The following is a 1153433-nucleotide window of genomic DNA, read 5'->3' on the forward strand; positions in this document are numbered from 1 at the left end:
CAGGGGAAAAAAAATTAATAAACAGTAGAAAGCAAACATAGTTAGAAGCCATGAACAATCATTTGTGTACTTTTGCATGGCTCCTTTGTGATACTTACTTATGTGAATATGATTTTGTCATTTATAAAACTTCATAAAAGCTTAGTAACTTACCATAGTTGAAATATATCAAATCAGATGTGTTTACTTGAGCTTTTAAATGAAGATAATGGAGTGCCAGAGATTTTTACAATTTTCCATGTTGCGGTCTATAATTTCCCTCTTGACTTAAAGCTTAGATGACACATCTTTTAATTTGCATAAAACATTGGGAGGATTCTCTAGGCTGGCTACTCTCCGGTCTTGCAAAACAAAGGGCACTTGCCTCCAAAGGGAGGGTGTATGAATAAGTGTTGGAGTTAAGCATGCCTCTTACATTGATCAGCCTGTGTGCTCTGGTCTTCCTGAATTTGAAAGTGCTGGTTTACTATAAATTCTTAGCCATATCTACAATGAAGGGGAGACGAGATATTAAAGCAGATTAAAAATTCTTCAGTGATTTATTCATTTATCTGTCAAATATTGATCAAGCAACCAGTATTTGGAAAGCATAGTGCTAGTGGTAATCTTCAGGCTAGTATTGCAAAACTGAATTATCCCCATCTATATCATACATGATTTACCTATGTTGAAAGAGTCAGAATCAAGTAAAATACTTAACCTTAAAAACAAATGCTAAGAGCTTTGCCCAGCCTTACTTGGTAAAAGAAGAAAAGGACGGTATTATTTGAGGGGCACTAATAGTTATTGAGGGTCTACTTTGGACTGAGATCTTTACTTAATTTTTAGACACTGTTGAATGTGCAGACAGTGGGAGGTAAGTGTGCTGTATGATGAGCACTGGTGGAACAAAGATGATGACCAAGCCACTGCCCTTGTCCTCGAAGCATTTACAACTGTAGCGGGGAGTGGACAAGGAAAGTTATAACATGATCTAAATCCCACAAGAATATTAGTCCATGCTGTCTTAGTCTTTTCAGGATGCTATAACAAAATACCATAAACTGGGTAGATTTTGAACAACAAATTTTACAGTTGTGGAGGCTGGAAAGTCCAAGATCAAGGCACTGGCAGAGTTGGTGTCTGGTGAGGGCCCATTTCATGGTTCATAGAAGGTGCCTTCTCCCTCTGTCCTCACATGGTAAAAAGGACAGAGAAGCTGTGGGGAGTCTCTTTTATAAGGGCACTAATTCCATTAATGAGGGCTCTGCCCTCTTGATCTAATCACCTCCCAAAGGCCCCACCTCCTAATACCATCACTTTAGTGATCAGGTTTTCAACATAAGAATTTTGTTGGGATACACATATTCAGACCATAGCACATACCTATAGATATATAAAGCGAAGGTCACATGCAAAACACACCTGGCTCTCAATCAGGCTTAGTCAGGCACAATCTATTTCAACAGAATAGATGTGTGTGGGACTAAATAACTTGTGCAAAATCAGTGTCTCAAGGGATATTCTGCTATTTGGATTCTGGACAATGAGAAACTGGTGGGAACAAGTGCAGGTTCATTATTTGACATCTACAGAAGGTCCGAAGATGTGGTCTGGGTCAGCCAGGTGGGTGCCCAGTAGATGTGAAACAATGACAAATTTGGGACACATTCCCAATGCAGTGGGAGTCAGGGTTGTAATGGATTATCTACCTGTCAGGTGATTTTAGATTCAAAACTAATAGACACCCCTCTGACACAGAGATGAAGTGACTTGCCAGAGATTACACAACCAGTAAGGGCCAGAACCACTATGATGTAATTAACCATTCTATTAAACTGTCGATTTAGTCACCAGAGAAATCCAGGACCCATTTTACAGAAAATGACTTTTAGAGATATTAAGTAGCTTGCTCAGGGTGGTGCAGTTCTGAAGTGTTAGATCCAGCTGGGCTTAATTCTGTATTGATTTTGCTCCAACGCCATAGCTTACTTTGGCTAATTATTGTCAGGGAAAATGCTTGTTGTTTCAATTATGCCAAGTGTAGGTTATTGTTTCTGGCATAAATTGTCCAAATTTCACTTGTACAGGATTAAATAATTATTTTCAACAGTGCAGCTGGGAAAACAACTTGAGTGTAGCTTTTGGGGTTAATTTATTCTGGCAGGCTCTTCAAGAGGTGGTATTGCATGCTAGAGGAGTGATAATAAAGGATATTAACATTTTACAGGCCAAGAAAATGTTTTCTTGTGTTCTCTGATAGACAACTATGCCGTCTTGGGGTTAAGTACTAGTCCCATCACTGGAGTGATTCAAACTTTTATTTCCTTAGAAAAATTTTGGACTTTTCTCCCAAGGTATCTCTGCTACCTTTTGAAGGCTGAAATAATCTTCTATCTGGTTATGGAACCTTCCACTGGGGGATGGATCAAGCCTCACAGTTTTGCTGTGAAACATCTATTTGCCACTTCCTTCTCTCATTTCTGAAGGGTTCACTCTCCTCTCAATGGACAGTGTCATGCTTGTACTTTGGGCACTCACTCTAAATGAAATCCTGAATTGACTGCTGGGTAAGTTCCTATGAAATAAATATGAAGTTCACAGGACGTGAGGCAGGATTGACTATATAATTTGCAGGGCCCAGTGCAAAATGAAGACCCTGAGCATTTTGTTAAAAATGTATTAACCATTCAAGGTGGTGACCACAGAGTGTTAAACCCCAAGCGAGAGGCCTTCTGAGTGCAGGGCCCTGTGAAACTGCACAGGTCACTCAGCCGTGAATCTGATGCTGACTTCAGCAAAATTGTCAAAGGTGGTGATTTTCAAATAGTTGTGTTTTAGTGCTATTCTGTGGCAAATCTTTCATCGTTTATGGCAAATAGGGAAAAAAATGTAATGTTCTCAACATATGTTTCATTAAACCTACTAAAGAACTAACGCTTTAAGTTAATGTGCTATTTTTTTTTTTTTTTTTTTTTAGTTGAGGTTTTGCTCTTGTTGCCCAGGCTGAAGTGCAATGGTGCAATTTCGGCTCTCTGAAACCTCCGCCTCCTGGGTTCAAGCGATTCTCTTGCCTCAGACTCCCAAGTAGCTGGGATAACAGGCATGCGCCACCATGCCTGGCTAATTTTGTATTTTTAGTAGAGATGGGGTTTTACCATGTTGGTCAGGCAGTCTCAAACTCCTAACCTCAAGTGATCCATCTGCCTCAGCCTCCCAAAGTGCTGGGATTACAGACATGAGCCACTGCACCTGGCCTATTTCCACCTTTTTTACTAATCAAGATAGTCTTTCCTTTTGAAGGGATCATGATGATAGATGTTAAAAATAGCCTTATTTGACAAAAGTGACACTTGGCCACCTCTTGTCCTTGTGTTGTCTTCTCTCTCCTACCTTCAGTTTTACTCATTAGAAATTCTTGATGTATTGGAACCACAGGTCTAAGATACGTGATGAGAATCTGTTCCATTGATTTCTTTCTCAAGTCGTATCTTCAGGGAGTGTTTAAGCTTCATGAAATTATTTATTGTATCCTTTGTGTTTATCAAAGACTGTTATAAGAAATGGTCATACAAAGATACTTTTGCTCTCTCATATTCAAAGGATACTTTTCATCCCATTTTCAGCATTCTTCTAACATGAAAGGACCTACAAGATACATTATTCGTAGGATTTAATGCCAGCAAAATCTGCCTCTCAAATGAGCTTGCTTGCAGACAAAGAGAACTGTAAAATACATCACAAAATGTAGCTGAGTGCTAAATTTGATCTTCAATTGCAGAATTGTTTTACACCATTTTCCTAGGATCTCTCTTCCCTTCCTCTAAATGCCTTCTGATCTTTCTTAGAAAATTTGTATTTTAACTGCTTTTACTGTTTTAAATGTTCTTACTGTAAAACTTTTCAAATCTATTCTTTTTTTAAGTAGTAGGTTGACTACATTTTGTAAATAGTCAAAAATGCTAGATACTGAGTGACAAGATCTGTATGTGTAGAGAAACATTTTGATGAGCTTGTAGAGTTTTATCACCTGAAAGTGGTAATACTCAAATTAAAGTTATGCACTTTTTCCCCTTGATACCTTGTATATCTGCCTCATTTGTATTTTTCTCATATGACCATGCCAATTGGTAGTAATAGAACCAAGATGAGGATGACTTAATTTCTTGATGGACATGCCATTTCTAGGTTCTGTGACTTTGACAATGAGGCTGTCATTTTTTTCCCTCAGATTTGTAGTCAGTGAGAGTATTATTTCTTTTCTCTGGAACATAAGCTTCTTCTCAAAGTTGTAATTTCAAACATGAAAAGTAATCCTGAGTGCAGCCTGGAGATGTTTGGGCAAAAATTGACATGTCTTTGGAATACTACAGAAGAGAGTCACCAGTTAGCTTGTGTTACCTCACCTACCTGCATCTTAAACATAGCTTTATGAATGCTTTCTTTCATTTACTGAATGATATATAGTTAAATAGATCAAAATTCTGGAATCAGTGCTCTGTATTTTTATTATTTTCATGATGCATTGCCATGTGATATCCATTAGGAAATGCTGTGGAATGGCAGTTACACATACCAAAAACGGTTGAACAATTTTCATTGAGCAGCCTACTACATGTCAAGAATTGCCCACACATTATTGTATTTTATTTCAATAATAGCTTCGTGAAACAATATTTATTTTCCCTATTTTAAAGAATATATTAGGAAAATGAGGCTTAGAGAAGTAAATTTCTCAGTAGGACAATAGTAGTTTGCAGAATCGGGATATGACTGTAGATCCGTCTGATTCTGAAGGTTATGCCCTTTTGCTTCACCATCTTGAACTGGATACCAAAGGTCTTTGGGGAACTTACAAGAAAGGCACTTGGAAGATCATAATGTTGGCTATTGTATTATCAATCTTATCACCATGCTATACTTGCTGTACAAAAATTTCCCTACCAGAGTCATCTTTTTAGAATGTTCAGAGTTCATTGGGAACAATAGTTGTCATCTCTGACAAAAACAAAGTTTGGATGCCTCAGATTTGAGAGAAGGCCCTTTTCTGCGTCCAATGGCCTATAGCTGTAACATCCCATTTATTCATTCATTTGACCAAAAATAAATCTTACTATGTGTAGAGTACTGTGTCACTGTAGGGATACTGTACTATAAATAAACAAGAAGCACACAGTCTCATTTTTCATGGAGTTCACTGTTTACTCTATAGTTAGCTAGTCACACAATTAATTTGTTCATTAAAATTCTATTACATACTTCAATGGAGAAGTACAGAGTATTATGAGTGTTTGAAAAAGGAGAACTAACTGGTCTGAGGCTGAGGAGTGGTCAGCTAAATGAAGGGGATGGGATGCACCAAACATTCCAGACAGAGGGTCAAGATAGGTTGTAGAATAATCACAGGAAAGTAAGCAACACATAGGTTGGGTACAGTAGAAGTGAGCAGGGGACAATGATTACCTGGGGCCCTCAGACACTTTCAGTCAATACTGTGGTAACTCTGAATCCCCTCCTTACCCAAAGCAGTTTTGTAACATATAGCACAAAGTTAGCACAGCATGTATATGTATGTGTATATATGTATATGTATATCTGTATATGTATATATGTATGTATATATGTATATGTATATGCATATATGTATATGTATATATGTATATGTATATATGTATATGTATATATGTATACATGTATATGTGTGTATATATATATATATATGACCCCATGTGTTTTTCCTGAATCTTCAAGTTATCTTTTGCTGTGTAACAAACTATCCCCATTGTTACTGACAAATCATCAACTTATTATTTCTCATGGTTCTATGAGTTGACTAGGCTCAGCTGGTTGGTTCCAAGAGGCCAAATAGAAGCAAGGATTTTTATAATCTAGTCTTGTAAACCTGAGAATTTCACTTCTGCCATATTCTATTTGTCAAAAAAATATTGAAGTCAGCCCAAATACAAGAGGAAGAGAATTAGACTTCATCTTTGGCAAACACCTCTGCTATGCTGAATAAAGGAATTGGATGTTAGTCAGGATTCAGATACACTTTGGAAGACTACTTCATTTTCCTTATGTCTCAAGCTTCTGATTTGGTTCATATTTTAAGAGCTGCCAAGATTAGATATATCTTCCTTCTCTTAATCAGACCTTACTCTTATTCATTTAATTTCTATGAGATAGCATTACATAATACATCATTGCCAAATAGTTTTGGTCAACTTATCTTATTTCTCTAAGCCTCAGTTTAAAAAAGTCTAAAAATATAGACTGTAAAAGCTGCCTTATCTGCTACATTAGGTTGGTGTAAGATTGCCAGTGAATCATTCATTTATGCAACAAACAACAATAGTATGACAGTAACACTTAGGATACTTAGCATGTACCTAAAACTATTCCACTATTCTAAAGAACTATATGTTAAATCTTGATAACAGAACAAGGGCCAGCTTTTTGTCGGATAGCATGCTATAATATGTTCTGGGGATATAAATACTAATAGTGTTACCCTCAGGAATTTCTAGCATAAAGGAGGGATTCGCCATTAATCAAATAATCACACAAATATGAAATTAAACTTTGGATACAAAACATGTAATGGGGAGAACAACATGTTAGTTGAACAAAGATATACAAGTACCTACTTTGTGCCAGGCATGGGGTGATTTAAATCCATAGATGATAGTTCCCACTGTGGGTGATGTGTAAATATCATTACTTATGTGAGTGGTTTGGGAGTTTTGGAGTGACCTGAATAATTGTAAGCATCTGGCTAAGTAAAAAGAAGCTGAAATACAGATTTGATGATGATGAAGTTTCTTCAAGTGGTTTTGAAGAGTTTGCTCCTCGTGGTTTTAATTTGAATGGACAGATGTAATGGAAGAACTATTGAAATTGCTTAAAAATAGTAATTCTTAGAAAATTCTGACTTTTTTTTCTGACAAAACAGCCCACTTTCTCCTCCTAGAGAATAAAATAAACATAAAGTTGTCCTTCTGGTTTCATAAGTTAGAGAGGAATGTTCCCATCCCATAAAAGTAATAAGAAAAGACACTTATTTAATCTTTTTGCTAAAAATACTTACAAATATTTCCCAAAAGTCACTTGAAGACATTTATGCAGCCACCAGACACATGAAAAAATGTTCACCATCACTGGCCATCAGAGAAATGCAAATCAAAACCACAATGAGATACCATCTCACACCAGTTAGAATGGCGATCATTAAAAAGTCAGGAAACAACAAGTGCTGGAAAGGATGTGGAGAAATAGGAACACTTTTACACTGTTGGTGGGACTGTAAACTAGTTCAACCATTGTGGAAGACAATGTGGCGATTCCTCAAGGATCTAGAACAAGAAATACCATTTGGCCCAGCCATCCCATTACTGGGTATATACCCAAAGGATTATAAATCATGCTACTATAAAGACACATGCACACGTATGTTCATTGTGGCACTATTCACAATAGCAAAGACTTGGAACCAACCCAAATGTCCATCGATGATAGACTGGATTAAGAAAATATGACACATATACACCATGGAATACTATGCAGCCATAAAAAATGATGAGTTCATGTCCTTTGTAGGGACATGGATGAAGCTGGAAACCATCATTCTCAGCAAACTATCGCAAGGACAAAAAAACCAAACACTGCATGTTCTCCCTCATAGGTGAGAATTGAACAATGAGAACACTTGGACACAGGATAGGGAACATCACACATCGGGGCCTGTTATGGGGTGGGGGGAGGGGGGAGGGATAGCATTAGGAGATATACCTAAAGTAAATGACGAGTTAATGGGTGCAGCACACCAACATGGCGCATGTATACATATGTAACAAACCTGCACGTTGCACACATGTACCCTAGAACTTAAAGCATAATAATAATTAAAAAAAAAAAAAGTCACTGTGGTGCAGTTTAGAAAACCAAAACCTGGCCGGGAGCAGTGGCTCATACCTGTAATCCCAGCACTTTGGGAGGCCGAGGCGGGTGGATCATGAGGTCAGGAGATCGAGACCATCCTGGCTAACATGGTGAAACCCCGTCTCTACTAAAAATACAAAAAATTAGCCGGGCGTGGTGGTGGGCGCCTGTAGTCCCAGCTACTCAGGAGGCTGAGGCAGGAGAATGGCGTGAACCCGGGAGGCAGAGCTTGCAGTGAGCTGAGATGGCACCACTGCACTCCAGTCTGGGCGACAGAGCAAGACTCCGTCTCAAAAAAAAAAGAAAAAAAAAAAAAACAAAACCTTTATATTTGGAGTAAGATCTGACTTTGAATTTCATTTCTACCCTTTAACCAATCATCATTGATTGAGTTATTTGTACTTCTAAGCCTTAACTTCTACATCTGTAAAGTTAAGGAAGTGATCTCTTCTTGATACATCAACTGTAAGACATTACAGAAAGCATTATAATTTTACCTTGCAATTATAGTTTAATAGTATTTGGCATGAATTAGGATTGTAGAATCTTATGCTTCCAGCTTAGACAAAAGCCTTTGTTTCTCATATATATCCAATTTAGATCAATACTTGATTTCAAAATAATATTGGTCCTTGAGATCAGTTTTTATTTGGGCTGGTGGCTATTTTGTATATGTATCTTTTATGTGGTACTTTGAGTAATTTACTACTTTGATCATTTATGATTTTAATGACTAACCAGGTTATTCTGCTCCATGATAACAATTTTAGAATAATATTAATACATGGAGAATCCTTGTTACCCACTTATAAAGTTGTGTAGGGAGCAAAAATTTTTGTAACATGAAGCTATTTACTGATATTCACCTGAGAAAGTAGGCTCCATTCAAATATTTCTTATGCTTAATGATGTCATCTTCTCCTAGATGTGGTATTAGTGTCCACAATGGGCATTTGCTTGCTGAAATATAATACAAATACAGTGTAAACCATTGGAAAATGAAATGATCTCATTTTGAGTGAATCAGAAGTGAAATGAAAAATGTCTTAAAATGTTTTCATGAAATTTTGTCAGAAAAATAATGCCTCAAATTTATATTTGACCCCTTTTTAAGTTCATTTAAAAATGATGACAAAATAACATTTTCTTTATTTGTAGTTTTTGTTTTCAAGGAGTGCTATTAATCCAGTTTTTCTCAATCATTTATTACGAGATTACAGTTTCATTTTATGTATTTGTTTTTTAAGCAAAATAGGAAATTTATTAACCTACATAAGTTAGAAGTCCAAGAGCAGAATGAGCACTGGGCATGCTGGATATTGGGGCTTAAGCCAGATTTCAAGGACTCAGTCTTGCCCTTTTCATAGCTCAGCTGTGTTTTCTTTTGTGATTGCCACATTTCCAGGCAAAATCTCCTCTTCTATTGGAATAATGATTGCCAGCAATTCCAGGATTACATCGTTTTCTCTCGGCAACTTCAGCAGAAGGAGAGATTCTTTGTACAGTCCCATTTTAATTGGCTGCTTTTTGGTATCAACTATCCTATAGCACACTGTACCCATTGTGCATTAAATTAGAGGCTGAGATCAGTTTAGCAGAAAATTTGCTGAAGAAATGATAGAGATCAAGAAAATACATTTTGAAATCTAAGTTTATTTTTAGGAATTGAAAATGGATTTCCATTTTTTACTTGTTTATGTGTACTTAAAAAGGTCAGTTTCTTAAAGATAGCTACTAGCTTAATATAAACGATTGTTCGTGAATTTAGATTGTTATTCAGTAATCTGTATTTTTCGATCATGACTTGGAATTAAAAGAAGTAATGATAATTTGAAGATCCAGGGAGGAGTGGATAGAATATAACCTTTAGTTTTTCTTCTAATTAATTCTACTTTCTTATATCTTTCTCTGGTCCCAAACCTTGTAGTTAAAATTGCACCTTGATTTCTGTTCACTCTTGTTAATGGTTCACAAAAGAATTTTGTAAGGTTTAGAATCACCTAGAGTACTTTGTAAAAGTACTGATACTCAGGCTCAGTCTGACTTCAATTAAATCAGCATCTCTGCAGTGGAGGGCTCAGGACTGCCTAGGTTTAAAGCATGCCAAATGACTCTAACATATGGCCAAGGTTGAAAAGCACCGGCTCAGATCCTCACATAGCAGTCACTCAAAGGTGGACATGGGATGGCAATTCGCATTCCTTCATCTCCTGAAACCCATTGATTCAAATATGTAGGCAGCGGTATTCTCTTCTCCATTCTTAGCTTTTCTTCCCATTGTGCCCACATAGGAGATATACGTATCATTATTTAGAGCACAACTGGGCCCAGGATGCAGTTTTAGCAAGATTCCAGCTTGGCTGCCACTGTGGACTAGAATTGTTTTCTATAGAGCCAAGCCATTTTTCTCTCAAACAACTTTGAACTTAATATCATCATAGACTGGCAAGAGTGAACCAGCTGTCTAATTTTTCTCTATACCCTCAGACTCTGGTGAAGCTTTTAGCTATTTTATATATAGCCCTTGAAATGGACCAATACGAGGTCATGTTGGGAATTTTGCTGATTTTACATCAAGGAGCCTCCCAGACAGGCTGTGAAGTAAGGAGACCCAGCTGCTGAGAATGATAAGGCTGCCAGGAACAGCTTTGGTGCTGAAGCGTGGAACCTTGTCTGCCGTGTTCACTGCTGGATCCCTGGCTCCTAGAATAGTATCAACCACAGAGTGGGCATATGATGAAAACTTGTTGAATTAAGGCATAGAGCATGAAAACCGTAAGTGCTGAATGGCTTGGAAAAGGCTTTTAAATATCAATGTGCTCTCCTTCCTCACACAACTGAATGATTACAAGAGTTTATAGAGTGCTTACTTATATCTCAGACATTGCACTAAGATTGCATACACACAGTCATATATACATGCACATGCACACAGAAATACAAACATATTCTTTTCTGTTTAAAATGTAACAGCTTTATTAAGCAAGTACTACTACCCTCATGTTACAACTGCAGAAACTGAGGCTTAGAGAGGTGAAGTAACATTTCCAAAGTGGCACAACCAATTAATAGCAGGATTGGCATAAAAGATTAGGTCTTCCAATTGCAAGCCTTCATGATAAAACCATTATATGATATTAATACCTCTTTCTATGTCTCTAGCTTCAGGTTCCTTAAACATGCTAGTCATGACCAGCAGTTATCACTTTGAGAAGTTATGTTATTCCTGAATTTTTTACTTTCCTGCCTCTCTCTATTAGAATATAAATTCCATGAGATTAGGGGCATTCGTTTTGTTCACATCATTCACATTTGTTCACGTGGTTGTTCTCTAACATTAGCACTTACAGAATGGTTAGGAACATGGTAAGTAATTGTTAGATGAATGAATAAATGAGCCCACTCTTCTGGGTTCATTTATCCATTCAAGGTGCCCAGTCTTATGGGCTCATTTATTCATTCAAGGTTATTCCTTGTTTGAATGATTAGCTCACCATCCAATTTCTCAATTGAGATATTGGACATTATCTTTGATTCATGGTTCAACCTCACTCACCACCCATAATTGATCATGTTGTATTTACCTCTCAAATGTCACTCAGATCCATTTTTTCTTCTATTTCCTGGGCTCCTGCATTAGTTCAGGCGTTGTTAACTTCACTTTTTTGCAGTAGCATCCTAAACCATCTCCCTGCTTTGAGTTTTACCCTCCTCTGATTCACAAAACTTCTAGTGCAGTGGTTTTCAATTGGGAGAAATTTTGTCTGCCAGGTGAAATTTACCAATGTCCGAAGGAGACATTTTTGGTTAGCACAAGTGAGCATTACTACTGGCATCCTGTTGGGGGAAGCTAGGGATGCTGTTAAACATCCAAAATGCATAGGGTGACCCCCAACAACAAAGAATTACCTGGTCAAAATGTCAACAGTGCTGGTGTTGAAAAACACTGTTCTAGAGAAAGCTTCCTATAATCTCATTATAATTTACATGTAGTCAAACCCTCCCAAGGCTGCCCTCTGCCAATAGTGTAAAATACAAAGGTCATAGTGTAACATGGGGAATACATAATAACTTGCCTCCTCCTTACCATTTTAGCTGAATCTCCTCCTCCTTTCAAGTGTTTATGAAATTTCAGGCATTTTGAGAAATTTGCATGTACTCAAAAGTCTTGTTACGTTCCATTGTTCACTTGTTTAAACTCTTACACAATCTTCTGAGATGTCCTCTCAGACTATCCTAGATAGAGTCATTCAATAAATACTTACTGAGCCCGTTTTATTTGTGGGTGCTGTGTTAGGTCCTGAGGATACAGCAGGAAATAAAATAAACATGGTCCTTCCTTTCTTGGAGCTACCCATCTTCATGTACTGTAGTTAGATCTTCCCCCTTTAGAACATGTGGAGCTATCACTTTGTCATTATTAGGCCACCAAATACATAATCGCAATTCAATTATCACTTCAAAGAAAATGAGGAATACTTAAGGTCATTCTCAGTTCATATTCAAATTCACCTTTACTTGATTTTCTAAAAAAAAAACAAACAAACAAACACACACAAAAAACAAAATCCTGTTCTAAACAGTTGGTTTCTTCAAATCAGCTTCCAAACAAGATCCATTCCTAGTATTTGGTTACCTCTTGCCTCTTGGGTTCTTTTTAATCTAAGAGCCACCTCCTTCCCTCCCTCCTTTACCCTCCAACCGTCCTCCATCCTTTCTTTCTCCCATTCCTCTTTTTTTCTTCCACCCCTTCTTCCTATCTCCCATTCCATTGACTTGTAGAAACAGTAGGTAATTGTCCTGTAGATAATCCCATATTTCAGAGTTTAGAGTTTTCTGATCGTTCCTTCGAGGTATTTAACTAATTCCCCTATTTCCCCATTTAGACTAGAAGTTAGATAGAAAATCTTAATTAGATGTATGTGTATTTTTTTGCAAGACTAATTCCTGAGTGATGTTATATATTTCACATTTCACAACATTGGTGGTAAACAATATCTTTGACTTAGAATTGCTGAGATGAAGTTCAGATGGTGTCAGGTGACAGCCTGGTCTCTTAATTGTAAACTTTTCTAACAACTTTGCATATAGTGGTTTTGCCACTCATTGATGACTGCTTGAATTAGTTATTTTATTAGATGTTGGAAAATAGTAGCGGTCTAATTCTTTCATTCTGTCTCTATTTACTAGATGAATTCTTCTATATAGGACTCATCTCATGGTTGCTGTGAAATATAGTTCAAATTGGAACAGAAGCATACATCTCATTTTTTTCTCTTTAATAATCAATTTTCATTAAAATAAGTTGGTGCTTTAACACTCTCCAATGTTCATACCACTCTCCAATGGTCTCCAATTAGTTTTACTTTTTTTCCTTTATCCTTTTTTAGCTCCCCTCTCCCTGTATTATTAAAAACTAATGGCCCTTTTATGCCTACTCACTCTTTTAAATGCAAGAGACTCTAGTATTTAGTGTGGACCTTTTTATACAAGCAATAGATGTTTGTAGTTTATTTTCTAATTATTAAAACAGATCTGTGTTTTAGAATTTGGGGAAAAGTCTATTACAGAATGCAACGGAGTAGGTGTTGTATAAGACTATATGTCTTATTGTACCTGTTTTCCTGCCTCCCTCCAACAGACACTTGTTGAGCACCTATTGTGTGTCAGGTACCAGGCTAGAGAGTATCTTTCTCACAGACTTCCTTTTGCTCATAATATCTATGAGTTATCTAGAATCAGGTACCATTGGAGCATGGAACTTACTGGATAACTCAGAGATGTCTCAGAAACCTCACCTTTTACAGGACACCTGGGTAGAATCACGGGTCACCAAGAAGTCTCTCTAACATGTAGACAGACCCTTGTGTGAACATGTGTAAAAAGTTCTTGGACAGAGGCATTTTCTAGACACGCCAATTAGAAAGGACTTAGGTAAGTTACAACAAGACTGCGAGCTTGAAGTATTAACAGTTATTTCAACTTTTTGTTTTGCAATTAATTTCTTAGACTTTCTTGATCAGATTTTTCAACCCCCAATTTTCCCAATTGCTCCACTTTAACAAATAATGTGTATGCCAATCTGCTTACTTTTCCAAGGTATGGTTAGGTTAATGAGTGTCATACAGAATGCATAAGTTAAAACTGAATCTTCGGTATCCTATTCCTGTGTATGTCTTGCTGCCTTATAATTTAACCTGGCTGATCCACACTTAGAGCTTTCCTGTGCTGTCAGTGGATGCTTATGTAGTTTATTACAGCTTAAATTATCATTTACTATTGGAAATTGGATCACAAGGAAAAATCTAGCCTTTTTAATTATGTCAATTTTAAAAATTATTATGAAGACAGTAGTTACATGAACTGGCAGTAATGATGGAATTTCTGAATGGTGCTAGTCTTTGTCTAATCACTTATCCCAGCAAAATTCTCTTTTGTATCTTTTAATTTCTTGTTGATTGTGATTAACTATATATTTGGGTTATCTGCTTTAGAACATTTTTACAATGTATAAAATCATTTTAATACTATAACACTTTCATGTATTGATTACTTGCTATGTTCTGGGTTCTAGGACACTCTACTAAGTTCTTCAATATCTTATTTGATTTTTAAAACATCCTAATGGGCATCGAGAAGAAAATTGGGTTTTATAGAGGTTGAATAATTAGCCTGGTGTATATCATGAGAAGTAAAGTTGGGACTAACTGAACTCTGCCTGACTCCAAAGATTATGCTCTTAACTATAAACTACAGTTAATCTCTTAAAAACACGTGCACACACACACATAAATTCTTTTTCCATAAGGAGCTATTAAGTAATCTTTTCTAATCATGATAAATGTTTATTTATATAAGTGAGCATATATTTGTAAATATGCACATATGTGCTTTTAATAACCTAGAAACCCATTAGTGTGAATCAGAGGAGTATGCAAGAAGCAAAGTTTGTACGCCCAAATAATTAAAAATATATATTCTATTATTAACTTAGTCTGATCTTCAACAGACATTAAAAGAACTTAAATATGTACCTTACAATCACCATTTATTAAACTTTCCTTTTCTCTTTAATTCACAGCTCTTCTTGTTTCAAATTCATTCCCTTAATTCCTTCTTCACAATCTGCCTTTTAAAAATATAACTTTCTCCCTTTTTCAGTTCCTTAAATTTAAGAAAGAATTCTTCCCATTTAGGAAGGAAGTAAAGGAAAATCAAATTTGTAGTTTTAGTATGGCTTTCAAACTTCCTTGAACCATCACTTATAGAAAGAAACACATTATACTTTTCAATTCAGAGAAATATACATAGAAGTGAAAAGAGATGAAAAAAATATTGCAGTGGACCGTAACATTTTCACTATATCCTCTTGCACTTAAAAAAATTTTGGTTATGACTCATCCAGTTGATTTTATTATCCATTAATGGGTCATGGGTAGCAATAAGAAACTCTGAATTATACAACTTTCTATAATGGGTTGGAAAAAGAGGGAAGTATGTTAATATGGCTAGATTAATAATTTTGTTCTCATCACATATAAATGCTTGTTCCATTAATTTCCAGTAATTAGTGGGAGTTTATATTATGAATACTCATATTAAAGTAATAATAAGGAAAGAAAGGGTAGTAATTAGGTCAGAGGGGAATGAGTAAAACTCTTTGAAAATAATAGATTAAAATGGATTATGGATTTAGTACAATGTAGGCTGTATAGCTTTTAGTATACTTTGTCTTATTAAAAATTTGTTTAATTGTTTTGTGGAGTAACTTGACAACGTAAGAATTTCACTTGGAAAGGGGAAGGGAACACATGGTGTCTCTCTCTCTCTCTGTCTCTCTCTCTACATGTCTGTCTTTCATTCTTCTCCTGAATCTCTTAAAAGAAGAGGCAATATTTACTTCCTCTGTTTCCATCTGCCGTTTTCCCTTAATCAGTTTTACTCTGACTTCTGTCATTGTCTCTCTATTGAAACTGTTTATGTCAGCAATGAACTCTAATTTTCAAATCGAATGTACTCTTTCTCCTATTGGAGTTTGGCAGTAGCTAATATACAATATACCTTTAATAAATATTAGTTAATTAAATGTTGAAGGAACTCTGAATACTCAGTTAAATATTAGATATATAAAAACACTTTTCACAGTACAGTACTTCCTTAATTTGTTTCATTTGTTGTAACTAATGATGTCTTCCTTTCTGTACTACCCACTTATGCATCTGAATGGGGCAGGAATGTCTGGTATTGTTACACAATGGAATAGCTTTTTCAACGCATATCTGACTACTATCTGATTTTAATTAGTTCTACATTATTAATTTTAGTGACTAGCTTATAGCCTGTTTGTTCAGGCTGTGACCCTCTTTTCTTCAACCACAGTGCCTCTTTCCACTGTACCCTTCGGGTCCCCAAAAGCAAATTTGCATCTGGTCCGGGCAATAGAAAATTGGATGAAGAGGCATTGTCTACTTGTTCTCTTTTCTGAGAAAGATCAGTTGGGCTCCAGAACTTAAAAAACGAGGGAGTAGTGCTCCTTGCCGGTCATCTAATGAAGGTAAAGAAAGGTCACAAAGTCAGAAAAAGTAACCAGCCATAATGGTTGAAGGTTTTGAAGCAATATAAATTTCTTGCTGGTCAACCTTTAACTTGAGAAATCTTTCCCCAGCCCTGAATCCAGACCCACAGAGAAGACTTCTGCATCTTTATATCAGGCTAAGGTGCTTTTCCCAATGGAGTTCAAGCCATGTTTGTGGGTTCCAGAGGGTCTGCTCAGTGGTTAACTTCGTTTCTTCTCTCATAATTATATCTTCACTTAAACTCATTTTATTTCTGGGCACATTGTAGAGAGCAGAGGTATAGTATGTCCCCCAATGGAGAGAGGCGCCTAGCTCTCAGCTCAGTGTTGTCATCATTTGGCTGTGCCCAAAATAATATTAATAGCATTAATAATATTAATAGTAACAGTGACAGGATCAGCGACCATTTTTTGAGCACTTCCCATGTGCTTCTGAAGCCATGAAGGCATTTTGCAAACCTTTTGAAGTCAGGAGCCATGTTTCTCTTATTCACTGCTGTATACCCTGCCCTTGGCAGAGTCAGTGCCACATAGAAGGCAGTTAAGAAGTGTTTATTCAGTGAATGTGTTGTTCTAATCTTCAGTTAAGTAGTGTTTATTCAGTGAATGTGTTGTTCTAATCTTCAGTTAAGAAGTGTTTATTCAGTGAATGTGTTGTTCTAATCTTCAGTTAAGAAGTGTCTATTAAGTGAATGTGTTGTTCTAGTCTTCAGTTAAGAAGTGTCTATTAAGTGAATGTGTTGTTCTAATCTTCAGAACAATCCTAAACTGATCAATTATTATTTCTCTTCTATTGAAACTGATGTTTTCAATTAACTAATTAGTACAAGGTCGTTCAATTGGTACTTGGTAGAGTCAAATTTGAGTTGAGTTGTATGTTCAAATTTGAGCTTCACTATATACTCGAGCCTTTCAGCTTGACAGGCAGAAATGTTCCCACTGTATCATGATGGTGAGTAGGTAGATGGGTAAATTAATAAAAGAATGAATAGATGAATGAATTGCTCTAGCCCTATCTACTTTTATTTATTACCAGCCATTTCTAGTCTACTTTGCTTATGACATTGTTCCTTTAGATAGAAGAATAGGATTGCACTTGCCACCAGAAAAATTAGGATTCTGATGGTTTTGAATTCTGTTGTCCTCTTCTCAAGATGCATCTGTGAAGGTCATGAAAATCCCATGATACCTTTGGATTCTAGGTTCCCAGATGTTTTCACACTGTGGAGGCCAGCCTGCTTGGGTAGCTGCAGGTCACCAAGCTTTCCTCTTTGTGAGGCATGAGAGCTTGTCCAAAGGTGCTTAGGTGTATTTTGTCACCAAGGACAGGGGAACATAGTGAATGATCGTTCTGTCAGGCGGTCGCCTCATTCTTTGGACCTCATGAATGAGTTCAGATTCTAAATACATTGTACTCATTTAATTCTGCTCTGTGTTTCATCTGGACCAGAAATCTGGTTAGCTATTCAAACATGGGGAGCTCAAAAATCAAAACAATTTCCAAGAAGAGTGGCCCATCTAAGTTCAATTCCAGGAAAGTGGTGAAATCAGAGGGAGGTCCGTAATAGGGCAACTCAGAGCAAAAGACTGAGATGGGCAGGCACAAGGGGGAAGGCATTTCAGGCAACGAAAATAATAAGTTTACTAACACACCTGGGTGACTTCAGTTTTTGACTCTTGTACTTTCCCTTTCTACCTTTCTCCTAGAAATTGCTAAAGAAATTGACCAGAAAGTATGGAGAAGGGAAAATGTCATAAATGATCTAAATTTAATAATTCATATTGGAGTTTGCAAATTTTCTTGAGATATTGGAGAGATGGATTACAATATGGAAACAAACTAAAGCACCCAACAAAACCCTCAGAGTGCTTTTGAGTTACTTAGCAAAAAGCAGGCTTTTGTATTTTCCGGAGTGTTGCAGATTTCCAGCCAAAGAGAATTCTGGTGCTAACAAGGTATATTACTACCTGTTTTTTTAGAGAGTTGTCATTGTTTAGCTGGAAATATAGTACTTTAGTTGCCAGGCAAAAGATGTCTATCATAAGCAATAATTCTTTTACATAAATTTATCTGAGATTTTGAGAAATTCAGCTGATCCTCATTTACATCTATAATGCTTTCCTTTTGACTGCGCTGATTCTAAAACATTGGTTATGACTGTGTTATATTGTTAATTTATACAGTAGCACACTTGTTTATACACAATTGGTTCAGCTGCCATGTGGGGCAGTTTGAAGACGACCATACTGCTACACTTTCCATAAATTCTTGTTTAAAACAGTAAAATATTTTTAGATTGCTGAGGTAGTAGGACTTTTTCAAGATGATTGAATATACCTTATTTTGTGTTAAATCATTGGTGTTTTGTTTTTGTTTTGTTTTGTTTTTGAGGCAGAGTCTTACTCTGTCACTCAGGCTGGAGTACAGTGGCATGATCTCGGCTCACTGCCTCCCAGGTTCAACCTCCGCCTCCCGGGTTCAAGCGATTCTCCTGCCTCAGCCTCCCAAGTAGCTGGGATTGTAGACACGCACCACCTTGCCCAGCTAACTCTTGTATTTTTCATAGAGATGAGGTTTTACTATGTTGCCCAGGCTGGTCTCAAACTCCTGACCTCAAGTGATCCACCCGCCTCAGCCTCCCAAAGTGCTGGGATTACAGGCATGGGCCACTGTACCCACCCTCATTGGTGTTTTTATGTCTTTCTTCATATACAATCACACTTAAGTAAAAAGTATTTTCCCGAATTTTGTTTTACATCACTTTATGTCTATTCAGCTTAACTTCATATAAATGAAATAAAGCTATTTATTTTATGGGCACAGTTAATACTTCATTAATGATGTTTAATACTTCATTAATGATGTTTTGGTAGTAGTTAAAAGTGGGTCCTGAAGATTGACTTCCAGGATTCCCATCTTACCTTTGCCATTTACTAGCTGTATAATTTTAAGCAACTTGTAAACAGTTTTGTGCCTTACATTTTCAACTTTAAATGGAGATTATATTAATATCTACCTGCTAGCCTTATTCTGAATATTAAATTAGATCCCTCTGATGAAGTTCATAGTTAAAACAATTTCTGGGACATAGGACACTTGATTTTTATTATAATTTCTGTCCTTGATGTTTGATAATTTCTGTATAGTTTTGATTGGTAACTACATTTCTAGTAATAAGAGTATTTGAATTAGTCTAATTCTTGATGAGGCAGGTTTCCATTTACTGTGTTTATTTTGGGCTCTTATTAGCAATTTGTAAAGAATATGGTTTCAAAGAATCTAAAGGTATTGTACATGTGAATCATGTGTGTGTGTGTTTGTGTGTTTGTGTGTGTGTTAGCACTTAGCATTTTTGTATTTGAAATGTTGGAGTGTTTCAACCTGTTTCCTATTTGGGAGATTGTCAAGTTAAAGTGCTCTACTATTTTGGAAAATTGTGTTAAAACTCTATGCTGTTCTATTTTCTTATATTCCTAGTTTATCTAAGTCATGCTTTCAATAGGTGGACACTTCACAATTATAAAATCACTGAATTAGAACCACGAATCTTTCATTATGGTAATTTGTGTTTTCATATTTGTGTCTAGTATTTAGGATAATGTTCCAAACTTTATAGAGCATATTTTTTGTTTTATTCTAATAAGACATGAAGCACAAAACTCAGAGATATGGTAATACCTTGGTTTTTCTGACATGTTGTCAGAAAATGATGCATTCCAATAAACACAATTTTTAGGTGATTTTTTTCCTATAGTTTTTGTCTCCCATCTTTGTGTTCTGAAGAAGTGCAGAGTAAATATAATATAAACTCTTTATGATAAAGGGCCACCATTAGAGATATGTATTAATTTACTGCCCCGTGAGTGACACAACACTGTCCTCAAGGTATATTAGAATATGTAGCCCCACTCTACTATGTACTAAATGGATCCAGACAGCTGTCTTTTTTTGAATTCTCATTTCTACTCTTATTCCTTACTGCTGGCAATGTGCCTACTTCTAGAAAGCTAATCTTTATTTGCTGATTCTGACGGTAAGCCATGCATGCCAGAATTGTGTCTAAATAACACCAGGATAGTGCTTGAGTGAGGACTTGATATTTTCCCAAGCGCAGTTCATGAGATGAGGGAGGTGTTATTGTATATAGTTAGGCTACTGGCTGTAGGAACTATTTTTGACTTTTGGTACACTATTCTAATATACAGTCAAAGGACTTATATATTTAATATTTTTTTTTTTTTTTTTTTTTTTTTTTTTTTGAGACGGAGTCTCGCTCTGTCGCCCAGGCTGGAGTGCAGTGGCGGGATCTCGGCTCACTGCAAGCTCCGCCTCCCGGGTTCACGCCATTCTCCTGCCTCAGCCTCCCAAGTAGCTGGGACTACAGGCGCCCGCCACTACGCCCGGCTAATTTTTTTGTATTTTTAGTAGAGACGGGGTTTCACCGTTTTAGCCGGGATGGCCTCGATCTCCTGACCTCGTGATCCGCCCGCCTCGGCCTCCCAAAGTGCTGGGATTACAGGCGTGAGCCACCGCGCCCGGCCATATTTAATATTTTTAATGTATGCCTAAATGAAGGACTTGAGTGCAAATGTAAACATTACACAGATATTACTGGGTAGATCTGCTAAATCCTTAAAAAGGAGGAATAGAATTCTGAATTTATAAATTAGGCATCTTAAATATAACAATGATTTTCATAGGAACAGGATATAAAGCAGGTCATGGTGGATCCCTATCCCTGGAGATACTTCACAACAAAACTGAAAAAACGACTGTCAACTTTTTGGTAGTGAAGATTTCATGGGCTAGGTAACCATTTGAAAACTCTCTGGGACCTGCTTCTGTTCTCTACTTCAGATATAAACATTGATAGATTGAGTCATTGAGCAATCATTTCTGAATTTATCTACTAAGTCGGAGGCACTGTGGGAGGTTCTGGGGAGGTGAATAAAATAGACATTCGCCTTGTTCCCCTGGAAAGACAGGAATAAAATAATCACACAAATAAATATGTATTCATCAATTATGATATCTTATGAAAGAAAAGTACTGGGTGCTGTGAGCAGTTATTGACAAGAGGAGGTGATTTAAACTGATAATTCAGAGAGGAATTGATAGTCAAGTTGAAATCTAAAGAATGAAGATAAGCTGGAATAAAAGAATCCTCTCTATCAGAGTAAACAGTTCAGGAGAATTTTTGGAGAAATGGAAAATCTTGGCATATTGCCGAAACCAGAAGACGACCAGGGTAACTGGATTGCATTGAGCAAGGTAGAATGTGTTGTAAGATAAAAATGAAGAGAGATGTAAGTGCAGGGTCATGAAGGACCTTGGAAGCCATTGTGAGGATTTGGGGTATTTTTTTTCCAGTGTGAAAACATTCAGAGTTTTAAGTAAGAGATGGGCATAATCACAGTTGAGATTGTAAAAATATTATTTTCTCTGCTATTTATTGATTAATGAAAGCTAGAGAAGAAGTCAGGTGGAAGTGTAGAGATGGGCTATGAGGCTATTGAAGAAATACAGCTAAGGGTGACTAGGAAGCAATGGATAGAAGTGGACAGATTGAAGACATCTTGACCAGTCCTTCAGTTTCATTATCTGTAAACTGGGGATCATTGCTGTGTTTGATATAGGGTTGATATCAGTAAATGTTGGCTATGATTATTTATGTTACCTAATGAAATTTGTACTAGTTGGTTGGTTAATTGAAAAACTTGTTAAAGAAGGGAAATACTGATTAATATACACTTATCTTAAATATTTCATCTCAACTTAAAGCATATAAATACTTATTGTCAATCTTTTGATGCAGAGTTGGGACCATTTGTTGAACGTGAATATATGAGTTGAAGTTCTGAATTGATTTTTTTTTGGTTTCATTTTGTATGAACCATACCCATAGTTACATCCTCTATGATTTTTAGTTTTAATTCTGTTGAAGAGAAGCGAGAATTTAAAAGACATCTGTAAAGGTTTTTATGACACAAGGATGAGGTTGAGAGCCCAGAAATTTCTATTTAAATATTTTTTTCCAATTTTGCACATATGTGATTTAAAAATAACTCATTTAGCAATTTTTCTTTGTGGTTTTCCAAAATATTCTACCTAGTTTTTCTAGAACCAAACTTTTTAAAGTGCAAATTATACCAGTTTATGTAATGTTTCATGGAAATACATAATTTCAATAATAAGTACAACTGGTGTAAGCAGGTTTGGAAACAAATACAACTGACTTCTGATAAGGATATCATTTGACTGGAAGAAGTGAAAATGTAGATAGGATAATACTAGAAATTAATTTCATATTAGCTGCAAGCACTCAGAGTGCCATGGTCCTGAGTCAATGTGCTCTTCTAGAGGAAATGGAGAGTATTGGTTAATGTAGCAGCTAGGTAACTGGAGAATGCTTTTACTAGTTTTTGGAGATAGGATTGACAGACCTTGATGCGGGGCAAGGAAAGGGAGAATCCCAAGGATAAGCAACTATGAGAAGAAGGAACCATTGATCAAGATGGGTGGGAAGATGCAGATGGGATCCAAATGTAATTTTAAGTTTAAGATGCCTGGAAGACATTCAAGTGGCAATGTTAAATGGGCCATTGACCCTGTTGCCCTAAAACTTGGAGTGGTCTTAGCTAGGCTTTGCCTGACAAGTTGGAATGTGATGAGGGCTTGAATCAAGAGGAGGGTGGTCCAGGTGCCCAGCTGGAGTTTGTAGAACATGGAGTCCTGGGGATTGAAGGCCATGTGGTGAGAGGGAAGGTCTGAGTTACGCTTGAGTAAGGAAGTAGAGTGATATAGCTGGAGAAATGGTGCTGATTGTCAGGGGCGAGTGTCAAGATGGAGCTCTTAGTGCAAAATTAGAAAATCACAAGTGTACGGAATTAGGAAATTATAAAGTATGGCAAAATTAAGGTAAATGCTTCAACAGTAAGACTGAAAAATGCCAGGGTGTTAGAATACTATTTATATGCAGTGCTGACTGAATAGTATGTGGGCCAACACGAGAGCTACTGATACAGTCGCCCGGGTATAAACACTAATTTGATTTTCTAGAAATGTCAATGGGCTTTTCATAATGCAGCCTTGATGCAAGGACGTCCTCATAATCAGCGATACACATTTATGAATGTATTGGCCTCTGTTAGGCTGAAGAAAGCAATTTTACCTTCTCTAGAAAGGAACTAAGCTCTTGATCTTGGCCTTATTAATGATACTCTGTAACAAAATAAGCTAACTCTGATCCTACCAATTTATCAACTGCATGGACAACAATACAGATGTTTGATATCACCAGTGCCCTAGACTTGTATTGATATGTGAATTATCCAATTGTGATGGAATTCTTAATGAAAACACAGCATGTTCAGACACTGTTGGAAATTGTAATTAGATCTGAAAATATTTTGTCAATCAAAATGAATATTGTGTTGTTTCAGCTAAGTGGGAAATTGTGGCAAGGAAGGAAGTGTTTATTTTTAGTTGATGAGTATAGCAAATCTGGCCTTTCAATGTAGGTGTGTTATATTGTGATATGAGGGATAATTTGGCTGGCTGGCCATGTGATGGCTTGCTAAGTAATTTCAAACTCAGGAGACTGAAGATTTCCATTTCCTTAAAGACTAAACAGCTGAGTCTTGGTGTCTTTTCTTTTGAAGAGGCAGTCTCTTAAAGGATAGGTTCTTCCTTCTGATGGGAGTATTTATATATTGAATATAAAAGCTAGAAATAGCAACCATTGATTATTTTTGGCCTTACTGCTTTCCTGCAAGGTGAATTTCTTAATGCTTTCATCTTTAATGTACAAATATGCTTGCTTTTTATTAATGTTTTTCTTTAAACACCTATTTTTTAAAACATCCCTGAAGAGATATTCTCATATGAGAAATTAGTTTCTCATGCTTATAATATAATTTTTTAAAATTTTATATTTATAGGGAGCCAAACATTTTATTGTGATTTACCATATTCTCTCACTAGCTGGTCTTTTTGGTTCTCTTTGTCAAAGGTTGATGCCACCATTCAATCACTTGCCCAAGAATGAAACTGGGCTTCCTTTTTGATATCCACTGTTTCTTACTGTTTAATGTGTTCTAAAATCTGTTTAGTACTCTTCATCTCTATAGCCACTACTAAGCCCACTAACTGTCTGCCCTAGATTGTTCTAATAATGGCTTTCTGCTTTGTCTCTACTACCTCTTAACCCATTCTTCCTACTTTGTCAATGTAATATTGCTAAGCTTAACATATAATGCTACCTCCCTGCTTAAAACATCTTGGTCTTGCCATTAGGATAAAAAACAAATTACTTGGTGTGTGTTATATAAATTGTTTCAAGTCCTGATTTCCTATTTATTTAAGAATCTAAAGATTTAAGAATCTTTCTTTCCTTGCATTCTAGGCTCCAGGAATATAGAAACTTAATTTATGTTCTCAAATATTACATGAGTGTGTGACCCCCAAGCCTTCCTACATGACCTTCCTTTGGTTTAGAACATCCTCTCCCTTCCTGTTAGCCTTCAATTGAGATGTTATTATTCAGAGGAAAACGTCTCAGCACTGCAGATAAGGTTAGATGCTCCTACCCATTGTGGCCACTTCAACCATATTGTGACTCTTTTAATTATTTATTGCTATTGCATATTTACTCATCTATACCTCCCTATAGACTGTAAATTTCATTAGGCATGAGACCACATCTCTTCTGATAATCTATTGCTATGTATTTTGGGTTTGTTATGGCAACACCCACTACCAGAAACCAAAGTCTGTTCCAATTGCTGTTTTTCAAAAAAACACCTCAAAACGTAGTGGTATAAAACTACCAATATTTTGTATGCTCATGGATTACATGTGTTAGGAATTTGGACAGGGCATAGTCCAAATGTAGGCATACATTGCCTCTGTCCCATGGTATCTAAGGCATTACCCAGAAAACCGAGAAGGGGAGAGGGCTATTTTAATGGCTAGGGGATAAAATCCTCTGAAGGCTTCTTTATGCACATGTCTAATGCCTAGGCTGGGATAACTTGAAGTCTTAACTGGGGCTTCCAACCAGAGTGCCTACACATGGGCTCTCTCTGGGGTCTGCAGTTATCCAGAGTGTGGTAAAATTGGAATGTTTAGATTTTTTACTTGGCTATCTCAGGACTCCAAGAGCAAGTCAGAAGAAAGTAGAAGCTAAACAGCTTTTTATGGCCCAGTATAGGAAGTCACCTAGCATCACTTCTACTGTACTCTATTGGTCAAAGTCATTGCGTTAGTTTCCTATCATTGCCATTACAAATTAGCAGAAACTTAGTGGCTTAACAAAATGCAAATTTATTTTCTTACAGTTGTAGAGGCCAGAAATCCAAATAGGTCTCAAGGAGCTCAAATCAAGATATAAGCAAGGCTGTGTTCCTTTTGGAGGGTCTAGCAGATAATCTTTTTCCTTGTCTTTTATAACTTCTAAAGATCACCTGTATTCTTTGGCTCATGGCCCCTTCTTCCATCTTCAAAGCCAGCATCATAGCATCTCCAAATCTCTGACTTCCCTGCCTTCCTGTTTGACTTTAGGGACCCTTGCTATTACGTGGCCCACAGAGTTAATCCAGGATAACGCACCTATCACAAGATCAGTTGATTAACAACCTTAACCACCTAGACTCTTAATTCCCTCTTGCCATGTAACAAAACATATTCACAGGTTTCAGTGATTAGAACTTGAACATCTTTGGGGACCACTGAGGTCAATCTCATCCAGATTGAAGGTGACTCTTAGGAGCAGGGATTAGATTCTGAGACTTGGCCCTTGCACAGAAGGCCCTCACATGCAAGGACACAAACTCGTTGCTCATACAGAGAAAAAATGACCACTATGAAGAGACCAGAGCTCCAGACTGGATCCTTTCTCCACTGAACAAGGCAAGGGGATATAGACTCTACTTCTTGATGGGAAGAGAGTCACATAATTTACAAACATATATTAAAACCACCATGTATATTTTGCTCACATTACTGTACATTTCTGGCACGTTGACAAATAGACAATTCATGATTTTAATGCACTTAATATCTGTGTAATGATAGAATTGAATAATGCTAAATATTCTACAGGAAAACCAGAAAAAAATAATGTGAAAACTAACAGTATAGGAGATACTAAAATGAAGTGTGTACATTTTAATAATTCTAGATTTTTTTTGGTTGCTAGCTCTCTATTTAAACAAGTATACTCAGTGATTACTAATGAGAAGCAGTGATGTGTCAATGTTAGTATTGTGAACACCCTAGGGAGGCATACTTATGTATATGTTGTGATATCTCTGGGCTATAAAAAGCTGAAGAAAATAAGAAGTAGAAGGGAATGTGTAATGAATATAACAAATGATAAAAAGAGAGAGGAACCAGAGTGGCAGTAAACACAATGAAGGCTTCAAAATAAGTGTGAGTTACGGAGCGAATTGTGTCCCCGAAATACATATATTGAAGCTATAAATTCTCAATGTGACTATATTTGGAGTTAATGCTTTTAGGAAAATAATTAAGGTTAAATGAGGCCTTAAGGGTGGTGCCCTAATCACATTGTACTGACATCCTCATGACAAGAAAAAGATATACCCGAGATGGATTTCTAAGTGTGCACAGAGTAAAGGCCATGTGAGGACACAGCGAGAAGGCAGTCATCTACAGGCCAGGAAGAGTGGCCTCATCAGAAACCAGCCCTGATGCCATCTTGAACATCAATGCCTAGCCTCCAGTACTATCAGAAAGTAAATTTCTGTTGTTTAAGCTGCCCCATCTGTGATATTTTGTTATGGCAGCCTGAGCAGACTAATACAGTGTGCTTAAAAAGTAGATGAATGGTTTGAGTTAAACTTTCCATAGTATTAGTCAATGTCGAGGGCTTCATTAACTGATGATCATACACACAGTTCCTACATGGCAGTGCTTGCTTCTTGTTTTTGGGAGTACATGGGAAATATGACCCTCAGAAGTGAGGAACTTTGCATCATGAATGCCACTGATTAGTCACCCAGCAACAGGTCACTTCATCCAGTTAATGTGGTAGTTCCCATATGTTTGGGCAGGAAAAAAAATCTCATAACTCATTGTTTTTCTTACTTTTGAATTAAAAACTCATGTGAAAATCCAGTTCTTTTTCTGGTTTTGGCATCTTCTACTAATTAATATTAACTTGAAAAGTGCTTGGAAAACAGCTTGGCTAACTTCAGTCAAAAGCATGTAAGGAATGTATTCATGGACAGAGATCTGTGGAAGTAGTGGGGTGGTGTCTTCCAGGCAAGAAGACAAGTTATGATAATATTAATGATGTTAAAATCCACCTGCTAAAACAAGCCCATTAAATCAAGCAATTATGTAATTTGTATTGATCCAACTATTTAACAGACAGAAAGCTGTTTATTTTTCATTCAAGGAGAAATCATATTAGAAAACAAAATAAAAATCTTTAGTAATATCTTTGGAACTGATGATATAAGTGAGGATTTTTTTTTTCAAGCATGAAATACTGTGGATACTTTAAGCAAATACATGAATTTGAAGCTTATGGTGTAGTTCCCAGGATGAAAGGAATTCTATAAACAAAGCTTCCAATAGACAGGAACCAGGAATATCTATGTCGCTCTTGGGAGTAAAATCATTTTAATCATCTCTTTCCTGGCAACTTTATGGAGATAAATGAAGTGAAATGGTTTATTCTGCCCTTGCATCACCCTGCTTGAATTTCTAAGAGCCAATATTTCAAGTTGCCCCTGCATATTACCTGTATATGAATGGCAAGAGAAAAGAACCTAGAGGAAACCTTCAGGAACCCCTTGGGTAGTGGAAGGGTAGAGTATCTTGATTTACTGTTCCACCAAGATATTACATAGGGAGGGAAAGTGATTTCCTAAAATGAAACTGCATGTTATTAGCAAATCAAATGCCTATCAGGCAGCTCCAAGGCAAGATCTATCTACTACATGCATTGTTCTATCTTCATGAATTTAAGGGCTTAAAAGCAGTCTAATTTTGCATAATTAGTCCAGTTATTGCGCACAGATTATCTTCCAATGAGTGAACAACTGTAAGTAAAGCTTGTAACAAACTGAATGTGTGCATTAAAACTGCCTTCATAGTGTTATGATATGCTTAGCAAAATACCTAGCAAATAAAGATTAGATCTTAAAAAATCATTATCTTTGAAATGAAAATCATTTTGGAATTGGTACCAGCTTAACAGAATTTGGAGTGAGAACCACAAGAAACTCTTATAAAGATAAACTACATTAAAAAATATCTAATAATAGAAAAATTAGAAAATTTGGTTGCAATCTCAACAGATACTATGTTTGCCTTTAAGAAGACATAGAGTGTTCAAAAATGATAGTAAGCCAATTCAGTGGTGAAAAAATACTATTCAACAAGTGGGGCTGGGACAACTAGACAGTCACATGCAAGAGAATGAATTTAGAACCTACTTCATGCAGAAATTATGAAATATACAGAAGTTAACTCAAAATATAGATCTAAATGTAAAACTTAAAACTACTAAAAGCTTAGAAGAAAACAGGAGTAGATTTTCACAATCTTGGATTAGACAATGGTTTCTTAGGTATGACACCACAAGCACAAACAACAAAAGGGGAAAGAGATAAATCGGACTTTATCAAAATTAAAAACTGTGGTGTTCAAAAGGATACTGTCAAGAAAGTGAGCCAACAAACCACAGAATGAGAGAAAATATTTGCAGTTTATGCATCTCATAAGGGACTTGTACAGGTTATATAAAGAACTCTTATAACTCAATGAAAGGATAAGTAACCCAATTAAAGAATAGACATGAGGCTGGCAAGATGGCTGAATAGGAACAGCTCTGGTCTGCAGCTCCCAGTGAGATCAATGCAGAAGGTGGATGATTTCTACATTTCCAAATAGGGTCCCGGTTCATCTCATTGGGACTAGTTGGACAGTGGGTGCAGCCCATGGAGGGCAAGCCAAAGCAGGGTGAGGCATCACCTCACCCAGGAAGCTCTTGGGATTGGGGAATTTTCTCCACTACCCAAGGGAAGCCGTGACACAACTGAGCCTGAAGAACTCTGGCACAGATACTGAGCTTGCCCCATGGTTTTCGCAACCTGCAAACGAAGAGATTCCCTCCATTGCCTACCCCACCCGGGCCCTGGGTTTCAAGCACAAAACTGGGCGGCCATCTGGGCAGACACCGAACTAGCCACAGGAGTTCTTTTTTTCCATACCCCAGTGGCACCTGGAATGCCAGTGAGACAGAACTGTTCACTCCCCTGGAAAGGGGTGCTGAAGCCAGGGAGCCAAGTGATCTGGCTCGGCAGATCCCACCCCCACAGAGCCCAGCAAGCTAAGATCTACTGGCTTGAAATTCTCGCTGCCAACATAGCAGCAGTCTGAGATTGACCTGGGACTCTCAAACTTGGCCGGGGGTGGGGCGTCTGCCATTGCTGAGGCTTGAGTAGGTGGTTTTACACTTACAGGGTAAACAAAGCTGCTGGGAACTTCTAACTGGGCAGAGCCCACTGCAGCTCAGCAAGGCTGCTGTGGCCAGACTGCCAGATTTCCCTTCTCTGGGCAGGGCGTCTCTGAAAAAAAGGCAGCAGCCCCAGTCAGGGACTTATAGATAAAACCCTCATCTCCCTGGGACAGAGTACCTGGGGAAAGGGGTGGCTGTGGGCACAGCTTCAGCAAACTTAAACGTCCCTGCCTGAAGACTCTGAAGAGTGCAGTGGACCTCCCAGCACAGCGTTCGAGTTCTGCTTAGGGTCAGACTGCCTCCTCAAGTGGGTCCCTGACCCCGGTGTATCTTGACTGGGAGACACCTCCCAGTAGGGGCCAACAGACACCGCATACAGGAAAGCTCTGGCTGGCATTTGTCAGTTGCCCCTCTGGGACAAAGCTTCCAGAGGAAAGATTAGGCAGCAATCCTTGCTATTCTGCAGCCTCCACCAGTGATACCCAGGCAAACAGGGTTAAGAGTGGACCTTCAGCAAACTCCAGCAGACTGGCAGCAGAGGGGCCTCACTGTCAAAAGGACAACTAACAAACAGGAATAGCATGCCCACTCAAAGACCCTATTAGAAGGTCACCAACATCAAAGACCAAAGGTAGACACATCCACAAAGATGGGGAGAAATCAGCACAAAAAGGCTGAAAATTCCAAAAACCAGAATGCCTTCTTCTCCCAAGGATCACAACTCCTTGCCAGCAAGGGAAAAACACTGGACGGAGAATGAGTTTGATGAATTGACAGAAGTAGGCTTCAAAAGGTGCGTAACAGCAAACTCCTCTGAGCTAAAGGAGCATGTTCTAGCCCAATGCAAGGAAGCTAAGCACATTAAAAAAAGGTTAGACAAATTGCTAACTAGGATAACCAGTGTAGAGAAGAACATAAATGACCTGATGGAACTGAAAAACACAACACAAGAACTTCGCGAAGCATATGCAAGTTTCAATAGCTGAACTGATCAAGCAGAAGAAAGGATATCAGTGATTGAATATCAACTTAATGAAATAGAGAGAGAAGGCAAGATTAGAGGAAAAAGAATAAAAAGGAATGAACAAAGCCTCCAAGAAATATGGGACTATGTGAAAAGACCAAATCTACGTTTGATTGGTGTACCTGAAAGTGACAAGGAGAATGGAACCAAGTTGGAAAACACTCTTCAGGATATTATCCAGGAGAACTCCCCCAACCTAGCAAGACAGGCCGACATTCAAATTCAGGAAATACAGAGAACACCACAAAGATACTCCTCAAGAAGAGCAACCCCAAGACACACAATCTTCAGATTCACCAAGGTTGAAATGAAAGAAAAAATGTTAAGGACAGCCAGAGAGAAAGGTTGGGTTACCCACAAAAGCAAGCCCATCAGCCTAACAGTGTATTTCTCTGCAGAAACCCTATAAGCCAGAAGAGAGTGGGGGCCAATATTCAATATTCATAAAGAAACCCAGAATTTCATATCCAGCCAAACTAAGCTTCATAAGCGAAGGAGAAATAAAATCCTTTACAGACAAGCAAATGCTGAGGGATTTTGTCACCACCAGGCCTGTCTTACAAGAGCTCCTGAAGGAAGCACTAAACATGGAAAGGAACAATTGGTACCAGCCACTGCAAAAACATTGACACTATGAAGAAACTGCATCAACTAATGGGCAACATAACCAGCTAGCATCATAATGACAGGATCAAACTCACACATAAAAATATTAACCTTAAGTGTAAATGAGCTAAATGACCCAAGTAAAAGACACAGACTGGCAAATTGGATAAAGAGTCAAGACTCATCAGTTGCTCTGTTCATTCAGGAGACCCATCTCATGTGCAAAGACGCACATAGGCTAAAATAAAGGAATGGAGGAATATTTACCAAGCAAATGGAAAGCAAAAAAAAAAAAAAAAAAAAAAAAAAGCAAGAGTTACAATCCTAATCTCTGATAAAACAGACTTTAAACCAACAAAGATCAAAAGAGACAAAAAAGGCATTACATAATGGTAAAGGGATCAATGCAGTAAGAAGAGCTAACTATTCTAAATATATATGCACCCAATACAGGAGCACCCAGATTCATAAGCAAGTTCTTAGAGACCTACAAAGAGACTTAGATTCCCACATAATAATAGTGGGAAACTTTAACACCTCACTGTCAATATTTGACAGATCAATGAGACAGAAAATTAACAAGGATATTCAGGACTTGAACTCAGCTCTGGACCAAGTGGACCTAATAGACATCTAAAGAAATCTCCACCCCAAATCAACAGAATGTACATTCTTCTCAGCACCTCATCACACTTATTCTAAAATTAACCACATAATTGGAAGTAAAACACTCCTCAGCAAATGCAAAAGAACGGAAATTATAACAAACAGTCTCTCAGACCACAGTGCAATCAAACTAGAACTCAGGATTAAGAAACTCATTCAAAACCCCACAACTACATGGAAACTGAACAACCTGCTCCTAAATGACTGCTGGGTAAATAACGAAATGAAGGCAGAAATAAATATGTTCTTTGAAACCAATGAGAATGAAGACACAACATACCAGAATCTCTGGGACACATTTAAAGCAGTGTGTAGAGGGAAATTTATAGCACTAAATGCCCACAAGAGAAAGCAGAAAAGATCTAAAATTGATGCCTTAACATCAACATTAAAAGAACTAGAGAAGCAAGAGCAAACAAATTCAAAAGCTAGCAGAAGACAAGAATAACTAAGATCAGAGCAGAACTGAAGGAGATAGAGACGCAAAAAACCCTTCAAAAAGTCAGTGAGTGCAGGAGCTGGTTTTTTGAAAAGATCAACAAAATCGACTGCTAGTCAGACTAATAAAGAAGAAAAGAGAGAAGAATCAAATAGATGCAATAAAAACTGTTATAGTGGATATCACCACTGATCCCATAGAAATACAAACTACCATCAGAGAATACTATAAACACCTCTATGCAAATAAACTAGAAAATCTAGAAGAAATGGATAATTTCCTGGACATTTACACCCTCCCAAGTCTAAACCAGGAAGAAGTCAAATGCCTGAATAAACCAATAACAAGTTCTGAAATTGAGGCAGTAATTAATAGCCTACCCACCAAAAAAGTCCAGGACCACACGGATTCACAGCTGAATTCCACCAGTGGTACAAAGAGGAGCTGGTACCATTTCTTCTGGAACTATTCCAAACAATAGAAAAAGAGGGAATCCTCCCTAACTCATTTTATGAGGCCAGCGTCATCCTGATCTCAAAACCTGGCAGAGACACACAAAAAAAGACAATTTCTGGCCAATATCCCTGTTGAACATCGATGCGAAAATCCTCAATAAAATACTTGCAAACCGAATATAGCAGAATATCAAAAAGCTTATCCACCACAATCAAGTTGGCTTCATCCCTGGGATGTGAGACTGCTTCAACATATGCAAATCAATAAACGTAATTCATCACATAAACAGAACCAATGACAAAAACCACATGATTATCTCAGCAGATGCAGAAAAGGCCTTCAACAAAATTCAACACCCCTTTATGCTAAAAACTCTTAATAAACTGGGTATCGATGGAACGTATCTCAAAATAATAAGAGTTATTTATGAAAAACCCAAAGGCAATATCATACTGAATGGACAAAAACTGGAAGCATTCCCTTTGAAAACCAGCACAAGACAAGGATGCCCCCCCTCACCACTCCTATTCAACATAATATTGGAAGTTCTGGCCAGGGCAATCAGGCAAGAGAAAGAAATAAAGGGTATTCGATTAGGAAGAGAGGAAGTCGAATTGTTCCTGTTTGCAGATGACATGATTGTATATTTAGAAAACCCCATCGTCTCTGCCCTCCTTAAGCTGATAAGGAACTTCAGCAAAGTCTCAGGATACAAAATCTATGTGCAAAAATCACAGCATTCTTATACACCAATAACAGACAGAGAGCCAAATCATGAGTGAACTCCCATTCACAGTTGCTTCAAAGAGAATAAAATACTTAGGAATCCAAATTACAAGGGATGTGAAGGACCTCTTCAAGGAGAACTACAAACCACTGCTCAACGAAATAAAAGAGGATACAAACAAATGGAAGAACATTCCATGCTCATGGATAGGAAGAATCAATATCGTGAAAATGGCCATACTGCCCAAGGTAATTTATAGATTCAATGCCATCCCCATCAAGCTACCAATGACTTTCCTCATAGAATTGGAAAAAACTACTTTAAAGTTCATATGGAACCAAAAAAGAGCCCACATTGCCAAGTCAATCCTAAGCCAAAAGAACAAACCTGGAGGCATCATGCTACCTGACTTCAAACTATACTACAAGGCTACAGTAACCAAAACAGCATGGTACTGGTACCAAAACAGAGCTATAGACCAATGGAACAGAACAGAGGCCTCAGAAATAACACCACACATCTACAACCATCTGATCTGCAACAAACCTAACACACACAAGCAATGGGGAAAAGACTCACTATTTAATAAATGTTGTTGGGAAAACTGGCTAGCCATATGCAGAAAACTGAAACTGGATCCGTTCCTTACACCTTATACAAAAATCAACTCAAGATGGATCAAAGACTTAAACGTAAGACCTAGGACCATAAAAATCCTAGAAGAAAACCTGGGCAATACCATTCAGGACATAGGCATGAGCAAAGAGTTCATGTCTAAAACACCAAAGGAAATGGCAACAAAAGCCAAAATAGACAAATGAGATCTAATTAAACTAAAGAGTTTCTGCACAGCAAAAGAAACTATCATCAGAGTGAACAGGCAATCTACAAAATGGGAGAAAATTTTTGCAATCTATCCATCTGGCAAAGGGCTAATATCGAGAATCTACAAATAACTTAAACAAATTTACAAGAAAAAAACAACCCCATCAATAAGTGGGCAAAGGACATGAACAGACACTTCTCAAAAGAAGATATTTATGCAGGCAACAGACATAAGAAAAAATGCTTCATCACTGGTCATCAGAGAAATGAAAATCAAAAACAAAATGAGATACCATCTCACGCCAGTTAGAATGGCGATCATTAAAAAGTCAGGAAACAACAGATGCTGGAGAGGATGTAGAGAAATAGCAATGCTTTGACACTATTGGTGGGCACGTAAATTAGTTCAACCATTGTGGAAGAGAGTGTGGCAATTTCTTAAGGATCTGGAACTAGAAATACCATTTGACCCAGCAATCCCATTACTGGGTATATACCCAAAGATTTTAGATCATTCTACTATAAAGATGCATGCACACATATGTTTATTGCGGCACTATTCACAAGAGCAAAGACTTGGAACCAACTGAAATATCCATCAATAATAGACTGGATAAAGAAAATGTGGCACATATACACTATGGAATATTATGCAGCCATAAAAAAGGATGAGTTCATGTCCTTTGCAGGGACATGGATGAAGCTGGAAACCATCATTCTCAGCAAACTACCACAAGAACAGAAAACCAAACACCTCATGTTCTCACCCATAAGTGGGAGTTGAGTCCCACTTATGAGAACACATGGACATAGGGAGGGGCACATCACACACTGGGGCCTATTGGGGGCTGGGGGGCCAGGGAAGGAATAACATTAGGAGAAATGCCTCATTTAGGTGACAGGTTCATGGATGCAGCAAAACACCATGGCATGTGTATACCTATGTAACAAAACTGCACATTCTGTACATGTACCCCAGAACTTAAAATGTAATAAAAGTATATACACATATATGTAATTTTTAAAAATAGGCACAATATTTCAATAGATGTTTCTGTAGAGAAGGTATACAAATGTCCAGTAACCACCTGAGAGCAATATTAGTAATTAGAGAAAAGCAGGTCACAACAATAATGAGATACTACTGCACATCTCCTAGGATGGCTAAAATAAGGACAATAACAAGTGTTGTGAGGAGGTAGAAATGTTAGAACACTCATACATCACTGGTGGGATTGTGGAATGGTACAGTCATTTTGGGAAACAGATTGGTAGTTTTTTCAAAATGTTAAACATAGACTTACCATATGACAAAGAAATTCCATTCCTAAGATAAATGCCCAAGAGAAATGATAACCTATGTCCACACAAAAATCTGTATGTGAATGTTTATAGTAGTTTTATTCAAGTAGCCAAAAAGTAAAAAAAGCCCAATTATGTATCAGCTGATAAATGGATAACAAAATGTGATATATCCATACAATAGATTATTTGACAATTAAAAATGAAATACTGATATATTTTACATTATGGATGAACCCAGAAAACACGGTAAGTGAAAGAAACTAGTCACAAAAGATCACAGAATATATGATTACTTAATCATAAGTAATCTTGGATTAGACACCCTTGGCCTTGCTTTTTTTTTTTTTTCTTTTTTAGAGACAGGATCTCACTCTGTTGCCCAGGCTAATGTGCACTGGTACAACCTCAGCTCACTGCAGCCTCGACCTCTCAGGCTCAAGCCATCCTTTCACATCAGCCTCCTGAGTAGCTGAACTTACGGGTGTGTGCCACCATGTCCAGCTATTTTGTTTTTTAATTTTTTTTGGTAGAACTGAGGTCTCACTGTGTTGCCCAGGCTGGTCTCAAACTCCTGGGCTCACAAGATTCTCTTGGCTGGGCATGGTGGCTAATGCCTGTAATCTGAGCACTTTGGGAGGCCGAGGTGGGTGGATCACCTGAGGTCAGGAGTTTGAGACCAGCCTAATCAACATGGTGAAACCCCGTCCCTACTAAAAACACAAAAATTAGCCAGGCATGGCGGCACGCATCTGTAGTCCCAGATCTCAGGAGGCTGAGGCAGGGGAATCGCTTGAACCTGGGAGGCAGAGGCTGCAGTGAGCTGAGAGTGCACCACTCACTCCAGCCTAGGCGACAGAGCAAGAAAAAAAAAAAAAAATTCCTGCCTCAGAGTCCCAAAGTGCTGGGATTACAGGTGTGGGATTACAAGACGCCTGGCTGGCTTTGATTTTTAAAAGTGAATGTGGTGGTACCTAGGGTGATTTCTGCCTTGTGCTGGCTCTGGCTGCTGTGTATGGAAGATCTAGGCCTTCCTTCTCGTTCTAGAGTCATGACAAAAGGTAGTACAAAATATTATGTAATAAGTATCTGCTATGGTGGCGGGTGTCTGTAATCCTAGCTACTCAGGAGGCTGAGGGAGGAGGCAGGAGAATCACTTGAACCTGTGAGGCGGAGGTTGCAATGAGCCGAGATCGGGCCATTGCACTCCAGCCTGGGTTACAGAGTGAGACTCAGTCTCAAAAACAAAACAAAACAAAACAAAACAAAACAAAACAAAACAAAACAAAAAAAGCTGCCGTGCTTCAAGTCAACAGTGTTTATTGAGTACCTGCTAGTGTGATGGCTTGCGTGCTAGACAAAAATACAAAGATGGCTGTGAGGCATTTTCGTTATTCAAAAACTCATTTGCTTATAGTCTTAGTTATCACTCTGCTGACAAAATTGCTAAAGGATAGAGAACAGGAGGGATTCTCTCTATTCTGAATTTTAATGTAGATACTATACTATATAAAAATTAATGGGAAGCTATTAATTTCTGTATTAAGAATAATTTTAGCCTGGGTGTTGGCTCATGCCTATAATCCCAGCAATTTTAGAGGCCGAGTTGGGAGGATTACTTGAGGACAAGAGTTTGAGACCAGCCTGGGCAACATAGTGAGACCTCATTTCTTCAAAAAACTTTTTTAAAAAATTAGCTAGGCACTGTGCTGCACACCTTTACTCTCAGTTATTTGGGAGGCTGGGAGGATTGTTTGAGGCAGGGGTTGGAGGTTACAGTGAGCTGTGATCATGCTACTACACTCCAGCCTGGGTGACAGAATGAGACCTTGTCCTGGTCTCTAAAAAACAAAAATAATACAAGGATCTTTATTCACTTAATTTGATTATTTAATGCTGTAGCAAATTAGCTATATAATTAAATATATTAAATTAATTAAATAGCAAATATATTAAATATTAAATAGCAAATTAGCTATCTAGAGAAATGTGACTGATAATAATAAATGAGAATTTTTGGCCTACTTTATTTTGTATATTATATTTGCTAATAGTAGAAATAATCTGCCTCTAGATATCAAAATGTTAAAAGTTATGATCTGTTTTCAACAGATATGCTCAAAATATTTCAAAAGTAATTCTGCATTTGCAATAAAATAACATTCTGTGATATTTTACTTTGGAGTAATTAACATCATCATGCATTGTAACTTAATTCAGCTAAAGGCAAAAAATCTATTTTGTGTGGATGTTTCCTTCCCATTGTCATATTTCCCTTTTGGGAAAAAATGTATGCACTGTTCTCAATATAACAAGATATTAAAAGAATGAGATAAGAGTAGTTTATTTCAACACATGTATTCAGTATATAAAATACGGTTGTCAAGGAAGGGAGTAAAAGCAAGCAGTGTAAATGAGTTCAGGACAAATAGGAAGAGTGAGTTAAGATAAATGAAAAGAACAGATTTTGGGGGCCCTTTGATATATTTCCATGTCCTTGGTTCCTTTCAGTCGCTATTTCTGCTGATGAAATTTTGTAACTTTGAATTGTATGGATCTGTGCTACTCAATAATGTTTCCGGTAAAGGTTAAAAAATGAAATATGCTCTCTTTAATGTGTTTTAATGAAAACTGTGTAAGTATATACATATTACTCTTGTCATAGATAGTTTTATTTAAAAATATATGAAAACTCCAGAATAATTCCATTATTTAATATAACTGCATGTCTAATTCTATTGGCAAAAAGGAAAAAGTTGATCACTTATTACAGATAAATGATTCTTCCAGGTAGCTAGACTGTTTTATTTATCATAATAATTTGATTGACTAAAAATATAAACATGCCAAAAGATGACACATTTACTTCTTTTCTATGGTTATCCTAATCTGGCTTATATTAATATAACAATGGATTACATTTTCATCTTTATTATGAGGCATAAGATCCCTTTGAAGTCATTTGTCAAAAGTAAAAGGAAGACCTCAGTATTATTTCACCACCCATGTGATGTGATTTTTAAAAATACATTGAGTGTCTACAACTCCATAATTTAAAGCAAATGTTATGAAACACATATATAACAGATTTCCAGTTCTAGATAATTTGACAATTATCACATATTTATTACACAGGCAAAAACATTCTTGAAAATTTTGTTCTGTTTTTTATATTGTGGCATTTCCTTGGCACACTTCTTAATGACAAAAAGTGAATTTAACCAGTAATAGAGTCCCCAAACTTAAAAGTCTATTCAAGGATGGTTTAAGGGCAGATATATGTGAACATTTTGAGAAGGATGCAAATGTCATTCTATATTTTTAATTGATGTGTTAAATAATTTCTTGGATTCTGATCATGGCAATAAAATATCACAAAATATTTTATAGAAAATAGGATCAGAAGTATATTTCATGTTTTTCAACATTACATGAATATGATTTGATGGGAAGAAGAGACAGAGACAGAGAAGGAGAGGGAAAAAGAGAAAGGAGGAGAGAGATTTTACTACTCTGCGTTTTAGAGTTTAATACATGGTTATTCAACCTGAGGCTATAACGCTTGATGTATCTTAAAAAACATTATTTTTTATATAATGGTTAGTATAAGCCCTGCAAAATTTAGTCTAACCAGCTATATTCTGGAATATATATGTTCAGTGATACCATTTTTAAAAAATGAGGATGCTAGTATAGTCATATTTTTACTTTATTAATAAATTGGGAGATTTTTGATAGAGAAAGGAAGGCACAATGTGACCTGTTTTATTGCATGATATAAAGAAAAATCTTATTATACTATTACTCAATATATGTCTCTACCACAAATTTGCATGATAATTTCAGCTAGAAACATCAGTATTGTAAAATTTCTGATCAGTCAACAGTATATTACTAAATTGCCACTTACACACTCAAGATTTATTAAATATGCAAAAGAACTGGAAACAGAATTTTGAGATGTTTGTTTACCTATGTTTGGTGCAGCATTATCCACAATAGGCAAGATATAGAAGCAACCTAAATGTCCATCAACAGATAAAGAAAATGTGGTAAATATACATCACTGAATATTATTCAGCACTAAAAAGGAAGTTTGTCACATGGTGAAATAAGTGAAATAAGCCAGTCATAAAAAAAACTTCTTCATGATGCTAGATGATTCTACTTATATATCTGGAGTAGCAAACTCAAAGAAACAGAAAATAGAATGTGGTTGCCAGGGGCTAGGGAATTGTCACTATGTATAGAGTTTTAGTTTTGAAAGATAAAAAATTTCTAGAGATCTGTTGTAAGATAATATGCATATAGTTAACAATAATGTACTATACACTTAAAAATGACTAAGATTGTAAATTTTGTTACATATTTTTATCACAAACTCCTCCCACCCCAGCACTCCAAATATACATACACAAATCCACACATATGCTTGGGGCATACAGAAGTAGTGTGACATAGTATTTAGATCCAGCCATTATCCCAGAGATGGATAGAGGTGATACTAGAGAAATTTTCTTCAGAAACTTTGGTAAAATTGGGTATTTTAAAGGTCAGCAGTAACAACAACGTGTGAATCAAACTTTATTATAACAATTTAGAACTGCAAATTTTGAACTGGAAAATTTTTACTTGACAGAGTAATGACCAAAAAGCAGAAACTGTTATGCAGTTTTATTTCTCCAGGAAAATTTTCCATGATCAAAATCTGATGAACAAATAATATCTCTATTTAAAAAATTATCAGATATCGACAGATAGGAAGAATTCCCTGACCTCATCTTGCATAACATAGGGAGTGGAAGACAGATGTCTAAATGAATCCTGGTGATTGCAGCTTCTGCAGGGAATGCTTAGCTAGAGATGTACTGCTGGAGCTCAGGGGAATGAGTGACTGACTCTGCCCAAGGCTTGCGAAGGAGATTTTATGGAGGAGCAAGGATTTAAAGGATGAGCAGTTGCTTCCAAAGTGGAGAAGAATAAATGCTTCTAGGTTAAAAAAAATAAAAGCACAAATAGAGTCCTAGACTTGTGAGCGTGGAGCATACCTTGAGGATGATGAAAGGCACAGCATGTCTAGAGTTCAGGGTGCATAGGTGAGAATATTAGGAGCCAAATTATGGTTCCCTTTGATGGGAAATCTTATACATTTTGGACCTTATTTTTAAGGTGTTGAGCAGTTGTACTAACAGTGATATAATAATAGCAACCACTTATTGGGGACTAACCATGAGGAAATAATTGCTTATTTGCATATATTATTTTATTCTCATTTGGTAAACATGAAAACCGAGGCTAACAGAGGTTAAATATAATAACTTAACTAAGGTCACATAGCAAATGACTTGAGCTAGATTTAGAACCAGACACTGTCAGATTCCAAAGCTTCTGCTCTTAAACAATATAGTACTCTGTTGGCCTTTATGGCATTTTTTAAAGAGGGAAAATATAAATTGATATGAGATGTGTTTTAGGGAAGGTATGATAGTGATAATGTGGTAGAAGATCCTGGACATAAGGTAGATTATGGCAATAATGCAGGTGGAAAATCATGAGTCTGAGTAAAAAGCATTAGTGGGAAGTTGTTGAATCTGAAACTGTTCGGATCTAAGATGTCAGTCTTCTGGGAAACTAACAAGCCACAGTCATGTGTGTATATACACTACTAGAAACACAATACTTCTGGATCAGAGAACAGAAAGTTTCTTCACAGAGCGTCTTTGCAGCACTGGTTCCCCATGTTCCATTCCCCATGAGACAGTGTGTTGAGGGCCAGATATGTTTATGCATACTGGGGTTGCAACAAAGGAGAGGGCCTCCAAAATTATGAAACTGAGAGCTTATGTAGGGCAGCATGGCTGTCTGCATGTCCTCCCCCACTGTGAGAGACAAATCCTGTTTGAGGAAAGGAGGGGAAGGTCCCTAGATTTTTATTACCCTTATAATGTAAGCAAATACTTCTGAATAAGAGTTTAAATATCTGGAAAACTTCCTTATCTCTAACTTTGAATGTTTGATTATCCCTCAATCATCCTCTGACCCAAGCTTGTCCAACCCATGGTCTGTGGGCCACGTGCAGCCTAGGACAGGTTTGAATGTGGCCCAACACAAATTTGTAACCTTTTTTTTTTTTTTTGTAGCTCATTAGCTATCATTATTGTTAGTGTATTTTATATGTGGCCCAAAGCAATTCTTCTTCCAGTGTGACCCAGGGAAGCCAAAAACTTGGACACCCCTGCTCTAATTCCAGTTACCAGTAACTTTTGCCTAAAAAGTCCTGACTGTGGAAATATGAAAATATGATGGAATGTTGTTTCCTAACAGTGGTATGAACAACTGATAGAAAGCAGATAGAATTGTCATACCTTTTAAAAGATGTTGAAATCAGCCTATCATAAGCTTAGAATGCCTACATATGTAAATTGAATAGGACTGTTGTTGAGGTCAAATTACCTGTAGAAATACATTTTCAATGGTAGTCATTAAATCCTCTGGATTACGCAAGTGATAATCTTAGTATGTACTGTCTTAGTATGAGTGCCAATAAATTTGGTTGGAAAAGAATCTTGCTTCTTCCGTATTTTGAGATATTCTAAGAAGTACTGATTAGTGATCAACAGAGAGCCAAGGAACCTTGCTTGTATTCAGAAACCCAGGAATTATTACAATTTTTGGAATATAGCAGCATAATTCTAGAATAAATTCCGTAGAATAAAAATTGCATTGGGTATGAAATTTTTAAAACTATTTTAAAATTTTAGCTGATAATGTATAAGTTTATCCCAAAAACATATAATGGGACTCAGTCCTGTTTTCCTAAAAGAAAAAGAAAAAAGTGAGAACAAATTCCTTTTATGTGTTTCACAGAGATTGTCTAGGCACGTACCAAAAAGAAGGAATCTAATAACAGCATTAAATCAAGAGCATATTGAACCTAGCTGAATCTGACATTTTGAGAGTTCAAAAAATGGTTACCAGTTTCCAGAATAATACAATGTCATTTATTTCCAACACTTTTTCTTTTGTTGGTGTGTGGGTGTTGGTTGAGGGATGATACAGGGGACACAGGGAGAACAGGAAATAGGGAGGAACCATCCAAGGATCTTCCAGTGCTGGCATTTGACATTGAGTAAATATTTTCAACATGTAACATACAAAATGAAGCTGTTAGAGCTTTGTTGTTACATTTCTCCCCACTTCTGTCATTCTCAGAGATATTAGCCTTGATTCTATCCATCACATACCAGAGAGAAGAAGGATATCAATACAAATCATCAAGAAGTGCAACTAGAATATATATACTTCAATATATAGATCTTTTTACTTTTTACATTTTTAATTGAAATGTGATAATATCAATAAAAAGTTGTTTTAAAAGGTTTCATTGTTCTGCCACCATAACACAGCAGTTTGCTTCTTTATATTACCTTCTATCTCACACTCACATATACATAGAAACATTTTTTTGCAAAGCTCTGGTACATATTAGGTACTTAATACATCTTTCCTATTAGCATTATATTTGTTTATTTACTCAACTAGTGGAAAAGAACAAACCAAAAGACTAAAAGTGAGTCAGGTGCAGTGAATCTGTAAGCTCGCCAGAACTACCCTAGGCTGACATTTGTCCTGCTAGTGACAAGACTGAAGGAGTAAGATGATCTCTTCTCATAGCTGTTAGGCAAGATGCAGTTCTAATTTCACATATTTATGTTGATTGCCTCATATCAGCAATTTCACAAGTCCCTTTTGAAAGCTTGATTGTTGCCTCATCAGAATTATTCAGTTTACAATTTAACACATCAATTATTATTGAATGTATATTCCTACATCCTTAATAATCATTTTAAATAAAATGATTTTGCTGCATAAGTCAAAAGGTCTTAGAACTGTTGAGAGCACTCATATATCAGTATGTATTAAGTGAAGTCTCAAATTCTATTGTATACCTGAAGATGCTGCTTCAAATGGAGGTTCTTACTCATCCCTGAAGAGTCTGGTTTAGTAGTCTGGATGTGAGTCTATTAAATTTGTATTTTAAACCATGCCCCAGGTTATTTTGGTGCATATGGTTGTTGGACCGCATTAGAAACTAGTCTGGTTCAAGCACTTATTTAATAGATGAGTGAACTGTGGACCAGGCAAAGTAAATGACTATCAGGGAGGCTGCAGGTAACAAAAATACAGCTCATACTGTGCGGGATAATAAATTTTACTGGCTCACACAGGAGAAAATCCAGCAGCAAGGTGGGCTACAGGTGTGATTCAGTTTGGGCCCAGCTCTAACTCTTTTTGGTCACTGGGCTCTTTCCTTCTCTTTGTTTGGCATGTCACATGATTGCTTTCATGCAGTAGCAAAATGGTTGCAATGGCCATTGGAATTGCCTGCTCCTCGTTCATATTCAGCAGCCACTTCCTATGACTCTCTTAACCCTTCCTGAAGCTTCTCAACTCATTGGCCAGAGTTGAGTCACAGATGCATCTCTAAAGTAATTACTGGCAGAGAAAATAGAATGGCCATGATTGATACAGACTAATTCTTTCTTATTCTTGGAGCTGAGGTTAAATCTATGATTTGCCTTGCTACTTAAGGTGGAATAAATGTAGAATTTGAAAGCTACAATGCCTCATTTTAAAAAAGGAAGAATTATGTTGAATTAAATTTTTGAATGAAAGTATGCAAATAGAAGTTGTCTCTTCTGCAAACTCTTTTTGGTATCATTTTTCATTCCTTTTCCAAACATTATGCTTAGTAATCTTATTCTAGAATAACACTGTAAATTCTATACTTAAAAGCATGTTTAATACATAAGAAAGCACAAACAAGGAATCTTTAATATTATTTAATGAAGTTTCTATTAGGACATTTAATTAACTGTGTCACATTCATGCACACTCAACTTGCTATTTTCAGCAAGGTTCATTATTAATTATACACTGCTTATGTCAGAGACCATATCAGTGCTAAGAAAATGGTGTTGAACCCACATAGACAAGTCTTCGTGCCTGTGAAGTATTTCCAGTTGTGGATTTTGACATGTATGCTGGTAATTACAATATTGCTTTAGTCAGTTTGGGCTGCTATGACAAATGCCATAGACTAGGTGGCTTAAATAACACATATTTCTGCTCTGGAGGCTGGAAGTCCAAGACTAGGGTACCAATATGGTAGAGTTCTTAGTGATGGCTCTCTTCCTGGTTATGTCCTCACATGGCCAGCCTTTGGTGCATGCAAGCAGAAAGAGATCTTGTGTCTTGTCCTTTTTTTTTTTTTTTGTAATGGCATTAATCCCATCATGGAGCTCCACCTTTATGACCTTATCGAAACCTAATTACTCCCCAAAGCTTATCCTTCAAATACTATCACATTATGGGTTAGGGTTTAACATGAACTGGGGAGTGGGACTCATAAACACACAGTCCATAGCGAATATAGTGTGGTCAGTGCTGTGATAGGAATGCCAGAAAGATACAGTGGAAACTGGGTTAGAAGGACTGCTTAACCAATAGTGGGAGGACAGTGTGAAGAACCTGGAGAAAGTAATATTTAAGCTGAAGCCTGAACTTGGAGCAGAAATTAGGTTAAAAGAATGGAAAAGAAAGTTTCCCAAAAAAATGAAGCAGTAACATTACCTTTATTAAACCCTCGGGAGTGCCTTACTTTCTGTTGCTTGGTTTGGGAACTTGGCATTCGGCATTTCAGTGCACTTGGAGCACATGTGGTAGGTGGATGCTTGGTTCAGACTTTTAAGGGACTTTTTAAATTATACTAAAGAGTTGCAAGTGAATGCTCTTTGAGGAGGGAAGTGACATTATGGAATCTATATTTTCAAAGGGTGACTCTCCTCTGTAAATAGTATATTGTAGAAATGTAAGACAGGGAAGGTAAAACCATTTGAAAAGTTCTTGGTGATCCAGTTAGGAATGAAGGCAGCCTGAAGTTAGGCTGAAGGTAGCAGAACTATAAAGAAGTCAGGTTGAAGAGGAATTTAGAAGATTGAATCAGCAGGGATTTGTAATTAAGTGAATGTGGTAGGTTAGGAAGAGGGAGAACTTTAGGGTTAATGCATAAGTTTTTGACTTGAGAAACTGACCAGTTGGTGGTGCTAGCCACTGGGTTGGCCATAAATTGAATGATGCCTATGAACCCTTCTCAATCAAATAGCACCTCTGTGACATAAAGATAAACATATGTGAGTCTGACAAAGTGATACATTTTACATTGTCAACTCTTTTACTCCTAAGTTTTACGTTTTGTCAATGCTGCTAATGTATTTAAACGTTTTTAAAAAGTGTTCATATCTTGTCAACTTTCTCTTGAAGCCCAGCTGACTCCATTACTATTTAAATTATTGACTATCACTTTGACACTTAAACACAGATTAGCGCAGTTACATCATTTTTGAATTGCATAGGGATTTTGCTTATATTTTCGTGTGTCTTTGGTTTTTGTTTTTTATTACTGTGATTATAAACACATGAGAATGCCTTACTATCTATTACTTCTGTATTTATTAATATATCTGAGTGTGTTGATTTAATATAATTTGATTAAAATATATGTAATATAGTCAAAAGATGGCTCACTAGATGCAGCTGGGATGCACATCTTCTCTGGAGAGGAACCAAAATGTCAAGTAAATCTTTACACTTTGAACAGATATTTCAAGAGAAAACACTGAAATTTGATAGAGAGGTGTTTAAAAAAAATACCATGGTTAGAGAGGGAGGGAGTAGGGCTGCCTGCTCAGTGTCACTGGGTGCCGGGACTGGTTCCTAGACTGGATCCAAAGATATGATGAGTGAAGGAACCCCAGTGTGCCACATTACCACCATAGACCTCTGAGATCATAGCTACAGGAGTTCCCACAACCCTCACAGACCTTTAGGCTGGCAGGGGGAGCTGCCTGGAGAACACATAGAGACACTGCTTAAACGTATGTGGAGCCCAAAAAGCTTCAGTGTGCTGGGCAGCTGCAGCAAAACACCACTCTGGGTGCCTACTCCCCAAGGCTCTGTGTCCTGCATTTAGCAGCTGCAGATCCAGTGGTTTGCAAACAAAGTAGCCATTTTTACAACCATTAAAACAGACTTCAAACCAGCAACAGTAAAATAAAGGACATTATATAATGATAAAGGGTTCAATACAATAAGAAAATTTAACTATCCTAAATATATGTGTATCCAACATCAGAGAACCCAGATTCATAAAACAAGTACTATTAGATAAAGAAAATAGATTGACAGCAATTCAAGAATGGTGGGGGAGTTCAGCACTCCACTGAAAACATTAGGCATGTCATCAAGGCAGAAAGTCAATAAAAAAACTGTGAACTTAAACTGGGCTCTACACCGAATGGAACTAATAGACATTTGCAGAACATTCTACCCAACAACCACAGAAGATACATTTTCCTTATCTGTGCACAAAACATTCTCAAAAATTGACCATATACTTATTCATAAAGCAAACTTCGACAAATTCAAAAAATGAAATCATATCAAGTATATTTTCAGACCACAATGTAATAAAATCAGAAATCAATAACAAAAGCAACTCTCAAAACTATACAAGTACATGGAAATGAAACAACTTGCTCCTGAATGACTTTCAGGTAAACAATGAAATTAAGCCAAAAATAAAAAAAAATTCAAACAAAGAAAAATAGAGATACAATATACCAAAACCTCTAGTGTACAGCAAAAGCAGTGCTAAGAGGAAAGTTTATAGTGTTAAATGCCTATTTCAAAAAGATGGAAATCTCTCAAAATAACAACCTGATGTTAGACCTCAAGGAATTAAAAAAACAAAACAAAAACAAACAAAAAAACAAGACAAATCAAACAGAAACCCATCAGAAGAGAAGAAATAACAAAGATCAGAGCAGAATTAAATGAGATTGAGACCAAAAAAAACAAAAACAAAGGATCAATGAAACAAAAAAGTTGGTTCTTTGAAAAGATAAACAAAATTGACAGACTGCTGGCTAATTTAACGACCAAAAAAAATTCAAATAAGCACAATCAGAAATGATAAAGTGACAGACAGCTGATGTCACAGAAATACAAACATCATCAGAGATTACTATAGATATCTATATGTGCCCAAATTAGAAAACATAGTGGAAATAATAAATTACTAGAAAAATACAACTTCCCAAGATTGAACCAGGAGGATACAGAAGTCCTGGACAGACCAACAATGAGTAGTAAAATTGAGTCAGTAATTTAAAAAATCTTCCAACAACAACAAAAAAGCCAAGGACCAGATGGATTCACAACTGAATTTTACCAGATGTACACAGTAGATCTGGTAACAGTCTTACTGAAACTGTTCAAAAAAATTGAGGAGGAGGGATTCCTCCCTAACTAATTCTGTGAAACCAGTATCACCCTGATACAAAAATCAGGCAAGGACACACAACAAAAAAATACTACAGGCCAGTATCCCTGATGAACATAGATGCAAAAGTCTCCAATACATGCTAGCAAATTGAATCCAAGAGCACATCAAAAATAATTCACCATGATCAAGTCGGTTTTATTCCAAGGTGCAAGGATGGTTCAATGTTTGCAAATCATTAAATGTGATTCACCACATATACAGAATTAAAACCCAAAAACATATGATCATCTCAATATGTGCAGAAAAAAATTCAATAAAATTCAACATCCCTTCATGATAAAAACCCTCAACAAACTAAGAATAAAAAAAAAATACCTCAAAATAATGAGTCATCTATGACAGACCCACAGCCAACATAATATTCAATGGGGAAAAGTTGAAAGCATTCTTTCTAAGAACTGGTAAAAGACGAGGATGCCTACTCTCACCACTTCTATTCAATATAGTATTTGAAGTCATAGCCAGAGAAATCAGGCAAGAGAAAGAAATAAAAGGCATCCACATTGGAAAAGAGGAAGTCAAATTATCTCTGTTCACTCATGACAGGATCTTATACCTAGAAAACCCTGAAGACTTCTCCAAAAGACTCCTTGACTTGATAAATAACTTCAGTAAATTTTCACAATACAAAATCAATGTAAAAAATTAGTAGAATTTCCATATAATAACATTCAAGCTGAGAATCAAATTAAGCACTCAATCTCATTTACAATAGCCACAAAAATAAACTACCTACAAATACATTTAACCAAGGAGGTGAAATATTTCTACAAGAAGAACTGCCAAATGCTAATGAAAAAAAATCATAGTGACACAAACAAATGGAAAGACATCTCTTGCTCATGGATTGGAAGACTCAGTATGATTAAAATGGCCTCACTATCCAAAGCAATCTACAGAGCCAACATAATGTCTATCAAATTACCAATGTAATTTTTTACAGAATTAGAGAAAAACAATCCTAACATTCATATGGAACCGAAAAAGGGCCCAAATAGTGAAAACAATCCTAAGCAAACAAACAAACAAACAAACAACAACAAAAAAAAAAGAGCCAGAGGCATAACATTACTTGACTTCAATATGACTGCAAGTCTACAGTAATGAAAACAGCATGCATGGTACTGGTTCAAAAATAGAAACATAGTTTAATGAAACAGAATAGAGAACTCAGAAATAAAGCCACATACCTATGACCAACTAATCTTTGACAAAGCTGACAAAAATAAATGATGAGGATAGGACACTCTATTCAATAAATGGTGTTGGGAAAACTGGCTATCCATATGCAAAAGTATGAAACTGGAACTGTATCTCTTACCATATTCAAAAATCAACTCAAGGTAGATTAAAGACTTAAATGTAAGACCTGAAACTATAAAAGTCCTAGAAGAAAACCTAGGAAAACCTCTTCTGGACATTGATCTAGGCAAAGAATTTAAGACTGAGGCCCCAAAAACAAATGCAACAAAGACAAAAATAGACAAATGAGACTTAATTAAATGAAAAATCTTCAGAACAGCAAAAGAAACTATCAACAGAGTAAATACATAATCTACAGAATGGAAGAAAATATTTGCAAATTATGCCTCCAACAGAGAACTAATTTCCAGAATCTATGAGGAACTCAAAGAATTCAAAAAGGAAGTAACAACCCCCATTAAAAAATGGACAAAGGACGTGGATGAACAGTTTTTAGAAGACACACAAGTGACCAACAAACATATGAAAAATTATTCAACATCACTAATCATCTGAGAAATGCAAATTAAAACTACAATGAGATACTATCTTACACCAGTCAGAACAACTATTACTATAAAGTCAAAAACAGCAGATGTTGGCATGGATGTGGAGAAATGGAAATTGTTACACACTGTTGGTGGGAATGTAAATTAGTACCTCTATGAAAAACAGTATGGAGATTTCTCAAGGGACTAAAAATATAAATACTATTCAACCCAAAAATCCCACTCCTGGGCATCTACCCAAGGGAAGTCATTATGTAAGAAAGAAACCTGCATTTATATGTTTATGCAGCACTATTCAAAACAGTGACTTTATGGAGTCAACCTAAGTGTCTATCGGTGATCAAGTGGATAAAGAAAACGTGGAATATATACACCATGGAATACTATGCAGTTATGAAAAAGGATAATACATCCTTTGCAGCAGCATGGATGGAACTGGAGGCCATCATCCTAAGTGAAATAAATCAGAAACAAAATAAATATGGCCTGTTCTCACATATAAGTGGGAGCTCAACGATGGGTATGCACGGACATAAAGATGGAAATAATAGGTACTGGGGGCTGCTTGAGTGGGGAGGGTAGAGGGTGAGGATTAAAAAGTTACCTATTGGGTACAACGTTCACTATTTGGGTAATAGGTACACTATAAGCCCTAACCTCACCATTATACAATATATCCATGTAATAAACCTGTACATGTACCCCCTGAATCTAAAATTTAATATATATATGTGTAACATAGAATGTAAATGTGGATGATAGCAAGGATGAATGTTATATAAAGTTAAAACAGCAAACATATAGTTCAGGCCTAGAAGGTTAAATATGCTGGAAGCTATTTCTATTCTCATCATTAATTTGTAAAGAAGTAATCATGAAATTACTATAGTTATAATTTTTGTTATATGTCAACTATATGCAGAGGACCAATATGTGAAGAGAGTATTTGTTGATAAAAAGCTTTTGCATGGTAATTATTTTCTCATTACAGCAACAGATAGAACTTTCTGAAATAAAACATAATCAAGTCTCTATCAATAAATCCATACCAATCAGATTCCTCTCATTCAACTGTTTCCTATTTCTGATGGTGAGCTTGAAATTCTTCCCAGCTGCACAAATATTTTGCTGTAGCATGAAGAAAACTATATTAAAATGAAACGTATGATAATTTCTTCAGTTTTCTTAGTTGGGCATAAATGTTGACAGAGCTGACAGTCTCATATACACAAACTCTTACATGCAAACATGTCTGATTTAGTCAAACACTCGAGTAGTTTTATGCTCTCAAGTTTTACAATCACTTTTCCTTAAAGGGTCTCTTTTTTTGTATTTTTATAGAGTACCTGGGATTCCACTTTAATTTATAGTCTAAGGTGTTTTATAAAATTAATCAATAGGAAAAATTTCTTGCTTTCCTATACATTCAGTTTATATTTAATTTTTAGAAAAACTTGCTTTATGGATACAGATTGGCTCAGTATTTAAAATTTTGAACTATAAGATAATACTTGACATCCTATTTATTTCTTATATTTTATAATGTATTAGCTTAAAATAAATGTCTATGTCCTGACTTTCTTATTGTTTTTCTTATCTTTTTTTTTTTTTTTTTTGCCTGTATTGTTACTGGGATTCTTTAACCCTATTCAGCACAATTATAATCTTTCTATTAATTTTAACTTGCATGTGCTGAGTCTTTTCATGCAGGTCATTATTTAACTCTGATTTTTAAATATATGAGGTCATATTTATTTGTCTTAGTCTCATCAAGGAAATACTTCTCATTCATATTGAAAAATCAATAATTTCTAATTTTTATCGTCAACTCTTATTCTAGTCAACTTTATATTTTTCCTTTCTATTTTTGGAAAGCCCATCAAAGTTGATCTGTAATTTCCACTTTGAATTTTATACTTATTATTTACCATCTCTAATATTTTAAATTTCACCATACCTTTATAAATGATCTGTCATTCTTTTATATAACCCCTTGGTATGTTATTTTGACACACCAGCACTTGTACTAATCAGAACGGAGTAGCCTATGCTGCAGGAATAAACAATTGTGCAGGAAAAGTGTTCATATTTTTTTTTCCCATACTCACAATACTTCTGACACCAGGTGCATGGGGATTTCCCCTATGTCAACCAATTCTTTAATCCTTTGCAGACATCAACTAGGTGTCCTACAATTCGATTCAGTTCTGATAATACCTACGTGGTGTTTGCACAGACCCCACAGGTTAAGGGATCTGTCCCACAAGACTGGCTCCACTTCCAGTGCCAATCGCAAGTAGTGCGTGCCCAGATTACCTACAACTTCTGTCTAACTTAGTGACAAATTAGATATTTCCACAACACAATTCTGAGATAAGATCATTTGCTAGAATGGCTCACAGAACTCAGGAAAATACATATACCCATTTATTGTAAATGATGTTACAAAGGATACAGTTGAACAGCCAGATGGAGAGGTACATAGGGTGAGGTTCTGAAGGTCCCAAGCACAGAAGCTTCTGTTCCCATGGAGTTGGGGTATACTACACTCTGAGCACGTGGATGTGTTCACCAGTCCAGAAGCTCTCTGGTCCCCCGTACTCAAGGATTTTTATGGAGGCTTCACAACATAAGCTTGATAGATTACTAACTTAATTTCCAGTCCCTCTCTTCCCTGGAGGATGGGGGAGGGGCTGAAAGTCCCAGGCTTCTAATTATGGCTTGGTCTTTCTGGTAACCACCAGCCCCCATCCTAAAGCTATCCAGGAGGCCACCAGGAACTGCCTCGTCAGAAAAAAAGACACTTCTGTCTCCCAAGAAATTACAAGGGTTTTAGCAGCTCTGGACAAGGGACTGGGAGCAGAAACCAAATATACGGTTTGTATTATGTCACAACTGCTAACCCTGAAATCTTTAGCTCAATGAAACAGAAGTGTATTTATTTTCATGTTACATATTCAACTTGAGCTGATAAGAGTACACTGCTCCACATAGCCACTTGGTGATCCAGGCTAATGGAGCCCCACACTCTTTTAAACACGTCGTCTGTGATATGTCACATATTTAGTCACAGCATTGCAACTTCATACTTCTGCTGATCGGCTACAAGTATTCACTTTGCCCACCAAATGTATGTGCCTGAAAGCAGAGGAGAACCAGACATGTGGTAAGCACTAGAAATTTCTACTAGAATGTTTCTGAAGTCAATAGCTGTATTTTAAAACGATTTTGAGTGTGTAAAGAAGAAACTTTCTACAGTGGCAAAACTTTTTTAGAGGTACGATTGTTCACTTCCTTTGCGGAATCTAGAATTCAGAACATCAAGATATTATGCTTTAATTATAATCAATGTATTATACTAAAATAAGATTTATATCATGCAAAACATTGGCTGACATCTTAAATTGTTTTCCCCAGATTGAATATTAACCAGTTGCCCCATACCACTTATTGAATGCTTCTCATAACTTATTTGAATTATCATCTTTGTATTCTAAATTCTGATGTCTTTTAGGAAGCTGGTAGAACAAGTTACTATCTTTTTTCTGTACTTTCCTTATTATTCATATATGTTTTTTAGCCTTCAAGTAAATTTTAGAATCATTTTATTGGTCTAAATTAAGATTTGTGAAAGGATGTATAAAGTGGCTTCACCTTATCAGTATTTTGCATATTAGTAGAAACTCTTAGAATTATTCTTCGTGAAGACAAATTCCTAGCTTCCAGTTTCAGCTTTGCTACTTAATAGTGGTGTGACCTTAGGAAACTACTAGGCTGTCAATTGTGTCTCATTTCCTTCATCTGTAAAATAAGGATAGTAATGGCAGGTACTTTATAAGGTTACTATGAATGTGAGATAATATTAATGCTCTGGGTACAATGCCTGATATGTACTAAGTTTTGTATTCATGTTTTTAAAATACAAAATAATTTAAAAATAGAATTCCAGAACACAATAGAAATGTGAGGTTTTTGAGAATACTATACAAAAAATCAGTTGTTCACAGCGGAAAAATGCATCATATGTGAATGTAGGTAGAATCATTTTTTCTAGTGTTGACCTTCAAGGTGGATGTCCCATCAGTGTACCTGATGTGATGTGTGAGGTCATCTAGGATGCAAACTTTTGCTATTCTTGAAGAAACATTAAAATTCTTGTCAGGGAACCAGTATCCAACTCCCATCAGGAAAAGCTACCTAGCCTCTGTCCCCAAAGCATTGTTCTTCATAGAAAAGCTCAACTCTAAAAGTCTTTACAAAGACTCATCTTTGGCAAAAATAAACTTGTAGGTTGTGAATGTTTTTAGCCAAATATAGCAATTTATTAAAAACAAATTAGTGTGTGCAAGCAGTCACAAACTAATATTCTGAATGTTCTATATTTATGACTATTAGAATATGCTAGAAATTTTATTTTGTAATGCTGTTTGAATGTAGGGCTTTTAAATAATTAGACTTAATATTTGAAGAGTAATGAGATCTGCAAAGGAATAGCAAGATCTGACTAATTTCCTCTATAAAGTAATATTAAGACATGAAAATGTATGAACTGAAATGTGAGCATTCTATTTACACTGCTAGCTGCAGCATCACATGAATCATTTTCATTTTAAAGTGTGAAGAATCCCTTGCCTTCCACTGAAATAGCAAGTAGAGGAGATGAACTATTATTGCAGTACTAGCATAGAGTGATGCACCTTTTTTATTACAGAATCAGGGAATAATCCTCTGAGATTCTTTTTTGAAATAGAATGGAGTGAGTTTTTATTGATTCGTTATTTCATTTGAGACATGATTTTGCCCTCTTACTCTCTTGTAGTATGAATGTTCAATAAATAATACATTCTCTCTTCTACATGTTGCCACCTAAGAAATTGTTTGGCTCAAAAATAAGCCAGGTGCTTCCACAGCACACTGTTTGGCTTCTCTGTTGTTTTGCATAACAGCTGTAAGGATTGGTCTTCCTAATTGTTTTATGTGATGTGAATTCAGGTTGTAATATCAACAATGGTATGTGGTTCCCAGCTGATTGCCTGTTACCCTGTTGCCATGTTATGGACATCTGTGCCTCATTTTGTCCCTAGTTGATGATGGTGTCTGACCTCTGCCTTTTTTGTGTGCTTAGCAACTAATTGATCAAATCCACCTGTGAACGGTGATCAGTAGTCAGGCCGGTGAGGCTGACAACAGCTAAATGCAATAGCAACACTGCAAGTTAGATGCTCAGTTCATGGACAGATGCAGCAGGGAGTATGGTTGTGACACAGTCCTTATTTTCATAATCAGGAAGACAAATGACAAGAAAAAAGTCTTTCCAGACAGGGTTTATTTATAGCTTTCATCACTGGTTCTTTTGGTTTTAATTAGAAATACTAGCAACATCACTTTTAGATTATTCTAGTGGGCCTAATAAGGCAGTGTGCACAATTTTAAAATGGCACATAATAGGATTTCCGTGGGTATTTAATTAAACTCAGGATTAAATCAGAAAGCATCTTTGCTTATTTCCTGAAGCTCATTCCTCTCTTAAACTGCTGTCCTCTATAGTGGAACTGCCTGGATAGAAATAAATTGAAATGAGAAGTGTCACTACTTTCTCCTGTTGGCTCTCACAGTCCCCCCATATCAAGCCTGCCTTCAGGTAAAGAGTGTTGATTATGGAGAAGAGGTTGTGATTGGCATTACACTGACTGCATCAAGCTAGAGGTTATATTTTTGTTGTCAGCTAACAACATTTTGGAGAGAACATATTCATTTATATTCTTTGTATCACACTTGGTCTTTCCTTACCAACAACACCATTTACTATACTCTGTACTTGATCCCTAACACACATTGGCCCAAGCCAGAAGAATGTGATTGAGTATGTGTGAATGTAAGTGAATGATATATGAATGAAAGTGAACGTACATTCTTTTAATGACACATTTGTAATGAGGGGCCTGACAGTCTACTTATCACAGATTACCCTTTGTTTCCCAACAGGTAGCCACGGTTGGATTCAGGTAGTAGCTTTAGATAAAAGCTCATTTTACTCTATATTTCATGTCTCAAAATTAACATAAGGCTTAAAGGGGCATGGCATTATATCTTTTGAAAAAATATTTATTTCAACCCCCAAATAGCACTTTTGAATGAAACATATATTTTGAAACTACATAGTGAATTGCAGATAATTCTCAGTAGGTTTTAAATAAACAAATACCTTAGATCATGACTGCCTCAACATTTGAATTTTTTTTTTGATTGCTCAAAGGAGGTATAAACAGATCCTAAAACATGCAGACACTGCTAATGTGAAGCAGAGAGGGCAGAAGGAAAATATACATCCATGTATAAAGGAAGAAGTATTTCATAAGTATCTATATTTCCTATGTTCCTTAGCACAATTCAAAGCTCTGCACATCTTTCCAAATTGTGAACATATAAAGAGGTATAAAGATAATCGAAATAGAAAATTTTAATAAAAAGTCTCCAATGCCAAGGCAATAAGTATTATAATAATGAGCCATATTCTTTATTAAATTATAATTTTTATTTAGCCTTTAATAGCCTCTTGGTCCTGCTTTGGATTTCATAATTTTGTTTGATAGCATTCACATTTTTTTCTAATGTAAAGTAAGTATTCATATGGAAAACATCAGAAAATATGTAAAGTAAAAAAGTAATAAAATGCATTTGTAATGAAATATGATAGGATTTGATTAAAAATAGTTTCTAATGGGAGAGGAGGTGGGGTCTAGATGAAACTATATTGACTGTGATAAGGATTGAAACTGGGTGAACAGAGATTCATTATGCTGTTCTCTTTACTTCTATATACTTCTGAAATTTTCTGTTAGAAAAAGGAAAAAAAACACTTGTCATACTTCTCCGAGACAACTAATTCTTCTCTACATATACATATGCAGAGAAATACACTTACACAAACCTACATTTTTAAATTTAAAGACAGTTGAGCTATCCCACAGTTGTTAAATAGAGACCTAAGTTGCTCTTCTAAAATGCCCTGGATAGGCTCATGTACAGAGCGTCCATTGGAGATTATTGACTCTTTATTAGATGTTTAGGTTTGGTGAATAAAAAAGGTACTGTGTACTCAATTATTGGGTTTCAAAACACAACTGATCTGTATACTGATGCTAAACTATGACAAACATTTAGGATACACTTGTTTTTTGTGCTGTGTTTAGACACAGCTTGAGTATCTTCTATAGGAAGAGATGTGGGGGAAAACTAGAAAAGATATAAGAAGCTATCTCATTCTCATATGTACTTCGTACTATTTATTCTCCTTTCATTTATCCTCCCCTCCGTATTCTCCCTGACAGTAGAAATGGAGAGAAAACTGAACAGAACTTAGAGTGGTTTCATTCAGAGAATGAGGCAAAAGAACTGGACTGCCTTTTGCTTCTCTTTTCCCTAGCCTCCTCTCCATAAGCTCAAGCATATGTCAATTTGAGATAAGCTCAAGCATATGTCAATTTCATATGTACATGTTTCTTTCCATTTCCCAGGCTGATAACAAAATTTTTTTTTTTCTAAAAATAAAACTTCCAGGACAGATCCTTTGGTGACGTGGTTTAAGGGATCCTCCAGGTGCTAATAAACTTTCTAAAAGATAATTCCTATACAGACATTTATTACAAATATCTAAAATTCTTTTAACTTAGGTCTTTGACAGAAATACACATGATTCCAACTTTGTAGGAATGAGTTTATTTCCTACAAGTGTGGGAGAAGCATTCTTGGTCAGTTGGCCCTTATCACTTCTACACTGACCTTCAGAAAACTAGAGGAAGATACAGGTTTAGGCATGGAAAACAGCAATCACATTGATTATGCGAAATACATCTAGATTTATGAATCAATTGCCTGTGTAATTTTAAAGTATTTTTCTCAGTATAATCCATGTCCCTGAGTGCTGACCTCCTTTGCACAGTCATTCTTGATTATTTCTTCCAGGACAATAGAGAGATACAAAGTTCTCAACACTCATAGTATACTTTTCCACATAACTCTGCATTCTCTTAATGCCCATTTATTTTAAACATTTATTCCCTGTTAACATTTGAGTGTTTTTTTAATTTTTCCTACCCTGTGATAATAATAAATCTTGATACAGCACCTGTAAAGCAGTTCTGAGCAAGACACACAAAAGAAGGGAATTATGATACTAAACAAAAACATTTTACTCTGCAAAAGTGTCAGTGAGTTCTGTTGTAGAAGCTTGGAGCAAACACATTTGTGCATGTTCTTAAACTCAGTGACCAATGTTGGTTCACTGATATAGGGGCAGGAACTTAGAATATCTTAATAGAATATTTCAAAGTCTAACCTGGTTTTTAGAAAGCCAGGCATTTTAAAATTTAGGTTTATCGCAAATTATACTATCAAGTTAGTTGCCAGTTTGGTTTTGTTTGGATAGAAATGTTAAATGATATCACTGGGCAGACATAGTATGTGACTAATGATATTTTCATTAATGCCTACTTTAAAACTTGTACTTAGTTGTCTACAACTAAGTGGTGTTTAGTTCTTAGTATTTTTATATTGTGTCATATTCTATACTGACTTTTGCTATAATTCCAGAAATATTTTTCCAATAGGATATATCTCAACATTTATTAAAAATCTTAATGTTTCTTCCAATTGTTTGATGTTATCATTGTTTTGTCTAATTACATTTTAATTATCCACCTTAAAGCCTGTAAGAAATTAGTAAACCATTGTGCACTTTAAGTTTTTATTTGCTATATAATAAGTAAATTTCTGTTGAAAATTTTTACTGATTACTGGACTCATTTCTAAACTGTTAATAATTTAAAAAGTACTGCCAAACCAAAGTAAAACACTCATTAGCCAGCTCCTATTAGGTCCACAGACCTGGACTACTCTCAACATTAAGTTGGTAGCTTTCTAAAAATAAATGTTTGCTTGAAATTCTCATTGGAAAATAGGAATTCCTATTATTTCAAAGGAGTGGATTTTTAATCAAAGTCAGATTCTAAACCACCTTTGGAGGATTCTGTACTTCATTTCCATAGGTTAGATTTCTCAGACCTAGTTCCTTTAAAAATATTTCTTCTTTCTGAATTTGATTTTTCTTTACAAGGGGAAACACATTTCTTTCTAGTATTAAAGGTTATTCTGGAAACCAGAATGATAAAGGAATAAATATTTCTATTCCTCCAACATGGCCAAGAAAATGCCTTTATTTTCTAATCTTTGTGTCAATAAGGTATTTTTTTGCTTTCATAGAAAGTGGAACATTCTCACTTACTGAGGAGTCACTTCTTTTTAACTTTCTCAGGCCAGGTCCTGGTAAGAGATCTTTTCTGGGATGCAAAAGGCATACTGTTTTTTCTTAAAATTGCCTTCAGTTTCCTTGGAAATGGAGGAATTTGTGGAGTATTTTAGTTATTCCCTTTCTGGCTGTGGCAACAGAAGGGCAGATCCATTTAACTATTTATCTGCCCTCTCAACATATCTTCTAGTTATATTTGTTTTGTAGGCTTCAAACCTGTGAAGAGCCTTGACTGAGGGTTCTCATTTCTCCTTTACTTCTCCACCCTGTCCTCCACCCCATCTGCCTCTCTCCCCTGGTCTCTCCAAATCCTTGCTCTGTTTTCTCTTTCCACTTTTCTTTCCCTGCTCTCTCTGGCCATCTTGCATTTCCTCCATCTCCTTCCGCTCTACCTCTTTCTTTCCCCTCTGTACTAGAAAGTGCAATACCATGACAACAATGACTAGCAAAGTCAAAGCAAAACTGTAGATCATTAGATGCCATGGCCACTTAAACTTAACTGCAAAGAGCTGACAAATGCTGAAACTACAAACATGAAAATGAAACTGCCAAGAGTCTACCTTACTTCTCTTACTGTAGCAATTTTCTTTTGTGGTTGTAATGTATTTATATATGCACTAGGGAAAGAGGTTCAGTGGAAAAAGGAGTAGGGAAAATGTGAGATCCTAAGGCCTAGAAAGATGAGGCAAACTTCTTTTTTTGAGGAAGACTGTGAGAGCATCACAGCCATATTGAAGCTGGGACATTGCTGAGAGTAAGTACACATCCAGCCAGCATGACCCAAGAGAGATTGAGGATAGTGAGACAGAATATAAGGCCAAATCAGGATTCTAAACTGAGGCATGAAAACAGATTTATCCAAGAAAAACTAGGAAAGAGAAATGTGGTTAAACTTTCTGGAAGTTGGGGGTAGTGAGAGTAGAATGAACCCTAATCCAAAATAGGACAGGACAGTCACTGGAATACTCTTAGGGTGATGTCACATGGAGTAAGGATGAGTATCAGTTAAGGTACAGTCCAGGTTGCTGTTATAAGTAATCTTGCCCACCTCCCAAAGAGATAAGTGTTTTGGTTTGTGTGATTCATTCTTATGTTGTAGTCCAAAGACAGTCCAGGGCTGGTAGTGTATTACCACTCACATAGCCACCCAGGGACTCAGACTCACTCAGTCTCATTGGTATGTCCTTCTTAACATGCAGCTTTCATGTCATGGTCCACAATGGCTGCTCTGGTTCCTCCTGTAGCATTTATACTCTAGCTAGTGGGAAGGGAAAGTTCAGGTGAGCATATATCCGTTTCATCTACAAGCAGTGGCACAAATGAATTCCGCCTAGATCCCACTAATGAAAAATGTGTCATATGGTCATCCTTAGTTGCAAGGGACACTGGGAAGAGTCTCTAGCAAGACAGTTCTTTGTCTTTTTAATTTGCAACTTTTAATTTGGGGTATCCACAACTAAAGGAAGAAGGGAATGATGGATGGTGTATATTCATGAAAAAACCAGTGGTGTCTGTCAGAGATATCTGGTACACTAACCCAAAAAATGCACTGGATGAGCCCAAGCTTCTGGTTCTCATACTCATTAGGCCTGAGTAATGTTATTTACCACATGCTAAAATGCGGTCTCTCCATATGCACAGGAGGAAAAAATGATGTGCAGAATATGCAGCACAGTCTCTTCTAAAACTGTGAATAGTAAAGTATAAAAATACTCCGCTGTATCAAGAAGAAAAGATACGCAAGGCAGGATTTGTATGGGACATAAAATACTACTCACTGTTTTCTAAAGGCCTTCGCCCCTCCCCATCCTTTTACAAATTGTATTACGTAAAGGAATGACTCTACTGAGGGCTGGTTTTTCTTTGATCTCCCTCTCCAAAATATACCATTGGTTTCTCTAGTAGAAAATTTCTACAGTTTTATATGCTGGCTAGGTTTCTTATTCTCTACTTAATTTGGAATTTTTGATATTGGATAAATAGCATTTGCTTCTTTATTGGTGTTGGACTAGTGCTGAAAGGTTGGCTATAATAGGAAGTAAAATGTAGACCGCTGGGTTATAAATGGTAGCAAATCATGGCTTATGATTATCTGAAATCAAGGAAGGATGAGAACATCTCTTAACAAGGGGAATGTGCTTCTCCACAGAGTATCTGTAGGTTGCAGCACACTAATCAAGGTAATGAAAGGCTTTGGCTAAGAAAGTGGCAAAAATTAGGAAGCAATGTATAAAATCTTAGAATATTAAAACTGTAAGGATTCTTAAAATTGTATAACCCTTTTATTGGAAAATTAATAAATTGAATTGAAACCATGATGAGTCACATATAGAAGTTTTTAAAGCTTCTAATTCAAAACTTATGAAGTCCAAATTGTTTCTTTTGATATGTCATCAGATTTTTTTTTTTCAGTATTTATTAGGTTTGCTTCAATAATGTTACCTAACCTGGCTTGATCACCTATTTTGTTGCTATTGCAATAAGAAACAGCCATGTGTTTGGGGAAAAGAAAGAAAATTGTAATTTCCTTTTGAAATTATGTCATCTGAAAGTGGCATGTGCATTCTATTGGCTACAGCATCATCAAATGGCCAGATCTTGCAAAGAGGGAAACTGGGAACATAGTCTCCCATTTTGAGACCCTATGTGCAGCTGAAACCTTGAGGATAAATGGAGAATGGATCTTGGGTGAAAATTAGTAGTCTCTTCTATCAGGAGAGTTTAAACAGATGATATATAGGGTGAGGTCCTGAGCATGGGTAGAAAAGGTGAGAAAGGCTCTCTTCTCCCAAGAGAGAACTATGTATTATTGATAACACTTGAGCAAGGAGACTAGAAATCAATTTTTGTTTTTAATTTTGAAAAACTTTACTTAGTGTATTTACTTTTATGACTACCTAGATAAAATGATTGTCTATTTAATGTTGCAATAAGAAACAGCCATGTGTTTCAAATCTTGCTTATGAGAGCCTGTATTCTCTAAATAACCAAGTTCATATACAAGACTAAATGTAAGAACCTGATCAAATAATAGGTTTGATTAAATTACATAATAAGGCAATGCATGTTTGCAGGCATACATCATAGTATTATCCACATAATGTGTGCCATATCACCTGGGTTGTGACCTGGGTTATTGGAAATATTGTGTGTGTGTGTGTTTCCTTCTCTTCTGAGCATAGAAACTCCATTTAAGAACTATTACTGAAGATCGAATTGATGTCAACCAGGAAACTAATTTCCTGTCACTTGGCCTTGAATTACTACATTGACTTTTCAGGAAATAAACAAATTTAGCTGAAAGATGCAAGCTTTTTTCTACTTATCATTAGTACCTAAGAATATAGATGCATTATACTGTTCAATCTCCATTACACATACAATTATTGTCTCAAAATGATATTCAACCTTCCTTGCATCCCTTTATCTTGAAGTAATGAAGTCCAAACTTCATGCTGAAAACCAGTGTATGTTCTTTTAAATGTGGCTGCAGAGCCAATTTATCTGATAAAGGCAAATAGCCTACCATTTGCAGGCTACAGAAATGAGGCAGAGCAGCCATGTTGCAAGGAACATAGTGTTTTCCCCTGCTGTTTTTATTTCTCCTGTGTATCACAAGTGGGAAAGATGGAATTTTGCAAGAACTTAGTTTATAAAGCACGATGCAAGGCAGTTTTAAAAAATACCTTTTATGAATACTTATTATACAAGAGAAAAGCTTGTTTTGTCTTATATTACAATTACAGTTTTCTGAAAACTCACCCACAAAATTATATTGCATTAGTGTTTACTTTCTGGTTGTCTGATTCTTCATGATACCAAAAAAAGGAATACATTTGTGTGGAGGGGCATTTATATGGCAACCAATGGCACTGAGACTTTGTTTGATTGTGTGCATCTGAATCAGGTGGCAATAAAGATTTTCTGGGGTTGACTTCATGGAGCCCAACACTTTAGCTGAGAGGGTGAGGTAGGAATTCAGCTTACGGGGTGGGTACTGGGGCAGAGCCTTATGCATCTTTCTCTTCCTGATCCAAGAACAACCTCTGACACATAGGAGGCTCTGGGGAAAGTAATGTTATTAAAGAAAGGATCCCGAGAAATAAGCCATCTTCTCATGGTGAGGGGCTTGAGATAAGTCTGTCGTCAGGTCAAGTATGTTCTGAGGCAGATTGATGTGGTGGCTGTGTCTGTCAATAGGAGATCTGTGGGCAATTTTTATTGGTCCTGGATTGTACCAATGCATTGCAAGACATTTATCATCTCCCTACCCCAGTAAATGCCAGCAATACTCTCCAGTACAATGAAAAAGAGAGTCCTCCAGCACATTGCCAAATGCAACATGAAGAGATCTTATCCCTGTTGAAAACCACATGTTATAGTCTAATGGTTGGTTGGTTGGTTGACTTATTTATTAAAAATAATTTTGCATTCTATAACTTTTCTTAACATTTATGGGGAGCTATTTTAGGTGTTAAGAAAAACAGAGTGAATAATAATGATTAACTTTCATGTACTCAACATCTAGCTTTGCCATATTTTAACATTTTGCTTCAGAATTTTTTTAAAGATATAAAATAGTGCAATTCCTAAATGGAATACTGGAATTACTAAATGCTCCTGTTGTAACTCTTTTTTTATTTCCATGTTCTCATTCCAGAAAAGAACTGCAATCCTGATTTAGGATTTGTCATTTCTAACACATTTTTAATGCTTTTACCATATCTGTATTTTTATCCAAATGGTATTTATTACTGTTTTACATGTTTCTAAATTTTTAAGTGACATCATTCTCTATTCTTGTGCAACTTGTTTGATGCATGATTATATTAAGATTTGTTGGTGTGGGTAGGTTGAAGTTTAATACATAAATTTTAAATATTATAAAACATTCCATTATACAGATACATGTCATAATTTACTGATCTAGATACCTGATAATGAATATTTAGAATATTTCAAATGTTTTACCAATGCCAAAGAGGCTACAATGAACATTCTCATTCATGTCTTTTAGTGTATGTATTTCTCCCGAGAAATTCAATGGACACATGATAAGGTGTGTTGACATTAAATTTTACTGGATTTTGCCACATAACTCACTAAAAGTATTTGCATCAGTTACATACTCACTGGCAATTTATGGAAGTTTTAGTATTAGCCCATGTTTGCCAACAGTTGATATTGGTAACATTTAAACTTTTTAAATACTCTTTTAGATGGGACTCTGCTAGTATCTTTTTTAAAAAAAAGATGTATAATTTGTCAATTACTACTTTTCATGTGCTTATTGGCCATCTGTATTAATCCTTTCTCACACTGTTGTAAAGAAACACCTGAGACTGGGTAATTTTTGAAGAAAAGAGGTTTAATTGACTCACAGTTCTGCAGGCTTAACAGGAAGCATGGCTTGGGAGGCCTCAGGAAACTTACAGTCACGGCAGAAGGTGAAGGGGAAGCAAGTTCATTTTCACATTGTGGAGCAGCAGAGAGAGAAGTGCCACATACTTGTAGACCGTCAGGTCTCATGAGAACTTATCCACTATCAGGAGAATAGTGAGGGGGAAATGTGCCCCCATAATCCAATCACCTTCCACCAGGCCACTCCTCCAACATGTGGAGATTACGATTCAAGATAAAATGCGGATGGGGACACAGAGCCAAACTGTATCACCATCCATATTTGTTCTTGTGTGAATTGCTTCATCATATATGTGTATATACTCCGCTTCTTTTTCTACTAGGTCACTTGTCTTCTTTGTTTTTAGTTACTTTGTAAGAATTCTATTTTTAGTGCGTACACACATATATATGATGGCAGTGGCAGCCCGTCTAGAACGGCCACTGTGAAGACTTGGGCTGCAGCTGGGAAGGCGTGTCTGGGGCTGCGTGCCCCATGGGGAGGGGGATGGGGAGCAGGAGTGGGGGATCCATCCCCTTCTAAGTTGGCGGGTCAGGGTCTGTCTGCTCACCAGGCACAGATGCAGCTGCCCTGTTGCAGTTCCAGACCCAGGCATCCTTGTACTCTCGGGCCAGGAAGCCCCTCTTCCCCCACAGTCTCAGAAGTGTCTGTCCCCGTGGACTGGCCTCTCCTCTCTCCCAGTGCCTGCTCTGATTTTGGAGCAAAGTTGAGGCTGAGCCCAGGCAGGCACTGTCGCAACCTGGCTGGGTGTATGCTTGCTCAGGGCAGTGCTGACACATCAGCCCCCTGCCTCCTCAGCCCCCTCCGGACTTTGGGCGCTGAGGAGCATGGTGGGGGGCACAGGGTGGGTGAGGGTGGCTTGACATGCGCTCCACTTGAACAGCCTGGGTGGATGCTGTGGATGACATGATTGATGGCAGCAGGAAGCAGACAGGCTCCTGGGCAGAAAGGGGTGAGTGAAGCCCCATCTTCAAGCCAGGGATGGCCTGAAGCATGGGGCCCAGGCTGCCAGTTGCAGGTGGAATCTGTGCCAAGAGCGAGAACTTACGGTGCTTTTTAGGGCCCACCCATGGTTACCCATAGACCAATCAGCATGCACCTCCTCCCTTCTGAAGCCCACAAAAACCCCTGGACTCAGCCAGACTCACAGAGACACTGGGACTACCAGCTGTGAGAAGGTGCTACCCACTTCAAGTTTTCTCAGCTCACCTGCATGACCTGCCTGTGGAAAGGAGCTACCCACTCTGGGTCTCCTCTCCGCTGAGAACTGGACTCTTGTCTGGATGACCTGCCTGCAGAAAGGAGCTACCCACTTTGGGTATCCTGAGAGCTGTTCTTTCTCTCAATGAAGCTCCTCTCTGCCTTGTTTCCCCTCCAGTTGTCTGCATGCTTCCTTCTTCCTTGAAATAGGACAAGAACTTGGGACCTGCCGAGTGGCAGGACTGAAAGCTGTAACACAAACAGGGTTGAAACATGCCCCCCTGCTCACCATGTTGCAGGCGAAGAGAAGGAGAGAAGAGCTGTAGCCCTTTGGGGATCCCAGAACTAGGGGCTCCCCAGGCCAGGCTGTGACACCCTCTTTGGGGTTCTGCGGTTCCTGGCATGTCCAAGCTTCCAGGTACCACTGTGTTCCCTGGCCCCCTCTGTGGAAACTGCTTTCTGAATGCCTGGTTCACCTGCAGCCTTGCATGGAGCCGAGCATCTTTGTGGGTGCCTGGAGCTGCCTGCCCTGCCATAGCCAGCAATCCTGGTTGTGTGCACTGTGGCCAGACCTTGTGCTCACTCACACACCCCTCACTGCTGCACTTCTGGCTCGCCCTTGGCAGGCATGGGATCCGACCAGTAGTAGGAGCCCATCCCAGCCTGCTGGGCCAAGTGAGTAGAAGGAGCCCATAGGCCCAAGTAAAACTCAGGGAAAGGCAATACCAGCAACAGAGGTTTCCGCGTGGTAAAGCGACACCCTAAGGATCCTGTGACACATATACTATATTTTTCCAGTCTCTAGTTTTTCTATTTTATATGCTGACACTTTGTGGTACACGTGGATATAGTCAGTTTTATCAGTCTTTTTCATTAGGGTTTGTATTTTTTTATGTCTCATTTAAGAATTATTTTTTGTTAGTCTTATTTTCCCATGTGTTTAACTAATTGTCTCAGAAACATTTTTTAATTGTCAATTTTTTCTCATTGGACTGCATATTAATAATCTCTGTGTACTGTGTTTCTGTTTCTGAGCAATATAGCCTATTCTAATAATTTATTTGCCTTTCCCTTTGGCCAATTCCTCCCCAGTCTTAAATATCATTGTTTTTTATAAATCTTGATATCTTGAAAATCTCGAAAGCATGCATTTTTCAAAACGGTCTTGCCTATTCTTATTCCTTTGCTCTTACATATAAATTTCATAATCAGCTTTTTAAGTTACATTAAAAAGTTACATATGGAGATTTGTATTGGAATTGAACTTAGGGAATTATAAAAGACCACTGGCACCTTTATAATATTGAATCCTCCTATTCATAAACATGGTATATCTCTCCATTTATATAAATACAGTTCATATCTTTCAATGAAAACAAAAAGATGCTTCTTGTAAAGGTCATATATTGTTCTAGTCTTATCTCTAAGGACATAATTTTTGTTTCTCTTACTAATAGAATTTGTTCTAAAATTGCATTTTATTTTACTGTTTTTATCGTTGCTGATACAAATGTATATTTTGTTGGTGTATCATAAAAGATAACCTTGTTTATTCTAAACAATTTGTTTATTAATTTTCCTGTATTGTCTGTAGTCAATAATACATACAAATTTTTTTCTACCTTTTCTATTCTTATATTTTGTATTGATTTCTCTTTGTCTTGACATGGTGATAAGCACCTATAACATGGTGGTTTATTTAAATGGTAGTGTTAAGCATCTTTATTTATTTTTGACTTTTAAATAATTTATCATTGCATACATGTTTTTCTACTTTTACTACATTTGTATGTATTTACACACAATATTTAGTAATGATTTTTAAACTTTATATAAATGGTATCATACTCTGCATATTCTTTTGATAGTTTACTAGTAACTACAATATTTTCTGCTGTAGCTATTTGACTTTCTTTTATTCCTGTTTCTATGTTTTTTGCTTTTTAAAATATTTAAATCATAAATAGATGTTGATGTTTAAATAACCTTTTAAAATAATCCCTTTAAAATATTTTTAATTTTTTTTAAAAAATATATTTTTGAACAGTCATATTATTCCGTTAGGCTTCTAATATTTTTACTGTGGGTAGAGTACTTTGTTATGTGTAACAATGAGTCTTGGATCTGGGGCATGGTAGGAGGCCAAGTGGAACCTCTGACCCAAGGCCCTGGGTCTGCTAGAACAGCTTCTCAACCCTCCCCATTTGGGCTTGGATCCTTTGCACTTTAGACATGCTGATTTAGCCACATAAAGATGAAGCAACAACTCAATATGAGAATTTAAAGAGTAAATAATGACCATATCACCTCTGACTAATAGTTAAAATTCCTAAATAAATTTTCAGTCTTTTTTTAATAGTTTCTGGATTTGAGATTTGTTACTCTGTTAACGGTCTGGTAACAGGAACTGTTAATTTCTTGTATTCTCTTGACTTGAATAGAGGTCACAGAGCCTGGGAAAAAATAGGTTAAGTAAAATGAACTTCTTTGTTTTCTTCATGAAGAGTCCAGAAAGCCTGAATTAGGATACAGAATTCAGGATGATTAAAAATTCCAGTTTAATTGAGCATTATTTTGGTCAATTACATGAATTGGGACATATGAGCACAACCTTCTCCTCCATAAAGGAATAAAAAAGAGTGAGCTACTGCTACTTGTAACAACACAGACACAACTTCCAGATTTAATGTTGAGAAAAGAAAAGAGGAGAAACAAATGAGTACATACTGAAGGCACTGTAGTATTCGTTATATTGAAGTTTCAGGAACAGGGAAAATTCGCTGATAAAACTCAGAGTAGTGGATACCTTTAGGGCTATTATGTGAAAGAGTAAATAAGGAAGTCTTCTGGAATTTGGGAAATGTTCTATATCTTGATATGCATGGTTGTTAACTCAGTAGATGAATGTGTCATAGACTGTGTACTAAAGATTTTTGTACTTTTTTGTATGCATGTACTATCTCAAAGAGAATATAGCTAAAATAATAAGTTCAGAAGGGGCCTATGCCCTCTCTCTCTCTCTCTCTCTCTCTCTCTCTCTCTCTCTCTCTCTCCTTCTTTCTCTCTGTCTCTCTTTGTTTGAGATGGAGTCTCACTTTGTTATCCAGGCTGGAGTGCGGTGGTGTGATGTTGGCTCGCTGCAACCTCCGCCTCCTGGGTTCAAGCAATTCTCCTGCTTCAGCCTCCCAAGTACAAGTGTGCGCCAGCACGCCCAGCTAATTTTTTGTATTTTTAGTAGGGACGGGGCTTCACTGTGTTAGCCAGGATGGTCTTGATCTCCTGACCTTGTGATCTGCCCCTCTCAGCCTCCCAAGGTGCTGGGATTACAGGTGTGACCCACTGCACCCGACCTATGGCCTTTCTAAACTATAAATGTATTTTTGCTAGAATGAGACAATTTTGGCATAACCTTTTCAGCCTTATAGGCAATGATTGGTGTGCGTGTGTGTGTGTGTATGCTTGTAGAACATGGGGATAAAAAGGCCTAACTTGTCTGGTTGAGTGGGGATACAACGTGAAGCCTTCAGAGAGGAAATGAGTTGAGGAGACTTTTTAAGCATGAAGTAGGAAATTTCCAAGTGGATTGTGTGGCATACATGGATCTATAAATGTCCAAGATGTGAAATGACAAGTTATATTTAGGTATTATAACTTGTTTTGTATAGCTACAATAAAATAGCAGCTGGGAAGTTAAAAAAATAGAATGGGTAGAGTGTTGAATATCATGCTAAGAAATTTTGATTTTTGTTTTCTTTTGGGCTCCAGGTATTAGAGAACCATTGATGAATTTTAATTAAGTGGTATGATTAAGTTTGCTACGTGGATAGGATTAAGAGCTAGTTTTGAAAATAGTACCTAAGGCAATTTGAGTCTTTTCAAGAGGCCTGTCTTTGGTACTTTTCTCAACCCATGTAACTTCTATGCATGATCTCCTTTTGAGACTGATGACTCACAAATCTAAATCTCTACTCCAAACTTCTTTCCTGTTTCTTTAAACTTCTTCAGAGAATTAATTGCTTCTCTATCCATGGATGTGAATTTGGATCATACAATTGTGTTTCATTCACTTTTACATAGTGTAAGATTTATGATTGGCTGGGCCCGGTGGCTCACGTCTGTAATCCCAGCTCTTTGGGAGGCTGAGGTGGGCGGATCACGAGGTCAGGAGATCGAGACCATCTGGCTAACAGGGTGAAACCCCGTGTCTGCTAAAAATACAGAAAATTAGCCGGGAGTGGTGGCGGGCGCCTGTAGTCCCGGCTACTCTGGAGGCTGAGGCAGAAGAATGGCGTGAACCCAGGAGGCGGAGCTTGCAGTGAGCCGCGATTGCACTACTGCAATCCAGCATGGGAGACAGAGCGAGACTCCATCTCAAAAAAAAAAAAAGATTTATGATTACTGTCTCACTGTCGGTCACAAAACAGGTTTCAATTCAGAATTTGAACATTTTTTTCAATATATCTGTAAACACATCTTTATTCAAAAACTTCTTCCTCTTTACACAAACCAAGACCAAAGACTAATGCCCTTTGCTACCACACTTCTGCTATTTGGAAAGGTCTTTCTCCTTTCACCTCCTCCCCACTCAATAGGGCGTTTGCAGGGTAGGTGAGGAAAAGAGGAGAGGTAAGAAAGTCTTAATGTTGTAAGATGGCTCATTGACTGTAGGCCAGGGAGATGTTTAAAACTGACTTTCCTGGTTATCTGTCTGAGAATTTTGAAAACTTACTGCTAGACCTCCCTCACTTCATCTCCCTTGAACTGGATAGTAGCCTCTCTTTAAGCCAAATATTCTGGATGTCTCCTCAGCTCCTCCTTCCAGCTATAGTTCCCACAGCTTCCTCCTTCAGGAGTTCCCTTACCCTGGCTAATTACCCTTTTGAGCAGGATCGCTTTTACTAAATGAGTTCAGGAAAATATTTTTACCACACATTCTTTATCAGGTCCCTAAGATGTGCACATTTTGATTCACGATCAGAGAAGACTGCAAGTTACTTCTCAGGTGTGTCATTGCCCTGTGGCCACAGGCCACTTCACCTTGCCTGGGTACTAGGTTTCTGTGTCCCCTCAACTGCAGAAAATATCCATCAATCTGTCTGAGTGGTCCCTGTAAAATCCCTGTCAGAGACTGAAGATCACTCTGTAAGTAATCTTCACAAATCCTTTCAAAATCTCACTGAAAACATTTATCCTTTATCTGATGAGAGACTCCTGGGTGAGTCTGAGCAGTATGGAAACATTCTTTTAAGCTATAAAAACATGAAACTATTTATACTTATACATAAAGTCACTGGATTTCCCTACCAAACCCAACCACTGTATTATATTGAATAAAAGTGGTAGACAATTAATACTACGTATTGACAATTACCTTCGTGTGAGCGAACAACTTTTCAATATCTTCATGTACATTCCAGCAGCTTTGTAGTTTTATCATAAATCATTTTTATTCTGCAAAAATAAGGATAAGTCATCTTAAATTATTAATTTAAAATGAATTGAAATCATATTGAAATTAATTTTTATGTGCATAATTGTCCATAATTTATTCTGTCCACATGAAATTGCCTTTTATCATTGGTGTAAACTCATTTGTATTCTAAGGTTTTGATATTTGACAGAGTGAAAAAGAATATGCTGGTGCTCCTTTGTTTTCATTACATCTGACTCCCTGCTGGACTGTAAACTGTATAAAGACAAGGATGAGTATTTAAAATCTGATGATTTGGGGCCTGCACTGTGCTGCACACACATTAGGCACACAGTGCTTTTTGTCTTCCATACGTATTTTTCTACTATGAGGAAGGTATTAGGTAAGGTAGATAAATTTGAATAATTTAGAACATTAGTAATGCTTTTGGAAAAATTATTTCATGCTAATATAAAATAATGTGTATGGAAAATATGGTTGACAGACTGTAATGCCTTACTACTATAAAGAGAGAGGGAGGCCAGGCGCGGTGGCTCACGCCTGTAATCCCAGCACTTTGGGAGGCCGAGGCGGGCAGATCACAAGGTCAGGAGATCGAGACCATGGTGAAACCCCGTCTCTACTAAAAATACAAAAAATTAGCCGGGCTCAGTGGCGGGCGCCTGTAGTCCCAGCTACTTGGGAGGCTGAGGCAGGAGAATGGTGTGAACCTGGGAGGCGGAGCTTGCAGTGAGCCGAGATCGTGCCACTGCACTCCAGGCTGGGTGACAGAGCGAGACTCTGTCTCAAAAAAAAAAAAAAAAAAAAATTGGGGGAGATATTTTGAAAGTTAGGAGATAAATACATTTTCTGATATTTAATAAACCATGCTATTGGTAAGCTTGACATTGTGCTATGGCAAAATTCTATGCCGTAATGAAACAGCTGGTCCATAACCTTAAAAAATAAGAATGACACCCAATAATAACAAGTTTAATCAGTCTAACTTTTTTTTTATTGTTGCTTATTGGAGAGACCATTTATGGGAACACTAAACACATAGACGTGTCTAAGTTTTTTCTTAGCTTTTTTCTAATCATGAAGCATACTTTACATAGAGAAAACCATACGAAATTTTAATTTACAGCTCAGTGAACTGTTACAAGGCCAATATTAATGTATCGCCCACCCAAATAAAAAAAATGAACATGGGTAACACTGTAATCAAATTGCAATTAAAACATCATTCCCTCCCACTCACCGAAGGTCACCAGTATCCTGACTTCTAACACCATTGGGTTTTGCCAGTTTTTGGAACTTCACATAAATGGAATCATGTAGTATATATATTTCTTTTGCTTTGGTTTTGGCTTCCTTAATATTTGCAAGATTCATACATATTGGTGAGTGTCCATAGTTTGTTAATATTAATTAATGTACAATTGTCTGTTGCATAAGCGTACCATAAGTTATTTATCTATTCTAATGTTGGTGAACTTTGTTTCCAGATTGTTTTGAATTTTTTTATGGTTATGTTGAAAGTACTTTGCTGTTGTGTCTCTTGATGCACATATGCATATATTTCTGAAGAGTACATACCTAGGAATATTATTGCTGGGTTATAAAGTATGTGTATCTTTAAACTTAATAGGTAATACTAAACATTTTCCCAAAATAGTTATACTAATTTACATTTTGACCAGCAGTGTTCTTGTTGTTTTATGTCTTTGCTAACAGTTGATAGTGTCATTCTTTTTATTAACTTAGGTAGATGAGATGTTATATCTCATGTAGTTTTGATTAGCATTGTACTGATTACTAATAAGAGTATTCATTTTTTTTATTTTTGAGACGGAGTCTCGCTCTGTAGCCCAGGCTGGAGTGCAGTGGCACGATCTCCACTCACTGCAAGCTCGCCTCCCGGGTTCACGCCATTCTCCTGCCTCAGCCTCCCAAGTAGCTGGGACTACCGGCGCCCGCTACTACACCCGGCTAATTTTTGTATTTTTAGTAGAGACGGGGTTTCACCGTGTTAGCCAGGATGGTCTCGATCTCCTGACCTAGTGATCCGCCTGCCTCAGCCTCCCAAAGTGCTGGGATTACAGGCGTGAGCCACCGCGCCCAGACAAGAGTATTCATTTTTACATGTATCTATGGGCCATTTGTCCATCCTTTTTTAACTTTTCATGTTTAAATTATTTAAATCATTTTAGAGTCACAGGAAGTGTCAAGATAAGCCAAAAAAGGACAGGGAAGTTCTGTGTACCCATTACTTAGTTTACTACAGCGTTAGCATCTTGCATAACTATAGTATAAGATAAAAACTAGGAAGTTGGCATTGGTACAGTCCACAGAGTGAGCAGATTCATATTTCACCAGTTTTATAGATACTGAATTGTATATGTGTATTGTCTATGCAACTTAATCACATAAGTAGACTCATGTAACCACCCTTACAATCAAGATACAATGCTGTTCCGTACCATAAGGCTCCTATTTCCTGCCTCTTTTGGACACATCTCACCCTCATCCCTAAGCCATGGCAACCATTAATCTGTTTTTCATCTATATTATTATTTTTGGAAACATCTATTCAGATATTTTTGTCTATTGTATTTTTATTATTGACTTTTAGATGTTTTTATATGTAATTATATATATAACAAGTGACTTTTCCTAGTCCATGAGTTGAATTATATTTTCTTATTGGTGTTTTATGATTAATAAAAGTTTTTGATATTGATATAGTTATTATTTTTCTTCGTGTTCAGTGCTTTTGAACTCTTGAGAAATTTTCCCCTACCCTCAGTTAATGAAGGCATTTTCCAAGAAGCTTTATTTTTTGTCAGATTTATATCAGCAGTCCACCTGAAATTGTTAGTATGAAGTAAAAGTCGGGTTTAACTTTTTTCTATATGGCTATCCAACTGACCTGGCATTCTTTTTTGAAACTACTTTTTCTCCGTGGTTTTGCAGTTCAACCTTTATGTCAAATAAAGTGGTCATATCTGTTAAAGCCTGGTTCGGGGATTTCTATGTTCCACTGGTTGATTTTTCTACCCTTGTTATTATCATTTTATTTACTGTTGATTTAAAATATGCCTTAACATCCAGTAGAGCAAATAGTTTCAACTTGTTCTTCTTCATCAGTGTCTTGGATTTTCTTGATTGTTTGCATTTCCATATACCTTTTAGACCTTTTAGAAGCATCTTCTAAAGTTATAAAGAAAAACTGGGGATTTTGATTAGGTATTGCATTGAATGCAATAAATATTTTAGGTATGAGTTGTTTCTACATTATTGAGTCTTATTTCTGAATTTCTGAATATGGCACAGCCCTCTATTTATTTAAATCTCTATTTTCTTTTGATGCTGTTTTATTGCTTTATCATAAAGTTTTTACAGTCTCTTGTGAGATTTATTCCAGGGCATTTGATATTTTTAATGCTATTATAAATAGTATATTTTCAATCTTTCATTTTCTAAATGTTTGTTGATATTATAAAGAAATATAAAGGATTTTTATATATTGACTTTGTATACAGAAACTTACTAAACTCACTTATTGATCCTAGTAATTTATCTCTTGATTCTTTAATATATTCTGTATATATTACCATAACATTTTCAAATAACAATTTTATTTCTTTCTTTTTAGTGTTTATACTGCTTGTTTGCTCTCCCCATCTCCCTCCTCTCCCTCCCTTGTCTCATATTTTCTTGTCTTACTGCATGGTTAGACTTTAAGTACAGTGTTAAATAGAAGTCATATTAGTAGCCACTTGTGTGTTGTTTTTGATCATATGAAAAGTTTTTAACTTTTCACCAATATGTTTAATGTTTGCAGTAGTTGTTTTTTGGTGAATACACTTTATCAGATAAAGGAAGATTATGAAAGTCCCCTTCTACTCCTCATTTGCCAAGATAAATTTTAGGTCATGAGTCAGTGTTTAATTTATCAAATTATATGTCTACACCCATAGAGATGGGCATATAATTTTTCTTGTTTTGTAAATGTGGTGAGTTACACTGATTTATTTTTAAATCTTAAGCCAACCTTTATTCCTGGGATAGTATCAACTTGGAATTGATGTATAATTCATTTTATACATTCCTGGATTCAGTTTGCTAATGTTTAGGATTTTTGCATCTATGAACATCAGTGAGATTATCTTATAATGTCCTGGACTTTAGCAAGCATTTTTTGTTTTACCATGTCTTTCTTCTTCTCTTGTTCAAAGTGTGTCTCTCATGAGTTTGCTGTGTTAGGTAATGTTCCTGCACCCTTAAACCACACACTCAAACTCATTTTCAGTCAATTACCATTTCTGTCAACTCTGCCTCTTACATGATATATCACTCAGTTTTGTCATTCTTCCCACCTCGTCGGCTCCTACACTAGTTCAGGATGCTATTGTATGTTTCTCGGATTGCTCTAACAATGCCTATAAGGTTTTTCTGGCACAAGTTTGGCTCCCTTCTATTTTCTGTATGACAGTTCAGGTGAACTGTTAAAATCACAAACCCTATTATAGTGCATGCCTTCTTACAATTTTGCAGTGACTCCTCATTGGATTTCTTTCAGCTCCTCAAATTGATCATGTTCTCTTATGCCAAAGCCCTTGTCCATGTTGTTTACTGTGCTGAAAACTTTCACAGTAGTGCACAAACTAAAATATCTGCATGACAGAGCAGCGTTGTTGAAGACAGAACAGGGATTGGCAAAATGATGCCAGATAAGAAAAAAAAAAAACGTATAGAGAAGTGCAAAGGGCAATTTAGAAGCTGATTTTTCATACTCACTAACATTTAATTTACTGTTGACTTAAAGTATGTTTATCAGTTGTTTTATGCTTATCATGGCATGTGTTGAGGGACCTGGAGGCGAATTCTTAAAGGGAGCAAGTTGTGCTTGACCCCTGTGCTCAGTGCTGGACAGCACAGTTTATGGGCCTCATACAAAGTGCAACCTCTTCTGAAGGAAGTAATCATGGTGGTAAGGAATTTTTGGGGTGCTAGGGATGGTTAACCTGGCTAAGGAGATATTGAAGAACTGTCATATAAAACAAACATATTTTGTGCACATTGATGACTATGAAGATTATGAATAATTACAAATGGACAGAAGTATAGAAATACAGATTTTGTCTCCAAATTAACAAGAACTATCTAAAGATTAAAACTGCCTCAATATGAAAAGGGCTGCCTCCTGAGATGATAGGTTTCTTCAGGAAGTAGTTGGTCAATTATAAAGGGAATTTATATATTGAGGCAGTGGTGCCAAAGCACAGTATCTGGGGCTTCCAGTAGTTTTGGAAGCCTCCTATGTGAGTCTAATGTGCAGAAAAGTTTAGGAAGTCCTGCATTAAGGGGAGATTTCAACAGTGGTTTTTCTATATCACAAGTATCTAAAAGAGATGAAAAGAATACAGATGTCCAAGCACTTCTCTATAGCTTCTAAATTAGCAGAGATAAGGGCGCACCCCAGGAATCTATATGTTTATGATTATTCTCAGGTGATTCTATTATCTAGCTGGCCTTGGAAACCACTGGATTATATGATCCCTTTAAGAAGAAGTACTGTGCATAGTGTATCTGTAACCCAGTAAGGCACTTGACAGATTTGTTTATGTTATCCTTGTGGGACAAAATACGTAATATGAGTCAAGAAGAGTACAACTAGGAGAAATAATGGGTTTTGACGTCAAAGCAATCTGAATTCTAATTCTAGTTCTGTTACTTATGAGACTTACGAAAATTTACCCTCTCAATCTTAATTATGTCATCTTAAAATGGAATGATAATAACCATTTTACAGATCTTTTTTGAAGTCTAAATAAAATTATCTATGAAAGTTATCAAACTACAACATAATATCTGGCCATATTGGTCCCTCTTCTAAAATTCTGTGGTTCTATAAATGCAGAAATTCAAGAGTGGAACAGTAAAGCATACATACATGTTTGATGAGTAGTTGTGTCTTCTTTGTTACTTTTTAGCTTGGTGTTTTAAAGGCCATAAGGGTGAAGAATAATGCCATTATTTTTAAGTCAAATATTGTTTATGCCTAAAATATTTTGAAATTTTCAAATAATAATTTATTTTACTAATTGTAACAAAAAATGGTGAAAGAGAATTAACTATGTGCTTATTTTTTTAAATCACAGGTTTACAGGAAATCTGTCATTTTTTATTAAAATGGAAAACTGTGAAGAAAGAAAAAGATAGCAGTTGAAGTCAAAATTCTCGGATGACTATTTTGCTTTTGAGGAGTCAGCATTTAAAAACGATATGCTGATTTGGAAGGTCCTGGGAGTAAACTGCAAACTTTATTTTTTCCATTCAATCAATGGATTTTTTAATCATTCCTTGGAGTCGATGAAGTTCGGAAACGGTGTGTGATGGGGAACGTGGCGGGCCAGTGTGTTCCTAGAAATTGCATCTTGGATTAGTTTGCTGCTTTTTTGAAGAGATTCCATTTTGAAGGGCAAGAACCTAATGTGATGGATTTATCTTCAGAAATGAACAGACATGGGAAGAATCCAGTGAGTCACAAGCTAGAAGATCAGAAGAAGGTAAAAGAAATTTCTCTTTGCTTGGTCCTTTTTGTTTACACTTAAAGAGAATTTTTGAAATTGAAAATGAATGCACCTTTTGAGATAAAATAACATACTGTTTCACGGAAATCAACCCTGCTGTATGGCAATGTGTTTCTGTGGGTCTGGATTTCATTACCAGTTGGTAATTTTGTTTCTAAAATCCTCTGAATTTATCTATCCAGTGGGTTGGCAAGGATTCTACTGTGTTCTCTCACTCTTGACTTCATACTAGTGACCTGTTGAACTGACCTCGTAGGAACAGTTCTCTGAGACCCAGGGTGAGGCATGAGTCACAGGCACCTCTGGAGTAATGGAGCAGGCTAGAGCTCTCCTTAAATAGAACACCTGCCTTATTGCCATTAGAAAGCATAAGTGGCATTTTAAATTCTCTAATTTCATATCCTTGGGACACATCAACTTAGGCCTTCTGAATTATACAGCTGGCCTGGAAAGAAAGTTGTGAGACAACTGCGAGCTTTGTTTTGATTCTACATGATGTCAAAAGAACTGATGGAAAAAAGAACTGTGCTAACTTTATTTTAAAAGAAAGCGTTTAGCGAGCTTTTTAGTAAGAAGTGGGGATTGAATACTAAGGGATGTACTTCACCTTCATTTTTCTAGCTTTTTAGAAACTCTTACCTGCTGAATTGCTCCACTGGAGTGAGAACCACCTAAAGAACACTTATCAGAAGGGTTAGAGATGGCGTCTAGGAGAGAGAGCCCCACTCGTACTGAAATGTATCATCTTTTGCAGTGCTCTTATGGACTCTGCTAGTACAGGATAGGTGTGTGGGGACCCAGTAGCGATGGTGCTGGCAAGAAATGGGAGAAAAGGAAGGAAATTTTTAGTTAGATGTGGATCTAAGGGCCATAATTAAGCTTTGTTTTTACATCAGTCTTAGAAATTTTGTTTACTGTTCACTTCTCACATCCTGAAAAACAACTAGTTAGGTCTTTCACAGTGGTGGAGGTAAGTTTAGAAGAGGCTGTGCTGAGTCAATGGCTTATTAATTTTGTTTTGCCAATATAATTAATGCAACTGGCATGGGGCTACAGTAATCCTTTTGTCATTAATAGAGGCAGAAATGCATAGATTGTTTATTCCCAGTTTGGTTCATTTTTTGTGCAGTGTCAGTAAATCTCAGAAAATACTAAATACTATAAAATTCAAGGTGCCTGAAATCAATTTTTGCTTTAATGTGGATATAAATTTCTACACAAATACTTGTGTTACAAATAAGTTTGTTGGTGTTACCAAATGTTCAGCCTGCTTTTCTTCCCGCTGGCACTGGAGTGTTTACCCAGAGGAGATGTCACAGTAAATTTCAATCTAAAGCATTCTCTGCAATTTAACTACTAAGAAGCCATTTAATCATCTTTTCCTATCTACATTTTTATAACGTCCTTAACTCTGATGGTAATTTGGGTACTATATTGGGTGGGTAAAGAGGGAGGGAGGTAATAGGTAAGTGATTAATTACAGGGTTATAATTTCTGATGGAGATGCTGCTTTTATGACAAAAAAGATGAGTACCTCTGCAGGTGCTGCCTTTTCATTCCCTGGCTAAGGGAGATTTTCTGCAAACACCAAAGGAATTAAAGTTGAAGAATGGAACGAATTCTTAGAGTCATCCTCTGAGTTCTTTGTGTGGAACTGTAAACAATGGTTTGTAATGACACTTCGTTTACTAGGCCAACTCACACAAAACTGCTCAGCTCATACATAACATACTAATAGTAATAGAATTTAGACAAACCATGGAGAACCATAATTCTGCAAGAAGTGTAAAAATACTACCTTGGTGATGTGGCACAGGAAGACCCCCATCTCACTATAGCCTCGCCTTCTCATCGGTAAAGGAATGGAAGAGGAATGAATGTTTTCAATGAGCAGTATCAAGAGTGGAAAATGGAGTTCTAATGACCTCTTGGCTCCTTCGCTGGTGTGGGCACCTAAAAAGTAGCCTTGATATGTAAGATCTGCAAATAAACCAGAAACTTGGTATGTATAGATAAAGGTTTAAGATTCAAAATTTTTGAATCTGAAATGTCAGCAGGAACACCTAGTCTCAATGACACAATGAGTCACAGTGAGTTTAAATTAAAGAAAAATTGAAAGGTAACATCATAAATCTTTGTAGATGAAGTGCTGGCCATGGCCCTGCCACCAAGTAATCGCTAATAGAGATTAGAAGGTCATTTATTTAATTACTTCAAGTGTTTATAGTCCTTCATGATGAATTAATTTAGCAGGTATAGGTGAAACAGAACGCATTTAGCCTACTCCTGCTTCATTGAGAGGTGAAGCATTTTTTAATATTACTGAAAAAGTGTCATCTTCTCATGGTGTTTGGCATATTGTACACATTCAAAGCAAGGTACATTGAAATGGATTGGATAAGCACCTATTCTAAGCACTACACAACCGATCTCTTATTCAGCTTACAATAAATCACTAGCTTTTGTTAATTTAAGATGTGTAGATTTGTACTTATTATATTCTACTTCTAAGTACAAACTCTTAGGATCCTGTTTATATGAGTCTGTGAGTATGTGTTCTACTGAATGAGGAGGTGAATGTCAGGGATGAGGTTGGTCATTCATAGGGTGCTTATCATATGTCAGGAACATGCATGATACCTTTTGCTTTATTAAGATAGTATCTTCCTACAACAATAAAAGCTGCTTTTATCTCCTTAAGAGTTTGGGTCTTGTAAATATAATTATCTATTCCTTAAATATATATATATAATATTTACATATTTTATATATAAATATGTATTTAAAATATATATGCTATTATTCAAAATTAAAGCTTCAAAAGTGTTTGACTTTATTGGTTTCTTTTAAATAATGCCTCATCCCCTTACTAAATCTGAACAGAGGATCACATACTTGAAAGTTACAAGCTATATCCACAAATTCTATCTGAAGTACTCTTCATTACTGATAAACTACAGATGTGTATCTTATAGGACTTAAAGAGAATACTTCTAATAATCTTATAGAAGTTGAAGAAAATACTTTTAAGGATCTCAAGTCAACTTGGATTAGTGTAGGACTGGGTGAAATTTAATGGCTTTTTTTGAGTCTTGTGATTTATTTTTTCAGTAGAACTTTCAGCTGGTATTGGGCCATAACCCAGCTCTTGGCATTCAGATTCTGGAAAATTATCGTGGCATCTCAAACCACCTGAATGCCCATAATGGAGTGTTTTATTTTTGATAACATGACTTTTTGACCTTTGTTTGCACAATCAAATCCAGTGAGGTTTGCATATTGCTGCCAGCTAATTTTATTGCTTTGTGGGATTATTTCTGCAAAACAAACCCAGAACAGTGAAAGCTCAATAGTTACAAATGATACTGCTATGTAATTAATCGTGACCTTGAACTGAAAAGCAGAGCATGGTAAATTTTACTGTCAGTCTAATTGCAGCAGTTTGCAATTCAGACAACCCTGGAACACTGTTTTATTGCTCCATGAATATTTTGTGTATTAAACCAAAGCATTTGTCATAGTCAATATTTTACTAGGTAGTGATAAAAAGATAGTAGGATACACACTTCAGAATCATGGCACAAAGGTGCAAAAAGTATTTGGTGATCTGTTGGATGTATTTTGTTGCTGTATTCCGTAAACCGGAAAGACATGAGCAATATTATTGTGTATGTTTAGAGGTATTTTTCTTTTATGGAAATGTTTTAAGATTGGTACAATCTCAGTTTTTCACTTCCCCAAATCACGTATTTTACATATTCAGTTTGCCAGAGTTATTTTCACCTTGCCATGAAAAAGCTCACGATAAATTCCAACACATCACATCTGTCCTTCCGTCCTTCTATGAGACTTCAGATTACTTCAGAAGTGACATATTCTGGGTATAGTGTTTGAGATGTGAAGAGTTATGTAAAATGAGAGAAATTATTGTATTAATTGATAGGAATAATACTGATATAGAAAAAGCCTATTATTTTAGGCTCCTGTGATTTTTTTTTTGGACTGAAAATCAAGTTTAAGCGGAGGGTTAGAGAAAGCATCACCTTCAAGTAACAATGAGTGCTTCATCAATGTCAATTCACATGGACCTGTTTTATTCTTTCTCTTTCAACTGACATCAAACAGAAGCGTGGTCTGGGCTTGGTGTCTGCATGTGACTGTGTTAGGTTACTTTAATAATTTTCCTGGAAACATCACCCACTTACGATTGCCAGAGCTCTACAGAGTAGAAGTACTTTGTCAATTTAAAGCTAGCCTAGTTCTTATTTTGCTATTTATTTCATTTAGTGTGCTGATTCTTTTCATTTTATTTTTGCATTTTCTTGCAGTGATGATAAAATAACATCATATACAAGTCAAAAAGTGTTCTTCAGATTATTCTTGCAGGTGTAGACTACTTAAGATTGTTTATGTTGGAAACTAATTAAAAATCTGTTTTCTTTAAAGAAAATATGAGCATAAATCAATAAAAAAAGAAAGTTTAGTGAGGATAGGTCTAGCCCTTATATTTGTTGATTTTCTTAAAGAATGGCCTCATTAAATGAGGCCATTTAATTATTTTTATAAATCTACCTGACTTCCTTTTTTAATGTATATTACATAAGTTATAGGGAGCATGAGGGATGATGAGGTTTCTGAAACAACATCGTATCATTTATTATCAGCCAATCCTGAAGCACGGCTCTAGTAAGAATGAATTGTAGTGTCAGTTTCAACAAAAGTGGTTAGTCATTCAACTGTTGATTATCTAAACTTCTCATTTTTGAAACATAGCCATTTTATAATGTTACTATATAAATCTGGAATTAATGTGTAGACATAAACATGAACATCAAGTTCCCAAAGAAACTCGTGCTGTGATTGTAGCATACTCGGATGCAGATTAAGACTATCCCTAATTTCTACCTCTGCTTCATACTTCTATAAGATGATTCCACAAACAGCTGTCTCCCAGTTATTTTATCTGGCATCCTCTAAGGATGAATTAGATAAAGTGACTCTTTTTCCACTCAGAAGTGATTCTAGAAACTTCTTTCTCAGATTTGAACTTGGATAGAACCTCCTTTCATTTTTTCTCCACCATATCATAGAAATCTAAAAATTCATATGGCGGCCTTTTTGCACCTGGCAGCACACATTTTTGAAGTATTTGGACTTGGTATAACAGAAAAAACTGGAAATGGATAAAAGTGAATGGGACATATGCATACTTTATGGTTCCACCATTTTGTTCTAGACTAGACTATGTGCTTTCTCCTGATTGGTGGATTTAAGACGTCAATAGATATAGTGAGCCTATATCTTCATATAAATGGATAAAATATACAGTCCCAAGATATATAACACTCAATATATTTTGAACATTTTGAAGGCAGAATTATATGAAAATCTCTGAGTATTAGTTGCCATTAATTATGACTGTAATTATAATGATACTAATTATTATTAACATATAAAGTTTTCTCAGTTTTAATTCTGATTTTTCTTAAATCTTTTCCTCTGTCTTGATACTAACATGTGAGTTCTGGCTTTTATCATTTCATAAAGGAAAGAATATACTAAGACTAACATTTTTCTTCTAAAATATGTCCCATTTGTTTCTCTGGATAGCAGGCTGCCTGCTAGTGAGCTGGGCCATCTGATTTAATAGCAATAAGACAGGGTGGATAAAAATTTTTGTGGTTTTCTTACAGAGGGACTGACTAATTGTCTCCAAAATTGATTCTAGTTCAGGAATATGCAATGCCTGGGATAAGAATTAAATGAAACTAAGCCGATTTAAAGATATGTTACAAAAGTGGTAGACATAAGGAATTCTGCCTATTTTGCATATAATTTTTTACAGTATGACTGCAAAGTTGAAAAAATCAACATATTTGATTTTCTGAGTATATTCTGAGGACCAACAGCATCACTGTCATCTGGGAGCTTATAAGAAATACAAAATCTCAGGACCTACACTAAACCTATTGAATGGGAATGTGCATTTTAAGATCCCCCGGTGACTCTAATGCACAGCAATATTTGAGAACCCTTGCCCTACAGACAGTTTCTGAGAGCACCCCAGGAGGATTAAGTTTTAGTTACTCACCATTGTGATGTGTTCAATGAAGTGGCCTTTAGTTTCTATCTTCTGGTTTCTGTCTCCCTAACTCCCTTCCCAGTATTTCCTGGAATCATCAGCCAAATAAATTACTTGCACTTGGATCATTGTTTTGGGGTCTGCTCTCAGGAAACCTAAACTATGACACTCTATATCTACAGTTCTGGTATTCATATTTGTTTCAGTCAGCTAATGTTGGACTCTGTTAGCACAGCTGTTTGGAATTTAAACTTTTCAAGAATTCTTTCATCCTTATTATTCATTCCTGTTTTATTCTTGGATATCCTAAGTGCATACCCAGACTAATGATAATATCAACACTTGTTCAGTATGGTTGGTCATTTTTAAAAATAAACAGGCAATTTATGGGTGACCCACACAAAGAACAGCTGCTGCCATCACTCACGCCCTCTCCATTGTTGATGGCCTCTGCAACTGACATTGTCCCAAGCAGCTGCCGACAGAGCTGCCAGTACCTGTTTCCACGTCCAACCTTTATTCTATTCGTTAAAAAAAAAAAAGACACAATTAGGAGACATTTATTGAATCAGATATTTGGTGCTTGGAATCTGGAGTGGGTTTTCAGGCAAAATTTTTCTATTCATTCCCCTCTTCTTCTTAGAGTTCCCTGTGAGGAAGCTATATATACATGAAACAGTGACTAAATGGGAAAAAATGACTGGCATTATAAACAGAGTATGTGTATGAATGTCTCTACTCTCCTAAAAGTGGATCATTTCTAAAAAGCTTTAGTACTTTAGGTCCAAAAGCCAAATCTGGGTTTTTGAGTCCCTCAAAGCTGGAATCACCACTTCACTGAGCAAACCAAATACTAACCAAATTAGTTGTGTGGCTGAAGATGGACAGAGCTTGCCCAAAGATGGGAACCCTGTTAGTTGAGCTTATCACAAATGAGCAATACATTGAAAAGAAGTGGTGGTGCCCATGACTCTACCTTACTTCATTTTGTGCTGCAATAACAGACTGGGTAATCTATAAGAAATAGAAATTCCTTGGCTCACAGATCTGGATGCTGGCAAGTCCAGTGCTGAGGTGCTGGCACCTGGTGAGGGCCTCTTGCTGCATCATCACAGAAGAAGCAAGAGAGAGCTAGAAAGAGCAAGTGGTGGCTGAAATCACTCTTTTACAGCAGCACCAACCCAACCATGAGGGTGGAGCCCTCAGTACATAATTACCTCTTAAAAGTCCCACCTCTTAATACTGTAATAATGGCAATTAAATTTCAACAGGAGTTTTGGAGGAGGCTAACATACAAACCATAGTACTACCTTTAGCAGAAACAACCACTGCCTCCTAATACAACATGGCTTACTATTTCACTCAAGACCTGATGAAACTAGCAATGTCTTTGGGAAGATCCAGTAAAACATAGTACAGCAAAGAGTTAAAAGCACAGAATCTACAATAAGACCACTTGATTTTGGTTCTCGAATCCGACACTTTGTCAAATTACTCAACTTCTGTCTTCCTCCAGTTTTCTCATTTGTGTTACTTCTTAAAATGATAGTTACAGCAGTTGAAACAGTGCTTCACATGTGAAAAACAATAACTGGTAGCTATTGGAGGTGGGCTAAGGAGTTGGTTGTGTTCTGTCTTCTGGGGGCAGACTCATTACTCCTTTCTCATCACTGACTTACTATGGGGCCCCAGCAGTGCTAGTGTTGAATGGCTTCCTAGTTTGCTCAAATCACGGCACTCCATTTTAGATTTCCCTCTCCAAACTGCATATAACAAATGATTTAAGCACTTTTAATACCAGGCTCCCCTAAAAGTGAAGACTTTCTTTATTTGGGGGTAGGGTGGGAACACACACACACACACACACACACACACACACACACACACACAAAGATGGAAGTATAACTAATAAATCAATCCTTGATTCTCCACCCTAGCCCCAGGACAGAATTTCCCTGTGGGTCTGGTCATTCTTCCTGGCTTCTACTGAGCTGCATCTTAGTGGTTCATTTAGGCCATGACACCGTCTGCTGGTTCCCTGGAGAGAGTCAGAGGGAGAATTAGTGCTTATGATATTTCATCCTAATATATGGATACAACATCAATCACCTGTAACTAGAACTCAACCCTAGAGCTAGTCAGAAGAGAAGTCTATGTTCAAAGACTTTATTTCCCTTAGGATGACACATTTGTTAAATCAAAATACTTTATGGCCATGGCATATTGACAAGAGCAAGGTTACCCTTAATTCATGGTACATTTTAATAGTGTTTACTGTCTAAACCCTAAATATTAGAGTTTTGTTTCTATTTTCAAGAGGAGAAAAAGAACATTGAACATGGGAAAAATTCTCAATACATGAACTGACTCATCTTTTATCTTTACCATTTCCAAAGTGAGATAAGGAATGTAAAAACTACGTGATAAAGCAAACATAATAAAATGTTAATTATAGACTCTAGTGGCAGTCATGGAGATGTTCACTGTAAAATTCTTTCAACTTTTCTGTATATTTGATAATATTTATAAATCCACAGGGGGAATATGTTAGTAAGATGTAATACTTGTTTTCAAGGTATTTAGTAGCATAGCTATAGTTCCCCTGCCATACTTCTCCAAACTTGATTCTCCCTAACAATGTAACTTGGGGATCAAGAGGGCTTAGAGGATTTTTGAGAAGTTAAGGGAGGCTGGCCCAGGACTGCTATTACTTGCCTTTAAGCTGTACTATGTACTCTTTTCAGTTGTACTGGAATGCTAACCAGCATTTGTTGCATGATCTACATGGAAAATTTACTATGAATTTTCAACAACTTAGAAACCAATTTTAGGACTCCATCCCACATCTATTGCTTTTTTTCCTTAAGTATTTTATATATTCAATCATTTGTACATTCCATAGAATACTTTTATTGTGCTCTGATTTAAATCTGGGAATGTCAGTTCCAAGCATTAAACAAATAAAAAGAAATGACTTTTTATAGTTAGTAATTCTTCATGATCAATTTTTCATCTTTCATGGGATGAACTATCCTTTATAAATGTTTCCTGCCACATATTACACTGAATAGTGTAGTTGGTTAAAAATCAATTCAAAATGTGATGTTATATTGCTTATTTAGAATCAATTTCTTATGTGTATATTTGTATAATGGTAAAGTAGTTCTTTAGTGCACAGTAGGTATAGCTCTTTGCTAAGAATGTTCTCCAGTATATTCAGACATTTCTACATATTAGCTTGCTAGTTTCCAGTAAACTCGCCAGGTTTTGTTAAGTAATTGTCTCAGAACTTGAGATAGTTTTGATCCACTCAAATTAGTAATCCTGCTCTTATAATGTGTTTTATATATTGGATTTTAACATAATATTTTGTTTGAAGAAGGAAATCAAAATAATTGCACACAGATTTAAATGATACAATATTTTGGCTGAACTTAATGTGTTTTCTGCATTTATGGGGTACCTACTTATGCTCTGTGGTAGGTAATAGTAAAACTACCATGTTAACTGCATTACTAATGGGTTTATTCATTTATACTCATCACTTGTCCTTTGCATAACAGTGTGGGTTAGGCTTCTAGGTAATATGTGAATAGCAACATACAATTACAAAGCACTTTTCCTTGCATTTTCTTCCATTCTTACACTTTACAACTCTGTAAAACTATAGATCAGGTAATCTTTACGTCCACATGAGGGACAGGGACTTTCCCAAGATCATACAACTCACCAGGTTGCATCTTTTTATTTTGCTTAGTGGTTTCTTTAAATCCACTTGTATTTAGCACACTTTCTATGTGCATTGAAATTACATATCAAATTATTCCTTCCTTAATAACATCTAATTTACTAATGTGTTGTTAGAAGTATGTTTAAAGGACATTAATCTACAAAGCCTTTCTAGTGTTTCTATTAAATTTGTATGCCACATGCGTTGGCATATAGTATACTTTCTTTGTGCAAATGTTTTTCAAGAGCTACTCCCCAAATGACTTTGAAAAGGTGTGAAAAATAGTCCAGATTTGGGAAACCACAGTTCTTTGATGACATTAAACCGGTTTGATCATATTACACTTGTGATACCTGAGAATTTAGATTTAAGTTTCTCCTTCTATCTTATTAGAGCTGACAGATTTTGGAAAATTACATTAGGAAGTTTTATTAATTGTTAGGAAAATGTATTGTAGAAACCCAGGTTATATTTAAATTTGATAAGCTACACAAAGAAAATTCATCAACAGTCCACACAGGTAGGGCCATGAGTTTTTGCCAGCCCATCAGCCACCAGATAACCCACAAGGCTTGGCTCCCTGGTCTCTTAGTGGTGCCAGTGACACATGTGAGTACACGCATGTATGTGAGCCACCTTGCTCTCCTGTAGTGAAGCAGGATGTTCTATTGGACCAAGTTCACATTTGGTATTTGTTCACCATGGTGGAAATGAATGGGAACCGGGGCCTGTCACAGAGGTGAGACTGCTAGCCAATTCAAGGCATATCCACACCATTTTTGAGGAAATATTAAATAAAATACATATGTGACCATTTAAGTGCCTAATTTACAGCACTTGATTTGTCTGACACACAATGAGGGTAAGAATAGTGTTCTATATAAATGGCTCCTTCGTTTTTCCACTTTGATAAACATTCTTAAAAAGAGCTTCATTTACAAACATTACACTTTCCTAACATTTGTGTTTTTGCAAATGCTTAGAGTTGTAGAGTACTCCTCAGAATGTATACATTCAGTTCCAAGATGAGGCTGCCTCTTAAGAATGTCACCAAACCACATCAATAATTCTGCCTGCTTTTCAAATTTTGCTGCTGGTAATTAATTTCTACTTAATATTTTTCATTAAAATTAGATGTTCTCCTTTAAACTCTTACCAGCTGCTTGATTAGACAATATTGTTAGGTACGATGTAGCAGTTTTACCTCATACTATCTCAGTAAGTAAGGCCTCCATCTTTTAACAGTTGCTGGTATTGGCAAATTATAATGTTTGTAAATGACAGATAAGTAACACCTTGTATGTACATGTTATTTTCTAATTAACATTGGAAAATGATCTGGGGTTATACTTTTAAAACAATGTGAACTTTGTAATTAATGTGTTAATCTGCTTTGCTCTGTAAAATATTTTTAGGTAATTATGAATTAATGTAGCATACCATGTTGTTTTGGGGGAAAACTACAAAATGAGGATAAATAAAGATGTACCCAGACATTTCCGAAGCACTTACCATTTTATGAATTTCTTCCATATCCATCATCAGGTTCTAAATTAGTGGTTTGACTAAATATATGATACTAAGAGTATATGTGGATATAGCAATGACCTTTTAAATGCCCGGCACATCCAGATTTATCACTCACTTTCCTAAAACTCTGATGACTTTTTAGCACAATCTGAGCTCTTTAACATGGCCCATGGGACCCGACATAATCTCATCCCATTCCCCCTCCAACCTGTCTCCTGCCATTCTTTCTTCAATTCATTCTCTTCCAGACATATTGACAACCCATCTCTAAGTTCCTTGAACAATGCAAGTACAGTACTACCTATCTTCTTACCTTTAGGCCTTTGTACTGACTACCCCTTCTGCCTGGAATACTCATTGCTCTATTTTTTACATGGGTGGCTGTTGCTTCATCATTCATGTATCCAGTATTACTGTAATTTCCTCAAGAAAGTGCTTTCCCACCACTCCATCATTATGTTCTATAATAGCACACTGTTGTCTGCCTTCTTAAGAATGATTGTTTGTATTTTTACTCATGTATTGTTTGTTTGCAGTCAGCCTCTACCAGGTCAGGGACATTGCTTGTCTCATTCATCCTCGTATTGATGCCTTGCATATGATACGTACTCAGGAACTATTGCTATGGCACAAAGAAGAAAAGCCTATGTGGGTACATAAAATACCATTAATTCAGCAAATGTCTTATGAGGACTTAACAAATTGGGTTGTGATTTTTTTAATAAAAGGTAAACAAAAAAGATAAGCTAAACACTGAGCTTGCTCCAAAGCAGCTCTCACATAGTATACCAAAAAAAAAATTTTTTTTTTAATGAAAATCTTAAAGCAGAGTCTGTTTGGTTAGATTAAATGCTTATGGGTATGCTGTCTTTACATACCCATGTACCTTTATTTCTTCCTATGAGGGAAGGGCAGAACTTTCAAAGGGCAAAGCTATCAAAGCAGCCTCCTGCATTTTCCATTGACTCTCCATATCCTTCTGACTCTTACAAGTGAGAAAAATGACAGGTTTAAATGTTTTATAATTTCCATTACAAATTACCTAGCTGTTTAATTATAAATTCATCCATGATATTTTATAGGCAGAAGTGATGGCATACTTAGGATTTAGAATTTTGGATACAGACAGTATGTGCTACTTGGACTCTCAATCTATATATGGCTTGTATAAAAAATTAAAGGCTAAAGTTATTTAACATTTAGTATTTGATTTCCCCCCTCAAAAAAATGTAGGGTAAAAGGATTGTCAAATTCTGTTTAAGTTTTGTAATAATTATGCATGCCTCCAGCTACCATGTTAGCACAGAGTCTGGTATCTAATTCTTGAGTGGCATTGAAGAATGCCTGACGGATGATACAACTGAAAGTAGGGAGGGGCAGCCTCAGTCCTGCTACACATCCAAGACAAGATAAACCCCGTTCTCACATGTCTATGCCATTGTTTTTTGCTGGCAGATGGTGCTGGCAGGTGTTTCTGCATTGCCTGACTGGTGATGCCTGTCTATTGCTGGTCCAGGATGGTCTCAGAGAGAAGATGATCCTGCTTCCTAGGGCTAAGCTGGATGGTACTTCAGCAACTGTAGCTGCAGTGCTCAGCGCTCATCCTCTTCAGGTCACATAACCACCTCCAAGGTATCAGCTGGCACCAGAGATCCTGCATTAGACCTGTTTCCAGGGTCTTCACTCCTAAACGTCAGCAACCATTTTTCTTTTCTACTCTCAAACACAGCGTGTTTGATTCTATCTCTTTTACCTGGGTAGCAGCCTTCTAGGAAAATTTCCTAGGACCCTGGACAGAGTTGGTTTCAATAACTCCAAGATAAATTCCCAGAAAATTTCTTGTTAAGAAAGGAAAAAGACAAAAAATGAAAACACATTATTCTCTGATAGGACGGGGGAAGGGTATCGATGGTTTAGGGATGAAACTGTTCTACCTCAGATTATCAGACATTAGATTCTCATAAGGAGCTCAGAACGTAGATCCCTTGCATGTATAGTTCACAGTAGGGTTCGTACTCACTCCTACGAGAACCTAACACCTTGGCTGATCCTACAGGAGGTGATCGGGCAGTAATGCTCCTCGCCTGTCACTCAGCTCCTGCTGTGTGGCCCAGTTCCTAACAGGCCACAAGCCAGTACTGGTCCAGCCTGGGGGTTGGGCACCCTTGATATAAAGTATATGATGTCAATAGGCTTTTCTGTCTCTTTACCTCTGAAATATTTAAATGTCTATTCTTAAAAATTTGCTAGCTGGGCGCGGTGGCACATGCCTGTAATCCCAGCACTTTGGGAGGCCGAGGCAGAAGGATCACGAGGTCAGGAGATCGAGACCATCCTGGCGAACATGGTGAGACCCCATCTCTACTAAAAATACAAAAAATTAGCCGGGCGTGGTGGCGGGTGCCTGTAGTCCCAGGTACTCGGGAGGCTGAGGCAGGAGAATGGCGTGAACCCGGGAGGCGGAGCTTGCAGTGAGCCGAGATCGCGCCACTGCACTCCAGCCTGGGCGACGGAGCGAGACTCCATCTCAAAAAAAGAAAAAAAAAATTGCTGTAAGATTATAATTTACACTGATTAATTGCTCCTGGTACTCTATTCTGTATCTTCTTATCATTGACCAATATTAAGATTTTTCCCTGGAAGAGAAACTTTATTTTTGATGCTTGGGAAAGCACTTTCCCAGATAAGAAAATGAATATTATAATCAGCTTTTTATATGCTTCTTTTACATGGTAAGATTCTTTCCAAAATTCAGAAAGACTAGGGTTTCATTAGCACACACTGTTGTTTTATTTTCACTCAAAGATAATGGGCTTTTCATATACTTGTTTACAAACATAATTAAAAATGGGCTTTTGTAGAGAGGAATTCAATTCTAATAGAATGTTGATTAACTGAAGTGTTATTTGTTTTTTTCTTAAAGTCTTAGAGAGCATCTACTAGAAGTTTAGGATTTTTGCCTAAGAGAAAGTAAATCTAGAGCAACTAACTATTGCAAAATAGGAACAGGAGCTTGGCAAAGATTTGAAAGATCTTTTCGTGCTGACTGATACAGTATCCACTCGTCACGTGTGGCTATTTAGATTTAAATTAATCAAAATTAAATTAAAAATTCAGTTCTTCAGTTGCACTAGCTGTTTCAAGTGTTCAATCATCATATGTGACTAGTGGCTGTTATGTTGGACAGCACACATATAGAACATTTTCATCCGTGCGGAAAGTTCAATAGGCTGCTGAAATGTTCTGGTGAGAATACAATGTAGAATGGGAAGTTAGGAGAATGAGAATCAGAGTTTGATCAATGAAAGCCAGAGGAACAAGAACAGTTATGGAGTGTTTGAAAGGATTTTAGAGGTGAGTTAGACCCATTACTAAATTAGTAAATGAATTATTTATATTGCTTATTTTTCCTTATGTGAAAGTAACCAGAAGCTCCCAAACTTAAGAAGTATATACACAAGCAATGAATGAGATAATCAGTTTTGCATCATCTATGTAAAAAATTGTATTATCATAAATTATTATCTATAATAAATTATTTGATAATAAATTTTCACTGTTGAACTAATGTGCAGACTTTCCAAAAATGCTTTCCATGATCTCATGGGGGATGAAATGCTGTTTCAACTTTTCAAATACAATAAGATCAGCCAATAAATTAGTATCAGGACAAAAGTATTGAGGTAAAAAGAAACCATAAAATACTTACAAAAATACATGCATAATATTTTCCATCATTTTAGCAAATGATTTAAAATTGTGATTATATCCATTTATATGATAGTGCAATTCATCTGTCACATATACTTATTGTTTTCTTGCCAAATGATAAGATCCACAGAGCCATATGTTTCGTAAGCTCTTTTTGGAGAGAAATTTTGCTAAAGCTAGAACAAGTAAAATGTTAATCAGCAAAGGAATCATTAGTTACGTTTATATTCCAAGCAGTGTTCTTCAAAAATATATATTATAGAAGTTCATTTTCATTGAGTTAGACAACTTTAGTTACAAAATGTAAAATTAAAGGAGTCACAGAAAAGCTTGGTGAAACTATTACATTCATTAAGAATGAAAGATTAGCATGCAGTTTAATGATACAAATAAGATGCATGAATAGTTAATTTGCCAGGAATGTTAAGATTTGGTAGACTGAAGTAGAAGCATTCCATGTAATAGTTACAGAATTTTAAAGCCAATGAAAACCTTAGAGATTACATAGATCACTCTGAAAATGAGGAATCTGGGGCCCAGAGTGGCTATGTAACTTTCCCGAGGTTAACTGCTGGATAATGTTAGAGTTGTGATCAAAGACACATATATAATAGTTTCCAGTCCATCAAGTAGGTTCTATTATTTTTAAATCAGGCTAATATAATGTTTAACATCTTACAATTTCCATATGTATTTTAAACATTTATTTGTGCACATCCATCATTCCCAAATTTAACATACTTAGAAAAGATAGCCATAATGTCATGGGTCAGTAAAAATATCTATTTTGTTGAGATGAGGTCTCATTCTGTCACCTAGGCTGAAGTGCAGTGGTGTGATCACAGCACACTGCAGCCTTGACTTCATGGGCTCAAGTAATCTGCCTCAGTCTCCTGAGTAGCTGGGACTACAGGTGCACACCACCATATCCAGCTGATTTTTTTATTTTTTTTTTGGTAGAGAAAGGGTCCCACTACGTTGCCCAGGCTGGTCTTGAACTCCTGAGCTCAAGTGATCATCCTGCCTTGGCCTCCTAAAGTGCTGGGATTACAGGTGTGAGCAACCACACCCAACCAATAAGTATTTACTGTTATATTTGACCAGTAATAGGTTAGGAATAACCCCGTGGGGCACTTAAATTGAGCTTCTTTTGCCTTCTTGGTGCTTTCTCATACTGGTGTTCACACCACACCTGATGTTGCATTTTTCATGGATACCTTTTGTTTCTAATCACAAGGTTTCAGGCACCTTAAGTCCCAGGCCCTAAGCATCCCTGCGTCCCCAGTACCTAGCCTAGGGCCTAGTGCAGACTATCTACTGTGTGTGTTGAATGAATGAGTGATTATAATCTCCTTATAATAGGGACCTTAATTTGGCAAGTACTTATAAAGAAAGTAATTCACATGAAAAGTACAGGTATGAATTGTGAAAATACATTTTTAAGGAAAAAATTATAATTTTGACAAAATATTTTTATTTGAGAGGAACAAAATTCTACAACTTTGATTCTGTTTGTAAAATGTGAAATCCCTTTTGGTCTAGAGTTTTAGTGGGCTCTCTGCATACTGAGCACTAGGGAATGAAGGCAGTGGTCTGAATGTTAGGACTGGACACAGCAGAGCTATACCTGGGAATGAGTACTAAGAGTCCTGTACCCTGGACTGAGCTTTTAAAGTGTTATAGAAGCTTCAATCTCCATCAAAGCCAAAGCAACGTGGACTCACAGAGGATACAGATAAAGGATCTAGGTACTAAGACAAAAATTACTCCAGGAAGGAAACATTTTATAATTTTTCTCCCGTAGGAAGACCTTGGCAGCATGAAATAATAGGAAAAACACTTTGGGAAGAGGAAGACAATAGTTCAGATCCTGGCTCTGTGGATTTTGTTCAGTGAGTTAATCACATTGAACCTCAACTTCAGACCTCCTGTCTTCTTCTGAGCCCTCCAAACTGTTCTATCCTCTGTCTGTTACCCAGTTCCAAAGTCACTTCCACATTTTCAAGTATCTTTATAGTAGCAGCCCCCCTCTGTGGTACCAATTTACTGTATTAGCCGTCTGTTCTCCCTCTGCTATAAGGACATACCTAAAACTGGATAATTTATGAAGGAAAGAGGTTTAATTTGACCTACAATTCAACAGGGCTGGGGAGGCCTCAGGAAACTTATGATCGTGGCAGAAGGGGAAGCAAACACATCCTTCTTCACATGGGGGCAGGAAGGAGAAGAATGAGAATGAGTGAAGGGGGAATTCCCTTATAAAACCATCAGATCTCATGAGAATTTACTCACTATTGTCAGAATACCATGGGGTAAACCACCCCCATGATTCAATCACCCTCCACCAGTTCCCTCCCACCACATGTGGGGATTATGGGAGCTACAGTTCAAGATGAGATCTGTGTGGGGACACAGCCAAACCATATCAGACATCTTAAATTGACTCTGAATTTGATTGTCCACCAAGTATATTTTCCAGAGTAGAGGTGAAGAGAACAGGCTTTGGCGTTAGCCTGGATTTGGACACCATTTCTGCTCTTCCCTAGCTGTATCAACTTGATCAATTTGCTTAATCACATTTCTCTGTAAAATTGAGACAGTAACAGTCTTTTCCCATAGGGTTTTTTGAGAACATTAAGAGAGATAACTTATGTAAGCTTGGAACAGAGTAAGCCTCCATTAAAGATTAGTTTTATTGGCTACTGTAACTCCTGCATGGTACAACTAAAACATAACCTTAAACCTCTAAAAGGAAGAAAAAGTTGTCTATGTATAGATTAGAGTCATCTTTCCATATCATAAATGGCAAAGGAACCCCAGTAGAGGCTGTGCACTTAAATTTGCACTCAGCACTTTTGGTCAGGATTTAGGATGACAGAACTTGGATGGGTGGAGGACAGAGCTATGGATGATTCATCAATGATGGACTAAGCTCCTGGCCTGCCTTTGGCTTCAACAAAAGTCCGATAAAGTGAGATGGCTTAACAGCAAATTCTCCAGCAGAAGGAATGAAGTTAAGATCCCCACACCAAAGTTGGAGGCCATTACCCTTAGCAAACTAACACAGGAACATAAAACCAAATACCACATGTTCTCACTTGTAAGTGGAGCTAAATGATAAGAACCCTTGAACACACAGAGGGGAACAACACACACTGGGGTTATCAGAGGGTGGAGGGTAGGAGGAGGGAGGGGATGGGGAAAAATAACTAACGGGTACTAGGCTTAATACCTGAGTGATGAAGTAATCCGTACAACAAATCCCCATGACATAAGTTTACCTGTGTAACAAACCTGCACTTGTACCTCTAAACTTAAAGACCCGCACACTTGTGGTGGTTATTATTCACACAAATATGCTCATTCATGGAGATTATAATCAAGAGTTTATATATAAAAGCTTAAAAATAATTTGTGTATAGACACAGGTTTTTATAGTTATTAAGAAAGCAGGTTGTAGCGTCCTACAGATCTGGGTATGAGTGCAAAGATTACTCCTTTTTCTTGTGGTTGTAGTTCTTTTAGCTTCAGTTTATTCATTTGAAAGATGGGAATAATAATACTTGACATCATTAGGTGGTTGTGATAACAAAGGTGATAAACCATGTGAAGACTCTTGTATAGTACCTGCTGTGTAAGAATGGCTCAGGAAATAGAGAAGGAGGAAATACAGTTTTCAGACAGACAACTCGTCTTCTCACCAAATTAGTTTCCCTGAATGCTGCTAATAGTCATTCAACTGGAAAATGTTGGGAGAAAATAAAATATATGAGATAAAAACTGCTTCCTTTTGTGTATTTTGCATAAGCTTACTGCTCATTAAAATTTGTCTTCTTAATAAATTCCCTCAATGAATCATTTTCCATTTGAAACCTTATTTCTAAAAAAAGGTAGTGATTTGTTGGAAAAATCTGTTACTTCTATCTGTCTCAAATATGTTAACATATTCATCTGTTTTATTTACTTCTATGATTGATAGGATGAATCTTCACTGCTGTAGTTCCTTTTCAGGTTTTTAGGATTATTCCCTATGGGGAAATTTATAGTATGAGAAATATTTGTGATGTTCGTTATTTAATTGTTTTACACAAACTCCAAAGTTGGAGACATTTCTAGAAAGTGTATAAAATATACAGTTCATAGTGTTATCTCTACACAGAAGGAAGAAGCTTGTAGTTGGAGAATAACTGATTTCTTGAGTCTATAGAACCAACCAATACAGATAAATTGAGGAACCTGGAAACATTATCCATAACAATTTGATCAGCCATATTCAAGTGTGTCAATTGATTTCAAAACCATTTAAACATATAACATGTTATTCTAGATGTGCATGTTTAAAAATGTGTGTATCCAAGAGGCAATCCCATATAAATATAAAGATGTATGCCCATGTATTTATATTAAGATTGAATTTATGTATGTGTATGTTTGTATACTTATATATGTATGTGTATCTATCTATATCCTAATGTATACATATATGTTTAAGTCCATATGTCATATTAACTTTACTACTGATTAATTAGAAAGTCTACCTGATTTTTGGTAAAATTAAATGTTACAAATTTCTGAGATGATTTGTAAATTGTAAACTATATTTTTCATTCTGATGAAGCAAGGCATGTTAAATAGAATTCAATGGTAGGTTGCTTCATTGTTGTTAGAAACTAGAAATTCTGGGCCACTTAATGGGCAGGCACCACAGGAGCTTCGTTCGCACAGTGTCTGACTCCAAAACCAGCTTTGGATTCTGCCTAGCTCATTCGGCTTCCCTCCCAGGTTTCCAGATCAGAGAATTGAAGGCCAGCTGCTGCCTGTCATTAGGAAGCTTAGTGAAAGTCAACATGGGGCTGGAGACTGGCTGGCTGGGGCTGAAAGTGCACTGTCTGCACTCTGGCTAAAGAGCCACCTAGAGAGGGCTTTGCTAAGGCTGCCTAGGACTAGGTACGTATGTTCCTAATCTAAAGCAGAGAAGAAATATCAGTTTCAGGATGTTATATATTTTTTGATACATGTCAAAGCTGGGGACATTTGGAACAAAGTTCAGAATAGGAGAATGGTCATTCTTTGGTTTCACCTAAGCCTTTTTATGGCTCAAGCGAGGGGCTCTTTTTGTGTCACTCTGAAGCGATAATCAAAGTAGCTCCCTGCCCTTTACTTTTCCTACAGACATCCAATCGTGCTCACACAATCCTTTTTATAATATTGTAAAGCCTCAAGGGGTGATTTATTTTTTAGCCTCCCTTAATGGAGATAATCATATTATGTCCTGCAGCTTAGCAGTTGTTACTAGTCATTTGGTGTGATATCTTGGTCAGTGCTCCTGCATGTGTTGTACTTTTTCACGTACGCTAAATTGCTAAATTCTCCTAAATTCCTCCAAATGTTTTGGCTGGATGATTTCTTCTGGCAGTCGATTACCCAGGTTGTCTGTATATTGGGCATTCTGAATTTGTCCTACATTTATCAGATCATTTCATACAGTGGCGTATTTTTGTTTAGCAAAGCCTATAGAATAAAAAGAAAAGGCTGACATTTAAATGGAAAGGCCAGAGGCTTTAGAAAATACCAGAGGAATTCTACAAATATCTTTTCTCAGTGGCCTAGACAATTGGGATCTAATTCTTCTTGTGCAGCAGATGGAGGTGGTGAAAACTGAGCTTCTAAATGGCATGAGTCTCTAAGTTAAAGGGCTTGGTGCTGTGCCACGCAAACAACCCTGCTTTTTTCCAGCCTGTAACGAGCATACAAGCCAGCTTTCAGGGAAGAGTGGGCCTCTCAGAGAAGAGAAACCCAAATCAACCCATGGGTGTCTAAAAATGATTATAGTTTAAAAAATAATGAATCTGCTTAAAAGAAATGCTACTGTTACACCAAGATTATTAACACATTAATTCTATGGTATATATATGTATGAGTGTGTGTATGTGTGTCTGTGTGTGTGTGTGTGTGTGTGTATTCCTTAGGGTTTAAACAGTATAAAGCTGATTACAACTTATTTTTAACACATTTGCCTCTTCTCTCTCCCCTTGTTCTCTCCCTGTCTTTCTCTCTTCCAAACAGCCAAAGTGGTGTTCTCCCTTGTGTTTTTTTAATTATTATTATTTATTTTATTTATTTTTTAGACAGAGACTCACTCTGTTGCCAGGCTAGAGTGCAGTGGCGCGATCTCGGCTCACTGCAATCTCCACCTCCCGGGTTCAAGCGATTCTCCTGCCTTGGCCTCCCCAGTAGCTGGGATTACAGGTGCGTGCCACCATGCCCAGCACCTGTAATCCCAGCTACTTTTTTTTTTTTTTTTGTATTTTTAGTAGAGATGGGGTTTCACCATGTTGGCCAGGGTGGTATAGATCTCCTGACCTCGTGATCTGCCTGCCTTGGCCTCCCAAAGTGCTGGGATTAGAGGCGTGAGCCACCACGCCCAGCCTCTCCCTTGTGATTTTTAGAGGAGGAGAGATTTATTTTAGATGAAAGGAAGAGAAATTAACTGTGTAGAGCTTATTAGTTTGTCAAACGTCTTAATGTTCATTTCTCAATATTTTTCTCTAAAGTCACATGATTCTTCTACCTTTGCGATCCTAAACACGTGAAATTTACATATATACTGGCCCAGCTTCTGTCACATGGTGTTTACTACTAACTTTTGAACTTAATTTTACTTAATATATATTCGTTCTCATTTTCGCAGGTCTACTTAATGCCAATGACTAAAAAATTTATAAAATGAAAATCTAAGTCCTCATGCTTCTTGTAACAACAACAAAAAACCCTAATAAATTTCACATCTTTTAGCAGAGGAATTATGGATATTATCTCACATATTTACAATTGTAGGCACTTTATTTAATTATTCCTATTACCCATGGGGGATGTTGAGGTGGGGAGGAAGTATCTGGTCTTCTGTATTGAAAGTATTATCACAGAGAAAAGAAGATTCACTCAAATTTTCATAGTTATCTATCTGTGCTAGAAAAAAAAAAAGATCAGTTTAGCCCTCCTTCCAGGGCTTAAGTAAATGTGCCCAATTATTTCAACCAGTTTCCACTGACCTGTCAAAAATCCTTGTGTATAATAATGGTCTGCCAGCAGCAAGAGTGGACAGAAATACTGTACACTAATTGATTTTGTTGAACATCTGGCAGAACAGCCTGGATATTTACTTGGAAGGAATGTTCCCCAACTGGACTAAGTTTGCTATTGGGTTTTAGGGCATTAACATGCCAGATTAGGGTTCTCTGGGCATAAAACACATAGATGACAACAGGCGAGTGAGTCATAAAAGAAAATGAAAAAGAGATGAGACACTTTTCACATATGCACCGAAGTTAGAAGACCGTTTTTTCCCCCCAGGATCTCCTTACTGGAGTTCAAAATGGAAACCAAGCAACATACAGTAGAATAATCATTTTACTTCATAGAATTTGTAAATAGCCATTCTTTTTCTTAAATGGAGTTTTGTTTTAATAAATTTCAGTAGGTAAATCTCCATTATGAGAATAAAATAATTCATTACCAATAACTGTAATACTTTTAAATTGCTTCTGTGGTAGAAGATCCTGTCGATTGGAATGCAGTACTGAGAAAAGGGATAATGTTCTTACATTGTTGGTGCGCATATAAATTAGTGGCCATTATGGAAAAAAAGTATGGAGGTTTCTCAAAAAATTAAAAATAGAATTATCATATGATCTAGCAATCCCTCTTCTAGGTATATGCCTAAGGAAAATGAAATCAGTACCTCAAAGAGATATCTGCACTCCCATGTTGATTACAGAATTATTCACAATAGCCAAGATATGGAAATAACCCAAGTGTTCATTGATGGGTTAACGGATAAAGACATTGTAGTATGTATATATTATGGAATATTGTTCAGCTTTAAAAAAAAAGAAAGAAGATTTGGGACAACCTGGATGAACATTATGCTAAGTGCAATAAGCCAAACAGAGAAAGACAAATACTGCATGATCTCACATATATGTGGAATCTTATAAAATACATAGAGGCAGACAGCAGAAAATTGATTACCATGGTTGGGAAGGTGGGAGAAATGGGGAGATGTTGATAAGAGGGTAGAGAGTTGAAGTTATCTGGAATGAGTAAGCCTAGAGACCAAATGTAAGCATAATGACTATAAATAATCGTATTGTATACTCAAGATTTGCCAAGAGAGTAGATTTCAGTTCTTCTCATCACACATATAAAAAATAACTGGGAGAAGATGGATATATTAATTAGCTTGACTGTAGTAATCATTTTACTATGTATATGAATATCAAAACATCATGTCATAAGCCCTAAATATATATAATTTTCATTACAAAAAAGAACATATCTTACCAATTTTTATCTTCTAGTCTAGTTACTTAAATATAGTAGATTTTAAATGACTATTGAGCAAATACCTTCATAATTTATACTTATTTTGCCACAGTTTATAGTGTCATGCAAAAATTTATAAAGAAATAAACCAGAATATAAAAATATGAAGTATATTTGCTTTGCCATGTGTATGTTTAACTTGAATATTTATGTTCACATTGTTCTAATTAAATCTATGACTGATGCATTTGCCTAGACATAAATATTATGAAAGAAGAATTTTAAATTGTGTTAAGTAGGAAGACAATTACCTTAAATTAAGAACATTGTGGATTGACTGGACTTATACTTGTCATTCAATTATCTGGTCCATTCTAGCAATCTGTGAGCAATGTGTCATTTTAGTCAGATAACTAGTAGTGACAATGAGGCTGGGCTCTGGGACCAAGCAAATCTGGGTCCATATCACAGCTCTGGTACTTTCCTCGCTGTTTGACCTTGCATAAGAGGCTTGATCTCTCTGAGTCTCTTGTATTCAATGAGGATAACAATTACACCAGTTGCTGAGGAGATAAATGAGGCAATGTGTTACATTTTTTGTAAGAACTGAAAAATGGTAGTTTTTGATTATTTGAGATCACATTAACTGCTTTTATTTTTTTACAGACACTTGTTTAATCAAAGTGTAGCCTTTTATCAAATGCATCTTAATATTTATTTCTAGATATATTAGAACATAAATATTTTGCTCATTAACAGTGACACAAATACTTAAGGTATATAAAACATGGCTCACATTTCTAAAATATCGAGTAAAATTGCATAAAATTTTATTCTCAGATTTATTTTTGATAATCACATGTTGAAATAGTTTTATACAGGGTATATCAGAATATTTTAGCATATATTTTTATTTTAAAATAAAGGTTAGCACAAATCCATTAATGAAATAATAATGACACTTTCTCAGCTTGCAAGGCACTCAAAGAACAAGAGAGAAAAACATTTTAATAGTTTTAATACAGAGTAATCAATTAAATGAAAGAAGTTTCTATAATGTACAGAGATAACATAGAGGAAGTAGTCATTAACTATCGAAGGAGTGGGCTTGGGTGACTTTTTGCGGGAAAAAAGTCATGGTTGTGTTTAAAGATGCAGAAACCTGAACTGGGTTGGCATTTTGGGGCATCCATGTGCAGTCTGGCTTTGTCAGAAAGTAAAGTAAATTGGTATGGTGGAGAGGGGTACAATAAAAGTTGTTGGTAATAGTGAAAACATGAAAAGTCTTATAGTCAAGGCTTGAGTACTTCTATGTGCATCCATCGAGTCCATCCTTTGCCAAGCCAAGAGAATGGAATAATAATCACTTTCTTTAACTCAAAGAGCAGTATTCTGATAGAGATCCAAGTACATTATTACTCAAAATTGATGCACATTTGCTGGGTTTTAGGTATATAGTGATGTCTCACATGCAATGTTGAAGACCTCATTTGAGGTGGGAGTCCTGAACTAAAGTAACAGTCCCTTTCTTCAGCCTGTTTTCTCTTTGTTGCTATAAGCGTGGCACCACCAACAAGATACCGTATGTTGTTGCTCACTTGTCTGTATTCCAGTATCACATTGCAGTGGCCTCTAATCAGTATTACTCATATGATGTGAAATGACTTGCTTCTAGGCCTGTCTCTTCCAGTAAGCCATGGAGCCTTGATATCCTCAGTGCAGATGGCAGGTACTCAATAAATATTCAAACTCTTTATCTTCTAGGGCATAGACGAGGCTTAGTAATTTTCAGTGACGCTAAGAAAAATATCACTATTTTATCAATTGAATAAGATTTTTGCTAGCATATTAAGTATGTAGGTGTTTATAATTCAAACGATCTTGAGTTATTGTATTTTCAAGGAGGAATTTTAATAGACTTTTATTCAAAATTCATTGACCAAATATTGGGTGTTGGGCATTTTCCTGGGTGCAGGAGATTTAACCATGAAAATGCATGCTTTCTGATATTAAATAGCTTCCAGTTTTTGCTCTCTAGTATATGCAAACAATTGAAATGGAATAAGAAAACAGAAGGATGTACAAAGTGCAATAAGATAAAGCAGCACCCAAGTCAACTTCAGATGATTTAAAAACTGACAGAGGAAGTAACATTTTACCTGTAGCAAGATACTACTTTTCAGGTAAGCATACAGTTTTATGGTGGAGACAGTCTTAAAAAGGAGAAAGCAAGCCTCCCTATATCTCTGACCAGGTGGAAGAAGTAAAACGGGGAATGGAAGAAACAAGACAGGTGCAGATGGAATACATTTGTGGAAAAGGCTCTGAACACTGAAAAAAATACATCCCTAGTAATCACTCTATTTCAATTGTATAACAATGTATGCCACTATCCTAGGAATAGTTTAAAATTGTAAAAATAGATACCCATATACATTTACTGTAGCTAGAACATTGTTTTGAGAATGTTATCTTTGAATAAATTTATATGTACATTTTCAGCAAATTTGTGATCTTAAGTGCTATTTTGTCACTGGAAATTCTCATTTCATGAGAAAGTATCCGTATTTAAAATAAATATTAGTTTACAAGATCATTTGAAATGGCTGAATAATCTTTGTATGGATGTATCCCAATCTATTGACCATTTCATTATTGTTGAGAATTAAATTGTTTCTATTTTTATTTGGTCCAGTAATGTATCATACCATTGACAATCTTAATAACTCAACAGTTGCTAAATCCTTCTATATATGCTTAATTTTTTAGGATACATTAGCGGAAGTGGAATTGTTAGATGACAGTACATTCATACATTTGAAGCTTTTTGTAGTAGGGTCTGATTGTCCTTCAGAAATCCTGTAACAATTTTAGCTTGATTGACTTTATTTGTTTTCACCTGGCTTTATTGAAGTATAATTGATATGCAAAAATCTGCATATCTTTAATGTGTATAATTTGGAGAATTTGGTCATATGGATACACCCGGGAAACCATTACCAGAATCAAGGTAATAAAAGTACACATTTTGTCTGGTGTACCTACCTGTAAAGTGACTTACAAGAGTAGTGCTCATTTTGATTTTATTTGTAAAAATATAATTTGCATACCATATAATTGTCCATCACCTCTAAAAGTTTACCCATGTCCCTTTGGGTTTTTGTTTATTTTTGTGATAAGAATATTTAACATAAGATATACCTTCTTAACAATTGTTTAAAATTGCACAATATGGTATTGTTAACTGTAGGTACTACATTGTACAACAAATCTCTAGAACATATTCACCTTGCATAACTGAATGTTTGTATACATTGATTAGCAGCTCTCCATGCCATCCCTCCAAGTCCCCATATCCCACCTACCCTACTAAGCCCCTGGCAACCAACATTCTACTCTCTGCTTCTATGAGTGTAATTTAGATACCTCATGTGAGTGGAATCAAGTAATATCTGTCCTTCCATAACTGGCTTGTTTCCCTCAGCATTATATCCACCAGATTTATCCATGTCATCACATGTGGCAGGATTTTCTTCGTTTTTAATGCTGCACAATATTCAATATTCCATTGATACTATCTATATTATATTTACTATGTATGTGATTATAATTCAGATGATCTTGAATTATTCAATTGTATCTTCAAGGAGGAAATTTAGTAGACTTTTATTCAAAATTAATTGAAGAAATATTGGGTGTTGCGCATTGTCCTGGGTGCAGGGAATATAACCATAAAAATTATGCTTTTCAAAAGTATCACTTTTGAATATTGTACTTTGTGACCTTTTATCTGGTATACTTACCAGTACAGTGACTTCTGAGAGTAATGCTGATTCTGTTTGTTAAAATATAATTTTAATACCATGATCTCACTGGTTTAAGATAAAACAAAATTTTGTAGGCTGAAAACCATTCCAAGATAGATTTCTAAATTTGGGGTTAGTAGAGATATATATATGTGTGATATATATGTGTTCAAGTATTTTCAAACCCTTTTTTTTATCATCAGTTATCATAGGTTCCTTAACAATGATAATTTATAAGGTTTCAATAATTAAGTCATCTTATTTTTTAAAAATGCATTACTATTATTAAAATCAGGTTTTCTTCTATTATAAAATACTGTGAGACATATTTGAGACACTGTAAATTTTTAATCCAGCTTATTTTTCAGTTTATGGGAAGTCAAACACAAACAAATACTAAGAAATATTGTACAGGAAGGCCTGTTAATGATTACCCAGTTTTTAGTCCAATCCTCTCACACTGTGAATAGAAAGTCAATTTGCAGAAATATTTTGCCATTAGGCCAGTATAGCAGCTTTTTAATTATTAATGAAGCCTGTCAGATCTTTGAAGAACTGCACAACATCACAGATTTTCTTCTCCTTTGTAGCTGTGCTTGCTGTCAGAATATATTTAGAAACATTGATGCTTAAGCAAATGTGTAAAACATGTGGTGAAAGTAATGCAGCATAAATGTAAGTTTACCTCAGGGAATGCAAAACCAGAGTTTTGATGTTTATGCTTAAATATTTAGTACCTGGACCAGCTCTAGGCAGAATTGGTACAGCATATCTTTGGCATTCTCATCTTATTTTAGCTCCTTTCTATATAGAACCACTGATGTGCTAGGCTTAGGTCTGTGATCTTATACTGACTACTGACTGGCCCAGGACATCTCAACTCTCTCTCTTACTAAAGTTTCTAACCCAGGCCCTTTTGTCTTCCTTGACTGTAACTTCTCTCCAACTCATCATTTGTCACCTTCAAGTCTTCCCCAAGCTTTAGTTCCTCTGATGCAGGAAGTAGGTAAGATAATTGCATATAGGCTGTTCTCACCATGGGGAAAAGCCACATTGTATATATGGTCTTGAGATCAGACCAGGAGAGAAGAGAACTCATCAGAAACACACTTGGCAAGTGCATTATTTCAGAAGGGGAAAAGTGCATGTCATAAATCAGGGAATGAGTGTGTCTCGCAAGGATCTAAAGGAAAAGCATGTGTTTTAGATGGCAAAGCTAGAGAGAAATGAATAGAAACATGGTCAGAGAGGGTACAGCAGATTCATCCCAGGACAAATGATAATGGATGACCTTTAGATAGGGGTGAAGGGTCCAACTCAAGGCCAATCTAGCAGACATTGGGCTCTGGCTCCTAGTATCTTTTCAGGCAAATTTATGGGTATTTTTACACATTCTGAGCCTTAAAGTGGCAGGCTTCTGCTTAAAATCTAGTACATAATCTACATAATAATTAGTTGGTTTTAGAAATGTATCTGTATTAGATAATGATGAAAGAAGATACAAATTATCAGCTATCTCTACTGATCACTCAAATCTTCCAGGACCCTCCTGAGCCTTTCTTGTACCATTTCCTTACTGAAATTGTAATAATAGCTAATGCTTATTTAGTGCTTAGTATGGCAGTGCTTGATTTAAGTGCTTTATATGTATTAACTCATTTTATCCGCACAAATACCCTCTGATGTAGGGATGTAGGGATAATTATTATCTGCATTTCAGGTGAGATAACTGAAGCTTAGACAGGGGAAGTGACATGCCCAGGGTCATCAGCTGATGAGTGGCAGAGTTAGGATTTGAAACTAAGTACTGTGGTTTCAAAGCTCATGTACTTTACAATTGCTAAGCTACAGTCTGAACTAATGCTTCTCCCTTTTATAACCAAAAGAAAGTATATATGATGGGGGAAATCCAGACTGAATATAAGGGAAGGTTATAACCATTTTTTATTTTCACACTGGCAGGACGCTTTCTTACAAGCACTAAAGCAAACCTTGTAGGCCTCCTTGAACTTTTGAAGAGACTCTGTGAGCAAAGGCATCATATCATAAAGGCTGAGATCATTTCAGAAGTAATGGGACTTCAATGTAGTAGGAGCATGTGGTGCATAGTAAGGAGTGGTAAGAAGTAAGAAGGATTTCAAACATGTACCTATGTCAAGCTGAGGGATTTGTATTGTACTTGGTAGATAGTAGGAAACTTTCAGAAGTTTTGATGCAGAGGAGTCAAAAGACATGTTTTATAGAAGATTATACCTTAGGCTCCTGAAGAATAGACTGTGTCTTGAGGGGCATTGCTTATGAGACATAGAAAATTCTAAGCCAGGGACTTTGGGAGCTAGGGCTTAAGCAGTATCCATGCAATTGGACAAAAGAAATGGATTTGAGAGCTTTTTCTCAGGTAGAATTGACAAGATTAATAAGTGATTGAAGGTAGGGGATGAAGTTTTGTGAGGAACAATGCCTTTGAAATTCTGGCTTTTTTAGCTGCTGTACCAAAGATCCAATTTAACTGTCATATTTTAAATAGTCTAGTTTAAACAAGGCAGAAGTTTATTTCTCTGTCAGCCAAACACTGCAGGTTTAGCAAACTATGGATAATAGGGAGTTCTGCAGTGTTGCAGAGAGGAAGGAGCAAATGTGAGAAGAAACATGATCTGGTAGTTTTTGCTCACATTCTATTGGCTACAATTTAGTCACATAGCCATTTCTAGGAGTAGGACAGTCTGGGAATTATAGTCTCCAGTCTGGATGGCAATGTACCCAGCTAAAACTTGGAAATTGAATTATTAAAGAGAGGGCAAATGAATATCAAGGTAGCAGTTCAGCTACAGACTGTCTGATGACCACACTAACAGAGATCTGAGATGGAGGAGGTAGAACAGATTTAGAGACATGGTGATATAATGAGTTCCATTTTAGATATATTAAATTTGAAGTTTTTGTCAGACCACTTGATAGCTATGTCCAATAGGTTGTTTGAAAAAGGATTTTGGTTGTGATAGAGAAATAGATTTGACAGCCATCAGCAATTTGAAGCTATGTCCAATGAACTAAAGAGGGGATTAATAGCAGAGATCTAAAGGATAACATTGGGAGGAATGCTAGGAAATAGGTGCAGAGAGCCAATAAAAAATGTTGTAAAGAGAGCAGAGGGGGAGATGGGCAGACAGATAGGGGGGAATGTGTTAGGATTCTCCTTCTAAGTTTTGGACCCGATTTCACTACTCTACTCCCATAATAGCAGTCTTTAACTTCATGGCATAAATTACCATGCCCATAAAAGTGAGTCCACTCTCAGCCTCCTACCTGTCAGAAGACAACTTCCCAATTCCCCAAGGGTCTAATCACAATAACCTTCAAATATATCTTTGATCTACAGCTCACTTTATTCATGGGAATCAAAGACCCCATGCAACAGGGAATTCCAAGAAATTGTGAAGCTCTTGCCCTTAATTCAGAGAATTGAATGATATACTCTCCCTCAGTTTCTTGCTGTAATTCACCACTTAGCATCTCTAAACACAGCCAACCCTGGCAGGGAGTATAAGCATGCTATCTTGACATTACCTTTTGTTATTCTTCTCTCTAGTCGTTCTTATTAAGGGAATGGTAAAAACAATGTTGGGTGCACCCTGAACCTTCTGATGATGTCCATGTTGACTTTCAAGGATGGAGACTTTAGAATTGACTCAGAGGTGTGCCCTTAGGTTTACCCATAAGCACGACAATTCATGCTCTTTGGTATGTGGAAACTAAGAAGTGAGTGTTCAGAAGTAATAAGTAATAAAGAGAGAGCAAATAAGGTAATAACTAAGATTAGGGGCTGCAGTATGACATGAATGAACTCTTTGGTGATCTCATCAAAAGACATTTTAATACACTGGTATAAGTAGGAGCCAGAGGATCATAACTTGTGGAATAATACACCTTGATCTATGGATTAATAAAAATTGAGTAAGTGAAGTCAGAAAATGTAGATCTGCTTTCAAATAAGGTAATAACTAAGATTAGGGCCTGCAGTATGACATGAGTGAACTCTTTGGTGATCTCATCAAAAGACATTTTAGTACACTGGTATAAGTAGAAGCCAGAGGATCATAATTTGTGGAATAATGCACCTTGATCTATGGATTAATAAAAATTGAGTAAGTGAAGTCAGAAGATGTAGATCTGCTTTCAGGTACTTTGATGAGCAGAAGCTGGATGGATCGTCATGATGAAGGGAGAGGCAGGATTGAACCTTGAATTGTGGGTGGATCGATAATGAATTATATTCTTCCTCCTTCTCTCATTCTTCCTTCCCTCCTCTCTCCTTTCCTTCCTTTAAATATGCTTATAGGCTGAGGGAAAGAAGCCGGTACAAAGGGAGATGCTTAAGTTATAGGAGGGAGATATGTAATGACGAAGTCCTCATACAAAATTGACGAAGTCCTCATACAAAAGCTAGAAGCAAAGGGTATAAGTAAAGAGTCTGTATTGGATAAATTTAGAGGTGGAGTTTGCAGAGACAGGTTTGGAGAGTTCTTGGTTGATATTCTATTTTTATTTCTGAATCAGAAAGCTGATGTATCAACTGAGAATAATGTGATCAGTGGAGTGAAGGACTTAAGAGTGACAGGCTGCAAAGAGAAACATGAAAAGAAACTCACTAAGGATAAATATGATGAGGGCAGAGCAGTGCCAAGACCCAGATGGAGTCAGAAACCATCAATCATACCACCAATCTGCATAGACAATTTTCTTCAACAATTGCAGTTTCAAGCATTCAGGACAGACTGGATACTTTTTTTTCTAGGGTGAAAGGATCAGTGAGTGTAGCAGAAAGACAAAAGAAAATTGAATCAAGAATGCTGGAAGAATTGATCTAGGAAAGTAAGTGTAGTTGTAATGAAAATGAAAAAGTAATAGGAACAAAAAGAGGATTAACATTCTCAGAAAGATGAAGAACATTTAAAATCATGTATAGAGATACCTTAATAAAACTATGACACAGAACCTAGACCAGGGTCTGGCACAGAGCAGCCATAAATATTTTATATATAAGTAATTATTATTTTCCTGCTAGGAACCATAAATTAAATCTTATGTAGTTTTTTTTTTGGGAGGGTGCATTTGGGAAAAAATATTTCTTTAGAATGCAGTTGAGATACAAATTGGGCACTGAACTGTAGGTTTCTTTTTTGTGATGACTTTCCTTCCTTTGAGTGTCTAGAAAGCTGTTTATGTCAGCTGGTGCTCGTATAATGCTCAGTTCATTTCTGTTTCTTGTGCCCTTATTTAGATAGCGAAATTTAAATGGTGCTTTTTCGTAAAGTTCCAATTAGGTTGGGGATATTTAGGTAGCTTAAGATTTAATCACTGTCTGCATAGAACTGTACTTTTGTGTTAACACTACATTGTTTGAAAAAACTAAACTTCCTTCCATTAAACTCTAAACAAAAACAAATGGAACACTGCAAAATGGTTTGCTTTAGACTACATGTTGCCATTCTTCATTCAACACTTACTGAGAGTCTAGTATTTAAATCAAGCTTAAATTATGAAGGATGGACTGAGGATTCAATACCAAGGGGACAGGAGAAAAGGGGCTATATCTTGATTCATGATGAGTCATTCCAAAAGCACTTGAATTGTCTATGCTGTAGAAATGTCCCTTAGCTACAGCAATTCTAAATAATATAAGATAAAATAAAATCATGCCTTGCAAAATGCCCTGCAATCATTCATTCAATCATCTCAATAAAGCTTCTATACTCTCAGTTTACTCTTCTGTAAAATGGAAAAATCATCCCCACAAAGTATTATAGGTATTATAATTATGAGAATCAATAGCACCTGCCCGATCATAATCTCCTCTAATTACCTATAAATATAAGGTCCTTTGCCCACTTTTCTTTATATGAGAAGGTTCAACCAATTGGTTATCATTATATTTTTTTCTCAATGACTAAAAGTTGGGGAACAAAGCTCCAGGCCATTTAGTTGTATTTGTTCAAACCCAAGTAAGAAGAAATATAACAGTTCTTTATTTCAACACATTAATGTGTGTTGGAACTTCTTTAACCTGTTATTTTGCTCTTTAAGATTAAAGATAACTTGTATTGAGAATTCTTTAATGTGTTCATTTTGTCCTGTAAGATTAAAGATATAATCTTTTCTTAGAGGGAAGTGCACAAAATAATCATACTTCTTGGATCTTTGATTGTAGTAAAAGAGTACATCCTATGTGGTGGCACATGCCTGTAATCCCGGCTACTTGAGAGGCTGAGGCAGGAGAATCACTTGAACCCAGAGGCAGAGGTTGCAGTGAGCTGAGATTGGGGCATTGCACTCCAGCCTCGGCAACAAGAGGGAAACTCCGTCTCAAGAAAAAAAAAAAAGCACACCCTAGAATAATGGCATTAACTGGCATTTGTCTTAAGTTCTTTATAATCTTTGCCTTGCCTTGCTTTCATATTCTTTATTGCATGCGATTCCACAGGGAACATTTTGCATATACAGGAATATATTTTAACATACAACCACTATTTTACTACCTTGGTTTTTTAAGACAGCAGTTAATTTTTCCCTCCCAGAATTTGTTGAGTTTCAGGTCTCTAGAGATACCGTCTGAAAAACCTCATAGGTAAAAATGAGCACTTGGTAATGGCTTAAGAGTTAATATTTTGTGTTTTGTCTAATGGAAAGTCTTTATCGTGACACACAAGAAATGACAATTCTTGTTTCAAGAATAAGTTGGTTATTTCAATCAAGTGGCTCAATGCTGGGTGAGAATATTAGTGTTTGCCATTTAAGCCACAGTCATTTAATGCTGAATGCGAAGGAACAAACCATGCTATTAACTGGCCAATGGTTATATATAAAATAATGGTGTAGCTTAGCCTCACTTGTTATAGTTTTTTAAACTTGTTTTTGTTGTGCTGATTTAGGTGCCACTATTTCATCATGTCTCATTATCCTCTGTTTATCCTTCTTAGTTAATTATCACACTATATTGATTTAGTCTGTTAGCTTTTTTAACTTTTCTGCTACAATGTGAGTAACTTCAGGACAGAAATTATGACTCACTCTGCTGCAGTCCTAGAACCTTGCACATAGTATGAGCTCAATAAATATTTACTGAGTTCATCTGTTATATGTATATGTATGTTAGTTTCAGGTAGAGGAAAACCCCATGAGAAATGTCTTCAACAATAAAAGAATTTGATGCAATCATTTAGGCTTGCTTTGATGAAGACTCCCATCATATTTTCTACAGTGCATTTAGTTCTTTACATCACATGTCAAAACTTCAACCTTATGCTGGCTTCCCTTAAGGGAGCAAAATGGCTGTAATCCGTTAGAGCAAGAGAATCTATGTCCCAAACTTCTAGGAACAGTCTTGAAACCCACTTCGATTGCATTCCTTTAGGTCATAAGCCCTTCTTGAACATTAGTGGTCAAGGTATAGAATATGTTGATTGACTTTGCTGAGATTATGTGTTCTACTCCTGAAAACTGATTGGATTCAGGAGACAAATAAATTCGAGGAAGCAATGAAAAACATTCACTATAATTAATGAATGGAATTCTGAGCCTCTAGTACATTTTAATAAAGTGTATGTATAGAAATGAGACTACATTCTTTCAAAGTTTTCTTAAAGACGTCTGAAAAATACTGCCCTTTAATAGTTCAAAAATACTCTCACACATTTATGTAAGAATTTTCAAATCTGTTGGTAATAACACTGGCTGTGTACAATTAGCCAAAGTTCAAGAGTTACCTATGGAAAAGTTATAATGGGCAGTTTTATCTACGCTATAATTTAGGAAGAATCTTCTACTACCCTAGACCCTACCGGGCTATCCCCTTAACTCAATGAGGAATTTTAGTCTCAACAAGGGATGCACTTTCTTTTGATAATGGGAAGATGACTGAACAACTGGATAAGGAAAAGCAAACATGGAAAAGACAAAATAAAGGGAATCAAAATTTTCAGATCCAAAATTTTTGCCTAGAGCTATCCCTGATGTTTTTGACATCTTTAAAACTTGAATTTTTGTGTGTGCATTTACATTTTGAAAGGAGATGGACGTTTCTTAAATTGCCTAAGAGAGGGGATTGTAGCCAGGTAGCCAAAACCAGTATGGTGGGGTGGTGCTGATTGTGTATAAAACTCAAGTTATCTTGTAGAATGTCTAATTATCAAGCATTCAATCCCAATTGCAACCTTATTTTCTTCTGTCTTAACCCCATACCATTTCTATTGTCTGATCCATTCTCCTCTTAATCCCAGACTGCCTTGCAAAATCATTTAACTGTTTTCATTTGCATGTCTTGTCTCCTTACACAGAATGTAAACATTTTGAGAACAAGAACTGTGTCTTATCTTCCTTTGGAATTAGCCCCAGCATTTTGTAAAGTTGCCCCGTAAATAATTGGTGCCGAATAAATGTTTATGGGGATTAAATCAAATGATCTATTATTTCACAGTGATTTGTACAAAGGTGGTTGAACTATAATGATGTGAAAGTGTAACTTCTTTTTGCTGAGAAACATATTAAAACTTAAATATTGACAAGCAAAGTAAAAGATCCAATAAGAAATGAGACTTGAAAGACTTTCAAAGGGAATAGAACCATTTGAAAGGTTTTCACTGCTTTTCTAATGCCAGATTTCTAATGATTTCCAAATACATGTAAGGAAGAAACTTTATGGGTATGTCACTGCATTTATATTACTTCCATAAAATCCATAAAATTGTCAAGATATGGACATACTGTAATGTTATTCAAACATTCTTCTTAAACAGATCCAGGAAAATGAGGAAAGATGTGCAATCTCATTATTGTTCCCATATTTGTTGTTGTAAACAATGAAGTCCTTGTCTTTTGTGAACTGTCAGCTTAGAATGTTCTGCCAAAAACCTTCTAAAGCAAGTCCTTAGTAGAATTAATCACAAGTGTCAGTTGAGACAGTATTATCCTCTGCATGTAATTTAAGCAGACTGTTATATCCTATGTGCAAAATATTTGCTTTATTTTAGATATGGAGTTGGGCCATAACAAGATGCTAATAAGAGAATGAGAATCTTCTGGTCTTACTGAGGCTCAAAATGCTAAGCAGCTGAGGTCACACCTTCTTATATGCAGTAAAAATATTTTCTAGGTCTATAGCCTAATTTGTCCAAGCTGGTAGCAATATTTCCTCAGCTGCATAGATCCAAGGATTTTAGAATGAACTGGGAGTTCTCTATTTTAAGTCTCTTCATCTGGTCATTTGTCAAGTCCCATCAATCCTCCCTTTGAAAATCTTGGCTGTATTTTTTTCTGGCATGCAGTGTGACACAGGAGAACTACCCCTAGACTGGGAGTCAGAGAGTCTGGCTTTCGTTTAGCTTTTTCTCCAGGCATTTGTATGACCTCCATCAAGTCACCTAACATTTATTGGCCTCAGTTTCCCCATTTTCAAGGTTCTTCCAGATCACATTCTGTGATTTTTCCTGAAAACATATTTTTAATATACATACATAGAAGTGGTAATCACATTTTTATTTGGTGTCCCTACCTGATTCTCTGCCTTCTAATACAGGACCTCTGACCACTGGCATATAAATATTTTGGAAACATTGCTTTATCTGCTTCCAAATCTTGCAATACTATTTATGTTCTGGTAATCCTTTGAGTTTCACACAGATGATTTGTGTACAATTCTATGCATGGGTGTCATGCTTCAATTAAAGAATCAAAACCAAAACCAAAAAACTCTTAAATGCTTTCAGTGGCCTCCCGCTGAAATCTGATACATCAGACTTGCATTTAAGGCCCCCTCAACAACCTGGCATCACTTTAAATTCCCATTTAAGCTCCTACAACTCCAGTAGTTCCAGAGCCTGGCTACAAAGCAATATTACCTGGAGAATTTTTTTCTATGGATTAAGAGACATCAAATGTGGAACGGAAAATTTCTTTTATTCCTTCTAGTTGATTCTGATGCTGCTAATCCACTGTTAAATGTTTGAAGAGCATTGTATCTACCTCAGTATGTCTTTATGACAGTGATGCTTAAACTTCTGTCCACATGATAATGACCCAGAAGGATTATTAAAAGTTAGCTTATAGGGCCCGATCCCTGAGTTGCTGATTTAATAAGTTAGAGATGGGGCCTGAGAATTTGCATTTTGAACAACTTCCCAGGTGATGTTGATGCTGTTGGTCTGCAGAACACACTTTGGGAACCACTAGTTTATGCCAGTATCTTTCCCTGAGTGACAAGTTGTAATCATCTTTACCTACCAACATGTGAACCATCATTCAGATACTGCCTTCACAAGGCAATCCTCAAGGTCTCAGGAGCTCTCTGCTCAGGATGCTGCTTGACACTTTATTTAGGCCTTTCTTATCATATTATCACATACTTTAAACAAAGTTAGATTTGTAAGCTCCTTGAGCCCTTATTTCATTTCCCATACAATATCATATCCCCACTTCTGTGGGCCAATGATTAGTACAATCATTGGGGAAGTTCAATATACATTTTTGAATGAACGTCAACCACAGGAAAATTTATTCTTTCCTAGTCTTTTTGATATTTTACTCATGGCCTTACATTTCCTTTTTCAATGTATTTTTGTTTAATCTCACAAGGCGTTCTTGAATAGTCATTGTTTAAAATTTTAGAAGGCTGCCAAATACTATTTTCAGGAGGATAAATGATGCTATTGAACTATTGGTTTCTGAGATATGCTAATACTTGCCTACCTTCTTTGAAAAATGCTCTTTTCTTAGTCACTCTTAATTAACCTCAAGTGCTGTCATGTAGAAAACATTTGTCGAAGTTATCTTCCTGCCGTGTCTCTGATATATATACATTTAAGTACACCTTTTACTTAATCTTTATGTCCTCTTTGTCAGGTATCTGTGTGGATAAGTGCCTTTGGTAGTATATGGCATTTTGTTCAATTTGTTTGCTAATGGGCAAATAAATAGAAAGCAGCTACTCTGGTTCCCTCAGAACCAGAACTGCAATGTTGAAAGAGATGTGTCAGTTTGTGGAATTCATCCCATTTCTCATTTATAGATACGTAGACAAGCCATGTACATTCAGACTTGTGCTGGTTGCACACAGATAGACGTGGTCACAGAGCTGTAATTCTGTGGTTAAGATCTAATTCTAGAGACCTGGAATCAGCTGGACTCCATTTATTGACACTCAGAATTTCAAAGAACATTTCATATGTGACTGAACTATGAGGCTTTCTGTGTCCCCACAGCACTGAAAGAAGCAAAGTTCTGCTGAGTAGGCTGCAAATGAAAGTGAGCCTGGTCTCCATGTACAAAGAGAAGCAAAGCAGCTCTTTTTTTGCCTTTTTATTTGCAAAGAGATATTTTAAGAGTCCGTGTATGTTTGATGAAGATGTGTGTGATTGATAAACTTTGAGAAATAAAATAGACAAGAAAATAGAGTAAGAGAGAAGTAAAAACTAAACCTTTGGGAATACAGGATGTCCAATCTTCAGATAATATTGAAAACCTCCATTAGAAAAAAAAAAAACCTATTAGAAAAAAAAACTGTTTAGCTCTGCTTAATAGTTACATTTATGTTTGCTAATTTTGAGTGTTTAATAATATATATTTTATTCATTTGAAATGCCAATGTAAAAAAAGATGAGTTTAGTTTTATATCTAATAAGCCACATCAGAGAGTAAAAACAAAATTATGTTAACTAGGGCACTCTGTAAGTCAGTGCTTCCTAGCAAAATCTCCATCCTGACAAGCAATTTTGTTTTCTAATTTTCTATTTATTTTACTGGACCATTTTGTTTATCTTTTCTTGTTGTCAGAAAGCTTTTCCTTGAGTTGGAAAAAAATTAGTTGCAAGGCCTAGATTTTTATGTCTTCACTTTCTGGAAAAAAAGAAATTATAATTTCAAGTGAGTTTGGTGAGGACAGGCGAAATATTGATACATTAAATGTAAATACTAGCTATTTTTTCTCCTATAAAATATTTTCTTAAAATATTTTAAAACCAATTTTTATTTCAAAAGAAATATGTGCACACAGTAGAAAATTCAAATGCATAAAAAATATAAAATGAAGTCTTTCAGAAATTTCTTCTCAATCACCAGTTCTACTCCCTAGAAGCAACTATAGTTAACAGGCCCTTATGTATCCTTAAATAATTATAATCTATTTATATATATCAGAAATAGAATCATGCTATATATATATAACACAGTCTTAATTTTTCCTGAAGTATTTTAAAAGCGCATACTTTACAATGATGAGCAAAAAGTGCTTTAATAAAAGTAAATAATTGAGTATGGGTTATTAAGTATAATTTTTTTTACTTGAACAAATTAACAGTGCTCTGCCCATTGGGAGAAAAGGGACCAAGCTTCTCTTCATGCTTTAATATATTGATTGAATAAGCTAGTATTCATTTATTCAAAGATGTTTGCTACTATTCATTGCTTTTTGTTGTCCCGTATAATGTTGAGCTCAACAGATAATGATCCTGCAAATATTGTGCCAGATATCTGGGGAAGTATTTATTCTTATGATTTCATTGTACATGTCTAGTTTCGTTGCTTAATGAACTGTTAGAAAAAAATGCTTTTAGGTTATTTTTCAGAAAAGACTAGACTGCATGAGTTCATAATCCTAGAGTAGAAAGTGTGAACAGACTTTTTAAAGTATGGCATAATTGTTGGATAAATTATATTATAATATTATTTTAAATACACTGTACTATGTGACTTGCATGGAAATACAGCTATTATTTGACCCTACTTGTGGAAGAATCAGTTCTCATAAATGTCTCCAATCATTATGTGCACTTGTAGATAATACACAATTTTGAATTTTTATAAAGTGGAGATTAAATATTTGATCCATTGCTGGATAAATCTGTAATTTCCAGGCAGAGGTACTTGAAGGCAAATGATGTGTTCTCACAGAAAGAGGATTTGTCAACTTGCTTTGCACTTTTCAGTCTTTTGTCCTCAGAATTAGTGTTTCCTTACACACCCTGGAGGTGAGAGGCAGCAGGAGAGACCAGGTTTCCCTTTGGTAGTATCTGCATTGCTTTCCCCATATAATTTGGCTTAATGGGTATGTGCCTTTATCTAAACTGAACACTACACCTTGTAGATTCATAAGGCACCACAACAGATTTTAGAACAAGAAGATATTTTTCCCTAGCATTGCTTTATTTTATAGAATTACAATTTTCCAGAAGGATTCTCATAAACTGTTATTTCTTCTCAATTTTAAAATGCCAACCCCTTCAGTAAGAAAAGTGATATGATTTGGCTGTGTCCCCACCCAAATCTCATCTTGAATTGTAGTTACCATAATCCCCATGTGTTGTGGGAGGGACTTGGTGGGAGATATTTGAATCATGGGGACGGTTCCTCCATGCTGTTCTCATGACAGTGAGTGTGTTCTCATGAGATCTGATGGTTTTATAAGGGGCTTTTCCCCCTTTTGCTCAGCACTTCCTCTTGCTGCCTCCATGTGAAGAAGGATGTATTTACTTCCCCTTCCGCCGTGATTGTAAGTTTCCTGAGCCTCCCCAACCATGCTGAACTGTGAGTCAATTAAATCTCTTTCCTTTATAAATTACCCAGTCTTAGGTTTGTCTTTATTAGCAGCATGAGAACGAAATGAAACAAAAATAGTCTGCCTTAGCAGCAATTATCAATCTCATTAACCTATAGACATGTTTGTTGGATAGTTGTTGGCAGAGTTTGCTCAGAATAGAATTCTAAACAGTACAATGAGTGCATTTTATGCACATATGATTCTTCTACTTTTCAAATGTGTTCTTTTTTTAAAACAGAACTCAACAACTTTTATTTCACTTGACCAGCGTTGCTGGTGTCTAAATCAGTCGAACACAGTGGTGCATAGTTTGAGGGCATTGGGAGCATTGCAGTGAAGAAAGAGGTATGGGAAATGAAGAGTTAGCAGCAGGGCCAGTGTCAGTGAAGGGTAAACAGCCTTTTTACATGAAAATCATGTTTCAAAGACTCAGGGTGTCCTCTGTCCTTGAAGTCTGCCTTCTTGTTTCCTATTATTCTTTCTTGTCATTATTTGATGTTTGCTTTACAGAGTACAGCGAAGGGAAATTCTTGGTATTCAAGGCAGCCAGTATTCTTCTAGCACTCCTGCCCGTAAGTTAGAAAAGCATATTGTTCTCAGTGTTTGTGGGTGAGGCTGGAAGGGTAGTGTGTGAAGAAAAATGGCCTTTTCATAGTATAAACCCCCACACACTGCCATTTGTTTTTCTGTTTCCTTTGGCAATTTACTGAAGTTTTGTAACTTCCCTTTGGGGTTACCGTTTTGTCCGTTAGGAACTTCCAAGTTTTTCTCTGAAACACCATTTATTTAACCACAAACCAAGTCTACCTGACGGCCCTTGTTTGATCTGATCCATGCGATGATGAACCCGTGATTCTAGTTTTCTCTTCTGCCTGCTGGGCTTCCCCCTATAACATGAAGTGTATGATTACGTAAAAGTGGGAATTGTCTTTCAACACATATGGATGTGGGCCTTGCTACTGGACCTGTGATTCTAGCAACGCCTCTTTGACTTTGCCTTTCTTTTCTTTCTCTCTTTTTTTTTTTTTTTTTTTTTTTTTTTAACACAGGGTCTCCCTCCTTCACCCAGGCTGGGGTGCAGTGGCGCTATTCAATGCCTTATGTGGGATACTTACTCTTAGCAGCATCTCTGGCCACTACCCACCAGATGTTAGTAGCACAACCCTCCCGGTAGTGACAACCAAAAATGGACCCAGACATTGCCAAATGTCCTCTGGGGAGTGAAATTGTCCTTGGTTGATAATCACTGCTCTTTAAGGAAAGGAAGCCTGGGCACAGACAACCTCTTCAACAGACAGCTTTTTGTAATGAAAGTGTCACCCTTTCAATGTGGATGTTAGTAGCCCTGTATTTTCTAGGCCCCTTTTGTCCTCAGCCTGACTATCCTTGCAAAAAGAAATTTTAAAAAATATATTAAATATTTATCACTAGTATGTAATATATTTTAAATCGTTTATTCTTTGAAAAATGGAATTGAGTTCCTATGTTGAGCAGGCACTGTCCTATGCAATCAGTATTCAAAAACAAATCATATGAGGTAGTGTTCACTTAGCATTTAAGACCACGAGTTGTAGAGTCAGACTGCCTGAGTTCAAAGCCTGGCTCTGGCCCTTCTGGCTGTGTGACCTTCCACAGTGAGTGCCTCAGTTTTAACCTATGTAAATGGTAGTAGTAAAACTATGTGCTTTCACATACTTGTTAGGATTGAACACAATCATAGATATAAAGTACTTAGCCCAGCGATTGGTGCATAGTAAGTACTTTAAGAAAGTTCGTTGCATTATAGTGGATGTCATCATTATCTTTATCAATAGTATTATCATCAAGGATGTGCTCCTTCAGGAGAGCAGCTACTAATCCTGAATGGAGAGGTGGTAGCAACATCTGGAGACTTATTGGAAAATATGAGCTCTAAGCTGAGCCCTGGATGAGAAGGTCAGCCAAAAGATAGCTAGGTGATGAAGTATGGCAAGGACATCACATGCAGATGTTGCTTTTTCTTTGTATGTATAATGTGAGATATAGGAGCAAGTAAATATTTCTTGGGTTTTTTGAAATATTTTAAAATGCAATCAATTTTCTTCAACTTGGATTTCTGAAGCCACAACTCTATAATTTATAAAAGTTTATTTTGTAATTAGAAAAATTTCATGAAGGATTATTTATACCATTTTAATGAAGTATTTATTTTATTTATTTATTTTTTTGGGTTCGGGAGTACATGTACAGGTTTGTTACATGGGTAAACTGTGTGTCACTGAAGCTTGGTGTAAAAATGACCTCATTACCAAGATAGTGATCATGATAGTACCTGATCTATGGATCAGTGTTTACAGTGTCTATTGTTCCCATCTTTGTGTCCCTGTGTTTTCAGCATTTAGCTCCCACTTACAAGTGTAGGCATGCAGCATTTGTTTTTCTGTTCCTGTGTTAGTTTGCATAGGATAATGATCTCCAGCTGCATCCTTGCTCCTGTAGGGGGCATGATTTCATTCCTTTTATGGTTGCATAGTATCCCATTGTGTATATATGTACCACATTCTCCTGATAAAGTCCACCGTTGATGGGCATCTTTATTGATTCCATTATTCGCTATTGTGAATGCTGCTGTGATGAACATATGAATTCATGTGCCTTTTTAGTAGAATGATTTATTTTCCTTTGGGTATATACCAGTTGAGATGTTTATAGTGTGGACTCTTGTTTGTGCTGTTAATTGTCAGTCTTCTTCAATTAGGGCACAGACAAATTTAATTTTTTCTTCTCCAATTGGTATAGTTCCCTCTCTCTGCTGCTGTGGCATTTCATTTCAACATCATCTCTTCCCTTGTTTAAATGAGTTATCCATTTGTACACTAACTTGCGGGGCAGAGGGGGACATTATCCTCATAAACTTTGTATAAAGCATCAGTGATTTCACTATTCTTTCACCCAAGCTTCACCATAAAATTCATATTAGTTCTTCCATTTTAGCAGAATTCATGTTGGAGTGTTTTTTCTAACTGATGTTTTATCCTTCTTAGTGCCTCAAACTATATCGTATTCAGACATAAGAAGTTAGTATGAGGCCAGGCATGGTGGCTCACTCCTGTAATCCCAGCACTTTGGAGGCCAAGGTGGGTAGATTACCTGAGGTCAGGAGTTCGAGACTAGACTGGCCAACGTGGTGAAACCCCGTCTCTACTAAAAATACAAAAATTAGCCAGGCATGGTGGTGGGCACCTGTAATCCCAGCTACTCGGGAGGCTGAGGCAGAAGAATCACTTGAATAGGGAGGCAGAGGTTGCAGTGAGCCGAGATCACACCACTGTACTTCCAGCCTGGGCAATAAAATAAGTTAGTATGGGTATTTTGGTGCAAAAATTTTAAATCCCTGCATAGTTTTTTCACAATATGCATTTTTCTTGAACTTTTTGAAGACCCTTTGTATATATAATGTGGTACAATCACCAACATATACATAGGCTTCTGTGACTCACAGATAACCAGTGAGGTAGGGGGGACCAGTTTACAGGTGAGGAAATTGGGCTCAGAAATGTTAAGTTACTTGCCTAAGTTGACTCAGTAAATATCAGAACTGAGCTGGGAGACTAGATCTTCCTACCTCCAAAGCTTGCTATTTGTACTACATGCACACACAAAACCTGCTATTTGTGCTACACACAGGCGCGCACACACACACACACACACACACGATTATGTATTAAAATATGCTCCATGCAATTAGTCACCTCCTCTTTAAAAACTTATTGCTAGCTGTGTAGGTGGAATGATATTCTGCAGAAAATCTCAACAACTTTTCTACATTTCTTTTATATTTTATAATCCTAAGAGACTGCTAATAGACTTGAATTACTGATTATTTTAACTTGTCACTGGTTTCAAAATTTTTTGCAGCTCTAAAAGAACATAATAGAATTCGCTATAGCATTGACATGATACTAAATAGTCACTTATCTTTTCTATTCTTGTGAGTTTCCCGAGCACATCTTTTGTGACTTTCTCTTTAATACATTTCACAGTTTTTCTCATTGAGTTTCACATGTATTGGAAGCTCTTTGGACGGCTGAATATTGTTTTGCTAGGGTATACTGGACAATTTTTAAATTTTTAAATTTTGGTAAATTATTGAAATGTGAATTTTGATATTTTTAAAGTTTTGATAACTGTAGTAGCCAGTCCCCAGATGTTCCCCAGTGATCCCCACCATCTGGTGTTCTTGCCTTTGACATGCCTTCCTAAATGGAGTACAGCTGACTTGTGTAATGAATGGGAAGTTGCCAGAAAGATGGAATGTGACTTCAGGGATGGTTATAAAACTCATTGAGGCCCCTGTCTTGTTCCTTTGGATTACTTGTCCTGGGGAGATTCCTGCTGCCATCTTATGAGGTGACTTAAACAGCACTATGGAGAGAGGCATATGATAAAAAACTGAGACTTCCTTGTATAGAACCACCAGGTTTGTATGCCCACTATGCAGTAACATACCAATATACTAAGACAGCAGGGTTTGCAGCAGAGAAGCAGTCTAATGATTTCAGGGCGGCCAAGCAAGGAGACAGGAGGGATCCTCCAATCCACTTCCCTGAGGAATTCTGCGTTGGGGCTTTTAAGGGTATGGTGGAGAGTGAGGGGCTGGAAAATTGGATCTATTGATTGGTGTGGGTAAGATAGATGAAATTAACAGATGTGAAAACTGCATTCTTTGTTCAGCTCCTAGTGGGTTCCTTCAGACCAGCTGGTGTCAGTAATCTTACCTCAGTAGTTTCACCAGTATGCAAGACCTGAAATAATATCTCAAATGGAAAACTTAAATTTTACAATTTTCAAGTCATTATCTACAGAGCAGTTAAGGGAAACTATAATCTTGTGACAGTGTCTATGTGATTCTGAGGCAATAGTTAGCAAACAACCATGAGAAAGCAGGCCAGAAGCAAGCTGACCTAATGATTAATGCTGAGTGTGCAACAAGTTTGGTTTGGTTTTGTCTCTCCGCTTCTTGCCTGATTAGTAGTATAGAATTTTTGGAGTTGGTTTCACTCCTATCTAGATCAGGTGAGTAAACCATCTAGGCAATGGATTCCCCAGCCCCAGTTGAGCCTTCAGATGACTGTAACCTCAGCTGACATCTTAACTGCAGCCTCCTTAGAGATACTAAGCCAGAATCATTTAGCTAAGCTACTAACAAATTCATGACCCATAGAAACTACAAAATAAATGTTTACTACTTTAAGCCATTAAGTTTTGGAATAATTAGTTACCCTGAGCAATAGTCAACTATACAGTACTTCATTGGAATGATTTTAAATTTATAGATAGGCACTACTAAAACACAAGCAAAATATTAATTACTCTTCATAATGTTTTGTCTACTAGAAATGGCATACATTTTTTGTTCATGGACATGCAATATTCGATTGAAAAATAATTATATTAGTTGATACTATTGTTAGTATTTTAAGTTTAAAATAAATGAGATATGTGGAAAGTATCAAATTAAAATGTTGTATAACTAAATACTATCAAATTTATTTCTAAAATTTTGCAGTGTGTTTAACACGTATATATATAATTTCTCATAATATCAACAAAATAGCTTGAATAGATTCTACTTTAATAAAAATGGTAGTAATCCTTGAATATTACTTTTATGTCAGTATTTTATAGAATGTATTCATTGATTTTTGTAATGCTCCAGAGAAATAGAGAAAGAAGGAAGAAGATAGGAAGGAAGACAAGGCTGTACTTTGTTAGCACTCATCGTCTACAAATTAAGAATTAAAAGCACACAGAATCTAAATAAATGGATTGTCAGTAGCCTACTTGAGATTTCTTCTAATATCCAAAGGGCTTATGTTTCTTTCAGTTTCATTGTCAGCATAAGCTTTGTGTTATGCAACCAGAAAATATAGCTTTGAAATCTAAAGGACATAAGAATTGCCTTAGGAGATTTGCTTCCAAAATAAGAATCTTCTTGTCATAATCATTGAAAAGAATATATTTTTATAACCCAGGTTAGTACTATATTGGACACTTAGCATAATATTCTTCTTTCATAAAAGCATTTATTATAGTTTGTCATATTTTGAAAAGTGGTTTCTTACATTGGCATATTATCACTGCCAACCGTGATTCTTTGTGCTTCTTCAGAAAATAGAGCTCTCTCGTCAACCCCCCTTAGGTTTATTAATGCTATCGGAAGCCATGAAGCTTCCTGAAATATTTAAAAAATAACTTATGTCCATCAATAGTATTTTTTAGCTTCCTTTAGCTTCTGCTGCTTAAGGCCATGAATGATGTCAGGCAGATCAAGAAATCAGACTAAATCTTTTCTACTGTCCCTTTGTTCTGACCAGAACAATTGCATTTCATTTTTCCATTTGCGTTGACAATTTTCTCTATTGGTAAAGTAAATAAAACATATGTGTTAAAAATCTAGCTGTGACTCTCAGCACACTTTCTTGTCTTTGAGCTTTGATTGCAGGTGTGCTTGGCCTTCTAAGCAGGCATTGCATGGGTGCTGCAGATGGTGTGTCCTGTCAGTCTGATTCACACATGATGTATGGCATTAATTGTTTTTGGACTATTGAAGGGATAAATGCCTTTGCTATCACAGGGGACACGTGGGAAAGAAAAATGAATAAGTAGAGTTGTCATGGTGTGAATTACTTTCTGTAAATCACCATTTATCTTCACATGTGTCTCACGTTTTTTTTTTAAAGCAACATGAGATATTCCATTCTCAAAATGACTTTGGAGTGAAAGTAATTATTTTAGGGAGAGGGAAATTGCACGTTAATGTGACAAAAAGTCTCTCTCTCTCACACACACACACACACACAGACAGTCTTTGGAAATTTTCAAATGTTTAAATGTTCTATTTTAGTAAAGGAGATATTAAAGGATATGAAAGGTAGATCATTATGAATTTACTTCTATTGACCAAATTGCAAACAAACAGATTTTCTTCATTGTAAAATTAAGGAGTCTTTTCATTTGGAGAGGACTTTTTAGAACAAGTAATAAAAATAAGTATAATTTTTGGAAAGACTACAAATGATGTAGTCATACTTCTGAGATTCAGCTTTTACCTCCTCCTGTCCCTAACTTTGCCACTGATTAACTAGCTGTGAAACCTTGGGCAACTTGTCTCCTCGAGCCTCAGTTTCCTGATCTTTATAATAGGGTTTTATGAACATTATAAAATGATGAAAACTGCTTATCACATGCTACTTCATATATAGTAGTTGCTCAATAAATGTAATAGTTTTTGATAATCATGACGATGCTGGACATAGTTGCTGAGGAAAAAATGCAGTTATCCCAGTGGAATTCATTCATGTAAAAACTCCTTACTTATGCTTGTGTCAAGTCTTCAAATTAACACTTTTGATTTATGATTTGAACATTTTTTTTTTTTTGAGACTAAGTCTCACTCTGTTGCCTAGGCTGGAGTGCAGTGGTGCGATCTCGGCTCACTGCAATCTCCACCTCCTTATTCAAGTGATTCTCTTGCCTCAGCTTCCTGAGTAGCTGGGATTACAGGAGCATGCCAACATGCCTGGTTAATTTTTGTATTTTTAGTAGAGATGCGGTTTCACCATGTTGTCCAGGCTGGTCTTGAACGCCTGACCTCAGGTGATCCACCCCCCTCAGCCTCCCAAAGTGCTGGGATTGCAGGCATGAGCCATTGTGTCTGGCTATTCTTGTGCTGCTAGGAAAAAGGAACCAAGATAGCTGGCTGCTGAAAGAGTACAAAAAGACAATATTTTGGCATTTATACAAAAAAGTTAAATGCGAAGTTGAAAATTTGGCAAGTTACAAAAACTAATAGACATAAAGTATTTGGAATTAATTAAAAGAGCTCAGAAACATCGGTGACATTGTGGTAAAAATTTGAAACAATGAGCAGATGTGGTGGCACAAGTGTTAAAGAAGTTGGACAAACTGAGAAGGGGTGAAAAAGTAGCTCAAATGTTTAATGCATCAGATAAGATATTCTTGAAGAAGGTTTGAGTTTGTGATTTGTTTGAGTTCATCCTGAGGCTCAAGATTTCTGTGATATGCATTAAAATGATAAACAAACAACTCTGTTTATCTTCTACAGGTTTACCATTTATAAAATTATTTCTCCTATATTTTCTAGATCAAGCACTGTTAAATCCCATGGGATAGTTAACACTAGAAGCTCTCCTGTAGCTGCTAGGCCCTATTTTGTTGCTGTGATTACAGACTCTAACATATGTAGAAGCAATGCCCTCCTACCCATCAAAGTTCTCGACATCCATCAGCTCTGAGAAATGAACCACTGTGACCTCTGAGTAAAATCTGACACTCACTTTGTTGAACTTCTGAAGAAGAATCTAGAAGCTAATACAATAATAGCCAGTGAACTCTACCTCTTTTTTTTCTCTTCTCTTTTTTTTTTTTTTTTGCTTTGAGATGGAGTCTCACTCTGTTGCCCAGGCTGGAATACAGTGGTGTGATCTCGGCACACTGCAACCTCCACCTCCCGTGTCAAGCGATTCTCCTGCCTCAGCCTCCCAAGTAGCTGTGGCAACAGGCACAAGCCACCACGCCCAGCTAATTTTTGTATTTTTATTAGAGACGGGGTTTCACCATGTTGGCCAGAATGGTCTTGATCTCTTGACCTTGCGATCCGCCCACCTCGGCCTCCCAAAGTGCTGGGATTACAGGCATGAGCCACTGCACCCGGCCTGAACTCTACCTCTTAACCACATAGATTGATTACATACCCTCCTTGATCTCAAGAAGTCCCAGCAAAGGAAAATGATACTACAATGACAATCATATAATTAATATTTCACTACCCGATATTTTATCATTTGATATCTTAGAATCAGAGGAATAATAAGTCTTGGGTTAATATAGTATATGAGCATCTATGATGAGGACTGGGGATGGTAGACATATTTAAATTTATGTTTTATGGTTTTCTGAGGAGAATGTTCTGCCTTTCTTATCTTTCTAGCAAAGTACTTGCCCCAGTTATTTGTATTATTTCATTATACTGATGAGAAAATTGAATAGAAAAGGCAGGAAACTCATAGCCTCTGATACCAAGCTGTCTGTTTTTCTGTTTTCTTTTTTCTTTTTTGAGACAGAGTCTCACCCTGTCTCCCAGGCTGCAGTGCAGTGGCGCAATCTCGGCTCACTGCAAGCTCCGCCTCCTGGGTTCATGCCGTTCTCCTGCCTCAGCCTCCCGAGTAGCTGGGACTACAGGTGCCCGCCACCACACCCGGATAATTTTTTGTATTTTTAGTAGAGACAGGGTTTCACCGTGTTAGCCAGGATGGTCTCGATCTCCTGACCTTGTGATCTGCCCGCCTCAGCCTTCCAAAGTGCTGGGATTACAGGCTTGAGACACCGCACCCGGCCCCCAAGCTGTCTGGTTTTCTACACCACCACATTGATCAAGGTCCCTAGTGCTCTGCAGCGTGTTCATCCATATGGATTTTTTTTTTTTTTTTTTTTTTTTTTACTGGAAGTTGAAAGAGAATGATTATGTAAGTATCCAAAAGACAAAAGACAGGAGACTTAAGCTAGTTGTACTTGCTCCAAAATATGTAGAAAAGCAATAAAATCCTCATATCATAATTCCCGGTTTTGACACATTATATTAATCACTGTGAACCACTGTGACCTCTGAGTAAAATTGTGTTCCATTTATTAATTTTGATATAGAGAATTTATGAAACATAAAGTTGGATGACATATATAAATGTATATCTATAACTTATATAGTTTAAAAGCTTTCTAGTAAGGACATTATCTGGTGTCTAAAACACTATTGAGACTAGATGCAGAGGTACCAATTCTGTTGTCATCTAGATTGGTGCATAAAATGCATATTTGTATGTGTCCAGAGAAGGTGGTTTTCACAGTGACTTTCAGTCAGTAATACCTGTAATACAATCTTTTGTTAGACAGTGTCACATTAGAAAGTGATGGATACCAAACCATGTTGACAGAAGTGTGACTTGCTAAACATCAAGTGATAGAAGTGAATCATCAGTGTCTGTTTTGGATGTCTTGGTATAGGATGGACTGTAAACTAGAACACATTTGTAAGAGCATGAATATGTCCTTTGCAAATTAAAATATAATATTTTTCTGTAACTGAAAAAAAATTGATTTTTTATATTAAAATTAGATAAGATCAAAAATAAAATAACAAAATTAGTTTAAAAATAAGAAAGGCCTGTTTTTACCCAGTGTTTCTTAAGGCACCAGAGAGCCATGGGAGCATCTTGATTAGAGATATACTTCTGATTTTGAATTGGCAACTCTGGTTTTGAATTGGTTTTGAATTTGTAGAATATCTTTGGTTTTGAATTGGTAGAAGTCAGGAAAATGAAGCCTCCTGCACTGTGACAGTTCTCCTGTACAACAGAGAATTTCCTTTCCAAAGTGCCCACACAGCTCTTGCACAAATTTTGTAACAAAATCAGTAAGAGTTTAGATGCATATTATCTAAGAGGCAGCATAATTAGAGATAAAAAAATATTCACAGAAATCTATTTTACCGCTGCTCAGCATTATTTGGGTCTAGCCTGTTCTCTGAGGGAAAGGTATCTTTATACACTTGTTGTCTCGAAGAATACTAAAATGCCAGGATTTTCCTTGAGTTTTCTCTTGAAAACAATGAGAGAGATAAGCCTTATCAGTATGATAAAGACGAACATTTCAACCTTTAAATCGAGAGCATTTCCCAGGGGAGAATTATAGATGAAAGAATCTGTAAAAAACTGCAGAGCATGAATTTAAGAATCAATCTCCTTAAAGAAAATAAGATTACAAAGAGCTAGATTCATTTCTTACCACACTAGTAAAATGATTATAGGAAGTAATTCTGTATCTAAACTCATCCATTCTTTCAACAAATGCTTTTTAAGTATCCATTGTGTGTCATGCACTGCTCTAGGAATCAGGCATACAATAATGTCAAGGGAACCTACATAATAAAAGGAAGATGGGGAGAAAAAAGTGTCAGATAGCTCAGTAAGCACCAGAAAAGCAGGATGAGTGGGTTGAAAATTACAGAATACGTTATTTTAGAAGGGCTAACCAGGAAAGGATTGTCTGAAGAGGTGACGTTTTGAAAAGTAGAAATGAAATAAAGGGTAGATACAAGCATGTGAATATCTGGAAGGAAATCAATTCAGTAGAGCAATCACTCAGTGCAAAAGCTGTAAGCATAATCGTTCATGTGAGAAACAGTAGGGGATGAGAGAACTAGCGGAAAGTTGCAAGAAATAAAGGTGGAGAGGTAGCCCAAGTGCCAAACACGTGGGAACTCTGTGGTAACCCATAGAAGCAGCTTTTACTCAGAGTCACCTCAGAAGCCACTGGAAGATCCTAAGTATAAAAAGGATCCAGTCTGATGTTTCAAAAGGAACACTCTGTACTCTATATTAAAAAGCCTGTGGTCTGGAAAGAGTGAAAGCAGGTAGGCTAGTACCATAGTCTATGAATGATGAGGTTGGACTTGGACCAAGCAGTGGACATACAGAAGGTATGAAGTGGCTGTTGAAGGTGGAGTTTACAGGATATGCTGCTGGATGAAATGCAGGCTGAGAGAGAGAGAGAAGAATGACTCCAAAGTTTATACATTTTCTTCAATTTATGGGATGTTCATTTGAGAAAGTAACATTTATCCCAAAATTAAAATTGACATTAACCATCAGATTTAACCTCTTCGAGCCCTTTCAAATACTGTAGTATAATTCAAGGCAGCCATCCCTAATTCTTAGTATTTCAGTGGCTTATTTTAGATTGTATATTTTTCCAGCCTTTGATTTTGCCTTCCATAGGTTTATAGTAAAAAAGTCAACACATACAGTGAGGTTTAAAAATATGTATTTAGCTAATGGATACTGGGCTTAATGCCTGGGTGATAAAATAATCTGTGCAGCAAACAACTATGGCACATGTTTACCTGTGTAACAAAGCACACATCATGCACATGTACCCAGAACTTAAAAGGTGGAAAAAAATTTTTTTAAGAAATTTAAAACTTTTAAAATGGTAAAAATATTTGCATTAATATCTTCAATAAAAGTAATTACTTAAGTCTTCAATAAAACTAATATATATGTATAAAATAAATGAGGTTCAGTATCTCTACATATGTTTAATGGTCACTTTTATTTTCTCTTCAGAGAATAACATGTTATATGTTTATTATTCTACTGAGTTTTTAATTATTTTTACTCATTTCTAGGAGTACTTTATGAACCCTGAATATGAACCATATGCATTTAATAACTAATTGCTTTTAGTTTTTAAAATATATATGAAAATACTTTGTGGAAGAAAGAATTATAGTGGAAAGTATCTGTGAGAAACCCCAGGGTGTGGATTTAAGGCTCGAGCTCCTTAAAGAAAATAAGACTATAAAAAAACTAGACTTGTTTCTTATTATACTCGTGAAATGATTATAGGAAGAAATTTTGTGTCTTAACTCATCCACATCTGGCCCACTGCCATTACCACTAATGCCCAAGGAATGATCCACCTCATTTCCCAGTACCCAGCAAAGCCTCGTCACAGCCTTCACTAACTACTGCAGCCTAAGCTACTGAGAAACAAACAGACACCACTGGTGCTGATTACAGCAGAAGAAATCATATGGAGAATACACTATTGCACCCATCCCTAATCAAAGCCAAAGTATCCTACTCAACCAACACTATAGATAAATCTGTAGGAAAAAGTTTTTCCCTGTGAAATCCAATCCTTAAAATTGAAAGATGCAACTGTTACAGCAAGTGCTTATATATCAACATAAGGACACAAGAAACATGAAAAAGCAGTGAAACATGAGACCTCAAAAGGAACACAATGATTTTCCAATAATGAGTAAACACACACAAAAATCTATAAAATGCCTGAAAAATAATTCAAAATAATGAAAATAAATTAACTAATGAGATACAGGAGAACACAGATAAATAATGCAAAGAAATCAGAAAAACAACTCGTGATCTAAATGAAAAATCAACAAAGAGATAGATATCATAAAAAGAAGCAAACAGAAATCCCAGAACTGAAGAATTCAATGGTAAAAGTAACAAATACAACTGAGAGCTTCAGGAAGGATGAGATTAAGTAGAAGAGAAAAATTTCTGAACTTGAAGACAGGTGTTTTGAAATAATCTAGTCAGACCAGAAAAAAAAAAGGTAAAAGAGTATGAAAAAACAGGACATGATATATGACATATGGGCCTATGGGACACCATAAAGTGACCAATTATATGAATTTTGGGAATTCCAGAAAGAAGAGAGAAGGGCATAGAAAACCTATTTACAAAATAATAGCTGACAAACCTTTAAGTTTTGCAAGAGATATAAACATCCAAATACAGGAAGTTCAAAGATTCCGAAATAGTCTCAATCCAAAAAGGTCTTTATAGCACAACATAGTCAAACTGTCAAAAGTCAGGGAGAATTCTAAAAACAGCAAGAAAAAAAGCATCCAGTCACATATAAGGGCATCTCCATCAGACCAACATGGATTTTTCAACAGAAACTACACAGGCCAGGAGTGAATAGTATGATATATTCAAAGTGCTGCATAAAGAAGAAAAAAAACCTGCTAGCCAATAATACTATTCCCAGCAATGCTATCCTTCCAAAATGAAAACTGTATAAATAAAGTCTTCCCCAGACAAGGAAAAACAGGGAACTCATCTCCATTAGACCAGTCATTAGGACTTAAATGCTTAAGGGAGTCATTAGGACTTCTGGGTAAAAACATGATATCTAATATAATGAAAACATACAAAAGTATAAAACTCACTAGTAGAACTGATACACAAATGAAAGAGAAGGGAGTCAAAAGATATCACTACATAAACATACCAAATGGTAAAGCCAAACAATAAAAGAAAAAGGGACAAAGGATATACAAGACAAAACAATTAACAAAATGACAGAAGTAGCCCTCACCTATCAGTAACATCCTAGAATGTAAATGGTTGAAATTTCTCAATTAAAAGATATGGACTGGCTGAATAGATTTATAAAAACAACAACAACAACTATATGCTGCCTATAAGAAATACACTTCCCCTGCAAAGATACACATTGACTGAAAGTGAAGGGATGAAATAAAAAGTTTCACACAAATGGAAAACAAAAGCGTGCAGGAACAACTATAGTTACATCAGACAAAATAGACTTTAAGTAAAAAATATATGAACACATATGTCCCACTATATGAAATAGTGACTAAAAATCAATACAATCATTAAACAAAATACTTTTTATAAAGATGAAATTGATAAACTACTAGCTAGACTAACCATGACAAAGAAGACTCAAAGTAGAAAATGTAAAAGGACGTATTACAATTGATAGTACAGAAATACAAAGATCGCTGGAGACTATTACAGGCAACTATACCCTAACAAGTTGGAAAAAGAGCAAATGGATACATTCCTGGACACATACAACCTTCCAAGACTGAACCAGGAAGAAATAGAAAAACTAAACAGACCAATACTAAGTAATGAGGATGAGTTAGTAAACAATGTGAAGGTTTCTCCGAACTCTAAAATTAAAGTAAAATATGATCCAGCAATTCCACTACTGGATATTTATCCAAAGGAAAGGAAATCAGCATATCAAAGGGATACCTGCACCTCCATGTCTATTGCAGCACTATTAACAATAGCCAAAATATGGAATCAACCTAAGTATCCATTAATGGATGAAGGGATAAAGAAAATGTGGTATATATATACAATGGTAAACCGTTAAGCCATTAAAAGTCTTTTGCAGCAACATGGTGGAAATTGAAGGTTATTATGTTAAGTGAAATAAGCCAAGAGCAGAAACGAAAATATCACATGTTCTCACTCATATGAAGGAGCTTAGAAAGTTGATGTCATGGAGGTAGAAAGTGGAATAATGGCTACCAAAGGCTGGGAAAGGTAGGAGGTGGTGAAGAGTGATTAGTTATTGGGTAAAAACAAACAGGAGGAGTAAGTTCTAGTGTTTGATAACACAGTAGGGTGACTATAGTTAACAGTATTTTGTTATATATTTCAAAATAGCTAGAAGACTTACAATGTTCCCAACACAAATAAATGATAAATGTTTGAGGTGATGGATATCTTAAATCCTCTGATGTGATCATTACATATTGTATGCAGGTATTAAAATATCACATGTACTCCATAAATATGTACAATTATTATGTATCAATAAAAATATTTTAACACCCCAAAATATGAGGAAAGAGATGGTTTCAGAAGCAAGAGGCTTCAATAACCCATGAACTAAAGAAGTCAAAATGAGTAACTGGAAATAAGGTATACTTAAAATTCATGATTACAAAGTTAAAAATAGATTACTGTTGCTTAACAACATGATTTAGATTTGTAACCTGAGAGAAGAAACACAATTATCAGTAAAATATGTGAATTTTTCAATAGTAATTTTTATAAACTATTAATTACGTTATCTATTTTCTTTTCTTTCCTATTTGCAAATTGCTTTTCAAGAATCCAAAATCTGTCCAGGTGTGGTGGCTCTTGCCTGTAATTCCAGCACTTTGGGAGGTCAAGGCAGGCGAATTGTTTGAGCCCAGGAGTTGGAGATCAGCCTGGGCAACATGGTGAAACCCTATCTCTACTAAAAAAAAAAATACAAAAAATTAGCCGGGCACGGTGGAGCATGCTTGTGGTCCCAGCTACTGGGGAGGCTGAGATGGGAGAATCCCCTGAGCCCAGGAACTCAAGGCAGCAGTGAGCCATGATCTCATCACCACTGCAGTCCACAGTCCAGCCTGGGCGATGGGAGTGAGACCCTGTCTCCAAAAAAAAAAAAAAAGAATCCAAAATCAAAATGTATCCTCTGCATTTTACAGAATTACAAATTTCTTAATGCATTCTCAAATCCATTGGAGATACTAAATTTAATGTGCTTAGTAGGTAAACCTTAATTGCTCATACAATTAAAATAATTTTATGTTGCAAAATATTAAGAATGTCTAGAACAGTTTTTCAAATGTTGTCTAATATCTGTAATACTTCATAACAATTTATCCTGGCATGAAAGCAATAAAGTTGTAAAAAATGAGAGTTGATTTATTTTTAAGCCCATAAATATTGTCTTTCTTTACAGTGTAGTAACAAGATCCCAACTGGCTTGGACATAAGTATTCAATAAATATTTGCAGCATGATTTATCTCTAATTATAAATTTTATGTGCTAAATGAAGTGAAATAGAAATTTTGAGAATGCTGAATTAATTATACAAACAGAGCAGAAAATAATGTGGCTTTTAAAGTGTAATTGTGATAACTGGCCTTTCATTTGACATTTTTAAGCTGACCTGGCAATGCTGAGATCATCCACAAATATTTATTCAGTGCCCATTATTTAATCTGCATTGTGATTGGAGCTTAAAAATTTCACTTGTAAAGTTTTGGGTAATATAGCTCTTTTCTATCTGGTTCTCTTTATCTCTTGCTTAGACTAGACTATTGCAATAACTTTTCACTCTAATTTTTCCCTAAAATAAAGTCCAAAACATTAAATGTTCTCTGCAATGTGGCACCAACCTACCTAAGAATAATGTTTTATGTAGTAATATCCTATATTACTCTCATGATGTACTATATTTCTTAAATATATGCCATGTAAACTTTTGTACATTAGTTAAAAACTCTCCCCTCTGCTGAAAATGACATTCTGCTTGCTACTTCTGCCTTTTGGATAAGCTCAGAGTGCCTACCACGTTGAAAATTGGAACAAAGCAGGCTTGGGAGAAGATAGGTTGGACGAATCCATAAAAAGATGAGTCCTTGATAGGGTACTGCAAACAAATACTACTACCAACACCAGCATCCTCAAAATTTCTATTATGGCATAACCAGGGTCTTTTCAGAGGAGTCTGTGTTGGGGTCAATGAATGGCAACAATTGTTACAGAGTAGTTTTTGAAAGCAGTCCCATGGATTTAACTTATGAGGCTAATGAAAGCAACATCACAGAAAAACAGTTAGGATCTGGACAATGGACTCCAGGAGTCAACTGACTAGGGTTAAAGTAAGATAGGGAAGCTACAGCTAGATTCTCTTCCAGAAATTCTGGGGAGGAGGAGTGTGAACAGCAGGCCACATCATTTTCAAATTCCTCTCGTTGGTGGTGAGGAACCTCCTAATTCAGTGTCCATACCGTCTTGCTGGTTGAGTTAAGGGGGAGACTGTGCCTGTAGATTAGCAACTTTTTATGAACTATTCCTATAGATTAGCAAATTATTACTTCTAACCACTATGAGCACCTGTCTGCCAGGAGTTGCACCATCCTTCAAGGATTTCAACTGAAAACTATTTCCTTTAGTTTCCTGGGTTTAATCTGCTTATCTTCTGTACTCTCCATAGAATGTATTGCTGTAACTCTTTTTTGTCACCTGATATGGTCAGCTTTGTAACAGAATAAATCATGTGCCTTCAGATCAGCTTCTCCTCCTCCCCAGTACCTTGCCCGTACATGTCTTTTAAGTATAACTGGCTGTGTGAAATGCATTAAAGACGTGAAGGAAGAATAGGGTAGTTTTCTTTTTTTCTTGGCGGTATTTTCCTATTACCTTGATGGCTTATATTTAAGGCTTTAGGCTCCAGTATGTCTTCCATCCTTGCTAAGATAGATGGGAGAAAGACAAATCTTTTATTGCTTTATTTCAATAAAATTTGCAGATTCACACCTGAGGATTTACTCTTCTATTTTTAGGCTTCTTTCACCCTCTGAATGCTAGGTGAACAACTTGCTGCTCATTAAACAGATTGTACATTAAAAACTATAGAGTACAAGAGCAGAAATATCATACATTTGGTGATAATTAGTAGTGTTCATTTCCTCACTAAGTACTAGGGCATACCACACTGTTTCCATAGCAACTTCTATTCTGTTCAATTAACTGCCTAATGTGAATATATGAATAAGTTTCTGTGTTTAAGGAGAAACCCCCAAACAACAGGGTGATTTAAGAGTTTGCAGTTACAGATGTAAGCATGTCAAGTTTACCTTATTTTCTACTTTATTTTTGGAAATACATTTTTGATGTTTTTAGGTTCTGGACATAACTATTGGTGAAGCTGAATAAATTTTAATGAATTTCTAAATGGCCTACTGAACCAGATTCTCCCAGTCCCTCAGCTACTCCCTGGTTGTAAATTATGCAAATGTACAAGCTGCCTTAACTCTTTCAGGACACCAGGGTACCATTTGGCAAGTAGCTACTCCAGGGAACAAATCCATCATGGAAAAAGAAAAAAAGAAAGAAAAGAAACAAAGACCATTTTATAGCGATTAAATCAGTGTTGCTTTAATTTGTAAAATGTCCCTGGAAAGCAAAATTGGCATTATGTTAATCTTTTGGAAAAAAAAAAAAAAGCTTAGATCTCATTAGCAGAGTCTCAGAAACTGTGGCTGACAACATGCTATAGAGGAGACAGCAATGCCTTTGGAGTCAGAGATCCAAGTTCAAATCAAAGCCACTCCACAAAGAAGCTGAGACTGAAAACACCAGTTTCCCCTTCTGTGGGAATGATAATAATATTGACATTGACATTCTCACTCTGTGCCACCCCTTCACATGGATTATGTCAGAGGCAAAAAACCTTATTAAATTGTCAGCATTCAACCATTTTTAACCTTAAAAATAGTAATCTAATACAATTCAGCTTCATAGAAGGGAGAGACACTGGGGCACAGAGAGGTCAAGCAAGAGATCTAATGTCACAAGATCCATCAGTGGTATACCAGGGCCTATTCCACTTTCCTAAACCACCAAAATGTACTGTTTGCCTAAATAACCCATGTTGCCTGGCACATTGCAGGCACCCGGAAATCATTAGTACCTTTTCCTTTTCCAGTCATTGACTGGGTAGTGGTAGAATATACACGTGAACAGAGTTATGGGCAGCTGCCCTGGTATTTATTGCTTTTTCAATTCAGAGCTTCATGGAAGGATTGAGTTGAGGTGGGTTCATATTCAGAAAATTGTTTTATATCCTACTCTTTCCATTGAGAGACATAACTTGGATGCTTAATCATGCTATTCTTCTGCTTATCTAGCTACAATCAGAATGGTGATGTTTGCATGTTTTTCCCAAGGGGTTGTGAGAAAAAATGAAGCATGCTTTTGATGTTCTTTGTAAAAAAGTTTAATATTAATATATATATCACCAATCTGTATTAGCCCGTTTTCACACTGGTGGTAAACACATACCCAAGACTGGGAAGAAAAAGAGGTTTAATGGACTCAGAGTTCCACGTGGCTGGGAAGGCCTCTCAATCATGGCGGATGGCAAGGAGGAACAAGTGATGTCATACGTGGATGGCGGCAGGCAAAGATAGATAGCTTGTGCAGGAGAACTCCTCTTTATAAAACCATCAGATCTAGTGAGACTTATCACTGTCACAAGAACATCAGGGCAAAGACCCACCCCCATGATTCATTTACCTCCCATTCGGTCCCTCCCACGACACGTGGGAATTGTGGGAGCTACAATTCAAGATGAGATTTGAGAGGGGACACAGCCAAACCATATCACTGTCAAATGTTTATTATTGTTACTATCTTTACTGGGTAAGTCAAGGACACAGTTCTGAAATCTGTCTCTTATACTACTATAATAGTAATGAGACTTTTAAAAGTAATACACCAATTTTTGTCTTTTTTCTTATTCTATCAATTTATATGTATATTGATTTTTAAATAAGGCAGGTATAAGCGTTTTTAGATAATTATATAGTGGATGTGGCAAATACAGAGATATATCATAATTTAAAATCTTTACTAATGTTTAGCCTTGTGCCTGATAGGTACCTAGAAATGTTAACTATTATTGCAACTGGTCTTCTCTTTCATATAACACTGACTTGAACAAAATTATTTTTCAAGATATTTGCAATTTTGATTTAGGGGTTCATATTCAGAGATAAATGAAAAAATGTTTCTATTAGAGTATACTCAGTTATTAGGTGAATTTTAATGATTTTTAGATAATATGCTAGGTAGAACATTGAATACTTTACAAGTATTATCTAATTATATTCTCACAATATTCCTAAAAGTTGTGTGTTCTATTATCTCCATTTAGTAACTTAAGTTAGATTGCAACTATAATACTCCTGTAAATCCGTAAATATTTGACTATATTTTTCACTTAAGCAGAATCGTTTCAAAGATTAATCATCATTACCATAATTAGACTCTTAAACACTTAGTGTTTTCATAATACTCATTGTTAAAGCAAATATATACCTAATGTAAAATAACGTTATTTTCCTGAAGCTAATCTATAATTGTATATCAAGTGTTATTCTTGATGGATACATTAAATGAATAGCTAAAACGGGCATTTTTCCCTTAAAATGAACATTCCAATGAGATTCATAAAGTTATTTATTAAAGAACTGTATATTGTATTGACACTTGTGCCAGAAATACGGTCTAAAAGATCTCAGACAGTTTCAAAATATTAAATAGTTCACTTAAAATATTTAAGGAAAAAACAAAACCAACTTAAATCCAAAAAAATACTATTTTATGTTAGCAGTGAAGTTGGTAATAGTAAATAATTGTTAGCAATGAGTTATTTTTAAAGTATTAGATAATTCTTCTTGTAAATATGAAGTTCAAAGTCGAGACATTTCAACCATACACTACAATATTACTGATCGAGTTTGGGAAGAGTGTTAAAATATACTCACTTTATTTGGAAAACGTATTATTAGAATGCTAATTAAAATTGCATCGAATTCATGTATTTATTTTGGACAATGTAACATTTTCGTGTTAAATTCTCCAATGTTAGAATATAAAATGTGTTTCTAATTGTTCAGATCTTATTTTATATTCTTCAAAACATTTTGGTGTTTTATTTCTTGAATCCTACCTTCTCTCATTAAATTTATCAGTAAGTGTTTAATAAATTTATTGCTAAAGTAAATGGAATATTTCTATTTCCATTTTTTATATTTTTGTGTGTATTTTAATCTTGTTTCCAACCACCTTGGCAAATCTCCCATTTTTTTTTTTACCAGAGTCCTTTGGGATTTTGAGAACATTAAAATGAAGACACTGTTAAATAGCTTAACTGGTCCCTGACATAAAGCAGGTGCTCAGTAAACAGTGGCTCTTTTAATAACTTCTGATTGTACTTTCAGACTGCGTTGTCCTTATCTATGGATCATCCTCACCAGCATTCATTGCAGGCTTTGCTACTTTATGATTTAAGCAGTTCATCTTAATTTTTCTGCAATTATATTAGTTGATTTTACATAGAAGGTAATTTTTGATAATATTTTGAAGTAGCCTATGTAATAATTTCTTTGTTTTAAATGGTGTCATATCATAAACATTACTACAAGGGACCAACTGCAGGTTAATCTTAGTTTGGGACCACAGTCAGTTGTAAGCAAGATGGTTATAAAAAATGTTGAAAAAGAGACATTCTTCCTTTTGTAGCATCTTGCAAGAACATTTATATTTTAATATGTAAAACATGAAACTTCATAGTGTAAAATTTTAGAACAGGTGTCGCCTATTTCCATTTTGAAATTTCCTTAAAAATATATCTGTGCATATTAATGATGGGAGTTCTATGTTCTAGTCTTATGTATTAAAAAAATTCAGTGGTAATTTTTTTAATTCTTATTTTTAACAGTAATTTTTTAAAAATGTATTATCTATATGACTGATAAATTTAATAAGATGAAAGTCTAAAAGGAAAACAATGAGAAAATATATCATTTATATTTAAGGATTTATGAATAGTGAGCTTCATATTGTAACTCTAGCAAGTGTTATTTATTTATTTATTTATTTTTTAAGAAATAGGGTCTTGTGGCTGGGCCTGGTGGCTCATGCCTGTAATCCTGGCACTTTGGGATGCCAAGGTGGGCAGTTCACCTGAGGTCAGGAGTTCGAGACCAGCCTGGCCAACATGGTGAAACCCTGTCTCTACTAAGAACACAAAAACTAGCCAGGCGTAGTGATGTGTGCCTGTAAACCAGCTACCTGGGAGGCTAAGGCAGGAGAATTGCTGGAACCTGGGAGGCAGAGGCTGCAGTGAGCCAAGATCACACCATTGCACTCCACCCTTGGTGACAGAGCAAGATTCTGTCTCAAAAAAAAAAAAGAGAGAAATGTGGTCTTGCTATATTGCCTAGGTTGGCCTCATACTCCTGTGCTCAAGCAATCTCCCTATCTCAGTCTCTTGAGTAGCTGGGACTACAAACATGTGCCACAGTACCCAGCTTCTAGCAAATATTATTTGAAGGACAAATTTGCCTTCTAAAAGAAGGGAATGTTTTATGTAAGATGAGAAATGTAATAAGTTGGGTAAATATATGTAGATAAACTTTTCTCCTGAAATCTTTATATGTTTTTAAAGGTATATTCTATGTTTTGTGTCAACAGCAATATATGATTAAAATATAAAATACGGGGGATGTTTTCAGATGTCTTAAGTCTTCATAACAATGAGCTTTACTTGGAACTTCCTGATAAATTGGGACTGATTAATTTATCTGGCTTACTGAAGAGGCACCTTAAAAATTAATTAAAGAGCATTTTACTGTAAAAACTAATAATAACAGCTAACATTTATTGAGCACTTACTATGGTCTAGACTCTGCTATAAATATTATCCTTAAATTACTTCATTTAATCTTCTAAAAAAAACCGCTGTGAGGTAGGAACAATTAGAATTCCTATTTTGAAGATGAGAAAATTAAAGCTCTGTGAAACAAAATAAACTTCCCAAAGTAACAGAGTTAATATAAAGCAAGTACAATACTTGAATCTTAGTTGAATTCCAAAGTCAGCCTCTTACTCTCCATATTATAAAAAAAGTAGCAGAATTAATTTTTCTTTAAAAACATTCAACCAGTTTATAAGCATACAGGAATGACTTAATTGCTTTAATAAGTAAAGTAAATCCAAAAGAAGACATTTATGCGACCAGCAAACATATTATAAAAAGCTCATCATCACTGGTCATTAGAGAAATGCAAATCAAAACCACAATGAGATACCATCTCACGCCAGTTAGAATGGCGATCATTAAAAAGTCAGGAAACAGGCCAGGCACGGTGGCTCATGCCTGTAATCACAGCACTTTGGCAGGCCAAGGCTCCCAGGATCATGAGGTCAGGAGATCGAGACCATCCTGGCTAACATAGCAAAACCCTGGCTCTACCAAAAATACAAAAAATTAGCCAGGCGTGGTGGTGGGCGCCTGTAGTCCCAGCTACTCAGGAGGCTGAGGCAGGAGAATGACGTCTACCTGGAGGCAGAGGTTGCAGTGAGCCGAGATTGCACCACTGCACTCTGGCCTGGGCAGCAGTGCCAGACACCGTCTCAAAAAAAAAAAAAAAAAAAAGTTAGGAAACAACAGATACTGAAGAGGATGTGGAGAAATAAGAATGCTTTTACACTGTTGGTGGGAGTGTAAATTAGTTCAACCATTGTGGAAGACAGTGGGGCGATTCCTCAAGGATCTAGAACTAGAAATACCATTTGACCCAGCAATCCCATTACTGGGTATATACCCAAAGGATTATAAATCATTCTACTATAAAGACACATGGACACATATGTTTTTTGCAGCATTCACAATAGCAAAGACTTGGAACCAACCCAAATGTCCATTAATGATAGACTGGATAAAGAAAATGTGGCACATATACATAGAGTACTATGCAGCCATGAAAAAGAATGAGTTGCTGTCCTTTGCAGGGACATGGATGAGGCTGAAAACCATCATTCTCAGCAAACTAACACAAGAACAGAAAACCAAACACCGTATGTGCTCACTCATAAGTGGGAGTCAAACCATGAGAACACATGGACACAGGGAGGGGAACATCACACACTGGGGCCTGTTGGGGGGTGGGGTCTTAGGAGAGGGATAGCATTAGGAGAAATACCTAATATAGATGATGGGTTGATGGTTGCAGCAAACCACCATGGCACATGTATACCTGTGTAACAAACCTGCACATTCTACACATGTATCCCAGAACTTAAAGTATAATAAAAAAAGGAAAAATAAATAAATAAGTCTAATAAATGTTTGACTTTGGGAGATTATTAATGCTTGTGACAAAAAAAAAATGACCATAGCAATTTGCTATGGTCCACAGCAAAAAATTGACCATAGAATTTGCAAACCATCACTGAGGTGTAAAAATTATTTATGAAACTTTACTTGCAATTTTAAAGATTAAGTGTTTATTATAGTATTAGGGGAAAATATCCCCATGATCAGGAAAATTGCAGAAATTCTATACTTCTTTGTCTTCAGGGCTAAACTGAACATAATTTCTAATACTGAAACATAATATAAATGTTTCAAAGATACGTATTTTTAAAGTTATTTTTATCATATAGATATATAAGCAGCTACTATGTGCAAGTAATTGTCCTAAACACGTTATAAATATTAGCTTATTTAATCCTCATATTCACCCCATGGAGTAGGCATTATTATTATCCCCATTTTACAGAAGTGGAAATGAGGCATAAAAATTAGCTCCTATTTAAATAGCTAGCAAGTACAGCTTTTGAATTTACATCTAAGCTAATTCCAGAGTCTATGCTAAATGCTGCCTCTCACAAATATCTTCTAAATGCCTAATTTAATAGTTCAGTCAGTATTCTTATTTTAAATGTATTACATTATGTTTCATAATGTTATGTGTTCTATTAAGAAACTGATGTATGCTAGCCATAATTCCAAAGAAGGTAATTACTTTGTAAATGGTACTGTGATATGGCAGTCATGGCTTTTAAATAGTGTTTCCTTATTTGACTAGTGTCTTAGAAAATTTCTGAATTGACATTTTAATTAACAAGTCAAAGGTTCTCAACAGGCACTATTTGATGCATCATAAAGCAACCTTTGTGATGTGCTTTGATGGCATTTGCCATCTTATTTGTGCACTAGAGCATAGAACATAATGTTTCTTGTCTATAGGGATTTCTTTAGCAATTGATCATTAATTGAGAAACATAGTGTAGCTAAGTCTTATGAGGAAAATTAATGTCTTGTTCCAATTAGATGCATTAATTAAAAACTAGAATCTTTGAATAAATTTTTTCGAATTGTCAAACTTCACTTCATAATGCAGTCTCATTCTGGGAATTAGGAGGGAATGGTTACCCCTGCTTTGAAAACAAAGGACAAAATATTGGGATTTCTCTTCATAGATCTTACCACCCTGAAGAAAGATAGGCTTTGCTTTACTTCATCATTATTTTTGTTGAAGACTAGAAATTCATGCAGTGTGCTTATTGTCAGTTTACTACTTTCTCATACCTGTTCTATTCTTTACATCTCATCTGCCTTGATGCCTCATCCAGCAAAGCAGTGCTGCATCTGCTTTCTATGAGAAGTCACACTCTGATGTCTGTAGTTAAGTATGCACAGTCTTTCAGAAAATCCTACAGACTTACTGCACGAAGTGCAATTCTCTCATCTACTAAGCACCTAATCTGAATATTGGGGTGATTGGAGAATGGAGCAACTTAAGAGGATTCATATACTATTTTTGAATTTGTGACAGTTTATATAATAATTATTTTGTCATTGTACTTGAATAGATTAAAATTCTCCAAACAATAAAATCAGTAATATTTATAGTGTCATCACCATAGTGATACTGCATTGTCTGCCATGGCCAGGTCATAGATATATCATATGAATTTGTTAATTCTTTACATGAAGTCACTATTAGAATGGAACTATTTGCCTTAAATGTGCTTTCTAATGCACTTAGGAGACAATGTTTAAACATTCTGTAGGAAGGATGCAGTATTTATTTGGAACCATGGTATGTTTTTTACCTCCACTCTATTCCGCAGAGCATGGTCAAGGTTCTATTTAAAGATCATAGGGGTAATGGTGTGTATATATGGCCAAAATATTTTACACGTTGACAATTAGAGATGGGCACAGAGCATACTCATTTTGAACTACAGAGTTAGATGCAGGCAAAATGCCTGTTGAGATTATGTTTGGGGTAGCTGGACTATCTCCATTTGGATTTGGATTCCCAATAAATCTAGAATCTGTAAACAGATTTAAAAAAATTTTTTTTATCCTCATCTTGTATGTTTTAAGGACTACATGAATGTCCTTCATTCATTAACTTAGCCAACAATTTAGTCAGGTGTACTTGTCTAAGTGCTAGTGATTCAGAAATGAACAAAATAGACCCACTCTCTGCTTTTATGTAATTCATAATCTATAGTGGAACAATGAAGCAGAAACTTCATTAATTTATTGAGCACATTTTATTTTTCTCTATAGCACTCATTATGATCTGAGACATTATATACTCACTGGTTTATTTATCAGCCATCTCGTCTAACCAGAATGTAAATTGTATGAGAACAGAGATTTTTCTACTTTGTTCATTAAAATTGACGCCACTCCCATGTTAGAACAGTGGTTGGCTCATGCTGCAAAGTTGATGTGAAGGAGAATAATTAAGGTACACACATTTATTATTTGTCTTTTAAGTATGAGGGTGCTCAGTGTTGGCTATAGAAAGACAAAGGAACCACAGGCAAAGGGAAGCTGGTGTAAGAACATACAGTCTACTGAGAGGTGGTTACAGGCAATGGCAGAGACAGACATTAGGTGCCTGGAGAAGCACAAAGGAGAAATAATAACCTTGTGCTTCAAATATGAGGAATAAAGTTGCTTACACAGAAATGTGGCACATGCACAGTTGCTCTGATGGCACAGAAGAGGCAGAGACTCAAGTCTGACTGGAGGCCTAAAAAGATTTTGACAAGGAGAAACATTCAGCCTGAGCTGTCAAAAGGGGGGCACTAGTTTTAGAGAAGAGTTTAGAGCAATCTCCATGGTGTAGGGAATGACCCCAGACAAAGATACTTGTATGTTGTCTTTCTGACCATCATCCAAATTCTTAGATCCAGATCTTAGAGATTAAGGCTTGTTGATGATTCTTATATCAGACATCTCCTCTGTTATACACATGTAGTTTGTTTGTTCCCTTTAACAAAATTATGGTATTAAACTTCTAGAAAAGTAGAAGATTGTAATTGCAAAGTGTACTGTAAAAAAGAAATGATGCAGTTAGAAATCTAATCACAGAGACATACAGCAGAGAGAGAGAGGGAGAGAGAGAGTGTGTGTAAGTTGTGGTGCAACACACAGGAAGAAGCAATTTCTTGGTGAATTAAGGAAGAGTAATCATTTTGCAGAGAAGAACTAAATAAAGCAAAACTTTCTTTAAATACTCATTTAGACAAAACATAAATTGATATCTTTTCACCTACTTCTCTCCATTTCCATCCCTTCCCCATCCCTGGTAACCATCATGCTACTCTGTGTTCCTATGTATTTGACATTTTTAAAGGATTATGCATATAAGTGATATCATACAGTATTTTTCTCTCTGTATTTTTGCTTACTTAGCATAATATCTGCCAGTTTAATCCATGTTGTCCCAAATGGTAGTTCAATAAAAGAAATAAGTCTAGAATCTAAAATACAGCATGAATACATAAGTTAATAATACTGTATACTGAAAATTTGCTGAGAAAGTAGATTTTATGTGCTCTTATCACACATATAAAATGTAGCTATGAAAGGTTATAGATATGCTAACTTATTTAAATGCCTCAACCTAAAGGAAGAAGCTGAGACACAAAATATAATTTAAAAGAGTTTACTGGAGCCGAAATGAGGGCAGCTACTCTTAAGACTCACACCCAAGTAAACATGGATATGAGCTCCATGCAATTTTTGTTAAAAGCAGGTTTTTAAATGCAAAGAGAGGTATGAGAAGTGGGCTGATACAAAGTTGTTTGTCAGAAATTCTCATTGGTTTGTGGAAATGACATTGACTAGTGATTGACTATACAAGACTTTACATAGCAAGCAGCTTCTAGAGAGGATTACTTATTTCAAGGGTGGGGAGTAGGATGTGATTGCTGTCTCATTCCTATGCCTCTCTGGGCCTGATAATTTAGAGGAAGTTTACATTCCTCAGATCAAAAGTTTTTTTTCTTTCTCATTTCCCCTTTTTGATCAAAATCTTTTTTTCTCAAAAGCATTTATAGGCAAAGTCTGAGTATCAAGTTGCCACCATCTCTGGGAAGGCTCATTCTTGGATGGTCTTGTCCTATGTTGGTGGGGAGAAGGAGACATCTCAGTGAGAAATTTTAAGAGTGCCCCAAAGCCGAGTTGGGATGACATCACAGAGCGGCAGAAATAAGACCTCAGTCAAGACATTAATTTACAAGGCTACTGTTACTTGTTGAATCATCTCTAGTTTTCAGAATACTGTGATTTTAGTTTTCTCAGAAGAAGTAAAACAATGAAAGATATACAGTTTTAATAATTGAAATAGTAGAAATAAAATGTATAAAAAATTATAATAAAAAGGAATTTGTATGCTAGAACAAAAAATAACCTTTTCCATTAGGGAGCCAACTAAAAACATTATGAAGAAAATTATATCCCAGTTCTTCTTTAGAAGCTTGTAACAAAGTGGCTTCTTTTCTAATTTTTCCTGGCTTCTATTTCATGGGAAGTATTTATGAATACATAACAAGAGGTATTTTCCATTATACATACACCTCCTTCTTCAACACATATATGATCTATAGCAATGCAATTGTCTGTACAACCTTAACCAGGGAACCCACAGCTGTTTGTTGAGCTGCAGTTGAGGCAAGCTGTTTCATTAGCTATATCCTACATTTATAGGAATATTTCCAAGTATATGCTCGGGGAAAGCAACACCCAACCAAGGCAAAAGCATTCTCCCAATGAAATGCATGGAGCTATCTTGTTAGGCAGAATTACGGGCAGGCAGATACTTAGCAGGTTCCCCCAAATAGAATCTCAGTCTTAAATAGATCGGCAGCCAGGCCTAGAGAAAAATTTGAGGGAAATAGTTTAGTGTTGGATTTCTTCAGAGCTATGTATAGATAGAGGAATGACCAAATATCCTATGAGACACTGCCCTTCAGTTTAGTGTCACAAAGATTGGTCAACAGTACCTGATATGGCCCCCTTCCAATGGGGTTGGAAGGAATCTTTTATTTGATGGTGTTTCCAGTAAACAAAATCTCCAGGTTGGAAGCCATGATCTGTGATGTCTTTGTCTCCCAAGAGCTCAGTGTTTTAAAAATCTTTAATTATTATTTTTTTCATTAACAGCTTGATATGGCCTTGGCAATAATGAAGAATATTGCCTTTCAGGAGCGTTGGTTTGTAGACTCCTTCAATCAGCCACATGGGCTTTCCTGTTATTATTTTAAAGGGAGAATGCAGATGTTTCCAAAATGGGATAGAAGGTAAATTACGCAATTCTAATGGAAGAAACCTCAGCCAGGGAAGGTTAAAACTTTCTATAAGCTTTGTTAATTGATTTTTCATTACCCCTTTTGTGTGTTCCCACAGTCTGGAAGACTGAGGGTAGTATGCGCTATGGGAATGCTTAAAAATCAGTCACATATTACAAATAGATTGAATTACATGACCTGGAAATGGGTTCCTTGGTTGCTGTGCAGTTTAAAAGAAACTCCTCCAGAAGGAATAGGACAAGACATAAAATGGCAATGACTAAAGATGCAGTTGACAAAGAAATTTGATCATTTTTTTTCTTTTGTAGTTTACTCAAAAAGTGAAAAAAAGTCTTTGGTTATATCTTATTAATACTTCATGAAAATCTTACTTCAGAAAGAAAACCAAGTTTTACTCTTATACTAGTTTATTATTAATATGAAAGCTAATTTTAATAAAACCTTATAAACATATCCATCTAATCGCAATCAGCTTTGACCCAACAGGATAGGATTTTCATAAATCTTTTATAACCTCTTGTAATTTTTCCTATTATCTTTCTTTTCCAAACTTTCTATATCCATTAAGTTTCATGTCACTTTTTTCTCTTCTTTCATTTGTTCTGGACAATCTTCAAATAATCTGTAATCTAGACAAAATCACTCTTTTTCTCAACAAAAACATATTCTCATACTCTATAACCTCCTTGATAAAACATGTCTTAAATTCCTCGTATGTTCTGTATACAGAATTGTTTTACTTCTTATGTCTAGCTTTAGTCTCGTATATTAGTTAGAATTGTAACTTTTAATAACCTAAATTCATATAGAAAACCTAAGAAGCAAGCAGTGTTTAACTCTTAGTCACATACTTTATGAGTTTATAAATACATATTTTATAAATTTTAGAAATGAAAGCTTTCTAATGGAACAATTTTTCAATGTGGAGCAGGACATATTTACTAACAGATCTAAATATCTTTTGTTTCTCTGAAATAAGAAGCTAAAAGTATATAAACTTAAACTCATATTTAGTAATTACTGTCTTAGCATCATATCTTATTTGGAAATGACTTAGATGTTCAATGAATATCATTCATTTAAATTAGTTTAGCAAAATTCTAATGGTATAGTTACCAAAAGATTTGGGAAACCTTATTTGCCAAAACAAAGATTTGAGAAACCTTTAAAGTAGACATATTATAAAATCTAATTATTAAAAGTTCATTTATAAATTTTTATCCTATTTACATTTACTTAATTTATTCATTCTTAACAATTATATTTGGAAAATTTCATGAGTTATTAGATAAACTTAACCATTGTCCCAAGTTACATTTCCTATTAATCATTTTTATGTTATTGCATATTAGGCAAGTATCATAAAAGCAAGAACCTTAAATTTAAATACATGTGTATTTTGCTAATAACTCAGATACATAGTTGTTTTTATTAAATCAGCAATATTAAACTAGTCTTCCTTGCCAAAAGATTTATTCAAGTCACATGAACTTGAAAAATATTTGAGCTTACTTATTACTTTTATGAGCACTAATTTATCTTTAAGTTAATTTGGTACCATGTAGACAATACATAAACACATGTGTAGACATATGCATACATATAGAGACAACATATACACATGTAGGCATGTATTCATCTAAAAGCTGGAGATCAAGGGGTTCAATGTAAAAGAAAGTAGAACTTTAGACCTGAGAGGCACCTGTCCACCCACAATTCTTGGGGCTCCATGAGGTCGAACAGAGGTCCCCCCAAAAAAGAGGAAAGTCTGTGGAACCTTTTCTGTTTTCTTTAAGAGGTTCCCGAGATGTTAGAAGATTTCTTTATGTCCCCTCATGTGGTATCTAAGGTGGCAAGAGGAAGGAGGGACAGATAGAAGTAAATGAAACAACAAGTCTTGGAGAAGCCTGTTTGAGATTTTGTCTTCTGAAAAACCAATAAAGTTTTACATTATTCTTGGTAAAAATCATATCCAGAGGAGGAGCAAACAGAAGGAGTGCACAGAATTATCAGGGGCTTAAGAAGAAAGGAATTCCTAGTAGACTGAGAAGCTTCCATAGAACAGAGGCCTCAAAAATATATATGTACATACACAGCCTAAATGTCAGCTTTTAATTGTTGACTTTTGACGATAAAGCTCTTAAAAAATATTTTTTTATCAGGTTTTAACTGGGCAAATAACAAGCATTACTGTGTCTTGGCTTTTCCTGTCTGAAATTTACACCAAGAAGGAATTTTTGACGTGGGGCATGTTTGTTTATTAGAGGTCTATGGTAATCATTGTTTAAAGCCATTTGTCTCTAAAATTTTTCTTTTAATAAACTGGGTCCTTTCTTTCTGAGTATACGGATTTATTTAGCTTAGAAGAGTAGGCTAAACAAACAAAGCAACAAAAAAGTTTCTATCACATTCTAAATATAAACCAAAATTTTAAGTCAAAGGCATACCTGAATAAATGACTAAAAACCAGCACAAGTAAGCATATATAATACCAAAACGATTAAGTTCGTTATGGCTTTACCCAAGGTCTCTAAAAAGGGAGCAAAAATTTGCAGTGCTTGCAAGATCCTGACCCCTCCCAAAAACAGCTTAAAAAAAGGGAAAGTTTTGTTCACTACAAGTTGGGTGAAACCCACGTCTGTTAGGCCATGTTTTCTGGGATCTCAGCTTCTCAGCTGGCCATCTACCCACAAAGGCCAGATGGAAGATTAAAAGAGATGGTAAAACAGCAAAATAAAAGCTGCTGATGGGGGTAGGAAGGGTTACAAAAGGTTGAGAGTCACACAAATAATTCAAAATGAATAATTTAAATCTTATGATTTTTTTTTTCTTCTGAGCTAAAGGTATCCATTGAGAAATGGAATTTTGTGGTAGGTCCAAATAACTTTAACTCTGTTTCAAATTATACCTCAGCTGGAATTCTGCTTAGTTAATTCCCTGGATGTTACTACTTCAAAGACAGTGTAAGAGGGTGAGATTTACATCTCTAAGGGACTGAAAAAGACCTGGGGAAGCCTTTAAGTCAAGTAGGCAGTTTGAGCATTTAAGGGCTTTCTTGGGGAATTCATGGAGAGCTCTCTCTCTCTAAAAAAAAAAAAAAAAAAAAAAAACTTTCAAATCTCTAATTTTCAGGTATTAGCCAGGACAAACAGAAAGCAGTCCTCCCATCCCATTATGTTCTAAACCTGCTTTTTCTATTTCTGTTTGCAAATATATTAATTTTGGAATTTCAAAAGACCCTTATTCTTGGTTATTGCATTTTGTGGTCATATCAAGTAATGTCTCATTTACCTAGGTTATTTGCAAGACGGAAGCTCCATAGGTGTTATACATAAAACCAGCTAATGTTTCCAAGAGAGGGTTGTACCTTAAGGGAAAGCTCAGTTTTGAGGAGGAGTTTCTCATAAATTTTAGAATTTCCTTTTCAAAAAGTGACCAAGGCTAGGACACTGTATCAGGCAAAGTGATGCTTTGTGGGCATGTTGGAGTAACATTTTAGGAGTGGAATTGAGGGGTGACCTTAGGATTACTAGATTTTATCAAACTAATCTCCAAAATGGTTTTGCCCTATATGTATTTAAATTTATTTTGTATTTACTTAAGGTATACAACATGGTGTTTTGATACGAGCTTCATGGACAAACGTCTTGGCATTGCTGGATAGTCTCTAGTCACTTACAGCATCTGAATGGGCCAGAGGGAGCAAATGCCTCTTAATTTCAGAATGAGAGAACTCACTCTCATTCATCTTTCTGTTTGAAACTAACAAGAATTGGTCACTAATTAAAAGACAAGTCCAAATTAAAAGCAATAGGAAGCAGCTGCAATTTCTAAAGCACGCTATATAATTTTAGGTGAAAAGAGTGAAACCTGTGGTGCTTTACTGCCAGCACTGTAATCCAGCCTTCCTGCTGTGAGACAGAGGCAGAGAAAGCGGAAGTTTTCTGTTGAGCCCTTTGTGTGACTGTGACCCAAACCTCCTGTCCTGAAGCAGAGGTGAAGAAGGCGTTCTTCTCTCTCTCTTTCTTTCCCTTAAACCCAAATCTCCTGCAGGTAGGCAGAGACAGACACCTCTGTTCTATAAAGGGAGGATTGGAAAGAAGAGCTTGAACAAAGTCTAGGCCTTACCAAAAAGTAGAAAGGTCCAAATTCAGGTAGACTTGCCCCTTACACTCGACAATACTCTCAGAGGTGGAAGAACACCAAGGGTTTGGTTGTCCAGGTGCGAGTCTGGGAGGAGTGCAAGATGTTGGGGTTGGGGGTGTGCAGGATAGGAGGGTCACTTTGAAGCCTGCTCAACTGTAGTAATCATTTCACTATGTATATCAAAAGATCATGTTGTATACCTTAAATAAATACAATAAAAATAAATTTAAAATGTGTATGTAAATGGCAAAATCATTTTGGAGATTAATTTGGAAAAACCCAGTAATCTTGAAGTGGCCCATCAATTCCACTTCTAAGTACTAGTTTGAACCATCCGAGCTTGCTGATACTTGACTTTTACAGTTTTCGTTTTTGACCTATAAAAATGGCAGTTTCAAAAGGTTTAAAATATATATACATGGACATACACACACACATATATACATGGTGTATGTGTGAACATATATATATACACACACACACACACACACGTATATGTACCTTAGAGAGATTTGTCGATGTGTACAAAAGGTAACGACGGTAGCAGCAAAACTTTGGAAATATCTCAGTGCCATTAATAAGAGAATGGATGAATAAGTTATGACATATTTATGCAATGAAAATAGTCAAAAAGCTAAGCATGTAACTTATTTACAGTTAGAAAAACATAGAGGAGTAACATTTCTTGGTAAAAGGAGAGCAATTCCCCATGTAATAGAAAGACTTTAAACGCCTTAGCTGGTACACCAAATTACATTTTATCTTGTTTCTGCATCAGCTAAAATCCCAATCATCTCAAGTAATTCATCTTCTGAAACAGCTCTGTGCTACAACCAGCTGCAGATTTGTAGCATGCTTTTTTTTTGTTTTGTTTTTGTTTTTTTTTGCCCAAACTAGATGAATTTTTTTTTAATTTCAGAAATTTGAGATTAGGACTTGAGATATTATGTCTATTTTAGCCTCCTTGTATCATTCTAGAAACACTTGAAAAGACCAGTGAACAAAATCAAGTCACTGTTTAGTGCTGTTTTGATCATATTCTACTTCATATAAAATAAAGTGATTTATTAACATTTTACAGTTAGTACTGTTGTTATGCTATATCAACTCTCTCTAATGTATGGAACAATGTATTATAGATGTACCATTTTTTCCCATTGACACTACTCCTATATTATGTTTTACTGTGTTACCTCAGAAAAATAAAGCCTGCCACTCAGGAAATTACTTGATTTTAAAGCACAGATCTACCATTCCTATAACATATAAAATAAAAATGTGGTTTTCTGTACTTTAATTTGCAGTGTACATCTCTACTTCTCCTTAAACAGATGGGAAAATTCAATAATATTACATTTTGGGCCCTTCAGACCAAGGAAGAACCTGGCAGCAGTTCAAAAATAATGACACAACAAAGAGAAGAAAACAGGTTCTGATACTTCCCTGATGTTGGACTCCCTATCAATGGCCAAACAGATTTTGGTCTGTTTGAAAAATCATGCCTATTTGGAAAGTCATGCAAAATAAAATTGAATATTTCAACTTTGTCCAGTAAAAGTAAAGGCCTCGTTTCAAAAAAATTTCTTTAGGGGAGTATAAGAGCCAAGAACCTGCTGGAATTTATTGTCAAACAGTCTGATCCTGAATTGTGCTATAATTCTGCTATAGTTAGAGACCTGATCTTTATTATCTTTTCAGAAGCACACATACTCGTACACACACACAGAGACACCCTTAATTTTGCTTAATTAGTTGGGCTCTTGGTTGGAGACTTTAAGTCATGTATGGTGTTTTATGTCAAAAATATCAAAGGTAGTTAACATTGCACACCAGTAGTTTAATAGCAGTATTTATATCTCTCAAATTACAGAGTCTTAGAATAAATTACTGACTGGTTATTAAATGGTACTAGTTGAACCAGGGCCAAACTGATTATTCAAGTATTTCTGCTTCCTGCTTATGGCACAACACTCAGTGGAAGAGCTATCCTGAACTCCATATTGCTCATTCAGTTATGAAGGAAACTACGAAGATATCTGTAACCAGTGGGTCCTCTAATATCTGCCATTGTAAAAAGTTGGTGACAATTTATTTTATTTGCTTGACTTTTGCCTCATGTGAAAGAGTAGGGCTCAAGAGGTCTTTTAAGATTGTTTTTAATGGTAATTTCTATGATTTCAGCATCCTGAATTTTCTCCTTTTGCCAGAAGATTTCACTGGTCAGGGTGCCTATTGAGTAAATATGGGATTTCTTCTGGAGCTGATTAGAAATGCTCTGATTGTAACATGTATTGTTTCTGACATAATTCATTCTTCTGGCAAGTCATAGAGTGAGTCATTGGGAAATAGGACAGTATGAGGAAGGTGGTCCAGATAGAATCAGTCTTAGGAGATCTGCTGTAATCATAGATTATTCTCAGTAGCTGGGCTTCTTCAGTGTTCTATTTTTAATTTCCTAAATAAAATGTTATAATATAGTTGGAATATAAACTATATTCTTGGACTTTGTTTAAGCCAACAGCTTTACAGAGAGACCACACTGCTCACAGATGGACCCAGATTAGAAATGAAATATTCATTCACTTATTCAACCAATGAATATTTCTTGAGCTTCTACTATATGGTAGACATACCGCTAAGCATTGAGGATAATTTACTGAGTATTACATAGGTGGTCATTTGATCTGCGGCTGTTCACAGTCTTATAGTATTTGCGTATTTCTATTTCTATATAGATTTTTAGTAATAAGAGAGGTAATTGGTTAAATGTAAACCCTGTATGGTAATACATCATACACTATATTATTTTTTATTCCATTCGTTCCATTGGTATTTCAAGTCTTAATTTATCTTGTTTAATTAAAAGGCATAAATTAGCACATCATGCTGTTTGCATCTAATTATACAGCTGAGTTCTTGGATTATCTTTGATTCTAAAAGTACAACTCAACATACTAATAAGAAGAGTAAATCAGAAATAGAAAGATAGTCTTTAAATTTTAAAATAAAAGAATGAAATTCATGTTTACTGTAACATTATTGTGACCTTCATATTTTAATCTTATTTAAAACTGATTTTGTAATAATAGACTAAATTTGAGCAGTTAGTCTTGACAAATATAAGATCATTTTGCCTGTATCACTTCCTTTCTGCTATATTTTTTATGACAAAAGATTTTGAAATATGCCTTTGAAAGTAAATGATTTAATCGATTTTTTTAAGTGACAATCTCTACTTTTGTTTATACTTTGCAATAGTTTTATTTTCTTTACCAAGAAGACCTTGAGTTGCTATTTTATTTTGGTTAGGGTTCCTTCATGAATCATTTAGCCAGAATAAGCTGAAACAGCAATCTTTTTGTTCACATACAGTGAGATATGTTGTCTCATTTCAGTGGTATGGCCCCGGTGTCCTTTCTCCCTGTGTTCTTTTTGTCTTAAGTTTGCCTTCCCTAGATTTGACCCATGTCATACCTTCTATTGCTCCCTCCTGTTTTAGATTAGTATTTCCTAAGTGCCTCCGAGGTGCCAGGCTTTGTGCTGGCTTCTTCAGATGTAGCCATAAAGCAGTCAGTTGGATTCCCATGAAACTTGTAATAAAAATGTTCCTTACGCAAATAATCACACACAGAGTAGTTTAATTTCTTGTTTTAATATCTTTAAAGAAGAAGCATGGGATGTTTTTGAGAGGTGCAATCGGGGAAGTTAACCCTCTACTGTGGAGGAGAGGGTGAATCAAGAAAGTCTTCCCTAAAGATCAGTATTTAAGCCGAATCTTGGTAAATAGTTGGAGAGACCAACAACCAACCTGAGAAAAATCTCTGATTGCCACTTCTCTGCTGTCATGAGGTAGTTTCATTTGATGTTGAGTTTCAAGGAGGTACAGTTGGAAGCTTTGATTTTAAATATATTTAATTAGCCCAATGCAGGATTTTAAAAGATTTAAATGTAAAAATCTGATGCAGAAAAGAATATTTTACATGTATTATGAACCATTATACTATTTCTATATGTGCTTGACTTTAGTTATTTAGTGTGGTTTATTACTTCAATTTAAAAACTATGTATATTATAAAATTCATTTTTGTAAATAGATTTTTGTTTCATGGATGTTATAAACCTGAAAGTGTCTTGGAGCCTGATATCAGTTGCATGTAAACATTAGTTAATGACTTAAATTTCCTTTTTATGGTATTGTCTAAAACAGACTTATGAAGATCATAGAGAAAGTCTTATTAATATCTATTATTAGTTCAGTGACAGACTTAATAAAAATGAAGATACTGATAATGATAGGAACAGCTTCAAAGCTCTCTACCTTGCTTTTAAGACATTGATCTGATTGAGCACGGAGGATAAAAATTCCATTTTTTATAAATATATAGTAACTATTTTAAATCTAGGTAAATTAATCCTTATAATGACTCAGTTATTAAAACTGGCTGGTCAGTATTTTAAACTCATCAAAGTACAACTATATCGCACATTGCTGATACATCATCATGAAAAATGTGTGAGACTATACCTTTCTTTTGACTCAGGTTAATTATAAAAAAAAAATTCTACTTTTCAGTCTAGCTGCTTGCATAATTGCTTTTTTGGCAAACATTACTTCATCAATTCCTTAGAAAATTTTGGCCTTTAAAACCCAAGAGAACATCCTACCCTGTTTATACTGACTTTAAAAAGATTGAAGTAACATTTCAAATGCTTTTTCTCTGTGAGCCCTTAATCCTTTCAGACTTATTCTGACTGATCTATTCTTGTGTTTTATCCATTTTGTTGTTGATTTAGCTTGTTACTCCCCAAATATTTTCCCGTGCCTTTTTTTTCTTCAACAGCTCTTACTGCTTATATGAATGATGATTGGAATAGATCATTTAATAGCCACAGGGATATTGAAATACTTTAAGTCAAAACAAAACAAAACCTCTTAAACCTTGTATGTTATTGGTACAGTGCTTGCCTCTGCCCTTAACTGCCTGAGACCATGTTTGTGAGGCTGCTTCATCAGAAAGCCAATGATCTTTCCATATTTTAAGGTTTCATGGGCTAGAATTGGAATTTTAGCCAAGCTGGTGGTTATTATTTTTTAGTCTACGTCAGTTGTATACAACAGAGTAAAATGTGACCATTCATGGAAAAATTAAATTTACTAACTCATGTCATTAAATTGGTAACTCATGTAATAGAAGTACAGCTGAAGATCCAGGCTTTAGAAAAGAAAGAGTCAGAGGTGCTGGGCTGGGTGTAGCAACAACTGGTGTCCTGGGCTTGCGAATCTAATTTCAGAGAAAATCTGGTCAGCTTGTGTTTGGTCAATTCTCCAACTGTGTCTAGGGAAAGGAAGGGTACTAGTGGGAAAAGCGGAGCTTTCAAAGTAATAGTGGTGGGGATGTGATGACCAGAAAAATGTAGAAAAATGCAGGGAAGGCAAAAAATAGCAGCTTTCTACTCTGCTTTTTGGGATTTAACATCACTCTACTGTCCTTACCTATAAAATTGTAATACTACTACCACCTATTTCATAGGTTGCTAACAGCAGTGAAACTGGAAGTACTCAGAACAGTATTTAACAAATAGCAAATTCCCAATATCATAAATATCTCCATTTTACAGATGAGAAATTGTGGTTCTGAGAGGTTTAAATACCCCGCCCAAGGTCACACTGATAGGGATTGGTTAAGCTGGCAGTCAGACACTTTCATTATAGATTCATTCTAAAACACTATGCCGTGTTGCTTCAAAGTCCATAGAGCCTACTCCCTAAAGTTCACCTTTCTCTTTATTGTACTACTTCTGTCTTCCTAGTACCTAATATCTGTCATTTTAAAGAAACATTTTAATTCTACTCCTTCACTTTTTACAATCTCAAACATTCTCTCTTTTCAAAGCAATAAAGATGTAAACAACTGACAGGAACAATCAAAAGCCAAACTAGAATACTAAAAAGATGTATGCCTGTAATACCAAGAAAAAAATCATACATTTATCAAAATGTACCCAAATTCATATGTCCAGATTCATTGCCATTAAAGACTTAACTAAATACCTGAGACACAAGTATAATAATCCTTGATTTTGGAAAAGGACAAAGGATAGACCTAAGGGATAGTAAAAATTAAGTAGATCCATCTTTAGTAAAATAATGATTTTTAAAATTATAGATTGTTCAAGATAACTCCCATACTTCAGCACTGGCTGGAAAAATAGTAGAGCCCATTATCAAGCAATCAGTGTTTGTCAGTTTACAAATACTGTAATCAGCATGTGTCTGTGAAGTGAAAGCAATGCTAGATATGTCTGTTTTTCTGTTATAAAAGAGTTATTGATTTTATACAGGGAATTTACAAAGCTTTTAGTATTTTTCAAAGTGTGTTCAATGGATGTTAATAGGGTTATGTGGCTGAAAAATATTACCTAGTCAAATAAATTTAAGAAACTGGAATACAGAAGATAAAACAGATTTCTTTACTGTAAAACGGGTCAGAGCCTTTAATATTGCTGATTTTCAAGAAGGGTTACAGAATGCAACATAGCAAAAGCTGATTCTATGATGAATCTTGAGAATGGTATGTTCTAAGCTGCCAAAATGCTCAGGTAGACTTACGTAAGCACCTGCTTTGGCTGTTCAAGAGCAGAACCTGTCCCTGTTCCCCTTTCTATCACTGGTACCTAGCAGAGTGCCTGATACTGACAGGTGCTAATTGAGTATTTGTTGACTGACTGAATGAATAAATAAATATTCAGTAGAACCCTAAAGAAAAAGATAGACTAATATCTTGATTACATGATCATACATGTATTTGAAAAGAGGAGGCTGTCTCAAATCTGACTTAAAATTATGCATATATTTTAATTGTTCTTTTTGACTTCAGAAAGGGAAGTTCATAGTTCTAATTGGATTTGAAAATCAAATTTAAATTAACTGAGAATTAATGAATTCCTTGATATTATCGTGTGTTGGAAAAATTTTACAGAACACATTTTTTATAGCCATATAACACTATTGATTTGTGCAAAACAAAGTATTGGATCATTTTCTTGAGTTTCTTCTTGAAATGGGATGTTGCTGGGAGGAGTTTCCAGAAGATGCTATATTGCCAATGTATAGTGCAGTACTTCTGGGTGAATACAACATAATGCTCTATCTTTATATTTATACATCAATGGAAATATATTCTTACATATAAACACATATAATATACACAAATGCATTATAGCTCTGTACACATACACACATATTTGTTTTCATGTTTGAACATGTATATATGCATATATGTGGGACAAGTAATGAAAAAAATTCTAGTTTTCTTAACCAAGAAAAAGCATGCAGATACCCCCTGAAGTAAAGAATATGAGATAGTTGGGGGAGGAGCCAAGATGGCCGGATAGGAACAGCTCTGGTCTACAGCTCCCAGCATGAGCCACGCAGAAGACGGGTGATTTCTGCATTTCCATCTGAGGTACCGGGTTCATCTCACTAGGGAGTGCCAGACAGTGGGCGCAGGTCAGTGGGTGCACGCACCGTGCGTGAGCCGAAGCAGGGCGAGGCATTGCCTCACTCGGGACGTGCAAGGGGTCAGGGAGTTCCCTTTCCTAGTCAAAGAAAGGGGTGACAGACGGCACCTGGAAAATCGGGTCACTCCCACCCAAATACTGCGCTTTTCCGACGGGCTTAAAAAATGGCGCGCCACGAGATTATATCCTGCACCTGGCTCGGAGGGTCCTACGCCTACGGAGTCTCGCTGATTGCTAGTACAGCAGTCTGAGATCAAACTGCAAGGCGGCAGCGAGGCTGGGGGAGGGGTGCCCACCATTGCCCAGGCTCTCTTAGGTAAACAAAGCAGTCAGGAAGCTCCAACTGGGTGGAGCCCACCACAGCTCATGGAGGCCTGCCTGCCTCTGTAGGCTCCACCTCTGGGTGTCGGGCACAGACAAACAAAAAGACAGCAGTAACCTCTGCAGACTTAAATGTCCCTGTCTGACAGCTTTGAGGAGAGCAGTGGTTCTCCCAGCACGCAGCTGGAGATCTGAGAACGGGCAGACTGCCTCCTCAGGTGGGTCCCTGACCCCTGACCCCTGAGCAGCCTAACTGGGAGGAACCCCCCAGTAGGGGCAGACTGACACCTCACATGGCCGGGTACTCCTCTGAGACAAAACTTCCAGAGGAACGATCAGACAGCAGCATATTCGCGGTTCATGAAAAACCACTGTTCTGCAGACACCACTGCTAATACCCAGGCAAACAGGGTCTGGAGTGGACCTCTAGCAAACTCCAACAGACCTGCAGCTGAGGGTCCTGTCTGTTAGGAGGAAAACTAACAAACAGAAAGGACATCCACACCAAAAACCCATCTGTACATCACCATCATCAAAGACCAAAAGTAGATAAAACCACAAAGATGGGGAAAAAACAGAGCAGAAAAACTGGAAACTCTAAAAAGCAGAGCACCTCTCCTCCTCCAAAGGATCGCACTTCCTCACCAGCAATGGAACAAAGCTGGACGGAGAATGACTTTGAGTTGAGAGAAGAAGGCTTCAGATGATCAAACTACTCCGAGCTACAGGAGGAAATTCAAACCAAAGGCAAAGAAGATAAAAACTTTGAAAAAAATTTAGACGAATGTATAACTAGAATAACCAATACAGAGAAGTGCTTAAAGGAGCTGATGGAGCTGAAAGCCAAGGCTCGAGAACTACGTGAAGAATGCAGAAGCCTTAGGAGCCGATGCAATCAACTGGAAGAAAGGGTATCAGTGATGGAAGATGAAATGAATGAAGTGAAGCGAGAAGGGAAGTTTAGAGAAAAAAGAATAAAAAGAAACGAACAAAGCCTCCAAGAAATATGTGACTATGTGAAAAGACCAAATCTACGTCTGATTGGTGTACCTGAAAGTGACGGGGAGAATGGAACCAAGTTGGAAAACAATGTGCAGGATATTATCCAGGAGAACTTCCCCAATCTAGCAAGGCAGGCCAACATTCAGATTCAGGAAATACAGAGAACGCCACAAAGATACTCCTCGAGAAGAGCAACTCCAAGACACATAATTGTCAGATTCACCAAAGTTGAAATGAAGGAAAAAATGTTAAGGGTAGCCAGAGAGAAAGGTCGGGTTACCCACAAAAGGGAAGCCCATCAGACTAACAGCAGATCTGTTGGCAGAAACTCTATAAGCCAGAAGAGAGTGGGGGCCAATATTCAACATTCTTAAAGAAAAGAATTTTCAACCCAGAATTTCATATCCAGCCAAACTAAGCTTCATAAGTGAAGGAGAAATAAAATTCTTTGCAGACAAGCAAATGCTGAGAGATTTTGTCACCACCAGGCCTGCCCTAAAAGAGCTCCTGAAGGAAGCACTGAACATGGAAAGGAACAAACAGTACCAGCTGCTGCAAAATCATGCCAAAATGTAAAGACCATCGAGACTAGGAAGAAACTGCATCAACTAACGAGCAGAATAACCAGCTTACATCATAATGAGAGGTTCAAATTCACACATAACAATATTAACTTTAAATGTAAATGGACTAAATGCTCCAATTAAAAGACACAGACTGGCAAATTGGATAAAGAGTCAAGACGCATCAGTGTGTTGTATTCAGGAAACCCATCTCACGTGCAGAGACACACATAGGCTCAAAATAAAAGGATGGAGGAAGATCTACCAAGCCAATGGAAAACAAAAAAAGGCAGGGGTTGCAATCCTAGTCTCTGATAAAACAGACTTTAAACCAACAAAGATCAAAAGAGACAAAGAAGGCCATTACATAATGGTAAAGGGATCAATTCAACAAGAGGAGCTAACTATCCTAAATATATATGCACCCAATACAGGAGCACCCAGATTCATAAAGCAAGTCCTGAGTGACCTACAAAGAGACTTAGACTCCCACACATTAATAATGGGAGACTTTAACACCCCACTGTCAACATTAGACAGATCAACAAGACAGAAAGTCAACAAGGATACCCAGGAATTGAACTCAGCTCTGCACCAAGCGGACCTAATAGACATCTACAGAACTCTCCACCCCAAATCAACAGAATATACATTTTTTTCAGCACCCCACCACACCTATTCCAAAATTGACCACATAGTTGGAAGTAAAGCTCTCCTCAGCAAATGTAAAAGAACAGAAATTATAACAAACTATCTCTCAGACCACAGTGCGATCAAACTAGAACTCAGGATTAAGAAACTCACTCAAAACCGCTCAACTACATGGAAACTGAACAACCTGCTCCTGAATGACTACTGGGTACATAACAAAATGAAGGCAGAAATAAAGATGTTCTTTGAAACCAACAAGAACAAAGACACAACATACCAGAATCTCTGGGACACATTCAAAGCAGTGTGTAGAGGGAAATTTATAGCACTAAATGCCCAAAAGAGAAAGCAGGAAAGATCCAAAATTGACACCCTAGCATCACAATTAAAAGAACTAGAAAAGCAAGAGCAAACACATTCAAAAGCTAGCAGGGGCAGAAATAACTAAAATCAGAGCAGAACTGAAGGAAATAGAGACACAAAAAACCCTTCACAAAATTAATGAATCCAGGAGCTGGTTTTTTGAAAGGATCAACAAAATAGATAGACCACTAGCAAGACTAATAAAGAAAAAAAGAGAGAAGAATCAACTAGACGCAATAAAAAATGCTAAAGGGGATATCACCACCGATCCCACAGAAATACAAACTACCATCAGAGAATACTACAAACACCTCTACACAAATAAGCTAGAAAATCTAGAAGAAATGGATAAATTCCTCGACACATACACTCTCCCAAGACTAAACCAGGAAGAAGTTGAATCTCTGAATAGACCAATAACAGGAGCTGAAATTGTGGCAATAATCAATAGCTTACCCACCAAAAAGAGTCCAGGACCAGATGGATTCACAGCCGAATTCTACCAGAGGTACAAGGAGGAACTGGTACCATTCCTTCTGAAACTATTACAATCAATAGAAAAAGAGGGAATCCTCCCTAACTCATTTTATGAGGCCAGCATCATCCTGATACCAAAGCCGGGCAGAGATACAACCAAAAAAGAGAATTTTAGACCAATATCCTTGATGAACATTGATGCAAAAATCCTCAATAAAATACTGGCAAACTGAATCCAGCAGCACATCCAAAAGCTTATCCACCATGATCAAGTGGGCTTCATCCCTGGGATGCAAGGCTGGTTCAATATATGCAAATCAATAAATGTAATCCAGCATATAAACAGAACCAAAGACAAAAACCACATGATTATCTCACTAGATGCAGAAAAGGCCTTTGACAAAATTCAACAACCCTTCATGCTAAAAACTCTCAATAAATTAGGTATTGATGGGATGTATCTCAAAATAATAAGAACTATCTATGACAAACCCACAGCCAATATCATACTGAATGGGCAAAAACTGGAAGCATTCCCTTTGAAAACTGGCACAAGACAGGGATGCCCTCTCTCACCACTCCTATTCAACATAGTGTTGGAAGTTCTGGCCAGGGCAATTAGGCAGGAGAAAGAAATAAAGGGTATTCAATTAGGAAAAGAGGAAGTCAAATTTTCCCTGTTTGCAGACGACATGATTGTATATCTAGAAAACCCCATTGTCTCAGCCCAAAATCTCCTTAAGCTGATAAGCAACTTCAGCAAAGTCTCAGGATACAAACTCAATGTACAAAAATCACAAGCATTCTTATACACCAATAACAGACAAACAGAGAGCCAAATCATGAGTGAACTCCCATTCACAATTGCTTCAAAGAGAATAAAATACCTAGGAATCCACCTTACAAGGGACGTGAAGGACCTCTTCAAGGAGAACTACAAACCACTGCTCAATGAAATAAAAGAGGATAGAAACAAATGGAAGAACATTCCATGCTCATGGGTAGGAAGAATCAATATCGTGAAAATGGCCATACTGCCCAAGGTAATGTATAGATTCAATGCCATCCCCATCAAGCTACCAATGACTTTCTTCACAGAATTGGAAAAAACTACTTTAAAGTTCATATGGAACCAAAAAGGAGCCCGCATTGCCAAGTCAATCCTAAGCCAAAAGAACAAAGCTGGAGGCATCACGCTACCTGACTTCAAACTATACTACAAGGCTACAGTAACCAAAACAGCATGGTACTGGTAGCAAAACAGAGATATAGATCAATGGAACAGAACAGAGCCCTCAGAAATAACGCCGCATATCTACAACTATCTGATCTTTGACAAACCTGAGAAAAACAAGCAATGGGGAAAGGATTCCCTATTTAATAAATGGGGCTGGGAAAACTGGCTATCCATATGTAGAAAGCTGAAACTGGATCTGTTCCTTACACCTTATACAAAAATCAATTCAAGATGGATTAAAGACTTAAACGTTAGACCTAAAACCATAAAAACCCTAGAAGAAAACCTAGGCATTACCATTCAGGACATAGGCATGGGCAAGGACTTCATGTCGAAAACACCAAAAGCAATGGCAACAAAAGCCAAAATTGACAAATGGGATCTAATTAAACTAAAGAGCTTCTGCACAGCAAAAGAAACTACCATCAGAGTGAACAGGCAACCCACAAAATGGGAGAAAATTTTCGCAACCTACTCGTCTGACAAAGGGCTAATATCCAGAATCTACAATGAATTCAAAGAAATTTACAAGAAAAAAACAAACAACCCCATGAAAAAGTGGGTGAAGGACATGAACAGACCCTTCTCAAAAGAAGACATTTATGCAGCCAAAAAACACATGAAAAAATGCTCACCATCACTGGCCATCAGAGAAATGCAAATCAAAATCACAATGAGATATCATCTCACACCAGTTAGAATGGTGATCATTAAAAAGTCAAGAAACAACAGGTGCTGGAGAGGATGTGGAGAAATAGGAACACTTTTACACTGTTGTTGGGACTGTAAACTAGTTCAACCATTGTGGAAGTCAGTGTGGCGATTCCTCAGGGATCTAGAACTAGAAATACTATTTGACCCAGCCATCCCATTACTGGGTATATACCCAAAGGACTATAAATCATACTGCTATAAAGACACATGCACATGTATGTTTATTGCGGCACTATTCACAATAGCAAAGACTTGGAACCAATCCAAATGTCCAACAATGTTAGACTGGATTAAGAAAATGTGGCACATATACACCATGGAATACTATGCAGCCATAAAAAATGATGAGTTCATGTCCTTTGTAGGGACATGGATGAAACTGGAAAGCATCATTCTCAGTAAACTATCGCAAGGACAAAAACCAAACACAGCATGTTCTCACTCATAGGTGGGAATTGAACAATGAGAACACATGGACACAGGAAGGGGAACATCACACTCTGGGGACTGTTGTGGGGTAGGGGGAGGGGGGAGGGATAGCACTGGGAGATATACCTAATGCTAGATGACGAGTTAGTGGGTGCAGTGCACCAGCATGTCACATGTATACATATGTAACTAACCTGCACATTGTGCACATGTACCCTAAAAGTTAAAGTATCATAATAATAAAAAAAAAAGAATATGAGATAGTCATCTTATTTTATGGTGATTAAATATATAAAATTAATGTATCAGAAATTACTTATAGTGGGTGGAGAAAAGTTTAACTGAAGTTCTTTAATTCAGCTACTACCATCAGTTTAAATATATGGTTTGTTAAATGGAACACAAAAATTTTACCAAGCAGGTCTTGTTCCTATTTTCCCATTTTGAATCAAATTTGTTTTATCTCAGAATTTAAGTCAAATATTGTAGTATCATAAACTAAATTATTAAGCTGGGAATTTGGCAAAGAAATCGGGAGATTCACTTTTATGAACCAATTGTGTGTCTTCCAATGGATTAGACATACTTCTTCATTTTTATATTCCAAGTGTTTCTAGACAAATTATCTAAAGGTATCCATTTTATTTTAAATAGTTTTTTACAGTTTATAAACCACAAAATTCACTATTATTAGTTTACAAGTTAATAATTTTGAGGAAACAGGTATGATTGTATGCATATATATGTATGTATATTATATACGTGCATATATACAGACATGTTTAGGTATAAGTATGTATATATGTATACCATTACTTTAGTCTAATTTTAGAATGTATCCACCTTCACCAAAAGTTTCTCTGTGCCTGTTTGAGAGTCATTTATTGTTTCCATCCCAACCAACCATGGAACTAGCTTTGTCTCTATAGTTTTGCCTTTCCTATAAATATTGTAAAATGAAATCATACAATACACAGTTTTTTGCATGACTTGTTACGCTCAGTGTAATATTATAAAGCCTCATCCATGTTGTTGCATGAGCCGTAGTTCATTTCTTTTTATTGCTGAATAGTATTCCATTGTCTGGATATACCATTTTGTTTATCCATTCACCAGCTGATGGTCATTTGAAATGTTTCCAGTTTAAAGCTCTTATGAATAATGCTGCCATAAATACTCACCTTCAAGGCTTTAAATGTGTCTAAAATATATGTTTTAATTTTTTCTGGAGAGAGATTGTTGACTAGAATGCTAAGTTTGTATTTAACTTTTTGAATAACTGGAAAACTGTTTTTCATTGTGGACGTACCGTTTTACATTCCCGCCAGCCATGTCTGAGAGTTCTAATTTTGCATACCCTCAACAGCTTCAGTTTGTCAGTCTCTTTATTTTAGTCATTCTAGTGTGTGTAGTGGTATCTTAATTTTGGTTTTAATTTATATTTCATAATGACTAATGATGTTGAAAATGTTTTTTTGCACTAGTCATTTATATACTGTCTTCAATAAGATATATGCTCAGATATTTTGCCATTTTGAATTGAGTTGAAAGAGTTATTGATATATTGTAGACAGAAGAGCTTTATTAGATATATGAGTTGCCAGTGTTTTCACTCACTCTGTGGCTTGTCTTTTCACTTTCTTAATGGCATTTAGACATAGGTTTATAATTTTGCTGAAGTTCAGTTTAACCATTTGTTTCTTTGATGGATCATGCCTTTGGTATAATATCTAAGAAATCTTTGCTTAATGCCAGGCCCCCCAAATTTTCTCCTATTTCTTCTGGATGTTTATAATCTTAGCTTTTACCTTTAGAAATATAATCTATTTTGAAGTTCTTTTTTGGTACATGGTGTGAGACTACATTCTAAGTGCTTTTTTCATACAGCTATCCAATCATCCCAATATTATTTATTGAAAAGGCATTCCTTGTTCTCATTGAGTTGCCTTGCACCTTTATAAAAAACAGTTTATAAAATGTGAATATATTTCTAGATTTTGTATTTTGTTGTACATGTACATAGAACAAAATTATAAAAATTGCACATTGTCTTTATAAAAATTGCACATTGTTACTTGATTACTGTAACTTTATATTAAATTTTAAAATCCTCCACCTTTGACTTTCTTTTTCAAAATTATTTTAACTATTCTAGGTTTTTGTCATTCCATATAAAATTTAGAATTAGCTTATTAATTTTTACAATAATTTTTGCTGGGATTTTGACAGAGATTCTGTTGAATTTGTAGATCAACCTGAGGAGAATGACATCTTAACGATATTGAGTCTTGAATCGATTAAAATCCATGAAAATGGCATATCTCACCTTATTATATATCTTCATATCTATCTGTCTATCTATCTATCTATCTATCTATCTATCTATCTATATCTCACCTTATTTTAGATCTTTACTTTCTCTCAGCAGTGCTTTATAATTTTCGGTTTATGCGTCTTACACTTCTGTTAAATTTATTCTGAACTATTTTACCCTTTTAAATTATAAGTTGTTTCTTAATTACATTCTCAGATTATTCAAAGTATATAGAAATACAATTCATTTTTGTATATTGATCTTGTAAACTTGCTGTATTTATTAGTAACTTTTTTGTAAATCCCATAGGACTAAAAAAAAAGTCTAATTCTGAAATTCTCCCAGAAACAGACTATATGCTACTGGGAAACAGATACCTGTGCCTAGTACTTGTTTAATAAATGCTTGTTGGGTGAGAGAATGGATTTTTGCGTAAATTTCTCCAGAGTATTATGCTTTTCCTAACTATGATTAATATGTATTTTAACTTTATAAAAATGAGACTTTACACATAGGTTTGATGATTATATATTTACATTTCCTGAGGACTAAAATTGTAAATGTTTCATGCTTTAAATACCATTCCTAGGCTACTTAGACAATGTGCAGAAAAAAAAGAACACAGAAATTGACAATTAAATATTAATAGATTTGTTTTATCCAAGAGCATGTTGATGATAAAATTCACCTTTTCCGTTTTTTCCCCAGAGGATGAGTATTTAAGTGAGTATGTGATCAATGCTAAGTGCATTAAGGATGCATTTCTTACTGTCAGGCTTTGATTTCATTAAAGAAAAATGCTTATGCCTTATTATGTTTATTGCATAATTTGTAATTTACAACAATAATACATCTATTTAATTTTCACTTAAATGTTGTAAATTACAGTCTTTAAGAATACATTAAGCACAAATCTTTTTTATTATCGTTTTTGTGAAACTAACAATCAGAGTCATTTTAGACATCTCACACTTAACTAGGAGAATATTTTTTCTTAAATAATTTTTGAATTAAGATTTTTAACTACATAAAATACAAATGCCTGTTTTCCCCACAGTAATAACTGATATAGTGATAAACATACATCATATTCTGACTACTATGTGAGGTATATGAAAACATCCCTCGCTTTTTAAGTCAAAAACAGGTTTATGGAGTTTTCAATTTGTCAGTTCTGACACTGAGTGCCTCAGTTGGAAACTAAGGACACAAAGAAAAAAATATTCACAAAAGAAACATACAAACAAAAAGATATAACCTGCAAAGCTAACTTTTTCGACTATGAGTGAGGCTTATACTACATATAAAGCAGTATTTCTTTCTTCTTCTTCTTCTTTTTTTTTTTTTTTTGAGACAGAGTTTTGCTCTTGTTGCCCAGGCTGGAGCGCAATGGCGCGATCTCGGCTCACTGCAGCCTTGGCCTCTCAAGTTCAAGCAATTCTTCTGCCTCAGCCTCCCAAGTAGCTGGAATTACAGGCCTGCACCACCATGCCCAGCTAATTTTGTATTTTTAGTAGAGACCAGTTTTCTCCATGTTGGTCAGGCTGGTCTCGAACTCCTGATCTCAGGTAATTCGCCCGCCTTGGCCTTTCAAAGTGCTGGGATTACAGGCGTGAGCCACCACTCCCAGCCAGCAGTATTTCTTTTAAGTGAGCATGAGTGAGCCAATATATGTGTCTGTATATCTATGTATATAGTTATATGTAGATATATATGTGTACATATTGTTTTGAACAATAGTCCCTGGCGTATAATAAGCAATCAATATATTTTTACCATTATTATTAAACCTGATTGAAAAGTCCTGGTGTAGTCTTTGTCATAGTCAATGTCATGTAAAACATTTCTACATATTAACCCTTTAGCATGGTACAGTTTGGTGACCATAACACGATGGTAAACATGACATTAACCAAAATTAAAAATTATGAAATTATTCAGGTTTTGGCATGTGCCAATGGTGAAATACTTACATGAAATAGCTAATAATATTATTAATATTTAATGGAGATGTTTGGATCTAAATTATTTTAGCAATACAATAAGAACTGAAAATAATTCCTTTAAATATCCATGAAAATCTTCCTACTTATATATCAGAACAGTTTTCTAGTCCTGCACCAAATAATTGTGATATTCAATGAAGAATGAGGTACTGCTTAATGTATTATTAATTTTATTTCCTGGAAGAGTTGGCTAAATATTCAATAGGTTGGTATCCAGTGCTGCCTCACAATGCTTAAGGATATTTAAATACTTTTTCTTTTTGACACTTTTAATGTGCACTTGTAATTATGTTAAAGTAGTCGATAATTTGACAGTATCATTAATAATGACAAACATGTTCTAGGGAAAATATATTATTTTAATAGTACTCTGCTAAAGTCACAGATGATAAGGTTTACACTTACAGTTCTATTATAACTCCTAAGTCATGAATTCTGTTGAACTTCAAAAGTTAAGTGCTGTATTAGTCAATAAATCTTTGTTCAAACTTGTCAGTTAAAATGTAGTATCTTAACCCCACTTTGATTTATTTATATTTGTTCAGATTAAAAAATGAAAGAAACCAAGAAAACCTGACCTTCAATTTATTCATATTTGTTCAGATTAAAAAACAAAAAAGAGAAAACACTCTAAAATCTTAATCTGCATGTAATAGATTCTTCTGTGACAACACATTATTTTTGTACAGTAAACACAGATTTTTATTTTACTTATTTGTTTATTTATTTTCTAAGAGACAAGGTCTTGTGATGTTGTCCAGGCTGGAGTTGCAGTGGCTATTCCTGCCTCAGCCTCCCAAGTAGCTGGGACTGCAGGTGCACACCCCCTCGCCTGGCTAAAAATAAATATTGATGAAAGTTATGTAAACAAGTTTGTGCTACTTCATTGTTCCTCACTAAAGAGTTGTAATTTATATCAACACTTTTGGAGTGGGGATACTTGACCTTTTGTAGTTTATAAACCCCTGGAACTTTTCATCTGAAAAAAGCATGTAGGTGCATATGCAAATAAAATTGTGTTTACAGTTTGACTGAATTACTTGATCCCCTAAGCTCAGTCAAGGACATATCTATATTATTAAACTCACTTCTTTAGGAAACCCAATTCTAATACTTCCATGTAAACCAAGGAAAATTATAAAAACTCCATAATTATATTTAGCCAGCATCACAGAATTCTTATTTCCTTTTCTCTTTCACATGAGGGCCTTATGGTTTTATTTCATGTTAATTTTTGTATAAGAATTAATACTTTTTAAAAAGTTATGCTTTCCAAAAAATATTTTTATGTGAAGATAATATTTATTCTCTTTTGTTAGAAAGTTGTGAGAAAGTCTCTTTTATCAGTAAAAACTTCCCGTATCTTGGGAAGATAAGGACTGAGGAGATCTCATAATGTCTTTAAAATCTGATATGATTTTTTTGAGTTATAAATATAAACTATTAAACATCTACTTTATACCAGGCTTAAAGCATCATTTCATTCATTCTCATAAAAACACTAGAAGTATACATGATTATTTCTAATTCCTATTTATAGTTGAAGCAACTGAGGCTCAGTCAGTAATTACTCAAAGAGGGCACACTGTGATCCCTGTCAGTCTCTCTGAATTTATAGCTGCTGATCCTAACCATTCCACTTCAAGTTAATATAGTTTGCCTGGAATCACAAAAGAAATGTTATTTTGGTAATTTTTCAAATGAGGAAAAAGTACACATTGTGTGACATCTCAAAATCTTTACACATTTCGCTTTAATTCATTTACTCAAAATTATCTAGTGCCTAGGATAAACTCTTTTTGACAGATTGCAAAAATGAGAAACCTATGTAATTATGACTTTAATTAGTTTATTATCTGTTAATCATAATTTATATGTAAAATTTCTTCTAATCTCTTCTGTTTTTATAAAATTCCATCTTCCACTCTTTCAGGTATACTCATGTAGACATACCCTAATTGCTTCCAATAGCAACATGTTTACAGTTTTTTTTTTTTTTTTTTTGTCTAGTCAGGGGTCTCTCTACTGAGTCTTTCAAATCACTCATTAATAATATCTCTTCTAATTATTGGCCAAACAGTAGATCTTGATTTCATTAACTTGTGTTTCAGTAACTTCTCATTTTGAAACCAAATGCCTTGTACATAGTAGACATGCAACAGATACTCATAGAATGAATGAATGAATTTATAATGGCTAGACTACAAACAAAAATCAGATTACTTGAATCATATGAAGAGAGACGCTATTTAATCTAATGTCTATTAAATAAAAAGCCAAATGTTGCAAAGTTTATCTATTAGAAAAAAAAAGAATACTCCACAAGAAAATGGCAGATTTAATTTAACGCATTCTGAGAATAAATTCAAAGATTGTAAAGCAATTGGCTTGTGCTAAGTAAGTCTAAATATTCTGCTCAAGGTATTAAATTGAATTAGGAATTAAATCCTCTTATTTAAAGGGATGTATTGTGCTTCTTTGAGATTTACACTATCCAGATTAGCATTTTATTTAATCTAGAATTTTTCTTTGATATTCACATCAGATAGGAGGAGAAAATTTGTTTCAAAGTTTTTCTTTTAAGGTTGATTTGATTAATCATACTTCTATTGAGTATTTTCTATCTGCTGCTTGTCGTGTTGGGTAACAATGGCTTTCTTTTGGAAGTAGATTTTATGGATGTTTCATATTTAATTTCATAACTAAGTCAAAACATTTAATGGCTACCTTAAAATAAGGCTATCTTATAAATGAGACATTTGTTACAAATTTTATGAACTAAAATGGAGTGTGTGTATGTGTATACTTTTTTTAGATTTATCAGTCCCATGTCCAAATCCGAAGAATACATTTCTAATTGTACATTCCTAATTATGCAGAACGTAAAGTCTGAATGCAAAAACTTTTGCAGGAGATGGAGTTGTAGAGATTAAGATGGCGAGTAGGAGGCAGGACTAGCTTGCAGCTCCTGCTCAGACAGACAGAGTAGCATGTGAAGACTCACATCATGAACTTTTGCTCCAAGAAATACCGCAGGAACATACCAGGAAAGGCGAGAGAATCCACAGACCCTTTGAAGGAACTGGATTGCTGCCGCAGGCTCCCTGAGATGCCAAAAAACTGAGTCAGCTTGCTTTCTCAGGTGGTGGTCTGGGGCAAGTTCTCAGCCCTGGTCACAGGCTGCCTGGAAATAGACTCCATGCTGTTGGTCGGGCATGGCGGGAGTAAGACCAGCCTTTATGACTGCTGGCTGTATGGAAGTGGGGTGAGGCCTGTGACTTGTGGCTTCCCCCCACTTCCCTGGGGACCTGTATGACTCAGCAGAGGCAGCCATAATACCACTGGGAACATAAGTCCATTGGCTTGGGAACCACAATCCCATCCCCCACAGTAGTCACACGGCAAGCCTCACCCAGGGAGACTCTGAGCTCAGACATACCCATCCCTGCCCCAACCTGGTAGTCTTTCTCTACCCACTCTGGTAGCTGAAGACAAAGGATATAATCTCTTGGTAGCTCTATGGCCCTGTCCACCACTTGAGAAACCTGAATACTAAACCAGGCACCCCTAGGGCAAATCTGCATCCTCCCTGTACAACCACAGCTGATGCACTCTTGAAAGCACCACCTTCTGTCTGGAGGCCAACCAACACAAAACTGGTGCACTAAACAGAAATACAACCAAGACTCACAGAGTCTTCTTCACTCCCCTGCTACCTCCACCAGAGCAGGTGCTGGTATCCATGGCTGAAAGACCTGAAGACAGATCACATCACAGCGTTCTTTGCAGACACTCCCCAGTACCACCTGGTAGCTCCACTGGGTGGCTAGACCCAGAGAGCAAAAACAGTTGCTGCAGTTTGGCTCTCAGGAAGCCCTATTTCTAGGGGAAAGGGGAGACCACCACATCAAGGGAGCATCCCATGGGACAAAAGAATCTGAACAGCAGCCCTTGAGTTCTGGATCTGACCTAGTCTACCCAAATGAGATGGACCCAGAAAAACATTCTAGTAATATGACCAAACAAAGTTCTTGATTACCCCCAAAAGATCACATCAGCTTATCAGCAACGGATCCAAACCAAGATGAAATCTCTGAATTGCCAGAAAAAGAATTCAGATGGTCGACTATTAAGCTAATCAAGGAGGCACCAGAGAAACGTGAAGTCCAACTTAAAAAAAATTAAAAACATAATACAGGATATGAAAGGAAAAATCTTCAGTGAAATAAATAGCATAAATAAAAAATGTTCACAACTTCTAGAAATCAAGGACACACTTAGAGAAATGCAAAATGCACTGAAAAGTCTCAGCAATAGAATTGAACAACAAGAAGAAAGAACTTTGGAGCTCAAAGACAAGGCTTTTGAATTAACCCAATCCATCAAAGACAAAGAAAAAAGAATAAAGAATAATAATAAAAGATGAGTAAAGCCTCCAAGAAGTATAGGACTATATTATTGTCCAAACCTAAGAATAATTGGTGTTCTTGAAGAAAAAGAGAAATCTAAAACTTTGGAAAACATATTTTAGAGAATAATGGAGGAAAACGTCGTCCTTGGCCTTGCTAGAGATCTAGATGTCCAGTACAAGAAGCTCAAAGAACCACCTGGGAAATTCATTACAAAAAGATCATTGCCTACACACATAGTCATCAGGTTATCTAAAGTCAAGATGAAGGAAAGAATCTTAAGAGGTGTGAGGCAAAAGTATCAGGTAACCTATAAAGGAAAACCCATCAGATTAACAGCAGATTTCTCAAAAGAAACCCTACAAGCTAGAAGGGAATGGGGTCCTATTTTTATCCTCCTTAAACGAAACAATTATCAGCCAAGAATTTTGTATCCAGCAAATCTAAGTTTCGTAAATGAAGAAAAGATACCGTGTTTCCCAAATGAAGGAAAATTACAGTCTTTTCCAAATGAAGGGAAAGATAGTCTTTTCCAAAACAAATGCTGAAAGAATTTGCCATTACCAAGACAGCACTACAAGAACTGCTAAAAGGAGCTCTAAATCTTGAAACAAATCCTCAAAATACACCAAAATCGGACCTCCTTAAAGCATAAATCTCACAGGGCCTAAGTAACAACACAATGAAGAAAAAAACAACGTATTCAGGCAACAAATAGCACGATGAATAGAATAGTACCTCACATCTCCATACTAACATTGAATGTAAGTGGCTTAAATGCTCCACTTAAAAGATACAGAAAGACAGAGTGGATAAGAATTCAACAACCAAGTTTCTGCTGTCTTCAGGAGACTCACCTGACACATCAGGACTCACATAAACTTAAGGTAAAGGGGCAGAAAAAGGTATTCCATGCAAATGGACACCAAATGCAAGCAGGAATAGCTATTCTTATATCAGACAAAACAAACTTTAAAGGAACAGCAGTTAAAAAAGACAAAGAGGGATGTTTTATAATGATAAAAGACTAGTACAACAGGAAAATATCACAATCCTAAATATATATGCACCTAACACTAGAGCTCCCAACTGTATAAAACAATTACTACTAGACCTAAGAAGTAAGATAAATGGCAAACAATAATAGTAGGGGACTTTAATACTCTATTGACAGCAGTAGACATGTCATCCAGACAGAAAGTCAACAAAGAAACAGTGGACTTAAACTATACAACAAATGGACTTAACAAATATTTAATGAACATTCTACCCAACAACTGCAGAATATACATTCTATTCAAGAACAATCCAAACCCAAAGCCAGCAGAAGAAAAGAACGAAGATCAGAGCAGAATTAAATGAAATTGAAACAAACAAAAAAAATACAAAAGATAAATGAAACAAAAAGCTGGTTCTTTCAAAAGGTAAATAAAATTGATAGACCATTCTTGAGGTTAAACAGGAAGAGAGAATATCCAAATAAGCTCAATGGGAAACAAAACGGGAGATATTACAATTGATACCACAGAAATACAAAAGATTATTCAAGGCTATTGTGAACACCTTTACATGCATAACCTAGAAAACCTAGAGGAGATGAATAAATTCCTGGATGTATACCATCCTCCAAGGTTAAACCAGAAAGATATAGAAACTCTGAACAGACCAATAACAAGCACCAAGATTGAAATGGTAATTAAAAAATTACCAACCAAAAAAGCCCAGAACTAGATGGATTTACAGCTGAATTCTATCAGACATTCAAAGGAGACTGGTTCCAATCCTATTGACACTATTCCACAAGATAAAGTGGGAATCCTCCCTACATCATTTTATGAAGCCAGTATCACTCTAGTACCAAAACTAGGGAAAGACAGCAAAAAAAGAAAACTGCAAACCAATATTCCCTATGAACATAGATGCAAAAATCCTCAACAAAATACTAGCAAACCAAATCTAACAGCATATCAAAAGGATAATCCACCATGATCAACTGGGTTTCATACTAGGGATGCAGGGATGTTTTAACATACATAAGTCAATAAATGTGATACACCGCTTAAGCAGAATTAAAAACAAAAATCAGACGATCTTCTCAATAGATGCAGAAAAAGCATTTGACAAAATCCAGCATCCCATTATGATTAAAACCATCAGCAAAATTGGCATAGAAGGGGCAAACCTTAGGGTAATAAATGCCATCCGTGACAAACCCACAGACAACATTATACTGAATGGGAAAAAGTTGAAAGCATTCTCCCTAAGAAGTGGAACAAGACGAGGATGGGTACTTTCACCACTTGTATTCAACACAGTACTGGAAGTCCTAGCCAGAGCAATCAGATAAGAGAAAGAAATAAAGGACATCCAGATAAGTAAAGAGGAAGTCAAACTGTTGCCATTTGCTGATGATATGATCATATACCTGGAAAACTCTAAAGACTCATCCAGAAAGCTCCCAGAACCGGTAAATGAATTCAGCAAAGTTTCAGGATACAAAATTCATGTATACAAATCATAGCTCCACTATACACCAACAGTGACCAAACTGAGAATCAAATAAGGAACTCAACACCTTTTACAAGGGCTGCAAACAAACAAAAAACAAGAAACAAAAACAAAAACAAAATACTTAGGACTATACCTAACAAAGGAGGTGAAAGACCTCTACAAGGAAAACCCTGCTGGAAGAACTCATAGATGACACAAACAAATTGAAAATGGCCATATTGCCAAAAGCAATCTACAAATTCAATGCAATTCCCATCAAAATACCACCATCATTCTTTAAGAAACTAGAAAAAAATGATCCTAAAATTCATATGGAACCTAAAAGGAGTTTTCATAGCCAAAGCAAGACTAAGCAAAAATAATAAATCTGGAGGCATCATATTACCTGACTTCAAACTATACTATAATGCCGTGGTCACCAAAACAGCATGATACTGGTATAAAAATAGGCACCTAGACTAAGGGAACAGAGTAGCGATTCCAGAAATAAAACCAAATACTTACAGCCAACTGATCTTTGATAAAGCAAACAAAAACGCAGAGTGGGGAAAGGACACCCTATTCGACAAATGATGGGATAATTGGCAAGCCACATGTAGAGAATGATACTGGATTTTCATCTCTCAGCTTATACAAAAATTGACTCAAGATGGATCAGACTTAAATCTAAGGCATGAAATCATAAAAATTCTGGAAGATAACGTCAGAAAAACCCTTCTAGATACTGGCTTAGGCAAAGACTTAATGACCCAAGAACCCAAAAGCAAATGCAACAAAAACAAAGATAAATAGATAGAACTTAAACTAAAAAGCTTCTGCACAGCAAAATAAACAATCAGTAGAGTTAACAGACAACCCACAGAGTGGGAGAAAATCTTCACAATCTATGCCTCCGACAAAAGACCAATATCCAGAAGCTACAAAGAACTCAAACAAATCAGCAAGAAACAAACAAGCAATCCCATCAAAAAATGGGCTAAGGACATGAATAGACAATTCTTAAAAGAAGATATACAAATGGCCAACAAGCATATGAAAAATGCTCAACATCACTAACGATCAGGGAAATGCAAATCAAAACCACACTGCGGCCTGCAAGCATGGTCATAAGCAAAAAATAATAAAAAAATAGATGTTTGCATGGATGTGGTGAAAAGAGAACACTTTTACACCGTTGGAGGGAATGGAAACTAGTAAAACCATTACGGAAAATAGTGTGGAGATTCCTTAAATAACTAAAAGTAGATCTACCATTTGGTCCAACAATCCCACTACTAGGTAGATATCTACCCAGAGGAAAATAAGTCACTATATGAAAAGGATACTTGCACACGCATGCTTACAGCAGCACAACTTGCAATTACAAGAATGTGAAACCAACCCAAATGCCCATCCATCAACGAGTGGATAAAGAAAAGGTGATAAGTGTGTGTGTATGTGTGTGTGTGTGTATATATGGCTGAGTAGTATTCCATGGTGCGTACACATATACATATGTATGTATATGTATAAGCTATGAGGACACACAAGCATAAGAATGATACATTGGACTTTGAGGACTCAGGGGAAAGGGTGGGAGTGGGGTGAGGGATAAATGACTATACATTGGGTATAGTGTACACTGTTCAGGTGACAGGTGCACCAAAATCTCAGAAATCACGACTAAAGAACCTGTTCCCTAAAAACTTATTGAAATAAAAAAGAAATTAAAAAAAATAAAATTGTGGGAAAGGAGCTACTAGTTTTAGTTAGTGTAAAATTGATTTTAAAACTATATGACTATTTTGAAGGATAGTAAGAGATGAGGAAAATAACAACTAAGGGCTTCCAAAGGAAATGTTTGCCTTTTGTTCTTTTTGTTATTTTTCTCCACTTTTTTCGTGATATGTATTTGTACATTCAGAATTCTTAGTGTTGTAGAAAGTAGTTATTACTTGTATGTCTGTTCATATTTAGAGGTAATCAAGTGTATTTTGCTATATACATTTTTACTTTTTAAAAATGTTCACACCTAAACATTACACCAGGGATATAAACTTGTGGAAATATCAGCCTTTTTTGCTCATCTTTTTTTGCTGAGTGTTTCTCTCAAAACTCCATTAACAATGAATTTGGCTTTACTATTCACACATATGTTACATTTAAAATGTCCTCTTTTATGATCAGGTTGCATTGCAAGAGATTCATACTCAGCGTCTCACATGAATGATTCAACAGAGATTAATGAACATAATAGCAATTTCTTATTATAGTATATATAGTAATTTCTTCTTATTCACTGAAAGGAGAAACATTAATAAAAACTAGTAATAACTGTTAAGGTTTTCTTTTAATATTATATCTAAGGTATAACTCACATTTTCAACTTCCTACATTTATTTTAAAGCAACAAATCTTCCTTGAGCCATTGAAGACATTTATTTTGATAAATATGAAAGATGCAATAATTTTTTGAACACTCCTCCAAGTAATCTGATACACAATGACATCAAGTTCATTTGAAAGCAAATACCTATTCCTGAACTTTTGTATGGTGTTTGATATCAAACCTTTCCTAAGATTTACCCATTTAAAAAAAGAAATAGGTGAGGAGGAAGTTACATACCCTTCTCTTATGGGAAGAATTTTCTATAGAAAATATTTCATTTTATAAACTGTAAAATACCTATAATAATCATAAGTTCTATTGCATATCTATTTTTCTTTTACTGTGTTGTGATCAACACACAATGAACTCTTGCTTTTTAAAGTGGTAATTGATATTTAGATTCAACTTTTTTTTAAACCAAATGAACAAGAATTTGGTTAGCCTTCAGAGTCTTAATACACTGCATATGTTTTTGTTAAAAATATTAACTCCCTGAATTCTCATTACCTAATTTTAACTTTCAAACTAATATCCCAGGTCATGAAATGAACCATCATTTCCAAAGGAGTCTTAAAATACTATTAAGAATATTATAAAATGTTGTGCCATTTTGCTGTCTTACAGAGCCATAATATCAATGTTTCTTTATAAATGTAAAAATAGCAAACCATTTTATTAGGTTTTCTTCATACAACTCTGGCTTTGGGCTATCTTTAGCTCATGTGGTTTGGGTCATCTTAACTAAAAAGAAGTTTGTAATATTCAGTGGGCTGACTACATAGGCAAATCTAAATGACATTTGGATTTCTTGCCCCTTAATTACACATTCTGAATTCTACCCACATGTTCTTTGGAAGATATAGCTAAAGTTCAACTAACACCAAATGGAGATATTTTCAAATTATACTTTTTTTTTTTTTTGAGATAAGGTCTCACTCTGTTGCCCTTGAAGTGCATTGGCACGATCATGGCTCACTGTAGCCTCAACCTCCCAGGCTCAGGTGATCCTCCCACCTCAGCCTCCCACGTAGCAAGTAGCTGGCACTACAGGCATGCACCACCACACGTGGCTCATTTTTATATTTTTTATACAGATGGAGTTTCACCACATTGCCCAGGGTGACCTCAAACTCCTGAGCCCATGCAATCCACCCACCTCAGCCTCCCAAAGTGCTGAATTATAGACATTAGCCACCATGCCCAGTCTATACTCCAATTTTAAACTCAGTGGTTTTTGTTAAGTTGCACATGCATTTATATCCATGCATTCATTCAATTATTATTCATTGAATACTTACTATATGTTCTAGGCTTGATAGTGAAGATATATTGGTGACCAAATCAGACCTGACTTCTGTCTTCATGGAGCTTAAACTCTGGAGGAAAAGAAAGTTGAGTGCCAAACAAATATTCTGTATTTGTATTTGAACTGTACTAAGTGCCACAAGAGAGAACAAATGTCATGTCTTTAACAGCAGGATCTGAATTGACAGATGGGTGGTCAAAGAAGGTATTCTCAAGGAAGTAGATTTTTAGGTGAGAACTGAAAGGATAGAGCATACGGTAAGTGCATTTCAGGCAAAGACAGGGACCATGAATGACGTCCTTGAGGTACACAGGGCTTATTTACACATACTAAATAACTCATGCAACAAATCAGAAGTAAAGAAAAATGTAGCATTTTACATTGTTTGTTATTAATTCAGTCTTCTTTGTGAATATTCAGTTGTAGCAGTCAGGTTTCAACCAGAAAAACAGAACTGTTAGGAGATATATATTAAGAGATTTATTGCAAGGAATTGGCTTACATGATTGTGGGGACGGGCTAGGCAAGTCAACAGTTCTTAGAGTACATTTTCAAGGATAGGCTGGAACTCTCCAGCAGGAGCTGAAGCTGCTATTCAAAGGCAGAATTTCCTTCAGCTCTGCTTTTAAGACCTTTCAACTAAAAGGCCCACCCGGAATAGCAAGGATAGTCTCTCTTACTTAAAGCCTACTGATTATGGATTTTAATCATATTCATAAAATACCTTCACAGCAACACCTAGATTAGATTCCCATTTGACTGAATAGCTGGAGACTGCACCTAGAAAGATTGTCATGTAAAACTGACCATCACACCAATGCAATTTAAATTTTTCCAATTTGAACATTTAGGCAATCCTCTTAGGTAAACATCAGCCTCTCATTTAGATAAAAATGTGCTCCTCAGACCACCTTCCTCTCAACCACCTTCCCCTGCTGTGATGGTGTCCAGTTGTCAGTGGGTGAGTGTTCTGGGAAGGTTGTGCCTTGTGAGATCTGAGGTCCTGGGAGGGCCTCAGGCTTCTTCCTGTGCTGGTCCTTGTGTGTTTGTGGACTATAGGTTTCTGGCCCTGATCTACCTGGTTGACACATGGCCTTCTGTCCTGGACTTTGATCCTGGCCAGTACTGTCAGTCTCCCCTCCGTGGTCAATGATGTTGACCTCTGGATTTCTGCTCTCTACTGCATTTGGCCCTGCCTGGGAATTTCCACAGTTCCTCACCCACCAGAAGGGCTGTCATCACATCATCCACTTCACATGGGAAGCAAGCAGCTTTGGAGTGCTAGCTTTTTTTTTTAAATTTTTTTTTATTTTAAGTTCTAGGATACATGTGCTGAACGTGCAGGTTTGTTAAATAGGTATACATGTGCCATAGTGGTTTGCTGCACTTATCAACCCATCATCTAGGTTTTAAGCTCCGCATGCTTTGGGTATTTGTCCTAATGCTCTCCCTTCCCTTGCCCCCCACCCACCAACAGGCCCCATTGTGCTAGCTTTAAGGCTACTCTCTCTTCCTGAAAGGAGTGCTCCACCTTGATATTGCCACTCCCTAGATCCAGAGGGTGGCTTACAAGGTGGTGTCCTCCATGGCCTCTTCCAGGCAGATGATGGACTGTCCTTAGCACTGCTGGCACAGCTGACAAGCATGTCTTATAGTGGTTTTTATCTTTTATTTTCCTTCCACCAATCTCCCAGGGTTAGAAACAAGTGGGCTTTCTTTTCTTTTTGCAGAACTCGTCCTGTGTGGCTGGTAAGCCTACCCCTTTAAAGCCTTTTTTTTTTTTTAAATTTTTTAAAAAATTTTACTTTAAGTTCTGGATACATGTGCAGAATGTGCAGGTTTGTTACATAGGCATACATGTGCCAGGGTGATTTGCTGCACCTATCAACCTGTCATCTAGGCAAGGGGGAGGGAGAGCTTTAGGACAAATACCTAATGCATGTGGAGCTTAAAACCTTTAAAGTCTTTTGAAAAGCACAGTTTAAATATCAATCATGTTGTCCTTCACCAGGCATGGATTGAGGAGAAAAGGCCCCCTCCCCTCCAAAAAAAACCCTATTTATGAGGGAAAGTTAAGGACCTAGGGTTAGGGTAAGGGTGAGGTGTATGAGGAGGAAGGGGAAGTGAGCACAACATTCTTTAAGCTTTGCTTAGATCCCCAGAATTGAAATGTTGACTCTAGATAGACATGATAATTAGATTTTAAAATGGTTCTCACACTCATTAAAACTCCTAAACCAGCACAAAGGAACATGAAGTGTATCTACCAGTAGTGGGGATTGATTCCTCATGATCCATTTATCTCTTCTTAACCCATCCCCACATTTAACCAGAGGTATTTTCAACATGAAGTATTGAAGAGATAGTTTCAGTTTGAGGCTAAGAAGTAATTCACTTATGCAACAAATATTGATTTAGTATATCTAGGCACAGCCTATAATATGAAATACTGAATGAATGCATGAATAATATGAAATGGTCTCAGTTTATAATTGGCTATTTATCCATTACAAAAACTTATTCTTTTAAAAAGATAACTTAAATAGATGAAAAAATGGAATGTCACACATTCTGTGCCCTGATGGTAGGGATGGCTCCATGGATATGCTTAGAAGGGCCCTGCACTTGGTTTAATGCCCGGTTGTTGTTGCCATCTTAAAATTCTTAATTTTTAAACAAGGGTCCCAACACATATTCATTTTGTGCCAGCCCAGCAAATTATGTATCTTGTCCTCAACAGAATAATTTGACTTCCAATCCTGACTTCACTTACTAGCTCTTAAGCAAGTTATTCAACTACTCTAAACTTCATTGTCTTATCTGTAAAATGGACATGTACCAGTGCCTGAAAGGGATTGCTGAGAAGATAAAATGAGATGTGTGAATGGAGTAATTAGCGCATTGCTTTGTAATTAGCAAGCGTGCAGTGAATGTTGGCAGCTGCTGCTGCTGTTACTACTACATAAATAAATGTGTTTTGGAACCAAACTATTTTTTTAGGTCTAAACAACCTACTAATGTAACAAATACATTGCGCTGTTCAAAAATAAAAGCTACATAAAGTCATTTTTAAAAATTCAAGACATTGCTGAGACTGCCTGCTTTATTTTTCTAGTCACTGGTTAGTTTTCTTATAGTAAATAGATTTTTTTTCACAGATTTATTAAAATTGAAATAATTTTTTTCTTACAACTTTAAGACTCTTAAATAGTATGATTTTCTAAAGGACAGATAGCAGGCTCTGATGTTACGCCTTGTTAGCACTGATTTGCTCTTAGGAGTTTGACAATTTAGCTTCTATTTTAAGGCATTAATATTTAATATAGATTTATAAATAAATGAAGTACACACAAATTCCACTAAGTAAAACCAGATGAAGCACATGGACAAATGGAAGTGGTACATTAGGAGGAAGCAATATATATAATACAGTAATGTTATATTTTAAAAATGTATAACCAATCTTATTTGATAAAGGATTGGAGCAGAATATTTTACCTATTCAGCATCACCAGAAGAATGGATTGACTGTTGTTTTTTTTAAATAACTGAAGCTTAAGCACTTAAACTTTTAACGTTTACTAACGTATTTTAATGGAAATTATTGTTTCTATGGAAATCTTAGATTTTGCAGGCATCTGATTCCAAAAATAGAATGTATTAAGCATAATTTTTTATTAATGACTCAAGGTCGTCATTCTATCATATCTTTATAGTATTTTCTCTTTGGGGACTTGAAGGGATCACAGGAATCCCCTACTTCCTTTACAGGAATTTCCTCAACTTTCTGCGGAATGCTAGCTGGTGCTTACTTGTTCCATTTGCTGGCATAGCTTCAAATTTCTAATGACCAGCTCAATTGTAGGAAGGCTGTTTCTGCTGTTTACCCCTTTCTCAAGATTTTTAAAATATATTTGATTCTTGTCAGTCTCTTTATGTGGTTAGAATTAATAGATCTGTAAAAACTCAGGAGCATTATCTCAGCCATCTTATACCATATGGTACCCTAAGAAGTAGAGAAATCTAATCCCAGAGCGATCAGAAGGAAGACAGAAGGACAGAGAGGAAAGAGAGGAGAAATTAAGGGAGTGTGCCCAGTTCCTGAAAGCTTTCTGGCTTCTGTTTATCTAGAAACTTTATGATTAAGTATCTCATTATCCTTTGAAAGTCTTTAAGTATTCCATTATCTTTTAAGTAACTCCAAAACTTTCAAAAATGTAGTTTGAATTTGTGTTATTTTACTTGTGAACAAAAGCATCTTAAGTACGACTGTGTCTACTTTAGGCATAGTCTACATTAGTTACTATGCAATGTTAACTCATTTTGAATTTGCAGGTTACTAACTCTGGATTTTTTTTAACCTCGATTCAGGACTTTATATTAAAGCTCTGTTAAGTTGCAATATACCTTTGAATATGATACCTTTGAATATCATAATAGTGCAAGAGGCACTGAAGGCCTCTACTAGGGCACTAACAGGTTATCGGGGAAACAACACGAAGGATAGGAAGACATTATGAGAAGGTTTAAAAGGATGTGGTGCTGACTGGATGGAGGGAGATGGATAAGAGATTGAATCCTTAAGATAACTTACAAATGAATGGGTAGAGTTTGATGCCATTCACGGAAATGGAACATATAGAAAGGGATGAAAGGGAAGATGAGTTGTTCCCTTCTCGTCATGTTGAGTTTGCTTCACTTGTAGCAGGGGTACATACATAAGTCTGGATCTCAAAAGAGAGGCCCAGAGGACAGTTAAAAAAAAAAATCAATGAGTTGTTTATTAAGTGATAGTTTACTCCAGGATGCTGAAAGGGCCTACTCAGCAAGGATGCAGAGTATGAAAAGGGAAGGCTGGAGATGGGACTGGGGAGCACCAACTAGTGGAAGAAGAGAATGAACTCTGAGAAAATTGAGAAACAGCAGCCTGAGAGGCGAGAAGTAGTGGGAAAAGACAGCGTCAGAAAAGACAAGATGCATTTGAGAAGCAAGAGCGATCAACAGTGTCAAGTGACCCAGAAAAATCAAGTTGGATTAGGAGTGCCGTATGCCCATAATCTTGGATGACTCAGAGGCAACTGCTGACTTTAGACAGAGTATTGTCAGTGGATCAGTGGGTAGGAAGAAGGCCAGCTTACCATCGAACCAGAAGTAATGGGCAGTGTGGAGGTACGCGTCATGTCCTTGCCTTTCATAAGCTGAACTGAGTGAGAACGAAAAGAGAGGATTTATAGAAATAAGAGGATGCACAAGTGAAAGGGAAACTTTTGAACAATAGAGATTGCATGGTGTTATACTGAGGGAGGAAGAAAGTTAGAAGGCACAGGGAAAGGGGGTATTGACTGATGGAGGGACAGACAGAAGAATAGGATCCAGAGTTCCAGTGTCTGAATTTGCTTCTGATAAAATTTCAGAACAGACACTTTTATGCCTGTGGGGAGTGATGTGGGCATGGGCAGGAGGGTAAGGGACTGGGAATTGAGGTGTACTTTTTTCCCAACCTAATGCTGATTTTTTTCCTCCCTTGAAGAAAGAATATCTATTAGGGTAATGCTGTTTGCATCTTTCCACCTCACCCACACTTCGCCTAGGGGAAGAGGGAGGCATCATTTACTTAACTGTGGATTCATGGGCTACCTTTTCTCCTTTCTCCCTATCAGGAATTCTCTATTTCTCTGTTAGAGTTGTGAATGGGTTAGTAAGACTGTCTAGCTTTCGTTTTCAATATTAGGAGACTTATTCAGCTTTCACACTTAAGCCCAGTCGCCAATGTTAGCATTCACAATAAGAAAGATGGTATTTTGTACTTCATTGCCAAATTCTTTTATCCTGTTTCTCTGTTGGCCCAGAATTCAAGCAAGGAAGAAGAATGCTGTCTTCTTTGTGCCCTTTATTGATTTTCAGGAAACTTTTCTTCTATAGTATGTGCAAAGTAGGTGCACAATATAAGAAAAATATCTCTATACACACGAGAATGGAAAGTTAAAAGAGAGTCTTGGTTTCATATAGGAGACAAGAACCAATGCCAGGAGTCGAAAGTGGAGTAGAAGCTGAAGGAAGAGTCACATATGGACACCAAGAAAGAGTACTCAATAGCATTTTTTATCCAGTGGAGATGAGAATCTATTAAAATAGTTTTCCCTTTTATTCCTCAATAAAGTTGACTGTGATGATGAGATCCGATTTTGGGGGGAGGGGCGGAAGTCATTCTTTGTTAGATTTCTGGCCCTGGGATCTTATCTTTAACTTTTTCTGAAGTCATTGGTACATACTTAAATTTGCCTAGTATTTTTTTATCTTTAGGGTTAGCAGCTTGAAGATAGCTTGATCACTTCTCCGATAAGCTCTTTAACCTATTACATCTTTTAATTTTGAAAAGATTTCAGTCCAGAATTTCAGTAAGTTCTCCAACTTACTTCATCTCCCTTGTGAGCAATAAAATTAAAAGTCATGTTAAGAACATTCAGTTCAGAAAACATGATTTGGATACCTACTTGATGAAAGGCAAACAAGTAATAGGTAATTATATTGGTGATGTTAAATATGCCAAATCTTTTGTGTGTAGTAATTCTCCAATATTCCCAGGAAGTCTTTTTTAATATTCCTTTTGTTTCCTGTGAGTTCATGGTAAAAGAGCATCAAAGCCGAATGACAGTAGTCACTAGGTATTTTCAGTAAGGTGAAGGTTACTCTATTACAAAAATGACTGTTTTCAGATTTAATTTAAAAGAGAATCACACCTAGTTGAAACATCTCCATGTCAGCAACATTTGAAGTTTGAGAGAAAGGAACCACAAACCGTGCAGTGTTAATAATCAACTGTTTTTTTCAATAAATTTCTGGCACAAGGTGTTCTGTGATGGCTGATTTTCCCTCCCTTTTTCAGGTATAATTTCCAAAAGCAAGACTCACAAATCTTAAGTGTATGCTTTGATGAGTTTTTATAAAAGTATTAAACTCATGTAACTAACATCAACCAGGATTTCTCTTTCCAATTTATACCTCTCTCTCCCAGAGGAAATTACTCCTTTAATTTCTGGCTTTATAGAATGTTATCATTTGTTCCTTTTTTAAATTGACAAGTAAAAATGGTATACATTTATGGTACAAAATGATGTTTTGATATATTTGCCTATTGTGCAATGGCATCGTCAAGCTATTTACACATGCATTATCTTGCATGTTAATTTTTTGTGGTGAGGACACTTAAAATCTGCTCTGGTAGCAATTTTCAACGATGGAATTCATTGTTATTAACTGCAGTCACCATGATGATAGATCCCTTGAGCTTATTCCTCCTAACCAAAATTTTGTGTTCTTTGACCAACCCACACCCTGGTCCCCTGCCACCCCCCACCTCGCCCCTGGCCACCACAATCCCCAGCCTCTGGTAGCCACCATTTTACTCTCTGTTTCTATAAGCTCAACTCTTTTAGATTCTACATATGAATGAGATCATGTGGTATTTATCTTTCTGTGGCTGGCTTATTCCACTTAATATAATATCCTCCAGATTCACCTACTTTGTCACAAATGACAGAATTTCCTTCTTTTCAAAGGCTAAATAGTATCCCATTGTGTATAGGTATTACATTTTCTTTATTTGTTTATATGTTGATGGATACTTAGGTTGATTCCATATCTTGGTTTTTAGGAATAATGCTGCAATGGACATGGGAGGACAGATATCTCTTCCACATACTGATTTCATTTCCTTTGGGTATATATCCAGTAATAGAAATGCTGGATCATATAGTAGTTCTATTTTTAGTTTTTTGAGGAACCTATATACTGTTTCCATAGAGGCTGTACTAATGTACATTCACACCAACCATGTGCAAAGGTTCTCTTTTCTCCACATTCTTGCCAGTACTTGTTATCATTTGCCTTTTTTGATAATAGTCATTCTAATAGTAGTGAAGTGATACTTCACTGTGGTTTAGATTTGCAATTTCCTAATCATTAGTGATACTGAGTATTTTTTTCAAATGTCTGTTGGCCATTTGTATGTCTTATTTGGAAAACTGTGTACTCAGGTCCTTCACACATTTTTTTAATTGTATTATTTGTTTTGTTGCTGTTGAGGTGTTTGAGTTTCTATTTATATAATATATTTTGGATGTTAATCTGTTATCAAGTCTATGACCTGCAAATATATTCTTCCATTTTGCAGATTGTCTCTTTACTTTGCTGATTGTTTCAATTGCTATACTGAGGCTTTTAGTTTGATATAATCCCATTTGTGTAATTTTGCTTTTGTTGCCTGTGCTTTTGGGGTGATATCCAAAAAATATTGTCAAGACCAATGTCATAGAGCTTTTCTTCTATGTTTTCTTCCAATAATTTTATAGTTTCAGATCTTATATTTGAGTTCTTTAATCCAGTTTGAGTTGATATTTTTGTATGGTATAAGGTGAGGGTCTAATTTCATTCTTTTGCATGTGGTTTTCTAGTTTTCCAAGCACCATTTATTAAAGATACTGTCTTTTTCCATTGAGTATTCTTGGCATCTTTCAAAAATTAATTGATCATAAATGTATAGTTTTATCTCTGGATACCGTACTTTGTTCCATTGGTCTTTGTATGTGTTTTTTTTTGCCAGTACCATGCTGTTTTGATTACTCAAGCTCTGTAGTAGATTTTGAAAACTGGTAGTCAGGTAATATGATGGCTCCAGCTTTGATCTTTTTGCTTAGGATTGCTTCAGCTATTTGGGATCTTTTGTGATTCCGTATGAATTTTAGGATTGGTTTTTATATTTCCGTGAAAAATGTCATTGGAATTTTGATAGAGATTGCACTGAATCTGTAGATCGCTTTGGGTAATATGGGCATTTTAACAATATTATTTTAAACAATATTTTTAATTATTATTTGTTCTTAAACATTGCAAAAATGGGTTACACAGTAGGTGTGCTTTTATGTCTGGCTTAGTCTGCTAAGCATAATGTTTTTGAGATTCTTTTGTTTACTGTGCATCAGAAATTCATTTCTTTTTATTTCTTGAATATTGTTCCATTGTATGCATATGTTACAGTTGTATATCCCCCTCCTGCTGATGGACATTTGAGTTTTTTTCAGTTTTAGATTATTATGAATAAAGTTACTCCATACATTTGTGTATAATATTTTGGGGGACATATGTTTTATTATTTCTTTTCAGTAAATATGTAGGAGTAGAATTGCTGGGTCATAAGGTAAGTATAATTTTAAAAGAAACTGCTTAATGATTTTCTACAGATGTTGAACAATTTTACACTCCCACTAGCAATATCTGAGTGATCCCAGTGATCTGCATTCAGACCTGCATTAGGCATTATTACTGTTTAATTTTAGCCATTCTAATGAGTGTGAAGTGATAATCTTATTGTGGATTTAATCTGCATTTTCCTGATGACTATGTTAAGCATGTTTTTATGTGTTTATTGGCATTCACATATACTCTTCTGAAGGGTTTGCCCAAGTCTTTTGCCCATTTTTAACTATTATTATTATTTATTGTTGTTATTTAGATAATATGGATACAAGTATGATTTATGTATTATAAATATTTTCTCAGTTTGTGGGGCTTGCCTCTTTCTTCATTTCTCTCTGTCTCTCTCTCTTTCTTTCTTGTTTTTTGACAGTGTTTTACTCTCTTGTCCAGGCTAGAGTCCAGTGGCAAGCAGTGTCCAAATCCTGGGCTCAAGTGAACCTCCTATCTTTTTTATTTTTTTATAGAGACAGGGTCTTACTGTGTTGCCCAGGCAGTTCTTGAACTCCTGGCCTCAAGAGATTCTCATGCCTCAGCCCCTCAAATTGCTAGGATTACAGGCATAAGCCACCATGCCCAGCCTACTTTTAATTTTCTTAATGATGTGTTTTAATGAGCAGAATTACTACATTTGAAGAAGTCAGATTTATTATAATTTTTTTCTGATGATTCCTTTTTTTTGTTCTAAAAATCTTATATAACTCATTGCCAAGATATTCTTTTTATGTTTTCTTCACTGAACTTTATATTTTGGCCAAGGTCTGTAATCTACCCTGAGTTAAATTTTTGCATATGGCCTGAGGTATAAATCATGGTTCCGTTTTTTTCCATACAGATATATATTTAACCCAGCAAAATATTTTGAAAAAATTTTCCTTTCACTATTGAATTCCCTGTTGCTGACACCTTCGTCAGAATCATTACGGACTGTGTAACCTGTTCCATTGGTCTATTCATGTATCCTAATACCAATGTCACACTGTCGTGATTATTTTATGTTTATACTATATCTTAATGTCAGATTGCTCCTCTAATTTCATTCTTCCTTTTTAAGATTCTGAAGCTGAAACTTTTAATGAGTTGCTTTGAGTACTTACATGAAACCTACTATTGTTCCTATGTTCTCATAGAAAAATATTTTTATGAATGGGTTATTGAAAAAAATCAAACAGATAAATATGCATAAATCTTTTAACCAGGCTTCCTGTAAGCGGTGTGTAACATGCCACGAAATTTGCTAAGCGCCTTGGAGCAATTCTTTTGTGCAGTGAAACAAGTTTCCTGACATGTGCGCCATCTGCTGATCGACATTTCCAATGGCATCATATCATGGTGAAGAACTCTGAACTTCATTTCTCTCTTTGTTCATTCACTGTCTTCAATGACAGATTCTCCAGCTCAAATCTTTAAGATACTCCCAACGCATACACATGCACACACACACACACACACACACACACACACACATACCCACACGCACACCATTGGTTTTATATTCCATTTATATCTTTTTGCTTCCTATCCACTTTTATCTTTCATATCTAATTACCAATTTTCCCGTTTTCAAGAGCTTCTTGAAATGAATAGCCCGGAAGATTCTCATCTCCACCCAGCAAGCCTCAGAGAACTGTAAGAATGGCTGTTTGTCAGGTCATTGCCAACCCATTTCAAACCTCATTAAAAATAATTAGTTTTAGTATTTATTAAACTACCCTGTGTAGTGTCTAAGCCTAATGGGTTCCATTAACAGCTTTCAATGTTGTGCTTACATATGATAATTTATAAATAGAAAAATTTAAACACAATGAATACATTTTGCCTCACTATGCCGTTGCCATTTAGAGTGTTTAGAAATTTTGACAAAGCATTGAATGCATATGCTGTAGGCACAGAGCTATTCTTAGCCAGTATAGTAGTGTCTCTTTAACATTGTCAACAGAAGTGTCTAGTTTTTGAAAGCTGATGTTTTACTGGAATAAAATGGATGGATTTGACTCTCTAGATGTGGAATTCCTCCTCTCCCATCATGCCTGATTTTAACTGTCCTGATATATTCAGAGCCTAGATATAGTGATTATTAAGGGATGGATTTATGTATGTATGTATGTATTTTGCAATCTCAGTTCACTGCAACCACTGCCTCCTGGGTTTAAGCAATTCTCCTGCCTCAGCCTCTTGAGTAGCTGGGATTACAGGCCTAGGCCACCACACCTGGCTAGTTTTCGTATTTTTGGTAGAGACGGGGTTTCACCATGTTGACCAGGCCGGTCTTGAACTCCTGACCTCAGGTGATCTGCTTGCATCAGCCTCCCAGAATGCTAGGATTACAGACGTGAGCCACCGTGCCCCACCGGATTTTTTCTTTTCTTTTCTTTCTTTCTTTCTTTTTTTTTTTTTTTTTTTTTTTAAAAACAGAGGCTTTGTTCTAAAGTTGGTTTCGTAGTTTGGCTCTGTTTAAAAAATTGTTTTATACTTTTCCTATATATGTAATATTTGACTTATCAGACTTCGATTTGTCAGGATATTTTAAGCCTCAATCAATGATGCATCCATGACACACAGCATCCATAGGTGCTCAGTACTTTTCATGTATTATTTCATTTCATTATTATGCCCATTTATAGATGAGGGAACTGAGCACAAATGGCCGAAGTAACTTATTCAGATCATAAGCATATGGTGAGTGAAGCCACGAGTTTACCTAGGTTCATCTGACTTTACAGTACGAGGTCTTAACATACACCACTGCCTGTTTCTCTATTTTAACACCTTTCCAAATCAAAGCTCTGAGGAAGCTTTAAATTAATAGTTTCTTTTTTCTAATTAAAATTTGTATTGTAATATGCAAACAGAGTTGTAGAAGAATTTTTTAAAAAAACAAAACAAGCCTAAACATGTGTGCATGTCCATGACTCAATGCTGCCTCTCGGTGGGGTCTTTTTTCCATAACAATCTTTACATCTTCACTATCCCATTAGCTTCTGGGCAAGTTATATTAACTAAATCTGTAATTTCCTGCAAGTATTACCATATGCATATTTCTCCCTGTTTACAAGGTTTGATTTTTCTTACTAACATTTTCTAATGTCTTATCCCTGGTCTATCTAGTTTACTACTTCTTTTATACTATCAGCCCGGAAAACTGTGAGTGGCTGTTGTGCAGCATTCTCTCCTTTTGTATGAAAGATAACCATTTATAAAACAGAAAGTAGCCTGGCACATTTTATTGCCTGAGATCTGATACCTTGTTTTTATTAGGAGTATTATTTCATTATTTGGACACACTATGTGTGCATGTATAAGAATGCTTGTTGTGGGGTGGTAGGAGGGCATAAGAAAGCCGTATTAGAGCCCATATTCATCAGTGAGTCCTTAAGTATACACTTGATTTTTCCTCCTCTGGGTCCATCCCAAACTCATTTCTGAGATTCCAAGATCTAAAATGCCTGAATCTGTGGACAATCCAGAGTTTGGCAATGAACCCAAGAAATGCCTGGAGATAATGCAAGAAACTTAATTAATCAAGCTTATATCTGCCAGAGTTTTAAACGCACTATTGAGTTGCTCAATAACAGATCAAATTTGAGCAAAAAGAACAGCATATGGAAGCGTTCTAGCCTAATAAAAAGAGAAACTCATGAGAAAAAACTGGACTATTAGACTAAGTTCACAAGTAATATAAACTTAGATCGGTTCCATAAGCCTCTCTCTACCAAAGAAATGGCAATGCCTCTCTTGAATATAAGCCATTTGAGGATCAGGATAGAATCTTGCACATTGTATTACGGCTTAATAGCAAATTTTAAATCAATATATCATATAGGGATTTTAACCTTTTTGACAGAATAGTCCTTCAAAATACTTTTATAGACAATTTAATCCATGTCTTGTTTTCAATGTGTACCATAAAGATAAAATTGTTAGCATTTTGTATATATTAGTTGTATGTAAAGACATTATATCACACTTTTTACTGTATCCAACAGAATATAAATATCATAGCCAATTAAGACCCACAGATTTCCTTTTAAATAGTGTAAGTACAAGCTCAATTTTAACACATGGAAATGTTAAATTATTCTGTTTGGTTTTTGAATCTTTCATTTCAGTTCATTACCCATTAATATTAGTACCGAAAAGTTAAAAAAAAATTTAAAATTTGTATCATAGCTAAAAGTTTATCTGAAGCATAATTCTTAATAAGATAAAGAGATGGCTCAAATGGTGTTTGATAAAGGGGACACAGACACTTCAAAAAGACTACCCCTGACCCCCTAGATTAGGTTAGACATGCTTACTATATGTACACATTCTACCCTATGCCACTTCTTTCTTAATATTTTGATTACTTTTTTATTGTCTACTTTCCTCACTAGGCTGTAAGTACCATGAGGATGAGGATAAGGATCTTGTTATCTTATTGTTTCATTTCCAAGGCCTAGTCTAGGGACAAAATAATAGTAGGTGCACAATGAATATTTGTTCAACTGATTTTGGTTGAGGAATCAGTAAGTGAAGGAGACAGAGTATGAGGTGACAGAAATATGACTAAGAGGGTGGAATAGTTCAAATACCAGTGATCAAAGTACAGTTATTAGAAATAATTTATTGCAGTTGCATTGGTGATGGGCAGGCTATTTATGACTTTTGAGAATAAAGTTTTAATAGAATAGTGTAAATGAGAGTTAGATTGTAGAGTATCTTAAAGACGGATAGATAATGAAGGAGAGGCTCTAAAAAACGAGAAATTCAATGGATTAGAGATATACAGGTGTAGGGAAAAGGAAGGTTATGTCTAAGTTCTCTGAACAGTGTGCCGCATGATTTATAAGGGGTAAATAAAAGGATTACTAAGAAGTGATAAGCCAACTGAAATTGGAAAACCTGAATTTTCAGATGGCCAAATTTACATAGTTTTATAACTTTCTCTGAAACAAATCAGCTGAAACCAGGATAATAGGAAGTGGGTAATGGAGGCAGTCCAGGATTTAGGACTGCATAAGCAGAAGGGTTAAGGAAGTGATGGGGTTGAGTGTACTATTAAAGATTTTATCAATAGGACCAAATATGAAAGATCTCAACACACTCAGCAGATATTTCCAAGCATTAACAAGTCTAAAAACATTTCCTGCTGAAATTGCCTCTTTTCCAGAGCAAAATATGTTATTCTCATGTCTTGAACATCTGCTGCTAGGGGAAAGAAAAGTCTCAGAAAGCTCAACATTATATGCCAGTGTTCAAGTCAAAGTAGCACTAAAATCACTGAATGAATCAAGATGAGCTCATCCAAGATTCCATTTTAGAACATATCTTGTCTTCTACCAGTGGTTGAAGTGCAATGAAAATTGTAACTAAAAATATCAGCCTCTTTTGATGCCATATACTACCATCCAGTCTGAGATTAAAACCAATGCAAGAGAACCCAAATTTCTCTAGGCAGTGGCTTTTATGTTGGATGTTTCAGGAAGGTGTGTTAAGATCTCTGTGAACTCAAAACTTTTAAAGGAGTAGCAGATGGTGGTTACCTTAGCAACTGTTGCAGTGCACTATACTTAGATGTTTTTCTCTGAAAGCTGATTGTAGAAATACTATTCTAGTGTTCAGATGTAGTGAAAAGAAAAAATTATAAGGAACCTAAACTGAGGTAAAGGTTTATCATAAAGGTGACATCATCAAATCACCATTACTAAATTGAAGTTTCATTTTTAGGTATTTTTATTTAAGGCAATAATTAAAATGGGAAGTAAACATTTTACATAATGCATATATTTAGTACTACTAGAATTTCATAAACTTTAATATTTTAATATTTTTAGAAATCATACTGGAAGTAATTATTGCAAAGTCAGCAGTTAATGATAGCATGTTAAATATTTGTTACAGTACCCATCTGTAAAAATAATGATCATATGAAAAATAAATATAATCACAAGGAGTTTTTTCCATTTTTCATTCTGGAATGAAATGGAATAATTACCAACATTAAGCTATTTTTTCCCTCTCATAGGTAAGTGGTTCTGTTACTTTAGTGTATAATGACATTCAGCTTTAACAGGTTCATCAGGTCATCTGTATCAGAGTAATCTACGGTGCCTGAAAAAATGCAGATTTTCAGTTCATGTTCTCAAACATCCTGATTAACTGGGGCTGAATATTTTCAGTTTTACAAGTTGTTCTGATGCATATGGTTCCTACAAAATACTGAAGAAACGAACTGTCTCAGCATGATACACCAGGGAAGTCTTGGGTCACTTTGACAAATGAGAGACTCCAAAGGATACAGATAAATTTAGTAGTGATTGTGTGAATTTGGAACATTAAAAGGCTACTAACATTTTCTAGAAAATTCATTGTTTAGAAAGGATAATGTCATTACTAACAAAGTAGTTAAAGTCGTATTAATCATTTAAAATGTTTTGGCACTTTGTAAGCATCATTAAAATATGTTTTAAATTTCTAACACTTAATATTTTTACTTCTTCTTACTGTCAAAGGCATATTTATCCCATCTCTACTGTAAATGGGGCAATATAATGAAATGAAAAGAATTAGGTTTTTGCGGCCAGAAATCTGTGCATTCCAAGCTCAACTCTGTCATATAATAAGATCATAGGAAGTTATTAATGATTTTCTAGAGCCTCAGTTTTCTCCTCCATTAAAGTGGGGATTATTCTAAACTACAACCATGGATGATTGTAAATGATTTTATATATGTATTTATTTATATATATGTATATATAATATATATATAGTGTCTAGAATAATATTCACTCAAAAACTGCCTCTTTTCTCTCTCTTCCTAATATAAAAAGGAGCACTTATTCAGTGTTAACAATTTTCTAAGTTTCTGATTCTTTAGTTTTGATTGCTAAAGTTAAAACTAAGGTCTTCAAAATGCCTCAAGATTAGCAATAAATTGTGCTCTTAATTTTTCTTCTTTATATTTTTATGGCATCTTTTATTTCTGCTTGATTTATTTGAAACTGTGTCTTTAACAGTTTAGGTGTCAAATGGCAGTTCTGATGACAGGATCTGACATCACTGTATGGAAGGTTGAATATTGCTGTTTTACAAGAGGAGGTAACTACGAAAATTATAAGATGGGATGTTGTTTCACAAAAAAACTAAGTAATTCCATCTCATAAATATAATTGAAACATTTTGTGAGTCTATGGTTTGGAATTTTTTACATACATTTCTGGGAATTTTCTGATATCAAATTTTTATAATGAATTAATCTAGAAAAGTTGTGGTAGAGGAATCTATATAGTCATATATAAGTATTTGTGTATGTGTGTATATATATATATATATACATATCCATTCTTGTACTTTTTCTGCTCAAACATAAATTTTATTTCTTAACCAGAAATTATTATTTACTAAGTGTTAAGTCTCAGTGTTCTGGCCAATCTTCTCTATCATAAAAGATGACTTTTTTCCTTGCCATTTCTTGCAAGTAATCCTTATTATAGTTATTCAATATTATGCTTTATTTCCATAATGAAAGAATGATATGAACTTCATAGTATAGACAGATTAAAAAATACTTGATATGAATGACCAGACATTAATGACAATGACCCTTTTTAACAAATGTTTTTTCTTCGTTGAATTTTCACAAATGGTGTACCTTTATTAAGGTGTATCTTATTGTTTTCATTTTTGAGTTATTGCTTTATATTAGATATGCTTTAAAGTTGATTTCCTCATATCATAATTTATATGTAATGATATACTATTTACATATTGAGGCTCAGAAATTAACTTGTCCAACGTTACACAGCTAGTAAATGGAGGATTTGGGATTTGAACTCAGATCTGTCAGAAATCAAAGCACTTAGGTTGTTACCCACATCACTTTCCTATGTTATATAGGAATTATATAGATATTCCTCTTTATTAAAAGGAGAGAATATTTAAAGGTAGAGACTATACTTTTAACCCTATGGCATCACCATTAGCAATGACATTATATGTTTATCCGTGGATGCCAGATGATACCCTGTATTTGTATAAAGGTTTCTCTAGTGATTCTAGTGTACAACCAAGCTGGGAAGTTCCTATGTTTATAATCGTTGTGCAATAAACATTGATACATATAAATGGGAGACAAAAAGAAGAAGTACTAGGAGTACTAAGCATGAAATATATCTGTTTATACAGTGAATATATTATTTCATATAGGAATACAATGACTATATTTTAATGTTCCATGAGGAATCCATAATAAAATATTTTACATTTATGATTTTACTATACAAGAGTTTATTTTATAATAGCATTTTGAAGGGGAAATAGACCAGGACCCAAACACCTTGGGTCAAAGGCACTGTTCTACCATTTAATAGCTTTATTCCATTAAGGAAATCATTTCCTTTCTAGCCCTCAGTTTGTCAATCTGTAAGATGGCAATGATGTCACCAATAGGCTGTACTAATGACTAATTTAATTTGTCAAAGTGCTTTACTAAGCATGGGGTATGATACAGTAAACCTCGCTCTATGCACTAATCATGATGAATATAAAATCTCCTTGTCTTTACCATCTAGCACCATTACTTAATAAAGGTGCTGAGCTGCTACCAATGCCTAGAGTAAAGAAGCATGTTTAGCTATTTAAATAAAGGTATAGTAATTATGTTTCATTGTTCAGTCATTTATTTTTTGTTCTTGAGTGCTGTTAGTTTACAAAAGAAATAATAGTGTGCAAAAATACCTTTTTTAAAAAAAATATGTTTCTGCCCTTATAAAGCTTAATAGTCCATTGAGAGAAAAAGATACACACCAAAGAAGCCCAGAAATTATAACTACAATAAAGCTGTGGAATAGAATAATATAATACTAGAAACATAACATCAGGGAGACCTGACCCAATATGGGAGATCAGTGAAAGCTTCCCTAAACAAGTTATGTCTGAGTTAAAATCCGAAGAATAGGAGTTAACCAAGCAAATGTGGTGGATAAAGACGGGAACATTCCTATTAGGGAAGCAGCGTGTATAAAAGCCCTCCAAAAAATAGAAAGAAAGCCAAAGTGTCCAGAGCACAGAGAAACGAGAGAAAAGGGGTAGTCAGTGCCAGTCCATGCAGAATCCTGACTTCTGCATGACTATCTAAGAAAAGAAGCATGTTTAGCTATTTAAATAAAGTTATAGTAATTATGTTTCACTGTTCATTCAGTCAGTTATTTTTTGTTCTTGAGTGCTGTTATTTTACAAAAGAAATAATAGTGTGCAACTTCTAGATACCTGTAGCCCATGACCAAATACCACCATATCAGTATCTCAACCCAGTAACCCCACACTAGGCCATGATAAAACCTCATAGTCCTTGCTATGTACAATATTCTGCACTGTATAATCCAGTCTATAACCTAGAAATCATTTGCTCCAACATCCCTATCTAGTATCAGTTGAATGACTACTTTGTGAAGCTCCATTCATGCCAACCATGGAATTGCTCCTAGATTGAGGTTTATTTTATTGACAACTTGCTACTCATTATAGCTTCTTGTTACTTGCAAAGGACTCTGAGAACTTTATTACAGTTAGACTTTCATATTGTTGTGGTGAAATCTTGGGGCTAAACAAATTATTCCACCAGTTCTTCTGACATGAGGCAACCCCTGTTACCATTTGCTATGCCTGATTGGCCTTGAGGGTGCCAAGTTCACAGCCTGCTTGTGCTGGTAGTTAATGTTAATAAAAGACCCCTTTTTTCCTCTGCTCTGGACTTTCACTCTTCTCTCAAGTCATCGTGCTGCATAACTTTCTGGACTACCAAACTCAGTTTATTTTCTTTTTTTTGTGTGCCATTTTTAATGTTCTTCATATACAAAGACATCTGCCTGTGTTTACAATCTTTAATCCCAACTGACACAATGATCTGATAGGATATAAAATAAATACTTATGATCTCACGTCCCTTATTAACAGAATCACTGGGACACCTTGCATATTCCTGGGGGTTTTGCTACAGTAATGCAATCCCCTATTCCATCCTTAATATCAATCTTTATGAAACCTGTGATCTCTATTCCTATATATCTCTATTTTCTCTTCTATAATCCTAGAGTTCATGATGTTTGTATATCATCATGGCCAATAATTTCTATCCTAGGGTGATTATAAAAGAAGTCTCTTTGGCCGGGCATGGTGGCTCATGCCTGTAATCCCAGCACTTTGGGAGGCCGAGGTGGGTGGATCTTGAGGTCAGGAGATGGAGACCATCCTGGCTAACATGGTGAAACCCCATCTCTACTAAAAAAAAAAAATACAAAAAATCAGCCAGGCATGGTGGCACACACCTGTAGTCCCAGCTACTCAGGAGGCTGAGGCAGGAGAATCACTTGAACCTGGGAGGTGGAGGTTGCAGTGAGCTGAGATCACACCACTGCACTCCAGCCTGGGCTACAGAGCAAACTCCATCTCAATTAAAAAAAAAAAAAAAGGCAGTCTCTTCTTCCTTTGAAGCTATAACATTTAATGCACACAAACCTTAACAACCAAGTTCAGTGTCCAGACCGTGTATAACAGATGACAGCCTACTACCAATCTACACTTAACATGACTAGTATCTCCTTGAGTTATCTCCAGTCTTTGTGGCCCTTCTAGATACTTAATATTGTCAAAAAAGTATTCTGACATTTGTTAACATAGTAGAGAAGGCTTTGTTTGGACCTATTGTGAACAATGTCAAGACTATCACAATAGAGAAGAGAGATTGGGTCACTTGTGAACACAACAAGGATACCAGGCAAATCTACCTTTCTAGGCTTTGTCCATAATTATGCCAAGACATTTTGGAGATGTTTTGAGTGTCAGATCCATGAGATAACATGTTGCCTGCACATGGAAAGAGACTAAGATATAGGAACTCAGGGACACAGCAAGGTTCTTTCCAATGGAAGTTGTATTACACCACTGGGTGGAGGATAATCCTTACACTAACAACAATGGCTGGCATTCACTGAGTACATAAGTGCCAGAAGCTGCTCTAAGAACTTTATAAGCCATGCTAAAACATTCTCAAAAAATCCTTTGTTAATCTCATTCTGTGGGTTGTCTTTTCACTTTTTTGATTATATCCTTTGCTGTGCAGAAGCTTTTTAACTAATATGATCCCATTTGTCCATTTTTCTTTGGTTGCCTGTGCTTGTGGGGTATGGCTCAAGCAATTTTTTTCCCGACCAATGTCATGGAGGTTTCCCCAATGTTTTCTGTAGTAGTTTCATGGTTAGAGGTCTTAGATTTAAATCTTTAATCAATTTTGATTTGATTTTTGTATATGGCAAGAGACAGTGGTCTAGTTTCATTCTTCTGCATACGAATATCCAGTTTTTCCAGCACCATTTATTGAAGAGACTGTCTTTTCCCCAGTGTATATTCTTGGCACCTTTGTCAACAGTGAGTTCACTTTAGGTGTGTGAATTTGTTTCTGGGTTTTCCATTCTGTTCCATGGGTCTATGTGTCTGTTTTTATGCCACTACCATGCTGTTTTGGTTACTGTAGCTCTTTAGGCCAGGACTTGTTTAAAACTTGGCCGGATGACTATTCTTTGTTCACCTGTATGGTACAAAATACGATGAATAATTACTGAGTATGGTTCCTAATTTATCATGTACAAAACTCTAAATGCCCCTCTCCTCCATTCCCCATCCCATATATATTGCAAGATGTTGAAGGGAAGTATAAAGCTGTGTAAAGTTTTTATGAGACTTTCTCTCTGACCAGAAATTATACACATACTCCCTTTTAATATATTAAAGGGAGAACTTTTAAAAAATCCTACCCTCAGTGCCTCAAATAAAGAAAGGTGAGAATTTTGTGATCAGATGTCACCATGGCCCATATTTTCTACCCCAGAGAAGATTATGAAAGTTCTTTCTCCTTATTTTGAAGTTATAATTTGTCATGTCCTTGGTTCAAGGTATGCAAAAATCCTTTTGTGTCCATCCTTATCTTTAGAGGTAGGAATAACACTACATCAGTCCAAGAAGAGAGAATAAAAAGTACAGTAGAAAGATTAGCTACTAAATCTTACCTAATTCAATCACACTGAGATGCCCCAAACTACATGTGGCAAGCAGTCTCTAAAAGGATCCCAATAATTTTTCCTCTTGATACCTATGCCCTTATGTAATCCCCTTTCCTTGAGTGTATGCTGTCCTAGTGATTTGCTTATAACCAATAGAATATGGCAAAGGGGACAGTATGCTATTTCTATGATTAGGTTACATAAGACTGTGACTTCCGTCTTGCTAGTAGAGTCTCTTCCTCATTGGCTTTGATGAAACAAGCTGCTATGTTGGAGAGACTCATGTGGTGAGAAAGTAAAAGAGACCTCTGGACAACAGCCAGGAAGGAACAAGGCCCTCAGTCTAACAGCCTACAAATAACTGAATTTTGCCAATAACCATATGCGTTCTGAAGCAGATTTCTCCCTAGATAATTCCTCAGATAAGACCAAAGCCATGTCTAGCACTTTGGAGAGACCATGAAGCAGAGGATGAGGTTCATTTGGGCCTGGTCTCTTGTTCCACAGGAATTATGAGATGATAAACATGGGTTACTCTAAGTTACTAAGCTTATGGCAATTTGTTAAGCTGCCACATATAACTAATATACCAGACTAGCCCTTGGGAAAATTGGGAGGTTAAATAAATAGAACAGAGTTGCATTTGCTGAATAAGTCAATAATGACAAGGCTTCTTACATGCATAGGCTTCCTACTCTCATTGTTCACCTGTTTATAATCTAATGCTTGAATATAAGCATACTAGAAGTGATTGTGCTTCCTCAATAACTTCTACTTGGTTAAAGAGTTTGACTCATGTACATTTACTAATTATTTCCATCTACTGCCAGTTCAAAATCTTACGCTTCTATAGCAGTACCTGTTTAGTTCATTAGCTTCATCTTTGGTGATATAGTTGAAAACCTTCTCTTGCTGGCATGTTCCTTCTGGCAGCTGGATGCTTCACCTTATTATAGAGCTGTGTTTCTCTGTTTCTGACCCAGTTTCCTTCTCCCAGAGAAGTCAGCACATCTTGGTATCCTGTGTAAATTCTCCTGGACTGGAGGAGCCTGGGATGTCTAACTAACTCCTTCAGCCCTGTTACTTTCCAGTCACCTTTCTCTTCAGGCTTCCCTGAGTCCATTTCTCTCCCAGCCCTACCTTGGCCTGTAGATGCACTATCACCATGTAGTCATCCACCCCCCTCTTCCTTCTCTCTACAACTATCCTCAGGCTTGTAGTGGGGCATCTGCCAACAGTGATGGGCAGGTCAAAATGGCTTCAACTAACTGCCTAAGCACAGTGGCTGAAAGCACAGATGTTAGAGTAAGACAGTCCTAGATGTAATTCCTGATTCATTATGAGCTATAACCATAAGCAAGTTGCTTAATCTCTCTTTCTCAATTTTTAAATCTATAAAATGAGTATGTTAATGCGCTGTTTGTGTGAGCTTTTTTGCCCCAATCTTTATTTCTCATATTAAACTTCCAGAAATATCTTTTTAATTTTACATTTTCATCATTTCAGAATTGTATAGACTCATGGCTCTGAATTTCACTCTGGCTCATTTTATTAATCACTCATGCATTAAGATTTTAGTAAGTGGTTATATATAGCAGATTGTATAACAAACACCCTGAATTAAAAGAAAAATGAAATTTTATTCCTGACCTCAATGTGCTTATAGCTAGAATGGAAGGAATACAATTATAAATAATGCCATTAGTTAAGAAATAAAATATGTGCCAAGAGCTTGAGAAAATAGATGTGTGAACGATTAGCTTGGAATCCAGGGATTCCCAGAAGAAGTGACACTTGAACTGAAACTTGAAATATGAGTAGGAATTTATAAGTTAAAAAGCAGTGGAGATGATAGTGTAGAGAAAACAGAATCTGTAAAAGTCACAGCATTATGCAAGAACATGGCAAGTTAGAATGTTAGGTAAAGAATTGAGAAGATAATTTTTTTTCATGCAGGAAGGGGATAAAGGGATGACAAAATAAACTGTCATCAGATTGAGAATGATCCAGAATGTGGTATCTAAAGGCGATAGAGAAGTGGAGGATGACTAAAGTTTTTAGCTTAAACAACTGGCAGCTGGTTTCTTGATTTACCTGCCTGTCATTCAGCTGCATGTTACTCCATCTCATCCTGTTCCATTCTTCTATGAGATCAACCACAGCGTTAATATCTTGGCTAGCTTTTTTGGCTTTGGGAGGCCCAGTTGAGTATATCTTTCTGTCAGCTGGCTTGCCTGCGAATCATTTCTCCATTTATTTTTCTAGGGCTCAACTATTATTCCAATTATATCACCCATCACTGGAAGAAGAATGACTGATAGTGTCAATGCAAATAGAGCATCCAGGTGGAACAGATTGTGGGCTGAGGAAGAGTGTAGATAGAAAACAAGCTATGATTTTGTTGAATTTGGCTATAGGGGTCCAGTGGATCTCTAACCAAATGTGTCAGCCAAGCAACTGGAGATCAAAGCCAAGAGTTGATGAGAAATGCCTGAGATTATTTGTAGATTAAGTAGATTCAAAGTGGGAATGCTATTAGTTGAAGCTGTGAGAATGGGTATGGTCACCCAGAATATGTAGAAAGTGAGACCATGGAAGGATTAGAGACACAACCCTCAAGATAATTACTATTTAATGGATGAGAATACGGTTGAGGTATCCTCCTGAAGGCTGGTAAAATTCTCTATGTGAATGGCATGGCTATTGATGTTCAAGCCCTAACAGCTGGAATTTACATATGCTAGTAAATAATTTTAAAATGATTCACCTATCCATCAACCCTATCAGGTGAGGTTGGAATAGCAGGGGTTTGGTTTTTTATTGTTTACTGTTTGTCCTAGAATACTTGTGCACAATTTCTTCCAAGTGCTTCATGTTAGAATGTTTCATCTCCACATAGTCTGAATATTCTAAATTAAATCATAAACCTAACTATGTAGCAAACATATATACTCTAGATTCAGGATACCCTGTTAGTTCTTAGAGGTTATATATTTGATTTAGTGTTTTATCCACTTTTATTTGATATATTTCACTGGCATGGAATATAGAATTATTCATTTCATGCCTAAGAATCTTGCAGGACATGAAGCAATAGAAGACACGCTGGCTGTCTAGGGAGATAACTAACAGGGTTGTCTGGCCTTGAACTCATATTCTATCCTGGGTATTTTTTGCCTGAATGAGGAACAGACGTTTGTGCGTTATTCTCAATGCCCTGGTTCTCACAAGTGCCTATTCCTACTGTAGTATTCTAATATGATTCCCCAATGAAATCTTGTAGTTGTCAAATATTCTAATATCAATTGCTGCAAAACAAACCACCTGAAATGTAACAGAGTAAAACAATGACTATTTTATTACGTCCTTGGATTCTGTAATCAGGAATTTGGACACAGCATGGTAGGGATGTCTTGTCTCTATGATATCTGGGGCCTAAGCTGAAAAGACTTGAAAGGCAGGAGTTTACTTGAATGGCTGGGGGAAGGAATCATCTAGAGCTTCGAGCTTCCTTGTTTCTAAGTCTGGTACAGGTCTGGTATGACTTTCAGGCTGGGCTCATCTGGAACTCAACCAGAGCACTTACATGTGGCTTCTATATGTGACCTGGGCTTTATCACAGCTAAGTGGCTTCAGGGTAGTTGAACTTCCCTGGTGGCTCAAGGTACCAAGAGTGAATGTCCCAGTGAGCAAGGCCATGTCTGCATGACCTTTTTTTTTTTTTTTAAATGAACAAGCCTCTGAAATCAGTCACCTCTACAGCACTCCATAGATTGAAGGAGTCTACCCAAATTCAGGGAGGAGGGATATAGAACCCACTTGTAGATGGAACAAATGTTGAAGAAATTGCAGCTATGTTTTAAAATCAGATGGTATGAGAGCTCATGAAATTCTGACCCAGCCAGTTTTGTTTTGGCACAGGCCTATAGTCTAATCTATGGATGTAAACTGCCACATTACTTGGATACCTCATTCTTTTCTTTCTGAAATTCTGTAACTTGATTTCTGTGCTTCGATACAAACCTAATGAGATCAAGACCTTAACTCCTATGTTATAGCTAATTTGTATTGAAATGATTGATTAACACTCAGTCATCTTTGAAGAAAGAGTGAGAGGTGGGCAAACTCTGGCTTTTAGATAGTGTAGGATTAACATACAAAAATCTCATCCTTGAAATGACCTTGGAGTTGGAAGGGATCTGCACCATGTGCTGTATTCACAAAATAGAGGATATCAATGCTAAGCAGAAATGGGAGCATGAAGGAGAGTTTGTGAGCAGTTGGGAGAGACAAATAAGCAATTTGATAGAGAGAAAATAAATTAAAATTAAAGTTGTGTATGTGTTTCACCCTAAAATTTTCCATAAAAACAATCACGTTATTTGAGAATACAGACAGTTTAAATTCTTTCTGTCTAGTCTTCATGATTTTAAAGTTTATTCTTCCTGTATCACTGTACTGGTGAAGATATCTATTATAATGTTGAATAGAAATAGTGAGAACAGATATTCTTGTCACATTTGTTATATTAGGGAAAAACACTTAGTCTTTTACCACTGAGTATGATTTGTACTCTTTTACTATTGAGTATGATTTGTACCTATAGGTTTTTAATGAATGTTCTTTCTCAGATTGAGGAAATTCCTTTCTGTTCTTATTGAGAGTTTTTATTATTTATTATGAATGGGTATTTAATTGTGTCACATGCCTTCATATGTCTATGGAAATGACCATATGACTTTTTATTCTATTAATATAGTTAATTGCATTTATTGGCTTTCAAATACAACCTTGTATTCCTGTAATAAACCCAATTTAGTCATTATGTACTATGAACTCTTTTATATTATATATTATAAACTCTTTTATATTTAACTTTCTAATATTTCATTAAACAATTTTATATTAATAATGATGAGGTTTATTGTCCAAAATATTTTCTTGTAATTATTTTTTGCATGTGAGGTTTGGTATCAGGATTATATTGGCCTGTTAAATGAGTTGGGAGTATTTCCTGCTTCTCTGTTTCTAAAAGATTGTGTAAGACTGATATTGTTTCTTTCTTTGTCTTGATGGAATTCACCACTGGAAACATTTGGAAATGGAGTTTTCTTTGTAGAATATTTGAGTACAAATTTATTTTCTTTAATGATACAAAGCTATTTAGTTTTTATCTTTGTATTGTATTATCATTTTGGTAGTTGTATTTTCAGGGAATTTGATGATGTAATCAAAGTTGTCAAATTTATTAGCAGAATGTTAGCCATACTATTCTCTGTAAGCTCCCATGAACATATTTGGCAGTGTTTCTTCTTTTATTCCTGATACTTGTGATATGTATTTTCTCTTTCTTCTTGATCAGTCTTGCTAGAGGTTTATTAATTATATTAATGTTTTCAAGGAAACAACTTTTGACTGTTGTTTTCATTTTTATTATTTTTTCATACTCTTCATTTTAAGCTGCTCATTCTTTTAGATTCTTAAGTTAGAAACTTCAGTTAGAATTATCTTAGTTAATTTTTCTAATATAAGCATTTGAATGTATAAATTTTCCATAAACGCTATTTGAACTGCACCTCACTAATTTTGATATGTTGTGTTTTCATTATCCTTGAGTTCAAAATATTTTCCAGTATCCATTGTAATTTCGTCTTTGACTCATAGGTTGTTTTAGTAGCATGTTCATTCCAAATCTGGGTGGCTTTGCTTTATATTTTCTTTATTTCTAAAATTTCATTATTTTAGTGGTCAGAGAACATGTTTTGTAAGAGTTAATTTTTTTGAAATTTAGTAAGACCTATTTTATAGCCCAGCCTATGGTTTACCTTAATGAATGCACCATGTGTACCAGGAGCAAGATATGCACTCTATTGCTATTGGGCATAGTGTTCTAAAGCATCAGTTGTCAAATTGGTTCATTCTTTCTTATAGCTTTATTGATTTTTCTAGTTGTGTTATAAATTACCGAGAGAAGGATATTAATATCTCCAATGATAATTGTGAAGTTATTAATGTTTCCCTTTATTTATCAGATTTTGCTTTGTGTATTTTGAAATTCTGTCATTAAGTGCATACACACGTGGGATTTTTCTGTCTCCCTGATAAATTGACTCTATCATTAGTGCAAAAGGTCCTTCCTTATCTCTTGTAGTACTTTCTGCCTTGAAATTTATTTTGACATCAGTATAGCCACACCTGCATTCTTATGCTTGCTGGCTGCATGGTGTATCTTGTTATCTTTTTATTCTCTACCTTTCTGTCCTTTTCTATTTAAAGTCTATCTCGCAGAGGATATAGTTGGGTGTTGTTCTTTATTGTATCTGACAATTTCTGCCGTTTTATTTGGAGTATATTAAAATATTTACATTGTATTTATTCTTACTCTGGAAATAAGTTTACCATCTTGCTATTAGTTTTGTATTTGTCTTGTGTATTTTTTGTGCGTCTTTTCTTTCCTGCTTTCTTTCATAAAAACAGATTTGAATTTTTTATTATTCCTTTGTTTACTTTTTGTTTTTTGCTCTAGGTGTTACAATATTCATTCTAAGCTCTCACACTCTGCTTATGGTTAATATTATATCACTTCACATGAAATGTAAGAAACAAAGTATTTTTCTACTTACCCCTGTTCTTTGTGCTATTGTTATATTTTAGTTTTATACACATTAGAAATTCCACTATACAATATTATTATCATTACTTTAAATAGACAAGAGTCTTTCAAATAAGTTAATAGAAGAAAAATAGATAGTATTTTGTATTTGCCTCTATATGAAATATTTTCATTTCTCTCTATTCCTTCTGTAAATCTGATTTTTCCTCTGGTATCAATTCCCTTTAGTCTGAAGAACTACCTTTAATAATTCTTGTACTGTGATGGTCTGCTGCTGACCAATTGCCTCCATTTTTCTTTATTTGGTTAATGTCTTTATTTTTTTAAATAATTTTTAATGCCAGGTTTATTGAGGCTTAATGTACATTCATAAAAGTCACTTATTTTATCATGTCGTTTGATAAGTTTTATAAATCTGTCCTGCTCCACCACAACAATCTGGATATAGAACATTTCTTTATCTCAGAGTTTTCTCAGACATCTTTGAAGCCAGACCCCTTTTCCCTTTCTACTCCTGGCAAAAGCTGATCTGTTTTCTGTCCCTAAAGTTTCTCTTATTCCACAATTTGATGTAAATGGGATCATATAGTACATGATCGTGTGTCTGTCTCCTTTCACATAGCATAATACTTGTGAGATTCATCCATCTTATTACATGTATCAGCACTTCATTTATTATATTGAGTGGTATTCCATTGTATAGATTAACCACAATTCATTTATCCATTCTTCAGGTGTGAGGCATTCAAGTTGTTCCTGGCTTTTGGCTATTCTGAATAAAGCTATTATGAACATTTGCATACAGATTATTTTGTTGATAGATGTTTACATTATCATGATAAATGTCTAGGAATACGCTTACTGAGTAATATGAGAAGTTATATGTAACCTTCTAAGAAACTGCCTAAATTTTACAAAATAGTTATAACATTTTCCATTTTCACAAACAAACTATGAGGGTTCAAATTCCCTCCCAAGGGAACCAGTCCAATTGGCCTGGCCATATGTGCACACCTTGGTCAGGAGAAAGTAAAATTTCTTTTTGACAATTCCACAAAATTAAATTCTGTGAGAAGGTAGTCATTTTCAAAATGAAAATAAGATCCTGTCAGTAGAAGAATGACTGTGGAGCAGATAAAAACAGAGATATCTTTTGCAACTTAAGTTAGTTAAAATGCTGCAGAAGTGAGAAGATGGTTGGACCACTGATTGTGTTTTTAATATGACTCCTGGCTTACCAATAATCATTTCATGACCTTCTATACCGCATTTGACTTCTCAATATAACATTGTTCTCACTTGTAACGCTAGCGCAAAGAAATGGATATCTTGTTGAGGTCACTGCCATCTTGAGCTTCTGTGATTAATCTGAGCCATAGAATATTAATTAAACATATATTGAGTAAACACATTTAAAAGGCTGAGGAGCCTAAGGCCTTTTCTATTCTATTTTAATGCCTTTTGTTTACTGCCATTTCTAAATTAGATAAAAAGCTTTCTACTCCATTAGTTTTAATAATAGTTAAAGTTATTAAAATGCCTTAGGATTACAAATATGCTTTTGTCTGTGTATGGGTGTGTGAGTGCGTGCATGTGTGTGTGGCATTTATAAATAATTGGCAAGTGATTTACATAGATCACATTTGTAGCAGAAGTGCCAATCTGAAGTTTTTAAGATATTATTAACAGAAATTACATTTTGAAGAACAAATGAAAGCTGCCGTATCCCAAATGCTACTCAGTCAAGCAGCCCTGATTCCTACTTGCTTGATATCCAAAATAGTATTGTGTACGTATGGTCTAGAAATCTTATGACAATCCAGCAATTGTTGCAGATTTAATTACCTCATATAAAGCAAAACACATAATCTTTTTTTTCTGGTGAAAATGTTCCTATTAATGAGTCTTCAGATTTTCCATAGTCCTTAATTGCTAAGGGAAATAATAATTTAAAAAGCCAACATTCAATCATTGCTAAAGTGGAGTGAAATGGACTCCACTTTAAGAGACTGGGCATTAGTAAATTAGAGTGGTTAAAAGATATGTTACAAAACATAATCTAAGTAGATCAGAGAAGGCATATAAATGGTTTACTTCTCACATTTTGAATATTTATTCATATTTCTCTTCTCTCTGTCTTGTCCAATTACTTCAAAGGCCCTTAGCATATGTGCTAGCTTCCCACTTCACTGTGGGTTTCCCCTAGGATATTGGAATTTCAAATCTAGTTTATAGTTGTGAAATAAAAGATTTTATGATACTATTTTAGAAACTCTGTGTTATAGGAAATAGTAAGTCATTTTTTAAGATGCAAGAGACAGAGAGAAGCAGGATGGAGTAGTCTCATTTTAGCTCTGAGAGAATATGTCTTTGTAACATTCATGTATTGTATTAATCAAGACCCTCTTTTAAGAGTAAAACAAAACAAAACAAAAAACAATCTCAAGTTGGGTGCAGTGGCTCATGCCTGTAATCCCAGCACTTTGGGAGGCCAAGGTAGGTGGATCACCTGAGGTCAGGAGTTCGAGACCAGCATGGCCAACATAGCGAAACCCTGTCTCTACTAAAAATACAAAAAATCAGCTGGGTGTGGTAGTGGACACTTGTAATTCTAACTATTTGGGAGGCTGAGGCACAAGAATCGCTTGAATCCAGGAGGTGGAGATTGCACCACTACACTTCAGCCTGGGTGACAGCACGAGACTCTGTCTCAAAAAAACAAACAAACAAAACTATCTCAGACTACCCTGAAATTAAAAGGGGATTTTATGGGCTAAAAAAATAGGGGATCTTAAAATTATGAAATGGCTTTCGACCTTGTCCCCAAAGTTATACTCTTAGGATACTGTCTCTCCATTTTTTGGCATTGCCTTCCAGTGCATGGCTACATCAGGCACACTTTCGAGAAAAGGACAAAATAAATATGACCATCAGCAGCTCTAGCCAGATGTGGCATATTAGTTGATTTCGCCTGGATTGTTTGTTCCCCCGGGGGTCAAAGATGAATTCAGCCCCTCCAAAGTCACTTGAGCTTTCTAACGGCTGGTAATTATATAGTACAAGTTTATGCCATCAAGGGGGTTTTGTCCTGACCACAGATTGAGGTATCACTCTCTGTTATTATTAATGAAAAGTTATTATGGCTGGATTACAGGTGATTTTTTTTCTTTGTCTTATGTTTTCAGATATTTTATAATAAGTATCTTATTTCTGATTGCAAGTTGCATATTTTTAAATGTATTTCTTTCTTAAATTAGAATAAACATTTGATGTGTTCATCCATTGTAGTTGTGTTTTTCCCTTCACAGCTATTGTAATAGATGGTGATCATATAGTCCATGATATCTAAAGTTGAGGAAATACAGTTCTTTTGTAAAGAGAGGAAAGTTATTAAACAAACTCTAACTTTTATGATGCATACTTCAAATTAAAAAAAGATTTTTGGTAGCTAGGAGATATGAATTAATAAAAAGTTAATGAAATTCAGGTATACTTATCACCATGCAAACTACTCCAAAGAGCCTAGTTAATCATTTGGGGAAACTAAATTAACATTAATAGATCTCCCTTATGAATGCTGAAAAAATAATGCTATAATGTTAGTGAGTAAATTAAACTTCTAGGAGTACATACTATATTTCTCAATAGTTATTCAAAGACTATGAGATACTTGTCTCTTTTCCACATAAAAAGACTTTCTTCAAATTAGGGATCCATTCAATACATTGCTCTATGCCTTCAATCCACTATTGAGACCTACGTTGAAACTCTACTTTTCATGTGTACACTCTAATGTCTGCCAGTTGGTAAGTTATGATTATCTTGGCTGATCGTTATCAATAATCCCACGGTGAAATTCAGAATATATGAGAGACCCATAATTAAAATATCTGGGAAAGGCTGGGTGCGGTGGCTCATGCCGGTAATCCAGCACTTTGGGAGGCTGAGGCGGGCGGATCACGAGGTCAGGAGATCGAGACCATCCTGGCTAACACGGTGAAACCCCGTCTCTAATAAAAATACAAAAAAATTAGCAGGGCGTGGTGGCGGGCGCCTGTAGTCCCAGCTACTCGGGAGGCTGAGGCAGGAGAATGGCATGAGCCCGGGAGGCGGAGCTTGCAGTGAGCCGAGATAGTGCCACTGCACTCCAGCCTGGGCAACAGAGTGAGACTCTGTTTCAAAAAAAAAAAAAAAAAAAAAAACCAAAAAAAAAAAAACTAGGAAAAAAAGCATGCCCTCTTGACATACTGATATTAAACAAGTCCGTGCATATTTCACCTGCTTGGGCTGTTTTCCTTTCTCTTGTCTACCTACGAAATTCCTACTTCCTCTTCAAGACCCAGCTTGAATTGCTACCTTTTTTTTCTTTCTTTCTTTCTTTCTTTTTTTTTAATTATACTTTAAGTTCTAGGGTACTGCAGGTTTGTTACATATGTATACATGTGCCATGTTGGTGTGCTGCACCCATTAACTCGTCATTTACATTAGGTACATCTCCTAATGCTATCCCTTCCCCCTCCCCCCACCCCACAACAAGCCCTGGTGTGTGATGTTCCCCATCCTGTGTCCAAGTGTTCTCATTGTTCAATTCCCATCTATGAGTGAGAACATGTGGTGTTTGGTTTTTTGTCCTTGGGATAGTTTGCTGAGAATGATGGTTTCCAGCTTCATCCATGTCCCTACAAAGGACATGAACTCATCCTTTTTTCTGGCTGCAGAGTATTCATTCCATGGTGTATATGTGCCACATTTTCTTAATCCAGTCTATGATTGATGGACATTTGGTTGGTTTCAAGTCTTTGCTATTGTGAATAGTGCCACAATGAATATATGTGTGCATGTGTCTTTATAGCAGCATGATTTATAATCCTTTGGGTATATGCCCAGTAATGGGATGGCTGGGTCAAATGGTATTTCTAGTTCTAGATGCTTGAGGAATCACCACACTGTCTTCCACAATGGTTGAACTAGTTTACAGTCCCACCAACAGTGTAAAAGTGTTCCTAATTCTCCACATCCTCTCCAGCACCGGTTGTTTCCTGACTTTTTAATGATCACCATTTTAACTGGTGTGAGATGGTATCTCATTGTGGTTTTGATTTGCATTTCTCCGATGGCCAGTGAAGGTGAGCATTTTTTCATGTGTCTGTTGGCTGCATAAATGACTTCTTTTGAGACGTGTCTGTTCATACCCTTTGCTCACTTTTTGATGGAGTTGTTTTTTTCTTGTAAATTTGTTTGAGTTCTTTGTAGATTTTGGATATTAGCCCTTTGTCAGATGAGTAGATTGCAAAAATTTTCTCCCATTCTGTAGGTTGCCTGTTCACTCTGATGGTAGTTTCTTTTGCTGTGCAGAAGCTCTTTAGTTTAATTAGATCCCATTTCTCAATTTTGGCTTTTGTTGCCATTGCTTTTGGTGTTTCAGACATGAAGTCCTTGCCCATGACTATGTCCTGAATGGTATTGCCTAAGTTTTCTTCTAGGGTTTTTATGGTTTAGGTCTAACATTTAAGTCTTTAATCCATCTTGAATTAATTTTTGTATAAGATATAAGGAAGGGATCCAGTTTCAGCTTTCTACATATGGCTAGCCAGTTTTCCCAGTACCATTTATTAAATAGGGAATCCTTTCCCCATTTCTTGTTTTTGTCAGGTTTGTCAAAGATCAGATGGTTGTAGATGTGTGGTATTATTTCTGAGGGCTCTGTTCTGTTCCATTGATCTATATCTCTGTTTTTGTACCAGTACCATGCTGTTTTGGTTACTGTAGCCTTGTAGTATAGTTTGAAGTCAGGTAGCGTGATGCCTCCAGCTTTGTTCTTTTGGCTTAGGATTGTCTTGGCAATGTGGGCTCTTTTTTGGTTCCATATGAACTTTAAAGTAGTTTTTTTTCCAATTCTGTGAAGAAGGTCATTGGTAGCTTGATGGGGATGGCATTGAATCTATAAATTACCTTGGGCAGTATGGCCATTTTCACGATACTGATTCTTCCTATCCATGAGCATGGAATGTTCTTCCATTTGTTTGTGTCCTCTTTTATGTTGTTGAGCAGTGGTTTGTAGTTCTCCTTGAAGAGGTCCTTCACATCCCTTGTAAGTTGGATTCTTAGGTATTTTATTCTCTTTGAAGCAATTGTGAATGGGAGTTCACTCATGATTTGGCTCTCTGTTTGTCTGTTATTGGTGTATAAGAATGCTTGTGATTTTTGCACATTGACTTTGTATCCTGAGACTTTGCTGAAGTTGCTTATCAGCTTAAGGAGATTTGGGGCTGAGACGATGGGGTTTTCTAAATATACAATCATGTCATCTGCAAACAGGGACAATTTGACTTCCTCTTTTCCTAAGTGAATACCCTTTGTTTCTTTCTCCTGCCTGATTGCCCTGGCCAGAACATCAAAAAACTTATCCACCATGATCAAGTGGGCTTCATCCCTGGGATGCAAGGCTGGTTCAACATATGCAAATCAATAAATGTAATCCAGCATATAAACAGAACCAAAGACAAAAACCACATGATTATCTCAACAGACACAGAAAAGACCTTTGACAAAATTCAGCAGCCCTTTATGCTAAAAACTCTCAATAAATTAGGTATTGATGGGACGTATCTCAAAATAATAAGAGCTATTTATGACAAACCCACAGCCAATATCATACTGAATGGGCAAAAACTGGAAGCATTCCCTTTGAAAACTGGCACAAGACAGGGATGCCCTCTCTCACCACTCCTATTCAACATAGTGTTGGAAGTGCTGCCTTTTTCTTTAACAGACTTGTAGTAGAGTAAAAGGAAAACATTCTGTAAATAAATTTAATAAACTATTATGGGTGCCATGAAGATGCTTTCTAGATATATGAAGGAATCATATCAAACAGTGTTTTAAATTATAAAATTTCCCTAAGTATAAAATCTTTCCTTACAAAATGACGAGTTAAGTATATTCCCATTTGACAACTTAAAAACTAAAGTATTGAGAAATTACATAACATGCCCATCATCATAGTCTGGCAAACAGCTTTTGGATACAAGCACTCCTTATTTGCTGTCTTCTGTCTCCCTCATCAAATTGCAACCTTGGTAATATTGATTTGTATTTCCAGCAATTAACATTGTGCCTGGCATAGAGTAGATACTTAGTTAAAAGGTTTATTTTCTCTTCCATATGTAGTTTCAAACTATCTTTTAAGCTATCTCTGTGCAGTCCGCCAGCACTGAAGACTGAGCCAAACCCTGCAGACCCAGTTATACAACATGAACCCAAATGAGCTATTATGGAATCATAAACTCTTCTAAAGTGGGTCTAATATGAGCATCAGCAGAGAAAAATGTCAGCTTGCATTAGCTTTAAAACTATAGTAATCTGTGTCTTAGAAATCCACATTTTGAAAGCCAGTATTTAATAGATTCTAATAAAAAAAGCCAATGATTATTCTTATTAGGGCGTGCACTTTTTTCTTTTAAATACCCAGCTGTATTCCAAACATAACAAACTTCAAATCATTAAAAGGTTCTGCTCTTTCCAGATCACTTAAAATTATTTCAGAAACAAAAGGATTTTGCATGGATTCTCTCAATTATGAAGCAAAATTATGAATCCTAATGTAGGCTTAGATTGTTAATCTAAAACTGTTGAGTTTTCCTGGACTTGACTCTGGGCAACTATTACCTGTGTGGAGCTCTTCCAGATAACTATTATTTTGGATGCTCTACAGATTGCTGCCTCAGCAGATTAAAATAAAAATAAAAAACTGAGTTCAAATTTGAATCTACCAATGTTCTTGTGATGTTGAAACTCACTTGTATTTTTTATACCAGTTTTTTAATTGGGAAAATGAATGTTAATTTGATTTATGCACGTTCTCCCCAAAGATGTCAGTAGAAATTACTTAAAAGTGCTTAGAAATATAATATATGGCATAATCATTATTTAATTAGCATATCAATAAAAATGATGTGACTTTTTGAGAACTAAGTCATGGAAGAGTATCTCAGACATGCACACAGAAATGGACTTGAGTACTTTGTTTCTGCTGTCTTGAATTTGTATATAATTCTGACATAATAGAAAAATGGCACTTTATATTATTTGTATTTCTAGAAAAAAATTTAAGTCCTCTTTTTGATCTAGCTCTTGGCAATAGATTAAATGAACTAATCTATTTGGCAAAATTTATTTGAGCTTTTTTTGGCAGCTACTTTTTAACATAATTTTAAAAAATTGTTTTACAAATTTTAAAGTTATTTAATTTTTGTTGGTCAGAACTTTTGTACCATGATATTTCTTGATCTCATCCCAAATCAATGACCTTATAAAACAAGCTGAATTAAAACACTCTTTAAGTATTATGTCACTTTGCACTTCTCAAATAAATGACGCAACCGGAAATTATGTATGTTGGAAATAATTGCCAATTGAATCAACTCAGTACACAGCAAAATTATTTGAGTGCTTTGAATTTTGTGAAATATCAGACCCACTTAGATTTTCCCAATGATCTGTAGTCTTTTTCTTACTTTGCGTCAGAATTACCAGGGTGATCCTCAAAGACTCATGTGATCTTCAGTCTTGTTAATGTGGCCTAACCCCACATTTGTGGATTGAAGTGGAGGCTTTTTCTGCTTATGGCCCCTGCCCCACCTTTTGCTGTCTGTGCATCTCTAGTCCCATAGGAAATTCCCAGTCTTTGTTATTCCTGTTATGATGTCCTTTCCCTGACTTCAGGGGAATTGGTCAAAGCTGAGAGAATGTTGTGCTAATTTTCTTTTTAATCTCTTTATTGCTGAAAATGGGAAAAGGGTCAAGAACTTTGCACTGGTCTCAAAATTATCACTTAAAAACTGGAAGAAATTACAAACAGGATCTGGTCCTTTTTTGGCCATGGTATGGAATGCGGTGTCAGGAGCAGCTAAAGGGCAGGTGCCCTGATGTCCTGTCAGTCCTATTCAGCTGCCCTGAGCAAGATTAGGCAGGGTGTCTGTGGAACAGGGGATCTCTGAGGGAGGTGGGCACCCACAGACTGGAAGATTTTGACTGGAAGCTTTTACTGGTATCCCACTAGGAACTAAGCAGCCATTAAGTCTGCTTTTAGGAAATTTTCTGCTTTGTGTTTGACTACCAAGCCCCTATCATGACCCATAGAGTTGAGGTTGTTTCCCATTTGTCTTGATCTTCCTGCATCCTATTTGTGTCTCCTGTATTTGGTTTTATGATTTCTCTGGTGGGCTGTTTCTATAGCCCTCTACTTCCAATGAACTCACTATGCTTTTTCTCTTCTTTTTCTCAAAACCCACAACTTCATAAAAAGCTTAGCTCTTTTGAATTAAGTCTGTGCATGTCTGTCCTTTAAACCCCAGGTCATTTAAACCACCTGCAACTTGAGCATGTTAAAAGACAACAGGAGTTTTAGCTGTTTTGTATGATTTTTCATTATTGCATATTATATTGTCTAACTTTGGTCCACTCCTTAAGCCACAATCTCCCTTTCAGAGCGAAAGGGTTATATTTTTGTGAACATAATCAACAGAAATTAAGGGGAAGCAGAGAGAGACAGCAAAAACAAAATCACTGGACCAATGAAAGATTCTACCATTTACATAGAGGGAGGATATCATTCTATATTTATTGTATATTATTTTTCCTTCATAAATTTATTCTCCTTGTGAGAATATACACTGTTTCCAGAAAGCACCAGTTTAATGCACATGGGCTCTCTCTATGGTGAAATCTATTGGAGACCCTATCCTTAAATCAAAGCTTGTGAAACAAAAAGAGGCCAGTCTTTAATGAGTTAGAGACCAAAGTATTTGGGGTAAAAAAGTGGAATCATTATCATTAGAAATGAGATTTCAATAAGATAAATGTTAGCCTGATATCCTAACCAGAACATGTTTATAGTGACCATAGTGACCCAATGGTTCTTATAGTCTCTTGTTTTGCCTGTTGGATTCTTAGCAACTGATAACTGCAGTAAGTCCCCAACTATTGATTTTTCTTTACAAATGGGGTTTATTTTAATGAATATAAAATGCCAACAAATTCACTTCTCTCAGAGATAGCAATCATTGCCTCAGAGTTCTGTAAACCAGATTTTGTGTAGAAACAAAAGAAATTCATACAAACAAATGACTCTTATTGACATATAGGCGAGCAAGTTAGTGGAGATCACTTAAGATTACATATGCTCACATTTTACAGATCACACTCCAAGGCTAATAGCTGGTTTTCTCAGCAAGGTGAGCAAGTGACTCAGTTCTTTGTGGGTGTCTGTGATGACTGCAGCACTCACAGCCACTGTCTGATGTTGACCCCCTCTGATACTAGGGTCACCACAAAAGCTAGCTTAGGCCCAGACCTCTGCAGCTAGCATAACTCAGTTTCTACCAACCGAGAGATTGCCAGGCCCAAGAAATGGCTTTTTCAATTGATCACACTTCACTTAAGGGCCACACCTGTGCACGCCTGCTCTGTGCGTTTGCACATTTATTTAGGTGTGAAAAATATCAACAAGTAATTTATCTTATTATAGAGAGAGTTTGATGTATATGTGTACTGGCTTCTGATTTTTTAAGTATTTGTGTTTCTCTCCATTTATAAAATACCGTTTTCTTCAGTGGCTAAAGTATGGTGTAAGCAGAAATTATCTGACTATGCTATACAACTGTACCTACATATTGCCTTATTAATAGAGTTTTCAAATTTGGTTTTATACTGTGTATTCAGTTTTATATACTGTTTGTGACTTACATAATGAATACTTTTCTTATAATGAAACTTGATTTTGATAATGTATCCATTCTTAATTATACATTTAAGTGAAAGTGAATGAATTCAGAAGTAGAAATGGTGTTTAATGAGATCTGTAGAATATATGAAGCTTGTTAAATGTTGAGCAGAAGTACTACTGCTTATTCTGTTTATGTTTTCAAGCTTCCTTTTATGATCTTCCTTAAACTTTTTGTGTATGACCTTTGATGTCTTTGTTTCCCCTATTGCACCCTTGCATTTTATCTCTCTCTGGTCTAAGATCAGTTATAAAAATGTACCAGCAAGAACTGAAAATAAAACAAATGTGTATAATATCTAGTAGTGGCTAAGGTCATAGACACTGTGCATCTGAATCCTACCGCTACACTTACCAGTTTCTTGGTTATTGTGGGCTAGGTAATTAACCATTTAGATTCATTTTTATCATTTCTGAAATTAGGAAGATATTATTTCCTGGCAAAATTATGTGCCCAATAAACATTAGTTGCTAATATTATTGTCATCATTACTTTGTATAATATTATTACATTGAAGATACATTTTCTGCATAGTAGAAAATATACATTTTTTTGCAGATCTATATATTTTCTTAGCTTCTTCTGGGAATATAGAATAATATTATACCTAGAGGGCATGACTTGTGACTGGAATTTTGGAGAAATTGTAAATAAATTAATGTTATAGGCTCTGTTTCTCAAAATCTTCCTCAGAGGTTGGGGATATAAGGCACAGAGATGTCAGATCTCAGTAACTTAGAAATTTGGGAAGTGAAGCTGTGAAGAAATATCCAAAATAGCTGCATGAATGGGTAAGAAAGAGAGTTCAAAGCAACTCTATCCTATACAAAAATTTACCCTACAAAATTCCTCAGTTCAGGCTATTTTTTTATTGTTGTTGTTTCTAGCTTGCTAATTATGTGCGGAACTGTGCTGAGCCCTGTACAGAATCATAGGTTAATAGATCTGGTTCCTGATCTGTCTGACTTTATCCAACTTTGTGTCCTACAGCCCATCAAATCTTTTTAGAATTGAAGGTACAGCCTTGCTCGAGGTTTGGTTTCATTCTTGTCTTACTCCGCCAGTAATTAATTCCTTTAGAGATTTCTGTAATAGGACCTCTCGTAAAAGGCATGTGCCCATTAAATATTGAAAAATTGTTAAAATGTATTAGACTTCATACGATTTACCTACAGTTTTGCTTATAATCAAATGTCTACTAAACATCTATGAATTTCATTTTTAATTTTGGCATTAAAAGGTTTTGTTTCTAATCTTATGTCTTTCCTGGAAGGAAATTTGCAAAGACATTTAATCTATTCCTTTTATACAGTATCTCTAACAATTTGGGAATCTTTGCCATTTCAAATAGATTATAGAAAAAAGTACATAAGTATTATTAAAAGTCTTACTTGGCATAAAGAGTTAAACATTTAAAAATACATAACATAATTTTTAGATTCACGAAGTACCTTTACTTAAAAATATGATATTTACTTTTCATGATTTATTTAACTCACAAATATTTAATTTAGCTTAAAGTTAGGGTATTAGGTACCCTGTAAGTGTAGATGAATGGCAGGTTAAATTTGGTATTGATTTGGTTCTCCCATTGAAGTTGTAAAAGCAAGAACTATAAAAACTTAGTTATAATACTTTGTGTCCATATATTTGTCTTGGTAATCCAGAAACTGTGATATTAAATCCATACAGCAAAGAAGAAATATTTAGTAGAAAGCATAATTTGACAATGAAATTTAAATAAAATGGACCCAATCTTTAGTATAACGTTGAAAATGACACCTTTAGTTAGTTAATATATTGTTGGTATACAATGGAATCAAATCTTAAGTAAAATTGTACACATTTTAGGTATTAAAATTATCTTTAAAACTATGCTTTCTATGTCTTTTTTGTATTATATCTCTCTTATTTGCATTGCTTTTTCAACATGAATGTCTAATATTTTTAAAGTTGTCTAAAACAACAAATGTTTATTTATATATACATACACATTTACATACATTAATAAATTATTACAATATAATTTTCAAAATTCATAGTGGATAAAATATAATTTTTACCAAAAAATAAATAGGGTTATTAAATTACTAGGATAAAGATATTATCAGTGAAATGAAATATATAATTACTGAGGACACTGTTTTTAGATATATTAAACTAAACCATTTATAATTTTTGAAGCAGAGTTCTTTTTTCAATGTCTTTTGTAGCTGTGCCACAGGGTGTGTCATTACGAAACAGGCACATACAGGCTGAGTATCAAACCTCTGCTGATTTGGTCATTTTTTTACTTCATGTTGTATATTTTTCTGCACACTGTGCTATTTTGCTGAGAGTAAAAAAAAGTTATTGTAGCTTTCAATCATTGATGCAGAATGCCATTTATGTACATCATGAGAGCATGGGGTCTTTATAAAATTATCCCTCAGGTACATTGCAGGTACTGCTTCATACCTAGAACAAAATTTTCAGTGCTATATAGAGTTGGGACCATTATCAAGATTTAAAGGCAAAAGGAAAGTCATTTACTTCTCTTGTAACATGTATCTATGTGTTAGATTTACAATTGTGCAAAATCTATAACTGTAACTTTGAATCTCTTAGAATTTGTCATACTCCTAAGATGAAATTTAAACAGTCTCATTTTCAAGTTTCTTTCCTATCTATGTAAATCTTAAGGTCATAAATATTTTTTCTAAATAAGAGTTTAAATTAAATGTCATGATATCTTAAGTGTTTATGTTTTATAAGTTTTGGACTTCAAGAAATCTAATTACATGTCCAGAAAAGTAATAGCAAGTTTTTTTTTTTCCTTTGGTATTTTTGGAAATTATTTGTTACACTGCACTTGTGCTAGATATAAAAAGAATGAATAAGGAATGTACCATGTTCTCAAGAAACTCACAGAGTTTTAAGAGAAAAATTATTAAAAATAAATGGTACAAGTGGCATAATATTGTTCAGAGTATATTGTACAAAAATCATAATAGGTAATTTCATGTTTTATGAAAAAAATTTTCATAATTTTTCTAAAGGATTGTAATAAACATATTTTTATATTTTTAATCCTTATATAACTCCTTGACTTTATATATTTTGCTTAAATTTTTTGCACTATAAATATAGAAGTATAAATGAAGTTATTTTCTTGCCCAGGATCTCCTAGTAATAACTCAGATTACAAATGATCAAAATTCCCAATTATTCTCTTGGATTATAATTCTGGATAGTATTCTAGGTGTTAGAGTTTGACATATCTAATTTCAGCCTAAATCATACCATTTATTCTCTCTTAATATTTTTATGCCTTATTTTCTTACCTATAAAAAGGGTTCTGCAAGTCCCACCATACTAAGCTATCATGAATATTAAATGTGATATGCATGAAGCAAAAGCTGTCTGGGAAGCAAATTAGACAGCTTCTGTTGAGAGCAGAAATCCGATAGGACAAAGCTTTCAGGAAATTTCCTGTAATGTTTTTTATAGGAGAGCATCATGATTAAAAGAAAAGATGTAAACCAATCATGCTTTGCAGCTTGCTAAAAATTAAACATATGTCTGTGCCTGGGCTTGTGAGTGTGTGTGTAGGTGTATGTGGAGAATTATCGAGCATCTCTGACTTTTTATACTTATTTTTCTATTGGGGTAAAAACCATATAACATAAAATTACCCTGTTGACAAATGTTTAACTGTATGATGCAGTACTATTAACTATATGCATATTATTGTACCGCAGAAATCTAGAACTTTTTCTTCCTGCATGACCAAAACTCTATACCCATTGAACAACTCCCTATTTTCCTCTCTCCTCAGCTGCTAGAAATCAGTATTCTACTTTCTCCTTCTATGAGTTTGACTACATTAAATACCTTATATAAGTGGAATCATGCAGTATTTGTCCTTAAGCAACTGGCTTATTTCACTTATCATGATGTCCTCAAGTTTCATCCATGTTATAGCATATTATAGAATTTCCTTCTTTATTAAAGTTCAGTAATATTCCATTGTGTGCATATACTACATTTTCTTTATCCACTCATTCATCAGTGGACATTTATGTTGTTTACATATCTTGGCTAGTATGACTAATGTTGCAATGCTGCAAAATATTCATAATTATTTTGAATAAATATCCAGCAGTGGGATTGCTGCATCATATGGTATTTTTATTTTTATTTTTAAAGGAACTTTCATACTGTTTTCCATACTGGCTGCATTATTTTACATTCCCACCAAGAGCACACAAGAATCTCAATTTTCTACATCCTTACCAATAAGTGTTATCTTTTAACTTTTTGATAACACCTACCCAAACAAGTGTGAGGCACTGTCTCAGTTGGTTTTGATTTGCATGTCCTTGATTTCTAGCGATGTTGAATAACTTTCATACACCTGTTGACCCTTTTGTCTATTGAAACCCTTTGCCCATTTTTAAATTGAATTATTAGGTATTTTGTCACTGAGTTGTAGGAGTTCTTTATATATTTTTGATATTAACCCTGTATCAGATATGTGAATTGCAAACATTCCCTCCCATTCCACAGTTTGCCTTTTTACTCTGTTGATTGTTTTCCTTGCTATGCAAAAGCTTGTTGGTTAGATATAGTGACAGTTGTTTTATTTTGCTTTTGTATCTTATGCTTTTTGTGTCATAATCCATGAAATCAGTACCAAGACCAAATTTAGGAAGATTTCCTCCATTTTCTTTGAGAGGTTTTATGGTTTCAGTTCTATGTTCACATCTTTAATCCATTTTGAGTTAATTTTTTGTACTGTGTACAATAAGGCTCAAATTTTATTTTTTTGCATGCGGATTTTCCACTTTTCCCATCACCATTTGTTTAAGAGACTGTTGTTTCACCATTATGTAGCCTTGAGACCCTTGTCAAAGATCATTTGACCAATTTATGCATGGATTTATTTCTGGCCTCTCTATTCTGCTCCATTGGTTTATATACTGGTCCTTATGTCAGTGCCACATCATTTTGATTACTGTAACTTTGTAATATGTTTGGAGGTTAGGCAGTGTGAGGCCTTTAGCTTTGTTTTTCTTGCTCTATATTGTTTTGGCTATTTGGGGTCCTTTGTGGTTCCATAAACATTATTTCTATTTCTACAAAAAAGCCATTTGGATTTTGATGGAGATTTATTTGAATATCCAATTCATGTATATAGGATGTCTTTTCTTTTTTTTCGAGACAGAGTTTTGCTTTTGGTGCCCAGGCTGAAGTGGGATGGCATGATCTCGGCTCACTGCAACCTCCGCCTCCTGGGTTCAAGTGATTCTCCTGCCTCAGCCTCCCAAGTAGCTGGGATTACAGGCATGCACCACCATGCCTAAAAATTTTGTATTTTTAGTAGAGATAGGGTTTCTGCATGTTGGTCAGGTGGTCTCAAACTCCTGACCTCAGGTGATCTGCCCACCTCAGCCTCCCAAAGTGCTGGGATTACAGGCATGAGCCACTGCACCTGGTCAGGATGTCTTTCCACTTATTTATTCCTTCGCTGATTTCTTTCAGCAATGTTTTGCAGTTTTCATGTACAAGTCTTTTCTTCCTTAGTTAAGTTTATTCATAAGTATTTTATTCTTTTTGGTACTATTGTAAATGGTGTTGCTTTCTTAGTTTCCATTTTGGATTGCTCATTGTTAGTGTATGGAAATGCAACTAATTTTTGCATGCTGACTCTGTAGTTTGCAACTTTACTAAATTTGTTTTTTCTAACATTTTTTGAAATCTTTAGGGCTTTTTACATTTATGAGTATATCATCTGCAAAAACAGATAGTTTTACTTTTCCTTTATGACTTGGATGCCTTTTCTCTCCTTCTTGCCTAATTGCTTTATGAAAACTTCCTGTACTATGTTGAATAGAAATTGTGAGAGTAGGAATCTTTGCCCTTTTTCTAAGGCAAATCTTTCAGAGTTTTTTTTTTTTTGACAGTTGAGTATGATTTTAGCTGTGGGTTTTTATATTGCTGTTTATTATTTTGAGGTAATTATCTTATACACCTAGTACACTGAGTGTTTTTATGAAAGGGTGTTGAATTTTGTCAAATGATTTTTCTGCCCCTGTTGACATAATCATATGACTTATTTTTTGTTCTGTTAAATAACATTGATTGAGTTACATATGTTCAACCCACCTTGTATCCCAGAGATAAATTTCCCTTGGCCATGGTGTATGATCCTTTTAATATGTTGTTAAATTCAGTTTGCTAGCATTTTGTTGAGGATTTTTGGATTGATATTATTCAGTGATAATGACCTGTAGTATTCTTTTCTTGTAATGTCTTTGTCTAGCCTTGGTATCAGGGTAATACTGGCTTCCTAAAATGAGTTTGGAAGTGTTTCCTCCTTTTAAAGTTTTTGAAAGAATTTGGGAAGAATTTTCATTTTATTTAATGTTTGGTAGAATTCTTCAGTGAAGCCATCTTGTTCTCGGCTTTTCTTTGCTGAGATTTTTTAATTTATTTTCTTTTATTACTGATTCAATGTCTTAACTAGTTACAGATGTTTGGATTTTCTATTTCTTTCTTGTTCAGTATTCATAGGTTGTGTGTTTTTATGAGTTCATCCATTTCTCCTAGGTTATCCAACTTATTGGCACATAGTTGTTCATAAGAGCCTCTTGTTATCTTTTGTATTTCTGGCATCAGTTTCTTACTTTACTTGAGTTTCTCTCTCTCTCTCTCTCTCTCTCTTTAACCTGGCTAATGGTTTATCAATTTTTTTTCTTTGGTTGAGTTATGTTTTCCTGTTTCTTTATGTGCCTTGTAACTTTCTATTACGATCTACACATTTGAAAAAACAGTCACTTTTCCCAGGCTGTTCACAGAGGAAGGCCTTTACCCATCAGCTGGCTAGTGATTCTGGGGGCCACTCAAGCGTTTTTCTGTGGGTGTCTTCTCAGGAAGTGTGCACATAAATTTCCAATTAGAAGGATTTACTGGCTTCTTTTTGCAGGAAACTGTACTCTCTTTCTTCCTCTTGTGTCTGTTTGAAGTACTACAGGTTCTCTGCAGCTGCCATATGCTGCTCAGCTCTCCATTCTTTTCAGCAACTCCCTGGCTTCTAGAGTATGCCAGTCCCATCAGCACTCCAAAATAGAATAACCAGACCCTTGGGCAGCATCCTCAAAAACCAGAATGTTAGATGCAAACTCCAATTCTTTCCCTCTCTAGGAAGAAGCTGAGAGTTTTTCCCACTTGTTCCATGTGGAGCCAGTAAGCAACTATGGCCAGGGAGTACAACACGTTTTTCTGCCAGCTTTGATGCAGTGGTTTCATGCTCACTGAGGTGTAGGAGCCTCTTAACTGGTTTCTGGATTTCTCACAAAGGGAGTGTGTCCATGTACTATTGTCCATGGAGGGAAGGAGGGTCTGGGACTTTCTCTTCTGTCATGTTGATAATATCACTTCTGCCTATGATTCTTAAAATGTTAATTAACAGAGATATTCTGCACATCAGTTTTTATTCTTCAGGGCCATAGATATAAGCTCAGCAGTGTGGTCTGAGTCTGCTCTAGAATGGTTTGTGTTTTTTATTTGTTTGCTTATTTTTGTTTCTGGTAATCGGAGGAGCATGTGCTATTGAGTGAGAGGACCACAGTCCATATCTGGACCCAGTGGACCCACGGTAAGCTGAGAAGCTAGGACTATTCATTTCACAGCTCCGAAACTCTATTCTTTCATTTATGAAGTGTGGATATTGTCGAATATTCATCTGGACCTTTGTAAGTGCATTGTAAATCTGTAAAACAACAAATTAAGGTTATTTATTATATATAATAACTACAGGACAGATCCAAAAGATGTAGATGTTGTTTTTTACCAACCTAATTCGTACAGCTGGTTCATTTTGACTGGTTACTACTTTTTCCTAAGTATAATGAGCACAGCAAAAAAAAAGCGTATTGAAAAATCTGGGTAATTAACCTTTTTGTTTTAGCTCTTCTTTGTATTTGGCTTACTTCTCTCATATATCTGAATGTGTTTATAGCCATTTAAGATATGCTGAGAACCTGAAAATTCAATTACTTATATAAATGTTTTACACTTAAATTAGTTCTAGATATTTGGTAGGAACATGGGTATAAAAACATGAAATATAATCAAAGGTGAAAAGAATAGCCTCAGTTATTTATCTTATAAACTAGTGATTTTCATAATTTATTTTTTATGTTGAGATAACTAAGACAATAATTCAAGGTCTGTAATGCTGAGAGTCATATAAGCTTCTAAACAGCCATTTTTGGAAAGTACTCTATGGGAATGTAGCAATTTACATGGCACATTTTCCCAAGGAATTTAGAGCAGTTCGTGGCCCTTACGTAATTTGTGGGAGGTAAAATACATGTGTCATTATTTGAAATCCCAAAGTCTATGAATTGAATCAAGAAGCCTCTTTATAGGCTTTTCTGATTCAGGACAGCCAACCCTAACCAGACCTGGAACACACAATACTACTCATAGTTTTTGTCAGAAGGAAATTCAAAAATAGCACACCTAGAAGAATTGTCATTTTACACTGAGCCAACTGTCATAAACTGTGTGCTCCATGTGTTTCAATGGAACTGAAAACCCCAACTCAATTTTCTGCTGAACAAATGTTTAAACTGAAAAAAGCAACGAAGCCCACAAACAACCCTTTTACTTGATGCATATTTTTCTTTATCCTCTTGTTGGGTTGTTAGAATGGGAATTCTATGTAGAAGGAAAGGTATAAAAATGAATTCAATCGTGTTTGGTAGTATTTTCTACACTGTGTACTGGGCTGTGACTAACATACTTTATTTGATAGGGATTATAATCATCCTTTTTTCAGGAAAAGATGAATTCAGGGTTTTCTATAATTAATATACTCATACTCTTTCAGGAAAACTACATGCTGTGTATTTATACGTTAAAGCAACAGGTACTATAAAAATCTTGTTGATATTGTGTGTGGTAGTTTTCAGCTTTTTGATACTTAAGCCTTTGCTTTTACAAAGCATTATGCTGGTATAGCTGTTTAGCAATAACTTTTGATTATTATGGGCCTAGTTGTGGTAATTTTACAAAATGGGCAGTATTCAGATTGCATGTAAATTGCAGTGATAGAAAAAAATAAAAAATATTCTTCTACAGTCTGGGAGAAATTTTGTTAAATCATGTTATTATATGGGTTGTTAAGTTCTTTGGAGTCTTTTGAAGAGTGTCCAGGCTGTTTCCATGCTTTGTTTATATAGGGAAATGATTGGAATAAAAGCATGAACTGAACTATTCTTGAATTAATCCAAATGTTTATATTATGGCATTATTGATAGAAATTTTGTCTTGTTACTTGGATATCATGCAGTGTTTATGAGGATAGCAGTTTTCTAGCCAAAATCTCACTCATGAAGTTCAGCTCTCCAATTTTAGAAATGATTTTTCTTTTTCTTCATGCATACATACTTGGCACAAACCTCAGTAAAGTTAGGCTCAGGTGAATGTTTACAGATTATCATTCTGAATATGATTTTTTGAGGGGCATGATTGTAGCTTTTGTGTTATCAGCTATAGTAATTTTTGCAAGTTTTTTTTGCCTTTTGGGTTTTTACTAAATGTTTTTCTACTATGTTATTAATTTTCTGTAAAATATGTTTATAGTGTCTCTATTCAGAGAGACAGAGACATAGAGAAAGAGAGCACATGCTCTCTCCATGTAGAAGTGACAATGGTACTGGGAGATGGTGTGATATACCAAACATTTCCTCAGTCCTCTTTCCTTTACTAAGCCCTACATTTTACAGAAGTGACTGCGAATAAAGTAAACCAAGGAGAAGATCTCTGTATGCCTTAACAACTTTTCAGTTTTGCAAAACTATAATAATTAATTCTTACAATAATGTTATTGAAAAGTTTTTTTTTTTAAATTTGATTTATGGAGGGATTATGATGAGCCTCCTTAAAGAGGTTGGCATGCTGCTTAGACTACATGGAGCCACTGAGCAGATACTAGTCAAGCTATGTGAACAGCACTCTGCTGGCTATTAAGAAGCCAATGATAAACAAAATAAATAGGATCTCTGCCCAGATACAAATACATTTCAAGTTATGACATGCTGTGAAAGGCTTGAATCTTCTGGTTCACACACCTTCTCCCTGCCAGAAATCTGGGTGCAGAGCCAACCTTGTTTGCTTACTGGTCATGAAAATAAAGGAGGGTCAATTGGAAGATCCTGATCCATAGTTAGTTGATGCCCTTTCTGAGTCTCCACACAGATTTCGAGGAGTTTCTTCTTGGCAATCTTGACTTTTTTTTTTTTTTTTTTTTTTTACATATATCTCTATTATAATAGGTCCCATTAATTAGAATTGTTCTATTTCAACCTTCTGCAACTTAAACAGTAAGTCCTTGCAGGATAGTGAAAAGCCTTTTTCATGTTGAATTGCTTCATACATATGAGATTTAAAGTGATGAATATGCGTGTTCATTCGTTTGTTCTTGAAAATATGAAAGTACATTTGAGTTTTTGTATTTTTCTATTCATTAATTTTAAATGCCAAATAAATTATTACTTTTCTACATCCATTAAATGGGGATAACTCTTATCTCATTAGTTTACTGTGTAAATAAATGAGATAAAGTATATAACATATTCTAGATGCACATGTAAAGTATCAAGACATGTTAGATATTACTAATACTAAATAATACCACATTCTCTATTACAAATTTCTATAAAAATTGCATTTTTCATATAAAATTTTGGCTGTGACCATATATGTGGGCACTTATGTATTTGTTTACAGACCTATCAGTTGATTATGCTTTTTCTGTATTTTTTTCTGAGAATAGAAATGTTAAAAAACTTTCATTCAATGCCTGCAAATAAATTAACTCAAAGATGTTCAATTCTAGAAGGAAACTTACAAATTATCTTGCCTGATATGCTCATATTATGAATATATAACTGGAGGAACAAAAAAATTAAAAAACATATTTAGGCCACTTTGGGGGGATTCAGTTTATTAAATAATATCTCAAGTGCTCAATAATATTTGCGATATCCTTCCTTTCAGTGCTAGAGTATTCAGCAATATACTGTGTTTGCCACCAGAAGGTGCTACAGGGAAATAAAACCAGCCTGTTTGAATGCTTTGTACTAGTATTTTTCCATTTGCTCTTGGTGGTGTCCTCTCTAGATCATTTCCTCCATTCAGTAATAGGTTTTCATATGGTATCAATATCCTATCTATGAAATTTCAAGGAGCTGACCATGGGCAAAAAAAGCAGGAAATAGAGAAGTCTTTAGAAATAGCATTATATGAAATATTTGAGAACATAATATTCATGTAATTGAAGATACTGTATAAATTAAGCTTTGCAATTTCTGTTAAAGTCAACTTCATAAAGAAAGTTTATGTTCTGTGCTAATTCAGATGTCAAATCTTTCAAAAGTGAATTTACACTCCCTTTAAAATATGGTAGAACTGAGAATGCTATTGTGGAATGCATAATTCTAGAGTGAGTACATTTTATAATCTTGTCAGTAAATTCACTAACCTTAAAAGGTTTATTGTCTTTAAGCTTTCCTAAGTAAAAAATATCACCAGGTGTCTGTGTGTATTTTCTTCACATAGTTTATTTCAAGATAATTTAAGCATCTAGGCGATACTGGTATTAAACTTTTTTCCATTGAGGATTTCCCTTTTCTTTTCCATTTGGGAAATACAACATGCTTCCCAGATTCCAAATTTCACTGCTTATTTTTATGACTACTATAAAAGGATAAGAAGAGGATAAAATAGTAAAAGGGTAATAATATTATCCTGGGAGCTATTTCTGTATCTCAGTGCTAAAAGCCATCAAACTATGTAGACATTTTTAAAAGTTCTTTTGTAATATTCATATAACTGACGAAAATGTGTTCATTTATCATTTCAGCAGGAAAAAGTATAAAATTTCTCTGGATATTTTTCTGGACATTTGCTGTGTACATTTTCATTTAACATGCCTTTGCAAGTTAGATAGTTTCCCCAGATTTTTTTTTCTTTTAATTTCATGTGCTCAGTAAAAATGTGGCAGTCTTAAGCCCAATGCTGCAAACTATACTGGTAAAATAGGGTGGAAATCAGAGAAAGTGGTAGTTGTAGAGAGCTTGCTCGCAAACCATTCAAAATTTGGAAAGGAAAAAAAAAAAGTGAACTCTTCTATACTCATGTAAACTATTGTATTAGTTTCCTGTTGTTGCTATAACAAAATATCACAAACTTGATGGCTGGCGACCACAAAAATGTTTATCTTACTGTTCTGGAATTCAGAAGTCCAAAATGGGCCTCACTGGGTTAAATTTAGGTCTCTACAGGGCTGCATTCCTTCTGGAAGATCTGTGGGCGAATCCATTTCATTGCTGTTTCTAGCCCTAAAGGCTGCCCTGTCTCTTGGCTGTGTTTCCCTTCTATCTTCAAAGCCTTCAATGGCTGACTGAATTTTTTTCATGCTGCATCACTCTGAATCTGACCCTTCTGCCTCATTCTCCACACCGAAAGAACACTTTTAATTACATTGGGCCTAACCGGATAATCCAGGACAAACTCCTTACTTTGAGGTCAACCGATTAGCAATCTTAATTTTCCCTTTCCATCTCATATATTCACAGGTTTCAAGGATTAGAATGTGGAAATCTTTGGAGAGGGGATTATTTTTCTGCCTTCCACATCTACCTTCTGTGCATTTTTCCAGAGTTGAAATACTATGTGTGTAATTTGTTTAGCATTTTTCACTTACACTTGTGGTTTGGATTTTCTCGTGTTAGTGCTTTTCAGTGAATATCTTTTTCACAGCCACAGAACACTACAAGGAAAGAATTTACCATCATTTTCCTACCCATTCACCTAACATTGGCCACTTAACTTATTTAAAAATATTTATTGTATATCAGTTGTGTGACAGGTGCCCTGCAAATAAATGGGATTTTAGTCATTTATAAGACAAAGTTTCTGCCTTTAGGGGAACTAATGGGAAAGAGAGGAGGAAAGAAAGTAAGGGATTAGTCAGAGTATGAATTTATTAAAATTCTGATGTGGGCATGACAGTGGAGACAGGGTACCATAAAAATGGAAAGAATGAAAAAAAATGGAAAGAATATTTCTTCAATGGAGAGTCAGGCATGGTTTCCTAATAAAGTGACATGTTTGCTGGGTCTGGAGGGTGGAGATATTTATCCACTTTAGAAGCTAGGGAAAGAGTGTTTGAGGCAAAACAACAAAAAACAACAATAGCAACAAAAAGGACTTGAGTAAAACAACAATAACAACAAAAAGAGCACTAGTAAAGACCCCAAGTCAGGAAGCTGCTTGGCACAGTGGATGATTGTGAAGTGGGACAAACTGGCAGGGGTTTGGTGATAAGAAAAATGGCTTGGGATGAAGACGGAGAGGTGAGAAAAGCCATTTCATGTAAGACTTCGTATGCCAAGGTAATAATATGGGATTTCATGTTAAAAACAAGGAAAGCTATAGAACAGTTTTAATCGAAGGAGAAACACAATATGCTTCTATTCAAAATGATCCCTCTGGCTACAGCACTCATCATGAATGAAGATAGCAGAAGGAGACATGAGGAGGTGGGGACCATATTGAGGAATATCCACAGATTTGTCGATAGAGATGGTCAGGATGGTAGGAGCCACTGAAAGGTTGGTGATGCCATGATTCCATTTACTAGGACTGGTGTAGGCTGAGAGAAAGCTGTTATAGTGGGAGGACTGAGTTCAATTTTGGAAGCATTGTATTTGAGAGGTTTTTGGGTCATAAACATGGAGGTTCCAGTGAGAAGTTTACGAGTGTAGTCAAGGCCTGATAGTTTGTTGTGGGCTGGAGCTTTATCTGTGGAAGCTTTGTAGACAGCAACCATAGGCATGGGAGAAAAGTAAACAGGAAAAAGGGAAAAGGTTGCTTCTTATTTCAGCTCTTAAGAGGAACAATTTTTTTTTTTAATTGCATGAATCATTGACCCCTTTTTGTATCATTTAGAATATTACCAAGTCAAGGGTATAAATATTTTAATGTTGAAATGAAACGTAAGTGAAAAACAGGCAGACAGATTTAAGGAAGCGTATTCCAGGGAGACAGAATAACATGGGCAATGGCCAAGAGGCATGGAGCTGCACATTGTTCAGTAGAGTTTAGAAGTGTGATATGACAGGGCCCAGGTTCTAAAAATTCTGTTCTAAAAATTTTACACTTATTAAATCAACGAGTCTGTGAGGTAATTACTATCATTACCTCATTTTATGTATGAGACAACTTAGGCACTAAGAAGATAAGTAACTTTTCCCAGTTATACTGTTAGGAAATTGTGCTAGAATTCAAGCCCAGGCAGTCTGTATTACATAATGGACAACTGCTATTGCCAAGTACTCTTCTAATTACTCTCATTTAGGGGTGGCTATTTCGCTTTTCATCCTAATGAAGTCTGCCAATATTATCCATCCCCACTGGCTATAGGAGTGGGAAAAACACCCAAATTGGCCTCATCAGTATTTTTTTTTTAGATGTTTTAAAATTGGAAGTAAAGAACAAAATATTTCTGCTCCTCTGATAGCAAAGCTAGTGAAATGTGTACTCCAAACTGCAAATGGCTACGATTCCATCCTAGTAGACATAGCCATGGTGAGTTTATAAAAAGATGAGATCCAGTGAGCCTCCTGGTGGTACTTAAATCCCCAGCTCACTCCAGTCCTGTTAGGGCAAGACTTCCTTTTCAGCAATTTGGTCATGTGAATCACAAAATGCCTAAGCTTGTCTGAGTTGGTTACGATGATTTGTGGTCAAAAGTGTTTTGAGTAATATATTGCTGATTTATTACAGTTAAAACAGCAAATGGCATGGGTAGACTTGTGTTTAAGAAAGGTCACACTTGCAAGAGTGTGAAAAGTGCAAAACTAGAGACAGAAAGAATAATTGGACTATTTCTGTAACTCCAGTGAATACTGAAGAAGTGGGCTAAAGCATCAGCACTGAGGAAGCTTTAGTTTACTTCTTCAATATTTAGTCCACTTCTTCATTTTCTACACTGAGGAAATGGACAAAATGATATAAAACACATCAATAGGGTAATACCGATTGAATTTTGTTATTGGATGGAAAGGGTAAGAGTGAGGGAGGAAATGCACAGGTTTATGGCTGGAGAAGTACAGTAGACAGAGTATCATTTAGGCAGTAATAGTTTGAGGGTGGTAGAGGAAATGATGAATCCAATTTTGTAAGTGATGTCCAGAACACACTTACATATAGTTGACCCTGGAATAGCATGGGTTTGAACTACACGGGTCCACTTATACCTAGATCTTTTTCAACAAAAGTTATACCAAGTGTACCTGCCTCTTCTCCTGGCTCCCCTTCTACCCGCTTCACTTCTGCCTCTGCTACCCCTGAGACAGCAAGACCAATCCCTACTCATCCTCCTCCTCAGCCTACTCAGCATGAAGACAATGGGGATGAAGACCTTTATGATAGTCTGCTTCCACTTAACCAATAGTAAATATATTTTTCTATTTCTTCTGACTTTCTTGATATTTTATTTGTATTGTAAGAATATAGTATATAATACATGTAACATGCAAAATATATGTTAATTGGCTATGTTATCAGTAAGGCTTCCAGTCAACAGTAGATTATTAGTTGATAAGTTCTGGGGGAAGTGAAAAGTTATATGTGGATTTTTGACTGTGTAGGGGGTTGGCACCCCAATCCCTGTGTTGTTCAAGGATCAAGTGTATATTGATGTGAAGAGAGACCTAGGCTTGGTATATATAGGTTTGGCAATCATCAGTGTGTTGGTCTTAGAATGTGGACTGTCATTACTGATCCTTCCTAAAGTAGTTTTAATGGCAAGGAAGGCATAGAAGCCTGATTTCATACTTGAAGAGTGAAGGGAAATCTACTTAGACATAGAAGACTGAGTTCATATATGTGTGTTTACTTCCTCTCAAACCCCACTAAAATATTAGTGAAGAATTAAAACCTACAAGAAAAAGGCATGGGAAAAGGAGGAAAAAAGTAAGGTCTATGACATTTGGAAAGTGAAATGTAAGATAAACATGGTGATCAGAGCATAGGAAGCTTATAACTAACTGAAGAAGAAAGGTCCTGCAAGAAATAAACAACGTTTTACCTCTGGGCCCTGGAATTGGAGGCAACAAAAATCACTGAAACAAGGAAGAAGAGAGAAGGCTGAAATTCTGCAGCAGCAATTCATCTTTCAGATTTCCTCCACAGCCAAATGACAACTCCTCCTAAATCCTGATATAAGGCAGGAGACTTACCTATTGGTAAAATTAAATCAGAAATATTCTAGACTTCAGGATATCAGACACAATAGAGGGCCTGAAAACAAGATAATTGATGAAAAATCTAGATACCAAGTAGAGAAGCCATCAACTCCTTCTTTACCCAGGATGCTATATCCAAGATTTAGCTCTCTAGGCAGGAGCATAATAGATTCCTATTTCAAGGAAGAGGTGTGTATATGGGAATGAGGGGTATAGAATTAATTTCTAGATATTGACATTTGAAGCTTGTTGAAAACATTCAGGCTCTACCCAATTATTCTAAGACCTGTGAACAAGTAAACTCTACTTAGTAACACAAACCTCACTCTCTACTTTTTAAGCCTCACTTTAACATATAGATTGCTAAGTATCCCAGGGAATTTGAGAAATTCCTTTAATGTAAGACAAAGGAAAATGGGAAAATCAGGAATAATAACTCAGAAGAAATTGAAACATTCACAATACAGTTAGCAAAAGAAAAACTTTTTAAAAAGCAATAACTGATATGCTCAGAGGAAAAATAAAAGACACAGGAAAGATGAATAGGATGAAATTTAAAAAGACATTTAGTGAACAAAAAGATTTTTAGAAATGAAAACACGTGATTCCGGAAACTAAAAAAAACAATAATGTAAGGATTGGAAATTAAAAGTGAGAAAAAGTTAGAAACAGCTAAAAAGAAAACAAAGGAGAATCATAATAGGTAAGAAAATTGAGGAAAGTAAACCAAGTAGTCTAGTATTCTAATTTATATATCCAATAAATGTTTATTGAGCATTGTTATGTGTCTTGCATTGTTCTAGGTGCTGAGGATATCAGAGCAGAATAAAATAAAATCCTATGATCAGGAGTTCCAATAATACAGAATTGAGCAAATGGAAGTGAAATAATTAGGAGTGAAATAATGCCAAAAGATAAAACAAGACTCTCTGAATTACTAAGTTTCCAGATTAAAAGTGCCCATTGAATGGGATGGCATAGTGCTTTTTTCTTTTTTTTTTTTTTAAAGAAGACAAAAAAGCACATAATCATGACATTTTTAAATACTTGGGATAAAGAGAAAATCTTAACAGCTTTCACAAGTAAAGGGCACATTTGAAGCTGAATATTCTTAATAGAAGTACTAGAAGCTAGAATAAAAACAGAATAATGCCTCAAATACTCAAAAGGAAAATGATTGCCAACCTAGAATTTGTATTCAGCTAATTTCTGAATGACATAAGGATTAAAAAACAAAGATAAATAAAAGTATTTCAAAAAACACACGGTTTCAAAATTCTTCCACTCATACAACTTGTGGTTCATCAAACTAAGGGAATAAATCAAGAATGAAGATAGCATGAGATTCAGAAATTGGAGGATTCAGTGCAGAAGAGAGGCAAAGGTAATCCCAGAACAATGAAGTTGAAGAAAGGGATAACACCTGAATACCAGTCCCATACAGCAGCCAGTCCTGAGTTTTGGAGGAGAAGGGAGGATTCCAGGGGAAGGTCTTTCAGAGAAAAAAGATAAGTTGCAATAATGGATTATCCTATATGTTCTATTGTAGAGAGTTATAGAAGAATTAATGACAAGAACACAGAAAATTGTGCAGTTTTCTTGAAGAGGTGCTCAATTATACAAAAAGAAAAAGTTGCTCACTAATGTAAATGATTTTATGATACGATATATAACCCAGCAGGAAACATATTTACCTAGTTAGTATAACATAAACACTGAATGTTAATTACTATCCAAATTGTGATTGGCAAATTCTAGCCAGGGTATAAAAACTAAGACTAAGAGAGAGAGGAATCTTCATTTTCCATATACGAATTCAAGAGATTGTTGAGCTTTTAATGGGAAACAGCATGGATATCATTTATCAACTTGAGAAAAATTCAAGAAGACGGAGCTAAAAGAGTTAAAATGGTGGCCTTTCAGGAATGAAACCTGATGGTGACACAGAGTAGTGCTGTTCTTATTAAAAATCTTTCCAAAAGTATTCAACTTTTAAAATGTTTATGTGTAGAATTTTCAATATAAAATTATATTTTAATTAAAAAAATAGTGGTTAGGTGCTGAAGAAGCGGAGATTGCAAATGTAGCACAATTGCAGCAAGACTTAAGTTACCAGGGGCAGAGGAAAGACAATTGAGGAACTGTTACTACATTTAGCATTGAGGGGAAGGACAGTTTTCATATGGGAGGAGCTCGAATAGGTTTATAGGCTACAGAGAACGAGTCGGTAGAAAGGAAGAGTTTGAAAATAAGGCAAAAACAAAACAAAACAAAAAAACTTACAAGATAAAACATGTATTTGGAATCACTGGAAAAGACTGAGGTTGCTGCTAATTTATGTTCTTTTTCTTCATCAAGGATTCCTAGTGCCTTTTCCTCCTCAAATTTAATGGCCTACTCAGCAGCCCATGTGCAGAAGTTATGAAGTGGGGCTGTTTATCTGTTGGTGAAGAGTTTTCAGAGAAGATCATGGTGTTGGGTTGCTGATATGGAATGAATAAGAACAGATGAGGAGGGACTTAAGAAGGGAGGTAGACATTACTGAACGTAGAAGAATTTGATACACACAGGGAAAATTCCTATACAGAGGGAGATTTGAAGAGGGCTCTTCTCACTGCTTTATGAGGTGCTTCCGTGGGTGGGTGATTCCAAGCTATAGGACATCAGCAGTGCGTGTGAGCTGCTTAATTTTTTTGTGAAACACTCCCAAAAACAGATAGAATTAAGTACTTCCTATAGACATTTATTACTTATAGTTCTGGTAATCATTGCTAACATTTACTGAGAGGTTATTGCTGACCCTAATTTAATTGTGAAATATGGATTGTCTCACCTGAGACTCACTACAACCCTGCGTGGCACAAATTGTTTTCATTCCCATTTTGCAAATGGTAACAATGAGGCACATATAGTTTAACTGGCAAAGGTCACTGAGCAAGTGAGCAGTGAAGCTGATATTTGCACCTAAGTAACCTGACTACTAAGCCTATGTAGATTAGTCATTATCCTATATCTGCAGTAACTACACTGTAGATGATGGAATAGCTAATGCACATGGCATTTGTTGAAAAAGCAGAGGAATTGAGAGTAGCTAAGTAAGGCTGGAGCATAGATGTATGATGCACATTTAAAGAGTACATGTGGGGAATTGGTGGAGGAAGAGTGTGAAGACATAAGAGAAACTGGTTCATGAAGAGCCTTGTCATAGTGAAGACCTTTGGGCTTTAGCCTGACAGCTAGAAGAAGACATTGAAGGATTTTAACTGGGAAAATAATATGATTGATTTTTTTTCCAGAAAGCACCTTCTTGCAATATTATGGAAAATTAATTGGAAATATCAGAGGAGGGGATATAGCAATGAGAACATTTATGAGACTGGCATTGGTTGAGGCAAAGTGTGCTAGTAGGCACAGAGAGGAGGGAACAAATATGAGAGGCATTAAGGAGGTACGTTTAATAAGATTTAGTGAAAGATTGGAATAGGGCATGACGAGTATTTGTGGCTTGGATAATTAGATGAAAAACCATTTATCAATAAGAGAAAAACAGGAAGAAGAGCATTTGGGAGATAAGAAAAATATGAATATACTTTGAGATAGATATTATTTGTGTGATCTGGAGAAATAAAAATGTGCACTAGGTACTTGGTTCAAAGCCAGAGAAAGAGAGAGAGAGAATATGTGTGACCTTTATTGATCTGGCTTTGGGTTTCACCATATAAATCACCTGTATAAATTGGAAATGGTTGCAACCATCTCAGAGAGATACAGCAGAGTTCCAGAACATCATCTGTGATCACTTGACAAATGTAAGCTAAATGTTGAAGCAGAATGTGGTTATGATTTCGGGGAAAAAGTTACACTTAAATGGTGGCTAGAAACAAAGACCACAGAGAAGACTGAAGAGGGGCCAGATTTCTGAGGGAAACCAACAAAGCATGGCTTCATGAAAGCAAAGGATACTGTGAGTAGTTTCAAGGAGAAAGTGATCAAATTTCACTAATAGGCCACTCAACTGTTTGATAATTAGCAAGCCCTAATTGACTTGGTTTAGATTTTTTTTTTTTTTTTTTTTTTTGCAAGAGGTTGATTTAAGAGCTTGTTTTCAGTTTTCTAAATAAATGAGAGGTGAGGGAGTAAACTCAATTGGTGGAGAAACTAGATATTTAAGATGTTAGGAGACAAAGCAAGGAAAGGTAAGTCAAGATTTTTGTTTGTTTGTTTGTTTCAGGATCAGAGAGACTTAAGGGAAAGAATTAGAAAAGAGAGACAAAAAGAGAAGACCCTGAATAAAAAAGAAATAATGGAGGAACATTTCAATGGGATAGCATCCAGAGTACAGACTGAGCCGTTTGAAGTGAGAATATCATTGTTCACTTATGCTATGAGGATAAAAGTATAGGTTGGTGCCGAAAATCTAGCAATCCATCAACTTTGTGGACTCTGCTTTTGTTACATTCTATTTTCGATGAACCAGTCATTTCTTTTTTTTTTTCTCCAATGCTTGTTGTATTCATGGTCTTTTTCATTTGCACACTTTTAAATCTTTATGACAACTGTGAAGCTGAAATCATAGACCTTGCCTGTTTGTCTTTCTAATTTCCAGGTTCTGTGTGTATGTTAGCCACATGAAAATCTTTGAAGAAAATTTTGCAGATAGCTCAAACTATACATGATTAATACCCGGTCTAGAATGAAACTAAATTTTGAAGCATTGGCTGATGACCCTTATAGAAGTTAGACAAATCACAACAACTAACTTTGAGGTTTTAAAGATGCGTATTTTGTTGTAATTTTACAGCCTGAGCAGATGATCTACAACCTGGCCTCAAAATCTGCATGCAATAAATTGCAAAATGTGCCTCATTTATTTATTTATTTTTTTAAACCTCCAAATGTGGAAGGGATGAGTCAGCCTATCTGAGATTTTAAACTGCCAGTTCCAGGGACACTGCACAACCCCAAGCCATTGCTTCCAGCAAATTACTATTAAAAATATTTTCTGCTAGGCAGGACTGCCTAATGTGTTAACCTTGACCAGTTTCTTTTAAGTGAAAGTAAATACTAGAACGCAAAAACAACAGAATTACTACTGAAGGGCAGGAGCAAGGTTATTTCCTTCATTTGCTTTTGAAAATCTGTTTGTTTTAATAGCCTTGATGTTTTACAAGAAGAGTCAGATATAATTCATTTCACCAAGGACAAGATGAAGTTGAATCAATTTTCTCTCTAAAAAAAGCTAATAATATGCGAATTGATATATAAATGTCAGTGAATATACTGTGTATAGGCTCTTACATAGTATTGTGTTTGTACAGATATCAAGGACATGATATTGCTCACATAATTGTAAGTATTTATGTACAGTAGAATGAAGAGGATATTTAAAACTATAGGAAAGCATGAAAATCTTGACAGGATATTTTAAAGTCTTCTAAGATACATATTGAAAATGAGTCCACTGATCATTTATTTATATATCATTTCAGTAATGAGAGTACTAGAAAATATTTGCCTCTGAGTATAAACATTTGGTTTAATAATTCTTAATTAGAATTTGAATTGCAATACAAATGGCTATGTGTAAAGAATATCATTAATGAATTAGTTAACATAAAGAGGAATGTAGGTCACTGCTCACACTAGGAGCTCAGAAATGGTTAGCTAGATTTGAACAACTTAAAGATAAGAAGAAAAAGGTTTTAAGCCCTCCTATAAACAAAAGTTACTCCCTGACAGGAGCACATTCTTCCTTTTAGTTTGATTAAAAGATCTTCCTAGGCTTTGGGGTAGTTGCTTTTCCTTCTTTAAATTTTTCAATATTCCTTCAATTTTCTGCATTATTAGATATTATTTTATCACTATGATCATAAAAAAATGATTTTGGAAAGACATATTGTAAAAATTTACTTCTTTACATGGGATTTTACTTTAAAATTGGATTTTGCAAGGAGCATAGAAATGCCCATTGCTTGAATCTATCTATTGTTATATCTCCAAACACTTCCCTTAATAGAATGAATGGAATGCCACATGCAATACATAAATGCGCAACACACCATGAGCTTAAAAATAAAACATATATTTAGAAAGAGTTACTAAAATTACAATAGAACATTTTTAATGCTACCATTCATGGGTTTAGTCTCCCTGCATCTTTCTGATGTCTGCATTTCCCCTCTGCTGTCTGAAAACAGGTTCTAAACTGCATTTATCAAACTTGTTAACATGTCAAATAACTTATATTGTCTTTCAGTGTATCTTTACTACACTTTGTAAAAACTTGTAAAAATATCTGTAATTGTTGACCACTGTTACACACTTTGTGAGATATAGACAAGTAAACATATTTTAGGCCATATGCATTAGGAGTTATTTCTTTAAAAGCCAACCTTATTTGTTCTGTCTTATCAAATACTCAGTCAAGTTCTATTAAACCAATTTTATTCTAGCGAAGGTCAATGTATACACACACTTATATGGGCAATAGATACAAAAACCCTTTCCGGAGCCAGAAGCAAACTGTTTCAGTTTTCTATTATTTCTTAACAAACACCTCAAGAGAGAATTTTCAAAACAGTATCATTTTATTTGCTCATGATTCTGCAACTTTGGCTGGGCTCAGCTGAATGGTTCTTATGTCGGTCTTGCTGGTGGTAACTTATGTGGTTGTACCAGTTGAAAGATTAACTAGGGGTCTGGGATCCACTGGCCCTTGAGACAGCATGGCTTCTCTCTTTGCCCTGCGATGTAATCCCAAAGCCTCTTCTTTCCATGTGGCCACTCCAAAGGGGATAGATATATTTCTTACATGGTAATTTAGGGCTCACAGGGGTGCAAAAATTTAGACTTGGCACTGGTTATGGTTAAAGTGAAGTGCAGATTCATGGGGAAAGAACTATACAAGGCCATGAATACTGGAAGCTGTGATTTCACTGGAGGATGCCAAAGAAATTAAGTTCAAGCTACAGTGTGCATTCTCACTGCCCTTAGGGGGCACTATATGTCACCACAGGAATGTTGGTTATGCCCAACAAAGTGGATGAACCCATTGCATGAATTTAGATAAGTGAGTGAAATGGTCAGGTAGGACTCTTGGGCAGCACTGTGGAGAATGGATTTCAGAACAAGACGAGAGACAATGAGATCAATTCAACAGTAGTGCCGTAATTGAGATGAGAAATGATTTGAGCCTAAATCTAGGTTACTATTTTCCCCCTAAACTTTCCTTTGGCCTCCTTCTAACTTGAAGAGGGTAAAGAAATAAGGATATAGGGGAAAAGAAAAATTTAGCACAATTCTGTGGCTAGTAACACTATTCACTCAGATGAGGGAGGCAGAGGGGAAACATTTAAAAAAAAAATCTATTAAAGTTGATGTTTCTGTTGGTGTTCAGGTAGAACTATGTAGGAGTCAGATGGTTATGTGGGTTTGGATCAAGAGAAGGATCTAGGATGCAGGTGAAGACTGAGGGGTCATTAGTCTTTGAGGCCTTTGGAAATGCTGCGTTCACCCAAAAAATGCATAGAACAGTGTTTCTTAAAAAGGAGGGTGGCATGTATCAGGGTCCAGTAGGGAAAATTGCCAACTCTAAGTTCTAATACTCTCCCAGGCCCCCAACATTGCAAGGGTAGGGTAGGAAGCAAGCGTACTTGGAACAAGCTCCTAGGTGCTGCTTTACTTTTTTCTTCCAGGGGATATAGGCGTTGACACAATTTTAAAAGCTCCCCAGGAGATTCTGCTGTACACCGAGGATTAAGAGTCACTAAAGGAAAGTGAGGAGGGAGTAAGGGTGAGCATTTCATCCAGGGCAACAAAAGTCAAAAGAGCAAGACCAAACCTGATAATGTAATATTTAGATGGCAGCTACAACTATTTAAATAAAACAAAACAAAAACCTGTCACAGATTAAAGGACAAATTTTGTATATGTAATTTCTGGTAAGGTCTCATGGCCATTCATTGGGCTTTTCAACAGTTGGTCTACCTTCCACCATGTAAGAATTCAACAGCCACTGTTGTTCTAGACATATGTGTGTTTTCGGTATTTCGCATTTGTCTAGTGATGGAATATGATCATATCCTGGAGTGGTTCAAACATGCTTTTTTTGTGTTTCTTTAGTTTCCTTTTTGGTGACAAATTTACCATTTTTCAATCATGCAGCATTTACTGTTCTTGCTCCTTTCTCTTTTCCTCCCTTGACATCCCACCCCATCCTTCTGAATTTGCGCATCCTTCAAGAATATTTCCTGTCTTCAGGTCGTTTTCCTCCTCAGGTTTCTAGATGTCTACTTTAACTTTAGCTTCTTTCTGTTTGTTTAATAGTGAATCACTTACTATATGCATCCTGTCCGGGTCTAATTGGATTCTGGATGGCAAGTTAAATTTAAAAGGATAATGGCAGAATTCTTTCTTGGGTTTTTAAGATTGCTCCTAATAACCTTCCATCTTATCATCTCTTTTTACTTCACAAATTTAATTAATCAGTTAGTGGAGTGAAAATGCCAAATCCTATGGATTTCTCCTTAACCTCTCTGTGCTTCAGTTCTTCATCTGTAAAATGGAGACAATTTCAGCATCTTCTTCACAGGGTTATAGGAGACACTAGATGTAAAGCACACAGAACAATAGCAGCCAGTTAGTGAGTGCTCAATAAATATTTGTTATTATCATGACTTCTTAAGTATAACTCTGCTTCTTCCAAAGTTTAATTCATTTTTCTAAATAAATTGACCAGTGTATAATTAACAGAAGGAAGTGTTCAAGCACATACACACTCTCACATATACTCACATACACACACGTTGATTTGAATGATGATTACACAGGCATATGCATTTTGTGTACTCACAATTTATGCTTTCTATATGGAAATCATACTTCAATAAGTTACTTGGGAAAAAATGTAATTAGAGGCAGAATAGGAGAGTGGTTAAGACTACAGGTTCTGGGCTGGGCGCGTGGCTCACGCCTGTAATGCCAGGACTTTGGGAGGCCGAGGTAGGCGGATCACGAGGTCAGGAGATCGAGACCATCCTGGCTAACACGGTGAAACCCCGTCTCTACTAAAAAATACAAAAAAATTAGCCGGGCTTGGGGGCGGGCGCCTGTAGTCCCAGCTACTCAGGAGGCTCAGGCAGGAGAATGGCGTGAACCTGGGAGGCGGAGCTTGCAGTGAGCCGAGATCGCGCTACTGCACTCCAGCATGGGCGACAGAGCGAGACTCCGTCTCAAAAAAAAAAAAAAAAAAAAAAAAAAAGACTACAGGTTCTGGAACTAGACTTCTGTTCAAATCCTGGCTCTAGCCCTAACTAGTTGTGTGATTTGAGGCAAGGAATTAGCCTTCGTTATCCCAATTTCCACAGTAGTTAAATCTGGATAAAAGCATGTATCTCAAAGAGTTGTTGTGAGTATTAAAAGATATGATTTAAAATACTGCCTACTACATCTTATATAGTATATAAATGTCAGCTGTTGTTTATATCATTCTGTATCCTGATAAACTGCAACATTAGTTTGACAAATGTATCAATGCTTTAAAAAAGATAGTATATATTTTCTTAAAATAAAGGCATTATACATTTCTGGGTTATGTATCCTTTGCTGTGTATAGCGCATATCTATACTTAGTTAGTATGTTTCTTCTTGAAGAGAATAAGATTTATACCTTTTTGTTAATTCTGTGTATCTCTAGCATTTAATCTGATGCCACATTTAATAAGAGCAAAATTAACATTCATTGACTCTGACTGAACATTAATGTCATATCAGATAACAAGAAAACAGTTTTTATTAGAAAAACTGATTAAATTGAGTATTCACAACTAGTAGTGAAAATTGTACCTTACTGATTTAAATCACATCCACCTAAAGCATAACTATTCCTTTAGCAGCAAATTTTAAAATTTTATGAAAATAAGTTTGTGAGAAGTAAACAGATTTCATTTTAACCTCAACTATTCTACTCAACTCTTCAGATCCCAGAAAATTACAGTAATACTAAATTGGAATAATGTCAGATGATGGAAAATTCAGATCCACATGGATAATTGTCTCATAAATAGAGAGTGGCTATGATTCTGGAGCTTTAAATATTCAAATCTAAAAGACAAGTGTCCCAGTGTTTTATAATGACTCACACAGTAATTTTTTCGCTATAAATTTAAATTATTTAAATTGAATTATAATACAAAGTGCAAAATCAGATTTAACAGTTATTTATGTGAATTAGAATAATTTCTTCAGTGCTTTAAAAGAAAATGTACAAGCTTTGATATTCTTCAATTAAGTTATCAAATAACAATGTTGGCAATTCTTTCAATTGTAATATTAGCTGTAAAATAAAGGGTGAAAGAATGCCACTTTACTTCCAGTTTTGGGACTGAGAACTGAACATGACCATTATACCCTTACCATTTATTACATGCCATTACTATTTCTTATGCATACCAACTACTTTTCAGTTCCTATATTTGGAATGTGTGGAAATTTTCTTCTTTAATTTGACATTTCTAATGTGGGGTAAACTGGTATGGAGTATCAGAATGCTATAGAAACAGCCATCTAGAAAGTGATAAGATGATATGCAACAGAGAAAAGGGCAATTTTAGACATCAAAAAGCTTTTTCTTGGCTATTGATTGAAGGAAACCTGATTTTGAAAAAAAAAAATCCATAGGAAAAAATGTGTGGTGTTTGTGGGGTGGTGGTGGGCCAGTTACTCCAGTACAAGTTATTTTTGAGACAGTATTGTAAACATTATAGTTCACAAAAAGAATAACAATGGAATTAGAGCTCATCAAACACTAATAAAGATATGTTTCCTAGTAAAGGATGTATTTCACTCATGGTACTGTAATGATAAATCCCATTTTCAGGTTAAGACTGCATCTGGAGTATTGAAACTTGGAGCCACTTTCTAAGAGGGTAAATAGGAGGATAAGAAGTCTTTAACCATTTCTATTGAGGATAGGCTGCTGTAATTACTGTGGAAAAGAGAAGGCTTACTGGGGGGCTATGAGAAGGCAGAAGTAGAACATTTGTTCTACTTGGGTGATGAATTAGAAGTGGAAAAAGATGAGAGGCAAAGACAAAGACAGCTCCTAGAATTGAAGCCTCTTACACCAAGCATGGTGTAAGTTGCCGTGCAAAGAAGTGAGTTCCCAAACGCTGTGAGTACTTTAGCAGAGGTGGCTCCATACCAGGGACTAAGGATTCCTGCTTGGGATAAAAGAGTAGAAGACTCTTGAGCAACTTTCTGATGGATAATTTGTGGGGAAAGTATTCCTTGATATATTCTTTCTAACTAGGTATAAAGAATTGGAGCCACTATTTGTTGATTTTAGAAATAGTCAAAGAAAAAAAAAAGACAAAAAAAAAAAAAAAAAAGAAAAGAAAGAAAAAGAAAAAGAAAATCCAGTTGGCAAAGATAGAGAAGGAAGCGGGGGGAAGGAGAAACCGAAAAAAAAGAGAATCCTTATAAAGTTTTAATCCCCTCACACATTTTTAAAAAACTTATTCTCATCAATTTATCCACTACATGTTATTATTATAAATATGATAGTCTGAGGATTGGTATTTAGATTGTTACTAAGTTATTTTTTACATACATTTTACATACACACACACATATACTGGTCACACACACATTCATTTTTGTGTTTGTGTGTTGCTGTCAGTTTTCTGTTTTTGTATTTGATATCTTGACAACAGTTAGACCAGTTCATTTAACTAGTTTTTAGTCTCACTGCCAGTATTCTATGCCCCTACTTCCTTATTCAAGACTTGTCAGTTTTGATTCATTACTCAACCACATGGAGTGTATTTTCAAATAGTTTGTCTGATAAATAGAAGATTTGCATTATTGAAAATGTCTTTTTCTTACCTTTATATTTGAATAAAAGGGTGGCGCAATATAAACAATTATTGTTTGTCCAGTTATTTTCCCCTTAAAATTGTAGACACTGCTCAATATTTTCTTAGGAATGTAGTTTTACAAATGAGTGTGATGACAAATTCATGTTGTTTTATCACTGCTCACTAATTCCTTTTCCTGTCTTAATGCTTTTTGGCATTAATTGATGCTTATACAAAAGAAAATCTAAGATGTCCATGGGTATATAATCTCATTTAATGAGAATCTTATGTAATTAGAATCTTATTTATTTAATTTGTATTCCTTTAACATGACAACAATCTCTTTTGACCTTCATATACAGCTTCACAAAGTTTTCTTTGATTATTAGCATTTTCTTTAATTATTACCGTGTACTCAATTAATATTCATAATATCTTATTGCTTATTTTTATGGTTTCTTCACTAGTATACCTAAAAATCTTTGATTAGTGATCCATTTTTCATCCTCTATACAAGTTGTCCTATTGCATAATTCTTAGGTTTGCTTTTTTTTCTGTTAACTTTGGGAGAGTTTTTCAAGTTTGATGTATATGTTAGGGTTTTATCCACAGGATAAGTTGTGCTTCTTTTTCATCTGGTACAACTTTAGTTTCCTTGCAGTCCTTCCTCACTGAATTCATCCCAGCATATTGTCTTTGCTGGTGGCAATGTAAAGTGTTGCAACATCTTTAGATTTGATCCTTGAACAACACAGCTTTGAACTGTGCAGGTCCACTTTTACACAGATTGTTTTGACAAATACATTGGAAATTTTTTGGAGATTTGTGACAGTTTGAAAAAATTGCAGATGAACCACATAGATTAGAAATATCAAAAAAAATAAGAAAGAGTTAGGGATGTCATAAATGTATAAAATATATGTAGATACTAGTCTATTTTATCATTTACTACCATAAAACACAAAAAAATTTATTATAAACAGTTAAAATGTATCAAAACTTGTGCACACAAACACAAATTGTACATGGCACTATTGGGAGTCCAGAGAAAAATAAACAAATATAAAGATGCAGTATTAAATTAAAACTGCATAAAATTAACTGTAGTACATACTGTACTTGTATAATAATTTTGTAGTTACCTTCTGTTGCTATTGGGATTAGCTCAAATGTTGCAAGTATTTGCTTAAAACATCACGTGACCCTGAGCCATTCATCTCTCCAGTCAATTGCAAATAAAAAAAAGTAAAAAGTGATCTCTCATGGTTCTCATGTATTTGTCATCATGTTTAGTGCAATACTGTAAACCTGAATAATACCATGGGATCCAAAGTGCCACTAGTGATGCTGGAAGTGCTCCCAAGAAGCAGAGAAAAGTTATACAAGAAAAAGTTGAATTGCTTGATACTTACCATAGATTGAGATTTTTGCAGTTCGGGTTGCTTGCCATTTCAGACGGATGATTCATCTTGTAAACAGACAATATAAACTTACAGTATCAATAAGTATAGTACTGTAAATGTATTTTCCCTTCCTTGTGATTTATAATATTTTCTTTTCTCTAGCTTACCTTAGCATAAGAATACAATATATAATGCATATAACATACGAAATATGTGTTGAATGACGGTTTATATTATTGGTAAGTTTCTAGTCAACAGTAGGCTAATATTAGTTAATTTTCTGAGAAGTCAAAAGTTATATGAGGATTTTTTCGACTAGGGGTTGGTATCCCTAAACTCCATGTTGTTCAAGAGTCAACTGTACAAGTTAAACATATACCTACATATGACACAGCCAATTTACTCCTTGGTATTCACCCAAGGAGATATAAAAACATATGTCCACACTAAGAGTTGTACTCAAATATTCATAGATACATCATTCAGAATTTTCAGAAACTAGAAAGAGCATAAATGAATGTTCATTCATAAGTGAGTGGATGAACAATTTGTGATGTATTCATAAAATGAAATACTACTCATAAATAAAAAAGGAATAAACTGCTGATATCCATAGCAAAATAAATAGATCTGAGAAATATACTGAATGAAAGAAACAAGACACCAAATAGTACATCTATATGATTCCATATGTATATTATAATAAAGCTTATTAATAAGCTTTCATATCTTATAAATAAGAATAGGATGCAATAAAAGTTAAAATAATGACCATATCTCCATAATCATTTGCTGTGGAAACAAGAAGTATATTTCTAATACACTGTTTGGCATCATCAGTATAATACAAGAAGAAGAGGTAGAAACTGTAAGGAGACATCAGTAGAGATAAAAGGATGGTATTACTTAATGACACATGTTCATGGACTGTCAGACTTAATATTATTAAGTTGTCATTTTTAACTGAAATGATCTCTAGAGCTAAAACAATACCAATAAAGATTCTATGTTATTTTCTTTTTGTAAAAATCAACAAAAATTATTTGGAAATGCAAATCACTTAGGATAACCAAATCATTTTATTTTTCAAAATAAGAAAGAAAGCTATTTCCATACATTATCTGATTGAGTTACTATAAAGCTACAGTTATTAAAACAGTGTGATATGATGAAAGGATAGATATGTAGATCAATGGAAGAGAGCAGAGAATGCGGAAGTAGACCCACACAGATATGGTACATTGATTTTTGACAATGATGCCAAGGCAATTCTATGAGACAAGGAAAGATTTTTCAACAAATGGTTCTCTAACAATTGAAAAGCTTTTATTTATTTTTTAATAGAGACTATTACTCCCAGAATGCATACACATTTGTTTCCCATCTTTATTTTCTGCTTGGACTTTGACTACAAATGGAATATGAAAGACTGGAGTGAAGGGTAGTTGGTAAAGGAAGACATTACAGGTATCTACCCGATGGAAAATTGTTGTGTAGTTCTAGTTTTTCAAGGCTTTGATTTTCTGAACAGGAAGTAGAGGGGTAAACTAGAAAACTCATGTTTTACAAACTTCTTTCAAGGAAACAACTTCTGTTTAATCAGTGGACGCATATATAGAACACTGAATGCTTTTTTGCAACCGAATTTTAAGGAGATTATAGAGTATCAAACCTCCCGTAATGTTCTAGATAGGTTCTTTGCCATAGTCTTTTAATGTGGTTTGATTTTTTTTTTTAATTTTCATTGATTTAAATGATATGCTAATAAAAAGCTGAGGGAAGATGTGTCATAAAACTAATAACAATAATGTTTAGTATATTTATGTGTTTTATTTAAAAATCAGAAGTTGTAGTGAACTTTTTTTGAAGATGTAAACTTAAAAGAGTACAGTGGTCCTAAAATACATCATAAGAGTGTTGTTTGGTACTAGATAACTCTATCTTTCTGTGAAATATTTGCATTTCAAAGGGTAAGCCATCACCTTATCTGTGTGTCTCATTTTGGACAGTGAGGTGCTGCTACATAAGTGTGATAAGGAACACTAATGTCGCCTCATGTTATCTTAAAAATTAATGATCTAGAATGGAAGTGTTGTCTTTTGGTTTAAACCTAAGGGTTGCAGTAATTTTTGCTGGTTTTAATATCTGAGTATCAAATTAGTCATTAAAACCAATACTTTGTTAATGGTAAGTATTGTATCATTCTTTCTGCATGCAACTGAGGTTTTCTTTTGTCATCTTATATAGCAGTTTGGACCACTTAGCCAGGTGGCATTCATTGGTTCTTGTAAAAACTGGGAATATTTGAGTCAGTTTGGTGACTGAAAGAGACAATGATGAAGGAGCAAAGACCAATTGATAGGACAGATTGCCTAGGGGAAGACTGGGGGTAAGCAATGAACACAGATAAAACATATTGCCTTAGAAAATGTGGTTGAATGTAAGGACACATGGATATGAAGATAACCAGATATTCAGGGGGAGAGAAAGGAGATAGTAAGACATCATGCCCGGGACCATAATCTCTGGAAATTAAGAAGCAGGACCATCTGCTTAGTAAATACTCCTTGATGAGTTGAAGGCATCTTGGGAGGGAAGGAAAACTGAGGACATTTTATGACAGTAAGAGAGCTTGGGGTCAATTGTGGTGAAGAATGCAATAAGGAGTCAATTAGGACTGAATCAAAGGCTTGTGAGCAACAGTGAGGTCTCGTTGAGGTTACATGTGTATTCTGAATCAATCAGCATGACTTTGTAACCCTCTGGTAGTCCTTGACAGAGAGGGACAAAGAAGAATACACTTCCAAAATAAATGGAATAACAGTGAACTCTCAAGTGCATAGGAGACCAGGGATTTATCTGGGTAAATGGCACAGGGGTCAAGAAAGCTCAGCTATAAAAACAGACTAGAAATCCAGGCAGACCCACAAAATTGGTTAAAGACTTAAGGTAAAAAAAAAAAAAAAAAAGGAACATGTCTATCCTATAATCCAGTAGTAAATTATGGTAACCTGATGCACAGTCAGCAAGCTGATAATAATAACTGTATTAAAATAGCAGTCGAAAGAAAAAAAAAATCTCTAGTATGGTTTCTACCATTGGCTGATGGCTACTCTGAGCTGTGTACTTTACCTACATCAGGAGTTGGCAAACATTTTCTCACGGGGATAGATAGTAAATATATTTGGCTTAGCAAACCATATGGTCTCTGTCACAATTACTCCTCAGTACTCTGTGAAAACAGCCTTAGACAATACACAAATGTATTAACATGAAAACCACAAGTGGTTGCCTAGAAACACTAGTGGGAAATCCCCATCAGAAGTCAACACAGACAAGCTGCACCTGTTTCGTATAAACAGTGATGAGGGCATTGTAAAAATGGGTTTCCTGGCCTACTGGGATGTTAAGGAGCTGTTTTCAATCTACCTACAAGTACATCTATATGTGTGCATATATGTATGTGTATACTATATTACATAACTAATACTGTGTTGGGCCCTATGAGAATTATGTAGAAATTAAATAAATAATCTTTGTCTTCTGAGAAATGTCATTCTATTTGGAGGAAGAGATGGAGAAAGGAGGATTGAGGGAATGGAAGTAATTATAACATTTGATATAGCTGAACAGTGGATTTACTGATAAAAAGTGACACAATGACTTTGAATACAGAAAGCTAGTACATTAGGAAGGAATATTTCTCTGCCCTTGAAGTTGAGGTGATTCAAAGAAGTAGCCAACTGGGAACTCTCTTCTTACATATATCATTTCAGCTACTCTCTTTCTTTGGAGAGATGAAACAATGGCTTATTTTTCCTGTGTTACTATTTCTACTTCTTAGTTCTGCTGCATGTCATATAGTCTCAATAGTTATTAAAATGCAAAGAAAAATGAAAAATTAGAGGGACACTTGTCAAACTCAATTGCACTTTGACAGGTATGATTTTGGTCTCCTAAAATGTTTTAGGCCTTGAAAATAGTATCTTGCTACATTTGATATGGACTCTTTTTCTTCTTAACTTTAAGTAAACATTTTATTGAATTATAATGTACATTTACGTAACAATAGATATCTTGAGTCTGTTGTTTATGTTTTGTGAAATTTGTCTAAAAAATAGTGTAGTAGATAAATTTTACTGTTTGCCAGATTAAAACATTGATTTTTTCATGTCTTTTGGCTGCATAAATGTCTTCTTTTGAGAAGTGTCTGTTCATATCCTTCATCCACTTGTTGATGGGGTTGTTTGTTTTTCACTGACCATCAGAGAAATGCAAATCAAAACCACAATGAGATACCATCTCACACCAGTTAGAATGGTGATCATTAAAAAGTCAGGAAACAACAGGTGCTGGAGAGGATGTGGAGAAATAGGTACACTTTTACACTGTTGGTGGGACTGTAAACTAGTTCAACCATTGTGGAAGTCAGTGTGGTGATTCCTCAGGGATGTAGAACTAGAAATACCATTTGACCCAGCCATCCCATTACTGGGTATACACCCAAAGGACTATAAATCATGCTGCTATAAAGACACATGCACATGCATGTTTATTGTGGCACTATTCACAATAGCAAAGACTTGGAACCAACCCAAATGTCCATCAATGATAGACTGGATTAAGGAAATGTGGCACATATACACCATGGAATACTAAGCAGCCATAAAAAATGATGAGTTCATGTCCTTTGTGGGGACATGGATGAAGCTGGAAACCATCATTCTCAGCAAACTATTGCAAAGACAAAAAACCAAACACTGCATGTTCTCACTCATAGGTGGGAATTGAACAATGAGAACACATGGACACAGGAAGGGGAACATCACACTCTGGGGCCTGTTGTGGGGTTGGGGGATGGGGGAGGGATAGCGTTAGGAGATATACCTAATGTTACATGACGAGATAATGGGTGCAGCACACCAACATGGCACCTGTATACATATGTAACAAACCTGCACGTTGTGCACGTGTACCCTAAAACTTAAAGTATAATAAAAAATAAAAATAAAAAAAATTGATTTTAAGTCTTAATAATTATGTTTCAAAAGTAATCAGAAAGTAGCATGTGAATATAACAATGGTATATATGTGCTTCATTTTGATATCATAGAAGAGCATTCTGGAAGGGTCCAGTGCTATCTCCTGCTACTGGTGATTTTATAATAAAATACAATCTGTGATTTTTGGTGGAAAATTATATCAGTCATTCAGTGTCATGGTGGTTCCTCTATAAAGCTGCTAGAGCAATTTGGTTGCCACATTCATTGTGCATGTTCCATCTGTGGTTTGATTTACTTGCTGTCAAATCCAAGATTTACATTATTCTATATGACAAAAATAAATGTATACATCAAGCTTTCAAGATTATGGATAAGATTCAAATTGCCCTTTTAAATTACATTATACTTTTAAATTAAGATGAATGCTGGCAAGACATGAAAACAACCTCAGTGTCTGTTGATGGATGAATGGATAAAGAAAATGTGGTGGACATGTATACAATGGAATATTATTCAGCCATGAATAAGAAAATCCTAACATTTGTGACAGCATAAATGAAACTGAGGACATGATGCTAAGTGAAATAAATCAGGCAGGAAAAGACAAACACTGAATAATCTCACTTAGATGTGGGGTCTACAAGAGTCCAACTTAAAGAGTAGGATAGTGGTTACCAGGGCCTAGGGCTTGGGGGAGATGGGGAGATGTTGGTCAAAGGGTACACACTTTCTGTTATAAATAAGTTCTAGAGATCTACTGTACAGCATGGTGACTCTAGTCAGTGATATTGTATTGTGTGTTTGAAACTTGCTAAGAGAAAAGAGCTTAAATGTTCTCACCACAAAATAAAAGTAAAATTGACAACTAGGTGAGGTGATGTCTAACTGTATAATCATTTCACAATATATATGTGAATTAAATCGTTACATTACACATGTTAAATGTATACAATTTTATTTGTCAATTATACTTCTGCAAAGCGGGAGAAAAAAAGGTAAGTGTGATGTACAAACTCATACTAGAAACCATCCACGTTGTTGGAAATGAGCTATGCATGCCACCAAGTGAAGTGAGAAAGATTCTCCCACCTTAGTTTTACCCAGAACTACTGGAAAGATGTGTTATTGTTCAACAGTGACAGACATGATAAAGGACTACTTCATATGAACTACATTTCTAATGAGAACAGAGTCCAATGAACAGAAAAAGAAATATCATTATATATGGAAGGGCAATGTCACATTTCTAACGATTCTGTTACGTTGAGATATTCAGGGATCAAACCTAGTAGGGTTCAGCCCTGTAATGGGGCTTAACATTTAGAACAATTTAAAAATATTAAAACTTAGATGAAGTTATAAAAGATGTTACAGATGAGAAAAAGATGAAAATGAGTATTAATATGATGGATGGGAAAGGCCATACACAAAGTTAATCTGCTGAGTTGATGGGTTGCATCAAAATTATGGGACTGAATTTAAATGTAAATATGTTTTAAAATCTATTTAGACAATTTAAGATAGTGAAGATATAGCTTGATAACAAATATTTTTTGAAAAGGTTCAGCTAGGCTTTTTTTAATGTCTATAAGTTTAATATGAGCCAGAAATATGAAGTGCCTGCTAAAAATAAAAATAAAAACCTTAGGCATAATAGCAATACAGTAAAGATCAAAAGAAGTCATGCACTTGTTGCATTCTGTGATATTTAGACCACATCCAGCAGGTTGTGCTGCTGTCTTTGGGCCATATTTTAAGAGAGTGCTCGCTGTATATATCAGAGTGGGTCTAAAAGAGGCTGACCAGGTGTTTTCTAAAATATTTGATTTACCAATGTAACAGATGCTAGAGTTCTTTTCTTTCAAGTTAAAGCTTTAAGGAGTAGACTTGAGTCCCCTGGGAAGTCATGGGCAGCTGCTGCTAGAGAGATATATTTCAGGTGATTCTGCAGTTCAATAAAGTCAAAGATGCCAAGTTATTTTAATACAGTATAAATGAAAATTATGGGAAGGAGTAAAGATAACCTCTGTTGGCTAGGTGCGGTGGCTTACGCCTGTAATCCCAGCACTTTGGGAGGCCAAGGCAGGTGGATCACAAGGTCAGGAGATCAAGACCATCCTGGCTAATATGGTGAAACCCCATCTCTACTAAAAATACAAAAAATTAGCCAGGCATGGTGGTGGGTGCCTGTAGTCCCAGCTACTCCGGAGGCTGATGCAGGAGAATCTTTTGAACCTGGGAGGCAGAGGTTGCAGTGAGCTGAGATCACGCCACTGCACTCCAGCCTGGGTGACAGAGCAAGACTCCATCTCAAAACAACAACAACAAAAATACAAGAACAGAACATAACCTCTGTTGGCTTGCACTTGTAGTCCTAGCTGCTTGGAAGGCTGAGGTAGGAGGATTGTTTGAGGTCAGGAGTTTGAGTCTGCAGTGCGCTCTAATCATGCCTGGGAATAGCCATTGCACTCCAACCTGAGCAATAGAGTGAGACCCTGTCTCTAAAAAAAAAAAAGTAAAAAGAAAGAAATATGAAAGATAACCCTGGGTAAGTACAGAGCTGGGAGGGATATAGGACATGACTGTCTTGTTTGGCTTTCTGGGCCTTGTAAAGCAAATGGATCTCAGGGCTCCATTTAAAGTCTGAAGTGGATTTTAATAATTGTGGTATACAGTGACAAGTGATACAATAGCATATGGCAAGTCATGCTGTTAGCATTAAAAAGGGAAAGATAAATACTTTCATATAGATTTTATTCCAAATCTGGCAAAAAATAATTTAAGAAAGGCAGAATGTAGCACTCACAGCAAGTGATAATCAATTTTCAAAGTTTTTAGGAACTAACAGAATGGCAGTTTTTAAAACTATAATTTGCTTAGAATTGAAAATGAGGGTGCCTCTGGCTACAAGACTTATTCTTATTTGCTATAGATTCCTGCAGTCTCACAACTAACTGTGAGAATTTTCTTTTTCTCTTTTTGTTTTGTTTATTAACGAGTTGGGCTAAAGGGTTTTGTTATGTATAGTTTCACAAACACATAGATCTTAGTTTGAATGAACTGGTCCTATTTCTTTAGAATCCTTTAGGCATATGAAAGTTGAGTTTGGTGTTGGTCAGGACAAGGTAAACATACGCTGGATAATAAAAGGCACAAAAAAGTTGACTAATGGGTTATACTCTTATGAGCTTTTCTACTTCAAAAATACTAGCCTCTTTGTAGCCTCTTTTCGTAGAGCTATCTTTGAAAGGACTTCTTTTTCTCCTCAAATCCAGTATCTACCCCTGCCTAGGCATATCTACCTATACACATTGATATGGTTTGGCTGTGTCCCTGCCCAAATCTCATTTGAATTGTAGTTCTCGTAACTACATTTGGGAGAGATCTGGTGGGAGGTAATTGAATAATGGGGGCGGTTACCCTCATGCTGTTCTCATGATAGTGAGTTCTCACAATATCTGATGTTTTTATAAGGGACTTTTCCCCCTTTTACTCACTCACTTTCCTTCCTTCCACCATGTGAAGAAGGACGTGTTTGCTTCCCTTTCTACCATGATGGTAAATTTCCTGAGGCCCCCCCAGCCATGCCTAACTGTGAATCAATTAAACCTCTTTCCTTTATAAATTAACCAGTCTCAGTTATGTCTTTATTAGCAGCATGAGAATGGACTAATACATACATTGTTCCTTTATAATCTAGAAGCATTATATCAATGTGAGCATATACATTTTGTATTCTTAAATTACACAATACAATTTACACATTGTTCAATTGAAGTTTTTTTCTTTCATAACCGAGCTTATACGCAGTTGTTCTGTGACATTAACACATTGAAGTTATTCTTGGTTTGTTATTTAAGAAAATATTGGAAATATTAGATGTCTTCAGGGAGATATTTTTTAAAACATATTACCAGATGGGTGAATATTTCTCCTTTCCAAGAATATAAAATTGGTGACTCATTTTTATCTTTGGTTTTCCACTGTAAAGAATGGGTGTCAGCTTCCTATGTAATTTTGATTTGTTTATCCAGCAGTTTTGTTTGTCTGTGCGCTTTTCTGTGTGCCAATTGTGGTCAATATTTGGTTTCCATAAAAGGTATGAGTTTTCTTTGAGGCTATCTTTTCTTACCATTGCCAAACCCACAACTGATGCACCATTACTTTGACTTTTGTTCTTAATTTAAACTTGGCACGGATCCTGTCTTTGGTGTAAAACATAAAACATACTCTGTTTTGACATGGAAGCTGGGAAGGAAACTATTTGTTTGACATTTTCTAAAGGGATCTATAGACAGGATGTTTGTGTCGCTTTTATAGGGACGCAACTACTACCTGAATGTACAAATACCCACGAGTTCAGGGTTGGCACGGCTATTAACAAATAAAAGTAGCCGAGAGTCCATTTTTCTTAGTTTATAGATAAAAACAGATGAAGACACATCAAAATCACTCAGTTTAATGGAACGCTGGAATGCAGAGCAATCAGGACAGATACTAGTCTCAAGTCCAATGGCTTTTCACTGCTGCAATTCTACCGAACTGACTCCTTACTGTATAGACCAGACCACCTGAGTCTGAATCCTGGCCCTACCACTCATATGTCTAGGCAGGTTATTTAGCCTCACTGAGCCTTTTTTTCCTCAACTGTAAAATGAGATATTAATAGTCTCTACTTTATAGAGCTCTTATAATAATTAAATAAGGCAAGCGACTGAATACAGTGACTGACAGAGTATCATGCTCCTCTTCCTCCTCCTCATCTCTCAAAATTGAATGCACAAAAAATACAACTACGTGACAATAAAATTGAATGCACAGGTTACATCCCTTTTTGGTGAGACTGTCAGGTTAGGGTTCTTTAAAGAGCAGGCTTTGGGCATTCTGGGTTCATTACCATATAGTTCTAACTTACTAAGCCAAAGATACAGTCTTAGACTTTTTATAAGGTAAACTGAACAGGAACTCCATGACCTGAAGGTGCTACTAAACCTCTAAGCTGTGAAACTTCAGTCATATTTTATGAATAATTTAGGTTTTGTAAGCTCAGTTCATCCATATTTTGGAAGCTTTTCAGACCATCTTCTGTAAAAATTGTACAGCAAGAAACTGACAACACATAGAAAGTAAAAAAGAATTCCTACAAACTTTACCTGCCAAATCAATCCATGTATTCATATTTATTGAGTGTCTAGAATCTACGCAGTGAAGAAAACTACTTACCATTCTCATGAGCACCCTGTCTTGCACATTGTAGGCACCTAATGCATTTTTTTTCAATTGAAATTTATGACTGTGTTTTTCACAGTAAATGTTCCCTTTAAAATATCCTCTAAATCACTTCTTTTAAAGTAGATAACCAGTCAAAAGTGGGGCAGTAGCAACTGTTGAACTTAGCAGTAGCCAAAAGCCACCTTCATCCCGAAATCTAATGACAGCTTCTTGGATGCAGCACATGTGTGTTCTATCTCCATCTCTCTTCTTAAAGACAATCCCTAGGTCTACATCTACTGCTGATTTTGCAGTTTTTACTAGTTAGGTCATATTGAGAATGATGATAGCATTAAAAATGAGGTGTTTTATTCTCTCTTATCCCTTGCCACAGTCAGTAGAAAAAGGAGGGGGAAGTAGGGAAGCCCATCACTATTGTTCCACAGCACTGAAATCATTGCTTTTTAAGAAATGGCACACAAGTGGTACCATTTATCAAGTGGTACTATTTATGTCTCTGTAAGAAAAATTCCTGTCTAATGCAAAATTGTTTTACAAATGAAGATTATTGGTACTTACTGAGGAAAGGATAAGTTGAAATACGTTCAAAAATATTGAATGAAAGATGTTTTGTCATTCTACTCATGGTTTACTAAGAAAGATTTAAATTTCTTCACATTAATCAGACTGCTACCTTTAGTGCAATTAAATGTCACATAATTGACTGTTATCTTGAGTCTTGTCATATAGAAAAAGGTAGGCTAGGTATGCCCAAGTTTGTTTCAGAAATAATTAATACTTTTAAATTATGAATTAGGTGTATTACTGATGTTATTTTATACGTATTTTTGAATAGCCTCTCCAAAGAAATCACAGGCATCTCATAATTTCATATAATAATGAGCGAACCTTTCTTCCAGCTCATCCATTTAGAGCTCCGATTTTGGCCATTTACTCTCAGGTGCTCCACTCTCCTCAAGCTGATATTGGCATGAGATTAGGGAATACCAACGCCCCAGTCACATGGAGCCAGTGTTGATGAGACTAATTGGATTACTCACTGGCTTAATTCCCCTTGTATGCTAAGGTGGGAAAGGGATAACAATGTATGTGAAAGTCCAAAGTCCCCTTCAAGCTACACTCCAACACAAGCTATGGCTATTACCATTTCCCCACATTGGCTTATTATGGTGACCTTCATTGCTCCTGAAGGACTGCTTTACTTAGTCTTCCCTTTTCATGTTATCAATTCACAGCATAGAATTATAGTTCTCTATTTCTGTATAGCCCAGAATTTGAGTTTAGTTGAATTTCTCATTCTTACCCGTTAAAACTTGGACAGCTGCAGAAAACATGTTTCTTAATACAATTTTGTGTTTCTTGCTGCTACTAAAGCAGAAAGAATGGCAGCCCCATTGACTAGTATTAGTGAAACTTTGTGAAAATCTTACGAAGATGTTAATGTTCCTTTTGGCTGTGCTTCCAGTGGCTTAGCTGTTTATGCGAAACTTTGCCTGGATGTCTTACAAGACCAGTGATTCTATCAGGTTTTGTTTTCCTCTGCCTTGGGATAGATGTGTTGCCAGAGTCATATTCCTTATAATACTGTTATTTGGCTCCAGTTTTATACTAAAACCAAGGACATAGTCAGGTAATGATTTGTGAAAGAAGAAAATAAACTTATAATTGCTGGCAAGAATAGAAAATCTTTTATCAAAATATTTAAATATGATATTCTGAATAATTTTTATCAATATCGGGAAAAGTTTTTTTGCTGAATTAAAAACAATTCCAAACCTGAATAATTTAATTTTCCTTCTTTTCTCAGTTAGTGATGAAGCTCAGCCTACAGGTGGACATTTTCATATACATATGAATCTCACCATCTTCATATTTCTAGTCTTTTCATTTGTTCCTGAAACCACTTATGCTTACTGTTTTTTTAATCTCAACAAAGACTATTTCTGAAATTTATACAGATCACAGGTCTCTTAAATCACAATTAATAATTTCTAGTTTATAGCTTTCTAATATGGCTCTTGTAAGATATGAATGAAATACATGACTTTAATTTAATAGAGGCCACATATATTTTGACCTCTTTGCTCATTCATACCTACTCTGTACCAACTGTGTGCTGGGGATACCAGGGAGCACAAAGCCCTCTGCTTACGTTGATGGGATCTTCTTTTCTTTTCTTTTCTTTTTTCTTTTCCTTCCTTCCTCCCTTCCTCCCTTTCTCTTTCCCTCCCTCCCTGTGCCTTTCCTTTCCTTTCCTTTCCTTTCCTTTCCTTTCCTTTCCTTTCCTTTCCTTTCCTTTCCTTTCCTTTCCTCCCTCCCTCCCTCCCTCCCTCCCTCCCTCCTTCCTTCCTTCCTTCCTTCCTTCCTTCCTTCCTTCCTTCCTTCCACTCTCTCTCTTTCTTTCTCTCTTTCTTCCTTTATTTTCTTTCCTTTTTCTTTATTTTCTTTCTCTCTTTCTTTCTTTTCCTTTTTCTTTTCTTCGTCAGGGTCTTGCCTTGTCACTCAGGGTGGAGTGCAGTGGCGTGAACACAGCTCACTGCAGCCTCAACCTGACAGGCTCAAGTGATCCTACCACCTCAACCTTCCAAGTAGCTGAGACTATGGTTAAAATAATGTCGAATTCAAAATAATTTTAAGAAATATTTGAAGATAAGATGTCACTTTAAATATCTTATTGTCCTGTAGGAAAGCACAGAAAAAGTTCTAAAATACTAACTTAGCATGGTCTTTGAAATAGATCAACTTTTGAATCCTCACACTTCACTTATTTGGCACAAATTACACTTATCTTTTTGTACTCATTTTGTTCTCTTTAAAAAATAAAGATAATAAAAGTATCATCCTTCTAGAAGTGAGTGAGGACTATATGATATAATATATACAAAGACCGCCACCAGGTAGTTTTTTAATGCTTGTGCCTTTTTTTAGTATCATTATTAATGTTATCATTATTGTTATTAAAAGCAAGTGTTTATAGAAATAGGGTTATGAAAATTTGAAAATCATAGGCATAAATAAGCTTTAGCCTATGGCTCAGATGGCATTTGCAGTTTATGCATATCATGCTGATTTAACTGACACTTTTTTTTTCCAAATTTTAATTCCTTCTCCTATTTTCAGTGAGATGTATTTTTATTTTTCTACTCAGTTTGTTGTCCTACTCATTATTGTGAACATAGGAATGAAGGGGTGCTTGGAAATGTCTAGATTATCTTGGCCATTCTCTTGTTATATTCAGTGATGTCAGTAAGACATGCTCCTTTAGGAACTGTGTGGTTTATGAGCCTGGAATGTCATATGCAAAAGAAATATTCCTAACTCTATATTTTATGGCTAAAGGTTATAGAAAGATTATTAGTTGACTTTCTTTTGAGATGGAATATTTTAGTCATGCTTTAAAAATGAGATTCTAAATTATTTTTAATTTTCTTATTTGAAAGTAAATAGTTTCTAATAACTAAAGTATGAAATTACTTTGTAATTCTGAGATATGCAATATCCATATCCACCTATATTTAGTTCATATATTTCAGCTGGGTTATTTATTGAACTATTCCTTGCCATTAAAAAATTATATATAGTAGATTTTATCTTTATGCTAAACAGATTCTTCTTAGTCATTCAACTTGCTAGAATCCCCCAATCTCACCCATAGCAAAAGATTTTAGTTACTACTCCCATAAGAAGAAAACCTTCCCATTTTCAATTTATTCAGTTTTCACCTTTTACCTCTATTAGGTGGCACTTGCTAGGTATAACAGTAACAACCCCATCAAAGCAAAGTTTTATTTCTTGCTCATGTTAAATATTATTCAAGGATCCTCTTAAAGTCTTTTTCATCCTGAGACTCAAATTGAGGAATAATCCTTAACTGGGGCTTGCCAAGATAATGGCAGATGGAAAGAGAGAAGTTGTGAGACTGCACATCGGTTCTTACACCTTCTGCTCAGGGGAGGCACATGTTTCATGTCTCTCCTACTCACATTTCATTAGCCAAAGTTAGTCACATAGTCAAGCCTGAAGATAACTTTATGGGAAAGTATAATTTTCCTGTAGCAATGGGCCTGTGGGAGGGGTGGCACTAAAATATTTAGACAAAACTAGTTTACCACACTACCTTCATATTGCTGTCTTTGCACGTTGAAATGTGCCTTCTTCTCTCTAATTCTACAATATCACCTGTTCATTCCTTAAACATATATTGAGTATATATTACAGGTGCCACATAATTAGTAATTGTGTAAACTTTAATATCAAGGGTTGTAACCTGAAAGAAATATCTACTAACATTCTTAACTCTTCTCCTGGTATGTCTATGCATAGTGAATAATTTTTATAATGTTTTCCCTGAAAGTTTCACCTCACTCCCCTTTTATGATTCCAAATTTCAGAGATGATTTGGACTTTTTAAGTAAGAGAGATATGATTGGGATTCTAACTCTGTGATTTATTAGCTATGTGATCTTGGTCAAATTATTAATTTTCTTGGATGTTTAGTTTCCTCAAAGGAATGTGGAACTATTATAACCTCAGACATTAAATTGCATAGAATATGTGAATCACCTGGCTCAGTGCTTGATGCATTATAAAGCCTTATGCAATTCATATCTTGTCTCACTTCCATCAGAACCTTCTGAGACCCCATTTCACTCAGAATTAAGTAGAAGTTCTCTTTGTATCCTACAAACTTCAAAGTGATCTGACCCCGTGACTCTTTTCCTTGCTTACTTTGCTTCAACTACCTTGGACTTCTTCATGATCCAAAATGCACAAAGCACACTCCAGGCTTGGTGTCTTGGCCACTGCTGTTCCCAGTAGAATATTTTTTCTTAAGTGTCTGAGTTTGGTTTATCATTTTATTCTGAATAAATTGCATTTCGTCAGAGATGCCTGTGACCATTCTACTTAAGATATAAATCTTTTCATCACTCTCTATCCTTTTACCTGGATATACTTTTTTCCTGTTTTGATTTCTTATCACCTGACACGCATATTTGTTGTTTACTGATTTATGCATTGTCTTCCCTCTAGAATTTAAACTCCAAAAAAGAAAAAAAAACAGAGACTATTTTGTTCATTGTACAGCCTAGTACCTACAATGTTAGTTGGCCCTTAAGTGGGTGGTTAATAAATGATAAGTAAATACATGAAATATATAATCTGTCACTCAAGAAAATCAACAACATGTTTGGCCAGAGGAAACAAGCACAGGGGCCCCATATCTTCTTTTTATCACTGCATACCCCAAGTTTGTCTTTGGAAAGTTCCTTAATACATAATTTTTGTATTTATACTTTTATTACCCAAGTAACCAGTTATACGCAGTCTAAATAGCTAGAAATTGCTGATAATACAAAGAGCCGTACAAAATATGTGTTATAATACTTTTTCAAAAAAGTCTTTGAAATGTTCTTTGTTATAGGCAGAAATTGGTCTGTTTAAAATATAAAATACACTTAGGCAAATGAGCTAGAGATAGGGGAGAAATTACCTGTTTTTGGAAATAAATGAGAGAAAATATCAAACTTTGAAGTAAGAGCAATGAATTCAATAGTAAAGAAGTGAAATAATTTTGCAACATTTGAAAAGTTTGAGAATTTAAGGTTTTTTATTTAAGAGGCTAGGATTTTTCATTTAAGCCAAAGCATCATTTCAATATGTTCTTAATCTCAAAATTGTTAATGAAATCATTTACATCTTTTCATAATTATTCTTTCAAAGCTGATGTGGTCTCAATTTGGGCTGGCCCCATTCTGAGTGCTCAGTTGCGTTTGTGGCTAGCAGCTGCCACATTGGACAGCACAGTCCCACTGCACCCTGCCACGCCAGTCTATATGAATGCTTCCTCATGACATCCTTAATCCCTATATTGGTTATTGATTTTTTCTATGTTTAATACACAAAACAATGTTTCATTGTTTTTAATTTACATTTTTTATTATTACAAAGATTTTTCATAACTGTTATTTATTGAGAGTCACCTGTATACTAGAACTGTAGTAGTTGCCTTACAAATATTATTTAGCTCTTCATAAAAGACAAAAAGATGTTAAAGGGAAAATGGGGTACAGAAGTATTACAAAGCTTGCCTAAATTCACATGGATTAAAAGGTGGAGCTGGTATTCAATCTCAGGTCTTTCTTTTTGACTGACTTAGGAATTGGTGTAGGGCTAGTAGGCCTGAGATTCCAGGAAACTATAAATTGAACTTTATCTGATAATGAAACTATGTTAATTGAAATACATGTAAAGCTTTAAATATTGTCCTCCGATGCCTAGATAACTTATCAAATAATTGTCACTACCAAAGGTAGCTGAAGTTAACCTGAGAAGTGTGCTCTATATGGATTAAATTTCATTAATATAGTTACCTGTTATGTTAGTTCAGTGAAACAAATATTGACCACCATGGTGTGGGTAGTCAGCACTCTACTAACAAATGTGCAAGTGTTAAATAAAGTTGCTCATTGGTGAAGACGGTCTGATTTTTATTTTTTTTTAACATTTCTGGATCATATTCCAGTTTGATTCCAAAAGAACTAATGACTTTTTCCTAGTAAATTAGTTGACCTGCCCCTTATTGCTGTTTTCTGGATTCTGAAGATCTGTATCATAACTTTGGTTGAAGTTATGATTCAATATGCACTGGGTTTCTGCTTGCAGCAGATACCCAAAGAGTGGAATTAAAGTAGCCTCTTTGTATATTAATACGTGTTTTCTTTCTAGGATCAGTTATAAATCTGAGGGAATTGGAATCTTCTCAATGGTGATTTGACTATTCGAGACTTTTGAACATTGTGAGCACCAGAATGTCTCTGGTGTTAGAATATGCTTGATATTTTGAATCTCATTTTGAACCAATATTAAATCCAGATATGGCAGGAAATATCCATGTGTATAAAGCAAGTAGTGTTTTTACAGTCACTGAGTAGCCATGTAAAAACTTCCAAATAATTTTTCAATTGTCAGGATTTTAGTTTCACATCCAGGTGGAGATCAATTTTATGCTGAGGCAATATCTTGGCCTTGGTACCACTGTCCTAAGTGGAGTAGGAATGGGAAGATTGAGTTCTGGAGAACCACAGAGCAGCATGCAAGTTTGTTTTGGAGACAGAGTTTCTTGCCATACATGTGAATTTCGAAGGAGAACGCTAAGCTGCATTAGCATCTCTAAGCCTTCACTGTTGATTTTGGCTATTGTTTAGTGTCACTTGTACTAGTAGCAGTTGGAGAGTTTGAAAAGGCATCTGTAGCCTTGTTTTTAATATTAGTCTAGCTGTCCGTAAGTAGAACGTCAAAGCCATCATTGTGAAGAAGTTGCATTGAAAATGAACTCCATTTTGGATGAAATTCTTGGTATAAATTAAAGAAACATTATCAGTCATATGAGGCTTCGTATGTGACTTTTTTCAGTGTTGAGTTACAGGGTAGGCTTTAGTGTCTGTTTGGAACAACACACAGCATACAAAGAGGGGGAAGAAGGTAGAAAATCAAAGCTGTCAGCCACAATGTTTCAAAACTTTTATCAAGCTCAAGTGTGAGTCAGGCAATTACGAGTACTAGGAGGCAGGACCATCATGAGTTTTGAGTGATAGCATTTTGCACAGAGAACTGAATTTCTAGAAAATAAAATTAATGTGAAGCAATCCCTGACCACTTTAAAAGCAAAAGAAACCCCACCCTATTTCTGCTGTCTCTCCACTTCGGGAATTCCACTGTCTCTCACTGAAAGAGGAGAGATTTAAGGCCATTCAGCAGCATCTTATTTTATTTTATTAATTGATTTACTAATTTTTATTTTTTGAGATGGAGTCTCATGCCATCATCCAGGCTGGAGTGTTAGTGGTGCTATCTCGGCTCACTGCAACCTCCGCCTCCCACGTTCAAGCGATTCTCCTGCCTCAGCCTCCCGAGTAGCTGGGATTCCAGGTGCCCACCACCGTGTCTGGCTAATTTTTAAAATATTTTTAGTAGAGATGGTGTTTCACCATGTTGGCCAGGCTGGTGGCCTCAAGTGTTCCACCCACTTCAGCCTTCTAAAGTGCTTGGATTACAGGTGTGAGCCACCATGTCCAGCCAGTATTTTAAAGATCATCTATGTCAAACTGCCACACAGTTCAGCTGCTATCTCCCAACATTGTTTATATTTAATCAGCATTGCTTAAATTCTCTTATCATGGAAAATGTTTAAAACATGACTATTCCAAGTGAACAGGCAATCTACAGAGTGGGAGAAAATTTTCGCAATCTATCCATCTGACAAAGGATAATATCCAGAATCTGCAGGGAACTTAAACAAATTTACAAGAAAAAAACAAACAACCCCATCAAAAAGTGAGTGAAGGATATGAACAGACACTTCTCAAAAAAAGACATTTATGCGGCCAAGAAACATATGAAAAAAAGCTCATCATCACTGGTCATTAGAGAAATGCAAATCAAAACCACAAGGAGATACCATCTCATGCCAGTTAGAATGGCAATCATTAAAAAGTCAGAAAACAACAGATGCTGGAAAGGTTGTGGAGAAATAGGAATGCTTTTACACTGTTTGTAGGAGTGTAAATTAGTTTAACCATTGTGAAAGACAGGATGGTGATTCCTCAAGGATCTAGAACCAGAAATACCATTTGACCCAGCCATCCCATTGCTGGGTATATACCCAAAGGATCACAAATCATTCTACTATAGAGACACATGCACACATATGTTTTTTCACAGCACTATTCACAGTAGCAAAGACTTGGAACCCACCCAAATGCCCATCAGTGATAAACTGGATAAAGAAAATGTGGCCCATGTACACCATGGCAGACTATGCAGCCATAAAAAAGGATGAGTTCATGTCCTTCGCAGAGACATGGATGAAGCTGGAAACCATCATTCTCAACAAACTAACACAGGAACAGAAAACCAAACACCACATGTTCTCACTCATAAGTATGAGTTGAACAATGAGAACACATGGACACAGTGAGGGGAACATCACACATCGGGGCCTGTCGGTGGGTGGGGAGCTAGGGGAGGGATAGCATTAGGAGAAATACCTAATATAGATGACAGGTGGATGGGTGCAGCAAACAATTATGACACTTGTCTACCTATGTAACAAACCTGCACATTCTGCACATGTATCCCAGAACTTAAAGTACAATAAAAAATAAAAAAATACAAAAAAAAATTAGCCAGGCATGTTGGTGTGCACCTGTAGTCCCAGCTACTCAGGAGGCTGTGGCAGGGGAATCGCTTGAACCCGGGAGGCGGAGGTTGTAGTGAGCTGAGATTGTGCCATTGCACTCCAGCCTGGCAACAGAGTGAGACTCCGCCTCAAAAAAGAAAAAAAAAAATTAAAAAGATGACTATTTCACTTTCAAACAGGGATCGTTGTTATAAAGTTGTATTTAGTCCATTGAACTCCTTCTCAAATTTCCACCCAGGCTTCATGGGTTTTTTGTTGTTGTTGTTGTTGTTGTTGTTGTTGTTGTTAAATGTGTAGTTTCTGGCTGATGGTTTTCCATTGTGAGAAAAAGGTAGTAATGTTGTTACTACTCTAGACAATACTACTCTTCAGAGCCTATTTATATTGAAGCAATATGGACTTTACCTCTCCAGTAAAGGCTTCCAGTGGCTCTCTGAGAGGTTGTTCCTGCACACAATTGTAATCACACATGGATAACTTACACAGAGTATGGAGGGAAATGTGAACCTTAATTTGTTTCTAGTCATGTTGCATTTCCCATTCAGAATTTTAGAGCATGAACATAGAATAACACATTTTCCAACCATATCTTGAACTTTTTTGTGCTGTAATATCTGCCTTCATGGAATGGGATGTCTGTAAATATAGACTGTACCCCTGCCTTCTACATACTGCCTCCAGGAGAGAAGAGGTGACTGGTCCTTGGGTGGAGAGAGAAGAGTGGTCTCATTTATGCAAGGAATATTGGTCCCTTAACCATACAGATTATAGAAGGTAGGAGAGGGCATTGATCAAAAGGGCCATTAGCGTTAAAGAAAAAATGATCTTTAAAGGCCTCTGAGGAGTAGGTAAATATGGTCATCACCAGAGAACTTCCTCACTGTTAGCACAGAACCTGCTAAACAGGAGAGGTTTCAGCTTTGGTTTTTGTGGGTCAGGGGCTCACAGGATAAAGAATGCCTGCTGCAACCCTTGCTGCCCTCAACTTCTGTAGACCAGCATCATCATCATTGTTAGGATATGGGCAGGTGAGAGCTGAGGTGTGAACTCATGAGGCTCAAACCCTAATACGAGTAATGCACCATTGGTTGTGCAGAGGTCTGAACTCATCCTCTGTCCAACCTGAATGAACATCAGTCAAAATTAATTATGTATGCTTCATTTTTGCAGCCTAATTTTGTGTAGTTCTCTGAAGGAAATATTACACTGCCCTGTGGGAGGGACCCCTTGCCAGGATGCTCTCTTGGAACTAGGACAAGGTCACCAAATCCTGAGATAAGTGTGTCATTAAGCTCCTTGGAGCATCTGGTTGACCTCATACTTGGGATAAAGTGTTGGAGAGAGCTCTAGACATAATTAGGAATGGGTCCCACACAGTTCCAGTCTGAATTTAAAACACCCCATCCAGATAGTACTACAGATTTTGGCTGGTCCAGCTATCAGAGAGGGACAGTGAATATATCAAGTAAGGCACTCAAAGCATGGAATACTCCGAGGCCTGGGATCCAGGAGAGGGGCCTCGTTTTCCTGGTTGTGAAGGGGACACTCCTGCTACAGATGTTCAATTATGTGGAAACAGTTTTCTTCTCTGCCCTAAGTCATCTTTTCTTTCCACTAAATTTGTCCTTCTCAACTTCTTTATTCCCACAAGTGGATGAATGCCTTCTGAAGTACAGCAACATTTTTAGATGCAGTTCTCTTATATGTGTTACCATCTGTGCACAGGCAGTGTCTTTTCTAATTATGTTGTACATTGTATCATCTGCATTGTTTATGTGTTTATTTGGTATTCATATACTGAGTAATAGAATCTGTTCAAAATCAATAAAATCACCCTGCTTGCCACTTGTCAAATGCAAATGTTACCACATAGGCAATCATAGTCATTTTGTTGCATGTTTTAAGGGTCATTTACAGAACCCTGGCCATCTTGTAATTGGTACCAGTCATTGGTGATGTTGAAAGGAATATGAAAATAAACTAGGTTTGAACAATTTTGATTTAGGGATTTAAAGACAAATTTAATTTAGAAACCTTTCAAGATCACTTTAATCAAGTTCCAAAATAGAATTCAACTACATTTAAATTGATATATCATTTATTTGAAGAGGAAATTAATTTTCTATATTACTTCATAGGATTTTTCAAAAGAGAGCCTCGTTTAATAAATTAGTTCTACAGTGTTTTTAAAGCCAATAGAATGTTTCATTATTGTTAGCTTCACTGAATTTTATTATTCCTTAACTATTTTACTCTCTTGTAGGAGATCTATGCTTGTGAATTAGCTAAGAGATCTGGAGTAGCTAATTACATAAATTTTTATGTATATTCATGTCAGTGTATAGGTGACATTTGCGACAGCAAGTCTAGGTCATTGTTTTGGAAACTATCCCAGTTCGTGTAACATATATCCATCCCATTCAGGAAGCATCTGGGTATGTAGCTGCATGGCAGCCCTCTCCATGCCCTCTTGTAAAAATCCCTTAATGGTGCATTATCAGTTGTGTTATAGAAACCTGCTTAAAAGGTTTCATGAATCATAAAACATTATGAAGGCTATTAAATTTTTAAAATAGTATTTGGAAAGGGGAAGTCCCCAGAAATCCTGATCTTTTCAACTTCCTTCTCTACTAAAATCTTTTTGAAAGAACATAATGTTTTCATAACCTGGGCTGAAGGAGACTTCTGACTTAGTTTTGCTACCAGATCTGAATTCCTCATGCTCCAAGATTCTCTGATCTCTTTGAGACCCTTTTGCCAGCCACTTTGGCCTCAGTTCTGTTCTCTATTGCCTCTCAAAATATCACTGTCTGCTGTTTGCTCCATAACTCCAAATTTGTTCACTGATCAAAACCTAATTGTGAAAGGATCCCCTGAAATCTAGGTACCATGCCAGTTACATATGCTATGGAGATGAATGATCAGTTTCAATGAGGTGCCTTTGAAGCACACATGCTACTGGAAGAGAAGTCCGTTACAAAAGAATATGGTAGGTGATGCAGAGACTCACAAGAGCACAAAAGCAGCAGCAGATGACTATCCGAGCCACTCAGTTAAGGTGATTTTTAAGCTATTTATCAGGAAGCCAAAGATGAAAGGGGCAATCCAAATGAAAGAAAGAACATGAACAAAGACATGCAGTCCTGAAGGAACAGGAAGTATTAGAGAACAACTATGACTAGAGCCTAGAGTTCATGTGGGGGATGGTGAGAACTGAGAATGGAAAAGTAGAGAAGGTAAAAAGTTGAAGAAAAGGAAATGAAAGATCACTCAAGTTAGGCATGCAGACTGGGAATAGAAGTCAGAAAAAGAAGCCCTGAAGAATCCAACTAGATATGAAAAGAATACTGAGATTAAAATTAGAGAAGAGGGACAAGCAAGATAAAATTATAACACAAAAACAAGAAGAAAAAATATATAATAAAAGAGGAGGGAGTCGGTGGTGAAATTTGCACGAGGGACATGAAACCAAGTGAGAAATGTGAAATTATTGTTGAATTTCAGACCAAGATCTGTGTCAGTGGATGGGCATGAGGGAGAGGCAGAAATTGCCATCAGTTAAGAAATTTAAGGGATATGAGCAAGAGGAGATATTGAATGGTCAAATTTCTTGACGGAGAAGAGAGAAAGGAAATGGCAAATGAAGACTTATCCAGGCTGTCTATTTTTTCCCCTCCCAGCTAATAAAAATAAACTTAGCTCACGTTTATCACACTAGGGAAAAGAAGGAGCTGGAGGAAAAGGAAGACAGTGAGGAAACAGGAAATAGAAGAAATTATAATTACTTTAAAAGAAGGTGTGAAAAATCTTTCAGTTCCTTTCACACATGAACACCACCTTTTTCTCTCTCTTCATTTCCTCTCAAAGGAAAACTTAACTCCCACTTTGGTACAACTCTAAGTCACCAACAAAGCTATTCTTTTTATCTTAGTCTCAGAACTTGGCTCACACTTTCTCTAGTGGCTGGCCAATTTTATTTCCCAATTATCTTGGCCTAAATACACATTCATCAACTTGCTGTCTAATGTGGATAATGGCCAAGGGAATGTTTTTAATATTAGGAGAGGATAATTTTAGCATTTAAAATGTATTGATAGATTTGTATTGAAGAAAAATAAAAGGATAGTTACAGGGCATCTGACAAGTCACTTAAATTCTCAACTTCAGTCTCTTTCTATTTTTTAAAATGGTAATCTTGACCAAATCATATCTAGGGTTTGGTCCAACTTAAAAATTCTAGGATTCTAAAAAACAGGCAATTAAGTTTTTTTTTTTTTTTTTTTTTTTTTTTTTTTTTTTTGAGACGGAGTCTCGCTCTGTCACCCAGGCTGGAGTATAGTGGCGTGATCTCGGCTCACTGAAACCTCCACCTCCTGGGTTCCAGCAATTCTTCCTGCCTCATCCTCCTGAGTAGCTGGGATTACGGGCACCCACCACCACACCCAGCTAATTTTTATATTTTAGTAGAGACAGGGTTTCACAGTGTTGGCCAGACTAGTCTCAAACTCCTGACCTCAGGTGATCAGCCCGCCTTGGCCTCCCAGTGCTGAGATTACAGGCATGAGCCACTGTGCCCAGCCAAGAATTTTTTTACAAGGGAAAAATGACTATTAAGAAGCGCGATGGAAAGTCAGAGAGTCAGAGAGGTAGGCCCAAACCTTGTCTACTTGTATGATAGTTTTGTATCCTTATTTAAGTTACTTGAACTCACTAAGTCTTAACTTTGATCTTTCATAATGGACAGACTTAGGATTTCCTAAAGGATTGTTGGGAAAATCATATGAGATAATATTTGTAAAACAGGCAGTTCAAATGTGATGTATGATGGATTCCTAATGATGTCATAGGATCCTTAGGGTGTCGCTTTTCCAGCTGGAAACCTCTGTGGCCAGTGTTGCCTCAGCCTGAGTTTTACTAGGGCCCACAGGGCTTATTCTACCCACTTGGCCTGGTAGTCTGCACTTGGCCTGGTAGTCTGCACTTGGCTAGCACTACCAGCCCAGATCCCATGCCTCTGAAGACACTGGAGCCAGGGATGGAGTGGCAAGGGATGTGTGAGTAGGTGAGTGTGGGGTCCGGCCACTGCATACAGCCAAGCACACTAGCCACTGTGGTGGGGCGGGCAGCTCCAGGTGCCAGCACAGACACCGGCTCCATGTAAGCCTGCAGCTAAATCACATGCATGACAAGTGGCTTCAGCTGTGGGCACCTGCCTCTAGAGGAGGGGAACACAGTGGCGCCCAGGAGCTTGGAGACACCAGAAACTGCAGAGCCCCAAAGAGGGGGTCATAGCCCTGGTTTGGGGAGCACCTAGGTCTGAGATCCCCAAAGGGCTGCAACTCTTTTTTCCTTCCCATTGCCTGCAATGCAGTGAGCAAAGGAGGTGTGTGACAGCCCTGTTTCTGTTACAGCTCTTTCAGTTCCACCATTTGGCAGGTCCCAAGTTTTGTCCCACATCCAGGAAGAACAAGGTATGCAGACAACTGGAGGGTGAGCAAGGTGAAGAAGTGCTTTATTGAGCAACAGTACAGCTCTCAGGAGACCTGAAGTGGGTAGCTCCTTTTGACAGGCAGGTTGTTCCAACAAGTGTGCAGCCCTCAGTGGAGAGGAGTCCAGTAGAACCTATCCACAGGTAGGTCATCCCATCATCTGCCCGAATCTGGCTGAGTCTGGGGTTTTTATGGGCTTCAGAGGGAAGGAAGTACATGCTGATTTGTTCATGGGTGGCCATGGGCAGCCTGGAAAAAGCACCATAAGTTCTCACTCCAGGCCCTGGACTCCATCTGGAACTGAGTGCCAGGCTACCAGGCTTCAGGCTGTCCCTGGCTTGAAGGTGGGGTTTCACCAGGCACCTGACCCTTTCTGCCCAGGAGCCTGTCTGCCTCCTGCCACCATTTACATGTCATCCAGGGTGCCCAGGCTGTTTGTGCCAGAGGATGCCTTCAGGCCTGCACCAAGCTGCCCTTAGTGCCCCCTCGGCCTCCCTTCTGTGCTTAGCATCACCCAAAGACTGGAGGGGGCTGAGGCAGCAGGGGGCTAGTGAGTCAGCAGCACCCCAAGCACATGCACATCCAGCTGGAATGAACACAACAGCACCTGGGCTTGGCCTCAACTTTGCTCTGAAATCAGAACAGGTGCTGGGAGTGGGGAGCTGCCAGGCAGAGGGAGCAGGCACTTCTGAACCTGTGGGGGCAGGGGGACTTCTGGGCCAGGAGTACAGTTGCCTAGATCCATAGCTACAGCTGGAGAGCTGAAGCTATGCCTGGGAGGGCGGGCTCCTGCCCTGCAATCTCAGAATGAGGTAGGCAGGGCTCCTGCCTGTTCCTGGTTCCTGCCAGCTCCATGGAGTGTGCAACCCTGGCAGCACCTCCCCTACTGCAGCCAGTGTCTTTTCAGCAGCTGCTCCAGATGAGCCACTGCAGCCATCAATGACTATTTATTACTCTCTTCTTCCTTAAATTAATTTTACTCATCAACATTGCCCTTCCTCAAAAAATAATAGCACTTAGTGAATCTTTACAGTGAGTCATACATTAATCCTTTACATGAATTGATATATATTTAATCCTTGTAAAAAATCAAGGAGGCAGGTATTTTTTCATTGCCATTTTAAAATTGGGAAAACTGAGGCATGGAAAGGTTCAGTAATTTGCTCAAGGTAACTTATATGGTAAATAGCTGAGTCCAAATTTAAATCAAGGCAGGTCATTTCCAGGGTGTGTTTTTAAGTACTACAATATAGTTGCTGCATGTTTATGAAACAATTCTTAGTCAAGACTGTGTTTGATATAAATTACATTTGATATAAAGCTCAGCCAAATATGACTTCCAACCTTTCAAATATAATTTCTAGTATAACCTTAGACATATGTAAAATGCCCATTTTATCAGTAATAGCTAACAGAACAGTACAGCTCCCAGAGTGGTCATGCAATCTGTCAGAAGCATTTTCTGATAGCACAATAGTGACTGTATTTGAAAAGAGGAATGTTGATCTGTTTTGTAAAGTTGGCCCAATAAATACTTAGACATTGTAAGCTTTCTCTATACATTTTTTTATTCTAAAAGAGTAAATAGTATCAAACAAAGTCATAGGAATGTTTGAAGATACAATTCTGTGTAACACAAGTTGTTACAGACTTATAAATTAGTAAACTTGAGTCATTAAAATAATTCAGTAATTATCTCAAGTGGATTACTTTTGTAATTTAATTAATGTCTTTGATGCCAAGGTATGAAATAAACTGCCATTATGGAAAGTCGGATTTGTCAACAAGGAAGTGAACAGTTACAGTCTTTATTATTAGACAGTACTTGAGCAGATCCTGTATTGATATCTTTTAGTTAACTAGGCAGTGAATATTATTAATTTTAAAAATTCATCACTTTCTATTATGAGAAAGTGATGTATTATAAATAAGTATGTTTAGTGAAATGAATGTTTGACCAGGTAACTAGGATATTTTTTTTCTTTTTCAAATACACAAAATGTATGTTAAATTTATAGGTCAGACATTTCTGTTTACAGAGTTAGAGAAATAAGTAAGATGAAAGGAATATCTTTTTAGAAAAAATGGTGGCTTTGTATTTGGGTATGTTGTATTTGAGATACCAGTAGGCATATGAAAATGTAAGGCTAGAGCTCAACAGAGTGCTTGGGGCTAGAGATCCAATTTTTTTTTTCCCCCAGTGCTGTTAAAATCCTAGGGGGAGTTGTTCTTTACTTTATGAGAAGGAATAATGACACTGAGGAGAATATTTGTAGGAGTGATGGGTGAAATCCCAAATGAGGAAGCTAAGGTACCTGTGGCAGGATAGTAGATTGTGAACTTGCAATCTTAGAGGTATAGCACTTCTGGATGAACAGACGGCTGAGTTAGAGACCTCCCAGAGGTTTGCTGCTGAAGTAGCCTTGGAGATGGATGTCATTGAGTTTGGGCATGTCATGAAATCAGGCCAGTAAAAAATCTGGCCTTCCAAGCAGCCAGAAGAATATTATGAAGTAGGGATTTTTGCCTAAACTTCTTTAGAGCTCTTAAGAAATAGACTCAGAAAGCTGAATGTGCCTTAGAGGCAGCTTGCCCCAGTGGTTGCCAAGAAAATCAGCTCTGAATAGTTTATGATAGACTAGCAATTGCACACCTACACCACAGCGTTTAGAGCTTATCCAGCTGTTCCCTGCTTTTATATGAAGTCTAAAATGTAACCATTTGGGTGCTGGGAAAACTGGCTAGCCATATGTAGAAAGCTGAAACTGGATCCCTTCCTTACACCTTATACAAAAATTAATTCAAGATGGATTAAAGACTTAAACGTTAGACCTAAAACCATAAAACCCCTAGAAGAAAACCTAGGCAATACCATTCAGGAAATAAGCATGGGCAAGGACTTCATGTCTAAAACACCAAAAGCAATGGCAACAAAAGCCAAAATTGACAAATGGGATCTAATTAAACTAAAGAGCTTCTGCACAGCAAAAGAAACTACCATCAGCGTGAACAGGCAACCTACAAAATGGGAGAAAATTTTCACAACCTGCTCATCTGACAAAGGGCTAATATCCAGAATCTACAATGAACTGAAACAAATTTACAAGAAAAAAACAAACAACCCCATCAAAAAGTGGGCGAAGGATATGAACAGACACTTCTCAAAAGAAGACATTTATGCAGCCAAAAAACACATGAAAAAATGCTCATCATCACTAGCCATCAGAGAAATGCAAATCAAAACCACAATGAGATACCATCTCACACCAGTTAGAATGGCGATCATTAAAAAGTCAGGAAACAACAGGTGCTGGAGAGGATGTGGAGAAACAGGAACACTTTTACACTGTTGGTGGGACTATAAACTAGTTCAACCATTGTGGAAGTCAGTGTGGCGATTCCTCAGGGATCTAGAACTGGAAATACCATTTGACCCAGCCATCCCATTACTGGGTATATACCCAAAGGACTATAAATCATGCTGCTATAAAGACACATGCACATGCATGTTTATTGCAGCACTATTCACAATAGCAAAGACTTGGAACCAACCCAAATGTCCCACAATGATAGACTAGATTAAGAAAATGTGGCACATATACACCATGGAATACTATGCAGCCATAAAAATGATGAGTTCATGTCCTTTGTAGGGACATGGATGAAACTGGAAACCATCATTCTAAGCAAACTATCACAAGGACAAAAAACCAAACACTGCATGTTCTCACTCATAGGTGGGAATTGAACAATGAGAACACATGGACACAGGAAGGGGAACATCACAATCCGGGGCTGTTGTGGGGTTGGGGGAGAGGGGAGGGATAGCATTAGGAGATATACCTAATGTTAAATGACAAGTTAATGGGTGCAGCACACCGACATGGCACATGTATACATATGTAACAAACCTGCACATTGTGCACATGTACCCTAAAACTTAAAGTGTAATAATAATAAAAAAATTAAAAAAAAATGTAACCATTTGGATTTAGGTTATTTCAAAATATGACCAAGTATGAAAAATTAATAATATTTGATATTGGTATCTACTAATAACAGCTAATATTTATCATCCTTTTGTAATGTACTAAACATGGTGCAAAGGATTTCAGTTAGACTTTACCTCAACTACAAATTTGATAACATTATTAACTCCATTTATAGATGAGGGTACTGGGGCTTAGAAGGGTTGTGTAGCTTGGTCCAGGTAACAGTGCTAATGAGGGACAACGCTAGTATTCAAACTTAGACCTGGCTGATTTCTATGGCACACTGATTCTGTCAAGGCATATCAAGAACTTTGCATGCTTTGTATGCTCTGAGCAACAAATAATAAAACATAAAGATTATTTCAAATAAACAATAAAGGAAAATTAAATTTGAAATATTTTAGTTAATTAGGAAAAAGCAATGACTTGCCATCAAATTAAATATTTTATTAATAAACTTCAACTCTACTGGTCACTTTTTTATGAATATATATCTTTTTATAAGGATAAAAAATTCATGCTCAGAATTAAATTCATGCTAAGACTTATGATAAATAGTGCTACCACTGACACTGACTTCACTGAGCAAAACTAGCAAGGAGATGCTAGTTAGCAGGTAAGGATTTTTATATTTTTATATTATTTTGAAGCCAAACTTAATTTTTAGTTTGGTTATCCTTTTACTTTAAATTTCAAATTCTCCTTGGTTGGTTTGAGAGGTTCTATTTCTGTGGGTAAACTCATGGTCACACGAGAACCTGTTTTAAAAAGAAATTCCTTGATGGCTCGAGCAGTTGGAATCTGTGTTGAATTTTTACTGCGGTTTAGAATGACCGTCAATGGCCAAAATGTGCTTTTGGGACATGTATGTTACATGATATCACTCAGACCTGACTTAACGCACTAAACAGATTGCTAGTCTTTCCTACCAGCTGTTCCTCTCTCCTTTCATTGTTGGCATTATGACTTGTCATGAATAACAGATAAATCTGGACATTTCAGTAGCATATATATTATGTGAATAAATCATCATAGTGAAAAAGTAGCTTAGGTTCTGAGATTCTATCATCCCAATTTTTTAATCATCATAAATGACAGAAACAGATGGGTGCTCTCATTGACTACAAGAACATCCAGTAACATATTCATGACATCATTCTGTGAGATTTATTTGGTTGGCATGCCCTTCAGTAATAAACAATCAGACATTTTGTTTTTCACCAAAAGTGTTGATCATTACTGAATCATCTTTTCAGAACTCCCTTTGCTAAAAGCATTGTTTTTTTTTTGGTTGGTCTAGTGATAATTGTCACAGATAAAAAATGTATCGAAATGATTGTAGACAAAAGCAAAAGGGCTAGGACTGTTGGTACTAAAATCTCAAAAGAAAAGCAATATCAACAATAACATCTTCCATTGGAAAAACTCTAATGTCCCTATTATTTGTGACTGTTATACATTTTAAGGAAAATCAACTGCAAATGATTTGCCGGTATTTACCGAGTACTTACTAAATGGTAGGAACATTTATATATGCTGGAGATATACAACCTCTGGCTCAACATAGTAGAAAAAGAATTCTTGTCCTGATGGAATTTAAAATTTAGTGATGGACTCAGTAAAAACTAAGAGAAATAAGGAAGATACATAGTATATTAGATAATGATAGGACCTATGAATAAATATAAAGCAGGAAAGGCAAAAAAAGAATGCTATTGAGGAGTATGGGGATTACAATTTTAATAATGTACATCTCATTGAGTAACCCGCAAATATGTATTTTGACAACTTTATATGCAGTTTTCCCAGTATACATAATATATAGTTTTGATGTATTCATCCACTTAATTGTGTAATTACACTATTTCCTACTTTTTTAGGTCAGCTAATCCCTGTGTTCATTTAATGGATAAAAAAGCAGTAGGATTTCTTGCATTCATAGGCTACCCTTCTGTATCAGGAGCTGCTGGACATTAGTATGATTACTTTAGTATTAATCACTATTATACTTTTTATTATGTGCCAAAAAATTATTTTTTTATACTGACCTTGCCTGATGAACTCATAATCAGAAATTACACAAGCTAAGAATGATTGTGTTTATATTTTTTTACATTAATACTACTGAGATAATATGAATGAAATGGTTTCCTTTGAGGATTAAGTATCAGTTTATAGTTGTGAATTTTATGCCCATATAAACAGCATATGTAAGTTGCCCAGCTGTTGAGACTAGAAAGAATAAACATGCCATCTTCAGATATTCAGTTGGTTATACTCTCCCAAATTAGGAAAGGCCCAATAGGAAGTAAAGTGCCTTCCATTATTCAGTCCTTGCCTTCCTTTGATCCGCTTCCATGAAGCAGTAGGATGGACTATTTTAGCCTTCACAAGTTGATGCTGATCATATCCCTGCCTACTTTTCTGTATAATCACTACTCAGTCAGCAATATACAATAGCTACATTCAAGGCACTTCTCGGAGGACATTATTTTGAAGTCACTTTTCCAAAATGTTCACAAAAAGCTGAAATGAGACAGGGTATACATGGAGGATTCCTTGAAAGAGAGGCAGGGTACATACCCCTCTAGATTGGGGATTATGATCTTAAAGGACTAGAGAGGTGTAGAAAATAATAAAATTGAATTAAGGCAATTATGTGGCCTGTGGCATACTGGAGAGCAAGTACTTATGTAGGGGACTGTCATCCCTCAGCTCTGCAAAATACTCCTGCAGGTCAATTCCTGAAAGCAGATGAGCACTTTGCCACCCCGCATTTAAATACATTATAATCTCCCTCTGATTAACATGGGCTGGCGAAAGACTATATACCCAAAACATGTTATTCTAATCTCTCTTAAAATACAGTTTTTTGAATTGTAATTGTACTGTGAATTCAACAGTCTGTATAGAAGAAATTAGGAGACAAAGACTTATAAAGCCAAGGCTTCCATTTAGTATATTTCTGTATCATAGTGTCGTCCCATGAGGACCCATTGGATGAATGCCTGGTCATAGTATGAGGAAGTTGTGCTTCCACTGTGAACAAATGGCTGACTTGTATTAAGGATAAAATAAGTAGGCATGGACGTTACCATTTTATATCAGGAGCTAGTTGCTTTAGACATGGATATTCCACTTAAAAGTGTGTCATTTTGGCTGGGTGCGGTGGCTCATACCTGTAATCCCAGCACTTTCGGAGGCCAAAGTGGGCAGATCACCTGAGTTTGGGAGTTCGAGACCAGCCTGACTAACACGGAGAAACCCCGTCTCCACTAAAAATAGAAAAATTAGCCAGGCATGGTGGTTCATGCCTGTATTTCCAGCTACTCGGGAGGCTGAGGCACGAAAATTGCTTGAACCTGGAGGCGGAGGTTTGCAGTGAGCCGAGATTGCACCATTGTACTCCAGCATGGGCAACAGGAGCAAAAGTCCATCTTGAAAAAAAAAAAAAGAAAAAAGTGTGTCATTTTTTGGCTCTTTAAGCTGTATCTTGCAAAACTTAATCTCAATTTATGACCAAGATCTAGCCAATGGAGCTCACCTTACAATATATATTCTGTCTTCAATTTATTTCTGGTGTTATCTTATCCTTTCCTCATTCATTTGTTTTAAATCTTATAATAGCCTGTTACTTTATCTTGTTTCATTATATATAAGTATGTATACCACGTTAGAACTTTTGGGAACAGGTGAGATTAAAAATAAATAGAAAAACAACTTCCAAAACCTGTAGTGATCACAATTGTTCTTCTCACAATGACGTTGCACATTAGTGTACTATGAGGTAAGTCACAAATGACAATCCTTTTTGTCACTAAATATAATAAAGCACGATTCTTACAATGAGATCTAAATGGGACCATTGTTCACTTTCTTGAGTGTGATAAAGGTAAATTTACATCTGAAGCTGGGAGTAGCATGTAAATAGAAGTTTATCCTTTGTGTACATGCATGATTGGCATGAGCCTTTGCAGTATCTTTTCATGAATTAAGAAAGAACATTTTATCTTCCCAAGGGATATAGTCCAAGATCAGCGTTCATGCCTTTGTCCTCAGAGCATGGCAAGGATTCTAGCCCCTATCTCCCTCAGGCCAAGAATTGTTAAGTATTGGGGAAGGCACAACCTGCTGGACCATTCATAGAAGCCCAATTAATGTGTTACTTATAAAATTCATCTGTCACATGTGCCTGACCAAGAAAAGCAACATTGAGAGCCAATGGAATAAATTCTAGGTGTTTATTTACCTGATTTTATATTTGAAAAATGTAAAACATTTTAAAAACATGTAAATAAAAATAATCAGCTTTAATTTTACATAAAAGGAAGACAAGACCATATAAGATAGATATATCCCACATGAAAACTTAAATTTTTTGTATACATGTTGAAATCTTTCTGTATTTAACAGCTCCATACATTTTGATTGGTCACAGACCAATTGAGAACGTAACGAAGGCTGTAGTCCCTCTATAGGAAAACACATAAAGGCATAAGCAAACCTTTTTTTATAGAGTTTCTGTCAAGTTATTCAATTTTAGGTAACAAATTCCAGCTATTAACTGTAGAGAGCTCATTTATTCATTCAACTTTTTGTTCAGTAGAAGGACGATCTTATGAAGATCTGCACTCTCTTGCCCTGTACCTCAAAACACAGTACTATCTAGGCTCACTAAAAGCATGCTCTGTCATTGTACCACTGACAAACATGGTTTCTGACCAAATCTAAACAAATTAGAGAGTTTTACACTACTCAAACCATGATTAATAGGAACGAATATGCAGGGAGGCCGAGGTGGGCGGGTCACCAGAGGTTGGGAGTTTGAGACCAGCCTGACCAACATGGAGAAACCCCGTCTCTACTAAAAATACAAAAATTAGCCCGGTCTGGTGGAGTATGACTGTAATCCCAGCTACTTGGGAGGCTGTAACATCTTTATCTATCCAGCCCAGTAGTTGAGATTTTGCTTAGTATATTCTGATGCTTAAGCATACGTTTAATAGGAAAGCAAGAATTGAGTAAACCATTACTCATTTATTCAGTGAAATATTGTATAGTAACTTAAAATGATGTTTCAAAAAATTAGTAATCACCTAGAAAAAAATGCTTGCTTATAAACTAGTCTCGCTTTATCTGTGGGGACTTGTTCCAAGGCCCCTAGTGGAAATATAAAACTGCAGATAGCACCAAACCCTATATATTTGCTTTTTGTTTTCCTACACATACATACCTTTGATAAAGTTTAATTTATAACATAGGCATACTAGGAGATTAACAATAATAACAAAATAGAACAATTATAACAATATAATGAAATATATATACAATATAATGAAAGTTATGTGAATATGATCATTCTCTGTCAAAATATCTTATTATACTATGCTCACCCTTCCTTGTGATGATGTGAAATAGAATGCCTACATCATGAGATGAAGTGAATGGAGTAGGCATTGTGACATGTTAGGCTACTATTGACCTATCAGGTGTATAGCATCTACAGTGTGGATACACTGGACAAAAGGATGACTAACATCCTGAGTTAGACACAGCAGGGTGGGCCAAGACTTTATCATGTTACTCAGAATGGAGTGCAATTTAAAACTCATGAATTGTTTATTTTTGTAATTTTCTGTTTAAGATTTTTGAGCTGAGATTGACCATGGATAACTGTCCCACAGAAACTGAAACAGTGGATAAGGGGTACTACTATATCGTTAGGATAATAAAGTAGACTACAAAATAGTTCCATCAGTATAACTGCAACTTAAACAAATACTACACAGAGAGGGGAGAAAAGACTAGAAGGTACCTCACCAAAAATGTTAGTAATTTTCTTTACTTTTTTTTTCTTTTTTCTTTTTTTTTTGAGACGGAGTCTTGCTCTGTCACCAGGCTGGAGTGCAGTGGCACGATGTCAGCTCACTGCAACCTCCGCCTCCCAGGTTCAAGCGATTCTCCTGCCTCAGCCTCCCAAGTAACTGGGACTACAGGTACGCACCACAATAATGGGCTAATTTTTTGTATCTTAGTAGAGACAGGGTTTCACCATGTTGGTCAGGCTGGTTTCAAACTCCCGACCTTAGGTGATCCATCCACCTCGGCCTCCCAAAGAAATGTTAGTAATTTTCTTTGGCAAAATTGTAAGTTTCCTCCTTCCTTTCCTTCTTTCCTCCCTTCCTTCCCCCTCCCCTCCCCTCCCCTCCCCTCCCCTCCTCTGCCCTCTCCTCCTCTCCTCTCCCCTCCTCTCCCCTCTCCTTTCCTCTCCTCTCCTTTCTTCTTTCCTCCCCCCCGCCCCCCGTCCTTGCTTCCTTTCCTCTTTCTTTCCTTTCCCCTATTTTGTTTTCCAAATTTCGTAATGAGAATGCATTTATAGGCCGGGCGCGGTGGCTCACTCCTGTAATCCCAGCACTCTGGGAGGCCAAGGCAGGTGGATCACGAGGTCAGGAGGTCGAGACAATCCTGGCTAACACGGTGAAACCCCGTCTCTACTAAAAATACAAAAAATTAGCCAGGCATGGTGGCGGGTGCCTGTATTCCCAGCTACTCGGGAGGCTGAGGCAGGAGAATGGCGTGAACTCAGGAGACAGAGCTTGCAGTGAACTGAGATCGCGCCACTGCACTCCAGCCTGGGCAACAGAGCGAGACTCCGTCTCAGAAAAAAAAAAAAAAAAAAGAAAATGCATTTATATTAACAATGGGAAAGAGACTTTATTTTTTTAATAAAGCAAGAGCTTTGCTGGAGAACAAATTTTATCTATTAGTCAAATGGAAAATTGTCTTTAAGGGAAGAGTTGTCAATCCTCACTAATAAATGTTCACATAATTATAAAACATCAAGTATTCTCTTTGGTAAAAGGCAGAATATTTATGCAATTTGAAAAATCAGAGGATAAGTATTGTCTTTGGGACAAAAAGAAGCTGAATCCGTTTGTTTAGTGATTATTGAGATTGAATGTCTCAAATGACTAAGTTGTGGTATGTAATGTGTGTGTTGGAATTTGTAATTTTCTCAAGTTATTAAGGAAAACACATTAATGGAATTTGAAAATATAAATTTAAAAAAGTTTTACTTGCAAGCCTTGTGCGACTCTGTAAATGTGAAAATAAATTATTGGCATCCATACTTAAATTTTGTTTTGTAATGACACTTTTGTGGCAATCTGTCATATTTCTTGTTTCCGCTACAAATATTGGTTTGGGATAGATATTATGAAACCACTGAGATTTGTGGTTTGGATTTGAAATTTTGTAACAACACTCAAAAATCTCACCCAAAGGATATAAATCAAAATTTTGGCTTCTGCACATCGGTTGGGTGAAACCAGCACTGAAATAACATCTCAAAGGGTGTAAAACCAACCATTCCAGTAAAATGGACTTATTCCAAAACCGAGTTCTATATAGCTTACATATATTCAGGTCATCTAGGACCGCTGAAGAAGAGAAATTGCAACTCCTTTAAACTGTTAGTAAGAACTAATACGTACAGGTAGGCCACCATGTTGTACAACTCCATGAAGTTCAATGTGAATAAAGTATGAATGGTTCCCTCATGGAACTGAGCAAACACATGGGGCTATGCATCATAATTTTCCTTTTTCTTTTTTTCAGGTTTTATAACTTATTTATATAATTTAAAAATTGTACATTCCAATAATTGAAATAAGTTAAACACCAAAAAATGGCACTCTGATTAAACTGTATTTTTATATCCTTCAGGACACCTTGGGCCAGCTTGGTTGTAATTCTAGATTTTACTGTCATCCCACCCAGCTTCTTCCTTCATCAACATGCGAGTTCTTTTCTTTCTCTGTCAGCCAAATAAGCAGATAGGAGAAGCAGGAGAGGCCTGGGTTGTCAGTGGTTTTCAATTATTTGATATGAAAGGGGCAGCGTGGTTGTTTAAACTTGATCCAGCCTCTTTGCATCTTAAACAGTTGAATAGCTACAAGAAGCAATGCTTGTGGAAGGCACAGTGCATGTTATTGGTACATGTCCCATTACGACATGCCCGCTTGCTTCTCCTGTTGGATAGTTTCTTTGGAATGCAGTGTTTTAGTTTTTTATTTTGTGTATCTTTTTTCTTTTTCTTTTTTCTATCTTATTTCAGTTTCTACTTAGTGAATTTCTAGATTTCAGCCATATAGGGTTTGTCAGACAAAGTTGCAGAGGAAGTGGAGCGAGGCGCACGGGTGAGCAGAATATATTTGTGCAGTAGACACTACCTAGTCATTGAGATTTTCTGTGGCACTCTCCCTGGTCTTAATCAAAGCCAGTAATCCCGAGGACAAGTGGAGCACTTTTGTACCCCTTTATCTAGAGCCCTCACAGGTTAGGCAAGAGCCATTGTATTTCCCCCTATTGAACCCTCATTTTAAGAACCTCAATATGTTAAAATCTTCTTATAAATCAACTTCCCATTATTTTGACTATTTCAAATTTCAAAATACTCAACAAGCGAGACAGATTTTATTCAAAATGATTGCAATAAGGGTCAAGACTTATTGCAATAAAGGTCAAGATTATACAACAGAATAGATTGTTTCAACCCCACTGAAACAAAAGGCAGGAGAGGTTTTAAGCTCAGATGAGCTAGTGGAAAAGTCCTTAAGCAAGTTTGTGCGAAGATTGGTCAGTGTGTTTGCTATGAGGCGAGTTATTGAAGTTAGGCTCCTGGGTCCCCAACCCCCAACAGGGACTGTGATAGGGGCCTTATCTTTCCTGATGATTGCCTTACAAAAAGATGGTTCCCAGGCCCTTCACAAAGGTTCCTGGGTTGTAAAACTGGCAAGTGATCAGTAAAAGCTTTACATCGCAAAGGAGTAAGTTTTCTTAAGTAAGTTCTCTAAGAAAAGGGAGGTCAGAGGCCTGTAGGGGAAGAAACCTGTGTAAAATTTAGCCAAGCTGAGGGAAGGTTTAAGGCTGTTTTGGTTACAATTCTTTTCCTGGGAGGCAGCATGGAAATTGAGAATTGTATCCATGAGGAGTGGTTGTATCCTTGGCTCTGGCTTAAGTATACTTCCTAGGTGTTGGTTCCCTATTATTAGTTTTCTGTGCTGCATAACAATAACCACACATTTATTGGCTTAAAACAACACAGGTTTATTTGTTTCATGGTTTCTGTGGGTTAGAAGTCTGCTAAGGATCTCACAAGGCTGCAATGAAGGTGTTGACCAGGACCAAGGTTTCATTCCGTAAACCCGAAATAAGATTCTGAGGCCTCCCAACCATCTGAATGGACCTCTTTTCTCAGCCAAGGGCATTCCAAAGTTAGCCTGAAAAGAGTAATTCAGGCCATGATGAGAATAGGGGATGGAACATGCCTCTTTTTACCCTCCTCCCTTTTGGAATTCTGGATAAAACACTCTTTAAGTCTGATAAGAAACATTACAAACTATTCTCCCTGAAGACTGCTACCTGGATGCTTCATCTGCATGATAAAACCTTATAACCCTTTATCAGAACCCAGACATTCCTTTCTATAGACAATAACTCTTTCAACCAATTGCCAAGCAGAAAGTCTTTAAATCTACCTATGACCTGGAACCTCCCCACCCCCTGCTTTGAGTTGTCCTGCCTTTCCAGACAGAACCAATATACACTTACATTTATTGACAAATGTCTCATGTCTCCCTAAAATGTATAAAACCAAGATGTACCCGACCACCTTGGGCACATGTCATCAGGACCTCCTGAGGCTGTGTCATGGGCATGTCCTTAACCTTAGCAAAATACACTTCCTAAATTGATTGAGGCCTGTCCCAGATACTTTTGGTTTACAATCTGGAAGTTCAATTAGGGAAGCAACTTTGTGCCCACAAGCATGGTTCTTGGCAATATTTAGTGAATTCATGGCATCTGCTTCTTCAAAGAGAGAAAGAGAAGAGAGAATGACTAGGGCAAGTGTTTGGCTAGCAAGAACAAGTTTTCTGTAATATAAAATAATCATGAGAGTGACACTGCATCACTTTTGCTATGGTCTATTGATTAGAAACAAGTCCCATGTCCCATGCACACTGAATGAGAGCATTTACATGAAGATATAAATAGCAGGAGGAGATCACTTGAAGCCACTATAAAAATATATGTGCCACATTCTTCATTTGCCAAACTAAAGCAATATTATTAGTAATAATTTTCTTAGATTCCTAAAAGTCTCCTAACAAGAGTCACATCTGGAGCAGTTTGTTGATTGAAGTAGGCATTCTCATGTTCAAGAGCTCTGGGTCCCTATCTCAACTTCAGCCTAAGCAGCACATTGAGATTCCTCATGAAATTCCTCCCCTCTCCCCGCCTCCAACTCCCCCTTGCCTCCCTTCCCGTCCCCTCCCCTCCCCTTCCCTTCCTTTCCCTTTCCTTCCTTCTTTTCTTCTCCCCTCCCTCCCTCCATTTCTTCCTTCTTTTCTTTCTTTTGATGTAGGTCTTCCATTTCTTTTAAAAAATTAAAAATGGATTAGACCACATAATAACCATGATCACATTAGTTAGAAAAGCTTATGATTCAAATAAAAATTTAAAATTAAAAACTTGCTTCATGAATTAATGCTTAACTTCATGAATTTGACCAGTTATAGTCATGATGCGACTTGTCCTGGGGAGAACTTGGATTCCCTATTTGAGCAAACAGCCTGTACACTGGTAGCTTACTTTGCACAGAGGCACATAGAGAACAATTCAAACCTTTTTACACAGTTTTCATCCTCTGCATACCCTTAAGTCTTTCATAGCTGTATCTTTTCCAAAGGGATCATCACACTTGTAATGGGAAAGTCTAAGAAAATCCTAGTGAGCTTAAAGTAGTATCCATATGTAATGGGAAAAAAATATCATGTTGCTATTATACTAGAATATTTACTGCTTATTTGGGATTTCCACATTTGAAAGAATACTTTAATTTTTTTTCTCTTTTCCTTTGCAAAGTTATCTTTCCCTTCCTCTTAGTGTGAAAATTGAACATATGCTGATGCAATGTCACAGGCTGTGTTTACAGGCTCTCTGGGGCGTGAGGTGAAGGTGGGAGGGAGCTTGGGAAGAAACAGTTCCTTAGCAATTGTTTTTCTCATTATGTTGTTTGGCATCTCATCACAAGCATCTTGAAACATATTTTTAAAATTCATTTGTACCATCAACTGTATATATGATTGCTTTTTTTTTTTCCATTTGTAGTATTAAGAAAGCCATTTAAAAGGTGCTGATTAACACCAGTACTGGCTATAGATTCCAGTTGCTGTTTGATGTTTTGCTTATTAGAACTGCGAGCATTCTCCTTTGTATTTGTAAAATGTAAGCATATGACCTTTCCAGATCCAGCAAGGAGCCTCCCAGATGGAGTACATGGAGACCATGACTGTGAAAGATGAGGATCAAGTGCAGATTTGGTGGCCTCTGATTGCCAGTATCTGGCAGCCACATTCTCTTCCCACAAGATGTGCTGGAAATATGACCAAGCAGAAGTTCACTTAAGTGAATCCAACAGTTAAACCTACCATGGAAGGGTGTGGTGCACAGAGGGCATGTGGAGAAGAGAAGACCACAGTGGGAACCTCCAAGGAACTAACATCTAGCTGGGGATGAGGGGGGATTTGGCTATGTAGAGAGTAAATAAAGTGATATGAGAATTAAAGTAAGGGGCCAGTTATTTCCAAATGGGGAAATGGGGCAGGCTTCATGGAGAAGGGAACGTTTAATCTGGGTCACATGGAATGAATAGGACTGGAAATGGAGTTTATAAGAGCGAGAATATTTTACTTAGAGGAAACTACATTTAAAGAAAGGATGGCTGTGTAGGTGTATTGCTTCTTTGCAGATACATACAATTTAATATGCCTGGAGTGCAGATTCTATGTGACTGAGGTGAGTAGGGACAAAGGGAGAGATGATTCAGAGAGGCAGATAGAGGAAAATCATGCAGGGCTTAATTTCTAGGATAAAAGTTGGTGACTTTTTCATGGGTGTGTGTGTCAGGGAAGAGGGTAAAATTATAGTGAGTAAAAGCACAGACTTTGGGATCAAAGTAATGGGTTTCCATCATGACTCTGCTTCTCCCTGGTGATATCAACTTGTGTGAATATGTAATGACTCTGACCTTCAGTTTTTTCATCAATAAATGATAAGCAATAATACTAATTTAATAGAGACTTTCTGAGGAACAAATAAGACTATGTACCCAAAGGACTTAGATTAGGACCTGCCACTCAGTAACAACACTCAGTAGATGTGATCATGCTATAGAGGACAGAAATTCCTCTAATCCCAACACAGACACTCTCTTTAGCTGCAAATATGATGTCCCCTCTCCCCTAGATAAGGCAAACTGATCCTGCTGGGCCTAGCTGGTTGCCAGATGGATTAGAACACTGGACTCAGAACAGACTTCCATGATATCTTTAAGAAAAACTCACATCAAAGTCATGTAGAATGTACAATAGAATTATCAATGAGGAAGGGAGAATCTGGAAAGAAGGCAACCAAAAGCCAAAGGGAAACTAAAGGAGATTGAAAGACTGTGAAATTGAGCCTAGAATAAGTTCATTGAAGTGGCAAATCTGGGAGAGATATTTTAGAAGTCTGTTGCTTTGGGTAGGGCAGGGAAAAATCTATTGGGACACTTCACTGGCTTGGACAGAGAAGAAGGATAGTTCTTCACCTCTCCTATAAATCTGTGATTGTCATTCTGAATAACAGCACATCATGACTGGAGGATCAGATTATACCCTCATTAAAGCCAGGATCTGAAAATATGGTCGCTGATCAGATATAAGTATTAGAAGTGAGGCCATTCAGGGAACACAAAACCAGGACAATACATCTAAAGGAAGGACAATATAACTAATATTTTGTCACAGAAAGCAGGTAGTTATCTGCTAAGGGCATGACAAGGATATAGGTATAGGTAAGAGTCAGTAGTAGAACTCAGTCCACACCAGATTCAGCCCTTTGGTTACTGAAGCAGTTCTGTGAATTAGAATTTTGTGTTTTCTAAGGTTCTTGTATGGCTGGATAAGCAATAAATTGGAAGGATGAATTTGGGTACAGTTGACATTGGGAGAAGTATCAGTCAGGAATCTTAGCATTAAGCCGCAGAAGCTGACTCACAAAAGCAAAATGAGAATTAATAGAAATAATGCAGGTCAGTGAATCCATGGAAAGCTGGAGGTTCAGACTTGGAAAATAGACAGGAACCACAGGCACACAACAGGGCAACTACAGCAAACATCTTGTAGTCCTTATGCCTCCATGCTGTGCTCCAAATATTAAGCATGATATCACTTGTTCAGCATTTGAAAAGACTCTCAGAGAGCCTCTGAGACTCTGGACTCTGCCCATGTGTTTCCTCTGTCTGTCCTGTACAGGGTAATAAAGATATTACCCCTTTGGCTTCCTTCCTGGGAGACACTATTTCCCATGACAATGTACAGTGCCAGGAGGTCTCCTAAACAGAGATTGGGATCCTAATTGTAAAAGAGCTTGGATGTTAGGCAGACAGATGTCTTCCTAAGAGGCATTAAGGTGAAGAAGTAGGAGGAGGGAGGGGACAAAAGAAGGCAAAGGGACAAACAAAAAAGTAACCTTCCAGGAGATTAATTCCAGTACTGATAACAAATTGCTGTATTAGGGATAGGTTCAAGGAGAAAGCAGAAACTGAACTGATTTTCGAGGGTCAAGAGAGAACAAACAAGAACATTGCAGATATCAGGACAAGTATGAGTAGAAGCACAAAGTCTCATGATAATTGCTACCTTGTTTGTAAGCATTAATATTCTCGGAGTGGTGGTAGGCGTGGGCTGCCTGCTTCATGGTCTTTCTCATGAAAGGAATAATGTGGGCTACCGTATTAATTTCAATATGGCTTTTATGAGAAACAATTTGCAAATGACATGCTTTGGAAACCCAAGAAACCTGTGGTCATCCCTCCTTCAATTTTACTTCTTGTTACAAATTTCTTAGTAACAGAGCCTATGTATGTGAGATGAGGAGATGTTTGTTACATTCAACCTTAAACAAGTTATGGCTTAGCAGGAGCTGAGTGATCTTATTTGATGAGTGTAGATTTATAAGAATTTTGGCTTGGGGTTTGGGATCAAATTCTCTCACCTAAGCTGTGGGGAGCCCATGAAGTCTTTCCAGTAAAAATCCTTGCAGTTAAGATTTTTGCCAAATAGCGCCTCTTAAAAAAATCCCTATTTAAGTCATTTCTCCAGGGTAATTGAAAGTGTCTATTATATTATGCCCCTAACTGCTATGTGGTACTATTTATTTCTTTTAGAGAAGTATGGCAGAGAATAAGATAATTCTGATTACAGTGAAATAAGAGAACACTGATATTATTTGTTTTTTTTCCTAAAACTTGATGTTTTTGAATTGTTCATCATACACCCCTTTGCTTGCTATCATTTCCAAATGGTGACTGTTACACATATATTTTAATATTTTTCATATGTCATTTTAATATTGTTCATATGTTAAAACTGAAGTGACTCTTTTTTGTCTTTGTAACACTAGGATAATTTAAAGGGAATGTTTTTGAAACATCATTCTATTTCAAGGTAAAGTGAGCCAAATAAAATATTTTTGTTCATTTGGGCAGCATGTCAACAGCCATGTTAACTCAAGCAATAAGCATAATTTCTTTTAACATTTTGAAACAGTTCAGATGGAGGTAGATAGGAGCTGGACACTTGAAAAAGGTATTCTTAAAATTGATGTTGAGAGTGAGAGTGACGGAAGGATTATGTGGAAGGAATTCCTGAAGTTTTAAATCGCCCTCTTTTCTACTCCTATATCCAGGTAGTCACCAGCTTTTTTCATTTCTGACTACTTGGAATCTCTCTTTCCCAGTCCCACCACCATGAGAATTAAGGCCTTGAAGCCCACATTGTTCTTCAACAGGATGTCCTGACCTTTAGTCTCGATGTACCTCATCCCCAGTGCTGTCATGCCTTTCCTCTGCTCGGATTCCACCCATTGTTTCCCATTACTTAACACTATCCAAGAAAAAGAGCCTTGTTGTTTAATAATTATTAATTACTATAAGTTCGTTGAAAAGTACTCCCTTTAACCCCCTATCTGCTTGAACCTCTGATCTGATATCCTGAGGTTGAAGAGAGGATAAATGCCATGACAGCTGGGAAGAAGCAGAGAAGTTCTTATGTGGCTCACCTGTCCCACTTGTCCTTTAAGACCAGCAGCTATTGCTTAGATGTCTAGAGAGTCATTTATATAAAAACACTGATGTGACCAACATATTTTACTGGTATTGCATACTTCATGATATATTCATTTTTGAATGGTTCTGATTTCATAAGCTTCCACCTACTAACAATTCCTTGAACAAAGTTAAATAGTTTTTAAAAGCAGCCTTCTTTATTATTTAGAAATTGTGGGGTGTATTAGTCTGTTCTCATGCCGCTAATAAAGACATATCCGAAACTGGGTAATTTATAAAGGAAAGAGGTTTAATTGACTCTCAGTTCAGCATGGCTGGGGAGACCTCAGGAAACTTACAATCATGATGGAAAGAGAAGCAAACACATCCTTCTTCACATGGTGGCGGGAAGAGAAGTGAGTGCTGAACAAAGGGGGATGCCCCTTAGAAAACCGTCAGATTTCATGAGAACTCACTATTAAGAGAACTCACTATCATGAGAACTCACTATCATGAGAACAGCAGCGAGGGGGAAGCTGCCCCCGTGATTCAGTTATCTCCACCTGATCCCTCCCATGCCACTAGGATTATGGGAACTACAATTCAACATGAGATTTGGATGGGGACACAGCCAAACCATATCATGGGGAAAACTGTTTATTTTATGTAAATGTGACTTACCTAGTTTGCTTTGCAGATCATCAAAAAGTTAACATGGGTATAAAGTCTGATAAATCTGTAAATATGTACATTTCAAAATTATTCACAGACTTATGACAATTATTAGGTCTAGATTTAAATGGCAGCATATTTAAAAATATTTTCACTATTATTACAATGTTTTATTAGTCCTGTTATTTGGAAACAAACAAAAAAGGTGATTAAGAGACGGTGTAGTATAGTGGTAAAAAATCCAGTCTCTGGTGCTGGATTACCAGTGTTGGGGTCTTGACTCCACAAGTTATTAATTCTGTCACCATGAGTAAGACATTTATCATCTCTGTGCCTTTGTGTCTTCATGTATAAAATATAAATCATCGTCATGGAATTGTACTGAATATCAATAGACCCAAATAACATCTTTATGGTGGACTTGATTGAAGTATATAACATGTATACCTAAATTTTTCTTTCCTTTGTGAGAGATTATTCAGAATGATGTTGAGATGTTTATAGTAAAATTAGAGATCCTGAATGCAGTGCAACAGGTTTAAATGCGGCATTTACTTCTCATCTGTGGCAGTGTTCGCCTTAAGTCAGTGCTAAGTGTGGCCAGTAGATGCAACACCAAAGCCCGCTGGGACAACAATCCTGTGATGGGCTCCCTTGTGTGATCTTGGCCAAGTTTCTTAACCTCTCTGCACTCCTGTGGCCTCATCCATAAAAGGCTAACTTGGATTACATGATCTCTACGGTGTCTTTCAGCTCTGAAAGTCTGTGAATCTGTCAGTATACTTTGACTTAATGAGTTTTACACATGGAATACTCTTAAAAGCATTTGGTGCTTTTTTTTTTTTTTCTAAAAAAAGACTTTTTCAGGTGTTTCCTCCTCCTCCTTCCCACCCCCCTTTTCTTCCTTCTTCCTTCTATTATGTAGAATTTGTAGAGATTCCAGGCATGAGTACTGCGGTCATGTTGGATAAATAATAGGATTTCCATTTCTAAGACACAGTAATTGAGATTCCAAAAGATTAAGTACTTGTACTAGGTTAAAACAAGACAAAATAAAAACAGAAAGGAAGTTTAATTCTGCCTCCTAACTGAATTATCTTCTCCATTCCCTAGCTCCCCAAACTTATTTCTTCATGACCAGTTTCTCCTCTCCTCCATCTCCCCCAGCAAGAGCTCTGAAAACCAACCGAGATGCTTTCCTCTTATCTCCTACCCTACTCATAGTAATTCATTAACAAAGTCAGCCTACTTAGTTAACAAAGACTCTTCTACGTTCCTAACATATCTAATCCTTCATCCTCTACTTTCCATTCAATTGCTTCTGCCTTAGTTCAGGCTTTAATCATTATTTTGCTTGGATTATTCTAACTAAACAATTTCCCTTAATCAGATCCAAAATCCCTCCAGTAAATTCTCTACTTCTTTGCCAGAGTGAGATTTCCTTGAATGCATGTCTGATTGTTTTGTCCAAGTTCTTACCAACCTTTTAACAGCTGCCTCCTCCCTGCATCACTTGGTTTATTAATCTTTAGCCCTTCCTTCCCTTACCAATGACACTCCAGCTACTACTGAACTTCTTTCTTTTCCCCAAAACTCCTTGCTATTACCTGCTGCCTGGTTTATCCTCTTGTTTCCACTGTCTAGGACAGGGGTGTCCAATTTTTTTACTTTCCTGGCCACATTGGAAGAATAATTGTATAAAATACACTAACACTAATGATCGCTAATGAGCTAAAAAAAAAAAAAAAGTCAACTGGGCGCAGTGGCTCATGCCTGTAATCCCAGCAACTTTGGGAGGCGGAGGCGGGTGGATCACCTGAGGTCAGGAGTTCAAGACCAGCCTGGCCAACATGATGAAGCCCCGTCTCTACTAAAAATACAAAAAGCAGCCGGGTGTGGTGGTGGGTGCCTGTAATCTCAGCTACTTGGGAGACTGAGGCAGGAGAATCACTTGAACCTGGGAGGCGGACGTTGCAGTGAGCTGAGATCGTGCCATTGCACTGCAGCCTGGGCAACAAGAGCAAAACTTCGTCTCGAAAAGAAAAAAAAAAAAAAAAAAAAGAGAACAAGAGAAAAGAAAAAAAAAATTCACAAAAAAAGTCTCATAACATTTTAAGAGAGCTTACGAATTTGTGTTGTGCCACATTCAAAGCTGTCCTGGGCCGAATGTGGGTGGCAGGTTGGAAAACCCTGGTCTAGAATATATTTTCCTCATCTACCTAGTGACTACCTGGTGAGCACCCAGTAACCTTTTGAGACGTGGCAAGTCTGTTTGGCAGATTCCACCCCTGTGAAACTTCTCTTACCACCACAGCAGCTTACACTACCAGTAATAAGCCTCTTACACTACCAGTGATAAGCCTCTCAGTGCCCCTACTGTCATTTCTAATACAAATAACAATTTTAAAAAGCAACAAATTTATTCATACTACAACTGAGATGCACAGTGGGCATATGCCATATTAAACTAAACTGGTTTTCTTCACAAAACTTCACATCTTTTGACTCACCAGAAAAAAAATAGTTACGATATGTTCAACTAGCTCTTTAGGTGGTACTCAGTATGTCTAAGAGAAGACATTCAATCTCTGATTTTGAAGTCATCTGCCCTCATTTTAGTCTTCTTTCCTAGATTGTTCTGGGTATAAGGTATCATGGAGTGAGTAATTTTCATGATCTTGTCATGAAAGAATTAGTTTTGGATACAGAAGCACCTGTTTCCTCTGATCTCCAGGATGATGATCCTTGTCCAGCTTGTTGCTGATCTTTGCAGGTGAGATCAATGGCTTGTGTAATTTGCAATCTGGCTTCATGGTTTGATCAGGGCCCACCTTTGTACCCTAGTTTACTAGGACTTCTCTTAACTCTTGCTTATGTTGGAGGCTTGCTAGACTTTCAGACTCTGCAACATCTGTCTGGCTCTGAGAACCTGGCCATTTACCTAAACCTATGGGATTCATAATCAAGAGGGCACTTCAGCAGGCCCAGTGACTCTCAACTCAGTGTCTAGGTAATATAAGAACATTCAGGAGTGCAAACCAGAGCCTCTCCTCTCTCACCTGACCACTTCACTCAGGGCGACCTTTGCTGACTGAGGTCTGTGTATCTTCATGCTTTCCTCTGCTGATGGTTTTAAGGGCGTCCCTCTTACTACTCTCTCCTCCCTACTCTGCATATGCCCTTTTAGTGTTTTCCCTCAAAGGAGAAGGAAAACGAAACAACAACAACAAAGCAGGAAGCTTGATCTCAAGTTGGTGCTTTCTTTGTTCCTGTAGGACAATAAAAATATTTTCCATTTGGCCGGGCGCGGTGGCTCATGCCTGTAGTCCCAGCACTTTGGGAGGCCAAGGTGGGTGGATCACAAGGTCAGGAGTTTGAGACCAGCCTGGCCAATATGGTGAAACCCCGTCTCTACTAAAAATACAAAAATTAGCCAGGCATGGTGATCGGTGCCTGTAATCCCAACTACTCAGGAGGCTTAGGTAGAAGAATTGCTTGAACCCGGGAGGTGGAGGTTGCAGTGAGCCAAGATCGCACCATTGCACTCCAGCCTGGGTGACAAGAGCAAAACTCCATCTCAAAAAAAAAAAAAAAAAAATTCCCTTTTATTTCATTATTATTTTCTTCTTCACTCAATCTTATGGATAGGCCCTAATGATAAAATAGGGCATTTTCCTGGCTTTATTAAACAAGACCCGTGATAAGATCCAACAGGCTTAGCTCTTAGAAATGTATATTGGTGGTTTGAGTATATTGTCTCATTTAAACCATATAACTCCCCTGTGGCATAGGTGCTATCTTTTTTCCTATTTTACAGAAGAGGAACTGAGGCTCTGCAAAGGGTAATCACTATCCCATTGTTGACTTCAGGCATGTGGCAGGGCCTAACACTCCTTACATCTCTATATATAGTGAGCCCTCCATATCCAAGGACTCCCCATTCGTAGATTCAAACAATCATGGATAAAAATATAGTTACGCCTATGATGGCTGCATCTGTACTGAACATTCACAGACTATTTCTTGTTCATTCCCCAAACAATACAATATAGCAAGTATTTGCATAGCACTCACATTCTGTGACTTATTATAAGTAATCTAGAGATGATTTAAAGTATGCCTGTAAGGATATGCATAGGTTATATGTTAATACTACATCATTTTATATCAGAGACTTGAGCATCCATGGCTTTGGTATTTGGGGGAGTTCCAGAACCAATCCCCTGTGGATATTGAGTGACAACTGTACTTCTATTCTAAAAGCCTGTTAAATACAAGGCATCTTTAAGTCTTTCATCATTATCTGTGATTATTCCCTTCCTCACTCTGTATGCTGCAACTGGACTTATTTTCTTCCAATTCCTCCAAACTGTCTTTTTTAAAAAACTCTCTGGATTTTTTTAAAAAGCATTTCACTCTGTTTGGAATGCTGTATCCTCCTACATGTAGCAAGTATAAAGTTCAGTTCACAAACTCAGGTGGGCAAGAAATAAAACAACCTTTGCTTTATAAGTCATTTTATTTTCTGTTTTAACCCACATTCTGTCAGGTTGGTGGAGAATTAATCCTAAGCCTTTTTAAAGGTTCCTTTATGTGCCCACCTACCATGGTGCCCAAATATCAGGTAGTTCTAAGGCATTGGATGTCAGTCATGGTGGCCATGAGTATGTGTCACTCAGACCACAAGCTACAGGGAGCATCATACAAGGAACCTGCTGCCCTGCTCTGAAATCCATTGCCACATTTACACATGCTTTCCAGGGGCTGCTCCCAGCCATATCAAGCATGGCTAAGGGATACCACGAGAAGTCTGTTTCTGGAAGACACAGGATTCCTTCGATGGGCAATTTTGGTTCAAGTACTCCCGGAAAATTTTGCAGAACTTTCCCTAGATTACACAGTAGCCTGAGACACATTCATTTCAGCCTTCTTTCCTGCTCTGTTCCTTTGGGATCAGACTTGTATTACAATCTGAAGGCACTCTCTATATTTTCTCTTATGGGTGTTTCCCTTAAAATCTTTGTACACTTAATCTCATCTTGATGTCTGCCTCTAAGAAGCCCACACTAATAGATGGGAGATTTGGCCAGTAAATAATCTGATCCCCCAATTACTACTGAAAAGCATGTCTCTCAGTGGACATGTTACTATGGCCCTTCAAGTGTGCTGGGTCATGGCTAATTCATTGCATGATTTCAGTGCGGGATATTCTGAGAGGCTTCCCATGGTCCCACGTGCTTAGTTATCCCAGGAAGCTAAAAGCTTTCTTCTTGCAAATACCAAATTTCTCCCACCCACACAGCAAATAAAAATACATACAGAGCATGCACTGTAGTTGAAAAAATATGAACAATAATGGCATGTGTGAATGAGTAAATAAAAAATATTATAGCTATTAACCTTAGAAGAAAAAAGCAGTATAGTTATAAAAAATTGGGCAATGTTACATTGAGATCAGGAAGATTTCATTGAAAAGGTGGTATTTTGCTTAAGATTTGAAAAAGAAGTGGTAAGTATTTCTCTATTTTAATTTTTTTATTTTACTTTATGTTTTGGGATACATGTGCAGAACTTGCAGGTTTGTTACATAGGTAACAAATACATGTGCCATGGTGGTTTGCTGCACCCATCAACCTGTCATCTAGGTTTTAAGCCCCACATGCATTAGGTATTTGTCCTAATGCTTTCCCTCCACTTGCCCCCCACACCCTGACAGGCCCTCTTGTTTGTGATGTTCCCTCCCTGTGTCCATGTGTTTTCACTGTGCAGCTCCCACTTATGAGTGAGATCCTGCAGTGTTTGGTTTTCTGTTCCTGTGTTAGTTTTCTGAGAATGATGGTTTCCAGCTTCATCCATGTCCCTGCAAAGGATATGTACTCATTCTTTTTTATGGCTGCATAGTATTCCATAGTGTATATGTGCCACATTTTCTTTATCCAGTCTATCATTGTTGGGCATTTGGGTTGGTTCCAAGTATTTGCTATTGTGAATAGTGCTGCAATAAACATACATGTGCATGTGTCTTTATAGTAGAATGATTTATAATCCTTTAGGTATATACCCAGTAATGGGATCGCTGGGTCAAATGGTATTTCTGGTTCTAGATCTTTGGGGAATCACCACAATGTCTTCCATAATGGTTGAACTGATTTACACTCCCACCAACAGTGTAAAGCATTCCTATTTCCCCACAGCCTCACCAGCATCTGTTGTTTCCTGTCTTTTTTAATGATCACCTTTCCAACTGGCATGAGATGGATCTCATTGTGGTTTTGATTTGCATTTCTCCAATGACCAGTGATGATGAGCTTTTTTTCATATGTTTCTTGGCCATGTAAATGTCTTCTTTTGAGAAATGTCTGTTCATATACTTCACCCACTTTTTGCTGGGGATGTTTGTTTCTTGTCTTGTAAATTTTTTAAAGTTCCTTGTAGATTATATCATCTATTTAAGGTATAGATATGTTATAGTTTCCAATGTATTATATTAGGGAAGAAAAGCACTGAATTTGAGGTCAGAAATCTGTTCATAGCCTTCTTGTTTTCTAGCTGTCAGTAACATATTGATCAAATAAGTAAACTTTTTAGGGTCTTCTTTTGCTTATTGCACTTATACTAAGTCATTTTCAAGATCCCTACACCCTTACCAGTCTCTAGTCAAGATCCCAGTCAACTGGCGGTTGATCTAGAAGATTAATCTAGCCAGTTATGTATCTAAATTCATGTTATTTTAACACCAACTTTAATATTTTTCAAAGCACAATGCGGCAGAGCCAGAGATACAGGCATACTTCCTTGTGTTGTGCTTTGGTTTATTGTGCTTCACAAACGTTGCATTTTTTAAAAAAACTAATTGAAGGTTTGTGGCAACCCTGCATCCAGCAAATCTATGGGTGCCATTTTTCAACAGCATGTGCTCACTTTTGTCTCTATATGAGATGTTGGTGATACTCATGATATTTCCAATTTTTTAATTATTATTGTATTTGGTATGGTGATCTGTGATCAGTATCTTTTGATGTTATGTTGTAATTGTTTTGGGGCAGCACAAATCGTGCTCATAAAAAATGGCAAACTTAATTGATAGATGCTGTGTGTTTCTGACAGCTCCACCAATCGGCCATTTCCCCATCTCTGTCCCTCTCCCTGGGCCTTACTATTCTCTGAGACACAACCGTATTGAAATTAGGTCAATTAATAACTTTCCAGTGGCCTCTAAGTGTTCAAGCGAGAGGACAAGTCACATGCCTCTCACTTGAAATCAAAAGCTGGAAAAGATTAAGCTTATTGAAGAAGGCACATTGAAAGCCAAGATAGACTGAAAGCTAGGCTTAATGAGCCAGTTAGCCAAGTAGCAAATGCAAAGGAAAATTAAAGTAATTAAGTAGCAATTAAAAATGCTACTCCATGAATAAGAAAGCAAAACTGCCTTATTACTGATTTGAAGAAAACTTTGCTGGTCTAGATAGATCAAACCAGCCATAACATTCCCTTAACCCAAAGCCTAATCCAAAGCAAAGCCCTAACTGTCTTCGATTGTAACAAGGCTGAAAAAGGTGAGGAAGCTGTAGATGAATTTTGAAGCTAGCAGAGATTGGTTCATGAGGTATAAGGAATGAAGCAAACTCCACCACATAAAAGTGCAAGGTGAAGCAGCAAGCGATGATGTGCAATCTGTAGCAAGTTATCCAGAAGATCTGATGAAGATGGCTACACTAAACAACAGACTTTCAATGTACAGTAAATGAAATTTACTGTACATTATTATGTACACATATATGCAGTATAACTATATGTATGTGCAGTATAGTTATACTGCATATAAGTACATTGAAATAGTCTTATATGGAAGTATATGTCATCTAAGGCTTTCATAACGAAAAAGTCAATGCTTGGCTTCAAATCTTCAAAGGGTAGGCTGACTCTAACGTTAAGGGCTGATGTAGCTGATGAGTTTAAGTTGAAGTCAATGCTCATTGACCATTCTGAAGATCCTAACTCCCTTAAGAATTATGCTAAATCTACTCTGCCTGTGCTCTATAAATAGAACAACAAAGCCTGGATGGCAGCACATCTGTTTACAGCATGGTTTACTGAATATTTTAAGCCTACTTTGGGGACCTACTGCTTGGAAAGAAAAGAACATTTTCAAAATATTATGACTCATTGACAATCCACTCAGTAATTCCGCAGCTCTGAAAGAGATGTGCAAGAAAATTTGTGCTGTTTCCGTGCATGGTAACACAGAATCCTGTCAAGATCAAGTAGTAATTTTGACTTTCAAGTTTTATTGTTTAAGAAATACATTTCATAAGGATATAGCTGCTATGGATAGAGATTCCTCTGATGGATCTAAGCAAAGTAAATAAAAAACCTTCTGGAAAAAAATTGCCATTCTAGATGCCATTGAGAACATTTATGATTCATGGGAGGAGGTTAAAATATCAACATTAATGAGAGTTTGAAAAATGTTTATTTCAATCCTTACAGATGACTTTGGGGGTTTCAAGACTTCAGCAGAGTAAATAACTGCAGTTGTGGTGGAAAAAGCACAAGAACTAGAATTAGAAGTAGAGCCTGAAGGTGTGACTGAATTGCTGCAATCTCATGATAAAACATAAACAGATAAGGAGTTGCTACTTACAGATGAGGAAAGAAATTTGTTTCTTGAAACACAGTCTATTCTGGGTGAAGATGTTGTGAACATTCTTGAAATGACAACAAAGGATTCAGAATATTACAAAAACTTAGATGATAAGGCAGTGGCTGGGTTCAAGAGGACTGAGTCCCATTTTGAAAGTTCTACTGTAGATAAAATGCTATCAATTAGCATTGCATGCTACAGAGAAATTGTCATGAAAGGAAGAGTTAATCAATGCAGCAAACTTTATTGGTATCTTATATTAAGAGATTACCACAGCCACCCCAACCTTTAGCAATCACCACCTTTGCTGATCAGTCAGTGGCAGTCAATACTGAGGCACGACTTTATACCAGCAAAAAGATTAGAACTTGCTGAAGGCTCATATGACTGTTAAGACTTTTAGCAATAAAGTATTTTTAATTAAGGTTTTTTTTTTTAAATATAATGCTATTGAACACTTAATAGACTACAGTGTAAAAATGACTTTTACATGTACTGGGAAACCAACAAGTTTGTGTGACTCACTATCATAATATTTACTTTATTGTGGTGGACTTGAAATGAATTCTCAAAATCTCTGAGGTATGCCTATATCTGGATTTGAGCAGTGTCTTGCTTTTGTCTAAGATGTGTAGCCTTGGTAAAAATTATAGTCCACTTTCATGCTATTTGTGAGAATGGAGATAATGGGTGTACAATGCCTACCACAAACGAACTAAATGGTAGATAAACAGTAAATCTTATTGTTTTTTATTCATTTGCTCCTCACAAAATTGTCACTGAATATGCATTATTGTCTCCATTTTACTAATTAGTAAACTGAAGCAAAGAGCTCAAATTGCCCAGCTACCCAGTAGCAGAAATAGTAAGAGTATTACTCAAGTTCTCAGGCTCTCATTTGTTTTTCCTAAAATTTACTTTCTACATATGGTTTTATATAAAACAGCCCATTTGTGACTTTCAATATATTCATTATGTATATATTAAACTTAATAAAAGTTTGTTATTATAGATTTTATTATATATTTTGGGCAAATTGGTAAACACATTAGTTTCCTTATTTACTCTTCTTTACCTAAGTCTTAAACGTAGAATCTTTAAAAAGTTTTTTTTTTTTTTTTTTTTTTTTTAAAGTAGCTTAGGCCGGGCGTGGTGGCTCAGGCCTGTAATCCCAGCACTTTGGGAGGCCGAGGTGGGCGGATCACAAGGTCAGCAGTTTGAGACCAGCCTGGCCAATATGGTGAAACCCCGTCTCTACTACAAATACAACAATTAGCCAGGGGTGGTGGTGCGTGCCTGTAATCCCAGCCACTCAAGAGACTGAGGGAGGAGAATTGCTTGAACGTGAGGCAGAGGTTGCAGTGAGCAAAGATTGTGCCACTGCACTCCAGCCTGGGTGACAAAGCAAGGCTCTGTCTCAAAAAAAAAAAAGTACCTTAAAGATCATTTATTCAAATAGCTTTGTTTTACCCGGTACAGTGGCTCATGCCTGTAATCCCAGTACTTTGGGAGGCCAAGGCAAGCAGATCCCTTGAGGCCAGGAGTTTGAGACCAGCCTGGGTAACGTGGTGAAACCCTGTCTCTACTAAAATTACAAAAATTAGTGGTGGCACATGCCTGTAATCCCAGCTACTAGGGAAGCTGAGGCAGGAGAATTGCTTGAACCGGGGATGTGGAGGTTGTAGCTCACCGAGATTATGCCACTGCACTCCCTCCTGGGCCACAGAGTGAGACCGTGTCTCAAAAACAAACAAACAAACAAACAAACAGCAACAACAACAACAAAAAAACCCCAAAAACAAATGACTTTGTTTGATGAGTGAGAAAGAAGCTTGATTCAGAGCAGGTAACACCAACTGGATATTTAACTAAATTTATTTGAGTAAAGGCAAGCTGAAATTAAGCATTTCCACTAATATTTTTTGAAACTCATTGTTATTAAGATATATAAATAAATTTGCTAAGTATAATTTAATATAATTTTACACTTATAAACTTACTGGAATGCAAAAATATAAAATATAAAGTTGTAAAACTTTATAGCAATTATGAAGAGTATTTGATTTAATAGCTGTATAATGTTAGACAAATTATTTAATCCTTGAGCCTCACTTTCCTCACATGAGGAAAGAGAATAATAGTAAAACTTCTTTTATGGGCTGTTGTGAGGACTAAATGAAATAATGTATGAAGCCTTAATATATAAATGTTAGTTTTTAAATTATTTTTATTTAAATTATAACAAATGCTATAATTATTGTTGGAGGAAACTTCCTGTTGTCTGACCTCACATTACTATGAGGAGGTTCTTGAGGCCAAAATTCACATAGGATTAGGCTTTGTTTGTTACTGTGTTTATTACCTCTGTTGATGTGACATAAATATGTACCAATGAAGGCATTAATAAAATGGAACTACTGTTTCACCCAAATGAGTAATTTAGAAATTACGTATTTGGAGGAGAAATACTGTGTTAGCTTTGCTGCAGAACAAAACACCCCCAAACCATTTATTAGGAAATAGTTCTGTGGCTTGGCTGGGATGGCTTTTCTCTGCTCCATGTATTTTGATTGCACTTCTGCATTTGCAGTCAGCCGCTGGTCTCTGATAACCTTGCTCACATGTATGGCAGTTGGTACTAGCTCTCAGTTGGGCCACATGTCTATAGCAGCCTATCTTGAACCTGAGCCGCAAGAGAGAGGGAATACCCCAAAGTTCAGGCACCATGAAGGTATCTTTGTATAGTATTTGCTGATTTTCTATTGGCCAAAGCAAGTGTGGAAGAAGTCACTGTGAAAAGAGACAACACATGGATGTAGATGATAGGAGAAAATACTTATTGGGGTTCTTTATTGTAATCATCTACCACAAATACAACTTTTGAGCCTCCCTCGCTTTAGTGAAATTTTAATTTATGTGAAATGCTTTCATTAATATTCATGCTCATGAAATGGGCATATAATGGTACCTGATTTTAAAGCTTTAATCAACATACTTCCTTATTTAGAATTATTGCCCAATTTTAACTTTTATGTCAGAATGTGAATGAGCCAAATATTAGTAGCTATGATTGGTGATAAATATTAAGAAGGTTTATTCCTCCCTTGACAATGATGATTATGCTAATGATGGTGATTACACCTAATTTTAAAGGAGCCCTCAATGTGTGTCACACACTGTGCTGAATTCTTTACATACTACCTTATTTCGTTCCTGCCATAGCCCTTTTATTTTTTAAATTCAAATTGGAAAATGAAATACCAAGAGGCAAATGAACTTCCCTGGGTTGTGTACAAGCAGATGGTGGTGATAGTTCATATCTGTTGTTTTGATGCCAGAACACATACTTTTGACCACTATACTGTACCATATCACAAATGTTACATATGTGGATGTGAATGTATATATCTTTACATATGTATATATATAAAATATTCAATAACGATATGTAGTTATAATCTTTTATATTATCTTATTAGTTATAATGCTACTGTAGTTTTTGATTCCCCAGAATCTCAACAGTAAGTTCAGTGAATACTGGGAGTTGATGTCACAAAAACTTATACAATTAGATCAATGTCCTAAAATGTATCATTTTCACCATAGCATCTACTTGCTTTCATAAAGATATAACTTAGTGAAAACATTCAAATTATCAGTGAATAATAGCTTAATAATAATAGTCTCATCCTGTCATGGAACATCAGTGGTAGCATTAAGAAATGGCTCTTGAGCCTTGAACTTGGCAGCCACTTTTAAGATTCCATTTGGCTTGCTAAGCATAGTAAAGGCCAAAAGGGAAAAGGGGAGAGCAGGAAAGGACTTTGTATTTATGGGTGGGCTTTAGAAATGAAAGTGTTCCTAATGCAGAAATGGAACATAAAACTCATTTTCCAAAGCTAAAGATCTGAGGGTTTTTAAACCTACAAATCACACCAACTTCAGTCAGGCTGTCATTGTAGGAAAGTGTTTTTTCCTATAGTGTAAAGTTAATGGATCCTAGCGATTGTACAATGGTTCAATGTTCTTGGTGCTCACATTCTTCCTGGGGAATGTGGATTTTTTGATAGTTACTAAATATTTGTAACTTCATTAGAGTCTTAGTTTTTTAATACTTACAAACGAAAGAAAATAGACATTTTGTTCTTATGGATTTTAAGTACAGTAGAAGCTACTATAGTTTACAAGTTTACTGTTTAAAGTTTACTGTTCTACTTAGAATTGATTGTGTAACTGCATCTTTACGACACACTGGAATCTGTAGAATTGGCCCATATATGTAAGCTTATACCAGAATGAGTTGTGATGATTTAGTAGGGGGATTATTTTTAAGATCTGCTTTTTAGGAGATACAGTTTTGTAAGATAAAACACACAAACAGAAAACTCCTCATTTCTTTCTATGCTTTTTTTTGAAAGATAAATGCTAGCAATTATTAGATTTTTCTTTACTTTCAAGTCCTTTATTCATCTAGGACACTCTTCATCACTTTTAAGAACATTAGAACTCTTCAGAGAAGATTATAAGATTTTATTAAAGAAGTAATTAGGGAAAAATATCACAACCATATTTTCTCCTAGAACTGATATCTATTTCTTTGATTTGTGTACCTGAGATTGAGAGTCTAAAAAATTATTTTCTAATTCAGATTCTAATCCAGATAGACCTCAGGTACAATACTTAATCTCACAGTTCCCACAACAAAAACCTTATATGATAATGATAAGCTGTATCAAAGTGTGGTGGTGAGGGTTCAATGAAATAAATATAGGACAGCAACCTGGCAGAGTGGGTATCTCATAGAAATTGCTCAATTAATATTAGTTTCTTTTTCTATTTACATTATTCCACAGCATAGATTAAATATACTGTCTTTTATAGCAAAATTAAACTTTAACTGACAGTAGTTTTAGGTATGTGCTGGGTTTAAAAAATAATTATTACATGAATTTTGATTTCCTCTTCTATTTTTAAAATTCATATTTTTAACATTTATGTGCATCTCTCTCACACTATACATGCTGAGAAAGAGGGGAGTTTTTGTTTTTTTCCATTATTTCAGGATTTCTGGAAATTTCTGTTTAGATAGTATGTTATTACAGTACAAATTTTCAGAGATGTGCAAAGTAATAATATGTCTTTTCATTCTTTCTCTGGTGAATAAAAATGGAACTTGGGATATATTTTATTACACTATGACCCTAAGGAAGTAGTATGTCCCATCCAAATTGGAAAACTTGGTATATAAAACTTAAAATATTTTTCTTGAGTTTTGTTCCAATACAGAAGCCTGAATTTTTTTATGTAACTCGACCTGCAATGCCCAGTTTATTGCCTGGAAAAATTAAGATCTATTCCTGATGTCCTAGCTACCCCATTCCCTAACTCTCTGCCTGTAACTGACTTGGTACATCAGAGACATTCATCTTTATTTTTTAATGATTTCTAAACAAAATGGTTCTTGTCTTAGCCTCCCTTTCAGTTACTAAGCTGATGAGTGAGAAACACCATGTATTACATCTCTCTACTCTTCATAGTATTTTTGCTTATAGTTGCTGCTGACTAAATATTTGATGAATGAACGAATAAATGAATGATCATGTAGTCTCTTAGGGGCCCCATTTTGAACATCTTTGGATTATACATATAGATACAAAAATGGATTACATCATGATTTAAAAGAAGCTATCTTCTAGAAGGAGCCTTTGGCCTAAAGTATTTACATAAATAAAAGAATGTAAGAAATAATTACAGCCCAGAAAATTTGGTATATATTTCTGTTTATATTTTGGTATATATTGTATATATCACCTTTTTCTGCCATTCTCTCCTTTTACAACTTAGCTTAGATGTTCAGGTGTTACTGGACAGGAACTGGCAAAAGAGACACGAGTAACTTTCTAAAGCAATATAATTTGTCTTTCAACTATAGTTGATTCTAGGAGACACAAGCATGAAGTTATTTGAGAATTTAGATGTATCATGAATTTCATATTAGGTTAATTGTGTGGTTTACATTTGTAGCTTAATCAAGGTCATCTGTGACTTTTAGGAAGGAAAGACAGACAATGAAGAAATGTGTTTGCTGTTACTCCTAAATAGTTACGAAAAACAGAAGTCCTTCCAGAGAGATTCGAGTAATTATTCTCTAGCAATAAATTCTAGAGTAATGTAAGCCTGTTTCAGGTAAACTATATACACAAAGCCAAAAACAGCTTTAAAAACAACACTCTTCTTTTCCACCTAGCTTTTTTTCTTTTTTTTTGAGATGGAGTCTCTGTTGCCCAGGCTGGAGTGTAGTGGCTTGATCTCGGCTCACTGCAAGCCCCGCCTCCTGGGTTCACACCATTCTCCTGCCTCAGCCTCCCAAGTAGCTGGAACTACAGGTGCCCACCACCATGCCTGGCTAATTTTGTTTTTTGTATTTTTAGTAGAGATGGGGTTTCACCATGTTAGCCAGGATGGTCTCGATCTCCTGACCTCACGATCCACCTGCCTTGGCCTCCCAAAGTGCTGGGATTACAGGTGTGAGCCACCACACCTGGCCTTGCACCTAGTATTTTGAAGACACTTTAGGATAGTTTAAAAGGGAACATCTATTATATGACATTCTATATTCAATGACATTTCAATAAAAACACAACACACAGCTTTCCCCTTTGCTGTATTTTTAACATTTTTTATTATACTTTATATTCTGGGATACATGTGCAGAACGTGCATGTTTGTTACATAGGTATTCACATGCTATGGTGGTTTGCTGCACCCATCAACCCATCATCTACATTAGGTATTTCTCCTACACCCATCAACCCATCATTTACATTAGGTATTTCTCCTAATGCTATCCCTCTCCTAGCCCCCCATCCCCCAACAGGCCCTGGTGTATGATGTTTCCCTCCCTGTGTCCATGTGTTCTCATTGTTCAACTCCCATGTATGAGTGAGAACATGTGGTGTTTGGTTTCCTGTTCCTGTATTAGCTTGCTGAGAATAATGGTTTCCAGCTTCATCCATGTCCCTGCATGGGACATGAACTCATCCTTTTTTATGGCTGCATAGTATTCCATGGTGTATATGGGCCACATTTTCTTTATCCAGTCTGTCATTGACAGGTATTTGGGTTGGTTCCAAGTCTTCGCTATTGTGAATAGTGCTGTAATAAACATATGTGTGCCTGTGTCTTTGTAGTAGAATGATTTAAAATCCTTTGGGTATATGCCCAGTAATGGGATTGCTGGGTCAAATGGTATTTCTGGTTCTAGACACTTAAGGAATCGCCACTCAGTCTTCCACAGTGGTTGAACTAATTTACACTCCCACCAACAGTGTAAAAGCGTTTATATTTCTAGACATCCTCTCCAGCATCTGTTGTTTCCTGACTTTTTCATGATCGCCATTCTAACTGGCCTGAGATGGTATCTCATTGTGGTTTTGATTTGCATTTCTTTAATGACCACTGATGATGAGCTTCTTTTCATATGTTTTTTGGCCACATAAATGTCTTCTTTAGAGAAGTGTTTGTTCATATCCTTCACCCACGTTTTGATGGAGTTGTTTTTTTCTTTCTTGTAAATTTGTTTAAGTTCCTTGTAGATTCTGGATATTAGCCCTTTGTCAGATGGATAAATTGCAAAAATTTTCTCCCGTTCTGTAGGTTGCCTGTTCACTCTGATGATAGTTTTTTGTTTTGTTTTGTTTGTTTGTTTGTTTTGCTGTGCAGAAGCACTTTAATTGGGTCCCATTTGTCAATTTTGGCTTTTGTTGCCATTGCTTTTGATGTTTTAGTCATGAAGGCTTTGTCCATGCCTATGTTCTGAATGGTATTGCCTAGGTTTTCTTCTAGGGTTTTTATCGTTTTAGGTCTTATGTTTAAGTCTTTAATCCATCTTGAGTTAATTTTGTATAAGGTGTAAGTTTATATATTTGTATAAGGTGTATAAGGGGTACAGTTTCAGTTTTCTGCATATGGCTAGCCAGTTTTCCCAAAACCATTTATTAAATAAGGAATCATTTCCCCATTGCTTGTTTTTGTCAGGTTTATCGAAGATCAGATGGTTGTAGATGGGTTGCATTATTTCTGAGACCTCTGTTCTGTTCCATTGCTCTATATATCCGTTTTGGTACCAGTACCATGCAGTTTTGGTTACTGTAGCCTTGTAGTATAGTTTGAAGTCACATAGTATGGTGCCTCCAGCTTTGTTCTTTTTCCTTAGGATTGTCTTGGATATACGGGCACTTTTTTGGTTTCATATGAAATTTGAAGTGTTTTTTTTTTAATTCTGTGAATAAAGTCAGTGGTAGCTTGATGGGGATAGCATTTAATCTCTAAATTACTTTGGGCAGTATGGCCATTTTCACGATATTGATTCTTCCTGTCCATGAGCGTGGAATGTTTTTCCATTTGTTTGTGTTCTCTCTTATTTCCTTGAACAGTGGTTTATTGTACTCCTTGAAGAGGTCCTTCACATCCCTTGTAAGTTATATTCCTAGGTATTTTATTCTCTTTGTGAATTGTGAATAGGATTCACTCATGATTTGGCTCTCTGTTTTTCTATTATTGGTGTATAGAAACGCTTCTGATTTTTGTACATTGGTTATGTGTCTTGAGACTACTGAAGTTGCTTATTAACTTAAGGAGATTTTGGGCTGAGACAATGGGGTTTTCTAAATATACAGTCATGTCATCTGCAAACAGAGACAATTTGACTTCCTCTTTTCCTACTTGAATACCCTTTATTTCTTTCTCTTGCCTGATTGTCCTGCCAGAACTTCCAATACTATTTTGAATAGGAGTGGTGAGAGAGGGCGTCCTTTTCTTGTGCAGGTTTTCAAAGGAAATGCTTCCAGCTTTTGCCCTTTCAGTATGATATTGGCTGTGGGTTTGTCATAAACAGCTTTTATTAGTTTGAGATATGTTCCATCAATACCTAGTTTATTGAGAGTTTTTAGCATGAAGGAGTGTTGAATTTTATCAAAGGTCTTTTCTGCATCTATTGAGATAATCATGTGGTTTTTGTCATTGGTTCTGTTTATCTGATGGATTACATTTATTGATTTGCATATGTTGAACCAGCCTTGCATCCCAGGGATGAAACCGACTTGATCGTGGTGAATAAGCTTTTTGATGTGCTGCTGGATTGGGTTTGCCAGTATTTTATTGAGTATTTTTGCATCAGTGTTCTTCAGGGATATTGGGCTGAAATTTTCTTTTTTGTTGTTTCTCTGCCAGGTTTTAGTATCAGGATGATGTTGGCCTCATAAGATGAGTTAGGGAGGAGTCCCTCTTTTTCTATTGATTGGAATAGTTTCATAAGGAATGGTACCAGCTCCTCTTTGTACCTCTGGTAGAACTTGGCTGTGAATCCTTCTGGTCCTGGGGTTTTTTTGGTTGGTAGGTTATTAATTACTGCCTCAATTTCAGAACTTGTTATTGGTCTATTCAGGGATTTGACTTCTTCCTGGTTTAGTCTTGGCAGGGTGTATGTGTCAAGGAATTTATCCATTTCTTCTAGATTTTCTAGTTTATTTGTGTAGAGGTTTTTATTGTATTCTCTGATGGTAGTTTGTATTTCTGTGGGATCAGTTGTGGTATCCCCTTTATCATTTTTTATTGTGTCTATTTGATTCTTCTCTCTTTTCATCTTTATTAGTCTGGCTAGCTGTCTATCTATTTTGTTGATCTTTTCAAAAAACCAGCTCCTGGGTTCATTGATTTTTTGAAGGGTTTTTGTGTCTCTATCTCCTTCAGTTCTGCTCTGATCTTCGTTATTTCTTGCCTTCTGCTAGCTTTTGAATTTGTTTGCTCTTGCTTCTCTAGTTCTTTTAATTGTGATGTTAGGATGTTGATTTTAGATCTTTCCTGCTTTCTCCTGGGTGCATTTAGTGCTATAAATTCCCCTCTAAACACTGCTTTAGCTATGTCCCAGAGATTCTAGTACATTGTGTCTTTGTTCTCATTGGTTTCAAAGAACTTATTTATTTCTGCCTTCATTTTGTTATTTACCCAGTAGTCATTCAGGAGCAGGTTGTTCAGTTTCCACATATTTGTGCAGTTTTGAGTGAGTTTCTTAATCCTGAGTTCTAATTTGATTGCACTGTTGTCTGAGAGACTGTTTGTTTTGATTTCCATTATTTTGCATTTGCTGAAGAGTGTTTTACTTCCCATTATGTGGTCGATTTTAGAATAATTGCTATGTGGTGCTGAGAAGAATGTGTATTCTGTTGATTTGGGGTGGAGAGTTCTGTAGGTGTCTATTAGGTCTTCTTGGTCCAGAGCTGAGTTCAAGTCCTGAATATCCTTGTTAATTTTCTGTCTCGTTGATCTGTCTCATATTGACAGTGGGTTGTTAAATTCTCCCACTATTATTGTGTGGTAGTCTAAGTCTCTTTGTACATCTCTAAGAACTTACTTTATGAATCTGGGTGCTCCTGTATTGGATGCATATATATTTAGGATAGTTAGCTCTTCTTGTTGCATTGATCCCTTTACCAGTATGTAATGTCCTTCTTTGTCTTTTTTGATCTTTGTTGGTCTCTGATAAAAAGTCTGGTTTATCAGAGTCTAGTATTGCAACCCCTGCTTTTTTTTGGCTTTCTATTATTTGCTTGATAAACATTCCTCCATCCATTTGTTTTGAGCCTATGTGTGTCTTTGCACATGAGGTGGCTCTCCTGAATATAGCACACCTATGGGTCTTGACTCTATCCAATTTGCCAGTCTGTGTCTGTTAATTGGTGCATTTAACCCATGTACATTTAACGTTAATATCGACATGTGTGAATTTGATCCTGTCATTATGATGCTAACTGGTTATTTTGCCAATTAGTTGATGCAGTTTCTTCATAGTGTCGATTGTCTCTACAATGTGGTATGTTTTTGCAGTGGCTGGTACTGGTTTTTCCTTTCCATATTTAGTGCTTCCTTCAGGAGCTCTTGTAAGACAGGCCTGGTGGTGACAAAATCTTTCAGCATTTGCTTGTCTGTAAAGGATTTCATTTCTCCTTTGCTTATGAAGCTTAGTTTGGCTGGATATGAAATACTGGGTTGAAAATTCTTTTCTGTAAGAATATTGAATATTGATCCCTACTCTCTTCTGGCTTGAAGGGTTTCTGCCGAGAGATCAGCTGTTAGTCTGATGGGCTTCCCTTTGTGGGTAACCCAACCTTTCTCTCTGGCTGCCCATAATATTTTTTTCCTCTATTTCAACCTTGATGAATCTGACGATTACGTGCCTTGGTGTTGCTCTTCTTCAGGAGTATCTTTGTGGTGTTCTCTGTGTTTCCTGAATTTGAATGTTGGCCTGTCTTGCTAGGTTGGGGAAGTTCTCCTGGATAATATCCTGAAGAGTTTCCAAATTGGTTCCATTTTCCCCGTCACTTTCACGTACACCAATCAAATGTAGATTTGGTCTTTTCACATAGTCCCATATTTCTTGGAGGCTTTGTTGGTTCCTTTTCATTCTTTTTTCTCTAATCTTGTCTTCATGTTTTATTTCACTCAGTTGATCTTCAATCTCTGATAACTTTTCTTCCGCTTGATGGATTCAGCTATTGATACATGTATATGCTTCAGGAAGTTCTCATGCTGCATTTTTCAGCTCCATCAGGTCATTTATGTTCTTCTCTCAACTGGTTATTCTAGTTAGCAATTCTTCTAACCTTTTTGCAAGGTTCTTAGCTTCCTTGCATTGGGCTAGAACATGCCCTTTAGCTTGGAGGAGTTTGTTATTACCCACCTTCTGAAGCCTAGTTCTGTCAATTCATCAAACTCATTCTCTGTCCAGTTTTGTTCCCTTGCTGGTGAGGAGTTGTGATCCTTTGGAGGAGAAGAAGCGTTCTGGTTTTTGGAATTTTCTGCCTTTTTGTGCTGATTTTTCCTGATTTTCGTGGATTTATCTACCTTCACTCTTTGATGTTGGTGACCTTCGGATGGGGTTTTTGTGTGGACATCCTTTTTGTTGGTTTTGTTGCTATTCCTTTCTGTTTGTTAGTTTTCCTGCTAACAGGCCCCTCTGCTGCCTGTCTGCTGTAGTTTGCTGGAGGTCCACTGCAGACCCTGTTTGCCTGGGTATCACCAGCAGAGGATGCAGTACAGCAAAGATTGCTGCCTGTTCCTTCCTCTGGAAGCTTCGTTCCAGAGGGGCACCGGCCAGATGCCAGCCAGAGCTCTCCTGTATGAGGTGTCTATCGACCCCTGCTGGGAGGTGTCTCCCAGTCAGGAGGCGCAGGGATCAGGGACCCACTTGAGGAGGCAGTGTATTCCTTAGCAGAGCTCCAGCACTCTGCTGGGAGACCTGCTGCTCTCTTCAGAGACGGCAAGCAGGAATGTTTAAGTCTGCTGAAGTTGTGCCCATAGCCCCCGCTTCCACCAGGTGCTCTTTCCCAGGGAGATGGGAGTTTTATCTATAAGCTCCTGACTGGGGCTGCTGCCTTTCTTTCAGATATGCCGTCTCAGAGAGGAGGAATCTAGGGAGGCAGTCTGGCTACAGTGGCCTTGCGGAGCTGCGGTGGGCTCCGCCCAGTTCGAATTTTCCGGTGGCTTTTTTTACACTGTGAGGGGAAAACCACCTACTCAAGCCTCAGTAATGGCAGACCTCCCTTCCCCCAAGATCAAGCATCGCAGGTCGACTTCAGAATGCTGTGCTGGCAGTGAGAATTTCAAGCCAGTGGATCTTACCTTGCTGGGCTCTGTGCGGGATGGGATCTGCTGAGCTAGACCACTTTGCTCCCTGGCTTCAGCCCCCTTTCCAGGGGATTGAACTGTTCTGTCTTTCTGGCTTTCCAGGTGTCACTGGGTTATGAAAAAGAAATTGCAGCTAGCTCGGCGTCTGCCCAAACAGCCACCCAGTTTTGTACTTGAAACCCAGGGTCGTGGTGGTGTAGGCACCTGAGGAAATCTCCTGGTCTGTGGGTTGCAAAGACCATGGGAAAAGCGTAGTATCTGGGCTGGAATGCACCTTTCCTCACAGCACAGTCCCTCATGGCTTCCCTTGGCTAGGGGAGGGAGTTCCTCAACCCCTTGTGCTTCCCGGGTGAGGTGACGCCCCACCCAGCTTTGGTTCGCCCTCCATGGGCTGTACCCACTGTGCGTCCAGTCCCAATGAGATGAGTCAGGTACCTCAGTTTTAACTGCAGAAATCACCGGCCTTCTGCATTGATCTCGCTAGGAGCTGCAGACCAGAGGTGTTCCTATTCAGCCATCTTGCCAGCTACTTGATCTGTATTTTTAACATTTTACCCAGTGAACCTGAGGATGAGTTAGTCTTTTTTGTTTTCTCACTTATGAAAATAATTCAAAATAAAACATACGTCATTGTATGTTGTTTATTTCTTATATTTGAATTCTGCCCTTTAAATTGAGTTAAATTGCTAATTTCCGCTTTATAGCAAAACCACTGTTGTATGGCTTTTTTCATGGCAAATTACAAATCAGTTTGACCTTAGTGTTTGTCAGATACATACTTGGTTAATATATCAAATCTACCTTTGGTTGGGTTCGTAGTTGTTCCAGTACAGAAAAAAATTGAATTGTAAAATATTTTTATTGGTTTGTCACCTTTGATGTTGTAAAAATAATAAATTAAGTATATATTACAACCAGATTCTCAAATACCTGACTATTCAAACTATTCTTTTGTTTTCAGTTTAATTTCAAATTCTATGGGTAGATTTCTAATCTTCTAAGTAAGTTTAGAAATTTACTTAGTTTACACATTTTTTTGTACAAGACCCATTATATGTTTGTTTGTTTGTGTGTTTGTTTGTTTTTGAGACGGAGTCTCGCTCTGTCCCCCAGGCTGGAGTGCAGTGGTGCCATCTCCACTCACTGCAAGCTCCGCCTCCCGGGTTCACGCCATTCTCCTGCCTCAGCCTCCCGAGTAGCTGGGACTACAGGCGCCCGCCACCACGCCGGGCTAATTTTTTGTATTTTTAGTAGACATGGGGTTTCACTGTGTTAGCCAGGATGGTCTCGATCTCCTGACCTCATGATCCGCCCACCTCGGCCTCCCAAAGTGCTGGGATTACAGTCGTGAGCCACAGCGCCTGACCCCCATTATATGTTTTTATATCAATAATCTGATCTTTTATTACTTAGTGAATAATTGAATGGTTTAAATTGACACATTATTCCATTTGTAGACTGATAACTTTTAGAATCAAAAAATATTTTAAAACTCAGTGACTTTGCAGACCAAGGATTGAACAGAATTTTCTTTCTAGGATTAGGTATTAGGTAGTTTTCGAAAATGCTAATTAAAATAGAACTAAGATATTTTAGTTAAAATACTAGCAAATGTATTCCTTATTAAGCCTCTTCATTCAATACTAGTTTTTTTCAATCTTTAACAAATATTTCTGCCTAACCACTTTAAATAAAAGTAAGCAAATATACAAATTAAGTTGGTTTCTTAAGTTATCACTTAAAGGTTTCCTTTTTGTCAAATCAGTTTTATTGTTTTCTTATTTAAATGCAAAAATACTTGCTTATTTCAAAACTTGTAGGGTGACGAAAGCAAAAGAAGAAGCCCTGTAATCAGATCCCCTGATGTGACTACTGGTAACAAATATACAAGGCAATTTGATTTCTGAAATAAAGAAATTTAACTTTTAAAATTTAAAACATTTCCTCAAACAATGACAAAATAAACACACAGAAGGATTGTTAAAACTATAAGAATAAAAGCTAATACTAAAATACAAATTCTAAAACTTAGTTGTATTATAGTTACAGGTAGTAGTGCCACTTTCTCTATATTCAATTCTTCATCATCTACTCCTATTGTATGTGAATATCTACTCATTCTTCATCCATACTTTCATTGTTTCAGTATCACTTAAGAGCATGATAATTTACATAGTTTCTGACCAGGTTTTGTAGCATACAAAAGCCCCTGCCCTCCAGAACCCTAAAATCTAGTTGGAATGACTAATTATAGGACTTAATAGTTAAGAGAGTATATTATAAAGCATGTATTAAGGGAAGCCTTTCTTCACCTCCACCACCATCAAGTCTCCGTCAAATTATTTGGTTGTACATTTTCAAGGAATATTTCTTTTTATCAAAGCACTTTTTCAAGTTTGATACTAGGCCTTGTTAGTTTGATTATATACCTAATTTATTTAATCTTCCACATTTGTCAGAAGGGGCTCACCTAAGCTTTCCCAGCACCTAACATAATGCACAACACATAGTGAGTGTTTAATAACCACTTGTTGACTGAATGACTGAATGAATACAAAATACAACATAAGCATTCAAATAAGTTAACTTGGGGTTGGAATTGTCAAGGAAGGTCTTAAGACAATGGCATTAAATTGACACTAAACAAAGGGAAAGAAGTGGATAGGTGGAAAGAAGGAAGAGAAGCATTTTCTGAGAGTAGGGTAAAATAAGACAGCATAACACAAAACTAAGCATTTTAAAGTGAACAATTCAGTGACATTAATACATTCACAATATTGTGAATTTGCCAACTCAAACTAGTTCCCATTTTTATCACCTTAAAAGGTAACCTGCTATCGCCAGCCATGATTCCATCATCACTATATTTTTATTTACCTTCACCCTTGACACTTCTTCATCGTATTCAGCAAATGAATAAATATAAGCATAGATAATTTTATTCTATTCTTCTTGGATTTCTTTACTCAGTGAGATGTGCTCTATTTTTTACTGTGTTCCTTTACTTGCCTCTACTTTGAAACAACAGCCCATATCCTGTTGCTAAACTCCATGCTGTTCAGATTATTTAATTGAGACAAACTTTAGCTTCTATTCCTTCAACTGACCTTATGCCCTCCTTGGACTGAAAGCATTTAGAAAACCCCCTCTGATGGAAACCCAATTAATGAGTGAAACAAATAAATAACTTAAAAAATAGTGTTTATTAAATGACTTTCATTTCCCTCCTCTAAACTTTCATTATCATTTCAGAGATCAAAGATTTAATCCCAATGAAAAACTGAGGAATTTCATTTCTTTCTTTTTTTTTTTAACTTTTATTTTTTTGAGACAGTCTCACTCTGTTGCCCAGGCTGGAGTGCAGTGTGGCACTATCTCGGGGCTCACTGCAGCCTCCACCTTCTGGGTTCAAGCAATTCTCCTGTCTCAGCCTTCCAAGTAGCTGGGATTACAGGCACCTACCACTATGCCCGGCTAATTTTTGTCTCGTTAGTAGAGATGAGGTTTCACCACACTGGCCAGGCTGGTCTCGAACTCCTGACCTAGGTGATCTGCTCACCTAGGGCGCTCCCGCCTGGCCTCCCAAAGTGCTAGGATTACAAGTGAGAGCCACTGCACCTGGTCAGGAATTTAATTTCTAATGTGATAACAGTCACACTTGATCATTGAGCAAATCTCAGGGATTGACACAGATATTGTTTATAAATAAAAAGTCACCAAATTAATTAATTAATTAGTTTAGAGACAGAGTCTCACTCTGTCACCCAGGCTGGAGTACAGTGGCATGATCTTGGCTCACTGCAACCTCTGCCTCCCAGGTTCAAATGATTCTCATGCCTCAGCCTCCTAAGTAGCTGGGATTACAGGCATGCATCACCATGCCTAGCTTTTATGTTTTTAGTAGACACGGGGTTTTACCATGTTGGCCAGGCTGGTTTTGAACTCCTGGCCTCAAGTGATCCACCTGCCTCAGCCTCCCAAAGTGCTGAGATTACAGGTGTAAGCCATCATGCCTGGCCTAAAAGACACCAAATTCTTATAGGTAATAGGATTACTCTTAGCCCATCAGTGCCTGGTTAGAGTTTACATACAAGCAAGGAACCTATGTGTAGGGGACACAATGTGATTTTCTCAGCTCAACATTGATTACTCATTCATTTGCTGATTGTACACTCATTTTACTTTGGAGAACCAGCCATTCTGCAATTGATTACTGTCTTGGTGGAACTATATATCAGGGTTCTCTGCCTTTCCAGGTTGTTGGGTAGGGATGTGAACCAAGTTTCAAGAGTCAAATTGCTTTTCCAGGAATGTTAAGTTTGAGAAGAGTAGCAAATCTGGAATTGATCTTAGAAGACCCTGAAGAAATTGCCTATTAGTTCCTGTCATTCAGATCACCAGATATCATTGATTTAACTTATCCTGCAGTTCTCTGTGCAATTCTGCATCACCTCCCAGTAGCTATATTTATACTTGGAGGGCCTATCCCAAATCCTAAAGCTATCTCATTGATAATAACCTGAGAGAAAGAAAAACCCATCAAAATAAAAGGGCTTAGGGCAAACAGAATAAATGTGTATCTAAGAAAAAGTTGTTCATAAGGAAGCAAAAAGATAGGATGGGTCAGAAACCACACAGTCGGCATTAGATTCCTTCATATGACTAATAGCAAGTACTCAAAAGATTAGAGCCTGTCACTGATCTAAAATATTTTAGTGAAGAGTGGCACACTCTAATACTTTAATGCCCTCATTTATTTCAGTATGGTTTTCTTGCATCTAATGTAAATACATCTCAGCGATTTTTAAAAGTAAACCTCTTTCTTGCTCTTCTCCTTGTAGCTCACTACAAAACTGATACACAGAGTAGTGTCCCCATGTCATCATTAGTAGCAGCATTTAGGAACTTGTTAGAAAAGCAGATCCTCAGGCTGCACCTCACATCTACTGTTTCAGAGGCTCTGGGGTGCGGAGCCCAGCATCTGTGTTTCGGCAAGCCCTCTAAGTGATCCTGAGATTCACTAAGAGTAAAGGACCACTGATCGAATATTCTGCCAGAGTTCCTCAGGCACTCACAAGCCTAATTTCCTAAAGGAGGAAATGTATCATTGCCCAGGAAGACTCATGTCCCTTCGTATGTGGAGAAAAAAAAAAACTCTAATGTTGATACAACATCCCAACATCTCCTAACATTTTCTGCCCTATGACAAATTTCACAAGAATCATTCGAGAAGATGTGGCCTCCAAATCAAATATTCTGCTTTTCTGCCGTGGTTTGACATTGAACTCTAATTCTACCAAACTCTATACCATGCAAATTAAAAGAGAAATAAATAAAGCCATGGAGATCTTTATTTGAAATGTTACACCAAGAAAACAACAATAAGGAGAGGAGGTTGAATTCAAAGGGAATGGCTGGGTTAGAGCCAATTAAAACAGCTGATGTGTGGTAAGCAGAGGCAGTTAAAGAAGGGCACAATAAACATCCCTTGGGAGGGACAGTGGAGAAGCAGCTTGTCAACTGAGAAAGTAGGCCTTAATAGCACAGGCCTACTTTCGTCCTTAATTAGACTGAAATTGCCCATCAGTGGCACTCACCTGTGATTAAAAACCAACAACAAGCAAAAAGTAAAATACTGGATGTGCCAACTTTAAACCAAGTTCAGACTGTGTCTAAGCTTTTCACCTCGTCCATGGTTTTAAGACACTAATTAATACACTGCTGTTAATCAGTGAGGTTGGGGACTTCAAGATCTTCTTGAGTGTGCAGCCCCAGTTTCAGGAGAGGAAGAGATATTTTTTTCTTTTTTCTAAGAGTGGAAATATATGCTGCTAGACATGCTGACTTTACCATCACTTACATTGGCACTGTTCATGGAGGAATCTTGGAAAACTGTCAGGAAATGAAACTATCTTGATCATCAGAGTAAAGAAGTATGATAGCAGCGAGTGAGCCCCAGTGGCAGAAGGGTTACACAGTCCTTGAATTTTAGTTCTGGCTCTATTCACTACAAGTCAGACATTCTTCATTATTCCCCAGTAAAATTTTTAGGCTGAATAAATAGGTAAAGCAAAAAGCAAATAACTTGCAGATAGTAATTTTGGTCATGACAAACTATTTAACTTAGTATAGTCTTAATGATGGGATTACAGTCACTTATACTGTTTATATTGAAGCACATGAGGGTCTGTCTTGATCAGGAGGCTACTGGAGTGAGCAGTGTTGCAATTACTTTAGAAATCCTCTTGGTGAAATTTGAATATCTTGCCCTGTGAAGTTACTGTTATGGTATTATGCTACTGTTTTCTCTCATTACTAGAATTACAGCATATAGATTTTCAGGAGCACACAGTAAATATTGACTTTTTTTTCTAAATATTTTTGCAGGCTAAGGGTCTCTACTATGATTAAACAAATTAAATATAATGCATTTAAAAATCCTGATATAGCTCCTGATGAATGCATTTCCAAATTATCATGTGTATCATCTCCAATAAGTTGAAGCTTTTAAAATTACATCATAGTCCATATAATGACCACTTTATATTAGACCATCACAGTTGTAATATAAAATGTGGTCATGGCTTACTGAGATGTCATAATTCATCAAATCTTTTTTTTCCCGACATCGCATCTCCACATCCTTTCTGAACAGTACACTGTAATTTTTAGATTGCCAAGTATGATCTATCAAAATGAGAACTTGGGTGTGGTACTTAGCAACTTTTAGATATACCAATAAAACAACAACCTAATGCCTAAAGAAAACTGGGTAATTTTATATTAATATTTTATGGTATTTTTGGAACCTCATATGAGTATGCACCAGAGGAGGGTTAGAAGTTGAAATGCATTATTATATGTCAAGCTGGTATCATATATCAAATGATTTTAGAGGACAGGGAGCTAAGAACAGGAGTACTGGGAAATACAAGATAGAATTTCAAAGGCAGGAAGAAGCCTGATGGGAAAAAAATTAAGGGTGAATTGGTGGAAATTCATGGATAATTGCAAGGAATGCTCAAGGGAGATAAACTTTATATTCATTGGAAAGGGTTAAGAATGAAGACTGTTACAAATACTAGACACAGAAGGTCTGGAAACATAGACCATGATTTTATGATGGATTAATCCATAGTTTCAGACTTGTTCAACATCCTGCAGATATGATCAATGTGTAAATAAGTGTTTTAACTCAGTAACAGCAGAAGGTGCATTTTTAGAGAGAGGAACACTTGACAGCCTCCAGTAAAGTGAAAATGGGAAGTCACTGCTTTCAGTTTGAATAGGATTGGTATTGGAACAGTAGTGTCAGATAGTCTCTGAGATGAAGTCATTTGACTCTCTTTCCTTTGAGTTAATTATTAAGTACTATCCAGAAGTTCTTTATCCAATGCAAGCACAAATTACCAGGCAAAGCACAGGTAAAGCCACCAGGTAGCTTCTGAAAAGTGTTGTTATCTGCAGCCTTCTTGCATGGTGCTTGGTTGTGAACTCCACATGTGCTCGGCTATCATCTGCGGCCACCTCTATGCAGCTAATAGGCTTTGGACATCACTTATGGATTCAATGTGTTGTGCCATTTACCTCCATGTTTACTCTTTTTTATCATCTGTCACTCCTTTACCTCTGCTTCCCTAAACCAGAGAGAAAAAAAATCGTATATCAATATGCAGAAATGCAAAAGTTACTTGAAATAAATAGTGTTGGTTTAGGACTTTATGTTTTAGCTCAATTCTAAACATCCTTGTGATTCCTAAACTATGGCAGGATAAGCTTTCCAGGGAACATTTAAAGCTTGCCGTTCAGAGAGAACAGTAAAGTGCCATGTATATGTTAACTCTAAGAATTCTTCCTTATTGACAAATTGAATTGGGCAAAGGTGTGGCTGCACGGCTGGTATTTTATCTGCAACTGTCAAACTCTGGTAGTTCTTTTTCATTTTGACTTTTTATTCTATTTTCCAATCTATTATCCTCTTTCTATCTTCTGGTGGATATCTGTTGACCTTTAATCCTTACTTACTGCATACACTTTGGTGATCACTTTATGGAAGGATCCTTGCTAGGGCTCAGATGCTGAGGAAGAAATGGCATCAATAAAATATAAATGGGAAAGAGAAAATGAGAGCAAGCAAGCTTTAAGGCTTATCTAAATGGAGCAGACAGTTTTAGGTTTGGAATTGCCACACCCTCTGTAAGATTCACTTGTAATTTTATACTTCTATTGAATATTCTGCAGAATAATAAGCCCTGCTCTTTGCCAGAGATGCTTTGTTTAAATCAAATCCTCTGGAGAAAATCTCAAAAGAAATAGCTGCTGAGTTTACTTAATATAAGAAGTTTTTTTTTAATTTAAAGTTTCCTTGACAGAGTCGTTTGTTGATTAAAATGCTCTGCCAAGTTCTTCTAGTGATTCCGTCAAGACCAAACTATGCTTTTTTTTTTAAACTGCAGATGCAAATGTTAACTTCACCTGAGGTTTCTCTAGCAAAGCATTTTCTTCTTTTCAGAAGCTCTTAACACTGCCAGATGTGTAATTAAATGGTCATTTCACTTTTATTATAATTTTGTGGCTTTTTAAAATTATTTTTCTTGTTTATGTACACTGTAGCAGTTATGGTCACCATATGCTCGTTATGTAAGATAGCTCTTAACACCCAGCTGATAGATGCAAGCTGTTGGGGAAAAATCCCCACTGGTCTCCTATTTATCTAATTTTAATCCTCAAAGGTAAATTCAGCTGGATAAATGTGTTCCTAAGCATCTTTCACCTGTCAGAAAATATTTTTATGTAGTTCCTCTAACAACATGAAGGAAAATGTCTGCCTCTCTAGAACTTGATTTTGCCACTAGTTACTTTGTGCTATTGAGATAGTACTTTTGAGATAAAAGATACAATAAGCCAATAAAGTAGAAGCTAAAGTGTGATGATATAAATATATGTATAAACTAGCTTTTTGGAGGGATAGGTGGGATAGGTGGAAGAGAGGAGGAAAGGATTTCTTCCTGATGAATATAAACAAAAACAATTTAAGGAAAATGCAAGTTTAATAATTTAACCAATACTTAGTAAGCCATGCAACTGAACTTATTTTCCCTAAAGTTATTATCCTATAAATCACAAATATTTTATTTCATAAGAATCTGAGGTCTGTACCGTTGAGAGTGCAAATATACCATTATTATAGAAAGAGTTTGCAGAAATAAAACTCCTAGAATGTACATGCATTAAGTCATGATTTTTAAAACTGTCCTATGAAAATGATATAGTCTCTAATGAGCAATTTTAATGTTTAGTAAGAAACAGGGAAATTGTTTTTATGGGAGAAGAATCCATCCCATCACGTTAGAATTACAAAACTTTCCATTTATGTTTGCTCAAAGTTTTCTGTTTTGTTTGGTTTGGTTTGGTTTGCCTGTTTTTGACAGAAAGTGTGGAAAGTTGGCAGTGTCTTTGCAGGGATGAGGGGTATGTGATTGCTAACATACTTTGCTTTCAATGACCTCATGTAAATGTTAGGGAAGTCTGGAGGAAATCAATGCATTTACAATAATCCAGGTTAGTATCTGATGGTCTCCATTAGAAAAGTGTTTAGAGGGGAGGAAACGCATAACAAATTACCGCTCATCGTTCACATTTAATATTGCGTCGATTCTGCATTTGAGGAAATCAATTTTTGTTCTTTCTATTCCAGAAATATATGTGAGAGATTTTCTTTTACTTATATAAAGAATATGAAAATAAATGTATTAATTAGTATTCCAAGTTTAATTAATGACCAAGTCAGATTCTTTTAAAAGTAAACAAATAGCTCATTTCCCGGATTGTATATATTACACATTTATATGTAATATTAATTATGCTAGTTGTTGATAGATTTCAGCCCATCCCATTTTCAGCAAATCTGATGAACTTTATTCCTTTTAATTTTGGCTATGCAAACTTCTTTCTTTAATAATATTAAAATGCATTACATGCATTTCCAATGACTAAAAATATATCTATCAGTGAGAAGGAAACTGCTGGATTTTAAATCTTCTCACAGCTATTGTAGAAATTAGGAAGAAGAGGACTCATGCGTGCAATAGGTGTTACTGGGAACGTTTTATGAGAACAATAGGAACTTTATAAGATTTTTCACGTTTACCCTTCACTCATCCCCTTTTTCTTCACGTCTCAACTGAATATTAACATAACTATAATATAAGTATGCTAAACATTCTGAAAGTACAAGCATTGACTAATAATGAGGATTTTAAGCTGAGGTCCCTCAGGGTACAAACTTCTTTAGGTGAAAATCTAGTATGTCACTAATTACTTAAAGGTTATCTACAAATTTTCCTTTATTCTCATTTCTTTGAAGTTTGTGAAACTTCTTCAATTCACTAAAATGTAGCTAGTGAATAAAGTAAAATAAGAGTTAAGTTTTAGATGCCAAATTTAGTTGTCCATTTTTTTCTACTCTCACCGTTGCTCTATACCCTAAATCTTACAAATACAGTGGGAAAGCATTGAGGAGGGGATTAAAAATGAAATGTTTTATGAAAATATTTAGCAAGACAATATGGACACAGGAAAAGTGAAGAAGTTCCTCATATATATCTTATGTTGATAATGATACAAAATTTTACATGAAAAATCATATTTACAGAAATCTATTCTGCTTTTTCAACATTATGCTTTATTACTCACCAATTCTCATGGTCCACACATTTAAAACAGGAACGAGAAAGATATTTTAGGGCAACATATGTGTGGTTCGTAAAACCAATAAGCAGGGTATATGCAAGAAAGAGCTCGGCAACTACTTCTGTTGCTGTCAGAAATCATTGTGAAATTTCATGAAAAGGAACTCTTGAGACTATGATAATATGGAAGTAAAGGGGAATGCATATATGGAAATTAACATTCTTCTAAGAAAAATGATTGGCTAAAGAAAATGGACAGTGAGGTCAGTAGAGAATAAAATGTCAATAAATTGAAGTGTGTGTGTGTGTGTGTGTGCACACGCACTATTCTGGTAAGAAGCAGATAAAAAAGGAAAGGAAAACTTTGAAGGGTTTACGTAGACTTTTTGATCACTTTGCATCTTTTATAGTAGGTTTCTATATATTTCTGAATCTAATGTATTAGATGCCTGTCTTAGTCCATTAGTGCTGTTATAACAGAGTACCACAGACTGGTAATTTCTATAAGAACAGGAATTTATATCCCATAGTTCTAGAGCCTAGGAAATCCTAGATCAAGGCACTGACATCTGGTGAGGGTCTTCTGGCTGCATCTTCATATGTTAGAAGGTGGAAAGGCAAGAGAGGGGCGACCTCCCTCCATCAAGTCTTTTTATAAAGGCACCTAATCCCATTCATGAGGGCAGAGCCCTCACGATTCAATCACTTTCCAAAGGCCACAACCGCCAATATTGTTGCATTGAGGATTAAGTTTCAACATGAAATTTGAAGGTGACAAAAACATTCAAACCATTGCAATGTCTGACAGAGAGATGTGGTTTTCCAGTTAATGGTCTCATTTTATGTCTGGGCTATTAAAAACATGACCATTGCATATAGCTGGGAAGATCGCACACTCTACCAGTGTGTGTGTGACAAGCACTACAACCTCAAGTGGTTGTTGACTCTGCATCACTGGTTTTGTTCAGTGGAATAAGCAGATATTAATAATGTATATGTAATTTTATGTTGCTGCCTTTTTAAATGGTGCCATAAGATTTCCTTAAAGTGACTATATTTTATTTATACTTACTAAATATAGACCCAGCACTGAATAAATTACACAAAATAATAGAAGAGTCATAATCAGATCTTATGTTTTCATTATCATACTTTCTAATTTCCTATTCTTTTTTATGACTTCAGGTAGGTTGAAAAAGAGGTATCTAGCTGAATCTCTCAATATTCCTCTCTCTCTTTCTTATTATCTGTCTCTGCCCATCACACACACACATGTACACACACACATGTTCGCACAAACACACACACACACACACACAGCTGTTTTGAAATATCCTCAGAGTTCCTAGTAAAATGCTGCATGATCTGAAAAAGACAAATTTTTGAAGCTATTGATGGGGTAGCTTTTCTGGGTGGTTCCTAGAAAGGATCTGGATGTTAGTTAGATCTGAAGTTTAGAACCTGTACTGGAACTGGGAACTGGAACTGATTACAGGCAGCAATTACTTTAACTCATTACTTAGATTAAAATCATAGGCTAATTATAGTGTTACCCTGTGTTAAAATATAAGAATAAAGTTTAAATGTTTAAGAAAAGATTTACTCTCAATCCCTGAACGAAACCTAATGCATCCTTAGAATATCTGCAATAAAGCAGGAGATGGTTAACATGTGGATTCTGAAGGGGTAAGAGCAATGGTTACATGGTGCTTGGGATGTGAAAATGTGCAGTATTCCAAGTGATCCTATAAATCTTTCACAATTACAAGTTACAACCATTGCAAATGACATTTTTATGATACCTTTTGAATGGCTTGGCTTTGGTGTGCCACTCTTTTATGTTTTAGCCAATTTTATTTGTATATAAGCTTCAAAAATATGTGAAAATAAGAAAATTGGAAAGGAAGCAGTAGTGAAAATGATACCTTTATAAAACACTGTTATTATACATTGTTACATCTCAACATTTTTGGCCGCATTTCCCAGGACCAAACTGTTAAAACTTGTTTGAGATGTCTTCATCTTTTTATAACACAGTATATTTGTGTACCCATATTCCAACAAGAATAGTTCTTTCAAGCATAACTGTTTTTTTAGGTTGCATTTTTTTAGCATTCATTTGGATTTTTAAGGGTCTGCTGTCTTACTGGAACACTGAAATTTATCTGGCAAGAATATCCAATGATTTTGTTTTAATGGAATAGTTGTCCTTTTTCCAGATGTGTATTTTTTTTCACTCGGGGAGCTGATATCCTGGAAGCAAGGGTATTAACATGCAATGCCATTCCAAAGCTGACTACATTTGCTTTTCATTATACTTTATGGTTAAGAGACCCTCTGAATTTGATAAATTTTATTTGCTCAACTAACTCTATCAGTAGCATGTTGTAAAGAAGCCTGTAGGGTAGTAAATGCATGTCATAGAGCATATATAAACAATTTCCACCTCTCCTGAGAAGTTCCTCGTTTTAGGTGGACATTGTGTGCATTCTTTAAAAATCCGTTAGCTGTCTTACTATTTAATCCCTTGTACTCATCACCTGCTTTTATGTTTTAGCCAGCTAGTTTACCTTTCTTTTGACTGATTCAATACCACAATAAAGACACATCTTGGCATATTGCCCCTTGTGCCCACAAATACACTGTATGAGCAGAGTATACCTAATACTTCTTTATGCATCCATTTTTTTCTGAGATATCTGAAAAAATGATTTCAGTGGGAATACTGGTAAGAAAAATTCTAAAACAGATCTTAGTGTCTTATGTGTTAGAAGCCAGGTCTGGAGAATAGTTTTAACTTCATGCTCAGTATATCTTATCTTATTTTTTATTCTTTAAATTTCCTCAGTGAAGCCAGGCCTGGATAATAAACTTCATGCTCAGTATATCATATCTTATTTTTTATTATTTAAATTTCCTCATTAGTCCTGAAGACAATCTATTCAAATCATTCAAACATTTTGCAACTTGTTAGTACGAGTCATTTATTCTCTGGGGTTTAAGGGAAGTTCTTACCTGGATGAAGGATAATTTTAAAAAATGAAGGTTCTTAAGGTCGAATGTGAAAGTGATAATGCACAATACAATTTCAGAATGGATTGGAAAAAAAAGAACAGTTAATAATTTGACTCTTTACTTCTGCTTCTATTATAGACTAACAGGGATCATATTTACTTCCCTCCACCTTAAGTATAAACTGAACAAAAGCATATAAAGCAATATTATTCAGCCACTGGACAATAGACAATACAGGACAATGGTTCCTGAAAGAAGGGTAATCAAAGGGGAAAGCTTACAACTGTGCTAGTTGACTTCCTGGAGGCAATATCCAGACCACAGAGTAGAGATGGAGAACCCAAATAGAGTTCAGAAGTTTTGCTGACCCTTAGAAATAGAGATCAAAGTTTAGGAAAGCCTCAAGGGCTAAAATTTTGGAGCCAAAGTACCAGAAAAGAAGGAACTGCAGAGAGAGAGAGAGAAAGATAAAATGAGATAGATAAACAGACAGAGAGACACAGAGAGAGATACAAAGAGATAGGAGAGAATGAGGATGAGCACTGGAGACTTACAGAGATGTTTCTTCTAATCTTTGACAGAGGACTTATAGAGGAAACAAGCAAATGCCAGAGAAAGGACCAGCAGAAAGAAGTATGAGAAATAATTGCTAGCACTCACACAAGGTTGGGAATAGTTGACGTTTTCCCCAGCCAGAGTGAAAAGACCACAAGGTGTGTGTTAGATTCACAAAATTGTATTTCTTTACAAATGGTGCAAAATTAGCTCTAGGCAATCAGATCTGTACCTTCTTTAACAATTTATTTAAAATGCTCAAAAGCTACTTAACTATGTGCCATTACAAAATCAAATCCTACTTGAAATCCAGTATACAAGTGTACAATTCAAAATGTCTACCATCTAGTAAAATATTACCAGGCATGTTAAAAAGCAATGTGACATGACTCATATCCAGGAGGGAAAAAAATCCATTAATGGAAACATACTTAAGAAATGGCAGAGGTGATGGAATTAGCAGACAAGTTGTTGTTAAAACAACTATTATAAATATGCTCCATATGTTCAAGAAGGTAGAAAAACAAATGTGATAAGGAGAGACATGGAAGAAAGAAAAGACACCCAAATGGAACTCCTAGAGATGAAAAAGTATAGTGTGTGAATTAAAAATACATGAGACAGGATTACAACAGATTAAATAATATAGAGGTAAAGATTAATGAACTTGGAAACAGTAATAGAAGTTATGTGAATGCAAAATGAAGCACAGAGAGTAAATTTTTTTTTAGACAGAGTCTCACTCTGTCACCAGGCTGGAGTATAGTGGCACAATCTTGGCTGACTGCAACCTCCGCCTCTCGGGTTCAAGTGATTCTCCTGTCTCAGCCTCCCGAGTAGCTGGGACTGCAGGCGCATGCCACCACGCCCAACTAAATTTTTTTTTTTTTTTTTTTTTTTGTATTTTTAGTAGAGACAGGGTTTCACCATGTTGCCCAGGCTGGTCTCAAACTCCTGAGCTCAGGCAATCCATCCGCCTTGGCCTCCCAAAGTGCTGGGATTACAGGCATGCGCCACTGCGCCCGGCCGAGAGTAAGATTTTTAAAGCCTTGAAAAATTAATTGCATTAGTAACCGTGGCATGAAAGCAGGTGGTCCAACATACATAATTGGAGCCCTAGAAGGAAGAGGGAGGTAGAAAATAAGTTTAGAAGAAACTAAAAAGTTTCCAAAATTTGATATAAACTATAAAAAGGTCCAATGAACATAACACAACCTGAACAAAACATTAAAAAAATAAAATTGCTGGCCAGGTGCAGTGGCTAACACCTGTAATCCCAGCACTTTGGGAGGCCGAGGAAGGTGGATTACCTGAAGTCAGGAGTTTGAGACCAGCCTGGCCAATATGGTAAAACCCTGTATCTACTAAAAACACAAAAATTAGCTGGGTGTGGTGGTGTGTGCCTGTAATCCAAGCTACTTGGGAGGCTGAGGCAGCAAAATGGCTTGAACCCAGGAGGCAGGGATTCCCGTGAGCCAAGATTGCACCACTGCACTCCAGCCTGGTGAGAGAACAAGACTCCGTCTCAAAAACAACAACAACAACAACAACAACAACAACAAAGAAAATCAAATAGCTAAAATTAGTGATAAAGAATATCTTATCAGAAGTTGGATAATACAGTCAGGATACATAGAAAGGAACAAAGATCAGACATGTGATGGACTTCTTAGAAACTATGCAAGGGAAAATACAATGGTGTGGCATCTTTACTGAAGAAGAAAAATTGTTAACTAAGAATTTTGTACCCAGAAAATAATTCTTTCAAAAACGGAGGCAAAGCAAACTCTTTTTTAGCCAAACAAAAGCTGAGACAGTTAATTGCCAGCAAATCTGCAATTTGAAAAATGTTATAAAAGGTTGTTTATAAAAGGAAAATGATACCAGATAAAAATTTGCATCTAAGCAAAGGAAAGAAGAGCACCAGAAATGGAAATTATGTGGATAAATATAAAGATTATTCAGTTTTTAATTTTTAAAACAGAATTGATAATAGAACAAAATAATGTGCTATGTTAATATATGTAGAAGAAAACGTATGCTAACAGTAGCACAAGAAAGTGAACAGGAATGTAAAATTAAATACTGTGAGGTTTGTAAATTATATCTAAAGTGGCATAATGTAATTTGAAGGCATATTCTAATAAGTTAATGGTTTATATAGTAAATCCTAGAGGAAACAGAAGAATAAAATGAAATATGTGTCACCTACTAAGAATCCACTTTATAAAGATACAGATAAAGTTGAAAGAACGGAAAGATGACACTAGACACTAATCAAAATCCTTGAAAAAGTAGTTTAGCACAAAGGGACATTTAGGACCCCCACTCACAAGACTGCAAAAGTTTGAGAGATATATGGAGAATCATCTTCTAACAAAAAGCAAGCTGAAGACTAGGACAAAATCTATTCAAATATATATCTAAGATAGGACCTATACCGAAATATATAAATAATTGTTGATAAAACTCAGTAATAATGAGACAAACAAAAAGTGGGCAAGAGTTTTTGACAGATATTTCACCAAAGATGATATATGAATGACAAGCACACACATGAAAAGATAATCAACATCAATAAATTATTAGAAAAATTCAAATTAAAACTGCAATGATACACCCCTACTCCTGAGTAGAATGGCTAAAATGAAAGACTGAAGATATGAAGTATAGAGTATGTGGAGCAACTGGACCTCTCATACATTGCTAGTGGGAGTTCAGAATGGTATGTTTTGGAAAATAGTGTGGCACATGCTTACACAAATATATAGTTATCAAATGACTCAGAGATACCCTTTGAGTTATTTGTCCATGAGAAAATAAAATAAATATCAACATAAGACAGATATAAATATTTATAGGGACAGGCAATGTAGCTCAAGTCTGTAATCCCAGTACGTTGGGAGGCCAAGGCAGGTGGATCACTTGAGGTCAGGAGTTCGAGACCAGCCTAGCCAATATGGTGAAACCCTGTCTCTACTAAAAATACAGATGGTGCACATCTGTAGTCCAAGCTACGCAGGAGGCTGAGGCACGAGAATTGCTAGAACCCAGGAGGCTGAAGTTGTAGTGAGCCGAGATCACACCACTGCACTCCAGCCTGGGTGACAGAGCGTGACTCTGTCCCCCTCCCCCCAAAAAATTATAGAACTTTCCCACACTGGAAACAAATCAAGGGTCCTTTACCAGATAAATGCATAAACGAATTGTGCCATATTCAAACAATGGAATGCATTTGAGCCATAGAAAAGAAAGAACTAATGTTACATATAACACATGGATAAATCTCAAAAGCATTATGCTAAGTGAAAACAGCCAAAAACGAAAATACTGAATGATTTCATTTCTATGAAATTCTAGAAAAGGCAAAACTAGCGTTAGAAGTCACTTCAGACATTGCCTGTGTTGAGAGTGAGACATTATCTACGGTAGGCATGAGAGAACATTTTGAATGAAGGGAATATTCTACATCTTGATAGTGGTACTGGCCACATTGAATTATTTCCTTATATTTGTTGAATTTTTACTTATATGTAAATTCCACTTCAATCAAGCTGTTAAAAATAGGAATGTGAGACCAGGCACAGTGGTTCACGCTTGTAATCCCAGCACTTTGGGAGGCCAAGGCGGGCAGATCACCTGAGATCAGGAGTTCGAGACCAGTCTGGCCAACATGGCGAAACCCTGGCGAAAAGCTGTCGCTACTAAAAATACAAAAATTAGCCAGGCGTAGTGGCAGGCGCCTGTAATCCCAGCTGCTTGGGAGGCTGAGGCATGAGAATCGCTTGAACCCGGGAGGCAGAGGTTGCAGTGAACTGAGATCATGAAATATAGTTACTCCAGCTTAGGGGATAGAGCAAGACTCTGTCTCCAAAAAAAAAAAAAAAAAAAAAAAAAGTAATGTGGCTTTTCTACAATTTTAGCAAATATCAGAGTTGACTATCAAATCATATTTTTCCTTTCAGCAAGCATGATTTTGTGTTGACAGTTGAATATTTTTTCTCTTACTCTTTCTTAAAAATCGTGGTTTGCAAGTTGCCATTTTATGAGATTTTATTACTTATTTTTTTAAATTACTGATATTAAAATTTAGCCAGGTTGGAACTCTCTTATTGCCTAAAACTCCAGCTTAGCTTTAGAAGGTATTTCAAAGGTCATTGCCACTTTTCCTGTTAAATTTGATAGGAATAAAATGACAACCAATTTATTTCATTTTAATTTTCAGGATTTTTTCCTGAGTTCAGTCCTATTAATCCTTATGATCATGACCATATTAGGCTTCATGACTTTATCTTTCTAATTCTCATGACTGTATTTCCTGTAACATTTAGAGCTAACATTTATTGAACACTTACTATGTGGAAAACTATCTTAACAACATCATACATTTACTTCCTTTAATTCTCACAGCACCCCTGTGAAGGAAGAATAATTATTTTTTTACTCCATTTTATAGATGATGAAACTGAGACACAGCAACTTCCAAATTCATATAACTAGGAAGTAAGGAAGCAGAGATTTGCTTTTAAGCAGTCCCACTTTACAGCCCATTGTCTGAACTATCAAACTACAAATCCTATAATTTACAGATCTTAAATTCTAGTTTTTAGAAGAATCAATTCGCTTAAATATGACTCTCAGACCTTTCCCTCTCCCTCGTGATGGTTTCAACATGAGTTTTGCATCCCCTCCAAAAACTCATGTTGAAATTTAGTTGGCATTGTGAATGGTATTAAGAGATGGAGACATTAAAAGGTGAGTAGGCCATGAGAACACTAACTTCATACATGGATTAATGTTATTGTGGAAGTGGGATTATCATGAGAGTATAATCCGTTATAAAAGCGAGCTTGGCCCTTTCTGTCTCTCTTATATGAGTGCTCTCTTGCTCTTCTGCCTTCCACCATGGGTAGATGCAGCAAGAAGACCCTCACCACATATGGGCCCCTCACTCTTATGCTTCCCAGCCTCCAGAACTGTAAGAAGCAAATCTGTTGTTATTTATAAATTACCCAGTTTTAGATATTCTGTTATAGTAGCACAAATGGACTAACACAGTGGGTTCGAGATGAATACAATCATCTATATTTTAGTAAGCACTCAGGTCACCATCACATCTGGTTTGTTGAACTCAGTTTGTAAAACCTCATTTTGAACTTCATCTACAAGGTATCAGTGACCGTAAGCTAATTTTTTACTTTCTCGGTGCCTTTGTCTCCTAGGTCTCAAAACGGTGTGGTTCTTTTAAGATAAATTGAGATGACAACTCCTGGCACAAAGCACATTTTTTATAGTAAGTTAGTTTGGTTTTGTTGCTTTTGGTGGTAGATATTACTGCAAAAAATTAGTTGACAGTGGCTACTAATACCATCTTATATTTCAGTCAGAGTGAAAGATATTGCCTAATATGCAAAAGGTATTTCAAAGTGAAAAGACATCTTATTGAATGTGAATCCTTTTTTTTCAATCTAATTGTTCCAGGAATTACGATACATTCTCCTCCAATGCATGTTTCCAAAATACCAATGAGCTCATTTGTAATTGGCAAACAGGAATTTTGTACTAGTATAATGCAGAAGTTGTGTAGCTTTATATACAATTTATTCTAGGCAAAGGGAAGCAGAATAGTCAGCGTAGAATTATAACCTTGGGTGGGCAAAGAAGCCCTCAGTTTGAATGTTGTATAGTCAGCAGGAGCCCTTTTGGCTCAGTTTTAAGAAAACTAAAAACAAAAACAAAAATGAATGCCTGCATCTGGGGCTTCCTCTTCAAAGGGGCATGCCCCTGGCCTTGTGCAGCTCTTAAATATTTGCAGTTGCCCTGACCCTGTACCCATTTCAATGGCAAGCCTACTGGCTTGGAGTTTGCCTTCCAACCGGATTTCTTCCACCAATTCTGGTTAAAGTGTTGCCAGCATTTATACCCAATTATTTTTTTATGTAATTCTGAGTCACTTCCTTGAGTGGTCCAAATTATTTTCTGAGGTGCCAATATTATTTTTGCTAGCAATATACTCCCAAAGTTGCATATGTTTTGAGTGAACTTCCTAGAATCAATTTTTCCCACAAGTTCTATTATTTAGGTGCTGTTTTGTTTTGCATTGTGAGGATTACAAGTTGCATATGTCTTATTATGAACTAAACCTCATTTTACGAACATGAACCTCTCCAACTCTGTATTACCTTATAGTTTCTGAAAGTTATAATGTGTTGAATGGTTTGCAAATTGCAAAATAACTTACTTCCTCAGAGAGATTATTTCATTTCTTTGATACCACTAGTGTTGTATTTGTTTTGTATTACCCCGCTGTGTAAAGCCCACTTGGGTTACTATTTTTAAAGCCTGCAAGACTTCTAACTTACATTTCCTGTCTTCTATGCTGCATCAGCAGAACATATACTTTTAGTTATTGGCTCTTTCATCTATAAATTACTGCTTCTTAGATAAAAGTACGTAGTGATTTAAAGACCTGGAAACAGTAGGCCAAAGATGACCATTTCTTCACTAAAGAAAGACATTTTCTATAAAAAATGGTTACGATTTAATAATTTCCATGATTCATTGTGTCTATACTAAGTGTCCACCACTCATTTTTCTAAGACCTTTGGTTGCATTATTACTAATTTTTATATTTGGTGTATATAATTGCTCTCTGTATCCATTTTCTGAGTGCAATCAGTTTCAGAACAATAATGCATGGTACATTAGATGTTTTCTTAAAAGTTTACCCCTTGTTTATTTAAAGTTCCTGACATGCTTTAACCAGAAATAGAACATGCTATGATTATATTAAAATAATTCTATGGATGGAAGCATCATCATTCATTCTCACTGAGTATCTGTTTGGACAGTTTTTAGAAGCTTGGGATTTTAAGTTGGACGTCATAAGCTTGAATAACAGTGTTATTTTCAACCATTTTAAAAGACAGGTTTACAAACTAAAATCATACATTCTTTCCCCCTTTCTAGCTTCATCATTTTAGTCAATTTTTTCAGTGTCTCCAAGTCATAGCTGTTCTTTCTATAAAGTGAAGAAAATAAATATGCCTATACTTTGAGTCATTCCAATGATTAAATGTGATAATGCATAAAATGCTTAGCTCCATAACTGCTTTGTAATACATTCCACATAAGTGTTAGCTTTGAATGTTTTTATAATCATGACTTATTAAATTTGGGAACAATGATTACTACATATTTAGTGCCCTGCTTCCTGTGTTTACTCTATTTTCATAACCTAGGCAGCTATGGTCCGATGAATGATTTAACTGCTTTAGCTAGTTGCACTATTGCATGATTTTAGCCTGATTTCATGGGATGCAACAGAATGAACATCGTGGCTCATGGCTGTCAGTAGTGAAAAATAGCTGGAAATCAGACAAACAACTTTATTGCTGAGATTGTTTCCGGGCTAAAAGTTCTTCCAACAGCTGTTTGTTTTGGCCATTAACATGTCCATTCTTTTTATTTTTTCTGAGCTGGGGGAAATACAATTTTCTTTAAAAAGAGAATGCAGGCTGGCTATTTCTGAAATCAGGAAGAACCCCTGTCCTTCCACTGTTGTGGTCTTTTGGCTGCTCTGACAGTTGGACTGAAGGGCTTTTCCTTTTGATTTTTTCCTCTTTTTCAATCTCAAAGTTCAGACTCAGACTGCTTTAGTGAGAAAAAAAAATAAGCAAAACTAAGAGCTCTTTAATCCTAAGAAGGAGCTTTGTAGCAGTTACCTTGAAGAAGAGTTTACTCCCCAAAGGAGTATTTAGTATTACTTAGATACTGAGTCACTGAACAGAGAGAGAGAGAGAGACAGAGAGAGAGAGAGAGAGAGAGAGACAGAGAGAGAGAGAGAGAGAGAGAAAGAGAGAGAGAGAGAGAATGAGAATGAATATGAATCCCAGCCAGCAAGAAAGAAAAGATACTTAACTAAAGATGCAGGGAAGTTTTGCCTCTTCCTGAAAATTATATTATTAGCTTTTTAAAAATCAGGATGACTGCTAGTTTTGTTTAAAGTATTTGTTCTGGAAATACTAAAGTTGGAGTCTACCAGACTGAGGTTAGAAGCATTTTCTTTGGCAGCAAGAAGATAATTTTATAGAAGCCATGCCTGTTCTTGGGGTTGCCTCAAAACTGAGGCAGCCAGCTGTTGGGTCAAAGCCTGTGCATACTGCTCTTCCGATACCAAATCTTGGCACTACTGGGTCACAGCACTGTTCTTCAAGACCTTTGGAACTTACTGAAACAGAGAGCTCCATGCTTTCTTGTCAGCTTGCGTTAAAATCAACCTGTGAATTTGGAGAGAAGAAACCCCTCCAAGGAAAAGCCAAGGAGAAAGAAGACAGCAAGGTTAGTTGCTGAAGTTACCTGCAGACTTGTGTAGCTAAAATGCACATTTCTCTTTAAGTGCACTATAAAACATGTTATGAAATGGGGAGTAGTAGAGGAATACCAGTGTAAGGATGTAAGTAGTTATAATGGCTGAAAAGCTGAATATTTAGCTTATGTAAACACTGTATTCTTAGTTTAGAGTTGTAAAAGTCATGATCAAAATTTTCTGAATATGCATCTATTGTAATCATTTAATACTACTTATTGATGAATGCCTAGTTAGTTCTAGATATTGCTCTATTACTAATAATCATAATCAGTCACAAATGTGAGAAAAAGAGAACCTATTGTCATCCATACTGCAATGTATGAAAATAGGTACTTTCAAAAAGACATTTATTTGTAATAATTCATATAGACACCATCACTTTTCTCTAAATGTCATTTGCATTTCAAAGAATTTCTGCTTGAAAATTTGTATCATAGGCTGCTTAATTCATTGCAGTATGAAGGAAAATGACATACTATTTTCCTTGATACTGCACATTTATATGGACTTTCCCTTGTAAACTGAAACGCTACTCTTTTACTTATTACTGACATCTTTTTCAGTCATTTAATTTATGATATTTTGTGAGTAGTTGCTCATAGCCCTTGGTTTCTAAAGCATACTACAACCGTTTTCTCCAGTCACGCATGCTAGAATGGCACTGAAGCTGCTGAACTTCATGCGGATTCATTTGTACCTTGATAAGCGTCACTTTTGTTTTGTGCATTTTTACTTTTATTGGTACATATTAGGTGTATATATTTATGGGTACATATTGGTGTATATATTTATGTGGTTCATGAGAGATTCTGATACAGGCATACAATGTGTAATAATCATATCAGGGTAAATGGAGTATCTGTTGCCTTAAGCATTTATCATGTCTTTGTGTTGCAAACATTATATATTCTTTTAGTTATTTAAAAATATAGAATAAGTTATTGTTGACAGTAATCATCCTATAGTGCTATCAAATACTAGATCTTATTCATTCTATCTAAATGTATTTTTGTACTCATTAACGATCCACACTCCCCCTACCCCTCGCCACTACCCTTTCCAGCCTCTGGTAACCATCATTCTACTCAGCATCACTTTTTAATGCAGCATTAACTATGATGTCAAGCTTTCCAAAGTCACAGCCTCGTCTCTGGCTTCTTAGGAAATATTTTCATTTTACTCTGCTATCCAAATGTTAGTTTAAAATAATTTAAGGAAAAAACCTTTATACAAAAATCAACTCTAGAAGTGAAAAAGAAAGCCACTCCTTTTTCTACAATGCCCATCCCACCTTCACCTGTTCAGATCCTTTAAGCTTTATCCCAGATCCAACTTTATTCATAAAGTCTTTGCTAGCTATCCCTTCCCCACCATTCCTCCTTCCCAATTCTTTTTCTGTAGAAATGCTTGTGTATTTTAATTATCTGGATAATTTCTTTTAATTATCTGGATAATTTATTTGTATCTCCACTAAGTTGAAAACATATAGAAGGCAGGTCTCGTATCTTATCCTGTGTTCCAGCTCTCTCCCTGTACAATGCTTTATGCATGATAAGAATTAAATAGTAGTTGGATGAATGAATACAGCAATTAATGAATCAATGAATGAATAAATAGTTATTCCGAGAAGGATTCAGTTAAGTTTGTTCATCTTTTGGAATCATTTCGAAACAGGAAATGTTTCCTTGTCCCCCTCACAGGGCATGTGACAGCAGGAGTGGCTTACGTCTTCAATGCCCCGCTGCTGAAACCTCTAGAGGGATCATGCAGATGGGCAGGGTGTGGAGCTTCGACCCTACAGCAGCATCTAGGGTTGAGTATTTACAGCTCCTGAAGCTCCAGTGGGCGTGTGTTACAGTGTGTTCTTTTAGTTTTGCAGTATGAAGGTGGCTTGTGTTAATCAGCTCAGTTAGACCCTCTGCCTTATTGCAAGGGCAGAGGGCTTTCTGTATTCTGGGTTCTCGCCTTGGTTCCGGAAAAATCGAGTCACATGTGGGCTTGGAGGATGAGTGCAAGGTTCTTTTGAATGTTGGAAGTACCTCTCAGCAGATGGATGGGGAGCCATAAGGCGGAAAGGTGATTTTCCTCTGGAGTTGGGCCGCCCAGCAGCCAGACTCTCCTCTGACCTCCCTGGCTAGATTCCCCTCGGGTCCATGTCGTTCTGCAGTCGATGGCCTGCCGGTGTCTGCAGGTGCCTGTCGGTGTCCTCTTCTGCTGGTGTGTTCCTTTCGACGTCCAGCCGCTTATGTGTTCCTTTCGACGTCCAGCCGCTTGTGTGTTCTTCCGCCAGTGTGTTCCTCTCGATGTCCAGCCATTTTTGTCTCTGCCTGCTAAGGTCTCGGGGTTTTTATAGGCACAGAATGGGGAGGTGGTGGGCCAGGGTGGTCTTAGACAATGCAACATTTGGGCATGAAAACATAAATGCCTGTCCTCACTAGGTCCATGGGCACAGGCCCAGGGGTGGAGCCCTAGCCAGGGACCCCATCTTTCTCTACACAGCACTTCCCTGCCCCCTTCCTGTATCAATTTTATGTATAAAACAAGGGGTTGGGAATGGATGATTTGTGGAGTTCTATGTCTAACATAGCATTGTCCATGTGAGAAAAATCAGTTAAAATAAAATATTTTTTATGGGTTTATAGTTCTCAGTTCAAAGTGAACAATTCAGAGTAAAAAGCAGGGAAACATAAATTATCAACAAAATACTAAAAATATTTATCTTTTTGCAAATAATTAAAAGAAATGCCATAAAATTCCATTCTAATCTTCTGTGTATCCACAAGTCTGTATGGATTCAATGGCAAGAATAGAGAGAGACACTGTCTCTGCTGACCATGGCTATCTTTTCTGTAGGTTTAGTGAAACTTCCACTTTGCTAAATGACCTTGGCCTAGGATTTGAGCACTATAAGCACTGTTTTCAATATAATTTTGGTTGATCTCTTTGGTTAGCAAACATATTAATCAAACATCTGATATCCCAATAAGCCTCTGTGGTAAGCAAAGTTGTATTTATAGGGATGTTTTCACCATGCCACTTATCAGATTAAAAATGTTTTCAAACAAATGTAAAGAATGCCTGGTCAGCAGTTCAGAATATTTCTAAATGTTAAAAAGAAGTATATGTAGAGTTATTTTAGCTTTTGGGAAAAAAAAAAAAACCCAGAACTGAAGTAAATAGCAAAATCGAACAAGGTAGTTATATTAGAGAGAATTAGACTTGGCTGCAAAAGCAGAAAAGTCAACATAACAATAGCATAAAGAAGATAGACGTTTATTTCATTTTCATGTAAAGGAAATCTGGAGTTGAGCAGTCCATGTATGGCTGGTAGGGAGACTTCAGGAAGTTGTCAGGGAACCAGGCTCTATTTTGGTTGCCATCATCGATTTGTGGCTCACACCTCATAGTCTTGAGTAGATAATTGCACTCCACTTAATTAAAAAGATACACCCTGTTTTATTAAATATTCTTCCACACTGGCCTCGTTATAGTTCCAAGGCCTTACCTTGCTCCAATGGAGACTGAAAAATGTAGTATTTGTTCTAGGCAGCCATGTGCTCAGCTAAGAATTATGGGTTCAATTTCTAGGAAAAGATACTATTGATAGTACCCACAATAGACGACTGTCATTAAGAAACATTTATGTGGGGTACTCTGCTAGTCCTTGTACCAAACAGTTTTATGATCTGGTTTGAGAGAACAAATTTACATATGACAGTGTCAGAAATGTGTGTTCAGTTGTCACTCCCTTCACCTGTTGTTTCAATTAGTGCAAATGCCATCATTCCAGTCATCTAATCCCGAATTCCTAGACTAATATCTGGTAAAGTACATCACCATTTCACATCCCATAACTTGCCAGAAGTTGAGAATTTTACTTCAGTATTATAGCTTGGGTTTATCTTCTTCTGCAATTGCTCATCCTTTGATGGCCTTTAAAGTTTCCTATCAATTATTTCAGTGATTCCAAATTGGTATCGTCTCCTCCTGTGTCTCTCTACCCACATCCATGCAGCATATTCACCATCCTGCTTAAGAAGAAAACTTTATTTGCTTCTCATATCTTATAATGTCTTCATTCAGGCATTCTTGTCTCCCAGTTGTCACTTTCTCTATTTCCGTCATAGCTCCATCTAGCTGCTACATCCCAGATGTCTTCTTCCTGGGTGTCCCAATTTCTTCAGAATGTTTAGTCCCACTGTCCTTTAACAAATAAATAATACTAGTTCCAGACTCTATGTCATATGCAGTTGGAAAATCCTCCACAATATTTCAAGGGCTTATGTTTTCCTTAGCTATATCTTGTTCTGATTTCTTTCTTATCTCAAATTTTCTAATCTCTCTCATATGGATTTGTTTTTCCATTCTTCCTGGGCATACACCCAAATGAAGAACAGAGTCACTTTGCCTTGGAACCTTTACTTAACATTCTGGAAGTTAAGGTTAAGAAAGAGTGTTCTATTTTGTCACAGCTCAGCAAACAACATCCAATTAAGCATTAAACATCCCTGTTCATGAAAGTTTCTTGGCCATACTTACTGTGGAGCACTTCCTGGCTTTTACATCTCAATCCCCAGTCTCCTTCCAACTTGGTCTGCCACCTTTCTTTTACTCCTATTTTCATTTCCAACTTCTTTCCAGTCTTGGGCTCACTCATTCCTTCCCTCTCAGATTACTTGTGCAAACTCAAGATTCTGTTTTACATTATTATGGAAAGCAATTATTTTTTGTGGACAAGCCTTGTATTTTATAGAAAATTTTTTACTTTATTCTTAAAACATTTCAAAGAAAGTATTATAATCTACATTTACAGAGAAATAAACAGAGAGAGTAGGAGTCATACATAGGATCACACAGTTAACTAGTAACAAAATCCAAAATTTGAATTAAAGTTTGTTCAAAGGAAGACTTTTTTCTATGTTATTTTATTTATACTTTCTCTTAATGATGTAACAGCAATATTTTTTCTGGGTTTACCCTATCATCCAAATCTTACCCACTATTTAAGATTATTTCAAAGGTCAAATAAAAGTATAGACAAATTGGTGTGGATGCTATAAGGGAGGAGAGATTACATCCGCTTGGGGCAATCCAAAGAAATTTATTCAAAGAGTAGAGGCGTTTATGTCCATGGTAGAATGTATGCTTATTTAATTCCTATTCACTCTGCTAGTTAAGGGCAACCATGGTAAGAATTATTTCTTGCTGTTGTGTTCACACAGAGCTGGCACTAATGCTTTGAAAACAGAAAATACACAAAAACAGTAGTTAAAATAAATATTTAAAATAAGCATAAATAATATTGTCATGCAAATGTATTGTATAAATAGTATTGCTAATGTGGACAATTCTTTTGCAGAATGTTAGGGCTGAGAGAAATTGTATATGAATGGAGCATTCAGAAAAGACCGAATTTTTGAAATTTAATGAGCAGATAGGACTCAGATATATAGAGTAAAAACATTCTTTTGAGGAAAAGTTATGTAAACTTTTAAAGTTTAAACTTTAAACTTTAAAAGTTTACATAACTTTTCCTCAAAAGGGAAGTAAACAACTATAAATGAAGCATAATATTTATGGAAAACAGCAGGTAGACAATGGAGAAAGATCTTATGTAAGAATGAGACCAAATGACACTGGTAATGATATTTAGGAGAAATCATTGCAGACAGGTCTAATATTAACCAATGGTTAGAGAATGGCTGTATGTCAGGTACTGGGCCAAACACTTCATAGAGTATTCCATTCAGTCCTCACAATAGCCTTATGGCATAGGAATTATTATTCTTCCCGTTTTACAGATGGAGAAACTGCAGCTTAGAGAGGTTAAATTACTTGCCAATATCTCAATGCGAGAATGTGGTAGAATAGAGATTCAGACTAAGGCTGTATGGTTACAGAAGACATTATTCTTAACCAAGAAACTACACTGCAGCAATAAATACTTCTTTCGGGGTTAGGGAAAGGGAAGGAGGACTACTGATTGACTTAATTAATAGTAGGGTTTGTTTTAGGTATTAAATTAGCATTGTTGGTGAATTGTAAATCAATCAGTGGTTGTGTGAAGTGCCTAGAATTATCAGGAGAAGACAATTAAGTTGACACATGGTCTCTACTGCATTGTTTGAGTAACAGAAATAAATAAAAGGAACCCCATGTTAGAAATATAGCAGCAGATGTCAATAAAGTAGATCACTGGCTCTGGCCTCCAGCTGTTTCCTTCTTGGAGAAGTTGCCTGATTGCTGAGGACTGTCAATGCTCCTGTTGGCTTGCTCACATGGTAGCATTTCCAGAGCTGGCCAGGCCTACAGCTGCATAGGTCAGCTCTTGGGTCCCCAGACGATTCTGCTTTTCTTGCCTGTTTCTGCTGTGCTTGCACATTTAGTTATTTGTATTTAAAGAAACATGATTATTTCTTTTTCTAGTTATAACTCTCCAGGTTTCACAGTTAAACTGTCGTGGTCATTTTAATTGTTTTTGCTTTTGTGGTAACAATGGTCGGAGAATGTTGAAATAATGCTGGAATTTTAACATTTTCTCTACTGGCAGAAGGCTCAGCTTTTCATTATTGTACATTTATTGCTCTTGAGTAACAATTGGTAGAAATGTGGCCATCAGTATTATTGTCTATTATTTTAGTTCATGCTTTACAGTGTCTTTAAAGGCTTATATTTCATGCTTTGAACTGGAAATTATTAAAATTGTTGATGCTAATTACATGATTAAATGTTGCTGAAAATTTCATACAACTTTTTAATTTTTTTGAAAGTTTCAGTATTTTGTGTGTTTTTGATGCCAATTTGCCGAACACATTCTTCTCAGTTTCTTTTTTTCTTGTGTCGTAGACATCTTTCTTTCCTTTAATAAAAACTAAGACTCTAAATATATTGTTTATAGAAACATAAAGCCAATAGATATGTCATTAATTTTCAGGCAAAATAATTGCTACGTGTTTGATATTTATGCTATCAAATCACCAACAATTATCCATATCCAATTTTGAACTTGAAAGATTAAGTGGTATAATTAAAAGAATATTGTATTAGGAGCTCAAATTTTGAATTAAACTTATGCTAGATCCTAAAAGTGTAAATCATTTAAACTCTCTGGACTTCAATCTCTGTATTTGTTAAAAAATGAAATGAAATGAGGATAATAGTTGCTTATAAAACTTTTCTAAGAGTAACATTTTTATCTCCTCCCTTTCTCTTTCTTCCTGATTTTGTTCCATTAGTGATCCCATTTCTCATATTGTCAATGTCTTCATCCCCAATGCATCATTGGACCAAGATGTTTCAGCCTTGGCACCAGCGACATTTAGAACTGATAACTCTGTATTAGGCATAGGGATAGAGTCTGTTATGAGCAGCGTAGGATATTTGGCAGCATGTCTATCTCTATCCACCATGTACCCTCCAGGTTTCACAATTAAACTGTTATGTACCAGTGGCATCCTTTGTATTTGAGAAAGGCAAAATCAAATACAGTTGAGAAATGCTGCTTTAGAATCAGCTTCCAATAATGCTTTGGTCTTTACTAACTTAAATCATAGTAATAACAACAACAATAATAATTTTCTTCACCATATATCAATTGCTCCATATTTCCTATTTCACAGAGACATTTCTTGAAAGCACAGTTTATGTTCATGGTCACTGTCAAGCTTTGCATTTGCTTCACTTTTTTTGATCTCTGACTTTTGGAAAACTCTGACTTTTGGAATACTCCAATATTTACTAGCAAAATGACTTTGGCAAGGCAGTTAATACTTAAGTCTCAGTTTCTTCATCTTTAAAATGAGGATAATCATGTAAATGAGCACAGAATTTTTGTGAAGATTAGAAGAGATATTGCTTATAAACTATATGTCAAAAGAGGGCCTAATACATAGTTGGTGGTCAACACTTATTACCTACTAGTATTATAATATTATAAAAGTATCTGATACTTTCACATAAAAGTGCATAAAATTAATAATTGGTAGTGGAATAGAGGAAGCAGTGATTAATTCTCTATAGATGGGAAAAGTAACATTTCAACCAGGTCTTGAAGGTTAAGCATGGTGGCTCACACCTGTAATCCCAGCACTTTGGGAGGCCAAGGAAAGTGGATCACCTGAGGTCAGGAGTTCATCTAGACCAGCCTGGCCAACATGGTGAAAACCCATCTCTACTAAAAATATAAAAATTAGCCAGGCGTGGTGGCAAGTGCTTGCCATCTCAGCTACTCAGGAGGCTGAGGTATGAGAATCACTTGAACCCAGGAGGTGGAGGTTGTAGTGAGCCGAGATCGCGCCACTGTACTCCAGCCTGGGGGATAGAGTAAGAATCTGTCTAAAAAATAAAAAAATAAAAATAAAGAATGAATTTGATTTAGTCAAGTAAATATGGGAAAAAAGAACATTTTATATGGAATAGCATTTACCAGGCTATGAAATAGTGTGTTGTGTTTATAAACCTACAGGTTACTCACCAATCTTAGGATGTAGGATGCAACCAAGAGAGATGAGGCTTATTCAAGTCAGTGGGAAGATGGGCATTAAATGCCATTGTAAAGAGTTTGGACTTACTCTGTACAGAATGGAAGAAGTATGCTAAATGTCAAAGTGACATGATTAAGTTCATATTTTGAAAGCTGACAACAAAATAAAATATATAAAGAGCCAGTAAATGGGTGGGGGACATTTCCAAAATACAGATGAGGAGAATATGATGGAGCAAGGTTTTCACTAAAGTACCAAGCTCAAGAGCAATGGAAGAGGGACAAATCTAGTAAAACAGGCTATAGATGTTTGGATTAAGCTATTAATCATCAGCAATCCAAAAATTCTATATCTTGGAGGATAAATACATTTTCTTCACTCAGAAATGTACAGTTTAGTTGGAAGTGATAATTTGTGTGAACTGGGTAGCAAGTAGTAGTTAAAATTAAGGATTATTACTAACACTTTTTGAGTGCCTCCCACATGCTGGAAGTTATACCCAAGCTATAACTCTGGTCAAACAGCCGTAGCAACTGATCTCAGAGAGATGCTAGGGCAGAGCTGGAATTCCAACCTAGGTCTATTTGACTTCCCTGTCCTTACTCTCTGAGTCTCCCTCTCTGATGTTTCCTCACAACAATGTATAGACAATCAGCAGTCAAAATCAATGTTATTCTTTACTGTCTTTGTGGATACTGAGTCACATAATAAGAAAACAAAGAAAATAATAAATTCTTACCAGGAGCACTGAATTAATCTTTGACAAATTTCACTTTGGACTCTTCTGTCTCTGCAAATCCCACTGTTACTTCATTTTTCTGTAAGAACTGTTTTACTTTGGATTACTAGTTACTGGGTCCAATACAGAAATTTGATATCTGTGGTAGAGTTCATTAATTGGTTACATGGAGGACCTCCCCTCTGCAAATCATAGAATTATTTGTTAAAATGTGTTGCAATTCTGCCTGGAAAAAAAGTCACTAGATGAAAGAGTCATGTAAAAATGTAACATTTTCCCAGTATAACAACGTGATGCCACCTCCATAAACGAAAAGCAAAAACAAATAAATAAAAACTATGGGCTATCTCTTCTTTTTGCTGTATTTTGATATTGTAAGTAACTTTTCTGTAAAACTGAAAACCTGGAGTGGGCAGGTTCAAAATTTTTCATAATGAAATGTGACCAAGCAAATTTTATATGCAATCAAAATGGCATTGCACTAGTTAAGGTAATGCTAACTTCTATAACAGATAAAACCTAGGTCTCAGTGGCTTAACACAATAGAAATTTATTCTCCACTTTTTTAATGCTCTCATATAGTTAGGGGTTAACAAACTATGACCCAAAGGCCAAATTTGGCCTGGTGCCCAGTTTCCTAAAGTCAAATCTTGTTGGAACACAGCCCTGATGCTGGTTTATGCATTTCCTGTGGCTGCTTTTATCCTATAATGGCAGAGATGAGTAGTCACAATAGAGACTATGTGGCTTGCAAAGACTAACATATATACTAACTGGCCATTTATAGAAAATGGTTGCTGACACATATATATGGTAACAAAGAAACTAGGTTCCCTCCAGTATATGGTTTCATCATCTCACCTCTAGCCAGCCATCAGTGAAAGAGAGAAAATGGAGGATTGCATAAGAGGCTGGGAATTCCACATATCACTTCCACTCTATTTCATTGGTCAGAACTCAGTGAGATGATAATACCTAATTTCAAGAGAGACTAGGAAATATCATGTATCTGTGTACCCAGAAATTACGGGAAATAGTTTGGTAAACTATTAGCCAGCATATAGTTAGCTAGAAACTGGCTATTTAGTCAGATGTTCAAGATTAAGCAAAAATTCACCATTTAAAAAATAGTCTAAGGTGCTCAGATTGTCAATAAGTTGTCCAGAATTACAGGGATATATCTTTTAAAGCAAAACACTGAATAAGAGAAGAACCATAATGACACTCAAGTTACTAAATAAAGATCTTGCAGTTAACCCAGCTTTTAAAAGTAGACCAGGTCCAGATATACACAAATACCATATAAAAAGCTCACTGTGGTCTGTTTCCCACCTTAGGATCTTTCTAGCTATTTTTAATTTCTTCTGTTCCAACCTGCTCATCCAGTCTCACATCCTGAAAGCAGGTCTCTCTCTTGGTCCTGCACCCTTGCTTCAACTTGCTTCAATACCTGTTATTAGCATTATTTTCTTGCTGGACCTGGAAACTCTCTGTCAGAGCTGGGAACCAGAAAGGCCAAGACTGTGTACGATCTGAATTGTAGAAGAGAAGTTTAACAAATCGGGTGAAGTCAAGTATCCAGCAAGAAGGAGGCATTGGCGGGATACTAGATGATGCCAAATAGGTGACTGCATTGTTGTGTAAGGAGGTGTCCTCTCTCTTGGCTTGGAGGTATTGTGAAACTTCTGTCAGCTCATTGCAAAGTGGTTCCAAGGGTCACCGAGTGGGAATGTGTGAATGGATCACTGGAAAACTCAGCATCAAAAGAAGAAGCTCATATTACAATCCTTTCAGACCATGATAAGCACATATAAAGAATATTACACCGAACAATCTCTTTTTAAATGCAAGGTGAATTTCTAAGGTAATTTGTCTGTAGATTTAGTTGTGGTATAAGACTATTTGTATCCAGGTTTCTCCTTCTCTTCAGCAGTGTTCATTGTTTAGCTTCAGCTTGGATCAAGTTAAATTGCTCACTTTTTAGGCTTAAAAAATGTACAGATTATATATTTCTCTTTATTGTCCCTGAATGCTCACATCTTTCATATAAACTTGCTGTACCTTTTTTTTGGACAATTTATTGAATTTCTACAGGGTGATATTTTTGCCAGAACTTTTTATGTTATTATTTTGACTCATATATTATTTGGATTCTGTTTCACATTTCTTTTCTCCTCAAAGCACCTGCTTTTTATACTATTTCTTCCTTCCTTTGGCTGGCTTTTTGATATCCACACTTGTGTGTTGCCTTCCTCCATTGAATACAAGGTTTACTATTATCTCCAACAATATGTTCTCTCAGCTATTGTCTTCTGATTCCAGCTAGACCTATTGTATTACAAAAAAAAAGACTATTTCGGTAAATGTAAACCCTTTCAGTTACCACTTCCAGGTCTGCACTGTGGACCCCAGGTAACTTTCCTTGTTTTTGTTAATCATTTGTGTGTGTGTGTGTGTGTGTGTTTGTGTGTGTATCTTATAGGCATTATAGAAAATATACTTAGAAAAACAGATTGAATATAGATTCCTAAAAAGAACCTGGGGTTCTTTGAATATTAAATTCCTATTTTTTTTTTTTAGGAATCTATAGTCATTTTAGGTGTCTTTTTAGGTTCTTTTTAGGAATCTATATTCATTTTTTCAATATTAAATTCCTATTCAATATTACCTAGAAGCCACAGAAATGATTATAATGCAGATTTTAAACAATCATAGCTTTTACTGTAGGTCTGGATGTAATTGTTTTATTTAGAACAGGTTTGCCGTCTCTAATTGTGACGATCAAAAATATATCCAGACAATGCCAATGCCAAACATCTCACAAAGGGCGGGGGGCATTGCCCCAGTTTACAACCAATTTAGACCCTGTCTTGTTTAAAAAAAAAAAAGATTTAGTAGAATTAAAAACATACAAAATATATAAAATTTCAAAACATATGCAAATAAAATGGGATTATATGAAGAAAAGAACACTAGAAAAGGATAAAGCTAGAGGAAAGGCCGATACATAAAATTTTTGCTGTGCAATTCTGTACAGTGGCTAGGGGTCGTCCACACATTTGGATCTGAGCTGTTGAGCTGTTAAGATTAAGTGAGTAATGTTGCTTTAATCAGTGCATTTGTGCTGCTATGACAAAATACTACAGACTGGGTAATTTATGAACAACAGAAATTTATTTCTTACAGTTCTGGAGCCTGGGATGTCTAAGATCGAGGTGACGGCAGGTTTGGTGTCTGGTAAGGGCTAACTCTGCTTCCAAAATGGCACATTGTTTCTGCATCGTCCACAGGGGAGGGATGCCATGTCTTCACACAGCAGAAGGCCAAAAGAGAATGAACCCACTCTTTCAAGCCCTTTTATAGGGGCCTTATTCCCATCTATGAGGGCTCCATCCTCATGACTTAATCATCATTTAAAGGCCCAACCTGTAAAGCTATCACATTGGTGATTAAGTTTCAACATATGAATTTGAAGGTCACATTCAGACCATAGCAATGCCCAAAGCATGAGCTAATATTTGGTCAGGAGAGTCACAACTTTACTTGCTTCTAGGTGTGCAATAAATTTTTTTGAGTTGTGTTTATAGGGATAATACAATGTAGTTTAAATAAAAAATTTCTCACTAACATTTTTATTCCAGATTTTAATTATTATTTTCTCCCCTTATCCCTCCATTCTATATGGACTTGTTTTAAATTTTTATTTTAATGGTTCTATTAAATATTTTTTCGTTGGGCAGAAAGAATATAGTCATATACATATACCTACATATGATACATGGGCATACTTATTCATCCTGTAGTCTAAATATGTAGAGTATATGTTGCATACAGCATTACAGCAGCAGTAGTTAATATGAAATCACTAAACTTCTAGTCAGGTGGCCTGAATTGGAGTCCTTTACTCCAACTGTGTCATCTTGCATGTTTTTACTCAATTTTCTCGACTTTGGGATTAGGACAAGAATAGCAACCTCACTTAATTGTAGCCAGAAATAAAAGCGTACTGTTATAGCATCATAATAACGTTAAGACATTACCTATCATTTTTGGAAGCAAATGAGACCTACAAACACACAATTTTTAGCACAGGCTATTCTTTTTTTAGAATATCAATAAGCATAGAACTAACGAGAAAAATTTACACACAGTTTTGTATAAATATGTATATGTGTGTATATATATATATGATATTCAATAGCTCCTGGATCCATCTATTTTAATAAAAGGAATCTTGTGGAATACAAATACACTTCCCAAATTCAGGCAGTCTTGTTTTGAAGAAAAACAATCTTAGTAGTGATTTATGGGATAGAGCTCAGATGGGTTTGTGCTTAGATTGGGGCTCAGTGCAGTCTGGCACTGCCTTTAGAAGAGAGGACCATGTGCTCTTGGACTTTGACTAAGAACCTATAACATCCTAATATTGAATGACTTTATTTCAGATTTTTGCTACAACACTTAAAAGAACCCAAGTACTTTATTTATTTTATTGCAGAAAGAAGCATATCTACAAATCATCACGCTTTACTTCACCATTGTTGAATGTTTTTTCCTCCTATGTTTAAGTCAATTAAAAAACCAATGTGGAATAGACAGAAATTTTCTCATCTATTGAAGTTTTGGATATTAGTGATATCTTTTAGAGGTTTTCTATTTTTTCATATTTTCATTAAGTTTGATTAGGCTAATACTTTTTTTTTTTTTTTTTTTGAGATGGAGTTTCACTCTTGTTGCCCAGACTGGAGTGCAATGTCACGATCTTGGCTCCCTGCAACATCCGCCTCCTGGGTTCAAGTGATTCTCCTGCCTCAGCCTCCCAAGTAGCGGGGATTACAGGCACATGCCACCATGCCCAGCTAATTTTGTAGTTTTAGTAGAGACGGGGTGTCTCCATGTTGCTCAGGCTGGTCTCGAACCCCTGACATCAGGTGATCTGCCCACCTCAACCTCCCAAAGTGCTGGGATTACAGGCTTGAGCCACTGGGCCTGGCTGATTAGTTTAATTCTTTAAACATTAAGTGTACCAAAATACTAGCTTTACAATGCAGTGCACTCCAAAAAGCACATAAAGATTACTGATCTCTGAGTCATATCTCCAATTCCGGATGAACGAAGATTGGAGAGGAAAGGGATAGGCTTATGTAGCTGAGAAATGAATTCACTCAAGAGTTGATAAGCACCAAAACCAAAAACACATCCAATACTAAATGACAAAGTGTCTGTAATTTCAGATCCTCCTCCATTAAAATCTATTAATAGAGATTCAGATTTTGTGTTTATTGCTTTAGGTATGAACTATCTGAGAATCCACTGTCAGGAGTTTATTCTCTAAAAGTTAATTCATTTTGTGTTTGCATAATGAATGAATGCAATGTATTTAGAAATAGTGAGGATAATATATGCAGGAAGATAATTCTAATAGAAAAATCTCTTGAAGGATAAATACGAAAATGTTGGAAGAATAAATGAGTTATCACATAGGCTGACCAACTGTACTGGTTATCTTCAGACTGTGCTGATTTTAGTGCGCAGTGTCTTGTTTTGGAGATTCTTCAGTCCCAGGCAAACTGGGATGATTGGTTACTCGAGTTATGAGTCCAATTTCCTTGATTTTCTCCTTGATTTCATTCTAGTTTTCTATAATAGTCTAATTATTAGTTCTAATTTTATAGTAGTTGGAGATCTCATATTTATCAATTTTTAAATATATTATTGCCTTGTTAAATTAAGGATTCGTTGTTAGATGCTGTCAATTATCTATTTCAGATTTAATGGGAAATGTCCTTTCTTTAACAGGAATTTTTCAAATTAGAAGTAGCTTCTTCAGAGGTTTTATTCAAAGGAGAATGATTTTTTTTCAATGAGGTTCAAATATATACATTTGCTCTTCATCCCTTTTTCCTACCATTTTTAACCAGTGTTGGCAATGAAAATAATACACTTTCCTTTTATGAAAAAAGCTTTGATTTGTCAATAAAACAAACATGTCTTAGTTCCATGAGTTCATCATCAGGAAATTTCCAACCTAAATCTTACGGGCCCTGAGTTGAATATAATGATATCTTGAGGTACTGCAGTGAATTTGTTTTTTCTATACCTTCAGAGACTACACACAGATATCAAGACTTTCTTTTCACTTCAACAGTATGCTTCTCCTCTGTAAGACAGACAGGATGTGGTCTAGGAGAAAGTCCACACTTTAACAATAGGCCATTGACAGAATGTGTGGGGAGTACAAAGAGGAAGAGAGCATCTGTCTACACCCAAAATTATCAGAGGCATTTCTGTGTGTGAGAATCTTCGATTTCAAAAATATGTTTTTAAAGGTCACCCGTTTTCCTTCTCTGTTTTTATTGGATGAGGAAAATTGCCTTCAAGATAACAAAACATTTTAAATTCAGGGGAGGAATTGCATCACATTTTGTCTAGTTATCCCAGGCAGAAAATGAATTCCCTCAGGCACTAAACACATTTTCTTTAGCTCTTATGTATGATCTATGTGAATCAAGCTGAGAAAATGAAAAGGGTGGGAAGATGAAATCCAACTGAAAGCAACAGGGCAGAGGATCCAACAGGCAAGAAGTCCTTCTAGGAAGAATAAATGGAGAGTGCCCCAGGTGCTGACTTTATCTACAATTAATTCTGTATAACATTTTCTCATTCATTCTGCATGAGCAAAGATGCTACACAAAGTATTACAAACACCACTATTTTTCTTTCTCTTCTGTAGCCTTGATCAAATGGTAGTTAAATTTTAATTAAATTTCATATTTCAAGGACTTGCAAGAAAGTCTCTGATGTCTTAGCCCCGTGTTTGTTCTCTGCATGTGTAGCTTGTTTTAGCCTTCAGAGGAAAGTTCCCATATATAGCACTCTATCACGATGTTGACCTGTATGAACATCCAGCTGGTGCAGCTGCCAGGAGGCTGAAAGGAGAGTTAGAATGAGTTCCTATGTCTGTCTTGTCTTTTACTTTCTTCTTTTGAATGCTGTTGTGTAAACCTTTTGTTCAAATGTCTTGCCACCTGGATTCTCTTGTGGATGTGTTGCTACTCTCTCCAAAAGACTTGGCAGAGGGTGCTTCCTGTTGTACAGCAGACTTTTATTTACAGAACACCTATAAAACCACAACAAGAATAGTCAGAATATAAAAGATGGCCTTCTAATGAACGTAGTAAAACTTCAGAGCACATTCTTTAGCCAGGAGAAAGTGCTGCAAAGATGTGATTTAGGATGAGTAAGACATAAGTCAAGGTGTGGATCTTTCAGTTTCCACTAGAAAACAACACTTGGATTTCCTGGCAATGTATTTTTGTAATGACTGTGGTTTCTTTTTGTAAACTGTGTCTCAGACAGGGAGGAAGAATGAACCAACTGGATTGTGTAACTTTATAAATAGAAACAGCCATGTTAAAATAACAAGACTGCTCTGGGTTAAGGCAATGAATTTTGCTACTAGCTGTAAAGCTAGGCCACTGAATGAATATAAGATCCATCCTGCAGAGTAACTTCTAAGGCTTGCCCAAAAATGCTTAATGGGAAAAATCTATGAGAAGTCCTTGCTCCCTTCTATTGTATTCCAAGTGTTTTACTCCAAATAAATCAAAACCTTTTCTCTGCTGGATATAGTCAAGTTGGAGACACACAGGAACTTTATCCTCCACTACAAATATTGAATAATGTGCTCATATCATTTTTAATACAGCACATAGTTTACTAAACTTTGGAACAGTTTATCCATCCTGGCAGTGGCATACAGGATAAAGAGTTAACTGCCTTATTATCTGTTGAACAAGATATATGCTACATTTGCCATAGGAACTGGAACACTGAATGATTTAAATTTCATGATTGCTCTTTATTTTTGGAGGAAGAAACCCAGGTGAAAGCAGAGAAATCTCCTAATGAGGATTAAAAAAAATCAATATTTTCAATATGATTCCATGCAATTTCATATGTACTTGAAAGAGATATGTGCTGTGTTTACCAGTCAGTCAAAGTTTATAGTTCATAGCTTTTGAGTCTTTTGGGAATTACTGCATAATAGTGATGTTTTCTTTTATTTTGGTGGCTAATCCTTCATAGACATTGTTGGCAAACTAATCTTCCTGAGCATAGCCATAATCTTGGCAATCATTCAAGCTTCCCCCAATGTAATTAAAATTAAATTTATTTAAACTCTAATTAAATTTCTTTAAACTTTCTTTAATGAGAAACCGATTTGATTCATGTTTATATCTCTTGAGCTTCCCAAACACAATGTGTTGTATGTAATAGTGATTTAAACATATGTGTTGAATAAAAAATAATTATTTTTATGATTGTATTACTTTGACTCATGATTTACTTCATGTCTATATCGCAAAAAGAGCCATCCTAGAGACTGTTCATGATTTATTGGATAGAAATGCCAGCTATGCTATTTCTATGCAGGTTGAGTATTTATAATCCAAAAATTCAAAATCTGAAATTCTCCAAAATCTGAAACTTTTTGGGTGCCAACATGACACCACACATGGAAAATTCCATACCTGATTTCAGGTGATGGGTTGTAGTCAAAACACAGTCAAAACTTTGTTTCATGCACAAAATTATTTGCTGAAAAAATTACCTTTAGGCTAAACGTAGAGTGTATATGAAACATAAATTTCTTGTTTAGACTTAGTTTCCATCCCCAAGATACCTCATTATGTATATGCAAAGATTCTAAAATCTGAAAAGAAAACTCAAAATTAGAAGCACTTCTGGTCCCAAGAATTTTAGATAAGAAATGCTCAATCTATATATCAGTGATCCAAAGTCCAAACCTTAATAATTTTGGCCTTAGCAGAGTATACTAAGTCTACCTTGAGCGATGCTACCCCAATCCAATGGTGGTCACGTGTGTCTCCAAACCTATCTCATCAAATATAGACTTTTGAATGTGGAAGAAAGAGTGGAGGATCTTCTAAGACAAGTGTCTCCTTTTTGTACCTGATTAAAATTAAGACTCGGCAGATTGAAGTGGGTTATCTCAAAGCCATGGCATTTTAAAAAGTGGCTATAAAATTCTACGCCCGTGTCCTAAGCGTCCCATTTATTGATAATTATTGCTTAGGTTACTCTAATAAACCTGCTTAGAAAAATAAATATGTCTTTAACATAAAATTCAAGACTCATAATATTATGGAAAGCCAGCCATAGCCTTGTGCTAGAAAATCAGTAAGGAGGTGGAACATGTTTGAGTCATCCTCCAACACTTACAAGTGTTTTTGGCATTCTTTGATTTCCTTGTCAGAACGTAACTAGTGAAATTCCTCTGTTCAATAACAATATCCATACTCTATTGCCAGGGTAGGTTTATGGATGTTAATAGAGTTTTCCTTGTCAAGGGTGATGTATGATATGGATCTTCCTCTAAGTAATCATAAGTCCGTTGCAGTATAGTAAATCAGCCAAGTGCATTGTAATTTATATGTTTTACTTACAGGGATTTCAGACAGGATACTTATCAAATGTACAAGAAAATGTAACTCAGTATTTTCTGTAACATATTCTTCTTGCTTTCTTTCAAATCTCCTTTCCTGCTGCTGGTGGTTGCAAAGGAGGTTGGTGATGATGGGGGAAACCTAAATTAAGCTATTTTCTTTTGGTTTGAGAAAGCCTCATTAGAGTAAAAGATTAGTAAATTTCAAGGTCAAATTTCTTTTCAGCACCTTTTTTTCCTTTTCTATGAAGTTTCTCTCTTTCTTTCTCATTTTTAAAATGGCTTCTTCAGATGGATGGATACAGTGTGTGTAGGGAAGCTTTTGTGTCCTCAGGGTAATGGCAGATGAAGGGAGAAAAAAGTCTCTGGTTTTCTTGCTACTCTTTGGGTCCTTGCTGGTCTCTGCAGAGTTGGCCCCATCCAGCCTGGTCACTGGACATGTGCTGTGAGACTTGGGCTATGTGGACACCCTCTGTTGGCAACTATTGCTCATATTCTGCACCTGTCCTGATGCCAGCTCTCTTAGAATACTAGTCCTCAGAGCATTCCTGCATAGCACCACTGGGACACATAAGAACTTTTGGATTCATAGACATCGGATACGCTGTCTCAAGCCATATCTACCTAACTGTGTCTTATCATTTTTCCTCTGCTGTGGCTATTCCATATTGGCAAGGAGCACCCCTGCATTCTGATCCCCCCAGCTATCAAATGAGAAGTGGGGCACAAATTCTTTCAACCTTCACCCTGCTCTTTGACCTATCTTGAATTTTTTTTATGTAACTGTTAATCTTGTGCCTAGTCCCAAGGGTATGGAGGCACCAGCTTCTTTCTCAGGAATTCAAATTGTATCTTATCTTTAGAAATACCCCTTCTGAATCCCCTTGCTTCCTTACTGCTATTTGAACCTTTATTTACCCTCACTGTCACAGGTTCTCTGAAATATATCTTGCACCCTATGCATTGTGGTTAATAGTGCCACTGTATGCTGTGGTAACCAAGATTTTGTATTTGATAGATAAAGAAAAGTTCTTGAATTTGGAAAACACTTTTGTGCTCAATGAAATCTAACTTTTGAGACTATTTTGTCACAATGAACTTAAAAATATTTTCAATAATATTAAGCAATCAATTATTTGTTACAGACTGAATTCTGTCTTCTTGTAATAATGATTGTCGTTATTTTAATGATTAGGGAAACTTTAGATCAACTAAGAAACAGGAACAAAAAATGCTATGCTATTATCTCAAAAATGCATACTCCTTCCTACTTAAGAATAATAAATTTATATATTATGATATGGTAAAATTCACAACTAATTGTATTTTTCCCTAGAATGTTTAAAGCATTATCTAATACCAGCTTCAGTGTCTATATTACTGTAACTTCATGAAAGACTACTAACAATACTGGCTATCATTTATTAATATTAAGTAGTACTTGCCAGATGCCGTTAGAGGTGCTTTAAATGCATTCTCATTTAGTCTTCGTGTGTACTACCGTTATCTTCACTTTTTAGATAAGGAGACTAAAGTATAACTAGAGCTAAGAAACATGAGAAAGACGACCTAGCTACTGCCTATTTTGTAATTCCCATGGACTAAGCTTGGAGAAGTAAGAACTATTACTACAATAGCAGAAATTGAACAACAGCTTCATTTAGGAAATCACAGCAAAAGTATAAATAAAATGATGACTCTTAGGAAATAAAAAGCAGTTTTTGAGAGTAGGGATAGATGTGGCCTGCTCATTATAAAGTTCACGTGTGGTAATGGATAACTGATTTTCAAAATAACAGTTTAAACTCTGAAAATTCTGTTATTCTGACTGGGTGCAGTGGCTCACGCCTGCAATCCCAACACTTTGGGAGGCTAAGGCAGGGGGATAACCTGCAGTCAGGAATTTGAGACCAGCCTGGCCAACATGGTGAAACCCCATCTCTACTAAAAATACAAAACTTAACCGAGCGTAGTGGCACATGTCTGTAATCCCAGCTACTTGAAAGGGAGGCTGAGGTGGTAGAATTACTTGAACCCAGGAGGTGGAGGTTGTAGCGAGCTGAGATCGCACCACTGCACTCCAGCCTGGGCAACAGAACGAGACTCCCTCTCATAAATAAATAAATAAATAAATAAATAAATAAATAAATAATGTTATACTTATGAAGAATAACAAAACATATGCATTATAAGTTTGTGAAAACGGCCTAGTAAAATATTTTAAAATTGTTATTGATGTATAATAGACACATACCAATAAAGTACACATACCATAAATATGTTTCATGAATTTGTAGAAAATGAACACATTTTTCCAGCTAGTAGAGAATAGGAAACAGACATTTACAATTGCTGTCTGACATTTACAATTACAATTTAGATTCCTTATTCTCGTAGATTTATATTATTCCAGTACGTGAATTCTCCCACAATTTATTTTTTATTCTGCTTTTAATGTGGGCATTTGGATAGTTTATAGCTTGGGGATTTATGAATAATGACACTGTGAACATTCCTGCACATGTCTTTTTGCGAACATAAGAAGCGATGTCTGTTGGGTAGATCCCTAGGGGTGAAACTTCTAGGTAATAGGCAAGACATATACTCAGCTTTCATGAGTACGATTACTGCCACCATTTCTAAAGTGGTTGTACCAGATTGCTTTCTTACTAACCTGAATGCATCTTCAGTTGCTCCACATCTCTGCCCTCTGGTATCACCATTGTTATGAGGCCACAGGTCCTTAGCATTTTCTATGTAGTGTGATTTTGTTGTAGTTTTAAGCTTCCATACACTTATGACTGATGGAATTGATTATCTTTTCTGTATTTAACTGGCCATTTGGATATCTTCCGTTGTGTTCATTCAGGTTTTCTGCTTACTTTTCTAATAAGTAGTGAGCCTCTTTCCTTAATGGTAGATAGAAATTTTTTAAACATTTTCTGCACATGAGTCCTTTGTCAAATATGCATATTGTGAATATCTTTTCCCATTCCATGGGTTGTGTTTTCCCTCCCTTAATAATGTCTTTTGGGAAACATAAATTCTTAATTTTAGTGTAATCCAATGTATCAATTTTTATCTTGTTTAAGAAACTCTACTGTTCAAAAATTTCAAAACTATTCTATGCAAAAAGCACTATTTGAGATGAAAATTGAATATGTGCAATACTTCTGATAGCAACATTTCAACATACACAATAAAACAGGCAGAATTGGTCATTGTACAGAATAGAGATAATCTTATCTCTATTTAAAAAAAAGCCACATTTTGTGTCAGATGATTTCTGAATCCAGTAAAACTCTTAACGTATGCATACCTTTTATAGTCAGTTTGGCAGACTTCTAAAAATCAGGAGTTAATATTTCATAAGGTATAAATTTTTCTTATACTGAGGTGAAAATTCTCTCTCTGTTAGTTCCACTTATTGGTTCTAGTTTACTAATATAGTCTTTTGTTCACTTATCTATTCAACACATATTATATGAATCCTATGACTTCTAAGTCTTGGAAAGGTTTCAGGGATAATTGAGGAACTCAGAATTGACTTTGGGAAGCAGTCTGTTAGCAGGTGTACATTTTTAGAGCTCATAGTCATACCAGTTGGTAGGAAAATGAAAAAGCCTCACCTTTTTGTCCTCTTCTTTGAGTAAAGGCTTTCAACTATTCCACACACAATATGAATTTCAGATGCCTTATCATCATGGTTATTCGTTTTCAGACATAGCCTAATTAGTTACTGATATATTTAACATTAAGATTAAAAATTAATAGAAAGCAATAGCCTACATGATGTTTCATCAGCAATATGGCTCCATTAGTTTCTAGAACTGGAAGGCAGCCTGTTTCTGTTGATTCAGCTTAGAGCAGCTCTATCATATTTTTGGCAGTACCTCATACCATGTTCACATACTAAACTTGAATTTGAATAAATCTGCATAAATCCCCTAAATCGTACTTTTATGATTATTATCAAACAAGTGTCCTCCAACTTTTTCAGTTAATTTACGAATGTACAAAACTTGCTGATCATTAGAAACCTTGTTTTCCGAGAACATTTTATGATATAGGACTATGTTTTCTTTTTGATGTAAAAGTAACTGAAGAAGGTAGGAAATAAAGCTATGTAATCATGATAAGCCAATTGTGTGTATGTGTGTATGTGTGTGTGTGTGTGTGTTTGTGTGTGTGTGTTAAAATTATTGGAAATAAATGTGCCAGAATATTTGTGGCACTTATCCTAGAAAACAACATATAATTTCAAATCATTTATGCTAATTCCAAGTTCATTTCCTTATCAATCATGCCGCCTCTTTCTACTATCTTTTCTAAATCTACAAATGAGATCATATACCGTCTAAATATTTTAAGTGTAAGCATTTATTACTTAGAAATGCTGACTAACATCTGGCCGGGTGCAGTGGCTCACGCCTGTAATCCCAGCACTTTGGGAGGCCGAGGTGGGTGGAGGCAGGCAGATCACGAGGTCAGGAGATTGAGACCATCCTGGCTAACACGATGAAACCCCGTCTCTACTAAAAATACAAAAAATTAGCTGGGCGTGGTGGCGGGCGCCTGTAGTCCCAGCTACTCGGGAGGCTGAGGCAGGAGAATGGCCTGAACCCAGGAGGCGGAGCTTGCAGTGAGCTGAGATCGCGCCACTGCCCTCCAGCCTGGGTGACAGAGCGAGACTCCATCTCCAAAAATAAAAATAAAAAATATATGCTGACTAACATCCTTTTGCATGTGTCCTAAAGAATTCAGGTGGAGAATGATCTTTTAATCAACATTTAAAAATTATAATTGTCTAAATATTTATACAGTTATCCAACTGTTCGGTATAGCCTAAATTTCAATATATTTTTGCCAAAAATAGTAAAATAATCATCAAATATTGTCTGAAATCAAAATTCTAAGCTTTTGTTATTTTTTTGGCTTCCCACTTAACATTGTTACAAAATGAAAGAAGGTCAGTTTGACAGAATCTATTCTTAGTGAATCTGTGATATCCCTAAAGGGTATCACAATATTTTTCTATTTTCTCAAAAGGTCTCTGTTCAATGACATTGTGATATATTATAAGAATTCTATAATACTTTGCAGCTCCTCCCATCAAGGTGGGGTACAGAAGTGTATTCACATCCATCTTGAATCTGGACTGGCCTTGGAATTTACTTTGAGCAATAGAATGCAGTTGAAGAGACACTGTGAGAATTCTGAGCCCAGACTAAAGAGGCCCAGAGCTTTCCCACTTGCTGCTCGTGGGCACTCTATATAAATAAGCATGAGCTAGTCCACTGGATATTGAGTGACAATCGATGCAGGGCCCTAGCCGACAGCTAGCTAATGCCAGATGTATGAGTGAGTCGTTGACTGCCAGCACATTGCAGATACGTGAGTGAGCCCAGCCAAACTCAGAAGAAGGAACTCCTAGCTGACCTTAGCCCAAATTGTCACCCTACAGTATCATGAGCTAAAAAGTCATTGTTGTTTTAATTCCTTAAATTTTTGGTGGTGTATTTTATATAGCAAGTGCTAACTGATACAGATTCGTACTGCATTTTCATAATAAATGCTATAATGTTTATTTCCATGTAAGTCTGTTATTAGAATTTACTGTTTATATAGGCTGTAGAGTATTATTATCTTCACTTCAATATAATTTTTAAGAAACGTTCTTTATTGTACATATGTTGTGGAGAGAAGATGAGCACTATATAACTGGTAATTCTTTTTACCAATGGATATATATAAGAGCTTTCATTTCCTGCTGTTTGTTCTGTTTCAGGAGAAGTAGGACTTGCAGCTCTTGGCTGTCTATGAAGTAGAGTATTATTATTATTTGTTCTTGTGACATGTAGCTATCTAAGTCTTAGAATAAATAATGCTTTATGAAATGATAATGACAAGGTGAAAATTAGGAGGAAATACTGATAACTTGCTCACAAATTGTGCACATTGGCTGTTGGGCCCCAAGGAGTGTTTTCTTACACAGGAGGTCCACCCAAGATTTGTTTCCTATGTTCTAAGGTGTAAAAACATACATGAGAAATATGTATTTATTTGAATAAGACTATATTTGGTTTAACTCAATCTTTGAATTTAAAATCTTACCTCCAGAAATAATTTTAAAATATTATATTTTAGAAAATTTTCCAGTGGAAACAATGCCACAGAGTTTTGAAATGATGTAATTAAAAAGTAAAATAATAAAATAACATTCTTAATATTAAATTATTTTACAATGGTTGTGAATGCATAACATTAAAATGTTAACTTGAAAGGAGGAATAATACAGTTAATTATCCACATTTCTAAACAATGTTTGAGTATTATGAAATGGCTTTTTAAAAACATTTTTACCCAGACATTTAGAATTATGCACTTTAAAATTTGAATGGTTTCAATTCAAAATAAGCAGTTATACTTTCTGAAAATAAGCTTTCCAGATCTTGAGTGGATCTAAATTTTTAGACTTTGGACAACGGAAGGCTAGGAATGATAAAATGCTAATTTTTTAGATTTCATTTAGCAGTATCAAATATCTAAAACTATTTTATGGCTTTGCATTGAATAAATCTGTTACTTTTAACATCAAATGCATTTATTTGGCTGATCTAAAAAATGAGACGCTAGTCAAGGGAAATTCAAATCTACATATTTCTGATAAATTTGGAGGGGAATTCAAGCATGAAAGTTGGAATCCAACTGTTTTACATGCAAATTCTAGCCCTCTCTTTTAATGAGGGAGTACACTTGAATATGTTACTTAATCTCTCTGAGCTCCAGCTTCTTTGTCTCTAAAATGAAGATCATAATATGAACTTCCTAGAGTTTTTATAAGAGTTAGACATGGCTTTTCAGTGCCTGGAATAGCATGCATCTTTAATAAATGATAGCTATCATATATTCCAAGATTTTGGTTTTAATTTTTTTGAAATTATGTGATAATTGTAATTTTTCTTTGGTGTTTAGTGTTAACGGTTGCATTGAATAAGAAGTTTGAATCTTTTAAATTATTAAAAAAATCTCATTAACTTAGGAAAAGTAGGGTTTTTCCTAACTAAAATAAAAATGTAATGAATTCCATTTCTTTCAAGTATTCAGCAACATTTATATTGATAAATATTTAAATATTATCATTTTGGTTGCTAACAGTTCCTTTTGTCTGAATTTTAAACCATTATCTGTAATTATATATATATATGACATTACTTTAGTGTGAAAAAAAGACTTTAGAAAAAGTTTGCCTTGAGCAATCTTTTCCTCAAAAGAATTAATGATATTTTAATATTCTTGTAAAAAACTAATTAAATATCCATATATAAAATAATGTCTGAAAACTAGGGATAGTAAAAATATGCATTATACAGATTAAAATGGGTGAAAACTGAACCCCCCCAAACACATTTATATTTACAATGCCATGGAATTTGTTATGTTTTTATGACACAGAGTTGATGAGTTTTATTGTTTTGTTTGCATATTTGTTACTGGTATGTTTGTAAGGGCACACATTACATGGATAAGAAGGAAATTCATTTCGAGTACCAAATGCTATCCATGCAATTTGCCAAGAAAAAAATATACTTTTTGCATTTGAGACAAAATACAATCCATATTTATTTCATGAGCTTAGGAATTTTAAGGGGTCACTTCTATAGGAGAGTTCCAAGGGAGTTAGGAATCTGGCCTGTGAGTTTTACTTTTGGCAGTGGCTTCTGAAATAAAACACAATCGCTTATAATATTTCAAAAAGTTATCCATCATCCACAATGTAAAGTACAATATTTAAAACTCTGGAGTATGGCTTGAAAAATTCACTGTTCATGGGAGGTGGAAAACATGAAAAGAAAATGAAAATGGGAAACAGGGGGTTTAAGCGGAATTGGGTTCCATGTGGATAAGGAATTTGACTCAAAATACAAATGTTCCAGGAAATGTTTGGTGAGGACTGTGTAGTTAATTAAGATTTCCAGAAGTTCAACAATGCCTCAGGTTCTCAGGAGGTAGAATGCATATAACCACCAACTTAAAGTTAATATCTAAGACCAGCTATTTACATACAATAGTTTAATAGAGATTTACCAGAAGAATTGGTGAGAAAACAGTTCTGTTGAAGATAGATTGGGAACTCACAGCCATATTTTATTACACTATCTCATTGTGGTTTTTCACACTGTGGGAATTGGACTTCCAGAACTAGGGGAGCCTCTCCACTTTCATTTTAGTCTGACCACTTTTCTTCAGGGAAGGCAAAGGTTCACAAATCAAGTTTGTTCATGTTAAACCCCAGGAAGAGATTTAAAAAGAAAATCTTGCTACATAAGCATCCACAATGTAAAGTACAATATTTTATATGTTATATCCATATAACAATAACTGTTCTACCAAAAGCCCAAGCCAAACAAAATCTAACAAAGTCTCATTAAGTATTCAACTGGATATGCAGTGCTTAGCAGAGAAGTTGCCTTAAATAATTCTGCTATGATTTCCTACTGAGGGAGATGCAAAGTTCTTTACCCTGACCTAAGTTCATAAACCTTTTGTGTTGACTGACTGGCATTGCAGGTTGGCAGGATATTTCTTCTAATTTACTTTCACTGCAGTTATAAAAAGTATAGATCCTCACTCTTATTTTTAAATGAACAAGTGTATGTCATTCACAATAAAATAATATCAGTCAGCCCAGCAAAGAATGAGAAGTCAGTTTCACAAGTAATTGAGATCTCTTTTCAGTCTTTTAGAGAGGGGAGAATAAAATTTCAGTGCAATTGTAATTTCCTTTAATTCATGCAAATCTTAGCATATTTTATCATATTCATAAACTTTCCTTGGGATTCAGTTAATTCCTAAGTTGCCACCTTAGATACTATATTGTAAGGCCCTGGAAACTACTACTGTAAACGTGTTTCAGAAACAATCTAACACATAACTCCTACTTTAAAATTATTCAGTTTTGTCTAAGAGAAATATATAGTCCTTTGAGATATGGCTTTTGGCCTCCAGGGCAAAGGTTTTATGACAGTAATTTTTTAGGCTTAAGGAAATCAGATGTGGCTTTCTTAGAACAACAGTGTTTTGGGTGATGAAAAGACGAGTTAGTGGGTGCAGCGCACCAGCATGGCACATGTATATGTATGTTACTAACCTGCACAATGTGCACATGTACCCTAAAACTTAAAGTGTAATAAAAAAAAAAATCAAAGTGAAAAAAAAAAAATCAAAGTCCTTTGGAGCCCAATTCCTTCTTTGTGAATTATGTAATACATGCATAGGAATGGAATCCTAGCATGAGCAGTAAAACAAGCATTTCCCATGCTTTCAAATGCAAAAAAAAAAAAAAAAAAAAAAGACTAAATTGATAATCTTTTTGCTATATCTTTCTAATTTTCAAGAAATTATTTAAAATGATAATTTTGCCCTGAATTTGAACCCTGGCATGCCTCATAATTCTCATTTTTTAATTTTCTCCTTATCACACCATCACAATTTTGATTATCTTTTGTTCCTTAGTTCCATCACAAGTTGCATCAACTTCTGGTAGTAAGTAAAGCACAATTAAAATATTTCCCTGTATGTTAAAAAGAATGTGGTAGCTATATATGAACTGATAATGAAATAGCCTCAAGATTTATTAAGTGGAAAAAGCAAAGGGAAGAATATTGTAAGTAGCATGCTTCTACTTTTGTAGCCAAACGCGTAAAATATATATTTGTATGTATGTGTGCACATATGCACTATTTATGCATAAATCATCTTTGGTAGGATACATAAGAAAATGATAACAGTGATTGTCTCCAGGAAAGAAAGGACAACTAAGAAACTTAAGGATCAAGGGTAGAGATGGGCTTCCTTTACTTTTATATATAATATATACATATATATACATTTTATGTTTGTATTTTATTTATAATTTTATATGCTATATGCACATATATACATTATGTATACAAAAGTGAAGTATATATATAAATATACAACACATATATATTCACTTTCTATTGTTTTATATTGTTTAGGCTTTTTATAATGTATATTATTAAAAATTAGCAAACCTCTATTAAAATGTTGCTGAGGTTTAAATAATAACTGTTACACCCTTTTCATATTTGATTTAGAAATAGCCATCTCTAAAGTAGTGCTACACCAAAGCAGATAGTCATAAGTATCCAAACAATTAATGCTTATATTTATTTTTTTATTTTTGCTAAACAAGATTGCTAGATAATATTTCCTTTTTGTTTAATGTTTTCTGGGTATAGATGCAGATGTGAATGCCTAAAGTCAGTTTTAAAATTTTAAATAGAGCTCTGCATGATTTTAAAGCCAAATGGGCAGGGTTGCTGGCAGTTTCTCATATGATTTTGAGTGGCAATGAACGTAGCATTCCAGTAATTCTTAATCAAGCTCTTTTAATTGTCCTAAAAGGGAAATAAAGGACTTGAGGATCAAAACTATCCTTCATAGAGTGGGCAGACTTGATCAATTTGGCCTGAATTACTTGGCTGTACCCTACAATATTCATATGGTGTATGTCTGTCTGTGGAAACATGCAGAAGAGTCACTTAAAAGCATAACATTGCAAAATTCCATTAATTCCTTTCTTTATCACAGAGAAATTTGTCCCGAGCATTCATTTGCTTCAGCTGAGAGATTCAGCTTGAAGCCATAACCATGATTGTCTCCTATGTAGTAGAGAAAATTAGCACGTGGTTGCAAAATCATATAGCTCTGTGGTATTTACATGGTTATAATTGATTAAAATCTTTCCCAGATTAAAAAAAGGAACCGTGTATCTTTCTTCTTTTTTTTCCTATTTGTACAGATGATTATATGCACCCATCTACATGACCCTCTCTTGCTTAGCCAAACTTGACCAGAAGTTTTGTGAGTTTTTGTCTAGTCTTCTCTATTATCATATGGCATCTGTCATGAAGACACTATTTTATGAGTTAAATTAATGCCATTTATATTCTGGTCAAATGCTAAGAAATCTGGAATGGTTGAACTAATAAAATCAGCTTATACATCTCTCTTAAGAGCAAATTATTTAAGCAATGTTTCAACATTGCAAGTAGACTGTCATGTTGTATTGTGAAAAAATGAAGCAGAGACAGTTAAATAACAAATGAAATATGACCTCTGCTGAATTCCCTGGACATTTACAATCTGCTACATAAGCAATAGGATGCATAATTTAGAGTTGCTATTACCTTCTGTCCAGATATTCATGAAAGCCTATTTGGTTTTAAATTGTTGGGGCTGGGAAGGGGGTAGATTATTGAAAAAACAGAAATCTTAGGGGAGGCTATAAAGAAACTTCCTGAAATCTTAAGTAATTTTCATGAAGGTTTATTTACTATTCTATATTTTATCATTTTCTATGTTTAGAGTCCACAATTGTAAAAATTAAGCTTTCTTTTGAGCAACTAGAAGAATAGTCCCTACTCCGCAATGCTAAAATCAATGTGAATACATATTAGGTAGGATTTCAACCATTTTTTCAATTGATATAGCTTTTTTGTCTAAAATACCTTTAAAATAAATACTATCGAAAGTCAAGAAGGTATTCCACACACACATGAATATACTTTTCTACTTTCTCATTTCTGTCATGTTTTCTAATTTTTCCAATAGATAATATTGTGATAGTTACTTTAAATCACAGGCAAATGCAGTTCTGAGATTTCTACAGATGTGGGACACACATTAAAATGAATTTTTTTTTTTTGGTCATGGGTCTTTGAAGAGTGCTGAATAATGTAATAGTCCTCTAATTTCATGTTCTATATCATTAAAATAATGGTTTTTAATGTTTTTAAGTTAAATATATAGAAGAGAGCAGTTAATCAGCTAATTCAAGGGAAGTTTGGTGTGACGTTTTAATTATCTAAAGTTTAATGACAAAGATGATGAGCTATCTTGCCTTTCTTGAATCAGTTCTGCTTGTCAACAAGATGAATTTGTTTTGAGTTTTGTAATGACAGAAGAGTTTTGGGGGAGGTGAAGGGAAAGTTGGAGGATCATCTATAACTGATGCTGAATCCACTGCGGCCAGGCTGCAGAATCAGTTGAATAATTTGAAAGTGTTTATTTTGGCTTGATGTTTTGTTCTGAGATGGAATGAAAGGAGAAAACGTTTATTAAGTTAATAATCCTTTCTGTAACCCTTCCCAGCAAGGTCTAATGGGTGTGCCAAGCAAATGATAACAAAAAATTATAAAAAAGGGAGCATCATTGTTCTCTTTCTGTTTGAATTTATCAATAAATGAAAGCCTGAAGGGAAAGTATCATTTCATCGGTGGTGATATGTGACCTTCTTCTTAAAACATTATTTTGATTAAACAATAGCTTATCTAATGTTTCCATATTAATCAGGCAGAAGTTTCTTGGATGAAGCAACTGTTTATTTTAGGACCTGAATAGGGAAAGGATGAAGGAGGATACTGTCATATTCAATTTTGGAAGGTCATGTAAGCTTCATCTTTTTTCACTCATCTTGAAAAAAAAATGGAATAAAGTGTTCCATTTCGTTATTTCTATACTATTAAACACTGCTAGTTACATTCTGAGTTCCCATTCTTCTTGGTTAATAAAAACTTTTTGTCCATGACTTGATGAACTGTATGCATATATTTAAGGAATTTTGATGTCTTAAAAATCTTTGTTAAATTATTTGCAGCTGCTCAGACCAATCCAACAAGTTTATATTTAAAATGAAAGGGCTGGGGATGCCAACTGTCCAAATATTACAGAAAGGAAATGCAAAGTGTAAACAAACAATTCTGCCATAGATATGCGGATCAGAATACATATTTGTATGAAAAGGTTAATTTTTAACTTATCTCAAGATTGTTACAATAAACCGTCTATATTTGAAATTGTAGAAGTTCAAGTCCCTTCAGCAGATGTTAGGCGAATATTTTCTGACTACTAGTTTAACTTTACAGACCACCAGATATTTTTGGTCACTTAGTATTTCCATCTTTATAGTCACTATTTGATGGACAAATTTTTGAAGTCTTCATAATTATTTCAGCTATTATTTCCTATAATATAAATAAAAAAACAAATAAAATTCTCCTATATTTTCTTGTACCATAAGTCATTCCACAGGACATTTTTGCAAGATAATTTTAAAATTTATTGGACTGAGTCTTGACACATCTAACTGCAATTTTCTCTTTGCTATGATTTCTTGATTCATTGACAGAAATGTTTACGGAATTCATCCAGTTAGCAATATTTCTGTAATCTCTAAGTCCTTTTAAGTGAAGTTTGAATTTCTTACAATGAAAAAAAAAATGGAAATCTATATAACCACAAAGAGGCTTGTTTTAAGGCTACTCTGAGAATAAGATAATCCTTTGAAAGGTAGGGAAATCTAGAGTTAAGACAAAAATAGCTACTTAAAGACAGTTTACTCAAATTATTTTCATTCTTTGTTTTTATAATAGGGTTATAAAATCAGAAAATGAAAGTTATTTGAGGGAGTCATACAGGGCAATCAAGTTAATAGTAAGACATCTCCAATTTCTCAAACACTATATTTTATCTCAGCTGCAACTGTAAAAATACAACTTTTATGGCAGAGATTATAATATAAATGGGGAAAGACTGGTGCACAGTTTTGGTACATCACACACAATAAAAGCCTAAACATGAAGATTCATTTAAATCCTGTGATCAGGACACCCCCAATTTGGTTTGTACTTTCACCATTCTATAGCTTCTTCCTTCACCCCTTATTTATATTTTCTTTCTTTTTCTTTCCATTTTCAGTCTTTTCCTGCATTCTGCCAACTTGTATTTTTCCTAACCTGTAAGTCCCTCATCTTCTCAGCAGTAGGGCCCAATGATTCACAAATGCATTTAACTATGATAGTAAAATTTGTTAAAACATACCTTGTTATGATATGGCTTTGGGTGCATTTCATGTCAAATAATTCTGATTTAAACCCCCTTTAAAAGTATCACATGTACACTAGCATATATCCACTGCAATAATTTCCCTGGTGCAATAGGATGTAGGGCCTTGCCTTCCCAATGTCACCCTACATAGTAAATAAATATTTATGGAGCTTTGATGCAAGGAGGCATAGTTTCTGAGATGACTGAGAAGCAAAGATTATGTAAATTCTTGAGGCTAACTTGACTAGAAATAGACTTCTCTCAGGAATATATTCCAATAAAGTCTCTGCTCAATTTTTAAGCAAACTTTTTTCCTATTTGAAGTCCCCTCTGTCCATCTACCATGCATCATATTGCCCAGTTAAAATTTCCTCATCATAGGTACATTAATCTGTAGTTCTCCTATTAATTTATTTGTTGTTTTTGTTGTCCTTGTTGTTGTTGTTTTTTCCTTTAAAGAATGTATGCTTGATGAGGGAAGAAGTGTTACCTGCCTTGTTCTTTTTGATTCTTGATACTAGAATGTTTGGAGTAGTGTCTTGCACAAAGTTAATAGTCAGTAAATACCTATTCAAATAATGAATTAATGAGTGAGCTGACCCAGAAGTATCTCCACAAAGGTACAGAGCATTTACTCTTCTCTAGGATTAGCCTCCTGGAATTGGGCATATTTTATGTTTTATTCTAATCACTTATGGGCATTAAATGTAACCTTGTAAGATCTATGAGAAAAGCATTTGTATTGGCAATAAATGAGGAATTCAGGTAAAATATAAATAGTGGGTGAGGGAATCTAAGGTATGTTTATTACGTTAGCTTCATCTGTAAAAATAGATAGTTTTACTAAAATTTATTCATTCTACATTTCAGAACTCTTGTAGTTTATGTAGATGTGTCTGTATATTATTATACTTTTATTTTACTTTAAAGCGAGAGAAAAGACTGATATGTGAAAGGTTTCTATTGAATAAGAAAGAAAAACAGATGATTTCCTTTACCCTCATAATGTCTATAAGGTACCACATATTTCAAGCCCTCTTCTAAACACACATAATGGAACTTGTTTTTATTGCCTAGTCATCTGTTATTACAAATATATTTTCAAAGGGAGAATTTGAGGTTCTTTTAAACTATAGCTGTCTTTGAAATATAAGAACATATCCTCATTAATTAATGTTTAACCCCTTTGAAATCTATGTGGTTACTGCTGTTTGCAGTAATTAAAAAATTAATTTTGTTTGAGTTTTCTACTTATTATAATTTAAGACAATATTGTTAAGAATAATATTTAGGGTATTTAGACGTTCTAACATAATGTATTTAACAACAAACAAATGAACAAAATTTCTATATAACTCCCTATAATATAAAACAATTCGTTGCTTCTCTCTCTCTCTCTACATATATATATGCATATACACATATACTACATATATATGCATATACACGTATATATGCGTGTGTGTGTGTGTGTGGTCGTTCTAATTTTTTTAGTGGCTACTCTGAAACAAACTTTGCCATTTCCTGTTTTTCCTAAGATTTGTGATTATTTTGAACATAGTGGGTAATCAACATACTTTTAAAAAAATGCATGACAAAAGAGCCTGCTGCTCTTATAATGTTACCCATTGACCTCACATTATAAGTTTTTTTTCAACCAGCCACCAAAACAATATGAGATGGCATTTTTCCAATATTAGTTTACCAAATATACTTTGCAAAGAGTAATTAATAAAATTTCTAAGCACATAGTTCAAAAGCAGAAAATAACTTTACAAAAAGCAAAAATCCCAATCTACAACAGAAAAATAATTCTTGAATGCATCTATACTATTTTTAAATGATTATTCAAAATTGATAAAATATAAATAGTGGTAGAGGAATTGAGTGGGTGTTCGAATATTTTCTTTTTACATTCTATTGAAGAATTGAAAGTGAATACATTAGTCTTAAGGTTTAATTTGAATGAGTTTGAAAGTTCATACAATGTTAGTGGATACAAGAATGCAGTTTTTAAAAAGAACTTACTACATCACAAATGTGTTAACTTGAGTGCCTGCTGGCTCATGTAGACTCCAGAGGCCCCCTGGTCTATGCAGCCGCAGAGGTAACTTTGATTTGAATCAGAAGACTCACATGATCCAGCCACCAAACATTTCCTCCTATCCCACATCAAGACTAAACCAAACATTTCCTCCTATCCCACATCAAGACTAATAAATAAGATTTTATAGTTTAATTACAATCACACATGAATTTTAAGAAGTGACTTGTGACAAATTTACTCTGCTAATGTTACAAGAAGTGTGCCCTTTGATTAGGATTTAAAACCTCATATGTTTGAAGCATGAATGAATGGTATATCGTAACTGTATATTGTTCTTGTATAACTTCATGAATAACTTGAATAACATTCAAATGGAAATAAATCCTCTTATCATCCAATCAAAGCTTAGATCTATAGTCAAATTCTTCCATGAAATAACATGAAACATCCAACCCTAATGAAAATAAATTTTTGAAAACCTCTCAAATATACTTACATATACTTACTTTCATCTTTAATGTAATTAGATTCAGGCTTGTAGAATATTCTAGAGTATTAGAATGAACTGTGAAAGGCTCCAAGCATGACAAGGAGGCCATCTCTAGAGTTGTGACACTAAACACTTTGGTAGACCCAATGGTGAATAAAAGCTAAAACACTCAAGTAACTAGTCTGAGTTACTGTAGTTGATATGTTTGGCTGTGTCCTTACCCAAATCTCATCTTGAATTGTAGCTTTCATAATTCCCATGTGTTATGGGAGGGACCCGGTGGGAGATAATTGAATCATGGGGGCAGTTTCCACCATAGTGTTCTTGTGGTTGTTAATAAGTCTCATGAGATCCGATGGTTTTATAAGGGAGTTCCATTTTCGCTTGCTCTCATTCTCTCTTTCCTGTCACCATCTAAGTCGTGCCTTTCGCCTTCTGCCATGATTGTGAGGCCTCCCCAGCCACGTGGAACTGTGAGTCTATTAAACCTCTTTTTCTTTATAAATTACCCAGTCTCAGGTATGTTTTTGTTGTTGTTGTTGTTGTTGTTGTTTGTTTTTGAGACGGAGTCTCGCTCTGTCACACAGGCTGGAGTGCAGTGGCGCGATCTCAGCTCACTGCCAGCTCCGCCTCCCAGGTTCATGCCATTCTCCTGCCTCAGCCTCCCAAGTAGCTGGGACTACAAGCGCCCGCCACCACGCCCGGCTAATTTTTTTGCATTTTTACTAGAGACGGGGTTTCACTGTGTTAGCCAGGATGGTCTCGATCTCCTGACCTTGTCATCCACCAGCCTCGGCCTCCCAAAGTGCTGGGATTACAGGCGTGAACCACCGCACCTGGCCTCAGGTATGTCTTTATCAGCAGCATGAGAACAGACTAATACAGTAGTATAGCAAAAAATTACTTTCATTGTGTTAGAGTGGACCAGAAAGTAATAATGTGACCCTATGCCTCAGGCTCCAAACCGTGTACAAAGTAAGAAACCTGCAGTTCTGGACTGCACTGACCTAGTAGATTGCTGGGCAAGGGCCCCTCAAGTATGGACAAATCTGAGTAAATCACTAGGGAGGATTAGAAAGGGAAGTGGACTTACACCAGATACTGTCCCACATCTCAGGCACATGGTCTGAATTGTAGATTTGGTGGTTCTATTATAAACCAAAGTGGAAGTGATCTTAGCCAAGTTTGAATCATTTTCTTCCAGTCAAACCTTGCTGTTTGTTCTAACTTCAGCTATTAAAATTAGGAAGAAGTTGAGAATACAGGAGCAGCTTACTAGGCTTCAAGTGTGAAGAGAAATAATCAGGGCATATGTTCCTGTATATAAAAATGGGCCCTCCTAAAACAACAACAACAACAACAACAAAAACCCTTCCATGAAACTTGGTTAAATAATTGTATGAGTGCCTTAAATGTTACTTAATATATATTAATATTGTTAATATAATAACGTATGTTATTCTATTTTATCTTATTTTATTTTACTTTGAACTAAGAGGAAAAAACTGATGTGTGAAAAGTTTCTCTTGAATAAGAAAGAAAAATAGATGATTCCCTTTAATAGATTTGAAAACTGTCATTGCAGACCAGTGCAAGCCAAATGTATTATGGCTCGCACCTGCAATCCCAGCACTTTGGGAGTCTGAGGCAGGTGGATCACCTGAGGTCAGGAGTTGCAGACCAGCCTGGCCAACATGGTGAAACCCCATCTCTACTAAAAGTACAAAAATAAGCAGGGCATGGTGGCACACACCTGTAGTCCCAGCTCCTCAGGTGGCTGAGGCGGGAGGATTGCTAGAACCTGGGAAATGGAGGTTGCAGTGAGCTGAGATTGGGCCACTGCACTCCAGCCTGGGTGACAGAGTGAGACTCCATCTCAAAAAAAAAAAAAAAAGAAAAAAAAACTTAGAGGCTGGGCATGGTGGCTCACTCCTTTAATCCTAGTACTTTGGGAGGCCAAGGCGAGCGGATTGCCTGAGCTCAGGAGTTCGAGACCAGCCTGGGCAACACAGTGAAACCCCGTCTCTACTAAAAATACAAAAAAATTAGCTGGGTGTAGCAGCATGCACCTGTAGTCCCAGCTACTTGGGAGGCTGAGACAGAAGAATCACTTGAACCTGGGAGGTGGAGGTTGCAGTGAACCGAGATCGAGGTAAAAAACAAACAAACAAACAAACAAACAAACAAACAAAACTTTAGAATGCTCTGCTCTACTAGCTGAGGACGCGAGGATTAATATGGGGGAAACAAGGTCAAATGGAAAGAAAGCTGGGCTATAGGCAGGGCTGATTCAGTTCTTAGATTTACCTCTTAGCCCTGTGACCTAGGATGAATTGCCTAACCTAAGCCTTGATTCCCCAACTATTATGAGGGTTCGATCAAATAATAATATAAAGTTCTCGAGAGATAGTAAGTAAATATTCTATTGGGGGCAAGGTTTTTGAGTCATTAATAAATATTAAGTAAAAACAATTTTGAATTGAAAAATGTGTTATGGAAGTAATAATTTTTACAAAACAAGGCATTCAATGCAATCAATCTTATTGCCCACTATAATTGCGCATAATATATCATTAAGTAAATGAAAATTTGTCTTAATGCATATGACCCTACTCATGTCAACTATTTGGAACATGACATGTCTGTTCTCTTCTCAAGAATTTTTGGAAATTCCATTTCTGCAGTTTCCTTCCATTACTCTTAACCTCGTTAACTCTTACTAACTTCCAGACCTCAGTTCAAGCTTTACTTTCTCAGGGCCAGCTTCCATGACTCCTTGTCCCCACCCCCAATTCTAGATCCGTTTCTTTTGCTTTATGCTCACTTGTAATATCATGTTCCTTTCATTCAGAGCCCTTATTCAATTTTTAATAATATATTTATTGTTTTAATTATCTGTTGAATATCTTTCTTCTCCTTTAGACAATATGCTTTATGCAGAGAAAACCTGGTTTGACCCACTAGTGTATTTCTAATGTGTAACACATACAAGGCATGCAATAACTATGTCATGAATGAATGAATTAATGCATGACGCATATGTTCAATTCTGTTTTACCTATCATTTTTGCATTGGATTATGAGATAAACACATGCTCTTTTGTTGTTACTCAACTCAAATTTTATGTCTACAAAATTTACCAAGGAATTATCTAAATGTTACTGCAATATAAAAATGCAAAAGTAGTTGTATAAAAGTTTCTAATAAGCCGGGCGCGGTGGCTCACTCCTGTAATCCCAGCACTTAGGGAGGCTGAGGCTGGTGGATCATGAGGCCAAGAGATCGAGACCATCCTGGGCAACATGGTGAAACCCCGTCTCAACTAAAAATACAAAAATTACCTCAGTATGTTGGCGCGCGCCTGTAGTCCCAGCTACTTGGGAGGCTGAGGCAAGAGTATTGCTTGAAACCAGGAGGCAGAGGTTGCATTGAGCTGAGATCATGCCACTACACTCCATCTTGGTAACAGAGTGAGACTCCATCTCAAAAAAAAAAAAAAAAAGAAAAGTTTCTAATAATTGCTACATCTCTAAAATTTCAAGCAAGAATATATAGGGGACAAATTGGTATGCTTTAAGAGATTGACGTATCCAGAATAAAGCCTAGAAAATTTGAACATTTTGTTTTTTATTAGTTAGACATTTAGGAATCGGGATAAAAGAGAAATACTGGGGTTAAAATGAGATTTTAACAACTCAGAAAATCAATTATTCTTGCTGCTTCTGTTACAGATGCTGGAGAATGTGTGGATGAGAATCTACCACACACTGGGGAAAGAAAAGGAAGTGAACAGAGTGGGAAAAAGAGACATGTTCAAGGAGAATTGGGAAGAGGAAGAAAGACAGTGGGAAATCTGACTAGAAGAATCTAATCCATGAGGATCATATAAACTGAGAAAGGGGGAGGGTTTAAATTGAATTGTGAAAAGCACAGGTTATTTGCATGAAATCCAAGAGCAGTCATCATCCACAACGTAGAAGCAAAGTGAAAGCCTAAGTAAACATTTGTTCATTTTAACACCAAGGACTTGTTCTATCCTTAAAGTTTTCCTGGAGACAACAGGGAGGTAAAGAGATTAAAAAATTGTACACATGCATGCACAGGCATGTACACACTCACACGCAAGACAGAGATACATGAAGAATGAAATAAGCACATGAAAGTAACCGGCCCATCATAGGAGGCCCACTTATTTCAGCTCTTGAATCTAAGCATTTACAAGGGAACATGTCTGTGCTTAACTTTACTCCCTAGTGGCTTATACTTAATTTAAGAAAGCAAAATTTACATGAAATACATTCCAATAGAGATCTAAAAGGATAAATTTCATGTGAGAAATAACTTCTCTAAGTCAGCATATAAGAAGAAGAAAAAAATTAGTAAAAGATTGCTTTTGAAATTTTCTATTTTTAAAATTTTATTTATTATACTTTAAGTTCTGGGATACATGTGCAGAATGTGCAGGTTTGTTATATAGGTAGACACGTGCCATAATTATTTGCTGCACCCATCAATCCATCATCTACATTAGGTATTTCTCTTAATGTTATCCCTCCCCTAATCCCCATCCCCCAACAGGCCCAGGTGTGCAATGTTCCCCTCCCTGTGTCCATTTGTTCTCATTGTTCAACTCTCACTTATGAGTGAGAACATGCAGTGTTTGGTTTTCTGTTCCTGTGTTAGTTTGCTGAGAATGATAGTTTCTAGCTTTATCTATGTCCCTGCAAAGGACATGAACTCATCCTTTTTTATGGCTGCATAGTATTCCATGGTGTATATGTGCCACATTTTCTTTGTCCAGTCTATCATTGATGGGCATTTGGGTTGGTTCCAAGTCTTTGCTATTGTGAACAGTGCTGCAGTAAACATACATGTGCATGTGTCTTTATAGTAGATTGATTGATAATCCATTGGGTACGTACCCAGTAATGGCATTGCTGGGTCAAATGGTATTTCTGGTTCTAGATCCTTGAGGAATTGCCCCACTGTCTTCCACAATGGTTGAACTAATTTACACTCCCACCAACAGTGTAAAAGCATTCTTATTTCTCCACATCCTCTCCAGCATCTGTACTTTCCTGACTTTTTAGTGACCGCCATTCTAACTGGCATGAGATGGTATCTAATTGTGGTTTTGATTTGGGTTTCTCTAATGACCGGTGATGATGAGCTTTTTTTCATATGTTCGTCGGCTGCACAAATGTCTTCTTTTGAGAAGTGTCTGTTCATATACTTCACCCACTTTTTGATGGGGTTGTGTTTTTTTTCTTGTAAATTTGTTTAAGTTCTTTGTAACAAATTTACTTGAAATTTTCTTAAATTAAGAACCACACACATGGTATTCTTGTATACTATATTAACTTGCAACTTATTGGTCAAGTTTCTTCTCTAGCATGGGAACAGGTTGCCATTTCTTTAACTGAACATTGAAATAAAGTAGGCTTGTGTGTAAGACCAGCTAATACGGAAAAAAAAACATTAATGTCATCTAACTCCACTTGAAGTGCTATGCTTCTGAAAAACAAAAGCATTCAGAGAAAGAAGGGACTGGTATAGGTAGTAGTTGGTGGAAATGCAAGAGTTAGAACTAAAAGTGAACCTTGAAGGGTTGGTGTTTGGGGAAGGCCATGGTCTTGGGCAGGAGACTTTATGCTTGGGGAAGTTCTGGTTGGAGAGTCCAGGATCCAAGGTCTAGGTTTAGGACAGAACCACTAGTTCATGGCAATCCCAGGGAATCAAGGAAATGTCTAAGAGAGGCCCAAGTACTGAGAAAAATGCATTAAGGCTTTTGGCATCACATTATTTTATTTAAATCATGTTTACCAAGATTTTAATATCCCTCCTTTGTGAACTTTTACATTTCGGAACTCTATATGACTGTTGCTTTGCTTTTAACCAATGAGGAGCTGTTTATTTATGTCATTTTTTTCATATTCTATTGTGTTGAATAAATGCAATGTATGCTCTTTAGAGAATTTGAAAAATATAGAAAAAAGTTTTTACAAACCTTTATCCCTGATATGGTTTGGCTGTGTCCCCACCCAAATCTCATCTTGATTGTAGCTCCCATAATCCCCACATGTCATGGGCGGGACCCCGCAGGAGGTAATTGATCATGGGGTGGGGATTTTCCCATGCTATTCTCATGATAGTTAGTAAGTCTCACGAGATCTGATGGTTTTATAAAGGGCATTTCCCAACACACATGCTCTTGGCTGCCACCATTATATTTCTTTATTTATATTTATACACTTTATTCCTTCTTCACCTTCCACCATGATTGTGAGGCCTCTCCAGCCATGTGGAACTTGAGTCCCTTATACTTCTTTTTCTAAATAAATTACCCCATCTTGGGTATTTCTTCATAGCAGTATGAAAATGGATTAATACAATACCCATTTCTCAGATTTACTTTTTAGTATATTAGTATATGTATGTCCAGTTTTAATATATGTGAAGATAAACAATTGATACAGATCTTATTGTTACTTTGTAACAAATGATGTAACAAATGTGACAAATCGTTACTTTATAATGAAATGATATTTCTTAAATATTTTTCTATGTCCACATATATTTTGATGAACTTAATTTTTAATGATTGAAGTTATAAATCATAATTTGACTATTTTAATACATTTCTAATATTTAGCATTTCTGTTATATGTAACTTTTTTTGCAGTTTTTATAATGTCTTAGCAAAGGACTTTACTATTTCTTTTCCTAGATGATTTGCTTGTCTAAATATTTCCCCTAAGGAAAAGAAATAGTATTTTTATATATATACATGATTTGTATGTGTATATATATATATATATATATATATATATACATGATTTGCTTATCTAAATACATATGTGTGTGTGTATATATATATATATATATATATGTATATAACAGCATATGCATTATGTGAAATTTCTAGATATATTGTGTCAATTTGTTTTTTCAAGAACAATATGTAAGAATGTGCATTTCTCCATAACCTAGCCCAGGGGTCCCCAACCCCTGGGCCATGGACTGGTACCGGTCTGTGGCCTGTTTAGGAACCAGATTGCACAACCAGAGGTGAGCAGCAGGCTAGTGAGTTCTAGCTCCTGTCAGATCAGCAGTGGCATTAGATTGTCATAGGAGAATGAATCCTATTGTGAACTGCGATGTGAGGGATCTAGGCTGTGCACTCTTTATGAGAATTTAAGGCAGAACAGTTTCTTCTCAAACCCCCACCCACCCTAGTCTGTGAAAAAATTGTCTTCAGTGAAACTGGTCCCTGGTGCCAAAAAAAGTTGGGGACTGCTGACCTAGCCAACACTAGGTGTTGGTATTCTTTCTATTTATTTTTATTTATTTGTTTATTTTGAGATGAGTCTCACTGTGTTGCCCAGGTTGGAGTGCAGTGCTGCAATCACGGATCACTGCAGCATCAACCTTGCAGGCTCAAGCAATCCTCCAGCCTCAGCCTCCCAAGTAGCCAGGACTATAGGCACACACCACCATCCTCAGCTAATTTTTTTTAAATTTTTTATAGAGATGTGTTGCCCAGGCTGGCTTGAACTTCTGGGCTCAAGCAGTCCTTCCTGCCTCAGCCTCTCAAAGTACTGGGATTACAGGCATGATTCAGTATGCTCAGCCAGCATTCTTTTTAATCTTTGCAAATGAGATTCATAGATTTAAAAAAAATCTAAACTTACTTGCATTGCTTTATTACTAGTAAACAATTTCTTGTGGTTAGTAAAAAAAAAAATCTAATTTCACTCTATATTGTCTTATTAGTGAATGTGTGTAAAGTGTAAGAACAGCTCAGAATGGGTTTATATATTTTAATTACCACTAGGGAGCTTTTGTGGACCAAATTTCACAGGTCTGTGATGCACTAGATTACCATCTTTCAAATGAGGTTAATAATACCATCCTTACTATGTTATTATAATGAATCAATGAATTAAGCATCAGAGACACCTGGATCAATAAAATATTATTTTATTCTGTATTTTTTTTATAGATTTGTTACTCTGAAGTTTACATCTTTCATGAAACGTGTACAGAAGTATACATTAGAGGAAATGAAATAAAGTGGCACAACTAATCTATATTTCATTGTAGGAAGAATGCATTTATTTGAGCTTATGAGTACAAACCAATTAACAAGATTAAAGTTTTGTGTGGCAAGACATTAACTGCTATGAGTAGAAGCCAAATGGAGGTCTTTCTGAACATTTACTTGCTTTTATGCAAAAGAAAATATTTTAAAAATATTTTTATTAGAAAATATTTTTGAGAAAGTCCTTTACCTTCAAACTTCCAGCAAGTTATAAATGTTTAAATTGTTATTCTAGAATACCTCATATATGGTGTCCTCAGGGCCTTTGCACTTATTGTTTTTCTACCTAACATTCCTTATTCCTAGGTATCCACAAGGGTCATCCCTGTATATTATACTGCTTTCTGTCTAATGACAACTCTTCAAAAAGGTCTTCTCTTACCACACTTCTCAAAAGAGCACCTCCTCACTTCTTACTCATTATCTTGCTTCAATGTTCTTTATTGTATTTAATGCTTTATAATTATCAATTAATTTATCAATTAGAATATTAGTTCCGTGAGAACAAGGACTTTGTTTCATTCACTACTGTGTTCTCGGTTCCTGAAATACTGCCTGGCATATAGAACACAAACAATAAATATTTGTTAAATTAATGAATTTATGAATGTATGAATACATTGAGTCAAGTAATGAGGAAAACAATTATAATTTGATTATCTAAAGAGATAGCATTTTTATTGTATTCCTGCTCATATGATTTATATATTTAATTGACTGTATTTAGCCTATGTGTAAATAGAATGCTAGGTTATACATTTCAAATATATTAACAATAATTAGTCTCTAATGTGCTTTTATGTCTCCACTCGTGTTCTTGTTTAAATATGTAATTAATAAGTAGTCTATACTTTCTATTCATGTGTTCATCTATCAATAGGCAATACTTAAGAGGATCCATAATCATTTCTTCCTTGCTCTTGTAGTCTCCTGAAGAAAAATACAGCATTTTCAGGGAGTAACTTTGTGGCTCAGGTCCTCAGCCCTTTTCCAAGGCATAGGATAGATAGAATGACACTGAAATTTGTTATTGTTCTTATTTCCATCTAAATACCAAAATAATTAATGTAAATATGAAAATAAAGTTGAAAATATAATTAATTTATGCTTCTCTCAGTATTTTATAGCCATGATTTTATGTATTACATCATTATATTGTATCATAAATGATTTTATAGTCGATCGTTTTGGATATGAAATTTACACCTGATCACCAAAGTTGAAGTGAACATTCCCTCCATATTTGATGATTATATGAACTGGGCATTCATTGTCTTCCCACTTCTCCAATACTGAAAAGATGAGAGAAAGCTAATGTGCAATAAGACTTCTATATAGCTCTAACTTTTGACAGAGTTTAATGCACTCAAGGCACTTGAGCAGGAATATAGGAAGTAGGAGGAACAAGGATAATAATTTGAGATTGTTCATTAAATAGATGAAGAGGCTGTTTCTTCACGAATCAGTTCTTTTTGCTAGTTTCCTAACTGATTTAAAAATAGTTTATCATGGTAGTCAATACTGCATACACATGTGCATTTAATTTAGTTGACAGGACTCTGTCACTAAGTATGATGAATTGTATTTGTAACATCATTTAGATGTAAAGAGGAAGGTGCTTTTGCAATTAGTGGAATCTATAGACAGTAGAAAAACCAAACCCCTATATTTTGAAACAAATGCTTCATTCATATTTCCTATGATAAAGTATAAGAAATATTGATGATGTACAAGCCACTTTTTGAGTCTTTCAGTTTACTGTGAAAGTTAAATTTGCTAATCAAGCCCAGTCAAGGCTTTTTATTAGGATTTAGGATTAAAATTTGGCTTAAGATTGGGCTGCTTACTTTAAATTTTTTTCTGCTTTTTATGTTTCTAATGAAAAGTTATTTTTCCTCCCTCAGCTCTCTGTCAAAATGAGTGTGAATTATCGGTATATATTTGAAAGTTATGAGACTGGACACCTTTGTGCTGTTAATTACAGTACTTAAGAATTGTCTTAATTTTAAGTGTAAGAATCATACCACAAAACATTGTATATGTTCCTTAAACATTTACATCCCTTAAAGCTATGCAGAAAATTCACTAACAATTCTTAGGTAATATTTTAAAGTTACTTATTGTAAAAATCTTGATTTGCTACATTTTAAGTTTTACAAGAAATGTCAAAATACATTAGGCTGTAAAAAGTTCAAAAATTCCATAAAAACAAAAAAAGAGAATATTTCCCATTTGTTTCTTCCCTATCTTGCTGATTCCATCTCTACATTGGTGTAATCTGAGATTTTAGTCCCAGTTATTTTATTATTAAAATAATAGAAGTTTTAAATTAATAATTTCAATGGGCTTTGCTTACCAGTATTTCTTTCAACTATTTTAATAGATTTATTTTTAAAATCTAAGATCAATTCTTTACCAATTATTTCTAGTATGCTTTTCTGTCAGTATATTTTGAGACCTTTCATGTCAAAAATTCATTTTATATTGCATTTATAGGTAACAAATAGCTTGACTGGATATAAAAAAGTAGGTTTATAGATATTTTTCTCAGAGCTTTGTTGGCAACACTTCTGGAGCAAAAAAGTGGACTATCTAAATAGAAGCAAGAAACTGGCTGGTGTCAAGTTTCCCATTAGGAAATAAATAAATGGGGATAATAGACCAATCCCCCATGCATAAGAATTCCAAATAAGTGATGAAAATTCTCCACCTGAAGGAGGGGAGCATAATAACTCCCTACTCCTTAAGTGTGGGCTATACATAGAGACTGTCTTCCGAAGCGTGCAGTATCATATTGGAAGTGACTGTGGTGTGGGGGTGGGAAGGAGGAGGGAGAGGCGAAAAATAACTTTACAGTGGAGAAACTTGACAAACACTGTGCCAGCCAGGTAAACAAGATCAATATCATCATTTGGATAGTATTTACCTCTAATATGATGTGAGGAAAGACACTTTATCTCTGGTCTTTTTCCCAAAAGCTTATAACCCCAGTAAAATCATGAGAAAAGTATGAGGCAAATTCCAATAAATGAGCATTCTACAAAATATCTAACCAATGCTCCCCAAAGCTGTCAAGGTCATCAAAAACAAGGGGAGTCTAAGAAACTGGTAGGAAAAAGAGCCTAAGGGGATATGCCAACTAAATGTAATGTGGTACCTGAATGAGAACATGGGAAGAGAAAGGACATGAGGTAAAAATCTCAGGAAATCTGAATGAGATACGGAATTAGTTAGTAATTTTGTTTTTGTTTTGTTTTGTTTTTTTGAGATGGTGTCTTGCTCTGTTGCCCAGGCTGGAGTGCACTGGCAGATCTCAGTTCACTGCAACCTCCACCTCCCTGGTTCAAGCAATTTTACAGCCTCAGCCTCCCAAGTAGCTAGGATTACAGGCATGTGCCACCATGCCTGGCTAATTTTGGGGGTATTTTTAGTAGAGACAGGGTTTCACCATGTTGGTCAGGCTTGTTTCAAACTCCTGACCTCAACTGATCTGCCCATCTCGGCCTCCCAAAGTGCTGGGGTTACAGGCGTGAACCACCACACCCAGCCAGTAATGTATTAACATCAGTATTAACTATAATATACACACCATAGTTACATAAGATAGATATGTAATAATAGAAGACACTGGGTACTGAGCATATGGAAACTGTATTATCTTCTCAATCTTTTGTAATGCTTAAACTTCTAAAAAAAAAAAAAACAAGGTCTTTTTTTAAAGAAAGTTAATGTGATCTGATTGTGAAGTCTCTGGTGCCAGGTGAGCTTAGACATGTTGATTACATTTGCTCCATTTTAATTCTATCATTTTTTTTTTTAGCGTTCCCATCGTATTTACTCTTTCCTCTTGAAATAGTCTTTGGCAGTGAAATTTGGACTTGAATTATTTTCTCAGAATAGCTGAAATAAACTAATCTTCGTACCAACCTCATTACATTCCAGTAAGATGTTTATAGGAAGGAGAACCAAATTTGCAAATTTTTAGTTCCCAGTTGAGCATATTTGTGTCTGCTGCCTATACACACTTTGTCCCAGATGGTCATTTCTTTATTTTTACTGACCCTTGCAGAGGAGAAGCAGCTCTAAATATAGGGAACCCACAGTGGAGGTTTGTAGCCCTATGCCACCAAATACAGCTGCTGCTGCAAGAACTATTTATGAGTAAGGGAGAGTTGCGAACCCGCTTGGATAGCTACCCTGCAAATTTCCCAGGCTCAAAAATGTCTCCTGTACATCTGCATTGAACCATGCGATTTTAGAGCAGCAAGTTGTTTAGTAGATATATAAATAAACTCTTTACACACTACAAGATTTATGTACACAGAATTTATATTAAATGGGAATTAAAATATTTGATCAACAGGGCTATATAGGCTGAATTATATCATGCATATGAAAATTATTTCAGGCTGGGTGCAGTGCTCACACCTGTATTCCTAAGACTTTGGGAGGTCCAGGCAGGTGGATCACTTGAGCGCAGGAGTTCGAGACCAGCCTGGCACATGGCCAACTTGGAGAAATCCTGTCTCTACTAAAAATATAAAAATTAGCTGGGTGTGGTGGTGGACACCTATAATCCCAGCTACTCAGGAGGCTGAGGCAAGAGAATTGCTTGAACCTGGGGCGGGGAGGTGGAGGTTGCAGTGAGCCAAGATCGAGCCACTTCACTATAGCCTTGGCGAAAGAGCGAAGTGAAACTCCATCTCAAAAAAAAAAAAAAAAAAAAAAAGGAAATTATTTCACAGCTATAAAACTATCTACAAGTACTATTTGTTGTTATTAGAGTTCACTACCACCAAATTAATCTATTTTAATGTTGGCTAGCTATAACTTTTCAAAAAGTGTTATCTCATGTTAAGCCAAAGTCATGTTTTCTATAATTTTGTAGTACACAGCAGGTGATAATGAAGTCCTAGAGATGTGCGTTCAAATGCTTGTGCTTCCAGGACATTGGTTAAATGACTTAAATTCTCTACTCTCATTTTCCTTATTCATGCATAATCCTGATAATCCCTGCCTTACAGGAATGTTGTTAGTGTGATCATATCTGTAAAAATGTACCTGGCTTCAGTGTTTAATAATTGGCAGTAGTGATGATTAATGAGTTTACCTTTCATGCTTCAACAATAGGTGACAATGAATAGGGGCCCAAGCCTTCTCAGCTTCCAAATGGCATGTGATAAAAATATATCTGAACCTCCATTTTCAAGTAATAAAGAAGTCATGAGTCGCACAATTCTGTTTCTCTTATTTTATTTTTCATTTGGGGAAGATACCAGCAGGAAGCCTGAGGAAGAAAACCTTTCTTTGGCAAATAGCTGTCTTTTAGTGAAATCACATCATATAAAATGTGATTTTCAGGAAAATGGACAATTTTGTTAGCATACAGTAACTTCATAGAGGCTCTATTTGGGGTAGAAGATGGATAAAACCTGCAAGTAAGCAGAAATCCTTTGAACTACTCCATCCAGAGCCTCAATGTTGTATTGCTCAGACTAATCACTGGACGCCATCAGGAGATAATGAAAAGTGAGTGACGCCTTCTGGAGTTATGTGGTTCATTGATGCTGTTTCCACCTACTCTGCCAATTATGACCAGAGATATTATAATTGCAGTAAGGTACTGCACAGTGATATTTCCATCAAAGATATGCCGCATATATGATTGTGGTACCATAAGATTATAATACTGTACTTTATTTTTATTGTGTCTTTTCTACGTTCAGATATGTTTGGATACACAAAGCTTCCCATGTATAACAATTGCCTATGCTATTTAGTCACATGCTTTACAGGTTTCTAACATAAGAACGATAGCACATGTCACAGAGCCTCGGTGTGTAGTGGGCTGTTCCATCTAGATTTGTGTAACTACACTCTATGATGTTCACAAAATGATGAAATCACCTAAGAAGGCGTTTCTTAGAACATAGCCCCATCATGAAGTGACACATTGCTTTATCTTTATATTTCATTTATTTATTTATTTTTGAATTGAGGTCTTGCTATTGCTACATTGCCCAGGCTAGAAGGCACAGCTATTCACAAGAACCATCATAGTGCATTACAGCCTCAAACTCCTCAGTCTCCTGAGTAGCTAGCCCAGCATGACTGTGTCTGTAAGGCAGAATGCCTAGATATGTGTACTTTCTTCTTTCCTGTCACCTTTCCTTTACTTAGTGGATCTCAAACTTGAGTGTGCATGATATAAGAATTTATTATGGATATAACACTTTTTAGTGGAATTTTTACTGTAATGTCTTAGACCTTAGGAACTGTTTTAAGATTGGTCTGTCTCTCTAGCCCACTCTAATACTTGGCTTTCTGTATTTAGAGGTGAAATCCTAGGTCACTATAGTGTTTGCAAATGGCCAGTAGCTCAGCTGAACTTTTCCTTGAACTGTATATCAGGATCAGATTTGATAATCTCTCAGCATTCATAGAAAATAACAGTCAACCTTTTACAGCTTTCCCACTGTGTCACCAAAATTATTTTAAATTATACTTGGTTAAAAAGCTATTCTTCTTGAAAACTGGAACAAGACAAGGATGCCCACTCTCACCACTCCTATTCAGCATATTATTGGAAGTCCTAGTCAGAGCAATTAGTGAACAGAAAGAAATAACAGGCATTCAAATAGGAAAATAAGTCAAACTGTCTTTCTTCCCTGACGATAAGATTTTCTACCTAGAAAACCCTAAGACTCTTCCAAAAGACTCCTAGAACTGGTAAGTGACTTTAGTAAAGTTCAGGATAGAAAGTCAATGTACAAAAATCAGTAGCATTTCTATACACCAATAGCATCCAGGCAGAGAGTCAAATCAAGCACACAATGCCACTTACAATAGCTGTAAAGAAAATGAAATACCTAAGAATACAGCTAACCAAGGTGGTGAACGACTTCTACAAGGATAACTACAAAACACTGCTGAAAGAAATCAGAGATGACACAAATAATTGGGAAAAGATTCCATGCTCATGGATTGGAAGAATCAATAATGTTAAGCTGGCCATACTGCCCAAAGCATTTTAAAGATGCAATGCTATTCCTATCAGACTACGAATGGAATTTTTCATAGAATTAGAAAACAAACTATTCTAAAATTCACATGGAACAAAAAAGTGTCCGGACAGCCAAAGCGATCTCACACGAAAAGAACAAAGCAGAAGGCATCACACTACATGACTTCAAACTACACTCTATGGATACAGTAACCAAAACAGCATGATACTGGTACAATACCAGTTGACAAATAGAGCAATGCAACATAATAGAAAACTCAGAAATAATACTGCATACCTACAACCATGTGATTATCCACAAGGCTGACAAAAACAAGCAGTGGGGAAAGGACTCTCTATTTCAATAAATGGTGCTGGGGTAACTGGCTAGCCATATGCAGAAGAATGAAACAGGACCTTTACCTTTCACCATATACAAAAATTAACTCAAAATGGATTAACGACTTAAATGTAAGGCCTTAAACTATACAAACCCTACAAGAAAACCTAGGAAATACCCTTCCTGACATCAGGCTTTATAAGAATTTCTGGCTAAGTCCCCAAAAGCAATCGCAATAAAAACAAAAATTGACAAGTTGGACCTAATTAAACTAAAGACCTTCTGCACATTGAAAGAAACTATCAACAGAGTAAACAGACAACCTTAGAGCATAGGAGAAAATATTCACAAACTATGTATTCAATGAAGTTCTAATATTTAAAATCTATAAGGAATTTAAACAATTCAACAAACAAAAACAAGTAACTCTATTAAAAATGAGCAAAGGATGTGAACAGATACTTCTCAAAATAAGACATACACTCAACCAATGAACATATGAAAAAATGCTCATCATTGCTCATCATCAGAGAAATGCAAATCAAAAACCCTATGAGACACCCTTTCACATCAGTCAGAATGGCTATTATTAAAAAGTCAAAAAACCACAGGTGCTAGGCTAGTGAGGCAGCAGAGAAAAGGAAATGCTTATACACTGTTGGTAGGAATGTAAATTAGGTCAGCCTCTGTGGAAAGCAGTTTGGAGATTTCTCAAAGAACTTAAAACAGAGCAACCATTTTGACCCAGCAATTCTATTGCTGGTTATACACTCAAAGGAAAATAAATTATTCTACCAAAAAGACACATGCACTCATAAGTTCATCCCCATGCTGTTCACAATAGGAAAGACATAGAGGGAACCTAAGAACACAGAATGTCCATAAACAGTGGATTGGTTAAAGAAAGTACAAATATACACTGTGGAATACTATGCTGCTATAAAAAGAACAAAATCATGTCCTTTGCAGCAACATGTATGCAACTGAAGGCCATTATCCCAAGCAAATTAACACAAGAATGGAAAAGCAAATACCGCATGTTCTCTCTAACTGAGAGCTAAACGTTGAGCACACATGGAGATAACCATGGGAACAATAGACCCTGCTAGACTACTAGATAGGTTAGACAAAGAGGAGGGCAAGGGCTGAAAAACCACACATTGGGTACTATGCTCACTACATGAGTGATGGGTCCATACACAAACCTCAGCATTATGGAATATACACATGTAACAAACCTGCACATGTACTCTCTGTATCTAAAATAAAAGTTGAATTTTTTGAAAAGAAAAAGCCATTTTCTTCTAACGTATTTACTAAATGAGAGAGAGAAAGAGTATGGGAGTGAGAGAGACAGAGTGAGGTGAGAACATGCATACTAACTAGTTATTTCATGATAAAGAGAGTTTTTTCCTCTTTTATCTTGAAGATGGTCTTGTTCCATTGGGTTTTTGCTATCACCAGTTGTTACTCTATTGGTTTTTCTGTTTTTCTTTTATCTTTCAGTTTACCACAGGGAAATTGGAAGTCAGGTGTCCAGATGGAAATCTTTCCTAGAAAAAATGTGATTGTATTTTCCTGACATTATTTTATAAACAAGGCATGAAATGAACTGTATTTGGCCACATGAAATATTTGTTTATATTATCCTGTTATAATTTAAAATAAAGCCACCAATAACCTCTTTGTGAGGTATAGCACCCAACTATAGCTTTGATAGGTGTTTCATTCATTCAAGTAAAGGAAGAAAACCTGGCTCCTAAGTCCTGTTAGTTTATTTAATAACTGGATGATCTTTAGAACGGTGCCTAGAAGCAGTGTCAATTCTTGAAAAATGGTTGTGTTTTAGTTGGGATTCTCCAAAAAGAACCAGTAGAATTGATGGATGGACGGAGGGAAGGAGGGAGGGAATGATGGATGGTTGGATGGATAGACAGATTAGATGATGATTGATTGATTGACAGATAGATTGATAGATAGAAAAGAGGGGATATATCCTGGGAATTCTCTCATGCAAATTATGGAGTCTAAATCCCACAGTAGGATGTCTACAAGCTGGAGGCTCAAAGATACTGGTAGTGTGGCTCAGTCCAAGTCCAAAGGCTCCAGAACCAGGGAAGCTGATGGTGTAGCTTCAGTCTGAAACTAAAGGCCTGAGAATCTGGGGTGCCCTGTTGTAATTCCCTGGAGCCCAAAAGCTGGAGAACCTGGAGTTCTGGTGCCCAATGGCAGAAAAAGGGTGTCCCAGCTACAGCACAGAGAGAGCAAATTTACCCTTCCTTTGCCTTTTGTGTTCTCTCATCCAAACAGGATCTCAGCTGTTGGGATGATGTCCACTTACATTGATGGCGGATCTTCCTTATTCGGTCCCTTAATTCAAAAACCAGTCTCTCCAGAAACATCTTCTCAGACATACCCAGAAAGAATGCTTTTACCAGTTCTCTAGGTATTCCTTAATCCACTCAACTTAACACCTAAAATTCCATCCCAGGTACTCCTGATTATTTCATTGTTTCAGTAATTCTGATGTTCACCGTTAATTTAGTATCACTTAAGAGGAAGGAAAAGAAAGATTGACAATTCCAAATTATTAATGAATTTCTCCCATTTTCAGAAATATTATGAAAATATGTCTTAGAGTAATTTTTGTTAATAATGATGTCAATGATGGATGGAGCATTTCTGGAATCTCATCTTTATTGTTGGAAGAGTCTACATTCATGGAACACAACATCTATCAGGGCTAGTATATAATGTCAAACTTTATGTTACTTGCTTTAAGGTTAATCAGTCTCATCATTTTTTAATCATTTATCTTGAAAGCGAAATTATTCCTATATGGGTTAAGCAATTAAAATGTTAAACTTTTTAGGAGTTAATAAGTATTTTAATACACTGAAATGTGATTGAGTGTCTCTATTTATGTCACAGAGTCACAGAGATGGAAACACTCTTAAAATGTAATGATCTAATTATATGAATTATTAATCTGAAGTCTAAGGAAGCTAAATAGCTTGCCAAAGGTTGTACTGCTGCTTTTTTTCTGCTACTAGTTTTGTATATATGTCTCTTATTTTCAGAAAAAGATAACGATAGCAGTTTCCAATAGTACCTTACGCAGAATAAGTACTCAATAAATGCATGTTGGTTTGTTGCAATAAACACCCACATAAAAATAAAAGTTGTATTGGCCATATATGAAGTTTCTTTGCTTTTTACAGGTTGTATCTGCCCTAAAGGAGTATTTTTGTGAATCAAAAATTTTAAGAAAATGTTCTGATCTTAAATTGGAAGTGACTTCCAGTATTCTTCTAAATTTCTTTACCTATGCCCATTTCCTTCTCTTAGTTTCTCTGTTGAGTAGTTAATGATCTGTTAAGATGCACTTCAATACATTAGAGTGTCCACATTCTTAAAAGAACATTGCTTGAGCAAAATAACCCATTTGAAATTTGAATTATTCGCTGTCTTGCTGCTTAAGATGAGTTTAAATACAACCGGAGACATACCTTCAGTTCTACCATTCTTCTCACCTTTCTTGATAATGGTAGTAACTAAATCTTTCTAATAAGAATAATTTTATTTAAATAAATACAACCTTTTTAGGCAATTCCTCCTCTCCATTAAAAGAAACATAATTTATCTATTTATTTAAGCCAAACAACAAATCTTCAGTTCTCCCCTTGTCTACCTCTATTACCACTGCCCTAGTGTCAATTATTATCATCTCTCTCTAAAGGCACCTTGTTGGTAGTCGATAGTCTCAATCCAGGCTTACTGTCTCCTAACCAATCTTTCAACTGCTGCCTGAGAAATGTAAATCTGACCATTCTGCACCCATATGAATGCTCTCTATAGCCGCAGGGTTAAGCACTACATGGCATATAAAACTACCATGACCTGGTCCTGCATTCAATTACAGCCTCATTTCTCCGCTCTAGTAACATTCAAGGGCTTCTCTTTATACAGCCTGCTGTTTAGTGGTTAAATTATTTCCCTCCAGCTCATTTGAACTCCCATACATTCCCCACTGTCACCACAATGTATGTGTCAGTCTGTATGCTAAACTTAACATGCTAAACAGAATGTACATATGGGTCTAACATGTTGGAATCTAAATCCCTCAAGGATAGGGGCTATCTTGTCTTCATATATGTTCAATAGTTGTAGATTATTTCAATTTAAAATTATAGCAAATTGGTCTTGAATGTCACTTAAGCATTTTGTTGTTTCCACCCCTGGACAACTCATTGTTGAACTCATCTTTCTCAAGGATGTAGATAGAGCCCCCATTTTTTTCCTGATATTCTTGCATTTAACTACCATAGCTTACTGAATAAAAGCAGCTGAATTTGATCCATGTTTAATGTCATTTTCTTAATCTTTCTGGACTTGGATATGCTTTTTAGAAAAATTCTTTTTTTCTTACATAAATATCTAGAACAGTGCCTATCAATAAATAATCATTGAGCTGAAATAAGCTATAATATTGTGGTTCCAATCGGATATTGGTTTATACCCCTCGATTTTAATCATCATAGTCAACTTAAAATGCCTTTGTATGAGATTTTTCAATTGTTTTCATTTAATGTAGTGTGGATTCCAAGCTATATGGGAATGGAACATTCTTTTCCAGGTTAATGGGACTTTGACAACAGTTTTTCATGTTCACTAAACAAACATGAATTAGGTTCCAGGTATAATGTTAGTAGCTAATGATACAAATATTGACCTTGCGTTAGAGAAGAACCCATTCTGGAGAAATAGAGGAACCTCTCACAGTGGCTTTTCAGCATAGGTGCATTTAATTAGGAAATTCAGTGATAGGAGCTGGTAAGAAAGGGAGAGAGTGAGGGTAGACTTAAAGAGAAAATAATATAAATGCTATGAAAAAATTCTGCCCACCATTCCATATAGTTTTGCTCTTTGGTAATCATGAGATGGAAGACTTAGATCCCTTAGTTGGCTTCAATTTCTACACAACTATATAGGGTTGAATCCTTAAAACTACATATCTTCTGCTTCAGTGGGAACTTAGAATTTTCAAGGGAAAATTCAAGTATGAGTACTTATTGCCTTATGTGGTAACTTCAAAACCAGTATCCAGGGAAAGATCGTGACAATATGATTAGGGCTGGGGTTAAGTTTTATTGAAATTCATATTTATTTTTGTGATTATGTGACACTTGTTTTTCTCCACTAGATTATAAACTACATGATAACAAAGGCAATATCTACTTTGTTTATTCTTATGTGATTAGCATTTTGCAAAAGCCCCAAGATTTAATAGAAAATAAATATTTGTTGGATGAGTGGAGTTATTCCACGTTAATCTCCTTTTTCCACTTTGAGAGACTTATTTAGAGAGTGCTAATACTTTTGTGAAATATTTTTAGAGTTTTAAACTAATTCAATATATAAAAATTAATTTAAAAGTAAGTAGTAAACTGTAAAATAACTAAACCTCATTTCATCCACAAAATTCAGTGAAGCTTATAACAAGGTTTTTTAAGATATGAAACATTATCCAACAAAGCAATAAAATTGATGTTATCAGAAATTTTTAAATCATGTTATTGTAATTATGCATTTAATTATTTCAGTTTTTAGATATCTAAGAGGGAAAAAAGAGATAATGGGAATAGATCGAATGTTACAGTGGCAAACAATAAAGCGTATCTAAAGACACAAAAGTTGTTGAGTTTTTTTTTTCTGGAATGAATTCCTTAAGTGCTTTCTGGTCATGGTTCCTTAAATGAGGAATATGCGGTAAAATATGATGATTTTAACCATGGGTTTGCAAAAGATTTAGGAAGGTTATTTAAATGTACATTTTAAACCCATACTCTAACTAAAGTGGTTATCATTGTATACAATTATCCAAATAGGCCAAGCATGGTGGCTCATGCCTGTAATCCCAAGGAGGTAGAGGCAGGGGGATTACTTGAGACCAGGAGTTTGAGACTCAACTGAGACCCCCATCTCTACAAAGAAATAAATAAAAATTAGCCTGACATAGTAGCATGTGACTATAGTCCCAGCTACTGGGGAGGTTGAAGCAGGAGGATTGTTTTGGCCTAGGAGGTCAAGACTGCAGTGAGCCGCGATCATGTCACTGCACTCCAGCCTGGACAGCACAGCAAGACCCTGTTTTAAAAATTAACCAATTAAATAATTAAATAATTTCTGCAGTGAGCTTAATGGCTGATTTTGTTTTTGAAATACTTTATCTTAATACAGTAAGACAAAGTAATGAAGAGAAGCATAAGTTAATAGCCTCATTAAGTTTTGCCCTCAAATGTTATGTCCCAAGTAAGTCTTTGGGTTGGAGTCAATTCCTGGTTGAATTATCTAATATGTATCCAAAGATCCTATAGTTTATGCTGATTAAGAATGACCTGTATGTATTAAGCATTGTGTATGTGGGATGTGGAATTGGCATGAGTCACTGAATGTTCTAAGTCTTCAAATGTTTTTATCTTTGTTTTCTCAGAGAGGTGAGTCATATGTGTGTGACTGTGGATAGGACCGGTGTTCTTCTGCTCAATAACATACATACTCAGGGGGAACTCCATCTTGTTCTATATAATATGGACAAGTGATTTCTTGAAAAAAATTTTAGGACAGATTTGGTCAATTGAGTGTTTTAATCTCAGAATAACCTCAATGCCCTCCAAACCTGCATCTGCTGGGCCCAGCATGATGGTTAGCATCCACCTTTTGTGTGGTGCAATGGTTTATTTTATGTGTCAACTTGACTGGACAATGGAGTGCCAAGACTTTTGGTCAAACATTATTTTGGGTGTGTATATGAAGGCGTCTGGATGAGATTAACATTTAAATCAGTAGACTGAATAAAGCAGATTGCCCTCCCTATTATTGGTGGGCCTCATCCAATCAATTGAAGATCCAAGTAAAACAAAAATGCTGATTAAGAGGGAACTTTACCTGCCTGACTACTTGAGCTGAGACATCAGTCTTCTGTCCTGGGACTGCAGCTTGCACCATCAGCTCTCCTGCTTCTCATGCTCTCAGACTTGGACTGGAACTACACCACCATCTTTCCTGAGTCTCTAGCTTGCTGGCTACAGATCTTGGGCCTTTTCAGCCTTCATAATTAGTTCTGTTTCTCTCGCAAACCATGAGTAATATAGGTAGACATATCTATGGCTGAAATACTGGACAATTAATGGAAATGTGACTATTTTAACTACTCTAAGTTAATTCAATAATAACTCAGTAAATATTATTTTACTTTGCAATGATTCATGTTATACTGAACTCTATAAGTTGTTATGTTGAACATAAAATAAAGTACTTTATCATTCATATTCATGACTTTTCTGTTTAGGATTAATGGTATTAAATAGTTGAAACAGTTGTTAGTAGAGATGTAAATTAATTAATAACTTTAGGTTTTTCTCAATATCACTCTGAAGTACAATTTATATGTATAGTGTGAAAGAAGATACTAGTTGAAGACTAGCATATTTTAGCATAAGAAAATATGTCCAATGGTTATGATGTTCTTATGCATCTGGTATATTTTTCAGGGTATACATAGATCAGCCGTTATAAGTTTGAACTCTGTATAAGTACATACAGTAGTTATCATTCTTGGCCTATAGCTATCTGAAGTCCAACTGGAATAACCAGTCAAAACTGACACCAAAACCAGTAGGTGAGGGAAATAACACAAAAACCAGTAGGTGAGGGAAACCTAAGAAGCTGAACTGAATTCTCGAATTATATCTTATGTTAGTCTCATAAAGCTTTATTTTATAAATTATTCTTATAAACAAACTATAATTCAAATTGAATCAAGTCTCAGTTCTCAGTTGATCACTGCAAACTCCGCTCCACAGCTCAAGCAGTCTTTCTACCTCAGCCTCCCAAGTAGCTGAGACGACAGGTGCCTGCCTGTCACTATGTCTGGCTTTTTATTTTTATTTTTATTTATTTTTTGTATTTTTAGTAGAGATGGGGTTTCACCCTGTTGCCCAGGCTGGTCTCAAACTCCTTAGCTCAAGCAATCCCCTCACCTCTGCCTCCCAAAGTGCTGGGATTACAGGCATGAACCACTGTACCAGCCTCAGTTGAATTTTTTGATGAATGCATTTCCTGAGGACTCTGCTATTAGCAACATATTTTCATTTCTTTAATTGTAAATGAATTATGAAATAAATATGATAAATACAATATTTATATGTTAGCTTGTATTTGCTTCCTACATGGTTATCAATAGTTGTTTCCATGTCTATTTCTTACCTTTCTTTAAAAATGTAGTGAGAACCTCTGTTTTTACTTTGATATTTTTACGATTCTTCATCGAGTAAATGCCTGCTCTATATTGACTCAGAAAAATATCCAGAAATTACAATATAACAACTATAAAATTAGAATTTAAAGTATGTAGATGGCTTCTTACACAAAGTAGTTACTTCACAATAAGTATTCATTGAATATGTGTAAACATCTCACACAGCTATCTGTAAACTCTGCAGGAAAGCTGCACGAGTTCTCCTGAAAGTAAATTCAAGTTACAGCAACATCTGAAATGCCTATAATGTTGCAGAAACTAGTTCAAAGAGAGGAATCATACACAATGTTCTAATATGATAAATGATTTCATAATTTAGACAAAAGGTAATTCTCCAAAGCAGACTGTGATTAGTCAAATATTTTCCATCCTTTTTTTTTAAGTAAGATTATCCCATTTCATAAATAGGACTCCCTGTTAATTTAGCATTCATGATGAAATATTAGAAGTTTTTCTTGGTATTCCTGTCTTAAATGTTGACAAATAAAACAAACTCAAATAACAAAATAATTTAAATTAAATATAATTTTCCCAGTAATTTAGGTAGGGCCTTTTGTATCTATGCTGTGATTTAATATCAATTTATAAAGATAAATTTATAAAGATAAATACATTTATAAAGATAAATTTATAAAGATAATATAATTTAATATAAATTTATAAAGATAAATTTATAAAGATAATATAATTTAATATAAATTTATAAAGATTACTTCAATACTAACTCAGTAAATGTTTCTATGGTGAGCATCTTTTTCATATTATGTTGAACCCAAAATATCCTCAAAAGTGCCTTGTCTTTATATCTCTTTGTTTATATCTTCTGCAGATAAATATATGTAGTCTTTTTGGACAGGTGGCCATTTCACTTATTCTCAAATCCAGATTTTTTTTCAGTACTTTTAAATAACGTTCCAGTCCTATTATTTATGACTTGATACATGTTTTTGAACAGCAACAACCTAAGTTAAAGTGACTTTAAAAAATGTACTCGGTCATAGAAATCACAGACAGGGCTAATAACTTAACAAACACTGTTTAGTGAAACTGAAGCTTAGAGAGTTTAAGGACTTGTACATGACCCCAAAGCCAGCAGCTGCAGAGACGGCTTTAAAGTCTTGCTTTCCAGTGTAATGCTTTTCTGTGTTACACTCTGCTGCCTTCCAGAGAAGAACCACTCATCTTAAGTGCTGGCTCCCTTGTCCATTTATTTTATCCTACCTGGAAGGTGTCATTGAACCCTTCATTCTCTCCCTTCTTTGCCCCAGGACCAACAGCCTTGCAGGTGTGGTTCCTCAGCCACTGGTCTAGTAGAAGCCTGTGGGGAGGGAAGTCATTTCTGTACTCTTTGTCAGTTTCATGGGTTTAGAGAAATTGACCTACACAGAAATTTTTCAAACTTATTTGACATGGAACACTTTTTATAATTATTTTTGTCAGATTCTCATATTGAAAAGATACTCACAGGTAATCTGTGGAAATAATTCAAACTGACATTAAAATAGAAAGCAAATGCACTCATAAATTTATTAATTGCTGAAATAAATGATCAAAGATTGACTTATGTTTATTGTGCAATAAAGATGTTGAAGTTGTAAGACAGGGTCCATGATATAGTTGTAATCATTGAGTAGAAACATTCAATGCAAAAGTGAATTGGCAAATGTTGTCTATATTTTCTTGCTGATGGAAAATTATTTATTTGTGCATTAGGTGATCACCAAGGGTTTCCTCAAATTCATAGAGGGGGCAAGCCCTAAAATTAGACCATTTGAATTTTTTTTTTTTTTTTAGACAGAATCTTGCTCTGTCACCCATACTGGAGTGCAGTGGCATGATCTCAGCTCACTGCAGTCTCCGCCTCCTGTGTTCAAGCAATTCTCCTGCCTCAGCCTCCTGAGTAGCTGGGACTACAGGTGCATGGCACAACACCTGGCTAATTTTTTGTATTTTTAGTCAAGATGGGGTTTCACGGTGTTAGCCGGGATGGTCTCAATCTCCTGACCTTGTGATCCACCCACCTTGGCCTCTCAACGTGCTGGGATTACAGGCGTGAGCCACTGCGCCCGGCCCAACTATCTGAATTTTATTTCAGCATTTCCATTTACTGGCTGTAGATTTTGAGAAAATTATTTGAACCTATTAAACGTCATTTCCTTGATCTCAAAATTATAATGATGAGGATAAAATATACGCAAAGTGCTTAGTGTGGTACCTGGTAAAAAGTGATAAATTTATGTTGGCTATTAAAAGGGAAAAGAAAATAGAAGCCATAATTGTTGGTGGGTAACTAATTTTGATATTAGTTAAGTGAAGTAGCATTACTATAAATTACGAGTTTCATGAGATTCCTTCTGTGCCATTGAGTGACACCTGTTAACATCTCACTGGATGTTAGGTTTCTGAAGAACATGGGTTTGGATGGACTGAATTAGTTATAAGAATTTCCTCTATCTCTAATTGTAGGATTTTTACTTGCATAGCATGTAAAGGATCTTTATAAATATAAAATAGGATGCAAAGAAACAAAAAGGAATCAAAGAAGGAAAATTTGAATTTTTAACAACCTCAGGAATGAGGTAGATAACCAACTACAGTTACATTATGCTGTAAATTTTCTAATCACAAAGTTTATAGAGGGCACATTCTATCAAAGCAAACCATTTCTTTGAAGTTTACTGGTAAGTCAGTAACAGTAACTGACCAATATGCTATGCTGACTAATATGAAGTTTTTTCTCAAGCATAAAACTGAGAGAAGGGATTGAGATTGTTAAACAAAAGACACAGTTGAAGCTTATAATACTAATGTATTGATATTAGAGTTGAAATGCATAGAATATTTATATTGACATTGTCATGTCTGTATATTGATACATGGCATCTTATTAAAAATGAATTGATTAAAAAGAAAGTTTATTAATGAAAAAACTCAGATAGCCAAACTAAAAAAAAAAAAGAAAACTTGGGGGGATTGTAATTGTACGCCAGCTTATTCTGACTTTCAAGGATGAGTTTTACTCAAAGACAAAAATCAAGAATAGTAAGTAGAATTAGTTGGCAAGAATAATACCTTACTCGAATGAGGCTTTGGAACAGTGACTACAGCAACTTCCATGTAGAATTTTTCCAGTGGTGGTTAAATCAAAGGAAGGCAAGAGCCAGAGAAATATCTTCAAGTTGCTCTAAGAATTTTTGTTTAATTGTTGATGTTAAAACTACAAGTGTACTACTTATATATTGCTCTCCTCTATCGAGTTACACTAACTTATTCCAAGAAAACTAAAGCCCAAAGTGTATTCATTTTCAGCAGAAAATACCAAGGATGACACAGGACAAGTTATTTTTGCCTTTCAGTGAGGTTACCTTCCTCTAATTTACTCCTTGACCCTTACCTGGTTTCCTCTTTCAAATGCATAGTTTGATCTACTGAATTCCAGAACTTCAGCTTCCTCCTTACCTCCTGACTTCCAGAAACTACAGCAGATGGACTTTGGTTTGTTGATGTTGGAACTTTGCCCAGCACTTGCCCAGATCTTTTGCCAATTGACTAACAAGATAGTGTTGTTGTCACCACCCCCCACCCCAGCATGACAATTATGAACATAACCTAGAGAGATTTCTATCCCCAAAATAAGATTACAAATAAAGTTTATAACCCAAGATAAAGGTTAGAGAAAATGTACATCTGTTATTATAGTCTTTAAATCTTGGTCAAAGTGATATTTCATGTTAATATAAACATTTTAATAATTTAGATTTGCAAAATGTAATAATTTAGATTTGCAAAATAAGCCAGAAATCTGGAATTTTATGTAAAAGTTTCGAGTTTAAAAAACAACAATAAGCTACCCATAATAACAACATGAGAGAGAAACTTGATTAATAGAAAGAACCAAATTATCGAGATTTGATTACTTTAACCAACCCTCACTAGGCCACCAGCAAAATTAGAAAGAACTAGCCAGTAGCTACCACAGAAGTTGCAAACTCAAATAAATGTCTATGAAGATAAGACAAGATCCCTATTTTGAATAAGAGTAAATGAGTGAAAAGCGCTGAGTAGAAGCAACAGAATGTGGTAGGGAGAGTTGGGTAACTGAAGAGTACAGGCTCTGTATGAAAGGGAAAGCTCCCGCTCATTGCTGACATGCAAGAATGTGGACTCAGTGTAGACAGATCTCATTTCTCAAAATAAGCCAGAAACCTGGAATTTTATGTAAAAGTTTCAAGTTTAAAAAACTGGCTAAAATCTTTTTGAAACACTGTGCTTGCCAAATACAGCATCTTTGGAGAGCTTCATCCAGTTCACTACTGTGCTCTAGCAGATATTCCTCCGGTATCCCTATTTTCTTGACTTCAAATGCCCCCATCTGCAGAGGAGTAACTTATTAAAATATTAGTAACTTAAAGCACATTCAAAAGAGATGTGTGATGATGAGATCTGAAAGAAGAAAGAGAGATAGAAAAAGGACAGGAGTGTTTCTTGAAAAAAAAAATTCTCACAGATTCACCTAACATAGACTTTGCATTCCTATGACCCTACTGACAGAAATGCAGATATTCAATATGAATAGAGTAATCAACAAAGGAAGATAGAAGGTCAACAGAAAATTAATTGCTATTCTGTCAAAGGACATTTTAATTTTAAAATAGGTTTAGAATGATTGTGTGTGTGTGTGTGTGTGTGTGTGTGTTTATTTTGTGGGGAGGAGGAAGGTGGAGAATAGCAGATTGTGGGTGATATAATTTGTAAAACTTGCTGGCCAGCCATCTCATGGTAAACAAGAAAGGAAACATTATTTGAGTTTTGGGCATGCAGCAAGATATAAAACTTAGAATCTACTCTCCAAATAAAAGCTAAGTGTGATGATTAGAACCTGCCTTTTTATTATTTTTGCTTTGATTTTATGTTAATATTCTCAGTAGTTCTCTAATTGGAAACTTTTACCCCTGAGCTATGTATAAAACATGCTAAGTTTTGTATTTTCTTAAATATTTAAAAGTATCTGCATTAAATAGTTATCATGACTGTTTCAAATCTGTTTTCCTTCAATGCTACCCCATCCTCTACTACCACATATATGTACCCTCTTGTTTTTTTTTTTTTTTTAATCCTGTCTGGAAACATTTACCCAAATGTTCCTTTTTAAACAAAATACACAGATCTGATAAAAGGTGTCATGTTTCCCAGTCCTTTTCAAAGAACTCATATAAAAGTATAAATTATAATTTATAACCACTGACAGGGGGATCTAATTATATTCTAGCCTTTTATGGCCATTTAGACTGCCTTTTGATCTCAATTTCCAGTAAAAAAAAAAAAAAAAAAAAAAAAGAGGAACTCTTTTATGCTATTTTTAAGACAGTGAAAATCTTTTACAAAAATGAGAAAGTGCCAATGTTAGAAAATTAATGAATTAAACAATATAGTAAGGATGTATTTTTAATTTAATCACATCTAATACCACTAACCACAATCATTTTCAAGAGACAGATCGCTACTACCTTATCCTCTGGTTTAATTGTCAGGCCACAGAATTAACCTAAAGATTAACAGTGAACTCTGAAGTTCACTGTAAGTCGATATAGTAAGATAGCTCATGGGTCTGCCTGCACATCATAACCAGTTTCATAGTGAAAATATTAATGTAACAAAACAGGATACCACAAAAGGATCCCAAACTAGGGCTCTTAATTCTGATCCTCTGTTTTCCTTAGATGTGTTTTACATTAGAGATTCAAATTCACAGTATTATATCTCAGACTTTGTCTTAGGTACTAGAAATTGAGAGGTGGATAAGACCAGGTGTTACAAAGTCAAAAATTTAAAGAGTATTGGCAGGTAAATATAAATAATTGATGTGGAAAAAAGTATAGAATATGATCCAACTTGGTCTATATTTGTTCCTTCTTAATTTTGACAAAGACATGGGGGAATATGGAAAAATATTTCTCTACTAAACAAATGAACATAACAATTGCATTATGAATAGCAAATGGTCTCTGCCTCTATCAGGGATTTACTTAGCAGTGAAGGTGGCTATGGAGAAGTGGAGGGAACACGCTTCCTCTAAAGGGGTAACTCTCACTCAGCTCCAGTTGATGGTTGCCAGGTAGAACTTCAAGCTGCTCAATGCCAGCTGTCCTAAGTATTTTAGGAGAGCCAGGAAACCCAATTTTGATGTGAAACCCTTGCTTTTTCCATGTAGACTTTAAACTGTCTGGGCCAAACAGAGCAAAGCTTTAGGTCATGGCCTGTGGGAGGTAGATGAACAGCCACAAAAGATCTACATCAGACTCTTCAATCCCTCACCCTTCTGTACCTCCCTGATCAAAGTGTGGTCTGTTGACCAGAGGCATGGGCATCACCTGAGAGCTTGTTAAAAATATCGAATCTCAGATCCTGCTCCAGACCTGGTGAAACACAATCTGCATTTGAACAAGCCCACACATGATTTGTAGTCTCATAATATATTTGACAAGCACCAGTCTAGGAAGGCATCTAGAGGAAGAAATTGATTTTTCTCCAAAGACCATGACTTTTAAATCTTCCCTGGTGATTTTCTATTGTGATTTCCCATGTCCACTGTTGACTATATCGTGAATACTTGGTCCGTTTTGGAAATCAGCAAATCTTAATTCTCATGGAAGTAAATCTTTGGTACCTGCTACCAGCAGTTTCAGTAAATGATTAGTGCACACTAGCACACATATCACATGCCTCCTTTCATGCGATAGCTTTGAATATTGACTGGCATTTTCCATGTAATCCTAGAACTCTGACCCCATTCTCTTTTGCCCTTTCACCTCATCTCTGCTTTTTGATATTTCCTATATCCATGAACAAAGAGGTCTTTTCCTTGCCAGACCTTGGTTGTACTTCTGTTGGCTTCAGTTTCAAGTAACTTCACAGCAGTTTGAATTGCAAGCTGGTAAGCTGTCCTAGGCTTCATACTTATCTGGCTCCTGTGGCTCCCTCTTTGACTTATTTCTCCATGAGTTGTACCTATAGTCTCTATTGGCCAATCCTGGGCTCCTATTTTGTCTTTTTTTTTTTTCTTTTTCTTTTAGGGGTGGGGATTGTTGGCAGATGTTTGTGGGAGTATATATCTGTAATATGTCTTTATTCATTGGCATGCTTGCTACCCAAAGCATTGTGAGAATTGCTACCACACTAAAGAAGCCTCAAGAGTGTGTATCTTTGTATTTACCATGGATTCTACTCTTGTTAAATGCAACTTCCAATCTCATAGTCTTTTGTTTCTTCACAGCTCTGCCTCCGAGTGGTTGGCCTCCCAGCTAAACTCACGCTGGATGACTTTAGGTCACAAGGAGTTTTCCTTTTAAGCACCTATATTTGTTTGATGATTTGCTGCTTTTTTATTTTCACTTCATTTGTTTCTTATAACCATTACAGATTATTTTTATTCACATTTTATAGAAGAAAATGAGATGATTATGGAAATTAACTACCTAGACGAATATCACACACACTTGAACAAACACTAGATTTTTGGCATTTGGTATTTTTTATATTATATCATGATTTCCGTCCCAACCATCAGAAAGCCTCTAATAATACATTTGCATTTCATTTCGTTTTAAATATCATCGAACTTGTCAAACATTATAAGTTTTTATCACAGACTTAAGTATATTTAAAACATATTTCAAATTGGCAAAAATGTAGTATATAATACATGATCCTACTATATTTACAATAAGAGAAAATGAATAAATTTTGGAGTGAATATATAGACGCAAACAAATTGAAATAAGGTATTGAACATTTTTCAGAAAAAAATAAACTTGATGAAGATGTAGGCCACTTTAATTTAAGTAAATAATTGAAAGAATTAAAAAGTGTTCGTATTCATTCAGCAACTATTGATTGTGTCCCTTCAGTATTATTCACTGTTTTAGGCAAAGTATGTGATCAGTGGAAGATGATAAACATAGGCCTCCTGACATCATGGGTTGAGGAACACAGATAAAATCAACATAATTTCCTGTCAAAATGGTTGTCCGTTCTATAAGTAATAATCATTATAATTTTCTAAAACGTGGACAAATATAGATGAGCTTACTATAGCTTTCAAGACTTTCAACTCTCACTCTAAGAAATACATTTCATAAGTCTAGAGCTGCCATAGTGATTCCTCTGATGGATCTGAGCAGAGTAAATTGAAAACCTTCTGGAAAGGATTCACCATTATAGATGTCAAAGGGCATTCGTGATTCATGAAAGGATGTCAAAATGTTAATATTAACAGGAGTTTGGAAGAAGTTGTTTCTAACTATTATGGATGACTTGAAGGGGCTCATGACCCACCATGGGAAGTAACTGCTGATGTGGTAGGAATAGCAAGAGCAAGAGAACTGAAATCAGAAGTGGAGCCTGAAGATATGACTGACCTGCTGCAACCTCATGATAACACTTGAACAGATGAGGAGTTGCTTCTTATGGAGGAACAAAGAAAGTGGTTTCTATTCTTGAGATAGAATCTACTTTTGGTAAAGATGCTGTAAACATTGTTGAAATGACAAAAAGGATTTACAGTATTATATAACTTAGTTGATAAAGCAGCAGCAGAGTTTGAAAGGATTGGGTCTAATTTTCAAAGAAGTTCTATTGTGGGTAAAATGCTATCCAACAGCATTGCATGCTGCAGAGAACTCTTTCATGAAAGTCAGTTGATGCAGCAAATTTCACTGTCATCTTACTTAAATTGCCACAGTCACCCCAATTTCATCAACCACCACCCTGATCAATCGGCAGCTGTTGACCTTGAGAAAAGACTTCCAACCAGCAAGAAGATTACAATTCCCTGAAGCCTCAGATGATTGTTAGCACTGTTAAGCAATAAGGTATTTGTAATTAAGGTATGCACATTACATTTTTAGACGTAATACTCATGCACACTTAATAGACTACAGTATAGTACAAACATAACTTTTACATGAGGTAGAAAACTAAAAATTGTGTGACTTGCTTTATTGCACTATTTGGTTTAATGTAGTGTTCTGGAATGGAACGTGCAATATCTCCAAGGTGTTCCTGTATCTAAATAATAAAATGAGGCATATTTTACATGTCCGGAATTTAAAAGTTTGTATGCCTTTTTCAAAAAATAAAGCGTTAATTCACTAGCTATGAGAAACCCATCATTTAACCAACTTAATATCTATTAGTAATACATATTTCTTTTTTCCTTAATGCGCTAGCACTTTATTTATTAATCGTTTTAATTTTAGATTCAGGAGGTACATGTGCACGCTTGTTACATGGGTATATTGTGTGAGGCTGAGGTTTGGGGCACCAATGATCCTGTCCCCCAGACAGTGAGAATAGTATCCAACAGGAAATTTTTCATCTCTTGCCCCTGTCCCTCTCTCCTCTCTCTAGTGGTCCTCAGTGTCATTGTTCTCAATTTTTTTTTTTTTTTTTTTGAGTTGGAGTCTCACTCTTTCGCCCAGGCTGGAGTGCAGTGGCACGATCTCGGCTCACTGCAACCTCCGCCTTCTGGGTTCACGCCATTCTCCTGCCTCAGCCTCCCGAGTAGCTGGGACTACAGGCGCCCGCCACCACGCCCAGCTAATTTTTTGTATTTTTAGTAGAGACAGGGTTTCACCATGTTAGCCAGGATGGTCTCGATCTCCTGACCTCATGATCTGCCCGCCTTGGCCTCCCAAAGTGCTGGGATTACTGGCATGAGCTACCACACCTGGCCTGTTCTCATCTTTGTATCCATGTGTACTCAGTGCTTAGCTCCCACTCATAAGGAGGACATGCAGTCTTTTTCTGTTCCTGCATTAATTCACTTAGGATAATGGCCTCCAGATGCATCCATGTTACAACTAAGTAGATGATTTCATTATTTTTTATGGCTGCATAGTATTCCATGGCGTGTGCACATGCACACGCGTATGTGTGTGTGTGTGTGTATTATATTTTCTTTATCCAGTCTACCATTTATGGTCTTCTAAGTTGATTCCATGTCTGTTATTGTGAATAGTGCTGCGATTAACATACAAGAGCATATGTCTTTTGGTTGAATAATTTATGTTCCTTTGGTTATATAACCAGTAATGAGATTGCTGGGTCAAATAAATGGTAGTTCTCTTTTAAGTTCTTTGAGAAATCTCCAAACTGCTTTCCACGGGGTCACCCACCAAGAGTGTATAAGCATTTATATTCTTACCAAGAATGTATAAGCATTCCCTTTTCTCTGCAGCCTTGCTAGCATCTGTAGTTTGTTGACTTTTTCATAATAGCCATTCTGGCTGGTTTGAGATGGTATCTTATAGTGGCCTTGATTTACATTTCTCTGATGATTAGTGAGGTGGAACATTTTTTCATGTTTGTTGGCCCCTTGTATGTCCATTTTGCGAAGTATCTGTTCATGTCCTTTGCCAACTTTTTAATGAGGTTATTTGTTGTTTGCTTTGATTAAGTTCCTTACAGATTCTGGATATTAGGCCTTTGTTGGATGCACAGTTTGAGAATATTTTCTCCCATTTTATAGATTGCGTATTTACTCTATTGATAGTTTCTTCTGCTCTGCAGAAGCTCTTTAGTTTAAGTAGGTCCCACTTGTCAATTTTTGTTTTTGTTGCAATTGCTTTTGAGGACTTAGTCATAAATTATTTCCCAAGGCCAATATCAAAAACTGTATTTCCTAAATTTTCTTCTAGGATTCTTAGAGTTTGAGTTCTTACAAGTATATCTTTAATCCACCTTGAGTTGATTTTTGTATACGGTGAAAGGTAGGCACAGGTTTCAGGCCAGGTGTGGTGGCTCACGCCTGGAATCCCAGCACTTTGAGAGGCTGAGGCGGGTGGATCACCTGAGGTTACGAGTTTGAGACCAGCCTGGCCAACATGGTGAAACCCCATCGCTACTAAAAATACAAAAATTAACCAGGCGTGGTGACAGGTGCCTGTAATCCCAGCCACTTGGGAGGCTGAGGCACGAGAATCACTTGAACGCAGGAGGCAGAGATTGCAGTGAACTGAGATCGCACCACCGCCAGCCTGGGCAACAGGGTGAGACTCTGTTTCAAAAAAAGAAAAAAAGAAAAGAAAGGTAAGGGTCCAGTTTCATTCTTCTTCGTATGGCCCATGGCTGCCTGTTGATACCAGTCTCAGCTGAGCTACTTTGGCTCCTCAAAGAGGAGGCATCTCTTCCTCATTAGTTTCTGTTTGGAGTCCCCAAATTTGCTTGGATATGCAGCTCTGAGATGCCCCAGTACTGTTTTTCCGGGTAACATGTTAGGGGTGACCTTTGGATGTAACAATAGTTGTCCACCATATGTATATGCTTAATAGTACTTGGGGAAGAAGATATAGGAATTTAATAAGTGATTTTCTCAAAATTGTCTCTACCTTTACCTCTGAAACTAGTGATATATATACATAATTTTCATATCTGACATTAAATTTTAATTATAATATGTTGTTTGCAAAAATTATCTCCTGAAACTTTAGTTGTCGAGTTATTTTATTGGTAGTGGAACATCTCTTAATTATCTCTCTTACTTAATCATCTGTAATCAGGATGCTACTTTGCCGGAAATTGGTTTCTAGACTCATTGTTTTCACTCTGTGAATTGTTCAGTTCCATCAAAGCAGGGGTTTGACTGGCTGACCAGCCATTTCATAGAAAGAACTATTTTGTTTTTTAATGTTGTGTAAACAGACCATGATTTTGAAACTGAGCCTATGAAAAATACAGTAAAGAGATACATCCCATCAATACCTAATTTATTGAGAGTTTTCAGCATGAAGTGTTGTTGAATTTTGTCAAAGGCCTTTTCTGCATCTATTGAGACAATCATGCGGTTTTTGTCATTGGTTCTGTTTATATGCTGGATTAACCCACAGCCAATATCATACTGAATGGGCAAAAACTGGAAGCATTCCCTTTGAAAACTGGCACAAGACAGGGATGCCCTCTCTCACCACTCCTATTCAACATAGTGTTGGAAGTTCTGGCCAGGGCAATCAGGCAGGAGAAGGAAATAAAGGGTATTCAATTAGGAAAAGAGGAAGTCAAATTGTCCCTGTTTGCAGATGACATGATTGTATATCTAGAAAACCCCATCGTCTCAGCCCAAAATCTCCTTAAGCTGATAGACAACTTCAGCAAAATCTCAGGATACAAAATCAATGTGCAAAAATCACAAGCATTCTTATACACCAATAGCAGACAAACAGAGAGCCAAATCATGAGTGAACTCCCATTCACAATTGCTTCAAAGAGAATAAAATACCTAGGAATCCAACTTTCAAGGGATGTGAAGGAACTCTTCAAGGAGAACTATAAACCACTGCCCAATGAAATAAAAGAGGATACAAACAAATGGAAGCACATTCCATGCTCATGGGTAGGAAGAATCAATATCGTGAAAATGGCCATACTGCCCCAGGTAATTTATAGATTCAATGCCATCCCCATCAAGCTACCAATGACTTTCTTCACAGAATTGGAAAAAACTACTTTAAAGTTCATATGGAACCAAAACAGAGCCCGCATCGCCAAGACAATCCTAAGCCAAAAGAACAAAGCTGGAGGCATCACGCTACCTGACTACAAACTATATTACAAGGCTACAGTAACCAAAACAGCATGGTACTAGTACAAAAACAGAGATATAGACCAATGGAACAGAACAGAGCCCTCAGAAATAATGCCGCATATCTACAACCATCTGATCTTTGACAAACCTGTCAAAAACAAGCAATGGGGAAAGGATTCCCTATTTGATAAATGGTGCCGGGAAAACTGGCTAGCCATATGTAGAAAGCTGAAACTGGATCCCTTCCTTACACCTTATACAAAAATTAATTCAAGATGGATTAAAGACTTAAATGTTAGACCTAAAACCATAAAAACTCTAGAAGAAAACCTAGGCAACACCATTCAGGACATAGGCATGGACAAGGACTTCATGTCTAAAACACCAAAAGCAATGGCAACAAAAGCCAAAATTGACAAATGGGACCTAATTAAACTAAAGAGCTTCTGCACAGCAAAAGAAACTACCATCAGAGTGAAAAGGCAACCTACAGAATGGGAGAAAATTTTTGCAACCTACTCATCTGACAAAGGGCTAATATCTAGAATCTACAATAAACTCAAACAAATTTACAAGAAAGAAACAAACAACCCCATCAAAAAGTGGGTGAAGGATATGAACAGGCACTTCTCAAAAGAAGACATTTATGCAGCCAAAAGACACATGAAAAAATGCTCATCATCACTGGCCATCAGAGAAATGCAAATCAAAACCACAATGAGATACCATCTCACACCACCTAGAATGGCGATCATTAAAAAGTCAGGAAACAACAGGTGCTGGAGAGGATGTGGAGAAATAGGAACACTTTTACACTGTTGGTGGGACTGTAAACTAGTTCAACCATTGTGGAAGTCAGTGTGGCTATTCCTCAGGGATCTAGAACTAGAATTACCATTTGACCCAGCCATCCCATTACTGGGTATATATCCAAAGATTATAAATCATGCTGCTATAAAGACACATGCACACATATGTTTATTGTGGCACTATTCACAATAGCACAGACTTGGAACCAAGCCAAATGTCCAACAATGATAGACTGGATTAAGAAAATGTGGCACATATACACCATGGAATACTATGCAGCCATAAAAAATGATGAGTTCATGTCCTTTGTAGGGACATGGATGAAGCTGGAAACCATCATTCTCAGCAAACTATCGCAAGGACAAAAAACCAAACACCGCATGTTCTCACTCATAGTTGGGAATTGAACAATGAGAACACATGGACACAGGAAGGGGAACATCACACACTGGGGCCTGTCATGGGGTTGGTGGAGGGGGAGAGATAACATTAGGAGATATACCTAATGCTAAATGACGAGTTAATGGGTGCAGCACACCAACATGGCACATGTATACATATGTAACAAACCTGCACGTTGTGCACATGTACCCTAAAACTTAAAGTATAATTTTTTAAAAAAAAGAAAAATGTGGTAAAGATTATTCCAAAAGGTAGGTGGTCGTGAAAACCAAGCTAACAGGGAACAGAAGGACACAGCAGTATTTATTAAATTTACTTCAGAACTACTGCCAGATTCACTTTAATTCTATCCTATCTTATTTTGGACTTAAGACCAAAAGTTGTTTTCATGACTTTTTCATTACACTTATGTCTACTGTAATTTTTCTTCTATACTTTATCTGTGTCAGAGTTGGTGTTTGCTTTCTGAAGTGCTGGTTGTACCATATGGTTGCTTTAATTTGAGGAAGTATCTTATTTAAAAAAAAAAAGTAAGAAAGCGATTTGAAATGAGTATGTATTCAATGCAGAAATCAGTTATTCTCATATTTAATGCTTTGTGATAGAGAAGTCAGTATATTCTCCCCGTGGTCTCCAAATGCATTTGAATTCATCTCAAATTATTTCATTGAAAGTTCACCTTTTGTCATACAAAAATGGTAACAATGTCTTCAGGGATCTGGGGCTTTTCTAATACCAAAATCTTGGATTTTGAGATTCAAGATGAATAGATGTATTAAAATTTATAGAATTGCTTTGGGGGAAACACAAAATATATTGCCTCTGTATTTATTACTAGCAGTATTTAAGTGGGAAAAATGCTTTTTCTTTCCTATGCATTCTTTATATCATCAGTGATTCATTTTGTTTGAAAGGAATTCTCTTTAGATTTTAGATCATTACCTTAACTTCTCTTTATAGGGAAAAAATTACTATAAAATTTTAAAAATAGAGAGGATCTTCAAAATACATGAGTCCAGTGACCCTCACTTATAGGACTGTTGAGAATCCAGAGACTTAGTGTGATTTGTCTAAGAGTATGAATCTTTGGTGCCATAACTTACTGTATTTTTTTCCTTTTTCACATTTACTTTCAAATATATTCTGTTTATGTTTTCTTTCTACATATTAAGTTACATATTTATATCTTCTGTATTTTATGTCTAAATTTAATGCATTTCTTACTCTTGGAAGTTTTTGGAGTAAATGACAATACAACCCACAATCCAGGAATAGTATGTTTAGCTTTTGTAATAGTAATTATCTTATTGTTTACTAAAACGTGTATTAAATATGGCTGACCAGACCCATAACAATATGAGCACAAAAATTACTACAATAATTTACTTTTGTACATTGAGTACAGTGGAAACATTTTGAGCTAACTAGAACATTTAGATTGCTGTTAACTACTGGACATGACATGATGGCCTGCCAACTCCCATCACTTTCGTGAGTACCGTTCCCACGATCTACTGGGTAGTTAACTGTCACTAGACCTTGCTCCCTCTGGTCACTTCTGATTAGACAAAAGGTGAACTTCTGATCTAAGCTATACCAATTCCATTTCTTCTCCCTGAAAATTGTGGAGCATGCAGGAAAGGTAGAGAGCTATAGGCACTGGATTGATTAACTCAGATATATAGGAGCTGAATTTGCCGCAAACTTGCAAAGAAAACCAATTTCTGTACAATGAGAGAAGAATAAAGCAGGGAAAAGCAGGGTTGAAATACATTAGAGATAAACACAGACAGACAGACACACATCCACACACAGAAAGGCAGAGAGACAGAGAGACAAAGAAAAATGAGAGAAAGCAAACAAGCTTTTGTTCCCCAATGCTTTCCAATTAATTTCCAATTAACAGCTTATTGGAAAGAGCCAGCAGATCGCCCTTAGGAAAGACGAACCTCTGAATCTTTATAATAAATTCCATTTTCACCTAAATTTTCTTTGCATGAGTTTATGTTTATTGCAATCAGTATAAAAAACACACTGCATTTTATATTTGAATGATATATTGAGACAATCATTAATACTGCCAGTAAAGAAAAAAAAATATTGGTGGCAATGGACTAGGTTGAGGGATTAGGAAATAATGTCCAGGTATTTTAGCAGACTATTAAAACTCCGACTGAGCCACACAATCTGAGTTCAAATCTCAGTGGCACCAGACACTAGTTATGTGATTTGGACATGTTTCTTGATCTCCCTTCCTTAGTAAAATGGAAATAATAATAGTATCCACATTACAGGGATGTTGTGATAACTTAATGATTTAATTCATATAAGAGTTTGGATGAATGTCTGGCACATAGTAAATCTGTATAAGTGTTAAATATTGAACTACTAACATTTATATTGACCAGGAGTAAAACTGCTAACCCTATATAATTTTGAAGAAAATAAATATTTTACCTATATGAAATACAGTTGCCAACTTCTGTCATTACTTAATAGTTACATCTTTTGTTTTTCACTTATTTGCCACCATCCTGGTCTATCTATATGGCTTCAGTGCCCTTCAAGCAGCCCTCCCAGACTCCATTATCTCTACTTTCTAAGAAGCTATGCTGATTGTCACTCATCCGTCAAAAACTCTAAAATCTGATTTCAAATCTGACATCCTTTGTCCAGCTTGAATTTCCTGTGTGACAGGCTCATGCTAGCTACTCAATAAACAAAGGTAAATCAAAGTCTCTTACATAATGGAGTTCCAGGGTGGTGGCGAAAGCCATGTGTGAAGGAAGAGCGTGTACAAGGGCCTAGCATCAGGAGAGATGATAGCTCATTCAGGTAACATGTATGTATTCCCAAGTCTGTGTCTTTGCCAATTTTATTCATCTATGTGGAAAGCCATTGCTTTTTGTCTTTCTACAGGTTGAACTTTGGTTGAAGTAGTTTCTAGTTGCCTCCAGGTGAGAGTTTTTGGTAACCTTCTCATGTCTCAAGATCGAGCTCAATTTCATCTCTTTTATAAAACTTACCCACTTCAGACTTCCTGATTATTTCCTTGTAATAATTAGTAACAGGTATCACTAGCTATCTCTATCACATGAATGGAAAAATGCATGAACACTTTTAGGGCAGTGATGTGCCATTTCAACCAAACGTTAACTTTAGAATAACTAAGTAGCAATGTGTTTGTGGAAGGAGAAAAGACTTTTATACAATCTTCAATATTGTATTTATCTGTTTTATATGTAGGAGTCCTCATAACAACCCTATAGAAGAGGTATCATTACACCTGATTTTTAGTTAAGAAAGCTAAGACTCCAGTACCATTTTCTAAGACTAAACACCTAAGAGCAAGCTAATTTGTCAATATATTCCACACATATGTGATACTGAGCCGGTGAACAGGCTCAGTAAATGTTAACTCACTGCACTATTTCTTGTCTACATAACGTTACATGTGTATCACATACTTGTAAGGATGTGTGGATGTTTATCAACTTTTCTTTCTCAGAGTAAATGGCTGAATAAAATTGATGACATGCATATTAAACACAAAGTGATTGCCACAGAATTTCCTTCCATAATATTTTTGAAAGCTGGAACTAAACCACTCCCATGTAGATACTATAGAGTTGTGGTTTACAGTGGTTTTTAGCATATTTACTATATTTTATTATTTTAAAACATAATGAGCTGTTGTATGTAAGTAGCAATCACAAATTATACGTTTATTTGTCAGCATGATGTTCCAAAACAACTTATATTCAAAACTGTTTATTTTCACATAGACTACTAATTACATATTGGAAAATAAACATAAATATTAAACTCACTGTATTGTAAATATAATATGAAGCCAAAAACATATGCCTCAAGAAAGTATTGGAGCTGACATATGGTTTATAACTTCTTGTGGGCTAAATACATTGTCCTTCACTGAAAAGCTTGGAAGTCTTTTATTCACTTATTTAAGGAATATAAAATGGTTTCCAAATGGGCATCACTTACCAAAATGCACATAAATGTGCTTTCTAGAAGGAGAAAAAACAATGATACAGGTATTTTTAAGATAAGGTAAAGCAATTTAAAAAGAATATATCCCTGTTATTCTTTAGCTTCCAGTGTCTAGTTTTTTATGATTGTATTGATTTTGTTTTATAGTAGTGTTTGAATTTTGTACTTTTTTTCCCAAAAATATTACTCATCTAAAAAGCACATTGCTTTCTTTGATAACTGGCTTAGAGATCATTAAAATATCTGATTAATGAGTAGATTTTTTTCACTGCTTTACTATTTTCAATATGTCAGAGAAACATTCAACCCTTCTAAGAAATTTTTCTGCTTTGCATAATTTATAGATCAGATTGTTCCTTCTCTATAATAATGGCACTTAATTTTTGCCTATGAAAATAGATTGTATAGTTTGTATTTAAAGAAGTTAAAAGTCTAAGTAGTGTAATTAAAATCAAGCTATAGATTTCATAGTTCAGTAAAAGTAACATAGATGTGGAAATGGGCTGACTGGATCCAAATCATGACCCTTTCATTTGTCGTTTCACCCTGCTCATGCTACTTAATTTCTCTCAGCCTCAGTTTCTTCATCTGTACAGTGGGGATAATAACGTTTGCTGATAGTTTTGTGGAAGGATTAAATTAGATACTGAATATAAAGCCCCTTATATATGTCCTAGATGTTACAAGTACTCAAAATGTGGCTACCGTTTTTGCTAGATTAACATTATTGGGTATAGGATTTTATAATAGTTTGATAATTAAAGATGATAATTTTTTCAACAGGAAATAAAAGTCACTATCTGTATCTTAACATATGTAGTAGAGAAACTTTCAGGAACATTTTTCTTCTCTGATCTTACTAAAACATCAGTTCAATTTGGGGAGAGCTTTGTCCATCCGGGTAACAACTGTTCCACCCTGATCAAGGGTGATCATAGTGAATACTGATAGGAAGAAGAAGCATAAGAAATACCAACTTAAAATCTTTAATTCCAAAAAAAAAGGGAAGAAAGAAAAGAAACAGTATGTTATTAGACAATTGTGGCACTGCATGCTGGTACCACATGGAAAAAAGGCAGATTAGCTTGTTATTTATCTTTCAGGTAGAACAAGTTCTTTACTAAAATATTAGCTGATGCAACATACTTTTGTCTTTTAAAATAAGCTACTGGATGAAGTTCAGCCACCTTTCAAATACATTGCCCATTATCTTATAAGATCCAATGGAAATAGAGAATTTAATTTATGACTTTCTTGTATAAATGCTTCTTCATGGATGCTTTATATAAAATATAATAATATCAATTTTTATGACTATTAAAGATTTTATTGAAATAGACTAGCATCAGAGTCTATAGTTAGAACATAAAATCTTAATGGTATCACAATTTACTTTAGACACACAAAATGAATGTCTAAAAATGGGTTTCATATAAATTTTTCATGGTGGGATAGATATTAGAGAACTAAGATATGTCATTATATATATGCAATCACTTAAATGCCTTTGTTGTTTTCATGTTTGAGACATCTTTACAATGTTCCTAATATTTCGATGTTAAGATTTTTAACAGAATAGCACGATTTTACTCTCAAGGCATACTTAAAATATGTCTCATAGGGAGTTTAATTAGATAGGAAATTTGGGTATTCTTATGTCTATTATTTCATTTTACATTGTTATGAAGGGTTATTTGAGACCGGGTAATTTATAAAGAAAAGAGGTTTATTTTGGCTCACAGTTCTGTAGACTGTACAGGAAGCACAGTGCCAGCATCTGCTTCTGATGAGCACCTCAGGAAGCTTCCAATCATGGTGGAAGGTGAAGGGGGAGCAGGCAGGTCACATGAGGAAAGAGGGAGCAAGAGAGAGAGGGGAGGAGGTGTCAGACTGTTTAAACAACCAATTCTTCCTTGAACTAACAGAGTTAGAATTCACTGATTACCATAGGGAGGGCACCAAGCCGTTCAGTAGGGATATGTCCCCGTGACCCAAACACTTCCCATTAGGCCCTACTTCCAGTATTGGAGATCACATTTCAACATGAGATTTGGAGGGGACAAACACTTATATTTAATAGATTGCTGAAAAGGTATCATTACTTAAAAATGATCTTTTGCCTATGTCTAAGTTTAATTTTGACCTGAACTTCAGCAATTGACTAGTGTCTGACCACCAGAAGCATTCCTGATCTCTGAGGAGCTGCAGTTCCAGCAACTCACTCTGTACCTAAGATTGGTGACAAAGAAAGCCCAGGCATCCAAACAAGTCAGCCCTTGAGGAAAAATAGGGCTGAAAGCACACAGGCTGCACCTTATATTCTGTGTTCAGGAGATTCCCCTAGAGACAGAGAAATAAGGTACACCCTAATAGGTTGGTGGTGTGCCACCAAAGTCATTTTGCTTGAAAGCTGAAGCATGAAAGAAAAGAGGTGAAACAGTAACCTAAAACATGAAGATACTGTGAGATACTGAAGTAGTATGGACACTTATCAGTAGAGACAAACAACAATGGACATGCAGAGGGAAAACTTTTTAAACTTTTGTATTTGAGAGAGAAGTGAATGGCTATCTTTTTATACCTCAACCGGCCAGGATGGTACTCTACCTGGGAAGTACTGTGTTTACTATAGAGATCGTGTATGAATGGAAGAATGAATACCCTTAAGGCAGTGCTGTGCCATTTCAACCCAACATTAGCTTTAGAATAACTAAGTCACAGTGTGTTTGGGGAGGGAGTAAAGAGCCAACTCCAGGTAAAAAGTGATCAAATGCTTCTGGACTTTTTGATAAAAGGCAGCCAGAAACAGATGATCTGTCCTAGTCTTTGGAAATTCCAGAATTCCCTTAAAGAACTGGATTAGAATCTGCCATTAACAAAATTAATCTAACCTGTTGGCCAGCATAACATTTTTCCACCAAGTAAATTTATAATGCACTTGATCCACCATGCCAGAAATGTTCAAGGTTTTCAATCTCAATCTTATGTCTGTGCTTCTGTTAAAAGATCAACTAATAAGTACACATAATGGAGTATTTTGGTTTATTGTCAATGCAAGAATCAGAATTGCATCCTATGTTGGACTTTTCCCACAATATCTTGGTAAATGATCATCTACTCTATATGCAAAAACATCAATTATTCTGGCAATGCTTCTTTAATTTTTTAACTTAAAAATACCTACAGATGGATGGAGTGAAAAATTACTCATAAGAGTTTACCAAAACTCAGTCTTCTGAACTTGAAAAAATGTATTCGAAGGATCAATTATTTATAGTACCCTATGTGAATTTTTCATTTTATGACCAAATGTGTTTATTTTAGTCTAAAATTAATGTTTTAAATCATTGTCATTAAACTAATTTTCAAGCAAGTTGAGCCACGCTAATTAGAAATATTCTTATACCACTGATCATATATTTTTTTTAACTCCAGGGTGTTCAGACCCCAGTTTCAGAAACACAGTCTTTATTATCAAACAGTTCTATGTTTAAATCAAGCCTTTACCTCACATTTGCTGTGTCATTCTGGAAAAGTAGCTTAACCTTAGCAAGATTTGTTTTTCACCAAGTTAAAAAGGAATGATACCTACTGCATTGAGTTTATGGCAAGCATTCCTTGAGGCAAGGTAATGTAAATTTCCTGGCATATAATACTGTTTGGGGTGGAATTGTGCCTACCAAAAAAGATGTGTTGAAATTCTAACTCCATCACCACCTGTGAATGTGACCTTATTTGGAAATGGGTCTTTGCAGGTGTATTTAAAGATCATACAGAATTAGAATGGACTATAATACAATGACTAGTGTCCTCATGAGAAGACAGAAGTTTAGACATACACACACAGAGAAAATGACATGTAACTATTGAGGCAGAGAATGAAGCCATGTGTCTACAGGCCAAGAAAGGCCTAATAATCTGACAACAAAATATGGTATTCCTTTGAGTTGACTTGTTCCCAGTGAACAAGGTCTGGCTGCTAAAATTATCTTTTAATGTGAAAATGCTCACAGATGAATTACTCAGTAATTTATGCTAGAATATTTCCATAAATTAACATCAAGACAGTGATCTACATATACACATTTGTCCTAGTTTTAAAAATTGTAACAATCTCTACTTTTAAAACATACTATTATTACAGTAGTATTATTATCTTTGTAGTTTTGTGGGGGTTTTTTGTTTGTTTGTTTTCATTTTTTGAGACAGAGTTTCACTCTTGTGGCCCAGGCTAGAGTGCAATGGTGCGATCTCAGCTGACTGCAAATTCTGCCTCCCGGGTTCAAGCATTTCTCCTGCCTCAGCCTCCCAAGTAGCTGGGATTACAAAATTAATTTTGTATTTTTACTAGAGATGGGGTTTCACCATATTGCTCAGGCTGGTCTCGAACTCCTGACCTCACGTGATCCACCTGCCTTGGCCTCCCAAAGTGCTGGGATTACAGATGTGAGCCATGCCGTTTTACATGCATTTTTCAAGAACTGAGAAATAAGTAATATGTACATTTAAGTGTTTTCATAATTATTTTTATTGTCTTTTATCTTCAGTTATTTCAGTGACCCTTAATAATTTTCAGTTTATATTTGAGACACAGTTTTGTTTGAGTAGCTTCCAAAGTCAACTTGTGACATGAAAAAAATGCATGGTGAAAAAATTCTTAATGTAGCATACTTGGCCCCAAAACATGGTCTATATGGTTTTGTGTTACATATACGTGTACTTTTACTCCATATCTCATGTACACAGCAATTCTTTTGCTAAGAGGAAAGTCACTTAGCTAGACTAAAAGAAGGAATAATGCCTAGTACATGGTTAAATATTAGATAAATGTTAGCTATGATCATATAATACCTTTATTCTTATTATGAATATATTAAACTTATAGTAGTTTATGAAAAAGAGTAAATGTTAGAACTGTTTAGAATTTCCTACTCCATAATCCAGTCATCATAGCTAACATTTATCTAATATTTAACCATAAACTAGGCGTTATTCTTTTCTTTATTTGACACAGTCTCACTCTGTCACCCAAGCTGGAGTGCAGTGGCGCAATCTCGATTCACTGCAACCTCCCGTACTAGGCATTACTCTAAGAGTTGCATTACATACTATATTAACATAGTTTGATTTTTTAAATTCATTCAGGAAATTTTGACCTAGAGAAGTTATGGTTTCTTGGAAGATTGGACCCAAAATTCAGGGAGTGTGTGTGTGTGAATGATAAAAACTCTGCTATACTATCCTTGGTTGAGAGGCTGGAAGCAAAATAAGAGTTGAGTATTTTTACAGTCTCTCACTTAAGCTCTATCTTCACAATATAACTAATTAAAATGTTTACATAATTCTTAGCTTGTGCTAAGCTTCAGACAGAGAATTTAAAAGTATGTTTCCTTAATTATGTTTCCCTTCTTTCTGATGATTGTGCTTGATACTTTTTCAGTCTGATCTGGATTTAGAATTTGTCATGTAAGTTTTTAAAAGCGCTGTGATGAGTGTAAAATATAGTTTCATTGAATGTTGACTGTCCTTTTTTTTTTCTTTATTCTTTGTGGATCTTAATCATATCCACAGCAGAAGTTCCCCCTCACCTCTGAGCCATGAGATTTTAAGGAAGCCAAGTGGAGGTTTTATGAGATGCTCTGCTTTTAATTGAATGAAAATTTCAGCAGATGTTTAGCTGGTTAATGCTTCCCATAAATTTATGTTTTGTACCAGTGCCAATTTTTAAACTGCCTTAAGAGAGAATCATCTCACAATCTCTTTTGCAGACTAATACTATTGGTCTTACTGGCACTTAAAGTGGTCATGCCTTTGATTCACTGTCAAAGGCTTCATTCATTTATTCACACGTCAGGCAGTCCATCGGTCAATCATTTGAGAATGTGCAAGATGTTTTTTGGAGGTACCCAGATGATTTATACTGCTTGTGCTTCAGCTGTCCTCTGAGTTTAGTAGTTACTTTGATATCTTAGTGAGGGATGCTCTCTAGTGTTTTCCTACAGATGTTTCCATGTCATGAAATGGCAAGATAAATGATTTTGCTTTTATCTAAAAATCACATTTGAAGGGCAACATTTTGTTTTGGAGATTCCATTAAAATAAATTATGGTCAGAGGCATGGACTAAATTCCCTCAAAGGGTTTGCTAGTGCTCTTTGGGATAACCTTTACTTCTTGCTTTTTCACCCCCTTTCATGATTATGGAGTGACAATACATGTAGTTTTGTCTAGTCTATTGGTTTTGTCTAGTCTATTGTGGAGTAAAGTTAATATTGAATAGCTTGTAAAAATCAATTTTCAGATTTCTGTTTTGATTCAGTAAACAGATATCTTAAGCTCAAAACAATAAACACAAACCTTTTACCAGGTTAAGAAATGCAGAGATTCTTTGTCTTTTTTTTTTTTTTAATTATCTGATGTTTTGAGCTTTATGCCTAATGCCTGTGTTTTGGTATGCATATTATTTACAAAATCAGTTATTTAAATGGTTTTAAAAAATCCAAGCCAAATGCAGCTCCATTAATTTCTAAAGATCTTTTTGTTTAGTTACAAAATACATATTTAAGTGATATGTTGCATCTTTTGGATTCTAGTTGTCAGATCCTTGAAAACACGTTAACAAAATCTGAATGTCTTCCTTCATGCCTTAGGATCTTCTTCTCTTCCTTCTCTGCAAAAATTTCTCCACCCTGGATTTACTTCCTGACCAGCTGCACATTTTCTTTGGCTTTTGCCTCCTCCAAGATTCAAATGGCTTAATTTTAGTGTGTAATTAATGCTTATTTTTTAATACAATAGTGGACAAATCACAAATTTCACATCACATGCTATGCAAGAGAATGCATCAGTAGGCATTATGTGAATGATTAAATTAAACCTAACATTTATATAATGGTAAAAATTCTTCCTGGCATTGCAAAGAGCTGTGGAGTTTGTTTAGGGTTTCTCTGAAATTTCTTCTTGTATAGCCCTCCAGAGATCTGTCAAATAAATAACAGATGTAGAGATTATCAATTATTGTTGAACGTTTGACAAAAACAGGCAAGCCAGGGATTTCCCACTGGATCTCTTCATGTTAAAAGAAAAAAAAAGATCTTCTAGCCAGAATCAAGTAATTAATCTAGATAGTATATTATTAGCATATTTTTAATGTAATTTTGCTATGTTATACCTGCAAAATTTTGTCAGGATGAGGAGGGTACATTTTCTATATCCCTGAAGATAGTTATTTCATCTCTATGAAATAATTAAATTCACTGCATTATTATGGTCTCTAGTAGAGCTGTAAAGACAAAAAAGTTGCAAAATTGGTAAGGTCTTTGATATGTGTATTTTGTGGCTTCCTGAATTCCCCATTCATTCATTTAGTCCCATCAATGTTTATTGATCATTTCCTGTGACCTAGACCCTGTCCCCACCACTGGCCATAGAGCAGTGAGCAAGACAGAGTGCTGAATGACATGAAGCTTACCTTCCAATGAGATGAGTGAAAGTAATCAGGAGACAAAGTTATGGTGTTTTAGGTGATGATAAGCACTTGAAGAAAATAAAGCAATGTAATGGGTTAGACAGTGATGGAATTGCAATGGGAAGAGGCTGTTTTATCAAGAAATTTAAGACAGGCCACTCTGAGATGGTGATATTTGATCAGAGACATGACTTAAATGAGTAAGTAAGCTATTTGGATACTGGTGAAAGAGCATTATGAGTAAAGGGAACAGAGAAAGCAAAGCCCTGAAATTGGACTGGAGTTATTTAGGATTTAGATTGCACCATAATGTTTTAAATAACAAAACAAAAGGAACTATTTATTATTTGAAAGACATTGGAAAATATGGACAACTGCTCCAATATTTATTTCAGAGAGGAGGAAAGAATAAATCCAGGGACCGTTTTGAAAGGAAAGACTAAACATAAGTCTCTTTTTGGTTGTACTACATGTAGTCCATACCCTTCAACTAAAAGGAACAGAAACAAAGAGGAAGGAATGATTAATCCTATCAAGAGAAGAAAAGATGTGAAGAGACAGAGGAAAGGCTATTAGGCATGTGTTGACATGTGGGGAGGGGAGTGGCACGTTTTTCATTGATTTTACTGTACATTTTCAACAAACTCTAAAGCACAAGATCTAACTAATGTCTTCTTTTTTTCCTGTAGTAAAAGGTATTTTAACCTATGAATGGAATTCTACATACAATACTCAAAGAAAAGGCATTTGCAAAGACACATTTGATTAAATGCACGTTTTTCGTCAGACTTTTGAGTTGACTCAGAAGAGGTGCTGATTTTCATTATGATCAGACAACAGAAATTACTGAAAATCAAAATACAATTGTTGATCTCATTTCAATGCTCAGGACACCACTGTTTTATGATTACAATTAGTGTTAAAAAATATCTTTTCAGACTGATGAAGTTTTTAATGTGAAATATTAAAAAAATACCAAATACATAGAAGATAGAATTCAATACCAGGAGACATAAAAAACAAAATTCAGTTTCTTCTCTGGCAATATCACATCAATAGGATATTTACTGTTAATTTAGTGTTAAATTAACTAGTCTTATAAACTAGTCTTATAAACATAGCATTATTATATAAAAATCATAATGAAAAAGAAAACTAGCAATGTAAAAATCTGACATATTATAAAGTTTATGTAACTTGTATTTCAGTACATAAAAGCTAATAATATAACTAAAATCTATTGTTGGTCTATTCCAAACCAGATGCTGTGGAAGAGGTTTGCCTGCATTAGTACTTTAACCTTCCTTATAACTAAATGGCACATATAGTATTATTATCTGTGACTTAATTATCAAATTTACCCAAGATTATAAAGGTATGAATTACCAGAACCAGGATTGCAGCCTAAGTAAGCTGTCTCCAGAGTCCCTTCTCTTCATTATTATTTTAAATATTAGTTTTAAACTACTATTGATAACCTTTTCAGAACTTTTAAAAAACACCATGTAAAAAAGCAAGAAATGGATGAAATACACATCTTTTATATCATCAGTTTTGTTCAATTATTTATGTATCGAGGGTTATTTCTCTGCTTAAGATTATATAGCAATATGTCTAATGTTTTGCATGTGTAACGGTCCTATTTTCTACTATTGTCTTACTTGAAGTGCCTGGGTATTGCCTGTTTGCCCTCCTTGCATTCACCGACCTTCTCTTGAAAGCTATATTTTAATTTGCCCATGTGTGGAGCTATGAATGGAACTAATGGAAGGTTAAAGGGCAGGAAGCAGAGAAAGGCCAGAGTGTTTCTTTTTCAGGTGATGGTGGCTTCTTATTCTTGCTGAAATCTGGATTATTTAAACATTAACTGTTTGTTTGAAGACAAACGTTTCAGCCCATAGCCCCAAATTAAATACTTTCTATTTAAAATACCTAGAAAGGTTTCTATATTCTTGACTAGACGCTGACTCATACAGTGACTTTTTGCATTCAAAGGCAGTGACCAAAAGGATCCTTATAATTGATAACTTCTCTTCTTAAAGGTAGAAAAATGGAATGGCATTTTAAAAAACTTGAATTCACCTGCAGAGAGTCAGCAGCATTGTTTGCCAGCAGTAGTGTCAACAAATTTAAAAAAGTCCAAATTGAATTAATCAAAATAAATTGTTAAGACTTGAGTTTATACCTAAAGAACAATATTTTGGCGTCTTTCCTTCCATATGGAATGGTTAACTGTGATATTACACTCTTCCCTCTGGACGCTGAGGATTCTTCTGGCTGTCATTACTAAAGCTCTTCCTAAATAAAATACATTTAACACTGTTTTGTGACCCTCCATTTGGACAAGTTTCCATGGTCAGGGCTATTTTGTTTTAGAAACTGTATTAACTTGCATAATTGCAAATACATTCTGTTAGACCCATAAAGAAAAACCGCTTGGCTGAGTATCATTATAGCTAATATTAGAGGGACCTTTTTAGGTCAGGCAGTCTAGAACTGTTAGCTACTGATTTTCTTAGCACACCCACACCTAGCATAGTTATTGGAAAATGTATCAGGTAGCTTTTGCTAGAATACAAACCCAAAACTCCATGTCTTAAGACAAAAACCATTTATTCACAATTTTGTGGGTTATCTATTTGGGCTGAGTTCATCAGGGAAGTTCATTGCTGCTCTACGGGCTTACTCAAGTTTGTGGCCGGCTGCCCATCAGCTAGGTGATAGTTTCTGGGGGGTGATATGGCTCTCAGCAAGCTGGTTTATGATAGTCTCATTTGGTACAGCTGGAATGACTGGAGCTTGCCTCCATATGGTCATCATCCAGTAGGATATCTCAGGTTTGTTCATATGTCAGCTCAGAGTTCCAAGAGCAGCAAATAAGCCAAAGCCATCGTACAAGTGATTTTCCAGGGTCTGCTTGTATCATGTTTGCTAAGGTTACATTGGGCAAAGCCAGCCAAATGACCAACCCAAATTCAAGATTGGAGAAATAGACTCCATATCATATGGGAAGAAATAGTCTATATCATTATAGGAAGAGTAGACCTTGTGATGATTATTATAATCTGCAGAGAATATAAACAATGGGCAAGGTATTTCATTCAAACAAGGAAAAAGAATGAAGCAGAGAGCCGATTTGAAGGGACCATATGAGAAAAAATACTTTTAAAGAAAACAAGATAGAGGAAGAATTAGAAACTTTATCTTAGGATTGGAGTGGGTATGGATATCACAGAAAGTGAACAAACAACAAATATTTTATGTCTATGGCCAGAGAAATGGATGCTTTGAGAGCAGGCACTTAATCATGAATTAATCTAAAGTGAAGGTCAAAGTGTGGTCAAGTATTTCTTTGCTTTGTTAAATCTTGACATGGTATCCACATGAATTTCCACATTAGTCCCACCAAATGAAGGAAACCTATGTGAATTGATATATTTAGAACTTCCTTACCAGAAAGCTCAATTGTATGTTACTACATTCTTACATTGGAATATAAGAGTTGGGTATCCAGCTTAACTTCTGAAAATGCTCACACAGTAACAATTGCAACTCCGTATCTGTGGACATGGGGCTAGAAAGGAAGATACCATGTCACATTAAGATATTTTCTTTGGTATTTATCTACTTCTTAATCCCCCATTTTACTAAAATACATAAGTAAGAAAAGTATTCCAAAGTCTGTAATTTAGCTTATTTCTTAACCGCAAATATGTTACCTAGCAACCATTGAAGGACATCTTTATATCTTTAAGGCGAAGTACTTCATATTAATTTAGCAAACATCTGTTTCCTTATGAGAATAGGCATGCTTTCATTGAGACAGTCTGCATGTACACTGCTCTCAATGGCAATTATACTCCCTTTGCTTAATAGTTGATCAGATTAACAGAATTCTAGCTCTTAAAGGGACACTATTTATTTGACCCTATTGAAAATTTAATCACGCTTGGATTGTTTGGTGACCTTTTGTCACTGTGGGAGCTCTGAGATTGGAATTTGAAGTGAACAGCCCATGATTTCTCCAGAAGACTGAATTATCACTTATATTTTAGTTTTGAAAATGATGCTGTAATTTGGCAGGTTTATAACTTACCACTAATTGAAGCAATATTTATCAACTGCACGTGAAATATAGCATGGTGTTAAGAACTCTAGAGATTGTTAAGTTTGGTTAATAATCCGGGTTCTGGCACTCTTTACTGTGTGACATTTAGCAAATTGCTTAGTATCTTTAAATAGTAGTTTCCTCATCTGTAAAATAAGAGTAACAATAAAACCTTCTTTAATGTGTTGTTTTAGGAGTCACATTAGTGTGTTCTAAACCCCATAATTAAAATTAGTGCTCTAAATCCCATAATTAATATTTGAATAAAGAATACCATGCTATATATTGTACTTAATTTTCTCAGTTGCTTTATCAAAATTAACCAGTTTTATTTTGTTTGAAAAAATGGATTTTGTTTCAACAGTGGCTTAAAATTGGACATGAAGAAAATGGAAAAGTCAGATTTAAAAAACACACAACAAAAAGCCCCAAAACTGTAAGATGAATTAAGTCCTATCTGACCTTTTTACTTATAAATTTTATAGTACCAAAAAAACCCTTCATGACAATTTTCTGGAAATACAATTAACTTGCTATTGTGAAAAATTAAAATGCATTTTTAGCTAAATATATATTTTGAAAATTAGAATTATCAGAAAAACAGGTACAAGCCTTTGAATTTACTTTTAGGTACAATACTCAAACACCTTCTGGTTCATGTAGGCGAATATTTGTCATCTTTTTCCACTTGATTCACATGTGTGAGTCCAAATGTTAACCAGCAATGTTTGTTACAAAAAAGGAAGTCATCCGAAAAAAAATTACTCTGCAGATGCCTCTTGTCTTGAGAAAGAAAATATTATCAGAAAATAATGTCAGATTGATGACTGATTCGTCCTGTGAATGCGGATAGTAGTAGACTTTCCAAGGTCACCATTTGGATTCATATGAATTATTTGTTCATATCCTTGTCACAAAAGGGAATAGAGTGGCTGTGGGTACTTTCAATTAGAGAATTTTGAACCTGTGTTTGAAGATTTGGATTTCTAACAATCTCATCATAAGAAAACGAAAAGGATACCTATTCTTAAGGCTCATCTGCCAGTAGAGAAGCTGAAATTTAAGTCTAGTGGTATGTGAAATATTCAACAGACTTTGTCAAAGGCTTAACTTTAAAGCTAGGGTAACTATTTTGAGGAAAAAATGAGAAACGTCTTTTGGTCATCATAAATCTAGTGCCTGAGGATATGCATATTCAAGATATGAAATTCTAAAAATGTTAATATTTACTCAAATTTTAACTTGGAATTTTTGAGACTAATAAATGTTCCTCAGTTAAGGCAATACCGACTGTGAAATAGTTCATGAAGTCATAGAGATGCAGTTCAAAATTCTATTTTCATTATTCATAGAAATGTTCAAGAACAAGGATTAGCCAAGGTAGGAACCATTCACTTAAAAATCCTGAAACCGAGAAGTAGCCATACTTACATAAACGTTGGCAGCCTGGAATAACCAACAAATTGTGACTATTATTAAATGAATATATTAGAGCAGGAAAATCATGCCGTTGTTAAGAACTGCAGTTTGGAACCGACTTGGGAAAGATTGTCTTATGATAAGTTTTCTCATAGCTAAATTCCTTTTCCTTGGAGTTAAAATGAGAGTTACAATTTCTAACGTGAAAGATGAAAAATCTAGTGGAAATGATAGGGTTAAAATGATATATTTTTATGAGGATACAAGGCAGTACTTGGCCAAACACCTTGAAAAATTTTAGTGTTTCTCTTTTTATTTTTTATACCAACAAAGAAGGTAATATGGTGCCACTGAAAATGTATGGGTATTGTAGAGAGAGAGAAGCAATTTTAAACTTAGCTCTGTGACTTGCTACTTAATGACTTGGGGCAAATTAGTCAATGAATCTGAGCTTCAATTGTTTCACGTGTAATATAACAATGCCCATATCATAAGGTCCTTTGGAGGATAAATGAAATAAGGTCTGTAAAGTGCCCAGCACATGGGCAGAGAATGCTGTATAGGGTAACCTTTATGACTTAGTGGAAACAGTGGCAATTATATCAAAGTTCTATCTCTGAATCTTTGTGTCAATGAACTTGAAGTGCAAGACCTGGTCATATGCGTAGCAGAAGCTACCTCCTTGGTCAGCCCTGAAAACACTTCAATTTAGCCACCAGTTCCAATTAAAAATATTAGCCCAGAAGATGCCAAAATAGCTACCTTGGTATGGTTCCCTGCCTCTGTGTTTTGAAATTTTTGAGCTGTGAACCAGAGAGGTTTTTTTGGGTTTTGTTTTGATTTGTTTGTCTGTTTGTTTGTTTAATTTTTGAACTTTTGGAGGGCCAGCGCTTCTTTTCCATCTCCTAACAGCTTTTCGGGTCATTCGGGCTCTTGTGAATGTTTTGGTTTTTGACTGATCCCTTTATTTTTTAGTTATTCTCTGACCTCCACTACTCTATTTTTGGGAAAATCCCTCGTGGGTGTTTATTAAGACTTTTGCAATTCCTGTGTGCCCTACTCCATTGTTATCCTACAGAGGTGTTGCTCAGACATTCTGGACCTGAACAGGCCACTCCAAAGTGCCTTGCCCTTTCAGACCACTGTTCCAGCTTAGGATCCCACCTATGTCCAGCATTGACTTTACTCTTGTCCCCTCGGCCTGTGTTCCTCAACCAGAAACTTCTTGTTACTTGTGGTTCTCTCTTTGAGAATAATAATGAGTGTTTTTATTATTGACTTGAATCCTAAGACTCATTGTACCTTTGTTTTTCTAGAAGACCAAAAAATACTCTTAAACTGTTCTCATTAACTTCCTTAGAATACCAATGAGGTAATGCTTTGAAATCAATTTTAATTTTATGAGTAATATATTAATCCAGAACATTTTTAATTATAAAGAACAATATCTGAAATCAGATCACCCTTATTGTAAATACTATTACACCCTGAATTTGCTTCTAGTATTTTTATACGTACATCTTAAGATGGTTTTCTATTCTACTTTTTTTTGCATCATATTTTTCATTTTACTCTACAAGTATCACGATTTTTATTTTTGATGGCTACTTAACATTTTGAAGAGTGAATAAACCATAATTTGATAATAACAATTTCCCTATCATTAGGTGTTTTAGTTCCAATTTATAAATATTATAATTAATATAAACTACATTTTTGGAATATCAGTTCACATAAAAAGAGAATAAAGGAATGTCATAGTGGTATGTGGTAAGTCTAAAGTCAATTTAAGAAATAAAAAGCACATTTTCTATCGCTCCAGTATTCTACCAGCTTGATTATGATAGTGAAGAATTTTGAATTTAAAAGTCATTGCTTATGTTTTTAAATATATTTTAAGCTATCGAATTTAATTTCACACACACATATCAGAGCTAAAATAGGAGAGAGAGAGCTAGATTTAGAAAGTGATCATCTTCCAAATTTTTAAAAAAATCTATTTTACTGAAATTTGGAAACATCATTAATGTAGAAATAATGTCATAAATGATGGTTAGTTTTCTTGAACAGCCCACCTAAATCTGTATCATCTCTTCTGTAGATTTGTAAAGTAGGACTGTAACATCTACTGTATATACCTCAAATGAGTATAACAAACAAAATGACCTATTTGTAAATTGTAAAGCAAAATTAGAATATTAGATACATTCAGTACCTAGTTCATTTTAATAATAAAAAAAAGGTTATATGAAGTTCCAAGGACCCCAGCAGTGGAAACTTGACCAACAAATGCTCACACTACCACCCCAGAATCAGCAGTAAAAAATGAATGGAACTGCTGGGAAATCAAGCTCAGAGCTTCAAAAGGAAGAGAGGAGTTACTAGTGATGAAGAGTCCACAATATATGCTCAGAAGATGCTATTAAATTAGTAAAAAGATAACCAGAAAACTGTAGGTACAACACAATGATCTCTGCAAGGGAAATAGGGATTTGGGGAATGGATTTTTAGCTCTCTATAGGAGTTGTAATTGAATTCCTGTACATAAGGGAGTTGTTCTCCTAAGGGTCTGGCTGCAAGGAGAATCTCTGTAATTTAAATTAAAACCAGCTGCTCTAACAAACTCCTGAATTTCAATGGCTCTGTACACAGTAGACTTTCAGCAGTCCACAGTGTTTCCTGGGGGTTGGGTATGGAGTTGAGATGCTTTGTTATGTACAGTCACTCAAGAACTCAGACTAATGAAAACACACATTTTCATTATGTGGCCTCATTGTTTTACCTGGATATATCCCAGGTGGCCCATGGGCAAAACGAAGAATAGGTTAGAGTATATTTTTGTGGGCTAGAGTAGGAAGAGATGCATAATACTTTAGCTCTTATTACATTGGTGATATCTAGTCCATTTTTATCCACCTAAATGCAAGGAGAGGAGAGCTGGAAATGAAGTCCTTGGTGAGAAGCTGCTTTCTAGAGAATATTTTATGCTATGGAAGGTGGAGCACAAATTTTGGTGAACAGTGAAAATGTAATAGGTTCTCTCATGAGGGGTGGCAGTAGGGGGACTTCCAGGCATGAGGCAGCTGGAAGTGTATCCCCGCTTGGGTCAACTCTTCACAAAAAGTAGTTTTTGCACAGTCATTAATTTTCAACATAGATATCTAAAGTATAATGTTCCTTGTAATATATCAGGTAATACATCAGATATGGACAAAGAAGAAATTCAAGATAAGGATATTCTATGAAAGTAAATTAGTTTCTGTGTCTCAATGCAATTAAAAAGAAAGTAGTCGATCTAAATATTGACATGTGCAATGGTTATTTGAAATTACTACACATTTGTTTGGGGAGAATATGTTTTTAAATGTAAATCATGAGTAAGCATATTCCATTGATTATAATAATGATGACTTATAGTGTATAGCTCATTTTACTTTTGCACATGTTTTCTATTACAGTTAATCCTCACAATAATCCTACGAGATAGGCAGGGTAGATAAGGATATGATCCTAGCATGAAAGACAAGACTCAAGATCCAGTAGTTAGTGGTGGAACTTGGAAGAAAGCCCAGAATTTCTGACTCCAGGCTCCATACTTTCCACTTCTGAAACCCTTCAAAAATTTAACTTTACTTTTTTGAAGGGTGGGGGAATGATGGGGAGGGTGAAAGGTTGGGAAAAAAAACAAGATTGACTTATGTCTGCTTCTCTAACTAGTGAGAATTTTTACTTTTTGTGTCTTGCATGTTGAATGAATGTTTTAGACCATATTTCACATATATTTTGAAGGTCAACTTTAATCATAGGAATAGGTTTATAAGAAGGGAAATTTTCTAAAATTTGGTTTAGAGGCTTGAATTTGAAATTTGGGGCTAATTTAAAATCTTTGACTTTTATTCATTATCTTATATTTGTATATAAACCGTATAAGTTCATATAGTGAGCAGTCTGCATGTTTTCTGTTTTTATTTTTATTTTCCTTTAGCTAATATATTCCAATAATTTGTAAGAGATTCAAATGGAATCCTTAGCATTTTAACAATTGTGCATTCCAGCAATTGTGGTGCATTACAAATGAAAGGATTTTAGGATGAAAAGGCGGGGGGAGGTTTAGGGTGGCTGTTAATGCTATGACTTCTAAGTCTCCATGCTCTCTTAGTGGTCATGTGGTTGGCTCATTATTTGAGCAGCATCGCTTTGCGGTTTGACAAGGCTACGCAGCAGCAGCCACTGTTAGCCGATGGTCTTGCAGGTATGTGGATCTAGCTCCTACCCGTGGTGATGTGGAGCTACAGCATGTCACTGGAGAGACACCAACTGCAGAAAGCTGATACATAATTGTGTATGAGTGGAATACAAAATGAAACCATCAAAGTGTCCTTAGCAAATAGCAAACTAGATGACAGATCTCACCAATATGTTTTGCTATAATTTATTGTAGTTTTAAAATTTTCAGGTATTTATGAAAATAGGATGCCCTCTAGTGGGGATCAACAGAATCTTCCAAGTAGTCTAATATTTGCTTAGAGTTGATGTAAAAAGAAGGAAAGAAAGTTGTTGAAAAAACAAATATTTTTTGAAAGTTGCTTACTTTTTCCTGGAAATTTCTCTATTGCTCCCTGTCAACTGATGGCTGGATTAGTACTCCCTGTGCACTGCATTTTTATTTCCATTACTTTTCACAGAGGCTCTTAAACACAGCAGGCAGAGTGTTCTCTCTCAGCTTCCAAGTTCTATGTTTTTAGCCTAAGTGAACGTAAACAATCCCTTGGCCACTTCTTTCTAAATTAATTAATTAATTAATTATAACCTATCTTGAAACACCTTTGAGGTAGATATCTATCTTTGTCACTAACAATTTAAAGTATTTAAAACATAGGAATGAATGCTTTGCAAGGAGGATTGTTGTAGGCAATGCTTACCTTACCTTATGCATCTTACCTTCCCTTACCTCCCAAGCTTCTTTTTACAAAGCATTTCTTCCTAGCAAGAGAGGCTTGGGAGGTAAGGGAAGATATAGATAGATAGATACATACATACATAGATAGATACATAGATAGATATAGATATAGATATGCCATGGCTGTTTTATTACTTTTCACTTACATTAAAATACTATATTCTTTACATTGAAAGACAGTTTAAGGTATTAGAATTAAATCTCTTGTAATTTGTGAACAGCATTCCATCCACGCCAGAGGTTCTCAAACATTAACACAGTTCAGAATCACCTGGCAGACTTTTTAAAATTCATTTGTTGGGCCCCACTACCAGTCTCGGATTCAATAGATCTAGGATGGGGCCTGGTAAGTTGCATTTGTAACAAGTTCCTAGATGATTCTGATGCATTGGTCAAGAACCTGCATTTTGAGAACTACGGTCTACGCTAAACCAATCTTTCCATCAGTCAATTTTTCTCTGTTAATTGTTGGAAAGTAAGGAGAAATGCTCAGGTCAGAAGCCTGGAAACTCTGAACTGCTAAGGCTTAAACGGAATTTATTCTCTTTTAACTTTGTGTTTTATTAACAGTATTTTCTTATGCATATTTATAGCATGTTACTTGGTCTTTGGAGGATGGTAGCTGATTTTACTTTGAATGTACTTGCACAATTTACATCAATTTATCAGACTGATACAAGAAGAAGTTAAAAGAATCTCAAGTATTCTCACTTGTTTTCTTAGAAAAGGGTAGAGATGGACTGTTTTCATAACTGTTTTTTAAAACATACTGTGTGGTATTAATATTTAGATTTTAGCTAATATTGTCACCAGCATTATTAGACTTCACAGACTGTTAAGATGAATTCCCCATGGAGCTCTCTGTTAGTACTAGATGTTGCAGCAGTCAAATAAAGGAGACTTTTCTCCATATTTTGAGATGGACATAAGATGTAACAGAAATAAGGTAGAAGGCTGGAGTTAAGAAAGGCTCATAAATAAAACATTTCCTTTTGTACGAGCTGAGAGTATAAATCTTGAGACAGAAAGTATGGGTTCTATGTAGCACTTACTGTTGCCACCTTGGGAAAATACTTCACTTCTCTGTTTTAGAATCTTCATCTTTAAAAACGGAATAGTGGTACCTTCCTCTTAGGGAGCTTTAAGGATTGAATGAGTTAAACTATTTAAAGTATTTAAAATAGTGCTTACTCTCAACACTGTTATTAGTAGACACTACATCTTGGAGAAAGAATGTTATGTAGCCCTTTCTTGTCATACTGCTGGTAGCAGTGGAAATGCAATTAAAGTGAAATAAAATTTAAGTTACCACCAGATTGTGCCTTATAATTATAATAGCCAACTCCTTTTTCAAAAATGTATATCATATCATTTTTTGTAGAAGAAAAGATCATTAGTCAGGCCCCATGCATTTAAGACCGGGTAGCTGGTTCTTCATTATGTATTTTATTTCTGCCAGAGTGTTTGATTGACTGTCTGTATTGACCATGAGGTTGCCCAGTATGACTGCATCACTAAAGGTTAGAGAAGGAAAATGCTGGAAGTGCACGGTGACTCATACCTGTAATCCCAGCACTTTGGGAGGCTGAGGTGAGCATATTGCCTGAAGTCTGGAGTTCGAGACCAGTCTGGCCAACATGGTGAAACCCCATCTCTACTAAAAATACACAAAAATTAGCCAGACGTGGTGGTGTGCGCCTGTAATCCCAGCTACTCGGGAGACTGAGGGGAGGGAATTGCTTGAATCAGGGAGGTAGAGGTTGTAGTGAGCCGAGACTGCGCCACTGCACTCCAGCTTGGGTGACAGGGCTAGGCTCCGCCTCAAAAAAAAAAAAAAAAAAAAAGAGAGAGAGGGAAGGAAAATGCTGACTCAGTTTCCAAAGTATTCAGTACATTTGGAACAGCAAGAAAGATTAGAGAACAACACATATGGCTTTAAATGAATGCCGAGGGGTTCTCACAATGATGATCTGGACACGAACTAGGTAGCTAGAATGCCAAAGGATAAGGGAGATGGAGGAAAGATGAGGCAGTCATCATTGCAGAGAACCCCTACTAGGATTTCAAAATTGTCTGACCTGTTCCCGACCCCCTCCCTCCCTTCCTCATTAACGAAAAACTTATGTGCCTTATCCTTGTTGGTACTGCCCATGGTGCCAAGCACAGTACTGCTCAATAAATGTTGGCAGGTTTGATTTGACTATGAATGACATGGTTTGTGTTATGGCCTCAGCTTTTTTCTCTATTAAAAAACTGCATGTAAAGAAAAATCAGAACATACTGTAGTTAGCATAGTAAATCCTACCCTTTCTTTTCCTATCAACTTACCTGTATTTCTGTTCATCTAAAAATTTCCTATTTCCAATCTAATAATAGAGATATGTAACTAGATTCTAAGCTAGTGAATTGTGGCTACAATTTTAAACAGATAAATGCAGTTGCAAATGAAAATATTAATGTAATTTCAGCTCTGATAAAATCTGAAATTGAGTTAAAGGGTGCACTTGATATCTGCATAACAAAGTGTCACTGGGATGGGTAGGGGTAGGTGCCAGAGAGTTCAGGAGGTCAATGTTGATTATTTGTCCATCTGGCTTTATGGTCAAAAGAAGTACAGTAGCCTGCTGTGGTGAATTCTCTGTTTGGGTAGGAAATAACTCTCAGAGTACTTGAAAAGTTAAATGCTGTAATAATGATATTTATGCATATCAATGTAGTTTATTCATTTTGTCTGAAGACAGCTAATCTCTTCATATGAAATATATCATTAGTAATATGTTAGATATACCAGGATTTTAATATATTAATTAAGGACTTGTATTCTTTGCAACTAAAATCAAACCGTTTTAAAAAATAATTAGGAGATATGTATATTTTCTTAAAACCTAAAAACCAATTTTTAGAGTTCCATTTTTAGAGTTCCATTCCATTAGCCTGTCAAAGCCACCACATTGCATAGCTCTGGCTGCGTCACGGACAGGGACATGTCATTGACCCTATAAGCTATAAGCCAGTCTTTATTGAGTGTCTACTAAGTGGGAGACACCAGTATCTAGCTAATCCAAACCAGAAATTTGAATTTATCCACCTTGAGTCAAATCTGTTTCACTTTCAAGTCTTGCTGATTCTACTCCGTAAATACGGCTTTTCTATATCCCCACACCTTTGGTTTTCTGTATCCCTACCTCATCATCTTTCGCTCAGACTCTTTTTATAACCTTATTTTTATTTATTTATTTACTTATTTATTTTTATTTTCTTTTAAGATGGAGTCTTTTAAGATGGTGCAGCAGCATGATCTCGGCTCATTGCAACCTCTGCCTCCCTGGTTCAAGCGATTCTCCTGCTGCAGCCTCCCAAGTAGCTGAGATTACAGGCACCCGCCACCACGGCCAGCTATTTTTTTTTTTTTTTTTTTTTTGTATTTTTAGTAGCAATGAGGTTTCACCATTTTGGCCAGGCTGGTCTTGAACTCCTGACCTCAAGTTATATGCCTGCCTCGGCCTCCCAAAGTGCTGGGATTACAGGCATGAGCCACCATGCCTGGTCTATAAACTTTATTTTTAAATGAATGATTTTCATTGTTATTAGACTATTAAAATAAAATAACATGTAAAGTTCTACAGGTAAACAAACAAGAGCAGTCCTATCCCTAGCTCCTCTCCAACAAAAAGAATGAATTTCTACCCATTTAGCAATTTCTTATGGTGATTATTTTTGTATTTCCAAGTAATATGCTTTAATATCCTACTTTATGAAATTTAGAGACTATTGACTTTTTGGGATGGTATATAAGGACTTTGCTTCTTTATAACCCCCTTCTTCTCTGCACTACCCCCAATATACTTACACTATAATTTTCAGTGAAATCTATATTGTTTTCATTGTTCCCATGTAAATATTATTCACTACCAGACTAATACTAGCCTAGGATTAAAGTCTCTTTCTTAAACAGAGTTTGTTGTTTTTTTTCTATAGAGCTAATAATTGCCTCACTTTTTTATTGTATAATTTATGTTGACTTTATGGCTACATTTACCTTTTTTTTTTAACAGTTTCCAACAGATCTGTAAAATCCATCCGTATACAATTTTCCTTATAATCCAATTCTCACACAGTGCATCAGATTTATTATTTCCCTAGTGTTAACAATTCTAGAATCATTTCTCTTTGTTCCAATGTAAAATGATTGCTCTCTAGATCTGTTACATAGCAGTTACACTGAACTTTCCTTATCATCAGCTGAAAATGTCTTTGCCTCTCTCTTACATTTGGTCACCTGTTTGTTGGATTCCATTATTTTCACTTCTGATAGCCTCCTTACAAGGGATGTATGAAAATATTTTTTTCTCTTAGAATGTTTTTGTATAATATATCCTTATTTTATTATCCCAACTGTTGGAAAGTTTGTCTAGGCATAGAATTTGAGATTGAAAATCAATTTCCTCCAGAATTTCATAGGAATTTCTCTGTATCTTCTAGTTGCAATGTCACTGTAGAGACTTGTGATGTCATTATAATTTCTGATCCTTTGAAGGTAACTTGAACTTTTAAAATTTGTTTCTTTGTGCCCCACCCTCCTGAAGCTTTTAGAATATTCTTTTTATCCCTGATATTGTTATCAATTTTTATCTTCTTAATAGTGATGAACACTTTGAAAATTCTTTCCTATAATTTTTTTCCTATCTTATTTTTTGGAACTAGTATTTTTTTGACACTTGACTTACTGAATCCTCTAATATGACTATATTTTTCTATTATTGCTCATCTTTTTCAATTTTGATCTCCCTTCCAATAAACCTTCTCAATTTATCCTTCCAGCCTTTCAGCTTTAAAAAGTCAATCATATTTTTAATTTACAAAACTTCTACTTAATCCCTAGATCTTCAAATATATGTGTGTGTATTTGTGTGTGTGTGGGTGTAAGTGTGCATGTGTGCATATGTGTGTATGTATCATTCATTTTCTTCTGCATCCGCTGAGGAATGCAACTTCTCATTTCTAGGGTATTAATTTTAATTTCCCTGAAGTTCTCTTATGCTTCAGCTTTGTCTGTATTTTATTCTGGCTTCTTTTTATCTGTCTATTTTGGTATCTCCATTTTATTTCAGAGAATTTTATCAAACCCCTGGTAAACCTCAATTCTCTGTATCAAGCATGAGACAATAAAAATCTACTTGGAAGCGGCCAGGTGCGGTGGCTCACTCCTGTAATCCCAGCACTTTGGGAGGCCCAGGCAGGCGGATCACAAGGTCAGGAGATCGAGACCATCCTGGCTAACACGATGAAACCCTATCTCTACTAAAAAATACAAAAAATTAGCCGGGTGTGGTGGCGGGTGTCTGTAGTCCCAGCTACTCGGGAGGCTGAGGCCGGAGAATGGCGTGAACCCGGGAGGAGGAGCTTGCAGTGAGCCGAGATCGCGCCACTGCACGCCAGCCTGGGTGACAGAGCAAGACTCCATCTCAAATAATAATAATAATCTACTTGGAAGCTATTTGTGCGTGTGTGTTTGTGTGTGTGTGTGTGTGTGATGCACATAGTTGTTAATGTCTTTTGTGATTCATTATAGGCCATCCTATAATGATGGCCAGCTCATTGATTCACTGGGTACCATGAGTGTCAGTATCTGTTGATCTTAGGGATGATCATTGTTGTCAAAGACAGATTTTTTAAATCTGACTGGAGTGAGGGTGGAGGATATGAAATCCTATATTCCTGAAGGAGAGGGTGCCAGGGAAGCAAAAATCAGTTGCTGGGGTCTCAACATAAGTATATATAATTTTACTTAATCCTTTTGTTTTCATTTCCATGCCTTTACCTTTTGTCTTCCTGATAACCCTAAGTCCGGATTTTCCCTAAAGTATGTCCTGGCTTTTGATGGGAGAATGGATAGGCCGGCAACAATATAACTCTTGAATTTGGTTCATCCTACCTTCCATTTGATCTGATGCTCATACTTTCTGAGCCATTCTGGGGGTCTGTGGGAAAATCTGTTTGCATTACTCTGTCTCCCTCTGCAGGCTTCTGTGGGTCCATCTTCCTTTACTACTCTGCTACATGTGTATCATTCTTTCATCTGCCTTCCACACTCATATATTGTGTTCATGGAAGATAGAATTTGAGTTAAGATTTTTTGTTCTTGCTGTCCTGTGGGCAATTTCTTAGTAAATACAGGGCAGAAAACTATTTTATCATCTAGAATACAGAAGTCTTGTAAGTAATCTGTCTTTACTTTCTTGACTCTAAACTTGACTCTAAACTCCATAGCTGCACTCAAGTTCAAGTTTAGTAACAGGAGCATGGCTGTCATTTTCATGTTCCCTACATGAAAATAAACTTTCACCTAAAAATCTTAATAAAGCCTTCTTAGCTTCAGATATTATTGCTTTTTGCCCAACCCTTACCTGATTCCTGGCCTCTTCCTTTAGTGTTTCCATGTGCCCCTTCCCCATGTTCTGGCCAAATAGAACTATACAAAATTCTCTGAAATCATGAGGCTATTTCATAGCTCTGTTCCTCTGTAGATGTAATTATTTATGCATATTCTGCATGGAATATGCTTTCCCCTTCCTTCTGATTGTCAAATCTCATCCTTTTATGTGTCATTTCTCAATCATCATTCTTCTGTAACCTTCATAGTTATGTTTTACTCTTTTTGCTATTTTTATTTAAACTAATTTTCTCTTAAAAATGGAATAAATTGACTTCATAAGGGACATTTTTTTTGAAGTTAAGTGGGAGCTATTTTGTGATTTTTACTAACACGTTAAATTACTTGATCAGATTTGCATTTTAAAGCAATCACTATCTGTAGTGTATAGAATAGTATAATGCTTAGCCTGCCTGCACTCAGAAAGTGTTTATATGACTGTTAGAGTGATTGGGTGAGAGATGATGAGAAGCGACCCAGGGCAATGATAGTAGCAATGGAGGAGTGGAAGGGTGAAGAGATGTTAGGGAGATAAAATTAACAGCACTAGGTCAGAGATTGAAAGAGAATGACAGAAAAAAAGTAAAAGGAAATTATCAGACTTCAATTTATGTTTACTTTATAATTTACTTGCCTTCATAGACCATCCACCGATCTTATGGGGTAGTCAACTCATTAATATTCACTTTTAAATCAAACTCCAAAGTTGAGATTTTTGAAAAACTTCATACAGTGTGAGCTTTCATTTTAATGTGAATATTGAGGTGAACTATCTGTACAGACTGAGGTGAACTAGCTAGATGGTGAATGTATTACATATATTGTGACAATATGATGTTACCCAAAACTTTTAATGGATTCGTTTCATAATTATACCACATGAGCTATTGAGATTTCTAGAAGGCCTACAAGAGTCATGAGATTGGACTCATTCACAGATCTTTTGGTCATATCAGTTCTGTAACAACAACTGCAGATCCAGTCTGTGATCAACTTTTCAAAACATCTAAAAATAGTATGTATTGTGTCTTAATCCCACACTGTGATTTTGCAACCTTCTTTGTCCAATGTTGCCTACCATTTTTGAATTTTTGAGTCTTAAAACTGTGGTGTACAAAATTATATCTTTGAAAAAATATATAACTTCACCTTTTAAGCCTCTTTCTCTGTATAGTAGGAGAAAATGTATTTATCTCAGTTCAAAGTAACATAATCACTTTCAGTTTAAAACTCAGTGTTTGAGGGCCAGGCTCATTCAGTTCCAGATTCTTCCTTTTCTTTCTGCAGTGATGGGCTGGGGAGGGTTGTTGATTGTGGTTCCTTATTATCATGGCACCAGGGGTGACACAGCTTGTTCATTGCCATTGCTACCCACCAAGGCTGCTGTCTGATGAGTGCCCGAAGGTAGGATTCCTGTCATACATAACTTGACTTATTTTAACCTATCCTCACATCTTCTGTGCCCTTTTTGCTTTTCTGTGCCAGCTCTATACATCCTTCCTGTCCTGATTTCAAGTGCTCTCTAGGATCACTTCTTTCTTCCAGAAAATTCCATATGGCTCTTGGGAAATTATAAAAAAAAAGTATGCTTTCCTATACTGTTGTGGTCAATGTTGTCCTTTGTGATTCCATTCTCAGGTCCAAATGCTACTTTGAAACTCAGTCCAGAGAGGTAACCTCTTAAATCTGTTCTAGGGCTCCTTTTCCTTCCAATTCTCTTCCCTATACTAGTTTTTCTTTTTGTGGGAAAAACACTTACTTCACTGATCACCTTTCCCTAAGGTATGATTTCTGGTTGCACTTTATATGCTTAGTCTTTTGCTGCTTTTTAAGATGTAGAAGTCCAGTTATTATCATAGAAACCCTTGGTCTTCAACACAATTCCTGTTATGTCTTAGAAGAACCCATTTAACTTTACAAAGCCAGTAATTTGAACATACCAGGGAGCAGTGCTTATAGAAATGTAATGCTACTGCTTGAATGTTGAAGGAAAACAATAATGTTTTAAATAAGTACAGGGTTAAAATTAGCTCAGCTAATATTTTTAAATCCTCTGATTATATTCATAATATCTTCTAATCAGGTTACAGATTAGTGTGTTTTTATTCAAACAGACTTTTAACTTCAATGAAGAGGCAGTCTTTCCCCTATCACTTCTCCCTACTTCTTCGATTATTTAGGATTCCTTAAAAATAAGTTACTTTATCCCATTGAAACACATATACCTCTATGTAGTGTATGGAATAACAAAAATAGTTATAATCATTTTTATATAACTGAGTGGTAGGTTACTTATAAAATACTAACCAAATGCTAAAATAAATAATTTTTAAAAATGTAGGAGCAGCTTGCTGTGACAGACAAAGATAGTATGTAATACTGTCAGTAGTAAAAAAAAATCACAAATGTTTAGGACTTCAAGGAAAATCAGAGTAGATCTTTTTCTGATGTTGTTTCTTCATAGCAGGTTCACTTCTCAAAAGAAATATGGTATCATATATGTTGCCTTCTATTTCATCCTCATATTTATAGTGAATAATGAGCACTGTAAGAGAAATATCATAGAGGCAAATGATGAAGCTACAAGGTCATTACAACTTCCTGCAATTTTCCTTAATTAGTTAGGTAAACTATATTTGGATGAATATATATGATTTAAGAGTTTAACAATAATAATGGTTTACAATATTTCTCATGGTTAATGGAAATGTATTTCATATTAAAGCAGTGAGCTACTAATAACAATATTTAACATAGTGAAAGTCCATATTCCAAAGTAGAAATTCATTAAATCCTCACAATAATTCCATTGGTTGAGGTATTAGTCTGTTTTCACACTGCTATAAAGACATCCCTGAGACTGGGTAACTTGTAAGGAAAAGAGGTTTAATAGACTCACAGTTCTGCAGGCTCCAAAGGTAGCATGGCTGGGGAGGCCTCAGGAAACTTACAGTCATGGTGGAAGGTGAAGGAGAAGCAAGATCATCTTACGTGGTGGGAGCCAGAGGAAGAGAGAGAGCCAAGGGGGATGTGCTACGCACTTTCAGAAAAACCAGATCTCATGAGAACTCTATCAGAACAGCAAGGGAAGAAGTCTGCCCCCATGATTCAGTCACCTCCCACCAGGCCCCTCCTCCAATACTGGGAATTACAATTCAACATGAGATTTGGGTGGGGACACAGAGCTAAACCGTATCAGTAGGTTATAATATTATTGCCATTTTACAGATGAGAATACTGGGGAATTTAGAGAAAAGAAATGTTCAATCAAAGTCTGCACAAATATTAAGTGGCAGAGCAGACATTCCAACAATGTGAATTGTTCCTCAAAGAATACATGCTATTGCATAATAGGCCCCAAAATTCATACTGATAAATGTAAAATATACCATGATACCTTTGATTTTTATCACTTTTAATTATGGTTAATGAATGATTATGCATGCAATTGTACTAGAATTTCTAAGTAGCCCTCTTGTAAACGCAATCTCAGTAATTCTTCTGAATTCCTTGAGATAAAATTATTAGATGGGATGATATTTATATTCATCACGTTGAAGTTCATCAAAACAGTCGAAGAAGACTGGCTTCAGATTTCCAGAGATAAATCGTATTGGAAGCTTTAGCCAGAACATTCATGATTAAAATCTTCAATGACCCTTTTACAAAAATTACCAAACACTGAATTATGATTAGTTTGATATTGTTCCCAATTATACCAATTTCTTCACTAAAAAAACTATAATTAATTCATAGCATAAGCCTGCAAAATACATTACTGCACATTTTGTAACTCATTCAGCTGAAACTAAAATGTTAAATACTGTGATTATTATTTTTGTGATAATGAACTGAGGGCAATTTTGGAGTTCAAATCCAATTTCAGGACCTGATTTCACCATCCTGTTGTATTTATTTAAAGATCACATTCTAATGACAGTTGACAAGGTTGTTTGTATTCTCTCTCATCACGGCATTACAGTACATTTATTGATGAGTTTTAAATACATTTTTATACCATGTGTCCTTTGCTCGAAGTCTCCTTAAAGACACAACTCATTTTTCCACCTTTGTATTCAACTTACACATATACAATTTTGAAAGAGAGAAGTATGTTTGTATATAATATTTTAAAATATATTTACATGTTACTTTGTAATTTTTGAAATATTTCACCATCTAGATTATAATATCCTTTTGGAAGGCACTGGTTTTCCCTCTCTTGTCATTTCCTTGGAGGGTCTCAAGTATCTTTTAAGTATGGAAGACACAGCTGTTTATTAGAAGGAACAAATAAAGTGTACTACAATTATTTTTAAATTTGCATTAAATTTCTTTATATAGCCATTGCTCTCACTGATTGCAGCTGAAGTTAGAAATACGGCCTGAGCAAAGTTTCAGATATTAGAGATGCTGGACATATCAAAGCCCTTAAGCTTGGGATTCCTCTGGAAGAAATTCTGGATCAAACAAAAAATGATTTGTGAGCTAAAACACAGGTATTACCAACAAGGTATCTTGAAGCCAACTAGCTGGCCTCCCATTTGTTTTCTCACCTAAGTCCCAGGATGAATTTGGATAAAGGCTAAGGAACTGTTGACATGCATTTGGAGAATGAAAGTATTCTTATTTTCACTTTCCATTCATATCATTTTGTTTTTTATTTAAACAAATGTTTTTGTATAATTAATGTTATCATAAAACAAAACCAACGAAATACAGTTTGATGGAAGTGGTGCCACAATAGAGACATTACAGGTCTGAATGAGAATATGACAGCCTTAATCTGTTATTTAGATTTCCCTGAGTTCAGATGGCAGACAGATTCACAACACCTGTGAAGTGGAAGGCAGGCAGAATTAGTGATAGGAGTAGTGTCAGAAGCAATTACTACAATTTCTTTAGTCTTCTGATGCCAGCCTTCTCAATTTTCTTAACATTTGTGAAATTATAACTTTAACAAGTATTTGTTGGAAAGCTATCACAGCAAAATAAAACTAGATGCCATGTGATGATAATAATAGCAAGCATGTTTTTTCATGACTAGCTTTGTGACAGATGCTTTACAAGTGCTATCTTATTTAGTCCTGGCACAATCCTATAATGTAAGTATTATTTTTCTCCTTGTTTTACAACAAGACTTTTTTTTACAAGAGGAATCTGAAGGTTAAGTAACTTGTCCAGGGTTCCACTGGTAGTAAGTGGTCTCAAGTCAGATCTGTCTGACTCCAGAACTCATTCTCCTCACCCTTGTGAATCCTTTTTCAACCCATGGCCCCAGTCTTTGCCTATGGACAGATCGGCACAACTCAAGTCTGACTTAACCTGAAGTTTCTACTAGAAGGCCAAAACAATTCTATCATTTAAATGAAGTGTTAAGAAGGGGAGTGTGCTCAATGTTTTAAATTCTAAACAGTATAAAATCCTTCCAAAAAATGTATGATCATACAAATATAATCAAATCTTAACTGAGAAAAATTATTACCAAATAAAAGCATCCACCTAAAAATCATGTATTTGTGTGCTAATTCAGGAGACAGTTATGCAAGTAATTTTTCTTACCCTTCAATATCTTCAACATAGAGATCATGGATATTAATAAAAGGAGATGCAATTTTGCTCTCACATATATTTTTCTTATGCAATGGGATGCTTCCAGTTGTTTACATCTTTCAAGAAACTTAATCACCACCAGATATGTACTAGTCTTATGATGCCAGTAGGACTACTTTGTATTTTCTAATAGAAAGGAACACTTTTTCTTCTGTGTTGTAATCTTGTGATATTTAGACCCAAGATTCATTCAAAACACTTAGCAGCCCCATTTCTAGGTTTTTGACATATAACAATACTAGCATATGAGTTCAGGAAGGTACATATGTCAGGCTGTCTCTTGCAACTTTAGATATAATAGAAACACATTTAAACAAGTCAAATATCTATCAACTGGGGGATTGATATATATAATGCAATATTAAAAATAGATGAACATACATGAAATGGCTCTTAGAAAAGCTGTTAAAATATTGTTACTTATAAATTTGAAACTGCAAAATAATATGTAAAATTTGAGCCAAATTTGGTTTAAAATGTGATCTCGTGTGTGTGTGTGTGTGTGTGTGTGTGTGTGTTCTGTGGCATGGTGTGAAGTGCGGTGTAGATACATCAATTCTGGAACTCTTCATACCAAATTATTCAAAAATGGACAGGGTTGAAAGTTGTGGGGAGACTTTCATTTTTTAGTTTCTATACTTCTGGTTTATTATTATTACTTTTTTAAATGTGAATTTGCTTTGTTAGAAATGTTTAAAAAGTTTTTAACATGCTTGGCATTTAGTGTTCATAACTATAAAATGCAACTTACCTTTTCAGCCTAATTTTCCCTAATTTTAGACATTCTGCCTCAATTACAGTTTTTACTGCTGTGTCCTAGATTTCTTTGCCTGTCGGCTTTTCTATATGTTATACCCACTGCAAGGAAGGTCCTTCTCCTCACTTCTCAGGCCTAGGTTCTATGTTATTTCCAGTTCTAATTCCAGTGCTTCTAACAATAATTTTAACAAGCGTATTTCTTACTTTCTTTCTTCTATTCTCATTTCAAATATTTTGTTTTTCTGTTACACCACATCATAGAGTGCCTTGTAATAAATCCACTAATATATGCATATGTACCACCCATAAAGCTGAAATCTTCATGCTTATTTTTCCCTTACAATTAGTAAGTATTCTATTCAATTGAAAAAATTAACAATGTTTTATTTTTGTGAAATTTTTGTAGAGTTTCAGCTTTTCTGTATATCATGATCTGCTGTTGAAGAGACACCTCTATTTTATGTCAAATTGTCAATTTTGTGCCTTATAATCCACTTCTGAATTCTACATTGTAATTTCTGTGTAATAACTCCATTTGCTGCCTCTATTCTCTCATATAAACACATTTCAAGAGGCTTAAATGGAAGACGACAATCCAAATCAAATTTCTTAGACAGGAAGGTATTTGTAATTATCTCATAAAATGATGCCAAAATCTTGTCACATACAGTATCTCACATGACAAATTCAATAGTGTTCTCAGAGAAACACAATTTTTTATAGTAATGTTTCTATGTAAATCAGTCCAGGTGGGTTTCTTTTACATGAACAAGCAAGATTGTTTTCAAAATGATAGAAACAATAAAGAGAGAGAAAACCCAAACTGATTTGCAATGGGAGTTTCCTCAGTAGTCATCCCAGAGGGAAGTTTTGCTTTGTCACAAGTGACTAGCCCTTAATTTTGAGAGTGAATCATCCCCTTTGAAATGAGAGATAAGTTGGGGAAAGAGCTGTTTAAAAATTACTTTACAACTATTTCCTTTAGAGCTATGACTTCTTAAACTGGAATGTGATCCAGAATAGCTTCCCTTTGAATCCAACATTTGTCTTCAGCATTTTATTGTCTCTGTTTTCCCTCACCCCATCTCACTTTTTCCTTCTCTCTGTTCAACAGATTTACACTGACTGGGCCAACCACTACCTAGCAAAATCAGGCCACAAGCGGCTGATCAAGGACTTGCAACAAGACATTGCAGATGGAGTACTCCTAGCAGAAATCATCCAGATTATTGGTAAGCCCTTCCTTCTGAAAGAAAGCATGAAAGTCTCTGCTCCCATCTCTTTGGTAAAGCACAACTTAAGTTAAGCGCCTTACTGAACTGGTCCATGTGTCTCTGAGATTCATGTAGCTCTCCCCTGATTTAATTAAAATGTTTATATGAGGATGTTTGAAAAAGGCAGTTTGGCCATACTTTTAAATAACTAGAACTGTATCTTTATATACATAAACTTGCTAACCTTTATTGAATCATTTGAATCGAACTGTCAGAAATGAATGCTTCATTAAACCATATGTCTCCCATGTGTGTATTTCGTTAGCTGGAGCAACTCATACACTCTGAGATGCCTTGAAACTGTATCCTGATCCAGCAGGGACAATTGTGAAAGGTTTCATGTCAGCAATCATTTGGCACAGGCTAAAGAATTAGCAGCAACTTCCTTCTCACTCATTTTTTTTTTTGCCTGATTTGTGCATATAGAATTGGCAGCTGCTAATAAGTGTGTCTTCTTGTACACTGCTTGGAAGACAGAATATATGTAGCAGGAGCATTTTTGCTTGGTATTTTTTTTTTCCTGTTTTCGTGTGTGTGTTTCACTTCATTGCTTAAGCATGTCGTTCTTTTTTTCTCTCTTTTATTTTATCTCTTGGCTTTAGCAAATGAAAAAGTTGAAGATATCAATGGATGTCCTAGAAGTCAGTCTCAGATGGTAAGAATCATATTTATTCTCAATATATAATGCTGATCTTCACTTCCAGAATTAATTGCATTTGTAAATGGATATTATTTTTTTTCTGCATGTCTTCCTGCTTAAGAAACCATTTGATCCCATTCTCTCATATGTATTTGTGTGGGTTCAATTTAGGCACATCAACATCATTAAGTGACTCCTATATACACATGACATATTTCCAGATGTCTTATTAGATCCTTGACTTTTTTTTGTTCTGCTGTTCTGTATAATTTAACACTGGTCTTAATGGTAGTAAATTTCATTTCTACTTTTAAGTGGATTATTTTTGTCTGAACAACTGGCTTAAAGAACAGGCTTTGCCATGGGCATTTTAAAATATATAAATAGTATTTTCTTTGTTCATAACAAAGTCCAGTGTAAACACATGGACTCTTCAACACTTCTGGAAATAGTTCTCAAGGCATGCTGCTGTCAGTTTGGTGAGCAGTGACTGATTTTGAGATATGATTCGTAGTCTCTTCCAGAAAGCCTTCAGCCTGGATATCTGCCTCTTTCCCAGCTATCTCTTATCTTTATCAACCAATAAAAACTTCAAGTTTTATAATAAAGTCAAAGAGTAATAAACTATAGAGATAAAAATATGTTTCTTAATTAAAAAGCCACAACTTAGTTTTATAGGAAAACCTGAAATATAAAATGCCTTAACTAAAGTTACATCAAGCAGATATAATCAGGAATGACAGCCGAAATCCACAAGATGAAGCTTTCTCCAAAACTCTTCAGCACAGAATAGGCATTTTAAATGAATTTAATGAGTTCTTAGTTGTCAGAAACTTGGAAGAATAAAAAAATCTATGAACTTTTAAAATATACTGACCTACTTTACTTAATGTCAGAAAACTGAAATCCAAAATAATAAACATAATTTATTTCTAAAAGTGATTAACTATCATGTATATTTTTAAAATAATTGGCCAGATGTGGTGGCTCACACCTGTAATCCCAGCACTTTGGGATGCCAAGGCGGGTGGATGACCTGAGGTCGGGAGTTCGAGACCAGCCTGACCAACATGGAGAAATCCTGTCTCTACTAAAATTACAAAATTAGCCAGGTGTGGTGGCGCATGCCTATAATCCCAGCTACTCGGGAGGCTGAGGCAGGAGAATCGCTTGAACCAGGGAGGCGGAGGTTATGGTGAGCGAGGATTGTGCCATTGCACTCCGGCCTGGGCAATACGAGCAAAACTCTGTCTCGAAAAAATAAATAAATAAATAAATAATAAAATCAAATAATAAAATAAATAAATAAAAAATAATTACTCCCAGGACCTATTATGATGTCATGAACTCTGTGTATATGGTTGTGAAAAAAATCACTGTAAAAGAAAGGATTTCTATACAATCCTTCAGTTTTAAGGAAACTTCCTGATCTAATTACTCTAAGTGACTCTGTGGGAATTAATTACAGTTGTTTTCTGAGGTTTTACTGTGAACAAGCCAAATCAGAAGACATTTAGACCTTGATACAGTAATAAGCTGTGTGATGTTGAGAAAAATATGTAACTTCTTTGAGCCTTAGCTTTCTCATCTGTAAAATGAACCTTAATTAGAATGTGACAATGAGATATGTATGTGAACATCCTTTATTAACACAACTAAAATGCAATGCAGAATAGTATTGCTACAAACTTTGTAAAGGACACATGCGTGGATTAACACCTGTTAAAAGATTTTTAAGGCTTTCAGTTAAAAAGCTCAACAGTCCCCTGAAACCATAATTATGTTTCTTAAACCCAACATGGTTGCTTTTGCTTTCATTATTTTTACCATGAGGAGGTGTTGAATAATATAAAACATTTTAAGTCTAGAAACTCTTACCTACTTGGCTATCATTCCAATTTGATTCTGGGATTACAGAGAATTCAATAAACAGGCAAGCTTATACTCAGTGATGGAAAAACAATTCCAAAGCTCATAACAATGGTTAATAGAGATGCTGTTTTTACCTATTTATCTGAAACAGCTGTTCCTAGAGATTCTACAAATCTGTGAAGAGTCTCTTGAGTTTCAGACTCTGTTAATTTTTTTATTACTTCTTATTCCTGTTAACTGCAAAATATCATGTTACAGATATTATGCAAGTTATGTTGATATTTCCACTTCTGATTAAAACAAAATAGAAAGACCACAGTCTAAGAAATGCAAATGCTATAAAAAAGGTAGTTTATTCAGCCAAAAAGCATTAGTTGGAATCATATCGAATATTGACTAAGAATGACTTAGATCCTCATTTCTTTAAGATGTGGTTGAATTTTGAATCTGAAGTTGGCATGCCTTCAATTTCTTGATTCAGAAAAATACATATGAAATAAATGTAACTTTTTTGGCTGAATTATTTTTGCCTCTGTTCTTAAGAATTTGTGTAAGCACTATTAGTGAATAAAAATTCCAGACTTTAATTGAGACAAGAATGAAAAGGAAAGATAATTATGATAGCATGACTAGGCTTATGAATTTCATGTATCTACTCCAAACAGGATGTTGCCTGTTCCTTGATTGCATAACACTGGGAGGTGCTACATTAGTAAGAGTGAGTGGTATACTTGCTCATAGGACTACTTTGGCCACCTCTTTTTGTATACCTGGTCTCTTGTGGCCTTTGGTTGCTGTTGGTGCTTAATAACAAAAGATAAAGTAAAATTAGGTCTGCTGCTATTTTTAATCACGAATTGTTTTTATTTAAATGTTAAACTTGCTACCCTTTATTGAATCATTTTAAGCCTTTAAGAATAGAAGATCCCTTTTGTTGTATGAATCTACAATGTATTGATAAATTTCCATAGTAGCCAGGTAATTCACATGTAATCAATATTTACTAAGCACTGAGTACAAAGTATAATAACATTTGGATGAACTACACTTGAGAATTGGAGGAGCAAATGTTTAGATAAATAACAGCAACAGTTACATAGGCGAGAACAAAAACGACTGAGAATGGAGTAAGTTTGGTGCATTCCACAAACAAATAGAAGAGCACCGTGGATTAGGCACAAGGAGAGTTGTTTGAAGGGAACAAGGAAGCCTGATAGTGTAGGGCCAAAGTAAGGAGTTGGTATGGTATTCTAACTCAGGAAGACTTTGGAAGATGTTTAAAGCTGGGCTGTGGTATGATCCAATATAAATACTTTAAAAGATCACCCTAGATGCTTTATGGGGATTATAAAGTAAGTAAGTGTTGGTGTCCAGTTGAATGTGGGTGACGGAGAGTACAGGGAGCTTAAAATGGCCCCAATTTTTTAGCCTGAATGGGTAAGTAATTACCATTAAACAAGATTATTATTATAGAAGCAGAAAAAAATTTCTTAAAAAGGTGGAGGGAGGAAGGTGATGAATTCATATTTTAACATGTGGAACTTGATGTATCTATTAAAACATCAATTTGGAGGAAACTTAAGGCTATTAGACATGTGTTTCTGAAGGTCAGAAAAGAGTATTGGTTAGAATATACTGAAAAAATAGGTAATATTTGAAACCATGGACAAGAATGGAATCTTACAGGAGGTCTGCATGAAGTCACAGGAGAAGAAACCTGAGGTTTTTCACTCTAGGAAATATAAATATTTATGTGATAGAGGTATAGGAGTCAGGAAAGGGAAAGAGTGTTGAGAGAGTGAGACTATTGTTGAGGAACAGAATCACAGATGTGGACTGCTAATCCTTAGGGAAGATGCAGTAGCTGAAGCTCTAATACGTGGACTACCCCAGCAAGTCAGGGCAAAGTAAGATGAGCAGAATGTGTAACATGCTGTCAAATGTTATGCAGCTAAATAGCTGGTATACTGGAATGTGGTATTTCTTTTTGGTAATTGGATAGGCATTGATTACCTGTATGTGAACATATTCTGTAGAGTGAATAACGTGTTAAAAAGTAACTCAGAAGTGCCAATATCCATTGAGTCATGAATAATTTTTCTAAGAGTGTCCTGTTAAGACACTGTTAGAGAAAAAAAAAAAATAAATAGCTTGAGAAGAAGACAGAGTTGAGGGGAGTTTTTGCAAGGGGGGAAGAAAGCATAGAAGGAGGAAGCAGTAGAGGGAAAGGAAAGGGTTCAGAGGAATGAAGTGGTAAGTAACTATACCAAGTCCTAAAGGAAGTAGAAGAGGAGGAAATTTTGGTCTGTGTGGAAGATTTGATATTGGAAAACAATAGGGATACATTTGTTTCTGTATCATGTCATAAAAGGTTATGATGGGGTGAAGATACGGATACTTGAAAAAAGTATGTATGTAACATATTTGTATAAACACAAATCTCTACATAGCAGCTACCACTGAAAGGATTATGGCCGGAACAGGGAAGAAACACATAAATAGAGGCAAGTTATTTGAAGGATTCTAGTTCTGTAGGGTATAATGTACTATATTATTCTGCTTTTACAACTTACATAAGTGTTACATGTATTATTTTATGTACATCAAATATACTAAATAATTTCAAAGTAGAAAAGAAAGTATATTAAATAGAAACTAGAGGAATTTAAATTAATATAACAACTTCAGAATTTTAGATAATATTAATGTGCTTGCTTTTCATGTGATTTTCTAATGGTTTAATGGTTACTTTATTTATTATTATTATTATTTTTTGAGACGAAGTCTCGCTGTGTCGCCCAAGCTGGAGTAAAATGGTGTGATCGTGGCTCACTGCAACCTCCACCTCCCGAGTTCAAGCAATTCTCCCTGCCTCAGCCTCCTGAGTAGCTGGGATTACAGGTGCCCACCACCACACCTGGCTAATATTTTTTAATTTTTTTAATTTTTAGTAGAGACGGGTTTTGCCATGTTGGCCAGGCTGGTTTTGAACTCCTGACCTCAGGTGATCCACCCATCTCGGCCTCCCAAAGTACTGGGATTACAGGCATGAGCCACCATGCCTGGCCATGGATACCTTATAATAAAGAAAAATTCACCATATATATATATGTATATATATATATATATATTGTGTAAATATACACATATATGTACATATATACATATATATATAATGATAGCACTATGACTCAAAGGAGTGGAATATTGCTATATACATACACATATATGTGTAAATATATGTGCGTATGTGTGTGTGTGTGTGTGTGCGCGTGCACCTTATAAAGAAAATTTAACTCTCTATATAATATGTGTATGTGTGTGGATATATATAATACATGTATATATAATCCCAACAACAATTCTTTTGAATAGCATAGTCCAAAGAGCACATATTTAAGAAAAATATGAATTTGTCCTTTTAGCACTTTATTAATATAATTACTGAGATATTGTGGTTCATATTTATCTTAAGTTTCAAAGTCATGGTTATTTTTCTTTGATGAGCTTGAGACTAAACTGGTCCTGGAAAACAGAACTTAGTTTGTTGGAGCTTAGTCAACACTAAATTTAACCTTATCCAAAGATGAAGTTACTAATGTGGATGGCACCTGTTGAGTAATTCCTAGGTGGGCGGCATCAGGATTCAAAATATATACTGCATGTCCCAACTTTGGTGAGCTTACATGAGGAAATAAATTAGTAAACTATAAATACCAGGAATGTCCCAAATGCCCAGCAAATTAAAAATAGCAAAAATATGTCCAACATTTACTTAGAATGCAGAGACACAAGTGCAAGTTTCTTAGACAAAAATGTTAGACATGTAGGGTAAAAGTTGTTTCAATGACATTTAAAACATTTTTTAAATAGACCATTATATTTAAGGATCTTCAAAAATGCACAGAAGAATGAGGACATCTGATTATGTGAAATAGTTACAAACCAAGTATTAGGCTATGTAAGACAGCTAAGGATCTGGCAAATGTATTTCACAGCTTGTCCTTCCTCTTTCTTGGCTCTGTTTTGTCGTAATAATTCAATTGTTTTCCAGCCACAACCTTCAACCTAAGGTTTTAGTATAACATGTATGTTGTTTACAATTTGCTGATATGAATATTTTTGGCTTCTTATTCCTTTTTAAATCCTAGTAGCTGGAAAATTAGATTTAGGTCTTTACTGCCTATCTGATTCCATGTCCGATAGGGTTATGGCTCCCAGAATCATTACTGTTATGGAATTCACATCTTTATCCCATTTGGGATAGAAATTTCTTGATCCTATTTCTATTGCTTATATTTATCTGGAAAGTGAAACTATTCTTAATAGTAAAAAAAAAGCCCATGCTTTTATCAGTAGCCTGTCCTTTAAAGTTTTATTTTTTTCAGCTACTGCTTGTAATCACTCTTCTTTTAAAGGATTTTTTTTTTTTTTTAGGTAAGATGAGAAGATGAGGTTCTTAACCAAATAGGGAAGAGATAAAATACTGGAATGCTCTTAAAGGTTTAATAAAATCTTATATATGGCATACTGCAAAATTGTAGCACTATGACTCAGAGGAGTGGAATATTGCTAAGTTAGTCCAGTCACATGATCCCTTGACTTTGAAAATATTCATCTTCTGGAATGGCTAGAAAAAGATAGCTTAATGAAGACAAATGCTTTATTACAAGTAGAGTTCTGATCTATAAAGAAATACTAAATGAAAATCTTTACTTTGTATTTTTCTTAATGATTTCATTATTTTTATACAAACTTCGCAAAAATATGTATAAACTACTAGTATCAGGGAATTTATATGTAAGTTATTAGAATATCACCTAAATGATTTTTAAATCTGCCTGTCTCTAGAGGTTGCTCCACACACTAGTCAAGTTCAAATGAAGTAATTGACATAACATGGAGGCATTAAGAGGCAGTGTGTTTTGTTAAAAGAACAAAGGTGACTGGAATTCCAATTTTGTATGTATGACCCAGGAAAAGGCATTCAGTAAATTCTCAAGGCCTCTGCTCATTTCTGCAATGAGGAAATTGGACAGATAAACTCTAAAGTCAATTGGAACTCTGATTTGCTACCTTGATTAAAAAAAATGCCAAAGATGATGATTTCTCTTCAGTTTTAGTAAGTCTAATTTACAAAGAAAAACAGCAACATGAAATCATTTCGTTGTGGGAATTCTTTGGTCTGCCATTTAGAAATTAAATAAAAGTTAAAAATACAAGAATGCCTTGTTGCATTAACTTTATATTATAGAATGAATAGCTTAAATGTTGTTCTTATTGTTGTCAATATTTATACTTGTTTGTGTAATTAATATGATAAATAGAAATTGGAATAAAGTAACGGTTTGAATTACAGATTTTTTCTTTGCTTTTGAAGAGAAGAAATAATTTTTAAGGACATTAAATTTATATATGCATATATAACTATTGCAAAATGTAGTTGATATTTCTACTATATCTTTGAATATTGACCACTTTAATAAATAATTGGCATATTTTTATCCTGATTTTTTTTGTACTTAAAATGCTACAAATTGTTTTTTATTGGTAGCCCAGTATTACTGTAAACACAAAATACAATCATTGTATTTGAAGACATATTTCGTAAGAATCCTTTTATAATTTTAGCTTTTTATATTTAATAGTTGGTGTTTTTAAGGAACTTATTGCTCCTTCTTTTTCAATTGCCCCCCCACCACTGCCAAACTTAATAAAATTATCACTTACAATAATCAGTGGAAAAATATTAACAGTAGGATAATTTTAACAATCTTAGTTTAGGAAACAAAATATTAAGATATTTGGCCATTTTCAATATGAATTGTAATACTCCTATCTGAAAAAAATCTGTGATAGTTTATATATTTAAATTTTTTCAATAATAAGAAAAAAGAGTAAATAAAATAGGGAAACTCTTGTTCACTTAACCTCTGTGTAATCATATGCAAAATTTATCTTTGATCAGATAAGTATTTTGAAATGTAGTAGATATGCCAAAGCTAGTTGCTTCATGAAATTATATTTAAATTATTTTAATATGAATTCAGTTAAAAACTGAATTGTGTGGATAGACACAGAAAATATATTGACATTCCTTGTTACACTCTGAAAAATCGTATTTCACACCTGCCTTCTATTAGCCATGTTTCAAACATAACAAGAAATACTGGGAAATCATTACATAAAAACATACAAATTTAGAGAAAGATCTGATAGTTCAATGATGTAATTATCACTTATTTATTGAACATCAATGGTATATACCTAGTGCTGTGCTAGGTGTTTTGCTTATGCTTTTCATTTAGCCATCACGGCAAACCTATAATGGAACTGCGTCTCATTGAGGCGATCTGTGTCCTTTATTTAGTAAAGTGGAAAAATTATGGTTTGGACTCATGTTTATTTAGTCTAGGCCAAATTATCTTTAGACTTATTAACAAATAAATTTAACAAAATAAGGTCTGGAATTCAGGTCTTTGGATCTTCCGCTATTTTTTTCCTTCTCCTCCTCCTCCACTTCCTCCCCCTCTTTATTTTTTTAAAAACTACTTTTTTTATAGCAAATTTAAGTTCACAGCAAAATTGGGAGAAAAGTACAGATTTCCTATCTACCCCTTTCCCTCACACATGCATAGCCTCCCCCAATATCATCATCACCCAACAGAGTAGTATATTTGTTATAATTAATAAACATATATTGAAACATCAGTATCACCCAGAATCCATGATTCATATTAAAGTTTACTCTTGGTATTGTACATTAGACAAATATATAATGACCTGTGTTACCATTATAGTATTATACAGAGAAGTTTTACTGCCCTACACATCCTCTGTGCTCCAACCCCTGGGAACCAGTGATTGTTTTACTGTCCCTGTGGTTTTGCCTTTTCTAGAATGTTATATTGTTGGAGTCATACAGCATGTAGACTTTTCAGGTTGGCTTCTTTCACTTAGTAATATGGATTTAAGTTTCTTACATGTCTTTTCATGGCTTGATGGCTCATTTCTTTTAAGTGCTGAATAGCATTCCATTGTCTGAATGTACCACAGTTTATCCATTCAGCTACTGATGAACATCTTAGTTGCTTCCAAGTTTTGGCAGTTATGAAGAAAACTGCTATACATTTCCATGGGTAGATTCTTGTGTGAACTTAAGTTTTCAACTCCTTTGGGTAAATACTAATAAGTGTGATTGATGGATCATATGACATTTGTTTAGTTTTATAAGAAACCACCAAACTGTCTTCCAAAGTGTTTTATTTTGCATTCCCACCAGAAATGAGTGAGAGTTCCTGCTGCTTCACATCCTCACTAGCATTTGGTGTTGTCAATGTTCTGGATTTTGGCCGTCCTAATAGATTTGTAGTGGCATTTCATTGTAACTATAATTTGAATTCCCCTGATGACATATGATGTGGAAATATGCATCTTTTCATATGCTTATATGTCTTCAGTATATCTGTTTTGGTGAGGTATCTGTTAAGGTCTTTGACCCCAGTTTTAAAAACCAGATTCAATGCCATCCCCATCAAGCTACCAATGACTTTCTTCACAGAATTGGAAATAACTACTTTAAAGTTCATATGGAACCAAAAAAGGGCCTGCATTGCCAAGACAATCCTAAGCCAAAAGAACAAAGCTGGAGGCATCACACTACCTGACTACAAGCTATACTACAAGGCTACAGTAACCAAAACAGCATGGTACTGGTACAAAAACAGAGATATAGACCAATGGAACAGAACAGAGCCCTCAGAAATAATACCACACATCTACAACCATGTGATCTTTGACAAACCTGACAAAAACAAGAAATGGGGAAAGGATTGCCTATTTAATAAATAGTGCTGGGAAAACTGGCTAGCCATATGTAGAAAGCTGAAACTGGATCCCTTTCTTACACCTTATACAAAAATTAATTCAAGATGGATTAAAGACTGACATGTTAGACCTAAAACTGTAAAAACCCTAGAAGAAAACCTAGGCAATACCATTCAGGACATAGGCATGGACAAGGACTTCATGTCGAAAACACCAAAAGCAATGGCAACAAAAGCCAAAATTGGCAAGTGGGATCTAATTAAACTAAAGAGCTTCTGCACAGCAAAAGAAATCTACCATCAGAGTGAACAGGCAACCTACAAAATGGGAGAAAAGTTTTGCAATCTACTCATCTGACAAAGGGCTAATATCCAGAATCTACAAAGAACTCAAACAAATTTACAAGAAAAAAACAAATAACCCCATCAACAAGTGGGCGAAGGATATGAACAGACACTTCTCAAAAGAAGATATTTATGCAGCCAACAGGCACATGAAAAAATGTTCATCGTCACTGGCCATCAGAGAAATGCAAACCAAAACCGCAATGAGATACCATCTCACACCAGTTAGAATGGCGATCATTAAAAAGTCAGGAAACAGCAGTGCTGGAGAGGATGTGGAGAAATGGGAACACTTTTACACTGTTGGTGGGACTGTAAACTAGTTCAACAATTGTGGAAGACGGTGCGGCGGTTGCTCAAGGATCTGGAACTAGAAATACCATTTGACCCAGCCATCCTGTTACTTGGTATATACCCAAAGGATTATAAATCATGCTGCTATAAAGACACATGCACACGTATGTTCATTGCGGCACTATTCACAATAGCAAAGACTTGGAACCAACCCAAATGTCCATCAATGATAGACTGGATTAAGAAAATGTGGCACATATACACCATGGAATACTATGCAGCCATAAAAAAGGGTGAGTTCATGTCCTTTGTAGGGACATGGATGAAGCTGGAAACCATCATTCTCAGCAAACTATCTCAAGGACAAAAAACCAAATTCTGCATATTCTCACTCACAGGTGGGAATTGAACATGAGAACACTTGGACACAGGAAGGAGAACATCACACACCAGGGTCTGTCGTGGGGCAGGGGGAGAGGGGAGGGATAGCATCAGGAGATACACCTCATGTAAATGATGAGTTAATGGGTGCAGCACACCAACATGGCACATGTATACATATGTAACAAACCTGCACGTTGTGCACAGGTACCCTAGATCTTAAAGTATAATTAAAAAAAAAAAAAAAACAGGTTGTTTGTTTTCTTGTTGAGTTTTAAGAGTTCTTTGTAAACTTCGGATGATGATTGTGTCTTCTGTAAATATTTCTGCTAGTCTGTGGTTTGTCTTCTCACTCTTTTGACACTGCTTTACAGGGCAGAAGTTTTTAATTTTTATGAAGTCCAGCTTATCAATTATTTATTTTATACATCATGTCTTTAGTGTTGTGTCTATTTTTATTTATATATTTGTTGCATGTAGATGTCCAGCTCGTCTCGCACTATTTGTTGAAAAGTTGATCTTTGCTTCATTGTATTGCCTTTGCTTCTTCAACAGATATCAATTGACTATATTAGTATGGGTCTACTTCTGGGCTCTCTATTCTGTTCCACTGATTATTTTCCCATTTTTTCACCAACCCCACACTGTCTTGATTACTGTTTTGATTACATGACTTACTTCATGTAGGTCATAAAGCTGTGTTGTGTCAGTCCTCCAATTTTGTACTTCTTCAATATTCTGTTGGCAATTTAGGTCTTTTGACTCTTCATATAAAGTTTAAAATTAGTTTGTTGATATCCACAAAATAACTTCCTGGATTTTGATTGAGATTGCTCTTTCTAAAAAAAATTATTTGGCTCCTCTGCTTCTCCCTTCCCTATGCCCAAACTTGCAATATAAATAAGAATTATTCTTCAATATTACACTTGTTTCTTCTATCTGTGGCAGGGATATAAACTCTCGTGAAACTGGGAGAGGGAGTGGTCTTGTGAAACAAATAATGATTTATAAATTTTATGGTAAAATTATGAATTTGGCAAATAATAAGTTGTTATATGTAACTTGAGCTCTTTATATACATACATGTTTTTAGGTTTAGAAGAGTTTAATAACTTTATAATAAAACAATAAATTCCCTTGTTTGGTTTTGTTTTCTGGAACAAACTTAAAAGCAGAAATTTATTAAAAAACAAAAGAATATATCTTCAGGTCAATGAATACTGATGTAATTTTTAATAAATTATATTTATAACACTTTTGCCAATTATAGCTTATAATGAAGATTTAATATCATCTATAACTGATACAAAATATTAAACGATGCTCATAATTCTCCAATTATCAAGTAAATTAAAGAAGAATAGCAGGGTTTTGAACAAAATATTTTATCTGATTATATCCTCGGGAACTTTCCATATCTATGTCTATACAGCTAGTCACAGACACACACAACTCTGTTCTAGCATACATGTGTTTATAGAGCTTAGCTCCATATTAGGAAGAGTATGTTTACATATAAATAATTGAATATACCCTTCTCCATTTCTAGTGTGGATATATGTGTGTGTATACATACACACACACCCACACATGCCTAGAAACTTCTCAGTTTCTTACATTGTGTAAATTGTAATACCATGATGCAAATCCAGTTTAACTGCAAAATTTTTAATTACACCATAGGACCTAATTAATAAACGTACTCCTTGTATCTAATCACAGACCAACTAAACAAATAAACAAAAACCGAAGAGCAAAACCCAATTACTGTCCCCTATTCCTCTCCCTATTTTGCAACACAAACACATTTGAGATGGGAAAGGAAAGCCCGCAAGGCGTTCCTTTGCAATGACACAGGAGTAACTAATTAAACTGCACCTCTCATCCTCTCTGCCCCCAGCACTAAGACTCAACAAATCACAGTTCGAGGAAAAGGCCTGGAATTACGCATGCTCACAATGATCCCTGCTCAGCTTTGGGCTTGCCAAAGTTTTGATTTCTACTACTTTACTGAGTAGATCCTTGTATTAGTTTCCTGTGGCTTCTGTAACAAATTACCACAAATTTGGTGGCTTAAAACAATAGAAATTTAACTTCTCACAGTACTGGAGGGCAGAAATCTCTATCATTGGGCTGGAATCAAGGTGTCAGCAGTACTGTACGTCTTCCAGAGGCTGTAGGGATATCCATTCCTTTCCTTTTCTAGCTTATGGTGGATGCCAGCATTCTTTCTTTTGCTTGAGGCCACATCAACCATTCTGTATGTTAATCTACCACCATGTAAAATGCATTGGATATTTGAGAAGTAATATACAAGTAGTTAAACTTGTGAACTTATGAAATGTGTGGAACAAGTGGATTTTTGCATACCCATTTCTGTCTTTACCTTTACACTACACAGTTTTCATTCTTACATTCAACCATATATTTATTGAGCCCCTACTTTGTTTGTACCTGGCACTATTTCCTAGCCATCTGCCAGTTGTGTAGTAAGCCTGAGTCAGAGGCTGCGAATAGCTTAGTGAGAATGTTTAAATTATAGTGGTAGTAAGCATAATGAGGCAGAAGAGCAAGCTCATTGCAGAAAGACAGGTTTAAGTTTTAGTTCTGGCTCTGCTCCTCATTAATTGTGTAAGCTTATATAAACTATGCTATCTCTCTGAGCCTCTACTGAATAAGAAAAATAATACTGACTTTACTAAAACTTACAGTGAAGATGAAAAGAGTTTTGTATATGGAGTAAATAGCATACTTGCTTATGACTCTGTGTAAACTTCCTTCCTGTGCTTGGTTGTTGAGTGGTGGAGGAGAACATAGAGAAGCTCCAAATCATTTTCCCTGCTTCCATTCTTTACATGCACAGTAGGATTTTTAAAACTGCAAATTGCTCACATAGTATCTTATGAGTTAGTGTATTACAACTGAATTTAAAAATGAAATATACTAAAATAGGATTTTTTAAAAAATTGGAGTGTATTTCAGATATGAGTAAAAATTGATTTGTGAAATTTTTATTACTATCTGTTAATAAATCTATGTATGTACTGTGTGGTCATTTAAATGGATGTATTCATTGCAATACTGATCATTTCCCTTTTTTGATTAAAGCACACGTTTAGATCTCTGATCTTTAAGATCAAGCTTGACCCTTAACAAGGCATGGAGGATGTTCCTCATTGAGCCCTTACTTATTTCTGTGGCCTTGTCTCCTGCCACTGCCTTTCTCCAGATTTCAGGATTTGTGCTCTGGAGCTCCTTCTGCCTGATGCCTTCTACCCATGTTCTTCAAACTGATTTGAAGGCTACTAACCTTTTGAGCAGTTTCACAGTGATAAACAATGGGAAGTTGTGGAGAAAGATTTAAATGAGAGTCAATTCAACATTCCTGGCTATTCTGATCTCTTAAAGATCCCTCAACCTACGCTGTTTCTCAACCATGCCCAGTTCACATATAGCTCCTTCCCGCGTTCACCTCGTACCACATCCCCTCCTTCAGCAAAACCTTCCTAACCTCTCAGGGACTAACTCAGGCTTCCCTTAAAGCAGCAAAATGTGGGGGTTAGGAACATGGGCTCTGAGTGACCTTGGGCATAGCAATTCAGTTCTGTGATCAACACTTTTATAATAAATTGGTATAGTAATGACAACTTCGAAATAACATATCTTTGTTACTATGTTAGGTAGGTCTTAGTTACTAATAACTTTCTCCTTTCCTAGTCTTTTTGGCCTCTGATCAGAAATAGACCCTTCTGGACAGCTGCAGTGGCTCACACCTATAATCCCAGCACTTTGAGAGGCCAAGCATGGTAGATCACTTGAGGTCAGGAGTCCAAGACCAGCCTGGCCAATATGGTGAAACCACATCTCTACTAAAAATACAAAAATTAACCTAGCATGGTGGTGCACACCTGTAGTCCTAGTTACCCAGGAGGCTGAGGCAGGAGGATCGTTTGAGCCCAGGAGGTGGAGGTTGTAATGAGCCAAGATTGTGCTACTGCATGCCAGCCTGGGCAATGGGAGTAAAACCCTGTCTCGAAAAAAGAAAAGAAAAGAAAGAAAAAAGAAATAGACCCTTCTGCATTCTTTTCTAGGAGTCTGTGTTTCTGTGTCATAATATTTATTGCATTAAATTGGAATTACCTCCCTTGCCTGTAAAACTATATACTTTTTAGGGCTTGGAAATGTCTTGATGAACCAATAATTGTTAAATGAATGAAGGAAAACAAGCATCCTACAAATTTTAACCAAAGCAAAAATATTACTGTATTTTACTTTAACTCTCCAGAAAAAATTTATGTCTAGTTAAAATCTTAGGATAAATTCTATGTAATTACTTGAATTCAGTGTTAGGATTGGCATTTGCTGAAACTAAAACATCTTATCTATTTTTTAATTGAAAATTTATTAATTTAATTTATGTAATGGCGCTAGTATTACATGTTTAATGTGAAAAATGAGAAGTATAGTTCATGAAAAATAGCACAAGTCACAAAAGAATCTACCTTCCCGAAATATCCAAAGTTAGGATTGGTTTACGTTTTTCTAGACATTCTCTATGTATGATTGGCAACAGCAATATCTAGCACTTTAGCCATTTTCTAACTTGGATGCATTTCTTATGGAGAGAGAAATAAATCTTTGAGGTATTATACCTGCTATCTGGTTTATGATTATTTAACTTTTTACATTGTAGCAGGGTTTGAGTCCAATGGGCAACACAGTGTTTTAAATCCAAGGTCAAAGTCAGCTCTATAAGCATAACTGCAGAAGGTAAGGACTGGAGCGATCACTTCTCAAGCATCCTTGTGAACAGTTTTCCTTATAGTTGCTCTGGTTGGTATGCCCTGTTCCTCCTTCTGATGCTTGTCTAACCTTATATAAAATCCAACTTATTTATTTATTTATTTATTTATTTATTTATTTGAGACAGAGTCTCACTCTGTCACCCAGGCTGGAGGGCAGTTGTGTGATCTCGGCTCACTGCAACCTCCTCCTCCCGGGTTCAAGCCGAATCTCCTGCCTCAGCCTCCAGAGTAGCTGGGATTACAGGCACATGCGACCACACCCAGCTGATTTTTGTATTTTTAGTAGAGACAGGGTTTCACCATGTTGGCCAGGCTGGTCTCAGACTCCTGACCTCAGGTGATCTGCCCACCTCAGCCTCCCAAGGTGCTGGGATTACAGGCGTGAGCCACCACACCCAGGCCCAACTTAGCTTTTAAGTCTAAATGACACTTTTATGAAGCTTTCTCTGTATCTGTAGTGGAAATTAATAACTCCATTCTCCTCGCTGCTCTACAGAGTTGTTTATAATTCTCTTTGGAATTTATCATGTTATGCCTTGCATTATGACAATTTATAAATCTTTTCTGTCTCCTCAGCTATTTTACAAGCTCACAAAGGCAAAGATCTTATCATTCATTTTTATATCCCTTCACCATTGAGCAGAGCTCTTTGACCATAATAAACAGTCTATAGTTGCTGAATGAATTAATCACTTAGTGTTAAGTGTTGTGCCATGGTTTAGATTTAATCACAAACTATAAGGAGGTTATTAATCATATCTTGGTATTTAGTACCAAACTGTAATGTTCATTAACTATCCATAAGTGTAAAAAAATGTGAATAGACAAGATATTACTTTGTTGATATTGTGATAGATTCTTCCAATTACATGTCCTGAAACATGTTATATTTGCAGTAAAAAATGCTAAAAGGCTGGCTGTAATAAAACACACAGCTTAAAATGTATGAGTTCAATAAAGAGCTATGCTAATTAAAAGCACTACATTTTTAGAATAGTTTATTCATCACTGAAATGAATAACTATCAGTATTTTTTTTTTTGAGACAGAGTCTTGCTCTGTCCCCCTGGCTGGAGTGTAGTGGGGTGATCTCGGCTCGCTGCAACCTTTGCCTCGCAGGTTCAAGTGATTCTCGTGCCTTAGCCTCCCTGGAGTAGCTGGGATTACAGAAGCCTGCCACCATGTCTGGCTAATTTTTGTATTTTTAGTAGAGACAGACTTTGCCATGTTGGCCAGGCTGGTTTCGAACTCCTTACCTCAGGTTGTCTGCCCGCCTTGGCCTCCCTAAGTGCTGGGATTACAGGCGTGAGCCACGTGCCCTGCCAATATCAGTGTTTCTAATACACACTCTATGGTTGATATGTCAAGAACACGTGTTAACTCTCAGGTTTAACAAAATAATTGTAGTTAAAAATACACTGGTAAGTGTCTTGAGTTTTCATATGTGAAGGTGATGAAAATTCTTCCTCTTCTCATCTGAAACCCAATTTGTAATTTAGCAATCAGACATGTTTATATTTAGCAAGTATGTAAGGGTCAGTATAAATATACAGCTATGAAAATAGACAATCAGAAAAATTCTGCCTTGAAAAATTTCTGTTCCATTTTTCATGTGAGTAGTTGAAATAATTCAGTGCTCTTTAGAATATATGAAAATAGTGGCTGTGTCTCGAAATTGATCTCTGTAGCACAGAGCACATTTTCAGGCATAAAATAAGTTTAATAAATGTGTGATGAGTGAATAAATAAATAGTGTGTTTGATAGAACATGAAACAATGGTAGTGTTACAGGATGCTAATATTAAGTATATAGGTAGAAACTACTCAATTCTAAAAATATGGACCAATTTCTATTACATTTGTTTAGTTTCTATAATAAAGAAAATAACAGTCCATTTGAAGAATTACTCTAACAAAACTGTTTTTCTTTAGGGCATTATGATAAGATTAAGTATTTTGATGAAATCCCAAAACCTCAAGGCTCAATGTATCCATGCATTTGGATACTTCTGAAAATAATGACTAGATCTAGCTCTCAGAAACTTTTCATTTTATTTTCATTACACAGCCAACATTTTTATAGTTATCAAGCCATGCTTAAATTTAACATGAAAAAGAGAGAGAAAGTAGGTGTTCCATGCCAATAAAAGATAAACCACAAGTAGAAAAGAAGGGCCCAAGAAATTGTGCTTGACATTAAATTGTGCCTGACATAATAATAGCAAGTAAATGTCCTGAGGTGACTGTCCATAAGCTACAGATTTGACTGTTACCTGAGCCAAATGAGAAATGTGGTGTCCGTTGAAATCATAATGAATTTCTTTGTATTACTGCTATAAAGGAATACGTGTTTTAATATCACAGGAATAACACATGAATTATATAGTATTATGGTCCAAATAAGAAAAATATAATGTATTACTCTAGTGTGAACAGTGCAATTCCAGCAACGACATGGTATTAAACTGAAATTATCTGCAGTTAGTTTCTTTGAAGAACATAGTTGGAAGTTGTAATTTACAAGTTTTGCTACAAATTGGAATCACCTGCAGATTTGTAATGTATAATGAAACTGGCTTCTATCTGCTGACATTCTGATTAAACTTTTGAGTTCGTAAATGTAAATTGGGCTCTATGGGTTTAAAAGATCCTCGGTTAATTCTTAAGTGTAGTAGAGTTTAAGAAATACTAGATTAAAAATTTGGGAACTGAGTTTACTGGGATACAGATAATTCTCAGGAAACTCTGTGTAATACCAAAAGTGAAAGGGGCTATGATGTGAAATGGCATCATTTATACCATTATAGCATTGTTACCCTCCATTAATATTAAAAACTGTTATAATAACAAAAGGTATTTTTTGTTGTTGTGAGTTATTGAATCCCTACTATGTACATTGTATTGTGCTAAGTGTTTTACATGTAAAATTTAACTGACTCTTCTAAGTAATTATACATATTATCTGCTTTTAATTTTTCTTAAATTGAAAAAATCAGCTAAAATGATTATTATGGGCCCCACCATCATGGAATTTTTTTGAAATCATTTATTTCTATTAATCCCAAAATATAATGGTAACAAATTTTCCCCACACATCATTTCAATTTTTATGGACTATTGATTTTTCTAAATGTTAATTAAAAGCTCAAAACTTGACTAACCCCTTGGCACTTCCATTTCTCACTCATTTGCCTGTTGTGATCGTGTTTTGGTTTTCTATTCTCATCAACATCTTTTCTACTCCAGAGTAGTATATTCCTCCCTGACCCGACAAAAAAAAAAAAAAAAAAAAAAAAAAAAGACCAAAAACTAAGTTTTGGACATATAGCAGGCCAAATGCTATTACAGATTATAACTGATGCTATGTCTAAATTTATTAATTCATTCAGATAGTCAACAGTAATGCATTAAGCATTGATTGTGCCTGGCCATGGTGTGAGGTCCTGGGGGTAGGAGGGTAAATGTGAGAAGAGAGACATCAGCTCCCACCAGCAGACATGAGTTCATGTATATCAGAGGAGAGGCTTAGGATGCCATAGAAGTAAGTCAGCTCATCAGGGTCAATGTTCAGGAGACATAATTAATTTGACTACTAATATTATTTCCAATTAGGGTTTAATTATTTCTCTTTTTTATTTGACTGCTTCAAGCATGAAAACACTATTTTATTCTTGCTGTAGTTCATTTGTTTCCTCAGCAATTGTTTATAGATCACCTAAGTCATACATTTAGACTGGGGAGAGAGCAGTAGCCAAAATTAAAAAGAATCAATAGGGAGTATACATTCTGGCCAGTCATATATATATATATACACACACACACACACACACATATACATAAACACATATATATATAACACATTAAAGTATATATCATGATGTATACTGTAATATATGTAACACATATGATATAGACTTTAATAACACATAGCATATATTACCTATAATATATAACATATATGTAATGTATGTAATATACTATTATATATACTTTAACAATGTTTATACATATTAGCATTACATATACGATTATATTACATATATAGTAATATATAATTAAAGTATATGCTATATATTATATATCATACACATATGTATCATGTATATAATATATGCATATATATGATATATACATATGCAGTATATAAATATACAATACATATATGTAATAAAAATGCATACATGTATGGTATGTGTAATATACACATATGTATATATTACACACATATAATAATATATTGATATTTAATATGAACATATCATATATTCAATATACATGTGTTTAATATATTATGTGTATACATGCCTATGTCTTATGCATGTAATATATGTATATATGTATATGTTACATGTATACGCATATATGTATATATGTATATGTTACATGTATACGCATATATGTATATATGTATATGTTGCATGTATACGCATATATGTATATATGTATATGTTACATGTATACGCATATATGTAATATAATAAATATATACTTTAATAATATATTACTATATACATATGTCTATATTACATGCATAAGACATATTTGCAATATATAATATATATTTTAATAACAGGTATTACTATATATGTAATAATATATTAAAGTATTAAAGTATATGTCATATATTACATATCTGTATGACATATGCAATATACACATATGTATATATTACACATATACATATATGTAATATAATAAATATTACACATATACATATATGTAATATAATAAATATATTAATATAAATACATTATATATTTAGTATAAATGTTTACTATATTATGTATATACATATGTCTCATACATGTAATATATGTATATATACATATGTATCTATTACATGTATGAGACATATATGTAATATATTAAATATATAATATATACTTTAATAATATATAACTGTATATGTAATATATATTATTAAAGTAAATATTATATATTATGTATCTGTAATATATATATTTGAATATATATTACTATATATGTAATATATATTATGCAATATATTATTACATTATATATATTACATACATGTAATATATGTAATATATGTTATATAATATAAGTAATGTATGTTACATATATGTAATATATGATTAAAGTAGACTGGGGAGAGAGTGTAGACAAAATAAAAACCATCATGAAGGTTACATTCTGGCTGGTCCTCTATGTATACATTACACACATACAAACACACACATGTAATATGTAACATATACTTTAATATTTAGTTCATGTGTGTATAATGTTATGATATATACTTTAATATTTAATTTAGATATTTGAGCATTTGCTATTTGATAAGCACTATTATGAGCACCTTTCATGAATTTATTTATTTAATTCTAAATCTAATAGTCAACTCTTAGCTCTTGTCGTACATGACTTGTTAGCAGCTTTTGATAGAGCTCATCTTTCCCTTGTGCTTAAAATACTTTCTTCAGGTGGTTTTCTGTACCCCATCCTCTCCTGATTTTCCTCATACTTCCCGGTGGCTTTGTTCACTCTTCTCTGTTGGTTCCTCCTCTTCTTCCCAAGGATAATCTCCTAAGGCTCAATGTTTGTTCCTCTTCTTTTATGTCTACACACTTTTGTTGATAATCCACCCTCAAGACTTCATTCACATTACCAAAAAATTTGAATTTAGATCTCCACCCCAACCTCTCAATTGAACTCCAGATTGTGTGTCCTACTGCCTACGAACCATCTACTTTTGAATGTTTGATGGACCAGCCAACATGTCGAAAAAGAAACTTCCGACTTCCATTCATGATCTTTTCCATCTCATTGGATACAGACTTCATCCTTCTTGTGATTAAAGCCCAAAACCTTGGAGTTATTCTTGACTCTTCTCTTTCTCTCAAATGCCATATCTTCCCATCAATTTCTCTCAGAAAACATCTGGAATCTGACCATTTCTCATCACCTTCACTGTCTCTTCACTAACCTTGTTGCTACCCTTGAATATGCCCCGTACTGCATACCACCTGCCACGAACCCCACCAGAAAAGAGGCAATGTAGGCATGGCAATGCTCTGGTCTTCTTAGGGCAGTGTTTTACATATTGTGGATTACCATCCATTAATGGACCCTGAAATCCATCTAGTAGATTTTAAGCAACATCTAAATAGATTAAACAGAAGACAGTACAGTGCACTAGGAAGCATCACAGTAACCTGAATTTAGTAAGGTAAAGTATTATTCCGTGAAACTTTGACTCCATTATAATTATGTATGTGCATATTGGGTTGTGCTATTCAATTTATTTCTTGCTGTGGGTCACAGTCAATATTTTAGAAAATATTAAGGTACATGAAGTTATTCTAATTAAAATTTCACCCAAATTTTTGGTGTTAAAATATGATTTGAATTTTGTTAGTTTGTTTGATATCCGATTCAAATAATAATGAAGGAAAATAAAACAGATTACAATTATTTGGCTCAATTTGATGGTAAAATAACTTTTATCTGTTTGTAAGTTACCAAAAAGTTTTAGAGGTTTTTAGTTAAAAAAATTGACATTAAATATGGAAAAAAGCAATTAAAACAGTGTTTGTACTAGGTCTATTTATAATAACTGAGAGATGTTTAAGGGAAATCCATATTAAAAACAGGAATGATAAAATCTTTACAATTTCTTGAAATAAAATTCTTAACCAGAGAATATCATTTTATCATTAAAAAATCCACTCAAATTATCTTAAAGTATGCCTCTGGTGAGAAAGTGACCATATAAATGGCATTTAACAAGATATCTTAAAACCACTTCTTTTTACTGTAAAATGTATAGCCTAGTATATACTAACAAATGTTATTGAATTTACAGAAGGACTAGAATTAAGTGGGGAAAAGGTATTATTTTCTTGAAAGTCATGTTTATTATGCTGATACATTGTGAGAAAATAAATTTTGGTAAACTGTTAATTTTAACAATAAATGTTGAATAAATAAATGCACTTTAATGAACTAGCCTTTAATAGTCATATTGGAAACTGTATTCAAGTACTTATTCTGTCGCTAACTTAGCTACTCAGGCAATAATGGGGAACATAACTAACTATCTTAAATTGCTGGTCCTCATAATGAATGACTATAAAAGAATAGTAAAAATGGTTGAATGCTCCTGATAAATACATTTGAAAATAAAAAAGAATGTATTATCGATCATTTGTTGTTGTTGTTCTCCTTCCCCTTCCTTCCTTCCTTCCTTCCCTCCCTCCCTCCCTCCCTCCTTCCTTCCTTCTCCTTCCTTCTCCTTCTCCTTCCTTCTCCTTCTCCTTCCTTCTTCTCCTCCTTCTGCTCCTCCTCCTCCTTCCTCCTCCTTCACCCTCCCCTTCCTCCTCCCTCCTCCTCCCTCCTCCCTCCTCCTCCCTCCTCTTCCCTCCTCCTCCTTTTTCTCCTTCTCCTTCTTCTTTCTTTCCTTATCCTTCTCCTTTTCTTCTTCTTCTCTTTTGCATTCCCCTTCTGATTGTGGTGCAAGTTGAGAGAGAGAGTTGTGTCTAACACTCAATTTAGAAATCAGTTTATTTTATATGCTGGTTAAATGGTAGGCAAAAATTTATCTTACAAACTTAGTTACAGACTCAATGAGCCTTTTCTGGATTTTCAGTGAGCTAATCTGTTCATGTATAATATGAGTAACTAAACTTTAGGTAATAATATCCTATTAACATTTTGTAGCAAATCACATTTGGGTCAGAAATCTTCCTTCTTTCTATAAAAGGCATATAATTGCATTGAAATCAAGAACTTTAGGACTGCTCTTGCAAACATTTAAAAATATTCCATCACATTATCTTTCTTAATATTAGGCCACAATAATTATTTGGCATCTTTCTTTTACTAATTTTTAATGGATCTTAAAGAAATACATTTACAAGAATACTGTGGATGGATAGAGAACATCAAATTTACCTCATTTCTTGTTATTGTTCCTCCTCTTTTCCTTCCTTATATAATCTTATAGCTAGCGGCAGAATGAAATATGAAGAAAGGAAAGAATTAATATATATTTCAGCACTGTCGCCTCATTGGATATTCAGATGGTGATCTGCAGAACAATAAGATTTATTATGTTATGTTGTATTCAGCATCTTCAACTCTATTATTTATTCATTAGAATAATTTCAGTAAAACTTACTTTGAAGTTAATTAATATAAATTTTTTTTTCCTCAAAATAAATGAGTATATCTTGGCTGTGGTCATTTTTAAGCAAACAGCATATCATTGTATATTATCAATTTTTGTATAAAATTACTATTTTAAAGGAACATAAATAGTTTCTCTATTTTATAAGGATAGATTCTTGAATCTATTTTTTTCTTTTCATTTTCTTTAAGAGACATTTTGACCTTGCTATGAAGCTAAGCTAGGGAGGACATTGGCAGAACTCTGTGTGTCCTCATGCATAGCTTTCGATGAGAATTTAGTAAGACAGACAATAGGACCTTGCCAAGTTATTAATTTTAAATCTCTTCTTTATTGTAGAATCTAAAGATTTATAGAATACCCCCAAATCCAGGGAGATGGATCACAAAGAATTGGAACTTTTTAGCTTTCTATGCTCTTACGAATCTTAGCTGTGTCACTGCTATATAATGTCATGATCAAATTTTTATTTTTTTATTTTTTTGCTTTTCACCCTAAATGAATATAAACTGGTAATCATATTGAAACCAATCATTTAAAATCCATGGGGCCTGGCATGGTGGCTCACGCCTGTAATCCTAAAACTTTGGGAGGCCAAGGCGGGTGGATCACTTGAGGTCAGTGGTTCGAGACCAGTCTGGCCAACATGGCAAAACCCCTCTCTATAAAAATATAAAAAATTAGCGGGGCGTGGTGGCGTGCGCCTGTAGTCCCAGCTACTTGGGAGAGTGAGGCCGGAGAATCGCTTGAACCCGAGAGAGGGAGGTTGCAGTGAGCCAAGATCGTGCCACTGCACTCCAGCCTGTGTGACGGAGCAACATTCTGTCTCAAAATCAAAAACACAAACAAACAAACAAAAAGTGCCTTGGGAATCACCCTTTTAAAATATCAAACAAAATACCTGTATTTAATCAGCAGATTATTCACCTCTAGAAATACAAATATAATTTTTAAAATAAGTATTTGCTATGTTTAGGATGAAAATATGCTTCATTTTCATGTTGTTTCAAACCTGTCTCCATCTATCTATCTTTTGACGTACTTGACAAACACTGCTGGTTGAATCTAAATTACCCACATCCTAACATTCTAAGACTCACACATGCAACAATCTCAGTCTGTATGGATGCTTTCACGGGGACTTATTTGCAAAATACAAGATCCAGTTTTATGTTAAGTAGGTGGGTTGCTAATCTGCAAGAATGCCATTCTTTATCAGGCCTTTATGAATTGTTTGTAAGTACCAGCTGTACAATGAAAGCTTTATATTCATTCTGCAATTAGCCAAAATAATTCTAGTTAAACTCTGGTTAAGACTTCTAGTATGAAATGAATGTAAACTATTCATTCTTTATCGTTCTTTCTGGTTTCATTTTGGCACATGTATTTGTTAAAATATAATCCTCTAAGTTGCTTTTTCACTGCTTTTCATGTTGCAGATTGAAAATGTTGATGTCTGCCTTAGTTTTCTAGCAGCCAGAGGGGTAAATGTTCAAGGTCTATCTGCTGAAGGTAAGAAAAAGAATGACTGAATTGTCACAAATGGCATCAATGTTTTTAAATTATTTTTTATAATGTAAGAAATGTAACATTGGAGTATACGTCTCCTTAATATGATAAAGGAAATTGGTGAAGTCTTCAAGACAACCGAAACATAAACATAATGGTTATTAATATGTGCTCTAAGTATTTAAATGTTTTCCATATTTTGCCAGAACTGTTCTTTTCTTAACCAACTATATGGGAGAGGAGTGAATCAAAAAAATATCTTTATGTTATTACTAGTTTATAGTATAATTAGATTTCTTAAGTAGATGAATAGATAATTAGATAAATGTTGGATGGACATAAATACAGGTAAAATATTTTAATTAAGGCTTAAAATATTATTTTATCAATAACATTTCTATAATATATTCAAGTTGGTAGAAATAGTCAAAATAGTTGGTAAGTTTAAGTCACTATGAAGTCTTAAATAATTAGAACTAACAGCGTTAATCACTGTTATATATAAATGTTTTAAATCATTAAAGATTCAAAAGATCATCACTAAAATTGAAAGAGAGCAAAATGGGGAAAACTTGAACAAATTTTGACATTGATCTTTTTTCTGAGTTTATTTTACTTTCACTTATAAAGGTGGCAAAAGTTTGCAAAAGCTTGCTACACTTAAGATAAAATTTGCCATACTTGAGAACACTGATATTTAAATTTCTTTTATATTTGCTTGTTATGATATATAATTAAATTACACATTTAATGACCAAGAAGCTTAGGTTCAAACCTAACTGGTAGTTCTGTAACTTCGAATAACATTTGAGTAAAATTCCCCAGGATAATATGTTGCTAAGTAGTTACAGGCTAGAAATGCTGCCATTTATTCACTTTTTATGTCTCTTCCTTATGAAAACCTTTATTAATATCAGCCTATTGATTTTCATTCATCTTTAAAATATACATGAATGCTCAAAATTTACTCTCTAAATTAGTTAAACATGCAAAATAATAAAACAATAATTTTTTAAAGACTCTTTAAACAAAATCTTTCAGGTTTATAGGAGAAAATTAACACTCTCTCACTGTAGCCTCAGATTGATGAAGCCAACTCTTCAATATGACGAAAACTATGAGAAATGTTTGGGGGAAAAATAGAACAACTCAGAGGGTCATTTTATATTAATTATTTTACTGCATAGTTTGAGTTATATGATAAACCATCAGAGAGCAAGAAATCCAAAGAGTTGGTTAATTTTCCTAAACTCCAAAAGGGGACATAAAACCTTAATCTCAGAGGAGGATGCATTTTATTGCCAACATCAAGTTTTATTTAAAATATGATTACAGGTTGTGTAGCTTATTTTCAAGCTTTACATCCTTCTCTTTTCCTATTTTTTTAAGTTATAACTACAGGAGAAAAATGTAGGCTTATGTGTACCCTACATTGTGAATTGAATTTTTTTATTCAATATTTGAAAATCTTACACAGCAACTTCATCTGTTAGAACAAGGATTTCTGCTTATTCAATTATGTTATCTGACGTAAGCTAATCCTCCTTATTTATTAATATATAGCATAAATTAAAAATAAAAGAATTGGAACATTAAAAATTGATATGTCTGCTTTTGGAAGATATACCTACACATACATTTTGATATATATGGATATATATTTGGAGGATATATACATACATAAATATGTATAAATGAGTTGGTGAGTGGGTGATTTAGAAAGAAAGTTGATTGCAACAAATCCAGTTGGTATTAGGAGGTGCACCCACATCATCAATATTTATAAATGCAGGACAACCAACATTTAAGTGGCTTTCTTTCTCCAGTTCGTAGCCACTGCTATGCTGGCAACAGCTGTGTATATTTGTGAGGGAATCAACATGCTAAATCAAATGGTTAGCACAAGAGAGAGCTCATTTATTTCTAAGAAGCAGCTAACTCGAGAAAAATTGTAGTTCAAGGTCAGCAAAGAATATCACTTCTGAGTGTGCTTTGTTCTTTTTACCCTCTATCCTTTTATTCTCTCCCTGAAATTCCAAGTTATTTGGAAATGTTAACATGTTTCAGAAATTCAGGTTTGTTTGTGATTCAACTGTGACTGAGAGAATTAAGTTGTATCTCTGTCTTCATAGATTTATTTCAAGAGAAATGCATCTAGAATTTGTTAAAAAGGACATTAAATACATATGATTCTTTTTTTGTATTTTTCATTTCATACAGAAATAAGAAATGGAAACTTAAAAGCCATTCTAGGGCTGTTTTTCAGTTTATCTCGCTACAAGCAGCAACAACACCATCAACAACAGTACTATCAGTCCTTGGTGGAACTTCAGCAGCGAGTTACTCACGCTTCCCCTCCATCGGAAGCCAGCCAGGCCAAAACCCAGCAAGATATGCAGTCCAGGTAAGGAAAGGAAGTAGGGAATGTGTTTCCAATTAGTTTGTGTAGATACAACTTGTTTTTAACAAATTATTGTCCATGAGTTTGAAAAACGTACTCATGTGCTTGTATCAGTGTGATGGGATTATTTGACTTGTGTAATAGAAACTAAAACCACTCTTGTTTTGCTTGGACAAGCAACATCTATCATCTTTTGGGTGACGTATTTTGTTTGTTTTCTAAAGATTGTTGTTCTGTATCACAGTGTGAAATGTCTTTGGTGTAAGTAATGTGGCATGACTACTTTCTTCTACAAATGACTTTAGTATTTAGAATGTGCTATTGAGTCCTAGTCTCCTGTCATGTAGTTATCTTTCATTGATATTTTTGATTAATTAAGTCTGTCAGAAATTTCAGGTCTGTTAAACATAGGAGTTTGAAGTTTGGGAACATAGTGTTTTTGATGTGTGTGTGTGTGTGTGTGTGTGTGTGCATGAGTGTGTGTGTGTATGTGTGTATGCACATACATGTATTATTTGTCTGGCTTGAGTCTTTTGGCATATGTAGACACAGCCTGGTGGAGTGCTCCCAAATCATGGCAACTTCCTTTTCTCTTCCATTATTATTATTTTTTTCCAATATAGAATTATATCAATCAGTGTTCAACTAGAGGAGTCAAGCAAGTAAATGATATATAACAAGAGATTTATTGTGAAGAATTGGTTTAGCATGATTGAGCATACTGGTTAGGCAAGTATGAAATCTGAAGGGCAGCCCAGCTGGAAGGGCAGGCTAGAAATCTCATCATGAGTTGAAATTGCAGTACGCAGGTAGAATTTCTCCTCTGAAGGAAGCCTCAGTTCTGCTTTTGAAAAGCCAAACTTTCGGCCAGGCACGATGGCTCAAGCCTGTATTCCCAGCACTTTGGGAGGCCGAGGTGGATGTATCACAAGGTCAGGAGTTCAAGACCAGCCTGGCCAAGATGGTGAAACCCCATCTCTATGAAAAATACAAAAAGCAGCCAGGTGTGGTGACAGGTGCGTGTAATCCCAGCTACTCTGGAGGCTGAGGCAGAGAATTGCTTGAACCAGGGAGGCAGAGGTTGCGGTGAGCCAAGATCCAGCCTGGGTGACAGAGCGAGACTCTGTCTAAAGTAAACAAACAAACAAACAAAAGAACTTTCTTTCAACTAGTTGAATCAAGATCACCCAGATTATCTAAAGTAAACTTTACTGAAAGTCAATTGATTATAGACTTTTATTACATCCTTAAAATATCTACATAGCAACAACTAGACTAGTATTTGAAGGAATAATTTAGACTATAGTCTAACATAGTTTACATATCAAAATAAATGATCACAGAATGAAGTTTCACTTAACAACTTTCATACAAGCTACTATATTTGTTCCTGAACAATGACTGGGGTATTGGTTAGTTAGCTCTATTACATAAATAGTTATGATTATTTTTCTTGAGGAGAGAGGATATGAAAATCCCTTTCATCGTCTTTGAAAATATAAACACTTGTCAACAAATGTAAATATTTAACTTTGTCCACCTTAGAAGTCAAGCTTGAAACCTACTAACATTCAGTTAACCTTGAGTTTGGTAATTAGAAATGACTCAAACAATTAAAATAATGTTCCAAAGTACATTTATGGACCACCTCCCACTTACTGTCAGTTGTTCAACTGTTCAGAAATCACTTCTCTTTCATCTACCAACCAACCCTCATATGGATTTTGTTTGTTACTCCATAATAAACAATATTTATTTCTCTATACAACCATGTAAATTTGGTTCCCTTTGGAAGATTTTCACTCATCAGTGAATTTTTAAATAAATTTTAAAAAGCTATAGTTTTACTAAAAACATAGCATAAAATATAAAGCTTATGAAGTGATGGGGGATATTTTTTATTATAAAATAATGCAGATATTTGACTGTTCTTTAAGCTCATCTTGGCTTTTGGTTATATCAAGTGAGATTGTATAAGACTCATAGTGGAAAATAAATCTCTATAGGCTAAGTTTCTTGGATGTTTGTAAGCATATAGAAGAACAAAGTGGATGACATCGTGTTTTATGTGTTATTATTTTTTGTGTGGATGTTTGCAACAAAGAGATGGATTCTGAAAAGTGCCAGAAATAATATTTACTAGAGTTTGGTTTAAGCAATTTAAATAAAGAAGACACAAGAATAGTAGCTGAAAAAATAAAGGAAATAAAATTATTTTACGTAAAGCATGTTGACTCTGGAAGTGATACGGAATATCATTTGACATTGCTTTACCTCACTCTTTTTCTGTATCTTCCATGTGAAATTTATTGTCTAGAATTTCTTGCCCAGAATTTCTTGGTAGTTATGACCCTTTTAGGAAATTGTTTATTTTCCTATTCTTCTTGCTGGATATACATGGCTGTTGTGAAACTATGGGGTAGTTTAAAATATAAAGCCATGTATAATACTCATGGTTTTTATACTCTTTTGTGGAAGGATGTCTCGATTTTTCATTACAAGTTTATGAAAAGTATTCTTTTCAACAGTGTCCTTTAAAGCCTTTAAGGCTGTGGTAGACTTTTAGCAAAATTTTCTCTGCTAAATTGGATTTAATTACTTTTTGAATTGATATATAATTTAATAAATGTTTATAGAGTAACAGCTTTAATAAAAGTAGTATTCAGGACCCGAATATAGAAGAGTTCAAGTCTTACTTCCATTAGTCTTACTTTTAGAGAATTTTTACATGGTTTAAAGGATATGATATTTAAGACATTAATACTTATTTTTATTTATATAGATTTAGTGTATCACATTAATATGTAAATTAGAATTTATGTGGACTTACCTGTAGCAATCAATATTTTAAAGCATTTTTCAAAAGGCCACAATGATAATATACATAGGAACATAATGTAGTATCTATGGGTTAGAACCAAGATAATTAATGCAGAAAAATTCCTAGTGACAAATTTATCTTCATTTGCTGGAGGTGTGAGTCATAAATCATGATTTATGATGCCTTTCTATTGATTTCAAAGTTCTTTCCAAGTAAATAGTTTAAATCTCAACTTGCTATACTTCTCTGGGTATTTGGCCAGAAAATGTTCTTATATTTTTCTCTGTAGACTAATAAACATTTCTTAGGGCACATTGTTTCAGTTCAGTGAAAGTGTTTCTGTTTTATTCTCTTTGTTTAAAGTAAATTGGCATAATTCTACATATTTCCACAACATTTATTTTATACATTAATAATTTTTAATTTGATTTTGCTATTTTGAAAAAAACTCCAGATGTTTTTCCTCAAGTTGAATAGCTTTCATTTAAACAGAAATTTGGATTTAAAGGTTAACAAGTGAAATATACAGGAGAAAAAATAAAACATGGACCAAGAGGAAAGAATAGAGTAAGAAATTCTGCTCTCCTGCTCTCTCAGCTCCCTCTCCACCTTTGAGTGTATGTATCTATAGGTGCATGGGTCATGTGCTATATGTGAGCTTGAGTGTGTGTGTGTGCACAAGTGTGCATGCATGTGTGTCCTGCTCAAGTGGCACCTAGAGTTCTAATTATTAAGAGTTTACCTCAGGAATCAGACTGCCAGGACCTGGATCTGTATTAAAGTAAAGGTGGGATTCAGATTTTAAGTTTCTTAAATTCATTACAGGGTATTATTTGGCTTATTTGGAGTGATAAAGACTTGATTAACCAAGTAATCAATTCTTTAAAATTTAAATATATTTGATATGAAAATTAGATTTTATCTATGTCAGTATTTTTTTGATGGACTTTATGTGGGTAAAGATTCAATATCTTGCTATATTCCGAAATATTAAGCATCTTATTTGCATTTATTTAATATATGAAATAAAACTAGTTCATTCAGTATTTCTTAATTTTCTTTTTATTTTGAAAAAGGTAGATAAAAATTCTCCTCTCCAGCCAAAAGGGGAAATATGAGAAGTGTTTTAATATAAAATGCTAAAAAAAATCGTATATAAATGTTGGTATCATAGTTATTTTCCACAGGTATTCATTGGGAGATGAAGGAAATCCTATTTCTTATTCTAAGAAACAATGTAAAAATAAATCCTACAATTTTAAAATTCATAAAATTCATTTTCATCCTAGGCTATTTCTGTGAACCTTACTTTTTCATATGTTGCATTTTGACAATTAGAGTTCTAGTTGGCAGGAAAGCTAAAAGAAAATTCTATTTCAACCCTAAGCAGTACCTAGCACATACCAGACAACAACACTCAGTAAATGAATGCATGATTTTCCTAAGAATACCTGGAAAAACATTACAGTAAAAAAAAAATAAAATGAAACTTAATTTTTCTTATGTACTGACCTGGTTATATACAAGGTGTTAGGATGATAGTACATGTAAAAGATACATTTTTTTATTTGCTAAAAGCTTTTTTAAAAGACGTGATTTTTCTTAAAATACATACTTTTATCTTAATTTTTGAACAGATTATTAAATGATTTTCCTTCCTGTTATCAAATAGTTGATGAATTTTACCAACTCACAGATAGTGGTTATTAAATCACATGAATAGTTTATGTAGTATACAATTAAAACATGTAAAAAGAAGAAAATTGAATGTGAAAGTAGAGGTAAGAGATTACATAGATAGATGATAGAGGTGGCAAAACCAGTGGTGATAAATCTTTCTGAATTAAAAAAAAATATATTGGGAACTTGAAAGTTTATGATCTCTGCAGATGATCATATGCCCTTTTGCTTTTGATTTTATGGGAGCAAATCAAGAATGTGTCCACTTTCAAAGATGAACGTGCTCCTACAGGATTCACAAGTTAAACTGTGAAATCCCCGGGTACACGTTTTCTGAACGGCTTGGCTGTTCCCTTGCAGCCCCTTTCCAAGGTTCCCGTGACCCCTACCACACACATTGCTTTTGGAACCCTCTTACCATAGAGGACATTTGCCTTCCAGGGTATCTTTTCCAGGAAACATTATTTCCTTCTGGGAGATTCACTCTGAAACTGGGACAGTTTACAGCTTTTTGGCCAAAGGTTATAAATCTTGAGAAGTATATAAGGAAGTTTAATTTAAGATGACAGGTAGGCTTTAGTAATTTAAGCCCTTGTGAACCTGGCTTCAATTAGTTGCCTAACTCAGTTCTGTGTTGTGGCCATAGTGTGCCCTTTAAAAAAAAAGTCAGTTAATCGATTAAACTTTAAATAAAACAAAAACAGAAAAGAAGAGGGATATTTATAAAATCATTACTTAAAGCAGGATTTTTTTATCTCTAGAGAGAAATAATTGAAGAGAAAGAAGTTATTCTTAACTGACTGCATTTGGAAACCAAGAGTATGTAATATTAAGAGAAAGTTTGTGTGTGCACGTGCACACACTTTTGTTACGTTCTAACACTGGTGTTTCGGTTGTTATAGATGAAGATTATATTATAGTAAAGGTGGGACTCAGATTTTAAGTTTCTTAAATTCATTACAAGAAAATATTTGGCTATATTTGGAGTGATAAAGACTTGATTAACCCAGTAATCAATTTTTAAAAATTTAAATATATGTAATATAAAATAAGATTTTATCTATATCAGTATTTTTGTTGTTTTGTTTTGTTTTGTTTTGAGATAGAATCTTGCTCTGTCACCCAGGCTGGAGTGCAGTGGCTCAGTATCAGCTCACTGCAAACTCTGCCTCCCGAGTTCAAGCCATTCTCCTGCCTCAGCCTCCCTAGTAGCTGGGATTACAGGTGCCCACCACCACGGCCAGCTGTTTATTATTATTTTTTTTTTTTGTAATTTTTGTGGAGACATGGTTTCACCATGTTGGCCATGGTGGTCTCAAGCTCCTAGCCTCAGATGATCTGCCCGCCTCAGCCTCCCAAAGTGCTGGGATTATAGGCCTGAGCCATCATTCCCAGATGCTATGTCAGTATTCTTGGATGTATTTTATGTGGGTAAAGATTAAACATCTTGCTATATTGGTTATTTCAGAGTCAAGCAAGTATGGGTTGGAGTCCTGCTTGCCAATTCCCAGCGCAGTGGCATGGTCAAGTGATTTTAACCTGCTCAAATTCCAGTGTTCTTCCTCTAATATTGGAATGGTGTCAACTTTCTCATAAGGGTTTTGAAGAGACCAGATGAAATGGTTTATGTATAAAATGCTTACTTAGCATAACACAGCATATAATAGACACTCAAACCAGCTATTTCCATCTTCCCTTCTTTCACTTGAAGATCATATCACATGTGTAATAAAATACGTTGACCCACATTAAAAACCTTAAGTCAACCTCATTACTGTTCTCCCTTTTCTCTCTTTCTCTAATCAAGTCTGCCCATTCCACTGTTTAATTAAATATATGAAAATAATTTAAAGTAATAATATTTCCAATAAAATAGCTTAATAATGCTCAGTCCTTTGTATGCCCAGTCTAAATAAGCAGAATAACCCCTTTAATTAGTTTAGATTTTTTTAATTAGTTACTTCCATATAGCTAAATAGAATGCTCCTACCACTAGTTTCTATTCATCAATTTGACCATTTTCATTGGATTCACACATCTCTATTTCTCTCCACCCTCATTAATTGATTCTACAAACTTTTATTAAGCACGTAGTATGTTCTAGACAATCTTCTAGTCACTGGAGATATGCAGAAGACAAAAGAGATTAAAAAATCTTTGCTTTCTTGAAGCTTTCATTCTAGTAATTGGAGATAACACAAACTTAATTAAAATATTTACCAGTAATTTGACAGCTGATGACGGAGAAAAATAAATCAGAAAAAGGCAAATCAGATGTGTGGGAACAATTTTTTGCTAATTTAAATTTAATGAGGACCGAGGAAAGTCCTCATTCAGATGATGAGACTAAACAAAGAAAATGACAGAATGTTGTCGGTGAATATCTCAGGGCAGTGTTTCAGGCTGAGAGAAGAAATGCTCTTAGACCTTGAATTAAGAGCCTGTCTGCTTCTCTTCAAGAAGAGAAAACATCTATCCCAGTTGCGCTGGATCAGAGGGAAAGAGGCAGAAGAAGAGTAGATATAATTCAAAGAAACATAAGAATAAGTATGGCCCTGTTGCCATTGTAAAGACTTTGACTTTTATTCCTGGAGAGAGGGGAAGATACTATGTGCCATGAGGAACATAAACAGGCACATAAATGAAGTGGTCATATTGGCTGCTGTGTTGAAAATAGAGTGTAGTAGGGAAAAGGTGGTAGCAAGAAGTCATGGAAAAAGCTTGGGCTATCATGTTGAAAGTGCAGAGAGGAAGTTAAATGCCAAATGTGTTTTGAAGGTAGTGTCAGAAGAAACTGATAGACTTGTAATGAAATTGGTAAACAGAAAGGAAACTCTAGCATGGATAAGGAGGCTATAAAGGTGAGACTGTACGTTATCGATATAGTATTAGCTGTTGGAAAGATGGCGTTTCCATTTGCTGAAATGAAGAAAAAAATATGAGGAAAGGTTTGGTAGGGAGAAGGTCAGATATTCACTTATTGCCATGTGAGCTTTGAAATATATATGAGATATATCCAAAATACTGAGGAGGCCATTGGAATTGCAAAACTGGGGTTTAAGGGACAGATGGAGCCTATAGATAAAAATCATGGAAAAATAAGCAGATAGCAACAATAAAAAGCTATAAGGCTAGACATGATTAAGTCACCAAAATCTGTACATAGTTGAAGAAGAGAACTGAGGCCTTGGATCAGGAGCTTACCAATATTTAGAGATCAAGGAGATGGCAAGACCTGATAGAGGAGACCAAAAAGAGTTAGCCTGTAACGTAGGAAGAAAAGTAGAACTTGATGTCCTGGAAAGCAGGTGCAGAAAGCGTTCAATGGAGAGACAGATCAATAGTCATAACTTATATGGAGCCCTTTCTGAACCATTCTAAATAGTTTATACATACATTTACTGTCTCAATCCTCACGGCAATCCTATGATGTGTATACTGTATTCTTTCTTTCTTTCTTTCTTTCTTTTTTTCTTTTTTTTTTTTTTTTTTGAGACGGAGTCTTACTCTGTCACCAGGCTGGAGTGCAGAGGCGTGATCTCAGCTTGGCTCACTGCAACCTTCCCCTCCCGGGTTCAAGTGATTCTCCTGCCTCAGCCTCCCGAGTAGCTGGGACTACAGGCACACGCCACCACATCTGGCTAATTTTTGTATTTTTAGTAGAGACAGGGTTTCACCATGTTGGCAAGGATGGTCTCGATCTTGACCTCATGATCTGCCTGCCTCGGCCTCCCAAAGTTCTGGGATTACAGGCGTGAGCCACCACACCCGGCCTGTACTGTATTCTCAATATTAATTTTGACATAAGGAAACAGAAAATGGAAAGATCAATTAAATTGCACAGTTTCACAGAGACTAGGCTGTATATTGGATCAAGGCAATCTAGTACAGAGTTTGTGTTTCTATCCATTATTTACAGAATGTCAACTACATGAAATGTTGCATGTAAGTAGGATGAGGACTGATAACTGACTTACCGCTTTTGCACTGGAGACTTTGATGAGAGCTCTTTCAGTGAAGTAGTTGCTATGATAACTTGATTGGAATCTGTACAAAAGAGAATGAGAGGGAGGAATTACAGAGAGAGATGTACAATTTGTATGTGTCAATTAAAAAAAGAGATAGCAAATATAGGCAGGTCTTTCTAGGAGTGTTACTAACATAGTTACACTCCACTATCTTTAGTTCTTTTATTGGTTAACTTTGTACCTTTATATAATGGAATAACATCTTTATTTCTTTTTCAATCACCTGTAGAGTATCTTTTGGTATTCGATTTTGTAAAACCTGGATATTAAAACTACGGTTTGGTTCTCCTCCATCCACTAACAATTTCCAATCTCTGTTATCGGCACTTTTATTTTTTTGTTACCAATGTTCATATGATTAATCTATTTTGTACAGGTAGCTGATTCTTCCATGCTTTTAGTATAGGTTGATTCCAAAAGTTGAAAATCAATAAGAGTGTTTAGATAGGAGATATATATATACACACACACACACACACACGCGCACACACACACACACACACACACACACACTCTCTTCAGAATCAAGTAATATACTCTGATTCTTCCCTAGTTAAGGCCTATCTGAAAATCTGAAAGTCTGGTAAAAGTTGATACTTGTTTGAATTGATGCATAAAATAGTAGATAATTTGAATTAGGGCCAGAGCTCATTTTATGATAGTTTGGGGAGATCAGTCCAAGTAAACAAAGGATCACTGTATGCCAGTTACGTAAAAAATGCCTTTTTTACGGGATTATCCAGTTATTATAGTTTAAAATGCTTTTTATGTTCAGATCGTTGGTTTTGGTTTAGTTTTGTTTGTAAAAAAAAAATTCTTAGTTTTACTTTTCTTAACTAAGTCAGAATCAGTTAAACTTGATTTTCTAGGTATAAAATAAAAACGTCATAATTGTCTTTTATCTTTCCAAAAGAACTGTGAGAATATAAATACATTTGAAAGTATGAGATTAACTCTTAATTTAAGAACTTAAGACACACTTTTTGCCATAAATATGTAGATAACAACAATGGTGAGCCATTATTTGTCCTATGAAATATTTTTTAAGATGTGAAGTGTTATTATAATACAGCTGTGACTCATGATAACTAATTTGTGATTAATTTATTTAAAATTTTATAACAGGACATTTTGACGGCCTAGTTAGATATTTTCTATCAAACACTAGAAATTTGATTCTAACCACAGGTACTACGTATTTGACATGTATGAGCCACTTTCTTCTCAAATAGAGCACTGATTATATATGTAATTATTTCATTTGCCATTTTATACTATATGAAATTATTTATTAATCTTTTCTACTAAAGACTAACATCAAAAAGTTAACATTTATTAAAAATTTTCAAAAATTTTCAAAACTTATTAAAGTCAATAGCTATTGAATTTATTCATCTGTTTTCTACTAAAAACTAACCTCATCTCAATTTTTTGAGGTTAGTCTTTATAAAAAAGCAGATTAATAAAGTCAATATTTATAATTTTGAATAAATTTTTAAAATTATAATTAATAAAGTCAGTAACTATTAACTTTTCATAATCCCTTTTCTATGCTTCTACTTCTGACCATCCCAAATGCCCCTGTCTTTCTGATTGATCTCTCAGTCTAATAAGATATAAAACAAAATAACGATTGACTGTATTCATTACAATTTTCAATATGGAGTAAAATTACATCTCAATACATTCAGAGCTTCAGCCTCAAAATGTTGAGGTTAGTTTTCACTAGAAAACATATTAATAATTATGGACCTTTTTTCCATTATAAGTCAGTAATTTTTCAAATTACTTATAATTTTTCAAATTTCAAATTTGAAAAATTACTGACATAATAAAAACTGCAACTGTCTCAAAAATCATAATTGTCTGGGCATGATAGCTCATGCCTGTAATCCCAGAACTTTGAGAGGCCAAGGCAGGAGATCACCTGAGGTCAGGAGTTCCAGACCAGCCTGGTCAACACTGTGAGACCTACTCTCTACAAAAAATACAATACAAAAAAAAAAAAAAAAAGTTAGCCAGAAGTGGTGGTGTGTGCCTGCTGTCCTGGTTACTTGGGAGGTTGAGGTGGGAGGATGGCTTGAAACTAAGACGTCAAGGCTGCAGTGAGCCATAATTGCACCACTACATTCCAGCCTGGTCACAGAGATTCCTCCTCTGAAATATATATATAGAAAAAAATACACTAAAAATAAAAAAGCTATAATGATTATGTCAGAATGATCATTAGATTATTTTTCTGTAGCCAAGTCTACATGGAAAATCAGGAGATAACTTGGTGAGCATGGAATTAGATTTAGGGGATTTGCATGTTTCAGTAACTTATCTTGCTTATGAGACTTTAACCATTAGTCAAGGGCACACTTTCAACATACACCTCTTTATGTGCCCTTTTCTATGCTTCTACTTCTGACCACCCCAAGTGCCTCCCTCTTTCTGACTGATCTCTCAGTCTCATAAGATGTGAAACGAAAAAAAAAAAAGAAAAAAAAAAAAAAGCCTTCTCTTTCTGCTGTGTGGCAGGCTCTAGAACAACGCTCACCCATCAGAGATGTTTTGTGACCCCAGTCACTGCTTACTAATATTGTTACTGAAATGCCAGAGATTTGGTCTAGGTCCTGCTGTGTGCTACACAGAAAGCCACTTACTGAGAGAACGAGTATTGCCAGAGAAAAAGGCTTTAACTGGGTGCTGCAGCTGAGGAGAAGGGATACCAGTCTCAAATCCAACTAAAATTAGGGGTTTATATGGCAAGGAAGAAATGTAACTATGTGTGGGAAAACAGGAATGAGGGAGGGATAAGGAAGAGGAATTGGTCAACAGGAAGCAGGTGGTCAGTTAAGCAATCATGACAGATGAGGGGCTTGGCGTCTTATTGTCCAGATATAATTATCTGATAAGTTTCAGTTCCTTGACACTATTTGGGTTGCCTGATGGTTGGTTTCCCAAGAAAAAAACCCAGATAAGACAACCGTAAGTTTCTCAAGTTTTAAGACTGGAGGGGTCAATTTCTATGTTTATTCAAAAGAAACCATAAACGTCAGTTCTATGGGACAATTGGGCTGGTTTGATTATGATTGTATTGATGATTATATTTTCTTTGCATTAAATGGAGAGCAGCCCAATTATAAGGACTTGATAGACTAGATTTTCTCACAAATCTTCACATACTTTATAGATATTCATCTTTTAAATGTAATAAAAGTTATTTTCCTGAATATATGTATTAAGAAATAATTTAACATATTTTATGATGACTACAATGCTTTTTAAGTATTTAGAAGTATTAAATAATCTGATTTTTCACTGATCTGTGTGGTCTTTGCCTAAGTTGGTTTAAATTTTTAGTTTGACAAAATAACTTTTTCTACCAGTATTCAAGTTCCAATTTTTTTAAGGTGGTTGCATTCAAATGAACTTTTGGAATGAAGCTCTGAATGTATTGAGATGTAATTTTACTCCAAACTAAAAATTGAAAATGGGAAACATCCACAGAACAGCATTGTAGCGTAGTACTTTGAGCTATGTGTAAGTAACAGCATTGTGGAAAATCTAATTTATGGTGATATTGTAAAAGAAATATGAGCCTCATTTCCTGAATTCTCCTTTATCTTGAAGTTTGACATTCCTAAAAGAGCAAGAGACTTTGATGCTGTAATATCTTACACAGGCCTCTCCCTCTTTAGTTACTGTTTTGAGATCCCACAAAAGCAGACCATGCAGGTGGCCTTATTAACTGCCTGTGGAAATTTAAGATAAGACAGAGGTTATAACATATTTTCATACCGTATTTCACTAAAAGGATAAGTTATCACAGTAACCTGTCCCAAATGCAATTCAGATGATATTTCAGCCACCCGGTTACTAAAAAGAAACACATGTGGATAAAAGCTGTTTCTGACTTATTTATGGATTAGGCAATAACTGTTTTCAGTGAACTCTTAGCAAAAGGAGAACGTATTTTATGATATACTCTGCAGTGAGGACACTTTTTGCAAAATGCCTTTAATATTTTTTAAGGACCACATATAGTTTTGAGGTACTAAAGATATATTTGCAGAAGTGGCTAAATATCTCTCTCTTTCTTAGTGCTAATAGCATGTTAGTTATCATTTTATAGCAGTTCACAAGGATCCTGCAGAAGTCTTTATACTAAAGAAAGAATTTGGTTTAAGGAGCTCTTTAAATCTTAATTCTGAATATATGGTTTCATTTCTATCCCAAGCAATCATAGGACACATAAAGAAATTTATTTCCATCTATCTCAGTCTTAAAAACCCTTAGTGAATGTATTTAACTGTCTTTAAAGTTTGTTCTTTTGTCTAAAATTCCTTAGCATTAAACTTTAAAAAATATATTTAATTATAGTATATCTTGGGTACTTTATTCCCGATTTTTTTTCTCAAGCCATTTTCAGTGAATTTGAAAGGAAATAATTTCTGTCTTTTTAACATAATACTGTATTATAGAAGAAAAAATTGGGAGGTAAAAATTGCCTACTAAAACTCAAACCCAAGAAATGCCTTATTTTATACTCTGAGTTTTGTTTCTTTATATTCCTCTTTGTTTCCTTGTGAATGGTGCTTTTAGAAGAAACAAATGTGATATCATAATTAGGCATGCTTTTTTCTTTCTTTGGGAATCAAGAGTACTACATGTCTCACTATATACGGATTCTGAATAGGGATTTCTTCTCTTGTGATATGTTTATGTGACTCCAAGACTGAGGGTAAATAGATAGGGCCAGAAACAAGGATGATTCTAAAATGATTTTCTATAAAATTTCTTAATATAGATGAAGAGTTATAAAAACTGATGTAATGTCAAAGATTGTCTTTACATTCTGTTTTGCTTTGATAAATATAGTTTATTCAACTACTTTTATATCAAATACATCTATTTAAAAATTACTGTTTTCTACTTGATTTTTATGTTTTGATGAACCAGCCACTGTCTACTTGGGCAGAGTCAATGCATAACATATGGCTTAATGAAAGATGATTTGTTGCTATTGATCCTTTATATGTTACATTAGAGCCGTGTGTTCTTTTCCACTGGTGATTTGAAAGTTCATATGTGACCTTTCCACAAATAAATTGGCCCTCACCATGAGCCAAGAGATACATCAGATATGTGGCTAAGATAAAGTGATGTTCCTCTTCAAATCACCCACAATCTTATAGAGTACCTAAATATTTAAGCAGATGGCTTAATAGACATGTTAATTAATTCAACAAAGCACAAGTTGCTCAGTGATCAAAGTTAGAGGGAAGGGCACATATGAAGGGACTGACGAAGGAAATGCCATTTCACATTCAGGAAATGAGTTATTTGGCTGAGGAGAAAGTTAAAGTAGAAATGGGTTCTGGGTATCTATTGCTGCTTTACAAAAGCATCCCACAATCTAATGGCACAAAACAGTAACCATTTTACGATGCTCATGGATTTTGTAAGCCAAAGAATCAGACGAGGCATAAAGAGAATGGCTTGTCCTTGTTCCACTATGTCCAGGGCAGGCAATGGAGAAGGATGGAATGGCGGGGATGTCACAAACTGGTGAGAGACAGAATATCTGTGGTTAAAGAATCCACTTCCAAGATGACTTCTTCACTCACAGGTCTAGCAGCTTAACTGAAATTCACACGGCCACTCCAGCATGGCAGCCTTAGTGGTATCATACTTCTCACATGGTAGCTCTAGTGGTTAAAGCAGCTTCAAGCCCACTCAGACTCTAAGAGATGGGTGGATAGCACAAAGATCTCACTTCTCAATGGAAGGATGATCAATGAATTTATCGTATCCCTGTGTTAAAATTGTCATAGCATATAATGAGAGAGAAGACTGGAGAAATAGGCAGAGGTCAGTTTGTGGAAGTTGTGAACTCTATGCCTAGGAGCTGGGACTTATTTGCTAAATGTAAAGTAAAATTGCTTTGAGAAATTTTTACCAGAGGAAAAATGAGACTATTTATAACTTAGAAATATTGCCCTGGTGACAGGGTAGAGAAAGATGTGCTTTGGGCAGGGGAATAGGGATGGACCCTGCTCTGGTGGCAAGAGAATGAACAGTTTAATGCTTGCAGATCTGAAAGTTGGACTGGAACAATGAATTTGGTGACTGATTGGAAGTAAGGGTAAAAGACAATCATCACGTCTCTACTTTCATTGATGAATTGAAATATCATGTATTTCAGTAAGACAGAAAATATAATATGATAGTGGAAACAGATGGGAGGAAGGAGGCAGAGAGAAAAAAAGTTTAGCTTTGGCCTTCGTAGGTTTAAGATTTTAATGGAACTTTGGTGACTAGTATGTGGCTCCGGAGCCTAGGAGAGAAGCCAGAGCCAGAGATATGGACCTGGGAACATTAGCTTAGCTATGTTTTATTGATTGAAACAATAGAAATGGAAGAAATAGCTCAGGAAAAAAGTATAAAAGTAGGGGAAAGAAAGGAGAGCTCAACACAAAACTCTGGGGACCACAAACAATTACAGGTGAAGTGAGGAAACAAGGAGAATGAGAGAATGTTCTTTTTGTTTTGCAATGTACTGAGTTATGGTAACTTTTTGCTAAGTTCTTAAGTGTAAATTGTTTTTCTATTGAGAAGTACTTCGTCTTCTGAGACATTTTGTTCTTGTCTTTCAAATTATTCCTGGAATCTAGATACAAATGAAATACAAAACTCTGGTTGAAATATTAAATTAACTATATTGAACATATATTCATCTAATCACTGCAACACAAAACAAAACACTAAGTCCTGAACTTAAGACACTTTTGGATTCTGTGCAGTGTTGAGATTTATGTTTTGAAAGGCTCACCCTGTGTGTGTTGTTTTGGGAATGCTGGTTCTTTGGTGTCTTATTGGGACAGTTTCTAATGATTTCTTACTGGGCTAAGTCCTGTGGGACTTATGTTGTTGACTTTGGGAAACAAGAATAATGAATAATATCCATAAAATTTTGAAGGAGAATAAGACCTAATTGTATTTGATTTCAAGGAATCACAGTCCCAAAGTAATTTTAAACTGAGAGACCAAGAGCCACAGTTAAAAGCTCAGCCATTGTCCTGAAAGAGCCATGCTTATGTGCTTTCAAGTAAGAATAACGTAACATCAAAAGTGGTAAGTGAGAACCAAGGGATGTGGTATTAGGAAGACTTCCAAGTGCAGGTGTGCAGGGTAATAGCGGCTAAAATTCACACAGGATTCATTAGAATATTTACAGTGCCTCCAGAGACTGTCAAGTATGCATTTTTTTTTTTTTTTACCTGTTATAGCACTTATCTTTACCAGACACCCTTCTAAGTGATCTGCAATTTGGTCCTCATAAAAGCCTTTAGGTAGATGTCATCCTCATTTAACAGATGAGAAACTAGGCACAGAAAGCAGTTGAGCTGAGATGTGGGTAGGGCAGCTGGCTGTAGATTCCTTGCTATTAACCAATGTATTCGATGTTTACTACTGGCATTTCAACATATTAATTCACAGAAGATAAATAATGTCATCTATCATTTCTTCACATCTGCAAAATGCTTTTGTTTCTCTTTCCAAACTTGAATTTGATTTCCATTAAATATAAAATTATAGGTTTTTTGTTTTTTTTTTCGAGACGGAGTCTCGCTCTGTCACCCATGCTGGAGTGCAGAGGTGTGATCTCAGCTCACTGCAACTCCCACCTCCTGGGTTCAAGCGATTCTCCTGCCTCAGCCTCCCAAGTAGCTGGGATTACTGGCACATGCCACCACGTTCAGCTAATTTTTTGTATTTTTAGTACAGACAGGGTTTCAACGTGTTAGCCAGGATGGTCTTAATCTCCTGACCTCGTGATCCAGCCACCTAGGCCTCCCAAAGTGCTGGGATTACAGGCGTGAGCCACCGCGCCCAGCCTATACTTTTTATGAAGAATATTAGTTAGTATACATGGTTTTAGGGGTTATAATTCTCCGAATGAAACAGTAACCTCTGTGGGCTTTAACCAAATTTTTCCAAATTAAATCTTTCTGACACAGTGCCAGTACATCGGAGGTGGTCAATAAAAGTCTTTTCAATGATTAATTAATTGGACAATTGCATAAATCAATCTTCATGTTTGTCAGAATAACGAGAACACTGAACTAAGTTTAGTTTCTCAATATCTATGTCTATGTGCCACTTTGAAAACCTTAGGAATGTGAAGCTGCTTTCTTATTTATTCATTAATTCAGTATCCAAAAGTATTTATATACTTTATAAGTTAATCTTTAGAATAACATCAGTGATGGCTCTTCACTGTCAATACTCTAAAGGTGGGATTAGTCACTTCTGAATATCCATTTTCCCAGGGTTTCTATTTCTTTCTCTACTTTTTTTTTTTGTATGTAGACATAATTGAATTGGAATTTTCTTTTCATACACTACACGAGCGATGTTCAACCTCATTTTCCCACACTCCTTTCTATGTAACTTTATTGTACGTAGAACAACTCAAATTAGAGGCCCAGGATTTGTCTTAGATTCTTCCCTTTCTTTCAATTCCTGTGTCCACTATTTTAACTTATTTTAATCATTTACTTCTATTTCCTGTGCCTCTGTCTTCATTCAGGCCTATATAAAATCCTGCCTGAATTTTAGCCATGATTTCCTATTTGATCTGTTTTCAGCCTTGTTAACATCTCCCAACCTCATTTCTTCCTCACTCTTACATATCTAAGGAAAGATCTATCTAATCTGAGAAATTAGTATTTCTTCCGAAATTAAATTTTTTTGGTAGTCTCCCATGCAATCAGAATAAATACCAAATTCCTTAGCAAATTGTTGTGGCTTTCTAGATTCTCACTTGGAAAAAAACTAGATGTTAAAATATTATTTTTAGGGCTGGGCGCGGTGGCTCATGCCTGTAATCCCAGCACTTTGGGAGGCCAAGGCGGGTGGATCACTTGAGGTCAGGAGTTTGAGACTAGTCTAGCCAACATGGTAAAACCCCATCTCTACTAAAAATACAAAAGTCAGCCAGGTGTGGTGGCACGCACCCGTAATCTAAGCTACTTGGGAGGCTGAGGCAGGAGAATCGCTTGAACCTGAGAGGTGGAGGTTGCAGTGAGCCGAGATCGTGCCACTGCACTCCTGCCTGGGCGACAGAGCAAAACTCCATCTCAAATAATAATAATAATATTTGTAGAATGAATAAGAAAATTAAAAATATTTATAATTACCACAATAAATAAGCATAAGTTGAAACAATTCAAATACCAACTTCCTCAGCTGAGATTTTTTGTAAGAAGCTTGATAGAATCCAAAGAGCTAAAGTCGATACATTATATGAGGTTGAGGTATTAGGTTTTGGTGATTTATAGAATTCTGTATGTGTATTATGTTGAAGCAAATTTGATTCTTGAGGTTGAAAACTAAAACTAAGGAATGAGGTCATATATACATATATATGACCACATTTTGCATGGAAGTCTGCTGTTAAAATAACTATAACATAAATAGAATAGTCTACAAACATCTTACATGAAATTATTAAAATTTTCTTAGCTGTGTATTGATGAAGGCATAGAGAGGAGATACAAATACATTTTAACTCTCATTCTAATTCCTGTTGAACAATAAGGGCTGTTTGAATCCTTTGCAAGGATTATGAGGCTACCATAGGAATTAGTAGAAAAAAAATGTTCCATGATTGATTAGTGATGTCTGTAATGGATGTGGGAGTGGCTAATTATAAATTATGTTCCACATTTATTAGCCCTGAATAAAACATTGCTAAAAATTTTAAATGATAATATTTGCTTGTAAGACTATGAGAATAGTTGCTTAAATACTATAATTATTTTAACCTTTAAAATTGTTTTGTTTACTCTTGATTTCTATGTAAAGTAGATTGAAGTTTTTAAATATTATTTCTCTGTCAAATGGTATATTTTGAAATTAGATTTGTTTGATACTTGAAGAGATCATATTCTGTATACAGATTCTATAATATCTTGGAAATCTTCACAAATCTATGGAGCAATAAAAATACTTCAATTGATATTTGATACAGACAATATGGTACAAGAGAACGGAGTACAGCTTATGGAATGTTAACAAATTTAAGTTCAAATTTCAGCACTTTAATTTACAAAATGTATAAAATGCACATGAGTTAACATTAAAAGACTTAATTTTCATATTTGTCAGTTGGTTGTATAGTATAACCTTTGCAGGACTGTTGTGAGGATTGAGTAAGATAAATTGCTGCCAGTTATTAAGGATGTAATAATGACTAGTGTCTTTCTGTTCCCTCCTTTAACATACTTCTGATAATTCTATTCTTGGAACAATTTCCCTTGTTTAGAAGGTAGAGATATAACATGCCATCATTTGAAAATGCCACCCAGTAAATGTCAATCAATTGTTTAGTTACTGAACACATACCAGCCCCATTATAGGAACTAAGAATGAAAAAAAAAATTAACATAACATAATTCCTGCCCTGGAGAACAACGCAGTCTGTTTAGGAGACAGATACTTAACCTGATTAATTACTGCACCATCAAGATACAGTATTCAAGACATATCGAGATATTCAGAGAGGGGATTCTGAAGTTTAGGATTGAGATTGGGGTTTGAAATATACATTTGCTATACAAGAAGGAAGGAGTCGATTATATCTGGGATTATAATTTTTAGAATATTTATGGTAACAGCGTAAAATTTTGTGGGTGGTGACAGTGAGTGAACCTGTATTTGGGAAGCAGTAGTAATAGCTGCAGATGTGGCTGTTGTGTCAGGAACGCTAAAATGATGAAGTCTGTAAGAAGGAGGCTGCTGACATCTAAAGAGGCATGGCTTGAGATTTTGGAATATGCTGTTTGACTTTAGAAACTGTGAGTATTCTCCTTCCAAGGAGACATCTGTGGATATTCTGTAGCACACAGTATCTCCAATGTTATTATGCATAGGAATCACCTGCGGATTCTGTTTAAATGAAGATTCAAATTCAGTAAGTCTGAGATGGGATCTGAGGTTCTATATTTCTAACAAGCCCCAGGTGATGTCAGTGTTGTTGGTCTACAGACCACATTTTGAGTAGTGAGGCTGTAGTGATTAGTAAAAATGTGTAACCACAGATTCGGCCCTGTTTACCTTAAAAAGCTTTCTTTCCTTACAATAAATGGATTTTATAACTCCACATGAGGATTTACACTGAAGCTGAAATAGGAAGCTCTGGCAGTTTGGATCCTGCTGTGTTTTGATCACCAGATGAATTCCATACTTTAAAAATAGTTGACTGTGTATAGTTTTCTCTTCTTCCCTTCCATGCTTGAGAAAAATAAAAAGCAGCCCCTTGATATTCCAGTTTACTAGAAAGATGATCACATACTTCTTTTAGTAGGATCCACAATGAGCCTCAAAATGTTTACTTCTTTTGTGCTTCTGTTTCTGACATCTTTTGCCCACCATAAACAGTAGGAGCCTGATCATACAGGATTTCAGAAAAAAATGCACTCTTCAATTCAGACATCTAAAAACCCTTATTTTACTGCTTTTCTGACTCAGTTTATTTTCCCCCATTGCCTGAGAGCTGTGTCTACATGTCACCTGTGTCTGTTTTACTAGGACTCGGCAAGTTGGCTGTGCTTACTCACCTGGTTTGTTACTAATATGTTATAAACTTGAAACCTGGGAAATGGTATTACAAGCACTGTGGAGGATAAAATGCTTTTCTGCTGTCCAGTGAGGCATAGACAATAATGTTAAGAAAAATAAAGGAGCTATTGAGAAAGATTTTGAGTTACATCAAACAAGTAATGAGAGAAATGGGGAGAGATTGATCATGTGAAAATTTGAAAGAAAAATAATGAGAGAAAAGTAGAGGCATATTGAACCACAAGATTTGATATTTCTGTCCTCCCTCTATTACTAGTGATTTTTAAGATTACAGTAATAGCTTATTTTTTAGATAACATTGCAAACGTTCAACTAAGCCTTTCTTGCTCTCTTTTAGACCTCTTTTCAGGTGAAAAGACAAAAACAAGGAGAGGCAACAGACGTTTAAGAGTAGTAGAAGGACATAAAAACGGGATGGCAGTAATACTATAATTAGAACCAGCAATTAACAAATGTCTCACTAACTTACACATACATACGTGTGTACAGTGCCTTTACCTTTGCATGGTATTTCATAAACATTAGGTATTAGGCCAAACCAAACTGTTTGCCCATTGGGCTTCCTATGGAAGCTAAAGAGCTAGCTAAAACCAACCAACCAACCAACCAAACAAACAAACAAAAATAAATTGGTCTTCCAAGGAGTCCAAGTTCTTGATCTATAAACATCTGAGAGTGGTAGACACTTATGTAGCAACAGGCCAGTGACTTTTGACTAGGTGCCTCTTAGAAATGCAGCTGGTACAATGTATTCTGTTAGTAGTTGAGATCATGAAAAATAAAGGACAAAAATCATGAAATTGATAAGACCAGTGGGTTAATTGGTGAAATAACATTTATTCTCTATACTGGAAAATAGATCCATGGAATGGTGAAGTTGCCTTATAAATAAATCAAACATAAAGAATATTCTTTTTGACATACTAAGCATTTGTGGCAGTTATACTTGGCAGATAAATTACTTTCTAAAGGGTAATATAAATAAGAATAGTTCTTATTCTGCTTTTTTAAAACATACTAAATTCCATTTAAATTTCTCATGGACCCATCAATCTGACTTAAGCATTATCACCTCACAATTTACCTTTTTTAAAATGAGTATCCAACCATTCCAAGCTCCTAATTCCACTATTGATTATTTCAAATCAGCTATTCACCTCAATTTATTTAAAACAAATTAAGTATATATCTGTGAAAGATAGAGTTTATTTTTAATATGCTTCCAATGTTATTCAAACACCAGGGGTTTAGTCTAGGTCCTGCTCTCTGTTGCACAGAAAGCCAATCACTAAAATAACAAGAATTGCCTAGGGAGAAGGCTTTACTCAGTTGCTGCAGCTGACAAGAATGGGAGATCAGTCTCAAATTCACCTCCCCAATTAACTAAAACTGGGGGTTTATATAGTGGGGAAGGCATGTGGCTACATGCAGAAAAGCAGGAATTAGGGAAAGGTAAGGAAGAAAAGTTGGTCAACAGGAAATAGGTCATCTGTTAGGAAAACAGGAATTAGCAATGAGTAAGAAAGTAATCCTGACAAATGAAGGACCTGGCATCTCATTGTCTAGTTGTGGCAATCTGGTAAGTTTCAGTTCATTGATACTATCTAAGAGGCCTGATGGTCAGTTTCCTGAGAAAAGGAACTCAGATAAAACAAATGTAAGTTTCTCAGATTTTAAAACTGTGAGGATCAATTTCTATGTTTATTCAAAAGAAACTATAACATCAGTTTTATGGGACATTTAGGCCAGTTTCAACAATTCAAAATAATTATCACACTTTAAAAATTAATATTAATTGCTTAGTTTCATTTAACATCCTTGTGTTAAAATTTTCTCATTTTCTCATAAAGTTTAACAGTTGTTTATTTGAGTCAGAATTCAAATAAGCTTCTGTACATTACAATTGGTTTTAAGTTCTTATAAGACTCTATAGGTTTTCCCTTCATAATTTTTCTTGCAATTTATTTGTTAAAGAAATTGGGTCATTTGTCCTATTGAGTGCTCCACTGTCTGTTTTTATTATTGTATTTCTGTAATATAGATCTTTGAAAAATTGTCTCTATTAATTGTGTTAATAATACACTTGCTGTTACAACACTTATGGTGCTGGTTTGGTGACACATGACATATTACATTTTCAAAATGTATTAGTTTTATTGTTTATTTATTTTTTTATTTTTTCTGAGAGAGTCTCACTCTGTCGCCCAGGCTGGAGTGCAATGGTGCTATCTTGGCTCACTGCAACCTCCGCCTCCTGGGTTCAAGCAATTCTCCTGCCTCAGCCTCCAAAGTAGCTGGGATTACAGGCACGCACCACCAGGTCTGGCTAATTTTTGTATTTTTAGTAGAGATGGGGTTTCACCATGTTGGCCAGGCTGGTCTCAAAATCCTGACCACGTGATCTACCTGCCTCAGACTCCCAAAGTGCTGTGATTACCGATGTGAGCCACTGCGCCCAGCCTAGTTTTATTTTTTAAGAGACAAGAGTAGGCAAATTTCCAATATCTATGATAGTATTGGTACATTTGATGAAGAGATTGCTTTGAAGAAATTTCATTATGTTTATACATTTAAATAACTAAAGTTAAATTAAATGTTTTCATTACATAAAAAGGGTACAAAGCATAGTTATGAAAGCTTAGAGATTTAATATGTGTCTAGAAGGTGATAAAATGTTGCATAGACTTGGTGTAATTTAAGGTGATACTTGAAAAATGGTTAGAATTTGGTATAATAGACACAGGTAGGGGGTATTCCCATAGGAGTTATAGCATGAGTAAAGGCACAGAAAAATAGAAAAGTACAAGTGAGATAAAAACCCCTCTTGTCTTTTATCCTGTGACAAAGATAGTAGAACAGAAACACAGAAACATAAGAATATTTTATAAGGCTTGGTGCAGTGTCTCACACTTGTAATCCCAGCACTTTGGGAGGCCGAGGTGAGCGGATCAAGAGGTCAGGAGTTTGAGACCATCTTGGCCAACATGGCGAAACACTGCCTCTACTAAAAATACAAAAAGTAGCCAGATGTGGTGGCGGGTGCCTGTAATCCCAGCTACTTGGGAGGCTGAGGCAAGAGAACTGCTTGAACCCAGGAGGTGGAGGTTGCAGTGAGCCGAGATTACGCCACTGCACTGGGTGACAGCAAGACTCCATCTCAAAAAAAAAAACGAATATTTTATAAAGGATCTTGAATATCAAAATTTACTTTGAGTCTTCACTAATCAGCTGCATGTTTTAGAAAATTTATTGTATGTCTTTGACCTTTGCTTCCTTCACCTATAATTTCACTTATCTATTTGAGAATAATATCAAGACACAAGCCTAGATACATTCATTTCAATTCAAATATTCGATTCTGAAGTATGAATTAGATAAGCAATACAACATTTGAATTTCTCTAGGTCAGAGGTATCGTGGGAAGTATTCAAGGCTTGAGTTAGCATGATAAACATCGGAATTGATGGAAAACATAGGTACAAATGGAATTATAGATATTTAATTAGTATGACTAGGTATTGATTTCTCCTCTGTAATAATTGAAAGGGAAATGGAAAGAGTCAGCTGTTGAGATTTTCAGCCTATATTATTAGGAAAATTGTGGTCCTCTGGATAGAAATAAAGAAATTTAAGTAAGGAGTTTATTGAGAGCTGGAGAATAAAAGAAGGAGAATGGAGAGTTTGATGTGGTGAGTTTGAAGCTCACGTAAATGGACAAGTCTTTCATTCAGTTGGTGCCGATGGATGGGAATATGAACAGAGGTTAATTTAAGGAGTAGAATATTAGTTTAAATCTTAGTAGCAAGTGAATTACTAAGTAAACAATGCATAAAATATTTGAGGAAAGAGGATATACTCTTGAGGGAAAAATACCATGCCTTTAAGAGATGTGGAAACAAGCACCCCAAAAAGGAAAGAGAAAATGGGACAAAAATGATGGTGAACTAATTGGGTCAGCTTACTGGAATGCCATAATGCCTGGTCTATGAATAGGAGAGGCTCAAAAAGAGGCAGGGACCAACATGGTCAAATACAAAGACTTTAGAACACAGTGAGCATTGAAGAAAACAAGATAGCAGCTTCACCAGTGCAAGAAAGCAGAACAGAAGCTGCCTTTCAAGGGATTACAGTGAGAGGGTTTGGTGTAAGAATTCAGGTTCAAAGTACAGTATCCTTATATAATAATTCAGAAAACACACATGGACCATAAAATGAAATTGATTTTGGCCAAATCATTCAAACTTTATGGACTTTGTTGTTTATCCAGTTCTGTGCTAAGATTTATATTATGGCACGTCTTTAAAATAATGAGGTGGGGGGACCAGTAAGGTGGCTTCAACTCACTAAAAGAAAATATATTGTTTCATTGTCATCTATTTTGCTAATATTTGTGTTCAATTTAGAGAAAGTAGGGTAGACATAGTGGTAAACAGTTCTCTTACTCTTGAATTGACAAGTAGACTGAGAATTTCACAAAAGGCTTTTCCTCACTTTGAGTGTTTTTATTCTTTAATTTTCAAAATGCTATTTCACTGAATTGAGACAGTTTGGTTTTTATTTCTGAATTACTTTCTGATATTATTATTACTGAGGTAGTTTAGCTAGTTGTGGCCAGTTGTTTTGGTGCTCAGTGTAGTTAGAATACAGATTGCATTATACACAAATAACAATTTATCACATGCCAAATGTGCTCTGTGAATCTGAAAAGCTCCCTCTATATGAGGGTATATTTCCCTCAAGCCAGGCAATTTTAAGGACCTGCAAGCTCCCACCACCAACTAGCTCAGTGTAGTAAAAGTTAATTTAGTAAACACATCATCATCCTAAGTAATCCTTTCCTTGACTAAAATACCCTCTGCTTGGCAGAGAAGCAATTGGATCAACTACATCAGGACTCCAAGTGATCCCACCCTGATTCCAACACCCCCATGTTGTTCTTGTTTCCTTGGAGGCCTTGAAAACTGTGCATGCACAGCAACCGGATTCATGTCGAGCCATTCCAATTCATCTGAGAAGCGATTCTCCACTTAGGCATCAACCCATGACCATCACAGGGTGTGTGCACATGTCCTGGGTTTATCAGGTCTAACTATATCTTTCAGAATACTGATTCCAGAACTCTTAGGTAACGCAGAGATCAGTTGAACTTAATGTATAAATGTGCATTTTATATATAAAATATTGCTCTTCAAAATTTGGCTTAAATCATGCTTTCTTGTGTGCCTTTGAACAAAGATTTTGATTTAAAAAATCATTGAGAAATGTAATTCAAGAATGCCCAGAAATTGTCATTAGTATTTGTTAAGTTGTTTATGAAGAACTTAAGCCCACTTTAATTTCTGTTTTTATATAGATCTTCCCCAAGACAAAACATCTTTTATTGACTTCCTTGAAAACAATTTAGTACTAGAGATCAGCAATAACTTATTAGACAGAAACCAGATTATTTAATCATTTGGCTTTCGAAATAATATTTAGATTGAAAAAAGCAAATTAGAAGAGTTTACTAAAGGAACTAATGACTGTCATCTCATACTCTTCTTTTACATTTTAAACTTTTTAAGAAAGTGATCTTTCATCATGTCAGTGAAACTTTAGTTTCCCTGAAGTTTCACAGTCATTTACAAGGTTGAATTTTTTTATATGATGAAATAATAGTATTTTTAAAATATTAATAATATTACATGGCCATAATTGTAAAGTCAGTGATAACACATTTTATGACAAGGTGTGCACTGCATTATTTCATAGTACATTCATAATCAAAGGTCATGTTGGACATACAACATTACCATAATTTTCTAATTAATTTGTTCTTTATACATGTTTATACGTGTTCCAATTGCATTTCATTAATTCATAGTTTTCTTGTAAGTTTGTGCTTTCCTTCCATGTTCAAAGAATCTCTTTAATTCAATTTCTCTGTTTCTCCTCATACAGTCTGGCAGCCAGATATGCAACTCAGTCTAATCACAGTGGAATTGCAACCAGTCAAAAAAAGCCTACTAGGTCAGTTAATATTCTCTAATTTATTGCTTATTAGTGATATGCAAATAAATACCCAGTGATATTTTGTCCTATCTTTTTTTTTTAATGATGCACTTCTGAATGAGAAGTTTAGAGCACTAAATTTTTCCAGGAAGATTTTCACACATAGCCTCAGGGATGAGCATGTTTGTACTAGATAATTAAATGGGTTTTGGCATCTTTTTTAGTTTTGTGATATGTAGTGCTATAACTGGGCTTAAGTCTAGGTTCTAGGTTTAGAATCAATCAAGGAAACCATTACTTTGAATGCCCAATTCCTTCCAAGTCACATAATCTGGAAGTTATACAACAAAATTGTAATTGCTTTTTGAGATGGGCATGCATTAATTATTGCACATTTTAATGGAGATTTGAAAAACATTGGCAGATTTTAGTGGGGAAGTTAGTACCAGGTCAGTCTGGACTGTTCTTCTATCTATAATAGTTTAATTTTTTTGCTTCTTTATGACACAGGTATAATAAAGACAGCCTGTTATAGTAAATGATAGTGCGTTATATACTGTTTGGAAAATAATGACCTATAAAAATGTTTTGAAAGAGTTTGATTTTTTAAAAGTGTTAAGTTGCTGAAGGCATGATGGTAGCATGGAACAGCTGAATAAAACCACAGCAAAAGAGTTTTATACCTCTGATTAGTATGTGATCCTTTGTGTCATCTCACTCACTGGGGAAGTATCCAGCAGTGGTTTATTCATTACTGTTCCATTGATGAATCATATTATGCAGTGTTTGACCACAAAGACTGCGTCTGATGCTTTGACTTGAGGTAGGTGTCTTTCCCCTTGCCTTGGCTTTCTAAGTTATATTCATTTCCAGAGTAGCCAAAATAATTCTCGAAAGACAAATTTTAAAAGGTATTTAATTAAAAACTAGAATAAATGATATAAATTATGATGGGTAAGGAACAGTCACCTGCCATGCACAATGAGCATTTTTATTACTCCTTCTAAGACTTGGGCATGTAAAATATTTTTAAGTACTGTATTTTGATAGATCTCTCTCCCTCTCTCTCTCTCCTCTCTGCTTCATCTCATTTCCCTTTTTATTACTTTGATGAATAATCTGAAGGCCTGCTCTGCCTGCCTGTCAAATTAGGGTAATGAGAAGAGCAAATGTATTTTTACATTTGTTTTAATTTGTTCTTCTAAGGACTGAAGATCATTTGACTTCATGGGTTGCAGTAAAGATTAAAATGTATTTTAATTATTTTCTGAAACAGGTCAATTTGCATTACAAGCAGGGCAAGTTTTGTGATAAAATTTGTTTATGTGTGTGAGTTTGGAATGAACTTTCTAAGTCTATGCCTATGTCTACAGAAATAGTTCTCAGATTTATTATGATTAGGACACTTGGCCAAATTCATTAGTTGGGTTCCTTCAACAGAGTGCAATCACTGGTCCTGTAAATTCCTAGCATCTGTCGTTATTATGCTGTACTTACAAACCCTTGTAGATTCTCTTAAGCAAAAGTTAAATGCTGGAATCATTTGGAAAATATTCTAATACTTTGTATGACACAATGTCCAATTAGCAAAATAGCTAAAGGGACCAATTATCAGCCATATATATTTAAACATTAAAATATAATTCACATTTTGAAGCTATTAACCGTTCTAAGAAATCAACAGTTTTGTTTTTAAGTTAGTATTTGTTTTTTTTCCTGATATTCACTCTATTTTATAATGACTGTTACTATTATAAAAGCACTTATATTTCCTGAAGGTGGTTTGATTTTCTAATATTCTGTGAAAATGATATAGTCTAGTAGTATTATAAAGGTGAATTAAATGTTGAGCATGTAACAACTGGATTGTGAAATTTTGGTATATCGGATACTAATATGAGAGACATTAATAATCTTTGCTTTAAAATTTTATAAGATGATTATAAAAAATAGTGCTATATTTGTAGATTTTGAATTCTTGTTTTCCTTTCAAATAAAAAATTTCAGAGTAGTACACAGTGACATTCACATGGTGGCAGCAAATACTAAACAAAACTTTCAATATCATATTTTCTAAATAGATCTTAGACTGTCAGTATTAGTTCTTGGCCAGACACGGTGGCTCACGCCTGTAATCCCAACACTTTGGGAGGCTGAGGTGGGATCACTTGAGGTCAGGAGTTCAAGACCAGCCTAGCCAACACAGGGAAACCCCGTCTCTATCAAAATACAAAGATGAGCCGGGCATGATAGCAAGTGCCTGTAATTGTAGCTACTCAGAGGCTGAGGCAGGAGAATCGCTTGAACCCTGGAGGCAAAGGTTGCAGTGGGCTGAGATTGTGCCACTGCACTCTAGCCTGGGCGACAGAGTGACACCCTGTCTCAAAAAAAAAAAAAAAAAAAAAAAAGAATGTCAATATTAGTTCTTCACTTCTAGTTCTTAATTTATAGATTAAATATACCTATAGAATATATGTCAGTAGTATAAAATCAAAATCTAGTAATTGCACATTTTAGGCACAATCCATTACATAATCGGTCATTGAAATTTTAAAGTGGAAATTGTTTAAGAGTGAAATGAATGATCGAAACTGATATTTTAGTTCAAATAAAGCAGCAGTAAGTTACTACCTCCAGTCAAACCACCTCTAATTATAAGATAGTCTGTTCATATTTCCTCATATCCTGTCCTTCATACACAAAGAGTAGCTAAAGCTATTGTCACTACATGTAAGCATATTTTAAATTGTCATCCAGCTAACAGTGATTTTCTTCTGAGATCTGCATCCTTTCTTGTCACGTCTCCTCTGTGATCAGTTGGCCAAACTTGTGAGACAACCAGCTAAGTCTGGATGCTTATTTTTGGCAAGAAAATGAAAAAGGTTTTTTGTGGGGCAGACCAGTGAAATATAATTTAACTCATGACCTGGGTCTTGGTACCATGTTTTCATTAGTGTAGCTAAGTAACTTAGATACTCAGTGAGCATTAGCTATTCCTTCTTGTTCAGTAACTTTCTTGTGATTAATATCCAAGCAAACTTACTATATAACTACCTACAATAAAAACAAATGCCTTACACATTGAAAAGAACAGCTTAATAACTGAAATAGCTGAGGAATATGCTGAGAACATAAAGTTAAGTGTTATTGTTTCCTTTACTTTTCACATAATTGTTACAGTACTTTTAAGGCAAAGTTTTATTCATCAGGGATGGGGTGAGTATGACTTTTTTAGTTAAGATTTATTTTAATTATTGTATATTATTACAATTTTGGAGGGACATGTTCATTGAAAAGGGAAACAAGATTTTTCTGAAGATCTGCAACATTGTGCTTAGCTATTTATTTGTCACATCTATCACCATTTTCTGCTAAATAGATTTTAGAACATCATATGTTGTAAATTTCTGACTTTCAGCACCTCCTGCTTCTTACCTTTTTGTAATGTACAATAATGATGTAATTTTTCTTATACTATTTCAGGCTTCCAGGGCCCTCTAGGGTGCCTGCTGCAGGAAGCAGCAGCAAGGTCCAGGGAGCCTCTAATTTAAATAGGAGAAGTCAGAGCTTTAACAGCATTGACAAAAACAAGCCTCCAAATTATGCAAATGGAAACGAAAAAGGTAAGTGTTTGTTACATCATTATGACACAAGTCCAACATGAGTCTTGTGAATTGCATGCTAAATCTAATATTTGAGCAGCGTAACAACTTTGGGCCTAGAGATGTTATCAGTGGAGTTTCTTTATGTTTCCTAACTGTCCCCTCCTGACTGCCAGCTTTCTTATCTGAAGAACATTTTAAACAAATAAACTCATTCATTTTAAAGTAGTTAGTTATATATGCAAGTACAAATACTGTTTCTCAAAAACAGGTCCTTCCAAATGCATGTAAATCACATTTTCTTATGTCTTTTTATGTTTTTGAAAATGTATCCTGAAATCATAAAGCCATATTGAATTTATCTGAATCCTTAACTTCAGTTAAGGTAAGAGCCATAAGTGTTTTTGACAATTAAGGTTGGAGCATCAAAATTTGAAACATAATTACAGTAGGTTTTTATCTTTGCAAGCAGCAGATCCCAGAGATATTATGACCTCAGTTTTCCCCAAAAGACAAATTATTCATATTTGTTTTGTTTTCTTGAATTAGTGCATAATATAAATATCAAATCACAAAATCAAGGACATTAAATGAAAGTGTCTGTTAAAGGCATATTATAAATGAATCATAAGCCACACAGTTCTCTGTGATGTACGAAGTGGGCATTTAAAGAGGTGCTGATTTGATGCTTGTCACTGAGTAGCAGAGAGGACGGGGATGAGTATGTGTAGTTTACACCTCAATCATGAGGAAGTGAAGAACTTGTGCTGTTATAAGTAGTATGGCTGTGTGAGGAACTAGGGTGTTCTGCTGGATTTTGAGGAAGTATTTTCAAATCAATAGAACTTCAAACTTTTCTTCAGAGTGTTGGGCTCTACATGGAAAAACACATGAAATTAAAAAGTGGCACAAATGTTTAGTTAGTAGAACATCTGGCTAATTGGGATCAAATAATTCAACCATGTGGGAACGTTTTTGCTCAAAATAGATAATTGTGAATTGTTTCATATAGGCAAATGATTAGACAACTTCCTCTTCCTCAAATGTGAACGGACAGATGTGATCTAGAAGCAAGACACTCTTTTGTGTAAATATTCCCTTTGGCCTAAAGCAAAAGTGGACAGACTTTAAACACCTGAGAGCAGAGCAGTGTGTGTTAAGATTGCAATATCTTAAGCTCTTGAGTTAAATGGAAAATGAAAAACAAAAGTGTATATTTGGAAGTTAGGAATGTTTTCTTTAAAATATAAAATAAAATTTTAGATTTAAGATCACAAGAAATATTACTGAAGACTTATACTCTTCCTGGGGCTAAGGGAGGTGACAGTCGCTCATCAGAAAAAAAAAAATGCCCTCATTTCCTAACTTTTCTAAAAAATATTATACAAGTTCAGGCTAATACTTCCTGTATATGTGGGAAATTTCTAGGGGAAGCTAACAGGCTTAGAAATAAAGATGTGTTAAATAGACTACCAAAGTGTCCAATTAAGCAACACGATACCACCGTTATTGATATTCTAGCAAGAAATTACTAGCAATGTTTGTAAATAGACTTAGAAATGCATTTGATGAATTAACACTTTTATATCTTAATTTATCTGAATTTTTCTGTAATGTGAAAATGTTTTATTTAACTTATTTCTGGCATCTATTAGTAAAATTCTGATGATATACAAGCATTAATATTTTTCCATGGCCACTCAATTCATACATACCTTCCCTATCTATGCTTAGAAGGCAGTGCAAAATTAGATAGTAGCAATATTGATTATAACCACAAGGTGGAGACAGATGTCGTGTAATATGCAGTCTGCTCATATAAAGCACATTTTCTTAGACAAGAGTTTTCATACGATATAATAAAGACATCTGGAATTTGTCTTGTATGCAATATGAAATTTGCTATTAAACGTGGAGTTAAAACTTTATGTCAATAGATCCAATAACAATGTTCATAAATTAATCATTATGTCATGCTGTATTTCCAAAATACTATCTTAAATTATAAGAGCAAACGAGGTAATAATATATTACACTTAAAACATTTTTTTTTTTTTTTTTTTTTTGAGACGGAGTCTCACTCTGTCGCCCAGGCTGGAGTGCAGTGGCGCGATCTCGGCTCACTGCAAGCTCCGCCTCCCGGGTTCACGCCATTCACCTGCCTCAGCCTCCCGAGTAGCTGGGACTACAGGCGCCCGCCACCACGCCCGGCTAATTTTTTGTATTTTTAGTAGAGACGGGGTTTCACCGTGTTAGCCAGGATGGTCTCGATCTCCTGACCTCGTGATCCGCCCGCCTCGGCCTCCCAAAGTGCTGGGATTACAGGCGTGAGCCACCGCGCCCGGCCAAAACATTTTATAAAAATACAAAAAATTAGCCTGGCATGGTGGCGGGCGCCTGTAGTCCCAGCTACTCAGGAGGCTGAGGCAGGAGAATGGCGTGAACCTGGGAGGCGGAGCTTGCAGTGAGCCAAGATCGCGCCACTGCACTCCAGCCTGGGCGACAGAGCGAGACTGGGTCTAAAAAAAAAAAAAAAATTATAAGTTATTCTATATCCAAATGGTACATTTTTTAATAAAGATGTTTGTTTTAACTTTTTGAATATGAAGATTTCTAGTTCTAGAATAATGTTTATAAAAATATACAAATCCATCTGGTGATGAGTTGACCTCTATCACAACTAGTTTGCATATATAACTTGGGTGTGACCAAGCAAGGTGAGAGTTAAGAACTTTTAAAACTTACTGTATTATATTGATAGAACTCAGAAAGTACTAACTTGAATATTATTATTCTAATTGCTTTTCCCTTTTAGTTATTAAAAATAAGAATACTTAAATTAATAACAAGATCTTTTACTGGCAGGATTAACCAAATTATCTGTAATGTGTTCCTCGAATGCTTTTAAGTGGAAATATACTTTATACATTCTTTAACAACTCTGAGAGGATGAGTTACATAAATCAGTTCAGGAATCTATAGAATCTGTAATACATAGTAAAGGTTTATTCACAATTAAAACAATTTCACTTCTATATTAAAAAAACAAATTGTTGAAAGTACAGTGGCTTTTCATATGTATGATTTGTAAAACAAATTAGCTTTTTTAAAGTGATGTGACGCTTAATGAGAAGAAATCAGTAGAGAATTACAAACTGCACTTCAAAAGATACATCTAATATCATTTTAATAATGAAATTTGAAAAAATAGTGTGCTCGTTTTACAGTCTCATTAAATGAATTAAAATATCAGCACACATTGTAGTAGGTTATCATTGGCAGAGAAGGCTGAAATAGAAACGTTACAATGGGATGCACTGCCATCTGAACATTATGTCGAAGTGGAACGCGGAAACATATTTCTCAGAACAAGTGGTAAAATGAAAACAGCATCATTTGTAAAGCATTTCTTTTGAGAGTGCTTCAGTTTCTTCTCCTGATGACCTGCCATTCAGAAACTGACAATGAATAATACACTCTGACACCAGCATTTGTCAATTTGCCCAGAACCATATGAGAGTACTCTAGACAGATATATGTTCCGAAGTAAACCAAATACCTGTTAACTGTAAATCAAATCTTGTAGAAACCATGCCATGGTTCCTTTGGACATATACTTTGCATGCCTGAAGCAAGTTACCTTAAGAAATCATTCTTTTGTTTTACAAAACTTGTATTAAAAAATTAAAAATGCAAAAAAGCTTAATATTATTAGGAATTTATCCATAGCTTTATTTGGAATCCAGTTTCTTTATTATGATCTATAAACATGCATCATTTGATGGAGTTCCTTAGTGGAGAGGTGTTTTTCCATGTTGCTAAGAAACATGCCCCAGCACCAGAAGGGATACTACCTACCATCTTTTTGCCATTTCTCACCGTGATTCTTACATTGTACCTGTTTACTCACTGAACAGGGCTTCCTTCTCTTTGTCTAGATTCTAATCAGGTGTCTTCTGGTGTGGAAGCTTTGGCTTTTATTTACACACAACACAGAATTAATAAGATAGATGCCAAGGATTTAGCAACATTTTAATTCAACATTATACAGGTATCAGAGTTAATGAGAATTATGCATTAGTCTTTAAATTTGGGCAGCTTATTCAGCTAAAACATAGATGTCTAGCTCTTAAACACTTTGTTTTTTTAATTACTCTGAAATTACAATAAAGTCAAAGAACTGAACTGTTTTCTTTTCAAGCCAGTGCAAATGTGCTTTAGTTATTATTTTACTGGTGATCTAATTATGCATTTTAATGCTTTATTACTTAATACTTATATAAGCCTAAAATACGTTGTTAATGTCATAATTTCAGGGATTTTAGTATTCTTTCCATGAGTTACCATAACTAGGTGCATATGTGTAAATATATGTATATATCTATATCTATATATTTATATCTATGTATATATCAATTTATAAGACTAAATAGACTTGGCCATATGTGTTGTTGGTTTATGCATACATGCACAAATATTGAGGTGTCCACAAAGTATATATGCCTGTACATAAATTACATACTGGCTGGTGAGTGAATGTAAGCTTCTCTAAATTGTACAACTCTCCACAGAGTGGCACTCTAATATTGCAAAGGTACAATATAAGCATGTGCAGAATGAACAGCTCTTCTAGGATCCCTATAAAACTCCACCCCATGTTTCTTTTGAGTCACTATAAAATTGATGACTGAGGCAATACACGAGCAATTATTTATGCAAAGCAGTGTGAGGAGGTGCATGAGGATCCACTTAATACCAAGACATATTTAGATTTGACTGCCACTTTTCTTCAACTTAATTTTTTTAAAGCATTTGGTATGTTGTTGTGGAATTAAAGTCCTAATTATTTATCAAAATAAGTGGCATAGCCACATTGTTTAATCATTTTCCTCTTTCCACCACGATCTGTGATGCTTAAAGTATCCTATATTCAGCAGGGACCATCTATATCAATGAGCACAATGCCTGCCATGCAGGAAATACTTCAGAAATGAATGGTGCTTTTGTCATCATTTTTGTTGTCACTTATTATATTTCAGAGTTGGAACCTAGTTTACTTTTGTCAAAGCAACGCACTATTCAGTGAGGAAAAAGAGATAAGCGATTAAGAATCATCTCTATGTCCTTTCTCAGACTGATACCACTCTTGGTAACATGGTGCTAACTCTACAGCTAACTGAGGTTCCAGAGAGAAATGTCCCACTATAAACTTTCCATATGCCTGTTGTGACTGCCACATTTACATCCATGTATTAATTTTAGAACTTGGTTGGCATTGTTCCCAAGTCATCAATATTGTTTATTTACAAGATGAGATAACTAGACATTAGTTCTGTGAATTTAGATGTTTTGCAAGTGTGAACGAATATCTATTCTCACATCAACTCAGAGGAACAGGTGCAAGTAAGATGCTAAAGAAGAAGGTATATAATACCTGAATAAAGTGTCTTGTGTGATGTTCTCCCCATTTATATCCTGCTCACCAAGGAAGAAGGAAAACAAGGAGTTACCCAATTAACTTGACTGTGCGATAAATGTGGCTTGCTGGAGAGCCATTTCAGCAGAATTTCTGGCATGCAGTAAACATGTGGAAAGAAGAGACAGTGAAAATCTTCCAAATGTTTGAGTCAGATAAAAATGAGTTCCAATTTAGATTTTGTTTTTTCTAAGTTTTGCCATATGTATGATTGAAAACAAATTATCTTTCTAAGTTTTCATTTTCTCATTTTTAACAAGAGAGATCATAAGCATATTGTAGATTATTATGGGTTTAAATGAGATACCATGTATGAAGTACTTATTATGTACTTGGAATAAAGTAAGCAGTAGATGAATAATATTATTTGGTTATGGTGGAGTTGGCAATGGTGAGTGTAGGTGAGGTATAAGAAGAGGAAGCAGAAGACAGGGAGTGGAAGCAAATTGCTATTTGGGGACCATAGACAAGAGGTAAGGCTGTAAGCAGAGATAGCCCATAAAAATGCAAGATACAAATCCATTTTTGGAATGCCTTTAAATATGTGCATTAGAAATCTGTTATTTTCCCCATGCTGAGATTCATTCATAGTCAGAAGTTGAGTAATCAACATTCAGAAATATGTCATTGAGACCAGGCTACTTATTCCTGAATATATAAATGGCAACGATTATAATTTGTGACTACATTCATTCTGTAGAAACTACAGGTGCTGCCATTTCAGCTGCTGTTGTGCAATCTTTACTGTGAGGAGTCCAGAGAGACTCTTATTATTCCAGTGCCTTCCTGATGCACAACAACCTATGATTTGCCCTCTTAATGAAATCTGAAGCATCTCATTGCCTCTGTATAGGGACAGGCTGTGGACAGATTTAGAGCGGAGCTTCAGGAAGTATCTTATATGTGTGTACTCGCCTGAGAATGATGTTACAGCTGCTGTTATGACTATTACTGTGGGTTGGATGTGGATGTCATAATTCAGAGTCCCTCTTGTTTCAGTTTTGGGTGCAGTGATGTTGAAATTCCTCTTCTGTACTTGAACTTCTATAGCAGTCTTCTAGCTAATGTCTTCAACTTGTTTCTCTTTTCTAAGGAAAGAGCACCTTCTCTTATGTCCCTTGTTCATCAGCCAGTTAAAAAAGCATCCTGACTGGTTCTTTTCTACCCTCTCCGATCAACCCCACCGAAGCTCCCAGGCACACTCTTACTTCTTAACCTAGTTGTAGATGCACAGAAGATACATAACAAGTATGTGGACAAAGAGATGAGAAAAAATGACATTAGGGGAACCTGAAGAGTTTATTTTGGTTTTAGAGATTATTTGAAGCAAACTGCTAAACATCCAGGTGAACTCAGAGCTAGCCAAGGTTCTGAAAGTTCAGTAAAAAATGTTAATATTGCATAGCTATGAAACATTTAATGAATTTAGCAATTTGGGGGACTGTGTTAAGAAACAGCCCTTTAAAACTGAAAAGGCCAACAGTTTTCAGAATTTGTGAGTCTACTCAACCCTTGCTACTCAAAGTATGACTTGTGTGTGAGCAGCAACGGCATCATTCAGAAGATTGTTGGCAATGCAGAACCTCAGGGCCCACTGCAGACCTGCTGTATCACATGTGCATTTAACAGGATCCCCAAGTATCATGTGTGCACATTAAAGTTTTGAGAATGACTGTGGTAAACACTTAGAATGTTTGACATTCCAAGAAAATTATAGAGCTTGGGCTGTAGAGTGACAAGATGTGGGGTCAAAGCCTAGCTCCACCATACACTCCTCATTAGATACCTAAATCATTGAATGAAGCTTACTAAGCTCTGGTTTCTACAAATGGGAATTAGGAATATGAGCCCTTCCCACTTCAATGGGCTGTTGTGAAATAATGCAGTTAGAGAACCTTCAATAAAATGTCAGTTAGCATAATTATATTTGTAATAATTATTCATATTATATTCATTATAGAATAAAGCGAAATATCATAAATAACTTTTTTTTTTGAGAGAGAGTCTTGCTCTGTCATCCAGGCTGGAGGGCAGCAGTGAGATCTCAGCTCACTGCAACCTCTGCTTCCCGAGTTCAAGCATTATACAACATATTTTTATAGGGCAAGGTGGAATATCCATTTACTAGCATGGGCTACAGTGGTGGTTGGAAAATAACAAAGAGAATTGCTTAGAGGAGGGATAGTGTTTTGTTCATCTTTGGATATCTGTGACTAGCAAATTTATTTGGGTAAGAGTAATTTCAGAGGGGAAAATAAACACGTCCCCCCACAGCCCCCACCCCAGAATCAATGCCTCTCAAACACTCTGCATTTTTGAAATATGGTAAAAAAAAATCACATCAGAGAAGTGATTGATGCTGCAGTCTCTTTTCAGTTCAGAGGAGAGAGACTTCTATCCATCAATAGTTTGGAAGTTCTCAATTATGTAATATAAATGATCAAGATTAATCGCCTTTTCTTTATTTTTCTTCTAAACAATGTCCAGATTCCTCCAAAGGACCTCAATCGTCTTCAGGTGTAAATGGTAACGTGCAGCCTCCCAGTACTGCTGGGCAGCCTCCTGCCTCTGCCATCCCTTCTCCAAGTGCCAGCAAGCCCTGGCGCAGCAAGTCCATGAATGTCAAACACAGTGCCACCTCCACCATGTTGACTGTAAAGCAGTCAAGTACAGCCACCTCCCCCACACCATCTTCAGACAGACTGAAGCCACCTGTCTCAGAAGGGGTCAAAACTGCTCCCTCAGGACAGAAATCCATGCTTGAGAAATTCAAGCTAGTCAATGCCCGGACTGCTTTACGCCCCCCGCAGCCTCCCAGTTCAGGACCTAGTGATGGTGGGAAGGATGATGATGCCTTTTCTGAATCTGGTGAAATGGAAGGTTTTAACAGTGGTCTGAATAGTGGTGGCTCAACAAATAGCAGTCCCAAAGTGTCACCTAAGTTGGCCCCTCCAAAAGCTGGAAGCAAAAATCTCAGCAATAAAAAGTCTTTGCTACAGCCAAAGGAAAAAGAAGAAAAGAACAGGGACAAAAATAAAGTTTGCACTGAAAAACCAGTCAAAGAAGAGAAGGATCAGGTGACAGAGATGGCTCCAAAAAAGACCTCCAAAATTGCAAGCTTGATCCCTAAGGGCAGCAAGACAACAGCAGCTAAGAAGGAAAGCTTAATTCCGTCTTCCAGTGGTATTCCAAAACCAGGCTCTAAAGTTCCAACAGTAAAGCAAACCATTTCACCTGGCAGCACAGCAAGCAAAGAGTCTGAGAAATTCAGGACTACCAAGGGGAGCCCTTCCCAGTCCTTATCTAAGCCTATAACCATGGAGAAAGCAAGTGCTTCTAGTTGTCCTGCCCCTTTGGAAGGAAGGGAAGCTGGCCAAGCTTCTCCTTCTGGTTCCTGTACCATGACAGTGGCACAAAGCAGTGGGCAGAGCACAGGAAATGGTGCTGTCCAACTCCCTCAACAGCAGCAACATAGCCACCCGAATACCGCGACAGTGGCACCATTCATTTACAGGTAAGGTGGCCTCTGTTTATCCACAGTTGTAAATATATTTACAGGCCTACATACTCAGAGTGTAATAGGGAAGGCTGATAAAGTGGTGCTTTATGTCGTCATTTTGGAGTAAAGTTTCATGCTAAAGATAGAGGCCTAGAATTCAGTGCGGAATCTTAGTCTGGAAAAAGACTTCCAGTAGGATCTAGTTTTATTCCCTCTCTCATTCCCTGTCAGCAATTGAGACCTTCAAAAATTGAATTACTTGTTATCAAAAGCCAGCTAGAAACCAGATGCCACAACTTTCTCTTGTGTTTATTCATATTATTGCTACTACTATACTGCTTCTATTACTAGCGGCAGACTTTTAAAATAATTCTCACTTTTACATCGTTTACGGTTATTTTTGTTGTCATCTTTGGGAGAAAGTATACCATAATGGTTAAAGAGGCAGCCTCTGAAATGATAAAGTTGCGGATTTCATTCCTAGTTCTGCCACTTTTCAGCTATAAGACATTGGGAAAGTTACTTAACATTCTTTAGTCTCATTTTCTTCAGCTGTCAAATAGGAACCATGCACTACTTTGTAGAGTTGAGACTATTAACAGAGGTCATGCATATAACATGTTTACTGTATATCCTGATGTGTTGCAAATGTTCTTCAAATGTTATTTATAAGATATTACTTTCTCAGTGTAAATTTTATATTAATTTCCCACAGCAAGGCATAGGTTTCTAGGTAAAAGGGGTTACATATATAATTTGTATTACTTATTTGGGTTGTATTACTGATTTGTTTTTTTTTTACCTTTTATTTATTTATTGTTTATTTTACTTTGCATTCTTATTTTGTAGGCATTGAAATACACAATATAAAATTTTTAAATGCATTATTATGCATTTTAAAATATGCATCCTACCATCCAAATGGTAAAGACAACACTTTGCTTGTTGTTCTGTGATTTGTTTTAATCGATTAGAGATATGTCAGTAACTGCTGTGTCCCCAGTTTATTCACTGCTTGGTTGGTAAGGAGATGGCCTGGGGAGCAATAATGTCTGCTTTGTCCCTCTTTCGGGCAGGTTGGCAATTTAACTACAGAAAGAAAATTTTATGAATAGGAAGCAGGACCCACTATAATTAAGAAAGGGTCAAAACTATATAGTTTAAAATTTTATTAAATTTTTTGAATGTAAAAGTTTTTAAAATAAAGCAGTTTATACTGATTTATTTTTTTGCTCAATGAGGAATGTAAGTGCTTTTTTTCTGAGGTTTTTTATACACTCAGCAAAACAAAATTATTATAATTATTACATTTAAGCTCTTGGGACATTACAATTGAATGTTGCTATTCTGACTTCAATAGTACTAACTCATTTAAAATACTTGTATTTGGATCAGATGGGAGTCTGCAGCTCCTTCTGACTCCAGGGTCCCTGTTTGACAAAGCAGAATTTAAGATGTCAAAATCATGATCCACATTTCAAAAACGTGAGAAAAAAAATCATGAAGTTTTAAATATGTCATACTCAGCACACTTTTGGATTACAAATATATTCTGTAAAAACATCAATCCTTTCAAAAAATCACAAGTGAATTTCATAGGAAAGTGTAAATCTAGAACTGCTAATTTAGTAGGCTTCTTTCTATAAGTAGCAACAAGCTTTTAAAAAAATTGTTTGCAATAAAATATCCAGTGGAAACAAATTTAGTGGTTTCCATTTGAAAATGTAACTTTTAAATATCAAAAACAGGAAGCAGCACAGCAGCACAGCTTAGAAGTTACAGTGTGGATCCGCTGTGTGAACCTGATGAGTTCTTTGAGAAACTCTTTGAGTTTCTGTTTGACCTCTTTAACAACAAGACTATAAAAGTGAGGCAGTGTAGCCAAGTAGCTAAGAAAAGAGGCATTAGAGAGGCTGAAGCAGGAGGAGAATCGCTTGAACCCAGGAGGTGGCAGAGGTTGCAGTGAGCTGAGATCGTGCATTTGCACTGCAGCCTGGGTAACAAGAGGGAAACTCAAAAAAAAAAAAAAAAAAAAAAAAAAGAGAAAAAAAGGGCGATAGAATATGTCTTACTCTACCATTGTTCAGAAACAGCATCTTGTGGTGGTGGTTGCCTAGGTGGGAATCTCAATGCCACCACTGATCAGTTGTGTTACTTTGGGTCATATATGTAAAGATTCTGACCCACAATTTCCTAATCTGTGAAATAGGTATGATAATTGTAGAAGCTACCTCATTAGCCTATTTTGAAGATTGAGTTGATATTTATCTGTAGAACAGTATCTGCCACATAGTAAACAGCCTTCCCTAAACTTCACTTTCTAATCCTATAAAGTATGATTGATAAAGGATGCCTACCTCGATTGATTGTATGAAAGATTAAAGAAAATAATCCCATGTAAAATTTTTAGCACACAGCCAGATTTTGAGCAAATTACATGAATATCAGTAATTATTTTTATTATTATCAACAATATAAGATAGCTAAAAATAAATGAAACTATGGTTGGCATGGTGGCTCATGCCTGTAATCCCAGCATTTTGGGAGGCCAAGGTGGGAGGATGACTTGAGGCCAGGACTTTGAGACCAGCCTGTACACCAGAGCAAGACCCTGTTTCTACAATAAATAAATAAATTAAAACTGTCTCATAAAATTTCACATTGAAGTCTATATATAAAGTAATATTCATTCAAAGTTTTTAAATCAATGCAGAACAATTTTACAAATAATATGTAAATCCTCAAAAGGCAGAGTGGTTAATATTCATTCTTTTCAGCTTTCAGTAAAAGCTTGTTTATAGAGTCATGACATTTGGATTATGTAACCTTTTATGTTCTTTCTGACTTTCACTGTTCTATCCCCATGTAAGAATCCCTCCTATAAAATCCCTGACAATTATTTTTGGAGTTGCTAATCATTTGATGAGATAAGACTAATAATTTACTTTTTGATGTTGGTATTATCATTTGTTGAGTGCTTACTTAGTGAAAATCTTTGTGTCACAAAATATATGTGAATTTTCTCATTTAAACTTCATCATGAACTCATGAGAAAAAATGTCATCCCCCATTTTCCAGAAATGAAGAAGCAGAGATATTAAGTCAGAATAGTAATAATCTCTTCAGATCATAAAGCTAGTAGAAATTTGCTTTGCTTATCAGTTCTATCTATGTGACAGAAATAAGAGGTATTGTTACTGAGAAAATTCTGGTTAGGAAAATGCCAATAGTACACTTGCAAAATTCTCAATCAGAACTCATTTATAATTGAAAATGGTAATTGCTGTTAATTAGTATAAATTATATAAATGTATACAGATACATATATATATGATATGTAAATATAATTAAATAACTTTTATATAATGGGAAGATTGATGGCTGATGGTGACTTTTTTTCTCAATTCTAGGTCAGTACTTATTCCTTCTGAGACTTCAATAAATGCTTCATAGTACTCTTTGTCACACACTGGGTGTTCAGAGTTCTATAAATATAATGTGGATTCTGGAAGTTAATAGATTTCCTATTAGCCTAACTTCCTATCTAATATAAATTATTCTGTACATAGTTTCAGTAATTCAATTATCTCTACAGAGTGATAAAGTAGTTTCAAATTTGCTGTTATTCTTATTCATTTATCAAATAGATATAACTAAGACAAAATGTCAAGAATTAAAGAAAATATTTTATTTTGGTTTAAGAAGTTCCTGATAACTAGAGCTACCTGAAATTGGAATAGGCTGCTTTTTATAGTGTTAAGATGGCCATCTGAAGTATTTAAAAAGTGGCAAAGTGACCAGTTATTACAGTTTAAGCAAAGGGAAATTGCTGCATACTTTTTCATTTATGTACTCATCCCTCATTCTACAAATACTGTGTAACAGAAGATACAAAGATTTTTTAAAAAAATCTCTGCCTTCTGGGAGCTCAGTCTACTAAGGGTAGTAAGAACAATATCATCAAAAATATTAAACCATTACTGTTATGGAAGTGTATGCAACATACACAATTAATGTAGAAAAAAAGAGGGTTTTTTACAAATCTGGCAAAATGGAGTAAACTAATGCATCACCAAGAAGTTAAGATAAGGGTAAGGCATAAAAGATGAGTTACAGTTTGTCACAAGGAGGTAAGAATGTTGTGCTATCATCCGAATTTGATATTCTACAATTTTATAATCCAGGCATGATGGGAAAAATAATAGGTAAATTGTGAGCTGCTATGCAAATACTAGTAACTGGAACTGCTATAGACACTAATGGTTAGGATTTGTAATTATATGAATGAGAGACTATATTAGTCAGTTTTCACACTGCTATAAAGAAATTCCTGAGACTGGATAATTTATAAAGAAAAGAGGTTTAATTGGCTCACAGTTTTGCATGGCTGGGGAGGCCTCAGGAAACTAACAATTAAGGTGGAAGACGAAGAGGAAGCAAGGCACGTCTTACATGGCAGCAGGTGAGAAAGAGAGGACATGGGAAACTGCCATACACTTTTAAAGCATCAGATCTCATGAGAACTCACTCACTATCAGGAGAACAGCATGGGGGAAACTGCTCCCTTGGTCCCATCACTTCCCACCAGGTCCCTCCCTCTACACATGGGGATTACAATTCAGATCACAATTTGAGATGAGATTTGTGTAGGGACACAGAGCCAAACCATATAAGATACTAAAGAAGAAAAGAAATGGAAATAATTTAGATTTTGTTTTTCTCTTTCAATGACCCCTTCTCCATACATCAAATTTTCAGCTAGTCTTCCTAACCCTTCTTCTGAAACATACCCTCAATCAGACTTTCTTTCCATTTCCAGCCCTTGTCTCCTAGTCCAAGCCACAACACCACCAATTCTCATCTAGTTTCCAATGAGTCTCCCAGCTTCCACTCTGGGCTCTTTGCAGTAACATCCTTCACACAGATGGCATTTTGACCTTCTAAAAGCGTAAATCATATATCTTATTCTAATTAATGAAGCCATCTATTAGGTTTCCATTACATTAAAAAAATAAAACTCAAACATTGCACCATGACCCTCCAGGTTCTAAGTAATCTAATACCCTGTTCACAATTGATCCCCACAGCCACATGCAGTCCCACCTTCCCCCAGCACGTTGTATCTCAGCCTTCATCCTCCTTCTCAACAAACCAACCTATATTGCTTTAGAACATATCTTTGGCATATATGTTCATTTATGACTGTAACAACTGTCTTCTAGATCACTGCAGGCCTGTCTTGTTATTAGAGCTCTGCTAATCTCCAGCCATCTCCAACCACCTACTCCAGGGGAATATATATTATGCGCCTTCTCAGAATTCTATTTAATCATCCTCTTGTATTTTCTTTACACAGTTTATTACTATCTGTTCTTTTCTTGTTTACTTATTAACTAGTGTGATTTCAGCCACCTCCTAATGTAATGTAAGTTCATTGAAATTAAGAGTCTTGTCTTTCTCATTTAGTAGCATAATTGCCCAGTACAGAGGCCACCTACAGTAGATACCAAATAAAAATTGTTGAATGAAACACTATCATCCTGTGTTAGAATCACTTGCTATAGAAGAATTTTCAAACCTGCCAAAAATGTACACTGGAACAAAAAAAAATTCTGAAGTCTCTCACTTCCTATAAATGGGAGGGTTTAACTGAAATACAAAGAGCTTTAAAATATTTAAAGAATTAAACCATACCTTCTCTTCAGCACATTCATTCACTTATTTTTTATCTTCTTTCAACAACTACCTACTAAATATCTCTTATGCATGAGACATCAAGAATTGAGTGAAAAAATCATACGTCCTATGTCGTTTTCTTTTCATCATCCACAATGTGGTAGACAAGGGGCAAGCTCAAAGAGAACAACAAAATGCAGCTGGAAGTGTAAAGCTCCCCAGGAGTGAAATAGATTTGTTATACTGAGGCTTCAAAAAAGTGAAAAGTTACTTTTAGCTATTGGAATCAGGGAAAGTGGCACTTGAACTGAGTCCAGAAAGATAAGTAGGATTTGGTAATGCAGAGATGAGGGGGACAGGGAGGGAAACATAAGGCTGAAGGAACCACATAAACAAAGTCAATAAAAGATACGTAGGCTGGTCGGCAAGTAGGTCAGTTTCTCTTGAACATTGAAGATTGATTGGAGCCTGGTTGTAGTAGAAATTCTTGAATGTCAGAAACTTGGACTTTATGTATGTATATGTGTGTGTGCATACATGTGTTCATGCATGCACATGAGCATGTGTGTGGAAAGCATGATCAGAAAAGTTATTCTTTCTTCAGTATGTAAAATGGATTGTTTGTGGGAGAGGTCAGAGTAGGATGAACCAGGTTAAATGTATAGATGAAGGAGCAATTTACTGAATTTCTTAGGTTTGTTAAATCTCGAAGGAGGTTCCAGTTATTGGAAGAAAAGAGAAAGGAGAACCACATAGTTTTTTCATTCTGTTTTTTTAAAACTCCTTTTTTTATTGTTCCTCTTCTTTCTTGGTGTCCATCCTGAGCTATATAATTTGAACCTGTTTTTCCTGCCTGGAGTTCAAATATTGTTACCTTACATCCTTCAGACTTTCAAAAAATACCTCCCTTTTTCCCATATGTCATTTTTCTTCCATTGCTTTTGTGTTAATTACATCACAACTATATTCTACATGCTTTCAAGGACATGTGAAATAAAATAATATAATAATTGGTTAATTACAGAGAAAAGGGAGACCTGTGTGTTTTCCCTAAACCTGTCTCTTTAGAAGCCTCCAACAAAGTTTTGAAATAATGCTTACCCAGAGTTATGCTGTTTTGAAGTCTACATTCTTTCTTTTCTGACCATTTGTAGTAAATACCAAGGAAACAATGCATTGGACATAAAGCAAACATGAAGAGGCAAAGAGAGCAGAATCAGGGTTTTGAGCAGTTCTCAAAAAAGAAAAATACCTAACCCTTAGATAAGGCAAGGCACTATTCATAAGGAGAAAAGTATCATGCTTCTTAAGCCCATTAATTAAATATAAGCAGAGACCCTCTATTAACACTTGACTTGTAAAATTAGGTCAAGAAAATCTGAATTTAGAGTTTTTCCTTCTTTTGATATAATATGCTGTACTTTATACAACCACACCATGGATTCTCAGAAGAGATTTTTATTATAAAATATTTCTGTGGGACTATAGATTTGCCTAGGATGTGACAGGGAAATTGACATTTTAATATGCTATTTTCCAAAAGGTGGAGAATGCAAAACATTAGTTTTGAAAATGCTTACTCACAAGGTTTTAAGTTTGGCTTATTTGTCGAGCTAGTATAATGAAGAGGAGGAGGAACTGTGAGTTTACAAAGATTGAAATGTGAAGCCTTTAACCATCATTCAGGTAATGCTTTTGTAAGCCCTGAAGCTACTTCTACATAATATACCACAGTAATGGTTTTATGTGAACTGGGCATAATTGACTATCAGTAAAAACTAAAGCTTATTGAATGCTTGGCTTGCAAGCTCGTCTTTTGCTAGGTTTGATATGTATCTGCACATCAGGTAGTGATTTGCATTTCCTCGCACAGCGGTATTTTTAGGATGGAATATGAACACACTGCTAGAAGAGGCACTTTTGTGTAGAATACTACCACGAGTCGGCATTTTCCCAGCAGAGCCAGCAGAGAGGTTCACAAACTACCTTTTCTGTGCTTGATTACGAGGTTCATGGCAAGATTGCCTAACCAAACCATTGTTATTTCTTCTCTTCATATTTTATGTTATGTTTTTGGAAACCATTTTAATCTTACAGAAAATTTGCAAGAATTGTGCAAATGACTCTCATGTACACTTCTCCCAGAGCACTCAGAGAACTTATTCATATTTCACCAAGTTTCACCAAAGATGGTCACTTTTAGTAATTCAGGATAAATATTGCACCTAGTAGCTGTCACATCTTCTGAATATCCCTCAATCTGGAACAACTGTTTAGCCTTTCCCTGACTTTCATGATATTGATATATTGATGGCTAGGCATTTTACATAATGTTTCTAATTTGGGTTTGTCATATAGTTCCTCATTATTAGATACATATTAAATGTATTTTTTTTGTCAGGAATGTCATCGAAATGATACTGTGTTTTTCCTGTTGCATTTCATTGGGTGTTTCATGATATGAATATCAATATCTTCCATTTTGGTTGTGTTGAATTTGATTGCCTGATTAAGATAATATCTGCCACAATTTTATATTCTAAGTGAATTTGTCTCCAGTTGTATGTAATAGGTATTTTTGTGGGAAGATATTTTGAGACTGTGTGTAAAAACGCAATTTTGTATCTACTTTGACCCACAAGTTTTAGCATCCGTTGAGCTTTGTTGCCTGAATTAATAATGTGCAAAAAATGTCAATAATTAATGACAACTGGTTTTCTAATTCCATCCTGTCTTCTGCATTTTCTCTCTGGCATTCTACTTTAAGAAAGAGATGTATTTTCTCCCCATGATCTTTCTATCTATTTAAATTGTATGGACAAATAGATTTCTACTGTATTTGTTATAATTCATTACTATCACAACTTACTTTGATGCTTAATTTTCCAAGATTTGGCCACTGGGAGCCCCTTCAAACTGGCTGTGTCTCCTTTCCAACTGCCCTATCACTCTTTGAGAATTTTCTTTCTTTATGGCTCAAGGTGTTCTAGGCTCATCTTGCACATTCCCTAACTTGGCTTTAGATCCTATTCTTTTCTTTAAGGAACTTGTATGTCTTTTTGTATAGGGTGATTTTAGAAACCAAGATCTCATTGCTCCTAGGTTTTCTTGGTGGACAAAACCAAGAAATTTATGTATGCATACACACACATACATACATACACATACATTGAAGCATTATTTATTTTGATATTATATATATGCCTTATTATAATTCAATGTGATTATTCACATATACATACATTCATAATACCTCCAATTCCAACTCAACACCACAGTTTATTTTTCTTTCCATACTTGTGCCTCTTTTTGTCAACCATGAGAAACTTGGCTCTCATTATTCTCAATATGTTTTCTTATTTACTCAACTCCCCTGAATCGAGTAAATCTTCCATCCACACTAGACTTCTGTTCAACCCAACAGTTTCCTGGCCTTGGCCCTGTCTGTCACCTGTCTGCCTTTCCAGAATGAAGAAAATAGGAAAGCAAGCACATTAGTGGTTTTTGAAAGATATGTGCTTTTCTTTCCTTTTTGTTGGGGTTATAAACAGGAATTACAATACCATTAGTTAATGTTTCTGACTCAAATCAGTTCTACTTGTGTCTACATTTGTGACCATATCTATATCAAGATGGATCCACAGGGGGAAATATTTCTTGAATACAAATCAGTATGCAAACATTCATGTTTATGACATTAAAGATTAGAGGTTTGATAGTGTCTAGGATTTATTACTGAGTTCCTTTTAATGATCAGTACATAAAGAATAACATTTAGGTTAGACCAGTGGAAGTGTCACATTTAACGACCGAGTGACTGAGCTGTCTGTTAGCTAAGGGAACCTCAAATGCAGTAAAATACTTAGTTCAGAGGCATTTTCATGGAGTTAAACTGCAGGGTAGTAGTTAATAGAGCAACATTTACAGGTAGCCAGATTCAAGTACTGGTTAAGCATCTACTAGATTGTTACCTAGGGCAACTTATTTGACCTCTAGATGTCTTAATTTCTTTATCTGCAGCACCTACATTGCAAGATTATTGTGAATTTTGAGTGATAGGCTCTAGGAAAATACTAAGCACCACACTTGGCACATATTAAGTGCACAAAAACAGGTAATAGCTCTCATGGTAATCACTGGTATCATGACTTTTAATTACTACAACTCTCAGTAACAGATGAAGGACCTGGCTTATTAGAATTCTAAATAAATTATACTCTGGAGGCTGAGGTGAGAGCATCTCTTGAACCAGGAAGGTCAAAGCGGAAGTGAGCTATGGTTGCTTTAGTGCGCTCCAGCCGGGGTGACAGAGTGAGACCCTATCTCAGAAAGTAAATAAATAAAAGAAATCCAGATAAACTGTTTTTGCAATGCTGTATCTTATAGTTTCAATAGTTACTCATAACATGATGACCATGTTGTAAATGCACAGTAAGATTGTCTACATAGGACCATGTTGCTGAATATTTTGAAGGAATATTATGATACATATTTTTTCTTTTTCCAGTTAATAGGAAGAGAATGCATTATCAGTTTATGGGGAAACAGTGAATGTGCCACTGCATTATTCACTATATCTGTCAAAATGTACTTTCTGATTAGAAAACACTCTTGATTCTAAAGTCTTTATAAATTATTTCATGAATCAACCCAAATATTTTTATTTAACTGGTACAAATCATGCATAAAAATAGAGGGTATGTTGTGCGTCTTCAGAGATTTAACTCAACTTCTTTGATCATTTGCATAAAAGGTACATCTTTACCAGTTGGCATTGATTGATCCTCTATAGACTGGAGTTAAAATCTAATTTTGCCATAACAAATTATGAGGTGGAAATACTAGAGAAACGGATGGCTTGTAACATCAGTAGACATTTCTGGTCCCATTTCCATGTGAATATAAAGCAAGGATGACTTCTAAGTCCTTTTTACAGTGATTTGAAGTTTACCTTCACCATGTTCCTTTCTTTCATCGATCAATCTATTTCCTTATTAATGCTAAGTTAGATCACTCATGTAGGGAATTTGATGAGAAATACACCAGAGAACTTAAGGTAAATAAGAGTCTCTTGTGACTTAAACTAAAAGACATAAAAGAGTGAGTCTGCCAAAAATATGCACTGCTACATTAACAAAAATTTTAAAAAGGCTTCCAAGACAAGACTGAGCTGTCACAAGTAGGAATACATTTTTTTAAAAAGCATGTCTCAGACAGGGGGAATGGGAACTTAACCAATGGAATTAAGTCTTACATATTGAGGAAGATAGCTGTAAGTCAGCTTCTGAAGAATTCTTTTTAAGAGCTGTTTGCTTTTAGTAGAGCAAAAACTATACGGCTAAAATACATTCCAAGTTTTCTTTTACTCCAGACTTTCTTAGATGGAGATAGAATCTTTTTTAACTAACATGGCCAGAAACATTCTTGCTCCTGTGACAGCTGTTGGTCTTGTTCTCATAGGAACCAATTAGCGGTGGGCTTTAGACAAATATTTCAGTGAAATGCTTAATGTGACTCAGCTTCTAAAAGATAAATCTGTGAATACAAAGTCTGCAGGACTAGAGGTCAACCCTGGCTCCCAGCCAGTTCAACAAGGTGCTGTGTCTCTGTGACACTTCTTTGCAGGCAGCCAGTCAGCTTTCCCTGGGGTCCACAGTTTCACTACATACTCTCCATTTAAACTTCTTCAGCAAGTAATAAAAATCCTTAGAACACTTCAGAGGATTGTTTTTCCCTTCGTTCAGAGACAATAGGTTAGGCAAGAGGTCAGCGAGGGGTAGAGTGGCCCACAATAGATGAAGCCAGGTGGAAGAACAGACTTTAGTAGACTTTAGAAACGAATGGGGAGGGACTGTCAGTAGATGGGGGATATGTGAGAAATTGGGGTCCAGAAGAGAAAGAAACAGCCTACACAAAGAGCAGATATATTTGCTCTTTTAATATTGACCAGAATTTCACAAGAGAGAATGTATTTCCGGTCCTTTTGTAATAACAGTTGATTTCACAATTATTTTGCAAGGCAGGCATTTTTTCTTATTTTTACAGATGAACAAACAAGTTCAGAGAGGTGAAGTAACTAGCCAACATCACATGAGTTAGTAACTGATTAGTGATGGGGTCAAGTTTTACACCCAAACCCAGTATATTTACACATATGCTACTCTTTCTTGCATATGTTTTACCCACCAATAATTTTGTTTTACCGTTGTGGCTAATATTATTTATTCATATATTTATAAAAGATTTGTTGACTGAAACTTATATTCTGATACAAGACTGGACACTGGGGATACAATGGTGAGTTCAAACATGGAGAATAGCGTCTAGTCTGGGAGTTAAACATTAATCAATTAATTACATTAATCTCATATCACAAGAGTATGAAGTTCTGAAAACATAGGTCCAGGGAATACTAAGTATGAAGTGCTTATAATTGGAGACTTTGCCTGATGAGCGAAATTAGGGAGGAATTTTTTAAAAATAGTCACTTGAGCTAAGACTTGGAGGGAAGGAATCAACTGGATGAAGTTGGGAGGAAAATAATCAAGTGTAAAGACCCTGTTTTGGCAGGAAGCTGTGGAAAGTGGGTAGAAGACTCTGGTGGCCACAGTAGAGAGAGGAGAGAGGAGTCTTGTGTGAGATGATGCTGGAGACCATCATCCCATAGGTTGCGTGGGACCCAACCATGCAAGACCTTGTAAGTTCCGTAAAGTTTTCACCAGAGGGCTCCATGAATCAGGACCAGGTTTGTTAATAAAATATTATGACTTTAGTTCTATAAATGATGGGTTTGAAGTATTTTTGTGACAGCCAAGAAGAAATGTCAATTAGACAGTCTTTATATACATTGGGAATTCAGAGTAAAGTGCTGGGTTAGAGTTAGAATTTTAGAATTCAGGCATAAATAAATAATAACCAATACAATGAATATGATTGAGATCATTTAGAGAGACTATAGACAAAAACTGGAAGAAGAATAGAATATTCCTTTGCTGAACTCCCGCTTCTGCTCTCTGTATCCCCACTTCTTTTTCTACTACCCAGAACCACAACATTTAATGATTATGTAGAGGAAAACAATAGAATAAAGTAGAATCCAGAGAAAATGGGAAACACACTGGAGAATTTTTGCCATAAAAGCCAAGGTAGTACAGTTTGATAAAGGAAGGAATGGGCTGCTGTTCTAAATGCTGCCGAGATACCAAATGATTGGAAGACTAAAATATCTTTTAAATTTAGCTACTTTGAGGTCTTTTTTTCTGGCCTTAATGGTATATATCCTATCATTTAAATAGTACATTTTCTTTCTAAATTTGTTTATGCTCTTTATATTCAGTTTTAAGCTAGAATAAAATAGGAACAGTCTGTCAGAAATTATTGGAGTCCAAGGCACAACTTTGTATAGGAAAGTTTCTTTCTTGTATAGTTCTTTCTTTCATATATTAATTCACATATATAACACATATATCAATACAGACAACATGTAGTTTTCCATACTTTATTAAAACCTAAGTGAACTTTTAAGTTTCTAGGACTGTCAGTTAAATATTGACTATTTCTAATATCAATGATTACTTTTTTTCTCTTGAAACTCAAATTTAGATTAAAAGCAAAATGTTAATTAAGCATTGATTCAAAAATATAATACATTTTTATTCATATATGAACATTATTTGTAAATATTCTTAAAGTAGTAAATATTGAAAGATCACTTGTCATGGCCCAGACCTACTACCAGAAAAAAAAAGGGTAGAAGTAAGGCAAATGAGATGTCTCTAAAGAACACAGTCCAGTGTGCAATCCTATATTACCTCGCCTCCTTCTGTGTCTTAGTAGTTCATGCCGTGAACATTTAAAATGTGTGTTAGTTTGTGTCAAATATACGTCGATTTTGAAGCTGCATCAAATAGAAAGCATATCTTAAAATATTTACCCATGCATAAAGGGAAGAAACATGCATGAAGTATGATTAGAATATCAAAAGTATTCAGGACCTTTGTTGAGTGCTTTTCTTTTAATTAGACACACTCTTTACAAGTTAACCACACACACAAATACATACCCATGTACATACATAGACAAATGTGAAACAGATGATATGAAAGGTAATTGTAAGAATGAGAATTTGTTTCTGGTTGACTTTAATTGCTCTGAAATCTTTGGTAATTAAGTCATCATAATGATGTATAAAGTCTAGAACAAAATTATTTTTTATTTTTACACATATTTTAAAATATATTTTATAGAATTTTTGTTTTAAAAAAGAATTTTAGGTGTGATTTTAATACTTTCACTATTCTCACAAAAAATGTAATTTGGCCATATTTCCTCTAAAATAGCAAAAGAAGTTGGATCTTTTAAAATATTTTGCTCCCAAATTATAATCAACTATTGGTAGTTATAAGCTTCCAAATTTAGACAAGCCTAAGAAATCTAATTCCACATCTCACTCCCACTTAGGTTGTGTATGAAAAATAACACAGTTCTCCTATACATAGACAGCTCTGGAACATTCCAGTCATAAAGAAATACTTACCTTGATGGAAAATTTGTAATTAATATTTCTTGTAGAACTTCCACTTTGATGAGTGACTAGTGACTATAACTGCTATTTCTTTCTATTTTCATGGTTAATTTCAGGGCACATTCAGAAAATGAAGGTACCGCTTTACCATCGGCTGACTCCTGTACCAGTCCTACAAAGATGGACTTATCATATAGTAAGACTGCTAAGCAGTGCCTGGAGGAGATATCTGGTAAGTGACCTCATCGATGCATAGGTCAAACCTAGGAATTTCCGTATTCTCTCCATAAGACTTTTTATTAAATCATATATGTGGTATACTGTTTTTAGTGCAAAAATGGACTATATACATCTCATGCTTCAAAGATCATTAACTATTTGGCTATTCTGCTTAGGATGATCTCTTTGTTACTATAAAAGGAATGGTAGTCCTTTCAGAAGTGAAGACTTTAAGTCATTTTGCCCTCAGTCAAGTAGTTGAATAAAATCAGAGAAAACCTGGATAATACATTTGGAGATTGAAAATAAACTAATGATTGGCCATGTATATTCTCCATGGCTAATGCAGCCTGCTCTGTCATCAATTCTGTATGATTTAAAACATCTCTACAGGGTGGCTTCAAATGACCATTCTAAAAAACTCTGAAAAGGAAAATATTTTATTATATATAGATGATGTAAGAAAAAAAATACATATCCCAGACACAGTTATCATGTTTTTGGTGTGTATCAAATGGGATGCTCAGCTTGAGCACAATGTTTTCTCTAGGGTCCAGGTAAGCCTAAGCATATATGGAAGGCATTTAGTTTAATTTCATTACATATAGATCTATATTCGTGAGGAATCAAGTAACCTCCTAGCAAAATATATTGCCCCTAAAGGGTGAGAGAGTACAGAGTACTTTATCTGCTCCTAAGTATAATAATGCATGAAAGTAGGGGTGTGTCTGTTGTTCCAGGAAATCTCTGGTCCAAGCCTGTGTATTCACAGCTAAGTTCAAATGAAGAAAACTAAATAAATTATTTAATTTTAAAAAATTACTGTGTACTCCAAAGACTCAAAGTATAAGTATTGCTATGAAGCTCAAGCGACTCTATCACAAATTTGGGGGTTAAGAAACTTCCCCACTTCGGCAGACCTGAAAAATATTTGGCAAGCATTAGACATGACTACAGCATCCTGCAGTGGATACTGACAACAATTACAGAACAACATCCCAAGGGTACATTTTGGAATCAGCATTAGTTGATAACATTAGGCGTCAGAGGTTTCATATGGAGATTACAACAAAGGCCAGTTCTAGGTAGGGGTAGAAATGGTAATGCCAAGACACAGATATAGGGCTAATAATTGTAGATTTTTCAAATACATGGGGGATGTGTTGACTTTCCATTAACTCTGGGTAGTACCACGGTCAAAATAATGCTATGTGTCTATTATGACCAGATGTTTTATAAAATTAGCATGGCATGAAGATGTGTATGCCTCATATATTTATACATAAATGTCCTCAAATTGCATGTTTTAGCACTAGAGCTCAAATCTTTAGGATAAATGAATTTAGTAGAGTTTGAATTGCAATTTTTTTGTGAATTTCACAAAGGAACACTGTTTTCAGAAACTAATATATCACGGTATATCTGATTGAATAGTCTGTATTTGATGTTTTTCTCCACTTCCTTATTGTCTACCCTTTGATCACTTTTTCATTTTTCCAGTTGATATTTCCTTTTAACATTCTGATTTTTAATAGAATACCTGAAAGTGAATATAAACTGGCAATTAATGTAATAATTTAATGGGTTTATCAGAGAGCATAATATCATTTTGCAGCAATAATCAATTATTTACATAAAATCATAGTTTTCAGTCTAGGATTTTGATAAGAATTCAGTAAAAGAAAGAAAACAGAAAATAAATGGTACAGTGAGACTTGTCTAATTATGTCAATCTCACTATCATCTGTTTAAATGCAGCCTATAGTGGGATAGTGAAAATGTCTCTCGTTGCTTGAGATTTCCTGGAAGAATTGTGATATTATTTGCAGTTAGTAAGTTATAAATTGAGTACTATAATTGAAGAAATTTAGATGAGGAAATATGAGCAGGCCAGTGATAAGATGACTATCACAGAGAAATTAGATTACATATCTTCATCATTTTAAGATTTTGGTTTATGGGTCACTATTACTCTCTTACCATTTCTGCCTTAATTTTTAGTGATTTTAGTATCTACACGGGTGTTCTTTCTAACACCTTGGCCTCTCCTCCCATAATTTTGTGTTGCAGTCCCTCCTGAGCTTCTTATTCTCATCATCATACCCTAGATCTAGGCACCATCAGAAACTACTACTTCTCTATGACCTCACTTTCATGCACTGCACTCTCACTGATTATATACTCCTATCATTTCAGTATTCTTCCTTTTGTTCCCTAACTCCAGCAATGATTCCACTAGGATTTCCAATTCATTGATCCTACCACTTTTTACCGTTCTTCACCAACCTCCGCATATTTTTCTTCTCTCCTTAGCTGAATTCCTGTAATGAGTGAATGTATTTTTATTTTTATATATCCTAACTCCATTGCCTCTCTCTCACTTAATTGTACTCATTTGATGAAATCATGACCTGGTTACATTTAAATCTCCACCTATTCTATACCAACAATGAATGAACCAGGAGAAAACACACCGCATGTCAATGCAACTCACTTTACATATATGACCTCCAACCTCAAGTGACTATGTAATGCTCCTGGCAGTCAGTCTATTTTTTATACCTTTTTTTCTCAAATGTCCGACATCACCAGTCCCATCCTTTCTCTTAACTGACAACCTGGATATGTACTTCACTTAAAAAAGTGAAGCACAAAGAAAAGTTCATGAACCACTGTCATCACATCTACCCAAGTAAAACATATATACCCACTTAATACCTATTTACTCTGCTTTTACTTAGATTACTCTCTCTTCTCTTTAATAGCTCCCTCCCAACCAAATCACTTATTTTAGGCCATAGCATACTATCATTTCTCCAACCTTAATTTAAAAAACACAACTTCCTGGCCGGGTGCGGTGTCTCACACCTGTAATCCCAGCACTTTGGGAGGCCAAGGTGGGCAGATCACGAGGTCAGGAGATCGAGACCATCCTGGCTAACGGTGAGATGCCGTCTCTACTAAAAATACAAAAAAATAGCCAGGCATGGTGGCGGGCGCCTGTAGTCCCAGCTACTCGGGAGGCTGAGACAGGAGAATGGCATGAACCTGGGAGGCAGAGCTTGCAGTGAGCCGAGATAGCGCCACTGCACTCCAGACTGGGAGACAGAGCAAGACTCTGTCTCAAGAAAAAGGGGGAAAAAAAAAGCCACAACTTCCCTTGACCCCAAATTTGTCCTCAAGTACTGTTGTGATTTATCTCCTTCTCTTATGGCATGCTGTAAAAAGAGTACGGTTCAATCACAGTCTCTTAGGCTTTTAGCCCCACTTCTCCACTGGAACTGCTCTTATTGAAGTCACCACTAATGTCAACATGGCCAAATCCAAGGATCAAGTCTCAGGGCTTATCTTATTTCACCTCACAGCAGCTATTTGTCCTCTTCTAAGAAGGTTTCTTCCTTGGTGCTATAGTTTGGATACAGTTTATTTGGTCTCACCAATTCTCATGTTGAAATTTGATTTCCTTGGCCAGGCATGGTGGCTCACGCTTGTAATTCTAGCACTTTGGGAGGCCGAGGGGGTCAGGTAATGAGATCAGGAGTTCGAAACCAGCCTGGCCAACACAGTGAAACCTCATCTTTACTAAAAGTACAAACATTAGCCGGCTGCGGTGGCAGACACCTGTAGTCCCAGATACTTGGGAGGCTGAGGCAGGAGAATCACTTGAACCTGGGAGGCAGAGATTGCAGTGAGTCAAGATCGCACCACTGCACTCCAGCCTGGGTGACAGAGCTAGACTCCATCTCAAAAAAAAAAAAAAAAAAAAAAAAAAAAGAAATTTGATCCCCAATGTTGTAGGTGGGGCCTCATGGGAGGTGTTTGGATCCCAGGGGCAGATTCCTCATGAATGGCTTGGTGCCATTCTCCTGGGAGTGAGTGAATTTTCACTGTTAGGTCCCACACAAACTGGTTGTTAAAAGTAACCTGGCACCTTCACTTTTTCTTGTTTATGCTCTCACCATATGATCTCTGCACAACAGCTCCCCTTTGCCTTTCACTGTGAGTGGAAGCAGTCTGAAGCCCTCACCAGAAGCAGATGCTGGAAGCAGCTTCTTGTACAGCCTAAAGAACAGTGAGCCAAATAAACCTCTTTTCTTCATAAATCACCCAGATAATCCTTTATAGCGTCACAAATGGACTAAGATACTTGATTTTCAGAGTCATGTATCCCCTCTGTTTTCCTCAAACCTTACTGTTCCTTTTTGGTTTCCTTTTCTAGTTATACTTTTTTTCTTGATGATTTCTTATGATTTAAATGATCCAGGTCTCTGCTTCTAGGTTTCTCTACCTATAAATGTGATTTAATATCGATATTATCTCATGGCTTTAAATTTCATCTATATTCTGATGGCTTACAAATGTCTCTCTCTGCACTAGTTCTCTCCCCGGAACTCTGGACTCAAATATCCAACTGCCAACACAATCTTTCCGCTTGAATATCTCACAGACACTTCAAACATAATATATCCCAAACTGAACCTCTGATATTAACCTAGCAAATTGTACCCCTCGAAAACTCTTTACCCAAGTCTTCTCCATTTTGATTAATAAGAATTTCATCCTTCCAGTTGCCCAAGCCTGAAACCTTAGAGTTATTCATGGCTCCTTTTTAATGCCTCACACCTGATGTCCTGATATTCTATTCATTATAGTATATTTTTGGCTCCAGAAGTATTGTTTTCTATTTGTACTCAGAAACAAATGGTGTATATGAATCAACTTTTTAGGATATTTCTCAGTACTTGAACTCTTGTTATTTTCTCAGAAATTCAGAAACTGAAAAAATTTAGATGACACAATATTGAACTAACTATAAGAAATAAGGTACTAAGATACCCTAGAATAATTGCATTTTAAAATATATCCAGAATTTGCCAGTTCTTCTTTTTTCTACTTTTATCTATTAAGTGGCATCACCAATGGATGGTTAGTATATAGATAGCATTCAATAAACGCATGTAAAATGAAATTAATATAATGGATGTAGCATTAAAATGAGAACTACGCTAAAAAAGGAACCTAATAATTTTCAGAGGAAAACAGTAAACAGAAAAGATAGGACTTATATCTTTGGCTTTGGAAGGCACTCAGGAAATAATCACAGTGAACTTATGACCAATTATACTCAACTGAAGGGGTTGATATAAATGGAAAATAAAAATTTACTTTTGATTATGCCATCACTGAATAATCAAAGAATATGAGGAAGAAAATGTTTAGTTATTCTACAGAAGTAATGTTAGAGTTCAGAAGCTCTCCCCGTTGAGCTGGGATTTTAAGACAGCACATTAGAAAATGGAAGAAAGCCAAGAATGGTGGCTCATACCTGGAATAGCAGCACTTTAGGAGACCAAGGCAGGACGACTGCCTGAAGCCAGGAGTTCAAGACCAGCCTGGACAACATAGTGAGACCCTGTCTCTAAAAAAAAAAAAAATTCAAATTGTTCAGGCATGGTGCTGTGTAGCACATGTGTAGTCCAATCTACTCAGGAGGCTGAAGAGAGAAGACTGCTTAAGCTCAGAAGTTCAAAGCTGCAGGAGTCATGATCATGCCACTGCACTCAAGCCTGGGTGACAGAGCAAGACCTTGTCTCCAAAAAAAAAGGGTGGGGGGCCGGGGGAGAAGAATAAATTTGTAACACAGGTTGAACATCCATAATTTAAAAATCCAAAATTCAGAAGGTCCCAAAGTCATAAGTTTTTGTGTGGTGACATAATGCCACTAGTGGAAAATTCCAAACCTGACCTCCTGTGACAAATTGCAGTCAAAATGCAGGTGCACAACACAGTTTATTCAGCATTCTCAGGGGAAAAAATAGTCTGTCAGCCCCTTTAGCTGCTATGTATCTTTTCCATGCACACCCACAAAGGGTAATACAATGGCATGTGTGCAGAATGGACATGCCAATGGCAGGTTCCCCACAGTGCCCCACATTGGGTCAAGACCTATACGCATTACTCTGTGGTTTTTGTTTTGTTTTTGTTTTTGTTTGTTTGCTTATTTTTCATTGTGTGGCATAAAGATATTGTTGAAAATGTCAAAAAGGCCTGAAGATACCCCTATGGGTAACAGTGATAAGAAAAAAAGGAAGCGTTTTTTTTTGTTTTGTTTTGTTTTGTTTTGTTTTTTTTATAGCACAGAAAGTCAAGCTGTTGGAGAGACTAGACTGTGGTGTAAGTGGGAAACATCTTCCAGAAGAGAATGGTGTTGGAATGACCACCATATATGACCTGAAGCAACCAAAGGATAAATTGTTGAAGGTCTCCATTGAAAGTGATGAACAGAATTAATGAAAAACAGAAAAACACTGCATAAAGCTGAAAATGAAGATCTCAATTGTGTATTGAAAGAGTGGATCCATCAGTGTCACGGTGTACACATGCCACTTAATGGTATGCTGATGGTTAAATAAGCAAAGATCTTTCACAATGAACTGGCAATTGAAGGAAACTAAATATTCAATAGGCTGGTTGTGGAAATTTAAGAAAATATATGACATTAAATTTTTAAAGATTTGTGGTGATAAATAGTGAAAACATACATTGACTAGTTTTCCAAGATCATTGCCGATGAAAAACTGACTCTGGAAAAAATCTTTGATGCTGAAACAACACAAGTTTTGATGCCTCAGAAAGATACTGACACAGAAGATAAGACAGCCCCTACAGGAAGTAAGGATGCCAAGGACGGAGTAACTGAGATTGGATGTACTTATACAGCAGGAACCCATAAATGAAAACTTGCTGTGATAACCAAAAGCTTGCATCCCTGCTGTTTTCAGGGAGTGAATTTCTTACCAGTTTATTATTATGCTAACAAAAAGGCTTGGATCACCAGGGACATATTTTCTGTTGGTTTTGCAAACATTTTGCATCAGCAATTCTTGCTCACTGCCAGGAAGCTGGACTGAATGACTGCAAGAATTTATTTGATTATATTTATTCTACTCATTGTCTAGCTGAAATTATTATCAAAAACAATGTTTATGCCATGTACTTTCCCCGAAATGTGACTTGTTAATTTAGCCCAGTGACGAGGTGATCCTTCAATCGAAAAAGAATAAATATAAAAACACTTCCTTAAATAGCATGCCAGCAGCAGTGAACAGAGGTATATGTGTGGAAAATTTTCAAAAGGAGTTTAGCATGAAGGATGTCATATATGCTGTTGTCAAGCCTTGGAATGCAGTGACTAAAGACATGGTTGTACCTGCCTGGCACAGCCTCTGGTCTGCATCTATGTTCAATGATGATGATGAACCAGGTGGTGACTTTGAAGGATTCCATATGTCAAATGAGAAAAACAATGGTGTCTGACCCTACCTATTCCAAAAAAAAAAAAAAAAATACTTTCAGAGTCCATAAGTAGGCTAGAAAAAGTGGATATCAAAGAAATTTTTAACATTGATAATGAGGCTCCAGTTGTTCATTCATTGAACATTGATAACATAGCCAAAATGGTGCTGAATTCAGGTGACTGTGATAATAGCAATGATGAAGATAACAATGTTAACACTGCAGAAAAAGTGCCTAGAGACAACATGATAGAAATGCATGATGATCTTAGTGAAGAACTAGAGCAGTGTACATTCATTACAGAACAATAAATTATGCCAGTTGATAAAAATCAGAGAGATTTCTAAGACAAAAACTGTTGTTAATGAAGCAGATGACTCTGGGGTAAACATTTTAAAAAGCTACACAGCAGAATGCCACCTCATCCCTAAGGGGCCCACTTCCCAGTCCCTCAACTGCTTCTGATGTTTCTTCTCACCTAAAAAAAAAATACAGTGTACAGTAACCTTTTAATCCAAATACAGCATTGAATGTAGAGATGGAAAGCTTGTGGTTGTTTGTGGTTGCTGTTGTTTCATAGCTGATACAGGTATTCTGGCAATGCTACTGTGCTGCTTAGTGACCTTGAACACATTATTTTTTCACTGCATTAATGCTATGTCATATTTTTTATTGGTAAGTACTTATGTATAAATAATTGCAATAAAATAATTGCCTATTAGTAGCATATAAATTCAGTCAGGAATGATGGTGATGCCACAAAACCACAGATTGTACAATCCTGTTAGGTGACTGAGATAGAGACACCTTTGATTTCTGATGGTTCAATGCACATAAACTTTGTTTCATGCAAAAAATTTTTAAAAATGTATAGAATTACCTTCAGGCTATGTGTATAAGATGCATATGAAACATAGGTGAATTTTGACTTGGGTCCCATCCCCAAGATATCTCATTATGTATAGGCAAATATTCCAAAATCTGAAAAAATTCAACATGCAAAACACTTCTGGTCCCAAGCATTTCTGATAAGGGATATTAAGCCTGTAATAGAATAACCCTATAAAAGAATGAACCTCTCAGAATTCTAAAGCTCATGAGATGTTTTCTATATTAATGATGCCTCTCTTTCTCAGAATCTCCATCCTTTATTGGCTTTCATCTTTCTGAGTTCTGGATGCTAGTGAAACCACAAAGCACTAAGCACCTGAATTTATTGCCAGGTCCTAGCTCAGACTGGCCCACAGAATACCCCTTCCAAGACTGTTTGAAATGTGGAAAGAGAAATGTTCTAGGAATTGGAAAAAATAAATTTTGGCTTCAGCACTGCAATTATTTAGCGATTATTTGGCCTCTGCACTGTGAATTGCTCCCTGGTTCCCTTTTCTGTGTGGTGAATATGATGATACTTAATAAACTCAGAAGATTGTTGTGAGGTATGGTATTATTCCTCCATCAGTCTTTTCAGTAATTATCACCTGGCATCTTACACATGCCAGACATCTCAAAATTTGGGAAAACAAATGTGACTAAGAAGTGAGCTCTCCTTTGAAAAAGTAAGAAACAAATAGATAAAATTTAACACCACAAATAAATGAATAAATAGGCACATGGAAACAACTAACTTAGCTGTAAAGAGTCATGCAGAACTTAAAAGAAGATCAGACATGCATATTGTAGAATTCTAATGAACAATGAAATTGTGGAATAACATGAAAATAATGGGAAACAAATTCTTCTTAACTTACTCTTTTCATTAGTTTCTTTTTGTAAAATTGGGCATTTCTCCTAAACTTACTGAGGTTTCGATAGTTCTCTGATTTTCTGCAACCCCAAGCTTCAACACTATTGTTATTGTTGAACTTTTATTGCTCATGGTTGCTGTAGGGGCCTCAGTGAGGAATAATTCTGCTTCCCAAGTGAAGTGGCCTTCATGATACAGAATTCTGAGGAAGTTAGTCTTGCCAGGGTAAGATGCAGGCTTTATAAATTTGTGAAGTCTATATAACATTCAGAGTCCTGAAAATAGTACAGAAAATAAAATGTATAGTGTCTAGAAAGGGGTTTAGGTGAGTTAGGAGTTCTATAGCTTAAGCTCTATTGCTGTGTATTAAGCCTACCTGGAAGTACTGGTGTCGTTTTGTGTGTCTGGTATCCATTGCCCCATCTTCTGATAACAGCACCTTGATTTTCTTTGGGGAGAATTCTCTGCTCATGTGATCTAACTGAAATTGATATAAGTGGAGCCAATGAGAACAATCTATTCATTGACTGCAGTGACTGTTTGAGGACTGGATGTGTGACCCAATCAAGTTTGATCAGAACAAATAAGACTCAATCTCAGGACTTTTCCTGAGGTTGTTATAAGAGAAAATGTGGCACATATACACCATGGAATACTATGCAGCCATAAAAAATGATGAGTTCATGTCCTTTGTAGGGACATGGATGAAATTGGAAATCATCATTCTCAGTAAACTATTGCAAGAACAAAAAACCAAGCACCGCATATTCTCACTCATAGGTGGGAATTGAACAATGAGATCACATGGACACAGGAAGGGGAATATCACACTCTGGCGACTGTGGTGGGGTGGGGGGAGGGGGGAGGGATAGCAATGGGAGATATACCTAATGCTAGATGACGAGTTAGTGGGTGCAGCGCACCAGCATGGCACATGTATACATATGTAACTAACCTGCACAATGTGCACATGTACCCTAAAACTTAAAGTATAATAAAAAAATAATAATAATAAAAAAAAAGAGAAGTGGTCTCTTTTTCCACTACACCTAAAACTAACAAAAGAGAAGCTTAGACCTGCTAACAGTGACCTCCACCCTCAAATGAAACAAACATAGAGGAAACAGAACCTAAATCAGGAGAGACCAAATTCAAGGCCATTGTCGGAAATAACTGAGCCCCTGAAAAATCCATGTCTGAAACTATTTCTCCTCTACTTTTGAGTTATGTAACCCAGAAAAAAGTCTTTTTGTGCTTACACAAATGTGAAAATCATCCCTATTGCATGACCCACAGGATGTATGACATGTAAAGATTTGCCATACTATTAAAGAGCAAACTTGAGTGGTTCACATTGCAATGCAGATGTGTTAGAGGGATTTGCTAAGTTAGTTGGAGAGCTTAGCTGTTTAAATTTTCACCAATGCAGTAACTCACTTGACATTATAAAAACATTGTCTTTGCCATTAAATGGTAATGAAAGTTTAAAAAGGTAATAAATTATGGTTTGAAGATAAATATCAGAAATGCATGACACTCAATAAAGTAGAATACTGGATAAATGACTTTTTCAATTTGAATATTCTTCATAAGTCTTCAGTGCACCTCTCCAAAATTTTTAAGTACGTCACTTAAATTTGCTTTTGCTTATTATGTTCTTTGTGAAGAAACCTAGTTGTATTTACCCAATCTGATGATGGTAGCTCCAATAATTATTATAGTCAGGTGAAATGTATTATATAATTTCTGCCATTGAAGAAGTAGCTTATTGCTTCCTGCCTTTCCTCTAAGATTCATATCATGACCTCAATATTACAGTGCTGGCTGAATTAATGGTACAGATTTTACTGCTTTGGCTTGAGTTTTATTCTCACATTCATTGACAGAAAGAATTTGTCCTCAGAGGCCATCCCTTTCATCATCTTCCAAGTGATTCTGCCAAATGTAAAGCGAGCCCAAATTTTCATCCCACTGGTACTCAAGGAAGTTTTTCAATTTTTCTTCTATAGGTTCACACTTGCCCTTTTTTTTTGCATAAGACTATCCACCAACATGTAACACATTTGTTTAATTCACTTCTTAACCTTTATCTGGAATTTATATTCAACTGAAAAATGTTCATAGGTGCTGGACTGGCTCAATATCAATAAAGCTGGCATGTCATTTGTAAAAAAGTAATATTAAAATTATTGGTTGAATTCAGGAAACCATTTTAGAAATAGAAGAATTTAGGTTAACCAGAAGGATAAGCGAATGGTTACATGTGCTTTTACTGACTACCAGACTTTGTATTAAAAGTGGGAAATATCTGACATTTACAATCTCTGTAAATGATCACTGAAATTGCCCTTTTTTTTTTGAATGTTTATAAAGATCAAGAAGATCAAGCTCAGATAATTCAAATCAGTTTAGGTCTTTTACTTAAATAGCCACATTATAATTATGTTTACTAAAGAGCTGAAAAGCATTCCTTTCCAGCACATTATAATAGCTATAACTTATTTTAGGTCTTGGCGTAATTAGAATGATTCACATTTTTCCTACTGACTGGGTGTATTTGTCTCCTTTGCACTGCACCTTCCTCCTCTTCCTTGTATAACATACATCTATATGTGTGAATACAAACAAATATAAAAACATTCATATATGAATGTACCCCCAAAGCAAGCAGGATGGCGCTCTCCAGAGAAGGAATAAGTGGGTTCCCCACTGTCGCTCAGAGTAAATGTGGACTGATGTAGTTCTGGGACAAACCTACTGTAACCACAAGTTAATAACAATATCTTTGAACAAAGAGACAGAAACCCCCTTTTGATAAGCCTTCTCTACAATCCCCTCCTTGCTGGCTCCATTGGACTGAGCCCATCCTTTCCAGGGTTCACCCCTCCAGAAGGATTAAATTTCCTGTCTCATTGAATCAGGAAGAACCATGTGATTTAATCTGACAAATGAAATACAAGTGGAAAAATGACATGGGATGTTCCTGAGCAGAAACTTAAGAGCCATTGCTTGGATCTCTCACCTCTCTTTTCCTTTGGTCATAAAATCAACATGTCCCAGACTAGGATTGCTCTTGTAGCATGGTTGTTAGAATAAAGAATACCTGAGAGAGAGCTGTAACAAACAGAGTGGACATTAATGTCAGCAAAATACATCTTTGTATTGAATGCCACTGAAGTTTCTAAACCATTTGTAAATGCAATATAACAATCTAATTCAGGATTTCCCAACTTCGGCACTGTGGACGTTGTGAAATGCAGAATTCTTTTTTGCATGGGGGTGGTTTATCATTGTAGGATGTTTAGCAACATCACTGGCCACTTCCCCTTAGATGTCACCACCACACCCACAGTTGTGATAACGAAAAATGTTTCCAGATATTGCCAAATGTCCCTTGGGGGAAAAACCATCCCCAGTTGAAAACCACTAATCTCAGCATAGTAGTTCTCAAAGGGGGTTTTCAGAGCCAGCAGTATCTGGAAATATGTTAGAAATACAAAGTCCCAGGACCCTCCGAGTCCAACTGAATGAGCAGTTATGTGGCTGGGGCACAGCGAACTGTGTTTTGATAAGCCCTCCGAGTGGTTCTGAACATATGAAGCTTGAGAACCACAGGTTTAAACTGATTGGTATATGTATAAGCAGTCTTGAATAAGGAAAGGGCATAAATATTGCTTTTATTTACAGATGAATAAGGTCAACTCATTTGATATATAAAGCATTAGAATTGCATTTTTTGTGAATCTGTAAGGCTTTAGGGTATATTAGCATATATACTAGTGTAACAAATGTTAAATACATTGAAATTTCATAATTTGAACAAATTTCACTATGGTCTCAGGACTTGGAAATTCACTGTGTCACAATAACTCAAAATGAAAGAAAAAAGATTTTCTACTTAGGAATTCTAAGGGGAGTGTCATTTTGGTCTTCCAAAAAATACTTTACAAAATTGTGTTTTTAGGAGCATAACTGTCAGTTTCAATTATCTGATATTTGTACTGTAATTTTATTTAGCACATTTTATATAAACGAGTAGTATTTAAAAAGTATAGAATTGAGAATGAGTATCAATAATTCACAGATTTCTTTATTGCAGAATTTTGTCACAAATAATTGCTGTTCTTTCCAGCTAATTTCCTTTTCATATCTATAAAATGGGTCTAAGTCTGATCTACCTTGAAAGGTGGGGCATAAGGAATAATTAACTTTACAAAGTAAGTGGTTATTATGTGTAAAGTTATAGGCAATGCATATTATAATGCTAATATATATAGTTATGAGATTGGGTATTTCCTCTATTGAGATTGGCAATAGGAGGTAGAAAATCACAATTAATTTTGCCACATTAGCTCTGAAAATGATGAAGATAATATCTCTGCATATTTCTCCATTTTCCCTCATTTGATAAAGGAGAAATCCCTATTTTTCTGTTTGTGAGCAGAAAATCTTCAGAAGTTAAATACTGAAAGGTCGATAGTCTTCTTAACTGTCAATGGTACCCATGATTTCTGCTATACTATATATTTGTTTTTTAAAGTTGTCCTAAAATCAGAATTTTGTGGTGGTATAGTGTACGTACCAGTACAAGGTAAATACAAGAAAATTATCTTTAGGTTTTCTGTTTTTATGAAAACATTAAGAAATAAGAGCTGATTATGCTGTGATAGGCTTATGAAATAGACCTGGAAAAATGCAATATCAAAAGACACAATGTGCATTTTGTGTTATCTGTAACATTATTATGTTCCACACACTTGACCATAAACTTTCAATTTTAAGCTTTGAGTCAAAATATCAAGGGAAAACCCTTTTGAGTTATTTTTTTCTTTCTATTTCCTTTTTGTTTTTACAAAAAGGCTGTAAGAAATCTTTATCATCACATTAGGATTTTAGGATTCAAAATAAGAAGGCTTTGACTTTGTTCTTTAAAAGATTAGGGAAGTCTTTCCCTTTAAAGCATTATCTCCTAGCGGGTGGAGAGTGTCATGCTTCATTTTTTAGGTCCTTTACACTCTTGAATTTGATTTGTGCTTTTACAGCACAAATCCCAACATTCAGAAGGGAGATCTGCCTGCTTCAGCTGCCTGCAGCTACAGAGAATTAGTCTGTCATTCTCGGCATCGGGGAGTGTGTGTTGTGTATGTGAGGGTGTGAGTGTGTGTCCGTGTTTGAGATTGGGTGGCTGAGAGTCATTTAAATGTGCATAAGGTTAATAGTGGAAGATCTCGTACAGGCTTGGCTCAGAAACCTGTGGCATTCTACGCTGGACAGCCGTTCCCGTGCCTCTGTTTTAATTTGGCAGGATGTTTGCTGCCATGGCAGCCAGCAGCATCCACTGCAGCAGCAAGGAAGAGCCATAGATCTGAGAATGCAGGTGGAATACTAAAATGTAAGAGGCTTGTGCAGGGCTGGGCGTCAGTGCTTAATTCCTGCTCTTCCTGGGCTCCTATGAGCAGGCTGTACTTGCTGCACTGTGTCAGCTCGTTAGAGTAAAGGGTTACAGACCTAGGTCAGTTAAGGGCTGGTGAAAGGCAGGGGAAAGAAAAAAAAAAGCAAAAAGCAAGAGACCTCAGCTCGTGCTTCACCTCCTGGCGTTTCGGGACACAGAAGCAACAGAGGGAAATGTGGACCCATCCTCCTGCTGAGACATGTGATTGGATGAAGACGGGCAAACGTAGTTGGCTTCCTGGACTACTTTTCAGCTGGAGGAGAGTCTTTGGTGAACTCTTTTCTGCTTCAGATATATTCGAGCAAAATATTTGTAAGTACTGCTGATTAGTAAAGTGATGTGTCAAGCTAAATTGGGGGCAAATAATTATATATACTATATCTCTAGAATCTTCTGTGAATGTGTGAGCTTGAGCTTTTATTGAAGTGCATGTGATAATCAAAATCAAATGGATCAGTTACAATCACAGTGTAACAAGACAATATGAAGTCCAATTGAAAGGAAGGAGCCACTGGAAGAATCATGCAGCGGCCTGCTGAACTCTCTGTGTTCCGGAGCAAAGAAGTAAGGAGAAAGGGAGCTTGCCTTCAGAAACAAAAGTCTCTGACCAATCTTTCCCTCACCAGTGATGGGGAGAGGAGACCCACGGTGCGCATTTCCAACTGGTTTGGAAATGCTGCCAAGGCCAGCCAGAGAGAAGCCAACTATGCAGAGCGGCGCTCACTGTCCAAGTTTCTCTCGCGGTCTGTGCAGTCCCTGTATCACACCAGCAGCTCAGCCTGGAACCTCCTGCCTGCTGGGGGCAGCCAGTCAGACAGTGAAGACTTAGAGGAATTGTCTGCAAGAAGAGGCTTGGAAGGTGAGAGTGATGAAGATAGTAGGTCTGAAGATGAAAACGTGTCCTCCAAGCCAAGCAGCATCAGCAGAAGCTGGGCTGAAGAGGAGGGAGAAAGCTGTTTGCGGGAAGGGACAGCTCATCTGGATGAGGAGGTGATCCTTACCATGCTGGGTGATCTAGAACAGGCACTTTACACTGACTTATTAGGTAAGTCCAATTTGCTCCTAAAAACGTGTATGGGATCTTAAGAAATTTCATAGTCTCTTATGAAATTATTTGCATTTGCCAAATAGCTTTCATGTTTTTAGACTGATTTTTAAAAATACATAGTTACATTTTAAATTCCTGTTTCTTGAAGTGATTTTTTTTTTTAATTTTTTGGTAAAACTGAGCTATGAGCACCACTGGTAAGGTTCATTTGGAGAAAATAAATTCCGGAAATCTGCCATGGGCATTATTAGCCTCACCTAGTGTCCAGTACCTTCTAGACATCCATAAATAAGTTAACATTTTAAAACTCCAAACATGTTTTTCACCTACTCATTAAAGGGGCCTATTTGTTCAACTTCCCTCAAGGTGACCTCATCACAGATAAGGGATGAATAATGAAGGGCCTCCTGGGTAAATTTTCTGTAGAGTTAAGTTTCTTCTGCTGCCTCCGTGCTACCTGAATAGAAGGCTTCTTCTATACCTCAGTGACAAGCCCTTTTTATTGTAGTAACACTTTCAGAAATACAGGGGCCGCTGCTGGCTTCTACCTTTTTTCTTTTCTCTTTTGTTTCAGTGTTTGACAAAAACTAGTTCTGCATGTGCACATTATAAGTATTTAAGCTACTATGTAGATGACTATGAACTGTTTTCATACTTTAGAAACTAGGCCTTTTTGATAACATGAGTTTCAGTAGTAACTTCTGGCATAATCTTTAACTAAATAAGAAGAGGTCAAGTGATTCTATAGTTTGTGACTAAACTTTAAATGTCAACTGTGCCACCTACCTAAACAGCTAACATGTGAACATTTTAATTGTTATTTCTGAATTCAGTCTTGTATCAAAATATATTTACATCACACAGTCCCTTCTTCCATAAGTATTAAATTCCTGGCCATATCATATTTTATGTCAATGTGTATTTCCACAAAGGGCTTCATATTGGCCTCCTTAAGTTGAAAGGAATTAAACCTGGGAAGTGATCTCTTTGTTTCTGATTCAAGAAACTAATGCTAAATGCAGGCTTGCTTTTACTCTTAATGTAGACCCTCCTGTTACAAGATGTTTTATGAGGTTTTCTGGATTCTTTTAGTGAACCAGTTTTAGAAGAAGAAAGCTTATAGAGATAGCAGAGGCAAATATTGTTCAATTTTTCATGTCAGTTTGGTTTTAGAAGAGTAATCTTTCCACAGTTGTCAGAATAGTGATTTCTGAATCTGAATACACCAGGTGCTCCAACACTGAAGATTTACTTTTGCACCATTGTGTGATTTCTGTGATGAACTGCTTCTCATAAAGGGCTATGTGCAGCACAAAGGCGAGAGAAAGTCTTAATCTTTATGAAGCTTTTTCTTTTTTGGATCCTCTGAAACTGTAGAATCAGATAATATTCCTCTTTTGCTTTTGAAGTGGTATTATTTATCTTGTTCTCAGTATCTCTTAAGTATTTACAAAGATATGAACAGAGTGCAGTCCCCTGACAGCATTTGATGCTTACTCAGTTAAATTATAGCATGCTGTGGGTGGGTGTATATATGACATGTGCCTTTTTGTGCATAAATAACTTGAAGCATTTTGGTCAGAGGGTAACCTCTCAAAAGAAGCCGGTATGCCTTGGTTTTTCAAGAGCATCTGCTTATTGTATTTATATGATTATTCTGTTTAAGTATTTTTTTTCCTACTTATGCCAGTATTCAAAAATGCAAGTGAAAAAGTAAGGGGAAGTTTATTCAAATAGCTGTGATATGAATAATCATATCTCCAGATAATGAAGCATTCTGATGCAATTCCCTAAATAATGATCCATGTTAAGTTGTTGAATATATCTACGCCCACAGCACACAGGAATTCCAGAATTTCTACCACGTGCTTCAATAGGTTCTGTTTACGACTCAAAATGGCCTCTTCCAAGTTAGTTTTTAGGTGGGGTTCCTTGAGGTTAATTCTTTACTCTTAGATATCCTCCTAAATCAGACAGATTAAGGTTTGTCCTATAACCGTATAGGAGCACATTTTAAAAGTAACTATAAAGCTTTTGGCCATATTTTGCTATTTTTCTCCAAAGTGTCAAGATTAACCAGAGGAGTTTAAAAATTTTCATCCAAATCACTACTAGGGCCATCCACAAAACTAGAGTTACTTCACACAATAAATCAGGAAGCTGTACTCTACATAACATTTGTAATATGGATGGGGTAGAGGGCATAATTCTCTGAGAATAAGATTTATTCATACAGATTTGATTTCCTATTGAAAGATGGCAATGCTGGCAGTGTTAATTACAATGTGTATAATTAAAGCCTAAAAATTAAGAGCAAGATCACAGATTAAATGGTCTGTCTGCCACCAAATAGTAACGTAGGAGTACCAAATTGATGCTGTTATTTTTTTTTTCTCTACTAAGAACACCTTATGAGCAGTGAGAAAGCACTTTGCACCAATGTTAAAAACTCTAGTAGATTTCAGAATATACCATTCTGGAAGATGTGTGGAAGCCATTCCATTGTGTTTGACACATAGGAAGCCTCTTTCAGGAATAATGGTTGACTTTGAGATTATGCAAGCAGGAGGAGACACAACATTGCTGTGATTAAATGCATTTCTCACGTGCATTTTTCTGGTAACTTGTATTGTTGCTAAACATTTAATTTTATTTTTGCTTTTATATTTAGACTTTGCAATTGTGTTTTTCCCCCAAAGCCTCTGGACCTCACTCAGATACAAATTTATAGGATATTTAAGACCATGCAATCAGTCCTTAGGGGGTTTGTAAGTACATTTAGTTTTATCTTGCCTTTTGTGGGTCATTGAAAACATTTACTGCAATAAATTTTCTTTGGTTATTATCTTTCATGACATGAATAAGGCAGCAGTTATGTTTTGCTCAATAAGCGTTGGAAAGAAAAGGTCCATTTGTCTGTCATGAGGAGGGCAGTGTCATAAGTGAATGTCATGATGAAAAAAACCTAAGGAATGAGGGAGGCTTTGGTTCTAAAACATGAGAGAAACCAGATAAACAATGAATTCAGTTAGAAGAATCCAAGGATCTAAGATACCTGTTGGATTGGAAAAAAGAAATTGAAAAGGAAATGAAGTAGATGTGAAAATATATTTAGTGAAACAGCATGTCTGAAAATACAACGTTCTTAAAATTAATATGAAAAGATGGAACATAATTGAGATATTAATTTTAATATTCCAGTTGGCAAATGATTGAGATGCAGCTGGATTACAACTTAAAAGTTTTCCTGGGGGAAGGGGGAAAGGGATAGGAACATGTAATGATGCGTTCTAGGAATCTGTGTGAGGTCAATTACTTGTACCTCCCCCACCAAGTAAAAAAAAGGACATCTCAATATACTCCTTCTTTCATGACTTTTTATCTTTCACCTACAATCTAAGATGCCAATAACTGTATGAAATCTTTCATATTGAATCTTAGGTTTAGTGCTTCTCCAATTTTGTCCCCTTCACTACTTATTTTGACCCAGTTTGAATAAATTTCTTCTTTGTATGTCTCTTCCTTGTCTGTAATAATTTTATTTCCAGTCTGTAAGATTTTCTCTACAAAACTTCTTTTTCTTCATAGTTCTCTCAGATTATTTGGAAGTGAAAGATAGAATTCTTTATAGCCATCTCTGAAATACTCTATATTATATGTATGAGGAGAAGTATGGGAAGAATTTCCAGGAAGAATGTGATCAGTCTCAAGGGTTATTAACAGTTCTGAGTTCTAAAAGAATAATGTTAATCTATAGGATTAGTGATTGTGTGAACTTAGTGTAGAGAAAGTTTGTCATGTGCATGAGATCCCAACAAGTGTTTTATTATTCTTTAAAAATATTTACTTCAGGAAAGTTTCTTAGTACGTTATGTTTGAAATAATGATCTTATTATTAAGTATACTTTAATTGTTCAAATGATTTGTAAATTCAAGGGAAGAAATTTACAGGCTGGCAGCACAATGGTGGCTGTTTCGTCAACCACCCAAAGTGAGGAATAATGAACAAAGTAGTAATGTTTGCCTGAAAAATATAGTAAAGGAATTAGCCGTTGTGTTGCAATATTTGAGTGACTGCCTTGGTAAAGACAGTGTAAATTTGTTCATTTGGTTTCAGATCCACTGGAACCACAGGGTGAAAGTTTAAGGGAGACAAATTTTTGCTTATCCCCCATAAATATTTTACATTTTGACCTGCTACTGGAAGGAGCCATCTCTTACTGGTGAGGTGGAGGCCTTTCCAATGTTGGAGTTTTCAGGCAGAGGCAGATGGCCTTGTCCCATGTGAGACAGATGAATGCTATGGCCAAGAGATAAGGCAAGACAATCTCTGAAATCCACCAACTGTATGATTGTGATGATAGGTGTTAAAGGGGCACATTTGTTATAGATTTTTAAAAATCTGGCCTGAGTATTAAGGAAGTAAATTAACAGATTAAATAGTTAGCTATATTCCTAAAACAGATTATAGATACGCATCTTGACTTCCCTATGTGACAATTTTCATAGTGTAATTTAATACATGCTATTTTTTGCTTTTCTTTTTGTTCCCTTTCTTTTTCTTCCATCCTGTTTCCATTCCATTCCCTTCCCAGCCGTCCCATCTACTTCCTTTTTCTCTGTCTCCTCTCCTTCCCTGTCCCTCTCTTAATCTATCCATTCCAATTCCCTCCTCCTTTCTGTTTTCACTTTTATTGAAAGTGCCCATCATTAGACATCCTCTTCAGTCCAGATTGAACAGAATAAAAACTGTGCTTCCACTACTCTCTTTTCATGTTCTTTCTATTATCTAGACTCACTGGCTTTAGAAGGTCACTAGCTTGGGGAAGTATTGTATGACTATCAACAAAATGGCTTAAGGACACTTCTGCCCCCAGTTGATAGGTGGTGATTGTATCAGGCCAGCGTTAGTCATACTTGCAGAGCTATTTGTTTCATGCTCATTAGATACAAACATTTTGGGTTTAGATGCCTAGGAATTTACTTGAACTCTAGTATCATTGGTAGAACTGTAGAAACTGGAGAAGTAATTAAAAATAAAACCATTCAATGTTTGTCAGTCTTTGTCCATGAGTCTAATAAAAGACTTCAAAAGCTATTGCTTCCATAAGAAAAGACCTCAGCCGGGCATGGTGGCTCACGCCTGAAATCCCAGCACTTTGGGAGGCCAAGGCAGGTGGATCATTTGAGGTCAGGAGTTCAAGAGCATTATGACCAACATGGTGAAACCCCATCTCTACTAAATACAAAAATTAGCCGGGCATGGTGGCGAGGGCCTGATATCAGCTACTTGAGAGGCCGAAGCAGGGGAATCGCTTGAATTCCAGAGGTGGAGTTTGCAGTGATCCAAGATGGTGCCATTGAACTCCAGCCTGAGCAAAAGAGTGAGACTCTGTCTAAAAATGAAAATGAAATAAAAAAATAAAAGGCCTCTAGTTTATTCCCCAGATTCCAAATGTGTCCTTTCTACATAAGGCAAATTTACCTCAAGTATTCTGAGTACACCCAGAACACCTTGAAATAATTAGGATCCTAATGATCATAGTTTTTTTTTTTATTTTACTTTAAGTTCTGGGATACATGTGCAGAATGTGCAGGTTTGTTACATAGATGTATACATGCTGTGGTCGTTTGCTGCACCCATCAACCCGTCATCTACATTAGGTATTTCCCCTAATGCTATCCCTCCCCTTGATCCCCCCACCCACCAACAGGCCCCGGTGTGTGATGTTCCCCTTCCTGTGTCCATGTGTTCTCATTGTTCAACTCCCACTTGTGAGTGAGAACATGTGGTGTTCAGTTTTCTGTTCCTGTGTTAGTTTGCAGAGAATGGTTTCTAGTTTCATCCATGTCCCTGCAAAGGACATGAACTCATCCATTTTTATGGTTGCATAGTATTCCATGGTGTATATGTGCCACATTTTCTTTATGCAGTCTATCATTGATGGGCATTTGGGTTGGTTCCAAGTCTTTGCTATTGTGAACAGTGCTGCAATAAACATACGTGTGCATGTGTCTTTATAATAGAATGATTTATAATCCTTTGGTTGTATACTCATTAATGGGATTGCTGGATCAAATGGTATTTCTGGTTCTAGATCCTTGAGGAATTGCCACACTGTCTTCCACAGTGGTTGAACTAATATATACTCCCACCGACAGTGTAAAGGCGTTCCTATTTCTCCACAACCTCTCTAGCATCTGTTGTTTCTTGACTTTTTAATGATCGCCATTCTAACCGGCGTGAGATGGTATCTCATTGTGGTTTTGATTTGCATTTCTCTAATGACCAGTGGATGATGAGCTTTCTTTCATATGTTTGTTGGCTGCATAAAATGTCTTCTTTTGAGAGGTGTCTGTTCATATACTTCACCCACTTTTTGATGGGGTTGTTTTTTTCTTGTAAATTTGTTTAAGTTCCTTGTAGATTCTGAATATTAGCCCTTTGTCAGATGGATAGATTGCAAAAATTGTCTCCCATTCTGTAGGTTGCCTGTTCACTCTGATGATAGTTTCTTTTGCTGTGCAGAATTTCCTTAGTTTAATTAGATCCCATTTGTCAACTTTGGCTTTTGTTGCCATTGCTTTTGGTGTTTTACTCATGAAGTCTTTGCCCATGCCTATGTCCTGAATGGTATTGCCTAGGTTTTCTTCTAGGGTTTTTATGGTTTTAGGTCTTTGGTTTAAGTCTTTAATCCATCTTGAGTTAATTTTTGTGTAAAGTGTAAGGAAGGGATCCAGTTTCAGTTATATGCATGTGGCTAGCCAGTTTTCCCAGCACCATTTGTTAAATAGGGAATCCTTTCCCCATTGCTTGTGTGTGTCAGGTTTGTCAAAGATCAGATGATTGTAGATGTGTGGTGTTATTTCTGAGGGCTCTGTTCTGTTTCATTGGTCTATATATCTGTTTTGGTACCAGTACCATGCTGTTTTGATTACTATGGCCCTGGAGTATACTTTGAAGTCAGGTAGCATGATGCTTCCAGCTTTGTTCTTTTTCTTTAGGATTATCTTGGCTATACGGGCTCTTTTTTGGTTCCATATGAAATTTAAAGTAGTTTTTTCTAACTCTATGAATAAAGTCAATGGTAGCTTTATGGGGATAGCATTGAATCTCTAAATTACTTTGGGCAGTATGACCATTTTCATGATATTGATTCTTCCTATCCATGAGCATGGAATGTTTTTTCGTTTGTTTGTGTCCTCTCTTATTTCCTGGAGCAGTGGTTTGTAGTTCTTTTTGAAGAGGTCCTTCACATACCTTTAAGTTGTATTCCTAAGTATTTTATTCTCTTTGTAGCAATTGTGAATGGGAGTTTATTCATGATTTGGCTCTCTGTTTGTCTGTTATTGGTGTATAGGAATGCTTGTGATTTTCGCATGTTGATTTTGTATCCTGAGACGTTGCTAAATTCGCTTATCAGCTTAAGGAGTTTTTGGCTGAGAAGATGGGGTTTTCTAAATATAAAATCATGTCATCTGCAAACAGAGACAATTTGACTTCCTCTCTTCCTATCTAAATGCACTTTATTTCTTTCTCTTGCCTGATTACCCTTGCCAAAACTTCCAATACTATGTTGAATAGGAGTGGTGATGGAGGGCACCCTTGTGTTGTGCAGGTTTTCAAAGGGAATGCTTCCAGCTTTTGCCCATTCAGTATGATATTGGCTGTGTGTCTGTCATAAATAGCCCTTATGATTTTGAGATACATTCCATAAATATCTAGTAATTGAGAGTTCTTAGCATGAAGGGGTGTTGAATTTTATCGAAGGCCTTTTCTGCATCTATTGAGATAATCATGTGGTTTTTGCAATTGGTTCTCTTTATGTGATGGATTACATTTATTGATTTGCATATGTTGAACCAGCCTTGTATCCCAGCAATGAACCCAACTTGATCGTGGTGGATAAGCTTTTTTTTTGTTGAGGCAGAGTCTTGCTCCATCACACCGGCTGGAGTGCAATGGCACAATCTCAGCTCACTGCAACCTCCGCCTCCTAAGTACAAGCGATTCTCCTGCCTCAGCCTCCCGAGTAGCTGGGGCTGCAGGTGTGTGCCACCATACCCGGCTAATTTTGTATTTTTAGTAGAGATGGGGTTTCACCATGTTGGCCAGGATTGTCTCAAACTCCTGACCTCGTGATCTGCCCACCTCAGCCTCCCAAAGTGCTGGGATTACAGGCATGAGCCACTGCACCTGGCCAGTGGATAAGCTTTTTGATGTGCTGCTGGATTCAGTTTGCCAGTATGTGATTGTGGATTTTTACATCGATGTTCATCAGGGGTATTGGCCTGGAATTTTCTTTTTCTGTTGTGTCTTTGCCACGTTTTGGTATCAGGATGATGCTGGCCTCATAAAATGAGTTAGGGAGGTGTCCCTCTTTTTCTATTGATTGGAATAGTCTCAGAAGGAATGGTACCAGCTCCTCTTCGTAGTTCTGTTAGAATTCGACTGTGAATCTGTCTGGTCCTGGGCATTTTTTTGGTTGGTAGGCTATTAATTACTGCCTCAATTTCAGAACTTGTTATTGGTCTATTCAGGGATTCGACTTCTTCCTGGTTTAGTCTTGGGAGGGTGTATGTGTCCAGGAATTTATCCATTTCTTCTAGATTTTCTAGTTTATTTGCATAGTAGTGTTTATAGTATTTTTTGACGATAGTTTGTATTTCTGTGGGATCAGTGGTGATATCCCCTTTATCATTTTTTATTACATCTATTTGATTCTTCTCTATTTTCTTCTTTATTAGTCTGGCTAGCAGTCTATCTATTTTGTTAATCTTTTCAAAAACCAGCTATGGATTTATTGATTTTTTGAAGGGTTTTTGTGTCTCTATCTCCTTCAGTTCTGCTCTGATCTTAGTTATTTCTTGCCTTCTGCTAGCTTTTGAATTTGTTTGCTCTTGCTTCTCTAGTTCTTTTAATTGTGATGTTAAGGTGTTGATCTTTAGATATTTCCTGCTTTCTTCTGTGGGCATTTAGTGCTATGAATTTCCCTCTAAACACAGCTTTAGCTGTGTCCCAGACATTCTGGTATGTAGTTTCTTTATTCTCATTGGTTTCAAATAACTTATTGATTTCTGCCTTAATTTCCTTATTTACCCCGTGGTCATTCAGGAGCAGGTTGTTCAGTTTCTATGTAGTTGTGAAGTTTTAAGTCAGTTTCTTAACCCTAAGTTCTAATTTGATTGCACTCTGGTCTGAGAGACTATTTGTTAGGATTTCCATTCTTTTGCATTTGCTGAGGAGTGTTTTACTTCCAATTATGTGATCAGTTTTAGAATAAGTGTGATGTGGTTCTGAGAAGAATGTATATTCTGTTTATTTGGGGTGGAGAGTTCTGTAGATGTCTATTAGGTCCACTTGGTCCAGAGTTGAGTTCAAGTCCTGAATATCTTTGTTAATTTTCTGTCTCATTGATCTGTCTCATACTGACAGTGGGGTGTTAAAGTCTCCCACTATTATTGTGTGGGAGTCCAAGTCTCTTTGTAGGTCTCTAAGAACTTGCTTTATGAATCTGGGTGCTTCTGTTTTGGGTGCATATATATTTAGGATAGTTAGCTTTTCTTGTTGCATTGATCCCCTTACCATTATGCAATGTCCTTCTTTGTCTTTTTTTATATTTGCTGGTTTAAAGTCTGTTTTATCAGAGTCTAGAATTGTAACCCCTGCTTTTATTTGCTTTCCATTTGCTTGGTAAATATTCCTCCATCCCTTTATTTTGAGCCTATGTGAGTCTTTGCACGTGAAGCTTATGAAGCTTAGTTTGGCTGGATATGAAATTCTGGGTTGAAAATCCTCTGCTTTAAGAATGTTGAGGCCAGGTGCGGTGGCTCACGCTTGTAATCCCAGCACTTTGAGAGGCCGAGGCAGGCGGATCATGAGGTCAGGAGATCGAGACCATCCTGGCTAACACGGTGAAACCCCATCTCTACTAAAAATACAAAAAATTAGCCAGGCCTGGCAACGGGTGCCTGTAGTCCCAGCTACTCAGGAGGCTGAGGCAGGAGAATGGTGTGAACCCGGGAGGCGGAGCTTGCAGTGAGCCAAGATTGTGCCACTGCACTCCAGCCTGGGTGACAGAGCAAGACTCTGTCTCAAGCAAAACAAAACAAAACAAAACAAAAAAATGAACGTTGAATATTGGCCCTCACTCCCTCTGGCTTTTAGGGTTTCTGCAGAGAGATCCACTGTTAGTCTGATGGGCTTCCCTTTGTGGGTAATCAGCCTTTCTCTCTGGCTGCCCTTAACATTTTTTCCTGCATTTCAACTTTGGTGAATCTGACAATTACGTGTCTTGGGGTTGCTCTTCTCAAAGAGTATCTTTGTGGTGGTCCCTGTATTTCCTGAATTTGAATGTTGGCCTGTCTTGCTAGGCTGGGCAAGTTCTCCTGGATAATATCCTGAAGAGTGTTTTCCAACTTGGTTCCATTCTTTCTGTCACTTTCAGGTATACCAGTCAAACCTAGGTTTGGTCTTTTCACATAGTCCCATATTTCTTGGAGGCTTTGTTTGTTCCTTTTCATTCTTTTTTCTCTAATCTTGTCTTTATGCTTTATTTCAGTAAGTTCATCTTCAATCTCGGATATCCTTCCTTCCCCTCTATCTATTTGGCTATTTCTACTTATGTATGCTTCACGAAGAATTTCGTGCTATGTTTTTCAGCTCCATCAGGTCATTTGTGTTCTTCTCCACTAAACTGGTTATTCTAGTTAATAATTCCTCTAACCTTTTTTCAAGGTTCTTAGCTTCCTTTCATTGGGTTAGAACGTTCTCCTTTAGCTTGGAGGAGTTTGTTATTACCCACCTTCTAAAGTCTACTTCTGTAAATTCGTCAAACTCATACTCTGTCCAGTTCTGTTCCCTTGCTGGTGAAGAGTTGTGATCCTTTGGAGGAGAAGAGGCATTCTGGTTTTTGGAATTTTCAGCCTTTTTGCACTGTTTTTTTTCTCATCTTTGTGGACTTACCTACCTTTGGTCTCTGATGTTTGTGACCTTCAAACGGGGTTTTTGTGTGGATGTCTTTTTTGTGGACATTGATGCTATTCCTTTTTGTTTGTTAGTTTTCCTTTTAACAGTCAGGCCCCTCTGCTGCAGGTCTTCTGGAGTTTGCTGGAGGTTCACTCCAGATCCTATTTGCCTGGGTGTCACCAGCAAAGGCTGCAGAACAGCAAAGATTGCTGCCTCTTCCTTCCTCTGGAAGCTTCATCCCAGAGGGGCACTTGCCAGATGCCTGCTAGAGCTCTCCTGTATGAGGAGTCTATCAACACCTGCTGGGAGGTGTCTCCTCGTCAGGAGGCACGGGGGTCAGGGACCCACTTGAGGAGGCTGTCTGTCCCTTAGCGGAGCTAGAACACTGTGCTCGGAGATCCGCTGCTCTCTTCAGAGCTGGCAGGCAAGAGTGTTTTAGTCTGCTGAGCCTGCGCCCACAGCCGCCCCTTCCCCCAGGTGCTCTGTCCCAGGGAGATGAGAGTTTTATCTGTAAGCCCCTGACTGGGGCTGCTACCTTTCTTTCAGATATGCCCCGCCCAGAGAGGAGGAATCTAGAGAGGCAGTCTGGCTACAGCAGCTTTGCCAAGCTGCAGTGGGCTCTGCCCAGTCCAAAATTCCCAGCGGGTTTGTTTACATTGTGAGGGGAAAAGCACCTACTCAAGCCTCAGTTATGGCAGTTGCCCCTCCCCCCACCAAGCTCCAGGGTCCCAGGTGTCCTTCAGACTGCTGTGCTGGCAATGAGAATTTCAAGCCAGTGGATCTTAGCTTGCTGGGCTCCACAGGGGTGGGATCCACTGAGCTAGACCACTTAGCTCCCTGGCTTCAGCCCCCTTTCCAGGTGAGTGGATGGTTCTGTCTCACTGGCATTCCAGGTGCTACTGGGGTATGAAAAAAAAAACTCCTGCAGCTAGCTTGGTGTCTGCCCAGTTTTGTGCTTGAAACTCAGGCCCTTGGTGGTGTGGACACCCAATGGAATCTCCTGGTGTGCATGTTGTGAAGACTGTGGGAAAAGCATAGTATCTGGGCTGGATAGCTCCGTCCTTCAAGGCACAGTCCCTCATGACTTCCCTTGGCTAGGGGAGGGAGTTCCCCAACCCTTTGCACTTCCCAGGTGAGGCAACACCCCACCCTGCTTCTGCTCACCCTCTGTGGGCTGCACCCACTGTCTAATCAGTCACTGTGAGATGAGCCTGGTACCTCAGTTGGAAATGCAGAAATCACCTGCCTTCTGTGTTGATCTCACTGGGAGCAGCAGACTGGAGCTGTTCCTATTCAGCCATCTTTCTCAGGTCATAATCATAGATTTTTAATTGATCCCAGCAACATGGATTAGTAAACAGCATATTTCCAAGTGATTTTTTTTTATTTTAAGGTCAAATCTACAAAATATTATAGTGTTATCACCACTTAAAATTATTACTGGTGATACTATGTTTGTCTCTATTCACATTTTATTGCTAGAAAGAATTATAATTTGTAGATAATAATAGTTATTTGAAATGTATTACATATCCTTTTACTTTTAAGAAGAGGTGACTTAATTATCTAGGTATACAATTATTTTGAGGATACTAAATGTCATGAATAGCAAATTTATCATATTGCTTTCCTAGGTGAAGACCCTGAAACAAGAAGAATGAGAACAGTTAAAAACATAGCAGACTTGAGGCAGAATTTAGAAGAGACTATGTCCAGTCTTCGTGGGACTCAGATAAGCCACAGGTTTTTTTCAATTTTGCATATATTTGAGCCAATAAAGAAAAAATAATTACAAACAAACATTTAACTTTTCTTATAATGACAGAGATGGGATTTCAGTTTCCCCTTACTATTTTCTCCCTTGTTTTATATCAAATTGATTGGTAATTATCCTTAAACTGAGAATTCACAGTATATACCTATTTATCTTTTATCTCTATCTCTATCTGCTATTTATGTCTTTTTCAGTATAATTTCCAGTACTGCAACTACCACCATCACTGTTAAGTGGATTTGTAATACCTGTCCTAGAAAACAGTGGCACAAGTTGCACTTGAAATGCATCTGGGCAGGGTAGTAGGGAGACATTCAAACATAATTGTAGTTAACTTTCAGAATAGGTCTGGGAAGGTTACAGTGAGTTAAGGATTTGTTGAAAATGTAAAACAATATGTTGTTTTACCCAAGGTGTACTGATGGCCTTTCTTTTGAAAACAAACGAAAAGCTATAAAATGTATGCCCCTTTCCACAATTTGACCTCAAAATGAATATAGAGTTTAGCTTTCGGGAAGATGACGTGTTTATAAGAGATGACCCTCAACTCCAGCCTTTTCTGTCTTCATGCATTCTAGATTATGGCCCTAAGTGAACCAGAGTATAGTTATTTCTCCATTTTATTTGACAGCACCCTGGAGACAACATTTGACAGCACTGTGACAACAGAAGTTAATGGAAGGACCATACCCAACTTGACAAGTCGACCCACCCCCATGACCTGGAGGTTGGGCCAGGCATGTCCGCGACTTCAGGCGGGAGATGCTCCCTCCCTGGGTGCTGGCTATCCTCGCAGTGGTACCAGTCGATTCATCCACACAGACCCCTCGAGGTTCATGTATACCACGCCTCTCCGTCGAGCTGCTGTCTCTAGGCTGGGAAACATGTCACAGATTGACATGAGTGAGAAAGCAAGCAGTGACCTGGACATGTCTTCTGAGGTCGATGTGGGTGGATATATGAGTGATGGTGATATCCTTGGGAAAAGTCTCAGGACTGATGACATCAACAGTGGGTAAGTAACCCTGTTCTCCGTCAGCATTGTGTGAAGAGGGGAGGTGGTCTACTATAATGCATTCACTATAAACAAATGTGTAAGTTTGCCCAGAAAGTCATGAGAACATATGAGATATCTGAGGTTATTCAGAGTGTTGAAGGGCCCTTCCTCTGCTCATTCATGGAGAGTAAAGAATCCAAGATTTCTATAAATTCATTATAAGCCGCTAAGTTTTTCTGTTGTTGAGAGAAACACATGTGGCTTCTGTTTTTCAGAGTGATTTTCACATGCTTCTTAAGTAACAGATTTTGTAGTTAAGGACGTGGGAAGGAGACAGGAGGAGTTTTGCTGATTTGCTTGATTTTTTTTTTCTTTTTTAGCTTGTTAGAAGCTGCCTGTAACTGCTTTGAGAAACAAATATTTTCTTACTGTCTTCAATTATGCATCCCCAATTTAACTTGAGGGAAAAATCACTTTGGAGTTGAAAGTTTCACTCTATTCATTTTCTTTTGATGGTATCAGATTTCAATACATCTCAGACCCTGTTTTTCTTCTGTGTCCTATTACATTCCAAAACATGTTGTGATTGTAAAACTCTTAGAGTATATTAACAATTTGGGATATTTGGCATAATCAGAGAATAGGTCCAAAAGGAGGCAATAGGATATTCTATTAATAATTGTAATTGCCATTTTTAGCATTTCCTGTTATGTACTATGCTCTTGTCAAGTGCTTTGAAGATATTGTTTTACTTTTCCTTCCCACCACCAGCAATGTTTATGAGGTAGATGTTTTTATACATGTTCTATGGATAAGGAAACTGAGTCTAATTGGCCCCGGCTGGGAACTAACGCTAGGGAAACGGCAGACCTGCATTAGAACTCAGCTATGTCTGACTTCAAACACAGGCTCAGTAATATGTGGAAAAGCTTCCCAATTAACTTTGTCTATAAACTTTGTGTGAGTCTGGATTTTGACTTACTCTTTGTCTTTACGCATCTGAGAGGACCCATGTAGGAAATAATTCTTCTATATAAGTGACCCTTCCTGACTTCATTCATGAAAAGCTTATGTTTGAAGGGTGACACGACCTAAAAAAGAGTACAAAATAGCTTTTGATTACATTTATAGCTTTGCTCTGATATCCCAATACCTACTAGTCCATTCCTGGTATCCACCCTACCTGACTTTCTAAAAATTTAGAATTATAGAGACTAATTATGATTAATTAAGATAGGTTGTTGTTCAGTTGCCACTGGATTCAGAGTGCCTAGTTTGAATCTCTCCCATTCACTATCTGTGGACCCCTTCGGAACCTAACGTATCCAAATTAGTTTTTGTCATCTAGAATAAGGATAAAATTGTACCATCTTCATGAAGTTGTTAGGATCATCCACAAATTTTAGTTTGCGCAATGCTTGGCATGATACAAGCACTCAATAAATTTATCATCTTCCTCTTTATCATCACTATTACATTTATTATCATTAATAACCATACCAATTTTTGGTTGTTGTTAGTTATAATTATCATTTTTGTATGTATTTAACATAGCCTAGGAGGCAATGCCCAGTTCAGAAAACATAATGGCAAAGCAAGAGTGTCTAAGGCACACTCTTTCTCCCATCTCTCTCTTCTTTCTTCTCCATTCTTTCCACTCTATCCCCTCTTCTCTTTTTTTTCTCAATCTCCTTAGATGTGGACATATGTGTGAATTCAATTTTATAATCACTATTCAAATATATTTATATGGCTAATTATATACATAAGTATACCCATATAATATATATAAAGATATATATACCAAGGCTGGGCACGGTGGCTCATGCCTGTAATCCCAGCACTTTGGGAAGCCAAGGCAGATGGATCGCCTGAGGTCAGGAGTTCAAGACCAGCCTGCCCAACATGGCAAAAACCCATCTCTACTAAAAAAGTTAGCCAGGCATGGTGGCTTGTGCCTGTATTCCCAGCTACTTGGGAGGCTGAGGCAGGAGAACCACCTGAAACCGGGAGGCAGAAGTTGCAGTGAGCTGAGATTGCACCACTGCACCACTCCAGCCTGGGTGACAGAGTGAGACTCCGTCTAAAAATATATATATATATAATATATATATGTATGTATGTATGTATATGTATGTGTATGTATGTATATATACCTATGTGCACTCAATATCATTATTCATGGTACTTCTCTTCTATGAAGTCACCACAAACACTGCATTAGTGAATCCTGAACTATTGCCCCTAGTAGAGATATAGGTTTTGGTTCCTGTGAGCATTTGGCCACAATATTTTTGTCAACTGATCAATACATAAACTTGCTTTACGTAAGTCTCTCTTTAAAGACACCTTATTTAATACATACTATTGATTCATTCACGTGGAACTCCCAGCCAACAGCACTATAACTAAGGCCGGAATGAAGCTTATCTAGTGCATATTTTCTCTGTGAGATGCATTGAAGACTGCTTGCAATTAGGAACATAATATGACACTTCAGCACCAAGTTTGGGGGCCACTTTAAACAGCACAATTCTCAGCATAAAAACACAAAAAATGTGGAAAACATGGCACTAAATAGGCCATAGAAGAACATTTGTTGTGATATTAGAGCTGATACAAGAACACAGAGTATCACTTTATTTAGCCTTAGCTGGAAACGTCTGAGACTCATTTTTTTTCACGGTTCTGTTCATATCCATGAATGGCTGTGAAAGTGCTACGAGTTTAGATTTTGTGGCTACATATAAATTTTAGCAAGTAGGCAACTTCACGAATATAGAATTTGTGAATAATGATGATTGACAATATATACTCACACTCATGTAGAATGTTTATCTGTAGAGTGACAGCATATCTTGGGAGCAGTTTGAATAAGAAATCAAGGGACATCTACAGTGCAATATGTTGGGAATTTCAAAAGGCTTATAGGGATAAAAATTGAGCTAAGAGTTCAGAATGAGGAGAAAGTACTAAACCCTCACATGAAATAGAAAGCAGTGAATAAGAAAAAGAAACATTTTAGTTATTTTTTCTGATTTAAGAGCTATAGACAAAGGAAATATATTTAAAATACATATATAAGAAAAGTACAAACATAGAAGGTATAAATTATTCAGTAAACTTGCATAAAATGTAATTTTCAGAATCAAAGGGACAGTGGATTAGATGATATTGATGATTTTTCTCTTAACTGAGAGTCATGGAACATGAATATTTAAAGATAATGTCTTAGAGATAGGCACTATTTTGACAGACCTTAACATCATTATGCTAAGAAGTTTAAACTACATTATAAGCTATGTAAAATACTATATCTTAGAGATTACTAAACAGTCATAGAACATGGCATGAGGATGGTGATGGCTTTTGAAGGCCACTTTATGGGAAGGAAATATGCAAAGTGAATTCAGGGGAGAAACTCGGGGGTTCAATTTCAGGAACTAGTGCAAGAGCTCTGGCTCAAGCTCATAAGATTAGAAATATGGTAGTGGCATTTGTAGGGATAAAATTAGGAAAGTAATTGATATGGGAAGCACTGCAAAGGAAAAGTTTATAGAACCAGAGATGGACTACCCATGAAGGCATAAGGCAGACAAGAATTAAGATACCTACATCATAAGCACAGGAGATGGAAAATAGTACCGTTAGAGAAAATCGGCAGAGAGAGAAAGAGAGAGAGCGAGAGAGAGAGGATTTTTTGATGAGAAAGCAGAGAGAGAGATGATGAATTTAGAGTTAGAGATGTAGAGCTGGAGACGGTGAGATATGAAGATTGTTTGTCCAGGATAGAGATCTATTGTATTTCATCTCAATAAAAGAGAGCAGGAATTGTGGGAGGCATTAAGGCTCCTGGGAAAAGAATATGGAAAGAACAGGGATCATAAACTGAATTATGTATATATGTATGTATACATGTATATGTCTATTAAAAATATTTATCGAGTTCATCCTATGTGTCAAGCAACATTCCAGGCACTGTGCATTCAGTAGTGAATAATATAGACATAGTACGTGCCCACATGTGACTCACATGATGGTGTTTTCATATTTTTGTAGCAGTCCAGTTATTCAGTAAATTAATTGTAATATGCACACATATGTGTATATATACATATATATGCACACATATGTGTATATATACATATATATACACACAGAGAAGTATTCTTAAACAGATAGTTGTTTTAAACGTTTTTTAACAACTGAATTCTGCATATAATAATATATGTTACAGGCATATTGTACTCAGGAGCACTTTATATTTTGCAAGAATACATGCAATATATGCAAGAATACATGCATAATATGTTAACTATATTAGTTAACATTGATTTCGAAAACAGAGAAATCTCAAAATCTCAGTAACTTAACACAAAGAAGCTAATTTGTTCTTCACATAAAACCCTCGCTGATGTTTCTGATCTTCACCTGGGGAATGCACTCCATGTAGTCATTCAGAGAATAAGATGGATGGTAATTCTGTTGTTACCCAGCCAGATTTCCAGTGTTACCCTAGGCATTGATATTCAACAGGCAAATGGCAAAAGAGGGGAAGACCCAGGGTGTGAGAAGATTTTGTATGTATCAGGCCTGGAAGTCATGCATATGAGTTCTGCCTGCATTCATTTGTCTAGAACAGCTGCATGACCACATCTGACTGTAAAAGAGACTAGGTTATATGGTTCAGCTGTGTGCCCAGGAGGAGAGGGAAATTGGTTTGATGACATCTGGCTAGTCTCTGCTGAACTCACTAATTTTTTAAAAAATGCTGTTATAGACTTTGTCCTTCTTATTTGTTTCTGCTTCATTTAAAACATGATTCAGACTTCTTGTTTCCTCTATTTTTGTTCCCTAACATCTTTCAAAAAAGTCTTGGATAGTCTCACAAATGAGTCCATTTAAATATGCATTGATGGTCTACATGTCTTATGTTGACAAGTAAAAATACCTCAAATCCTACATGAAACTTCCCCTGTTTACTCACATACATTTGTTCTTTCCTATGTTAGAGTACAAGACACTGAAATTTAAGTCATGACTCAGTTCTCTTACCTGTGCGGAAGATGCTAAGATCTGATCAGCAGATGATGAGGCTGGTCTTAGCTCAAGGATGATTGTGCGAGGATACCCAGGATGTGCTGGACTTATTGCTCATCAGCTTATGCAGTGTGCCCTTGTTGGCTTACGTAGGAGGCAGCCCCAAAATCTCAGCCTAGAATTAAAACGTGAGAAGACAAGAGGGCTGGAGATACCCAGGAAAAGTTTAATTTGATGGTGTTTCTTTAAGAAAAGGGGGCTTAGAAGTATTTATGCTGGCCGGGTATGGTGGCTCATGCCTGTAATCCCAGCACTTTGGGAGGCTGAGGCAGATAGATCACCTTAAGTCAGGAGTTCGAGACCATCTTGGCCAACATGGTGAAACCTCATCTCTACTAAAAATACAAAAATTAGCTGGGCATGGTGGTGCACACCAGTAATCTCAGCTACTTGGTAAGCTGAGGCAGGAGAATTGCTTGAACCCAGGAAGCAGAGGTTGCAGTGAGCCGAGATCTCACCACTGCACCCCAGCCTGGGTAACGGAGTGAGACTCTATCTCAAAAAAAACGTATTTATGCTACGAGTCATGAAAAAGTTGAATCATAAATTTAACTCTCTTTTCAAAATGTTTAAAAATATGTTTTAAAGATTAAAGGAACAAAAGGCTCAATAAGGTAGTAATGAATGAAGATGTTTAATTTAGGATTTTCTCATGTAACCACGAAGAACGTCATGAAGTCATTTAAATGGGAATAAAGTTTCATTTTTTTCCATGTACTCTAGGTGTAACTCAGAAAGTTAGTTAATCAGCATTCTGAGAATTCAAAATTTCTTGAAGCATGCGAAGGCTTATCTCTTTCTCCTCTTTTTGAATTTACTTTAAACACTGGGGGATATGAATCTGTCAGTAATTAGGAATTAGTCAGAGAAAGGCCTCTTACTCATAATGAACCTCTTTGAAAAGTCTCTATTTATGAAGTTAAAAACACCCTGGAAAATTGGGATAAAAGTTACATATTTTAATTGAGTGGAAATTGAAGTTATCTTCAGGTGTCACAGTAATAAATAGTTGGGCCAAGAATATAACCTAAAATTCTACTTTAAGTCACGTGACCAAACACAAACTAATCTAAGAATTCTGTGGAGTAAAAATTAAAAATAAGGCACAGAAGTGAGGGGTAGATATACTTTAATCCTGCTTCTGCCTTGATCCTCCCTCAATTCTCATTTAGTAAACTTTGTGATGACTGAAGTATGCATAACAGTGTGCAAAAGGTCAGAGTTACTTGAGCTGTGTTAAAAAGATCCATCTTTTGCACCACAGATTCCTAATCTTAATGCTTCCTCTAATTTCACTTTCAGGATATGAGCTATTTTAGTGACTCTAGAAACTCTAATGCATAAAATAGCTAGTATTTTTAAAGATAGTATTTATATGTCACTTACAATGTGCTAGACAATGCTGTATGCATGTTATATATATATTAACTCACTGGTAGCTCACCATCACTGCAAGAAGTGAGCATATCATTGCTGTTTCCATTTTACAGATGAAGCAATTTAAACATAGCTTGTTTAAGTGACTTACCTCAGCCCACACAGCTAGTAAGTAGCAGCACTGTAGTTGAACCTAAGCAGTCTGGCTCTGGTCTACACTCAACCATCCTTACACACTGACCTTAGGAAACTGTCTGCATGTCTACATGTAAGGGTTTCTCTCCTAGGTGCCTGATTTTTTTCCAAACAATCATTTAAAAAAGGTTCACAGCAATCATTTGTTATCAGCATGGATTTTGTAGCTAGCACATTTAATGTAAGGGGCATTTTTAAATGTTATCTATGCCACTCTAAAGGAAGATGCTGAACTGGAGTTTCTTTAAGGGAGTGGTGAGGATCACTTTAGATTCTCTGTGTGTGCATGCAATTACAAATTAACTAATTGTGACAGATAGCAGCTGATATGAGATATTAAATATAAAAACATAGAATTCTAGGAAGATGGCTCTATTAGTGTGTTCTCACTCTGCTAATAAAGACATATTTGAGACTGGGTGATTTATAAGGGAAAGAGGTTTAATTGACTCACAGTTTCACATGGCTGGGGAGGCTTCACAATCATAGTGGAAAGTCAAGGGACATATTACATGGCACACCGCAGGCAAGAGAGCTTGTGCAAGGGAACTCCCATTTATAAAACCATCAGATCTCGTCAGACTTACTACCAGGAGAACAATATGGGGAAAACTATCCCCGTTATTCAGTTATCTCTATCTGCCCCCTCCCTTGACACATGGGGATTATTACAATTCAGGGTGAGAGTTGGGTGGGGACACAGCTAGTTGTGACAGTGCAGTGACAGCAGCTGATATGAGGTATTAAATATAAAAACATAGAATTCTAGGAAGATGGCAGATATGGTGGAAGTTTAGGTTTTGATCCATTACTCCTATGACCTCTTCAAAAACAGTATTTCAAAAATGAAATTTTCTTTCTTTTAATTTCTTAAGAGTTATATTATCTGCAAGCCTATTCATAATATTAATAACAAAAGGGAAAAATAGGTTCTATGGTAGGCTAGTTACTTGTCGCAGTAACTACTACTAGGAAATATTGATACAAATACTAGGAAATATTGATTTCCTAGTAAACTTGAAAAAATATTTTAATTATCCCTGGTGAGTAGAATGTTTATACAGAATAAAAAACAAGATAATAGAATATATTTGAGTAATTATTGAAAATTGTGGACACCGTTTGTTTATTAAGTTAAATTGTACAGTTGAGTTGATTTAGTTTTCTGTGAATTAATTAGACATTTCTTTTCAGGTACATGACAGATGGAGGACTTAACCTATATACTAGAAGTCTGAACCGAATACCAGACACAGCAACTTCCCGGGACATCATCCAGAGAGGGGTTCACGATGTGACAGTGGATGCAGACAGGTAATGCTATCAGCATATATGATGGTGAGACATGCATGAAGTAATTTTATAAATAAGAAAATAACAGAAAACTCCTATTAAACAGTGTAAATCAAAGGACTTTTTATTTTGATAAATAATTATTTTATTTTGATAAATAATTATTTAGGGTTTTTTTGTTTGTTTGTTTGTTTTCGTTTTTTTTGTGTGTGTGAGACAGAGTCTTGCTCTGTCACCAGGCTGGAGTGCAATGGTGCAATCTCAGCTCACTGCAACCTCTGCCTCCTGGGTTCAAGTGATTCTCCTGCCTCAGCCTCCTGAGTAGCTGGGACTCCAGGCACGCACCACCATGCCCAGCTAATTTTTGTATTTTTAGTAGAGATGGAGTTTTACCATGTTGGTCAGGATGGTCTCCATCTCTTGACCTTGTGATCCACCCGCCTCGGCCTCCCAAAGTACTGGGATTACAGGCATGAGCCTCTACGCCCCGCCTATTTGGGGATATTTTTAAAACTAGGATGATTTTCTTTACAAGGCCATTTTAGCTCTGTAATACCAAAAATAAATGTATGGCTGGGGAGATTTTTTTTTAATTTCAGGTAACATAGTTGCAAATGTTAATATCTATAAAAGCAGAATTATAAACATAGACTTATTTTCCTTGTTAGAAAGAAACTCTGGTTAATAAGTTTCATTCAGTTCAGATATCCTCAGATTTACCTGGAAGCTAATGATATAAAGATTAAAATATATTTCAAATCATCTAGTATAATAAGCTTGATGCTTTCCTTGAAGGTGTTGTAAACATAGAAAAACTCTTACTTTAGGCTTATTTTTGCTTCTTTATTGCCTCAAATTTCTTAAAGATGTGTGTGTGTGTGTGTGTGTCTGTGTGTGTGTGATGAACTAATTATTTTGCTGGAAATTGCTCTGCTGATTTATCAGAATCATCACTGTTTAAGAACATTGCTTTGGTAAGATAATGTTGTAATATACATTTCTGGCCTGATTTTGCTCCCTCTTCACTCAGAATTTTGACTTTGTTGAGCAGGAAGGGATTGCATATTTTCAGAATTATTATATCTAAATACCTAGAGTAGTTGTTTAATTCAGCATTTATGAAAAAGACAAAAGGTTAAGGTGCAATGTACTCACATTCTGAAATAGGAACTGTATACAATTCATTGTGCATTTTTGTACAGTCAACTCCAAAGGCTAGATACCCAGGGAATTCTAATATTAGTCTTCAGTTTCTCCTTACCCACAGGCTGTTGATATCCTGACTCATAGTGGTTAGAACAGTCTCAGCTCCCACCCTGTCTGTATCCTACTCTCCTAGCCTATATACTCTTGTGTGTGGGTGTGGGTGTGAAGCATGTGTATGTGTGTGTGTGAAGCATCTCCCCACCTGTAATGTAAGTCCATGAGTGCAGAATTTTTGTCATATTCTTTACGTGTTGAGTTTTAACAAATGTTTGTGGAGTGAATGAACAAATTAATGAATATAGGCTATTTATTAATTAGGCAATATAGTCACATAGGCTGGCAATCGCATCTAATTAAATAGAGTGGTAAATGAGTTCCAGAAAGAACTAAGGTACTACAAGGATGTTATGAAAGAGAAAAATGAGTTATGTGAAAAATAGGAGACAGTGATAAGAGGGAAAGAATCCCAAAGTGTGGGCCACATTTTGAAACTAATGACCTATTATTCTATTATTGTTAGCTGAAAGTAGAAAACGTCATGGGAGGGAATATCTGCTAGTTTTTGGTAAAGGATGTTGTGATGGCAGAACCAAGAAATGAACACAAGGTGACTTTGGTTTGGGGACAGTGGGATAATCAACTCTCCTTGCTCCATCAGGGCCCCAGACTGGGCTCTGGCAGAGGAACTCAGAACAACGTAAAGACCTAGATAGGTATCTAATAAATTGGGACCTGTGAAAACAGTGCCTCTTAAAGTGTGGTACCTGGACCAGCAGCAGCAGCAGCAGCAGCCATTGAAACTTCATAGAAAGACAGATTCTCAGCTTCATCCAAGACTTACTGAATTAGAATATCTCAAGGTAAGGCCTGGTAATCTGAGCTTTAACTAGCCCTCAAGGTGATTCTTAAGTTCAAGCATCACTATATTAAGTTGAACAAATAGATGCCAGGCCTATAAATACATGTAACGCCTAGCATAAATATTTCAACATTAAAAATGACATTTCATAGTTCTTATTTACCCTATTAGCTGTGTTCTGTCAAGATAATGAGAATATTGATATGTTAGAATACACTGATGGCACTAATTTTTAAATTAGATCAAATAATGACTTGTTATACCTGAAATAAATTGGTTCAGCTTGGTAGATGCAGTTTTTGAGAATTATATAAGTCATTTTTAAAAGAATAATTTTAACTTGAGCTGCTTGCATAAATTAAATTGCAAAAAGGTCATAGTATAAATCCTCCTATTAGCAGAGATAGAAGGTTTTTAAAAAAATTACAGATAAGTCTGAAGGTCTTTTAAAATCTTATATTCAGGAAGTGACTCGGGATGTATATCATTTTAAAATACATGGTCTTAAATGTTGTAGTTGTATGACTCTTTCAGTTAATTTAAAATACTTCCTTCTATGAAAAATTGTTTCAAAAATTTTTCTAAATTCTGTTATCCATTTCAAGTAGGATAGGCAAGAACAGATATAAGATACTACTTTTTTGTTCATGTTTACTAAAAAAAAAATTACTGTAATTGAGATCATGTAAAAACATGTTTCCTGTCTATTTGTCTTAACCTTTTAATCCTGGCACCTTAAATTTGACATAGTAGGAATTAGAAGACAATTGCAGAAAATGTCAACTGGGGAAATTTTATTCTACTAAAAACTATGTCCATACAACATAGCAAATCACATTTTAAAGGCCAAAAAGTCTTTCATAGCAATTTTTCAGATTATTTTCAAAGCATATCTTCTCTCTGCTCCTGCAGCATGCCGTTGATTTTTCTGTTATGCAGTCACATAAGTAATTACATGTTTACATGTCTATTTCACTCATAGAACACGAAACAGTTAAATGTAGAATAATATCCAATCCATCTTTTTATCACCAGTAGCTAGCATACTGTAGGAACTCAATAAATATATCAGATAAATTGTGGAAATAACCATATCAGCTTATAACATATAGAAATGTGAGTTTAAAAAGAAAACAATTATACATATGAAAAAATTTTTATACCATTTTTTTAAAGACCTTTCAGATGTCATACAGTTTGGACTTTTCCAGTGTTTCTTGTATCATGAGACAATAGTAGACATTGTAAATCAAAAATAGTTTTCTGGGGTTGTGTACATTTGAAAAAACTGAATATCATATCTGTTCTTAGAGAGTAATGATGGATATTAACATATCAAAGGTACAGAGAAGTCTTAAAGTTCAAAGTAACATCTGCTTAATTGTATTTAATTCAGTGCTCCATGAGCTTTTTTATCACTGATTCCCTCCCTTTTTTCTCTTATGATAATAATTAACTTGTTCCTGTAGCATTTTAAGAAATGTTGATTTAGTTGAATGCCTTCACTTCTCCAATATAATAGCAGAAACTCAGAAATATTTATTTACCCAGAATCATGCAGCTAATAGTACAAGGATTCAGGTCTTTTACTTCCTATTTTGTGGTTCCCAACTACTTTTGCCAAAGGTCTTTTAAATAATATGAAACATATTAGTGATTGATTCATTATAGTAAATGGGTAAATGATAAGGCTTGCAATAATTCACTGACAAGAAAGCTTAAAAGTCAAAAGAAAAAAAAATCCACAGCATTTTTTTTTCTTAGTTATTCTTTCTAAAAGCTGTGTAAGTGCAAAAGCAGAGTCATAGCACAATGGCAGCCAGCCAGCTACCTAGCATAGCAATGGACTTGAATTGTTTGTATTGTTATAGTGAAGGCTATAGTTTCCCTTTGATCAACTTCTGGTTAAAATGTGATGGACATTAGAGAACAACTGAATTCCTCTTACCAGCACATTAAAAAGGCCCCAAAGGAAAAATGAGGACTTTCAGCAGCCATCTGTAGTATATTTTAAATATTTTATTGCTTAAAGATATTGCAGTTCATTTACTTTCCATATCAATCCAACACCAACCCCATTTCTGTATTTACTTGACTAAAAAAAAGATTGCAGAATGGGTATAATCCTTGCAGATATGTTGGAGACTCTCCAGCAACTTCACAGATACATTTATAGCTGGCAGTTAAATATGTGGGTTTTATACATTGTGTTGGGCTATGTTTAAAGGGTACATTTTTGGGGACTGCAGGATGATTGTGGTTTTGACCTTTATTAACTCCTATTATTGTTCTTACTCTAGATTCTATGCTAACAATCACAAATATTTTATAAACAAATATATGATTACTTCCTAAGTGCCTGTCATCATAGTAGCACCTTGGGTAAAAATAAAACAAAACAGTATGGGTGAAAGTTCCTCAGTTTAATGGTAAGAGAGAGTAATGTAAACAAAGGCCCCTCTTAATAGATGTCTATACAATGTGCCTTAGAAGCACCAAAGAGAAACAGTTACTCCTACCTGGGAGTATAAAGGAAAGACTTCAAAACACAGTAGCATTTAAGCAGGGTCTTAAAGAAAGCATACAACTTTTTGACATCCAGCCTGGGAGAAATCAGAAGGAATGTGGGGAGTGAGAGCATAAAGGCATAGAAGAGTTTGGTGTGAGGAACCAGTAATGGGATTCTGAAGTGCACTGGGAATGTGGACAAGGAGACGAGAGACAAAGGACCTGGGGGCCATACTAGGGTGTTTGGACCTATAGGTGATAAGGAGCTATTTTACTAAGTTTAATTAGTTTTATTTCATTTCAAGGCAAAAGCACATGCTATAATCATTGTATTTTAAAAGGAACTCTCATAGCAATGTAAGAACATTGAAGAGGGATGAGATAAAGACAGGTAGAGTGCTTAGAAAGTGACTAAAATAAATTAGATGAGCACCTAACTAAAGAATGGCAGTGGGGAAGGGGGCTGGGGACACCATCTATTTCTAGAGGAACTTGGGTTTTGTCTATGTGTATGATAATCCTTGGCTGTCATAACTAAATACCACAGACTGAGTGGCTTAAACAATAGACATTTAGTTTTTCACAGTTCTGGAGGCTAGAAGTTTATGATCAAGGTGTCAGCAAATTTGTTTTTTGATGAGAACTCTTCCTGACTTCCAGAGAGTGGGTTTCATGCTGTATTCTCACATGGCCTTTCCTCTGTGCTCCTGGAGACATCTATCTATCTGTGTCTGTCTGTCTGTCTGTCTGTCTGTCTGTCTGCCTGCCTGCCTGCCTGCCTGCCTGCCTGCCTGCCTGTCTGTCTATATAGAGAGAGGTCTTTGGTGTCCCTCTCTCTTCTTATAAGGGCACCAGTGCTATTAGATTAGGATTCCACCCTTATGTATTAATTTAACCTGAATTACCTCTGTAAAAGTCCTGTTTCCAAATACAGTCACATTGCAGGTTAAAAATTCATATAAATTAGGGGGTGGAGACATAATTCAATTCATAACCCTGTGTAACTCCCAGGTGGATATGTCCTTGGGGATATAAGGTCAGTCACTATATATGTGCTGGATTAAAGTATTAGTATGTATAATAATCATATATATAATCTAGATCATATATACGAGTGTATACAAAATTAGCTCGTATACAAGCTCTAGATTGTATATATGCATATTTATATTGTAAATTGCTGCCTTTGGAAATGCGTAAATGTGGAAAAGAGAGCCAGGGATTGCCAAACCATTTGATTTTGTTTTTCAAGTGAAGCCAAGAGTCTGGACTCTTATGAGAAGTTTCCCAATTTTTAAGTATTAGAACTCTCCTAACAGATACGTAAGATCAATAGATACAGTTAAAGACAAAAAACTTTCTTCAGTGGGAGAAAAATCTAGAAATTCACAGACATGGTTATATAAAGCAGGAGAGAGTGAAGATTGCACTCATGGTCCTGTAACTGTCCTAGTTCCTTGAAGTTTCTCACCGAGATAGAGCTGGTGATGATACCACCTGTGCAGAGTGAAAATTCCACCAGTCATGAGAAGCCTGCCCAGCAGGTGAGGTAACTGTGGCAAAACTATCTGAGCTCTTTTTGGAGATTTTAATGCAAGACAGCACAAATCTAAAGTCAGCTTCCCAGCCATAGCATCACTCAGTAGAGCTGGCCTCCTGCCTGCCTGAGGCCGATTATGACAGTAATGAATTAAATTTTGTTTAAACCACTCTGTGACTCTGCACTGTGCAAGCTAGGAACATTTGTATCTCAAATGTACAGTAAGAAAACAAGCCCTGAGAATGAATTCTTAGCATTGAAAGAGTGAATAAAGGAAGAACAACCATTGGAGAGACAGAGAAATCAGCTTTAACACAAAGATCAAAGGACAACCAGGGTTAGCTGATATTTTTTGAAATGGAGAGAAGAGGAAATATGCAATACTATACAATTCCATGGATAAGTGATGTTTGACAACTGGCAACTAGTTTCTTATCAGTGGCTTTATCAAAGTTAGTTTCAATGAAATACTGAAGGAGCATGCTAGGTTATGAAAAGGTGAAGAAGTTAGGAGGTTGAAACAATAAAGGGAGATCTTCAGGAAAGTTGCAGGGAAGGTAAGGAGAAAGATCAGATAGAAGTCAACAAAAGGGACAGGATGAAGATTATTGCTGATTTGCTCTGTTTTGTTTTGGGGAGAAAGGAATTTGATCTGGTACAGAGAGTGAATTCCTAGACAAAATAAGGTGATAAGTCTTAAGGAAGATAGAAGAATCTGGGAAAAGATTACTAGAACTGCTGTAGATTTAACATTTATCTCCTTTCCACAATTCATGTGTTAAAACCTAGTCCCCCTTGTGATGATATTTGGAGGTAAGGTCTTTGGGAAGTGATTGGATCACAAGAGTGGAGCTCTCATGAATGCTATTAGTGTCCTTAGAAAAGAAATCACTAGCAAGTGCCCCTTAGCCTCTCCTGCCATATGAGGTTACATCAAAAAGTCAGCTGCCTATGAACCAGCAATCAGGCCCTCTTCAGACACAAATCTGCTGGCACCTTGATAAAGGCTTCTGAAAACATTACCTTGAAGTCCCTGAGCATGTTTAATGAAAGGAAGGGGATCAAAGAGGTTGATTAGAAGGTTTTTACCACAAAATAAAATAAAATAATAATAAATTTCACATTTGAGAGGTAGAGATTTACTGACTGGTTGAACAAATTGCAAGCTATAACCTGGGTTACTGAAGTAGAATGATAATAGAAGTCAAAATTAGGTTACGTAGATGATTCATCCAGGTAGCTATTCAGTCAATATGATGGCAAAATGAATCTCAAAGGAGAGAAAGGCAAAGCTCCAGATACCATATATTATATTGAATATGAACAAAATTCTACAACTTGTGGTAACAAAGATACCTTTCAAGCTATATTTTGGGTTGTCTGTCACATTGTTATCTAAACTATATTCCTAAATATAGTGATTGCTAATTTTAATTATAAACTAATCAATATAACTTCACATTTATACTATTTTCATATATAATCATGCTTTTATTGAAAGTATAAAAGCATAATACATCATAGAAATTATTTTTGTATTGTACTACTTGATGGATTGTTTTGATTTGTGAAACTATAATCCAGATGCTGAAATCACAGTTTCCAAAAGGCATTAAAGATTGTCATGTTTTTATGTGACTCTGAGGTTGCCATTGTAACTCATCATATATTGAAGCAGGCCTAAGTTCAAATCTAAATACATAGTTAACACTAAATATCTAAGTCTGCAATTGTTAGCAATGTGCAGAAAATTACATTGCCATGACAAAGGGCACCATGCCAGTTCTCATGAAATCATGGGGGCATCAGTTATAAGGGTGGGAGACCTTTATGATTTCCAAGCCTTTTCCAACTAGGAAAAGTAAAGGCAACAGAGATTTTTCCTAAGCCGCCAAGCAAATATCTCTGGGATCAGGTTCATGATGCTTGTCACTAGTGTGTGTAAACTAATCATTCATTTTATCCATGTTGATTTGTTCCAGTACAATCACAGAATTAGTATACTCCCATGTCTTAACTATTTCCTTCATTAGCTTACTGGCTCTCCATAGTAATTAAAAGCAAACACAATAAAGATTAACAGGCTGAGATGGAAAGAGACAAAGTAAATATAATTACTTCATTTTATAATCAGATGGCCTGCCTTTTCTGCCCACATTTCTTTACTCTAAGAGACCAATGCAAAATAATAGGGACGTGGAAAAACTGTTATTGATGCCCTCTCAAATTCCCTTTGCCATTCTGCTCATGATTGCAAGAATATGAACAGGTTCTGGACTTCTCTTCAAATCTTAAAATTAACTGTGCCCATTGTGAATAACCTCAGAGGCTTCCAGTACTTTTTTATAATGCCCCTTAGGAAATTAATTCATACCACATCCACATGTTGAGAACCTACTCTCTGCCAATCACTGTGCTCAATCCTGGGCTTTTTATTCAAGAGTCTTATATTAGAAGAGCATTAGAATAGGGATTGTTAAACCTCAATTGCCATTGAAATTCAAAAGATCCTTCAACACTACAACTGGCCCAAGTTGTAGATTGTAGCTCTAAATGCTATTTTTTCATAAGACTCACCTTGACATTAAACTTGATCAATTTTTAACTTTACCATTATAGAATGATTCTCCCAATACAAGAGATGGTTCCCAGGACTCTTATTGATGTATAATTTTTATCTTATCTGCTTATAATAGAATTTACTAATGAATCTTATGAGGATGGTAAACATATTGAGAAGAAGAAAAGAGGAAGAAGAAAAGGAGGAAAGGAGGAGAAAAGAGGAGGAGGAAGAGGAGGAATGAGGAGGAAAAGGAGGAGAACGAAGAGGAGGAAGAGTAGTCAAATTTGTTATAATAACAATAGCTATAATAGACATAAGTATTGAGGACCTAGTGTGTGTAGCTAACATACCATATTACTTAAATATATTATTTTACTTTATCTTTACAATAGCCCTATAAAGTAGGTTTTATTACTACCATTGAGGCAAATAATTCTTACATCAAGTAGCTTACCCATAGATACTTTCTTAATAAATAATAATTGCAGAATTTGAATTTAGATCTTATGTTTTAAGTATTATTCATAAAATTATTAATTTAGATAAAGGTTTTTATCATGCCTGGATGAAATATTTTGACTTCATAAATTATTTAATTTTTCCATTTTGACCTAAACATATCTATACTATAAATAGTTTTTTTAAAATTCAGCTTCAAAAAAGTTGGTAAATTAATTCAATGTATAATGGTATCTATTTCCATTGCAGATTGTCAATAGATCTTAAAACACAGGTGACAGAACAGTCATTTCACATGTGTGAGAGCGTCTAAAAAGCTAGTTAGCTTGCTGATATCAATAAAGCAATTTAACAGTGTTTTGTTCTTTTATATATATTATATATAATATATAATTATATATAATTACATATATATAATTTATAATACATATATTTTATATATAATGGATGTAATATATATAAATCTGTCATTATCTTGAAATCTAATTATTACTGAAATATCTATTTCTAACAGGCTCAGGAAATAGAAAAATGGAAGAGGGAGAAATATGTTTGGCTCATAAAATGAAAAATACTAAAAGAGCACTTATATGAGGGAAAAAGGAATTTTGGTCCTTTTATATTACATGATATTACTTTTCATGATGAGAGATATCCTAGCTAATTAAATGGTTAATTTTATTTAAGAAGTTATATCTATACATGAAACACTTCGTTATTTTGCCTTCAAGAACTAGGCATGAATTCTTTTTTTTTTTTAATAGGCTAACTAATGGGTTCAGATTTTCAATTTGGGATCATTAAATTGAAGGCATTTTGGCCGGCAGCTGATAAATTCTGCATCTTCCTCACTCCGGCTGCATAGAGTGGGTGGCATGGACTTATTTATTAGAGGCATATGGGTTCCATTTATATTTTTTTCTTGCTTGACTTAATTTGCATTTTAAATAGTTAAAGTTATTTGCAATAAGCTTGGTTTTTTTTAAAGCCTTACCAGAGCTCCCATATGTTTTTTTAGGATAAGTTGTAAATGACAGTGTTTTCATTATAAAATTATTTTCTAAACTAAATCGTTTTTTATTACAAAACTTTTCTAGGTTTATTAATGAAAATTCACAGAGTATACAAAAGTGTGAAGAAGAATCTAAAAAGAATCTGTAATCCTCTCATCCCAAAGACAACCAAGAATATTGCATTAAGATATTTCCTTCTAGGCTTCTTTACCCTTTCTATTTACATAGTTTGGTTACATCATATATATAGTATAGTACCCTGCTTTCTTCACTGTATTTATATAATAAATAATACTGTGTAATATTAGATATTATTTTTGAATATGATTTTTAATGATTGCATGTCCTTCTGTTATGTGGAATAAATTACATATCTAAAGAGCTAGTGCAATAAACCATTAAATTTAAGGTATTCATCACATTTCTGATTTATATGCAGAACAATTAGCAGAATCCTATCTGATCTGGTTGTATGACTATATTCATGAATTTGTTTTCTAAAAAGATCAAATTTTGAACTTACTAGGAGATGCCTCACATATCGTGTGTGTATGTTAGTGTGGGTATATGTGTATGTATATATATACATACACATTTGGTATTTTTCTATACTTGTTTGATGAGATAAAGATTTACAATTTTTAGATTTTTAATTTCAAGTATGTATTTGTAAACTATCAGGAATTATAGTTTGTTGCAATTATGAAATATTTTGTCAGTTAGGTTTTCCTGCTGACAAGATAGATGATAAAACCTTTTTACTGAAACTATGCTTCTTTATGAAACTTAATTAAATATCCAGGAGTTCCTTACTTTTTACAGAACAAAACTCTATCATTTGTTTCTCTAAGAGTATATTTTACTCTAACGTCAGACACGTTGGACTAGCCACATCTACCTGACTGTTCAAATATTTGCTAGGTAAAAATAAAATTATTTATAATAATAGTTCCCTTCTTGAATATTTGGTTGGTGCCACATATATTGCTGAGTACTTCACATGTGCGAATTAATTTAATTCCCATAACAACCTTCTAGGTTTGATACTATAATCAATGCCTTTTTGCAAATGAGGCATGCAATGCACAAGAGACTGAAAAACTTTCTCAAGGTTACACCACTAGTAAATGCCAGATGCTGGGATTTATACTCAGGTGAAGTTTTTTTTTTTTTTTTAAAGTGCATAAGAATAATGACGTCAATAATATTTTAATTATTTTGAAATTGTTTCCAGCTTCACTCTTGATCACAAGCTAGTGACTAGAACAGGTTAATCATAGTGAAAACTAATAGATATGCTGTTTAAATTTCTTTTTTTTATTATTATACTTTAAGTTTTAGGGTACATGTGCACATTGTGCAGGTTAGTTACATATGTATACATGTGCCATGCTGGTGCGCTGCACCCACTAACTAGTCATCTAGCATTAGGTATATCTCCCGATGCTATCCCTCCTCCCTCCCCCCACCCCACAACAGTCCCCAGAGTGTGATATTCCCCTTCCTGTGTCCATGTGATCTCACTGTTCAATTCCCACCTATGAGTGAGAATATGCGGTGTTTGGTTTTTTGTTCTTGTGATAGTTTACTGAGAATGATGATTTCCAATTTCATCCATGTCCCTACAAAGGACATGAACTCATCATTTTTTATGGCTGCATAGTATTCCATGGTGTATATGTGCCACATTTTCTTAATCCAGTCTATCATTGTTGGACATTTGGGTTGGTTCCAAGTCTTTGCTGTTGTGAATAATGCCGCAATAAACATACGTGTGCATGTGTCTTTATAGCAGCATGATTTATAGTCCTTTGGGTATATACCCAGTAATGGGATGGCTGGGTCAAATGGTATTTCCAGTTCTAAATCCCTGAGGAATTGCCACACTGACTTCCACAATGGTTGAACTAGTTTACAGTCCCACCAACAGTGTAAAAGTGTTCCTATTTCTCCACATCATCTCCAGCACCTGCTGTTTCCTGACTTTTTAATGATTGCCATTCTAACTGGTGTGAGATGGTATCTCACTGTGGTTTTGATTTGCATTTCTCTGATGGCCAGTGATGATGAGTATCTTTTCTTGTGTTTTTTGGCTGCATAAATGTCTTCTTTTGAGAAGTGTCTGTTCATGTCCTTCACCCACTTTTTGATGGGGTTGTTTGTTTTTTTTCTTGTAAATTTGTTTGAGTTCATTGTAGATTCTGGATATTAGCCCTTTGTCAGATGAGTAGGTTGCGAAAATTTTCTCCCATTTTGTAGGTTGCCTGTTCACTCTGATGGTAGTTTCTTTTGCTGTGCAGAAGCTCTTTAGTTTAATTAGATCCCATTTGTCAATCTCGTCTTTTGTTGCCATTGCTTTTGGTGTTTCAGACATGACGTCTTTAATCCATCTTGAATTGATTTTTGTATAAGGTGTAAGGAAGGGATCCAGTTTCAGCTTTCTACATATGGCTAGCCAGTTTTCCCAGCGCCATTTATTAAATAAGGAATCCTTTCCCCATTGCTTGTTTTTCTCAGGTTTGTCAAAGATCAGATAGTTGTAGATATGCGGCCCTCAGCAAATGTAAAAGAACAGAAATTATAACAAACTATCTCTCAGACCACAGTTCAATCAAACTAGAACTCAGGATTAAGAATCTCACTCAAAACCGCTCAACTACATGGAAACTGAACAACCTGCTCCTGAATGACTACTGGGTACATAATGAAATGAAGGCAGAAATAAAGATGTTCTTTGAAACCAAGGAGAACAAAGACACAACATACCAGAATCTCTGGGACGCATTCAAAGCAGTGTGTAGTGGGAAATTTATAGCACTAAATGCCCACAAGAGAAAGCAGAAAAGATCCAAAATTGACACCCTAACATCACAATTAAAAGAACTAGAAAAGCAAGAGCAAACACATTCAAAAGCTAGCAGAAGGCAAGAAATAACTAAAATCAGAGCAGAACTGAAGGAAATAGAGACACAAAAAACCCTTCACAAAATTAATGAATCCAGGAGCTGGTTTTTTGAAAGGATCAACAAAATTGATAGACCGCTAGCAAGACTAATAAAGAAAAAAAGAGAGAAGAATCAAATAGACACAATAAAAAATGATAAAGGGGATATCACCACCGATCCCACAGAAATACAAACTACCATCAGAGAATACTACAAACACCTCTACGCAAATAAACTAGAAAATCTAGAAGAAATGGATAAATTCCTGGACACATACACTCTCCCAAGACTAAACCAGGAAGAAGTTGAATCTCTGAATAGACCAATAACAGGAGCTGAAATTGTGGCAATAATCAATAGCTTACCAACCAAAAAGAGTCCAGGACCAGATGGATTCACAGCCGAATTCTACCAGAGGTACAAGGAGGAACTGGTACCATTCCTTCTGAAACTATTCCAATCAATAGAAAAAGAGGGAATCCTCCCTAACTCATTTTATGAGGCCAGCATCATTCTGATACCAAAGCCAGGCAGAGACACCACAAAAAAAGAGAATTTTAGACCAATATCCTTGATGAACATTGATGCAAAAATCCTCAATAAAATACTGGCAAAACGAATCCAGCAGCACATCAAAAAGCTTATCCACCATGATCAAGTGGGCTTCATCCCTGGGATGCAAGGCTGGTTCAATATACGCAAATCAATAAATGTAATCCAGCATATAAACAGAGCCAAAGACAAAAACCACATGATTATCTCACTAGATGCAGAAAAAGCCTTTGACAAAATTCAACAACACTTCATGCTAAAAACTCTCAATAAATTAGGTATTGATGGGACGTATTTCAAAATAATAAGAGCTATCTATGACAAACCCACAGCCAATATCATACTGAATGGGCAAAAACTGGAAGCATTCCCTTTGAAAACTGGCACAAGACAGGGATGCCCTGTCTCACCACTCCTATTCAACATAGTGTTGGAAGTTCTGGCCAGGGCAATTAGGCAGGAGAAGGAAATAAAGGGTATTCAATTAGGAAAAGAGGAAGTCAAATTGTCCCTGTTTGCAGACGACATGATTGTATATCTAGAAAACCCCATTGTCTCAGCCCAAAATCTCCTTAAGCTGATAAGCAACTTCAGCAAAGTCTCAGGATACAAAATCAATGTACAAAAATCACAAGCATTCTTATACACCAGCAACAGACAAACAGAGAGCCAAATCATGAGTGAACTCCCATTCACAATTGCTTCAAAGAGAATAAAATACCTAGGAATCCAACTTAACAAGGGACGTGAAGGACCTCTTCAAGGAGAACTACAAACCACTGCTCAAGGAAATAAAAGAGGATACAAACAAATGGAAGAACATTCCATGCTCATGGGTAGGAAGAATCAATATCGTGAAAATGGCCATACTGCCCAAGGTAATTTATAGATTTAATGCCATCCCCATCAAGCTACCAATGGCTTTCTTCACAGAATTGGAAAAAAAACTACTTTAAAGTTCATATGGAACCAAAAAAGAGCCCGCATCGCCAAGTCAATCCTAAGCCAAAAAAACAAAGCTGGAGGCATCACACTACCTGACTTCAAACTATACTACAAGGCTACAGTAACCAAAACAGCATGGTACTGGTACCAAAACAGAGATATAGATCAATGGAACAGAACAGAGCCCTCAGAAATAAATTTCAATTTAATACTAAATTTGTGGAATATGTTGGTACAGTTGATGATTTTATAGCAGAGATATGTTCATACTCAAATATTATACTAGCTTTGCTGCTTCTGAAACTGTACAAATATATTATTGAAAAAATGTCTTAAATGTAGAAATATGTAAAGTCCAGAATGCAAAAGGAAATAAAAGCAATAAAGCTATGAAAGTGGCAACACTGAAGAAGAATTGTAACTGATTTAGCAGGCCCACAAAAGCACTGAGAACACTGTGGGAAAAGTCAAGAAGGAGGCAGTTTATACTACAGGAATCCCAAAAAGGCTTGGGAATTTTAGGATCAAATAGTAGAACACAGTGCCTATTCTTGGATATTTTATAGACTTCTGGAAAAGACACACAGAGTCTTCAAAAATAATATCGCAGATTATAAGATTGACATACAACTAGGACATAGAGGAGGGTCACTGAACCTGTGAAGTTTTGAGGAGAGTTTACAGAAAAGACGACACCTGAAGTGAGTCTTGGAGGATAAATAAAAGACATGATGTAGCCAGGCGCAGTGTCTCATGCCTGTAATCCCAGCACTTTGGGAGGCCAAGGCAGGTGGATCACTTGAGGGTCAGGAGTTCGAGACCAGCCTGGCCAAGATGGTGAAACCCCCATCTCTACTAAAAATACAAAAATTAGCCAGGCGTGGTGGCTCGTGCCTGTATTCTTAGCTACTCGGGAGGCTGGGGCAGGAGAATCACTTAAGCCTGGGAGGTGGAGGTTGCAGTGAGCAGAGATCGTGTCACTATACTCCAGCCTGGGTGACAAGAGCAAAACTCTGTCTCAAAACAAACAAACAAATGAAGATATGAAGATATGACGCAAGACAGAATTAGTATTCCAATGCCAATTGGCATTTGGTATTCTACTAATTCTGATTTGAGATGTAGGGATGAATATGAAGTAAAAACAGGAGGAACTGGATCAGAAGCTTTTTAAGAAGTGGTCAGACCTCCAGTTGTCCAACCCAACTCTTGAAATAGTAGATAACTGTCTCTTTTCTATCTTAGCAAAAGACTAGAGAGTTTCCTCTGGGAAAAGAAAAAAAGAAATGTAATCTGGATGGGACACACTGCACAGTTGAGGGCTGAACACAGGTTAATTAAATATTGAGAAGAACTTTTTTCCCTCCTTGGATCCTGTAATCCTGGCAACCTGGTGTGAGTCTACCTGATCAGGACTATCACTGATCCTTTACTTTCCCTGTATATCTGACACGTGCTTACTGACTGCAAGTCTGTACATCATTGTAAGCAGTACAGATATGAAGAAAACATAGTGTTGTGAGAAATAATTTAACATAATTAATCATAAAAAGGGGATTTAGAGTTTAGATTCCTGGTTTATGATCCCATCTAAGCCATCGGTTGGTTGTGTGGGTCTGGAAAGTTAGCTGTCCTGGCCTCATTTTTATATTTATAAAATGAATGAAACTAACAGTTACAAGAATAGTTCTCTTTAGATTGTGACAGAAAATCATACTAAAACCGACTTGAGAAAAAAAAAGTATGTATTGTTTGTATAACTGAGAAGTCCATAGTTACTATGAATTTGGATGTGGCTGAATAGAACAGTATTTGGTTACCTTTATCTCCTGGCCTGGCTGTGGTATTTTTCCTAGATAGGATTTGGGGGTTATGGAGTCTTACATCCAATGCAAAGATGGACTAGCACAGGAATTCTAAAGGGTTTTTAAAATTTTAGTTTTAAGTGAAAAGAGAGTATGAGATTTTTAGATATAAAGACTTAGATTTATAGCTTAATTACCTGAAACGGTTTGGGGAAAACTAATCCACAGTCATCAGTTTTGAAAGAAATGTGCTTTAAGACAAAGCATAATTATTGCCTACCTCCAAAGTTTTATTAACCTGCCATTGATCTATTAATTATTTTCATGACTACTAACATGAAATGTGAGGCCCTCCTCTGATTAAAACAATGCACTCTCAGTCCTATATAATTCAGGGTTCAAATCCAGTGGGAGAGAAACAAGCTTCTGCAAGGTTCCCAAGAGTCAAGTGGATTGAACAGGTTAGGACATCCTGAAACAATCACGGAAGCCAAAGAAGCATCTTCATAGCCTAAGTCTTTACTTACCTCTTAACATGCTTACTCTATGGAATTCCCAATGCACTTTTTCTCTACTCTCTCCCTTCTTGTTTTCCCAATCTGAGCATCCTGGCGTCTGGCACACAGGCTTACCTTATCTCTTGGTTTGCCTGGTGCCACAGTTTACAATATGAAAATGTGTAACTATTTGTTGATGTCCACCACCATCCTAAAACCAGCTATTCTGTGGCGTTGCTTATGCCTGAAATCCCATACTCAACCTGGAATACCAATTCTGGTTTCCTTCGTATCTCTTATTTATCCTCCAAGACTCACTTCAGGTGTTGCCTTCTCTGTGAACTCTCCTCAAAACCTCATAGACTCAGTGCTCTTTCTCTGTGCGCTAGTTGTGTGTCAATCTTATAATTCGCCATGTTATATTGAGGACTCTGTGTCTGTCTTTTCCAGAAACCTATGACATACCCAAAGACAGGGACTCCCAGAATCGAATGCAGTTCTTATCACAAAATATACATGTGATGTATATTTTGCCATCATATGCATCTTAATGTTTCCCATATTATTTCGAAAGTATTTATTTCATGTCTTTTCTGACTTTATATTCTTCACATCTAGCACTGGACCTGATTCACTATTAGTACTCAATAAACGTTTATGTAAATGAATGAATGAATGACATGCTTTCTTTTGAGAGCTTTTTAAAAAAAACACAGGTATGAAAAGCATGTAGCTAGGGTATTATCTCAAAAGAAAAAATACATTTGAAATCATTGTGGAGGAAAATTTATTGAGTATGAAATTCTATAGAAGCCATATAATCCAAAATATTGCTACCTGCTTTTACTTGCTTAAGAAATTCAAGGCTTTCTAGCTTGTGGTAATTTTAAAATATTTTGACCAAGATATTAATATGTTTAAATAGCAAAGTATAATACTAGGATATCTGATGGTAATTTACTTTAGAAATTCTGCTTAAAGTATCTTTGGATTGTGTCTAAAACATCAAAGAATTCATCTCTGAGTTTAGAAAATGTGTTGAGTGAAATGATAGACTTCTAATATTTGTTGTATATGTAATTTATATAAATATTTTCTGAAAAAATACAATTATATGTATGGACCTTTCCATATTTCTTAAGTTTCTTCTTAAGTTTTTTTCATATTCTTCATTTGTTTTTACTCCTTGATACTAATTCTGTAAAATAATGAAAATTTTTAGAAAGCTCTGTTGTACAAATAAAAATATAAAAGCTCAATAAAGTTAACCCAAATTTCAATAACTAAATTAAGTTGGATTTCAACTCAGCTTGATTCTTATCTGGGCCAGAGTTTACAATTTTTGTTCATAAAGGACCAGACAATAAATATTTTAGGCTTTACGGGCCAAGAGGCAAAATCAAGATATTGTGTATCTGTTTACACAATGAGAGAAAACAAATTGTCCCCAATTTTTCTAACTATTTAGAAATGTAAAAGACATTCTTAAATAACAGTGTACAATTTGGGTTTTTTCCATGGCCATAGTTTGCTGACTCCCATGGTGGTGAAACAAATCCAAATCTTAACTGTTAGACTCTTAAGTTTAACATTGATTCTCTGTATTAGTTTGCTAAGACTTTATAACAAAGTACTACAGATTGGGTGGCTTAAGCAACAGAAACATATTGTCCAGGCACAGTGGCTCATGCCTATAATCCCAGCACTTTGGGAGACTGAGGCGGGTAGATCACCTGAGGTCAGGAGTTCGAGACCAGCCTGACCAACATGGTGAAACCCCGTCTCTACTAAAAATACAAAAATTATCTGGGCATGGCAGTGGGTGCCTGTAATCCCAGCTACCTGGAGGGCTGAGGCAGGAGAATCGCTTGAACCTGGGAGGCGGAGGTTGCAGTGAGCCAAGATCACGCCTTTGCACTCCCAGCCTGGGCAACAAGAGCAAAACTCTGCCTCAAAAACAAAAAACAGAAACATATTGTCTCACCCTTCTGGAGGCTAGACATTAGAAATCCATGCTTTGGTAGGCTTGTTTTCTCTTGAGGGCCACGAGTGAGGGATCCTGTCTCCTTGTCTTGTAGTTAGCTTCTGTGTCTTCACATTGTCTTCCCTGTGTGTGTCTGTGTCCAAATTTCTCCTTTCAGTAAGAACATCCATCATGTTAGATTAGGTCCCACTCCAATGAGCTCTCTTTAACTTGATTACCTCTGTAAAGACCCTATCTCCAAGTAAGGTCATATTCTGAGGTTCTAGGGTTAGGGTTTCAACAACCAAATTTTTGGAAGGTACACAATTCAACCGATAACATTCTCATTCTCTTTGCTCTACATCAGACCTAATTTCTATGAACCCAAGTAACAAGTATGAGAGTTGCATTTCACTCTTTCCACTCTTTTTTTTTTTTTTTTTTTTTTTTTTTTTTTTTTTTTTGAGACGGAGTCTCGCTCTGTCGCCCAGGCTGGAGTGCAGTGGCGGGATCTCGGCTCACCGCAAGCTCCGCCTCCCGGGTTCACGCCATTCTCCTGCCTCAGCCTCCCAAGTAGCTGGGACTACAGGCGCCCGCCACTACGCCCGGCTAATTTTTTGTATTTTTAGTAGAGACGGGGTTTCACCGTTTTAGCCGGGATGGTCTCGATCTCCTGACCTCGTGATCCGCCCACCTCGGCCTCCCAAAGTGCTGGGATTATAGGCGTGAGCCACCGCGCCCGGCCTCTTTCCACTCTTTTAAATTTAAAGCCATAGCTTCTCTCTCAATAACCTCACAGCACAATAATAGACAACTAGAACTGCATTGAGACAATTCTCCATGGAAAGATGACTCTCTGAGATTTGGTTTCCCCTCCCTTCAAAACACCCAGAAGATAATGTGGCATAGTGAAATCATCTGAATACTTAACCACTTTAGCAAGAGAGAAGTATTTAGAAAAATCAAATTATAAAGACAAATATTAATTTTGATCATATTTCTAACAAATAATGTTGCTGGTTTTTAACCACTTGACTTGGTGATTCCTTAAATAGATCAAAAGGCTTATACACAAATAACATCCTCCTATGTCCTAGCAGCACTCAGAATTGACTCCAAAATAAAACTGTTATTTGAAAACCCCAGCTGTGAGTATGCCTTGGTGTTAGAAAGTGTCACACCTTTTGTAGCTAGAACTGTCACAGCATGAAGAACTGATGTGCCATTGAGTCCTACATCCTGCGCAAGGATGGGCTAGCACAAGAATTCTAAAGATGTCTTTTTTTTATTTTTAAATGAAAAGACAGTGTGAGATTTTTAGATATAAAGACTCAGATTTATAGCTTAGCTAGCTGGAAATGCCTTGGAAAAAAATAGAATCATAAATTTTGAAAGAAATTTGCTTTAAAACAAAGCATGATTATTTCTTATCTCTGAAGTTTTATTAGCCTGCTATTGATGCGTTCATTATTTTCATGACTGATAACATTTTTATCAGCAAAAAGGCTGTATTTTTTGATATTTTTTATTTGGTATTTGATATCTGTTTCACAATCCCAAACCTACTTTAAAAGGACGATTATAAAGATTACATAAGATAGCACACCATAAGTATATTATACAGTGTCAGTCACAATCCTTTTTCTTCTCTTCATAGAAAAAATTATTAGCAGACATCAGAAATCAGTTAATTTTTGAAAACTCTCACTTCTTTACAAATAAGACAATAAACAGGAGGCTTTTTTATTTAGAGAATGGCTGGATACCCCAGTGCCCTGGTTTTATATCTGGAATAGAACCATCTCCAAAGAGAACACTGTACAAATGATTAGGCCTACCCTCTAAGTGGAGTTTCTACTGATTCTATGCATGATAAATAATGGTTACTCTCTTGCCTACGTAGGACAGTAAAGAAAGTGAAGGTCACTTGTACGTGTTTAAATAATAATATGACAGATATGTGTTAAGCCTTGTGTTCATAATCGAAGATATTGTATCCTGCATTGTGTAAATGAGGCCACTGAAGCATGGAGAGTTAATATATTAACCACAAAAATGTATTTTGTCTATATTTTAATATGTTATGAACCTGTTGCCCTCTTCCCCACCCATTTTGTTGACAATAAAATCTTAAATTATAGCCATCTAGACATTCTTAAACCTGGCATTTTAGACAAAAATAATTTGGGGACAGGGTATAGTTTACACTGTTTCTAACTTAGAAGTTTTATCTCTTGCATAGTAGGTACTCATGTGGTCTGATTGAGACACAAAGTATAAAAGTACCAAGGGCCAGTAGAAAGTGGAAAATGAAAGTATCATGTCCCCTTAGCAAGAGAACAGAAAGACTAGGTCAAGCATTCTCTCGTTTTCCAAAGATCATTAAAAACCCTTTTGTAATATTAAGTAGTCTATGTGATACACAGAGTGAGCCTTAAATTAACTTTTAAAAGTTTTCTATCTTGAAATATACTTTTAAAATAAATTTTCACCTGCATAAATGTTCTCTTTGGATTAAAGACTTAATCACCACAATTTCCAGAGATACTTTTCCTACCCTTTTGATTCCATTGTTGTTGTAATGACAGAAACTCATTAACACAGTGGGTATCAGTATTGATTATGACTTTTAGACTTTACTTTTTCCCATTATAGTTTAATTTCTGTCTAAAATAGATCATAATTCTCAATCTGCTGCTGCTTTGGAGTTTTTCTAAGATATTGGACCATTTACTCATGGTGAGATAATAGTGTTCAAATTGACACTGGCAGTCACGAGGTACCCTGGACTCTTTTCTCCTATTTGATGCTCTGTTTTGTGGAATAGAATAGTATGTGTAGCCTTCCATGCAGAATTAATCATGAAAATGAACTGCATACTGCAGGTACAATCAGCACCATCTAATTACCTCAAACTTGCTTGTCTTATGACTTTATTTAGCTGAGCACATGCATTTGATAATAACAAGTAGGATAATTCAAAATCCTGTCAACCACAGGCAATTTAGTTATCATAAGTGAAGTCCGGTGTGTTTTAGAGATCGTATCCATTTGACAAGCTAGCAGGTATGAACAGGAAAGGCATAAGACAGGAAATAGAGAAGTCAGAATTTGATTTATTAATTTTTTAGGAGAAAAGCCTATCAGGCTATGTAAGTCTTTTGAGTCTTTCTTTAATGTATATATTAAATATTCAGTTAGGTCTATTGTTATAACACCTCTAGCATCTTATGAACTATAGCGTGATAATACGTTAAGAGAGAGAGAGGTTGATTATTTTGACTACCAGGAATGTTCTTTTCTTGAAAGAATCTCTGTTGGTCAGAGTCAACAGGCACTCTTATGCCTTTTATGATTCTCCATGTGCAGGTACAACTAATGAACCTGGTAGTTCAGTACCGTAAAGCTCATGGAGAGCCCGGTGAAGGCTGAGTATAGATGAAGGTCTTGGTGCTCAGCATGGCTTGAGGGCCCTGGATTGCAACCCTTTATAGCACGTGAATGTCAAGAGATGAGTCGGGGAGGTGTGCTGTGCTGTGGATGCTCCTCCGAGCTTGAGTCAGCTGTCCATCTTGCTGGCAGTCTCTTGCAGGCTGTCACCATTTCCTCTCACTTTCTTTCTTGCTGCTTTTTCTCCTAAAATTCTGACCTGGATCTATTTACCCATGTAAATAGGCAGGGGCAAATCTGGAAGTGGGAGAGAGGCTCATCTGAGGTGTTATGCTGTTCTTTCTCTGTGGAAACGAAGTTTCTCCCTTTTCAAAGTTAAGGGCCTAAGGCTTTGGTTATCTTCCCTGGAGTTAAGGCTCCTCAGTGCTGAGCCTTCCACACTCAAGTGCCCCTTTCCCCGGGCAGCTCACACTGTGTATTTCTGAATCTACCCACACCACAAAGATAAACTTTCAATATGAATGCTAAACATTCCCAAAACAAGACTTTTAAGTAGATCTTTTCCTGGATGTTCTTTCATTGATCTCATTCCCTGGCTAATATGGTTTAGCTGTCTCCCCACCCAAATCTCATCTTGTAGTTCCCATAATTCCCACCTGTCGTGGGATGGACCCAGTGGGAGATAATTGAATCATGGGGACAGGGCTTTCCCATGCTGTTCTTCTGCTAGTGAATAAGTCTCATGAGATCTGATGGTTTTATAAAGGGGAGTTCCCCTACAAAAGCCCTCTTGCGTGCCACCATGTAAGATGTGGCTTTGCTCCTCCTTGCTTTCTTCCATGATTGTGAGGCCTCCCCAGCCATGTGGAACTGTGAGTCAATTAAACTTCTTTCCTTTATAAATTACCCAGTCTCAGGTATGTCTTTATGAGCAGCATGAGAACAGACTAATACATGGCTTAAGGGCACGTATTAATACACAGGCATATGCATTATATTTTCAAATATAAATATTGGCTGATGAATTATTTTGTGTTATTTTGTCAATTTATCACCCGTTTTGAAAATATCTGTGCACATATTTTTAGAAAATCTTGTTGTTTCAGATCAATTAAAAATTGATTTTTCTCGGAAGTTTTCCCTTGAAGGTAGTCAGTGTTGAATATTTTGGTATTTGGTTTTAAGCACGCTGTGTATGATTTCTGTTAGTCTATTGTTAAACAAAATCACTGTGTGATATAGCCCCCCCCACCATTAGCATTTCAATAGAACATACTTAATTGAAAAGGTATGTTTTGACATATATCACCTTTTTAGGAGAAAAGATTATCCCTGATACCCATAACCCTACAAACTTATAACCCTCCAAATTCTCTACTTTTAAACCATGTTTTTAATTTCTTCCCAATAGCTGAAACCCTTTTACTATGCTGCTTAGAATTCATAATCCACTGTTGGCTGAATTGCCTCTATTAGTAATTTCTTCTTGAAACATGCCCTTCCCTTTGTTCTTTTCACTGAAACCTGCCTCTCCCCTGAAGACTCCCTGTAGTCCTTGTACACATTCTTTTCCTCCTGGGCCTGGGGGTGGGTTAAATGTCTACTTTCATCATCACCTCTCCTCTGAAAGAAATACCTATGTTGAAGCCTGTCTTAGTCTATTTCCTATGACTTATAACAAAATATTTGAAACTGAATAATTTATAAGGAAAAGAAATTCACATCTTAGAGTTATGAAGGCTGAGAAGTTCAAGGTTGAGCACTACATCTGTTAAGAGCCTTCTTGCTAGTGGGGATGCTCTGTAGAGTCCCAAGGCAGTGCAGGGCATCACATGGTGAGGGGCAGCTGAGAGAGAGCCAAACTGGCTTTTATAACAGACCTACTCACACACTAACCCACTAGTCCATTAACCCACTAATCTATGAGTAGGTTGATACATTCATGAGGGCTCAGCCCTCATGACCCGGTGATCTCATAAAGGTCTCACTTGTCAATACAGCTGCATTGGGGGTTAAATTTTAATGTGAATTTGGAGGGAGCAAACATTCAAGCCATAACAAAGTTCCTACCATCAATATAGACCACCTGCTATCCCTCCTAGTTATCATTTCAAGAAACTTATGTTACTGTCCCTGAGTTATTCAAGATTTTAACTCTAATATTTTTGACTTTCTAACACTACTGTTATTTTAATTTACTGTGATATCCACATCCACTGACCCATAGCCTCACTTCTCAGAAGCTTGACACCTTATCCTTTAATGATCTTGCCTTCCATTCTACTTGTACTTCAGTCACACACTCCCACTGTCACACCCTGGAACTTGTCCTTAGTGAAAACTTCACCTTCTCCATTCAAACAGGGTTGAGTATCATGCTAACAACTACCCCTATTTTTCCAGTTCGCTTCCTTTCTTATTCTGGCTCCAAGAATAATATAATCTGACCAGTGCCTGCAATTCATTGATACTTAACTCGTCAGAATCCTAAATACTTGCTGAGTTGTCATATATTTCTTTGTACAAGTTAGGTTCCATGATCTATTCAAAATAACCAGCCAAACAAAAAACCTTACTTGGATATTTTTTCTACTCCACTGCCCCTTTCTCTTTTGCTTATTTGACTAGAAAAATCTCAACTTCAGTTAAAACCAACATTTTATCTACTCTGCTCCTGTCCAGCTGAATGTGATTGGATAAAACTATAAATATCATGCAGACTGATTTCATAGTATGTTCATGACTAGTAATCTCAAGTGGACTAGTGGTGTGCACAGAAATCCTACATTTCCCTGCTCCACTCTTTCATTCTCTTAACAAATAATTCACAACTATTCTTTCTCCTCAAATTTCCAGTCTTTCTTTCCCTTTCTCAGTTAGCATGTTTACAGCTTCCCTGAGAAAATGGAAGAAATCCAAATATCAGTCTCATCATCCCAGCTACCTCCCTACTGATGGTTTACATTTATATCAGCCTTACCTCCTGTTACTGTGTATGAACTGTCTCAGTTAAATATCCAAGGCTAAACCCTCCAGTTAGGCACTGGATCCCATTCCCTCTCTGTGATCAAAGTCATAGCTCTAGTTATTTCTAAACTGTCCTGTATCACCAATTTTTTTTTGTCTTTACTATATCATTCCCATCAGCACACCAACATTTTGAAGTTTCTCTTTCACTATAAACAAAGTAGACAAAATAAACCCCAAACACCCCTCCATTCCATATTGCCCTTGAGCCACCACTCTCTCTCTCTCTTTCTCTCTCTCTCTGCTCTCCTTTGCAATAAATCCCTTGAAATATTTTTTAAAGTTACCTTGCTATCATCAATTTCTCTCTGTTGTCTGTTGAATCCACTCCATTCAGTGTTTTACCCCATCACTCTTCTAAAACTGTTTTTACTAAACTAATCAATGACTTTCTTATTAAGGTTAGCAATGGCTTTCATTGATATAAAATCGATGTTGCTAAATTCATTGTTTAATTTTCGTGTCTCTCCTGACTTGGCCTATCAGCACTCTTTGATATGATTGATTACTTAGTCTTCTGTGAGATCTTTTTTTTCCTCTTGTAAAATTATTTATGATGTTTGAATAGAAGAGTAAAATGATAAAATTTCACTTCAAGAAGAGTCATCTTGATAAAATAAAAAAAGAGAAAAAGACATATAAAAAGCATTGCCATCATCAAAGGGATGGGTAATAATCAACATAATTAGATTGTGTTCCTATAAAAATAAAGTATAGAAGATATATTTTAAATATACAACTAATGCAAATTGCAGCTGATTTGATATTAAAGTGAGAGTAAACAAAACCTGTATTTGCAATAACAAGTAACCCTCTAATGTCAGTGGCTTACAGTAACAAACATTTATTCCTTATTCACAATACATGGCACAGCTGTGAATTACCTGCTGTGGCTTGACTTTACTTGTTTTCTTATTACTAGACTCAGACTGAAGAAGCAACCCCTGTTTGGGATGTCTTTTCTTGAGACAGAGGGGAAGAGCAAAAGAGGCAGCAGAAACTTACACAGACCCTTAAAGGTTCTGGCATATTCCATGTATGTTCATATTCCATTGGCCAAAACACATCACATGCCCAAGGCCAAAAGTCAATGAGATAGATAATGTATAATCCACAAAAAGGGAAAGTAGATGGAATATTTGTAAATAATCATACAACTTACTATAGTGGCAATTCACACTAGTTTCTTTCCTTCTAAAGTGATTGTGAAAATGATGAGCAGAAATAGAAGATGTAGTAGAAGGGATGGATTTGGGAAGGGAGAAGATGAATTCAGTAAGAAACATATTGCGTGTGGGCTGAACATTCAGGAGGAGATGTCAGGCAGGCAGTTTGAAATGGAAAACTGGCACTTAGGAAAAAGGACAGGCTAAAAATTTTGAGTACAGCCAAGAACAGATTATTTGGGAACACAGCATTTTGGCAAAGGAGGATGAGGAGATATAACTACAAGACAGAGAGTAGCTGGTTAGCAAACTCAAATGTTGAGTAAAATGCATCTTGATAATAATGCCAATTGATGATCTACAACTAAGTCATCCAGACTCATTCAGCAGTGGGTTTTGAGTTCTGTAAATTTGTCAGAGACAATGTGTCATAGAAATTAAAAGTACAAGCTCAGGAATGCAAACGCTGGGTTTCCCTTCCTGCTCAGCCATTTTGTAAATCTTAGCCAAGATTGGGTAAGTTACTTCACTTCTCCAAGCTTGTATCCTTTTCTACAAAATAATTAACACTGGCGTTTACCCGTGCAGGATTGTTGAGAGGATTAAATTAGATTATGCCTATAAAATGTTCAGATAGTTCCTGGTTCATTTTAAGCAATTAATTGGTATAAGTAGTATTACTACCAAAATTGCATAAAAGAAAACACTAAATCTGCCTTTGTTTACATTTGTTTTAATAGGAGTCTCTTCTTCAAGTATATGTTTTCTATTTACTAGTTTTGAAAATTTTATTGACAACTTAATAAGAAAGTCTGGGATATGTATTGTTAGGCAATTATGTGAAAAATGCAAATAATATTAATTTCAATTATAAAACATATGCAGCATTTTAAGTAATAACATGTTTATTTTTTGATTCATTATGCCAAAATGCTCAGGTCTTGTTCCTTGCAAGAGTATGGCTACACAGTACACATACTTATTGCTACCAATATTTTTATCACAGTGAATTTATGAGAGTCTTGTTGGACAATGTGGATACTATTTACCTGCAACCTCTTAAATTTGTATGCCTAATGAGAAGTCTTATGGTAATAAACATTATTTAAGGGAATTAATCATTGCTGAGGGATCTTTTCACTTTGCCAACCTTGGAAGTTGGCTAGAATTAAAGACTTGGAAAGATATAGCTATTCTACTGCTGACATTTCTGCAGCACCCCCTGTGGTACAGATTCACTTTGCATTTTATTCTTTCCTCTATGATCACTTCTTTCAATCATTACATGTCCTCATCTATGTGTTGGGATCCCAGTGGTTTCACTGGGTTTCTTTCATAGTAGTAAAAAATAATCTTTCATGAAGAAGACACCCTATATGACACCAACACTTTTTCCTATTTTTGAATTAACTGCCTATGAAGTCTTTAAAACTGTCAATGAAACAATAGGTTTTCTACAGCCTGTAGCCCATATTGCTCTTTTATGTTATTTTTGTGGTTTTCCTGTCAAATAGTTTTTGGTGTTTATTTTCTTTAAGCATCACTAGGCATTTGTTAGGCTGCAGAGCTGATTAAAATCCAGACTTCCATATGAGATTTACAGATGTTGTAGAATTAGAGAAAATTAGCTTCAGGTCTGGCAGTGATTTTCTAAAAGTGGTTCCATTGATCTCACTGAAATCAAGGATTTCTTTGCTGAGCTGCCAAGATACATAAATCTTCTATGAGAACTGATTTTGTAACAGACCTTGACATGTATAATCTAATTCTAGAAAACAAACTTCTAGCTGAAAATCAACAGCCTAAAGGAAGATTAAAGATTATGTTGGTATCCACATGAATATTTTGTCCTGTATAGCACAGAGGAGTAGGGAAAATCACTGGACACATTCAGAAGGAACCCCAAAGCATCTAGATGTTACCAAAGTAACCACCCTGGAAATTGCAATCTACAGCAAGAAATGAGTATTTCAGAGATGAGGTCGTAACCTGAGTGGGATTTAATGCTTGGTTTTATGTCATTTGACTTAAAAAAATATGACAGCAATGTTAGTGTGTTATAATCTAGCAATGGTCAAGGAGACAATTATAAAATGTAAGCTCTAACCTTCTTGTCTTTCTCTAGAAATAGTGGTTCATGAAATGCAAGTTGTGAAGTGAATTTTCTTCTTTTGAAATTTTTTCTATACATATTCCTTCAGTGTTTTAGAAATAACATGGCCAGCTAATTATTTTTATGGTTCTATGTATACTTTAGATTTAATTAGGGGTCTATTTATTTGTCCCAGTTTCACAGATAAATTATAATAATAGCAAATTATAGCAGATTAATTTGAATATTCACTTATAGATCAACATAATTAATATGAACTATTATGTTTATTGCAAAAGGAGTATCAGAGAACAGTATCACAGAAAGCTTTTGCTAAATTAAAAACAACACACCTCTCTTCCAAGCATAATTAATGCTACCATTTTCTTTTCCTTTCTAGTGTTTCTTCATATATATATATATATGATATACATGATATATCTCATATATATTATGAATGACCTCATATAACTTATGAGGGTCATTCAATTTTATATACTTCTTATCCACTTAACATAATGGTTTTTATAATTTTTGTGAGCAAGACTTTATTGTTTTAAGTATACAATTAACATAATATATAAAATACATTAAAATCAATTAGTTGATTGTTCTGAAATGCATGTGAAGAAAAATAAGTGTATAAATGACATAGACAAATATAACAGGTTAAAATATAAAATTCATTCAATTATTGTCTTTTCCTTCCAAATATGTTTCCAACAAAGAATTAGACACTATTATTATAGAATGTGTGAATAGATTATCACTGCAAACAATGTTATCTCAACTGAGTGGACAAGAGGGAAGACCCAGTGATCACATTGGTCTTGCAATTTTTCCTTTCACTTTCACCTTCCCTTAGTTTGTTGACATGCGCTATTGTAAAAAATCACAGATGCTGCTAATAGTGTCCTCATTCTAAAGGAAAAATAAAAAAATCTTCATTCTACTTGTTTCTTCTCTCTTTGTCCTCTTAAGAGAGATCAGGAAATAACTAAATAAGCAAACCTCTAATCCGGAACTCTATATAAATCCTACTGTTCTTGTGACCACAGCAGCTCTCTAAGTCTTGCCTATCTTAGGCAGCAAATACATACTTTTACAGGGGTCCTCAGAGAATTTGAAGATGGGCTGCTTACCCAGAATCCGAGAGTATGAGCTGGAAAATCACTGTGTGTCCCACATCACTGTATAATGGGACCAAAAATAGACATGTCATACTAGCAAAGACAGGATCCAAGAAAACACTGACACATGTAAACATTTACTGAAACCCCAAACATCTTCTCTTATCAGCATTTGGATTAGTAATTTTAGCTTTGGACCTTTCACTAGGAACTACACAGTTTATTGCTAATAGTTGCTCATTGATCTCTTAGCATTTGGGATTATGAAGGGATTCTATTCTCCACATGTGAAATCAACATAATAGGAATGTTTGTGCCTTGCACTGTCTTTGCAAATATCGCAGGTCAGGTAATTTATATTTGTTATTTAGTCAATCACTTTACCATTTTTTTCCATACCACCATTCCCTTCCCCTTTTCCCAAAAAAAAGTCAATTTATGGAATTCAACCAATTTGTAAGTTCAGATTTCTTTTTTCTGAGGTTTTAATTCAAGTAGAGAAAATAAGTGAATGCAGGTGGAAGAAACAAGGAAAAAATACATGATAAACCATAAAGTAATGTTAGAATTATTATGAAAGCATTCAGATGACCATTTTAACATATTTTTTAAAGCCACTATTTTAGCATATTAAGAGAACCACAGCACTTTGCTTTGTTTAAACAGGCATACTGGTATTTCTGATTTATCAAAAACTAATCTATAAAGCCCCTAAATACTTAGGCTTATCAAAAATATACTGTATTTAACTTTGTAGAGGTTTCTTTTCTTTATTTTTAAGATGAAATAAACCAGTTATTTTTATTAGTTTGGATGCTGATTTTTAGATTTACTATTATGAGTGATTTTTGTAATGTTTATTCAGTTTGAATGTATCAGTTGGTTACAGGATCAAGAATGGAAATTAGAACTCAAGGTATGATGAGATACTAGTTGATTCCCCTCTGCCTCCTCACCATGTGTAAGTTGATACTTGTGATAGCCAGTATACATCCATCCTGTTGACAGTACTTCCTTTGACACTGCGTCTAACTCATAAAGAATAATTTGTCATCCCAAAGGATCCAATGTATCTATCCAACTTCATCTTCCATTCCTCTTTAACTTAAACCTTGATCTCCAGATGGGCTAATATCCTAAATCTCTAAGCTTTTGCTCTCCCTTCAGAATCTACTCAGAATTACGTACCTCTCAAATTTGGATTTAAGCTCTTTCTCTTCTACTCTGGACTGCCTGACATTTATATGATCTTGTTTGCATATTTTATTAATTTACCTCTATTGCCTTGTTGCAAAATTAGAATCATTATCTAAGTTTATCTATGTCTCTTATCTCCAGTATGCCCTGCATCAAGCAATTGCTACTATACTTTGTGTATGGCTTCCTCCCCCTGCCCAAATACATACATATATATATGTGTAAATATATATGTGTGTATATATATATATATGGTTGAATTATACATATATAAAGTTGAATTATATATATATATCAAATTTTATATATATATAATAAAGTTGAATTAAATTGAAAGTGTTCCTATACACATGTTTCTTTGATTTTAGTACTACAAATGATTGTGGATGATATAATACTAAGCAATAAAAAATTCAAACATGTTAAGCAGTTTATCCAAATTCTAATTTAAACTTGTTTGAATTTAAAACCTTTTCTACTAACATTAACCATATTGCCTGAAGATGCCTGATGTCACCACAGAAACTTTGTCTTAAATGATTCCAAGTTCTTAGATTAATGTAAAGTATATGATGAGCTTTTTGGAATATTTTCTCAATGATCTTGGTGCCATCAATTCTAAATAGAACCTTATTGCCAGTATTGTGTACCTCATTACAGAGTAACCCTGGGCACTTCCTTTGTAGGTTCTGGTTGTAATTGACACCATATATATTTTTTAAAAATATTTTAAGTTTTTCAGGAACAAAAACTGTTACGGTTGACACATCACACCACTGTCTTTATGACCTATCTTTAAAGTGATACAAAGAGCTACTACAATAGTTGCTTTCATATTTCTAAAATTCATTGACTTCAAAGATAAAAGTCAAAAAGATGTGAAAATTCCGTAACAGTCTTTTCATGGGATCTATTTTTTCACTTTCAAACTCTTAACAGTAAAAGTGAAAGATGAATGGTGTTTTGCAAGGTGTCAGAAGTACTTCTGTGCTGTGCTGTATTCTGTGTGTGTGTGTGTGTGTGTGTGTGTGTGTGTGTGTGTGTGTGTGAATATGTCCAAACAGATATAATTTTTAGCTTTTTACTCAATTATAATACTGGGAAATGACATAATATAATTCCAAAGTATGTAGTTTACGTTTAAAAATGCATTTTTGAAATAGACCTGATTGCTAACCTAGCTAACTAATGCAGACTCTACTTATAATGTGCGACTAAGGGTTCAAGATCATAGAAATAATATCTGTAATTTCTATTGATGTTTTGGGATTGAAAAGCTCAGTCGAATATAACAATAGTAGTAACTTTACTTTTGTCCTTAATGTTGACTTCAGAATAGAATTATGTTGGATTCCTTGAAGGTGCATTATTAGCCCTATCTTGCTAAAAGGCATAACTCTTTGATTAATGTTGATAATTTTAATTTGTAGAGCATTAAAAGTTCAGGAATTGATTCTATGAGAAATATTCACTACTCCGGATGCTCAATTGACCAATAATTTAATTCAAAACAAATGTTAACTGAAAACAGTGTATTAATCAGAGTCCATAAAATTCACCTGTGGCCGGGCGCAGTGGCTCACGCCTGTAATCCCAGCACTTTGGGAGGCCGAGGCGGGCGGATCACGAGGTCAGGAGATCGAGACCATCCCGGCTAAAACGGTGAAACCCCGTCTCTACTAAAAATACAAAAAATTAGCCGGGCGTAGTGGCGGGCGCCTGTAGTCCCAGCTACTTGGGAGGCTGAGGCAGGAGAATGGCGTGAACCCGGGAGGCGGAGCTTGCAGTGAGCCGAGATCCCGCCACTGCACTCCAGCCTGGGCGACAGAGCGAGACTCCGTCTCAAAAAAAAAAAAAAAAAATTCACCTGTTAATTGGCTACATTTCTTGTGCAATTTCTCCTTTTCTTATTTTCATTTTTAAACAAAGACAGAATATACAGAATCACTATCCTGCATAGTACATTCCCAATAAAGCACTCACTCACTCTAAATTAAAGAGTTGTCATAATGGAAAGAACGAAAATGGTAATTTAATTTTGCTAATATTTCTTACCCCAGAATTCATTCATTATTCATTCACCAAACATCCACACCTACGGTATTAGCACTGAGGACACAGTCGTGCACAAGATAAACCAGGACACAGATTTCATATAACCTAGAATTTTGCAAAATTTCTTGAATCCTTGGAAAGTTGACATTCAAATTCAGGGTTACTTTAACATTGCAAACAGGTATCTGTGGAAATTGGGGGAAATGCGTGCGAAGAAAAATAAATCTATGAATGACATATTAAAAACAAAGTATAACAGGTTTAAATACAAACTCATTCAATTACTGTCTTTTCTTATCAAACAGAAAGGACGTTGGAGGGGTGGGAAGAGGCCTGACTCAGGTAAAATAATTTGTTGATATTGAGGGAGGGCCATAGTGTATAAAATAATAGATCTTTAAACATTTGCTCACACTTAGAATGGTAATATTTTTCTAATACCAGAAAGAAACTCATTTCACCCTTTGAAAGCGTTAGTTATTTTCTTTTTTTTTTTTTTTTTTTTTTTTTTGAGATGGAGTCTCGCTCTGTCGCCCAGGCTGTAGTGCAGTGGTGCGATCTTGGTTCACTGCAATCTCCGCCTCCCGGGTTCACGCCATTTTCCTGGCTCAGCCTCCCGAGTAGCTGGGACTACAGGCGCCTGCCACCATGCCCGGCTAATTTTTTGTGTTTTTAGTAGAGACTGGGGTTTCACTGTGTTAGCCAGGATGGTCTCGATCTCCTGACCTTGTGATCTGCCAGCCTTGGCCTCCCAAAGTGCTGGGATTACAGGCGTGAGCCACCGCGCCCGGCCGTGTTAATTATTTTCTAAAGTGTTTCATCCATATTCGCTTGGGTCTTCAGTCAAATTTTAAGGCTATCTTAGGTTAGGAAATATAGACTTTGTTTCTCCCTGCTGCAGAGCACAGAACAATGTATGTAACTTGGCTTTCATATGTTAGGTATTAGCTGGTTGGTTGTTTAAATCCTCTGGGGAAACACGCCAAACCATGTCTACTTCTTGCAATAATTTTCATTTGGTCAAATCCTGGTGTACAGATTTTGCTCTGTTCATCTTTATAAGACCTGTATGCACCTAGCAAATTCCTGAAGTATGAATGAATAAAAGAAGAATGAGTTAACAATATACAATGAATATGAATCATTAACATTTTCAAGTTTCTGTGACAAAATTTGTGACAGTCTTTACTGTAAGCAAGCAAATTCAGGTGTAGGTTTTACATAATGCACTTTTATTTATTTGTTATAAATGGGCTAAAATTAAGAATCTCAGTTACAGATAATTACTCATCTATCTTTTTCTACATTTCATATGTTCACTAAGGACAAAAGCTAATTTTTACTTACCTTTCTGTAATCAGCAATTAGTACAGAGCCAGAAATATAGCAGGTACTAAATAAATCAATTATGGAGTACAAGAACAGAGGGAACATTTTGATCTCTGGTTAGGAAATCCAAAGTGCCCTTCAATCTCATAGGGCATGACGTTGTAATGGAAGCAAGTCCAGATATTGTTTTTGGAAATAAAACACATAACACTATGGTGTAAAGATTTGTACAGCAGTGGAAAAGCTATAGGGAATAGAGACTATAAACCCTCTGTTTTAGTTTGCCAAGACAAAGACACTCTGGGGGAAAAAAAAAGTACAGTATTAAGTAGAAAATCTAACTATTAGAAAAAAATAAAAATGAATTATACAAACTTATTTACCAAGTAAAATTGTTTCTTACCCCAAATCATCTTTAATTTTAAATTTAGAAAATATATTAATCCCAAAGGACTGTTGTTTACAGAGACAAGACTTAAAAATAATAATTTTATTTACTTTTTTTTCTTTTTTAGAGATAGGGCCTCACTTTGTCACCCAAGCTGGAATACTAGAGTACAGTGGTACAATCATAGTTCAGTGCAGCCTCAAACACTTGGGCTCAAACACTTGGGCTCAAACAGTCTTCTCCAGCATCTGGTACTATAGGCACACACCATCACATCTGACTAAATTTTTAATTTTTTTAGAGATGAAGTCTCGCCATGTGGCCCAGGCTGGTCTCAAACTTCTGGCCTCAAGCAATCGTCCCACTTTAGCTTCCCAAAGTGCTGGGATTACAGGCATGCACCACCATGTCTGACCTATTTTGCTTTTTAAGGAGAATTTCTAACATATCAATTTTGAATACAATCCAAGGATTAGATGTTTATGCTATATGTCTATTGATTTAAGAGTTTAACTGAAAGCACTGTAACAAAAATGGCTTGTGAAATCTTGAGCCAGTTGAAATCAGCTTGTCTTTTATACCAAAAGACACCTAGAAAATATTTATTTCAAATGCCTGAGATTTAACCTATGGCCAGGTTGTTAAACAGTGGACTGTTTATTTTTAACTGAAACAAGTCAATGGATATAATGGTGTAACATTTTAATGAGAGGAAAGTAATTTCCCAAGCCAAAAAATTGTACTTTGTAAAATGCAAGAAATTACTAAGATGATTGCAAATTGTGTAAACTTTGAAGATGCTAAGACTGTCATGTCAACCAAGAATATCCTAAAGCATTTAACCTAATTATGACTTTGTAAATATACAATTATAAATATGTACTATTTTATTTACTTCAGTTATTCTTTAAAATACTAAGGAATATGATGAACATTGAGGAAACGGTGAAGATATTTTTAATTACCGGGTTATAAATCCAAAACAAATAATATCTAACATTAGTTCCTTGTACATCAAAAATATTAAAAATATTTCTTGGCTTGGCCAGGCATGGTGGCTCATGCCTGTAATCCCAGCAATTTGGGTGGCCTAGGCAGGTGGATCACGAGGTCAGGAGATTGAGACCATCCTGGCCAACATGGTGAAACCCCGTCTCTACTAAAAATACAAAAATTAGCTAGGTGTGGTGGCACGTGCCTGTAGTCCCAGCTACTTGGGAGGCTGAGGCAGGAGAATCGCTTGAACCCAGGAGGCGAGGGTTGCAGTGAGCCGAGATCATGCCAGTGCACTCCAGCCCGGTGACAGAGACTCCATATCAAATTATATATATATATATATATACACACACACACACACACACACACATATATATATACACATATATATATACACATACATATGTATATACATACGTATGTATATGTGACTTGATAGCATATTTGTTATGTTTCATGTAATGCATTTACTTTGTCAGTATACTACCACAGCACAGTGAATAAAACCTCTGTACCAGAATGTCTTACAATTTATGTAGGCACCATAATGAGATAACTAATTTCTGAAATTGACTTCTATAAATGTCCTCAATCAATTCAAACTCAACTCTTGAAGAGAGAGCAAGAGAGAGAAAAAGAGAAAGAATATGAATATAAACACAATTAAAGTGCAAACATATTTGTACATGTTTAACAAGAAAGAGAACACTTGAAGAAGTACAGAGTGGCTCAATGTGACTATTCGTAGGTAAACAATGGGAAACGAGGCTAAACCTTAGGCAAAGATCAGACTTTGAAGAGTGTTTGTACCATGCTAAAGTTTACAGAATTTATTCCTGCTCTTTGAGGGTGCATTGCAAATCCAGGCTAGAGGGAGAGATACCAGTTAGGAGAGTACAGCAATACTCTACTGGGAAATGGTGAGGTGTTTCGTGAAGACAATGGCAACACAGATGAAGACATGCAGATGGAGGAAATAAAGATCCAGTTGAGCTTGTTGGCCAGTTGGATAGAGGTTGAGGTTATGCATGATGGAGCAATCTAGGTTTTTGTCTTGGGTAGGTGTTTCCATGATAGTACTCAGAATGAATCATATAGTTGTACAGGTTGAATCCCACCCATGTTTGCACAATAGAGTGACTGTCTAGCTGAAATCCAGATGACACTCTGTATGCTAAGCTATGCTTCATGGAACTGTATAAAGGCACTTGCTACATAGGCTAGTGGCAGATCTGGAAGTAACCTATATGGTATATAGGAAATGAGGTGGCTTTTGTATAAATCCTACAGATAAATTTCATTTCCTGATCCTATTATTTTGACTCATGTTAGCCCAAGAAGAGTATTCAGTACTTCATATCCCTGAAGGTAAGACAGAGTAGTATTAGATTCACTATTTGGCAAATAAAAGGGATCAAGTCCTAAGATCAAGCTGATGAATCAACACCTCATAGGATATGTCCCAACCAATTATATGGCTTCCCCTATAAATAAAATCTAGTTCTCTTCTCTGGAGAGGAACAGTGAAGAATATCATAACCTATGCTACAAACTGCTTGAGTAGGAGCTACTTCTCTCCAAGGCTTTATATCATTCATTCTGGCAGGCCCCTCTGTTTGTTCTCACCAGCTCCTGGGAAATTTATTTCTCCTCTAGTGATATAAAAGCTCTCTGTTTGAGATGAAGGGCTGCCCAGTTTATCAGATCTGTATTAGTCTGTTCTCAGGCTGCTAATAAAGACATACCTGAGACTGAGTAATTTATGAAGGAAAGAGGTTTAATTGACTCACAGTTCCACATGGCTGGGGAGGCCTCACAATCATGGCGAAAGACTAATAAGGAGCAAAGTCACATCTTACATGGCTGCAGACAAGAGAGCATGTGCAGGGGAACTGCTCTCCATAAAACCATCAGATCTTGTGAGACTTGTTCACTATTACAAGAACAACAGACAGGAAAACCCGCCCCCTCAATTCAATTACCTGCCACTGGGACCCTCCCACAACACATGGGGATTATGAGAGCTACAATTCAAGATGAGATTTGGGTGGGGATACCGCCAAACCATATGAAGTTCTTTCTTTGTTACTGGGTACCATATCCATTCTGTTGAGGTTCTGAGCCTTTCCAGTTACTGTAACTCCTCTATCTCCTGTCTGTGCTAAGACTCAGTGACCTCTCTCTGCCTTGCTTCTGCTTTGTCCTGACCCTTTCTGTGCATGCACTCACTCTAGTTTGCCCACCTGAGGTGAGAGATGGTCCAGATTAGCAACAACAATCTGTGGACTAAAATCCTCTTTAGGGAGGAAGCAAAATTCAGATGGATGTTACTAAACAAAGCTCAGAAACAGAGACCAGGGTGTGGGAAGTAAGGTAGTAGCCTGAGAGCAGCTGGCAGTGTTTTAGACCTGGAGGGAGGTTAGGTCATCAGCAATGAGGAGACTGCCTGGAAAATCCTAGAAAATTAAGACATCTGGTCAGGCAAGGTCATATCACCAGCACACTTCCCTTTTCAAGTTGAATCCCTTTCCTCTGTTAAGAGGATTCAAGTGTCTTTCTTGCATTTTGTCTTCTCTTCTATATCCATGCTTGCAATATAAGGAGACAGCAGTTGGCTGTTTGTGCTAGAAAATATAAATGGCCATTTTGAAAGCATGCCAGACAGGATCTGCGGCAAGTTTTCAATGTTACTGCTGCCATCTGTTGTTCTTCAGTGCTGGGATGTGAATCTCTTGGCAAACATCTCTCTAATTCTGAACTATCTTTCACCCCCATCTAGAGATATTCACTTACTGAAGTGCCTTTTTAAAGCAATGTTCCTCACCAAGGCGATGTTCTGAATGTTTTAAAATGGAAGAATCTGGAATGTTTTTATTATAATACATTTTGTATATCCCAAAGCAAAAATCAATTTCTTCATGGTTAATACTTTTGTAATTTTGTTTTTAATAATATTTTCCTTTTAAATATAAGAAATATTTTATTGAATTAATACTTTAATGTAGCTGTTTCAAGTAAGATAAAACAGAACAGATTACTGTTTTCAACCTTGTTCACAGTTAGCTCTGTAACTAAGTTGTTGAGCTTTATCTAAGCTTTTTTATTTTTACATAACGTTTCCCTTTTCACTTAACCTTGAAATTATAGTAATTTGGGAACTTCTATTCCTCTGAAAGAGAAAGCTAATGCCAAAGATATTTCAAGGGAGAAAGAAGGTTTTTAAAAGGAGAGACAATTTAGCTCAGACTTAATAGCTGTGATTGCTATTTATTAAGCAGAACGCCTATAACTAAATTCTCAGATATCCAAAAAACAGCCTGTACATTCTCAAAAGTGAAGATTACACATTTTCTAAGTTAAGGTAAAAGTTTTGTCTCTGTAGCATCTTACTGATTTCTATCTTCTCATTCTGCCTTAATAATGTCACTAAATAAATGTTTGATGCACTAATACATGAATAAAACTATTCATGGTAATGATTCTTTAGAAACACAGCTAAGTTTTGTAATTTTGTTTTTTAAAAATTAAAAATTTAAATATAAAAATGTTTTTAAAAGGCTTGAATTTCTTGTTAAATGTACACATTTTAAGTTGTAGGCTGTCTTTAAAAATAATCTCTCCACACACTGTAGTATTTAAAACATCATGATATTACTATAAAACATCAACAAATAGGGCAGTGGAAAACATGGTAATCACTAAAAATGCTCACATGTCATATATTAAGACTTGATAAGTAAACCACAATAATAAATAGAAAAGAAATAGTTGTCTAAAAAGGGATTCTCACCTTTCAAACCTTACCATAAAAATGGAATATAAAAGAAGGAAGAGGAGGAGAAATCAAATTATATCATAAAATTTTCTGGGCAAAAATATTACAGAAGAAAATAAGAAAGATTTATGGAGTTGACTGAAACATTTTTGAATCCTATACATAAAAATATCGTTAATTAAAAGGAAAAACAAAGAAACAGATTTGGGAAATATTTGAAACTGGTTTTTTTTTAGCATTTAAAAATGTAATACAAATGGATTATTTAAACTCCATTGCAAAAATACACAAAGGACATTGACAATGTCTGGAAATAAAATTAGCTAAGTAAGTTATAGAAAAACTCAGTCTCACAATTTGACAAATGTAACTGAAAACTATTAATATAATTAGTAACTATTTTTACATGTCAAAATTTTTGAATTACTAAAGGAAACCACAATGCCTGAAAGTATCCAGGGTTTTTTTTTTTTTTATAATATTGGCACTGTCATATGGGTGGCAGGAATTGAAGTGATGTTGTTTCTTCAGTTATTAAGTTGCATCTGCAGTGTTTCAAATGTCCAAAACCTGTGAGTCAGTAATTCTCTTTTTGTATATTTATCCTAATACAATAATTCTAAACATAATCTCAATATATATGTACAAAGTTATTCACTGCAGTGTTACTTACAATAGTTAGAAAATTGTAAAATGCTTTATGCATCTTAAAATATAAATTGTTGAATATATAATAGTCCATATGATATAATTATATCATTATTATAAATAATGAATTAGAAAATAATTTAAGAGCATTAAAATAATTATAAGGTAATATGAAGTGAATGAATAATGTACAGATACTATAATCAGCAGAGTGTTAACTAGGTAAATTTTTATGTGTGTATATACTACTTCCTAAAAATGACTTGACAGAAATCATCAAAATGCTAATGGTGGTTACTTCTGGGTGGGAATACAGATGATTTACTTTGTTCCTTTTATGTATTTCTGCACTGCCCAGTCTTCCACAGTGAGCATATATTGGTTTTTAAATTTATATAAGATGGAAAAAGATACCAAATGGTCTTCAATGAATCCTGGAGTTAACTTTCATGTGTGTCATATGTTATATTCTAAACTTATCACAAATAGAAGACTTTAAATCAACTTGTACCTATTTCAACTATATAACAGCATCTTTAAAATGAGCATTGAATTAAACTACCAAAACCAACCATCATGAGGATTATTCAAGTAATGTGTTTAAACAAAAGAATTTGTAATAAAATTACTTTATCTCCTTTGTGATTTCAGCCCATTTAAAAAAAATAGATGTTTCTACTCTCCTTCAGATATCATTAAAACATAAACTTGTGCCTGACTGCATAAATCCCTTTTAAACTAATATCACTTATTACGTTTAACTAAGTCTACCTAGGGCTTCCTTGTATAAAGAACAAGAGCTTTCCATTTTTTGTTTACCTAGCCCTTTCTGATGCCACGACAGAATAGCTGTAAATCTTCATTATTTATATTCTAGAGAAAATAAAAGCAAATAAAAAGGTCAGTGTATAAAGTTTATTGGTTGTTCTCTTTACTCAAAACCCACATGGTATTAATGTTAGTCTCTATGAATATTTCATGGATAAAATCAGAGCATTAAGTGCATACTAAAAACAATAAGAATGGAAAGACTTTAACCTTATGTTTATATGAATTTCTAGGTTATCAAGAAGTTTATAGGCTATAGGCTATAAAGTCTTAGGCTATGATATAGTAACCTAATGTAGACTTCCCTTGATACATGAAAATAATGGTACTAAGTACAAACAGAAGATGAGCTTAAAATTATTCTTTGAGTCCTCTTGATGGATTTTTTCCCCCACACTTTCCCCAAAATTGTTTTATGCCTATATTGTAGGAGACCATGCAAGAGACCTAGAGTCTCTTTTTCTTTCATCACTTTCCAATCAACAGCAAATCCTATCATTTTTACCACAAAATATATCTTGAAACTCCCTTCTTTTGATTTACTTGTAACTCCCCATCAAAAACTGAAGAGTGTCACAATACTTCATTAAGTTCCCTACTTGCACTCTACCTTTAATATATTTGTAGCACTAAAATGTTTTTAAAACATATATCTGCTTATGTCATTTTACTGCTCAATACTATCTGATTTTCTATTGCACTTCTAAGATACTCTAATTTCTTAGCACTCTATATAAAATCCTTTAAGGGCTTCCCTGCTCACCTTTTCAGACTCAGAACTATGTATTTCCTTTTGCCTGCTGTACTTGTACCACTGGATTCTTGATTTTTGTTACTTCCAGGTTTTTACACTTATTTTTACAATAAATGTGAAATACCCTTTTTGACAATATCTACAAATATTTCTTATTTGTCTTTATTGCTCTTTCCTGTAATGTTTAGTCTTCATTTTCCTGATAATGGCTATCTAAAGTTATCTCCTCAAAGAAGCAGTTATTTATTCACCCAAATCTTCTAGTCCTTCTCTGGAGTTTTCTTCTCACTTCATTCCCTTGGTTTTTGCCACAATTTGTAATAATTTGCAATTTGGAGTGTTAGAATGAGGGAATAAATCACAGGTAATGACTATAGTTTGTGACTATGTAAGATTGGATTCGTTATTGATTTATTCCACAAACACTGAGGCACTGCATTTAGCCAAATGCCAATCTTGGGCAGTGAGACTCTGAAAGAGAATCTGCTTCCCCCACCATAAACTACAAAGTGAAACAACTCAGAATGTACATAAATTACAGAATGAAAGCACACTAGAAGTAAACACAGATGTGGAAGAGGTAAAGTGTCCTTGAAAATCATGGAAAGATTCATAAAGGGAATGACATTTCAACTGGATTCTAAACCAGTTATTCAAGCTCCACAAGGTTGCACAGTAAATGAGCAGTGGCAGGATGACATACCTTAGAAAGTAAAAGGAATCTTTTTTAAACTGCTATAAAAATCATTACATATACATTTTGTAGGTCGAGAGTAAGGTATTTAACATAAAATCATTTTAGTATATCAGTGTTTATATAGACTTAGGTTTTTCTCATTTAAAACCTCTTTTAATGACTTGTGCTTTTCTTCATGGTAATAAAACATTTTCCCAGGAAGTGCTGAATAAATCTTTCTTGAAATACGTTTTATTGCTTTCTATCAATGACCCTGAAGTAATACAGAATTTACACTTCAGCGGTTGCAATGCTCAAACTTGACAGGTAATGCACTGTGTTTGCTGATATAAGAGGTATGATGTAGGGCTAAGTGGTTTTGTGCTCATTTAGCTTTCAGGAGAAAATAATTGACTTAACATTTTGATACTAAAACCCAAAGCCTAACAGTTAATTCTTGGTATTTTAAATTATTATTGCAAAGATTATTGTGCCGAATAATATGAAAATATTTTATATAATATTTAAAAAGTATATCTCTTTCTTGGTATTATTTAAATTACCATAAAAATGTGCGAAAAAGTTATACTGAAATGTGATAGGATCTTTTAAAAGTGGTGCCTTGATTTTGTTAAGTGTTACCTAGTTTTCCTCTGAAAACAAGAAACATACCCAGAAGTTTTCACGAAATGGTCTCATGAATATCTAAGGTTAGTCCATAGTCTCATCTGAGACAAGGAAAGTCCCTTCCACTATGAGCCTGTAAAATCACAAGCAAGCTAGTTACTTCCTAGATACAATGGGAGTACTGGTATTGGGTAAACACAGCTGTTTCAAATGGGAGAAATTGGCCAAAATTAATGGGTTACAGGGCATGCAATTCCGAAATCCATCTGGGCAGTCAAATTGTAAAACTCCAAAATGATCTCTTTTGACTCCATGTCTCACATCCAGGACATGCTGATGCAAGAGATAGGTTCCCATAATCTTTGGCAGCTCTGCCCCTGTGGCTTTGCAGGGTATAGCACCCCTCCCAGCTGCTTTCACAGGCTGGCATTGAGTGTCTGTGGCTTTCCCAGGAACAAGGTGCAAGCTGTTGGTGGATCTACCATTCTGGGGTTTGGAGGATGATGGCCCTCTTCTCATAGCTCCACTAGGCCGTGCTCCAGTAGAGACTCTGTGGGGGCTCTGACCCCAGATTTCCCTCCTGCACTGCCCTAGCAGAGATTCTTCATGAGGGCCGTGCCCCTGCAGAAAACTCTTTCCTGGGCATCCAGGCATTTCCATACATCTGAAATCTAGGTGGAGGTTCCCAAACCTCGATTCTTAATTTCTGTGCACCTGCAGGCTCTCTACCACGTGGAAGCTGCCAAGGTTTGGGGCTTGCACCCTCTGAAACCACAGGCTGAGCTATACCTTGGCCCCTTTTAGCAATGGCTGGAGTGACTGGGACACAGGGCACCAAGTCTCTAGGCTGCACACAGTATGGGCACCCTGGGCCCAGCCCTCAAAATCATTTTTTCCTCCTAGGCTTCTGGATCAGTGAAGGGTGGGGCTGCCATGAAGACCTATGACATGCCCTGGAGACATTTTCCCCATTGTCTTGGGGATTAACACTGGCTCCTTGTTACTTATGCAGATTTCTGCAGCCAGCTGAATTTCTCCTCAAAAAATGGGTTTTTCTTTTCTACTGCATTGTCAGGCTGCAAATTTTCTGAACTTTTATGCTGTTTCCCTTTTAAAATGCGATGCTCTAACAACACCCGTCACCTCTTGAATGCTTTGCTGCTTAGAAATTTCTTCTGTCAGATACCCTAAATCATCTCTCTCAAGTTCAGAGTTCCACAAATCTCTAGGGCAGGGGCAAAATGCCACCAGTCTCTTTGCTAAAACATAACAAGAGTCGCCTTTGCTCCAGTTCTCAGCAAGTTCCTCATCTCCATCCGAGACAACCTCAGCCTGGTCCTTATTGTTTATATCACTATAAAAATTTTTGTCAAAGCCATTCAACAAGTCTCTACTCCAAACTTTCCCACATTTTCCTGTCTTCTTCTGAGCCCTCCAAATTGTTCCAGCCTCTGCCTGATACACAGTCCCAAAGTTACTTCCACATTTTTGGATATCTTTTCAGCAATGCCCCGCTCTACTGGTACCAACTTACTTTGTTAGTCCGTTTTCACACTGTTGATAAAGACATACCCAAGACTGGAAAGAAAAAAAGGTTTAATTGGACTTACAGTTCCACATGGCTAGGGAGGCTTCACAATCATGGCAGGAGGCAAAAGGCATTTCTTACATGATGGCAGCAAGAGAAAATGAGGAAGATGCAAACGCAGAAATCCCTGATAAAACCATCGGACCTTGTAAGACTTATTCACTACCACTAGGACAGTATGGGTGATACCACCCCCATGATTCAAATGATCTCCAACCAGGTGCCTCCCACAACACATGGGAATTATGGGAATACAATTCAAGATGAGATTTGGGTAGGGACACAGAGCCAAACTATATCACATGGATTTCTTATACTTTTGCTTTTAATAACACAAACAAAAAAATACATCATTAAAAGGTTAGAAGTGAGAAGGTGTTTTTATGGAAATCAAAAATAATATCACCTTAGTGAACAGTATTCTTATGATTGTAGTTGAATTAGAGAGCAGAATACATCTAGAAGATTCAGTAGTAAGCATGTTTCTTCGATTAATGGAAAATTTGAATAGCCTAGCTGATTGAGATTGAGGTTACTATTAAATGCCTGAAGTATAAGAGTTGGTTGTTTATGTAAACAAAATATCTGTTTTACATGTACATGTGTAAGTAGGACTGTTGAGCCCCAGTAACATGAAATATCAAAGAGCATGACTCGAATACCTGCCATATGAAGTGCTATTACATCAAAAAAGAGGCGTGTGCTGAAAAATTACCTACAAATGGCATTTTCCTCAAATCAATTTTAAATCTTCAGAATTTCATTTTAATAATTGTTTAGTTAATATTTCAGAATCCCTCATCATAAAAAGCAGGCAAAAGGCAAAAGTCCTTGAATGTATAACACATTTGTTTTCAAACAAGCCTGCCTCTAACTGTGAATCCAGGAGTGAATCCAGAACTACAAATTAACTAAGATTGGCCCCATCGAGTTACTGAACGTTAAAAATCTAAAAACTAAAAGGCATGCCTCAACAATTATTTTCTTCTTGGAATCATTAATTAACCTATGTGTATCCAAACAATAATCTTCCAGCAGTTTCGCTAGCTACATTTTTAATTACTTAATATCATGTAAAATTTGTTTTATTATTGTTCAGTTCTGAATTTTGACATATGCATCAAGCCATGCAACTGCTACCACAGTCTTCCTGATCACTGATCTGTTCTAAATCTCTATAGCATTTTTCCTTTTCTTAAATGTTGCATAAATAAAACCATACCTTATGTGGCCTTTTGAATCTGGCATCTTTAACTTAATGCGCTTGAAATTAATCTATGTCATTTCATGTATCAATGGCTCAATCTTTTTAATTGTTAAGAAAAAATGTATGCTGGGATAAATATCTTTCTAAATGAGTTTTTGTTCACAATGCTGAGTGTTTGTTTAGGATAGATTCCTAGAAATGGTATCACTAGGTCAAACATTCAAATAATTTTAAAATATTTGATACATATTGCCAAATAATCTCAAATTTTTTACCAATATACATTTATGACAGTATGGGATAAATGTGTCTTTCTTATACCAACTGACAACATTAATGATAATACATAAAATATTCTTTGCTAATTTGATGGGACAGAAATGTTATATCCTTATTAGCATTTTATTATTGTGGTTGAATGACTGTACTGTACAGCCAGAGATATTTGGTTCAAAATCCATCTTCATTATTTACTGTATGTGAAAATTTAGGTGAGCTATTTAATCTCTTGATGCCTTAGTCTCCTAATCTATAAAGTGGGGATAATTGTACCAATCATATTAGGTTCCTGTGAGAATTAACTGAATTACTATAGAAAATGCTTAGAATGGTATCTAGTCACCAGGAAGGACTCTCTCTGTATTACTTGTTTATTATCTAACACGTTTAATTATTAATGAAGCTCAGTTTCGTTATATGCTTGGGATATTTGAAACTTTTCTTAGTGAATTTTCCAATAAAATTATTTGTCTATTTTTCTATGGACAAGTTGGTATTATTCTTACTGGTTTGTTTCAGGTTCAGTTAGTAAGAATTTTAAGGATTTTCTATCACATTTTAGCAAACTTTTTCTGCATTTTATCTTTTTTCTTTCAGATAATGTTTGCAAAATGTAAAAAAAACAAAAGGTTTCTTCATCAAGTTGGTATCTTTATCTTTTTTATTGCTTTGTGATTTGAAAATTCTTGTCCTGAGAACCAAAATATATATTTGATGAAATAGTTCTCTTCTTTTACTCATTCTGAAGTCATTGGAATTGAATTTGGCATATGATATAAATCCTAATTTTATATTTTATGATATTCAAAATTTCTAACAAATATTTACTTAATAATCTAATCCAGGTTTCTATTGTTTCTTCTGTTTCCTTTATAATGCTTTTTCTGAAGTTATTTTTCCTAGACTTAAATATTAGTATAATATTATCATAGAGGAAAAAATATCTGTTAGCTATGAATAAAAGGCTTTCATCTTATTGTTGCATTAATATATTTAAATGTAGAGAGCATACAGATTAGCAAAGAAAAAGTATAATTGCCTTTTTTTATAGTTGACATGAACATGTATAAAGAAAAGCCAAAAAAATCAATAAAACAACTAGAACTTATTAGTGAATTTAGCAAGATCATAGCATACAAAGCCAAGATTCAAAATTCCATTTTATTTATCTACTAACAAAAACTATTTGAAATTTGAAAATTTAAATATGCCATTTACAATAACATCAAAATATTGAACAATAAAGTATTTAGGAATTTATAAAATGAAATCTCCTATACCAGGAATTACAGACCATTGCTGAAATAAATGAAAGAAGACCAATATATGTGAAGAGATACTCATTTGTGGATTGAGAGACAATATTGTTAAAGTATCAGTATTTCCCAAATTAATCAATAGATTCAATATAATGGTGAACAGAACACCAGAAGATGTTCTGTCGAAGCTGACAAGCTATTTCTATAATTCAAATGGAAATGCAAAAGGCAGTCACTGCCAACACCAGCATGGACTGTCTGGGTTCCAGTAGGTTACTTCACTACTGCCTCTTCTGTCAGCCACATCACGACAGCTGCCCAGAAGCCAGAGAAACTCCTCACACCTGGCCCACTGCTGCAGCTACCAGCATCCAGGCAAGCCACCATCAGCCCACTGGTAACTGCCAACAGAGGTACCACTGTACACTACCCTGGGGAACAAAGATAGGCATGTAGTCAGCCCACCTCTGCCACCACTAGGGCCTGAAGCCTGGCCCACCTGACACTGCAGTCCTCAGCACAGCTTCATCACAGCTTCTGTTAATAACCACACCCTAACCTACCAAGGAAATCACAAATGTCACTGACACTGTTTGTAGCCAAAGAAATCATAGAGAGACTACATTACTGCACACACCCATAATCAAAGCCACAGTACCCTATCCAAACAACATCACAGGTATATCTAAAGGAAAAAATTTTCCCATATGAAAGCGAATTCAAATATAGGAAGAAGCGACTGTTACAACAGATATGCAGATAAAGCTTCAACAATATCCTACATTCAACCAGAAGAAAGAATCTCAGAAGGTAAAGACAGGTCTTCTGAAATAATCTAGTCAGACAAAATTAAAAGAGAATAATCAAATCCTTCCTGACATTTGGGATAACATTAAAGTGACCAAATATACGAATTATAGATACCCCTGAGAGTGAAAAGACAAAGAAAAGATTAGAAAACCCACTTAATTAAATAATATATGAAAACTTCCTAAGTCTAGCAAGAGTTTTAGATATTTGGGATGCAGGAGGCTCAATGGTCCCCAGGCCGATAAAACGCAAAAAGGTCTTATACACAGCACATTACAATCAGACTGTTTAAAGTCAAAGATAAGGAATAAATTCTAAAAACAGCAAGAGAAAGTGTATGATAACCTATGAAGTAAACCTTATCAGACTGACAGCAAATTTCTGGCAGAAACTTTACAGGCCAGAAAGAATAGGACAATATATTCAAAGTGCTTAAAGAAAAAAAAAACTATCAGCCTTAAATACTATAGCCCACAAAATTATCCTTCATAAATGAAGGAGAAATAAAAGGTTTCCCAGACACGAAAATGCTGAGGTAGTTTGTTACTACTAGACTGGACCTACAATAAATGCTCAAGGGAGGTCTGGAAACTAGTAGTGAAAGGACGACATTTATCATCATGAAAATACATGAAAGTATAAAACTCCCTGGTAAGCAACTAAAGGGAGGTATCAAATGTTACCACCAGAGAAATCTAACTAACCACAATGACAAACAATAAGGGAAAAAGAAAGGAACAAAAATATATAAGACAACGAATAAACAACAATATAACAGGAAGCCTCACATATCAGTAATCACTTTGAATGTAAATGAATTACATTCTCCACCTAAACGTTATGAAATGCCTGAATGATAAAACTATATGATCCAAATATATGCTGATTACAAGAAACTTACCAGGCAGACATACATAGGCTGAAAGTAAAAGAATGGTAAAAGATATTCCTTGCAAATGGAAAGCAATAGTGAGCAGGAGTAGCTATACTTAAATTAGATCATACAGACTTTAAGTCAAAAAGAGTAAAATAAAAAAGACAAAGGATGTTATTATATAATGATGAGATTAACCCAGCAATAGGAAATAACAACTCTAAATGTATATGCATTCAACACTAGAGAACTCAGATCCACAAAGCAAATATTAGACCTAAAGAGAGAAATAGACTGCAATACAGTAATAGTGGAGAACTTCAACACTCCACTTTCAGTATTAGACAGATAATCTAGGCAAAAAATCAACCAGTAAATTTTAGATTTAAACTAGATTTTAGACCAAATGGACCTAACAGACATTTACAAAACATTCCATCCAACCACTGCAAAATGAAATTTGTGTCATCAGCACATGAAACAATGTCCAAGATAGACCACCATATGTTAGGCCACAAATCATGTCTCAGCAATTTTTTAAAAGTTGAAATCATATCACATATCTTCTCAGACCACTGTTGAATAATGCTAGAAATCAATGCCAAGAATAACGTTGGAAACTATACAAATACATGCAGATTAAACAACATGTTCCTGGTTGATCACTGGGACAATAAGGAAATTAAGCTGAAAATCAAAAAATTCTTGTAACAAATAAAGATTGAAACATAACATATCAAAACCAGTGGCATACAGCAAAAGCAGTGCTAAGAGGGAAGTTTATAGCAATAAATGCTTACACTGAAAAAGTAGAAATATTTTAAAATTAGCAACCTAACAATGTGCCTGAAGAAACTAAAAAATCAAGAACAAATCAAACCCAAAATCAGCAGAAGAAACACAATAATAAAGATCAGAAAAGAACTAAATCAAATAGAGACTAAAAAAATACAAATGATTAACAAAACTAAAATTTGGTTATTCAACAAGATAAATAAAATTGATAAACCACTAGATAGACTAAACAAGGAAAAAGAATATCCAAATAAACACAATCAAAAACGATAAAGGAGACATTACAACAGATGCCACAGAAATAAAAAGGATCATCAGAGACTATTATTAACAACTATATGCTGAAAAATGGAAAATATAGAGAAATAGATAAATTCCTAGAAACTTACAACCTACCAAGCTGTTGCATCAGGAAGAAATAGAAAACCTGAACATATCAGTAATGATTAGCAAAATTGAATCAGTAATAAAAAACATCTCCCAACTCTTTTAAAGCTTTGGACCAAATAGCATCACAGCCTAATTCTACCAATCATGCAAAGAAGAATACCAGTCTTCTTGATGCTATTACAATAAATCAGAGGAAGGAATTCTCTCTGGCTCATTCTACATGACCAGTGTCACCTTGAAACCAAAACCTGACAAGGACACCACAAAAAGAAAACTACAGGCCAATAACCATGATGAACACAGATGCAAAAATCATTAACAAAATACTGGCAAACGGAATCCAACAGCACATCAAAAAAATAATATACCACAATCCAGAGGGTTTGTATCAAGGATACAAGTATGACTCAATGTAAATAAATCAATAAACATGATAAGCATCTTCACAGAATATAAGACAAATGAATATATGATCATCTCAATAGATGCAGAAAAAAATTTTTGATAAATTTCAACATCTCTTCATGAAAAAAAACTCTAAAACTCAGCATAGAAGAAACATACCTCAATATAATAAAGGCCATATGTGACAAACTCAGAGCTAATATCATACAGAATGGGGCAAAGTTTAAAGACTTTCCTCTAAGAACTGGAACAAGACAAGGATGCAAACTCTCACCACTCCTATCCACATAGTACTAGAAGTCCTAGCCAAAACAATCAGACAAGCAAAAGAAATAAAAAGTATCTAAATTGGGAAGAGCAAGTAACATTGTTCCTCTTTGCTGATGATATGGTTTTGTATCTGGAAAATACTAAAAACTCCAGCAAAAACCTCTTAGATTTGATTAATTAATTTAGTAAAGTTTCAGGATACAAAATAAAAATACAAAAGTCAGTAGCATTTCTATGCCCCAATAATAAAATAGCTAAGAAAGAAATCAAGAAAGTGATCCCATTTAAATTAGCTACAAAAAATTAAAATACCTGGGAATAAATCAAGGAAGTTAAAGATCTCTGCACAAAACTACAAAACACTGATGAAAGAAATTAAGGATTAAACAAACAAATTGAGAAACATCCCATGTTTATGGATCAAAAGAATTAATATCATTAAAATGACCATACTTCCCAAAGCAATTTCCACATTCAATGCAATTTCTACCAAATTACCAATGTCATATTTCATAGAATTAGAATAATCCTAAAATTAGTATGGAATGAGAACAGAGCCCAAATAGCCAAAGCAATTCTGAACATAAAGAACAAATCTGGTCCTGACTTAATCACTATGCAATCTATGCATGTAACAAAATTGAACATGGATTTTATCAATTTGTACAAATAAAAAAATGTAAAAAAAGAACAAAGCTGGAGACTATAGTAGCCAAAACAGCATGGTATTTTTAGACAAATGGTATGGAATAGAAAGCTCAGAAATAAAGCCATATATATATATATATAGTGTGTGTGTGTGTATACACACATACATGTATATATAATGTGTATATATAATGTTTTCTACATGTTCTAATATTTATATTCCATTCCATTATACATATTCCATTTCTGTATATAGGTTATATAGAATTGGAAGACTATCTGCCATTAAAAAGAATGAAATCCTGTCATTTGCAGCAACATGGTTGAAACTGGAGTTCATTATCTTAAGTGAAATAATCTAGGCACAAAAAGATAAATATCACATGTTCTCACTTATATGTGGGAGCTAATAACTTGATTACATGAAGGTGGAGAATGGAAAGGTAGGTAGGAAACAGAGACTGGAAAGGATGAATGGAGGGTAGGAGGGAAGGTGAAGAGAAGAGAGTTAAAAAGTGTAAACATATAGTTAAAAGAAATAAATTCAATGCTTGATAGCAGAGTACAGTGACTACAGTTAACAAAATGTATTATACTCAGGTGATGAACACCTAAATACTTGATCACTATGCAATTATATACGTGTAACAAAATCACTATGCACTATATACGTGTAAAATTAAATGCGTACAAATAAAAATAATAAAATACTAATCCAGTATCATTCACTGACAATGTTAACTCAGGTGGATAGGCATTAAGTCAATACTACTATAAGAACCACTTCTTGTTTATGTTAATGCCATATAGAATGAAATAAAATTCACTAAAATCCAAAAAATTAGAAAAACTATCAAAACTCAATAATATTAAGACAACCCAATAAAAATGTGGTCAAAGGATTTGAACATACATGTCACCAAAAAATATATTCAAATTTCCAATAAATACATGTAACAATGTTCGACATCGTTAGTCATCAGAGAAATACAAAATAAAATGGTAATGAAATACTACTAGATAGGCTTTTACAGAGACTGACAATACCAAGTATTGACAAGGATATGGAGCAACTGAAATTCTCATTCCTTGTGGTAAGAATGTACAATTATATAACCACATTGAAAAAACAAGTTTTCAGTTTCTTTATTCACCCAAAATATATGTCTTTTGGAAAAAATTTTTTCCAGTCTGTGGGTTGTCTTCTCATTCTCTTGATATATGTCTTTTCAAAGAGGCTGAGCTTTACTTTAGACAGTGGTCATCAAAGTGTGTATATTTGTGTTTTTATAATTTATATGCATATATTCCTGTGAAAAGATACTGTATGCATTGTTCAACATGTACAAATATAAGAAAGATATAGTAAAGAAATATATATTTCTAAATTTATAAATGTATTTATTGGTGTTCCACGTTGCAAACTAAATAATCTACGTTGGCTAATTTAAGGAATTAAACTATAGTAGAAGGTTCTCATTTATTGGGATGATTAGAACCAGCCTTTTTGCAGGCTATTAGCGAATCATAGCACTAGGGCTTCACTGCTACCTCCACTGACACCTCTGACACTTGAAACTTGAGGCCAGATATCTGCCCATGCTGATAGAAAACAACTGAATAATTTAATTTGCTAGATAATAGAAAAGAATCAAATGACTCTGCCACATTGCTTGCCAGAAGATTGTTTTTCTCATTTGTGACCTCTTGCCTATAAATGATAGATAGTCCCTGTGCTGCATGCTATAGGTGTTCGTAAGAGAGTCTGGGAATGTGAGCTTTTTATATCCTATTTTTGGGTGGTAAAGGTCATTCTATTAGTCTGTTCTTAAACTGCTAATGAAGACATACCCCAAATTGGGTACTTTATGAAAGAAAGAGGTTTAATTGACTCACAGTTCAACATGACTGGGGAGGCCTAAGGAAAGTTATAATCATGGGGGAAGGGGAAGCACACATGTCCTTCACATGGTAGCAGGAAGGATAATGAGTAAAAGGGGGAAAAACCCCTTATAAAACTATCAAATCCCATGAGAACTCACTCTCACAAGAACACAATTAGAGTAACTGCCCCCATGACTCAATTACTTCCCACCAGGTCCCTCCCACAACACATGGGGCTTATGGGAACTACAATTCAAGATGAGATTTGGGTGGGGACACAGCCACACCATTTCATTCCACCTCTGACCCCTCCCAAATCTCGTGTTCTCACAATTCAAATACAATCATGCCCTTCCAACAGTCCCCCCAAAGTCTTAACACATTTCAGTATTAACACAAAAGTCCAAGTCCAAAGTCTAATCTGAGACAAGGCAAGTCCCTTCTGCCTATGAGCCTGTAAATTCGAAAGCAAGTTAGCTACTTCCTAGATACAATAGGGTCACAGTCATTGGGTAAATACACAGATTCCAAACGGGAGGAATTGACCAAAACCAAGGGGCTACAGGCCTCATGGAGGTCCAAAATCCAATAGGGCCATTGTTAAACCTTAAAGTTTCAAAATTATCTCCTTTGACTTCATATCTCACGTCTAGGTCATGATTATGCAAGAGGTGGGCTCCCACAGCTTTGGGCAGCTCTGCCTCTGTGGCTTTGCAGGGTACAGCCCCACTCCAGGCTGCTTTTACAAGCTAGTGTTGAGTGCCTGCAGCTTTTCCAGGCACATGGGTGCAAGCTGTAGGTGGATCTACCATTCTGTGGTCTGGAGGATGGTGGCCTTCATCTCACAGATCCACTAGGCAGTACCCCAGTGGGGACTCTGTGTGGGGGCTCTGATCCCACATTTCCCTTCCACACTGCCCTAGCAGAGGTTCACCATGAGGGCTCCACCGCTGCAGCAAACTTCTGCCTGAACATCCAAGCATTTCCTTACATCCTCTGGAATCTAGGCGGAGGTTTCCAGACCTCAATTGTTGACTTCTCTGCAAATGTAGGCTCAACACCCCATGGAAGCTGGCAAAGCTTGGGGCTTTCACCTTCTGAAGCCATGGCCTTAGCTGTACCTTGGCCCTTATTAGTTAAAGCTGGAGCAGCTGGGTTGCAGGGCACCAAGTCCCTATGGTGCATACAGCAGGGGGGCCCTGGACCCAGCCCACAAAACCAATTTTCCCTCCTAGGCTTCTGGGCCTGCGATGAGTAGGGTTGCCACAAAACTGTCTGACATGCCTTGGAGACATTTTCCCTATTGTCTTATTAAGATTTGGCTCATAGTTACTTATGCAAATTTCTGCAGCAGGCTTGAATTTCTCCTCAGAAAATGAGTTTTTCTTTTCTATGGCATCATCAGGTTGCAAATTTTTAAAACTTTTATGCTCTGCTTCCCTTTTAAAATTAAGTTCCAATTCCAAACCATATCTTTCTGGATACATAAAACTGAATGCTTATAACAGCACCCAAATCATATCTTGAACACTTTGCTTCTCAGAAATATCTTCTACCAGATACCCTAAATTATCGCTCTCAAGTTCAAAGTACCACAGATCTCTAGGGCAGGGGCAAAATGCCACCAGTCTCTTTGCTAAAGCATAACAAGAGTCACCTTTGCTCCAGTTCCCAACAAGTTCCTCATCTCCATCTGAGACCACCTTAGCCTGGATTTCATTGTCCATATCATTATCAGCATGTTGGTCAAAGCCATTCAACAAGTCTCTAGGAAGTTTCAAACTTTCCCACATCTTCCTATCTTTTTCTGAGGCCTCCAAACTGTTCCAACTTCTGCCTGTTACCCAGTTGCAAAGTTACTGCCACATTTCTGGGTATCTTTACAGCAGTGCCCCACTCCTGGTACCAATTTACCATATCCATTTATTCTCATGCTGATAATAAAGACATACCCAAGGCTGGGTAGTTTATAAAGAAAAAAGAGGTTTAATTGACTCACAGTTCAGCATGGCTGGCAAGGCCTCAGGAAACAGAATCATGGTGGAAGGGAAGCAAACACATCCTCCTTCACATGGTGGCAGGGAGAAGAATGAGCAAAACGGGGGAAAAACCCTTATAAAGTCATCAGATCTCATGAGAACTCACTCTCTTGAGAACAGCATGAGGGTAACCATGTCCATGATTCCATTACCTCCCAACGGGTTCCTCCCATGACACGTGAAGATTATGGGAACTACTACAATTCAAGAGGAGATTTGGGTGGGGACACAGCCAAACCATGTCAGTCATGATATGAGAAATTATCAAATTAAGATGTAGGGAAGGTTTTTAAAAGATTTGAGCAACCACAAATGACAGATATGTGCTATAGTAGTGCAAAATACCATTTTGCTCTTATTAAAAATATAATTGTTCTTGATAATCTGAATTATAAATGTCATGGATAATTATGATGCATTATGCTCTCAGCAGCTAAAACTTCAAGCAAAATACACACCTAGAGAGGAATCAGCCTTAACAATAATTCTATAAATTTAATTTTCTTTATTTCTGATAGTTACATTTTAGTTGACTTCATATGTGATCTAAATACATTACCATTATTTTGGACTTATGATGTAGCTCTTGAAGTACATATATGATGTAGCTCTTAAAGTACATATAGAAGAGCAGATAAAGTATCAGTTCACCATTTCTTTGTAGTTTGTGCTTTCATGATGAATATTCTCATCAATGTACAGATTATTTGCAGGAGCCTTTTAAATCCATGTGTCCATTTTATGAGACTTAGCTTTTGTCTGTATATAATGTGTTTATTCAGTGTGCATGGATTAATTTGAGAGAGCACAGGTATGGGTATCTTTACAGCAGTGCCCCACTCCTGGCACCAATTTACTGTATTAGTTTATTCTCATGCTACTAATAAAGACTATATATCACAATAAACTGAGAACCAGCTGGTAAATGAGAGAACTGTGGTCCACCTTTTCATTGTGGAGTTCTCATTTTCCTTAGCTTATGCTGCTTATTCAACACTATTTCTGCATAATCTAATGCATTCACTAAATGAAGGTGCTGTGTTAGCCTCCACATGATATTAATACAGCCTATTTAATTTATCCTTCTTTAGATTAAAAATAAATAAGTAGTCATGTGCCACAGAATGACACTTCAGTCATTTGGTCATTGAAGGACCACATCTATTACTGTGGTCCAATAAGATTATAATAACATATTTTTCCTGTACATTTTCATTGTTCTGATATGTTTTGATACATAAATGCTTACCATCGTGTTAGAGTTGCCTGCAGTATTCAGTACAGTAACATGCTGTACACCTAGGAGCAACAGGCTATACCACATACCTTAGGTGTATAGTTAGGTTATACCATCTAGGTTTGTATAAGTACACTCTATGATGTTCTCACAATGAACAAAATCACCTAATGATGCATTTCTCAAAACATGTCCCTGTCATTAATACAGTATGTAACAATACAGTTAGTACAATATGTAATACATGACTATATTCAGAATTTTAGCTATTTCTCTTATATTTCAAATGGATTTTCTTATGCACTGTGTGGCACGGGCATTTCATTTTAGTAACCACAGTCTGGGAAAGGAGAAGTCTTTGAAGGATGTTGAGCAAGGTTATGACATGGCCAGATGTGAATTTTTGATCAGTGACTCCATGTTAGCAGATAAAGTTGTATTGGGAAAGATCAAAAGCATGAAGGCCAGATAAGAGGATACTGTATGTTATCATGGATGGAAATGTGAGGGATGGCAGGAGAGATGCTATGATTGAATGAATCTCAATATTCTTGGTGATCAAAGAATAATGAGACTCATGCAATAAGACTCTGTGAATGATTGAATGTAGTTCCTAAGCTAGGAGGAAGAATGAGGAATGATTTTCTGGTTCCTGACTACAGCACAAGTTTTGGATTTTTAGAACAAAGAATAAATTTGTACATGCTTTATGATTCCTGGTTGAATTTTTAAGGATAAAAAAGTCAGCTGTAATATTATTCTTTCCTGATACCATGCAGTATTTGTATCAGTGATCTTATTCATTCCACACACATTCTTCTTGAACCTGGACACTGCTCTAGACACTGATTCTTTCCAAATATCAGATAAGGTTATTCTTATGTAGACCCTCAGTTCATATAAATATGATTTTCCCAAAATGTGAAATAAGTGACTTTTCATAAGATATTTTTTAAAAGAATGTCTTAATAATAAATTGTGAATGTTGCATGGAAATGTAGGTGACTTGCATTGTGCATCCTGTGTTTGATTCACTGCTCTTGCATGTCTTGCCTTTAGCTGGGATGACAGCAGTTCAGTGAGCAGTGGTCTCAGTGACACCCTTGATAACATCAGCACTGATGACCTGAACACCACATCCTCTGTCAGCTCTTACTCCAACATCACCGTCCCCTCTAGGAAGAATACTCAGGTGAGAATTACCACCTTTCTTTTTCCAGTGTTTCTGCCAGCTTTTTCCCCAAAATTACTTAATATTAGATTAAGGTATAGCACAAGCCCTTAATCCAAAATTATTACAGAAACTGGAAAATGCAGAGATAATAAGGACTCCCTTTGCCACTCCTGAACCCTGAAGCATCTTTCATCTTAGTCTTTCCTAAAGCCACAACCCTTAGGAGGAGCAACAATGTGCACTGCAGCCAATTTTGAATAAACAGAAGCAGCATATATATATATATATATATATATATATATATATATATGATATACATTACATATTTATATATATGTAATATATGTGCCATATAGCCTGGTGGTATAGTTATCTATACAAATATATTTATTTATTGTTAATATATAGAGTATATAAATATCTATTTATATAATAGATATTTATATATATTAAATATATAAAAATATATAACATATAATAGATATATATTTTATATATTATATAAATATATATTTATATATTTAATATATTAATGATGAATTACTATATTTGTATAGATAACTACACCACCAAGCTATATGGTGTGTATATATTAATATATAATGTATAATTCTATATTAATATAATAGTAACATATCAATACTTAATATAATATATATTCAATTGATTACAATCTAATTCAGAAAGATTTATGTTGCCATATCTCTCCTTACAATATCGATATGTTTGTTTAAAAATCCAGCAATTATTTTCATAGTCTAATTTTAGATAGTTCTTGATTAATTTTATATGATCTCTGAAATATATCACTGGATCTGTTGTGAATGATAAATCAAAAATGAAAAATGGACATTACATCATTAAGTTCTAGCTTGTCTTACTACTTCTTATGACATTTGATATAGAAAATTTCTACCTTTCTGTAGCGTTTAATTGGTGTTTTCTGCATGTATTTATTCTGAAATTCTCTAATATCTGCAAGTGGGAATTATGTGGCTAAAATTAATAAAATGTAAGTGAAGGTAAATCAAAATAGAATCTTTGGATTTATCCAGTTATCTGAAAGTACATTTCATTGCCTTAATTCATACTTTATAAATTTTTCTACATAAAGTTTTTCTGTAATATTTGTCTTTATAGCTGAGGACAGATTCAGAGAAACGCTCCACCACAGACGAGACCTGGGATAGTCCTGAGGAACTGAAAAAACCAGAAGAAGATTTTGACAGCCATGGGGATGCTGGTGGCAAGTGGAAGACTGTGTCCTCTGGACTTCCTGAAGACCCCGAGAAGGCAGGGCAGAAAGCTTCCCTGTCTGTTTCACAGACAGGTTCCTGGAGAAGAGGCATGTCTGCCCAAGGAGGGGCGCCATCTAGGCAGAAAGCTGGAACAAGTGCACTCAAAACACCCGGTAGGCTTGTCGTTTGCCAGCTGTTATGCAAAAGTGCTTTACTTTATTGTTTCCATTCAATCTTTGTTTTCTCTAACAATAGCATTTCTAAAATACCAAATTCTTATCCATATTAAACATGGAGTCAAATAGTTAAATAGTTTTTCTGTCTACGTTTCACAAACTCGTCATAGAAGCCCAAGTAGGGCCTATATCTAGGCATTCTCTGGAAAGCCTCCTCATAAACTAGGGGTACTGGATGCCTTACCTTGCCAGAGTTATTTCAGGTAATGGGGAAATAAGATTAGGTTGCTAAAGCAACAGTTAAGTTTTTTTGTTTTTGTTCTGCGTTCTTAATGAAAGTTTGGAATTTTTACACTAAATATGCCACTGAATTGCACTACAGACTCTGAGAGGAACAAGCAATGACACTAATCAATTGGAATGCTGGAGATTTGAAATATTGTCTGTGTATTAGACTTCATGAAAGAAGAGAATGAAATAGTTCTTCAAAATTGTGCCATACTTTTTTTAAAAAGACTCTCCCCGTATTTTTAAAATAATGCCTAATTATAAATAGTGCCACCTGAAGCACTAATTAACAGGGTACTCCAAATATAATCATCTCACAGATATTCAAATGAATTCTTTTTCTAGTAATTAGCTTGATAGGGTTAAGTGTTATCTTTTTAAAAAGAGTTGCAAAATATAAGACATTAACAAATAGCAAAACATATGTTTTCATTTTATCTCTTCCATCTCTCATAATGTTTCTTCTGACAGCCAAATTTTTGTAGCTATGCACTCAGTCCTCTCAATATATGAGATTTTTGATCTAAGACAATACATTTAGGAAGGGAAATAATATAAAGAAGCATTCACATTTTACACATTGTTTCACGAAGTGTGGTGATATCAAACTCTACAGGCACATATATTTGTGTATTTCTCCTTAATTAGGGAAAACCGATGATGCCAAAGCTTCTGAGAAAGGAAAAGCTCCCCTAAAAGGATCATCTCTACAAAGATCTCCTTCAGATGCAGGAAAAAGCAGTGGAGATGAAGGGAAAAAGCCCCCCTCAGGCATTGGAAGATCGACTGCCACCAGCTCCTTTGGCTTTAAGAAACCAAGTGGAGTAGGGTCATCTGCCATGATCACCAGCAGTGGAGCAACCATAACAAGTGGCTCTGCAACACTGGGTAAAATTCCAAAATCTGCTGCCATTGGCGGGAAGTCAAATGCAGGGAGAAAAACCAGTTTGGACGGTTCACAGAATCAGGATGATGTTGTGCTGCATGTTAGCTCAAAGACTACCCTACAATATCGCAGCTTGCCCCGCCCTTCAAAATCCAGCACCAGTGGCATTCCTGGCCGAGGAGGCCACAGATCCAGTACCAGCAGTATTGATTCCAACGTCAGCAGCAAGTCTGCTGGGGCCACCACCTCGAAACTGAGAGAACCAACTAAAATTGGGTCAGGGCGCTCGAGTCCTGTCACCGTCAACCAAACAGACAAGGAAAAGGAAAAAGTAGCAGTCTCAGATTCAGAAAGTGTTTCTTTGTCAGGTTCCCCCAAATCCAGCCCCACCTCTGCCAGCGCCTGTGGTGCACAAGGTCTCAGGCAGCCAGGATCCAAGTATCCAGATATTGCCTCACCCACATTTCGAAGGTAAGGATGTATAAAATGATGCTGGAAAAATATAAAGGATAAATATGTGTTAGACACATACATTACATATAAATGTGTGTATATATATATTTTAAATATGTATAAGGTATATATATATCTTAGAATTCTTTAAAGTACACAGTGAGCTCTATGAAGCTTATCATATAAACAGCTAGCAAAAAAAATAGTTCTCATTTTGAGAAACAGTCAAACTTCAAAGTTTCACTGTCATTGTGATACTAGCAACACAAACAACATCTAAGAGACTTAAAAGCTGATGGTAATACCTAAGTGTAGTGATAAGGCAAAGTAATAGCTTGTAAAATTTCTATAGATTTCCATTCCTCCTTTTCACATTAAAAATTAAAACCAAATAGGTTTTCATGACTTTTGGCATTCATTTCCAGTGTCATTTTCTTGCTGGCTCTTAATGAGTTGGTGATCATAAATGTAGATGAAGTTGTTTTCCTTGTAACAGATTCCATTGGACAGATTTATACAGTGTCATATCTTGACACATTAAAGACAATCAAGATATGACATAATTTGAAACTATTCCAGTGTTTGGTACAGTATCACAACTGAAGAGTGGGCTAAGCTTTCTAACTCTTCATCTGCTTTCTTTGACATGACTCTGGTAAGGATCATGACTTGGTTTCTGTTCCTGGATTGTTTTTGGTGTTAAATATGTGAAGTTCTGCTCTAAGATATCACTGTTTTTAAATACCCATGTGTTTTTAAGTGGTAGGAAAATAAATGCAGTTAAAAATTGGGGACAAATATCTAAACCTCTCTGAGTCTGTTTTCTCATCTGCAAAATGGTAGAGTGTGGTTTATAGTTCATTATGGGTTCAATATTTTTAATGTTTGTTTTTATTCTGTTGACTAAACCCAGAACTTTGATATCTTGGAAAGGAAAGATTTTGAAACATTTATTTTACAATAAAGCAATTTCAGATACCTGATTGTTTGAAAAACCTAAAGGCTTTATTCCTCCGTAGTAATATTAATGCTGCAGAACTGTCTTTTTAAAATACTGATTCTCATTGGGAAGAATGAATTATGGCGTATAGGGAGAGTAAATATTTCTGTTTCTTAAGTAAAAGCCAATAGTGCCCTCCTGTGGCCCATTACCTATGAAACAATTTCTCATATTCGTCATAAAATATTTCACTGTAGGAAATATGGATTTCATTGCAACTCAATTAGTAATCATTATGCCATTACTTCATATCATTGTATTTCCATATTTACATAAATTTGATTCTACCATCTGCTTCATTTACAAAACTAAAATGTTTTCTGAACTAAACTCCAAAATCTAACAGCACCAGCTCTGTTTCAAATCACTATTAAAAAATGTATTTGAATAGCACTGGCAACTGACATAAAACCCTTTGGCCTCTGCTGGGGAAAATACAGACAAACTGACTTGTTGCCGACAATGTCAATATTGTTTCCAACCAACTGCTCCCTGACAGTGACTCAGACCACCAGATACTCAACACAACTCCCTAAACTTGCTTTAAGCGTTCCATCTAGATTTTGAATAAACTGTTTAAAAATTTAAAAATAAAAAAAAAAGAGAAGAGCTCATTTAAGTGTTGTCTATCGAATGCGTAGAAGTTGTTTCATTATAATGGTTCTGTAAATAGGTAACAGCAAGTATATGGTCAAACTACTGACTTTGAGTGAAAGTCTCATGATCACTTAAATTATGAAAACCAGGGGTTTTCATGTTTGACTTACTTTTGTTCCACCCACTTCCCCTCTTTCCCTAGTAGCAGCTCAGTACTGACCTACCCTTATATGAGAGATTTTCTGCACTTGATAAAGAAGTCCAAGCTTATAAAAGTTCATTAACATAGAGACAGGAAGTGCTTTGTAGTTCAGTACATCAAAGCACACTTGGCTCTGTGTACTGTAACCCGAAATATTAAATGTGGATATTAGCTTCTTGGAACAACTGAAGTTGTTATTTGTTTTTCTTTTAGGTTGTTTGGTGCCAAGGCAGGTGGCAAATCTGCCTCTGCACCTAATACTGAGGGTGTGAAATCTTCCTCAGTAATGCCCAGCCCTAGTACCACATTAGCGCGGCAAGGCAGTCTGGAGTCACCGTCGTCCGGTACGGGCAGCATGGGCAGTGCTGGTGGGCTAAGCGGCAGCAGCAGCCCTCTCTTCAATAAACCCTCAGACTTAACTACAGATGTTATAAGCTTAAGTCACTCGTTGGCCTCCAGCCCAGCATCGGTTCACTCTTTCACATCAGGTGGTCTCGTGTGGGCTGCCAATATGAGCAGTTCCTCTGCAGGCAGCAAGGATACTCCGAGCTACCAGTCCATGACTAGCCTCCACACGAGCTCTGAGTCCATTGACCTCCCCCTCAGCCATCATGGCTCCTTGTCTGGACTGACCACAGGCACTCACGAGGTCCAGAGCCTGCTCATGAGAACGGGTAGTGTGAGATCTACTCTCTCAGAAAGGTGAGCTTTCCTGGAGGCATTGATAACATCTTCCCCCTCTTCCCTGCACTATGCCTAACCCCCACCCCATTAAATTCCCTTGATTTCACTGTGAGTGCCCCGGTGCAAAAAGATGTAAGACTGATGAAACCGGGCCTTTCATTTGCTCTCATTACCAAATTTACAGAGGAATAGAATCATTAAAGGTAGGGTGAGTGGATAATTTTGTTAATATGAATGCATACATTTATACCCAGTAGGCAATGTGAATAAAATTCAAGGAATGTATTTAGATATTGAATGAGGTCTCCTGAAGACATTTTAATGATTTGGCTTAAGCTTCAGAACAACACTAGCTCCTTATGATGACTTAAGCATTTTGAAAGACCAAATTGAAATTATTCTATAGTTATGCTCAGAGCAATATGTTAAATTTGTTCCATTTGTACTTCTATGAAAAAATAGCAGATGGATTGCTGGGAAATCCTAGTTGGCCTGGTTAAAAAAAAAAAAAAAAAAATCAATTGTCAGCCATGAATCATTAGAGAAAATTATAGTGTCAGTGCCATTTTCAATAGACTGCTTAAAAAGTAATCATATTACAAAGTGTTTCTCATTGGCTTTATATATATATATAAACTTAAAGTAGAGGACATAGCAAGGCATTTCTTACCTAATATGCTTACTGTGAAGCATCCCTTTTGAGCAAAATCACTCTAAATTTTCTCCTCAAAGTGATCCTCTCTTGATTATACTGTACTGACTCTTACCACCAGGAAAATGTCTTAAAACCACTTCTTTTTCCTGATAAATGCAATGCTATTTGTCTCTTGACATAAGTAAAGCTTTAAACATGGTCTTGGCCACATGTGGAAAGAAATACTGGTCACGTAAAATACCTGATATATCTTTCTATGTCTTCCCCTGTTTTTTTTATTTTTTTTTTATTTTTATTTTTTAACTCTGATATTGATGATGGCATTTATTTTCTAGACCTTCAGCCTTACTCCCGGAATGATATTTTTAAACATCAATTAAAGCCCTTAGCTAGACACTCTCTGCATTACGCCAGTTTCCCTTTAATGTAGGATGTCCCAATTTGAAATTCCCCATTTTCTCTTGACTTTGTAAAAACAAAACCCAGAGCAAAACATTGCTTCTTTCCCTCTTTACTTCCTACTTGCCTAACAATGAGACAGGGACAGCCGTGCAAATGGGGCTTCCCGATGATAAAGTAATTTTAACACTAACTAAAATATTGGTGTTTCCTATGGTGGGCTGCTAATTACAAAATACATTTTTCCTCCTAAAGAAAAAAACTGGGCCAAGGCAAACAGCTCAGTGATAGCAAATAAAATGTAACCATTTCCCTATGGTTTTGCTGTTATATGCTATTATAGACAGCATACGTAAAGACCAGTAAGGGTTCATTTTTCCACCTAAAATGTCGGGCTTCCTGTAAAATCTTTGATTCTAGTTTCAGCACTTCTAAGGTAAATGGGCATCTTCACATGTCATTTATAAAACTTCTAATGAATGAATTATATTAAAATAGATAAACAACCTATAGTTTTAATGAATGTATCCTAGATTGTATGCTCATATGTAAGGATTCTAAATATCAACTTGATAACCAAACCAAACATAGTGCAAATAGGTTATCATTTATTAACCACAACCACCTTCCACAAAACTGGTCATTTTTTAATTATTAAGATAATCTGCAACAAGTTGGCCATTTAGCCATCAGCCTATTTCTTCAGCATTTAGACATTAATCCAAGATTCAGAAATAAAGTCAAGTAACTATTTATAACCAAGTAACATTCAAATCAAAACTAGATGAAAGATTGGTTAGTTGCATAGCTATAACCAAAATGCAGTTTTAATATTTTACTCTAATCTATATTTTAACTGAAGTCAATAAAATTTTCACTATGGAAATACACTAGAAAATATGCAATTTCTTATTCTTTTTAAGCAGATTTATTTATTGTACATGTTCAGTCTTTGAAATAGGCCAATTTTATTTATGTTATGTTATGTTATGTTATTTATTTGTTTTGAAATGGAGCCTCACTCTGTCGCCCAGGCTGGAGGGCAGTGGTGCCATCTCAGCTCATTGCGTCCTCTGCTTCCCGAGTTCAAGCAATTCTCATGCCTCAGCCACCTGAGTAGCTGGGGTTATAGGAGCGGACCACCATGCTGGGCTAATTTTTGTATTTTTTGTAGAGATGAAGTTTCACCATGTTGGCCAGGCTGGTCTCGAACTCCTGACTTCAAGCGATCTACCCTCCTTGGCCTCCCAAAGTGTGGGGATTACAGGTGTGAGCCGTGGCACCAGCCTGAAATAGGCCAATTTTTAAAATGGGAGTATTCCTACATTAAAATGGCCAAATAAAGACTTTTTCTAAAATAAACTTTAAACTAATTTTGGATAAATATGTTTTGCCTTTGAGCCTTAATAAAATGCATTAATGAATATTAAGCTGTAAAAAGTACATGTTAACTACATAGCTATAGTGTATAATATTAATATTAATTAGTGCCTTCCAGTAAATTACTAGATTAAAATAAATTTTAATATAAGACACTGAGCTTTTTGTTTTCTTGACAATAGAAATGCAAGCAATAGCAAATTGCTCTAATCCTTTCAAGTACATTTAAGAAAGTTTATGACCTATTGAAGAGAAAAGTAGATCTAGTGGGTGATACTGGCTTCATTATGGTTAATTAATTGATCAGTAGAATGTCAGAAATGCTAAGAAAACCAAAGAACTACACCAGAGAGAAAATGTGTTAATGTAAATTTTAAGGCAAGTTAATTAGCGATATATAATAAAGATGTATATAAGTTCATGATTTACCTGTTTGTCTACAATTTTAGATGATTTTTTGATACTCATATTTAAATCGGTAGCTTTTCCTATAGATTTTAATTTTTGTTTAAATTCCTCTTCATTAAATTAAATAAAATAATAAAATACACTTTTTAACAGTTTTCTCTTCTGCAGCTGCTCTAGGTCATTGGTGGCCATTGAGCCATAACTAGTCTATATTTGTTTTGGGTTTTGTTTCATGTGTCTGACTCAACTAAATTTTTAAATAATTTGTAGTAACCAACTTTGCAAATTCTGGGTTTGTCTTTAAATGTCAGATCTGGCAACGCTGCCTTGACATTTCTGCCTAGAAACTATTGGCTCTAGGCAGTCAGTGCCTGTCTGCTTCAGACTGTTGACTGAAATCCCCATTCGTTTTCATGCCCTATCTGGCCCTTGCTGGCATATGAGTTTGCAACCTTTGGTGATTTGCAGAAATTGTCTATGTTAGAAAATCATTAATATCTAGATTCAAACATATTTCTAAATAAAGCTTTAAATTATTATGGTAACTTTAAATGTATTTATTCTAATTTTTTTCATTAAATTGCTCTTCATCATATAAATATATAATTTTTATACAACTGGATGAGTTTGGCAGAAGAATACCAACTTTTCATATTCTTTGTGGCATTAAACTTTAACTTGTACACATGGAAATAAATAATCCTTAAAATGACTTATGACCACATAAATGCCTTAGCACATGTGGTTCATATTTGGAGATTTCTCATATTTGTTCAATATAATTTATTTTGTTTGTTTATCCACAGTACTTAAGAAAACTTCTATAGTCAACATATATACTGTAACTGGCCTCTACACAGTATAAGCAATTACCTTACATGGCTATTACCGATAAAGTTAAAGTTGTATAAAGCCTTTGGATGCTTTTGATTTCAGTGCTAAATAATGGAGTACACATAGAAGAAAACATTTTAGCTTTGGTTTGAGTGATCAAATTTTAGGTCAGCCTTTTTACATTCATGTTATATCATCCCCATTATGCGTATCCTGTGTATTTAATTTTGATCATTTGATGTCCTAAAGGAAGAAAGCTATAATTCTGCAATTTTAATTAATTTTACACTTTGCTTATCCACATGCCAGAGATTATAAAAGAAATCCCTAAACTTGTCCCACTTAGTTGTTGATATCCTCTTCCTGTATTTTTAGAGAGGCCATTTCTTATTTTCTCTAGACATAGCTTTTCATTCCTTCTTGTTACCAATTGTGAATTCCTTAAAATAGAGATGATAAAATTTATAGCCTTTTAAATACCTAATTTATGATTTCTAAAAGATGGTATAGCTTAATTTCATTAAAATATTCAAATAAATGATACTAGAATCAATTAAGTTTTAAGCAAACATTCATATATCTTTCTTCACATGTATAAATGGGAAATAAACATGCCTTTTTATTAAAAATAATTTGAAGACAAAAGATAAGTATTAAACAATGTTTTATACCATCTCTGTCAATTGGAAGTTGTCACTCTAACTTAGCCAGAGCAGATCTATCTCATTTTGCATGTGATATCATAGCAAAAGTCTAATCAGTTGCATAGGGAAGGAAAAACTAAGATAGTATTTAATCAATAGGATTCAGAGGAAAATTATGCTAATGTGATTTAATCTATTTTCTAGTAATCCTATCACTAAACTGTCATTGAATTGTACTGCATTAGAAAGGAACTCAAATATGTGTGACGGCAATGGACATCTTGTCACCTTTAGTTGGCCTTTTTCAATGAGTTAAGCATTATATGTGTGTTACCAAAAAATTATTTTTTATAGTTCAGAGAACCATTTTTGTTGGATGTGTAATTTGGAAGTTTTGTTTACATTATGTCCTTAGGGGTTTTCTTTGTTTTAACAGCATGCAGCTTGACAGAAATACACTACCCAAAAAGGGACTAAGGTATATATTCCTCTCAGCACAATTGCTACCTCTCTGTTGTTATGTAAACTTTGTGTGCTGTCTCTCTTCCTTCTTTGTTTGTTTGCAATGTAGCACATGACATTGAGGACGAAATCACTTTTAATTTTGATGGTTTCTCTGGCCCGAACAGTTGGTGAGATAGCCCCTTAGGTAGAGATACTAGTAGAGATTGAGGCTGTCTCTCAAATTAAATAAATTCCAATGTGAATATCACTATTTTGAAGAAATAATACTAAACAAACAAACAAACAAAACAAAAACAAACAAACAAAAAACTTGTCCCAGGCATTACTTTTTTGGGGGCAGCAACTTTGGTAGAATGCAGAACTCACTTCAACAAATTAAAATAAAATTAACTCTTCTAACTTTTGCCTATTAGAGTCATATGCATGCAAATATTCAAAACCCATGCAGTCTACAGATGTGGGCAGTTAATGTTGATAGGTTGAAGGATGCTACAATCTGAATCAAAGAAAACATATTTTCATCATCACAGGACAAATGCTGTAATTAAGGTGTGATTTTTATAGAATCCTTTTGATAAAATCTCAAAATTGTTTTAATTTCTATTTTGCAGGGGTACTGCTATCAGATCAATTTAAATCTGAATTAATCTAATATTTAATAATCTCAAAATAATTATTCCATCCATAATAAAAAATAAAATAAAAATTTAACTTATGGCCATCTTTTACTGTGTACTTTTATCTGAGGAAGAGATAGAATGATCTACTAATAGAGGTATAACACTGTATGTGTATGAAAAGTTGGCTAATTTTGGTGCTAAGAATTTACTTACAAAAAGAAAAAGAATATACTTAGTTTGGTGAAACACTGAATAATGGCGAAACTAGGTCTTTCTCCATTATTTTTTTTCTCTCCAATTTTTCAGCAATAGCAAATAGCTGGCAATTATTCCATGTTAATATTTTGATCCAGAAATTTATGTTCCAGTAAAGCGAGCACATCTCCCTCCTTATTTTTGTAATCTAGGCATGATGTCAAGTGGCAGTTTAACAAAAGAACTGTTTTTCCTTTAAAAAAAAAAAAAAACAAAAGCTGCCAATATGTATTCCATTTCCCTATGCCTTCTGTGACCATCCTTCATTTCCCTTGGCCCTGGCCCGCCACTGTCCTCCATTTGTAGTCCATGTTTTCACCCTCTTTACATCCTTTCTTGCCCTGTGCTTTTGAGTTCTCAATTAACTTGGCTGTCTGCTCATTGCTTATGATTTCCAACTGCATATCTGATAGAAGCATAATTTTCTCCTCAAAACCCTTTATCTTATTTTTTTTCCCTATGTGATTCAAACAGATGGCGTAAGATCATCTGGAAGAACTGAGCAATTATAATTAGATTCAATCTGTTTGAAATTGTTCATTCTGAATAGTAACCTCCTCTGAATTGTTTTCCTGTCCTGGCATTGCCTTGCCCTTGTAGATGTGCTTAAGTGTCATAGCTGTGCTGTTTTGCAGATATACCCCATCATCTCGGCAGGCCAACCAAGAAGAGGGCAAAGAGTGGTTGCGTTCTCATTCTACTGGAGGGCTTCAGGACACTGGCAACCAGTCACCTCTGGTTTCCCCTTCTGCCATGTCATCTTCTGCAGCTGGAAAATACCACTTTTCTAACTTGGGTAAAATATTCTAAAATATTGATTTTGTTTTGTTTCTTTCACCACCCACTCTCACAGAAACCCTGGAATCTCTCCATAACACAACACGTTTTCATTTAAAGGGAGGGATAAAAGCACTTTAACAGTACCTTTCATTTGTGTCATTGTTTACTCTTCACAGAAAAATCTCCAAACATTATGCTATTTATTGCTCATGACAAATGCTTAACATAGATTAATACTGTGGTTGTTTTCTAGTCTAGGCTCCAGAGGCTCAGAAAGTTCACTTGACTTGAAAAAGTCTTACCATTACTAAGGGTTCAAGGCAGTAACCAGTTCAGAACATCTGACTTTAATCCCAGGGGCCTTTCCATTCCATTTAAGAATCCTCTTAAAAAACAGGAAGGCATCTCCTTATTTATTTGTCTGAAATATTAAAACATCCTTAAAACAAAATTAGTAATCTTTTGTAGAAAATAGAAACAATTAGGAAGAAAAAAATATGTAATTCCATGACTCAAAGTTAACTTCTTTTAACACTGTTAAAGTTAAAACTCCTTAAAATTCATACAAGAATTTCTGTTAAGACAATACTCTGAACATTTTCAAATAGATACAATGAAAAATAAATTACCAACTTAGTCATTGGGTTACTTTGTATTTAACATCATTTGTATGAAATATAAAATCATTTGCATAAAATTTCATTAAAAGCACTCTGAGTAACAAAATAATTAAAGAAAACTAAACATGCCAGATACCATTTAATAGATTCAATGACTTTAAAAATATATTTATTTTCTATAAAGTCACATATAAAGTATTCTCATTATTTTTATGGTAAATATTTTTATTATTAGTTTATCAGAAAAACTTGTACATAAAGATGAGTATTGATACATAATCTTATTAGAGCCAGAGACGATCATTCCTTCTAGAAAAACACATCTCTGAATTTAGGACGGAGGACAATGAAACAAGAAATTTCACTTTATAATTTACCTTTGTCAAACTATCCCAGAGCACATCAATTCCATCATGAAAGTACTCCTTTGACATTATATAAAAAATTAGTAATAGAAAACACACAATCCAAAACCTTATATTTTCTAAACTTCAAGTTAATCATCAACTTCTCTTAGATTTTTGAAGACCTGAAAATAAACATAATTTCAAATAACAGAACTCAAACACCATATACATTTGTAATGAGGCACAACAGTCAATTTTGAGCCTTGTATTTTCCAGGTTTTAGCTGAATAATCTTCACTGCTTTCTTAGCTTTTTGCCAGTCTAGTTTGGGGACTATTTTGCCTTACTGGGCCTAAACAGAGTGTAATATTAAAATATGTTAATAAGCCATACTGAGAATAAGATAAATGCAGGTTTCTAACTCCTTAGGGACACAAGTGGGGACAACACATTCCATGAACACAGGTGAATGAATGCCCCTAGTTTCTCTGAGTTGGACAATTTCATGCGATCATTTTTTTCTCTGAGGCCAAAGTCTCTGGTTTGATCTTCCTAGCAGCTTCCAGAACAGAAAGTGAGTTTACTTTGTCTCCATATTCTTTTTCTGCATGCTCGGGAATCCCCTGCTTTCCTGATCCCACCACAAAAACTCCCCTGAGGATGAAGCCTTGGCTTTCCAGGCTTCCAGGGAAGCCTCGATTCCTGGCTGGAGGTAGTTGTACCACACTCCCAGAGGGCTAAATCCCATAAACATCATCTTCTGTCTTTGTAGATCATAGAACTTTTTATTATCATCCAGGAAGATTTCTCTTTTGAAACAAGGCTGGAAAAACTTTATGTCAGTCCTGACCTGCTCTTTAATGACTGCGTAGAGGGAGATGCCCAGCTTATCCAACTTGGGTTGCAGGGAGGACAGATCTGCAGCCCCTCTTGCCAGAGAAAACATCCTGGCACAGACACAATCACAACTCCATTCTTCTCCCGATAGCTCCTTTGCTTTGAAACTCATTGGTTACTTCTCCAGTGTTTTCAGGTCTATATTCTCCAGGTACTCCAGCACCTCTTTCCAGGGCTTGGACAAAAATACATCTGTGTTGGCCAGCATCAGTGCCAAGGCAGCAGCCTCCAAGGGCTCCTGCACCCATGGACCACATCCACACAGAGAAGCACCGTGGGTCCTCAAGTGCCTCCCTCTTCTTCCCTTCTCCCAAACCTGAAGCCCAGACACTAAGGGGTCAAACCCTCCTGGGCCCTGAGGGTTCCAAGGGCCTCATTACTTTTTCTTTTTTTCACTGGAAAAAAAATTCTAATCATGCACCTACAGAAGATTGACATTTTTCAGTAAGTTGGACTTTCCAGCTTTCAGCCAGGACAAGACTCAAGGCTATGTCTTTTCTATTGCAACCCTTCCCACTATATTGAGTAGGGCTTTTAGCAATTGAAAACAATTATTTTGGTCATGGTTTCATATAAGCTAATGATTTCATATCAAACACCAAGTTTTTGTTTCCTAACCTATATAGTGATAAGAGAATTTACCTATAATGCCAAAGAATGTATAGCTTTTATTTGCTTTAAGATGCAGTTGATTTTTTAAAAAAGCGAAAAGCCTAACACTTTAACTTCAAAAAATGAATTTAAAATGTTTGTGTAGGTCATAGGAATATGAAAAAATTTTATACAACATCTAAAACACACCCAAATCACCTAAAGTGCTATAAGCTTGCTAAGTACTTCATGTCTCCTATCAATTCTTTCATTAATTGACGTTAATTTGATTAGTTGACTCCTTCTTCTATTTTTCCTCACCATTATTATTCTGATTAAATCCACCTTCATTATTCCTTAGGAACAAAAAGACTCACCACTTAACTATGTCTGACATTGGTGAAGTCGTTTAAACTTAATTTTCTTATCTCTTGAATGGATACATAATACCTAGGTTATATTGTAAAGAATGACGGATATAGTGTATGTAAAGATGGAGAAGTGTGTAAGACTTGACAGATTCTGCCAAATCATTATTTTCACTGGAAAGCATGTCTTACACGATCATAGAGTAGCATTCATCAGATATGCCTGAGCTTTGTCTACATTTAATTGAGTAGTAATTCGCAACACAGTAACCACAGGATTTTATGTAAAAGACATTCACAGATTGTGTTTTTGAAAGATTGTATTTTTGAAGTACAAAACTATGACATTGTTATCAAGGACTCATTTACCACAAATATCAAATATTTGTGCAAAGATAAGTTTATGCTAAGATTTGCATAAATTAAAGTTAACATGGCAACTGAAGCTAACATGTCCATGGTCACAATGTGTTAAAAAATGAATGGTTCTGTAGCACACTTGGGAATGTATTTTATTACATAGTTTTCAGAGTTAAAACACAATTAATAAATGAAATGTGAATTATACTTTTACTGACAACAAAGCTCTCTGTAGAGCTTTAATGTTCTAATGAATTAGAAAACCACTGATCAAATACATCCCTTACATTTCATTGCTATAGAAACCAAGTCTGAAAGGTTAAGTTTACCTTTCTAGGATGTGGGTTTCCCCCCTTAATCTATTGTGGTTTATATCAGAGATCTCTCAGCTGTGTCAGACAGGCCATGACTTAAGTGACACTGCCCTCTTGATTCTCTTCATACTTTTCCAACTACAATTCTTTCTCCTGGGGTTGCTCATCTTAACATAGCTGTATCATTTATTGTAGACACAAGGTCACTTTTGAGAGTGAATGGGACTATATTAATAATTGTTCCAGGTATTAGGTGCAAACCCTGGGCAATGCAATTCATCCTCCATCTCCTCCTTATATTTATGTGTTTACCAAGTTGTTTTTCCTGTAGACTTTTTTTTATCCTAAACCCTTTTTCTATGTTCTCATTCACAACTTTAATTCTAATCTCTCAAATCAACATTTCACTTTCTGTCTGAGACCTTTTTCAGCTCTAAAACTAAAATCCCATCAGTGTGCTAGACCATATAGCCACCTGAAATCAAAGTCTTTTCTTAAGTTCTTTTCTTCTATTTGTCTTATAATTTCATGTATCATCCTTCTCTCTACTCTAGCACAAAATCTGTGTAATCAATAGTCTTACTTGAAACTGTGCTCTTCATATTGTACATTTTCAATAGACAGGAACCTGTGATTTTATCTTCAGAATATCTCCTACATCTGTCTCTCATTTTCAGGGACATTGTCCTTGCTGAAGCTTTTTTAACTATAGACAATTGCAGCAGATTTTAAATTGATCTTACTCTGTCGACTCCCTTATGTTTCAACATTTTCACCCATTGGAAGGTATAAAAGAAGATATTCCTGTCCGTGTCAACATAATCTCATGTACCTCTCCAGATCTTAGAAACACGTATGGCTTCAAATCAGGCATTTTGAGATCTTTATGCTGTATGGTTTCAGAGTGGAAAAAATGATTGATTCAAAAACATAATATTTAAAGAGTTTTTATTGTATTTACAGTTCACCTGAACCTCTGTTCATTGGGCAAGAAAATGAGTACTCTTAAAATGCAATAATAAATTAAAGTTACTTTATTATTAAATTTTAAATATATATATATATACTTACCTTAAATATGTCCTCTTGTTGTCTTTTAGCATCACCCATTTTTGATTTGACCATTATCTTTTCTGAATAATCAGTAAGATACAGAATTATTATTAATGTTCAAAAGTTGCAGTATTCATGTTTTCTTTATTCTTTCTACCAATTAAAATGTGTTAATATATAAAATTTTTAGAAATTTTACTATAAAAAATCACAACATATATTAGAAAATTAAGATCACTACAATATGTCATATTTAGTAGACTACTGTGAGCTACTGCCACAGTAAACTATGGTTCGTGTGTCGTTCCCAGCATGCTAGCCCTAGTAGAAACCATTCCCATTCAAGAAAGACTAACAAAGTATAGCTTACATAAATCAAAAAGTCTTTGGATGAAACTTCATTTGGGAAAATAACCCAATCTCTACCCTTCAATTTTTTATGAATGAAAAAATGGAAGAATAAAGGCCTCTAAGATCCATTCAAAGCCAGGAGACACACAAGAATTTCTAAATAGAAGAGAAACAGAAGAGGTCATAGTTCTTGTGAGCCATCTCATAACCTGGTGAGACTCATTGTCATGCCTCCATGCATGATAACAATCGCTCAGATTCATTTTTCATCTTGCCACAAGGGTTACATGCAGGAACATTAATGTCAACCTGTCACTTCTAATATCCATCTAATATTCTCTAAATTCGATGGATCCTTTTGCATATGGTGATTGTTAAACACCTTTGCATAGGAACAGTTTCTATGCTTTTGTACTCAAATCTTCCTCTACCTTGAATCCTTTCCCATCTTCGTGTTCAACCTTCAATCTTCTCAGAATGAACTCCTGTCTTCTATTCTTTCGGAAGCATAGAATCTCACAGTCAGAAGAGACCACATCTGGTTCAACCCTTCATCTCTTATGTAAAATTTTATGACATCTCTAGCTTCTTCTTTAAACCCACCAATGACAGAAACTACTAAAATCTAGAAATAACACCTTTGAAATTCTTTCTTTAAGAGATCAAATAAAATTTTCCTGAATCTTCACCTATTGTTCCTAGTTATATATATCCAGATTCTACAAAATAAGTCAAAGTTAGATTGCATATGACAGCTCTTCATATTTAAAACAATATAATAAACTCACTAGTTAATGTCTAGCTGTAGATGCAAAAGTAGAGAGTGACTTGGGGTTATTTAAGAACCCAGTCCAGCCAGACACATTGGATCATGCCTGTAATACCAGCAGCACTCAGGAGGCTGGGGCAAGAGGATCCCTTGTCCAGGAGTTACAGGCTACAGTGAGCTATGATCGTGGCACTGCATACTCCAGCCTGGAAGACAGAGTGAGACCCTGTCTCACAATAATAGTATTTAATAATATCATAAAAACCCAGTCCACATTTATATAGGATCCTGTTTTCCTCAAGTTACTACAAATAAATATATAATCTTAATAAAAGGTTAGTGGCTTTGCCAAGATAGTGGCTTGGCTATGCAAATGCAATTTAAGACAAAGTTGGTAGCCCTCTTTTTCCTAATACATTGCCATATCTGTTTCTCTTCTATTTGGAAATTCTTGTGTGTCTCTTGGCTTCGAATGGATCTTATAGTCCTTTTATTCTTCCATTTTTTAGTCATAAAAAAACTGAAGGGTAGTGATTGGGTTATTTGCCCAAAGCAGATGGAAAGCAAAACTACCACTAGAAGCTCTTTACCAATTTGTGTTCCATTCAAAAAATTATCTTTGTATGTCTTACATTTGTCTTCTACTGTATAGTTTTTCTTGTTCTATTTTACATATTAACTTTTCTCCTTCTTCAGACATCTGCCCTACTGGCTACTCTTGAAATCAGAGACTGTGTCATATTTTTCCTTCTATTCAACTACAACATCTAAAAGCAGATCTGTCATAGTTATTAACTTAATTGAACACTCTTAAATAGTTAGGTGTAATTTCCAATGCAGAAGCTATCAAAAGGGTTTGTAAATGCAAACTATTCCCTTTAAAATCTATCCTAATCCTCATTAATGTTTCATCTTGATAGAGCTAAGTATTATGTATTGAAATTGTAGAAGTACACTTCACTTGGATATCTCTGCAATCATTTAGGTAAGAATTATACAAAGCCAAAAAGCAAATAAAATATCCTCCTAACCCTATAGATACGTATACTAAAATGATGCACTTGCAAATTTGTTTAATACTTCATTAATTTAAACAAGAGTAAATTCATACTGTGAACCAAGAATAGGGTGACTTACCCCAATCTTGCCACCTTAAACATAAACATTTTAAGTCTTCAATGTCCTACAGTGTACCTACTGGCTGTTGTCACTAATCAGACCGAAATGGTACTAATGGTCACTGCAGGCTGAAGGAATATGCTTGAAAGATAGGCAGATCCTCTCCCTCTCCCTTTTTTACTTTTTTCGCCTTTCCATCCTTTCTTCTTTTTTTCCAATAGATTGTGCACTTTGGAGATTCATATTTTCTTCCTTTTCCATTACATTTTAAATATGTGATTCTTAGTCCTATGCTTCCTTTTACTCCAATCAATAACTGGCTCTATCAGAGGGTTGTTCTGTGTGTTAATTCGGTTAATACCAGGATTATCAAGCACAGTGCCTTCCAAATGTGAGATACTTCTCTCCGGTTACCTCTGGGTTTACTTTTCCTGTTTTACATTGTTTTGAGAGCCAGTACTTGTATTAAGAAGAAGTTTAGTGCCTGTGTCACAGAAAAAATCTTAGTAAATTTTGAAGTGATGTCAGAACAACTCTAAGCCACTGACGGATTCCACAGGGTTTTGAAAATACTCGTTAGTTCCCTTTATATCTTAAGAGGCTCCTGCCTGCTTTCTCATATACCAGTAACAAACTTGCTTTTCTTAAATATGAGCATTTAGAATATCTTTCTCAATTTTTCTGTTTTGCTTTTATTCCAAATTTCACAACTATATTGTTTTCCAATGTAGTTGTACATACAATCAACCAAATCTTTCCTTAAATTGATGACTACCAGGTGAGGACTCTTTGGCAATAAGCAATAAGAAAATAAATTGTTATTAAAAATTACAGACTTAAGATACTTCTTTGGAAATATAACATGTTTGTGACTTTTGACCATCTCATCATGATATGCTCATCTTAAACAGAGTAGAAAATCATTTCATATAATTAACTTTATGGTGGGCTGCAGATACCATGTATGTTACATTGTGTTTAGTTATAAAAATGTTTATTATACACTATTTCCTTATAATCTAACTTTGATAATAATGATGGTCCTAATCATGAACTTACATCAATTAAGAGCTTGAAGTGACTGAGAGTATTTGCCTGGAAGCATTTAAAGCCCTTCTTGGGAAATTTAGATGTTTTATATTTTACTTTCTTTTTGATTTTGCTTTTTCCATTAAAGTGATTACTATTTTTAAAGAGAAAACCGAAAACTCTAGAAAGACCATCTTTTCTTCATAACAGGTAGCAGAAAACACCATGTTATTACATTTCTAGCAAGAGCAGTAGAGGTGACTTGTTGGTTTTGTGTACTGTTGCTTTAGAAATTGATGTAAGGCTTCCCATAAACGTGCCAGAGGAAAAGAGGGACGCAATGGGATCTGTTATTGAACATTTCAGAGGCAGACTCTTACCTTAAATAGGGACTCACTATACATTCATGTTTTCATAAGTATTGGGATCATGTTCTTACTTTCTATCAACCTGCTATTTTCATCTTTCAAGCTTAAGAGTAATAGGCTCTGTGTGTTTTGTTTTTCAGTGAGCCCAACAAATTTGTCTCAGTTTAACCTTCCCGGGCCCAGCATGATGCGCTCAAACAGCATCCCAGCCCAAGACTCTTCCTTCGATCTCTATGATGACTCCCAGCTTTGTGGGAGTGCCACTTCTCTGGAGGAAAGACCTCGTGCCATCAGTCATTCGGGCTCATTCAGAGACAGCATGGAAGAAGGTAAGCGTTGAGGGGGATTAAAGATGAAGTCACTTTATTTAAACCCTGAGAGGGAAACCATTGTGTCACTCACATCACAAAGATTCCTGAAGAGGAAAATAAACTAGTGTAATTATCATTTGGGAAACTAGAAGCTTGAAGAAGTTTTATTCTGTATTATCTTCTATTTCTTTATGTATTTGGAAATATGCCAGAATTTGTTTATATTAATACTTGGCTGTAGAAGAGTTTAGACTAAATCTACTTTTCCAATACAGAAATATACATATAAACTATTTTCCCAGGTGCATCAAATATCAGAGCAAATGTTTTGTTTGACATTTTGGTTAAAGAGCCATAAAGACACACAAACCAGAAACATTATTTTATGAAAATACCACATGTTGCTGACTTTTATTCCCAGGAATTCCCTCTGGTGCTAATTTTTTATTATATCATTTTAGAATTCATATTGTACCTACTTTTTTGCTTTATAAGTCACTATTTCTTCATCCAATGGCAATAAAATTGTCACCTAACCTAATAAATATCTTTATAGTTATATAGTTCTATGTAAATACTCCAAATAAATCAGCTTGAAAACCTCAGGAAGCTGAGTTGATGCTCAAATATATATATTTTTGTAAACTGTAGAAGCTCAAATGTCAAATTTAACAATAATTTGAGAGACTTTTCTCTTTGATTTAATGAATTTTTTTAGTATCCATAAAGAAAACTTACAGCATACATATTATAAAGCATGTCAGCTAAGGATAAAATAAAACTAGACATACAAATTCAAACTGATTAGAATGAAATTATTAACCCTAATAATTATGTTTAAAAGAAAAGTCTCCAAATCTTGAGACATACCAGAGTTTAAGTCTTCAGCCATCCATTTACTTGTGGTATAAACTTAGGCAAGTTTCTTAACCTTCTTATCCCTAAGTTCTGCATCTGTAACTTCTTAGGTTTGTCACAAGGATGAAATATGAGAACAAAGAATAATTCTGTTCCATGATCTTTTCCCTTCCTACCTTCTTATTTAAAGTATCTTCTGACTGAGGGGTTAGGCAGCAATGAAAATTGACTCATGTTTTTCAGGTCACCACTATGGATTCAATATACTGGCATTAAATCAGTAGAGAATAGTTGTCATTGCCTTTTGCAATATTAACCAAACCACTCAGTTCACTGTGACAGACAGTGAATTATATCCAATGACTCCACTGATTTTTTCCATGTAGATAGACAAAATATAACTACTCTCAAATGTAAGGACCCTGCTTTCTGAAATGGTTCTGTTGCTCTCTTCACAGATAGGCTTCTTATAATACTTTTAAAATAATTTGCTAAGCATACAGATGGCTTTCTAGAGTGTGGCATTGACAAATAAAGTGATTTTTATATACTGGGAAATTCTGGCCTTCAATGTATCAGGATTAAATAATCTGAATTTCTGAAAGCTAGCCTAAGTGGGCAAGATGGCTTTTTTGTGCTCACGCATTGAATACTGAACTATTCTAGTTCTTAAATGGCGATCTAGATTCAAGACTTATTGAACTAGATTGAAGGGACTTTATTGATATCCTACCTAATGCTCACACTGACAGATGAAGAGACTGAGCCACATGTTCTAAGGTCATAAACAGAAAGAATGAGAATGAGATGGTCTAATTAATTGTCCACCTTTCCTATGGTACATCAGGGTAACACTTTAGTTTACGAGGGTATTATTAGAGATAGAAAGAATTTTTTTTTAAATAATTGACTCAAATACCAACATTTTGCACATTACATAGAGTAATAGCTTTGCCCAAGTTAGAAAACTGGGGGTTCTTCTTTATTCCTCTTTTGACCACATCTATATACTCAGTTTTAAAAAGGTTCTTCCTGGTATCCTTCAATTCCATCCCCATGTTTTCATCTACAAGCCTAGTGCAGCTATTCCAGCCGTCTCCTGATCAGGTCTTAAGCACCTCCCATATGTCCTTGTAGTACCCACCATATTGATCTCAGTAGCAATCACAGTACTCTATTGTAAATATCTTTTAAATTATTATCTTCTCTTTGAGCTTTTGGGATTTTATCTTATTTATTTTTGTAGTTCCAGGATCTAGCAACAGCTTGTCACATCGTTCATACTCAACTAATGTTTGTTTAATGCACAATGAGCAGAAATAAACATACTACTCCATAGTAAAAAGAGGATGAACTTTTCTGCAAATATTAATCAGCACCATTTTATCCACCTTTTGGGTTTAGTACATTGGAAGTATAGGAGTATAAAGCAGAATGTCCAATGTTTACAGTGATATTTTGAAATAGATAAAAGCCAGTGCGACATTTCCATTCTCAATTTCTCTGAGACATCACCTTGAAAAAAAAAAGTATTTTTCTCTTCCTAAAATTAGTAAAGGAACAGTAATTCCACATTTATAAGAGTATGATCAACGCATCACAGATAATGTTGTAATAACACATTAGATAAAAGTGCTTATTTTCCTGAAATTATATGGAGAAAAAAATCTGAAAGTGGACCTTTGTTGGATACAAATGAAATAAATAAGGTACATACATTTTTTAAGGTTCGAAAGTTTATGGCAACTTTAGTTTGGGTTTCCATGCTATTCTATTTATTATATGGGAATTTACTGTAGCTTTCAACATGTACGAAACAGGCTGGTAGGGCTCATGCTTGTAGGCTTCTGTCTAATAACTTGGCAACTGAGGTACTTTAGGGAGTATGGATGGGGCTCTTCCATGTCTCAACGTCCTGACTGCCAAAAAATTATAGCAGGCTGGTTCTCAGAATCTTATAGTTAGTTGTTATTACTTAATTTCCCTAACCACCCGTTCTTTACTTTTTCTGTAAAGGCTGGAATTTTTGAGTAGACCTTATTGTTTTAACTCTATTGTTCTGTTTGTTTTCTCCAGTTCATGGCTCTTCATTATCACTGGTGTCCAGCACTTCTTCTCTTTACTCTACAGTAAGTAATGGCTGTTAAGAAAAAGCTTGTGCTTTTGCCATGCACACAGATGATGAAATAGATCATTTTACTGTGAACAGATCACATTCATCTATGACTTGCACAGGAGTTGTGTAGCAAAATAACGGCATACTCTAAGCTGCCCAATACCCAATAAAGTGCCAGGTGCTCCACCTGCCATTCTTTGGTCACTTACATGTGCTTTCACTTGGCTTTTGTGCACTCATCATAATCAATGAGTGGATGTAGAATTCGATTTCATAAAACCTACTGAGGTATGACTTGGAGTCTCTGAAACCATGTATGTAGTCTGCTATACTATCATTTTAGTAATGACGAGTTGTCCATGTTTTGTTCTTTGAGCCGTGACTGTTAATTGTTCTATAGTATTTTCTTCTCATTTTTTATTTTTAAGTTTATTGTTGAGAGGATTATCGAAGGGTAAAAGCAGTAAGGGTAAAGGGTAAAAGCATAAAAGAACCAGAGATGTTTTTTTTTAAATATACCTTTTGAAAGAGTGTGATTTTTTTAACTTTTATTTTTATTTTATTTTATTTATTTATTTATTTATTTTTGAGTCGAGGTCTTGCTTTGTCACCCAGGCTGGAGTACAATGACACAATCATAGCTCACTGCAACCTTGAACTCCTGGGCTCAAGTTATCCTTCTGCCTCAGCCTGTCAAGCAGCTAGGACTACAGGCATGCACCACCATGCCCAGCTAATTTTTAAATTGTTTTAGAGACAAGGTCATTGCTATATTGACCAGACTGATCAATACCCATGGCTTCAAGCAATTCCTCCTGCTTTAGCCTCCCCAAGTGCTGGGATTACAGGTGTAAGCCAGCACACTTAGATAGAAACTTTATTTATTAAGAGAAAAATACCAGTGTTTCAAGTTCTTTTGCAAACGTGTGACATTATAATTCATTTTTGACAAGGAGAGTTTTTCTGTTTGGTAAATACAATTCTATCTTTTTTAAAAAAGTAGCCTACAGGAAGTTATATTTTATGAGTGAGTCTTTTTAGAGCTAGGTTAACAGTGAGGTATATTTAAAAGCAGCCTACTGAATCTCAATGGGACTTGAGTACTATGAATAAGCCTTAATCCTGTACTGTAAGGTTCATGAAGAGTTCATAGCCTCTGCTGTCACTGATCAACTGAGCATCATGGGCAGTATTTTTTTCACTCATTATCATTAGGTTCAAATGTTTGTTTGAACCTTCTCTTTATAGATTAATCTCATATATTTACTGCCTTACATAGTCATTCAAAATCTGACTGTTATTGGCAGAGGTAATATTTTTCTAATCTCTCCTTTCAATGATTAAAATTACCCATAGCTTCTAGAAATTAAGAAATCACGATTAGTTTTTAGGTAAATGTACTTTTTGTGCAAATGGATAAAGTGAGGAATGTGTAAACACACATGAAAAAAACACATAAAAGAAATATATTAAGACTTAGTGTTCCTCCTGTTGGGCCAGCACTGCCATTTGTTGGGGAATTGTATTCTGATTTAAACCATTGCCATTTACATCTATGTGTAACATCAAAAGATGTAGCATCATTATTATTCTAAATACATACAATAATTAATATTTGGATAAAGCTACCTTCATGAAACCTAAGAAAAACTAAATTAAAAAGAAAGAAAGAAAGAAAAATACACTTAGATAGAAGAAATAAGGTCTAGTGATTGGTAGCACAATAGAGTGACTATAGTTAACAATAATTTATTGTACATTTCAAAATAGCTAGAAAAGAAGATTTGGAATGTTCCTAACAGGAAGAAATGATATTCTTCCTAAATGAAGAATGGGATATTCCACTTTCCTAGATTTGATCGTTACACAGCATATGTTTGTATAATACCACATGCACCCCATAAATACATACAACTATTGTGTATCCCAATATTAAAGATTTTTTTGAAAAATTTATTCCTCAAGAAAAGGATCATGAGTTTAAGAAAAAACAGATTACTAGTCTACCAGTGTCCAGTAGACCTTTCTGTGTTAATAAAAGTGTTCTGTATCTACACTATCTAATATAGTAACTATGAACCATATGTTGCCATTGATTATTTGAAGTATATCTGGCAAAGAGATGAATTGACTTTTTTATTTTAATTAATTTACATTGAAATAGCCACATGTGCCTAGCAGCTACTAGATTGGATAGTGCAAGTTTATAGAGAACACAAGGGGTACATTTGTAGATAGGAGTGGGATGTCAAAATGATGAGGATAATTAGAAAGCATACATGAGAAATATTGTTTTAAGAGTAGAATATGAAATGGGAACACAGATTAAAATAGAGTATGTATATATATACATATATATGTGTATATATATACATATGTATGTGTATATATATACATATATATGTGTGTGTGTGTGTATATATATATTTATAGGCCAATATATGGAGGTAGGGTATATCCTAGTGTTAAGTGAGTAAAGAATGGATTAGGTGATCGAGCCACATGAGAAGGTGATATTATTAGAAAATTGAAAGTTGTATTTGAGATGATGAAAATGATATATTTGAATTGAAAAGTAAACTGTAGTAAAATAATTCAAATAAATGAATATTTGGGGAACTACTTAAGAGAAAAATCATAAAACATGAGGAGTCATTCTTTCCCCAGTCCGCCATGATCAGGCCTTAGGATTTAATTGGCAATGAGAAAATACCTATGAAAATGCTTTTTAAACTATCACATGAAAAAGCAACTTATTATTTTTCATGCCTTCTTAATAACTCTCAATAGAGATTTAGTTGATTTGCATTTTTGCCTGGTTCAATCAAGAAATTATCGCGTGACATCAGGCAAGTTGCCAAATTTCTTTGGACTATACCTATAAAATAAAATTTGAAAATATTAGCTAGATCTAACCCATTTGTCTCCGGATGTCTGCAAAGTGGTTGGAAATCACAAGCCTAACCTGATCTGCAGAGGTGTTACCTTTGGCAAACTTATGGTTTTTGTGTTTGTTTTGAAATCTAAGGCCAAGCGCGGTGGCTCATGCCGGTAATCTCAACACTTTGGGAGGCTGAGGCGGGTGGATCACTTGAGGTCAGGAGTTCGAGACCAGCCTGGCCAACATGGCAAAACCCCGTCTCTACTAAAAATACAGAAATTAGCCCGGTGTAGTGGCATACGTCTGTAATCCCAGCTATTTGGGAGGCTGAGGCAGGAGAATCGCCTGAACCTGGGAGGCTGAGGCTGCTGCAGTGAGCGCCACTGCACTCCAGCCTGGGCGACAAAGCCAAACACTGTCTCAGAAAAAAAAAAAAAAAAAAGGAAAAGAGGGAGAGGGGAGGGAGAGGGAGAGGGAATCTAAGCCAACACTGTGAAATATTGTGAAATATGGAGCTTCTACCTAAAAATTCAAAATTTTAAATTCCTTTTAAAAATAATTGGAATATCTATGGAATATCTAGCAATACTAAGATGAAATTCCTCTGGGTTTTCAGTCACCTGTAATTGACACCTTTAGATGTTGGCATGGGCTCTCAGGAAGCCACAGCCTCCACCAATGCTTTTCTTCCTGACACTGAAGCTAAATTTGGGTGGCTAGTTTTCATTGTGCTGTTGCTTTCCTCATGGGAAAGAAATACCCTTTGCTATTTATATTGCTGTCAAATGGGAAAATGAAAGACAGCCAAGGAAGATCATGTGACTATTTAAATACTTCAAGTCCATTTATTCTTTATTAGCCTTGTCCTGTTAGGCATTTAAATTTTTGATCCCTGCAATAGATGTTTTTTGATTAACTGTATATTAAAAACTATATTTAACCTGTTTTGAATTTGAATTCTAAATTGTATTTTTTCATGAGAGCAAGTGTCATTTTTGATTCATTGTGGATTGTTTAACATGTTGCCTAACAAATAGCTAATACTAACGTCATAACTTTTTAATTAATAAATTTGAATGGATAAATGGCCACTTATTGGCTTATAGAATAAATAAAAACATTTTTATTCAGTCAAGTGTTTCATATTTTTTATCATCTCCAGGACATTGGGCTTGCTCAAAACCATTGTTAAAAAAAAAATGGCAAATAATCCAGTTCCATCATGATATCATTAATCCCACACCTAAGCTACTGAAAAAAATATATTAATATTCTGGCTCATTGCTTTATTTTTATGGTAACACCCACCTGGTATTAATAACCACAGAGTACGAAAGAAGGCAAAGGTTAAAGCAAATAATAGTTTTGAAAAATTGGTAGTGAAAAAAGTCATGCTATACGGTATGTATATAATAGATATTTAATGATTATGCTTGCTACTAGTATATGTAACAGGACTATTATAGATTAACAAAAATGCGGTGAGTATATTTCTTGATTATTTTTTAAAAGAATAAATTATTATTTAAAAATACATGAATTATTTATTGATTCTTGAATCTTTACCAGCTTTCTATAATTCTAGGAAGCCTAGAAGCAGAATTGGGCAGGATAAACTGGCAAAAAATGTAAAAAGTAGGCCGGGCACGGTGGGCTACAGTGAGTTGTGAATGCGCAGTGCACCTGAGTGATAGATCAAGATCCTGTCTCAAAAAAAAAAAAAAAAAAAAAAAAAAAAAAAAAAAGAAAGAAAGAAAGAAAAACAACAACAAAAACAAAAGCAAAGTACTAGGGAAAACTAATAGACATAGTTACATAGTTAATTGTGCCATATGTTTTAAGGCAATGAAACTTTTATCTTAATATTCCTTGCTTACTTTTTATTCAAAAACCAAACTGTGTATAAAACCTTAAAATTATTAGGATCTAAAAAATAAAATCTTTCCTTAAAAATCTAAAATTGAGATGTAAATTATTCAAGAGTGCTTTTTAAAACAGTTTTCTTATAAAGGCTATTAGGATTCTACCACTTAGCCACTTTATTATTTAGCCACTATATTACTAAGTTTACATATTTTTAAAGGTAGTGAAAATATAGGGAAGACAAAGCTCAGGTTAAAAGAGTTTCTGGCAAATAAAATATATCCTGATGGTTAGACTACTTTGCTTTATGTTTTCTGAAAGAAAAGCAGTAAAAAACAGTTCAGGTAGTTTTGTGTCAATTAATCTAGAACTATACCAAAAGTAGACATAGAAAACGAGAGATTGTTTTTCAGCTTTGGATCTGCTTATGGCAATAAGCAGACTTGTACTATTCAACAACATTATGCATTCTTCAGCTTTTCCCAGAATAAGGGAGCTTCCCAAATGCAATGGTGCACATAACTCATTTTCTGGCATTTTGCAGCCCAGCATGAAGAAGAAAAACAGAGCTAGGAGTTTTCTGGAAGTCAAGTCAAAAACACCCTGCAAATTCCTATGGCAGTCCTCCTTTCCATAAGCTGCATAGCCAAAAATGTTTGCCAGACACTTTTATCACTGGGTGTTTCAGTGTTTTCATTGTTTAAGCGTTTTGCTGACTTGTGATAATTAAAATTATTAATAATCATTAAAGAAAGAAAAAGTAGAAGTAAATAATGTTAATTATCTGTGGTTATCAGTAGAGGTCTGTATGTTACCCCAGCTTTATTTGACATTGTTTGTGATCAGTAAATCACAGAATAAAATTCTGACATCTAAACCTTGGCTAGAGGTCTCTATAATTTTATGGAGTCTGTTTCCTACAATCTGTATGAAAGATACTTCAATATTTTAAGTTTACATGCACCCATCTTTTTTAGAGTATAATTTTATAACTATTTGGTTTATGTTGCTTATGATTTACATCTTAGAGTCTTTTAATTCTGTCTTTTGCTTAAAGGAATATTATGGATCAAATGACCTATATTTTAAGAATACCTTATGGTTTATATATTAAGAAACATTTATATAAAATTCTAAAGTAACTTGCTTGTACTATTTCAATTGAATAACTTAATGTATTTCATTCTATTCTTCTCATAGTAGATAATAAAAAGTACATCATGATTATTGTATTCATTTATACTTGTGGAATTAATTGAAAATAGTTTTTATAGTTAAAGTCTTTCTTTTTATTGTTTTACAGGCTGAAGAAAAGGCTCATTCAGAGGTAAAAAAAAAATATGCAATATTTTAATATTTTCTATTTTAGTTTGCATTCATGATGAAATTAGTCTTGTGACCACTAGAGGGCTCTGTGATACAATAGCAGAACTCCACAGGACTGCTGAAGTAAGGCAGCTAATTGATAAATGGTCTTTGATATTGCCTCTTAAAAATAAAATGAAAGGAAGTTTGTATAGCAAGCTGTCCTTTCACATTCTAGATTGAGTCTTAGCTCAACACCTAATAAGTTTTCTATAATAGTAAGCACTCATTAAGTCATTGATAAATGAAGGTCTATGGTCTTCCTATTTTATTACAGTCTTTTTCCCACTCCCTGTAAGACCATCTACACAGGATAATGGTTGAAACTTGGGCACCAAGCCTCCACAACACAGGATACTAGCATCTCAGACTATCTGTTTTGTGTCATTATCTTGTTGCCTCTAACTGCCATTTTATGTGTGGTGTGTCACCTATTGTTCTAATCACATATTTCACAAATACATATTTGGTTGCACTCGTGAGCAAATCAAACTGCATTCAGGAAAGAATACTATTTTAATTTCCCTTGGTAAAACATTTGTCCTGGTCAAAGAGAGCAGGAGGACTTTAATTATGACTTTATTCAAGGTGAGGTAATGGCTGTTTGATTGGTTTACACTGAGGCAATCAGACAACAGAGAAAAAAAATGCCTTAACAACAGCTTTTGCAAAAGTATTCCTTTCCTTTGAAGTCTTATTTTATTAGCCTTTAAAAATAAAATTTGTGCTATGTTTAAAAATATTTGAAAATTATTGATTAAACCAATTTGTCTTTATAATCTCTGAACCAAAGAGTGGATATGATTTTTAAAAATCAAAGTGGTTTTATTTACATCACATGGACATGACAAAGCTTCTAACACTGATCATAGTATAGCTACTGAAGCATCGAAATGCTACATCTATTTGCCTTAGTAGTAGTTATTCAACTCCCCTTTTATCATTGATGCTGTATCATGAGTTATGGTTTAAAAAAACAATTTCAATCACTTTACAGTTTCCTGGATTATATTTTAAAGATACTGGAATCATGTAATAGAGACTATTTAATTTGAGAAATGCTCTTTGAGTTTGGATTCATTTATGAATAAAATAGACGCTGTATTTTCTGAAATCATTCATAGTCATTATCTTATAAATGTAAAGCAAATGTTATTTTAGACTGGGGTGTATCTGTTCCGGAAAAAAAAAAAAAACAGGAACGAAGTAGAATCACATTTGGTGAAATTATATAAGTGTCTACTGTTTCCAGCTTAGAGTTCTCTACTTTGTTAGAGTGTTTGAGTTGACCACCATTTATTTTCAACAAAATCTAATGCCCGGGGCAAAAACTAGACAGTTAATAAACTATGTCAAGAATTCTCTTTCAAACTGAGACAGCATTCCAAAAGTTCAACTACAACTATAGATAAGATTTGTTTTTGAAGAAATGAGAAGCATCAAAAGTAGAATGTTTAACATCCAAGTAACTGAAATCCCTTGAGACTAGATATATACTTATAGAACCTAGTGTCAGATTGTTATAAATGTTCTATCCTTATTAGTCACAACATGAGACTTGCAGAACAAACTGCAGAAAGTGCTTGAATTAAAACTTTAAACATGATATAATATATCCTTACCCTTTTCTGTTTCAGTTTTATTGGAGTGTGAACTTAACTAAAAAGAAAGATACCTTAGAATATACATTATATTGGTTTATCTAATTAGTTGCACCTATCATTGGTTTTTTCCCCTGATTTTTAAGATGTGGATAAGCTATAAAGCATCTCTGAGCTAATAATAACTCACTAAATAAAGGTCTTGATAATACAGATTTGGGAAGGCTTCTCTGCAGTCATTGAAACTCCAGCCAATAACAATTTAAATGTGAACTGATTAAATGTTGAATTAAGCCCAAGTTTTAGTGATTGCAGGATATTCCATAGCCTTTGAGAAGTTTTCAAACTATGAGAAATTAAAATGTACAGAGGAAAAAAAAACCTAAGATTTTCTGAAAAAGAACATGGAGTATCTTTTACTAAAAAAGAACAAGAAAAATATGTGTGTATATACAGTTTTTATAAAGAAAATATTTTTCTACAGTTTTATTACCACAGTTTTTCTAGAAGGAGAAGAATCAATACAGAGGGTAAACTGCTCTTGAGTCATTTGCCATTTGAGGGATGGCAAATGGAGCAAGTGAGCGTACTTTGATTTGTAGATTAGAGTTTGACACATAACACTTTGCTTTTGAATGACATTTGCTTGTTACTGTGGAGTCAGTGTTCATATCCTTTATTTTCAGGAGTTGCTGCTGATACAATGGGGTTAGAATGAGCTAAATACAGCATTTGCTTTCTTGGTTTGAATTCTGGGTTTTAAGTAAAAATCTACTTGCCTATTCCATTGATTTTTTTAATTGCATTCAGCAAATCCATAAACTGCGGAGAGAGCTGGTTGCATCACAAGAAAAAGTTGCTACCCTCACATCTCAGCTTTCAGCAAATGTAAGTCACTTCATTTTTAAAATATATTACAACAAATTTTTATAGAGGAAAATGAAATCATTTTAGTAACAAACTTACAAATTTTCAGTGCCTGATACAGACTTAGATTACCAACTAGCAGGACTCATAAAAAGTTAACATTTTTTGCCTACTCAGTAATAAAATGTAAATCCAAACTGATGAGAGGCAGCAATATGGTTAAAATGGCTTGTTGTTTCTAATAAGATTGGAAACAATAGTAACAGCCATATGGGTTACTTCTTTTCTTGTTTGCTATTTTTATTACTCCTCTTGCATAAGATTCTCTGACAATGTAAGAGGGGTTGTTAGTGTTTGACTTTGGAAGATAAAATATTCCTGTGCCCAGCCTCCTTCATCTCAATGTATTGAACAATTTGTTAAGCATCCAGTTAATTCTAAAATATGAAATTAGGTCTAAATAGGGATAGCTTAGCTGCACTGTGGATGAGATATGGTTTGCTCAAAAAACCTTGGCAGCCTTCTCATAGCAATTTAAAAGGGTACACTTTTACTGGCACCAGAGCAGCCCAGGATGGCAGAAATGATGACAATGAAGACCGTCAATTAAATTAACATTTACTGAATATCTTCCACTGTGTCAGGGAGCACTCAGAGTAGATGCAGAATGATAAAGGAGAAATGTGGCACTGTTCCCAGTCCTGAGGAGCAATGGTGTTAAGAACAGCAGTGAGGGGTAAGGAAATGCCTGCTATTTTGCCATATGTCTTACCTCTCTCACTCAACAGTCCTTTGCTCAGTTCTGCTGCATAGCTTTGGGCCTGCTCTGTGCCTCCCCACCCCTCCCGCTGCTCCTCTACTGAGTTTTTCTATCTCCTAGACAAAGCATGATATGTCAAGAGTGAGCAGGTGCAGACCCACAGTGTAAGACTTGAATAAGAGCCATTTTTAAATTTTTTTTAAGCTATCATTGTGCAATATAAATTCTGAGTATGTGTATCATTTCATTCACGATGTATTCATTTTAGCACTGTATTTGAATTGATTTTATTTTCTGAAATTTGGGAGAATTAATTTTGGATTTATTCTATTTATTTTTAATAGATGGTGTTAGGAGATTCCTGAAAATAATAGCAGTTTTTAGATAATTGTTTAAGCAATATGAGAAAATAAGGGTATTATTTAACCTTGTTGTGTTTTTAAAGAGATAGTCCAGAGGCAACCGTAAATTTTATAATATAGGCTACATGTATAGAAGTATGAAATATTGTTGTCTAGGTTCCTGAATTTGTACCCAGAGGAAGTAGAATAATGTAAATGTCAGAACCTCCTGGGTTGTGTTTATCTGCAATAAGAAAGGCTCAATGGCAAACCTTATTTATTAGATTGTCAGGATACTTGCAGATGTCTTGAATGATTACTCAGGGTTTCATTTTATTTTTAATGTCCCTTGGTTGAGCTCATCATATAATTCAGATATTGGAATAATAAATGGCTGCTAGACATAGTGGAAGATGGGCTGATACTTTCCATTTGAAATGTAATGATGCTTATTGTCTTCAAAAGAAAAAACTAAAATGGTATTTCACATTTTTTTGTTTTTGTTTTTGTTTTTTTTTCTCTGAGAATCTCATTCTTACTCATGATTATTGGTTTCTTGTGTACCATTTCAACATTTTTCTATTATATGCTAATGTGTATATATACTTAATACACACGTGCAAAAGCTTCCTCACACACACACACACACACACACACACACACACACACACATACACACACATACGGAACCAAATTCTAACATAGGGGAATAATCTTCGGAGTGAACTCTGTGCTGCTGTTTGAAAATGGAGATATAATTTTAGAAAGGTTCCTGCAGTTGGCTACCCACCTCGTCTGCTCTAATTATGCTTGTCACACTATTTTCACTGATGTGTTTTCATGACTTTAGGGCATGAATTCTCAGCTGGGTGTTAATATGACCAACAAAGGGTGAAAACAGGTTCTTGCATTTTTTTAAGTACTCTTTTTATGTGAAAAGCACAGATATGCAGATAATACATAACTGAACATCCAGCATATCTGTGGCTTTAAAATATCACGAAGAAGAGCACAATTAGGGAAAAGAAAACATCTATAGTGTTTCCCTAGGGGAACAATCATTTAAAAAAAAATAAAAATAAGGAACACAGACTAGAAGCAGCAGTGCCAAATAGATAATTCATGCTAGTCTTTGTGTTAATTTAAAAAGTGCTAGTCTTGGAGACAAACGCCCAAATTGCTCTAGGTTCCACTCAGCTGTATGTGTTATCATTAGTATTAACTTTTGCACGCTGATGGGAGACTGATATATATCCTGTTTTATGTTCCTTTAAACAATTTATAATGTAATTTAGAAACCTTCTCAAATCACATTAGATCCACACAAAAACCTGTACATAGCAGCTTTATTTTTTAATAGCCAAAGAAAGGAAACAACCAAAAATATCCCTTAATAGGCCAGTTAATAAACAAATTCTGATACATCTATATCATGGACTACTACTCAGCAATATAAAGAAATGACTATTGATACGTGCATCAACTTGGGTGGATCCCAGGGGTATTATGCTGAGTGAAAAAAGACAGTTATAGAAGGTCAAATTTTGTATAATTCCATTTATATAACATTCCAGAAATGGCAAAATTAAAGAAACAGAGAACAGATTAGTGATTGCTAAGGGCTAAGGATGAAGGAGAGAGAGAGGTAGTGTGACTATAGGAAGAGGGAGATCTTTAGTTTTGTATTTTGAATGAGATGGCCATCACATGAATCCACATATGTCAATCTATTAATGTAAATCAATATTGTATTCCTGGCTTTGATATATAATATAATTTTATAAGATATATAATCATTGGGGGAAACTGGATGAAGGATACAAGGGACCTCCCTGTACTATCTTTGCAACTTCTTGTGTATATAATTATAAAATATATAATGTATTAAAATGTATAAAATAATATTTTAAGTATCAGATACTGATCTTTACTCAGTATATGAAGTGTTCTATCATAACGTAACATGCTTTTCCTTTATTTGTGGTATTTTAGTTTCAAACTAAAATATAAATCACCTAAAGATCTACGACAGTTCTTTTGAAAAAAAATCTTGCTTTTAATTTCCCAGGAGTTTCAACCTTAATCCTCTCTTTAGTGTTTCTTTATTTGGTAGTGATAGGGACTATCAAAGCTTCTTACCATCAAATACATTTACTGACTAAAAATAGAAAAATAATTTACATTGTAAAAATGTACAAATTGAATGACAGTCAAAAGGTACAGGTAATGAAGATATGCATTAACATCTACTTTTAAAAAAAAGTTTATTAAAATTCTCTTTTAGACTAATGCAGTATCTGGGAATTTATATAAATAGATATGTATATAAATGACTATTAAACAATTTTAATGTCAGTTATATTTTAAACATTTTAATAATATTGTTATAACTATGGGGGTAAAATTTTGTATATATCTGAACATTTTTGTTCTTAAGGAAATAATCATTTTTACATATCCAGGAATTTGAATTACTCTCAAGTCACCTATTAATTACAAGTCATTTTGAACTCATTCATTTTCTTTGTGTTTGCTTTATAATGTCATTTTAGATTTCATGCATCATAATCAGCCATCAAATAATTTAGTTAATACTTGATTTTTCCTCAGTTGTAAGAAGTGCTGTGTTTAAATTTCATTCAGAATGTTTCATTTCATCTGAATTAATATCTGTTAATGTATGTAATATACACATATTTTTAACATGCATGTACTTAAATTGATTATAGGGACTTGGTAAAATTACTTATTTATAGGATATTTTAAATATAATCAAGGATTTTTTAAATCTACAGTTCCCATTTGAAAGTAAAAGTAAGTCTTTGTTTACTAGTTTGTTCACAGTACAAGTAAACTTTCTACCTTTTGGTTAAATGTGAGTGCAGCCCCCACAGTGAGAAATTGTTATATTAGAACTCTAATAGCTATAATTTATAGGGATGAATTTCAATGAGTTTGGTTCTAAGAAATAATCTGTTGGTTTTAACAACATTTTTAAGTATCAGATATTCATCTTTACTCAGTATGTGACATGTACTCTCATAGCTTACGTGCTTTTCCTTTATTTGGGGTGTTTTTTATATATTAATTGGTATATCGCATATTTAAACTTGGCATAATTACATTTATATGGACTCTAAACAATAACTTGTATTTTAATTTTTAAATTTGAAATGCATCTATGTCTCTGTTAAAATGCATTTCTTTCCCTTTGCCCAAATGGGGTATGGTAAGTCAAGAGAGTCTCTAGTTAGCTCACCTCTCATTTGACTGGCAGAGTAAAGCCCTTGTTCAGTAGAATGTGTGTTAAGCCTTCCCTCCCTTTTGTAAAGTTGTTCTGAACAGAGCTGCATAAAACCACAGGTAAAGTGTTAAGCTGATTCTACTAGCATGTCCTTAGAAAGGAGAGCGGTTATATTGGCAGGTCCTATTGCCTGGCGTTTCTGATCAATAACTCACCAACAAACAGAAAACAGAAGCCGCACAAGGAAAGGCAGAACTAAATAAATGGTAATAGCAAACAATAAGCCAGATAGCCTCTGGCCTCTCGCCCACACCTTAAGGCAGCTGGGTCAGGTGGGATGCTTTTGTTTGTCTTTTAACGTATTTTCTTTACAAATCTCAGCCATTACATAATTTGGAAATGGACACAAGGCTAGTTATTACTAACATTTTTAAAGACATTACTGAATGAATGTGTAAGAAAACAAAAGGTCCTTTTTGCCTTTCAGCAGATAAGTCTTTTAACCAAAAATCTCTTGGGTATTTTGAGATTGTGTTCTACTTCTTTGCTTATTTAATATTTTCATAAAATTTGCTAGTTACTCTTGCTTTTTTGCATCTCTTCTAAGAGAAAACAATTGGTGCATATTATTAATGAGAAACACTTCAGTGTTTGGACAATTTTTTGTAGTGGAAAAGAAATGTGAAACTTTATGTTGCAGAATCATTCTTGGTTCAACTAACTACTAATTTTAAAACATAAAGTCTTAAATATATATAAAGTTTATATGGGTAAATATATATTACATATAATATATGTTTTATATTTATACATAATATACTATATATTTATACATGATATACTAAATATTTTCCCATATAAATAATAAAATGCTCTAGGCATATATGTGTGTGTGTGTATATATGTATATATATATATACCTTCATAACATACATATATAAAATACTATATTATATATACTCTAGGTATACATATATGCCTATATATGCACCTATATATTTATATATTACTATATAATATATAGTATATATTACTATATATACTACTATATATTACTATATAATATATAGTATATATATAGTATATATTATATAGTAATATATTACTATATAATATATAAATATATGTGTGTATATATATATATGCCTAGAGTGTTTTTAATTTGTCAGTGGGCTGTCTCTGTAATCTATATGAAGAAATAAAATGTAGACGTTATGTATAATGATATTTCATCTTGTTGTGTGGCATCATAGTAATTCTCTTTACATATCTATTCAGATTACTTTTGCACCAGCCTAATACATTGTATGATTCCAAAACCAAAGAGAGTATGGATTGAAATGATATTCCCTTTACTAATACTCAGTCTTGTCTATTTTATTACCTTTATAGACTTCACCTAACACAAGTCAGGGGATATTTATCATCATATTAATACAATTTTACTCTGACCTTAAAATTATGCAACTGCTAAAGGAAAAATCAGAACCAAATAAACTGTCATTAACAACCCCCCTGAAAATCCATATTTTTTAAAAGTCATTTTATCAAGTCTCTCAGACAAGATGTGATACCCTATAAGTTTAATCAGTTTTACTTTCCATTTTCTCTTCATTAAGGTGATAAAGATTATCATTAGTAGAAAAATTTTCCCTTATTTGCCTCCTTTTCCATTTACCCTATTGAGTGAGAAATTTAGCCTCTCATAACTTCTAAAGTAGCAATGTTAATCTGATAAACTAAACCAAGGTGAGATAAATTTAAGACAATATTTTTTTTCTTCAACTTTTAAGTTCTGGCGTACATGGGCAGGATATGCAGGTTTGTTACATGGGTCAACATATGCCATAGTGATTTGCTGCACAGATCAACTCATCGCCTAGATATTAAGCCCACCATCCATTAGCTATTCTTCCTGATTCTCTCCCTCCCCTAACTCCCACTGACAGGCCCTAGTGTGTGTTGTTCCCCACCATGTGCCCACGTGTTCTCATCGTTCTACTCCCACTTATAAGTGAGAAGAAGTGGTGTTTGGTTTTCTCTTCCTGTGTTAGTTTGCTGAGGATAATGGCTTCCAGCTCCATCCATGTCCCTCCAAAGGACATGACCTCATTCCTTTTTATAGCTGCATAGTATTCCATGGTGTATATGTACCACATTTTCTTTATCCAGTTTATCATTGGCATTTGGGTTGATTTCATGTCTTTGCTATTGTGACTAGTGCTGCAGTGAACATAATGCATGCAGGTATCTTTATAATAGAATTATTTATATTCCTTTGGGTATATACCCAGTAATGGGATTACTGGGTCAATTTCTGCTTCCAGATCTTTGAGGAATCATCACACTGTCTTCCACATTGGTTGAACTAATTTACTCTCCCACCAACAGTGTAAAAGCATTCCTTTTTCTCTGAAACCTCTGCAGCACCTGTTATTTCTTGACTTTAATAATCACCATTCTGACTGCTGTGAGATGGTATCTCATTGTGGTTTTGATGTTACCCTTTTTTTTATATGTTTGTTGGCTGCATGACTGTCTTCTTGTAAGTGTCTATTCATATCCTGTCTATTCATGTCTTTGCCCACTTTTTAATGGGGAAGTTTGTTTTTTACTTGCGCATTTGTTGAAGTTCCTTGTAGACTCTAGATATTAGACCTTTGTCAAATGGATAGATTCCACAAATGTTCTCCCATTCTGCAGATTGTCTGTTCACTCTGATGATAGTTTCTTTTGCTATGCTGAAGGTCTTTAATTAGATCCTATTTGTCAACTTTTGCTTTTGTTGCAATTGCTTTTGGAGTTTTTGTCATAAAATCTTTGCCCTTACCTATGTCTTGAATAATATTGCCCAGATTTTGTTCTAGGGTTTTTATAGTTTTTGGATTTTACTTGTAAGTCTTTAATCCATCTTGGGTTAATTTTTGTATAAGGTATAAGGAAGTGGTCCAGTTTTAATTTTCTGTATATGGCTAGTCAGTTCTACCAGCACCATTTATTAATTGTTTTTTCAGTTTCCCCATTGCTTGTTTTTGTCAGGTTTGTCGAAGATCAGATGGTTGTAGGTGTTTTTCACTAACATAATCATAACATACATTTCATTGAAAACAACACGACTCAAAATGTTCTTTAGTAACCAGTTATAAGTTTTTTTGTGCATAATTACAAACTGCCATTCTAATCATAAACATTTTGTGGTTACTTATAGCTAGAAAATGTGAGTAATATAGTTTATACAGCATACTCTTTACAATCCCGATTTCTTTGTCAAACTTTAATTCATATTAAATTGATAAAGTATACACAAAGGGTAAAGGAGAGTAATTTTCTTCAAGTTTCACATTTAAGGATTCATAGTAGAATGATTAAACCTTACATTTCTCCACTATAAGGAGAATTAAAATGGAAATATTGAGTAAAATCTTACATTTCATTTAGTAAGTGCTAATAAAGGGTTTCTGCCATAATTTTCCTTATTTTAAAAGAAAACACACAATTTTAGTTTTAGGTTTTAGTAACCAATTTTATGGGCATAGTGGGAATATTTCTAACAGGTTAAACTGAAGTGACCATCATGGGCATATATATATATTTTAAATTCACATATATGAATACTATACAGTAAAAACTAACTTATGCTACATACCACATGGATGAATCTCAAAACCCATGTAAAGCAAAAGAAAACCACAAAAGAATCATGCCATTTGATTACACTTGGGTGGTTTTTAAAACAGGCATATCTAAACATAGTGCTTTAAAGTGTAAGCTTGGGTAGGAAAAACTATAAAGAAAAGCAAGAAAATAATTACCACAGAAGTTATGTAGAGGTTATCTTTGGGGAAGGAAGAGGGAATAATAAGAGAGGGACAAAGAAGAGCTTCTTGGTTCTTGAAATGTCCTATTTCTTGACTTGGCTGGTGAATGCATGAATGTTCACTATGTGATAAGTCAGGGGGCTGTTTTCATTTTGTTCACTTTTATATATGTGTGGATTTTTCCACAGTTGAAAAGGTAAAGTTCAGGTGTGGTGGCTCACACCTATAATCCCAGCCAACACTTTGCGGGGCCAAGGTGGGAAGAATTACTTGAGGCTAGGAGTTGGAGAGTAACCCAGGCAACAGGGTGAGGCACTGTCTCTACAGAAAATGAAAAAAAAAAAAAAAAAGTAGCTGGGCATGTTGGTACATGCCTATAGTTCTTGCTACTTGGGAGGCTGAGGCAAGAGGATCACTTTAGCCCAGGAGTTTAAGCCTGCAGTGAACTAGGGTTGTGGCACTGCACTCCAGCCTGGGTGGCAGCAAGACACTGAGTAAAAGAATAAAATAAATAATTAAAAGTTAAAATATAGGAAAAAATGAGCATAGCCTTATGCTAATTTTTCAGTTACTAGGTCTGATATCATCACATTCCTTGCTTGTCATTGAAAATTTTTTAAACTATGATACTTTTTTTTAGTGGTATTTATCCAATTAAATCTGCTAACAAATTTGGTGTATAAATCTCAAGGGTAAGGGTATGTGGAGAGTGGGTGTGTTTGTGTGAGAGAGAGAGAGAGAAGAGGGGGAGGAGAAAAAGAAGGAAGAGGGAAGGAATGGAAAAAGATAATAAAGAGTTGTTCTGATAGATTAATCTTTAGTAGATGTATTCCCTACAAATTGTTTTTCTCCATATTGCAGTGTCAGGTAAAGAAAGGCATCCCAGGATGAATTCAGAGCTAGGAACATGCACCTTTGTATCATAATGCTAATGGAAGGAACATGTACATTCTAACTGTTACCAATAATGGAATATATTTCCGTTATTAAGTAATAAGCTTTAATTCTTTGTATTTTTGTGATCCATTTGATAGTAGGTGCCTCAGCATTTCCACTCTGCTATAAGTACATGGAGATATATTTTATTTAAGTCATCTTATTCATGTCTTTCAAAAAGAAATTCATTTTTGGCCAAGGATTTCCAAATTTTGCCCCATATATAGGTATAGTTTATTATAGACTTCGTTTGCAAAATATTAAATCCTTATATCCTTTTAGGGACACAATAAAATTTTATAAGTTTGAGATAATGTACTTGCAGTTCTACCTCAGGCCGTGGTGAGAGATTGAAGTGCCTCTTCATTTTAACATTTTGGGTTCAAGTTGTTGCATAAGGGCATGCAAATGGAAACTGGCCTATTTTTGAGCTTTAATAAAATCGTCAAATACTTCTTAATCTTAAGAGTTATAGTTATGTACTACAATATGTATAATTCTCTAATATTTAAAACAAAACCTGAAAGCCACAAAAGCTTACTGTGAAATAAAATGTGATGGAATATTATTTCTAACTGGCTTACCTGTATTTCCTTCATTGAAGGGAATATGAAGTAGAAAAGCCCTTTTATTGAAAAGAGTTTGGAAAGTAAAGATAACTCTTTTCAATTCAATTCTTTGTAAGTAGAAAAAGAGTAAAGATAATGTTCTAGCTGTCAGCAGATGTCTGACACTTGATGGAGCGTATCATTACAATAGAGCAGCTAACAATATCTGCAAAGGTCATCATGAAAGTATAAAAATGAGGAATATTTGTCCATTGACCATTTCAGTGACCTCTTTTTGGGCTTTAAGTCTAAAAATCTTGGCAGATCAGAACTTTATATTCGGCATTTTGAGTGTCAAATCTCTACATGATGTGCAAGTCAGAAGGAGTTATTACTTGCAAAATACCATCTTCTTTCAGAAGTTAAACTCACATTAAATGCCAGGAGACTGAAACACTGATTTTAAGAAGACAAAGTTTAGAAAAGATGAATGAAAATGTGTGTTAAAGAAGAGTCACCAGTCAGAGCTAACTATGATAGTCATAGTATTTAAAGAGTTGGAACACATGAAATTAAGCATTTTGTAAAATGAAGGCTTTTCATCCATCCACATAAGATTCTGACATTTAAACTATGTTTCTTCCATTCTGTTCACAGGCTCACCTTGTAGCAGCTTTTGAAAAGAGCTTAGGGAATATGACTGGCCGATTGCAAAGTCTAACTATGACAGCGGAACAAAAGGTATGTTCAGAAATTGCCACTGGAGACTGAAAGAAGACAGCAAATTGCATAGGATTCTTAAATAATACCTGAAGCTCCTTAAAAATAATATTCCAGGCTGAGTGCAGAGGCTCATGCCTGTAATCTCACCACTTTGGGAGACCAAGGTGGGTGGATCACTTAAGGTCAGGAGTTCGAGACCAGCCTGGCCAACGTGGTAAAATCCCATCTCTACTAAAAACACACACAAAAAATTAGCTGGGCATGGTGGCGGGTACCTGTAATCCCAGCTACGCAGGAGGCTGAGGCAGGAGAATCACTTGAACCCAGGAGGCAGAGGACGCAGTGAGCCAAGATCACACCACTGCACTCCAGCCTGGGAGACAGAACAAAAAAAAGAATAATAATAATAAAATAATATTCAATTCTATACTAAATTAAAACAATGATAATACCTTTCTTTTCAGATTTTAATTTAAAGATTTTATCAGTTTACTCCATATTGGAACACACAAAGGCAAACAAAATCCTTGCTGGGCAGTCTATTAATTTACTTCTGGATGGAACTAGTAAAAGAATACTGAATGTTAAGAAAGAGAAACAGTCACATAAGAGAATATTCTGGGGGCAAACTGTTATGCAGTTGACAAGAATCACACTTTGATAAGAACTTTCACAAATACATGGTCACTAAATCCAGCTATAGGGCATGGCTGTAGGCTAAGACACACAGGAAGGATGCCTGGGACTCTGCCAAGTAAGGGACTTCAGGTTACAGCAGCTATGAAACAAAGGCCAATCCTGTGTAATTTTGAAATAACAAGAACTAGTTGCCATCTAGGGATATCACCTTTGAAGAAAAGTCATTTGTTATATCAAAATACTTAAAATGAACCTAAAGGATTTTATGGTATGAAAGAAGGTATACCAAAAAGAAAGGAACGGAGAATTTAGTTCACGAAGACAAATGTATTAAAAAGGTCCATACTGCATAGAAAGCCTGGTCACCTTTCCTGTGATGACCAGTTAGCTTACTTCTCTGCTGTTAGTCCAGTGGCCTTAACTTCCTTGGATAGGTATCAGAGATAGGTGAAACCTATAGAATTCTATGGAGTGTGTGTGTGTGTGTGTGTGCGTGCGTGTGTGTGTGTGTGTGTGTATGAAAACTGTAAATGTGCATAAATGATCAGGTGTCCAGAGCTTTCATCTAATTCTCAAAGAGACCCATTATATCAAAAGTTTTGGGTATTTTCAAGAATGCGTTCCTCTATCTATCCATAGGAATGGCTTCAGTTTTGTCTTTAGATTCTGTAAGTTATGTGATTAGCTTTACAAAAGTAGTATGTATTACCAAATTTTGTCACTTTACAAAAGTTTATTTTTAAAACAGAATGAATAGTTCAATGAAATCAAAAGAGTAAATCGAATATTCTTATAATTGCCAAGTATTATTAGCACATTGTATTCTCTCTCATATTCTCCGTATACCCTGCCCGTGAGAGAGAATATTATCCATTCCTGGAAAATCTGTTCTAGCACAGCTAACAAACTCCTTTTGAAACATAAATTTTCCTTTCTTTCCTCCCTCCCTCCCTCCTTCCCTCCCTTCCTTCCTTTTTCCTTTTCTTTCCTTCCTTCCTGCCTCTTTTCTATCCTTCCTTTCTCCTCCCTTACACCCTTTCTTCCTTCTTTTCCCCCTCTGTCTCCCTCTCTTTCTTTTTTGCTGCAGCTTGTCACTTCACTATGTAATATAAGAACCCAGCAAATAGAATTAGAAGGCTTTTTAGAGCAGCTGACGGGAAAGAATAAAAACACTGGGCCCCAGTATTCTTGAATGAGAATTCTGGCTATGTCTGTTAAAAGCTGGGTAATCTTGAGCAAGTTTATCTAACCTTTCTTGAACCTCAAATTCACCTTCTTAAAAGTGGGGATGATAATGACTACCTTGTAGGATCACCATGAGGAGTAAATCAGATACTGTTATCATGTCACATGCTAGGGGCTACCAAAAAATATTACCTTCCTTTACATTTCTCTTTTTCCCTTGAAAATTATAAGATAACACCAAATTCCTCACTGGGCATATACCAAGCATATTGTTGGAAATGAGTGTTAGAATTTAAGTCTCAATATCTTTAATAAGTCAAAATTAATAGAATTTTTGTCCTCCACCCAATATTTTCTTGAACTCTGTTATATCTGTAAGTGAATTTTCTCATAGAAACATACAGAGAATTTTCTCATATACATATAGAAAAAAATGTAGAGGTATGTTAATGTATAATGCCTATGATTAATGCCTGAATATTTAAAAATAATTTCTATAACATAAGAGATTTTATAATGTGTCTACATTATCCTTAAAATAACATTGCCAAAATTATAAAATTTTCTCAGAAGATATCAGAATGTCTCATATTGTCCTTATCACTTTTTTAACTGAAAATAAAATCACTTCTTTTTGAATTGCAAACTGTATACACACAACAATCATGGTTAACTAGTTTATTAATTTGAGATTATAACTTGCCTATTCTCAAAGTGATATTTAAAAGCCTATAAAATTATTTGCAATGTGAAATGGTATAATTCAAAGACAGAATCTAATTAAAACCAGTAGAATAATGTATATAACAATATACCTCAGCCTAGATAATTACTACTGCAAGGCACTGAAATGAATTGAATTTCAAGGAAGCTATAGTACAAAGGGAGATTGTTAGGTGTGTTTTATTCTCATTTTCTGACCAGGAGAGCATAATTTAGACTGAGGAGAAAACTCTTTGGCACTAAATTCAAGGACGAATTTATTGCCAAGGTTTTTAAATTGGGGTCATGGAATAACAAAAGACAAAATCACTGTTCAAATAGACATTTCTCTAAAAGCTAAGGGCATAACATTTAATCATATTTCACTAAAGGCATTTCTTCAGGGAGCTGAGATAAAAGGGTATATTGCTCTCTGGTGATTCAACAATCCTGAGAAAAGGCTTGTGAAGTATAGAGCAGAGATTCTTAAACTCCCTTCCCCAAGTTATAAGTTTCATTTGTCTATTTAGTCATTCATCAAGTTTATATTGAATTTGTGCTCTTCTAATGACAAAACAGTACAGACAATATAGATATAGAATGATAGATATAGGTCTATATCTATAGACATACCTATCTACTAGAACTCTAAAAGCATATTATACATGTATGTAATATTCCTCATGGAGTTTATATTTCTCATATATATCTCATATATATGTATCTCTTTATCATGGAGTTTATATTTTAGGAGGTCACAGATGATAATAAAAATATAATTAAAACAGGCCAGGTGTGGTGACTCACACGTGTAATCCTAGCACTTTGAAAGGCCAAGGCAGGTGGACTCCCTGAGATCAGGAGTTCAAGACCAGCCTGGCCAACATAGTGAAACCCCATCTCTACTAGAAACAAAAATTAGCCAGGCCTGGTGGTGGGCACCTGTAGTCCCAGCTATTCAGGAGGTTGAGGCAGGAGAATCACTTGAACCTGGGAGGTGGAGGTTGCAGTAAGCCGAGGTCATGCCACTGCACTCCAGCCTGGGCAACAGAGCAAGACTCTGTCTCAAAAAAAAATATATATATATAATATATATAATATATATATAAATATATATATTATATAATATATATATAAATTACATATTTATAAATATGTAATTTATATATATAATATATAATTAAAACATATAGGATTTCAGGTGATGATAAGCACTACTGAAAAAAGTAAAGCTGAGAATGAGGATACTGAGAAGCTGGTTTGGAAGCTAAAACACAAAGTAACAAAGGCCAAGGTGGTTACATGTTCTTGATTACATACTTTAAAAATGGATAAACTAAATTAAGACTCAGATTCTAGTCTTTGGGCTTCACAGTGTGATTTTCAGCAATCACATGGCATTAATAGCCTGAAACTACATCAAAATTGTCATTTGATTTATAGACCAAAATAACTCCCTTGAATAGAGAGGGATTCACTCCTAACACTTTTCCTATTTCCAGATGCCAAATAACACGGAATCTCTTGCCAAATTTGTGTGGCAGAACACTGGTTTTATATACTTATAGCCTGGTAAGAAAGAAAAGACATGTATGAATAACTTAGAAGGCAGAAAATTATCATGCTATTAGACTCAGTACAATGTCATGTGCATTCTCAAAGGAAACATCTGCAGAGGCAGGAGAATTGCTTGAACCCTGGAGGTGAAGGTTGCACTGAGCTGAGATCATGCCACTGCACTCCAGCCTGGGTGACAGAGAGAGACTGCATCTCAAAAAAATAAAAATTACAAAAATAAAAAATAAAAAATAGTGATCAATCTGGCAGCATTTTCTGAAAGTTAAGCAGTATTCCCAATAGCTGCTAAAAGAAGACATGTTATATAATACTAAGTCTGTAAGTAGGTAAAAATTAAGAGAATTGTTAATGTGCTTGCTGGGGAGTGAAATTATCTCTAGGCATTACCCTATACCTAACCTAGGACTCAGTAGACTATGATATTGGCGTAGTTTGACCAAGAATTTTATCCTGATTTCAGATCGTTTTCTCTTCACCAGCACTTCTTCACCAGGATTATATGAAAAAAATTAAACCTGATGCCCTGAGGCATCCATTATATGTGCTGAAATAACTTCTTTTCTCACCATCTAGAATGGTACTAGCTATGTACCACTCTTGTCAGAATCAAGGAAATTGCTACTCAAATCATTGTGCAGCTTAATTTTCTCACAGAAGGCCAGTTGAGAAAGGCTCAACTTCTAGGAATCCAGCAAACTATATTTTTTATAAGTAACATTTTTACAGAACTACTTCTAAATCCTTGTGTTCAAATTTACTAAAGCTATATTCACAGCTAAATATTTCAGAATTTAAAATTTAAAAGACTTTCAAATTAGTTCCCTGTAGCTGTCATGCCAAGGCAATTAGAACATATGTTAAGGTATGAGGGGTTTTTCTTGTTAGAAGGTCAGAGCAGGGCAGAGAAGTAGCCCCTTGTATGAGTGATGAAGCTCAGATATTGACTCCTATGCTAACCATAAAGCCTAGTAGTTTGCTCATTTGTTACCTCTCTGAAACATTTTTTTGGGTGACTACAAAACAGGAATTGAAACCTTCAAAATAAGGGAATTTGAAACCAAATCTTTGAAAATAGATAATGCTGCAACTAAAAATTTAGTTGAATAGGATTTTTACATTAACTCTCCCTAATTTACGTTATGATATTTGCCATCTAGAAGTGTTTTTAAAAAATATATTGCTGGAGTCAGATGATGCATCCATTAATCTTTGGGGCATAGAATAATGTGAATCTAAAATTTTCAAATTATTTACACTACTGGTATTTGGTCAATGTAATTTATTTGAAACTAGATGCAATAGGGATGGCCAGGTTATTTCAGTAGAACAACTAGCAAGACTTCAGATGCATGGTGGAGTGGGGAAAGGAGGACCTGTTTAAGGAAACTAGAGCTGGGAAGTGTGAGATTAACTTAGTGCCAATGTGAGGACCTAAAAAGCAGATGTGGTGGAAAATTTAAACAGGCTTGCCTAGAAGGTCAAGTTAGTTGATGACACTTGATGAGATTGTCCCAAGCTTTGGGATTCTCAACAAAGTCTTTGTTAGTGAGAAATTTGGAAAGAGATCAGGTATAGTTAAGAAACTGGGTTGGAAAGGCCACCAGGAAAGGCGAATATTCTGACACAAAATTTGATCATTTTATTTGGAAGCATTTCAAGCCTGACCTGAACGAATTGTTTAGCCTCAGATACATGCATAAAACTGTGAAAAGAGACATTGACTCAATTTAGCTTCTTTAACATGAGAAACTTTCGTGGAAAACTAGAACTTTACAAGCTCAGCTGGTGTTGGGGGCATCATTATCTTGAATAGCTCACTGGAGGAAAATGAAATCTTAGTTTGGTTCTCAGGTTTTAAAATATCTATCATTTTTGAAAAGTGTGAAGTAACAAAATATGATCTGATTATCTTATTCCTAAAATCCTTTGCAGAATTATCCCAGCCTCAATCTTCTCTTTAGTATTTAATGAGAATAAGAAACTGGAAATGACTGAATTGGAAGAGTAGACTTTAAATCCATATCTTGATGGCATATACATTTTTCAGTTTTTTTTCTAAATGATTAATGAGGATTCTCAAAACTTGAGTATCTTCTATGTTTCCCTTCAACATAAAGAAATTGTATGAAAATATTTTAAAAATTTCTAATGATTTTATAGTTAGCTATCTTGGGAATTCATTTCTAATCATGTACCTCATCCAAACTCCCCACTATGGACAAAAATAAAATAAAAATTATTAGTTGCATCTGAAGGCCACATTACAATTTCTATGCATTATAGAAACCTGAGAAAATGTATCTTAAAAAATAAATGTGAACAACTAACCATAATTATGAAGAAGAAAAATGAAAACTAGAAATAAACTATTGAAAAATGTCTATGTATCAGTTAAGTTTTTATTTTAAAATTCTTTATGTTTATCTCTATAATACTATTGGGAAAGAGAGAAAGGAAAACCTGACTTTGTTCTCATCCAAAGGAGGTGATTCCACTGATTTAGCCAAAATAAGACTTCCTGGTTATAATAAATAATAAAGTTTTTGATGTTTTTTATATGGTACCCCACTCACTAGGTGATCAGACACCCTCCTGCAAAAAAAAAAAATACGTATGCAATAAAGTTAAAGTTTTATGTTATTCTTTCAAGGGGAGAAACATCTGTTTAACACAGACCAGAATATTTCAACAAAGTCATCCCAATATTTATGGAGATCATAAATCAAGCGAAAAAATATATTCATCAACAACTAAACAAACTACATTAAATAGTCTCAAAGCACATTTTCACTTTTTTTCTGACAGGAAAACAGGTTTCACAAGTGTGGAGACATTTTACCATGGCTTTTAACAGTGAGGAAGGATGTTTAAATAAAGGGAAAAATTATATGGAAAGCTCAGAGAAAAGAGATGGGTGTGGCTTGAGTGACAAGGTGAGAGCAGATCTCATTAACTGAAATGAGAGAGAAGGAAGGAATTTTGCAAATATGGAAAGATAACTAGTGCAAGTTTGAACAGATTATGTCAATCAATGTAGAATTTGGCTATCTTTTTAATCAAAGACTATGGAATATTTTATAGGTGTTTGCTTATACTCAAAGTTTTAAAGAAATAACAGTATGAATTTGGTTGAACTAATTTTTTTCATAGATAGGATTCTCCCAAGTTATATAGCATATATATTTCTTAACTAGTTATTCTTCCTTTTACATATATTGTGCCACATTGAGTAACAACTAACCTGCTAATAGCTATTGGTTTTTAAAAGATAATTAATATTAGAAAGTGATCATTTTTCTGTTTCATATTAAACATGATATTCTGAAAAAGCAACATTGCCTGAATGTTCTACATTTTATCTTTTTGAAAACAGGTTTTATAAGAGATTTCTTGTGAAAAGCTGAACGTTCTGACACTGAAATAAGTCAGCTAACTCAAAGCTAAGCTTAATTTTTTGACACTGTTGGCATGAGGTCTCATTCCCAATTTTTTCATTTAAAGCCACAGGCAAATGTTTTAACAGATTTTAATCCGTAGTACAAGCATTATTGATCTTAAATTTAAGGATAAAAACCTGATTTTAATTAGAATTTAATATGCATTCTAGTATTTACGTTGTATAATTAATATTTACATTCCATGATTCCACTATGTACCATTTATTTCTTTTTGAATAAATTTCCAGTAGGAGCAGAATAAATTTTCAGTGAATATTTTATTTCTTGGGGGATATTTTTAAATGGAAAATATATTAAGTTTCGGTAAAATCTGTTGCTAATTTGGCAGTGGACAGAATATAAAAATTGGAGAGACTGAGTCATTATGATGAATTGGGTCTGACTTTTGTCATGACACTGGAAATTTCCCACAAATATTATATTCTTCTTTTATAATAAATATAGTCGAAATGAATTGCAGTCAAGTATTTGAAGACCCATCTATAAATTTAGGCGGTTACTGTTGATTTTTCATTATGAGAGATTCTTCCACTCATAAGCTACTAAAAGTACATAAAGAAGGTCTGGTTGTTTGTTTTAAATGTGACTGTTCTCTATCAGGAAAATGTCAGGTATCCGATGAAAATAGATATATGAGGTGCCAGGTATCTATTCCAAACTTGGATATCACTTCAATTAGCATCATCTTTTTTTTTTTTTAAAGTGTCTAAGGTTAGAATAGTCACCAGATATTCCCATGTATGAAGCAATTTTCTGCAAAGGCCGCTGTGGATGATCTTTTTAAAATATATATTCTGGGAGACATTGAGTAAAGAGAAATTATTTACCAGAGAATGAAGAACCGAGGCCCGATTCTTTGGCTTTCTGCCAAAGATGCTGAAGGCAGTGATGAATGACAAATACATTACCAAGGAATTCTCCCTCTAAGAGGCTGACAAAGATCTGATTTTTAGGATTATATTACCACCAAGAAGATACCCCTTGTCACTGAGCTTCTAATGGAAATATGGTCTATACTGAAACAATTCTCAGTTCTTTTTCTTTCTATCTTTTTTTGAGTTATTTTATCTTCCAAAAATGAGTTATTTCTGATAAAATAATTCACTTAAATAATTATGAAAGTTCAAATTTGTGCAAATATTTTTATTGGGACATCTTAAAATTACTCTAAATTCAAAAAGAAAATATATGCTTTATTAAAATTTGATCTGTAAGCTGCTTTGTTTGTAATTTAACTATTATATAAAAATTGTATAATACATATATTTTATTTACTTTATTCCTGTGTTGCTTTGGCTTGGTGAGACTAGGTCTCCACATTAGGAGTTTTACTGAATGAAAAAGTATCAGAATGTAACATGACTTTGATATGGCATCAGAATTTAATAAGATGACATTTAATAGGAATTAGGGGTAAGTTCCAGGTTTTACACTTAAATACAAATAATCAATTTTGCAGGCACAAAATACTTCAAACAAAATCTGAAATCATTCATTTGACAAAACTTCAGGTTTGCAGTTGACAATAAATACAATACAATGCAACAGTGCAATAGTGATATCTAAATATCTAATGTAATCATAGGTAATATTAGTAAGTGTGTTATCTGAAATGAGTGGTGTGATATCCTGCTTTACTTTGTACTGGTGAGTTCTGGGTGCCACCTTTGAAAGGAATAAAGACTATTCATATCTCTTTTATAAGACAATAAGAAAAACAAACAAACAAACAAACAAAAAACCACCTCCTTTACTTTAGCTGAGAAAGAAGTTATTAGGTACAGCTTGACAAGTTCAGCTAAGCATCCAAATCTTCCAGGAGGTTGTTACTACATAAAATCAAACCTTTTTAATTCAACTATGAGCAGGGAGATTTTATTTTTCTTTCGGGTACTAAAGCTTCCAAACTCTGTTTATTCCACAGGAATCTGAACTTATAGAACTAAGAGAAACCATTGAAATGCTGAAGGCTCAGAATTCTGCTGCCCAGGCGGCTATTCAGGGAGCACTGAATGGTCCAGACCATCCTCCCAAAGGTATATTTAGAAATCATTTCATTTCCACCCAATATAATAGACATCTATTTTATTTATTAATTACAGTAGAACTGCATTTACTCAGTGTCACTGTGCATTATTAATACATACTAGTTGTATTAATAGTTGTATTAATACATACTAGTAGTATTAATACATACTACGTTGGTATTAATGTGATCAGAATCCTAGAATTTTAGAACAGTGACTTCCATTATCAGATAATTTTTAAACTGATCTTAAGAAATTTGGTTCTATAGTTGTATACACATCTCTCTACTTGATTCAGTGGAGATGGAGATGGAGTGGTTGGTTAATACATGCATATCTGACTTCAGGCAAAACAAACCCATTAATGAGTATGATAATCTAGATCTGTATTTAAAAATGAAATAGTCAATATGATGATATAGTAAGCAGTGGGCATTGGGAACAACTTTTCCTGGATGGAGGCTATAAAAAGGTACATTTCCTGTAGATAATTTTGAAACAATAAAAACAACGGGTGAAAGGTAGCTCTGTTTTAAATTATTCCTATGCTTAAGCAATTCTAAACAATGAAAGGGGTATTTCTGCCACTGCCCCTACCCCTGGGTTCACCACTGAAGAAATGCTCATTATTAATATCGTGTCATTTTTTTCCTTTACATTGGTTCTATTTACTCATTTCCTGACACTTTTCAATGGCCTTCAGTGAGCTCAGCTCTTTCCCAGCTTAAAAAATCCTGTCCTAAAACATGAATGCCTTATTATCTCTCTTTTCATTTCCAGAAGAATTCTGAGAAAAATTTTATGAAGTCTTTCAATGTCTTCAGCCATCTTTAGACCACTGGAGTGTAGCTCCTTTTCCCTCCACTCCACCAAAACAATGCTCTCCAGGATCAGCAGAAACTTACATGACACTAAATTCAGTAAAACGTTTATAATTCTTATTGTATTAGACAGACATGGAAACAGCATTTGATGCTGATATTCATTTCTTCCTATGTGAAACATCCGGTTTTTCTAATGTTCGTGACATCATACATTCTTGGTTTTTCTTCTGTTCCTTTGAAATATTTTTTCAATATTTCTTTTGTAAATTCACTCTTTTGTATCCATTTGTTAATTGTTGATATCCTAAGCTCTCTTCCATTATGATTCTATGCATCCTATTTAAAATATATAGAAAATCATCTCATACTCTAGCTGTAATTTTTATTAATGTGCTAATAGCTAATAACTGTCAAATCTAGGTCTCCAGGCCAGGCTCTGTATATCCAGCTACCAAGAGAGAACTCCACGTGGATATCTTTGGATGTCTGTTTTGCATCTTAAACCTAACTTCTCCAAATTTGCACTTGTCTTCTGTCTCAGACCTGCTGCTCCTTCAGTGCTCTTTGCCTCAGTAGATAGCACCACCATCCTTCCATTTAGCCAGAAATCTAAGTATTCTTCATAACTCCTCCTCTCCTCATTGAATAAATTACCAAGATCCGTTGATCCCATTCCTTAAATATCTCTTGGATCTGTTAACTTTTCTCTGATTTTACTCTTGCCATCCATCACCTCTCTCCTGAACCATGACCACAAACCCCTAAATAGCCTTCCTCTTCTTAATCTTATCCTGCTTTACACCAGTCTTCACGCTGAAGCCAGAATAGTCATTAAGAAACACATCTACAGGTATCCCATTCATTGCCTTTAGAATGGAATACAGACTCCTCAGCATGACATAATCTCTCTTCACCAGCTTCATTTATTCAACAAATATTTATTCATAACCAATTAAGTGCCAGATGATGCACATATAGACTTCTTGTTCTGTTGTTGCATTGCATATTCCATATTTCAGCTATCCTGAATTGTTTTCAATTATTCATAAGTTCTTTATGAATTGTGTTCATTCCATTTGGAATATTCTACCTTGTTTGATCAGCATAAAGACTTTTCGAGACACTGCAGCAGCAGTGAACCTAAATATGTTTCCTTGACCCCTACATTGAATGACACCCCCTGTGATATGTTTCTGGAAGCAGCAATACTTCCCTTCTTAAAATTACATTATACTTTGGGGCTTTTATTTAAGGTATGTCTTTCCTGATTTACAATAGTAGAGCTTGTTTTTTCACCCTTTTGAAAGACATCAAGATGCCCATGATGATGTCTTGCATGTAACAGGGGTTTATTTGAATTTTTAAAAGAAGAATAAAGTAATTTTTAAATGAATTTCAATTTAAATTTTAGGAAAACAATTATATAAAGTGAGATATGCTTAAATTGAAGGACAAAGTAGTTCTGTAGGGGCTACTTCTTTCAAGACTTTAGCAACTTTCCATGTGGGGGAGTGATTTATGTGATGCATGGAAAATTACTGCATATTTAAAGCTTATCTTAGAGCTATAATAAAGCAGCTTATGTTCTAAATCTTCATGTCGTAAATAGGTCCAGAAGGGATTTAAAAAGCCTTAATCCTTACTTTAACACAGCACAAGTCACTGAAGTGAAACTTGCTGAAAGGATTCCTTTTATGTTAGGCAACAGGTAGCTGAATATATCTACAGAAATTGAAAAATTGGAATTCTTTTGCTCAGAAATGTGGGAGGGGTGGAGCTTAAGGTAAAAAATAACAGTTAATATCTAAATTGATCAAGAAATATGAAAAAATAATTTGCTAGGTTTTAAAACTAACAAAAACCATGGTTATAAAGGTTTGAATATATATAGGATAGTTAGATTGTATTTCTGTAATATTAAAACTCAGCATTAAATTTAATGAACACAAAGTGATTCTTATCACATTGACCATTGACATTACATGGAAAAAATAGTCAGTTGGACTAATTATGTGTCTTTCCATGGGTTATTAAGGTAATTGTATGGCATATAAATTTATACTGGAAATCACATTGAAATTCACTTTTAGAGGCCCTTAAAATATTTCTGTAATATATATTTTTAACATATGATCTTAAAAGATATATTTGGAATGACACAACAGTTTTATAGACAGGCCTGACTATCACACAACCACACACCAATTTGTGAATGTGTTTCTATTTCCTCTAAATTAATGCATCACATTCATTAACAAAGTTTGATAAATGACTATAGTCTATAATAAAATATTTTTGTTTACAAACATATTTAAACACCTGCTATTAAGTATAGGCATTATCAGATCTTAAAATACAAAGATTTAAAAAATTACCCTGTGGTCATGGAGCTCACAATCCACTGCAAAAATAATGTTTGTGATAAGAAATTTGAAAGTTGAAGGTAATAGAAAATTTTACCTTTATTTTTCAAAATGTACCATTGCTTTCTAAGTCACTACTTCTGTGTAAATATGGAATTGTTTTTCCTTAAGATATACCAAATATAGTTGGATAACGCATGTATTAAAATTCTGTCAGCACTAAGTTGTTTTTTAGACATAGTGATAGGCAAACATAGTTATATTGAATGAAAAATTAGAATCAAATTTATTAAACACTGTGTACTGATTGATACCACATGCCATATGCTTGTATAGCAATACAAGGTTTGGAATTTATAATGGTAAACAAAATAGATACGGTCTTTGTCTCCATAGAACTTTTAGTCTAGTGGGAGAGCAGAAGGTAAAGGAATGTATGTGATCATTGGTGAAGCTGAACATGTATACCCAAACAGTTATAAGTTCCAAGATGGACAATAATGGGTGCCATAGGGAAGGAGGGTACCAAGGAACCTACTGGAGGTTACATAGGGAAGATTATTCCAAGGTAGTAATATTTAAGTGAATATCCAAGGAATAATTGTCAATCACTTTATAAGTACTGAGGGAGGAGTATTTCAAAAGAGCTTTGAGGCGGAAAATAAATTAGTTCCTTTATGGAACTAATGTAAGGAAAATACTAAGCAAACATGTAATAAGAAGAACACGGTTGATGAGTTAAGAACTGACAAGATTACTGAAGGATTGTAGGCCATATTTAGAAGTTGGATTTTTTATCTATTCTTATTAAAGTGAGAAGTTATTGAAAGGTCTTAAGTGGGGGAGTGATGATGAAGTTTGCCTTTTAAAAAAGATTTTTCTAGCTATTGTTTATAGAATGGTTTGAAGATGAATAAGTCCAATAGCTATACTTGCTGTAAAGTTTATGTTGGTAGCTTGAACTGGGGCAGTGGTGACACAGAGGATGGGAGATGGAAAATGACGAGTGAACAAACACATACCTGAAAATTTAAGTTTAAAAATAGACCTCTCCATTAATTCAGATTGCTGATATTCATTCGGTTAGCCATTCTTTACTGAACTTTATGATGCCCCATATACTGAATTAAATACTTACAAGCACTAAAAAAGAAATTGTTAGGGAACAGTAAAATGCATTTCCTTCATTTCACAATATTATTAATATTATGGCTTTGCTAATCTTTATTGGTGAATGCAGTCATAATTGAAGGTAACTGATACTTCCAAGGACTACTTTTGACCTAGGATTACTATCTTTTTAAAAATTTAGTATTAAAGAAGTCAAACACAATTTATTAATTCTGGATATAATAAAAATTCTGAAATACTTTAATACTTTGTGCTTTTCTATTTGTGAAAGTTAATTATTAGGAACGAGCTAGCAAATGCTACTTCTTTTTCAAAAAGCTAATGGCCAATCACAGCAAAAATTTAAAGCACTAAGAAATACCTACACATATTCTTCTATTGCCCATTTATATGACTTCCATAATAGTTGATTAAAGGATACCGGATTCCTTTATTGTTGAATTAAAACCTCCTACATGAAAACCTTGATTTAGGTTTAGAAGTTGGTAATGTTTTGGCATGCAAAACCAGTTAATGTTCTCATCATTACTTTTTAAAACAATGTTAAGAGATGAATTCTAGGGATTATAAAAAAAAAAAAGCTGTATGTGTTTCTTCCTATAAAATTTTTCAGCATGATTGCCTCAGTAGAAAAATTAAGGGACTTATTGATATATATGTATATGAAGGTGAGGATACACATATACACACACACATATATATGTAGGTAAATACATATATTACATGTCTATCAATCCATACATACTCATTTATTATACGTTTTGAAAGCAACCAGTTATAGTTTTGTTGCCATGGATCATTTTTACTATTCAGTAAATCAGTCAATTGAAGAGGCTTGATTTTATGGTATTAGTTTTTTGGAAACTGTCAGCTTTATAGTAAATTTTGACATCTTACAACTTCCACTGAGATTTTTTTGCTTGACTAATCTGCCTTGATGCCAATAAGTATATTAACGGAAATGGACTAAAAGCAAATGTGACTTGAAGCACAATTTTGTAAATTTTCTTAGTGTCTCAGTAATACTTAATACTAGTGCATTTTAGGTAGGAAAATTTTCAGTTTGTTTTATTTTAAATAACTATAAATCTTATAGTTGCTTGTATAAAAGAAACAGATACCTTTAACATGATTAAATATCAAATGCTATTCTCTTCAAAATATCTTAACTAAAGAAGCACTGCCTGCTCTTAGAAGTTAAGCAAGGCCATACCATATGCTGCGTACATGGCTTTTAACACAATGGATATTAGAAACAGCCTAAGGCTGAGACTGGCTCCACTATTTTTCAGCTATGTGACCATGTGAAAGTTACATTTAGTAATTAAACTCATTTCAGTAGTTTGCTTTAAGAATAAAATTAGGTACTCCGGGGGCATATCAAGCATATTGTAAAACCTAGTTTGATTATTATTTGTTATTGGTATTACTATTACTATTCTATAATAAGTCATGGGCAGGCAGTAGGGGTACATTGGAAGAATTGCACTGTCTTAAATATGTCCTCTGTTTAACTCACAAACTCAGTCTACCTAGGCTTTCTTTGGAGGATCTGCCTTTCATTGGCTGTTTGACTTTGGCCAAGTTACTTAACTTCTTTTCACTTCAGTTTCCTCATCTGTGAGATTATGTGCTTACATGACTTCAGGTTTTGTTTTGGCTCTAATATGGTATGATTCTATGAAATGGAAAGTTAATACATTTGGCTCTAGTAACTGTATTTGAAGCACAAATATTAAAAAGCACAATTAATTCTCATTCTGAGTTTCCATTTACTCTTTTAAATTAATCATTCAGAATAAATCATTTTGGAAGAGCTGCTTGATCCAGGTATTCAGTAGAAATCACTAGCATAGCATTTAATTTTAGACAAAACTGAGAACTCATTAAACTGCCAGGGCTATGGACTTATATGAGATTCTCATTAAATCTTAATGTAGATAACTCAGTTAATTAAAACAAATATGGTTGTACTTTATTAAACTTCTAAAGTCAAAACTGCATTGAAATTATCTGTACAAAGCCTTGTTGACCTTTATTAGAGAACTGCCTCTCAAAAGACCTAAAAGACTTATTTGTTCAGATCGAGACTCTTCATGAGCCGATGTGATACTCTCCCTCTATTGCTAGATCTTCGCATCAGAAGACAGCATTCCTCTGAAAGTGTTTCTAGTATCAACAGTGCCACAAGCCATTCCAGTATTGGCAGTGGTAATGATGCCGACTCCAAGAAGAAGAAAAAGAAAAACTGGGTAAGTTACCATCCTTCATCTAATTCAGAAGCTTATTAATGCATAATGTGTTAGGCCTTTTTCTTTGGGGCTTTAGTGATCTGCAGTAGTTTACAAAGGGTCCCATTCAAGCTACTGAGACCTCAAATGCTGCACTCATCACCAAAATTGGAGTGGCATGTACTGAAAAGCATACATTTTAATGTTGGGACTAAACTTGGGTTTGAATCACCACTATATCTAGACCTTTTGAGGGGCCTGAATTTTCTAACCAATAAAAAGACAGTTAATAGCAACTATATTTATTTGTGAATATCATTTATTCACAGATGTTATCTAATTTTTCTATAGTATAACTATACAAACTATGTAGTATAACTATAGAGTTATACTAAAGAAAAATAAGATAACATCTGTGAATAAATGGCTTAAAATAGGGGTTTATTGTGGGCATAGAGATGAAGGAAAAGTGAAAAAATGATGATGATGGTGATGATGATGGTGATAGTGGTCTTGGAGGAAAAGGAGAATGGGAGTTAATAAAGGGAAAGAATAAACAATGAAACTCTCATTCCACCTTTGGAATCGACAGGGCTTACCGTGTGAATAGTTTCACCCTAAAAGAAATCAACCACATTAGTGTCTGCTTGATGTTTTTAACCAAGAGAATATAGCAGAAATATAGAAATGCACTTTAACAGAACTGTACCTTAAGTTTGCTAGTGATATAATTTATGATATTGATCAATAGCTAAATAGCCCAGGGGAAGATACTGTTACTGCGAAAAATTTAAAAACAATGGAGTCAATGATTTCTTTTAATACCAAAAAAAAAATGTAGATTTTGAGTAAATACAACTCTTGATGAAATCCAGACATAATTATCAGAGGATTTTACTGGAGTGCTTTCTACAAATAATGAAAGAAATATCTTTTTATCTTAAAAAATGTTTATACAGGTAATATTTTAAAATACTGATCAGCCTTCATTCCCTTGATTTGTAATTCCACACTCTTTCATGTTTCTGCAAGGTGAACTCTAGAGGAAGTGAGGTGAATATAAACCGTGGACAATTTGGCATGCATCTATAAAAAAACCCTACCTTGGCATGAATGCTATCCATTTTGGCAGTAGGCTTTTATACCTTTTAAAACAGATTACCTTGTATGTCTTTTCTTTGTGTCTTTTCATTTTAATCTCAAATTTTAAAGAGATGTAAAACCACTTTCTGAATAGAGCTGTAGGGGATACCAATTCTGGTTTTGAGTAGTCTGGGGTTGGAAAATTTGAATAGAAAAATCACAATTAATGAAGTGTTAGGTGAATTTGATTTCATTTTGCTTTTTAAGTTTGTACTGTCAGCAGGACATGACTTGATTGTAGCGCTAAAGTGGCCATTTAAAACAAATTGCCTTGAAGAGAGAAGCATTGGGAATGGAGATCCCTTCAAGGTACTTAGTTTTAAATGAGTGCTCTGACAGCCATGCCCTTGACCTTGCACTATTTAAAAGCCTTCCATGTTTGCGCTGCGCTGGATTAATACAAGAATAAAATGAACACACAAAACACGGTATCATTTTTTTTTTAGAGATACTGTGCTGCAATTGTTAATACTCTGCTTGTACATACTGACCCCAGGCAGTGGCTAGGATGGCATCTGCAAACTAACGCCCCAAAGCAAAAGCTCTCCAAGTGCAAATAGACAAGAAGGGTAATTTCTGTCCTTGTTTCAGCTGAGAAGTTCTTTCAAACAAGCCTTTGGGAAGAAAAAGTCCACCAAGCCTCCTTCATCACATTCTGACATTGAAGAGCTTACTGATTCATCCCTTCCGGCATCCCCCAAGTTACCCCATAATGCTGGTGACTGTGGCTCAGCATCCATGAAGCCCTCACAATCTGCTTCAGCGTAAGTTGCTCCTTCTGCAAAATGCAGACATATTTTTTAAAAACAATTTTAGATGAAGGCCTTATTTATGTTCTAACCATATCTGTACCAATTATTTTCAGATTTTTCTGAGAATGATGGACAGCATTAGTTTCTCTTTTCATATTTCTCTTTCACTGGTTTCTTTCATTTTCATTTTTCTTTTTCATTTTCATATGTTAGAATTCAAGTGTTTCTTGATCTCATTCTCCAGTTTTCTGAATCATGATTCTCACTTCTTTTCATGGGCATTTGTCCATGTATCTGTCTAACTGTATGTACATACAGGTCACCCCTTGTCTGGCCACCAAAGAAACGACAAAATGGCCCTGTGATCTACAAGCATAGATCTCGGTAAAGTGGAGTGCGATGCATGAATACTGCAAAGATCCAGGTTCTAACCTAAGTAGTGTTTGCTTTTGCTTTTTCTAAAATCACTCACATGCATTTCAACAATAAATACCTTCTCTTTCTGTTTTTTCAACTAAAATTTGGTTTCCTAAAATCAACCTGCAATCCAGTTTTCTTTGATTCTATTAGTTAATCTAACCTAGCATTTTTATGATAGCCCACTTTTTGGTAGTACAGTAGCCCCCCGTTATCCACCAGGGGTACTTTCCAAGACCCCCAGTGGATGCCTGAAACCATAGATAGCACCAAGCCCTATGTATATTATGTTTTTTTTTTCTATACATGCATACCTACATATGATAAAATTTAATTTAAAAATTAGGCACAATAAGTGATTAACAGCAATAATAGAACAATTACAACAATATTTTCTGATAATAGTTATATTAATGTGGTCTCTATCTTCCTCAAAATAGTGTTTTTTTTTTTTTTTTTGAAACAAAGTCTCACTCTGTCACCCAAGCTCGAGTGCGATGTCAAGATCTCGGTTCACTGCAACCTCTGCCTCATGGGTTCAAGCGATTCTCCTGTCTCAACCTCCTGAGTAGCTGGGTTTACAGGCGTGCACCACCACACCTGGCTAATTTTTTGTATTTTTAGTAAAGATGGGGTTTCACCATGTTGGCCAGGCTGGTCTCGAACTCCTGACCTCAAGTGATTCACCCACCTCGGCCTCCCAAAGTACTGGGATTACAGGTGCGAGCCACCCCACCTGGCCCAAAATACTGTAATATTTTTGGACCATGTTTGACTGTAGGTAACTTAAACCACAGAAACTAAAATTGTGGATAAACTATAATTGTGGGGGACTACTGTACAAGAACGAACACATTTCGAATATAGAAAAGTGTTCTGGTGAGATAATTCTCTGTGTTATTTACTATTTAAATCTAATTTCCTTGTATGCCCATGACAACAACTAGCATAGAACTCATATAGAACAGGGCCACTGTGCTTTGCCTACATAATTTTATCATTTATGCAGAAAGGAAGAACATGTCACTGTCATTTTGTGGCCAGTAAACTAGTTGTCAAATTTTAAATGGAAAATATGTTAGTTAATATAAAACAATTTTTTTGGCAAATTTCCTGCGAAGCTGTCCACAAAACAATAAAAACACAACAAGGATACAATGTGTTTCCTTCAAACAGCCCTCAGCTAGCCTGCTAACAGGGGCTGAAACCTTTGATTTAGCTGTGATCTCCTAAATCAGCTGAGCCCAGTAGGGAGGTTATATAACTCACCCATTATTTAAATGTCCAAAAGTAATATCTCTAATTTATTTTCTACAATGTTTATATTGGATTTTTATGGTAATTAAAGACAGTATTGTGGCAAAGCTTTTTTTTTGCACAATTTTACAAAAGAAGAAATCAACATTTTAAGAATGTAATAACTGCTCTTATAAAAGAATAGTCACATGTTGCAAATAGAGGTTTAAGTCCCTTGAAAATGTTGGAATGAAATGTAGTAATCTATGACTTTTCTGCCTATAAATATCACCAATAAAAGAATTTTTAGGATTACTTTATATTCAGTAAGAGTAGACTATTTTTAAACTTTAAAAAATAGAAAAAAAGATTAAAAGAAAAAGCTACTTCCGTTTTGAACCTGTGAATGCATAACCGTTTGTAAAACTCCTTCTCCTTTTCTCTAGGTTTTGCCAGCAGCACACCATATCTGTACCTGCTGGAGAATATTGCAGTGCAGCCTTTAAAAGAGGCAGTGCTTTTCTTAATCCTCTGGCTTCCCCAGGCCACTGATTCTGTTTGTTTCCTTCTTCAGGATCTGTGAATGCACAGAAGCTGAGGCAGAGATAATTCTGCAGCTGAAGAGCGAGCTCAGAGAAAAGGAATTAAAATTAACGGATATTCGGCTGGAGGCCCTCAGCTCTGCTCATCATCTTGATCAGATCCGGGAAGCCATGAACCGGATGCAGGTTGGTACTGAAGCACTTTCAAGGAATAAAATGGAGAAACAAAAAAATGCTGCTTATTCTGTTCTCTTGGTTAACACAGAATAAATTCCACTTGGAAACCCACCTTAGAAATGTACTCTGTTTATTCAGTCTTTGCAACTCATCTGTTAGTACTGAATTGAGAATTTTGTCAAATCCAAGTTTGGAAGTGGGAGTGCAAACTGGCAAGTTGTATTCAAGAACCATTCAGGATACTGTACTAGTAATTGGATTCAGGTTGAGAGCTAAGCTTTTAGAGAAGCTACTACAATTCTTGCTTCTTCACTTTTCCATCATTTACTTTTATTTTGGCTTTTTGCCTGTTCTTTTGAAATCTGATTTTCACATACTTTCACCAGTTTTCTACTGAAATACAAAAGTAATGAGGAAACTATAGAAATTCAACACAAGCTTTCTGAATACAGAAGTAAAAGTGATTTAGAATGCCATCTGTAAAAGTAAGGCTTGTGTATTTTTTTGAAAAACATCTAAAGGCTAAATTCAGAACCAGTCTGTGCTCAGACTAAGTTTTCATTTTATTATTGTATACCAGTAATCACTTGGTACCACAGATGACTGCAATAAGAAAAGCTCATTGCTGAGCAGATTCATCTGCCACTGTATATGTTCATCTAAAGACTTTTGTTGTTTTTTTATGAGCTTAGTGTCCCGATTGGAAGGAAAAAAAGAAACTTTTTCAGATGTTAGATATGATTTTGGAGTAATTTTAAATCACCTTATTGACATTATTTTTGTTTTGCTCTGTCTTTCAACTGTCTACAGATTTATAACAATATTACAAATGGCATTATATGCTTATAAGATTTTAACATCACCTTTAAAATGAGAAGTGTTATGAATGATTTCATCATATTTTTCTTAATTCAAATGAGACCAAGTCCTCATGATTTAGTTAAAAAATAATGATAAGCATGTCGAATGGTTGGATTGTCTATATTTGTGAATTCAGGAATGTATAATGTGTGAGAGAGAAAAAGGTTAAATTTCCTTCTTGGGAAGGAAATCCTATTTCATATCTTATATTTCTTTATTTAACATATTAACATGTTTTATTTAACAAACAAGCTAATTAACTCTGATAAAAGACTTGGTGCTATTTTCTCAATCAAACCAACTCAGTTTTTTTCATGTTTTCCATCTTCATAACAGAATGAAATTGAAATACTGAAAGCTGAAAATGACCGGTTGAAGGCAGAAACTGGTAACACAGCTAAGCCTACTCGGCCACCGTCAGAATCCTCAAGCAGCACCTCCTCTTCATCTTCCAGGCAGTCATTAGGACTTTCTCTAAACAATTTGAACATCACAGAGGCTGTTAGCTCAGGTGATTTAGTGCACATGCTTGCCTGAATCACAGCATACCCATGAGTTAACGGGTGGGAAGCCTGGAATTTGGAGAACTTTACGTACTCTTAAAAATGTTACACTCTAATTCTCAGAAATAGTCCTAGTTTGATCTTATAAATCTAGTCTACTTAGTTATAATTTTAAAAGCACATTCTCTGTCCAAAAGTCAGTCTTAGAGATATGGTCTTCATAATATTTTTAAGAAATCACTTTTCCCTAGGAAGTACTTTCTCCATGATTCTGATGATGAAGAAATACTCTCAGTGATGATAATTAGTACTTATGGATATAATAATAACCCCAATGACTTTTATTAAGTGTGCAAAACCCATTTATAAGTGTAGCAGGCTTTATTTTCTAAATCTGACTTGATGAACCTGTGTGATGCTGCTCTGAGAAAACAATAATGCTACTGTCACCCAGTCTGCAGCTCTATTAAATTTCCAACAAAGATAAAGAACACAGTACTAGTGATGGAACAAGGGTACAGTTTTGATTTGATTGCAAATAGAATCATATGACATAATGTCATCTTAATATCTCATGAACCATTCAAGCATAAAGTGTAGCTGTTTCTGTGGAACAGTTCATTCAAGAGAATCATTTCAAGGATAGAGAATTTAGTCTATATAATATTTACATGAGGATCTATGGTAATTGTGAAGCACGGCCACCAGATGACGCTTGGAAACCAATAATATGTATGTTCCTAGCCAACGTTAGATTCCATTATAGAATGGAGATAGTACACTGCTTGCCTTAAATCATATTAAAATACAGAAGGAGAAGGAGAAGGGAAATGACATGGCATGCTGATATTGATTACATTTCCAATGAATCACATCTCTTCTAAAAAGACAGAATGTTAAAAATTCTGCTATTATGGCTGCTCTTCATAATATAAAATAATGGCCTTCATCTTATATGTAAAAGACAAGTGGGCACTCCCTGTAATTTAAGAAAACAACTTTTGTAAACTTCTGGTGGGGATTAGAGAAAGAAAATAAATTCTGAGAATAAGCATCAAGTACAACTAATGTCAGAAGCCAAGTAAAAAGCAAGAGATTTCAGAATTAAATGAACTTATAGATCATTAGGTAAAATAAGACTGTGGAAGTGGATGGTAATTTGAGTTTGTAAATTACACATAAAGTATTATCCACACTCAACAAAATATTCTGCAAAAGAAAGAACGCAAATGTTTAAATGTATAGAATCTGGCAGTTCTGAACAACATCCTCTATGTTGGCTTGTTGCTGATGGACCTGACAGAGAAGTGAAGTAAGATCTACATCTCATAATGACCAGTGCATTTCTGGATCCTCAGGCTTGTCTCCTAGGAAAAGACAAAGGCCAGTACCTTATAGGTCAGACTAATGGTAGGGTTTCACTGCCTTTTATAAAATTCTGTTTTATTTTATGAAAATATGATAAGGTTTGAAGGAGGCAAGTTTAATACTGAAGGTGGTTTAGAAAAAACAGACACATATAAAAAAAACTTAGTATCTAGGAAAAATAGAACTCATAAAGATAAATATAAAATCAAAGAGTTTAAATTTACAATTTCTATGTTTATTGGTCTTAACACATTGATGGCCATGATTAAGAATTTAAGGCAATTTTTTAGGAGGAGCCAAGTTTTACGTTTTTTTAATACCTTTTTTTACCCATTCCCTAAGTTATTTTTAATATATCTTATTTCCTTAATTATTTTTCAATAGTGATACTTATGTCTGAACTAAAAAAATTAAATCACACAACCAGAATATTGTTTTCATTACTTTCACTCTTGTGGAGTGGGTTCAACACTTGGAAATCAAAACTGCCTTTATGCTGGGGCTTTTTAACAGACAGACTTTCTAAGTTTCATGATTAATCTTAAGATAAAGAAAGTAGGCAGGAGAGAGGATAATTGGCAAATATCTAGTTCCTGAAATATTAATTGCATGTTCCTTGCATCCAGTAAAGACAGACATTTCAGAAGTCTTCAGTTTTTGGCCAGAATTTTACTCAATTATAGCCAGAATGGCAGACCTCTTTAATTTTTCCTTCAAAATATAGACAGAGGACCATGACTTATTTTCTAGTAAAAAACAAAACAAAACAAAAACAAACAAACAAAAATACAGAAGGCTCTCACATTAATCTTGCTGTTTTTCCTGGAGTTGTTTCATCAGGTGACCATCCTGTCAATATTCTCTGAACTGGGGAGATTCGGAGTCATGATGTGAGCCACCCACAGTCAACAGAAGGAGTTAGAATAAACACAAATAATGGCTGGAAGAGCAAAACTTAGTAAACACTGAGGATGAAGTGCTTTAAAAGTATTATCTTTTATGTTCTCAATAACTCTACCAGGAAGGTGCTGTTAAAGCCCCATTTTATAGCTGAGGAAGCCAAGACTTAGGAAAGTGACTGTAACAATTTGTTCAAGATCATGAAACTAGTAAGCAGCAGAACTAATAATCAAACCCTGGCTTGGATGAATCCAGGACCTGGACTTTTCACTATTGTGTTAATTTTGCTTTAAATAGCCACATAATAAAAGCAAAGAATAGTTATTCACTCATCTTTGGTAAATATTTATCCTACTGTTGTCAGGAGAAATTTCATATTGTAAGTGTAGTTTTTAGAAGTAAATATGGCATGAAATGAATAACATATTCCAAGGCAAATTTAAGCAGCTTATGTGGATCAACAATCAGGCCAACCTCCTTTGCTATGGACTACTTGGCCATGTGTGATTTGGTCCATACTTATTTCCATCCACATCATTTCATACTACTCCTCACCCTCCCCTTGTCTCTACATTCCTGCTACCCTAAACATCTCTGTGTTCCTTTAACATACCCAGCTTACACATCTCAGGGTTTTGCACTGTTTTTGTTGACTGAATCTTTTTCCCTTGTTCTTCACTTATCTAGCATTCCTCAGCCTTCTGGTCTTATCTCCAAATACCACTTCTTCAAGGAAGCCTTCCAGGATGACCTATCTATCTAGAGCAGGCTCCCTTCAGTTACTTTCTGTTTCATTGTTTGGTTTATATTAGCAGAGTGCTTAAACTATTCTGAAATACATACTCCAAAAAAACAAGGAATTCACTTTCTTTCTCATCTTGGTATTCATTCCCAATATGCAGCAAAATTTCTGATACCATTTATACCTAATAAATATTGGTCAAATATTTTTGAGCATTTATGAGTAATTAAGACAAGTACTAAAGTAATTTGATCACAAACTACCAGAAGTCTAGATGTGAATAGCCAATGGTAAACCACTCTAAACTTCTTAAAAAGGAGCAAGATAATTAAAATGACACTTAAGGAAGAGTTTTATTTTTGAGTGGAGTAGGTGAAAAGGTGAAAGACTATTAAGATGTTAACTTGGGAAAATAATTAAACTCCAGTGCAGGAGATTATCTTTGATGATTTAAAAATTTATTGCAAAGCTCTAAAAGTTCTAAAAGTTCTCAAGCTCTGAAAGTTGTTTTTAATTGTTATGATCTTAGAGTATTTTTATTGCTTACTTTCAAAATTACATATACTTAATTATTAAGATAATAGAAACCATTCTATTTTTGGAGGCCATCTTATTAGAGTGTTGATTTCTATGATGCTATAGTCGTAATCTTTTTTTCTATAAATTTATTGTCAGAGCAGTTGAGTCCTCTTTTCACCAGGAACATGTGCTCTTTAGAATGTAATGGAGTTTCATTTATCCACAGAACATTGTCTTAATATTAAGCATGGTTCTATGATAGTATTATTATTAAAGGAAAGCATATATTTGGAATAGTTTGCCTTAATAATTCTCCAAATTGGAAATTAATCTGGTATAATATATTTTGAAAGTTAATCTTTAATCACCATTTAAAGGCTGATATTTTAAAGGTAGCTAACTTTATCATGCTTCTGTAACTCTTAGCTGATTACTAGAAATACTATTTTGGTTTTGAAACTATTAGCATAAAGGATTCCGGAGAGCAATCATAATTCCAGTATAATGCCACAGTTGAAATTCAATAACAGTACCTAATAATTATAAAGATAAGGTGAGTAGTTATATAGCTGGCTGTGTCAAATGCTTGAAAATAATTTCAGTTGACAGTCAATTTCAGCACCTTTACATTTATAAATTACATGGATATTGAGCTTGGATATTTTAGATTGGATAGAAAAATCAGATGGCTGTCAGTTTGTCATGGTTATAATGGTGACTAAATATTACTCAGGTATTACTCAGACCTATGTGTAATAGAAAAAGAAAATTCTTATTTCCTCATCTAAAGTCAGTGAGTGGCCCAACACTTGAGTGAAGATCTTTGCAAGCAGAAATAAATTCTTAGATTGAAACTTTAGCCCAACCACAGTAATTCATCTTCTGGAAAGCTGAGGCTTTTCAAATCAGTTAGGCTAGAATGGGAAGCAAATCCCATTGAAAGATATAAAACTATGAGGGAGAAAAGAATGACAGTAAACAAATCTGAGCTAATGTTATACTGTTGTGTATGTCTTTCTTTTAAAATTTGATAGATATTTTGCTAGATGATGCTGGTGATGCAACTGGACATAAAGATGGCCGCAGTGTGAAAATTATAGTCTCCATAAGCAAGGGCTATGGTCGAGCAAAGGTACTTCTTTAATCTTAAACTCTTTATTACTAACAATGAGAATTACCATGAGTCAAGTGTATTTTATGTGTGAATATTTGATCTGGTAAATATCCTACAACAATTGTGGATTGGCATTAGCTTAACATGTCATACAAACATGAAAAGGACAATAAAATGATGACATCATCATAGAGGTAGAAATGTGTCTTACATGTACCTCACATTCATTCACTGAAAATAATATTAACAGCCCCTCATTTCTAAAACTTTAAAAAATAGTTATTTCTTTGGCAAACATCTTGTCTGACATATTCTTTTGGTTTCACTTATTTGTTATAGGTAATGTTTATGATGTGCAGTCGCTAGAGCTGTCAATATGGTCTTTATACAAAGGGAAGACTCTAAACTAAATGAATATTTTAGAAATCAGAAAGACACATGTTCTACTGAACTTGGTAGGACAAATTCCATTGATGTTACTTGTCTATTTAAGCAAGGTCCTAGATGACCAGACAAGTATTTTAATTTTTTTGCAATGAAATATTGCCTTCAAATTGGCAATGCCATTCTGACTCTATCCCTTTCTTAAAACAACAACAAAAACAAATTTTAAGTTAAAATTTTAGTTGAGTGGCCAAAAATACAAATTTCTAAGTATCCAATTTTTTTACATCAAGCAAATAAAAATTCTTTAGAATTTTAAAATAAAGTACTTAAGTTTGAAAAGTAAGATAGCACTTGTGAATTCTTACCTTAAGCCAATGTTCCAAGGATTCCAATACCATCAACTTTCTGCTTGAGCTGCAGATGTGTACCTACTTTTCCCAAGTGGGTCTTTATGTGAGAGACAGTAATACTCTTAGTGAAACATAAACTAACTTTGATTTAAAAGCAGCTTTTTATAAGGTATTGCATAAGCAGTAATTTTAACTGGGTTATAAACACACTGAAAAATAAGATTTCCTGTTCACAGTAATTCTAACAGACAATGCCTTTGAACACTTTTTTCTAAAAAAGCTTCCATGAAAGTACTTGTCTTATTCTACTTGGACTTCCATAATAAAATAACAGACTAGGTGGCCTAAACAACAGAAATTTATTTTCTCACAGTTCTGGAGGCTAGCCAGTCTAAGATCAAGGTGCTAGCTGATTTGGTTCCTGGTGAGGGCTCTCTTTTTGCATTGCAGGTGGTGGAATTCATGCTGTGTCTTCACACAGTCTTACCTCAGTGTCTGTAGGTAGGAAGAGAGAAAGACTACAAATCCTGAATTATCTACTTTACCCAGTAATCCCATCATGAAAGTCCCACCATTATGATTTCATTTAATCCTAATTACCTCCCAAAGACCTCATCTCCTAATACCATCAATTTGGAAGTTAGGGCTTCGATGTATGAATTTTGAGGAGACACAAATATCATTTCATAACAATAGTAACAAAAATCACAATTGTCAGCTGTGGATTTCTCAACTTATTCTGCAAAAGGTATTAGATTCTAACTCAGATTATACCTGAATAATTTTGATAACCATTTATCCTTATGGTGCTAAATATTACATATTAAGAGATTGAGGGTCTGAGCCAGCTAAGTGATTTACCTAAGGTCACATTTCTTAATTAGGTGGTAGGTATTATGTGTTATAGAATCCATATCTTCTAACTCATGACTCAGTGATTATTCTACCACCCGTTAATGATAACATACTTGGTGACTAGAACCAGGATTATAATATGTCAACTATCTAATTATATCTACTGGAATCATAATCACTATTTCGTTAACCATTTCTGGTCATCATAATAGAGGCTCTAGCTAGACTACAAATTTTGAATTATTTACCTTTCTAATATATGTAGAAATTTCTCAAAATCCCATCCTACAAAAAAGATAGATTTGGAACCATTATGTTTATTATAAAATAATTACTTGTTTGATGAAACGAATCCTGTAGGTTTCTCTGGCAAGGTCTTTTAAATAGAGAATTTCTGATAAATTCAAAATGGAACCTGTTTTGTAGGTATGCAAATACCTTATATTATCATAGATAACACATTTTAAAGCGAGATTGGATTCTAGATTAAAATTAATAAAACAACTGAGTTTTGGACTTATCAAAGGTAAGATCACAAAATAGTAAGATAAAGTTCTAGAATTCATATAATATGGTTCTGTTCTGTCTCTCTCACCATTTCCCTCCTACCAAGCTGCTTCTCTTTAAGAAAGTATGCACTGCATTATAATGCAAGAGTATTCTTTCAGATTCCTTCACCTTTGCCTTCTACAGAACAGGTCATGGATCAGTTTTCCTCGACATGCTGCTTTATCTCATCTCTTTCTTTCTTGTTGCTGTTGCTATTGCTGTTACTTTATTTGTTTGGTTGGTTAGTTGGCTGAAATATGTTTTATGTTATATAATCCACCATGTGTGTCTGTTACTATAGAAGCCACAGGTTTAACAAATAGTTTAGTCTTAACAACAACTACATTAACTAATTTTAGTAGAAAATGTAGTAATAAAAAAGATACACGGTTGGATTTTATCTTACTTTATTTTGTTCTTATTTAGGACCAAAAATCTCAGGCATATTTGATAGGATCCATTGGTGTTAGTGGAAAAACCAAGTGGGATGTCTTAGATGGTGTAATAAGACGTCTCTTTAAGGTATGTTGTGCAAGACACCCTAATAGTACTTTTCAAATATGTTTCTCTTTAATTGTTTTCCATAACTTCAATAGCAGAGACACATCTTCTTTTCCTCTCCTCAAATAAGGAAAGCTTTCTGTTTGTGCTATTTGATATTAACAGTTCTTATATTACCCATTTCTAATATTCTTGACAACTAGCTCTATATCCCTGTGAGTTATGTATTTGTTGTAGATGAGTTGAACCTCTGTTTTGATTTTATTTTTTGTGTGTACCATTGTAGGAATATGTATTCCGAATTGATACATCCACTAGCCTTGGTCTGAGCTCTGACTGCATTGCTAGCTACTGTATAGGAGACTTAATTAGATCCCATAACCTAGAAGTGCCTGAATTGCTGCCTTGTGGATACCTTGTTGGAGATAATAACATCATCACTGTGAACCTCAAAGGTAAAAGCAATAATGAAAAGCAAGGCAGAAATATAATTTTTAGCAACATTTTATTCTGCCCCCCGCCCCTTTTTGGCCAGTTTCCCTTAAAATTTTTCTATTTGAAAACTCTGTAGTATTTTAAAAATCAATATGACTCATTTCATACCAAAACTATTAAATACTACAATCCTACTAAAAACACTAGAATATAAAGAAATTTAGTTCTTTGGGTTCTGGGATTTGAAGATTCAAGACTCACAAAAAGGAATGTGATTTAGGAATTTCAAATTTCTGGATTTTCTTCATTATCATCCTTCATTACAGGAGGATTCAAAACATTTAGTGTGTATTCCAAAGTTACATATTCATTGATATATCTTTGATTTTAAAATGTGTATGCCTAATAAATACCCCCCAGGAAGAGGGAATAGAAGTTAAGAATCAAGGATGGAAAGTTCTGAGAATTTTCTTTGCTTTAGATGATGTGATTAATTATAGGCTAATGTAATATCTGAAGCATCTTTGTCTTCACAATTCCTTGTTTATTTATGTTAAAGAATCAGGATACATCTATATAAACTGTGAGTTAATAGAGGAATTTGTCAATATTTGATTTTATGATGAAGGTAATTGAGTTCGTAAAATGAGATACTGTTGCTCCTTTCTTAATTCCTTGCCAAACGTAACAATTTGTATTCTTCAAAAGCTTGAGTGGTTGTACAACTAGGATGCATAATGAGAGATAGAAGAGAATAAGGAGATGGGGTGAAGAGAAAGTAAAAGAAAGAACACACACACACCCATATATATATATATGGGTGTGTGTGTATATAATCTTCACATTTATTCTTCACATTTATTCTTATAGTCTTCACATTTATTCTTAACAAAGATAATCATCTTCAATAAAAGATGTTATGATAGCATTTATAATGCTTCCATTTCTCTCTGGAAACATAAATGAAAACAAGAAGTAGACAGTGGAGTGAAGCCTGAAGAAAAAGAAACAGCTTGCTTTTGTTTAGATGTTCACTCTGCCATATTACTGATATATTTTCTTCCTTGAAATGGCAACGCATATTTGTGGGATAGAAATATCTAGGAAATTATTTTTCAAGGACTCTATTCCTATGACTAACAATGCTGTTGCTGTTTAGCATGATATTTTAAATTCTAGCTTATGTAGAACAATAAATCATGCTATTTTTTTGTTTCTTCTTTCAGGGGTAGAAGAAAATAGTTTGGACAGTTTTGTTTTTGATACGCTGATTCCTAAACCAATTACCCAAAGGTACTTTAACTTGTTGATGGAGCATCACAGAATTATACTCTCAGGACCGAGTGGTACTGGAAAGACCTATTTGGCAAACAAACTTGCTGAATATGTAATAACCAAATCTGGAAGGAAAAAAACAGAGGATGCAATTGCCACTTTTAATGTGGACCACAAGTCAAGTAAGGTATGTTACAGAATTCTAAGAGAACAGCTACAATTTATCCATAAGTGTTTTAAGCAATCAAATTATAAGATTTTGTGAGACTTCCATGTTGTACATGGAAAAGAATATCCATCTTTTTTTTACTAGAATTGTAACCTGGTGAGTGATCAAACTCTGTTTCATGAATTTGAACAAGACTACTATTTTCAGTAACATTCAGTTATCAGGTACTCCCTAAGATATTGGGAATATACAGAATAATATGACAGGTCTCCTATGGCATGGTTTCTCTTAGACATCCACCTAGAAACTGTTACAGTAGAAAGAGGTCCGTGCACAAGCAACAAGGAAGAATAACTTTTCTTGGAGGCATCAGAGCTTTATAAAGGGGTAATAGTTTGTTGGATCTTAATAGATAAGTAGGAAATAACATGGGTTTTGCAGGAATGGAGATTTGGCAATAATTAGAATATTCCAAGCAGATATTCTGGGAGCAGCAATTTGCTTATGTCACATCTCCCTAAAATTTTTGTTTAGGAACCTTAGGAAAGTTAACAACATTCAATTTCACCACCATCTACGGTCTAATGTGCCATAGTAATCAGCCTGAACACTCAGATATTAAAAAGGCATGAGGGCCTATACGGCGTAGCCTGTACTTTCTTATTTTCTGAGTAAAACAAAAAATCCTAAAAAGGAAATAGTTGATGGCTAACATATTTTTAACACTAACCTAGTTTTACCTGTAATTATTTATTAAAGTCTGAATCAATGAAACCTAAAAGTTTCTGTCGGGAAAATGCAACTATTATAAGCAATACCTTGAGGGAATCCCAATTATACTGGGTCATATTACTCTTTCAAGGATAACCTGGTTCAATGATCTAAACTGTCCCAGTTTCTCAGAAACCTGAAATCTGCAAATTTTCAGAAATAAATGTGACTCCCAAGAGCAGCCCAAACCCATTAGATTCTTGAAATAAGCCAGGCATATAGCTTAATGAACAAAAAGTATTAATTTTCTCACCTGTAAAATGAGGGAAATAGTAGGGCTATTCTAAAGACTAAATAAATGAGTGTGTATATGCATGTGTGTGTCTGTGTGTGTGTGAGAGAGACAGAGAGAACAGCGCAAGTAGCAAGCACGATATAAGAGTTGCTTGCAATTTTTAATTATAGCCCTTGGCTCCCAGTGAAGATTTCTCTCACAAGCATACACACACATATGCACAGTGCACGCGCACATACACATACAACCACACACACACACATCTTTGTTCAAAACCGTTTTATATGTGTCCTTCAAAAACAACGATGTACATAAAGCACAATGGGATCTCTTAAAGTTAAATAAATGCAATACATAAATTCTGAATATTTCCTTGGAACTCAGACCTATTCAAATGTGGTTGAACCACCATCTAAAGAAAGACATAGAACCTGAGGTAGAGTATTTGGCTCTTCTCTGAGCAAAAGTAGGAAGAGCACAATTGTCTGTTTGCTTCAGCTGACATGTTTAATGCTTCCTGTGAATTCTGTCTCCTCATATCTTTATATAAAAGCCTTTTAGCACAGTTTTAAATATTTTCAGCCAAAAAATATGAAAGGTTTGAAAGGCCTCTTAGTCATCCTCAATGTTTGTTTTTTCCTCAATGTTGGTATGACAAAACTCTTTACAAGGTACTTTTTTTATGGAATAAAAAAGTGTTTAGAAAATAAGAGCAAAATAGATTTATTGGAGGAGACCATGACATTTTGATAAAGTTGAGGATCACTTAAAATCGTTTTGAATTAAATAGATGAAGTTTCATTAGAATGTAGTTAACATGCTAAAACAAAATAGGTAATTCCCATTAATTTTAAAACATAGCTTTCCCTAAAAAATATCTATCTGTCTATCTATCCATCTATCTATATATGTATGTATATATTTCAGCTTAGGAAAAAAAGTTTATTGCTTAGAGATGTTCTGTTAAGAACATGTTAGTGTCCTATTAACTTTTTTATGAAATATTTCCGACACTCTTATTTTTTGCTTTTTCAGAGTACAGGCTATTTGTGCCATTATTAGGCCAGTTCAGTACTTCATTGCAAAATAATGGGCAGGGGAAAAGCATTGCCAAGCATTGGCAGAGCTAATGATGCTAGGAAACAGTCATAGGAAGAAACTGTTTTTATTTTTTTATTTTTTATTATTTTATTTTATTTTTATTTATTTTTTTTTTGAGACAGAGTCTTGCTCTGTTGCCCAAGCTGGAGTACAGTGGCACGATCTCGGCTCACTGCAACCTCTGCCTCCTGGGTTCAAGCGATTCTTCTGCCTCAGCCTCCTGAGTAGCTGAGACTACAGGTGCCCACCACCACACCCAGCTAATTTTTTTAATTTTTATTTTTAGTAGAGACGGGGTTTCACTGTGTTAGCAGGATGGTCTCAATCCCCTGACCTCGTGATCCACCTGCCTCGGCCTCCCAAAATGCTGGGATTACAGGCATGAGCCACTGTGCCCAGCCCAGAAAGAAACTCTTGAACAAATCACAATAGCATTCATTCCCAAGAAAACACAAATTATAACTAAAAAATATTTATTTTTTATGTTATTCCTTATGGTTTGAAGATATGAACAAGCTATCAGTAATGCTGAATACAAACTCGTTGCCAGAAAATTTGGACAATTTTTGCCAAATTGACAGAGAATACCCACTATTTTCCTGGGAGTTGGGGGTGAGGGTAAGTGAGGATAAATATAAAAAAAGAGGGGATGACAAGTTGAGATTGTGTTAGGGATACCAACAGTGTAGATTTACTGAAGTAACATGATAATGAGGCATGAAATAATAAATCCTGTTCCTGAAAACCTGGAGCTGTGTAAATGCTGACGCATTTTATGCTGTGCCATAGATAGCACTGAAGAGACAAATCCAAAAAGCACTTACTGATTCAGAAAAAAAGAAGAAACTCAAACCACAAATCATCAAATGAAAAACATCTTTTCATGTTTTCAGTACCTCTGCACTTTACATTCTGTTCCTCTTCCCACACTTCAAGCCCTCCCTCAAGCTGCCAGCTGGAATATTTTGATTGAGAGCAGTACACATAAACAATTACACTTTGTGACATTCGATATAGTAGGCCCAGAGGGCTAGAGGTGGATTTAGTAGAGAATACATGGTCAGCTGAAGCCATTTGGAATGTTAGGCTGGAAAAGATCAGAAAACTGTACCTGATAGATTCCTTTTTAGTGTGTCTGGAGTCAGCATCTGAGAAAGCAGTGATCTACCATTTTTATGTAACTGTGGTGTTCCACCTGTAGTTTCAGAGTATGGGATTCATCTCATTGCCAACTCCCATCTGGTAGATATGCCTGTTTCCTTCTACCTGACTAGATCTGGAAAAAAGACTTTTAATGCCGGTGCATCAGTGCCTCAATCTAAGATTTCATTTTCATCAAGCTAGAGTGGGTATCATGAAGTTATTTCAAGGGAATCTGTGAAAAACTCCTCTAAGTTATAGGAAAAAAGTTTATTTATGTTTGCCTGTTTCTACATCCATTGCTTTATACCTACCATCAGATTCCCAGGGGATCCACTACCCTCTCAAGATGAAAGAAAGCCACATTATAATTAGAACCTAAAGGCTCTGATTGTCCAAAAATGACCCAGTGACCTGCTAATTACAAAACTCAATTCCTTTGTGCCTCCCCACTCTCTCTCTCTCTTTCTGACATTCATGTTATCATTTTCTCCTTGTTTCCTGCTCCCTGGTAAATTGCTTTTCAGTTTTTTTCTCTCTGCTCTTCCTTCACTTCCCAGTAAATGAAACTGTTTTTCTTTATAATGAACTATTCTGTTCTCTCTCACTTTTATTCTCCTTTGGATGACTCTTGTGGCTTCAACTTGGCTTGACTTGTGTGGTTGACTTCAATTAAACACTATCAGCCATGCCCATTCTCCCAAATTTGTAAGCTTTCTATCATCCTACACATATGTTTCTATTCACCTACTAAATATACCTGTTGAGAATTGACAATTTCAGCCCCAAACACATATTATAAGTTTATCCTCTTCCATTGCTTTCCAACAAAACCACCCTCCACCCCAGATTAACATCCTCCTCTGTTGTTTCTTGGATTTCTACAATTATTTTTTAACTACTTGATACACGATTTCCTTTAAATTTCCCTTCTCTCTTTTTTTGGGATATATTCATTCACCTCATGGAACATAGAATATCTTTTCATAATTAAAATCTGATCAAATTTTTCAATGTTTTCTTATAGATTTCTGTACTACATCAAAAACATCACGTTGTTCCTTGTTCAGTCCCTTAGTATCTCTAGGCTTCAATAATTTCAACATTCTCTTGGCTGGTCTTGCTTCTTCCTTTCAATATGCTCACCACATGTTAAATCACCATTGTGACTACTTACTCAGGTCACCAGAAGAATGTTTCTTCACTGCCAAAAGGAGATGTCCAGCGATCTTACTAATCATTTAAGGTTGCAGTTTCCTTTACAATTTCATTACCACCATTTCCTTTCACAAAACACATATTCTTAGCTTTTTTCCTACATGGATATCATATTTTCGTGTTTCTGACTGGTTATTCTTCTCTATTTGGAAAGCTCTTCTGTTGTGTTTAAGCATCAAGGTATTACCCAATCTTTAAAATAAGGGAATAATAGCAAATCATACTGCCACCACAGTACATTTTCCAGACGCTACAATCAATCTTTACATACTATAAACAAAATCTTTGATCTATACTTTTTTGAAGTAGTGTATTATTTTGACTGTGAATTATTGTTATATATGTATATGCCTGACCTTCTATTCCAGGAAGGTAATAAGCTTCTTAAATGCTATTTCCTTTTCTAATTAATTCTTCTATCTTTCACATTTCTGTTTCCTTGGATAAATAAATTGCTTTCCTCTACTGAAAACAAAGAAGCAAACAAACATATCAATGTTCCACACTTCTTTATATAATAAAATGCAACTTCTTCTGCATGGATTCAAAGTCTTTTTTTCTTTTTTATTGCCACCACCAGTAGCATGTACTATATTTTTCTATAACCACAGAACACTTATTTCCCAAAACACATCATACACTTACACTTTTCAGGTTTCACTTTTTATTCTTTAGATTTCAATCCTTTTTATTATTATTATTATTATTTGCTTTTTTTTCCCTTTTAACCACTGTACTCTGTTTTTCTGTGAACCTTAAGTCTGGATTAGATGCCTCTCTTATGTCTCCCTATAATGTTTTGTGCATTTCACTTAGCACACTGTATTGTGAATCACTTGCTCACCAGCTTCTCTGCTTATCAACTCTAAGTTTCTGAAAGACAGAAATTATGTTTTATCTCTAAATCCCTGGTGCCAGCAGGATGTGCCAGTTGGAATTAATCTCTTTCCCTCCTATAGGCCACATGCCTCCTTTATCCTCTCTCATGGAATGTTTTACCTTGCATTTTGTAAATTCATCATTATTTACATGTGTGCCTACCACCCCACTCAGGCTCCAGTGTTACCTCCTCCAGAAAACCATTCTTGACACCCAGCAGCTAGGCTAAATCTCTTCCCTTGACTTCTCATATCTCATAATATATTTATGATATTATATTGATATCATTTGTAACATTTAAATTCCAGTCCCTAATGTGACAACTCTTAGAGCTTGCAGGGGAAACCAGCCTGATTACCCTTTTTAGTCCTCATGTCCGGAAAAGTACTTGATGCAGTTCATAATAAATGTTAAACCTACTTAAACTCCATTGATAGCAGGAATCAGACTTCACTATTTTTGTATACCCAGGGCTTGGTCTAAGGCTATGAACGCAGTAGATAGACAGTGCATATTTTATAAACGAATGAATGACTTAATGTAGCTAAATTAGTGACATAAATTTTATTTTTTCTTTTGAAGTAAATAGAATTCTCCAGAATATTCAACAGTTTTAAACATATTTTTTTCTGCATTCTCTGACTTAGGCAAGATTTATTTTATGTGATTAGCTCAATAGAAAACAAATAGTACTTTATTTCCTTAATACATTTTTATATTTGAACATAAATAAAAATTACTAAATGCCTCAAAATCCTGGCCCGTTGTTTTATCTCCTACTTTTATTTCCAGCAGTGGTGTTACAGACAGAGAGAGGTTGCATCTAGAGTGAGCAATTCACATATTTACCTGGCTGCCAGAAACCAAAATCATGGAATTGTTTTATAACCCTGAGCACGATTTGCAAATTGAAAATGTCATTGTAAATATGCAAATATTATGGAAATGTTCTTACTGATTAGGATAATTTTAAGAAACCTAATTATGTTCCTGGCCTACCCATCTGTGAGAGCAGTCAATCAGCAAACTGGTTATCATATTTAGATTAAAAGCTATTAGACAGGAATAATACCTGTAAAAGAACCAATAAACTCAGGAGATGCTAAATTTTGTCTTTGTTTAAAATTACAGCAATTGCATGCAGATTATAAATAAATAATAAGCATACTTTTATCAAGGTCCTATGGCTGTACTTTTAGATATACCCCATCTACCTGAATTAGAATTAACACATTAAAAATATTAGTGGAACCTGAGAAATGCCATTTTGAATTTAGTTCATACTTGAAATATTAAGGTTGCTAAAATTTACTTTTATCATTGAATACCAAAACTCAGAATAAAATCTCAATATATGTGGTTTATCATAAGAGTTCATATCCAGAACTCATTTTGGCTTTTCTTTCAGGGAGAAAACCACTTAGAAATATGCCGTCATGTTTATACTTTTATATTTGCTGCAGGTGTTTGGTACTGGATCTTCTATTGCTTTCCTTTTTCTTGCTTTCATTTAAAAAAATTATTCTGTCAGCAATATATGGTTTTTGATTTGTAGGAAAAGATTTTACATCAGTTGAATAATCTATGACTTTAATGAAAGAAACGGAATAGAGGACAAAGAGTGCTATTCCTAAAATATTAACTGCTTCCTATTAGTATAAATTTATCACTGACGTATCTGTTTTCTTCATTTTTTAAAAGGAATTGCAACAATATCTAGCTAACCTGGCTGAACAGTGCAGTGCTGATAATAATGGAGTGGAGCTCCCAGTTGTAATAATTCTTGATAATCTTCATCATGTGGGCTCTCTGAGTGATATCTTCAATGGTTTTCTCAATTGTAAATACAACAAATGGTATGCTTATCAAATATTCTGAATAATGAAATATGAAATAATTATCATCAAATTTGCCTTCTTGTACCTGTATGCATTTTTAAAATTTGTTTAATATTTAATTTTTATTTTTTAAATTGACAGATAAAACTGTACATATTGATTGTGTACACCATGATGTTTTGAAGTAAATGTACACTGTAGAATGATTAACTCCAGCTAATTAACATGTGAACTACCTCAGTAGTTATTATTTTTAGACTTACAATGGCTGTCATTAATTTGAGAAACCCTCTTTAATATTATACCACAGTTTTAAAGACTCCATATGCATTCCTTAGAATATCTATGTATTCATTCAACAACCATATCCCAGGCACTCTTATGGAAACATTACTTCCTTGATGATGTTAGCTTCTGCAGACATGATGAACATTTGCGAAACCAACAACAACGTTGGAATAGTTTTAATCAGGAAAATTAAAAACTAACTGGAGCCTTTAGAGCTCTGGTTTCATTCTCAGTTCATATTAAAGTTTAAATTCAACCTTTCTATAGAGATAAACTTAATATATTCAGATATAGCTCCCTCTATTAATGAGTATGATTTTTAACTATTTACAATAAAAGGAAAGGTTAAAGTAAGGTATTAAAAAATCTTAAAACCCACTAAAGATTCATTGTGGCATGGCCTCTAAAGAAAGGACATATAAGAATATCAACATAAAATAAATAGTTTTAATAGTGTCAAATATTCCAATTATCTCTGCTAGAGATTTTTGGAAGTTACAAACGATCAGCATAAAATAAGGAATGAAAGAATACAAATTTTCTCACAATATTAATATTCTTTAACATAACTATGAAATATTAAAATAGTAAAAGTTAATAAATTTTATCATAAGCATTATAAGATGTTAGAGTGGGACAAAACCCCTATGATTATACTAACTAAACTCTTTACTCAAATACTGTAAATTACAAATAAACTCAGGCTCGGAGAGAGAAAATGCCTTGCCTTGATTCCAGAACTGGAATTAGAAACTCAAGTATCAATTTCTAGTCCAGTGATCTTTGTCATTTTCCATTACAGAATTACCCTTTAAAAGACAAATATTGAAATGGAATAATCCATATCTATCCTAGTAGTTTTCCAAGATAATTTTAATGAATTAATCACTTTTACCTCCAGTAAATTAAAATTTTCTATTTATTTTTTTCTAGTCCATATATTATTGGAACAATGAATCAGGGAGTTTCTTCATCACCAAATCTAGAGCTGCATCACAATTTCAGGTAAAGTTAAGTTGAAGGTTTTTTTGTTTTGTTTTTTTGTTTTGTGTTGGGGGGGGCAGGGGAGGGGGTTGGCATTGTTTCTTCCTGTTTGTTTTTGTGGTTTGTTTTTCCATTTGTACTTTGACAAATCTTGCCAGAGATGACCTGTGGTGTGAAAATAATTCTCACTTCTGACACTCTTTCTCAAGCCAACGTTTTGTGATCTTCAACCTGTAATCAGATGTGTTTCTTTAAACAAAAACAAAAAAAAAAAAAAAGGAAAGAAAAAAGAAAAGTAAAGTAGATGTTTTTTCTGTTCACTATGTCCCTGGTTAAAGTAGAGCATATTCCTTCTAAGTGTGAGAAATGTGAAGAGAGTTGCTATTTCAGGATTTGTGATTCTCCTACAGAAGAGTGATCAGCATTTAGACTCCCACTCACTTCTGACGCACATGAGCTTCTTTTTAGCTCAAAAAGTAGAGTTAGCTACATTATAGCTCTCATCCTAGTAGACCTCCTAACACCTTTGATCATGAAAAGGTGGCCACCAATTGAAATGGGAACATTATTACTTTCTATTGGAAAGTAATAATGAATAAATAAATAATAATGATAAAGAATCACTGTGAATGTAAAATTTAATTTATATAAAAATGTCTGATTTTTTTTCTTTTTGTAGGTGGGTATTATGTGCAAATCATACAGAACCAGTGAAAGGCTTTTTAGGCAGATATCTTCGAAGAAAACTCATAGAGATAGAAATTGAAAGGAACATTCGCAATAATGACCTAGTCAAAATTATAGATTGGATTCCGAAGACGTGGCATCATCTCAACAGTTTTTTGGAAACACACAGTTCTTCTGACGTTACCATTGGTGAGTTCCAAAATTATAATATGCCATTTTCCAGGAACTAACAGTGCTTGGTAAAGACGGCCAGATTGGATGGTAGAAAATAACAAGCAAAGCTAATGCTTATTCAAGCTTCCAAAGATTTATTTTTTTCCCTTCTGAAAGTTTGCGTTCTTCTTCTTTGTATCTCCAATTAAATCCATTTTGTCTTGACAGTTATGTTTTACTAAAATATTACCGAGATCAGATAAGTTCAATATGGGCAAATATCTAAAAATCAGATAACCACTGGAAATGAATAGTATCGATTTAGGATACTTTTTATGCTAAAAACAAATTTGGCTAAATAGCTCATGTCAAATAAAGTTGTGAGGAAAGATGTTAGTTACAGATAACTTAAACGCTTTGTAGATAATTTAAGTGTTTTGTGTTTTTCATGAAGACAAAACTGTTTTGAGTTATTTCTCTTTTAGTTTGCATAAAGATATTTACATTTTTATTCCTTCTTTAATTGCATGTACAGAAGTCTCTTTCACATTGTTATGCATCATAAAAATGTACTCACTGTCAACACAGTTTAGATTAGGAAGAAGAATTCTACACTGGGACCAGAACACTCATGCCAGGTCCCAATTCTGCAAATAATGACGTGTTTTATATTTGGCAATTCATTTCAGCACAGCTTTATTGCTTGTAAAATGAAACAGGATAACTGCATTATGACTTTTATCATTTCTCCTGACTCTAGTATATTGTGCCCTAGATTAATATTTATTGTAAAAAGATAGAATAGGCTAGGATATTGGGTCTTCAGTAAACATGCTTTAATAATAATCAAGCTGGCCAATAATACAATTTTCTAGGAATTTTGCAAGAAATATATTATATTCCAAAATGGTGTCTAGATATGTGTTTAGATTATTAAATATAACTCTTAAAATATTTTGTTATTTATTTCTTATCAGGTCCCCGACTATTCCTTCCTTGCCCCATGGATGTAGAAGGTTCTAGAGTATGGTTCATGGATCTCTGGAACTATTCTTTAGTACCTTATATTCTGGAGGCAGTGAGAGAGGGTCTTCAGGTATAGTACTCAATTTTCATTGCTATTTTTTTTTAAAAAAAAAAAGCAAAAAAAATTACTTTAAAAGCAAAAAAAAATATCTGGGTATTTATGCAGAAAACTAAAGGCATGAACTATATGAATAGAGCAATAAGGTTTTCAAGAGCAAATAGTTTGTAATATTTTGCCTGTTCTGAGAACAAATTTGTAAGAGAAAGAAAAGGCACAGTTATTTCAACAACTATACATTTAAGTCCAAATGGTTGTCATGGATGTTTACAGGTTGTTTTTATTAGACAGCTAGTTAATTGCACAGTTCTACATCTTATGACACAGCCATGTTTACATGAGCCTTGACCATTTATATTCTTATCACATAATTTCCTTTATCTTTTTCTTCTTTTCTTTCTCCTTCCTTCCTCACTCCCTCCCTCCCTCCCTCTCCCCCTCCCCACTCTCTCTCTTTCTCTCTCTCTCTTTCTTTCTTTGTTTCTTCTCCTTCTTTTTTTTTTTTTTTTTTGAGACAGGGTCTCACTCTGTCACTCAGGCTAGTGCGCAGTGGTAGAACCATGGCTCACTGCAGCCTCGAACTTTTGGGCTCCAGTGATGAGGCTTTCCAAGTAGGTGGGAGTATAGGCACACACCACCACACTCAGTTATTTGTATTGTTATTATTATTATTTTAGAGACATGGTCTCGCTAGGTTGCTCAGGCTGGAATTGCTTTTTCCTTTTTTTCACATAATTTTTGACAAGTAGCTTTTGCTTGTAAGTTTCCTGTTTTTAGTATACTTCATTGTTGGAAGCCCTTTAATGTCACTTGCAGGATCCTTTACTATTTTGGAGAGAGTACTCTAAATTCTAAGAGAGTCAGTTGGTCTTTTGATCTATGACAGATTGGTTTCACAGCATCTTTGCTCTTCCTTTCATGTGCCTTCTATCTTGAGGCCCTGCAACCAAGGCCCTTCTATTTTTTCCTAACTAAAAGATGAAAATGTATCACTAAAAAAAATCCCTACTTCTCCAACAAAATACATGTCATTTTTCCATAAGTATTGCTATTTCCTTAAGTTTGATTTGAAATTGTAGAATTATAAAACTCTTTAAAATCTGTGTAACATAATCACCCAATTTATTGAGGAAGGATCTCATCTCCTTTTCAGTAACTCAGCCAAGACATCTCTATTTCTGGTTTTTACAACTACTATTAGAATTAAGATATAGTTTATGTTTTCCACATTCAGTCATCTACAATAGTGTGTTGTCTTTATTTTGCTATCTAAAAAAATTGTCCATCTATTTTTCCCTCTTTTACTCCCTTTTACTGTCAGGCTCTCTTTATCTATTGAATGGCATGGCAGTATTTGGAACTAAAATGATAGTTCTGGTGAACATGATGAATTTTATGAGGATACTCTGAAGCCTCAGAGATAAAGCTAAGATCCTAAATAATGCTATTGATTGGTTCTACTCTAGATTTAAATAACCAAATTTAACACTTTTAAAGGTATGAGCCAATCTACCCCAAGCAGAAGCCTCCAATAAAATAAAAGCTTATACAGATGTTTTTATTTTTCAAGTATAACATATTGTGTTTCAGAATTCTTAGAAAACTACTATAGGATATACATTGGATCTTTCAATGTTGATTATTTGTACCAAAAAAAATCATTTTATGAAAATTTTAGAACTCATAATTTTGAAGTTAATATTTCGATACATTATTTGTTCTCTAGCTATGGTTTTGGTTTTAATAAACCATTATCTAAGTATTTATAAATAAAATTCTCCTCATTTAATATTTGTTTACTAATAGAAAGCAAAGGAATCTTTGTAAAAACCTTGAAATGATAATAGTTAAAATGCTTAGCATCCTTAGGTCTTATTTCAAAAGGTACATGGGTTCTTTTTTCATATTTAAATTAATATTATTTATAGAACATTATTTGGAGAATTATAATTCTATGAAGTTTCCATTTGGGCAAAAGTATAATCACTTAAGGATTAGTTTCTCAAACTAAAACTGAGAGATATTTCAAAATTATTTTTGAAGAGGGATAAAAATGTCTCATTTCTTGCTATGGTTCAGGATGTTTAGAAGTAGGTTAGTGTGAAAGATGAATCAACCGTGATTTAGGGCTTTTTGGGGGAGGGGAATCCAGCACATGGGAAGGGAAAAATTGGAAAGTCCTTTTGTGGGTAGACAGTTTTCATTGCTATTGAAGACTATGCTGGGCCAGAAAAGTCTATCAGCTGAAAATATTTCTAGGGGAGCAAGAAGCAAAGGAATTATATCTGTCGTGATCCATTCCCATGGATTTACTGGCAACAAAGAATCTTGGATTGGAGAAAGAAGTGGAGAAACAAAGCCTGGTAGCAAAAATGACACTCTTAAGTTTAGAGTAATAAAATAATATCTTCAGATGAAGGCGGATTTTTTTGGTGAAAAACCTTATGGGGAATGCACTCTGCCAGATGTTTTAGTTGGAAAAAATGTTGGTGATACAATGGATTTTGATTTTTTTCTGGTGGATTCTTTCTTAACTAGTCAGCTATCAATTCATCTCATTCTGAATATTTAGAGTTCTCTTTGTTCAATTATTTTTTCTACAATATGTGTTTCACTCGGAAATATAGTGTTTGGCCCATTTAGCTTTTCACTGGTCTCTTCCAATTTTGCTGTCCTGGATGGTTCTTTAAAAACCTAGAATTAATTGATTCTAGACTTACATTAAAACAAACAAACATAATTAAGCTTTCCAAGAATTATACATGTTTTTCTTCAATTGGTTTAAGTTGTGTAGCATGCTATATGTTACATCTATAAAGTAAGTTTGTAACTGAGAGGAAACTTTTGCTCTAAAACAAGATAACTATTTTTAAAAAAAGTATAATGATTGTACCTCTGTTACCATCTCCTAAGGAAATGCACAGATATCAGTACCTAGACTCCCTTTTATTTTAGGTAAGTCCAACTTCTCCAGAAGAAACTCAAAAGAAAACTCCAAGGCAGTCCATGAAGTTTTTATGGTGTTAATGTCCACCATTTTCCCTTTTGTCTTTACTGAACCAAAACAAACTATACAAAACAGCCATCTAACAACAAACCAAAGTATGTCATCTGAGACCAAATAGGCACCTACTAACCAGGATTGTCCTTGGTAAAGCAAGTCAAATGGGGAGGGAAAGTAATTTAAGGAAAAAGTGTCCCTATGTTACTGCCCCCTTCTCTTAATTTTCACTTTTTTTCTGTGCCCTTGTAATATTATACTTTTTTTTTTTTTTCACAATGTCTCATTCTTCTCTTCAGGCTGCCCTTTCTAGTTTGGGTTCAGCTTTGCTTGCAGCTTAAAAATGTTTAACATCTCTTGGATTTATCTGATTCTTCCATTCCACTGCCAGTACTTTAACCAGGCTATATCAGCTCTTACTTATTGGGCAAATTGCACAATAAGGGTTCTTGCAAAGTTGATAATTCAGTTTCCTATTTTTTATCCTCTTTTACTAGTGGCCTGAAACACAAACATCTAAAAAGAGTTTTTCCAAACACCGCATGTTCTCACTCATAGGTGGGAATTGAACAATGAGAACACATGGACACAGGAAGGGGAACATCACACTCCGGGGACTGTTGTGGGGTGGGGCGGAGGGGGGAGGGATAGCATTAGGAGATACACCTAATGCAAAATGACGAGTTAATGGGTGCAGCACACCAACATGGCACATGTATACATATGTAACAATCCTGCACGTTGTGCACATGTACCCTAAAACTTAAGGTATAATAATAAAATAAGATAAAAAAGAGTTTTTACAGAAAGCAATGGGATTAAAGAGCAAGTTGATCACAGGAAAATTGTTATCAGAGAAAGTTTTCCTACTCTAAAAGACAGTTTGAGTAGAGTGAATTAGGCAGAGAAAAATAAGTTACTTTTATTTTATTTCCATCTTTCCAAGGTACACTTTAGTAGAGAACTCTACTTAATATCAAGCATATTTTTTAAAATCTTCCATAATTGAAGCTTTTATTTTTCAACCTTTAGTTTTCTCTTGGTTTGTCAAATTACTAGTAAATGTGGGCAGTCATTTCTATGTTTATTTATAATAAACCTCCCGTATATTCTCCCCCAAAAGTTGACATCTATTCCAAATATTCAGCTTCATTTTGTCTAGCCTTCAAGTTTAAAGTGAGCTATGTAGACAGATACATGTTTTAAATCTGCAAAACTGTATACAGATACTTAATTCTCTTGAAAGTCCCTTAAGAACTCAATATGTCAAAAAATCACATCCAACTAGCAGTCCCCTTTTTTGCTGAATAGAAATGCATTTTATATATATCCTAAACGCGTGGTCAACTTTTAGATGTATGGGAAACGCACACCATGGGAAGATCCTTCAAAGTGGGTGCTTGACACATATCCATGGAGCTCAGCAACTCTGCCTCAGGAGAGCCCAGCCTTACTTCAGCTGCGACCAGAAGATGTTGGGTATGAAAGCTGCACATCCACTAAGGAAGCCACAACCTCAAAGCACATTCCGCAAACTGACACAGAAGGAGATCCCCTGGTAAGAATCAGATGTTCATTTCTTCCTATGTAATCTTGACTACAGTGTATAGTCATTAATATTTAGTTATTTCTAGCGAAGACATTTGTTATCCTAAGCAACATTTGGAACAGTTTTAACCCTATTATCTTTGGCCTGCTTTCCATGGATGAAAATCTTAAAGTGAAAACCAAACTTGTATGCTTAAAAAGAAATCAAGAAATGCTACAACCAGAATGAACTCCTAGACTATAATGTTTCTCTTATTATGCATTAAATTGTGTATATAATTAAATAAATATAATTTTCTATATTATGACTCAATTCAATAGGCATTTAAGAGAAAACTCAATTTTTTTCTTAAATAGAAAAACAAAAGTTATGGTATAATGTACTCATGGAGAACTAAAAAATATTTTGCCTATATCAACTAACCTGACTAATTTTATAGAATGGGTCTTCTCTTGCCTACTGTAGCAAAGGATAAACTGACTTGGAAGTCAAATGGAAGTTATGGTTTATTTACTTTCTAAAATAGTGGAATAATTGAAATAAAAGTCTGTAAAACTCCAAAGTATGAATATTCTGAAAATTTTAAGTATGTAGTATTATTAGGAAAAAAAACACTTTTTATATATCTATTTTTATTTTTACAGATTACTTTCAATATATTGGTATCAAATGTGAAGTGTTACTAACTCACCATTCTATGAGTATAGAGCTTATTGGACTTTTACAACCAGTACAGAAAGAAAAGATACTGAAATAAAAATTCATTATGTTGCTTAAATCAAACTAAGACAAAACATAAATAATTAAAAATCATAACCTATGGCTATACCTAAGGATATAAAATTACTTGATATTTTAAGGAATACCCTTACACCAACAACCCTGACACACACATCATCATCATCATCATCTCAGCTGAACATTTTGGGAGTTTCTTGTGGAAAACCTGATAAACTTTCAAGATCCTTTACCCAGCAAAATGCATACACACTGAAAATTTGGCATACAATTTTAAGAGTTTCATAAAATCACTGAAGTATATATATAGACCTACTTAGATTCCAGGGATTTCCTGCTGATTTCTGATCTAGGCGATATCTTCCTTAAGAGCCCAGACTTATATTTTTATAACATGGTACCTGGCCTTTTAGATGATTCATAGTTAGGAATCAACAGTGCTGATGAAATTGGTTTGGATTCAGCATAATTGTGAGCATATACTAAATAATTGCTGATAGAATGATTAACAGAGTAAATATAAGCTTTAGAATATGAGTATGGATTATTTAATCTGAATTCCTCAAAAATTCCAGTCCTACCTCTGCAGTTTTTATATAATATGTCTGTTTTATAAGGAGAGGTGTTTATAAGATTTGTTCTCAGTTTTAGTCTGTAGAGTATGAAACCCTTAGGAAATGCCCACAACTTTCCCAATTCTCATAGTCCAGCTCAGCTCACCCCATAAAGCACTTTTTTTCCTGGTTCTGAATGCACTTGTCTTCTAGTAGAGGAAACAAATTCAAGGTTTTCCCTTCTGGCATGAGAATTGGGGTAAAAAAATTTCCTGGTTCCTAACCTGCTGCTCTATTAAACATCTTAAGAAACAGGGAGTTATGAGGTCTTACATGCTAAATGGTAAAAGACGTCATCTAAAACTAAATATTTGGCAGGCTTTCTCTGGTTTTAAAAAAATAAATATTTCTATCTTTTTTCTTTCTTTCTTACTTTTTTTTTTTTTTTTTTTTTGAGACAGAGTTTCATTCTCGTTGCCTAGGCTGTAGGGCAATGGCACGATCTTGGCTCACCACAACCTCCGCCCCCCGAGTTCAAGCAATTCTCCTGCCTCAGCCTCCAGAGTAGCTGGGATTACAGTCATGCACCACCATGCCTGGCTAATTTTGTATTTTTAATAGAGACGGGGTTTCTCTATGTTGATCAGACTGGTGACGATCTATCTGTTTTTATTTCTATGTATTTTTGTAATTACTAGCATGAAGCCAACATATATTTTCAGTCCATTCTAAATCAGAAATCCTACAAAATATCCACTATTTAGTGTCAAGAAACATCCACTATTTAGTGTCAGAAATCCCCATAGCAATGAGTGTAGCAAAGAAACAGGGAAGAAGAGAGGAGAGAGACTTTTTGAATCTGAATGAGGATGCAAGTTTTTGGTATATCTCACATTATTTTAAAAATACAATGTGTATTCACCATTAACAACAAAGAGAATGTTAATAAGTATGTCCTTAATGCTAAGACCTGGTGATCAGGAGATAACTACAGTATCATTTCTGATCTCAAGAAGCTTAAAATCCAGTAGTGAAGAGAGACTTCTACCTATATGAACTGCAGTAACATAATAGAGGCACATATTAAGTAAAATTGTGAGTTCATTGAGGAAGCAGTTAGAATAAAGCTTTACAGAGGAGATGCTTGAGCTGGATCTTGAATGATTAATAGGAGTTCACCATATGGTTGCAGGGAGAACATCCAAAATTAAAGAAATAGAATGTGAAACATTAGAGGACAGTGTAATAGAAATGATGAGTTTAGGGAACTATACACCAGTTGGTGGTAGGAATTAAAACTGTGGAAGTATACAATTGCTAGATCATGCTAAGCCTTGTTTATCATTGCAGGAAGTTAAAACGTTATCACAGAGACAGTGGAGAACTGTCAAAGGTGTTTGAGCCATGATTTACCTAGTTAGATCTGCAGTTTCTAAAGATCACTTTAATAACAGAGTAGAGAGAGGACAGACTGAAGGAGATAGGATGGAATCTGGAAGCTTAGCAGATTAGATGGTACCAGTGATGATAAGGACTTGATCAAGGTGTTAGAAATGATAAACATTAAATTTATGGCTATAGATGCCCTATTCCATTTAGTGTTGCTATAACAGACTATTTGAGGCTGGGCAATTTGTAAAGAAAAGAGATTCATTTGGCTCATCGTTCTGGTGGTTGAAAAGTCTAGGATTGGGCAGCTGCATCTGGTGAGAGCCTCATGCTGCATGAACTTACGGTGGAAAGTGGAAGAGGAGTGGGAGTGTGCAGAGAGGTCACATGGTGAGAAAAGAAGCAAGACTCTTTAATAACCTGCTCTCGCACATGAACTAATCCATTCCCTCCAGAGTGAGAACTCACTGACCCCTAACCAGAATGCCATTAATCTGTTCATGAGGAATCCACCCCCATGATTCAACACCTCCCACTACGACTCACATCCCAACACTGCCACAATGGGGATAAAATTTCGACAAGAGTTTCGGAAGTGATATATCACACGCAAACCATAGCAGTGAGTGTGGGGAAGAAGTGGGGAAGAAGAGAGGAAAAATATTAATACTTTTTGGAGAATTGTGATGTATCACGATAATGACTAAATCATACGTAATCTTCTCTTGTAAACTCCCTTGATTTGAATGCACAAAATAATACTAGGCAAAGGCAAAGTAAATCCCACGTATACATTTATTATGAATCTGAGATGTGGAATGTATTATAATGGAACATATTTACTATATGACACCATTTTAAAAAATTAAGACTTTAATAACAATACTATTACACAGTGAAACTTTTACAACATCCAGCATTCAAGTGATTTCAAACATTTGTGCCTAAGATACAACTGTATCTTTTTTAAAAGATATCATTTATCATTTCTACTCTTACTAAATCACTAGGGTGCTCAAAACTCAGTTTTATTTTACAGATCAGTTTCACCCAAATGCTTGAACATACAGGCAGCTGCTAATGAGTGACAGATAGATAAAAGAAATGGGAGAAGGAATATGAATGGACATGAAAGTAGGAAGGTAGGGGTGTGGGTGACAGAGAAAGAGAGAGGAGAGTGGGAGAGAAAGAAACTATGTTGAAGGAGACATTTGACTTTTTGGCTTACTGGGTTTAAAAAGTTATCACCTACTACTTTTATTTCATAACCTTATGTAGCTTATTTAATAAATTAGGAGAGTCAGATTGAAAATTAGGTTAAAACATATTTTCCTGAGACTATTAAAATGATTTCAAATTATGCTGTAACTGTAGTCTCTTTGTCAGAAAGGAATTCTTGCTGAAATTGGTGATTACCAGTTTATCATTTATTTCACAAGCATTTATCAAGCACACTTTCTGTAAAGAGCACACAAGCATGCATAGCTTAACATATGACCAAGGAATCGTTTTTTAGATTTCTCCTTTCTATTTCTGTAAGTTGGAAAAAAAAAACTTTTGATTATAGAATAATAAAATTAGTATGCATTAGGTAATATAAAAATTGTTACAATTTATAAAAACCCTTGATATGAAAACAAGTCCACTACCCTTGTAAAGACATGTGCCAATTTTTCTGTGCTTTCTAAAATCATTGAACCATTTATTCACAATTTGCCTTTAAACACTTTTTTTCCGAAAAAAAAAAAAAAGTCCATCTCTAACAGTGGAGCTCCAGATCTATCAAAATTCAAGCAATGTGACTGCTCTTTATTTTATAATACATGGAAATGCTAGCTGCCTTTCTCCCCAGGTGCTTTCATGCATATGTCCCTTTTACTAGAACAAACATTACCATTCTCCTATAAGGCTGGGAAACTTGAGACAGCCACTATTGTTCCAGATGATAGTTTTTGTTTTCAGTGATGTATCAATCATATTTTAGCCAGAAATTTAACAACACAAACTTGACAGTAATTCTTTCCTTCTCCCTCTTCAAACACTCATGGTCTGCTTCATTCAGTCACCTCCTCCCGAGGTCAGCTCCTAAACAGCAGATGGTGTGCTTGTGTGCAGCAGCTGGCTTCATTCCTCTCCATACCCTCCTTCTCTCAAGGGACAGTGCGTGTGTGCCTCTGTGTGCGTCTGTGTGTGTATGAACATTCACGACTTTCAGTTGCCATTCAATGCTTTCTGCTTCTCCCAGCCAAAAAGCTGGGAAGCTTGGCGTACTTTCCAGCAACGAACCCAGATGTCCAGCTGTGATACAGTTTCCTTTCCAGTCTCCCTGCTGGAGCAGTATTCATTCACAACCCCAAATAAAAGAGTTATCCAGAGGCCCTATTTTGTCCTTATGGTTTGGTGTTGTAGTCATGTTTGGGAGAAACAGCATAGGAGCCAGGGGCAACGAGTAAAAATCTAAAATTATTTTCCCCTGTTACTTGGATGGGATAAGATAGCTCTTCGGTGTGGCTCAGGGCCTTGTTTTTTATGGGCTGGCTTACTCAATGCATCATTGCCTACATCGATGTCTTTTTTCTTTCTTCAGATGAATATGCTAATGAAACTCCAAGAAGCAGCCAATTACTCGAGCACACAAAGCTGCGACAGCGAAAGCACCAGCCACCATGAAGACATTTTGGATTCATCTCTTGAATCTACCCTCTAGAGGGTGAAAAAAGTTAAGGGAAAAGACTTTGCTTTTAAAAAAATGTTTCAAAAGAAAGGTATTTTCACTAAACCACTGCCAGTATAAAAGCACCCTGTCAAGGGCCCTGACCCAGAGTTGTGGTCTCCAAGGAGGCAGCAGAACTAAGTCTGAACCGCCAAGATGCTAAATTGCAATGGAAGCTTAACTTTAGTTTATTTCTAAGCATTTTTTATATCTGTGGAGTAATAGAAAGCTCCATTACTCAACTGGAAAGGACCCTAATGACAGGGCAACTGAACAGATTGCACATGGGATAGCCAAACTGGACTTTCTTTGTTTCCTCTTTAAAAGTTTACAATGCAGACCATTTTTTGTCCCTTCCTTTTGTTTCCTCTGAGGGGCTGTTCGCCCCAGGCAGGGTCCATCTTTCTGATCTGTCCAACCTCCTTTGTGCCACACGGTGCTGGTCACAGGGCTTCAGTAGTGTTTGTGTTGTGCGCTCACCCCATTCCAGAACAAATCCAAGAGGCCAGTCCTCCATAAGCACAAATGGAATTGTGCAACCACCAGAAAAACACTACTGTGGCAAACTGGAGAAGTGCCAATTTAATTCTAACTGCCACGTTCTCATGATGTGCTCCACCAACTTTTTAGTATATGAGTCACTGGTTTTATAAGGTTGTTTTTACCACAGTGGTCTTTTTAAACCACCTGCCCACTCCCTTAACAAGAGTTTTATACCAATTATTAGTCAACACTGATAAAAGGCTTTTTTAGGGCTTTATTTGTTTGAGCCTTTTCAGTGAAAGAAGGAACATTTCCTATGGTGCTGTCTCACTGCCTTAAAACAGATTTCTATGACAGTTTAACAGTTGGTTTAAATCCTAAACCATTGGTAATTTCCACTGTCTTTTCATTTACAACCAAGCAACACCAGTTAACATAGTAGCCTCATCTCTATATATCTTTCTCTTTTTTTTTTTTTTGAAGAAATGGATAGGAGAAAGATCAGTATTTTTAGCCTTGTGAATAGATCGCTTTGCCTATCCTCCAAAATATTAAAATAACCCAGAAATGCTCTTTGACCGTCACTTAAAACCTAAGACATGTGGCGAAATTCCATCCAGTTCTAAGTGAAAGAGTTTCAGAAGGCAGAAGATTTTGAATTATTATCCAGCAGGGCTGGAAGCACTAGATGCAGCATGAGCACAACTATTCGGCTTTCCTTCCCTATTGTTTTTGTTTTTTTAATGAGTTTTGACGCATGTTGTTTTGATTGCTATTGTTGTACATGAGAAATTCAGCATTAAAGAACACTGAAGCGGTAAGGTCACTGTGGAAGAGGAAGCGTTTATACTGTAAAAGAAGGTTAGATTTGCACAGTCTACTGGGTAGGTATTGTAAATAATAATTTTTAAAACTTGCACAAATCAAAACAAACACAAACAAAATTGTATTTTATCCTGTTGGTGTTAAGAGGTGTTTCACTTGCTGAGATTTCCTGTACATTGCAAACAAATACAGAATGCAAACCCTCAAAGCTGTATTATCTGGTGTGTTTGTCCTGTATTTACAGTTGTTTTTGACTATGCAGGAGCTATCAGTGCTAGAGTGAGCATGCTTCAAAACTGTACATGAAGCCAATATATTTTTGGATAAGTAAAACTGTCTGAAAGTACATCTGTCATGGCAGGCTTTAAAGAGAGTGCATGAAAACTGATCAGTCATTGGAGAAGTTACCACCACACACAAAGGACAGGTTTTAAGTTTATGAAACCCAAGGGCTAGGCCATGGTATAGACTTCTTCTATGAGTGTGTGAAAATGTGTTACTTTTAGGACGTGTATTTGGTGCTACTCTCTGTGACCACCAATGGGTCAGTTGCTATAGAACAACAACACCACGAAACATCTGTGCAGTTTTCAGAGTGTCACAAAGTCAATAGGTCCTTACACGGTGCTATTGCCCTAAGGGAAATCCGAACTGAATTTATGCACATAGAATTGTCACCCTGACTTTGAAGCCTCAAACATGGATCAAATCTGTTGTGAAACATCAATATATGTAGCTGGATGAGTGACTAGTTTCCCTTGTATAATATGTGATCTAAGAAAATTGCTAATCTTTCCCTGCCATTTTGAGAAACACAGTCCAAACATGAGCATAAACAGAATTTCCTGCAATACATCCCAGTAGGTCCACCTAGTTTACAACTTAAACTAGTTTGTGAAACATTTGTCTGTATACATTTTATATTTTGTACATTTTGATGTAACATATCATGTAAATAGGCAGAAACAGTGAAATAAATCATCTGAAAAGTTTTGTAGTCTTTGTAAAGCCCCAACAATAAGTACTTGGTGTCAATGGACTTAACTGGATGATGTATTTTCTATTGGTTTATTGTTCCTCTAGCTTGTAAACCAGCTTGCATATATTTTTTTGCAAATGTGCACCCTGTATCTGTCTAAATTATTACTTTGCCATTAAAGTGGAATTATTTATTGACAACATGGTGTGGTTTCTATTTATGGAAAAAAATGAATAATTTTGCATCAAGAAGTGTCAAGCTTTAAAATGTTGCTTGCACTATTAATATGCCATCAATAGGACTGTATGCAAATTTCTATTTTATAAACATAAAAAGGGCTTCAGCTTTCAAGTAAATAAAGGTAATCAGTTTATCTTTTTCAATGATAGTTATTTAGTGAATATTTTAGAAAACTCTGAATAGTTTTCCTAAATAGCCGATGATAAAGTAAGAATATAAAATAAAATGTTGAGATTCACTGAGTTAAATTAACTCAATAAATGTTTCTTTGTTTTTATTGCATTAAATCCTCTTTTGAACTTTTAGCTCTAAAGATTATTTTAAAGCAAACTAATTATTTGGGTGGTAGTTTATTTATTTTAATAGAGAAGATTAAAAAAAGAAAAAAGAACCTGTTTTAAAATTATAATTTCTTTTTAAGTATCTTGGAAATCTCTTTAACCTCAGTAATTGGAATGTATATTTCTGATGGTATAAGTAGGATTTTAATTCTAAAAGCAGGAAAACTTCCGAATTAGAATAGTTTTAGAGCAAAAAAGAAAGGTATTAGTTAAAATAGACCAATCATCCATAATGGGTTATAATCAGTGCATTTGTTCCTTCACTCAATTGGGAGATAAGGAAATTTCCACAATTTATCTTATTCAGACAAACATTGAATTTAGCCAAAACTTCAGTACAGTTCTGCTAAATGCAATTTCAGGCTGCCTAAGTATACATCCTAATATTGTCATTCTTTGTGTGACCTTGGCCAATTTACTCAAACTCTATGTGCCTCATTTTCCTCACTCATAAAGTGATGATAATAATAGTATCCACCTCTCACAGATTACTCTGAAGATCAAATGGGTTATTACATGGAAATTCCTTAAACGGTGCCTAGCCCTCCATAAATTGTAACTGCTTTAACAACAATTAATTAACAAAATAGTAAGAAATATTTATTATTTTATTTTCAAACATTCTTGAGAATAAGGTGTAAATAAATTTATTTTAAGGTTTTGAAAGAATATATATTTTAACTCAATTTCCTCATTTATAAAATGGGCATAGAAATAGTACTTATTCATAGGGCTGTGGAGAGGATTGAGTTTAGATCTGTAATCAGAATAATAGCTATCACTCAAGAAACTTTCAATAACTGTTAGCTTCTATGTTAACACTGCCGTTACTATAAATGAGTAATATCAGTAATGTAATAGTCTCAGGATTCAATTTACTCATCTATAAAATGAGATTATTATAGTATCTATCTACTCATAAGATTGTTTTGAATAATGAATATTTTAAAATATGTAAAATACTCAGAAAAGATTCTGTCCTGGCTTAAATGTTACCTAAGTGTTAGCTGTTATTATACCTAATATGTGCCAGGCAATTTTCCTAGGAATCAGCGCCATTGAGACACAGGCTATGGTCCTAAAGGATTTAACAGTTAGTAAAATTGGCCGGGTGCGGTGGCTCAGGCCTGTAATCCCAGCACTTTGGGAGGTCAAGGCGGGTGGATCAGGAGTTCAAGACCAGCCTGGCCAACATGGTGAAACCCCATCTCTACTAAAAATATAAAAATTAGCCGGGCATGGTGGTGTGTGCCTGTAATCCCAGCTATCTGGGAGGCTGAGGCAGGAGAATCACTTGAACCTAGGAGGCAGAGGTTGCAGTGAGCCAAGACTGTGCCACTGCACTCCAGCCTGGCAACAGAGCGAGACTCTGTCTCAAAAAAAACAATCAGTAAAATTGAGTCTTTGTTCCTCTCACTTCTTCCTTTGATGAATACCTAAGTTCTCCACTATGAGGTTGACTGTAAAAAGCCCTGTGAATAGTCCACTGAATAGTTGTACAGGATATATTTTCAGATACTGATAGAATCAATGATACCAGTGAATTTTGTTTACATTTGGAGAAATTCAAGTACTATCTTTATTTCAGGCTTTGGATTTTTCACATTAAAAAAAGAAAAATATTATTTTTATAAATAATAGGCCACCTTAAAAATGTCTATTTCTATTTCTTTGATCAGTGAAGATGTTTAAAAGGAAGCTTCAGGCCAGGTGCGGTGGCTCACATCTGTAATCTCAGTACTTTGGGAGGCCGAGGTGGGCGGGTCACGAGGTCAGGAGTTCAAGACCAACCTGACCAACATGGTGAAACTCTGTCTCTACTAAAAGTATAAAAATTAGCAATTAGCCGGGCGTGGTGGTGCGTGCCTGTAATCCCAGCTACTCAGGAGGCTGAGGCAGGAGAATTGCTGGAGCCCAGGAGGCAGGGGTGGCAGTGAGCTGAGATCGTGCCACTGCACTCCAGCCTGGGTGAGAGAGCGAGACTCCATCTCAAACAAACAAAAAAAGCTTGGATTATGTTTTTATTTTGTTTTCTGTTTTTGGGAGGGACAGCAATTAATAGGTAAAATATTGCCTTAGTGAATTCACTATTATTTTTAATTCAGTGAATATGATTTGGATAAGTAATCATTAAGAGGATCTCTTCTCTACATAAAGTATACATTATCTCTCAATTACCCAGGAACTCATCAATAAGAAAACCTATTCATAGAAATTAAACAGAGCACATTCTAAACTAGAATTTTATTAGAGAAAAATGAAAGTTCTCCAAGTATTTTCCATGAAATTGTAAAAACAAAATACTAATATTAAATAAATCTTTCTCCATCATTTAAATTTTTAACACTTGTCCTTAATATTCCAGAATGGCATGGTAGATTTGAACTTGATAACAGAGTAAATACTTTTTACACTGATTACATGTTAAGAATAGTAATATTTCCAATATATTAGGCTATATTAACTATAATATTAAAATTAATTCATCTGATTCTTTTTATTTTTTATTTTTATTTTTATTTTTTGAGACACAGTCTCACTCTGTAACCCAGGCTGGAGTGCAGTGTCATGATCACAGTTCATTGCATCCTCGACCTCCCAGTCTCAAGCAATCCTCCTACCTCAGCCCCTCTAAGTAGTTGGGACTACAGGCCCATGCCACCACAGTTGGCTAATTTTAAAAAAAATTCTTTGTAGACACAAGGTCTCACTATGTTACCCAGGCTGGTCTCGAACTCCTGGGCTCAACAGATGCTCCCACCTTGGCTCCCTAAAGTACTAGGATTACATGCATGAGCCATTGCACCTGGCCTGGTTTTTACTTTTTTAATGTGGCTACTAATGAAAAATTTAAAAATTAAATATGTTGCTCATATTTGTGGCTTGCTTGATATTTCTATTAATGCTGATATAGAGAGACTGATCTTTACAAAATATAAATGTGATCATCTCTCTCATCTCTTTTGTATTTTGCTTTTAAAAATAAGACTCAAATACCAAAGGACAACAATTCCGTACTTAAACTGAATCTTGCTTATCCCTCGGCTTCCTTTATCACCATATCCACCACCCCTATTTTGGTACATTAGCCTAATTGTAGAACCTAGAAGTAATTGTTGAAACAATAACAACAATAACTTTATAACTTTCCAGACAATGTAGCTATGACCATATGTCAAAGTTTTGTTATAATCTTGCAGGATGGTAGAAAGTCTCTAGGAGGCCAATTTAAAGTTTCTCTTAAAATAGAGACATCTATGGGAAAGGAAAATTAGACAAAATAGAGAAGAAAATTTAAACATCCCCAAACTCTTGACTGCCAGGTAGGTGAGGGTGTGACTAGTTCCTTCCTTGTGACAAATATCATCTCATAATTAAATAATTATTTAAAATTCCCAAATGTTTTATCACAATTCAAATTTATTCAGTGAAGGAGATTACAAACTACATCAAGAGATAAATAATGTTTTGTTCCAGACCAGGTTTGGTACAATATTTCTTTTACAGTCATTTCCTTTCTCTTACCCCAAGACCTTTATACAGTCTCAAATGTCGTTTCCTTAGACAAACCTTTCTGATCCCTCAGATGAGGTCAAAAATCTATGTTATTTGCTTTTCCAGAAAAAAAATTATATGTGTATATATATATATGTGTGTGTGTGTGTATATATGTGTATATATATATACATATATATACACATATATACATATATGCATATATATACACATATACATGGAATTATATTCGATATATAGATATATTTAATTATTTATATATAATTATTTCATATAATATTGTGGAATAAAAATATTTCTGAACATGGAGACAGCAACTGAATTTTAGCATATGTTAAGCAAATGCATTAAATTTGAGAAGAATGACTTATACAGGTGTCCAGCGTCTCGGGAAGCCAGATTAGTAATTCGAATGCTGACTGGGTGACCAGAGAAGAAGCAGATAACTTGAGGACTAGTGTTATTTAAAGCACTGCCTCATGTTTGGGAATTTTTTTTCCCCTTTAGATATAATGTGCTCCATACTTTCTATCAAGTTTTCTTTTTCTTTCAGCTTTTCAAGTTTTTTTTTTTAAAGATGCCTTAGTTATATATAGTGCAATTTCAATGTGTGGGGTTTTCTGGGGGAACAAAGAAAATACACCAAGCAGTAGAAATGTAATGCTAGAGCCTAGAGGACAGGTGGCGGCTGGAAAAATCAAAATAGGAATCTTTGGCACAGAAATGAGAAGTGAGGATGTGAATTTCACTTTGGGATTATCCCCCACAAGAGAGACCTTGACCAAGTAAAGACTGAGAATAGATCTTGAAGAATATGGTGAAAATCTTCATAGTTCTTTTAGTCATTATTTGTCAATTTCCCTAATATATTTGTGCACATTTAACATAACATTTATAAAGGAATATAAGGGGAAAACCATTGAAATAAGAGTCAGAAAAATCTGTATCCTAGTTAAGTTTTGTGATTTCTCCTAGAAAAATCACCTGATCTGCTATTTGTGTTCTTGTAGATTTTATACCCTAAGATGATGACAGATATTAAAATTCACCCAATGTCACTGGAGTGGTTCTATACATTGTTTGTGATACAAATAATGTGTATCTATCAGATATTCCGGGGGAGAGTAAAAACTCTAGGTATCTGGTAATAGCCCAACCAAAAACACTTGAGTACAGTTGTGTTCAGTCTAGTTTGATCTAACTTGATATGCTGTGCAGAGGCAGCTGAGTATATAAGCGGGTTTTGCAGGGTGATGTTCACAGTGTAGAAGCTGGACCAAACTCCCTTATAGGCTCTTTGTGGTAGAGTGGCCATTTGCCTAGCATTAGCAACTCTTTGAGGGGGCAGGGGATCCCTACTTCCCAGGCAAAAATCTTTCCTGATAAGCTACTTACATTCCTGGTTCAGCCCTTCCTCTGGTTGCAGCAGAATGTAGGCCTAGAGATTCTCTTCAGCCTCTTACTGGTGGGGCTAGGGACTCAGCGATGAAGCAATGCTACACAGAAGCCAGATTTTGGTGGAACTTCTGAGGCTGAAAGCCAGCACTATGAAGAGCTAGAGTCAGGTGCATGGTGGTTGGAGATAAAGTCTCCAATTTGGCTACCACATAAAAGCTAGAGAAGAGTCTTTTCCAATATTAGTGGTTTCTCAAGGGAGGGAAATTCACCTGAACTATATACCCCAATCATAAGGCTTTATGATTTTAGACTAGAGCAGCATTTTCAAGAGAAATATGAGTGCTACATATGCAACTCATTTTATTTTTTAAAGCCAGGGTCTCACTCTGTTGTGCAGGCTGGAGTGCAGTGGTTCAGTCAGAGTTCACTATAATCTCGAACTCCTGGGCTCGAGCAAGCCTCTTGCTGAGTAGGAGTACCTGAGACCAAAGGCATGCATCAGCATGCCTGGCTAAAATGCAATTTAAATTTTCCAGTAGCCACATTGATAAAAGTAAAAAGAAGGAGGTAAAATTAATTATAATAATATATTTTGTTACTTAAATGTATTAAAAATTAGCATTTCAACGTAAAATCAAGCTAAAATACTTTTAAATAAGATCCTCTAAATATTTTACATACTGCTCTCTCTTTTTCTTTTTTTGTGCTAAAACTTCAAAATGTAGCATGTATTTTTACACTTATACCTAGTGTGAATTCATATGCTAAATTTTCATCAGAACAATTTGATCTGTATTTAGAATTGAAAATATTTACAGTTGATAGATTGGCATGCTTCGGTTGTTCCAAATACAGTTAAAGTAAATTATCAATTTTAAATGTAAACTTAGGTAATTACTATGAAATAAGGCTGAAAATTGTATTCCTAAATTGATATACTCATCAAATGCTAATTATCCACATATGCCCAGTGATTGCTACTAAATAGCATAGCTCTAGCCACACTTGGTAAGGAGCTTTCTCGATCACTTATAGCGCATCTTCCCAGCTGGAAGTGCTAACCTGAGGCTTTGAGTTGGAAGTTTTTCAACTTACCGAGTACAGACACATTTCCCTTCATACCCAGTGCTGGCTTCCAGTAGTTCATTGTAACTATTGCAGGGATTCTGTTACCCTTCTTTATTCTCAAGCTTTGGTAAAGATCACCTTGGTGATCTTTTGTAACACTTTCCCTTAACTTCAATTATTAGGTAAAAACACATGGACTCCATAATAAACGTGTCCACCCCTTCTCCAGAAAAGCTCAAAATTTTATATATGTAATATTCTTGCTCTGTAATCCCAGGATGAAAGTTTCCTACTGTCTTAGTCTAGTTGGGTTGCTGTAACAAAATAACATAAACTGTGGGGGTTATAAACAACAGAAATGTATTTCTCTCAGTTTTGGAGGCTGGGAAGTCCATGACCAAGGCTCTGGCAGATTTAGTGTCTGTTGAGGGCCCGTTTCCTCATGGAGAGCTGTCTTCTAGCTGTACCCTCACATGAGTGAAGGGATAAGAGAGCTCGCTGGGATCTCTCTTGTAAAGGCACCCGTCCCATCTATGAGGACTCTGCCCTCAACACCTAATCACCTACCAAAGGCCCCACCTGTCAATACCATCATAGTGTGGGGTTAGGATTTCAACATATCAATTCTGTGGGGACACAAAAAGTTGGTCCATAGCACCTACGTATTCTACATTTGGATTAAAAAGACCCTTCTCAAATATTCTTTTGTAAGATAGAAAATGATTCTCTTCTCTAGATTAAAAAACGAAAGGAACAGTATAAAGCACAACTACCCAAAGAAATTTGAAATACAATAATGACTCCCAGAACAAGATCAGATCACCACTGCAGACTTATCAATAAATGTAAAGAGACAATGCTTTAAAAAGCAGTATAAGAGAGAAAAATCTACATATACACTCAAAATGGACATGCAGACTGAATATGACAAATAAGAGAGAGATTAAAGTAGTACTTTTCCTCATCTGGATAAAATATCACACAGGGCTATCAGCTGCTTTTGTCCCCATCCCTTATTCACCAAACAACATTCTAATTGCTAATATGATTTCCTAAGAACCCCCGAACCTATAAAGGTACTTCTAAAATGTAATGCTTCTTCTTATATATTAAAGTTCTTTTCCTTACATATTAAAATTTAGTGGCTATTTACTTCCAAAATAAAAAACACCATATTTCCTCAACAATATACATTTTCTTTAATATCTGCTACTAGAAATTTTGCTCATCTGCAGAAGCCTTGGGGCTGGCGATAGAGAACAGGCTGTAAGTAATCCCTCTGTGAATGCAACACAGTAATTAGCCTTTTTTTTCTTATGGTGTGCCCTTTAGCTGTTTGTTTTTTTTTTCAGCATCAACTGAGAGTTTTTAGGAACTAGCTTGAGGAAGAGATGTCTCTTATACTAGGGGCACACTTGGAAATTTGAAATTATTAATATCCCCAATACACAGCTGCATTAGGATTTAAGTAAAATAATTATCTCATCAAATAACATTATAATTGTCACTAATGCTATCTACATTGCCAACTTGAAAATAAAATGTTTATATGCCATTAACATAGGACAATAGTGGAGGAAAGTTTCTGGGTGACCAGCTGGTGTACTAACTACATGAGGGCGGACTCCCACATTAATCCTGCGGGACACCATGGATTTGCAGTCTGCTCTGGAAATTTCCTTCTCTCACAATGAATTGCAAAAGATATGCAAGACCTCAAGAGAACTAGAAAATAGATCATGTGCAAACAGATGAAAACATTTCTCCAGCCAAGCAAATATTGATACTGTTAGAATCAGACCTACAGTTACTATGTGACTATTAATTTCAAAGAAAGGTCAAGTTGCAGATCTCAACAACATCAGTAAGGCAAGAATGGAAAAGAAGTTTGAAAATAATCATAGGAAAATGCCACAAGTAATTTCCTTTTTTGGGAAATCAGTCCAAGTATTAATTTTAAAAACAAAAACATGAAAGACTGTGGTTAAGCAATTGTAACTTCTAGCATGTCATAATGTTAATAAGACCATAGAGGCATAGCTACTAAATATTGTAGCCAAGTTCCAGAAAATACACAAAAGTATCTATTAAATAACCTTATATTATTCTTCAAATAGAACATGGCATGTAAAGTGAAGAAAAGTTGTCTGTAATCCCAGCGTAAATACACCGTGCAATCAAAGTTAAATGCATGCATTATTTAGTATATATAGGAAGTTAATAGGAAAATTCCAAAAAATAAAACAGAGTTAGTTATATTTTGACATAAGCTTTGGGATTTCCAGATTTTAATAATCATCTGTAGCCTCTAAAGATAAGGAATTTGTTTGATTTACTGAACGTACATTATTTTAAATTTCATTAAATAGATAAATGGTTGATTTTTAAAGACCAAATAAGTACTCATGAAAGAGAAACATTTTGGCTCTGGGCCATAGGAAATAGAAATTTCATCAGGAAAGAACCATGGAGGGATTGTCTGTCCCTCTCTAGTGCCAAAGCAAGGGGATTGTACAAATAACAGGGCCTGGCATTCTGGAAAGGAAGGGTGAATATGTAGGACCCAGGGCCCAAAAATGTTACGTTTGTAAAAATTGCATGTAAAGAACATTAATCATATTTTCCCCAGTTTTTCTCTAGGGCCCTAGTCTGCTCTTGAAGCCCTACTCCTTAAACTCTCCCAGAGCAGGAGGAATGACTTATGTGAATGATAAGGCATGCAAGTGGTCACATGCATCTGCCATGGAGGGCAGAATGGTAATCCAGCTTACCGGTTTTTATGTAGTCAGCATCCCTGGGCAGGTTTCTCCAGCCATGGAGGAGACGGAAATCTTGCCAACCCTCAGCTTCACCTGCAACTGAGTGGGTTCAACTGCCTTCTTCGAATTGATGTTTGTGTGTGTGGTTGGTGGAAGGGAAAGGGTGGCTAGGAAATCTCAGTAGCATCTTTAATAAAGCCAATAAATGTCCACTTCTTAACTATAATAGACAAGTTTTAAAAGAGAAGAAGATAGTAAGCTACTTAAAGCTAGATAGCCATCCTATCTTTTTGGCCTTCTTTGTGCTTAGCATTCTCTTTATAACACAGTGACCTCAACAAAATAGATGTTCAATTAATGATGTTGAATATATGAAGAGAGTCTTGTGAGAGCTGCAAGAGACAGTACTTACTGATTAATTGTTTTGATATTTAAGAACCACTTTGGTTGAAGAATATTATTGGGGCAAGGAAATGAGAATAAATGTATTCCCTGGAAATAATCTTTGGAAGTTTGTTTACTAAAAGAGAAAGAATATCTTAGGGAATTTCTGAACTTGTGCTACTTTTACTACATGTGATTCAAGCTAGGCGATCTTTGGGAATGCAAATATTTGCCATATATTTTAAAGAAACATCCTCAAGAATAAATGAAGCAGATTTACGGAGGCATACAAAGAGTTTTAAAAAAATAATTATACTGGAATTATTTTTAGGAAAAAATGATAAAAAATTTCCTTTTACTTGATTTACCTAGATTACCTCAAATAACCAAATACAAAAAATATTCCCAAAGCAAATTGTCTCTCTTAATGCTCTTACACATTTCACCATTTTATGTTTTTACCCATCATTGCTTTGTGAACTTTATTTTCATTTCTATCAAAATGTATCCATTTAATCAAAGGAATTCAATCAAAAGTTATTTCAGACTGACTTTAAATGATGATCACGAGAAGCACATAGCACAGTTGGTTACATTAGAAGATGAAAAAATGCTCATAATCCCTTTCATCTGAACTCTTACCTTACCTTAATTATACCAAAGATTGTAAACAGATCCTTCATTGACTGGTATGTGTTAATATTCCTACTAAAGATTTTAAATTATTTTAAATGCTTACTGCATTATATGGTTTGGCTCTGTGTCCCCACCCAAATCTCACCTTGAATTTTAATAATCTCCATGTGTCAAAGTGGGAACAGGTGGAGGTAATTTAATCATGGGAGTGTTTTTCCCAATGCTGTTCTCGTGATAATGAGTGAGTCTCATGAGATCTGATGGTTTTATAAATGTCTGGCGTTTCTCGTGCTTGCACTCATTCTTTCTCCTGCTGCCCTGTGAAGAGGTGCTTTATGCCATGATTGTAAGTTTCCAGAGGCCTTCCCAGACATGTGGAACTGTGAGTCAATTAAACCTCTTTTTCTTTATAAATTACCCAGTCTCAGGTATTTCTTCATAGCAGCCTAATACACTGCATTAATTTTCTATTGCTAAATAACAAATAACCATATACTTATCAATATAAGACAATACCCATTTATTGGCTCACAAATCTGTAAGTCATTATTTATGTTGCACTCCATTGGATTCTCTGATCGGAATCTCACAAGATCAAAAAGAAAATGTCGGCTGGGATGAACACTTATTTGAAGGCTTTCGGGAAGAATTCACTTCCAAGCTCATTCTGGTTGTTGGCAGAATTCTGTATCTTGTGAATGTGAGATTGAGGTCCCCATTTTCTGGCTAGCTTACCAGCCCCAGACTGTGCTCAGATCCTAGAGGCTGAAGATATAGCCCCCTGTATCTTCAAAGCCAGCAAAGATCTGTGGTATCCTTCTTGTATTTTCCTCTTTCTGATTCCGTGGTTAGATTGAGCCCATCTAGATAATCACCTTTGGGCACATAACAGTCACAGGAGTAATACGTCATTATATTGACAAATTCCACTCACATTCAAAGGGGAGGGGTTACACAAGGAAGACAGCCAAGAGAAGTCATTTTTAGAATTCTGTCTACCATACTTACCAACATTTAAACATCAGGGTATTTTATATAGATATCCAAAAATTTTGTTTTTCTTAAAAATGAGGCTATCTGTCAATGTTGGGCTACATTCCACCATTGCAACAATTGGCTAGACCTGATAAGTGACAGTCCCTTTGTTCCGAGGAGCATTCTCAAGTAGAGTTTGCAATTCGCTGTTAACACACACTCACCCAGTTCACTCTCTACGTACTTCAGTTTTCAGCAACAGCCTTACAGTATAAACGATACTGCAACACAACATTTCTAACAGAGCACATATTCACACCTCTTCAAATCTAAATTTATCCAGGAAACTAATCATCTCAATGATATCTGCACTTCGAAGATAATGAGAAAATCTCAGGCTAAGCACTGATGTTCCTTTTGCCTCTCAAGACGAATTCTTGTAATAACATTTCAATAAACTTAGTAATGCCGAGCATGTACTTAGTCTTTTGGTCTAATAAGTGAATAATATTGCACAAATTAAATCCTACCACTGAGTTAGCCCATTCAAAAGACACAAACGTACTCTCAGTGGATAAATGTCTTCCCGTGTAATCATGCCAGCAGCAGAAAATGGAATCTGTCATAAAAAATAAATTATCCAAGAGTCTGACCATGTCCACACAGCTTGGCACTAAATTTCATTTTTCTTGTTCTTCAGCTGAGAACCTAAATACACACTTATAAAGCAGTCAGAAAGATTACGTTGTTTGTCAAAGTTGGATTCTACAGCCTCAGCATTCAGATGTATGAGACTGTAGCATTCGGAAGGCCTGCTGCTTTTTATGTGTCGGTTTACTGTGATCGCACCTGTAGTTAGTTAGGTTTTCCAGTTTCAGGAGACATAAAGGTGCAGAGAGAGGCAGCACAAAGCCTGCAGGCTCATTTCTTAGGGAACTATGAGGGGAGATGCTGGGGTTTATAAAAATTGAAGTAATGGGATTTGATAAAGATTGTTGTGGGCTAGACTGTGGGAGCCTTCCATGTCAGGGTAAGACATTTGGAAATTATCTCACAGTGAGGAGGCAACTGTTTCATTTAGAGCAGCAGAAGAATACAACAGTTAGAAGTACAGCCTTTGGAGCCAGACTATGTGGTTTCAAACCTTACCGCTATGGTATGAGTGTTTGTGTTCCTTCAAAATTTATGTCGAATCTTAATCTCCAGTGCAGTAGTATTAAGAGGTGGGGCCTTTGGAGCTAGTTAAGTCACGGAGTGGAGCTCTCATGAAAGGGATTAGTGAATTTATAAATTTGTCTGGAGGCGACTAGTGTTCGTTTCCTTTTGCTTTCTGGACACAGCCTTCATCCCCTTTGGAGGATGCAGCAACCAGGTGCCATCTTGAAAGCAGAGACCAGGTCCTTACTAGACACCAAACCTGCTGGCACCTTGATCTTTAACTTCCCATGTTCCAGAATTATGAGAAATATATTTCTATTGTTCCTAAATTTTTTCTTTAACCCCAATTTACTTTGTGGACCTAGACAAAGTTGATAAATCTACCAGCGACTTTCCAATTAAAAGGACGATATTAGTGGCTATGAACTGAATGTTTGTGTCCTCTGCAAATTTATTCGCTAAATCCCTGACCCCCAATATAACTGTATTTGGAGGTAGGGTCTTTATGGAGGTAATTAAGCATAAATGAAGTAATAAGTGTGGGGTCCTGATCCAATAGCATTAGTGTCACTATAAGAAAAGAGACCAGAGCTCTCTGTCTCTCTGCACTTGCCAGAATGTTGATCTTGTCATCCCAGCCTCCAGAACTGTGAGAAATAAATTTCTGTTCTTTTAGCCAAAAAATAAAATAAAATTACCCACTTTATGGTATTTTGTCATAGTAGCACAAATGGACAAAGATGCTGCCTCTGCCACTCGCTAGCTATATGACAGGAAGCCAGTTAGTTTGATACCATGTCTTCACATCTTCATATAAAGTGAGAAGTGTAACAGACACATGCTAATATAATTCACCACTTAGAACAGTGCTGATGCCTAGTAACCATCCAAGAAATGTTAGCTATCATTATTACTGTAGAAACCAGGTTAGCGCTGACATTGAGGTAAATAAATATATGAATAAATGATAAACCCTAAATAAAAGTTGTCGAAAGATAGAAAACACAATTTATATCCTTTTTAGTAGGTACATAAGATCCCTCCATTGCGAGGAAGAGTCACACTTGAGTTCTCAGTTAATTAGACTTTGTTTTAAACCTAGTTTTCTTCCTTGTCACTCAGGGCTAATCACACAAGGCTTACTGCCTTATAGGTCTTCATCTCTAGGCTTCTGCTCTCTCTACTCATTTATTTCCTTACTAAGTGTTTCACAGTTAAATTTCCTAGAAAAAAAAAAAAAAGAGTGCAAGGGGTTTTCTCAGTCACCATTAACTCTGGATCCCTTAGCCTGGACTGTGTTTCTGCCAAGCCACTTCTCAGATTCCTGCTCATCCTGCAGATGGCTGCCTTTATGTCAGACACCAGTTCCTGGTCCAGTCACCTATGTCTGGAGTAGCAGAGAAAATAATCATATATGTAGATCCCCCTTCTCTCTAACTGCCATGAAAGGTTGTGGATTAGTAGATTATTTTGCTGTTTCTACTGCTCTTATGGTCATTGGTGCTTTGGGCTCTGGTGACGAAGAGTCTGTGCGTGAAGAAGCAGAAAGGACAACAGTTCCGTTGCCAAATTCTTCAGCAAGAGTGGGGAGAAAAGCATAGCTAATATACTTCTGAGCAGTTACAGGCCCAAAGAAAAACGTGTGAAAGCACACATGGTGGGTGGAGTGGGAGAGGCGGAGAAAGTGGGGCATGGAATGGTGGAGAGAATGCAAAGCATTCTTTCCTCAGAATGATGAGAGGCTCTGGGGCGTTTCCTTGGTATTTGGAATTTTAGTAAGAATTCATGTCAACTATGTACTTGAATCACCTTTATTATTTTTTGAGAGATCAAGTAAAGATTGTAAACATCATTCAAACTGTGCTTCCCTGATTGTACCACTTCCCTGAGCATAACTATGTGGGGCACATCTTAAGCAGGAATATAGAAGAGACTGTCAAAGAGGAGTTTGGGCATGGCTGTCACTCTGAGGTTTCCTAAAAAAGAGAAGTTTAACTGGAATTTCCGGAAATAGATACTGGAATTCCAAACAACTTGCTGGTTGTTTTACCTTCTTTGTGAGCTTAATATCTACCCAATTTCTTAGGAAAGAGGAAAAGTTTCAAATGATGAGACTATAATGTCAAATTGCACTTGGGAACTTATAAATAGATTTTTGAAATGCTATGTCTTTTTAAAATCAAGAAAATTTAAAGTAGATACTTACATTTAGATTGCATTTGGTTTCTAAATGTGCTCTCAAGAGATAATACATTAGAATATATAGTTTTCCTAGGCACTGGAGAGCTGCAATTAAAACATTGGTTCCAGACTAAGACTGAAATAAGTTCAAATGCAGGCTTTTCCACTTATTAGTTCCATTGCTCTAGATAAGTTAACATGTCTATGGTGGATTTAAATTATGCACACAAATTCTCTAATATTCTTGCCTTCAAGAGATGGAGCCTAATTCCTCTCCTCTTGAGAGTAGGTTGGACGTAGTGACTTGTTTCTAGTAAAGAAAGTGACAGGATGTGAATTTAGAGACAATATCTTAAAAAGCACGTTGACTTCCTTTCTTGGATGGCACACTCTGGAGGAAGCTTGGATTACATGCTCTAGGGGAAGCTAGCTGCCATGTTGTGAGGTCACACTGAACAGCCTCATAGAGAAATCCACCTGGCAAGGAAATGAGGTCTCCTGCAACAGCCAGCAATGAACTGAGGCCTTCTGCCAGCAATCCTGTGAGTGAGCCATTTTAGAGTTAATCCTTCAGCCACAGTCAAGCCTTCAGATTGCTGTTAGCCCACACAAACATCTTGGCTGCAGCTTCATGAGAGACCCTGAGTCAGACTCACCCAGCTAAGCTGCTACCAAATTCATGACCTATGGAAACTGTGTGAGCTAATAAATGCTTGTTGTTCTAAGTTACTAACTTGTGTTAATTTCTATTATACCATGTTATTTTAGTACTATTTTGGAAAGCCAGGATTTAATGAGGGTTTAATAAAAAATACAGCAGTGCTGACTATTCCAGTAGCCACTGACCCTATGTAGCTATTTAAATTTAGTCAAAATTAAATAAAATTAAATATTCAATTTGTCAGTTGCATTAGCTGCATTTGAAGGAACTCTGTAGCCATATGTGGTTAGCACTGTATTGGATAGTGCAGATATAGAACATTTTCATTAGTTCAGAAAGTTTTTCTTTTCTTTCTTTATTTTTATTTATCTACTTTTAGAGACAGGGATAGCTCTGTCATCCAGGCTGGAGTGGCACAACATAGCTCACTACAACCTTGAACTCCTGGGCTCAAGCAATCCTCCCTCCTAAGCCCTCCAAGTAATTGACACACGTGCCACCATATCTGGCTAATTAAAAAAATATATTTTTTTTAGAGACAGGATTTTACTATGTTGCTCAGGCTGGTCTAGACCTCCTGGCCTCATGTAATTCTTCCGCCTCAACCTTCTTAATACCTATAATTACAGGCATAAGCCACTGTACCCGGCTGATTGCAGGAAGTTCCGTTAGACAACATTGCTCTGTAGCAATGTAGTTTAAATTGGAGCCTGCAAATGCAAATACTAAACATGAATAATTTTTGAATGTTGTAAATTTTTGAATTTAAGTATTTAAGATTTTTTTAAAAAATAAACATACTCTGGATCATTTGGACAACCATCTTAAAACCAAGTTTTGCTAATTGATTTCTGTGCTCGATTTTAGACCTTGAATTTTTATGTTTATGATGGAGTTCCAGGCAGACTGTGCTACTCTTAAGTGTTGAGGGCTATTGTTAAAAGGACAGAGTCAAAATCATGCATAAACAATAGGTGATTAAAATGTGTGTGATGAATTCAGTCCACGGTGTCAAGCATGCTCTCTGAGTGAAAACTCAGTAGTGGAAAAATTCACTCATCACATGACTCATTAAGCATTCAACAATTCACTTTAAGCAAGACAATATTCTCTTTATGTTAAATTTATACTCTTCATTTGACTAGTCTCAATTTTATAATTTTACTGGTATTTGTAATTGCCTTTGATCTTATAGATGCATAGTGGTTATAAATACAAATACACTTTTAAGGTTATACATGCCTCAGTATATAATAATTCTATACATAATTCTCTCATGCCACCTTATTTGAATTGGGAAACTTTACAAAGAAGAAACCTGGGGAGAATACCCCAAATTTGCCATCTGCAGTGAAATTAACCATTACAGATAAGGATCAGGCCTACAAAGGAAGTCGAGTTTCACCTTCAGTTAACAGACTTGTATTTTAACCTGGGTCTTCAAAGAAAAGAACGCCTAAATCTGAAAGATCTTGTTGGAGGAAATTTCTTTCACATTGACACACGGATGAAACAGGTATTTCAAAATGGAGGAACTTCTTGCACTTCACAGCATACCCAGTAGGTGGCCTCACCTACACTTTTGCCAATGCATGTGAATGTAAGTGCTTCTTTGATGATGCATTTCATTATCTCTGTGAGACACCTAACTATTGAGAAGAACAGGCTTCTAAACAGAGAAAGGCTTTTGATGAATGCAGTAGAATTATATTAAGTAATCGGCATATCTTTTGTTATGTTGATTGTGTCCTGATTTTTATTTGAATCCGGTGAAAAGTAAAAAGGTCTGAATTTCTCCCTCAGCTATGCACGTGTTAATTCTTTCCAACAGCACACAGAGCTAAGTCAACCCTTTCTGAGTAAAACAGCTTGGCTTTGAGACCTGCTGTTTTCTCCAGCTTCCTCTTTTCCTGTGTCATGGAGTGGCCTTGAGAAATGCCTCTCCCTGTTATTGATGGGAACAACCCAACAGCTTTTAGTAACTGCCAATCTCACTTACTCTTTTCCTTCTTTTCTCCCTCAGGTCCATTTCCTTCCACTCTGTCTTGTCACCTCCCCCTATTCTGCATTCTTTATCCTTGCTTCATTTCTTTTTTGCTTTAATTACACTAAGCTGTAAATATTTTTTAGTTCTCTGAGACTCTCTTCACGTTTTTCATCCTGAAAGTGTTGCAATTAGCTTTTTTACTGACTGCTACTGACTTCCCATTGATGGCATTTACTTAAATGGTAATGTTATCTTTGTGACATATGCATTCAAAGAAGAAACAGGGCTTGCCTTCATATGTCTGAATAAAGGAAGTGCCTATTTTCTCACTAGATTATTTTCTGAATATCAGAATAAATTAGATCTCATTGAAACATAATGTATTTCTCAAAGGAACAATTTTATGACTGGGGAAGTCACATAATCTGACAATGAACATTTAGTTAGGTATAACAAATTGCGTCACATCCCTGGTCAAGTGCTTACCTACCTTGTAAGAGTTAGAACAAATACACCTGATTATTTGGGGACACCCAAGAAGAAATGAAATTTTACTGTACTTTATATACTATCTCATTCTAGTTCTTTTAAAATATTATTTTGTATGTATGTTGCAACACTCACAATTGCAATAGAAACACTCAGAGTGTTTCTAGATTAATCACTTAGCACAGTGACTTCTACCTTGATTGTAATTTAAAATAGTAAAGTTAGGTGACAGTGCTCTAAATGGCCACAATTGCATCATACTTGTTTCTGTACAAAGCTCTTTCCTATTTCTTAAAATGTTAAAAAATAAAACTCTGTCCATTTGTATAGAATTGGGTCATTAAGTAATGAACGACCTATTGAAATCTCATATGTTAGCTAAAATAAACATCAATTTAAAATTATCAGACTGGTCTCGAACTCCTGACCTCAGGAGACCAGGCTGACCAACATGGTGAAACCCTGTCTCTACTAAATACAAAAAATTAGCTGTGCATGGTGGCACATGCCTATAATCCCAGCTACTTGGGAGGCTGAGGCAACAGAATCCCTTGAACCTGGGAGGTGGAGTTTGCAGTGAGCTGAGATTGCACCATTCACTCCAGCCTGGGCACCAAGAGTTAAACTCTGTCTTAAAAAATAAATAAATAAAATTATAAAATTATCAGATTATATTTTCCTTGATATTTAAAATATGGAAGGTTTATTTTAAAAGGGTTTATCTTTTTGTTGTTGATTTCTTTTTAAAGAAGTATGCAGGGAAGTTTATATAGATAATTTCCTCATAACCAATATTCAAAATCCTTTCATGGATCCTTTAGTGACATTCACATCTGTTCTCAAGCTATTCAAAATAATTCCTGAAAGACTGGATAGATTATTATTTTAATAGTTAATGTAAGTATTTCAATGCCTTTTAGCAATGAACACTCTTACCTTTTGCAGTTAAATTGATATTCAATTTATTAGAGTTACAAATTCAATAATCACATTTGCCTTAGGTTTTCAAGCTATGTTTTATAAATCTTATGTCATTCAAAAATCTAAATACATTTTATTTGAAAAAGAACAGTCACTTATACTCTTTTACTTACTCTTTATGAAACAGGAAAATAGGGTGAAGAGGCAGGGAAAATAGGGTGAGGAGGCAGGAAAATAGGGTGAAGAGGCAGGGAAAATAGGGTGAGGAGGCAGGAAAATAGGGTGAGGAGCTAAGGTGGATTCACACTTCAGCTAGGACAGGAAATATCCTCTCCATAGGGCGTAGGCTGTAAATGACTTTGTAACTTTACTTCATTCTCTCCATTTACGTAGGGTGTACCCCAACTAACCAATGGAATCCTCTAGAGGGTATTTAAACTCCCAGAAATTCTGTAACAGGGCCTTTGAGCCCCACTATGCTCAGGCCCGCTCCCACACTGTGAAGTGTGCTTTCATTTTCAATAGATCCCTTCATTCCTTCCTTGCTTTGTTTGTGAGTTTTGTCCAATTCTTTGTTCAAGATGCCAAGAACCTAGACACCCTTTACCATTAACATTTAATTAACATTTGATCAGCTCAAGTTTAATGGTTTAAACTCTCAAACAATTAATTCCTTGAATAAATTAGTTAATTAAATCCCCTTAAACATGTTAAGCTGAATTTCTAAATTTAGTGTTTTAAGTACTTCAATTTTTTAAAGTACTGGCCTGACAAACTATTAGCATTTGAGAACCTCAAAAATGATCTCCTTGCTTCTTGCCTGAATTTGAAATGTAGTTATTTATTTCACAATTAATTAATGTAACAGTTTTACAGTGCTTATTCTGTCTCAGACTGCCCCACTGAGCTGGCCACACAGCCAGACAGATCTATTGTTCCCAATATTACCAAGTAGCTAATGCACTCCTCCCCTGAAGAGGAGGAGATGGAACAGTTATCTACAGGAACTTCTGCATATAGGAAGGTAAAACCAAGGAAAAGATGGGTCTAATTTGCCCAGCCAATGCATTTGTATGAGTGCGCATACACACACTCATGCAAACACACACAAACACCCTCTAGTTTTGTGTTCTTGTTATGCTTGGGGCCTAATTATTAAAACTATGGCCCAAATAGGGCTGTGACTGTCTCCATCAGTGGAGAATATCAGCCTGTGACTTCTCAAAGAAAAATTGCACTGGGTGCAGTTAAACAGGCAGAGAAGACTTCATCAAGTCTTCTACTGTTTCAACAGTAGTTAAGACTGTTGGAATAAAGAGAAAGAATGAATTCAATTCCACTGAAACAAAAGGCAGAAGAGTTGTTAAACACTGGAGTGAGCTATTGGGTAAATCCTTGAAGACCTAGGATGGGGCATTGGGCAATATGATTAGGCCGTCTGTGTTTGCTAATTGGCATTTTCCCCTAGTTAGGCTCTTACACTCTCACAAAGACTTGGAGACCGGGGCTCTACTTTTCTTAATGTTTCTACTTCCCAGGTCTTAGAGAAAGCCATGACTGGGTTGTAGAACATTTACATTTCGAAGCAATAGGGCAAAAATTAGCAATTGCAAGTTTCCTAAAGTAAATAAGAAAAGGGAGGACAAGGGCCTATAGTCAGGGATTAACCTGTCTAAAGCTGAGAGAAACATTACATTCTTCTTGGTCTGACCTCAGTTGGTTGGTTCCAGTTTTGCACCCAGAAGACTCAGATATAGATAAAAACATTAATCTGAGGAATCAGAACTGAGCTACTCTGAACCCAAGAGAGAAAAAATGAGGAAAAGGCAGTCATTCTCTCCTCTAGGCTAATATTTGGGGTTGTCTAAGAGCTATTTGTGTAATAGATCAGGCTTAAATCTATTCTAATCTTTTCTTTAATGTGCTTAAAGGTATAATTTCATCCTTCTGCTTCTTCCTCCCATCTCTCAAATGCTACCTCTTTTAGGAGGTACTTAAAGAACACAATAAGCACAAAAATGTGTATTGATACTTGTTATTCTAATATATTTAGCGAGCATTATAAAGGGTAGAATTTTGCTTTCTGATTGTAATGTAGTTAGTATTATAGATCACCTTACAAAGTTCTGTTCCAATGAAGAGGATGAACAATTCGTATAAAAAAACTCATGCGTGGAGAGTTTTATTTTGTTGAAAAAAAACTCATGCTTGGAGAGTTTTATTTTGTTGAAAAAAAACTCATGCTTGGAGAGTTTTATTTTGTTGAAAAATATAGATTTACTTAGTAGTCTTTTTCATGATGGTCTGAGCTTTTGTACCAACTCACAATTTAATTTTTTCAATTCTTTCTAAGGCTTAGCATCTAAACCTAAGAGCAAGGTTACTAGCTTTGATTTAATGAAAGCGGTGAGTATGACGTAGAAGGTAAGACAAGATGGACTCTATTATAAGGGAGGAAATTAAATTTTCACATTTTGATTGATTCTGGAAATCCATATTTTTGGTGATAAGTTGATAAGGTATTTTATGTAATGAAAAAATGAATTTTGAAAAGTGCAAATGTAAGTATGCTAATTGAAAAAAGTTGGAGAACGTTAGAAAATCAATTCATTTTGTAAGTGCACTGATTAAAAAAGGTGCGGCAAGGGGATTTACGTAAATGTAGTGAATTAAAACATTTATCTTGCAAACTTGATAAACTGCAGTAGGTACTTTAGAGGGTGAAAATAATTAGTTCCTCAGCTCCCACATGTACCTGAATCATTGTTAAAATTAAATTTGTTTATTGCTTCAAAATGACTTTATTTTAGTGCAACACAGACTTAGAAACCTATAATGGGATGAACTTTTTTCTACTAACTTTTGTTTTCATTTACTGTAGGGGATAGATTCTCATCTTTAATAACATTGTTATCCCTTTTCTCTCTCTCCTTAAGACACAGTAACCCTGAGAGTTATCTTATTGTAGGCAAGATCATTTTGGAAACAACTATTCCTCTTCCTAGCCCCTCTCTAATATATTATCTAAATTGCAGTCTCTGATTAGATTTTAGAGTGAAAATATGACCTTGTCACTCTTTTTCTTAAAATCTTTCAATATTTCCCCATTATCTAGTATAAAGTTCCCATGAGACGTTTTCTAATCAACTCCTGCAGATTAATCTAAATTCATTCTACACTATTTGCCTCCACACTGAACTTTACATTTTTCAGTCATGCTGAACTCTTATTGTCCCTTTAACATGTTATCTGTTTTAGGCCAAGTTTCTGTTTTTGTTATTTCCTCTGCCTTGAATAATCCCTAACAAACTTACATTGCTGATACCCCAAATTCTAAAACTTCCTTTAATTCTGATTAAATTCGAAAAGCTACTTCCATCATTAAACCGGTATTCTTGAGTACCTACTATAGGCCAAGCAGTATTCTGGGTCCTAGGATACAATGATAAACACCCTCTCTTCTCCGATACACACACATACACACACAGACACACAAACACACACACACACACACACACACACAAGTTTTACCTGCAGAGCTCATATTCTACTGGGAAAAAGACAATACTTAAGTAGGTAAGTTACACAGAGTTAGAAAAGAAATAAAGCAGGGAATGGGAAGTGAAGTATGCGTTGTGACAGATGACAGATAGGGCCAGGGAAGGTTGAACTGGGTGGGGACTTTTGAGTTAAGACCAGAGAAGTGGCTGGGTCAGTCATGTGGATAGGCAAGGCTAAAGTCTTCCTGGCAGAGAGAAGACCAAGGGCAAAGGCCCTAAGTTTGGGAGCATACCTAGAGGATGCAAAAGTAGAAGGAGGGAAACCTAGTAGGAGGTGATTGCAATAATCCAGAAGAAAGATGGTGATAAATTAGACCAGAGTGGTAAGTGGAGTGGATGGAGTTGGGGAGTGATTGGATTTTTTGGGTCAAGAAAAGTCAAGGATCAATCCCGGAATAGTTGATTTTATGTCAACTTGGCTAGACTGTGATGATCAGATATTTGGTCAACATTAGTCCAGATGTTACTGTACAGGTATTTTTAAAAATGTGATTAATGTTTACAATCAGTTGACTTAAAGGAAATTACCCTCCATAATCTGGGTGGTCTTCATCCAATCAGTTGAATATCTTAAGAGCAAAGACTGAGGAATTCTGACTACAGACTGGAATATAAAAATTCTGCTGAATTTCCAGCTTTCAGACTCAAGACTAAAACATCAACTCCTACCTGAATCTCCAGCCTCTGCTAACTTGTCTATAGAATCCAGACTTACTAGCTGCCACAATTGCTGCTGAGATAAGCCCTTAAAATCTCCACCTCTCTCTTTTCCTTTGTATTTACACACACACACACACACACACACACACACACACACACACAGTGTCTCCCTCTCTGTGTGTGTGTGTGTGTGTGTGCCTTCTCTGGAGAATCCTGACTCCTAACTAATACAACTCCAAAGGTTTTGGCCATGTAAAGATGAAATGTGAAACGATGACACTACAGCTAAGCAGTTGGCTGGTGGGTACTATTAGGAGTGTAAGTTTGACATATTAATTTTAAGATGCTTACTTGAAATTGAAGTGGAGATGTGGAGGTTACATGTATGTGTCCGAAGTTCTGGAGAGTGGTCTCATCTGGAGATTATGAAATGAGGCCCTCTTTATTCAACAGAGTTTCATATAACCGGTTTTACACATTAAAGCAATCACACATAACAGAAAGATCCTCTGTTTTAATCACTTGTTCATCTTGATCATTTAAATAATGTTCAATCTCACATCCTTTTTTGATCTGAAAAAATATTATGCTTTACCCCATATTTTCAGTTGTATATTTGACTACTTTTCAAACTAATGCTTTCTTTCAAATAGCCTCTTTAAAGTTTATCTGTGAGTTCAAGGCCCAGCCTGTTTTGTGAGTCATAAAGCAATCCTGGGCGCATTTGTGTGTGGGAAGTAGCTAGGTAGTGAGAGACCTTGTGCATCAAAGAGAGCATAAAATTTTTGTGTGAGATAGATACCAGCTTCTATATAACACAACATTTAAGATTTAGATCAAAATGTGGGAGTTTTCACAGGGTAGATGGTGTGTGAAGCCATGCCACTGGATGAGCTCATAGAGAGAATGAGTGAGATAGAAAAGAGATGGAGTCCAAGGACAAAGCCCTGGGGACTCCAAGATTTAGAGTTCAAAATAGGCAAAATATATTTAGTAAGAGAATATAAAAAGGTATAAAGAATACCAGGTAGATGCCAAAAGAAGAAATTATTCTAAGGAAAATGTGATGAATAGTATTAAATGCTATTGACAGTTTCTCGTCCATATTTCAGTGGTAACTCAACTTCATGATTAACCTTCCTAAGTCTGGTGCATTTCTCCCATTTCCATATCTCTGTGAAAGAAACCTCCAGCAATATAGTTGCTCAAGATAGTAATGTGGGACTCATTTTTCATTCCTGCTTCTTTCTGTCTCCAAGTTTTGTCCATTAGTGAGGCCTGCCAATTTTATCTTTTAGATTTCTCTTGAATTCACTCACTTCTCTCTATGTCCGCTTAGACTACTATAATAATATCTGCTCTATCAGTGGCCACTTTACAAATTGACTCACCAAGTTGATCCTTTGGAAATATAAATCTAATTCCCATTATATCCTCAATTAGCCATCAATAGCTTTTACTACACTTTTAAGATTAGGACAAGACTAACATGTACTACCTCTACCTCCAGCCTCATCTTATAGCACTCCATGAGTGTCACTGAGTAAAAATGAATGAATGAATGAATAAATAACTACCCTTGTTCCTCTGAAATTTACCACAGAATGACATGTTATCAGAGGAAACAGGACATTTAACATAAAAACCCAATATTTTTATTTGATTAAATCCCTCAAAACCAATTGTATTAGTCCATTCTCACTTTGCTAATAAAGACATACCTGAGACTGGATAATTTATAAAAGAAAGAGGTTTAATTGACTCACAGTTCAGCAATGCTGGGGAGGCCCCAGGAAACTTGCAATCATGGTATATATATATGTATATATATATATATATATATATACACACACACACACACACACACACATATGTATAAATACTAGAGATACAAGGCAATATACATATATATATATACACACACAGGGATATAGATATGTATCTCTAGTATTTTTATATATATATTTGATATTTATATATATACACATATATAAATACTCGAGATACAAGAGATATATATATATATTTTGAGAGTGAAGGCTATGCTATATAGCACTCTCAAAATACCACTAAAATATAAAAGGAAACAAATATTTGAAGATAAAGTTTGGACAAAGCACTGCTATACTTAGCACAGGAGAGGTAAAAAATTAGTGTTGTGGGAAGAGATCAATTGCTTGCAACTGGATTCATGAAGGGTTTAAACTAATGGTTGTTGGATCTATACAATCATATTTGTTGTTGCTGATGTTTTTAAATTAAATCTCATACTTTATTTGGATTACTGTGGTTTTTGTTGTTTAAATCAAAGAAGGTTCATGCAAACATTATAGCCCTTATATAATACTGTATTTGTTTATGTGCCTGTCTTTTGCTCAAAGTATGAGATCCTACTGAATGTATTCACATTTGCCTGCCCATGTTTTTACAATTTTATTATTTTTAAATGAATAAGTAAATGATTGTCTGTTGGGGAAAAGAAAACCGACCAGGAGGGTAAGAAACCTGTACAAATTTTGGTCTTCACAGTTTTTCCTAGTTCCTAATATAGTCCTAACTATCACCAAACATATTTGCATTCTAACATTGGCCCGTATCGAATCAGGTAATGTTTGTTGGAGGCTCATTTAAGGTGAAGGTAGTTTAGCTTTTTTTTTCTTTTCTTTTTTTTTTTTTTTAATTAATACTGTTAAATCCCTGGTGAAGATAGAAACGTGTGAGGGGCCACAATAGATGACAAAAGCTGCAGAGAAAGGAATGAAGAGAGAAATGAATTAGAAAGTTGGTGTTGAAGATTTAAAATGAGAAAATAGATACATGCTGGTGAGTAAACACTTCCCACTCTGTTTGATGTCATTCTGAGATGCAGATAGAGTGGTGTAAAAGGGACTTCCAGGCAGAGTGAGACAAGAAGTGGAGTCATAGCACATTAAAATTGAAAGCAGTAACAATTATTACCAAATAGGAAAGTTTTCTTCTATTATCGCTTCTTCTGTCTACATCCTTGTATTTTAAATTAAAAATTTCCCTAAATTTCAAAGCATATTTCAATTCTTAAGACAATAAGATGTCAGCATTTTGTATTAAAAGAAAGAAAAAAGATCACATTGGACCCATTTTAAATTTTTTCTTACAACAAATTTTCCACTTGAACACGGAAACATTAAACCTTGAAATAGAATTGAAAAGTCTATCCTTTAAGCTAGCCAGTGTCAATTATGTTTCTTTGATTACATTCAAATAAAAATTAACTTCATTTGTCTTGAAAAAAAAGATATATTGAATAACTGTGGGATGGCTGTACACACACTCAAAGAAAAAGCTGAATAACTGGGCCTTCTAAAGGGTAGGTCATAGTGTAGTTCCAAAAGTAGATCATAGTGTAGTTTTGAAATTTTGGGTGGCAAGAAGAAACAATTAGATTCTTTAGGGCATTACTGATGAGATAAATCAGACTTCACCCTTTTTTAAAAAGGTTTTTAAAGTTGAAATAATTTTAGACCTACTGAAAATTTACAAAAATAGCACAGATAATTTTCGTACAGCCCTTATTTATAATCCTTAACTGTGTTGCAACTATCAAAATCTGGAAATTAACATTGGTGAAATACTATTAATAGATGCATGTGAATTGTCTTTTATCCCTTTCTTGCATGAAGGTAGCATACTGTAGATACTTGTTTTTTTAATTTAGTAGTATATCCTAAAAATCCTTATCAGTTTATAGAGATCATCTTCATTCTTTTGTTATAGCTGCACAGTACACCATTGAGTGGAAATGCTAGTTTATTCAACCATTTTCATATGTGTAAATATTTAGCTTGTTTCAATACTTTGAAATTTTGCAAGTAATGTATCAATGAATGATGCATATTTGCATATGTATTTCTGCATCATTGGACGTGTCTTCAGGGTGAATTCCAAAAACTGTGATTGTTGGGTTGAAAGGTAATTACATATGTAGTTTGTTAGGTGTTGCTAAATATCCCTCTAGAAGGGTTGTACCACTTTGCATTCCTACCAGTAATGCGTGAGAGTAATTTTTTCCCCCAGGGCCCCAATGACAGAATGTTCTGTTGTGTTTCTAATTTTTTTTCCAGTCTGATCGGTGAAAAATGGTACCTTAGTATTGTCTTATTTGCAATTCTCTAATTACAAGTGACTTTGAACAGTTTTTCCTGTTTGAAAATAATTTTTGTATCATTTTTATGAGAATGGTTTGTTCAAATATTTTTGACATTTTCCTTTGGTTTTTATTTTTCTCTCTCAATTTTAAGAGTTTTATATGTGCTAGGGATTTTAGTCATTTGTGGTATGTGTTTTGATAAATTCTTCCAGTTTGTTAAATTCCTTTAGACTTAGTGGGTTTTTGTGTGTATGCAAACTAAAATAAAAATTATATATTGTCATATTCACCAATCTTGGGTTTTACTTCTAACTCTTCCATTTATTTATTGTGAACTTTGTTATTTGAACTCTAAAATTATTAGAGCCAATTACCCAATATCCTCCAGTTTTTGTAACTCATAGTCTCACCTTTAGTCAGTGGGCAGAGTTTTATAAATCATGTATAGAGCTAGATATCTATCATAGGCTGTGTTCCTTGAGAAAGACAACCCTGAGATAAGAACTTGTGTCTAAGTAGTTTATTTGGAGTGGGGGGGTGATCTTAAGAAGCGCCAATAGGGCAGTAGAGAAATGAAACAGGGAAGAGCAAGAAGTCAATACAAAATGCATTTAAGAGCAAGTTAACGCTGAACTAACATGCATGTTGTGCACATGAGGACATTGAGATACCATGCATTGAATAGACTTGCTTAAAGGGAAGTTTAAGAATAGAATCTAGAATTGTTCAATCTAAGCAAAAAATGTTCTCTGCACACTAAGCTGCCATCCTACATGTTAGTGAGGAAGAGAAGGATCTGCATAATAGTGTCATTGTACATGGTCCATAAACACTAGAATGCGAGTTCTCAACATAGAAAAGAGGCTAGCACCATAGGAGGTGCTGAAAAATGTGGAATTAGTATTGAGTGATTCATGTACACATTAAAACTGCAAAACACCTGATCTTCAGGGCACCAAGAAATAGGCAGAAATTGCAGGCCAGTAGCTCCTATGCTGGTTGATATCTGTACCAACTGGACAAACCACTTCTAAATCTTCTTGCTCTCCCTGTATCTAGATTTTTTTCACTTCTATTCAATGCCCTCCCTTTCGGTCCAAAATACAAATACCTTCCTGTCAAGTGGTAACAAAAGCTTTGTTGGAGACTTGGGGTTAAGCTAAGATTACTAATCAGATAAGTGGTTTAGGATTTGCTCAACCTGGTTGTTTTGAATATTTATTAGACCTAGGAAACTCTCTTAAAAAGATCCTGAGGATTAGGCCCTGTAGCAAAATTCATCTGCATTTCTTTGTTAATTCATCTACACCTCCAAAGGGCATGTAATGGGGCAGGAAACATGGTTGGGGACAAGGGAGCAGAAGTAACCAAATAATTGTGAAATTTAAACTACAGATTTTTTACTCCTTCCTGAGGTTTTAATGGCCACCTTAAGTACACAAACCTATGTAGCAACTCTCCAGTCATCAAAATTGCCTCTTCTCACTTGTTTGGGCATTTTAGTTGTCCACTGCTTACTGGGGAATGAATGCAACTGCAAATGTAGACGCTCGGTGCAGTGAGATAATACATTGAAATACTGAACCCACACTTCCTCGTGTATGATCCTTTCCCTAGGTAGTCAGAAGCATGCACATTGCCTGGAGAATTAAACTGTTGTGGCAGGAATGCAGAGAGAAAGAGACAAGCTTTAGTTTTTGACTTCCAAATTGGCTCTCCAAGCCCACATCAGACACAATAGTCATCACCAGGAGACTGCTGAACACTATCAGTCTCCCGTGCCACGGAGCAGTGTGGGATACAAGCCAAGGCTTGCAGGCCATCAGTGCCATTTGAGCAAGCTCATCGTGTTCCCAGTGCTGAAGAGCCTCATTAACGGTTCTTGTCAGTGGCAGGTGAGTTTTCCATCCGAACATCAAAAACTGCCTGCACTTATCCAGGTGATGCCCACTGTGCTTGAAGACTTTGAGGGCACCTATTTGAATAGCCTCATGTAGACAGCCACTCCTTTTCTCACTCCCCTTTTTAATTGCCTAGGATATTTGTATATCAAATGCTCAAAAAAGAATGCAGTGCACAATAAAATCCGCAGATTTAATAATGCTGTAATAAGAATGGTACATTACTTGGAGCAGTGGTGTAACCCTTAACGTCTATGTTAGAAGGCTTTTAAAAATACATTTGGGGGAAAGAAAAAACAGACATTCTAGAAACCTTGGCTCTGCAAATTCTGATGATTTAGAATAGAGAAGTTTTTCACTGGGTATATGTGCTTTGGGCGGAGTAAAGAGAAAAGTCAAAAAGAATTATAACACTGTGGTAAGACTGTAGCAATGTCTGGAAAAGAAATCAAGCATTTTAGCATTTCTAATGCATTCACCTGAATGGATTCTTCACATTAGCTGTCTCTCACCTCCGAATAAAAGCCAAAATCTTTACAATGGATTTCTAAGCTATAGCTCATTGGCTGATGTACTCTGTCCCTAGACCCTCTTCCTTGTCTCTCTGACCTCACGTACTTTCTGTTTACTTGCTTTACTCAGGCCACACTGGCTTTCCTTCTGATCAAGTGCCCATCTATGGGCGCTTTTGAAGTGTATCCTCAAAACTTCTGTAGTTGCCATTATATGGGCATGGAACTATCTCCCCTACACACTGTTGCATGGCTTGCTCTTTTACTATCTGCGGTAGTCTCCATTTTGGCCTCCAAAGGCATCCAGGTTCTAATCCCCAGAACCTGTGAATAATACTTTATAAGGCAAAGGGGATTTTTCAGATGTGATTAAGTTAAGGGTTTTAAGATGAAGAAAGTAGCCTGGATTACTCAGGTGTGCTCTAATTGCAATGATTAGCGTGCTTTTTCAAGGAAGGCAGAGGGAGATATGCTGTAGAGGAAGGTGATGTGACTACTGAAGCACCGTGCCACATTGCTGGCCCTGGAGATGGAGGAGTGTCCTGAGCCAAGGAGCGCAGCTCTAGAAACTGGAAAAGGTAAGAAAATGGATTCTCCCCCAGGGCCTCCAGAACCAAGTACAGTCCTGCCTACACCTTGATTTTCTCCTAGGGAAACTGGTTTCAGACTTCTGATATCCAGAACTAGAAGAGAATAATTTTGTGTGGCTTGAAGTCACTAAGTGTGTGAGAATTTGTTAAAACAGCAATAGTAAACCAATACACCAATATTTGCTCACATATCAACTTGTCAGTGAGCCCTTCTCTCACAACTTTACTCAAAATTGCAACCCACTCTATTTCTCTGTGTTTTAAATTTTCTCCGTAGCTTTTTTCATCATATTATATAATTTATCTGTTTTTTCTTGTTTCTCTTTTTCCCCCAGTGAAGTACGTTGCATGGGAGTTGACTTTTTGTTTGTTTGGTAACTGTGGGAAATAATTCACTCAGCAAACGAGGTGGAACAAATGGGTATCTCTTAGCAGAGGGGGTGTGAAAAAGGAAAGGAATATAGGACAAGAAGTCATGGAGGATATAATGGACGCTGAACTCAAGAATGTGTATGTTTTGAATATCCTGGAATAAGAGAGAGAGCTTGCTTAGAGGAGGTTATAAAAAATCTTTTGGAAGTAGTGTACCGAGATGGAACTGGTGAGAGGTGAGCAAGTGCTCCAACTAAGGGTTCCTAATTTGCCTTCCCTATTTTGCAAGGACTGCTGAAGGATAGAACAGACCAATGTGGGAAATATTAGGATAAATCCTTTGGGGACAAAAACAAAAGAAGTAAAATAAATCTTGATACCTTCACTTTTTTTTTTTCATGAGAACGCAACGGTAGAAACACACAATTTCTTTTATGTCGAGTCCAAAGCATACGAGCTTTATTTTGAAGTAGCAGAAGGAGGAAAAAAAATACATTACTTTAAGTTCTGAAACAGAATCCTGCCTAGGGAGAGAGGAGCCCTATTCAGTCATAAATATCAGGATATGGCCCCTTGGGCATGAGCAGATGGTTTCTAATGAAGGGCTAGCCCAACTATTCTGCAGCAGGAATTATCTGAAACCTTGGGTGGGAGATACGGCTAAGTGAGCTTGGTCTGAGGAGAAAAAGGGACAGCAACATGATGCAAGTCCATGATTGTAGTAGGAAAATTACCATCACAAATACCCTACTTAACTTTGAAGGCCAGGTGTGTCCCATAGTCAATGTTAGGTTGTTTGTCCTCCTATGTAGCTAAATAAATTTACCTCTCACCTCCTAAGTTTTTTTTTTTTTTTTTTTTTTTTTTTTTTTTGAGACGGGGTCTCGCTCTGTCGCTCAAGGTGGAGTGCAGTGGTATGATGCAATCTCGGCTCACTGCAACCTCTGCCTCCTGGGTTCATGCCATTCTCCTGCCTCAGCCTCCTGAGTAGCTGGGACTACAGCCACCTGCCACCACGCCTGGCTAATTTTTTAAAATATTTTTAGTAGAGACGGGCTTTCACCGTGTCAGCCAGGGTGGTCTCTATCTCCTGACCTCGTGATCCACCCACCTCAGCCTCCCAAAGTGCTGGGATTACAGGCATGAGCCACAGTGCCCGGCCCCCTCCTCTCTAAATTCTTAAGTACAATCTGAAATACACATAGCCTTGAGTTGGAGAAATTTGGAAGATAAAGGCATTGAGTAAGATTCAGTGGGGCAGTGGGGCCTGCAAACATAAAAACTGTCACTTGAAATGGAGATGGAGAATAAAGCTCAACCAACCTGGAGAAATGCAAGCTTGCCCACCCTATCTCTACCCAAATAATCATAAGGGATTTGAAGAATTCAAGCCAACTTTATGCAAATATTAAATATATTACCACCTGGAGAAATTAAGTCTGTCCAGGAGGCAAATGTTTGGGTTGTAAATTTAACAGGAAACATTTCTATTCTGTTTTTTTATGTATTCCTTTTCTCTCCCCCTTTCTCCCCTTGGCACCAAAAAATTTCTGGCCTGTATAGGAAGACATACCTGGCATGAAAGTTGAAAGGATTATGAAATCTTGCATTGGATATTTTAGTCGACAGTTTTCCTTTGGACCTTTCTTCTTAAAAACTAAGCTCTGGCACATTGTTGTGGGTTGTTTTCTTTCTTTCTGTGGCTCCATGCACATGCTGTTGCTTTTGTATTTATTCTCAGCAGGGCGTTCTCTGACACCTATATCAATCAGAACCTTCCTTTCAAAACAGAGCCAATGTGGAGAAGATCTGGAGGTCTGTACTGGAGTCTTGCTTTGAGATGGGCTTGGAAATCAAACAAGAAATGCAAACCTTATTAATCAAAATGGGCTCAAAGGAGATTTGTCTGACAGCACTGCAGAGAGCAGTAATAAAATTAAATAAGTGTCTGTGAGTAGTTACACAGGAAAAAATGTTTCTTGTAAGACAACAGATAAATGGTAAAGCACATTAAGGTTTGAAAGCTTCTTTTGGAGGAGGGCTGTCAGAGTGGCCATTTACATCCTTCAGCTGGGTGCCAGAGTCTTCTGTGCATCCTAATAGCTCCTCTGCTGTGTCTGCCAGAACTGTCATTCAGAGATCATAAAATAAGCAAAGAGTCAGCATCTCTTCATTGTTTCAAATCAAAGGCTAAACGTTTTTTACAAGCAATGGGACTAACTATGGTGCCTGGAATTTGGAACATAGGTGGTTTTGGCTCTTTTGAATCTTTTGTTCGTTCATTCATTTGGCCAATAGATTCTTACTGAATTCATGGTAGGTGCAAACTATGGCATGACACAAAAATGGTCTAGGAACATATTCTCACCTAAAGGAACTTTCCATTTTAAATGGGTGAAAAGGCATGTACAAACATAGTAAAAGTAATATAGGCCAAGAGTGTAAATGCTGTGAAAATGTTACTTTACTTCACTGTCCTTATTTTGTCCTTCAGGAACTGCAAGGGATGAGGCACTATAGATAAGAGTGCCTTATCAACACTTCTTGCGTCCAATTCTTCACCCTTTACTATTCAACTCAATATCATCTGATATTCACCCCTCACCAACCTGTAGAAATGGTCTTTGCAAACACCACCAATGACATCCTACTGTTGAAAAGTTTAACAAATGTTCAGTCTTCAAGAAAGGTGGTATTCATACATCCCTTTACTTCTTCTTTTATAACCTATTCACTAAGATGAAGCAATATTCACATCAAGAAACTGAATTTATCTCAAACTTCCAAGATAGGCCTCTCCTGGCTTGCCTCCTGCCTTGCTGACTTCCTTTACCCTGGTCTTCACTTGCTCCTCTTCCTCTCTACGTACACCATCAATGGGGTTGTCTCCCAAGGTTTTATCCTGGCATATTTTTCTACTTTTTTCTGTTAACCCCCTTTCCTTGGTTTTACAAGGAAACATAAACATAGCTCTTATCAGCCTTTTGTTGTTGACTCCCAGATTTTTATCTTTAATTACAACATTTTTGGGGGGTGCTCTTTATATAAAAATTCCCAGTGACTATGACCTCTTGGAAATTTCTCAGGCATTCTGAACTTATATTTCTGAAATAATTTAATCCTGTCTATATACATTCCCATCTCCCAAAGTCAGTCCTTATCCTGTCTTCTTTATCTCAGAATAGTTCTACTATAGTATACTGGTATTCAGTGGCTCAAGCCAGAAATCTAGGGGTCACCCTTTCTTCCTTCTGCTGCTTGACATTTTCCAAATTCTTATCTGAACTCACCTTTTCATCTACAAAGTTAACTGTGTCACCCATTAGATTTTACGTACACTATTAAAATAGCCTTCTATTTAGTCTATTTTTCAGCCTCTCTTCCAATCCATCCTCTATACTGGCAGCATAATTATCTTTGATCAATTACAGATAGTTGGAGACAATGGAGGCTGTCTATGTCCCTATCTGCCAATATTTTCTCAAAAAAAACAGCACAGATCAACAAAGAGGGAAAAATAAAAGTATACCAAAGCCACACTGTCAACATAATTTAGAGACAAAGAAAGCTAAACTGTACAACACCTGAGAAAACAAACTGCAAACTCAGCCCAGGATCTCTCGTGCTACCTTCCATCTCCTCTGACAGAAAGGTCTTCAGTGAGAAAAGGGGGCATGCGCCATTGACAGAGAAAGAAGAGGGAACCCAGGATTAGCCTAGGGTTGGTCTAAAACTACCACCAGAAAGACCAGGCTACAGTAGCAGGTCTAGAAATAACTAAAAGTGTATCTGATAGGCAGGAACATGAACCACAGGAAGGAATTTAAACATGGGTAGAATTTGAAAGGGCTCTTAGAGTCTTTTGTTGAGAGGCATAGGTTCTGAGGAGGAAAGAAAGGCAAAAAAAGAAGGAAGGGAGAAAGTGCCACCTGGTAATTCGGTGGTAAAGGGGGAATAAGCAAAAGAAAAATAAGACAAGAGAGAACCAAAACATCAGAGGACACACAACTCTACTCCCCAACCTAAGGAAACAAATTCACCAAACAGACATATTTCTTTCCTACATGAAAGCCAGACTCACAATTGCCTACATGTTAACAGCTACACTCAGCATGACATTCAAGACTCCCCATGACCTGCTATCTCCTACCTTTTCCATGACACATCAATCTTTTCAGGTTTTCTCAAATATAATTCCTTGGTGGGATTACCACATTCCAGGAGCTTATTCCTAGTTGGAAGGCTTAGAGTTACATTTTAAGATTCTCTTTATATGTTTAGATGCCATTAGAGTCATAGGTAAATTGAGTCTCTTCATTCAAATTCATAAAAAGCTATTGGACATAAAATGCCATTGGACAAAGTAAAAACAAAACCAGAAAACCTCAGAATACCAAGCAATTACATTGGTTGCATGCAATAACAAATTGTATTATTTTTATAGGTAAATCTATATGAAGATCAAGTTACAAAGTTGTATACAGAAATGGTGAGACCAGCCGGGCACGGTGGCTCACGCCTATAATCCCAGCACTTTGGGAGGCCGAGGCAGGCAGATCATCTCCTGAGGTCAGGAGTTCAAGACCAGCCTGGCCAACATGGTGAAACCCTGTCTCTACTAAAAATACAAACATTAGCTGGGCGTGGTGGCAGGCGTCTGTAATCGCAGCTACTTGGGAGGCTGAGGCAGGAGAATGGCTTGAATCTGGAAGGCAGAGGTTGCAGTGAGCTGAGATAGTGCCAGTGCTCTCCAGACTGAGTGACAGAGCGAGACTCCATCACAAAAAAAAAAAAAAAAAAAAAAAGAGACCAGAGTAAGGGGAGCATTTCTTGGATGATTTCAGTGATTTGTGATGTCAAACTATGGTATAAGCAGATTTATCTACCTCTAATACTGCAAAATTAACTAGATGCTTGTATTCATGGGCCAGGATGTCCTCTTCCCTGGATACAGTTGAAGTCCAACTCTCAACATCTGTCTCTCTGGACACCCATTTTAGAGCTGCAATTCAGACCATCTTCCTATTGCACCTGAGTACCTGACTTGAAAATTATTAGTCAAATTATTATTAGTCAAAATTACCCCCTAAATTTGTAAATGAGCTCAGAGTACAAGGATTTTGAATATGTTTATATATAAACACTACTGTAGTAGTAGTAAAGTATAAATACAACAGAATATATGTACAAAATATAAATTTGCAATACCATCTTTTGATGATGAATCATACTTAGTTGCTTTCACTATGAGAGGCATGCCAGAACTGAGAGCTACTGAGGGTTCCACAGATTCATATCTCTCGTTTGAGACTGTCTCTGGGCACATCCTCATTGAATAGAATGATGAGCAAAACCACTTGAACTATTCAAATTATTTTGTTTCTCACTGAAGGAATATAATAAAATTTCCATATACTCAATGTACACAGGCTGTCATCAAATATATATTTCCTTAACTAAAATAATCTGCTATGGCAATTCAACAAAAGTTGGGGAAGGAGCAGATAAACAGATGGAAGGATGAATATATATTCTATGTAGAAGTGCACAGTGGAAAAACCTAGACTTCGGATTTGAAAAGAAATGGATTGCAGTGTAGGTTTCCCATCACTTAAGAACTATATGCCTCTTGAGTCCCTTAAGCTCTAAGTATCTGCTCAGTGAAAATAAGAGTATATTGCAGACACTGGCAGATATTAAATTACATATATGTTAAAAATTATGAACTATACTTATCCTGTCTCTTGGGAGTCTTATCAGAAGATTTACTCACAATTTTGCCAAGTTATTTTATTTTACTATAAGGGAATTAATAAACATTTTCATGAATCAGGATATAAAAATGTGATTGGAAATCAAAAATGAATTTGGCTTTATAATAGTTTGAAATAAGGTGGGCATTCATATGAATTTTAGAAAGGCTTTTTTCCATTTAGTTCTACAGTATAAAGATAATTACTGCATTTGTTTTTAAATCATTTGTGAAGGTTGAGGTGTTGAGGGATATAAGTAGTCTCCTAAAATAAAGGATGATGTCAACACTAGAAGTGAGGAGAAAAAAAATACATGCATCCATTGAATAAAACTGCCAAATTGGGTTGTGGGTTCTAGAGAAGCTAAATTTTCTTCACATTTTTATGACTTTCATCTATATGATAACATTTAGATTTTCATGGTATATATACAAATTAACTGATAAAATACATTTTCTGAATGAACTCTAAAATTTAACTGGTAGGTATCAGGAGGTCTATCTGTGAATCTCTTGAAACTGTAAAATTTTTGTATGAACGTACATGTGTACTTGCTTTTCAGAGACAGAACAAGTACGCGTGTACATTCATTTTCAGCTGCACTTCTCATCAGATTCTTAGAAATATCCATTAGCCAAAACCATTTAAGAACCTTTGCTGTTGATGGCGGTAGGAAAAGTCTGTCAAGATATGTCAGTGCCTTGGGAAAAAGACTTAGGAAAACACCATATGTGCTTTAGAAGGCAGTGAATGAGTGGGAGCTTTTATTTCAGATGACTAGGCAAAAAGTAAACACAAACAGACTAACTAGACTAACGGTGTTTTCAGTGAGAATTAACATATATAGAATACCTGATAAAGTCTGTATTATTCCTTCTAGAGGATAATGAATCATGAGGAAATAAAACTTCAAGCTCCAAGAAAAAGAACTCATTAGGTGATATGTTCTTAGACCAAACGATGGAAGGTTGAGGGAAGGCATCAGAGTCCTTCATAACGAAAATGTGTGACAGTATTTGCTATTGGACTAGAGTTACAAGGACAGACTTGGACAATTTGCAGTACTCTATCAAGCAGTGGATTTTATACAACAGATGAATCAGATATAACATATTTGTTCCTGAGTTTTTTTTGTTTTGCTTCATGTAGAAAGTTCTTACTGATCTGACAGCATTGTAAAGTACTTGTTATTTAACAATTTTAAAAATATTATTTAACAACAATACTTTGTAGATACCAAAAGCTTAACTGTAGAACTTTTGTATCTAGTTTTATTATCATAATATTAACAGAGCTATCATTTATTTGCTTCATGTTCTTACTCATATAAACTATAGCATTTATATATCATCAGATTGAATCTGTAAGAAAAGCCTTTACGTAATATATGCCATTATTTCACTAGTTTTAGGAAATAGGAAACTGATGCCAAGAATAATTGCCTAAGATGACACACACCTAGGTCTGTGTGTTGCTGAAACCCATTCTCCTATATTTTCAGCAGTATATTTCCATTTTAGATTTGAGAGAGCATTAAAAGAGAATTAGCATTAAGAGAGTCTGGCATCATTTTCTGCCTGGAAGCAGTGGTTCAGGATAACGCGCGCTCCATAAAAGAATAAAAAACATTGATTATTATTTGCATCAGAACCCAAAAACATAGCAAAGAGAAAACAGCAAAGGGAAAGAGACAGAAAAGGGAGACTAAGAGGAAGAGAAAGAAAAGGAAATGCTGGTCAAAATAGAGGAAGGCAAATCAGAAACCAGAGACCAAAGACTTTTAAAGAACAGGAACACCTCTCTCCTTCAATCTCCACCAACATAGGCACTTGTACTGAACTATACAAAAATCTGAAGTATTGAGTAAGTACCCACATTCTATTACCATCTCTTCTAACATATTTATTGAGAATTATTCTAGAATTCAAGAGAACTATTTTCCTTTCCTATTAGTGTAGTTTTCTGTAGTTTCCTAGCTTTGGATCTTTCATTTAATAAACCAATTTTTTATTCATTTATAAACTCTCCAATCTACAATTTTTAACTACTGGCTTAAACTTTTTTCTACGTATTTTTTCTATGACATTGTTTGATTCATTTCCTTTAATATTTTATCATTTCCAAGTGGAATAAAGCAATTTGCATTTTCCAGAATCATAGATAATTTCTTTTTAAATGTGATTGTGTATTTTAAATAATAGAAACTAATGTCTCTGCCAATTGTCTAACAATAATAATTGTAGCCTCCGAGTGCTGACAATGTATCAGACACTGTGCTAAGATGTTAAGAGGTATTAACTAATTTAATCATCACAATAATCCTGTGAAGAATATTGTGGCCGAGATAGCTGGCTGCCTACCAATCTATTTCTCCTTTATTCCTTATAACCAAAATGTTACCCAAAGTGACAAAGACTCCATTTGAAGGTGTATCTTGGAGCTTCTTGCAGCCATTTGACTGAGTACTGGCCAATGAGATGTGCATAAAACAGTTGTGTGGAACTTAGGTTGTTGGGAGTTATTTCCTTTGAACCTACCCCCCAACCCCACTTTCTCCTTTTTACAATCTGAAACACAGGTATGACACCTAATGATTTGGCTGCCAGCATGGTGGCTTGAGGATGGAATCCAGTGCTGAGCATGGGGAAGCAGAAACAGAAGTAGCCTGGGTCCTGGATGATCTCCTGGAGCCACACTGCCAGCTTGGACTTCTTAGATCTGTACTCAGTTTATGAGAAATACCAAACCATATGTGTTTAGGCCACTGTTATTTTGGATAATTTATCTTATGCTACTCCACAGAATCCTTAGCTGTGACACAGGTATTATTATTTTCTCGATTTTACAAATGAAGAATCTTTCAGCTTAACCATGTTAGGTAACTTTTATTACAGCTAGTAATTGTCAGTGTTTGGATTCAAACTGGGATCTGTTTGATTCTAGAATGCAGTAATTTAATACTAGATTTAGGTTAATATATTGATAGTAATTTTGTGAATATCCAAATTATGTGGCATGCAACATAATTATTTTCTTTTTTAAATTATACTTTAAGTTGTAAGGTACATGTGTACAATGTGCAGGTTTGTTACATATGTATACATGTGTCATATTGGTGTGCTGCACCCATTAACTTGTCATTTACATTAGGTATTTCTCCTACTGCTATCCCTCCCCGCTCCCCCAACCCCACAACAGGTCCCAGTGTGTGATGTTCCCCACCCTGTGTCCAAGTGTTCTCATTGTTCAATTCCCACCTATGAGTGAGAACATGTAGTGTTTGGTTTTCTGTCCTTGTGATAGTTTGCTTAGAATGATGGTTTCCAGCTTCATCCATGTCCCTACAAAGGACATGAACTCATCCTTTTTTATGGCTGCATAGTATTCCATGGTGTATATGTGCCACATTCTCTTAATCCATTCTATCATTGATGGACATTTGGGTTGGTTCCAAGTCTTTGCTATTGTGAATAGTGCCACAATAAACATACATGTGCATGTGTCTTTATAGCAGCATGATTTATAATCCTTTGGGTATATACCCAGTAATGGGATGGCTGGGTCAAATGGTATTTCTAGTTTTAGATCCTTGAGGAATCACCACATTGTCTTCCACAATGGTTGAAGGTGAACTAGTTTACAGTCCCACCAACAGTGTAAAAGTGTTCCTATTTCTCCACATCCTCTCCAGCACCTGTTGTTTCCTGACTTTTTAATGATCACCATTCTAACTGGTGTGAGATGGTATCTTATTGTGGTTTTGATTTGCATTTCTCTGATGGCCAGTGATGATGAGCATTTTTTCATGTGTCTGTTGGCTGCATAAATGTCTTCTTTTGAGAAGTGTCTGTTCATATCCTTCATCCACTTTCTGATGGGGTCATTTGATTTTTTTCTTGTAAATTTGTTGGAGTTCTTGGTAGATTCTGGATATTAGCCCTTTGTCAGATGGGTAGATTGCAAAAATTTCTCCCATTCTGTAGGTTGCCTGTTCACTCTGATGGTAGTTTCTTTTGCTGTGTAGAAGCTCTTTAGTTTAATTAGATCCCATTGGTCTATTTTGGCTTTTGTTGCCATTGCTTTTGGTGTTTTAGACATGAAGTCCTTGCCTATGCCTATGTCCTGAATGGTATTGCCTAGATTTTCTTTCTTCTAGGGTTTTTATGGCTTTAGGACTAATATTTAAGTCTTTAATCCATCTTGAATTAATTTTTATATAAGGTGTAAGGAAGGGATCCAGCTTCAGCTTTCTACATATGGCTAGACAGTTCCCAGCACCATTTATTAAATAGGCAATCCTTTCCCCATTTCTTGTTTTTGTCAGGTTTGTCAAAGATCACATGGTTGTACATGTGTGGCATTATTTCTGAGGGCTCTGTTCTGTTCCATTGGTCTATATCTCTGTTTTGGTACCAGTACCATGCTGTTTTGATTACTGTAGCCTTGTAGTATAGTTTGAAGTCAGGTAGCGTGATGCCTCCAGCTTTGTTATTTTGGCTTAGGATTGTCTTGGCAATGCGGGCTCTTTTATGGTTTCATATGAACTTTAGTTTTTTCCAATTCTGTGAAGAAAGTCATTTGTAGCTTGATGGGGATGGCATTGAATCTATAAATTACCTTGGGCAGTATGGTCATTTTCACGATATTGATTCTTCCTATCCATGAGCATGGAATGTTCTTCCATTTGTTTGTGTCCACTTTTATTTCATTGAGCAGTGGTTTGTAGTTCTCCTTGAAAAGGTCCTTCACATCCCTTGTAAGTTGGATTCCTAGGTATTTTATTCTCTTTGAAGCAATTGTGAATGGGAGTTCACTCATGATTTGGCTGTTTGTTATTGGTGTATAAGAATGCTTGTGATTTTTGCACACTGATTTTGTATCCTGAGACTGCTGAAGTTGCTTATCACCTTAAGGAGATTTGGGCTGAGACAATGAGGTTTTCTAAATATACAATCATGTCATCTGCAAACAGGGACAATTTGACTTCCTCTTTTCCTAATTGAATAGCCTTTATTTCTTTCTCCTGCCTGATTGCCCTGGCCATAACTTCCAACACTATGTTGAATAGCAGTGGTGAGAGAGGGCATCCCTGTTTTGTGCCAGTTTTCAAAGGGAATGCTTCTAGTTTTTGCCCATTCAGTATGATATTGGCTGTGGGTTTGTAATAAATAGCTCTTATTATTTTGAGATACATCCTATCAATACCTAATTTATTGAGAGTTTTTAGCATGAAGGGCTGTTGAATTTTGTCAAAGGCCTTTTCTGCATCTATTGAGATAATCATGTGGTTTTTGTCTTTGGTTCTGTTTGTATGCTGGATTAAGTTTATTGATTTGCATATGTTGAACCAGGCTTGCATCCCGGGGATGAAGCCGACTTGATCGTGATGGATAAGCTTTTTGATGTGCTGCTGGATTTGGCTTGCCAGTATTTTATTGAGGATTTTTGCATTGATGTTCATCAGGGATATTGGTCTAAAATTCTCTTTTTTTGTAGTGTCTTTGCCAGGCTTTGGTATCAGGATGATGCTGGCCTCATAAAAGGAGTTAGGGAGGATTCTCTCTCTTTCTGTTGATTGGAATAGTTTCAGAAGGAATTGTACCAGCTCTTCTTTGGACCTCTAGTAGAATTTGGCTGTGAATCCGTCTGGTCCTGGACATTTTTTGGTTGATAGGCTATTAATTATTGCCTCAGTTTCAGAGCCTGTTATTCGTGTATTCAGGGATTCAACTTCTTCTTGGTTTAGTCTTGGGAGGGTGTATGTGTCCAGGAATTTTTCCATTTCTTCTAGATTTTCTAGTTTATTTGCATAGAGGTGTTTATAGCATTCTCTGATGGTATTTTGTATTTCTGTGGGATCATTGGTGATATCCCCTTTATCATTTTTTATTGTGTCTATTTGATTCTTCTCTCTTTTCTTCTTTGTTAGTCTTGCTAGTGGTCTATCAATTTTGTTGATCTTTTCAAAAAAACCGGCTCCTGGACTCATTGATTTTTTTGAGGGGTTTTTTGTGTCCCTGTCTCCTTCAGTTCTGCTCTGATCTTAGTTATTTCTTGCTTTCTGCTAGCTTTTGAATGTGTTTGCTCTTGCTTCTCTAGTTCTTCTAATTGTGATGTTAGGGTGTCAATTTTAGATATTTCCTGCTTTCTCTTGTGGGCATTTAGTGCTATAAATTTCCCTCTACACACTGCTTTAAATGTGTCCCAAAGATTCTGGTATGTTGTATCTTTGTTCTCGTTGGTTTCAAAGAACATCTTTATTTCTGCCTTCATTTCGTTATGTACCCAGTAGTCATTCAGGAGCAGGTTGTTCAGTTTCCATGTAGTTGAGCGGTTCTGAGAGAGTTTCTTAGTCCTGAGTTCTAGTTTGATTGCACTGTGGTCTGAGAGACAGTTTGTTATAATTTCTGTTCTTTTACATTTGCTGAGGAGTGCTTTACTTCCAACTATGTGGTCAATTTTGGAACAGGTGTGGTGCTGAAAAGAATGTATCTTCTGTTGATTTGGGGTGGAGAGTTCTGTAGATGTTTATTGGGTCTGCTTGGTACAGAGCTGAGTTCAATTCCCGGATATCCTTGTTGACTTTCTGTCTCATCGATCTGTCTAATGTTGACAGTGGGGTGTTAAAGTCTCCCATTATTAATGTGTGGGAGTCTAAGTCTCTTTGTAGGTCACTCAGGACTTGCTTTATGAATCTGGGTGCTCCTGTATTGGGTGCATATATATTTAGGATAGTTAGCTCTTCTTGTTGAATTGATCCCTTTACCATTATGTAATGGCCTTCTTTGTCTCTTTTGATCTTTGTTGGTTTAAAGTCTGTTTTATCAGAGACTAGGATTGCAACCCCTGCCTTTTTTTGTTTTCCATTTGCTTGGTAGATCTTCCTCCATCCCTTTATTTTGATCCTATGTGTGTCTCTGCATGTGAGATGGGTTTCCTGAATACAGCACACTGATGGGTCTTGACTCTTTATCCAATTTGCCAGTCTGTGTCTTTTAATTGGAGCATTTAGCCCTTTTACATTTAAGGTTAATATTGTTATGTGTGAATTTGATCCTGTCATTATGATGTTAGCTGGTTATTTTGCTCGTTAGTTGGTGTAGTTTCGTCCTAGCCTCGATGGTCTTTACAATTTGGCATGTTTTTGCAGTGGCTGGTACCAGTTGTTCCTTTCCATGTTTAGTCCTTCCTTCAGGAGCTCTTTCAGGGCAGGCCTGGTGGTGACAAAATCTCTCAGCATTTGTTTTTCTGTAAAGGATTTTATTTCTCCTTCACTTATGAAGCTTACTTTGGTTGGATGTGAAATTCTTGGTTGAAATTTTTTTTTTTTTTTTTTTTTTGAGACAGAGTCTTGCTCTGTCACCCAGGCTAGAGTGCAGTGGTGTGATCTCGGCTCACTGCCAGCTCCACCTCCTGGGATCACGACATTCTCCTGCCTCAGCCTCCCAAAAAGTTATTTTCTTTAAGAATGTTGACTATTGGCCCCCACTCTCTTCTAGCTTGTAGAGTTTCTGAGGAGAGATCAGCTGTTAGTCTGATGGGCTTCCCTTTGTGGGTAACCCGACCTTTCTCTCTGGCTGCCCTTAACATTTTTTCCTTCATTTCAACTTTGGTGAATCTGACAATTATGTGTCTTGGAGCTGCTCTTCTCAAGGAATATGTTTGTGGCGTTCTCTGTATTTCCTTAATTTGAATTTTGGCCTGCCTTGCTAGGTTGGGGAAGTTCTCCTGGATAATATCCTGCAGAGTGTCTTCCAACTTGGTTCCATTCTCCCCGTCACTTTCAGGTACACCAATCAGACATAGATTTGGTCTTTTCACATAGTCCCATATTTCTTGGAGGCTTTGTTCGTTTTTTATTCTTTTTTCCCTAAACTTCTCTTCTTGCTTCATTTCATTCATTTGATCTTCAATCACTGATAACCTTTCTTCCAGTTGATCAAATTGGCTACTGAAGCTTGTGCATGTGTCATGTAGTTCTTGTGCCGTAGTTTTTAGCTCCATCAGGTCATTTAAGGTCTTCTCTATGATGTTTACTCTAGTTAGCCATTTGTCTAATCTTTTTTCAAGGTTTTTAGCTTCTTTGCTATCGGTTCAAACATCCTCCTTTAGCTCAGAGAAGTTTGTTATTACTGATCTTCTGAGGCCTACTTCTGTCAACTTGTCAAAGTCATTCGCCATCCAGCTTTGTTCTGTTGCTGGCGAGGAGCTGCATTCCTTTGTAGGAGAAGAGGAGCTCTGATTTTTGGAATTTTCAGCTTTTCTGCTCTCGTTTCTCCCCATATTTGTGGTTTTATCTACCTTTTGGTCTTTGATGATGGTGACCTAGAGATGGGGTTTTGGTGTGGATGTCCTTTATGTTTATTAGTTTTCCTTCTAACAGTCAGGACCCTCAGCTGCAGGTGGGTTGGAGTTTGCTGTAGGCCCACTCCAGACCCTGTTTGCCTGGGTATCACCAGCGGAGGCTGCAGAACAGCAAATGTTGCTGCCTGATCCTTCCTCTGGAAGCTTCGTCTCAGGCGGGCACCTGGATTATGAGGTGTCATTTGGCCCTTACTGGGAGGTTTCTCCCAGTTAGGCTACTCAGGGGTCAGAGACCCACTTAAGGAGGCAGTGTCTCTGTTCTCAGAGCTCAAACACCGTGCTGGGAGAACCACTGCTCTCTTCAGAGCTCTCAGACAGGGATGTTTAAGTCTGCAAAAGTTTCTGCTGCCTTTTGTTCAGCTATGCCCTTCCCCCAGAGGTGGAGTCTACAGAGGCAGGCAGGCCTCCTTGAGCTGTGGTGGGCTCCACCCTGTTCGAGCTTTGTGGCCGCTTGGTTTACCCACTCAAACCTCAGCAATGATGGACGCCCCTCCCCCAGCCTCACTGCTGCCTTGCAGTTCAATCTTGGACTGCTGTCCTAGCAGTGAGCAAGGCTCCATGGGTGCGGGCCCCTCTGAGCCAGGCACAGGATATAATTTCCTGGTGTGCCGTTTGTTAAGACCACTGGGAAAGTGCAGTATTAGGGTGGGAGTGTCCCGATTTTCCAGGTACCGTCTGTCACAGCTTCCCTTGCCTAGGAAAAGGAACTCCCTGACCCTTTGTGCTTCCCGGGTAAGGCAATGCCCTGCCCTGCTTTGGCTCACACTACGTGGGCTGCACCCACTGTCCAACAAGCCCCAGTGAGATGACCTGGTACCTCAGTTGGAAATGTAGAAGTCATGCGTCTTCTGTGTCGCTGGGAGCTGTAGACTGGAGCTATTCCTATTCAGCCATCTTGGAACCCCGAGAACAACATAATTATTTTCAATGCAGCAATAGTAAGTCATAGAGGGTTAGAGAGCAGAGCTAGTCAAACTAAAGTCATAAGTATCTTTCCCAAGGGAGTCATATTTATTTCTATAGCCACAATCTAATGGTGCCTCTGGCCATTTCTCGGATACAGCTACAGGTCCAGTAACCACACAGGGAGCTGGATTAGTGTGTGTACAACTTTTCATGACCAATGAGAAGTGACAGGGCATACTGCCCATGATTGACTGCATATGTGTGTGCACAAAAACACCTGTATCCTAGACATGCCAATCAGTTCACCTGCTACAATTCACATTTTCTTTTTGCTTATCCTCCCTGACCACAGCCAAAGACATTTGCTTCAAGATACTCCCTGCTCCACCTCCCCAACAAATCTTGCCTCAAGTTGATTAGGCCATTAGTGGCACCTAATAGAAGCCAAAGCCTCCAAAGACCAGACTAAGTCAATTAGATTATCCATTTTAACAACAGAGACATGTGTATGTTTATGTAATATCCAGATTTGAAGTCACGTATATTTTAGGTCTGTAAAAAAAAAAAAAACTTATGAGTAGTCAAAAGAGACTGATGGAAGAATGATGCAGTTATACCAAGTGATTTAAACACAGTTGTAAGAATTTAATGCTGATAGCAGCACTTGTCTAACTATTTTCTCCTTGTTCTTTAGATTTCAACCTCACCATCCCTTCTCCTATGAAGCCTTTACTATTCTCTAAAAATTAGTTGGGTTCTGCATTTAATATGTCACCTGTGTTCAATTTTACTATTTCAAAAGTTTTTAGATAATTGGTTTAATGTTAATGTCTATGCTCTTCCCTAAACTGTAAATGCCAAAAGGGCAGAGACAATTTCTCATCTATTTTATGCTGCTTAGACAGTGCCTAGCACATAGATAGCGTTCAATATGTATTTGTAGTCAACTCTGACTTGAGAAGAAGGGCTAGTTACCTTAATCCTGGAGGCAAGTTCCTGACATGGCCACAGTTAGATACAATCGTACTTTGGATTTTATATCTAAGTGTCCAATAAATGATCGTGTTTTTAATTATAATAACCTCACCATTTCTTTCTTGGTTTTGCTTGAATACATTTGTTTCTTGAAAATGAAGAAAAGATTGTTAGGGAGAATGTGGTGAAAGTAAGTGGTTAGGTGAACAAAGAAGGGAAAGGCCAAAAATTTAGAAAAGTAGAAATTGGATCAGGTAAAATAATAAAAGATATTCAATCATTCATTGCTATATCTTCTTAAAATAAGTGCAGTTATGATTCTTATATCAACTTTCTATTTTGACCAGCAATTAGAATATCCTTTAACACAAAACAATTTTTTAAATAAGTGGTGAAAGTTCAAATTGAATAATGATATAGTTTTTTTCATTGACATTTGTTTTTAATCCAAAGAGAAAGAAGTATAAGATTTGGCATAGCCAGAAGTAAGTAAAGAAAACTTGTAGGAAGGAACGTTTTATTGAAAAGCTCATTTAGGGGTCTGGCATATTCATTAGAACCTCCTGATTGAGAAAAATAATGGTTTTTAAACCTACTGTTTAACCTGTCAGCTCAAACGCACATTTCCCCTATATTTCGTGAATTTATTTAGTTGTAAGATATAAATAATAAAGTTCATAAACAAATCAGGATGGTAGACAGGGAATAAACAGGTTTCTGTCTAGCACTTTGGAAGGAGTGGTTGCCTAGAACAATTTAAGCTAAGAGATGCCACACCATTGCTTTCCCTGAAATCAAGCTTTATAGGTGACAGATGGCACAAAATCAATAACTGATCAGAGAATAGCACTTGGCATCTTATCCTGTGGGTGGGTAGAAAAGGGTGTTTAAATTTTAAGGGAAAAACATAGTGCACAAGCAAGACTGTCATAGAAAGACTGAGAATAAGGCTAAGGAAAAGAGCCATTTTCTTTCCACTTAATGACCAGGAAAGCAGTGAACCAAAATCTCATTTGCAGCTTGTCAGAGTTCAAGTCAAAATAATTTTATTTCACCTCATTTCCCTAGGATGTACTGTTTAATTTCAAATTACTGCTAATATTATTCACATATTTCCTCCCTTCTTGGGTAAATGTCTATGACCATTTCTTTATGTAACTGTATGTGTGGTAGAAAAATCAAGGGCTGAGGAGATAATTGGTGTTCAAGCCTCATCTAGGTCGTGATTATTGTTTTACTAGCATTCTCATAATTTATTCATCATCAGGAGAAATATCCTATGATGTCGTCTCTCTGTCCTTCTTATATCTCAGGCTATTCACGCTAAGCTCATGTTGCCCAGGGCCTGCAGGTCTGTTGCACTGGTGCCACTTCATCCCTTTGCAGCTTGCCTAGATCTGAGTGCCCCCACCTGTGCTCCAGATCCACCATGGCAAAGCTTCTTCACTCTGTACTGGGTAGGCCACGATGGTAGTTACCAGACATCAAATACAGGAGAGAATATTCAGAAATATTGAGTGAGAGATGGCCTGTGGGCTCACTCATATGTGTGTGTGCACATATATGAAAAGATGTGTGTGTGTGTGAGAGAGAGAATTTGACAAAAAGCACTGACATTAGTTGATGTTAACAACAAAATTCAGCAAAGCTCAGAAGCTCTTATATGAATGAGGGACAGTTTATACAAGGACCTTGAAGAGGTATATGGGTAGCATAGACTCCATGAAGAGAACATTCATTACACCTGTGCAAGGCATAAATCACATTTCCACTCTAAAAAACATGACAAGCAGCCAGCTGTTTGTCTGTAAAATGGAGATGGAATATTCATTATGTGAACCAAGACCAGGAAAAACAAAAGTATAGTTAAAATGTGCATGTACATGCATGCCTCTGCGTGATTGTGGGGGTGTGTGTGTGTGTGTGCGCGTGCGCGCGCGAGAGAGAGAGACAGATTTTGTTACTGCTGCTATTCCCTTTCTTCAGAGAAGCTTTCATAATAAGCTGTTAAGGCTACAAGAAGGGATAAAGAAAAGGGTGGGGGAAAGCAGTGCAAGTTACTGGAGCTAGTGGTCAGAATGGGGGTCTAGGACCAGTCCATGTTAAAACATTCAGCTTTTGTTGGAGGACAAGAAACAACATTTATAATATGCCCTGGCAGCAGATATTCCATTGTATTGCCACAATTATGAGATTTGACCCCACTTCTAGTTGAAGGGTATTTGAAAATTCCTAAAAGTACCTGGAGTTCCACTTTATGTGGGATTAGGTTCTAAAGGTAGGATTTAAAGTGGAATGCACAAATATTCAAACTTAGCCAAAATCTTTCTAAATCTTTGTATCAGTTAACTATAGTAGCAAAATAGCTCCAACATTTCAGCAGCTTAAACACAAAGGTTTCTTTCTTTTTCATGTTAAATGTTAGCTGGATTTGCCTGCTAGAGATCCAGAAATTAAGAATAATGTATATTCCTATCTCTTTCCTTAACGTTCAGATTCACCTATTTCTCTTCTGTCAGTAAACACTTTTATCCATCTCCACTCCCACTACTTTGGTGCACTGTGAAATCATCATCTTCCTGGGCAAAGGAAAAATCTCTTCACGGTGTCTCTGCTTCAACTCTCCCCTGTCAATCAATTCTCCCTATAGTGGCAAGGGAGATTTTCTTAAAGAGGTAAGTCTGTAACAGCATCTCTCTGTTTAAAACCCTCTGTCACCCTGAAATCCTCAAGGTGGCTGAAAAAGCTCTGCTTGATCTGACCCTACCAGCTCCATGTGATGTTCTTTGTTCTTTCTCTCTCCACCTCGGCCACAGTGACTTCATTTTGTTTCTCAAGTTCTTTGTACCACATCTTTCCTCAGGGCCTTTACACCCAATGTTTGTTATGGCTGAATCATGGCCTTCCTTTCCATTTCCACCGGCCCCATGCCTTAGCTGGTCTGTATTTATTTAGAAAGCTTCAGACTGAAAGTCAATTCCTTAGAAAAAGCTCCCTCCCTGTCAGGCCAGGTGCCCCTGTTCCATTCTAGTGGGGGCTTCTTAGGACTCTTTTTTTTCTAGCACTTACACCAGGTATATGTATCTAAGTACTTTTTGAAACTTACTGGATATAGAAGTGTGGCCATTTTTGCCATGATCTAAAACAGCTACATGGGGAAAGGGAAGCCCTCATAATACACTAAAAAAATTTTTCCGGCCGGGCACTGTGGCTCACACCTGTAATCCCAGCACTTTGGGAGGCCGAGGCGGGCGGATCACGAGGTCAGGGGATAGAGACCATCCTGGCCAACATGGTGAAACCCCGTCTCTACTAAAAATACAAAAAAAAAAAGGGCGTGGTAGCGGACGCCTGTAGTCCCAGCTACTCAGGAGGCTGAGGCAGGAGAATGGCGTGAACCCGGAAGGCGGAGCTTGCAGTGAGCCAAGATCGCGCCACTGCACTCCAGCCCGGGGGACAGAGTGAGACTCCGTCTCAAAAAAAAAAATTCCACTTTGGATATAAAGCTCTTATGGACTCCATATAAGAGTTTACACTGAATATCACAGGCTCCTCAAAACAAATATTTAGTGGGGTCACAGATGCAAACCTGAACCGTTATATTTATTTCAAAATGAGTCTTCTGGTATAGCAGTTTGAAGACAATTAAGATACGGTAGTAAGCACAAGTACTTTGCAAATAGGCATTTTTTCCTCTCCTGATAGTGCTTCAATGCTCAGGAACAGGGGACAAATTAAAACATATTTAACTTGTAGAATTACAGCATCTCCTGGGCTTGTCTCTGGACTGTGAAAGGAATCATCTGGGTATATTCTGGATTATCTAAGGAATCAAATGGGAAAAGATCTTGGCTGAGTTTCTAGGTACATAGCTGCATTAAACTCCTTTAACCATTAGCATTAACTTTTCTGCAGGCTTCTAGTGAGGTATGTATGTACATTGACCAAATACATTAATATAATTTATAAGCATTTTGTACGCCTACATTTTGGTTTCCAAGCAATAGACCATTCTTCTTGTTTAAGCGCTAACAAAAACATTTAAAGACCAACAGTAACAATAGAAATTTATTCTTGCTTTGTTATGTCTCTGCCAGGTTTTGCTATCAGGATGCTGCTGGCTTCATCAAATGAGTTAGGGAGGAGTCACTCTTTTTCTATTGTTTGGAATAGTTTGAGAAGGAATGGTACCACCTCCTCTTTGGACCTCTGGTAGAATTTGGTTGTGAATCCGTCTCGTCTTGGGCTCTTTTTGGTTGGTAGGCTATTAATTATTGCCTCAATTTCAGAACTTATATTGGTCGATTCAGGGATTTGACTTCTTCCTAGTTTAGTCTTGGGAGGGTGTATGTGTCTAGGAATTTATCCATTTCTTCTAGATATTCTAGTTTATTTGCATAGAGGTGTTTATAGTATTCTCTGGTAGTTTGCATTTCTGTGGGATCATTGGTGATATCCCCTTTATCATTTTTTATTGTGTCTATTTGATCTCTCTTTCTTATTAGTCTGGCTAGCAGTCTATGAATATTTTGTTAATCTTTTCAAAAAACCAGCTCCTGGATTCACTGATTTTTTTTGAAGGGTTTTTTTGTCTATCTCCTTCATTTCTGCTCTGACTTAGTTATTTCTTGTCTTCTGCTAGCTTTTGCATTTGTTTACTCTTGCTTCTCTAGTTCTTTTAATTGTGATGTTAGGGTGTCGATTTTAGATCATTCCTGCTTTCTCCTGTGGGCATTTAGTGCTATAAATTTCCCTCCAGAAAAAAAAAATTATTCTTGCGTGGTTCTGGAGACTAGAAGTCCAAACTATTTTTTTTTTATACACAACAAAATATTAACAATAGCATGCTAGAAATGAAGTGTGAACTGGCAGGCATTAATGCTTGTACTCCCTTTCCCCTCACATGTCTCGCCTTTTGTTTCATTTTTAGCCAATGGAGATGTCAAGAAATATATGTTTTTCATTGTGTCTGCAAATAGAGGAAATTCAAGTCTCAAATGCAGTGATTTTTCTTTTTTGCCAATATAGAAGTAGCAATGATTATGAAAACACTTTTTACATTCTGAGAAACCACTATGTCCCAAGACATGGCAGTAAAAAGAAGATAAGGCACACAAGAAAATCATGTCTTTAAGTCATGAACCATTAAGTTCTCATGTACTGGAGGACAGCTGACAAATTGGCCACTTTTAGGACATATCCAGCTGACTCTTGGTGGAGGTTTTATACCCAACCTCTACCGGCATTTTATTTAAAAATTATTTTCCCCAATATTTGCTGTTTATGTTTAGGGACCCTCAGTATATCCTTTTTTTCTCTCTTAAATAGAATACGGAGTTGATTAACTTTTTGAGTAAATGAGTTAATTGTTCTTGTGAAACAAATTGACTGACACCTGCAAAAATCTGTGTTCGCTGAAATTCAAGCAGCTGTCTTTCCACAGATAGCCTGGGCCCCAGAGAACATGCCCAATGTGATGCTCAGGGTTTTTTCAAAGCATTCTCTCCCTACTTTATTCCTAGAGCTAAGATTGGTATGTTTTTCCTAAATAAACCTCCTCTTTCCAAAAAAAAAAAAAGCATGTGTGAAGCTTCTACTATAAAATGCCCATCCTGTCTATAGAGCTGAAGTCTGTCCTGGCTGAAACATCAGATCCTGAGTTTTGTACCTGCAGGCTAATGGTGGACAGAGTTTAGCCCTTAAGGCCAGCAGATTTCAGAGTTTACTGTTATTACCTTCCTTTTTCATTGTAGAACGTTTATAAGAAAACTCATTAAAAAGCTCTCTACTTAGTATGCACTTGTTTTTGCTGCCTTTTGACTGGCAAAGAATACTTTTAGTATTATATAAATCATGTTTTGATTGTCTCTAGGTGTAAATCATATTGACTTAGGGAAGAATTTCACGTGGTCATGGGATTTGAAGGGGTTTATTTCATCTTGCTGCCCTGAAGTGAGATTATAGTTCACTGCACTGGGCTGATAAAGTCTCTATTGTTTTAAAGATCATTAGAAAGAAAATCCCAAAACATGGTCTATACCAGAGCATGCTCTGAGACCAGCAGGGATTTTTAGAAATGCAAATTCTCTGACCAACAGAATCTCAGGTTGTAGGCCAGAATGTGTGTTATAATAAGTCTTCCAGGTGATTTGTATATCTGGGAAGTTTGAAGAGCCTTGAGCTATACAGTAGAAGCAGTTGCACACAGTCCATGGTTAAGAGTATAAAATCTGGAGTCAGACTGCCTGAGTTTAAATCCTGTTTGGAAGTCTTACTAAGCTATGTGAACTTGAGTGAGTTCTCTCTCTCTGCCTTAAATATTCTCATCTATAAAAATAGGATTAAAGTGCCACACTCATAGATTTATTTTTGGGATTAAATGAGTTAGTAAGCATAAAACATTTCGAATTGGACTTGGTACATAGTAAGCACAAATATGTATTATTCTCTACTATTAGAAACTTATTCTATTGTATAAAAATCTCTGCAACAGTTTTGTGTTCACAAACATTTTAGAGGACTCATAGTCAAACCGAAACTTTACTGGAAATCCAAAGAAACCAGATTTTGAAGTAGGAATAATGTTCTGTCATTACTTATTCTAATTGAGAATTGCTTTGCTTCTGGCATATTCTGAAGTTCACATGAATTGGGGAGAAAATGACAAATATGAGAGAAAACATATAATGTATAATGTTACAGACTTTGCCTTGGCAATCAGAGTGCGTTTGGATCCAAGTTCTGTAACTTATTGGCTGTAAGACTTTATTGACCTTTTTTCCTTTATGGGAAGTGCCTTTTATGTCCGTACTTGCTTATCTTCTAGGTTGCAGATATTTTCTTCCAATAATTTTATAGTTACAGCTTTACTTTTAGATATATAATCCATTTTAAATTAATTTTAGTACATGGGGTGAGATATAGATTATTTTTCATATTTTTTTCTTAAGAAGGGTAGTTTTTCTAGAATAATTTCCTGAAAAGAGTATCCTTTCCCCGCTGAATTACGTTTGCACCTTTGCACCCTCAGTTGACTAAAGTATAGCACAATCCCTGAACTTTTTGTTCGGATTATATCCACTTTACATGAAATTCACTCAATCTTTATTATTTTAGCTTTATACTAAGTCTTGAAATTCAGTGGTATAATTCCTCCAACTTTGCTCTACTTTAACAAGGTTTTAGCTACTCAATGTATTTTATCTTTTTATATAAATTTTAGAATAAGCTTTCCAAATTCCATTTTTAAAAAAGCCTACTGAGATTTGATGGGGTTTACTTTCAACCTGTAGATCAATGTGGGAAGAATTGATATCTTAATAATACTTTATCTTCTAATCCATAAACATGGCCATTATCTTTATTTGGGTCTTTCGCAAGTCTCTCAGCAATGTATGGTGTTTATCAATGTATATATCTTTTACTTACATTGTTAAATTTTTCATAATTAATATTTGGGGCACTAGAAAATAGTAATTTTAAAATTTTATTTTCAGATGGTTTTACTAGTTTACAAATATAGTTTTTTTAATATATAGATGTTTATTCTGCTAACTTCTTAATCTCATTATTAATGCTGGTAGCCTTTTGGAGATTCCTTAGGATTTTCTATAAGGACAAAAATACCATCTACGAAAAGATAATTTTACTTTTTCTTTCCAGTATGTAATTTTTTTCTGGCTTGCTGCACTTCCTAGGACCTTCAGTATAATGATCAATGAAATGGCAAATAGATATCCTTGGTATTCTTACTTTAGGGCAATTTTTTTTCTCGCTACTGAAAATAGAATTTTGGTATATTACTGGTAAATGTGGTCTATAGGTACTACTATATTGCATATTAACATTCTCTATTCTCAAAGTTTTATGTAGAAAAATAAAACTCAACTTTATCATTTGTATCTGTTCTCAAGCCATTAAGCACAAATAAACTCTTAATAGATAAAAACTGTGCAATGCAGTAATTCAAAAAAAAAAAACAAACCTCCCTTCAGATTGATACCAGTTAATCTATACATTGTCATGGATTTGCTGAATTCCATGATATTTCTCTTTGCCGTTAAATAAAAAGGACCCCCTCAAAGAAATAAAGTCGGCTCTCAAATAAGCAGCCTGTTGTGACTTACGTTGTCACAAACCACCACTTTCTGTAGGTTAAGTGATAATCAGATTTTAAATGCCATGAAAGTGGTAACTGGATTTTCTGGGTCTTTCTTTTCATGACTGTTTCTTCAGCACTCAGCACAGTGTCTGATATATCCTGGAATTATAAGTATCTGTTGAAAAATGAAAAACAATTTATTCTTTTATTTTTAAAAACAGGAAATCATTTGCTTTAAGTTTTATGTTCTCAGAATCCCTCCCAATCACTATAATTCTATTTTTTTTACATTTGTAATATGCAAGGGCATGCACACAAAAATATGAATAATATGAATATCCATGTGCCTACCATCAAGAATATAAAATAAAACTTATTTAGCTTAGTTGAAACTGAGCCAACAACTGCGTCAAATACGTTTTTAAATTTCATTCATTTAAAGATAGTTTTACTACATACACAAATACCTATAAAATATGTGAGCATTATTATGACTGGCTGAAATTTTAAAAAATTATAAAACTGGTATAAAATTTTATAGCCCCCAAGCAACTTACTTTTATTTGTTCCCTCTCAACATATTTGAAAGATTCATCTGTGTTTATAAGCATGGGTCTGTTTTATCAATTTTTATGGCTTTATACAATTCCTTTGTATGGGTATTCCACATGTATTTATGCTTCTCTCATAGGTTGCGCTTCATTTCTTTGCTATTATAAATAATGCTGAAAAAACATTCTTGTACATATTTTCCTAGTTTAAGTCTATAAAGGTTTCACTAGGCACTTTTAAATGGATATCATTGCGAAGTCACTCTTCAAATAAATTGTACTAATTTGTACTTCTGTGAGCACTCTATTAGAGTCTCTACCTTCTTAAAAACATGTAGAATCATCAAACGGCTTACAATTTACCAAATAATTATTGATTTGTTTTCATTCATCATTAGAAAAGTTGAGTAACCCTTAATTTGTTTATTGATCATTTTGGTATTCCTTGTCTTCAATTTCCTGTGTATAGTAATTGTCCATTTCTCTATTTTATTTTCATTTTCTTATTAATTTGAAGGCTTTATTAAAATATATTTTTGATAGTGATGTATTAGATGAGTCATTGCATATGCCTTCTACACTGTTGCTTGTATCTTCTATTTCTTTGGTTTCTTTGATTGTACAGAAGTTTATAATTGTTAATACAGTACAGTTTATCAGTCTTTTCCTTTATTCTTGTGCTTCTTGCTGAATTAACACCTCTGTTTAGTTTTAATATTTGGTAGGACAAGACCCCAAACCTTGTTCATTTTTTTCCAAATTTGTCTTGGTTATTCTTGGCTTTTTGCACTTTAACATTATAGAATCAACTTTTTAGGTTCCAGGAAAAATCTTATTGTAATTCTGATTTAAAATTTTATTAAATTTATATATTGCTAGTAGAAAAATTATTAATGATATTGAGAGTTCTTATCCATTTGCCATTTCTCCTCATTTATATAGATTTTCTTTAATGTCTTTCAATATAATGTATGCAGTGTCCTCATAAAGGTCTAGAACATTTTTGCTGGGCATTTCTAACATACTTCAGATGACTTCTTGCTGATGTACATATTATCTTACAAATCTTAAATTTTTATGTTTATGATATATGGAAGTATAATTTTTATTTATTTATTTATTTATTTATTTTGAGACAGAGTCTTGCTCTGTTACCCATTCTGGAGTGTGGTGGCATGATCTAAGCTACTGCAGCCTCAAACTCCTGGGCTAAATTGATCCTCCCACCTCACCCTACTGAGTAGCTGGTACTATAGGCATGCCCTATCATGTAGCCTATATTCACCATGCTGTCCCAATATAATTCATTTTTAATATGCTACTCATATTAAGATCATTGACCTACATTATTTTAATATTTTTTGTTCATTCCATAAGATTTTCTCTATATGCAATCATATAATCCCCAAATGAGATTTCCCCTCAATTCTTAATATCACTATCATCATTCTTATCCCCTTCCTCATCACAATATGATAGGCAAAATCTCAAATACAAACTTGAAATGAAGTGGCTGTGATAAATTTCTACAAAATGACCCCCAATAAAGGACACATCGCTTTATTCATGCCCTTGTGTAATCTCCCACACTGAATCTGGCCTAGCATTTAGCTAGATTTAAAGAAAAGAATAAAGTAGATGTGATGATGTCTGAGTTTAAAAGCCTAAGCTTTATGACACCTAGCAGTTTCCACTTTGGGCTTCCTGAGATCCCTGAGATGTGATGTAAAGGAACATGAGCTATCCTACTGAAGAGGCCACATGGAGAGAAAGATCTGAGTAAATGAAGGAATATCAGTGGAGATAACTCCTAGATGATAAACATCTAAAGAAGTGAAAGATAAAGGACCCAACTACACTAGCTTAGAAACTAGACATGTGAGAGAGGCATCTTGAATTTCTCAGCCCAAATTGAAGCCATATGAGCGAGCTCCAAAGGTTTTAAACAAAATGGACAAGTTATCCCATCTGAGTCCTGCCCAAACAATTCAGAGACTCCTGAGAATTAATAAATCACTGTTTTTATAAAATGCTAAGAAGTTTTGAGATAGTTTCACAGCAATAGGTAACTGTTACAGTGATGATGGCAAGATCCTTACCTTTATTGACTTTAAAAGTAATTCTTCTAATGTTTTAAGCATAATGGTTTTATGTAGTTTTGTTTTCTATGGTTAAATGTTTCCTGTAGATTTTCTGGTAGTTTGTTTTTAAAGTCTCACAGGTTAAAGTTTTCATTTGATGTTAGTTAATTTTTTTTTTCAAGTTCTTTCTCCTTATCTGTTGTAATGATGTTAATTTTTTCTTTCATCCATTAGCATGATTAGTTTCATTTTAAAATGTTAAACAATCTTTGCATACCTAGATAAACCTTAATTTTATGCTATTTTATGTACAATAACATTTTCTCTTTGCCTATGTTTTAGGATTATCTTTATGATCACAAATATAATTCTTGCAGTATTTCTCTTTCTTTAATTGTTCATATCTATATTTCTATTAGGTTTTATTGTTTTTATATAATGATTATAAATATATGCATCCTTTGTTATCTATATTTAATGTTTACCTGAAAATATGTTGAAAAGCAAATTTTTGCATATTATATGCCTATTATATTTCACTTTTTAAATAGTACAAATGGCATTCTTAGGCCATCTAATGCTCTCAACCAGTTTCTCTACTTACTAGTAAAACTTTCTTAATATCAGTGTTTCATATATAGAAAGCATTAGAAGCCATTCTATGATTTCTCACTATACAATAATGCTGCAATATCAGATATAAATGACATTTGTATTATGTACATAAAAAGAACTTGTCTATCACGTAAACAACCAATTAAATTGTAGAGTAAAATTACTAATTTCACCCAATACAGAAATTAGCTGGATTATTCACATCAAGAAAGTTGGGTAGTGAAGGATACTTGTAATGCTTACTTGTTTCACTTGTTTTAACATGCAGCATTTTCACATTTGATTATTTTAAGTTTATTCTAATTTGTTACTTTTTCAGTTATGATCTATTTAGAAATGCTTTTTAAATTTTTCTTTTCTTTCACTTTTTTGAGACAGAGTCTCGCACTGTCACCCAGGCTGGAGTGCAGTGGTGTGATCTCAGCTCACTGCAACCTCCACCTCCTGGGTTCAAGTGATTCTCCTGTCTCAGCCTCCCTAGCAGCTGGGATTGTAGGCGTCTGCCATCACAACCAGCTAATTTCTGTGTTTTTAGTAGAGACAGGGTTTCACCACATTGCCCAGGCTGTCCTGGAACTGCTGACATCAAGTGATCCTCCTGCCTTGGCCTCCCAAAGTGCTGGGATTACAGATGTGAGCCACCATGCCCGCTCACTTTTTCAACTGTGTTTCTTCTTTTGTTGTTATATTTCATTTTATTTTATTTTTTTTTTTTTGAGACAGAGTTTTGCTCTGTCCCCCAGGCTAGAGTGCAGTAGCACAATCTTGGCTTTCTGCAGCTTCCACCTCCTGGGTTCAAGCGATTCTCCTGCCTCAGCCTCCTGAGTAGCTGGGATTACAGGTGCGCACCACCATGCTCAGCTAATTTTTTTTTTTTTTTTGTATTTTTAGTAGCGGTGGGGTTTCATCCTGTTGGCCAGGCTAGTCTTGAACTCTGACCTTGTGATCCGCCCACCTCCACCTCCCAATGTACTGGGATTACAGGGGTTGAGTCACCGCGCCTGGCCGCCTTTTGTTATTTTTAAAATTAACTACACATAAATGAAGTGCTTTATTATTCAAGAATATGCTTTATATGTTAACTGTCTTTTGGTTTTTGAAATTATTTTAGTGCTTGGTGCTTGATGAATTGTTTGTAAATGAATCACATGCACTTGAGAAAATTGTGCAATCTTTAATTTTGGCATGCATGATTCTGTATATGTAGTATCATAGCAAGTTTGGTAATTGATATGTTCATTTTTTTATGTTCTTACTATTTGTTAATGTGCCTATTCATTCAAAGGGATGTAAGCCACTATTTTTAAATTTCCCACTATGAAAGTAACATTTTTAATTTCTTTGAATAATCATTTTAATTATAGGCTATTTGTTCTTGCATATATACTGGTTTAACATGTCGTGTTTTCCTAAGTATTATGTTTATTAATAAGTAGAGACCACTTTTTTTTAACTATTTGTTCTTTTTACTTTAAAGCATAGTATGCTTACTATTCATACAACCATGCCAGCTCTCTTCAGGTTAACATTTTCATGATACTTTAACATCATTTGTCGGGTTTTGTATTTTATTTATTTTTTTTATCCAATTCCTCCTTATTGGTCAAAATCAGGTTCTAAATAATTTCCAGTGGTAAATCCTACCCTTCTCTGGGACTTCAAATTTTCAGGAACAATATGGTAGAACTTGTCATAAACTCTGTTTTGAGTCAAGTGATTCTCTAAGTATACTACTCTACTTTGCTTGTGTGCAAATCATTTTTTTTTCCTTTTCTTATTTTAGGTTCAAGGGTACACATGCATGTTTATCAAACGTATAAATTGCATGTTGCTGGGGTTTGGTGTACAAATCATTTCATCACCCAGGTAGTGAGCATAGTAGTCAATTAGTGCTTTTTCAATTCTCATCCTCTTCCCACCATCCCCCATCAATTAGGCTCCAGGATCTCATCTTTGTGTCCAGGTGGTACTCAATGTTTTGCTCCCATTTATAAGTGAAAACATGGTATTTGGTTTTCTGTTCCTGCATTGATTCACTTAGGATAATAGTCTTCAGCTCTATCAATGTTGCTACAAAGGACGTGATCTTGTTCTTTTTTATGGCTGCATGGTATTCCATGGTGTATATGTCCCATATTTTCCTTATCCAGTCTACTGTTGATAGGAATCTAGGTTGATTCCGTGTCTTTGCTATGGTAAATGGTGCCATGATGGACATACACATGCATGTGTCTTTATGGTTGGACAATTTGTATTCTTTTCAGTGTGTACCTAATAATGTGACTGATGGGTCAGTTGGTTCTAAGGTCCTTGAGAAATCTCCCAACTGCTTTCCACACTGGCTGAATTAATTTACATTCTCACCAGCAGTGTATAACCATTCCCTTTTCTCCTCAACCTCTACAGCAACTATAATTTTTTGAATTTTTAATAGCCATGCTGACTGGTGTGAGATGGCATATCATTGTGGTTTTGGTGTGCATTTCTCTAATGATTAGAGATGTTGAGCATTTTTTTTATATGATTGTTGGGAGCGTGTATGTCTTATGAGAAGTGTCTATTCATATCCTTTGCCCATTTTTTAATGGGGCTGTTTGTTTTTGCTTGTTGATTTCATTTCCTTATGGATTCTGAATATTAGAACTTTGTTGGATATATAGCATGCAAATATTTTCTTCCATTCTGTAGGTTGTCAATTTAATCTGTTAATAGTGGTGGTGTTTTCTTTCTTGCTTTTTTTTTTTTTTTTTTGCTATGTTTAAGTTTTTTAGTTTAATTAGGTTCCACTTTATTTTTGTTTTTGTATCAACTGATTTTGGAGACTTTGTCATAAAATCTTTGCCAAGGCTTATGTCCAGAATTGTTCTTCCTAGGTTTTTTTCCTAGGGTTTTTATAGTTTTAGGTCTTACATTTAAGTCTTTAATCCATTCTGAGTTAATTTTTGTATATGTTGAAAGGAAGGGGTCCAGTTACATACAATCTCTGTATATAGCTAGCCAGTTATTTTAGCACCATTTATTGAATAAGGAGTTCTTTCCACATTGTTTGTTGTTGTCAACTTTGTCACAGATTAAATGGTTGTAGGGGTATGGTTTTAATTCTGGGCTCTCTATCTTGTTCCATTGGTCTGTGTGTGAAACTGTGTTTTTGATTTGGCCCTTGGATTGAATGTTATTGATGTATAAAAATGTTACTGATTTTTATACACTGATTTTGTGTCTTGACATTTTACTGAGGTTGTTTATCAGTTCTGGGAGTCTTTGTGCAGACATTACAGGGTTTTCTGGGTATATAATCATATCCTCAGATAGTTTGACTTCCTCTCTTCCTATTTGGATGTCTTTTTTTTGTTTGTTTGTTTATCTTGACGGATTGTTCTGGCTAAGATTTCCAGAACTATGAATAGGAGTGGTGAGAGTGGGCATCCTTGTCTTGTTCTGGTTCTCAGAGGAAATACTTCCAGCTTTTGCCCATTCACTATGATGTTGGCTGTGGGTTTGTCATAGATGGCTCTTACTATTTTGAGGTATGGTCCTTTGATGCCTACTTTGTTGAGGGTTTTTAACATGAAGGGATGCTGAATTTTATCACAATCTTTCCTGTGTCTGTTGAGATGATGATGTGGTTTTTGTTTTTAGTTCTGTTTATGTGATGAGACACGTTTATTAATTTGTTTGTTGAACCAACCTTGCATCCCAGTAATGAAACCTCCTTGATCTTGGTGCATTAGCTTTTTGATGTGTTGCTGGATTTGGTTTGCTAGTATTTTGTTAAGGATTTTTGCATCTATGTTCATCAGGGATATTGGCCAGAAGTCTTTTGTTGTTGTTGGTGGTGGTGGTTTTCATTGTGTCTCTGCCTGGTTTTGGTATCAGGATGATGCTGGCCTCACAGAATGAGTTAGGAAGGAATCCCTCCTCCTAGATTTTTGGAATAATTTCAGTAGGATAGGTACCAGCTCTTCTTTGTACCTTTGGTAGAATTTGGCTGTGAAATCTGCCTCCAGGGCTTTTTCTGGTTGGTAGGTTTTTCATTACTGATTCAAGTATGGTTACTTGTTATTGGTCTGTTCAGGATCTCATTCTTTCTTTCTTTTTTTTTTTTTTTTTCTGTTTTTGTTGGTGAATCTTGAGACATTGTTTCCAGGAATTTATCCATTTTTTTCTAGGTATTCTAGTTTGTGTGTATAGGGGAGTTCGTAGCAGTCTCTGAGTTTTTTTTTTTTTTTTTTAAATTTCTGTGGGATCAGTGGTAATGTCACGTTTGTCATTTATGATTGTTTATTTGAATCTTTTTTTCTTTATTAATCTAGCTAGTAGTCTGTTCTTTTGAAGAACAAACTTTTGATTTCAGTTATCTTTTGTATGGAGTTTTGCAACTTTATTTCATTCAGTTAAGCTCTTATTTTGGTTATTTCTTTTCTGCTGCCAGCCTTGAGATTAGTTTGCTCTTATTTTTCTAGTTACTGTAGGTGTGATGTTAGGTTGCTAATTGAAGATATTTCCAACTTCTTGATGTAGTCATTTAGCACTCTAAACTTTCCACTTAACACTGCTTTAGCTGTGTCCCAGATATTCTGATATGTTGTATCTTTATTAGTTTCACAGAATTTCTTGATTTCTGGCTTAATTTTATTCTTTACCCTAAGGTCATTCTGGAGCAGGTTGTTTAATTTCCATGTAATAGTATGGTTTTGAGAGATCTTCTTTTTATTATTTATATTTTTATTGCACTGCAGTCTGAGAGAGTGGTCAGTATGATTTTAGTTTTCTAAAATTTGTTAAGAATTGTTTTATGGCCAAGCATATGGTCGATCTTAGAGTATCATCCATATGCAGATGAAAAGAATGTATATTCTCGTTGTTGGATGGAATATTTTATAGATGTCTTTTAGGTCTGTTTGGTCAAGTGTCAAGATTTGGTCCTGAATACCTTTGTTAGTTTCCTGCCTTGATGATCTGTCTAACACTGTCAATGGGGTGTTGAAGTCTCCTGTTATTATTGTGTGTTTATCTAAGCCTCTTTGCAGGTCTCCAAGAACTTGTTTAATGAATCTGGGTACACCAATGTTGCGTGTATATATTTAAGGTAGTTAAGTCTTCTTGTTAATTGAACCCTTTATCATTATGTAATGCCCTTATTTGTCTTTTTTGATCATTGTTAGTGTAAAGTGTGTTTTGTCTAAAATAACAATAGCAACCCCTGCTCTTTTTTGCTTTCCATTTGTTTGATTCTTCTCCATTCCTGTATTCTGAGCTTGTGGGTGTCACTGCATGTGAGATGGGCCTCTTGAAGACAGCATACAGTTGCATCTTGCTACTTTATCCAAATTTCCACACTGTGCCTTTTAAGAGGGGCATTTAGCTCATGTATATTCAAGGTCAATGTTGATATGTGAGTATTTGATCCTGTCATCATGATGTTAGCTGGTTCTTATGTAGCCTTGATTGTATAATTGCTTTATTGTGTTAGTGGGTTACGTACTTAAGTGTGTTTTTATGGCAGCACGTATCAACCTTCTGTTTCCATGTTTAGCACTCCCTTAAGAACCTCTTGTAAGATAGGTCTGGTGATAATGAGTTTCCTTAGCATTTGATTGCCTGAAAAGGATTTTATTTCTCCTTCACTTATGAAGTTTAGTTTGGCTGGAAATTAAATTCTTGGTTGGATTTTTTTCTTTAAAAATACTGTATATAGGCCCCAAATCTTTTCTGACTTGTAAGATTGCCGCTGAAAAGTCTGCTGTTAGGTTGATGGAGTTCCCTTTGAGTGTGACTTAACCCCTTCTCTCTAGCTGCCTTTAAGATTTTTTATTTTATGTTGACCTTGGTGAATCTGATGATTATGTGTCTTGGAGATGATCATTTGTATAGTATCTCACAGGGGTTCTTTGAATTTCCTGAATTTGCATGGCAGCCTCTCTGGGGAGATTGGGGAATTTTTGTGGAAAATATCCTCAAATATGTTTTACAAGTTGCTTCTCTCTCCCCCCACTTTCAGGAATGCCAATAAGTCATAGGTTTGGTCTCCCTATAATCCCATATTTCTCAGGTTTTATTCATTTTTTTAAAATACTTAAAAAAATTTGTTAGTGTACATTGATTTGAAGGAATTGTTTGAGTTCTGAGATTCTTTCTTCAGCTTGGTCTATTCTGTTATTAACACTTGCAATTGCATTCAACATTCCTGTAGTAAATTTTTCATTCCTAGAAGTTCACTCTGGTTCTTGCTTAAAATGGCTTTGTCATATTTCAACTTTTGGATCATTTTACTGTTGTCTTTGAAATGTATTTAAACTTCTCCTGGATCTCATTGAGCTTCCTTTCCATCCATATTCTGAATTCTGTGCTGTTATTTCAGCCATTTTAATCTGGTAGAGAACCATTGCTGTGGAGCTAATGTGATCATTTGGAGGTGAGAAGACACTCTGGTTTTTAGATTTGCCAGAATTCTTGCACTAGTTCTTTTTCATCTATGTGGGCTGATGTTCCTTTACTCTTTGAAGTTGCTGTCCTTTGGATGGGTGTTTTTTCTCTTATATTCTTTAATATCCTTGAGGGTTTGATAGTGGTATATGTTGAGTGATATGATTTGGCAGTGTTCCCACCCAAGTCTCAACTTGAATTGTAGCTCCCATGATCTCCACATGTTGTAGAAGGGACACAGCAAGAGGTAATTGAATCATGGGGGTAGGCTCTTCCCATGCTGTTCTCATAATAGTGAATAAGTCTCATGAGATCTGATGGTTTTATAAAGGGCAGTTCCCCTGCACATACTGTCTTGCCTGCTGCCATGTAAGATGTGCCCTTGCTCCTCCTCGCCTTCCACCCTGATTGTGATGCCTCCCCAGCCATGTGGAATTGTGAGTCCATTAAACCTCTTTTACTTTATAAATTATCCAGTCTCAGGTATTTCTTTATAGCAGTATGAAAATGGACGAATACAGTAAATTGGTACCAGGAGTGGGGCACTGCTGTAAAGATACCTGAAAATGTGGAAGCAACTTTGGAACGGGGTAACAGGCAGAGGTTGGAACAGATGGGGAGGGCTCAGAAGAAAACAGGAAAATATGGGAAAGTTTGGAACTTCCTAGAGACTTGTTGAATGGCTTTGACCAAAATGCTGATAGTGATATGGACATAAAGTCCAGACTGAGGTAGTGTCAGAGGGAGATGAGGAACTTGTTGGGAACTGGAGTAAAAGTCACTCTTGGTATGCAAAGAGACTGGTGGCATTTTGCTTGGCCCTAGAGATCTGTGAAACTTTGAACTTCAGAGAGATGATTTAGAGTATTTGATGAAAGAAATTTCTAAATGGCAAAGTTTTCAAGAGGAAGCAGCATAAAAGCTTGAAAAAAAATTGCAGCCTGATGATACAGTAGAAAAGAAAAACCCATTTCCTGGGGAGAAATTCAAGCCAAGCTGGCTGTAGACATTTGTATAAGTAATAAACAGCAGAATGTTAATCACCAAGACAATGGGAAAAATGTCTCCACAGCATGTCAGAGACCTTCAAGGCAGCCCCTCCCGTCACAGGCCCAGAGGCCTAGGTGGGAAAAATGGTTTTGTGGGCCAGGCCCAGGGCCCCCCCTGCTATGTGCAGCCTTAGGACTTGGTGCTCTAATGCTTCAACTGTGGCTAAAAGGGGTCAAGGTACAGCTTGGACCTTGGCTTCAGGGATGCAAGTCCCAAGCCTTGGCAGGTTCCATGTGGTGTTGAGCCTGCTGATGCATAGAAGTCAAGAATTGAGGTTTGGGAACCTCGACCTAGATTTCAGAGGATGTATGGAAACAGACAGACTTTGCTGCAGGGGCAGGGACCTCATGGAGAACCTCCGCTAGGGCAATGCAGGAGAGAAATATGGGGTTGGAGCTCCCCCATACAGAGTCCCTAGTAGGGCACTGCCTAGTAGAGCTGTGAGAAGAGGTCCACTGTCCTCCAGACCCCAGAATGATAGCTCCACCAACAGCTTGCACTGTGTGTCTGGAAAAGCCACAGACACTCAATTCCAGCCCATAAAAGCAGCTGGGAGGGGGGCTGTACCCTGCAAAGCCACAGAGGTGGAGCTGCCCAAGACTGTGAGAGCCCACCTCTTGCATCAGTGTGACCTAGATGTGAGACATGGAGTCAAAGGAGATAATTTTGAACTTTAAGTTTTAATCACTGCCTTATTGGATTTTGGACTTGCATGGGGCCTATGGCCCCTTCATTTTGGCCAATTTCACCCCTTTGGAATGGGTTTATTTATCCAGTGCCAGTACTCCCATGGTTTCTAGGAAGTAAATAACTTGCTTTGGATTTTACAGGCTCATAGGCAGAAGGGACTTGCCTTGTCTCAGATGAGACTTTGAACTGTGGACTTTTGAGTTAATGCTGAACTGAGTTAAGACTTTGTGGGGCTGTCAGAAAGGCATGGTAGGTTTTGAAATGTGAAGACAGGAGATTTGGGAGAGCCAGGGGTGGAATGATATGGTTTGGCTATGTCTCCACCCAAAATTTATTTTGAATTATAGCTCCCATAATCCCCACGTGTCCTCGAAGGGACTTGGTGGGAGGTGATTGAATCATGGGGGCAGGTTTTTCTCATGCTGCTCTTGTGATGGTAAATAAGTCTCACAAGGTCTGATGGTTTTGTAAAGAGCAGTTCTCCTGCCCATGTCCTCTTGCTGGCTGCCATGTAAGATGTGTATTTGCTCTTCTTTCATCTTCCATGAATGTGAGGCCTCCCCAGCCATGTGGAACTGTGAGTCCATTAAACCTCTTTTTCTTTATAAATTACCCAGTCTTGGGTATTTCTTCATAGAAGTATGGAAATGGACTAATACATTGGGTTTAGTCAGTTGGCTTCATTTCTGGATGCTTTCATGGGGCCGAGGCTCAGATCAGCACTCCTTTGCTGTGTGCTGTATCTCTGGGGGCTGAGCCCAGGCTTGTGGCATTGTTCTCTGGCCCCTGCAGGCCAAGCACCTGGTGCACTGGAGGGGCCAAGGTATTTCAAGTCTATGGCAACAACCCTTTAAAGGGGGCTTTCAGCAAAAGCACTGTGGCAGCATGGCAAGGGTCTGCAAGAGAATGTGCTACAGTTGAAGGGTCAGGGGAAGGTAAGTGCATACCAGTGGGTCAGTGGGAGGCCACAGGTGAGTGTGCACCAACAGGGGGTCCGGGGAGGTTGGAATTAGAGGGTAGCTGCAGGCATGCGTGTGTACGTACACCAGTGTGGGGCAGAGGGGCCATGGATACGTGCATGCCAATAGAGCAATGAGGGGAGTCTGTAGACGAGTGTGCACCAGTGGAGGAGGGCATGGTAGTAGGGGTCCATCTGCAAAAGTGCTCTAACAGGAAGGCAGGGGTTGCCAGCAAAATGCTATGGTGGTAGTCTCTAGGAATTGTTTTGATGGGGCAGCTGAGGCTGTGCTGCATTTGGGTGAGGCTAGGCAGGGTCCCTGGGAAAGTCCAGCAGACATTGGGGTATTTAGATCAGATTGGCCCTGTCCTACAAGCCAGACAACGCTGATCTCTTCAGGTATGGCAATTAACAAAGGCAAAAGCCACCTAGAGAGAAGTATGGCAAGCCTCAGGGGATAGGCACCCATGGCTGTGCTCCACTGCATTTGTTAATTTGCCAAACCCTCTGGGCTCCAAGCAGACTGAAGTTTTGACTCTGCCAATTCTCCAGGTGATTCTCACTGCAAATGTCTGTGGAGGTCACGGGTCTTCTGAAGCTAGGATCCTGGAGTTCTGTGCCTAGAGTGTGCCACTCCATGCCGATCTCACTCATCCTTTCAATGAGAGCCACTCCAGGGCCAGGAACGAGTCCTGGTACTTGGCAATCCTATGCAGGGTTTCCAGCTTCCTCTCCTTCTAGTCCTGGGGTCTGCATTCTTTCTCTATCCACCCTCAATGCCTCAATTCAAGAGGAATTGAAACTAAATGTGATGAGGGAGGAGAAAAACATCCCGACAAATATGTAAATCAATTTACTATGAAAAACAGTAGCTATAACATTCAAAGAGGCAAATGTTGTGGGTAGTACCAATGAGTCATATGAGAAAACAATTGAACCCAAAACCAGTGATAAGCTTCTCCCGGTGGGAGAAGTTCTTCCTGACTCCATCTAATTGACCATCTTGGCTCTTCCCTCTGCAAATATCTTATTCCCTATTTGGTATTCCCTAATCCTAAACTTCACCCCCAGAATAAACCTCACAATAACCCTAACCATGATACAAGCTTGGCTCTTCCCTCTGCAAATATCTTATTCCCTATTTGGTATTCCCTAATCCTAAACTTCACCCCCAGAATAAACCTCACAATAACCCTAACCATGATACAAGCTCTAACCCCATAGCAAAATATATTGGATTAACCTTTTCTTTTTTAAAAAGTATCCTCTAGTCTCCAGTAATCTTTATCTTTCAGAATCTATGGTTTCCAGGTGGACATAGTATTTGTCACTCTATATCACTCTTCTCTATTTCTTAGTAGGTCTATATGTCCTTCTAACATTGTAATCTCCTTTTACAAAAATCCAGCAAGTCTACATTTTTAAAAATTGCTTTTTCTCTAAAATTTAAGATTCACATTACTTAGAATTTGTATAAGGATGTATATTTGCATTTGGTGTTATAAGCATTATCACTGGTTTTAGGTTCAATTGTTTTCTCATATGACTCATTGGTACTACCCACAACATTTGCCTCTTTGAATGTTATAGCTACTGTTTTTCATAGTAAATTGATTTACATATTTGTCGGGATGTTTTTCTCCTCCCTCATCACATTTAGTTTCAATTCCTCTTGATTAGTTTAGCTTGCCTCCAGGCAAATTCATTCTCCAAGGAGAAGATAGTGTTTGAGCTAGACGAGGCTTAGAAAATAAGATGAAAATAAGAAAGGCATTCTAGGTAAAATGAATGATGCAGAGATAGAAATATCAATATGTGACTAGGGAATATTATACAGATAATTGTAGGATTTGTGATAGAAAACAATGAGAATTTAGGTAGAAATGGTAGGTATAGGCCACAAAAATAGCTTCAAATTTCAAGTTGAAAAAGTTTGGATTTTATTTGTAGAGTGTAGATTTTTTTTTTTATCTTATCTGAAGTTGAGCAGTGTTTCTCAAAATTCAAGACTGTATCACTGATATACTTTGAAAGTTACATAGTCAAAGTAATTGGGGGATAAAGGATAAGTTTGTGTTACACATGCTGGAGTAGAGGTACTTTCAAGTAAGCTTGGATAAGAATTCTGTTCAATGCAGACACTATGATTAATAGAGACTGAGAGTCACAATCAGGGTATTCTTTATTAGTAAAAATGTGTGATAGATGAAGAATGCTATATTACTATGTTTTCAGTTATAAATTACAGGAACCCAATTTGAATTAATTTAAGCAATAAAGAAGATTTATTGGAAGAATATTGCTATAGCTCAGACTTGGACAGTTCTAGGGGCTTAAGGAACAGGAACTTGAACTTGGTCAAAGCCAGAACTCTTTCTCTCAGTCCCTCCAGCTCTCTTTGCTTATTGTTAATTGGCTCTACAGTATTTTCTTCTATGAAAGGCAAACTTTCCCCATGTGTTAAGAATTGTGATTGCTGAACAACTTTGGAATCACATTATTAGAGAGTTTTCTAAAGAAGGAACTAATAGCCTCAGTTACATAAAATCTGTATAAGAGCTATGATTGGTCTGGTCTAGGTCATGAATCTATTACTGAACCACTTACTGTGGTCAGAGGCAAGAGTCACTATGGTTAAGATTCACTTCTATGGATAGGAAGGTGGGATGTATTACTAGAAGTATGGTAGAGGGAAACATTTTGACTATAGAGAAAAGAAACCACAGTTTTGATTATGCCTCCCAATTTTATTATTCAGTAATGATTAAAACATATATTTACAAGAGTATGGTTGTGCTGCATGCTAACACTGATACGTGCTACACCAGTAAACTGGCCAACATCATCAGTGATGATTAAAAATAAAACAAGGCTGGGCAGGCATGGTGGCTCATGACTGTAATCCCAGCATTTTGGGAGGCCAAGGTAGGCGGATAATTTGAGGTCAGGAGTTTGAGACCAGCCTGGGCAACATGGTGAAACCGATCTCTACTAAAAATACAAAAATTAGCCAGGCATGGTGGCAGGGGCCTTTAATCCCAGCTACTCTGGAGGCCAAGGCACAAGAATTACTTGAGCCTGGGAGATGGAGGTTGCAGTGAGCCAAGAGCACACCACTGCACTCTAGCCTGGGTGACAGACCAAGACTCAGTCTCGGTAATAACAAAACAAAAAACTGTTGGGTTGAAACTGAAGTTAAAAAAACTTTTAATTAAATACAGGCGTATTGTGTCTTATAGGAAACTATATGCCTGTAAATGAAGTAAATATATCATCAAAGGCATTGTCTTTCTCTGAAATAATTGGAATAAAACATGAAACATCAAAGGTGAAGTTTCAAAATAAACAAAGGGAGGTCTGATTGCTTTAGGAAGAAAACTGCTTGGTATATACCACTGGAGTAGGATAAAATCAAAAGCATGAAAACAATAAACCATCAGCCTATAACAGCTTGAGTCTAAGTTGGAAATCTAATGATGTTTTAAGCTGAGCTCATCTAGAGCAAAAGTCATAAGCCAGTTGATATCTGAAGAAAGCAGAATTCATAGAAAAAGAGTGAAGGCGATCAGGAGCAGAACAGGAAAAAAAAACACATTAAGAGAGAAGCAAAATAAAGCTGTTGAGTCACCATTATGGCAGGATAGAAGAGGTTTGAGTTAATTGGGGTGCTGCTGAGAAGGGTAACAGGATAACTGGGCTTTGGAGCTGCTGTTACACATGGCATAGCGTCTCAGTTCTCCGTAAGATTTGATTATGTGGCAGTTGGAACTGCTTCCGATTTGTTTTACTTTCCCATAACTCTTTAAGATGGATCCCAAATAACTGAAACAATCTCTCTGCATCTCTATTCCTGGAAATGTCAAAACATAAAGGATCCCCATTTTACATTTATCTTTTAGACGAATCTTTTGTTTAAAGACAATAGGCTCCTAATAACATCTATGAATTTTGCAGTGCTGCATCCTTGATTAATTTGTGTATATTTTTACATATTGGTAAGATTTGACCAGCAAATTCAAACTGAATAAAACAGAATTAATTTCCCATGTGATGTTCCAGTTTAACAAGATAATTCTTGCAAAGATAATATAAAGTGTGGTTCCAGAGCACATGGACTCTGAGGTCAAACAGACCTGTCTTTCAATCCTGGAAGAGTTCTGTGTCCTCACACAGGGTTTTAAAGCTTGAATTTTAACATTTTTAAAGTATAGATAATAATAGTTCCTCTCCTAGGGCTGCTTGAAAATTAAATAAGACAATATGTTTTCAGTAGTATTATCATCACATAGTGTTCAATAAATATCAGCTAGTAACCATCATTTGTTTAATATGTTAACTCTTATTACCTTATGTTAACTTATTGCTCTGGGATAAATTAACTTATGCAAATACTAATGTTCTGTTATATATTTAAGCAGGTTATTCATGTAATTTCTTTGTTATACCAAAACACTTGTTTGATAGGCTGACCGGTTAAAAACAAACCTGAGAAAAAAATGGGTATTAAGTTACTTGATGGTCCCAAACATACAGTGATGATCTTTGGATTATCCCTTCTATTAAGTGGTAGACGAATTAAGAAAAGATACAATTCTTCAAACGTGCTGGGTTAGGGAGTCTATGAACTGAAACTGTCAATTCCCTAATACTGTTCTGAACAACTGAAATGTGAGACAAACGACTAAAACAGATGAGGATGGATAAATAACATTGTTTATTAATTATGTTCATACTGCAGAAGGTGGCTTATATTTACAGGAAAATGGTATATCTAACACAGAACCAGACAGACCCAGCCACAGGCCACTGTGGCTTGGGGCTAGATCTTCATGCTTAGGGTAAGAGCATAGATGAATAATGCAGAATGTATCTTTCCTTCAAAAATACCCTGTCTCCAGAATGAAAGAGAAGAGGAAGTGACTGCTCTCTCCAGTTTTTCACTGCAAAATCATCGGTTAGTTTAGTAAATATTTATCTCTTGGGGAAAGTGAGACATAGAAAGCCTAGGCTGTTAATCACACTGGAGTCCCCTAAATAAGAGATTGGAGTATGACTCCCAATCTCTTCCCCAAAATAAAACATATTTATTTACTGTTTTAGTCTTGCTATTTTTTTAAAAAATACATTGTCTATCTTGTACTATAGACATCAGTAATTGTCAGAAAATATTAGTGTTATTTTAGACCTGCGTGAAAGATTAAGTCTAACAAAGTATTAAGCATTTTTTAATTAAAATGTTCAAAACATGCCTAATTTACTTGTAGACAGTAAGAAGAAAAGAAAATAATGGTTTAGAAAAAAGAGGATAATAATGTTACTGGAAGAAGACAAAGCATTGCTTTTGCCATGTAGACTTTGGAAAGATAAAGAAAATAGGACCAAAACATAATAGCCTTGGGACTAATATGTCTCCATTATGAAGGAGGGTGAAAACCCGTAAGTGAACCAGCTCATGGGTTCTGCTGGGTTCCTACATGGAGGTTTCAGGGGGTAAAGCTAAACCTAGATCATATGGAGTATAGTATGGTAGGAGTGTTGGAGAGATATCCGTGGTCTGAATTTTCTCCTTAGTAAAATTCCTTTAAATATGATAAATTTTAGGCTAATTTTTATTTCTCATCAAAAGCTGCCTAACTATCCCTTTCTTCTAAAGCCAGGACTCTAGCAGTAGAGTAGATGGCTGCTAATAGGACTCTGGATGAAATGGACAGCAATTTGCACACAAACAGAGGTAATATTTTAAACAGACTGGTATTCATGCAATGACAAGTGGCTAACAACAATAAATTGCTGCTTCTTTGATGGTGACGTTATTAGACTTGGAAAAGCTTGATGCTTCTTCCACCTTAACAAGCACTGTCTTTTTTATAACTTGAGAAAAATGCGATTAGATGGTGAGATCGCAGCGGAATGAGGCCTAGCTTCAATGAAATAACCCCAGTGACGTGGCATTTCTGTTTCAGACATTGTTGGGAATCATTAATAGGTGAACCTCTGTACTGGTGGATAATATTATTATTGCACCTGGCCATAACAGCTTAAGTTTTAGTTCTCCTCCAGTGAACTCAAATCTAAATGGCAAATTCATGGAGAGGAAAATGGAAAGGTTCTAAATAGTGAAATATATAAATTAAAATATAAATTAAAGTCCTACAAGAATACGATGTGTAGTGAATTTTTAATTTTAGTTAAAAATATTTTTGGTGACAGTTAAGCTGTTAGGTAATTGCTATATTCTAGCAGAATGATATTGGTACAATGTGCTTCCCAGAAACTGGTGTTTTTTACAGAGGAAATTGTGGCCACTATAGAAAAAACACTACTAGAAAACATTTAAATCAGAGAAGTAATGTAAAAGATTTGAATTTTTTTTTTAAAAAGACAATATGCTTTTCACTTGTATTTTTCTTTGCTGATGAATTCAGAATTCTAGTTCTTTGGTATGACTCACAATTTTTATTTTAGTAGTGTATTCTGTTTAAGCATAGAATGCAGAGAATTGTCTTAAACTAGCTGTTGGTAACAATTGCACTGATACTGAGAATTACTATGACTGCTTTCTTCAACTTTAATTTTGATAATGTTAAATGTCTCTTTTTCTTCCGCCTCCCCACCCCCCCGCCCCCCTCCGCCCACCTGCAGCTCGGATTAAATAGTGAATTAAAGTATAGCACAGCAGGGACTCTCCCAGGAGCCTCATGAGGAATGGGGCTGTATTGGTTATGCATCAATTCTAGTTTTACGAAAGAATAACAGACACTATTTTCAGTGTAATAATTATTTAGTTATGCAGTATTTGGGGTTATTTCAATTTCTTGGAAATGTAAATTTCCTAGTGTCTAAATATCAGTCTCTAGGTTCACAATGGTGTATTGAAATAAATGAGAGTGCTTGACTGATGAGTAGTGCATGAAACGTGCCTCTTTATATATGTCTAAAGCATTCTATTTGATACAACTTCTCATCAATGTTGGTGGATAAGATATTTAGCATTCAGTCTTCTAGTCTTTAAAATTGAAAAGGCCTTTATTTTGGAGAAATTTTTAAAGGAACCTCAAAATATAACTTTGCCACACTGATGCGTTGTCTCAAGGGCCAAGTGAAATAATTATGCTACAGAGAATGCTTATTTATATTCTTGTCTCATTTTGTGAACCTTCCAAAGGTAATTGGAAGATTGGCCTTTTAATAAGGCCAAAATACAAAACTGAGATGAGTGGGTGGGTTATCATCCTCTACTTGGTGTCCATTCACTCATTTATTCATTCATCAAGTATGTATTGAAAGTTTTTAAGGTAGAGAATCATAAAGATGGAGATAAAAATACTACAGCTTAATAAATGAGAAAATGTGTTTCAGATATGTAGCTATAATCAGGCTTCCTAATATTTTCCCTGTACAGTAAAATGTATATGCTCAGAAATGCAGGCATTAGCAGATACAGAGCCTGCTTTCAGAAAAGCAGAGGAAGCATGCACCTTGAGACACAACTGCTTTGAAGAAATACAGAAACAGGAATTTACAATTTCAGGCCTTTCCCCTAATTAATCAATTGATGTCTCTTTTTCTTTTTGGGAAGGAGAGGCCTGCATGTTACCACATGCTTTTCTCTTCTAGAATGCCCACATTTTCTCTCCTCCATATGAAAAGAATGGGATAGAGTACTATCTCCACCTTCCTCCATCCTCACCATTTCCAGAAGTATTTGTTCTGGGTGGGCAATGTTAGATGCCATGAGATATACACAGGTAGAAGGGGAGCTGATACTCCAAGTGCTAAGTGCCAAAGAGACATAAACTATATTATTTCTTTTGGTCTAGTTCATAGGAAGAACATTAAAGTTGGGAGAATAGTTAAACTGGGCTTTGAAAGATATGTAAGATTTAGCCAGGAAGACACAAATGGAAAGGCATTAAACATAGGGAAGAACATGAGGTGATGAAAAATCGTAAAATACTACTACTTGGATTAAGAAAAAAAGATAAATGCAAGACATTTTGAAGGAAAAGTAAATAAGGCAGATTATGCAGTAGAAATGGAGAAGAGATAAAAATAAGAGTGGTATTTTAGAACCTATGTATTTATGAATTTAATATTCTTCAATTCAGCTATTTAAGAACCACTCTCAAAATTTTATGAAAAATTTTAGAATGTTAATCACGTAGGTTATTCTGAGGTTTACATGTGCTTATATATGTAAAACTACTTAAATATTGATTGTGTGGGCTGTGAGCTTGGGTTCAGAAAGGGTGCGAGTCCAGAATTCATTTCCAAAATAATGATTGATGTGAAAGTGAAGATTCTTAAAAGTCTTTATGTATCAGTTTTAAAATGTAAAAAAGTCTACTATACTTGCAGAAGAACATTACGGTCTTAGTCTCTCAAAGGCTCTAAGCATATTAAGTCTTCTGTCCTTTGCAAAGTCTTCAATTTTGGCATGAAAGAAAGAAGGAAGACAACACCTTATTAAGTTTGTTTAGTTTCTTGAATACCCCAGTTTTGTTTCCATTTTAAGCCCTTGCCTTCTTCATGGGTGCTCTCACCTGAACTTTTGCTTGTCCAGGTTCTGTCATAATTCATGTCATAATTCAAATGATGTTTTCTTAGAAAATCCTTCCTTGTATATCCTAAAGTAGTTTCTCTTCCTTAGATACTGAATTATGTCATGTTTCATTTTTATTCAGAACACTAATGGAATCTATGCATCTATGTTTGCCAAGTTATGTGTTTTCTATTTTATCCTCTAGATGGAGTTTCTTTTTATCATCTTCCTTTCGATGGAAATTTTCTGGTGTTAAGAACCATTATTATCCCTGTGTATCACTGTATTTTTGGCACATGAAGGGATGCTTAAGAATCAACATGTTATCAATATTTGTTGAATCAATGAATGAATGAACATATTAAGGGGCCATCCTGTCTATTTTGAATAACTTATAGGTATATATCCCAAACCTTGACCAATTTAGGGTAGCAATAAACCAATCTTTGATATATCCTTGTGGAAAATACAAATCTCTAGAGTATATAACTGTATGTGCTTGATTTTGTTTTCAAATAAGGATAGTGAAGTAAACCAAAAAGTAAAACTGAAAACATTTCTATTGCTGTCACTCTTTTGTGATTTTTCTGTTTTTGTCTGTCAGAGCCTTGCTTTGCTTTGGCATAGGTAGTTCCTATCATACATGTAGAATTGGTGAGTTGATGGCTATATCAGGGAGTACTTGGCTAGTAAGAGAAGAAGCCAAACAATTAGTTGCTTTCTCAACATGATGCCACACAACCAGTGAGCAGAATTTTGCGCATAGCAGCCACATTCCCTCGGTCATTAGAGTACTGCTACTACTTTGTGCTCTTGAGGGAGAACATCTTCCTCTGAAAAAACTGTAAGAAAACATGCAAAAATAAAGGAAAAACAATAGCAAACTGTGCTGAGCTTTCTAAAATTTTGTTCTTGTATTCTATCTCTTGAGATAATTATTTAAAAATCTGGTATCTTTATGAAGCTTTTAGACATGTATTATGCATTTTTGAGCATCTCTACCCTGACACTAATGCCATACCTATGTGAGGAAAACACAGATTTGAAAAAACTGAATGCCTGGCATCTTCAGCTATTTTTCTTTTACTTATTTGATTTTTATGAAAAGCGTTTGTGTAAAAAGGTCCAAACACCCACACTGACCCTAAGTGGGTCAGTTCTCAGTCACTGTCAGTCTCATGTTGTTCTTTACATTGTTTGAGAAATTGAAGATAATGATTGTGGTACTGCAGCTACCGTAAAAAGCATCTAAAGCTAAACTTTCATGGAAAAAAAGATTCCTTTTCACACTGAGTGAAAAATATAAGAATTTTCTGTTAACAAAGCGTATTTTTAGGAAACATTCATAAGTAGCAACTTTACAAAAACATTTTCTGATGCCTGCAGTTTTTAAACTTTTTTTTCTTTTTGCCACTATTTCTCAAGTCTTTTGATTGGTCATTGAATAACTAATGTTTGTGCTAAATTCTCACAAATTCTACCAAAATCCTAAACTATCCTGATGTGTCATGTGAATCCACATGTCTCAGAAAAATATTATCTCATACATATATGAGCTAGATTGATAGGAAGAATACATATTTGAAGGAATAGAAAGAAATGTTCATGTTAGAATGCTTGTAGTGATTTGAATTTGATTTTCAGATCAAAGAACACTGAAATATGTATTTTTGAAGTATAATCAACAAGAATAATGCATCTAAGTGTAGCTATTTCAAAAGCCAGAAAAGATAATACAAAAGAAAAGATGACATATGTTTTTGACCAATGCAATTTCAAAAAGCAGTAATGGAACTACAAGGGTTTATAATAATGGGATATTATGTGTAATTTCACCATTTACTAATTTTCTATAACAAGGAGAATGAGAAGGCATGGTTTCTGTTTTTTTTTTTCTTTCTTTTTTTTTTTTTTTGAGACAGAGTCTCGCTCTGTCACCCAGGCTGGAGTGCAGTGGCGCCATCTCCATCACTACAAGCTCCGCCTCCCGGGTTCATGCCATTCTCCTGCCTCAGCTTCCTGAATAGCTGGGACTACAGAGAAGGCATGGTTTCTAAAGTGAAGAGATTTATTTTATTCATAGAAGAATTTAATTGCAAAATGTTTGCTAAATTCAAATTTACTGAGAGCTAAAGTTAGCTTTTAGTTGTTCATACTCAATATCCATGATAATCTCTTAAATCAATTGGAATTGTAATTCTTAAGAAGAATTTGCTAGGAAATGCAATTTGGATGAGAAGTCTAGAAATCAATATGCTAGCATTAAACCAGGTCTCATCTCTCTTTTCTTAAATTTTTCTGTTTTATTTCCTGTTTTCCTGAACTTTTTAGTTACGGTTCTTATTTTATTTAGACTTTTTGTTTACTTATGGAAACAATATTATTAGAAGAAGCATTGCTATGTACATTACACACTCCTGATTCAGTTGCACAAGCTTTACAGTCAGCCTGTTCTCAGCTCTAAAATTACATTTGCTTCACTGAATTATTTCTCTTTCGCAAGGCCCCTGATGCCAAAGTACAGCCCTGAAATGGAAGTTTTGAAAGAGCTAATCATGAATCATAGTGGTTGGAATAACTTGGAATACATTGATGAAAAACATACAGCAGCTCTTTAGGGTTGCGATGGAAAAAAAAAAAGGTCTTTGATGAACTAGTTTGATGTGTGGTTTCAAAACTGGTTGGTAACAGAACAGTCATATAGCTAGAGAGAGAGAGAAAAAAAAAAGATGAAGTTTTTCCCAGAAAATCTTGACAACTTCAGGGAGGAAACTTTGTATTCCCTTTCAGGATTCGTGGGAAGGAATCCTGACTTGTTCAAAGACTGGTTTTTATTTTACAGTCCATTAATCATTGAGTACTAATGGGCTGTGGAGTAGGAACCCGGGGTCACCCAGCCAGAAGACTGCCCATGATTATGACAGCATGGCAGAGGTCTTCAGCTGAGGGTGGCCAACCCAGTCACAGGGAACCTTATCATTAGTCATCATAATGGGTCTAGCTTGACATACCCTGAGCTTTCAAGGGAAGCAGTGTTCAAACTTTTAAGTCGCCTGGTGTAACTATTCAATTCAAATAACATATTTTTCTAGATTTTTCAGTTACGAAAGGTGAGAAGAATACAAGATAATGAAATCAAAATGTACAATAATGTTCCCTCTTCCTAAATAATTTTCAGTTAATACTACAAAAATATTATAGATTTGACAGAAAAAATATTACTTTTTCCAGGTTAAACATACATTCACATTTAGTGTACTACAGATATTTTTCTTTTTTGGTTGCCCTCCAGTTCTTCTCTCTTTTTCTTATTCCTCCCTGAACTCAATCTGCAGACATTGTCAATAATAAATGTTATATAAACTTGGTTTTCAGAATTCTTATGGTTACAAATCCTGTCTGTAAAAACAGGACAGAAGAGTACTGTAACATGATCCATATGATAGTTGAATATTGCTTATAAAAACAACATTAAAAATCTAGTGCTTTCTTTCCTTGTAAGAAACATATCTCTTCAGATGGAAATTATTTATAAGTACCAGAAAAGTGCCCAGAATTGAATGCCTTTCAGACAATAGAAAAAATTTTCTGATATTTGACAGTTTTATTTAATGGTTTTGGTGATAGTTTCAATGTTTTAAAATTTACCACCAATTTCTATTTTTTTGTCCTTACATAAAGATGTATAGAATATATTTATAGAAAACTTGGTGTTTAAATTTTAACACATGTAAGTTGAGATTTTATTAATTTAGAATATATTGTCTTTCATATAGCACTTAACAGGAAGCTTAATTTTGCAATTTGTGATTACAAGTTTGGTACACAAAATGAATGCCACAGGGTAGATTGACAAGAAAATATTCTAAAATAATTAAAATATAAAGATGCTTTTGGAGATCCTTGTGAACTTTGTAAGCATCAAGTACTTATATATAATTTATTTCCTAATTATAAACCATTTTCCTATTCACACAAATACATCTAAAAACCTATAATAGACCGTGTTAACCTTCCTTTAAGGTATAATTTTTTGATATATGTGAAAATTCTGACATTTCTCCTATTTGGATTAATCTTCCTCACTGAGCATCCCACTGATTAGTCTATCTAGAACCAAATTTGAAACTTACTTTGATGTTTTGTGAGGACGACTTGGCCCAGATGAAAACCAAAACTAAGAAACTGTCAATTTAGGTTTGTTTTTGTTCCCCCTGAGAAAATTTCTTTGACTATGACAGTGATAGTTTATATTGTCTGGTGTGCATTTTAATTGTCCTTATGTAACACCATACAGACCCTAGAGGACTCTATTTAGGCAGTATCAAGGCTTGAATCAGATCCTCCATTTGCCAGAACTTTGATTACCCTCTAATCCACATGAAGGCAGGATCTGATAAAATGGAATCTGTGTTCTTAAAATTCAAAACTTCATTCATATAAGGAGGGCCATAAACAACCAGAAGAGATATAGATTTATGTAGGGGATGAGCATTATGTAGGCCAGGGGTCCCCAACCCCTGGGTCATGGCTTGTTAGGAATTAGGGCTGCACAGTAGGATGTGAGCTGTGCTTGAGTGAGCAAAGCTTCATCTGTATTTATAGCCATTTCCCATTACTTGCATTGCTGCCCGAGCTCTTCCTTCTGCCAGATCAGTGGTGGCATTAGATTCTCATGGGAGTGTGAACCCTATTCTGAACTGTGCATGTGAGGGGTCTAGGTTGCCTGCTTCCTATGAGAATGTAATGCCTGATAATCTGTCATTGTCTCCCATCACCCCCACTTTGGGACTGTCTAGTTGTCTAGTTGCTGGAAAACAAGCTCAGGGCTTCTACTGATTCTATGTGATGATGAGTTGCATAATTATCTTATTATATATCACAGTGTAATAATAGAAATAAAGTGCATAACAAATGTAATGTGCTTGAGTCATTCTGAAACTATCCCCTGCCACACCCATCCATGTAAACATCCTCTTCCATGAAACTGGTCCCTGGTGCCAAAAAGGATAGGGACCTCTGACCTAGATTGTAATGTGGCCTCTAGACCCTAGGCAATGCTGGTCCTTAGATCAAGTGGCTTCCAGGTAAAAACCACCTTGTACTAGAATTCTTCACTGGAAGAGTTTCAGCTTATATATTTTTTCCCCTGCAGAGTTACCTTTTGCCTCTCCCATCTCCCTGACAACTATTTCAATTGCTTTTGGACATCCTGGTTAAAGTTTATATAACTCACTAATGCGAGTGCTGGTATGTTACAAAGTCTACCTAAAACAAACAAACTCAACAGATAAATTATAGGTGAATGAAGGAATACTTGTTGTATTTGTAAAAAGGTTTCACTACAGGATTTCTCTAAATATTTCTCTAAGGCAATTGGAATAATTCAATTAACTTAAAAAGACTTTCAGAAGGATATCCATAGTTAGTTGTAGTTAATTCTTTTCATGTTGATATTAGCACAGTGGTGATATTTTGAAATACCATTAAAACTAAGTGAGAGCTTTCCAAGTCCTCTCAATGTTTATAATTTGTCAGAATTAGATATTTCATGCAATTACTCAAAATTGTTCATGAGTATCTACCAAAAAACAGTGACAGAATACAAAACAATATGCCAACATTAACTAACATTTTTGTAGTATTTTATGTATTATTTTCACATGCAATAACTTGACCTCTTAGAAATATATATTTATATATATTTATATATGTATATATATTTTTATATATAGTATAAATATATATTTATACATATTTATATACATATATAAATATATATTTATACTATATATAAATATACATATATTTTTATATATATATAAATATACATGTATACATGTATATACATGTATATTTATATATATATAAATATACATGTACATTTATATGCATATAAATATACATATACATGTATATGTATATAAATATACATATACATGTATATGTATATAAATATACATATACATGTATATGTATATAAATATACATATACATGTATATGTATATAAATATACATATACATGTATATGTATATAAATATATACATAAATATACGTATATATTTATATATATAGAGAGATATATAGAGATAGATAGATTAGAATATTTTTGGTAGAAGTGGGTTTTCGCCATGTTGGCCAGGCTGGATTTGAATTCCTGTGCTCCAGCAATTCATCCGCCTAAGCCTCCCAAAGTGCTAGGATGACAGGTGTGAACCACTGCACCCAGCTGATTTCAGGTATATTAAAAACTTGTAAGTTAATATTGACTTTTGGCAGAATTTTAGGAAAGACTGTTAAACATACTTTTCATATAAGTTAAGATGGCTATAAGTAATAGAAATATAACTATTGTTACTTAATCCAATGATAGTTTATTTTTTAATGCAAAAAAAGAACTCTGAGGTAGTCTAGATCTTCCTGCTGACTGTATGGTGCCAAAAGTGATCTGGCTCCTCATTTGTGGTTTCTTTTTTATATTTATAATATTGCTGCTCTACTTCCAGGCATCATGTCTATAAAAATTGCTTACCAATTCAGTGGGCCACTTTTTATCGGGAAAATAAAACAGAAGTAATCTGCTTGCATGTTGTTAGCCAAGACAATATCACATGGCCACGCTTCTGACACACATCATATCTTCTGAATAACAGCTCACAATTTTCTATTTCTTAACCCCTGCTTTGTCTTGACCAAACTTTAGTCAGGCTTCTCTCTTTCCCACAAGCCGCTGTACATCAGCTTGCCCCCAACCCTGAATGAGCCCTAAAATGCAGAACATGCCCCCTTATCAGTGTATCCTGGGAATTGACTGACCATAACAAGACGTATTTCTAGTCAAACCTCCAAACATGTGGTACTTACTCTCTCCTTTGCCTCACTTCCCCTCACCTACCACTCAGCCCTCCCTATAAAAGAAGAGACTTTCTTTGTGATTTTGAGATTCTTGCAGATTTCTGGAATCTGGGAGTTCTCCATTTTGCAGTAGTCTTTCTTCCAAATAAAGTCTTTCCTCATCTAAGTTTGGATTTGCTTTTATTTGTCACTTCAATTTCTGGTCTTGAGAGTAAGGAGAAAGGGGAGAATCATAATTGGATATTAAAGAGTCCACACGAAATGTCTCAGTTTGTAAGTACTTAGCAGGGTTTAAGGTGAAGCTGCCTCAAATATTTGCCAGCATTATTAGCTAAGAAAGTCGTTTCTTCATTGGAAAGAGGCTTGACCTAAATCACCTGAATGTTACTCTCCAAATCTAGCAGAGTGTGATTCTAAGCATGGTTTACACAAAACCTCAACTGGGTTTGCAGGTAGAGATCATATCTCATTTTATCTTATTATTTATTTATTTATTTATTTTTTGAGGCCGAGTTTCGTTCTTGTTGCCCAGGCTGGGGTGCAATGGCACGATCTCGGCTCACTGCAACCTCTGCCTCCCAGGTTCAAGCAATTCTCCTGCCTCCGCCTCCCGAGTAGCTGGGATTACAGGCATACACCCCTACGCCTGGCTAATTTTTTGTATTTTTAGTAGAGACGGGGTTTCTCCATGTTGAGGCTGGTCTCGAACTCCTGACCTCAGGTGATCCGCCCTCCTCAGCCTCCCAAAGTGCTGGGATTACAGGCGTGAGCCACCGCGCCCGGCCTTTTCATATCTCATTTTAATCAGACAGTTTATAAACAAAATTTAAATTGTACTTTAATAATGTGTAGAATTTTAATAGTTGTGATAATAGTGATAAGAATTTAGACAGAAAAATATTCAGGATTTACAGTTTATTGAGATGTTGTCTGTGGATTTTGTGTTTAACCACCAATGCTTTCTCAAGTCCCCAGATTTTATAAGGGGAACAACTAAAGTCAAGATTCCCGTATGTGTCGGCTTTGAACCCAAAAGACACATTTAAAAAAAAAATTTATTATTTCTATTTTAGTTTAGTCTAGACTTGGCAGAACATAAAGCTAATATGTGATTTTCTCTTCTCTTGATTCAGGATGCAGTGTGATAAAACTCTTATCTTGAGCTAATCAAAAATAATCTAAGTCATCCAAAAGTGTCAAATATCTAATAATATTTGGAAATAGGGTGAGAAAATAATCCCTCACTAATTATGGAAAAATAATCCTGCCTTATGGATACTTTGAAAGGTTCTAATACTATATTCAGATAGAAAATATATATGATTCAATGTCTTAGATGTGAATCCAATATTCAAGAATATAACTGACTGCTAAAGAAAATACATTAACATACTTGAAAAATATTATTTTCCTTAAAATTAACCTCACTTTGCTTGATAGATATTTTTTAGTCATGTTAGCTTATGGCTCTATTTAATTGCTTTCCAAATGACTGAAAAAATATTGGTCCCGATTTTATATACCTATCTTGATATGTATATGTTGACATAATTATGTTAATAAAAAAGGGAGCAGAAAATTATTCTGGTAATTTTTAAGGATTTTAATCTCACTGTACGATTCTCCTTGTATACTTTTAAACAGACTTTAGTATTTCCTTGTCAAACAGCAAATGTTTTTAGTCAGATACTCTACATGAAAAACTTTGGCTTTGGTTCGAAAGAATTAATACTTGTGTCAAACTTTTACTTATGAAAAAGCATTAAGAAGTTTATTTCATTGATTCATGAAGGAAGATGTATTTTTCTCTGCAGAAAAACACAGTTCTTTGTATTGATTTGTCTTTGTTTTGAAAAGTTAAAGAAAATACAGGAGAGTACAGTAAATATGACAAATACCGGTGTACCCACCACACAGAATTGGCCAATATTGACATGCTATTGTTTTGCTTTATGTATAAATATGAATCTGAATCTAATGTATTTCCCCAGTTTTTTACATTTTGTGTCCTTTAATAACATCTTACAATTTTTTCTTTGGTGGTCTCACAGTTTTTGTTAGCTTTATTCCTAAAGGTACTACAGATAAATCTAATTTTCATTGCTATTGTGAATGTGTGCATTTTGAATAGCATTTTCAATATGTTGGGTTTCTTTTTTTTTTTTGGAGATGGAGTCTGGCTCTGTCGCCTGGGCTGGAGTGCAGTGGCGCGATCTCGGCTTCCTGCAAGCTCCGCCTCCTAGGTTCACGCCATTCTGCCTCAGTCTCCCGGGTAGCTGGGACTACAGGCACCTGCCACCACGCCCGGCTAATTTTTTTGTATTTTTAATACAGACGGGGTTTCACCGTGTTGGCCAGGATGGTCTTGATCTCCTGACCTCGTGATCCGCCCGCCTCGGCCTCCCAAAGTGCTGGGATTACAGGCATGAGCCACTGCTCCCAGCCAGTATGTTGGGTTTTTTATACAGCAAAAGTACTAAGCTCTTTTAGGTTGAATGCCGTCTATAATTATTTTAGATTTTCTATGTAAATAAAAACTATTTTGTTAATTATTTTACAATTTGTATGGATAACTTTTATTTTTCTTGAATTACATTATTGACCAGGACATTTAATGCAATGTGCAATAATTGAATGATAATAAAACACTTGTTTCATTTATGACATTAGTGGGAATAGTTCTTATATTTTACTTTTAAGAATAATATTTCTATGGATTTTTAGTAACATTTTATCAAATGAAGATGTTCCTTTTGACACCCAATTTGTTAAGAACTTTTTCTTTTTTTTTTTTTTTAATTATTATACTTTAAGTTTTAGGGTACATGTGCACAATGTGCAGGTTAGTTACATATGTATACATGTGACATGCTGGTGCGCTGCACCCACTAACTGGTCATCTAGCATTAGGTATATCTCCCAGTGCTATCCCTCCCCGCACCCCCCACCCCACAACAGTCCCCAGAGTGTGTTGTTCCCCTTCCTGTGTCCATGTGTTCTCATTGTTCAATTCCCACCTATGAGTGAGAATATGCAGTGTTTGGTTTTTTGTTCTTGCGATAGTTTACTGAGAATGATGATTTCCAGTTTCATCCATGTCCCTACAAAGGACATGAACTCCTCATTTTTTCTGGCTGCATAGTATTCCATGGTGTATATGTGCCACATTTTCTTAATCCAGTCTATCATTGTTGGACATTTGGGTTGGTTCCAAGTCTTTGCTATTGTGAATAGTGCCACAATAAACATACGTGTGCATGTGTCTTTATAGCAGAATGATTTATAATCCTTTGGGTATATACCCAGTAATGGGATGGCTGGGTCAAATGGCATTTCTAGTTCTAGATCCTTGAGGAATCGCCACACTGTCTTCCACAATGATTGAACTAGCTTATAGTCCCACCAACAGTGTAAAAGTGTTCCTATTTCTCCACATCCTCTCCAGCACCTGTTGTTTCCTGACTTTTTAATGATTGCCATTCTAACTGGTGTGAGATGATATCTCATTGTGGTTTTGATTTGCATTTCTCTGATGGCCAGTGATGGTGAGCATTTTTTCATGTGTTTTTTGGCTGCATAAATGTCTTCTTTTGAGAAGTGTCTGTTCATGTCCTTCGCCCACTTTTTGATGGGGTTGTTTGTTTTTTTCTTGTAAATTTGTTTGAGTTCATTGTAGATTCTGGATATTAGCCCTTTGTCAGATAAATAGGTTGCGAAAATTTTCTCCCATTTTGTGGGTTGCCTGTTCACTCTGATGGTAGTTTCTTTTGCTGTGCAGAAGCTCTTGAGTTTAATTAGATCCCATTTGTCAATTTTGGCTTTTGTTGCCATTGCTTTTGGTGTTTTAGACATGAAGTCCTTGCCCATGCCTATGTCCTGAATGGTAATGCCTAGGTTTTCTTCTAGGGTTTTTATGGTTTTAGGTCTAACATTTAAGTCTTTAATCCATCTTGAATTGATTTTTGTGTAAGGTGTAAGGAAGGGATCCAGTTTCAGCTTTCTACGTATGGCTATCCAGTTCATAATGGGATGTCAGATTTTTCTAATGATTTTTTCTCTGCCCAATTTTTTAAAATCATGCATTGATTCAGTTTAATGGATTAACATTTTATATGGATTTGCTAATTTAAACAAATGATGTACTATTCTTGCAATCTTAGAATAAAGACTTTTTTGGTATTTTTGAGGTTTTTAAAAATATTACATTGTATTGAATTTGCTTTTTATGTTTTTAAAATTTTTATTTCATCTTTTTAAAGGTGATATTTAACGATGATTTAATTTTTATACTGTTGCTGTCTAATTTTATCACATATGTTAGGTTCATAAGATTAAAATAGTTTTCCATAATTTTCTTACCTCTAAACTGTACTGGAGTTGTTCCATGGACCTGAAGTTTTAGTTGTGCTAGGCGAATAAGTTTTGGAAATCTGCTGTACAACATAGTGCCTTCGGTTTACAATGAAGTGCTTTAGCACACTTCAAAGTTTGTTAATTTTGAATGTCAAAGTATCCTTAGAACAAAACATTCACAAAAACACAAGTGTTTTTTACCATGAAAACAAAGACAAAGGGACACAAGAAATCTCTAGAAAGTATTGGATATATTCATGACCTGGACTGTAGTGATGGTATCACAGGAGTTTGTATATGTCCAAATTCACTAAATTGTACACATTAGGCATTGCATGTGCAGTTTTTGTATGTCAATTATACCTCCATAAACATGTTAAAAATTTGTTTTGGTGATAGTAGGGTTATTTGTGCCTTTTAAGATATGGTAAAACTTACCTAAGAAATGATCTGGGTCTGTGGCCTATGTTAGAGAAAGTTTTTTATTCTCCAAGTGATACAATGTTTCAGAGAATACTAGTCTATTCAGTTTTTCTATTTTCTAAATCAGTTTTGGTAACTTATTTTTATTCTACAAAATTGCCTGCTCTTATGTTTTCAGTTATATTGGCATAAAGTTATTTTTAATACATTTATATAATTTAAAAATCCCTAATATACTGTCATTGCATTGACCCTTTAAATTGCTAATACCATTTTAGTCTTACTAGAGGAACCCAAGTCTAAGATTGTTACACGTGAAATTCTTCTAATTACAATAATTATTTCAGGAATGGACACATACCCTAATGTACAGCAATGATTAAGGGAGAGAAGTTTTCTGGAGCTTCTGGAAATTGTGGCCTTTCCTATAAGAGATAGACACAAAAGGAGACGGACTCTTTTCTCTGAGCATTTTTTAGTACAAATCTGTGCCCCCAACCTACACTAACTTTATTCATACCATCCTAATTAGAAAAGCCACCCCAAAAAGATTTTTAAAGATAGGTATAATTTAGGGAGATTTAACTTCAGTTACTAGATTAAATCAAAGATCTGACTTTGAACTCTAAGATAGATAGGTCAAAAAGTTATTTATCATTTGAGCTATTTTGTGGTAGGTTTTTGCTTAAATTCTAACTGTTGCATCTATATTATTTCCTTTCTTATATGTTCTTTAGGTTTACTTTATATTTTTGTCCTCAGACTTCTTTGGTAATGTTTCCACATAGTTCATTGTCTATATAATAAATGTGTACTGAGAAATTGGTCAGTAAATGTTTTTCATGAGAATGAAGAAGACCATTATTTCTACCTCTCTTTATTGCCCACATATTTGTAAGTTCTACTTCAATACCTCTCAAAGCCACTGGCTATTCTCCCTTCTAGTTGAGGCCATCGCAATCTCTAGTTTGATTGATTGTAAACTCACAAATTCCTTGACTCCAAGATAGCTACCCTCCTTTCCATTATCAATGCTGCAGCTAGACAAATTGTTCTGAAGTACATATATGTATCTGCTACTTTTCTGCTTAAAATCTTTTAAAGACCAAGTTGTCAGGGAATTGGATTGAAAATAAGAGAAACCAACTCTGGCTAACTTGAGCAGAAATGGAATTCATTTTAAGAATATCGAACAGTTGATACAATCAAGGCTCAGAAAATGTGTGGAACGAAAGGAATACAAGGTGGAGTCATGACTATGTCACAGGCACAGTCTTCCCGGATTGACTGAGTTTTGACCTATTGTAGGACACTAGCTATTCAGGGTTTAGGAGAGGGAATATCTGCCTACTGTTCATGTTAGACATAAGAATCCTTGATTTGTCAATATGGCAAATAAAAATTAACAGGTACTCATTTTCTCCAGTCCAAACTCCACGATGTGGCTTATAGAAGAAATGTATTGAATTACCCATGTTTTTCTTTCTTCTGGAATGTTCTTCTAGCTGACTGTCACTCATCTTCCAGTTCTGAACTTAGAATTCACTTCCTCTACTGTAAGCTTTCCCTATCCTTTGTATTCAGGTTGGGTGTTCTATGTTCTCGTAAAACAAACTGCAGTTAAAATGCCTTATTAGCCGGGTGTGGTGGCTTATGTCTGTAATCCCAGCACTTTGGGAGGCTGAGGAGGGTGAATCATTTGAGGTCAGGAGTTCAAGACCAGCCTGGCCAACAGGGTGAAACCCCGTCTCTACTAAAAATACAAAAACTAGCCGGGCATGGTGGCAGGCACCTGTAATCCTAGCTACTCAGGAGGCTGAGGGAGGAGAATTGCTTGAACCCAGAAGGCAGAGGTTGCAGTGAGCTGAGATTGCACCACTGCACTCCAGACTAGGTGACAGTGCAAGACTTTGTCTCAAAAAAAAAGTCTTATTTTATGTATTTTATTCTTTCACTGGACTTGATACTCTCCTCTATTCTGCCTCATTTTATTCTTTGCACATAAAATGGTACGTGGCACAAGTAGACACTGAATAAACATGTATTGAATGAATAAATGTGCAGACATTTAATGGAATTCTTAGAAAAAATCTGGTATATAATAATGCTATATATTCTTGTTATTTTCTTAGAAAAACTCTGGTATATAATAATGCTATATTTTCCTGTTATTTTCTTTTTTCTCATTGCTAAAGTAGAGTGTTCTTTGAGATTTGTTGACAGTAAGACTTGGATTCTGATGTGCTAGAGGTGAACCTAGGGCATAAATCCTGACAGCCTTTGATACTGACTGCTCTTTTACTACAGTAATAATTATATTTTGGTAATGCCTCTTAGGATTTCACTTTCCATTTGGCTGGAAAACCTACTGTGAGCTCAGGATGTAGCTGTAGTGCTTGATAGTATACATAATGTAACAGTCTTTGTTCTCTGAAATTATAGCTCCTCCTGGTGTACTGGTGGGGGGTCCCACTAATTGTGTACAGATTTCTCTAAATTTATCATTTCGATCCCAACATGTTTTGTCTGATTCACTGATAAATGATAGCCTTTTAAAATCTTAATACATGAACATTCAACTCTTTTAAAAGTGAATTAATTGGAATATTTCTTAGTCAAAAGCTATTATTTTTAAAATAGCACTTTTTTTCTATAACTTTGAGTGTCAGCTGTCTAGTGAATAATTATGTCATCTATTTGTTCAGCCAAGTTTCACTTAATAGGCATAGATTGGAACAGGCATGGAATAGGCACACACAAATGATACCAAGATAAATAAGATCCAATTTGTTCGTTGAAGGAGGTTACAATGTAGTGAAGGAGACAGATACATAAACCATTTATTCTAAAACGAACCAACAAACAAAACTATGAGTAAAGAAGCACCAAGGAAGTGCTTATCTTATCTTATTGCAAGATAAGAGAAAGTGGCAGTTCTGTTTTTGTGATCATCAAAGATGGATAATTAAAAATAGAGGGCAGTTAAAACAAATTCCTTTGTTCCTTAAGTTGCCTAGTGCAAAAGAGATGAGACATAGAGCATTAGTGAAAACAAATTATCATTTGTATTTACCTGTGGAAATCTGATTATACTTGTGAAAGCTTTTACCTAGAGGGACCTAGAAAACATAATACATTTAAATTTACAGTGATTTATGGTGACCAAGGACATAATTTCTAAAGTAATTTAGTAATTACAGGTATTACTTTAGAGCCATTAGGCATTAACTTGAGTAATTATGGAAGAAAGAGTTTCCTGAGAATGAGTAAAGATCCCTATATTTCCTTATTTAAAAATGGTTTAAAAAAGAAAAAAAAAACAAAATGACTTGTGTTAATGGATGTATTAATCAGAATGACTAGTAAAATTGAATGAGAATGATCAGAAAAATTGCTACGAAGCAACATTTTTATTATGCTAAAACTATAACATTTTAGAGTATATACAACTTAAACATCAAATATCTCATTTATTCAATGTTTATTTTATAACAATTTTTATGAATGCTGTTTCAAACTGTATTGTTTATCTATAATTCTTCCTTTCATCCCCTCCCTTTCATGATTCGTTGTGGGCTAGTTACTTCCATGTCCCGTTGACTTTGGGCTTTGACAATAGAATGAAGGTACAGTGAGAACATGCCAGTTCTGAGTTGAAATCTCAAGAAGCATTAAATACTTTTGCTTAAGTTTTTTGGAGATTCTTCCATCTGAAATGAAAAGCATTTTCTATGGGTATTAGTGGACTAGGATAAGAAACACAAGGTTTTGGACATGATCTCCAGTCCAAAGCAGGGCTTTTTCTTGCCAACTTAAAGACCTGAAAGCATGGAAAGTTGTTTTAAGCCATGGAGGTTTGGGGGTAGCTGTATGATCTATGTCAGTAGAAACCTGACAAATGCAGATAGTTATTTCACTGCCTCTCAAATCTATCTTTGCATGAGGAAAATGAAGAGAAAAAATTACAATAACACTTTCTCTGTGGTAGACACTGTTTTAGATATGTAATATGTATTGTATAGTTTAGTGATTAAAATCTCAGTTTAATTCCCAGCTTCATCACTTACTATCTATATGTCCTTAGAAAAGTTACTTAATATCTTAATGCCTAGTTTCTCTTTATTAAATAGAAAAAATAGACTCTATCTTACTGGCTTTTATTAGGGTTTCTATGAAATAAAACAAGGCAACTATTTGCCAATTACATAATAAGTACTCACCAACTAGTAGCAAATACTACGTTAATACTCTATCACAGGCCAGTAAGGCAAGTTTTATTAAATCATTTTTAAAGATTTACAAAATAAGGTTTAGTAATATTAACTATTCTTGTATTATTTTGGACTCATTTTTGCTTAATAATAAGGTTTATACTTGTTATGCAGACCTGTGAGTTGGATATATCTTTCTCCTACAGATCCTACATTTAAAAAAATCTTTTAGGGTTTTTTTTTTTAAAAATTCTGGTTGTTTTGAGACAAATGTTTCTAATTATACCAATATGCTCTAAAATATGTGGAAAAAACTAAAGAATGATGAAAATTTCATATGAGGAAGTGTAAAAGGAAATAACATTTAATTTGAAGAAATAGAGGGAAGGGAAAATGTGGATTCTCTTTCTGATTATATAAAACAAGTTAAGAAACTTTTGTATTTTTGTAAACATACAAAAGTAAAGAGCATCATAAACCCAATATGCCCATAACTCAACTTTAGCAATTATCAATATTTTGAAAACATTTATAAATTCAGAGGCTAATCACAAGATGTAATAAAATGAGTTAATTACACAAGTTATAAAAAGGTAAGTTATCTATTGCTATAGAGCAAATTGCCGCAAAACTTAGTGGTCTAAAACAATTATTATCTCACAATTTCCCTGGGTGTAAGATCTAAGTTTAACTTTGCTGAGTGCCTCTGCTTCAAGGTCTCTCAGGATATTTTGGTCAGCCTGCTAGACAGACTTGTGGTCTCCTCTGAAGGTTCAAGTGGGAGAAGATTTACTTCCAAACTCACTAACATGGTTATTGGTGTAGGGGTTAAAGAGGAAAGAAACATAAAAAGCGGCTCAACAGTTAAAGATAGGTTTATTTTGGATAACAAACCTGAGAGGGGCTTCTGGCCGATTTTGGTCAGGAGTGCTGTCTCTTACAGACTAAGGGTGTTTACTGGTTTTAGGGTGACAATGCTTATCATGGACTTCGAATGTTTCTGTGTGGGAGAAAAGTTTATTGCAGGGTTGGAATGTCTCTGGTCGGAGGGGAGTTTATCTTGGGGCTGACATCTCTCTGGCAGGAGGGGAGGTTATCTCAGAGGAGGTCATTTTATTACATCTTGTGATTAGCCTCTGAATTTATAAATGTTTTCAAAATATTGATAATTGCTAAAGTTGGGTTACGGGTATATTGGGTGTATGATGTTCTTTACTTTTGTATGTTTACAAAAATGCAAAAGTTTCTTAACTTGTTTTATGTCTCTGGTTAGGGGCGGGGTTTATCTTAGGGTTGGAATGTTTCTGGTCAGAGATGTCATTTGTGGCTTATGGTCATGCTAACCTTAGCCATTAGGCTGATGCCCTTTGGATTTAGGCAGTTTTTGATCAAGGTGAACTTTAAAATGGTGGTGCTTGTCCAAGATGGCAATGCTCCTTCTCTGTCAATTGGTAGGATTCGTTCCTCAGAGTATTCAATTGCTTGATGGCTGTTGGTAGGAGACAGTTCTCATTTCCTTAGTTTCTTACCATTCTCTGGCTAGAGACCTTCCTCATTTCCTTGCCACCTAGCTTTCTCCATAGTGCAGCTTGCAACATGGAAACTGGCTGCCCTCAGAACGAAGGAGTAAAAGAACAAGAGAAAACAAGCACCCAATATGGAAGCTATAGACTTTTTTAGAACCTAATCTCAGAAAGGACCTTCTCAATACTTTTCCTATTTTCTATTTGTTAGAAATGATTCAATAAGTCTAGTTCACACTCAAGGGAAGAGACACCAAGGTATAGAGACCAAGAAGCAGGATGTTGGCAGTCAACAGAGGCTGCCATCTACAGTTTAGGAATCATGTTAAAGTAGATGTTGTCTAATAAACCAGTTTTACAAATTCATGGAATGGGCATTAAGCAAGATTCTCCTCTGACCTATATAAAGAACTGTATGGTTGACAGATGCAACGGTGCTCTGGGCCTGGTTGTGGAATTACAGTCACAAAACTCTCTGTAAGTACATGATTATCATTAGTCAACTAAATTAGTGTTTTTCAATCAAGGATCCATAAAATGCTGTGCTTTAAATAAATACTTTTAGCAAATACTAGAAGCAAAATTCTTTGCTTTTAGAAACATGAGGGTAGATAGTCTACTGGAATTGGGAAATTAGATCATACATATGATTATAAAATTTGAAATATGATCCAGGTAAGAAAAATTATGATTCATAAAATCTATTCTTTTATTGGCCTTTTAGACAGTTGCATCCAAGAAAATCTTGTTAAATGAATCTCTAGATGAATGAATAAATGAAACTTATTTGCCTATTATGCATGCCAATAGGATGAATATCATTTAGAATTCTTATCTCTGGCATCAGTCATCTGAAGAATGAGGTTTTTATTGAATTGAAACTAATTCTAGCTGCTATGTACTCTTACAAATTTTGCAGGGACTGGAATATCTAGTAATTGGCCCTGAGGTTTTTTTTTTTCTTTTTAAGTATTTTTCTTTAAAATAAATACAGATTTTTCTATCTGCATTCCTATAAATCATCTTTCAAATTTATTGACATTTTGGTTGCATTTGAATAACAAAAAAATTTTCCTTGAATTGTGAATGGATAAGTTTGCATCCAGGCCTCAGAGCATAGAAGTAATTATTCTATTACATGTTTTCCCAATGATCGATGACATTGTGAAGTTAGATTTTCACTTTCCAGTGCAAAATCAATTTTTCAACTAGGGTAACCTGCAACTATAATGAGTTTGGAAAAATCTTTTCTGGTTTCATGCTGAGATTCCATTAGCTGCATTTAGAGATTGCTATATACACAGATGCACAGTACCAATGGAATGCTGCTTTTTGTAGTTGCCCCAAAGCATTTAGTGGCATAAAGTTTGAATGGGTGTCCTGAAATTACAGCCTTTGGAGAGCCTTAAGAGGCTAGGAACAAATGTTTTAGTGTCAATTAATGTAGATGTATTAAAATCTGTAAGCTTATTTCTCCAGAGTAAATATTTTGCTTGAGGAACTTCCAGAAATAATAGGCTATGGATTCTCCAACTAAAAGTGCTCCTAAAATGTTTACGTGGAAAGGAAGCTAACACATTAGTGGGGGGTTTTTTTTTAATATATTCAACAAAGCCCAAGCAAAATATATGTAGCACACTTCCAAAACTAAAGAGAAATTAACATTAAATTTTATTTGAAAGTTGCAATACGTTAATAGAAATAATTTGATTTATATTGTAGCAGTGTGAATTGCTTCACTTAATAAATATTCAAAACTGAGTCAATCAAGAGTTTTAAAGTAATATTGACAGTAACATTTATAATTCCCATGAAAAATATTCAAGGAGTGAAATCTCAAATATCTATGGTTATGATAAAATAATTTTATACAATATTTTTTCAATCTCTTTTCTAGCCTATATCTTTTTGGCTGTGTCCACATAACACTGAAATGTGTTTCAAAGCAAAATACTTCATCAATGTAACCCATTGCTTATGTAATGACAAAGGATCCACGGATATTTTCCACAAAATTTCTTGAAATCACCACTATTCATTCCATATATTCACACTGAGAATGTTTACAAAATTCTTCCAAAGTTGACAAAAGGGAAGTCAATTTAGTACCTCTTGGCAAAAATATAATCTAGTGCGAAGCATGCAGTGTAAAGGGAAACTTGTGAAGAAATAATGTTAAAATATCCAGAGGCGAGAGCAGAGAGAAAATTGTATATGACCTTGCATTATCCATCCAACCATAGCAGGGCTGGACAAAATGCCATTGACATTTCCCACTGGATACAACTTCATCATATTACCTATTAGGGAGGTGACAGACTTTCTACTTATGGCGCCCTTGTGAGAAACCCCCTAGGGTATTAAATTCAGTCCAGGACAACTTCATACTAGAGAAACAGAAAGACTGAAGGGGGTTTCAAGAAAAAGAACATATTATAGGAAATATCATAGAATCATAGGGCTGAAAGAGTCCCCAGAAAGTCATCTAATCTCCCAGCCTGCCTCTGGGCATGATTTAAACCATTGAATCTCCTTTGAGAAAGGAAACTGTACAGAATTTCTACTGTTTTAATATCTCAGATATATATTTGGGACATTTAACCTAGACTCATCAGACCATAACTCTTGCTGTAAACTTTTTTCTTCCTAATTGCAGGAAAGTATACAAATTTTAGGTTTAAACTCTATAATTTTTTTACAAATTCAGCGGTGGAATCACAACCTAAATCAAAATAAAAACATTTCTAGCATTCCAGATGCCTCCCACAATTCCCTATAAGTCAGTATCTACCCTACATACACACTCAACATAGCCACTGTTTTTGTTACTATACTTATTTTTTCCTACATTTGAACTTCATATAAATGAAATTATATATGTTGGTGTTTGTTTCTGGTTTTCTTCGCTCAATATTATATAATTCAGCTCAGAATAAAAAGTTTGTTCTTTTTTACTATGAGATTCCATTGTAAATATATCACTATTTACCTATTTTACTGTAGACAGACTTTTCTGCTTTGTCTATTATCAATATTATTGTTTTGAAGATTTCTGTAGATGCATTTGGCAAATGTATTTAAGAATTTCTGTTGGTTGGGAAAATATCTAGGAGTGGAATTGCTAGGTTATAGAGTATGTGTCTGATTTCTTTTAGTAGTGCCATCAAACTCTCAGTTTACCTTGTTACTCTCAGTGCATAAGAATTTCTATTGCTTCACAATCTTGCCACTTCTTGGCATTGTAAGGTTTTTTTAAATTGTAACCATTCTGGCAGAGGTGTAATGGTATTCACTGAGGTTCTAACTTGCACTTTCTTGATGACTAATGAAGTTTACTAGCCTTTTATATCCTTATTGGATATTTTGATATCTTCTTCCAAAATACCTATTCATGACTTCTGCCATTTTAAATTTTACAATAAGAAAAAAAATAAATATAATGCATGTGTGTATGTGTTTTTTTAAGATATGTCATCTTTAAGACAGAGAATCCAAGTTTGCATTGCCTGGCATATCAGTCTATGACAGCCGGGCTAAAAAAGAGAATGGAAAACCTCATGAGGATATATTTACAGGGAAAGCTTGAAATTGATTTACAGAACTTATATACACATTATATTGATTAAAATTTAATTTGGCTATGTGAATTTTAGCTAGCAAAAAAAGTAATCTTGTTGATTGGGCAGGAAGTAGAGAACACAGGTTTTGTTGAACCACCTAGTTGCTATCTGGCACACCATAAAAAACGTTTTATAGAAAAGGCTTTTTTTGAAAGCAAGGCATCTCAGTGTCATAATTGAATCAACCTACCCTGGTAACACAAGTTTAGAATGTCTCTCTGTTAGAATATAAAACTATTATGCCTCTGTATAACCATTTAAGATTTTGATATTTAAAATACATATTTAATAAATTCATTCAATCCAACCTATTTTTACATTGAACTTTTTTTCATATAAATTATTCCTGTATTGATTTCTCAGTCTTTCACAGAATCCCAGAGGTGAAAAAGACCACAGAGGTCATCTGGTCCAATCCTTATCCAATGCCTAAATCCCCTCCAGCTGGTTAAACTCATTTTTAATTCTGAAGCTATTCTCCAAGTTTCTAGTCATTTCATCAGCAAACTTAATTAACAGAGACTCTATTCAATCTATTGACTCATGAGGCCAGCTTAACAATATTAATAAATATATAATTTGGCTGACTGCACAGTGAGGTGAAAGATGTGGGAGTACTGTGCATTACCTCAATGCCTATAATTTCTTTCACAACATTACCAAGCAACGTTAGAGAATCTGAAATTCACTTTGCTGTGAAAAAAATGTGTAGTTACAACAGCATGCTATTGAGAAATCAAAAATAAAATATTGTGCTCATAAATTAAAATGTTCTAGGTGGACAAATTAACATTTCAGATGAACCACAGGAAGCAAAGAACACTTAATTCGGTAACTTTATGAAAGTTTTCTTGAAACTGTACTGTTTTTGGAAAAGTTACTATAGTAATAATAGTGGCCAAGCTGCTAATCTTGGGTGGCAATATTTGTATAAACGGCATTATGAAAGACATTCTCTAGGGTTGGGCAGTCTATAGACATTTGGTTGTAGCCAGTCTAATCACAACAAAGAGAAACATAAGTTTAAATATGTGTTATGTAATGTTTGAAATTTAAGTATAACAAAGATACCATTGAAAAGATCTGACGCCCAGTTATGAGATAGATTGAGTGACTTTATTCATATTGATGAATGTGTGCTCCTTTATCATTACCAGTATAATAATTTTCATAGTTCATACCGTATCTAGTGAAGATCACCAAGTAATCAATTGCATGTGATCAATTGCATGCCTCTTTTCCGAAAAGAGGCACAATAAAGACCATACAATAATTGATAAGTTTTGTTGAGAATTACCAATAATGCAAATTGTGATTATGAAGAAAACCTCATTAACTTTTAAGTTTTGTATTGTTAGAGTTTTTGGTGCCTTCAAAGGTGGCTTTCACAGACACAAAAAAATTATTCAGAGATCAAATTTGATCTTAAATATTTATAGTTGATTTAATAAAGAAGCTAGTTTTTTCTTAAGATTTTAAGCATAGCTTATAAATATTGCTATTTTGATTGTAAGTTTAGCAAATATGAACAATCACTTTTAAGGGGAATTTTGATTGACATTTGATCCTTTTCATAAACTTAGAATGTTAGTTAACTTTAAATATTTTAAACTGTAATTATAAACTTTAAAATATTAAATTCCTTCTTTTTTATTATACTTTAAGTTTTAGGGTACCTGTGCACAACATGTAGGTACATGGATGAAGCTGGAAACCATCATTCTCAGCAAACTATCGCAAGGACAAAAAAACCAAACACCGCATGTTCTCACTCATAGGTGGGAATTGAACAATAAATTCCTTCTTTATGTACTTCAATTACCTAAGTAACAAAGCTTCTCATTTATTCCAATTAATTTAGGAGTGTCTCCAGAAAGGATCATGTCAGGGTTATTTTCTTAGTTAACTGATAGGGCTTATCAATCATAAATCTAACATAATCCAGGGCTACCAACTGGGGATGCTCAGAACTCAGGTGTCTTTTGTAGTAGGTGCATGATAATTATGGACAATTAAATGAAATTCACCAGAAGATTTTATAGAAAAAAAGAAAAGTATTGTTTATAGAGCACAATACCACAATAGCAACAGTCAAAATAGCAAATAAAAATTGCTTGAACCTTATTTTAAGGTTAGCTGTAGAACTACATAAGGAGGTTACATTCTAGACTCGTAAATGAGCATATTTTCTTAGGTCGTTATTACTATAGATATAATGAAACTATTATAGAAATGATCAGATTGTTTTGGGTCAGAAAGAGGCAGCAAAACTGAAAAACATTCTTATTAAATAATGCTATTTAATTACAATTTGAATGTGGTGGGAAACCTTTATGTAAAAATAAATGACAAACTATGGTGAATTTGACTGTATTTTATAGTTGGATTATATCATTGTTGTGGTCTGAAGGTTTGTTTCTACCCAAAAGTCACAGTGGAAACCTAATTACCAATGTGATGGTATTAGGAGGCGGTGTCTTTTGGAGGTGATTAAGTCACAAGGCAGAGTCCTTTTGAGTAGGATTAGTGCCCATGTAAAAGAGGCCCCAGAGAGCTGCTTTTCTCCTTCCATCATGTGAACATAAGGTAAGAAGGTGCCCTCTATGCACCAGGAAATGGGCCCTCAACAAACACTGATTTTGTCAAGACCTTTATTTTGGACTTCCCAGTCTCCAGAACTGTGAGAAATAAGTTTCAGTTGCTTATAAGCTACACAGTTTATGGTATTTTGTTATAGTAGTATCAATAGGCTAAGACCAATATTAATATGAATTATTTGTCCATTACGTTTGCTTTTGATGTATTTTAACAATGATATTTGTGAAAACATGAAAATTTACAGAATGATAGAATATGTTAGTTGGTAAAGAAAAACATGGGATATATAATAATTTATTGATTCTTCAAAAGGTTCATTTGTTGAGAAAAATAGGGGTTAAATTTGTATGAAAAAAGACTGTGAATGGTAACCCACATTAAGGTTATTGTATACACTATTTTTCTTCAATATTGTTTAGCTATTTTCTCCCTGCATCTTCACATCATTTAAAAAATCAGTTTGTCAAATGTAAAGAAAAATATATTCTGAGTTATTAACTGAAATTTCATTGAAATTATATACCACTTTGGCAGAAATTAATATTATTGAGCATTCCAATTCATGAAATTCTGTTAAACTATTTGTGAATTACTTGTACATCACAATAAGGGTTTATAGTTTTGTGTGTACATTTATTTTCTGTATTTTGATTTCTTTTTGTGGTTTATGCTTTAGATCTAGCATACTAACCTATCTTCCAGTGAATCCTTCCTTGAGCTATGTCTAATATGCTATCACATTTATCTGAGTTATTTATTTTTGATATTTCATTTATTGTATTCTTCAGTTCTGGATTTTCTAAGGTTTTCAGAGTAATTCTGCTTCATAGATCCCAGGTATATGCTGACTTAACCTTATATATCTCAGTTTTCTTTAACATGTTAACCATAGCTATTTTGGAGTCCATGCTTGGTATCTCCAATATTGGAATCTCCCGTAGGTGTTTTTCTTTTTCACTTCTGTTTGTGGTAATTTGGTATTTTTGGCTGATGTGTCAGGCAATGTTTGATTGAATGCTGAGTATCATGTATAAAAGGTTATATACATAATTTGAGTATTTTGAAGATATTATCTTTCTTCAGTGGGGAATTTCCCTTTCCTCTGGCAGTAGTTAGACTTGGAGAATATTATGTAAGCCAAACACAGATTAAATTTATTTGAGGTTGAGTTTGTTATTGTAAAGACTCTCTATTCCTGGCTCTCCATTAATTCTCTGGTGTAACCTTTCAAGCATCTCAGTTGAAAATTTGGAGATTTTCCCATGCCCTTACCTCATTGATAGCCTCTATTTTTTTTTTCTTCCAAGCCCCTTGAAATTGCTAAAAGCTACTCAGTGGCGCATACATCACTAATGTGCTCATGAATGCTTCAAAGACGAAAGATGTACTAAGTGTCAGATTGTCCCTCTGCATTTTTCTTTAAGACCTTGGCTGTAAGTTTGGATACCTTCGTGGCTCTCCCATGCCTTCAAACTGATGTTTTTAATATATATTCAACATGTTTTATGTTGTTATCGGTGAAGGGGTTGGACTGATATAAGCTAGTTTATTATAGCCAGAATTAGAAGTGGCACTCTTCCCTCTTCATTTGAAAAAAATCTTTAGAGAATATTTACATGAGATAGTCAAAGTGACTAAGAAGTGAATCCTAGACAATCTTGGCAACTTTTTGCAGCTTCATTGTCTAACAAGAAGATGCACATTAAAATTTCCTTTAGTGATGATCTGTTTTATGCCACCTTTTTGACAGTACTCTGAGTATTTCTCTTCTGTGATCACATTAACCTGCTCATCAACTGGTAAAAATCTCTTGCCATTTTTTCCCATATACTAAATTTATACTGTGTCTAAAGTGACATTAATTTTAAGAAATACCATGTTCTATATCACAATATAAAGAAAAAATTCTATCAATTATAATTGTAAGGTGACAAAGATTGTTTAAATGCTTCTTGATTTCCAAAATGGCCATATAGTAATATAAAACTACATAATATAAAATTTCAAATAGTAAACAGTTTTTTAAGATTAAACTTAATATCTCAAAATATTGGCAAAGGAGGAAATTTGCCTGTCATAACAATCTGATATACAATGTGGGTTTTTCTCCAGTCATATTTCTGCAGTTGACAGGCATATTAAAAAGTACATTAATTAGTGGAAGACATAAGAAACTTTGAAAAATTATTTTATAATAATATAAAATGTTTTTATTTAAAAATATGTGAACACAGACATATTACATAACAGGGTACACAAAATTTTTAACACGACATATGTAAAGTTATTTTGTATGAGAATTACTAATTGTGAGTAATGGATAAATTTTGCATCCTTTTACCAATTCTTCAAAGTAGAAGTCCTTTAATACATATTGAGTGCTGGATATTTAAATGTTACTATATTACTGATAAATGAAAATATTTCTGAAACAGGAATGAAAAAGAAGGACATTGTAAGCATGCATATACCTTTTCAGTTTCTGAGTTTCATTAATTCAAGTATTTAGTGTCACTGTGTTGAAGCAGTGAGATAAACACTTAAATTACAGTTCTCCCTGGTACTGATGATACAGCTCAAGATGTATAACACACAATAATTGGAGAATCAAGAGAGTAAATATCTCATTTAAAAATATATGATGCAGGGCATAATGGGAAGAACAACATGATAAGACTATCCAGAGATCACATATTGAGAGAGGAGGCGAGAGAGAGGGGGAAGGTGGCAGGCTTTTTTTTAACAGCCAACTTTTGGGGAAACTCTCATGGGAACTGATAAGAGGGGGAGAACTCATTCATTACCTTGAGGATGTCACCAAGCCATTCATGAGGGATCTATCACCATCATCCAAACACTTCCCGTTAGGCCTCACCTCCAAAACTGGGGATCAAATTTCAACATGAGGTTTGGAGGATCAAATATCCAAAGTACAGCAATGAGATACTGCAGGTATTTTCTGAGACTTGTTGGTAATTAAATTTGTCCCATGTAGTAGCAAAGCTTTTGTTCCAAGAACCATGCAATACTGCTGAAAATTTGTTATCCTCATCTGTGGTTTCATCATAAGAACTGATACTTATTTATTAAGGGTTTTATAAGTATGAGATACACTTTAGTGTCTTTACATGTAGGAACTCATTTGTTGTCCACCACAATCCAGTTAAATAGCCTCCACCACTTCTTATACCATTTAACAGATAAGTAAATTGGCTGCAAATATTGAAATACCTTGTTTCTATTCATACAAGTAGAAACAGTGAAGCTGAGATTCAATGGATAAGTCCAGAGCCTGAATTGAGAACCTGTGTTCTAAGTTGTTGCCACTCAAGTGCAGCCCATGAACAATAAGTGACTGCATTATCTTAGAGCACGCTGGAAATGCAAACATGTTAGTTCTCACTTGGATCTGAATTTTAACAACATTGGCAAGTGATTTATAGGCACATAAAAATTTGAGAAGTACTGCACACTGCTTCTGCACCCAAGGCTTTTTTTGCGGGTGAGTTCATTCTGGGTTAAAAGTCTAAATTGCCTTATGTTCATAAAACCTTTGTTACACGTGGTTTTTCAGTTATGGACAGTTAATACCTAAATCGATAAATGTGGATAAAAATTTAAAAACTCACTTTGGATATTTTGCCTGCAGCATAAAATGTTTCTCATGCTTCTGCTTCACACATTCAACTAGGGACACCATAATTGGAGGCTATACAGCTCAAGAGATACATGACCAAAAAATATAGCACTGCTGTTTCCCAGAGGATGAGAAAAATATCATTGGATATAAGAGAAATATTTAAGGTGGTAGATGGACAAGGGGTCACACATCAAAGACAAAGCATAACTCCATTTTAAATTATCTTTCAATCCTCTGATCAAGATCAAGTATTTTTGATACTGTTTATTGCTCTTAACAGTTTTCTATCACTGCACTTTATATAAAAGGAAATAGAGAAATGGCTTTCGCACAGGCAATTATAACAAAGTAGAAGTAGGAATTTTTGTTTGGCTTTTGTTCCATTTTTACTTCTAATCACTTTATATTGATAAAGTACATTAGATTTGAAACTTCCTTTAAAATACATTCTAAGTAAATACATTCGTCAATTAAAATAATCAAGAAGATAATAGTATAGTCGATACATGCATGTGGCCAAAACTGATGGATGTGTGTTAATACTGAAGATTAACATCACTGATGTGTAGAATAATTAGTTTTTTAAATCGTAGAGAGCTAAGCGCATAAATGCAAGAATTTTAAAGAGTTTTAAACAAGTATAAGGATCCTTTTCAATTGATAGCTCTTTTATTATCCTTTATTTATAGTAGTGTGTTAGCTGAATGCCCTTCTAGGAAGGGAAGGGTCTGGGTCATCCTATGACTCCCGACTCTTCCCTCCCACCACCATGACAGCTGGCTGGCGGGAGGAACATGACAACGTTGTTGGTTGCAATTGGGACCCTATATTTCCTTTTGACAGGAGCACAGATTTCCCCTCTCTGGGAAGATCCCTAAAGACGGAAGCTAGTGAGTACTCTGCCTCAGCCCTCCTGCATTCCTGAGCTTGTCCCTTTGGGAGGAGGACCAAGAAATTCCAGGATGAGACAGAGGTACAGGATACATGACATAAAACCTCTTATTAAAAAGTCTATACAAACATTAACAACATATGTCAGTATTATTAAGGGAAAAATTATCTTTGCCATACATTGGTACTAAATAGAGTAAGGGGAAGTTTGGATTGTAACTCATAATCTTTTTCTTTTTTTAATCCAATGCACATTTAAATAACAACTAACTCCTCCTGAGAGTCACTAAGATCTATAAATCACTATATTTTTTAATGCTGAGGAAAAGAAAAGATTACCTCTAAGTGCTTCAAATCCCAGCAGTGTTTTTAATGAACCAAGTGTGTTTTAAATCAATACTTAAGCTGTGAGGTTTGTATTTTTTTATGGTGTTGCTTTTAGATTTCTGTGCCTACAAAGAGATAATAGCAAATGTCATGCTTGAAGAAAGGAAGTGACTTAGATGCCACAAATCAATAGGAAGCATTGTTCAGCTAACTATGGCAGATAAAAGTGAAAACAAATGCAATTTTCCAATCTTAAAGAAATCATTATTATGATACATCATGTGCATTTGGACATTGGAAACAGTAGCCTCTGAGCCTGGAGCTTTAGCATATTTATAGAAATCTTTTCAGGCTAATAAGAGTTGTGTATAATGCATTCCAAAACATTAAACCTGTCTTTAATTGTTAATCTCATTTATTTGTAGACAATATTATTGTGTACAAAGTGCTTTTACCTCCCATTATATTGTTTAAATCTCAGAATAACCCCGACAGGCAAAGTGGGTTTTTACTATATTCATCCTACAGATGGAAAATGGGAGACTCAAAAATAATCAATTAGCCTAAGGTCATGCAGAGTGGTGGCAGAGCACTATGGGGTGCATAATTCATGTAGAGTGTGAGGAGAGAGAATCCAATCCGTCTGTATTTCCTAGTCAAAAGCTTCTCAATGGTTATATTAAAGGGAAGGCTCTAAAAAAGGTTGCACTCAGTTTCAAATAAAGAACTAATTAGATGCAAATTAAACTCTTTAAATCTAATTTACTCAATATTAATTTATTCAACTAATATTTATTGTGTGTCTACTGTATGCTAGTCATGCTTCTGACACTGTGAATAAAATCCAAGAGAGTAGCAATCCCTGAGTTTGGGAAATTTGTAGTCTATGGTTAAGAATTTTTCCTGAATATTTATATCCAGGCTTCCGATTGAGTGGTTTGGCATTATGCGTTTATTTTTGTTGTTGTTGTATTTTATTTTTAATTGGGACATAATAATTGTACATATTTATGGGGTATGGTGTGATGTTTCAATATAAGCATACATTGTATGATGATCAAGTCATGGTATTTGGCATATCCATTACTTCAAATATAGATCATTTCCTTGTGGTGAGAACATTTCAAATTCTCTCTTCTAGTTATTTTGAAACATACAATATTGTTAACTGGAGTCACCCTCCTGTGCAATAAAACACCGGAATGTATTCCTCCTATTTAACTTATACTCATTAAACAATTTTTTCCCCATTCCATGCATACCCCCGCCCTGCATTGTGCCTTATCCCTGGTAACCACTGTTCTATTCTATGCTTCTATAAGATCAGCTTTTTTAGATTACACAAATGCATGAGATCATGGGTTATTTCTCTTTCTGTGCCTGGCTTATTTCAATTAACATAATGTCCTGTAGGTTCATTTACATTGCCACAAATGACAGTATTTCATTTTTTTTCCCCTATGGCTGTATAGCATTCCATGCTGTTTGTGTTGTATGTAAATATTGTGTATGTTTATCACATTTTCTTTATCCATTCATCCATTGGTGGACATTAGGTTGAATCCATATGTTGGCTATTTCATACCTTGCTGCAGTAAACAAGGGTGTGCAGATGTCTCCTCAACATAATTTTCTTTGGATAAATATTCAGTAGTGAGATTGCTGGATTACATGGTAGTTCTATTTTTAATTTTTTTAGGAATTTCCATACTATTTTCCATAATGACTATACTAATTTACATTTCCACCAATAGTGTATGAGGATTCCCATTTCTCCACATCCATGGCTGCATTTGTTATTTTTTGTCTTTTTGATAATAACCATTTTAATTTGAGGGAGGTGATATTTCATTGTGGTTTTGATTTGCATTTGCCTGATTATTAGTGATGATGAGCATTTTTTCATGTACCTTTTGGCCATTTGTATATCTTTTGAGAAAGGTCTATTCAGGTTTTTTGCCCGTTCTTAAATTTGATTTTTTAATTTTTTACTACTGAGTTGAGTTTCTTATATATTCGGGATATTAACCCCTTTTCACATACATAGCTTGCAAACATTGTCTCCCATTCTGTGGGTTGGCTCTTTATTCTGTTGATTGTTTTGTTGTGCAGAAGCTGTTTTGTTTGATATAATCTTATTTTTATTTTTTGTGACTTATTCCATTGAGTTCTTTATCCAAAAAAATATTGGCCCAGACCAATGTCATGAAATGTTTCTTTGATGTTTTCTTCCAGCAGTTTTATAGTTTCAGGTTTTACATTTAAGTTTTTAATTCATTTTGACTTGATTTTTATGTCTGGTGAGAGATAGGTTTCTATTTTCACTCTTCTGCATGTGGATGGATTTATTTTGTGTTATCTATTCTGTTCCATTGGTCTATTTTTATGCCAATACCATACTATTTCAGTTACTATATTTTTGTAGTGTATTTTAAAGTCAGATACCATGATTGCCTCCAGCTTTGTTCTTTTTGCTTAGGGGTGCTTTGACTATTTTGTGTCTTTTGTAGTTCCATACAAATTTTAGGATTTTTTTTCTACTTCGAGAAATGTCATTGGTATTTTAAGAGAGATTACATTAAATCTGTAGATTGCTTTGCATCTGTAGATCACTTTGAATACTACAAACATTTTAGCAATATTCTTCCAATCCATGAACATAAAATATCTATTTATTTATATTCTCTTCAATTTTTTACATAAATATTTTATTTTCATTTTAGAGATCTTTAATGTTAGAGATCATTTTAGGTTAAATTTATTCCTAGGTATATTACTTAATTTTTTGTAGGTATTGTAAATAATATTTTCTTGATTTATTTTTCAGATTGTGTACACAGAAATACTACTAATTTTTGAGTTGGTTTGTTGATTTTGTATCCTACAACTTTACTGAATTCATTTATTAGCTCTAATTTTTGTGTGTGCGTGTGTGAAGTCCTTTCCAATTTGGATTCCTTTTATTTCCTTCTCTTATCTAATTGTTTTGGTTAGGGCTTCTGGTACTATATTAAATAAGCATGGTAAAAGTGAGCATCTTTGTCTTGTCCCAGGTCTCAGGAAAAGCTTTCAACTTTTTCTCAATCAGTATGATCTTAACTTTGGGTATGTCATACATGGTCTTTATTGTGTTCAGGTAAAATACATTCCTTTTATACACAATTTGTAGAGAGTTTTTATCATAAAGGTGTATTGAATTTTATCAAATGCTTTCTATGCATCTACTAAAAAGATCATATGATTTTTATACTTGATTCTGTCAACATGATGTAGCATATGAATTTGTTTGCATATTTTGAACTATCCTAGCATTCCTCCGATGAATCCCACTTGGTCATGGTAAATGACCTTTTGAATATGCTGTTGAATTTGGTTTGCTAGTGTTGTGTTTAGGATTGTTACGTATATGCTTATCAGAGATGTTGGCCTGTAGTTCCTTTTTTTGTTATGTCCTTGCTTGATTTTCGTATCAGGATGCTGCTAGCCTTGTAGAATGATTTTGGAAGAATTTACTGTTCATCAACTTTTTTTGGAATAGTTTGTAAGTAATTGGTATTAGTCCTTTAAATGTTTGGTAGAATTTATCAGTGAAGCCATCAGATCCTGGGCTTTTCTTTGATGGGAAACATTTTGTTACTGATTCAATCTTGGTATTTTAAGAGGGTGCATTGTATATGTAGTAGATCAGTGCAATCTTGTTACCCATTGCTCTGTTCAGATATTCAACTTCCTTATGAATCAAATTTTGTAAGTTTATATGTACAGGAATTAATTTCTTCTAGGTTTTTCAATTTATGAGTGTATACAATAATAATAATCTCTTATGATCTTTTGTATTTCTGTGATATCAGTTGAAATGTCTTCTTTTCCAGGTCTGGATTTATTTATTTGAATCTTGACCTGATTTGTTCTGTGTCCCCACCCAAATCTCATCTTGAATTGTACTCTCATAATTCTCACGTGTTGTGGGAGGAACCCAGTGGGAGATAATTGAATCATGAGGGTGGTTTCTCTCATACTGTTCTCATGGTAGTGATTAAGTCTCAAAAGATCTGATGATTTTATCAGGGGTTTCTGCTTTTGCATCTTCCTCATTCTCTCTTTGCCTGCTGCCATCCATGTAAGATGGGACTTGCTCCTCCTTGCTTTCAGCCATGATTGTGAGGCTTCCCCAGCCATGTGGAACTGTAAGTCCAATTAAACCTCTTTCTTTTGTAAATTACCCAGTCTCAGGTATGTCTTTATCGGCAGTTTGAAAACGAAGTAATACAAATCTTTTCCTTTTTTTTTTTAAGTCTAGCTAAAGGTTTGTTGATTTTACTTAACTTGCCCCAAAAACAGCCCTTTGCTTTGTTAATCTTTTGTATTTTTAGTGTCTATTTTATTTCTGCTCTAATTTTTATTTTTTTCTTTTACTATTTTTGAATTTATTTATTTTTAATATCTTAAGGTATAACGTTAGGTTGTTTATTTGAGATTTTTAAAAATTATTTGATATAGCTGTAAACATCCCTCTAAGAGCTGTTTTTATTGTATCCCATAGGTTTGGTCTGTTATATTTCCTTTTCCACTTGTCTCAAGAAACGTTTAATTTCCTTTTTAATGTATTCATTTATCCCTTTGTTAGTCAGGAGTGTGTTGTTTAGTTTCCAGGTAGTTGTGTTGTTTCCAAAGTTGTTTCTGTTATTGATTTCCAGTTTCATGCCATTATGGTCTGAAAAGACTCTTGATATGACTTTGAATTTTTAAAATTTGTTGAGACTTCTTTTGGGACCTAACATATTATCTATCCTGGAGAAAGTTTCATGTGCAGCTACATTCTACATCTTTTAGATAAAATGTTCTGTAAATGTTTGATATGTCCATTTGATCCACAGGGCAGGTTTAAATCCAATGTTCCTTTGTTTATTTTCTGTTTGGATGATCTGTCCATTGCTAAAAGTGGGATGCTGAAGTCCCCCACTATTTTGTATTGCAAGCTATCTCTTCCTTTAGGTATAATATATACATTTGGGTGCTCTGGCATTGCGTGAATAAGTATTTGAAATTGACATATCTTCTTGCTGAATTGACCCCTCCCTTCATCATTATATAATGACTATCTTTGTCTCTTTTTACATTTTTTGAGTTAGTCTGTTTTATCTGACACAAATATTGCTTACTCCTGCTCTCTTTCGGTTTCCATTTGCATGAGATATTATTTTCTATCTCTACTTTCAGTCTATGTGAGTCCTTATAGGCAAAGTGACTCTCCTGTAGCCAGAATATAGTTTGGTCTTAGTTTTATTATTTATTCAGCTTGTATGTTCAAATTTCAAATTGATAAATTTAAACCACAATTCTACTTTGAAAAATTTACCATAAAAAATATTAGACAGACACACAAAAGTTATACATTGGATGTTCTCAGAATTTCATAGTAAAAAAAAAAATAGAAATATATTTTGATCAGTATAAGATTAAATGTATTATGATACAATCTCACAGGGCAATATTATTTAACTATTATAAATATTTTGATAGTTATGGATATTAAAAGCTGCTCAAAATGTATTTCTAACAAATGCGTTAGAGAATGTGTCTATTGTTTTGTCAAATTTATGTAATATTCTAATAGTATGTAAGCATGGAGAGTCATCTCAAAGTCTGTGGCCCAAGTGTAAGCTGTTGTCACTGAACGGTTAGATTTATTCTCATTTTTGCTTGCTTTAAGCTTTTTGTGCTTTTTCATTTTTTGTAAGGAGCATGTTATGTTGTATGACCCGAAACAATACAATTTATTTAAAAATACATTAAAGATAAAGAATACTCATAATTGTCTTTTATTCAAGTATGTTAATAAAATTTTGGAACATATTTTTATCATCTGAATATGTAGGACCTTTTGCTTATAATGCTTTGTTTAATTTTTCAGATTACTTTGTATTTAAACTAATCTGAGTCTGTTAGATCATAGCATATATTTTTACATGTTAGAAGCCTATATTGGTATTCTTTTCTTTGAACTTGATTATTTCATGGACCACATGAAATAATCTCTTGTTGCAGTTAGTTTCTGATTACCAAAATCTAAAAGGAATAAAAAAGGCAGTTTCTCTTTTTAACTGCTCTCAGAACCACACTAAAATCTCTATGAAGTCTTTTGATGTAGAGTTCAAATAGTTTATATTTCCTTGCAGGTAGAATTTCTGTTTCCACAGACAAGCAATTATTCTCCCTAAACTCTATCTCAGGGTAGAATGTCTTCCATTTTATGAAATCTGATCTCACTTTAAACAACACAAATGCCATTTTGCTTTATCTGAGATTAATTCAGAAAGGAAGATAATTTGTTTATTTAATACTTCGGTTCATATAATACAAATTTCCTGAAGTTTTTTTTCCTCTTGGAAATCTTTTAAGGGAAAAGTGCTAAGATTCTATTCAGTAGAAACTTCTGCAAATTCTCATGTATGAAATTTAGATCGTTAAAGGTGAGAAAGCTGTACCATTCTTGATAAGTGAACAAATTAATTTACTGATGTGGTATCACCAAATATTGTCTACTATATCAATACTAGGAATTGAAAAAGCTGGCATAAATTAGGAGAAAGTAATAACTTTGACCTTCCAAGTTCAGGACCTTGATCAGTAAAACTCTTTAATTTTTGTGTTGAGTCATGATAACAATGAAGGGGAAAACAGTTGCATGATCTACATTATGAACTTCTGATACACAGGGAGTTACACCCATTTTGTATTTTGAATAGTTTAAATAATCTTTATTCTGAGGGTGACTCCTCTACTCATTACATATGCTTTAAATAGCAATCAGAAATCATTTTTTGCCTTCATCAGGATTGTTTAATCTTATACATACATATAATCACCTTTTTAGAATGGCATTGCCAATTTTTTTTTTTTTTTACAGGGATAGTGACATTGTCTCTTGTCTTAGTCCGTTTGTGTTGCCATGAAGGAATACCTGAGACTGGGTTATTTGTGAAGAAAAGAGGTTTATTTAGCTCACGGCTCTTCAGGTTGTACCAGAAGTATGGCACCCGTGTCTGCTTCTGGTGAGGGCCTCAGGAAACTTCCACTCATGGCAGAAGGCAAAGGGGAGCTAATGATAAATGTTTACTTTTCATCTTGATCTGTCTATGAAGACATGAATCTCTTTATTTCTCCTTTTAGATTCTGTTTCACTGAAGCTCAAAGATAGTAAGGACCCCAGGCATTTCAGCATGTCTGCACTTACTGGCCTATTTCTTTAAGTGTGGAACTGGCAACTGTTACAATTCCAGCTTGAAATGAATATATATATAATCGTTCTTAAAATGCAAGCTGTATCATGTATGTGTTTACTCATATGATTGTTCACTGAACATAGATAATAACTGACTTTACTATTATTGCTGTTTTAAAGATGAGTACTTAGAACAATATTAATGACCTGATTTTGAACATAAAAAAGGTATTTTCAAAGTTTTAATGGTTGTATTTTGTGTTTTAACTAGATAGACTATTTAAATGCAATCAATTTTAATGGATGAGCTTCTTGAATACCATTCTTTCTAAAAAGCTGTTTCTACAAGTTCCTATTGTCACTGATAGCTAATATTTACTTTATACTCTTAAGCATTTGGCCAAGGGATAGAAACCATTCTAGGCTTAACCCCACAAGGGCTCTAGTTCTATAATAGAAAACTGTTGCCACAATCCATCAATTACCACTTAGTGATCTCATTCATGCCCTCCTTCCTGTTCCCAAGGCTACCATCCTAGTTCAGAACCTCATACCCTTTCCTTGACGTTTCAATAGCCTCCTAGCTCAACCACCCAGGCGTCTTACTCATGGTTTCCAAATTAATGTCCTTCAAAGTACATTTTCTCATGATGCTGCTTTCTTACACATGCACATTGACTGCTAGTTTAACAGATATTATAAATACTTATTCAGTTCAGGAGCTGTGCCAGGCTCTGCTAATATAAAAATGAATAAAACAGAATTCCTGCCTTTGAGACATTTATATGTTCCCAGGGGAAATTTTTATGCAGTATCTACTCTGTAGAATTTCCTAGAAATTAAATGCATAACTTTATGGCCACACTGATATGTCTTTATATGTGTTTTACACACACACACACACACACACACACACACAGAAATATGCACATGCATAATACAGTCAGTTAGGATGTGTGGATATGAACCTGACATGGGTGTGTGAGAAAATCACATTGTATTTTATATGCAAATTTAATTTGTAATCTGAGCATTCATTCTATTCACATGATAGAAATGTACTAACAATTTGGGACTTCACTAGATTGTTGGGTAAATTCTGGGAGCTTATATACTACCTCTGTAGAGGAAAGGCATGTGATCTTCCATGTTGCCTAAGTGTGCTGGCGCTCATTAAGTTGACTAGTTGTTTTGTCGACACAGGTCTCTGTTAAAAAACATGCCTTATTCTATCTACCTGGCCAGGTGAGCCCTGATCCACCAGTCCTCTATTTTTTTGTTTGTGATTCCTAATCCTGGAACATCCCGAGTCTCTTCAACCTACTCTCTCAAATGTTTGCTTTATGCTTAAAATTCTCCCCCTTTCTGTAAATGGCTTCTGTGCTTTTACAAATCAAAGGCTAAATGGCTTCCATGTTGCTTTCCTTTCCACTGTCTGAGTACTGAACACCACAGTGACATGAAGTAGGGGAGGAAGTTTGTGAGGGAAGAGCAGAAGCTGAGCAGAGGGAAAAGAGGGAATTTACAAGGGGGAGATTGTTTAATATATCAAAAATAATTCATTACTTATACATACATGAAAACCATTATATATATATCTAATATATGTAATATTATATTGGCCTCTTATACTATAGCAGAAGGTATGATGCTACTGTGTCACTTATAACTCTTCTCAGAACCCACAGGCATGAGCAGCATATGCAGCAGTGCAGAGAGGCCTATGGGCATTTACAGTGATGCCAAACATTGCAGTATTTATGGGTGTCTATTTAATTATATTAAATCCTGTGCTATTTGCTCTGGGCTAATATTTGAGATGCTTTTAAAGAAGCTTTTTCAGAAATCCATAATCTGATCTGGAACTCTAGCATTTCATTTTTAAGCCAGCATCTACCCTGATGTATTATAAAATATTTGCCAGTTAACCATGAGTAGCACTCTTAAGATTCTGATGTTTAGGCTGGGCGCAGTGGCTCATGCCTCCCAGCACTTTGGGAGGCTGAGGCGGGTGGATCACGAGGTCAGGAGTTCGAGACCAGCCTGACTAACATGGTGAAACCCCCATCTCTACTAAAAATACAAAGAAAAAATTAGCCGGGCATGGTGGTGTGTGCCTGTAATCCCAGCTACTCAGGAGGCTGAGGCAGGAGAATCGCTTGAACCCCTGCAGGAGGAGGTTGCAGTGAGCCAAGATCGCACCACTGAACTCTAGCCTGGGCAACAAAGCGAGACTCTGTCTCAAAAAAAAAAAAAAATTCTGATGCTTAATATTGTTTTCCAATCAGCCATCTAAAATAATAATGATAATTCTTTTAATTCACTTATTGAGTGTTATGTTGTTTCAGCTATAAATAAAATGATTTTATGTGAATTATTTCATTTAATCCTCACAACGATGCTGTCGTATACTCTATTTTGTCCTATCTATTTTGTGGATGAAGAATGAAGGCTTAGAGAATTACTCAAAATTACGCAGCAAACTGTCTGTAACTTAACTTCAGACTAATGTCAAGCTTCTATCGAGGGAGGAGAAGGAGGACAGATGAAAAGAAATGTGATTAAGTCCTATGGTATACAATTTTGGTATCTATAAATTGGCCTAATAGTAGCATATATCTTATGGAGTTTGCATATTAAAAATAGTTAATGTAAATAAACCATTTAGCATGTTGAATGGACCTACTAAGTATTCAGTAATTATTCATTATTAACTTTTTCATGAAATAATATAGGAATAACTGTGGAACAATAGGTGTGCAAATATTTTATTTTGGGTATAATTAATGTAACAGAAACATAGTTGAGACACTGCTTCTCACAAATCATTAATGACCAGTGATGTCACAAACTATGGTGTTCATGCCACTGAAAGGATTATCTCTTAATTATCTCTTTACTTACTAATAACTGTTATCTCTTTCTTTTCTTCATATACTGCTTTGTGATTTTTCCTGTGCTCACTCACTCTTTCTTCCTCTCCATAAAATGTCTTCACATTGTCTGATAACTTTTCTTTGTTTCCCTTTCTTTCCATCCTTTATTTTCAGGCTCTTGGATTTGACATTGAAGTTAGGAACCCATCCAGTAACTGATCTTCTCATCTGTAGCCTTAGAGACTGAACTTCTCCACCAAAATGTTAATCAAGCAAATAATTTCTACCAGGACAAGATGAAAATAGATGAAAGCACCTGCCCCCAACCCCATCCAAGTTCTGAAAATTGAGAAGAAGAGTTTTACTATTTTTGTAGAATTTTTTTCAGTATGAAATCACTTTTCTCAGAATGACATCAATCTGGAGATATTTTTGATAATGACAAGGACTTGACAGTAAACATGTTTTATGATGTTCCTTTCTTGAGAGATGGTCTTCCTTGTATTCTCATTATGAGAATTACGGTCTTCCTCATATTTCCAACTCCTGGCACAGTGACTGGCACATAGTAGGTGCTTAAAATTTGTTGAAAGACAAAATAACAGTAATTATAAGAGTTATATAAGTATAATTATAATCATGGCATGTGGATCAGTACCCATTTGTGCAATATACCTGTTGATGGTGTTTAAACTCAGTCTCATCAATTCTGGGTGACTTACTGTCAGAAACATATTCACATACACATCTCACAAAAGGCAGAAGCACATACACATACACACCTCACAGACAGATTCCAAATCTAATTTAAACAATAATGTAAATATTCACCTCATTCTGCAAGTCTTATATTGAAGACCCTATGCACAAATTCATTTGACTCTCCAAAAAGGCCCAACACTTTTCAAAACTGCTTCACTACTTAAGAATGTCCTAGGGATAGGGATAGGGAAGAGTGAATATTCTTCGCTGTTCGCGGGCATGTTCTAGCTGGACTACTTGAGATACTGTTAAGAAGCTTAGGCAATCTATAATTATTATCTGAGAATTCTGTGTTTATATTTTTGGATGTAGCAAAGAAACTTCAAAATTTGACTTCAAAGAAGAACTCTGAATACCAGATGATTAATATTTCACAAAAACAAAGAATAAATTGAGAAGCAAAGGAATTCATTATCCTTGCAAAAATAAAATTACTTATGTGCAAATATGAGAAAGGTCATTGTATCTGATGCTGGCATTATGCATAAAGAGATGAGGCTTCTTTTGATGTGTTTATTATAATGATTTGCCATGGGACTGAGTTATGAAATCATGGCATGTAATTAAAATGCAGAGTCTCTGAGTCCTGTAGTAACATGCTAGTGGGCTTAAAGCAACCTCAGACCCACTCTTGGCTATTTGTGAACATATTTTATGTTTAGAGAATAAAAAGAAATTAACTTTTTATGTATCAGATGAGTAATCACATAATAAAGCATAATTGCTGTGAGACAATTAACATCTCAATATGATTTGATATTTGCTATCCTGTAAAAGATTATTTCCTGGACCTTATCATGAGAGTATTAAAGTTGAAAGTTATGAAATGGAGTACAGAGTATTATAGTGATCTTACATAAAAGATTTAGGGTCAAAACACATAAATTCACATTCTGGCTTTCTGCCTTTTTCTTCTGATAAAACTCAGCAAATATTGATTTTTCTGAGCCACCATTCTTCATTTTTAAATAGTGGAAACAATATCTATTTACCTATCACAAAGAAGTTTCATAACTAAAATTAAAAATTTTAAATTGTAAAGAACCTATTAATGGAATGCAAGTTATGCTCTAAAATACTAATTTTTGTTATTGCAAAGTATTAGTAAGAGTGAGATATTCTCCGTGACCACACTGAAATGGAAGTGATTCTTATGACACCTGCTGATTTCTATGTGGCTCTGGATGGATTTATCACAACTCTAAGAGACATTTGTGCAAATGTGGCTTTGGTTTCAGTTCTCAATCTGATGTTTTTATCATTTTTTATATAAGCTTTTTGAAAACAGATAGGTTTCCCAAGCGTTTTGCCATTTACCCTTTATGGATCTATGCAAGAAATTTATGCGTGCGATTTTTATTATCTTAAGGAAATATTTGGAACAATTTTACCCTTTCTTTTGATCATATTCTTTGGCTCATTTAAGAGATTGCTATATTACTTGGTGAGTCTAAAATTGAGTATCCTGTTTATATATCTGAAACAGGTAATGGGTAATATCACCTTGAGTCTGGCAGTACTCGAGAGGAAAAATTACATTGATTCTCTGACTTGAGTAAGAATATCTTGTTCACAATATGTTTGTGAAAACTTTTTCTACTCTTCCTTTTGCCCTTTATGACTGTCATATCTCAATTCCACAAATTCAGGGTAAAAATGAGCTTCTAGTCATATCTAGGACAGTTATCCCAAAATATTTATTTAGATATTTAAATCATCCCTAAGCTAGAGAAGATGTGAAATAGCTTTAATTGACTGAATGACTTTGCATTTCTTTCAACAAAATAAATCCCTGTATATGGTTCAGGAATAACTAGATAATATATTTAAATATCTTGAGAAAATAGAGTCAGCAGTCCTGGATTACCAGCTGTGTAACCTTGAGGGAGTTAGCCAACCTCTCTGACCTTCAGCATTCTCTTCCACAAATAAGAAGAGGGATAATAATACCTAGTCTAGGCACACAGATTTGTGGTAAATATTATCCTTCTTCTTATTTATAAGAAGAGATATGAGATCTCTGATATGAGAATCTCTTCTTATAAATAATAAGAGGGATAATAATACCTAATCTAGGCACACAGTTTTGTGGTAAATATCAAATGATGCTTCTACATGGTGCAAGGATGAACTGTTAAATATATACAGTTTTTTCATATTAATGGATAGCTTTATCACACTAGAAACATTATTCAAATGCATTTCAATATGGAGGGCTCTCTTGAAATGCTTTTGTTGAAAGAAAGCCTTCCAATTTCTAACTATCTATTTTGTTTCTCCTTTCTTGTATCCTCTTTCTATGTATATCTTTTCAATGTAGCTGTGACTATCATTTGATTTTCAATCTTCTTTTTCCCTCATAGTTTTACTTGTTGGAATTTTCCTGTAATACACTAATCTATTTTCACCATGCCTGTCTACTAAATCATATTCCTCACTGTGGAAAATTATAACAGCATTCACCTAATCACTCATGCCAGAAATATTCCCTCTTTATTTTCTGCATTGAATAGATTACCAAGGATTGTTAAATGAACCACTCTAATATTCCCCAGATCTCTCCATAAACAGTCCTTGTTCAGATCTCTCTCACTTGAACTATTATAGGAGCTTCTTAACTTTCCTGTGTTCAATCTCACCTCAATCCAATGTATCCTCTCCCATTCTGTTAGGGTGATCTTTCTACAATTTTTGGACTTTCCTTTCCCATGGCCTGTAATTTTTTATGGGTTCCTGTGCTTTGCAGGACAAAGTACAAGCCTCATATTATGGCAAGCTGATTTCATGCTGCTTTCCCATATGCACCTCACTCTAGGCATGCAGGCCTGGTGGGATTTCCCAAAATAGATAGTGAACTCCAAAATTCTCTGCCTTTGTGCATGTCCTTGAAATATTTCCTCTCCTTTTCACCCCTCGTTACCTAGGAAGATGCTCACCTCAAACATAAATTGTGCCTTGGGACTGTTTGAGGCCTATAATCATCTGTGATTTTAAGGAATCCTTTATATTCCAGGACTACGGCCTTTAAGAATTTTATTATGTCTATTTTTCTCATATTTGCTCTCCTTGCTAGGCTGAGCTTATTCTTCTCTTGCCTTTTTAAGAGAAGGCCTGTTACATGTTTCCTGAGAGAATGAATTAATGGTAACTCAGTGTAGCCTTTCATTACTTATCGGCTGCAATATAATAAGGAAAGGAGAAAGCAAGAACAATCTTGGGAAATGGGAAGAAAGTGAGACACTGGTGACAATAAGCTGCCATCTGCCTTGACAGAAAGAAACCTCTCACCCTGTTTGTTTTGTGCCTCAAAAGAGATTCTTTTTAGCTCATGTAGTTTGTGACAAGTTAAGGCCTGTCCTCTGTTTCTTTATTTTGTTTTTAAAGCACGTTTGCAGGCATCATCGTGTAATGAATAATATATCACGATGATTTTTTCCAAGCTTTTGAATTAGTATCTGCTTTACTTTTCCATGGAAGCACTGAAAATGAGTGATTCCTACAAATGATACTTTTTTCATTTTGAACAATAGCCTTTATCTCTCTAATCTAAACATCTTGGTTGCAAGTTCACAGTTATTACTAACATCAGATAATAACATATTTTGAAATAAATATATTTAATACTTTTTGTCAGGTTATTTACTATGATATTATATCTATTACTTAAAGCTAAAAACAAATATCTAAGTAACATGTTAATAAGATTTAAAAGCAGCATATTGTTATCAAAGAACCCTGAATTGCAAGGGTGTGATCATATTCCCGAAGCCTGGGACTCATCATGGCAGGGAGCTAGTGTACCATATTGTCATGGCAACAGGATGCCTTCCTAGGTTTAAATTTGTTTGTGTTGCTGATCCATAACTTTAAAAGCTTATCCAGAGCTTTTAAAGAACAAGTTGTATTGCTTCTGTGGTTGATGCCATATGCTAAAATTCATGGCTATTTCACGAATGGTAATTTGAGTGTTCTTTACTTTTTTTTTTTTTTTTTTTTGGTCTCCAAAGTACAGTTATCAAACTAAGATTGTTATGCCTGAGTGTTTTGTTTTGTCACTGTGTTGCTTCTATATATACAACTGTGAGGAGAAAAATTTTCTTCCCTATATTTGTTATAGTGAGACTCTGGATTTTTGTTTTGGATGTAAATACAGATATTATTTTATGGAGGCAATAATGAAAAACAGGAATTTTAACCTGCTGAATATTCAAAACTTAATAACCTTAATGTGTTGTTCCAAAAAGCCAAAACCTTGCAGCACTCTGAATTCTTTCTGCATGGCAAAGACACTTCTGTTGCCAAGAGATTCTCTGTAAACAGTGAAGAAAAACAATGATCAATGGTTCTGTGCATTGCCTAGCAGAACGTCCTTGACATCCCTCGCATTGCAGCACAATGCTGACAGCTGGGTTCTCATTTGGAAGCAGAGAACAGAGAGCCAGGGAGGTAGGAACCACAAAGGGTTAGGAGAAAAGGAGGGTGGATAAGCGGGAGCAGAGGAGACAAGAGAAGGGAGAGAGGAGGTAGGAGGAAAGAGATGAGTATTTGTTGTTGTCTTTGAATTGTTAACCCCTTAAGAGTTAAAGATGGAAATCTTAAACATCAATATGCACTATATTATTCCCTCCAGTGAAGCAAATTGCTTTTGAAAGTTAGTTTTGTCTTTAAAGAGGCATACAGATGAAGGTTATGGAGTGAATACAAAATAAAGAAGGTCCTCTGTGATGATATTAATCCTGAATTAAAAGGAAAGGCAACTGTAGATTAAAAAAAACTAAATAAATAAACTGGAACAAAATTTTACTGTGTGCCTTTTTTTTATTGCTGATTACTTGTCTCCGTGCATACATACATGGGTGATGAAAAAAATAAGGTTCAAGATATTCAGTATGGTTTTGAAGTGGGCCTTAGGTGTTTTTGTCTTGTCACTATTTTTATTTGATGTTTTTCTACTTCCTCCTAGGTATACTGTAGATTACAAGAGTTAAAATCTTGGAGTTCTTATGCCCATTTATCTACTATCAGTTTACCAAGAAACATAACTTTTATTTCATAATTTATAATTTGATTTTTAAACACTCAATTTGTGAGTCTAATTGTAATTAGTATTTGTAACACCTAAAGTCATTACCCATATGGTTTAGGAAAGCAAATGAGAAGTATTGTGTTAGATAAGAATAGAGAAACAACTGTTTGGTCACCAAAAGTTAGTTCTTCACTTCTATTATTGGGAAACTGACTAAGCTTCTAATATTCCTGTTGATGATACAGTATGCCCATTGCAGAAAGATAGACAAAACATTTCAATAGCACATCAAGCCAGATGTTCAAGTATATGATTTCCTCAAGGTCCTTGACTGTACAATTTTCTTCTAGGTTGCTCAAACTTGGGACCATTTATTATAAACACTCAGTAGATCCCTGATGACCTGAAAGAGGGTACTGTTTCTCTAAATATCCAGCTTCTTGTAAGGAGATAGCTTTTGGTGATGGAATTTTTTTTCATATATTTCTGTTGATATTACCATTGTATTAAGTATGTATCCTTATACCATTGTTTTCAAAGAGCCAGTATTTTATTTGAGGTGGGGTGCAGTAAAGGTCCAGTCTTTTAAAAATACAGCTGGATTCCTTTCTACTCCTCCCCTTTCTTTCCCATGCTTGCGTTAAGGGAAGAATGAGCTCAGACTAATTTGAGGGACGTAGAATCATCACCAGAAAAAGAGAGTTTCACTTCTTCAAAGACTATTATTTGTAAGGAATATGCAATCATGTTATCATTGGTTGAATGGTGGTTCCCCAGAACATATGTCCATGTCAAATCTCTAGAACCTATTAATGTTATCTTATTTGGTAAAAGGGTCTTTGCAGATGTGATTAAGTTAGGAGTTTTGAGATGAGATCACCCTGGATTATCTAGGTGAGCTCTAAATCCAATTACAAGTGTCTATATAAGAGAAAGATAGAGGGAGCTTTGAGACAGACAAAAAGTAGAAGGTGATATGATCATACGATATGATATGATATGATCATATAAGCAGACACTGGGATGAAGCAGCCACAAGCCCAGGAATGCCCACTGCCACCAGAAACTGGAAAAGGCAAGGAAGAGAATCTCATCTAGAGCCTCTGGAGGGAGCAGAGTGCTGCCTATACCTTGATTTCAAACTTCAGGCCTCCACAGCTGAGATAGCAAATTTCTGTTGTTTGAAGTGGCCTTAGGTGCAACCAAGTTTATAATTTGTTACAGCAGTCACACTACCTGACTCAAATGAACGTGTGGTTGCTGCTTTACCAGCATAACTCCCCGTGGGGAGAAGCAACTGGTTGGACATTGAGGAAGCCATCAGGGTGGCTTTGAGTTATTTCTGCTTGCTTTTGAAGACCCTCTTCTTTGGCTCATATGCATCATCCTGCTCCGAATACACAAATTTCAGCATCAGTGACATCCACTTTGCATTTACATTCTCCCGCCCTATCTTTGATCTCACTATCAATCCCAGGGTTTTATGTCAATAAAATATAGTTTTTTTCCCAATAAAATGTTATTTGTATTTCCTAAAATCTGAGTCTTTAAAATCAAAGCTCTTGCAACTTTTGTCCTTTTCTCAAAAAGTTAGATTTTACTTTTCATAGAAGAATGCCAATCAAATAGAATATATAGGAAAGAGGTGGCTGCCCAGTGCAATCTCTTCTGTTGCTTCTGTTTTTAGTGATCTGTGTATTTTTCCCCTGGTAATTGTCAATGCCTTTGATGGCTAGCCCCTGCCTTCCTCCTGAAAATCATAGCAGTCTGATTGAATAGTAACGGGTGGGTTTTTTTTTTTTTAAATGATATTTAGATTAAAGGCAATTAAGAGAAATTCTGGCCATGGAAAAGAGGAGCGAGATTGTGGTTTGTCTTCATAGCAACAAATATAATTTCTCAAGCATTATATGAAATAATTAGAAGAAATGGATTGCTTACTCATGTTTGCTTTCACATCAGGGGATATAGATATATCTGTAATTGCAATGCTTTAAGAAGGTATATAAGGATATAAATTCTCATGGCTTCATTCTTGGTCTCCTTATATGTAGAAATGTAGTGGCAGAAGTTAGACTTTAATATGTGGTAGGTGATAATATGGAGTTGTTCTAACAATAGTTTTGACTGTATATAGAACATGGAGCCTATTAGCTAAGAATGGACAAAAATTGACAATAAAATAGTTAAAATATCAAATATTAATAAGATATTTCAATACTATTTTTTGAAGCACTTGGTAAAAATCCCACTTATCTACGATGCAATTCTTCTGGAACTGCTCTCTTACATAATAGTTGGAAATTGTATTAATAGTCTCAAGCTTTTCTAAGTTTAAAGAGCAATCTTTGTAATAACTAAGCTCATGATGTTTGGGATCAGACAGGATTAAAAATTCTGGCTCTAGAATATATGCCTGTGTGTCATCTGACTTATTTATTTGTGCCTCACTTTCTACATCATCACTAGAATGGTAATATATACCTACCTCAAACAGTTGTGAAAAACCGAAGGAGGTGATGCATAGCAGAGTATCATTGTCTTAACAGTGCTCAATAAATGTGTTTTATTGCTATTTCTCTACATCAAAGCCCTAGAAATCCTGAACTATACTTTTTAGCACAAGACAAGAGAAGATTAAATGGAACATGTAAATTGGTATCAGTTAAGCATAACCTGCCCTGCTCGCAAGGTCTTGTCAACAATCGAGAAAAGCCACACACACTGGAAAAGGAATTGATTGAGACACAAAGGAAAATAGGATTTTTTTTTCATGGAGTCATGCCTAATTTAAATACTAATAAATAAAATTAGAGAATGAGTTAAAGTCAACTCAGGAAACTAACAGCATGAAAAAGTGTTGAATCAACAGAGGCCCCGAATTTATAAAAATTATGCTCTACTCCAATATAAAACATTAAATATAGTAAAGCATGACCACCTTTTTCCATATTTTTGTTTTTATTTTTATAGAATATTAAAATCAGATCAAAGGAAGAAGAAAAAAATGGCAATCAACAGAATTTCAGGTCTCAATGGGGGAATGAAGATAGTATATATAGATTAAGTTCTCATAAAATACTAGAAGGTAAGTACCAATACTCTCACTTAATGAGTGAATAAATTGAGGCTCAATGAGGTTAAATAAAGTGTCCAATATCCTTAAATTTTAAGTGGTTAAAAAAAATGGTTGTTTACTTTACCAAAGTCTAAGATTGAAGTGATGATAATCGATGAATAGAAACGCTGGGAAACAGTTTTAGCTGGTAGAACGAACCTTTCTTTTTCTTTCGTGCCCTAAATTTAGTTATCTTAATGTGTTTATAAATGTTCTAGATGGTGTTATGGGAAAGAAAAACAGAGTATACGCTTATATAGGGAGACACAAAAAAAATGAGAAGGAACTGTTTTCCCACCCTTGGAGTAAAGTTTCTAGGAAACAACTCAAAGTGGATGGAACTTTACTTCACCACGGCTAATCTCGGATGTTAGTTCAGCTATCCTGTTACTTTGCATAATTCAAGAATTTCGGCAATTAGGCTAACAGGTTGACTTTTCACACAGAGTGAGAAATCAAAAGAGGCTTTAAAAAAGCTGTGCTCTTAGCAAAAATTATATTTGAGAGGCAATAAAATAGCTTGCCATTAAAAAGATATATATCATTATATAAGAAAATCACTTAAAAATGGATTAAAAGCTTAAATCTATGGGCCAAAACTATAAAACTACCAGAAGAAAGCATTGAGGAAATACTCCAGGACATTGGTCTGGGCAAGGATTTCTTGAGTAAGATCTCAGAAGCACAGACAATCAAAGCAAAAATGGACAAAGGAGGATCACATAGTGCTAAAAGCTTCTGGGTAGCAAAGGAAATAACAAAGTGAAAAGAAAACTCCCAGAAAAAGAGAAAATACTTGCAAACTACCCATCAGACAGGTGATTAATAACCGAAATACATACAGCTCAACAGAAGACAACTAAACAAAACAAATAATCCAATTTTAAAAATGGGCCAAAGACCCAAATAGTCTTTTCTCAAAAGAAGACATAGAAATGGTCAACAGGTATATGAAAAAAATGCTCAACATCAGTAATCAGTAATCATCAGAAAAGTGTAAATTAAAGTACAATGAGATATCATCTCATCCCAGTTAAAATGACTTTCATCCAGAAAACAGGCAATAGCAAATGCTGGCAAGGTTATGGAGAAAAGCAAACCCTTGTACACTGTTGGTGGGAATGTAAATTAGTACAGGCACAATGGAGAACAGTACGGAGGTTCTTCAAAAAGCCGAAAATGGAGCTACATATGATCTAGCAATCCCACTTCTGGAGATAGATCCAAAAGAAAGGAAATCAGTATATTGAAGATATATCTGCACTCCCATTTTTATTGTTTATTGCAGGGCTATTCACAATCGCCAAAATATGTAATCAACCTAAGTGCTCACCAACGGATGAATGGATAAAGGAAATGTACATATACACAATGGAATATTATTCAGCCATAAAAAAGAACATAATCCTGTCATTTACAAAGAGATAGATGAAAATGGAGAACATAATGTTAAGTAAAATAAGCCAGGCTCATTAAGATAAATATTACCTGTTCTCACTAATATGTGGGACCCCCCAAAAATTGAACTAATGGAGATAGAGAGTAGAATGATGGTTATCCAAGTCTGGGAGGGTAGTGGGGGTGGAGAAATAAAGAGGAAGTGGTAAATGGGTACAAAAATAAAATTATATAGCATAAGATCTAGTGTTAGGAAGCACAGTGAAGTGAATATAGCTAACAAAAAATTGATTGCATATTTCAAAATAACTAAGTGTAATTAGATGTTCTTAGCACAAAGAAATCTAAATGCTTGAAGTGGTAGAGATAGCTCAAATTCTGATTTTATTAGTACACATTGTATGTTTGTATCAAAATACCACATGTACCTCACAAACACATGCAATTATTATATATCCCTAATAATAAGTTTTTTTTCAAAATTTGGGCATTAGCTACCTGGGGTTAGTGCACACCCCACAGGTTAAGAACTCAGTTCTGGCGGGGCACGGTGGCTCACGCCTGTAATCCCAGCACTTTGGGAGGCCGAGATGGGCAGATCATGAGGTCAGGAGATCAAGACCATCCTGGCGAACATGGTGAAACCCTGTCTCTACTAAAAATACAAAAATAAAATAAATTAAAAAAATAATTAGCTGGGCGTGGTGGTGGGCACCTGTAGTACCAGCTCCCAAGTACCAGCTACTTGGGAGGCTGAGGCAGGAGAATGGCGTGAACTCGCGACGCAGAGGTTGTAGTGAGCCAAGATCATGCCACTGCACTCCAGCCTGGGCCACAGAGCAAGACTGTCTCAAAAAAAAAAACAAAAAACAAAAAAAGACAACTCAGTTCCACAAGTAAAAAATAACACTTTTAAACTTGGGTTTTGGTGCATACCCTAAAGCACTTGGTTCCTAAAGTGTGGTCCCTATGCAAGCAGCAACAGCATCACTTGGGAATATTTAGAAATGCAAATTATCAGACCCACCTCTAGAACTGGAAACTCTGGGGATGTGGCCCAGCAATCTGTACTTTAATAAACCTTCCAAGTGATTCTGATGTAAGTTGAAATTTGAGAACCATGTCCCTGGAGTTTATAGACAAAGAATAAATAAAATGAATGAAAGAGGGAACAGCCTACAGATTCTATTGTGGGAGTTAATTGTTCCAAGAAAGAAAGTGAAACAGTGATATAAAACATAGAGAAAGCTAATTAAAATATACATATAGTTAGGAGGCCAGGTGCAGTGGCTCATGCCTGTAATCCCAGCACTTTGGGAAGTCAAGGCAGGCAGATCACTGGAGGTCAGGAGTTCCAGACCAGCCTGGCCAACATGGTGAAACCCTATCTCTACTAAAAAAAAAAAAAATTAGCTGGCATGGTGGCATGCCTGTAGTCCTAGCTACTCACAGGCTGAGGCAGGAGGATTGCTTTACCCCGGGAGACCTTTAACCGGGAGAGGTTGCAGTGAGCAGAGATTGTGCCACTGCATACCAGAGTGAGACTGTCTCAAAAAAAAAAAAATTAGGAAATGAATTATAAATACAATCAGGGCTCCAAAGGTAGGCACTTGTCTTTTTAGCAACCCATTGCAGAGGAATTCAGAGGCAAGGCTCACAAAAAAAAAAAATAAATCAATCAATCAACAATCAAAACTCAGAGAAATTCAAAGGAGACACTGTGCCCACATATTCCATCCCACTACAGGATAACCAAGTACAGAAATCTGAGATACTTCAGAGAATTGTGACAGTGGTGAGTGTAAGCATACACCTCTGCCATCTGCTGATATGCACTGTGATGTATCTGGATTATGGTCCTCAGACCCTTCCTCTAGCCCCAGGATAAATTTGTAAGATGCTTGAGGAGCAATGCAAACATTACTTGGGTGTCATTGTCTTCTGCTGGCCCTTGGCTCAATCCGGCATGCACCTGAGCCTAATTTCCCATCACTTTGTGAAAATGTTGTTCACATGTTTCTATTTTCTTCAGTCAGCACCCATCGGGGAGTGGAGCTCTTTGGAATAAATGCTGACTAGTTGGGGCATCTGAGAAAAATGTAGTTTTGGTGCTGGAGTTCACAGCATGTCAAAGCAGAAGTGACAGAAGAATCAAGAGCAAACCAGAGCTCTTGAGTCTAATCTGAACTTTTTACTTTTCAGATGAGGAAATGTAACAATGAAGAAATTAAATGATAGAAATGAGATCATACATTAACAGAATACAAGTTCATATTTCAGGCCTTAATTAACTCAGCTAATACTGATTAAGCATCCGTTAAGTGCTAGGCACTAGGTGAACAATGATCAAGAAAATAGTCTTTGCTCTTCAAACTCTTGCCACATGTTGGACAGGTTAGATAAGAGAAGAAGCAATTGTATGTAATTTGATTATTTTTAAGATTAAAAAAAGCCTATGGTGCTACGTAAGCATGTGAGTGGGTCACCAAAGTCAACCTTGGAGGGTGTTAACAACTACTGTGGACCAGTAATGATTCAGTGCTTTCTTTTCATCCTCTTTTTGGAAGTGAGTTATTTTGCCATTACTCTATGCTTACCTCACCTTTGTATATTGGGTGTGTAGGGGGCAGATAACTAAAGAAAATTTTTGGTTTGTATGTCTTCAGATTCAGTCAAACTGCATTTGTGGAACTGCACTGTGGAATTTCACCTGAGGAGCCCCATCTGTATGAGGGGCTGATTTAGCAGAGAGGTTCTGGATTTCAAGCCAATGCCATTATGTGATGAGATTTTGAGGCTCCTGGAAAGAGGGTGAGTATATTTTGCACATGGGGAGAATGTGATTACAGTGGCCAGTGGAAGGGCAGGCTATGGTTATTAATTTGCAAAATGGTAACTACTAAGTCCTTCTCCATTGGTATGTACATGCAAATCACTACCTGAAGAAATGGGATTTAATTCCTGTCAGATCTCAGGGTCCAGGTCCAGCCCATGCTGAAGTCTGAGGGGAGTGGGGTGGGTGGATGATCAGAAAGAACACCTGGGGGCCGGTTGGGGGGTGAGGGTGAGGGTGAGGGTGGAGGCGTAGGCAGGTGAAAGATAGTTGTATTTAGCAGCAGCTCTCATTAACAGTTTTCTTACTCTAGCTCTCTTAGAAGCAACTTTTCTTACACTGTCCACCTTTATCTTGGCTGTTTGCTCTGGCTCTGCGGCTCCTGCTGCCCCTGTGCCTGCAGTTGCATGGCTGGCTCTCCCCTGCCTTCAGGGTCAGCAGCTTAACTCTTTCTCTGGGCACGAGGTAGCCAAACTGTGTCCTGGGCCCCTCCTCTTTGGCTCTCTTTGATGCTCTCTCTAGGTATCAGCACCTGCACAAGAGCCACGTTGAGCCGAGCTAAGCCCCAAGAGCCATGTCTCTTGTGCACAGCGTCAACAGGGCAGTTATACCTTTTACAGACCATAGTGGCTCAGAGCCAAGCATGAACCTACACAAACAGGTTATGTAACAAATGGAGGTGTGCATCTGCACGCCAAATTCACTGAGTCATGTAAGCCTGGATATCTGCTTCAGCCTCTTCCTTGACCAAAGCACATCCATGTACCCTTCCATTAAATCTGGATTACTCTGAGTAACCTGCTTGGGTAATAAAATACAGCAGAAGTAACATTCAGGGACTTCTAAAGTTAGTTTATAAGAAACATTATTGCTTCCATCTGGGCCTCTGGGAACACTCCTGTTTGAGAAGCTTCCTCTTGCAACCCAGTCATAATGCTTCAAGAACCTAAGCCACACATAGTGGCCATAGTTGACAGTTCTAGCTGACCCTCCTGCCTACAGCCAGCAGCTGCCAGCTATCTTTGAAATCCAGCCTAGGTGGGTCTTCAGATGACTGCAGCCCCAGCCAGCACCTACTTGCAGTAGAGTAAGAGACCCCAAAAGAGAACTGCCCAGCTGTGCCCACTCATCCTGCAGAGGCAGGAAAGACAATAATAACCCATTTTAAGCCTTCAAGTTTTGGGATGGTTCATTATGTAGCAACAGGTACCTGAAACACCACCTTATAGGTAAGAAAGCAGAGGACTAAAGACATTAAGTAACCTGCCAAAAGTCACAGAGTAAGTCATAGAACCGAAATTTGAAGATTTTAACTCATATTTTATTTCATTGCAGAGTATTCTCTCTTACTGACTATATTTTATTTGTTTCCATTGTCAACATTTTTGGTGGTTGCCTTGTGACCTTGATCAAGCCTGATTCTTCATATGTGAAATGAGGCTAATAAGTACACTCAGCCTAAAATTTTTGTGCATAAATGTGTGAGGTTAAATAACTTGTCATGTATTATACAACCAGCAAATGGTAAAGCCAGAATTTGAACATAACATACTAATTCTTAAATTTAAGTTAACCATTTATACAATATTGCCCCCTAATAGCTATAGAATAAATCCCCAGTGCACCGTCACTCTTTCAAGTGTATTTTCATAAACTTCAGCAACTATCAGTGTAATGAAATTCAGAGGAAACAGAAATTCCTGTAGTAGTGGTTTGGAAGTGCTTAAACCATCCCTGAAGAGAAGATCAAGATAGGGGATCTCTTTAGTCTCTCTCTGTTTCAATAACGGTTATTGAAATGGAATATAGATGTGGTAAGATTAACTCCTTCAAAGTATACAATTCAATGTTTTATTTCACAGAAGTGTGAAACCATCACCACTATTTAATTACAGAACTTTCATCCTTCTCCAAGGAAACCTTGAACCAATTATTTATCAACCCCCATTCTCCTCTCTCCCTTTAGTCTCTTTTTTCAAATTAAAAAAATTACCTTTTCTCTTCTCCTTAAAAATATTAATAGATATTTAAGAGCTATTAGAATGTAAGGGTCTTGAATACATGGATTGAATGTCATTTAATTATGACTGTGTCTGCTGTAGCTAGCACATAGCAATGGCATTCAAAACACATTTGCTGCATGCAAATATGTGTCCTGTGCCTGACTGATCTTTCTTTCTATGGCCAAAAATAAAGTAATAGAATAATAATGTAAAGTAGTATAATAGTAGAATTATTTATAATTCAGAATGAAAGTATCTGTTGAAACCCTAATTGGAAAAGAGGTTTTTCCAGTTAAGCACATACAAGGGACCAGTTGCACCATTACTGTACCTCCCCTTCCATGCAATATGCATTAATAGCCACCGTAGAGATAAGACATTTCCGATCCTTCATCAGTGAAGCTATGTTGAGGTGTTGGAGTTGGGAACTACAAAGGAGACATATTTCCCTGTACTATGGCTAGCACAGACATTATCATGAACTAAATTGTGTCACTCCTAATTCATATGTTGAATCCCTACCCCCCAATGTGACTATTTTTGGAGATAGGACCTTTAAAGAGATAATTAAGGTTAAGTGTGGTTATAACGGTAAGGCCCTAATTCAATTTAACTGTTGTCTCTATAAGAAGAAGAAGAGACACTAGAGATGTGGGTACATAGAACAAAAGCCATGAGAGGTCATGGGCCAGCAGAAAGTCACATGCAAGCCAAGAAGAGAAGCTTCAAAGATACCACCAAATCTGCCAGCAACTTGATTTTGGAATTTTTTCCCTGTGGGGAAAATTATGTTATTTAGGCCACGAAGTCTGTCGTATTCAGTTATGGCAGCCTGAGCAAACTAATACAGGAAACCTGAGGGCATATCAGAGGAGTATAGCATTGTTGCTGTCTTCAGAGACATTCTAGACAGCCACATTTCCCAAACTATGTGAGCCATTATGGCTTCCCAATATGGCTAGAAATATTCAGGATGCAGCCTCATTCCTTAGCCTTCAGATAAAATTTGAGTAAATCCTTCCGTTTCTCACTGGAAACTTCATAGGTTTTCATCTCTGGGGCTCTGTTATTTTACGTGAGTTAAGAAGAACATATTGCAAGGGTTTTTAATTCTTTAAACTATGCTTTTAATTATGAAATAGCTATAGAGAACTTCTGATTCCAAAATGGCGGTGTAGAAGCAAACTGGCCTCATTCCCCAACATGGAAAACAGAAAAATACACAATGCCAAGATTATCACCAGTGATATTCTACAACTCGCATGTGAGGATCAGTCAGTTCCTGGAGCTGCAAAGCAGTGAAAATATTCTGAACAAATGGTAAGAGAATCAGACTTCATAGCCACGTTGTACCTCCTTCCAATCTGTCCAGCACCAAGCAAATAGAGAATTGACACCTGACTCATGATTTCTACACTGGAAAATGTGAGATTGAGGTGGAGAATCAGCTTGTTCACCATCTTGGGTTACAAGGCGGAAGACCTGTCACTGCCTCAATCCATAGGAAGCATCACAAAGGGAGACATATTCCTGAAGACAATCAGAGACAAAGGGGAGAGGTAGGACTAACATTCCAAGATCTAGAAATTACTATGTAGCTTGGCTAAAGGAGACACCAGATCAGAGTGTTGGTTCAGCAGGAGAACAATATAAGAGGTGTGTCCTACGATCCTATGAGTACAATCCCCTAGCTGGCCTTCCCACACTGATGGACTATTCTCTTTGTGACCACCTTCATTCAGGACAGGCAGCAATGGAGGAAAACCTGGGCTTAGATGCTGTCTGGTGCCAAAAAAGAAGCAGTTCCCTAGTAGTGGGGGGGATGGGAGGAGAAATTCAACAGGTAAATTACAGAGAATCTCTAAGCAAACATAACAGTAAAAAAACAAGCCACAGAGAGAAGACTGGAGGAAATGACTAATCCTTTCATACAAATACATAGATGTATATCCACAAGAAACAGCAGTAGGGAACCATGGCCTCCCCAAATGGACAAAACTAGGAACCAGTGACTGATTCTAATGAGACAATGATATGTTAGCTCCTGTACAAGAATTCAAAATAACAGTTTTAAGGGACAAAACTATATCCACGATAACACAGAAAAGCAATTCAAAAATTTACCAAAGATATTTAACAAATAAATTGAAATAATAAAACAGAAATTTTGAGACTGATAAATACATTTGCTGAACTGAAAAATTTATTGGAGTCTCTCATCAGCTAGTTGAATCAAACAGAGGAAAAAAAAAGTGAGCTTGAAAACAGACTATTTGAAAATACTGTCAAAGAGAGAAAAAAAAATAAAAAAGAACGAAGGACCACCTAAAAAATAGAGAAAATTACCTCAAAAGACAAAATCTAAAAATTATTGGCATTTAAGAGTCAGATGAGGAAGAAAAGGGGTAGAAAACTTATTCAAAGAAATAATAATTAAAAAACTTTCAAAACTTGAGTATGATATAAATACCCAGGTACAGGAAAGTCAGAGAATACCAAACAGGTCTGACCTAAATAAGACTACCACAGGGTATATAATAATCAAACGCTCAAAGGTCAAACAAAGAGAAGATTCTAAGAATGCAGCAAGAGAAAAGAACTACATAGCGTAAAAATGAGCTCCAATTCATCTGGCAACAGACATCTCAAGGGAAACCATAGAGTCCAGGAGAAAGTAGGATGATATTTTCAAAGTGCTGAAAGAAAAAAACTACCATTCAAGAATTCTGTATCCAGCAAAGCTATTTAAAATATAAAGCAGTGATAGTCTTTTCCAGACAAAGAAATGTTGAGTAAATTCACCACCACCAGACCTGTCTTACAAGAAATGATAAAGGTATTTTTTCAATCTGAGAGAAAACAAAAATTAATATGCAAAAAGAATGCATTTGAAGGTATAAAACTGGTAAAATTAAGTAAAGGATAATGTGAGACTATTTCAATACTGTAATTGTGGTAGGCAAGGCACTCATGACTCTAGTATAAAGCCTAAAAGATAAATCTATAAAAATGTTAGTTACAGCAGCCTATTAAAAATAGGTAATATAAAAATATGTAAATTGATAAAAAATGTAAGGGGTATAAAACTAAAATGTACAGTTTTATTTTTAGTTTTTTTCTTTGTTTCCATTTTTTGTGATCTAAGATGTCATCTCTTTAAAATAACTTTTTATAACCGTAAAATTACTTTTGTAAGCTTTTTGGTTAAAACAGTGAAAAAACTAATAATCGATAGACTAAAAATGTAAAAAGAAACAAAACATACTGCCAGGAAAAATTACCTAACCACAAAGGAAGATGGTAAGAAAGGAAGAAAGAGAATTTACAAAATGATCAGAAAACAAACAACAAAATGGCAGTAGTAAGTCCTTACCTATCAGTAATAAAACTGAATGTAAACAGGCTCAAATATCCAACTAAACAACATAGAGTCACTGAATAGATAAACAGGTATCAGCTACATGCTGCCTATAAGAAACCTATCTCACTTTAAAGACACACATAGACAAACTCAAGGGATGCAAAAAGATACCTGATGCAAGTAGAAACCAGAAAAGAGAGGGAATTGCTATACTTATATAAGATAAAATTGATTACAAGTCAAAGACTATCAAAAAAATAGATGGCTATATAGTGATAAAGGGGTCAATTCAGCAAGAAGATACAATTATAAATATCTATGCACATAATACTAGAGTTCCCATGTATATAAAGTAAACATTAATAGATCTAAGGAAGGGATAGTCTGTACTACAGTAATCGGGAACTTCAACATTCTACTCTCAGTAATGGACAGGTCATTCAGTCAGGAAATCAGCAAAGAAACATCAGAGTTAAACAATATACTAGGCTAAATAGGCCTACCTGACATTTACAGAACATTTCACCGAATTGCTGCAGAAAACACATTTTTTTGTATCACCACATGGAACATTCTCGAGAGTAGACCAAATATTAGGCCATAAAATGAGTCTCAATTTTTTTAAAAGTAGAAATCATATCAAGTATCTTTTGTGACCACAATGGAATAAAACCAAAAAGCAATAACAAGTTGAACCTCACAAACTATACAAACACATAAAAATTAAACAATATACTGCCAAATTACCAATATATCAATGAAGAAAATAGGAATATTAAACATTTATTGAAACAAATGAAAATTGAAATACAACATACCAAAATCTATGGGATAAAGCAAAAGTAATAGAAGGAAGTCTAAAACAATAAATGCCTACATTACAAAAGTTAAAATACTTCAAATAACTGAATGATACACCTCAAGAAACTACAAAAGCAAAAAGAAAACTGTTCAAAATTAGTAGAAATCAAATAATAAAGAATAAAGCAAAAATAAATTGAGACTATCAAAAATACAGAAGATCAACATAACAAAAAGTTTTTTTTGTAAAGATTGACAAAGCTTTAGTTAGACTAACAAAAAAGAGAAGACTCAAAATCAGACAAAAAGACATAAAAATTGTTATACTATTATGAACAAGGATATATCAGCAAATTGGAAAACCTAGAAGAAATGGATAAATTCCTGGACACATACAACCTATCCAGATTGAATAATGCAGAAATAGAAAATCACAACAAGCCAATAATTAGTAATGACATTTAAGCCTTAATAAAAAGTCTCCCATCAAAGATAAGCCCAGGACCTGATAGCTTTGCTGTTGAATTCTATCAAACATTTTACCAATATTAATCAAACTCTTCACAAAAATTGAAGAGGAGGGAATACTTTCAAACTCATTCTATGAGGCCAACATCATCCTGATATCAAAACCAGACAAGGACACAACAATAAATGAAAACTAAAGGCCAATGTTACTGGTGAACATAGATGCAAAAATCCTCAGCAAAAATACTAGCAAAATGAATTCAACAATACATTAAAAAGATAATTCACCATAATCAAGTGAATTAATCTCAGGCAGACAAGGATGGTTCAATACATGCAACTCATTGAATATGATACATCACATTAACAGAACAAAGAAACAAACATCATTTCAATATATGTGGAAAAGTCATCTGATAAAATTCAACATCTCTTTATAATAAAAACCTTGAAGAACCTGGTATAAAAGAAACAGCCAACATCCTACTGAGTGAGTAAAATTGAACGCCTTTCCTGTAAAACAAGGGTGCCATTTTCATCACTTTTATTCAATGTGATACTGGAAGTCCTGGCTAGAGCAATTAGGCAAGAGAAAGAAAAGGTATACAAATTAGAAAGGAAGAAGTCAAATTAGGCTTATATGCAGATGAAATGATATTATATTTTTTAAAAATGTAAATGCTCCATCAAAAACCGGTAAAACTGATGAACAAATTCAGTAAAACTGCAGGATACAGAATTAATATATAAAAAATAGTAGCATTTTTACACTTTTTTAGATTTATAATCTGGAAAAGAAATCAAGAAAGCAATCTCATTTACAGTAGCTAAAAGGAGTATAAAATACTTTGAATCAGTTTGACCAAAGACATGAAAGATCTATACAAGAAAAACTATAAAAGAGAGATGAAAAAAATTGAAGAGGACACAGGAAAATGGAAAGTATTCCATGCTCATGGATTGGAATAATTAATATTGTTAAAATTACAGTACCATCCAAAGCAAGTTATAGATGCAATGCAATTCCTGTCAAAATACCAATGACATTCTTTACAGAAATAGATATTTTAAAAAAAAATTTATAGGAACCACAAAAGATCCCAAATAGTCAAAGCAACCCTGAGCAAAAAGAACAAAATATCACATTACCTGACTTCAAAGCACCTTACAAAGCTATAGTAACCAAATCAGCATGGTATTGACATTAAAACAGACACATAGATCAATGGAACAAAATAGAGGACCCAGATATAACTCCACACATTTATTTTTTTCAATTCATTTTTTTACAAAGACACCAAAGACAAACAATGGAGAAAGTCTCTTCAATAAATGATGCTGAGAAACATGTCTAATCATCTGTAGAAAAAATGAAAATAGACATTTATCTCTCACTAAATGCAAAAATCAAATCAAAATTGATTAGAGACTTAAATCTCACACCTGAAACTATATAACTACTTGAAGAAAACTTTGGGGAAATGCTCCAAGACACTGGTCTGGGCAAAGATGTTTTTTGTGTAAGACCATAAAAGCATAGGCAACAAATGCAAAAATAAAAAAAAAATGGAATTGCATCAAGCAAAATCCCTCTGCACGGAAGAGGAAACAATTAACAGAATGAAGAGACAACCCATAGAATGGGAGAAAAAAATGTGTATATATATCCATCTGGCAATGAATTTACGAGAATGTATAAGAAGCACAAACAACTAAATAGCCAAGAAACAAACTGATTTTTAAATGAGCAAAAGATGTAAAAAGACGTTTTTATAAAAAAAAGACATACAAATGACTAATAGATATATAATAAGATGCTCAACATTACTAATTATCAGAGAAATACAAATTAAAATCACAATGTGAGATAGCTCACTCCACTTAGAATGGCTTTTATCAAAAAGGGAATAGCACAGGCTGGCAAGGTTGTTGAGAAAGGAGAGTCCTCACTACATTGTTGGTGGGAATGTAAGTACATCCACCATGAAAAACAGTATGGAATTTCCTTACAAAACTAAAAATAGGACTACCACATGATCCAGCAATTCCACTACAGGGTATGCGACCAAAGAAAGGAAATCAATATATCAAAGAGATAGCTGAACTCCTGTGTTTATGACAGAGCTATTCACAATAGCCAGGCTAGGGAATCAACCTAGATGCCCACCAATGGATAAATGGACAAAGCAAATATTACACACACACACACACACACACACACACACACACACACACACACACACACACACACACAGAATGAGAATAGAATATTACTCGGTCACTAAAAAGAATAAAATTATGTCATTTACATCAACATGGATAGAACTAGAGGTTATTTATGCTAAATGACCATAGCCAAACATAGCATGTTCTCATTTTATCTGTTGGCTAAAAGAGTGGATCTCATGAAGATAGAAAGTAGATTTTGGTTACCAGAGAACAGGAAGCATAGATGAGGGAATAAATAGAGGTTGATTAACGAGGCTATGTAAAGAAACAAGACCTAGTATTTGATAGATGAGTAGGATGACTCTAGTTAATAATATCTAGTCTACATTTTAAAAATAGGGAACAATGTGACTATTCCTAGCATAAAGAAAAGATAAATATTTAAGGTGATGAATATCCCAATCACCTTGATTTGATCTTTGCACATATTTGAATGTATTGAGTTATCACATGCTCCCCAAAACACATCAATTATATATCAATAAAAAATGAAAGAAATAGGCATATAAGGTACATCCTAGGGTTTCAGTGCAGGTGTATATTAAATAACTGAATGCAAAACTATGTATGATTCATACAAACTGAGGAATACTATGGGGCAGTTGTATTTTTAACGATGACGTGAACGTTTTTGTGGGTGAAATATGAACTGAAAACCTTAAAAAATATCCACCAGATATTGTGAATAAAGGATGCCATCCTTACAATAGAAACTTTGCAGAATTTTGAAATAACTTAATCATTAAGCTTTGAAAATACTGTAGTGTTCAAGCTTATATAATAAAACCAGAGGCAGTTAAGAGCTGAAAGTACATGGTAAACAAAGCAGCAAAATAGAAGACAGAAACAAATCAGTGAGGCAAAGAGTTTACAATGAAAGTACAATGAGTAGGTAAAATTACAATTTGTATCTTTTTAGCTGTCAGCGTTTCAACATTTAGTACACCATATTTAGCAAAATGTTCAATACACTTTCAAAAATGACAAAAGCTACTATGTACCTACAGATCTATAATTCTAGAGATGAGCACGATGGAAAATAATAGCTTTTATGTACCATTCCTAAAGATTGTCAATTTTCAGGGGTGCAAAGCTTGTCAAGGATGTCTTTTACTAAATTATTTGCAGTAAAGTTTTGCTAAAGTTGGAAATAATTGCTATTAAATCCTAGTTCTGATAAATCATTCTGGTAGAGTGTGAGGTTTGAAAATAATGGAGAAGGACCATTGCAATTCCTAACCTGTAAAGGAATATCAAAACTCCAATTCCCAGAAAAGGAAGCAGGGTCTGAGTGATTTAATGATTTAGTGAGTGTCACCTAATAATAGGAAATACAGAATTCAATTCCAGGCATGTCTAATCGCAAAGCAAGGACATTTTCCCACTATATCTGCCATATGGCCAGAATGTTCTTATGTTTCTTAGGTATTATTAAATTGTCAAAGGACTCCTGAATCAAAACTATGCAGGAGGTATTGAAATTGCCTCTTAAACCACTAGATTACAGAGCAGTTTGAATAGCAACACCAAAAGATAGAAAATATTCACCATAAGATTGTATTGTTCTCTCTTCAAAGATTCCTGTGTGGTACCTATCTGTTCTCTCTCTCTCCCCGGCTTTCTCATTCATTCATTCATATATATATGTATATCTATTCATATATATAAACATATACATATATATTCATATATATACACATATATACATATATTCATATATGTTCATATATATACATATATACATATATTCATATATATACATATATACATATATTCATATATACATATATTCATATATATACATATATATGTATAAAATCTCTAATAGTCTCACATGCTGAAAGTGCTTGGCATCAAAATCGGCATTTCTAGCCTATCTAAATAGACACAACTGATTGAAAACAAATCTACATCCATCCTCTTCTTAACAATTTCCCATTGAGGAGAGGGATGGGGACCTTGAAAAAATCTTTTTTTGGAGTGGAGACCTTAACAGTTTAAAAACATTTGTGTTTCTCAATGTTTCTTGGCATCAAGCTCCTCATATCCCCAGAGGGTTGGTTAAGGGAAAATACTGTCGTTTCTCATAAGGAATAAAGCCAGAAAGTTCAGAATTTTTAGCTCTATGTAAATATTCAATATATCAGCAAACATTTATCATACTACAACCTAGATCAGTGTTATAGTGTGATTAGTGAAAACGTATGCCAAATAATGAGAAAGAAGAGATAATTATTGATTTCATTCTTTTTCTACTCATCGGCAAATACTTGTCCATAATGTAGGAATTATAATCTGGATTCTGCAGCATAAGACATAGCAGATATGGTAAACTGTCCACTCACAGTTAATGACTCCCTCTTTTTTACTAACATATTCCAAATTTGTTCTAGGTGGCCCTATGCCGAGTTCAAGTATTTGCCTTCTGAGACTCCTTTTTAGTGATGGGGTAGCCATGTGACATGGGTAGCATGAGTGGCAGACGTCTACTGAGGGGAAGGGGGCTTATGGGAAAAATCTCCATTATCTCTATTAAAAATGGTAGTCATACTGATATGTCCCTTTTACCCTTTTGTGTGTTCATGGCAGCTATCTAAAAACCATTAGGATGACAGACCCACAATAAGGATGACAAAGTAAAACAAAACAAAAACAGACAGGAGTCTGGCCTTGTGAAGGGGATACTCCAGTCTTGATTTATTCCCTTATTCTCTTCCTAGACATTTTATTGGGTGAAAAAAATAAACCTGATTTGATTAAAGAAAGTGTTACTATATGAGGTTACATTCAATCCCTGAAGTGATTTACATATTGATACTCAGCAAGATCAGGTATTGGTCATTATCAGTGATTCTAGGTCAACCTGAGTGACAGTTCAGGTGATAGTTCGCAGAACTCTTGTCTATTTTATTTGATATTTTTATTGATGACCTAATTAAATGAATCAAAATTCAATAATTTTATTTATAAATAATAAAAATGATACAGTCCCATAAAAACATAATGGATTCAAAAGGAGTAGAAATATCAACAAATAAGTCTTAATAATAAAGTTGGTAATTTATAGTAGCAAAGAAATAGCTACAGTAGAGCATTTTTGTCAATCATTAGGTAAATATGATTATTACTGTGGTTCTGGGGTTAACAGCTAACCATATTAACCAGGCTATTAAGTTAAATATGCCGTAGTATTACATGTAGGGGTTGCAACATAATTCTTCCATCCTAATTTGCATTATGTAAACACTTCTTATACACTATATGTGCATATTTGATCATTACATTTTAAAGAAATGCTGAGAAATTAGATAGCATCTAGAGAAAATGACAGTGACATAATGATTAAAGGGCTGAAAAGTAAGTCTTACAAAAAAGGTTAAAATAATTGGCATTTAGCCTGGAAAGGAGCAAAATGATTACTACCCTCAAATTGTATGTTAAGTCCTTTTTTTCTCTTGATGTGATACTGAGGTAGACTGAAAAAACAAAAAACAACCGAATAACCTTTCAGAGGACTATTACCTATTCAATACAAATGTGTAGTTTTTGAAAGCTGCTATGAACCAGGCCCTAGACCAGGTAAATAAATCGTAGTTCTTTCCTTTACGAATTTCACAGACTTGATACAGGGTGAGGATGGTTGTATTCCTTAGAATAAAGGCTAAGTTGCTTTTACAACTTAGTACTATAAAACTGGATTTTTTTTTTTTTTTCAGTTAATAGTCCAGTCAGTCAGAGCTGGTGAAGTAGACTTGCTGTAGAAGGTGTGAAGGCCCAGTCCTCCCTCCACGTTTCTCCACCCTTGAAAGGTCGTGTGCATGTCTGTTCACCCATGAAAGAAGAGGAAGACACCAAATGGATGGCATTGATTTCATTTTAAGTAAGTGAGGAGTAAGTTACCATTAAGCTCAACATTCCATTGTTCTGAATTTAGTCATATTAGCATGCCCAGCTGCAAGGAGGGTTGGGAAATATTGCCTCTAGCTGAGCAGTCATATATTCAGATACAATCATTTTATTATGGAAGACAGAAAAATGAGGCCGGCTGCAGTGGCTCACGCCTGTAATCCCAGCACTTTGGGAGGCTGAGGCGGGCAGATCACGAGGTCAGGAGATCGAGACCATCCTGGCTAACATGGTAAAACCCCGTCTCTACTAAAAATACAAAAAAATTAGCCGGGCATGGTGGCGGGTGCCTGTAGTCCCAGCTACTCGGGAGGCTGAGGCAGGAGAATGGCGTGAACCCGGGAGGCGGAGCTAGCAGTGAGCTGAGATCGCACCACTGCACTCCAGAGCCTGGGCGACAGAGGAAGACTCCGTCTCAAAAAAAAAAAAAAAAAAAAAAAAAAAAAAAAAAAAAGAAAAGAAAAATGTTGGGAAACAACTAACAGTTTTCCACAGATATAAAATATTAGCATATCAGTATTTTCATTCTTAAAAATTATCTGGAGAGCAACTAACAATGCCGCTGGATAATTAAGTTATACATTTTCTACAATCAGAAGGGCGAGAAGAATCAACTCTCTAGATCTCGCATACACTATGGTATATATATAAGCATTGGAGTTGTATTTTAGTCATTTCTGACTACTCGTTTTTAAAATCTTTTAGTCCCTGAGGATTTCTATCTGTGCAGATGTATAGACAATCTGACATTTTTGAAATTTTGTAAGTGCAGCATAAAATCAAAGAAGGAAGTTGGTTTTGGGCCTCTATCTTCACCCATTTGCTATGAGGCTTCTGGTCCTGGGGAAGCCTTTTCCCCTAACCATTGAAGAGTTCAAGTTGTGATTCTCTTCATCTCTTCTCATAGACAAAGCACTTGAGTCACCATATTTTTATCATCTAATTAAGCTCCAGCATAAGATTTTATCGAAATCTCCCTATAATAGTTATTTTTCATCTACATATTTTTGTATTTAGTTTAAATTAATCTTTTCTACAATATCCTGTCTGATCCTGACATTGTACGCAGTGCGCTGGCAAGGTCTTATGTGATTTAATAACATTGCCTGGCTCAGGATGAATTTAGTTCAGTTCTTACAGTTCAAGTTCCATAAGGCATTGTAATAACTTTATAGTATATTGCAAGACTATTAAAATAATCACTCCAGGCTGGGCGCAGTGGCTCATGCCTGTAATCCCAGCACTTTGGGAGGCCGAGGTGGGCGGATCACCTGAGGTTGGGAGTTCGGGACCAGCCTGACCAACATGGAGAAACCCCGTCTCTACTGAAAACACAAAATTAGCCGGGCATGGTGGCGCATGCTTGTAATCCCAGCTACTTGGGAAGGCTGAGGCAGGCGAATCACTTGAACCTGGGAAGCAGAGGTTGCGGTGAACCAAGATCGCGCCTTTGTACTCCAGCCTGGGCAATGAGAGCGAAACTCCGTCTCAAATAATAATAATAATAATAATCAGTCCAAAAATCCAGGCTCTCCAGAGTCCTTCTAATGAAATTGTAATTTATTCATGAGTAGACATAATTTGAAATAATAGATCACATCCTGCATCATCCTGTGTTATTATATTTTGCACATTAATATATATGTCCTTTAACTTACTGTATCTCATAACAATATGAGTTTCAATATCTCATATTGAAACATCACAAATATTTGTTATTAGATTAAATAAATGAACAAATACTTATTAGATCTATTATATTGAGTGATCAAATTTCATTTTATCTATCTGTAAAACATAGAGATTTTCAAAAGCAATTTTATTCACACAATAGACTCTTTTGCATCAAATGGTCAATTAATTTGACTAATCTTTTTTAAATAAAAATATTCTAGTAAATTCAAACAAAATTAATTTGACTGCTTTTTGTCCTGATTGACTGATCGATTAGTCATTTGACCCAAAGTATTCATATTGATTTCTTGTTTAGTTAAAGCCCGTGTCTCCTAGAGTCCCAGTTCTACTAACTTCCATCTAATAAAATCATTTCTTATACTGTCTTAATATATTGAGACTCAAATTATGTAGTAGAAAATAATTTAGTCAATCAGATATCTGTGGCTAAAATATGGTATGCTGAACTTTACATATTCAGAAATTATAGCCTTAACACTTGTAAGACTATTTTAAATAATCACAGAAAATAAAATGTAATATTCTGGATACATAACTAAAATTATACATACAGAAAAATTCAATTTGCCTCTTTATGCACAGTTTAAGTGATTCTTTGCAAATTTATTTGGTTATTTTTAGTATAGCTATAACAAATTTTCAAATAATTGACTCAGGTCTGTCTCTACAATATCCAGAATATCTGACTGCCACTCATTTTCTCCATCTTTTTGATTTATTGACAATTGCCTAGATTAATACCAATATGATTGGAATAATTAACTCTAGGCTTCAATGCCAACTCTATAAATAACTGCATTTTTATATCTCTGATACTTTAGCAAATGGAAATATGGAAAACAGTACATCTGAAGCATAGCAAGACTTTTAAGAAGATTTACCGTAAAAACCTCAAGTTTAAGCTTTGAATATCAGCAAAATTAAGATAAGTTTATAAATGATTAAAAATAATTATAACCATTGCTAGTAAGAAAGAAGTGTTTAGTCAGGAACTAGAGAGGTCTACCCTATCCAATATTGTTTCTACCTATGGAGACTTTATAGGCATACTAACAAAATTCTTGATAAAGGATGTGAATTTTAAAATGCACTATATTTCCATACGAAGATGTCAAAATACCTTCAACGTCTTTTGTGCTTGTTGACAAAAAGAGTGAAATTCTGTAAAATACTTTTAGAGATTTATTCTGAGCCAAATATGAGTGATCATGGCCCGTGACACAGCCCTCAGGAGGTTCTGAGATCATGTGCCCAAGGTGGTTGGAGTACAGCTTGGTTTTATATATTTTAAGGAGGCATGAGACATCAATCAAATACATTTAAGAAATACATTGGTTTGGTTCAGAAAGGTGGGACAAAGCAAAGTGGGGGCTTCCAGACTGTAGATAAATTTAAGCATTTTCTGGTTGACAATTGATTGGGTTTGTCTGAAGACCTGGGATCAATAGAAAGGAAATGTTCAGGCCAGGCACGGTGGCTCACGCCTGTAATCCCAGCACTTTGGGAGGCCGAACCAGGCAGATCACCTGAGGTCAGGAGTTCGAGATCAGCCTGACCAACATAGTTAAACCCCATCTCTACTAAAAATACAAAAATTAGCCTGGCGTGGTGGCGTGCACCTGTAGCCCCAGCTACTTGGGAGGCTGAGATGGGAGAATTGCTTGAACTTGGGATGCAGAGGCTGTAGTAAGCCAAGATCGCACCACTGCACTCCAGCCTGGGTAACAGAGACTCTATCTCAAGGAAATGTTCAGGTTAAGATAAAAGATTGTGGAGACCAAGAGACCAAGGTCCTTTTGAAGTCTTATTGTGGCTGCCCTTAGAGACAACAGATGACAAATGTTTCTTATTTAGATTTTTTTTTTTTTTTGAGACAGAGTCTTGCTCTGTCAATTCTCCTGCCTCAGCCTCCTGAGTAGCTGGGATTACAGGAGTGCACCACTACACCCGGCTAATTTTTCTATTTTTAGTAAAGACGGGGTTTCACCATGTTGGCCAGGCTGGCCTTATGAGCCCCACCCACCTCAGCCTCCCAAAGTGCTGGGATTACAGGACTGAGCCACCACGCCCGGTCCTGTTTAGATCTTTAAAAGGTGCTAGACTTAATCTCTTAGTTAATCTCTTCAGGATTGGGAGGGCCCGGAAGAAAAAGATCGAGCTATGTCAGTAGAGATTCTTTACAGATGCGAGTTCCCCCACAAAGCTCACCTTTGCAGGGCCATTTCAAGATATGGCAGAGAAATGTGTTTTTCCTTGTTATGCCAGAGCCAGATTGGAAAGTAAGTCATGATATACAGGGTTAAATAAAACCCATTCTGATGAGAATTTATGGTTTGTGAGAATTTATGACTTGCCAGACTCCTTAGATAGGAATTTGAGCAATTAAAAAAAAAATCAGAGATTTGTCCTCATGCTGAATCCAATAAATCAGGTACTAAGACTTCAACTTTTCCCTAACATCACTCCAATTTAGATATTGTTCAGAACCAACAATTGACAATAAAAGACTTTAAAATATAAATGAACATTTTCTAAATTAACGGTAGTACAATATCTCAAACTGAGATGAAACATGATCACACTCTACTTTCATTGGGAGTTTATGACTGAAGTTTTTATTTCAAATGTTGAAGCTTACAGCAAATTACATGGTACAGTGACTTACACAAGGAAAGATTCAAGGCACCAAGTATGTTAATGCTACAGGAGAGAAGATTAGAGGAGGAAGCTGAAAAGAATGATTCCTTTATTCTCACAGGAATGAGAAACTCCAGATTGATATAGAAGCCATTTAACATAAATGTAAATTTTATGAGAAAACAGCTGAAATTACAATTTAATATTTATCAAGCTATGTGATAACTTGCTTATTTTGATGCAGTAGAAGAAATCATGAAAACCTGTTCATAGAGTGTTCTATGTTTCCAAAAATTCTATGCTCTTTAATGATGCATAATTAAATAAAAATAACATATAAAATGGGAAAACACTTACACCACGTATAAGAAGTTAATGTTACATAAAGAGCTCAAACTATACGTGTTCTAAAATCCTAAAACATAAACAGAATAAAGCAATTACAATTTGTTGTCATAAACTTGTCCATAATAATATCTAATGATTCTCTGTATTCCTGTGGTTATGTTTCCTTTCTTTGTGCTTTTCTTTATTTGGGTCTTCTGAGTTTTTTTTTTTTTTTTTTTCTTGGTATAACAAAAAGTTTCAGTTTTGTTTATCTTTACCCTCCAAAAAAAAAAAAAAAAAAGCTTTTGTTGTGTCACCTCTCTTCTGTATTTTATAATCTCGATTTCATTTCTTATTGCTCTGATCTTTATTTCTTGCCTTGTACTAATTTGGTTTTGGTTTGTTTTTGCTTTTGTGGTTCCTCGAGTTGCATCATTAGGTTGTTTATTTGAAATATTTCAACTTTGTAATGTAGGCATTTATTGCTATAGAATTCACTCTTAGTACTGATTTTACTTTATCTTTTAGATTTTGGTATGTTGTGTTTTGATTTTGATTTGTTTCAATATTTTAAAATTTCCTTCTTAATTTCTTCATTGACCTATAGGTTATTCAGGAGGATGTTGTTTAATTTCCATGTGTTTTTCTAGTTTATAAGATTCTTCTTATTAATGATTAGTAGTTTTATTTTATATGGTCTGTAAAGACACTGGGTATGATTTCTACATTTTTGAATTTGTTCACCTCTCTGCGTCCCCAGGAACTTACTCATTCTTACATTTGAGCTGTGGGATATTACCGGTAATAATCTTGGTGATATATATTTGTTTTTGATTTTCTGTTCTGGGGAGTGAAGCAAGCTTGCTTCTCCACCACCATTTTGGAAAGGAAGAGCACAAATACCCTTTAGAAAGTATGAGAAATTGTTATAAAGTCTATGCTAAGCAATACTATAATATGATTATTGGATTGGTATTGGGAGATGATTCTCCACAGGTCTGTTTTACTTCTGTACACCTTATGAACAGAAACAGTGATGGTCTTTGTTCTAGATAATATTTTCAAGGATATTTTTATAACAGTCTTGGAAGATAGATATGGTCTTTTGTACTGTTTATAGGGAAAAATGTGTTTCTCCAGGGCAAACGGCAGTTATGCCCATTGCACATTATAAAACAATTAGATTCCTTAAATTCAGTGTTCTTCTCCTGTAACAGAGCCGATGGCATGTGCAGGTGTCATCCACCCCCTTTTCATGTCACCTATGGTATTTGGGGCCTGAGGAACTCATATAAGAAAAATGATACATACTAGCTATTGCTATTTTGTAAGTAATAAACTGTCATTTGTCCCTGACCCAGGAGTCTCATGGTTCTGCCAGCATCCATGGCAGACAACCTGTTAGGTTGCCAATAGGGTAAAACCCAAGTTTTTGACATTTGAAATAGAGACAATAGAATGTGTTTAGAAGGAACAGAAACTTTAGAATCAGACCATTTCACATTCAAATTTGATCTCTGCCTCTATGTGATCATAGATAAGACTAAAAACTTTTCTAAGTCCCAATTTTCTCATCTGCAAAATGGAGGATAATGCCTAACTTTTGATATTTATGAGACTATTAACAGAAAGCACAAGTAACATGCTGACATTTTGCCTGGCACATACAAAAATATAATTAATGCCTATCTTTGTCTTTCCTTCTTTTTTTCTTCCCCAAATCTATGTTAGTAATTCTACTCAGGAATATCAATCAGCAGAAGATTAACTTGCAATTTATAAAAGCAATTATTTTGTATTAGTCTCTTTCTCACCTGACATGATGGTCAGCCAAGATCTGCAGCTGCACTGCCTGGCAGGTGAGACTGTAGCCTGGTCATCTAATCTGTTACGAGCTTTCTAATCATTAATGAATCAAGTCCAGAAATGCTCCTTTATAGTATTAATATCATTGGCAAAAGTGTCTGGAGAGAAATGATCAGGCAGCATCTTAGTAAAGCTACTCTGGCAAGTGGAAGATAGGAAGGAAGAATGTATTTGCTCTTTTCGTTTTCTTTTTTCTATTTTTTCCCACCTCTGCCTAGGGGTTTTCTTATCTTAGGTCTCTGACCTTACTCCAAAATTTATCTGAGACAAATTTCTCAGCAAAACTGTCTGAAGCAATTTTCGCTTTCTCTTCTGTCTCATCATTTTCAAAAGACCTGGATATGGTTCAAATGATTCTTCCATCTGTTTCTTCTAATTCCTTGACCTCAATCCTTTTCCTTAGAGTTATATCTCCCTTGAACACTCATTACTGCCTGGGAGCTGACTCAAGGTTGCTTCCCTCCCTCTGAGTTGGTGATGGTGCTGTGCCAGATTCTCCTGAGAGCAGGGAGCTTGTGTGAGTTCTGTTCTGATATTTTCCAGGCAACCATTTGTGACTCTGTCTGGTCTTAGTCCCAGAATTCCATGTGTTCACAGGCCAGTTTATGTGATTTGCCTTCTAGAACAAGGCTGGGGCATATTATGTTGAGAAAAAAGTGATAACAGAAAAAAAATGTATCAATAGGAAGATAGTCAATTATATAATATGCCCCTAATGCTAGATGTTTGTTGTTGTTTTCTCAGTCTATTGCTATTATAAAGAAAGTATTATAATGAATTCACATTTACATATATCATACTGTATACATGCATGTAAATTAGCAGAATAAATTCTCAGAAGTAGAGACTAATAAATCAACAGTGAAGGCATTTTTATTTTAATGGTCATTCTCAAGTTGCCTCCACAGGGTCTCACTATTTTACACCCAATAGCAACATATTAGAGAAGTTATTTTTTTTCACAAACTTGCCAATAGAGTTGTAAATTTTACGTTCTTGTCATGTATATTATAGGTTAAAAATTATATCTTGGTGTAGTTTTGGGTTTGTTATTCCTTTGTTCTGATCCCAAAATCAGATTTATTTTGAGAGACATTGACTATGCTTTCATATATTTAAGGGACATCTGTTTTTTTTTTTCTTTTAACTTATAAACATCAGGTTCATATTTGTCCATTTTTCTGTTGGGTGCCGGTTTTCTACTACTTAGTTTTAAGGAGCTTCCATATATTCTCTCTGTGATGTACATGATTTGAGAGTTTTGTAATTTGCTTTGGATTATAGTGTTTTAAATAATACAAAAGTTTTGTATGTCTTGTCTATATCTGTTGATGAAGTTGAATTTATAAAACTTTTAATGAATTCTGGATTTGAGGTCATAATTTGAAAGGCCTTCTCTCCTCCAGCACTATAAAGGTATGACCTTGTATTTTCTTCTAGTATTTATATGGTCTTGTTTTCTCCTTCAAACTTAATTACCACCTGTCCTGTTGTCTGTAACAATGTGACAGTCCTGTGCTGACTAAATTTGGGATCTCAGGGAGAAAAGAGTAAATACATAGTATAGAATAAAAATAATAAACATCTGAGTTCATGAATTTATTATTTTCAGTTTTTTCTTTGGTAAAATAAGGCTTCAACATGTTATGAAAATGAAGGATAATTTCTTGTTGAATTTTTGGATAATTTGTGAGAAAGTACAAATATTTTTGGAAGAGTAGATTATATGACTAGTGTCCTTGGTTTCTTCAAGACAGCCTTTTTTTTTTTTTTTTTTGGTGAAAGGCATAGCAGTCTACTTTCAGACAAGAAAAGACTAGAAAATATTAACCCCATCCAGGTATTTTCTCACTTTAGCATAGAAGAGAAAAATTGAGAACATGGGCTTTGCTACCAGGCACCTCTCCCTACTGGCTATGTTACTTTTGGGAAGTCATTTAACTTTCGGCCTCAGTTTCTTTATAGGCAGACTATGGAAAATAATTTTTTCTTCATAAAGTGTAAAGGATTACATTAGATAAAGTGCTAAGCAAAGTGGCTGGCATATGGTGAAATTCAATTAATAACTATTTTCAGTTATCGAAGTTGGATTTTATTTCACGTGATTTCATAATTTTTTTGAAGATTGAAATATGATTAGGAATATAACCATTTATGTTAACCAGAAATAAAGGAAGCATTGAATCATAAGCTAATATGAATTTTAAAATGTGTTGTCTCATTACACTGATTGAAAATAGCAACTTTGGTCTATGAGATGAGGCCTTGGAGATACTCATCTCCAGAGTATCCAGAAAATAACCTTGAAAGAACTCACTGGCTGATGACTATAATTTGGCTAGTCCTACATCTTTCTAGTGGAATCTAGGGTAAAATATACAAATCAAGTGATACATTTTGAAAAAGGCCCTGCTGTGGCAGTATCCTGCATTTTAAGTGTACATCAAAGTTTTCTGGAGACACCTTGAGATGGATGTTCTGTGTATAGTGTCACGTTTTTAGACATGTCCCCAAGGTTTTATTATTCTGTCTCTTCATTCTTGCACTTCAGCAGCTAGAAATGGCTTTGCTGCTTCAAACTCCTGTGATACGTCTTTACTATAAATTTAGATTTTCAATGCCATTGTCATTTGGTGAAGAAATGTGCAAATCAGCATATTCTTTTTGAAGTGCATTTTGGCTAAATTATCTTTACTTAACAAATAGCTCTTAAACAAAAGGCATGCGTAATAATCACATTCCTATTGTTGTTCATGCTACCTTGGCAAAACTACAGGAGACAATGAAAAGCAACGAATTGTTCTAATCTCTGAATAGTAATAAATATTTTATTATTGTGGCTTCTAGAATTTGGCTTTATTCAAACTACTGTTGGAGAGCTAGAGCTATAGAAATGTAAGTGGTATTAATGAAGTAAATATACATTCACAAGTACAAAAATAAGTAACACCTGTTCAGACAGTGGCCAATTGTTTTCTGTTGATAGAGCATTTATTTTAGCAGTGGTATCGAAATGTCGGCTAGCAATAAAAATAACACTACTAACTATTCCTACATAGTTATAAGGATGTGTGCCAATTATTACTACTAATAAAGGTAGAATGCAGCATTCAGCTTTAACATTCATAAGATGGGTGAATTTGAAGAAATTAACTGCTGTGTGCTTCAGTTTCTGCATGTTTAATGTGCGTAACAGTACCTACCTCAAAAGATGGCTGTGAAGATAAAATAAGAATGTGCATAAAAAGCTGTTAACCCATTGCCTAGTATGTAAGCACACAAGTCCAATTTATTAGTATAAAGATAGAAAAAGAAGCACATGCTTATTTTATTGGCACAGAGTCCTAATTTATACCTCTATATGTGTCTCTTCATAGGAATTTATTTTAGACATGAAGCTTACTGCCATACTTTTATATTAAAAAATTAAGTGGTTGATTTAATTAAAATCACTAAAATAAAAACAGAATATAAACTCATATTTACAACCAGATTTTTTTTTCTGAAAGTCTGTTTATATACCTATTTTTTCAGTGTTCCAAGACTTGCAAAGAGTAATTAAAGCTTTAGTTCTTTCTGTAAGCAAAAGATTACTATATGTTCATCTGGAAAATATATGTTGTATCTGGAATTTTTATATAAAATAGGCTACCTACTTTTCAACACTGAAAATCTGTAGAATCAGGTAATGCTCCAACTTAATGTCCTCTGAGTTTATTTTGGGACTGCAACATCCAAGAAGATAGCCACTTGCCACTGATGTTTATTTACACTTAAATATAAATGAAATTTGATCATATTTTTAATTTAAAATATTTTTCATTAAGTAAATACTATTAGCAACTTAGTGTCTCAGTTGCACTAGCCATATTTCATATCCTCAATAGTCACATGTGGCAAGTGGTTATTATATTGGACAACACAAATTAGAACATTTCCATAGCTGCAGAAAATTCGGTTGGCTAGTTTTATCTTACAGAATCTTAGAAGCTACTTCATTACTGATGGGGTAACAGGCACTGACCCTGTGTGGCTTAAGATATTTTTATAATCAGACACCTCTCTAATTTTAAATTTAAGATTTTAGATGAATTCCCAACCTTATTCTGCGTTAGTATTAACCTAATTGTCATCTGACATTAATGCTGTTACCTTAATCCAGTGATTCTCAACCTCGGCTGCACAATAGAATCAGTGGAACGATTTAAAAAAATCTAGATATCTAGGCCACATGCTATATGCTGTATTAAAGACCAACTAGAGTAGGCTCTTTAAGGAATGGCAAGCAGTCATCAGTATTTTTTTTTTTTTTTCTCCTCTCAGTAATTCCAACATCTAGCAAAGCTTGTGAACTCTGGATCCAGTCACAGATCTGGTTTTCCCATTTGTCACTAATTTTTTCTCATCACTTTGTTATTTTATATTGCAAAGGCACATAGCTGTTACCACACATTGCATGATTTACTCTTTTCTTTTAAGATGATACTTCCTATAATTATTTCTCATGCAACATTATTTTCTCACATATTGCTTAATTTTTATTGTTACTTTTATTTCAAATCAGAAATTTTCTTTTCCAGGCACTTTTCTCATTCTCACTGCTTTTGTGCTTTTTTAGGTAATGGTGAACAAAAGTTAATATAATACATCAAAATCAGCAACGGTAGAAAAAAAAAAGATAGAAAATGATGTGCAGTAAATAAAATGACCTTTTACTACCCTTCTTCCAAATGCTTGTAAAAAGATGAGAGTTAAGGTGCTTTTGCCCTAGAGCACAACTTTTATTACATGCATAATAATTCCTCACTTAAAAGTGTATAAATGTGGGAACTTTTGTATTGACATCCTTCCAACAAAAATGATTTTTTAGGAAAAATTTAAAACTACCTGATTATTTGAAGAAGGCTTATGGTCCAAAAAATAACTTATATTAAGAATTTCAGGCAAATGCTATTATAACATTTTCTTAAAATAACAGGTGAGGAAAATCTGTGGATGGTGATAATTGAGAAATACAATTTGTTAAATAATATTTTAAGGCTGGTGCAGTGGCTCACACCTGTAATCCCAGCCCTTTGGAAGCCCGAGGCAAGTGGATCATTTGAGCCCAGGAGTTCAAGACCAGCCTAGCCAACAAGGCAAAACCCCATGTCTACTAAAAATACAAAGATTAGCTGGGCATGGTGGTGTACACCTGTAATTCCAGCTATTCGGAGACTGAGGGTATGAGAATCGCTTGAATGCTGGAGGTTGAGGTTGCAGTGAGCGAGATCATACCAGTGCACTCCAGCCTGGGCAACAGAGCAAGACTGCATCTCAAATAAACATTAAAAGGGAACATTTTAAGCCACTGTATCTACCAAAATTTTATTTTGTTCATTTATCAAAATAATTCAGTATGACAGAGACTGCTAGATGTTCCCCAATATCTACTCTCCCTTTTTTGCAAAGTAATAAGTTGAACTTTTAGTTGAACATACTGAGTTTTAAAGAGGGAATAGGAAGAAAGTACATGCAAACTTAATATTTGATAGGACCAAATATAATGTATATAAAGAAGATGAATACCAAATCATTATGGAGATGGTTGAATATATTAGTTGGAATCCTGGTTTAGCCCAATAGTAGAGAGCAGAGATTATAGTGGCTTGATCAAAAGGACCTTTTGCCCTTTCATGTGAAAGCATAAGAGTTTGGTTGAGGCTAGCATGCTAAATCTGTAATGATCAAATATCTAGATTCCCTTTATTTTGTTGCCTTTTATCTTTAATAACAGCATCCATCTAATGACACAATATGGATTTTGCCAGTCAGAGGAAAAGAAAATAAAAACAGAAAATAGAGGACATATTTCTTTTCTTTATAGCCATGATTTGGAAATTGCACATGGTAGGCCCATTCACATTCATTGGCTAGAACTTCATCGCACTCTCTTACCTAGTTTCAAGAGAAGTTGAGAGTTGTTGTCTTAAGTTGAGCATCTCTGTGTGTATCCAAAAATCTTATTACTACGTAAGAGAGAAAATATGCCTTTGAGAGGGAAAATACTAGTCTCTACAATAAGACACTCAAATATCCAGGCACATACTCTTACATCTACTTTAAGCATGCTCTCCTCCTCCTCAAATCAGATGACTATTTACTGTAACCAGCTAAAAATCCAAGATTTATGGAAAATATATGGTCTTCTTCAGAACTCAAACTACAGTTTTAGAAAAGTTGTGGCCAGCCTCAAAATCTGGCTTTTTGTTAGAAGTAACTCATACAGAGCAAATTAGAAGACATCAAGTTGTACTGATATAGTGTGGATATTAGTTTCTGCCCAAAATCTCATGTTGAATTGTAATCTCCAATGCTGGAGGTGGGGCCTGGTGAAAGTGTTTGGATCATGGGGGCGGATCCTTCATGGCTTGGTGCTGTCTTCATGATAGTGAGTTCTACCAAGATCTGCACATTTAAAAGTATGGCACCTCCCCCCTCAACACTCTTTCTTGTTTGCTCCTGCTTTACCATGTGAAGTGCCTGCTCCTGTTTCACCTTCTTCCATGACTGAAAGCTCCCTGAGGCTTCACCAGAAGCCAAGCAGACACTAGCATCATGCTTCCTGTAAAGCCTACAGAACTGTGAGCCAATTCAACTTCTTTTCTTTATAAATTACCCAGTCTCAGGTATTTCTTTACAGCAAAATTTCTTTCTAATACATTTATCCTTTAGGCTTCTTCTGAAAATATTGTCCTGCTTGAGTTGTCATTTTGTATTTCACATTAGAAAATGAAAGTTAAAAGGAGTGTCAGTGAGATGTCATTAACGGTTGAATTATCAAATCATATTTACAAAATCTAGAGAACTAGACCAATATTAAACTTAACTAAGAATTCAAAAGAAACGAAGGTGAAACGCGTCAAAGTCTGGGACTAATGACACAGCTGTCTACATCTTGCTCTGCACATTAGCATCCATCCTGCCTCAGATTTAATTTGTGAAATCTGAGTGATACCTGTGTGGCATTGCTGACACAAAGAGAGCTGTTATGGTCATCAAACTCATTTTATACTCTGTTAATTACGCAGTGGACATGGCATTTTGCAGCAAGCCATCCTTCATAAATCTGTGAATTCCAGGTTTGTTTACCATTAACAACATAAACAATCAAGATAAATTATTTTAAAAGCATCCAGAGATAAGAACTGTCCATTATTTTTCCACTTATGACTACTGTTACACTCATATACTATATACTATACTGCGTTTAGAGAATTAATTAGGTCATTTTTCTCAAGTAAAGATGACTTACACTAGGAGAAAATATGATAGACCATATAACACAGAGCTTAGATGTAAGCTAGTTCTAAGGTTGGTTTAGAGTCTTTATTGTAACACCATGGACAAGCACTTTCTCTCCTTCCTCTCTACAATTTCAATGTGCTGGATTTAATCCTTAGGTTTATTTTCTCATGGTCAATAGAAGCTTACTGCAACTCCAGGTATCACATCCACTTTTTATGGAAAATGAAAATCTTTCCCAGAAGTTTATCAGCAAACTTAATCTTGGGTCCCATTGACATAGGTTGTCACATACCCATGGTCTACTCAGGAAAGATTGACTATCTGGCATTTTCTACCTCTGTAGTGTGGAAAGTAGAATCTACCAGGAAAGAATAATAGGGCAGAGGATGGAGCAGCTATTGTTTAAGCAATGAAAAGTATTCTCCGCACCTTATAAATTTTATTTCTAATGCAGATATAAAGAGCAAGACCATTGTCTTTTCTACAACTCTGCACAAGTTCTTCTTAGCCCAGACTTAATCTCCTATACTGATGTTTGATAAAATTACATTGATAAAATGCCATTGTCTGGAGAATATTGGGAGTTACACACAAGAAATCATTCATTAACTCAGGGTATCCCTAAATCAAATTAATCTTTCAGCTGAGCTGGAAAGTAAGTCCCAAAGATGATTTGGATAAATTTTTGGGATAGTGCTATTCTGTGGTTCCCATTAGTATTCACCATCACTATGAGAAGGTCTGTAATTTAACAATCATGATGACATAGTATATATAACCCTATTTACATGTGAAAAGTAAACAAAGTCTAGGTAGCATTATTTTCATTATTGAACAAATTAAACCAAAGATACTTTAAACTCACAAAGTTGTTATGCTTTGGAATAGTAACACATGACTTTTAACCTAAGCAGGACATTTAGAAAAATTATTCAGTTAGATTATAATTTTTAAAATAAAATTTTAACACTTTCTTTCCTTCTCATTACTGCTTATGGCATCCTAACAACTTGATTAAAACTCATCATAGTAACTTTTGCTCATATTAAAAGGAAAACTATCTAACTCTCCCTCCTCTAAAGCTGAGGTTTTCAGCTATACAGTAAAATTTTGGTTCAAGCTAAATAGTTGCCGATGATTCACAGCTGAAAACCATTATCTAGTGTAATAGTAATCATTCAGCACATTGTTATTTTAATAAAAAGTACTATATTAATCAAATTATCAGCCAAAATAATTCTGCCTGATTTCCTTTAGGTAAATAATTGCTTGGCCTTGGGGTAATGCTTTTAGTTGGTCCCTGAATCCTGCCCTCATTTGAGCATTTTCTACAGGGAAATAAAGGGAGAGAAAAACTCTAATTAATAGGCTATATATTATGACTTACTTACCTTAATGTAGGTATGGTGGTAGAAATTCAGGAGCAAGTATAGTGAAGGGAAGGTTGTGCTATGCAAAAGGACTTTAAGTTCTGACCTTCTAAAACCTTTGGGAACACTGAAGAAAAGAGAGTATTTATGATTCAGTGAGAAAGTAGAAGAAACCACTACTGGGCTCAGGAAAGACAAATGGAAAATCAGGAATGGAAACTATTGGTAAGACAAATATTTGAGATATCGAGTCTGTGGAATACAGAATTGCAAGGTAGAAGAATTAAATGATGGACTAATTGTATATTACCTCTCCAACTTCGTTTTATATATTCACTCTTTTGGTCTTTAAATATCGATAGCACTTTGATCCTACATGCCTGATTCTCCATGGCTCCTTTAAACTACCGTATGTACACTTGAAGCTTACTGCACAAAGAGGAATTTCCTTCCTCTCCTCTTTATGCAGTGAGCTTCAAGGTGAGAACTTCCAGCTGCTTAGTTCTGGACTGCTCTTACATTGTAAATCTGATAATGTCGCACGTTTATTTAAGTGACCTCAATAGATTTCCATTGAATTTATGATAAAAACAAAAATTAAGAAGGTTACCTACAAGGCTCTGAACTATCTAGCCCTGTTCTATCTCCCCAACTTTATCACTCCCCATCTCTATCACCTGTTTCTCCTTCATTTTCTGTGCTTTTGCCTCGCTGGGTTCATTGTCTTCAATAGCTACTTCGATGACTTTGTACATGTTCTTCTCTTCATTTTAGCTTATCTCATGTCTCCTTCAGATCTCTGCTCAAATTATATCTCTCCTTTTCATAGCACTTATCAGAATTGTGATTGCATATTTGTGACTTATTCATTTAATATTAGCTGGAACCAGTGCTGAATCTATTTCTAAAAATCATAAAAGCCCAGGCATGTCTGGTAAACAATGAAGACAAGTCCAGTAAAAACATATTTGCAAGCAGTAGAGAGTATCTTTGGAGAAAACTCATTTAGATAATAGATTCCCAGTGGAGTTTGGGTGGCAACCCTTCTCCAAAGAGGCATGTCTGAGTTACATGGAGTGGAGCTACCCCCTACGGTTGCGTATTCTAATGCATCTTCCTCCGGAGATGTGTTCCAGTGGATGTAGACACTATTCTAGGTGTGTTATTGTCTGCCAGTGATGGAAGGATGGTTTATGCCTCAGTGTGGGAAGGGAAAAAATCATATCTGTTCCCTTCTCCAGTCTCAGCTTCCTATTACACTAAAGAAAATAGAAAACAATCAGGAAATAACTTCTATCATGCCCATCATTATAACTCTGTATTTATATTCCTATACTCTGCAGTCCCTGCTGTTCTTATCTAAGACTAACCCTCCTATTTGGTCACTTGATTTTATCCCTTTTTACTTAAGAACATTTCTTCATTAATTTCCCCCTCTTAATTTCAGTGTATTATTTTCCAGTATACTGGGTCAACCCCACAGACATAAAAACACATTGTAATATCTACCATATTAAAAACAAAACAACTTTCTTGACCCGATATTTATCTCCATATGCTCTATAATTCTCTGCTCACCTGTACCACAAAATTCTTCAAAAAGGTTGGCTATACTCTTTTCTCAAATTTCTCTCCTCCCATTTTCTCTCGAATCTTCTCCAAAGAGTCTTTCACCAATGCTACTCCACTAAAACAGGTCTTATCAATGTCACCAAAGGCTTTCAATAATGCTAAATCCATTCAATTAGCAGATCTCATCTTATTAAGACCATCACCTGGCTCACGCCTGTCATCCCAGCACATTGGGAGGCTGAGGCAGGCAGATCACCTGAGGTCAGGAGTTTGAGAACAGCCTGATCAACACGGAAAAACCCTGTCTCTACTAAATATACAAAAAAATTAGCCCGGCATGATGGTGCATACCTGTAATCCCAGCTACTCGGGAGGCTGAGGCAGGAGAATCGCTTGAACCTGGGAGGCAGAGGTTGTGGTGAGCCAGGATCGCCCCACTGCACTCCAGCCTGAGCAATAAGAACGAAACTCCATCCCTACCCACCCCCCCAAAAAAAAGACCATTATCAGCATTTGACACTTAACCCCTTCTTCTCAAAACATGTTTTTCACATAGCTTCCATAGCACTATTTAGGGTTTCATTCTCTCCACATTGACTAATCCTGAGTCAGTTATTGGTTTCTTCTCCTTACCCTAATCTGTCAGTGCTGCAGTTCCACAGAACTTGGTCATTCCAGTTCTCCAGCTAGCCTACACTGGAGGGATCTCATCTAATCTCACAGCTTTAAACACTATCTAAAATACAACAAAGATTTCCAAATCTCTACTCGGGAACAGTTATGTATTAACCTACTTTTTGACATCTCCACCTTTTCTTTTTTGGACAGTTCAAACTTAAAAATCAAACTACTTAAATTCTTATTTCTCCAAACTATTTCCACCACAGCAGCCCAGGAACCATAGAGATTGATTGAGATGTAGTCTCGCTCTGTTGCCCACGCTGGAGCGCAGTGGCATGATCTTGACTCACTGCAACCTCTGCCTCCTGGGTTCAAGTGATTCTCCTGACTCAGCTTCCCGGGTAGCTGGGATTACAGGCACCTGCCACCACACCTGGCTAATTTTTGTATTTTTAGTAAAGATGGGGTTTCACCATGTTGGTCAGGGTGGTCTTGAACTCCTGACATCAGGTGATCCACCTGCCTCCGCCACCTAAAGTGCTGGGATTACAGGTGTGAGCCCCTATGCCCAGCCGAGATCCCTTTAAAATATGTCAGATTGTGCCATTCCTCTGCTCAAAACTCTCCAACTGCTTTCCTGTTTCACCTAGAGTAAAATTTAAAATACCTACAATGACTTACAGATATTCATATCAATCATCTGCTCCCTTTTCCTTTTCTGGTTTTGTTGCCTATCACTGCGTGTGTGTGTTTTTTTGTTTGTTTGTTTGTTTGTTTGTTTTTTGAGACGGAGTCTCGCCCTGTCACCCAGGCTGGAGGGCAGTGGCGCCATCTCAGCTCACCACAAGCTCCGCCTCCCAGGTTCATGCCATTCTCCTGCCTCAGCCTCCTGAGCAGCTGGGACCACAGGCACCCACCACCTCGCCCAGCTAATTTTTTGTATTTTTAGTAGACACGAGGTTTCACCATGTTAGCCAGGATGGCCTTGATCTCCTGACCTCGTGATCCGCCCGCCTCGGCCTCCCAAAATGCTGGGATTACAGGGGTGAGCCACCGTGCCCGCCCTATCACTGTGTTTTAACTGTTTTTTTCAATTCTGTCTTGTCTATTTTGTGGTCATTCATCACAAGGCCAAATGAACACTCAAATTTATTTATATCTTTCCTGTGATCCAGCTTTCACAGCGCATGAAAATCACATCACCAACCCTATAACCAATCCCAAGTCTGTACCCCCAACCACCTCCTTATCTGTCACACATTGAGCCAGTATTTCTTCCGCACTAAACCAACCCAGAGTCAGATACCACACAACTAAGGACAGCTCTATGCCCGAAATCCCACTACAACTATTCAAACTAGTGGGTCCTAAGCTTTTTACCCCACCCTGCCTTGCCTTTATCATGGAAATCCCAATAAAACTCTGGCCAGTGCCTTCCGCTTGTTCCTGCTTTGCCTCCTGAATAAACCTGGTGCTTCCCTTTGTGGCCCTGTCTGGCAAGTTATGCTCCCTTCTCTCTGGAACTGTAATTTTTTTTTCTTTTTTTAAATATTAGCCTTTCTGTTTTGTCACTTGGTAACCTAGAAAAATTAAGATCTAAACACAAATATCCCTGTTCCTCTCTTTCCTGTCCAGCCTCACTGGTTGATCTCTTTACTGTTTCTCAAATGACCCAAGCATGTTCTCTCAGAACATTTGCCTAGCTTTTTTCTTTGCCTGGAATTCTTTTCCTACGGTTATTTGCGTGCTTCAAGCCTTTGTTTTCTTCAGGACTTGCTCAAATGCCATCTGATCAAGGTATTCACTGACTACCATTTTTATGTATTTATGTATTTAATATTTATTTATTAAACAGGACTCGCTCTATTACCCAGGCTGGAGTGCAGTGGTGCCATCATAGCTCACTGCAGCCTCAACTCCTGGTCTCAAGCAATCTTCCTGCCTCAGCTTCTTGACTAAATGGAACTACAAGCACATGCCACCACAGCTAGCTTTTTTTTTTTTTGTAGAGATGATAGCTCATGATGTGGCCCAGGCTGGTCTTGGACTCCTGGTCTCAAGCAATCCTCTCGCCTCCACCTCCTAAAGTGTTGGGGTTACAGGCATGAGCCACTGCATGGGCCAGTTTAATAATAGCACTTTCCCTTCACCTCCCCTCAGCCTGTGTTAACACTCTGGTCTCCTTAGTTTGCTTTGTTTTCCCATAGAATTTACTACCACCTGGGCTAGGTGGAGTGGCTCACACCTATAATCCCAGCACTTTGGGAGGCTGAGGCAGGTGGATTGCCTGAGGTGGGGAGTTTGAGACCAGCTGACCAGCATGGTGAAACCCCAACTCTAGTAAAAATACAAAAATAGCTGGGCGTGGTGGCAGGCACCTGTAATCCTAGCTACTCGGGAAACTGAGGCAGGAGAATCCCTTTAACCCGGGAGGCAGAGGTTGCAGTGAGCCGAGATCACGCCATTGCACCCCAGCCTGGGTGACAGAGCGATACTGTGTCTCAAAAAAAAAAAAAAAAAAAAGAATTTACCACCACCTGAAATATTATCTATTTGCGTTTCTAGAAAAACAACTAAGACATAAGCTCTACAAGGATAAAATAATAATTCACAATATATCTCCAGGGCCTAGGATAGTATTTGAAATAAAATCAGCATCTAAGAAACATTTATTGATCGAGCGAATGAATGAAGGAATGAATTAATTTGACTACTGCCAGGTTGGTCCAGGGGCAATGCACAAGGTGATCAGAAATTAAAGGTTAATATTTGTTACTGTTGTAACAATCCTGCCTTGCCCCTGCCCCACTGCCCATAGAGACACATGCTTCAATCTGATTTGGGAGGGATTTGAATATATCTAAATGTGAAAGAAAGAATCCCATTTACATATAAAAGTATATGATTCCTATGATTCCTCTTATAAAGGAATAATTAATAGCAAAAAAGAATAATACAAAAGAGAGACAGTCACTCTGGGACTACCCTGCACTGCCTGATAGAGTGGCAACAGTGTCCAGTAGGACCCCATGGGACCCAGATGACATGGAGACAATACCAGTTAACAAGCATTCTAATTGTGTACAGAAATATTACGTATGGTGAAAACAAAAGCCTGACTGAAGTTCTGAGACTACATGATCTATTAAGGGCTTCACTTTTCTGTCATCAAGTGTGCCTGCCTCTCTGTCATATGGAGACACATAAACTATGCTGATCTTTTCTTTCAAATATTTATACATTGATTTATATATAGTTGTACTTGTATTCTTTATAGATGTTAGCAAATTTTGTCAATGTTTCACTCAGATATAAAATTTAATATTTAATTATTCTCCTCCTTTCTCATGTAAGAAATCTTTTCTGGTCTTGATAACTTATACTGGCCTCAAAAGATATATATTTTTATAGGTTATCTCTAACCACATATTTTACATATGAACACTGAGTGTTTCTGTGGATGAATATGCAGATAGGCTTTTTGATGGTTGTGGTCTTCCACTGTTTCTCAGCTGGTCACTAAAACCTAAAACAAAGGCAAGTAAGTGCCACTATCCCCTTTGTTTATATGGTGTTTGCAGTCTACACTTCACCTTTAAAAAAATTAAATACTTATGTTTGCCAGGCATCACTTGCCACCACTTTATGGCAGGAAGCAAAACAAAACAAAACAAAAAACAGTATACATCTATGTTATTATTCAATTGATATAATTTTTGGCATTTTAAAATTACATTATTTAGAAATCTAAATTGAAATTTAAACACAAAAAATTGATTAGCTGAAAAGAGGAAAGAGCAAATTGATGTAACAAGCAGTATCAGCCATTATGGAGCCATGGCTTAGCTATTCATTTCCTCAACTCTCTTGTATGTCTGTATGCCCCTACTTTTGTTTCCTAATTTAGAGGTTGGCTGGTTCTCTCTGTGAACATCTCCACTGTCTTTCCCTTTCCATGTATCTTTAATACAGCTCCTAGAAAAATCATTCTACGTCACTGTAGTAAACATGCATGTCTCTGCTAAAAATTCTTTGATAACGCGCCATTGTCAATCAAATAAAGCCCCATTTCCTAGCATGAAATTCAAAGCTTTCCTGACTTCACCCCACTGAGCTTTTATCTCTTGGTACTATTATCCCTCTGTGTTACTTTGTCCTCAAACCAGGTTATTCATTTTTCTCTCTCGATGACCTAAACTTTTTTCAAAAATCTCTGTGCTATGTCCCTACTGTTTTCTCTGCCTAGAATGTCTGAGTCCTATTCTTCCTTTAAAATTGCTACCTCTTTCATGAAGTCTTTCTAACTACCTGGGGTTGGAATTAATTTTCTATAACATTTTAACAACACTTACAACATTTATCATTTTATCCCCATTGTTTATTTCCATTGTGTTGAAAGATAAATTTAGATACCATAAAGTTGTAAAGAGTAGATCTGAGCAGACATCGATTTGTAAATGGGGCAGCCTAAAGACTACAGGCAGTTTGGGGCTCTAGCAAGGAGGCAGGGTACGGAAGGAGTTGGAAGATTTTTATAAGAGGAACACTGAAGCAAGGAAAAGAAAATATTTGATTAATGAAAGTGTTGCAAGTAGCCTTATTTAGATCATTCCAGTGGAAAGTCCCTAGTTCGAAGTTAGTTGGTTATTCCCGATTGTTAAGGTTAAGTTTTGTTGTGCCTTTTATACTGAGTTGTATTTCTGTTTGCTTACTAGGAACCCAGGGCACTGGGGCTGCCTCAGCCTAATTGCCTCTCAACTAATATTTTTAACAACTGTTTATCACATTTCTTGTTAACGAACATGCTTAACCAATGATTTATTCTAATTCATAGCTATCCCTTCTGCAGTACAAGTTTAGACCCTCGAATGAGCAAAACCCTTAAATATTTATCAAACCAGTGTTGATATAGTTATATTTAATATGATGAAGTTAAATAATCTTTCCTCTGTTCATGGCATCCATATATTTGATTTTTTTTTTTTTTTTAACTTCTTTCCTGTCTTTGAAACAGCCTGGCGAGGCATTAGTGCATACATCTCAGTGACAGGCCTTCTGTCAACATTTTCTCACAGAGATCTAATTTTGAATTTTTAATTTCTCAGTTTAGTGCAGTATTGAGTAAAGCTAAATTTTCATGTACAAATAACAAGAATCTTATTTATAAATTAGAATTATGAATTGGAATTAGAGTAATTTTAGAAAATTAGAATTTTATTTATAAATCAATACAAATCAAAATAACACCCACAGATGGTGGTCTCTTTGTTATGTTTCTTACTTTTGGTCTGAGTTTCCTCCTCCATGATATGATGTGGATGCTTCCTGCAGTCATTTCCAGCCTGTGCCTTCTAATATTTTTTTGCCTATTTTAATATCATCTGTGAAGACTCAGTCTAATTTTGCCACTTTTATTCTTATATTTTAAAGTGAGTATTAAAATTGAGTAAGCAATCTGTGATAGTAACACTGTATCCATGAAAGAAATAATCATGTTATTAACCATAAACTCTTTTTCTCTGGAAAACAACAACAGATGGACTCTCAGGTAGGAGCACTGCTCCACATCCATTCTGGATGCACAAGCCACGTTGCCAGCATCACTTCTCATCTGCCTTGAGAACTGAATGAAATTATGGATGTAAAACTTCTTAGTAAGGTCTAAAGCTCTAGTCACATCCAGAGATTAGTTATTAATAGTTTTGTCACTGGATTGACAGTGTGATTATAAGGCCATGACATTTTTGTTTTAAACAAATTTACTAGCAATTAAACATCTGAATGCATTTTTGCTTCTTCAAATAATATTTGGGAAGTTATCCACTAAGTCCAGTGATTCTGATTTGCTCTAAAATGGTTTCAAATCCATTTGAAAATAGAGAAAGAAAAAAATAGAATGAATAAGACCTACTATTTGATAGCATAATAGATGACTATAGTCAATAATAACTTAATTATATATTTTAACATAAAGAGTATAATTGTATTGTTTGTAACTCAATGGATAAATGCATGAGGAGATGGATACCTCCTTCTCCACAATGTGCTTATTTTACATTGCATTGCCTATATAAAAACAGCTTAGTTACCCCATAAATGTATCCACCTACTCTGCACCCACACAAATTAAAAATACAAATAAAAATATTTTTTTCAAAAAGAAAAAAACATTGATAAAGGGTTCACTAAATATACTGTGATTTTAATGAAAACTAGTTGTCAATATGGTATACTAGCACACATAAAACCTACATAGTGCTAAATATATAATTTGGGACAATTGGACATTTAATAAAGAATAGAGTGGATGGGAAGACTTAGTTTAACTTCACAAAAAAGGGAATGTCTGGCATTTTTTTAAACCTTCTGATGTGATGCAATAAGAACTTTATAGTGCAATAGATGACATATTCTTGACAAAAACTTGAACATGTGTCTGATTAGCATCTAGATCTAAATCCCAAAGTAAAAGATACACAAAGGAGAGAGGAACATCAAATGGTAAGATAATATAGTCAGTCAAATCTATAATTTATAAATTTAGAGAATAACCTTATTTTAACAAAGCAGAAGGACTAGAAAAAAATGAGAGAATTTTAATAGATTAAAACAGATTTAAGTGACACATCAACAAAACATTAAGTGTTGAACTTGTTTGTACTCTAAATAAAACTATTAAAAGACATTTATGAGACAGTCAAGGTTAGTTGAACACTGGGTAGTTGATAATCTTAATAAATTATTTTTATTTTGAATTTACATTTAACGATGGTTTTATGATTATGTTACAAAAGGGCATGTATCTTTTAGCAGTACATACAGAAATACTTACTAATACAATGTTATAATCCCAGCATTTTGGGAGGCCGAGGCAGGTGGAACACCTGAGATCAGGAGTTCGAGACCAGCCTGACTGACAAAAAAAAAAATTAGCTGGGCATGGTGGTGCAGGCCTGTAGTCCTAGCTCCTTGGGAGGCTGAGGCAGGAGAATCACTTGAACCCAGGAAGCAGAGGTTGCAGTGAGCCGAGATGGCACCACTGCACTCCAGCCTGGGCAACAAGTGCGAAACTCTGTCTCAAAAAAAAAAAAAAAAAGTTACAATGTCTAGATTTTTCTTTTACTGCCTCCACAACATGAAGTAGAGTATAATATGGAAAGAAGTAAGAGGTGAAGAAAGAATGGCAGAATATTGTAATTGATGAGGCTAAGTTATCTGTAAACTATTGCTTTCAATTTTGTGTATAATTGAAATTTTACATAATAAAAAGTTTAACAGAATAAGGCAAACATGTAAACAGAAATAAGAGACTATTTCTAGTCCTCACAATAACTTAGCTTATCAACATAGCCCAGCTACTATCTTGCCCTTAGGTTACGTGAGGTATCCTCAAACTGCTCTTTCTTTAAATTAAACTTGCACCAAGATTGTCTTTGCAACCAAAATCTCTAATTAATACATATAGCCAATCAAACAGAATGCCAATGAGCTTTTTTAGAAGAAATATTAAAGAACTGAAAATGTTTTAATCTACTTAAAAAATATCTTGTAAAAGACATGCTTTATTTAGGCATCACTGCTTCCATTCAAGTGTCCATGATAGTCTTAGACTAAGTTTTCTGTGCTATATGCTGGACATATGTATAATCTAAAATAAATAAAACAGACTATTGGAGAAGTGTCACTAAGAAAAGAAAATTAGCAAGAAACACTAAAATTATGTCAGTGATTCTCAACCAAGGGTGATTTTGCCCCAGAAGGGACATTTGGCAATGTCTATAGATACTTTTGATTATCACAATTTGAAGGATATGGGGTAGGAAGAGGAGGTGTTTTTGGCATCTGGTAGATTATATTACTTCGTTTTCATGCTGCTGATAAAGATATATCCAAGACTGCGTAATTTATAAAGAAAAAGAGGTTTAATAGACTCACAGTTCCACATGGCTGGGGAGGCCTCACAATCATGGTGGAAGGTGAAAGTCACATCTTATATGGTGGCAAGGAAGAGAAAATGAGAGCCAAGTGAAAGGGGTTTCCCCTTATAAAACCATCAGATCTCATGAGACTTATTCACTATCAGGAGAACAGTATGGAGGAAACCACCCCCATAATTCAATTATCTCCCACCAGGTCCCTCCCACAACACGTGGGAATTATGGGAGCTACAATTCAAGATGGTATTTGGATGGGGACAGAGCCAAACCATATCATTGTGCTCCGGCCCCTCCCAAATCCCAAATCCCAAAACCCAAAATGAGAACATTTTGAAATGTCCTCACACTTCAAAACCAAGCATGCCTTCCCAACAGTTCCCTAAAGTCTTAACTCATTTCAGCATTAACTCAAAAGTCCACAGTCCAAAGTCTCATTTAAGACAAGGCAAGCCCCTTCCACCTAGGAGCCTGTAAAATCAAAAGCAAGTTAGTTACTTCCTAGATACAATGGGGGTGCAGGTATTGGATAAATACCCCCATTCCAAATGGGAAAAATTGGCCAAAACCAATGGGCTAAAGGCACCATGCAAGTCCAAAATCCAGTGGGACAGTCAAATCTTAAAACTCCAAAATGATCTCATTTGACCCCATGTCTCACCTCCAGGTCACATTGATGTAGGAGGCAGGTTTCCATAATGGTGTGCAGCTCTTCCTCTGTGGCTTTGCAGGGTATAGCCCCTTTCCTGGCTGCTTTCATGGGCTGGTGTTGAATGTCTGTGGCTTTTCCAGATGCATGGTGTAAGCTATTGGTGGATCTACCATTCTGGGGTCTCAAGCACGGTGACCCTCTTCTCACAGCTCCACTAGGCAGTGCCCCAATAGGGACTTTGTGTGGGGACTTCAACCCCACATTTCCCTTTAGCACTGCCCTAACAGAGGTTCTGTTAAGGCAGGTTCTAATTGAGGTTCTAACAGGGCACAACCCCTGCAGATATCTTCTGCCTTTGAGGCATTTCCATACATCACCTTAAATCTAGCTGGAGATTCCCAAACCTCAGTTCTTGACTTCTATGCACCCACCGGCTCAACATCATGTGGAAGCTGCCAAGGCTTGGGGCTTGCACCCTCTGAAGCCACAGGCTGAGCTGTATCTTGGTCACTTTTAGCCATGGCTAGAGCAGCTGGGATGCAGGGCACCAAGTCCCTAGGCTACACACAGCAAGGGGGCCCTGCACCCAGCCCACAAAACCATTTTTTCCTCCTAGGCCTCCAGGCCTGTGATGGGAGGGGCTGCCATAAAGGTCTCTGACACGCCCTGGAGACATTTTCCCCATTGTCTTGGTGATTAACATTTGGTTCCTCATTACTTATGCAAATTTCTACAGCCAGCTTGAATTTCTCCTCAGAAAAATTAAGAAATGGGTTTTTCTTTTCTATCATGTAGTCCAGGTGCAAATTTTCCAAACTTGTATGCTCTGTTCCCCTATTAAAACTGAATACTTTCAACAGCACCCAAGTCACCTTTTGAAGGCTTTGCTGCTTAGAGATTTCTTTTACCAGAAACCCTAAATCATCTCCCTTAAGTTCAAAGTTCCACAAATCTCTAGGACAGGGGCAAAATGCTTCCAGTTTCTTTGCTAAAACATAGCAAGAGTCACCTTTACTCCACTTCCCAATAAGTTTTTTATCTCCATCTGAGACTACCTCAGCCTGGATTTCATTGTCCATATCATTATCAACATTTTGGTCAAAGCCATTCAACAAGTCTCTAGGAAGTTCCAAACTTTCCCACATTTTCCTGTCTTTTTCTGACCCCTCCAAACTGTTCCAACCTCTGCCTGTTACTTAGTTTCAAAGTTGCTTCCACGTTTTTGGGTATCTTCACAGCATCACTCCACTCTACCAGTACCAATTTATTGTATTAGTCCATTTTCATGCTGCTGATAGAGACATACCTGAGGCTGGGTAATTTATAAAGAAAAAGAGGTTTAATGGATTCACAGTTCCACGTGGCTTGGGGGGGCCTCACAGTCATGGCAGAAGGCAAAAGGCACATCTTACATGGCGGCATGGAAGAGAGAATGAGAGCCAAGTGAAAGGGGTTTCTTCTTATAAAACCATCAGATTTCATGAGACTTATTCACTACCACAAGAACCATATCAGGGAAACCATCCCCTTGATTCAATTATCTCCCACTGGATTCCTCCCACAGTATGGGGGGAGTTATGAAAGCTATAATTCAAGATGAGATTTGGGTGGGGACACAGCCAAACCTTCCTCCTTCCCCAAACACAACCTAGAATTATGTGGTTTAAAGTGTCTATCTTGCCAAATCCTGAATTAAATCACACAACAAGAAAAATGGATGTTCTGTTATTCAGATATTATTAATCCTTACCTTAATATTTTCTTTTTAGTACAACATAGTGAAGTCTAATTTGAAAAAAATAAATATGAGACAGTCAAACATTCCCACAATTTCATTTATTTTAGCACTTCTATTTACATGGTATACATTATATGTAAAAATATAGAAAAATTCTGTCTTTCTAGTTTCAATTAAGTTTTTGGGATAGTTACACTATATCCCTAAAAAGATCAGTCAATAGTGAATGCTTTTCTAGCAAATCTAAAAATGTTATTTTCTCTTTTAAAAATTATATATTTTCACTCATTTAAAGTGACTAATTCTTTGCTAGTGAAATGAGTTATAAATAGTAATTTTTCTGTCTGTCAAAGTTACAGGTATTTACTATATTAATTTTCAGCTGACCTAGAACATGGGTTATCAAAAAATGTGAAAATATGTATATTAGATATTCCTAGTTGATTTTTTTAAGTCTCTAGGCAAGTACAATAATAATAATTTGATTAATATCCAAGTTGCCTGAAAAGTTATCTCCTATTGTAACAACAGTATAATATTCACTTATTCTTATAGCAGAAAATGAACAATTAAGAAAGTAGATTTTTGTCTCTATGAACTATCAGTGTTTTTTATTAAGAAAAGTAAGTGTCTTACTTAAAAATCCAGTGTCTTTAGATATTAAAAGAAAAAATAACTAATATTTTTTTCCTAATTATAAATATCAGAATAAATATATTCTCCCTGTTATAAAAATACCATTTACTGGCACAGGGACTGTGGAATCTTTTAAAATCTTAAAAGATTTACAAAAATAATTTATAAAAATATGCAATGGCATTTGAAAGACATATCCAAAAGATATTTTACTTATAAGTTATAATTTTTTTAAGAGACTCTGTTGCCCAGGCTGGAGTTCAGTGACAAGACATGGCTCATTGTAACCTTGAACCCCTGGGCTTATGTGATCCTCCCGCCTCAGCCTCTGGAGTAGCTGGGACTACATGTATGGGCAACCATGCCTGGCTAACTTATTAATTTTTTTGTGCGAACAGGGGTGTCGCTATGTTGCCCAGGCTGGTCTTGAAGCTTTGGCCTCAAGCAGTCCTCCCATCTTGGCCTCCCAAAGTGCTGGGATTACACAGATGATCCAGAACACTTGGCCCTACTTCTATAATTTTCTCATAATTCTTTTTCCAAACTGCTTGTCAAGCATTGTAGATCTCTAGTTTTATGTGAATGTGCCCTTATATTTTAGATGTATCTTTATCTTTTGTAAATGATACTGCCAGATTTTATTATTCAATGTATCTTTTCAACAGTTGAATTTAGTTCATTTACTTTTTAAAATAAATAACATGTTATTATTTGCATTTATTTCTACCATTTCACTGTGTACGTTTTGTCTGTTTATCTTAGTGTTTCCTCCTCATTTTTTTGCATTTTTTTCAACTTATGTTTTAGGTATAAATTTTATTTTTCCCCTCAATTGATTTAAAAGTACATTCCTTATTCTCATCATGCATTGGTCAGAATTTTTACATGCCTGCTTAAGTTAAAATATGATATTAATCAATTTATGTATTCTGGAACAACAAAAGGACCTTAGAAAATGTTATAACCTCCCAGTCCTACATGTCATTAATTTCAAAATTGTCATTCTAATTTTTTTTTTAATCTCACCTAGGTGGCTTAAATAACAGAAATTTATTGTCTTTTTTAGAGTTTTGGAGTCCAGAATCAAGGTGTCGGCAGGATTGGTTTCTTCCAAGGAGACCCTCTGTTCCAGTCCTTTCTCCTTGGATTGTAGATGGCTCTGTTTCTTTGCATCCTCTTCCCTTTGTGTGTATCTCTAGGTCTAAATTTCCCTTTTTTATAAAGATTCCAGTCATATTGGATTGGGGCCCACCCTGCTGACCTCATTTTGTCTTGATTATTTCTGTAATGATCCTATCTCCAAATAAGGTACACAGAAGGGTTAGGACTTCAGCATACGAATCAGGGGAGGCACAATTCGACTAATAATACTCCCAAAGTTAGACATTATTATTACGACAATTACATATTTTTTATTCTCGATGTTTGTTTTACTTTACCCATATTTATCATATTCTTTGCTCTAAAATGTTAGATTCTGAAATATTTCTTTTTGGATTTGATTACTTCTCAAAACAAGTTCTTTTAGTGAGGTTCTATTTGTGATAAAACACCCACCTATATCTGAAAATGTCATTATTTTGCCCTAGCTCTTGAATGATAGTTTATCTATGTACTCAATTCTAGGTTGACAGTTACTTACTTTCAGACATTTGAAGACACTGTTCTACTGTCTTTTGGCTTCGTTTGTTGCTGTGGGAAGTATCGTCAGGCCCGTCTTTATTTCTATGTGCATATTACAGCTTTTCCCATAATTGCTTTGAAAATCTCCCTCCCCATTCTTGTTTCTGAATTTTTATTGTTAAGGGTTTAGGTTGGGGTTAGTTTATATTTATCCAGCTTTGGATTTGTTGAGCATCCCAGAACCTGAAGAATCAGATCTCTTATTAGTTCTAGAAGTTCTCACATATTATTTAAAAATTTTGCTTCTCTCCTTTTTAATTCTCCTCTTTGAACTGGAAGGCATATCTCATTGTATCCCTCATAACTCTTAATCTTTTTCATATTTTCCATCTGTTTTTCTGTGACTTTGGAATTATTCTTTACCTTCTTGGGAAATCAGCTCGGCATTTGTATTTGTTGAATTTAATCTAATATAAGAATTTTGTTTGCTAAAGTTTTTCAAGAAAATTATTCTCCATAAATTTTTACTAATCTTTGCAGGGCTTTGCAGGGCTCAGGACAAGTCTATAAATAGAGGCCTAAATATCTTATGTCTACATATTTAAACATCATAAATTAAGTCATTAAATATCTTCTCTATTCCAGTCTTGACTATTAAACCTTCATAATGACATGGAAGGTAAGGCTCGAATTTAGAATTGTACTTTTCATATATTTGTGCTGGAATGTAGTTGCACATAGAAAACCAGCCCCTATCCCAAAGCCCCTGGATTATAGCCTGCAATCTACTTCCCTTCTCTACCATCATTGTGTCCATCCCATACTATAGGGGATTTCCCCATTTGCATGTAGATACTACATTCATTTTCATTCATGTAGGCCCCATCCCTGCCCCAGTAAACAGCTATTCCTTAGCTACCCTTCCAGCTGAGAGATGTGAACAGCAGTCGCTCAGTGGCTCAGGCTGCCTTTAAGATGACCAATGCAGGGAGGAGACCTAAGTATGCTGTGGAACAGGCTGAAGTCATATGGGCAGGGAATTTTGGTTCCTGTGTCCCAGGAACATGCTCTAGAAGAGAGACAGAGACTCTGACAATCGGATCTCCATGAACACATGTTTTTTTTACCTTGTGAAGATGAATGGAAGAAGGGAAGGACCATTTCAGGCCCTCCAGTGTGCAGGGCTCATGCATGGGGACCCTCATGCTTAGGCCTATTGCCATTATTGCTGTTATATTACTGGAAATAGAAGGATCCTCATTCATTCCTTAAACAATCAAGGGCTTTTCCTGAGCCCACTACTTTATTCAAAGTAATCTGTTTGTACACAATGAATTAAACAACAAATATAGCCAAAACGGATCTAGCAATTTCTATTTGCCAGACAGAGATAGAGCTTATATGTGTTTTCTCATTAACATCTCTTGGTTTTACCACTTTCTATCCATTCTTACTGTCCCTGATTCATTCAGGTCTTTATCTTTCTCCTAGACTACTGGATTAGCTCCCTGACTACTCTACCTGTCTTATCTGTTAGCATTATACGTTTAGGTCGTTTCTACATTTCTCTATGTGTTGCATGTTATGGAGCCTTTACTGGCCAAATTGGTAGAATTTTGTGTCCTCCACTGTATGCTGAAATACTGCTATCTGAGCGCTTGAAAAACTGATTATATATGCAATTGTCCTTCAGTGTCCATGTAGGATTGGTCCCAGGACTTCTTGTGGATACCAAAATTCACAGATGCTCAAGTCTCTTATATAAAATGATGTAGCATTTACATATAATCTATGCATATCCTCTTGTATACTTTAAATCACCTCTAGATTACTTATAATACTGAATATAATGTAAATGCTATACAAATAGTAGTTACGTTATTTAGGAAATAACTACCAGTAAAAAGTCTTTACACGTTTGGCACAGACACAACCTTCTTTTTTTTTTTCCCGAATGTTTCTGATCTGCCATTGGTTGACTCCACAAATGAAGAATTCATGGATACAGAGGGCCAATTGTACTGTATTACTTTACATGTTTGTCTCCTGTTACTGAATGTACTGAATGACGAGCAACTTGTCTTGAGTGACTGTAGCCTCAGGGGGCCTTGTATATGAGCTATATACCAAGCACTCAGTGAGTTCGGTTTCTAAACAAGTGAATAAGCAATCGAATTCTATTTTGGTTTTGTTGCCTGTGGTTTTTGAGGTTATATCCAAAAAACCATTGTGTGGACCAATGTCATGGAGTTTTTCCCTAATATTTTCTTCTAGCACTTTCATAGTTTCAGATCTTATATTTAAGTCTAAACCATTTTGAGTTTATTTTTCCATATGGTGAGAGAGGAGGGTCTAATTTTATTCTTCTGCATTTGGATATCTAGTTTTCCCAAAACCATTTATTCAAGTGATTGTCCTTTCCCCATTGTGTGTTCTTAGCACTTTTGTCAACAATGAGTTGGCTGTACACATGGATTTATTTCTGGGCTCTCTATTTTCTTCCATTGGTCTCTGGGTCTGTTTTTATGCCAGTACCAAGCTGTTTTGGTTACTATGGCTTTGTAGTAAAATAGAACTAATACATAACTCAGCAATTCCACTACTGAGTATATATCCAAAGGAAATGAAATACATATGTCAAAGAGATATCTGCACTTCCATGTTTATTGCAAAACTTGTCATAATAGTCTGTGAAATCAACCTAAATGTCCATCAATGGATAAATGAATAAAGAAAATGTATGTATATACTCTATTTGAGTACACTTTTTAGGATGGTGTAGGTGTCTTGCAAGTTGTAAGACAAAGCAGAGTTATGAGGAGGGTTGAATTCCTTAGGAACTTTCATGCCATGCAGAATTGGCGGTGGGTTTGTACTGGGGCTAATTTCTGCAGGCACCCCTTGTGATGTTCAAGATCCATGTTCTTTATCTAGTAATTTTTTGTTTGCTCTTTTCTTCCCCCGAATAATCCCTCTCTGACATTAAGAAAGGAAGAAAAAAAAAAAAAAAAACTCCAGCATTTTAGAAAGAGCAAAAAAGAGGAATGACACTTCTTAGCAGTCTGACTCAGCGAATGCCTCAGGCAAACCTTCCCAAGAAGAAAACAGATTTTCTTGCCTTCATATCTTCTCCAGAGAAAGTGAGACCAAAGTGGAGGCTTTCCATTATAGTTCCTTTTTACTTTTTTTTTTGCAAATAATATAAGACCATGTGAGTGAATGCCTTTTAAGGTAGCCCATATTATTTCAGTTCATGTCTTGGTTCTTGTGAATTAAAGTCTGCCTAAGAGAAAACTGTATAAATGATAGCTGTAACTTAAGATGCTACAGAAAGATATAAAACAAAAACACACATGAAAGGGGTTTGGTTACAAAAATTAATTCATTTATCTATTGCTTTTCTTCATTATGTATTATGTGTTCTTAGTAAATTCAGTATTCAGCCAAATATTCTATTGTTACATTTTTATTGGAATGCAAAGTCCATTCTACTGACTTCTCCACAGTGCTTAGAAAGACCAATTCTAGGCTCTTCTGGAAGGTTGTTTGATGGCTTCAAAGATAAATACCAGTCACCAGAAAGTCTCCAATGTGAGCTGTCTCAGGTGCTCTAGCTGCCAGATCATAAACATCAGATTATAAAACTTCATTTAGTATCAGATTCTCATACTTAAGATGCCTGTTACTTGGCTTGGACAAAATCTCAGTTTGCTAATTGAGAGAATAAATATGTTTACCCAATCTAGTACTTCTATATTGTATAAATATAGTTGTAATTGCATCCAAATCAACTTTAAGTTTGGAAAATGTCCATGAGTCAGAATACAAGATGTGAATGTTTAATGGAGACTTTCCTGTAACACAGTTTGTGAAGCATTCTCCCTCTCCAAAACCCTAGACTCTACCCATCCCTTCCACTCCCACTCCATGGCACTGTGTGTTCTGGCTGTCATGAGTGCTTTCATATTCTTGACTTTATGACTTCATTTAAGAAGGCTTCATTAAGGTGTTATTATGTATGGCACTGTTCTGGATGCTGGGATAAACAAGATTAAGTAGGTGTAAACAGATTCTTAATGTATTCATGATTTAAAGAAAAGGACAGGTATAAAACCCAGTAATTACAGTGCATGTGTTAAATACAAATTCCAGGTTAACATGACATTGTAAGGGAGCACACAGGAGAAAAGTGGGTGTGATTACCAAAAGAAAACTAATTCCAGATAAAGCAGATGCCATGAACAAAAGTTTGAGCCATAGCCACACAATATTTAGGTTGATTGAGCATTGCTCAGGCTTCCAGTACAAAATAAAGAGGGATGAGATTTGAAGCTAACATTCACATGTATTAATTGAACTAATGTAGGTCACTGTGCAGATTGTGTGAGCCAAACAACACAGCTAGGTCAGCTTGACATCACTCTATGGTGGCCAAAGGAAAGCATGGTAGGGATAAAGGAGGGGGCGAACATAAAAGAGAAACATAACTCTACGATATAATTATCTAAATGCCATCTGTTAGGAATTGCCCTTTGTCTTTTAGTATGTGCTAATAGAAAATCTGTACTTTATGAAACAGCATCTCCTAACTGTCAATGGCAAATTTGTTTCTGCATATTATACTATTTTATGTGAAAATACTGGAGATATTAGACTGGTAGTCATCAATTACCAAGTTCAGTTGAACTAAAGAAGAATGAAAAGTGATAAATGTGAGACAGATTCCTCATTACAGAAGAGGCTGCTGGAGAAGGAGCAGAGATTCTCTGTTAGCTTGTCACAACGGACAAATAACACATTATTCTGAAACGGAGTTGCTGTTTTATATTTGCTTTGGAAATACTTAGGATATGTTGCATTTGTTCTCCTAGTTCTACAACCCAAAATCATAGTGGCTTATGCTATTTTACAAGCAATTTTATTTAAATAATAATTTTCTTTAAAGCCCAGAAGCATCACAGTTCAGCACCAACACCTCCCCTGAAAATTCAATATATTGCCTCAAGCTATATTTTTTTAAATTAAATGTTGTCTAAGATTCATTCATTTTTGTTTGGACAATTGCAAAACCATATTCACTCTTAAAATTTTTATCCACTGAGAATTGGTGTTTATTTTCCTCAAGATGCCATACAATTCCTAATCTTAAATTTGAAAAAATCAAAAAAGGCAAAATAATTAGTTCTTCAAAGATGCAAATTTGTGTTTTTTCTATTGTGAAACCATATGGAGTACACCCTCAGACCTGTGCTAAGAAAAGACAGCCAATTTTCTAGATCCTATTCATATGCTGGCAATAAATTCAGTCTGAAAAGGATCTGACTGTTAGCTCAGAGGGATGCTAAGAATTTGGGTATGATAATAGGGGTATTATTATTTATTTTGAATAGCAAAATTAGTAAATTATTATTACCCTGCAGGATATAAAACCTAGTGAAACTAATTTGGAGTCATGGTTAACACCTCGAGGTCTTTGTATCTTCTTTAAGCTTTTTATCTCTAATTGTGAAGGACTTAGTCTCTAATTAAAGGCTGATAAGAGAGATTTATTTTTCCATTCTTCTTTTTTTGTTTTAGTTATTTTGCCTTGTATCTGGGAGTAGGTGTGTTTTTTGTCCCTGAAGTCTTCTACAAACTGAGATTATCCCTAAAGGTTAAGAGTCCTTTTAATAATCAAAGATGCAGAATTAGAATGAAGGGTATGGTGCTTAAGCTTGCCTTCTAGACCCACATATTGATGGTTTTATGCATTAATAAGTAGAGAAATTACTTTTATGGGTTTGATCAGCATTTTTACTAGATGGACTTGAGTAGAAATATCAGGGGGTATTGTAAATAGTTAGGGCAGATTTTGTGTTAAATTTTTGTTTCAGTGACATACACAAATGAAAAAGGCTGCTGGATTTTCCTCAAATACCTGTTCTTTTCTTCTTAAATGATAGACAGCTGCATTTTGACTACATTTCCCAGCCTCCCTCTAGCTGGGAAAGACCATGTGACTTCCCCCTGAAAGAATATAAACAGAAGGGAAGTATGCTGCTTTGGGGTTGTGCCTTTGAGAGAAGGAAATTTGGCCTCTTTCTTCTCCTGACTTCTATTTTAGCTGGAATGCAGACATAGTGGTGACAGCTGAAGTAGCAACTTGTATCACTAAATAGAAATCATGTGTTGAAAATGGCAAGACAAGAAGATTGAATGACCCTGAAACCCTGATGATTATGGTGCCTCCATATCATCTTTGGACCACCTAGCTGACTTCTAATTAAGACATAAACAAGCATCTGTCTTGTTTAAGCTTTATTTCGGATTGTCTCTGACCATGGTTAAATTGAGTGGGCCATGGGAACAACACTTAAAAATACTATATTGGCTTAGTGACTAGGTGGCAGGAAGTGAGGACACAGATATTGGACTGGATAGCTGTTGACAATACGTATATTATGGCAAAACATTTTAGAAAGTTGACTTGGAGAGATCTTGGACATAAGACCATTTGCCAACCAAGCCTTTAACTCTTATACTCTTGCTGCCTGCATTGGCTGTTTTGTTTTTAATTTTTAATTTTTTTTCCACATAGCAGAGTCTTACTAGAGAGACAACTCAAGTTAGAACTAGTCACTTGCAAGGTGAAAAGGAAAAAAATGTAGTTGTGGTAAGATAGGCTTTCTGGGGTTTTTATTTTTCTTTACTTGTTTTTGGCCTGTGATCTAAATTGACTAGAGTCTTATGATTCAGGGCTTTAAAAATCAATTCTGACAGAAAAACAAAGGCTTCTGTGCCCAAACTGAGGCAGTGATAAAATGAGTCTCTAAATCAAGAAATAGTCTTAGCAGAAGATAAGTAAGGCTGGACAAAACCATTAAGACTGCCAGACAATAGGAGCCAGCCCAGTGGGAAACATTAGATTAAGAATGTTGCCTTCCTACTAAAACCAATTGTTTTATTTCTCCTTAAGTTGGTCACTATTAAATTGAGCAAGAAGGAAATTGACAGGACATGGAAGCAAGTAACTAAAGGCCAAAGTTTTCAGGCTAAAAAACAACATTGAGATGAGAACTTTGGCTTTATTTACTTGCAACCAGAACTGGTGGAAATAGAGTCTGTGGACCTACCAAAGGTTTTTGCAGTATTGCATTGCCAAAGAAACCTCGGGCCAGGCTTACAAAAGTCTGTCATAGCCTACCCGTTCAGGCAAACTGTGTCTCCCTAAACCTGTACCAACCATCAGGAAGAAGCCTGCCAGCATTCTGAGTCATACCAAGTTGGTAAGACTCTCCAATGTCTACTTCATATCTGGCCATGGAGATAATGGATATGCAAGAACCTCCCTAAAGGCAAAGCCATAAATTCATAGGATAATAACGAAGAAAGGTGTGCAGCAGAGAGTGGTTCAAAGTGCTTCCAGATAGCTTAACATAGGAAATTACTCCACTGCCATGATATTGAATCCAGTTACTGCTGTATTGTTTCTATTCTTCCTTTTTAAAAATTGAGCTTTTTAAATATTATGTCTATCCTGTTATTCACCACTATGGTTTAGGTTGGGGAGCAGGGGAAAGATAACTTTAGCAAGATGCAGGACCTGAATAGATCTTTTCAGTTGTCTCTCTTGGAGGGTGGGATGGGGAAGAGCATGTTTTAATTGTCGTTGAAAAGTGTGACCTAAATCGGCAGTGATGGCAGAGACTGAAGTAGACTTCGATATTCATTCTTCTTTTCTATTCCAGAGAAAACTACCTTTCCACCCAAATTCATGCTGTCATGCATACTACAGAGTTGATATTGGGAAGTAGGTGCTTATCCAGGGACATTTTTAAGCCCCTTTTGCATCTAAATAGGATCACAAAACTGCTTGCCAATGGATGATATAAAAATGACACATTAAATCTGTCATTTCTTGGTGAAGGTGTTTAAGAAACATGAATACTTTCTCCATCCTCTTTTCTTACTTCCTCAACCATGTAAAGAAGAGAACACCTCTCTCACCTCCCCAGCAATGGAACCCATGTATTAAAGATGGCAGAGCCAGTATAAGCCTATTTCTGTTGACAAATGCCAGACACAGATGAGAAATAAACTTTGATTGTGTTTGACCTATTTTTCATTTGAGGAGACCTCTCTTTTTTGTTTTTAAATAGAAGCTAGCATTACCCTAGCCTACACATCTTTTTCCACCTAATAGAATATTAACTCAGCTCATGACCACTCAGCTAAAACTGGTATTTTCCAGTCCCTTGTACCTCTAGATGTGACTGCATAATAAAGCCCTGCCAGTAGGATATGAACTGAATTGAAACGTATAACTTCTATTGCATGAACTTTAAGGCGAGAGTATGACCTTGCTGTAGTTTGAATAACCCATCCAAAACTCGTGTTGAAATTTAATTGCTATTGCAACAGTATTAAAGGGTGGAACATTTAAGAGGTAGTTAGGTCTTGAGGGCTCTGGCCTCATGAATAGACAAGTGCTGTTATTGCAGGAGTGGGTTAGTTATTGTGGAAGTTTGGCCCGTTTTTTTTCTCTCTCACACTCACTTGCCCTTCTACCGTTTTGCCACCTCAGGCCTTTGCCAGATTGGTACAATGCTCTTGGACCTCTCAGTCTCCAGAATCATAAGCTAAATAAACTTCTTTTCTTTATAAATTACCCAGTCTGTGGTATTAATGTTATAGCAGAAAAAAAAGAATATTAAATCATGTCTATCTATTAAATAGTCCCCTCTTTTTTGTTTTTTCCTTTTTGTCATTGATTGAGTGTGGCATGGTGATGGGCAGTGAAGCACCTAGCTTAGACAAAAATGTGGTGTAATGAGGAAGGCCAGACACCAAAAGAGAAGAAACCTAGCTCAACATTCCAGGCCTGATTCTTCCATCTGGAACTTCTCATGAGAGAAATGAACTTCTTTACTTTATATCTCTCTGTTAAAGCATAGGAACACCTGTTCCTGTGCTTAACTTATGCATATATATGTGTGTAGTTGCAGTAAAATGTACTTTTGCTGTGGGTTACAATTTTTAAGGGTATATATTAACTATTCTACTATATTCTCTTAATATTATTTTAATATGATATTCATTCATTTATCCTAAATGTTTTCTTCTTCATGCTACCTCAATGGATCAAGAGCTCATGAACTCAGTGTCTCTCCATGGTAATTATGCTGTCATTCTCCCCTAAAAATAAGATCTGTATTCAATCACTTCAAGTTTAAAGCACTTTGAACCCTCTAGTTTGCAGCCTACTAAAGGCATGGCTAGGGACTAAGGTATCTTACCTGTTATTCTTAGGGTTTGGACAGATGCTAGGAAGCCATGGAGGGATTCCCAGGAAGCTGCAGCTATTCCCTGTGCATAAGAATAAGACCCTTGGAAATCCCATTTATTAGAAAGTATGACTTAGGAATTTTGAATTTTAGTGCAGGTAAAGATGACTTTAGTTCATATCAATGAATTGCCCAATCTTTTAAAAATAGGAATAATACAACATTAATAAATAGATTAGTAAAGGAATGATGTTATTATTACTTACATATAACAAATAGGTTAAAAATTAATGGAAAAATACTAAAATTACTTGACCACATGAAGCTACCTTTTTTGGTTACTTATGGTTTATTTTTTACTTTCCATATAACCCAATGATTAGTTATGTTATTAAGCAAAAACCAACAAAAACCAAATTAACATATTTTAGGTTTTATTTATTATAATGGTAATTATTGACCAAAGTTTTTTATTTCCTTTTTAAAATCAGTGACATCTCTGGACTCTGGGAGATAAATACCAAAAGATTAATAACAAACAAATACATTAGTCTCTAAAATAAGTACAGAAAATTAATCATTGCCACTTACTCTTCCACCTTAATATCTTTATTTGCCTTCCACTGGAGGAATGTATGTAATAGAATCTGAAAATCAACACTGTTGTTGACTTACTTGTACATGTGTTTTGGGAGACTGGGTAAGTGGCTGTTTACCAGGTGGGGAAGCATCTAAGTTCTGATATTGTTGGGAACAGTATCTTGCAGAAGAGAGGACATTCAATTGGGAAATCAGAGATGTATTTCTCTTGGATCTACTGCTAGTTATGTGACAAGGCAAAGTGTAGAAATACTTGCATCTCCATTTCGTCATCTCTGCAATAAGGGAAATATGCTAAATAATTTCTAAAACTCCTTAGGTTCAAATTATGATTTAAAGAAAATAAAATGTAATCAATAAAAGTAAGTAATACATCATCATGACAGAATGCTATTTTAAAGGATAGGGATGGATTTAGATACATATTTTTTGCTTTGGGAAAATAACCCAAAATTTAATAGTGGACTTCACACTGTATTTTAGAAAAATTCCCATTGCTCCCTATTTCTTGTGATTGTTGTGGAATCTCACCCCTCCATCTCAGCTCAACAGTAAATGTACTATGAAGATTTTTATCCCCCAGATGGCAGTGCAGCATTCCAAGTTTAGAATGTTCTGGTCTGGTGCTCTGGAAAAAGGCAATATGAGCTTTTCTTATATTGTCTCCATCGCAATTTTCTGTGCCATGTTTCTTCTTTTTGGAGGAAGTATGCTACGAATCTAATGTAACAAGACTTGAATAATGAAAGACAGATAGCTCATTCTGAAGGGAACACAGCAGAGATCCACTTCTGCCTGCTTGTGCAGCATTGTGTCCAGTAAATAGTAATTAAAACCATCACACAAAGTAATCTAATGAAATAATGAAAGTTTTAAAAACTATCAGAAAAATCATCTATACTTTTAATTAGTATTTTACATGTTATTTTATCAGAATTTGAAAACATTTACTAAATGTAATAGGATTAAGACGCTTCTCAGCAATTATTTTTTAAAGATACAAATGAAATGGACAGCATGCACCATAACCTTCATTGAAAGAACTATAAGCTGCTTATGCTATTGCTGAGACTTGCTTATGAGGCATATAAAAATCAACAAACAAATACAAATAGCTTCAGATGGAGAGCATGAAAAGAAGCCAGGAAAAGGGTCATTCCAGTTTAATGATAAAAATTCAGTGGAACCATTTAGATCAAAACAATATCTGGTCATCTGCATGGTCAAAGGAACTAGGGTGAATTCTTTACATTTCCACCATATTTTAGATGAATGATGTTTTGTAGATTAATTATACTAAAAGAATATTGGTAATGATGTGAAAGTAGAAGAAGTAAGGACAGGAAAACAAAATTTTGGAATGTGGTCACAGTTTTATGTTCTAAAAATGCCTTCACATTTAGGTCTAATGAAGTCTTTCCTGTTTCACATTTTCTAGTAAGAAAAAGGATTCAGGACACAAAGATTTTGAGTAACAAAAATGAATATTCCCCTTTTTAAACCACAGAGTGTAGATGATTTTATTTTATCTGCTGCTTATGAGTTGATTATCTACCTTTACTAGAGGCACCTCAGATGAATACTTCATTGCAGTGTAAAATTCTGTAGCTGTCTATAATACATATAGACTTCCAAATATAATACCATCCTTCTCTATCCAATTAAGGAAAAATCTATACATGCATATATGCACTTTAATCTATAATCACTGCTTGGGAAACAAAAACAAGATATATCTGCCTTCAATGAGTTTACATTCTAGTGGGAGAGAGAAATTGCAAATAACCATGGACAGAACATGAGCTGTGAAAGAGGCAGCATGGTGAGGATAGTGGGCTATGTAGCCAGGATACTAGGATTCAAATCTTGGTTTTGACTCCTAACATTCCTGTGTCTTTGGATAGATTACATTCTAGTTTCTTTATAAAACAAATGATAATGAGAATACCTATCTCATAGAGTTGTTTTGGAAGAAAATGAGTTAATTGAGTAAACTGCTTGTCATATAGCAATGTCAGTAACACATGGCAAAGGAGAAAAAAATGTCATGGGGTTAAGAGGAAGCAAAGACCAATAAAGGAACTAACAGTTGCTATTAAAGGATACCCTTTAAAGACCGTCAGTGATGTATTGAGAGAGGAGGATAGAAAGGGCAGCTTCAGGCTAAGGTAACAACATGTTAAATGTTAGGGGAAGGAGGTAGTAGCTCAGTTTGATTGCAAATGGGATAAAAATAAAAATGTAGGTCCAAACATATGCTAAGGACAACTTGTATTGGGCTAATAAGATTTTGCTTCCTCAAAATATATAGAAAGTCACTGAAGATTTTTATGCCAGGGACGAACAGTCAAATTTTTGCTGTCAACATATCATTCTGGTTGCTTTATGAAAGAAAAATTGAGCATAAAAGAAACTAGAGACAGAGAGCTTAGAGAGGGCCGCAAAATCCAGAACAAAACGGGGGTAACTGTGATCATCGCTTAAAAATCATTTATTGGCTTGCCAACTAGTTCAAAAATTATCTTATCTAACTAAAGGTCCTATTTAGTAGCATGCAAAATTTTACTTGCCCTTTCTATCTGTGTGTAGACTTCCACTCTATCATATATATATATATATATATATATATATACACACACACACAAACACACACACACATACACACACATATGTATATATGTGTATATATACACGTATATATATGTGTATATATACATATATACGTATATATAGCATTTCAGACACAGTTTTAAAATTATACAAAAAATAGCTATATTAACAGACTGTCTTTCCTATTTCCTGAACATTCTAAACACAGAAGGAACCTCTTCTTTTTCTCATAACTGTGTTTTGTTTTGAAGATTAGACTTGTAGAGGCTTACAGAGGCAACTTCTTTTTTCATTCAGTGTCTGTTGGCCTGCGCACGAGCAGTGATAAACCTGACCAACAGTCCTTTCCTTCTCCTTGTTTTCCTTTTTTTCTGCCTCATTTTTTTCTCTTTCTAGATACCTCTGATCTATTTTTTATATTTCACAGCTTACTTCTGTCTTGTTTCTTTCCTTCCTTCTTCCTAAAGGAATCAGAATATCTTAACACTTTCCTTCTTTCTTCCCACCACTGAAGCCCGCAGGGTCTTTGTTTAGCTAATGGACCCTGTTCTGAAGAAACCATGCAATCTGAAATAAAGCAACAGGCAGTCCAGATAGAATTGGGGTTCTTGGTTCCAGTTGCAAAATGGAAGAATAGCCAGCATTACTTAACAGAAACAGTATGATTTGAGTTCCTGAATCTTCTTTAGAATAAGTTCAATCCTGAGTCTCTGGAAAGAAGAGCAGTAAGTGGCCTGGTTTTGAGGCCTGCTTTAAGAACTGTCCCAAATCCCAGCTTTGATCATCAGTCACATGAATTTAAATAAGTAAAAGGTATCTTGTTGACTAGTTCGTAAAAACTAGATGGAGCATGCTAAAAATTAAAAATAGATAACCTGTTAATTAAAAAGAAGATTTATTTATTAAGCAAATCAGGAAGAAGCAAACTTTCAGGAAACTAAGCTTTTTTTGACACATTTCACAGCATGCCTCATGGTCTTTCTCATGGGCACTCTGGCTTGTTAATCACTTCAGCAGCCTGGTTTTATCTGTTTCACCCACTTATGGGTGAAATTATGGTGAAAAAATGTGGCTGCTGCAAGCTTCTAAATTGACATGTCCTCAGTTCCAGGGGCCAAGAGCACTGAACTCTTCTATCCAGGACATGGGAATCAGGACATGGCTCAGTAAAAGTGAACTTCTTGCCCTCAGTGAAATTAACTTGGGTCCCAGAGTCACATGGCAAACATATGGCTATACCGACTTTATTAGTCAGCTGTACCTGATTGCTGTAACAACACCACCACAGTCGGTGGCTTTTATAGCTTTGGCTTTCTCTATGATGTCAGAATTCTCTATTGTTTCTTCTTCAACTGGGCAGCCAATGGGTGAAGCAACAGAACAGGTGGAGGAGTTCTTGGAAGGGTTCTTAGAAGCCAGGACTAGAGGTGGCATTCATAATTTTTACTCACATTCTATTGCTGGAGCTTAATCACAGGGTGATCTAAACACAAGGAAGGCTGAGAAATTAGGTTTCTTCATGAATCCAGGAAGAAAGAAATAGAATCATCTTCTCCACAGGGACCCATCCTGTTGTTCAGCAGGCAAATTGACAGAGAGCAGTGTTGCGTGCTGGGCAGGTACCATAATGATGTCTTCTGTCATAAGACAACTGTCTTTTCCTGGGACTTTGGCAATACCTCAGTTGGCTTTCTCAATTCCTGTAGCCTAGTTTAAATTGCTTGTTTCAGCTGAGTGCTGTTATTTTTTGACAGCATTCAAGAGAATTAAAGAAATGACTTTTCTTCCTTTCATTGCTACTCATCTATGTTCTCAGATTGTTTATTAGTATCTCTATTTCTTTTTAATGTTATCTCCATGGGAGAAAATCCTATTTCAGCCTAGAGATTTTATTCTGTAATTACATCACAAAGGATCACTTTATAAGGAAGGCATTGACTTTGAATTTCTGTCAGCTTCAATTTAAGCAGATGGAAAACTATGGATTATATACCACAAACAACCACCTTTTTAAAGCTTAGCAACCAAGAATATTTTAACTCTCCAAGTCAGCTTACAAGTCTAGGACCTGCTCATTATCCCTGTGCCTGAATAGTTCAACAGATAAACATTTTGTTCATAAAACAAAATGGTATTATATTTCAGACAGGAGAGAGAACAGATGTGTCTCTCACAATGAGATTTTGTTGTTTCAATACATCAGACTTTTCTTTTCCTCTCTCTTCTCTCAACTATTCTAGAAAGGTTGGGTGCAATTGTTATGTGGGCTAAACTTTAAGAAATCTATAATAATCAGACCTTTACATTGCCTCTTCTGTTTAACAGAAATCTGCCAGAGAATGTGCTGTGGGAGTGGAGAAAGAATGCTAGCTGTTAAAAACCATGTCGGCTCATCACAGAAATGTGATTTCCATTCTTACTGTCACACCAGTAGTAAAAACTTAGGAAATGAGCCTTTTCATCTCTGGTTACCCACTTCTGCTGCTAAAGCCAAAAGAGACCCCATTGGTAGGCAAGCCATTGAAGTCCACAGTGCACTGTAGAAGTACAGATCTGCACTCCTGCAAAGATATAGTTACTGGATGTGCAAGTTGCTATGTATACAGAAAGCTAATCCCCAGATTGTTTGTCTTTAAAAAAACAGAAATCCCATATCAAGGCAATACACTTATACTTATGCATTTTCTAAGCCACTTAACACATCTTAGAATACATACATGAGAGTTCATGGACCAAGACAGCTGACTGGAGGAAATTTGTTATATTTATGAAAGGCTGAAAATAATTGAGATTTTGCCATGTTTTCAATCATAAAATGGTCAAAGACATCATGACCCTAACTCCCCATTTGCTAAGCCAGAAACCTGGGGAACATCCTTTCCCTCTTATCCCACATCAAATCATATGTGAAGACCTACTGAATCTGTTTTCTAAAACTCACCTGAATCCATCCACTTCTCTTCATCTATACTGCTATCACTTTATCTAGTTTCCATCATCTCTCAGCCCACAGTCTTCTTCATGCACTTGGGAGTTTGTTAGAAATGTGGTATCTCAGGGCTCACCCAACCCTACTTATCTACATTTTGACAAGATCCTCATATGATTTATATGCATGCCACATTTTAAGAAACACTGGCATATCTCCCTGTCTCTACTTTATTCACTTCCATTCCATTCTGAACACTGAAGTCAGGGCAATCTTTATAGAATTCAAATTTGATTGTGTCTATCTTGCTTAAAACTCCTCACCTTCATGTCTTTTGGCTCAAGTAAGTAAAAAGCCTTCAAATTAAGTTGCAATGCCCTTCAAGACCTGGTTCCTCCAGCTTTATTTCATAAAACTTTTCCTTCCCACACTATGCTATAGCCATCTTTGTTCCAAATACGACATTCTGTTTCTCAAATGGGGTCTTTGTGCTCTCTGTTCCCTGGTTTAGGATATTCTTTCTCCCACTCTGTTCAACCTCAGTCCTTTAGGCTTCAACGTAAAAGCTGAGTTTTTAGAAATCCTACTCTCTTACTATCTAGATCTCATGGTATCTTTTCTTGCCTTATAAAAAATATCCAATGTTGTATTAACTTGTTCAATGCATGCACTACTCAATAAACTATAATTTCTATAAGGAGAGATATCATGTTTGTCTTGTGCAGAGCAATATCCCAAGCACTTGTGACAGCAACTGGCATGTGGCACTTATGACAGAGTGACCAAATGAAATAACTTCTCATAAAGATAAATGGACAGTTTCCCACATCTTTAAGAATAACAGTCTTCTAAAACTATGACGCACTGTCACAGGGAAGATGAATCAGACTTATTCTGATGGGTTCCAGAGGACAGGAAGATATACGCAAGGCCCATGAATGACTGCACTTATCTCAACATGTTGGCACTAAAATATCTGTTGAATAAATGAATCAGAACAAGTAAATAAAAGATTTAGGAATAGATAAATTATTAATGATACAACTTAGTACCATTTACAAGGTACTAACAATAGAATGGATTGTTTTGTGAGCTCAGATTGCATAACCGTTTAAAGGTTGAATAGGAAATAAAAAATACCTTAAGAAAGTGATTGAAATAGATGATCCCTCAGGTTCTTTACATCTCTAGGAGTCCACTATTCTATCAGTTCCTCTGTGAGGGAAAATAGTGCTAGTCATAACTGCTAGACTTAGTTTACAGAAAAAAAAATGTTGCTCATTCTTGTTAATGGTTGTATCACTACATTTATGTACAGACTTGTAGTAGTTTTCATATTTGGCATGATCAAAAGGACACTGACACCAAATACGTCCCCATTTGGTTGTCACTAGTCCTTGAACTCCATTATTAGAGAGTCTTTACTTTGAAACTGTTCCTTCTCCAGACACTGATGACACTGATGTTGCAAAAAAAAGATGCCACAGAAGTGGCAACATATTTCACTATTATCCATAATCTCCATCTTTATTTGGGGTCCTTTATGAGAACCCATTCTTAGAGTTGAGAATAAACAGTGGAGGAAAGAGGGATGCAATGGTAGCTTTTGGAAGGTAAGATGGCTCTGGATGCAAGCTCAGCTCAAATATTTCTCCATCAGAGACATTTTTTTGGATATCTCAATCTAAATGATATATCCATGTTATTTTCTTCTTTATCAACTTTCATTCATTCAAAATATATTTGAGTGATTACTGTCTGCTAAGTGCTGTTCTAGGTAATTAAGATGCATCAGTGAACCAAAAAAGACGAAAGTACTTCTTACTGTCAACCTTGCATTTTAAAAAATGTGGTCTAAGGATCAAAATGTCAGCATCACCTGGAAGCCTGAGAGAAATGCAGAATGAAAGGCGTCACCTAGACCTACTTAATCATGTACAGCCTTTTAACAAAATCTTCAGGTTATGTATGCACGTTTAAGTTTGGGAAACACCATTCTATTGTGCCTGCTCTTTTATTTCATATGTTTTCACTTTTTTTTTGAGACAGAGTTTCACTCATGTTGCCCAGGCCAGAGTGCAATGACGCGATCTGGGCTCACCACAACCTCCACCTCCCAGGTTCAAGCGATTCTCCTGCCTCAGCCTCCTTAGTAGCTGGGATTACAGGCATGTGCCACCACACCTGGCTAATTTTGTATTTTTAGTAGAGACAGGGTTGCTCCACGTTGGTCAGGCTGGTCTGGAACTCCCGCCCTCAGGTGATCTGCCCACCTGGGCCTCCCAAAGTGCTGGGATTACAGGCATGAGCCACCGCACCCGGCCACGTTTTCACATTTTTAAATGATACATGTTTATTTGCTTAAAATCTATTTGCCCTACTAGACTATAAACTATGTGAGGTCAGAGGTTAATAGGCAAAGGTAGACGGGATGGATAAATGTAAATAACAAACTTCATCTGCTCTTCAACTCTGCCAAGGTACCACCTTCTGCTGACTTCTCTTTTCAGCCCCACCAGCTGATGCACCTACTGTACAATAGGTAGGGAAACTGAAATGTAGGAAGAAGAATTAACTAACATCTGTGAATTCTTTTTTACCTTCTGTCTCAACTTCTTCATCTCCTCCATTTTTTAAAAGTTGCATAAAATATACTAGCATAAGAATATCTGGAATAAAATATGATAGCATTAATTCCTGAAGATAAAAAAGTTTGTGATGTATGGAACATGAGAAATTAAACAAGTATCCTTACCTCTACTTTCATCCCAGCCATCCTCATTTAAGATTTCTTTTTCCAATTTTATAACAGGACTTGGTTCTCTTTGACAGGAATAATGGGCTTTGGTGGATGACAGGATTGCTCTCACATCAAACTTTTTGTAACATATACTCTGTAACAAGGGTTGGCAAACTACACCCCGTGGGCCAAATCTGACTGACCATTCTGAATCCTTTTTTTGACCCATGAAAGGAGACTTTTTTTTGTACCATGAAAGGAGATTTAAAAAAAAATACTTTTAAACAGTTAAAAAGAATATTTCATAACATATGAAAATTATATGAAATTCTAATTTGTGTCCATAAAGTTTTATTGGAACACAGCCTGCTCATTAGTTTACGTATTGTTTATGCCTACTTCCATGCTATAGTGGCAGAGCTGAATAATTAAAATAGGGAATGTATAGTCACATCAAAATCTAAAATATTACTATCTGGGCCTTCACAAGAAAAGCTTGCCACCCCCTGCTCTATAGTAGCATTATCCCATAGAACTAAAATGTGAGTCACATATGCAGTTTTAAATTTTTGATAGCCACTTTAAAAAGTTAAAAATAAAAGGTGAAGTTAATTTTTAAAATGTTTTATTGATCCTAATATATTCAAATATTATTTTAATGTGTAATCAATATAAAAATTGAGATGTTTTACTTTTATTTGTATTAAATGCTTTTCAAATCCAATGTGCATTTTACACTTCAGTGTACCTCCACTAGAATTAGTCACTTTTCACGTGCTAATATCCACATATGGCTAGTGTTACCGTATTAGTGTAGTTTTAGAGTATATAGTTAAAAGTTGAATAATTTGTCTTAATTGTAGACATAGAAGTAAAAGTTATTATAAGATTAAAATGAAATATCAGTGATGGGAGTATGGCAGAAGGAAATTATGCCTCGTAGCTTAAAGTATCCTTTCTTTGATATATCAAGAAAACAAGGCCTGTAGTCCCAGCTACTTGGGAGGCTGAGGCAAAAGAACCACTAGGACATGGGAGGCAGAGGTTGCAGTGAGCTGAGATCATGCCATTGCACTGCAGCCTGGGTGACAGAGCGAGACTCCATCCCACACACACACACACACACACACACACACACACACACAAACACACAAAAGTCATGGGTACATGAAAAATAGTACATAAAAGAAGAGTATCCAGACTTCTTGGTTCTCAGGTTTGCATTACAGTAAAAAGTTTGTTTCCAAGGTTTCTGGAGACAGAAGGAACACCTTAATAGGTTAGAATTTATTTGGGAACAAGAGATGGACTTTATTTGTGGATTAGATTTTTTTGAATGCACTACAGAACTAAATGGCAAAAACAAACAAAAAAAAAAAAACAAAAACAAACTAGAGAAACCCATCTAAAAGATCTAATTGTAGCCTACTACTTGGGGTGAATAGTGGGTGGTCTTTTCAGAACAGATCACTGAAAAGACCACCCACTATTTAAAACAAACAAACAAACAAAAGCTTTCTTTGAATTGGGTCCCCTGAAAATAGGACACTAAAAGATAATATAAATATAGGCCACCCTTTTGAAAGGGATATATTTTTTATAACCTCATATAAGGCACTATGGCTTGCTTTCAATATATGGAGTGTCTATCCTACTTAGCATGCATAATAGCATTCCACAGCTTTCTGAGTTACTAAAGGAAGGTCTCATCTTCAGCTCTTGCCTTCACTTACCATCTGTTCTTTTTCAAAACCACAGTGCCTCAGCTATGCTGTGGAAATTGAGAAAGTTAATGACTTCTAGCTCTGTCTTCTATTTTGTGGCACTAGGTAGCTCCAATTATCTTTCACTATCTCAATTTCTCCACCTGTTAAGTGGGGATAACGATGAGCAAATAATGTGCACAACGTCAGCAGGGTTTAGAAGTGTTCTGTTTTGTCTTTTTATTTAGATGGAAAGAACACGGTGTTGTTTTAGTGCTGTAGAAAAAACACATAAAATGTCCTTTGCTATTTAGCCACTCATATGCTTTTCTTGTTCTAAAAGATCCAACTTTCCTTAATTAAGTTTGGCAACAAATGGGCATCTCCTTCAGGTAAAACCTGCTTCATAACAAAAATAAAAGGATTTGACAAGCCACTGGGACAGTTTCCAGTACAGTCCTGGGCATTAGAGGATAATTCAATGAAAGAGATATAAGGTCTGAGAACACAAAGGATGACTCTTAATTTTATGCAGCAACAAAGCATGTTTACAGCAGACAAAATGGGGCATCGAACGGAAGATTTTTATAAAGCAAATGTACTCACACCTGAAGAAAATTCTGTTTTTGTTTGCTTGCTTGATGTGGCTCTATCTTGTGCTGACAAAACACATTCTTTGGTGTATTATTCTTTGTGATTCTTCTCTCTTATATCCCTGAGCCCTGTAATGGTGTATTATCTCTATAGAGAGCAGGGTGTGCTTTATGATGGATGAGAGATCCCATAGTGAGGGAGATCCATCATCTGTTACAGCTGAGTTAACTGAGTGACTCAGCCTGTGGTCAGTTGTCTGGAAGGACACTTTAAAAAAGGATCTGGATATGGTATGAGATGCACTTGATTTCTGGAATGTGGCTGACACTGCCACAAGAACCTTAATAAAACCACAAACCTAATGGCCAACTAAAACGAGAAAGAAAAACATAGGGAGGAGACCTGTGATAATTTGGACATTTGGCTGATTTCAGTGAAAGAATAAAATATGACCCCTAAGAGTGTCCATTTCTCCTAATCAGCCTGCAGAGCTGCTGAATATGTCTTAAAGAGGCCCATTTGGAAACCTCTGAGTTTCCAAATAATCAATGAATTAGTCTTCATTGATCTGCACTGTTAAGAACTACAAAAGGTTTTTTTTTTTTTTTTGGTGTGTAAAATTAAAATTTAGTGCATTAGAATGCAACACAACATTACTTAAAAGAAATATCTTGAGCTTAGAAAAAGGATCCCAGTTGAGGTGGCTTTACTCTCTCTGGCTGGGTAGCCTTAAAAAGTTCATTTACGCAATCTGAGCCTCCCTTTCCTCAACTCTTATGTGCATGTTTTCACGATGATGTGTTCCAATACTGTACTGTCCACTATGAGAGCCGCTAGGCACATGTGGGTATTGTGTTCTTGAAATGCAGCTATTGCAACTGAGGGACTTTTTATTCTTATTTCATTTTAAGTCATTAAAGTCAAACTTAACCAAGGCAGTATAAATTTGTTTTAATACTGATTATTTATTATAAAATTAGTTAAATAATATATCAAAATTTATTTATGTTGTTTCTTTTTTACCTTTTTAGCATACCTACTAGAAAATTTAAAATTGCATCCAGGCTCAGTGGCTCCCAATACTGTGGGAGGCTGAGGCGAGCAGATCCCTTGAGTCCAGGAGTTTGAGACTAGCCTGGCCAACATGGCAAAACTCCATCTCTACTAAAAAAAAAAAAAAAAAAAAAAAAAATGCAAAAAAATTAGCCAAGTGTGGTGGCATGTGCTTGTAGTCTCAGCTGTTTGGGAAGCTTAGGTGGGAGAATAGCTTGAACCCAGGAAGCAGAGGTTGCTGTGAACCAAGATCACACCACGGCACTCCAGCCTGGGCAACAGAGTGAGATCGTGTCTCAAAAAAGAAAAAAACAAAACAGAAAATTGTATTGTATAGTAACTCTTGTTATATTTTGGGGGGGACAGTGCTATTCTAGAAAAATGATTTCAATTAACTATCATTCTACTTCCATAGCTATGTATTATTGAAAATAATATTGTCATATTAAAATACTTCCATGACTATGAAAGTTCAACCAAAATATTAATGAGCTATATTTGTCCCTTTTTCTATAGATAAAATTATTTTTTCTTTTTCTATTTTAAACATTAAAGCAATTTTTATAAGGGGGAGCCTATATCCTAGATGAATAGGGATAAAAATATTTCTTTCTTTAGGAATATAAGCTCTTCACATTTACCGTTAATCAATGTCTGCTTTGCAACTCCAGGTAACACCTCTTATCTAAGATTTAACCTTTTTTCTTTTCTTTTCTTTTCTTTTTTTTTTTTTTGAGATGGAGTCTCATTCTGTTGCTCAGGCTGGAGTGCAGTGGCATGATCTCGGCTCACTGCAACCTCCACCTCCCAGGTTCAAGCGATTCTCCTGCCTCAGCCTCCAAAGTAGCTGGGATTACAGGTGCCGGCCACCATGCCCGGCTAATTTTTGTGTTTTTAGTAGAGACAAGGTTTCACCATGTTGGCCAGGCTGGTGTCAAACTCCTGATCTCAGGTGATTAACCCATCCCAGCCTCACAGCTGGGATTACAGGTGTGAGGATCCACGTCTGGCCTTTTTATCCTTTTAATAACATGCCTCAGACGTGTCTTCTGGAGATTAAAAGCTAGCTTTAAGAAAGTTGCTACGTTTAGTAGCTCTCTCTGAGTTGAAGGACAATAGAGATAAGTTTTTGCCCATTCTGTTTAATTTGAGGAGAGTAAATTTTTAGATTTCAAAAGATACAAAATATTTGCTTTTTCTCCATCAGCAGGGAAGATCTTGGAGCTGCTAGATCTTTAAGAGCAAAGTCTCAACCTTTCCTGCACAGCCCCTGACATTTAAAGGCCAGGGCAATCAAGCCTATCTCAGAGGTGAAAACTGCCAGTTCAAGATGTCATCAGCCAGCCTTTCCCAAGGTGCCATATTCATGGCTAGGGATTGAGATCAGCATGTCATAAAGCCCTAAACACAGCACAGAAGAAACACATTTAGACACATGGTTACACATGGATTATATATTCCCTGAATAAGATTGATTCTTAGGCTAAGATCAGGCTTATTTATCCAATGATAACACCTATCAATTCAAATATTATTGAAAATAATATAGTCCTATTAAAATACTCTCTTGACTACATATTAGTTTGTCTTAGGAAAACATCTTTACTCCAAATATCTTATAATCATCCAAATAGGATGTTTTGTCACCTTCAGTTCAGAGTAGTGTACTATATTTTTTAGGGTTGAGACAATTTTCTTATTTTCTTTAGTATCTTCCCCATGCTTACAAAAGTGGGGAGTTTTCAGTTTCTGAGGCTGTCCCTGAATGGCATCTAATCAGCATCATTAAAGTTTTGTGCTTTGTCTTTTATCTGGTTTTTCAGTGAAAGGAGCCTAGCTTCTTTGTCCTGCACATTTCTCATTTCTTATTGTAATTTCTTATCATTGTAATTCCAACTAATTTTCTCAAGAATCAAGAAATTTTCCTTCACCCTAGCTGCCTTTGAAGAACTTCCAAAGACTAGTCACTCAATATTGAAACGGCATTGATATACCTGACCTCTTTTATATCATTCATTCATGTGTATTTTATTTTTCTGGAAAGAGAAAAGGTAGGATAGGGTTCATTGAACTGAGAGTGTTTCTGAAAGTCTTTTTTTTTTTTCTCCCTTTCTTAGAGCGATAATCACTGATAGTATCTTTTTCTAGAATAAGATGTTTGTATATTCTTGGCATTAGGAAGTCATTAGGAACTCTCCTCCATTTGCTGTCCTTGTTGATGACTTGAATTTAAGATGAGTACTGACAATCTCTAAGAGAGGAAATCATTTCTCACAAGTAAGTTGAAATGACAGACCTTGCAAATAAAGATTTTGTGTTGATACAGATATGAAAACAAAGCATGTCCTCAAACATTAGAACAGTCGATTCCTAGTGTAGCAGGGCATTTATCACAGTGTTCTTGGAGACTAATCATCTGCCATCTACAGAGAGAATATGAATATTGTTGGTGGCACAGATCATCTTTTTAAACACAGCATACAATTAAGGCCTCCACAGTGTAGCTCAATTAGAGAAAATATCTTCGTATTTTTATTTTCTCAAGCTGGTCCAATTGGCTGTTTTATTGCCTGAGATTTTGGGGAAATTATTGAGCTGGAAAATCTATCTGTGTTTTAATGTAAAAGAAGAATTCTCTAATTGTAAATCATACAAAAAAGTGTATTCTAGAGTATATCTTGTAACATTTTACAGGGAATGTGATAAAACAGAACTTGTCAGTTCCTTTCTGAGGGAACCAGGCTGCCTTCTGTGTGCTCTCTCTCTCTCACTTTCTCTTTCAGTATTACTGATACCAAAATCATTTCTTATTGACACTGCATATTTGTGCATATGTAAGGGTTTAAGAATTTAGCACCATTGACGACATGACACCTCAATGCCTCCTTTTAGCTTAAATATGTTATGTGGCAGGAACAGAATTCTCTTAAATCACCATAAAAGGCCGTTGGTAACTACTAGAAATGAGTGGAAATACTGAGCTGTTTACACAGTAAAATCACTCCTCAGTACCAGCACTTAAAGAACAAAATGAAAAGTGAAGTGGGAAAATGTGGGCTTTGAACCAAACAACATTTTTCCTGTGTTTTATTTTTTCATTGGAGTAAGGAATGGTGCTTTTTGTTGTTAGAAAAAAATAAATAAACGTACGTGCTTCTTATAGAAAGGCAAATAATTAAACATGGTTTACTCATTGTGTTCTTTACTCTTGGCTCTCCATATGAAAACATTCTAAAATGAGAAATCTCATGTTATTATAAAGACATGGGTTACGCTGGGGTGTGATTATTTTATTTAACAGATTTAAGATAATTTTTAAGGCAAAACTATTTCTATGTCCTGTTACCTGACCACAGTAACAGTGATGTGTTCATCTGTTTACAGTTAATTCCTCATGATAAATGATCCTGTTGAACAAATTCTTTTAGAGGTTCTGATGGTAAATAATGGCCAAACATTCTCTCTAAACAAAGCATCAACCGTTTTCAAGGTATATTGAACAGATATATTAGACAGGATAGGCCAAGTAATTCTGTGGTAACAAACAACCACAAAATTTTAGTAGCTTACAAAAATAAAAGGATTTATTTCTTTTTCATGCTACATGCCTGTTGTGGGGCAGCTGTGGCTCTATTCTACATTGTCTTTATTCTAGAATCTATGATCCATTAGCTGCTCACTGTTTGATAAGTGAGTTAACGAAAGCAGGAGAGAGCATGCAAACCATGCTCTCACTCCTACAGCTGGGCCGCAAAAGTGATAACATTTGCTCCTTTTTCACTGACCCAAACAGGTCACATGGCCAAATTTGTGAAACAGCATGGTGATGCATCAACTTTTCACAGGGAAGGGGAGGGACCAGATGTATGTGAAGAGTAATACAATCAGCCTCATTGATTACATATCCCCTTTAGGATGGAGTTTGGAACTTTAAAAATAGCTGATGACTTTATCAATTTACAAACTAATTTTTTTTTTACAACTTTTCATCTTGAAAACCTAATTGTATCAATTACACGTGCCAAAAAAAGTGCATGTTTATGTTTCTAAAACTTAAAACAACTATGTAATATCTATACGCTTGGAGTTGGAAAAAAACAGCTGCAGTTTGAAGGGAGGGGCAGAAACTGCCCTTCCATTAGGATTCAAATTAGAACCAAATTGTTATTTGCCAATTTTCCAAATAAAATCTTGGCTTATACCTGTGCCAGATCAGCTAAAAGATAGGCATAACTATTCATTATAACAGATTTTACTAGAGTCCAGTGTATTTTTAAATTTAAAATGGATTATGTAATAAAATTTATTTTGAAGAATAATAAACAGGGAGGCACTATCACAGAAGTCTCTGATTCTTTGCTACAAATATGTGATTTAATAATTGTGAAAGGGCAACAAATATTTGGTAGACATTTTTCAATCACCAATTTTTTTTAAAACAGCTATATCCAACTTTGGGGACTCTTGAAGGAACATATTCACTTTTGAAGAAATATATTCACATATTTCTCTGTTTCTGCATATGAAAATCACTTAATGTAATTTGGCATTAATATTCTAGTTCCAAGTAATCTGTGTAAGTGCTCTCCTGGAAACCTCCCTCTCTTGTACTGGATTCATAATTCTTCATTTATTCACTTATTTTCATGGAATTGGGGCAGTTGTTAAAAGTTGATCAATTTACCACTAGTAATTTTTTTACTACTTAATGGATCTTTGTTGAATTTCATAAATTTAGCACCAGTAATAGTTGCTACTTTATAATGACTTGGTTAAAAATAGAGTGTTTGTAAGCATGAAATTTGAAGGTAAAGGTTAGTCCTTAGGTGTATGGAAAGAGCTGATGATTGGAGAGAAGCTCAGAGATCCTGACAATTTGAATTAGAGCCAGAGGAAATGGAAGGGCACACATGAATTGTAAAGTTGAGTCACTGTGGACTTCATTTTCTTGTCGTAATGTTTGTGTTCCTGTTCATCTTATTATATATTTATGGAGCATGGTTTGTGTACTTGGTGATTTATAACAACATAAACATAAATCACTATGCTCAGGAGCTCACAAACCAGAGGAGAAAACAATGACAGACCTGCAAATATACAATGTAGTGGGAGAAAGAAGGTGCCCCTTTTTATTTACTTTTAATTTTTCAAATCTCTATTAAATCATACTCTGTGCGAAACATGTATAGCCATACTTTCTTTCTGGCTTATCTTCATTGTGGAGTTATGGAAAAGACAGATAACTATTTCTTTTCTCCAAAATGTCCAAGGTTATCAAATCAGGGCCCTGTCTTGTTACCCTCAATTTTGACCTAGAAACGGACTCATCAAAATAGCTATTGCTTATCATACTTTACATTAAATAAAAATCTGATTTTTAAACTGTCCTGTTGAACTAGTACACAAACATCTAATCTGAATTGGCTAATACATCTTCAATGTAATGGTGAGCATTTTGCTATTTTGAATGTTTTGTATTATATTATTTTGTTTATAAACATAGGATCAAATGGTATTTTGTTGCAGTTGAGGTTTAGGTTTAGGTTTAAATATTAATATTTAAAATAGGCCAAGTAAAGAGGGAGATTTCACAGATGAGGATGAAGTGTGTATTTCAGGTTGTGAAATTCAAGAAATACTGTAAATAATGCTCTAAGTCTTTATATGAGAAGTATTGTGAATTTTATGTCTTATGGATTTTGCTATTTTGTTTTAGCTATTTGAATCCAAATATTTAATATCAAATTCAGGAAATTAAAACTTATTGAGTAAGCATAAGAAGAATAATATAATATGGGCATTGGAATTTTACTCTGGGGGTTCAAATTCTTCCTAGCTCATGAGAAACTAATATATATAAAGTGATACACAGTAAGTAGCCATATTCTATTGTCTGACCTTGGACACCTTTTTCTACACTTCTGAGCTCTCTTTTTCTGTTAAGTTGAAATAATACTTCTAAAGATTTTTATGAGGATTAAATGAATATTAACAATGTCTCATGATATGTCTCATAGTGTGTAGGTACTGCATATACGTTCAATTCTTGATCATTAGGTACACATTTTTGAATCATCGAATTCACTGGTGTTACCTTCAAAATGAGAGGTAGGGTAGGAAGGTCTGGTTTTGAATTTCAACGTAGTCAGTAACCTGCTGGATTTTCTTGGAAAAAATGTAATCACCTCATTAAAAATATTGAAATATTAATAGCATATCTCAAAGCCTTATGAAATTTAAATTCAGTGATAGTATATAAATAACAGGCCAAAGAATCCTTCCACAAATGTTTACTGAATATTCACTATGCAATGTCACTTTTTTTAGGTTTTGGGAATACAAGAATATATAAGATGTAATCATTGACCTTAAAGCATGTGGTAGTAGGTGATCATCAATATATGCTAGATTTGACCTCACTCTTTCATTCTTTCTTTAATTAAGAAAATAATATTTTAGTGTTTCTGATTGCTACCTTGAATCCTAGGTTCTCGCTAGAAGACACTTTGGTAGGTCGTGGCTATCAGAAAGTATCTAGGCTAGAAAGCCCTCATGCCATGTAGAAAAATCCTATATCATTTGGTAATACTGGGATAAAATCTTCCTGTTACTTTGATAAAAATTGCACATTGATAAGAGCCATTCAGTTGTATTCAGGTAGCTGGCAGTTACAGCACACATTAATTTGTTAGCATGGTGATGATGTCACTTTTCGGGTGAGTAAAGGATAAAAGTTCCAGGTGGAAGAGACTTGATGCTCCTCTGAACTGCCTGGACCCCTGGCCCTGCACTAACAGTTGAAGCTCAATAACCTACACATAGGAAACCCACAGCTTACTATCTGATAATCCTTGACTCTAACTAGTAGAGGTGTGTTGGCTTTCTCTGCTAAATAGACAATTATCTATCCACTTAAAATGGCGTTGAATGTCGTGCTGCTTATTTATTTATTAATCCTGGAGACCTTGGGCTTCCACAGAAACATGTAGAGCTTGGATTGGATCTTTTGTGTAATGTATGCCTCACTCTTACCTGTAGGCATCTCAGGATTTATTTCCTGGACACCGAGTGAATATATTGTACATCCTTTGTTCAAATTCCAGTTACGTCCTTTAACAGAATTTGCTCTTGACTCTGAGTAAATTGCTTAATCTCTTTCAATCTGACTTTTCATCTGTAAAATCGGAGAAAACTAAAGTAAAACATTACAGAATGCTTAGCATTGTAACTGGTACAGATTAAAGACTCAGTAAATGTTAGATGACTATACTGATTCCTGGCAGAGCAAGAAAAGCAGCTCCGTTTTCCACAGTGGCTGAATTAACTTAAACTCCCACCAGCAGTTTGTAAGTGTTCCCTTTTCTCTGCAACCTTGCGGCATCTGTTATTTTTTGACTTTTTAGCAATGGCCATTCTGATGCGATTTCTCAAAGAACTTAAAACAGAATTACTATTCCACCCAGCAATCCCATTGTTGAGTATATACCCAAAGGAATATAATTCATTCTACCATAAAGACACATGCATGTCTGTTAATCATGCATCATTCACAGTAGGAAAGACATGGAATCAATCTAAATGATCATCACTGGTAGACTGAATAAAGAAAATATGGTACATATACATCATGGAATACTATGCAGCCATAAAAAAGAATGAGATCTACTGGAGACTGGAGTGTGGGAAGAGGGAGAAAATCAGGAAAAATAACTAATGGGTACTAGGCTTAATACCTGGGTGATGAAACAATCTATACAACAAACCCACCTGACACAAGTTTACCTGTGTAACAAACCTCATGTATCTCGGAACTTAATAAAAGTTAAAAAATAAAATAAATAATTTTACCTGGAAAAAAAGAGTATGAGATCATGTCCTTTGCAGCAACATGGGTGGAGCTGGAGGCCATTGTCCTAAGCAAACTAATATAGAAACAGAAAACCAAATACTGCATCTTCTTACTTATAAGTGGGAGCTAAACAACAAGAACACAGGGACACAAAGAGGAGAACTACCAGACACTGGGGCCTACTTTGAGGGTGGAAGGTGAGAGGAGGGAGTGGATTAAAAAAATACTTATTGGGTATTATCCTTATTACCTGGGTGACTAAATAATCTGCACAGCTAACTCCAACAACATGCAGTTTACCTATATAAAAATCCTGCACATACATGTACCCCTAAACCTAAAATATTTTATTTAAAAGAAGCTCTGATGAACACAAGTGCAATATCAAGGAGGGAATTGACATGGAGAGACACCCATCCTTGGTGACATATTTAGAAACAATGTCATTTGTGTGGTTTAGAGTTGGTAATTATTACTCATAAGAATTTTCAAACTGATTGACAATACAAAATATATTTGACCCCTCAAGTAATACATTCGTTTCATTGTTTTTTAAAATGTCATTTACATGACTGACTTTAATACCTGAATTTCAAACAAATGCAATGTATGCACTTCTCAACGTAACTGAAAAGATATTGCATGTTTTCAACCATATGAATGGCCCAGTAAGTAGCATTTAAATCAAAATATAGCATTTCTCTCTTGCTTCTGTAATGTTCATATTCTAAAGCATGTTCCATGGGCTAATATGTTATACAAGAACAGGAAGCTGCTGTTTTACATAGAGAATTACTTTAATAGTCAGCTAAGTCAACCTAGAAAACCCCTTCTGGAAGGTTCCACTCAAATGTTACCTCTTTATTGCACTATTCCAGGACTCAGTCATTACTTCTTCTGTGTTTTCCTAACATTTTATATCAAGCTCTTATTATATCACTTATATCATTTATTATTTATATATTTATCTTTTAAACTATGCTTTTTCTTATTCTTAAATATTTGCCTTTTAAAGTTGTTTCTTGGCTGGGCATAGTGGCTCACACCTGTAACCTTAGCAGTTTGAGAGGACGAGGCAGGTGGATCACCTAAGGTCAGGAGTTCGAGATCAGCCTGGCCAACAAAACAGGCTGGTGAGACCCTGTCTCTATTAAAAATACAAAAATTAGCCAGGCATGGTGGTGTGCACCTATAGTCCCCGCTACTTGGGAGACTGAGGCAGGAGAGTCACTTACACCTGGGAGGTGGAGGTTGCCATGAGCCGAGATTATGCCACTTTACTCCAGCCTGAGTGACAGAATAAGATTCTGTCTTAAAAAAAAAAAAAAAAAAAAAAAAAAAAAAAATTCCCAAACTTAATGCTGTTACAACTAGGTTTTAAAGAATGGTCATGAATTGAATAGTAATGGATATAATGGATATCAAACTACTTCGATCATTTAGAAATTTTCTACATTTAATAATCATTTAAGGAAGGGCATAATTACTATTATTCCCAGTTTTCAGGAAAAGAACCTGACAGAGTTTTCTGGTTTTAAATAAAATGCAGTGTGTGTAATGTGTCCAGATTCACATTGCTAGCAATAGAGATTCAGGACTCAGATTTAGCCATTTTGTCCCTAAGACCTTAAGGACAAAATGGCTAAGCAACTGAAATGCAAAAATTTCCAACCAAGAAAAATGTTTATATTTAAATTGAAAGATATGGGTAAAAATAGGATATTCAAATTTTTTAAAAAGGGAAAACATTAGATAAAAATATTAAGACAAGTAAAAGCTAATAAAACATTGAAGAAATTCAAATTAATGTGAGCTGGTTCAGATTTAGACCAATCTGTTTTGTTTTATAAGATGAATACTTTCAAATTTGGGGTGAAATTATTACGTTGTTTTAATCATTTAATTTACACATTCCTTTTTTATTGATACAATAGGAAACATAATGGCCTTATTGAAAACTCAGTTCTATAGTATTATTTTATATATTCCCATGTTGAAATATTACTGGATCATGGAATCAGAAGGAAATGCATTGCCTTATGAGAGATATCTTTGGGTGGAGCAAGAGTGTTTTAACAGGGAATGAAAATGGAAATTAATAAATACCATGAAATTATAAGAGAAATTTTGTGTATATGTGTACATATGCATTTCTATATGTGTACATATGCATTTCTTTGGAAAGAAGTTCCATAGCATTCATGAAATTCTCAAAGTCATTTATGACCACAAAGAAGTCATGTAGAAAAAGGAGCTTTGGAACAAGAGCCACTTAAATCCCATTTACAGACTCCTGTGTGTAAATTGCTTTCATTATGAGGTTGATGAGGAAATTAAATTACATAGCCTATGTAAATAACTGGTTTTAGAAGGTGCATAATAATGCAATATATACTAATTCTCATTCTTCTTAATTACTTGAGGAATAAAGTCCAAATTATTTAGCTCAACATTCAAGAAACGTACAAGATTTTTATTAAGCTTCCTTTTCTGTCTTCATTTTTCCCGTACTCTATTTTCTAGTCAGATGGGATTATTCACTGTCAAGGACCATACTTACCTTCTCATTCTTCTAGTCTCTTGTTACTGTTACTCCTCCAAACTCATTCAATTGATTTCATCTAATTTTTGCCCAAACATTAAGGACTTAATATTAAGACCCATCCTAATGAACCTTTGATAACTGTTCCATGTATATATTTTTTACTCCTCTAAATTCAAAAGCACTTTTTAACCTCTAATGATTTTGAATGTTTTATTTAATAATAAGAATATGCACGTGTCCTGTAACTTCTCTCTTAGGCTATAAGCTCCTTGGGTCAAGGATCACATTTTCCTCAACGTTGTACATACCTAAAACCCAGAAAAAGCTGACTGTATATTTGTGGAATTAATGAATGGTTCTAGTCAATCCCCTATTTGCAGACCAGAAATAAATCTCTAACATCCTAAAGATGTGCACACTGTTATTCTGTACTTTAAACTTACAATAAGCTGTCTAGCATGAATGTTACAGAAATTTAAATGATAGAAATAAAATGTCCCTTTTCTTCACAAAAAAATATAATGAACTGCTTATAACACTTAAGTCAGTGTCTGAGCCTACAGATGCATAAAATGTCCTAAAATGGTTCATATTTTTTACAGAAAAGGCATCAGAGTATGTTTTATAAAGTTAGTTCACCTTGCCTTTAATAAAATACCTATTAATATCAACTACAGAACATATCAGTTTTTCTCTTTTTTTTTCCCTCTTTTGGTTATTAAAGTGCTTCCTTTTGTGAAATAACTTTTGTTTCAGAACTGACTACCCTGATTTCATAATCAAACAATTAGCCAAAAACTAAGTATGTCCCTACTTTCCAGAGGTCAACATTTGACAAATTACCTTTCATAGTTCTTAGTTCTTAGTTCTGAATCACCTTCATTCTAGTTTTTTATCCTTCCCTCTAAATAATTTGTGAAATGAGAGAGACAGAAAGAGAAAGAGACAGAGAAATCGAGAAGGAGGGAGGGGTGATAAGACAGCAAAAATCATGTTGGGGATAGCACTCAGTGAACTTAGTTAGAATAAATTTATTGCCTGTGATGAAGCCAATCAATCTCAAGAACATTGAGAAACTTTATTAATCATAATGAACATCAAGAGAAAAAATATTAGGAGAGATTCAGGTTATCATAAAATGGTTTTAGAAATTGGTTTCCTTCTCCCAGTGAGTTGTTATACATTGTCTTTATCCGTTTATCAAAACACTGCACTTCCACTAGTGGAATGAGGTTGCAAAAATCAGAAGACAAAAAGCAAACAAAACAAAAAAACCAAACCTTTTAACAGGAAATAAAACATTTTGATCAGAATTCCCACAAATCTCTATGTTAAAATTTTAGTTTGTTTAAAAGAAGATGAGATTTTGAGAAACACTGATTTTACCTGTAGTCAACTAGTCTCTGCCTAAAAAAGTAAGGGCTGCATATTTATAGAACCATTTTATCATATATTTTATGTCTTTATAGCATGTAGTTGCTGATTTTCCTAATGAGGTCACCTTTCAGCAAATGCGTTTGCAAATTCACGTGGCGTACTTGCCTAAAAATAAGGCCAATTTGTGTGAGCTGAGGATTCTCAGTTTATTCCATGTGTTTTTCTCACTGCAGTATACCCAATGCAATAGAAGAAAATATTTTTGGCAGCATTTATTCACATTGATCTTTGTGTCTTTCTCTGTACATTCCAATAAAAGAATAGGGTGATACAGGAATTAACATCTTTCCTGGATTTCTCATATTTGGAGCTCTTCAAAGGCAAACATAATTTTTCCCTTTTTTTGGGTGTGTGTGCTAATATACCGCATGGCCACCCAGAATCTCCATAGAAAAGGGGCTCAATAAACCTTGTTGACTGGTGGCTGGAGCCATGTAGTCAAATGGGGAAAGATTAAAGAGTTGTTTTTACTTTCTCAACTAAAGGGTAGGCAGAGTGAGAAAGCAGGTCTCGTAACCCCAGCTGATGAGGTAGATGATTTGGAAAGCAAAGGCTGTCTCATTTAGAGAGCTGGAAAAGTATGTTCCTAGCATTTTAACCTTAGCTATGCCCTAATTATGGACTTGGTTATTTTGCTAAGCAGCGGGAGGGACTTGGTGATCAGTTTCTCTGAATGTCTTGGCCAAGGTCTTCGTCTACTTGTAATGTTCGTCCCCATGTGAGTCCCTTAATAAAAACCCTAAGCCTTTTAACTCTGAACAATCAAATAACATATTTCCAGCTGAAGCATGTTACAGTTTCAAAGATAGTTTCTACTGAAGATAATGAGTGTTCTAGAGCGTTAATTGAAACAGCAGGAAAGAATTGTGACTTTACAAATATCCCAGGGGAGTCCAATGCGCCAAGATGATGGCATAAATAAGCTAGACTAATGGACTTTAGTTTCTTAAGCCACAGATTAAATGCCGAAATTTTAAAGAAGAAAACTTTTCTTATGCTATAGAAATTTGATGAACACCATTCATAAGTTAATATGAAAAAATCTGTTTAACACAGATGAAAGAACACTACCATCTGTTGTTAACACTTTGTTTAAAATCTGACTATGGTATAAATACTCTTATTTTGATGCCCCAGTTTTCTTTGATACAAAAAAAGTGGATTATTCTTATTTAATTCATATTTTTAATAACTGTGATACATGGAAAACTATTTTGATGTTCATTAAATATTTATTGAGCAAGTACTACAAACAAAATAGAAGTTGCAAAGATGAAGCAGATATGAATCTTGATTTCAGAGATTTAATAAATCAGTAAAATATAAGACATACACAGACAAAACTTCAGTGAAAGTAGAAAGTAATAAATGAGATATAAAAACACAACGTGTTATTTATTTCAATGTTTTTGGCGTAAAATTTAATGAAAACATATCTCTGTTTTCTTGACTTATAAAGTATACTTGATAAAATTGACTACTTGATGTTAGAAATTTACAGTTCCCTCATCCTAAACATTATTTCTCATTATAAAACAACATAGAAAATTACAACAATTTAAATGAATCATTTGTGGCCTCATAACAATGAATGTAGCAATAATTATGCTGAGAGTAATTGTGTTCTTAAATAATTGAGACATTCTTGTTTTACATCTTGGGTAATACATAATGATATAACATCTTTCACACATACATAGTGAATAACATTTTACCATTCAATTTTAAGACACAGATTACGAGTTCACGAGACTAAATGATTTCATTGTTTTGAAAAGCTGAATGAATTGTCATTATAAGAAAAAATAATTCATAATCTTAAATTATTGGCAATAAGAAAACCTGAATACACCACCAATTGCCAGTATTTCTATTGCTTATGAGTAACTGAGTAACGTGGTCTTTAGGTTAAAAAGAAAAGAGAAAGAGAAAACTTCTTCCATTAAAGGCAATTAACACAAAAGAAATTAAACCCAGTTGAAATCAGAGCAGAGAGGTTTCATTGTGATAGAATAGGATTTAAAGGTAGGAGATCTGAGTTCAAATCCCAGCTGTGTAAATTGGACAAGTCAATTTGCAGATTGATATCTACATACCCACTTCACAGCATTGTCAGAATTGAACAAAAGAGTATTGGCAAAATTATGTTGCAAACATTAATTGGTAATTATTATTCCTTTGAAATTCATGTAATCTTAATGTTTTGCTTTTTAAATCACAATGGTGATGTTTTTCTACAAAGGTACTGCTCTTTGGTTCTTGCCATTTCTATAGAAGCAGAAATCACCTGCCCTCCGTCAGTTTGCTGGTTATTCTCATTAATCCAGAAGAGACAGTTTTTGGATTTGTGTGTTTTGTTTTAGTTTGCTAGGACTGTGGCATAGAAGCCAGAGGCCAGAAATTTATTTTCTCATAGTTCTGGAGGCTAGAAGTCCAAAGACAATGTGTCAGCAGGGTTCCTTCTCAAGGCCGTGAAGGAGAAATTTGTACCTGGCCTATTTGTAAATGGCTGTCATCTCCCTATGTCTTCATATTCGTCTTCTTTATTTATATGTCTGGGCTTAAATTTCCTCTTCATATAAGGATATCAGTCACACTGAATTAAGCTCCATCACAATGACCTCATTTTAATTTAACTATCTCTTTAAAGACCTTATCTTCAAATACAGTTACATTCTGAAGTACTGAGGATTAGGTCTTCAACACATCAATTTTGGGTTAAGGAGATTGGGACACAATTCAGACCATAACATGTATTATGATGGATTGAGAGAAACTCATATAATTTCTTTGTTAAAGGAATATAACGGTCAGCAAATAGCACTGAATAACACATAGAAGTTTTAATAAAATATGAACATAGATATAAAAATACTGGGAGGTATTTCTTACTTGGTGACATTCTTTTCCATTCTATTTTTTGGTGGAATTATTTGCCCCAAGTCACAATTTTCTTCATTGAGCCAAGGAAAGGAAGGCATCTATTCAAGTAGCAAACAAATCAGCAGGCATCTTATGCCAGTCTAGGCCCTCTGGAGATGCTATATATTGGCTAGCAGTCTATTTTCTTCCAACCATATGGTTTGGTGCAGATGATTTAGCACAAAAATAACCTTCTTCAGTGAATAGTGGTGCCGTGTGCAGGAAGCTCGTCCTTCTCTTTTTAACCACTCACAGAGGTGTAACCCCCACAGGAAAGGCATCTGTCCTCCAGCAGCAGTTCACAAAAGGGAAGTTATAGATTTGACAACTCACTGAAATGTCACAGAGAATCATTTTTTAAAACAGAAATCTGTCATTCCTCTCTATTGAAGTTTAGAACTTTAGTAATGAGGTACAATCTTTCTCTCTAGAGCTGTCGGGTTTCTTCTCTAAATTTTTTCAGCATTTTCATATTTGATTCTGCTGGTCCATTAAACCAATGCAAAATGATATAATCTTTTTTTTCATTTTTCTTCTTATGTTCTTTATTTTAATTTGTTGAGTTGTGGGTGATCTCCTGGACATATTTATTTATGATGTTGCGACAAGAAAGTTTACCTATAATGCTCTACAGTCCTAAGTCTATTTCTGGCTTTATTGCTTAATACCCTTGAAACTGGGAGAAAGGGCAATATTTTTTATACCATAGAATTTACATTTGTAAAATGAAGGCAGAAAAAGTAAATTATGGCAAATAGCAAATACAGAGAGAAAATGTCATAGCCGATACTAACAATGACGTCAGCCCCCAGTGGGTTGATTTGTATACATCAGGAAAAAAGATCCCCGTTAATGTGTATCATGTTACTCTTCATTAATTTATCCCTTCATTCTCCAAATATATTGTGTTAAGCATTATTCTACACTCATGGGATATATCAGTAAGTAAAACCAAGGCCTTTGACCTCATAGATTTTGTATTTTAGTAGAAGGAGATCTGTGATAAACAAAAAGTATATAAAAATAAGTACATTTTATAGTTATGTTAGAAGGCACAAAAAAAATGTAGAGTAAGTTAAGGAGAATCAGAATGCTGTGTTGGAGCAAGACACTGGATTTTAAATGAGTGGTCAGGATAGGGCTTCAAAGGCTATTATAGGCTGTAACATTTTGTGATAGAATAAATATTGCCAGAAATGAATCTTTTATTAATTCTTTTTGCTTAAAAATAAACTCAGTTTTCAGGGTAAGGTATGGAAAGTTTAGCAAAGTACCCCTGGTATTTAAGATATTTTATTAAATAACATATTTCTTTGTCCATCTGTTCAATGAATTGCTTTCCTCCTGTAGTTTTCCTTTGTCCCTAAGAAACCTGATTTTGAACTATCTAGCTAAATAGTTTTCTATCTCCCTCTCCTAACTTGAAAAACCTGTGCCTCACATTTCACTTCCGTATCTTTAGACATGAGAATATCACTGACACTGTAAAATCACAAAGCATTTGTCTCTTCCAGGCTACTCTCTGCAGCCTTTGTACATTTTTTGCTTAGGTGCCATGTGACATGAAAGGAAAATAAGGCAACACTTCAAAATAAAAATTATTGGTAATGTGCTATTGAATAAACCCAAAGCCCATATTCTTCCAGGTTAATTTGCTGTTAGCAATGCCTGTGCCACCAATTCAAAGCTTTGTGGCCAGGTCTTAAAAGTAAGTCCCTAAGCCCGTGAAATGTTAGCAAAAGGGCAAAATTGTATTTTTAACGAGAGAGGCAAATAAAGATAAAGGAGCACAAAGGCATAGAGGGTAGCTTGAAAATATACAATGCTCTATGAAGCTGGCAAAACATTATGAGACATCTAATTTCAGCTGTCAAAGGGGCTCACATTGATTTTTCTGTTCATTGTATGCACTCTTAGGGTCTTTAAATAGAGCCTTATTTATTCGGCTCTCATATAACCTATCTTTCTCAGGGGAAAGTTAATAGTACTTTCCAGTAGGAAAATAGGAGCTTAGTTTAGATTAGAATAGTTGAGAGCCCATTTTGTTTCTGTTTAGATTCAAGGAAATGAATAGGTTTAGGCTTTTTGATGGTAAATAAGTCAAAAATCCAGGAACCCCAAATCGCTGCTCTTAATGCTAGTCGTCTTTGTCCTCCTGCTGCATGCTTTTGTTAGTATCTGATCCATCTATTTTCAGCTTCTTCAACCCCAATCCCACAAAACTGCTTCTGAGAGTGAAAAGAAAATCATGATTCACTTAAAATTAATTCTTTTGTAAGAAAGCATTTGAAAGCTGGCCAAAAATTAAACCCAGACCCTAACCAAAAGAATCTGTTTAGAAAATATAATCTCTACTTATGGACGACTCAGTTCTGTTGTAGCAAAATATTCTTTTCCTGAAATTCCTTGGCAGTAGCTTATTAAAATAAGACATTTTATTACCCTACTTTCGCAATATGACATCATTCTATTGATACTCATGAGTAGAAAATATAATTGTTTTCCTTTGGGAATTATATTTTGTCATTTTTTATTGTCCATTTATTGGAGACTGAGTAGTTTTGTCTTTAGAGCTTTTGTAATGAATCGTTCATTTCAACTTCTATTTTGGTGTAACAGTGTAATTTCAAATATTAGACTGTACAATCTAATAATGCTTACAGTACACAGACACCAGATCTAAAGAGAACAGCAGATCAACTAAAATTTTGCAGTTTAATTAATTATATCAGGAAGATGATAATTTTGTAAAGTTCCAAAAATTGTTGATTTGCTGCAATCCACCAAACTTTAAGATTGATGACAATATGGGTAACCATTTTGTTTACTAAGTCAAAGTCAAAATGCTGAGTTTGAGTTCTGATGTGTGTGTCTCTGTGTGTTTGTATGTATGTGTGTATGCGTTTGGCTGAACCAGGGCACTTCTGGGGTTTGCATTGTATCTTTCAGTCCCCACAAGTCTGTTTCACATGTTCTAACCCACTTGAGTAGATTCTGAACAAATATCATCAGATTAAAAGAAAGGACAGATAATACAGAGATATGTCTCAGAATTCCTTTATTGCATATCCCAGAAATTAATGAGGCTGCTACTACTTTAGGGAAGACATTCCCAACCTTTCAGATGCACTAGAACTCTTTTAAATGTGTAACAATTCTAGAATGTTAGAAGAGACATCTTGAGGATGACATCTTGTCCATTGAAATCAGTAACTCTTGTAACAAGGGTGTACTATCTTGGAAAAGAGAATAAAATATGTAGTATAGAAGAAGGAAGAAGCAAAGTCTGAGCATTGAAGACTGAAAGACAAGCCTACTTTTTCCTCAATGGTGAAACCTCTACAAACCGTACTATAACACTGGCCAACCCTGGAAGAAGTCATAGAACTATTGGTAGCATCCAGATGGGATAAAGGGAAGGTGTTTTTTCCCTTCCTAAAATTTAAAGCTCCACATTAAACTTTATATTATGGTAAGGATGATTACATTTGTGTTTTGCAGGGATGTTTTGGGAAGAAAGAACGAGAACAAATGCATCTGCAATGTGTGAAATATGTATATACACATTATCTAATTTTATCCTTACACCAGCTCCAAGAGTTAAGTACTAGGAGAAAAACTGAGGCTCCAAGGTCCTATGAGAAATGAGGAAACTGAATCTCCAAAGTCCTATGACTTGACTGTGACAGACCTAGGAAATACTGCAGCTAGATTAGGAACTCATTTGCAAAATGCATACTCGTTCTACTTCTATAAGCTGATACAGTGCTGAGAACCTGATTTAGGTTAAGTTATTTATATGTCTTACATCAAATTGTGACAGAGATATCCTTATCATATTATTATCCTCACTTTATAGAACAAGAAGAAATTTCAGAAAGGTTTAGAGCGGTGGTTCTCAAAACTCATTGACCATCAGAATCACTGACAAAGTTTAAAAAATGCAAACTCGAGGAATTCAAGCCCAGATATTTTTATTTAATCAATCTAGATGGAAGCTCAGGGATCTGTAATTTTCTAAAAGCTCCTCAGGTGGTTGTAATGTAACTCTAGCTTTCAGAAACATTAATTAGTGATGATATGGTTTGGATGTGTGTCCCTGCCCAAACCTTATGTGGAGTTGTAATCCCCAGTGTTGAAGGAGGAGAGGGCTAGTGGGAGGTGATAGAATCATGGGGGTGGATTTCCCTGCTGTTCTTGTGATAGTGAGTGAGTTCTCATGAGATCCGGTTGTTTAAAAATGTGTAGCACCTTCCTCTGCTCTCTCTTCCTCCTTCTCCAGCCACGTAAGATGTGCCTGCTTCCCTTCGCCTTCTGCCATGATTGTAAGTTTCCTGAGGCCTCCACAACGATGCTTTCTATAGAGCCTGTGGAACAGTGAGTCAATTAAACCTCTTTTCCTTAAAAATTACCCAGTCTCAGCTAGTTCTTTATAGCAATGCAAGAACAGGCTAATACAAGTGGATACTTTTCATAGTTGGAGAAGTAGGGGTTTGAATCCTCATCCATTTATCCTCTACCACTATGCAAATAGGTATAATTTGCATGGTATTGTTAATGTATTAGATAATTTATTAAACATTACCTAATTTAATGATTATGATGATACCCTGGGATAAATACTTACCTCCTGGTGCTTACTGGAGACATACTATTATTTATATGTTGTATTATTTATTGTTACATAACAATATTACTACAAACTAAGTTTAAAATAACATATATTGGAGACTTCCATTTTTATAGGAAGATGGAATCAATGTGTGTTTTGCTGTTTCTCCTGCTAAGTAAAAGTAGAATCACTGAATATTATAAATAAAACAAATATGAGTTGACTCTGAAAAGTAGAGAGAAATAAACAAGACTTTGGGTGGAGGGAATAGACATAAATCAATGGAAGTGAATAGAGAACCAAGAAAAAACGGATACAAATATGCCCAACTTATTTTTGAAAAAGGTGCAAAAGCAATTAAATAGAGATAAAACAGCCTCTTTAACAAATGGCACTAGAGAAATTGGATATCCACAAGCAAAACACTAACCACAACCTAAGTCTCTTGTCATTTGCAGGACTAATTCAAAATGAATCATGGACTTACATGTAAAACATAAAACTATATAATTTAGATAAATAAACTTATAAGATTATCTCCAGGATATAAGGTTAGGAAAATAATTCCTAAAGTTAACATTAAAAGCACAATCCAGAAAATTAAAAAAATAATAAGTTGGATTTTATCAAAATTAACAACTATTGCTCTGGGAAAGATCCTGTTAAAAAGATCAAAATCCAAGCTACAAAGTAGGAGAAAATATTGGCAAACCAAATATCTGACAAATAAATAGTATGTAGAACATATAAGGAACGATCAACATTAGAAAAAATAAGCAAACTGATGAGAAAATGTGCAATGGGCAGTTTAAAAATGGAAATAGAGACATTTTGTCGAAGTAGAAATATAGATGGCAAGTGATCACATGTCAAGATGTTCAATATAACAGAAAATGAAACTGAAATGAGATATCACTACACACCTATCAGAATTCCCAGGTCAGGTGAGGTGGGCTGTTGCCTGTAATCCCAGCACATTGGGAGGCCACAGCAGGCAGACTGCTTGAGCCCAGGAGTTTGAGAACAGCCTGGGCAAGTTCCATCTCTCCAGAAATTTTTGAAACTTAACCAGGTTTACTGGCACATGCCTATGGTCCTAGCTACTCTGGGGCGGGAGCTGAGACTGAGGTGTAAGGATCACTTGAGCCCAAGGGTTCCAGGTTACAGTGAGCTATAATAGGGTCCCTGCACTCAAGCCTAGATGGCAGAGTGAGACCCTTTGTGTATGTGTGTATGTATAATATATATATAGAATTTTACATATGTGTTCATATATCTCATATACACACATATAGACACAAACATACATTATATGTAAAATATATGTGTATGTGTGTGTAAGTATATATACATATATACACGCAACACCAATTGCTGGTGGAGGTGCAGAGAAACAGAATGATTCATTCATTGCTGGTGGGGAAGTAAAATGGCACACCCACATTGGAAAACAGTTTGGCAATTTATTTAAAAAGCTAAACATGCCATTACCATACAACCCAGTGATTGCACTCCTGGGCATTTATTCCAGAAAAATGAAAACTTATGTCCACTAAAATCCGTACTAAATGTTTATGGTCCCTTTATTGGTAATAATCGAAAACTGGAAACAAATCTACATGCCCTTCAAAGGTGAAGGGTTAAACAATCTGTGGTTTTTCTCATATCATGAAGTAAACCACTGTGACATGAAACTACCTGGATGAATCCCTAGAGAATTACACTGAGTGAAAAAAAATCAAAAAGGTTAAATACTAATTTTATTTATAAAAGATTCTTGAAATGACAAAGTTACAGAAGTGGAGAACATATCAGTGGCTGCCAAAGATTAAGAAGGGGATGAGGGAGGGAGGGAAGTGAGTGTGCCTGTAAAAGGGCAACATGAGGATCCTGTGATGATGGAATATTTTTTTGTATCTTTATTGTGTCAATGTCAATATCTTGGTTGATAGTTTATACTCCAGTCTCATAACATGTTTCCATTACAGAAACCTGGTTAAAGCATACAGGATATCTCTTCGTAGTACTTCTTACAACTGCATGAAAATTAATAATTGTCTCAAAATAATAGTCGAATATTTAAAATGTATATTATCTTACTTTTTGTGTGGGTTAGAGATCCAGACATAGCTTGGCTGAGTTCTGTACAAGGCCACAATCAAATTGTTCAGCCAGGGACGGGGTCTCATGTAAAAGCTAAACTTGGGAAGGATCTACTTTCAAATTCATGAAGTCATTGGCAGCATTCACTTTTCGTGGATTGTTAAGCTGAGGGCTTCAGTTTCTTGCCGGCTTTTATCTGAAGGTCACTCTCAATTTCTTGCTGTGTGGACTTCCCTAACATGGCCATTTGCTTTATGAAAGCTAGCAAGGGAAAAAGTCCCTTAGCTGAACAGATGTTATAATCTTATTTAACTTAATTATGGAAGTGACAGTTCATCACCTTTGCTATAGTCTATTGGATTGAAGCAAGTCACAGCCCTGTTACACTTAAGTGAAGGAGATTATACAAAAGCATGAATACCAGTAGGCAAAGATGACTGAGAGTATCTTAAAGTTGCTCCAGTAAATGTATTTATATACATTTATTTCAAAGGTTTTTTCTTTAATTGGAATTTAATTAGGTCTTGATTTAACTGACTTTTGATTTAATCAGAAATATGTTTACTACTCTCCTAAATACTCGGCAGTTGTGCAATATGATTTAAAGTATTATCAGCTAAGTTCCACATGTATAGTAGATCTTAGAACTAAAGAATGCTCCAACATTTCTATCATAGGAAACAAGATGTATTCAAACCGACTGGGAAATACTGCATCTTAGCTACAGTAGGTATTTTTATACCACATGTTAAACTTTTTAGACCTCTAGAAAACTTGTTATATTACTATGTTTATAACTTAATGATCTGAAGAGATCCAGGTAACATCCCAAAACACAAATTTATTATGTGGGAAAAGTTTACGCTTTGGAAGAAACTTTTTCTACTGTATCTTACCTGTATTACAAACACTGTCTTTTTAGAAAACTTCTTAGTTGCCTTGAAAATCTTGAAAAACCTTTCAGAATAGAAAAATGTATTTCACATGAAATCTTTTGCAGAGTAAACCCACTGAAATTCCCTGTGACCTAGTAAACACAAAGTGTAATCAATTAATTTAGTAATAAAATTTAGATTTGTGTGAAGGTTTGTTAATCTGCCTTTATATACTAAAAACTAAAATATTCTCTTTTTTGGAAAATTAAGACATGACATTTTCATTCCTCTTGTACTTCTTGTGTGCTCCAAGATTTTTAAATATCCCTTATGGCATTTCTGAGAATAATCTTCAAGTGTTTCTTAATTCCAAAATAAGGTAGATCATCTGGAAATGATAAAAATGAAAGCAGTCATCATCATCATCATCATCATAAGATGAATCATTTAAAATAATAACACCTACTCTCTAGATAGGTCTAATCTCTGTAACAGAATACATGCGAGGTCAGGAATCAACAACTCCCTCTGCCTTATCCCCCTTCAAAAACAAACACATGAACAAACACACCATTCCCCTTCTTTTAGTGTATTTGGAGAGAAAGAAATTTGTCTCATATTTCTGCTAAATCATTCCCCATCTGGCTTCTGCTTCTCTATGTTGCCTGATCTGAACATGCGTTATTGAAAACTGAGCTGTTTGTCCTGAGCTGAACACTGACTTCTTATACATGATTCCCCATAACACCGCTAAAATAAGATTGTTGATGGGAGTCTCCTTCTACTAACATTTTAGAATTTAAAATAATTAGGATTAAAAATTTGATAACAGAGGGGTGCATAGCACAGCACTGAACACAGAACAACTTATCGTTTTCATTATCAGGATTTGTTTTCTTATTTTCTCTGTGTTGAAGGATATATCACTGACCCATATTCTTATCTGGCCTCTGTTCTTTGCATGATAGGTGAGCCCTCTCTACTCCCAGGGTCTTGTTCATCTTCACAAAAACCTCCTCCTATTCCAGTTGCCTGAAGGAAACTCTTAGATGTATTTCTGTATTATTCAGAGCATTCTATTCTCCTGGATTACATTCAGAATACTTTGGCTTTCATAATACTAAAAGCACCCATCTAGATGTTTTTCTAAATAAGGGTGGTTTCTTACCTAAAAATAATTGTAATATTTTCCTATTGTATCTAACTCAAATTTCTGGTATGTTTAAAGTGAATGACTTTTCTTGTAGCTTCATAATAACCACTACCATTCACTGAGGCATAAAATACCCACAATTATCATTATCGAGCTCTTCGAACATGTTAAAGGCCATTCTATATGTTTTATACTTAACACTTTGAGTCACATAATCTTTAAAACAACTCCATTATTATTCCGTCTTACAGCATAGTCGTTGTGAGAAGAGATCATATGCTTGAAAAACTTGTATCCCAATAACCCTGACAGATTAAAGCCCTAGTTTTCTCAGGTTTCAATATTAGGAGACTTCTATATAGGGATTTTTTAATTTTTATTTTATTTTTAATTTTTGGTGAGGAGAGTTAGGATTTAAACCCAGGTTTTTCTGGCTACAAAATGCACATATGTAATCATAAGACTTCACTCTATACAAACCCAGCTTCCTTTGAAGATTTTATGATATTATCTATTGTGGTAGCTAGAATAATGCCCCCACCTCCAAGATGTCTACATCTTAATCCCAGGAACTTGTATATTCGGTTACACAGCAAAGAGGAATTAAGTTTGTAGATCGAACTAAGGTTTCTAATCAACTGACTTTAAAATAGGGAGATTTTCCTGGATACTTCCACGGGCCAAATGTAATTACAAGTGGCTTTGAAATGTGGAAGATGAGAGAAGAGTGAATGTCAGTGTGATTCTATGTGAGAGAGACTAGTCATTACTGGTTTTGAAGATATAGTAGGAGGACATGAGCCAAGGAATGTAAGCAGCCTCAAGAAGGTGAAAAAGGCAAGAAAATGCAGTATCCCTTAGAGCCTTCAGAAAGAAAGATGGCCCAGTTGACATCTTGATTTAGCCCAACGAGATCCATTTTTAGACTTCTGACCTCCAGAATTTAAATAATAAATTTGTATTGCTTTAACACAATCTGCTGTAATTTGTTATAGCAGTAATAGAAACCCACTACACCTATTTTGACTTTTTACTCTTTCTTAGTCTACTGTTTCCAGTTTGAATATTATTATGCTTGATTGAAAAGAGTGAAGCACTGTTTAACACATGGCACTGACACTATCTTTGTTTCATAAATTTCCCTCCCTTTGACACTTCCAAGGAGCAGAACTTGCATTTTTGTTTCCTCTTGACCCTAACACAATTCAATGCCCATTTTATTTACTGTTTTTCTAATCTAATTTTTCTTTGAAATTTAGGATTCCAAACTTTATTGTAGACAAAATGAAACAGAAGTTATGGCAACAGAGTGTTCTTTAGATAGCATAAAGCCTGGAAAAAATAAAACATAAAAAATGAATGGGAGCTTTTTAAGTAGAAGTCCAGATAAAGAAGATGGATTGGAAGGGTGGTTAAGGCAGCCAGGAGCCACAGGGTGGCCCAACACTCAAAGTGCAAGTAGATGATCATTGGAACAGACAACGTAAGCAAGGCAAGGGTGAGAGATGAGATTGGAAAGGTCCATAAATTAGATTGTAAATGAATGTGAATATCCTTCTAGGAAATTTTGATCTTATCTGGAAGCTATGGGGAACCTGTGAATGATATTTAGCCCAAAATGAACATGATCATGAATTTGGAAAGTAAATGGTAGAGGCAATGTGGGAATGTAAGCAAGCCTAGAGGCAGGAAAATGAGTTAAGAGTCTTTTTAGTATACCAGAAAAATGATAATAACAGACAATATGTATGGTGTCCCTAGGGATGAAAAGAATTAGAGTAATTTAAAAGATATCAAGAAAATAGAATCAACAGTATGTGTTAACTGTGGGCTGTGAGAAAGCAGTAGAAATCATATTGATGGCTTGGACAACAAGATGCATGATAAGGATGTCCACCTATCTGGGGAAGATGGGAGATTTTGAGACAGAAGATGGGCCAGATTTGGTTCCAGTTTTAGATTCTGGATCATTCTGTTGGGGATGTGAGCCCACTATCACTTTCTCCTGGGTTTCTACTCTACGTTCCTATTGAACCTCTGCCAGTGGTTTTGAGGGCCTACTTCTTACAAACAGAAAAATGATCTATGTCTTCCTTTGGCTTGTGTTGTGCCATCTTCTGCCAAGTAATCTGTGATCATGTGCAGACCACTTTCATTAATTTAAGTTCACTTATATGGCTTCTTAGCAAATTAACAAAATAATTATATTGGAACATAATGAAGTTGTAGTGGGAAACTGCATACAGACTCAATATTTAATGAAGGAGCAGGCACAAATGAAAGTTTAGGATGTAACAGAATGATACCACTGAAACTATTATAACAGAATGACATTAATACACCTGTAAGAGGTGTATATGACAATATGACAATTAGGACAATTGACAAAAAGTTTCATTGACTGCTTCAATATTGTAGTTGTACAACAAAAATCTGTGAATGATCGGAAAGTGTCAGATCAATGATGACAGAACTTGTCAGTTTCAACCTACTGTTCCGTGTATTGAATTGAATAGGTTTTCATCATTGCAATTGTATTGCAATAATTTATTGCAATACAATTGCAACAAATTATTTTATTTGCAAATAATTCCATGTATTATTTGCAAATAAAAAACTTTTTAAACATGAAATTGGACTTCTTCTAGTATTAAAGGCTTATTGTTAGTGTTTATTATTACCTACTAATCGCTAGAACTCTGCTAAATGTAGTATGGAAATTAAGCAAAGGAGTAGATGGGATCCTTGTCCCCAAGAAACGTATATATCTTTTAGAAGAATTGAGGTTAACAAGCATAGGAAACCATTAGCACTACAAAAAAAAAAAATTCAATTATCTGTGTTGACAAAAGACCTTATGTATATGAAGAACTCATTAAATGCTAGCTAAATCTACTTTTATTATGACAATTCTGGAAAGCAAAATATTATTTACTTTATGGACGTTCCACAGTGACTTGAAAAAGATAAATCTGTGAATTATTACTTGGACGTTTCTAAAAGTAAAGACTGTGCTGTTTAGCTAACCAAAGTACAAAAAAAAAAGGCAAATCTACTAATTGATGATTGTTACACTTACAGCATGCAACTTTTGTGTACTTAAAGAAAATCCTGTAATAAATGAGAGGGTGTTCTTAAGCCAAAATGATCTTAATTGGAGTTTGGAGGCCTTTGAAAATCTGCCTCTATAAACAGTCCCTGGAACAATGACTTCCTGCAGAAGGAAAAGATAGATATTTTAGAAGTCTAGGAGAGCCTGGCTAGCATGCTAGTCTCTGCTTTGCAGAGCAAATCCCTTGAATGCCTTTAAAAAGATTGATTTTTTATGTAAAGGCACATTTAATCATAGCTTTGAATGTTTCAAAAGTGTCTGTGAGGGTTTTGCCTCTCAGTGGATTGGAAATCTATTAGTGTATAGCCAAGAGGTCACGGAATAGCAGAAATAAGACTTTTCAAGTATTCTGATGCAAAATTTGATGGGACATACTAAAGCACTGTATTTCTAAAAGCATAGCACTGAAGCTTCTCCAACAGAAATAAGACTAAATACATTCTCATGAGCACATTGCTGCTGTCAGCGTTTCTCCATGTTGTATTAAAATGTTAACCAACCTTGCAGACCTTTCAAGAAACCTGTGAATTTATAAAAAATACCCCCATAATGTCACTGTCTATAATATTCAAAAATTCTGGATTCTTCTGAACCCACTATAAAATATAAAGTATATGCTTTGTTGCCTATTATTTAGTTAAGTTGTATTTATTTACATTTATGGTATATTGATAAGCAGTGTTCATAGTGATGTCCTACCAGCCTACATGGCAAAGTAATTCCTATTGTATCTTCTCGTATTTAGTTTGCTACTGATAATTTTTAAGTGTTCCCCCTCTTTTTAGTTTGATCCCATTTCCATCAGTTCATTCTGCCACTACAGTGAACTCTTTTAAATGAAAACCAAATCACGTCACCTCCTGCTTAAAATCCTTCAAACATCACTGTCACCATCAGCAAGAAATCCAATACCAGAACCTGTAAACTTATCAGGGAAAATTCCCTGAACAAGCAGGCAATGTTTGTACTCCATTCTACCTCACTGTCCTCCATCCTCGTCCCCAACAGAGAAGGTCCAGCCATCAAATAGGGATAGCAGTTGGCAATGACAGTTTCTAAGTACATTTGGTTTTACCAAGAGTCCAGTTCAAGATGATTGGTATTATAAACTCATCCAATAATTAAAATTTTGCCCTATTTGTTACCCTTAGATATCATATAACTAGAATATAGTTATCATTTCTTTTTTAATTTATTAATTTTATAGATATATACCATGCATAAATATTTATGAAGTAGATGAGATTTTGATACAGGCATACAATGTACAAAAATCACATAAAAGTAAATGGGGTTGCCATCACCTCAAGCAGTCATCATTTCCTTGTGTTACAAACATTCCAATAGTACTCCCTCAGTTACTCTAAAATATACAACAAATTCTTGCTGACTGTAGTCACCCTGTTGTGCTATCAAGTACTAGAAGTACTAGGTCTTATTCACTCATTCTAACTATATTTCTCTACTCATAAACCATCTTCATTTTCTAATAATCCCCCAACCTGTACTACCCTTCCCAGCCTCTGGTAACCACTAATCTATATCTCCATGAGCTCAGTTGTTTTAATTTTTAGCTCCCACAAGTGAATGAAAGCATGCAGAGTTTGTCTTTCTGTGCCTGGCTTATTTCACTTAAGATAATGTCCTCTATTTCTATTCAAAACTTGCAAATGATCTCGTTCTTTTTTATGACTGAATAGTACTCCATTGTGTATATGTACGTGTATTAGTCCATTTTCACACTGCTGATAAAGACATACCCAAGACTGGGCAATTTGCAAAAGAAAGGTGGTTAATGGACTCACAGTTTCACATGGCTGGGGAGGCCTCACAATCATGGTGGCAGACAAGAGAAGAGAGCTTGTGCAGGGAAACTCCCCTTTATAAAGCCATCAGATCTCTTCAGACTTACTCACTGTCATGAGAACAGCAGGGGAAAGACCTGCCACCATGATTCAATTATCTCCCACTGGGTCCCTCCAACAACACGTGGGAATTGGGGGAGCTACAATTCAAGATGAGATTTGGGTAGAGACACAGCCAAACCATATCATATCACATTTTATTTTTTTTAACATTGATAATTTTTATTATTATAGTATTTATGAACAAATGACAATTCTGAATATAAAAATAAATGAGCCAATTCTCATCCTTTAGTCTTTTGCAGTGTCCTCAGGTCTCCACTCAAATTTTTCTTATAAGTCAGGCACAGAATTTGAGAGTTTTTAAGAAGCACTAAAAGTCATAGTGCCTTAGGATTCCTACATTTTATCTTGCTAACCCTTTTCTTTTTTTTTTTCCTTTTCTTTTTTTTAAATTATACTTTAAGTTCTAGGGTACATGTGCACAATGTGCAGGTTTGTTACATAGGTATACATGTGCCATGTTGGTTTGCTGCACCCATTAACTCGTCATTTACATTAGGTATTTCTCCTAAGGCTATCCCTCTCCCTGCACCCTACCCCGTGACAGGCCCTGGGGTGTGATGTTCCCTGCCCTGTGTCCAAGTGTTCTCATTGTTCAGTTCCCACCTATGAGTGTGAACATGCATCACACCACATTTTCTTTATTCATTCCTGTGTTGATGGATACTTAGGTTGCTTTCAAATTTTGGCTATTGTGAATAGTGCTCCAATAAACACTGGAGTGCAGATATCTCTTCAGTATACTGATTTTCATTCTTTTGAGTATATACCAGCAGTGGGATTAATGGATCATATGTTAGTTCTATCTTTAGATTTTTTAGGAACCTCCATACTGTTCTCCATTGTAGCTGTACTATTTTATCATCCCACCAAGAGTGTACAAGTGTTCTTTTTTCTCTATGTCATTGCCAGCATTCAATAATGCTTGTCTTTTTGATAAAAATCATTTTAACTGGAATGAGATGATATTTCATTGTACTTTTCATTTGCATTTCTCTGATGATGAATGACGTTGAGCACCTTTTCATAGGCCTGTTTTCCATTTGTATGTCTTCTTTTGAGGAATATCTATTCGGATCTTTTGCCCCCTTTTAAATCAGATTAGTTTTTTTTCCTATAGAGTTGTTAGAGCTCCTTATATATTGTGCTTATTAATCCCTTGTCAGATGTGTAGTTTGAAAATATTTTTTCCCATTCTGTGAGTTGTCTCTTCACTTTATTGATTGTTTCTTTTGCTGTACAGAAGCTTTTTAACTTGATGCGATCCCATTTGTCCATTTTTACTTTGGTTGCCGGTTCTTTTGGGATATTGCTCAAGAAATATTTGTCCATGCCAATGTCCTGGAGAGTTTCCCCCATGTCGTTTTGTAGTAATTTCATAGTTTGAGGTCTTAGATTTAAGTATTTAATCTATTTTTATTTGATTTTTGCATACAGCAAGAGATAGAAGTCTTGTTTTATTCCTCTGCATATGGATATCCAGTTTTCCCAGCACCATTTATTGGAGAGACTGTCTTTTCCCTATTGTATGTTCTTGGTGCCCTGGTTGGAAATGAGTTCACTGTAGATGTATTGATTTATTTCTGGACTCTCTATTCTGTTGCATTGGTCTTTGTGTCTGTTTCTATGCCAGTACCATGCTGTTTTGGTTACTATAACTCTGTATTGTAATTTGAAGTCAGGTAATGTGATTCCTCCAGTTTTGTTCTTTTTTCTCAGGATAACTTTGGCTAGTCTGGATCTTTTGCGGTTCCATATAAAAATTAGGAGTATTTGTTTTCTGTTTCTGTGAAGAATGTCATTGGTATTTTGATAGAGATTGCATTGAATCTGTAGATTGCTTTGATTAGTATGGGTATTTTAACAATATTGATTCTTCCAATCTATGAACATGGAATATCTTTCCATTTTTTGTGTTGTCCTCAATTTCTTGCATCAATATTTAATGGTTTCATTGTAGAGATCTTTCACTTATTTGGTTAAATTTATTCATAAGTATTTAATTTGTAGCTATTGTAAATGGAATTGCTTTCTTGATTTCTTTTTCAGATTGTTCTCTGTTGGCATACAGAAGTGCTACTGAATTTTGTATGTTGATTTTGTATCCTGCAGCTATATTGAACTTGCTTACTGGTTAAAATAGGTTTTGCTTTTGTTTTTTTTGTTGTTGTTGTTGGTTTGTTTTGGTGGAGACTTCAGGTTTTTCCAAAAAAAAAAAAAATCATATAATCTGCAAATGAGAATAATTTGACTTCTTCATTTACAATTCAGATGCCTTTTATTTCTTTCTTATGTCTGATTGCTCTACCTAGGACTTCCAGTATTATGTTGCATAACAGTAGTGAACAACAAACTTGTCATGTCTCAGATATTTGAAGAAAGGTTTTCAGTTTTTCCCCAGTGTGATACTAGCTGTGAGTCTGTTGTATATGGCTTTTATTGTGTTGAGGTATGTTTCATCTATACTCAGTTTTTTCAGGTTTTTATCATGAAAAGATGTTGAATTTTATCAAATGCTTTATCAGTATCAATCGAAATGATCATATAATTTTACTCCTTCAGTTTGTTGATGCGATATATCATATTGATTGATTTGCATATGTTGAACCATCTTTGCATCCCTGGGATGAATCCCAGTTGGTCATGATGAATGATCTTTTTAATGTGTTGTTATATTTAGTTTGCACATATTTTCTTGACAATATTTGTATGAATATTTATCAGAGATATTGGCCCGCAGTTTCTTTATTGGATGTGTCTTTGTTTGGTTTTGGCATTAGGGTGATAGTGGCTTCAGTGAATTAGTTTAGAAGTATTCCCTCCCCTTCCGTTTTTGGGAATAGTTTAAGTAGAATTGTTAATAGTTTTTCTTTAAATGTTTGGTAAAATTCAGCAGTGAAGCCATCAAGTTACAGGCTTTTCTTTGCTGGGACACTTTGTATTATAGCTTTGATGTCATTACTTGTTATTGGTCTCTTCAGGTTTTGCATTGCTTCATGGGTTCAATCTTGGTTGTATTCTAGGAATTTATCTATTTGTTCTAGGTTTTCCAATTTATTGGCATACAGTTGTTTATATTAGTTTCCATTTTCATTTGTTTCATATGATTCTTTGATTTTCTGTGGTATCAATTGTAATGTTACCTTTTTCATCTCTGATTTGGAGTCACCTCTCTTTTTTTCTTAGTTTGGCAAAAGGTTTGTCAATTTTGCTTATCTTTTCAAAAACCCGGCCAGTGTGGTGGCTCATGCCTGTAATCTCAGCACTTTGGGAGGCCAAGGTGGGTATATCACTTGAGTCCAGGAGTTCAAGACCAGCCTTGGCAACATAGCAAAACCCTGTCTCTACTAAAAATATAAAAAATTAGCTGGGCATCGTAGTGCACGCCTGTAGTCCCAGCTATTCAGAGGCTGAGGTGTAAGAATCATCTGAGCTGGGAATACTGAGGCTGCAGTGAGCCAAGATTGTGCCACTGCACTGCAGCCTGGGCAACTGAACTGAGACCCTGTCTCGGAAACAAAAAACAAAACAAAACCCCCAAAACACTTCTTTTTATTCCCTTGATCTTTTATGTATATATCTTTGTTGTTTCAATTTTGTTTATTTCTGCTCTGATCTTTATTATGTCTCTTCTATTAATTTTGGGTTTGGTCTGCTCTTGCTTTTCTAGTTAAGATGCATAATTGTTTATTTGAAGTTTTTCTATGTTTTGATGTAGGGACTTATTGCTATTAACTTTCCTCTTAGTACTGCTTTTGCTGTATCCCAGAGGTTTTGGTATGTTGCATTTCCATTTTCCTTTGTTTCAAGCATTTTTTTAAATTTCCTTCTTAATTTCTTCATTGACCCATTGGTCATTAATAAGCATATTGTTTAATACCTATGTATTTGTATCATTTCCAAAGTTCCTGCTATTAATTTCTATTTTTATTCCATTGTGGTCAAAGAAGATACTTGATGTCAATTTTTTATTATTTTTAAAGACTTATTTTGTGGTCTAACATATGGTCTACCCTTCAGAATGATCCCTGTGCTGAGAAGAGTAGTATGTATTCTACAGCCATTGGATTAAATATTCTGTAAATATTTATGAGGTCCATTTGGTCTGTAGTGCAGATTAGGTCTAATGTTTCTCTGTTGATTTTCTACCTGGATGATTTATCCAATACTGAAAGTGGGGTGTTGAAGTCTCCAACTATTATTATATGGGGACCTATCTCTCCCTTTGGCTCTAATAATATCTGCTTCATATATATGAGTGCTACAGTATTGGGTGTATATATATTTATAATTGTCACATCCTTTTGCTAAATTGAACCCTTGTCATTATATAATGACTTTGTCTTTTTATAGTTTTTGTCTTGAAATCTATTGTATCTAACTATTCATGCTCTTTTATAGTTTCCATTTTCACAAAATATCTATTTTCATCCCTTTATTTTCAGTCTATGTATATCTTTACAGGTAAAGTATGTTTTGTGTAGGCAACAGATCATTAGGTCTTGTTTTTTAACCCATTCAGCTACTCAATGTCTTTTGATTGGAGAGTTTAGTTTATTTCCAGTCAATGTTGTTATTGATAGATAAGGACTTACTACTGCCATTTTTAATTTGTTTTGTGGTTGTTTTGTGGATTTCTCTTTTTTACTTCCTTTCTTCCTGTTTTCTTTTTGTGAAAGTGATTTCCTTTGTGTATTTTAATTTCTTGCTCTATATTTTTGTGTGTGTCTCTTGTAGGCTTTGATTTGAGGTTACCGTGAGGCTTGCAAATAACATAATCCATTATTTTAAACTGATGACAACTTAACTCTGCAAAAACAAACAAGAAAAGTAAAAACTAATAAAACTTGACACTTTATAATCCCTCTTTTAAACATTTTGCTGTTTCTATTTGTATCTTATTATACGTCTATGTCTTAAAACACTGATATAGCTATTATTTTTGATGAATTCACCTTTTAGTCCTCCTACTCAAGATGTGAGTAGTTTACACACCACAACTACTGTATTATAATATTCCTCGTCTGTGGACTTACTGTTACTAGTGAATTTTGTACCTTCAGATTATTTTTTACTACTGATTAACATCCTTTTCTTTTAGATTGAATAATTTCCTTTAGGATTTCTCATAGGACAGATCTGGTGTTGACAAAAATCCTTCAGCTCTTGTTTGTCTGGGAATGTCTATGTTTCTCCTTCACTTTTGAAGGATATTTCCACTGGATATAATATTGAAGGATAAAAGTATTATATTTTTTTTCTTCATCACTTTAGATATATCATACCACTCTCCCCTGGCCTGTAATGTTTCCACTGAGAAATCTGTTTCCAGAAACACTGGAGCTTCTTATATGTTATTTTTTTCTCTTCCTGCTTTTAGGATTTTCTTTATCCTTGATCTTTAGCAGTTTGATTTTTAAATGTCTTGAGGTGGGTTATTTAACCCAAATGTCTTATTTGGGTTAAATTTGCTTGGTGTTTTATAATCTTAGTGTACTTGAATATTGATATCTTCCTCTACATTTGAGAAATTCTCTGTTATATCTTTGAGTAAACATTCTATCCCTATCTTTTTCTCTACTTCCTCTTTAGGGCTCATAACTCTTAGATCTGCCCTCTTGAGACTATTTTCTAGATTCTGATGGCAGGCTTTATTATTTTTTTCTTTTGACTTCTCTGTGTATTTTCAAATAGGCTGTCTTTGAGCTCACCAATTCTTTCTTCTGCTTGATCAATTCTGCTATTGAGAGACTCTTATGCATTCTTCAGATTGTCAGTTGAATTTTTCAGCTCTAGAATTTCTGCTTGATTCTTTTTAATCATTTCAATCTCTTTGTTAAGTTTATTTGATAGGATTCTGAATTCTTTGTATTATGTTGGATTCTATTGGGCTTCTCCCTCAAAACAGCCATTTTGAAATATCTGTCTGAAAGCTCACATATCTCTATTACTCCAGAATTGATCACTGTTGCCTTATTTAGTTCACTGATGAGGTCATGTTTTCCTGGATAGTCTTGATGCTTCTGGATGTTCATCAATGTCTAGGCATTGACAAGTTAGGTATTTATTCTAGTCTTTGCAGTCTGGGCTTGTTTATACCTGTCTGTCTTAAGGAAACTTCGCATGTATTAAAAGGGAATTGCATTGTGACCTAAGTCTTTGGTCCCTGCAGCCATATGTGCATTAGGAGGCACCCCAATCCCAGTAATGCTGTGACTCTTGCAGACTCATAGAGGTACCACCTTAATGACTTTGGGTATGATCTGGGAGAACTCCCTGGATTACCAAGCCGAGTCCCTTGTTCTCTTTCCTTACTTCTTCCCAAGCAAATGGAGTCACACCCTCCATGCTGAGCTGCTTGGAGTTGTGGGGAGGGGGATGCAATTTCTCCCATGGCTGCCACTGCTGGGACTGCACTGGGTCACACCTGAAGCCAGTATAGTACTGTGTCTTGCCTAAGGCCTGTGGAGACTATTTCCTGGCTACTGCTGATGTTTATTCAAGGTCCGATCACTCTTTAATAAACAGGTGATGAATCCCGGCAGCACTGAGTCTTTCTTTTCAGTGCCACAGGTTCCTTTCTGCCCCTGGATGGGTCTAGAAGTGCTGTCCAGGGGCTAGGACCTTGATTAGAGGCTTTAGGAATCTTCTTGGTGCTTTATTATACTGAGGCTGAGCTGGAACCCAGGTTGCAAGACAAAGTCCTCCCTACTTTTTTCTCTCCTTTCCATAAGTAAAAAGAGACTCTCCCCATGGCCACCACTCCAGGCTGGTGGTGGCTACTGCCTGGTTATCTCTGATGCTTATTCAGAGCCCAAAGACTCTTTAGTTAGTAGGTGGTGAATTCTGCCAGGACTGAGTTCTTCCCTTCAGGGCAGTGGGTTCCCTTTTGGCCCAGGGTGGGTCTAGCAATGTCATCCAGGAGATAGGGCCTAGTATAGGGGCTTCAGGACTCTAGTGCTTTATTTTACTATGGCTGAGCTGATATACAAGATGCAACACAAAGTCCTCTTTCCTCTCCTCTCTCCTCCAGGAGCTGTGAGCTGCACTGCTTCCTGTTGGGGGGATGGAGGGTGATGTGAGCACTCCCTTGGCTGCCCCAGCTGGTGTCTTACTGGGTCACATGCAGTCCAAATCCACTGGCTGCAAGCCAAGCATAGCACCCGAACTTGTCCAGGGATTGCACTCACTGTGGCGTGGAATGCCTTTTGTGTTTATTTAGGACCCTAGGGTACTTTAGCCCATAGTAGTGGAGCTAGCTGGAATTCGGGTTCCGATTGCTGGGATGGATAATTCCCTTATGGCTAGGGCTAGTCTAAATGCTCCCTCCGTGGATACTTGCCAAATCTTGCTGTGTTGCTTTCCACTGTGATAGGGCAGCACTGAGTTCTAATGCAAAGTCCCACAGTCACTTTGCTCTCCCTCCCCCAAGCACACAGATTCTCTCTCCATGCCATGCCGCTACTGCTGGGGTATGGAAGAGTAGTGGTGTCAGCAATTCACAACTGTCTTAACTGTACTCTTCCGTGCGTCATTCCTTGATGTGATTTTCAAATCAGGTCCTATGATCATTCATCTGATTTTTGGTTCTAATGAAGTTTCTTTCTTGTGTGATGGTTGTTCAATTTGGTGTTCCTGCAGGCGGGGATGATCACTGGAGAGTCACATTTGTCCATTCATCTTGCTCTGACTCCTCTCCATTTATCATTCCTATTCAAATTCAAAAAGTTAAGTTTGCTAATAGTAATATTTTTACAAAGGGCTGTTAAGATTTTAAAAAATGATAAAAAAAGCCCTAGATAAGAAGAGATCATTTCACTTACCTTTTTGTCAATGTATTCAGCCTCCATCCTATTTATCCTATCCTGGACGTTAATATGAATGCTACAAGTAGATATCTTTACCTTATTTTTCTTAATTTTTTTTATCTCCAGAACTGGCATCCCATTGTACTTTATACCTGTTCACATCTATTTTCCTCTCTGCTTACTCCCTTTCAAAGACTTCAGGTCTCCATTCTTCCATGAATGTGTGGATTATATGTCATTACTCTCCGAAGATACTGCATCTCTTAAATTTTCTGCCACTCGAAGTCACTGAAATTCATGAAGTCAGAAAGAGTTTAATATTCTTAAGGTGGAACCTAAGGTCTTATCTTTACAGAACTTCATGCAGTCTACTTATGGCAACTTCCTTTGTTGTTCTGAAATCACTGGCCTACCTGCCAGAGAAAGATTCAATTCTTCTTCCTCACTGATTTCAACATCTATTTCACAGGTTTTTTTTTTTTTTTTATCCTGTAGTTTGGCTTTGTATTTGAGATTGTCAATTTTATTCCAATTATTTAGAATCCCAATCTGCAGTCTTCATTTCTTCTTTTTAATAAAGAATTCCATTAGTTTTATTAGCAAGAGACTAGCAGGAGACTATATATTTCAACCTTCCTAGCAACTATTTTCTTTTTTTCATTTTTTCACATGTGCCATGTGACTAAGTTCTGGCCAATGGGCTATGAACATAAGAGCTGCACTACTTTTTGCTTCCCCATCAGCTACTTGCTGTAAGCTTCCTCTTTGCTGCTTCTTGCAGACAAATTCATGGACATAATTAGAGTTTGGGCTATTTGGAGGGTAAAAACACCCTAGGGATAGTGGAGGGACAAGATACAGACAACCTGAGTTTCTGGGTTATGTTGTGGAGCTCAGCTGCTACCAACACCTGTATGAATTTAGACTGTAAAATTAGAGAGCAGTATACCTGTTTTAATGAGGGTAAATCGTGGTCTGCTTGTAAAAGCAGCTTTACCTGTGAGTTTTGCCAACCTTACAAATAATCTTGATGGCACTTCTCAAATCTCCGAGAACATATTTCCTTCATCCAAAGATAATCTTTTTTTTTTTTCATCTTAGCCACCTACATACTATAGTAATCTCTGCAATTGAGTAAGTCAAATATCAAAATCCCTCCCTGGTTATAATTTTCTGTGCATGTTAATCATTACATACATCTTAAACTCTCTCCTCAGCACTGTAATTCTAGACTGACTTGCCTCTCTAACTGCCTGACTTCCAATTTAGAAGGGATATTAAGAGACAGTCATGGAGGAAAAAGTAAGCAAATCCCCTAAAATAGGGAAGGAGTATTTACCAGTGACATACGTTACTGAAAAGTTAAAAAGATGAGCATGTATATCTTAAGAAGACTGTAGATGGATGTAGAAATTCAGTGGTGTGGTGTGTATGGTACTTGGATGACTATAAAGAATAAGTAAATATAAATAGTGACTAATTCTAGAGAGTTATGAATGTAGGGGAAGAAAAAAGAAGGATAATAAATCTTATTCTATTTCATATTTCAGTCACATAATTATTTTACTCCTTTAACTCCCTAACTTCACTTTTGCTTCCTCTGCCTCTCCCCAACACTTATTTTTATCTTATGCTCTTACCTGACTCAGAAAATTTGAATGTCCTGATGGATCAGATCACTGCTCATTTTTTTTCCTTCTTCATGTCCACATTTTTTTCCATATATGTATAAGCACACTCTTTATTTCCTTTTGTTTTGAAGAAGCATCTCTCTCTGGTTAACGTTACAATCCACGTCTGAAACCATGATTTGTCATTGTCTACATTCTCTTAGACTTTGAGCAACTATCCTCTCTTCATCCACAGGCTAGTTATCCTTCTGTACTGACCCTTTTCCTTTGTCTATAATAGTAAATTCATGTCTCTTCATTCTAAATGAAATTTCTTACCCTGATCTTGATTACTTTCAAGCTACTTTCCTCTATCACCTTTCTTCAGTCACCAAATATTTTGCAGGAAGAGCTGTGAGTTTCTGCTTCTTTTTCTCTATTTTATAGTACCATGTGATCTGGCACCTTTCTCAACATTCTCTCTCAGTAACTCATAAGTGATTTCCTAATCACCAAACGTTACAGTCTGTATAGTTTCCATCTGCCTTACTCTTCTTTTTGCATTTTTGTTCAATTTTTAAATGTCTGAGCTTAATTTATCTGTAAGTAGAAGTAATATTAACTGTAAAATTTTGGGGTGTACATAAAGAGATTAGAGTGACTCATAACCTGAAATGTAACCACTGATGAAGTTAGGGTGAATTGGTAAGGTTTTCTTTCCAATCTCTCAAATGAGCCATTAAAAAATGTTTCCATGGTTATAAAAAAATTACTGTGGTTTTAGTGTCAAAATATATAAACTTAATCCTGTCAAGTATGTATTAAAACACTCTATTTAGTATAAAAATAAATAATAACATATATTAAGTTGCCCAGTGTTATGGAGCATTTGCCAATTGCCCTCGAATTACTACAGATATCACTGCATGCGTTCTGATGCTGTTTTAATGAGGGAATAATTTTTTTTCTATTTCCTTCAATGAAGATGCCTTTCTTTTATAAAATGCTGCTTCGTACATTTGATGCATATTAAATTATACATTGTCTATTCCTAATGTTGCTACTCTTGATGCTTTAAAATCCTATTTGCCTGTGTAAATTTGTCCATTATTTTAATTCTAACATTTTTGCCAGTCACTTATTATTTCCTTTTATTTATTCATTCATTCCCACAAGCAATATTTATTCTCATGTCAAATTTGTGTCTTCCGTTAAGAACATAATAGTGTCTTAAATTGGCCCAGTGTTTGCCCTCACAAGGTTTATAGTCTAGTGGATGATACAAACCAACAGATAATTATAATGGAATTGTAGTAGCAAGGAAATGCTATATGCTGTAAAAATATATCATGTATCTCTAAACTAGAATTGGGTGACTAGGAAAAGTTTTCTATAATGGGTACAAGATAAAGAACTCATCAGGCAAGGAATAAAACAGGGAAAACTTTTCCATCTGTAAGAATGAAAGAATAATATAATCTACTTTATATGGCAATTTTGAGGATTAAATGAGTCACAGACACTTACAGAAGGCATGGCACATAATAAAATACTCTGTATATGTGGAGACAAAAGTGACTCCATCTTGGATGCTAATCCACCATGTCAACTTCTGATTAGCCCCAGTCCTGTGAATGTCTCCTGATTCCTACTTTACTATCCTTAGTGTAAGAATATGTCAACCTTGATGTTATTGCACAAATTATAGGCTATGATGCATATAGCATTATTGTCTGTTCTGGAGGATTGCCTTTAATTGTCTTGCACAGGGCACTTAAATATTTTCTCTATTGCATATAATCCCTGGTTCTGGGTTAGCAGGTAAAAAGATCTAACTGTCTCACAGCCACCCAAGACCATGCTTCTGCCTGTAATTTCCCCCAATAAAACACCTTTTACCAACAAACTAGATTTGTCTGCCTTTTTCTTAGGCATTTGTGGCTACTTTGCATATATGGCCTTTTCACAGAATTGTATGTTATAGATGTAACAATTTTTAATTTTTGCCCTTTCTGTATTTTATATTTTGATTTTTTAGTTTTGATTCCTTTAAATATTTTTGCTTGCTTTGTGATGACTGATTTGTTTTTATATTATGCACATATTTTGTAATTACTATCCTACTTCAAATTTCAAAAATCTTAATACTTTCTATCTTATTTTTCCTGTCGAAAGAATGAAGATTCTGTAGTGCTTTGGAGCATAAAGAATTTAAAGTTTCTATTTAGGTCTACACCAACCCCTGCCTGGTTTCAAATGATATAGCTATCTATTAAAAATGTTAAAAATCTTTTCAACAAAAAGTGTGCACATATAATATTTTGCAAATACATTTGCCGCACATTTTAAAATATATTCTCTGTATAACTCTTTTCAATGTCCATTACTAGTCTTCCCATCCACAGTTTACCATCCTTGATTGTGTTTATTTGTTTTGTCTGTCAATCACTTATGATTCCTTTCAGAAAAACTTTTTTCAAAATAGTGGTCAGTTTTACTAGATTGGTCCATATATTGCCTTCATATTTGAACAACAGCTTTGCTGAATATATAAATTATGAGTCATGATCTTTCCTCTCAACCCCTATGGATATGGTTCGCTTGTGTTCTGGCATTTGGTGTTTGAAAGGAGTTTGGGGGCATTCTACATCTTGCTTTTTCTGTGTTTGAAGCATTCTTTATGTTTAAACTTTGCCACTGTCACCGAGCAATCTTTTATTGTGTGGCTCTTGTTATTAATTTGCTTGGAACATGACTGGTCTCTCAATCCCAAAATACAATATTTTAAAACTGGATAATTTTCTAGAATTATTTATTTGGTTATTATTTACATTCCATTTGGTCTACTTCCTTTTGGGGGTATCTCTTATAAGCCTGGTTTTCATTTTGCTTGGCATTTTTTTCATTTTCTCTGTTAGCGTACTCTCTGCCCTTTGTCTTTGGATTTTTCTATTTCTTCCCAGTTTTGTCCTGTAAATCACTAATTAAATTTTCTGCAATGTCAAGTCTGCTAATTATTGATTCAGACTAAACTGTTTTTTTTTTAATTCAATATGTGTTCTCTTTATCAAGAGTTTTTCCTCATCTTTGTCATCTGTTCCTATTTCATGTTGGCAATGTTTCAATGATTTGTTCTTAATTCCTCAGAATGGGGAATCTACTGAGTCAAACCCTGTTTTCCTTTTCTTGAATTAAAACTTTCTCATATGCTTTTTATTGTTCTTTTGGTAATTTATCTTTTAAAAAATCAATGTATATTTTATGTCATTTTATAAAAACTTCTGGGTTTTGTCACAAATTGTTGCAATTCTTTATCCATATCCTTCATAAAGAAATCCATCAAGTTACCACTGCTTCAGTGCGCATCCTGAAAATCTTAATAGAGTGTTTCACTTTTTGCACAGATTTAACATGTCCAAACTAGACTAAGAATCATCATCTTCTTCCCCTTCTGAACACCCACAACTGTACTATCATTCTGCCGATCATCCAGCATCAATCAGAGTATGTTACTCTTCCTTTCTTTGATCATTTTATAAAGTTATTGTTATCAGCTCCACAATAATTCATGTGATGCTTCATTTACATTTGTGCTTTTCCTTCTCATGTTACCCTTTTATTACTTTAATAACCATTCTCTTGGCATTGTCCTCTTTCAAAGCAACCTATATATTATTGTCAGGTTATTCTTAAATCTAAGCTCCAACAATGGATTTCTTCAGAAGCTTTAAGTATGTCTCTTTTGTGTGTCGAATTAACTATATACTCTTCATAACATTCATGGCTTGTCACAATAACCCAGTATTGAGCCAATTCACATTTAAAGCCTTATCTTCCACTACCCAAAGCATAGTATCGATTGGCCCGCTTGTCTGCAAGCAAGTATGTGGGTGCCAACTTACAGACATGCCCTAGAAGGCACTTCCTTCCCAGTTCATTACAATACTACAAATATATATTGAGCTCTTATGTTATAAGCCAAGAATACCTGGTTATTTGAAATTTTTAAAAAAATGTATCTCATTAACTTGCAGGTGACTCAGGTATACAGCCCACAATACATATATAGCATTTGTGATGGTTAATTTTGAGTGTCAACTTGATTGGATTGAAGGGTTCAAAGTATTGTCCCTGGGTGTGTCTGTGAGGGTGTTGCCAAAGGAGAGTCAGTGGACTGGGAGAAGCAGACCCACCCTCAACCTGTATGGGTACAATCTAATCAGCTGCAAGCATGCATGGTTAGAATAAAAGCAGGCAGAAGAACGTGAAAAAGAATAGACCGTTTTAGTCTTCCAACCTACATCTTTCTCCTGTGCTGGATGCTTCCTGCCCTTAAACATTGGACTCCAAATTCTTCAGCTTTGGGACTTGGACTGGCTTCCTTGCTCCTCAGCTTGCAGATGGTCTATTGTAGGACTTCACTTTGTGGTCATGAGAGTCAATACTCCTTAATGAACTCCGCTTTATATATACATCTATCCTATTAGTTCCATCCCTCTACATAACCCTGACTAATACAACATTCTTACCAGTTCAGTTAAAACCCATAGTAATAATATTCTGACTGAAATCAATAAAAGCACAGATTAAAAAGTGGTGAATTCTGTCCAAAGAACTTAATGTAGACTCCTTGGAGAAGATGACGTCAGAACAGTAAGGTAAAAGATGAATTTGAGTTTCCCATCCAGAGAAGAGTAAAATGGTATTCTATAGAGTAGAGACAACATACTTTAAAAGCATAACAATTTTTTATATATTTGGGAAAACAAATACTCTGTCATATTCATCCATGCTGTACACATAGCAAATTCTAGAACATGGCCTGGAACATAGTAGATATTTCTACTATAATATTAATAGATATTTCTTGGATAAATGAATTAAAGACTATCAGACTTGGAAGTATTAAAGTTGCATGATGGAAAACAAAGTTGGAAAGCAAAAAGGCTATATTGTAAATGTATGATTGTTAGTTCAGGAGTTTGGACTTTAATTGATGGGCCATGGAGAAGCAGAGAAAATTTTTAAAAAATGGAATTGGATATTAAAATGAAACTTTTGGTCAGAATTTAAGAAAATAGATATCAAAGCAGATAAGATACTGAAGTAAACAGTGAGACAGGCCATCTTACAGAACTTTACAAATAGGAATTGCACATGGATCAGGTTTGCCCCTCTTAAACTGGTTAAAAAAATCATCAGTCTGTCTTTCTTTCCTCTTGTGCTCAGTTGCCTTGTTCTTGAGGTCTCTTTTCTCTACACCATGGTTCTCAACCTATTTTGGGGGAAAAATACCTTGAGCAGAATACTATGGGAAAACAGTCTCTACTTCTTTCTTTTCCAAATTCATTTTTATCCCTTCCTGTCTGATCAAAAACTGAATGGAATCAACACCACTGAGCTCTTGAGGGGAAAGAAGAAAAACCTGCTCCCTTCACTCTGCTGGAAGCTGGAGGGTGCTAGGTCTCTGTGTGGTAGCACAGGGAGTTACAGCTTTTTTCCTCCTTTCTCTGCATTTTGGGCTTTGAGAGTACACTGTGTCTCTATGATAATATGGACTTCAGCATTTACCAACATGTATCTGTCTACTTTGTCTTGTTTTTAAAACAGAAAAAAACTTAGAGAAGGTCAGCAGAGGGTGGGTTTGAGACGTTTGGGTGAATTAAGTGGGCATTTTGATAAGGTGGCTTCTCCCTTGGAATATTTAATTGAGATGTTTAATGGACATCCTTGTAGTTTAAGTGATGCTTTAAAAATAAATTCTCTCCTAATGATGAAAATAAAAAGATTATCATGAGTATATAAGGTTCATTAAGCAGAGATTGAGAGAGGACTGAAAAGCTATGTAATCTCAGCTCCGCCTATAATAGAGTTGGAGTGTTTTTCTTAATTTTAAAAAGGAAGGGCTTAAGATTACTTAAATATTTTAATAGACACTTTCTGCAACAGACGAGGGGTAAACAGAGACCAGATAGTTGGCTTCCACTTTAAAAATTCTGAAAGCAGAAAAATGGCTGGATAGCTAGTTTAATAGCTAGAGCTAAAAAAGAAGCTGCTTTTGTTGTGTCAAAGAATGCTTGAATGCTTGAGTGTTTTCTCTGGCCCACATGTAGATCAGGAATTAGAATAAATCTAGGAGTACTACATTAGGGTTTAGGTAAAGGGCTACCTGCAGGAGCAAACAGAGTTCACTTTCTCATGTCTAGTATATGTGGGTTGAGGGGGAGGAGTAATTGACTACTCATAATAGAAATTCTTTTGCTTGGGATTAGGGACTAGAGGCTAAAAGATCATCAGTGATTGAGCAATCTTTTGGGAGCACATAAAAGTATTAATGAAGGAAAGAGTATACTTTAGACAGCTGTCAGACCTACTGAACACCAACTGGGGACACCATGAGTTAAATAAGGTCTGCCTTGTCCTCCATTCTCCCAGGCTCCAGCTCTAGAGTGGTAAGATATTTGTGATGATGGAAAGAGAACGAAGCCCAATCATTCCTTCCCCAGCTGTTTTTTTGTACTGTGAGCTCTCTCCTCCTCCTCCTCCCTGGCCTTAATCCTCCACCTTCTGGTGGATTTGACGGGTGGGAGGAAATGATAAATCTTAGTATTAAATTAAGTTGAACTTAAATTTTTCTTACAAAACTTATGTGTTAGCTTTGATTTCAAGTGACCATTTTCTGAGAATGACCAACAGAATCGTGATATTGTCTGAGTTGTCAGCCCATGAAAATGAAACAACTAAATACATTTAAGGGACAATGGGAGACTAAAATAAATTTGCTTTATGATCACATCCCATGAGTCACACTTATCCAATGTACCAGTTACATAAAGAAATTTTTCGAACTTATCTGTGTTTGAGAAATGTCCTTCACATGCTGAAAAAGTAATCATCTGAAATGAGCTAGATGAGTTAGGAAGATCATCCCTTCTTGTCAAAATTCTTATTTATCTTCCAGGCATTGCCTCATATATTAAGCCATTTCTGATTTTCTTCCACTGCCTTTATCTCCAGTTGATTATTTCATTAAGTAAATATTTATTGAGCACTTACTTTGTATCAGAATTTTTCTGACACTTGCAATACACCTGGAAACGAGACAGGTAAAATGCATTATCCACATGGGGTTTAATATTCTAGTTGGCAGAGATTAACAATAAACAATACATATGACACCTGAGTAGCATTCACAGTACACTCAGAGATAACAAGTACAGTAAAATCAATCAATCAATATAGCAGTCTAGGGTCATCATAAGCCTCCTTTAAAGGGAGATTTGAGCAGAGTCTGGAAGACAGTCATATAGTTAGCCATGTGAATATCTGGAGGAAAAGACAATTTCAAAGCTTGAATGTGGAATGGTGTTTGGTGCTTTGTGAAAGTGCAGGTAATTCAATGTGGCTGAACAGAGTGAGCTAGGGGGAATAGTCGTGGGAGATGGGGTCAAAGATGCAATAGCAGCCAAATTGTGTAGAGCCCTGAAGGTCATTGCAAAGATTTTGACGTTTATATTGAGTGAGGAAGGAAGCCATTAGAAGGTTTGAGCAGAGGAATGACATAATATGTTTTTGTTGTAAAAGAATAATTTCTGTGATCTACTGTGGCTGTTTTTTTTTTACTGTTCATATATTTACCATAGCCTTTTTTCGTAGTTATTTGTGTATAAGTATCCTTTTATAAATTATAATTTCACAAACAGTCTATGTCTTACTCAGTGTTGTATCACCTATGTTGAATAACCAGTACTTTATATAAATGACAATCAACCTTCATTTGTAAGAATATAGTTTTATATTCCTTTAGGAAAATAATATTGATACTGTTTGATATTCAAAGAATTATTTTATTAATAGGAAAATCTGCTTATCTTAGGCACATTATTATTTTATGCCAAATAGTATTAAATTGACTGGACAATTACTTTTCCTATGTGTTTGAGTATAGCATAGAAATTGGGTCATCCTACTATACTCTCCATAATACAAAATTCCTTCTTTTAGACCTCTAATCATAACTGGATGTGATTTTTTAAAATTTGTTTGCTTCCTCCTTTATTTTCTGGATCCTCTATAGATCCTGAACTCACTATCTTGTTCACCTTTGAGTGCCTGGTATCCAATGTACTGTTTGACACATAGTAGTAATCCTAGACATTTGTTGAATGCATGCATACAAGAGTGAAATGTCTCCCATTATCATAACACTTTTTACAACTATGAACTATTTGATCATCCTATCAAATGAGAATCATCCAGGCTTATTTCTGTGTCTCATGGTTGGGGTCAGGTTACTAGTAACCATAGCCATTTCCATTACTGTGAAAGTAAGGGAGGAAGAAAAGGGAAGGAAGGAAGAAAGGAAAAGGAAAGGGTAGAAGAGAGAAAGGAGGGAAAGAAGAAAGGACAGAAGGAAGGAATTAAGAAAGGAAGAAGAAAGAAAGGAAAAAGAAGAGGAGAGAGGAAGGAGAGAAAAAGAAAAATTCTTCATGGCTACGAAGACCACTCTTCTCTCATACCCTTTTAACATCTCTACCTTATCCTCTGCACACAATTTGTTCCATATTCCTTTGCACCTCACCATTTTCAATGTTTAAGAAAGTGAAAGTTATATTATAAAATAATACTTCCTGACATGCTTGACATTGAGTGATCAAAAAATTCATATCTCAGTGAGATTTTTGTTCTGTAATAAAGAACAAAACAGCTGCTTGTCAAAGAACTGGTGAGATTTACCTAGCCTCTTTTACATATTGGGCAGCAATCATGCAGAACCTAACAGCCAAGAACCTAGTGATTAATGTAGCTGACTTTGGAAATCAACTTCAGTGAACTCACTTTATTGTAGAATGCTTCTAGACTAAAACTTAATAGGCACTTTCCATGTTTTCTTTCAGTCAGCCTGCTGAGTGCAAGACGCATGCAGGTTTAGAGAGATTCATTATATCATTTGGAATGTTCTAATCCAGAGTTTCAAATTTAAGATTTGAACAGTTCAGATCCATGTGACTTTATAGACAGAGATGGGAAGGCAATATTTCTGGGGAGATAATAGGCATACTTCACAAAATCTGGTGTTCAAAGATCTAACCATTAAATCTGCTTATATAAAAGCAAGACGTTATGGCCATTATTTCCATGCAATGGAAAATGCAGGATTTCCAAAAATTAAAGAACTGAAATCTTATCCTGCTGATATCTCACACAATGTAAGGTGCCAAAAACTTTATCTGTGGTTCTTTACAGAATCTCACATGATAAATATAGCATCAGCTTTGTCCAGGAGATAAGAAAGGAATCCTGCCGCAAGGCAAAAGAGAGTAGTAATATAAAAATCACCAGACCTGATTTTCCCCAATAAAGGTGCAATCAACCACCATTAACTAAATAATCCAGACATGGATCATTTGTGCTGTTATGTGTACATTGAAAGTAAAAAAATGAAAATAACAAACTGAACCTCTTACTGAGGCTTTCTCGACAATTTTGTTGGAGTGAGTCAACAATTACTCTACATTATATTATTCAGTTATTTTCAGAAACTGGCTTAATTATTTTTGTTGGTATGTTGCTAAAACTCTATTACTGGCAACAATTTACCTGACTATATTGGCTTTATTAAGACATTAGCTTCTTTTTATTGCTTAGCATTATATCAGGCCGGGAGTAGAAAAGTTCTCATCATTTAGAGCACTTTTCCTGCAATCAATCAACCCGAGTTCCAGGACTGAGTTCCAATCCTGTCATTTGCTGTCATGTTCTGTTGGTTTGACTTTGATGAATCACTAATTTTCTTAGCATCCACTAATTGTTCTTAGCATCCACTTTGCCATCTGTAAAATGAGAACAAGATTAAAACTATCTTTAAGGCTTGTGGTAAATATTGAAGAGAGTGAATCTGAAAGCCCTCTGTAAACTCTTAAAAAATAAAAACCTACATATGTACAGCATGATATTACTATTACCACATGTTCAAACCTTAAGCCCATACTATTTGTGATCAAACAGAGGTTACCATTTTTTTTTCCTGTTTACTTCTAAGATAAAATTCTGTTTGCAGTAGGTTCAATAATGGCTTACTTAATCAACAATGGTTGAATTATGTTGAATCAAAAAGATATGTCGTTATATTCCCTAGGACTTGCGAATGTGACTTTATTTGAAATAACATGTTTGTAGATGTAATTAAGGATCTTGAGATGAAATGATTCCAGATCTAAGTTGAACAGCAAATCCAAGGATTGGTGTCCTTATGAGAGTAAGGCAGGCAGAGAATGAAGACACAGAGAGACAAAAGCAGAGACTGGAGTTATGCAGCCCTAAACCAAAGAACACCAAGCATTGAGGCAGGCACCAGAGGTCAAAGAACAACATAGGGTGGATTTTCCCTCAGAGCCTCAGAAGGAACTAACTCTAAAAACACCTTGATTTTAAACTTCTAGTCTCCAGAACAGAGAAAGAATCAGTTTCTGTTGTTTTAAGCTACCTAGTTTGTGGTAATTTGTTATGGCAGCCCTAGGAAACTAATGGAATGACAACTGGGGCGTTGTGTGAAAAACTAGTTTACTGAACGTACTCTGCATTCAGAGTTAACAATTAAGAAAAAAAATGGCTCCAAAATGCTTTTGAAGTATTTTCACATTTAAATTGAAGGATGTGAACCTGTTTGGCAAGTTTTCACTGAGGAGAAATAATGAAATTTGAATATTAAAATTTGTTCCCCTTTCAAAATATCAAGTAGGATGAGCTTCAGTTCTAAAAGTTACATTTCATGTTTGAAATACTAAGTTATATTCCATTGTTGAAGTTTAGGCAAAAATTATTTAGAGAAATTTAAGTTTCTTTTCAACTCCTTCTGGTGTAAACAATACATATGTTCATAGGTATATTTTGGTATGCATATAGATTCCAAACATTATATTTGTTTTATTTACTTGGCACTGTATTATTTACAAAAAGAATTTTGAAAGCTACATCTTTAGATTATACTATTTTAACAATATATTTATTAATATAATATGTTAAATATTTAAAATACTTGATACATATTTATGAGCATAAAATATGACCTACTAATGTTTCTTAATATAAAACTTAAATTTTCTGATAAAATGAATCAGAAAAATATTTCTTACATCTTCAACAGTAAGTCATGTTCCTGATTCTGTCTTCAGTCTTGAAAGAACTGACACATTAATTAGATGGCAAAAGTAAGGAGAGATCAGCTCTTTTATAGTTTGCTTTTTCTTTTCTTTTCTTTTTAACTTGGATTGGCAGTTCTTGCCAACCTCATCTCATTTAGTTTTACCTGCTTACTAAATTAGGGAGAGTGGGGGTAAGAGTGGTCCAGAAAGATAGTCTGCAATCAGTCAGCAAAAAGCACTACAAAAGTTTTCTTTCTATTCTTCTGGATGGAGGAGGAATTGTGACCTGAACCATTATATAAGGAAAAAAAGATACGCAAAAATTCCTGGAAATGGATTTGTTTGAATCTTGTCAACTCGAAGTAGTTTTCTGGAAGATACCCAGGCCTGTGATTGAGCCTCACCTCTGCTTGTGGTTACCAAGAAGGATTAGGCCAGGGTTTCTTAATCTTTTCTGTTCCATGTACTTCTTTGGCAGTTTAGGGAGGTCTTTGGATCCTGTTAATGAATTATGGCATTTTTTTTTCTCTTTGCTTGTTTTTAACATTTTATTTTGAAATAATTATAGGCTTACAAAAGTTGCAAAAACAATACATAGGGTGTGCCTGTCTATCACCCAGCTTCCCTCAGTGTTGTCATTTTATGTAACTATGACAATTAGCATTGATACAATACTGTTAACTAGATTATAGAACTTATTCAGTTGTCATCTTTTACATGTAATTATTTGGTTGTATGTGCATCTTTCAGTATTGGTGAGATTATTGACTTGGAATTTTCTGTCTCATTCTACATTTCTCGTATCAGATCTATATTTATCCTGTAGCTATGTCTTATGACCTATATTATCATAATATCTTCCTAATATCAGCTCTGTAGTTATTTCAGATCTGTAAACACTGATAAAAATTCATTGATGATAAAATGATGGTAGAAACTTAAAAAATGAAAGCACAGATCAAATATTCAGTGCATCTGTATTTTTGGAATGCTTGGTGTAGGTACAAAGAGCTTTTTGCTAGGAAAAGGAGATTCTCTGCCAAAGAAGGAAAATGCAGTTCTCATGGCAAAATGCATTAGAAATAACTTACCTCAAATAGAGGATAATACCATATTTATTGCAAGAATCTATCATTCTTTTCATGATACTTAGAAGTTTTGTTTGTTTGTTTGTTTGTTCGTTTGTTTGAGGCAGAGTCTCACTCTGTCGCCCAGGCTGGAGTGCAGTGGCGTGATCTCGGCTCACTGCAAGCTCCACCTTCTGAGTTCACGCCATTCTACTGCCTCAGCCTCCCAAGTAGCTGGGACTACAGGCGCCCACCACCACGCCCGGCTTATTTTTTGTATTTTTAGTAGAGACGGGGTTTCACCGCGTTAGCCAAGATGGTCTCGATCTCCTGACCTCATGATTCACCCGCCTCAGCCTCCCAAAGTGCTGGGATTACAGGCGTGAGCCACTGCGCCCGGCCTGATACTTAGAAGTTTTGAAGTAAAAGAATATTGTGATTGAAGACTTGAATTTCATTTCAAATTTTGGCTCTATGGCCTTAGGTAAATCACTTAACCTTTTGAAGTCTCAGTGCACAGGACTGTAAAAGAGGAAATCCGGTATTCTTCAGGGTATTTTCAAGTCTAAAACGCTATGAACACAAAATAATTTTTTCATAGTCTATGACAAGAGTCTTCATCAAAACTCTTAAAGAAGTAACTTTTTCTTTGAAGGATTCTCCAGTCCTTTTGTATAGTGCCACCTTAAATTAGCTCTCACTGGATTTCTAGTTGGTTCTGCATCCATTCTTTAAGTGGCCCACCATTTTATCCTATTATCTTGTTTGCCTATTTTTGAAGCATGATGTGCTTTTAACAAGTATTTCCCAAATATATTTGATTACAGAACCTCCCACCTACTTCTAACCAAAACTTCTAAGCAAGCCACCTTGGGGAACACTGTCCTCAGTCTTTATCCTCTAGCACCAGAACATTTTTATTTCATATCCCTATCCCACTCAGCCTCCATTTACAGAAGATATTTGATAAACCTATTTCTTTTAGTCTGATATGGGGAAAGGGTGCCAATGCTTCTGCTTACAGTTAACTTATTTGATTAAAAAATATATGCTCTCTAAAGAAAGTATAATAGAGCAACTTGTTTTTCATAATTGGTATTCTATGTAATGTGATCTGCAGGATTTTGATTAGATAAGTTCCAGCTTCCTTCACATCATGTAAGAGAGTCTGTTGGTAGATCATCTATGTTATCCTACCATTTTTATTTATCATATTGATATTTTTGCTATGTAGCTATCATCTTAGGAAACATTTTACTCTCATTTTTGACATTTAAAAAATCTGATTCCATTACATTTTGTTAACTAACAAAAATCTGTTCTTTTGTCTTTGTAGAACAAATTAGACATTTTTATAAGGGCAATTCTTATTCCCTTTCTTTGCTTTCCAATAGCTAGTTTTGTCACTTAACATTGGTGACATGCCTGACTTCGGCTTGAGCTGCTTCTTCCACATTTGGCCTAACACTTTTGAGTCTTCCATCCGGTAGATTTATCTGACATCTATCATAGTGGCCTCCTGACAGCACCTTTACAACACTATTACTGTAAAACTCAATTATATATACTTTATATCCTATCATTCTTACAACTATAACAATCTTCTAAAAATTTGACTTTCTAGCCTCAGCATAGACACTCTGGATCCTGATAGAAAACACTATAATTGTTGTGTCAACTAGAACATACATAAGATTGTCATCAACTCTGTAGCTATAAGACAACTCATATTGATCTGACACTTTATCTTTCCTCCATCATCTCCCTAGTTTCTCAAACCCTTCTGAGACCTACACGTGGTGACTAGCATTATTGCTTACAACCTCTTGGAGGCATAGAAAGATTAAGTGGCTCATGAATCACTCAGCAAACCTGGAACTCATTAATTCTCCTGTGTTCTAAACAAAAAGTCTTAACTGTGCTATCTTTATACTATCACACCTCATATGAGACAAGTCATGCTTCATGTATGAGAATAAATTTCAGGTCCTAAAACACTCATGCCTTCTCAAAGCTATATGCCCTACAATTACAACTCCAGCAAAGCAGTATCTTTAAGCCTCTGCTCAAAGTCTGCCAATGGGGCCACATCTATTTTTCAGATTATTACTTTAACTCCTTACATCATCTTCCTACCTCTACCTTAACTTATTTGTTGACTACTTTACCCTCACACAATCTACTGTCACTCCACTGGCTTCCTTGAGGTTCTTTAAACATGCCAGGCATAGTCCAAACTCAAGGCCATTGTACTGGCTGTTTTCTCTGCCTGGGTCTTTTTTTTTTTTTTTTTTCCAAGATTTTTGGTCTTCAGATATTCAAATGTCATCTTCTCAATGAAGCCAGTCTTGACTATTTCCTTTAAAATCATAACAACTGTTCCCCCACTTTAATTCTCTATGCCTTCCTTTTGTTCATAGCACATGTCATCTTTAATATGCTGTTATTTACTTGTTATGCTTGTTATGCATCATCTGTTTCCGTCAACTAGAAGGTAAGCTTCTCAATTGTAGGAATTGTCTGTTTTGTTTGTTGCTGTATCCACAGCACAATAAATATCAGTTGAATTAATGAATATACATTCTGCCAGTCTCTCTATAGGTTTGCAGACACCAACTATCCCTTCAAACTAGGCATTAGGATATTGTCTGTCTTTCCTAATGGAGAAGGTTAATAATCCTAGGGCTCCCTCAGAGGAAAAGGTGGCAGAACAATAGGCTCACTTTTGCACCTGGAGGGTAATCCAATTAAAAAACCCACCATATTCTAGAATAGAATATAGTTTAATAAAACATTTTGAAAATAAAAGCTTCCTGGTCAGCATTACTTTTATCAGCTGATATGTCTCTATAATGTAGCTCTTCTTTTCAGCTTTGAAATTGTAAAATACTCTTCCCTGGCTACAAGTCTGAGAAAAATAGTATCTAATTGCTATTTCTCTTTAGAGTGATCAAGCTACAGGGAAATTCACTTGTTAGCATTCTACTTTTACATTACTCTATAACTAGAAATATTTTTAATTTACAGGGCTATTTTACAAATGTCTTTCTCTCATTAGATATATTAATATATATGTATATTCATTTGGTATATGTGCGTGCGTGTCTGTGTGTTTTTGGTGAATTTGTGATTTAAAACTTTAGTGTTTGTTTCAGTGCCTGGGAGAATGTTTTAATTGTTTTCCTCCTAAAAGGATGCAAACTGTGTTCAGAGAGGTGGTGCCTCACTTATTCTACAAGATGCAGTGTTCAGGGTCTACTAACCATCATAGAATAGGATTTCTGATCAACCCGGAGAGTGATTACTTCACAACAGGTGGGATATATTTTAAGGCCTCTTTGCTTCTTTTTTGGAGTTGAAGAAGAGTGGGTAAAAAAAGATGGCCCCTTAGATGTTATCTGAACAAGCTCAATCTAAAAGATTTCTCCATTTTATCATTTTATTTCCTTAAAACATCGGCTGGACACAAAGGGAACTTCATTTGGTGCAAATTGCCTAGAGAAGATGTTAATTGAGGACAGTGGTATTGTGTAGCAGTTCACTGGCTCTATCAGAGGTTCAAATTTGTTGATTTACTTGGAAAATTAGAAATGGGAAGGTTGGTTTTTGGATAAGCACTTTTCAGGATTTGCGTTGAGCACTGAAAATGGAAGCAAGGAAGTCAAAGAATAAGTAGAGGACAAAAGATATAGACATATCTCAGGAAAACTATCTGGTTACAAGTGACTTGCTAATTTTCTGAGTACTATCTTTGTGTTCTTCCTGAAGTCTATTATCAAGTAAACAAAATGGGAACTGACTCATTCTGGTGTTTCATAAAGCTTAAGAACAAATCTCTCTCTTCCCTTCTCTCTCACTTCCTCCTGTTATAGACCACAGGCTTTTGGTCACACTCCTTCTCTTTCTCTTTTGTAAGCTAACAAGAAAATTGACTTTATTTCAAGATGTAGAGTCAAGTGGAGTAACAGCACTCTCTGAGATAAGCATTAGGTGTTCTTTCAGGCTGTTTCACAGTACATCTCATTTTCTTGAAAAGTCAGGTTAAATTAGCTAAATAACAATAAGGGGAATGCCCTCAGTTTGAAAGTCAATTGTAGTGATCCTGAAGCATTTTTACAAGGGTAATGAATTAGGAGAGATGTTGGATTTACTCCCTAAAACATCACATTGTTTTTACAAAATAGACTTTGTAAAAGTCTGGTGTGCTGGGCTAACAAATACGCCTTCTTGTGAGTTTCTATATGAGCAATATGAGATGACCATATTCAGGGGTTATGTGGAGGGAGGGAGTTAGAAAGGCTTGGGAGAGGGCAATCCTTTCCTATGGTGCCTGAAAATAAACACGATTCTTTGTTTTTGAGTAAGGACTGGCAGAGCTGTTTTGTGGAGTTCAGATAGTAGACTTTTTAGGCTTTACTGGTCTTATTGTTAGAGGTGGTGAGTATCCGAGCTACTAGCAGCGAATCCGTAGGGGTCTGCAGCAACCTCAATTCTTGTCTCCTCAGAAGAAAGAATTTGACTGTGGGGCATAAGGCAGAAAAAGAGATGGAGCCAAGTTTTAGAGTAGGAGTGAAAGTTTATTAAAAAGCTTTAGAGCAGGAATGAAAAGAAAAGTAGAGTACACCTGGAAGAGGGCCAAGAAGGCATCTTGGAGTACAAGTGTGGGGTTTGACCTTTGACTTGGGGTTTTATATGCTGGCATACTTCCAGAATCTCGCATCCCATTTCCCTTGATTATTCCCTTAGTGTGAGCTGCTCGCATGTGTGGTGGCCAGCTAGCACTTGGGAAGTGAGCATGTGCAGTGTGTTTACTGGAGTTGTATGGATGCTCACCTGAGCCATTCTCCCCTTTTCCAGTGGAATGCCCCCAGAAGCTCATATACCAGTTAAACTTTGCCATTTTGCTTCTTAATGGCATGCTCGAGCCCACTTGCCCAATTCCTGAGATCTTACTGGTGAGAGAAAGGACTAGCTGGATTTCCTAGGCCAACTAAGAATCCCTAAGCCTAGCTGGGAAGGTGACCACATCCACCTTTAAACATGGGGCTTGCAACTTAGCTCACACCCGACCAATCAGGTAGGAAAGAGAGCTCACTAAAATGCTAATTAGGCAAAAACTGGAGGTAAAGGAATAGCCAATCACCTGTTGCCTGAGAGCACAGCGGGAGGGACAATTATCAGGATATAAACCCAAGCATTCGAGCTGGCAACGGTAACCCCCTTTGGGTCCCCTCCCTTTGTATGGGAGCTCTATCTTCACTCTATTAAATCTTGCAACTGTACTCTTCTGGTCCGTGTTTGTTACGCTTGAGCTGAGCTTTCGCTCGCCATCCACCACTGCGTCGCAGACTTCCATCACTCCAGATCTGGAAGGGTGTCCACTGTGCTCTTGATCCAGCAAGGCGCCCATTGCCGCTCCAGATGGGGCTAAAGGCTTGCCATTGTTCCTGCATGACTAAGCGCCCAGGTTCGTCCTAATCGAGCTGAACACTAGTCACTGGGTTCCACAGTTCTCTTCCGTGACCCACGGCTTCTAATAGAGCTATAACACTCACCACATGGCCCAAGATTCCATTCCTTGGAATCCGTGAGGCCAAGAACCCCCAGGTCACAGAACATGAGGCTTGCCACCATCTTGGAAGCAGCCCGCCACCATCTTGGGAACTCTGTGAGAAAGGACCCTGTGGTAACACTGGGAAAGCTGTTGATCACCAGTTTCAGGTGTTTTGATCCATTGGGAAACTGCCATTCCCTGATGGTGGCTGTGACCAAATTTATTTGAAATATCAATCAGAAAAAAGAAACAAAAATTAATATAGTACTAGATTAATATAAATAGAGAGTTTATTTGGGCCAAGTTTGAGGACTGCAACCCGTGAGACATAGATTCAAGTTGCCCTGGATATATATGCTCCATAGTAGCAGTTACAAGTGGCTTTATAGGGGAAAAAGTTTTTAAGTTGATGTAAGCTATTGACTATTGTATTAGCTTGTGAACCCAAAAGTATCTGAGACAGGTCTCAATCAATTTTGAAAGTTTATTTTTCCAAGGTTAAGAATGCACCCATAACACAGCCTCAGGAGGACCTAATGTCATATGCCCAAGTTGGTCAGGGTACAGCTTGCCTTTTTTGTTGTTGTTGTTTGAGATGGAGTCTCACTCTGTCACCCAGGCTGGAGTGCAGTAGTGCGATCTCAGCTCACTGCAACCTCCGTCTCCCCGGTTCAAGTGATTCTCCTCCCTCAGCTTCCCAAGTAGCTGGGACTACAGACATGCACCACCACGCCTGGCTAATTTTTGTATTTTTAGTAGAGATGGGGTTTCACCATATTGACCAGGATGGTCTTGATCTCTTGACCTCGCAATCTGCTCTCCTCGGCCTCCCAAAGTGCTGGGATTACAGGTGTGAGCCACTGCACCCGGCAAGCTTGCTTTTATACTTTTTAGGGAGACAGAATACATCAATACCTGTAAGATGTACATTGGTTACATATGGAAAGCAAGACAACTTGAAGTGAAGGGGCTTCCTGTTCATAGGTAGATTTCAAATATTTTCTCATTGACAATTGGTTGAAAAAGTTAAGTTATTATTTGAAGACCTGGAGACAGTAGAAAGGAATGTCTGGGTTATGATGATAATGGGTTGTTGGAGTTTTATCACGCAGATGAAGCCTCCAGGTAGCAGGCTTCAGAGATAATCAATTGTACATATTTCTTATCAGACTTAAGTTCTGTGTTGATGTTAATGCTGGTTGGCTTTTCCTGGATTTCAAAAAGAAGGACAGTATAATGAGGCAAATGCAGCAATAGGTTTGGACAAAGGGGATATGATTTAATGGTAATAAATGGGGAAATCTTAGGAAGCCCCATTTGTTTTGATTATTCTGTTTCCCTATATCTTCAGAGATGAGGATGCTCCTTTCCTACAGATGTAGAACAGGTACCTCTAAGGGTCTTACTGTTTCAAGTGAAGGTCAGAAAATCCTTCCTAGATTTTATGACCTGCTTCAGGGGAGAAGGACAAGGGAAGGAGAGAGTAATCTTTTTGCTTCTGCTATTTTCTCAAATGTCACAGTGCCATAGTTTGAGGTAGTGCATCCTGAAACTCATCACTTTCAATAGAACATTTGATGGTCACTGGATTTTTTGTTTCATATCATTCTCATATGTCATGAAAAACTCTTCATTTTAAAAAAATTATTCAAAAATGCACAAACTATTCTTAGCTTTTGGACTCTATAAAACCCAAAATTTAGACAACAGACCATAGTTTGCTGACCCTTGTTTTAAACCTACAAACTGATATATGCCAAGGCTAGTGAATTTTATCAACGCACTTTTACACCTGGTCTAAAGTGGACTTTTTTGGGTTTTAGAAACGTCAAATTTATTAAAATATTTGATTTATACTATGTGTAATAGTCACTGTGGCTAGACTATAAGTAAATGTGATCCTAGTCCCAAAGGATTTATCAGTCTCTAGTAGGAGACAGATACCTAAACAATTAAATATAATTCTCCACTGAAACAAAAGTTAAGTATAAAGTATATGTAGAAACTTAGATTCAAGAGTGATTAATTTTAACTGAGAAGAATGGAGGACTCTGGAGACACTTCACAGAGTTAATGAGATTGAGCAAGACCTTGCAGGACTGGCAAATGAATGAATGATTTCTACCCACTAGACTGATTTGTTTATAGCTGTAGCCTCTAATATTCCATAGTTAAGGCAGCATTTGGAGCTTTAATATTAGTTTCAATTTATCTGCAACAATTGGATTGTTTTTCTTGGTGTGCATTTTATAGAATAAGCTATATTTTCCTGCTCATACAGGATACAACACCAAAACCTTCCTGAAACCAGATAAAATGTTAACTCTCCTTGACAGAAATCAATTAGAACATCAAATGGGTAATTGTTTATATTCTGAAAAGCAGCGTAAACTATAATGGAAAGAATAAAAAAAGCTAAAAATAAAATTGCAGAGGCAGTTTCTTCATTCAGTCATTTATTCAGTCAAATACTTATCGTGATAAATGCCTAATAGGTGCCAGTGACGATTATGAATGATGGAGATATAGTAGTAAATAGAAAAATTTCATGAGTATGTTCTAGGATAAGACCAATAATAACATCAAAATACTAAGAAAGAATAAAAGGTGCTCTGAGAATTAAAAAATAATAACCATGGAAACGGGGTAGAGATGAGCTGGAAGCAGAACATCTTTGATAAGAGAGCCAGAGAAGGCTTTCTTGAGATGATATTTTATCTGAGATTTCAATGGATTTAAGAACTCAGCTATGAGCAAACTTGGGGCCAGAGAATTCTGAGCCAAAGTAACATTAGATTCAAGGGAAGGTGCTTGGTAGTATCTTCCACAAACAGGAAGAGGGACCTGCTTAGAGAAATACATTTACTGAAAGATGGTTATAACCTGAAGTGGAAGATAATATTAATCTTTAATGGTATATTAAGTAGTTTTGATGTTATTTTCATTGCATTGGGAAGCTATTGAAGTGTTTCATGCAGTAAAGTGATATCTGATTTATAATTTTTAAAATCTGCTGTTGTGTAGAAAATGAAATGTAGTGGAACAAAAGCAAAAGTCTCTTGCAGGTGACAATTACTTCCCATTACAGTGAAAATGCCTTATACCAATTGTCTGCAGTAAGAATGGTCATAATTTTTATGCTTGTAAATCATTCTAAATGTTTTCTTGAATTTTTGAATAGACAGAATTGGCTAGCTTACAAATAAATGTGCTTATTGGCAAATGGACCAATTTGTACATATGGGCCATTAACATTTATAAGAATATGGGCCTACATCTATCATAACTAAAACCTCACCGAAATGTATATTGAAGTCTATTACCAAGATTCTAGTCAGTGTCTGATTTTAAGATATTTGTTGTATATCTTCTTTAATAAGCAATTTTGCTAAAGAGCGATATATTCCTACCCTTAAGAGTGTGGTCTACCTTTTTTAAAAAAACCATCTTAAATTTTCACAAATTTTGTGAAATCTTTCTGAATCTTCTGCTTTTGTCCATGTTGCTGGCAAATGCCCTGATTCTTTTCTTAATGAATGAAACATTTAGCTGGCCAGCTGGTCCATTTCCAGTAGCATCTTTTGCTATGATGAGTGTCATTTCCATGCTCTCTCACCACAATTAAAGTTGTTTTGACAGTCCTCTTTAGCCATGTTCAGGTTTTTTCATAAGCCCTGCTCTTACAATCTCTACTAGCTTTTAAGTGTGTCGTGTGGTTAGTAAATGTTTGGATCAATGATTCCAGAAGTTATAATAGCTAGTATGTGTGGTGTGCTTATTAAAAGTCTAACAACCTATTGAGGGAATTACTCTTATTTTCCATCCTTATAGATGAGGAAACTGAGGCTCAGAAATATAACTTTCCCAAAGTCTCACAACTAGTAAACTGATGGAACAGATATCCACCCCTCTCTACCTCTTTGGCCACATCTTCAGTTATATTCCCTTTAGACTTGAGGCTTCCTCAGAGCTGGGCCATGCAAAGTTCCCTGAACACACCTCTGGTTCATACTTTTGTGCCTTAGAACCAAGGCACATTTTATGTGCATGCAACCTGTGCAGTTGCACAGATCTCACACATATGAGAGCCTTGCACTTGATTGAATGCTGTGCTATAGTGATCTGGAAGTTCTTAATAGTTTTATCTTTGAACATATGTTTTAATAATGAAGTTCAAAGGAACAAAGGATCGTGAGCAGGAAGGATAAATAAAGTATGTGTGCCCAACTTTGCTTGCAACTCCATTTGCCTACAGGGCAAATAGATACTTTCCTATATTAGCTAACCACATTGGCTAAAAATTATGATGTAGAAGAAAAGGGAAAGATAGGGCCCCATAATTCCTTTTTCTTTCATTCCTTTATTTTTCTTCATTTAGCCTGAATACAGTGTTGGTAGAATGTGTGTGTATCAAGAAGTAAAATAAAAACAGATGAGTTAGGTTTTTGCAACATTTCCATTGTTCTGATAAGAGTACAGAATATATATGCACATATGATTTGAGAAATACAAATTATGTAATTCAGGGACACCCTACATGAGTTAAATGCTCTTACATGTACATTTAAAATTTGTATTGCTGTAAAGATGAGTGATATAACTCATCCTCATAATTTAAAATATTATTATTATTTGCTTAGAACAACATTAAATGACAAATAATAAACATCATGGTAAGTTGAGGGAAAGACCCTGGAAGAAAAAAAAAAAGCCCTGTGCTTTAGGCAATGTTCCTATATTGTGTTTGCCTTTCTATCTTTCCTACTAACTATAATGTGCTTGTAGATAGATACTGTGTTTCCCAGTCATTATTTATTCATTTAAAAATACAACTGAGTGTCTACTCTATGCCAGCCAGTAAGCTTTATTTATTTTCATTCCTAGGAATAAGCAATGTGTGAAAAGAAATAGATGATAAATAAATATTTTGTAGGCAACCAAATGGATGAAATAAATAGGAGTCATAAATGTAGCTGAGTGAAATCTAATCATTATCATGGCTTTGAGTGGAAAGAATAAACCTAAAATACAGAAATATATTTACCCATAATGATTTTAATCAGTTTATCTGTACTTTTTAGTTCACTGTCAGAGATTCAAAGAGGCTTCTGGATGAGTTACCTCAGAGTTATCCACAAGTCATCAAGTGGCAAACTTGGAAGAGTGATGGTAGAATATTGGATGACAGTGTCTACTAGCAGAGAAGTAAGACTTTCTGCTTTTCAGCTCCACTGAGCTGGATATGGACAAAGTGCTAATGAGAGCAAAATACCCAAGAAGTTACTAATGAGTAATAAGGGGAACAAAATTGTTATTAAAAAATGTCCTTAAAAAATCCTGGAGCAAAACATCAGGCAGTGGAACACGGCTTGAAATGCTGTGATGGAGAACAACAGCGTATATGGTAAGCCATATGCATGATCAGAACAGGGACAATTTTTTGTTCATTTTTGTTTTTCAGATCAAAATGTCTAACAGTAGATGTAAAGTGGATGCAATGTCTGTATCCAACAGACATTATGTGGCTTTGAATTTAGGCACTGTAATTATAACCTAGAAGACTCTGTAAGAGTCTTCATGGGAAAATCATCACAGGAAGAAGAGAAACAAGTTGCAGCAAAAGTCACAGTGGGGTAGCTGGTGAGTCTACAGTGATGCTTATGACTGACTGGGGAATCTCTAGTGTGTATTGCTAAAATGTTTACCTGTATCCTGATGTCAAAGAAGGAGTTAATAAAGAGCTTTGAATAGGATAATTAAAGGATTATCTTAGCCAAAGGACAGAATTATGAGGTACAGTTTTAGAACTGAAGGAGTTGAAATGAGCCAAGTAGATATTTTAGGAAGAGTATTTTAATCAGAGGGAAGAGTAAGTACAGTTTAGAAACTGCAAAGTGGACCAAGTGGCTGAAATGGGGTGAGTTTAGGTGAGATTTGTAGGAGATACAAATCATGAAGGTAATCCAGAGGAATCTGATCTCAGAGGGGTTGGAACTTTGATTTTTATTCTACTTCCAGTGGGAAACCATTGAAGTGCTTTGAATGAATGACATATCAGTTTTCTATTTAAGAAGGATTGCTTTGGTTGGTTGGTATAGACTTAAAAGTAGAAGCAGAGAGATTGGTGAGACGGTGGGACATAACCCAACAGAGATGTCATCTAGCTCGTTGTACATGATTTGAATTGGAGATGAAACTATGGGCAAAAGGAGACCAATTAGAGAATTTTACAAGAAAAGAACACACACAAACATCCAACAGGAATATATGTATTTTGAATCTCTTAGGTACAAGACTGGATTCAGTACTAAAATTATAATCTCCATCATAATCCTACAGGGGAAGTTAAGTAGTCCCATATTACAGAACAGGAACATTGAGATGCAGGGAGGCTAAAGACTGTCACACGGTGGATTTGTTATTCTGAATCCTTCTATCATGACACCAAATTACTGCCTCAACAATCAGAGAAAGTGGCATTATGCTCCTCCAGCTGGGAATAAATTAAAATTGACAACCAAAAAGTATGAACAACTCAAAAGTTTTGGAAAATCTCATCCATTCTCATGGGAATATCATCGGAGGTGGGGGGTATAAATCTATGCATGGGTACATGGAACAAAGATACTCCGGGATTTCCCTATAAATTTCCCCCGACTGAAGTTGGCACTTTCCAACTTCTTAATAGCTCTGTGCTTTCAAGAATAGAGCAATTATGAGTTTAGACAACAAACAAATACAACGGGCATAGCATGGATTATTTGGCTCCAAATTAGTTCTTTTATCTCTTTATAGAACTCTTCACATTTTGTAATTGGATATTTGTTGTATTACTTAAGTTCTTTAAGGACAGGGACTTTGCTTTAACTGCAGTCACAACCCTAGTTTGTAGTACAGTATTTGATACATTTTCAGTACTAATGTGATATTCATTGAATGAAGTAACAGAAGACTATGACAAAATTCACTTGGGTTTCATGAGGTAGCCTGACTTTACCTTTCTTTGGTATTGTCCTTCCCTGTGAAAGAAATTCACATATGGATCCCTTCCCAATATTTTACTATTAAACTCAGGCCAATGACAAGAAGAAAACTGAAAGTACATTTTGAGGACTGTGAAGGATAATCTTTCTGGAAACAAATGTAATAAGCTATTTATGCATATTCTTTTTTATTCTTTAAATATTCAATTGGCACCATGAACTTGAGTTCATTTCTGTATTGCCCTTACACAAAAGAAGTGAAGCACCATGAGCTTGACCTCTTCATTTCTGTATCTTACGTGAAAGAGGGCTTGGTTCATAGCCTCACAGGATATTCTTAGTAAATATTTGTTAAATGAATGAGTAAATCCTGTTAGGATTATGTATCCATTCAAAGCTCTGAAAAATACAAAAGCTATAAGGTGATAATAGGTTTAAAAAAATGCAGCTGCTGTCATGGGGCAAATGTTAGTTTTTATATTGTTCCTTGCCTTGTAATGACAATCGTAGCACTTAGATATTTAGGTACTTCTTTGGACCTGCCTGAACTTTCTTTGATATGTGAAATTCTCCTAGTCATAAGCTAAAGTTTGAATATGAAAGTTATTCAGAGAAAGAATATAGCTGCGATAGAACAGTGTGGGCCTTGCAGAATTTTTTAGTAAAGTGAAAAAAAAAAAAGCCTTTTCAAAGCCCAGCAGTTGCTACTATGTATTTGACCCACTGTTTCAGCCTGCAATTTCATATGTTGTGCAAACTCTAATAGAATATAACACCACCAAGAGAACAGTGTTCACTTGCTGAACCTTGCCTCTTGCTGATAGAATATAAAGAGCAAAGAAAATTTTAGGCTGAGACTTCAGCTTCAAAAGACAAAACATGTAGGTTGCCTCTAAGCAGGAGTGAAACATACATTTCAATGGAAAAATGGGATGTCAGAGGTCACAACTGCTGTGGAACACATCTCAAGGAAGAATCAATATCAAAATGATCATTAAAGGTACCATGGAGTTCACAGAGGCCAGAGCAATAACACTTCAGGATGCTGAAAAAGAGGGAAGAGAGGAAAAGTTTTCCTGTGTGCTGGGTAAATGTGCTTTTATTTTTACCCTTGAATATAAAACACAGTGGCAAAAAAAAGTTATTAAAAGGGGTATAAAACTACAAATGTTCTTTCTCTTATTGAGCAAGATGGTCCTAACAAGTACTCATTAGATAATACTCTGTTCTGAAGAATACACTTCCATGATTGAAGTGGATTTTATGTGGAGTATTGGACGGTAAGGGGGAGGAATTGAATATATCAGTTGAAACTCTTGCTTGGGCAACTGGTTGATTGGTGCTACCATTCACTGAGTTAGGAAAGGCAGGAAAATGAACTGATTCCTGTGAAAGATAAGAGGTTTTGGGGGCATGTTCTGGTTGGGGTATATTGTTTTGTTCATTATCCAATAACCAATGCCCAGCAATGTCATGACATCTAGAAGTTGCTAAATATATATTTGTTAAATAAATGAATGATATAAACGGAGCTGTTAAAGACATAGTTTGAGAGACTTGGGCTGAATAGATTTGGGAATCATTAGTACTCAGGTGATAATTCATGGGAATTTAAAAAGATCACATACAATCACATACAGAGAGATAAGAACCAATGATAAACTTTTAAACTTCTCTATGTTACTGGCAACAATTTTTCTCTCTGTAGTCCCTAGAGTTGAACAGACACATTTCAAGCCTTATCCAAGTTTAGGACTTTTGGAAAGCATTGCAGTTGCGAATAAGAGAATGTGCTTGGAATCTTACTCTTGTGCATTGAAGAAGGATAAGAAACAGGAAGAAGTAGAAGAATAAGGTAAATATTTTGAGTCTCTGCTGATACAATGTGCGATTATAGCTTTCACAGCTATCTCACTTAATTGCTATATCAATTGTATGAGGAAAGGAAGGCAGACATTAAGCTGGTATTCACCATATAAGACTGTTCTGATTGGTCACACTTCTTTTCTGATTGGTATGTGCCTGTGCCTTAACTAATTGATAAATATTTTGAGTTTAACCCTTGGAGGCAGAGGCATTGTTGACCACATTTAACAAATGAGGCACAGAGACTGAAAGTCCAAGGTCATAATGTTTGTAATTATTTTAGCGGAGATGTGAAACTACTGGGCATGTATGTCATCAAGCCAAGAGCAGCCCTTAACTTCTCCCTCTGAGCATTCAATTATTTCTCCTTTAGCCAATGGCAGAGAAGAAACTTTTTAATAGAGGGCCAAGAACTCTGTATATGTAGACGGTGGTCTCTGTCAAGTTCACCTCCTAGGCGAGTCTCTTCTTAGTGGGCCAGTGGTTGTTTCTAGTTAGAGCTCCCCACAACATATCATAGGCATTGTTTAGTTCTGTGGAGTCATCTTGTATCCCATCTGGTGTACCCTCTTATGTTAGCCTTTAAGTTACTGAATCTAAAAAGCATGATTAAAACTGGCTACCTTGTAGTTGCCCTCCAATAGGTATCAAATACATTTTAAACACAGAACTTTCTCACAAATTTATTTTATGTAACAAATATCTACAAAGCTGACTTTTGTTGTCTATCCTTTTTGAAGTCTAGAATTACTAAGTTTTAAATGTGTAGATAATCATGAAAGTGGTGCGTCAGTAAAATGCTGAATAGCATAGTTAAATGGGATCTGGAATTGCTCTGATGGGGAATGTTCAGAGACAGAGATGACAGCTACTTAAAGGGACTCATTTAGGTAATTTAAATTGCTTGCATATTGTGTATAAAACATTCTATCTTCTTTAATAATGAGCAACAAGTTGAAAGCCTAATGGAGTAGGCAAGACTGAAGTCCCATTTATGATGAATCCTTTGATAAATCAGCCCTAAAATTTACATTTTATCTTTCGTATTCTTAAAAGTAGATAAGCAGAAAATTTTTTGGAATTAGTTTTAACAAAACCTTTTGATTAAAATTTTCTTTGTTGAAACTTATCTCAAAGATTTTTTAATAGTTAAAATCAAATAACAGAACATTAGATTTGGAGTCATTTTTCTCTGCAAGAGCTCATAGAAATATCCTTTTAAAAATATTTCAGCTAAAAAATCAGCTATAATGGCAATAACAGTATCATAAACACATTTTTAATTAACATTGCATTAATTAAGAGCACATAGATTAGAATCTAAGAAAATGTATGCCCATGAGTTTATTTGCAGGTGTATTAGTGCAAGTTTATCAATATTTTAGTAGTTTTAATTATTTCACAGAGATTTAGAATCTACTCATTAGAGTCTGATGAGCACAGGGACTATCTGGAGAAAGTGTGAGTTATATCCTGAAAATATCTCTAACATCAGTTCCAGTTGTGGCCTATAAATAGTATCAATCTCTCTATCTCCCTCTCCTTCCACATCTGATAATTCTGAGGACCAATATATTCTAAGTAAATGATTTTATATTATATTTTCTTTCTCCTCTTGAAACTTTATTGGTTTAATCCAAGGTCTCATATTTTTTTTCTGACACTCAGCATTCCATTTCCCATTTTTTGCCTTTTTAACAAGGGTACCAAATTCCCCTAGCTACAGTCATTTTTTTTCCAGTGGGTATTTAGCCAGTCCTGACCAAAGTCCCCCTGCTCCCCACTCCCACACCCCAGCACAGCAATTTGTTCAGGGATGGGACTGTCACTCAAATTGGTGCAATCAGACTGAACCTTGGGTTGTGTAATATGGTTACAGAGAAGAGGCACTCTCATCCTGCACAGAGTAGAACTTGGGAGGATGTGGCCCTGCAGCAGATGGTAGCTGTCTGTTCACTTGAAAGAGCTATGGAAAATTGACACTTTCCTTTTGGATTAGAATTTGAAGAATATAGCTAGAGGTCTCTGGCAGCTTTCTTGCCACCAGGTGGAGCCTGAGATAAAACCATCATGAAGGAAAGCAGAGATGTCAGATAGAATGAGTCCTGGGAACCCAATGTGAACTCAGTAACTGTTTCATGAAGTTACCCTCATGAGACAATTTTACTTGAGATTTCTGTAGCTTGTGACCAATGGATGCTAACTGATCCATCTTTAGTCAAAAGTGCAGATTCCGTATCACGAAGTTCAAGTTGCTTCACAATGAGCATTTGATTACTCTCTTCGGTGTCAGCTGTCACTCTGTTCCATAGCCATACAGTTTACTGCCAGACAAGCTGAATGTCTCACCATTTGCCCATCCTTTCATGATATTTTGCCTTTGTGTACATGGTAAATTCCCACTCATTTTTTGATCAGCTCAAATATACATTTTCCAATAATATTTTCTCTAACTCTCCAAGGATGAATTATCTATTCTCTGATTCTCTAAGGATTTTGCTCATATTTTGGTTACTGTATATAGTAAGAAAAAAAATTGTTTAATACTCACTCTCACAACTTTTCTGATACCAAATATGAGTAGGGGTTCCCACACCAACCAGTTCTTAGCTGACACCAGTAATTTAACTCACTTCTTACACTAACTACCTGGAGTTAGCACAGACCCCACAGATTAAGGGCTCAGTCCCATAAAACTACCCTCATTTCTCTCACCAGTCACAAGTCCAGAGCCTCCCGTACTGACAAGCTATTAAACAGGAGTTCTCACAATCCTCTCTTTGGGTTTGATAATTTGCTAGAGTGGTTCACAGAACTCAGGAAAACAGTGACTTAATGAAACTGCCATAAAAAACCTTAAACAATAGGGTTTAGAGAGTTCCCAAGCTGTTGCCACATAGAGGTACTGTGAGGGTGGCATGCCCAGAGAGGGCATGGAAGCCCCATGCACTCTCCCTACCACATCTTACCCTATGCATCTCTCTCATTTGCCTGTGTCCTTTATAACAAAATAGCATATGCATTGTTTTTATGCATCTCTCTCATTTGCCTGTGTCCTTTATAACAAAATAGCATATGCATTGTTTTGTACTGTATTTATGAACTGGAAACTGTGTGTTATTAAAGACACTAGAGGTTACAGCAATGCTATCAGAGTAGCAAGAAGAAAAGTCACTGCGTCTCTTAATAATCTGTTGACAGATTTAGACCTGAGAACATTTTGTGAATTAGGTTAAATGTGCTAACATTTTGAAGAAACTGAAGGATTAACTTTTAAGCTCATTAGATCTGCAAATGGCTAAGAAATAATGCCTAGCTACTAAAAATAGATCAATTTCTTTTTCCTGAAGGCTTCAAATGGCATGTTTATTAAGTGTGCACTTAGAAATTTTTTCATTTATGTTTATCTGGTTTTTGCCTTCTTTAAAACATTTCTGAAATTGCCTGAACACAACACAGAAATGTTGCAAACGCACACTCTCACACCTCTAATTTCCTACCTTTGAAATAAATATTAAAATGGTGTTCATGTTTGATTTAGGTACATCTGGCTGGGGCTCAGAGTATGGCCATTCTCTCCAAATTGTTTTAATTTTTTCATAACTAAGAATTTGGAGAAGTTAACAGACATAAGTTTAGGTAATTAAGTTGTACTGCTAATTAGGAATAGTGGTAGACTATGTGAATGATGACTTACAAAGGTCATAAGTGAAAATTAAGGGGCATGTGAAATAAACTTAAACTGAAAGTATAAGTTTAACAGGGAAATGGATACCCTACATAGGATACCATATATACCACACGTTTCTATTTATACTTGCAGTTCTACCCATTTAAATAATTTTAAATCAATGCATTCTTTAAAAAAATTAAGATAATTGAAAACAGTGTTTATCTAACAAGGTTGCTGGCACAGTACTTTCTAAAGCAAGAATTACCGATTTGTATTATGTATTTAAGTAGTAGGGAAACCTCTAAACTGCAAATTAAGACAGTTTTAACTCAGAATTCTCTTCTTCCAAATTGCATTATTTAGAATAAATTTTAACTATATTCTCTACGTGTTATGTGAAACAATACTCCACTGGACTAATTCTTTCTTTGGGGGTGGGGGAGTAGCAAAGGAAGTTTTGGCTTGCTATCAGCCACATGGGTACAAGTACATAAATAATTTAAAGTCAGGTGGTCGGCTATGGTGGCTGATGCCAGTAATCTCAGTGCTTTGGGAGGCTGAGGCGGAAGGATTGCTAGAGGCCAGAAGTTTGAGGTATGCCTAGGCAACAAAACTAGACCCTCTGTCTTTACAAAAAAGAAAAAAAAAAATAGCTGGTGGCTATGGTATGTGTGTGTAGTCCCAGCTACCCGCGAGCTAGAGGCTGCAGTGAGCTATTAATATGATTGTGCTACTGTGCTCCAACTTGGGTGGCAGAGCAAGACACTGTCTCTAAAAATTATAATAATAATTTTTCAAAAGTCAGGAACATAATAAGCAGGTTGTTGTGACATCCCTTTTCCCCTTTGGCACAGCCTTCCCACGGACACCATTCCCTGCTCCTACCTTCAAAATCTTGGAGTGTGGGAGTCAGGAGTCACTTCTTGGCAGCTTCTCCCTGGGCTGCCAAATCTGCCTCTTTCTGATCAGCCAGGAATATGGCTTGCTCCTTCTGGAAAGCTGCCAGCATTAATGAAATCATGTTTGACTCTTACGGTTTTGTTTCTTTACTTGAGACTCAAGACAAATTTGAGATGGTGATCTCCTCTCTTTTTTCCCCTACACATTTACCATGCTACACCCATGCCTGTATAATCCAGTTTAGTTTGAAGAGAGAGCATATACCTTTATTTTCCTTTTTTTGGTCTTAAATATACATCTTTATTTTCTGGTTAAATGGATAGGATTTCTAGTTAAGTAGATAAATAAATGATTGCATAAATGTATGAATGAAATAAAGGTTACGTCAATAAAAGAACTGCAGTACTGACCAATGGATCTCCCGAATTGCTCTTTCGGTAAGGGAACAATTATTTAACCCTAACTGACTGTAGATGTCTCCTTGGAACTCAGCCTTTGACATAGATCCTGAATGAACCACATGATGAGCTTTAAATAGTCTGCTTAAATTGATTAAGATAGTAAGTGTTTGCTGGCTTTTCTGAGAAGATTATAAATTATTTTTAGAAAAACACAAAAATCAGGTTGAGAGAGAGACGGAGAGATGCTTCAATTGGGCAAAGCTTTCTGGAGAAGTACATTAGAAAAATATATGTGATGAGGCCCATCCTCCCTGTGTAACTACAACAGTGGTTATATCTGGATAGCATCATTTCACATAGGTTTATTTTCTTCCTTTTTGTTTTCCTATTTTATTAGATTTCTGTGTTTTGCTTTTGCAATCAATGAAAAATAAAATTGAAATTAAAATATTTTAAATTAAAAATATCTGCTGTCTCGTAGATAGCTATAAGCAAAGATCTCATCGTTAAGAAATCCTGTTCTACATTTAGAATTCTCTCTTAAACTACAGAAATGACAATTATTTCCTATTTAGTTATGACTCTAGGAGATAAAGGTTTAGGGCACAGTTTCCCAAATTATGTTCAATAGATTATTAATATTCTGAAAGTTTGCTAGTAGGCATTCCTTAAAACCAGGATTCTATAATCAAACGAGTTTTAGAAACTTGAACTTAACTGAACTTAAAATTAACAGGCTTATTTTACAGCTAGTTTCTCAGAGACATTTCATGTAATAATATGCCTTATGATTTCTCCAGGAGGAGATACAATGTGTAATGTTCCCTAAAGCTCTTTCACTAAGAACTTTTCTTACCCAGAATTTTCATTAACACATGGCATAATACAATTTGTGGAAAAAATATAGTGGAAGGTTTCTGCTGCTGCATTCAAGTGGGACCTAATCCTGTGCAATGGTTGCTTGTAATCCTGTGCAATGGTTGCTTGTTTCCAATTTTGCTTTCACATGGCTTTGGTTCACTTTTTACCATTTCTTCATATACTTAAGCATAAAATTATCTTTCATGTTTTCTATTTATATCTGGGAGGTAGAAACAAGATACTTTTTTTTACAGAAAGGATATGTTGTTATGAATTGTACTCTCTCATAATACACACCCAGAGAATTTTTTTTCTTTTGATTTTTCCGAGATGGAGTCTCACTCTTGTTGCCCAGGCTGGAGTGCAATAGCTCAGTATTGGCTCACTGCAACCTCCGCCTCCCAGGTTCAAGCAATCCTCCTGCCTTAGCCTCCCAAGTAGCTGGGATTACAGGCATATGCCACCATGCCCAGCTAATTTTTTTTTTTTTTTTTAATTTTAAGTAGACACAGGCTTTCTCCATGTTGGTCAGGCTGGTCTCAAACTCCCGACCTCAGGTGATCCGCCCACCTTGGCCTCCCCAAGTGCTGGGATTACAGGTGTGAGCCTCTGCACCCAGCCCATTTATTATCAATCATATATGATAAGCATACAAAAAAAAAGCATAAAGAAGACTTTAATGGATACCTGTGTAAGCACCAGATTTTAGAAACAAAACCTTACAGTCAAGGTGAAGTTCTCTAGTCCTCTCCTGATTCTCACCCATTAAAAGTTGGCATCTGTTGAATTTGAATACTTTAAATACATATTTTTATATTTCTAAGACATGAATGAATGGTATGGGTGGCAAACTCACAATCTGTTGGTGTGGGATTTTTTGTATTGTTTAAGGCTTACAATGAATTAAACCTTAATTATAATGACTTATAAATGTCCCATTATTTATTATAAATATTCCATTGGTTCCTGAGAAACATCTATTTTCCAATGTTTGAATGTTCTATACATGTTTATGATATATGAATATATGCTTTTATCCTAGAAACATCTATTTTCCAATGTTTGAATGTTCTATACATGTTTATGATATATGAACATATGCTTTTATCCTATTCATTTTTTCCACAGACCTATCAGCTACTGAGAGGAATGTTTTAAAATCCATGTCCACGTGCAGAAACTTTCTTCATTTTGAATTAGTGTTGTCAGCTGCTTCTTGTAATTCTCTTACTTTTGTCATTTAAAATCTATATTAAGTGCAAACTATTTAGAATTATGTAATCCTTATGATTTAAAATTTTAAATTAGCTGTGTTTCAATTTATCTTCAGTAATTTTTTTAAAGTCTATTATGTTTGATAGTAGACTATATATAGCTATATCTGATTGTTACAACCCTTAATTTTTAATATTTCTGATTATTTATGTTTAAAAAGTGTCTCTTATAAATTCAATATAGTAAATCTTTTTAATCCAATGTGAAAATACCTGTTTTAACTGATAATTTTACTTAATATTTACTGTTTATCAATATACTTGCATTTAGTATTATTAGACCTAGCTTTCAATATATATGTTGCTTTTTCTTTTTAATATTAGAGTACCTCATTTGAAATGCTTGAGATATTTATATATGTGTTGCTCTACTGGTTTGTAAGTTATACCTTGATTTTTAATCAATGGCCATAAACATTTAACATGCATATTTAGCTATGTCTAAAGTAAATTAATATTTCTAAGCTTCTTCTGAACAATTTAGTAATTTTTTTACACCCAACAACTTTTTCAGTTTACATATTATTGTTTCCCAGTCTTTTAATTGTAGCAGAACAATTTTGGTTTTAGCCCCCAAATTATTATTACCATTGCATTATACATTTATTGCTTGTTTAGATGCATCCACATATTTATGATTTTCTTAGGTCATCAATCTAGGTTGTCTTCTGGATTTTATTATTTTTTCTGTCGACAGTCTACTTAAATTTATTTGTTTCTGTGATGGGCCTAGAGATTGACAGAGCACACTAATTATTGGGTTTCTAAGTCATCTTATACTTGAGAAGCTTCAGCTCAGTGCACAAGCCTCTGTCTATTACAGACAAATCACTGCCATGCCATCCTCTGAAACTCTAAGAATTTAAGAAACTCTAAGAATTTAAAAGTGATTTAACCCCAAAAGTAGTGGATAATTTTGATACTAGCTCTTCCCTGCCTTCACCTCCACCTCCACCTCTTGCCTCCCATTCATGATCCCCCCCATTCCTTTATTGACAATGTCAGATACAAAAGAAGTTCCTCTTCAAAGGTTTGGCTTGTTAAGCACCCTTGTTCTTTGTTCTCTACTTCCAAGGGCAGACAAACTTCCTTATCCTTTGTGCCTGTCTTAGTTTCAGTAAACAACCTTCCCACTGGTCCTTATCTACAGAGACCACATCTGCTACCCACTCTATAAATTACTCCTACTGTCACAATAGCTCTTCCCACCAAAAATGCCCTTCTTGCCAGTGTAACCACTTTCCTGCACCTTTCAAGTTAGCCAATCGAGTTCAGCTTAGATTGTGCGGTTCAACTTCAGCCAGTGGAGGGATAAAAACCCCCTTCCCTCCTTTGTTCAGTGCACTCTCGTCATGACCAGACTTGTAAGCAGCACTCTTCTGCAGAAGTAAATTTTGCATTGATGAGAAATCCTTTAACTGCTCATTTTCTTTGTGACTCCAAGCTCTACTTCCAACAGTTCTGGGGGCTTGTGTGGGATCCCATTCTCCTCCAGGGAAGGGTCTCTGGTCACCTCCTGGGAGGAGACATGTCACACTGCCTCATTGCTTTGGCCTCAGGGGCTGGAGATCAAGACCTACCCATTGTGATGAATAAATCCAGGCTCTCAGCAATGCAGGGAGAAAAAGTTTTGTCTATCAACACTGCAGCAACCAGGTAATTCTGTGCACAGACCAAGGTAAGAAAGAAACGTTGCAGGGGCAACAAAGTATCTCCTTGGGGGTTGGGGATATCTTGGAGGTTTAAAGTGCATGAATGGTAACAAGCACTACTGCTATGTGAAGTGAGTCCAATCTGCAGTTCCGTGGTCACCTCGTACAGCTTAGTGCAGCCCTTCGGGGGTCCCCTCAGGGATTTATACTGACCTGCCAATTCTAAGAGGAACCTGAAATATTCCCTCTGGGGAAGTGGCCAGAGAAGATGAAACAAAAGGAGAAGAATGCAAGGAACCTGCAGCAGGTGGGGTTAAACCTCTAGAGAAGGGAAGGCAAGAAATCTCTAGTACAAGGGATTATGCCTCAGCCAGCCTCTAAAGAAGGGAGGGCAAGAAATCTCTAGTATGAGGGATTGAGCTTAACCAGCACCCAAGATAGGAAATACCCCAAGTAAGGCAGGGAGTAAGAAGGATAGAGCTAACAAAAATCATATTCCCCTTGATAGTCCCCTGGTTCTCATGTTAAAATATTGGAAAGATAATGAAAGTACTAAACATAAGAAAAAGCAACAAATGATAAAGTATTGCTGTATTATTGGGATTCAGGGACCCATCCTCAAACCCTCAATTTTCTGGCCGAAGTTTGGGTCAAATGAGGATGTAATGTGTCAGCTTTTAGTTCAATATTTAAATGATAGAAGTTTGGTTTCTCAAGAAGAACTGGACAATGCGCTTTGTTGGAAACAGGTACCTGTCCTCCTTTTTCCCTTAAAAACAAGGGAAAATTTCAACTTAACACCTCAAGAGGAGAAGTCAGACAAGCTAGTCCCCATGCCTAAAGACCCTAATGCATGGGATCCCCTAGACCATCTTCCCCCACTCGGTACCCCACAACCCTTCCCCTCAGGAAGCAGCTGCCATGATAAATCCCATTCTAGATCCTTCCACTGCTCACATTATCCCTCCTCCTTACAACCCCGACTCTTTGGAATTAGCATCTCATGAGCCTGTCCTTTACCTGTCCCTAAGAGGACTCCAACATGAGACAGAGCAATACAAAAAGGATATGCAAAACTTCCCTTGCCCCTGCCACCCAAGTATCAATTTCAACTTTCTTCCCCTTAAGAGAGGTGCCACAGGGAGGGGGAGCCATTGTGTTCATAAATGCTCTCCTCACCGGTTCAGAAGTTTGAAGTTTAAAAAAAGAACTCAAACCACTGTTACATGACCCTTATAGAGTGGCAGATCAAATTGATCAATTTTTAGGACCTCAGTTATATACTTGGGTCGAATTAAAGTCCATCTTAGGTATCCTCTTTTTGGGGAGGAAAGAAGTATGATCGGTAGGGCTGCTATGGTAGTCTGGGAATGTGAACATCTTCCTGGTCAAAATGTTCCTACCACGGACCAAAAGTTCCCTGCCCAAGACCCCCAGTGGGACAATAACAATGTGGCCCACTGGGAAAATTATGCAAGATTTAAGGGAAATGATAATAACAGGAATTCGGGAATCAGTGCCCCAGACTCAAAATCTCTCTAAAGCATTTGATATACAGCAAGGAAAGGATGAAGGCCCTTTGGAATTCCTAAACAGACTGAAAGAGCAAATGAGGAAATATGCAGGCCTAAATTTAGAAGATCCCCTTGGGCAAGGGATGTTAAAATTCCATTTTGTCATGAAGTTTGTCAGACATTTCAAAGAAATTACAGAAAATAGAGAATTGGGAAGACTATCCCCTAAATGAACTTCTCAGAGAAGCTCAAAAGGTATAGGTGAGGAGAGATGAAGAAAAGCAGAAACAAAAAACAAAACTCATATTATCTACCTTCTAACAAACAGATGGCTCCAAATCCATACGCTTCTAAACAAAGCCACCAGGGGCCAGGAACTATAAAGGGTCCAAGCTTCCATCTAGAGAACCAGGACCCAGACCCCCAGTTACCAGGCCCTCTAAAGAGTATGGGAGAGCAAAGTCAAAGAATCCCAGAACAGAGACGGAGGAAGGAGAAGATAGATGTTTCAAATGCAGAAGGATAGGTCACTTCAAAAGAGAATGCCTTGAGTGGGAAAAAGAGAAAGAAGCCATTCCACTCATGACTTTCAAGGAAGAATAAGTGTGTCAGGGGCTCTGTCTTTTTTTATCTCAAGTCCCACCAGGAGCCCTTGATAAATTTAGAGTTGGGACCTCAACATGAGCTCATCATCTGTTTAGTAGATTCAGGAGTGGCTCACTCTTCTGTTTGTTACTTGCTCCTCAGAAGAATTTTTAATCTCCAGAGTAAAAGAAGCAGCATTTAAGGCAAAAATCTTAGAAAATACAGAAGTCAAATACCAAGATCAATCAATCAATTCATATTCAATTTTTGTTAATCCCTGAAGGAGGAACTAATTTATTAGGGAGAGACTTAATGCTAAAATTAGGCATAGGCCTACAAGTTGGCTCTAAAGGATTTCTCACCTCATTAAACCTACTCACCACTGCAGATGAAAAGTATACTCTTCCTGATGTATGGTCAAGGGAAGGAAACTGAGGGAAACTTCAAGTCCCTCCAATACACATCACACTAAAAACCCCCAGGGAAGTTGTAAGAAGGAAACCCTATCCCCCCTAGAGGGCAGAATAGGGTTAAAACCTATAATTAAAGGCCTAATTAAGGACAGGCTCCTTGAACCCTGTATGTCCCCTTACAAAATCCCAATACAAAACCCCAGAAATCAGACAGATCATACCAGCTAGTACAAGACCTCAGAGCTATTAACCAAACAGTCCAGACCACCCACCCCCATTGTCCCCAACCCCTACACCATTCTCAGCAAAATTCCATATAGTCATCAATGATTTACGTTGATAGATATAAAGGATGCTTCCTGGGCATGCCCTTCAGCTGAAGATAGCTGAGACATACTTGCTTTTGAGTGGGAAGATCCTCATTCAGGGTGAAAGCAACAGTATCAATGGACAGTCTTGCCCCAAGTGTTCACAGACTCAACCTTTTTGGCCAAATTTTAGAACAAGTTCTGGATAAAGTTTCCATTCCAAAACACCTCTGCTTGCTTCAATATGTGGACCATCTTCTCATATATGGTAAAGCTATAGAGAAAGTAGCTGGCTTCTCTACACACATTCCTAACCATTTACAATTCAAGGAGTTCTGGTTCTCAAAAGGAAAGCTTCAGTATGTAGAGCCTGAAGTTAAATATTTAGGACACTTAATAAGTGGAGGACGCAAGTGAAGGATAGGGCCCGAATGAGTTGGGAGAATCGTGTCCTTATCCTTACCTCAAACTAAGCAAGAACTCAGAAAATTTTTATGGTCAGTTGGATATTGCCACTTACAGATTGGCTCAAATGCACTAAAAACTAAACTTCTCTACCAAAAACTTACCCAGTGGAAACCTGACCGTCTCCTGCAGACCTCTGATGAGATTGATCAGGTTGAAGAGCTAAAAGAAATGCTCATAACTGCCCCAGTTCTGGCCTTACCCTCCCTAGAACAACCATTTCATCTTTTTATCAGTGTGAATAACAAGGTAGCTTTAGGAGGCCTTACCCGGGAGCACAGGGGCTGCCAGCAACCCATGGCCTTCCTATCAAAAGTTTTAGACCCAGTCATCTGTGAATGTATCCAATCTATTGCAGCTACTGCAGTGTTAACTGAAGAAAGCAGAAAATTAACCTTCAGGGGAAAATTAAGAGTAAGCACACCTCAACAGGTTAGGACTATTTTAAACCAAAAGTTAGGTAGATGGCTCACGGACTCAAGAATCTTGAAATACAAGGCTATTCTGTTAGAAAAAGATGACATACCATTAGCCACTAATAATTCACTCAACCCAGTGGGTTTCTTAACAGGGAATCCAAACCTAAAAAGAGAGCATAAATGTTTAGATGTAATCGACTACCACATGAAAGTCAGGCCCGATCTAAGGGAGACCCCTTTTAAAACAGGGCAGCACTTATTTATAGATGGCTCTTCCCAGGTGGTTAAGGGGAAAAGGTATAATAGGTATTTAACAATTGATGGGGACACTCTGAAAGAAATAGAATCAGGAAGATTGCCTAATAACTGGTCTGCTCAAACTTGTGAACTATTTGCACTCAGCCAAGCTTTAAAATACTTGCAAAACCAGGAAGGGACCATCTACACTGATTCTAAGTATGCCTTCGGAGTAGCCCATACCTTTGGACTGAATTAAGTCTCATTAATAGTAAGGGCCAGGACCTTGTCCACAAAGAATTAATCACCCAAGTATTAAATAGCCTCCAGTTGCCAGAAGAAATAGCCATTTTACATGTCCCTGGACATCAAAAGAGTCTTTCTTTTGAAAGTTGGGGAAATAACCATGCAGATCAAGTAGCTAAACAAGCTGCTTCCTCTGAAATGCCCATCTTTCACTTAACTCCTTGTCTTCCTTCTCCTACTGCAATCCCTATTTTTTTCTTTTCCACTGAAAAAGTATAAGAAATCGGAGACAAGGAAAACTCGGAAAAGGGATGTTACCAGATCAAAGAGAAATCTTATTGAAACCCCTCATGAGAGAAATCTCAACTACATCAGGGACTCATTGGGGACCCCAAGCTATGTGTGATACAGTTCTGAGAGTCTATGGGTGTACAGGAATTTATACCCTAGCCAAACAGCTTACAGATAGTTGCTCAATATGTAAAAAGACCAATAAGCAGACTATGAGAAAATCACCCCTCGGGAGAAGGGATCCAGGGCTAAGACCATTCCAGTGTTCAAATTGACGACACCGAAATGCCCCCAATTGGTCACCTGAAGTACTTATTAGTAATAGTAGACCACTTTACTCACTGGGTAGAAGCTATTCCCTTCTCAAGCGCAACTGCCAGTAATGTAGTTAAGGCATTAGTGGAAAACATTATACCCAGGTTTGGACTAATAGAAAACATCGATTCAGACAAGGGAACCCATTTCACTGCACAAGTCATTAAAATGTTAGCCCAGGTGCTAGACATGAAATGGGAATACCATAACCCTTGGCATCCATCTTCTTCAGAAAGAATAGAAAGAATGAACGAGACTCTGAAAAGCCACCTAACGAAATTAGTCCTAGAGACCCAGCTACCCTGGACTAAATGCCTCCCCATTGCCTTGTTAAAAATCAGAACCTCCCCTTGGAATGATGTTGGCTTATCCCCTTATGAAATGCTATATGGGCTGCCTTCTTTACATTCCACTACTGATGTTCCTACATTTGAAACAATAGATCAGTTCCTCAAAATTTATATACTTGTTCTATCTTCCACTTTCTCTTCTCTTAAAACCAAAAGTCTCTTAGCACAGGCACCAGCCCTGGAGTTCATGTCCTCATCAAAGGATGGAAAGAAGCAAAGCTCAAATCAGCTTGGGAAGGACCTTACCTAGTGCTCCTGACCACTGTAACCATCATCCAGACAGCAGAGAAAGGATGGACTCATTATACCCGAGTCAAAGTGTTGCCACCTCCACAGTCATGGGCCATTGTTCCAGGGGAAAGCCCTACCAAATTAAAGCTAAGAAAAACTTATCACCTTTCCTCACTTTGTAACTAGTCACCTTATTAACGTAACTAGATCAAGCCTACCTCAAGTTACCACTTTTCACACTTGTCTCATTCTGCCCTGTGGGGATCTCCAAAGCCAAAAGGGGTTAGCCTGTATCCATAAGTATCTTTGCCCCTCCAGAATAAACAAAACTGCTTATAATATTGACTGTTATACCCAAAGTGCAGGTGGAGAGTCTGTCATGGTTGGGAAAACGTACTCTGGACTACTGACTATCAAGGCTGGACCTCCCCAAGGGGAAGCTGCATTGATCTAAAACCCTATATCCACTTTACTAAAGGATAACTCCCTCTAACTGTCAGCTTCAGCAGTGTAACACTGTGCAAATCTCTATCACTGCCCCCACCTCCACCAACACTAACCCCACTCTAGGTCGCTTCTATGGCCTAGGAGCTGATTTTCATTCTCAAACAGGCCCAATAGGATCTTTTGAAATGTGTTTCATTGATCCTCCATCCTCTTCCCTTTCTTCTCCAGAGCCTTCTTTCAATCAAACTGTTATTCTTTCCAATAACAAAGCCACAGTCGACATTGTAGAAACTAGAGATTTAGGACAAACTTCAGCAGTTGAAACAGGATACCAAGATACAAATGCCTGGTTGGAATGTATTAAATATTCTGTTCGCACACTAAACAAAAGTGACTGTTAGGCTTGTGCGGCAGGCAGGCTCAAATAGTCCCTTTCCCACTAGGATGGTCTTCTGACCCATTGGGCATGAGCTGCATGGTAAATCTCTTTCAAAACCCCATAGCCTGGGGCAGCAAGGCGTCCAAGACTGAAGTCAAAGGCTCTGTGGGTCAGCCTCTGAGAGCCACCCGGCCTCCAGCCTCAGATGTTGATTTTACCTTGTGTCTTTCACAGCAGGGGGAGAAATTAACATCTCTAGGAGACCCAAAAGGGTGCAATGAAATTGAGCCTTTCCAAGAACTTACCAGTCAAGCTGCCCTTACTCATTCCCAAACAAACGTATAGTGGTATTGCGGGAAATTACTATTGAGTTATCTGCCAAGTAATTGGAGTGGTACTTGAGCTCTAGTTCAATTGGCCATTCCTTTCACTCTGGCATTCCGCCAACACAGCAAGAAAATCAAAACTGAGTTAAAAGAAGCACCGCGCCCAGATCTTTTGACCCTCTTGTTTATATAGATGCTGTTGGAGTCCCACGAGGAGTCCCAGATGAATTTAAAGCTCAAAATCAAATAGCTGCAGGGCTTGAGTCCATGTTGTTCTGGTGGTCAACAATAAAAATGTTGACTGGATAAATTACATCTATTACAACCGAAAACAATTTGTTAATTATACTACGAATGCTATCAACAGAATAGCTGAATAATTAGGACCCACCAGTCAAATGGCTTGGGAAAATAGAATAGCACTAGACATGATCCCAGCAGAAAAAAGTGAAGTCTGTGTTATGATTGGAATCCAATGTTGTACTTTGATCCCCAACAACACAGACCCCAGTGGAAGGATTACCAAAGCTTTACAAGGTTTCACACCTCACTATCACCTGAACAAGCCAAAAATTCTGGAATGACCCCTTCACAAATTTTATAGAAAAGTGGTTTAGTAAATGGACTAGTGTCCTTGATATTAACCTCTCTTGCAATTGCCATAAATGTACTCATTCTCATGGGATGTTGAATTATACCCTGTGCCTGAGGGCTGAGACAAAAACGTATAGAAACAGCTCTCATCAAAAACTCGCCTGATTTCCCCCCTCCTTATTCACATGAGCTTTTTATTTTAGAGGACCAAGTAGAATAACAAAATCAAAACATGTTAAAGGGCTTGAAGAGGAAAAATTATAAAAATTAAAAAGGGGGATACAAAAGATACAAAAGAATACAAAATACAAAATATACAAAAGGGGAGATACAGATACAAAAGAATTTCCTCTTCAAAGGTTTGGCTTGTTCAGCATCCTTGTTCTCTGTTCCCTACTTACTTCCAAGGCCAAACAAACTTCCTTATCCTTTGTACCCCCGTCTTAGTTTCAGTAAACAACCTTCCCGCCGGTCCTTATCTACAGTGACCACATCTGCTACCCACTCATGGCTCCTCCCACCAAAACTGCCCTTCCCACCAGTGTAACCACCGTTTTGCACCTCTCAAGTTAGCCAGTCGAGTTCAGCTTAGATTGTGTGGTCTAACTCCAGGCAATGGAGGCAGGACACAGTGGCAGGGACAAGCTGCGTTAGGGATAAAAACCCCTTCCCTCCTTTATTTGGTGTGTGCTTGTGGGTACCAGACTTGCGAGCAGCACCCTTCTACAGAAGTAAATTTTGTCTCACTGAGAAATCCTTTAAGTGCTAGTTTTCTTTGTGACTCTGAGCTTTACTCCCAACAACAACAAGAGAATTGAGAGAACTTTAGATCAAAATTTGGGGTAGTTTAGGTGTAGTTTCTACATTGGACATTGAACTGAGAGTGAGCAAACCTCTAGAAATGTGACAACCAGGCAACAAAGATGCCTTGACCCTTTGGCTAAAGGAGTCTGGAAAAGAACCCATCTTTTTTACTTAGGGCATAATTCGCCATCATCAAGAGAGAACAAAGCTAGACTAAAATGACTGTGTATTAGTCTGTTTTCATGCTGCTGATAAAAACATAGCCAGGACCAGGAAAAAAAGGAGGTTTAATTGGACTTACAGTTCCACATGGCTGAAGAGGCCTCAGAAACATGGTGGGAGGCAAAGGGCATTTCTCAACATGGTGGCAGCAAGAGAAAATGAGGAGGATGCAAAAATGCAAACCTCTGATAAAACCATCAGATGTCCTGAGATTTATTCACTACCATGAGAACAAGTATGAGGGAAACCGCCCCCATGATTCAAATTATCTCCCACCAGGTCCCTCCCACAACACGTGGGAATTATGGGAGTACAATTCCAGATGAGATTTGGTTGGGGACACAGCCAAACCTATCGTTCCACCCCTGGCCCCTCCTAAATCTCATGTCCCCACATTTCAAAACCAATCATGCCTTCCCAACAGTCCATCAAAATCTTAACTCATTTCAGAATTAACCCAAAGTCCACAGTCCAAAGTCTCATCTGGGACAAGGCAAGTCCCTTCCACCTATGAGCCTGTAAAATCAAAAGCAAGCCAGTTACTTCCTAGATACAATCGGGGTACAGGTATTAGGTAAATACAGCCATTCCAAATGGGAGAAATTGGCCAAAACAAAGGAGTTACAGGGTCTATTTAAGTCTGAAATCCAGCAGGGCAGTCAAATTCTAACACTCCAAAATGATCTCCTGTGACTCCATGTCTCACATCAAGATCACGCTGATGCAAGAGATAGGTTCCTATAGTCTCGGGCAGCTCTGCACCTGTGGCATTGCAGGGTATAGCCACCCTCCTGGCTGCTTTCACAGGTTGGCATTGAGTGTGTGCAGCTTTTCCAGGCCCACGGTACAAGTTGTGGGTGGAGCTACCATTCTGGGGTCTGGAGGACAGTGGCCCTCTTCTCACAGTTCCACTAGGCAGTGCCCCAGTGGGGACTCTGTGGGTGGGAGGGGAAGGGGTCTCTGAGCCTATGTTTCCCTTCTGCACACTGCCCTAGCAGAGGTTCTCCATGAGGGACCTGCCTGTGTAGCAAACTTGTGCCTGGGTATCCTGGTGTTTCCACACATCTTCTGAAATCTAGGTGGAGGTTCCCAAACCTCAATTCTTGACTTCTGTGCATCAACACCACATGGCTCAACACCACATGGAAGCTGCCAAGGTTTGGAGCTTGCACCCTCTGAAACCATGGGCTGAGCTGTACCTTGGCCCCTTTTATCAGTAGCTGGAACAGCTAGGATGCAGGGCACCAAGTCCCTGGGCTGCACACAGCATGGGGACCCTGGGCCAAGCCCATGAAAACATTTTTTCCTCCTAGGCTTCCAGGTCTGTGATTGGAGGGGCTGCCATGAAGACCTATGAGATTCCCTGGAGACATTTCCCCTATTGTCTTAAGGATGAACATTTGGCTCCTTGTTACTTACATGAATTTCTCAAGCCAGCTGGAATTTCTCCTCAGAAAATGGGGTTTTCTTTTCTATTGCATCATCAGGCTGTAAATTTCCTGAATTTTCACAGTTTCCCTTTTAAAATGGAAAGCTTTTAACAGCACCCAAGCCACCTCTTGAATGCTTTGCTGCTTAGAAATTTTTTCCACCACATACCCTAAAAATCATCTCAAGTTCAAAGTTCCACAAATCTCTAGGATGGGGCAAAATGCCACCAGTCTCTTTGTTGTAACAGGAGTCACCTCTGCTCCAGTTACCAACAAGTTCTTCATCTCCATCTGAGACCACCTCAGCCTGGACCTTAATGTTCATATCACTATCAGCATTTTTGTGACAGCCATTCAACAAGTCTCTGGCAAGTTCCAAACTTTCCGACATTTTCCTGTCTTCTTCTGAGCCCTCCAAACTGTTCCAACCTCTGCCTGATACCCAGTTCCAAAGTCACTTCCACATTTTCAGGTATCTTTTCAGTAACGCCCCACTCTACTGGTACCAATTTACTGTATTAGTCCATTTTCATCGTGCTGATAAAAACATACCCAAAACTGGGACGAAAAGAAGGTTTAATTGGATTTACAGTTCCACATGGCTGAGGGGCCTCAGAATGATGGCGGGAGGCAAAAGGCACTTCTTATATGGTGGCAGCAAAATAAAACGAGGATACAAAGTGGAAACCCCTAATAAAACCATCAGATCTCCTGAGATTTATTCACTACCATGAGAACAGTATGGGGGAAACCACCCCCATGATTCAAATTACCTCCCACAACACATGGGAATTATGGGAGTACAATTCAAGATGAGATTTTGGTGGGGACACAGAGCCAAACTATATCAGACCACTTAGCCATTTGACAGAACTAGATATGCAATAGGGACATTTGAGAACCCCAGAAAGGAACTGAATGGACTTCTCTATGTGCAACATATAAACAACTTAGGCATTTACATTCTGAATCATTAGGGCATGCTAGACTCTATGTAGGGGGAGAACCTTGTAATGCTATAATTTCTCATGATTACTAAGCTGGGGAAAAGATAGATATATAACTAAATAATACAAGGTTATTTTTGAGCCTGGACATCTCAGAATGTCTTCTATTGTTTACAAAATAATGTGTGTTAGGGGACAGGTAAAGGGCACTTGAGGTCTATAACAACTTCCAACTACTTTCTGCCTGTCCTTTAGGATCTCTGGCTCTCAAATGGCTAAAGTGACTTTACCTAGTCTCTCAAGAACTCATGTGTCAGCCAGGGAATCCACATATTATCTGAAATATATAGGTGCTATCATTAGCACTACAACTACCCTTAGGCCCAAGGTGACACTACCTCATAGAGAAGACTCTCTTCCTTGAAAAAAGAGAAGACACTGGAAAGGAGCCTCAACAGACTGGAAAACTTCATGACATCATTGGGAACAGTCTGCTTCCTGCTGCTGCCATAAACCTAGTACTCTCTCTCCCTTCATGGTAGTGGTAGTTCTGGTCCAGTTTACTGCATACAAGTCATACCATCCTAACAAGGCCTTTCCTGAGCATCACCTATCCCTGGCTAGCCACTGTCTCTTACGGTCTTGTCTTCTCCCCTCACTGGCACACACAAAAAATACCAACTTTATCTACCTGGCTGGGGCTTTCTCCTGTTTGGGGGTTTCCCGTATGTTTCTTCCCTTTCACTTCAGCCTTTGTCTAAACTAAGCAATTATTCTCTTCCCATTCCCTGGACCAGATTTTCTTTTCATTAATTAGTAGGTCTCTTCCCTTCCTCCAGGGCATCAAGCGTTTTTACCTATCCATTCAGACTTTTCCAATCTCCATCTGCTCGCTTTAAAATAAATTGCTTGCTTTTTCTTATTTATTGAATTATTTGGGTGAGGGGTGAGAAAGAGAAAAATTCAATAATTTCTATAATCAAAATTTCTTTGTTTTACATTGTTTGCCGATGGATTATTGTTATCTGAAACATCTGAGTCTTTTTTCTTCTGCAAATAAATAGCATCATCCTCTGAGTGAAAGACATCGTTAATACTAAGCTGCATGAAATGATATTGACAAATGACCTGTCCCCTGAGTAGGGCAAATGCATGAGAGCTTTATTATGGACACCAAGAAAGAGGAATGGAATCTAGTTCTAAAGTCAAATCAGTGTCAACGTAAACCAAAGCAATTGATTAAATGGAGGCACTTTATAGGACCTATATCAATTAATGATTTAAGAAATCTGAAATGAAATGCTCTAAGAATTAAAAACACTTCTTGAAGCATTTCTTCTCTCTCCCCCAGAGGCTAGGGAACACTCAGTTGGAATTCTGTGGCATGTGTGCAAAGTAAAAATGGGATTTCCATGAGTTATGCACAAAGTTCTTAATTGCACACTGTCACTGGAGCCATTGTCACCCACCACCAAATCTTGTGTCTCCATCCAAAAACAAAAAGAGGGAAGATTCGTGTTATTAGACTAGACATGCCATGTCAAATTAAGGGGAGAAATATGCAGAATACCCAGCCCGATAATGGGAAACTGAAGAACTAAAATTGCATATTGAATATGTTCTTCAGACAAAAAAAAACTTAATTCCATTTGAATTTTATAGTAGTTTACACTTAAAAAATTAGGAGAAGAAAATGGGTACTTTAGTAGAATTTTATTTCTGCATACACTGTCAGAATAGATTTTTTTTCAGATGGGGAAAATCCCTATACGCTGGATTCTATCTTTGAAGGTAGAAGAGAAAGGATGGAAAATATCATGTACTTTAAATACATCTTTCTGTATCTTACCTCCCAATTTTTTTTAATAGTATGGCCTCACAAAGATTGATTTTACTGCTGCTGAAAACTGTCTGAAGATGAGAAGCAGTTTCAGTAAGAACAACAGAGAGTAAACAAAGCTAAGATAACAACAGTGAATGCCACAAATTCTGAATAGAACATAACATGGATAAACTGATTTGTTCTACTTCATTAAGTTACACTGAAGTTGGAGAAGTTTGCAGAACTTTGGCATACATAGAGGTCACAATAGTATATGTTTTTATCAAACTGAATTCTAATTGTTAGAAGGTAGGACAGTGAATAATGGCAATACTGCAGAGTGGTTAGGAGAATGTGAGCTTTGTGGTCAGTCAGAAAACTGCTTCAAATCTCAACCGTGTCATTTAGGAGTTGGGTGTGGGCAAGTTATTTAACTTGAGTCTTACTTCTCACATCTGTGTCTGTCATAGGATAATTGTTTATTATCTGAATAGTGAGAGTTGAATAAATTATCCTCAAAATTAAATAAAATGGAAGGATTCAGTATGATGCCTGGAAGGCATGCATATATTAAGGTCTCAATAAATGCTATTTGTTTTGATTTATTATTATTACAATAAAAAAGTCACAGTGGAAAAAGCCAAATTCTCATTTTGATTTAAAACTTTTCCATATTATTATTATTATCATTTAATGTTTTAGAGACAAGATCTCCCTCTTTCACTCAGGCTTGGGTGCAGTCGTGAAATCATACATAGCCCACTGCAACCTCGAACGCCTGAACTCAAGGGATCCCACTGCTTAGCTGGGACTAAAGGTGTGTGCCACTGTGTTTGGCTAACTTTTTTTATTCTTTGTAGAGATGGGGGTCTTGCTGACATCCAAGATTTATTTCAGTATTTTTTAGTAAATTAATACTATTATGAGCTTAACAGATGAAAGTTATTCACCATAAACTTTAAAGAACTGTGGAAAAATTATGTTTAAACATTTTTATATTATCTCAGCTCTGCTTCATCCACTTCCCCAGTTATTCATCAGCTTTGAACACTTCTTCTAAAAGTTAAATACTTGTCAGTCCTCTTAATGGCCTCCAAGGAGAGATATGTCAAGAATTTCATTTGAAGCCTATTTTGGTGTTTAATCCTGCTGAGCCTATGTCTCTACAATTTAACATTCAGTGGAAGCAATAAATGGTGATCATATCATCAAGAAATTGGATCCATTCCTCAAAAACATTCCAGTGATCCATTCCTTTCATATCCCTGCGAAATGATTTGTACTCAGAACAGTTGTGTGTGTGCACAAGCATATGCAGCACATTAAGAATGCCAAATCTGAATTTTTCAGTGGTCTGAAGTGGAAACTTCTCATAGAGCAGCCATATGTTTTCTAGGATTGCATTAATCTTACCTTTTAGGCAAACAATATAGTGCATTTTGTCTATGTTTTACCACATACAACAAATACTGAACCCTTTCTTATTCCTGTATCTATGAATGAATATGGAAAGACTTATCTGAAAGGCATATCAAGGATTTTTTTTTTTTATTAGCTTACTTGGCCAGGCGTGGTGGCTCACTTCTGTAATCCCAGCACTTTGGGAGGCTAAGGTGGGTGGATCACTTGAGGTCAGGAGTTTGAAACTAGCCTGGCCAACATGGCAAAACCCCGTCTCTACTAAAAAAAAAAAAAAAAAAAAAAAAAAAAATTAGCCAAGTATGGTGGCAGGCACCTGTAATCCCACCTACTCGGGAGGCTGAGACATGACAATCAGTAGAACCTCGGTCGGGGAGGTTGCCGTGAGCTGAGATCCTGACACTGTACTCCAGCCTGGGCTACAGAGTGACATTCCATCTCGAAATAAATAAATAAAAATAAAATAAAATTAGCTTACTTTAAATGAGCATTTCTTATTTTTAAATTCCAGATTCTCAGGGGAGAAAAACCTGGGAGAGGGAAGCTTGGGTCAAGTGTACAATGAGTTCAATAAAGTTGAACATAGGGGTAAGGTTATGTGGTATAAACATGACTTTCTAGGAGCTTCTCATTTGTGTTTGCATAGATTTATTAATAAATTAAAGGATACTAATGAGCTAGGCTTATATCTTAAAGGATATCTATTGTTCTCCCTTCACATCCAGAGGTTTAAAGAAGAACTCCATGTCTCAGAACGTTATAGGAGGTCCAAGATTTAATTTGCATCCACTTTCACCCCCTCCCTTAAGTCGTCCTCACCATATTTGTGCCTTGGTCTTTTGTCATAACTGTTCCTTCTGAAAAATATGCTGATATTTCTTATGTGATCTCCTTTCAGAATTAACTGTGATTGTTATGTTGAATCATATTTCTGCATTCTATTGATAGTATACCTATAACTGATTATGCTGTTATGCATAACTTTAGTAAGATATTTATAATACCTATAACATTCATAAAGACTATCCCTGGGTCAGCTATTAGAATATTACTCAATATGTTGTGGAAAGTAGATATGCATACGTTAAGTTTTGAGTCACCAGGTGATAACTTTAAACTCATTGAATAAAAGCTAATATATAACAAAAAGTCAGTGTATGTGTGTATGTGTGCATTGGTGGGAGATTAACGTGCCATAGTGGGAGCTATCAAACATTGAAGAAATTTAGTCTCTATCTTGAAATACATACACTGCTTACAGGAATAGAGAAAAGTGGATATATACCTATATTTCCTAGAATCTTGAGGATCCTGCCTAGGTGTTTCAAACCACAGAATCAGCCGACATGAACATAAGCATTGTCTATTGCCATGTTTATTATAGTATAGCTTTATGAGTTCAAAGTTTTCACCCTTAGATTGTTATTAATTTGCTTAGCATGCTATTTTCCTGGACCATACAAAGGTTCCTGCTGTGTGCTTCAAACAGGTCCTTATTTAACAGGAGCTGGCAGTCAACATGCAGCTTAAACTAGTGACTCTCAAAAGGACCCTCAAAGACATCTGTTGCTTATTCCCATTCTACTCAGTTTCCCAAGGTTTCACTCCCCTCCGCTACCTCTCTCACTCTTAGAAAATGATTCTACTGACAGCATTTCTAAGAAGATGAAGCTCATCTGACATGGGTTGCATCAGTCTGTTGTTCCTGCTCTCATCACTTCCTATATCTGCTGAGATACCACTCCATCAACTATTCTACCCGTCAACCTCTTTTACCTTTGCCTAATAACACGAATATACCCCTTTATTCTAAGAAACATTTCCATTTGACTCCTTAAGTTATTACTCCAATCTTTTTCTCTTCTCTACCAGACATAAATGTCTATACTTACTGCACTTCCTCACTACCCACAGTTTACTTGAGTCCTTACACTCTGACTTCTACACACACACTACTTTTCATATTTTTACCAGGTGACTATCATTAACTGTCATAATTTTCCAGCGCTTTGGGCATATATAAAGTGCATATCCATTTTACAAGAATATTGTTTTAGATCAAAACTTGTTTCTTTCAAGGTGATTTTAAAATGTGTTTGGAATAAAATTATTTAATTCATTTAATTACAGTATATTACAGAGCAAAACCCAATAAGAAATTAGTTTCTACTTAAACTGTAATAGTCTGCTCACATATTAAGTGATTATAAACACAAATAGCTGAAAAGAAGTATAATGGAAGCAATAAATATTGGTACTTGGTAGGATTATGACAATTAAATTGAAAGACACCTAGAGGGATTAACATTTTTCTACTAGGTCCATTGCATCCCCTTGGAACCTGCAGCTCTTTGTTCCTACCCGCTCTTGAATTTGACCTTACCCACTAACTGTCGGTCCCACCCTCTCAAACTCAAATTACCAAACCAGTGGCTATTAAACCACAAGAACCATCCCTCTCCCTTGAGAATCAATTTTACCAACTATTCCTGAAACTTAGTTGAACTTCAGATGCCTTCTTTGCTAAAGATTTTAAGAATTCTGCTCTTCCTCCCAATCACATGTCTTGGTCTTCTGAATAAATGTTTATGCTTAATGGTGCTTTGGTTTTCTTCCAAAAAAACCAATGGATTTTATGTTATTACATACAGGGTGATGGCAGAGAGAGATGAGAAGAAAGGTCCATGATTAGCCCCGGGAACCCCAATATTAAAAAGCAAGGTAGAGAGGGAGAAATATGGACAGGAGATTCAGAGAAGTGAGAGAGATACCAAATTAAAATGGTATTTTATAAGCCTGGAGAGGAAGCAGTGTCAAAAAGGAGACAATGGTTTACTCTTACATGCTGCAGAGAAGTCAAGTAAGAGGGGAATAAAGAAATAGTCTTTGTGATTTTATTATTCTTTTGAATATGTACTTGTATTGATGCATCTTCAATCCACAGTAACACTGTACATGGCCAATTCATTCACTTAATGTCTTGGAACCACAAAGTGCTAAGCAATGGTGGGAAATATCTTTTTTCAACAACTATAGTTTCTCACTTGTAGCAAAGCTTCCAAATTTGCAATCCACAACCTTTGGCCTCAGACTGACAACAGTGATTCTAGGGGTTCAGATATCCACTGATTTAAATGTAATTTAAAATTTCAATATAACTGTATTCATAATATTGTTCAACTATTATTTTTAAATGTTTGTATATGTCACTGTGATTAGTGAAGTATACATTTCTAGTAGTTGTGTATTATTGTATATTTTCTCGATCAAAATAAATCAAACTATCACATGAGGGGATCCCTACGATGTTGTAAACTTAAATACGGTTTATGTAATTTTAAAGATAACAAATTCTATTTCTTTTCATTTTACTCTAATACTTGGTGTGGATTCTCTTCTCAAGATCATGAAGTATCCACATTTCCCTATGGAAATGAAATGTAATTTATTTATTCTTAAACAATTTTTAATATTTAATACATACAAAAGGTAATATATGCCACAGAGATATTTTACTTTTATAAGTGGGAACAATGAAATGTGTGAGTTCATTTTGATTCCAGTCCATACATGTTAGTTTGTGAAATTTTGGGGGAGGGGCACCTACAAATCTAGATTCCAAGAATTAGACACACTAAACATAAATTTCATGAATGTTGACCACTTTTGACAGTCTAAATTATAAAACAAGCAAATGGTTGTAATTTTATGTATCATTTAATTCATTTACTTTTTTGAATGTGACAAAACTAGCTATCAAACTATAACTCATGGTTTATTTTGTTTCATTTTGTTTTGTTTTTGTTATTCAGCAGGCATTTTTTGAATTCCTTTTGCTAAAGTGTTCTAAAAAACAGTCAGTGACCTTGTGGGCCAGTGGCATGTGTGTATTGGAATAGATTTTTGCCTGGACTTGTTTTTAATAAAGTCTTCAAGAGAGTCCTTACATCCCAGAACTCAGAGGGATATTTTGTCAAGTGTTTGTGATGGTAAAAGTAAACGTTGTTCCCTGTACACTATAGGGAGAAATAAGTTGGCCATAAAATGCAGTTTCTTTCTTTATAGACACATTTTTAATTTAACTTCTTTGCTGATTTTTATTATACTTATGTGCAATTTGGGGAGGGAGGATTTATTTCTAAATCTTTTTCATACAATTAAAGCTTTATAAGAAAATACGTTTTGTTTTTTTTTTTGAGATGGAGTCTCTATCGCCCAGGTTGGAGTGCAGTGGCGCAATCTCCACTCACTGCAAGCTCTGCCTCCCGGATTCATGCTATTCTCCTGCCTCAGCCTCCCGAGTAGCTGGGATTACAGGCTCCCACCACCACGCCTGGCTTTTTTTTTTTTTTTTTTTTTGGTATTTTTATTAGAGACGGGGTTTCACCGTGTTAGCCAGGATAGTCTCGATCTCCTGACCTCGTGATCAGCCCGCCTCAGCCTCCCAAAGTGCTGGGATTACAGGTGTGAGCCACCGTGCCTGGCCGAAAATAAGTTTTAATATGTTAACATTAAATGTATTTGTGTACTCTGTAACAAAAGTAATTCTTGTATTGCAGAGTTACCCAAAGTCAACTCAGTAACACAAATATTTTAACTAGATATCTGAAAAATCTCTATATTAATAAGATTGTCAATCTCACAAAGTGGGGAAATATATGAGTGGTGTCTTTGTTCCGCTGTTAACCTCCGTCATCAATTGGTTAGAGCAATGGGAACTTCTGGGGAAAATCCTACAGTCCCATAAGCTAGAGACAGCAGAAGAAAGGTGCAGGGACATGAAATTTCTGACTTCCATTGTTTCACTAACACTGGAACACCTAGCCCTATTATCTCCTGGGGGAAAAGGCAATAAAGACTCAACTTTTTCACCTTTAGGTTGAGGATAAAAGGGCACTACATACTGTTAAACAGTTTATGGGTCTTACCACTAGTTGTTTTATTTTGCTTTGATTTTAGATAGTGCATGTACATAGTAGGAATTAAATAGATAAATGTGGATGTGCCTTTGAGTGGGTTGAACTTGTTACTATATCTTCCATTTAATCTTAAAATTTGGTGAAAAAGAAACTAGAGATTTTCTTCTTTTGCCTCCCGAAGCAGCTTCCTTTCCTGTAAACCTTGGAACAACCTCTAGAAGCTCACCACTTTTGCTTCCCTACCATTTGTTTCTAGTTGAAGTGAAAACTTGCATTGTATTACTACTTGCTGCCTGGCTTAAATTTTGGGACAATCTGCCCATTCATGCCTTATTAATAATTTTATTTTATTTTAAGGTTTTTTTGACACTCATCAATATCAATTTTAATATCTATTACAATACAGCAATAAAGGCAAACTAAAAAAGGCTATACAAGCCATTTTGCACATCTTCATGTACTGGGTTCTCCGAAGCCCATTTCCTGGTAATATCTTTTGCCGGAAGAATCTTTTTTATTATTATACTTTAAGTTCTACGGTACATGTGCACAACATGCAGGTTTGTCACATATGTATACATGTGCCATATTGGTGTGCTGCACCTATTAACTCATCATTTACATTACATATACCTCCTAATGCTATACCTCCCCACTTCCCCCACCCCATGACAGGCCCTGATGTGTGATGTTCCCCTTTCTGTGTCCAAGTGTTCTCATTGTTCAGTTCCCACCTATGAGTGAGAACATGCGGTCTTTGGTTTTTGGTCCTTGCGATACTTTGCTGAGAATGATGGTTTTCAGCTTCATCCATGTCCCTACAAAGGACATGAACTCATCCGTTTTTATGGCTGCAGAGTACTCCATGGTGTATATGTGCCACATTGTCTTAATCCATTCTATAATTGTTGGACATTTGGGTTGGTTCCAAGTCTTTGCTATTGTGAATAGTGCCGCAATAAATATATGTGTGCATGTGTCTTTATAGCAGCATGATTTATAATTCTTTGGGTATATACCCAGTAATGGGATTGCTGGGTCAAATAGTATTTCTAGTTCTAGATCCTTGAGGAATCGCCACATTGTCTTCCACAATGGTTGAACTAGTTTACAGTCCCACCAACAGTGTAAAAGTGTTCCTATTTCTCCACATTCTCTCCAACAGCTGTTGTTTCCTGACTTTTTAATGATTGCCATTCTAACTGGTGTGAGATGGTATCTCATTGTGGTTTTGATTTGCATTTCTCTGATGGCCAGTGATGATTAGCATTTTTTCATGTGTCTGTTGGCTGCATACATGTGTTTTTTTTGAGAAGTGTCTGTTCATATCCTTCTCCCACTTGTTGATCGGGTTGTTTTTTTCTTGTAAATTTGAGTTTATTGTAGATTCTGGATATTAGTCCTTTGTCAGATGAGTAGATTGCAAAAAATTTCTCCCATTCTGTAGGTTGCCTGTTCACTCTGATGTTAGTTTCTTTTGCTGTGCAGAAGCTCTTGAGTTTAATTTGATCCCAATTGTCAATTTTGGCTTTTGTTGCCATTGCTTTTGGTGTTTTAGACATGAAGTCCTTGCCCATGTCTATGTCCTGAATGGTATTGCCTAGGTTTTCTTCTAGGGTTTTTATGGTTTTAGGTCTAACATTTAAGTCTTTAATCCATCTAAAGTTAATTTTTGTATAAGGTGTAAGGAAGGGATCCAGTTTCAGCTTTCTACATATGGCTAGCCAGTTTTCCCGGCACCATTTATTAAATAGGGAATCCTTTCCCCATTGCTTGTTTTTGTCAGGTTTGTCAAAGATCAGATGGTTGTAGATGTGTGGTATTATTTCTGAGGGCTCTGTTCTGTTCCATTGGTCTACAGCTCTGTTTTGGTACCAGTACCATGCTGTTTTGGTTACTGTAGCCTTGTAGTATAGTTTGAAGTCAGGTAGCGTGATGCCTCCAGCTTTGTTCTTTTGGCTTAGGATTGTCTTGGAAATGCGGGCTCTTTTGTGTTTCCATATGAAATTTAAAGTAGTTTTTTCCAATTCTGTGAAGAAAGTCATTGGTAGCTTGATGGGGATGGCAATGAATCTTTTAATTACCTTGGGCAATATGGCCATTTTCACGATATTGAGTCTTCCTATCCATGAGCGTGGAATGTTCTTTCCATTTGTTTGTATCCTCTTTTATTTCATTGAGCAGTGGTTTGTAGTTCTCCTTGAAGAAGTCCTTCACATCCCTTGTAAGTTGGATTCCTAGGTATTTTATTCTCTTTGAAGCAATTGTGAATGGGAGTTCACTCATGATTTGGCTCTCTGTCTGTTATTGGTGTATAAGAATGCTTGTGATTTTTGCACACTGATTTTGTATCCTGAGACTTTGCTGAAGTTGCTTATCAGCTTAAGGAGATTTTGGGCTGAGACGATGGGTTTTTCTAAGTATACAATCACGTCATCTGCAAACAGGGACATTTTGACTTCCTCTTTTCCTAATTGAATACCCTTTATTTATTTCTCCTTCCTGATTGCCCTGGCCAGAACTTCCAATACTATGTTGAATAGGAGTGGTGAGAGAGGACCTCCCTGTCTTGTGATAGTTTTCAAAGGGAATGCTTCCAGTTTTTGCCCATTCAGTATGATATTGGCTGTGGGTTTGTAATAAATAGCTCTTATTATTTTGAGATACATCCCATCAATACCTAATTTATTGAGAGTTTTTAGCATGAAGGGCTGTTGAATTTTGTCAAAGGCCTTTTCTGCATCTATTGAGATAATCATGTGGTTTTTGTCTTTGGTTCTGTTTATATGCTGGATTATGTTTATTGATTTGTGTATGTTGAACCAGCCTTGCATCCCAGGGATGAAGCCCACTTGATCATGGTGGATAAGCTTTTTGATGTGCTGCTGGATTCAGTTTGCCAGTATTTTACTGAGGATTTTTGCATCGATGTTCATCAGGGATATTGGTCTAAAATTCTCTTTTTTTGTTGTGTCTCTGCCAGGCTTTGGTATCAGGATGATGCTAGCCTCATAAAATGAGTTAGGGAGGAATAATTTTAAAAGAAGCTCTTGGCCAGGTGCAGTGGCTCATGCCTGTAGTCCTAGCACTTTGGGAGCCCTAGGTGGGCAGATCACTTGAGGTCAGGAGTTTGAGACCAGCCTGGTCAACATGGTGAAACTAAAAATACAAAAAATTAGCCAGGCGTGGTGGCACGCACCTGCAGTCCCAGTTACTCAGGAGGCTGAGGCATGAGGCTCCCTTGAACCCGGGAGGTGGTGGTCACAGTGAGCCAAGATTGTACCACCTCACTCCAGCCTAGGTGACAGAGCAAGACTCTGAATCCTAAAAAGTAAAATAAAATAAAATAGAGCTGTCTTTCCAGTCAACTAGGATAATCAGTTGCTTTTTTAAACCAATTGGATAAAATTTGGGTAAAATTTAAATACATGGCATAGACCATGTATTTTAAGATTTGCCTCAAGGTTTGTAAACCATATACTTTACTTGTATCTGCTGGGAATAACTGTTTCATATAAATCTCTACAATTCAGACAGGACATAGAAAAGCTTGTTCTTAGTATAGAACTTCATGAAGTTTTTGTTTCTCCAACAGGAAGGAAAGAGTCATTGACATTTTCGTAATAAATTCGTTCAATTAAATTGACTAATATTGTTTACAATATAATGTCTATCCCAGTATAATCATAGGGCTCTTACTAAACCCTACAAGAAAACAATATAAATTTATTATTTATATGAATCATGAATTTTAACAAGCAACATTTCTTTTTTTTCTACATTCAAGTAATCATTTTCCTAATTCAGATAAATGACAAGCCCTCCTATAGATTTTAAATAGAAAAGGTCATGGAATCATCCTTGACAAGAAATTTTCCAAACTGCTTTCTTAAGATATTTCATACATCTTGTCTTTGAGATCCTAGTCTCAGTTCAAACAAATATTTTACTTTTAAAAATGATTTCTTAGAAATTTGGGGAATTATTAGGAGAGAGATACCATTGATGTAGAAAAAACTATAAGCAAATTTATATAATATAAAACATGAATGTTCCATTAGACTTTAACATTATGCACAAACTGCCTTGGCTTTTAAAAAATATATAAATAATCGGAAGCAGTTGAGTGAAAACAGTCAAATTGAGCATGTAGAGCAGCTCTAACCCAAGGGGATATTAAATAGGGCACATGTACAAAGCTATACATTTTTAGGTAAGAAGAAGAGGATTCTTCCCTTTCAGCACATAAACATGTTTGGCCCAGGGCAGAGCAAGAGAATGACACACTTGGTCTTTTTCTCATAAACAAAGGTCTTGCTATTTCACCTCCAAAGCAATTTTCTAGGCTATGTTTTTACTATTTTTGAAGTGAGAAAGAAAGATTTCTGATGTAACCCTGAAAGCAGGAGAACCATTTTTTTGCTGCAAGCATAGTGTATTATCAATTTGGTGTGAGGCCTGGAGAGCACGGAAGTGATCACTTCTTAGTGCAGAGGGGAGAAAGTTCTGAGTTTGCACAAATTAGTAGTTTTCATTGTTTATAGAAGATGATCAAAAATTCATAAATTTCAGAAAAACATGGAATCAGAAATTGATGTTTTATTTTCTTCTATGTTACTTTAGCTGGATATTTTCAGCCATTTTCAGAATGGTTTATATTATTAATTTTATATTCATAGAATCATTGACCTTAAGAAGCTTTGCTCTAATAGAAACTTCATTCTGTTTTTCCATCCAATCAGATCAATAATCAATCTAGTTAATCAGCAAGCAACTAGTAGGGGTCTGTTCTATCCCAGATGAACTCTAGGTATAATTCCTAAACAATGCAATTTTAATATACAAAGGAGGTAATACAAAAGAGCCTGAGGATATTGGCAAGCATGCAAGCCTATGCAAATTATGCAAGTTCCATCTATTTTAAAGTGCTGTATTGTGTTATATAAATGTATAACCATATGTTACAAAACCAAAATCAGGACCCATGTTCCAATAAATTATTTTTGTGCCATTACTGGATATGAGAAACTGTCTGGGAAAGGTAGTTTAAGTGCTGTAATGATGGAGTTTTTAGGATATTTTAATGGTTTATGGGGACCGCAAACAGATATTTGAAATTAGTTTTGTCTCCAAAAACCTGAGATAAAAACTTATTTGGAAACTCAGATATAATAAATAATAAAAACCAGACTATTACTTAGATCTTTATATTGATAGACTATTGGAAAAGATTTGTTCTTATTTTTCTCTATGTTAGTAAAAAAAATTACCCTGGATAAACGTTTGAGAAACTGTATGTTGAAAATAATGTAATATGATTTTATGCACATATTAAGCTTGATTTTGCTAGCAGATTATATTTTGGTAAACAGAAAAGGTAAGAAGATGTTTCAGGTTAGAAAAATGAAATGTTTTAATAAACAGAATCAAGACAAATTTTTGGCACATTTGTAGGATTATGAGAGGGTGAAACTATTTGAGCAAAAAATACATATTATAGATTAGTGGGCATGAAGAACCATCAGCAAAATAAAGCCAGGATTATGGAAGGCTTGGAAAACCAGACAGTCTAGGCATGTTGGATTATCTGGATTATTTAGATACTCCTATTGCAGTAAGGCATAGAGTCAAATATAAAGTTGCCATGACTTTATATTTCTTAAAAGATGTACTAATGATAGATAGGTGTACTTAGTTATGACTATACTTTGATACTGTTCTAAAATTTGAGATCTTACTTTTCTAATGATTTAACGCATAGAAACTACTTATTTTCCTTCTCCTCCTCCCCCATCTCCTCCTCCCTGTCTCTGCCTCTGTATTTCCACACACACATACACGTGTGTGCTCAAGAAAGTTGATTAACCTCACATGTGTGTATATATATACACACATATATGGAGGTCAATTAAACTTGGCTGAATATAAGAAAATGAATTAATGGCCAGGTGCAGTAGCTCAGTCCTGAAATCCCACCACTTTTGGAGACCAGGTGAGATGATCACTTGAGGCCAGGAGTTTGAAACCAGCCTGGGCAACATAGTGAAACCCTGTCTTTACAAGGAATTAAGAATTAGCTATATGTGGTGGTGATGCCTGTACTCAGGATGCTGAGGCAGGAGGATGGCTTGGGCCAGGAGTTCAAGGCTATATTGAGCTGTGGTTGCCCTACTGCATTCCAGCCTAGGCGACAGAGCAGAGACTCTGTCTGAAAAAAAAAGAAAGAAAAAAATGAATTATTTTACTATGTCTTTTTTATTTTTCCTATGACACTATGATTTTCTGCCTTGCTGTTATCATCTAAAAACGTTTTTAAGTTATTGAAGAGAAACAAATCCCATCCTAAGAATTGGAAGATGGTGAAGGAAACTAGTATGTATGAAGCCAAAGCTACTTGACAATCACTGATCTGGATGACTTATATGCGCACATCAATTCAACCTTCTAACCAACTACAGGAATGAATATCTCCATTCTGCAAATGAGAATATTGGAAACCAAAGAGGTTAATCAACTTTCTTGAGAGTACACAGTAGGAAAATGTCAGAGGCCAATTTGAATCCAGATCTATCTGGCTCCAAAACCCATACTCTTTTCTCTGTATACATCTTTATTCAAACAAAATACTGCCACCACAGGGTCAGTGGCCTAGAAGATTAAAACTGCTTTGATCTTTTCAATCCCACATCTGTTTGAAATAATTCAACTAAGTTTCTTTTTGTTTCACCCTTCAATTATGGACCGTAAAACAGTCACTTGTTGATTGATTTAATGGAAAAAAAACTATTAAAATCTTTCTTTGTGCATGAAAAGCCATAAGATACATCAGAAATCTTAGATCCCATGACTGTTGTTTGTAGTCAACAGAGAATATAAACTATAGGCAGTTTTCCTGATAATAAAAAGTGAGAGTAGTGTTTCTGGAATTAAAAAAATAAAAAGTTGGCAAAATAGAATTGGTTTTCTTTTTTCTATGCTTCTCTGCCATCCACATTTAGTGCTAATTCTATCTGAATGGCAGAAAGTACAAATGAAAAATCACAGTCTAATCACATGCTGGCCTTATAATATGTTACCCCAGTCAATTTCCTGTACAATATATGCTTCCCTTATTCACTTTGCCCCTGTCTGTGTATCAGCCACTCCTTTACCTGATAGTTTATTAAGGAAAAGAAAACTTAAGCTTTTCACAGCTCTTTTGTTCTATGCAGTAATTATCCTTCTTGCCTCATTCACTTAACCCAATTACTTCTGTTCCTTTTCTTAGAGAAATAATATCAACTAGCTTGTCCTACATGGGAGGACCTGCTTGAAGCACATTGCAAGTTCTGACTTACATATTCCTTGTACTTAACCCTATAAGGCTAGTTCTCTTATCATCCCTTCTTTACCCATGTGGCTTCTGCGGCATAAAGTGGTTATGGAGTAGGGATTTGAACCCATACACTCTGACTAGAGTCCACATACTTAACCCCTGCATTGTGCCATTCAATGCCAAGAAGGAAATTAAACTGTTCTGCCTCATTTTTACTAGTAGTAAAATGTGGATAATATTTTCTAAATTTCAGAATCATCAGGATTAAATTAGATCATTTATGAAGGGGATTATCATAGTATTTGAACAAAGCATTTTCTCAATAGATATTATATATTCTACATAATTCTATATATTAAGTTTACTTATATATTTAATACAAGTAAACTATAACATATATTAATTATTAGAATCATTGTCTTCTTCATCATTGTGATGTGCCTGTCTCCTATTATGGATATCTTTTGGACAGGATTTTATTTATTTTGTACTCAAAGTGTGCAGTACAGCATCTAAAACTTAGCAGCTAGTTAACATGTATTTGTTGAGCCAATAAGAAATATACAAATTACTTAAGTAGTGTCATGTGTTTCAAAAGCTTGTTTTGAAATTACTTTGTACTTTCCATGTCATAAATAAACCTTTGTGGAATGAAAGAATTTTGATCCCCTTTACCTTTCTTAAAATGGAATATGCCATGTGTTCTATAATAAGGGATGAAGACTGGTAAATTTTGATCATGAAATTAATTGAGAATTGCTGAAAGTCAGTGAACATATAAAAATGTTCCTGTTGACATTTTCTACAATAGATCTCCCTGACAGTAGAACCTTTGGAGACTTTCACAGATATAAAGCCTGGATATTTATTTCACAATGATTGCAAGAAAATACATATTTTGTCGAAATGAAGTATAAACTGCAGTGATGTTTTTCCTGAGAGTATATTAATTCAAGGAAGCTACTATCACATGACTGACTATATTTTTAAAACCCTGGTATACTGGTAGCTCAACATTTAGCACATATGAATACAACTGCCAAATAATCACGTACTATATTATAAATGACATATATAACAGATAATAGTCTAAAGCAAAGGCAGTCTTAGTTTGTACATCTAGAGTGAAATCAATGAAAAGGGGCCTGTGAAAGAGATTGTTATGGTGGCACAATATTGAAATTAGCAAACAAATTCAAATTTAAAGCCACCTGATTGTTTTTCCTATTCTGATTTTTCCCCTCAGTTACAGTCTCATTCAAGTCTAGAATTTCTCTTTAATGTATTTTTTCATCCTATTACTCATCCAATTTCTTAATTATCTTGTTCTCTTCAGTGTTCTATAGTGTAAATGGCATTTATTAGTTTGTACAATAATTTAACAAATATCTGAGTGCCCACTAAGTAGTTGGACTTTGAAATAAGACATTCGTGGACCACATAGCAGCCGTGTTATTATAAGGGATTTTTCTTTTCTAAGACCTGACTGTCCTTCTCTTTCTTCCCTCTCTTACCTCATTGCCCTCCCTCGCTCACTCCCTCTCAAATATTCTTACATGAACAACAAACATGTACAATAAGCAATCATTTTACAGAGGACATTTGAACAATTTTAGTACTTTGAACAAAACAGCATGATGGAAAATCATCTTTCTTAAAAGTGAACTTTAAAGAACCTATTGAAACCCAGGAAACACACATAAGAGACTCAATTTCACAGATAATGAACTGATATTTATAGTTAATCACATCTTTTAATGTGAATCTCTCTATTTAAATGTAAGACATTGAACATGTCAAAAAAAATGGGCCTACTAACAAACACTTGATATCCTAAAATAAACCTTTTTTCCCTTTTTTTCCTAAGCAGTGTTCAGCCTGATAAGGAATACATGATTTGTGCAACCTTAGCATCCTCTTCTTACCATCAGGGACATCTTTGAATATGTAGAGAAATATATACTGACTAAGAATACAACATGAAGTACATATTATTTTCAAAAAATAGGATTAGGTGAACAGGGGAGGAGAGTATAACTCTGCAACATGACTTGTTTTATAGCCTCTAGTACAAGGGCTGGTTTTTCTGCACAATCTAGGCCGTTCAAAGAATGGACGTATAGGAATTTCAAAAGACTGCCACAGTAAAACACCACAGATCAAATGACTCAATCTAAACATTAAAACATCGTTCGAGATATAAGAATAGATCTTCTTATCAAGAAAGATCTGGAACTACCAAGTAAGGGATAGAGGAAGGAGTAGGAGGAGCAAATTGCCAAGATACAAGCAGGTCTGCACAAAGTGAGAATGAGGAAATATTGGATCCAAAGAATCAGTGGAAGAATGTGGCATGCATCCTGCAATATGGTCATATGCACATAAAAAGTAATATGTATTACTCTTCCCATATACTTAGTCGTTACCCCTCTATTTTACCATATGCTCACTACTGTTGAGGGCTTGCCTACTCACTCCTGTGGTTGGAGTCAGGACCACATAAGATGGTCTATAATATGAGCTTGAGGGATGGCTAGGAAAGATTCTCTGATTTAAAACACCTCTGCTGAGATTCTGTCTTCCATGATTCAATTATTTGGGTTATTAAGCAAACTGCATTAGCATACAATACAGTTGGAACGGTTAGCATGTAATAATAATAATGCAAACTAACATTTGTACAGCTTTCCAATTATAAAGTACTTTCTCATTTTTCATGTTAATACTTTAGATCTAGATTATTTTTCACTTTGTAGATGATGCAAGAGTCCAGAATAATTATGTACCTTGTCCAAATTCATGTAAATAACACATCTTAGAACCAGCCAAACAATGTAGGTAAATAGAAATTCTTAAGAATTATATTTAAAAGGAAGAAAAATTATGTTTTAGTTTTGTTCAAATAATTGAACCACTGTATTTATTTTAATAAAGACTACAGGTGGTAGGGGAGGAGCCAAGATGGCCGAGTAGGAACAGCTCCAGTCTACAGCTCCCAGCGTGAGTGACATAGAAGACGGGTGATTTCTGCATTTCCATCTGAGGTACCGGGTTCATCTCACTAGGGAGTGCCAGACAGTGGGCGCAGGTCAGTGGGTGCAGCACACCGTGTGCCAGCCAAAGCAGGGCGAGGCATTGCCTCACTTGGGAAGTGCAAGGGGTCAGGGAGTTCCCTTTCCTGGTCAAGGAAAGGGGTGACAGACGGCACCTGGAAAATCGGGTCACTCCCACCTGAATACTGCGCTTTTCCAACTGGCTTAGGAAATGGCGCACCAGGAGTTTATATCCCGCACCTGGCTCGGAGGGTCCTACGCCCACGGAGTCTCGCTGATTGCTAGCACAGCAGTCTCAGATCAAACTGCAAGGCAGCAGCCAGGCTGGGGGAGGGACGCCCGCCATTGCCCAGGCTCGCTTAGGTAAACAAAGCAGCCAGGAAGCTCGAACTGGGTGGAGCCCACCACAGCTCAAGGAGGCCTGCCTGCCTCTGTAGGCTCCACCTCTGGGGGCAGGGCACAGACAAACAAAAAGACAGCACTAACCTCTGCAGACTTAAATGTCCCTGTCTGACAGCTTTGAAGAGAGCAGTGATTCTCCCAGCACACAGCTGGAGATCTGAGAATGGGCAGACTGCCTCCTCAAGTGGGTCCCTGACCCCTGACCCCTGAGCAGCCTAACTGGGAAGCACCCTCCAGTAGGGGCAGACTGACACCTCACACGCTGGGTACTCCTCTGGGACAAAACTTCCAGAGGAATGATCAGACAGCAGCATTCGCAGTTCACGAAAATCCGCGGTTCTGCAGACACCACTGCTAATACCCAGGCAAACAGGGTCTGGAGTGGACCTCTAGCAAACTCCAACAGACCTGCAGCTGAGGGTCCTGTCTGTTAGGAGGAAAACTAACAAACAGAAAGGACATCCACACCAAAAACCCATCTGTACATCACCATCATCAAAGACCAAAAGTAGATAAAAACACAAAGATGGGGAAAAAACAGAGCAGAAAAACTGGAAACTCTAAAAAGCAGAGCGCCTCTCCTCCTCCAAAGGAACGCAGTTCCTCACCAGCAATGGAACAAAGCTGGACGGAGAATGACTTTGACGAGTTGAGAGAAGAAGGCTTCAGATGATCAAACTACTCTGAGCTACAGGAGGAAATTCAAACCACAGGCAAAGAAGTTAAAAACTTTGAAAAAAATTTAGATGAATATATAACTAGAATAACCAATACAGAGAATTGCTTAAAGGAGCTGATGGAGCTGAAAGCCAAGGCTCAAGAACTACGTGAAGAATGCAGAAGCCTCAGGAGCCAATGCTATCAACTGGAAGAAAGGCTATCAGTGATGGAAGATGAAATGAATGAAATGAAGCGAGAAGGGAAGTTTAGAGAAAAAAGAATAAAAAGAAATGAACAAACCCTCCAAGAAATATGGGACTATGTAAAAAGACCAAATCTACGTCTAATTGGTGTGCCTGAAAGTGACGGGGAGAATGGAACCAAGTTGGAAAACACTCTGCAGGATATTATCCAGGAGAACTTCCCCATCTAGCAAGGCAGGCCAACATTCAGATTCAGGAAATACAGAGAATGCCACAAAGATACTCCTCGAGAAGAGCAACTCCAAGACACATAACTGTCAGATTCACCAAAGTTGAAATGAAGGAAAAAATGTTAAGGGCAACCAGAGAGAAAGGTCGGCTTACCCACAAAGGGAAGCCCATCAGACTAACAGTGGATCTCTCGGCAGAAACTCTACAAGCCAGAAGAGAGTGGGGGCCAATATTCAACATTCTTAAAGAAAAGAATTTTCAACCCAGAATTTCATATCCAGCCAAACTAAGCTTCATAAGAGAAGGAGAAATAAAATACTTTACAGACAAGCAAATGCTGAGAGATTTTGTCACCACCAGGCCTGCCCTAAAAGAGCTCCTAAAGGAAGCGCTAAACATGGAAAGGAACAACCAGTACCAGCCACTGCAAAATCATGCCAAAATGTAAAGACCATTGAGACTAGGAAGAAACTGCATCAACTAACGAGCAAAATAACCAGCTAACGTCATAATGACAGGATCGAATTCACACAGAACAATATTAACTTTAAATGTAAATGGACTAAATGCTCCAATTAAAAGACACAGACTGGCAAATTGGATAAAGAGTCAAGACCCATCAGTATGCTGTATTCAGGAAACCCATCTCACGTGCAGAGACACACATAGGCTCAAAATAAAAGGATGGAGGAAGATCTACCAAGCAAATGGAAACAAAAAAAGGCAGGGGTTGCAATTCTAGTCTCTGATAAAACAGACTTTAAACCAACAAAGATCAAAAGAGACAAAGAAGGCCATTACATAATGGTAAAGGGATCAATTCAACAAGAAGAGCTAACTATCCTAAATATATATGCACCCAATACAGGAGGACCCAGATTCATAAAGTAAGTCCTGAGTGACCTACAAAGAGACTTAGACTCCCACACAATAATAGTGGGAGACTTTAACACCCCACTGTCAACATTAGACAGATCAACGAGACAGAAAGTTAACAAGGATACCCAGGAATTGAACTCAGCTCTGCACCAAGAGGACCTAATAGACATCTACAGAACTCTCCACCCCAAATCAACAAAATATACATTTTTTCAGCACCACATCACACCTATTCCAAAATTGACCATAGTTAGAAGTAAAGCTCTCCTCAGCAAATGAAAAAGAACAGAAATTATAACAAACTGTCTCTCAGACCACAGTGCAATCAAACTAGAACTCAGGATTAAGAATCTCACTCAAAACCACTCAACTACATGGAAACTGAACAACCTGCTCCTGAATGACTACTGGGTACAAAACGAAATGAAGGCAGAGATAAAGATGTTCTTTGAAATCAACGAGAACAAAGACACAACATACCAGAATCTCTGGGACATATTCAAAGCAGTGTGTAGAGGGAAATTTATAGCACTAAATGCCCACAAGAGAAAGCAGGAAAGATCCAAAATTGACACCCTAACATCACAATTAAAAGAACTAGAGAAGCAAGAGCAAACACATTCAAAAGCTAGCAGAAGGCAAGAAATAACTAAGATCAGAGCAGAACTGAAGGAAATAGATACACAAAAAACCCTTCAAAAAATTAATGAATCCAGGAGCTGGTTTTTTGAAAGGATCAACAAAATTGATAGACCGCTAGCAAGACTAATAAAGAAAAAGAGAGAGAAGAATCAAATAGATGCAATAAAAAATGATAAAGGGGATATCACCACCGATCCCACAGAAATACAAACTACCATCAGAGAATACTACAAATACCTCTACGCAAATAAACTAGAAAATCTAGAAGAAATGGATAAATTCCTCGACACATACACTCTCCCAGGACTAAACCAGGAAGAAGTTGAATCTCTGAATAGACCAATAACAGGAGCTGAAATTGTGGCAATAATCAATAGCTTACCAACCAATAAGAGTCCAGGACTAGATGGATTCACAGCCAAATTCTACCAGAGGTACAAGGAAGAACTGGTACCATTCCTTCTGAAACTATTCCAATCAATAGAAAAAGAGGGAATCCTCCCTAACTCATTTTATGAGGCCAGCATCATCCTGATACCAAAGCTGGGCAGAGACACAACCAAAAAAGAGAATTTTAGACCAATATCCTTGATGAACATTGATGCAAAAATCCTCAATAAAATACTGGGAAACCGAATCCAGCAGCACATCAAAAAGCTTATCCACCATGATCAAATGGGCTTCATCCCTGGGATGCAAGGCTGGTTCAATATACACAAATCAATAAATGTAATCCAGCATATAAACAGAACCAAAGACAAAAACCACATGATTATCTCAATAGATGCAGAAAAGGCCTTTGACAAAATTCAACAGCCCTTCATGCTAAAAACTCTCAATAAATTAGGTATTGATGGGACGTATCTCAAAATAATAAGAGCTATCTATGACAAACCCACAGCCAATATCATACTGAATGGGCAAAAACTGGAAGCATTCCTTTTGAAAACTGGCACAAGACAGGGATGCCCTCTCTCACCACTCCTATTCAACATTGTGTTGGAAGTTCTGGCCAGGGCAATTAGGCAGGAGAAGGAAATAAAGGGTATTCACAATTAGGAAAAGAGGAAATCAAATTGTCCCTGTTTGCAGATGACATGATTGTATATCTAGATAACCCCATTTTCTCAGCTCAAAATCTCCTTAAGCTGATAAGCAACTTCAGCAAAGTCTCAGGATACAAAATCAATGTACAAAAATCACAAGCATTCTTATACACCAATAACAGACAAACAGAGAGCCAAATCATGAGTGAACTCCCATTCACAATTGCTTCAAAGAGAATAAAATACTTAGGAATCCAACTTACAAGGGACATGAAGGACCTCTTCAAGGAGAACTACAAACCACTGCTCAATGAAATAAAAGAGGATACAAACAAATAGAAGAACATTCCATGCTCATGGGTAGGAAGAATCAATATCATGAAAATGGCCATACTGCCCAAGGTAATTTATAGATTCAATGCCATCCCCATCAAGCTACCAATGACTTTCTTCACAGAATTGGAAAAAACTACTTTAAAGTTCATATGGAAACAAAACAGAGCCTGCATCGCCAAGTCAATCCTAAGCCAAAAGAACAAAGCTGGAGGCATCACGCTACCTGACTTCAAACTATACTACAAGGCTACAGTAACCAAAACAGCATGGTACTGGTACCAAAACAGAGATATAGATCAATGGAACAGAACAGAGCCCTCAGAAATAATGCCACATATCTACAACCATCTGATCTTTGACAAACCTGACAAAAACAAGCAATGGGGAAAGGATTCCCTATTTAATAAATAGTGCTGGGAAAACTGGCTAGCCATATGTAGAAAGCTGAAACTGGATCCCTTCCTTACACCTTATACAAAAATTAATTCAAGATGGATTAAAGACTTAAACGTTAGACCTAAAACCATAAAAACCCTAGGAGAAAACCTAGGCATTACCATTCAGGACATAGGCATGGGCAAGGACTTCATGTCGAAAACACCAAAAGCAATGACAACCAAAGCCAAAATTGACAAATGGGATCTAATTAAACTCAAGAGCTTCTGCACAGCAAAAGAAACTACCGTCAGAGTGAACAGGCAACCCACAAAATGGGAGAAAATTTTCGCAACCTACTCATCTGACAAAGGGCTAATATCCAGAATCTACAATGAACTCAAACAAATTTACAAGAAAAAAACAAACAACCCCATCAAAAAGTGGGCGAAGGATTTGAACAGACACTTCTCAAAAGAAGACATTTATGCAGCCAAAAAACACATGAAAAAATGCTAATCATCACTGGCCATCAGAGAAATGCAAATCAAAACCACAATGAGATACCACCTCACACCAGTTAGAATGGCAATCATTAAAAAGTCAGGAAACAACAGGTGCTGGAGAGGATGTGGAGAAATAGGAACACTTTTACAATGTTGGTGGGACTGTAAACTAGTTCAACCATTGTGGAAGTCAGTGTGGTGATTCCTCAGGGATCTAGAACTAGAAATACCATTTGACCCAGCCATCCCATTACTGGGTATATACCCAAAGGACTATAAATCATGCTGCTATAAAGACACATGCACACGTATGTTTATTGCGGCACTGTTCACAATAGCAAAGTCTTGGAACCAGCCCAAATGTCCAACAATGATAGACTGGATTAAGAAAATGTGGCCCATATACACCATGGAATACTATGCAGCCATAAAAAATGATGAGTTCATGTCCTTTGTAGGGACATGGATGAAATTGGAAATCATCATTCTCAGTAAACTATCGCAAGGACAAAAAACCAAACACTGCATGTTCTCACTCATAGATGGGAACTGAACAATGAGAACACATGGACACAGGAAGGGGAACATCACACTCTGGGGGCTGTTGTAGGGTGGGGGCAGGGGGGAGGGATAGCATTAGGAGATATACCTAATGCTAAATGACGAGTTAATGGGTGCAGCAAACCAGCATGGCACATGTATACATATGTAACTAACTTGCACATTGTGCACATGTACCCTAAAACTTAAAGTATAATAATAATAAAAAAATAAAATAAATTAAATTTTAAAAAAGACTATAACATGGCTTCATATTTGATGTTGAATTACTGAAAATATTTTTCAATATATTCAGCAATAAAAAATATACTGTCACTAATATCATTCAATAGTGTTCCAAAAGTTCCATAAAATGCAGTAAAAAAGAAAATGCAGTAGGAATGAGATCACAAATTATCATTGCAGATAAAATATTTGTCTTCACTTGGAAACAAAAATAATCAACTGAAAAGCTATTCTATCAGTCTCCAAACTGTTTGATTACAAAGTATACATAGAAAAATCAATATATGTCACACTATTGAAGAGGATGATTAAAGACCTATATATAAATAGCAAAACTGAAAAATTAGGTGAAAATATTGAAGAAAATCTTTGACTTTCAGTAGATAATTCCTTCTTAAATAAAACACTGTGTAGACTGGTGTGTGATCAAATCAAAATAGGCATGTGTAATTAAATAGACTGATATGTGATTTAAATATATGACTAAGTCAAAACATAAATGATATTCAAAAACAAATATACTGTGAAAAATATCTGTGATATAGAAAACAGACAATAGATTTAAAGAAAACCTTTGTATATAAGATAGTAAATGAGAGTACAGACTTTCTAGCCACCCGCAGGAGTTTGAATCCCAGTTCAGCTACTTACCATCTGTATAACCCTGAGAAAGTGTTTCAACTTCTCTAGGCTCAGTCTCTTCATTTTGCAGAATAGAAATAGTAATAGTACCTACCTCACAGAGTTGTTATAAGTTTTAATAAATTCATACTTTTCAAGCTGTTAGAACAGTACTTGGCACATAATAACCACAATGTGTATTTGTTAAATAAACTAAACCACTAAGAAAATGAAAAACCCATTAGAAAAATGACAACTCTTAGAAAAGGTCATATGAGTAGCTAGTAACAATATAAAGACATGCTCAGCCTAAGCTAGTAATAAGAAAAATGCAAGGTAATACTCTATCAGACTGACAATAAATTTAAAGCGCTGACAATATTTTGATATATTAAATATTGTCTCAGATGGAAGAAAGAATACTTTGGAAGTGATTTTGACAGTTTCTATTAAAATTTAAAATAGTACAAAATTTTACTACCTAAGGGAAAAACTGGCACATTAAAAAGTACAAAAATACAAATAGCATTAGAATTTGTACTAAAAAAACAATTAAAGCTAACTCAAATGTCCAAATGGCAAAATATAAAATGGTACATTCAGGATATTACATACTGTGCAATCTTGGGAGATGCTATTCACATCCATAACATTAGAATGTAACATAATGAAGACCCAGCACTTTGGGAGGCCAAGGTGGGTGGATCACAAGGACAGGAGTTCAAGATCAGCCTGATAAACATGGTGAAACCCCGTCTCTACTAAAAATACAAAAATTAGCCGGGCGTTGTGGCACGCACCTGTAATCCCAGCTATGCAGGAGTCAACGAACAGCAACCCAAAGTCAAAAGCTAGCTAGGAAGGAAAAATCTCATTCCTACAACTACAAAAAACAGAATTTTATCAACTTGAATGAACTTGGAATCAGATTATTTCACAGACTCAGGAGTCTGAGGCAGGAGGATCGCTTGAACCTGTGAGGCGGAGATTACAGTGAGACAAGATCGCACCACTGCACTCCAGCCTGGGCGACAGAACAAGACTCCGTCTCAAAACAAACAAACAAAAAAGAACGTAACTTAAGAAAAAAATCAAGTAAAATTAAACAATAAAACCTTACTGATTAACATGAAGGAAGACTTGATTAAATGAAGGGTATTCTATGAATATTCAACAGTAAAGATAGACTTTCTCCTCTAAATTAATGCCATCTCAATTAAAATAGTCATGTTAATATTGACTTTGTAAAATGTTTATAAAATTTATCTGTAAAAAATAGGAATAGTTTATTTTGCTCTGCAGAGTGAACAGGCAACCTACAGAATGAGAGAAAATGTTTGCAATCTATCCATCTAACAAAAAACTTAATAGAATACACAAAGAACTTAAATTTACAAGAAAAAAATCAAAAAGTGGGCAAAGGATGTGAACAGACACTTCTCAAAAGAAGACATTTATGCAGCCAACAGACACGTGAAAAAATGCTCATCATCACTGTTCATTACAGAAATGCAAATCAAAACCACAATGAAATACCATCTCATGTCAGTTACAATGACAATCATTAAAAAGTCAGGAAACAGATGCTGGAGAGGATGTGGAAAAATAGGAAGGCTTTACACTGTTGGTGGAAGTGTAAATTAGTTCAACCATTGTGGAACATAGTGTGATGATTCCTCAAGGATCTAGAACCAGAAATACCATTTGACCCAGCAATCCCATTACTGGGTATATACCCAAAGGTTTATAAATCATTCTACTATAAAGACACATGAACAGGTATGTTTATTACTGCACTGTTCACAATAGCAAAGACTTGGAACCAACCCACATGCTCATCAATGATAGACTGGATAAAGAAAATGTGGCACATATACACCATGGAATACTATGCAGCCATAAAAAAGGATGAGTTCATGTCCTTTGTAGGGACATGGATGAAGCTGGAAACCATCATTCTCAGCAAAATATCACAAGAACAGAAAACCAAACACCACATGTTCTCACTCACTGGTGGGAGTTGAACAATGAGAACACATGGACACAAGGAGGGGAATGTCACACACTGGGGCCTGTCAGGGGGTAGGGGGCTACTAGGGGAGGAATAGCACTGGGAGAGATACCTAATGTAGATAACAGGTTGATGGGTGCAGCAAACCACCATGGCACGTGTATACCTATGTAATAAACCTGCACGTTCTGCACATGTACCCCAGAACTTAAAGTATAATTTTTAAAAATAGGAATAAAAGTTACCAAGATAAAACTTTTAAAGGAAAATAGATTTGGAGGGTTTGCACTGCCAGGTATTAAAATGCATAATAAACATACAACAATGGCAACAGTAGAAGAGGTGAATGGTATTGTCAGTTAACTGAATTAGTTTTCTGTTGCTACTGTGACAAATTACCACCCACTTAGTGGCCTAAAAAAACACACATTTATTGTCTAGACCTCTGTTCTAGAGGTCAGAAGTTCAAAATGGGTTTGCTAGACTAAAATCAAGTATTGGCATACTGAGTTCCTTCTGGAGGCTTTAGGAGATAATGTATTTCCTTCCTTTTTTGGCTCCTAGAGTCTCCTTACATTCTTTGACTCTTGGACCCTTCCTACATCTTCCAAGCAAGCTTCTTCAAAGCTAGCATCTTCGAACCTCCACGGCATCATTTTGATACTCTATATTTATTCTCACAGCTTCTCTATTAAGGAACCTTGTGACTACACGGGGCCCATCTGGATAATCCAGGTTAATAGCCCATCTCAGTATCCCCTCTTTTTCTTAATTACATCTATGAAGTCCTTTTTACCTTGTTCTGATGTTCTAGGGATTAGGGGTGAACATCTTTTAGGGTCATTATTCTAGTACCTGCCAAATTACACCCCAAAATTTATGTGTTTTTTAGAACTTTTTTGTAAATAGCATATGACTGTAAATAAATTTAATATGAAATATGAATATTATAAATTTAATATGAAACATAAAATAGGTAGTAGCCACCACCCCATCAAGATAAAAGTCATTCCTCTCATTTCAAGGGTTCTGTCATGCACCATGTGAGTCAACTTCTTCCACCATCCCTAGGCAAACATTGATGTTCTGTCACTGTAGGTTAAATTTGTCTTTCTAGCATTTCATAAAAATAGAATCATAGAGCATGTACTCTTTTTTATGTCTTGTCTCTTTCATGGAGCAGACTGTTTTACAGTTTAAGCATTGCTATATGTATCAGTAGTCTGTTCTTTTTTATTGCTGAATAGTATTTCACGGTACAGATTTATCATTGCTTTACTCATTGTGATAGGCAGACTTCTATGAATGGCTCCCAAAGATCCTCACTCTTGTAAAAATTCCCTCCTCTTCAAGTGTAAGTGGAACCTGGGCATATGAGGAGATATCACTCTTACAGTTATGTTGCATTCCATGGCAAAAGGGCATTATTTCAGAGAGTCAAATTGAAGCACAGGAGTCCTTTAAATGAAGGTTTTTAGTGGCTGGTTTACAGAAGTCAGAGATTTAAAACGCAAGGGGGTTGAACTTGCCATTGCTATCTTTAAAGAAGGAGTAGACACATACCATGGACTTGGGGTAGCTTTTAGGAACCAACAGCAACCCAAAGCTAGCTAGAAAGGAAAAACCTCATTCCTACAATTACAAAAAAAAAAAAAAAAAGAATTTTATCAACGACTTGAATGAGTTTGGAAGCAGATTCTTTCGCAGACACTTCAGATGAGAGTCCATCCTTGATTTTGGCCTTGTGAGACCTTAAGCAAATAATTTAGCTAAGTCTGTCTGGACTTCTGACCTACAGAACTATAACATGATATACAGATAGACACTGCTTTACACCAGTGTTTGGGATAACTTTTATGCAGCAATCGTAAACTAATATACTCATTAACCTGTTAATGAATATTTGAGTTGCTCTCAGTTTGGGCTATTGTAAATAAAGCTACAATAAACTCTTGTTTAAATCTTGTTTTTCATTTTGCTTGGATAGATATGTAGAAATGGGATTGCTGAGTTACTCTGTAAGAGTATGTTTTTCTCTATAAAAAATTGCGAATCAGTGGTTGCACTGTTTTGTATCCCCATCTGCGATGCAAGACAGTTCCATTTATTCCACATCCTTGACAACACTGTATTGTCAGTGTTTTTTATGTTAGGCTGTTTTGTGGCATGTAGTAAGGATCGTCATGACATTCTAAAGGAGGAAAACTTTACCTCCACCCTCTTATGGTCTCCAAGTAGGCCAGAGGATTTAGTTGGCATAAAACAGATGAACAGGAAAAAAGACTCTCTAAAGAAAATCTATTAAAATGTACAGAATTTTACATGTATGTGGGAGTACCCATAGGAAAATGAAGACCCAAAAAGCAGTTAGAGCTGAATGTTTACATACTAAATTGGACGAGTAGTAAATTGTGAAAACCTGACAAAACACAGGGACATGGGCTAGGATATTTAATTACGGAGAAGTGACTAGAGATATTGAGGGTTAGTTTACCAAGGTTGCTTTGTGCAGATTTTCCTTGGCTTAGACTCCCCATCTTTGGTGATAAGAGTATCCTTCTTCCTCCTGATATAGGGATACTATCTTTTACATGGGAGTTTCATCTCTTGCTTTCAAGAAGAAAAAGGAAGATCAGATTGCCCTTGTTGCATCTGCTATTTTCTTAAGTGCCTTTAACTCAAAATGATTCTTATGCCAAAACGGAATATTTGGGCCACCTTTCAAAATGATTACTATATGTCTTTAATTTTAGCATCTTTTAATGTACTTATTGGACATTTGTATGTTTTATGTGAGTATAATTTCATATTCTTTTATTATTGAAACATGAGTTTATATAGTTTTAATACGTGGCCTTTGTCAGGTATACTGTGAATATAATTTTCCAGCTTCTAGCTTGTCTTTTTATTTTTCTTAATGTCTCCCAACCAGCAGAAATTAAAAACTTTAATAATTTAAAAATCATTAAAGTCAAATGTATTTGTTAATAAAGTCAAATTTTTTATTTTTTAAACTTAAGGTGAGTATTTTAGTGTATCCTTGCCTTAGGAATCTTTGCCTCCCCTAAGACTGGGAAGATTTTCTCCTATATTTCCTTCAAGAAGTTTTAGAGTTTCACAGTTTGTATGTTATACAGTTTGTGTGAAATTTAGTATCTTTCACCAGGTATGTTAGGCAGGATTCTAAGTTTTCCCTGAAGATTTCCCATCTCCCTGGTGTACACAGCCTATGTAATTCTTGGATCTGTGAACCTGATAAACTTTACTTCTGTTAAGTTATGTATATGGTACAGTTGAGTCGAAAATAAAGAAATTATCCAGTGAGTCTGACCTGATCACATGCATACTTTAAAAGCAAAGAGTTGGGGGAAAAAAAAACAGAGTTTGTTGGTGCTGGCAAAATGGCAGAATAGGAACAGCTCTGGTCTGCAGCTCTCAGTGAGACCAATGCAGAAGGCAGGTGATTTCTACATTTCCAACCGAGGCACCCTCCTCATCTCATTGGGACGGGTTAGAGAGTGGGTGCAGCCCATGGAGGGCAAACAGAAGCAGGGTGGGGCATCCCCTCACCCAGGAAGTGCAAGGAGCAGAGGAGCTTCTCTTTCCCCACCAAGGGAAGCCATGAGGGACTGTGATACCTGGCCCCTCTGGGGTACTATGCTTTTCCCACAGTTTTTGTAGTTCACAGACCTGGAAATTCCCTTATGTGCCTATACCACTGGGGCCCTAGATTTCAAGCACAAAACTGGGCAGCTGTTTGGGCAGATGCTGAGCTAGCTGCAGTAATTTTTTTTCTCCCCCCATACCCCAGTCGCCCCTGGAACCGGGGCAAAACAGAAGCATTCACTCCCCTGGAAAGGAGTCTGAATCCAGGGAGCCAAGTGGTCTCACTCAGTGGGTCCCATTCCCAAAGAGCCCAGTAGGCTAAGAACCACTGGCATGAAATTCTTGCTGCCAGCATAGCAGTCTGAAGTTGGCCTGGAATACTCGAGCTTGGTCGGGGGAGGGGAGTCCGCTATTACTGAGGCTTGAGTATGCGGTTTTCCCCTGACAGCGCTAAGAAGACTGGAAGGTTTGGACTGGGCCAAAAACAACACAGTGCAGTAAAGCGGCTGTGGCCAGACTGCCTCTCTAGATTCCTCCTCACTGGGCAGGGCATCTCTGAAAGAAAGGCGGCAGTCCCAGTCAGGAGCTTATAGATAAAACTCTCATCTCACTGGGATGAAGCATCTGGGGGAAGGGGCAGCTATGGGTGCAGCTTCGGTGGACTTAAAAACATTCCTGCTTGCCAGCTCTGAAGAGAGCAGCGGATCTCCCAGCACAGCACTTGAGCTCTACTAAGGGACAGACAGCCTCCTCAAGTGGGTACCTGACTCCCGTGCCTCCTGACTGGGAGACACCTCCCAGCAAGGGTCAGCAGACACCTCATGAAGGGAGAGCTCCAGCTGGAATCAGGCCAGTGCCCGTCTGGGATGAAGCCTCCAGAGGAAGGAGCAGGAAGCCATCTTTGCTGTTCTGCAGCCTCTGCTGGTGATACCCAGGTAAATAGGGTCTGGAGTGGACCTCCCCCAAACTGCAACAGACCTGCAGAAGAGGAGCCTGACTGTTAGAAGAAAAACTAACAAACAAAGCAATAACATCAACATCAACAAAAGGAACCCTCACACAGAAACCCCATTCAAAGGTTAACTCAAAGATCAAAAGTAGATAAATCTGTGAAGATGAGGGAAATCCAGCTCAAACAGGATGAAAATTCCAAAAACCAGAATGACCCCTCTTCTCCAAATGATCATACTCCTCTCCAGCAAGGGCACAAAACTGGACAGAGAATGAGTTTGACAAATTGACAGAAATAGGCTTCAGAAGATGGGTAATAACAAACTCCTCTGAGCTAAAGGAGCATGTTCTAACCCAATGCAAGGAAGCTAAGAACCTTGACAAAAGGTTATAGGAACTGCTAACTAGAAAAACCAGTTTAGAGAAGAACGTAAATGACCTGATGGAGCTGGAAAACACAGCGTGAGAACTTCATGAAGCATATACAAGTATCAACAGCCAAATCGATCAAGCAGAAGAAAAGATATCAGAGACTAAAGATCAACTTACTAAAATGAGGTGTGAAGACAAGATTAGGAAATAAAAAAGACTGAAAATGAACCAACAAAGCCTCCAGGAAATAAGGGACTATGTGAAAAGACCAAACCTATGATTGACTGGGGTCCCTGATAGTGATGGGGAGAATGGAACCAAGTTGGAAAACACACTTCAAGATATTATCCAGAACTTCCCCAACCTAGCAAGACAGGGCAACATTCAAATTCAGGAAATACAGAGAACACCACTAATATACTCCTTGAGAAGAGCAACCACAAGACACATAATCGTCAGATTCTCCAAGGTTGAAACAAAGGAAAAAATGTTAAGGACAGCCAGAGAGAAAGGTCAGGTTACCTAAAAGGGAAGCCCATCAGACTAACAGTGGATCTCTCTGCAGAAACCCTAAAACCCAGAAGCGAGTGGGGGTCAATATTCAACAAAGAATTTTCAACCCAGAATTTCATATCCAGCCATCTAAGTTTCGTAAGTGAAGAAGAAATAAAATCCTTTACAGACAAGCAAATGCTGACAGATGTTGTCACCACAAGGCATGCCTTACAAGAGCTCCTGAAGGAAGCACTAAACATGGAAAGGAAAAACCAGTACCAACCACTGCAAAAACACACCAAAATATAAAGACCAAGGACACTATGAAGAAATAGCATCAACTAATGGGCAAAATAATCAGCTAGCATCATAATGGGATCAGATTCACACATAACAATATTAACCTTAAATGTAAGTGGACTAAATGCCCCAATTAAAAGAAACAGACTGCCCAATTGGATAAATAGTGAAGACTCATTGCTGTGCTGTATTCAGGAGACCCATCACACATGCCAAGACAGACATAGGCTCAAAATAAAGGGATGGAGGAATATTTACCAAATGGAAAGCCAAAAAAAAAAAAAAAAAAAAAAAACAAAAAAAACAGAAAAAAAGAAAAAAAAAAACTGCCAGGGGTTGCAATCCTAGTCTCTGCTAAAACTGACTTTATACCAACAAAGATCAAAAAAGACAAAGAAGAACATTACATAATGGTAAAGGGATCAATGCAACAAGAAGAGCTAATGATCATAAATATATATGCACCCCATACAGGAGCACCCAGATTCATAAAACAAGTTCTTAGAGACCTACAAAGAGACTTAGATTCCCACACAATAATAGTGGGAGATTTTAAAACCCCACTGTCAATATTAGACAGATCAACAAGACAGAAAATTAACAAGGTTATTCAGGACTTGAACTCAGGTCTGGACCAAGCAGACTTAATAAACATCTACAGAACTCTCCACCCCAAATCAACAAAATATACATTCTTTTCAGCACCACATAGCACTTATTCTAAAACTGACCACATAATTGGAAGTAAAACACTCCTCAGCAAATGCAAAAGAACAGAAATCATAAACAGACTCTCAGACCACAATGCAATCAAATTAGAACTCAGGGTTAAGAAACTCACTCAAAACCACACAACTATATGGAAACTGAACAATCTGCTCCTGAATGACTACTGGGTAAATAACGAAATTAAGGCAGAAATAACGAAGTTCTTTGAAACCAATGAGAACAAAGACACAACGTAGCAGAATCTCTGGGACACAGCTAAAGCAGTATTTAGAGGGAAATTTACAGCACTAAATGCCCATATCAGAAAGTGGAAAAGATTTAAAATCGACACCCTAACATCACGGTTAAAAGAACTAGAGAAGCAGGAGCAAACAAATTTAAAAGCTAGCGGAAGACAAGAAATAACTAAGATCAGAGCAGAACTGAAAGTGACAGAGACACGAAAAACCCTGCAAAATAATCAATGAATCCAGGAGCTGGTTTTTTGAAAAGATTAAGAAAATAGACCGCTAGCCAGACTAATAAAGAAGAAAAGAGAAAATCAAATAGACATAATAAAAAATGATAAAGGGACTATCACCACTAATCACACAGAAATACAAACTACCATCAGAGAATACTATAAACACCTCTATGCAAATAAACTTAAAAATCTAGAAGAAATGGATACATTCCTGGACACATACACCTTCCCAAGACTAAACCAGGAAGAAGTTGAATCCCTGAATAGACCAATAACAAGTTGTGACATTGAGGCAGTAATAGCCTACCAACCAAAAAAAGGCCCAGGACCAGATGTATTTACAGCTGAATCCTACCAGAGGTAGAAAGAGGAGCTGGTACTGTTCCTTCTGAAACTATTTCAAACAATAGAAAAAGAGGGACTCCCCTTTAACTCATTTTATGAGGCCAGCATCATTCTGATTCCAAAACCTGGCAGAGACACAACAAAAAAAGAAAATTTCAGGCCAATATTGCTGATGAACATCGACGTGAAAATTCTCAATAAAATACTGGTAAAGCAAATCCAGTAGCACATCAAAAAGCTTATCAACCACAGTCAAGTCGGCTTCATACCTGGGATGCAAGGCTGGTTCAACAAATACACAAATCAACAACTGTAATCCATCACATAAAAAACCGATGACAGAAACCACATGATTATCTCAATAGATGCAGAAAAGGCCTTCGACAAAATTCAACACCCCTTCATTCTAAAAACTCCCAATAAACTAGGTATTGATGGAATGTATCTCAAAATAATAAGAGCTATTTATGACAAACCCACAGCCAATATCATACTGAATGGGCAAAAACTGGAAGCATTCCCTCTGAAAATCAGCACAAGACAAGGATGCCCTCTCTCACCTCTCCTATTCAATATGGTATTGGAAGTTCTGGCCAGAGCAATCAGGCAAGAGAAAGAAATAAAAGGTATTCAAATAGGAAGAGAGGGAGTCAAATTGTCCCTGTTTGCAGACAACATGATTGTATATTTAGAAAACCCCCCTGTCTGAGCCCAAAAACTCCTTACGCTGATAAACAATTTCAGTAAAGTCTCAGGATACAAAAATCAATGTGCAAAAATCACAAACATCCCTATACACCAGTAACAGACAAACAGAGAGCCAAATCATGAGAGAATTCCCATTCACAATTGCTACAAGGAAAATAAAATACCTAGGAATACAACTTACAAGGAACATGAAGGACCTCTTCAAGGAGAACTATAAACCACTGCTCAAGGAAATAAGAGAGGACACAAACAAATGGATAAACTTTCCATATTCATGGATAGGAAGAATCAATATTGTAGAAATGGCCATACTGCCCAAAGTAATTTATAGATTTAATGCTATTCCCATCAAGCTACCATTGACTTTATTCACAGCACTAGAAAAAAAAAACTTTAAATTTCATATGGAACCAAAAACGAGTCTGTATAGCCAAGACAATCCTAAGCTAAAGGAACAAAGCTGGAGGCATCATGCTACCTGACTTCCAACTATACTACAAGCCTACAGTAACCACACCAAAAGAGATATATAGACCAATGGAACAGAACAGAAGCTTCAGAAATAACACCACACATCTACAACAATCTGATCTTTGACAAACTGACAAAAACAAGCAATGGGAAAAGGATTCCCTATTTAATAAATGGTGCTGGGAAAACAGGTTAGCCATATGCAGAAAACAGAAACTGGAGCCCTTCCTTACACATTATACAAAAATTAACTCAAGATGGATTAAAGACTTAAATGTAAAACCTAAAACTGTAAAAACCATAGATAAAACCTAGGCAATTCCATTTAGAACACAGACATGGGCAAAGACTTCATGACTAAAACACCAAAAGCAATTGCAACAAAAGCCAAAGTTGACAAATGGGATCTAATTAAACTAAAGAGCTTCTGCCAGCAAAAGAAACTGTCATCAGAATCAACAGGCAACCTATAGAATGGGAAAAAATTTTTGCAATCTATTCATCTAACAAAGGGCAAATATCCAGAATCTACAAGGAACTTGAACAGATTTACAAGAAAAAAACAACCCCATCAAAAAGTGGACAAAGGATATGAACAGACACTTCCCAAAAGAAGACAATTATGCGGCCAACAAACATGAAGAAAGGTCATCATTGGTCATTAGAGAAATGCAAATCAAAACCACAATGAAATACCATCTCATACCAGTTAGAATGGCAATCATGAAAAAGTCTGGAAACAACAGGTGCTGGCGAGGATGTGGAGAAATAAGGATGCTTTTACACTATTGGTGGGAGTGTGAATTAGTTCAGCCGTTGTGAAAGACAATGTGGCTATTCCTCAAGGATCCAGAACCAGAAATACTATTTGACCCAGCAGTCCCATTACTGGGTATATACCCAAAGGATTATAAATCATGATGCTATAAAGACACATGCACACGTATGTTTATTGCAACACTATTTACAATAGCAGACTTGGAACCAACCCAAATGCCCATCAATGACAGACTGGATAAATAAAATGTGGCACATATACACAATGGAATACTATGCAGCCATGAAAAAAGATGAGTTCATGTCCTTTGCAGGGACATGGATGAAGCTGGAAACCCTCATCCTCAGCAAACTAACGCAGGAACAGAAAACCAAACACCTCATGTTCTCACTGTTAAGTGGGAGCTGAACAATGAGAACACAAGAACACAGGGAGGGGAACATCACACACTGGGGCTATTGTGGGGTGGGGGAAAAGGGGAGGGAGAGCTTAGGACAAATACCTAATGCATGTGGAGCTTAAAACCTAGATGACAGGTTGATAGGTGCAGCAAACCACCATGGCACATGTATACCCATGTAAAAAACTTGCCTGTTCTGCACACGTATCACAGAACTTAAATGAAAAAAAAAAGCAGAGACTTTTCTCTGGAGGAGATGAGGGAGTCAGAGGGCATGATTGTGTGAGCAACTAGAGAGGGAAGTGACTTGAGGAAGGTTCTTCTTTGCTGAGACAGAGACAACCATGAAGCAAGGGTTGGAGACTGGCCTTCAGGAGCTGATGCTGTTCACTTCTTCTTTCTTTTCAGGAAAAGAATCTGTGACTCCAAGAGATTAATGAGCTTATCCACTGTCACAGTGCTATTAAATAACACTGATTACAAATTCAAAATCATTTTTTACTGATTACAAATAATGTCTTTCCATTCTGCCATATTAGCTTCCACGGGTTTCATCTGTCAACTGTGATGTCTAAGATGCAATCATCAAGATCTAAATATAATTAAATTTTTTTAATATAAGACTATCACACAGTGCAAAGAGATACTAAACTAATATTTGAATACTTAAGAAAGAGTGAATAAAAGGGTCTAGAAACTGTTTACTAAGTTTTAAGTACCAACATTGCCCACCATATGATGTTGTACACTCTTCCACTGGTTCTGAGATTCCTGTTAAAACATTGAAGAATGATTACATAATAATTGACTCTCTTTGTTCTCTAAGGTATATATGGATCACCTGAGGATTAAACTGTAGATTAAACTGTAGATTAGGGTTAATAGTTTAAAGATAGGCCTCAGTCTGCATTTCTAATGAACTCCTTGCTAATGGAGATGCTACTGTTCCACAGAACACACTGAATTAGTGCATTTGTTAAAAACTAAAAATGATAGCGAACTTGAATTTGACATAGAGTATAGGAAGGTCCCAACAGAAGTAAAGCCATTCAGTGTTCCCAGTGACACCAATGTACCCATGTATGAAGGGATCCCAAATATTCAAAAAAAATTATTTATATAGATTTTTTGAAACTCACCTATAAAAATCAAGTTTCACTAGAACGAAGTTGGTGGTGGCAAAAGACCTATTTGTAGTACCCTGAGATGATTAGGACTTAAGATAGTATGAATATAAAGTTAACCTTGAGAAAAGGGAACATATTGTCTACTATAGTTTCATTTTTTAGGTCTTTGAAAAATAAACAATATTCACTCATCTGTTTCATGGCTAACTTTTAATGACAAAGTTAATTTAGTGCTAATTTGTGATATAATTAATAGCTTCTAATCCTTCGATTAGACAAAGATTAGTTAACAAGGAGTTCATTAAGCTCTGATAATAAATTCAATCCCTGGATTATGCTTTTAGTTTGAAATACAATATGGGTGAGACATTTCCATCTCTCATTTAATCAAATGCAGAAAAATGCTGCCACACTTGAAAACTCTTGAATATCTTTTTTGGTTGGTTGGTTTTTAGATAAAAGTGTATTGAACTGATTACAAAGCATTCTTAAAACTCACAGATTTGTACAATGGAGTGTATACTTCTTATATTGATGATATATTTATCGGAATATATTGGTTTTATGGAAAATGTCCCATGGTATAAGTATACATTTAATATAACATCTTCAATAACAGCATCTTAAAGTTTCGGCTGAAATGTACTATGATATGGAGTTTTATTAAATACATTTGTGAATATAAATGTATACATTTTTCTCTAGAAAGTCAAATTCTGAGTATCTCAAATTGATGCAATTTGATTAGTCTCTTAGGGAGAATTTAGGGCTTAGGTATTGCTGGGACAAGAACTGTCTCTGGGGAGAAAATTAGTTTGACTTACACAGAAAATTTCATATAGAATAACCTGTTATTTGAACGAAGACTTTTTTTATAAGCAGTGCCTCAAAAATCCAGGTGGAGTGTTATTTACCAAAGATTGAAATTTTAGGAGCTAGTTTATGATGTTTGTAAAGAAAGCAAAGACAGATAATTTATCTCATTCTATTACTCTCCTTTATGTCTTTGCCATGTCATCTGACATTCTATTTATGTTATTAAAAAATGAAGTTCAAGAATGCAAATTAGATTGCCAGGGATGAAAATATGTTTTTTAATTGAATTTGAACTCTTGATCCACTTTATTCTCTTAGCATTTGAATAATCAACATTCCTTTTTATGACAATTCTCCTGAGCCATGGCAGCTGACGTGTCTAAGACAGTAGTTTTCTCCAACTTCTTTAAGAGTTTTCAGATCTATATAGAGATCATTTTTCTCATTGTCAATAAGTGGTAAAGAAAGGCCTTAATGGTAATTTCCCATTAGCTTTATCTTTAGAAGGTCAGTGCAGTGCAATTCAAACAACAGTTTTAAAGTCAGATTTTTGTAAATTTCCTGTTTACTAACTGCATGGACTTATACAATTCTCTACTGCTCAGTTTTATCAATTAGTAATTAATAATACATAATACATATGTCTTACATATTAATGATTATGTAAAATTGTGTATGTAACAGGACATCTATAAAACACCTAGCACAATTTCTGTTCCATAGTGCTGTGTGATAAATGTGTTCATAGTCTTTCTCTTTTTTCTTTTATTTCTCTCCTTTAAATTTATGAAGTCCTTACTAAGATAACTTGTATTAGTTATCAATAATCTATATTTGGTAAAACACTTTGTAGGTTTATTTTCCAGTCCATCAGATTATACTTCCCATTCTATATTGAAAAAGAAACAAAACCTAATCCTAGTGTGAATCATGTTAAAAGAAAACTATGTTCATGTGAGTGAGGAGACATTCATAAACTTCCTCAAAATGCATTTTATTTATAAACATAATTTTGAAATATTTAATAGCTTTTCTCTTTCAATCAATTTCATTGAACAAATGTTTCTTAGTTGTTTTGATGTCAATTCTATTCAAATTTTTCCTCCCACTTATTTTGATATAACAGTGATTGTCTCAATAATGCATTTTTTGGAATATAGCCCCTACTTGATAATGCTAGTTTATGCTAAGAAAACATTTTCATATAGACCATTGGTAGGTAGGTACAAGGACCATCAGGGGAACAACTAAATAATGGCAAAGTATTTTAGTAGAAGACAAGCAGGCTAATGATATGGATTTTCATCTTGCTCTAGCATATTTCTATTTAAAACACCATTAGGAAACATTTCTCCATAGATCCCCTAGATCCCCCAGGGACCCCCATCCTCCATAGATCACCCACAAAAATGAATTGATGTATTATTTGGAAATTCTTTCATTCAAAAATATTTATTGAGCCCTGACTCTGTGCCAGATATTGTTGGAGCACTTAGGATGCATCAGTGTCCAAAACAGACTATAATCTGTTATAAAATATACAGAGCTTACATTTTGCTGCATGATGGTGAGATAAGCAATAAGTAGTAAACATAATAAATAAAATATACACTTTGTTTAAAAGTGATAGATGCTTTGAAAAAGAAAGAAGAGCAGCTAAGAGGGTACAAAACCACTGTGAAAGTAGGTGGGTTGCAGTTGACCAATGGATGATGACTTTAAGATTATATTAAACAATATACTAGGAAGTCAACAAATGAGACCAGAACTAGGAAAAGACTGCATTCAAATACAATGAAAAAAAAAATCATTGCTTGTTATGCCAGTTAATGTTCTCAGTTGAAAACAGCTCAGAAATGTATTAAGGTACATTAGGTAGCCCAAAGTATCTTCCAGAGATCCAAAACTCAGCCAGGAAAATTTCCTAACCATGCCATATGATCTGTTGTAGAAAAAAAATTGCCACCACATGCAACCAGCACAAATAACACAGTTGTTGGAGTCAACACAGTTTGCACAGATGATACGAATGACCTAACCACAAATTTCCACCACTACTACCTTCAAAGGGTCGTACTCTTTCACCACCGTGCTCATGGAAAGATGGATTCTGTACATGTCTCCTTCTTTCTCCTGCTTATCTCATTAAAGGTTCCTGTTGTTTCTTCTAGCTGGCTCAAACAGTTTTGTCTAGTTGGCAGAGCCTAGGTCACTTCCCTGTGCTCTATCTGTAAGTAGGGATGGCACAAGAAATCCTGGAATCTACCATAGCAGGATAGGACTCAGAGTGGAGGAAATGCTCTAAGTACCCAAGAGGCATTTAAATGATTTGGGGCAAGCCAAACATGACAAATATCCACTACAGCTAAAAATCACTGATTAACTTTTGAGTCATATAATTTTATTTTTATTCTTTACCTTACTCTTGACTATAGTTCCCCCCCACCCCACAGACTCATAATATTGTAGCTCTGTATATTTCAATAGCAAGATTTTAGAACATTTTAGTTTTCAAGGAACATGGATTTTTCTTTCCCAAAGGATAAAGGTAGAAAATCGGTTGATATTAATGATAATAGTTTTCATGGTTATTATATTTGAATATCTGGAAAAAGGTGAGAGAAGTTCTCTTGAGGAGTACAAACCAGTTATAGTTTAAACAAAACACACTAGAGTTTGATAGGCTATAGGAAGTAGATGCTTTAGTTAAGCTATCTCCCTTTTAATATATTTATTTCTTCACAAAAACAGATTAATAATATATTCCTCTCAGTCACAACTTGTACTATTAAAGAATCATTTATTGAAATGTTCTTAAAAATTATGTGAAGTTGTGAAAAATCAGTTATAGAATTATATATTATAAACCTCAAGTAGATACATTAGTTATGATTTATGAACTATGTTTATTCATAAATGAATAAATGAATTATTCATTTATGAATAATTTTCTATTCTCAAAGACCTTAGTTTTCCTCCCTTTCTTAATTCTAATTTTAATTATTTTCATCTATAAAATATTTATCATGAATTCTTAAATACAATATGTGTTTAAATGCTTTACCTATATTTATAAAGAAGTCAAGCAGATAATAGGTTGTATCATAATGGTTTCACCTCATTTAAGTAAAATGAAACTGAGCCAAAAACAGGAGTGAAATCTTTCCTGAAGACAGTAACAGAACAGTTTTCATTATATAGGTCATCATTAAAGAAAGGCAGGAAGGGAGACCAAGACTGTAAGTCAGAACTGGAAGAGTTGTATATGTGAATATGTTGAAGAACTGCAGGTAAATCACATTGGAGGGAGGCAGATCATTAAAGAATAAACCATTTAGCAACAAATGAACATACTGAAAGATGGAACATGTTTATTGAAGACAAATTCTTCTATTTCATTTCCAAGCGCAAGCTCTTAGGGGCTGCTATTATTCCCTGCAAAGAGTCACCCTTTTGCTCTCTAGGCTATTCAGGCCACAGCACCTGACTCTGCAGGAAGGATGAATTCTAATTGTGGCCTTTGAGAGATTGCAAAGCAAATGCTACTCACTTCCATAGACTTATTACTGGATGTTTCTATGCAAGACTGGCGGAAAATTGGGCCACGCATGAGTTCCTTTTGAATTAGCCAGACTACAACTTACCACAATTGAAAAGACTTTGTTGTAGTTGCCAAGGATGTTTGGACAAGCCAGATTTCCACATCTTCTCACAGGGGAATGCTGACATGTTTGTCACTTCCTAAATCAATCAGTAGCCTTGTTGTTTTGCAAACTTTACCAGTGGCAGATCTACACTCCCCAGAGATACTGAGAGCCTGGCTGAGAAGGCTGGGCAATCTGCAGAGATATGCACCGCAGACAGTTCTCCCTTGAGCTAAGAAACTTCAAACAATATTATGATGCAATGTCTTTGACTGTAAGCAAAGGAATTTTCAGAATAAAGCATTCTTATATGCTTGGCAGTATAATAAATGCAACATGCAGAGAGATTAATCTGATCATTATCCAAAGAATGGAATGGAAGAGAGAGCCTTGCCTGTCACACCTTTAACTCTGTCAAACACAGCAACAAAATAAAGCAACATCAATTTATTTGGAACACAATTTATCATTCTTGGTGTTTTCTCACATGTATCAGCTCATTTGACTGAAACAACCTCCCAAGTCTTGAGACAATATAGTATGTGACTGAGCACAGGAGTAAGACCCATAAGATATAGGTCCAAGACACAATTATATCTATCTGTGTGTCATTAGCATCTCAGTCACATTGTGTACAAGATAATGTGAGGATAAATGAGACAATGAATGAGCAAGTGCTTTGTAAAAGGCTCTACACATAGAAAGTGATGCTGTTATCGTTGAAGTGGACAATACCCTAGTAAGCCAGGCTGGATACTATGTTTTATCCAGCCTCAGGCTTAAGTGAAGATACGCAGAAATATAAGAAGGAAACCCAGTTTTTTAAAAAATACGGACCTCTGTGGACACCAGGGTGAAGTTTTTGAACTATTCTTATTTGGGGTTTAAACGAAAAGACGACCCTTAAAGCCTGGAGAAATCTAGGACATCTCAGTTACGTAAGCTACTCTTTGAAATGCAGCAATTATTTTTGGTCGGATAATACTGAAGGAAAGTTTTTGTAATTCTGTTGTATGTGGAACAAACAGTACCTGTTCAGGTACTGGGAATTGAATGATGCTTCTTTATTTGTAGAAACAGAAGCTATGAGGTGGCAGTTTTGACATGACTATAAAGCTATGAACACAAACAGAAAGAGAGAGATTATTTGACGGTTATTTTATTTTCAGAGAGCAGTTGAGTCTCAATTTCTCATAAAAATATTAAACGTGTATGCATGCATATGCCCATATATCACCAATACAAAAAAAAATGCTTACTATAGAGCAAGGCTTAGGAATTTGGATGAAATTGTAAACACTATTGAAGCTGCTCTAATTTTAAATTCCCTCTTGCAGCTGCAGCATCCTGCCCTAATCTCTATGAATACAACACATCCATTTAAATAAAAATAGTTATCTGCACCATTCTTCCCTTTACCAGCTGCGGTACTATCATAAGCCTTTGTTTATTCTCTATTATATATATGTAGAAATAAAGTCATTTAAAATTAAAATGATAATGTCCCCTTTTCCAGTCTCTAGATCCTGTCAAGTTTAACCTAATGTAAATTAATGTGACTGGTTTTATATTTAACAAACCAATAAATCTGTTCTTTCTATGAACTGGAGAGGAAACCTTTTCTGAGCAGGGGGCTTTTCTCTATTGTTCACAGCTTTTTTTTTTCTACAGTCAATTGGCTAGTTAGCGTCCTTTATAGTAGTTCCTGAACACCCTACAGTCTTTCTCTCCTCTTGTTTTTGTAAAACTTCTTCCTCTTTCTCCTATTCATCTTTGGAAAATCTGTCTTAACAACACTCCACTACATAGTTACTGCTCAGAGAGAGAAATCACTTTAGGTGCCTCTCTTTTGTGCTCCTTAAGCACCATGAGCCTCTATCTACAATAACATGCATTTAATTAGAGCTCAATTTGAGCAGAAGTCCTATCTGTATTTTCCCCATCATTGTACCCTTAGCACAGATCACACAGATGCTTGATTAAAACATAGTTGGACAAATGGAAGATGGGAATGAGTGTGCCACTGACTGCCTTGCCTGTGTGCTCTAATGCCTAGTACTCTGTTAGCACAGAGAAGGTGCTTAGTAAGAGATATGTGTTGGCCAGAAGAGGAAGACAACTGTGAGGGCACGAGAAAAGACAATCCATTCATTATTCTCATTGCCATTAGAATAAAGTTAGTAATACCTATGGCTGTTAAAGTTCATCTTGGTTCAAACCTTGCTTGTCTATCCTGCTTCATCTTTTGCCTCTTACCAGACATCTGCTTTCCCTGCACACCACTGCAAACTGCATAACTGCAGGCCTAATCATTCAAGCTCTCTCTTCGCCAAAACTTTGCATGTTATTTCTTCTATTAGAAAACCACTTCATAACTCCCTTACCTTGCTTCCTCAAACTTCGGGTGTTAGAATAGTTATTGCTTTCTCAGAAGACCCTTTCCTGATACACCAGAATAACATTAAATGAGTTTTTTTCATGTGCTCTTTTTGCGTACTGAGCTTACCCTGGTTTAATAGCCAGATTGTATCGCAAATTATGTGATTTCCAGATTTTAAACCCCTTTCTAATGTATGATTTCAAGTGCCATTTCAGTTAAGATAAAGCCCAAACTTCTCAACATGGAACAGAATGTTCTTGGGGATCAAACCACTATTTGGTATTCCAGCCTCATCTCAGCCTTAAGACCTTTGGCAATGATGTTCCTTCTATTTGAAAAATTCTTCTAGCTTTCCTGGATTTTTTTTCTTAACTTTTAGTCCTCTCTTAGAGCAAAGAGCCTCCTCTTTAACCCAGCAACTACTTAATTCCTAGTTCAAAATATCTGTTGTACAAATGGATGAACTAGCACTGTGCAGCTAACTATATTCTTTGACACAATCAAGGCACAAGCATATTAGATTTTAGTAAAATCTATTTATGTTTTTATAAAATCTTTAATATAAATCATATGCTTTTAAAAAGTCTGGTATCCTGCAGATGAATTATAGATTTATGTACCTGGTATAATACTTCTCTCTTCTCCTCCATTAGTCTGTAACAGTTAAGACCCAGAGATTTGCTATTGTTGTCACCTTCTATCAATTAAATCCTTCAACAAGGATATCAAGGAATTTAAAAGGGAAAATGTTGTTTAGCCCACTGGAGTTGAGAGTGCATAAATTTAATGCCCACATCAATAATTATGCAAGGTTATATTGTGGACAAATTGTATAAACTAGATGCTCATTGTTTTAATTAAACTCCAGAGCTATTCCAATTAAGACAGCTGTAGAATGATACGCAGGGAGAGAAAAATGAAAGTAGAGATTTTGAGTGTCTGAAGAAAAAAAAAAAGGATAATGGGGAAACTGAATAATCAATTTGATATTATATAACAAAGTCAACTTGAGAAGTCAGATTGCAGGAACTGTTTTTCTCAATTTTCTATACTGCAAAAATCATACTATATGGTTTAATGAGCCAGGTCTTCCTTGTGCCTAGGGAACAACCTGTAGGAAAGACTAAGAGCTGCTTAGTAAGCCTGCTGTGCAGATATGTGAAATGTTAGGAATACAAATTAAAATGTTACACAAAAGGCACTGGTGAGTCAGTGAAGGGATTTAAAAGAAGAAGTGAATAAAGTGTGATTATTTTGTTTGAGATTTAAGCTGATTGAAGTCAGGGATAATTAATAATGTCTCAGAAAAGATTTAGAATTATCATGGACTCTATCTTTTACAGACGTTAAGAAAATGACAGTATTCATATTCAGATCAACCACATATTAAACTCCTACTGTATGTCAGTTCAACTATTGCTTTTCTATATTTTACCTTTAATCTTCTCACAATCTTATGAGATTCAGATAGGTATTATTATTATTATTATTACCATTTTAAAGATGAGGAAATTAGCTGCCCCACTGTCACACACACATTAGGGGTCAGAATTGGAATTTGAATCAGGACACTGCATTCCAAAGACCAGGCAATTTTCTAGCCACAGGTCACATTGTTTAATTTATTATTCCTGACAATAATCATATTGAGTCAGTGCCATCGTCCTCATTTTATAGATGAGAAAACAGAAGCCCAGAAGAGTTCAGTAACTAACATAACACCATACCCTCAGGCAATGGTAAACCTGGAATTTGAACCTTGGTCTTTTTCAGTCTCAGGCAGTCTTTTTCCTTTTAGCTTAGCTTTAATGTGGTAACTCTGTCCTATTACTTGGGTAACTTTGTGGGTGAAATGGTAAAGAATCATTCATTTTTATATAATTAAGAGAGTTATTTTTAAATGTGTAAATACTGTATCTGGAAATTGTGGCTACACATAAAAGAGATTTCTTAAAGTAGATCTCACAGACCAGGCTTCAATTTCAGTCTGATTTTGCTCTTTGCAAGTAATTTCCACTTTAGGCATTTGAAATAAGCTGGTGCTGAGGACTATTGGGTCAAGTTGTTGAAATTCTGAATTGATTTATTGATTAATCTACTACAATAGAATCTTACCTATTTTGACTAAAAAGACCCGCCTTCTTTCCAGCTCTATCACTTTCTAAGCATGTGACATTGGGCAAGTTCCTTAATCTTTCCATGCTTCATTATATATTTATGATTCTTAGATCAGTGTTGGTACAAAGTAAAGGTTCTTCTTTTTCTTAAACCCTGCATCATCTCAGATACTTACAAATGAAAAAGGTGAAACACTTTATGGGGTCTAAGAAGTTAACCTGACTCTTCAAAGTGTTTTTTTCAAAGCTTCTGCTGAATTTTTGAACTTGTAAAGGGAAACCCAGACCTGAATTGACAGCAGGGGCATCGGAGAGTCAAATTTACTTGCATTAGGAAATGAGAAGGACACTTGTTAGTATCCTTGTGGGGTTTATGTTTGTATGTTTTTTGCTTTTAACAGGACAGAAAAGAAAAAGGGTGAATGAGTTACATAGAATCACTAAATCTCACAGTGGTCTAAGCACAAGAAATAATAATAATAATGTTATTCAACTGAAAGGTCTTTTTGTCCCTCTGATGTAAACAACATTCATTTTCCCCAAATTTTAGTCACACAGAAACCTTGGATAAACATAAGCGTAATATAGATATGAGAAAAAGTGCCATTGAGCTTCAGAGAAGAGATTGATGACATCTACATGGGATTTGAATTACTGGTAAATATGATGGGAGGACATTTCTGGCATAGGACAGGAATAGATCGATGAAAGCAATAAAGAAAAGGAAATGTATATGAAGCAATACTTTGCTGTTACTGGGAACTGGAGTGCCTAAAAGGAAGTAATCGGGATTAAAATCAGAAAAAATATGTAGGAAATATTGAATACCAGGCAAAGATATTTGAGTTTGTCAATAGTCAGCAGAGAGCCACTGGAGGATTTTGAAGAACTGATATGGTCAGAATTAACATTCAAAATACAAGATGATGAAGTCTTAGAGGTCTGCTGTATACACAATGTCTGTAGTTAACATATTGTGTACTGAAAATTTTGGTATGAGGGTAGATCATATATTGCGTTACTATTACTTCTACTACTAATAATAAATAAAGGGGGTAGGAGGAAACCTCTGGAGGTGATGCATAGGTTTACGACGTAGATTGCAGTGCTGGTTTCATGGGTGTATACAAATCCCCAAACTCAACAATCTGTATAAGTTAAATATGTTCACCTTTCCATATGTAAATCATACCTTAGTAAACTTTAAAAATAGTTAAACTTCAGTAAGATTAATCTGATAATAAGGTCTTGAGTGGGTTGGAGAGAATCTGGATGAGACAAGTTAGGAAACTGGGGCAACCTATTGGGGGGAAGATAAAGAGAATATGAACAAGCACAAGATGCAAGAAGGAAATGAGAAGCAGAATGAGAACCAGCAGGGCTTGGTCACCAATTAGAAATTGAAGGTAAAGAGAAGGAGTCAGAGATGATTTAATCCTGGTGTCAGTAAATAGAATTAAGGAAGCCAGAAAAAATGGACAGGATTGGGAAAAGGGAATTGAGTTTTGTATATACTGAATCTGAGGCTTAAGGAGAATATCAAAGCAAAGAAATCTAAGAGAAATTAGAAGTATAGTCAGGACTATCCATTTCTTCGGGGAAGAGCAAAAAAAGAATTTATTCTCCTTAGAGGGTTTTTGGTGTTTTTTTGTTGTTGTTGTTGTTGTTGTTGTTTTCCAGAAAAGATACAGTTTGATGTACTCAAAGAATACAAATGTTTAGGAAGGGAAAGGAACAAAATTATTTTTAAATGGTATTATATAACTGATCAGTATGATTGGAAAATACTTTAAATGCTTATAAAGCACATTTTTCTATTCCTAAACCACAGACATCTCTTATATATCTGTTGGAAGGCAATTTTAACTCATGTTTAAAAATGGAATGGTCAGAAATGACCATTATGACTCTTACAATCTAAATCTCATCTGTTTTAAGGCTCTTTACACTCTGCAGACACTTTATATTGTTAAATTACATCTTTTAGTCAAATCTTATTCATGCCTTACTATCATCTGTAGATCTGCTTCTGTATTAATCACTTTCAAATTTATATTTTACACTTAAATTCAAATTTTCTGAGATGTATTGCCAGAATTTTACCACTATTCCTTGACATGTTTAAAAGATTTTGATTCCTTTTTGTCTCATTGTATTTATAGCTTACTTCAGCATAACATTACTTTGATGTCTGCTTGAAATCACTTGGTAGTACACAAATTTAATGAAAACATTAATGACAAAACACAGAAAATTTCTTTTAACTTTTTGTGGTCTCAGAGGTTTGAGGGTGTAAGGTAAGGATTACTTAAGAACAATTAAAGTGGTATTTGGGAATGGTTTTCTTGTGGAGATCTGGCTTTAGGTATACATGGTAAACTACTGAGGTGATTTAAGTCTGCAGCATATCAAGTGTCCTAGTCACTTTGAACTGCTATTACAAAATACTGTAGACTGGGTGGCTTATAAACAACATAAATTTATTTCTTAAATTTCTGGAGGCAGGAAGTCTGAGGTCACTTGGGTGCCAGCATTGCCTGGTTCTAGTGAGGGCCCTCCTTCAAGTTACAGACAGCCTTCTTCTCCTTTTATCCTCACATGGTAGAAATATGGGAAGACAACTCTGCAGTCTCTTTTATAAGGACATTAATTCCTTCCAAAAGTTTCACCACTGAATACCATCACATTTTGCATTAGGATTTCAACATATGGATTTTGGGGGGACACAAGCATTTAGTGCACAACACCAGGCTCCTCCTTCTCTATATGTAGTTTTATGGTATAATTTTTTTATGGTATAAATATATTTATGGCAATTTTATTTGGAAATTAACTGTTAAGATATATCTAACTATACAGGAAATATTCTAGTCTCTTCCAACATCTACTTATAATTTGCTTTTCCTTGGACACAAGTCTACCTGATCATGCTTGTTTTCTTTGCCACATTTGAGGCAATGCTGTCCATCTTTTTCCTTTTTTAGAAATTAGTTCTCACTTAGGCATCAGCGACATTGAACACTGATGGTTTTCTCCTATCACTCTGAAGTACCTGGTGAACACCTGGTTGACGTTCCCTTTTTGATCTACACACCAATGAAATTTATCAACTTCCATGGCTCTATCCAGTCTCCTATAGGGATTCACCCATTTTCTTCCCTGGGGTATATGTTCTACATAGCCATCCTTGACCTTTCATAGGAAGGATATTCTATAACCATATCCTTCCCAATCTATGTCACTGGACTACTTTCTGTGTACTCTTACTGATCCCGTTACTGCTACTATAGACTATGCTATTATCTTTGCTTTGTAGATTGTTGAAATAAACTTCTAATTGATTATCTTATCCTATCTCTCATTACCTACCTTACTATGCCAAAGATATAGTCTAAGGCACATATGTGAGTATGCACACACTTCTTCCAGTACTTTCTTAACATGCCAGCCAAGGCCCTGAACAAATTTATCATAAACTCCTTTTCAGAGTAAACCCAAATCCTCTCACCCTAGCAATATGTACTCTTTACTGATGAGCATGCACCTTGAACCTTGTTTCTATTCCTTTGCTCATGGTCTTTCATCTTCCCAGGACATATTTCCACTCCCTTATATAAGTGTTACATAAGTTCATACCCATTTTTAAAAGCCTAGCATAAATTTCACCTCCTGTAGCTTTCTTTGATTCCTCTGTCAGAATCACTTTTTATCTTTCTCTGTGTTTCCACAGCTGTGTGTATTCACCCCAATCATAGAATTCATCACATTGTTTTTTAGGAATTTGTTTTTACATCTAGCTGCTTATAGAAAACTGAGAGCTGCTCACAGGTAGATATGCCTTATTTCCCTGTGACCTCAATGTCAAATACAGTCCTTAGCAGACTCCCAATAATAGGATAATGATTGTTTCACTATAAGAGGCACAGAAAAACCATCTCAGAAGGAGAATGGAGAACCAGACCCAAGAGGATTAAAAGCTATTTAACGTTAATATTATTCACAGAAATATTACTATGATCACGGAAAATGTCATTAACAGGATTGGGTTGGGGGAGGGAAGCTGCACCTCTTCTGGGGTGCTAGTTGTTATTGAGGAGGTAGTCCTAAGTTTATGTGGTAGGGAACATGGGAGCCAGAGTAGACAGATGAAGGTAGAAGTTAAAGTAACAGATCAGTTTTAGCAATAGAAGATGGCCTTTAAATTTTAAAAGGCTACTAATAAATCTGAGATTTCCAGAAATTCAGGACATACAGGCTGATACCAGCCACCCATTGGACGAGATTAAGCCTCTTTGCATTCATACATCTCCCTTCCCTGTAATATTTTTTGTGTTATTTCTTCTTTGTTCTTCCAGTTTGTGTTCACATCATTCCTCTACATATGACAAAAATGTGTCTGAGGTGGGAAGGGAGTAAGATTAGGGATGGCAACTAATAATTTCTTGAGACATATACGCTTTCCTCAGATGGATGTTTATTTTATATCAAAGAAGTAGTGCTGGCTACCTTGCCAAGTCAACCCCCAAATCTCAATGTTGAACACAATGGAGGGTTACTTTTTGCTCACATAAATTCCAGTTGGCCCTGGGGGACAGTAAAGTGTGTGGTATGTGCAGTAGAGGGGATTTCTGCTCCAAATAGACATTCAGGAACCCAATCTGTTAGAGATTTTGCTTTCTTCAACATAGAACCCAATCAACTGGACATTTCTAACTATAATGTAATCTAGAAATGAAGTCTAGCCATATACCCAGGAGAAAAGGGAATAGCTAATCTTTGCCGCAATATGCACAAGCGATGCTACCTAGAAGTGTCAAGAAGAAAGTTTGAACTATTATATCTGTAATCATATAGAAATATACATATGTGTATCTCTATATGTGTATATACATATAAAGCAACACAACAAATTCTGACAGAATATGCCTTTAAAGCATAATATCTAATAACATACTTTTTGAATGTCTCCATATGATATCAGTAGGCTATGCTTCAGTAAATTCATTTTATAGTTTGGAAGCAATGACTATATTACTTTTTTTTTTTTTTTTTGCTCATTCCTCTAAGAATAGAGTAGTGAGAACTTTAAATCACACTTGCCTAAGGATTCAAAAGTAAAGCTTTTGTGGGCGGAAGTATATTTATATACACATCATATAAATAATCTTATTTGTGTTTTGAGGCACTGAAAACAGCATAGAAAAGCAATACAGACATCTCATTGAGTGAATATAAAAAAACTTATTGTGAGTACACACGTTGCTGGAGTATTGAAGAGTAAATAATACAGATTTGCTTGATGTTTGCATAGCTCAGTCTGCAATTCTACAATGAGACATTTTACAGAAAAATTAATTTTTCAAAATAAATCACTTTGTCTAAGTCTAATAAACACAATATCAGATTAACCCATTTCTTTCTATAATACATTTATGTGTATACATATACACATATATGTAAATAGATATACGTGTGTATATATACATATACAAGTACATATATACATAGATACATATATGTACGTGTACATAGATACATATATGTACGTGTACATAGATACATATATGTACGTGTACATAGATACATATACTATATATATTTTACATATACATATATTTTACATATATTTATATATATATAAATATTCATACTACCTTCATAATTCTTGTACCTCAACCCTGGGCAATCAGTGAGCTCTAGTAGGAAGATCCAGCATCCAAGTTTGCAGTTGATGAAAATGAAACACAGGCCTCAGATTATTTTTCTTAGGGTTAAGTAGAGGGAAATAAGCCTCAGCATTTTCTTTTTTAAGTATAATCCCAGGACTTACTCTACTCTGTTGTAAGCGATTTCCCCACACATTGCACATACTTAATCGTAGAATTATGGGATTCCAGATTTGTTTATCTCTGCAACAAATCAGCAGTATGACTCAGAACTCGTATCACTGGGCCAATGTTCTGTGTGTTCCAGAACTGAAAGATGCTCGCCTTCAAAGTGGACTTCATGCCTTTCCTGTCGGTAACTCTGCATTCAATATGTCAACTTCAAGTTAAACTGTACCCCAAGAGCATAGTAAATGCATTTGATGCCTGGAGCGGTGAATGTCAATTAGTTACAAGTGTTCAAAAGGCTCCTGACAGGCAGGTTACATTATTTCTGAATGAGGATTTCCAATTGCTTTAAAGAGATTTTCAATAATATCAACAGGTGGCAAAACTGTTGAATTCTTTTGCCACTTATCTTTGCTACCATTCCATTAGAATCCTGTGCTTTTCTATGGTGTCTAACAAAGCCTAGTGCTGGCCTGCGTGTAATGAAAATTTTCTTTCCTTGTTTTCCCTGTGTTTTATTCTCACCAAAGTAGTAATAAAAGTACAAAGAAAACCTTTAATCACTTTCAGGAAAGGGTTTAAAAAGTCAAAATGACTTACAACAGCTTCTCAAATTTTCATAGACATAAAAATGAACTGAGGATTTTGTGAAAAGGCACATTACGTATGATTCAATAGGTGTTGAAATCACCTTAGATTGTGTATTTCTAATAAGATCCTAGATAATACTGTTGTTTCAGGTCTACAGACAAAAATTTGAGTGGCGAGGAATAATGTCAGTGGTCTACAAGACTAAAACTTGGGCACTAGCCTAAAACGTGTCTATATATTTAGGTCTCTCATTTGCTGATTAGAATAAGGTAAAATATATTCTTTCAATATATAAATGTTGTTAGGCATATTTAGATCTACTAGTAGCCACTCATAATTGAACTTTAATCCCTGGCAATTAACAAGTTATAACAGAAAGGGCCAGCAGTCCCAGGAATGTAGCCTGGAGAGACTTATTCCTAAAATCTGGAGAACAAATGGAGCAAACTAGAAATTTGGTATAATAATTTACTTAATGGTTGTCTGATTCAAGAACCACAGTGAAATGTAGATCTATCTGTGCATCCCTAGTATTTAGCATAGTTCCTGGAACTTAGGTATTTCTTAGTAAATGCTGAATGAATTTTTTTAAAGTTCAATGATTTTTAATTGTCAAGAGATGTTAATAACAGAAGGCCTATTTCAATGGCCTAAATGAGTTGGAATAGGTTAATCTTCCTGCTAGAGATATTTTCCCCTACATAAGTATATTAAATAAAGGATGTGCTTTCCATCTTATCTAATATGAATCAGTTTGGCAAGAGACTCTTATTGTCCTCAAGAAATAATCCAAGGAAGAAATCACCAAATGGAAGATAGAGAAGATAACTTACATGTGATAAGTTAGAAAATAGAAGAAGGTAAAGTAGAGAATAAGATAATAAATTCTGGCTAATGAAATATGTAAAAAGTATTGTGTCTGGCATCAACTACACATTAAATATTTTAGTGAATGAACAGTTGTGATTTTCCTCCATAAAAGTTGAATCCATCTTTTTAGAGAAGAAACTCATTAGTTTCATAGTAGGGAAAGCAAATAAATTTGACTCCAGGAATAATATATATGTATATAGTGTAGTGTGTGTTGTTTCAGTGCTGAAAATTAGACACATAGCTGCAGATAATATACAAGAGAAATGTTCTTCTCATAGTAGTACTTGTCTAAGAGCTACCAAAACTGAACACTGTGTTACATCATAACAAGTTCAAATCACCTAAAGCTTATAAAGGACCATGCACTTTGAGAGACTCTGGGACACCAAACTCTTACTGGAACTAAATACTTTCCTGAGCAATGAACAATGGAACCTGTTTTAGTTAGCTGTGTTCAAACATACAGAATCATCTGAGACATATCTGGAATGCAAGTTTTCAATCCTTAATTTGCATAACCATCATGAACTAATTCTAACACTTTAAATCCCTCGAAATTTCTCCTTTGCCCAGGAGGTTAATAAACTAGCTATTTAAAAATCTCTGGTGTTCTTTGTTATTCTTTAACAATTGCTGGATTGGCCAGTTTCCATGAAGTTATATATTTGCTAAGGAGGAAAAAGGTTTAAAGCATCAGGCTGGGTGGCTCACGCCTGTAATCCCAGCAGTTTGGGAGGCTGAGGCAGGCAGATCACTTGAGGTCAGGAGTCTGAGACCAGCCTGACCAACATGGTGAAACTTCGTGTCTACTAAAAATACAAAAGTTAACCAGGCATGGTGGTGCACGTCTGTAATCCCACATACTCAGGAGGCTGAGACAGTAGAATCGCTTGAACCTGGAAGGCAGAGGCTGCAGTGAGCCGAGATCGCACCACTGCACTCCAGCCTGGGTGACGGAGAAAGACTCTGTCTCAAAATAATAATAATAAAGTATCAATTTAGTTGACAGTAGTCAGAAGGCAGAGATCAACAAATTTGCTGATGTATAGTTGAAAAAATTAGAGACGTCAGGCATCACTCCAAGATGTTGGGGCTTAGCAAAGAGAAGGTTGGAGTTGTCTTTAAAAGAGATAAGGAGGATTATGGAATGAGCAAATTTGAAGGGGAAAAAATGAGGAGTTCAGTTTTAGAAACGTTAATGTTGAGATATTTAACAGACAACCTAGCAGTGTCAAGTAGGAAGTTATAAATACGAATTTGATGTTCAAGGCAGAGGTCCAGGATGAAGTTATAACTGTGGGGGTCATCACCCTATAGACAGCATTTAATGGTAAGAGATTAGATTATATAATCAAGATATAAAAGAGAAAAGACTCAAATACTGAGACATGAGATGCTTCAGTATCAACAGGCTGGGGATATGAGTAGGAACCAGCAAAGGCACCTGTGAGGGAGCAGCTAATAAGGCAGAAGAATAATTACAGTAATTCTCAGGGAAAAAGGACTCCCAGTAGTACACAGGAGAATCTTACAGTAATTCAAAAGTGAAAGCAAGTGAGATGATGGAAATAAAATGTGTTTACAGAACTCTGTGTATCAATGTACAGAATATAAAGAGGGATACTTGGAAATATGAGTTATCGTCATGATCATTATTATTAACAAAGAAAATGTAAAAACAAGTATTAAGTTATACTTCATTAAGCTATGGACTTTAATCTACAAAAAGGATAATATTATTCAGATTTTATTTGAGGAAAATGAAGAAGAGGAAGGTAACCAACATTATCAAGGTCATTCAGGTATAGAAAACCGAAGAGGAGACAGAAGTAGCAACTGGAATTCAGACATCAACAGGAGCAGAAGGATATAAATTTAGAACATACATTTTAATTAATATGATCTTGTTAGAATAATATACATTCCACAGAATATATTAAATATAAGTACAGTTTAAAGAATGAGTATACTGCAAATATTAGTATATCCACCACCATGGGCATGAAACTGAATGTTGTCAGAACTCTAGAAACTTCTCAAGTGTCCTTGCAGATCAACCCTTACCTACCCATCTCAGAAATAACTACTATCCTGACTTTTGTGATAATAATTTTTTATTCTAAGTACTTTTTTCCGCTTATAGACTCCTAAACTGTGAAATCGTTTTGCTTGTTTTTGAACCTTACATAAACAAAGTCATTGCAATGAACTGAATGTGTGTGTCTCCACAATTCATATGTTGAAACCCTAATCCCAATGTCATAATATTTGGACGTGGAATTTTGGAGAGTTAATTGGGTCATGAGGTGTAGCACTAATCTCTCATGAATTAGTGCTCTTAAAATAAGAGGCCACAGAACTGGCTAGCTCTGTTTCCACCGTGTGAGTATATAGGGAAATCAGCAGTCTCTAACCTGAAACAGGCTACTAACCTCTTGACCATGCTAGCACCCTGATCTCAAACTTTCCAGCCTCCACCACTGAGAAAAATAAACTTTGTTGTTTATAAGTCCCCTAATCTATGATAGTTTGTTATAGCAGCCTGAACTGATGAAGACATTCCTATACTTTTCAGTATTTCAGGGGGAGAGTTACAATCGACTGTATCAAACATAGGTATAGGACTAAGAACTGAGACTGCACGTTGTCAGTATAAGTTAGTTGTTTGTACTCAGGAAATCCCTGCTTAGGAAAGATAAAACTATACATTGATAAATAACGCCATTGCTTGCTTCAGAAAATTTATGTAAAAAAATTAGACAACTGCTCAAAACTTCGTTCAAGATTTTCACTGTTACGTCTATTCATCCACAAGTATGATGTCACAGGCTTTGCATAATTCCAGTTAGTTTCCTAACTCCAAAACCTCACCTTAAACCACTTAGGCCAAAACCTTAAAAGACTTCTGATTTTTGCCTTCTGAATCACTGCTAAGTCCTTGCTAAGATGGCGTTTTCCCTTACTGCAGTGACTTCCAGTAAATTTAACTTTTTGTCATTAACAGGCTATCTGGTAATACCTTGAGAAGTTCATCAAGCTTGGGGAACTTCGGGGAAGTCTTACTGAGATCCATGCAAGATTTCCTCACTACCATGGTTCAAATGCCTGGATTAAGAAATATTGTCCTCTGCGGAGGCCTTTTAAATCTCTCACTCAGAGGTCTTCTCAGACACAATTGTGAGATTACTCTTGCAGTGGGGCTCAGCACTGATTTCTGTTCTTTGAGCTCCAAATGTTAAATTTATTTTATATCCCAAAAGGCAGGATCTCCTTATAGAAGCTTTTGATTTTCTGATCAGATTTGAAATCTCTCATTCTTGGTGGAAATTTACCATGTGATTACAAGTATTATTGTGTGTATCGTCTGCCCTTGGCAATTTACATTGTAAATCTATAAGAATGATTCTACAGGGACAGGATGGGCGTAAGCTCAACAAATGTGTCCTCGAACCAAGTCCTGAAAATCCCTTCAAGAATTTTCAAGTCCTTATAATGGTACTCTCCTCAGTTGTACTGGTAACTGATTTGTTTAGTTCTGGATTTGAAATTTTTATCTGGCTCTTGATTGGTGATAGACAGCCTGCTGGTTAATTTCTGAAGACATATTTTTGTATGGGCACCACTCTTAATGATCATTGCAATTCTCCTGGGCCATTCACACTAAGGTCTTTAATCCACATGGAGCTGGTTTTTATGTGGAGTGTAAAGTAAATATTTAATTTCATTCTTCTTCCATATGTATACATAATTTCTCAGAACATTTATTGAAAAGTCTGTTTTCTCCACTAATTTAAAATGCCATTTCTGTCATATAGTGTATCCATATATGTGTGCATCTATTTCTATTGTATTCTTTTTGTCTTTTTGTGTAGGTTAAAACTACCATCACACTGTCCCAATGATCATATTTTATAATAAGCATTGAAATATATTAATACAATTCTACCTACCTTCTTCTTCTTTATGAGCATTTTGGCTATGTAAGCCCTTTTCATTATTTTGTACATTAAAAAATAAGCTGCTCAAGTTTGACCAAAATAGTAAAGATTTTGTTTGGGATGGCATTGAATCCATAAAATAGTCTGGGAAGAACTTACAGTCTTATGATATTGGGTATTTCCGTCATAAATGTGGTATATACCTCCTTTTGTTTGGGTCTTCTTTAATGTCCCTCAATTAAATTTCATAGCCTTTCTGACTATATTTCTGACTATATTATAAAAGATATCTTTTCAAAATTTCATTTTCTAATTCGTTGTTAATGATACTATCCCCTATAAAGGGATAGCTCTCAATGTTTCACTTTTAAGTATGAAATTTGCTCTTAATATAGTGAAGGTACCATTTAGAGAGTTCCTTTATACTCAAGTTTGCTAAGAATATTAATTGTTAATCATGAATATAAACTTTTATCAACAACTCCTCTGTTCATAATAGCACAAAAAACTTGATTTATTCTCCATGCTCTTTTTAAGCTGGAAACCATGTTTCTGAGCAAACTGTTGCAAGGACAGAAAACCAAACACTGCATGTTCTCACTCATAGGTGAGAACTGAACAATAAGAACACTTGGACACAGGGAGGGGAACATCACACACCGGAGCCTGTCGTAGGGTGGGGGTTAGGGTGGGGGGAGGGGGGAGGGATAGCATTAGGAGATATACCTAATGTAAATGACGAGTTAATGGGTGCAGCACACCAACATGGTACATGTATACATATGTAACAAACCTGCACATTATGCACACGTACCCTAGAACTTAAAGTATCATAAAAATAAAATAAAATAAAAGAGTCACCTGTCCTAAAAAAAAAAAAAAAATACAGCCAGCTGTCTGGTAGTCTCTAAGTATCTGATGGTCTGTATCTTCAAAGTATCAAAAATTTGACTACTTCTACCATCCCCAGTGGTGATGAGGCATTCAGGTTGAGGCTATTATCATCAACCACCTGATTATTCAAAAAGCCTTCATCCTACTTGGATTCTTTGCTTTCATGCTTGTACAATCAGGGCAACATATTTAACATATAAATAAATCAGTCCACATGACATTTCAGCTCAAAATCCATCAATTGCTATCCACCTCACTCAGGTTAAAGGCCAGAGTTCTGTCCAGGACTTTCAAGGCTCTTCAGGATCTCCTCCTCCCTCTCCTGCCCCATGTGTGACCCCTCATTTCATTTTCTTACATTCTTCCCTATCTCTCTAGACTGCAGCATAATCACTTTCTTCCTGTTCCATGAATATGCCAGGCTTGTCAAGACTTTGATATTGCTGATAAATTACAATGTCTATAATCATTTTGAGATGATTTCGGTTATACTATTGTATTGGTTCTTGATTACAGTGTCATTTCTTTGTGTGCTGGGTTAGTTTTGACTATGAGTTGTTTATCTCCTTTTGGACTATTATTCTTATGAATTCTTTGAGGTTCAGGATGAGGTGCATTTCCCCAGGGGCACTTGCATTTATTTTCTGACAAGCAACTACAGCACTATTTCTTTAGATTTTACTAAATTAAATTTGTAACTTGAGGGGGTTTTCAGAGTACATAGATTATCTCATAGAGATCCACAAAGAGCCATCCAAGGGACATTTATCCCCTTCTCTCTGCTTGAAGCCAAGGTGGTTTTTAAATTCAGTCTCTCAGAACAGAGATGGGAGAAGGTTATTACTGGCTTATCTTTTCCCTACAAGTGTAGACATTTGGAGTTCCAGCTTTCTCTTCTATCCTACCCCCAGGCTTGACCAGTCATTGTATTTGATTTTGACCCTGTTCCACAAAAGGCTTTGATAACTAAAGCTCCATTTCTCCAGTTTGGCATATGTTCTCAGAAAAATGTGGTTTCATAGATATGCTTACTCCCCTTGGTTCCTACCTTCCTTGGATTTACTATCTGTCATGTATTTAACAAGTTAAAACAATATTAAAAGCATTTTAGTTACTTTCAACACAAGAGATGGTTCAAATAACTTAGGGCATCATATCTATTGAAGTAGATTTTATACATCGTTTTTTCAATTATGTCATAAAGAGCATAAAAATGTTATGAAAAATTTTAAAAATTAAGGAATGAAGAAAAATCACCTAACAATGTACCATACTAATACAATTCATATTAACATTTCAATTTATACCATACAATTTCAATGCATATTTTCAAATATTTTAAAATTTTATGCACAATGTTGCATTGTTTCTACCATGTAGCACCTTACTAGAAATAGTGACACTTGTTGCTATATTAATAAACCATTTCTATATTGTAGTGTTGATTAAGAACTCAAGAAATTGCTTATCTCTACTTTGTCACTTTTCCTGTGTGATCTAGAGTAAGCCATACAAACTGTTTCTCATTTACCTCATCTCTAAAATTTGAGTAAACCTCCTAGAATTGCTGTAAGATGATTTAGTAAAATAATTTATCATGTAAATCACTTAAAACAATATTTGTCACATAAGAGGGACTTAGTAAATGTTTATTGTAATTGTGTATTTTAATAGTCATATTTATTTTAAATTAATAGTCATAGTTAATCTACCAGGCCTCATAATGAGCAACTCATTTATAATTATTTTTACTGCTGGTTTATTTCAAATAATTCTAAATTGCTTTAACTAGTATGAGTAATACTATGATGGGCATCATGAAATACCAGCTTTCTCTTATTTCTTTAGGAAAAATTCTCAAAACAGAATTATATGAATACATGCATATATTTATTGCTTTGGCATGTAATGCCAAATATAAACACAAAAAGATTGCACTGAACTGCATAAAGTCTCTGCCTAGCTTAAGTTTTATAATGTTTGATTATTGCTAGACTATTTTGTTTTCATTTTGACTTGTGTCCAATTACCTGTAAAACTTAACGTATTTCCATATGCTTATCATTTGTACTTCTGCTTGTGAAAAGTATGTATTAATATATTCTCATTTATCTTTTAAGATAAGTTTCTATTGATTTTTAAAATTTTTAATATAATAAAGAGATTGTTCCTACTTTGTTTGGCTTTTAATCCTGTTTTGTGTTTTTGCATGAAGAAATTTATACTGTTTATATCTTTATAGTTTCCTTAGGGATTTCTTCTTACTTTCTAAACTAAGGAAATTTTTACCTTGAAGATATTTAATAGACAGTATTTTTCTTGTTTGGTTAAAGTTCAGTGTTTACATTAGCTATTTGATTCAAATTCTATTTATTTGGTATATTATGCTATGTAAAGAACCTAACAATCTTTTCTCAGTTGCTAACTATATACTCCAAATCTATTAAGTAAGTAACTGCCTCTTCATTGATCTTAAATTCTTTTTATTATTCACTGTGTTAAAATGCAAAAGGTGATTTTTTTGTTTGTATTCGATGTAAACTAATATGTTTATGATTTCTATCTATAAGGTATATTTTATTTTTATATAGGGAAGGAATCCCTATTTAAAAACAAATTAACAATAAACAGATTTGGGGATTACCAATATATTTGTGCTGAAGGATAGGTATCCTCATTCTCTATTAGCTGGCAAGTGGGAAAGTAATCAACCCGTCTAGTTCATTTCTAATGTTACAGCCAGTTGGATTGGAACATAAAGAAGAACTCTCACAATTGGAGCTTTTCAACTGGAATTGAACATCTCAGGAAGCAATGAGTTCCCCTTCACCAACTGTAGTTGAAGAAAGTAGTTAAACAAGGACTTGCTGCCAATTTGGGAATTTCTATTGAGTTCTTATTGTTTTATTTTAAAAGACTCCAAGGTCCATTTCAGCTTTAAGATTGCATGCTTCTTTTAATCCATCTGTGAATAAGGTTTTTTCACAGTATAAGATTTAGAGAGTAGGAGTATTGGGTTAACTTTTGCATAGCTCTTGAACCATAGAGCAAATCATTTGCTTCATTTAACTTCTATTTGAATGACCAAATTTGCAAAGATTCTCATCAAGTTTAATGTCTACACTTAACTGTACTCTTTCTTATAAGTATACAGTGAAGTCCTAGCAAATTAAGTTCATACCTAAGAGAAACACAAGGCTTATTTATAAGTTCCCAGGTGGTTTTAGAAGTTGAGTAAAACAACCAACTGGACTTACCCAACAGTGGTTTCATGCCATTACTGAGAGAGTACAATAGATATTATCTACTTGAAGGAGGATAATGATGTTGAATCTATAAAACCATACATAAAACTACGTTGAAAGCAAAGCTATGTCTCATCCATTCAGATATTGAGGAAACAAATATATTATAGAATTATAGGCTATTTTAAATAAAGACGTATAAGACAATAAATCAAAAGTTTAACAAAATATGACCTGATAGAAGCAAAACTACATTTATTCTGTGAAAGGTATTCTTTCAACAAATAGACAGGCATTATTACAATTAATATAACAAATAAACTTAAGTAGACGCACTTAGGATTAAAAAGTTTGGTTTCCCTCATAGCTTAAAAAATATTGATAGATCTGTAACCTATTAATATGCCTGTTAATCTCTTTTCTGTGATAATCTACATTAGTCTTAACCTAAAATAATCAAAATGTTTATGCAGACAATTTCCTTGATGAAACTGTAATACACTGATAGCATTACCTGTAGAGCAAAGAGAATGCTATAGAAATATACCTCACAAAAGAGAGAAAAACCTACAGTTTTTTGGATGACTCTTAAAGGAGGCTCAGTCCTGAAATTTCTGCTTCCCTGACATAAATAAATTATTTACACAGGTCACAACTAATTGCATATTTTGGTACTTCGCATTCTGCTGCGTGGCTGCAAACACAACCTGAGCTGTTGACATGGTACAGATGGTTCACAGTTCCTGGAACAAACTCAGAAGAATTTGTAATGAATGATCATCGTTTCAAAAATTTTGCATTTTTCCTCTTCTTTGCAGGAACTGTTTAGTACAATTTTCATTGTAAAACACAAATGCACAAAGTTGTGTCACACATTTGAAAAAGAACATTTTTTACAAATAATTTGACATCAAAATGTCGAGTAAACAATTTCAATGATAGTGTGTTTTAGCGTGATTAAATATTTTAGAAGAAACAACATGAATATTTTCCTGCATCTCACTTTACTCAAATATTCAATGAAAACAATACCCACCTCACTGGGTATTGAAAAGAAGAATAAATAGAAAGCCTAAGGGTTATGTTAAATGTCAACACATATTTTCATTATTATTGCTTAGAGTTTAATTCAATGAGATCTATCTATTTTCAATTTCATATATAATTATGAACTTGTAATAGTGTAGGGCCTCAGAAAATGATGCCCCAAAGTATGGCTCATTGACATGCTGAGTACTGTAAACTGAAGGGAATCAGGAGGGCCTCAGAAGAGACAGTCTCTGACCTTCTCATAGTACTTTTTCTTGCACACTCCTTTATCCTCCAACATGAATCACAGAAATAAGAATTTCTCTTCCCCAAGGCAGGTCACAGAACTCCTATCCTCCAACGCAAGCCATAAAACCTAGAAAGGTCACTCTTTGACCTACCTCCCCTGAAAGTAGTTCATATGACCCTTGTGTGACAAGTGTCCTGTCCTATACCTCAGGGGAAGGGATGACTCTACGAAACCATAGCCTAAAAAAGAGAGGCTAAGAAGGATCTGAACAAACAGGTTTTGCAGGGTTTCCCCCAGTTTATTACCATCATGTTCTTTTTGTCCAGTCAAATTTCTCTGCAAATATCCATGTGTTTTGTCGATCCAACATAAAAATATACAGTATTCCTTGGGTCTTTGTGTCTTCATTTCTGAAGGGTTCTATTTCATGTGAAACTTTGTTACATAAATGTATTGTGCTTTTCTCTTACAAATCTGTTTCTTCTCTTAAATCTGTTAGGAATATCAGTCATGGACCTTGAGATGGGTGAGGAAAATACATTACTTTTTTGCTCATATACTAAGCACAGTGGTAAATGAGAGTATATATGTAAGAGACGGACATGAGTTCAACCAGTTATAAGGTCAACTGTGACACTAGAATAGATTGATGGTGGTAATAAGTTCCACATTGACAGTGAGGGATGATTGAGGAAGATGATCTGGGAGACAGGTTTAAGGATACTCATGTTGTAGGTTCCCCTTGACCAAAAATATTCCACATTCATATAGTCCAAACTTTCCCCCACTGTACGCTCTCATGTAGTCAGATGTTCTGTCATTATAGCAACCCTTATTTGGTTCAGAAGCTTTTAAAACAAAAGTATTGTGGGTTGGTAAGAAAGTAAATGATGGGATTCATTTTTCTATTTTTTAGTCATATTTATTTTCTAGCATCTTCTAAATCTTTTAGTACCCTTTCATAGCTCTAGGCCTTTGAAAGTACAATTCTCTGCTTGGAATGCACATTTTCTCTCCCTTCCTGCCTACTACAGCATTTATCTGACAAATGTACTCACCTTTTAAAACTCAGCATAAGATTACTTCCTCTGTGGACCCTTTCCTAAATCTCCCAGAATGGGGAGCTGCCTTCCTCAGGGCTCTCACAAGGTTCTCCTTTAGTCTTTTAATGCATTTATCAGACCATCTATTATAATTTGTCTATACTTGACAGTGAGATACCGAAAAACAAAGATGTATCTTATGTATATTGTATTTCCTAAAATTCAGTATCCGAATTGTGTTTCTAACAGATGTTTTTACTTCAGTTGACAGATACAATTGTTTTATAATATCATAATCTGCTAAAATTAGCATAGAGACAGAAACATAGCTGCGGGAGTAAGAGAGGCAAGTTAGAGATAATGAAAAATTGTTAGAAATGGAAGTTCTAGGAAGGCATATGGAAACAAGACTCCAGTAACCTCCAGTTGAGAAAAAGAGTTTCAAGGTGATAGAAACAGCTGTAGACTTTTAAGATAAATCAAAAGCCAAATTGCCCACTCGTCAACTCTGCTCAAGGTAGACTCTGAGAAGAGGGTCCTCAAATTTAAGTTACCGTTGCTTTGAATTCTATCCTCTGCAAAATAGCCACAGGAGTACACTGTAGTAGGCTTTATTGGATTTTATTATTTCCCTCTCTCTTCCTTTTTACTCTCCAGTAGTTTAGTTAGTGTGCTAAGCTCAGTTTTTAAGTTGTCATGCTTTTTACAGTAAATTTCCCTTTCCAGGGAAATTTTACACAAATTTTAAAACAAAATGCTTACTTTTATTACTATTAGTTTAAAAACATGGATTTTATCAAATGGGAGCTCTTTACCAGGTCAGGACTATACTAGATCTGACTACAAAGTAGGGAGAATCATATAAAGTTGTATAAGATGTGAAAACATGGTGCCTGCTTCCAAGGAACCCTCAAAGCTCATGAAACGGACACAAGGAACCCATCACACTCACCCAAGGAGACGAAAAGAAAACATCCCAGAACCACAGTTCATCCCTTTGGCGTCTAATTTTACATTTGGCATGTCTGACGTGCATTTTATCAAAACACTGGAAGTTTGCCTGTCTCACATGTTAAACTGAGCTCTCTGGGGACAGGTTTTATCAATTTGATTGATAAAGAACAAAGAATATTGTTCAAAAGATATTTGATTTACAGTCATATATCTTCTCCAGTTGGAAAGGAAGGGGCATGAAAGTTTAGGATGATAAACATCTATGGAAATTGATTTTATGGCTGAGGTGGGGAATAAAGCAGGATGTAGCATAGTTCTCAGGTTTGTGGCTTAGAAATCCAAAATGGAAGATATTGCTATTTACTGAGACAAAAATTTGGGGCATGTCTAAAGAAAATATACGTGAGTTTAGGCTGGCATATATTGGATGTGAGCTATCTTTGGGGTACTCAAGGAGAAGTGTATAGCAATCATTTATTGTGGAGGAAGCAATAGAAGCTAACATTTAGGATTTCTGTCTTCAGAGTTAAAGTGCGTTGCACTCATGCCAGCTAACCCTCTAGGTCAGTTTCATGACCTTAGGAAAATAACTTGACATCTTAAAATCTTATGTTTATTAGCCAGAAGGCTTTAAAATAACTAGCTTAATAATTGCTTCAAAGATTATGACAATCTCAAATATAATTTTTTTATGGTCTACCTTCCCAACTGAATTTTCTGTTCTTTAAGGATAGAGACTACATCTCTTTTAATTCTATATGTTAGTACCTAGAACTGTGCCTGAGACATAGTAAGAACTCAGTAAATACTGAGTCAGTTGAGTGGCCAAATGTAACCCTTGTGTAGTAGGTGCTGAGCAAACAGTGAATATAATTATCATATATGAGACCGGAGCTTAGCAAAGAGGGCCAGGGAAGGTAATTGTATGTATTATTGATTCTATGTATGGGTTAGCATAGACCATTCTATAGCGTTTGTACACAAAACTCAGGATGTTCCTGAGGAATGAAAATTTTAAGGAGCAACAACTGAAAGGAAAGGAAACTGTGCTGTCATGACATTCAACTTTGCTCACTGTTCTAAGTTCATCAAATCTAAAAGTCTTAATATCACAACTTATTCCTGGAGATGCTCCTTCCTTCATCTGTTAACACCAGATTCAGTGCCGTGAATTCTCCTTTGATTCAATCAAGGGTAGGTCCCACTTGAAACTGGAGGTTCCTCCTTCAGGCTACCTGCTGCTCATCTGTCTTCTGAGTTGCAGAGTTCCAACAACAGCATTCAAGAGTGCCATTGGCTTTAGTGGGGGTAACTTAGAGCGCAGACATGAGCAGCTGTTCTTTCCATGCATTCCTGTATATAGCAAGCTGTAGGTGTTCCTTCCATTTGGATACAGCTCACAATTTACTTCTGTGCTGCTGCTATTAAAACTGGAGACAACCATGACGTCTTTAGATGGGAAAATCTGATTTGTTTTGGGCTACTCTGGATTAAAGTTTTTAATTAGACTCAGAGAAGGTGACAACATTGTGGGTGTGTGAAGTTGCCTTCCTGCCAGCTGAGTGTTTCTCCTTTTTGCCTGTGTGGAAGAGAAGGTTGTACTTTGCTTTTCAACACTTCATGACAGATACTTTCTCAGGTTTTCTGTCAACAGCTGGCCATTTGGTGTATACTCATGTATTTTTTCAGTCAGATGACAGAAATGTTTTAAGGGGCTTCTCCAATCACAACCAAAATAGTTTTTTCTAAATATCCGATACCAGCAACAATAACTTTTCATGGTTTTAAGTTTCTATTATATTTCAGAACATGAAGAAGGAAGGGAAGAAGGGAGGCCTGTTAAAGAGTTGCTTGTTGTGACCTAAGTAAAACACAGGGATGGCATACATTAAACAGGTACAGTGAGATTGGAGGGAAATGAAAGAATTTAAATATATAAGGAGCTATAAATTATGTGACTTGGTGCTATATTTGTGTCTTTATAAAAAGAGACACTAGAGATCATGCTTCGTATCTCTATCCCCACCCCGTGGAAAGATGACAGTGTGGATGTGGATGACCATGTGGACATATAAGGAGATGACAGCCATCTCTAAACCAGGAGAAGGTCCTTCACTAGATGCCATATCTGCTGCCAACTTGATCTTTGCACCAGAAAGTGAGAAATAAATTTTCTGTTGTTTATGACACCCAGTGTATTGTATTTTTGTTATAGTATCCCAAACTGACTAAAATACAGTCTATGTAGAAATTTTACTGTTAGAGAATACATGTCAGAACTCTGAAGAATACTGAGACTTAAGGAATGATAGAAGCTCATTTCTCTTTGAAGAACTAAACTGAAAAATTAAAAGTAACCTTTGGGTTTAGTACTAAGAGCTAATTGATTGCCTTGGTATGGGAAAATTGCATGGAATGTTGGCAATGAATTGAGTTTCTAACAGATAACATGGCTTCTGTCATCATCTACTTTGGAATGGCTATTGCCTTTTATGCCAGTTAAGAATAGTTGTGTTTCTCTCTTTACAATTGCTCACCATTTATACTTTAAGTACAGAGCTCTTACCAAATTGATTCCTAAATAAATATATTTTCCTCCAGGGCAGATCTTCTAAAAATGCTAACTATATTTCTACCTGTGGCTGTTTTTTCCTTCTGATTTGTGCATTCCTTTTCTATCAGTTCTATTTGACTTATGGGTTTTTTTTGTCTAATAAGTTTGGTAGAAAGAGAGGAGTCCAAGTTGATCTATAAGTGACTTGTTCATTGTCGTGGTTTCTGAAACTTTGAGTTGCAGTGTCATAGATAGCTTTGACTCTAGAAGCTCAGTGTTTTTCTGTCTAAGCTTTCATGCTCATGTAAGTGTAGGCTACATAAATATATCCCAAATTGTTTAGCCTGAAAACAGAAAAATGGAAAGAAGGACTAGCACCACCATGCCAGTCACATCTGAACCAAAAAAAAAAAAAAAAAAACACTTCAGTAATCCTGACCTTTAAAACTTCCATCATTTACACAACCAGGCTCAGAACAAACTCATCACCAAATGTCCTGTGAACGCAGCTGGAGAAACTGATGCAAGGAATCATGAGGTCTATATCAAAGAGCTAACAAAGCATGGCAAAATCATCAAGGCAAAGATTTACTGGCAAAGATCACCAAAGAGCAATAATCTCTGTCTTGATATGCAGCAGGTGTGCATATTGGACAGTAATTAAGTCATCTTCTGATGCCAGCAAAGGGCCTGACCCCTACAATGCTACAAGGGAGTGCTGACTTCCCTTGGCTCCCTGGAATATTGCTAAATTGAATTTGGACTGCCATTGTAGCAGATAGAGCCTGAATTATTTGTAAAACTTCAATTATCGTGGGCATACCATGGGGCCTGAAGAAGAGATTATTTGGCTCCTAATGTTGTAAATTTAATTTTCTTTGCGAACACCTGCTAAAGGACTAACTAAATCATTTGCCAGTGTGAAATACATCATACTGAAAGTTGATTTTGTATTTATTCTCATGGATCCATACTCCTTAAGAAGTCTGCCTCAGTCTACAGAGTCAGAAATGAATTTCGTAAAGGTTTTTACAATAGTTGAATCTTTCCAAGCTGAAGAGAATTATTGAGTATTTTCAAGTTACACATACTAGTCAGAGTATTGATTAAAATGGAGAGTTTTTAGGTTTTTTTTGTCTCCCTTTTTAAGTGTCTTAATTATAAAATTATCATGTGCAATCATCACACTTTTACCCAAGAAGTCCTGGTTGCATCCTCCTGACAGTGTCTATGAAGGGGGCTAATAATTAATAGGTAGGGAACCAACTGTCCTCCTACTTCAAAAAGTAGGACAGAATTAGGGCAGACTTAGTTTCAAGGGGAGATTTAAGAACTTTTTGTTGCTGTTTGAAAGAAAGATACAGTTTCTACTTTGCATTTTTTGACATTTTCCTAAAGTAAAAAATTAGAGAAATTATTAATATGTACATCAATTAATATGTGTATTTAAAATCTACTGGGGTAAAGAAAAAGAAAAAAATTGATTCATATTTCTGGTATCCTTAGTAGTACAAATGAACTTAGAAAAAATATTTATGTTTTAAATACACAGTGGAAAACCCCATGATCTATACATTTTTTTTTTTTACAAAATGAAGATAATGAATGTAAATCTAACTTAGTATTGTGACTAGAGTTTAACTTATTTACTTTGGGATACAAATGACAATAAAATATGTTTTGGGAAAAAACAAGGAAATCTATTTCTAAGTTGAAAGTGATATTTTAAGTCATCATTTTGGGAATATAGACAGTTTGGTGATACTTCTTTGGAAATGCCTCCGAATCAGCCTACATTATAAAAATTCAGATTTTATAATGTAGCATTAATGTGGAACCCTAAACCGTATTATCAAGATTCGTCATATTCATTGAATTTGAGCAAATCCTGTTTATTGATTTAATCAAGTCTACTGTACTCCCCAAGTACCACATTCAGTGTAGCCTAATTGTATAATTCAGAAAATTTGCACCTCTTTCTCCTTGCCCCTCCTTAAAAAATGTCCAGACTTCAAATTTCACAGGCCAAGTACGTCAAACCTAACTCAAAGCAAATCAGGAGTAGTGTTCATTTTCGAGCAGTCTAACATAAAGCAATGGGACACTGGAGTAGGACTTCCATTTGGTGGCATTTCTCAAAGTTCAGCAGAAGGATAGTAACAATTTCAGGAGCTCTACCTACCTTGATGTCAACATGCATGCATGTCTGTCTGTCTGTCTTCACAATTAGTGTTTAAGCTTAAGGATACAGATCATGTTTCATTGAAATGTATATCTTTCACATAATCTAAAAGAGTTTTTTTGTATTCGCTTACATTTATTTTTAAAATCTTGGGGCATATTAGAATTTACATAGATCTAAGGACAAGGCACAGAAAGACATAGGTGGGAAGGCTGGGTCACGTCTTATAAATGTATACAGGTTGCTTTTTCTAGGCAACCCAAATAAGCAACAATTGCTTTCCTGAAAGAGCTACGCTATTTGTAGTTGCTACTGTCACAGTTTAACAAGGAGAGGGAGCTCTTAAAAGATTCTCTAAATTTGTTGCAAGAAAGTCACAGAAAGCTACCTTTCAATGTCTGTTTTCTATAGCTGGAGGGAAGACTGGTGGTAAAATGACCAACAACCAAAATGAATTATGGATAAACTGAGAGCAAATAAACAATAGGAGTTAAGAAGATGAGGATGTACGTGCCAAAGGGAGAGGGTAGAGAAACCATTGCTAGCAGTCTAGGAGCTCCTGATTTCCACGACTGGACAAAATTGGGAACTACTAAGAAGGTGTGGAGCTACTCACCACCTTCATCAGGTTAGAGTTCTTTATACCATGAAAGTTGTGCTAAGATGGAAATAAAAGCACGAATTGTTTAAATACCTTCAAGCAGAAAGCAGAGATTTAAAATGTTCACGAAGAGGAAGAAACGGAAATATCTACTAGAGAGTCAAGTGGCATTGACAGTGATTGAAATATGACCAGGTTTTCAGTTTTCTGTTGCAGAAAGGAGAAGAGGGAGCTACTTGAGGAAAATATTTGGAATAAAGGAAAAAAGCACACAACTCTTTTCTTAGAAAAGCCTGGTAATGAAGTGATCGAGTTTTATCTTTATTATTTGCCATCAAACTCCTTAACTTAATTAGAATACTTACTGGGTTTCAATATTTTTTATTTTAAATTAAATGTTACCCATTATTTTAATTTTCTTATCCTTTAACCTCTCTTATTTTCAAAACCAGTAAGTTTTCGATTCTTTTATAGAAAAAAACCTGGGCTCATTTTAGCTTCTGTAACTCTGTTAAAGCAGGCTGAAAATGGATTATGTTGAAGATGTTTATTCATGAACAACCAAATATCCCATTCTTTGCTGAAATTACAGCTTTAGTTAATTAGTTACATTGCAGGCATTTACACTTCTGTGGGAGGAGCACAATAGCACAAGTTGCTTACAGGAACAGCTTCAAGAATATCCTGCTCGTAATACTCACACGTTATAAGGACATCAACCATTTAAAATGTGTTTCTTTTTACTCATGTTAATTTGCTGCCTTCTTTTGCTTATCTCTCTGGAATCTTGGCCAATGTATACCTAAATGACCAAGAGTTCTCACCACAAATATTTAATGAAATAGTTTTCTATGAAAATTTGTTTCTTAAGCTTTAGTTCCCAGTGTGTCCGTGAATTCTTTACTCTCTACCTTTGAAATATTCTCTTGCTTTCAGTTTATGTCAACAACTCACCTTGCCTAATCAATCTCTCTTGTCTCTTCTGTTGCAGAAGCTATCATAATGGAAATGGTGGATTTAAGATTCAAGATTTAATTTCCAATTCCATATGCTCTTTGACCACATCCTAAGAAAGCTGTGAGATTTCAGTATCCCATTTTTAAGCAAGCATTTGTTGTAAACAAGTCTGGCAGATGGCCACAACACCTGGGACAATTAAGCCCAAGGGATGCTTGAGTAGTTTCTAAGGCAAGCAGAATCTTCCATCTGCTCAAATGGCACTTTTGGGGTTTAAGCAAGCCTGTGTGGGCTACTCAGGGTTTATTCCCCTCACAAGTCTACTCTTCTGTCTCCAAATACTTGCTGGCTGCCCCTCTAAAAAGTAGAGAAAACAGGAAAATATATATTTACTCTATTTTACAGCTGTCTAACTGCTTTAAAATGGATAACTTAGCTCTGCTGGGCTTATCCTTAAGAAACGAGATCAAACAGTTTTCATGAAATGCCACTCACATTTTAAATGCATGAGTTATTTTGGTTTATTCTGTTCTAGAATTTTCCAAAGCTAGAATTAAATGCTAAATAATCAATTTGCCCATTTAAAAGATATTGGTGCACTATGTAACAGATTGTGGCTACCAACATTCTGAGCCAGTCTTTCCCCTCCAAATGCCCTGCCTTCCCCTACACACATTGAACCTACTATTTAATTTTGTATGATGGAATCTTGCCAGATCAGTATGGGGAATATATTGTTTGGAATCTAGGTTGTTATTCTGAAGGTTTATTTCTTCTGGTAAAAACACAAGAACATTTTCACAGAATACGCAAGGTTTTTTGCTTGTTTCTGTTTGAGACTGCACAGTAAGTTGGCTAGCACAAGGAAGCTCCTACATCCTTGCAAACTTCAGTCAAATTGCCATGTAAAGTCATTGCCAAGTTTTCAAAATTGAGTCTGGACTGCTATTCCAATTCACCACCATTCCGCCTCCATAGCAGATGGTGTTCACTTATGCAGGGGACGCAGATGAAACGGCATGGTGGAGGTGTCATTCCACTGCTAAGGTTTTGAATTTTCTTGCTCTGAAGAACTCGATGCCAAAGAGTAACAACTTATTGATCTTCACTCTCTGTCATCAGCTAGTGTCCATCTTTTTTCCCCATTTCCTCCATCTCACCCACTCCCCAGCATCACTTCTGGGTCATAACTCTTCCCCTTCTGAATTATTTTTTGCAAGCACATTGATGTTTTGCTCATAATTCCTGAATATGCATTTTCAGTCCTGAACCTCAGTGCCTATCTAGCTTTCATATGTAGGCAACCTTATGGTATAACTGGAAGAATCTCCTAAATACTGAGACTTTTTGAAACCTGACAAAAAGTTGAAGAATAAGAGTTTGGCTCTTGGACTCAGATCAGACTCAGATTTGATCTTGACTCTGCCACTTGCTATCAGCATAGCACTGGGGCATATATTTGACCTATGCTATTTGTAAAATGGAAATAAGTATTCTTTGGAAACCTCACAGTGTTTGGAGAATTAAATGAAACTGAATTTATGTTTGGTATGGTAAGTGATACATGATTATGCTCTTCTCACTGCCAATTTCCTGATAGTCGTAAGCGTCCAACATTAGAATTACTGTCTTTGCTCCTTTACCTTCCAAATCAAATCCATCATCATGTTCTATTTATTATGATGCCCGTTTATTTTCTGCATCCATGGCTACAAGCTCAGTCCAGACCATCATCTCAAATCTATATTTTGTATTTAAATTTCTTTACATTTTTCTATCCCTTTAACATAATTAAATTTTCTTTCAATTTTGCAAACATGATTTTAATTCAATTATGTGCCATAGAGATTGCTAGGCCACATTTTCATTAGAGTTGCTTGACTCCTTTGTAAGGCACTATTATTTAAGGCTTGGGCTCTGGAACCAGACTTCTTGAGTTAAAATGCCACCTCAATAACTTATTAGCTATGTAACTTTTAATAACTTACTAATGTCTCTATCTCAGCTGCATCATCTCTAACAAGGATATAATAACAGTATCTTATCTCATAATGGTGGTTATAAGAAAAAAAGGGCATAATGGATATAAACCTGCTTAATACATAGAAAGCACTTGTGATTTTGTTAATCATTATTATCCTCAAATATTTCTTTCAGCATCAGCCTCCCATTTTGAACACGCACAATGACAACCTTTTCATTTTATATCAAAATGAAGCTTCTGCATTTTAGTTCTTTATTAACTTCCTCATAATTGATTCACAGTAAGTTCTTTGACACATGCCTACATCCACACATTAAGCCTGCACATTTACTCACTTATTTTCCTCTCCTCCATGGTCCTGAGGCCCCTAGTCATCTGTGTAATCTCTCTGCAATATGAATTCTCTGACTCAGTAAACCATTATACATATCCATGTTTCTTCATTTTCATTTGATGTATCTTTGGATTCAGTGCACTTCCCTAAATCATTCCCACTTTTTCTTCTAATTTCAAATATCCTGCTTAGAACTCCTTTTCAAGAATCTTTCCCTTTCTACATGCTTCTAAACAAATCATTCTTGTATTCCCTCTGTCTTCAGAACAATTATGTTCTATTTGTGCTATATTAAATCTGTTACACCATAAGCTGGCTTGCATCTTTGTGCTCCAGCCATACTGGTCTCCTGCTGTTCCTGAAGCATGCCAAACACCAATCCATCTCAGGGCTATTGTGCTGGGTTTTCCCTTTAACTGAAAACAATGCTTTTCTCTGGATATCTGCATGATTTATGCTCTCATTTCATTCAGGTCTCTGCTCAAATATCACCACTACAGAGAATCACCATGTCACCCTTACATGTTTCATTTTTCTTTCTAGCATTTGACATATGTAGCTAGCTCTTATGTTTATTGGCTTTTGTTTGTTTCTCCCACTAGAGGGCAGGACCATTATCTGTTTTGTTGACTGTTCAATTCCCAGCTCCTAGCACAATGCCCTTTACGTAGTAGACGCTCAATATTTATGGAATGGATGAATGAATACATTGTAACCTAGCATCACCACCAAAAATAATTCTAAATACTTAAAATGTAGGGACTATGTATTGGATTTTTGTAACATTCCTTCATATATTGCCATAGAGAGAGAAACATCTGGCTTCAGAACAAGACTGGCCCAAATCCCCAAATTCTCAATTACTATTTGAGTAAATCCAAGTAATTTTCTCTCTGAGCCTCAACCTCCCTGTATATAAAATAAGCATAGTCATACTCATTATGATGGATAATTTTATCTGTCAACTATGGTGCCCAGTTGTTTGCTCAAACACCAATATAGATGCTGCTGTGAAGGTATTTAGATGTGATTAACATTTAAATTAGTAGGATTTTGAGTAAAGCAGATTACCCTCCATAAAGCAAGTAGGCTTCATGCAATCAGTTGGCCTTCAGAGAAAAGACTGAGGTTTCCAGAAAGATAAGTAATTCTGCCTCAAGACTGCAGCGTAGAAACCCTGCTTGAGTTTCCAATCTGCAGATTTAGCGCTCAAGATTGCAGTATCAACTCTTCTCTGAATTTCCAGCCTGGTCTGTTCTATAGATTCCAGACCTCCTAGCTCACATAATTGTATAAGCCATTTCCTTAAAATCTGTGTGTGTGTGTGTGTGTGTGTGTGTGTGTGTGTGTGTGTGTGTGCATGTGTGCATTTATATACGTATATACCATATTATTTTTCTCTGAAAAACCTTGACTAATAAAGCTACTTTACTTGAAGTTAGGATTAAATGATGTAATATGTTTAAAACTCTTATTAAATAGTAGCAATTATTACATGGTGAGTAAATAATTTTGCCAGGTTATTATGTCTGCCACATGGCAAGGGCTTAACAAGTATTTGATGAATGAATGAATAAATGAATGCCAGAAAGTGGATGTCTTCTGAACACATATTATTCCAGATGATTGTAAAAGCACATATGGCCAGCGTTACTCATTTCTTAGTATTATTTGAACCAGAACGTACAGCACATTGCATTCCCTGTGAAGGTCTAAAAATGTTATATACATATGCAACATTATTCACTGAAAATAAATCAGAATTTATTTTATGATAGCAAAAGTACTGTTTGAAAATGAAAGGAAGTCGAATGCCAAATTGTTCCATGAATCTTCCAGCAGCTTTGAGATAAGCATAATTTTATATATCTGAACACCCTTCATGAGAGTATTTTGAACACTAGTTAGCTAATTGGGGCAATGTTCTTTGGGGGAAAAACATATTATATAAATGTTGAGTATTTTAGTTTAGATGGAAATGGGAGGTGGTAAGGGATTACAAAAATATTTGAGCATCTGGAAATTAAGTACACAAATTTTAATATATAAATTCAGATGGTGCTCTGGTGAGACCGTGTTATGTTCTAAAGGACTAAAAAGATTGAAACAGTCACTGCTGAATTTTAGCAGATTTTTATGTATTGTAAAGGTATTTTTGCAGTATATGAACTCAGAGGCCTATGAGATGCCCTCACATTTGGGGTCTCCTCAAAGATATCAGCTAGAAGACTAAGAGGTAGACCTATTTGGCAGGGAAGGCAGGGCAAACACCAGGAGAGTGGTAGGAGTCTTTAGTGCCAGCAAGCATATTCTCAAAGCTTCTCCCATATAGAGACATTTAGGGAGTGGATAAGAGGAGAAGGGAATGATTGAAAGGACAAAAACAGGATGCTGGAAACTAAATAGCTTATCCTCGGTTTTGCTTAGCTTCTCAGCTAGAGTCCTTCAAAAGAAAATTATATTTTTTAATTCTACTAGGATTCTTACTGTGGTAAAAATATCCTGAAATTCAGCAGCAATGCTTGTTATCTTCCAGCCTTAATTTAGAACATGGCTCAACCCTGTTGCCCCTGTCTTTCCAATGCCCTGATTTGGTATTTGGGGATAAATGCTCTAAAGAGAAGATATTTATTAATTGGGATCACACCCTGTCTAAATTAGGAAAATATATCTACTACTTTTATATCTGCTTACATCACAAACCTATTCACTGGAATAACCAGATCTTTAAGCATTTTTAAATACTTATTTAAAAATATATTTTAACACTTTTATATTATACTGAGTTTGGCTTATTTCAACAGATGCTGAAGTCAGCCTACCAGCAATAAGATAGGGCAATAAGATAGGGAGCAATAAGATAGGGAAAATAACTGGATTTCAATTCCTTTCTCAGTATTTGAAGTCAAGCCAACTGCAGTTATTGGCCTCTAGATGTGTTCAAGCTGTCACTTTTTTTTTTTCATGAAAGTTATACAAATTAGAACATCAATGAATTGGAGAGATTTGAGAAAAAGAAAGAAGAGAATTAGAGGAACCAAAACCAGTTCATGGACTTCTGCCCCATAGAATCCTAGGTTCCCTAAGTGACATAAAATACTTTGGGGCTATGTGTGGCTGGCAAAGTAAAATTACATTTTGGACATAAGTTGAATCTCTTGTTTGAAAATAAGTGAGTTTTTTCCTAGAGCAATAGAGCTTGCAAAAATGAAGCTCTGAAAGATGAACTATACTTAAAATTCACAGTACATGTGTGCCCCATGTCTTAGCATTTGAAAGTTTTTTCCCACATTGTCTCTTGGCATAATCAATGCTCATTTGACTTGTAGTGAGCCCATGGCTTGGAGTGCACCACTCAAGAACACACAGGGACTGGTAGAGTTATTTAGGAAGAGCCATTGGGAAATCTATTCTAATCCAAGTAATCTGTAATTTGAGGGATCCAATCTCTAAATGCATGCCAATTATACCTTAATTTTTCATTAAGTAAAATGGAATTTGTCACAAATGACTTGTGTTGATATATATGGGTCTAAAGTGCATTCAAGCTGGTAACACCATTAAATAAGCTGTGATACAGGACTCAGCATGTGATTTTTTTTTTTTTTTTACATAGAAATGAAATCAGTTGTCACCAAAGCTTTAAACAGAAGAGAGGAACCTTCCCCCTGCCTCAACCTCTCTAGTTTTATAGCTCCAAGCTACATCAGTATGTATAGACACCAGTATGCACAGACCTTTTAGAAACACTTTTAGACCTTTTTAGAAAAGACTTGCCACCAAAATTAAAAATACTTACCAAACTAGATTGTAAAAGGAAAGATGTATGTTTTTACTTATTGCTTTTCAATTTTGATAAATTTCAGGTGTATCATTCTCTGCATAGCTCATCACTGTGCTCTTTCAAATGTTTCCCTTCCCAGAAATACACACATATTTATATATAAGTGATATATATACACATGCATACATTCATATATATCACATATTTTATATATAATACATATACTTGCCAAATTAGCATTCACCAACACACATGCAAAAAATTATCTTCATGAAATATTTTGTGCTTCCAGGTGAGGTGACAGGTCTGACTTCAGAAACCTGTCACTAAAGAGCTAGATAGCCTGGCAGTGCTTCAGATTTGCCAGTTGAAAACATGTTGGCCACAGGTTTTATTGTCCAGATCTGCTCAGTGAAACCCCACAGCAACAATGGTCATTACCAATAAGGCTACTAGATATTATCAGAGAATCTAGAGACCATAAATTGACATGCTGTATGCATAAATTTGCATATGGAATCAAGAAGCTCTTCATTCCAAGTGGGAAAATAAAGTGACTTCCTGAAAGCAGTGTTCTTATGTTTAATCTCAATGATCATGTCAGGACATCTGAAAGTTACAAGGCGTTGTGTCATGATGCTTTAGAAGGAGTGTGGTAGAAATGCCTGTGTTTCTAGTGACTGGCAGGGAATCAAGCTTCAGATCATGCATGCAGACACAAATGGGAAGAAAATATCGCTGTTGTTCCCGTTGGCTCCTTTTGCTACAGGATAAACAAGATGAAAAATTTAATTTTATGTGTTTAATTAATCTAGTAACTACAGTTCAATATTGGTAGAGAAAGATTTGGACAAATCTTTCTGACTCCTACTATTGTAATTTCTCTTCTATCATACTGTTTTAATATAATAAGCCATAATTGGGATGAATAAAGAAGTCAGAGAGAAATCACATCATGTTACAAGTATTTAGTAGATCCCTTTCCTACCCCACAGAGTTGTGAGAGATGCTCATGGAAGCTGAAAATAGCCAATGACTTGTTCATACTACTCCTGAGAAAAAGTACATTAGGAAAAGGCTGGCTCTGGCTTTTTCAACATATAAACCTGATCATAGTAGTTTCAGGTGCAAAAACAATTTAATGAAACTTCTTAAACACTCACATCCCATGGGCTTCCCATATCTATGTGGAATTGTCGAATTAAGGATTTTTGTATATTATTTTCAGTCATTTTTAACTTAGCCACACCAAGTGATATTGACATTTATAAAAATCTAACTCTTAATCATTAGGATGACTAAAAATGACACATTGTCAGAGTTCTCCAGAGATACATAGCCAATAGGATGGATAGTTAGGTAAGATGGATGATTGATAGATTAGTGGATGAGAAGAGATTTAATAGGGTAATTGGCTCATGTGATTCTGGAGCTTGAGAAGTCCCAGTATAGGCCTCCGCAAGCTGGAGGACCAGGAAAGCTGATAGCATGGCTCAGTCCAAGTCTAAAGGTCTTAGAACAAGTGATTCCAATGGTATAAATCTCAGTCTAAATCTAAAGGCCTGAGAAAATTAGGGCCTGCTGGTGCAAGTTCTGGAATCGAAAGCCCCCAAATCCTGGAGTGCTGATGTTCAAGGGCAGGGGAAGAAGAGTATCCCAGTTCTAGAAAACAGAAATTTCATGTTTTCTCTTCTTTTGTTCTATCTGGGACCTTAACCAATTGGATGGTGCTAGCTTACATTGAACGAGGGAAGATCTTCCTTATGTAGTTCACTGATTTAAATGTCAGTATCTTCTGGAACACCCTCACAGGCATACCCCGAAATAATACTTTACCAGCTATCAGGGTATATCTTAATTCAGTCAAATTGACACCTAAAATGTACCATCACACATATTATTCTAAACAGTGCCCTATATTCTTTTTTTAAATTTTATAATTATAGACTTTTATTTGGTCATTTAACACATACTTGTTGAAAATGAAGTATGATCCAGGCATTGTGAAAAGCTTTGGGAATACAAAGAGTATTCTCCCCAAGTATTTCAAAAATCTTAGTTCTTATAACAAACTGTAAATCCAGTTTGTCACAATATTCCTCATAACTGCTGTTGCATATTTCATGGAAAGGGTGTGTACATGATGTCAACAGCCCCAGTAGGGAAATCAGTGGACCTGAGTTAGAATACTGGCTCTGCTTCTGCTGAGTGGCCTTGGATAAGACAGTGAAGAGTTAAACTTTTAAACTCATTTCCTCATTTATGAAATAGAGATGTAATGATACCTATATTACTTGGGGTTACTGTAAGAATGAAATGAATTAGGATCACGTCAAATGTCTAAGAGTGGCCTGCATTGAGCTGACATTATACATAGTAGCTATTTTCAAAGAATGGCCAAATGAGGCAGCTCTTTCTTTTTTCAACAGTTTTAGCTGCCATGTAGTTCTGAAATCTGCTTCCCTGTAAATTCCAACCATCGGAACTCATTATGCTCACTGGAGCAGATAAGCTTAATTCCTTCTTCCACATGAACACCCTTAAGATATCAGGACACAGTTTCCAGCCATCTACATTTTTTCCCAACTGAGCAACTGCAATGAACTTTTGTTGTTCCTTAATTATTTTTTTCTTAAGTGTAATGAATATGTTAGAACCTTCAAAACCTATTCACACCAGAGTGGAAATCAGAAGAGAATGGAACATTTTGTACCTAATTCAGACCTGTTTAGCAACAGAAACTAGAAAGTAACATATCCTCCAAGTTTTACTCATAAGATAAACCCTCATAAACATTCACCAAGGCATTCATCTCCTAGCCCATCTCCAGACTGATGGCTGAGTAATGCTATTAACACAAACATGTTATTTTACTCATCACCATATATAAAACTGCTTAGCTTAGTGCAGTGATCCATAAACTTTTAGTCTCCTAACCACTTTACCCCTGTAGAGGCCAAGGGAAAACTTTCCTTTTACCCTCTGAAGTTTCACTGAAAAAAAACCAACCCACGAAAGGCAGATTAATTGGAGAAAATTTGGAATAATTGGATTAAAAGGAGAAATTTTATTTGATCATGTAGTTTTATGTGACATGGGAACCTTCAGAATGAAGACCTAAAGATACAGGACAAATTGTCCACTTTTATGCTTAGGTTCAACTAAATGTGGGCAGCCATGTAGAAATATGACTGGATAAAAAAGGGTATAATGGGACGCTAAAAGACTTTGGAGAAATCTTGCAAGTCCTCTTGGTCTAGACCCTTCTTGGCCTCTCTGTGCAGCTCTCCCTTCCTCTGGGTATGGGGCAGGACCTGCTCTGGAATGGGGATCTTATGACCTACAGTCAAACACTGTAGGCCAGATAATTTCTTTATGGCCAATTTTTACACAGAAAGGTGGAGGGAAAGTTAGAGTAACATTTTCAGGTTTTTAGGCTAGCTTTGGAAAAAAAAAGGGTTCTGGTTACTATACCTGCCATCAGGAAGGAGGATTCTAGTTTCTATGTCTGATCTTGGGGGGTTAGAATGGGACTGAGAGACAGAAGGGCAGGAGAAAGTCAGAGACCAACTTTTGCCTCTGAGGGCTTAATTTGGGGGTATTGTTTTCTGAGTCCTAACACCACCAAAAACTTACTGATGATGCCCAAAAGCTTTGCTTATATAGGTTAAATCTAAGTTTATTTACTGCATTAGAAACTAAAGTTGATGCCGGAAGTGGTGGCTCATACCTGTAATCCCAGCACTGAGGCAGGTGGATCACTTGAGGTCAGGAGTTTGAGACCAGCCTGACCAACATGGTGAAACCCTGTCTCTACCAAAAATACAGAAAATTATCCAGGTGTGGTAGCATGCACCTGTAATCCCAGCTACTCGGGAGGCTGAGACAGGAGAATCTCTTGAACCCTGGAGGCAGAGGTTTCAGTGAGCCAAGATCATGCCACTGCACTCCAGCCTGGGTGACAGCATGAGACTATCTCAAAAAAAAAAAAGAAAAAGAAAGAAAGAAAGAAAGAAACTAAAGCTGAAACACATATTAATTTAAAATAACAATAGCTCTATTATTAATACAAATAACATTTTTTAATGAAAGGCAATACCTTCTCCAAAACAAAAAGTGAACAGAAATTATTTTTGTAAACCTTTTAAATATTTAAATTAATAAAAGTCAACTAAATTTTATGTTTCTGGAATCAGCTTTGATATAAATTGTTTTAGTTGAAGTATGTGACAAAAATCATGTCACTATGTAGCTGCAAAAATCATATGTAGTTGATAAACAACTACATCTATTTAGTCATCTCTTTTAGGTAATTGTGAATATTCTTTGCTACTACATCAATCTCAACAAATGGTAGTTTCTTACAGGATAGTTGGAAGGTATAATCCAAAATATCAATGATATTTTTCATTCTGTTAAGTTAAAATCAATTGGTCTAATTCACACTTTAAAATAAATTTTACTTATGTATCACTCTGTAATATTACGATTTGGTTATATATAAAATACTGGTTCACTAAATAATACCAATATTCAAAATGTTGATCCATTTCATTATACAATATTTTTAAAATTCACATTCATTGATATCACCCCAAATCTCAGCAGAAAAGTTTTAAATAATGGAAGCTGTCAAGCTCACAGAAGCAGATGTAAGTTTTCCAAAGTTCTAATTTTTTTCTTGAAAGTTTGAATTTTATCATTGGTAACAATTATTGTCAGCTGTTTTTCTTGCCGTTGACAAGTTCACTGCATTTATTTTCAAGATAGTGTCTGCCAAATATACCTCAGTATTCTAAAACCAACTTTGATATTATAGACTATCTAAAAGAGTCCTGGGACACAGGGATTCACAGACTACACTTTGAGAACTGCTGTCTTGGCCTTCAGTACAGCCCCCACAAGTTGCAGCGTGCCTTCTTCCCTTGCTGTATCTCTAATCTGCTTTGGCTTTCCCACAACTGCTCTCTATAAATCCTGAACTCTCTCAACCGAATGTCTGAGTATTCTAGGTCCCTCTCACACTTCTCTGCCTGGAGTACACTGTTAAAGACCCATTGTCTTGGACAAAATTCATGAAAACTTTCCTGAATCTTTTCATGTATTATTAACATTTATTAACAATTCCTTCCAAGAGTCTCTGCTATATACCGATTGTACTTACTTTTAGCATAAACCTTCCACAATTTTATAGCTTTTCCTTTTAGAGAGTTACTCAAATAAAGGGACTCTGTCTTATTACTGTGTATATATCAAAGAAAATTCTAGCTCTACCAATTATTAGGTGGAACAATTTCTTAACTACTCCTTGCTTTTGATTTTTCATCTGTAAAATGGAGCACTACTTAACTCAGAGAAATATTGTGAAGTTAAAGAAAATGCATATGTCTGCCAAAACATTTAGTAATATACATTTATATAATCACAACATAAGATATTAATTATAACCATTAATATGTTCTAGTAATTACATATAATTTATAAAACCATACACCTTATTTTGCCCCAAAGCAAAATAGAAGTATTAATACTTTTTGAGGAACTACCCCATTGATGAGAGAATTCCTGTTTCAATACCAAAATAATTAGACAGATTTGAGTCTATGAAACTATGCGTTTACAAAAGTTTCTTGTCTTGCAGTTTTCTATCTATAACCTAAATTCTAGGAAAAAAATTGGTTAATTTTTTATCTTTTCATGAACTCCTTTGGTAATCAGACACACTAAGGCATATTTACAGAACCCGCCAGTCATAAATTCTTCTAATAGAAACTATTCTACCTCAACTTCTGCTGTTTAGAGGTACCTGCCTTAAACAATATAATTCTGCTCTCCTGTCAGGTCTTCTGACCAGGAATGCCCAACTGACAAGGAGGCAGCAAATCCAAAGGATATTCAGTGACCTCTGACTTTATGGCCAATGACGTGTCAAGTGAGAACATTTGAGCTAGGCTGATCAAATTCGCCTGGTAAACTGAGTTGGGAAAAACTCAAGTTATAGTCCTGTATTCGTCTGTTCTCATGCTGCTAACAAAGAAATATCCGAGACTGGGCAATTTATAAAGGAAAGAAGTTTCATGGCAGAAAAAGAGATTTCATGGACTCACAGTTCCACATGGCTGAGGAGGCCTCACAATCCCGGCAGAAAATGAAGGAAGAGCAAAGGCGCATCCTGGTGGCAGGCAAAAAGGCTTGTTCAGGGGAACTCCCATTTATAAAACCATCAGATCTCGTGAGACTTATTTACTACCAGGAGATAGTGTGAGGGAAACTGCCCCTGTGATTCAATTATCTCCACCTGGCCCCACCCTTGACAGGTGGGGATTATTACAATTCAAGGTGAGATTTGGACACAGCCAAACCCTATCAAACCCTAAGGTGAAAGAATTTCTAGGAGTATTTTTGTGATTCCCCACCTCCAAGTCTACTCACCTACCCACACTCTGCCTCACTTCCTTTACCACAGATGTTCTTACTGATTATTCGTACTTAAGGCTAACCCATCCACTGGTGCATTCAATCCTATCCTCTCATATTTATTCAAGAATATCAGTCTAGCAAATCTCTCCTCTTTTTTCAACATCATTTTTCCTCTCTGCTAAATCATTTTCATGAACATTTGAATATACTGTAATTTCTCCTATATAATGATAAAACAAGTCTTCTCTTGACTCCACATTTTTCCTCTAACTACTATCCTATTTCTTTTTTTCTTTCTGGGACAAAATTTCTGGGAAAAATAATCTATAATAGATGTTATAATAGAGTTCTCTAATTTCCTGACCCCTCAAGCTTTTATCCCACTACCCCAGAGGTGAACTTTTAAACTTCCTCTTCCTTTATGCTGGCAGTCAGGTCACTCTCTTTAAATACTTTCATTCACTTGTTCTGCAGGAGATAATACTTGCCTGAGTTTCCCTCTACTTCACGAATCTCTTTTCAAATTTCTTTACCTGTTTTCTTCTTGTTCTCATGCATTAAGGCAGCTTTTTTTCTTTTCTGTGTAAATTGGTTCTGTTAACATATTCATCCAGTCAGGCAATTTTATATAATATCTATATGCTGATGATTCCCACATTTTAAATCTTTGGTTTACACCATTCCCCTTACCTCCAGATTTCAAAGGTCCACCTGGGTTTCTCCCTACTTCTGCACTTACCCCTCCAAACAACACTCATATTAATGCAATATTCAGAGTTATCCTTTTATAGAGTCAGTCAAAGGACTCTTCCTCTGAAGGTCTCTCATGCAGAGTAAAAGCCAAAATCTCTGCAGTGACCCGGAAGTTTCGACATGATCTGCTTCATCTCCTCCCTCTTATTTCTCTGAGTTATCTGCTATTCTTCCCCTTAGTCTCATGACTCCCATCTAGCATAATTCTGATTCAGAGGTTTTACAAATATTCTTACCTCTGCTTGGAATTCTCTTCTCTTAGATATTTCTTTGGCTTGCTCTTATGTCCTTCACAACTTTGCTCGAAGTTTACTTTATTAGTGAGGGTATCCATGACCCCCTTATGAACTCCCTACCTTCTCACCCACTGTGGTCCGCACCTTCTTCCTTGCTGTGTTTTCTACCATAATACTTAACCCAATCTAATATACTCTTTTGTTTAATTAAACTTTGGTTATCTTTTCATTAATATCGGCTTCTAGAATATGTTTCATGAAGTCAGGGATAGTCTTAGGGTTCTCCACAGCTTCACTAAACTTTGACAGTTTTCTTCCTGACTTTAATCCCTGGTCCCCCTTTTCATAGCACATTTACTTTAGAAAACTCGCAATTGTAAATTGTTTTTCTGTCCCTTTTAGATGTAAATTTTCTCCTAGACTCTCGCTGGTTTTATAAGCCAGGGAGCCATTCCTTTGAAAGGTAATCACCAAGAAATATAGAGCCTGTATTTCCCATTCTCTGTGGAGGGGGTAGGAACCTAACTTTGATAAGTACCAATTAGCAAACACAGATGCCCTAATTACGTTGACCAACCTCTCCCCTAACACCCTCTAGTACTTTTCCACTAGCTTACCTAAATCCTTAAACGTTGAGAGTTTTACCTTAAAAATTCTCTTGCCTTTTTGTTTTAATTATGTTCACTGCAGTTCTACACTGAAGTCTCTTTTCCCTACTGCAGTAGCATGAATAAAATGTCTGGTCATTTTTAGTAAGTGTCCAGTGCAATTTTTCTTTAACTTTCCCTGTGAGGGAAAGGGTATCTGCACATAGCATATGCTCAAGAAATGTTTATTTAGTGACTGTGTAATGGCTGCAAAGCTTTGTGCGAGCTAAAATTTTTAGAGGGTAGGAAAGAACCATAGACGACCTGGATCCTAGTAGAGAGAGGGAGAATGTAAAGCATATGCTTGGAGAATAGAGAGAGGGAAGGAACGGGGAAGGGAAAGAGAAGCAGAGACTGTCTGTGGGCTGCCTCTATGGGTTTCTGTTCTAGTACACACATTTCTTCACAATAAATCTGTTTTTTGTTAAATATGGTAGAGTGAAATTCTGAATCTCTGATCCTTGTCATTAGGTAAGCCTAATTAGGCTTTTCTATTAGGCCACAATCTCCTATATTTCATCTTTGAATTTGGAAAGCCCAGCATTGCATTGTACCCACTACTAATCAGGCATTCACTGGCAAAATTTTGAATACAAATATCATCTTTCTGTTCCACCTTCCTCATAAATGAGTCTTCTAATAGTTTATGAGGAGATTATAGGGAAAAAAATTCAATGTGGTTGATATCGGATAGATTTTTTCCTTGAGATAGAAATACAGTATGCCCCCTTATCTGCCAGGGATTTGTTCCGTTACTCCCAGTGAATTACTGAAATCATGGATAGTACTGAATCCTATAGATACTATGGTTTTTCCTGTACACACATACCTATGATAAAGTTTAACTTATAAATTAGGTATGAAACCACCTTTGCAAAATTATGACTAAGACAGTGAAAGAGATCTAACCTAATTGACTCCATCTTCTAACCTTTAAGAAGTCCTTGTTCCTTCCTAGGCGTAGGTTAAACTAACTTTGGGAGGAATTTAGTTTATAGTTTAAAACAAAGATGAAAGTGGCCTTTTCCCAAAACAAATCTCCTTCTTGCCGGGGTACTTGACTGCCTTTGTAGGATTAACAAATTAGCCACAAGATTAGAAATTACGGTTTAGGAGTCATGCAGCTGGAGGCCTCAAGATTCGGACCCTCCATAAACTACTCCTAAGATCAGTGCTTGAGATATTTTGCAGACCCTGCAGTTGATGGATCAGCTGGCACCACCCCAGTCGATAAACTGGCTCATCTGATCTTGTAGCCCCCAACCAGAAACTGACTCAGCGCAAGAGGACAGCTCCAATTCCCTATTTCATTTCCTACCTAACCAATCAGCACTCCTGATTCACTGGCTTCCCTCCACCCACCAAGTTGTCCTTAAAAACTCTGATCCCCGAATGCTCCGGGAAACAGATTTGAATAATAATAAAACTCTGGTCTCCCGCACAGCTGGCTCTGTGTGAATTACTCTTTCTCTATTGCAATTCCCCTGTCTTGATAAATTGGCTCTGTCTAGGCAGCGGGCCAGGTGAACCCACTGGGTGGTTATAGGCACAACAGAAGAGTAACAAAAATAACTAATAATAGAACAGAAAAATTATAACAATATACTGTAAACGATATGCGAATGGTGTGTCTCTCCTTGTCGCTCTCAAAATATCTTCTTGTACCATACCGAGGGTAACTGAAACCATAGAAAATGACATAGCAGATAAGGGGAGACTACTGTAATATCTTCAAATACCAGCAGAAACAAATCAAAGTCCTTTTGAAGTTGGTAATTATTAATTGAGTCTAACACAAATTTTCAGTTATTAGAAGTCAGACTGGAGGCAACTTAGCAAACTTCTAGGCCTCCTAATTAGAGAAAAATACATTTAGACTTTGAGCTCCAATTTTATTATCACTTCTTTAAATTTTGCCAACATAGGATGGCAGGGTTTGCTGGCAAATCCAATAAAAGCTCTCAGAGCCAATAGTCAATATGTAGATAGCATAGGGACACATTTTTGCTCTTCTTCAATGACTCTGCTACCCTCTAGCTTTTCCATTTTCATCCTTCCAATCAGACACTTTCTTACAGCTGAGTGAATTGTCTTATACTATGGTTGTCATAAAGCAGCAGATCTCCTTGTTTTCTTCTCATTATATATATATATATGTATATATGTATGTATGTATTTTAGAAAGCAGAATGTCATTCTGCATAGTTTCACAGTGCCATTTTTACCCAGTTAACTTCAATGAACTCTGTGTCAATTCACCACAAAATGGGACCCATTTCCCTTCTTTAGAATACAGAAGTCTTTAATATACTTATATTTCTCTCTTCTATAAAACAACAAAACTTTTCTAAAGGATACACAAGTCTCCCATGCTAATTATTTTAGCAATTTGCCGGGATAGAAGGTAGATTTTATGCTTCTATTTATTGATCTATTTTAACTGAACAAATCTTTGTATAAAATAATTCCTTTTTTAAACAGTCAAGTGAGATGTGAGGAAAGCATCTGCCTTTGACTCTAACTCAGGGCCACTTTAGGACCAGGTCTAAAGGGATGTATATAGAATGATTCATGATAAGACTAAAGATATGGAATTTGTCTCTTTTCCTAAGGTCCAAATGTCAAAGCTCAATCGAGATTCTTAAAGCAGTCTTCAGCCATAGGTTTCTAAAAAACAATGCTCTATATCCAATTCTCAGCAGATTAGACCTGCCCTAGCTAAATGCTAAATAAAAGCCAAGAACAGACTACATGAACAGGAGCCAGAGGGGATATGTTTTTCTGTAAAAGGGTCAAATACATGGTTCAAATCAAAGTCCCACGGCGTACTTGTTTCTTAGAAGAGGGAAGTATCTGTACTGAGCACTGTGGATTGTCCAGTGGGACTACAGCATGTTTTATCAGACCTCTATTATGTACAGGATTCACAGAAGGCTGGAAACATAATACATATAAACCACCCACATGGGTGCACGCACACACATTCACCTAATCATGTAACAATCTGCTTTCATTTGGCAAAAGCAAAACTATTCAATGGTAAAGACTGAATGACCTCTCAGGAGACAAGCTTTGGAACATCATTTATTAATATTACTGTGACATGCTCAAAAATTGCATGTCTTTTATACTCTATGGGAAATGTGATCAGATCATAGCAATAAGAAATGGGATTTTCCCTATCACGACTGCATGCTCATATTTTTCTTGTTTTACTTTAGCTCTTAATTATATTTAACATTTGTTAATACATGTTCACAACTAGGTAAGGCCTATACCCTGCTGAGATATACTATATCTGCTCTTGCCTAGCAGGATTTCTCCTGACATTTCAAGTAAACTATGTAGATGTATTTTCTACTTTTTAATTTTGGGGAAAATTATAGGAAGGCTAATGTATTGTGGTTTGATTCAAGATATGAATAAAGAAAAAGTCTCCCAGAAAATGTCTTGGTTAAAAACATTAAAATGACTTATTGGTTGAAATTATGATTAGGAAGGGTTGAGCTCAGCTGTGATAAGTGCTTTTTAATAATTATTCTAATAAACTGCACTACCCTGGGAAGTATGGTAATTGGGTTGGAATATTATTTGTAGTCCTGATTAGCATTCTGGAAATAAATAAGGAGTCGTGAGCAAGGAGTGAAGCTATGGAGACACAAACAAGCTCTAGGACCACATAGCTAGAGAGTGAAAATGTGAGCAATAATCTACAAATTTGCATACAAGACATCACACATAAAAATATTGCTATCTTGTTCTTCTCACTGATGGAGTGTAACATTGGTTCCAAAAATGAAAAGTCTGCTAAATTCCTCGTCTGAAATCAAGTAGATAAATCACTTATTTCACTTTCCTCCTGGCCACCTTGCTTGAACTGCAAGAGTTTCCCTTCATATTCTTGGTCATTCTGGGACCTTTCTTAATTTGAGGCTACTGTCTAGACTCCTCCTCTTCCTGGTGAGCTTCTGCCCTGATCATTTCACAGCCGCCTCCATTCTTCGTTCAAGTCTGGCATCACTGTCATAGACACATGGTGGTTTTCCTTGGCCATACCGTCTAAGCATGCTTCCCCTGTCAGCTTCTGTGCCTCTTCTTTATTAGATTCATTAGCACAATTCATAATCATATGCTTATCTATTTATTTATAGGCATACTCTCTTTTCCCATTCTAAGTTGCAAGCCTAATGACAGTCATTATATTAAAAATCCCAGTATTTAGTAGGCGCTCCATAAACTGTTTGAGAGAATAAATGTGGAAGAATGTAAATTATGAAAAATTTCAGAGATTATGAGATTCTCATTTATCAACTTCAAGATTTTTGGTAGTTTTCAGAAATTTTGTGGGGTTTTTTGCTCCTTGATTGGCAACTTTATGTGTATGTATATGTGTGTATTCATATATGTGTTTATACATATATATGTGTATGTATATGTGTGTGTTATTTATATATGTTTCACACACACACACACACACAACCCATATCTCTCACTATATACAAAAATAAACCCAAAATGGATTAAAGACTTAAATGTAAGCCCCAAAACTAAAAAAGTCCTACAAGACAACCAGGAAAAACTCTTCTGGACATTAGACTAGGCAAATAATTTGTGACTAAGTCCTCATAAGCAAATATAACGAAACAAAAATATACAAATGGGATTTAATTAAACTAAAAAGCTTCTGCACAGCAAAATAAATGATTAACAGAGTAAACAGACAAACTACAGAATGGGAGAAAATATCTGCCAACTATGCATGTGACAAAGAGCTAATAGCCAGAATCTACAAGGAACTCAACAACTCAACAGGAAAAAAAACAAAAACAATTAACCCCGTTCAAAAGTGGGCAAAGGACAAGAAAAAAAAACGAAAACAATTAATCCCGTTCAAAAGTGGGCAAAGGACATGAACAGACATTTTCCAAAAGAAGACATACAAACGTCCAACAAACATGTTGAAAAATGCCACCATCACTGGTCATCAAAGAAACGCAAATTAAAACCACAATGAAATAACCATCTTACACCAGTCAGAATGGCTATTATTAAAAAGTCAAAAAATAACATATATAGGCAAGGATGCAGAAAAAAGGAAATGTTTATGCACTGTTGGTGGGAATGTAAATTAGTGCAACCTCTATGGAAAACACTATGGAGATTTCCCAAAGAACTAAAAATAGAACCATCATTATACACAGCAATCCCACTGCTAGGTATGTACCCAAAGGAAAGGAAATCATCATACCAAAAAGATAACTGTACCCATATGTTTATTGCAGCACTATTCACAATAGCAAAGATGGAATCAACCTAACTGTCTATCAACAGATGATTGGATAAAGAAACATTTTACATATTTTTACCGTGGAATAGTTCTCAGCAATGAAAAGGATAAAATCATGTCTTTGAGACATGAATGAAACTAGAGACCATTATCCTAAGTGAAATAACTTTAGGAAACAGAAAGTCAAATACTGCATGTTCTCACTTACAAGTGTGAGCTAAACAACGTGTGCACATGGACATAGAGGGAAAAATAATATACACTGGAGACTCAGAAGGGTAGGAGGAGGGTGAGGGATGGGAAATGTCATAATGGGTACAATGTACACTATTTGGGTTATGGGTACACTAAAAGCCCAGACGTCATCACAATAGAATATATTAATGTAACAAAATTGAACTTCTACTATTTAATTTATGAAAATTAAAAAGAAAAACACCTGCACACACACACATATATAATCAACGCTAAGGGTACACTAGTAAAACTCATAATCATGTCTTTCTAAGCACTATGGAACAGCAAACATTTGTGAAAAAAATACCTGCCACAACACAGGAAAAAAAGTGTGCCAAAAGGAAAGAAAGAAAGATAGTTAGGATTTATCACTCCAATCACTTTGAAATAAGAGGAAAGAGGAGTACACTTCTCCCTGACCTGCATGTTTTACTTTTTGAAAATTCCACCCATCACAGCTGTGATCCAACACAGAGCAGGAAATACGATCAACCAAATTTAATTTTCTCTGTTTTGAAGTGGAACAAGAGAAGGAAGGAGAGGTGAGAAACAACATTCTTCCTAGAGTATGTCTAGCAACCCTCTTGAACTTGAGGAAATGTAGATGAATAACTGTTTATGCTAAATCATGTATCTATTTGTTCATTCTATTTTCAAATCCAGTTATCCTGCCATCATAATACAACCATGGTATGACTATAGAAAAGGTGGTTGGAGTCCAAATGGATACAAAATTCTCAACGTAAAAATGATTTAGAATAATTACAGCAAAATTTTTATTAGAAAGAAGATAAGGTGGCTATTGGAAGGATGTTTTTGTGTATACTGCAATAAAAGAAGGTAGAATAATGCACTTGTTACCTTGAAGTCCTTGGTGATTCATGTTTGAGGATTTGGCAGGCAAGGAAGGTCAGCTCTCAGACTACTAGATTCCACAGAAATAAATACTAGAGGTGTCAAATAATATTGTTTCCTGTTTTGGAGCCCTCCATAGAACAGGAAGTCTCTACTTACAGATGTTCCATGCCTGAGGATAACTGGAAACTTTGCAGAGCTTGGCATTGTGCAGCAAAACTTTTGAAATACTTTTTAAAAATCTAGATATTGAGGCATTATTTAACTAAAATCTCTCACCTTTATAGAAATAATGTTTATAGAAGATTTTCTTGATGAAACCCATAAATTCAGAATATCTTTCTGCCATTAAAAGGTGTCTGGAATCTCAGAAACTTTAAAAGTTGTAAAGTTTGCACATCCCAGTTATATAGGATATGCTTTTGATTTTTTTGTGTGTGCAAGTTTAATCTGTCACTTCGCTGTCCTTTATGTTTTATAATGTAAGCCTAAGTTACAATTTCCTTATGCTTCTGCCTTTTTGTCTTTTATGGTAAATGCTTCATAATTCTTTGTAAAAACCCTATCATTTCACTTGTCCATATAAACCGTTTGCTCAGAAAAATTTATTTGCCTGAGAGCCCACATCACTGTTGAAAAATTTTGCTTGTCTCTCCCTTGTAGTTAAAGATAAACCTCTGTGCTTCTCAGAAAACAAGCTGCTGAAATCCTAGCTTGTAAGTCAAATAATAAGACACAATGACTTTCTGACCTGAATGATAATTTCAGCACACCTAATTAGATCAAGTACATAGCATCTTGGATAATTGAAATGAAACTTCAAATGATAAGCAGTTGAATTTCAGCAAAATTTTGAAGAAAATTATATAAATTTTTCTATAAAGAAGAGAACTAAATTCCATCTTTAAATAGTCTGCTTTTATAGCAACATAGGATTAGGGTGAGATAGTGAATGAAAAAGCAAAAATAAGTGATGGTGCTAGTTTTAAAAGTCAGCATGTTATTGGAATATACAAACAGTTGTATAATTTCTAGAAGCCACAACATAATTTTTTCTAGAAATAAAAGTGACCTCTTGGCTACTGGGCTGGCCTTTCTGGAGGCAAAAACTGGAAGACTTTAAGAATCTGTTTTCTTTTGTTTGTTTAAAAACATGATGCTATTTTATAACTGAATTTGTAATTGCTCAAGAAGTTAAAAATAAAAATAGATTATTTCTGTTAAAGAAACATATGTTGGATTATACAGAAATTTTCAGACCTGAAATTGAAAAAGTACACAACACAGATTATCTATTGACAATGGAGAACCTGATATCGAGGATTTTGCTAAGAGTGGTTGGTTGCCATGGCAGTAAGAAATAAATGCAGATACTAATGGGGATGAATATACCCTGTAGTGGTATCAGATAGGATCAAAATGGCAGGAAAAAGTTTCATTTCCCTTCTAATTTGGAAAAAAAAAATGATGAGTGACTTTAACTGAGACAAATCAGATTCCAACAGAAACAAAGGCAAAATAGTCAATGCATAACTTCAGGTTTATAGAGAGTGATTACAGTCAGATCTGGATGAGAGACTGCTATCTCAAGCTACTAGTGATGTGCTACCTGACAGCCACCATCCAGGGAAGTTGGGGAGCAAGGCAAGGGCTAAACAGTTGGATCTAAGGTTTGCTATGTCCCTGGATTTAATACGAAAGATGGTCTAATACATGACTTTTGTATCTAATGGGAACAAAAATAAAATACATATGTGTGTTTTTAACTTTTTTAAAGGTCTTGTTTTTTAATTCTAGGATACGAGTGTATAAAAGATAAATCAATAACTTTTTGAGAAAAAAGTTATATTTTACTTTTAAGACATAATGTACACCTCTTGCTTAAGAAACAATAAAATCTGAAAAAACCTCGACCTTAAAAGCTACAATTTTTTTTTTTTTTTTTTGAGATTGAGTCTCGCTCTGTTGCCCAGGCTGGAGTCCAGTGGCGCGATCTCAGCTCACTGCAACCTCTGCCTCCCAGGTTCAAGTGTTTCTCCTGCCTCAGCCTCCCAAGTAGCTGAGATTCCAGGCACCCATGACCACACCCAGCTAATTTCTGTATTTTTAGTAGAGATGGGGTTTCACCATGTTGGCCAGGCTGGTCTCAAACTCCTGGCCTCAAGTGATCCTCCCACCTTGGCCTCCCATTGACCTCATGCTCATGATTACAGGCATGATCCACTCTGCCCCGCCAAAAGCTATGATTTATTACATGTTATGACTCATAACACCATCTACTGCAAAATATAAATTGTAATGTAGATTATATTAATAAGCTTTACACATCATATTTAACTTTTATTTTTTCTTCAAATTTATGAACTATGTTCGAAAAAACATCCTAATATTTCTCTTCACAGAATCATTCCTTTCCGTTCCCCACTACTCCTTCCTCTTGATTTCCACCACACCTCTGTTACTATGCCCAAGAACAAGTGTGAGAAATATGTGTTCCCTCAAGAATGCCTGGCCTCCTCCACTTTATGAAGACAGAATGTGATTCTTTCTGGGGCAGCTTGTACTGTCCAGAACACATTTCCCCATAAAGAGTTTGTCTTTGCTTTCCCAAAACCCTATGTTCAAATAAGAAAGGGGGTGATCTTTTTGTTTTCACATGGGCATACAACAAACAAGACAGTGACTAATAAAAGGTTTTTCCTCTCCTTTTTGATTTTCTGGAAAAGTTTATGTAGGATTATTCCTTAAATACTTGGTAGAAATCACTGGCGAAGCTATATAGGCCTGAGGGTTTTCTTTGTGGGAAGGTTTTTAACCATTAACCTAATTTATTTAAGAGATATAGTGTTATATAGGTTATCTATTTCTTCTTGAAAGACCATTGGCACTTTGTGCTTTCAAAGATTGTATTCTCATGGGAGAAAAATGCAGTCAGATAAAAGGAGTAAGTTCCAGCATTCAATAATACATAGGATGACTATAGTTAATAATTTATTGTATATTTCAAAGTAGCTAGAAGGGAAGATTTGAAATGTTTCCAACACAAAGAAATGATAAACGTTTGAGATGACGGATATCCTAAATACCATGATTTAATCATCACACATGTATCAAAATATCACACGTACCCACAAATATCTACAATTATTATGCATCAGTAAAAAAGAAGTAAAAGGAAACACAAACATGGTTTAACTTGGAGTGATAAGGTAATGAGCAATTTATTTTTCTTTTGTTTTGAATTCTGCGGAAGGACTTTCAAAGTTGTGCAATAAGAAATGGTGAAACCCTCTCAAAAATATTATGTCTGTTTTTCTAACTTGTCAAACTTATTGGCATAAAGTTGATGAAAATATTTCCCTGTTATCCTTTTAATGTATATAAGAATTGTAGGAATAGCCCTCTTACATTTCTGGTAATACAATTTATATCTTTTCCCTTTTTTCCTGATAGTCCGGCTAAAGGTATATCAATGTTATTTTTTAAAAAATTTAATTGTTTAATTTTAACTTTATTTTTGTTATTTTCTGTTTTCTATTTTGTTGCTTTTTAATTTAGGTTTCATTTGTCTTACTTCTTCTAGCTTCCATACATTGAAACTTAGATTATTAAACTTAAGACTGTTTGAAAGTTAGATTATTAAATTTAGCATGTCCATATTTTCGGACACAAATATTTATTGCAATAACTTTTTCTTAAAGTACTGTTTTAACTGCATTAAATACATTTTGATATTTATGTCTTAATTTATTCAATTCAAACTACTTTCTAATTTACCTTGTGATTTTTAAATTTGACCCATAGTTAATTTATAAGTCATTTGTTTAGTTTCCAAAGACTTTGGAGTTTTACAGTTATTTTTACAAGTTTTCAATTCCATGTTTAATTCTATGTGGTGAAAGGACTTAGTAGTTCTAATTTCAATCCTTTTAAATTTATTGAGTTTATGGTTCAGAATCTAGTATATATTAGTGAATATTTGTGTGCACTTGGAAAAATGTATATTCTGCTGTTTTAGATCTAATGTCCAATAAATGTCAGGCAATGTTGAAGAAGTCTTATTCAAGACTTCTATATGCTTACTGATTATTTTGCTTTCTTTCTTTAATTAATGAAGCTTTCGTAATCTCTAACTATAATTGATTGTGAATTTGTCCATTTGTCCTTCCTGCATTATCAGTTTTCTCTTCTTGTATTTTGTAGCTCCATTATTTGATGTTGTATGTCCTCTTGATTAATTGACACATACATCATTGTAACATGTTCCTCTTTATCACTGGTAATATTTCTTGTTTCAAAATCTACTTGGTTTGACATTAATATAGCTACTGATGCTGCTTTTTAATTGGACTAGCACTGTATATGTTTTTCTCATATAGTCTGTGTGTCCTACTGAGGTCTTCCCCACATTCATAGGGGCCAGATAGCCATGCCAACTTGGAGTCCTTGGGATGCTTGCAGGAGACCTGGACTTAGGGCACCCTCTAGTGCTGAAATGGCTGCAGTTGTCAGGGGTTAGGGAACCCAAGTCAGTTTACTTAGAACTTCTGAACTGTCCTACTGAAGAAAGACAAAAGCAAACAAAGCCAGACTCTGAAGAATAAATACATATATAATTCTTCAATGCACGAAAATCAACTGTCATACACAAACATCAAGAATAAATAAATAGGGAAATATGACATCACCAAAAAGACAAGATAAGGTGCCAATAAATAACTTTAATGGGATAAAGGCATGTGATCTGTCAAAGAATCCCATTAGCTACTTAAGGAAGTTCAGGTATCTTAAAGAAAACACAAAAAAGTAATTTCACAAATGTATCAGGGAAATTTAACAGAAAGGTTAAAATGATTTAAAAAATCAAATGGAAATCCTAGAAATGAAAAATACAAAGAACAAAATAAAAAATGCAATAGAAAGCATCAACAGCAAAACTGGTAAAACAGAAGAATCTATAAACTTGAAGACAGATTATTTGAAAATATATAATCAGAGTAGCAAAGAAAAGAAATATTAAAACTGTTGACCGTTCGACTATAATCTGCCTTGAACAAGATCTTTTGGAACTGAATCTATTTGGAGTTTTGTTTTTACTTTTTTTTTTTTTTTGAGCTTTCTGTATCCATTTTCTATATCTCTTGCAAGACTTGTAAAATGTTTAGCTATTATTTGATTAAATAAAGTTTCTATGCTTTTGCCCTTCTCTTCTCCTTCTGGAACACCCCAAATTCATATATTTGGTACCTTTATAGTATTCCATATCTCATGTAGATTTTACTCTTTCCTATTCTTTTCTTTTTTTAGTCTAAGTTATTTCAAAAGATCTGTCTTCAAGTTCAGAAATTATTTCTTCTGCTTCATCTAGTCTAGTTTTGATGTTCTCATTTGCACTTTTTATTGCATTCCTTGAGTTATTCAGTTCCAGTGGTCCTTTCTTATGGTATATATCTCTTTTTTGAGTTTCTCACTTAGTTTGTAAATTGTTTTTCTGATTTCTCTGTATTATTATCTGTGTTCTCTTGTATCTCACTAAGTTTCTTTAAAAAATCATTGTTTCAGTTTCTTTTGCAGGCCTTTTATAGATTTCTTTTTCATAGGTATCTCTTGCTGGAGAATTATTGTGTTTCTTTAGAGTTGTTATGTTTCCTTGCTTTTTTATGTTTCTTGTGTCCTTCCATTGATATTTGGGCATCAGGTATAACAGTCACTCTTTCCAATGCTATGCATTGGCTTTTGTAGAAGACTTTTTCTATGGGTTCATTTATAGTGTAAGTTGCTTAAAGTGCTTTCCCTTTGAATCTGAGTGTGCACAGTAGTGTAATCTCTGTGTAATTTCCTCAACTATAATCTGCATCAGTAGTGTTTATGAGTTTCTCAGTGGTTTAGGCTATGCTTATTAGTGGAAGCTGAAATTGAGGCATTGCTGAAGGCAGGAACATCAGGGGGGCTTGTCTTCAGGTGTTGGTGGGCCTGGCATGCCAATCCTTGGACACTCAAATGTTATATATGGGCACTGGTGGTAGTAGTTCTGGGCAGGCCAATCCTTGTGCCTTCAGACAGCTTGCTAAATTTCTGGCAGTGGCAGCAGTGGACTGGGCATGCAGGCAGGTCTTCAGGACCCTGGGCGGTGTGCATGGTGTTCAGAAAGACAGCAGCAGCATCACGCCAATCCTTGGGCCTCCAGGTAGCATGTGTGGACATCAGAGGTGGAAGTAGCAGACTGTGCACTGCAATCCCCAGGCTCCCAAGTGGTACCTGTAAGTGGGCACCAGCAGCATTAGTGGCAGAAAGTTGGGCAGGCCTGTTCATGTACCTAGAAGGTGTGCATGTGCCCTGGTGGGTGGGGTGGACTGACCTCAAGGCCTTTGTATCATGTGCATGTGGGCAAACAGGCTGAGTGGGCCCATCCTTAGGTCCCCACAAGGTGTGCACAAGCAGCAATGTCAGTGGGAGAGATGGGTCTATCCATAGGATTCAGGAAAACATGCACAGGTCCCGGGAGTGGCAGTGCCAGGCTGGATGGGTCTGTCCTCAGGCCCCCCAGTGGGGTACAGGGGCAGAGGCTACAGTGGGTGAGGTGGTCCACTCCAGGCCCCCAGATAGCCCTATCCAGACCCCTAGATGGCCCATCTGGGAACCAACAGTGGTGGGCAAAATGGGCCTCTCCTCATGTCCCTGGATCTCACTCAGGCACTGATGGTGGGTTGGATGACCTTGTTTTCAGGTCCCCCTACTGTGATCATGGGCACTAGCAAAATCAGGTGTAGTGAGTTGATCCCACAGGCCTGGATGATGTGCATGGCCACTGGCAGTTGCAATGAGCAGATGGGCCACTCCTTAGGTTATCCCTATGGTGTCCAAGAGCACCAGCTGTGGCTGGTGGATTGGGTTGATTCCCAGGTTCCTGGACAGCATGCTGGGGCAGCAGGGGCAGCAGTGGGCAGGGCACACCTGTCCTAAGGTTTCAGAATGGCAACTGTGTGGACCCACCTCATTCCCCCTAAAAGTGCATGGCAGGTGCATAGAAGGTCTGCTACTGGAGGGGGCAGGGTTGCTGTCAGTGGCAGCAGCCCCAGGCAGGTGGCTCTCAAGATCTGGGGAGCACACACTTTTGCTCCCTTTGTCCTGGGGGCGGCTTCCCCAATGCACTGCACCATCCATTCATCAAAGTGCCTATTTAGTTTGCCTATTGAGCAATCCAGCACATATCTCTCTTTATATGTTCTTCATTTTATTACATGTTGTCCTTTACTGTCCACTAAGAATTAAAGAGATATTTAGAAAGGCTAAGTGCTAGATAGATTGATAGAGAGATACTGCTTCATTTAATTTCATTTTGAAAATAATACTGTAAGGAAAATACTATCCGCATTTTAAGTTTGAAGAAAAAGACTCAGAGCATAAGTAAATTTTATTTTATAAGTGAAGCTTTGATTTTATTTTATCTGGCTGACTGCAATGCTATTTCTCTTCTATACATTGCATCAACATGGATTAAATTGGGAATAGCCTCTTATAGTCCCTTATAACCACAGCAGAGATACAATAACTGAGTAGCACATAGAATAAATTGAAAGTGAATTGGCAAATTGACAGGCATCATATTTAATTTTCTATGGCATTTTATATACAAACTTAAAAGAAAGGGCCTTCTTGAAGGAAGGCACTTTTCTTTATACATTATTGTTTGTCTCGCTCCCTTTCTCAATCCTAATCTCATTTGTAGTATCCATAATATTCAGAGTATAATTGTTAAATGAATGAATGTTTAATATTTTTGTTATGTTTTTCTTAAAAAATTGCTTAATTCTCTTCTTTATAAAGTATTTGTAGATGTAAAAACAGATGCACATGCACATACATGACCACGTTTTGCTCTCACAAATGAATAAAAGTTTATTCAACGTATGAGTTGAGGGCAAATGCTTTGCTTAAATCTATTCATCTGGTTATAATAAGAACAGATTATAGAGCCAGATGACCTTTTTTATCATGCTCTATACATATACTTTTACTACTGTAAACCATGGACAAATTTCTTTAAAATGTTTTAAAAACTTGGATATATAATTTAAATCAAAATTATTAACCTAGCAATTAATACAATGGCTAGAATTTTATTAACTCTTCATTTTAATGAACTCAGATACATATGTGTAGTTTTATATGCATATATATACACATGTGTATATGTACACATGTGTATATATGTATGTGTACACATGTGTATATATGTATATGCACACACATACACACGTATATATGTACACATATGTATATATACACGTATATACGTACACATATGTATATATGCATGTATATATGTATATGTACACATATGTATATATGCACGTATATATGCATATGTGCACATATGTATATATACACATATATGCATATGTACACATATGTATATATACACATATATGCATATGTACACATATGTATATGTACACATATGTATATGTACATATATGTATATAGGTACATATACACATGTATATGTATGCATGTATACAGGTGTGCATATATGTGTATATATACATATAAACACACATATATTTATATGTATACACACATATATGTATATATATGCACACATATGTACTTATGTATGTGTATACAAATGTGTATATATGTATAGAAACACATAGGTACATATATGTATATATACATATGCTCTATTTTATCAACTAATGTTACAATAACTTAAAAGTTAAATGCAAATAACCACAGACTCTAAAATGGGGGAAAGCATATTTGCAAAGAGGACTCACTGACTCCTTCTTTTCAAACCAATGGAGAGACTTTAAAGTCTAAATGTGCTGGAATTTTTTTGAAATGGATTCTAGGCTGATATTCAGTTTTTTTTCAATTTACATTATATTTTACATTAATCTTACACTTACATTAATGTAAATTATTGTACATTAATTTTACATTAATCTTACATTAATCTTATTTACATTAATCTCACTTACATTAATCTTTTACATTAATCATTTTACATTATTCTTATTTTCAATTGGGTTATAAATGTTTTGAAAGAACATTTTATTGCAGTCAACTCTATCTTATCTGTGAATGTTTTATTTACTTTTTAAATTGCATACCATTCCTTTTCTTTCAACCTCCTCCCAGCCACCAAGCTGGGCTCCAGGCTAGTGACAGAGGTCCTACTTGGAAGATCAAGACAAGGCACAGAAGTGTGTAACATGAACATCTAGGAAAAATGAATACTAAATCTATGTCCACATTCTTAAAAATTAAAAAATGCTATTATTCCATAAAATTTAAATTATGAAAGTTTGGTCAAATAAATAATTGTACATTTACAGCATAGAATATTATGTAGCTATTTAAAGGAATGAATTTAACTTGAAATTTTCACAAGCTGTTGCTGAATGTAAATGACACACAAAGAAGTGTGATAATTATTTGGGGTATACTTTTATAAATAATGTAAAATATCAATTTATGTGTGTATGACAGCATGGAAAACACAGATTTTTATACTCAAATTATTTAGACACATTACCTTGGGTTTCTGGTTATGATCTCATGAAAGGGAACATGGAGGAGGATAGAATTGAGAGAAGAAAAAAGGAAGGAGACATTATTATATAAAAGAAAAAAGCATCAAAATTGTACATATAATCCTGTTCCTGTAAAACTGTGTGTGTGTGTGTGTGTGTGTGTGTGTGTAAGTATACATGTGGATAACAGATCATTAGAGGTACCAAAGACAGGGTTAGGTTTATATCTACTGACTAGTAAGATAAACGTATGACAATATCAGACAGTCACTCAATAATAGTTGTCTCACAGCTCCATGAGAATGGAAATGGGAGGCAACATTTAGCTTTGTCTTTATACCATTATTTCATGTGTATTATTTTAATCCGGAGAATTTTTCTTTCATCCTTACATACATTCATGTATACATCATTCATACTGCCAAAAGAGAAGCTGGAAATAATTATTTTTACCAAGCATTTAGAACAAGTACATAAGCCAGCAGACTGCCTTTTCATACAATGTGATTTTGTTGCATCAAAGGAAATCTTATTTATATAATAAAATATACCTACTATTACGTGAACATTTTCTATATCATCAACTATAATCTCTCTTATAGGTTTGATAATTTCTTTTCAGTTGGATGTACTTTTCAAAGAAGCTAATTGGTAACATATCCTTTATCAAGCTTTCAAATCATCATCAAATGGAAGAACATGAATATGAGTCATAAAATATTAGTTTTATATTATTGAATGCACTCTAATTATCTCTGTGTTCGTTTCTTTGCTGGAAGCCTGCTTTTCTTCTTACACAGTCATTAATTTTCATAAGTATGAATTTAAACCATCTCAAAATTATTTTCCTTTTGGTATTCCACACTCCCATGAAGAGCGTAGTCTAATTTGATGACGTTGGAGGAAGAAACTGAATTAATTAGTTTCTGGATAAATACAGTAAAAATGTATTCCATTGTTTAAGGAATAAATAAAACCTCAGATATGTGTAATGAGAATGAAAAATATATTCTACCTATCATGTTATTCCTCTTCCTGTGTATATTCATTTAAGACCTGTAGATATTATCACACAAAATAAATATGCACTGGCTAACTTTAACCAAGGAAAGCATATAGAAAATAATTTCTCTTATAAGTTAGAGTATACAAAATTATTAGACATATATAGCATTTAAATCTTTGTACCTTAATAACTAAACAATTACTTCCCAATTTGTAAAAGTATATGAGCTGAGTCTCCAGTATAAACCTTATAGCATGTATCCATATTAATTCCTGAAAGGAAGATAGCTCATTAAAATAAAATGAAAGATTTAAATAAAAGGACATTAAAATAAATACATTCAGGAGTTTATATATACTGCATCACTTCTCTTTTAATCTTTACTAGGTATGTTATTGGAAAACCAGTTTCCAGTTGGATTTGCTGATTCGATTTTTATCAAATTGCAAGCAACAGTTTTTATACATTAATATAATTTTTTTTAAATTCCAGGTCACCAGCAGTAACTATCACAAGCAATAAAATATAAGCAATGCTCTCTGCATGGTGCTGTGTTAGGAAATAATCCTAAATATGGGTACATGAGTCAGTCCTAGAAAATAAACATTTTCATCAATAATAATATAAATGGATAACTGACCTCCATCACAGGGAGGAAAATCCTTTCCCCTATTTTCTCCCAGCGCTTGCTCTTGGGAGGAAATGCTCCCTAATGAAGCAGAATGAGTAGGGCTCTGATATTAAAGAATCTATTGGTAAATCCTTGTTAACATTAATTCAGTGGGAGGACTCGGGCAAATCTCAACATCAGTATCATTTTTCTCCTTTCCTGAAAAATGGGAGCAAATATCAACCTCACAGCATTAGAATTTTTAACAATGTAGTGTATCTACACACAAACACATTACGTTTTTCTGTCTTAACTAAGCCCTTTCTTTACTCCATTTATACTTCTACAAACTTTCCCATTTCTCTGTACCCCTTTAGAGAAACACTCCTTGAAAAAGATTTCTATGTTTAGTATTTTCAGTTACTCTCCATTTTCTCCTAAACTCTTTCCAAAAAGGCTTGCATCTCTTTCACAGAAACTGCTCTTGTCACATTGGCAATGATGGCCACATTGCAAAATCCAGTAGTCAATGCTCAGTCTTCATCTTGTCACAGTTGATTTTTTCCCTATCCTGGAAACAGATTTATTTATGTACCTATCATGACACCAAACCCTCATGGCTTCCTTCCTACATTACAGGCTGCTTATGCTCAGTATCTTTTTCTTATTCCTTTTTATCTTTCCAATTTCTTAATTTTGAAGTGCCTCCAAACTCAATTACTGGGCCTCTTCTCTGTTCACCCACCCTCTTGCTAATCACACCTAGTGACATGGTTTAAACATAGTTTATATGCTGACAACTCCCAATTTTTTTTCTTTGTAGTCTGTGTTCCCTTTTGAGCTCTCTGGACTTGTATATACAATTGCTTTCTAGCATCTCTAGTTGGGTATCTAATATATATCTCAAACTTAACCAGGCCAAAAATGTACTCCTGATGTCCCTTCTTTATCCAGACTTCTTCCCATCTCAGTTAATAGATGCACCATCTTTCCAGCTGCTCAGGCCCAAATCTATGAAGTCATTATTGACACATCCAATCAATTTGAAATCCTCTCAGCTCCTATGTGAAATATAGCCAGAACAGATACAGCATCACTTCTGCTGCTACTACTCTAATCCAAGCCATCACCTTTCTCTACTAGAATATTTCTATATCTTCCTAAGTGGGGTCTCCATTCCTACTTTTGTCCCACTACATTTCTTCTCAGTCAGTAGTAACTGTTTAAAAATGACAATCCAGCTCATGTTATTGGTCTGCTCTGATCTCTCCAGTGACTCCTATATCAGTCAAAGTCAGAAATAAAGTCTTCAAAATAGTCTTCAAACCCTACATAATCTGGTCTGACATTAACTGTTGGGCTTCCTTTCCAACCATTGTTTCTCTTTCTTACATATTTCCAACTACAATGGCTTTCTTGTTGTTCATAGCATATCTCTAGAATATTCCTACCTTAAGATCTTTATATTCCTTTTCCATTCCATGGAATGCTTTTCCTCTAGATATTGGTATAAATTTTTCCTTTGTCTTCTTTGCATCTTGATTCTTTAATCTTACTCTTTAAAATTGCAACTCTCAGCACTCCTGCCCTGCTTAGTTTGTTTTTATTGCACTCAGCACCTTATACATTGCATCATTTATTTTCCCAACTAGAATGTAAGCTCCCTCAGGGTAAACAGCCTGGCCTGTCTTATTCACTGTTCTATTTCCAGAACAGTGACTGACATTTAACAGGTGATTAATATTTATTCATGGAATAAATGAATGAATAAAAAAAGCACTTTGTGAAATAGAAAGCAGTATAAAAGTAGAGTTTATTATGTTTATTCCTGATATTACAAGAAATACTATTAAAATCACTAAGCATCCATGTAACTAAAGTAGTAAGAACATAACTACTCTTGTCTACTATATTTGCATTCAATTATTAATAGCCTACCTTGCTTTTAGAATATAAACATTTTGGGAGCGAAGACTATAAAAAGCAGGCTAGGTCAATGTCAGGTGACAGTATGATTAGGTATTGATTTTAGCCATTGTGCCCCATTAAGTAGGAACTTCTTAACAAAAAGTTAACACGATGCTTAGAAGAAACAAAGCTAAAATTTCCAGTAGGTTTAGAAGAAGATATGAATGAGCTTCCTTAAAAGTTGTAAAAACTAAACCTTTTAGACAAGAAGCTGTACTGGTTATGAGAGAGAATTTGTGTAGTATTAGCGCAGTCTGAGTAAGAGTGGCAAAGCCCAGCAACCACATTCATGTGTTTACGCACTGTTTCTTATCTATGGCGACATCACTCTAAGCTCATTTTTATCAGATATTATGTACTGAATCTTAAATCAAGATTTAAAGGTAAAGTTTTTGGGAGAGACATCCATTATATTGTATTTTATATTTACTTTGGAAGCCCCAAACAGAAAACTTCCCTGGCAGAAGATTAGCTATAACATGATATTCTGAAATACTGTGTAATAAAATTACTGTTGTAAGAATGGGGCTTGGAAGAAAAGATCAACAGTATTTTCTTCTTTCTCACTGTAACCACAGCAACCTTAATTGTGACTTCGTATTGGATGCCTTCCATAAACCACTTAAGCTTCGCATGGAAAAAACAGAAAAGGGGGAAAATTAGACATGACACACATCTCTCTACCTCAATTCTTAGTGCCTTCGTTCTGCACTCTTAGCTTTCCAAGGCTGAAAATGTATTGCCACTGTCTTCTCACTATTTCTCCTAACTCAATCATCTCCATCTTCCATGGTGCTGCCAGAGCGATTTTTCTAATACATGTGTTTGAGCTTGCTTTTTCTCTGCTTTAAGGTTATTTGTTTGTTTGTTTGTCTGTTGTTTGTCTTTTGAGACAGTCTCACTCTGCCACCCAGGCTGGAGTGCAGTGGTACAGTCTTGGCTTACTGCAACTTCCGCCTCCTCGGTTCAAGCTATTCTCCTGCTCAATCTCCCGAGTAGCTGGGATTACATGTGTGCACCACCATGCCCAGCTAATTTTTGTATTTTTGGTAGAGACAGGGTTTCACCATGTTGGCCAGGTTGGTCTCAAGCTCCTGACCTCAAATGGTCCACCTGCCTCGGCCTCCTAAAGTACTGGAATTATAGGCATGAGCCACCACATCCAGCCTGCTTTAAGTCTTCAAATGTCTCCTACATATGCAGTCAGTGTGGAATGCAAGGACTTACATGAATCTACTTCTTCAATTTGAAGGTGACAATAATCATGGTGATAAGAATGACAATAGCTATCACTTGTTGAGCATCTTCTTCAACTAGATACTATGAGATATTTTAGATTCTATTTCCTTTTAGTTTTCACAGACACCCTAGAAAATAATTATTATTCTCTCCTTTAAAATCATAAGACTCCGATACATTAATTAACATGTTCAAAGTCACCTAGCTACTTAGTGGTGGGTCAGATCTTTGAGTCAGAGCTTGTCTTACTTCAAAGCTCATGTTCTTTCCCCTATGATCATAACTTACAGCTTATCCAGATGAATCTATGTGGAGCTCCCCAGAAGCTTCTCAGGGTTTCTACTCCCTATGCTATCTTCCATTTGTTCTAACTGTCTGAAAACTGTCTCTCCTTGATCACTTGGAAAATCATTACTCATCCTTCAAACAACTAAACCCTCTTTTCTCTCTGAAGCTCTCCCTGCTATACTTCTTGCCTAGAGGCACTTAGGTAATCAACTCTGTCTACTGCCTGTAGTGAATCCTGTATGTAACTCTATTACAACACCTAAATTTTCACATTGACTAAGGTTTGCATATCCGACTCAGTTTTTGTACTATAATTTCTCTTATGACAAGTGTCATAAATTATTCCTTTATACATTTTATGCAGTTTCTAAAAGTAAAGTAATTCCAAAACATTATAATAAAAATATAAGAAAAATAATTTGGAAAAAGTTTCAGATTACATGTTTTGTGCGTTGTACCACCTGCTACTGAAAGATGTTTGTCTCTGTTTAGTCATGAAAACTCCTCTATTCGGTTTTTTAATAGACTCACTTGGCATCTCTGATTTGAATTCTTCAAGGCTTCCTTTCTCTGCTGGTCTATGCTAACCAAGATGTTTCTCTTGTATTGTTGTTTACCTACCTTTGCCCCAGTGGCTAATGACAGGCTAGAGATCTACTGGTCTTCCTGTTACATGACTCTAATCTCATTTTTATCAGATAGTATGTACCAAATCTTAAATATCTTGGATACATGCAAGGGTTAAAGTTTGAGGAACAGGCACCCATTATATCTTATATTTACTGTGAAAGCCCAAAGCAGAAAATGTCTGTTTTGCTGAGACCAACTGGTAAGCTGGCTTCACTGGGGAAAAGGAGACGGTACCATTTCAGCTAGCACAGAAACTTCCATATAAATGAGAGAATACGCACAATTACTGGACATAGCATGTTGCCCATGTGAATAATATCTTTAGATGATAAAGGCAGAAATAATATTGAATACCTCTGCTTGGTTATGCTCGGTTTCCTGCTCCTTAGCTACCAGGTCTGTGATTTTAGTAGACACGTCCTGTTTTTGCTGACCTCCTTGGCTTTACTTGGTCTAGAATACACTGAATGTGAATTTCCATGTTCTCTTTTTTGTTGAAAAGAAGCTTCAAGTTCCTAAAGTCTAGGCACAAGAAATGAGCAAATTATCTTGCCCCTGAGATTTGGAACAGAAAAGAATAGACAGTGTTACTAAGAAGACTACCCAGTGTGATTAGTAAAATTTAGGCTATGATCTATCTTTTTTTTTGTATCCCAAGTTTAAAAATTTATGCAAGACTGCTAAGTAAAGGATAAAATATTTAATCCATAAATGAGACTCACATTCTAAATCCTGCTGTACACAAGGAAAAGAAAGCTAGTATTTTATACTTAGCATTTTTTCAAACTATTTAGGGATTATCCAGACAGATATTTACAGTCTTGGATATGATGCATACACTCAAGGTAGAATTTATAATAGTTTATGAATACTTACTATGAGCCTGGCACAGTGCTAGCTGCTGTAATTACTAAAATAAATAAAATTAATTTCCTCCCTCAACAATCTTTGGTTATAGTTGATGAAGCAGACATGTATGTAGATAATTATGACACAATGTAGAAACAACTAAAGTATGATATATTATTACCATGACAATCAGTGCTTCCAGAATAATATTGAAAACAAAAACTAACATGTTACAATTCAATTTCAAACCCTTGAGTATTTTTTTTCTATTGTTTAATAGATAAAGGTCAACTTCTTCATGAGCTCTTCTGTGATCTGGACCTGGAATACTTTTCTAAACCTATTTCTTAAAAGAACCATTTTAATACCCCATACTTCAACCATGCCAAGATACTATGTTTGCATCTTCTCTTGCTCTGAATTTAATTACATATGAAACTATTAGATATATCAGCATATTGTGGCTATATATGTGTGTGTACGTGCATGAATGTTTGTTTATGATTTTTAACTCCCAACCAGATTTTAAATGATCTGATCAGAAAAACAAAACTTAGATTTACTGTGTCCTGTTCTAATGGATAACAGTGCTAACTACACATCAAATCACTCTATAAAATTTTTAGTGTAAAAAACAAAAGAAAGCAAGAAAGGAAAAATTAGAGATGGAAGGTGAGAGAGAATGGGAATGATATTTGGCTCCAAATACTGGGACTTTCTATAACACTGTTTGTTGTTCATTCCAGTTGCCACTAGGCACATGTGGCTATTTAAATTTAATTAAGGAATTAAATAAAAATTTAGCTCCTCAGCCAAACTAGTCACATTTTAGGTGCTTAATGTCCATATGTGACTAATGGCTACAGTACTGAAAAATACAGAATATTTCCATCATTGGAGAAAATTGTATTGGAAAGCATTGATCTATAGAATGTAATCAATGCCCCTCTTAGGTGCTAATATATCTCAAAACTTTTATATGGCAAAAACTGCAATGACTTTTGCACCAACCTAATAGTAACCTTCAGGTATTTTAAAAGCTAATAACATTCCAGGTTAGTGTTTTAAGTAATGTTCTAAAGGAACCAAAGCTTAGTGTGTCCAGAACAGAAGCTCAATGTGTGTTGATTTAACCCTATTCTTGTGGTAACTTTTCCCGGCCTCTCTATTCGCTATGGAATGTAACATTTTAATAAAGCAGACATTTTATCTAGTCACATGCATACCTCTTCTCACACATGTCCGCTTTGATCTGCAAAATAAGACTTGATGGCCAAAGGAGGATTGCTGGTCAAAATGTATCACTTATAACCATCAGTTCTTTAAGAGGTACTTAGTTATATAAAATTTAATACATCAAAAACATATAGCTAATGTTAGGGTGACAGATTTCAGACATACATACCAAGTTTCCTATTTCTTCTATTACAAAGATCAAAATAGACACTTAATGCATCAGAATCATCTGTTTGCAAACAAGTAAGAGATAGAAAATTAAAAGTATATTTAAAGTGCCAAGATAATTGTGATTGCCCTTAAACGGGTAAAATATTAAGCCTTATAAGAATCTTGAAAGAAGCGTACCTTTACGCAGGTATTCATTAAACTAGCATTTTTATTTCATAATGTATTCAAGCTAATACTATGTCTGACAGTGGACATACTTTAGAGACATCAAAACAGTTAAAGGACTTAGCAGTTTTGATAAGAATGGGCTGAAATCTTCTATCATAGCAAGTGTCAAAACATTCCCAAAGGGTTCTCATCTTACTTGAGAAAATAAGATTTGAACATATGTTAATGAAGTGTTCACGTTCAAGCCATTAGGTGTTTGAAGTACTCTTCCTTTGCAGGGAATTGTTGTAGATCAAGTTAAAGCAATATTTACCCTGTTATTTAGATGAGTGTTCTTTCAAGGATCACCTGTAGATAAGTGATGATAGAATTGACTGTTTTTAGTTGTTGTGAAAGAAAAAAGGTAAATTGAAATAGAGTACCTCAAAATACTGAATCTGAATTTTAAGAATCTAGTCCTACTTGTTCTGACAGTTGTGAAATTTGTAGTGATTGTTAATAAGGTCATCCTAAAACAGATACAGCTTTTAATGTTGAATGCAGCATTTGTAACTTGTACTTACTATATATTAGACAAAGAGTGAGTTTATGCCTTACATGTTCAGGTTGAGTAAAATTTCAAAACAACTTTTATCTTGTATTATCGTTCTGTAATCCTTTTATTTTTATTTAAAAAATGCATTCCATGTTAACATTTAAAAGACTCATAATGGATATTCTTTGGGCTGTTTGTACAATTTTTATTGTATTTTTAAAGTATTCACAATAATTTAATTACTGTACTTACTCCCTGTCTCTGAGTTAGGAACAATGGTGGACTGATTTCCACTCTGCCCTCTATTCTTCCTTCCTCTCTTATTTCTTCTTTTCTTCTTACAAAGTGTTAGGGAATACCTACTTTTTACCACAAACTGTAATAGGTGTAGGGTTATTGACTATAATGCAAACACTGTTATTTAACTTCTTGGAACTTACAGTGCAGAAGAGATAAATTAAAAGTTATGATGCAATGCAAATATAATTCTCATGTCATGTATATTATAGAGGCAAATTAATAATCAATACAAGTTGTAGCTACCAATTAATCAAATTAATAGCTACCTATTAATCCACTAAATACTCTCTAAATTAGCTTATCCGCTATATTATTTTGTTAACTATTATTTGAAATCAAGAGAAACTTAAAGTCAATTTGCCTTAAAAAATAAAGGGTTAAATTATCCCTAATATAAAAAGTCCCGAGGGAGGGTGTATTTCCACCAAGGCTCTCACCTCTGCTTTCTCCTTTGCTAGCATCCTTCATGCTGCTTTTGTTCCTGGCCTCAAAGCATCACATCAGACAACCAGAGATGAGAGGAACATTTTTAGAAATCCTAATCAATCTTTGTAATTCTTAGTAGTCTAAGCTGTATTACAAATTCATCAATAAAATGCAGAGCACAACAGCAAAGAAGAGAGGTTCCCAGAAGCTAATATAGGTAGGTACTTTTGACAGAAAAAAGGAGGCAATAGAAGTTGAAGAGGCTGTCAAGATCCATTCTTTTCAGCACAGCTCGCAGTTCACTGAACATCAAATAACGTCACGGTACAGTCTACCTTTGAAGGTGGGAAAATGAAAGGCAATACTTTTATAAAATATTTGGTTTTATGGTACTCTTATAGAAAAAATAATATAGTTATAAAATATTATATTACGTGTTTTCCAGGAAGTTTTTCACCATTTTTAAACATTCATTTTTCTCTTCACAATTCCTTGGCAGGCATTGTAAGTAGAGAAACTCTGACACTGAACTATTAAAACATTTACACAAATTCAAACCTGGTTGATACCAGTGCCTTTCATGATTGCATACTTTTCACATGTTTGTATATGTTGCATATATTGCAACGTGTTGTCATATATTAATATACATAAATCTCATATATTAATATATATAAATCTCATTGCCACATCTTAATAAAAACTGGAAATGGAGAATCACACCCAGTGCTTTATTCATGTTAAGTGAACAATGTATTTTTCTTGTTGATGCTGATGTTGTTGTTCTTGCTTGGTCATTAAGTGACTGCTTGACTTTTACCAATTTTCTTAATTTCTGTGTGCCTCAGTTTCTTAATCTCAAAAATAGGGGTATTGAGGCCCTGCTATTAAACTAAAAACATTGCAATGAGAATAAATTATATTAACAGATATAAAGTCACATGCACAAATAATACACAAATACGAATTGGTAATGTTCATATTTGTGTATTCATATTCAAATTCAAATTCATAGTCAAATAAAATAATAAAGAAGCTCTAAAACATGGTTATCAACTACTGGGAAATGTTTCCTGCATATGTAAAACATTATATATTATAATCAAATAATTTGTAAAAGTAGTTTGCAAAAAATTGACACAACTATCACTCATCTCTTAATTGTTCCCCTCAACCTTATTATAAAAAGATTCACTCGGCAGTTCTAAATGTGTAAGGTAGAATTAAATTCAGTATATTTTCAGTGCAAAATATTCCACTCAAGGTGCCCAAAATCACTTCTTACCTGTGCACCAGCAAGAGCAGCAGGAGGCCATTTCTCAGTGAAGGAATGGGGACAGGAAGAGTCATTCTAGTGGAGAATTTTTCCTAGGTCAGATGCCATATGGTTCTACTGTGACATTTGAAAATGCAGCAATTTGTTTTTTATTCACTCAGCTCTTTCATTTCTTGCTTTGAAGTATTATATTCACTTCCCTAAAGAAGCAACAGGGAAATGAACTGTAACAAATAATGTTTATTTCTGGAATGAACCCCCTCAAGTCCTAAAGAATGGCCAGAGTTTAGAGGAGTCACTGATATTCTTAACATCTCTAGTCTCCACTGAACAAAGATGCAGAAAGCACAATGGTTGTTGTAAACAACAATTATGATTTTATTATTAAATTGTCTAATGGAAGTGGTTTGAGTTCTTTGCAGAGATAACACAAATTTTGACTAAATAAATCCATAGAGATAAATGTAGTTCTAAAAAACATTAATGAAGAACTTACAAAAAGACTAATTTTGTGTTCCCTGGAAAACAGCCTTAGATCAGATGGTTAATGTTTTTTAATTGATCTTTGACTAGAACCCTGGAGCATAAATCCAATTAAGATTTGCATAGATACATGCGTAGAAATCAAATAAATTTACCCTATATATTATCACAATGAGAAATCTTTCTGAAATTTTAAAACCTGAATGTAGAGAAATGTATGTCTTTATAGTTCTCAGTTATGAGCTGCTTAAAATAATTTTTAATAACATTGCTTGTCACATATGCAAAATATTAGTACATCTGACTATAAATAGTTCAGTTATAATTAAAACTATTCTACTAAAAATTCATTGTAAAAGTAATATTATATCCAAATTACTCTCCTTTTAAATGACTTTTTCTCATTTTTTTCTTATGTTTTTCTTAACAATTGAATTATTTCCTTTTTCTCTCTCTCAGGTATAATTATAATACCATTAATTAATTGTTAAGGAAGTAACTTATTTAATAGAGATAAAGGAACTTTCAGCACAAAGTTGAAGTACTTGGCCTAATTTAATCAGTTAGTAAATATCATAAATCAAGAGCAACTATTCAAACTCCCAGTTTTCTGTTTCCTTGTCTACCATATGTTGTCATGCATTGAACAGGCCTAGAAATAATTTAGGCCTTCCCCAATATTGAGTTCCAAAATCGAACCAGTAATAAAAAAACCCTACTATTCAAGCCTGTAATCCCAGCACCTTGGGAGGCTGGGGCGGGCGGATCACGAGGTCAGGAGATGGAGACCATCGTGGCTTACATGTTGAAACCCCATCTCTACTAAAAATACAAAAAAATTAGCTAGACGTGGTGGCAGGCACCTGTATTCCCAGCCACTCAGAAGGCTGAGACAGGAGAATAGCATGAACCCAAGAGGCGGAGCTTGCAGTGAGCCAAGATCCAGCCACTGCATTCCAGCCTGTGCGACAGAGTGAGACTCCGTCTCAAAACAAACAAACAAACAAACAAACAAACAAACAAACCCTACTCTTCAAAAAGGCCCCAGACCAGGTGGATTCACAGCCAAATTCTACCAGATACAAAGAAGAACTGGTACCAATCCTACTGAAACTGTTTCCAAAAATTGACAAGACCAACATCAAACTGATACCAAAAACCTAGCAAAGACAAAATAAAAGAAGAAATCTACAGACCAATATCCCCTTTTGCATAGATGAAAAAATCCTTAACAAAATACTAGCAAACTGAATTCAACAGAACATCAAAACCTTAATTCACCTGATCAAGTAGGCTTTATTCCTGGAATGAAAAATCGGTTTAACATAGGCAAATCAATAAATTTTATTTAACCATATAAGCAGAATTAAAAACAAATCTATATGATCACCTCAATAGATGCAGAAAAACCTTTTGATAAAATCCAACATCCCTTCATGATAAAACCCCTAAAGAAACTAGACATCGAAGGAACCTACCACAAAATATTAAGAACCATATATGACAAACCCAAAGCAAACATCATATTGAATGGGCAAAAGCTGGAAGAATCCCCCTTGAGAACTGGGGCAAGACAAGGATACCTACTCTTACCACTCCTATTCAACATAGTACAGAAAGTGCTAGCCAGAGCAATTAGGGAAGAGAAAGAAATAAAATGCATCCAAAAAGGAAAAGAAGAAGTCAAACTATCTCTTCACTGATGATATGATTCTATACTTAGAAAACTCTAAGGACTCTGCCAAAAGGCTATTAGAGCTGATAAAGGATTTTAGCAAGGTTTCAGGATACAGAATCTATGTACAAAAATCAGTAGCATTCCTATACATCAATAACATTCAAACTAAGAGCCAAATCAAGAATGCAATCTTATTTCCAATAGCCACACAAAAAAATAAAATACTTAGGAATACATCTAACCAAGGAAGTGAAAGATCTCTATAAGGAGAACTACAAAATACTACTGGAATAAATAATACATGATAAAAACAAATGGAAAAAAATTCCATACTCATGGATTAGAAAAATCAATATCATTAAAATGGCCATATGCCCAAAGCAATCTACATTTTCAACATTATTCCTATCAAGCTATCAATGACATTTTTCACAGAATTGGAATAAACAATGCTAAAATCCATATGGAAGCAAAAAAGATCCCAAATAGCCAAAGCAATTCCAAGCAAAAAGAGCAAAGTGAGAGTCATCATGCTACCCAGCTTCAAACTATACAAGAAGGCTACAGTAACCAAAACAGCATGGTCCTCGTACAAAAGTGTATAGACCAGTGGAATAGAATACGGAACCCTGAAATGAAGCCTCACACTTACAGCCATGCAATCTCCAACAAAGTCAACAAAAATAAGCAATGGTGAAAGGACTCCCTATTCAATAAATAGTGCTGAGATAACTGGTAAGCCATAGGCAGAATCATGAAACTGGACCCTTACTATTCACCATATACAAAAATTAACTCAATATGGATTAAAGATTTAAATGTAAGACCTCAGACCTCAAATTATAAGAATCCTAGAAGAAAACCTAGGAAACACCATTCTGGACATCAGCCTTGGAAAATAATTTATGACTAAGTCCTCAAAAGCAATTACAACAAAAAAAAATTGACAAGTGGAACATAACTAAACAGATTGTGCACAGCAAAATAAACTATCAAGAGAGTAAACAGAGAACCTACAGAAATGGGGGAAAATACTTTCAAACTATGCATCAAACAAAGGTCTAATATTCAGAATCTATAGGGCACCCAAGTAACTGAACAAGCAAAAAATGAATAACCCTATTGAAAAAGGGGCAAAAAACACGAACAGGCACTTCTCAAAAGAAGACACACAATTGGCTAACAAACATGAAAGATGCTCCCTATCACCAATCATCAGAGAAATGCAAATCAAAACCACAATGAGATACCATCTCACACCAGTCAGAATGGCTATTATTAAAAAGTCAAAAAACAAAAAATGGTGGCTATGCTACAGAGAAAAGGGAACACTTATACACTATTGGTGGGAATGTAAATTAGTTCAACCACTGTAGAAAGCAGTTTGTGGATTTCTCAAAGAACTTCAAACAGAACTACCATTCGACCCAGCAGTACCATTACCTGGTATACATCCAAAAGAAAACAAATCATTCCACCAAAAAGACACATGTACGTGCATGTTCATCACAGCACTATTCACAATAGCAAAGACATGTAATCAACCTAAGTGCCTATCAATGGCAAATTGAATAAAGAAAATGTACATTTGCATTGTGGAATACTATACAGCCATAAAAAGAAATAATGTCCTTTGCAGCAACATGGATGCAGCTGGAGACCATTATCTTAAGCAAATTAACACAAGAACAGAAAACCAAATACCACATGTTCTATCTTATAGGTGAGAGCTAAATATTGGGCAATCATGAACATAAAGATGGCAACAATAGACACTGGGGGCTACTAGAGGGATGAGGGAGAGAGAAAGGAAGGGTTGAAAAACTAAATGTTGGGTATACTATGCTCATTACCTTTATGATGGAATAATTTGTGCCTCAAAGCTCAGCATAACACAATATACCCAAGTAACAAACCTGAGCATGTACCCCCTGAATCTAAAATAAAAATTGGAAAAAAATAGGTCATATTTCCCTCAATATATGAATCCAGATCACAGCAGCTCAAGAAAAAGCACTTAATCACAGAAGAAATGCCCTTTGTTTGAGCTGCTGTAATCAGCTCAAGAAAATTTGGTAATTTGGTAAACTATCACTCATTTCGTTTTTAGATTGTTCTAAATGGTTAAGTTCTTTCTAATATTAAGGTGACAGTTGCTTATGGACAACTTCCATTTATTACTTGTACATTTGTAATCTGTACAGAAAGGAACATAGACTTTCTCTTTCAAAAGGTTAAAGTCAGCTCTTGCAATACCCACACTCCCTACAATTTGACATCCTCTCATTTTTCAAGGCACAAGAGTTCCATAAATCATTGTTGATCCATAAGATGCAGAGAAGTCTCAAGGAAAACCCATTGAATCTAAATGATTTATTTACATGGTTTACTTCATGATTTCTTAAGTATAATTCTTTAATCACGCACCAGAAATATTGCAGCTAGAGTAACAACAAAAACATGATTCTGATACATTTTGAGCAATAAAAGCATGCTAAGATTTGCTCTCACTTTTCTTGGTTTTATTGTAAGAAAATAAATGTTTTTGCCTGATACCTTTGTGATCATTGATGTATATTTGCCAGATGACTGGCTCTTCTTACAGAGGTGGTCTTTCGGCATGAAACAGAGAAGATTTAGCTATGAAATGACCACAAGATATGTCTCCTTTAGATTCATGAGCTATATTATGTCCAATACCTCTTAATGTTTACTATCAATATATTAAAGACACTCTACAGTTGAAGACCATTGTAAAAGGCATATTTCATAAGGTTTGCTGGTCGCTAGCTTGCTTCTGTACACCCAGTTTATTATCTCCTACATCAACTAATATTGTTTGAAACTAGACAGCTTGTTTTTCTGAATTCATACTCCACTTTGGTTATTGGTTTGTTTTTAATATACATATCTTCTTATGTTTTTGTTATAGGTAGAACTTGAGTTAAATTTACCTAAAAAATAAATGGGGCCAGGCCCGGTGGCTCACGCCTGTAATCCCAGCACTTTGGGAGGCTGAGGCGGGTAGATCATGAGGTCAAGAGATTGAGACCATTCTGGCCAACATGGTGAAACCCCATCTCTACTAAAAATACAAAAATTAGCTGGGTGTGGTGGCGGGTGCCTGTAATCCCAGCTACTCGGGAGGCTGAGGCAGGAGAATCGCTTGAACCCAGGAGGCAGAGGTTGCAGTGAGCCAAGATCACACCACTGCACTCCAGCCTGGCAACAGAGTGAGACTCCATCTCTAAATAAATAAATAAATAAATAAATAAATAAATAAATAAATAAAAATGGAATTCAGAGAATTGGCCAGATTATGTAGGGCACTGAATGTCAGATCAAAGAATAAGGGAATTCACATAGATAATGGCAAGTCATTGGAAGTTTTAGAACAGGAAAATAATGATAAATTTTCTTATCCAGGAAGATCATCCTAATAATACCTTGAAGAAAAAAAGAAATTCACAAAGGGTAAACTGGAAATAAATCAATAGAAACGTTTCACTTTTCTCTTTGCTCTATTGCTGACATACTGGGGCAAAAAGCATTTTAAAAATTCCCATTTGCTAGTTTACGAAACCGGTGTGGTTATACTATTTTTCAAAAACAGTTATATAGATTTAGGTGATGTTTCAAAATAGATGTTTTAACACCTTCAAAGAAAACAAAAATTATTGGGAGAGTACCATGAACTCAAATGATTAATATCATTATGTAAATATACCCAGGTGATGGTTTCAACATTATAGTTTCTCAAGTACTCTCTTAAAATTAAAAACAATTAAAATCTAATAATGTTGTCTATATTAGTGCTTTGATTAAGGTATGTGACATTTACCAGGCATAACCTATTGGTTTGTTGATGGCGACTGGCAGGAGAGAAGTTATAGGGTCTGTATGGGAGTATAATAGAAAATAATCAAAATAATGAAACATTGGCTGTACAGCTTTTATAACTGCTATTCAATTATTAATCAAATCCGTTTAATTTAAAGCAATACACAACATAGTCACAAAACTAATTCATGGTTACCACGGTAAATTCAAACACATAGAGAAAGCCAGCTGTGGATCAATATTCCAAACATTCAATTGTTAACTCAATCAGCTTTGACTAAAGGACCAACTACTGTATTACAAAAGCAATTAATAACTACAAGGAAATAGCCAAATGTTTTGCACACTTTCCTATTAATATGTGTCAGCAAATATTTTGATAGTGTTATCTGCATACAATTATCCACAATGAGGTCACCTGTAGGATAGTAAAATATTCTATTAATAATAGAAATAAATGTCACAAAGCATTAACCTATTGTTTTAAATGTATTTTATAGATAGGATTACAGAAATTGACAAATGATGACTATTATTTTAACTCTCTTAGTCACAGCGACTACCATTATTTTTGAACAAACTAATTGCTCAAGTTGAATAACAGCAGTAACTCAAGCTTAATGCTGAGATTAATATAAAAATAAACTTTCATCAATATAGATAATGTATTGATTTGTTTTGCTTAAAAGTGACCCTGTCAATATGACCAAAAGTTCTCTCCACACTCAAACTTGTGTGTATAACCAAGAGCTGTCTCTACACTCATATGTGTGTGTGTGTGTGTGTGTGTGTGTGTGTGTGTGTGTGTGTGTTGGACTTAAGGTTCACAAAAGAGGCAGGGCTTATACTGAGTATGATTAAAATATTAGCCCCTCAAACTCCAGGGGTTTTGTCTGTTTTGATCACTGTTATCCCAGCTGTTATCCCCAGGGAGACACAGAGTAGAATCGTACAAGATTAATAATAAAAATATATAAGGACCTTAAACAACTTAACAGCAAAAATGAAACAGTTCAATTTTAAAATGGGCAAGGTAGCCGAATAAACACTTCTCAAAAGAAGACATACAAATGGTGAACAGGCATATGAAAAATGCTCAACGTCACTAATAATCAGATAAATGATCATTAAAACAACAATGAGCTATCATCTCACCCCAGTTAAAATGGTTTCCATCAAAAAGACAAGTAATAAATAATGCTAGTGAGGATGAAGAGAAAGGACAACACTCATACACTGTTGATGGGAATGTAAATTAGTAGAGCCACTATGGAAAACGTATGGAGATTGCTCAAAAATATAAAAATAGAACTGCCACATTATCCAGCAATCTCACTGCTGCATATATATCCAAAAGAAAGGAAAGTGAATTATTAGTGAGATACCTGAAATACCTTGATTATTTCAGCACTATTCACATAGCCAAGATGTAGAACCAACCTGTGTGCATCAGTAGATGAATGGATAAATAAAATGTGGTTCATAAACACAGTGGAATATTATTCAGCCACAAAAAGTATGAAATTCTATCATTTGCAGCAACATGGATGGAATTGAAGGCCATTATGTTAAGTGAAATAAGACAGGCATGCAAAGACAAATATCACATGATCACATTAATATTTGGAATCTAAAAATGTTGATCTCATGCAGATAGAGAGTAGAATGACTGTTACCAGAATCTGGAAAGGTAGTAAAAAGGAGGGATGAAGAAGGATAAAGAGGGTTCGTTAATGGGTACAAAAATACAGTTAGATAGAAGGAATAAGATCTAGGGTTCAATAGCACAATAGAGTGACTATAGTTAACAATAATTTATTGGGATGGTGGAGCCAAGATGGCCAAATAGGAACAGCTCCAGTCTACAGCTCCCAGCATAAGCGAGGCAGAAGATGGGTGATTTCTGCATTTCTAACTGAGGTACCGGGTTCATCTCACTGTGGAGTGCTGGAAAGTGGGTGCAGGACAGTGGGTGCAGTGCACTGAGTGTGAGCCGAAGCAGGGTGAAGCATCGCCTCACCCAGGAAGTGCAAGGGGTCAGGGAATTCCCTTTCCTAGTCAAAGAAAGGGGTGACAGACAGCACCTGGAAAATTGGGTCACTCCCATCCTAATACTGCGCTTTTCCAGTGGTCTTAGCAAATGGCACAAAAGGAGATTATATCCTGTGCCTGGCTCAGAGGGTCCTACGCCCACAGAGCCTCACCCATTGCTAGCACAGCAGTCTGAGATCAAACTGCAAGGCGGCAGCGAGGCTGGGGAAGTGGCACCCGCCATTGCGGAGGCTTGAGTAGGTAAACAAAGTAGCGGGGAAGCTCAAACTGGGTGCAGCCCACCGCAGCTCAAGGAGGCCTGCCTGCCTCAGTAGACTCCACCTCTGGGGGCAGGGCATAGCCAAACAAAAGGCAGCAGAATCCTCTGCAGACTCAAATGTCCCTGTCTGACAGCTGTGAAGAGAGTAGTGGTTCTCCCAGCACACAGCTGGAGATCTGAGAACAGACAGACTGCCTCCTCAAGTGGGTCCCTGACCCCCGAGTAGCCTAACTGGGAGGCACCCCCCAGTAGGGGCAGACTGACACCTCACACGGCCGGGTACTCCTCTGAGACAAAACTTCCAGTGGAACGATCAGGCAGCAACAATTGCTGCTCATCAATATCCGCTGTTCTGCAGCCTCCGCTGCTGATACCCAAGCAAACAGGGCCTGGAGTAGATCTCCAGCAAATTCCAACAGTCCTGCAGCTGAGGGTCATGACTGTTAGAAGGAAAGCTAACAAACAGAAAGGACATCCACACCAAAACCCCATCTGTACGTCACCATCATCAAAGACCAAAGGTAGATAAAACCACAAAGATGGGGAAAAAACAGAGCAGAAAAACTGGAAACTCTAAAAATCAGAGTGCCTCTCCTCCTCCAAAGGAACACAGCTTCTCACTAGCAATGGAACAAAGCTGGACAGAGAATGACTTTGACGAGTTGAGAGAAGAAGGCTTCAGACGATCAAACTACTCCGAGCTACAGGAGGAAGTTCAAACCCATGGCAAAGAAGTTAAAAACCTTGAAAAAAAATTAGACAAATGGCTAACTAGAATAACCAATGCAGAGAAGTCCTTAAAGGACCTGATGGAGCTGAAAACCACAGCACGAGAACTACGTGATGAATGCACAAGCCTCAGTAGCCGATTCGATCAACTGGAAAAAAGGGTATTAGTGATGGAAGATCAAATGAATGAAATGAAGCAAGAAGAGAAGTTTAGAGAAAAAAGAATAAAAAGAAACAAACAAACCCTCCAAGAAATATGGGACTATGTGAAAAGACACATACACCCTCCCAAGACTAAACCAGGAAGAAGTTGAATCTGGATATTAGCCCTTTGTCACATGAGTAGGTTGCAAAAATTTTCTCCCATTCTGTAGGTTGCCTGTTCACTCTGATGGTAGTTTATTCTGCTGTGCAGAAGCTCTTCAGTTTAATTAGATCCCACTTGTCAATTTTGGCTTTGTTGCCATTGCTTTTGGTGTTTTCGACATGAAGTCCTTGCCCATGCTTATGTCCTGAATGGAAGCCATCATTCTCAGCAAACTATCGCAAGGACAAAAAAACCAAACACCACATGTTCTCACTCATAGGTGGGAATTGAACAATGAGAACACATGGACACAGGAAGGGGATCATCACACTCCGGGGACTGTTGTGGGGTGGGGTGAGGGGGGAGGGATAGCATTAGGAGATATATCTAATGCTAAATGACGAGTTAATGGGTGCAGCACACCAACATGGCACATGTATACATATGTAACAAACCTGCACATTGTGCACATGTACCCTAAAACTTAAAGTATAATAATAAAATTTAAAAATAGGCAGAAATATAAGGTTTCTCAATTTGTTTCATCAATGTATAAACACTCAAAATTTTCCTACTTATAATAGATTAGGTATGGGTTTTGCTATAATTTCTAACAATTTTGGAAGTTGTCCATTCACTGACTTATTAATTTAATAAATAAGTATAGAACACCTATTCCAGGCCATCACTCAGCTTGATGCTGCACATTCAAGAATAAGAAGTTCTTTCGGTCTAGTTGGAGGAGACAGGTGACTAAATAGCAATTTTTGACCCTAATTGGAAAGATTTGTGGCCCAAGAAAGGAGAATGTGAAAGATGAGTGTTGAGGGCCTGTAAGAACTGAGGTTTTAAAGGTAACCAGAGACAGATCATAAAAACCATGTAATTATTTATATAGTTTTCAATAACCAACAGGTTGCAGAAAATGGTATGAAAACTAGTTTAAGAAATGAAAATATTGCTGTAGCAATGGTGTGGATGATAAGTGAAAGAGAAAAAGACTGGAGGTAGTATGACAAATTAGAAGTCTATTTTGGTAGATAAGTCAAAAATGATGGAAGCTTGACTTACATAGAAGCCGTGGAAATGCAGGAAAGAAGATTACCATGGTAGGTGATAAGCTGATATAATCAACAGTACTTGGTCATCATTGGTGGCTGGTGACAGGGAGGAATATAGAGTAACTTGGGAGACTGGATAAATAACAATAGCATTCACTAAGAAGAAGATAAGAGAAAAGACAGTTTTGGAGGAAAAAAAATGGTATCCACTTTTAGATAGTAGATTTAAGTTGCCAAATTACAAGTAAAGATTCCAAGAGGCAGCCAAATGTACAACTTTGGGATTCAAAGAAGGACATGGCTAGAAATAAATTCGCAAATCATCAGCATAAATGATAACCAGAGATATGGGAGTGATGAGGTAATATTGGAAGAGTGATGAAATGCCATCTATTTTTGTTTTTTGTGTGTGAAAAATGTCAGGAAACATCATGTAGAGGGCAGTTTTCAGGAAAGTTATGTGTTACAAATATCAGGAGTGCTCAAATGGCTTCTGAAAATCTATATGGATAGTAAATGATTAGGGGGTTGAACAGAGATTGCTAAGTATATTTGTTCATGAAGTGGCATGCAATTGCCTTGTCCCTTCAGGTTCTCTCCTTACTACAATACAACAGTCAAGGGAGACTAGCCTGAAAGTTTCAAGGGAAACTCCCTTACCCTGGCTTTGAATTGGAAATGAATTTAAAAGGTCAAAAGGTTTTAAAAGGTCATTGAATTATTTTTATATTTGCATAAAAATGTAATTCTCCATGCCCTATGCAGCATATATGAGTCAGAATTTTTCTAGCTGCAATGAATAGAAAACCAAAATCAAAGTAGCTTGGCTGAGTTTGGTGGCTCACACCTGTAATCCCAGCTCTTTAGGCCGTGGCAGGTGGATCACCTGAGGTCAGGAGTTCAAGACCAGCCTGGCCAACATAGTGAAACCCCACATCTACTAAAAATACAAAATTAGCTGCATGTGGTGGCTCATGTCTGTAATCCCAGCTACTTGAGAGGCTGAGGCAGGAGAATCGCTTGAACCTGGGAGGCAGAGGTTGCAGTGAGCAGAGATCCCACCATTGCACTCCAGCCTGGCAACAAGAGCAAAACTCTGTCTCAACAACAACAACAACAACAACAACAACAAACTAGCTTAAACAATGAAAAATTGTATTGACTCACATTTCTAAAAGCTCCATTGTAGAAAGGTTTATCAGAGGCTTAGTGATGGCGACAAGAACAATGTGTTTTCTATCTACATGCTCTGACCTTGGCTTCCTCCTGAGTCAGGTTCCCCAAATGATTCTTCATTGTGGTAAAATGGCTGCCAGTAGCAAACAAGGTGACATGCTTGCATGATCACATCAGAGGTGTAAAAAGAGGGGCTTTCTGAACCTCTCTCTTAAGTATGAGAAATATCACTCCTACAAACACCCAACAAACCTCCTTTTGTGCGTCATTAAGCAGCATTGGATTACTTGATGGGAATTACTTTTAGACAAACCATACCCACTCTTAGATTTCAGAAGTAAAGTCAGCTTTCCTCGACCAATGTTCACTTCAATTCTAATCATAACCCTAACAAATTTAGAGTAATTTGTTAGCAATGGGATTTTATATGATTATCACATTTAATGGTCATATCTTAGTTTACGTGACCTGATTATTTCCATTTTGCCATTTAAGCAATGGAAGTTTCTAGAGAATATTCTTGTAGTCCAACGAATGCAGAACCTGATTCCAGTTTTGACTGCCTCCCAAGCTATTAATCATGACGCTTGATTTAATCTCAAGAAAAACTCTTTATCTTTCTGCCTCATTTCCCTTTTGGTGATGAAGATATTGTTTCCTTCCAAACAATTGCCCAAAGCCTGCTTGGTGACCTCAAATCCTCAGGTGTTGGAGGAGTGTCACTCAAATAATAAATCTCTTTTTCATTGTGACCTGCTTCCATCTCAGAGGTTCAGGAGAATGTTATGAAGTCACCTGCTACAGCTAAACAACGTGGATTCTTGGAATCTCTTGCACCAAACAGGACACATGGCAGCAGTTATGCTAAGAAGTAGGCACAAAAATAATTATCTGAAGGCGCCTGGTATATAGAGGTGATCAGAAAGAGACATGAGGCTGAAGCTTTCTACTGGGAATATATTTGTTTCATCAATTAGAACCAGCAAGGTGGATCAGAATTTAAACTTAGGCTGCTTTATGAAAGCAAGTCTTCTAGTTTAGCAAAACTACTTGTGGAACGCAATCTTTTCAGGTTTGTGAAATAGTAGCGAAATATGTTTTTTTCACTGGCTGTACATTAAGCAAAGTATTAAAAAAGAAAGTTTTTTATATCTGACCTGAGAAATATGGAGTAGAGTTTTATGAAATCTGTCTCTTCATTAAAATTTTTTATACCTGATGAGAGGGATCTGAGAAAGAAATGACCAATGCTATCAATGCCCGTATTTGAAGATGCTTTTTATATTCTAATTTAATCAATGGTTATTATCATTATATTATCTGATCAAAAGTCCATTTATCAAACATTTGGATTAAAAATATCTTGATTTTGATTATAATTTTAATTGAGGTTATTAGGAAGTGATGATAGGAAAATTTCAACCAGTAAGCATATACAAAATTCCTATGTGGGAAGGAAATAAAACAGAAAATAAACAAACAGAGAGGAAGATGATTAGTTATTTTCTTTCAAGAAATATGTTTAAATACAATTTATTTTCTAATGGAAGTTATATTCATTCATTTACTTTATTTTGTTTTTATTGTTTTGAGTTGGAGTTTCACTCTCGTTGCCCAGGCTGTAGTGCAGTGGCATGATCTCAGCTCACTGCAACCTCTGCCTCCTGGGTCGAAGCCATTTTCCTGCCTCAGCCTCCCGAGTAGCTGGGATTACAGGCGTGCACCACCATGCTAGGCTAATTTTGTATTTTCAGTACAGAAGGGGTTTCACTGTGTTGGTTGGGCTGGTCTCAAACTCCTGACCTCAGGTGATCCGCCTGTCTCAGCCTCCCAAAGTGTTGGGATTACAGGCGTGAGCCATCTCACCCAGCCTCATTCATTTACCTTAAAAATATATAAAATGCATGCAAGAAGTTGTCTGTAAAATGAGATGTGAATCATCATAAAATGGCATAGAGTAGAATAGAAAACTACGGTTTGTATGTAAATAATTAAAATACTCTGTAAAAAGTTAAAAGTGTGGTATAAAAGATATTACCAAAAGCAACAGTATTTTCAAGGAAAAAATAATACGTGAAATAGAATATTCGGGAAAATTTGATGGGAGGTAGACTTTGAACTGAATTCAAGGTAGATAGAATTTATAAATGCATATAAGCAAATAAGGCATCTTTTCAGAGAGTAGGAACAGTAGAATGATCAAAATAGGAAAGTAGAGAGGATGAAAACTAGAAGTTGGTATATCAGTTTGGCTAGGGGAGGATTTTGCAGGTTCGTGCTTGAGCCCTTGCTCCTTCTTGAAGGAGGTGTCTGACCTCATCTAAATTTTTTTTTTCTCATCTAAGGCTTAAGAGGTGGTGAATATGTCCCAACCTCAAGTGTGATCCTCCCTCAGACACATAGACAAAACCTATGAAGACTTTTGGTCTGGAGCATGAAAGGGGTGTTCAGAGCAGCTATTAAGCTGAGCTGGAACCAGTTGCTAGGGAAACCGGGCCCAGTTTTTTGTGGGGGACAGATGGTGTGGGGTGGAATTGGGGAAAGCAGGGTGGTGGGAAGTGGTCTGGCCATGGTGTTTCTGAAAATCCACTTATCTTTCCTCTAGTGGATCCTATTTGCTCTGTCTACCTACAGTTTTGTTAGAAATATTGGATTGAAAAATAAAGACCATTTGTGGAAAAAAGAAGGACTGCATACAAATGAGCATATAAGTAGTATACGATCGTTCTTTCATGTTTAACAATAGTGATACATTGCACATTCTTGCACAGATATTATTTTGCAAAGGTGTCAATAATCTTGTAAGACTCATTCATTTTAGCCAAAGAGTATAGCCATCTCAATTTTTGGTACCTATCGCCACATTGTCTTTCAAATAGTAAGTATCAACATAGTGCTTTTACAAATATACAAGCAAATATATAAAGCAGCCCAACCGCAGCTTCTTTGCTCATTACTACTTTGACAATAATGATTCAAGTATCTAAGCATAACTTTTATTTAAAATATTATAGATACTATTTCCTCTATGAAATCTGAAGAAATGAGCAAGTATTTTCTGCATGGAAAATATGCCAGACTATCTTTTTCCTTCAGTCTCCATCCCTTGTTCTGCTAAAACAGACACATTCATTAGAAGATCTGGACTGATTGCAGTTAAACAGTGTAGTGCAGTTGTGGTGACTCTAAGAATATGCAGAGTTGGCTACATTTGATACAACTGGCATTCTAAGCAACAGTAGTAAATTTCATGCTACTATTCCAAATTCAATGTTATTTAAGATATATTTCTAAATTATGCACATTAAATAAAACACATCTGTGGACCAGATTCTACCAAAAACCATGCTAGTTTTGACTCAGTTCCCAATGGTGATTCTTGAAGCTCAAACTGGTTCTGTCTAAATAATTCACACCCTAACCAAGTACCTCTGATCCAGAAGATCCTTGGCCACCAGACAGAAGGGAATTTCTAGAGAACTTCTTCCATGCCTGCAAAGGGGCAAAAGGGACCTCCTTTGAAAATCCAGTAGTGCATCTACATATTTTATGTTTATGTGATAGTTTTCATTTAAAAATCCAAATCTATTGCCCTATTTAATTTTCATGATCTATATGTGTGTAAATTTTGTGAGTATCAAAATTGTATAGATAAGAAATAAAGAGGCCTAGGAAAGTAACTTGCCCCAAGTTTATGTGCAAGTAAATGGCAGAGTAAGCCTCTAATTTACTCTTAACTGCAGAGTTAGTATTCTAAGATACCACAGTTATTGCTGTGAATGCCTGAACTGATTTCTAGAGTGAAATTATCTGGAAAAATCCTAGATCACATCTCATGCTTCTCTGTGTAGCATGTCTGAGTATCAGGAAATTAAAAGGCCTAAATGATCTGGCTCTGCCACCTTAGAGGCATGTATGACAGACAGCCTTTCATGGTAATTCATTGCCTTGATGTGGGCATTGGAGTGTTACGTAAGGTTAACTAGGAAAAATAAACTACAAATAGTAAGGATTCAACATTTAAAATGTGTATTCCTGTGAAAAGTGAGAAATAACAAGCAAGTTACTAGGAATACAAAAGTGACAAATGTACATTTGAAAATGTCACAGTCCTTTGAAAGAGAAGTTACAGAACTTTGTAGAAGTTACTTGAAATTAGAATTTTCTGGGAGCAATAAAAATAAAATAAATTCCAGGCTGACTGATTAAAGACAAACAAAACCTTTTAAAATTAGATTGTAAAAAACAAGCACTTAAATAACTTATAACTAATCTCTTGTTTATATAATCTTGACAATTCTGTCACTTGTGTTTATCCTAGGTTTACAAGTAATTTTTAAAACTATTGATCCCTAATATCTGTAAAATCAGTTTTGTTTCTGATTGAATTTACTCAGACCACCTTTATCTTTCTATTCACCATTCATGTCCCTCGCCCATCTTTCAACATCACTGAAATAAGAGGAAGCAGTAAATCTCTAAAATGAATTTAAAAAGTAAAATCAAAATTAACTTCATTTGTCTTAGATTACTTTAAAATTCTCTTTATAGCCAATCTCATTTGTTTTCCAACATGATCACAAACCCATTTAACATTTAATACACATAATGAAGAGGTATTTATTTAATTATCATGTGCTAACTACTATAACAAACCATCCTAAAATCTTAACAATACAATAAAGTTATAATGTTTTAAATGTCATAGACTGTGTGAATTAGTGTCTTTTGCGCACGTCGTTCCTTACTGAGGGATTTTGGAAGCATTCGGAGTTCAGTTTCTCCATTTGAGAACGAGAAGAAATAGGCAGTTACCTCTCTTGGACAAACAGGTTTTGATCCATCCCGTCTGAACTTCAAAACAAATTCCCCCTTCCCAACAGGTCTTGCACTGCTGTTTTTCACGCTATGAGTTGTGCACGGTTTATTTTTTTAAAAATCCTGAAATCTTAATGACTTAATACAGTAAAATTGTAATTTATGTCATAGACTGTATGGATTAGTGGGGAGAGTGAAGACTATGCTTCATACAGTCATTTAGGGATCTGGACTCATTGCATCTATGGCTACAGCATCTTCCAAGGCCTTGGAGTCTTCCAGAAGGTACTTTATATGCAAGTAACAAACCAGGAAAGAGGCTGGGTGCATGCCTGTAATCTCAGCACTTTGGGAGGCAGAGACAGGATGATCACTTGAGTCCACTAATTCGAGACCAGCTTGGGCAACATGGCAAGGCCCTGTCTCTACAAAAAAATTAAAAAGTTAGGTAGGCATGGTGGCATGAGCCTGTAGTCCCAGCTACTTGGGACACTGAGGTGGAGGATTGCTTAAGCCCAAGAGGTTGAGGTTACAGTGAGCCATGATTGCACTACTGCACTCCAGACTGGGTGACAGAGAGATCCTGTCCAAAAAAAAAAAAAAATAGAGAGAGAGAAAGAAATAAAAGAGAGGAAGAAAGAAAAGAAAGAAGAAAAAAGAAAAGAAAAAAGAAAGAAGGGGGAAGGGCGAGGGAGGGAGGGAGGGAAGGGGGGAGGGAGCGAAGGGGGGAGGGAGGGAGGAGAAAAGAAGAAAAGAAAAGAAAGAAAAGAAAAAAATGGGAAAGAGAAAGTGCATGGATTATCACATTGGGAGATGTTTGTGGATCATGCCTGAAAGTGGCATATGTTACTTTTATTTACAATTCATTCATTGCAAAACCTAATCAAGTGGGCTCACCTAAAACATTCAGAATATTGAGAAATATAGTCTAAAAGTATACCAAGGAGACTATAACAGACCTAACTTTGTGCTAGCAATTTCCACCACACTTAACTACTTGGCAAATATTTCTCAAATATCTGTCTCATTATGATTGACTTTTAATAAGCATTAACAAAGTTTTTTTTAATTATGAGGAAAGAAGAAGGCATTCTACGAAAATATATATCGCTATTTTTTGCTTCATCTGTTGTAAAACAACTGCTAGATTCTCTAAACACAAAAAGCAACTTGCTTTGTATATTTTGTTGTTAGATCACATTAACAAAAATATTAAATAAAATGGAGTGTGATGGGGAAATGGTTATATAAATTATGGTTTAGCCACATGGCAATACTTATGCATGAATTAAAGTGATATTTGAAAAAAAATTTAATAAGGCAGAAAAATGATGCTTATATTTTTTGTTAGCAGCTTTCCTAAGGTGTAACTGGCATACAATATATCATACATATTTAAAATGTACAGATTGATAAATGTTGATTATATATGTGTACCTGTGAGACCATCACCACTATCTAGGAAATGAACAAATCCATAACCCTCAAAAGTTTTCTCTTGCCCATTTATAATCCTTTCCATCACTCTGGCTTATCCCCAGGCAACCACTTATCTGCTTCCTGTTACTCTAGCTTGCATTTTATATGGTTTGATATTAACGGAATTATATAGTTGTGCACTTTTTATCCCCTTTCACTGAGCATAATTATTCTGAGATTAATCTATGTTGTATCATGCATCACAGTTTATTATTTTTTACTGTTGAGTAGTATTCCTATATATGGATGTACTATATTTTATTGATTCATTGACTTGTTTAGGGACATCTGCATTACTCTCAGTTTGGGACTATTATAAATAAAGCTGCTAATAACATTCCTGTACAGGTTCTTATATGGATTTATGCTTTTATTTCTCTTGGACAAATAACTAGGAGTGGAAGGACTGGATTGTATGGTGAATATTATGTATAACTTTTTAAATGAAATTCACCAAATTCTATTCCAAAGTGGTTGTACCATTTTATATACTCACTACCAGCGTATGATTTTCCTGTTTATCTATGTCTTAGTCCATTCTAGCTAATTAAAATACCGTAAACTGGGTGGCTTATAAACAACAGAAATTTACTTCTCACAGTTCTGGAGCCTGAGGAGTCCAAAATTAAGGAATTAGCAGATTTGATATTTAGTGAGCTTCTATTTCCTAATTCATATACAGCCATCTTTTCACTGTGTACTCACATAGTGGAAGCAGGGAGAGACTTCTCTGCAGTCTCTTTTATAAGGATGCTAATTCATTCATAAGGGCTTCACTTTCATGATTCAATTACCTTCCAAATTCCTTACCTCCAAATATCATAACATTAGGGGTTAGGTTTTAACAGATGAATGTTGCGGGGAACACAAACATTTAGTCTATGGCAATCCACATCCTCACCAACTTTTGGTATGGTCCATCTTTTTACTTTTAGCCATGCTAGTAAGTTTGCAGGGGTATCTTATTGTGGTTTGCATTTCTTTAAAGACTAATAATTTGAGCATATTTCTATGTTTGTATTTCCCATTCAAATGTCTTCTTTAGCGTTACCACTATTCAAATTTTATGTCTGTTTTTCAAGAGTTTTAAGAGATAGTCCCTTCCTTTGGGCCCTGGGCAGTGGCTCCACTCACTCTAACTGAAGAGGTGGCCCAGCACCCTGTACCTGTGCCCTCTGGTCCTATAATATTAGTGGCAGCCCTGCTGGCCTCAAAGCCACCCTTAGAGTGACTCCTTCCTTTTCTTGAAGGACAACACATTTTATCAGCAGAGCAGTTCTATTGGCTTCTGTCACACTTATATAATCCCAGAAGTTCAACAGCCTTCATTTCATCACGTTTTAGTCTGAGCTGACAATATTTCTGCTTAGGTGGTTGATTGAATCTATGAGTCACACATTTACCTCTCTCTGGCAAAAGTGTATGCCTCTACACCTTGGCCCTGTTTCCAGAGCACATTATATGGATAGTCTGAGAATCTCCCAAATCATCAAGTTCTGGTTCTTTTTTGCTTAATAGTTCCTTTTTCAATGTATCAGTTTTCTCTCATGTATACCATAAGCAGCAAGAAGAAACCAGGGCTCATCTTCAACAGTTTTCCAGGAAATCTCTTCAGCTAGATATCCAGGTTCATTGCTTACAAGTTCCTCTTTCTGCTCAATAGCAGAAAATAATTCAGGTAAGATTGTTGCTACTTTCCATTTTTTAATTGACACACTGTAATTGCACATATTTATGGGATACAATCTGATGTTTTGATACATATATGTTGCATAATAATCATAATAATCAAATCAGGGTAGATAGCATATCCATCACCTCATGCACTTATTTCTTCATAGTGAGAACATTCAAAAGCCTGTCTTCTAACTATTTTATAACATATAGCTTACCATCAATCATCAGCACCCTACTGTGCATTAGAACCCCAGAACTTATTCCTCCTATCTAATCATCACTTTGTATCCATTGGCAAACATCCTCCCATCATCCCTTTCCCCCTTCCTGCAAGATGTGGGATCAACCCAAATGTCCAGTAATGGATGGAATAGATAAAGCAAATGTGGTATATATACACAGTGGAATACTATGCAGCCATAAAAAAGAATGGATCCTGCCACTTGCAGCAACATGGATGGACCCAGAGGTCATTATGTTAATCGAAAAACAAATACCAGACACAGAAAGACAAATACTGCATGATCTCACTTACATGTGAAATCTTGAAAAAATAAAAAAGAGTTGATATCACAGAAGCAGAAGGTAGAACAGTGGTCTCCATAATCTTTCTTGCCTGGAGATCATTCCCAGCAGCAAAATAACAAGCTGTCATGTCTCCCATCTCTTCCATCAAGAAAGGGAAGGGAAGGGAAGGGGAGGGGAGGGGAGGGAGGGGAGGGGAGGGGAGGGGAGGGGGGAAGCTGTTGCTGCTTTCTAACAATAATATATATTTTTATATATATTTAAATATATGGAACTTAAATGGCATCATACTGTACATAAATTTCTCTCTTTTTTTTTTTTGAGACAGAGTTTCCCTGTTGTTGATGAGGCTGGAGTGCAATGGCACAATCTCGGCTCACCGCAGCCTCCACCTCCAAGGTTCAAGCAATTCTCCTGCCTCAACCTCCCAAGTAGCTGGGATTACAGGCATGCACCACCACGCCGGGCTAATTTTGTATTTTTAGTAGAGATGGCGTTTCTCCTTGTTGGTAGGCTGGTCTTGAACTCCTGACCTCAGGTGATCGGCCAGCCTCGGCCTCCCAAAGTGCTGGGATTACAGGTGTGAGCCACCATGTCTGGCCAATTTCTCATTTTTTTTTCTTGCCAATAAACTGCAAACATTATTCTGTTTATATATATATATCTGTGCATAAGTGTATGTGTGTGTGTGTATATATATATATATATATATATACACACACATGCATAAACACACACAAACCCACAAATTTGTATAATTCTTTGTATTGTTTACATGCTATTTTTATATTTGATTTCATGTTCTGTCTCCACCCCTTAAGACTTCTGTGATCTTACAGCTAGTTTCTTAATTTCTCTGTATCTCAGTTTCCTTATTTTAAGAGACTGATGCTAATAAAATATTAACCCCACAAATTGGTTGTGATCATTCAGTTATGTCCCCAGTGAAACAATTAGATTAATATCCAGTGGATGATAAGCACTAAATAATTGGTAGCTGTTATTATTACTTCCAAGATCGTGTTCCAGTTTATATAGCTGTTGCCACAACCTGGACCTGAAATATTTCTTTTGGCATTAAGAGTGAGGTATTCCTTCTATATACAGTCTCCGCTCTTAAGTCCTCATTTATCCACTCCTTTAGCCAGTCTCTTGGATGATTTAAAATTTACCTCTGACAATGTCGAAAAGCAATTCCATTCTAGATTACATGGTTGTCACTTTTTACTGTCCTAGCTACTTCCCTCTTCATCCTCCGGGTGCCAGGCCCCACTCCACTCAGTACCCTCTGAAACTGACAGCATCTGACACAGTGCCCAGAAACATCTTGCTGTAAAGTAGCTATGCCATTTCCATTGGCCCTGATGTTCCACCCTGTAATATGACACCCTCAGAGATCTCCATCCTCAAAACAGCAATAATTTTTTAATTTAAAAATACAATTTTTAATTCATTTTTTTGTTTGTTGGTAGAGGAGAAAATGAAATTGACATGAATGTTAGAATCTCAGAAGGTAAAATCTCATAAAGTAGTAAACCATTGCTTTGGAGAGCAGAGAAAGATGACATTAATAATAATATATTAAAATTGATTAGTAAAACTTTTATTCATCATTAACTTCATCAATTTGATTCACGCGTTCTCAACCAAACAAGTTGTCAATGAAGCAAAACCATATAGGTTAATTCATAATCCAACAACCTAATCAATAATCAAGGTGTGAATTTCTTAAAACATCTACAGTTTAAATTCTCTAGTAAGAATTGATCGGGAAGTCATGGAATACAACTTGACATGCTTAATCTCTAGTCTCTACTTATAAAATTATAATAGTGTTTAAATATGTAACATGAATTTAGAGAGCAATGAATTCAAATACCAATGTATTTGGTGCTTATGAAACTGGCACATGTTTTTAAGAAAGAAGATGAGATTTTGCTCTATTTTTGAAACCGGATGCAAAACAATTTGAGGTTAAAGATGCACTGTGCTCTTTGGGTTTAGGGAGAATTTTTCTAGAGAAGTTTGCTTTTGAGAAGGTGGCTACATGAACGTGTTTCCCCTCATCCCACAGCAGCAGTTAAAAATCCATTCAGAGGTTTTAAGCAGAGTTCATTTGATTGTAGGTCAGTACCCAGTGGATAAATCACAAAATTGCTTCAAATAATGTGCGTGACTTGCTTTCTTCCTGCTGAGGAGAAGCTCTGAACTGAGAGAGCATGAAGTAAGAAATGTTTCCTCACCCCTAAGGTTAATGCCCCTGTCACAGCTGAAGTCACTGTCAAGCAAACACAGAGAAGTAGCTTAAAATGCAACTGTTCTGATCAATCTGCCACAGGCAGCAGAAAACAAATGGTTGGGATTCCCATCTTTGCCAGTGGCAGGGCATTCATTAAAGTACAATGATAAGTGAAAAGAAAGGAACAAGAAATCCCTTGGCCAAGAGCTTGAATGAAATATGCCACAAAAAGCACAGGGCTTTTCAAAAGCAGTCTTTTGTAATCACGGAGGCCTTTTAGGGTGGCAAAATGTAATGTTTTAGTGTATGTGTTAGGTGTAAATGTTCCCCTTGATAGTATTAGGCTGTTGACCCCCTACTGCAGGAATAATCTTTCTCAAGCACCATTTTCATCAAGCCATTCCTACTCAAGGGCCCTTCGGGAGAGCGCCCTGGTGTCTACCATATTAAATCCAAACTCTTGAGCCTGGCTTGCCCAGAAGTCCTCCTCCAGCTGATCTTTGCCTCAGCTACACCAGCAAACAGGCCTTCTTAAGTCTCTTGAAATAGATTGGCTTGCTTTTCTCTGCATAATTTTTTTTTATACAAGCTAACTTTAAGATTCTGCTCCTTATTCTCCAGCCTTGAATGTGCTCCTTATGCCCAAAGGTATGCACTCCCACATATACCTTTATCTTATGCCCTTTGAATTCTTTAAAATTAGCTTTGAAATTGTATTCCTCTATTCAAATCATACTTTGGTTGCATGATTTTTAAGTATACATTCTGCACCATTTTGTTTTATAGAATTTTGTTTCTATAAGTTTGTTGTCCAAAACCAAAGTCAAAATAATGCAGAGCACGTTCTTGGCTTCACTGAAGTAGGAATTCAAAAACTAGCAAGGGGTAGAAAAAAGCAATTTTATTGAGGCAGTAGCAGGGTTACAGCTCCCTGACTGCTCCTGCAGAGCAGGACTATCCCACAGATAGTGTGCTGAGAATAGCACCCCAGGGACAAGTTCTGTCACTATATCCACTTTTAATGGTTTACTAATTAAGATGCATGGTATTCAGAATTAGCTAGAAAATGAGAATAACTTCTGGGAGTTGCCAATGACAATAGTAAACTGTCATGGTGTTGGTGGGCCTGTATTATGGTCAGTGCTTTTGGTGCCTCTTCCTAGCTTCTGCCAGTCTTCAATATGGTCGAGTCCCACCTGTCTCCTACCTCAAAAACATAACAACAGCAGTATTTTTTTTGTCATGATTATCCAATGACTTGATAATCATGCCTCCTTTTAATTGTTCAATAAATGCTTATTACTTGACTATGCATTGGAGTATTGCTAAATTCTGAGTCCAGAAATGGGCAACAAATGATTCCAATTTGGGGGGGAATACTTAAATTCTATTTGATTTCAATCAAGACCAAAGTACTGTGCATCCAGAAGAGGGTCAGGTAAGGCTTTCTGAAGGAAGCAGCCTCATTTCAAAGCATGTGTGATTAAACTAGGGATAATCACAAGGAATTTCCCCAAAGGAGGAAACAAGACTGAGAATCTCATTAATATAAAGTAATGAAAAAATCTTATAGGAAGTTAGACTATCAATGTGGTTCTTATAAACTTCACCCTTAACTCCATGTTAGCACAATCATTTTTTTTTTCCTGTCACAGGCAGGTATGCTGAATGAAAGTTTATTTCAAAAATTTGAATCCTCTAAATAAATAGTATGATAGGCATTGCATGTTACAGAGTTATTTAGAATTTACCTGTTGGTCTCCAAAATTAAATAAAAGTAATGACCCTCCCTGACCTGCTTTTTCCCATTATTCTAAACATTTTAGCAACATTCTGGACTATTAACTGCTTCATCATGAAATTCTTTCTTGCTCCAAGTCACAATATTCCTGGATGTCTCTTACCTTGCAGACAACTTAATGTCTTTTTTCCTTCTTATTTCTTGTGAAAATGAGGAATTTCCATGTTTTAATACTTAACTGCATTTTTCTCTGTGTGTTCTTACCCATTTACGGTCTGTGGAGAGGGGTACCTTTCCTTTTCCCAGCTCATGCTCAAGAGAGGAAAAACTGTTTAATCAATGAGAATTGAAAACACTCATTGGGTCACCCCATGTGCAGCTTCCCCTTTTGCAGTGGCCACTGCCAGCCTTCATGGAGTGAAAAGTGGTAAGCAGGGCCTAGGCCTCCGTGGCAGATGTCTATTTCTGCATATTTCCATCTCCACCTCCTCTGAGAATACAAACAGGGGGATAAATTAATCCAACATCCACTCCTCAGATTCAGCTACCTTGTTTCCCAACGTTTCTGAGACCTTTTAAATCTTATTCATTACCTGGATTCATGCTGATGTTGTAGCTGGAAGACCAAGGCTAAGTTTCTTCAATGGAAAAGGTCTTACCCTCTCTCTTTTCTCTTGTTCTGCATGGCTGACTCTCTAGGCCAGCTCAAGATCAGATTCCTATGATATAACACAACATCAGAGCTTCTACTATTATTATGTTATTGAGAAATAAATTATTTTAAAATGAGAAGAATCTTACATTAAAAAATTCAAGTTTCAATATATAGACTTCTTTGTATGGATGGATAGACTTATTTCTACCAACATAGTTTGATTTTTTTCCTCCTGTATTTCTTTCATCATCTGCAGGCTGTCTTCCAATGTAGTTAAATTTCATATTAGCTACAGAGCATAAATATATGACATTTTTGGCTTAAATGTTAGTGCTGGGTATTTAAATTGATGGCTTCGTTTTGGAAGCTGTATTAGAGTTTTCCAGAGAAATAGAACGTATATACATATATATATATATACACACACACACACACATATAAAACGTATATATGACATATATATAGAACATATATATATAGAGAGAACATATATATGTGTGTGTGTGTGAATCTATATATGTGTGTATATATGTGTGTGTATATACATATATATATATATAGGTTCTGTGTGTGTGTGCTTTTGATGCCTCTTCCTAGCTTCTGTCATATATATAATATATATATATATATATATTATATATTATATAATATATATTATGTATTATATATTATATAATATATATAATATGTATTATATATATATTATATAATACGTATTATATATAATACGTATTATATATAATATATTATATAATACGTATTATATATTATATAATATATAATACATATATATACACACACCCATATATATGAGAGAGAGAGAGATTTAGGTATTGGCTCACGTAATTATGGTGACTGGCACGTCTAAAATCTGCAGGGCGGACTAGAGTTCCCGTATTGTGGAGGACAATCTGCTGTATTTAAAGTTTACCAATCTCACCCAAAAAACAGTCTCATAGAAACATCCAGAACAATGTTTGACCAAAATCTATGGCTCTACCAAGTTGACATATACAATGAAGTATAACAGAAGTTAAAAGTTTTCTACTTTTCCTTACTTTAAGCCTCATTAAAATTTAAGGAGGTAACTATGTCCAGGACTCATCTTTTGAATTTATATTACTTAAATACAGACTCATAAATTAAAGCCCCTCCACCACTGCCACACCATTATAGTCACCATATACCCTAACTGGTTCTATAGTATTTACTACTGTGTTCCTAATTATGGTTTATGAACAAATATACATTGAGTGCTTAGAAGGTACCATGAACTGTTCCAGGTGCTGGCCATAAGAGCTGGTTTTTCTAGAACTATGTTCTACTGGGGACCATAGGCAATAATAAATAAATAAGTGAACATAAGTCAAAGTCATAATAACTAGTATAAAGAAAAATAAAGCAGCTTATTGAGAGAGAGCATAGCAGCAAGAATTATACTAAATAGTGTGGTCAGAGAAGCCTCTCCATGGATGCAATGCTTCTGTTTCAGCAAGAACTTAAAGTAGTGTTGGGTCAAACTAGGCAGATATCTGGGGCAAATGTGTTCTATTGAGAAGGACTAGCAATTGAAAAATCCTGAAGTCGTGCTGCCTTTTTGTGTTCACATAATAGCAGGGGCCAATGTGGCCAGAGCAGAGTAAAAGATGGAGTTAAGAAATGAGGCCACGAGGAGCCAGGAGCAGGTTGTCACTGTAGCATTTCAGGGACCCAAGCTATGTATTTAAGTCCGATGCTATGGTGATTTTATTAGAGAAAAGAGAGAAAAGGAATTTTGAATCTTATTTTATAGGACACAATTTTCAAGTGTAAATGTCTATCTGGGTTAGACAGATAAAGAAAATGTATGAGGCATGTTGGTAGAAATGGGTGACCTGGAATGTTAAGACCTTCTAAAAACTGAATTTCAAGTCTATGCTACAGCTAGGTATAATTACACAGAGAATTCAGACTACAAGTTGTGAATTTGCGACTTCTGATAAAATGCTGTATAGATCATTATGTGAATTAGGGAAGGAAGTGTGTATTTTTAAAATCTGTTCTCTTTACTGAGCACTACAGAAGAAGTTTTCACATATGTTATCTCACTAAATCCTCAAGATAAAACTATATCATAGGTACTTTTCAAAGAAGAACATAGCCAGGTCAGAGGTACATCCTAACTAATCAGCGGCAGCCATGGGGATAAATTGAAGCTCTTGATTGACACTTGCTGTGCCACATAGTTAAGTCAATGAAATGGTATGTTTAAATGAGCCTCATCCATTTTTGTCAGAGCCACCACAATTTGATAGATATCAGCTACCAGACTTATTGAGATAGATTATTATGTATAACTTTCAAAAATATTTTTCAAGAACTAGTAGAATACTATTAAACTCCTCACATACACCAAGGGTATAAAGTGATTGAGGGTAAGGAGGTTATTTTGGAAAGAGGATGTCTTTCTTGTGAACTGTGCTGTGAGCCCTACTCCCTGAAGAAAAAAGGGTAGGGCCATTAGCCTCTCACCAAAAGCCTAGGAAGAAAGAATGGCTTTCTTCTAGGAAGAAAGAATTAACTCAAGAAACATTTGTCTCCTGAATCTCATTTGGAAAATCTCAAAAGCTAGAGATGCCTTAAATGATGGCAGAGGTGAAGTAGAAGTTGCTGCTGCCATTATGTTGTGGAAAATAATGAATAGACCAATTGTAGCCATATGAATGAGCACAGTGGCATGGGTTGTATTTGATCCTGTACAAAAAGGAAGATGTGAAACTCAGCATTGTAGAGATCTACTGACTATACTACAAAACACTAAAAAATGAGCTGATGGGATATCGTTTGCATCAAAAGAAATGCAGATGAGATGGCCCCAGCAAAGGGGAATTTCCTGAAGAAGATGCAAAAGTTTTCCATATGTGTCAGTTTAAATATTGTCCAGCCTAACAGAACTTGAAGCCAGCTTATGACATTAGAGCCAAATAACATAACTACCCCTCATAACTCCCCGCTTTTTGAGGACAGACTTCCCCCATGACAATAATGTTAATGTGGAGAACACAAGACTAAATGTTTATTATCAACAATAAATTCAAAAAGTGTTAGTAGCCATCAAATCATTTTTTATCAAATCAGTATAATTAAACTATTTTATAAATAACTTGTCTTCACCTAAAAGTAAAAATCTTCCCAAACTCTTGCACAGGCTTTCCCTAAGCCAGAAGTTGGCAAACATTTTCTGCAAAGGACTAAATAGTAAATATTTTACACTTTGCATGCCAGGTGGTCTCTGTCACAACTATCCAATTCAGCCACTGTAATGTGAAAGCTTCAATAGACAATACATAAATGAATGAGAGTGGCTGTGTTTCAAAAAGCCTTTATTTACAAAAACAAGCAGTAGGCTAGATTTTTCTCATGAGCCACCATTTGGCAATGCTTGCCCTAAGCGGTAGAAGCAATCATATTCCTCAGTTTTATGTGTGTATTCTTCTTATAATATATTTGAAATAGTGAGGAGCCCAATTGCTGAGTCAACTAAAAGTTGTAGCTGCTTACTTTAGCATTAACTACAACCTTAACATTACTTGGCTAACTGATGATTTGTTTGTTCTATTATTTCAATAGTAATAGATAATTTTGGGGTAATTTACTTTGCCCTTTCCTTATAATATTTTGGTTGACCTGTATTGTTTCCTTTGATTTCATTTGTATGACTTTTTTCTACTAACTCAACTTGATATTTTTCCCTCTACCACTAAAATAGATGTCCATTTGAATTAACGCTATACCTCTAAATCAACATACTTTTAGATTTCTTACATGAAATATACTGGTAGAATAATTGATAGTCAAATATAATACTCCAAGCATCTTTATGATTTGTTAAGTAGGTTAAGGGCTGAAAAGGGTCACTCTGTCCAGTAAAATTTTTTCATGCCTGAAGATGGGAAGTTTTTACTTCCACCTCTTTGTCACATTGGCTAGACTGTCTAAAATCAAGGAAATAAAAAATAGTTATACTAGTGGTCTTTAAAAAAATAAGCAAATGAAACCAGTTTAATTCTTATCATTTGCAACATTGCCAATCTTACTTTTATTAGTTTATTAGGTGTTAGGTACAGAATCCAATTAGGCATTTGATTAACTAATATTGAAGATGTTACTTAAGGTAGATTTACTATACAACTTGGTGGATGTAAGAGTAAAATCATCTCAGAAGTACATCAAGCAGACAAATGCAATTAGAAAATCAATCATTAACAGAGCATATAAGCAAATTATTGGAGAGGAAGATTATTTCCTAAGAAAGTAAATTTATAATATTCTGGTAACTTATCCTTGATTCTAGAGAGATCAAAATAGATAATAAAGAAAACATAATGAATTAATAAATTATTTGTTTATTTGTTTGTTCAAAGGGAGGAACCTATCAGCTTGGAAGCATGGTAGATTTGCTATTATTGTATTGTTGTTATTAACATTTGTATTACATAAAAAATAAATTATTGATAAAATTATTCAATACAAAATTAAAAGTTGTAGATACCACAAAGAAAAAAATTTGTATTACAGTAAAAATGTTTTTATTTTATTCTCATAAATAAATGTTAGGTCTAAAGCCCAGATTGAGAGAATTTTTAAAAGAGAGGTGTTTTTCCACCAGTATTATGGCAGGTTACTCTTCTAAAAAATATTTTTCCTTTATAAACTATTTAGAAATATAACAATCTTTCAGATACACAGTTGAGTTCATAGGAAAATAAGAGAAAAAATGCCCAGGGGGCAAAATCAAAGAAGAGTCAGGAAACCAGAGTGGTCATTTTGAACTGAACCTGCATCTGCCCCATGGGTCATTACAAATCTCAGAAATCTAGAACCTTGGCCTCTAAAGTTCACTCAGAGTCAAAATAAAAACAAAAACTAAACAAAAAAAAAGCACTGCACCTATGCAAGGAGAATAAAGCACTGAGGTCCCTGGGGCTCTTGAAAGACCAGAGTCACAGTGCAATGGAGGATTGAGAAACAAATCTATTTATTGCCTTAAATAAGCTGACAAGGAAAAAGTCTGTGTAATCTGCAACATGAAAAAAAAATTATCTGAATTAAAACCCATAGTACTACTCTTCTGCAAGCTTGAAGTTTGCATTTATATTACCTACTAAGTACATAAAATTAGAAAAATAAATAAATTATAGTGGTTACAATTTAGTAGCCCCCAGAGATGTGGCAGAAGTTAAAGGAAATCTTTTCTCAAGGGATATACCTACATGCCAGGTCTCAAAGAATTTACACAAAGTCCCATGAAACATGGATTCACAACCCAAAATTACAGAGAACATAAAGAAACAGCCCACTATGAAAGGAGTCATCAGAAACATCAGATAGTGTAATTAAACCTGCAAAAATATCATATAATTGGGAACATCAGAAAAAATATTAAACATAAATTAAATATAGACATAAAAAAGAAGAAACTATAAACATAAGCAGATGGATCTGAAAAGAACAAAAGAGAATTTGTAGTAATAAAATCTATAATTTTGGAAATTAAAATGTAATGAATACATAAAATGTGTGCGACCCAGCTGAAGATGAAATTAGTGAACTGGAAAATCAAAATGAAGAAATTACATAGAACATAAAAAAGCAAAGCAAAAAAAAAAAAAAAGGAACTTTACCTAACAATTATGAACACGTATTCCTCTCAAGTACACTTGGAACAATGCAGAACACTCTCTAAGAAGAATATAATAATTTAGAAAATAATACAAGCAATTTAAAAAGAACAACTGGAAATTTAAAAACACACTCTAAAGAATAAGTCTTATGACAGGAAATATTTTGAACTATACAATTATATATAGCAAAACTCTGAAAAATAACTAAAGTGAAAGAAAACACACACCTTAACCACTTGCATTGAATAAAATTGTGAGATAAACATTAAGCCAAAGCACTTAGAAACAGCCCAAGTTTGGGGGCGCACACCCATAATCCCAGCACTTTGGGAAGCCAAGGTGGGAGGATAACTTGAGGTCATAAGGTGGAGACCAAACTGGGCAACATAGTGAGACCCTGTCTCTACAAAAATTTTAAAAATTTAAGAAATTGGCTGCATGGTGATACACCTGTAGCCTTTGGTGTGCAGGAGGCTGATGTGGGAGGAGCCCTTGACCCTAAGATTAAAGACTGCAGTGAGCTATGAAATAAATCCAAATAAAATGGAAGAACTGGAAAAATGAAGATAAAAGCAGATATTAGAAATAAAACCATAACTTTATTTTTTTATAAAGACTACCATAATAAATGAATTTTGACAATGATCAAGAAAAAAAGACATGAGTAAATGTTGCTCAAAAGGAAAAAGAAAATATAATAGACGAGCTTCTTACCTTGCACTACACACATACACACCGACACACATGTATCAAAATTACAGATTGATTAAAATATTAATAAAAACAAAATTTACAGAAAAATTGTACAATGGCTTTTGTTAGGAAAGGATTTCTTAAGATACAAGAACCAGTAACCACGAAAGAAAGATAGGTACATTTTGCTGCACAAGGATTAAAAATTTCTATTTATAAAATGTGACAATAACAAGGCAGACAGAGAAAAAAAAATGTTGCAACAGATCCTACATTGAATTTTACATTCCAGGTACATTGGATGATGTTCAATGTAATGGACAAAGATTTAGTGCATAGACTTTATAAACACTATCTCCAAATTAATAAGAAAAATATAAAAATGCAGTGGAATTTGAGCAAAAAAGTGAAAGACACTGCCCCCAAACCCAAAAATATGAAAAGATTAATTTCACTAATAACAAAGAAGATCCAAGTTAAAACCACAGTAATGTATAGTTTTATACTGGATTTGTTGAAAAAAAGTTTCATCATTCAAAAGCATGGATACATTAAAATTACATTGCTGACAGGAATATATTTGGTATATCCTCCTTAGAGAGAAAATTGACTGTACACTCTCTGGTAAATAAAAAGTGCATATGGCCTATGAAATCACACTTTTAGGTTTGTAGTTTGGAGAGACTCTTGAACAAGGTGAGATGCATAGTTGTAATTTTATAATAGTCATTATAAATTATACCATATTTGGCTGGGAATAATGGCTCACACCTGTATCCCAGCACTTTAGGAGGCCTAGGTGAGAGGATTGCTTGAGCCCAGGGGCTTGAGACTTGGGCAACATAGTGAGACCTTGTCTCTACGAAAAAATAAAAAAATGATGGAGGAGGATTGCTTGAGCTCAGGAAGATTAGACTGCAATGAGCCATGATTGTACCACAGCACTCCCTCCTGGGTGACAGAGCGAGACCCTGCTTCAAAAAAGAAAAATATACCATATTTACATAATAAAATACCATATAGGAGTGCAACTAAATGACCTATAATCATTGATGAATTTCACAAATGATATTAAGTAAAAACATTATTGTTTAGGGATATAAATAAAGTGCCAAAGAATTACACATAAAAAGTTAGGTTGGTGCTTTCTTCTGTGGAATAAAGTATAAATAAGAGAGTATTACACAGAGACCTTCAACTCTATAAACTGGCTAATGCATTCACCATATTTATATATTTCCCCTTGTCTGAAAATTTTTGGAATAATAGATACAAAAGAAAGAGAAAAGATCTGCTAAATGTTTTAATCTTCTTTTCATTAGTGTTATAAGACCTACCAGTATACCATTATCTTTTTTCATCTCCAGAAAAACCCTGGCTGAATATCTTCTGGAGTAACTACCGCACTACATGAATGTTTAGTCTACATATTTCTATTTTGACCTTCTTATTCCTATATTGTTCCAGAATCACTATGCTTCTTGAGCAAATAGTGTGAAAGAGAAATGTGATGTTTGCCATACAGTAAAAACTAAAGAGCACCATCACTATCTTTCAATTATTTTCATAAGTTTCAAAGAGCATTTGGTATCAAGAATACATTTGGACTCACAGCTCTGCAAGCAGTTTGGCTTTTTAGAGAAATTTTTAAAGGTCCAAAAAAAAAAAAAACAGAATTAGTGGAGTCCTGTTAAATCATTCACTGTCATTAGGTGAATTACAGAATGTATGTATAGCACATCCTGCTTCCATTTAATTAATGGTTGTAAGTATATTCAGTGATATAAGCAAGAAACAAAACTTGGTTGCTTCAGGAACTTAGGAGATGTGATATAATTTCCTTGGAAAATATGTATATAGAAAATACAAGCAACTACAAACCATGAAAGTAAGAATAAGATGTATATAGGCTAAACCGAGGAATTTGGCACTAAAAAGGTACTAAATGTTGTTACATAGGTGTATGATTGATTATTACAAAAAACTGGAAGAAACAAACCTTAAACAAGCATTTTTGAGGTGCCACTAAAATTGTAGTAGGGAAGAAGTTATCTGTAGTGTATGACTCTTATGAGATGATAAAACCATTTATTTGAAGTACAACATTCAAAGGAATTATGAGATGTTTGTACAATAAGATTACATTTAAGTCCTGAATGAAATGAACGAGGTCAGGAAATGAGCCTAAGCAAAGAACATCTTAGACAAAGGAAATAATACAGTCTCCGAGCCAGAAGCACTCAGGGTGTGGAGATTCACTACACACAATAGCATCTTAAAGGCTCTGATAAGTCCATCTTTAAATAATCATTTAAAAATATACTTATCTCATCATTTTTCTAATTTGTTTGATTCCAAACTGTGTTTGTTATTTTAGAGTTGATTTTCCTTCATCACCTATTGTGTTATGCTAGACATTTCAGGTAAGTGTCTCAATCATTTTGCAAGGTTTTTTTTTTTCTTGGTAAGGTGAAACATAAATGCAAGTAAAATGCCAATGCGTAGAGTATTCCCTGGATCATTGTAGTAAATTCGTGTAAAGTAAATAAAATGCCAGATGTTATAGTTTCATTAGACCCAGGGGCACATTTTTTTTTAAATTTCCGCTGGTATTGTCATTACACTACTTGAATCAATCTTAACTGAGCTCAGACTCCCTCATACCAAATTGGTTTCTGCCTTCTACACCTCTGGCTCCATCATTTAAAAGTCTCTGCTAAAGTAATTTTATAGGTTTCATCTTGTTTCATCTTTGGTCAAAAATTGCTTCTGCATTGGATATAGAATCAAGTTGAAATTTTGTTATCTGATATTCAAAGTTCTTTTTCTAATTAGACTCCAATCTACTTTTCAAAATTATTATCTCCCACATTAGCCCCACTTGAAATTTTGTACACATTTCCTGTTCTCAGTGTTCTGCACCACCTAAAATAATATTCCCCTTCTCTAATATAAATTTAATCTATGCTATTTATATTTCAAAGCCTGTGCTCTATAAGGGCTTTTCAGTACTACCACATCTCACAATTATCTCCCTTCCCAATTTCAGTGACATTATTTGTCTATACCACTAATGTGAGACATTAATTTGTTTATTTTATAATTATCCTAGTTATGGAGATGAATGCATAAAAGTCATAGTTATATAAATACGGGCTTCTGAAAGGCAAGAATGATTTACATCTTTTATCTATTAGAACCAAAAGATTTATCAGCTTAATAAATACCTAACAAATATAGGTACAGAAATTGATAAAATGCCTACATATAAATTATAAATACACTGAAACTCACAAAGGTCTCCTTCACTGACAATCCATATATATTTTAAGGTTGCTTCAACTAAAATATTAAGTGAATGCTTTGCAAATTTGACTGTATCCAGGTTTATATCAGAAGGTGAGATTGAATAAGGCTTGATGCAGAATCTAAACTTCACATTTATCTGTATATTATGTTCACTTCTAAGGATATAGCACAAAGGGAACATTTTTTATTTAAAGTGAACTACAGCTGTGCTGTGAAGAGAGTTCTTTATAAAGACTGCAGGTTCTTATAACTTTGGTTTAAAATGCAATATGGGAAAATGTTGGATATTTGAGGCCTTGCTTAATATATTTCTACTGCAGTATCCTTTAAAAGCAAAAAAAAAATGCATTTATATGACAGTTTTCCTCTGTAAAGGTCCTTGCTTATATGATACAAGCACTCTGTTTTGTGCTTAAACTCTTCAGAGGGGTAGCATCAAAGTTCTTGGGGAAGGATTGTATATGTCCCTTCCCTAAAAGAATCCCTAGAAGAATGGTTGCTGATACGGCTACTGCTTCTACATCTTGAGTTTTTTAATTTGCTTTTATTAAAGCATTGATGCTGCTTGATTCAAGTCCTGTGCTTGGCCAGGTGTGTTAATTTCAATAAATGCTTTGTGAGTTTGGTTAAAATGAAAAACAAAATTATAAATACAATTAATGAATTTGCCAATATAATAGTGCTTATTCCATTGACACTCTTAGTCAATGTTTGGCTTGTTCCACAATACTTTCCTATTTTCTCCTCTTATTCCCCACATACTTTATAAAATATGCGTTGTATATATTTTCTCTCTCTTTCCCTACACACGCATATGTATAGTAGATATATATGTATGTAAACATACATACCTGTGTATATACGTAGATACGTATATACATGCATTTCCACATAAATACATACCACTATGGAAATTATCCCCAAATATAGATCTATCTGATTTTAAATACATATAATACAGTGTTAGTTTAGCAACATAAAGTCACATTTACTATTATTGCATATGTTATCACCAATTCTCATTTCTGAGAATTAAACCGAGGGATGGAAAATCTGACCCACCAGCTGTATGTAGAAGTACAATTTTATTGGAACACAGCCACACTGATTAGTTTATATATTGTTCATGGCTGCTTCACTGCTGAAAGCCCAAATTGATTAATTGCATCATGGAGCAGATAGCACCACAAAACCTACAATATTTATCATGACCCTTTACAGTACAAGTTTGCTGACACCTGACTCAAAATCAGAAAAACATGTTATTGGTTTGCCTATATCTTGAGACCCAGGTGTCGTAGATCCATTGATATTTTTCTTCTTGACATCTCCCTTTATTCAGTTGTAATGGGAGTCTGACGCAATCATTCAATAGGACATTATTTGCCACCCATTCTTTTGTTGTCTGAGGCATTCAGTTGGAGATTATCTCCCCTTGGAAATGTGAAAAACGTTATAAGGAGATCTCAGAAGGTGTAGAAGTTGAGCATGATTCAGAATTACTTCCTTCTAAAGTTCTTTTGATTATGCAAGGCCTAATTAGCAAGCTAAATCATAACACGAAGAATGTGTTTGCTTTGCAAAATCAAATCAATTGCACAATTTATGTTCCCTGCAGCTGCTACTTCCCATTTTTATAGAAGCAGATCCATTCCAGCTGTGGTTATGAGAAGCTCTTCCTTCTACTCTTTGACAGCTGAGATGTTTCAAGCTCACCAATACAGATACCAAGATGCCAACAATCATAACTTGTAAGCAAATTTCTTTTAAAGAAATCAGTGTTTTGAAACTGAAAAATGACTAAAATGTAATATATTATGTGTCTAGCAAGCCTGAGGAAATAGAACAATTCATACTGTTGGATATTAATATATAAATTTCAAGGTTAATTCCATTAACTTGGGGATTGAAACATATTAATATTTTTATGCATCCCAAACCTGACACATTAAATTTGTGTTTTATGATAAATTCTAAAAATTAACATTGAATAATATTTTTATTTCTTTATAATATAACCTTAAGCAAATAAATAGAGACTATACCTCATTTTAAAGGGACAAACCAGTTTTTTGCTAGCAAGAAACAAACTCAATTGCTAATTCTCAGTAAATGTTGTTGACTGTCATTTTCAAGCTTTTACATCTGCGCAAAGTCTAAAGTATGGGTTTGGGCTCAATCTTGTCAATATGTGTTTTGCTTAATAAATCTCTAGCAATGTATTATGTTCTAGTTTTTCAATTCTATCAACCTTTTTTTGTATTGTTATGGCATTAACACCAGAGTATGGCAAACAGCAATTTTAAACAATTCTGGAATTGTAAGAATACAAATTATTTCTAACCAAAAGCATTAGATTAGAACTGCATGCAGTAAATGCAAATAGAATCACACAATTGATTTGATAATAAGTGAAATGTATCCCTGTTCACAGACCACTCATTCTCTTTAACTTTTCCTATGTGTTAGAAAGTTAGATGGAAGCTGAGCGTTTAGCCAAAATTATTTTTCATACTTTAGCATAAGCATACTATTGGTGTACATTTGCTAATTTTCACTTCATTTTTCTAAATTTCTAAGGAGAACACATAGTAGTATGCAAGATTATTTGAAATTCTAATAGATTTGGAGCTCATACATTAGCCTAAAATTTTTATTTGTGCAAGCAGCAATTATCTTTGAACCACTATATTTATTAAAAATTTAATTCAAGAAAGAATACTGATATGACATACCATCAGCACCAGTTAAGGAAAATTTCCTGAGCTCATCCCAGCACCTGAATCGTGCAAGAAGAGTTGTATGTGTGAATAAGAGAACCGTTTGATGGGGGTACCTAGGAATAGGGAAAATTCTATGGTATTGATTCATCATTACTAAAGTGTATTCCTCAAAATATCAGTATCCTGTGTCCCATTATAAAAAATATTTTTAGAATAGTTTCCATAATTTATTAATTTTTGGAAAACATTATATAGTATTTCCCTGACATTAAGTGTTCATTTGTATATGAAAAGCTCTGACAAATCCTAACACAGAAATCCTACATGTGTTTTGTTCTGTTTTGTTTTGATTTGATTTGCTTTATTTTCCCTTTCATTCTCCAACTTTATTTGATAATAAAACATTTCTTTAAGTAGCAAATATTGACATCCTTTGGGAAAACTATGTACCAGAAAACACTTTGTGAAAGAGATAAATAGGTCTTTGAAAAAAAGACGAGAACCCACATGGAGATGAGGTATACAGGACTTATGGGATACTGGCCAGTCTCGCACAGGTGCCTTTTTAGGCAGATGCTGATTCTAGGTTCACTTAGGTCACTTTGCTCAGAGTGACCTATGCAAAAGAAAACCCTCAGAAAAGCACCGGGAGCATAACAGTGACTCTGACACTTCTTAGAAGAATGTTCTACAACCAGCAGACACATTTCAAGGAATTCTCCATTGTTCTCTATGATACTCTCTGGGAATTTCTATCCGCTAAGAATGATAGGCTTCCTAAGTGTCATATCCTTTATCAAAACATAGCCAAGGACCAATCGTACTATTTAACAGTGAACCAGAACAGTTTATAGAACACATTTCTTCCCTAACTAGTGGTCTTTGGCCTTTTGGTAATTAAGTTAAACAAACATTTGTGGAGTCTTTACCATATATACTTATCCCTGTGTTAAGGTTGGCTATAGAAAAATTATAAAGGAAAGGACTTAAAGGAATAACAATTAACCACAATAAATTAGGATAAATGCTCTACAATAGAATAATTAAAGTGTAATAGGAAGACCAGGGTGTTGGGAAGAATACATTCTGCTTGTGAAAGATGTAGAACATGGACAAAATTTCATAGAGTAGGTTATATTTAAGCTGGGGATCAGAAATAATATACCCCATAAAAAAGGACCTGGAGAGCTGCTACCTAGTACTGTACAGAACCACAATGGTAAGTTGGGCCACCAATTTTCAGGAACAACTCTATCAGGATTGGGGACAATTTTATCAGGATTGGCACTGTGTTACCTATACCAAGCAATGGTCTTGAGTATTAAGGGCTCCTGATACGGTCATTCAATAAACATTTGAAAATTTCCTATATGCAAGGCATATATATGCAAATGAATCCAAATACTTACACATTACAAGTAAAGCTCCCTGGTTAATCCCTCTAGTTTGCTCACTATTGGAAACATTTTCTCAATGTGTTCTGTGGGTTTTGTACATTTTCTGTTATTTCTAGATCCCTTTATTTGGAGATAGGTATGGGATAGGTAAATGAAGAATACATATATGCTATTGCCTCTTTTTTCTTAAAAAATTTGCACATGGGTACTGAAGTGGCATTTTTAATAATACATTTCATTCTCCACTTCTTTCATAAGTAAAACCTTGATACGTGGTCATAGGAAAATGCAACTCTGCAAGTGAGCTGTACATATTTAAGTAGGGTGGTATTAAAAGTTGAGCATTTATCTTTAAATTTAGTAATACATAAGTGTGTGTGAATAAATCTAGAAAAAAATTAAAAATACACATACACACACACACACACACACACATACATAACCACACACAACCATTCTTAGGATGAATACTTTATTTCCCCTCAGAGCACAATTCAAAACAAATCTATTTGGGTTAAGGGGCTCATCTTTGTAAAATTTCAACTTCTAAACAATGTCTCACTTATCCCTTGATCCTTAAAATAATAAACCAGCCCTGCTGCACAATTAAAACACGGTATCTGTGTTGTTGGATTCTTTACTCTCAAAGGTGTGGCACAGGTGCATGCTATCAGGGAACAGAAGCATTCTGCACAGATGTTAACAAGTGTAGAAGTCATACATCATCCCACACCAAGTTCTTAGCAGTAAATGTGTGTCCGCCTTCTAGTCTGGCTGGTCTGCCTTGTTCCACATACGTATACTCACTATGATACTCTCTGTGAAACTCTGGGAATTTCTACACACACCTCTATCCAACCAAAAATCAAAAATGATTTCTGAACTTTTCTGACCTTTTTATATTTTTTAAAGAAAAAAACACTGTTTCTTAATCATCATCTACTAATTAATAAAGGGACTGAATGTACCAGCGGCATTCAAGAACAACGACCCTACTAACAGGAGAGTACATGCTACAACTTGATTCATTTTGCTTATACTTTAAATTTTCAAAAGGCAGAGGAAACAATGAAGGTTACTGTATTCAAGTGGGAAAAGTAAAGTGAAATGATAATTCATTAACAGATGGAGTCATTTAAATTACAGGAAAATCTTAAAAACTTTGCATGACACTGCATACTGACTGGAATGTAGGTCTCAATACTCTGTGTATTTCACATTTGTTCAAAAGTTATTGTTCATTACTGGAATGTAAAGATAGTTGCATCTGAGGAATTGAAGACAGCTTTTCTGGAACTAAAATCTTTATCTTTTAAAAAAGTCTGCTTCCTTATCTTTGTGTTCTTTACATAATATGCTTTTGTGAATTAATTTATAATACAAAGTGGTGACCATCTTCTCCAGCTCCTTTTCATCAGATTCTTTCAGACAGGATTCTTATAAGATGCAAGAACTCATCCTGAACACCTGAGACATAGCTCCAGAGCAGCTGTTGTTTGTTAAATCTCCTCTTGTTTTCTGATTATTACATTTTGAAATTAAAAGTAGCCTATCATATTTTCTGATCATAATTCTGGTAAGCCTTCACAAGTACACACACAATTATAGTCTTTCATTTTCATGAGGCTACTAATTTATCTATTCTCGTACTAACTGGTCATAACCAGGGTCATTGAGGAGTGGTTCATAACACTTACCTGTATAGTATTGGGTCCTTAGGGGAAAATGGCTACATCATTGTGAAATTCATAATAGCAAAGAAGATAGAAACATGTCTTAGACTTTACAAAATAGGTTGACAAAAATTGTCATAATCCTTCCTCCTGAAAAACCTTGAAAGGAAAAAAGTTTAAGAAGTATCAGTTGATCAAAAAATAAAACTTTGATTCTACAATTTAAAATATTCTCATTAAGGAAGAATTGGAGTTTTATCCAAACAAACTAAAATGAAATTTTAATTAAGATTTTCAGATTTGTGCATGCTATTTACAAACAAGTTAGTATATGTAGAATATAGTTAAGTCCTGTGGTGGTTTAATCTTTTGAGTTTGGGGTTGAAATTCTCTCTTCTCCCCAAGTCTTTTGACTTTGAGTAAGTAACTTAAGCACTTGAATCATCTATGTCTTCATCTATAAGTGGGAATAACAAAATTACCTATCTCAAGTTTTTGATGATTAGATTGAATAGCATTATAAAGCAATTAGCTCAATGCCTGCTTTGCAATACATATTTTATACTGATAGTCATAAAGAAGTAGAAGGGGCATTTAAAGAAGAATAAATATAAATATACACATAAATAAGGTAAGAAACATTGAGGCATCAAAGATGGTGAGACTTTGAAAATATTCTACAGAAAATACAAGGCCTATAACTTCATTCATGTTTCAGGGTCACCTTCCCGGTGAAGCCTTTTCTGACCACTGATTTAAGATTGCAAGTATCCCTCTTTCACCTTAAACTCCTATTCTACTTCCGTTCTTAGGCTTATTCATCAAGCACCTAGACCTGTTCCTGCCTTACAAAAGGTGCTAATATTTGTTGACTAACTAAATGAATAAATAAATCAAATGAATGATTAAGTGGAACAAAGATGGAATAAACTCGTTGCCTAGGGGAGGTGCTGTAAAGTTAACTGATAAGAGAAAGCATATTTACATTTATCTTTTTTCCGTAACAAAGAATGTTTTCAAAATAAAAAGGAAAAGGCAAATATTGAAAAGGAGAATAATCTTTGCATAAATGAGGATAGACCAATCTGTGCTGGAGTAAAAATAAAGGCTTCCATTAAAGTGGGCCTGAGACTCCTTGGCAGTAGACACAGCTTTACCAGCTCTATGTTGTATTGCTGGTGTGTTAACCACAAGGTGGCCAAGTTCACTATGAAAGGGAAGAGTGGAGAATTGCACAAAGATTGTATGCCCAGAATTATATATTATATTTCTCTCTTTCTCTCTCTCTCTCAACCTCCCCTCCCCCACCCCACCCCCCCGACACACATAATGTCTCACCAATTACTGGCATTTAAAACACAGTCACATGGTTCACATGATGCAATCACATAACTGCAAGAGAGGCTGGGAAATGGTCCTCTATTGTGCCCAGGAATAGGAAATGGTTTGATAAATGTTCCAGATGCTTTCTGACACAATGCTCAAAATACAGTCATTTTAAGTGAATATGAGTTCCAATCCCAAATTAATTGTCATTTTGGAAGGAATTTGCATGTTTAATTGTAGAAACACTGACAGTAATCAGTTAAATTTTGATAAATAAAATTAATATCAAAAAATTAAGGTGGGAAATGTTTCCTCAAATTTTGTTTTTACCAGGGTGAAAAATACAAGTTCTAAAAGACTTCAAACTGAAAAACATGTAAGTTATCTGTACAACTCTAGAAAAGATGAAGAATCAGATGGTTAATGAACCTCCCAAAAGGAAGTGAAGAGAGCTGGGAACTAATGTGGGTTCACTAAGGAATCACCATAGTTGGCATAATTATTAAATTAGTTCATGACCTAAGAAGCCCGAGACAGACAACGATGGAGTGAATAAAACGGTGAAGCTTTATATTCTCAGAATTTGCTGAAACAGGGAGACAAAACTATTATCCAATGTGAAAAGAAAACAGGCAAACAGGCATTAGGGCTGGGCGCAGTGGCTCACGCCTGTGATCCCATCACTTTGGGGGGCCAAAATGGGTGGATCACTTGAGGTCAGGGGTTCGGGATCAGCCTGGCCAACATGGTGAAACCCCATCTCTATTAAAAATACAAAAATTAGTCTGGCGTGGTGGCGTTCACCTGTAATCCAAGCTACTCGCAGGGCTGAAGCAGGAGAATTGCTTGAACCTGGGAGGCGGAAGTTACAATGAGCAGAGATTGCACCACCACACTCCAGCCTGGGCGACAGAGTGAAACCCTGCCAAAATAAATAAATAAATAAAAGAGAGAGAGAGAGAAGCAAAGAAAGAAGGAAAGAAAAGAAAGAAGAAAACAGAGGTGTTACTAAACTATTAACTCAATGTAAATCAACAATGTGAAAAATATGATAGGCCAGGCACGGTGGCTCACGCCTGTAATCCCAGCACTTTGGGAGGCCAAGGCAGGTGGATCACGAGGTCAGGAGTTGGAGACCAGCCTGGCCAATATGGTGAAACCCTGTCCCTACTAAAAGCACAGAAATTAACCAGGTGTGTTGGTACGCACCTGTAATCCCAGCTACTCGGGAGGCTGAGGCAGGAGAATCACTTGAACCCGAGAGGTGGAGGTTGCAATGATCTGAGATCACCCCCGACTGTGCTCCAGCCTGGGCAACAAAGCAAGACTCCATTACAAAAAGTAAAAAGAAAAAGAAAAGAAAGTAATCTGTTCTCACACTATACAGTGGTAAAATAATATTGAGTTCAAGATAAATCGTTTATTAGCTCTAGTAAAACATTACAAGCCCTGTCATGTCAAAATGTTATTCCATTTAATTTTTCCAACTAGCTGAATGTACTATTTTTCTGTTAAAACCTTTCCTCTGTAATCACTAGCCTGGTTAATGATCTCACTATCTCTCTATCCTACAGCTGGAAACATGGGAGTTGTTCTCCATTCATTCCCATTTCACCTTTATATTTTATGGGGCACCATGTACTTTGATTATATTTCCTGTCTCGTGCCCTCCGTGCTTTATTTTCTTCTGTAGTATCACAGTAGTCTCTTAAGTAGGCTTATTATTTCCAGTGCCAACTCTCTGCAATTTAATCTCCACACTGCTGGTAGTAATATTTCTAAAACATGATCTGGCTAGGTTATTCCCTTGCTTTAAGTCCTTTACTTTCTCTCCATTCTCTGTAGTATCCATTCTAAATTCCTCAAAAAGACATTTAAATGATGGCATAGTACAGTATTATTCAAGCAGTAGACTATCAGTATCTACTACTGGTAAATTATCAATTAGTGGCTGCAAACTAGATTTACTCTTTTGGGACTAACATTTAAAAAAATAGAATATACTGGAATAGAGTTATCCAAATACATTACCCATGATAAGGGTAACTCTAATTTTGTGGAATTTGAGATACAAACACACACATGCACACTCACCCATACATATATAATGCATATACTAATTCATGACATAAAATACATTTCTTACTGTGGATTGAGATATTTTAAAAAATTGTTTTGAGAGATGCTTGCAGAGTGGTTAAGAGCAAGATGACTGGGGCTCAAAATTTAATTCTGCAATTCGCTAGTTTTGTAACTTTTGGTAAATTATTTAACATCTCTCTGATTCACTTTCCTAATTTTTAATGAGACTAAGAATAATATGTATATTGTTATTTTGAATATATAAGCATGCATAAGAATGCATGACTTGAAGTGTGTATTCAATAAATGTTAACTATACTTTGGGAGGTTTTTTCCTTTTGTTACTTTTTTAATCAACCCTGATGTGGTTTGGCTCTGGGTCCCCACCCAAATCTCACCTTGAATTGTAATAATCCCCACTTGTCCTGGGAGGGACCCAGTGGGAGGTAATTGAATCATGGCAGTGGGGATGTCCTGTGCTCTTCTCATGATAGTGAATAAATCTTATGAGATCTGATGGTTTTATAAGGGATTTCCCCTGCACATGTCATCTTGCCTGCTTGACTTTGCTCTTCATTCACCTTCCGCCATGATTGTGAGGCCTCCCCAGCCATGTGGACTTGTGAGTCCATTAAACCTCTTTGCTTTATCAATTACCAGTCTCAGGTATGTCTTTATTAGCAGCATGAGAAGAGACTCCTACTTGCTCTGTAGCTTTACCTGTTACACTTCTGTATATCACATGCTTCACTACAGCTTATTTGAACTTAGAAAAGACATAGTAAACATTCTTTCAGTGCACCACCAAGTGCACTCATATATGAAGCACCTCATATATGAAGAAACTTGGGCAGAGACAAATCATATACTTTGCCCAAGTTCACAGAACCAGTTACTCTTATGTGCTGAAGGCCAGTCCTACTCTTAACTACCAGGCTATACTGCCTCTAGTACCTTTGCTTATAATCATCACTACAACCGTCCGCACTACCACTCTTCTCACTCGTCTTTGTTGTGCATATACTTATTGAAACTTTCAGCTATTTCATTATATATCTGTCTTTCACAGTGGATTTTATTCCCTGTGCTTGAAATGACCTTTTCTCAAAAGTTTTTTTTGGAAAAGTTCTACACATCATTCTAGATTCTGCTCGCAAATTTCCTCTCTAAATGCAACTACTGGCAGACACAATTAGTTGCTTTTTTTTGTATTCCAAAAGTACTTTGTGATTTCTTTCTAGGTATTTTTCAATTTGTGTTATAGAAAACAAAAGTCTTATGAGATGTTTTGAAAAACAGGTCATTGTTACCAAATTTTGGGAAATGCTGCATAAGGTTACTTCTTTTACTTTGAAAAAAATCACAAAATATATTAATATCTTAAGAGCTCAGAGAAGACCTGACAGAAAAATGGTAATTTTTCTTTTCTTTAAACCATTGTCCTCAGATTTTAATAATACATTTTGAGCCATACTTTGGTGTAATACTTATTAGAGAAACTCCTTTAAAAATACTTCACCGTTAGCATTTATTTGCCTAAGTTGAAATTCTTCTTCCATGCATGTTACTTCCACTAGAGTGTTGTAGTGGATATTTATTGTTTTGGTTACCCAGTATTAGTATGTTCTTCTTGTTTTGGAATAACTCTTAGGTAGTTGAAAAATAGGAATTTGCTTACCACCATGAAAGCAGAAGTAGCTATTCTACCTTTTGACATCTGATGCCTAACTGCCTATTTTTATCTAGGAATTTGACACTTGGCAGAAAATGCAAGGATATTTATTCCTACTTATAGCAAGAGAAGTGGCTGTCAGTTTCCAGTTCTATTGGGATCATTGTTTTCCTGTGTCATTCAGCTTTTATTGCACAACACCCAATCGCAAAAATCTCAGTGGCATACAACAAAAGTATTTACTTCTCACTCATGTGTTGCTTATTAACTGGAGTTCGGCTGATTTAGACTAGCCATTGCTAGGCTTGGCTCCAGGCCATACTTAGAGTTTAGATCTTGTCCATATGGCTCACATTTTTCTGGGGATCCAACAGCATACCTGGGGCATGCACATTCCAGACACATTTAAGTCTTTGCTGTTTCATGGCCACTGAGATCCCATGGTTCACAGCAAGTCATATGGCCAAACACAAAGTTAAAACACTAGGAAATATCTTTTTTTTCTACTATGAGACCATGATAAGGCTGTGAATGTATACATTATCTATTACAAGAGAACAGAGAATTGAGAGTATAATCTGCCATATGTTCTAAGCACACATTTTTGTTGCTGAATCTTGGTTGAGCTTCAAATCCCTTTTTTTTGCTGCTGGAGAGTATTTCTCAAGTCTTCCTGTTGATTTGAAGAGCTGCTTGATACCCTCTAGCAAACAGTTACCTTTCAGGTCATATGAAATCATATGAGCACCTGGGAGAGGGTTTTGGGGCACAAAGATGAGGTCCTCAAATGACATCAGGAGGCAGTAGCCTAACTTATACCTGAGTATAACCAAATTCTGATTAATAAATCTCTGTGATACTCTCATCAAATATTTTATTGTGGGAAACTGATCATTGTGCAGGATAGGATATTTTTAGGAATGTAGTTTTAAAATAACGAATATAATCTTTGTTAGGACACGAGAATTTTTTTCATTTTGAATCACTACCTAGTAATATATTTTAACCAAGTTTTCACCATAATATTCACTTTTACAAATATAAAAGCTATAATCAAAGGTATATGTATTAGTCCATTCTCATGCTTCCATGAAGAAAATACCAGACTGGGTAATTTATAAAGGAAAGAGTTATAATTAAATCAAAGTTCCATAGGGCTGGGGAGGCCTCAGAAAACTTAACAATCATAGCAGAAGGGAAAGCAAACATGTCCTTCACATAGTGACAGGAAGGAGAAGAATGAGAGAAGGGCAAAGCAAAATGGGGAAAAGCCCCTCACAAAACCATCAGATCTCATGAAAACTCACTCCCTATCATGAGAACAGCACAGGGGAATGGCCCCCATGATTCAATCACCTCCCATGAGGTCCCTCCCCCAATACATGGATGTTACAATTCAGATTACAATTCAAGATAAGATTTGGTGAGGATACAGCCAAATCATATTATTCTGCCCCAACATGTGGGGATTACAACTGAGATAACAATTCAAGATGAGATTTGGGTGGGGACACAGCCAAACCATATCATTATACCTGATTTTTAGTTGCTATTATTTTCCTATTAGAAACCAAATTTGGGGAGGCATCTCCAAATACTAACATTGGTAAGTAAGATATAATTGAGTAGCAAACAGCGGTGGTTTTTTATTTCTACACAAAGGTAATACTCCTCTTCATTGC

At 35.7% G+C, this 1153433-nt stretch overlaps 1 protein-coding gene, 2 long non-coding RNA genes and 2 pseudogenes across 33 annotated transcripts, besides 10 other annotated features; 2 read left to right on the forward strand and 3 right to left on the reverse strand.

Moving 5' to 3' along the window:
- The first annotated feature begins 77696 nt into the window (after positions 1-77696).
- On the forward strand, positions 77697-718845 carry NAV3 (neuron navigator 3). 31 transcript variants are annotated; one of them, XM_017020166.3, is made up of 40 exons: positions 77697-78101; positions 446154-446271; positions 446916-446968; positions 472064-472136; positions 474354-474537; positions 500638-500706; positions 504172-504311; positions 512254-513280; positions 527582-527697; positions 555828-555936; positions 556599-556982; positions 564831-564950; positions 622607-622739; positions 623862-624132; positions 625072-625780; positions 627775-628263; positions 633002-633043; positions 634541-634701; positions 643012-643200; positions 646117-646169; positions 652204-652227; positions 654677-654754; positions 665038-665121; positions 674590-674701; positions 681141-681262; positions 682274-682294; positions 682976-683148; positions 683455-683520; positions 685364-685517; positions 686706-686880; positions 691436-691533; positions 694083-694178; positions 694444-694612; positions 695819-696054; positions 703082-703236; positions 704440-704511; positions 705170-705366; positions 706308-706426; positions 710770-710973; positions 716233-718845. In XM_017020166.3, the coding sequence occupies exons 1-40, from the start codon at positions 78030-78032 to the stop codon at positions 716350-716352; spliced, it is 6987 nt and encodes a 2328-aa protein (XP_016875655.1). In that variant the 5' UTR covers positions 77697-78029; the 3' UTR covers positions 716353-718845. The 31 variants fall into 31 exon arrangements, with proteins under 31 accessions (XP_016875655.1, XP_047285779.1, XP_016875656.1 ...); NM_001024383.2 differs by lacking the exon at positions 77697-78101 and adding an exon at positions 336729-337539; XM_047429823.1 differs by lacking the exon at positions 627775-628263.
- Positions 150749-151557: an enhancer, noted in NCBI's record as "OCT4-NANOG hESC enhancer chr12:78038694-78039502 (GRCh37/hg19 assembly coordinates)". NCBI's record gives its function as "activates a minimal SCP1, AML or CMV promoter by ChIP-STARR-seq in primed H9 embryonic stem cells {active_cell/tissue: H9 hESC(primed)}" and the evidence as "EXISTENCE:reporter gene assay evidence [ECO:0000049][PMID:30033119]".
- Positions 151882-152444: an enhancer, noted in NCBI's record as "NANOG hESC enhancer chr12:78039827-78040389 (GRCh37/hg19 assembly coordinates)". NCBI's record gives its function as "activates a minimal SCP1, AML or CMV promoter by ChIP-STARR-seq in naive H9 embryonic stem cells {active_cell/tissue: H9 hESC(naive)}" and the evidence as "EXISTENCE:reporter gene assay evidence [ECO:0000049][PMID:30033119]".
- Positions 172984-173278: a silencer, noted in NCBI's record as "tiled region #9790; K562 Repressive non-DNase unmatched - State 24:Quies". NCBI's record gives its function as "represses a minimal TATA promoter and a strong SV40 promoter by Sharpr-MPRA in K562 cells {active_cell/tissue: K562}" and the evidence as "EXISTENCE:reporter gene assay evidence [ECO:0000049][PMID:27701403]".
- Positions 184304-184598: a silencer, noted in NCBI's record as "tiled region #15641; HepG2 Repressive non-DNase unmatched - State 24:Quies". NCBI's record gives its function as "represses a minimal TATA promoter and a strong SV40 promoter by Sharpr-MPRA in HepG2 cells {active_cell/tissue: HepG2}" and the evidence as "EXISTENCE:reporter gene assay evidence [ECO:0000049][PMID:27701403]".
- Positions 394260-395459: an enhancer, noted in NCBI's record as "P300/CBP strongly-dependent group 1 enhancer chr12:78282205-78283404 (GRCh37/hg19 assembly coordinates)". NCBI's record gives its function as "activates an origin of replication core promoter dependent on BRD2, BRD4, P300/CBP, MED14 and CDK7 cofactors, with strong dependence on P300/CBP, by STARR-seq in HCT116 cells {active_cell/tissue: HCT116}" and the evidence as "EXISTENCE:reporter gene assay evidence [ECO:0000049][PMID:35650434]".
- Positions 445353-446552: an enhancer, noted in NCBI's record as "P300/CBP strongly-dependent group 1 enhancer chr12:78333298-78334497 (GRCh37/hg19 assembly coordinates)". NCBI's record gives its function as "activates an origin of replication core promoter dependent on BRD2, BRD4, P300/CBP, MED14 and CDK7 cofactors, with strong dependence on P300/CBP, by STARR-seq in HCT116 cells {active_cell/tissue: HCT116}" and the evidence as "EXISTENCE:reporter gene assay evidence [ECO:0000049][PMID:35650434]".
- Positions 488012-488573: an enhancer, noted in NCBI's record as "NANOG hESC enhancer chr12:78375957-78376518 (GRCh37/hg19 assembly coordinates)". NCBI's record gives its function as "activates a minimal SCP1, AML or CMV promoter by ChIP-STARR-seq in naive H9 embryonic stem cells {active_cell/tissue: H9 hESC(naive)}" and the evidence as "EXISTENCE:reporter gene assay evidence [ECO:0000049][PMID:30033119]".
- Positions 608022-608523: an enhancer, noted in NCBI's record as "H3K27ac hESC enhancer chr12:78495967-78496468 (GRCh37/hg19 assembly coordinates)". NCBI's record gives its function as "activates a minimal SCP1, AML or CMV promoter by ChIP-STARR-seq in primed H9 embryonic stem cells {active_cell/tissue: H9 hESC(primed)}" and the evidence as "EXISTENCE:reporter gene assay evidence [ECO:0000049][PMID:30033119]".
- Positions 608524-609023: an enhancer, noted in NCBI's record as "H3K27ac hESC enhancer chr12:78496469-78496968 (GRCh37/hg19 assembly coordinates)". NCBI's record gives its function as "activates a minimal SCP1, AML or CMV promoter by ChIP-STARR-seq in primed H9 embryonic stem cells {active_cell/tissue: H9 hESC(primed)}" and the evidence as "EXISTENCE:reporter gene assay evidence [ECO:0000049][PMID:30033119]".
- On the reverse strand, positions 636168-636830 carry PRXL2AP1 (peroxiredoxin like 2A pseudogene 1; annotated as a pseudogene).
- A 113669-nt stretch (positions 718846-832514) lies between the features above and the next one.
- LINC02424 (long intergenic non-protein coding RNA 2424) lies at positions 832515-865581 on the reverse strand. Its single transcript, NR_135021.1, has 2 exons — positions 865015-865581; positions 832515-833211 (listed from the first exon to the last, which is right to left on the reverse strand). It is a non-coding gene; the product is annotated as a long intergenic non-protein coding RNA 2424 (long non-coding RNA).
- On the forward strand, positions 841404-858521 carry LOC105369859 (uncharacterized). The gene is made up of 3 exons (XR_945130.2): positions 841404-841512; positions 845607-845751; positions 858352-858521. It is a non-coding gene; the product is annotated as an uncharacterized LOC105369859 (long non-coding RNA).
- Positions 964011-964060: a silencer, noted in NCBI's record as "silent region_4679". NCBI's record gives its function as "represses an Ori minimal core promoter by ATAC-STARR-seq in GM12878 lymphoblastoid cells {active_cell/tissue: GM12878}" and the evidence as "EXISTENCE:reporter gene assay evidence [ECO:0000049][PMID:35858748]".
- MRPL11P3 (mitochondrial ribosomal protein L11 pseudogene 3) lies at positions 979149-979258 on the reverse strand (annotated as a pseudogene).

This window comes from Homo sapiens, chromosome 12 (assembly GCF_000001405.40).
Source record: "Homo sapiens chromosome 12, GRCh38.p14 Primary Assembly".
Lineage (NCBI taxonomy): Eukaryota > Metazoa > Chordata > Mammalia > Primates > Hominidae > Homo > Homo sapiens.

Bases quoted from the DNA above. Each gene is read 5' to 3' on its own strand.
- NAV3 (NM_001024383.2), top strand. From the start codon at position 337,297: ATGCCTGTTCTTGGGGTTGCCTCAAAACTGAGGCAGCCAGCTGTTGGG. The intron at 556,983-564,830 runs GTAAGTAACCCT...ATTTCTTTTCAG, and splicing joins ACTGATGACATCAACAGTGG to GTACATGACAGATGGAGGAC. The intron at 703,237-704,439 runs GTATGCTTATCA...ATTTTTTTCTAG, and splicing joins AATTGTAAATACAACAAATG to TCCATATATTATTGGAACAA.